Genomic DNA, 816,574 nt, shown 5'->3' on the forward strand with positions numbered 1-816,574 from the left:
GGCCCACGCGATCTACCAGATTGTAAATCACAAGCCACTTACACTGGAGTAGCCCTTTTGGTTAAATGGGAAATTTTACGCGAATTGGTTGCATTCTTCCTCAGTTTGTTCCAAAGCAAGTTGTATCTTGGTCTGCAACTCAAAAAAAGACCAAATGTGAAGAAGTGGGAGAGAAGAAACTGTGTCAACTCTAAGAGGCCGGGATCTTAGGGTCAACCAAGCTGGATCGTGCAAGTTTCTTCTTGCTCCCTCCAACTAGGTCACTCTGGCTCCCACATGGTTGTACAGAAACATAGCTGTACCGCCGCCCAAACACTTCCTCGTAGTTCGAAATTTACCCTAAACCTAAGGCAGGCTATTGCTTAGAAAATCACACCCAGAGTCTACACTAGTTAGCCCAGTGCTGGTGGGTGAGCCCTGGGGACTTCCCAGCACCTTCTCACACCACAAAAGAGCTCCTGGGATGTTCCAGGAGTCTGAAATCCTGGCCACAGTTGAGGTGTTTAAACCAGTAAGTCAAAGGGAATGCCCCGCTTGGAGCCAGGAACTGGGGCTTTCAGATCCTTTTCCAGCCTTCAAGAAACGACTTGGTCTTATCAATGCCTGGATTTTCCTAGGCTGTTATCCGTATGAAAGTGCTAGAGAAATCTTAGAAAACATGCATTACTTCTTATCCCAGATGTCATAAAATTATTTTGCTTGGTTATTTTGTTGAAATCAGTCTGAATGTTTACCAAATTAAGCTGTGCCATCTTTACATTATCTCCTTACTTAGCATTTCATAGTTGGAGATGCTGGTCTAGAAATCATGATATCCCAGGGGCACTTTGTATGGCTGCATGGGCGGGGATGGAATAGACAGGTCGGATATTAAATCAGCGGGATGCAGAATGACTTTTTGCCACAACCCCAAGCTTGCTAAAGAGTTTCGTCCTCTGAGGGGGCGACTCACTGACCACTTGCACAGAAGTAGTCTTATTACCCTTCATAGGACTGCGCTAGTGTAAATAAACAACGAATCCATCTCTTTTACCTTATACCTATGGCACAATAGGGCAAGCACATTTGCATATATAGTGCCTGGAATATTGCCTGTGCGGGGCATTATAGAATGCAGTATTACTATGGAGCGGTTCCTGGAGCAGATCGTAGTGTCGAAAAAGAAATTGCTTATAAAACAAGCTACCTGCCTGAAGTTAAGATCCATATTAAACTTAATTGCCTATTATTATGCTTTTAATTTTCAAAAAACACTTTTGTCAAATGATACGTGATATCACTTTCTTATAGGGCTTGATGTTTGATATGATTAATTTATTTCCATGAGAAATACCATTATTTGTGAGTGCTCTGTCAAAATCCTGGAATGATAAAAACTTTTTCTTAAGCAATTAAACGTTGTTAAGAAAGTAAATTCTGTTGTAATCAATGGAACTTACTTCCAAGTAAATTGGTTTGAGAGTAGATTACAGGTGTAGATTGGTCGCATTCGTCTCAGAAACCTTCTAAGTTACGGAATTTAAGATCCGGATGGTTGTGTGCCTGCAGATACTTTTAAATGTATGCATGGCTTCACTTCTACATCCTGCACCCTCAAGTTAAACTGCAACCCAATTAAAACTAAGTAGTAGGATTTAAGCTGATTTGGTCCCATTGATTTTAGTGGGACTAAAACTGGATTTAAATAGAAGCACTTTGGTTTAACTGGGTTGTAGGTGATCATATGTACAGTTAACTTTATGTATCTGCCCACGCATTAAAATCTATATGCATTCCTAAGATGTAGAAACACACTGTATTTTCAGAGTTAATGCAGTTTTACATGTGAGCAGTTACAACTGTTGTGTTATATGGCTGACTTGAGTGTAGTAGTGATTTATGCAATGAACATATCTGTCGTTGTAGAGTCTTTATTTTTAGGGGGAAGCGAGTTAAATTAGAGGTTTTGTGGTTTGCCTTCGCTTTCATCCGGATCCAGTTTTACGAGGGCTGAAACTTTCAATATGCAGGACGTGCCCCTTTGGACAGAACAGCCCACACTTGGCCCTGTTCGCTTTTTCGCTTTCGCATTCCTGTTAAAGGCCTCTTTCTCCGCGCGGAATGGCAACGTAATTCTTGATGGCCTGTTGTATGTAGCTTGCAGTTCAAGCTGCCTCAAAACATATTCTCTTCCTCCTGATTTTTTTTCCTTCCTACTGCTGATTTTTTCCGAAAGTCTTAAGTTCTTGCAGTTTCCCATTCCAACTGCAAACTTTGTGCGATTGTGGTAGTTTCTGCGGCTGCTCTCTAAGGCTTCAATCCTATGGACATCTGCTTGGGCGTAAGCCCCATCGAACACAGTGGGACGTACTTCCGAATAAGGAAAAGCCCTTTGGATCGGGTTGCACAGACTCCCTGTCAACCAATGCGTTTGCATACTAAAGGCTGCCCTGTAAGGTATTTGTATATCGATGGGTGTGCTGAAATAATTCCCCTTTTCGTGCAATACACTTGACTTGGTATACAGCTCATACAACTTGAGTGGCTTCATGTTGGTATTTTCTGTCTGGACCTTGAGCAGACAGTATTCCCTGCAAGACTGTTATGTTCTCCAAAAAGGAAACGACAGCCTGCTCAGTCTCTTTAAATATTAGTTTTACAAATATTCCTGCTTTTTTTGGCACATTGTCTAAAGCCACTGCAATGAATTGATTGTATATATTAACTGTCTATACAGTATTTGCTTTGGGAAGTTGCAGCGAGGTTTAGAAGAATTCAGAATGCAAGGCAATCCTATATACTCAGAAGTAAGTCTCACTGAGTTCAATTGGGCTTACTCCCAAGAATATTGGACTTTATTTGTTTATTTATTTATTTATTTATTGTATGGTAGGTAGAAATGCCAAATATGTTTTAAGAAGGATGAAAAAGCAAGTTCAAAGATACAATTTGTGTTTAACATTTTGAAGCATTGATCTCTTATAGCAGAAACAAGGTCTAGTAATATAATTTTGGTCTATAGCCTCTTTTTCTTTTTAAAAGAATCCTCCTTAAGAAATATTGCCAAAATATTTGGGAATAACATCTCTTTTATTGCACTAAAGCAAATGAGAACCACATTTATTTCACTCTCCCCACCAGAATATTAAATTCAAATTGGATATTATTGTCATTGGATTCGTATTTATGAATTTATATAACCTAGGTTTTGCAAACATACTTTTCTAAATCATTTTCCCAGCTGTTCAGACATTGAAACGTATATATATTCACAAAAGAGGAAACTTGTTATATGTACAAAACATATTGTACATATATTACTGTCATGTTATATATTACTAGCCCTGAATGCTTCCAAGTTCTAATGTTTAAAAGTTTGCTTGCCCTTCTCATGTACAGATGTATTATCTAAAGTTTCTTAATTATTCAACAAATCGATTAACCATCTGGTAGCAAAATTGTTCTTCTTCTAACTTGACATTCACAACTCTTTTACACCTATGTACAATTCCCTTAGGACTCAGGAATCAACTTTAAGGACTATATATTGCTCCGGTTCAAAGTTTTGATGCACGCATTCTAGATTTCATAATAAATGTGGTTTTTTTTATTTAATGCAGTCTTCAAAGATTTAAACACACAAAATGCAGTGAAATTGTCCACAATTTTGAGACCACAGTTGTAAATAGAAACATTCATATTTCATAAGTTTATAAATATTTGATACTGCGAATTGTAAATGCACATGTTTTATAAACTGAAAAACACCTTTGTTTTCTTGCTAAAAGGCAATGTCATTGAGTTCTGTCTCCTAAGCAGCTGATGGTTATTCACAGAATTTTAAATTACAGCATTGGTTGTATACTTTCTTTTCAAAGTTGATACTACTATGTACAATATGTGTCTACTATAATTGCGAAATAAAGAGAGTTTTTAAGGCAAAGCGAGAAGTTTAACCTCAACAATCAAGAAGACTATAGTCCTGAATAATTGTACAGCATCCTCCCATGCGAGACCTCTGGCCAATATTTTGGAGACTTTTCCTTTCCCCAAGAAAAGGAGAAGGGTTGAAGTGTGGGAGAAAATTCTGAATAAAATACAAATAATTAGCTTCACTGTATCTCACATTAGAATCCGAAAATTTAAAAATGTTGGGCAAGGAAAGGGGGGGCGATAAGAAATACACAAAAATCATTATGACTTTTATGAGTTCTTCACAATTCTTCGTAATGTATGTGCTCAATTAAAAATCTCTCCCATTTTCGGGAATGAAAGGCAACTTTTTTCCAACATGGGCTAGTGATTATTTCCCCTTAAAAGAAAAGGCCAGTTTCTAACCAAGAGACTTTAGAGACAACCCTAACCCTCCTCCTTTTATATCCTCTTGCATAATAGAAGTCAGTTAAGCTGAAAAGGTGCCCTAACTCTCTCTCCACCCTCCCTCCTCTAGATTTGTTCTTTTCCTGAGCCAGGCTGGTCGCATGGAAAAGCCTTCCCTAGCCCAAAAGCTAGTGATGCAGAGTCCTCACCCCAACTCTCTTATGTGCACAAACATATACACACACACTGGCTCCCCGCCCCCACAAATGCCACAGGGGCCTGGTACATTTGTCCACAGCACTGCAAAGCTAAAGCGCAAGGCCATGCTGCTTTCTGAGCAGCACTTTAAAAAGAAGCAACGAGCAAGCGCCAAAGCAAAACAATGTAGGGAACTAGCAGATGGGAATGGGATGAGCTAATGGACACAACAGCAAGGCAAGCTCCGAAGCGTGTGGGGTTACCCTCCCTCTGGCTTCTCACACTGGGCAATGTCCATCCTAAAACTACAAAGAAAAGACCCTTCTTCCCTTTTTACTTCCCAGGACACGGTCCCGGAAGTTACGAGGTTTTATTCTAAACTTTTCCCATCACGCTCCTTGGGCGGGAATAATTACCGAATTAACATGTCCTTGATTGAAGTCGGCCACTATTTGTTTACCAACTTTTTCTGAGTCTCTAAATACTACCTCCCCTCACTCACACACACATCCTTTACTCCAGTCTAATGGAGAAATGAGGATAAATTCAAGAAACGTTCCTAAGGCTTAACATCATGTTTCATTACTTCTTTCCCCCGATTTCTGAATGTGTTACTTGCAAACGGGCAGCATGTTTACATAGTTAGCTTATAATTTATATTGTGACAATTAAAGTTCTTCTATACCCATCCCAAAGGCAAACACAAGAGGAAGAAAAGGAAAAAAGAAACGTTAAAACTCATAGAACAAATAGGAGAACTATTTATTCGGTTCACAGCCTCGTGAAATGCAGCAATAAAAATCTTTGGACTTCAGCAAAAGTTGTCTTTAATATTTTGAATTTCAAAAAACAGTGTCCAATGTCCATTTAAAACAGTGCTTAAGTCTATAAAAAGGTAACTTAAGCTTTTAAAAAAATTGATAAAGTTAGCATCTAAAATTTCCATAGAACAAAAAGAAAATCAAAAAATATTTTATAATCAGATATTTTGGATATTTTTTTTACAACACCTTACCTGTAAATTATATATATACACAGAATATTGCAGAATTATATCTAATACACAATATTTCCCCACTATTTATGCTGGTATAGTTTTTTATACACTGGCCCTTATCTGTTTTTGTTTTTAATTAAATTATTGCATTGTATAAACTCTGACTCGCCCCTTCCCCCCCCCTCCCCTGGCTTACCCCCCTCCCCTCATCTACTCGCTGTCTGACTTGCCGTCTTTCGAGGCCGTGGAGTGGTTGTACAGTCCTTGTGCCATGAGGTGAACCGCCAGGGAGTTCTTGTTGCCGGTGGCTTTCTTGATTTTGGCCCGCTTGTTCTGAAACCAGATCTTGATCTGAGACTCGTTGAGGCTGAGTTCTTGAGCCAGGCTTTGCCTCCTCTGCTCTGTCAAGTATCTGTTCGTCTGAAACTCCGCTTTGAGTCTTTGCAGCTGCTCCGCCGTGAACGCTGTCCGGGGACGTTTGTCCTCCTTGTTGGGGTTCTTCTTCTTTGGTTTGCGGGATCTGGGGCCTGCGGTCCGTGGCGAGAGAAGGAGACACAGAGAGCGAGAGAGGTTGAGTGGAGGGGCGCTTTGGAAGGGAGCCCAGAACGTGCCCTGGCTTGGAAGCTTAATTCAATTAGCAGCACCGGGCGAGGGAATTTGGGCGGGGAGGAGGGAGCGAGAGACGCAGAAAGAGAGTCTCAAATGTCCTTCGCTTTTCGAAGCTACGTGCCAGTTGGTTCCCTCTGCCCCTCAGGGACCAAGTTCAGCGCATGCCACCAATGCCCCTCTCGCTTTTTCTCCAAGCAGGGCCTTCCTTGTCAAATGGAAAGGGGCTGGATCGCCACCATCCCAAGGGGGTGTGCAAGGTGGGGTCCAAGAAGAGGGAGGGAGAGCCAAGGGGGAGAGGCGGACCCAGGCCAAGGACAAGGGGGCCTTTGCCTTACCCAGAGCAGTGCCCTCGCAACCCCCCCCCCAAGTTCACTGCGTGTTTTTCTCCGGGGATGAGGGGGTGTGGGGAGATAAGCAAGCGCCAAGATGGCCAGGGAATGAGCTCCGTTTCTGCGGGAGGCCTGCGTGGGGCTCCTTTTCTCGGCGGAGGAGGCGCTGCGTTTCGGGGACCAGCTCCATGCAGCCTCTACCACCCTTTGTTACGGGTGGCTGTGCCCGCTCCCCCGGGGGCTTTGCGCACCCTCGCCTGACCTTCCTCGGGGCCGTTTTACCACGGCTGCTGCCCCCGCGCGAACCCGGTTTGCGAGCGCGCAGACACATGGTCCGCCCTGCTCCCCCGCCAACCGGGCTGCTGCCTGGGGGCGCGTCAGCCGGAGGGCAGAGCTGGCTTGCTCCCGCTTTCTCTCCCCAGCGACTAGGCCCGTCTCGGGCCGGGGCGACGCCGCAGCCTGGCCTAGGCCACAGCCTGCTTCTCGAGCTGGGTGCCAACCCACGCTGGCGCTCTCCCTCCTCCGCTACTCACGTCCATGGAAGCCCCTCAACTCCCGGCTGTGGCAGGAGAATTCGGCCTGTCCGAGAGGCGCTTCTGGGCAGCGCCTTTGCGGCCTTCCCCAATAATTACGAGGCTGGCGGATTGGGGTGGGGGAGGGGAAATCGCCTGAGAAAATGACTTGGAGATCCCGGGGCGACGGGGGAGGGAGGGAGGGGGGAGAGGGAAGTTTTCTCTCACGTTTTCAAAAGGTGAAGCAAGCGGAGCTTCAAAAAGGAATGGTGAGAACAATCTTCACAACAGCCTCTTCAAGATTGCCCCGTTTTTTTCCTCCCTTAACCCCGGAATGCACTAAATGTAAACAACACAAACACAAATCCGCCCTACTTTCCTTGCCTTTGGAAAGTAATCAGAAAAATATTCGGAATTAAATTCTCTCCCCCTTGGCTCTCCCTCCCTCTAGACAGGAGCTTGCACAACTCTCATCCTTCGTGCCAGCTCCATACGTAAAATGGTAAACAGGCGCCTTTGCGACACTGAATTCATTTTCCCCTTCCTTAAAAACAGAAATATAATGCATTCATACAAAACTACAAATTAGAACTCTTCTTTTCCTCTAACAACATTGACCCCAACATTTTAGAGATACCCTTTTTCTTCTACAGTGCAATGCATATTAAAATTTAAACGTTAGTTTTAAACTAGATCGCCTTGCAATTTTGTATTCTCCAAATGTTACACTTAAGAATGGTAATTATTCTGATGGGAAATATTCTCCGTCGTATTATAAGCATCTTTCGACAGGGTTTAACTTACTCGGTGGTTTGGGCCATGGTGAGAATCTATGATAATTAAATATTAACAAAGAAAGGGACTGGAGAACAATGGAGTAAATTTCGAATCAGACGGGAATATTATCCGGCAGCGAAGGAGGTTGCTGTCTCTCTAACTCATTTTTAACACCTATGAATTTATTCGACGATAAAATATATTGGAAGCAAGGTGGAAAGTCCTTTCGGAAAAATAAAACAAAAATCGAGATCCAATTGTTTTAAAACAAGAAAATTCTATTGAGCGAGTTTGCAATTCTCGTTCAGGAAGACTAAAACACCCTCAAGTGTCCCTGACGATAAAGGGCATTCCAGGCACTCGGCGGCTCCTCGTCCCGGCTCTCTCTTCCCGAGGCAGGGCTGGAGAGATCCCCACTTCGCTCCCACCCGTGCAAGCAAGGAAGTCTTCCTTTTCAGCGGCTCTGCAATAACTTCCAGGGCCTTTTCGAGCGCGGCTGCTCCGCACGAGAAGCCAGGGAGAAAAGAAAAATACTTCCAAGGCCTGCTTATTTCTAGAGGCCGGAGAAGACAACTTCACAGGTCGGGCCTTGGCGACCAGCAGCTGAGCTAGCCAAAGAAGGGGGCAGAATAGGACGCCTCCAAGGATTGCTACTGACTTCTTTTCCATCTTATCTTCTTGGTAAACGGAGAGAAGGGGGAATGAAAACAAACCCCACCTTGCAAACAGCCTCCTGGGCTTCAGATCCCGGCTATTTCTCCCAGCTGCCAAGAAGGAAATCGCTTTGTGTACGCCTCGAGCCTTCGGCTCTTTCTCCCCGCGCCCTCCTGGAGTTTCGTCCTCACTGTATCAAAATCCCTCCTACGCCTGTCGCTGCCTCCCCATGTTTGTTTCAAAGCAGATAACTTTGTAAAACTGTCTTATTTTGCAAAGGGTGATTGCAACCCGCCGCCCCCTTTCGCCGCGATCGCCTTGCAGCCAAGTCGCCAGCTCTTTCGCTCGCGGGCGGGAGGTGGGTGGAGGGTCCAGAGACCCTCTTCTCGAGAGGCCAGCGACCTGGTCCAGAGCTGTTTGCTTACCTGACGAAGGCCTGTCCGAATAGCGGGTGCAGTAGACCCAGGCTGGCCACAGCATGGGCTGCGCGCTGGGGAAGGAGCTGGCCTGGGAGCTGTCCGAGTCGGAGCTCAGCGACTGATCGCCGCCGCCGCCGCCACCGCCGCTGCTGCTGCCACTGCCGCGGGACTTCAAGGCTCCGTCGAGCGCGCCAGAGTCGCCGCCTTTCTTAGCCGGGGCTAGAGCTTTGGAGCCGCCGCCGCCTCCTCCTCCTCCGTCGGTCGGGGAACCGGAGGCTGGCGCCGCCGAGGGGCTCCGGGCGGTGAGGAGCTGCTGCTGCTGCTGCTGCTCCGGGTTAACGCTGCTGCCGCCGCCGCCGCAGGTACCGCCGTCTTTCCTCCGGCCGAACTCCGGCCGCAGGATGTTGTCGATGAAAAAGTTCGTGATTCGGTGCGGCGGGTGCTGGTGCGGATGGTTGCCGGGATCCTGGAGCACCCGGGGCAGGAGCATCGCCCTCCGCCGGTTGGGCTCCCCGTCGCTGCCGCTGCTGGACTCCTCCGGCGGCGGCGGAGGCTGTTCGGCGCCTCCTTCGGCGCCCGCGCGCTGCTCGTTCTCCTCCATGCTGAACACGGAGTCCCCAAATGTTGTTGCCCTCCCGCTTTTGTCTGCGCGCGCTTCGGGGCTGCTCGGTTTGGGTTACCCCCCCTCCACACCCCCTTCCGCCTGGGTCCGCGGAGCAATCCAAATCCAGACTTTGCAAAGCGAACCAGATATAATTGAAAATATTATATATATATAATGTTGCCGCCGCTTCTCCTTCTCCCTTCGGCTGCTGTAGTTGGTTCCTCCTTCTGTCCCCTTCCAGCCTTTCAGTTCTGCAGCCCCCTCCTGCGTTCTTTGCCCCGCAATGTATTCATCATTAGGACTTTCATCCGCCACCCCCGCCCCCACTCTTGTCCGGCTTCCGAGGGTGGAGAAGAGACTGGCGGCAACCTGACAAAAAAATGGTGACGATCCTTCCACGGGGGAAAAGTCAATGGAGCCCCCTCTGCTGAGCTGGAGAAAGTGCCTTCCTCCTCTCTACAGCGCACAAGGCAAGCGCAGGCTTGAGACGCACAGAGGCATCTGGACCATCACAGCCGATCTCTGGCTTCCTCCCTGCCTTTGAGCCAAATATTCCAAGTTGTACAGAAGGAGATAAGAGGGGAATCTCTCTCTCTTGCTCTTCCGGACTCGCTTTCCCTGGCTACCTATAGTGGGGGTGTAAATTTAGAAGCCACTTAAACTGAACCTGAAATACTTTCACTCTGGATTTTTGTTCTTATTTTTAATAGAGCTCCTCAAGTGACGTTGCAAGGCCGGTATCCTAGACACGTGCCTTTGGCCAATGACAGAAGAGCCTTTTGCACACGTGATACAGTAGCACTCTAGTAAATGACAGGAACAGCCCCCCTCCTCCCGTTGCCCAATGCCCCCACCTCCCGATTTTAAAGCTGCAGCGTCCTCTGCTTCTCAAGAGCCTTTTTTAACATATATAAAAAAGAAGGAATGCAGGAATACCTTCGTCTTCTAAACAAGGGATAGATTCATCACCCCTTGTCTTGCTAATCTGTTTCCTTTTATATCTTCGCTGAAGAAGGGCTCCAGTACACACTGGTGGGGGTGGGGGGGTTTCTATATTGTTTACAATTGGAGTTGGGAGGGGGAAGGAGAAGAAGACAGAATGAGAGGGGGCGAAATCCCACAATTCCTTGCAAAATGCATAAATAATATTAAATGAACCAGAGCGATACAAAGGGACTTTTTGTGTTACCGATTTATTTTTGGGGGGGAGTGGGAGCGAGAGGAAGAATCAGAGGCAGTTAATTTTAAAGCAGACTCTCTCTTTCGCCGTCTTTTTGTCTTACTATTTCTCTGCGCGCGCGCGCACGCACACCAACCAGTCCCAGCCCCCTCTTTTGTAATCCCGGAGCCTCGCCTGCAGGAAAAGACGGGCAAATATCGGGGGTTTCTGTTGGGGGGGGGTTTAAATGCCAGACTGCACTGGGGCTGCTATTATTGGTAACTGCAGTGCAATAAACATAAGACGGTATGATAATTGATTCATTCAGCTGAAAACTGGACAGGAGCCTTTGATCATTTATTCCAGCTTCAAAAACAATATTAAACAGAGAGGTTTCCCATTGACAGGCAGGAGGACGTGAGAGTCCCCCTTCCCCCAAGCAGCTCTAATCAAAATACAGTAATCAAGCGATAGGGGTATTCACACACGAACACACACACACACGGAATAGATACAGCCCTCCCATTTTTAATCTTTTTTTTTAAAAAGCTAACTAATAAGAACTCTAAATGTTGCATTAAGGTCTGTCTGGAGTCTGCAAGGAGTGCTCCTCACCGGAGTTGCAAAGAAGGCCCCCTCCACGGGGCCAGCCCTTTCCTTGAGCGTCTCCTCCTTCGGCCTGCGAAGGATTTTTTCCTCCCCAAACCTCCCGCTAAACACTCTGCCTGCAGACAGAACCAAAATAACCATCTCTTCCATGCCATCCGCGGGATCTTTGCTTGGCTGCTCTTGAATTTGTGAAAGTCACCCAAAGGTCACTGAAACGCTGGAGGGTGAGTGCAGCTTTAAACACACACCATCAACCAGCCGAGGAGGAGAAAGCGATGGTGATGGTGATGATGGTGATGAGAACAACAACCTTAAGAAAGCAAAAGAAAAGCTTTTGTCAACAAACTCTGACGATGGGGGAGGGGCTGGAGAGTGACGGCACATGATCCAGTCAGCGCCAAAGACAAAAATGAAGCCAAAACATCCACGGCGGCGTCCAGGCAGCTGCTCCTGCCCCTTTTTAAGATTTCCAAGGCAGACGTTGCCCACCCTGAGGCGGGCCACTCAGCGCTTTTCGCCTTCTCTCCCGGAGGCCCGTTGCAAGTGCGGGGAACCCAAGAGGTTGGGTGGAAAGAAGGGAAAGCAGGGTTAGGCAAAGCCGGGACAGAAAACCCTGGAAGGGGTGGGAGAGAGCAAGACGCGGGGATCGGGAGGCCAGCGGCCCCGAGGGCAAGGAGCTGGCGGCGGCGGGGTAGGTGGGTGGAAGGCTGGGTCTCTAACTCCCCTCTCGCTGAGTCTCCACCGGTCTCGCCCTGGTGGTGGGCTTCGGACTTCTTTTTTCTTTGGGGGCGTCCTGTGGTGGTGATTAATCCTGGAATTGCTTTAGATTAAAAGGGAGCAAAAATTGGGGGTAGCAAATCAAGCAGACCTTTCGGAAGCCTCAGCTGAAGAAGATAAAAAGCCTCACAAACATATACTAACGTACTACATCGCTCTCATCGAGTATTTATCCGTGCTGTTTAGTGTTGTCTGCGGGTCTGTTTGCTTGCTTTAAAAAAAAAAACATTTTAGCATTGGTAATGCTGGACTATTTTTAGCGCTCGACAGCTGGACTCAACTGGGGAATGCAAAATACTTGGGGGGGGGTTAAGACACAAGTCATTTCAGCAAACTGCGTTGCTCAATGCAGTATTGTGAATTTTAAAATAAATTTTTGTTGTTGTTTAGTCGTTTAGTCGTGTCCAGGTTGCTTCAATTGGGCGAGCACGTCAAGTCCCCACACGCTGGTAATTGGAAGTGAGCCCCGTTTAAATAAACAATAGTAGCCTCCAAATTTTTGAACATTTTGGAGTTAGCGGAAAGTACTCTGGAAGATTTTATCTTTCTGTAACTCAGAGCCTCATTTCTACGACTTTGTTTAACTGTTGCTTTTGCGTAATCCAAAATGTGATACTGATTTCTGTTTGGATTTTTGCTCCCACCACAATTTTTAAAATCCTGTATAATTTACAGTATCTGGGCACACAAAGAGATCAAGTATCCCTGATCTAAAGGGTTTGTGCTCTAACAAGCACCTTGAGGTTAATTTCTTTAAGAGCCCCATGGAAAGCGATTAGGCTGTCTCCCAAGAAGTATTTTCTAATTACTGGGAAGACCTGGCTTTCCTCGTACCCCATAATTAAACGTGTCCAAGGTGTTGCACTTCAAATATTTCCCTTCAGGGCGGACCCCAAGTTATTGACTTGAGCTTAAAATATCTTGAAGTAAACATTAGCTGCCCAACGTATCAAGTAACACTTCTTGTCACTTAGCGCTGACCACACTTTAACATTTCTATTTGCTAAAATTACCTCGAGGTACTAAATACTCGACTACAGGCGAAGAATTCCTTCGGTAAAGTCCAAGACAGATGATTAACAAAGGCTGTACACAAAACAATTATTGCAATGGACTCTTCGTTTGGCTTAAATCCCAGTTTTATTCCCCTCCCCCGCAAAAAGACAGCAACGATAGGAAATTCTGGGAGAAAGAATGGGGTGGTAGTGGGGAGTCTTGGAAAAATTAGTCGAGGCTATTTTCCAAAATACCTAAACATTATATCTATTTTATTCTTAAAAGCTCTCTGCAACAAGTTTTGTTTCAAAATGAAGTAATAATATAATATAATATAATATAATATAATATAATATAATAATAAGTGTTGAAGATGTTTATAATTGTAAATTGTCATAAGAAGAGACCAGGAAATTTGTTTTGAGAAGTTGGAGCTGTTCCAGTTTCTACTATCGAAAGAGAAGATAAGGTGATTGTGACGCAAATCTTCATGTGGAGATTTTTAATACGTGTATTTCCTGCCCAGTAAATACGTTGATGTCAATTTGTGTTGAGCACACCGTCATCTTTTTAGACTAATCCACAACCCACTTAAACCAGAATATCTGGCTTTAAAACCATTTACTCTTCTACCCTAACCGTATTTCTCGTAAATACACTTCAATGGAGTCAATGGCGTCAATGGGATTGAGGTCCTTCCGGTCAATATATTTTGAATTGGAGCCTAATCCAAATACTGTACAGGCATCAACTGGCGTCGAGGGCTGCAGCCTTTACCAACGCAGTTTCTTTTACTAGGGAACTTATATGAGCCACACCCAACATATCAATCAGGAACTAGTTGGGCCGGGACAGTTTGTTTTCACTTTCGCTAGCACACATTCCTTGCAGAGAAAGTCGTTCTTAGCTTGACTGTTGAGGCTTCACTGGCCCTGCAGTTGCCTTACAGTGGGCGTATCATTAGCGGCCTGCCAGGCGTTGCTCACCTGGCTTCCCAACTCTGCCTCAGGTCGCTGCCGGTCACCAAGAAAGAAAGGGGACCCCGCTGCCTTGCCCCTCCCCCTCTCGGTAACCGGCAGGGACCTGCGGAAGAGTTGAGAGAAGCCAGGTGAACAACACCTCCCTCCCTGCCAGGACTGCCCCACCGGTGGAAAAAGGAAGAGGAGACCCACGGATATCGCAGACTGTCCTGCAGTTCTGTGGGAAACGCTGGACTGTCATCCTACAGGCGGGCTAAAGCGAGACGATTTGTATCGTGACTCCGCTAACCTTGTCTCTAGCAGCTTGTACTGGCTGATGTGGTGAAAGTTACAAGTAATGAAAGCAATCAGACAGATCAGACTTTCTCTGGGCTCGTCTGTGGCAGCGTCAGAGGAGATGCCCTGATCCTTTTGAAAGCTAATTCATAAAAGGGTTTTTGGGGAGTGGGGTTGAGGAGAGAATAAAGGCAAGGCTTAGCAGAATCTGCAGAGATCTGCCTTGTATCCTGGGACCTTTAGGGTCCAACATTCAGGAGGGGAAAACGAGAACCTGGTCAAAACAAGAATCAATCATATATTGTTTTAAATAAATAAAAAACACAAACACGCTTTTGCAACCCCATTTCTGTAACAAAATGCGAAAATATGGCCAAAATTTGGTGTACACCAAATTTCGCAGTGTTTTATTAGATTTCCATCTCACAAAATGCCTGGAATACCCCGAACACCTTCACAGAAAAACCCGCATTTTAAGGTAGTTGGTGAAAGGTCAGATCGAGCGCTAAGTATGTTGGGTTTGGGAAACATCCACATCCAGTACACAGGCATATGCGCCCCGCAAGCCATGGAGTTACCTTCAAAGTGAACAGCTCAATGGCGATTGCCATGAAACAGATCTACAAGACAAGAAGTTACTTTAAGCTGGTTTTGCAAACAGTTTGGAATCAACACTCCAAGCAGAATAGAGTGAAAGGTGGTGGTGGGGGATCGTATGTATTTTGTATGTTAGGAAAAAAGTAATATATATTGCTTTGGCTGTGGTATCGAAATCAACAATAAATCAACTCTGTACCTAAGACAAAGAGGGGAGAAATTCAGAGAGTGAATGTAGCGACAAGAAGTCGAACAGCAAGACGGAAAACAGCAAAATCGTTTTCTTAAGGGTCATTGTTATTACCCTGTTGCAGAGTATTTCAGGGCTCTCTCTCTCTCTCTCTCTCACACACACACACACACACGAGAGAGAGACAGAGAGAGAGAGAGAGAGAGGCTGCATTCCTATACTTACCTATGAGTAATCCTCATTGAATTCAATAAGAGTTACTTTTGAGTAGGCATGTGTAGTCCAGCAGCCCGGTCCACAAATAAATTAGGCCCCTTGACAACTTCATCCTAAATAGTTCCTTCCTCTGAAAACGTCATAAAAATACCAGTGGTCTTTATTTGTAAATCAGATGTTTAAGACCATCCATGCGTTCATTTTTCAGCTTTGTAACTCACCTTTCTCTACGGTCATATACTCAAAGCGGCTTACAAGTATAGAACACAGCAATAACATTCGGAACTAGAATGCAATAAAACATTAAACAAAAACAAAAGAAGCAAATGCACCTTGATCTTAAACGCATTACCTGGGATTCATTTCCACTGGTTGGAAATATAAGACAGCACAACAAGTGCCATAGGATACAATATAATTTAGGGTAAAACAGCATTCTCATTCAGGTAAATCGGAACTGTCTTAGCAAGACAATGCAGCATTTCAAAAAGTGATCCACCTTAGGAGAAGTCTGACCAGGTGTTCCTTTCGCAAATAACTCTTAACTGAGAAGTAATCCCCAGCTACTAGGGGGTCAAAGTACTTCTCTACGTGTGCCAAACATGCATGATATTGCTTCTTCTCTCAGTCCATCCGTCCAAGTTTGATGATCCACATCCAACCGGTTCTAGGTGTATAAGATTGAATTGGCCCGTAAAGGTACACAGAGATTATTTTTATATGTCCTTAGTCAGCTGCGCTCACTTTTACAGTATTTTAGGATTCTCTTCGGAATAGGAGAAGGGGCTCTTGGACTTCCGATGTGCGCGCTTGTGTGTGCGTGTGTATGTACAGTGTGTGCGTGTGTAGCGAAAGGCTATTAACAGCAAATTCCTTATTAACACAGGTAATGTACAAAATGAGTTTTGGGGGTGACAAAGCATATTTACGATTTCCTGCTGACCCAAGGCATACAGGGGATATGAAGGACAGAGACTTCTAGGGACACTAGATTCTTCCTCCGCATGAGGAAGAGAAATGTGGTCATTCCAAACCGTGGCTGTGGGGAGAGAGAAATAGGAAATGGGGAACATATTTCAATACAGATAAAGTCTTAAATCAGCTTCAGGCTGCGGCATAAAACAAGGAAGAAAACTATCTTTGTTCAAAAATACGTTATCCCTTGCTATTTCTATCAATAGCTTCTGATACGTTGTTCTATGTAACCTTGTCTCACACACAAATTAATCTCTCTCTCCGTCCATCAAATTTTCTATCTGGCTATCTAGCTCTCTAGCTATCCAGCTAACTATCTAGCTATCTATCCTCTTCCTGAAGTTCTTATCAACTTCTCAGACTTTCGGTCTATATGCATACATCTCTAGCAAAAAAAAATCCTTATAAAATGAGAACTATCCGAGATTATTTGCTTTTCTTAAAGTATATATTGTGTGACGTAATTGTTCAAGGGTAACATATATAATTGCACATTCATCTTCAAAGGGCACATGCCTCTGTGGAACAAGGTAGCTATATTAGAAATAATTTCATAGTGATACTTCTTGTAAAGTGAGAGATAAACTTTGTGCACTGGATATAATCTGACTTTACATTAGCAGTCGATACAGAATTCAAATATGGGGCAACTCTGTTCCCCCGCAATACTATTAAGTTTCGCCTGAACATAAACACTGCTAGAACGGTGCCTGTTCAGTTAAACACTGTAACACGTTACCTTTAATACCAGAAAGAAAGAAAAACATTGCTTTCGAGCGAAATATGAAAGAAACACTATTATGTTTCTTTTAACTTAACTAAATCATACTGTTCCAATCGTGATAATAATTTCGTCTGTCTTTTAAAGTATATTTACAGCAGAAGACTGGTTTAAGTCTTGGAAACTTGCATTACTTTTTTCTTTTGTTACTTTTCTAGTCAAAGACCTAAAAGAGCGAGAGAAATCTTAAAATATGCGCAAAACTTGCTTCTTTCGCACAAGCTCTTTACTCTATATCCTCCCAGCGCCCTGCTCGTCAATTTTAAGGGTCTTGCATAAAGTTTCGTGTGTTTTTCCTAGGGTTTAGAAGAACTAATCCTTATAGACACAACAATTTCTGTTGTGACGGTAGAGTCGAGCAATTCTATACCAGTTGGAGTATTAACAGAGTCTTGGAAAAGAAAAAGGAATCTCGTCCTGGACTTCCCACAAATGTAGCTAATTCCCTTAAACTCCTTTGGATTTACACCTCGGTAGTTACTGGGAGACAGAAGCAGTCCTTGCTCTCATTAACGGCCTGATTTCTGTTCCAACTGCCACACCAGATAATCAACTTTTATGGTCTTCCAAACATTACTTTCCAGCTGTTTAAGACCGTGGGGAGGGGGGATTCTAGCCAGGGTTTGTGCACTTGCAACTCGATTTACAGTAGAAGTTTAACCCTGTCTACTCAGAAGTAAGCCCTAGTGACTTGAAGGGGGCTCACTCACTCCTAGGCTGCAAACCTCTTATGTGGGAATAAATCCAATTTAATTCAATGGGTGCGACTTCTCAGTAGACACACTGCACAGTAACACGATCTGTCCTTTCATTCGCAGATTTTTCTAGGTTCCATCTCATAAGATATGCATAACATATAGAAAGAATATTTTGGGCATGTTTTGGAATGGAAAATTCGAATTCGCACCTCGGTTTCATTAGATCCGCCGCAATTCTAACAGCTCAGATGAGAACTAGATTCTGGCAGCTTTTTAGAGATGTCAATGCAGCCACAACTGGTATAAAAATTCGAAGTGATTTTCCACACGTTAATTTTTTATTTTTTTAAAGTAAAACCCAAACAGATTGTATTTGACGTACTACAGAGAACGCAGACTACGGTCCATTAGTGCCACGGAACCCGAGAGGCAGACTTCTCTCTGCCTCGCAAGGTGCTGGGTAGCACTCATCTCAGGGAATGGGTCTAATCTCTCTGTAGGGAAACATTGCCCCTTACTTCGCTTTACTGGGGTGGCGGCCCAACTGGTCTTGTTCCTGAAGAAGTTACTCGACCCTGCCAGGCTTCGATAAGAACCGGCCACTGAAGAACCCAGCTGGATTTCCAAATCCATCCAACCTGCGATCCTAAGGGCAGAAGCAAAGTCCCAGGAAACGACTTTAGGATAGGGCGCTATTGCTTGCTACACGAACCCCACAATCCCTTTAACTTCGCTTGAAAAGCGCACATTTAGGGCAGACCGGGGTTCAGGAGGACCTGGATTTAAGCCCTTAGAGCTCTATTGCAGTCAGGGATACTCACCCACCCCAATGCTAATTTCGGAAATTAACCCTATTCAACACAAGGGGGCTTGCTTCCAAAAAAACATGCTTAGGATTGGAGTGCTTGTGGTTAATATCCAAGCGCTATACGTAGTTTCAAAGGATAGTGAATGGGGCTGCAAGCTTTCAAACAGATACAAACTTTCCCAAATATCTTTTTTGTGGGGGATATTTGACGGCGAGGGAAGATAGCAAAACTAACAACAACAACAAAACCCAATAGCGCTAAATCCTCACGCCTGGAAATGACAACATCCACCTTGCTTGGTTTTTTCCATTTCTGCATCCTTTTCAGCACCAATGAACCGCGCAGCCGGATCCTGTGCAAGTCTGCAGCGATAAAATTAGCCCTGAGTTTGGTGCGACTAACTTCCAGGCAGGGTACATTAAAGGATTGCAGCCAACGGTAGTTTTACAAAGGGAACCATGCTTGCCTATCATTTAAACCTGCAATCCTAAACATATCCCCACAGGCCCACTGGTTGCCCTGAGGTTTGCTTCAGCTAAGTTTGTTGTCCATCAGCCTGTCGTAAAACATTTTCCTATACTCTGATGCCCGGGAGCATTTCTTTACTTCCATGGAATTTGTTTAGGATGGGAAAGTCTCAATTCGATCCTCAATAACCGGCCTTTCCCTGGGGTATTATTCTCCTCCCCATGCTTAGTGTTAGACCCCCCACACCACCCAAAAATCTGGGATTCATATAGAATACTTTGGTACAGAAGGTGTGTTAAGAATTATCAGAGTGCTCCTCAAAAACTCACAATTCTATCTCTTATCCAATATGCCCCTCCCACACATTACAGACAATCGTCTCAAATTTGGGCAGGTTTCGTTTCCATTTATTATCATATGACCTGAGCAGACGCTTGGAAAAAACCCAAGATGTTTCATTCAACACAAATGATTTTTTTGCTTCCCTGTCTTTGTATAGGATCGAGCTGTATAGGATCGCATGGAGTTTTGATCCTGCAATATTCTTGTTAATTTTTGCTGTCCATATGTAGAAAATGCAGCCCGTTAAAGTGAATGAATGTCGTTCCAAAACTTAAATAATTGTTAATATATTTAAATTAGCAATATTCACATATATTATTCTTTTGCTTTGGCTACTGCGAATGAATGAATTAAATATCTAAAGTAAGTATTCTCAGGACCTGAGTGTTAATCATGGGAAATACAAAACAATTTATTTTCCAAGCAAGAAAAAAGTCGGTAACTTAAAAACAAGGAAGCAAACAAAGACGGTCTAGAGCTGCGATCCACAATGTATTTAAGCCATAATCTTCCAGTTTAATCAAGGGGAGACTGATATAAATGAGATGCGGGTCGGGTTGATGGATTTTCCTCCAAAGAAAATAAGATACTTCATTGCTTTTTATATAATTATCAACATAAGATCGATAAAAACACTATAAGTAGGTAAAGTTTGGGTACAGATAACTCCGCTTTTTTATAGCAGTATTTTAAGAGATTTTTTTTGAAGCGAACGGCTTTTCTAAGCCGATCCATAACTCGGCGAAATTACAACACCAGTATTGGAGTTATTTCACATCGTATTGATTTTGTCTTAATTGGGCTGCGGTTCGTGTTGTGTATTTTGAACTCGGTCTAAATGCAACACGTTTGCTTTCCTGCTTCTTATATCTTTTGGTTTTGTCGGTCCGCTTGACTCAACTTCAGCGGATCCGCTGCTTTGCGAGCTGGAAGCCGCAGTAGCTCGGCGCGGATGGGCGCGTTGAGCCAGTCCACGTGCAAACAGCTTTCATTGATAGAAGCAGCTCGCGGGAAGACGAAGGGGAGGAGAGGCTCTTCGGGCAGCATCGCTATTTCTCTCCCGAAGAAGGACAGCCATTGGCGGGGGAAGTTTTGCAGAGGAGGGCTTGGCATTTGCCTATATGTAGAGACATCTAATGCAATATTCATGGCGCAGCGTCACAGGCGATTCTGCCGGGTTCAGGGCTACCTTCGAGGCAGCCCCCCCTCCCACGCTATAGGAGGACTATCCTCTTCCTTCCAACACTTTTTTGTGAATGAACCACAGCACCCCCTCCTCCTTTTTTTGCCAGCTCACAGATCAGAGAAAGCAGTGAGATCACTGCCTGGATCTGGTCCGGTGCTTCGCCGCAATCTCTTCTCGCTTTCAAAGCAGGGTTCATTCAAGACCTGCCAGTTCCGCTCGCCTGGGATAGACGTGGGGAGGGGGCGACTTCAAAGCCAGGTTGCAATGAAAAGGTTGCACTCCCCCCTTCAGAGGGGGCGCATCTTGGGTACGTTTTCACATTAATCGGGGGGCGGGGGCGGACTGGCGACTTGGCATGAGCTGCTGGCTACTCCATAGCCAAAAGACATTGCTACAAGCCACCACTTTTTGCGCTGACATATGATAAGCCTGCCCTTCCCCCTAATTCAGCTCCCCCCCCCAGGCCATTCCTAGAGTGGGTGGAGCTCTCGGCTGCTGCGTAAAGGGCGCGCCTGCACTCTTAGACTCCTCCAAAGAAGTATAACACCCCTTTCCCTCCCAAATCTTGTTTTGTCCCGAGAAAAATCCGAAATATAGGGCGACTGCTGAAGTCAAGCAATTTTAATTTATTTATTTTTAATATACTTAGGCTGCAATCCTACACACATCACCAGGAAATAAGTCCCCATTGAACCCATTGAGGATTATTTCTGAACAGGCAATGATGGGAAGTAAATTTCCCTAAAAGCAACGAGACTTCCTTCCTCATCCTCTATATCCGGCGATGCCATATTCGCCGCCCTGTCCACAAAATAAATCTTATGGCTGCTATCTGTAACCCTATATTTGGGAATGATGTAGAGTAGCTTGCACCCGTAGCCTCTTCGCTGTGTGCACTTGCAGACCGCTAGCGGGCTTGCTTGCGACAATGACTTGGAGTTGGGTAGATCAGCATTAGCTCTTCCGCCTTGTACTTTTTTTTTAACAGTACAATCCTATTCATGCATCAACTCTTTTTAGAATTTCGGTTGCACAGTAGTAAGATCCTAAAGCATGTTTTTCTCATAAGAAAGTCCTACACTGGGACTTCATCCTGAAGAATAGGATGATGCTTAGTTTCATTGGTTGTATGTTTTTTATGATTACCCTGCTTTGCTGTCCTTTTCAACTAATTTTTGTAATGCTACTTCAATTGTTGAATGGCAGCGTATAAATCTTTAAAATACCCACCACATATTTGCATATACATGCATATTATGTCCTGCGTACTGGTCTTAGCAGCAGATAACATTTCCTACAGAGGGTATAATGTTGGATGTATGCAGCAGCACAACCATTTGCCCCAGCTGCAACAAAACATGTCTCTCCCTTTAACGGGCTCTACAACCACAGCAGGCGCTGTAACTCTCCAACGGTTTGACTTCACCACTGAAGGTGCACCCTTCCATTGTCTCCAGAGACAGACGATGCAAACAAGGTTGCCAACTCACAAAGTTGTTTGGGGATACTTCGCTTTTGTTTTCACACATGTGCAGCACAATACTATGCATCTCTATCCATTGGGTCCATTGAGACTTAACTCCCAGTAAAGTGTGTATAGGATTTCAACCTTAATCCTAATTCACCCTACTTTTCAAACTCATCAGATAATTGGCCTGATCAGATACCCTATGGGACTTAGTACTTAGGTTCGTCCCATGTAACGGATGTAGAAGAAAAGCTGAGAAGGAGAGTCTAAACTGACCAAAGGGGATAAACCACACGTTGATCGTGCAGGGATTTCAGCAAGCTGAGTAGCCAAATATCGACGCGGCCGGATGCCCAGGAAAGTTCTGAAGCCTCTCCGCAGCTCCTTATCTGCTAATGAGCCTGGGTAGGATAGCAGCCTGCAGGTATAGAAACACATTGTGTGCTACTTGGCTGGATTCGTTCTGGGCATCTTGCAAGAGTCTCCGTGATGTGATCTCTCACATTCATTATGGCATATTACCTTCTATTGCACGTTTCTCAGCAGATAGTTCTCTGCGGTTATTCGCTTTTATTTTCATTTTTTGTTAAAAAAAATCTTTGTCCTCGAGGTTCTTCAGGAAGTATTTATCTTGTCTGTCTGAGACGCAGCACTCCGTAGCTGTCAATGGAAAGCCTCAACCATCCGTGCCCCTCTCCCCGTTCTTCCCAGCCTAGCCCGGCCCACCTTTTTTTTTTTTTTTTTTTTAATTAAAGCTTTTCAAGTTCCCTTCTGTTAAGGAAAGTGTCTAAACAAACAAGCCTCCCTGAAACTAAACGCTAGAAGAAGAGAACCGCCGCGCACCCTCGATTGTTTTTTAAAAAATAGCGAGGGGGGAGGCATTTCCCCATGTCGTGATTATAGTTCCAAAAGGAAATTGCTTTTATTTGTGAATGAGACTTTCAATAGGAAGGGACATGGAGGGGAAAAGCTCCTTAAGGGAAGGAGGTCACGGGGTTAGAGGGCGGATTAAAGGCCCCCACCTGTCTCGAAATCCCGGACAACCGTCCCAAAATCTGAAACAAGGAGGGATCAAAACCGTACTTTTGGGACGTAGGGTGAAAAGGGAGTCACGGGAGATTTTTCAGCCTAAAACAAAAACATGAAGTCTGGGGACAAGCGGCTGAGAAACCGGGACGTGTCATTCAGGTCCTGAACTCTTCCCAAGGAAATTCAGTGAGTGATCGATGTGTGTGTGTGTGTGTGTAGAAGAAAGAGGGTTTAAAAAGCAGGAATTATATACACACTTACTTGGGAGTAAGTAAGCCTCACTGAAACCAGTGAGAGTTCCTTCGGATGAAACATGGCTGGGCTCTGGCTGCAAGAGCTGGTTTTATTTTCTAACGCTTTACCTCGAGTCTGGACTAAAAAGAGGGAGTGGGGAGTGCTTCCTCCTTTTAGGCCTAAAAACTATGAAAAAACGGAGACCGTGCACAGACTCTGCCAAGCCGCTTAAAAACCTCCCTGCGGACTAGCTCCCATCGCCTCGTTTTCCCTCCGTCCTCTCCACGTCCGTTGCTGTTAAGCTACAGCACTTGGGTTGAATAGCCCGTCGCCATCCAAGTGCTAAAGAGAAATGGGGTGAAATGAACGCAATGCCACTTCCTTCACGAGAAAGCTGCTGGTGACTGAAGTGCTTGTCCTGTTGATTTCTCCTTTCGGTTGATGTTAACTTTGTTTGTAATCGTGTATTCCAAAAGTGACCTGTCAAGGCGGCTTACAAATAATAGAAAGCGCAGAGAAAGCAACAACAGCAGCACACCACAATCACCTGCAACATCTGCATAGGCCGCAACACCGCCTGTCGGTTGCTGTCTGGTAGAGATTCCAAATCCACAATCGCTTTGGGTATTCGAGCGTAGCTAGTTCCAGGCTGCCTCGCTACCGAAAGTGACTCTCGCCTTCACCTCAAGCTCCAACCTGGTCTTCCTCTGCACGTGAAGGACCAGGAGTTGATGGGGCTTGATTCTGCCAGGATCCCAAAGTCCTGAGGAAACTTTGGTGAGAGCCTGAAGCGGAGATCTGTCAGTGGCTAACAACTTCTTACGCAAGGAGGCCGGAGAAAGAGCTTTACGGGATAGCCCCTTGCACTGTTTTGTGGGACAGAACTTCTTCCCACAGCCCAGAACAACTTGACAGATGGCCTGTGGGGTAGCCTAGGCAAGGCAGGAAGGAAAACACAGACGAGGCTGAATTTCTTTGTTTCTGTCTCCGCCAGGAGCCTTCTCTTTCTTCGCTTGCTCAACAAATAAACGGTGAAGGGAAGCCCACTGCGTCTCCTTCCGGATAGCTTTTGTTTGTCTGGGCAAGGCAAGGCAAAGCACCATTTCCAGCATCATCTTAGCAGCTGAATGGGTCGCTGTTTCTCCTCTTCACTGCAGATATAAATATGCGAAGCCCTTCAGGAGGAAGGAGCCATGAGTTAAAATTCTGGTTCCATCCAAGCCAATTACAAAACACCTATTGATTTTTTAGCCGAGCCAAAATTTCACCCATAATCCTCGCCCCTGGGACACAGATTCACGCGCCATTGGAGCTGGACAGTACCTCAAATGAGAGTCTGGCACAACTCAGGAGGAGGAAGTGAGGATAAAATGGTAGCCTCAGGGGCTGCAACTGATTTGCATAATCAATTTAATTTTTGCCATCTTAGAGGACTCCAACCACCAACCGCTTGAGCGGTCACACTCATCAGTCTACAATATCCTTGTTCTAAATGTGATAACCTCAGGTGTGGAAAAGGCCGCAGCCCTTTGACAGATCTTACAATATGGACATTACCACTTCAAGCAAAGACTTTTTTGGGGGGCACATCTGTTTTGAGATGCAGGCAATATAAACTCCATGAAATTTACACCCTCTGTGCCAATATGTCGTGAGAGTTATACCCACCTGTGTAAGCCAAAACCACAAAAACTTTAAAAATTCTCTAGGAGTGTTTTAATGGAGAGAAGGAAGAGAGAGCCCATGTTACAGTTTCAGGCAGTGGAGAAGTTTTTGACTTAACAATTTTTAAGACAAATTGAGAACAAGGCCTCAATAAGATCATCCACTGATGTGGGCTAGAGAGGCATCCTTTCCACCCATCCAGGGGTGGTCCTAGCTTGACAAACAAAGGAATTATCTATGGTGAATGCTTTTATTATTCTCTCAGACAACAGCAACAGGCCTACAAGGTCAGGAAGACTGGCTAGGAGAGCAGGTAGGTTGTCAGTTGTACATAAAATTAATAAAGGAGGTTTTAAAAGCCAGTATAATATTTTATCACCAGAGCATACCACATAGTAGAAAGAATGTATACAAAGGCCAGTGGATGTTTCCCAGGATACATCTAACATAGTTAGCATTTTGGATGTGATGCCTGCATAGTGTTCCAAGCAATGAATCCAGAGTTTAATTCAGTTTAGCATTTGCATCCATTGAGGTCCAAAGGGACCTAAAACAGACTGGAAGCTTGTTTTAAAATCCACTGACATTGGATGAGAATGAGGAGATTAGAGAGCAGCAGAAAGGGTTGTGTAGTCAGCAAATACAGGTGTTTAGCCTATTAAACCTGCAGAGTTCAGTTCTCACCCAAGCCATTTCTCTTCTACAAAAATTTATTCCTACTGAAGAATCCACCATCAACTTGTGGGAGCCTCATATTCCCTGCTAATGCTGGAAGCTTCTTCATCTGTGATTTCCTATAAGATTTCTTTTGGTGCTAGAATGGATGAAATTCTTTCCCCTACCCCAGATTTTGAGGCTTTACTTTTTTCTTCTCTCAGATAACAGAAACGAATTCTTGACTAGAAGATCAGTTGGAGACAGAGGTAGACAAATAGATACACCCACCCACACTCCTCTCAGAAAGACAGGGTTAGGGTTAGGGTTAGGGATCTGTGAGGTGGCAACTCACTTGCATACTCTTTCAGCAGCCTTTGCTAAAGATCCTGGAAATCAGTCACCATAACTATATGGGGGCTTAGACTTCTTGCCGCTCTGTGCTCTTCCCACTAGTGGGTCAAAAGGATTCCAGGAAAGTGAGGGAGGCAGGCAAAGGCTACCTTGGAACTTTGCACCAGCTGGATTTTCTTGCCCTAAAATACTATGTACTATCAACAGTCCTGTGTGAAGGATTCTGATGGCTTTTTATATGTTGATATTGGTCATTATGTTTATGTATTTAATACAGTTTTAAAGTTTCTTGTAAGCCACATTGGAAGAAGCTATATTCTGAAACTCGGGCTATAAATAACTGTACTAAATAAATAGTTGCATGCTGCAAATTATATACTAAGTAGCAGCACATCATGGGAACTCTGGCAAACTTCAAAGAATAAATGAAGGAAGAAGCAAAGACCACTTCAGCAGTAGTGGTAGAGGCTAAGATGTGATGAAGAGCTAAGAAGACAGACAGTGAGGGTTCTTTGGTGGTGCCCTGAAATGTGTGTGCTATGCTTATTTTCTTGTCTGTCAGCATAGACTACACTTGCAGAAAATGTCAGTTGATTGTCCTGCTGGGCCAATAAGTAAGAAGACAGCAGTGATGAGTTTCCATTCTTCATTTATGAAGACAATGACTTCTTCGGCAGGACACGGGGTACTACAGAAAGGACAAAAGCAGTCAAGAAAATGAGAACTGTAGGATTGGGAAAACTGCATTGAAGACCATGACTGTAAAGAACATGAGTATAAGGCGCCATTCTGTACCACTGGAACACAGTACAGTGGTACCTCATGTTACATACGCTTCAGGTTACAGACTCCGCGAACCCAGAAACAGTGCTTCAGGTTAAGAACTTTGTTTCAGGATGAGAACAGAAATCATGCTCTGGCGGCGCAGCAGCAGCAGGAGGCCCCATTACCTAAAGTGGTGCTTCAGGTTAAGAACAGTTTCCGGTTAAGAACGGACCTCCAGAACGAATTAAGTACTTAACCCGAGGTACCACTGTATCTCTCTTTCCAGTGTCTCTGAGGAGCTGGTGGAAGACAGTAGTAGCAGGCTACACTAGATAGGAAGGAAGACTCTCAACCCTTTAAGGACAGAGGTGACTCAATCTCCATATGCAGGAAGAGGAATAAAGTGGTGGTAATAATGGCTGGGAACTCCCTACGGAGAGATGAGTCTTCTGTGTCAAGTGAATTTGTTAACTTCTGAAGTATACTGTATCTCAAGTATTGGGACCCAGGTTGTGATTGATAACTTGCCAAGTTTTATCAAGCCCACTCATCATTATATATTTTTGCTCATCTGCGCAGGAATGAATGACACCACCAGGGATTACTATGAAAACATACCTGACTACAAAGTTCTGATAAAGCATCTTGGGGCTCTGGTAAAGTTCTCATCAAGGTAGAGGACTACACAGAGAGATCACAGTTCAGGGGAACTATTCTCCTAAGTAGCAGCATGTTTCTTGGACTATTGTATAAGCTTCCTAAAGAAGGAAGGTAGGCTGCACCTTGGGGAATGTATCTGGCGGAAGAATGCCAAACCTGAGCAATCAAATACTGTGTGGGATGGCTCCAATAGCCGAAAGCTAAGTACAAAATGATTTACTAAATATATAGATGTGGCTGCTACAGGAGAAACTGGGAAAGTTGAGGAGATCTCCAGAAAACCCTACACTAAAATAGCAGGAGAGATATCAGAGTGGAATATCCAAAGCTTTAAACTTCTATACTAATGCATAGAGTATGGGAAATGAACAAGATGAACTTCAACTTCTTGAACGAGAAGGTAAATACAAATTGATCCACATAACTGAGACTTAGTGGCAGTGGCGTAGCGTGGGGGGTGCAGGGGGGGCCGGCCGCACTGGGCACAACACCTGGGGGTTAGGGTTAGGGGGCACAAATCCACGGGTTAGGGGGTGCAAATTACTTGCCTTGCCCTGGGTGCTGACAACCCACGCTACGCCACTGCTTAGTGGGACATGATTAGAAAACAGCAATTGAAGGATGTAGCTTGTTCTAAAAAAAACCCAATTTTCATATGCTGAAATAAATGCTTGGTAGAATTAAATGGCTATTTCTACTCATGAGAAAATAAATCCAAGACAGGTGACAGTTCCCAAATAACAAACTACTAAAGGCACAATCACCAATAATTCCAAGGAGAATGAAAAATGTAGGATTTTTTAAAAGTCTGTGTGGCTGCACAAAAAGCTGAAAATAAAAAGGACATGCATGAGAAGAGGAATGAAGGATAAGTTAACAAGGATGAATACAAGCAAGGCTTTTCTTTTTAGTTGGAAGTTGCTGGAACTCAGTTCTGGCACCTCTCAGGTGCCATAAAAAAAAAAGTGGTGAGTTCTGGCACCTCTTTTTCTAGAAAAAAAGCATTGAGTACAAGTATCCTAGACTTGTTGGAACAGTGTCAGCAAAGCTAAAGCTCAGAAAGAATTGACGGTGGCAAGAAAAAGTGCCTTTTGGGGCATGTTCAGAATAAGAGAAGAGGTAGGAAATGGGGTATGTAGCTCAATAGGAATTGTGAAATGTTAATGGGTGACAGCAAGAAGGTGGAATTGCTGAATTCCTATTTTTGCCTCTGTCTTTTCCCAAGGTGGAATTGTGTGCTAACCTGCATAATAGCATTACTGTTGAAGTGTCAGGATTGTGGTTCAAGTTTAATAAGGAGTTGTCAAAAAATATCTAGCTATTTTAAATGAGTTTAAGATTTCAAGGCCAGATGACTTGCATCTAGGGTACTAAAGAACTTGTTGATGTACTGTCAGAACCTCTGACTATCATCTTTAAGCAATCTAGAAAACAGGTAAAGTGCCACAGGACTGCAAACAAAAATGAGGAAAGGAGAATCTGGCAACTATGGGCAGCTCATTCTGACCAATTCCTGGGAAGATACTTGAACAGATTATAAAGAAGTCAGTTTGCGAGCACCTTGAGAACAATGAAGTGTTTAGTAGAAGTCAGCAGGAATTTGTAAATAATAATTCCAAAGTAATTTAAACTTTGTTTTGATCAGTTTAGTAGATGGTGGGAATGCTGTAGATGTAAATTATCTTGATTTCAGCAAAATTCCCAGGGCTATTTTGGTTAGCATAAACATTTAACAGTTGTGTAGAAGAAAGGTTTTAGGCAGGTGCAGCTTGTCATGCAGGAATATATTGCACCAGTTAAAATCTGCATCCACAACACTACTCAATTTCCTAAAACGTTCTTAAAGCAGAAAATGTCATCCTTTCACTTCCAACAGCCAGCTTGGTGCAAGAGTTTAATGGAATAAGTACAATAATATGCTATCCCCCAGAATTATTAATGCCCTGTTGGAATTTAGGTCCAATGTGATCTGAAGCAATAAATAGCAATACAATTGCACTATGGTTTGTCATGTTGAAATGCTCCCATTGCTTGGAAGAGTGTCCTCATTTAGTTGTTTTGAGAAGAATTAATCTGATTTTAACAGTAGTTTTGAAATTGAGAATTCCCATGTTGCATATAAGGTTCATTTGTGCTTTTTGCTGCACAGGACCTAGGAACATACATTATGTTTTTTAATGTCTCTTTCATATCTGTTATATATAAATGACTTCCACCACTGCTGATGAGTAAGGAGAATTGGTCGAACTTCCTGCTAGGAAAAAATATCTCAGCAAAAGTTACTTAAGCCAGCAATTTATGCCTTGGCATTATCTCTTGCTACTTTTTTTGAATCCCATGTTGTGAACTGCTGTTATGATCACTTTAATTACAATTACTTTTTTGTTGACCTGCTTTTCACCCTTTGTGAGAATCTGTAAGATATGGTTTCTACTGTTTATCATTTTTTTATATTATATCTTCCTTGTTAATTATTGTCTATGGCCTAAATAAAACTTAACCCAATACATATATTAAAGTAGGCATATGAATATCCACTCACCAGGTGACCAGTCAAGATAGTTCAGATTTATGAATTTTATATATTTTCTTTTAGGTCACGACTACCAAATAAATGTGTTGGCTAGTAATTTCTGTGGATTTATTTGCATGACTATAAATATATAGAAGACTGCCATTCTTTTGCTCTGACCACTCTGCAAATTTACTGCTGTTTTGAAAAATGTTTATTTTTGTCAGTCTGAATCCAAATGGTTCTAAATACTCAGCTATTCTTCTCTGAGCTAATAATGTCCTGATTTCTCACATTTCTAGTCTTGGAATATGAAATCCTGCTGTGTCAAATGCAAGCCCTGAGAGAATAACAGACTCCCCAGGTGCTGAATGACATTTACAGTGTGACGTATGCAGCTGGCATTCTGCAGCTTTTCCTTCTCACTTCTGTTACTCAAACTGCTCGTCATTCTTCTCTCTAAAGTGCAGCAATTTCATTGTCGGTGATCTTCAGGGTGTGTGTGTGAGAGAGAGTGGAAGAGAGGGAGACTGAGAGGGAATACACTCCATGGGGGAGGATATTACTTTCCTAAATATGTGCATTTAGATTGTCCAAGGGAATTACTGACATTAGATGTATGCACTGTTTGTTTCCAGACTTTGCCAGTGTCATTCTGTGCAAAGCAAGAGTCATGTACAAATGCCAGCCATACCTAATGGGCATGCCATTTCAGGCTTCTCCTGCCAAGACACCCACTGCTCCAATGATAGAAAATGATATTAGTGTACTTCCTTCATATTTACCAAGAAAATGGAGCTTATTTAGTGGGAGTCACTACACTCTCACTCACATAACACTAACAAACTACTGTACATTAGTGTTAGTGCTTCTAACTCAGGCTTCTAACAATGTAGCAGCAGCTTCATTATTTCTGTTAATATTTTTTTTAGCTTGCACACTTCCATTTCCCCCCACTGTTCCATTCCCAAAAAGTCAAACATTGAGACGGATGACAAACTATGCTTCCCATGTAAACTCAAAGTTTGCCTTCACCCACGTATACAAAATCAACTCCCATTAGAAGCAGCTGGTGAACTGGGTGGCATCTTATTAACCAGCTGCTTGTGCAACTCCTCTTCACCCATCAGCTCTGATGTTTTTATTTATCAAGTCAAGTTCATTAAATGCAACCTATTCCTTAATACAAGCACCCAAGATATAGGTCTGAGTCAAACACATCTGAAGCAAAGCAGGAAAGAGTGAACCAACAGCCTCTCACAGATGACTAAATGTATAATATATTTCATGCTCCAGGAAACCTTTTTACTAGCTGAATCCCCTTCACTGTCCAATGATGTCTCTGCCTTTTTCATTAACATGATTGTTGCCAGAGTCTGCTGGGTATCATCTCAGCATAACTTCTTATACCCCTCTGACACACCCTTCACTCCATGTGACTTGAATTTATTAGCGCATCACCAATAGTGCTTTGTGACAAAACCATGGTGGACAGGATGCAGACCCTCAGCACTTTTGTAGTATGGTGATGGATAACTCTCTGGCTTCCCTTTCCAGTGTATGTACCCCACTATGAAGACAGAGGCATTAACAGGGAGTGATTTTATCCTGAGACCTGCCGGTATAGGGTGGTATACAGCAATGATGATGATGATGTTCTATCATGTTATTATTATTTTAGTTTGTAAACCACTTTGGGATTCATTTGAATGAAAAGCAGCATAGAAATATAATAAAGCATCAAATAAAACCAAACCCTATTTTGTGGGTAGTCAGAGGACCAAATCCACATAGTGTCCCGGTCCTAAAAAATCCTGTTGGCACTCTTGCTCATATGGCATTGCGTTCCACCAGCTTTTGCTTAACATAAAAATTTTCATCAGGTTGGATGCACAAGGGGAAAAACATTATTTAACATCCATGTTGAGAAGAACTCTACGTAACTCAACAGCCTTACATGCATAATTTTGAACACTACTTTGAATTAGTAAAATATACAGGGAGAAATGAAGGAAATGAGACACTGTAAACTTGAACTATGTTGAACTGAGAGAGGAATAAGGCTACACTAATTCTCAATCCCCTTTTCAATTTAAATTTATATCAGATAGATCAAGGGGAATTTAATAATCATGAATGAAATAAGCTCACACAACTTTGCACGTAATCTCAGTGGCAAAGCTGGTAAGAGATTCCAGCTCTCCTGATAATATTCAGTACTGTGCCATAGGCACTTGAGGCCACCCATATCCTTCTGCTAACTAATGTTTCTCATAGGACAGCAGTCTAGAAGATGAGGTAAACTATTACATTTAGAAAGCACAATCTATCATTGTCTCCTTGCAAGACTTTTTGAAAGGAACAGGAGCTGTGAAGAAAGCAGGGGCATTTTCATTCATTTCCAATGGAACTTGCGTGGGAAAACTTTAGGGTCTGGGTAAAAGATCCACTTGTTCCCTGTAATTTTCTGCTACAATCAATGGCAAATAGCGCTACTCAGTGCAATTTCTACATTATAGTGGTTCTTGCTCACCCTCGCCCTTGGGAACTCCAGAGTGTGATTGGCTTTTCAAGCAGCACCCACTTATTGATCTCTTGTCTTAAACAATTTCAACAGGTGTGTCTGCTCCTTGGCAAAACATTTCCGCAGATGAATGCCCCAAGCTGTTCAGGCAGATATTCTTTAATATTATAGACTTCCATAAAGCATGCTTGGTATAATAACATTTGTGTTTACAGAATGTTTGACATTGCATGCTCCACAAACACTGAAGGCCAATTAAGAAGTAACCCTTTCCAGTGTCTACCTTGTGGGGATTTTGGAAGGGTGCAGGCAATGGCGTAGCGTGGGTTGTCAGCACCCGGGACAAGGCAAGTAATTTGCGCCCCCTAACCTGTGGATTTTAGTAGGGGCAGAGAGCTGCGAGTGCGAGCGCGCCCCCCCCAGATGTTGCGGCCGGTGCGGCCGGCCCCCCCTGCACCCCCTACGCTACGCCACTGGGTGCAGGATGGGCAGAGAATAATTTTGCTTCTTCCAATGTGCATGTATATCTTGAAATGCTGCATGGGAGCACTTCATAAACTGTTTCGCTTACTTCCCAGTCTCCTGGAATTAACTCAACAGGTCTTGCATCCCTAAATATTAAATTTGCACTCTTAGTTGGGCATAACATTTATTTGATAATAAGGATAACAACATTTTTATATATATATATATATATATATATATATATATATATATATATATATATATATATGTTACTGCAGAATTGGGTGTAAGATATCTTCAGCTATTGGTACAAAGAAATAAATTAATATTCCTTTTTTGGAGACACGAAGATGCAGATGCTCCCCCTGAAAGTCATTCAAAGAAATAGGGGTCAATAAATTCTCCACTACAGTCTGCAAATGATATCATATCATTTCCTTGCAATTCAGGTGGAAGAAGTTATAGTTATGGCAGGAGAGCATACTTGCTGACTGCTAATGGCCATTGCTGCAACTAGGTAATATTATACCCTGGATTTAACAGATTTCCCAGTCCCTTCTTTAGACTGCCTTGCATATTATGTCAATTGTGAATTAATTAATTAATTATTAATTAACTCTCCCAAAATCTCATGCTTTACAGCTGCTATTAGAGCAGGAAATAAATTCAAAACAAAACATTTCCCAGATTAAAAAAAAAAGATGAAGGCACAATCTGAGGTTGTGCATTTTAAACTCACTTAAATCACAGTACCATCATGGTTACAGAAATAAAATGGAATCTGCTTCTGCTGTCCTGATTCTAAGTATATTTATTTGGGAATGAGCACAGTTTTGTTGCGGAAAATTATAGTGTGTTTTTAAAGTAAAAATCATTCTGAAATGGATTGCAATTACCTGCACCAAGACCTGCCTCAGAGGCCAGGAAAACCGGGAATACTAAAAATAGCTTGCCACGAAGGCAATCATACTGAGTGAGCTGCCAAACTATTTCCACTTTCAGCAGCTTGGCTATTATTTGTTTTTTAAACGATAGCATGCTGTAGCCATCAGCAGTGGTCCCTGTGCAAGGTAGGCCCATGCTGGCTCAGGTGCTGATGCTATCCTCTGCCACTTATTTGTGGTGGTCATTTGAGGCCCCCATGGGCTGAGAAGCCCTGGACTTTGACCTCGAGGTCCAGCCCTAGCTGCACCACTAATCATGGATCATGTTCTTCATCAAATTCATTCTAGCATGATTCATAGTATAGTTGTGCCTACCAGAAGGGCTTCTAGCACTTAAGGAGCAAGTACACCAACTGCTACCTTGGTTGTGTTGTGGGATATGGTTACATAATGTGTCTTCCTGCAGAAGTTACCAGTGAGATTATGGCAATGCAACATTTCTAATAAATTACTTCTCCAACAACCCCTCTCCCAATACCTTATTATATGCAAAAGTTCGGAATGTTCTTATGCATCATTTTTCAATCCCTACCTTCTTCCACTGTGTGGATGTGCAATTTCCTTTTATAAGTTGGTGAAAAACCTATGAAAGCTTTTATATTGTACTTTTTTAAACAATTGAACTGGTTTCAGCTGTCTCTGGTTTTATGCAATTTGATTGCTGTTGCAATCTCTTTTTTGTTGTTTTTGCTGTTGTTTTAACACTAGCTGATAAGTGAGATTTTAAAACGTTAATTTATAGTTATACCTTGGTTGTCATTCACCTTGTAGTCTTTTGTTGAAAGATTGGATATAAATATTTAATAATGTTAATAATAACACTAATAATAAATAAATAATGCAGACATGGGTAGGACTTATCTTAGTATTATCAATTCTGTTACAATTAAACTTTAGTATGCAAAATCCTTTCCAATTGTTCATTCTTCTCTAGTTTAATACAGTATTCCAGTTTAATGTTTCCATAGGAAGTCAAACCCTCCTCAGCCGAGCTGCTTTATTTTAAAATTCAGCATAAAATTTAGCACAAGCATCAACTTGTTTATGCAAGTGAATTGGGGAAGTTTTTACATAATGTAGGTCATGGATCTGGGCAAGTGGTAGAGTTCTTGCCACAGAGCTGCACTAACACAAGTTACTGTGACTACCACACTGGATTCAGATTACTGTATGAGGAATTTTATGTAACAGGGTTTGGAGTCTTTTGTTTTATTTCAAAATGTGTGTTGGACAGCAGTGATTGAACTCATAGGTCACAATATATTCCTCTCTATTACTACTGTACAGCCTCCTGTGTCGATTTTACAAGTTTAAGAATGACTTCTGAGTTAATATTTTGTGACATTTGCTTAAAATTTAATCTTTCAGCAAACATTCCTGCCAGGAAACTCATTTATCAGACAGTCTCTTGGGGAACATGCATTAAAAGGGCATGGATAGAGCTAACACAAATTCCAATTTCAAATCTGAGTGAATATTGAAATATTCACCTGGTTTCAAGCAGGGTTGGTCCAAGATAATTTTGCAACTCAAAACAGCTGCGGTGCACAATCTGAGCTCCATGATTTTAAAGAACTTCCATTCATTTCAACAAAGTGTGTGCAGGAGAACAGTCTGGTAAATTGTGTTCTGTATTTGTCAGTATTAGGATGGGGAGTCACTTGGATCTTCTGTCCGAGGCACCAAAATATATTGGCTGGCGTTTGCTACCTTACTCATGAAACATTTCATAGCACCCCTTCATGTGACCCCCCTTTTTTCAAACTGCACGTTGTGTGACCACTATCTGACAACCCACAAAAGCTCCATTATTAAAGTGCACTGTCCCAATAACATCCATGTGAAATACAGATTATGTTGGGGACATCCATTGCTGTAAATAATGTACAAAATATGCGTGATAAGTCAGCTAATAAAACTTCCAAACACTTTTATTTATAGTGGATGGAAAAAAGCAGTAGATGCTGTATATATAATGCTACCCAAAGTTCTCAAACATTATAAAAAGTAGACACAAACATATTTAATAAGAAAGAAAATAGGAAATCTTCATGAGGTGGAGTTGTGGAGAAGAGAAGAGGTGGTCGTTGTTATGTACTGGATATGTTCACCCACAACTTAACAGTCGTATTATTGCTCTTTTTTCTGCTTTACTTATGGAATTGACCCATAAGGAGTGTTGGGGGTGTCTTCTCTTCCTCTTCTTTTACTTTAAAAGCACATTCTGTGTTTTCTAAAGCCAAAATCCCTTCCTGAGGAGAAGATTGATTTAATTTGATCAGGGGTGTGAATGGGTGGGTGAAGCTGAGTAGATTTTTGCAGGCCACTATGAGTCCTGTGTTAAGCAAAAGAGGGGCGGTTCAGCAGGTCTCAGGCTGTTTGATCTGCCTTGATCCCCCTTCACAGGGGAAATGAAGCGGCAGTAACTTTGCTTCAGCACAGTGGATATTTTTAAAAAATGTTTTAGGAAGATAATTTATTGGGCTTAATTGCTCTTTAATCCTCCTCATTGGCCTGTCATAGAAAATTTTTTTCTGAATGGAGAAGCCAGCTTGAAAAGGCTCAGGCAGGCCATGAGGGGAAGGCAAGGGACAAGTGAGGCTTCTTCCTACCTCCATTGATGCAATCATTTATTGGCACAGGGCCTGACCAGTTCAATGAGGCTCCTTGCCCAGCAGAGTAATTGGATGCTATTGGTGCCCTTTGTCTTTTGAGACTCTACTGACAGATTTACAGAGTAATCCTACACATATTTATTCTGAAGCAGGTATGTGTTCCCTGGGCCTATGGGCCTGCTCCCAGGAAAGTTGACAGCTTTAGGCCAAAATCCTGAATGTAACTTATTGGAAAGTATGGTCTGTTGGAATCAATCAGATGCTACTTCTGTTACAAAAAAATCAAGGCGGATTCTTTTTCTCCTCTTTTAAAACTCTGTGTTTGTTTCTCCAGAATTGAACAAAATAGGGGAATGCAACATGATTTAGGGGGAGAAGAAATCATTTGGGTCACAGCAGACCAAATTTCAATTTTTAGCTGTGGTTGTAATGTGGCCATTTGCTGGACAAAAGCTCCAACCTCAGCCCATAGAGGAATAGTAGCATCATACCTGCAATGATATAAGAGCTACCCAGACACCCAAATTATTTGGATGTATTCACAAAAATTATTTTCCCTAGGTAAATATTTACACATTCATATATAGTAGAACTCTTACCTTAGGCAAAAAAGGTTCCACTCTGGCAAAAGCATTAGAGAAGGTTGATATTTTTCCATTAGAGTGAGATAATCTACCTGATGGCTCATATCTGAAAACATGAGCTGCAGAGCTTTCACAACGGGGAGCTGAAACTTGAGAAGCCTGTGTGTGCTTGTTGGAGATGGCTAGAAGCAGCAGCAACAACAAAAGTTGCAAGGAAGTTCTGCACTGATGAACAAGCTTAGGATCTCCCTCTAGGACCAGAGAGAGGAAGGTTTACTGAACTGCATATAAAGGACTGAACCTCATTGCTTGTTTATAAAGTGTTGCTTAGTTATTTTGTAATGCTTATTTTACTGTTTTGCGGCAAAGCTTTGAAACACATTCTTGTGGTGCAGAGAATTAATTTCTCCACAAGGTCCAGATCAGGAATTCTGCTGAATTCTAAGAAGTCCGGGGAGAGAAATCTGCTCCCCACACTGTGTAGGCCCTGTGCTTTGCACAAATGCTGCTTGGCATCTCATCAGTTGGGTGGTATTTCCTGCATTCAATGAGGTGTTACTGAGATCCTTCGAACCATCAGATTTTCTAAGTTTCAGGAGTTGTTAGATTGCAGCCCCCATCATTCCTCACTATTGACTGTGCTGGCTGAGACCAATGGTGGTTGGAGTCCAACGACTGTTGGAGGGCTATAGGTTTCCCATCCCTGTTTTAATTCCTCTTGGGCAGCAAAAAATTCGGGACCCTTGATGATATTATACTATGAACTAGCACCAATATGATATCTTCCAATTTTCACTCAGATCCTTTTAAAGTCAGAAGTCCTTTCAGTCTCATGTGAATAGCACAAGACCTAAAAGGCAGTTTGATGTGATCTGCACAGCTGTGGGGAGACTTAAGGTCAAACCAATGGAAGCTTGTTTTAAAAAGAATCACTGTCATGGTGATATTGCCAAAAGCTGTGGTATAGGGACATGTAAATATGTAGTCTGTTTTCATGTTAAAATCTGTTGGTTTCAGTAAACATAATTCTGGGGCTATCATTTAAGTAATTTGTTCTGCATTCCAAAATTAGGTGTTTTTTCATATTTCACTGCAAGTCTCAATCTTATAGTTCCTGTAACCCTCTCTTATTTTGATTTTGCACCAAGGAAGCCATTTGGTAGGGAAATCATGCTTATTTTATCTTGCCTTAAACTACTGCTTTGAAAGTTCGTTTTCTGAAAGACTTGGCCTATGCACATGCCCATCTTCTACATGTGTTTGGGACTTAGGATTACACTATCTGGCCCTGCTCATGGCATCCCTGTTGTCCATGTACTGGACATCTGCACAAGGTCTTACACATTAAGGGACCATCCATGTATAGACACAAACTGCATATATAGGCACAAACTATTCACTATAGGAAAGGGGCCCAATGATTTATGGGGTTTGGCACCATCTGCGAGGCAGGAGCCAAAGCAGGAGTTGGGGAGAGGAAGGGTCTAAACTAAGCAGTCAGAGATGGAGGTGGGTGCATATGACATGTCAGAGGAAGAGGAAATGGTGGTTCAGGCAGATGGGCCAGTCAGAACCTTGCCATCCCCTGCTCTGCTGTCTCCTAGAATCAGGAGGAACCTGAAGAGAGAAGAATGGCGACTTCTGTGTAGGAGAAGCCTCAGGTTGCATGTGCACATCCCATCAGATAAGGGTACATAAGGTGGTGGTGAGGAGCTTGGTCCCCCTGTTGCTGCAACTGCTCTGTGGGGCATGGACCTGGGGAAAGCTGCCTAGAAAGCTGTGTATCCATTGCACTTTAGGAGCTGCTGTAAGTGTGCTTGGATGTGTGCCTTCCTTGGCTGGGGTGCTGGGATATTAGGAAAATGAAATGCTTCTGAACAGTTGTTTGGAAACCAGTGTTTCTGAAGCACAGAACAGAATTCTCATCCACACTGGCCAGGCTATATGCTCTGGTTTCAATTTCTTTTATGCATGTGTTACAAAATGTAAGCTAGCCAGTGAACAGTCTTATGGAAACAAGGCATTTTATAGAGCCCTTCCCAGTGTTATTTTTCTTGAAAAAAAGGTGCAGGAACTTACTATGAACGCCTCCTATGTTCTCTTATAATGGCAATGGTGACCACCTGAAAGGTACCAGAACTGAGTTCCAGCAAGTTCTGGCTGGAAAAAAAAAGCCCTGGTGCTCCCATACTTCAATCCAATTATTTGTTATTTATTGATTACACACACACATGGCAGGCACCTCATTGTATTGTTTCCTGTGCCTCCTAAAACCTTTTTTGTTTAGGCTAGCCTAGTCAGATATGTAAAGCTGACATGTATTTTAATAGATAGTTTTCATTTTTGACTATTGATTTTCTTTATATCTGGAATCATTTTTAGGCCAACTTATATTCAACTTCTGACTTTTATAGATAAATTTAATACATATTTTATGTTTTTTTGTAAACAACTTAGAGGCTTTAACAATTAGCCATTATACAAATATTATTAAATAGATCTTATGTCCAAACGATTTCAAAACAAAAGAGTCAAGCACATGCTCAAATCTTCAGTTAAAAACAATGGAGCCTAGCTTCACTTTGGTGGAATTATACTCATTGTGTATTTTTTGTTAGCTCCTGATGTTTTAATTTGTTTTTGTGTGTGTTTGCACTTACACATGCACCAGTTCCACTAATTCTTTTTAGATTTACTTTCATAGCATTTTCTTTTTGTTATATATGACTGAATCTGTCACCTCATTTTATTTATCCTTGTGAACAGACGTATTTAACAAACGGCCCACAGGTTTTCATGTTACACCTCCTATGCTGTTGAATTCCTGTAGCACATCTGGTCAGTTCAGTGCTCCCATCAAAACAGCAGAGGGAGCACAAGACATTTTCCAAAGGGTACTAAAAATACAGAACTGTGAATATTTTATTTGCAGCAGAGATCATTCACAAACAACCCTTAGGCTTGCTTCATAAATGAAAATAAGAATGACCTGCTTATGGCAGGAGCCATGTACGAAAAATACCAAGTCAGTCAGAAAACTGGTGCAGAAGCATGTACAGAGTGGATGTATAAATGGCATTAGCTGGAAGACTCAAACAGATTCTGGTAAAATGATCAGAGAACATTGTAGAAGCCAGTCTCCATCTGTCAAGTCAAAGGATTGTAATGGATCCAGAGCTCTGAAGGAGGAAGAGCAAAAAATGTTTACCCCCTCCCCTTTTTACTGGTTAGTGTAGGGGGAAAGAGCCTCAGTGAAAGCTAGAAAGTGCATGCCTCTCATTATAGATATGTTAAAACTATTGAAACTCAACATAAGCCACACATTTCAAGGATAGGTGATGGAATGCAACTGTGCAGCTTTCTGGGAAAAGTCTCCATGAAGGACTACTAGAGTTCAGCATACTGAAATCATGTACCAAATTCATTCCGTTAATGAATACTATTTCCCCCTCAAACCAGCCCCTAAATGACTGTTTCTGCAGTAAGAAATGACAGCTGTTGTGTGGAGGTAAAGGATCTGTGGAGATGCAATGGCCAGATATCTTCCTCTCATTTGGGTAGATTGTGTGACATAGGAGTTAGGATATTTGCTGTTCCTAAGAGGTTAAACCATTCTTGCCATCATGAGAGGCACATTCCCTGAGCTGACATGTTAGTCAAAGCAAGACAGTGAATCATTAAGTTACATTCCAAGTAAGAGACAGACAGAGGTGCCTCTGTGAGGTTTACAATGCCTCAGGTGAGATGTATAACAGAACCATATTCATTTGAGGGGAAGCAAAACTTCTCAGAGCTTGAAAATTAGCAACAGCATACAACATATATTAAAAGTTCATAAAATACAATTCTATAATGGCTAAATACTTCTGTAGGTTTTTATCACTCCAGTGTATCCCACGAAGTGGGATCTTAGTATCCCTGTTTGACAGTCCTTGAAGCAAAATTATAAAATATAAGAGTGAAGGTATGTGCCCTAAGGGCCATTTCACATGCTATGGGGTGGTGAAAAGGGGCAGAGAAGCAGAGAAACAAGAAGCATTAATGGCCACTTAGTATTTTCATATGTTTTTATTATAACACTCCAAAGAAAGGATCCTTGTATCTTGGTTATAGAAAAATCACTGAATGCTGAATAATCCCATAGTTTTTTTTTTAATTAGAGGAAGCTTCCATGTGTGATTTTTCTTATATAAAAATAATAATAATGTCTGCCCAGCTGTGTACTCATAGCTAAACATATTCAGTGACAGTTGTGAGCGATGATGCATACACTATTACCTAAAAAGAGACCATATTTGTTTAGGAAAATATATTACACCTGTGTGGTCCACCCCATAGGTAAAACACATGAGTATTTACAAATGATGATGAATCCATCATCTATTTTCCCTAAAAGAGGCAGGTCGGTAGATAGATTTTCCTGCTCTGACATCTATTCCAGGCTGACTATTATGCCTGATCCTTGTTATTATGAGTTCAGGAGAAACCCTTTGTTGCTTAGTTTTCATGCAATTTTATTGACCTATCTAGATGGAAATCGGATGTGGGTGGCGCTGTGGGTTAAACCACTGTGCTGCTTGGGCTTGTCGATCAAAAGGCTTGAATCTCCATGACGGAGTGAGCTCCCGTTGCTCAGTCCCTGCTCCTGCCAACCTAGCAGTTCGAAAGCACACAGTGCAAGTAGATAAATAGGTACTGCCTGGCGGGAAGGTAAACGGCGTTTCCGTGCGCTGCTCTGGTTCGCCGGAAGCGGCTTAGTCATGCTGGCCACATGACCCTGCAGCTGTATGCCGGCTCCCTCAGCCAGTAAAGCGAGATGAGCGCCGCAACCCCAGAGTCATCGATTGGACCTAACGGTCAGGGGTCCCTGTACCTATTTTATCTAGATGGAAAGAAGGTTCCCTCCATTGGTTCTGCTGAGCGATGTACCTTTGACTGGATTTCCTGACATTGTGGGTGTTTCTGAAGTAATGCAGGACTTTAAGATATGGCATCACTACACCACACTCATGTCCACCCTCTCTTTGCCTGCTTTGCCAGAACAGCTTTGCCAGCAGAGCATCCAGCTTTATCAGTGTAGGCAGAATGACATACTGCTTCATAATGCTGCTTAGCTGGTATAAGTGTGACATAGTATTGTGCCCTAAGCAGTGGTTGTGCTTGCTGGCCTTGCTGGCAGAGTCTAGTGGAGGGACGCTTCCATTGTATCCAACCCCAACACAGTTCTCAGGGTTCAGGATAGCTCTGTAAGAGGGCAAGTGATTGGAGAAAGTACAGTGGCAAATTTTCAAGACTCTAAGAGCTTTCCAAACTTTTCATGTTGGTGACACACTTTTGAGAGATGCATCATTTTGCGACACAGTAATCCAGTTTTACTAGCAAACCAGAGGTTAAACTAACCCCTTTCCAGCCCTGGGAGGAGCACGGGGAGCGTTTGTGCGACACACCTACACACTGCAGCCAACACACTAACTTGTCGCGACACACAGTTTGGAAAGCTCTGCTGTAAGGAAAGGGTTCTTTTAAAAGGAGTTCTTACATTTTAAGAGGTTGTATATTTTGTAAATGTCAAACGTAAGGCTTCTATGCCTTTAATGTCTATTTAGCATACAGATAGATATGCAGGTGAAACACTTATTGGCATGAATATGAATGAATATATTCTATTTCAAACAATGCGTTTCTTTTTGTGAATGTAAGTTATTTTAAACTGTTTTTAATAGTGTGTTTTAATTGTTGTAACCCACTCTGGAACCTTAGAATGAAGGGTAATAAATTAAAACAACAACAACAACATCATGGAGTACTATTTTCCTGTTCCAAACATTCTTTTATAGTATATTTGCAGTTCACTTACAGTATATATGTCTACTTAAAAGTAAGCAAGCCTGAATAGGATCCATGGGGTTTAATGTTAGGTAAACTAATGTTGCCAATAATAAAATGTAGATTTTAGATAGCAGTCACCCAACATTCCTGGGCTCATATCCCTGGTACAAAACCTGTCTCCTGGCACCAAACGGTGAGTATCTTCCTATGAAAACTGGCATCATGTATGCATAACTTTTTCATTAAAAAGTAAGATTATTTTCTATAGGCTTTTTGTCTGTGATTAAAGGAAAGTGTGATAAAAACAGCTAATATTAGTTTATTTTTTATTAATAAAAGCTGTTTTCTTTCTGCTTTGCTTTTTTTAAAAAAACACACACAAACAAACCTCAAAATAAACAAACTAAATAGAATGCCATGATTAGTTTCTTTAAGAGAAAGCTGTCTTTTCATCCCTCTCTCTGCACTTCTGATGTGTTCAGTCCCCAATTTCCAAGGCTGGGAGTTGAGAGGTTGCACATAAAACCCTAGAGGTGAGGAGCTTTGATATAAGTATCAGCTCCAACAATTGGGATTTCTGCTACTTCTTTTTTTTTAAAAAAGTGGCAAATCTGTCATAAAGTACTTACTGAAGATCCATGCTGAGCTCAAGGGTAAGCCCTGTGTGTTTATTAAACCTATGGCTTTTCAGGGGGGAAAGTGTTGGGCTGAATTGCAATAAAGAGCTGGTGAGAAATCCTCTGGCCGGGTTTACTGAATTATTGAATACAAGGATAAAGCGTTCATACTTGGCTTCTTGTGTTGTCTTGTGTCTAAGTACTCAGCACCATGCAGGGTATAATGGTTACTGTAGCAAACACTTAGGGCTTTGTTTGGGCTTATAAACAAAATCTGCATACTCGGTCTTCCCCCTCACCCCGAAGGTCTGCAAAGCAGCAAATATAGGAGATATATACATATATTGCACAAAGGCCACGTGCAGGAGTGTGTTTCTAAAAGTAAATTCCCATCACAAGATTCAAGGATTAGTTCATACAATTAGTTCATGCAATTTCTATTCGTGCTATTGGCAAGAAGCAGTGCATTTAGATAAGAATAAATGCAAAATACATATGCCGAGTTAGCAGGTCTAACAAGTAAAATAAGAGAACAATAAATCAAGTATATAAAAAGGAGTGGAAAAACTTTGTGGAGTATTTGGAAAATAACTGTAAACAAGTGAAAATGCTGGCAGCATTAAGGTAAATTCCACAGTATAATATACATCATCATCAACATCATCAGCAGCAGCAGCATCGAAGAATGAGGGAGAAAGTGATCTAAATGGATATATAAGAATATGCAGGAATGGTAGGGAAATTAAAGGAACCAGGGAAGGGGAAGAAGGGAAGCCATTGAATGTTTTTATTAAAAGAAATATATCAATGGTGGAAATGTATGCTTGAATGTGAGTGTGATTTTGGAAATGGTAATAATGAAAATTACAAATAAAATTTTAAAAAGAAAAGAATAAACACAAAATACTATGCTTTGGCCATACTGCTAGGATTGGCAACAATTCTGACCATAATTTTGAGGACACTCAATCAATTTATAGAATCATAGAATTTGAAGTGACTTCAGAGATCCAACCCCTGTCCAATGCAGGAAGCCCCACTATTACAGGATTCTTGTTGGGTGGCTGTATACCCTCTGCTTTAAAACCTGTGATGAAAGGGAACCCACCGCTGTTGAACAGCTTCTACTATCAGGAACTTCTTTCTAAGGTTTTGTCTTTCTGCTTGTATTTTGTATTCTTTCTGCTTGTATTTTGAACCCATGGGTTTGCTCTGTCATCTGACAGCCCTTCAAATATTGAAGCCCTATCACACCATCTCTGAATAATCTCCAGGCTACACATATTCAACTCCTTCAACTATTCCTCACAGGAGCTGGTCTTTTGGCTCCTCACCATCTTTGTGAGCCAGTGTGGTGTAGTGGTTAAGAGCGGTAGTCTCGTAATCTGGGGAACCGGGTTCACGTCTCCGCTCCTCCACCTGCAGCTGCTGGGTGACCTTGGGCCAATCACACTTCTCTGAAGTCCCTCAGCCCCACTCACCTCACAGAGTGTTTGTTGTGGGGGAGGAAGGGAAAGGAGATTGTTAGCCGCTTTGAGACTCCTTTGGGTAGTGATAAAGCGGGGTATCAAATCGAAACTACTCTTCTTCTTCTTCTTCTTCTTCTTCTTCTTCTTCTTCTTCTTCTTCTTCTTCTTCTTCTTCTTCGTCCTCCACTGAAAACTTTGCAGTTTTCTGATATCCTTAAACTATGATGCCAAGGACTGGACAGAATATTTCTGGTAAACAGAATAGAACAGTGGGATGTAGTCAGTGCTAGTCCCACTCAGAGTAAACCCACTGAAATTAATGATGTGCTTAACTTAGGTTCAGTTACTTTAGTGGGTCTACTGAGTAGAACTTACTTGGAGACAGCATTGACTGATCAAGAGCCTGGATGAGTGAGTGCAGTACAGTATTGTTGTTTAGAAACAGGTGCTACCTGCCACAGAGGAGTGTGCATTTGCAATCCTGACATTCTTGTGAGTGAATCTGGCAACTGAGCACATCACACCTCATCTTTAAAAGTTTGGCAGGCAGGGCATAGGAGCTGTTAGGAGATCAGTTGTGCCGATCCAGTTCTGAACATGTCCAATTCCTGAACTCCTGAGTTGTGACTCCTGAACTGTATGTCCAATGCCAAGCCTCTACTTGCCTGCCTGAATAAAAATCTCTTTCTTACCTACATGTAAGACCCTTTGCTTGGTTACATGAGAGGTAGGACAGCTGTAATGGAGACAAGCTCTTGCAACTTGGTGGGTTTCCCATTTCCCCATAAGAACATGCCTAAAAAGCTGCTGTTTTTCTGCTGATAAAATATGGAAGTTTTTGCTCAAATCTTGTGTTCCTCTTTCTACAGATGGGGGGACACCACTTTTTTACAATTGTGCAATATATCTGTATTGGAAAATAGATAGCTCTGCAAAAGAAACACAAGCATGAGGGAAGATTTGCAGACTGTATGCTACAAATAGGTGGCAACTGTGCATCTAGTGCACTGACACCTGCCTGTTTGTATCTGAATAGTACTGATATGGGTCAACATTCTCTGATTATGTTTTTTTTCTCTGCCTTCCTTCTATGTGCTTTTTTCCTAGGCGGGTTCATCCCAAGTTAACAGAATCTGGCTGTAGGGGTGGGGGGGAATTGGGGGGATGATCTAAGAGGGTTAGAGTGGCTAGTGGGGGGGGGGGATTCCATGCCTACCCCATCCTACATCCTAACCTTGCTTTACATAGGATTGTGGCATGTCCACATTTGAAGGGATGGGTTTTTGCTGCCATTCTGTGTGTTGCATAGGCTTGGGATGCTCCTGGTTCCATCCATGGAGCACCTTGATTTTCAGTATGTAATTCTAGGTTTTGATGAGGAGCTCCTGGTACCTAGTGACAAGGCTCCAACAATTTCCTTAAGATTTGAACTTTGTGCTTGTCTTTGTAAGGAAAGGCAGCTAGCAAACTCAGGTGGTGTCAACAGGCATATAGCTGAAATGCGGTCACATGTCTGAGGGAACTGCAAGGTTTGCAGGGATGTAAGAAAAAAGTTTCATAAAAAGCTAAACGTGGGGGGGGGGGCCACCAAAAGCCCAATTTTGATATGTGGAATATTTTGTGTCCAAAATAAAATCAGAGGAGAAATAGATTTGAGCATTGTGCTTGGGGGCATCATTTGAAAGACACTGAAGAAAGTTTCCTCTGTTAGAATATGAGCATTCACTGCAACATTTTATGGTGGGTCCCACTTGTGTAGTAAATACTCAAGAGTCAAAATGAGTGGCCTGGGATGCCCCCCCCCCCAAGTCTGAACATTTTTATTTAGGTCTCGCTGTTGTCTAGTGATTCGCTGTTGTCTATAGTTCAAACCTGAAGATGTTTTGTGTCAAATATACCTAAACCTGTGTCTTCCTAAGTGTTGATCTTTGGGTCAATACTATTCCAACAGGCCTCACAAGAAAATCCCCAGCAAAAGCAAACAGATGTGATAGGGATTCTGCAGAGAAATCAAGTTCATCTTTCTTCTAATCCTCCCTACTGGGGGAAATGTGAGAAATAATAACTGCAGAACCACACACAAAGGAGCTGTAGCTTCAAAAGTCATTGTCACATGATGTCTTACCTAGAGGTTCTACAATAATGCCTTTGGAGGTGCATGGACTACTTCATCCAAATAATAACTGATCCTGTGGTATCACACAAGCCTTGCCAATGTTGCAATATTTAAACCAAGCTTCCCTTCTGACTTCAAGCCTGATCCTGTATATATGTGGTTTACTGTCCCACAACATGAAAGGACAGATCTGAATGCAGATTTGATGTTGGCAGATAGTGTACTTTCTTCCTCTCAACACTTAGGGCTGTCAACAATTATTATGACTGAAATGCACAGTCATATGGTGGGATTCCAGGGGGCACACGTAGAATGCGCACAAATGCATAAGGCACTTTTAGATCCAAGCCCTTTGACGAATGGCAATGCCGATAAATGTGAGCTTTTGGAGCAAAAGGAGATTAGAAGATAAGAACTGCAATTACAATAAAGCTATTATTTAATCTGAGCAGTGTGAAGGCAGTAAAGAGAAGTCTATGGAATTACTAGGCAATGAGATTACAACTCTATAAAACTTCATGATGCCCATTTATCGGAAGGCAGTCTTCTGTTCATAGCAATACCTCCAGTAGTGGCAGATGTTCACTTCTTTAGGCCCATATACACATTTAGCCACACTAGCTGAGATGTACGTCTAGCTTAGTGGTTGAGCGTATATCTCAGGTACTAAAATTGCCGTTGGTGGAAACCAAAGGCTGGATATATTTCTTCACTGAAGTTAATAACAGAGGAAACTGGACCACTAGTAATTAATTGTCAGCTACTACCACTACTTATATTGTTGCTAATAATGACTGGAGTGTGTTACAGTGTTTACCTTCTCAACATCAATTGCCGCCACTGTTATAACTCTTTGTCTAGTTTGTGTATTATAGGCCTGTGTCTTGAAGTGAAAAATGACTTAAGTGTGTTCTAGTGTCAAAATGCAAAACAGAAACATGTTTATTTGTAAAGGCATATGCAAACATAGATAGTAAATATTATTAGTACAAACTACATGTGCCAATAACATTTTTTAATGTACTCATACCACTGTAAATGCAAAAGCAACATTTTCATTTGTGTCTAGAGAGAGAAAGGTGTATTAGTCTGTTGCAACAAAACCAACAGTCTTACTTCTGCATTCTAGAAATAACAAACAGGTCAGCCGCTACACAAAAACAATACATGGACACAAACTTGACACCAGAAATGTCAATATCCAAAGACCAAGGGGGGCACTTTTCAACCTCTTCAACCAACTGTATCTGGTAGCCATCCTTGAACAAATAACATCAAAGGGAGACTGCTAATTATAATTCATCAAGTGGTTCAATGTGAATTGAATTGGGGCACTTTTTATATTTTATTTTATTTTAAAAATCACACTACCAGTGATTTACCAATATCAGTATGTCTGTGTTATCAACAATGATAATCTGGTGTGTAAGTAAGTAAGTAAATATCCTTTTTGCTGACTGAACTAATATTCCTTCCCAGAAAGAAGAGATTCAAAGTATCTAAATCTTATATCTTCATAAATGGTGCATACAAACAAATAACACAGTAACTCCTCCTCTACTTCTCCACATAAACAAATTATCAGTTTAAGAGGAATTTCTTATAGTAGCCAGTAAAAAAGGTAAAGGGACCCCTGACCATTAGGTCCGGTCGTGGCTGACTCTGGAGTTGCAGTGCTCATCCCGCTTTATTGGCTGAGGGAGCCGGCGTACAGTTTCCAGGTCATGTGGCCAGCATGACTAAGCCACTTCTGGTGAACCAGAGCAGCGCATGGAAACGCCATTTACCTTCCTGCCAGAGCGGTACCTATTTATCTACTTGCACTTTCACATGCTTTCGAACTGCTAGGTTGGCAGGGACCGAGCAACGGGAGCTCACCCCGTCACGGGGATTCGAACCGCTGACCTTCTGATCGGCAAGTCCTAGGCTCTGTGGTTTAACCCACAGCGCCACCTGCATCCCATAATAGCCAGTAAAGACGGCTTAATACCTTTTCTGGAAACAGAAAAGATGTAAAATAGTAAGCATATGCTCCTAACAGCACATTCTAATTCTGGATTAATTGATCTGGAATGACTACCACCTTCAATTGTGCCATCACTACTATAGTAAAGCCACCACTTCACAAACAAATATTTATTCAAAAATTGGAAACAAAGCTGTGCTATTATTTCACTACTGTGCATGTACTAAGAAGTAGCTTGAAAACAAGCATTAAATGGGCTATAGTGAATTTGGGGTATTCCTTCTCACTTTTTTGCCCTAGTATTAACTATACAAATTCCATTTACCTGCTTGGACAGGGGGCGGAGCATGTAGTTCTTTTGTTTACAACAAAGTTTGCTGTCAGTATTTGGACTGTTCTTCTACTGCAACATCCATCCTATAGGTTGCAGGAAAGTGTATGAAGTTATTTCCTTGAGAAAACTGACAGCAGCCTCTAGGCTAAACTTTTGATCCGCCAGTTTTCTGCCATTTTCAAAACAGCAAAGATTTGCAGTTCTATGTGCCCTCATTGCTTATGATGGCAGATCTGCAGGAGGGAAGGGCCTGAAACAAAACTGACAATGTGACAGACAAAATGGGCAAACAGAGCACAATTTTTGAACCTAATTGTCACTTATTTAAAGAACAGCAGTATCCACAAATATGAGTATTGAATTGTACTGAACTAAGTCTGTTTGGAGGCATAACTTAAGAAGGTATGTAATTTCATAGGCGGACAAAGGGATTAATTAATGTACAAAGACAAGATTTTTATCACCACTGTCACAATTCTATGCATTTCTACTCAGAGGCAAGTCCCACTGAGATGAATGGGACTTACTTCTAGATAAGTGGTCTAGGATTCTAATCTTACGTATTCTTTCAGAAATATTCATGGGTAGAGGTTTGATATTTATTTATTCATCTATTTTACAACTTTATGAACAGCCCAAGACCAAAAACAGTATACAAGAAGACTGTACACCCTGTGCACCTACTGTACATATGCTTCAGTTACTGCCACTATCTTATGAAAATGATTCAAAAACCGTATCAAAAAATGTATGGAAGGGTTCTTACACTTAACATTTAAGGAGCATGCAGTATTAATATGTGTGATGCTAGCCAGGATGGAATTTAGGGCAGGTAACCTAGGCATCCACCTGGAATACAGAGTTTGTAGGGGCTTTCATGGGCTATTATGCACTCAACAACTGAAACACATAATACAAAAACGTTGTATGGCATGGATAAATACAGATTATAGCACCTAGCATGCAAACACCTGCCTTAAATGACTGGGATAAATCATGCATGCTAACTGTGACTCAAAGTTGTAAAATGGGCTACAAATGAAATAGAAAACAAGTTATTCAAAAGTTTAACAGATGGAGAAGGTGCCAAAAACTGCTTCTTGCTTGCAGCGCCATTTCCTCTAGAGCTGGGTCTGAGGTTAGCACTAAATTTAATAGTATCTGGTGTGTTTCTGAAATTCTTTGAATTGTAGTTCTCTATACTTCTGGGTACTATTTGTTGCTTGCTTCCTTTTTTAAAAAATGATAACCCTTTTTCTACCATATGTGCTGAATATTAGTTGAGCTAAAAGGTAACTCATCTAGGGAGGAGAACTGTTTTAAGGGTTGGCATTGTTGAATGAGTGTTTTGCATTGTTGTAGTCATAAAAATATCACTTTAAAAGTACTTAAATAAAAATGATTTGAGAACAAGAAGCAGTCCTGAAGGAGAGAAGCAAAGCCTTCACCCCTGTAACAGTGTGACACTCAGCACCCCAAGTACCCACTCAAGGCAATGGATGCAAAGCATGCTGTTGAGCCACCACCATCACTATTATGCAAATATCTTTGTGTAATTTTTACTATTTCTGTGATGTTACCAGAGACATCAGGGGTAGAAGCCATAATTAGTCAAGCTCATTTTCCTTAAGTAAGTAATGTTGAATGTCAGCCACTGATTTTATTTCACTTGGTAAATAAGTTAAAATGTGTAGTTTATCGAGTAATAATAAAAAATAAACCAAAGTTTAAGAGAAAGTTTATGAAATGACTGCTCAGCTTGTTTAAATCAGTATCTGGTTTCAATGGATCTGCTCAGGCTATTTTGACGCCATTCATTTAATCACATCCTTGCCCATGCGGAAAGACGGGGCTCCCCCCCCCCTCCAGAGCAATGAAATTCGTATAAACAACTTCCCAGTCATGAGGGACAAGGGATTAAGAATTATGGCTAACACAACTTGATACCTCAATGGTTGTTTTTAAAGGGAATAGAGCAGACTTTTCCAGATTTTTTAAAAACAATATTGTACAGAATTACTAACCTTACTATAATATTAAATGATTTTATTGCCTATTGTATAAAAAAGACATTGTATAAATAAGGCAGTCTTCCAAGAATGGTTGTGCTTTTTGTGTCTCAGCTGACTGTAACACTGACTGCATCTGCATGCGTTTCACTGAAAAGAATTCAACAGAACTTTTATTAGATGAAAACAACTTGCATTTGTATCTTTTCTCCCAGTCCATCACAATGTGGCACTGGGATGGGTAACTCTAAAGCTGACACACAGAAATACCAGTGGCATGTAAACAGATGCCCAATGCTGCTCTGAGTGCCATTGATTTCAACAAATTTCTAGATCCTATTTTGGGGGTCCAGTTGCTAGTGTCAGAATCAGCAGGGGGGTCTTAACCAAACATTCATCATCATCAACCTTTTATTCGACCGTCAGTCAGAAAAAGTACATTTGTCAATACACAGTTAAACATCCAGGAAGATTTTAGAGCTTAGCCAACACTAAAATGGGCTAAACAGATAGCCCCATATCAATACAGTCAATTATAGTCTTGCGACGCTTAAAAGCTAAAAAAAGAAATTTGGCCACCAAGGAAGGTATAGCTCTAGTGACATTATTCAGCAAGTGTAAAACCTGGTTTTCTCCGGGTAGGAAGCTAAATTGACATAGGAGTGGGTCTATAAAGTTTTGTCTAAGCTCTGCATAAAAAGGGCAAGTCAAGAGAATGTGTTTGGTGGACTCAACCACACCGATGGCACAATGACAGGTTCTCTGGGCGTATGGTACTCCCCTGTACCTTCCCCACAATATCGCAGAGTCAAGGACATTTCATCTAGCCGCTGTAAGAAGTCTGCGGTATTCCACATAGTGGATTCTTAACCAAACATTGACTGTAGATGTTGGTGTTACAGCTGATTTTCCTTCTACCAATTCCTGAATATATTTGAAAAATAAGATGTAGCACCCACCCTCAGCCTTTTCCGTACCTTAAAAACTTGCATACATTATTTGAATAGTGACTATGCATCCACAAGACTTGTATATGGAAAGGAAAAGAAGGCAAACCTATATAAGACCATGAAATCCAACACACATTGTTTAGAACAGTGTTTTTCAACCTTTTTTGGGCAAAGGCACACTTGTTTCATGAAAAAAATCACGAGGTACACCACCATTAGAAAATGTTTAAAAATTTAACTCTGTGCCTATATTGACTATATATAAAGTAATTCTCTTGAATAGGAATCAAATAAACACAAAGAAAGTATTTTATAATTACTTTATTATGAAATAGTAAGTAAACAGAAATATGAAAAATTATAAAATACTTTATTTTTAAATCTTTCGAATTTTCAATTTTTCACACGGCACACCAGGCAACATCTCACGGCATACTAGTGTGCCGCGGAACAGTGGTTGAAAAACACTGGTTTAGAAGTCTAAATAACTATTGCCTTTAACTGCTTTTTAAGGATGCACAAAAAGGAGACCTGTTTAAGAATTAAAAGATTTGTGTGTGTGTGTTATATTTCCTAAAGTATCTTTTCTCACACTATGTTGAAGTCCTCACCCAAGTGCCATTAAATTAATAAAAATCAGCTCTTAGAACAGGTATTGCCCCCACTGCAGAGCATCTACGGTAAGTATGCATCCAAGGGTGCAGCTAAGAGCTGGGATTAACCAGGGTAGGAAATCAATGATATTGACAATAAAAACACATAGCTTCTCTGCTGAAACTCTGCTTGACAGTGTTGAGTCTAATTATATAATCAGACCAACAGGACATATTTTGCCTTTGGTTGTGCCTTAAAAACCACATTAAAATCAATGATGACACAGAAGCGCATTATGAGGGTGAAGTCAGGAAGGTTTCAGCAGAGTCTGAACTGGGGAAACTCTACTGGAAGTGAGCAGTGGTGAGCAGTGCTCCTCTTATTTGACTCAATTAAACACCATTTATAGTTAGGATATAGTTTGGAAACAATTGTGCTTCGTGGAGAGTGCAGATTATAGTATAATATCAGTATCAATGTTTTTAAAGGGAGGAGCAAAAACAAAGTAAAAGACACCACACATCCAAAACCCCAAGCTCAGTGTGCAAGGCTGCGTTGCAAATTTTACAAGTGGTGTTGTTCATATTTATTGGTTGCATTTTTACACTAAGTTGTCTCAAAACGGCTTGCACATTGTTGGATGTATCGCATGCCCCGTTAAAATCACACTGTCACCACCAACCAGCCTTTTAAAAGGCTTTTCTGGCATGATACCCCACAAGCCCAGATCTGGTGCCAGTGGCACAATATCTCATTCCCATGTAATGGCTGAGGGTAGTCTTGCTGCAGGGGACAAACACAGTGTTCCCTGCAACTTGTAATAACAGAACTACACATGCGCTGCTTTTTAAATTGTGTGAAGAACACAGCCTGCAAGGAATTGTTTAGATATTAAATACAAATAAAGGGTCTTGAAGTAGTTGGACAGAGCAGTGGATATCTTGGAGATTTTCTAAGCTATTGCTGGATGAGTTTAAGCTGAGATGTAGTGATTGGCCCAAGGCTATTCAGTAAGCTCTGTGGTTGAGTGGAAATTTGAAGCCGAGTCTCCAAGGTCCTAGTTTGAAACTCTAACCACTACCCCACATTGGCTCATACACATGGGCAAAATGGAAACCAACGTTTTGGAGCTCATTATTTTACTGGATTGAAAGCACAAAAGGGAGATGATGATATAATTAATTTGCTTAAGTGCTTGAGATACAGTGATCTAAAACCCTGATGACAAAAACTGATTGCAGAGTTTTATCTCCCACATATTGAAAAGTTACCTGTTCATTTTAAAAGCTAAGATTAAACATAAAAAAGAGAAAGAAATCAGTTTGTTTGCCTTCAAAATAAGCTGGAGACTTTGGCTACTCTGCCATCCCTCTTTATGACTTCTGCTACTCATCATTTTGGCCTGATTAAAAACTTCCTTGAGATATACTATGGCAGGGCTGAGTCAACACATTTTGTTGCCAGAAATGGACAATGATGTCCTCTCTGTTCTGTATACAAAGCGAACCAGTTTGACAAATTAATCTTACTTCAGCCCCTAGGAATGGGACAGAATTTTCCACCACACCCAAGACTTAGTTCAGGGAGGCTCACACAACAGAATCTACTCTCCATCCCTCAGCATCTGCCATCTGAGGTGGCCGTCTTATTTTAATGGTAGAGCCAGCCCTGTACTGTAGAGAGAACGAAGCTTAGAATGTCTACCTTCTCTTCTATACAGTTCTCAAGCATATTTTAAATACTTTATGAAAACATCCTAAAAGTTTAGAACTGCCAACTGGTTCTGAGAAGTTGCAATCAAATATGCGTGTTTTTCACAGATCAGTAGAAACTGGACTAAACTCTAGGGCAGGCTGGGTGCCTCTGTTCAAGCCAAGCAAGAGGAGGCAGCTCCAGCTCTCTTGGTCTTGAAGGGACCAAGATTCTGCATGGGTCAGTAGGTGGCATGTGAGCCCTGAGGAAAGGCTGCTGCTCTCAAGAGCACCACACAATCCTTCTCCGGCAGAGCTGAGCTGAATTCTTGAGAGTGCATTTAAAGATGATGTAACAGACACATATGAATTGCAAAATAGACCCTTGGGGGATTATAGACGCAAAATGTTACATGATAGTGTGTTTATGTATGAGTTTGACTATAGAAGCATAGCTAGCATTGCATATGTATAGATGTATACGCTATACAGGCCCCTCCATTTATGCTTTTGCACAGGGAAAAGACCTGTCATCCTGAGGGGAAAGTAAATGAGAAGCATACAGCCAGGCAATTGAACCTCTACCTGCTATCACTCAGCAGCTCCCCTGAAACAGCATGGCTGCTGTTAGTATTTCTTCCCTATCTGCCCTTAGACAGATAGGAATAAAAAGTGGGAATAAAAAGTGTGCAGTGCGACAACAGATCACAAAATAGGAGTGTAATAGAACAAAAGGTGATGGGAACAATGGCCTAATAGAGTTGGGGATATACTATCCTAGAGCAATGCTAGGTGTCTGAGGGTGAAGATCTAGAAACAGCTCCAGTGTAAATATATATGATTTTTGAGGCAATCTACTTCAGGGATTCCTGTAGAGCAATGGTTCCCAATTAGTTAAGTACTGCAGACCCCCTGTTTTTCAAAAGCTAAGCCATGGACCCCATTTTTGAAAGAAAAAAAATGATATCTCTATGGTAGCTTTTGTTGTGAATTGTGCCTGGGACCCCCGGGGGGGGGGGGTGTCCACGGACCACCAATTGGGAACCATTGCTGTACAGCAAATAGCAGCTAGAAAGCAAATAAATGAAATAAATAGTCATGTACATGTGCATTGGTAACCTCAAGGCTTGATTACAACAACATTCTTTATGTGGGGCTGCCCTTGTATCTGGTGAGGAAGCTGCAGTGCAGAATGCAGCAGCCAGACTGCTCATAGGAGGGAGGGAGAGAGAGCGCTGCACTGATTGCCAATTTGCTACCAGGCCAGGTTCAAGGTATTTGGGAGAATTCACAAAGCCCTAACCACTTGAGCCTAAAGTACCTTAAGGACCCTCTTGTTTCCAGTTGCCCCACCTCAAACACTGAGATCCGATGGGACACTTCTGGTGGTTCTCCACACCCCTGAGGTTCAGCTGGCCTTCACTAAGGACTGAGCCTTTAGTGTGGCAGGCCCTGCCCTACCAGTAGAGGTTCAGCAGGCACAATCAGTCTCTTCTATCAGATGTCTTTTGAAAACTATATTGTTTAGGCAGGCCTTTGCAATATGAATTTTCTCTTTTTAACCAATCAGTATTTACTAATTTTTATGGATGCCTTTTGCCGATTTCACTATTATATGTGGATATACAGTATTTTTATGAAAATATGGATTATAAACAAGTAAATAAGTAATTTTTAAAAAGAAACAAACAGGAACTTGTGTGAAAATGGAAACATAACAAGCATGAGCATAAGCATTGGAGGCAATATTTTAAGCTGGCTTATGAACATTTAAATAATAAATTGCAGCACACCTGAGTGCCGCCACCATCAGGTCAGAATATTGGAGATGGAGGCAGAAAACCCCACACGTGCCTCTTTCCCTTATAGCTGCAGCCACAATTTGTTGCCCTTTCGTGACACCCAGCACAGGCTGCCAGAGGAAGAGGCTCCCCAGCGGGCTTGCTTAGCGCTCAGGCCGCCGGCTGAGGCGGGAAGAAAGGGCTGCGATGGCGCCATTTTCCTCCCCCCTCGCTGGCCTTAATGAGGCCAATTATTACTTCAAGTGAGGGAGCTGTTGGGGGCAGGGAGACCTGGAACTAGCACAGTTTCTAGCTGTGGGGCAGCCTTGGCTGGGCAAGGAAGGAGCCAGGTAGCCTCTTCGTCTACACTCGCGCCCAGGGCGAGGAGAGGCCGCAGTTCCCACCTCAAGTCGAAGCGAAGAGGAGGGGTCGGGGTCGCCCTTAAGGCAGTAAGAGAAGCAGGCCTGTCCCTGGTCGGTCGCCGTCGCCTCCTTCCCTCTTCCTGGCCCGCTCTTTTGACGTTTGCGGGCGGGGCGGGGCATGGAAGTTGCCTTTTGTCTGGCCGGGGTCAGACGGAGCTGTTTTGTTCGATAAAGCTTTAACGCTTCGTGAACACGCAGAAAAGGCCGAGCCCAGCTCCACTCTGGCCATCGCCATTGTTGGGCGGCTTTTAAAACACGGCAACCCTCCCCACACAGCCCGCTCCCAAAGAAAAACCACCACCCAACCACCCTGCGAAACCTCCAAGTTCATACCTCGCCCAGCTTCCTGTTAAGTTAACCAAGAAATGCCAGGCGAGAGAAAAAGCACACTATAGGAGCCAACTCCTAGGGGTCGAGATCCGTTCGCCGCCCTCCCTCCCCCGCCCCAATAAACGATTTGAGGGCTCCCCCCCAAAATTGATGGGCATTGCCATTCAACGGGTGTGTGTGCACTGCATCATGTGATCGATTATGCGGGACGAGGCTCACCTGCCCCCCCCCCGCAATATTTTATTCAACTTGGCACCCCTGGACAGGTGGAAGTGGAGACGTGCAGGGTGTGTGTGCTAGGGGTGTGTGCAGAGAGGAAAGCAGTGCCCTCTTCCTGGGGAAAAGACAGAAGGTGGCCCATTTCAGCAGCACTGTGGGCTTCATTGTCTGCAAAAATGCGCCTGGCTCGTAATGCTCCAGTTGGCAAGGAAGCCGGGCGGGGGCGGCGGGAGGAGAGATGCATCTCCTGCAAGACGCTCTTCCGAATGGTTTATTTAAACAACCCAGAAGGAGAGGAGTACGGGTGGGAAAGCGGGGTTTCCTCCAGCCAGGCTCCTTATGAGCTGGTGTGAAGGATATTTCCCTGTTTGGCTTCTGCAACGGGCGACCGCCAAACCAAATAAGTCAAGGGGGGGAAGAGGAGGCAGGGAATTGAATGTGGTCTGCGTACGTGTGTGTTTTTGTCTGCAGCGAAGTTTCCCTTGAGTGGTTTCATTTGGATTCTGTCTAGCCTCGCAGGCTCCATAATTCTTAGGACCTCCAAGCCTGCACCACAACTGCCCCAAGGAAGAGACCCTTCCCCAGCTTTCTTGAGCTATGCCGACTGAAAAGGGAGAGAGGGAGAGAGAGGGAAGGAAGGAGAGAAAGCTTAAAGCAATATGTGTATCCTGTAAAACGTCCATTCAGAAGTATGTCATTAGAATGCACGGAGATCATAGGTTAAATTTTTCGACAAGGTAAGTAGGATAAATGGCCAGGGATATGATCTGGTATATTTGAATATCATTCTTATTTAATGTGTTATATAGCTGCAGACAGGAAAGTGCCTAGCGTTGCTTCCGTCTGAACATGCTTGTGGGTGCCTAAGACAGCGTTTCTCTGTGCCCAAGGAAAATATTTTTATTTCATTTTTATTTATTTTGGCGGGGGGGATAGGGAGCGAGAGCGGAAAATCCTTTGCAAATAGAAAAGAAGACCTTTGCAACCAGAGCATGTTTTTAAAAACGCTGTCTGCAGAGAGAAGCCCAGGGGATTGGCTCGTTGGGCCTTTGTTGATGCCTCTTTGCCCCCTGGCGGCCGTTCGCTGTTAGGGCAAGAGGAGGCCTTCAGTTAAGAATTCCAGAAACCCTGCAAAGTGGGATCCGCACCGCACTTGTCGTCATTGTTTTGGCTGCTTGCAGTTTAACTCCCAGCTGGAAATTTAGAAGGCAGACCGATGAAATCTAATGGTCGCGGGCGGGCGAGATAGGTGGAAGGCGTAGCTCTCCTTGAATATCCTACCTCTCTCTCTCAGATGAAAAAGCGGATGCTTTCCTTCAGAACTTCGTGTCTTTAAACAATTTTTTCCCTGTAATAATAATCTTTGTTTCTGTTTGAATTTACGTAAATAAAACGGTATGTGGCACTAAACAATATTTCGAACGTTTCACGCCGCATAATTCTGGAAAAAGAAAGAAATGTCTAACTTAAACTGCATCCAAATAAAGTGACGTTGGCTGTAGTCACCTGGAAGTAAGTCCCACTGAATTCAATGGGGCTTACTTCTGAGTAGGCCTGTATAGGATAGCGCGGCGAAGCTGCAATTCTACTCACACTTCCTAGGAAGTAAGTCACGAAGAATTTAGTGAGACTTCCTTCTGAGTAGACATCCTTAGGGCAGCCCCACCCTTGCTTCCGATTAAGTTTATCTGTAAGAAATGGGACTTCCGATGACACTTGTGCATTTTGGGCCTCGACTGTAAGCGGGTTTGTTTGGAAGTTGTTTCTTCATTTTATGCAAGAAATTTCGATGCTGCCTGCCGACATAAATAACCCCAGGGCGGTTTACACATACCCGTTGCAACCGCTGCGTCTTACTTCCAAGTAATGGTTTAGAATGCGGCGAAAAAAATGGAAAATTTATGTTTGCAGGAGGGTAAATGTATTTGAATGTACAAAAGTGGCCCTGACAAAGACATGTTTGCTTGCTGTTTCAGAAAGGTTTTATACTGGTGTTTTTATTTTCCATAGCGAACATTGTGATGATATATGGGATAATAAATGTGCGAAACAAACCAAGTGGCCTTTAATATATGCCGGGTGTCATTCAACAGAGTCAACCCCAGAGAAGACCCATTGAAATCTATGTGTCAATTTAAATCAGTGGGTCTACTCTGAGAATGGGTTTGTCGGATACCACCCAGTGAGTTCAATTTTCAGCTGCGACCCCAATAATCCACATAGTCAACATTATTCCAGCCCAGTCCTATTAACACGCTTATTCGGAAGTAAGGCCTGCTTAATTCCTCCAGACTTGCCTTGAGGAAACGAGTAGAATCGGATACAAACCAATTTACGTGGGGTGCAAACGGCACAGGCGGACCACGGGCCCAGCCCCACCGCCTGGGAATGATTCTCTCAGGGGAGGCCAACTCAGGTCAAAGTTATCATCCGCAAATGGAGAGTGGAGCGAGCTGATGCAAATTCGCATCCGGTTTAAAGAGCTTCAAGGAGTCCCGGGAAAGAAGAGAGATATATAGGTATCCCCTTGCCATCCTGAACCCACTTCCCCGCGGAACTTGCAGCCAACTTGCTGCGGCGTGGAGAGCAAGGAGATCAGACTGTGCCGGGGCTTCCTAGGCTCGGAGATCTAACGGAGGCACTTTGTGTAGATCACTCGGCGTGACTCTCCGTCTCCCCTTTATTCACTCCTGCTGCCATGGGCTTGCGCCATTTCGGAGTGCCTCCCTTAGCACACCGACCGACCTGTGTACCTGCTCACGTACCTACCTTCTTGGGGCCTGTAGCAAAGGAAAGAGACGCAGTTCTCCTTCGTTGCGCCGGACGGGCTATGTGGCTCCCCCCTCCGGCTGCTTTCCTTTCTGGAGACGCTTGACTGCCGGGGGCAACATTTGGCAAAAGTCAGAGCTGCGCGCAAGCTCTCAGAGAGCGCAAGCCAGCCGCCGCCCCATTCATCTTTCCCCACCGACCCCAATGGATGGCCCCCAACGCCCTCCCCACCTGCCGCAGGTGCGCGCATCTCCCCCGTCCTCCCCGAGCAGCGCCGTCATCCTCGCCCGGCTTCCTGGCTCCAAGTTCAATACTATGGGTGACATTTTAATTTCCTCTCTCCTGCCAAGCCGGGGAGCTTTGCGCGTCGCGGGGACAAAGCTGGCCAGGGTCACGGCGCCGCGGCCTGCTCTGTCAGCCCGTTCCGAGGCCTCGGATTGACGGACGTCTTTATCTGACACCGCCCCCCCCTCCAGCAGCTCCAGCTCCTCTCCCCGCCAGGCCCTACCTGAGGAGCCAGGCCGAGGATGACACGGGGGTCGATCGGACGAGCCCCGGATTTGGGGGCAGTTGGAGACGACGTGAGATGGATCAATTCTTCTCTATCTATGAAGCCACCAGTCCACATTCTCTCCTCTCCTAAAGACAGCTGGCTTCCTCAGTTTCATCTCTCTTTGGCCTTCACTGCCCTCCTGGGCCACAAATTTAGGCGCATTTCCTGACCACATTGCCGCCTGCACTCGCGGATCTGGTTAGGTGGAGAAGGCTTAAGTGTGGGCGAGGCCACTCCGGGCCACAGGTGACCCCAGTCCAGTATTTCAGAATGCCACGACCCCCCCCTTTCCAAGCATTTCCCCCTTCACTTCGATTTTCCCTCGCCAATACTTCCCAACTTCTGTATAGTTCCAATAATTGATTTTTTTTATTCCAGACAGTCTGCAACTTTGTACCAACTTACCTGGGAGTAAGCACCATTGAACTCCCATAGAGTCCCATAGACTTGCTTCTGAGCATACATATTTTGATTTATCCCTCTGCTTTATTATCAGTGCGGCAATGACACACAGAGGCACCCTAGATAGGTTTACTCGGAAGTAACCACCGTGCTCAGCAGCAGCCTTGATTTTGGAGGAAGAGGAGGGACTATCAGCCAATCATGGGGCAGGAATATGGTACTACATGCTGGGGGGCATGGGCATAGTCAAGGGGGCGCAGGGAGGGGCAGCTGCCCCAGTGTAAATCAATACAAAATACTTAATTAACTGAGGTTTTTCCCCCCCAACATAAAGCTTGCCCCCCAACATAAATCCTGGCTACGCTCATATTGGGGGGGTAGAGAAAATAATGCCCATTTCCTCCTATAGTTCCTGATCTAAGTAAACCGATTTCATTCCTCTGCTTAGCTGAATGAAGAATCTCTGGCTTTGTTTCAGACAAAAAATTAATCAGCTTTTATGCTTCCTTTTGCTGATTGGATTCACAAATACGAACGATGTACATGTTAATAAAGCAGGAAAGCTGAATAAAAATAACAATTGACTTGATAGCTAGGGTGTGTCTTAGGAAATTTGAATAGTTAGGAACTTTGGAGTCTCCTATGGACTCCTAGGGAACGCCTAACCTTCCCTTTTAAAAGAAGGGGGACTTAAAAGTGTTTGGCTTTCACTAGATTTGGTTCTTTATTTTGATTTTTCCTTCATTGTATGTCTGCAAAGGAGTGGAACTTGGCAAAAATTATGATGCAAAGTATGCACCCGGACAGTTAATCGTCCCTTTAAACAGCTGGATTCAGCTTCAATCGGTTCATAGGAAATAAATCGGTTACTTTGGTCACATTTAACCGTGTTATGACACGAGACGACAAAAAGAGGCTGGAGATGTACAACGTAGTCATTTGTGAGAAGATAAAATCTAAGACCTTCGCTTTGAGAAGGCACCGAGTGCCATCCTCTTGAATCCATTATTTTGTGAAGATGGTGAACCAAACCGCTTTTTTGCTTTTTGAACAGCACTGGAGAGGGAGAGAAAGAGAGAGAGGAGGATAACGGCCCGATACTTTTACTGAGCAAAATAAAATCGATGCCGCTCCTTGGGAAAGGGCCGCCATAAAGTTGGGGAACGTCTAGAAGCGAGTGGGGGTCACCCGGTCCGAGCAGAGGCGCCGGGCCTTGAGCAGCAGGCGGGTTCTGTCGATACTACTGAACTGCGGCTGGGGTCGATACAGTAGGTTTGCCTTGGCAGGGCGAAGAACTTATCAATAGGGATTACGATCAAGTGTGTGGCGAGGTAATAAGGACGACTCTGTTGGAGCGCGGGCTATCAAACGGCAACCCTTACTCCAACTCCCCCCCCCCCACCAGCGATGGGGTGTGCACATCCAGAGACCTATGAATATTGGATGTCTGCTACATTCAGCCCGGCTGCTCTTACTTTCAGGACTCTTGTTGGGGCAGAATTGTTCATCAACCTGCTGATGACATTTCATTTCTTGTTGCCCCTTATGGGGAAGGGGGCGCGCGGAAACCCACACAATTCAGGGACCCAAGGGGCAAAGTTTGGATCCCGAAGTTTTTTTTTTTAATTGCCCATTTTTATATTTATTTTTAAAAGAACTGGTTCCACCAAATACTCTGCTTTTTCCATCATTAAAGTGCCTGAACCTTTCACATTGCCAAACCAGCTTGCCCTTGCGCGCGAGGGAGGGAGATCGAGCGCATCTAGGAGGAATCCCTTTTGAAACCGCATCCAAGCCACTTCCCCTGGGTAGTCTAAAAGGGGCCGGGGAAGTCGCTCATTGAATATGCACTGTAAAAGTTTAACCGTGGTTGCAGCCGTGGGTTCAAAATTGCAAAGTTAAATATTTGTTTTTAATTTTCTGGCTCAGAAATTTTAACTACCAGTCAGGGTTCCTCCTGCGGCTGCTCTAATGGGCTTGCATAAATAGTTTTGTTATTACCACTTGTCTGCTAAAACAACATTGGCTTCGCATCCTGACACATCGTATTTAAAATCCTGGCAGCCGGGAGAAATCTCTCATCTCGGGTGTGCGTGTGTGTCGCGGGGTGGGGGGAAGAATGGAAATGAACTTGCTTCCGCATTGAGGGCGGAGGAGGGGAAGGAAGCTAGGTTGATAAATTTATATAGCCAGTCCGAAAAATTAACAAAACACACCGCTTCTATTAGTTTTTAATTAGGGTTTGTGATTTTCGACATGTTTAAAGGACAAGACTGTGTGCTTATGGAGAAATATTTCAGCAGGAAATTTATTTGATTAAATATATCTGCTGTGGGGTGAGATCCTGACCAATTGAAATGGAAATAGGCAGGGGCGACTTCCACTGCATCCAGTGGGGCTCAGATTACACCGAATAAAGGCAGTCTTTTAAAACATTTTAGAGCGGTTGTCGAATGCCTAAATTCACTATTAGAAATCGCCAAAAAGGCACTATCATTCCACCGGCGTTTTAGGCAAACTCTTCTAACTGTACTTCCTGGGCAAAATATGGGCTCCATCCTTAAGACATTACTTAAACGCTTTGTTTGAATTTCGGAACGAATCTGGTATGCACAAGAGGCATGGGAAATGTAAGGGTTTTGCTTTGGTATTGTATTGCCATTAGAGATGCAAAAGCAACTCGTGTGGACAGGTTCTCAACTCAGGGGAGACTTTCTCCTCCAGGGCGTGGGCGCCCTTGGACAAGAAGGGGAGCTGCTCACGAGTAATTCCGGTTGAGTTGTGCCCCTGGCCAGTGGCAAAAATCTCCCTCTGATAAGAATGGGCCGCGGCTGCACACTTGATTTGCTTATTAAACTTAACTACAATATATATACATTTCAAAGCAACAAATTCGTTTACTGTGCACTCAAACAACCATTGTACAGTAGTAGAAGTTTCCACTGGGAAGCAACCAACTCCTCTCCAAATACTCCTTCCAAGGCTTGCGCTTCGTTGAACTAAAGTAATTTACAGTTGACTGGCCCTGCTTCGGATGGCGCTGTTGGCACTTTCCAGAGGCCACGGGCTTTGGGGCGGAATCTGGCACGCACCAGCTGTATGTCTGTATACCTCAAGCCCAGTTGAAAAGCTAAGAAAAGAGGGGTTCCCCTCTGCTGATAGTTGCGCAGCAGTTCTGAATCTCCGGGAGGGACCATGAGTTGCAACAGGGCTTCTAAGGAGGAAAAGTGGTGCCTTCATTTCGACTAGGATCTTGGGCACATGCGGGGAGCGAGAGCGGGGAGAACAGTTAAATGGTTAAAATGCCCTGCCCTGGTCAGTTCCGTTTGCACGCAGGGGCTGGGCCCATGTCCAGTCCTCCCCTCCTTTTCCGCAGGGCAAGACGCTGCCATACTGTCGATTCTTTTCGAAGCCGGAAAACCATTTGCTTTAAGACTTGGTTAAGACTTGCTTAAGACTGTTGTCTTTCTGCTCCGCCCGGTTTGATCAGCCGATTCTGCCGGCCTTTTCCAAAAGCTGGCGGCTGTCATCAAATGCTGGGGGCCCCTCACCCCGATCCCGCAAGCTTTCGGACTCCGCGTTCTTCTTGGCGCACAACCGTGATGGAGATGAGCACTTGTTTTAAGACGCTTTTAAAATACAGTCACAACCGCTGGAGCCAGATGCCCAAGACATGCCAGGCAGCTGCGGTTCTTGCAGCTCTACACGCCAACAGCGCCACTTCCCTCGCTAGCTATGGCGGCTTCTCGCAGAGGCCAAGATCCAGGACCCGGTTAAGCCCAAGTGTCTCGTTTCCAAGGCGCGTGTGACACACCAGTGGCATTCCCGAGCGCAGTGGAGAAAGGGGCTAAAAAGCGATTGTTTTGGGGAGAAAGCCGGCTGCCCAAATCGGTATTGCGTCTGCACCTGGTCGGGCTATTGGGTCCGGAAGAACACGTCGGACAACGGGAGAGTTGGGGGGGGGGGACCTGCCCCGTGGTTGAGGGTTTCGCTTTCAGTTCAGCAACTTTCTAACGCTCGAGGTTCAACCTACACCCATAAGTCATGAGATTCTTTTCTTACCCTTCCAGGAGTAACAAATTAGACGGCCCTGTCTCCCGCAATGCTTTAATCCGAGGCTTGTTTGCTACTCAGCCGTCAGTTCTGATCTTAGTAAAATCCCTGTTCTTATAATATACAAAGGGGATGTGAAAAGGGCGCTTTTGGGGATGGGGGGTATTATCCCAAGCAACCCAGTGACCTAAGCCTCTGCCTTCCTCCTCTTTCTGTGTCTCTCCCCACCCCCGCTCCCCTGCCCCAGCTCCGTATCCTTTCCTAGGTCAGTGTGCAAAACGAACTATTAGGGGAAGCTATTGATCGCCCATCGCGAGGGCTCCCCTTCCCTATTCAGCCGGCCCGGCGTAATGAATTCGTCCATTTGAAAACATTACAAGGAATATTGGAGATTGACTGGGAGAGGAAGTGACACTTGACCCCTTTCGGATCCAGCCGCACCCGGCAGCAGAGGAGAGGGGAAAGAGCGCTTTCAAAATACGAGTCTACCCTGCTGGGAGGCAGCAAGCGCGCCGCCGATCTCGCCCCTTCCCTCGCTCCCTTGTCGCCGCCTTTCAGTCAGAGCTAGTGAGTCGGCAAAGCTCAGCAGTCCTGGGTCGGGAAAGGCTGCTGCAACAATGCGCGGCCCAACACCAGCCAAGCCGCAGAGAGAGTGTGTGTGGGTGGCTGCGTAGCTAGGAAGCACTTCCCGCTCCCACTCACCAGGATCATGGCCAGTTCTGGATGGGGCGCCGCTCTTGGCGCAAGAAATGCACGGCCAGGCATTCAGAGAGCAAGAAACCCAGAAGCCTGCGGAGCAAGCGATGGCTTCCCTGAGTCACCCCAGGCAGCGGGCTGACAAGGTGCATCACTGCCCGCAGAAAGGAGGCGGCAACTTGGCTCCTGCGTCTTTGCTGCAGGGAGGAGCGGCTCCTCCACTGGGGTGCCTGCCTGGCTGGAGGCAGAAGCCGTGCCCTGCCTTGCACGCGTGATGCCCTCACATCCTGCCAGTTCCTCGCTCAGACAAGAGGGTCTTGCTCTCCCTCCCGCCCATTACTCAGGTCGGAGTAGGGTTGCGCAGTTAGGCAGCAATCCTATACACCTAACCTGAGAATAAGCCCGATCGAACTCCATGGGGCCTGCAGAGGATTGCGATGTTGGTGGATTTACTTTGCATCGCTCGTGGAACCCTCTCCAAGCCTTGCCTTGTATTTATGTGTATTGAAAACATGTCCAATATATGGCGGCGTGGGCTGGGCTTACTTTGTAAATACGGTAATTTGGAGTGGCGCTCACTGGATTGCTTTCTAAAAATAAGGAAACCGCACCCCAAAATCCTTCAGGGAGCAAAGGACCCGGCCTGTGCTCCAGTCTACGAGGCTTGCCAGGGTTCTGGCATCCCTTAACAGAGGAGATTTGTTGGGATCCAGTTTCACCCCAGATTTTGCGTCTTGGCCAGGCCTTGAGCTTGCACCTGTTAACTACGGCAGGGAGGGAGGCGTGCAGCCACATTGCTCACACCCCAGCCTTCTGGGGCCTTTTAGCCCGCAGTGGACTACAACTCCCATCGGTCCCTGCTGGGCCTGGCTGTGGCTGGTGGGAGTTGCGCGCGCATGGACATCAACAGGCGTCGCAACTCTGTCTCCTCCTTCCAAGCAGATTTTGGTCCTCTGTATGCATCTAGCCGGGTTATCTGTGGCAGTATCCCTCTCCCTTTTGCCAGTCTAAAGGTCAAACTGTACGCTTAATTTTCTCGGCTGGATTTCAGATCCCTTTCCCCCCTGTCGCCCCATCTCTGTCCCAGTCGCGTGGTGAACAGAGTTAAACCATTCGGCGAGGTGCACGCTCGTTCCGTAGAGGGCTCGGATCCGGCGAGTTAAAGCGAGGTCCAGCCGTCCAATTTTGTACAGTCAGAAGGACGCAGGTTGAATTTGTTAAAAGAACATCCCCCCGGTGCTGGTTTTCTTTAAAAAGTAAACAAACACTCGTTTTGGCTAACATTGAATTATCCACTCAGTCTCCTACCCCCCAAAGTTATTCTGACTGAACTAATCGACATGACACCTCGTTTCGCAAAAATCCAATTAATTAGAAAGAAAAGCAGAACGTTCTCGCCTCTCTTAAGCTCTTCCCCAACCTGCAGGAGTGGCGTCAAAAGGGTATTTTTTTGCTGTTGGCTAGTAATTTCAGCCCCTCTTTATCCAGGAGACGACACCTATTCACTTCCAAGTCCAATTCAAGGTGCTCGGCCCTATCTTTAAATGCCAAAGAATATCCTTCAGAGCCGCATAGTATCCTTTACAGGGGTGGAAAACCTGTGGTCCTACAGATGTTGCAGGAGTGCACAATCTCTGACGGTGGTCCATGCTCACAGCTGGGGCTGATGAGATTTGGAATCCAGCCATATCTGGAGGAGAACCATGGGCTCCCCACTCTTGTCAAAATCTCTGAGGCCCTTTTCCTTAATGGAGGCACTTTACACAGTAACAAAGGAAAGGGTCTTTTCTGTGGTGGCACCTTGACTTTGGAATGCCTTCCCAAGAGAGTTAACCAGTGGTGTTGCCGTAACAATATTTTCAGCTTTTCATTTGCCCAGGCAGTTAAAATGGCTAAGTTAATTGTCATGGACGCCTCTCATGTTGCTAATGCATTGTGAACGTTGATGATGATGGTTTTGGATTTGTATATATGGCATGAGCAGGTTTATCCATGCCCCTTGTATACCGCCCTAGATGAAGGCTGGTCTAGAAATATTTTAAATAACTTAATAATAAAATAAGAAAGTTGTTTGGTTGCTCACCAGAACACCACACCCCTGCCCAGTTCAGCTAAATATTTCGCTATGTGAATCAGCCTGTTTCTGTGACCTGAGTTATCTGACCAGGTATCATTGGAACTTTTGAGCGCACAAGAGGAGTTAAGGTCATATTTTCTTTTTAAAAAATATATATTTTAATTAAATTTTATATAACAAAATTCAGTTTAAACATATCAATCACCTTTACATTTAGGATTCTCAGAATCCCTTGACTTCCCCCTGCCCTTCTCTGGTTTCCATTGTCCATCTCTTTTTATTCAACTTATTCTTCCCCCCCACCCAAACTTATTGTATCTATTATTAACTTTTCCAGTATATTTTGTCTTTTACAAGTATTACTCTAATCCTGCCGAAGTTTTTAACTGTTTACAATGCTCTTTTAAATAGACTATAAATTTCCCCCCATTCTTTCCTAAACTTCTTTTCATCCTAGTCCCTTATTCTCCTGGTCAATTTCGCCATTTCGGCATAGTCCATCATCTTCATCAGCCATTCTTCTCTGGTTGGAACTTTGTCTTCTTTCTATCTCTGGGCCAGTAGTATTCTTGCTGCTGTCATTGCATACATAGTCTTTTCTGCTCTTTCAGAATCCCTGTACCTATAATACCTAATAAAAAAGCCTCTGGTTTTCCACAAATGTTATTTTAATCATTTTTTCCAACTCATTATATATCATTTCCCAGAATGCTTTTGCTACCTTGCACGTCCACCACATGTGGTAGAAAGTGCCTTCTTTTTCTTTACATTTCCAACATACGTTAGAAGCAGTTCTATACATCTTTGCTAGTTTTAACATAGTTAAGTACCATCTATACATTATTTTCATATAATTTTATTTCAATGAGCAGCATGCCATCCAAATCTATTGTCATGACCTTCAAGGTCTAAAATACCTGTGCGTTTCAAAGTTATCCATTCCTTTAGCCAGCAGAGACAGGACACCTCATAATACAATTTTAAATCTGGCAAAGAGAAGCCCCCTCTTTCTTTATCATCTGTTAATAATTTATATTTAATCCTTGGTTTCTTCCCTTGCCAGATAAATTTAGTTATATCTTTTTGCCGTTGCTTGAAGTGTCCCTCCCCACTGGCCGCAGGTATTGTCTGAAACAAAAACAATATTCTTGGCAATACATTCATCTTTATGACAGAAATTTTCCCCCAAAGTGATAAATTCATTCTTCCCCAAATATCCAAATTCCTCTTTATCTCTTTCCAAGTTATTACATAGTTATCCTTAATTATATTTATGTTCTTAAGTTAGCCATACACCCCAAAATTTCACCCTTTTAAAATTGTTAATTGTGTTGCTAGTTGTAAGTCATGTATACTTTTCAGTCATATTTTTAACCAATACTTTCATTGTTTAATTATTTAACTTAAAAACCTGCTACCTGTCCAAATTTGTACATTTTATCCAACACCCTTGGTATACTCAGTTTATACTCTTTGCACCCAACTGTTACACCTTTTATTTCTTTTTCTGGTCTTATATTTCTCAACAGTATCTCCAATACTAAAATAAAAATTAAAGGCGGCAGGGGACAACCCTCTCTTGTCCCTTTTGTAATTGTACATATTTCTGATATTACATTATTCACTAATAACCTTGGCTGTTGGTCTGTATATATTGCATCAATTCCTCTTAAAAAGGTTTCTCCAAAGTTCATTATCTCTATAATTTTTTTCATGAAACTCCAAGACACATTGTCAAAGACCTTCTCTGCATCCACAAACATCAATGCTGCATGCTTTTCATTCCTGACCTCCAGATATTCTATTATATCAGTTATATTCCTTGTGTTATCCTTCATCTGTCAGCCAGGAAGAAAGCTGGCTTGATCATGGTGAATTAACTCTTTAAGCACCCCTTTCAAACAGTTTGCCATAATATTGGCAAAATGTTTATAGTCATTATTCAGCAGAGATATTGGCCTATAATTTTTTTACCAAAAGTAAATTTGTGTCTTGTTTTGGGAGTGATGTTATATATGCCTCTTTCCATTATTCAAGAATTTTCCCTGTGATCAGTATCTTGTTCATTACTTCCCTCAATGGTTGTATCAGAAAGTCCTGTAGTTTTTTTTATAATATTTGGCTGATAAGCCATCCAGTCCTAGAGATGCCTATTTTAGAGTACTTGATCCCTTGTTGTATCTCTTGAATTGCTATAGGTACATTTAGATCATTCATTTTTTCCTTCGGAATTTTAGGTAAATTGCTTTTCATTAAATATTCTTCAATTATATATTTATTTTCCTTGCCGGCTTGATATAACTCTGTATAATATTTCACAAATAGTCTTCTAATGTCCTTCGGTTGATCTCTTATTCTATCTTCTAAAGGTAAAGGTAAAGGTACCCCTGCCTGTACGGGCCAGTCGTGTCCGACTCTAGGGTTGTGCGCTCATCTCACTTAAGAGGCCGGGAGCCAGCGCTGTCCAAAGACACTTCCGGGTCACGTGGCCAGCGTGACGAAGCTGCTCTGGTGAGCCAGCACCAGCACAGCACACGGAAACGCCGTTTACCTTCCTGCTATAAAGCGGTACCTATTTATCTACTTGCACTTAGGGGTGCTTTCGAACTGCTAGGTGGGCAGGAGCTAGGACCAAAAGATGGGAGCTCACCCCGCCGCAGGGATTCGAACTGCCGACGATGCGATCGGCAAGTCCTAGGCACTGAGGTTTTACCCACAGCGCCACCCGCGTCCCTATTCTATCTTCTACCTCCAATTTATTTATCATATTTTGTCCTTGCTTCTTTTTTAATTGCCAAGCAAGCACGTTCCTTGGTTTATTTGCAAATTCAAAATTTCTTTGTTTCAGCCTTTTCATTTTCCATTCAATTTCTTTGTTCACTAACATTGAAAATTGTGCGTGTAACATTTTTATGTTATGTTTTATTGTGTCCTTTCCAGGTTTCTTAATCAACTCTTTTTCATTTTTTATCAGCTCCTCTATAATTTCTCCCCACCCCTTCTCAAATTCTTTTTTGGTATGCACTTTGCTGAATAAAAAAAGCCTCTCATTACTGCTTTGCTTGTATCCCATACAATATTTCGTTCTGTCCCTTTATGCAAATTCAATTCAAAATAGTCCTTCAGGATTTCCCCCACTTTTTGCATAGTTACTTGGTTGTCTAAAAGACTTTCATTTAGCCTCCACCTGAATGTGGAGTTTTCTTCTCCTTTTAACTCTGGTAACACTGGGTTGTGGTCTGATAAGGGCTTTGGTTGTAGAGTACAGTATTTCGGTTCTTTTTCTCAATGGTAACTCATTTGATAGCCATATCAAGTCAATCTTCTGGCAGACTGATTTGGCTCTGATTAATGGGTATATGCTCTTTCAAATGGGTGTCTAAATCACCAAACATAAGTCAATTTTTAATTCTTCACCAAATTGAAAAATCAGAGGTAGTCTTCCTTCTTTTGAATCCATTTTTCTTATTGTCCTATCCATTTCTAATGAAACTACCCCGTTTAAGTCACCCATTAGAATTATTTTTTGATCCATGAAATCAAACAATTTTTCTTCCAATTCTTTATAAAATTCTAATATTTTATCATTTAGTGTGTAGATTCCAATTATCAATCCCCCCCACCTTGTAATGTTATCTCATTAGCAATCATTCTTTCATCCTCATCTTTAAATAGCTGTTTGGGGTTGTATTTGTCTTTTACATAAATTACCACGCCTCCTTTTTAGAATATTAAACACCATTTCATATCCACAGTCAAATAATGCAAACTATCAACTGCCAGGTATCAGATAGTGAAATCAAACATCATGATACTGATAACCAATATTGTGAAAACATTCAAAGAACATTCAAGCACCTGGATTTTTTTGGTATTAACCTTTATAAAGGATAAAGCAGGGTATAAATTCATTTCAGCTCCATGAACCCCATTCAAAAGTCTATGAGAGATGCTCAAAGGCAATTGTAAGGGGCCTTCTGGGGAAATGATCACATTTAAATGAACTTCTCCCCTTTCACATTTAGCTGTTCCTTAAAGAAGGAAGGTGATCTGGAAAATCCCCATCGTGGCCTTCTTAGGAAGGAACCCACCACTGACCACCTGGGTCATTACCTTAACTTGGGGGGAGAGAGTGATGTTTGGAAGCTGTAGGGAAGCAGCAGCAGCTCCCCCTCCTCTTCCCAGAGCTGAAATGTTCATTTCCAGGCTGATTAATTAGAATGATGTTGCGCCCCACCCTCCCATCATTATTAGCTACACTGGCTTCTGATTAATTAGGCACCAGAATTTGGAGTCATATATTCGTTAGCAGATTGCCTGATTTTGTTTTTCTAAAAATATCCATGGGGGACCTTTTCCTGAGGAGCTTCATGGAAATTTTCTAACACACACCTCCTTCCCAGCTTGTTTTTCTTCCTCTTTTTGCAAACTGCTTCCCCCAACCAGCAAGGAACCATCCTAATGACTGGAGAAAGGCAACCAGTGGCTTTTGTGCTCTTGAGGCACCCAAAGTCATTTTTGTCATGTGGTTGCGGAGAAAAGAGCCCAGCCATGCAGCAGGAATCATTATTCTTGGTAAGATCTTGACCTCCTTGCAGTCATGGAGGACTGCTCTCTTTAGGGCTATAGCCATGAACATTACCCAGAACCATCCAAATGCCACATACCAGGGGTGGAGAAACCTTTACAGATCAAGGGCCAGGGTCCTAACACGCAGGGAAGTCTACTTAAGGAGGGGATGCACAACTGCCTCCTTCAAGGGAGATTGTACTGCTCCCTTCTCAACTGAAGCATCCCCCTGGATCCATCTAGTCAACCCAAGTTTTATTCCCTTCTTTGGGAATGATGAGAGTTGGCATACAGTAGCATAGCTTCCCTACCACTGGTCTACCCAGTGGTACAAAGTCAAGAAATAAAGCCAAAAAACAACAGCTGGAGAGTATCTGTTAACCATTTCCAATGGTTCCCTCCATCCCATCTTAAGCAACAATGGGGGGCTGTATCACAATTCCTACTTCTGTTCTTTGAAGCCATTGACAAGAAGCTGATAGGCCTATAATTAAGTTTGGTTAGTAGCTCTGGGACACCCTTTGGATGTGTTTGGGAATGTTGTCTGAATTCCTATGTGAGCAGCTGTTTGCTTGGTGGCATTTATATTTCCATAATTTGCCAGTAAGCTGAAACCACCACAGGATAGCAGGAGGTGTTTGCCAGGTGCTAAAAGTGACACCAGAAACCAGGTTGATGCCCTTGGTGGCACAGGCCCGTTTCCCTCTGTTTGGGGTTTGTGTGATGCCTTTGGAGAGGCAGCTTAGGAATACTGGAGCTTAAACATCTTCCTTCCCCACTCCAGGTGTTCAAGCTGCTTCTCCAACTGACCAGTACAATGAAGCAAGACACATTTCCTTTTGATCAAAGAAAGAGTTTTGCAGATCAGAGAAGACTATGCAAACATTTAATTTTTTTCCAGAGCCCAAAGTGGAAGTAAACTTAATTTTTCATTCAGTTACTGAAGCAATTAATTTTTTCTCCCCTGGTAGTGCCCACCCATTAGCAGTCTCAGTACAGAATAAATCTTTCCCTTTTGTAATCTTTCCCAGATGTTTGCTATTCACTTCTTTCTATTGAAGCTTCTGCTTCCAGAGGGCCTCCATTAAAACACATTTAGTCAGCAGGTACAACATCTGCCACATTCTTCTTCACCTGTGCCTCCAAGGTAAAGCCCCTTGCTTTCAGGCTTTGAAATAAGCAACTATTTTTCTCCTTTATGGGCTAAAGTAATATACCTGTACACAATGACTTGCAATTAATTTCAAAACCAGACTTTTCAGACAGGCCAACAGATTGCTCAGTTAGGGCTGGGATCAGTTCAGCTGCTGATATACAGCAAAGGTGAAGGGAGACCAATCCTCACAGTGACTTCTGCACCACCAGGCCAAAGGGCATTGGGGTCTTCAGCCAGGTACGGTACATCCCTTCAGCACAGCACAATGGGGCCTCCCTACATCATCCTCACAAGAAGTCTGTGAGGTAGGTTAGGCTTGGAGGCAGTGCCTGGCCCAGGGTCCCCCAGCGTATTTCATGGCAGAGCAGGGATTTGAACCCAGGTCCTAGTGCAACATTCTAAACATTATGCCACACTGGCTCTGTCACACCACAATACTCATTCTCTCATCTCTATAGCATGGAAGTATTAGGTCATATACAACTAGGGATTTCCCCCCTTTGTTTCATGTTTTATTGTAAACATTGACATTCCAGTAGTTTGGTGGTCCAGAGAGAGAGAGAGAGAGAGAGAGAGGAGAAAAGCTATTCATACTTGAGGTTTTCGTGATAGTATGTTTTTGTCTGAGCCATTTGGTTGAAAAATAAAGGGATTAGCATTGTGTGCTTTGCAGAAGACAGATTTTGTATGAGTTCTTTGGGCACCAGGTGACAGGAAGCCCTAGGACCCTAATGAACTGCCATTTCCCCTTCCTTACTGCACTTTCTCTGTTTCAAACACCTATGTGGGAGGCAAGAATCCAACAGGTTAAACATTTTCTAGAATGGCAATTATGGAGAAAGCTTTACATTGATCAGGAAGCCTAGAAAGATTGAAACGGACTCTGCATGGTTAACCGTTGAAGAAAGCATTCCCTTTATATTTTGGGAATGAAGAACTTTTGCACGGATCAAACTCTCTGTAGATGTTTCAAGCTGACATGGACTCAATTAGTCACCAGAGGGAGCTCTTGTAAGCTGAAGAAACATTAGAATGATCATGACAAAAGGTTTCCCTTCATTTTTATCAAGTTAACCCTACAGGCAACTATAAGAAACTGCAGGGCATACCATTTCAGTTGCTCAGTCAGAAGGGGCAACCTGCTATTATGATATCCACAGACTGTTACAAAATTCTTCAGAATGGGAATGAGATAACAGCACTGAGGCCAGAATACATTTTGTTGGGTTGCCCTTTAAGAGGTGTTGTTCAAGGACAAAGCTCTGTATGTCAACTAAGGTTTTTAAGTTCATAAACACACCAGTTGTGAACTTCATAAACAACAAATGCTTTTCAGGGTGTAAAAAGTATTTGACAAAACCAAGACGGACAAGCTAGAAAGAATCAGATCCACACCTGCTTAAGGCTGGTTTTTTCTCAGGGACACAATCGTCTAGATATTGCTGGACTACATCTTCAAGCAGCCCCTGGCAGCAAAGCCAATGATCAGAAATGGTAACAGCAGTCCTACAACTGGAGGGCCACAGGTTCTTCCCACTGGAGACTGGTATTGGTTAAGACATCTGGCCTTGGCCTACTGTTTCCTTAAAGCATTCAGTTAGGAAGGCTATAGCCTTTTCTATTCCTGGTCTACAGCATTTGTTGCCATAGCTAGTGTGTATATGTTCAAACTTAGTTACCTATGTTTGCTTCTTGTGTCCACTGGCCTCCATCAGCACTTGAACATAAAACTTCTTTCCAACAGCGGTGGAAAGTGAGTTTTCTTCCTAGCTGTTCAAGAAAGCCAGTCCTCCTTAAGTACCATAATGGCAGTATGGTGCTCCTAGCTGATGGGGTGAGAATAGCTATCTCAGAAAGATGCTATTTAGGCAGATACCTGGCAGCCAGCACCACTGGATTATTTAGCCTGGTGAGACACGCAGCTAGCTTCCATAAGGAAGATAGCCTCCATGGACTCTTCCTCGACACTACTTCCAGATTTGCGGAGTTCGTAAACCAAATTGTTTGTAAACAGGACTGTTCTTAAACCGAGGTACCACTGTACACAAGTTAGATGCCAATACGAGATAGAAAGACCGTCATTGGGCATCTGAGTAAGAAATTTGTACATAACTAAACTGCCTCAATTTGGATAAAGATGTAGAGCATGCCATTAGATAGCTTGATAGAATGCTAATTGTGGAGCTACCTGCCTCTTCACAGCTGAAAAGGCAGTTAAAATGAAGTGTTTGAGACAAGTTATTTAAGGTTTTAGCATTTTCCCCAGTCAGATCATTCATTGCTGTCATTCAAAAGGATTATAATAACTAAGTAAACAAGAGACAGAAATGGTTGTTTGAAACCTTTAATTTCTTTTTTTTAAAAAAACCACCACTCACACACATTGTTGAAAAAAACTACCGAGTCTGAGAATCAAAGGATTCCAACCCAGAATAGTGCAATTCTCCCCCAACGCATATTTTTCCATATAACACAAATTCTGATCACTTTGGTTCAGATACTTACAAGTATTGGCAAGATTGAACTTCTAGTGTATATTTTGGCTGTCTTGTCAAAACACCAATTTACAAATAAAATACTTATTGATTTCATGATTACATATTTACAGTTACAATTGTCCTCTTTAGTTACATGGGGTACTAAGGTGTTGACATGGAAAAGTAGTTATTTGCCTCCTGTGCTACAGTATCTCAAACTAAACTTAGAGAATACAGTGGCTTTTGTCTTGCAGATACATTTTCACGTGGGTATATTCACTTGAGAAACCTTATTGGACTATTTAGATTGGTAAAGAAAGGGTTTTCCCAAACCTTTAAAAAACCAATAAAGGCTGCAATTTATTATTCAGTAATACCACAGACTATAATAAAAGTCCTTCAGTATAGTTTGTACCTTACTGCTTCAAGTCTTCCCTATCTCCCCTTTAAGAACAAAGATACCACTAACATTTTTTAGCATTTTCCAAAAATATTTCAGATAGAGTTGAATGAGCACTCCTTAGTTCACCTACAAGATGGTCTGAAATGAACTCCTGTGTGCAACGAGATGGGAAAGTTGTTCCCTTACCTCTCTTCTTCTGTCATCTTGTATATCTGATTGCAGTGTGCAAGGGGACTATTAAAGGTGTAGCTCTCTGGAGGAATGCTGCACTGTAAGGGCTAGTGGAAATATAAAAACAATTCTCCTCTAGCTTGGATTTTAATCCCATCAGGAGAAGAATTTCAGAGCTTGAAAATCTTGCCTTTCCTTTGCAGTAGGCTTTTACAAACCCATAAGCCCCTGAAGTAAATTTCTAAGCATCCCTAGAGTTTTTGGACAATGATTCTCAAACTATGCTCCTGAGAAGGCACAACACACCACAGGTGGGAGGAATTCCAGAGTGGGAAAAATATCTTGCAGCAGATAGAACCACTTTCCTCCCAGCAACAGAGCATAGTGTGGCAGTCACCTCAACTGCTATGGTAACCATGGACACTACCACATAGTGGGCAATATATGGGAGTTTTGGAACAGAGACAGCTCCTCACCAGATGCCTGGTTTTTGGAGGGAGTCCAATATGTTTAGTCATTTCAAAAGCCAGCATTACTACCCCAATCACAGAACCTTAGAACCACAGCAACAAGATGCATCTATATTGCTGTGTACAGGGATTCTGTGCACCCACATACCAAAGATCAAAGGGCTATTAGTAGGTTGGGGGACCTGGAAGGTGCAGACAATTAAGAAAGAGACCAGAGTTCAAACAGTTTGAGAAACACTGCTTTTGAGGAGGTTTCCTTGAACATAAACTGGAGGAAGGGTTTTTTTAGACTCAGTTTAGAACCTAAACAAATGAGAAGCCGCAAGAAGATAAAATAGAAGAACGTCTAACTGCCTATTACAGAAAAATAGTCAGTAAGAGTTCCAGTTGTACACCATATCTACAAGACTGGAGTATTTCTTTTAAGACCAGGGTTTAGTAGACGATACAAACTAGCATTACTAGATAAATTATTGCTGATTTTTGCCTCCATGCAGCATTGAAATGAGTTCAAAACTCTTCTTCAATATCACCAAGAAATACTAAAGAGGAGACAACAAGGCTCAGATTTCTCTCAACTGTACATTGCACTTTACATTAGGTCAGCTGTTGTCTATATTATTTGAATGAGCAATATTGTGCTCACCATGAAACTACTAAGAAACACCCAATGTGTATTGTAGTGACAAGCACTCTTCCTTACAAGGCAATCACAGATTGCAAGTTCTATAGGGTTGCAAAAAACAAACACTAAGCAGTGATCTGCTCCAAAACACACTGTAAAGCAAAAATCATTTAAGATAAGCCTTAAGTAACACTGTTGGCCTGCTCTGCACCCGTCATGGCCTCTACTGCTTGGGCCCTGAAACTAGTCCAGTTGCTATATAGTTTAACAGGAATCACATAGGAATGCCCTCCTCTTAGGCTGGTGTAACACTCCGAGGACAGGCTTATCAGTAAAGTCACTTGAGGGCCTGCCCAACAGAGTTGCAGTGACATACATTACTGAGCAAAAATCAATTTTGGCTGTGTGTATCCAATAGCAGGGAAGTGGTAAGGGACCACGCTATCAGTTTGATAAGCAGCTGACAGACCTATTGCTTTTCTGTCTGCAAGATAGTTTGCTTCCCACTTCCAAGGAGAACAGGTTTTCAAAAACCACAAATCAAAGCACTTCGGATAAGTACTCCTGTGCAAAGCACACTGAAATAGGTAGAGTTCTTTACACCTCTCTCCTTTATTTCAGTGGAGAAAGCAAAGAATGTTTTCCAAGGGAACTGTGATTTGTGCCTACAGTTATTATTCCTTCGTACAACATCTAAAGGATTGTACCTTTTACTCTAATCGCCTTCATTTTAAGGCAACCCTATGTTAAAAGGACATTTTGATAAATACTATTCCTATTAAACCAATCCATGTACTCCACCTTTCAGCACCAACCAACTTTCTTTGGGCACTTGTACAAAGCTTGTAATTATAAGTTTTGTTTCAAGGCTTTGAAATATGGCAGCTGGTTCAATGACTTCCAACAGGAACCTAGCACTTGGGAGAATGGCCACCAAGCATGGACTTGCTATGCATTATGTCTGTACTGACTTCTCCCACAGAACAGTCAAACCCAGAGGCTTCTAGGAGAAAACATCAAGGTAACCTCTTGTCCGCTCTAAGGTGAATAAGCATCTTTTCACCAGTCATTTGCGCAGGAAGCTCACGCAGGTTATTCAAGAAGAAAAAAATTCTAGTTCAGATTCAAGAACTGATCTTTGCCTGCCTTCAGTGCAGATCCAAATATTTAGTCACTGTGAGGCTTCTCAGGAACACCCTGTGGTCAAAACCAAAAATGTTATTGCAGTTTAATGTTTAACATTACGCTGAAACTTAACTGCATTCGTGTAAACAAGCTAAACCTGCACCAGCAGTTGGTACTTCTAAGAGAATGGGGAAGAGACATACCATCACTGCCCTCCCTGACATTTGCCTTTTGTTACTGTATGCCTCTGGAGTAAGGATATGGGAGCCAGATATGTGGGTACCTGCCACCATAACGTGGATGTGCGATGTCATACGCACACACCTGCATGTAGTGCATCAGGGTGATATGATAGCCATGTTCAAATATATAAAAGGATGTCACATAGAGGAGGGAGAAAGGTTGTTTTCTGCTGCTCCAGAGAAGCGGACACGGAGCAATGGATCCAAACTACAAGAAAGAAGATTCCACCTAAACATTAGGAAGAACTTCCTGACAGTAAGAGCTGATCGACAGTGGAATTTGCTGCCAAGGAGTATGGTGGAGTCTCCTTCTTTGGAGGCCTTTAAGCAGAGGCTTGACAACCATATGTCAGGAGTGCTCTGATGGTGTTTCCTGCTTGGCAGGGGGTTGGACTCGATGGCCCTTGTGGTCTCTTCCAACTCTATGATTCTATGTGATGTCGCGTGAACTATGTGCAGGTGTGTGTGTGTGACATTGCACATCCATGTTGTGGTGGGTGGCAGCTCCTCTTCCTCCTCCTCTGCAGCCAGCCAGGCACCCTTTTCCATGGGTAGGGGCTTGGACCTGGAGGCAGAGAGACTCTGCCTTCGCTCCTGAGCTTCCCCCACTGGAAAAGGGTGCCTTGCTGGCTGGCTGCGGAGGGTGGAACTGAACTGCTTCTCTCTTGGAAGCAGCACTGCTGCCTCCTTTTCTCACTGACATTGTGGGTACCAGGTCCCCACAATTATATTATTGTGGGTGCTCAAACATCCATGGTCCCCTGGAGTTGGTTCCCATGCACCCAAAAGACCAAGGCTAGGATGATGTACTTCAGGTCATGTAGGTCACGCCCTTGTAAAGTACCAGTTACTCTTATTAGTCACCAAATAACATGTCCTGCATACAGGTTTAACATTCATCAACTTAATTTCCCTTTTAAAAACGGCTAAACACAGATTGTATGATAATTACCATAGCTAGCTGCCGTCCTATGTTTCCTACAGTCACACCTCCCGAGAAAAATATGCATGGTAACCAAGACCGGATGTAAAGGAAATCTGGGGATGTATACCTAAAGAAAGATATAAGAAAGTGAGACATGCCTGCAGTTTTAATATCTGTGCAACAAGGTTTGTCTTTTAATATGAACACTTAGCTATGCTGGAACAAGTGGTAGTTCTGTGATTTTCGATATTGCCATCTTACATTTTGTCAGCAGAATTAAATATCTGATTGTAGAAGATACAGTTCTATTTGTACAGTCACATCCTGTATTATTACCACAGAGGTGGTGAAAGGGATTAAACGTCTCATGCTGTGTAAATAGGGAAAGCTTACAGAATGCTTAGAGGGATAGAAATTGAACAATTCATGTCTTCTCTGCACAAATGTCTCTTTCCTATTTTCTCAATTGAACACACCTAGAATCAAGCTTAAAGTGATCCAACCACTTAGCATAAAGACATTGTAATCTTGTACAAGGCAGCAGCACACTATCATTAAGACAGAGTGGCTTATAACACTCATTTTTAGCAGCAGAGTGGGCACACACCTTTGCTTAAGAATGCAAGTCAAATTTAACTAATTTTTACTTTAAAATAGTTAGACAATTTAAAGTCACAAGATGGGATACTTACTGATAAACTCCATTATAGACAAGGAACTGTGTAATCAGAGTAGCTACAAAAGCTATTGTAATGCCAAGACCAAGACCACTTCTTGAACGATCAAATGTCCACCAGAGACCCAGTGACAAAGCTGCCAGGGTCAAAGAGAGTTGGATATTGTTTGCAAAATCCAATTTCTAAGAAGAAAGTTAAGGAAAATTCTGCAGCCTTGAAGTCTGACAAGTTTCTTCTTGCTCATCATAACAATCTTCAGACACAGCCAGATTTAGTTTTCTGCTTCAGTGCTGTTAGATGGTGTCTACACCATCACCCCGTTCACATTTTATTTGTCTCTTGTGTTGCATACATTCCTCTTTTGTACATGTATACCTGTATATGCAGTATACAAATGCAAAAATCACTTCAAGCACTTCAAGGTCAAAAGTAGCAAATGGGTACCATTAGCCTGCAGGGGACAATTTTTCCCACAGCTTCTGTCAAGATATAACGAGGACCATTGCAAGTAAATTAGTGCCTCTTCAAATAAGGTGCTAATTTTCTTGTAATGAAATTCAAAGTGAACTCCTGGGACATATCTGAAGGAGAAGCTAGTGCAAAAACACTAACAAGCTTTATTTGAGAAAAAGGCAAATGCTACATATTCATGCATGTGCCCTACTTGACTCTACTAACAAGTGAGGATTTGGGTGTGTGAAAAATTCAGTTCACCGATTGAGTGGAGTCTGTGACATAATCTAATTCTATCCCAATAGCCCAGAGCTGTTATTCTGTTAAACAGGCTGGGCTGTAGCAAACGTAAGTTTTACTCTGAGTAAACCCACTTGAAATTAATGGACACACTTAACATAGGGTCTCATCTGAGTAACTAATGGAAAGGATTACTCAATGGGTTTACTCTGAGTAAAATTTAGTTGGCTACCACCTGCTCTTTTATTTTAAATCTCCTTTTACTCACAGCACTACTAACTTTTTGTGTGTCTTATAAACCACCCTAATCCTCAGGACCTTTTAGCTACCTTAGCGGAGAAATTTGTGTTAACAGCAGCTGCAGCCCTAAGAACATCAAGTGCAGCTGATACAATCAGCAATGCCCTACTTGCCACTATCAAGCCCTTGTCTCACTATAGGCAGACAAGTGGTTTCTTTGTGCCAGTCCAAAGAAGCCTTATCCCAGATCCTTCAAAGCATTTCCCAGTACAGGACGTTGCTGTGAGACACACAATCCATTTCAAGTGACTATTCTAGAGGCACAAGTCCAGAAATAAGGATTTCAAAACCCAGTCATTTCTCCACATTCATGCTGAATTTCTCCACATTTCGGTTGAAGTTGGTCAAATATAGACTGACAAGAACTTTATAAATTAATTCCATTATAATTACACCAGATATGGACATTAATCACATCATTCTAAGGATACAGCACTTGCATGGTTAATGCCGACAAAGACTGCTATACACCGCATAACACTGGCCCATTCTCGCTTGAATTTGTGAGGCTCGCCAAGATGACTGTCAATGCAGGGATACAGCAGGCCAATAACAGCTGTAAAAGAAAAAGGAGAAATTGTTCATGCAGTTTTAATATCCAAGCTGTTGTAAATATAAATCTATTCAGCACATGCCAAAGTCTTATGCAGACTAGAACCAATTTTCCCTACTGTTGTGTCTGCTAATGATATTTCACAAATTGTATAGTGTTTCACATATTCTTATGTTATGCTTCAAGATGTGGGACTATGGTGGAACATGTATGAATCTTAGTTACAAAAGGAACTCATTTCTTCCTGTATATACTACACTGCTTATATTAAAAAGAAGTTTGTTTCTGTTCCTTGGTAGAAAATGTAAGCCTCAGGTAGAAGCAGAATCAATATTTTAACAGTAATAATTAGTTGCCTAGACCAAGAGCCCAAATTTCTTCTGACTTTTTATTAGAGATATTTCACACATACACCCTCCTTTCCTCTGAAAAATATATCCACATGGAACACATTTAAGTACCGTACTACTGAATTTTTTAAAAATTCAAAGTTCAGGCATTTGACTTCCACAGCACTTTTGCTAGTTAACAGGTACTGGCTGTAGGCACCACTGAAGAATGTATTCTAGAGCAACCAGCCAGTTTTTATTAGCAGAAGTTGCTTCCAATCATTCCAGTCATTCAGATTGTTACAGGACAGTGTACACCAGGGGTGCCTAATGTGTGGCCCTCCAAATGTTGATCAACTCCACCTCCCAACATCTTTGATCACTGGCCACGCTGAGTAAAGCTGATGGAAGTTGGAGCCCAATACTACCTGGTAAGCTGCCAACACACACAGCAGCTGCTTAAATAGCCTCATCAGGTGACTTGGTTCCCACTCACTGCCACACATAAAGCTATTTTCCCACAGTGTTTTTCCCCAGTATGAAGAGTTTCCTTATCAACATGGCCAACTGATGCTGGGCTGGAAACTCTTAATGCCAGACAGAACTATTGCTCTACATGTTTAGTTACAACAACAGGAGTACAGTGGTACCTCAGGTTAAGAACTTAATTCGTTCTGTACGTCCGTTCTTAACCTGAAACTGTTCTTAACCTGAAGCACCACTTTAGCTAATGGGGCCTCCTGCTGCCGCTGCACCGCCGGAGCACAATTTCTGTTCTCATCCTCAAGCAAGGTCCTTAACCTGAGGTACTATTTCTGGGTTAGTGGAGTCTGTAACCTGAAGCGTCTGTAACCTGAGGTACCACTGTATATTAAAATGTTAGGTCCATTTCAAATGGCCTATGAGTGACAGCAGTTAATATACAGGGGTCGGCAAGGCTTACCGGGCATGGGCTGGATCACTCCCGCAGAGATCCTCCATGGGCCGGACCGGCGCAGCGCGATGCCAGAAATCACGGCTGCGCATGTCCGCGGCGCCAGAAATCAATTCTGCACATGCCCAGATGCTGAAAATAGAGCCTGCGCAGAAGTGCTTTCTGGTGCCACGGAATAGTCCCTGCGCTGCGCTATTTTAGGGCAGCGCACGTGGGCTCGCCGAGTGGGTGGCTCGGTTTGGGGACGGATCTAGGCCGGTTAAATGGCCTCCATGGGCCTTAGGTTGGCGACACCTGGGCTAGAACTTGGTTTTGTTTCATTTCAGAGGGCACACAATACTATGGGACAAACACTGGCTGTTTCTGTGTAGAATATCTGAAGTTCACTGCTTTACTCATGATGCAGAGAGGTGGCTAAAACTGAAGCCACCTGTTTTGAGAAACACATACGTATATATCCTGCTCTAGAGCAACACCTGCAGCCAAAGGGGCAGGTGCCACCCTGCACTGGCAAGAGCTGTTTTGTACTGCAGAAACTTATAAGAAAACTAAATTTTATGTTGCCAGAAAATAACATCTCGAATTCAGACAGTAATCAAAAGGAATGGCAGTAGCCAGTACGGTTCTGAGATTGGGTTAAGCCTTCATTGGATTAAAAATCATAGAACTGTAGAGTTGGAAGGGACCCCAAGGGTCATCTAGTCCAACTCCCTGCAATGCAGGAATCTCAGCTAAAGCCTCCATGACATGATGAATTTTTGGGGTAGCTTGATAAATTTTGGCTTTTCCCCTTCATCTCTTTTCTGTGTTGCTTTCTTCAAAAGTTTTACCAACATAAAGATTTATGTTTACACTTCAAACATTTCTGCCAAGCATTGCAACATTCTACTTAATAGAATACAGCTGTGTTTTAATGCTCCCCTATAGTGTCATTTGAATCCACTGTGTAGTTAGCAGCAGGAGTTGTTTAACATTCAGCTATTTGTTCTGCTTCTTTATATAACAAAATAGATTTCTATTTTAACTAAGCGTTTTGTCCTAGGTATGCTACAGCTTTTGCAAGGGGGCGGTGCGGGAGGAAATCCCCTTACATTTCTGCTGGCAAATGAAGCTGCTGCAGCTGCTCTCAGAACAGGCAGCTAGCCAAGCTTCACTTCCCATCCTCTGCTGCCGCAACATGTGACTTCCTTGTTTTTGATTCAAGTATGTGGCATGTTCAGGCAGGCAACCAATAGGAGCGAGAACACGCGACTCACCAGTTTCAAAAGGGAACCAATCATAAGGCAGAGAGTGGTGATGAGTCATGCAAGCTCCTGTGCTAAAACTTTGACAGACAATAGCTTGGAGGAAACTCTTCCCTAATTCCAGGGCTAACCACAGTGCCAACTCTTAAAGCAGCAGCAGCCCACGAAAGTAACCTGCTACACATCCCTGCTCTTTCCTAGACGACAACATGCTTCTGCTTAATCCGATTGTTCTCTCAATTTGCTCAGCAGCTAGATGGCATTAACAAAGCATGCAGACTCTTAAGTCATGGCCAATCCTGAAAAGAGTGCAGCAGACTGAAGAAGCAAACCCCAGCAAGTTGCGGGTCCCAAATACTACCCAGCGACAAAATACAATCCAACATCTAGAACTGCCAATGCCTTCTTTCCACAACGATTCCCAAACAACCAAAGTTTAGTCTGGTGACTTACCTGCTGCTGTCCCACAGCAAGGAGGCACCCACCAAGCAGAGGAGAAGATTGTAGAAATGACCTCCTCAGGGAAGAGTGTTACGTTCCTCTGGATCTGCAGCAAGTTCAGCACCAGGGCGAGGAAAGTGCCAACGACAAAGAGCACCAGGCTCCGTTGCACTACGTCCCTGCTCAAGTTCAAACTGCTGCTGGTGCCACTGCCAAGGTTTGAGCTGCTTGGGTTCCGCATGCTGTGACTCACTAGTTTTAGAGGAGAACTCGAGACAGACGAGCTCAACATTTCGCCCACTTTGGCTGCCAGCCCTGTGGCACTTCCACCTAAGGGGGTTCTCTGCCTTCTCCTGGCAGTACAGGAACAACTCCAGGTATGATCTTCTGTTCTGGACACAGGCTTCTCCATGAGATTTCTGAAAGGGGCAACAAGAAGTTATTAGTGCCAACATTAGGCTGCAAAGCCAGCCATCAAGTATGCCATGTGCTTTATCCGTGTAACTACTAATGGGTTGTACTTGTCTACCATGAGATATAGGAATTTTCTTTACAAATGAGAAGTCAGGGTCAGAAAAACATATGAAGAAAACCCAACAATCCTATGGTCATCTTCAGTACTTCAGGAAGTAAGAATATTCTATAGCCTTGCTTTGGACACTAGAGAATAGTTAAAGAGTTCACTTCCAGGTGAGGTGTGGAAGCCCAAGACAATTTTTGAATACGGGTAATACTCCACTGATGGATAGGATACACTGTAGTTAATATAGCATAGTAGCTAAAAGAATGAGTTGCAACCTAGGAGGTCATTAATTTAAGTGATATCTCAGTCATGATTCACAAGGTGACCTTAAGGAAAGAACTCTCAGTGATGTTAGGATAATGCTTGTTTACCATGCAGGATTGTTGTAAGGATTGTTCTCATAATGTATGCAACTGTCATTCTGAACTCTGAAAATGATATATTGCTTGGCATTACTATTACTATTGCAAAACATTCTAAGCAACAGTATATGTAATGGCTGGAGCGTTTGACCAGACTGAGGAAAAACAGGTTCAAATCCCCACTCAGCCATGAAGCTCAAGGTGTGACCTTAGGCCAGTCACCCTCTCACAGTCCAACCTATCACATAAGGCTGTTTCAATGATAAAATGAGAATGGGACAGGGGACCATGTGCACTACCTTCGGCTTATTAAAAGGAAGGGTAGGAACATCTACCTAGAGCTTTAAACATGCCCCTACACCATGACAAAAATATAAACAAGCATATAATAGCATGTTTTCAGACATTTCACATGAAGTTGTCAATTGCCATACAAATAGTGATGCTTATATAGTGACAAAAATACTGGATCCTTTAGATTCTTATACATATTAAGAGAGTAACACCAAGCTGTCCCAGCATCAGTGACCTGGGACAGTTAATCAATACTTATAATACAGATTTTCAATGGCTTGGTCTAATAGCTAAAGAGTTCACAATTTGATTTCCCCCCTCCAGCAGATTACTAACATCTCCAGTGAGTTGGCCCTTCCAATTCAGAAGAGAGAAAACTTTGAAGTGCCTCAAAAGAGCATTCATTACATACATGATCCAGAATCCATTCTGATGTTGTAAAACTAGACATGCTAGATGATCAAAATAACACATTTTGCTTTATAAAAACCTATTGCTTGCATAGCAATTTATACAAAGCTACAAGCAGTCCTTGTTATTTGTATAGACACAATATGAAGACAATGCCCTGATCTGGGAAAACCTTTAACAGACTACGTATACTGCTGTTAAGACGTACACGTGCCTATTGGAATTTGATAGGATCTTCCTTTTGGTGTTTGGGCAGCAGCTTCCAATACTGCCTTCTTTTAAAAGAAAGCAGTTTTGCTACACCTTAAAGACGAAAGTTTTATTATAAAATATGTCTTTAAGATGTCAAAAGACTGCTGTTGTTGCTGCAGCAGCTGACTAACATGCCTGCCCCTGGAAATTATTTTAGTGAAAAGTTTTATCAACTGGATATTAATCTTTATCCACCTGAAGCTAAAGTTAGTTCTGGGAGGGATTACTTGAATTGTACTGCTCCCAGGGATCTCCTACTGCTGGAGGGCAACAGGTCCAATTTTTCTCTAGAATGAATAGCCTGACAATTCTCTTTCCCACATATGAGAGCTGGGTGCAACCCAAACCAAAAGTGCAAGCATTCCTAGACTGCTTTCATTCCTGGGAAGATTTCACCAGAGAGAAACTAGCCTTTCAGAAAGCTAGGAGTATTGAATGCCTATCAGGAGCAACTGATAGTTGCTCTATGCTCTATCCTCTACGCTTGTGTTAGGTTTTTCAAGTATCTATTTAGATCTTCCATCCCCATTTATTGAAAACACTTGGGGAGGACTTAAGTACCCGCTACCCATCCTTTTTGGAGAACTCTTAGATCTTCACCTGTAAAATAATGACAACAGGGTCAAAATTCCCAAGTGCTGGAGATTCACACATCCCTTCCATCTCTAAAAATTACAATCCTATGCATGCATACTTAAAAGAAAGACCCACTTAAGTCCGTGACAGCTGCTTCCAAGGAAACAGACAAAGAACAGAATCATATTATTGTAGAGCTGGAAGAGACCCTGAGGGGGGGGGTCATCTAATCCAATCTTCTGCAATGCAGGAATCTCAACTAAATCATACATGACACGTGGCCATCCCAGGCCTTTTGCCAAGTTTGCTGCCTATGTGATGATTTGTGTGTGCAAGTACTCCAAAACCTACCCTGCCCAGCCTTTCCCCGGCTTCTACAGATACATAACACCTTCGTAGGGTATGCCTGTTGCAACCAACCAAGGTGGGGAAGGTGCTGGCAAGCTTTTATCTTCCACACAGCTACGTTTGGGGCTCACTACTGCTTCGAGGATCCGCCTAGACGGGATCAAAACGAGGGGAGAATTTTCCTCCTTCCTTCTAGATCGGCTAGATGACCGCCGATTATTTTTCTGCAAAAGGGCGCCTTTCTTTCTTTTTGTGCAAGGCACAGAGAACAAATAGGGGAGGGGGCGAGAAATAGGGCTACGTGCTCGCGTCTCCTACTTGTTGGGCATCCCTCCCCCTGCAGGGGCAGCGGCGAAAACGCAGCAAAGGGGCTGGAGGAGCAATGCAGCCCACCTTTGATTCCCAACGCCACCACCCGCCCCGCGCTCCCCGGTGAGAAGACCACCAAGGAGGGACGAAGGCCGCAGCCATTTCTCTCCTTCCCCCATCCCCGCCATAACCTCCCCCCCATTGCTTGCCCGGCCCCGTCAGCACCTACCGCCCGGAGATAGACTCCCCCTGTATAGGGAGGCTCCGTGCCTGGGACTTACGGTCCTCAAGGCACCCGCAGCCGCCTCCATGAAGCGGGCAGGCGGGGGTGGCAGCCCCCCCGCCGCCCCTTTCCCCCGCTCCTGCCCGCCTGCCTACCTGCTCAGCCAGGCTCCGTCTCCCTCAGCCGCACAGGTCCCTCCCTTCTCCCCGCTCGCGCGCCACCAGCGCCTGGCTGAAAGGCTTATAAAGCGGCGAGCCCCGAAGTCACGTTACTCGCAGCCGACCTACCCGCAGCCGCAGGGCCGGCCGCGCCAGAGCCCTCCCTCGCCTCTCTCCGCGGGAGGGGGCGCCGCGGCGCTGACGGCGGCGGCGGCCGAAGGGGCGGGGGGAAGCCGACAGGGAGCTTTCCTGGGTAGCCCCGAGAACAACATTTCAGTCTGGTGAGGCCGCTCCAGCCAATGGGAGGCAGGCGGCCCATATGACGTCGGGGACACACCACCCGCCCGCCCTCAACTGACAGCTCGCGCGCTGACAGGGCGGGAACAGGGGTTGGGTGAGGTGGCGCTTCCCGCGGGGAGGGGGAGGGACGGGGAGGGGTGTCCGAAGGGCGCGCTCGCGACGTGCCGTGGCGCGAGGCGAGTTCGCTCCGCACGGAACGTTCCATCCCCAACTGCCAGTTGGCGGGCCTTGCGCAGCGCCCCCTCCCGCCCACTCAGTTCTCTCGTGTTCATAACTAAGGGAGACTTCGGTTTCCATATCTATCTATCTATCTATCTATCTATCTATCTATCTATCTATCTATCTATCTATCTATCTATCTATTACCTAGCCGTTTTCTGTAAATGGGTTGGCTCCTTTTCGTCCTCCCCCCTCCTCCTCCTCCTCCTCCTCCTCCTCCTCCTCCTCCTCCTCCTCCTCCTCCTCCTCCTCCTCCTCCTCCTCCTCCTCCTCCTCCTCCTCCTTCTTCTTCTTCTTCTTCTTCTTCTTCTTCTTCTTCTTCTTCTTCTTCTTCTTCTTCTTCTTCTTCTTCTTCTTCTTCTTCTTCTTCCCACAATAACCCTGTGAGGTAGAGAGAAAGTGGCTGGGCTCAAGGTCACCTGATGAGCTTCACAGCTTGAGTTGGGGTTTAGCACTAGGCGAGGGTCTCCCTTGAGGCTTATTAAAAAATACTTAAGACTGCAGTCTGTGAGGCTTTTTTATTTTTAAACAAAACACCTTCGCTTTCTTTCTGTTTGTACCCTAAAAATCGCCCTCCCCAAAATTGCCCTCCCACGCAGGATTAAGACCTTTAGAGGCCCTAAGCACTTAAAAGGTTTGGGTGCTCCCATATAGATCTAATTCAAAATATAAACAACAATAAACCGTAAAATAAACTTCCATTTCTTTAAATGAAATGAAACTTACAGTAAGATGGAAAGTAATGTTTATTTTTGTATACTTCCACTTTGCTTATATTAGAAAAGTTTTTATCCTACTTTTTCTAATTGCAAAGTCTTTTATCAGATCCTCAAAACAAATCATACGTAACACATCTGATTCTATACTTAGTAGAGATAAAGCCTGTCTTGTTACATAGTTGTTTGATTGGGATTTTTAATATAGTTCATATGAGAAAATGAAGGCTCAGCTGAGCACTTTGAGACCATTAATGTTAAAAATCTGGCAATGGAAAATTTCTTTGGTATCCCCCTTCCCTTGATGCCCTAAGCACATTCTTGTTTTGTTTCATGGTTAATCCAGCCCCGCACCCTCTGCAGGCTGTGCTCCCCGTGGAGGAGATGAGCTCTGGATTAGATAGTTGTGTTGCTGGGGTATGTTGTTGTTGCTGTTACTTTTAAACACATGGATTGGAAACTAAGCAATTGTATCTGATCCCCCCAAAGCAAACAGTGCCCTCAGGGTAGAAGACACTTTTGCAGCTCCTGGGTGACTTGAGACTTCTCAGATCATATGGGAGGCATTGATAATATGCTTCTTTCCTATACCAGCTTTGGCCCAGGTTTTGGGAGAGGGCTATGTGGACGTGGGATGGGCTCTTGAGGGCTTTACTATCCAAGAGCCACCGGAAGACCCATGCCGCTGTGTTTAGCACACAACAGGAAGGTAATGACATGAGAATTTTACCATTCTGTTCCTCTACTTCCTCAGATTTCCTGAAGATTTCTGATCCAAATGCAGATGCATGGTTAAATTCTCGTTACATGCAAAAGGTGGTCAGTTACCCTTGTGGTTGTATGCCCATCATTTAACATGTGCTCATCTGCATCCACACAATTTTTAATTTTAACAACAGCCCTGAAATCTGTTTGCAGTGCCAATATAGGAGGCTTCTTCATGCACCTTTTCAGGCAACCTGTGTTTTTAGTCACAATACCACAGGCTATGCTAGAGCTTGGAAAATTCATTTTAAAAATAAACTAGTCCAAGTTCAACATGTTCACAAAGGAACTAACTCCCGTTCATGTTTGTCCCTTTACAAAAACAATTACTGTAGTTTGGTTCACATTCAGTTCACGTTCATCCAAATGATCCTCGGCAGTTTTTCAGCATTCAGAATGTTACAAGCTGCTGTGCTGAAGTATAAAATATGCTTTAGAGGACTAAGAATACATCAACACAGAGATATACTGTATACCCACAAAATTGTTTATTTTTTCCAATTATTCTATTTAAGCTTAAAGGCCAAAGTATCTAAAAAGTGAAAAAAACACATGTAAGAGAACAAACTTGAAGATGAACTAGAAATTGTTCAAAGTTCTTCCCTAAAACGAATGTAATTCTCTTTCAGTTCACCCAGCAATTATGGGAACTACCTCTAGGTGTAGTTCAGAGATCTTTGAACTTATCCAGTGAACTTTATTAAACTGAAATAGTTCATTCCAAGCACTTGGATTTCTATGTTACTGTATATGCTGGTGTCACATACTGAAGTAGTTTGTCTAGAAGTGCAAACCTATTCTGTAACAGGCAACTCCCTGTTTGCGCGGGATTTGCGTTCCGGGTCATAGCGCTTGTGTGAAATCACATATAATTGGAACACCCATTAAAAAAGCCTGCAAACACCCTGTTCGCCCCTGCCCTGCTCTACTCCTTTTTGTGACATTTTCAGGTGACTTCTGGGTTCGGCATGATGTACATGTATGTGGTCATGCAAATATTGGACATGCCGAAAACGGTTGCTGCCTGTATGTTGGGAGTATGTCTAAGTTCAGTGAAACTTACTCCCAAGTAAATGAGTTTAGATAGCGCCTAGAAAAGCCTGAGTATTTCTTTAATAAATAAAAATTACCCAATGTTCTTTGTACTAGGACAGGGGTCAGCAAACTTTTTCAGCAGGGGGTCGGTTCACTGTCCTTCAGACCTTGTGGGGGGCCGGATTATATTTTGGAAAAAAATATATGAATGAATTCCTATGCCCCACAAATAACCCAGAGATGCATTTTAAATAAAAGGACACATTCTACTCATGTAAAAACATGTTGATTCCCAGACCATCCGTGGGCCAGATTTTGAAGGCAATTGGGCCGGATCCAGCACCCGGGCCTTAGTTTGCCTACCCATGTACCAGAACGTATGAGGCAGTGGTAAGGTGTAGGTGAAAGTTCTGTACAGTAGAACTTTACTGATTTAGGTATTACTAAATACAAGGACTTGGGAGATTAGCAGCCTCATCTTGTATGTTTCTTCCCCTTGTCACACAGATGGATTGAATTGGGATCTGGAATTCTGAGGTTACAACACAAATAGTTCAACTAGTTTTCAGGACTCAAAAATTCTAAACAATTCTAGTTCAAGACTAGAGAGTTAAGGTTAACTATACCATTTTTTCCTTAAGGCCAGCTTTTTCCATTACTTCATTAAATGTTTGTCTGACAGGAAATCGGCAGAACATAGTTCATCACTTAGAAAGCATTGGTATGCAAACCTAAACGTGACTGTAAAGACATCAACTCTGGGCAAAGTTCATCAGAGTTCTTAACTTTAGTGAACCTTTGTTGCAATGAAGCAATAGGGAAAGCTTGCCAAAGAACACTAAAAGGGACAGATCATTTATCTGTTAAAATTAAGGCTCACCCAACCCAGGTCTCAGAAATGCTAGTAGCTTTATTGGGTAAAGGTGAACATTATCCTGTGATCATTGGTGACTCTTGTATATGTGTCATTGCAGTTAATTCTGGTCCTCCGGCAGGCTGCATGGTAATTACTGTAATTCCTTTCCCATGTCTCAGCTCAAATGCAGGTGACTTGCCTTTCTTTTTTCGTGAATAGGTAAAGGTAAAGGTAAAGGTACCCCTGCCCGTACGGGCCAGTCTTGACAGACTTTGGGGTTGTGCGCCCATCTCACTTAAGAGGCCAGGGGCCAGCGCTGTCCGGAGACACTTCCGGGTCACATGGCCAGTGTGACATCGCTGCTCTGGCGAGCCAGAGCCGCACACGGAAATGCCGTTTACCTTCCCGCTGGTAAGTGGTCCCTATTTATCTACTTGCACCCGGAGATGCTTTCGAACTGCTATGTTGGCAGGCGCTGGGACCGAGCAGCGGGAGCGCACCCCGCAGCAGGGATTCGAACCGCCGACCTTTTGATCAGCAAGTCCTAGGCGCTGAGGCTTTAACCCACAGCGCCACCTAGTATTTTCGTGAATACTTTGTTGTAATTTCTGATTCTCTAAAAATAAATTTGATAATTCTTCTTGTTTCCATTTCCATATTGATTATGTGTTGTATCCAACATTAGTAATAGTCAGAATTGTTGTTGTTGTTTAGTTGTTTAGTCGTGTCCGACTCTTTGTGACCCCATGGACCAGAGCACGCCAGGCACTCCTGTCTTCCACTGCCTCCCGCAGTTTTGTCAAACTCATGCTGGTAGCTTCAAGAACACTATCCAATCATCTCATCCTCTGTCGTCCCCTTCTCCTTGTGCCCTCCTTCTTTCCCAACATCAGGGTCTTTTCCAGGGAGTCTTCTCTTCTCATGAGGTGGCCAAAGTATTGGAGTCTCAGCTTTGCGATCTGTCCTTCCAGTGAGCACTCAGGGCTGATTTCCTTAAGAATGGATACGTTTGATCTTCATGCAGTTCATGGGACTCTCAAGAGTTTCCTTCAGCACCATAATTCAAAAGCATCAATTCTTCAGCTATTAGCCTTCTTTATGGTCCAGCTCTCACTTCCATAAATCACTACTGGGAAAACCATAGCTTTAACTATACGGACCTTCGCTGGCAAGGTGATGTCTCTGCTTTTTAGGATGCTGTCTAGGTTTGTCATTGCTTTTCTCCCAAGAAGCAGGTGTCTTTTAATTTCATGGCTGCTGTCACCATCTGCAGTGATCATGGAGCCCAAGAAAGTAGAACTACATAAATTAATACCTTAGGTTTATTACTTTCAGTGGGTTTACTCTAAGTATAATTTATTTGGATACAACCCTATAATTTTATCACAAGTCTGTATCTGATATATGCGAAAATCCTCGCTATTTGAGAAAACCATAGTAGTTCCTCCCCACCCCTGCCGCCGCCAAGTAGGAGAGTTTATATTGAGGTACTTATGGGCTTAGGATCTATTTCAGACAATGCAGGAAGTGCTGGAAATAAAGCTTTTGTCAGTTAATTAGTAGGTGTATGGGACAACCAAAGGTGATAAAGAGCACTCCATGCCAGTGGGGTCAACTAAGTCTCTAATGACAGCAGTGGAGTGCTCCCTGACTATGTGACTCCTCCAGTGGAGGAGTGCAACCTTATCCAGAACAGGCAAGCACTTCAGTTTCCAGACCCGGGAGCCACCCACCCACAGGATCTTTCTCTTATCAGGATTCATTTTCAGTTCATTAGCTGCCATCTAAACCATTCCTGTTTCTCCACACTGGTTCATGGACATGCACACTCCTTCCTGACTCAGATGTTGCAGAAAAATAAAGCTGTCATCTACTTACTGGTGACACTCGCGTCCCAAATCATAACCATTCCCAATGGCTGCAAATAGATGCTCAGTAGCATTGGGGACAATATAGTACATTGCAGCATTCTGCTGTTCAGCTGCCAGGAGGCTGAGATGCATAGCTCATCCACACTCATGCTTGTTCTACATCTCCTTCCTCATGTCCTGTGATTTCTATGCATGGGTCAAAGAGGGTTTTTTGTTGTTGTTTTCTGCTTTCCCCACAAAAACCTGCTGTTTATCGTTGAATCAGAACAAACACAAATCCACAGAAAACCCAATTGGTACTTGTTACAATTCAGCCATAAACTTTCCAAATTTCCTCCTTGAATATTATTTGATACATATCCCAGTGGTTTAAATTTTCTTTTTCAAGGTGACATGCAAGTGGAAGCGTAAGAGGTCATTGACTAAACTAAGGTCAGCATCCTTCTGATACACTTGCATCAACATCTCAACGCTGTTGTGAATCTGTTCCTTGGTTGCTTGCAAAAAGGAAAAATTGCTAGCTACACTCCTATACAATGATGCTCTTCTGTCTAGTGTTTGGCCTCAAGTGCAACCATGACAGGGATAAATGAATTTACCCTAAAGTTGTCTCTTGAAGAAAGTTTGTCTAAGGCTTGGGTGTTGTCACATCATAGGCCTTTTTTTGGTACTCTCTGCCTTATTTTGAGTTTTGTACTCAACATCCAGTAGAGTAAATTTTGCTTGCTGTTCAGTTTCATCGAAATTAGCTTGAATGTTTGATATGAACTGCAATAGCTGCTGTAAATATTTGCACATATGCTGAAAGAAATTTGCAAACTTTGGTGTGCCTTGCTAACATCATGAAATTGCTGTAGCAAATGGGTCCATAAATCCAGCACTATCTCTGGCCGAGTATGGATTTGAAGCTAACTATTTGGATTTGAATCCAGTGCTTTAGCAATCATGCCAAATGCCCTACACTGTGCTTCAGTGCACTACACAAATCAGGCTTGATGTATGAATTTTAAATTGTCTTTAGCAGTACACACCCCAGTGCTGGGAAGCAATCATTTTTGTCCTCAATAACAGGTTGGTTTTAACAGTTAATTGTTATCCTTTGTTGTTGCCACTGCTGTTGTGTTGTTTTCAACATCTTTTACTTTATTTTTAAACCTGTATTTAGTTTCATTTGGTGGTTTCCCTGCCCCCCCAGAACAAAACAACAAAGGATAATTAAAAAGATGCTTCAGTCTCTGCATCTGTGCAAATTTCTATCATAACTCCCGTATCATTAACTCATCACCATCCCACACACAGCTGTGAACGAGAAAAGTTGCCTCTGCTGTATCCTCGAAGTTCAAATGTCATTAGCAATCAGCAAAGCTGCTCTAGCAAAATGTTGAAATGCTCTCTCCACGTGATACTGGATCCTGGAGCTTTCCAGTCATTCTGAGTGGCTGTGTGGCTTCCTAAACTTTTTGCAAGAAGTAAGAAACTCACTTAAGGTTTTCTGTGCAATGGCAATGAGATAGTCCAAGAATCCATCAGCAACAGAAGATTGGCCCATTTATACATCTTAAGAGACCTGTGACATTTCTAAAGGCTCCAGTCTTAGGAATGTTGCTGGCGTGTTTCAGGGATGGCAACTCTAACACATCAACTTTAGGACGCCATATTTATATCATGAGGAGCACTGATGAATCTGGTGCCAGCTTGTAGAGATTTTCTCCTCATATCATAAAATAGCAAATATGACTATGTTACAGGGGCCTGATGCGAAGTCAGACAACATAATGTGGTTGGTACCATTGCAGTTATCTATTATGGTTTATAATCAGGTTTGTTCGTTTGTTTACAGAAATATGAGGTGCACAGCTAGCATGTATATATTAGCAGGATCATTTCTTTTTGTTGGGCTGAGTGGTTTAAGAGGAAGTGCCCATGCTTCTGGAGCTAACATAAAGGGGCAGGGGAATGCCTGCTGTTGCACTCCTGGGAGAGCACAGAATGCATAGCATCAGAGAATGCATAGCACCTTAAGGGAGGGGCAAAAGGAGGAGGAAGGTGTGTGGCAGACTAGCCCTGTGTGGCTCAGCAACCAGTGAGAGTTGGTGAGACCAACAATCTGGAGAGAGAGAGAGAGAGAGAGAGAGAGAGAGAGAGAGAGAGAGAGAAGAATTTGTTAGATGCTGACAGTTTAAGGACTTTCTGCCAGTGCAGCTTTCACAGTACAGCATCTTGCTGATGAGAAATCATAAACATTGCCACATATAGCTAAGTCTAGATCTCTATTGTGTGAAAAGCCGGGAGAGTTGTATCAATTAATACACCCAACATATTGGTCATGTTTCCGAGTACCCATCTTCAGTGAGGGTGTCTATCACAGAGGGAACTTGACATAGGTCTGCCACTTACAACTGTACACCCATGATAACACAGTGTCTGGTTCCACTGGCAGTCTCTCCACTGTTATTTTTTTTTTAATTCAACACCATAAATCCTATAGAAAGTTATCAGTGAAGAGCAGGTTCATAAGGCAGCCGGAACAAAGCACCTGCAGGGTAGCTCAGGTGGTAGAGTATGAGACTCTTAATTTCAGAGCTGTGGATTTGAGCCCCACATTGGGGAAAAGATTCCTGCATTGCAGGAGGTTAGACTAGATGATCCTCATGGTCCCTTCTGACTCTATTCTGTCTTTTTTAGTGTGTGTGAGACATTGATCCAAGTGAACAATTAACCATGTTCTGAACTCATTCCCATGTGTAACATACATGGGTGTTCAAAGAACTGTTCTTAGGTAACAGCAGAGCACAGCAGGCCTGGCCAGTGGCCTGTAAAACAATATGCTCAGAAACAAACTTAGTACAATAGTGAGGGAGTTTCTCAGAAAACAAGCTGATGTGGAAAGTTTTCTGAAAACAAACAAAACGCACCAGCATTGTATATTAAGATATCAGTGGGCTCCCTCTTCCAGATTTCACTGGAATAATTTTAAGGGCATATTATGCGTATGACAGAATTGCCAGACTTTCCAGTCACAAATCCAGAACTGCAACTTCATTGCTGAAGTAGATCCTTCCTCTGCTGTACACACCCTGTGGGGAAAGCTTATCAGATATGCTGAACCAAAAGAAATGTGTGTCCTGGAAAGACAACAACTTTATGCCCCAAGCACTGAGAAGCTGCTGTGTATTTTTAAACCCAATCCTCATGTTTCTTCACGAGAGTTTCTCTAGCCAGGAGCTGCTGATAACCATCTGTGCATTGGTGCCTATGAGGCACAATGAACATCCTGTCTGAAGAAGAGACCCAGATAGGGTTGCCTATTTTCACTTTTCAAAAAGTGAAAATCTGGACACAAAAGTGTTGGGATTTTTTGGCCAAAGTTGTTGAGCAAAAAGAATTTGCAACCCCCCCACACACTTCTGACATGGCAGCCCTACAGAAGATAAACTTGTAGCAAAAACGTTGCACAATTTAATCATTTTCAGTTTTATTTTGCAAACTGTTTAAAGACTTCTTGGGTAAGGCAGAGTCATAATCTATTAAATTAATTGCTTGGTTTTTTCTTTACCAAGGTAACTCAAAGTGACATACGTTGAAATTAGCAAAAGAAAAACAAGGGAAAATCTAAAAGACAATCCTATTTTTAAAAGGATTAAAACATCCTGCCCACTCGAGACCACAGGCAATTAAGAGCCAAATGCCTAGCAAAAAAAAAAAAATTTGTTTTGCCTGGCGACTAAAGCTCTGCAGTGATGGCACCACGCAGGCCTCCCCAGGGAGAGCAATCCACATGCAAGAAGCCAGCACTGAAATGGCGAGGGGCCACCCATTTTTGTCTTGCTGCCCTCTGGACCTCTCAGGAGGGGGCATGCAAAGCAAGACCTCAAATAATGGTCTTAAGGGCTGGGTTGGTTCATATGGGGTCCTAAGCCACATATGCCTTCATTGGTTATAACCAGCACTTTGTATTGGGCCTGGAAACAAATGGGTGACCAGTGCAATTAATAATAATAATAATAATAATAATAATAATAATAATAATAATAATAATAATAAATTTTATTTATATCCCGCCCTCCCCAGCCGGAGCTGGGCTCAGGGCGGCTAACAATCAAATAATCCGACATTCTAAAAACATTCATTATAAAAATTAAGTAAATCAAATTAAAATCAAATTAATGGCAACCATCCAGCAAATTCTGTGTAGATTGCCGATTGCCAGAGGAGGGGGGTCAGGCTGCGCCCTGACCGAAGGCCTGGTGGAACAGCTCTGTCTTGCAGGCCCTGCGGAAAGATGTCAGGTCCCGCAGGGCCCTAGTCTCTTCTGACAGAGCGTTCCACCAGATTGGAGCCGCGGCCGAGAAGGCCCTGGCTCTGGTTGAGGCCAGCCTAACCTCTCTGTGGCCTGGGATCTTTAGGATGTTTTTATTTGCAGACCGTAAATTTCTCTGTGGGACATACCAGGAGAGGCGGTCCCGTAGGTACGAGGGTCCTAGGCCGTATAGGGCTTTAAAGGTGAGAACCAGCACCTTAAACCTGATCCTGTACTCCACCGGGAGCCAGTGCAGCTGGTATAATACCGGATGGATATGATCTCGCAGCGAAGACCCCGTAAGGAGTCTCGCCGCGGCATTCTGCACCCGCTGGAGTTTCTGGGTCAGTCTCAAGGGCAGCCCCACGTAGAGCGAGTTACAATAATCCAGTCTGGAGGTGACCGTCGCGTGGATCACAGTGGCTAGGTCAGGGCGAGAGAGATAAGGAGCCAACTGCTTAGCTTGGCGGAGATGGAAAAATGCCGCCTTTGTTATAGCTGTAATCTGCGCCTCCATAGAGAGGGAGTTATCAAAGATTACACCCAAACTCTTAACGGACGATGTTGGCACTAATTGCACCCCCGCAAGAGATGGGAGTTGCCCCCTCAGTCCCATATCGCTCCGTCCCAGCCAGAGGACCTCTGTCTTAGAAGGATTTAACTTCAACTGGCTCCCACGTAACCATCCAGCCACAGCTTCCAGACATCTGGTCAGTGTATCTGGGGCCGAGTCAGGATGGCCGTCCATCAACAGATAGAGTTGGGTGTCATCGGCATACTGATGGCAACCCAGCCCAAAACTCCGGACAAGCTGGGCGAGGGGGCGCATAAAGATGTTAAAAAGCATCGGGGAGAGAATCGCACCCTGAGGCACTCCACACACCAAGGAGTGGCGCGATGACAATTCCCCCCCAAGTGCCACCCTCTGTCCCCGACCAGAGAGAAACGAGCGCAGCCATTGAAGGACTGTGCCCTGGATTCCCACGTCGGCAAGGCGGTGGTCCAGGAGTTCATGATCGACCATGTCGAAGGCTGCTGACAGGTCCAGAAGAATCAGCAGCCCCGACCCGCCTCGATCCAGCTGCCTGCGGAGATCGTCTGTTAGGGCGACCAGAGCCGTCTCGGTCCCATGACCAGCACGGAAGCCGGACTGGAATGGATCGAGAGCCGATGTTTCATCCAGAAACCTACCAAGCTGTTCAGCAACCGCTCTCTCAATCACCTTACCCAGGAATGGGAGATTCGAAACCGGGCGGTAATTGGATAGATCTAAAGGGTCTAATGATGTTTTCTTTAAGAGCGGACGCACCACTGCCTCCTTCAGTTCCCCTGGGAATATCCCAGTGCCAAGGGACAAATTGATGATATCCCCCAGGGGGGCCCGCACCTCGTCTGGACACGCTCTAATCAGCCAAGACGGGCACGGGTCAAGGGGACAGGTGGTGGGCTTTCCAGCTTGGAGGAGTCTGTCCACATCGGCTGGGGATATCCGGTCAAAGTGGTCCAATACTGGACCCGAGGACAGTCGAGGGGCCTCCGGTTCCTTTATTGTATCCAAATTGGCAGGGAGGTCATGGCGGAGCAACAGGACCTTCTCCGCAAAGAAGCTCGCAAATGCCTCACAGCTGTGTGCCGAATTGTTATTTAAATTTGGCTGTCCTTCAAGGGACGTTAAAGACCTAATTATACTAAATAATTGCGCCGGGCGAGAGCTAGCGGAGGCAATGGAGGCCGAGAAGTAGGACTTCTTAGCGGCCTTCACTGCCATCTCGTAGGTTTTCATAAAAACCCTATAAGATGTTCTTGAGGCTCCGTCACGGGCACCCCGCCATACTCGCTCTAGCCGTCTGAGGTCCCGCTTCATTTTCCGAAGCTCCTCGGTAAACCAGGGAGCCCGTTTTCTGCGGGGTCGCAGAGGGCGCCTAGGTGCGATCTCATCGATGGCTGCTAGGAGTTGGATATTCCAGCTCTCAACCAGCTCAGTCAATGAGTCGCCAGGGGGAGCAAGGTCCCGCAAGGCCTGACGGAATCTATCAGGGTCCATCAGCCTCTGCGGGCGAGCCCAGATTGGCTCACCACCTAAGCAGGGTGGGGGTGGAAAATCAATCCTGGCTTTCAGTGCGTAGTGATCAGACCATGGCACCTTCATTGGAGGAGACATGATCACATCTATACCGGCGCCAAAGATCAAATTCAGCGTGTGGCCTGCTTGATGTGTGGGGCCCGACACAAACTGGGAGAGCCCTAGTGTCGCCATGGAAGACACCAGGTCCAGTGCCTGTGAGGAGGGAATGGCATCAGCATGGGTGTTGAAGTCCCCCAATACCAATAGGTTAGGGAACTCCAAGGCCCAGCCGGCCACCGCCTCCAGCAGGCCTGACAGGGTGGCTGCTGGTGCGCTAGGTGGCCGGTACACCAGCCAGACAGCCAAGCTCTCCTCGGAGCCCCACACTAGGCCAACACATTCAATGCCGGGGATCGATGGCGACGGTAGAGCCCTGAAAGAACAATCTCCTCGGATTAATAATGCCACCCCTCCCCCCCGGCCCACAGTCCGCGACTGGTGGAGGACAGAGAAACCCGGGGGCGCCATCTCTCGTAATGGAACAGTTTCCCCTTTGCGCACCCAGGTCTCCGTCACACAAGCCAGGTCAACCCCGTGCGAGGTGAAGAAGTCTCGCAGGGTGGCGGTTTTGTTGCCTATAGACCTGGCATTGCACAACACCAGTGTCGGAGGTGAGTAATCCTTGTTCACCCTACCTTCGTCCCTCGGGATGGGGCACAGATTGGCAGGGGTACGAGCATATCCGTATCTCAATCCCCTTCGCCTATGACATCTGCCCCCACCGCTATACCTCCCTCGCCCCACTACGGTAGCAATCCCAAGCCTCAAACCAACCTCCATTTACAAAATAAAAATGAAACAGACCAAAAACAATTATACCAACAAAACAAATCCCCACCCCACTCAATATCCCACCCCAAACCAAAATACAACGGAACAAATAAAAATACATCAATAAAAACCACCGTTCGCGGTGGTACAACAAAGTAAAAAAGTAAAATCCCCTATAAAACATTTTAAAATATATAAAACATTTTAAACATCTGCTATGACCACACCGGTGTCCTTAAAAGAGGAGCGGTGGCGAGTATGGGCCCCGCCCTCTAAGCCTGGTGGGGTGGGCCAACAGGAGGGAGCGGCCTTCCTCAACCCCCACGGTGCAGCAGCAGCAGTGGTGGTGTCCCGGTGCCTCATGAGGCCTCTTAAGCTGTTGCGATGGTGAGTGAGTCTGGGCCCCGCCCCCTGGGCCAGGTGGAAACAGCCTAAGGAGGGAGCGGCCTTCCCAACTCACAGTGCAGCAGCAGCAGTGGTGTCCCGGTGCCTCTTGCGGCCTCTTAAGCTGTTGCGATGGTGAGTGAGTCTGGGCCCTGCCCCCTGGGCCAGGTGGAAACAGCCTAAGGAGGGAGCGGCCTTCCCAACTCACAGTGCAGCAGCAGCAGTGGTGTCCCGGTGCCTCTTGCGGCCTCTTAAGCTGTTGCGATGGTGAGTGAGTCTGGGCCCTGCCCCCTGGGCCAGGTGGAAACAGCCTAAGGAGGGAGCGGCCTTCCCAACTCACAGTGCAGCAGCAGCAGTGGTGTCCCGGTGCCTCTTGCGGCCTCTTAAGCTGTTGCGATGGTGAGTGAGTCTGGGCCCCGCCCCCTGGGCCAGGTGGAAACAGCCTAAGGAGGGAGCGGCCTTCCCAACTCACAGTGCAGCAGCAGCAGGATTGGTGTTACGTGCTTATACCGTCTTGCAACCTGGCTGCTGAAAAGAGCACCAACTGCTGTTGCTGAATGGCCTTCAAAGGCAGCCCTACATATAACACATTGCAGGAATCTTATGTACAGTTTACCTGAGCATAGACTACAGTAGTTAGGCTGTCCCTATCCAGATCAGGGCGTAGATGGGTCACCAGCCAAAGCTGATCACAGGCACTCCATGCCACTGAGGCTACCTGAGCTTTGAGTAACAGCGATGGATCCAGGCGTAACCCCAAACAACACACCTCCTGCTCCTTTAGAGGGTGTGTAACCCCATCAAGAGCACCCAACCAGTGTAGGGACCTACCCACAACAATAACTTCTTAAAACTATTGTTGAAAAGCCTAGAGAAATTATAATAATAATTAGGGTTGCCACATTTCAAAAAAGTGAATATCTGGACAGAAAAGTTGTTGAGCTCTTTTGGCCAAAGTTGTTGAGCTTTTGCAAATAATTTTTTTTTTTAGCTTTTCAGCTATTTTTAAGGGAAATCACCAAAAACATCACTGCCCTGTGCGCTGAGATCATGCACTGATGCTATTTTCTCAGTACCTTCCCTAGTAGAAGTGAAGCAACTGGCAACTAGAGAGTGCCTTGTTTGTGGAATGTCTTCCCAAAGAAAACTCACTTGGCTCCTGTGTTGCTTTCTTTGAGACAAAATTGTACTCATGACAGCTATTTAAGTTTATTGCAGTGATCTTTTACCTGATGTCTTATTTTTCACTGTGGTTGTGTTTGGAATTTACATACCTGTGAACCGCCCTGGAATCAATTTGATGAAGTCAGAATATATATGTCTTTAATTAAATGACTGACAGTTTATATATGCATTTAATGAATATTCTTTGCAGAGGAGATCCAAGTTCTGCAGTATAAACAAACAATACAATTCAATATGTGTGCCAATACTTTCTTCTGCACATGGCTTTTGCATATTTTAATTCCAAATCTGACTTTCTAGTTATACTTGTTGCAGAGATGGGACTATTTGGGGCAGTTGGGCGGATGCTGTTGAAAGGCAGCTTTACGTGTTTGGCTGTAGGATGGTGAAATGAACATGGCCAGAAGCCATGAGGAAGAGTTGGAGGAGATGTGTAGGTTCAGGAACCCCATTCTCAGAAGACTGAAGACTTTGGGGATCTTTAGAAACATTTGTTTAAATGCTATTCATAACTAGAAAAGTAAGCTATAAACCTGGTGTGGGGAGTCTGAGGCTCAGGGGCCAAATGGAACCCTTCAAACCACTATACCAGGCCCTCCCAAGAGGAAGAGATCCTCAGCCACACAACCTCTCCCTAGGCCAGTGGTGGCCAAACTTGGCCCTCCAGCCCATCACCTCTGGCCACTGGTCCTGTTAGCTAGGGATGATGGGAGTTGTAGTCCAAAAACAGCTGGAGGGCCAAGTTTGGCCATCACTGCCCTAGGTCATAGCCCTCACCAGCCCATTTTCATACATCACCTATGTGCTTTTGCCTGACTAGAATGGGTCCTTGAGCTCTGATAAAGCCTCTTGATTTCCTCGGCCGAGTATACCCGAAGGAGCATCTCCACCCACATCGTTCAGCCTGGACACTAAGGTCCAGCTCTGAGGGCCTTCTGGGAGTTCCCTCACTGCGAGAAGTGAGGTTACAGGGAACCAGGCAGAGGGCCTTCTCGGTAGTGGCGCCCGCCCTGTGGAACGCCCTCCCATCAGATGTCAAGGAAATAAACAACTATCTGACTTTTAGAAGACATCTGAAGACAGCACTGTTTAGGGAAGTTTTTAATGTCTGATGTTTTATTGTATTTTTAATATTCTGTTGGGAGCCGCCCACAGTGGCTGGGGAAACCCAGCTAGATGGGCAGAGTATAAATAATAAATTATTATTATTATTATATATTATTACTGGACGAAGGATAGAAAGGAATGTGTAGGAATGAGGGAAGTGTCCAAAGCTAACATTTGCATTTTGTTGCTTTTCTCACTTTTGCTTCCAGTCTTGCCCACTGCTGGGATGTGCCCCCACAACCTGGAGGCTGCCCAAATATGAATGCAGGTCCTGGTCTGAAAAAGGTAGTCCTGGGGAGATAATGCATTTAAACCCCCACTGATTTGTGTTCAGATCCCCATCTTTTAGTCCAGCCTACCTCACAGGGTTGCTATGAGGGGTGTGGGAAGGGGAGGAGATCTATGGATGCTTCCCTGGTTACCTTATAGGAAAGCACCCAGACACATCTATATTTTCTGCTGAATTAGGATTTGATTTTGATTATTTAATTTCTCTACCCCTTAATATATTAAAGATATATCTAAGCAGCATACAAAAAAGCAGCAACAGGCAGCTTGAACAAAATATTACAGAAACACACAGTTCCTGTGTTCCAAATCTGTTTATCATCCTGATTGCTCTCTTTCTGACATTTTTATCCTTCTGGAAAAGAGGTGACCAGAGCTACAGGGTACCTCAGCTGTGGCAGTGATCACTGGCAAACAGTTTCCCTCGTGAGACCTTCAACCACTCTTGTAAACAACCTGGGCGATCGCACTCTCCACTGAGTGGCTTGACAAATGCAAACGACTGCTTAGTCACTCCAGTAAAACAGCATGCCAGAAAAAAAGTGCAATATGCAGGAAGCATCCTACCTCTTATTAACAGTTTTACAAATATCCCAACTTGCTTCTGAAAAGCAGCCACTGATGTGAGTCAAACTGGATTGTGGCAGTTGTGGCAGTGAATGAGAATTATGCAACTATCATAAAGTAACTTGCCTGAGCCTGTGAACAAACAGTGGGGAATAGGGTGGCCTGGTTGTCTATTGTTGTCAACAAATCTTGAAACATCCATTTTGGCTTGTGGCAAACTGGACAGACTGCTAATATGATCCAAGGAAGCTGTTCTTAGGAAGAATTGCTTGTTTATCTCTCCCCACCCCCCATTAATAGTTTATTAAATTTCTAGTTTCACATAATATTTTTTTCCTTTTGTTTTGTCGTCTTCCCATCCCGTTTCCCATGCTGTTTTTTTATCCCCCCCCCTTGCTGCACCCAATCTTCTCTCTCTTATATCATAACAATAGGAAGAATTGCTTGTTTATACCCAGCATAGCAGTTGATGCAGAGTGTATCTGTTAGTCAAATGAGAGGTTATCATGCTTAAAAGCATGCCACAGGCAACATGGAGTTGTTATTCGTCCAGTGAGAAAATTGAGAGCTCTTTGTTTTTCAGAACCTGACAGTGCAGTTTTTATGTAAGCAGAAACCTACCTGAGCTCACCACGCACAGAAACATTAAGGGACGATTTGAACCTGAGCCCAAACTGGCTGCCAGTTCTTGAAATAATAATAAACAACCCCTGATACCTGAGCAAGCTTGGAGTGGAAGGGATGGAGGGCAAGTATAATGTAGCGGTGAGAGGGCTGGACTTGGAAGGCCTAGATCAGGGGTTGTCACCCTGGTCCCTACCACCCACTATTGGGTGTTTCAGGACTCTAGGTGGGTGGTAGGGGTCCTATAACACAAGCTGAATCCTCCTTCCATTGAGCACCGGTGGGCGGTAAGGAAATTTTACCATCAAGAAAGATGCATTAGTGGGCGGTAGGTAGGTACCACAGAGCCTAGGGCTTGCCGATCAGAAGGTCGGCGGTTCGAATCCCCGTGACAGGGTGAGCTCCCATTGCTTGGTCCCTGCTCCTGCCAATCTAGCAGTTCGAAAGCATGTCAAAGTGCAAGTAGATAAATAGGTACCGCTCTGGCGGGAAGGTAAACTGCATTTCTGTGTGCTGCTCTGGTTCGCCAGAAGCGGCTTAGTCATGTTGGCCACATGACCCGGAAGCTGTACACTGGCTCCCTCGGCCAATAAACGAGATGAGCGCCGCAACCCCAGAGTTGGCCACGACTGGACCTAATGGTCAGGGGTCCCTTTACCTTTACCCCTGCCCTAGATGAACATTCCTATTCAACTGCAAAATGCTTGCTAAGTGATGAGGCACAGTTGCTATCTCTCATCTTAGCCTACCTCACATGGTTGTTGTGAAGATAGCGTGGGCCATTGACATACAGTATTGCCAAAAAAAGAGGAAACACATCCTCACAAAAGAGGGCACATACATGCATAAGAATTGCACATGCTATTTAAAATGTACAGATGCTATAATTTAAATAATGCTTTGCATGTGGAAAATCCTAAGGTTCAGTCTCAGGCATCTCCAGACTGAGGAAGACCCCAACTTGCCTGAGAGCAGCTGCCAGTCAGAGGAGATAATATGGAACAAGGTGGTCTGATTCAGTATGAGGCAGCTTCCTTTTTTCATAGAGGGTTTTTTCAGGGAATGGGAGAGAGAGGTCTTGGGGCAAAGATTAGCAATTTTTGCAAGGTCTGGGGACAGACTCTAGCAGTTTTTGGTGGGTCTATGGACAGAGCTTGGCATAAAAAGGTGGTTATTATAATGTCACACTTTAAAAAAACAAAAGTAAAAATTGGAGTGGCTGGTGGGGGTGGTGATTGTGCCCCTTTCTGCCAACTTGCCTAACATCAATCTATCTATCCATCAAACAAACAAACATACAAAATCTTAATTTCCTTACAAACAAAATTTTAATTTCTTAGACAATTCACTGTATAGTGTCTTAAGTTTGTAGAGGCTTTTTCATCATTATCTAGAATGATCAGACACAGCCTCTTCTCAATAGCTCCTAAGCTCTTCAGTAAAAGAAAGGCAAGGACTGTGACTATGAAAATGGTACGTGGAATCAAAGAGGCCTCTCTATTCTGTCTACAACTAAGATGGAACAAGCAGCTGCATTTTCTCAGCAGAGTCCTTGAAGTATTCAGCTGGTGGGAACCCAGCCAGAATGAATGGGATGAAGCAGGTAGAACAGTCGGTGGCGGATCATCGCCTAGGATCCTCATGGTGTGGGTGGGTGTTGTGCAACAGACAGTTTGGATCTGTGCTTTTACCCGCTAACAGCAGCAGCAGAAAGGCATCGAGGAAGAGGCTTCCCTCCCTCTCAGTTTATCTAGACAAATTACAGGCTGCTTTCTTTTGGCACCACTGGTGGGAAAATGGAATAGAAAGGGGTGTGGGTGTGTTTTGCAAGATGAGGAGCTACCTCTGTGTCCCTTTAAGCTAAGGGTATCAGGCACCAGAGGTGCCCGAAAGGGAAGTAGTTGCAGAATAGGCAATGGTGTGCCTAACCTACCTCACAGGGTTGTTGTGAGGATAAAATGCGGAGACAGAGAACCATGTATGCCACCTTGAGCAACTTGGAGGAAAGGCGGAATATAAATGTAATAAATGAATGGTTGGCATTCACCCCTGTCCCGCCATCCATCCGTAGAAGAGTTCTAAGCAAAACCCAAGAATATGCTGCAGATGTGCATTTCAAATCGACGGTCTGGCAACACTGTTAGATTTGCTCTCCGACCCCCAGAAACAGCAGGGATTATAGCTTCTGTTTCTTGCCACACGCCTGCCACTTCTGCCTTGCTGCCACCCCGCTGCCCTGCTGAGGTAGGCGGCACAGTTCCCTCTGAAGTGTTCCAGGCACTGGGGTCATCATAAAAGCTGAACCCCACATGGGAAGGCCAAAGAGTGAGGGAATACAACCCAGGGCTGCTGTCCAGGCTGAGGCTGCGTACACACCGTATCTTTAAAGCCTATTTGAAGCTCATTCTTTCCCTCAAAGGATTCTGAGCACTGTAGTTAGTTCAGGGTTGCTGGGAGTTGTAACTCTGTGAGAGGCAAACCACAGTGCCCAGAGTTCTTTCAGAGAAAGAGTGTCTTTCAAGTGTGCTTTACAGGTATAGATAGAGTGTACACATGCCTGGAAATAGAATGAATCACAAAATCTGCACACTGACGAATCACTGGATCACCCTACTCAGCATCCTGTTGCTTTTCCAGACAAAGAGGAAGTTCTCCACATGAGACCAGTCACCATTTCCTTCGCTTCTTTTACTTCATTTAATTGAATACATTTTTTGTATTGTCCTATTCCTGGGGACAACAGATTGTACTCAGTAGAATACCAGATCTGGTTGGTTAGGCTCTCATTTTTTTATCTAGTTTTGGGGCATGTATCTTGCTTCCTTGTTGGGCATATTTTATGTTATGTACTAGCTTGGATCCTAGAACAATAGGCAAGTAGGATCCTAGAATGCAACAACTGATTGGCTTGCAGGAAAAGACCAATCAGGCTCCAGGAGGAAGTTAATCAACCTTTTAGGCTGGTAGGATCGTATATTTTATTTTCCAAAACCAGTCAGTCAAACAAACAAATGCCCTATCCTAAGTCTTTTGAGTCTCTGATACTCCTGTTTTGCTGACAGAACCCAAGAAAGAGGCATTTGATCAAACTCGGTCAGAGAGTTCATGGTCTCCCAGCTACAAGCCAAACACAACCCAACACTCTCTCCCCTCTGTTTATCTATCTTTAGCAAATGAGATTCCTGAGGTAAAGCTAGATGTTGCTTTTCTGCTTTGAAAGCATTTCCTGGGTTGTTGGAAACAAACGAACAAAAGTATCTCCCTGCCTGAGATTAGTATTCTGTGGCTGCTCCCTGCCTCTGACACGTTGTTCCTCCTGTTCCTCCTGTGTAAACACACCATAATGAGTAATAATCTAGCAGGCTGTCATTGACATCCTCTGTCAATCACCTATGGGACAAATTCCTCCCCCAGGCCTTAGCTCAGACTGCTCTTTCCATCGCACTCTGCACTGACTGAGTTTCTCATCTTATTATGGTGATTTTCTCCCTCAAATATTTGACTGGCCTCTATTTTGTTTTCCTCTGTCTATAGTGGGCAACTAATCCTCAAAGCATCGTGCTGACACAAACCCCACTGGCATGGGAAGTGGTGTGCGTATGTGAATTTGCTGGCATATTTTTGGATATAATATCCCTCATAAATTGGGTCTGTTGTGAGGTTGTTTTGTTTTGTTGCGACTTAACCACAAGAGCACACCTGCCCCAAGGGTTCTTCAAAATGTAGTGTTGCCTCATCATCTATCTGACCATCCAAACACAAGGAGACCAGAATATATGTCTGTGAGTATCTGAGGTGCATTAGGGGAATTGAACCCTTGACTGGAGGGATACCTGGGAGTTGGCAGTACCAGGGTCATTGCTGGTTGAGCCACTCAGACATCTGATGGTGGTGCTGTAGAAAAAATATGTTCTCTCCTTGCAGGAGTAAAAATAGGTGAGGGGGAAGACTAGGTGAGAAAATGGCTCAAAGCCATTCTTCCTTCAAACTGCAGCCACAGTGACTGCAACTTACAACGAGCCAACAAATGGTCTGCAAAATCTGCAGTTTACTTGATTTCCCTTTAGCTCTTATTAATATAGGTCGGATATAGGTTAATGTGATAAATCGAACCAGAATCCAATAAAACGTTCTGCTGTCATCCGAGAGCTTTTCAGATTCTCTGTGCCTCTGGAGAACCATTTGTCAAAGTAATAGAGTGAGTGAGTGAGTGAGTGAGTGGGTGGAAGATAAATTGTTGGCTCTGCATTGTAAGTTTCACAAGATGATGAGAGGCTCCTTTCCCCTACTTGGCTAGCTCAGGAATACCAAAACATTTTTAAATCATCGTCAGCTATAAACATACCACAAGAACTCCAGAAGGCTAGGACAAATCTGAAGATCCCTGTGCACCTCACCCTGTCCTGCCTCAAACAACCTCAAAGCAATATGCATGGGAATGCTCCACTTTTATCACCACAACACTCTTGTGAGGTAGAACAGGCAGAGAGATAGTGATCCACCCAAGAGGATCTACACAAGTGAAACTTCATGCTGACAGGAGATTTGACTCTGGTTCACCCATACGAAGGCACAAGTTGCCACTTTGACACTCATATTTTTATTAGAATCCAGAGGTCTTTCTCCTTGCAGATAGAGTACTGTATAGTAATACCCAGCGGCTTTTTTGTGACATTGTTCCTCCCACCCGCACTGGTCTTTGACATCTGATGGGAAGGCGTTCCACAGGGCGGGTGCCACTACCGAGAAGGCCCTCTGCCTGGTTCCCTGTAACTTGGCCTCTCGCAGTGAGGAAACCGCCAGAAGGCCCTCGGAGCTGGACCTCAGTGTCCGGGCAGAACGATGGGGGAGGACACGCTCCTTCAGATATACTGGACCGAGGCCGTTTAGGGCTTTAAAGGTCAGCACCAACACTTTGAATTGTGCTCGGAAACGTACTGGGAGCCAATGTAGGTCTTTCAAGACCGGTGTTATATGGTATCGACGGCCGCTCCCAGTCACCAGTCTAGCTGCCGCATTCTGGATTAGTTGTAGTTTCCGGGTCACCTTCAAAGGTAGCCCCACGTAGAGCACATTGCAGTAGTCCAAGCGGGAGATAACCAGAGCATGTACCACTCTGGCGAGACAGTCTGCAGGCAGATAGGGTCTCAGCCTACGTACCAGATGGAGCTGGTAAACAGCTGCCCTGGATACAGATTTGACCTGTGCCTCCATGGACAGCTGTGAGTCCAAAATGACTCCCTGGCTGTGCACCTGGTCCTTCAGGGGCACAGTTACCCCATTCAGGACCAGGGAATCCTCCACACCTGCCTGCCTCCTGTTCCCCAGAAACAGTACTTCTGTCTTGTCAGGATTCAACCTCAATCTGTTAGCCGCCATCCATCCTCCAACCGCTTCCAGACACTCACACAGGACCTTCACCGCCTTCACTGGTTCTGATTTAAAAGAGAGGTAGAGCTGGGTATCATCTGCATACTGATGAACACCCAGCCCAAACCTCCTGATGATCTCTCCCAGTGGCTGCATGTATAGCGTGAATGTGGCCTAGATGCTACTCAGTGTGTTGTTTTTTAACACAGTTTTGTCTGAGTCCTCGACTTTTCCAAACTCATTTCCCTTTCAAAGAGATGAATAATAAAACATCCTTATACTTTGCAGCAGGTATTTGGCTAGGCCTAAGAACAAGAATCCTGGCCAAAGTTATTGGATGTTTGAATTGGCAAGAGGCCGTCATGACAAACAAGCCATAGTGTGTTGCTCTTTCCAAGCACCTGTGCAATTACAGCCCACAAGAAGGACGGCCATTAACACTTTGTCAAAGGCTTTTTAACGCTCTTTAGTGAAACACTTTATGGCAGGATTGTTACAAAAGGAGGGAGATGTCCCGAAATGTTTCTTATTCCATCAGACAATCCATTAGGTTCAAAATACAAGGCGCCCCTGCTTCATGCTGTTCGGCTTATATTAAAAATAGGTGAATACAGATGACCATTCAGAACATTAGTACCCCTTCCTCCCTGCAACTGTTCCTGCAGGAGCATCTGAAGGACCACCTTGCCCTGAGGGGAATAGAGAATCATAGAATTGGAAGGGAACCTGAGGATCATCTAGTCCAACCCACCCCCTGCAAGGCAGGACTATGCAACTATCCCTTCTGGGGATCGAACCTGCAATCTTGGCATTATCAGTACCATGCTCTAACCAACTGAGCTGTGCGGTTGATACAGTGTTTTTCTGAATAAACAAGTTGTCTTTTACATTCTATTTTAACATTTTTTTTAAAAAAATGATGCTTCTTGTAAACATAATATTTTGTAAACCTCCTGAAAAGTGGCATATAACTGCTGTAAATAAATAATGCCAGATAAACAAAACAGGTACAATATTTTCTGAAAGGTAATCAGGGAAGGTAGGGGAATGAAATTTCGTAGATGAGGCAACCGGAATCCCTAAACCATGGGATCCCAGATCCGGCCCAATCACCTTCTAAATCCGGCCTTTGGACGGTCCAGGAATCAGCGTATTTTTACATGAGTAGAATGTGTCCATTTATTTAAAATGCATCTCTGAGTTATTTGTGTGGGCTGCCTGGTGTTTTTACATGAGTAGAATGTGTGCTTTTATTTTAGACGCATCTCTGGGTTATTTGTGGGGCATAGGAATTCATTTTTTTCCTCCAAAATATAGTCCAGTCCCCCACAAGGTCTGAGGGACAGTGGACCAGCCCCCTGCTGAAAAAGTTTGCTGACCCCTGCCCTAAACAGTTTGAACCATCACATATTCTTTTAAAAGCCTAAAGAAGATTTAAAATTAGCAAAATTCTTCATGAGGGTCTTCATATCCTTAGGTGGTCACTAAATTCTGCCTAAAGTAAACTTGCAGGGGCCCCTTCAGACGCACGTTTTTAATTGCAGTTTTGTGATGCTATCTGGGTGTGCATATGTTGCTTCCAAGGCTGCTTACTGCTTCCACCTGCAAGTGTTCGGCTGGTCAGACTGTTTTGTTTCTAGTCCGTGCATATCCTGCTGAAATCCTGTAACTTTATATACCACAAATGTTCTGGTGTAATTTTGTCCTGCCTTTCTTGTGCCATAGTCTCTCCAGACTGCAATAGAGTTGTAGCCCTGGGGAAGCATCGCAGAACACCAACATTTCTGCATAATTTCAAACAAGTGAAATTTCTGAAGGATAGATATTTCACACACCTGCAATGAACTGAATGTACTTTAAATAATTATATACCACCAAACATGTTTCTAGGGTGGTTTATATAAAGATTAAACACCCCACCCCCACATAACTATTTTGAACAAACCCAAACTACAAGAGAAAAATGATTTTCCATGCCATAACAGAATAGCAGCAATGAAAACACTTGAATTTCGAATCACCTGAGAGGGTAAGCATAATCATGCAAATGTCTTTGCCTGTTGCCAGAAAGATAATAATGCCTGTAAGCCTCCCACACATCACCTTTGAAAAGTCTCCCTCTCCAGTCACTACCTGTCTGACTTAAGAGGATGTCTGGAGGAGAGGATGTGTGCAAGTAGATTGGTGTGAGTGCTGTTGTTCCTCAAAACCACAGTGTCTCTCCCACTGTTTGCATCCCAGAGTCCAAGGCAGAAGAACAAGTTAGAGATGGATTTTCAAATGTGTCCTTCCCTCATGAAGCTTGCACCAGTTTAACTATTTTGACTCCGCCTTCAATTTCCTGGATCTCTTCTAAATACTAAAGCTTATAGTGTTACATTGGCTGTCTTCTAGTTCTCTGGTAAAGAGGCCAATCTTAAGTTATATATATTTATTTTTCAATATTATCTGCTTATAATTTGGCCCCTGATGGAAGATTTAATGTTGAAATGCCTTTGGCCTTTGTACTGACTTTTCGAATGCATCTATATCCCTTTAGGGGCTGTTCTTTGGCTTCAGGAGTGCAGTGTAACATTTCACAGTTGGAATGAAATCTTATTTCTGAGATATATATGCATGTGTGTATGTGTGTCTTTCACCTTAACTTTATGTTTTGGCAACTGAGCTCAACAAAACTGGAAAAAAAGAGAAGTAGCAAACTATACCAGCAGATGTTGGACAATGGCCAAATGTTGCATATATATGAAATTCAGAAAGAAGAAAAGTTTGAAGAGGAAAAGCTGTTTTCCTTTTGACATTTGAGAAATGCAGATGTTGCAACAAGATCTCATTGCTTAATAATAGTTACATAAAAAATTCCTTTTTGTAGCACAAAGAGGAACTAAGAATTGCCATGTATTCATTTCAATGTTCTAGTACTATGAGAGTAGAAAAATATCTTCCTTTCCCCCACATAATACATAATTTTATAAATTTCTATCCTATCCAGCCCACAGTCTTTTCTAATAACCCCAAATACTTTTTCCTTGGGATAGCCAACACACATTGCATGTTGGGTAATTTGATGGTGGGCAGGCCCTATTTCAAAGGAATGCAGCCAAGTGAGTGAGTGGCCAGCCCCATGGCTATCATGCTACCTTTGAATCCCTAGACTTCCAGGGCCTGTCTGGATGGATGCTCCCATCCTGCCCAGTACATCCAGTTGTGGTCCTGGAGGGAAGGGTGGGTCAGTGGATCCTTGGCCAATGTCCTGTCTTCTCTCTAGAGCTTATCCTGACTCCTGGAATGTGTTCATGTGAAACCTATGCCTCCTAAGGAGGCTTGCTAGCACATTCCCTACCTTGCAGTGCTGTCATGAAAATAAAGGGGTGTGTTCACATGCTGGTTAAAAAAGCAACCCCCAGAACAAGAGGGTGCTCCATATCTAAAGCTCCAGGTCACTTCACACATTATCAGCAATGAAGCTTCTCTTGCCTATGGAGCTCTCTGTAGAGTTCTGCATGGGGGAGATGATCCTCAAGGATTCTGTGGCCCTAACTTACCACCACCCCGCCGCCCACTGACTGTGTGCTGCACATGTGATTTGAAAATCTGGGGATCTGACTAGAGCTTGTCCTCACCGTGAATGCATTTTAGCACTAGTAGCAATGTGCTTGATGATAATGAGATTTTAATTGGAGGCGGGGTGGCATTGCCAAATGGATGAATGGCGAGAAGATGTCTCAGCATTTCACTCTGTAGGAGTGGAGCTAAGGCTAGCTTAATAGCTCCAGTGCTAACATAATTCTGGGTTATGTTTGATTAATGAAGAGCAAGGCAGGGGAGCCCAATGAGCTCTGGAATGCTGTTCAGAGAGTTACATCAAAACTGACAATTAATTACTCCATCTCTAGTGCCTCTCACATTAAGTACTGTTAGCCCAAGTCAATTTTTATTAGGTCTACTTGTATTATTTGCCAGTGGTTTGGGATCTTTCTTCATTGCCGCTCTGTGTGTGCGTGTTTTAAATCCTTTTCATTTTAAGAACCGGAGGAACAGCATCGTCTGTTCTGTTTAACGCAGAGCTTAGTCATCATTAGCAGAGTTTCATACAGAATCTGTTGCACCTGATAAGCCTACAATGAACACAATTCTGCTACGGTTGATTAATGCAAATAATAATATATCACTGTGTACTTTATTAATTTGCTGTATCCTTGTGGTGGGATCCAGTACAATGGTGCTTTCCCCGGTATTTTATTACCATAGAATGCTCAAATTACATGCGTTCTGAAAGACAATGTTTTATAGTACAGTCAAACTTTGGCTCCCAAACACCTCCATTTTGGAATGTTTTGGCTCCTGAACACCGAAAACCCAGAAGTAAATGCTCCGGTTTTTCAGAAGCCGAACGTCCAAGGCAGCTTCCGATTGAGTGCAGGAAGCTCCTGCAACCAATCGGAAGCTGCGCCTCAGTTGTTGAGCATTTTGGAAGCCAAATGGGCTTCTGGAATGGATTACGTTTGACAACCGAGGTTTGACTGTATGTCATTCAATATACATTCCCCTCTCCTTTATACAATAACACTAGGAGCCAGCCTCGATTACCAGAGCCCTCAACCCCACTTGTCAAAATGACAGTGTAACTTTTAGATGAGCACTTCTTAAGGCAGTTAAAGTTCATTTCCAGAGCTCAAAACCACACACTAAGGAACTCTTTCTATAGCTTTCCCTAAAAATGGGGGCCTGTTCTGAACTGCAGGCCCAAAGCAGGTCCCGTGGGAGTGGCTGGGTGCAGAGATACCAAAGAAAAATGCCTCAAACACCAGTGTGATCAATTCTAGTGCTTTATTAAAGAAAGATGTAGACTTACAGCAAATCAGCCTGCCAGGTCTCCCAGCCTTTTCAGACGAAGGACGGACACCACAGCAAGGAGAAGGCATGTTACTGCCCAAACAAACATTCATACATTTTTTATACACAAAGCAGCATACATCATTTCACCTGACTAGATGAGGGCATAGGTGACAAATGCCCAGCCTTACAGAGCCCAGCACCCCAAACCCAGAGATATGGATAACATCAAAGCAAGCCAATTAATTTATATCAAAGCAAATGAATATAAACATATACCAGCTCATTGCTACAGCAACTACCAATTAATTGTGAGGTTATCTTGACTACCAAGATGGCGTTAGCAGAGCTTCTGGAACAGTTCACCTTTGGTTCAACACAGGACCTCCAAGGCATTCATGTCATCTTGTTGGCATCTAAGGTAGGGCTGGGAGAGACTGAAACTAGTCAGTCACCATAGACTAGAGCTGGAGGGAGCCAATGGTCTGACTCAGTACACAGCAGTTTCCAGTGTTCCTACTTATAGTTATCTGATAGATGGATGGCTGACTTGAAATGGACATCAGTTCATTTAACCACTCGAGACAGGCAGAATTAAGTTCTAGAATATAGTGAATATTGAGGTCAAATTTCAACATCACATCAAAACCCAGATTTTGAAAGTTTGGTAGCATTTGAATGTTTCCAGAAATGTTTGCAACAGTTTACTTCCGCATGGAAGTAGGCATTTATTCATTAGTTCATTCTCATTTACAGCCTGTTCCATCTCATTATTAGCTTAACCCTTTAAAGCCATTCAAAAGGAACTTAAATAGAAACAAGCAGGAGATCTGTGAAGTTCTTGAGATACATGTATAGCAAAGGGGCTTCTCTGAGTCTTCTCTGGTGCATCATGGCCAAAAAATTCTCACATGACTGGCTTGGCAGAAAGCCCTGGTAAGGAAGTCCAGTTTGCAGAGCTTTGTGGCTGGGACCTGTCCCTCCTTCTGGCCTCATCTTTTCGGCAGCCTCAGCACTAAATGAACAAACACTTGTCTTTTACTTCCTGTTTCTCAACATTTCTAGAATCTCTTTCCACGCTCGGGCTTTAAGAGCCTAGTTCTGCAAGCCAGAGTTGAGGCCGATACTGGAAATCAAAAGGGAGATGAAGTAATAGCGCCAAGGATGTTCTGCAGCTACTAGATGTCACGTGTTCATTGCAGGTTTTGAGTAATTACAGTAATTTCAATGTCTGTCCAGCGACTGTAAAATAACAGAAACACCTGATCCAATTAAGACTGTGAATTATACAATGATGACGCAATTATTTGGAAAGCGAGTAAAGCCGTTCACGGGAAAGAGTGAGCACTGTGTGTTAAAGGTCTCAAACTCTCTGGGCAAAACATACTAGGAATGCCTCTCCGTCTATGCCTGCACCCTCCTGCTTAGAGTACCTTATAGAATTACAGAATTAGATGAGGATCATCTAGTCCAGGCTTCCTCAACCTCGGCCCTCCAGATGTTTTTGGCCTACAACTCCCATGATCCCTAGCTAGCAGGACCAGTGGTCAGGGATGATGGGAATTGTAGTCTTAAAACATCTGGAGGGCTGAGTTTGAGGAAGCCTGATCTAGTCTACCCCCCTGCAGTGCCGGAATATGCAGATGTCCCATATGGGGGTCAAACCTGAAACCTATCAACACCACACTCTAACCAACTGAGCTATCAGCCACCTGAAGCACAGCAGCTGGTGACTCCATAATGGAGCCCTTCTTAAGGAAATCCCTTCCAAGGGAAACCAACTTTTTGGATCTCCTCTGGTCTTTAGGAGACATGTCAAGACGCCCATCCTTTCCAGAAAGCCATTTGACTCAGCAAGTGTGATTGGCTGGAAGAAGGTGGTCCCTTAAGCATGGTCAGAAAAGAGGAAATGAATCACCCAAAACAGAGGACACAAATGTGTGGAACATTTGCACATGCTCATTTAGCTGAAGATTTGGAAATAATTACTATAGTTTAATCTGAAATACATCTCACCATAGTGAAGAAGGCTGTGACCACGTGACATGTGCCTGCTCAGCCTGTTGCCCAGATGCTCACTGTTCCTGGACAGTTTCACAACCCTTGCTCTCCTTTCTTATAGATTGTAATCCTGAAATTGGATTTGGGTCAGATAGCCCTTCAAACGAGCCCTTCAAAAGAGAACATGGCAAAACAGAAGAGTGACCTTTGGCAGCCTTTCCGAGGAAAGAGTGTCATCTGCAAAATAGGACACTGTGGCCACCCTAGCTGGAAGCTGGTTCTAAAACAATTGGATAAACTGACTGGCTGGCTGCCAATCTGTTCTCAATGTGGCTTTTGTGCAATGCTAGCTCCGAATGGGAAATGCTCTGGTCCTGATCAGGGCTCCACAGCCTGGGACTCCAGCACTTGCACTATTTACAGCTCAGGGCTAACAGAGTGTGTGAGAGGGGGAAATCTCAGGAAGGAGAAATATCTTTGCTTTTCACCCTCCTGAAAACTTCTCTTTATATAGCACTAAAGAACCCAGGTGTGGGGCTGGATGCTGTTTGTGTTCAGTTTACCCAGTAAAGTTTCTTTTCTCTCTGGAGTGCACCTGCATTACATTAGTATTCCTCTAAACATTATTATTATTATTATTATTATTATTATTATTATTATTATTATTATTATTTCAGTGCAGGAATCTGCTGCAGCACAGCTGAACCAAGTCTACGCAGGTGTGTGCACCCGCCCACACCCCAGACATTTTGGGCTCATCCATACTACTGTTTAATGTGGATTGTAAGCTTCCTGCAGGGACGCGGGTGGCACTGTGGGTTAAACCACAGGGCCTAGGACTTGCCGATCAGAAGGTCAGTGGTTCGAATCCCCGCGACGGGGTGAGCTCCCATTGCTCGGTCCCTGCTCGTCAAAGTGCAAGTAGAGAAATAGGTACCACTCCAGCGGGAAGGTAAATGGTGTTTCCGTGCGCTGCTCTGGTTCGCCAGAAGCGGCTTAGTCATGCTTGCCACATGACCCGGAAGCTGTATGCCGGCTCCCTCGGCCAATAAAGCGAGATGAGCGCCACAACCCTAGAGTTGGTCATGACTGGACCTAATGGTCAGGGGGTCCCTTTACCCTTTACCTTTAAGCTTCCTGCACCTCCATTAATTATCCATTGTCCATAAGATGTTCTCCTCCAAGGAACTGTCCATACCTCAGCTTCATGTGGATTCCTTTAAGTCCCCCTTGACCATGCAGCATTCTCCTCCAGCTACTGCTGTCCTTCACGTTCTCCTCCGTAAATCTGGATGTCCCCTATGCAATCCATGTAGCTCTCCTCTTTGGATTTCAAAGCATAGGGAATATCTGGAAGGTAAAGTGTGAGACAGCAGTAGTTAGAGGAGGGCGCAGTAAGGGCGAGGGGGACTTAAAGGAATCAGGAGGGGTTTACATTAAGCTGAGGTGTGGATAGGCCCCAAATCCCACACTTTCCTCTCCTTCAATCTGGATTTTCTCATGCCAGGAGGGGTTCTTCAAAAAGGAGAAGCTATGAGAATGAGGGAGGGAAAAGTGCGGGAAGGCAGTGATATGGACAACTGGGAATTAGTGGAATTACAGAAAGTTTACCATCCACCCGTGCCGGATTAAGCCCTGTGGAGGCCCCTAGGCAGTTGAAATCTCAGGGCCCCCTTCATGCTCGCGCTGTCGTGGGATAACATTGAACTAAGAAAGCTTGATTGTAAATTTCTTTCTAGATCAAATCAATATTATTTTGATCCATTGTCTCGGGGGCCCTAAAAGGTGTAGGGCCCATAGGCCAGTCCCTACTTTGCCTATTTGGTAATCCGGCACTGCTATCCACACTAAACGAGACTATGGATGAGCTCTTACCCCTCCAAAGAACCTCATCTTTTGAAAAGCTTGTCTAAAAGTTACAAGCTGAAGTGCTCAGCCTTGCACAATGGTTAATTTGGCCTGTTTTTATTCTACAAGCTGCCTGTCCTTTAGCGAAGAAAGAGGACAAAAGTGACAGAAATAAAAGACCACTGAAATCAAGGCTTGCAACCGCAGCTCTCAGCGCAACCAGCTTCCTTCCTGGTCTCGCTGCAAAATGCCTTGATTGCCCTCTGTTGTATCCTTTTAATCTCTGCAAGCAGGGACACTTCTGCAAAGAGCAGAAGGCGAGCCCTGATCCTTCCCAAGGCAGCTTGGCTGAGCTAGTGGGCGAATCGTGAATGGACTCGGAACCAGGTTGCTTTCTCTGTGTTCTTTCTATCGAGCCCTGTGAATTGTATCAGGAGATTAGAGTAGAGTGGTACCTCGGGTTAAGAACTTAATTTCTTCTGGAGGTCCGTTCTTAACCTGAAACTGCTCTTAACCAGAGGTACCACTTTAGCTAATGGGGCCTCCCGTTGCCACCGCACGATTTCTGTTCTCATCCTGAAGCAAAGTTCTTAACCCGAGGTACTTTTTCTGGGTTAGCGGAGTCTGTAACCTGAAGCGTCTGTAACCCGAGGTACCACTGTCGCATTGTAGAAACTCAAATTATGTACTCAAGAGTGAGTTATTCTCAAACTTGTGTCATTGTGTCAGACTAGATCTGATTTCAACCACGTTTTAAAATCCTCTGCTTGGGATACAGTACACCTTTTTCGAAACAAAAAAATCCCTAATACTGTAGTCATTAAGAGCCAGCACAGAATAAGATGTTGTTTTTAAAACCTTTACCCTTGTGAGATTTTCCTGGTAAAAATCCCTACTATAGCAGTGAGGGTTTTGCCAGGGTCGGGTGGTGGTAAGAACTTTCAGCAGAAAAAGCCATCTCCCCCAGGGAGCAGCCTCTCACCCTTTTTTGAACACCCTCCCTTCTGGAGTGTTCCCTCAGCCTCCTCTCCTCTTTCCTTGGGAGTCCTCTGGGCAGCTGCAGCTCCCCACCCTCCGGTCTCTGAGCTGTCCCCACCCCAAAGAGAGAATCCTCCTTACACTGCCCCCCAGGGGCCTGGGAAGCACCCCCTAGCCAGCCCCAGAGGTACCATTCACCTGGGAAACTTGTAGCCAGGGCTGCTGCAACTAACAGCTGTCCAAGCCTCTGGGAGGGAGAGACATGAGAGGGCATCAGAGGAAGGGAGGGAGGGAAGGAAAGAGGAACAGATGCCAGTGTTGCCCACGGCACTCCTGACCATCAATCAAGGCACCCTAGGGTGCCATGGCACAGTGGTTGAAAACCACTGTCCTACACAGTTAAGGTAAAGGGACCCCCGACCATTAGGTCCAGTCATGGCTGACTCTGGGGTTGCGGCACTCACCTTGCTTTATTGGCCGAGGGAGCCGGCATACAGCTTCCGGGTCATGTGGCCAGCATGACTAAGCCACTTCTGGCGAACCAGAGCAGCGCACGGAAACGCCGTTTACCTTCCCGCCAGAGTGGTACCTATTTATCTACTTGCTCTTTGATGTGCTTTCGAACTGCTAGGTTGGCAGGAGCAAGGACCGAGCAACGGGAGCTCACCCGGTCACAGGGATTCAAACTGCCTTCTGATTGGCAAGCCCTAGGCTCTGTGGTTTATGTGTCCCATGACACATGGTAGTATTGGAAGGGACGCCAGGGGTCACCTAGTCCAACTCCTTGAAATGCAAAGTCCCTGGTTGCCAGGGATGTTTGGGACTTTACCTGGAACTTCTGCCAAGGGATGGCACTTTCTCTGCCCCGTATTTCAACACCACCTATGCTCTATGCATCAATAGGGGCCTGTGTCTTAGATGTGCATGTCAAATACATGTTTAACATCAGGACTAGTTTAGGGAAGGACTGCAACTCAATGCTAGAGCAGCAGCATTGCATGCAGATGGCCCTGGGTTTAACCCCTGGCATCTCCAGGTAGGGCTGGGATAGAATCCTGCCTGAAGCCTTGGAGAGCCACTGCTGGTCAATTTAATATCTAGTATCTAACTGCTGCCTAAGGCCTATTAATTTGTTCTGTAATGGCTTGTTCCAAATTGGTTGGTGTTCTACATACTTATTTAATTTGTAAAATTACTTGCTATTCATGTTTAATCCCCAGGATTTATTTATTTAAAAAAGCAGGTCTTTTTTTTTTAGAACAAGTCCTCTGATAACTACCTTACTTGTACCCCACATATTTGACCAGCTTTCATTGGGGTTTTTACATCAGGGTTGGCACTCACTGGGTGTTTTTAAAAAAACCAAACCAGGTGAAACAAACAAACAAATTTATTTTTGAATAAGATTTGTTTGGGCAAGAATAGAATGTATAATCTTCAGCATTAATATTAAAGAAATCCCCTGCGTCAATGATATATAAACCAAAGGATTGAAGCTACAAGAGAGGAGATTCCGACTAAACATCAGGAAAAAAATTCTGACGGTAAGAGCTGTTCAACGGCGGAACAGACTCCCTCGGAAGGTGGTGGACTCTCCTCTGCTGGAGGTATTAAAGCAGAAGTTGGGTGTCCATGTACTGTGGATGCTTTATTTGAGATTTCCAGATTGCAGTAAGTTGGACTAGATGACTCTCGAGGTCCTTCCAACTCTACAACTCATTGGTTCTATGTCCTTTGAAAACAGTTTCCAGGAGTAAACCACTTGCATTTTGATGTTGTTGGTGTTCTATGCAAACTTTTATATTGGATTCCAGGAAAGTCTCCTCCTTTAAAATAGTACAGTGGTACCTTGGGTTACATATGCTTCAGGTTACATACGCTTCAGGTTACAGACTCTGCGAACCCATAAATAGTGCTTCAGGTTAAGAACTTTGCTTCAGGATGAGAACAGAAATCGTGCTCTGGCGGCACGGCAGCAGCAGGAGGCCCCATTAGCTAAAGTGGTGCTTCAGGTTAAGAACAGTTTCAGGTTAAGAACGGACCTCCGGAACAAATTAAGTACTTAACCCAAGGTACCACTGTATTACCTTCAGAATGCTCTTCAAGTTTGTCAAGAAAATTATGGTAAATGTTTGGATCAGAATTTGGGGCCTACCAATTAGCTAAAGTCTTATGGTGTCCTGTTGTTTTAACTAAAAGATAAAGTTGTATATTTAATGGGTTTTTTATTTTCAGAATGAAACCAGTTTATCGAGAAGCACTTTTCAGGATTTTTTTTTTTAAAATATGCAGAAAAACAAGAAAAAAAAGCATTTGGTTTCCATTAATTCTTGAACAAAATGTCCTGTGTACATATCCCTACCCTGGAAGTGAAACAGAATAAGTGCTCTCTATTGCACTTCCCAGCATCTTTCAGTACCATCAACCATGGGATCCTTCTGGATCATTTGGCTCATATTGGGCTGGAGGACACCATACTTGGGTGGATCTCGTCCCACAAATAATGTGTTTCATGAGCTGTGAAATCTTGTTGCAGCTTTTTCATGCATAGTTCATATAATATCTAATGCTGGCTTACTGGGGCAACCTTTGTGACAGACCCAGTGGTGCCAATTTCTTAGGGGATGAGGAACTTGTGGCCATTGGACAACTCCCTCCCATCCCAGCCAGCATGCCCAAAAGTCAAGGTTCAGTTATGTAATGGTTATAGGGGTTGCTCGTGCGTAAGTTGCCGCCACTCCTGGCTAGGTTACCTGGTTAAACCCTTCTGTCTGGACAGCCCTTCACTTTGTGGCTGTTTCAGTCGCTGGCAGAATCCGTCAGTGGGCATTTCTTGAACTTCTTCCAGCAAAGAAGTTCTTTGATGCCAAGTCTCTGCCTACTCTCCCTGCGCGGAAGTCTTCTGCGCAGGGTGGATGTGGGCAGCGGAGGACCCGTGCTCTCCCCGCTGGTCTCCGGCGAGGAGTCCTGGAGCCCCCTCACCGATTCCCCCATCTGCCCCCCTTCACCCCTGGTGTTACGCTGATTTCCTTCCCCAGCAGATGGGCTGCCTCTCTCCCTGCTGGGACCCTCTCCAGCATCGCTCTGGAGCCTTGCCTCCACCTCTGGCTCCGATGGCAGTTCCCTGACAAGTTTTGAACTCATTTTCACTAGATCAAGGATGTGGAACCTGTGGTGTGTCAGATATTGTTGGACTGTAACTCCAGGAATCTCAACTAAAAGCATCCATGACAGATGGCCATCCAACCTCTGTTTAAAAACCTTCAAGGGAGGAGAGTCCACCACCATTTGAGGGAGACCATTCTACTCTCAAGCAGCTCTTACTGTCAAAAAGTTCTTCTTGATATTTAGTCAGCATCTCCTTCCTTGTAACTTGAATCCACCGGTTTGGGTCTATTTTTGGTAGTGCTGATTCTAATTGTTTTACTGCTGTGGTTTTTAAACTGTATGTCAGGATTTGCATTTGCATTGTTTAGGTTTTGCATTCCTCCCAAGCAGCTGGTTTTCCCCGTGAGCTGAAATCGGCAGCAGGCGATGTAAAACTAAGGGGGATGTTTGCAAAACCTCAACTTTAAATTATAATACGAAAGGCTAATATTAAACACAGCTCCATACATGACACACTTTTTGTAGTGCAGTGCCACACTCAAGCCATGTTATCCTGACCATTAATATGAGGTTTTCATCCTGGCTGTACCAGAACCAGCTAATTCCTGCCTTTGGAATATTTCTATGAAACACTCTTCCTCACTTAGAACCCCAGGCAATTCTCTTTAAGTCAGTGGGAAGGCTTCTATCTGCTGGTCCCTCGGGGACCCCAAAGAGGTCTTGAACTCTATCTGTTTGTTCCATTTCTTCCCCACGTCAGATGGCAATTTTTCCCGTGATTTATTATAAGCCACATGCATTTATCCAGCATGACATTTTAATCATGCAAATAAGGATTTTGCTAATGAATCGAAAATTAATTTGGCGACTGCTGCTGTGTACACAGTGACAGTTTTGCTAATGTTATTACACTTGTAATATGGTCAGTGGCTTCTCTGTAATTGCTATAAAGTGTTGCATTTAACACTTAGAATAAAGGTTACATTTATTTTTATTTTATTTTTTTAAAAAACCACATAGTTGGAATGATCCCTAATTTAGTTTTCTTGGGTCTTGTTTACATCTTACAATACCGTCTTGTACCAAGTGGGAAGGAAAATGGACCAGATAATCCACTGAAGGAGCGGAAAACCTGTGCCTAGATGTTGCGGGACTCCAACTTCCACCATCCCTGACTATTGACCTTGATGCCTGGGGTTGGTGGGAGTCATAGCTATCAACTTACAGATTTGAAAATAAGGGACCAGCAGCCTCAAAAATAAGGGATCAGCAGCCGAAATAAGGGATTTTCCGAGCGCAGATATGTTCAACTTCTGAGCCCCTCCGAGCCAATGACAGAAAGCCTAGCCAGCAGCCAAACGAAGCCTCAAGCGGTGGTTCCCACAGCGCAGCAACCCGGCAAAGGGGATGCAGCAAGGAAAACCACCGTCACCTCTCCACTGGGAAGCGCTGAGCAAAGGCGAGTCCCCAGCAGTGGCGTAGCGTGGGGGGTGTAGGGGGGCCGGCCGCACCGGGCGCAACATCTGGGGGTTAGGGTTAGGGGGCGCAAATCCACGGGTTAGGGGGCACAAATTACTTGCATTGCCCCGGGTGCTGACAACCCACGCTACGCCACTGGTCCCCAGGCAATGCGGCCGGGCACAAGGCATACAAGCTCCACACCCCAGTTGTTCTTAGACTCCTTATTGGATGAGCATCGCAGCCAAGCAACACAGTTGGAGCCTCCCTCCTCCCTGGCCGGCAGGCAGGGAGGGAGAGGAGCTGCTTCCTTTGAAACCCGGGAAATTTAAGGAACATCATCAATAAGGGACAGCAGCGGGACACGACGCTGGGATAACGGACTTTCCCGCCAAATAAGGGACGGTTGACAGCTATGGTGGGAGTCCAGCATCTTGTTCTCACAGCTGCTAACCAGATGCCTGTGGGAAGCTTGGAAGCAGCTCTCTCAGGATTCAGCCAGACATGTTTGCAGTCCTACTAGCTAGGATCTTTATAGGTAAAGATGTGTGGGTGTGTGAAATTGAACCCAAGGCTTCTTATTTGCCATTCAGATGAAATTAAAATCAAATCGGATTTTTGCAGTGTTCTGATTTCGCCCACTGGAGAGACCAAGTAGCTGAAACCTGTGCACCGAAGCCTTGAAAACTTGAAACGGAATCAATGCTAGTGGAATGATATTGACTTGTGCTGCCTTCTGACCATTTCCTCCCCCTAATCCTGCCAAAAAATAAATAGATATATATTAAAAACGATTTGTTGATGCTTGGAGTGCTGGGGTGGGGGGTTAGAATTGGCATTTTTGAGACCTGTCAAGCGGATGGAGCCGAGATATTTTGAGCCTGTCTTAAGCGGGGATGATGGCAATTTAAAAAAGATGTTTTCCCCTCCCCTGAGTAGTAGTGAGATGTCAATTGGTGGTTTCGATGGACAGGGACTGCTGCTGGAGAAATGGTATTGAGCAGGAATAAACTCTAATCCAGCATGTGTGAGTGTGGCATTTTTAAAAGACAGAATATAAAATTCAAACTGCCTTAAGAGTTTGAAGGAAATAGCACATGGGAGGAAATGTTTTTGCCCGTATCCTGAGAGCCTTCAACCTAAAAATGCATCTATACTGGAAACAGAGCTGGTTGGCCAGATCCTTTATGTCTCTGCTGCTGGGCCAAATTTGACTGGTGGGCAACATTACCCTCCTCGTGTCACCATTTATTTATTTATTTATTTATTTAAATTTATTTTCCCACACTTCCTCCATAGGGGAATCCATAGAAGCAAACACTTCTGCGATTAAAAAAAAAAAAATACAATGAAAAATAACATTTAGACCTTTAAAGAATAATATTTATTTTTTTTAAAAAAAAAAACCCACACATCTCAAACCAACTGAAGGACAGATGTCACCAAATAATGTGCCTGGATAGGCCCACCAAAACAGAAAAAGGCTTTTCAGGCGGTGTCTAAAAGAGCACAGTGATGGAGTCTGCCTAATGTCAATAGGCAGCGAATTCCAAAGTACAGATGGTGCCACACTAAAGGAACTCCATACAGAAATGATTCCATTTTCCATAGTTCAGTCAGTAGAGCATGAGATTCTTAATCTCAGGGCTGTGGGTTTGAGCCCCACATTGGGCTAACAGATTCCCTCATTGCAGAGGGTTGTACTAGATGACCCTTGTGGTCCCTTCCAACTATTCTATTCTATTCTATTCTATTCTATTCTATTCTATTCTATTCTATTCTATTATTCTATTCTATTCTATTCTGATTCATTTGCCCTCTTGCAAAGCCCTGCTGTCCCTTTGTGGTGCTTGCAGAGGCAGAGAGCTTTGCTGACCGGCAGTGCCTACAAACCTCCATTTGGCAAGGAGCCGCATCTTTACCTGCCCCACACCTGACATCATATATGACAACAGGTGTAGGACAGGTGGGTGTGACTTGGCTGAAGCAGCCTTGCAGGTAGAATGGGGGAGCCTGGTGGGCCTAATTCGGCCTCCAAGCAAGCGAGTTCCTCCACTGCTTTAGAGACACAAAATATAGGACATGCAGGGGGGCTGGGACAAGGTGGCTCGTGGGGCTGAGGCCCAAATCTTTCATGCCAGACCCACAATCCACTTTCCCTTCAATGGAAAGAAAAGTGGCAGAAAACTGCACTGGTAAGTGCAGACTAACAGTTACTGGTTGGCAATGTTGTATGGACCTCTGTGCAGATATATTGGGATCAATGCCAATCGACAGACATCATATAACCTGTGCAAGTTCTTTGTGAACAGATCAGCATGAATGCTCAAATAAACATCTGTTCTAGACGCTCCCAGAGGGCAGGGGAGAGAGAGATTATATACAAGATTTTGGATAAGGTTTGTTTTATTTTAATATGTACATACATTTTTGCCAAAAGATTGGGGTGGGTGTGGGGAAATCTAGAAACCGTATACCCAAATACCCAGTTGCTCAGACTTACATAGTGACCGCAACATCCATAGGTTGTTTTTCCCCTCTGAAATTTGACCTAAATTTGCACCTAGATTTTATGCAAATATATGCTCTGGGTCTGTGCTCTGGGTCCTTTAGCAATGCCCCTGAATTCATTGCACCAAAAGTTTTCCACCTAACAGGCACCTGCTTGCACTAGGGAGGTGACTGAAGCACAGTGATGACACCAATCACACATGTGTCAGTAGCAGTTACCTGGAAAATAGACGCAGGTGGCTGTGGTCTAAACCACTGAGTCTCTTGGCTCGCCGATCAGAGGGTCAGTGGTTTGAATCTGTGCGATGGAGTGAGCTCCCGTTGCTCTGTCCCAGCTTCTGCCAACCTAGCAATTTGAAAGCATGCCAGTGCAAGTAGATAAATAGGTACCCCTGTGGAGGGAAGGTAAACAGCATTTCCATGCGCTCTAGTTTCTGTCATGGTGTCCTGTTGCACCAGAAGCCGTTTAGTCATGCTGGCCACATGACCCAGAAAGCTGTCTGTGGACAATTGCCAGCTCCCTTGGCCTGAAAGCAAGATGAGCGCCGCAACCCCATAATCACCTTTTTTTACCTTACCAGGAAAGTGGGGGAGAATGAAGGGATGTTATATCTGTGGGCACTTCTGGATTACCTGTTTATTGATTTGTTTGCAGGGACAGCAGGTGGCGCTGGTTATCAGCTTCCTCTTCCTTGGCCTCAGTACTGCCCTTGTAGCAGGAGGATGGGGGACACAAGGAGAATTAGTGGACTCCAACTGTTGTGGGTCTGGCTCCACCTACTGTTGGCCTCCCTAATTTCTTCTCCACTAGTCCCTTGGGCACCAATCAGCACTGCCAGAATCTGCAAGGAAGGAATAAGAAAGAGAGGAACCCTGGGCTATGAAGTTCATCTACCACTTTTTATCCCCTGTATATCTTGCTGCCTCTCTATTTTGGTTCATGTACACTGCAGTAGCAAAGAACTGACACTAGATAGCACACTCTACTGGTCATGAGAAACCCACTCAGAAATTGCATTGCTGTTCTCTGCTAAAGAGAAAGGCTGGCAGTCTGGGGGTGGCTTTGACAGGCTTCAAAAATAAATAAATCTACATGTTATTTCTTGCAGCACAGGGAGAAACAGCTGCTGCTTTTTAGCGGAGGTGCTAAGTAAAGACATTGTTAAAATGTGTGTCAGCCCCAAAGAGCAGGTATATTTCAAATCCATATTCAGGCAATATCCTTCCTAGGCCAACCAAATACCATAAAGGCACTGCCCTAATATATCGTATTTTGGAATTGTTATCAGCTAATCCAGCCACCTCAGGCAAGAGTCCACCAGCATCCTACCCGTCCATCCTGAATGATAAAAAGGATGGATGCTGTCAGCTCCGAGGGCCTTCTGGTGGTTCCCTCACTGTGAGAAGTGAGGTTACAGGGAACCAGGCAGAGGGCCTTCTTGGTAGTGGCGCCCTCCCTGTGGAACACCCTCCCATCAGATGTCAAGGAAATAAACAACTATCTGACATCTGAAGGCAGCCCTGTTCAGGGAAGTTTTTAATGTTTTTAAGTTTTTGATGTTTTAATGTGTTTTTAATATTCTGTTGGGAGCCAGATGGGCAGGGTATAATTAATAAATTTATCTTCATCATCATCATCATCCAATCCCCTTCCCCATATGCTTCTTCAACTGGATCATTCAGATCAGGTGCCCTAAGATGTTAGCTTCTGACTTTCTGGGGTGGTTAGTATGAAATAAAAGGGGGGGGGAACCCAGGGATTCTCCCACAACTCACCTTCTAGACTTCACAGGCTGCTTGAGGGAGGGAACTGGGCTGTGTTCCCCTCTCTCTAACGGAAGTGTGATATGCAGAAATAAGAATATATGAAGAATGCAGCTGGACCAGCCAAAGGCCCATCTAGTCCAGCATCCTGTTCTCTCACAGTGGCCAACCAGATGCATTTCTAAACTATGTGGAATCAGCGGGCGAACAGTATCCACAAGGTTTCCCAAAGCTGGTTGACTCATACCCTGTTAACTTGAAGATTAATCTCTGTGCAGAGTTTAATGGAATGGGAAAAATGAAATTCAGTCACATTGAACTTCATCTTTCTTCTTCTTCTTTGGCTATCACTCATAGCCCAGTAAGATTGTCTCCCAAGAACACGGTTTTAACAGTGAGTCCGTAAGTGACTGTGGAGGGCATATGGAAAGCTCTTCAATTTGAGTAGGCTGAAAGCAAAGAGTAAGGTTACTGTAACTTCCGTCATAGAGCTGCAGTATACTGATGACAACCTAGTGTGTGCACACTCAGAGGATGACCTCCAAACCATCCTAAATATCTTAGAAATCTCACCCAACTCTTGCATTAAAATCACCCAGGAGGATAATTTTATCCTCCTTAGGCATCTCTGATAGGATGGTATCCAGTTGAGAGTAAAATTGTTCTTTAATGTCTTCATTGGCATCCAGTGTTGGTGCATAAGCACTTAGAATAGTAGCCTGTTGGTTTTTGGTACGTTTCATTCAAAGGGGTGAAAGTTGCTCATTAATGCTGGTAGGGACTTCTGACAAGAGCTTCACAAGATCATTTTTGATAGCAAAGCCTACTTCATGTATTCAACATTCTTGTTCAGGAAGACCTTTCCAGAAGAAAGTGTAGCCTCCTTTTTCTTCCTTCAGTTGTCCCTCACCAGCTCTTTGAGTTTCTTGACGCGCTGCAATATTGATGTTAAAACATCACAACTCTCTTGCAGTGATATCAGTTCTGCATTTGAGATGCTCATTATCTGTGTTATTCAACGAAGTCCATATATGCCATGTTCAAAAGTTCAATTGTCTTTTATGACTGCTGGGTGGTGACCCCACTGGGCGCAGTAATCCAGTCAGGGGGAAAGGGAGGCAGACTATATTTAGGCACCTTTTCTATCCCCTCCCCCTTTTTGGGCTGAGCAGAGTGAATCCTAAATAGGGCTGCCCAGTCATGGATACAGCGACCGAGCTGCTCAACTGCCTCATTCCTTGAGTCAGAATGATTGAATCTGTATCCACCACCCATGTGCCCGTATCCTGTCCCTGATACCATTTGCCGATCACCATGGGACTTTTGGGGTTTGGGTTTGGGATGGGTTTTTGGAAGATGCCTGTGCATGAATTTGTTTTATGTGTCAGTGCATGCTGACCAACACACAGTGTTCGTGGTAAGGCTCTATTCCGATGGCATGAGTATCATAACGACCGATAGAATCTTATCTGCGGCAGCCTTCATCCACCTTCACAGCCATTTTAACATACCATTTGTTATCTTCCACCTGTTCTGCCATTGAGGTCTTCTTGGGTCATTCTTGGTCTAGCTCCTTCCCTTTGACTTACCGCCTTGGGTAACCCTGCTGAGAGTACGAGATTCCCGATGGCTTTGCTCACAAGGGTCATAGGAGCGTGCAAGCCCACTCATCACGACAAGGTGATGTTCCAGCGACACAATAGTGAAAGGTGGAATTCACTGCTTTTCCAAATCACACTGTGTATTTTTGTCATATTGTTGATGACTTGCTCAATGGAACACTTGTTTTCTCAGCTGGAAATAATAAGAAAACCACAACCCAGAAAAACAACAATGTGTCGGGACAGACTTGATTCACTTTCACTGCTGTGTATGGAGGTGGACATGTTTTGTCAAGTCAGTAAGGACATCTAGGAAGAAGCTGGTTTACTTTCAGCATACTGTACATGTACATTTTGTGTCATTTTGAAAAGGAAAACCTTATCTTATGCCTTTTTTATTTTTATTTTGAATTACATCGGGGGGGGGGCACCAAAAACATTTCAGTGCTCCGGGCTTCCAAAGGTCTTAATCAGGCCCTGTACAATTCTCTGCCCCCTTATCATACTCCCCTTACTTATCTTTTATCTAAACTAAAAACCCAAAATGCCTTAAGAGAAGCTTTTTCTTTAGCTTGGGATGAAATATTTTGACCTGCTAATGGCCACAGACCTTGTTAAACTACATTGAACTACATCCAAGCTAACAACAGCAACAATGATTTTATTTTTATTATTCCACACTAGATATAGCCTTATTTATAGCTCCTCTTCCTGAAGGTATCTTTTGATATAGCTTCAGACAATCCCATTTAAGGTTTAACATAAGGTTTACTTGTAGCAAAAGCTTAAATGAAAAGTGTGCGCTCCTTGCTGGACTCCAGGGGGTGATGTTGCTGCATAGCTGTGAGCCTGCAAATTGGCTTTATTAGGAGGCCACTTGGTTGCTTGACTTAATGTTTTATGGAAAGAGCAAACTCGCAGTGTTGTTTCCTCGTTTCTTACCCTCCTCTAAGCCTGATCAATGGGATGACACTGAGGTTTTAGTCCCATGGTCCCTGGGTCAGATCTGTCTCTTGGCTTGACACCTTCCCTGCACTTATCAGCTTGGCAGCAGCAGAGGATTGTAGAGGATTGGCAGCTTTGGCAATAGGACTACCCAACCTGGCCACTTTTGGTGGGCTATCTCTGCTAAAATGTGTTGCTGACCAAAGCTGCACTTTTTTGTTGCTCCAGCACCACTAAATGAGCAAAGGAATCCCTTTCCCCTGTGTTACAGAGGCCTGACTGACCTCAACTGGAAGTTGGCCATTTAGTATCACTGATTCCATGCTTTGGGACACTCTTTTAGCAGAGATTTGGCACGTACATCTTTGCTTGTGACTTTCAGGAATCTTTTTATGTCAACAGGCCCACACAGCTGTTTCAGTGATTATTTTGGACTCTTTTTATGTGGTTTTCTATTTTATTGTACAGTGGTACCTCGGGTACAGATGCTTCAGGTTACAGACTCCACTAACCCAGAAATATTACCTCGGGTTAATAACTTTGCTGCAGGATGAGAACAGAAATTATATTGCGGTGGCAGCGGGATGGATGCCCCATTAGCTAAAGTGGTACCTCAGGTTAAGAACGGACTTGCGGAATGAATTGTTCTTAACCTGAGGCACCACTGTATATATACTATACTATCTTGCTAATTTGGGGTGTTAGGGGAGGGGTAGTATCTCTGGCGAGGGACACGTCTTGCTCAGCGGCAGAACATATGCCCGTGCTGCCCAAGGTGGCCGTGCTCCTGAGGGGGGCGGGGCGCGGAGAGTGCCCTCTCATGCACGGGATAGCCGCTCGGGTGCACGGAGCGGGTGCCACTACTGAGAAGGCCCTCTGCCTGGTTCCCTGTAACTTGGATTCTTGCAGTGAGGGAACCGCCAGAAGGGCTGAACGATGGGGGTGGAGATGCTCCTTCAGGTATACTGAAACGAGGCCACACATCAGGAAAGGCTTGACTGGCTGGCTAAACCAGGTGAGGATAGCCAAAGGGTCTCAAACCTTCAGTGATTTGGGGGCTTCCCTTGCATGAGAAGACAGGCTCTGGCAGATTGAGCATACAAAACCAATAGAAGGTCTAACAGGCGGTTTCTGCACATGTTGTAGAGGGAAGTGAGGGGCAGATGGGGCTTGTCAACCTGGGAAGGTAGCCTCTCTAGGATAAGGAAGATTCTGATCCTGAACCTCTGCTACCTTGTGGGGTATCTTTGGGAGAAGAAAAGGCTAAGGAGTAAACCCTACACAAATCTGGAGTGAAGTCCCTAAGATGGGTTCGATGGCGCCTTGTACACCTCCTTCTGGCAACTCCTGCAGCCAAGCCAGTGCCCAATGTCTTGCTCTGCTTTCCCACATCAGCAAGGCCAAAAGGGAAGGGTCGTATCATCTGGGCAGCCCAGGACCTCCAGACACACTGTCCAGGCTTGTGCCCCAGGGAGGTCACTTTCCTAACGCAGCAGTTGGACTTCACCCCTTGAAGTGCACTCCATTGTCTTGAGACAGACGGATGCCAACAGCAACCTTGATATTTTACATGAGTTGGGAGCCTAAAAATACTTTAAAAATAAATAAATAAGGAAATGCTCACTAGCTATACACTTGCATCAGCACAAATGAATGCCTTCATCTGCCCCAGCCGTAACAAATAAATATGCATAGCATTGGGCTGATTAACTGGATCCCATGTTGTAGGCAGGCCATGTTAGACCATTGGTCCAACTAGTGTAGCACTGACCGTTCTGACCGGCGGCAACTCCCTGGGATTCCAGGCAGGAGCAGTTCCAAGGGGGCAATTGAACCTGCCAGGTAATAAGAACTCACAAATTCCTGCTTCAATGATCCCAGCACCAGTGAAGTATACCACACAATCGCAACTTAAGGAAGGAAGTGCCTATGACTTGATTGAACTCAACAGGCAGAAATCTCCAACAAAACTGCTGCCTTCTGTTTCAAACCAGCTGCACAGAAGGAAAGTTTAGCTGTGGGCGGCGAGGGGGGCGGGAAATGACACACACATTTGAGTTGCCTTAGGCCAGGGCATGACTCCTGCATTTATTTCCCTGTGGGCATCCCTGGAGATATTGCACAAAGCAATGTGACAAGCAGCCCCAGTAATTGGAAAGGATTGTTTTTTCCTGTCAAGGACAGTTAGCTTTGCAAACTTTGGTGGCGTTTCATGAGGATTTTTTTGATTTATTTTTTTTAAGGCAGTGGAAGCTGGAGTGCTCTTACTGACACTCCAACCCTCCATAACGGAGTTTCTGTTCAGTGCTAACCTGTTGGGCTTCCCGGGATCTGAGCTTGCTCATGAAAAAAACATGCCTGTACCATCATTTTCAAGGCAGACGCAGAGCCCACTGCATGAAGTATATCTCTCTGGCAACAGAAAAGAGGCATCAATTTCAGTATAAAAATGCATTGTGGGGTTTAAACTCTTTCGATGGGTGATTTCACAGATTACATTTTTGTAGCTGTAGGCACCCTTGATGATATATGTGTGCTGCGCACCTAAAATATTATGGGGTGAATGCAACCACTTTGTATGTAAATGCAAACAGGTGTGATACAGGTGCACTTGGCAACCAAGTCTGGCTGCAGCTCCCTAACAGATACGCACTTGGCAGCCAGCCCAGGTTTCTTAAAACTTAGCATTGCAGCAAATACTCTGCAGTAAACAAACGGATTTGCCTGTCTGCTGCCTTCTGTTCATCTTCAATTCCCGATAATTTCCTACAAATGTGATCACACAGTAGCAAATGTACCTAAATATGTCACAAACGGGATTACAGAATGGGTGGGGAGAATGTTATCTTATTATATTTTGCTGTGCATGGACCAGAGAGGGAGATAATGTTCCAAGGAGGTTTTTTTTAAAAAAAGTATTATTATTATTATTATTATTATTATTATTATTATTATTATTATTTTCACATATATAACAAAACCAGAAGTGAAGCTAAATATAACAAGAGAAAAATCAACCTCCTCTTCCACCTGCACTAAAAGCCAGGTAAGTAATTATATTCATTCTCTTATATAATCACTGTCGTGTGTAATTTGCCTTCTGTGTTGCTTTTATAGAGACTTTATATAGAATGTCGTCAGAGCAATGTCATTGTCTTTATTGGCTAGAGGAAAGCAAGATATTTGAAGGCAGCATTCACAGTGGAAGCCCAGCCATGACATCCAGATTTGTACTGATGCCAGTGATAAAGGTGTTTTGTAGTCCTGATCTATTGGCATACATAGGAAATAGTCGCCAAAGAGCTCAAAATGTGTCTGGTTTCTTTTCCCCCTTTCATAAGCACTGCATCATGGGACATTTTCTAAGCAGTCGCTGGTGTCCAGACATTCTTAAACCATAGGTCGAGCCCCCAAGTATGAGATATTGATGTGTAGCAAGGAAAAAGCCCATAGGTACTAGGGGGAGGGAAGTGGCAGAAGGTGATGATTTAGTGGTGGTGGGGGGGGGACACTTCTGTACATGCTAGCTGGTTTTTTGTTTTAAAGGGACATGCCCTTTTGTTAGATCAGTCTTTGCCAACCTGGTGCTTTTCAGATGTTTTGGACTACAATTCCCAGCAGGCTGGGGCTGATGGGAGTTGTAGTGCAAAACATCTGGAGAGCACTAAAGGTAAAGGGACCCCTGACTATTAGGTCCAGTCGTGACCGACTCTGGGGTTGCGGTGCTCATCTCGCTTTATTGGCCGAGGGAGCTGGCGTACAGCTTCCGGGTCATGTGGCCAGCATGACTAAGCCGCTACTGGCAAACCAGAGCAGTGCATGGAAACACTGTTTACCTTCCCGCTGGAGCAGTACCTATTTATCTACTTGCACTTTGATGTGCTTTTGAACTGCTAGGTTGGCAGGAGCAGGGACCAAGCAACAGGAGCTCACCCCGTTGTGGGGATTCGAACCGCCGACCTTCTGATTGGCAAATCCTAGGCTCTGTGGTTTAACCCACATCACCATGCTGCACCAAATGTTCAGGTAAAGGTAAAGAGACCCCTGACTATTCGGTCCAGCTGTGACCGACTCTGGGGTTGCAGCTGAAATGTTCTGAAATGGAAGCCAAATGCTGTAGATTGTCAGGCTGACACATCTCAGGATTCTGACGAAGAGAATCACATGCCGAGGTGATGCTGAGACCGGTCCCCAGCAGGCTCACTGCGCTGACGCCATCAGTGTCCCACCTGCCAGGCCTCTTTTTGACCCGCGAAGCAGCAGCATCTCTTGAAATGTTAGTGCCAGGTCTTTGTAAACCTGCTGCGGCTTGATGAGATTGTCTCCTGCCGGGGCGCTAATTTTCTATTCTCAGCTTCCTTGCGGGATGCAATTAAATGAGGAAAGTTTTTGAAAGTCACTTTTTGTTGCAGGCTCTGTAAGAGGGAAGGAGACTCCTCCAAGCAATGGATTCATTGTAAGTAACAAATGCTCTCCAATTATCTAGAAATGGTGGTTTCAGTTTTTTATTTGAAAGTGAATGTCTCCCTCTCTCTGTGTGTGATATAAAGCTTTTGCTTACAAATGTTGGAAGGGGAAAAGCACACGGAATTATATTGGAATTATCACCAGTTCCCCCCCACCCCCAATCCCTGCCTTACCAAAACTTAATCAATTGCCTGTCAAGATTATCTGCACTTACATTGTATTCAGTTCTTTCCATTAACCAATATGTCATGTGCTGAGGGGCAGGTCTCTCTTTATTGAAAGAAAGGATAATACCTTGCATTTGCACAGTTTTGTGAAGTGCTCAAAGTACATCCCAGCCACACAATTCTCTCAGTATATTTTTAACAATTATGGTGCTGGAGGAGACTCTTGAGAGTCCCATGGACTGCAAGAAGATCAAACCTATCCATTCTGAAGGAAATCAGCCCTGAGCGCTCACTGGAAGGACAGATCGTGAAGCTGAGGCTCCAATACTTTGGCCACCTCATGAGAAGAGAAGACTCCCTGAAAAAGACCCTGATGTTGGGAAAGTTGGAGGGCACAAGGAGAAGGGGACGACAGAGGACGAGATGGTTGGATAGTGTTCTCGAAGCTACCAGCATGAGTTTGACCAAACTGCGGGAGGCAGTGGAAGACAGGAGGGCCTGGTGTGCTCTGGTCCATGGGGTCACGAAGAGTCGGACACGACTAAACGACTAAACAACAACAACAATATTTTTAACTATAACGGACTATTACCGAGATACTTCATTCAACTGGCATTCTGAGCATGCCCTGCAATTATGGGAATCCTTTAGTTTCACTCTGCAGCACAGTGGGGAACTCTTCCAGCCATGGGCACAATTAGGTCAGCCTGTCCTCTGCATTTGACCTGCAATTTGGACAAGCCAGGCCTTCATCTCAGTCACCTGAAATCATATGGCATCGGGAAAGGATAGCTGGTTTAAACACCAGCTATAAGGGATCTCTGAACTCAGGGAACCAGGCAGAAGGCCTTCTTGGTAGTGGTGCCCGCCCTGTGGAATGCCCTCCCATCAGATGTCAAGGAAATAAACAACTATCTGGCTTTTAGAAGACATCTGAATGCAACCCTGTTTAGGGAAGTTTTTAATGTTTGATGTTTTATCATGTTTTTCAATATTCTTTTGGGAGCTGCCCAGAGTGGCTGGAGAAACCCAGCCAGATGGGTGGGGTATAAATAATAAATTATTATTATTATTTACTGTCAGGGGGCTCAGGAGCAGAGGCACAGGGGAGAGAGGGAATGGAGAGCGAAGGGGAAGAATCTGAGGGAAGCGTAGGGGAGTATGACAGTGACCCGAGAGATTCCATGAGCTTCTCCAGCGAATCAGAAGATTCCCAGAGGGGGGTGCCGATGGCCAGGGCAAGGGGGGTCCCAGGGGGGACACACCAGAAACAAGAGGCCAGCGGGGACTCCCAAAGCAGCAGCTGGAGGTCAGGACCAGCTTCCCCACCAGAGCGTCGTGGGGGGGAAGAGTCACATGTACCAGGGCCAGCGTCTCCTCCAGCAGGGAGAGAAGAGGAGTCAGGGCTGACCACGCTACATTCGGAGAGTGAGGGAATGGAGGGGAAGTCAGACCCAGCTAGCCTCCCCGAAGGGGGAAGCAGTGACAGGAGCAGTGTAACGGTCAGGAGGAAGGTTGCCGGCTGGGCGCGCGCGCCAAGTTCAAATGTACAGGCGCGCGGGACAGCAGAAAACCCGGATTGGGAACCAGGTCCTAAAGCCCACCGGAGGCAAGGGGAAGACTCAGGGGACTCAGCGTCAGAACAGTCCAGAAAGGGCAAAACCCCAGCGGACAGGCGGACCCAGAGGAGGAAGGAGCAAATGAAGAGGTGGAGCAAGGCTAGAGTCTTAAACTGGTGTCTGGGGGGAGGAGATTCAGACGGAGCTTCAGCGGTCTAGAGTTTGAGACGTAGGGCTGCGCTCCGCGGCTTTGAAATCGAAACTGAACTCCAATAAAGACCTTTGTAAATAGTAACGAACTGGCGTTGGTCCTTTGTGAGCTGGGACCTCGGGCAGCTCTGACATTTACTATCATCATCATCATCTCAGTGTTGTGGTGCTAGTGCTAAGATAGGAGACAAAGCTCTGGTTGCTCTTTGACAGAGTCAGTATAAGAGGTAAGTGAAATGCCGCCTGATCTTTAAGAGCAAAAGGCATCATTTCACACTAACATTCACTCTGCTTTTTAAAGTAAAATGCTGTTTGTTTGTTTGTTTGTTTGTTTGCTTGCTTGCTTGCTTGCTTTCCTCTTGATGATCATAATCAGCACTGTTTCCATTCCACTGTGGTTCAGTTATTACAGCCACAACCCCACACTCTTAGGTCATGCGAAACTTACAAAACTCACTCCTTCTCTTGTCCTCTCCTTGGAGCAAATCACTGAAAGTATTTCATTGCTTCTGTTTCTATCGCCTATATATCAACAGTGAGATCCTCTGCGTCCATCTGCTTGGCTCTTGGTCCAATCAGGGTGGCTTTGGTGCAGCCTGAAATATATTTGTACCAGCGCTTAAAGCAGGCATAGGCAAACTCGGCCCTCCAGATGTTTTGGGACTACAACTCCCATCATCCCTGACCATTGGTCCTGTTAGCTAGGGATGGTGGGAGTTGTAGTCCCAAAACATCTGGAGGGCCGGGTTTGCCTATGCCTGACTTAAAGTCTAAATAATTCTGCAAAAACTGCACTTCATGCTGCAAGGCCCTTTTACTTGCTGATATCATTTCGATTCTGGAAAGAAATAAACATTTTTTCCTACATTTTTTAATTCTTGCTAATTCTCCTAAGTAATTATAGTGATTAAAGGTGCAGCACATTATCCCCATCACATGCAATGAACTCTGGATAAAGGATCCTAAATATCCTGCTTCCATGAGTATACCCAGGTTAGTATTATCTTTATGCAGGGACAGACGCAGGCTTGGCAACACGCCCCTGTAAGGTAGGGCAACGTGACTACCCACATATTACAGATGCTGGGCTAAGAAAGAGAGTGCCTTGCCTGTGAGGCCACCTTTAGAGTTCATAGGAGAGGCAAAAATTGACTTTCTGCTTGCAGCTCCGTTCCATAGCCACCACACTGCCAACATGATTACAGGCACAGCTGTGCGTTTTCTGCATTAAAGGATCCAAATGGCAGACCAAGGAAATTGAAAATGAGTCTCTTTCTCTGCAATTTGCTCATTAAAATGTGTTGCCAAGATTCTAGTTTTCCGTATATTCTGATAGTGGTTGTTGCTGCAAGAACAGTGGGTAGGAGATGGGATAAAGAGGGTCTCTGAGTGGTGAGAGACTGCTGGGGATTCAGCACTTACTCAGAGCTCTGTCTCATTGGAATCAAGGTCACTGGAGGCTGATGTTCTCTGCAAGGGGATGGAGCCCAGAGGAGTTTGTTTTTGAATCAAGAGGCCTGAAAGGTCTCAGTCTTCTCCCCTGCTTCCTTGGAGCAAGTAGTTCACTTGGAGCTGCCATGGGCTGCAACCTTTGCCCTGCCTCCTCCATGGGATCTAATATTGAACCAAAACACAGTAGGGAGAAGCTTGCAACAGCTGGGCTTCTGGGAAAGGCTGGTGGTGATGCAGGAGGTCAAAGGCATTCTGGATGTTTCCTTCCAGCATGACACAAGTTGGCAGGGGGAGCTGGAAACTCTTGCAAGAGCTCAGCCACACGTTTGGCATAACACATGGAGGAAGATAGGGTAAAGGGAAGAATTTAGCTGGGGCAGCCTGGAGAGTCACTACACCAGGAATTTTAAATATATAGCACAAGTCTGCAGAAAGAAGGCTCAATTTGGTCCTGAATGGCCTGGCTAATGTGGCAGTATTCTGTTTCCACTTGCTGTTGCAGAGATGGATGGGCTGGTTGGGAGAGATCCCCTCTCCTGCAGCTGTAGAATTACAGAATGGATCATTTGTTTAGAGTGACTCCTCTGCGGTCTTCTCATTTATTTATAAAAATGTTTATACACCACCAATTTGCAAAAACTGCACATGAAACCATACAGGAAAAACCATATTAAAAAGTTAAAATTAGAAATCATATGTGGGATGATGCATTCTTAATTGCCTGCATAAGCTTGATGGAATAGAGAAATATTCAGCAGGCATATAAAAGTTGGCAAAGACGGCGTCTGCTGAATCTCTGTTGGCAGAGTATTCCAGAGGTCTGGGCCAGTGACACTAAAGGCTTGGTTTCCTGTTGCTGTCAAATGAGCCTCACCAACTTGGGGAAGGACCAGTGATTGAGCTGAGGCACAAGGGTTTAGGCAGTCCCTGAAGTACCCTGGACCTAAGTTGATCAAGGCTTTCTAAAATAACACAAAGACCTGGATAGCTCAATTGGTTAGAGTGTGGTGCTGATAACACCAAGGTTTCAGGTTCAATCACTGTATGGGACAGCTGCGTATTCCTGCATTGCAGAGGATTCGACTAGAATAGGCACCCCCAAACTCGGTCCTCCAGATGTTTTGGGACTACAACTCCCATCATCCCTAGCTAACAGGACCAGTGGTCAGGGATGATGGGAATTGTAGTCCCAAAACATCTGGAGGATGGAGTTTGGGGGTGCCTGGACTAGAAGATCCTTAGGGTCTTTTCCAACTCTTCAATTCTATGACCTTGAAAGAAGCTCAGTAGTAGATGGGCAGATGCTTATAGCAATGGTGTCACATGTCAGCCAGATGTCCCCATCAATAATCTGGCTACTGGAGTTTTCCACCACATCCATAGATATCTGACGTCATAGGGAGGGATGAAAGAAAACATTGTTTCCCATTCTGTCCTGTATTTGTCACTGCAGCACTGTTTCCATTCTACTGCAATACATCTTCCACCAAAACCTGCATCATTTGTCTCATTGTCTGCCATGCTGAAATTGCATAATATATGTAATTTACATAATTACATGATTTATGTAACTTATGCTATCATTATGTTATTCCACTCATACAAAGATGATACAATGCAAATGGGGGAAAGCCATAATCAATTATGTATCATTTATGGGCTGAAAGTAACAGCTATGGCCAGTGCCGATCGTATTTGCTGGACCGAATTCCATTCCAGACCTGAGATGAATAAGCAAACATGGACAAATTCCACTTCCACCTCCACTGGACTTTTCTGACAGCCCTAATCATAGGTAACATGGACTGCTAAGTGTGGTTTGGCTGAATCTAGAAAAGTACAATGGGTTCCCACCCCTCACACCCCTCATATGAAAAAAGAACATTCTTATAAATGCAAAATGTAACCTTTGGCTTCTGTTTGCTAAATGGCATTTGATTCACGCCTTTGCCAGTACTGACAAGCTCTTGTATTTTTTCCGTTTCAGTTCCTTTGGTGGAATTAGAGTACCAGTGCTTGTGACAATGGAAAGTGGGAACAAAAGCTCTAATGAGCCGTTTGAGAAACACATAATGCAAGGGGGTTCTGCAAAATGGTGAGATAATTAGAAAATGGAGCAGAGCTGGGGAGAGAGAGAGAGCCACATGCTTAACCCAGTGTTTAATCAAGGGCGGTGGTGTTCAGTCTTTCATGGAACTAAATATGAAAGCAAGGGAAATGGCAGATTGCAGGAAGGAGGACAGAGAGCCTGCCTTTGCGCCCAGTGCTAAAAATGCCCCTGTTATTGTAGCAAAGCATGAGATGTGCAGCCTGGAGATTGGATGTGTATTCTGCAGAAAATATTTACTGAGTGCACACACTGAAGAGCTTAGAAATGTTAACAATGGAGCAAACCTGTTGGGCAAATTAAGTTCCATCAATCATTGTTTAGCACCAGACCAAAAATAGGTTAATGCAGTGGTTTTCAAGCAGTGTGCTGTGGCACCCTGGGGTGCCTTGGACGATGGTCAGGGGTGCCACGGGCAACACTGGCCTTTGTCCCTCCCTCCCTCCCTCCCTCCCTCCCTCCTTCCTTCCTTCCTTCCTTCCTTCCTTCCTTCCTTCCTTCCTTCCTTCCTTCCATTCATCCTCTGATGCCCTCTTGTGTCTTTGCCTCCCAAAGGCTTGAACAGCTGTTTACTGCAGCAGCCCTGGCTATAACCTCCACAGGCGAATGGTACTTATGGGATGAGGCACCTCTCTTTGGGGTGAGGGTGGGAGTGGCCCAGAGACCAGGGACAGCAGCTGCCTGGAGGACTCCCAAGGAGAGGGGAGAGGAGAGGAGGCTGAGGGCACACTCCACAAGGGAGGGTGTCCGAAAAAGGGTGAGAGGCTGCCAGCTCTGCAGGCAAAGGGTGACATAACTGGGTCCTGAGCCCCACGGGGATGCTGCAGAAAGAATGTAGTTGGTTAAGGAAGCCATGGACTCAAAAAGGTTGAAAACTTCTGGGTTAATGTCACACCACAACGGCTTAAGTGCAAATGTGTTGCTTTCTGTTTACAGACTGAAAACAGTCTTGTCCAGAACTCCACTGGGGTAAAGAGCACCCTTCCGGGTCCATTTTGGGCCAGCAAAAATATACATATGGAGCTGCCTCCAAAACCCTTTGCAGATGTTTCAGTAGTGGGACATGGAATTATCTACATGGGTTATATGATTAGTGTATGTTGAACATAGTGCCTAGTGAAATATACTCGGAGTCAAGTGTGAATTTCATGCTTTTCATTCAGCTCATAGTAGCAATGAATGAACCTTTCCCCAAAATGTCTAGCTGTATATACATTATTTACACAATGGGTCCCAAGTGATTGGCTAATTCCAGGCTGCTCCTGTATGCCACTTCCTCAGATTCACTTCCTCCAGAAGCCTGATTGGCTGCTCCTGCAGGCCAATCAGGTTGCTGAGTCACTTCCTCCAGAAGCCTGATTGGCTGCTCCTGCAGGCCAATCAGGTTGCTGAGTCACTTCATCCAGGAGCCTGATTGGCTGCTCCTGCAGGTCGCTGATTCACTTCCACCTGGGACTGGATTGGGTGGCTCCTGCGGATCCTGCTGCATTCTGGATCCTATTGTTCTAGGAGTCAGCTCAGTACATAACACCTAGGTTGCTCTCTTTTGGACCCAGAGTAAGCTGCAATAACACTCTCAGCATCTGTAGAGCACTGTTGTGAGCTGTAAGGTACAGTACTGTTATGGCCTAATCTTTATCCCCTCTGTTACTCCCCTTCTCCCTCATCTCCTACTTCCGCATGTGTTAAATGTGTTACATAAAAGATGGGGGGGGGAGCAATAAAGTATTAATTTGAAAAATAGCAATAACCTCACCAGCCAAGGAAATAATTACGCTTTACTAGTGACAATATCAGTGCATTATGCTAGGAGCATCTTCAAAACAGAAGGACTTCCCATTATGATACTGGGATCTTTTGCTTTAAATGTGTAAACAACTACATATTTGTTACTCAGCACCATCTGGATAGGCCCTGGGAATGAATGGCAAGCTTAACAGAAGTTAACCAAGTTGGTATTTGGTCAAAAACCAATATAAATTTGTTAGCATGGATATATCCAGAATGGTGAAACATTTGCCATGCTGGGCATAAACTGGAATAAAATATGCAGGATCCTTTACATTGATTGCTGAGTTTTGCCTCCCAGTAGGGAAAAGGCTGTAGCTCAGTGATGGTGCATCTACTTTGCATGCAAAAGGCGCTGGGTTCAATCCCTGGCATCTCCAGGAAGACCTGTGAATGTTCCCTGCCTGAAAACCTGGAGAGCCACTGCTGGTCAGTATAGACCTGATGGACCAATAGTCTGATCTGGTCCTAACCTGGGGAAAAAACAGCAAAGACCTGATGAAGAGAGCACAGCAGAAGTTATATTTTCTGAGAATCCTCCCAAAAAATAATCTCTCAAAGGACCTGTTGATGGCATTTTACCATTGTACTGTTGAAAGTGTATTAACTTATGGTCTGTGTGTGTGGTTTGGGAGCTGCACAGTCAGGGGAAAAACAATGCTGTCCAAGGTTGTAAAGACTGCAGAGAGAATAATTGGGTGCATTCTTCCCACCTTGGATCAAATCTATGATTCCAGGTGTCATAAGAAAGCTGCAGAGATAGTGCAGGACAGTGCGCACCCTGGAAATGATCTCTTTCAGCTTCTGCCTTCTGGAAGAAGGTACAGGTTTATAAAGACTAGGACTAGCCGCCTGAGAAACAGTTTCTATCCAAATGTGATTTCGGTTTTAAACACAGTGTAAGGTAGTCTCTATGTGAGTATATGGTATTCAATTATGGGATATCAGAGTTTTTAGGGGCTAACCAGGCTGGGATAGCTGGGATAGCAGGCTTGTTGGTTTTTGAATGTCTGATGTAGATTTTTCAATTTTGTTGTTCTGTATGGGACAATGGCAATAAAGATTATCGTATCGTAGAAAGCAGAGTCCTATGTTCCCAGTGATGTCTGGACATTTGCAGAAGCAAATGGTCCCATGTGGACTCATCTCAGTAACCATGCAGAAAAACGTGTAGACCGAGATTTTGTGAGGTATCTGGAAGAAATCTGTGCTAATGGGCCCAGGTTCAACCAGAATTTTTGAGAAACAGGAACTGCGACATGTGAACAGTCTGCTGTCTCAAGAGCACACACACACAAAAAGCCATTCCAAAAGTGTGGAGTTTGAGGGTGGAGGATCAATGTTGATTTGAGCTTGCATTTTGACAGCTCAAGGGTGCGCAGTGATATACAAAATGTACATCAAATGCACTCAATTGCACTAGGAGAAGCAAAACAAAATAAAAGGAGCTCCTTGGGGAAATTAAGATGATCACAATACTCTGGAGAGGCAAATTAAATAACTGCAAGGCAATCGGGGAGGTAAGCGGCACCATTAAAAGGCATTTGCAAAGGAACTCTTGGGACTGTCAGTGCTCAGCAGGCATGGGGAAAGGCTGCAGCTCAGTGGAAGAATGTCTGCTCTGCCTGGAAAAGGTCCTAGGTTCAATCGCTGATGGCATCTCCAGGTATGTCTGAAGCCCTGGAGATCCTACAGTAGCAGTCTGTGTAGACCAAGGTTTCCCAAACTCAGTCTCCAGCTGTTGTTGGACTACATCTCCCATTATCCTTAGCTAGCAGGACCAGTGGTCAGGGATGATGGGAACTGTAGTCCAAAAACAGCTAGAGACCCAAGTTTGGGAAACCTTGGTGTGGTCAATGCCAATCTAGGTCTGATTCAGCATGAAGCATCTTGTTGTGTTCTGTGTCTCTTGCAATGGGACTGGATGTCAGAGGATTCTAGTGTACTGTGGCAAAGCTGTATTTTGCGATGCTGTAGAAATGTGAAACTGCAAAAAATGGGACACTGAAACTGACAGATTCCCACCCAACAGCACCTGAACAGGCTGGGTCTAGGTACATACTTGTTTTCTTCCTTCTGTCCCACCACTCTCTTTAACAAGAATGCTGATAATTTCTTTCCTTTTCCTGACCAAATCATACATTACAGTAATTCAGCAGCTCACAGGCTGAGAACCACCATAATCATAGTTACATTTCTCACACAAATTTCCCACTGGCAGTGCATCAGATTAAGTGTTCATAGTAAGTAGGAACTGTGCATGACTATAGATTTAATATGCCACTGTGGCATGCCTGGCTATACGGGTGTCAAGAAATAAATGAGGAGGATATTGTATCTGCTGCAGGGACTGGGTTAGAGTGATTTGATTCCCTGAAGGTACCTTTCCGAAACTGTGGCTTTAAAATCTCATACTGTGCCTGGAAATTAGGCCGCCACTTTTCCTTGCAAAACAAGAATACCTGGAATATCCAGCAAGTTTTACTGATCGAAAGAGGAGGTAGAAGGATTGCAATCGTTCACACTGGTGGAGGATCAAAATGTTGAATACTGCTCTATGACTGGGGAGGGGGAGGAACTTGGTTCTGTTTATATTTAAAGAGCAACCCGTGTAATTCCTAATTTGCAGTTCTTGAAACAACAAGCAAACTAAAAAGCACCTTTCCTTCAAAATTCACACTTCTCTGAATTTTGCAATGAGGTTCTCTATCCAAAGTCCAATGCCTGAGCCCAACCAGTCACGCAGAGTCCCTACTCATGAGGAAGTACATTGAGATTTCTTTACAAAAATGGCATTCTGTATGTTCTTGCCAAAGGTAGAAGATGCAATGCCAGGGCAAAAAGCATAGCCTCATTTCACACTCTAGACAGAATTACGCCCTACATGTAAGTAATGTAGGGATAGTATTAGGAATCCTACAAACAGATGCAATGTGTTTTTGTGCACAGAGAACAGCTCCCACAGTGCTCTCCTGCCTAACCCCTGCCACAACCATCCATCATAATGATTGGGCATCCTGCTAGTAAATGAGATAATTGATAATCTGGCCACAATTTGACAGTACTCAGAATCCACCACAACAGCTTCCGTTTGCCAAGCAACAAGACAGGCCCTAGAGATACCAGAGAGAGAGGATGGTTCCTGTTGTTATTGTGCGTTGATTCATATTCTGATATTGAACAGAGCCTGGGTCTGCCTGTCTGGCGGTCTCTCTGCATCCTGTTAGGGTATTCTTTTCCACCTCGTTGTTGGAAGTAGAACAATCTGTTCTCAAAATACCCTGGCTAACAACTTCAATTCGGCAGCTTCAGGTCAAGTACTGGTGTTTGTCACCGGTATGTCCTGAGTGGGCATGATGTGATATCATTCCAGACCAAACAATTACATCCATAAAAACAAGAAGACTCCTATATTCTCATGGTATGTGAAAGCAATTTCCGCCCAAACTACAGTGGCTAGGAAGCGATGAAGGATTGCTGGAGCTGTTCAAAGACCTGCATTGACACACAATTGTCTAAAGACCACTTTTTTGTAGCAAATGAACTTCAGCAGCATGGACTAAGCCACAGCTGTTAGCTCCAGAAACATTTTCGTCCACAGGGAAGGACTTGATTGCTCTCTTCTTCCAAGAGAACTTGGGAACAATGCATGCCCTTTTTCGATGCCTCTGGTGGACGATCAAATGATTTCTGGGAAAAATGTATGTTTTATTCTAGGATGTCAAAGGGCTGGAAATACCTTCCTTTCTTCAGTTCACAATGACTCTTCAAATCAAGTACAGTGGTACCTCAGGTTAAGTACTTAATTCGTTCCGGAGGTCCATTCTTAACCTGAAACTGTTCTTAACCTGAAGCACCACTTTAGCTAATGGGGCCTCCTGCTGCCGCTGCGCCGCTGGAGCACAATTTCTGTTCTCATCCTGAAGCAAAGTTCTTAACCCGAGGTAGTATTTCTGGATTAGCGGAGTCTGTAACCTGAAACATATGTAACCTGAAGCGTACGTAACCCGAGATACAGTGGTACCTCGCAAGACGAAATTAATTCGTTCCGCGAGTCTTTTCGTCTTGCGAGGTTTTTCGTCTTGCGAAGCATGGTCAGTCGCAACTGCACCTCTTCAAGCGGTTTTAAGAAAAATGAAACAAACTCGCAAGACGTTTTAGTCTTGCGAAGCAAGCCCATAGGGAAATTCGTCTTGCGAAGCAACTCAAAAAACGAAAAACTCTTTCGTCTTGCGAGTTTTTTGTCTTCCGAGGCATTCGTCTTGCGAGGTACCACTGTACCACTGTAGTAGTAACTCTATTCCTGACAAAGGACGAACCATCAACTACCACCAAATTTAATGCCCCCCCATACGAAACCCTCATCAGGTCAATGCTCCAACTGCTTTGTGTTTGTAGCCCCAGTTGACAAATGAGCAGGCTTGCTTGGCACCTTTTTTAAAAACCAGATCTCCTTCTGTGACTTCAGCAGCAGCTGGATACCTGGTAATTTGGATGGGAAAGCTTACCCATCATTTTCTTATCTCTACCCCAGGGGAAGTTTTACATTGTCAGTGTTCAATGGGTCATGCATGGAATCAGGGTCTGTAACAAAAAACAGAAAAGTGCCTGGCAACGCTCTAATCTGAATAGCACATTCTCTGGGTGGTGATGGTTACATTTGTTAATCAACTTATACACACACACAAAAGTCTCAAAGTGACTTAACAAAATAGAATGCAAACTGATAAAACCTACTAATCCAGAAAATGCACAATACCTAAAATGCTCATCCAATAACATAACAACACAGACAAGTCCATTAAGAGCAGTATCGGAAACTTTATTGTCATTTTTGCTTTGCATTTATGTACTTATGCCTAAATTGGTTTTTTTTTAAAAGAAAACTTTTTATTGGGTTTTGTAAACAAGTATCATAGGAATAACAAACAATACAAATAAATAGACCAAGTCTTTCCATATCATTTGTGTATCACAAAAATAGCACAATAAATTTGCAGTAATATTGACAACATATGGTTCGTTATTAGTGGTCAATGTACAAATTATTGGTTCATGAATTGTTTTAAACAAAAAGAAAGGGGAAAGAGCACAGATAACATTCAACATTGCATAGCTTAAAGCCTAATCAGGAGCCCTTGTGGTCGTGCATAGATTAAATATGAGTAATAGTCATTTTTTCTCTTATGTTACCAATGAAACAATATAAAGTGGTGGTATACTGATGAATGTGGTTGGGGTTTTAAAATGAGGGTAATAATCAATGTTTAAGTTTAAATTTAGATCAACCAGATTGAGCCAAATGCTTATGGGGGGCAGGATTGTTCATTTTCTGGAATACTGGCATACATTATGAAATTAACCCTTTGGGGTAAAGTCATCTTTCTTGATCTGTCCACATGTCAACTGCAGTTTATTTGTTGATCTCTCAAACAGGGCTGTTTCCCAGCCCTCCTTTTTAAAGGGGATTGTGGGGTTTTATTTACAGATGGATGTGCCCTTTACGCAGTGGGGTCTGGTACTCAATATGACTGGTAGGGCGGAGGGCAGGGAGTCTAACAGGAAGTGCAGCCTCAGTCAATGACCAGGAGAGCCATATCCTGATTGGTTGTCATTGAGGTCAGTGGGGGCCAACTGAGGGCAGACTGAAGTTGGTGGCACAGTGCTCCATTCATTCTAATGGACCAGCCTCCGCTGCCTTTACAACTGATACACTGTGCATCAGATATCTGCACCCACGTACAAAATGCAGGATGACAAAGGCCCCTCCTCAGATATTTTTGACAGGCAAAATGTTTGTCCCACCCAACATAAGCCATGAAGCACCTTTGCTAATTAATTCTGGCACAGAACAGCCGGTGCTTGTGCCACTGGTCTTTGGGAAATCACAGTCAGTTGGCAGCCAGGCACCCCAATGCAAAGAGACAGAAAACCAATTTCCTCCCCATCTTAATTTGACTGTTCTGATCTCTTACAGTAAACACTAAGCTGCTTCTCTAGGAATAAAAATGTCATTTTCATCCTGAAAGCCGGATGTCAATTTTAATTAAGCTGCTTATTTACAGATCTATATCGTGATTTGCGCCTCGCGGAGGAGCTCGGAGCAACGGGTGGTGTTTTTCTCTCCTGGTCTTTGCTTTCAGAGAAAAATAGCTGGTACAGTTTGTACAGCTACAAAGGCCCCTCTTTGTACCACATGTTTTCCGTCGCAAAAGGAAGCCTCTTTGAAAAGTGACAGACCTAGGAAGAAGGGGAAATGTAGACAGATTTCTTATGAGATGCTATTTACCCTTTAAAAAGTATAATGAATGCTGTCCTTCTTTAGAATTCATTCTCCTGGCTATCACTGGTACAGAAACACTCTCACATCCAACCCATATATTTTAAAGCACATTAAAATCACATTGCTTCCCCCCAAAGAATCCTGGGAACTGTTGCTTACCCTTCACAGAGCTTAAATTTTCAGAGCACTTGGCAAACTCTAGTTCCCAAGATCCTGGGGTGGAGGGCAGGGGGGTGGAGCCACTTCCTATCCCTGAAATCCACAGCTATGGAATTTTGGCAGTTGCTCAACAACTTTGGTCCACTCCAGGCGCCGGTGGGAGTTGCTATGCTGCTGATCCTTTGGGAGATACCATGGCCTTAAAATGTGTGCTAAACATGTGTTGGATGTTAGAATTCCTGATCTATGATTGCAGTCATGGGATTTTTGTCTTTCACATGACGGTATATGTTTTAACTCCACAGAGTGGGAAGTGATGGAGACAGGATGTTTGTGTTACTGTGTTCTGTGGAGTGGGACGATTGTCCTTTGTTCTTTTTCTCTTTGCTGTCTGATGCTAAAGAGAGAGGGAGCCATGTTGCAGTGCTCTCTGTGTGTTTATATGTAAATAAAGTAGATTAGCCAAAGTGCTGAGTTGCTGAGGTCTGTCACACAAAATGCACAAACTCTGTGGATCCCTAAGTGTGCCGGTGTTCGGTTGGCATCGGTCGCTGTGATGTTCAGGCAGAAGAAAGCTTATGAAGCTCCTGAACGATCGACCAGGAGGGAGGGAACATGCCAGTCGGGCATGTGTCTCTGCCAGGGTCCTACTCGAGTGTAGGCCGAGCTCCTGACAACGCTGTGTGAATGTGAACTTTCTGTCAGTAAGAGCTGTTCAGTAGTGGAATGGTCTCCCCACTCAGTGGATTGATGTAGATGTTAGACAGAATGGGGATAAAATCAAACCTTGAGAAACCCCACAATGAAGGCTCCACTGGGCCAAAGCATCACCCTCTGGAAATGGGTATCCAAGTGAGATCAGATCCATCACAAAGCAGTACCACCCACCTCTACCTCAGACAGCTGCTCTAGAAGGATACCATGGTTAATCTTCTGTAGATGTTTTTGAACCTGGTGGATCCGTAATTCTAGGCCTAAGATTACTGATTCAGGGCACTGCTGTCTTTAACAAAAAAACCTGTTTTTTATTTTATTGCTATGATACTATATGCTTGTAAGATGATAGTTATGCCCTTTAAAAAGAACTAAATGCAGTGAAGGGGGGCAAATTCTAGGCATGGAAATGGTAGTTGAAGTCAGCAGAACAGTTAGAGAGTTTATGGCTTCTGCTTCATCACTTCTATAAAAATCGGACATTAATCTCCTCCTTACCTGCCAAACGCAGTGTTTCTTTTCCCTGCTGAGTCAGCAGGACCTGGGCAGGGGCTGAATTACTTAAATGAGTGATGGGAGCAGCAAAGCTTTGCACTCCGTGCAGGTTGTTACTGCCCCTTGCAGAAAGAGAGCTATTTATTTGCAAGTGGCATAATCGCATAAGACAGTTAGGAGAACTACTCAAGAGAAGTGACAAGATTGGCTCTTGCGTTCCCATCTCCTGGTCTGTGGCGCCTGCCAAACTGCATCAAAGGTCCAAAACAATCAGGCAGGTTTCTTCTGCAGCGACTGCCTGCATCCTTTTTACACAAAAATTCCGATCTTATGCAGCACTAGCTCTGCATAGGATTGAGCCTAACTCTGTATTGAATTATGCTGAGAAAGCATTGCAAAGCTCTGATCGGGTTACCTTTGCAATCCAGGCCAGGGAACTGCAATTTCCTAGCAACCTAGACTGAACTCTGTCACTGATTTCTCATCTAGCCTCAGGCAAATATGCCTGTAGACAGTAGGGGCCCAGTGAAGAGAATGGGTGCTACACCTTCATTTCCTCCTGTTGCCTCTGAACATTTAATGGAACAAGCGGGATTTGGGAGCTGAAACCTGACAATACTAATCTAAACGAATGAAAACAATGTGGTAGCCAATGTGCTAGAGACTTCCAGAAAAGGTATAACCAGCGGGGGACCTTGGGGTCTCAAATTTCAGCAGTTCCTGCAACGCCAATACTCAGCATCCCCTGCCTCTTGCCCTCCATTCTACATCATAGCTGTGGCGCCCCCAAGGCTCCATGCCCAGTGCGATGGAACTGGCCGCACTCCCCTAAATTCGCCTCTAAATTCAACCTGAGTCCTCATGGAGCTTGCTGGCTCAGAACTTGAGGTTTTCACTGTACCTTTAAAACTATGGTTTAAATGGGAGGAACAGCAATTGTGGGTTTTGTCATGGGCTCCTTCCCAAGGACCAAGTGAGTGAGGGGCACCAGCAAAAGGATGAAGATGCCACAATAAATCAGTACCGTATTTTTCACTCTATAAGACACACCAGACTATAAGACGCACCTAGTTTTTGGAGGAGGAAAACAAGAAAAAAAATATTCTGAATACCAGAAGCCAGAACAGCAAGAGAGATCGCTGCACAGCGAAATCAGTGATCCCTCTTGCTTTTCTGGCTTCTGGGATAGCTGCGCAGCCTGCATTCGCTCCATAAGACACACACACATTTCCCCTTACTTTTTAGGAGGGAAAAAGTGAGTCTTATAGAGCCAAAAATACGGTAGTTTTAAAACAGGGTGGCTTTTTTTTTAATAGACCGTGGGCCACGTTTCATTCTGGGAAGCCTTCCAAGGGCATTATGCCAGGTGTGGCCAGAGCCAGAGACATAAATAATTGGAGTAGCAAATGCCAATTTCACCTTTGTACAGTAGGCTAGATTCTACACTCACCTCTTTATCCTCCATTCATACATGCGAAAGGCATTATCAGAGTTCAAGGAAACATTCCAGCCAGGCACAACCACTCACGGTGGGCAGGGCTTGTGAGGGGCGTGGCCTGGAGAGAGTTCCAAGGGCCACAATAAGCCTGGAGGGCCACATTTGTCCTCTGGCATTGAGCTTCCCCACCCCTGGTTTAAAGAGATAATGCAAATCTCCAGACTCCAGTTGCTACTGAGGATCAGGGAATTCTAGCTTGTGAAAAAAGATGGGTGATTCTCTTTGTTTAGGAAGTGTTTACTATAAAGCCTAGATAGAGTGGGATGGAGTGCAGGAAAGATGACAGGCTCTACATTTTAAGGAGCAAAGGGATGCAGGCAGACCTGCTGCTATCTAGGCTGGCTGGCAGAGAATAAATATGAGCCTCACCCAGTGACACCTTATCAAAGAGAGCAATGCTCAGTGACTGCAGCTTAGTGTCTGAGGGGAGTTGAAAAAACCCGATTGCACATTTGCACACATTTGAGGGAGGTGAAATGAGGAAATAGCACTTCTTCCAAACAGTATTCAGCCTGATGGGGAAATCCAAGCTGTTGCCTTGACAACATTTCACTCTTAACATTTTAAAAAGACCACTTTAGCAAGGGGTTATCTGTAGCTTATTATGAAGGGAAACTGCCAAGGGAATCTAAAGGTGTCAAGGAGACCAAATGCTGCTTGGCTTCTTGAACAACAATGAAATATTAAATGAAAATCCTGCAGATATTTATGCTGAGCTTCAGGACCAACACATGTTACTTAGCATATTTTTTTTACACACAACCCATGCATTTTTTATTCTAAAATTGAATTGTATGAATAAAGCAAAAATACTCATTGACGTGTAGGTGGGTTCAGGCGTGACCCAAGACTGAGATTCAGCTCAGAAAGGACTTACATCAGGAACAAGAACAAGAATGACAAATGGGGCACTTGGCCCAGTATATATACCTTAAGCCAGCCCAGACAAAACACACACACTGCCTGTGATAGGTCACCCTAATGCTGAAATTAGCGAATCACAACACTAGCCCTATCTCAGCAGGGATTGGCTGCCTTCCAGCTCCTAACAATGTCATTGGAGGGTTTTAGAATCCTCTCTGTCTCTTGTTATGCAGAGCTCCTGAAGGCCTAGACTTGCATTGCATGCATACAGCCTGGCTTTGGCCAAAATACCTGCATACGTAACACTCATCACCAGTAAATTTTCTGTAGCTTTAGTCTCCTTCAGACATGCTAAGGCCATGCTGGCTGGGCTTGATAGGAGTTGTGGTCCAAACCATCTGGAAAGGTTGTTAAGGAATGTGTGTGTAGGGTAGAGGGGGAGTTGGACTGCAAACCGTCTTCTTCCTGGTTACTTGAATCCATTGGTTCAGATCCTGACCTCCGAAGCGGCAGAAAACAAGCTTGTTCCATTTTCCATTTGACAACCCTTCCGATATTTGAAGATGGCTATCGCATAACTTCCTCGTCTTCTCTTCTCCAGCGTAAACATACCCAGCTCCCTCAACTATTCCTCATAAGGCTTGGTTTCCAGACCCCTGATCAAATTGGTTGCCCTCCTCTGAACATATCCCAGAAGGCACCTCCGTGAGCAGGTGGAGATGAGTGGAGAAGCAGCTGTGTGGAGTACGTGGCACAGGGATCAGCCCACTGCTGCCCAAGGTGCTGAGGTGAAGTTCCAACACCACATCTGAGCTGCCAGTCCCAGCACCTGCGGTGTCCTGTCTTTGCACCAGCATGTCTGGTTTGGCCTGTTCTCTTGCAGCTTTGCCTGTTGGTGGCTCACCTCATGTGCCTCCCCCATTCCTTTTTATGGCATCTTCCAGAAAACCCAGCACAGCATAACATGGAAACTGGCACTTATATGCTTGTTTCACAGTACTTTACCTAAATTATAATGAATCGCTTAGCGGCAAAGCGCTGTGTGCATTGGAGCAGGGGGAGCCTGTAGGTCCCCCCCCCATTTTTCAGGTTCTCCAATTTTATATAAAAATGTCTTAGCAGCTGATTATATATCGGCAACAAGTTGATAAGAACTACATTTTACAGGTACTTCACTCTCCTTCCTGTCTCGCTCCCTAATTCATATTCAGATCCCACCACTCTCAAGTGCTCTCTCTGCATGCCTTTCTTTTGGAAACATGGTTCTCAGTTTTGATTCACTGGTATTTTCTCCACATGACCTAGATAGTGAAATGTCTGACGAAAGCCAAGACATGATTAGCTACCTGCGTGCGTGCTTGCATATCCAGAATTTAAATGAATCACCCACGATCACTGCAGGGCACAGCATCGGCAAATGATTTTGAAATCGGTGAGCTTTCTGGAACAATTGCTGGGTCCTTGGCACTTGTGACATAAAGGTTCACTTTCCCCCTCCTGCACTGAAATCCCTGCAACAGGGTAGCATCTGGTCCCCAAACTTACCAGGAGCCCCTACCCATCTGTTACCCCAGGAATGGAGAACCTCTAGCCTGCAGGCGAAAATTGGCCCACTGGGGATTCAAATTTGGCATGTGATGCTGTTTTCCCCACAAGCCCCTGCCCTCCCTCTGACATAGTATATGACATCAGGCAGAGATGTGGTGCCAGGGCATAATCGCGAGTCCTAAAGTGCACTCCTGGTTGTGTCAAAGCCTGTTGAATCAACTGTGTGAGCAGGTTTTCCCTGACAAACTTGTTTGTACAACCTATTATTATTATTATTATTATTATTATTATTATTATTATTATTATTATTATTATATTTTTATATCACCTTTCATTCAAGAATCACAGGGCAGTTTACCATATAAAAACAGAAAAATGCGTAACGTAGCAACAAACAAAAGCAAGAACCCCCAGCACCACACATAGTTTAAAAGGCCATAGATTGTTTAATTAGCCAAAGAAAGGCCTGGGAGAAGAGGTATGTTTTTGTCTGGCACCTAAAGATTTGTAATGAAGGTACCAGGCAAGCTGCCCTTGGGAGAGCATTCCACAAACTGGGAGCCCCTGCAGAAAAGGCCTGTTCTCGTGTCCCCATCCTCTGGACAGCTTGTGGAGGAGGCACACAAAGAAGGGCCTCAGATGATGATCTCAGGGTCCAGAGGCAGTCCTTGAGGTATTGCGGCCATGGGCTTTATAGGTCTAAACCAGCACATTGAATTGGGCCCAGAAACTGATTGGCAGCCAGTGCAATCAGGCCAGCATCAGTGTAATGTGCTTAAACCATTTTGCCCTGGTGAGCAATCAGGCTGGCGAATTCTGCACCAGCTGAACTTTCCAAACCATCCTTCACCTGCTGAGCATCCCACCATCTGGGGAATTTTCTGGCTTATATGACTGGCGCTCCTGTCGAAGCCCTAGCCAACCTCTGGAACATCTGAATGGCTCAGGCTATTTGCTCTTGGATGGCCCACATAGAAGACTGTGTGCTTCTGAATGCAACTCTCTGGAAAGATCCACTTCCCCACCTGTCTCAAAGAGAGGAAATTGGGGAGGGAGTTTGGAGTGGCTCTGGCCCCATCCTCTGCCAGCTCTGGTCTTGTCTGCCATTGGCATGTGGCACCCGAACGTGTACCACCATGGGAATACAATCCTTGGTGGAATAATCCCCCCCAACCTATGCATATCCCTGGTGTTTGTGCAGGATCAGATGGGTGAAGGAGACACGCCTTATGTTATGCACAGTAACTCTGGTAACAAAGCCCTAAATGTCTGAGTCACAGCCGAGCTGCAATCTGATTTTGATTTTCTTATCTATCTTTTGTTGGAATCCTGGCATTATTGGTTTTGATAAACACACTTTTATATCCTCTCAGTGTGAGCTGTTGTGACACCGGAATGATGCAATATCTCTCAGGTCAGACCTGAGACAATTTTTTCCTGATGAAACTGTCAAGCCTTGTCCTTTCAGATTTCTCAGAGGAGACAGCAGTCATCTCAGCAATTTCCACACTGCACTCTATCATCCTACTCTGAAATTCACCCCTTGATTTAACTATTTCACTATGCCTCCTGTTGGTCTGGGCAGAGAGGTAATTGACAACTCCCTTACTCTCTGCTTTTTTTCTTTTTGAAGTTTCCTTTCTGTTCCTGAGTGTCATTGTCTTGCAAAGTTCTGTTGTTATTTATTTGCGGTCCTTGGGTGACACATCTTGAATTTTTGAGGTCACTGGGATGCAATTATTGTTTTTCCTCTGTCACAAGAAGTACACACGTAGGCTATCTATCCTTGAGTAACATCCAGGCTGGAATATTGTAATGCATTTTACATGGAGATGCAATTTTGAAATGTTCAGAAACTTCAGCTGGGGCAAAACAATCACCTGATGCTGTTTTCAACAGATAAGTGAAATTACTTGAACAGACCTCTTGCCTTTGCAGTGTTTGGCAAATAAGTTAGCAAAAGTTACTGGTCCTCAAGCAATTTTACCAGCTCATGCATAGCCATTCAAGGTAACTCGGTCACCAAGGAAAGGAAAACTTCTTGTGGGTAGGAAAACGATGGAGAAATGTATTGAAAAGTGTATAAGGAACAAATTATTGACCGTCTGGATGCTGTCAATTGCTATTCTATCTATGAATGTGAACATAGGAAGGATTGGAGTTGGATGAAAACCCCAAGGAAATTGTGGTCTGTATTAAGTGAATGCATTGGAGGAGAGGTGGCTCAAATTTCACTTTAGCCACCAGTTTTTTAGGTGGCTTTAGGCATGCAAATTTTCTAATTGAAAAGAATTTTTTGTCGTGTATGGAAAAGCATGCATGCATACAAGTTCTCACCTGCCGTGGTACAGCCTAGATACAGGTGCAGCACCTCAGTGAGAGGTAGAAATCAGCCCTGGCACCTCTGGCAACCTGGTATAAAATTAGAAAGCTTCACATTCCTCTCCTTTTGTTCCCACCTGTCTAAGGACTATGGAGGGAGAGAACTGTTTGTTCCAAATCACACACTTTGCTAGAACAATCAATCTGTCAAAAGCTGTCAGTCCTCTGCAATTAGTTCCAAAGCTGATTGACTTACATCTCCACCTTTGTGTTTACTTTTCATTCCAAAAATTAAATAGCAGAGGAAGGCTTCTGTCACCTACTTTAAGATGATGTTTGTATGTTTGTTGTCCTTTGTTCAAACAGTGGTTGTGTATGCACTCCTGTTTACTCTGCATCCAGGCCACTCCCACCACTGGTTTGGGAAGAGGTTGCGATGTTAGCTACAAGTCACATCTATCCTGTATCTATCCTATAATTTGTTATGAAACACTGTGTTTTGATGCGACTTTCCCCCCAAACCAATTCGATCTGAACTGAGAAAAAGAATGACCTAGCCGCCTTTCAAGATGGCACTGTGTACACAGCCAGCAGCAAGGAGACATGCTATTCCAAGCTGCTGGATCTCTTAAAAAAGAGGGAAATGAAGCCTGCTTTTTCAGTATGTGACATGTGCTGCACAGCTTGTTCAAATGAGTTTAGGTAAAGATAAAGGGACCCCTGACCATTAGGTCCAGTTGTGACCGACTCTGGGGTTGCGGCGCTCATCTTGCTTTATTGGCCAAGGGAGCTGGTGTACAGCTTCTGTGTCATGTGGCCAGCATGACTAAGCCGCTTCTGGCGAACCAGAGCAGCGCACGGAAATGCCGTTTACCTTCCTGCCGGAGCAGTACCTATTTATGCTTTCGAACTGCTAGGTTGGCAGGAGCAGGGACCAAGCAACAGGAGCTCACCCCGTTATGGGGATTTGAACCACTGACCCTCTGATTGACAAGCCCTAGGCTCTGTGGTTTAACCCACAGTGCCACCCACGTCCCTTTTACCTGTTGCCAAATGCTGGGCTGATGTTAGCAGATGCGAGGCTTTTGAATTGGCTTGTTTGCAACAATGGCACAGCAAAATGGCATTCCACCAGGCCAAATGTAGCAGGATACTACCACCAGCAGCACCAGTAGCAGCTATGGTGACATGATGCCAAAGAGGGCCGGACTCCTGTACTTTCAGTAGTTGTTAAAACTATTTGCTGCATGCCAAGCTACACCTGTTGAACACCCCTCTTCTATCTACACAGTTATTAAAGATGCAGAAGCCCAGTCCCCTTACTGACAAGAAAAGCCAAGTTCAAACAAAACACACACGAGTTTGGCGCACCAGGAATGAAAATTCTGGAGGAAGAGAATAACATTTTTCTTTGAGGTTCCAGCAAAGGGCTCAGCCTGAAGTGACCCAGCTATAAATGCTTCCAGCCCACGAGATCTGTCATGCACTTAAGTGTTCTGTAAAGGCGGCAATCTGCCTTATAACTTTGGTGGCTAGTAGCAACGTCCCATTAAAATGGAAGCCTCTTTATTAAAGCTGTCAACACACAACTGTTTATGTAACCCCAGTAATATTTGCAGGTGCAGTCAGGAAACACATTTTCATGAAGCTATGGTAGTGTAGCCACTCACACAATGGCGAGAAACTCATGACATGAAGTGACTGGCCAGTGATTATCGGGCGTCAAATAGATTCAGACCATCAATCGCTTAGAAACAGTCCACTATCTCATAGAAAGCAAGAGAAGGTGTGCTAAGTTTCCTTTGTGCGGTTATACAAAAGGTACGCTCCGATAATCATTTACCAGAAGTGAGGCTAATAGTTCAAGCTTTTAACTTTTGTTCTGCATCACTGGACTTCTTCCTCCACACATCACATGCTTCTTAAAAAAAATAAAAATATTTCCCCATGTTCCCCTTCTGTTATTTTCTTTATTAAAATTTCCCTCTCACTGCAATTATTGTTTTCCAGCAGTGGGCTCTGGTACCCAATGGGACTGTAAGATTGAGGCGGAGCCAATGACAGACAGTACCTGATTGGATGCAGGCAGGCAGATGGGGGAGGTGAGTAGGCTTCTGCCTCATATGCCCTGATGGACCAGGGCTGTAGTTGCTGTGGTGGCTCTGGGATGAGGGAAGGGCATTCTGCACACAATCAGAGGAATAATCCTGTCACTCTAAGACAGGGTTCAGGAAACTTTTTCAGCAGGGGGCCGGTCCACTGTCCCTCAGACCTTGTGGGGGGCCGGACTATATTTTGAAGGGGGGGAGGAACAAATTCCTATGCCCCACAAATAACACAGAGATGCATTTTAAATAAAAGGACACATTCTACTCATGTAAAAACACATTATTGAGAAGGCGACTGGGCCGGATCCGGCCCCTGGGCCTTAGTTTGCCTACCCATGCTCTAAGATGAAAGGGGTAATTAGCTCTCTAGCCACATGTTATGAGTGATTCATATGCCAGGGCACACCACTCCCCTCTGAAACCTGGTCTGACAGAGCAGCAGAACTGAAATTCCATGCATGTTTGCAATTTGAACAAGTATACATTCAGATTCCTAAATAAAAGAGTAACTCACGCTGAGTAAATTCTGGGTGAATGCATAGTCATGGGGGAAAAGTTAGCTTTGACTCACCATTATGACATTATCAGCTTACGTCTTTCCAGAGATCCCTAGGCTATATTTTTCATGAACTTGTCACTTTTTTTTAGCCATAGATAGAATAGCTTCAGAATCATTTATATGTATATATGCAGCTTAGAAAACTGCAGCAGAACAGGGGCTGGGAACCTTTTTCAGTCTGAGCGCCACACACTGGCGGAGGAAGAGGAATATGGGGGGCTTGCTGATCGGAAGGTCTGCGGTTCAAATCCCTGTGGTGGAGTGAGCTCCTGTTGCTCAGTCCCTGTTCCTGCCAACCTAGCAGTTTGAAAGCACGTCAAAGTGCAAGTAGATAAATAGGTACTGCTCCAGCAGGAAGGTAAACAGCATTTCCGTGTGCTGCTCTGGTTTGCCAGAAGCGGCTTAGTGATGCTGGCCACATGACCCAGAAAAACTATCTGCGGACAAATGTCAGCTCCCATGGCCAGTAAAGTGAGATGAGCGCTGCAACCCCAGAGTTGTCCGCGACTGGACTTAAAGGTCAGGGGTCCGCTTTACCTTTACCTTTACAATACATGCCACCAGGTCAGATCTGGCAAAATGGGTGTCAGTCCCGTATGACTATGCTGAGTTGCCAGTCGATGCTCTTGCTGCTGCATTCTCTACATAGCTGCAGTTTCTAGAGCATTTTCAAGGGCAACCCAAGGTAGAGTGCATTACAGTAGTCTATATGGGAGGTAAGTGGAGCACTCAGTAAGGCTGTCTTAGTAAGGCTGCCCTGATCTAGCAGGCCACTGCTGTTGATATGCACATGCATCCATTTGCATTGTACAGATTATGTGCCATCTATTTGAGGACAAGTTCAATCTAATTCATATATGCTTCCATGATGTACCTCCTGCTGACTGTTTGTACTGTGCCCATATAAATACAATATCTGAGTACCTGTAGTGCTAATGAGGGAGGTGATCAAAGCTGTTTCCCGTACCCCATTCATAAAAGAATATTGCCATGCACAAAAGTTTTGAATGTGCCTTTTAAAACCTCAATTTAACTCCATAAAGATTTTAATAAGCTGCAGTCCGAAGATGCACTGTTATGTTCTAGCCTTAGTGTGACGGTATGCTTTGATTCGTTTCAACTTTCACCTTGCTGTGCGAAATGAATATTTACAGTCATGGGAATGTGGAAAGGCAGATTTTATTTTTTAAGTAATTATAAAATATAGAAATATGTTTTGTACCAAGTCAGACAGTGATATATGAACTGATGATGATACTGAACTAGGTTGACTAATGGTCTGATCCAGGTAGGCTGTTCTCATGCTCTTATTCCAATTCAGGTAGGAAGGAGGCAGATTGCATCTGGTCTGTCAGCCAAGCTGATTAAATGGACTTAGGTGATCCATCTCTCTGCTGCAGCCAGGTGGAATACTAACAGATCGCCTATTACCTATCGTCTAACTCAAATAGTGACAGATCACCTATTACCGTACCTATTCTTTATCTCAAATGTCTGCAGCATTTCTTTGTTCTTTCGGTACATTTCCCCCATTTTAAAGTTCCATTTTGTCGCATGTTAAATTTGCCTATCTGTTTATTTCCTGAGACATTTGCGCCCTCGTCACGTAGCATGAATATTTCTTTGCTAGAATGCACATGCTGATATTTGGCCTTTCAGCGGAATTAGAGCAAAACCTCTGAACCATCAGGAAAAAAGAAAGAAACCAGGACTTCTTCTTCTTTTAAGCATTATTTTTGGCTACAAAGCTTAAGGAAAACATCAAACTCTTTTAATGACTCAGAGGATGCTAGACATCAAAGGCCCCAGCAAGCCAAGTGAGAAATAAAAGTTACCCTAAACCCCGCAGGACAACTGGCTTCTCTGCACCCTGGAAAAGATACTTGCAGTTCTGCTTTCACAGACTTGATGACCTTTCACTCCTGGTTATTCAGTCTGCTGTTTCCTTGCAGTGGGGGTGGTGGGAAATTCCAGTGAAATAAAGCTATCGGCTGAACTTGCTTTTCTGAGTTTAAGTAAGGTAGCTGTATTCTGAGCTATCATAATTTCTAGATACTGATCCAAGGAATAAAACTGTTTGATCCTCTCTAATGGATGTAGAGCCGCCAGGTCAGGAGCATCCAGACCCTGAGATTGCAGGGACCAAACCTGAGATCTAGGGACCTTGATGTCACGGGGCAGTCCCTGGAAATGATGGTTAACTGGGAGATGGGAGAGGAGGAGGGCAAATCCTTCAGAGTGTCTAGGCTATAATTAGTGGCCAGCTCCTGCTGGGTTGAAGTTTGTAAGTTGCATGCGTTGTTGTTGTTGTTGTTGTTGTCACTCTTGTCCACTTTCTCCACTTACTTAGAGCCTCTGGATGAGCAAATTCTGCTGAAAACAGGGTAGCTCAGTCACAATGGCTCCAGAGCAACTGGTTGCACTTAGCCGGGGGAAAGTTGAGCTGTGGAACTCCTTGACACAAGGAAAATGCTGTGGCAAAGAGTTTAGCCATTTCTAGAGATAGTGGTAGAGTCAGCAATTGCATTCTAATTATGCCAAACTCTGCTTCCATCAACATCCTTTTGGGAATGTGGGGCCCTGGGAGTAGAAAGTTTGCGACACCCTGCTCCCTGTTGGAAGGGCTGCCAGCGGGACAGATCCACCCACTCAATTCCTCCAGCATGCTCGACTGCCACTGCTTCTACTCCTGCTCAGTTGTAGCACTGCTTTCGGCTCAGTGCCATGCCAGTGAGTTCTTCTGAGTACATAAATTCCCAATCCAATTGCATTCTCTCCTTCCTCCTCTTCCTCCTCTCCCTTTCACTGTCTTTCTTTTTTGCTCCTTTAAATAAATAATAAAATACTAACCTATTTCTTAGGGATGAGTCTCCATTTGAAATGACCACAGAAGTAAGCAAACGACTGGGTATCCCACCACCTCTCTGAGAGCTTCCATCATCCCTGCCTGCTGAGGTCATATCCATGATTTTCTTAGTGCTCCATTCTGGCCAAGCAAGTCAGAAAATGCCGCCTGCAAGATAAACAACTGAAGTAAGTACAGAACATTACATTACTAAATGGTAGTAAGCACGATGCCTTTTCCCCTATTCTTCTGGCAAGAGCTACAAATCACCAGTTTAATATATGACGAGAATACCCAAGGTAGATCCTGACTATGTGGGGACAATAAACTTTCCCGCTGATGCTGATAGGAGAGTCATTATGTACACAGCAGGAAGGCTTTGGAGAATTTTATGCTGACTGTTTTTACCATTAATTGCAATCTGCCAGCTTCATGTTGGGTGAGGTGGCTTGCCGGGACTCAGTCCTGAAATCTGTCTTGAACTGTTTAGAAGGATATCAGGCCGGGGGTTTAGCCTGTGTCCTGCCAGCCAGCTCTGCCTCAAAGAGAGAAATCCAGGTAGACCAGGCCCTACCAGACCAACTAAGTGACATAAATCCTATAAGGACATCCTACTGGATCACAACAAAGGCCTAGCCAGTCCAACATTCAATCAAATGCCCACGGGGAGCCCACAAACAGGGCATGAGCACCATATCCCCAACTGCAGTCAATATTCCTGGGAACTAGTGCTCAGGCATGCAATAAAAGCTTCTGGGTCAGGACTTCTTGTTGGTCTGAGCACTGAAGATGTCAAATATTTTCTGTTCACTGCTGGAAATGGAACAGTAGCCATGCTGCAGGAATGGGGTTGGCTGGTGTTATCATTCTCCCCACCCCACAACACCACAATGTTAGGAAGCTTCTTTGCTAAAAGAAGAAGAAACAAGCAAGCCAAGATTTATCCAATGGTTACAGATCATGGCTGAGGAAGAGAGACCTTGACTAAGTTCCTGGGTTTGGACGACAGGCTAAACCAATCTTTGGCTTAGCTGTCCCACCAAACCTGAAAGAACTGGAGAAGAGCAAAGTAAGTGTGAGTTGTGTAAGTTTATTTAAGTGGGCCTAGTAGACCATAGTTTTGTTGGGATACTGCCAGGGAGACAGAGTCCATCATGACCCCACGTCGTCCCCGTTGCGATCCATCGGCCTCCCGTAGACACGCAGTATCATTCAATTAGCGACACGAAGCCTCGGAAATAGCTGGCTCCACCCTTTTAAGGTGGAACGGAAATATCCTAACAAGTTTGACATGTTAATAAGACTACTGAATGGCAGAGCCTTGGGTTCTTCTGAAACAGCAGTAGCACTAAGTGCTCCCCTTAGAAGAAAACTAACCATGTTCTCTTTACTATCTGAATCCTTTAAAAATCTTTCAGCTCCCTTCCTCTCTGTTGTAGTCTCTGAGCTATGAGACTGCCTTCTTTGAAATCAATGATTCTTTCCAGGGTTTGGATTAACTGGAGGGCAGTCCTACCCATTTTGTTTCTTTGACATTTTAAAACCACTTCTTCGTTGTTCGTTTATATCTCAGATTGTTCTGTACAGTACAGTCAAGGAAAGCATTAATAATTTTGCCTGCTGACAGCTAAAGAGGTAAGCGCCTAATGCAGCATAATGCAGAGGGCTCTGTTTGAATTTTAAGGCACTTTTGAAAAGAAGCCATAACTTTTGATAGGGAGAAGTAAGTAGTACTTTTATATCAACCTTTGCCTTTCTGCAGAGGCTAAACTAGGCTTTATTTCACCCGGGTCAAAGACCCCGTTTGGCACCCTCCCCATCACACACACACACACACACACACACACACACACACACACACACACAGAGTCTAGGGGCCTCAATGGTGCTCTTCTGGAAGCTTCACCTGGGGCAGAAAACCTGGCTAGCACCCTCCCCCCCCCCACTCAGCTACAGCTCTGCTTTCTGATGCTTTGGACAACTCCTAGCAGTCCCAGCTAGCACAGCTAGCACATGGCTGGGATCAGGCAGGGCTGTGTGTACCCCACATCCTGCTCTGTGCCCACATACGGCCTCTCAAAGCTGGTGTTCATTGTTTGTATCCTGTAACATGTCATTGACACAATAATCATGCATGAATGGTGGATTTATTCCAGACCATCCACACATCATTTCCCTTTCTTTGTTGTTCTTTGCTGTTGTAATGCTTCCGCAATGTTGCCACACGATCGCTGTCTAGAGGGGCACATTTGTGTTGTGATGTCCTGTTGCAACAGGACAGGCACCAACGGGCAATGAAGCAGTATGGCTCCCCCCCCCCAAAGCTTTTGCAAGTGCAAACAGCATTGCAAGTGGGATCTTGCATAACCACCCCAATATCGTCACGAGCACAAATCATATAGAATGCAGGAGAAAAACGATGCCCTCATGTGCTATGGAAGATGCTGCTACACACACACCCCACTGTTGTTGTCGTTATAATTTATATACCACCTGTCATCTGAAGATCTCAGGGCAGTTCACAAGATAAAAATACAGGATAGAAGCACAAAATAAATAGTCAAAACAAAACAATAATCCCAACTCCCACAAATACATTTTAAAGGCTGTAGAATATTAATCAGCCAAAGGCCTGGTTGAAGAGGAAGGTTTTTGCCTGGCCCCTAAAATGTGTAGTGAAGTTAAGTCTCAACAGACAGGCTGTTCAACTTTTGTATCTAGAGCGAGGAGAGGCATCTTCTTCTCCTTCACCCTAGGCAGCAAAATATCTTGCGTCAGCCCTGCAATGAGGAGACCAATTCATTGGCATGCAGTCCTTGAAAGAGCTCTCTCCACTGACCTCTGGCTCTTGGCTTGGAGAAGGGGAGCAAGGCTCACTCTGAGGTTGTACCTCTTGCCTACCAGGAAGAACATTCTGACAAGGGGGAGGCCATCTTGGTCCCATTGATCAGCTCATTGATCAAGCTCCAAGGCTTGATTTCTTCTTCCCTCCCCACTCCTTTTTCCATTTGTATTGCTTCTGTTAGATTGTGAGCCTGCAGGCAAGGAGGGCCTTATTTATTTTCTTCTCAATATTCATGCTTAGAAAATGTTGGGCACTTTGTAATAGGTAGAGGAGGAGAAGGAACAGCTGTTCCAAGTGGAATCAAACATTGTAAAGAGACACCAACTCCCCCATCCTTTCCATCACACACCTTTCAGAAGCTTGTGAGTGCCGTCTTAGCAAACAACTGTCATTCCGCTGTTGTAAGAAGAACTGTCATTCTATATTAAGTGAGTGTGGGCAGCTAATTAAACAACCTCACATTTCACGAAGGGCTTGTTTTGATAGAGAAAACGGGCTGCCAATGACGAGAGAGAAACTTATGAAGATCCTCAGTTCTCTGCCTCACAGGGCCATTTTCCGCATCCCAACAAAGTAAAGTCGCATATTTGCCACCGTCTTCCATTCTTCAGGATTCTGCAGCTGCCTGGCAAGGTACCTGTAAGATGCATGTGTTTGCACACTTAGCTGCTTTTGACAACAGGAATATGTGGCGGTTCTCCTTCAGAGCCCTGCAACAGTGCTAAAGTTACAGACTTGGAGAATGCTTCTTGCAATCAAAGGTTGACCTTTGTGGTCTCTTACACATCATATATACTCAATTATCCAAGTACCAGTCTTCGTATAGATAAAACAACAACACCAGCACACACAAAGAGAATATGAGCAGGCTGGGAGGCCCACAAAGTTTGAAGTATGAGAAATCTTTTTTTGTTGGGGGGGGACGACACACCTAACGGGAGGGTGAGTAAATGAGCCCCAATGTGGATGGAATGTGTTCAGTGGCTGGCTATAGAATCCTGGGAGACTGTTGGGGTTTTGTTTTGGGAAAGCCGGGGGGGAATGGAATGGAGTATCCTGAAAAGAGGGCATGGTTGGAGCTCGAATGTAAACAGGAGCACTCCACATGACAGTGTTGTTTTGTACAATGCATTTGTCTGACTCTAATGAGTTCACTTAAAAATCACCCCCTATCAAAAACAAATGACCTAGTAAATCCTAATAGAATTAAGTTCTCAGAAAGCCTAAAGTGATACCATGTTTTCTGCTTCTGTTAACTTCTTTGTTGCAAATGTTAAGGCCAAACTCTGAATTTTAAGCAATAACCTTTTGATACAGTCCCACATTTTTGCTTCTATTCCCCTCCCCACCCCACTTTGCCTTTCTCCAAGATGTAGCCCCTGAGAATTCTTAGTACCGCAGAAAAACATGAGCGTACGATGGTGGGAAAGCAATGCAATGAAATTATGTAAGCTTGTTGTTAAGCACTTTTCTGAATCAAGGCTGCGAGGGTTAAATGGCAAATGGAATTCAATGCTTCGTTTATTTGGGAGCAAATTTCCTTTCAGTTTTCCCACTTTACGAATAAATCTTTTTACAAATGAGCTATATTCAAATGAAGCAAGGTTACATTATTTTGGGTATTTCAGGATCTTTAGTTTGGAAAATGCATGTGGCCTAATCTTCAAGTAGACCAGGTACTGTACTAAGGTTGTCAGATTTCCATACCCCCTTCTGTGCCTTTAACAATGACTTGATCAGCAGAATTTAGCAGGTAAAATGTTTTATATCCATGCCTCAAAATGCTTCACTTAGTAATTCCTGCAGTAAATCGGGCTGTGGCTGAGGGCACAGCGGCAAGAGTTGATCAAAAAGTTGGCAACCTATTCTGGCGTGTGACATTCACACATGCACAGGCTTCTCAGTTCTGAAGTCTCACACTTTACTGTCATCATCCAGGCATTATTTGTGAATGGTGATGCATAGTGTGTCTGTCTGGCAATCATTGCAGAAACATGCATTGCTGTCAAATACATTAGACACGAGGGCAACCCACATACATGGCTCTTGAAGCTTTTAAAAGGGGGGAGCAAGAAGAATTTTGCAGCGCTCATGCTCAGTAGGGTTCTCTTTGTTTGTTTGTTTGTTTGTTTGTTTTTGCTTTCTAGTTTCATTCTGGTACATCTTGCTGGAGGAGGTGTACGTTACCCACACCCCCACAAGATAACCCAGAGATAATATGGGGTGTTCCCTGTAGAGAATTGTGCTGTGTTAGCTTGCATGATGTGGCTATATGCACTCAGGTTTTGTATATTTCTCCAGTTTTGATGAATGGCAAATTCTGGCTGGATGCAGTGCCCAGATTATACAGAGAAAAGTAGGGGGGCCATAATGAAATCTTGACACCCGCTCCAGTTTTATCTAAATTATTATGCATTCCATACATTGCCTTAGAAAAGCAATAGCTAAGGCATCTATCACAAAAAGGCAAGGAGACTGGTGCTACAATTTGATCAACGGTGTTCTGCCTTATGGGGGAAGTCGATTTGAGGGTCTGATATGTTCCATCTCTGTGACTCTGTGGCCATAGCAAAGTGGTAGAACACACACTTTATATGCAAAAAGTCCTATGTTCAATACTTTCATCTCCAGGTGAAGGCTGGGGAAAAAACCTCCTAACAGCCTGGAGTTGTTGTCATCTGTTTGTCTCAAGAGACAATGGAGGAGTGTGCCTTTAAGGGTGAAGTCTGTTGGAAGGTTGCAGTGCCTGCTGTGGCTGTAGAGACCAATATGGGAGAGACATGTTTTGTTGCAGCTGGGGAAGATGAAAGTGTCTGGTTCTGCTGCTGCAGATGCATGATGGGGTATCTTTCCTCTGCACTCTTCCCAGCAGTCATTCCTCCTTGTCTCCAGGCACTGCGGCCGCCTGCAAGGGATTCCCACATGGCAGGGGATGTTGCCAGCCTTCATGGGTCTGGTGCCAGAAGCCAGCTCCCCATAGAGCATGTTCTTGGGGATCCTGTCATATTCCATTCTGTGGACAGGACCAAGCCAGTATAGACATCGCTGAGAAAGGAGTACAAACATAGTGGGAATGTGGGATTGGGAGAGTGCACCTTTGTTTGAGATTCTGTCCTGCCATGCACTGCCAATCAGTATAGACCAGAAGTGGGGCATCTGTGACTTTCCAGATGTTTCTGGACTACAGCTCCCATCATCCTTTGCCATTGGCTATGCTATGTAGGGCTGATGGGAGTTAGAGTCCAGCAGGTTCAGCAACCCTGGCAAAGATAGTAGCCCTAGCTAGATAGACCAATGGACTGGCTTTGGAGAAGGCAACTTCCTCTCTTCAAATTGCTTTGTTTATTTTCCTGCAGCTCATCTTCAGAGGGGCACATAATAACAATCAAACAAATAGTGGGAGGCAAGCAGTCCTTCTCTGTCTCTTTAGATGACAAATTTGATTGCTGAAGTGTGACTCTTGCCTCAGCAGAGCCCCACTGAGAGACATTAAGCAACTCAGAAGCATTAGAAACATTTCTAAAAGGTCTTTTTATGTTTGTTGCAAGAGAGCTAGATGGGGTGGTGGGGAGAGAAATCTGGCCTTAAAAAATGAGATTCTTATTTCATTTCTTGCTATTTGGCCTTCTCAGCATAAAATACAGTTTGACGCATTTGTTTTGTTCCTAGAAAGAAATGTGTGAGCAGAAACTTCTGTCATGCAAACAGAGGGGAAATAGATGATCATTGAAAGTATGCCTTCCAGCACTTGGTGATTCAGGGCAAAATGCTCCCATTTGACTTGGTTGCTACTCCTTACTGTCAAGAGTAGACAGGACCAGTGATCCAATCCAGAGGATCCTTGCAGGCACCGTTGCTCCGGTGCACTCATGGAGCTCCCCTGCAAGCAAGAACTTCCCCATTCGGTACAATGGCAGGTTTGACTATATTGCACACATTCCTCTCTCATGCATGAAAATGCCTAAATAATGAATTGAATGAAGAAAACTGCTCACTTGAAGCTCTATATATGCTTTGGAGCACCCATGGAACATGGGATTGTATAGCAAATATTTCAATATTTGCTTATATTTATAAAGCATGTGCTTTCCATTCAGTGTCACTAACAAAAAGTATTTCTGGCTGCTCATAAATATTCAATCACTAGCATGTTAAGATACCCAGAATTAAGGGCATGGTTTCAGCCAAAGCAGCATTCTAAGAACTGCTAATTAAATGCTTAGCTCTCCTATTGAAATCAATGGGCAAACTGTGCTTAAAGTTGGTCAATAATAATAATAATTTTTATTTATATCCCACCCTCCCTAGCCAAAGCCGGGCTCAGGGCTGCTAACAATAAAATAATACAACATTCTAAAAACATTTCATTCTAAAATTAATTCAAATCAAATTGATGGCAACCATTGGGCTAGAGTTCTGTGTAAATTGCCAAAGGAGGGAGTCAGGCTGTGCCCTGACCAAAGGCCTGGTGGAACAGCTCTGTCTTGCAGGCCCTGCGTAAAGATGTCAAGTCCCGCAGGGCCCTAGTCTCTTGTGACAGAGCGTTCCACCAGATCGGAGCCACAGCCGAAAAAGCCCTGGCTCTAGTTGAGGCCAGCCTAACCTTTCTGTGGCCTGGGACCTTCAAGATGTTTTTGTTTGAAGACCGTAAGTTCCTCTGTGAGACATACCAGGAGAGGCGGTCCTGTAGGTACGAGGGTCCTAGGCCGTATAGGGCTTTAAAGGTCAGATGATGGATCATGCCTTGGGTTTATGTGGTGGCTCCAGATTACAATCCTACATGGGTGTTAAAAAGAGGGCAAAGGCATTGCATTGCTATCCACTCCTACCTTGGAGTAGGCTTCACTAAACACAGTAGGACTTGCTTCTAAGCAAAGCTGTGGGCTACATGCATGCAAGCTGCACACTTCTAAATAAATACATATCACCACATTTAAAGATAAAACACTAAGACTAATTCCCATTCTATTTTTGTTTGATCAAGCTTTAGTTCTTAAAAGGCTGTAGGAGCCTATGTTAGAAAGTCAAGATCCACATTATGCATTATGAACATTGCCATTGATGCCCTCTTAAACCTGCCATTTGGAGTACCCAATGCATATGCCCTGTTCCTTTTCCAAATTGTCGTTGGGCTCTACAAAGGGTGCACAGAGCATTTTAACTAACTTCCTCTCATCGGTGCCAAGCAACGGCATAGTTTGAAGGGCAGCCGGCAAGTGTCTTCAGGCTGACAGCTGACACATTGATGCTACATGCCAGCAATTACAGGGCAGAAAAAGTGAGAGACTTGTGTCGTAGGTGGGGAAGGAAGAGCTGAAGTTCTCAAAAACAATGATCTGCAAGTGGAATAATAAGGAGCTGCAGGAAATGCCACTCTGCTGATTGGAAGACTGACCCAAAGCTATGTCTTGAGCTGGACTTGACTTGTGCTATGAACAATGTATAGCCAAGCAGCAGCAACTAGTTCAGATTTGTGAAAAGGATCTATGGGCGACGAAGCTACACAAGGATACGTTTTAATGAGGCTGTATCTGCTTCTTCTTCTCTAGAGGTCAAGGACAAGTACAGTATATCTATGCTGCTTATTGTGACCTCTCTACATTTTTAAAAAAGTGATGGGAGTAGTACGGCAAAAATGGCAATACTAGTTAGCATTTTTGCCATACCACAAAGAAAAATTTCCAAATTTTCTTCTAAAACAGTATCTTAGGTTCTTGTTCAGTTGCCTTTGTGAGTTTTTAGCCCTGTCCAAATTTTTAAAAATGGAGCTTAAAACACAACACAGTTGAACATCCCCAGTCCCCCAAAAACCTGAATTTGGGGGTCTTCCTTTGAGTCCCTTCCGACTCTACAATTCTGTGAATCTGTTTAACAACACTACGTAATGCTGATGAAGTTGCACATTCATCTGGGAGCTGAGATCAGCACCTGCCAGCAATAGGGAAGCTCAAGTGACCTAATCCGAATAGCTTTATCAAGCCCAGCTATCCCCGGACTTTTCCCCTGGCCTCATCTTTTCACAGCAGAAAGCAAAAGAGAACAGTGCAAGAACAGTGTTAACTTCTTGAATTTTTTAAACAGTAAATGGAAAGGCAAAGCTTCGTCTGCCCCTATGCAGACCTTGGCCGTTGCCTAGAATGAGACAAAAGGCCCACCTTGTGTATTACATAGGTACGTCTTCTGGTCTTGAGTTCAGGAACAATGTCACAAATGCCACCTGAGTTCAGAGGATAAGGGTACAGAGATTGATGGAATGGTACCAGTTTTCAAAATTTATTCAAATAAGTCAAGAGCACTCAATCATACAAAGCGTTCACACTAGCCCGGAAGGGATAGGAACTTAAGGAAGCTGACTAATACTGTGTCAGAACGTTGGTCTGTCCAGCTCTGTATTGTCCACACGGACCCCCAGGGTTCCAGACTGGGATCCCTCCCAGCCGTACCTGGAGATGTTAAAATGTAATAAATAGAAGCCATCCATCTTTCTCAGAAGCCTTTTGTTGTTTTCTTTCCCGCCCCAGCTATTTGGACATCTGGATTACAGAATATTCCCTGTTGCAGCAATGGACCAGAGGCACAATAGTTCCAAAAAATGAACAAAGCTGAATTCGATTAGCATTGTAGGAGACCAAGAACTGTTGCTGTTGATCTCAGCCAAACACTGTCAGCTTCAATTCTTTTGATTCTTATTGCTAGAAGCCCAAATCACCCCTTGCTGTGAATTATATCTCCTCGCTTTCAGTACTAGGTTGGTGGTAGGAAGCCTTGTTGTCTGCTTTTCATCAAGCTGAAAAGGAGAAGCTGGCATGCTCCTTCATGGCATCGTGTCCCTTGATCTCAGGCCCATGGGCTCATCAGGTAACCGTGTTGAATTCTAGTCTGCCATTAATTGCCGTAAGTTAAGTGCCCTCTGCTCAGGGAAAGGTTATGTACTATACCAGAGGTCAGCAAACCTTTTCAGCAGGGGGCTGGTCCACTGTCCCTCAGACCTTGTGGGGGGCCAGACTATATTTTGAAAAAAAGACGAAGAAAAAGAATGAATTCCTATGCCCCACAAATAACCCAGAGATGCATTTTAAATAATAGGACCCATTCTACTCATGTAAAAACACACTGATTCCCGGACCATCCGCAGGCCAGATTTAGAAGGTGATTGGGCTGGATCCGGCCCCTGGGCCTTAGTTTGCCTACCCATGTACTATACTATTGGGAAGGATGAGACAAGGTAAAAGGTAAAGGTAAAGGACTCCTGGACGGTTAAATCCAGTCAAAGGCAACTGTGGGGTTGCAGCACTCAGCTCGCCTTCAGGCCATGGGAGCCGGCGTTTGTCCACAGAGAGCTTTCCGGGTAATGCGGCCAGCATGACTAAACCGCTTTGGCGCAATGGAACACTGTGACAGAAACCAGAGTGCATGGAAACACCGTTTACCTTCCCGCCACAATGGTACCTATTTATCTACTTGCACTGGCATGCCTTTGAACTGCTAGGTTGGCAGTAGCTGGGACAGGGCAATGGGAGCTCAGTCTGTCGCAGGAATTTGAACCACCAACCTTCTGATTGGCAAGCCCAAGAGGCTCAGTGGTTTAGACCACAGCGTCACCTGCGTCACTATGAAGGGTGGGACAACCACTTGTGTCTCATGAAATGGCAGCTAATTATTCAGTAGTGGCTGCTGCACTGGGGCAAATGGGGTTCTGCCCCACCAACCTCAGTCTTCCCTCAGCTACACCTCACCTTCCTGCCTTCTTACTTACAAACTGCCCATCAGCTTCCTCCTCTTCTGTCTCTGTATGTATGACTCTGCAGAGAGGAAGGTGGGGATAAAACTGGAATCAATTGGCTCTGCCTGCCGTTGGCTCCAGCTTCACCTCCCATTGGTCTCTCTGCCGTTGGACTGATTGATTTGAGTTATTATATTTCTAAGCAACGTTTCATTCCCATGAATAGAAAAGCGGTTTACAAACAATAAATAACAACAGTATAATGGGACATCGAAGACAGGAGTGCCTGGCATGCTCTGGTCCATGGAGTCACGAAGAGTTGGACACGACTAAACGACAACAACAATGGGACATCACAAACTCAACGTAAATCATATGGAATAATTAACATATCATCGGCAAAACAATTACAAAAAAAGCTAAACAGCACAAGTACAACAATGGGATTCGCAAAGTACTGCAGCATTCATAATCTATAAAAAATTAACAAGATTAACAAAATAGGAGCCAAAAGATAAACTAAGCACTGTTTGGTTCATACAAACATTTTCCCCACCCCCATGACAACATACTCCTTCATTCTATTCAGTTCATTAAAATGCACATCCATGGCAGCAACTCCCTTCTGATTTTGGTGCCCCAAACCTATATCTAATTCAAAATATAAACAATAATAAACTGTAAAATAACATTTTATTTTTTGAAATGAAACAAAATCTACAGTAAGGTGGAAAATTATGTTTATTTTTGTATACTTCCGCTTTATTTATATTTCTCTAATTGCAAAGTCTTTGATCAGATCCTCCAAACTGAGCTTACACAACTGGCTTCTATACTTAGTAGAGATAAGGCATCCAACCTGCCTTGTTGCATAGTTGTTCTGTTGGGATTTTTAATATACGTCAACTGAGAAAATGAACGCTTAGCTGAGCAATTTGTGACCATTAATGCTAAAAATCCAACAGTGGGAAATTTCTGTAGTGCCCCCCTTCCCTTGATGCCCTTGGCAAGTGCTTATTTTCCTTAATGGTCAATCCAGCTCGTTGTTAGTAATAATATAAATAAATAATAATAGTTAATAACAATATAAATAATATAATATAATTATTATTACAACTGTTATTATTGGGATTGTATTTATACTCCCTGGGAGGGGTGCTTATGGAATTTTCTGTCTCAGGTCTACCTGGTCAACTTCGGGTACTATGCTCTTGAGGGGGGTTGGGGGGGCGGCATGTCCTGTTCTCCAGGAAGCAAAATGTCTTGGCTGCTTGTACTGTTTCTTACCATTTAGCCCTGCCTTTGCCAACCGTGTGCTCTCCAGGCATTTGGGACTATACCGGTAACTTCCCAAGTGGGGCTGATGGAAGTTGTAGTCCAAGACATCTGGAGAGCATCAAGTTGCCAGAGGCTGATCTAGCCCATGAGTAGTGGCAACTTCCCGAGTTCTTTGGCAGAGAAGCATAAAAACAACTCGTGGGAAGGCTTTCGTCTTAGGAAATCATACCAGAGTAGATGGTCTCAAACAGCCTTTCCCCTTCACCCACAAGAATGCAGTAATTGAAAATGCTATTGTTTTCAAGAGGCAGCCAGCAATTTTGCAGCTAAGGCATTTCAGAAATAGATACTAGAGGATGCTCGACAAAATGAGCATCAAGGCCTTTTGGTGGGTTGTTAGCTAGCCATTAGCTACTAGACCTCTGCCAGCTTGAGTGGGGCTTGAAGATAAATGGTTTAATAGCTGGGTTTTGGAGTACAGCCAGTGCAGGAGACAGTTTTGAAAGTTTGCCTGGCTGGGCAGAGACATGGGGGACTTCATAAGCTACATGTTGCTTTTGGGGAACTGACACCCAGTGCTGGATTTATACCAACAGGTTAGGGCCACAGATTATTAGAGGCCTCTAAAATCAATCTTTTAAAAACTAATTTTCAGGTTTTATATAATCCGTAACAAAAAAGGAAAGAAGAAAAGCAGACTCTGTTAGACTCTAAAACACACACTATTGTTCTGGTGTGAAAAAAAAGATATATACCTAATGGCCATACAGCTGTTTGTTGCAACTATTTTATAAATCTGTGCAGAACTAACTTATCAAAGTGTCAATAAGCTGCCAAAGAGCTCTGGTGAAAGGTGGGGCTTGTCTCAGGCTACAAGGCCTCTTAAACGTGGCAGTTCTCAGGCTCCCTATATAGTACTTTCTTCACAAGGAAGCTGTGTAAAAAAGTCTGCTACCACTCAAGGAAGATCTAATGAAAATGGATGGGCAGGGTATTCAGGGAAGGCAAAATAAAGTAGATTTGAAGATGTCTACTACCTTAAAAGGTAAAGGGACCCCTGACCATTAGGTCCAGTCATGACTGACTCTGGGGTTGCAGCGCTCATCTCACTTTATTGGCCGAGGGAGCCAGCGTACAGCTTCCGGGTCATGTGGCCAGCATGACAAAGCCACTTCTGGCGAATCAGAGCAGCGCACGGAAATGCTGTTTACCTTCCCGCTAGAGTGGTACATATTGATCTACTTGCACTTTGACGTGCTTTCGAACTGCTAGGTTGGCAGGAGCAGGGACCGAGCAACGGGAGCTCACCCCGTCGCAGGGATTCGAACCGCTGAATTTCTGATCAGCAAGTCCTAAGCTCTGTGGCTTAACCCAGAGCGCCACCCGTGTCCCTTCAGTCTACTACCTTAGGTGGATTTAATTCGGTGGGGGGGGGGAGAGAGTTTCAGGCATGTTTCTCACCTAACCCTACCTGTAGATAACGAGAATTGAGCCCAGGACCTTCTGCAGGATGCTCTACCACAGATCAACAGCCCTTCCCTAGCAGTGAGCCCCATTGTACTTCTGAATAGACACATATGCATAGGATTGTGCTGTAAGTGAAACCTCTCTACCTGGAGCCAAATTGCTGCTGAATATGAGTGGCAGGGAGCAATATCAGGAGAGGGCTATTGCCCCCACAGTTCTGCCTGTTTTGGGGGTTCACCAAGACTTAAGCCACTGTGGAAAATGGGATCCTGGAGTGCATAACCCTTTTGCTTTGATCCACTTGGATTCTTATGCCCTTACAGAAAGCCAGCCAAGAATTAGTTTGCAGCATTTGCCTCTAAGCACCGTTTTTTGTACTTTTTCTTCCACAAAGGAAGCCAGTGCAGGCTAGAAGCTGTGTCTTAAAGCTGCTGTTTCCCTGAGCCTTGATTATACGCATTCAGTTATGTTCAGTGGCTGTGGGGGTTTGTACTAGGCAGCTTTCAAAACACACCCTCCAGGCTCTTGCTATTAACTTTCAGTCCGTAACATTCTGTACTTTTTACACTGAACCGTCTGAGCATGTGAAGAGAAATCTTAATCTCCCAGTTGGGTAAAGGTTAGCTAAGTTGTTCCTCGAGTTCTCTTGAGCTTTGAAGGAGCAATAATAATACCCTTTCAAGATATTAAGTTAAAGAAAAACACGACTGCCTCACAGTCTTAATCATTCTTTCTCCTCTTCAAAGTGCTATTGAATGGAACCTGTGGACTGACAACTTGAATATTGCAATGCTAATCATTTACAGGAAAGGTTAGACGTGATTACCTAATAATTGTTGAATGGTCACTTTAAAATGTGAAGGTTCATTATAGCTTCACAAGTTGTTTGTGTCTTTAAGGGCCAGAGTAGATAACGAGACCCAGTCTTACAGCTGTGAAACATAGCAGGTGCTGCTGAGTTGTGCTAATCAAACTGTGTCAGCAATTGGGTATAGTATATAAGGAGCAGCACCTAGCTCTCCCATTACCCTGGGGGATGGGTTGGTGGTTGGGTCTGGTTTGTTGTTGATGTATTTAGTGTATAAGGAGTTTTTGTTATTAAAACCTTGTTTAAGTTATTTTTTAGTCCCTTTTTAATGCATGGTCTCCCCAGCAAGCTCTCTACAGCGCTACTAAACTGCAAATAGCCAACAATAATAAGGACAACAGCATATGGCAGCTAGATACAGTGGTGAAGCTGATGGGGTGGAAGGCAGGGAGAGCAGCAGTGAGTGGAATCAGAATCAATCACAGGCAGAGCTGCCTCCTGATTGGTTCAAAGCAAGAAGATAGGCAGGTAGGGGCTGGCTCAGGGCAGACCTAGGTGCTGACTGGGGCCTAGGTGCTGACATGTGGAGGAGCGAGGAAACGAACCCGGTTCACCAGATTACGAGTCCACCACTCTTAACCACTACACCACACTGGATGGGGAACTTGGAGTCCTCTACCTGTTTATTGCACTCCAGCTCCCACCTATTGTTGATCTGCCTGGATCCACATACAATCAGTCAAGTTTTGCCTGAGCCTGCTCCTGTCCAGTCTCTGTTCCAGACTTGGCCCTGCCAGGAGGGACAATGTTTTTGTTTTTATATTTTTTAAAAAAGATTAACTCTTGTCAGTTCAAGTCCAGACATGAGCATCAGTTTATATAGATGCACTAGCCTTAGCTCAGAAACTATCCTGTTCTCTTGAATGCAACACACTCTTTACTGTTCTGTCTACACATCTTGTTTCACATTGGAACAACTGAGTTGTGCTTCAGTCTGTGCATAGGCAGGATTTGCATGCCCATTATACCTTTAGGTAAAGGTAAAGGTAAAGGTACCCCTGCCCGTACGGGCCAGTCGTGTCCAACTCTAGGGTTGTGCGCCCATCTCACTTAAGAGGCCGGGGGCCAGTGCTGTCCGGAGACACTTCCGGGTCATGTGGCCAGCGTGACGAAGCTGCTCTAGCGAGCCAGCACCAGCACAGCACACGGAAACGCCGTTTACCTTCCCGCTATAAAGCGGTACCTATTTATCTACTTGCACTTAAGAGTGCTTTCAAACTACTAGGTGAGCAGGAGCTGGGACCGAAAGACGGGAGCTCACCCCGCCGCGGGGATTCGAACCGCCGACCATGCGATTGGCAAGCCCTAGGCGCTGAGGTTTTACCCACAGCTCCACCCATGTCCCACCTTTAGGTAGTCCTCTCTTTTTTTCTTGTTTACTCCTCTATCAAAACTTGAACTGCTATAGAATGTACCCTTAGCACAGTTGTTCAGCAAGCTACAATCAGTTCCCACTCCCCAGCCCTTCATGCAAAAATCAGAGAGTCCTGGGGATAAAGGAGAAATTCTCCCTCATCACATGCTTAAGTTGAAGTGATATATTTTTATCCTTCGCTGGATTTAAAAGCCTGATATCTCAAAAAGCTGCAGCAATTGCCTGCTTTGCTTCAGCACAGACAAGATGCTTTCAAAATGTGCACCAGACTGCTAGTTCTTATCATCAATACGGCTACTTGGAAATACGAACCATTTGATTTCCCTGGACATTGGGTGTTTGCAAAGAGTGCTAGGTTTTGTGTGTCGGTGCTGGGATTGCACAGCAGCTACAAGCTTCTGCAACAGACTTAGTCTGGTCAGCACCACAACACATTTGTTCCATTCACCTCTGCTGGCGTTTCTGCTGCTGGCATATAAGAAAAACTTCAGCCAAAGGTAACTATCATTTGGTGTGCTGTTCATTTCAGGTGCTGGGAAACCAATGAATTACATAGAACGAAAAACATACTTTTCCACATATTTTATTTTCCTCCAATACTTCTAATCTGCACTTTCATATAAAATATCACAAGGTGATATACAGATTAAAACATAAAATTACAATAAAAACATCAAACACATCAGTAAGAGCTGGTTGGCAGAGAATCTCAAGTTTGAAAGGCCTGCCAGAATAACACAGTTTTAATACTCCGTGGGAATAATGCTCCATTAGAAGACCTCAGATACTTAAAATTGCATAGCTGCAGATTTTTGTCCAGAAATGTTTTATTAGTATGAGCCTGATTCAGTCATGATGTTCACTTTTCCTATACATGGAGAGCATACTTAGCACATACTTTGCATTGAGCAGATTCTTCATAAGTTGTGTGGCCCAGGATTCAGACCTGCTGGTATTTGTGGATGAGTCTGCTAACATGGATGTCAGAAATGACTGGCTGCAGGAGACATGCATGGAAAGAACCTCCAATATCATTGCTTCACCAGAGGCTTCCTGGGAGGAAAGACCCATTAGCTAGAGCTGCAGAGCTAGAGGAGTTAACTCTCCTCTTGACTCAGAGAACCCCTCCTCAGACATCTCTATAGTGTTCGAGGCAACCTCTGCACTAACCATCCAATTCCAGCTGGAACGACCTAGCTGCTCTGGAGAAAGAGAACGTGAGAAATAGAACAGGCCTCCTTTAAGTCCCCAGACTTTTTTTCTTAGGGTGCCAAGCTTGATACACTAACCTGATTGCAGGCCTACAGTAAGCCTGCAACGTACACTCACTTTTCTTATGTGATCGCAACCTTACAAAAGGCAATTGAAAAAAAATCAATAAATAAATCAGAAAAACACAGGGAGAATCAAAATATGTGGTAGGAAAAGAGTGGTAGGGAGAGGGGGAAACAGCAGTTAGCAATCCCAGCAGCCATTGCACTCACCCTGGGAGTGTTCAGGCGTTGTCAGAGAGTCAGAGAGATGGAGATTTGGAGAGAGAAATAGGGCCTAGCAAGAGCACAGAGAGCAAGTGGAGGTGGCCTGAGAACTAGGGGAGCAGCTTGCGGGTTAAGGGGCCTTCCTGGGAACCAAACCCTTGCTAAAGTTGTGGACTTATTATACAGTACTTAAAGCCACAGGCTGTTGCTGGAGCAACTTTCCATACTTACTGCTCTGGATTGCCTTGTATTCTGGCCTGATTCTGTTAGATGAGCTCTGTAGTGAGCTGACCATGGTGCTGATCTCTAGCAAACTAATCTGCTCTCCTAGACGGCACCTCCTTGGGGAATATGGGACAGTATTTGTATATACAGTGGTACCTTGGATTAAGAACTTAATTCGTTCTGGAGGTCTGTTCTTAACCTGAAACACCACTTTAGTTAATGGGGCTTCCTGCTGCCGCTGCGCCGCCACTGCACAATTTCTGTTCTCATCCTGAAGCAAAGTTCTTAACCCGAGGTAATATTTCTGGGTTAGCAGAGTCTGTAACCTGAAGCGTATGTAACCCAAGGTACCACTGTACTACTCAGCAGGGCTTGGCCATGGGATATATAATAATAATGTGCACAAAACAGAATTAATAGGGCATTCAACTGCACTTCAGTATGCATGAAATAATAAATGTTGAAACATGAGGGAAATTGTGGAGAACATAGCTGAAACCAGTTGACAGGTAGAATGGAATGTTACCCAGTTGTAGCTAGAACAGCAGGAGGTTTGTCTAGATACCAACTTATTATTTGTCTTGCATTCTTTCTCATTTTAATCTGTGTGCGCATATCAATTTAAGGCCACTTCTAAGGCTTTTCCTTTTTGAGAGACAGTGCGGTGTAGTGATCAGAGTGTTGGACCATGGAAGATCATGGTTCAAATCCCCACTCAGCCATGAAGTTCAGTGGGTGATCTTCTTGGGCCAGCCACTGCCTTTCAGCCTAGCCTACCTCACAGGGCTGTTGTGGAGATTAACTGAGGAGGGGGAGAACATGTATACCACCTAGAGTTCCTTGGAGAAAAAGTGGGCTATATATGCAATAAATGAATAAGGCAATTGAGAAGGTTGTGGTGGAACAACTGCAAGCATTCCTGGATGAGACTGATTATCTGGATCCATTTCTGGTTTCAAGCCTGGGTTTGGGATCAAATCAGCTTTGGTTGCCCTGACAGATGTACTTTATAGAGAGGAGGACAGAAGAAGCACAATGCTGCTCCTTCTGCATGATCTCTGTGTCGTTTCATACCATTGGCCATGGTATCCTTCTGGGTGGTGTGGGGTGTATGGTGGCTCTGCTGCTTCTTTCAGGGCCGTGAGCAAAGGGTAGCACTAGGGAGAGTTGCTCTTTGGCCTCTGGTGTTTATGCTAATAAGTGCCACAAGGAAATATTCCATCCCCAGTGCTGTTTAGCATCCTTATGAAGCCATTGGGAGTGTTCATTGGGAGTTTCAAAGTGAGGTGTTAACAATATGCTAATAATACCCAACTCTGTTACATCTGAGTCAGACTACTGGACTGGCACATGAAGGCAATGTGTTGGACTAGATGAGGATCCATAAACTGAGTTTGAAGCCTGGAAAGGTGGAGGCCTCCTTGTGCAGGGTGATTCTCATGTCCAGGAGAAAGGTCAATGGCCTGTTTGCAATGGGGTTGCGTTCCTTCAGAGGTCCACAGCTTAGGGCAAGCTCCTTGATCCATCTTTGTCACCCAGATATGCTCTGTGGCCAGTAGTGTCTTCTGATATACCAGCTGTGGCCATTCCTAGACTTCAATAGTTGGACCACAGTAGTCCATGTATTGTTAACCTCAAGACTTGGTTACTGTAACATGCTTCACGAGGGGCTCATCCAGAAGCTGCAGTGAGTGAAAATTGCAGTGAACAGACTGCTCACAGGCACAGATTACTGGCAACATGTTACTCCACTGCCAAATGAGCTGCTCCAGTTCCCAACTTGCTATGAGGTTCAGGTTCAAGGTTCTTGTGTTAAGCAACCTGAGCCAAAAATACCTTAAGGATTGTCTGAATCCTTAACCACTGAGATCCTCTGATAAAGCACTTCTGGTGCTTCTGAAATTTGGTCAGTCTTTGCTAAGAACAGAAACGTTTTGTGTGGCAGGTCCTACTCAGTGGAACTCCCTGCCACTAGAGGTTCAGCATGTTTTTATCTTTGTAAACTACGTAGAAGCCTATCTTGGCATTAAGCAGCTCAGGGATTCATAAATAATAATTCACACGGGGGGGGGGGGAGACAACCTGCCTCCCTCCTTCTGGGACCCCAAGCAGCTGTCCACCACCTCCAGTCCTGCAGTCTTGGGCTTCTTCTTCTTGGATCCTCCATCCCTATCCCTTTAATACCATATACTGCACAGCCCAGAAGCAGGGAAAGGGCTGGCCTGCAGGCAGGCTTCCCTGCGCATGCCTGACCAAGCCACAGAGTGCTGGCCCACCTCTTTATTTTTATTGCAGTTTATAGTAACTTAAATTGATGGTTGTCTTGTAGATTTTTTATTAAATTTGTGCTTTTTTAAAAGTTGTATACCACTTAGAGATTTATATATTAAGCAGTATAGAAATTGTTGATGATGGCATCCATCTGTCTCGAGAAACGTGGTTTTCAGTTAATCATTAAGTTCAAGATTAAGATTGGGGTGGGGAACCTTGAGTTCACGAGCAAAATTAGGTCCACCAGGCCTCAAAGTGTGACTTCAGGTGTGGGGCAGATAGAATAATAGAATTGTAGAGTTGGAAGGGACCACAGAGGTCATTTAGTCCAACCTCTAGAAATGCAGGAATCCTTTGCCCCATGTAGGGCTCAAACCCACAGCCCTGAGTTTAAATCTTGTGCTTTACCGACTGAGCCAACTCTTGAGATATTAAGTGAGGCTTGGCCAAAAAGGGCTTTGTAGGTTAATGTTTCCTCTCCAATAAAAGGGTGTGGGCATGAGAAGAAATTGGCATAGCTCATTACACATGGTGTCACACGCTAATTCCCAGGGGAGACCATTCCATGGTGCTCAGAAACATTATCTTCCACACAACATTAGCAAGGGAAATCAGGTAATCCCAATAATAAAATGTTGCTTCTTTGTGCTGGGAAAACACAATCTCTTCACCAAGTAAGTGCTTCAAGAAAGAAGTCTGAATGCCCTGTGACAATTGAGCATTTATTGTGATATAAACTGATAATCTGGAAGGGCCTCACATGCCCCCCCACCCCAAATGTCTCTTTAAATAGTGTAGAGAAGGGGAAAGTTTTTAGAAAGGCCCTCCTTCTTCCTTTGTCCTCCTCGCTTACTGCTGCCTGGAGAAGAGGTTCCGGAAAGCGTTGTTGTAGTTCTTGTTGAAGGCCGTATAGATCAGAGGGTTGAAGAAAGAATTGGAATAGCCGAGCCAAAGGAAAATGCTTTTCCAGAGTGGGGGTATGTCACAGGAACAGAGGGGGTTGATGAGTTCTGTGATAAAAAAGGGGATCCAGCACAGCACAAACACCCCGATGAGGATGCCCACCATAAGGGCAGCTCTCTTCTCTTTCTGCTCCCTCCACGTGTCTCCATCCGTCTGGAAGGTGACTGTGGCGTGCCGGGCGGTGAACACCATCTGCGGCTGCTGGGAGGCTTCTTTCACCTGCCAAAGACAAACATAATCTTCAGACGCATGTGTGTGTGTGTGTGTTTGTTTTGCTGGCCGGCCTGCCACCTGCCAGTTGCCAAACACGAAATCCTGTGTGCTGCATGCTAATTTGCAAGATGATGCCCAGCAGAGGTTTGTCTGGAGTTTTGCGGTGGGGTGAGAGTGCCAAGCAGGTGTGCACACACAGCTGAACACCTCCTATGCATACCCTCAATTTTATTGGGGGGGCAATATCTAGTGGTCACAGCCTCAATTTGGCATGCACTCCTGGAGCAATCCACCTTTCCACCCCCCTCTTACCTAAAAAGACACCACACCTTACCTTACAGAAGGTGGTGGAGGAGGTGGGGAGCCCCCCCTACAGATACCCAGAGCACCATCTTTTCCTGCTGGGGGGCCCCTTTTGCTTTGGGAGAAGAGGGAGAGCTGAACACTCAAAACACCTCAAGTACTTTCATGGACTGCAAGAAGATAAAACCTCTCCATTCTTAAGGAAATCAGCTCTGAGTGCTCACTGGAAGGACAGATCCTGAAGCTGAGGCTCCAATAATTTGGCCACCTCATGAGAAGAGAAGACTCCCTGGAAAAGACCCTGATGTTGGGAAAGATGGAGGGCACAAGGAGAAGGGGACGGCAGAGGACTAGATGGCTGGACAGTGTTCTTGAAGCTACCAGCATGAGTTTGACCAAACTGCAGGAGGCAGTGGAAGACAGGAGTGCCTGGCGTGCTCTGGTCCATGGGATCATGAAGAGTTGGACACGACTAAACGACAACAAGGCCACCAGCTCTCCAGAGCAGTTGTCCACCTTTGACTACCTCTAGTTCACACCACAACGCAAAAGCTAACCAGTGGAGAGTTATGCAACACCCCAGTGGAATGGGGTGACCTTTTTTCCCCCCATCAATCACTGTCACTGCCGGGAAAGGTCAGGGGCTGCACTCCCTGTTGACAAGATCACCTGGTCCACAGGGAGATGTTTTCTATCAAGCCAGCTCATCTAACTTAGTATTGGTGACATTGACTGGCAGAAGCTATCTGAGGGTCAGTTGGGGGTCTTAGCCCTACCTGGAGATGCCAGAGATTAAACCTCATACCCTATGTAGGCAAAAGATGGGCTCTACAACTAAGATACAGATTCCCTGCCCTGGATGACTGGTGCCCTACAAAAAGAGGTTTTTACCCTGCCCCTCTCATTTGATGGACTGTACATGGATCATGGATCACAGCCTGGTTGTGGCAAAGGGGCTTCAATAACTCAGATAAGCTATGAGCTATGCCGTGCAGGGCCACCCAAGATGGACAGGTCATAGCTGAGAGTTTAGACAAAATGTGATCCACCTGGAGAAGGAACCTGCAATCCACTCCAGTATCCCTGCCAAGAAAGCTCCATGGACAATAACAACAGGCATATAAAAGTCGAGTGCCTGGCGTGCTCTGGTCCATGGGGTCACGAAGAGTCAGACGCGACTAATCGACTAAACAACAACACTAAAGTTACATCGCTGGTAGATTGTATTTTTTCCCACCTACTGAATAAGATTTCCAACGTTTTATTTTTGCCCCCCAATGTATTTTTCATATTGATACGTTATGTTGTGACTGCAGCAATCTCATGCTTTGCTATAATGCTATGAACCCCTGTGCATTAGATAAACAAGCAGCATCTATGGCTAGAGGCATGTACTTAGCAGATCCCTTATACAGTACTGAGATTATCTCTGGTGTGACTGCAATTGGAATACTATGGGTCGTTCTGGTCACCTCACCTCAAAAAGGATATGGCAGAGTTGGGAAAGGTTCAGAAAGGGGCAACTGACATGATCAAAGGATGGAGCAGTTCCCCCTACAAAGAAAGGTTGCAACATTTGGGACTTTTCAGTTTAGAGAAAAGGCAAGAGTAGGAGGTGGTGTGTTTATGGAAGTTTATATAATTATGAATGGGATGGAGAAAGTGGATAGGGAAAGTTTTTCTCCCTCCCTCATAACACTAGGACGTCCAATTAAGCTGAATGTCAGAAGATTCGGGACAGATAAAAGGAAGTATCCATTCATGCAACACATAATTAAAACTAGGGAACTTGCTCCCACAAGAGGCAGTAAGGGCCATCAACTTGAATGGCTTTCAAAGGGAATTAAACAAATTCATGAAGCGTAAAGCTATCCATAAGGGATGCGGGGGGCACTGTGGGTTAAACCACAGAGCCTAGGACTTGCCGATCACAAGGTTGGTGGTTCGAATCCCCGTGACGGGGTGAGCTCCCGTTGTTTGGTGCCTGCTCCTGCCAACCTAGCAGTTCAAAAGCACGTCAAAGTGCAACTAGATAAATAGGTACCACTCCGGCGGGAAAGTAAACAGCATTTCTGTGCGCTGCTCTGGTTCTCCAGAAGTGGCTTAGTCATGCTGGCCACATGACCCAGAAGCTGTACGCCGGCTCCCTTGGCCAATAAAGCAAGATGAGCGCCGCAACCCCAGAGTTGTCCACGGCTGGACTTAATGGTCAGGGGTCCCTTTACCTTTACCTTTAAAGCTATCTATGGCTACTAGCCATGCTGGCTAAGTTCTTCGGCTCAGGTCCTGATGAAGGTTTCCCATGGACATCTAGCCACTGGGAGAACAAGATGCAGAACTAGATGGGCCACTGCTAGATCCAGTAGATTCTTCTTATGTTCCTCAGCATCCACTGATTCCACAAACCCTTCCCCGCACCCCAATTTGTAGCGTCACCTGTTCTGTGCTTTCCGTCTCCCCAGCCCTTCCGCTCCGCCAAGCCCGCCTGAGTTTTCATTTTGTTTTATCCTCTGGGCAGGGAGAATGTCAAGCCTTTGTGGTGTAGGATGCCTAGCACAATAAAGATGCTAATTAAATGTTAAATAGGAGCTGCAGTATAATGTGCTGCTGGCCAGCCGGGGCTGAAGTTGCGAGATTAAAAAGCGGGAGGTGCCAGGTCCCAAAGGGTGGGTCACAGCTGCCTTGGTGTGGGTCGCTCCCCAAGTGTCGTGTATTGTCAAGCTGCCAAATGTAGCTGTTAGCTGCAAGATGGTACTCAGGCGTGGAAGGCTAAGGGGCCAGGGCTGCGGAGGATCAACAAATGGATTCTTAATAAAGACAAGATTCAATTGGGATGTTCTGCAGATGAACCAATTGTTAACTGGTGACTTATGGAGTTTATGCAGAGACACTGAAAGGAACCCTACATAAATGGGCTGGGTTTTAAATTTTTGCACTAAAATGAAAGTGTTAGCTTCTGTATAGCTCAGTTAACTGCCAAGGCTCATGGGAATGAAATATTTACATACAATATTTAGATATTGCCTTTCATTTTGGCCACATTCACACCATAGGTTTATAGCACTATGATGCCATTTTTAACAGTCATGGTTTCCTCCCCCCCCCAAAAAAAATAATAATTCTGGGAATGGTAGTTTGTTAAGGGTGCTATTCCCATCTCAGAGCTACTGTTCTCTCAGTGGTTTAACAATCAATCCCTCTTCATATGGAATTATAGCTCTAGGAGTGAAATAAATTCCTTGAGCTGAAGGAATTGGTGGCAAAATTTGCAAAGGAGAAGGCATGCAAAGTGAGATGTTGATGTGCCTGGAATTGAAACTTTAAAGAGATGTAAATTTTGACATCACAATTCACAAGATTATTCAAAATGATTCGGGTGCTGAAACATTTTTTTTTTAAAAAAAATGCATTTGAGAAAGGCAACCAAAGATGGTTGTGTTACTTATTCTTGCAATTTAAAGTAGATGTGGCGGTTTGGGGTTTTGTGCTGTTCACTTTTTCTGCAAGACATCTGCTTTTGAAAATTGAAGTTAGCAGTTGGCAGGCGGGTGAGCAAGCAGTTAGCCTTGCCAAGGGCTCAAAGTAGCCTGGCACCATGCAAAGGTCCCTGGTTCAATTCCTCCCATCTCCAGTTAGCACAGATGCCAACTTGAATAAAATATTGTGGGGGCCCAGGTAAGCCCCACTCTGCATAACCGGTCACATGATGCAGTGCACACACACCATTTGAATGGGAATGCCCATAACCTTTGTGGGGGCCCAGCCCCCTCAAATATTTTATTGGGGGGGCCGAAGCCCGCAAAGCACCTAGGAGTTGGCTCTTGTGCCAGGTAGTGTTAAGAAAGACTCAGTGTAGGCAGCATAGAGCTAGACAGACCAGTGATCTGACTTAGAATCCATTTCGTTTGTCTTTAAAATGTTCCTCCATTACCACATTTCTGTATCAATAAAAGCTTCTGTTGATACCTGCTTGCCTGTCTGACAACTGTTAAAGGCACACTAAGGTAAAGGTAAAGGGACCCCTGACCATTAGGTCCAGTCATGGCCGACTCTGGGGTTGTGGCGCTCATCTCGCTTTATTGGCCGAGGGAGCCGACGTACACCTTCTGGGTCATGTGGCCAGCATGACTAAGCTGCTTCTGGAGAACCAGAGCAGTGCATGGAAATGCCGTTTACCTTCCCGCCGGAGCGGTACCTATTTATCTACTTGCACTTTGACGTGCTTTTGAACTGCTAGGTTGGCAGGAGCTGGGACCGAGCAACGGGAGCTCACCCTGTCCCAGGGATTCAAACCGCCGACCTTCTGATCAGCAAGTCCTAGGCTCTTTGGTTTAACCCACAGCGCCACTCGCGTCCCTAAAGGCACACTATCCTTTCTGTAAAATGGTATCAGTTCTAGGATTAGACTTTTTAGCAGCTATTCCCTACCCTTGCTATTTTCTTTTGCTTTTTAAGGCTGCTTATGTTTCTAGTCCATATGACACCCTAAAACAAACAAACAAGATTTTCAGTGAATGCTGTGTCCTAAATAAATGGAACCAATGACTTCTGAGGATACTGACACTTATTTTCTGCCTTACAATTTCAAATTATTTTGTGTGGATAGTCTTATGATCCCAGACTTGTGTAAAAAGAAAAGCCTTTTGTGAGCTCTCCCTTGTGTGCTTTTAGGTAATGCATCCACAAGCAAATACAAAGGGCTTGAATTGTGTAGGTTCCCCTATGTGTGAAATGTATCTCAGTTTTCACCCTGTTTGCTTAATATGATATACGCATAGCAAACTCATTCTTCATGCATGGAACCTTATGAAACCAAAACTGCACACCCACACACAAGAAGGGAGGTATAAACAGGCTTCTAGAAATGGCAATGTTTGCAGAACTACAAGAAAGTTACCATATTTTGCGTGGCTGGGGGAGGACTATGCAGGAGAGGGCGAAAAGCAGCTCATTGAGAAGTGAGCAAGATCAGTGGATAAGGAATGCTGAATGGATAGTAGGTAGCAGATTGGAGAATGGAACGGAATGGAATAACAGGGCATAGCTTGTTGGCTGGCTAGAATCCTGAAGAAAGCAGCACTGGTCCAGCCCCAAAGAGAAAAAGAACGAAAGCCCTGATTGATGTCAAGAACACTGTTAAGATTAAACTTAAATATCTTTAGTGGGAGATAGCCCACTGAAGCCAATATGAGTCTTTTAATACTTGACACTTTCAAGTGTTCCAAGTGCTTCATGGATATTATCTTTGCAACAACCCTGTAAAGAAAACCAGGATTAATGCCTTCTTATTTCAGATTGAGCTGTGGGGGAGGAGGTGATGAAGAAGTAAGGCAGAGGGAACAATGACTACCTAAGGATGGCTAGGGAGTTCCTGGCTGAGATGAAATATGAGCCAAGGGCTTGTGAGCTCAGACACCCAGGCAGCAGACAGCAACAGCCATTGCATAAGATAAATAAATTCAGCAACTCGCCGTTAACCACTGTGCTCAGGGCTCAAAGTGGTTGTCAGTCAAGGCCAGCCACAGACATTTGGGTGCCCAGCACAGAGCAGCAAATGGTCCCCTCCCTGAGTCAAGGTGTACAGTACACGAGGCCACCAGAAAAGTCCACAAACACCTCTCCCCACTAAGCCCAGTACTAAAAACACAACAACAGTAATAAATTACTGACAGCCACTTCACCCTGTCTAACAGAAGGTCTGCTGTGTGAATGTGCTGCCCAATTCTAGAGCAGACAGCAGCACCTGATGGAAAACTAACCTCCAGGGCTTCAGGTGTGATAGGAGTGATGGAGTTGCTCTTCCGGGATCCAATGCGAAACTTGGCTGCCTTGTAGATTTTCCAGTAGACAAAGAGCACCACGCAGAGGGGCAGGTAAAAAGCCCCAAAGGTAGAGAAGATGGTGTAAGAAGGCTCCTGGCTGACTTGGCATTCCTCGTTGCCCTCCGAGTAAGTCTCCCCCCAGCCAAAGATCACCGGAGCCAGAGAGATGATGGCCGAGAGGACCCACGTCAGAGCAATCATAATGTTGGAGATGCGCCGGCGGGTCCTCAGGGTGTACTCTAGGTGGCGAGTGATGGACCAGTAGCGGTCCAGAGCGATGGCTGTGACGTTCCAGATGCTGGCCGTGCAGCACAGCACATCGCAGGAGATCCACACCTGGCACAGGATCCGCCCCAGCCTCCAGCGCCGCCCGGACAGTTCGTGGACCAGGCTGAGAGGCATCACCAAGGCAGCCACCATCACATCCGAGATGGCCATGGACGCCACCAGGTTGTGAGGAACCCTGTGGAAAGTGCGGACACGCAATATGGTCGCCAGGACCAGCACGTTCCAGAGGAAAGTGGCAATCACCAACATGGCCAACAGAGTCAAGACGAGGACGCTAAAGATAGACAAGGGTCCACGGCTGCCAGGGTGGTCCAGGAGAGAGCTGGAGCCCGTCCGGTTGGATTCTGCTGAAGTAGTGACTGAAAAGCAGGTGAAGTTGGGGCACCAATCCATTGTGCAAGGATGAGCAGAAGAAAGTTTCAGAAGGCAAAGTGGAGTGAAATGCTTCTTCTGGTTGTAAAAGGTGGTCTCCTCGTTATCCCCCAGGTTATATAGTTAAGGAAAAACCATTGTTCATTGGGGGGGGGGTGTTTGCCAGGTTTTTTATTCAATCCAGAGTTTATCAGTTAGGCTGTTGTGACTTATCCTGGCTTGTCACCTGAACTGGGATCTGTTTATGAAATCTTCATTGCCAGGAAAGGCAGGATTTCCATTTTGGCTGCTGTCTTGCATTCTTTATTGTCAATTTTTAAGTGGTATTTGTCATAGCTTTAATACTGCCTGGTTTGCAAACCTCCCAGAGAATATCGACTGGTGGGTGGTGATATGCTTTTAATAAGTAATGATAATAGCAATAATATTTCAGGCTCCAGAGCTCGGTCACACTCTTGGTTTGTGAAGCATCGATCCAGCAGGTGAAGGCCCGAGATACACACTAAGCAAATATTTGTGAGAGATTCCAAATTCTCTGTCGGAGTTTGCCGCATCTGTAAATTGACCAAAGAGAACCTGCATTAAGAACGATACACATTCCATTGGAGAATGCCAAGTCTTCTGCATTTCTGAAGCATTTTTGCAACGTTAGAAAGTTAACACATTGGTTGCAGGAAGTTTAGGGCAAAAAAGAAAGCAAGAGATAATGCCATTGCAGTGGAGGAAGGAGAAGAAAAAGCCCTTACAAATAACAACAGTTCTGACTTTGTAGCCTCCCCTTCACTTCTGTCTCCTTCTTTGAGAAATCTTAGATTTAATGTCATCTATTCTTGGTCAGGTCCATGCTTTACAGAAACAGATGTATTATACAATACGGGGGGGGGGGGATCCTGATGTGCCTTTGCCACATTTGCCACGGAGAAATCAAAGCCTCCAAAAACAGAATCAAGGACTCAGTCTCCCCTCCGGGGTAGATGGCAGGACTCTCTACACAGGCCTGAGCCCTATCGATTTTAATTCAGGTGCTAAACACAGACACCACCACTTTTGACATCTTTCTGAGAATGCAATAAAAAACCCCAACTTGGAAACTTCTAAAGATCAGAGCCAATGATAGCTGCAGCCATCACAATTTAGACCAGGCTGACTATACTGTCTCTTTTTCCCATGGGCATTTGTAATGCAATTGAGCATTCTGGCCAGTGCAAACGTTGCCTGTATATTGCATTACAAAGCAACCAAGACAAGCTCTGCTGGGTGTGGAAATGCACTCTTAGGGATCCCTTTTGCATCTTCCACAAAAGCAGCTGAAAGAGGATGTTGGCCACTGCTTTCGCCAAAGCACTCCACAGGGGAAGCTCAGCATTTGGAACATCTGCAACAAGAGATCACCTTGTCTGCCCTGGCTGGGGCTTGACAGGAGATGTCGTTTGAAACATCTGCAGGCACCAGGTTAGTGAAGACCAGGACTTTTTTTCCAGCTGGAACTCAAGTCTGACACCTCTCAGGTGGGCACCATTGCCATTCTAAGAGAACAAGGGAGGTGTTCATGGTGAGTTCCGGCACCCCTTTTTCTCACACAAGGGTGATTGCACAAGCACCCACAGAGAACAGACCAAAAAGCAAATGGCAAGTACGGACCCTGCAAAGAACTCTGCAAACATGAAGCTCCCCCCAACCCCAAGTGTGTCCCAGCCCCACCAGCACCTTAGAGACTCACCCTGGATTGAGAGTCCCTCCCTCTCATCGAACTGGGTACCTTCCATCGCATGAAGGTATCTTGCCACTGCCACAATAAATCTGCTAAAGCTGAACGCTGTTGTGCGCCCTTGCTCTGCTCCACGGGGCTGCAGCCTTGCCGTGCAAGTCCTAAGCACGCTTCCTCGGAAGGAAGCCTCCTCGAGGGTGTTTAGGATGCCGCTGTTCACTCAGCAAGCCCCGAGGAATTCGATGGCACTTGCTGCCAGACAACAGCCTGAAGTCGGAGAGGCGCAACGAGACTTTTTTTTTTTTAAGGCAGCGTGTCCAGGAAGGAAGACCCTGCTGGATTCAACGGGGCTCGCTTCCAGGAAGGAAGACAGGATCGTGCCAGCCACGTTGAATTCGGTGGGACCTCCCTACCGTGTGTTTTTGTGTCCACACGCAGGCTAGCGCTGCAACGCGGGTCTCTCCCTGCGCCCTTCCCCCCTCGCAACGCTTTATTTGGGAAACCGCGCCCGATCCACGCGATGGCAATACCTGCGGGGCGCCTGCTCTGCGGTTCCAGCGGCTGCGCTGCAGCAGCAAAGGGAAGCCGCCCTCCTCCTCCTCCTTCTCCTCCTCCTCTGAGTCCGCTGTCTCGATCCTACGCCGAGGCGCGCCCATCAGCTGACAGCGCCCGCCCGACTCCCCAAGGGCTCCGCGCGGTCAGGAGGGCGGCTGGTCCCCGGAGGGGCTCCCTTCATCCGCGCATCGCGCGTCTTCCCGCCTGCCTCCTCTCCGACCTTCCTGTTCCAGGCAGAGAGAAAACTCTCCCCAGCCCCGCCGAAGCTCTGCGAGCGCCGTCCCTCTCCACTCCCACGGCGTTGGTTTCTCCGGGGCGGGGGAGCCTCGCAGGCGCTCGCCAGGATGCGCCGCAACACTTTGGCCCTGGGAGCCGCCGGCTTTGCGCCAAGGAATAGCAATCTTCAGGTATCCAAAGGGCTGTCGTATAGAAGATAAGCGAGCTTGTTTTCTCCTCTTCCGGAAAAACAATGGCTTCAAGTTGCGGGAAAGAAGATTCCGACCAGACATACGGAAAAACTTTCTGACAGTAAGAACAGCCAGCGGTTCTCAACCTGTGGGTCCCCAGATGTTGTTGGACTACAACTCCCACTATCCCTGAGCTCTGGGCTTGCTAGCTAGGGGTGATGGGAGTTGTAGTTCAACAACATCTGGGGACCCACAGGTTGAGAAAGGCTGAACAGTGGAACGGACTCCCTGGGAGGTGGTGGACTGGCTCTTGGAGGTTTCTTAGCAGAGGTTGGATGGTCATCAGCCATGGGTGCCTTAGTTGAGATTCCTGCATTGCAGGGGTGGACTAGATGGCTCTTGGGTCCCTTTCAACTCTACCATTATATGATTCTCTCTCTCTCTCTTTTTAAAATAATTTTTATTAACTGACCAATTAAATCAAATCACATCACATAAATTCCGAATTACAAAGGCGAATTTTAAATTTTTGTTGAGGGGACCCATATTTCAAGTTCCGAAGGGGGATTCCAATCATCTTCTTGTTACTGCGTTAATATCCACAAATCAGTCCAAATAATGTTCATAATACGATTCTCAGTCAGACTGCTCTGTATTATCTGGCCAGACGCATCTCCAGTGTGGTGTAGTGGTTAAGAGCAGTAGTCTCGTAATCTGGGGAACCGGGTTCAAGTCTCCGCTCCTCCACATGCAGCTGCTGGGTGACTTTGGGCTAGTCACACTTCTTTGAAGTCTCTCAGCCCCACTCACCTCACAGAGTGTTTGTTGTGGGGGAGGAAGGGAAAGGAGAATGTTAGCCACTTTGAGATTCCTTAAAGGGAGTGAAAGGCAAGATATCAAATCCAAACTCCTCTTCTTCTTCTTCCAAGGTTTCAGGCGAGAGGCTTTCTAAGCCCTACCTGGAAATGTGCAGGGGTGGGGAATTTGAACCTGGGACCTTCTGCCTGCAACCCAGGTGCTCTGCCTCTCAGCTATAGCCCTTCTCCAAGGGCTTTCAGGCTTCTCCCTTCTTTTTGCACACATTAAAACACATACTCGTTGCAGTACAACAAATAGTTCTGCAAACAACACCACAAAAGCAAAGAGAAATTGATGGAATGATGAAACTCCACAGAGAGGAAAGACCCGAGAAAATTTAAGGGTGTTTGCCTGGTGCTGGAAAGAGAATGGTGTCTGGAAAAGATCTGCCACCTCTAAGACGGGCTTCCACAAATGGGTTGCCATATCAGAAACTGCCCTCTCCCCAGTCATCACCAACTTCACTTCCACTGTTGGTGGTGGGGCAGTCAGAGAAGACACAGGAAGCTGCATTGTTATGAGTTTTTTTGGGGTTAGGCTGAATGCCCAGGCCCTCTTATCATTCTTGGAAAAGTCAGACTAGCTTCCTGGTGATGTGATAGCCTGGGTGATGGGCCATTAAGAGGAAGAAGGGAAAGGGGCTCTGTGAAAGACGACAAATGGGTGGGGCCCCCTCCTTCAGCTCCAAGGTCCTTGGAAGGACAAAGACAGAGTTAAGAGCAGAGAGAGCTGAGTGATGTGAAGAGAAGAAGAGAAGATGGCTAGAAGAGAAGAGGCTGCCGGCTGGGAAGCCAGAGAGCCAGAGCCATGCCTGATTTCTGTTTGAATCCAAGGCTGCAGCTATTGGGGAAACAAAGCCCTGTTGGGGTTTGTATACACATCAAGTTGTATAAACATAAACCACATGTCCTAAAGACACCGTCATCTCTGTTGTCCCTCATTCCAAGGAAACACGAACCCCGTCTATGTCAGTACTGTCAATGCCAACTGGTGATGGTTCCCCAGTTTCAGGGAGACATTCCCAGCCCTGCCTGGAAGCAAACACGGGAGCTTCTGCATAAAAGGCACTGAGCTACTCTCTTCCCCAAGATGATTGACATGCCAGGGCCATGAAAGCAGAGGGTCCTCATTGGGTACAAGAAAGCCAGGATTAGCTGTAAAGAAAAGCACCAGCACTTTGAACTGGGCTCACTGGCTGAATGGCTATGGAACTGCTCTGTGTTGTTTGCGGTGTGGGTTCAAAGGCAATAGTAAAAAGGTAAATGGACCACTGACCGTTAAGTCCAGTCACGGACGACTCTGGGGTTGCAGCCAGTGGCGTAGGGTGGGTTGTCAGAACCCGGGGCAAGGCAAGTAATTTGCGCCCACTAACCCGTGGAGTTGCACCCCCTAACCTGTGGATTTGCGCCCCCTAACCCTAACCCCCATATGTTGCACCCGGTGCGGCCGCCCCCCCCGCACCCCCACACTACGCCACTGGTTGCAGCGCTCATCTCACTTTACTGGCCGAGGGAGCCGCCGTTTGTCCGCAGACAGCTTCTGGGTCATGTGGCCAGCATGACTAAGCCGCTTCTGGTGAACCAGAGCATAGAATCATAGAATCATAGAGTTGGAAGAGACCACAAGGGCCATCGAGTCCAACCCCCTGCCAAGCAGGAAACACCATCAGAGCACTCCTGACATATGGTTGTCAAGCCTCTGCTTAAAGACCTCCAAAGAAGGAGACTCCACCACACTCCTTGGCAGCAAATTCCACTGTCGAACAGCTCTTACTGTCAGGAAGTTCTTCCTAATGTTTAGGTGGAATCTTCTTTCTTGTAGTTTGGAACCATTGCTCCGTGTCTGCTTCTCTGGAGCAGCAGAAAACAACCTTTCTCCCTCCTTTATGTGACATCCTTTTATATATTTGAACATGGCTATCATATCACCCCTTAACCTCTTCTTCTCCAGGCTAAACATGCCCAGCTCCCTTAGCCGTTCCTCATAAGGCATCGTTTCCAGGCCTTTGACCATTTTGGTTGCCCTCCTCTGGACACGTTCCAGTTTGTCAGTGTCCTTCTTGAACTGTGGTGCCCAGAACTGGACACAGTACTCCAGGTGAGGTCTGACCAGAGCAGAATACAGTGGCACTATTACTTCCCTTGATCTAGATGCTATACTCCTATTGATGCAGCCCAGAATTGCATTGGCTTTTTTAGCTGCGGCGTCACACTGTTGGCTCATGTCAAGTTTGTGGTCAACCAAGACTCCTAGATCCTTTTCACATGTACTGCTCCCAAGCCAGGTGTCACCCATCTTGTATTTGTGCCTCTCATTTTTTTTGCCTAAGTGCAATACTTTACATTTCTCCCTGTTAAAATTCATCTTGTTTGTTTTGGCCCAGTTCTCTAATCTGTCAAGGTCGTTTTGAAGTGTGATCCTGTTTACCTTCCCGCTGAAGCGGTACCTATTCATCCACTTGCACTTGACATTCTTTCAAACTGCTAGGTGGGCAGGAGCAGGGACCGAGCAACGGGAGATCACCCTGTCGTGGAGATTCGAACCGCCGACCTTCTGATCGGCAAGCCCTAGGCTCTGTGGTTTAGACCACAGCACCACCCACGTCCCTCAAAGGCATAGTACTAGGAATAATATAAATAATATATAGGCTGCTTAACACCCAGATGGCTTCTAAGCTGTTTAGAAAACATAGAAACCAATTAATTGCACAGCATGATCATCAGCACTGGCCATCAGTTCCCCATCTGGCTTTCTGGGTCAAGGCTCAGAGCTGACTGTGGAAAATGGTGAGACCATTGCCCCTGAGATGGTTGCACAAGAACTCCCAGAAGAACCTTCTAGACCACCAGAGTCTGGACTCTCACAGATCTGGAAGACCCAGATGCCTCCCACCACTCATCATCAATCCAGGAATACACCAGGAGGCTATGGAATGAAGCTGGAGTGTTCATTTTTGGGCCAGAAGGTTGCCCTTTAAGTCTCTGTAGTTCTCTCAAGGTGATGGAGCTTGAAGAAGCTAGTCTGGAGACAGAGGCATAGAACCTCAGTCTGCCCCCAACCTCTGTTGGAGCAAATTGGTCACTTGGAGCTGCCAGAATATGACACCTGCAAGCCTGTCCTCCAGTTGCTGATGCTGGATTGCAGTGTCTGGATTGGCGAGTTCCTTGCTGTTCTCACACCACTCGCAGGAGCACAATGAATCAAGCAAAGTAAACCTGACAGATGCAGATTGTTTAATTTGCATAATTTATACAGGCTAGAAAAGTTCACTCTGTAGTTTGATTTTCTAGCACATACAGGAAAATGGTCTTACCTTTTGAGAAAATAAATGATATGCTGTTCAGAACCTAGCTATTTTCTAAAATGCTGACTATAAGGTTTTGAAGCACAGCAATTCATATCAGGCTATGTGATGCTGTAAATGTTTTGCCCTGTGCAAGATTAATATTTGGGTTTAGGGGAGGGAAATGATGATGATGATGATGATGATGATGATGATGATGATGATGGGGATTGTTTTTATCAGTGCTTTGTGATTTGTTGAGTTTAGATTGCTTCAAGGGTTCTGTAACATATTATAAACACATTTGATAAAACAAACAATCCTTGAATCAAGAAGGCTGAAAAATGAAGTGAGAAACTCTTGTCTGCTAGGATTTGGTATCTAAAAAGTCATACACAATTTTTATTTTCTTTTTTATTTTTGGTAAAGCGATGCTGTCAGAACCAACTGTGGAATCTGCCAAGGAGACAGATGGCCTTAATGACAGAAAACTGATGGCACTCTAAAACTCAATTACCACTGATTTGGGGGAGCCTTTCTTCTTAATGCCAAGATGTGGGACTGATTTGTTTATTGCCAGGTTTTTGGCACCTTGGAGGACAACTGGCAACAGAGCCAGTAAACAATTGACATCATGGAAAATTATTAACTTGAGAAGATCAAAGGGAGAGGCAGCTATACAGGTGCTTTGATGGCCTCATTATCAGACGTCCTTACAATGCTTTGAACTCAGCTCTTTCATGGGCCTAGTTTGACATCTATTCTATGCCATCAGAAGCTTTTCTTTTCCTCCACTTTTCTTCATAGTGAGAACTGTGTGCTTAGACTTTAGAAAGAATTTTGTAGAACTATTTCTCCAGTTGCTTCAAGTGTATTATAATCATAACATTCCCATCCCATCCCATCCACCCCCATCCTTCCAGGAACTCACAAGGAATTTCATGGCAACCTTGTGCCATAGCTTAGGCTGAGAGAGGCCAGAGGAGAAATGACTGAAGAGCTTATTCAATACCATATGCATTGTGTACGTATCTTTTACACTGAAATATGTATTCTTATGTGCACAAAACATGCATGGCAACATCTAGAGAAGTACATGACTTGGAGTTGCATTCCAATCTGCAAGCAAGTCAGCAAGCATAGGACTGGGCGTGTTGGTCCACTGCAAAAAAGAAAACAGATAAGGGCTGGTCCATAGGGAATCTGAAGGATTATAAGGTAGCAGAATTGCTCTCCATCTTTGGAATAGATGTGATGACATAAAAGATGCTGGAAATATTACGGGCAAGCAATTTCATGTTTTCTTTGGAGGGTGGGGGTGGTAAAAGTTATCAAAATATGTTTTCAGGTTATGAAATGTCTTATTCAACTTGATCCTGTGTTCTTCTTACAGAAATTGCTTTCACTGACTGGGAGGTAAACCCCATTTATTTCTGTAGTACTGATTTTGTTTCATATTTTGTGATTTTTGTTTGTTTAACAAAGGGCTGAATCCAGACTAGGTTTGTCACACTTCAGTCCCATTGAGCCTGCAATCCTATACACAACGTCCCTATACACAAAGTCTCCTTCTCTGCAGGCATGTGTAGGATTGCAGTGTGAAGCATGACTAACTTAGTCGGGATGCAACCCACAGAATAGAGCATGCCACAAAGAGCAAGTCAAACTTGCTCAGTGATTGACAGAGGTTTCCAGATTGCAAATTGACATTATGCATACTGATAGTATTGAACATATGTATACACTCTGACGCTAAGAACATAATTGTGGCTATGGGAGATCTAGTGCTTATATAACAGCCTTGTGGCACCTTCAAGAAGAATAGATTCGTTGTACTGTAGATTATTTTTTTAAATGGCTGTGGGGAAAATGGCATTGTCTTTGCAGAGGAAAAAAGCAGAACTATTAGCAGCTTAAAATGTGGGGATGTCGTTTTCCTCCTGCTGTGTTTCAAATGGCATTTGCACTTGCTGCACGCACAGAGGGGATGGGTCTGTCTTCCCCCAATGTGCATTATCTGATTTATTTCCCCATGCTGGCAACCCTTACATCTCCCACCCCAGGAAGCTGTGATCTGTTCATGCACTGTCGACTGTGCATTTGGACTCTCAGTCACTGGAGGTTCTTAAGCAGAGGTCGGGTGGTCATCTGCATGGATGCTTTAGTTGAGATTCCTGCATTACAGGGGTTTGAGCTAGATTCTCCGATTCTGTGTGCAAAGGCAGTTTGAGCTGCATGCACTTCAGGTTAACTGCAGCTTGTGTTTTCCAGTGGGATGGAAGCTGGTTCAAGGCAACAGACAGGCGTATTGCTCCAGGATACATATAGATTAAATGTCCTGTGCACTTGGCTCCAGACACCAGCAGTGGGAGCCCATTGGGCTGGGGGCAACCATAATGTTTGTATACTCAGGTTTTCTACACGCAGTTGGAAGCATAGCCAAAGAAAACGCTTCACCTGCCATCCTTCCTGAGCAGGTTAAATCAGTTCTGAAACTATCCTGGAGGGAACTGTAATTACACCCGTGAGCAGCTAAGTGAGTTAGCCTAGCTTGGAAGTGAAGATGCAGGCAAGCGCCAGTGTGTCTAATAAAATGCAAATCTCATTTTCTGTTTGTTGCGTGCGCCGTGAGATAACTGCTTTTGAAGAGTATAAAAAAATGTGATTTAATTCACGGGCATTTAAAATACAACAAGGCCAGCCAGGTCTTGCTACGCAGCAGCCTGGGGGCCAGAGAGGAGCAGCAACGTGTGCGTGCAGAGGGGCCAGAATGGAGGCAGGAAAGGAGAAGAAAAGGGCGCAGCAAGAAGACAGGGAAACATAATGGAGCACAAGGCTGCATTAAAGCATTTCTTTTCCAGTCATCACAATCCCTTCCATGCACCGGGAGGCAAACAGTTACTGTTTGACACCCAGAGGGAAGATCATTACGGCAGTTGCATATTCAATCAAATGTCACACTCAAGGGTCTGGCTTCTTGCTTCCTGCTGCCACAGCAGTAGTAATTTATGCTGCACCTTAGCTTCTTCCAACACTCTGGGCAGCATCATAACACGGAACAAGAGACAGCGACGGCTCACCGCCTAGCATCCAAACCAAAGTGGACACACGGCTCTGATTCATCCCATCCCCACAGTGGCAAAATCTGATGTTTGTAGTGTTGGCCAGAGGCGGACTTTGTGTTCTCAAATTTCAGCGGTGCCCCGTGCAGTGCTAAAATGTGGTAAAGATGAAGGGAACCCTGACCATTAGGTCCACTCGTGACCGACTCTGGGGTTGCGGCGCTCATCTTGCTTTACTGGCCGAGAGAGCCAGCGTACAGCTTCCGGATCATGTGGCCAGCATGACTAGGCTGCTTCTGGCAAACCAGAGCAGCGCACGGAAACGCCGTTTACCTTCCCGCCGGAGTGGTACCTATTTATCTACTTGCACTTTGACGTGCTTTCGAACTGCTAGGTTGGCAGGAGCAGGAACTGAGCAACAGGAGCTCACCCCGTTGCGGGGATTCGAACCTCCAACCTTCTGATCGGCAAGTCCTAGGCTCTGTGGTTTAACCCACAGCACCACCTGGTCCCTCTAAAATGTGGTACCCACACTCCATTCTACAGCATTGTTGTGGCAGCCCCTGCAGCATGGCAGCCAGGACGGCTACACCAGTTGCGCTACCCTAAAACCGCCTCTGGTGTTGGCCTGTACCATTACAGGCTGCATGTAGGTGCGCAAATGTTTGGATGGTGAAATGTTGTTAAGGCCTTGGAGGAGCAATGTAGGTGGCTAGGAAGGGGTTTGCAAGCCAGGACCTTCAAGGCAGCTCTTTCTGAATGAATGGGTCTAGATGGCATCTTCAGAACAATTCTTAAAGAACCCCTTAAAGAACCCAAATGTAAAACTGCTGATCTGAGTACTCAGTCAGTACAGCCTGAGTCTCTTGATCTCGGGGTTGTGGGTTCATGTTGCGCAAAAGATTCCTGCTTTGCAAGGGGTTAGACTAGATTTCCCTCATGGTCCCTTCCAGCTCTATGGTTCTATGGTTCTAACAAAGATATGTAACTTTCTCCCAAAGTCTGCCTCCATACATTGGCTACTTTCCCGTCCTCAGGTGACACCAATTTTTAAAAGGATATCTGGGATGACCCAGAAAATGGCCAGCTGGTTAGTTTAATATCTGTTCCAGAAAAATTGGAGGAAAGCATAATTGCCAAACCTATAGAATAACAGGGCTGTGCACAGACTAACCTTTCTGTTATGTACTGAGGTAAATAGGATCCAAAATGCAGCAGTCTGATTGGTCCTAGAACAATAGGATTCAGAATGCAGCAGTCTGATTGGTCCACAGGAGCCACCCAATCCAGCTCCAGGTGGAAGTAAATCCACAACCTGACTGGCCTACAGGTGAATCCCAGAATTAGCCAATCACATGGGGCCCATTGTGTAAATAATGTATATAAAGCAGATATTCTGGGGGAACTTCCATTCCTCCTCACCACTATGAGCTGAATAAAGAGCATGAAATCCACTCTTGACTCTGAGTATATTTCACTTTCTGTAGCAAAAAAAAATGTGCGGTAGTTTTTTCTTAGTATGCAGTTGACATGCTTTTTTTCAATCTAGACTGATGCAATATCCTGCCATCCACCTGGGCAGGTGTGGCTAGATACATGTTTGAAAACTCTCCCTTTGGTTAGGTCACGTGTGTCTTTTCCTCCTTGCACAAGCCCAGGTGAATGAAGAAGGAAGAGGTGGTGATCAAGCTCTTGGGGTCTGCCTGTCCCCAGTGTCATTAGATAGGATGGCCTACACCTGTTTTCAATTGACACACTTCAGAGCTGTTAAGGAAATTACTCCTTTGCCAAGTTCCTCCATTCCAACGCCATTTTGCCCTTGGAAAAAAGACTCATTCCCCTGCCACCTCCCCAAGCTTGAAGACATGTATACACACCTCATACCCAGAAAATTCCCAGAGGTGACAATTGCTGGCTCATTGTTCTCCAAGGGAAGCCAAATCTCATCACCAGACTTGCCTCAGGCTCCAAAGGAAGTTCTAGTGTACTTTTGGGTGGTGGGTACTTAAGACATGTTTGCCTATGCTAATCTTATACTTGGGTGTTGCCCTGACACAGTGGCGTAGCGTGGGGGTGCAGGGGGGGCCGGGCGCACCGGACGCAACATCTAGGGGGGGCGCACTCGCAGCTCTCTGTCCCTACCTGGCTCACTCACTCTCTCTCACAGGTTAGGGGGCACAAATTACTTGCCTTGCCCCGGGTGCTGACAACCCACGCTACGCCACTACCCTGACATATCTGTCTATGCTAATCTTGTGTAACCCTCCCCTTTCGTGACATGTTAGTGATGTAGCAATGATGTACTGATGAGGATCTAAGCCAGGGGTCAGCAAACCTTTTCAGTAGGGGGCCGGTCCACTGTCCCTCAGACCTTGTGGGGGGCCAGACTATATTTTTTGAGGTGGATGAACAAATTCCTATGCCCCACAAATAACCCAGAGATGCATTTGAAATAACAGCACACATTCTACTCATGTAAAAACACACTGATTCCCGGACCATCTGCGGGCCGGATTTAGAAGGCGATTGGGCCAGATCTGTCCCCCGGGCCTTAGTTTGCCTACCCATGATCTAAGTCAGGGGTAGGCAACCTAAGGCCCGGGGGCCAGATGCAGCCCAATCGCCTTCTCAATCCGGTCCACGGACGGTCTGGGAATCAGCGTGTTTTTACATGAATAGAATGTGTCTTTTTATATAAAATGCATCTCTGGGTTAATTATGGGGCATAGGAATTTGTTCATTCCCGCCCTCAAAAAAAATATAGTCTGGCCCCCTACAAGGTCTGAGGGACAGTGGACCAGCCCACGGCCGAAAAAGTTTGCTGACCCCTGATCTAAGTCCACTGACTGCTGTTTTGCTCCAAATTGCTTGGCTGGTATTTCCTTCTTTTACTGACCGCATGGACCCGTGGGGGACTTGTACCCCGACAAGCTGGGCTGTTGAGTAGTCTCTCAACCCGGAATTTTCCTTAACAGAGCAATACAGAATTAATCTGCAGTAAGCTTTTATTTTTGGAATGAAACTATTTTCTCAGGGAATGCTCCCCCTACTGTTGGTCTCTCTGCCTTCTGCCCTAGCAGTTCCAATGCGCGCCAGCAGCCACGGTGCATTCCTATCACAATCCCATGTGCTCTTCTTTCTTCTAAACTAAAAACTCAGATATACTTTTACTGCTCTGAATGAGTCCAAAACACGCACCACTCTTCATTTGCTAGTTCTTATAAAAGCAACTGAGGATCACATCCACTATTTCCACCCCAAAAATATATACTTGAAGTGCATCTTACCAGCAGAAATGCAAAATAAATGAAATCTTGCAAATGGCTGGAGCTTCCTTGCCTCTTCATTACTGCTAATGTGTGGAGATGATTAAAAGGGCTTATTCATGATGCCAAATCAATGCTTCTAATTTTTGTACCGAAAGCTAGCAGTTAATTAGGGACCAAAAGTGTTTGATATGCAAGTGAATAATGTTTTCTACCTACAAGATAATAAAAAGGGACTTGTTCTTAAATAGCCATCCTAATTAATGAAGCTAAAGCAAAAATTTGAAGAATCCAGTTGTTGGCCTGTTAGGAACCAGCTGGGGGTAAAGAAGAGACATGCCCCATGGCAGCAGATTCAGAATTTTTCTCTAAAATGCTTCTACTAACTCATAGTAGATTCTTACACTATTTGGCGTAGTGGGAGCCTTTGCCTGCCTGCTCTTTTCTGTTCTGTTTTTCACACACTTCTGAGATAGCACCAGAGGCTCAGCATCACTCCATAAAAGCCCTCGTACCTACAGGACCGCCTCCCCTAGTATGCCCTACGCAGGACCTTACGGTCCGCAAATAATAACATTTTGGAGGTCCTGAGCCTCAAGGAGATTAGACTGGCCTCGACCAGGGCCAAGGCCTTTTTGGCTGTGGCCCCGGCCTGGTAGAACACTCTGTCACAAGAAACCAGGGCCCTGCGGGGTTTGACATCTTTCCTCAGCGCCTGCAAGACAGAGCTGTTCCGCAAGGCCTTTGGCCGGCGTTCAGTCTGACTCCCTCTCCCCTTTCATAAGAATTTGCATGAAAGTGGCCTCCCAGTTTTTCTCACAGGCCCATATAAGTTCAGCACAAACAGTTGGGCCTGGTGAGCATTTAAGGTCCCCAACCCTAATCTGTGGGTTGCCATCTAATTGGATTTTATTCTGATCCTGATCTGATTTTAGAATGTATTTTTAACTGATTGTCTGATTTTATGTTAATGTGTTATACATTTGATGTTAGCCGCTGCTCTGAGCCTGGTTTTGGCCAGGGAAGGCAGGGTATAAAATAATAATAATAATAATAATAATAATAATAATAATAATAATAATAATAATATCAGGCTGATGACTGATGACCCACCTAGTCCAGCATCCTGTTTTCATTGGCCAAACTGATGCCCACAAAGGACATGAGAGTTACCAGTTCCCCACTTGCGATTCCCAGCAACTGGTATTCCATAGCTTCCAACTTTTCCCACTGCAAAACTGGGCACACGTCTTCAGGACGTGTTCCTGGGCAAGTAACATGACTCACGCTTCTCTCTTTCCCTGCCAGAGCCCCAAGAAAACCCCCTTCAGCCCTGCCCATTGTCTGCATGTGGTCCCTGACACAGGTTGCCTCTGAGAGAACAGAGAAAAGGTTGCTCATCTTTGTCCTATAAGAATCAAGTCTTAAGCAACAGTCCTAAGCGCACCAAGTTACTTTGGGAACCACACTGGTCGTTTAAAAAGAACACTGTTCCACTCAGTTTCTGCTTGAGGATTTCCCATTGGGGTTTTGAGTTGGTCACTGTGAAAACAGGATTCCAGACTAAATGGATCTTTGGCCTGATCCAAAAGGGCTTTCTTGTGTCCTTAAGTGGTAATGACTGGGCTGGGGGGCTTATGAGACATTTTTTTTAACCCTTACTATTTAGTTGTAATCAATTTCTCATGTTTCTAAGCTGCCCTTCCTCCTAATAGCTCAGCGAGGCATTTTATGATCACAACACCCTTGCGAGGTAGGTAAGGAAGATAGCAATTCTTCCTAGTGAGCTTTGTAGCTTGCCAGCAGCATGCCAATGCTAAGCAAGCTTAGATTTTAAACGCATATTGTGATGAATCAGTGCAATAGATAAATAAATTGAATGAACAATATTTGGGTTGCAAATTCACAATATTCTTGATATTCAATGGTCACAGCTTTAACGAGCTTTCTAGTAGCAGATCTAGGAATTGTGCATATTGTGTCCAGCAGGAGGCAGCCGTGCACACCCTGGAGAAAGAAAAATCGGAAGTTTTAAACTGGAATATTTTGTCCAACTTTGGTTGCCACATTTCCAGAAGGACATTGACAAAATGGGACAGTGTTCAGAGCAGCAGGAAGATGAGGCGTGTGCAAACCAAGTCCTATAAGGAATGGTTGGAAGACCTGGCTATACACAGTTTGAGGAAAAGGCACTGAAAGTTCCAAGCCGCTGGTCTATATACCCCTCCTTGTTAAATAAAATCAGGAAAATGAGTACAGCAAACTGTTGGAGGGAATGTGATCATTTTTGCTCTCCCCCCTTCCCCAATTTGTGGTGAGTCTGGCTCTTAGTTAGTCAATTTGCGGTAAATGTTTCTCAACAAGTGGAACAGATGGCAAGCCAAAAGTTTCAGTTAAATCCCCCAATCACTGTTCTTTTGCTATTTGAATTTTGAGGCCCGGGACTTGATCCACAAGGAACTTATTGTTTAACTTTTGACAGCAGACTGACTTACAACTGCAAAGCACTGCGGAACTCTGAATGCTGAACTGCTGTGAGGCAGGCAGCAGCAACTGTGGAATGTGGTTCCTGTGGTCAAATCAACTCACTGGTTGTGTGGTGGTGGCAGCGGGGTATGTGTGTGTGTGTGTCAAAATGCAGACAACTTCTATGCCGCTTGACTTCCCTTTATTAATTCTGCAGCAAAGAATGAAGATGGGTTGCAATTTCCATGAACCCGTGGGCACCCACTGAAAGAGCATTTTGGTATAAAAGGTACAAGCTGTGCCCACTCAAGCCAAACCAGGTGAGCATAGTCGATGGGTCTCAAACCCTCAGTGAGTTAGGGGCTTCCCCTGCATGAGAAGACAGGCTCTGGCAGATGGAGTTGACAAGAACAATAGTGGATCCAGTGGTCAAGAAGGCGGTTTCTGCACATGCTGTCAAGGGAAGTGAGGGGCAGATGGGGCTTGTCAACCTGGGAAGGGAGCCCATCTAGGAGAAGGAAAACCCAGATCTGAAATCTTTGCTGCCTTGTGGGATATCTTTGGGAGAATAAAAGGCTAAGGAGTTAATCCTACACAAATCCAGAGTGGAGTCCCTAAGACTGTTTGGATGGCGTCTTCTATATCTCCTTCTGGCGCCTACTTTCAGCAACTCCTGAAGCAAAGCTGGTGCCAAATGTCTTGCTTTCCTTTCCTTTCCTTTGGACCACATCAGTGAGGCCAAGAGGGGGGTCCTGTCATCTAGGCAGCCCAGGACCTCCATAGACAATGCCCAGGCTTGAGTCCCAGGGAGATCACTTCAGTGCTGCTAACACAGCGGTTTGACTTCAGCCCCGAAGGCACACTCCATGGTCTCTTGAGACTGATGGATGCCAACAAGAACAAAAGACTATTTACAGACTCTTCAACAATTACCAGGTACCCAGAATAATGTGCTGGGGGTGTGTGTGTGCCCTGGTTTCCACAGCAGCAGCAATACTGATCCATTCTTTATTAAAAGAGTCTATGGAATTCTCAGCTAAATCAGCCTTCAGTTCAAATCTATAGCGGAGGACTTCAAACTTCCCGGTGCCTCACTCCATGATACAATGGTACCTTGGTTCTTGAACTTAATCCGTTCCAGGAGTCTGTTTTACTCCTGAAACCGTTCGGAAACCAAGGCGCGGCTTCCGATTGGCTGCAGGAGCTTCCTGCTCTCAAGGAGAAGCCGTGTTGGACGTTCGGCTTCCGAAAAACATTTTGCGTCGTTTGGGAGCCGATTTGTTCAGCGACTAAGCCGTTTGGGAACCAAGGTTCCACTGTAGTGGGAGAACAAAAGCAAGTATAATAGGAATAAGAATAGACGACTGTGGAACAGCTTTCCTAGGATGAATAAATTCCTTGGGAATGAATGTCTTAGGCTAAAGTTATTTATGAAAAATAATCTTAAAAGACATTGGAAGAAATGGTTCCAAGGAATATCCTGAAGCCATCTTTTCAAATGTCACTCATTGGTTTTTCACTGGCCCCCAAACCAACCAATCTTTTTTGCATGCTGTGTAAGTGAAGGCCATTGGTGAAATGATCTCTTAGAAAGCCTGCTGTTGCTATGATATTATGTATTATTAACACAGATTGAGTAGAGGCTTATGTTCACTAGAGCAAAACAAACAATTTATGTCTGAAATTTAGTTAGAATAGCTTTGAGGGCAAACTACACAAACCAATATAGCTGAATGTGATATGATGTGGGTTTACATTCTTTCCCCCCCATTACTGTATACCTTTGTAAATTCAAGCAGCACACAGATCATTTTGGCATTGTGCAGTGGAGGGATGAGACTTATTGTAGTGACTCCCAAATGTCAGATAAACTTGCGTGGGTTCAAGTTGCCAAATGTACAGCAATGTAAGAGCGGATGAAATTGCTGGGTAATTCTCTCCTTGCTTTGTCTTTCTAGTTCTTTTAGCCTTTAAAAGGAGGCCCATTTCCAGTTAGGAAAATGCTGAAAAGCTACATTTTACATGGGTCAAATAGGCCAGTCTCTGTGCAAAAGAATAAATGGACACAGATCTGAGATGAGAAATGACGGTGTGGAAAAACCATTAAACTAAGGATCTTCATGACTGACAGCACCATAGCTCAGTGGAAGATCATCCACTTTACATGCATAAGGTCCCATAGCTTCTCTCGGTAGGGCTGGGGATGTCCCCTGCCTAAAACCCTGGAGAGTAGTTGGCAATCAGCATAGACAATACTGAGCTGGCTGGACCATTGGTTTGACACGGAATAAGGCATCTTCCTGAGTCTGATGAGTTCCATTGTGTGTTTAGCCAAACTGGCAACAGCCATGCACAACAGGGAGATACCAGAAGTTTCAGTGGAACCCTGAGTTTTGCAGAAGCATGGAAAATCTTTCTGAGAGGAACCCCAACACAGTGCAATGAGAACTGAGCCTGCTCAGGGGCCATGGGGGGAAATGGAAGCTGGACTAGTGGTGGAATAGAAAGACTGGAATCCTGAGTAGAGAGCGCTTCTCACAGCGACATATATTATGACATTTGCTGCTACCATCTTAGAATTGGGAATGACCCAGTACTCTTGAGTTGGCTTCCCACAGAATTCTCAGGTCAAACATTGAAATAAATGAGGTCGGGTGGAAAAAATGACCACGTGCTGTTTAAAATCTGCTCTTTAATCTGCCATGAGAGAGAACCCCACTGAGTCGTCCCCACCCCCCGTACAATCAAGTGGTATACAAATTTTATGAAATAAAGTTATGAAGTAGGTTGGCTACATGAAACATTTATAAGCAATATTCCAAACACTCAGGAATGAATCTCTGCAACTCAAAATGTTCAATGACTTTAGAAGGAATTCCCTGGGGAAGGAGAGCTGTTTGAGCAATTAAAAATGACAGCAAAAGGGGGGGGGAAGGGGGGAGAATTGCAGATTTTGGCTTAAATGTGGTAAGTAATTTTCAAGGGAAATCATTTTTTTTTAAAAGGAGGAGTGTGAATACAGGTAGGAACCAGGGCTGAATGCTGTAATTTGAAAAGGGCTAAAAGCCATGGCAAGCTTTGAGGGGATTGTTTCCTATATTTTTTAGTTTGACCCAAACTAAATTGGGGAACCTGTGGTCTTCCAGGTATTATTGGACTACATTTTCCACCATTGCTGAGCATCCACTATGTTGACTGGGGCTGATGGGAGTTGGAGTCCAGCAGCATCTGGGGGCCACAAGTTCTACCATGGCTGAAGTAAAGTCATGTAAATTCACTACCTGGGGGAAGTATCCTATCAGCTTACAAATTAATGCACTATCTCCAAGCTTTTCTTTGGCTTTTTCTTAAACTGCTAGGGGGAAATACTGTACTGTAAATATTCTCTAAGCATACAGGTTAGGAGTTTAGATTATTTGGCACAGAAATTTGTTATAACAACATTTAGCCTTAAAAGGGAAGGGTTCCACTCTAGAGAACTGTAAAAAAAAGGTATGTTGGAAATAACTTGATTTTCATGTCTCCTCTGTTTAAAATAAAATTGCCTTCTTGCTGTGAACATTATAAAGCTGATTTCTGTTTGTGGTTTTCTCTCTCCTTTGTCTCATCTCATTAAATATCCATGCTCCAGATGGAATTAAACTTCACCCTGAGATCTTTATCATAATTGGCCAAGAAGTGAAGTTTCAGTTAAGATTGACACCTTATTAATAGGATTTTTCCTTGCCGCAAACTGACTTTAGAGATGGCTCTCGATGATTTATACATGTGCAGTGCCCTGACCTTGCATGGTTAACATCTGATATTTTAAAGAGGGCTGTCAAGTTGATGGGATTTTAAATATCAGTTGGATCTCTTATTCTCCTGATTTGTCCTGCTGAATAAATATTGGAAGACCAAAGGGGTTTGTTCTGGCACTGCCCATCATGCTAATCAGGAAGAAGCTCATGCAAAAATATTAGCAAGGAGGTGGTGGTGGGGAAAGAATATAACACACTTTTCTCAATAAGCTGTCTGAGGTAGGTAAGACATTGCGTAAGATCTGCTGCTTTAGAAATCAGATAAGTACTTTAGTCCTTTGCATCCTTACCTGACAGTGAATACCACTGAACTCAGACTTATTTAGGAGTAAATATTTGCAGAAAGTTTGCAGAGATTTGAACAGGGTGGTTCTATGGTTCTGTCACACACACTGATGGTCATTACAGCATGGGAACTGCTGGCAAAGCATGGCAGTGGGACTACTCACTCCCACCAACAAGCAAAACAATACCAGCAGGATTGAGTTTCAGTTTGTTGAATGCAGATGTTAAACAGCATTAGCTTAACTGTCGTGTGGATCCTTAACTGACAACTGAGAGTTAGAATTCTCAGTGTGGAAAAGAAGGATGGGAGATATGCACATTTTGATTGGTGGTTTAAGGTTTAGAATCCTCAGCTAGACAGCGTGATTGGCTGGAGCTGGACTACAGGAGCCAGAAGAACAGTATATATGACCTAGTACTGGTCAGTAGGTGACAGTTAGTTGCTTGTGTTGGTTTGCAAGCCCCCTCCATAGAGGCTGGCCCCTCTCACTGTCCTCGGAGCTTGCTTACCGGTAACCTCCTCTGGCTGATATCCAGACAGACCAGGGAGATTTTGATAGGCGACATTTTCCCAAGCATGGGCAAAATGCACAACCCCTCCCTCCTGCTTCCGCAGGGCAAAGAAAAATAAGTCAGAAATCTATTTACATGATGTTTATTTCTGACATTACAACACTAGAGAAAAACACATCCTTTCAGTTCAGTTCTTCCAGCAAGTCTGACAAACTTCCTGAACATGTGCAGTCAGAGGGTTTCAAGTTACACTCTTCACAAAGACTTATCCAGCCTGTGAACGTCCTGGGAAATTGTTCTTTCCCACAGATAAGGACGTCATGTGATGTCAACAAACAGCGGTGATGTTTCCATATACTGACAGTTTGGACTTGGTGCTTGGTGTTTGTGGAGTCCAGCAGAAGACAGCAGAAGAAGAGGATCAGAGGAGGAAAGGGAAGACCTGAGAGGCTGGTGGAGTGGCTTGGTGCCAAAGGCTTGCTGGGGAGACCCGATTCATTTGGCTTAGGCTAGAGACAAGGGGAAATCCGGTTTGCAGCACCGAGGGGAGAAGTGAGAAGCAGCTGGGAACGTTGGTTTCTGTAGGACACCACAGGAAAGCTCCCATGGCACTGAACAGTGGTCTCTAATAACTACTTTCAGGAAATGGCCCTGAAGGTAGAATAGGACCATGTAAGTATAGAGCCCACAGCCCAACCCATCTCCTTGAGCTGCGCCAGAGCCACCAAAAGATCAAGAACAATCAGGGTCACACTCCCCCAATCTCTCTCCTGACGGGTTGAACATGGTATTTTCAGTGCCATGACTAGGCCTGAAGTCTGGTTGGAATGGACCCAAGTAATCCATTTCCTCCAAGCATGCTTAAAGCTGGATCACCACCACCTTTGTGAGCACCTTGCCCCAAAAGGGGATATTTGCAGTAGTTGTTTAACTTTTGTGTGTCTAGGGTGGTCTTCTCATTGAGGGAGCGCAGCATCTCCTCCTTTAAGGTGGATTGTTCCTCATTGTACAGCTATACTGAAGCTATTGGGGGAGGGGTCGCAAAGAAAAGGGAGTAAAAAATGAGAAACAGAATCATACTGTACAAGTCAAACTTTTGCTTTAGAAAAACTTCCTACCCGTTTCCATGATTTGATTTTATCAAACCAGCTGTGGAAGTCACGAGCTTTCATTTTTTGAACTACTTCACACATTGGAACTGAAACTGCTTTTGCTCATTATTGCCCCTCCTTTCTGCTTTGTAGGGTCATCATCCTTAGTGGCCATTCTGTTATCCATTTACAAGCACTAAGCGCCTGCCCAGACATCTATAAAAGTAAGTAATAAACAGCCAGTTATACTCTGTCTAAAATGCACAGCTCTGACAGCTCACACTTCCTAGCACTAATTAAAGCTCACCATCTAGATGTCTCTTGTAACATCTGTGTGTCTGGCTTGAATCTTTGAACTAGCCATAAACCTAACACCTAGCCCTGCACTCTTCCTTGGGGCTTTCGAAATCTGTTCTGAGGAGGACACCACCTTTCCTGAAAGAACAGCTGTGTGAACCCAGGAGGCTAGAAAGCTTCTTCCCACATTGTTTGGAAAGTCTATTCAGCACATAATAAATGGGAAGCTACTCACTCACAGTGTTCATTCATTGCAAAAGCCTGTGTTGGTGTATGTACTTATAAGTGGGCAAAGGGATGGATGGGGCATTCCACTTTGTCCCCTTCCCTTTATAAACCATCTGTGGGCTAGTTCATAGGGTTGCCATCTTTTCAAAAAGTGACAATCTGGACAGTAAAGCTGTTGGGCTTTCTTTTTTTCTTTTTTTTGGCAAAGTTGTTGTTGAGCCTTTTTCAGTTTTGAAATTGGGCATTTACACTGTTAACATTGGTTGCCATATGTCCGGATTTCCCCAGACATTTAGCCGATTTCTGCCCAGACACTGCTTTCAGATACAGTATTCTGGTATCTTTTGCTCCCATATGTCTGTTATACAGTGGTACCTCGGGTACAATTTGCTTCAGGTTACATACGCTTCAGGTTACAGACTCCGCTAACCCAGAAATAGTACCTCGGGTTAAGAACTTTGCTTCAGGTTAAGAACAGTTTCAGGTTAAGAACGGACCTCCGGAACAAATTAAGTATGCAACCAGAGGTACCACTGTATCTGGAATTTGATAAAATATGGTTTAAAAATGATGCATCAACAATATGTGTGTCTTTACCAGACAGTATGGCATAGCCAACGTGATGACCTCTAGATGCTGTTGAACTCCAACTCTCGTCAAGTCACAGCCTGCACTACCAATGGTCAGGGATGATGGGAGTTGTCCAACAACATCAGGAGGGCATCACATTGGGTACCCCCTGGCATATATATATATATGCATGTTGACATGTACACAATGGTGGCACATATATACGAATGGGAGAACGTAGGTGCACACAAATGCTTATTATGAATATGTGTGTGTTGTTTATGGTTGGTTGGAAGAGCAAGATGCAGTTCCATCTTTTAGTGAATGATTGGGCAGTTCCATTTAAAGATGAGTATCATAAAGCTTTAAAGAACCATAAGAAGGGAGAGCAGCCTGGGCATTGCCTGTCAAGAGTTTCTGGACAGCAGGCTAAGGAGGCACACAGGTGACCTGCCACACTCTTTCTCAGTACAGTGAGATTTACTGTATTTCTATTTGAATTACAGCAATTATTTCTATATTTGCATCTAATGCATATAAAGTTGCTCCTGCAATTTCCATACAAATCTGTATCTTCTCCCCCCCCCCTTTTTTGGTAATGCATTTCTTTTCTTTCTTTTTCTAACAACACATAAGTGGCCATCCTTCTCTCTGCTCAAGCATCAGGAGTTAGATCACAAGTATCGCTCCTCCCTTAACTCCTAGACTAGTGAAAAATCCAGGTCATGTATACACTGCTAACTTGCATTAGTTCCATTCAGTTTATTACAAATGAAACAGACACAGCAGCAATCTATTTTAAGGCCCAAGGAGGAAATATTTACACCAGCATCCACTCAAGAATCTTCATCAGATATTGGTGTCCTTAAAAAAACACAAAAAAACCTAAATCTTATGGTTATTATGTATTATTCATGAAATTTAAGTAGAATTTGCTTTCTTTCTTCTTCTCTCCCCATTCCTTTTCATATTCTGTTTATTAGACTGTATGCCTGCAGGCAGAGACTATGATGCTTTTAATCTTGGTATGATGCTTACAGAACTTTAGATGTGTTAGGTGTGCTAGCAATAATTATCCTAATAGTTTATTAATCCTGTTAACGGCAATGTTTTGTGGTTTCTTCCCTCAAACAATCCTAGTAGTTGTAGTTTAGCAAGGATGCTGAAGCTTCTGTGTTAGGAAAGGGTGGCTCATACTGTGCACATCTGTAAATGTCTACTCAGAAGGTGCCCTGTTAGGTCCAATGGGGCTTACTCCCTGGCAAATGAGTGCAGGAGTGCAGCTTTCAAACACTTCCAGTCCTTCCTACGCCATCGCATTCTGGCCAAGCATCAGCCAGCAGGATTGCACTCTCTGCAATCAGCTCTTGGTGTTTGCTGCCCTGAGCTGCTTTGGAAGGGCAGTATATTAATTAACAAGCGAAATATAAGAATTAGAATTTTTAACTTTATATTTGACTTTATTCAGTAATATTTTATTCTGAAATGTTCCATTTGATGCTTTAATGTAGGTTGTAAACTGCTTTGAGATTTCCCCCCTTTAAAATATGAAGCAGTATAGAAAAAGAGTACTGACTTGCAACCTAGCTGTATTATTATTATTAAATTTTGCAGCTGTACAACTGAGGGCTAGGGAGGTGGAAGGGTGGGGAATTATTATGCATTAATTGTTTTTCTAGCTTCGTAAACTCATAAAATCAAAAAAATAATTTTAAAAAGAAATGAAATTAGCCAGATCTACCAGTAGATCCTTATTTTCCCTCGTCCCTGCTTTATGGGATAGAGACCCCGTTGCAGGGTCATTACAACAGAGCGGGTGAAATTAGCGTGGGTGTTTGTTTTTTAATAAGGACCAGGCAGGAAGAGCGAACTAGGCCGTCGCGAGCCACAAGGCAGCGGAAGCTCCTTTCGCGGCGCAAGAAAGCAAAAGGCGAGGGGGCGGAGCTAAGGGCGGAAAGAGGCGGGGACTGCAGCAGCCCGGGCTGGCTCCCCGACTGCCGGTTGCTTTGTTGGTGGGCGGAATCCAGAAGAGTCCATTATTCCCACTAGCGAGGGGGAGCACGGCTCTCCCTCAACCCCTCCCCCCTCAGTCTTCAAAGACGGTTCAGACTTTCTGTACGCGGGGGCTCTCCGTTCAGCTGACGGCAGGCTGCGAGCGGCGGGGGCCCACGGAGCACCCCGCGCTCCCTCCCTCCCTCCGCCTTGCTGTTTTCCTCACCCGTCCCTCCCCCCTGTCCTGCCGGAGGGAGATGGTTCGTTCCCTCAGCGCGCGCGCGCCCTGCTCCCGCGGTTCGGCGGCCGCCGCTGCCTGGGAGGGGGGAAGGGCGAGGGAGACCCGGGGCTTCGCGAGGGGAGCCTCGGCCCAGGACCCCAGGCGGCCGCTCTCCCCGCCCTTTCTCAAAAGCCGCGCAGCCGGGAGGGACCATCCATGGCGAAAGAAGCCGAAGAGCGGGAGCTGAAGGTTCCCGAGGAGATGTTCAAAGATGTCAAGTTCTTCGCCGTGGGAGACATAGGCGCCGAGGTGCGTCGCTCGGGCGGGCTCCCCTCACGCGCGCCCCGTCCGCCTTCCGGCGCCTCAAATGCCCCCTCCTCCCCGTAAGACGACGCGGGCCACGCGCTGACAGCGGCTCGCGCCGGTTTTTTGAGCGCGCGGCCTCTCGGGAAGGGAGGGGGGATTTGGGGGGGCGCGTTCGAACCCCCCCGCGCGCGCTTTGGCGGCCGTTAACGGCTCCCAACGGCCGCCTCCTTCCCTCCCCCACCTTCTTAGAGTATTTCTGTTGCCGGTGTCTCGGCGTCCCGCGCGCCTTCTGGAGCCGGGCAGGCCCTACGGCGGCCTCTGTTGCCTAGCTGGCTGGCTGACTGGGGAGGCGACAGAGGAGGCTGCGCTTCTCTTTTCCTCCCCTCACGGCTTCCCCGGAGTGGGGGGCCTGCCCTGCGTCCCCTCCCTCCCTCCCTCCTGGCGCAAACTCGCGCTCTCCTCTCTTTCGGCCTGAGTTGGGGACGCGGCCAGGACTAGGCCCCGTCCTGGGTTTTCTCCGCCCGCTCTCCTCCTCCTCTTCACCTGGCAGGCGTCCCCTCCTTTCCCCGAGGAGCTCAGTTTTATAAATCCGAGGGAAAGCGGAAGGAGGGCCAGTTCGAGTAAATGGCACCTAACCGTGTAGGGAAGCTTTCCCCGACGGTAGTCCGGCTGCAGGGGAGAGAGAGGCGCGGGTTCCTGCGTGTAAACAAACTTACCCCTGAATTAAAAAAAAAGGGTTCGCAGGGAGAGGGCTAGGCTGTATCCTTTCCCCTGAGGTGGTAGTTTTCTGCATCCAAGGCTGCGTGTGGGGAACATTAAATATCAGCCTGGAGTGGTACAGACACAGGAAAGCTTTTCTTCTTAATTAGCTGGCCCTGACTGCGTCAGAAGTGTTCACAGCTGTCTTGAGGCAAGGCACAAGACCCCTTAACAATATGCTCCTGGTTATTGACATCTCTTGCCATTTTGTCCCTTGATCCTATCTCTCTCCAGCCTTGTAGGCAAAATAATTCATCTTTATCTTCACTCATTGTTTTGGTAGCTTTTCTTAAATTCATACACACCCATATCAGTTTCTGGATCCTGGACAAGGTTCTCATCCTTTATTTTCAATACCCTCTGTGTCTTGCTTCTTGTGTCTTGCTTTTAGTGTCTTGTTTCATTCTCTCCTGTGCTGACATCATCACTGCTTGTGAGTTTTGTTCATCCAGCTCCATCCCAGCCATCCAGAAGTCCCTTGCACCTTCAAATAACTGCCCTTCTGACTGAAAATGTCTATCAGAACACCTTGGTTACACTGTCTCTCTTCCTTCAAACCTATTCTTAAAACACATTTTCTGCAAAATCTTTAGCTCTGCTACCAAGCCTACGTACCCTGTTCCAACTAATCTTAAGTACCGTATTTTTTGCACCATAACACTCACTTTTTTCCTCCTAAAAAGTAAGGGGAAATGTCTGTGCGTGTTATGGAGGGAATGCCTACGGGTGGCATGCCTACGGATTTTCCTCCTCTAAAAACTACGTGCGTGTTATGGTCGGGTGCGTGTTATAGAGCGGAAAATACAGTACATGCAACTGAAATAAACATCCTTCCTTTGTGCACCCTGGCCTCCATTTCTGTCACCTTTCTCTGGTGTAAACCTCTATATATGTATCATCCTATATGATAAAGATGTGAGCAAATGCATTATACTTAGATTTTCACACTGCTACTGGAAATCTTGCATACCCAATCCACAATCAGTGGTAAGCCTGCAACAACAGCATCAAAACAATGAAATGGAATAGCAAACAAAAGTGAATTTAGAATTCAGATTCCTTTCATGCAAGAATTCTGATTTGGAAAATGCAATGAAAAGAAACATTTGCACCACCTTGCATTTCACTTCCCACTGCAATAGCCTATAATGTGCCTATTTGTGCCTGCTTGTATTGCCACAGTAAGAGCTATGATAGGAGACCAGGGTGAGTAGCTCAGAGTCCCATGGTTGTGTGTTGCAGTTTAGCTGTGCACAAGGAGTGCTTATCTGGGGAAAGATCTGGCTTTAATGTAAACAAGCCTCTAGGGAAAAACACTTGGCTTCAATAGTGTCTAACATCTGCATTTTCCTGAAAGTGAAAACCAAAAGCCCTCTTGTTTTGTAGGTTATTCAGCTTTTGAAAGATGGCAAGGCGAAGGAGGTTTCTTACAATGCTCTGGCATCACACATCATTTCAGAAGATGGAGACAATCCAGAAGTTGGTGAATCTCGTGAAGTCTTTGATCTTCCAGTAGTAAAAGTGAGTACCTACAACATTAGAATTGATAGTTTTAACTACAGTAAACCTAATTTTAGTGCAGGACCTTCAGGGTTATTCATATCTTAGAATCAGCACTTGAGTGCAAAAAAAAGTGTACTATATGTGGGAAACCCTGTATCCAGAACCTGAAATGTGAATGTTGCGATCCATTTTACTGTAAGTGTGCTTATGAGGAGAGTACTATATATTAATTCAGCACACTCCCTCTCACCCTCAAAATGGAATAATGCTAGCTAGATTGCTGTCAACAATTATCTGGCTGGCAAGGGAAAGATATTGCTTTATATATAAAAGAACATAAAAATATACATTACCATGAACTTGTAAAAGTTTGCATGATTCTTATGCAGTGCTTGGGAATGCTAATAACAAGGGAGTGGTCACAGCTCAGTGATAGATCACATAATTTGCATACAGAATGTTCCAGGTTCTGTTCCTCTCCAGTTAGGAATGGGGAAGCCTTCTCTCTGAAACACAGCCACTGCCATTGTAGTGTCGTATAGACAATATAGAATAGAGTGAACCAATGTTGACTTAGTGACCTTGTTTCCACAACGTGATAAGCCAAACTATGTCTTACAGAGAGTGGCTCGCAGCTGCTGTGCTCCTCCCTGATATTTTTTTACTTCTGCACTGTGCTGTGTTAGGCCAAGGTTTGGTTTAGTAGTACATTGTCCAAACCTGGGCTTGTAATAAACCTGTCTCCTCAATAACCATAAGCCGGCTTTGAAGACATGCTAAACCATACCTTGACTTAGTTCAGCACACAAGTAAAAAGTACTGGGGAAGAGCAAAGTGACGGTAAGCACCTCTCCAGCCTGCACGGTCTCAGTAAGCTTAGTTTGGCTTCCTGTGCTGTGTGAAACTAGGGCGCTATAAGACAAGTTCCTGTGTTCCTGTCAATAGATGTTAAATAGCTGATTGGTTAATTTAAATTTGGTACATATTTGTTAAATAGACAGATATTTTTAGGATGTAATGTGCATTGTCTATTGGCAACTCACTACATGCATTATTTTCACCTGTTTTTAGCCTTCTTGGGTGACTTTGTCGGTTCGATGTGGAGTTCTTCTGCCGTATCCTTTTTGGTTAAAATGCTAACATGTGTTATGCTTATTTAAAACTTAATACCAGCAGAATATTGGCTAGCACAGCAGCTGTTCTAGAGGATTAATTCTTTCTTTATATGACTGAGGCAGTGTTAGTGGGTGGTTGCCTTGACTGGATGTGACGAGAACCTACTCGCCATCAGTAAGAATCAGTCTCACACAGAGATGGGTTGAAGAATTCTGGCTGCTTTAGAGCTGCTGCAGCACAGCCTTTATTGTGTAAAGTTAGAAAGATACAAAATACCAGGAAAGCAACTTTTTCTAAGCCAGCAGATAAGGACAGTGCCATGCCATCACACCAGGTCACGTAGCCGATCAGGCTATGCTTACGTGGGCCAATCATTAGGACAGCATGAGCTGTCCACGCGCTGTTCATGCTCCAAGGATGCTTTTAGCTATGATAATAAGAACTTTGCTCATGCTCTTATGTACAAGCAACCATTTTCCCACATGGATGGATGGGAGGTTGCTTGCTCTTGATAGGGTTACACTCTCTCTCTGAAGAAGTGGGTACACAGTTTACTGGTACCATTGCTGTCACTTGAGGCTCAGGTGGCCTCAGTGGTGTGGAGTGCCTTCCATCAGCTCTTGCTGGTGGTCCAGCTATGCCTCTTTCTGGACAGCAGTAGCTTAACCTCTGTCATCTATGCTCTGGTAACCTTTAGGTTAGATTACTGCAACACATAATACGTTGGGCTGCCTCTGAAGACGGTTTGGAAACTTCAACAGGTGCAGAATTCTGCGGCCAAGTTGCTCCCCAGCGCAAGATGGTTTGAGCATATTATACCAATCTTGGTCCAACTGCACTGACTGCCGGTTAGTTTCTCGGCCCAGTTAAAAGTCCTGGTTTTAACCTATTAAGCCTTGTGGCTTAGGACTGCAATACCTTAACGACCGTCTCTCCCCATATGAACTGCCTCAGACACTGCAATCACCACCTGAGGCCCTTTTTCATGTGCGTCCTCTGTGAGAGGTCTGGAGCGCAACAACATGAGAACGGACTGTTACAAGTATGTACCTGGACTCACATGTGCACAGGCAGCACTTGGGTATGTTCAGTTACAGTGTAGTAGTTTAGAAAGTTAGAGGCAAAGGCTATAAACATGTACCAGGGAGTAAAGTATTAGGGAACTCAGGAGGACAAACCTCCAGATAAACATGCATAGGATTAAACTATTAAGTGATATGTTTGGACCACCCATTTATTTTTGTGGTTGATGTGTGACTCTAACCTGAATTGGTGAGACCCAAGTTGAAGATTAGGAAACAACCCATTATTATTACCTGTATTATTATTACTAGAATTTATATACCACCCTAAACCTGGAGGTCTCAGGGCAGTTCACAGAATAAAATACTTTTAGAAGTATTCATAATATTTTTCTTAGCTATTTGAGAAGCTTTTGGTAAACTTGCACCAGTTATTCACTTTACATCTCATTATATTATATCCTTGACTTAGTTTTGTCAGAGTAAATGGTTTCTCCCCAGAATCCTGTCAGATCTTTTTTGGAGTTGCTGCTTGTCTGTCTCAGGTAAGATGTTTATCCAGATAGTTGTATGTTTATGCTGATAGCCAAATGATGTGTCAGAAAGTGCTTTTCCCTAAATATCTAGTGGTAATTTTTTTTACATTTTCTGATAGGTTTCCGCTGAAGACCGAAGTACACTGTGGGCTTTGATTACGTTTTATGGTGGAGATTGCCGGCTGAGCCTCAATAAAAAATGCACTCATTTGATTGTGCCTGAGCCAAAAGGGGTAAGAGTTTTATTATGTGGACATGTTTTCCCATTTTAATGTTACTTTGACTTTCTGAGATATAGAATCAGCATGATTTATACAAAAAAAGCTTCCCTTGTCAACCTTTTACATTTTTTTGGAGGGATCCGTTCAATATGTAGCTGGGAGTGATTTATAAGCTTTTCATTTCAGAAAGCTTTTGATGAAAACAAAGAAAATTGGCATTCATGTTCATGAAGTACTGGTTCATTTGTGTTTTGGTAAAAGATTAAAATATAGAATAGAGAGTAGCAGTAAATTGCTAATTAATTTTCACAGTGGAAGGAAGTTAGACTGGGATTGCCTATTTATTTTTTATTTTGTGAAAAATAACCCAGTATTTAATTTTATAAATGATCTGCGGTTACAGTGGGATAGCCAATTTGCACTAAATATTCAGAAAGGTAAAATGGTGAGCAAATTATAAAGATCTTGCATCAGACAGCAAATTATTTTGAGTAGTACAGTTAAATATGGATGTAGAACCAAGTCAGCTTTAGTTTTTTGCTTATATCACATGAACCTCAGTTTATTCCAGCCTTGTAAACCAGCCTGCAAAAGTGACTACCTTGTAATAGAAATCAGTAGCCATGCTTTTTCTGGGATCAGAAGTCGGTGTACCCCTTGCATAGCAGCCTGTTCTGCTGGGTACAGGGAAGGAACACTCACCAGTCCACTCACCTCTATGTGCTTATGTGCACGAAATTCCTTGCTGTGAATGGCTGCCAGGCTAGTGCTTAAATAAAAGGTTGATTTATTCCTGCTATTTAAGTCTCCAAGTTGCATTAATTTGGCCGGAAAGCCCTTCAGTGTTCTCAAGTACTGTATCAATACTTTTTTCAGCCTGTATTACACAAGAATTGCTGTGGTAGTTAAAACTTCCCCACATCAGGACTGCCTGGTCACTAAAGTACCTAAAAATAGGATGTTGGCACCATTATAACTTTTTTCGTATTTAGAAATTTAAAATGCTTATCTCTTTTTGCCAATTTTTCTCTTTGCCTTTTTATTTCTTTCTCTCCCTTGTTGCCCAGCAGGCTGCAAGAAAAGGAAGAGATCACTCTTGTCAGAGGTCAGATTGATAGGTTTCAGAGGGTTTTTGAAATTAGTCTGAGGGTTGCAGGTTGTCCACTCACATTTTAGAGGACTGAGTAACTAAGTTTTTAAGGAGTTTATAATCTTAGAAGGAGTTTATAATTTTATTTATTATTAGTAACCAGGAATGTAACTTGTTGAGCTGATGTAAACCAATATAATTAAAGCGAGTGTTTACAAAACTAACACTATCTAAAAGCTAAATTGACTCATAATTGGAATGTTTTTGTTCTTCTCAGGAGAAATATGAATGCGCCTGTAAAAGAGAAAACATTAAAATTGTGACACCTGACTGGGTTTTGGATTCTGTATCTGATAAAACGAAAAAAGATGAGGCTTCCTATCATCCACGATTAATTATATATGAGGAAGAGGAAGAAGAGGAGGAAAATGAAGATCAGGATTCTCAAAATGAAGCCAGCACAGATGAAAAGTTGTCAAGTCCAGCATCTTCTCGAGAAGGCTCACCTTTGGGTGATCGAGCTTTTTCACCTAAATCTATCGATGCTGATAAAACGAAAGGAGAACTGATGTTTGATGATTCATCAGATTCGTCTCCTGAAAAGCATGAAAGAAATTTGAACTGGACACCTGCTGAAGTTCCACAGACTACAGCAAAGCGCAGATTGCCTTCAGGCAAGGATTCTGGATTGATAAATTTGTGTGCCAATGTCCCACCTGTCCCAGGCAATATTTTGTCCTCTGAGATGAGAAGTAATATAATGGCTTCAGTACAAAGTCCTCAAAGTTCTGGGCGTCCTGAAATGATGGCTGCATGGAGTCCTGCAGTACGGACATTAAGAAATATTACCAATAATGCTGATATTCAGCAGGTTAATAGGCCATCAAATGTTGCGCATGTAAGTATCTTAAAGTACAAGTTAAAAAAATGTTTGGAAGTGAATAGCTGTTATGACTTTGATACTATAAAATACAAAGAGAATTGTTGTAAGGATTACAACTAGATAACGCATGTGAAGTGGTTTTAGTGCCAGAAAGCACTATACAAATGCTGTGTTGCACTCAAACAATTACAGAAGTTTTAGTACATTGATTACAGTGGTAACTTGGTTTACAAACTTAATCTGTTCTGGAAGTCCATTCTTAAACCAAAGCATTTTTAAATCAAGGCGTGCTTTCCCATAGGAGCAGGGGACTCAATTTACAAATGGAACACACTCAACAGGAAGCGGAACACGTTTTGCTTCCAAGGCAAAGTTCACAAACCAAAACACCTACCTCCAGGTTTGCAGCGTTCTTAATCCAAGTTGTTCATAAACTCAGCTGTTCTTAAACCAAGGTGCCACTGTATATGAGTTTAAATTTTCTTTCCGGTGATTTTTGAATCCTTTAGTGTAGTTGGGCATAGTCTTTTCATATTTTATCCTATGCTTGTATGTGTGCCGAGCCACTTGCCCTTTTACTTTACCAAGGCCTGCAACATGCAGTCTTCTAAATTGAAAAGAAATAGATGATAGAAAATGTGAAAACATGTTCTTAATTGTGCAAGTGAGCAAATCAGACACAGTGCTGTGGAAATGAGCAAATACGTAATTCATATGCAATTTGAAAGTATTCTTTAGATCAGTAAATATTTTCCCCATGGTAACTTATCATTCCATGATTACTATTTGAGGGGTTTCCTTCAGGGTTTTTTCCTTTAAAAATTTGTATTTCTTTACATTTTGGTGCCTGCCTTAGCCTTCTGATACATCTCTTAGGTGTGGATAGTATTATTTGGCTGCATAAGTACCAGTGCTCATCTCAACTTCAGAAATAGAAGGAACTACTTGAAGAGGAAAATTATCACAGAGAATTTTTACTGTATATTTCTTTTTAATTATGCTAGCCTTTCTCTTAATGTGTGAAGTGTAGAAGCATAATGTTGTGTTGCATGTTTTATATCACACTTCCTATGACATTTACCTACCTCTGTGCGATCTGTATATTGGGACCTCTTGAAAATTCTCCCATTTGCAAATGAATATAAACATGCTTTCTGTTAATTTGCATTCAAAATAACTGTTTTGTGGAATAACTAAATGCTTTCCTCTATTACTTAGACTTCTAATGAAGTACAGTTTTAGTTGAATACATCAGAAAGTTTTCAGATTTGATTTATGCTTTTTTGTTTTCAGTGAAATGTTTTGAAGGAAAGTTTACATGCATCCTTTTGTTTTCTAGATCTTGCAATCACTTTCTGCTCCTACAAAAACTTTGGAGCAGCAAGTAAACCATAGCCAGCAGGGACATTCAAATGCTGTGTTGCTTAGCCAAGTTAAATTGACTCCAGAGACACACTTATTACACCAGCAGCAGCATCCACCTCAGCAATCACAGCAGCAGCAGCAACAGCAGCAGCAGCAGCAACAACAGCAACAGCAGCACCTCCCTCTCTTGCATCTTCCATCCCAACAAATTGTGCAGTTGCAGCAACAGCAGCAGCCACAGCAGCCTCAGATTACTCAACAGTCTTTCTCTCAGCAGCCTCATCAGTTTGTGCAACAGCAAGTTCATCAACACCAATTCTCACAGCAGCAGTTACAGTTTTCTACACAACAGATACATTCTCAGCAGCAAGTACATCGTCCTCAACAACAGTTGCAATTTCAGCAGCAGCATGCCTTGCAACAGCAGTTGCATCAGCTACAGCAACAGCAGCTACAGCAACAGCAGCTGCAACTACAGCAGCAAAACCTTCAACAACAGTTACAGCAGCAGCAACTACAGCAGCAACATTTGCAACGAATGCAGCAGCAGCAACAACAACAACAACAAATGCAAAATCAAGCATCTCAACTCTTGACCCAGACTTCTCAGACATTACAGCATCAGGTTCCAGTTCAGCCATCGCAGCATCCTCAGCAGCAACAGTTGCAGCAGCAGCAGCTCTTTGGGCATGATCCATCCATAGAAAGTTAGTAATTTTGTTCTCGTGTATGTTAGCTGAGGCTTTAATTACACTTATTTAAATAGTAGAACACTCCTCGCCCCCTTTCTGACCCAGTGAGTCTACAATGTGTCTTACAAATCTAATTAAAAGGTTCATGTTAAAACTGTAAGAGTGACGATATAAAACATCAGACAAGCAGTAAAAGAGCAGCTGAGATCAGAGCAAGCAATTCCCCAAACAAAATACCAATGGTGATCTGATTGCGAACCATCTTTGTTGACAGCTTGAAAACCAAGAGTAGAGTAAGGTAGAACAAACCACATCTGGAAGTGAGTTTCTCAGCACGGTGCCATGGCCAAAAAATAGTTTCAGCTACAAACTTTCACGTAGGAGATTCTTCTAGTTCAAACATTTTCCAAGACTTTTTTGTATTTGATAATTTACATGTGTTATGGTGCCATTGTCAGTCCTCCATTTCAGTGGACATGCTCAAGTATAGAGCTTGTTGGAATGAACTCATGGCCTATTTTTATTAGACCCACCAGTGCTCTCATTGTTTACAGTCTACTAAGCATTTTTCACAATGCATCCAAATACTAGTGAAGGGCAGTCTCTGCGCAGTGCTTCTTCACTTTTGTATGTACGGTAATGGGCAGAGGGAATAACCCATACACAGTCCCTGAGGTGATGTGTGCACAATGCAACTCCAGTTCACAGAACTGTTTCTGCATCTGCAGAACACCCTTTAAATTCAGCCACTTGCTTTCCAACACCAGTCTAAAGTTTGCTGGGAAGTGGAGGACCTTGCAGGTGTGCTTATGTTCTGTGAGCTACAGCAAGTTTCACTCTTTGAAGAGATGAGTATAGCAGTAAATGAAGACCTTTTTACTATTAATGGTAGCCCATTAAATAAGAGAAAATATGCTAGAGTATTTTGTATTAATTTAATTTTTACTACTCTTCTAGTTCCAGAAGACTATTTTCTGTTGGGCTGTGTCTTTGCAATTGCTGATTATCCTGAGCAGATGTCTGATAAACAATTACTGGCAACATGGAAAAAGGTAATTATTTGTTCTGTTTGTGAATATTTTTCAGTTTTGTGCATTAGTTTTTCAGTTTCTTAAACAAAAATAGGTATATTTAAAAACCAACAAATAGTTTTATTTTTGACTTACCAGATTATTATATATATACCATGTCTATAATATGTATGTTACCAACAAAGCACACAAAACTTCATCTTCTTTGTTCTCCTTTGAACTGATTTTTTACTATTACTAGCTTCAAACATAATTTCTGCCTTTCTTTGTTATCTGTTTATCAGAGGTCCATCTGCCAAAATTTCCCATTACTCTCAAGTAACAAGCTTACCAGTTAGGTTTTGTGCAAAATACAGTGATAAGAGCCTTCACAGGCTTTAAACTATGGCACATATGTAACATGGCAAAAAAATTCAATAAGTGTTGTTTGATTAACAAACCTTTTAAGTGTGTCTAGTTTTTATTTTTCTAGATAATCCAAGCAAATGGCGGTACAGTAGATCCCACATTCACAAACCGGTGTACACATCTTCTCTGTGAAAGTCAGCTTAGTAATATGTATGCTCAGGTAAGACCAAATGGCACAAATGTACTTACCTATGTTTGTAAGAGCTGTTTATTTCCTTACATTGAATGATATAATAGTTCAGGAACAATTTATTACAAAGGTGAAAGTATCTATAGATACATAATTTATGTTCTCCCAGTCTTTTGCTGCTAGTAACCTCAAGGCAACTTAAAACTGTAAAATACAATTTTAAGCATATAGTTTCAAACAGCAATAACATAAGATTCTATGTGCTGTCATGGCCTGTAGCTAGGTCTTCCCCCTCCTCCTGAGTAGACCATTCCTCCTAGGTATTCCCCTGCTGTTATAGCTGTTTGGCAGCCAAATGAGTACTCATGCTATGACTTGGGGCTTCCCATCTGCTCTGTCACCACCTTTGTTCTGAGGGCCAGGAGGCAATTGTGAAGAATTGGGGATGGGGTTAGAGGGCTCTCTCTCTCTCTCTCTCTCTCTCTCTCTCTCTCTCTCTCTCTCTCTCTCTCTGTGTGTGTGTGTGTGTGTGTGTGTGTGTGTGGAGAGGGGGGGGGGCTTGATTAGGAAAGAGACAGAATACAAGAAATAAATATATATTGTATTATTGTATCTTTTGGTTGTTGTTCTGTAGATTGTGGTAGTTGTATGCTCCCTACAGTTGAGAGTGACTAACCTAAGGATTGGTGGGCCTGTATCAGAGATGGCACTCACTGCAGTCTGAGGACTTTGGTTCATCTGTATCCCATACCAACCTCATTTTTGTTTGAAAGTGGGTGGCTAAAAGCTTTATAAACCTAAAGCAGCAACATATATATATTTAAAATATTTTCATACATACCTACTAAAATTTATATGTACAGTGACAATGTTTTGCATTTGTGTTGCAGGCTTTGAGAGAAAGGAAGAGATGTATCACAGCACACTGGTTGAACTCTGTGCTAAAAAAGAAGAAAATGGTACCACCTCACCGAGCTCTTCATTTTCCTGTAGCATTTCCACCAGGAGGGAAACCATGTTCACAGCATGTAAGAAATTAACTCTAGCATTTTGCTTGGAAGGTGCTGTTGCTATTATTTCTTTTACTTCAAGCAGCTTTTAATGTCGGAAGATATAAAAATGAGCAAATATGTAACGTCCTGTCTCTGAGAATATTTTACAACTCTAATTGGAATTAATAAAATTACATGATTGAATTCAGAATTTTTTTGTACTGCACCTAAATATCTTTATGTAAATGGGATATATTTCCTTGCTGTGCAATTTAAGTTATCTTTAAATCTCAGGTGTGGAACTGGTTTGTTTGTTACTCCTTTTTATGTGAGGATTACTGCATTATGAAGGGTTTTCTGTTCGATGGTAAATTTGGTTATCACATTGAGAGTTAGGCAAATGGTTCAATTTAAGAAAATGATATAAAGCAAGAATGGAGAACAGGGACCCCTCTAACATTCCTGACCTTTGGCCATACTGACCATGACTGAGATTTGGAAGTCCAACAATATCTGGAGGGGTATAGATTATGAACCCCTGTCATAAAGTGACTGCCTGAAGATTTTACCACTTCATATTCGAATGTTTGGTTTGGACCTTTTCTGTCAAGGGTTGCTTACACCTTGAATCTTCCTACATCAATTAATAATTCCACGAAATGAACCTTGGAATCTTTTGGGGCTAAAAGGCACTACGAAAAGATTTAGATAAATAGAAAAACGTCTGGCTGCAGTTATGTGTCCACATTTTGAGAATGAGAAGAGTTACTGTTTCATAGCATACTTCAAATTAACTGAAGACTTGGGAAGAAAAGGTTACCCATAATATGTACTTAAAGAATAGGACACTTTTGGTAGGCATTGAAAGATGGGCAAGGAGACACATACTACAAATGACCAAGAGAGATTTACAACTTTTTCTGATAGCATTTATTTGAAATTTCTGTTTACTCATATTTCTGATGGGTGAATCATCTTCTGTTCCAGATAATCTCAGTGACAGGTTTTGTTGATAGTGACAGAGATGATCTCAAGCTGATGGCCTACCTCTCAGGTGCAAAGTACACAGGCTATCTTTGTCGCAGCAACACAGTTCTCATCTGTAAAGAGTAAGTGGCTTATATTTATTTTGATTTTTTTATTAACCATGATATATCATCATCAACCTTTATTATGGTCCAGAGACCCAACAAATCGTTACAAAGCAATACCCAATTCATACAGCCTACCTCCAGGTTAAACAAGCATTTCGTTCAGAATATAGGGATCATTGGTTCTTGCAACCATCGACAAAAACATGGCCCCTGCTAATGTTCTAGCATTTGTCCGGTCTTCCAATAGGAACCTGGCATAGTGAGCCTCTGATTTTCCTGGGGAAAGTACCAGCAAGGGTAATATCAGTTCAGCCCTGACTTGCTCATATTTTGCACAGTGCAACAAAATATGTTTTATGGAATTGATATCTTGAGCACACGAGCAAAGTCTGTCCTGGTAGGGAACTCCTCTCAACCTGCCATCCAACACTGCAGAAGGAAAGACATTTAGTCTGGCATTGGTGAAAAGCCTTCGATAATTTGGTACTGTCAGGTTTTTAATGTAAGATGTTAACTTAAAGACATGCCCATATTGTACTCCTACTGCCAGCGGGCTACAGACTGTGTGTGATCGAGATTGCAAGTCACCATGATATATAAATACTATTGTTACAATTTGTGAAAATATTAGTGAGTATAAAATTATAAAATAAACAGAGAAGTTATTACATTCTAAAAAAATTTATCCCAATTGGTATCTTTTGTTTTAAACATACATACATACATACATACATATATATATATGTGTGTGTGTGTGTGTATGTATATAAATAAATAATAGTTTCATAAATTGGTTTTATATGTGCAATTGTTTTAAATTTTTGTTTATGCAATTGTTTTATACAAGTTTTTATTGTAAATGGCTTTGGGATGCCTCATGGGAAGCGATTCATAAATGAAAATAAATAGGATGTTGAGTATCATTTGTGTCTCTTTTCCCTCCGTAACAAGGCCATCTGGTTTAAAGTATGAGAAAGCCAAAGAGTGGAGGATACCATGTGTGAATGCGCAATGGCTCTGTGATATATTACTTGGAAATTTTGAAGCACTGCGGCAAATACAGCACAATCGATACACAGTATTCAATCTTCAAGAACCACTTGCTCCTAATCAACATCTGGTTTTAAACCTTCTTGGTAAGAAGAGTTGCATAGCATACAGCATAGCAAATGTTAGTTTTCTGCAGTAAAGAAATATATGAATAAATATATATGTTGCTCAGACTTACGAACTTTGCATGGCTTGGGACATGTCAGTATGGCTGTTGCTTGGGTTTCTGATTTACTGTTCTAACTAAGAAAGGTTTACTCAGAAGGAAGCCCCATAGGAAATGACATTCATTCCCTTTAAAGACTTTTAGGATTGCACTGCTAGAATGTTTGTGCAAAACTGGAAGCAACACATGAAATAAAGGGTAGTACATATTTACTTTCCTAATGTGAACTGCGCCACTTTTGGGGTATGTTCCATGCATACTGTCAGACTAAAGGTAAAGGTAAAGGTACCCCTGCCCGTACGGGCCAGTCTTGACAGACTCTGGGGTTGTGCGCCCATCTCACTCAAGAGGCCAGGGGCCAGCGCTGTCCGGAGACACTTCCGGGTCACGTGGCCAGCGTGACATCGCTGCTCTGGCGAGCCAGAGCCGCACACGGAAACGCCGTTTACCTTCCCGCTGGTAAGCGGTCCCTATTTATCTACTTGCACCCGGAGATGCTTTCGAACATGTAAAAACTTGTTCTTTCCTGTTCACTGTTCCCAGATGCTTGGAGAGTTCCACTAAAAGTATCATCAGAACTTCTAATGGTATGTGGATTTGCTAATAATTTATTTACTTTAACTGCTATTTCAGTGGTGAACATCATAAATCTGTTTGGACAAAGGAATATAAATGCTTAAAAGATTCATTTGTTTAAGATACACTTATGCTGTCCTTTGTTTAAAATTGATTCCAGGGCAGTTTACATAATATAAGAATAAAGAATCCAATTTTAAAAATATGATTTGCTATTTAAATTATCTTTGAACGTGTTTGGATTTTTGCAGAGGCATATTAGCAATACAAGTTTGACAAGAGTGACAAGTGAAAATGGAAGTGAAAACGTCAGAAGTTCTTATGGCTGCATCAGGGTGGTGGGAGTACATACATTTGGGGCTGTGGCTTTTCTCATGCTAAACTATAGTTTAGCGTGGCACTGACACCAGGCCATGTCTTGAACAACCTTCAGTTTTGATACTGCTTTCTATTGACAATTTCTAATATAATTATTTGATGACTGATGAAGCATACTAGGTTGTGTAGTATGCACATACACAAACTAATTGACCTTTCTCTAAAAGGTTTTAAACTGCAACTAGACTCCTATGATGAGGCGTTAAGTGTGCTAAATTTGTTTTTATTTTAGTTACTATGGCTAAAAGATTTTGCTGTGAAATAGTAAATAATTATTAGAGGGGAAGTGTGTGTACGCGCGCGCGCGCTTATATATTTCTATATTATTTGTTGTAGGGTGTGAGATTACCACTAAAACCAAAGCAAAATGAATCGGTAATTCAGCCGTCAAGCAAGCGGCCAAGGTAAGAGAGTGGCCATCCTCCAACGTGTCACATTCTTAGTCTATTAAATAAAGTTATCAAAACTACTGCTAAAACCTCTGGAAATCTCTCTGTCTGGGGTGGCAAACTGCAATCCTAGGGGACGACTGCAGCATTTTGGGCCCCTCTGTCTCAGGACTCTCTCAGCACTTCTCAAACTTGGGTTCCCAGCTGTTGTTGGATTACAACAGCTGAGGACCCAAATTTGAGAAATATTGACTAGTCTATAGGAGTGCCTGGCGTGCTCTGGTCCATGGGGTCACGAAGAGTCGGACATGACTAAACGACTAAACAACAACAGGCTATATTGCCTTCCTAGTTCTCCACCTTGCTTTGCACCTTCCTTGTGTTCTTTTGCCTGGGTGGAATGCACTCTTGAACTATGATGAGGTCTCTTGCTTGCATTGATGGAAGATTGAGAAATTTGTACTGTGTGTGTGTAGAAACCTTTGGGCTGGACCTTTGTGTGTACTTTGCAAAGGTAAGAGTTGCACCTGCTGCTCCACCCACTTTTGCCTCTGGCCCATTCAACACTAGCATGTTGATCTCTGAAGGTCCCCTATGAGGCCCCTTCATGGCCTGAAAACGTTCCCCAGCCCTACTCTATATTATCATTCTGCTGATGATTATTTAGAGAGACACTTGTCCTTTGGAAAGTGAACAGTTTGGAGGGAGGAGGGAGGGTGCAAACTAAGTCAAAGTATGTAAGAAAACATTAACCTTGAAATAATGCCATACGTAGGCGCCTCAGAAATGAAATATTCTACAAAAGATGGCTGCACCAGCTAAATCCAAACAAAAGTTGCATACGGTGTGTTTTTGCACACTTCATGGACCTTCTCTACATTTAGATATTAATCATGAAAACAGTATATCAAAATTGTGTTGGAATTTTAAATCCAAAAATACCGTGATTTGTATTAACAGTATTTTGTATTTGTAGAATTGAAGACTTGCCAACTCCTAATAAAAACGTGACATCAGAATTGACACCAGTAGTGCTCTTCACGGGATTTGAGCCTTCCCAGGTGCATCAGTACATCAAGGTGACTTTCCTCTGTCTTAACAGAACAAACACTTTTGTAACATTTTTCTCTACTGAAAGCCCTGTAAAATAATCTAAAACGTTTGTCTTGTGATTCTATACCTCTGGTGGCCCATTCATGCAAGCCGGTTACCAGTTGCTGCAACAAAACATACATGTATGAAAGCTCTTTTAGATCTACTATATAGTCTTGTACAGAAACCTAAATCAACATAAGAGCCTGCGGGATCAGACCAAAGGCCTATCTCGGGGGTTGCTAATGAGGGGTACATGTGTCTGTAGAGACCTCTTCTGGCACCCACAGGGTTTCCTCCCCCCACCCCCTCATGCTGAAGTTAGACTTGAAAGTAGTGTTCTGTTGTAACTCATAAAACAGGTTGCGGTGTGTGTTTAGTCTTGGTGTTTGTATGGTGCCCATGGCAATTTATTTACTTTGCAAATCTATCAAGAGGCCTCCAAAATTTGACAATTGTTTGGCCTATCTGGTTCAGTATTCTGTTCTTTGGTCTAATTTAACAGGACTCTTCTTTGACTTCTGGTTGCTAGACTATATGGTATATCTAGGGGTAAAGGTAAGGGACCCCTGACCATTAGGTCCAGTTGTGGCCAACTCTGGGGTTGCAGCGCTCATCTCGCTTTATTGGTCAAGGGAGCCGGCGTACAGCTTGCGGGTCATGTGGCCAGCATGACTAAGCCGCTTCTGGTGAACCAGAGCAGCGCACGCAAACGCCGTTTACCTTCCCCTCCAGAGTGGTACCTATTGATCTACTTGCACTTTGATGTGCTTTCAAACTGCTAGGTTGGCAGGAGCAGGGACCGAGCAACGCAAGCTCACTCCATCGCGGAGATTCAAACCGCCGACCTTCTGATCAGCAAGTCCTAGGCTCTGTGTATTAACCCACAGCGCCACCTGCGTCTCTGTTATCTAGGGGTAGTTTCACACAATTATGTTTATTGCAGTGCCTGCTAATGTAAAAGCATAAAAGACATCAGAGGTGTGGCATCACAGACACAGGTTTTATCACCTTACAGCAGCCTTTCTCAATCTTGGGTCCCCAGATGTTCCTGAACTATAGCTCCCACCATCCCTGACCAGTGCCCATGCTGGCTAGGTATGATGGGAGTTGTAGTCCGACAACACACAAGGTTGAGAAAGGCTGCCTTACATTGTTTTTCGGTGGAGCTGGTACATGTGCTTGGTTACTGGTTATCAAATGTACGGTAATTATGTGTATGCTTGTGTGAACTAGGCTTAGTTTATCTTGCTTTTAGTTTGATTGAACTATTATCATGTGGCTGGAGGCTATAACCTTTTTTTTAAAATACAATTTTCAGAAACTCTACATTCTTGGAGGTGAAGTAGCAGAATCTGCCCAGAAATGCACTCACTTAATAGCAAGTAAAGTGACACGTACTGTAAAATTCCTTACAGCTATTTCAGTTGTAAAGCATATAGTAACCCCAGAATGGTTGGAAGAGTGTTTCAAGGGCCAGAAGTTTATAGGTAAGTAATTCTTAATGTTTGTCAGTATAAGTGATATAAAGAGTCTCTCCTTTAAAACACAAAAATGAAGCATGCGCAAAATAGTGCACTTCTTGCTGTTAAGCAGGGGGACAATACTGAAACAATCAAATCAAAAAAGGTTGAAATAGAAGTTTCCCCTGTGACCAGGGGAGTGAGTCAGATAAGAGGGTTAATGCCCCCCTAGCTCTGTGTACTGTATTTTACTTGTAGGTACAGTTTACAAAGCAGTGCTTAATATTTTATAAAATATTACTACTACTATTATTATTACTATTGTTAATTTATTATGCCACCCATCTGACTGGGTTGCCTCAGCCACTCTGGGCGCCTCTCAACATCCACCTTTATGGCTATTTTCAGTGGTTTTAATAGTAGTTCCTCTTCACTCAGTAATTTTCAAGTGTTAAATTTTTAAACAAATATAAAATTAAAGCAAGTACTTAACTCCAGCTTCTTATATTGAGTTGTGCTGCTTAATTTAAGGGTCCCAAGCAATTCTTAAAATTAAGCTATTGATTTTTAAAAGAAGACAATCGCTAGCTGCCCCACTGGCATCTTCCTTATTGATGGAACTTGCAGTGGGGTAACTGAATTTAAATGCCCAAACTAAAGTAGTAGTATCTGATGTGATAGTCTATAAATTCATAAATAATTATTTTTTTCTGATAACAAATTATTTTCTCAGTAGTAGATGCTTGCATCTTTTTGTGTTATGAATAGTTACAGTTATATTTTTCCTCCATTTTAGAAGAGCAAAACTACATACTCAGGGATGCAGAAGCTGAAGTTCTTTTCTGTTTCAGCTTAGAAGAATCTCTAAAGAAAGCACAGGAGACACCGCTCTTCAAGGTACATCAGTTTTTTAAAAAGCGCTAAATCCAGATTATTTGAACCAAGTGTTTAAACATGAGTGTTACCATCATGTCTGCTAGCCTAGAAAAAAAGTATTTCCAACCACTTGTAACTTTTATTTTGAAATATAAGTAGTTCAGTATAACTAAATGTTGTAGACTGGATTCCACTGAGGCATCACACCAACAGCTTGGTTGTAGCTTCCAAACATTATCATAATTTAGAATCATGCATGTGCTTTCATTTCCCATCTGCTTTATAAGTTTGCTTATAGCAGTTTCTGCAAACAGAATGATTACTGTTAACTGCCACCATGATTTGCAAACCCAATTCAAATCATGACTTTGGAATATGGTTTGCTAGCCAATTACAAACTGGTTTATCAGTGCAAAAGTCAGCATAATTCTTCCTTCACCATAATTTGGCAGGTTTTCTGAATTGACTGATTGTCTTTGAGAAGTACTTGGCCTGTAAATGACTTGTTATATTACTATTTATTTAGAGCCTTAGTACCCCTCTGTTCAGCCAAAAAGTCTCCCAGAGTAGCTTACATACAATCAATTAAAATACAACAGTCCCTGCCTGCAGGCTTACAGTCTAAAAAATGATACTCAAGGGAAAAGGCACAGGGAGGGAAGAAGAAGAAAAAATCAAACTCTGGCATCAGCTCTTAAACGGCTGTGGAACTGGTTTTTGTATTTGTAGAAGCAAGAGTAAAACTTGATGTAATTTATAAACTCCCAGCACACGTGGTGTCTGCACCAGCATTCTTTGTTATACTTGTCACTTCACAAGTATAAAGTTTAAATTATATCTTAAAAACTGTTGTAAAATTGAGGAGTGTTGAGATGTCAAGGGGTAAGAAGTAGAGAAATACAGCTGTAAATATTAAGTTTAAAGAAATTTAATGAAAGGGAACTAATAGATAAACTGATTAAAGGGTTGCTAAAGAACTTTGGAACAAGGATGCAGCGAAAGGGAGGTATGGGGAAGTCAGTATATGTTTAATGTGGTGTATGTCTTTGTTTTGTAATGTGTTTGTCTTTTATTATGTGTTGGAAAAATTAATAAAAACATATATATATATATATATATATATATATATATATATATACACATATATACTTGTCACTTCAGCTAGTTCCTCACTGTCCTGGAACTTAACATTTTTTATTTCTTATTGGCTTTGGTAGGGGAAGAAATGGGAGCTTATCCATGTCGCCTCCCCCCGCTTTCTTCAGTTCCCAAGGACATTGTTCTCTCCTAATAATCTATCTTTCTTCTTTATGCGATTCTTTGCAATCTGGTTTTGACTCTGTGTCCTTTTGGAACTTACTTAATCTTTGATACTGGCAACTATCCACTTCTCTTTTCTTCTTTTAGTTTTCTCAAATCTCCAAAACCTTTGGTTTTATTTCTGCTTCTCAGTCCTTTTCAAGACCACTATTTCTTGATACTTGGTTGTTGGTTATTTTTCTCCTCTAGTTCAGAATCATGACAGTTCTTTTAAATTTTTCTATTTTCCTCTGTACAAGTGATTATCAAGCCTCTTCTATTCAGCTAACAAATCCATAATTTTGTAATTATGGTCTAAAGCTCAGCTCTTTGTTACCCATTGAAACATCATTTTGAGAATGGCAACTAAGGTTTGACATTCATAATTTAAAAGTAATATTTCAAATTATGAATTTGCCAAAAGTCATCCCTTCATGCATTAACTCTTTACAAATAATGGAGAGTATTTATGCCTGACCATTTTAATGCTTTTCCATCTGTAATTTTAAAACATTCCATTTAATGAATGACTGTCCTTGTAGAACAGAAATAATCTGTCAGCCATGTTGTTTTATACTGCAGTTTGTGTAGGGAACCCAGAGACAGGCTGATTCTCTTCCTTTGTTAAAAATTATAACTGCAAAATCCACTGAAACTTGGTTATTATTCTGTTTATTGATGCCTCTCTCTCTGTTACTGATAAGATAGCGGAGTACTTTCTATTTTAACCAAACATTAGGAAGCAGATGGTAAAGCAAGAACTTGCTGTAGGTTCCTCTGTAAACACAGTCTTATTTTGCTTGTATCAAACTGCATTTATTTATTTATTTATTTATTTATTTATTCATTCATAATTCAAAATTGCTTTTAATTATTGTAACATTCTTGTCTCCCCACCCACCTCTACTTCTAAGTCTTCTACTTGAGTACAGTACCTCTATGGGGTGGGGCTGCCTTGAGATCTTGTAGAAATAGCAAGTCAGAACCTTCTTCCTCCCTTGTAGAAGAAATTAGCAAGGTATCCATGGCGAACATCAGCTCAAGGGGAAAAATGATAACATTAGAGAAGAGGCAGGACAAGGTGAGAAGTTAATATACCACAATATGGAATGCTAATTGACAGGAAGTGGACAGACCACACTGGTACCTTGCTCTGTGGCATAGTGGTCAGTGTCATAAATGCAGACATACAGATGTGTTTTGTGTTTCATAAATGTTTTGATTTTAGGGAAAGTACTTCTATATTACACCTGGAATTTGCCCTAGCCTTTCCACTATGAAATCTATTGTGGAATGTGCAGGAGGAAAGGTATTGAACAAACAACCTTCTTTCCGTAAGCTCATGGAACACAAGCAAAACAAAGTGAGTGTGATCTTGATTGATTTTCTAACAACTTTCTGTTTGGAAAATGTGTCCGTTTGAGCTGACTCAATTTCACTATTTTTAATACAGAGCTTATCAGAGATTATTCTGATTTCTTGTGAAAATGATCTTCACTTATGTCGAGAATATTTTGCCAGAGGCATAGGTATGTGTTCTTTATACTTACAACAATGTTTAACAATGCAACATGGCACCAGCACTTTAAGGAAAGAAATGTACCCTAGTTTAATAGTTTGGTTATATATCAAATCCTGGATGTGTGGGCTTGTGGGAGATTTTATACATACAGTGGGCTTTTGCATAGTATTAGAAGAAAACACCTTTTGCTAGGAGTGAGTATCAGGTTCAGATAAATCCCAATGCAAAATGTTGGAGGTAAAACAGAATCTGTCAAACAGGATCAGCATGAATCAAAATGAAGACCCCTGAAAGTTTCATTCCGTTGTGATTCATTATTTGAATCGGTGCTGTTAAATCCAGTGCTCTGTACAGTGGTACCTTGGGTTACAAATGCTTCAGGTTACGTATTTTCAGGTTGTGGACTGTGGGAAACCCAGAAGTACCGGAAACGGATACTTCCAGGTTTCGCCGCATGCGCAGAAGTGCCAAATCGTGTCATGCGCAGATGCAGCGCTGCAGGTTACGAATGCTGAGGGTTGCGGATGTGCCTCCGTTACGGATTACATCTGCAACCCGAGGTTCCACTGTAATGGAGAATCTAAAAAGGGGGCTATATTTCCCCCCTTTTCACTTGCTGATGAAATTTGCAGGGAAGGGAAACCTACCAGAGTATAAGACTGTGAACCATTCAGGCTTCTTTGTCCACAGGACTCTTAGATTTTATTTTATTTTTTAGAAGCAGGCGCACCAAGTGGTGGAGCCTGAGGGGTCTTCAGCCCCTCCCCCCAATTTTTCAAGAGAGGGCTGGGCTCCCCCAAAATCCTGTGGCCCGCTCTGCCTCCTCCCTGCCGATGTTGTGCTGGGGGAGAAGGCTGAGAGCAGAGCCCAGCTCTGCGTTCCCCATTCTCCACCCGGCACACAAGTGCCAGCATCGGCAGGACACCTGTGTGTCCCAACCCGGTGCGTGAACACTTGTGCACTAGGTGGGGGTGGGACGCTTCACATGATGCGCCCCGCAATGTGGAGGGGGGGCAAGTCAGCGCTCGTGGAAGCAGGCAACCTCAGTAGTCTAAACTGCTTATACTTTGCCTTTATATGAAGAAAAGTTCTGCTTATTTATTTGAATGAAGTGTACTAGGAAATAATCAAAGGGATTGAAATCCAGACCTCTCTGTCAGGATAAAAGATACCCTTTCACCTGCAAGCTCCCCAGTAAGTTTCGTTTCACTTCTGAGAAAATAAAAGCTGTGTCTGTGTGACATAACAGTTAACTTAATGGAATGACTAGGACCACAGTGCTACTTGGAAGGCTGGCAACTTGCTGATCCACCTCAGCATGCCTCGTTAACAACACAGTCCAACTCAATAATATGAAAGACAACCTTGAATCACCTCAATTCACATTGTTATTCAGGCTGCACACAAAGCCAATGTACACCTGTGGTGTATTTATAGCTTTACATTGAAGATGTCAAACTTGGCACTAGCCCAGCTTATGAGTGGCCACTTCCATGACTTGTCCGGCTCACCAGCTGCAAATGTGCCTCAGTCTGACACAGCTTGCACAGATCTATTCCTGGCACCCAACTGCCAAGTATCCCTTATGCACACTGCCTCTTAATCAGAATGTCAGTCTCCTTGAACATTAATGTTTTAAGGACACACACAGTGCCAGCTTCATAGTTACCTTGAATAAGTGCTGCTTCTGTCTTTCTTAACTTTCAACTGGCAACTCCTCAATCCAAGTCCTTTCAGTCAAAACACAAACGTTAAAAGATCAGTGGTTGCAATTAATTTACCATGGATGTATTGATTAAGTTTTATGTTTCCCCCCCTGTATTTGCAGATGTTCACAATGCAGAGTTTGTTTTGACTGGCGTTCTTACTCAGACACTGGATTATGAATCATATCCTTCATATGCTATATAAAATATGATTGTGTTTTCTGTTATTCTATCCTCCCTTAAATGGAACAGCTGGCAAAGTTCACATAATTTATTTGCCATATATAGAGCTTCTAACTAACTAATGAATGAATGTAGATAATTGGAATTCAGGTAAGCTGGTATCACCTTTTACCACGGCATGTTTTATTCCCTTTTGCTCTCATAGGCTCATTGAAGTACAGGTTAATAGTTTTCACCTGTGTTTGCAAAAATACTTACTAGTTTTCACAAGAAGTTAGAATTGTTTGCTAGGATTCCCTGAAATTCAGGGCACATGCTTTAATCTTTTGTCGTGACTGTCCCTTTAATAATGTCCTAATGATTTATTCTAGAATATGCTGTCTCTAAAAAAAAAAAGGAATTAACATTTGAATTAAATGTTGAAACACATATATTCTAATCAAAGTATAGCCTGAAAAATACACATCACAGTGTTTTGTTGTTGAGTGCATATTTACGTTAGAAAGTTGTAAAACCATGTTGATGCATTAGTCTTAAGAAACAGACTCTCTCCTTATGTTATCCTTTTCTTGTACCAAAAAACCGATTATGGCAATCTGCACATTTCAGCATAGCTTTTTCCTTAACCCAAGTGTACATATAAATTCACTTGACTGGAAGTAAAAATGCCTTATTTCTGTAGACTCCTTGAATCCTTCCTTCCTTCCAGCTTTTTCAGCCTGTGGATCAGTTGGCACTTCTGGAGTTCTTGTCCCCTTCCTCCCTTGTTTTGCTGAAGGCCAATGAGCAGTTTGAGGCAGGAGAGCAAACGTTAATTGCATCTGTTTAAGATGTGCAGCATTTTATTATTAAAACATAATTAACTATGTTCTTTGTATTATACTAGAGAGAGGTTACTTTTTATATCACAAATTAGTTTTCCTAAATTTTTTTTTTAGTTGTCACAACTGTTGGTACTTAACCACACAAAATTGGAATGTAAAGAGAAAGGGCTTGTGGTATGTAAATTATGGAAATAAAGTATTTTGTATTTTATTTTATTAAGCTCTGTTTCTTTTATATTACTAATATCCTGGTTTTTGTATAAACATACTTTTAAATGATGTTTCTTTAAGATTTCGTAGTGGCTCCTTTCCTCTTCTTTTAAATATTGTGCAATTATGGCACTATGGTAAGAGTAAATTACTCTAAATCATTCTTTCAAATGCTGTAAGATAATCTTCCCTTTATTTTACAAGGTATGTTTTAATATTAAAAACCAAGTATTTAAGGAGAATTTATTGTTAATGTTTTGTGTATTTCTACTGAAGTTAGCTTGAACTCATTCATATCTGCTGTTATAATTTTTCTTGAAATAATTTTTAATGAAATAAATATGCAAAAAATGAATTCACAGAACTAAACTCACTCAAGGTGAATTACATTTGCAAATTATATTGTACATAATGGAACTAATTATAAATTGAGTAAATGTTATTTAAAAACTAGTATCAAACTACTGTTTCAGCAGTAAGGTGCAGCCAGTTCCCAAAGATTCTTTAAAAAAGTACCATTCCTTCCATGATTATCTATGGATCCCATAACAAATCTCCATTCAGTGATTTTGAGGATTTCAATAATTTGGGTTTGGCAGTTACTACAGAATTCTTTAATTTATATAGGTTGAAATAATTAGCATTTGTCTCACCTGACAGCATGCCATGTTTTGTGCATTTGTGTTTCTGAAAATGAAGGGCCATATGTGACAAAAAAAGAACACATGATTCATGTGGAGCAGCTGCAGGTATAAATTCTGATGGTTTGATGTTTAAACATGGCAGGTGGGACACTGAACACTACTGACAGACTTGCAATGCACTTTGAAGACACTGCACTAAATGTTAGTGGAAGTTAGTTGATCTTTTCTCACACACATTTTTGCAAGGTTTAGCGAGTACATACTTTAGCCAACATCTCTTTGTTCGTAACTGCCTTTTAAAGAAACCTCTTCACTGCTGAAACTTGGCAACTAAATCAACGTACAGTACCTTTTTTAGACGTCATTGGCACCATAACTTTTGAAGGTGTTTGTACTTGTGTGCTCTCACTGGAAAGTAGCACAGCCAGAACAGAAAGTACAGCAGGTCACCATCAAGGCATTGGAAATGATTTATAGGAAAAGCATATAGAATACCTGCTGTCCTTAAAATGAACATGCTTTCCATGTGGCTTTCAGTGATGGTTGCCTCTTCTGCAGCATCTGTGTGTCATATTTCTTGCCTGTAAAACATTTGCCACATTTATGTTCTGTATAATTGCTACACTGAATATTTTATTCATGTTTATTCTTATAAAAGAGTTTTGGAACACGGCATAAAACCATGTCATTTTTCAGATTCAAAAAGCATGTGAACCTGTTCAGTGCTAAACATCTGGTAGGAACCCACCTTTCTCACTCGGTTTAAGAAATAGTAAAATGATCACTCTAAAATGGTCATCAGGTAGGTGAAATGTATACAGAACTCAGGCCTTTAAATTTCAGGAATCGGGGTGGGGAAGTAGGGAGTCAAAACGTCCACCACTTGGAATTCCTAAACATGTTGCTGCAACCTCTGTTTCTAAGGGAGGCCCCCCCTTGGGCACCTGCGAACGCACTGGACTTACTTTGTCACACAATTCAGTAAGAGACACTGAGAACCGAAGAGCCTTTATCTCTTCCCCATCTTTAATCTAATCCACATGGCCCTGTGCCACCTTGCTCATGCTACAGTATGAGGAGATTTTTAAAGGTTGTAATGGGCAAAAAACCGAAAGCACTACAGCATTCATGGAGCTTCCAGTCTACACTTTCAACAACTCTTGTTCCGTTCTCAACTTTACCAGGGCAGCATTCCATGCAGGACGTAGCAGCTATGCTGCAAAGTAGTGCTTGATACAGACCGTTCTCAACAAATACGATTACTCCTTGTACTAGCACAGGGGCAAGCAAACTTTTTCAGCTGGGGGCCGGTCTACTGTCCCTCAGACCTTGTGCATGGCTGGACTATATTTTGAAGAGAAAAAAAAGAACGAATTCCTATGCCCCACAAATAACCCAGAGATGCATTTTAAATAAAAGCACACATTCCACTCATGTAAAAACACGCTGATTCCCAGACCATCCGTGGGCCAGATTAAGAAGGCTATTGGGCCATATCTGGCCCCCGGGCCTTAGTTTGCGTATGCATGTACTAGCACTTTCAGCACCAACTCATCAACTTCCATTTGCCTTCGTCTTTTATCTTCCTCTGAAAGCGGAAATAATAAACCAGTCTTCATGCTGCACTGCCCCTTTCAGCTAAAGCCCAGTGCCATAAGGAATCTAGGGAGGATCCCAGAGGGTCAGAGAATGTCCTCTCCCATGACTTGTGATATATTACATCAAGCTGCCTTAGGTCATATGAATCTTGAGGAAGCTATCTATCTTAACACATTGTACACCAGTAAACCAACATTCATCTCAGTTGCAGTATTGCTTTTATGGGTTGCTAATGAGAAAATGTGAAACACAGTTGAATGACCAAATTAACATAATGGAGAACTAATAATGTACTGCCAATTGCTTTGCTTGCACAAATAAAGGTTCCTTGTCAGAAGAGCCTGCTGGATCAGCCCAATAGCCCATCTAGTCCAGCATCCTGTTGTCACAGTGGCCAACCAGATGCCTTTAGGAAACCCACAAACACGGCCTGAGCTCAAGAACATTCTCCCTTCCCTTGGCTTTCAGCAGTTTGTATTGGGAAGATTTACTGCCTCGAGCTGTTGGAGGTAGAGCAGAGTCATTGTGGCCAGTAACCACCAATAGCTATGAATTTGTCTAATCTTTTAAAGCTGTGAAGTCCTTAATCTCAGGGCTGTGGGTTCAAGCCCCATGTTGAGTGAAAGATTCCTGCATAGCAGAGGGTTGGACTAGATGTTCCTTGTGGTGCCTTCCAATTTTATTTTATTTATTAAGTTGGTGGCCATCACTGCCTCCTGGGAGAGTTGAGTTCCATATTTTGACTATGTGCTCCATGAAGAAGTACTTCCTTTGGTTTTAGTAGATCTAGTAGATCTTAATGGGACGCGGATGGCGCTGTGGGTAATACCTCAGTGCCTAGGACTTGCCGATCGTATGGTCGGTGGTTCGAATCCCCGCGGCGGGGTGAGCTCCCATCGTTCGGTCCCAGCTCCTGCCCACATAGCAGTTCGAAAGCACCCCTAAGTGTAAGTAGATAAATAGGTACCGCTTTATAGCGGGAAGGTAAACGGCTTTTCCGTGTGCTATGCTGGTGCAGGCTCACCAGAGCAGCTTCGTCACGCTGGCCACGTGACCCGGAAGTGTCTCTGGACAGCGCTGGCCCCCGGCCTCTTAAGTGAGATGGGCGTACAACCCTAGAGTCGGACACAACTGGCCCGTACGGGCAGGGGTACCTTTACCTTTAGTAGATCTTAAGCACGAAAGCAGCCTACCATGAGGAAACCCATGAAACATATTTTCCTTTTTAAAGAGCAGATTACATCTAAAATTACTTACCTCAGACATGGCCACCATAATAATTTGCATGCTGTTTTGCCCAGAGCCTGCTCACAAAATGCTTCAGGGAGGCTAACTTTGCCCTTGCAGCCAGGTTTTCCTATGAATATAGATTTAAAATGCACAATTAGTTGCTCATGAAATCCACTTAAATTAATTGATGTAGGTAGAAGTGTGATATTTAAGAAATTACAAGTGGATTTAGGCTCTCTTGTTCAGTGGTAGAGCTCGTCCTTTGCATACAGGTCTCGGCTCCAGTTCCCAACTTCTCCAGGTAGGGAAAGAGTGGCTGCAGTCTGAAACCCTTTAGTTTTGGGGCAATGGTCTTTCTGATACAACTGGACTTCTAATGCTCACCATTCCAGGCCAGTATGGCCAGTGGTCAGGGGCAAGGAGAGTTTTGGCCCAATATTGGAAGGGCCAAACATTCCCAACCTCTGCCAAAGGCATTACAGAGCTAGATGTACGAATGGTCTGACTCAGTATACATAAAATCTTACATAGAAAACAAAAATATTTCAAGTTGTCTTTCAAATTGTGGCTGTTTAGAACAAAGTAGCCTAACAGAGTTGATAGGCGCATAATATCAGCACCAGCCTCCACCACCTGTGGCTTAACTGCGACATGCAAAACAGTTCACAAGGGACAAAAAAAATACAGGAGACAGACACTATGCACTTAATACTGCTCTGAAGGGATTTCAAGCACCACCACGCCAGGTATGCTGGTGCAACTATTTCCTTTCAGCAGGAGAGTAAGCAGTTCAAGGAAAAGCAACAAATGCTCAATCTTCCCCACTCAGAATGCCAGTTCTCCTCTATATTGTAATTCCAATTTCTCCAAGTGCCCTTCCTTATGCAGCTTAAGAAGAGCAACAGACACATGTAAGAGAGAGGTATCAGCAGACCTGAAGACACCAAGGTTTGCAGAAGGACAAAGTAGTCTTTAGAGGAGCAGGGACTCCAAGAGGGGACCCCAAAACAGCTCAGTGAGAACTGAGCCTAGTTTGCATGCTGAGCAATGCTGCAGAGGGAAGGGGAGGGGGAGCAATGCAAGCTTTCTAGAGAACCAGATGAAATGCAAAACCTGCCTGGGGGGAGGCGGGCTACTAAAATTTTAATCGGAACAAAATGGTACGGGTTGAGGGACTATTTTCTGCAGGTCCCAAGTAGTCTAGGAGGAGATAAATACCTGAATAACAGCTGCAAAGGCCAAATCTGAGGGGCAAATTTGTCTTATTGCCAGGTGGGATTGACGAAGAGGTCTTCAAGCTATTGCAGAAACCACTGGGTAGCTCGGTTAAAGTTTGGTGCTGATAATGCCAGGTTCACAGGTTCATTCCCCATAGGGGACAGCCACATGTCTTATTCCTTCATTGCAGGGGGTTAGACAGATGGTTCTCAGGGTCCCCTTCTAACTATGATTCCATGAAACTGGCCCATGATAGAGGAAAGTGTACTAAAGCTTGTGAAACAGTGGACAGAATGTGCATCCATCTCCATCTCTCTCTTGCCTCAGGATCACAGGAGAAGCCATCTATTTTGGTCCCAGGTGGGAATGAGCTGCCTGTTGTTGTTATTGTTGTTGATGAGGATGATGATGACATTATGCTCATCTGACTTGATTGCCCCAGCTCCCAACAAATTAAAATATAAAATCAAAATAAAATCTGCCTACTTGCAATGAGTAACAAAAACACACAAATTTGTCCTTTGCTGCCATCTTGTGTTGGGCTATTGAATAACTTCCAATTATTTGAAGTTTGATATACCCTATTCATCAACCTAGGTGGAATCTACACACGTGTTTAAAACTTTCGCTTGTTGTGAAATTATTTTTTTCAAATTGCTTTGAAAAATGCATTGAATTTGCTATAGCTCCAAGTTGCCATCTAGTACCACAATTGTATATTGCACTTTAAGACATGTTCAAAACGTTTTACAGTATTTGCAGCTGTATAGCTGAGTCTCTAGTTTGAATATTTCCTAACTTCACTGACTGTTTTATATTAATATTGATTTTGACATTAGAGATGGCAGTGTACAATAGCAAACAATGTACTTTTTGTTATAGAGAAATGGTGCATAATTTCATATACAATTAAAGGGTAAATATTTTACACTTTTTAAATAACATTTAATGAACTCTGACTTTATTTGATATCTGATCTTCATTGGTATTTTGCTTTGGTTTTTAATAGTTTGCACAAGCAGGGTAAATATTATGGTGTCACCCATCACACAGTAATAAGTACTGGACATCATAGCATGCCAAGTATCAAAGATATGAAATAATATTCAGCATTTACTACAATTTGATCACTGTTGCATCATAATACTTTCTGTATTGACAATATTTGAGAGACTGAACACAGTATTGTTCAGTAGCTGATGATACTGAAAGCTAGCATTCAATAGTGTCTAGCGACTTACCAACAACATGCAATGTCGTTTTTGAGGTAAAATATCATGTTCAAATTTCTACTGCAATACAATAACTATATATTAGTTGTGGCCATAAAACTTGAGAAAATAGACTTGCCATTTAAGATAAGAACAAAAATGATTAAAACATATTGAAATAGCATTTAATTTCTGCTTACTCAAATTTCAAATTTAACAGTTTCCAACAGTTATCTGGTTAGCCACTGTGAAATTCAGAATTTCGCAAAATTAGAAATTTTGTCACATTTCAAAAGTTTGCAATTTATTTATTTATTTTTGGTTCCAGGTGTAGTTTGTTTATTCCCTGACACAAATATGAAATGTACCAAAAAAGAGGTACAATGATTATTAATATCATATCTCAAACACCTCCTTGTTTTAAGAATGGCTGATGCATCACTGTTTTTCAAATGTTCTTCATTGCTAGGGCTGTTTAAAAATATCAAAGTCCTTTTGTGTTATAATTGCTGTGCCTGACGCAGTCTTCCTGTGGTTTTACTATTTTCCTGTTTCTTCTGTGGTCTTGCATTAACACTGACAGTTTTGTCAGGCTCACACCAGTAAAACCACCGCAACCTTAAAGCCAGATTTCTTAGAGAGTCTTCATATTAAAATTCCTCTTGTCATTCCATATTTTTGTCATTCCGTCAACAGCTTTGTGCAGCGCTAGTGGCTTAAGCTGGCTGCTTCCCAAGAGATCAAGGCAGAGGACATTGGTAAAACAAACACCCCCCCCCATGCCCTACTTCTTAAAACCATTCATATGTCAGGGAGGAGTTTGATTCCATTAATAATAATAAAAACTGCCCAAGTTTAACTTGTTTGCCAACTTAAAAGAGAGACCCCAAACTATATACACCTTTCTCTTCAGATATTTGCCATCCAAATATATAATTTTTTTTGGGGGGGGGGAGTTTATATTGAAAGACAACTCAATATCTTAGAAATATAATTATTCCTAGGATATTTCCAAATTAAAGTCTGTGTGAATCCAGGACGATCCTTTCACTGTTTTTCAAAGGCACCCTCCTCCCCAGATGAGAAGTCGCTTCCTGCAAATAGGGAAATATAAAGCACCATTCCATTTGCCAAAAGGTCATGTATCAGGCTATGCATAGCCATCTGTGGCGTTTGCCCATTTGTTTAGAAAATGTCTGTACAGGGGGGAGAGAAAGGGTTAAAATGTAGACCAATAGGAAAGCCGGAGGCGGAGCCTACCTGTTTATAAAAGGGCTTAGCCTGAGGTTTGGGTGTGGGTAGTTGGTTGGTTTTAGTGGGTTGGTTACTTGGGAAAGGCAGTTGGAAAAGCAGTTGGCAGGCAGTTGGAAATAGAGAGACAGTTAGGGCAGTGGGTTCTTGTGTGAGGGGAGGTAGAAGAATTAGAGACAGGATAAAAATAAGACTAAGAAGATAAAGAGTAACAACATTTGGAATGCAGTTAAAGTTTGTTTGTGTCTGAAATAAACTACACTCTTCTTTGTTAACTTGAGAACCTGACTGAGACTAAGTGATTTACCGGGGAGGACCTGGTTGGTGGCAGCGGATTAGTGGTGGACGGGTCAATAGTCCGTGAGACGACCGGGGGCTCCGTATGAACAACACACCACCCTTTCTAAGCTAATCACTGATGACCTCCCACCAAGGGGTGAAGGAGCTCTCCTTGCACTTTTGCATCTGATCTAGGATTTAGGGGTGTGAGATCAGGGTGCATACATCTTAAAGCCCGGTAAGTGAGACACCAGGCTTGGGGAACGAGGCACGAGGGTCTGACAGGGTCCTAGAGTCCTCCCGCCTCCTTCCCAAAACCTAGGGAGGATCTCCACTCACATTTTTTAACGCTAAAAGAAAGAGTTCAGGAATGGTTCTGATAACCATATAGCCATGTGACGTTCATTTTTAATGTTGATAACGTGTTCTTAAAATGTGGCGCCAGAGGGCGCTGCAGAGCAACACCCCCCTCCAAAAACCAGGTAGACTTTGTGGAATGGGACTTTTTCTGTCTTGATGTTTTGGAATGGTATTTTTAATATCGTTCTGATAAAAGGTTGAGTGTAGATCCAGCCCTCGTTGGCACTTTTCCAGCTTTGGGAAGGAGGAAGGAGGGCTCTAGGACGCTGCCAGGGCCTCACACCTCCATACCAAAGCTGGGTACCTCCTTATCTGCCTTTTTGAAGTGTGTTGGGGGAAAGGGGTTTATTTTATTTTTTTTAATTTTTATGTATTTTGTGTCTCAAATACATAAGGCTTACATGAGGCTTATTATAGCCTCAAGACTATAATTGCCTCAAGACTTGTGGGTATAGGGCAGTATACTAACTAACTAACTAACTAACTAACTAACTAACTAACTAACTAACTAGTTACCTAATTTGGGAAAGCAGCACGAGGGCTGGGGAGGGCACCACATTTTGGCTTCCCACAGGATGCCATGGTATCCAAGTCAGCCACCGATTGTATGTTGCCCACTAGGTTAATATCAATTTGCCATTTTGTCTACTTTCTCTTTGATTTTCTTTGCTACTTTGGGGGAACTTCGAACAGAGCTTGTTCCCCTTTGGTGTGGGGTGAGTTACAGCAAAAGTGGTTTTGGAACTAAATCTTAAATGTATTTAGGTAGGAAAGAGAGATTTTTAAAAAAATGATGGCTCACATTTTCCACTAGGGGGAGTGATGCCTGCATTCTGAGAGACACAACAAAACATCAAAACTGGGACTGCAGCAACACTCAGTGAATTGATAGCATTACAAATTGCTCCTCGGTTTAAGAAGCTTCCAGTTTGCCTTTGCAGTTGTTGTTTTTTACAAGGCGCATCTTGCATCTAAAATGGAGCTGAAGAGAGACCCTGTGTGTGCAAGACTGAAGGAATAAAGCTTTGTGATGGAACTGAAAGCCTCCTTATCTCAGCTGGAGTTGGCACTAGTCATTATATCCATAAAAATCACCCTTCAGCAATCCGACGTCTTGATGAAGTGCTCTCTGCCCGCCCTGCTGGAGCTGACACAGAGCTTGGAAGCTGCAGGGTCACAGAGAGCGGAAGCAAAGGTGGCCATGTGCAAACAGTGGCACACATGCAGACAGAGCCCCAGTTATTTTTTAATTAGGACTGTAGCGATGTCCTCATTAGAAGCCAGACTGTCAGATGTTCAGAAGAAGCAACAATGCCTTTCTGTGTAGGCCAGGGAAAGGGGAGGGGAGGAATGAGCATCCTAGGTAGTATGGTGTAGTGGTTAAAGTGCAGGCCTTAGAGCAGGGTGATCTGGGCACAAATCCTTGATCAGCCACAATGCACTCTCTCTCAGTCGAACTCACTTTGAAAGGCTGCTTTGAGCTCCTTGGACAAAGGATGAGATAAAAACGCAAATAATAATTAAGTCTCTGACCTGGCATATTTTCCCTCTTCAGTATGCAACGGTTTTGCAAAAGTGGATCTTGATTAGCTGTACTAAATTAAGTGATACTTCATCCTTTCCTAGGAAGCTGCCTTGTTCCAGGTCAGACCATTTGTCCATCTGGCCCAGACCTGCTTACTCATGACTAAGCAGAGAGGCCTCACCCACCATCACCTGCTACCCGACCCATACAATTTTATTTCATAGTATTGTAGAGGGATCCGCAGGGTCATCTAGTCCAACCCCCTGCAATTATCTCCACCTTCTCCTCCAAGGAACTCAAAGTGACATGCATGATTCTGCCCATCCCACTTATTTATTATTATTATTTATTATTGCTAATATTATTAATTGAATGTATATACCGGCCTATGGACACAGGTGGTGCTGTGGGTTAAACCACAGAGCCTAGGGCTTTCCGATCAGAAGGTCAGCGGTTCGAATCCCTGTGATGGGGTGAGCTCCTGTTGCTCAGTCCCAGCTCCTGCCAACCTAGCAGTTCGAAAGCACATCAAAGTGCAAGTAGATAAATAGGTACCACTCTGGAGGGGAAGGTAAACGGTGTTTCCATGCGCTGCTCTGGTTCTCCAGAAGCGACTTAGTCATGCTGGCCACATGACCCGGAAGCTGTATGCCGGCTCCCTCAGCCAATAAAGCGAGATGAGCGCCGCATCCCCAGAGTCGGTCACGACTGGACCTAATGGTCAGGGGTCCCTTTACCTTTACCTTATACCGCCCTATACCTGAAGGTCTCAGGATGGTTCACAGAGTAACAACCCTGTGAGGTAGGTTAGGCTGAATGACTGTGGCTTGCCCAAGGTCACCCACTGAGCAGCATGTCTGAGCAAGGATTTGAACCCTGGTCTCAGGTTCTGGGGTTTTGCTGGCCTGGAAGGATCTCCTGCTCTGATCCAGCCGGGCTGGTTTTCAATAAAGCCCAATGTCCCTTTGCTTGCAGTACCTGGGAAGACAGTCTTCCCTTTCCCACCTGCCTTGACTGTTGTGTCAACTGTCATGCTGTGTTAATGAGCTTGTTTGTTACACATTTTAATTATGGATGTTTTAATGTAGGCGTTCTCTATATTTTAATTAAAGGTCTATGAGAACCTCAGAAACTGGAGAGGAACAGAAAATGAAAACCATACAGGTTTTTTAAAGTTTGGTAGAAAAGAGCCTGGGCAACTGTTTGAGTGTTTGTGAGATTTCTGTCCATGCTGTCTTCGTTCCAAGACGAGTGGCACAGATCCGGGCCGATTCTTGTATGTTGCCAGCACAGACTCGGGTTGTGATGTCTGCCTGCACAGTGGAGTTCTCTTTGCTCCACAACCTGACCGCTTCCATCATGCTCTTCCATGTCCCGCTATAGGCGATGCTTATAAGTGGTGGTGGTGGGGTATATCATTAACTCATCGCTGTGAGACTTTGCTTCAGACAGTTGCTTATGCAACTTCACCAGCCGGAGACACAGAGCTGTGGTTTCTGTGGTCAGTCCCTTAGGTGCAGACAATTTAGAGGCCACCTCAACCCCACCCGCCATGGTTAGAAACCTAACCACACTTCTAGCCTTGTGGTTTAGGGTCTTCTCTGGAGTAGGTCTAATATAATTCTGCCATGTCTTTCTCTGCTCAAGTGCTGTGAAACGCGACTCTTGGTCTTTGATCACTGGTGCAACATTCGTGTGTCAGAGATAATTCAACCAACAGTGGATTTGCATTGCTGCTTAGACAATATACTCAAGCAGGCAATTTCGTTAGCTAGCAGTGAGTGCACTGGATAATTTCATTACCTTGATATGCGTGGTTACTTCTTCATTTCCTTCATGTGGTAATTGTTGCCTACTTTTCCTTGGATAGTTTCCTTCGCAGCTTTATCATTGATGTTGGTTCCAGTTATTCTGAAGGAACGTTTCCCTCCTCCCACAACTTATTATGATGTGATGCATTGTACTCCCTATTGTCTTCTGAGTAAAATTAGTGTCATTCAGCTATTTAGTTATAAATACCATTCACATCCCGGTAGAGGTAGTTTAGTTTTGCTGAATCCATTTTCTGGACCTGAGAGAGTCACTGTGCAGACCACAAAGTGTCAAGTGACCACAACACTTTTGCTAGATATACAGACTTTGATTCACAGCCATGATAAAAAAAGTATTTGTAGACAATGAGCAGATGCAACCGATTTTGGACTAGCCAACGGTTTATGTGTCTGGACCGATAGGCCAGCTCGTGCTGGCATCTAGATTTATCCTTCTAATATTTTCTAAATATATATAAACTGCAAATTATTTCATTCTAAACTCTCACCTGTTGCGTTTCTGCTAATTCCTCCTCCTCTAGGCACAATTTGCCCTGTGGTGTACCTTGACTCTTAGCTAAAGACCCAAACACATATTCCTCCAATATGCGTGTTAGCACAGGGGTATATAGATAAGGAAACAAATGGCAACTCTTGTCTCACTGGCCATTGCCAGCCACATGAATGTCCCACACTGCTCCCAGATGACTGCAAATCTGCAAGATGTTATTTTGTGGTGGCAGGTTCAAGAAACTTGTGCCTATTCTACCCAAACAGATTGCTACTGCATGCCTTTTGGGGAGCATCGATGAATTGGCCTTAGGCACAATTGGCCTTTGCCCAGTTAAGCCGCCTAGAAATGAAATGGAACAAAGCAGTCCTTAAAAGAAAGTGCTTTGTTTGGCTTCACTGCAGGCATGGGCAAACTCAGCCCTCCAGCTGTTTTGGGACTACAACACCCATCATCCCTAGCTAGCAGGACCAGTGGTCAGGGATGATGGGAATTGTAGTCCCAAAAAACATCTGGAGGGCCGAGTTTGCCTACGCCTGCTTTACTGCAATGTGACTAGTCTTTCTTTGGTGGTAAAGTGTGTTGCCTTACACAATTGAGTTCATCTCTATGAAAAAGAGACAGTGGCAAATTACGGCACAAGATGAAAAAGTGTTATGGGGAATGGAGGGTGGATTATGAAGGCAAAAAGGACAGGGGCTCATCATTGTTATGCGTAGGAAATCCCCCCCTTTTGGTCCCAATGACCCTCAGGGTCCTAGATTGACTCTTTGTGTCATAGACTATTGTAGGTAGTCTATGATTAGTGTATACCAAGGGGGCTTAGATTTTTGTCACAGGATTAGTTTTTTATATTCTACAGTAATTGGCAATTACAGAATTCTTTAGCATATTCTATATATTCTATATATTTAGAATTCCTTAGCATATTCCATAGTGTAGGGCTTACCTACCTAGCTACCCCCTATTTTCTTAGCGCCTAGTGGTCCCCTTAAACGTCCCACACTGGTCTCTTCCTGGATCCCTATAGGCTTAACAGCCAGAAATGCTCCCTTGCCTCAGATTCTACTTGCAGCCAATCCAGTTTCTTCCTGCCTTCACTGCCTTTTCTCCTATCTGCAAGGTTCTCTGAAACTGAAACACACGGATTTTGTTTGCCTGTGGCACAATGGCCCTTGCGAAACATGGGAAATGCCAAGGTTCTCTGTCTTTCCCCTTTGACTCCTTCCGCTTCTCTTCCCTTCCGCTCTTAGTTTTCTTGGTGACTCCCCCCTCATCGCTCCTGTGTCCTGCTTTTTATGGCCACTGTCTGCATGTGAGCAATGTTCCTCAGCTGTGGCCACCTCGCCACCTCCTGTATTTTCCTTGGAGCAAGCTGGGAGATGAACTGCCTAGAAGGCTGTGAGAACAGGCCTCCTCCTTGCATCCAAGCTCCAGGAAAGAAAGCCCTTGATCCATCCAAAGCAAACTAAAGTTTTACTAGCACAGGAGATGGGAATAGTTGCTGGACCACTAAATAGCTGCAGGCTTTGTGTTTCTGGGGACACTGGGCCCTCCATTTCCTTACTGCACAAAGTTTTAAAGGCGAATCAGAAACTGCCTTATATTTCAGGATTCCCTCACTTCCCACCCCCAATACTGAGGGTTTGTGGACAAACAGTTGATGCCCCATTCAGAAGTTGACAAATGGTAGCGATTCTCAACCTGTGGTCCCCAGATATTGTTGGACTACAACTCCAATCATCCCTAGCTAGCAAGGCCAGAGCTCAGGGATGATGGGAGTTGTAGTCTAACAACATCTGGGGACCCACAGGTTGACCTATGGACTAAATACAGCTAGTAAATGAAGCCATTGGAGGAAGAACTCAGCTCGCAAGAAAACCAAACCAGCTTGTCCTTATTGAATCTCTGCAATTGTGCATGAAAACCATGGACGTGTAAATTCAGACCCATAAAAGTGCTCCATTGTCATGTCTCCAAATCACCTAGCAGGATATTAAGAGGCTCAGTGAGGTTAGGGTTGCCCTCAGCCACCCCTAGAAGCATCACTGGGTGAACAGGGGCTGGTTGCTCAGAAATATTCCCAGACAAATCCCCTATGGCTGGCCTGAGCTATGTTGCATCATGAAGATAAGAATTAGCCAGAGGAGTCGATCATCTTGACTAACCTGCTTGGGCATCTTGTGAAAGGGTAGTTAGGAATGCTTAGGAAGACTGAATAACTGGCTCAATTAGTTGTTATTCTAACCTGGTCTCCCCCCGACACGTTCAGTTCTGCACAACTGAAAACAGCCTCCTAAATGTCACGAACAGACATTATACTGCCAAGGGGAGGGGATTCCTTTTAAAAATGATTATTCTTTCTTTCTCTCTTTGCAAGAAGGTGTCGCAGAGCTGCAGTTTAAATCCTGCCAGGTCCCAGGAGCTGGAGCCGAAACCTTCCGGCAAGGTTGATTAAGTCCAGCAATAGACACCCGTCATCCCTGCAACGCAGTAGGGGTAAAATTAAATGAATGGTAGCTTGTCGTGGCCAGAACTCCAATATTAATAAGTGTCACGCTGAGCTCAATGCACCGGCCAATGCATAATTTATCTGGCTTCATAAATATCAAAACATGCCACAGCTGCTAGGACTTTCGGCGCAAACCCCACAAATATTGCTTTAATTATTCAGTGGCTCGGCTCGGCAGAAGCCAGTCAACCAACCACTTCAAAGGTAGAGTTTAATAAAGTATCATTTGCAAGAGACCATCCAGAATGGGATGACGGCACTGCCCTTTATTAAGGGATGCAGTGCAATGGGCTAAAAACCTTATCAGAGGGCAGAAATCCCACAGAAAGAGGCTTAAGGAGACCTGCTCAATGGGCTAAGTAAAACATCTGAACAGTGCCCTCGCTAGGGACTGAGACGCACCAAAAAATAACAAAAATCACAAATAGGTCTATTTTCTCAGAAGGAAACTGACTAATGTTAAATAGATTTGTAGGAGACTGGTGGTATAGGAGGGAGGGGAGCCTTCATGATTTAAACATATGCAACACAGGTTAACTAAATACATGTATCAATCTAATATAGAACAAGTATTTACATACCCACCCAGCCAACTGAACAAGGCTGTTTACTTCTTAGACTGTAAACAATACTCTCATTTGGAACTATAAACAGCCACACTGTTTGGAATCAGCTAATTTTAGAATTCTACTGTTATTATTTATATCTCACCTTTTCTTCAAGGTGCTCAAGGTGGCATGCATGGTTCTTCACTTCCCATTATTCTCACCATCTTGCATCTACAAGCCTCCCAAACTGTCCTTCCCTTGCCCTGTTAAGGTCATATGCATTTAAAGTACACTTACATCACTTAAAAAGCTATGGTTTTCCCCAAAGAATCGTGGGACCCCAAATTCATTAAGGGTCTTCTAACAACTCTCAGCACCTGCAACAAACCACAGTCCCCAGAGTGCTGAGCCATGACTGTTAAAATGGCATAAGGGTGCTTTAAATGTTTGGTGTGGAAGTCATAAAGCATTGCAAATCATTTAACCTCACCCATTCTCCTGATCTGTCCTTCATCCGAGTCTGTTCCATGGCTATACCTAGCACAGAAGTAGGGAGTCTGCAGCCTTCCAGATAATCCTGACCATTGGCCATGCTGGCTGGCGCTGATGGGTTTTTGTAGTCCAACAACACCTGGAAGGCCATGGGCTAGCAGGGCAGCTCTGTCTTCTAAGGTCTTTCACCCTGAACAGCAGCTGGAGGGAACTGACCAGAGCACTGGCCAAACTGCAAGCTCCTAGGTGAGTTTCCTTACAAGCTCATTCATCCTGGGCAAAGCCCCAGCATGATCTTCACTGAAAGGAGAGTGTCTGAATGAGACACAGGTGTGTTTGGAAACATGTGTTCCCTATTGGTTCACTAATCAGAGAGCTCCCTGTAAGCTGGCCTTTCCAAGGGAAACCCAAGTTCACCAGCTTGTTTTCCTATGCTGAGCTTAGCTGAAAGGCAAGAGGATGTCCTTTTTGTTTCATAAAATCCATATATATTTGATATTCAGGTCTAGAAGGCTTTTAGTTCTTGTCTGTGGCATGAGAAAGGTCCCAGGTTTAATTCTCAGCATCTTCAAGGCAGGGATGAAATGGTTCCTGATCTAAAACCCTGAAGGGCCCCTGGCAGTCAGTGTAGATAATATTGAGCTATGATGACAAATGGCCTGCTATAATAATAATAATAATAATAATAATAATAATAATAATAATAATAATAATATCCCACCCATCTGACTGTGTTTCCCCAGTATAAGGCAGCTCCCTATAGTCCTACATTCCTTTTTGTAAAAAAGTCAATTTTCCACTTTAACAATCCAATCAAATCACATTAAATATTCCAAATTATACATATACATATCAAATAATCCAAATATTCTGCCAAATTATAATTTTTTAAATAGGACTTCCCATGCTTCAAGTTCAGAGGGCTCTGATCATCTCATATCTCTACTGCTTTTCATAGTCATTTCTGGTTGTTCCTCTAATTCTTTCTGTTGTTAACCTTCCTTCTTTCACAGCCTCTTGAGTTGTTCCCACAAGCGAGTTGAAACAAGCAATGATATGTTTCTGTGTGGATTTTATGTCTATAGTCCTACATTCCTTTGTCCAACAACATTTGAAATCCTAGGGAAAAAATGTGCGGGTGTGTTCATGTCACACATGCTGCTGCCACGTCTCTGCTGCAGGAAGCCGGTAACGAGAATATTCAATGCTACATGTTTCCTGTACAAACTGTGTGTCAGTTCAAATACCCAGAGCAGATTGCATTTCAATTGTGTGGATGACAGATGCTACAATCGCAAGGAACAGGTTGGGCTGTCGATGAACGCGCGCGAGAGAGCAGGAATTGGAGCCCGAAGCAAATGAATGATGCTCTTTGCATCTAGACAGACAAGAGGCAGGAACAGCTTGCTGTATCTCACATGAGTGTTTCATTGGGGAGGTGAGGGTGGGTGGAAAAAAGCCAGGGCTGCATTTTGCGTTTTGTTGCTGTCTGCCCTTTCTACAGCACACTGTCTTCTTCCAGTCACACTGCTCTTGAATGAACAAGAAACTTTGCTAACCCACTGAGGCAACTGATCTTGACAGGGTGTTTACTGGCATATATATATATATATGTGTGTGTGTGTGTGTGAGAGAGAGAGAGAGAGAGAGAGTCCTTTCCCAGTAGTGCCTTGATTGTACCAAACACTAATATCCAGTCACTGTATCTGACACACACTAACAACCAGAGAAGTTATTAAATGATGATACAATGGGCACAATTAATAATGTATTACTAATTAGAACTATTACAGCCAATTACTATTTTTGCATGGCTCAGTCTGAAGGGAATAGCTAGTTATTCAACAGACTGGAAAATCACAAATTTACAGATCTCAAAAAGCTCTCTGATATTGAATCAGACCCCAGATTCATTTAGCCCCAATGCTATTTACTCTGCTTTTCAAAACTCTTCATTACATATTTTTAGGTGCCAGGCAAAAATGGCTCTCTGTAACCAGGCCTTTGGCTGATTAAGCAACCTATGGCCTTTTAAATGTGTTTGTGGGAAGAGGGGTTAGTTGTTTGCTTTTTGCTTTATTGTTATGTGTTTTGTGTTCCAATTTTGTATTTTTATATTGTAAACCACCCTGTGATCTTTGGATGAAGGACAGTATACCAATTTAATAAATGATAGTAATAATAATATATGGTCCATAGGGTCACGAAGAGTCGGATACGACTAAACGACTAAACAACAACAACAATAATAATAATAATATAATGCACTTTTGCACACTATTTTCACTAATCTATGCTTCTATATGTCCATGCATTTATATATACTTTACTTGGCTTGGAGAACAGCGTTGCAGAATTGGGAGAAGTTTGAATTTCGCAGGGTAGCTGTGTTTCACTTGGCTTATTGTTTCTGAGAATGCATTTGGCAGGTTCGCTCTTAAATGCAAACTAAATCACATTTCTCTCCCATTCCCAAGGGACGGGGTCCTGGGAGTTGTAGTCTAAAACAGCTGGAGGGCACCACGTTGACTATCCCTGGTGCAGAAGGTATGTGACAAAGTGAAAGCGGAAGATGGATCAAAGGACCTTGATGTCAATGGCACTCAGTGTGGGGAAAATGTGAGTGAGAGTTGGGGCCTGTAATGATGCCCCCATCACCATAAGCAGCAAAGGAGGAGCAGGGAAGCGTGGTGTAGTGGTTAAGAGTGGTGGACTCGTAATCTGGGGAACCGGGTTTGCGTCTCCGCTCCTCCACATGCAGCTGCTGGGTGACCTTGGGCCAGTCACACTTCTCTGAAGTCCCTCAGCCCCACTCACCTCACAGAGTGTTTGTTGTGGGAGGGGAAGGGAAAGGAGAATGTTAGCTGCTTTGAGACTCCTTAAGGAGAGTTGTCACACCAAATGGAGGCATATAGCACAATGCAGACGGTCAAGGATGGTTTCAGTGCCTTCTATGAACGGCCACCTATTACGGAACAAAAAGTAAGCACAGCAACCTGGTGGTAAAATAATGCTTTATTTTATGGATGAACAAACACTACTATGGCGCACCTGGGCTTTCCCTCTACAAAAGGTTACGAACAGAGCAGTCAGTGAGCTCCTCTGCTCAAATTCAGTTCAGGCATACCAGCCACAAAAAGATTATTGAAACCTGGACATCTGTAGCATTCACATGGTCTATTTGGAATTTGGCCGGAGGAAGCAGCATTATTCTGCAATCCCTGTTCATGTGAATTCTGATGAACGATAAATTATGAGAGAGAGAGAGAGGAAGGAAGGAAGGAAGGAAGGAAGGAAGGGAAGAGAAGAGAAGAGAAGAGAAGAGAAATGTCCTCACTCCACACTGGAATTATCTCCCATGGTGATCTAATTACCACCAACAGCCAACAGACTGAACCTAAAACAAAACAGAGGAAAACGAGGAATGCTGCGAAAGTGATCTGTGTCGCACTGCTGCCTGGGATGGGCAATTTACCAACAGCCACAATGTAAAAATGTAGAAATTGGCATTGACATTCAAGCTGTCCAAATAATAATAATAATAGTAATAATAATAATAAAGGATCGCACAATTGATATAGTTCGAATGAATACCTCTAAGGGGTCTTAAGAAACAAACAAGTGTTATTGCATGCATGCTGAACACAAGACGTAATAATACTGGATTGCAGAAGGGACTCGGGGAGGGAGACTCGACAAATCAAAGACTTACATTCCTGTTATATACAACAAAATGAATTATACAGTATTCATACTAGCTGTACATTTGGTCAGAATAATTTACATTAGCCAAAACAGACAAAGGAAGAAGAAAAGGTGTGAGGGGGTTCAAAATGGTTTGAAATATATTTGTCTCTCCCAGGGCTCTAGCGAGCAGGGGTTGGGGCATGGGAATAGGAGGGAACTGTAGAGAGGAAGAGGGCTGAGTTTAGAAGCCAATGAGGAAAAAAGAAATGCAAACTTGCAATTCCAAAACCTAGGTTTCAGCATCACAACAAGAGATAAGACCAAAAAAAAAAGCACTTTTGTTAGCATTGATTAAAATGCATACGTTATTGTGATGGTAATATCTGCAGATTTGGGACGATTACAGTCAACACAGGTTGGAGCCACGGAAGAGTTAGGAGAGAAGAAATTGCAACTGAGTAGGCAACCCGTGCTTTGATCTAGCCAGGCAGCTGACATAGCAAGGTAGGAAATCTTAGCCTCTAAACACTGTCAAAATCTGACCCTTTAGGTCAGGGGTCGGCAACCTAAGGCCCATGGGCCACAAGCAGCCCACGGGGGTTGTTTAACCGCCCCCTGAGATGCCCCCGAACCAAGCCGCTCACTTGGTGAGACCCCGTGCGCTGTACTAAACCAGCGCGGCACGGGGACTCGCTTTTGCGGCGCTGAAAAGTGCATCTGCGCAGGCACAGACACCGGAAATCGCAGGCACACACACAATCTGGCCCACAGAGGGATCTCCACTGGAGTGAACTGACCCAGGCAAGGTAAACCTTGCTGACCCCTGCTTTAGGTCCCAAAGAGATGCCCCAGATTTGCTCCACCCATTCTCCACAACAATGAGGACCAGAAGATTGCTGTTTTGCTTGACAGCTGCAGTTCTTGACCTTGCATTGGTAGGCCTTTAAACTATGTGGTGTGACAACTGTCAGGCAGATCTCGTTGCCCCTCCCCTGCCCCATTTCGACTTCGGGTTGTTGTTTTTTAAAGCATTGGACAGATTGCTTAAAAGCCTGTTTCATGTTAACAAGACCCAAAAAGCTAAGTTGTAATCAGTGCCTTAAAGAAATCTCCAGGAAGAGAGTTCCTGCATGTTTTAGGAAGAAAGGGGACCCTACACCATGTAGTCTACTGTTTTTAAGCAATTTCTCCCCTCTCCCCTTACCCAGAATGCATTGCAGAGCTAAAGGATTAGTACAAGGCCGAAGGAAAAGGAAGTGGCAGATAAACACTATATACAGAAAGACCTATACAGTGCATGAACTTTAATTAAAAGTTAGTGTGACTACAGCAGGGCTTGCTACAAAGGAAACCTCTGCTTAGCGGAGCAGTTCTGTAGCAACGACCAATTCTCCGAAATGCAGAGGACAATGGGCAAACAACACATAAATTGGTACCTTGGAAAAATAATTGTGCTATAATCTTTATTCCATGGTTGGTAGTCTTATCTGAGACAATGAGGCGCTAACTAAGGGAACCCTAACACAGACGGATGGTGGGTTTTTCATTCCTACCGCTTGAATACTTTCAATGCAAAGGGGTTTGCTTAATAGTCATCTTGGGGGAATCTCCTTCTAAGTCCAGTTTCCTGATTTGAGCATCTTACTCCAGAAGTCACTTTGTGGCAAGAGAAGACAAGAAGATCCTTTCTTTTCTTTTTCTCATTTTGAACAGCAGTTTCTGCTGAGTTCCTCATGCTTAAATGTTCTCCCGTTCAGGAAAGAGTCATGATGTAGTACAAGCTGCAGGCGGACTGCTTCTCCTTTTCAGTTTTTGTTGAATACATGCTCATGTAATGCTTCTTTCTCCGGGGGGGAAACAGAGAGATTCAGTTGCATATTATTATTATTATTATTTATTATAAACTGCCTTGTGCTCACGAGCACAAGCCTGAAGGGTTATTCCTCATCGTCTTCCTCTTTCGTTGATACTACGGGGGGTTTGTCCTGGGGTTTGAAACACTCCGCGAAGAAATTGACCACGGACTTGTACAGGTGCTGCTCCAGGGCTGGGTTGTTGAAGTAATGACCTTCATCGGGGTATATCTGAAAAGAAAGGAAGGCCGCCGTGAGCAGGTGGACAGGTAAAGATGTGCCACAGCTGGAGTTGAAATCCACCTTGAGAAATATCCAACTCATCCTCTCAAATCCAGAGCAGCTTTGCTATCCCCTGGGCTAAACGCAGAGATGATGAGGACAAAAAAATATGAAGTAAGCGGCAATGATTCATTGGGCAAGAGATGTGGGACATAATATAGAGATGTCTTCGTGGAAGAAGTTGTGGAAGAGTAACCCAAGATTTAGGGACGCGGGTGGCGCTGTGGGTTAAACCACAGAGCCTAGGACTTGCCGATCAGAAGGTCGGCGGTTCGCCAGAAGCGGCTTAGTCATGCTGGCCACATGACCCGGAAGCTATATGCCGGCTCCCTTGGCCAATAAAGCGAGATGAGCGCCGCAACCCCAGAGTTGTCCGTGACTGGACCTAATGGTCAGGGGACCCTTTACCTTTACCTTTAACCCAAGATTTACTGCTTGTAACACTCTAAGAAAAAACTATATGAAGATTATTTATAGACTGCATTTAACACCAAAAAAAGTTAGCCAAAATGTACAAAACAAAGTCAAGTATGTGTTAGAAGTGTAAAAGGACAGAAGGAACTTTTTTTCTGTATGTGGTGGCCTTGTAAAAAAAGCCAAGGGCTATTGGGAAATGATATATAATGAGATTAAAAAGATGTTCTAGTTGATGATTCCCAAGAAACCTGAAGCTTTTCTTCTAGGAATTATAGATAATGATGTACCCAAAGAGTTGGTTAACATTTTTATGTATATAACGACAGCAGCACAAATGCTGTATGCTGAAAGATGGAAGGAGGAGAGGTTACAACAAAGGAAGAATGGCTTTTGACAATGATGGAGTACGTGGAACTGGCAAGATAAACAGCAATGATTAGAGACCAAAATGATGAAAAATTCACTGAGGACTGGAAGCCTTTTATTGAGTATCTAAAGAACTACTATAGTGAGATGAAAATGCAAGCAGGGTTTGAAATATGAGCAACAGCATTAATTATTAAGATAAATAGGTTAAAATTAATGTATTGAATAGTATATGTGAAATGTGCAACATTCAATGGTAAATATGGAAACCATGGAAGGGAAGGACAAGAAGTCTATGGATAAAGTAATTTAGGGCCTTATTTACAAAGAAAGAAAGAAAGAAAGAAAGAAAGAAAGAAAGAAAGAAAGAAAGAAAGAAAGAAAGAAAGAAAGAAAGAAAGAAAGAAAGAAAGAAAGAAAGAAAGTCAGAAAGTCGAAATAACTGGCAACTGGACAGCCACCTCTTTGTCTCAGGCTTCCTTTGGCCTAACTGGGCAGCTGTAGCAGGAAGCCAAATGAAGTCTAGACGAGGACTTACCTTTGGATCTGGCTAAAGGGAAACTGCTGGAGGGAGGAGGTGCTCCCAGTGGGAGAGTGTGTTTTCCCACCAGGCACAGAACTGGGGCTGGTTGGTTAATGACCCTGTTTATGACCATTCCCATGAAGGATGAAGGCCCTCTCCTGTGGGGCAAGCACTGTTGTCTTTCTTCCAAGGATTCTGGGACTGGAAAATACTCTGTGTTGGGGCTCTGGGGGTACCTGCTGATGCCACTGCTGCTTCCCACTTTTCTGGACCCAAAGGTGGATTTTGGGTCTTTTGGGGCTGGGGAAGTGGGAAGCAGAGGGGGGAAATCAATGAGAGGACCGCAGAGGTCTTTTTTAATACATTGAACATTCACAACCCTCCCACCCTTTTTGGACATATTATGGGATGCTTGTGCACCCCTAACAGCTATCTCCTATGGCTTGCTCCTCCCCTTTTGCTATTTTATTGGTATAGTTGTGGAGTTTGCCGCTTTGAGGCTTTTAAAACTGCATCCTTCAGTAGGCAAACCACAGAATAGAACATGCCTATTGATCCTCCTCCTTATAGCAGCCGGTTTCTATGCCCCAACTTCCACTTTTCCATATTATGGCATGTTTGCCATGTGGGGTTATCAATCTCTGGCAGCCACTAAGAGCCACGATTGTCCATGTGGTCAAAAAGTACACCACTGCAATTTCACTATAAAGCACCGCACTGACTGAATGCAAAGTTGCCTATGCAGATAATGTGCATTAATGAAAAGAACATAAACACATAACAATACTTTACCTGCAAGCTGTAATTAGCCTTTGCCCTAATTAGGTGTGTGATGAGGTCAGCAGTGTGCTGGAAGTGGATTTTCTCTGTAAAATCAGATTAGGATCATTAAGTGCCAGAATAATAATAAAAACTGAATAATAATAATTTTAAACATGCAAAATGTGCTGCTAACAGATTGTGTTCGCAGAGGCCTTACCATCAGCAGTTGCATGAATGATCAAAAACTTCTGATCTTTCATGGACATCGCTTTATGTGCCAGTTTAGTAGTCTGAGATTAAAAGAGAGGTGAGTTTCAGCATTTTATGTCCTCGCACTAATAGTTCTTTGAGAACTATACTGAGCATGAAAATTAAGCAGTGGACTTAACAACAACAAGGCAGCACCTGCTGGGCTTTGGAACTGCCTTTCGGAGACATGCGACAGGCATCTTCGCTCAGCTGTTTTAGACGCCTGCTGAAAACTGTTACTGTTTCTGCAAGCCCACCCAGACCTAGAATTTGGACTCATAAAGGCCCTTGGGAGAGGCAGCACTACTCTCCAATCAAATTAACCTGGCACTATTTTAGTTTAGGTTCAGGTACTGCTTGCATTTTAAGGAATGGCAATGCAGATGTTTTATACTGCCCTGGTACCCTTTTAATTGTTTCATGGCTTCACCGTTTTTGAGATCATGTATTATCCAATGCTTAAATTTTTGGAAGCCATCCAGCGATTTATTTATTTTGCTGCACTGGAAGGCAAGATTTAAACCCCCTAAACAGATGAGCAGACCTATGATAATGCATGAAACACACACACACAGCCTCCGCCACCAGCAGATTCTCCTGCGATCCAAATTATGTGCCCGCAAGCAGCACCGAGAGGGCAGGGCTAAAAATCAAAGCTGTGTGTTGCATTTGGGCTAAAAATAGAGGCTCCTTCTGCCAGCTCCGTTATCCAAGTCATTACCTCATATGCTTTATTGTCAATCCCTTGTAATCCCAAGTATCTTTCTGAAAAGGCCGAAGCTGAAACAAACAAAGGGAAATCAGTGAGGCATTACCAAGCTCAGACCAATATTTCAAACAGCAAAATAAATAAATAAAACCAACTGTGCTTTCTTTGGCCTGGTTTCTTCTATGAGGTGCTTGCAAGCTTTTTAATTTTGGAGGATTTTTGTCACTTTATTAATCGGGGGAAATAAAGATTTTTAAAACAAAGATACCATTTTATCCTTTTGGGCATGTCGCTGGCCAAAGCTGAAAGGAATTATCTGTCCCAGACACCACTCAGGTGCCGAGATTATAACTGGAGTTTGTCCCCAAAGTGCCATCTGCAGTCAGGGATGGGGAGGCCACCACCTGGGGAGAAGATGGCCTTCTTAATTGTGGGCTTCTGATCAGGGAAATCCCTGCCTAAGGAGACTTACCTGGACTCCTTACTTTTTCTGAGGCCTTCAACTTTATTGCTGCTAGTTTTATCTGCTGTCTTAATCCTTAATACTGTTTTGCTGATGTTTATGCTTATGGATGCAAGCAACTTTGAGAATATTTGTATGGATGGATGCCTTCCAAACCCAATGCGGTGTGGCGGTTCAGGTGCCAGGAGACCCAGGTTCAAATCCCCCCACCCTCAGCCATGAAGCTCACTTAGATTCTCAAAGCCCATGAGCACTTGCACAGTGTGATTGCTGAGCCAATGAACCCATGTCCCTGTGTCTGTCAGTATTTACCATACAATCTGAAGTCCGTCAGTGGGGAAAGAGCAGCGCCACAGGAGAAGACAGGGTCTTTATTCTCTTCTCCAGAAAGGAGGATGTAAGAGCTCAAGTAGCCTCCATAATCCTGAGAGGAAAGGGGAAGAAGCAACAAGATGAGGGCTGGAATGTAAAAACAAGATGGAGAGAACGCACCATATCACAATGCTGCCCATATTTTAATACCTCAGGAAATGTAAATTCAACAGGGAAAACTTTCCAAATAGATGCCCTAAATGGCCTCGGTCCAGTATATCTGAAGGAGCATCTCCACCCCCATCGTTCTGCCCGGACACTGAGGTCCAGTGCTGAGGGCCTTCTGGCAGTTCCCTCACTGCAAGAAGCCAAGTTATAGGGAACCAGGCAGAGGGCCTTCTCAGTAGTGGCACCCGCCCTGTGGAACGCCCTCCCACCAGATGTCAAAGAGAACAACTACTACCAAACTTTTAGAAGACATCTGAAGGCAGCCCTGTTTAGGGAAGCTTTTAATGTTTGGTGTATTACTGTATTTTAATATTTGGTTGGAAGCCGCCCAGAGTGGCTGGGAAAGCCCAGCCAGATGGGTGGGGTATAAATAATAAATTATTAATTATTATTATTATTATTATTATTATTATTATTATTATTATTATACAAAAGGCTCTTCTGTGGTATGCCCTATGTATTAAAATATGCTGCTTATTCACAGGGTGGGGGGTTGCGTAACTCTGCAGGTGCCATTGGACCACAATGCCTATCATCCCTGACCATTGGCCATGTTGGCTGGAGCAGATGAGAGTTGGGAGTCCAGCAGTCTCTGGAGGGCCACAGTCATTTTTGTTGTTTGGTTGCTTGAAATTACGCCTAGAGATTTTATGTTTTAGGGATTTATTATTATTATTATTATTTTGCATTTTACTGAATATCAGTGTGGTATCCCCTTTGAAATGCACACCAGCAAACCTTATGTAGGTTTGAATCAATTCCACGTACAATTCAACAGGCCTCGAGAGAGAGCGGGAATGAATATTATCCAGGAATTAATGTGTAAAAATAAAGGCGAGAGGGCAAGGGAAAGCAAAGCCTCACAGTATTTTCTCCCAAACACTTGGCATCTTCTTCTTCCAAGGCAGGATTTACAAGAAAACACAGATTGATGGCTTGATTAAAAACCCAAGGCTCTCTCTCCCTCAGAATCAACAAGCAACGTGCCGCTGTTAAAAAGACGACCATAATAAACCGCAGACACGCTCACTCAATCAAGATGCAGATCTAAACGCTTAAGCTGAAGGTGAAGGCTGAAAAGGCACTCACCTTTCCAAACACGCCGACTCTCGACTTATCAATATACGTGTTTTGCAGCATTGTGCTGAAAAAAAAAGAAAGAAAGCAGGACAATTTGATTATCTTAAAGTAGGAGGGTGCCTTGAATATTGCAGCCAGGATGCATTAACAGCAGCACAGGCAGAATTCCAAGTTCATATGCAAAAGCATCAGCTGCCAAAGGGCAAAGGCGACGCTTGCTGTCCTGAGCAGACACCATGTTTTTTTGCAACGCCACCACATTTTAAAAAACGGAATAGTACAAATCATTGAAAAGCAACAGCAGCAATTTCCAGGATGCAGTTACAAACAAAACCAATCCCCCAAAGGATTCTTTCATTCACCAGACAGCCTCCGTCTGGTCCTTTTCCTCGAAAACACCCAACCGCCTCTTCACATCGTGGAGCAGCTTGGTCCCTTGGAAACCACTTCCACGCCCATCAAACTTCATCACAATGGCGCCATGCGAGCTGACCATGACGCTCTCCCAGTTCACCTCAAACTTTTCCGTCACGCTCTGTGTGCCCGGAGTCCCGTCGCTATAAAACAAGAACAAAGCAAGTGGTATCTTGTTATGATGCACAGTGACAACGAATGGTTTAGGGAAGCAACAGGAAAGGAACGAACTGCAGCTCAGGGTTGCATCACGTGCCGTAAAAGCAGAAGGCTCCAGCTGCAACCTCTGGGCTCTCCAGTTCAAAGAGTCAAGGCAGCAGGCGATGGGAGAGACATCTGCTCAGGAGCCACTGCCAGTCAGAACAGATCAGCCTTTCTGAACCTGGGTCTCCCAGATGTTAGACTACCATTCCCATCATCCATGAATGGCTAGGGCTGATGGGAGTGGTAGTCCAACAACATCTGGGAAACCAAGGCTGAGAAAGGCTGGAGCAGATCCACTCAGTGCCCTCCATCAGCCCAAGTCAGCGCGGCCAGTGGTCCAGGATTTTGGAAGCTGCAGCCCAAACATCTGGAGGGTAACAGGCTGAGGAAGGCTGGAGGAGACACGACTGAGGCAGATGGACAAATAGTCTGATATAGGGCTGGGTGAATCTGTCAATTTCAGGCTCTCATTTTTCCAACCCTAAATTCATTTCTCCAAGTTTTTATATCAGCTTGCAATTATTCTCATTTTTTTAAAGTCCTCATGAAAATTGACCAGCATCTGACCAGGACTGACCAAGAGCATTTCCTCCTCCTAATACGCATGTCTATATGCAATTTTGTCAAATATGCACATTTTTGCAGCGCAATCTTCTCCCGTATAATACATTTTCATATACTGCTTTCACTAATACTACATGTGCATTACCCCACAACATGCATTTTTTGTACTCATTACTCAGCCGGAGGGACTGCATTTCAGAATTTGGAGAATTTTGAATTTTTGAAGGATGGTTGTGTTTCAGTTCTTACTCTGTTTTGGAAAGTGCAAATTGGGCAATATTCACCTTTGAACAGAACTTCTCCTCCACTCCTGGTGGTCTGACCTGCTTCTATTGCTCCTTCCTAAGTGCAAGTGAATGCAAAATCCCAATTTCTCACATTTATGGCTAACAGCTGAAACAGCGGATTGCACATTCATAAAATGTGCATGCACTCCCTTTACCTGGAGCTCATGAACCTCCTTGTAAAAGGCCAGCAGCACGTTTTTGTGGGCTAGCAGGCACACATACTGTGCGTCTTCATCCTGTCTCCCCCACTCCCAAATACAAGTCCTGTCCAGGTTTCATTCTTCTGGGAAATGTGGGAGATTGCCCCAGAGGCCCTGTAATGACAGCTGCATCTTTTATGCATTTTATGCTGCTTTCAGACAGCCCTACTATAGGAAATTGGTAGGTGACATCAGCGTTGGCTGGATAGCTTGGTTGGTTAGCGCATGGTGCTGATGATGCCAAGGTTGAAGGTTCAATCCCTGCATCAGACAGCTGCATATTCCAGCATTGCAGGAGGTTGGAAGAAATGATCCTTAGGGTCCCTTCTCCAGGCCAACTCTATGATCTTCCAACTCTATGATCTGCCAGGTCATGGGCCTCAATGGATACCCAAGCATGTTGCTGACTAGTCCTGGAACTACCATTCTGGCTGAGATGCAAAAGCCCCTCCTCCAGAGCTGACACACAAGCACAAGAAGTCAGAGGCTTCCTGTTGCCCTACTTGTTTAATGGCTGAAAGTAACAGAGCTTATTTTTTGTTTCTTTTTCAGGGTCGCAGCCAAACAGGTAAGTTAACAGCAACGTGAAGTGTGATATATCACAATGCGTTTCCTTGCCAAGCCAAGATGTCAGATTTTATTTTCTTCGGGCAACAGCACATTTAACTTCTCGTGGCAGCAGCATATCTGCTTCAGATTTCAAAGGGCAGTGATGGGTCTTTGGCAAAGCAGTGTGAACGCAGCAGCAATTTCATTTCATCTTAAAATAAATTATTTTCATATCACCTTTCACCCAGAGACAAAAAAGGTCCTCAACTAAGTGTGCAACTGCCAGTTACAACAGCTTCTCAAGCAATTTCATCACAAATAACTTTTTTAATTAAAAATCAAAAAATTAAAATTCTATCTACATTAGGCCAGCCCTGCATGTTCTCACAGCCCACTAACTGCAACTTCCTCCCCCCCAAGAAAAACCCTTGCAAAAACAAAAAAAAATTAGGCCCCACTTCTGAAAATGCCCAGGTTGTTAGCTTGGGGGAAATAATTTGATGGGAATGGTGCCACACTATAAGAGGAAGAACATCAATCTAACCCCGCCCTCCCGGGAGGAAGCACCCAGAACAGAATCTGAAAATATATTAGGGTGCAGGAAGAGGCCCACTCTTGTAATTTCCTGGGCTCAGTCTAGCTAGGGCAGGAACAGGAAACCTGTTGTATTGTTGAATTACAACTCCCTTCACCATCCTTGACCACTCGCCATGATGGCTAGGACTGATGGGAGTTACTTAAGAGGGCTGCCATTTCCCTGAGCCTAATTTAGGGCTTTGAAAGTTAAATTAGCACAATGAATTGAACTCAGAAGCTCAGTGGGTAGAACACGAGACTCCTAATCTCAAGGTCATGGGTTTGAGCCCCACACTGGGCAAAAGATTCCTGCATTGCAGAGGGTTGGGCGCTTCCATCTCTATAATTCTATGGTGCTATGTATCTCAAATGCATCTTCCACCAAGAAAATCTTGCAGGAAAGGATGGGGATGTTTGCTGGATTAGGCAGCACTTAGTGATACAGGAAAATTCTTTTCAGGTTGGTTGGATCCTGTGTGTGGGTCCCCCCCCCCCAAATCTCCTGTGCGTACAGCTTTCCTGATTTGCATTTATTCAACACACAGCCCAGCAGTGCATCCTCATTCTGAGGCAGTCTAATCAAGTGTCGTTAGCTTGATGAGTACCAATCTTCCTCAAGCACTTGTATAATGAAGCACATTTCCCCAGAGATAATTTTTGACGTGGTACGGCAGGCTTCATGACAGAGCTTTTGTCCTCCCTTCAAGCCAGCTTCGGGGTGACATTTTGGAACACACGGGCAATGTCATGCCCTCTTTTCGCTTGCAAAGGAAAAATAATTGTTTGACTGTATTTATTTACTTTTCATCCTGCCAGCTCCACAATGGCTCAAGGTCACATCCTAGGAAGGATTATGTGAGACCAGCCAGGAAAGCGTTCAGACTCTGATCAGGCCCGTATATGTGGGAGAATTAGGCTGTCATAGAATGAAGTGTGCGACTCGTTTGCTGATGGCTAGACCACTTTTGAATGCTCCTTCACATTCGTAACAACACCTCCCTACAAATGGAAAGCAAGCACTGAAAAGGGAGAATATATTCTATCCCAGCCCCCAGCTGCTCTGGTTTTCTATTTGCTGGGAAGTTTTTAACATTGGTGAGCATTTAATAATGTGACTCTTCACCCCAACTTTATAGTCTGCATGTGGCTAAGTTCTGATGCATGGGAACATCGTGGTTTTGTGCCACTGCTGTTTTTAATTAGCAAATATTTCTCAAGAGCCAGCCAGCATGAGCAGACTGTGCCCTGCCAATGAGGCAGCTGCTTCATGTGGTGAATTGATTTTTAAGGTTGGTAAGAGAGAGATACATCTTGTCTATCATAAATGAATGGGAGTTGGATAAGAGCAATGACGTTTGGTTGGAAAATTCCTACTGGATTGTGTTGTATATCTGCGGTGATGCTTTTTGGAGAAAGACTCTCCTCCTGAAGAGAGGGGAGTGGTTGTGGGTGGGAGCCCAAGCCCCGCCTCTAGCAGGGGGCATTAGCCCCCTGCCTCCCACTTACCTGGCTGGCGCCCACGCCCATCGGCAGGCACCCAACCAGGTGCCTCCGAGGGGGCGTGTATAGCAGCCTTAATACGGCGGCGGCAGCCCCTCCTCAGCCTCAATCTTCGTCGTCCCATCGCGATTCACCCACCCTCCACTCCCTTTGAGCTCAGGGCTTAGTTTCCCTTGGCCTTGCTAAGGACCTTAGGTTGGTCACCCTGGTTGTCCGGGGGGGCCTGGTAGGAATTTTTCCATTTGGTATTAGGCTTTTTGCTTTTTTCGCCTACCTCGTAGCAATCGTCACAACTTTTGTGGTATTGGTGGGTAGGTTAGGCATTGGAATAATGTGTCGTGGTGTCGAAGGGCTAGGTGTGGCCATCGCCTATGCCTTCAATTTTGGGGTATTCCGTTAAAGGAATCTGGCGGTCGTGTATTCTGTCCGATGCCTGCTTGGCGGGAGGCCATGGCACGACCCTCGGTGACATCAGGGGAGAGCCTATAGTTGGATTAGCATCAACAGGCTCCACCTACTGGTGAATAACCCCCCCTTGTTTCAGACTCACCCCTCTCTGAGGGGGTGGAGTCAGCTGACGTAATCCAATGCCTAAGCCAATACCTTTTCACTTGCTGTAATCAAGAAAGTTGTGGCCTTTTCTTGACCATTAATCTTATATCACGTGTCCTTGTGTATTCATTCCACTTTGGGGGGGGGGGATCGGGTCCTCAAACCACAATATATATTTTTGGCTTAATTTAACCATATGCAATGGATATCAATAGGACCTCTCTTTCTTAACTATGCACAAGAGGGCAATTGGCTCAGAAGATCCAGTAAACTTCTGTGTCTGCCACTGTCTGCCCTGACTCACGTAGGGAGGGACCACAGTGCACTGGCAGGAAGGGGTGGAGGAGAAATTCTATCCAGTTTGCATTGATAGGCAAACTGTCCAAATCCTCACTTCCGGAAAGAAGTGAACTGAAAAGCAGCCACCCTTCAAAATCCCAACTTTTCTGAATTTTGCAAATACAGTCTTCCAGCCAAGCAATGCGCAGAAAAATGCACCCACTAGGCCAAAGCATGCAGATATAAATGTGTATTTTAGGGGAAACAACATTCCAAAATGTATTGTGTTGGCTGAAATTGCTTGCAAAAATGTGAACATTTCTCAAAACTGCATGAGTTTATTACAATAAATTTGTCCTAAAATGCTGAAGAAATTTCATGAGGATTTCTTTTTATCTTTATTTTAATTGCAGAAATGTGGAGGAGGGAATTGAGAACCGGAAATGGACACATTTGTCCACTCCTTATGGCAGAGCCCATACTTTTCTTGCAGAAGGTCCCAGATCAGTTGCTGGCATCTCTAGCTTGAAGGATCAGCCAGCAGGCAATGGAGGGGCGGGAAAGAGTCCTCCTCTCTGCCAGGGAGCCTGGAGAGCTACTGCGGGTCAGAGTAGACAATACTGGGCCAGATGGGGAAACCGTCTGGAAGGCAGGAAGATGGAGTAGTTGCCCTATGCTGAGTCAGGCCATTGGTGCACCCAGTGTCTGGCTGGCAGGGCAGAGCAGAGGGATGCCCACGGGAGGCGGAACAGGAGCCAATGGAAGGCAGAGTCAACTAACTCTTCTTTTGTCTTGCTTCCTGCTGCGTTCTATAAGGGCAACACTGAGATAAGGAGGAAGCTGACAGGCAGTGCCACCCTCTGGACTGGCTGCAAGTAGGCAGATAGGAGCTCGTTGAAAACAGAGGTTGGTGGGCAGTGCCCCCTTCATGCTAATGGGGCAGTCTCCAATCTAGCTCAGCGTTGCCTACATTGCGACTGGAAGAGGCTCTCCAGGGATTCAGACAGATCTCAGCTCTACCTGCAATTGAACCTGGGACCTGTTCTGCGTGCAGAACAGATGCTCTGCCCCTGAGCTGTGGCCCCGATCCAGTATGGCAGTTTCCTGTTTGCTGCAATGGCCCCTTGTTCCTCGCCTGCTCTATTCCGTCCTCAGCTAGTCAGCTTTTGCCTGGCTTTGCCAAGCACTGCTCCACTCCCTAACCTCGTATGTCCAAATTCCCATGTTTCTCCTAGCAACAAGCAAAGCGCAGCCTGGCTTGGGTGCCTGGATGTCCCCTGAAAACGATACAATTCATAATGTTACTCACACAACAAGGAGCAAGGGGTAGTGCATGTTTTCGGTGAAGACGGCCGGCTTTGAAATCTGCATTGGCAATTCTAGATAAGAGACATAAGGAAGCTCTTAAGTTTGAGGAGGTTGTCATTATGCTGAATGATATTTTTCTTTTGCTGGTAACACGGCGGCGCTTCTCAGTGGGAACAAAACGGCGTTCCATAGACAAGCTTGGCAAATAACACCTTAACAGAATATCTACGCCTTCAAAGAGGAAACCTGCCCAGCATTATCGAAGATGACAAGGAATCTGGAGCTAAGGTGCGGTGCGTCGCTTGGTCACGCACCAAACATGCAATTAGTGGCCACTGATATGTATTATTTCCCCCTGTAGGCAGGTGGACGAGCTGCAGAACCGCAAGGCAATATTTTGGAAGCACTAGAGGAGGGAAAGAGAGATACTACGTGAAATAAAAATATCCCACAGCGAGGAGGAGAAGGCTGCTTTCCTCTTTTCCTGCTTTCAGGGTTTTTGAAGACAAAGGGTTCTTCTTGTGCATTTTAAACACCAGGGGTTTGATTGCAACTTTCCCTGGTAGAATAAAACGAAGCAGAAAAGACTTAATTGGATGAACTAAATTAAGAAGGAGCATTTGCAGGAACAGCGCACTGGTTGAAGCACTGTGTCTTAGAAGAACAAATAATGGTGCTTCACGTTTTTTACCCCCTTGGGTGCATATTGGTGCAGACATAAAGAGGCTGTTGCAGGAGATTCTTCCTGCCTTGGTCTATTTTCAAAATAAACTACAGTGCACAAGGACAACATCCTGGCAATCAGTAGCCAGATTAGCCAATAGGTTTAAGCGGTTTGCTTTGCAATCTTCTCATGACACTCTTGCCTAATTAATTTATTCCATCAGACTTGCTAATAGATAGCTGATTTGTATCATTAGCCGCAGGACAGCCAACAACACGTGGCTTTAAATATGTTTAAACCAAGGCAGAGATAATTCAGCATGTAAGACTGGTTTTGAACATACAGCTAGGTCCCGAGGAAACAGTTGTGCAATTACTGTCAATATATATTTATGGCTCTGTCCATCAGCACATACCTATTCCAAGGCTCAAAGCAGATGATACATTTATATGTCCGATCACATTTAACGTGTCAAGTTTTTTTCTTTTAAATAAGGAGTTGGGGAACCCTTTGCATCCTATTGCAGTTCCTGCAAAAACCATTCTTCCTGAAGAAATTACTGTTGCTTCAGGCATAAAGCATTATTCCTGGGCCAAATAGAAGCTTCAGGGGAGCCACCTTTGTCAAGTCCATGCTGGGGGGCGGGTAAGGGTTAACCCCCTTCCTCCCCACAGAACATGCTCTTAAACCTGATAGAGCCTCCATGGGTTTATTTTTTAATTGGGGGGGGGATTTCAATTAAAGAGCAGAGACAAAAATACATAAGACATAAAGAAAAGAAAAACCTTACTGTAATCATGAATCTTGATTTCTGCGTATTCCACTTTGGGCATCTGTCTCTCTGCTACTGCCTTCTGCACCTTTTCATTTACCTCTAGGTCAAAGAGTTCTGGAAGAACAGGGAGAAAAAAATAATCCAAGATGTCATACAATGCATTTGTTAATTCTATACTGACAAAGAGCAGCCAATATATTTTTCCCCATTATGCAAAACTGGAGGGCGGGAAAAGTGGAGAAACAGAAGCGCAGAATTTGCAAAATGGGCAGTAACTAGCTGGAATATGATGGCCATTAGGAAGCTGACAGCGTAGGTGTGTGTTATGAGAGACGTTCCTGGTATAGCTCAGTTGGCAGAACATGAGACCCCTAATCTCAAGGTTGTAGGTCTGAGCCCCACTCAATGATCCCTGCATTGGTCCCTTCCAACTCTAGTATTTTGTAATCTCTGAGCTTTTATTTTAGCACAAAGCAAAAGTCTGCTGAGCCTGCAGAAGACTGTCCTCTTCAAATAAGCCTTCTAAGAAGAGATTTTTTTAAATTAAAAAATCCCAGTTGATACCTGTATTAGATTCGAAATAGTTTTTATACATGTAATCGTTTTAACTATTTTTACACACGTAATGGTTTTTATTGTTATTGTGCAATTGTTTTATATCTGCTTTTATGGCTTTGTGGAATTCCTTCAAAGTGCTTCATAGGAAATGATCTATAAATGAATGAATAACCACCATTCAGAAGCTTCAGCCCAACATTGCCCATTCAGAAAACCAACCAACTTATACTGATCTGCTGTTCGACGTTTATTATCATCTTAATTATGTTCAGGAGCGTTTCTCCTGCTACCACTGATCAATACTGGCTGCTCCAGTTTTTAGCTGCCACTAACTGCAGGTTTTCATTGCGACTTTACTGTGAGGTGCTGTTTCTTTTTCAATTCCTACAGTCAATCAATAGATAACTCAAGAGAGAGGGAGTCCTTAAATCCAGCCCTTCTCACACTTTTCCTTAGCATCTAATCAGCACCACTGATGCCTCCTCCTCCTAATGCATGGCTTTACCTGGATTGGGGCATTGGAGCATCTATACTTCTGATAGGGATTTGCACTCAGGAATCAACAAACACAGAATCCACGTGGCGCAAAGGAAAGGTCTACATTTGGTGTTTCTTCAGAAGAAACACCACTGTTACCTATGCTCATAATAACCTCAAGCTAAACTCTACTTTGTTGGTAACTCTCTTTTTTTAATCATGTGCATATTTGCAAAGTATTGATGATGCATCCTAGAGATTGATGCACATATTTGACAGGGAAGCCAGTGAGCTAACAGGCTGGGAATTTGGGGAGGAGAGATTTGCATTTATGCCTGAATTATGATAATCTATGCATGGACCACCCTAAAAACGGGGGCGGGGGGGGGACAGGGCTTCTTTCTCCCCTCCACCCAAGTGTATCGTTTCTGCAACTCGTAATCATATTCTGGGCTCAAGTGTTTGTCTCCAATGAATTAAAAAGGAGAAGTAGTATCACAAAAGCCTGCCAATTCCAATCAGTGTGCCCCCCCCTACTGCTATTTCAGCAGGTGGGTTTAATGGTTCAATGAGTATTCAGACTTGTTCCTGAAAAGCCTGCTCTCATCTTTATTGAAATCATAACCCCAGCGAAAGCTCCAAAGCAGCAGACTATTAAGTTTGGTTAAATGTTAGGATCCTCATTTAATTATGGCTCGCACAATTAGCTTTATCAGCAGAAAGAGGCTGGCCACGCCGGGACTCCAGAAAAGCCATTCTATTTGCTCACATAATTGCATCAAGAGGAAGGCGGGAGCTGAGTGGGAGAAACAAGAGGAGACTGACATATCTCCCAGAGAATTCTCAATTTATTTCCCTGCCTTGGGACCGCTGGGAACTCTTGTCTGCGCAGTACAAATAGCCGGCTCTTAATTAAATGTAAGCACACCATAATATTTGGTGGGATTTACAGTTATCTGATTGCTGCAGAATAGTCCCTTAATGTGGCCTCGTATTATGAAGTAAATAGAACTTTGCTAACAGGAGGCCATCACAATGGCTTTCTTTATCCAATATGGCAAGAGAGCACCGTATAAGAACCAGGCAGACGATAATCAAATGCAAAGCGAGGCAATTTGGTAAAGCTTTGTGCTTGCCTATATTTATTTATATCACACTTATCTGGGAGTAAGGCAGCATACATTTAGAGCACATGACTTCCCCAAAGAATTCTGGGAACTATAGCTTGTTAAGGGTATTGGGAACTGTAGCCCTATGAGGGGGGTAAACTATAACACCCATTTTGCTTTGGGGGAAGCCATGTAGTTTAAATGCATTGTGTGTATGCAGCCCAAGACCCACTGAACTTCAGAACAGACACGGCTAGGATTGCAATGGCTATATGGTTATTTTGCTTTTCCTTAGGCTTAGGCTTCCTTTATCCCATCTCCAGCTTCACCTTCCTCATCTTTAGCCTTGCTTGAATGAATTTTCTCAAAGGTAGTTCTGTGCTGAACTTTTGAAAGGTTTTGGTTTTGCCGCGAAAATCAGCCATCTGTGGTGAGTGAAAAATCCTTACTTCCTAATCTTCTTTACAATTGATTCTGCATCTGTTTGTAGACCTTATTATCCTGATCTGGTGCTTCTTGAGAGGACATTTGCCTCCACTGTAATCTCCTAAACTCAGCACTTCCCAAACTTGTTGGACCACTTGGAAATGAGGATCATTATTATTTAATGCATCTATAAACCACCTTTCTCCCAAGTTGGGATTCAAGGGCAGCTTGCAACATGTAAAAACAACATAATAAAACATATTTAAAAACAACATAATGAAATAAAAAGTAAAAAACAAACTAGTAATTAAAATACACCAGAACACATTTAGAGCCAGCAATTAAAACACAGTTTGTCCAGTTATCAGCACCATTGGCAACTAACTTTCTGAACAGGAAGGTCTTAGCCTTCTGGTGAACAAAGAGGGAGTCAATCTAACCTCCCTTGGGAAAGAATTCCAGAGTATGGGAGAAGCTGCAGAAAAGGCTCTGTTTGCTGGGGGTGTCAGCTGATCACTTAATAACTCCCTCCACTTAGTGCCACTATCATCATCAACAAAACCAGCTCTGCATTATGAAAATCTTGGGCCCTTAGGTCAGGGTGTTGAGAAGTTCCAGGTGATGTCCTCTAGCCTTCCTTTCCCCTCTTCTGTCAACTGACATAATTGCTATCCAACACCCCAACTATTATTCCACACTTCTAAGCAACCTCTTCTTCCAATCTAAACCCAAAACACGGTTCATTATATTGTCTTTCAGCAGGCCTTTGACCTCTGGTGGGAACCTTGCCTTTCTTTCCAATTCCCCCCCCCCCTCTCCCCAATTACCGAAGTCTGAAATGCCTTCTCCTACCATGTGATGACCACTTACTTTGTGCATCTGATGTGTTGTGGACTGTTACCAGTGGAACTCTTGGACCTTGGAAACAGGGAGAAAGAAATGCATCACATTAAAAAAAAAACAGAGAGAGAGAGAGATGCATCTAAAAATTATATTTAAGAACCTGATTCCGAATCCCTTGGAGCCAGCCAAGGATTACATTTCATGGAAGGCTGATCTAAGCAGCAAATCACCCAGGGATAATTAGCAACCACCAAACAGAAAGACATGTAAGACAGACAGCCTTTCCCGATGGAGTGCTCAGTGTGTCTTCTCTAATTTGTCAATATTTTAATTAGCGCAAACACAATTAAAATCATTTGCTTTTTTTAGATGATTTCCAACATCGTGCAATTTATGCCGCACAAAGCATTTCTATCTTTATGCACCTGATGGATGGGGTTCAAGGGAAATGAAAGCTTTAAAGATGCAAAAATTTCTGGATAGTTTACTGCTAACAACAAGAAGCTGTCATGGCCCCCTGGCTTCAGAAATCACCGCAGGACAGGATGCGGCAAGGTAGATAAATGCAATGTGCTGGAGGTGGAGAAGAGAAGGCAGTGATCACTGCTGTCAAAGAAAGCATGCAGACAGATCTAGACCATTAGATCAGTGGTATAAGTAACTTCATTGCATTTTGTTTAGGTATACAGTTTTCATTCCCAGCTTCAGCTCAAGGGAAACCAGAACACAGCTGTGCACAGCACTGATTGGCTGGAAAAACCCAGTGATGTCACTAACACACACACACATCTGAAGCTGTCTTTCAAGGTTGTAGAAATTGATTCTCAAAAAAGTTCAGAATGGAAAGAACTGCATGCTGCATTTTCAAATCACACATGGTCCTTAAAAAATAAAGAAGCAGAGAGCTGCCTGGAATGGGGGAAGGGCAAGACAGACTACCAAACCAGCAGTCCATCTGCATGCCAGCATGTCAGTCAAATGTGTTGCAATGAGCCTGAACGGCAGGAGGAAGAAAGAAAGAAAGAAAAACCGCAGGCATATGTGTTTGCATGTGCATGTGCATCTGTCCCCACTCAGAGTGTGACAAATACTCAAGTGTCCCTGCTTTTCTTCTGTGAAACGCTGGCACATATGAATTTAATTATCCTGCTCACACATTCAAAATGCATGCAGGAAATGTAAATGATAAGCTCTTTGATGACTAAACATATTACGTGGAGTGTGAAATATTCTGTCGGAAATCAGCTTTCACAGTTTGCTCTCTTTCATTCTATTGAGAGGAGACAGGCCAGACAGAAAGTATGAGAATTTTGGAAGCACACAGTCAATTGCAGCTCCTACTTTGCTTGTGCAGCAGCCCAGCAGAAGTGACTCTTGTTCTAGATCAGGGTTTCCCAAACCTAGGTCTAATGCTGTTTTTCAACTACAATTCCCACCATCTATGATCATGGGTCCTGCTAGCTAGGGATGATGGGAGTTGTAGTCCCAAAACAGCTGGAGGGCCGAGTTTGGCCATCACTGCCCTAGAGCATTCAGGAACATGCTGGATTCCATCAGTCTCCACTGGTGGGCCATCCGAATGGGGCCACCACCCTTACAAGGGGGAATTGCCATCAACAGTCCAACGTTAACCAGATAATGGTCTAACCATGACAAGGAAGTGCACTGCACTCCCCATCTCTTCAGTCCTCATAGCATTTGGGGCAATGATCCCATTGAGAGTGTGCCCTGCCTGGTGTGCTGGACCGATGAGAGACCCATGGTTGTCATGGAGGCCATGAAGTTTTGAGTTGGTCCAACAGCAGCCTCCACATGGATAATGAGGTCCTCCAACAATACCCTACTTTATGCCACTGCACTGGGTGAAGTCTCTCTCTGGTGTTTGCACAAGCATTCCCAGGGCAACAGTTTCTCCTTTGGCTCAGTTCCTCCCCAAGTCCAGGCTAGGTAATAGACCTCTCTGTTAGGAATCCAGGAATACTACGTATGTTGCTTCTGGGTGGAGCTCATGAGTAAATTGAAACCTGCAAACAATAGTAGATTTTTTTTCTTCTTCGATGGCTTGTGATATCATAAGCAACTCATTTCCTTCTCACCTCCCCAGTTTAGTGTGAGCATGAAAACCAGGATCCCGGATGTGTGATCAAAAGTGCAGGTTTGCCATGTCCAAGCACTGCAGTCACAGGAGGAGGAAGGCCTTGATTACCGTATTTTTTGCCCTATAGGGCGCACCGGCTCATAGGGTGCACCTAGTTTTGGAGGGGGGGAATAAAGAAAAAGAAATTTATTTTCTCCCCCCGGGTTTCGGGCTGCAGGCTGCTGGCTCCCAAGGCTTGCGGACATCTGCCCGAAACCCGGGGTGCGCTGTGGAGCACACCCCGGGCTTCGAGCCGAAGATACTGATGAGGCTGGCCACATTGCCCGTCTTCAGATCGCCATCGTGGTGCCTTGGGTTCTGCGGCTCCCACTCCCTGCGCAGCTTCCTCAGCGGGGAGCTCCCCGACGGTGCACCCTCACCTCGTTGCGCAGCGGCATCCCGCTTCCTGGGGCAGCAGGGCGGAGAGGGAGCCTCAGCCGGCTGCTTGCCGGTATCCCCCGTTGAAGAAGAGCAGCCGCCGCCGCAGCGCCGCGCTAGCCGATTAGCTTCCCAATCTGGGGCAAGGTTCCGCGGCGATGGGGGAGGGGCGACCCTGCGAGCCGCTCGCTGCCCAAAGCAAACGCAAGTGGGTGCAAAACACACTGTCCGCGCAAAACACACTGCGCATCTCCGTCGAAGGAGCAGCCCGGAGAACCTCAACACCTGCTGGGCTTTGGGCTGCAGGCTGCTGTCCGCAAGCCTTGGGAACTCCTGCCGGGCTCCCCAGGCTTGCGGATATCTGCCCAAAGCGTGCTGCTCAGCGCGCTCCAGGCTTCGGGATGCAGGCTGCTATCTGCAAGCCTAGGGAGCCCAGCAGGAACTCCCGCCAGGCTCCCCAGGATTGCGGATAGGTTCCTGAAGCCTGGAGAGTGAGAGGGGTCGACGAAAGCCTGCATTCGCCCCATAGGACGCACACACATTTCCCCTTCATTTTTGGAGGGGGAAAAGTGTGTCCTATAGGGCGAAAAATACGGTAATTTAAATGCATCACATGGAAGGCTATGATGATCCTGGAAAACGAGCACAGTTTATTAGCTGTGAGCAACACTAAATTATATCATTAGTGAGACAGAGCCATGCTAACATACAGCTAATGCCTAGACAATAAGCACAGTAGTTGGGACCCAAAGCTTTGCACACAAACACAGTAGATTTAATCTGACTTATTCACCAGCAGTATCATCCATCCTTGAAAATCCCCTTCCCCTCAGGGTGAGAGGACCTCAGAGCAACACGCCATGCAATGAAAGGGCTGGCAGTTTAAAGAAAAAAAAATGTTATCTCCTTTTGCCTATGTGGAAGTGCTATGCGTGTATGTGTACAAGTCTCTTTGAGTCCCAGCCTAAGTCATGTAAAAGCAAACGAAAACAGTGCATCTGGGAGCACCAGGTCCATGCTCTATTTTTGTCACAAATATCAATGGGGAAATGCTGTTTTAAAACTGCGACACTCTCTAGATAGTTGCTTAATTAACAAACATTAATCAGTGTGTCCAATACCGCTAGCCAATTTTTTAAAAAAGCAGTTAAAACACTGCCAAGCGCTTTTGGAGAAACCCGTGGTTTTGTTTCCAAAGAGCGTCCAATGTTTTCCCCCTTTTAAAAATCTCGTGGAAATCATGTCAGCGAACTAATCTGTATTCAGCAACAGCTACCAAAACACAGAAACTGTGCATGGGAGATGAGTGGAACAAAACGAAACAAAACGCGACGTTAAAGGAAAACCTGCTCTCTTTGGCTCAGCCGCAGTTATGTGCAGCCCATAATTTCAAACCACAAGTGAAACTCCCACTATGTAAACAATGAAAATTGAAATTGTCTCTGCCAGGCTCCAGCAGAGTATCTTTTAAGCAGCAATGAATGATTTAAAAGGGCAGCTGCGAGCGGGAAGAACTCAAAGGGCCTGGGTGCTGCCGGAGTATGATAATTGGCAACGGCCATCGTGCCCCAGCGTACAGCTTCCAATATCTCTTTATTTGCTAAGCCATGCATTATGTATAGCTTAACACACCCCAGTTCATACATGGGTACCATATTATCATACTAATAAACAAAGGCGCCGGGAGCGTTGGGGAGCCACCGGCTGTAATTAAAAGATCTGTCCTGTCAGTGACGTGTTCAGATTCAACACCAGAGACAGATGTTTGTGGCATGTGCTGGCAATCACCGATATCAAAAAAAGTATATTGAACTGCTTTCCTAAGCCTCCAAGGCATTTATGTCATCCCCCCCCCCCCGCCATGTTTCACATGCGTCCTTCTTGAAAAGACTATCAGTCGCTACTAGACGCAATGGCTACACTCCATTGTTGGGGGTATTCTGAATGCCAGGTGATGGGTATTACAAATGGGGAGAGTGCTGTTGTGCTTTCGGACAGGTATCTGGTTTGCCATCTTAAGAACAGGATGCTGGGGTGGATGAGCTTTTCTTTGGCCTGATCCAGCCGGGCTCCTGTTAAGATCATGTCGTTCCACAGGTGTGCATACAGCAAAGCAAAACAATAACCACCTATGCTGCCCTATTTTCATGCAATTTAAGAAGATGGATTTGTTCTGGCAGTTCAGGGGCTAATTCAGAGATCCCATTTTACATTATGGATGACTGGAAGGAATTGCAAGTGTGCAACTCCCCATTCGTGGAGCAATCTGCTTATCTGAAGAAAAAGTTCAGGTCTTCTAGACAGAGACCTCTCCAAGGACCCTCTTCATCAGAGGCATGCTGCTATGTTTCTACAAAAGAGAGGGGCCTTTTCGGTGGTGGCACCCCAACTGTGAAATGTCCTCTCTAAGGAGGCTCACATCATGCTGACATTAGAAATTTTCAGAGCCAGGTGAAGTCCTTCGTCATTGGCCCAGGCATTTTGGACAGTAGTAGTTGTTGCTAGCACGTGTCTGGTTTTTGGAACTGTTTCTTTTCTGTTTTTCTTTCTTTTTAGCTTTCGGAATGAAACCTTTATTGGTTTCAGATTGCATTTATATGTTGTGTGAATTGATTTTACACACGCTTCTATACACTGATGTGGAATCTTTCAGTGAAGGGTAGCTAAGAAATATTTTAAGTAAATAAGGAGAAAATACCTAGCTCAAGATGCAAATCTCCTGCTCATTCTTATCTGGAGCCACTCTTTACAATCAGGAGGACTAGATGCTTACTTTTTAAACCATCGGAATGAAAAAGTAAGCTGAGATCTCAGTTTTCTTTTAACAGATCTGCATGTCACACAAACAATGTCGATAAAGTGGTATTTTATATTTTTTGGGAAGGAAAGAACTTGCTTCCCCAAAATATTTTACATTCGGTGGCTTCTCCCTCTTTTAGCCCCCCCCCCCCACAAGCAAGAGATTCTTGAGTGCCTGTCTTTAACATTCCTGCAGCGCTCACAAAAAGTTAAACAGGTCTCTTGAAATCAGAAAACAATAAACCTAATAAAGACTCCAGCTGGCACAGAGGGTGAAAGATGCAGCTCTTCTCCAAGCTCTAAATCTTGAGGGATGGGAACATCTGCACTTAGACTCTCAAGAATAATGAGTTCAGCCAAGGTCATTCATCAAGCTGGAAATAAACACACACACCCCTCCTGTTCTCAGTACCGTGTGATGACACCTCCATTTCTTCAGCTTTGTTACTGAGGGCACTAGAGGGATTTAGCTGCTATTATCATTGATTGCTTGAAAGGGGAATTGGACCATTTAGGGCAAATCTGTGCTACTGAATTAAACTGGTTTTGCTGTCGATTTCCTCTGCCCAGAGAACCTGGGGACTATCTGGGAGGGTGAGGAACAAGGGATCTCTAACAGAGAATTATCAGCACCCTCTCCATCAACTATTCTTGCCAGGATTCTTTGGCAGAGACCAGTGTGATTAGAGCTCAGGATCTGACCCAGTAGAAAAAAAGAGTCAGTCACGGAACCGGGAAATTGCACAAAACAAATGAAATACTGTGAAAATCCCTGAAACAAGAAGTAATCGACTAGAAATATTATCTTATGAAAAAAACCTAAAATTGAACATAAAATTGAACAATTTTGGTCATTTAAGGTTTATGATTTCCCTATTTCTTTCTGAGGAAACGGAATAGTTCAGAGGTTTGTAGCTGGCATCCTGTTAAGGCTTTGTTCAATTTTAGGTTTTTCTAATTCTAATTTTTTTCTTAAAGTTTTTGATTTATATTATTTTATTTCCATAAGATGATATTTCTAGTTGATTACTTCTCGTTCCAGGGATTTTAATGGTATTTCAGGATTTGACCCAGGCTGAACCATCTTCAAATCTCCACTCAGCCACCAAGTTGACTTGGTAGCCCTAATCCAGTCACTATCTCTTACCCCAAGGGTAAGACGGTCACTATTTTTGGGTGAGATTTGGGCCACATTCACACCATACGCTAAAAGCACTCTTATACCACTTGAGCAGTCATGGAGAATCCTGGGAACTGAAGTTTAAGGGTGCTGGGAATCATAGCTCTGGGTGAGGTCAGCATCCTCAACAAGCTACAATTCCCAGGATACTTTGGAGGAAGTCCCAACTGTTAAAGTGGTATAAGAGTGCATTAAAAGTATGGTGTGGATGTGACCTTGATCATAAACCAGGAAATCCAGGCAGCACAACTAAAGTTGCTTTGCAGCTGTTACTTTCCCATAAAATTAGATGATTATTTTTTTACAACACAGGCCTTGACCGTTTTTGGCTGGTCCAATATGTCCATCGCTGCAACCCGGAAGGTGGTGGAGCAGGGCCTAATGGGCTTATGTGCACTTTGCCAACACAATGAGGGGTCAGGAATGTAACCCCCGTGCAAAACAGCCATTGCCTGTATAAAGAAAGTGATGTGGAAATGCACAGGAAAATGTGGGATAACGACTGATACGCCATATAACCTCCCCACAAACAAATCAGAATTAATCTCAGTACATAGCCAGCATCATCTAACCTCCTTATAAACCCTGTGCAAACAAAATAGGCCGAATGCTCAATAAACAAGCTGTCTGGAAGCAGCCTAACTTGCCTCTCAGAGTAGTTATTACCATGTTATGTAATTCAGCTCTAGCTAGCTGGAGAACTCCGTGGTGAATTATTTGCCTCCAGATGAATTGCACAGCTCAGTACCTGTGTGCTCTGCCATACCCCTTTCCTAAATATTTGCAAGTACAGTAAGGAGGCAAAACTGCTATGCTGCAGAACCATCTGTCCTGGTCAATTACACGGAGGCACAATGACCAACCTTCACTCCATGTAAAAGTCACTGTTAAACTAGAAGCCGCCAATCGCTTTTCTCCATTTCCTTTTATTTATTTGTCTTTCACGTCAGCGAACAATTAAGGGTAATTTATGTTAAATTAATGGTGCTTCACACCACAATGAAGTATTTTATAACATACAAACGATTGGTCTGCTCAGAGGAAGCAGAAACTTAATGCCGACATCCGCACAAGTGACAATTTGAATTAATCACAGCCTACTTTAATAAATATGTTGTTAAAGGGTGACAGAACAGATGTTCTCTTAAGAAAAAAATATTAAGTGAGTTAATAGTATCCTACTTTTAATCTGGAGGAGCTGCGTTTGTGAAGCCTTGGGTTTGGGGGCAGAAGACCCTCCAATCTGCCCTGTGTTTTAAAGTACTGCTTTAATGAAAGGGAACGAATTACTTTTCCCTCTCAAAGAGTTAACATGAGCCATGCACAGCGGAGGCTCATGACCTGACCATCACTCAGAATTAAGGGCACTAGTCCTCTGGAAAGAGGGACCAGCAAATAAATGCAAAAGATGGCCATGTGCAAAGGACTGATTTAGTCTGGCTGTGCTCTAAAACATCAGAAACTAATTTACGCTTCCCGAGCCACAGGAAAAGTGGCAAAAGGTCACAACTTGCCCCCCCAGCACTAATTACATTCCTGTGCTGGAGGGGTACACAGAGAAGGAGGTGGGGGGGGGGAGAGAAGGACATCTTCATAATCAGCCTTCTGGAAGGGAATAATCTTGGCCAGAACAGTTAACACATTCAGTGACTTAATGTGTAAACAGCAAGCTACAATCCCTCCCAGGGAAGCATGTTAATGCACTGCTCAGTTCTCGATGGGCAGAGGGGGAATTCTGTCACACAGAGGTTTCTGAGTTGCCTGCTTATCACTGCGTCAATGCACTGGCCTTCTGATACTTTATTTTATACTAGTACTTAGCTCTGGCTCATTTGCACTTTCCAAAGTGCGGCTGTAGGTACAGACATGAATGATATTTACCAGTAACAAGACCATTGGAGTATGGGACGTGGTGGCGCTGTGGTCTAAACCACTGAGCCTAGGGCTTGCCAATCAGAAGGTCGGTAGACAGGGTGAGCTCCCGTTGCTCGGTTCCTGCTCCTGCCAACCTAGCAGTTCAAAAGCACGTCAAAGTGCAAGTAGATAAATAGGTACCACTCTGGCGGGAAGGTAAACGGCATTTCCGTATGCTGCTCTGGTTCTCCAGAAGTAGCTTAGTCATGCTGGCCACATGACCTGGAAGCTGTACACCAGCTCCCTCGGCCAATAAAGCGAGATGAGTGCCGCAACCCCAGAGTCGTCTGCGGCTGGACCTAATGGTCAAGGGTCCCTTTACCTTTAAGACCATTGGAAAATGTCAGAAACTTATGACATTCCTCAGGTAGGATATTCAAAAACATTTTTAAAAGGGGGACCATTAGGCGTATCTGCTCAAAGGCAGGTGATGTGAAGCCTTGCTTGTGTCTCCCTGCAGCTAGATCCTGTATAATTTTTTATTCTAATGGACCCGCACAGCTATCCAGTTTTGCTCTGCTTTGGAGAAAGCATGTAAATAACTGTGAATCAGCTCTTAATAACTGGCATGTCTCATATTCCAGCTTTATTATTGAATATTATTCTTAAAGACACACGTACTATATCTATCAGGCATATCCAACAGGGTAAAAAGAAAATAAATGAACTCTGCAGGAAATACTTTAAAGAGCTTTAGATCTGTAGCTGCAGGGCAGAGTCTATAAATGCTAAGCTTGCGGCAAGGTTTAATTCTAACACGTTCAACAGTGATATTTAATTCTAACAAGTTCGACGGTGACATGGGTGAGAAACAAGGAATCAAAACAACACATTCACATTGCCTTGAGCAAACATCCAAGAGCTTTCAGCTCCCCTCCTTTACATTGCTGCACGTTACAGAGACCCTGCTGCAACCTGAACGTTTACAACCCTGCACCATGCATGTTTAATCAGAAATAAATTCCACTGAATTCAACAGGATATACTCTCAAGTAAAACTGTAACCTTCGCCTCCAAGCCCTACAGCACCCAGCAAAGTGTATCAATTTTGCTTGCTAAAATGATGAGAAAGCCGAAAGTCTGTCCAAGCCAGGTTGTCTTGAAAGTGGGCAAATGTTTATTGTGGCTTTCCTCATTTCTTATGGCAACAAATTCCAGAAGCTGAGAGGTCCACAAACAGCTGTTCTACAATGGAAGGGTTGGCAGGGACCTTGTTTCCATCTGGCTTAATGCTTGGTGGAGTTGCATGGTGGGGAGAGGAAGCGAAGGAGCAATTGCTGCTTAGCACAGATCTCATTACCAGTGTTTTACATCACATATCCTGGAAGCAGCTGGCTGCCTAGTCCAGCCTTCCTCAAGCAGGTACCCTTCAGATACCCAGACTTTGGCTCCCATCAGGCCCAGCCAGCAAGGTCATCCAGTGGCAGGGACTGGCTGGATGACGAGGAATGGTGGGAGGGACACCCCAGAGGAGGAAGGCTCAGAGCCAAGGGATTGGTGGTGGGACACTGAGGAGATGTCAGGGGGAGAAGAGTGGGGGTGGTCGCTTTTGGATGCTGAAGAGGCAACAGGGTTTAGTGAGCAAGGTGAGCCTGTGACAGGGAGCAGCTCAGACTCAGAGGCTGAAGCAGAGAAGACAGGGAGTCTGCCTCTCTTACTGTGACCAGCTTCCCTTCCCCCTTGTCTCCAAAGGTATGTGGAATGATGTGCAGAGCAGAACAGAGATTACAGGTACCCAGACACAGTTTGAGACTGCTTGGAAACATCTGGCAGGGGAGGAGCCTTAGAGGGGGTTGACGGTGGGGGCCATCAGTCCTGGCAACTGCTCTATAGGGGCAGGACCTGCTGGGAGTGTTGTGTACCGTTTTCTTGAATACAGAATTTACTGCACCGAAAGACTCTGCTTCTTGTGTGCTGACCTGCATCTCAACACGCACCCAGGGATGGTGGGAGTTGTATTCCAGCTACACCTGGAGACCACCTGGTTGGGGGTATCTGGCCCAGTCAGCCACGCTTGGCTGCTTTTAAAGCCTTGTACAGCTGTAGAGTGATTCCTTATTGGCACTATTAATAAGGTGGCCTGCTTTGCCGCATGGTTATATGACAATACGAGAATCCTACCTTCGCAGGTCAGGATGAAATAGGCCATGTTGTGGCTGAAGGATGCACTGAAGTACGTGCAGTTGTTTATCAGGTCACAAGAGAGGCACTGCCTGTTGAAGGACCCTTTAGTGCTGGCACTGAGAAAGAGGAGAAAACAACACGTCTGATTATTCAGCTGGCAGTGCTTGGAACAGGGATGTGGATTTGGGATGGCAGGACCTTGGACAGAGTTGGGTGCTTTCTCAACCATGTGTTTAGGGGTTGGAGCTGCCCCTGGGCATGGTGTGATGGTCTAGTCCACAGCAGCTTTGGTTTTTCGAACTGGGAAATGGCAGTGGCTCAGTGGTCAGGAGAATTCCCTTCCCATGCAGAAGGCCTTGCAGCTCCAGGTAAACCGGGAAGAGACCCCTGCCTGAAACCCTGGAGAGCGTCTGCTGCCAGCCAGTGCAGGCAACACTGAGAAAGATGGCATAAGGCAGATTCCTATGTTCCTAATCCAGCCCACCCCCCACATCCCCATCTGAAGAATCTGGCAGGCTCCGTTTCCTCTGCTGGCGGGTGGCGCCTCCTCATGTTGGGAAGCAGGAAATTGCCCCAAGTCACACACCTGCAGAGGAGTGTCGGCAGCATCAAAAACCAAAGGAAGCAAAAGAAGAGGCTTCTAAACAGTACTGGAAAATACCGTATTTTTTGCTCTATAAGACTCACTTTTTCCCTCCTAAAAAGTAAGGGGAAATGTGTGTGTGTCTTATGGAGCAAATACAGGCTGTACAGTTATCCCAGAAGCCAGAACAGCAAGAGGGATTGCTGCTTTCACTGTGCAGTGATCCCTCTTGCTGTTCTGGCTTCTGAGATTCAGAATATTTTTTTTCTTGTTTTCCTCCTCCAAAAACTAGGTGCGTCTTGTGGTCTGGTGCGTCTTATAGAGCGAAAAGTACGGGAACCTTCCAAAAGCAATAGTTGCTGTGACAGCAGAGCCCCTAAGGGCCCCTAAGGAAGTTGGTCACCACCTGGGAATTTTATTGCTTTATTAGCACTATTATCATTTGAAAATGTTTTTCCTCCAGTACCATTTCAAGCCTTTATCTCCTCTTCGTTACTTTTCAATTGTGCAGCTCTGGCCCCTCTTTTGTTCTACTGGAGCAGACCAGAGTGAAGCCTGCTCTGACTCGGTCCGCTCCGGTTGCCCCTGCCTCCCTCAGGCCACCGTGGATAGGCCAGAATTTGAATCTGGGTTTGGTGGTACCCAGCAGGCTCCATGACAGCCAGGGGAGCGGAGCAATGGTCAGAAGGACGGTGTGGCTGCAGGAGGACAGGGAAGCCTTACGCCGGGCTGCAAACGACGCCCACCGCCGGACCGGGGTGAGCGGCCATTTCTAAAATTAGAAAACCACTTGTAAATCTTTTGGGAAACTGATTGTTCTTTTGGGAAACTGAGTCCTCCCCCACTTCTGTGACACAATGCCACGTATTTTTTTTTGCCTTACTTTGCACTGAATTTGCTCAGGTGTAAGAAGAACTGATAACAACCTCTTTCAAGGAAAAGTCTGGACATTGTTTCTTCCATTAAAATAAATCATACCTGTATAAATGTCGTGTCCTTGGTAACTCTTCTGTGCTGAGGAAATAGCTAGAATAAAATGCACATAGATTATAACCAGATTTTTGAGAGCAGAATTTCATCTGGGTTATTTGCATAGGCACAAACTATTCAGAAGAAAGGTGGAAGAGATATGCCCTCATGGACTCCTTGCACCCTAGAAACATTATTCTGATGCCTTTTAAGTTCTAATTTCAGTTTTTGTTTTGTTTAAAAGAAAGTCTCTATTCCTGTGGCTGTAAGTTTGGAATGGTAAAATGAACAGAAAAAAGAGGCAAAATTATAGGGGGGGGGGACTTTACCCCTAAAGCTCATGATTTTCATGTCTACATGATTGGACCTGCCTGTCATGCAGGCAGAGGTGAAAACCAATCATAAGCCTATGTGCAAATTTGTTTTGCTAAAAAATGTCATCCTGGCAGCAGTGCACCAGTGGTCTCATGCAGATGTTACACATTTGGAAAGAACTTTAAAAGAAAATGCAATATGGTCACCAAATGCAGCTGAACACACATTTGTCAAAATCGTTAGCTACATGCAATTAAATACACAAAATTAGCCCAGCCTTCCAGCTGTCAGATGAAAATTTCTAAAGAAATTTTATTATTCAGCAGTTATACAAAGCAATAGAAAAAGAGCTGTCCATTGTACTGATTTTAGACGGATGTTCTATTAAAAAAAAGGCTGCATTAAAAGGCACCCAAATGCTTCAGAGATTCCATGTTTGCAATATGACAGCCCCCACCCCGAGAAGCAGCGTTGAATGTCTTTGAATACTCTTTTTACATTGGAAAAATGTTTATGTGTGTAGCAGTAAGCCAAAGGCCAGGTAAGATATATCCAAAATGCTCCTTAAGCCACTGTCCTGAAGTTACTTATTCCACAGTAGTATGAATCATTTTAGTTGGTAAAACATTGGACAGGAGCATCCTCACAATAATACTCTGATTCTTATGCTTACACCCATTTCACAGAGGAAACTTTCCTACTTACCAGAGTAATGTGAGGGAAGCCTAGCTTCTGTATTTAAGCACATTAATATCACAGGTTTCAATCCAGCGCAATGCCCACTGTGTCACACATAAGCGCTCCACTAATCCAGTTACCCTTGCAGTGCTGTCAATTGAAACTTCTAAGACATGGAAGCTGACTTGACATGGTTTGGTGTTCCTTACATTTTATGGTGCCTTTCCTCATATCCCAAAATCCTGGTCACATCCCAATCACCTGATGTGATTGACTGTAAATCGTTGCTGCTGCTGTTGGGCTGCCGAGAAAGGAGGAAGAGATGAATTTCAAAACATAGAGCAAGGTGATCAAACATATATCTGCATTATTTTCTTCAGAGCAAGTTTTCCTGATGTCCCTTTTCCTGATGCATTTTTTTAAAAAACACTAATTTATTCTTCTTCTATCCTCCTAGAAGTGAAAATAATAAATTGAGCCAAATTCATGCTTGGGATAGCCATATTTCAGAATTTCTCAAATTGTGCTATAGGGCTTCTGAAGCCTCTCCAAAAGTGGCCAAGATGAAGCAGAGACAGATGAGCAGAGTCTGATTGGGAAAACTCTACTTATTGCCCTTCTGTCACACTCTTTCTCCAAAGAGCTCAAGGTGGCTACAACCTTGTGAGGCAGGCTCTATTGAAAGACAGTGACTGGCCTACGGTCACCAGTGAGTTTCAGTGGGAATCTGAGCCCTCTCTCCCTAGCTTAAGTCCAGCGCTTTGGCTACAAATGGATGCTTGCATTTCAGGGTCACAGAAGTTGCATCTGAAAAACATACAGAAATGCTTTCTTCTAAGGGATCTAACCCACCCTGCACCCTAAGCCCTCAGTGCTCACACCCAAAGGAGCCTCCTCTCTACTCTCTGTGCAACCCAGTCAAACCTGCTCACTCTGCGGGGCTGCAGATGTTCCTCAGCCCAATTCTCCATCAAAGGAGACCAGTTCATTTTTCTTTGGTTGTTGCCCATCAATCCCTCTTTCTTTGGTCTGCAAATTATGTTTTTCATTTAAACCCCTTTTGTATCAGTGCCAGCAGATTTCACTGATAGAAAGTCAGCCACAGGATTTCCTGCAAAACACTGTTTGTGTATCAACCCACTACAGTACTCAGATGTCATTGTCTTCAACAGATGCACATTTTCTTGGAAATGCTTTGCATGTGATATGTCTAGGTGTTGACTTGTTATATCATCAAAACTGCCAATGTAAGTGTGTTACAGGGGTGGGGATTCTGCGGTCTTCCAGATGTTGTTGGACTACAACTCCCATCATCCATGACCACCGGCTATGCTGCCAGAGGCTGATCAGAGCTGGAGTCCAACAACATCCAGAGAGCCAATATTCTTGGTATATTACTTTTCACCCACACCCAAAAAGGTGTTTAGCAGCAGCAGAGCTTTGTCTCACCTGCGATGAAGACATGGTAATGTGGTAAAACTCGCCTCTCCCTCCCTGAGGGATGGCTCGGACGAAGAAGAACCTCCTGCCATCTCTGGAGAAGACGGGCTCTTCGTTCTGCAAATACCAAGCAGTTGCAAATGAATGCACAGATAAATATTCATGAATCTTGAAATAAACCACTCAAGACAGCAACCGTGCCAGTCCCATCCTTCTGCCAGGCTCCTTCAGCCACATGTGGATTCAAACCATGTATCTTCTAGGATTGCGGCTGAAATCCAGCTCAGTGAAAATTAGGCTATCCTTCTGCAAAACACTGTGGGCACAAGTTGTAGCTTTACCAGCCTTTTGCCTTGGTCCACAAGGCCCTCCTCCCTTGATTGGTTGCTCCCCTTTCCAGATGCAAAATAAACTGACCTGCTTCTGTTTATATGCTTGACTTGCCTGCCTGCTCTGTCCTTGGAAACTCAGGCCCCATCTGTACTATACAATTTAAAGCACTAAGCAGGCACAGCTTCCCACAAAGATCCCTGGGACCTGTAGTTTGCTAAAGGTGCTGAGAGTTTTTAGGAGACCCCTTCTTTCCCTCACAGAGTTGCAATTCCCAGCAAGGTCTAACAACCCGTCCCTATTCCCAGGGAACTCTGGAAACTGTAGCCCATGGGTAGGCAAACTAAGGCCCGGGGGCTGAATTTGGCCCAATCACCTTCTAAATCTGGCCCACAGACGGTCTGGGAATCAGCGTGTTTTTACATGAGTAGAATGTGCGCTTTTATTTAACATGCATCTCTGCATTATTTGTGGGGCATAGGAATTCATTCATTCCCCCCAAAAAATATAGTCTGGCCCCCCACAAGGTCTGAGGGACAGTGGACCGGCCCCCTGCTGAAGAAGGTTGCTGACCCCTACTGTAATCCCATGAGGGGAACAGGGGTTTCCAAATAACTCTCAGCATTCTTAACAAACTACAGTGTTTGTCACACCTGAGCACATTTAGTCCCACTAAACTACGTCTTAGCATTCACAGGTCATACCCTGGAGCCCCTGACAAGAGCAGTAGTAAGGTAGCAGGGAGCTCCTTCCAGGTTCTAGGGCTATATCTTGTAAACAGCATACAGCTGAGCTGGCTGATCCTTAGAATCTTGAAGCCCTGCAATTCCAAAGGCTTCTGCTGTTGCTGTTCATTGAGAAGCAGCTCTGTGACTCTGATCAAGAGAAATAACCCTCAGGAGATTTTGGGCATCGCAGCACTTTGATGTTCAAATATATTATCCCTTTGCACAGTTAGAACAAAAAATCACAGGCGCATACAATGGCCTACAGAGAAACAGCTAGAAGGCACCAATCGTATATATTTCTGTTAAAAGAGTACACAGCTTAATACTTTGTTTCTGCCAAAGGCTACCAACTAAGCTGGAACAGCTGATCCAGACTTTGCTATCTGTCTACATGCCTCCCCCTCGCAAAACGCTGCCATTCTGATTGACTCAATGTCAACACCAATTCTAATTACTCTGAACCATGGGATTTTGCTATCCATGGTTCAGAACCAAGAGCTGTTTGACTGAGGAAACTTCTGCCCTGTTAGCCCTACCATTTTCAGGCAGGGCAGTCCATCTTCCAGTTTGAACATCTCCCTACTGCCACTGATGACTTAGTGGTCTGAGGGAAAAGAACCCCTTTATTATGGCATAAGCTTCATGGAATAGAGTCTACTTTCTCCTGGGCCTGCAGCAGCCCACTCTCAAGAAGGCCTCTGCTGAAGAAGAAGAAGAAGAAGAAGAAGAAGAAGAAGAAGAAGAAGAAGAAGAAGATGAAGAAGAAGAAGAAAAAGAAAAGGAGGAGGAGGAGTAGTTTGGATCTGATATCCCGCCTTTCACTCCCCTTCAGGAGTCTCAAAGTGGCTAACAATCTCCTTTCCCTTCCTCCCCCACAACAAACACTCTGTGAGGTGAGTGGGGCTGAGAGACTTCAAAGAAGTGTGACTAGCCCAAGGTCACCCAGCAGCTGCATGTGGAGGAGCGGAGACGCGAACCCGGTTCCCCAGATTACAAGACTACCGCTCTTAACCACTACACCACACTGAAGCGTAAAGTGGCAGTCAACAGTTTTTCCGACCAACTCTTCCATCTCTTTTGCTGCATCTAACACAAGCGCACAGATTTAGCATCCCTAGACAAAGAGTAGCTTTATTATAGTAAGGTAGGTTCTTATGTCACTGTTGATCTGTATTGAAGTGTGTGTTTGCATCTCTCAATTTGCCCCTTTGTGGTTCTGCTCTGTTGCTTTTGAGTGTGGAACCTTTTATTAAGGAGATGGAAAGACCACTATTACCTGTCTGTGCAGCCAGGCTACGCTCTCATCTTCATGTTTCTGAAACAAAGCAACATAATTAAAATATTATACTGTAGTTTGCATCTATTATACTTTGCTCATCAGGGCAGAAAGCTATTTGACTCAATTCCAACAATGGCTGAGCAAGCACAGAGGAGCCCATCTGAGTATGATTTATGAGCAGGCAACTTGAAAGGCCTTTGCTCTTGATTAAACAAGTGAATGTGTTTAAAGCATGGCAGTAATCTATGTGAATAACAGTAAGAGGATAATTATTCACATTGTTTGTAAGCAACCCAGGGTTTTGCTTGGTGGAGGAACACTGAAACGCCCCCCCTTCTACCACACACCTGGGCCAAGCTATGCCCCAAGCCACATATGAACACCTGTTTGAGTGGGGATCCTGAGTGTCAAATTTCTCCCCATCCCAATTTTTGTGTGGGAGATGAATAATGATGAGTAACATGGCCTGCATCAGGTGGAGCTTTTGCATTGAGGTCTAAGTTGGCTCCTATATTACATCACTGAATGGGGGAGGGGATGGTCATATGCCACACCTACACAACCACCCGAAAGACCTAAGTCTTCAACTGGTGGCTCTGGAGCTAATAGCAGGTTGCTGACTGATCTAAGCTAGGCTGAAACAGGAGCACTTCCACCATACAAATGCATAGTGAAAAATGTAAGAAATGAGTTCTAAAATGCATGTTTGAATTAAAGCTGGACCCTGAGTCTCAAAAGACTGAAGAGTACTGGCCCAATTGGCACATTTTTAAAAAGGGATCCAGGGGGAATCCTGGAAATTACAAGCCAGTTAGCTTCACATCTGTCCCAGGGAAACTAGGGAGTTTCCTCTTTCAATTCCAGTTGCATGCATCTTTTGCTTTCAATGCACACAAAATGTACCCCGGGTCGCTCACCTTTTTCAGGCTTCAAAAAATTGGTGCAGACTACAAATGCCAAACGAAAAGCTATGGGTGTTCAGCTGCCTGGAATCAAAACACTGATACTACTATTGAACATTCAACTTGTTTTACTTGTAAGGTGCCCTGAGAACTTGCACGTGGACGATACATGCTGCAGGTAAATAAAAATGAATACCTTTGTGCAGACTCCAGTTGTTGCATCACAGAGAGTCAGGATAGAAACATTCTGTGCCCTGTTCAGCCAGTTTACTGCAACTTTGGTACTGGTTGCCCACTTCACCATGGTTATATAGTACTCCCTAAAAACAAATGAAGGCATGTGAGTGCTACTCTTACATGTACTTAGAACACAATTTCCCTTCACTGTACAGACCCAAATATTTGTTTTTGGAATGTGGACTATTAATAAACTTGATGCAGAACGAGACTACAATATGTTGTGATTGTAAGAAGTCCAGGATTCATTTTTGTGTTCCTCTCTTTGAACTTGGTCTAAATTCCCATACTACCTACATCATAATCAGCCCCTTGCCTGCTTATTGCTTTTTTATGTTCTCGAGGCATGCAGCGTGCCACTTCTCCCCCTTGAGCTAAGAAAGGGGTAAATGACTTGATAATGAATGAGTGTCGCAGTTGTAAGACTGACAAATCATGCAACATTATCATATTCAAGTGGAATGCACAGGTCAAAGTCATCTTTAAATTATAAGACAATGACTTTTCACAGTGTGTACAGTCCATAAAATTTTTATGAGTTCATTTGTTTGCCATAAAATATGTATAAAGGAGTTGTTGCTCTCGTTGGGATTAATGTGCTGCGTCGTCGGAGAAATCGCTTGCATTCTGGAAAAGATTTGCTGTGCATACAGAGGAGGAAGGACTCAGAAGGATGAAGACGATCTGATTATCCAGCAAAATAAGAAGACAGAGCACAAGCATTCTGCTGCAGGGCAGAACAACTGAGCTGCCCATGCCTAGCATTTGAAGTTTGGGAAATATAATGGTGCACTAGAAATTCAGTATCATAAACATTTTTTCTCTCCCTCTCTTTCACATGACAGTTTGGCACCAGCATATTCTCTAGGGCAGTGGTTCACATGGAGGTATCAATGTTTTCAATAGCTTGGCTTTTGAATTAGCAATACTTAGCTAATTGAGCTAAGATGTATGGAAGTGAGAGCTGGACCATAAAAAAGGCTGATCACTGAAGAATTTATGCTTTTGGATTACGGTGCTAGAGGAGACTCTTGAGAGTCCCATGGAGTGCAAGAAGATCAAACCTATCCATTCTGAAGGAAATCAGCCCTGAGTGCTCACTGGAAGGACAGATCCTGAAGCTGAGGCTACAATACTTTGGCCACCTCATGAGAAGAGAAGACTCCCTGGAAAAGACCCTGATATTGGGAAAGATGGAGGGCACAAGGAGAAGGGGACGACAGAGAGGACGAGATGGTTGGACAGTGTTCTCAAAGCTACCAACATGAGTCTGACCAAACTGCAGGAGGCAGTGGAAGACAGGAGTGCCTGGCATGCTCTGGTCCATGGGGTCACGAAGAGTCGGGCACGAGTGAACGACTAAACAACAACAAGTTAATTAAGAACCACTGCTCTAGGAAAACAGCTTGTTTTCCTTTTGTTAATAAAACTAAAATAAGCAGAGAATGAAAAACTCCTTCTGACAGTGTTAAGAACACAATATAAGAACATAAGGAGAACCTGCTGGTTCAGGCAAGTGGCCCATGTAGTTCAGTACCATGTTCTCACAGGGACCACCCAGATGTCTGTGGGAAACCTGTAAGGGGGACCTGAGCACAACAGCACCCTCCTCTCTTGCAGTTCCACCAACTAAAAACATGCTGCTTCCAACTATGGAGGCACAGCCGTCACGGCGAGTGGTCATTGATAACAAGCTTGCACAATTTAAGAATCAATGTGAAAGTAGGGCAAATTGTTGTCTCCTACACCTTCTAGAAACCCAAAGCAGCTGGAATCAGGAGGTTTTCCAACATGGTGTGATGGCTATATTTATGTCTTTTCTTGAACTTGGTGGTGAATTATTAAAAAAAAAAAAAAATCAAAATAGAGGCAGGCATTCAGACAATCCAAAACTGGGTCACAAAACTAAGGGTTTGATGACGACTGATGAGAACCAGGGATTCCAAATCTTGCACGAGGAATATGTTGGACCAGATCGTATGGTTTGTGTAATTATGATGGTGATGATATATTACTTTCTGGTTCAATATGATTTATTTTCAGTTGGATTAATGGTTACAGTGGATGAGACCCACATGGCAGAGGAGTGGTTCAGAACATAAGAAGAGTCCTGCTGGATCAGACCGAAGGCTTATCTAGTCTAGCATTCTGTTATCATAGTATCTAAGCAGATGCCTACAGGAGCCCATGAGCACAATTGTGTTTTCCAGTAATTGTTATTCAAAGGCTCATGGTCTCCAATAACTGGATGCAAATGTCAGAGATTATAAACTCAGAATCAAACATTGTTCTTTGCTCAGTCTGAGATTAGAGCTCATTTCAGCATATATTCTGGACCATTCTGAGGACTATGTATTTTATAAATAGTTCTAAGTCATGTCTAAATAGTTAACCTTTGAATGCCTAGGTCATCTGAGCAGACTTTAAGGTGAGCTTTGAACGTGCTAAATTAAATCTGAGACCTATAATATACCCCACAGAGTACAGATAATTAACCTTAGCAATATACTGGACACACTAAACAGCACAAGCTCATTGATTCAACTACCCTGGAGGGTATCCAAAGCTTTTAGTTAATCAGGGGTTTCAAAGAAGATAAGCATCGTTTCCATAAGGTTACCCTGACATGAAATCCCACTATTTTCAAAAGAATTCATTTTCAAACTAAAACTACGGTGTTTAGAATCACAGCACAAAACATTTAATGGTAAATTTCACTGTTTTAACATTTTTGCTGTTTGCTGCCCTAGGCTCCTTTGGAAGGGGTGGATACAAATTTAACAAATGATAACAGTAATGAAAAATAAAGGTCAGAAATGGAGGTCAGAATGGAGTAAACATTTGATGTGATGGCACAGGTGACATTAGGTATGGTAACCACCCTGGAAACGGCAATTAGACAGGCATATAATACATTTGGGGTAAGTAGGTGTGTAGAGCTATACTTGCTTAATTGTATTGTGGGTCAGTATGATCCAATTCATGTTCTACTCAGAAGAGTTCAGTAGGATTTATTTCCAAGCCAAACATGCACAGGATTCCAACCTTAGCATGGCATTATTGTGGCATAGCCTTTCCGGTTCTGGTGTAATGGGCAAAGTGATAGACTCAGCAAGGAGTTGCTGGTTCAAATCATTGCTGAGCCATGAAGCTGGCTAGCAGGCTGCAGCCTAGTCTACCTCAACAGGGTTGTTGTGAGGATCAAATGGGAAAGCCTATTCTTTGCCGAAGAGCGGGATTCAAATTGAATATCAAATAATTTTTTTAACAGATGCCTTTAAATAGACTGAAGCTGCTTTGTCTTAAATTTACAGCTACAGTGCAATCCATAGGCATGGAGTGTTATCAGCTGGATTTTCATTTTAAAATAACCCTTCTGAGACCCCTGGACTGATCTGTGCCAACAAGCGGATGTTTTAATGGCCTCAGCAGGCTAGTAATTTCTTTTCAGTCTAGCAGTTTTTGCAATGGTAGCTAGAGGGGCCATGGAAAATTTGCATAGCCCAAGCCTCTCTGTCATCAAAGCGCTCAAGACAAGAAGAGAGGAGGGGAAAGACAGTGGAATTAGAAACAATAATAATAGACAAAGGAGGTTTAATGGAAGGAGTGGTAGGTAACAACTTCAGGTCTTTGCCACAAGTAGCTAGTACAGCACAAACCTCATTCTTGAATCATCAGGAGGAGTCATTTCCAGATCATGAGTAGGCCCATTCAAACCAATGACATGTAAGGAAATGCTTGGATTTTCTGTTCCAACCTAGAAGACAAAAGAAGACAGAATGATAAGAAAGTGTTCCATAAATGACTAATTCTGTTTATAAGTAAAAGGTAAAGGTAAAGGTACCCCTGCCCGTACGGGCCAGTCTTGCCAGACTCTGGGGTTGTGCGCCCATCTCACTTAAGAGGCCAGGGGCCAGCGCTGTCCGGAGACACTTCCGGGTCACGTGGCCAGCGTGACAAAGCTGCTCTGGCGAGCCAGAGCCGCACACGGAAACGCCGTTTACCTTCCTGCTAGAAAGCGGTCCCTATTTATCTACTTGCACCCGGAGGTGCTTTCGAACTGCTAGGTTGGCAGGCGCTGGGACCGAAAGACGGGAGCGCACCCCGCCGCGGGGATTCGAACCGCCGACCTTTCGATCGGCAAGTCCTAGGCGCTGAGGCTTTAACCCACAGCGCCACCCGCGTCCCGTTTATAAGTAAGAAGGTATAAATGAGGATTTTAGTGTTGGACTTGGCAAACTTCAGAACCTGACTAAGAATTAGAAAAACAGAGAGAATGCAGATGTAGCTCAGAAATGTCATGCTACCTATAGCACTGAAATTGTTCCCCAGCGATTATTATATTTTTAAAATACAAAGCCATTATGGTTGCTTCAGAAGGGAAAAATCCCCATGCAAAGTAGCCAGAGTGAAAAAAACAGTTGACAAATAAAAGGTGAAACAGCCCTCTCACCACCCCAGCCCCTCTGCCCCTTCTGCTCAACTGGAAGCCACAGAATGGCTTTGCAGGGGAAACAATCTACAAACTATATATGGTCATGCAACTGGATCTCAAGTGATTAGAGCGGTGGTTAAAGATGCCTTATATGTAATCACTAGGCAAGTGGTCATTGGTGAGCAGGAACGAGGGGCTGGTGAGGGCATGGAATCCCATGCAAGCAAGTGAGCAGGCATATAAAGAGGGGATGGAATGCATAAAAACAAAGGTCATATTTGCACCACACATTTAAAGCACATTAAATGCACATTTAAAACATAAGAGTTCCCGCAAAAGAATCCTGGGAACTGTAGTTCTGGAGGCTACCGTAGCTGTAGCTCTGTAAGCTACAGTTCCCAGGCTTCTTTGAGGAGAGCCATGTGCCATAAATATGGGGTGTAGATATGAGCTCAACACAGAAATATAGTGCTTTAACTTTTCTCCGGCAGCCCTCAGCAGGCCAGTAATTTCTTTTCAGTCTAGTAATTTTTGAAGACTTGTTTACTAGGATGAATTAAAGTATTCCGTGTAAAGCTAATGGGCTTTTCTGGTTACGTTGCTACATGTTCTTGTATTTTGACCAGGTGGAAGTAAAAAGATACAGGTGTTAAAGAGATCAATTCCATCCTACCTTTGGGTAATGATAAGTCTCCACTTTAGGGTAGAGGCTGCCTGTGAACATAGGTATTTCCATAGTGGGGACTCTGGAGTCATTGATAGTTGCATACGCTAATCTTGTGCCGTCGGGGGACCACCAGTGTGCAATATGGGTCTTCAGGATCTCCTCTATGTAAATAAAAAAAAAGGAGGAAAGAAGACCATGAGATCCAAAAAATTTGTTAGCGTGGGAACTTCAGGCTGGAGAGCTCTATGTGACCACATCACAGGGAGGAAAAATATTTTGGAAGAGGTTGTATCTAAGGCTGCGATCCAATGGTCACTTATATGAGAGTAAGCTCCATTGAACATAGTAAAAGTAAGTATTAGGGCTATGCACTGGATCCAAATGAATCCTGACTCAGTTAGGCCTGGGATTTGGCCAAATTGGGTTGAGGTTGCCCCAGATCATTCTGGGAAGGTCATTCTTGGGTCCACCTGAAGGGAGGGGGAGCCTGGCAGTAAGAAGAAGGCACAGAAGGAGAGTCGTAGGAAGTCTGCATGGATTTCCTTCTCCCCCCATCACAACTGCATGTTTAAACATTAATATTAGGGTTTAAAATCCCATGTGGTGGGTAGGGAGAAAAGGAGAGGCACATATTCTCTGGGTCCCTAGATCCGATGGGGGGTGGGCTCATGCAAAACCCTACTAAATAAGCAAGTTTGATATAATCAGTCCTCCATCCTGGGATAATGCCTATGTAGTGTTAGTTTCTATTCTGCAAGAAAAACATTGGGCACGGAATATTTCATTGGCTCGTTTTCATTTCATTCTTTGAATTTCTCTTTGAATTCCTTTTTTTTTTTTAAAGCTTTTTATAATCAGGCACGGCTCAGCAATTAAATGCCTGATAGGAATACAACGAGAGGGCTGGCAAGTCCTTGACACTTCAGCATTAATCAGGAATTACTTTATTCTGCAAACATCTTTCTCAGATCTCTCAAGCTTAATGAAGCACTTCAAGAGACGATCATGTGAGATCCCAAGGCAGGCTTTCTGGAGGACATTTTCACATGAGAATTTTACTGCTTAGATTTTTGTGGACACTGAAGCGTGGTGGATCTTTATGAAAAGGGGGACCCCTCGCATGAGCAATTCCAGACGAGTCATGTCACCCTGCAAAAATTACAAACATAAAAAGGACCTGCCAAAATAGCAACATCGTGGAAGCATCTTTGTGACTGTACATATGTATGATCAGGACCGAACCAATATATTTCAGCACCTTAGGCAAACCACAAAATGGCAGCCTCCCCCTCCCCACCAGGGAAGAAAGGGTGAGTGAAGATCTACATAAAGAACAAGGAGGGGACTAAAGAGCTACATCAGGATCTGCTGCCGCTGTGGATCCCGCCGCCCAAGGCGACTGCCTCACCTTGCCTCATGGGAGTGCCGGCCCTGTGTATGATAACTTTGCAGGCAACAGCCTGCTTAATCAAATGCATAAAGCATGCTCAGAAAATTGTGAATGGGTGTGTGTGTGTCTGCAGTACAGTGCAATATAAATCAAGTTAACAAGACCATGGGAACAGCCACTTGCCCATTTTGCAGTACTGTATTCAGAATGACCATATAATTTTACAGCAGGGAAGGACTGTAGCTCAATGGTGGAGCATCTGCTTTGTGTGCAGAAGGCCTCAGGTACAATCCTCAGCATCTCCAAGTGAGCCGGAACATTGGTCCATCTACTCTAACATTTTCCAGGTAGTGGGGTAGAGGACTAGACACGCGACCTTGTGAATTCAAAGCATCACCTGTGGACTGTGGACATGGTGCAGCACAGACCTAGATGCTATGCTGGTTTCAGTGGGAGACCTGTATGGAGAACTTGAATGTGACTTCTTTCTCTCTACTACATGGCAGACCCACATAGAGTGATTTGCACTGATCCAGTCTTGAAGTTACCAGAGCATAGAGTACAGTGGCTATGTCAGCTCTGTACTAAAGGAGCAGGAACAGGAGAAACAACTGGAACTGGATATAGGCATGTCTACTCACTACTGAACCTTTGTTAATAATGCTAGATCCAAGCTACAGGCCTGCTCTTACCAGGGGAGCACAACTTTGTCCAGAGCAAGTTGCCTGCCAGCCTCTCAAACCCAAGAGCTCAGAGCACACAACAGCTCTGTCTTGCTCAAGCTCATTTCTTTTTATTCTGTCACCGCCTGCCTTCAAAAGTCCTACCTGCTTTGATGACTTACCAGCCGAATGGCACATTCTGAGCTTCACTACCAATTTACAGACTGTCTAACCCTTTTGTTAGTATTTTCCAGCTATTTGTCTCCCTCAGAACACAGTGCAAAAACTTTATGCAGAATGCCCTATAAAACAAACTTGCAGCTCAAAGATAAACTCCAAGGCACTCACAACATTCAATGAAGCAAAGAAAAACGCGTTTCAGCTAAGATAAAGGTTGTGGATGGATTCTATCATTCAACCTGTAGGCTTGCATTTATAAGGAAGACATACTTTTCCCGTAAAAAAAGAAGAAGCAAGCAAGCAATTAGCTTTTGAAACATCAAGGACATGCCTCTGAAGAACAGGGGCCATTGCAAAGTGACTGCAGAGAGTAAGAATAAGGAGACTGTTAAGTGCTCCACACCTTCAGGAAGTGGGGAAAGTTCAGGCTCATCCCTATAGTGTTTCATTTCCATTGAATGAAAGAAAGAGTACTGCAGATGGATGGTGCTTTTGTAATATCTGCTCTACCTACGAACGTGTCAGCAGAGGGCAGTGCAAGAAATAAAAGGCAGGCAGGAAGCCACAGGCCTGCATCAGACTACAAAACAGCAGGTTGGACTCCAGCAGGCAGGCATCTCTCAGGCTGCTTCCAGTCCAGCTAACTCCAGCTTAAACCCTCTCAATACTCTCTGCCTCTGTCGGTGTCCAAATTAAAAACTGGAACAAGTACTAGCTGTCTATCACATTCACAAGGCTAGAGAGAAAGAGACCAGGAGACGAACGACAGCGTTGCACCCAAAATCATTTCGTTTCAGGTCCATTTATATTGATGGGGAAAGCTGAACTCATAATATCGTACCTGAGTCCTGAAACACCTTTCCTGTTTGTGTCACTCTACTATAGGTCCTATACAAAAAACATAGCCCCCAAGCAACATTGCAGTGTCTGGGTGTGTGAGGCTATTGGCATGTCACACTGGTCCACATTTATTTTGCATATGATTATTCATATGTTATATGTTTATATCAAGCCGAATTTTAAAAACCCAAGCAAACAGAAATGTTTTACATATTTTAAAATGCATTTTGTCACAAATGGCATATTTAAAATAAACATTTTAGCTTCAATCACACATTTATCCTAACAAAGAAATTTCACAGTGCATTTTGGCACATCTTTGAGTCAAGTTCTGCATTGAAAAATCCGGAAGAAATCTGAAGGACGATTACATTCTAAGGAAGATATTATTCCAGGAAATGCGAATTCACTTAAAACTGGAGATAGAATGACATTCTTCTCCAACCCTAGTCTGCGTCGCTCTCTGTTCTGCCCTGTGTTTGTCTCACGCAGCGCTTTTTCCATTTGGCTGCAACTTGTCTACTGCCCCAAAACAACTTTATTTGTCTCATTGTTTGCTGTGGCAAAATTACGTAACTTATGCTAGTAATTACATAAATTACATTGCCATTACATTTCCCCTATTCACTTTAGTGCAAATGGAAGAAAACATAATCAGTTATGTATCATTTGCAGACTGAAAGCAACAACAACAACAACAACAGAAAGAGCAAATACTGGTTGCATTGATTTCCATTTTGGATAGAGGACAAATAAGCAAATGTCAGCAATTTCTCCTCCTGTTTTCATTGAAATCCTCCAACATCCCTAGCTGAAGAAGGTTTTGTTGTACTGCCACAGAACCAGGCAGGACTGCTTGAGAGGGACCAGTGACTCTAGTATCTGGTTGCTTGTCTTTGGTTGCCTAGCCCCAAAGTGCCTTAAGGGGAGCTCAGAGCTTGACCATTTCATTAAATCACCAAGAATGCAAGGCAATAGAATCCATACAGGCAGATCCCCAGGGATTCCTGCAGTGAAACCAGTTTGTGTTGAGTACAGGATGAAATTCCAATTTTTATTGACAAGTCCAGTTGATTTCAATTTGTTGCCGTTACAACAAAATTAGCTAGCCTTCCACATCAACACTGCTATTGGAGGGCGTGAGCTTCTCTCATTACTATTGCTACTACATGCCAACTAATCGAACAAAGTGTTGTTGTTGTTTGCCTGGCTCAGTTATGTTGTGAGAGGAGTGAAACAGGGAAGGATCATTCCTCACCACTCAAGACTAAAAGTCAGGACAAAAACTCTGCAGATTCTAGTGAAAATATCCTTATATACAAATGCAGCAACAAAATAAAAACAACTTATGAAGAAAATAAGAACATAGAGGTGAATGCAACTTAGCTGCCAAAGAGCACTTTCAGTTGCCAGCTATTACAATAAGCCAGCTTCTAAACAACATAATAGCGTACAATATTCATTATAAGATGGAGAAAAAGGGCATAGCAGGCTACTGAAAATAAATACAGTCAACAGCCTGTTAGGAACAATACTCTCAGTTGCCAAACATGTAGTGGCACATCTTTAATGGCAAAGTAACTGCTTCAGAGTGGGGCCAGGGTTCCAGGATTGTTCACATAACAACAAAAACAATTTTATTATCTGTATCCTGCCCATCTGACTGGGCTGCCCCAATCACTCTGGGCAGCTTCCAACAGAAAACATCAAACATTTAAAATTCCCCTACACAGGGCTGCCTTCAGATGTTTCCTAAAAGTTGTATACAGTGGTACCTTGGGTTACATACGCTTCAGGTTTCATACGCTTCAGGTTACAGACTCTGCTAACCCAGAAATAGTACCTCGGGTTAAGATCTTTGCTTCAGGATGAGAACAGAAATTGCATGGTGGCGGCGCGGCGGCAGCGGGAGGCCCCATTAGCTAAAGTGGTGCTTCAGGTTAAGAACAGTTTCAGGTTAAGAACGGACCTTCGGAACAAATTAAGTACTTAACCCGAGGTACCACTGTAGTTGTTTTTCTGTTTGACATCTGATGGGAGGGTGTTCCACAGGGCAGGTGCCACCACCGAAAAGGCCCTCTGCCTGGTCCCTGTGACCTCACTTCTCGCAATGGGAGAACTGTCAGGAGGCCTTGGAGCTGGACCTTCCTGTCCAGGCTGAATGATGGGGGTGGAGACGCTCCTTCAGGTATGCAGGGCAGTTCAGGACATCTGTAACAGACTGTATACGGCAACTGAGAACACTATTTGCAATAGGCTATGCCATTTTTTACAGTGAGTGGGAACGGGGCACCACCGCACCACTCTCAGTCCACCCTCTCCCAGCCGGAACCAGCCTGCCTTACAACCAGGACTTACAACGAGACCTAGAGGTAGCAATGCCTATCAGTTTCCATCTCACTGTTGCCCCTTGCTCAGCAGGGAGGAAGATGAGCTTGGGCACAAAACTAGAATTATTTGGCTGGCTGGCTGTCATTGCCTTTGGTGCTATTGTTGACCTCCCTGCCTTCCACCCTTCCACCCAACAGCCACTGCTGCTGTCTTACAACGTCTCTTGAAATGTTGTGATGTTTAGAAGCTAGTTCATCTTGATTTTTGGCAACTGAAAGCATTGCTTGAGCATCAAGCAATTAATTAATTAAATCTCATCAATTAATTGGTTAAAATGGGCTGGGCAATAGCTTTTCTATGCCTCTGATTCTGAGACAGGATAGGAGGAGCCAGGATTGCATGCTGCCGAGTGAGTAGCATGCTCTAAGCTGGAGCAGGAGAGAACCAGAAGGCAGATGGAACAGAAAATGACTCTAAGGTCTGATAATGAAACAGCATGACTGTGAAGAGGTTAGCTTGACATTTGCAGCCCACTCTTTCCTTCTGCTTGAGTAAATAAAGAGTTGTGCTGTCTATGATGCTATGTTTGTCTTGTTTTCAATTCGGGGTGGGGGGGAGGACATAATGGTGTCTGCAAAAGGAAATCCTGACCCACTGTCTTTCAAAACCATCAGCAAGGGTGTGGACAAAAACAATCTAATGGATATTATGCATGGACTTGCAAAGAATGTTTGACCATTAGTTCCTCTCTAATCGTAATAGTTGCAGCAGAATACACCGGCACTCCACGGAGATTAGCAATTGGTTAAACAACAGGGGAGAAGTAAACACGGTTCTCATAATGGAGGGAAGTAAGCAGTGATCCCCCCCCCCAATGAATAATCTGGAAGTAATGCCTGCAAAGGAGACCAAATTATTTAAAGATGGCAAAAACCCAGATGGACTGCAGCCTGCTTGGAGTTTATTTCCCCCAGCGTCCTTAGTAATGTAGCATCATCCACAAACATGGACTCATCACTGCTGGAAAATTGTGGAAATGGGCAACGAAATGGCACCTGAGATTATTTTGGTCTGTCTGGCCACTGTTGTAGTCAGAAAAGCTGTTACTTGATGGATGCGTGGGCTGATATAGCTGGGCACTTACCAAGCACTCCTATATTTTGCATGAAAAAGGACTTGGGTTCAGTCCCTGGTTCAGTCCCTCAAGTTAAAGGGTTATCTGGCAGCAGGCTAAGGAAAGACCTTGGAGAACCGTGGTTACGAAAGGGGATTAGAGCAATTTGTGGAGGATTATCAATGGCTGCTACTCATAGTAGCTACATCAGGTTGGCTTAGAATGGCTGGACTAGATTGGCTTGATCCAGCAGGTCTCTTCTTATGTTCACAGCCAAACATCTGATTAGGCATAAGGCAACTTCATAAGTTTGTTGAACAGCTGCAGATACGCAATGCCATGGTGTGTCACTCAAGGCTTGCAGGTAAATCTGCAACCAGCGCAAACGCTGGTAAGTATTTGCAAACTTTGTGTTGTTGTTATTTTAAAACAATGCTTAATTTCCTCTGAGGGTACAAATATTTTTGTTGATGGCTTTTCTTTAACAGCCGACTTATCTCACCACCAAGCGGCAGCAATCAGAAAACTTGAAATGAGAGAGCTTAATTGGATGGTGAAGTAAATGCCAAATGAGTTTTAAGACTGCATGCTGGCAAAGGGGAGGGGGGAAGGAAAAGAGCATTCAGGACTGATGTAAAGTTTTCCATTTCCCTGGTTGCTCCTTTAGAACTGCAGGGTGGGACTGCTGTGTTTGGTAACATGGTTCAACAGAGAATAATGTAAGAAATACATGCTCTATATAGGAACCTAAAGAGCATGATAATATATTTACTTATACATAAAGACAGCCTGTTTAAGCACCCAGGTAAGCTTAGGTGTTAGTTACTGCAGCTGTATTAAAAATCAGTTTGGTCTAACATGAATGTTCAGTTTTGTACATAGATCAGTGGGGGGGGGGGACTGGTGAAAGCTGTCAAGTGAAAACATATTAAAGTTTACATTCAATAAAAACCTGGAAGCAATTCTACTAGGCATTCTAACAAATAACATTCCAAGTGAAAGAAGAAGAAGATTTCTCTATGCAGCAACAGCAGCTAGGGTGTTAGTGGCAAAATATTGGAAGAGCGAGCATAGTTCATCAAGAGAGGAATGGCATAACCTCCAGATTATTCATTGGGCGGGAGGGGGGCTCACAAAATGACAGAATCAATAAGAAATAAGTCAGCAGATAATGTTAAAAAAGAGTGGGAATGCTTCAGTAGTTACTTGATGAAACAAGGTTCCACCTCTAAGATTTGGTTCTGTTTGGAATAATTCCGTACATAGAGACACATCGCTCTCTCATACCAAGATGAGGAGAAAATATTAAATACAGGGGGGGGGATTAAATAAAAATAAACTGTTATGAGATAGATGGCAGTCCACAACAATTAAAACATGCAAAGAGATTCAATCCATATGGAAAGGTATCATATATGAGAAATACTACTACAGGACTGAATCACATTGAATAGTATTGAATGGAAGAATCTTATATTGTTTTTGTCATTGTCTTTATTTTGTCCTTTTTCTGTTTGTTTCTTTTCTTCTTTTTTATATGTAGAGATGTGGTCTAAACCGCAGAGCCTAGGGATTGCTGATCAGAAGGCTGGCGGTTCGAATCCCCGCGACGGGGTGAGCTCCCGTTGCTCGGTTTCAGCTCCTGCCAACCTAGCAGTTTGAAAGCACATCAAAGTGCAAGTAGATAAATAGGTACAGCTCCAGTGGGAAGGTAAATGGCGTTTCCGTGCGCTGCTCTGGTTCTCCAGAAGCGTCTTAGTCATGCTGGCAACATGACCCAGAAGCTGTCTGCAGACAAAATGCCAGCTCCCTCAGCCAGTAAAGCGAGATGAGCACAGCAACCCCAGAGTCGTCCGCGACTGGACTTAACGGTCAGGGGTCTGATATTATTTGATTTATGTAGTGATTATTAATGCATGTGTCTGTTATCTATGTATTTATTTGTATATTTGAAATAAAAAAAATAATACAAAAAAAGCTGTCAAGTGCTTCAAAAATGTAAAAAAGGTGAGAGAATCTGGGTCAGTTCGTAATGTAAATCTGTACTGTAGGGATAACTATACAGGGATGGTTGTAAGGTTTAGAGAAGGCAGTCATCTTCTGTTTAAACTTTTAAATACCTGCTGAAAACTTTTCTATTCTGCCAGGCCTGTTCCAGGAATTAAGATTTTAACTTTTTAAATTTTTTTAACTGATTTTAACTTTTTGATGCTTGATTTTAACTTTTTAATATGGCCTTTACTATTTGGTTTTATGTTCTTTTGTTGTAAACCATTTTGCTATTTTTTTAATGAAATAGCGGTATATGAATATTTTAAAATAATTTAATAAATGATATGTGTGAAGCAATTATAAAAGTGCAATATGAATGCTCATTATAATTATTGTTTTCGTTACTCATGGCAACAGATGTTATTATTATCATCTCACTTTATAAAGCCATGCAGTGTTTGCAAGAAACCCAGGATCTGAACCCAGATCCAAGCCTAAGATTATAATCCAGGGCCACCCTAGCAATCACTGCTGGTTTGCAACAGCCAAGGATCTGTGAATTATTCTAGGGGATAATATATTTGGAATCTCAGCTTTGAATTGGTTATGCACCACTTGTCTTCAACTTTCATGTCTTTGCTTCTTAATATCATTTGATGTGAGGCTTTCATTAACCTTCTTGCAGCAAGATCATGCTATCAGACTCCCCACTCCCTGTCTGCCATTGAAAAGGATCAATAGTGTTCTCTTACAAAGAGAAGAAAAAACAACCATGTTTCCCTTCAACCTACACAGTTTCCAGTCTCACTGCAATTTTCTTCCAGCATGAACTGCCACTCAGATTTGATGTAGTGCGTGATATATTTATTACAGATAATCTTTGGGTTCTGTAATGGCTAGGTCATGCATTTCAACAGTGCTGAATGGCAGCTCACATGGAGAGACAATAGACATTTATTAACTCTACATTTCAATATATGAGTGAATTCAGACTAGTAGTTTTTCTGCAATCTAGTTCTGACACCTACAGGAGTACAGTTCAGGACATTCTTGTTTCTTTTCTGCATTATTATTAATAATACTGAAACACCTGCATGTCATAAAAAGGTATAAGCTTTTTTATTTTATGTTTGCAAATATAACTTAAAAGTGGGGGGGAGTGGGGGGGGGAGAAAATCATTGCCAGCTGATACTAACAATACAAATATTCCATCAATCCCAATGTAAAGGTATGGATAAATATATGCAGTCCCTATGTATAAGCAGGTATCTAAGCAAGGTTGACAATGATAAGCCATGCAATCAAACATACCCAAAGGCAATAGGATCATCAGGGTAGTGGATAGTGGGTATTTATCCTTCCAGCCTCACAGTACAAGTCTCTCAACCACCAGAAGGGCTCAAGGTACAAGCGCTTCTGCAGTTTCTCTGCACCTAAGAGGGTATGTGTTCTCTCTTCTTGGCCATTGTTCTGAACTCCCAACAACGAGAGCTTTTTCACTTTAAGAAATAGACTTGCTCAAAGGGTTGTTTTCATGGCCCAATTCCTTCCACCAGAAGGGGGTCGAGATACCAGCTGGCCAGCCCCCAGCTGAATCATGCCCTTCCATCCGTGATGAACTCCCGACCTCTGGGGCGATGTAAATCAGCGACTCAGACTTCAAAGCCTGAGCACACTATATCAGCAGAGCATACTGCGCAAACAGAACAGGCGTGAGGCTTGTGGAAACATACTAACTAATACTAATTTATTAGGCATAAACCAGGACAAAAGAAACATGTCTCTCACTGCCATCTCTTCAGAGAGAGAGTCAAAAGTAAAAGCAATACACAACAGAAGTTCCCAGCATACTGTGCTGGAACGTAAACAGACATGTGACATGTAACAATCTCACACATCTGCAACTTAAGGTGGAATGGGATTTTCCAACAAAACCTGGCTACTTCAGGACCCCAGCCAGTGAAGCATATAGGGTTGGCTCGTGGGGCTGAAGGCAAGGAGCTGGCTGCTTGGGCAGCCATCTGGAAGCACAAAAGAGGAGCCCAATGGGGTGGTTTCTTTTAGCCCAGATGACTTGCTCTGCCATGCCGCTTTCAACTCTCTTAAAAATTCTGCCTGACACCAGCCCATATCCCATAGCTTACTCCTAGCAAAGCGGGCAGTAGGTTAATTCCAGAAGGCACAGAGTCTTTGTTTTGCCCAAGGTTCAATCCCTGGCATCTCCAGACAGACTGTGCTGGGACTGTCCGACTGTCCTCTTGCTTGAATCTCTTAGGAGCTGCTGCCGGTCAGTGTAGGCAAGGCTGACCTGGATGGCCACAATGGTCTGACTCAGCATACGGCAGCTTCCTACCTTCCCACTGTGGAAATAACAAGAGGCTGGAATTCCAGCATGTGTTCAAGCTCACTGGTGCTCTGTTTATTTCACTGGGGCTTAAGCATATTTAGCAACTCACTGAATTGCCGCTGCAGCTGCTTACAAGCAACCTGTATCCCTTTCTACCCTAAGGGCAGGGTGCGCGCGCGCATATATACAAACCATTCTCTGCTGGTTTGCTGCTATGTTCAAAAAGTACTGCAGCAAAGGAATCAACTTGCTAGTTTCATATATATATTTGGTCCCTTTGCAATAATATCCAAATCTGTTTGTTGTTGCAAAAATCTGTGTTCAAAATTCCTCTTTTTGAAATGATTATGTGCAACGAAGCACATAAAACCTTGTTAAATCTTGTTAAACCGAGAAAGCAAAATTGCCCGGCTCAGATGTAATGGAAACCTGCAGGGACTCACACGGGAGGTTAGTTTGCCGAAGCTAAACCTGGGACCCTGATATTATTTGTTTGCATTAGCGGTACTTTTCCAAGGGAATCTGCTTCCAGAGTGGTCAATCCCTCTTCCCAGGGAACTCTGGGAATTGTAGCTCTGTGAGAGACGTAGGGGTCCCCCAACAACTCTCAGCACCCTTAACAAAGTATGTAGGGTTCCCAGGATTCTTGGGGGCAAACCAGGACAATTAAAGCTATTTAAGGTGTGGGCGTGACTAATAGTAGCCAAATCAAAGTATGCTGTAATAAAGTGAAATCACTAGATCGTGCACCTTTTGACTCCCTCCCCCTTAAATATCTTTCCCATCCTAATTAAAAAACAAAGCTCGTGTATAAAACAGAAATTGAACGAAAGAGAGAATGGATAAACTCCTAACAGCTTCATTCCAACCCTCAAAAGAGTGCCAAAGTAAAAAGATCTAAGGCTGCTTCTGAAAGCTGCTTTAGTTTGGTATGTCCCCAAGGGAAGGAGTAATCTGTATGTTCATGGATGGAATAATCAACAGCATTTCTCCATCGATCTGAGATGTTGTGATTGAACAGAGGGGATGGCACTCAGGAAAAATGGAAAGCCCAGAGTTAGCATAGCACAGTGGGTAGGAAACAGAGCTACAATATGGTGTGGTGGCTAGAGTGTTGGACTAGGACGTGGGAGACCAGGGTTCAAATCCTTGCTCAGCCATGATGCCAGCCACAGTTTTTCAGACTAACCTTAGGCCAGCCACAGTTTTTCAAACTAACCTACTTCACAGGGTTGTTGTGAGGATAAAACGGAGAGGCAGAACCACATACGCCACCTTGACCTTGAACAAACCAGGGAGTCCCTGCTTTGCGTCTTGCCTCTGCCATGAGTGGACTAGTAGTACGACTCATGCAACACGTTGGTGACTAATATGCACGCAATAATTACCAAAATAATTATACATTCTTTATCCATCTTCTGAGCAAAATACAAAACCTTGTGCGTGAAGCCCTTTGAACTTTTGAAAGCACTATACAAATGCTAGGTATTATTATTAGATAAGATGGTCTGAAAGTGTTTCAGGCTCTTTATCCAAATTCTAGCACATTGAACAGTCCCTGGGATAGCCAATTAGTGATGTGATAAGTGCTAGACTACCAGTATGACAGGCAGACAACAGGTCACAGGCGAGCTTTCCATCAACTAAGTTGAGAAGATCAGAGGCAGTGAACTTACATCTCAGTTGTGCCACAGGTCTGGAGATAGAGACCTGTCACATGATGGAATGCTCTGATGCTACGTGCACTGAAAAGTTCCCTGCACAGGGAAAACCACCATGTCAGGAAGAAGGCCAGCAGAAGCAGGGAACCTTCTGCTCGACATCTTCTTTTCTATGTGTAGGATTTCATTTCATTTTATTTTTGAGAGAGGGGAGCAGACAATCAAAACAACCTGAAGTGATGTGGTCCAGACCGGGGGAGGGGGCAGTGAAAACGAGGGTGGGGCTCCTGCACTTTTAATAATTGTATAGAAGAGGGGGTTTCAGTGGGTGCCATGCTTTAAGACTGGGCCACAAATACATCATCAACAACAACCAAAACCATGCCATAGCCACAATAAATTATTTTTCAAAACAGAGAAAGTTAATCACAACAAAAATAGCAGGAGATAGAGCTTTTCATTCAAGAAAGAATATAAAATGCTTTGGGTGATTAGGAGAACTCTATGGTTGTTTTTTTTCCCTTATTCTGCTCAGCTTTTGAATGAAATAAAACTGTTGATACTATTTTTAGCTGGGGCTGTCATTACACTTTTTGACGTGCTTTTTACACCATAATTTTGAGTATTCTTTTTTTTGTATCTCAGCATGTGGTGAGTTGCTTTGAAAGGAGTAATCCTAAAGAGGCATCCTATAAAGAAAGACTTAAAAATAGGTTAAGGGAATAACCTCCCCCCATAAAAACAAAAATAAATGCATGTGTTTCTTGCTCACCTTGCTTCTCTCCAATGAATTGTTTAATTCAAGAGAAGAAATGGTTCAAAATTAAAATTAGATTTCCCTATCCCCCTGCCATCTCCTGCAAACAGGGCTGCCCCAAATACAGATCAGAAGCAAGCCCTGGAACTTGGCTTGCAGTAACAATCATTTTTAATTAGAGCCACGTTATTTGGATTTACACTGTTCTCACATAATTAGAGAATATTATTCTCAGCTGGAACCTTTTCAAAGAAAAGCACGGTGTGGGAATTATCTTACCACAAGATGGTGCTATGATTTTTAGAATGATCTGGATTAAAGTAGGAAATAAGAGTTGTATATATTGTAGTTGATCATTTACTGACACGAATTGCTCAAATTACCAGCAGAATTGTGTGGGATCTCCACCTTCCTTAACAGTGGGAGAGGGCCACTGCATATCTGTTACAGACAATCAAATACAGTGTTACCTCAGGTTAAGTACTTAATTCGTTCCGGAGGTCTGTACTTAACCTGAAACTGTTCTTAACCTGAAGACCACTTTAGCTAATGGGGCCTCCTGCTCCTGCCGTGCCGCCGGAGCACGATTTCTGTTCTCATCCTGAAGCAAAGTTCTTAACCTAAAGCACTATTTTGGGTTAGCGGAGTCTGTAACCTGAAGCAAATGTAACCTGAAGCAAATGTAACCTGAGGTACCACTGTACATGAGTGTTGAATGTATGGGTATGTTTAGACTCACATAATCTAAGCAGCGAACCCAATGCGGAAATAAATTCCCTGCACTAAGTTCAGGTGTTCCTTCTCTCCTGAATTGGTTTGCAGTAGAGCAAGGAGGCCACACAACTGTGTCCCACGTCTCTTTCACCTAAACAAATTTTAAGCCCCCAAATGAATAAACTACGGAAATAGTTATACAGATACAAAGCCAGCAGGAGTGTGGGGGCTTTCTAGTTTATGGAACTGTATGTCACACACATGACTAAGATACGGTTTGGCTTAGTGTTACGTTTGTATTTGGCTTGCTGGAAAGAAATCGTGGGTGTGTCTTTGGTGCAATGAACTCTTCAGGAAACAGGTTTGTTCCTCTGAGGCCATGGTGGCTGACTAGAGAAGCTAAGAAGCAGAGAGATTAGTGGACAAGGACTTCAGCAATGTGCTGCTCCTAGGATGATAGCTCCTAGGAAGGCTTCACAGTGAGGAAAAGGGAAACGATCCCTTAGAAAGGACCCATTCCTTGGTGGATGAGCAGTTATCCTCTCATGCTGATGATTCTTCAACACGGGGTTGAGGGATCCACATAGTGGGTTATCCGATCATTAGAAACATAGAGAGCTGGGCTCCACTTGGATGGGGATGGATCCAGACTGTTAAAACTTTATAAATAAATAAATAAATAAATAAATAAATAATGTGGGGGAAAGCCAACAGGAGCTGAAGAGGCTTCCATTCAGAACAATGTCCTCTCACCCAGGAGATGAAAAAACTGGTGAAAAATTAGCTGGGGGGAGGCAGAGAATTAGGCAGTTTAAGTGTGGGAGCACACAATAGCAATTGAGAGAGGCCAAGGCACCATAAGCTAAAATGTAAGTGTCACAGACATTTGGAGAGGGACTGATGTCACAGTGGCCAAGGAGATGTGTATGAGAAGCCTGTAAGCAGGACCTGAGTGCAATAGCACTCTCCCAGCTTCTGGTTTCCAGGAACTGGTATACAGTGGCATATTGCCTGTGACAGTGGAGGATACATATCAGGCATAGGCAAACTCGGCCCTCCAGATGTTTTGGGACTACAACTCCCATCACCCCTGACCACTGGTCCTGTTAGCTAGGGGTGATGGGAGTTGTAGTCCCAAAACATCTGGAGGGCCGAGTTTGCCTATGCCTGACACAGATCATAACCATCATGGCTGGTACCCAATGATAGCCTTGATCCTTCACTAATTTCTCCAGTTCTCATTTAAGGCCATCCAAGTTGGCAATCCTCACTGTATCTTTCGGGAGTAATTTCCATTGTAATTATGCACTGGCTCAATTCACATATAGCACTTTGCCAAACCATTGCTTAGCATGAATGTGCAAACATGCAGGATTCTGGAGAAGAGGTCTTTTTACTAGTGTGCTGGATGATGGCAAAGGATGCTCTCATATATCTGTTCATTTTGATCATCCTATCAAATGGTAAAATGCCCACACTCTATTTTTTTCTTTTTATTAATTTCATTCAGCTGAACTCATGCAAAATTCTACAATGATTCGGGGATAGAGGAAGGAAACCCGCTGACATATATCCATAGGGCTGCCATAGGTCTGGATTTCCCCAGACATTATAGGGATTTCATAAGTGGAACTGCCATTGGGGCATGGGGGGATTTCTGAAAAGCGGCACTTTGTATTGGATCTTAGGCAAGTCAATCGAAAATTTCCTTTTTTTGGGGGGTGTTTTTGTAAAAAGAAGCTCAACAACTTTGGAGTGTCCTGGTTTTTACTTCTTGAAATTTGGCAACCCTAATATACACCATTCATTGTGTCAACCCGTTACAGAACACAGAAAACCCAAGGGGGAGATTTGTCTCAAGGAGAAAGCAAACCCTAACTTTCTTTCCAAATAAACAAACAAAAATATTTTGCTTTGAAACCTAAAGGCAGCCTGTGGAGCTTGTAAAATGAGTTAAGACTAGATCGCTGATTGGTTTTGCTCATTATATGCCCTCCCCCGCTTTCTTACAGGCTTCTAAATATGGTATCATTGAAGTTATTTTGATGGGGTGGGTGGAAAAAGCTCAAGTCTTACCACAAGGTGGCATGTAACATTCAGAAATCTGTGCTCAAGAATGATACAGCCTTCAGAATATAGCCCATGAAACCATGGTGATGGAGAGGGGAGCTCTGTCATTGCTACTCCAGAAGAAAATTCGCTCTGCAAAAAATAGGGTATGAGAAACCAGGGCATCTCCATTCATTTGCTGGAAGGCATATTGAACATTGGTTTCCAACCTGCATATACCATTTGTTCCAAAACAGCTCAACAGGGAATAAACAGTTCCACGGTTGTATCTAATGGTGCATACTCAAAATCACTTAATGCAGATTAGTTACCCTTTAATGCTTTTCAATCACTCGGTCATACTCTTAGCAAAGGCAGGAAAAGGGTGAATTTGCGTCCACTTTTTCAGTGCACGCTTATGGGCCGAGGAACCAGTTAATTGCATTAGTGATTGTGAATATTGAATCTGGACGTCGGTACCTGTTTCAGATTGATTAATGCAGAGCACACAGATTACATCTTGTGCAAGTGAAGTCAAACTGCAATGACAGGAACATTATTATTATTATTAGTAGTCATAATAAAAAGAGTGCCTTTGAGTGTGTACAAAATGTTTTTGCTCTCATCACTGAACAGCACCTATTCAGATATAGGGAAGTCGGACAGACGGCACGATTTGCGCTCTGCACCTCTCATTTTGGTAATGTAGCAAGGCCAAATGCTTGCCTCAACTTATGCATGTAGACAAGCTCATATGTTCTCAAATGCGCTCTTAAGCCTCTTGTTCTCATTATTGCTAATCGCCATAGATTTGCCAGCATTTTCTAACAAGCAAAGCCCCCAATATTTCAAATGACAAGTGAAGGACTATTGAGCCTTTAAGAGGAGACTGTTCTGGCTTTCAGTAATATGAAACATCAGCTGCTATAAACTTAATGAAGTCTGTGTGTTCAATGACTACTGTTTTTCATGCAGCTGAATGGTGCTTAAAAACCCAGCAGGGACAGATTGTAGCTGCAATATTACTTAAAATTCTCCAAGCAAATGATGCGTGCTTACCACCATGGGGAATAATGGAAAAGCGTCTGTTTGTTCCTCCTGACCTGCCATCATGACTCTTACTCATGAAAGGAATGAGCACTGAAGATGGTGGGCTGAACCTTTGCAAATGCGGACTGACAGGGCTGACTTCTTCATTAGTGACACGGCCTGACTCTGCACCTGAGTCCCATTGATATCGATGGGATGTAAACGTCTAACATTTCTTGGATTATGCTAAGCAGGCGCTAGGGAGCAGAGTGATCTGTTTCCCTACTGGCATCTTGCTTTTAGTTCTATGCTGAGATGCCAAGGGCAGCACTGGGAAATGCATTCAATGAGTCTGGTGGCCAAATTTGGCTTGTGGGACGTGACTGCAGTCCACAGTCCACAGTATATGCTGTATTGATTAGAGGTTTGGCCTGGGAATAGCTGAGTTTGAATCCCATTCGGGTCAGTTGCCATCTCTCACCTACATCTACCTAGAATCATAGGACTGTAGAGACCCAACCCAACAATCTCCTCTTAAAGGCTCAATAGTAGGAATCACAGGGTTGTTATGAAGATGAAGGCAAAAGAAGGGCCATTTTAATTTACCGTATTGACCTGAATATAAGCCTCATTTTTCCCCCAAATTCCGACCGTGGAAAGTTAAAGTGTGGCTTAAATTCGCGACCTTACAAAAATTGGCTTTTACAATATCGCTGCTGAAACAGACATACGGTAAAACGGAACAGGTGTGAGTGCCTGCAGAATTTTAATGGAGTGGCTTATATTCGGGTATTGTCTTTTTTTCCTCCTCCCCCCCTTGAATTTCAAAGGTGTGGCTTATATTCGGATGCAGCTTATATTCAGGCCAATACGGTAGTTTGATTCGGATTTTTGTCATACTCTTAGCTCTGTGGAAGGTCATGATATAAAAATAAATAAGTAGAGATTACAGGCCGTTAGGTTTCATCAGATTTAAAAATGGTAGTGCTGGAGCTGGCTTAATCAAGAATTTAACCACTTCCTTTGGAGCATGTGGCACAGAAAGGAGTGGGGCATGAACTTGGCATCAGAAGATGTGCTCAGCTTTTGGGGGCGATAAAATTCCTCTTGGACTAAACTACTTCAGACTGTCAATGGGCAATCATATCACAGAAAGCTTTTCCATATATAAACTCCCACCTGTATGCCAAAATCCAGATGTCAGGGAGAAGGGGTCAGCCACAGCCTTCCCTCTGTAAAGCTCAGTTCCTATGCATGCTGTAAGTGCTTCTCAGAGGTGCATTTGAACCCCACCTTAAAGGTCTGCAGCTGAAGCGGTACCCACCAGAAAACAGTTTTGCCATCATATACGCTGTTTGTGTTGATCAAGTCTCCATTAGATGCAGAGCTCTTTGATGTGTGTGTGTGTGCGTGTGCGCGCGCGCGCACACACACACACACACACACACCTAGCATTTTAAAATTTACAATGGAAGCTGGCATTTGGAATGATTGAAATTAAAGGAAGCTTAGCTCTTTACTTCAGTGGGATGTGCATTAATCCCCAAAGACACAGGAAGCAAGATCATCAAAAGTCTTGGCTGTCCCCAAATTTAAAATTGCACACTTAGATCTTTTTTCCCAGGCTGCTGTATGACAGTACACTAAATATAGATAGTAAAAAAAAAAAAGTGTCCCGTCTGTTTCCTTTACTAAAATACATAAAAGATGCTGCTTGAAACTAAAGCTGTTTGACTTGACAAACACGGCAAAGGATCAGGCAACTAACAGAGCAGTGGGAAATTCTAAATATTCACTTTAATATTTCACACTGAGCGGGCTTGATTATTAGCATGGAGACCACATGCAATGTGGGACAAGCCTCCCGAATCTTTAAGAACAGATGTGCAGAAAAGCAAACTTCAGAAGGTGCAAGCTTGTTTTGCAGAGGTGAGAAAACCATTAGGTGCTTGAATTCTGTGTGCTGACATTGCTGGACTACAACTCCCAGAATCCCTCACCATTAGCTGGCTGGAGCTGATGGGAGCTGGAATCAAAGGGCATTTGGAGGGTCATATGTCCCCCAGCCATGCATGGGTGGGTTGCCCTTTGCATCTTGTCACCCCGATTACAAATTTCCTTATTGCATTATCTTCTAACAATTCAGGGCAAGGGCCAGCCTTATGTGGCCATAATACTGCACAGTTCTGACACATTCAACAACCAGAACAGTGAGATTCTGGCCTCTTCCACCAGATGTCACTGCAAAGTTGCAATATCAAATAATGATAATGTGAGGCGCAGAAACAGATAAGGATTAAGAGGTTATGGAAAAGCCATTGCTTTGCTACGGTAATCTCTCTTTGTTCCTTCCCTCTGGTTCCATACCCTAAGAGCAAAAATGACACAGTAATGATGCTGGAGACACAACCTGGTGCTAAGGGCAGCAAAGGACAAAGTCCTGACTGCACACTGTTGGTACAAACACCTGTTTTGTGTAAGATATTTAAATGATAGATACTCCGGTGCTTATGCAGTCTCAAGCAGTGGGGCATTCTGTCCTGCCTTTTTGCATAAACACCAGAGAAGGAGATGTCCACTGGGCACCATTTCAGCATTTGAGCCTGTATTTTCATTCAGCCAAGCTATAACTGATGCTGCTACTGATTTTATGATATTTGCATTCCAGTGCCACATCCTAAGTAAGTCACAAGGTCTCTTGAACTAGCTCTATTACAGGTTACAAAGAGAATAACGAAAATTCATCTCTTTGTGTTTTGGCTCTTTTGCAGGTTTCCACAGGCGAGTTCGTACCTCGATTTATCTGGAGGGCTTGTTAGTTTTCTGAAGTAAAGAGTTTTCAGCTGTTGGAACCCTTATGTTAAAGACTTATAATATTAAACATTGTTTATAGAAGCACGCTAAAGGTGCGCGCCTCAACACTTGAAACATTTCAGTCATTCACATTCTTGTTCTTTTTAGGTCATCCAGTGAATGCAATTAATGGCTTTTTGGACATTTGTTTCCTTTGCATTGAAATGAAAGAAAGTTACATACATTACTGTACTGTACTTAAATAGTTACTTTAAACAGCAGACAGTTTGATGGATAACATAGCATTTGGTAGAAGCTGAACTGCAGCAGAATGGAAACAGCATGACTGTGATGAACACACGCTGGGACGGAAATTGCTGCTTTCTTACATCCCCACTCAAAGAATTGGCATCTCTACGAAAGGCACATCTTGCCAACAGCCAGGTACGAGTGGCTATTGGGAGATGGAAGGTTAGAGAAAAATTAGTACTGACAACAGGATTTTTAAGGCCAGGTACAAAATCTGTACCCACACTTAGGTTGTGGATATTTTGGGACTTGCTTTAATCTGAATGATGCTCATAAAGTTGCATTTTGCTTAATAAATGGGGTTGCAAGTACTACAGATAATTGTATATTACCTCAATTATTGCTCTGGGCAAAATTGCTTGTTTTGCAACTACAAACTAACAGTACCCAGAATTTTAAAAAAATAAGGATGCGCAAGGAACATTGCACAAAGACTGCCTGGGTGGTTGATCATTAGACACCAACCTCTGATCCCTTTGCATCTGAGTGGGCCTGGGTTGTACTGCCAAATTCAGTGCAGGATGAGTTTTCTGTGCTTTTTATTCTTGAACAGAGGTTTTTTTTTCCTAAGGGGGGGTAACTTCCATATTGCAGCCATGATCTCCCCCACCTCTCACTATCCTGCAGTTGCACTTGGTATTCCCCCTTGGGCCCTTACACAGTGGCAAAAAAGGAGGGGAATGCAATCACCAGGAAAAGAAATAAAGCATGAAAGAGGATACAGATTTGCATAAAATTTATATGGATCTGGAACCCCTTGAATCTCACACTGCTCAGAGATTGGGGTGACGTGCAAAAATCTATAGCCACCCTTTGCACACCCTGCAGTCTGCATTACCACCGCAAAACCTCTCTTGAAGGTCAACAAACCTTCAAGGTCTCTCTCCCTTGCACCAATACCAAGCTGGAGGCCTGAAGTATCTGCCAACCAGGCTGTGCTTCTAATTTAAATGATTTCTACAGTGCATTGCAAACAAACAAACATCTGGAGCTGACTCCGCAGGTGGTTATAGACCTTTGCTCTCCCCTCTTTGGAAGTTGCTTTGGTTTTTGTGCTAAAAACTCAAAGGATGCTGCTGCGAAAACAGAAGTTAGATCAGACTGTACAGATGCAATACTAATGTTTATTTTAGCTTCAAAAACCAGGCTTAATCTATCCTTTCATGTTATGTCTCTGCTTGCAAACCTTCCAGCTAAATTCACTAAGTAGATTATGCTACTACATCAGTGCTGATTGATTTGAATATATTTTTGTTCCACCATACCATCAGGAGTCAACAGTTCAGCATAATACCTTGAAGAAAGTTTACCCAATGGCGGATTTACAAAAGCAAAAAAAAGATTAGTCTGAATACCAACGAACTCCTGCATTTTAAACAGAAAAACTCCTTAAATCCGCTTCCGGATTTACGAACGAAATGGGAGGTGGGTGGGTGGAAGGAAGGGAGATAGTCTGATTAATACCAGAACGTGTTTTCTTTACTGTGACAAAAGCACTCGTGCTCCAAGAAAGATGAAAAACCAACTTCCGTCTATTTGGGGTTTGCCATCTGTCTCAGTGCCTTGCTGTGTCACCAAGGTGGTAATGCTGGGACCATAATCTGCAAATTCTAATATGCATATGCAAAGCAACCTTATCCAGAAAAGAAAGTTGGGTTCTTGCAAGCATATATTTACCACCTGCCCCTGCAAAAAAAGGAGCTTGACTTTGCTTTTGAAGGTGGAAGCTTGAAAAATAATCTTTGCATCCTACGTGGGAGAAAAGCATAAAGCGGATCATGAACCAAGGCAATCAGCCACGTTTGGCTGGTTGCAAGCCCTTGGTCTGCTAGCGCAAGGCGATGCAAACTGTCTCCAGGAACAACAAGAACACAAAGGGGACAGGAAGGGCGCCTCTGATGGTCCTGTTGCTGCTGTCTACTTCATCTCAGGATAGTCATTGATGATATGGCACTGCAATGCTGGCACAGACGGGGAGAAGGTTGAACATATGTTCGCAACCCACCTCGCCACAGCCACTTGCTAAAGCGATAGCAGGGTAAAAGAGTAACAACACAAGAGTGCAAATTCACAGGGACTGCCAGATCAAGAGAGCAAAAGTAAGGAAGGCAATAAAAGGACTGCTAGCTTTAGGGGAGCTGCAGAATGGCAAATCACTGCAGGGTCACATGCGCTGCCCACATTTAAAGAACTCTTAACCCACTTTAGCAGTTGTGGCTTCTGCCAAAAAATCCTGGGAACTGTAGTCAAGGGAACTGAGAGTTGTTAGGGAAACCCTCACAGAGCTATTAATTCCCAACATACATGACAAACTACAGCTCCCAGGATTTTGGGCAGGGGGCAGGGGGAGGGAAAGCCATAACTGACATGAGAGTGCATTAAATGTAGGCTGTGGGTATGATCTTTGATGCCACATTTCCCCATCATGTGAATAAATATCTCCTTTCATGCATTATACACATCACGGGGCCCCCACATGCAACGTTCCAGCTTCCATTCTACGCATAAAGGCATGCACCTCTTCAGTGGTGATGCTCATTTGCACTCACCCCATTTTAACCACAAATACAAACTTCCAAACTGGCCCGAGTTAAGGAGCAACTGATTCCTCCTGTTTCCAGCTGCAGCTGGCTGTGTGGCATGCTGGTTGGGAGCTCTGAGTGACTACACTGACCCACTTTGTTCCCCATCTTTGGTGCTTCCCTGCTGCTAAGTTATCTGTTCTCACTTTGTGATCTCAGCCAATGGAGGGCGAGCATAACGATGTCGTGATGCTATTTAGCCAATCGGATTCGGTTACCTAGCTTCATCACTGAGGGCCCTGGAAGAAGATGCCCCCAAAGGGCGGGAACATGTTCCCGCATTTCTAAAACGTTCTGCGGCTTTCCACAACGTGTTGTGAGGATCAATGAAACTACCCTTCCAGCACAGTGTGTGGAGACAAGGAAGCCATGGGGAGGCATGGCTGTGAGGCAGTTGCACTGGGTTACATCCAGTGCCAGCCCTACTTAGGGTAGACCCACTGAAATGAATGAACATGACTAGCTTAGTATCATTAATTTCATTGGGTGCCTCTCCATTATCAATCTCTTCAGCCACAGCAGGCACTGCAACCTTCCAACAATTTGACCTCACCCCCAAAGATGAACTCCTTCATTGTCTCCTGAGGCAGACGGATGATAAAAACAACAACTCCGAGTAGGACTCCACTAAATACAACCCATTATTCCTAAAAGCATAGTGCAACAGGACAAGAAACCTTTCCCCGAGGCAACCAGGTGATGAACTGTGACTTTTGGAGATGTGAGGAATGACTGAACGATCCATGCAGAACAGCACTGGAAGGTAGGGATTGTTTTCTAGTTGCCTTGGCAACACAGTTGTGTCTTCCTATCCTTTTGGCCCTATGTTTTCTCACCACTTTGTATGCTTTGAAAGACTGCTGAAAAGTGGCTTCTTATTGTATGGGTGTGGGGGGAAGGTTTTCTAAAAAGCCCCCTCGCCCTGTCGATTCAGCCCTAGGGCAGACCAGGGTGAAAAACCTTTATGACTGGATTCTCCTAGATATACAAAGCAGGCCCGAAGCTGGATGGATGGGGAGCAATATAGCTGGAAGGGTGAAATGACCTTGTGTTTGGGTGATTCAATGAAATTTGAAAGCACTGTCTGCAGCGCTTGCTCTGCAATGGCCTTTTCCCAAACGCAAGACCTCTGCTGATGCTGCAGTCATCATTTAATGAAAGCATACGTCCACATTCACTCTAAATGTCACAGGTGTTCCAAAGGAAGAGAAGAGAGGTAGCCTGAAGACTTGAGGGATGTCTTGCTTTAATTAAACACGGATCACATCTGAAAAGAGGGACCTGTTTCTCCAATTTTCATTTAAGCAGCATTTAAAGTGGGATGGCGACCTTTTCCACAGCTAACTTTTAGTGACATCCCCACTTCAGATCAGGATCTGCAAGCTGCATTTTAACCTTCCCCAACCCGGTGCTCTCCAGATATCATTGGCCCACAACTTTGTTAATCTGTGATCGCTGCCCGTGGCTGATGGGAGTTGTAGTCCAATGACATCTGAAAGCAAGTGGGTTAGGGAAGGAGACTGCATTGGATCTCAGTGCCATTTTGCTATCTCAGCAGATGAATGTGGCTTCACTATGCCAATTCCTCATAAAGGACTGGCTTGAAAGTCAATGACAGTTAAAAGAACATTTTGAGCATTCCAGTAATGGAATAAAAATAGGCGTCAGCAACACTGTCCTCTTAGCCTCTGCCCTCTAAGCTTGCTATCACTATAATTTCTCTCAATCAGCAGTTTTCCAGGGGCAGGATACGGTCTCAGAGGACATTTAGTTATCCACCAAGTAAACTTTCTGATGCAGATAACTGTAGGGACAGGTTTGTAAAGCTAGCCTGCTGCAGTGGGCAGGAACATGGACCAAGGAATCCTTGCTTATTTGTGAAGCTCACTGCAGGATGCTAGGCCAATGATCATATCTCAGGTTAACCTACCAAACAGTGATGCCACGAGGAGAAAGTGGAATAACTCTATGAGCACTTTAGAGTAAGGGTAGGATATAAATCGGATATAATATAATATTCGTATTTGCCATCTTTCCCCCATCTTTTTCTCCTTTCATCCACTTACTCTCAATTTTTTCAGGCTTTGAAGGGAATGATTGCATCATTCCAAATGAAGCACTGTGTTACTTCGAAGCCCATGAGAGAAAGAGTGGTGTCTGGGAGAGGCATGCATCTAAATAAAAAAGCAATTAGCTTTTAAATAGTGGCTGCCAAAACTGTATTCACAGCTAACATCTTGCAGCACCTCATCAGTCACACTGGCCAACTGTAGTACCCAAAAGCTTACCAGGAAAAGGTCAGTTTATTATTAGATTCTTCACACATTTTTCAATATAAATGTCAAAATCTTTTTGATATCAAAGTAAGTGTCACTTAGCAGCACCCTTTGCCACTGGAGGTTTAGGGACAAGATCCAAATACTCTAAGGAAGGACACCATGCGTACCCAGTGCTAATCAGACAGAAGGGGTACAGAATATTCAGAATTGTAATGAGGGACCAGAGTGGAATGATACTTCTAGATTGATGTGTCATGAAGCCCCTAAGTAGAATTCAAGGGTGTCCAGGAAACTCTGCCTTTCACAGAAAACTACAGCTTTTGCTTGGGATCATTCATTAAATACCCCCCCCCCCCACTCTCTGTCAACAGACAGGTCCACTGCAAACACTCAAGGGCCGGCAGTGCTTTTAAAACTTCCCATCCTACCTTCATACAGCCAGTCGCTGAGTCCATTGAAAATAACCTTGTCTTTCCCAGTGGAGACCACGCGGATGGCTTGCTTCCCCACATGGGCACAGTAGTAGATGTTGTTCTCAAAGATAAATATCTGCACAGAAACACAAGAGAGAAGCAATAGGTTATTATGATCCAACAAATAAAACTCAACTGTGATCACGAGTACAGTACACTCATGGAAATAAGGGGAGCCACTTTTTGTGTTGCTATGAGGTCTCCCCCATCCCTGTCCGAGTTCCACAATAGAGGAAGTTCTGCCTTGCACCATCACTGACACCCCACTGCGATGGAGAAGGCTGCCCCTAGGGAGCAACTCTTTGAAGCAAAGTGTTATCCACATTATAACGCACCCTTTTCTGAATCAAAACTAGAGATGCGGTTTGAGGAAGGGCTTTTTGCTTAGTGGCAGAAAATGTACTTTGCATGCAGAAATTCGTGGTTCAGTTCTGGCACCTCTGATTTAGCAGAAATGATAATCATTTAGTAAGCAATGGGAAAGGCAAAAGTTCGTATGTTTTTCATGCAGAAATTTCCAGGATAAGTCCGAAGCATCTTCAAGAGAAAGGATCTCAGGCTGCAAAAGAACTCTACTTCACAAGCAGTGCTGGATGTACGTATAAGCTAAACAAGCTATAGCTTAGGGTCCCACTCTCTTGGGCGCCCCCAAAAAAATTAAAGAAAAAAACCTGGATGTACATTTCCAAAATATAAGATAAAAAACAAATAAAATAAAACCTACATACAGAAACAGTGTTTTGTGTTGTGTAGGCTCCTATGATGTAAGTAATGGCCCCGTCTGCTAGCCTGCTCCCTAAAATATCACTGGTTTGCTCATTTCCATATACAGTGGTACCTCGGGTTAAGTACTTGATTTGTTCCGGAGGTCTGTTCTTAACCTGAAACAGTTCTTAACCTGAAGCACCAGTTTAGCTAATGGGGCCTCCTGCTGCTGCTGCACCGCAGGAGCACGATTTCTGTTCTCATCCTGAAGTAAAGTTCTTAACCCGAGGTACTACTTCTGGGTTAGCGGAGTCTGTAACCTGAAGCGTATGTAACCTGAAGTGTATGTAACCCGAGGCACCACTGTACAGTGGTATTTTGGTTCTCAAATCTGTTCCAGAAGTCTGTCCCAAAACCAAAGCGTTCCAAAACCAAGGCACGCTTTCCCATTGAAAGTAATTTGTTGTTGACAAAGGATAGCTGGACATATAAAGGGCCCCATTATCTTCAGGAGCTTAGGGCAGAGGTCGTCAAACTAAGGCCCGTGGGTTGGATATGGCCCACCGGGCTCGTTACTCTGGCCCACAAACCTTGGGGACCCTGCCGCCCGCTCGGTCAGTCCCTGTGCTAAACAGGCGTGGCACAGAAGCTCTGCCGTGCGGAGACTGACTTCTGCAACGTGGCACGGCTTCTGAGTGGCTGCAGGAAGCTCCTGCAGCCAATCAAAAGCGGTGGATGCCTCTGGGCGGGCAGTGACAGCTGTGGCATGAGTGGCATAGGCTTTTGGGAGGGGGTGTGCTTTCGGGAGGCAGTGGGTCCGGCCTCCCACAAGGTCTAAGGGACAGTGGACCAGCCCCCTCCTGAAAAAGTTTGCTGACCCCTGGCTTAGGGTCTCATCAAACCTAAATCTGGCCCTGTTCACAAGCATCTTGCAGGATCAGACCAAGGTCCACCATCAGAAGAATTTTTGCAGCACATCCTCAGCTGTATAAATGGATCTTTACCACAAGCGTCCACTTATTAGGGTTTTACTCTTGTTTTAAATGTATCTGTTGTCTTTGTGTCTTTAATTATATTGAGGTAGTGGTTTAAAAGGTGATTAATAAATCAATGAAAATAATAATATTATTGTTATAGGTATTATTTGTTATAGATTGACTATGCCTATTCTGGTCATTTTCTTCTATATAAGAAGGCCTGCAGCAGAAATAAAATAAAAGTAACAGAAACAGGATCTCATTAGCATTAAGCCAGTCAGGATTCACCTGTTGGCTCACTTTTCTGTCCTCTTCTTTGACTAAATGCTGTGATTCCTAATACCAACAGTATAAATCAATGCAGTTAATTCTTGTTGCAGAAAATGTATGCTCATTTTACAAATAATAAATTTGCAATGTCTTTCCAATTTATGGCTCCAGGGTTATATGCAACAAACAGGCACATCAACATCAAAACATTTAGATTTAAGGGTGCGTTATGTATGACTTTCAGTAGGTGCTTAAGGTTTGGATATTGGACATCAAAAGACATAAAGTGAGGCCTCTGTGCCAATGATAAAGCTGCAGTTCCCCACGTCATGCTTATAAAAGAGGCAAGAGAAGGAAATTAGATTTGCTTTTCACTCAGATTTCCTGTACTATAACAGTGTGAGCGTGTGCACACATTTCAACCACAGAAAAACTGGAATGGATCCCAAAGTGAAGAGAGATCCAAATTTAATTTCAGCAGCTGTTCCAGCAAGTTTGCCTAAGGCTAAAAAAATTACAGTGAAAGTTTTAACTTTGTTTTTACGTATTTCAAATCTTTGTGGAGTTTTTTTTTAAAAAAAGGCATTAAAAAAAGAGCTGTGTCCAATTGATGCTTGATGGGAGAAAATAAGCCACGACATACATTAAATAATTTCCTCTTTCCTCTCATTCAAACCCCATCTTCTTACCTAGATATTAAAAGTATGGTGAGGCACACAGAATAAAACCAGAGAAATGGGATAATGTAGTGTTTAGAGGGGCGGAACTGTAGCTCAGTAGTAGAGGACATCTTTTACCTGCAGAAGATGCCCAATTAATAAGCTCAATTAGCACTTTCGGAGCCTGCTGGAGACATTCTTACTTAGACAAGTCTACCCAGATGTTTATAAAGTTTTAATTTGTTTTAGTCTATTATATAACGATTTTAAACTTACGTATGTTTTTAATTACGGTTGTAATTTTGTTTAGTAATAGATTTATCTTTTTTTGCAAACCACTTTGAGTTTTTTTCTACAATCAAGTGGTATATAAATTTACTGGAGTAAATAAATAAGTTTTGTTAAAAGTACTATCTAACCTAGCGCTAATACACCCAGGAACCTTACCAAAATGCTGGAGAGGGTGCACCTCCACAGGCACATACCTCCACCTGTGGTGGGAGTGCCCCAAAATCCAACTATTCTGGACAACAGCCATACGAGAAATATGTAAAATAACTAAGCAAGTATTAGACATCACCCCAGAACTGGCCCTACTAAACATCTTCCAAGACAACAATGCCCATTTACACCACAAAACACTCATAACCCACCTACTTTCAGCAGCCAGAAACACCATAACCAGACACTGGAGAGACCTGTCAGGAGTAAGCATGGACCAATGGTACCAAATAGTATGGGAAACAGCCCTACTAGAAAAATTAACCAATAAGCTGAAACTGACACGGGGACAAACAGAAGAAGATGCCTTAACCCCGGTATGGCTACCATTTATCACATACACAGCGCAATAAGACAATGACAAGAATCCACCAACAGCATACAAATCAATATGGCTAACCTGATCCAAAACACCCACCCATCCCACTCACACGTGAAAACAAAGATCACCACAGCCAATCACAAACAAACAACCACACCCTAGGCCGATCCCAATCTCTCTCACCACCAAAGAAACACAAATGAACAGCAGAGAACCGGCATGAGCAACGCTGACACCAAACCCTACATACATTAAGCAAAATAGAAACATCGCCACCCGACCCCCCCATCTTCCCCCCCTCCACCCCCCAATGTCTCAACAAATGAAACTGATTTGTAAAAATGTTACATGGAAAAAATACGAGAGACATTACACAGACTTTTGTAAAACAAGAAAATCTTTACTTAAAAAAAAAGGCATCTCTGGGGGGGAAAAAGCACTATCTAACCTTAAGACCTTGGAGAGCTGCTTCCCATCAGAGTGGACAATACGAGGCTGGGTGAACAAACAATCTATCCATATATAAGGGAGTTTCCTATATTCCTTCTCAGAGTGTAGGATTAGAGTGAAGGCTGCAGCTGGATTCAAAATCCTCCTAAGCCACGAAGCTCATTGGATGACCTTGGATCCACCACATCTCAGCCTACCCTATTGCAAGGGGTTGTTGTGAGGATAAAAGCAGAGTGGGAAGACCATGCATGCTACTCAGAATTTTGATCAAGGGTGAGATTAAAATAATTGTAATTATTACAATTGTTATGGCCCAGTATACCTGAAGGAGCGTCTTCACCCCCATCGTTCTGCCCGGATGCTGAGGTCCAGCGCTGAGGGCCTTCTGGCAGTTCCCTCACTGTGAGAAGCAAAGCTACAGGGAACCAGGGAGAGGGCCTTCTTGGTAGTGGCGCCCACCCTGTGGAACGCCCTCCCATCAGATGTCAAGGAGATCAACAACTATCTGATGTTTAGAAGACTTCTGAAGGCAGCCCTTTTTAGGGAAGTTTTAAATGACTGATGTTTTAATGTATTTTTAATCTTTTGTTGGAAGCTGCCCAGAGTGGCTGGGGAAACCGAGCCAGATGGGCAGGGTATAAACAATAAATAAAATAATAAAATAATAATAATAATAATAATAATAATAATAATAATAATAATAATAATATATTTTAAAATGGAAGCGATAATACGGCTTTGCATAACATCTGAACATGTCCAGCATCTTTTAGGCAACCCATAAGAAAAATAAAGCAGCAATCAAGATGCCATGGGAAGCCGTAGCTGGAACATGTTTAAAAGCATTTAAACTTTTGATGTCTATCAACATAAATGGGTTTATATTCTTCAGGGTACCCATGACAAATACATTTTGAGATGTTTCATGAAATATGCTCCTAACATTTTAACTGCTTTGATCATTTTGACATCGAAAAGGGGACAGACGTATCCCAAAATAGCTTTAATTCTTGGAACTGGCCAATATATTATATGAATTACAGGCAATATAACTTTTAAGAGGCATTTGGTTCTCATTATGTTATGCATGCTGAATAATAGTCCATTACTTCCTCTATTCCCCTCTAAAGAAAGATACGTTTTATGTGAAAACCCATGTCATCACCCAATACAGATGAGTCATTCAGATGCAGGCCTTGGCTGAATGAGGTCTAATCACAGATAAGAGGATCTCGCATGGCTGGGATAAAGTTTAAAGGGTACCACTGCTCTCTCCATCAAATCCCTGGGAGTATGGAATATGGAGCAACCCCATACAAGGAAAAACAGGACAGCTAATGAAAAACAGATGTGGTCCATGAAACCAGTGGTTAACATTGTCAGGGCAACATCTTAAAACATGCGTTAGAGGAGGGATTGTCCAACCACCACCCGTGCCAACCAGCATGGCCAATGTTCAGGGCTGATGGGAGTTGTAGACCAGCATGTTGTAGACCTGTGAGGGGGAGGTAGAAAAACCCCCTCCGGGCTGCAGCAGAGTTTCAGCAGGAAGCAGACTGTTCAGATATGTAGCATTCCGAATTTCTTTATTTCTTTACGGTAAATTAAAACAACAAATTAAAACAACAAAGCATAGCTAGTGTGAGCCGAGTGCTTCACACAAATGTCTCCTCTGCATGAGAGCAGAAAGAACAAAGAGCGGAAGTTACAGACGTTTACTTCCATTCTCGTACAGGAATGTAAACATGGATATCATGTCACATCAGCAATGGGGAATGAAATTACTGACACAGCATCACCTGGATGGACCAAGGTTAGCCATCCCCAACTATTGTGGTGGTCTCCAGTAGGCGCTAATAGACCAGGAAAATAGCAGGAGAAGAAAGGGTTACTGCCTCTTCCCCAGAGCTGTGATCCCAGTCACTTTATCAGCTCCCATCACCACTAGGGCTCCACTGAAATACAGTGGTACCTCAGGTTACAAACACTTTGGGTTACAGACCCCACTAACCCAGAAGTAGTACCTTGGGTTAAGAACTTTACCTCAGGATGAGAACAGAAATCGCACAGTGGCAGAGGGAGGCCCCATTAACTAAAGTGGTACCTCAGGTTCAGAATGGTTTCAGGTTAAGAACGGACCTCCAGAACGAATTAAGTTCATAACCAGAGGTACCACTGTAAAAGCAAGCTAAAGGAGAGATTGCAGAAGAGGTAGCTGGAACTTATTTGCAATTCCTGACTCTTCAAGACAGACACAAATAAAGCCATACCTTTATGACAGAAATTATAGCCCGTGCCGTGACAAACAGCTCCAGAGAGTTACTGGATCTCTGTTGCCATGTGAAGAATCCAGTGTTAAGACCCATTGAAATTAATTGATGTGACTAGCTCAAGGGTATTAATTTAAATGAGTCTACTCTGAGTAAAAATTAGTTGACCAGAACTCAAAGTGTTAGAGTGTGTATCCATACACACATATCAGCAAAGAGATGTGTACCACTGTATCAAAAAAATTTAAATCTCATACAGCAACCTGATATAGCACAATATAATCGTTGGAAGATTTGGAGGGCGGATGGCATATTCACAGAGACACATTCAGTGTCGATGCCAAAGAATGGGCATGTGCATAAGCTCTAAATGGGCTCATGCCATGACAGAAGCCTGGCAGAAGGATTTCCTGTTGGAGGAAATCAGTTTTAATACACAGCAACAGAAAGGAGATTCATATATGTGGGTATCTGCCCTAGATGAAAGGGAGTCATCAAAGTTTGCAGTTCTAATAACACTTACATAGGAGTAAAAGCTATTCAGTTCACTGGGACTAGCAAGAAAACAAGATACTCTATATATGCACTACACACATATGCGAACATTTAAAATTAGATTATATCTGGAAAAGGAAAACAGAAGTCCAATTTCCCTATTATGGTGGCCATGTGCTATTCTTAAAAAAGAGATCTTCATGCCTGACTCTGCTTCTGGAAACTAGCAAATCATGTTAGTGGAATTATTAGTTTCAAGTATTTCAAAACAGGCTCTGCAAGGTCACCATAATTGTGAAATGCTCCATAATTTGTATCAGGCAAGGCTGGTGCAGCCTGTGTCTTGTTCTGCACAATGTTTAGAGAATCTTCCTTTTCAGGGTTTCCCCTATAGATTTCACATATGAAAACCAATGGCATATTTGAAAGTACTAATGGCACAGTTGCAGGCTTCCCATCACCAGAAACTCTCAAAGCATATATGAGTGGCAAAGGAGGAAGAATACTAAATGAGAAACCTCCAGTTGCAGATGGTCACTCAGATATGCAGCCCCTTTCTCACATTCCTTAAGTGGTACAGTCCCATCAGAGCTACTCCACAGACCTTTCTGAAGGTGTAACTTACACAGAATCTTGCCACTGGAACCATCTAGGCCTGGACTGGAATAAAGCAAGAAATATTTCCCAGCAACACAACCTGAGGCTGGAGACCCCTTCCGCACTCCCCAAACTGAAGGCAAGCAGAAGGAGATGTTGTATATTCACCCCACTTTTGCATCTGGTAAACAGGTGCTGCTTTGTATATTATTTCAGATACCTGTTTGACTGGAAGCATCAGGGAGATATGTCCATGTCCATGCCATGGAAAAGGTAATCTTACTGAAACCGCTTTGAATTATTTAAAGAATTGTTGTCTGTTCTCAACTTCTTAACTGGAGATTGAAGGGTCTGAGACTGAAACCTTAATATCTGCAGAAGAAATGCTTTGGCCCAGTGGTTTTCAACCACTGTGTCGTGGCACCCTGGGGTGCCTTGAATGATGGTGGGCAACACTGGCCTCTGTCCCTCTTTCCTTCCCTCCCTCCTCTGATGCCCTCTTGCGTCTCTGCCTCCCAAAGGCTTGCACGACTGTTTGTTGCAGCAGCCCTGGATACAAGCTCTCCAGGTGCCTCTGGGGGTGGCCAGGGGGTGCTTCTCAAGCCCCTGTGGGGTAGTGCGAGGAGGTACCTCTCTTTGGGGCAGGGGGGCAGCTCAGAGGCCAGAGGCGGCAGTAGTGGCTGCCCAGAGAACTTCCAAGGAGAGGGGAGAGGAAGCTGAGGGCACACTCCACAAGGGAGGGTGTTCAAAAAAGGGTGAGAGGCTGCCAGCTCTGCAGGCAAGGGGTGACACAACTGGGTTCCTGAGCCTCACAGGGCTGCTGCAGAAAGAATGCAGTTGGTCAAGGGAGCCATGGACTCAAAAGGACCTCTGCTTTAGCCACTAAGCTATGGCTTCTTCTTATATGTATTAAGGCTGGCATTACTTGCTGAGGATGTGTCTGCTACAGTATTCCAACCAGTTCTAACAGCTTGCCTTAATTGTGCTTGCGGTGTAATGTTGGTGAGTTGTGGAAAAGGTATTTGTTTGTGAGAGTAACTCATATCCTCTTTAAAACTAGAACGATCTCTTGTATATGATTTCAAGCTTATTCTGTGAAAATTGTAAGCCGCCAAACTCAATATATACGAAGGAGATGTGGCAGGAATAATTTTATGGTACTCTAATTCAAAGATTCCTCCTTTTGGAGCAGACACTGAAGAAAAGATGTTTCATTCTTGTATTCTCCATCTACTTTTCAGATGTCATTGTAACACTGATTGCGAGGCCTCCTTTGCACGGCTCAGTCATTCGAGCATTATAAATACATCCTAGAGCACATTTATATTTTGAAAGAGGCCCCCTGCTCCTCTCCCCAGCGAATGTACACACTCTCTCTCTTCAGAACTATAACTTGGGCTTTGCAACCAAGCAGCTGCAATAATTTAGACACTTTTAAAGAAATCTCTGCAGCTCATTTCAGCTGCATTGAAGAACTAAAAAGAGCCTTTCAATGCGTCCGAATAGAATATTGGCTGGATACAATTTTGCATCCCAAGCTTCTAAAGTAGTCGTTTTAAATGATAACTGCCTTGTTATATTACTTAAAGTATGTATCAGCAAATGTGTCCTTTATTATGAACCCTGAATTGTGCTTTTAAATTCTGCATGATGGATTATCTTGTATTCTGTAACCTAATATCACTGATGCTTATGTAGGGCACCACTGTAAATTAGATCTCTTCATGTGAAATGAAACATGCTGCTTCATTGATAATATTTTATTACATTAACGGGACATTAGAATAAGGAGAAAAGATGGCTTCGTGGTTAGCATAAATAATGAAGCCCCGGGAGTCCTGCTAGGCAACCTCTGGTGGGATGACTCAACAAGTTTAAGCCAAGGTTTCGAAACTAGGGAGAGATGGAGAACCCACAACAGCATTGCTATGAGGCCTGGGTTCAGATCATGGCTCGCTATCAAAGACTCACCCTTTTGTTAAGCAAAACAGGATGGCCCATTTTCTGTCCTTTTCTCACCAGGATGAGCAAGGTCAGAAATGGGCAGGAACTCTGAGGGAAAGACAGAAAATTGCTCATCTCAAATCCCCTCCTACTAAGGAGGCATTAGCCAAGAACATTATTAAAACTTTCCAGTAGTTGGCTACCTCTTCTAGTTCCAACAGGACAGCACTTAGCCCTGAAGCTTCACTTTAAGGAGAGTTATACTTTCCTCTTCGCCCCTCTTTCCACGCGTAGTGTGGGTTTATGGCAAAATTGCCACGCTCACATTTCTGTAGGCCTTTTAGTTAGGGGATCTTTTACTCTTTAATCAAAGCGTGAATGTAGTGCAGGATTTGCTACCTGCTTAGATTGTAACTTTGTGGTCTGAAGCAGCATTTATATATCGACAGTCTTATTTCATATAATAAACCAAGCTTTCTTTATTCCTTTGTGTGAGGGCTTCTTGTGGGCACAAGGTTAACACACATCCATAACAAGCACACGTCATAATGCCAGCAAAATATCCTAAACCTCTCAGCAGTGTATATATGGACATAAACAAGTGCTGGCGAGTCCAGGCACACACTTGCAATGCTTTCTCCAATTACTCAGTGATGCATTAGTGGCTGCTAGGGAGCGGAATATGAGGATCGACACCACAGTGTCTGGGTGAGATGTTGACAAAAGCTTCTCTCGGGGGAGAATAGCATGGGCATTTTCATCAGACTACAGTGTGGAGGAAGGAAGGTTTATGTGCCCTGATTCCCCCCTCCTCCTCCTCCATCCCAATGCTGCTATTTAAAAGTGGGCAATTTAATTATATTCATAAAACTAACACTGTGTCTAGCTTGGCACTCAATCCATGCCGACTGACAGCCAAGTTTCTTTAGCCTTGCCTTAGGACTTGCATGAATTCAGAGTGCACCCTGGAGTGCAAACAACACTCCTGTGTAGCTGCACATTGTATGGAAAAGTTGGCGATGATGGACGCACTACATTTGCAGCCGTGCTGAGCTTGGCTCCCTTCAGCTAGATTCAGAACTGGGTCAGCAATTATGAGCACCACTGGACAGTTCCAGGACTAAATGATGATTTATTTCTGAGAGTTCCAAACTGACCTGTAATGCTGCCTGCACCTTATTATACTGCCGGAGCCTCAATATCCCTGATTCCTGGAGGTTTAAAAACAATCCTTTTGGGCTCACTTGCTTTAAGCTCAGGGTAGGGAGGTGGCGGTGGGGTGGGAGGAAAAAGAGACTTAAAACCTCATCTGTTCTCCATTTGTAATTGCAGACAAACTTGTTGAGTAAATGATGTTATATTATTAACACATGCGAGGACCACTGCATAGTAAATTCATAATCTGAACCAAGAAATGAGAGCTTTGTAAGAACTTTTGTAAGAACTCAGTTGTTTAGTGTGGCAGGGTGTAAACATTGGAACTCCCTGCCTATTGAGCTCAACCAGGCGGCTTCACTTTACACTTTTTGGTGCCTGCTGAGAACATTCTTGTTTAGACAAGCCTACCTTAGGTGCTTAGAAAGCTGAGGCAATTTTATTCTTTTTTAGTATATTAACTTTTGTATCTTTTAAAGTAATGTTTTGTTTTTTCTTGATTTTACTGTCTTATCTTTTTGTAACCTGCTTTGAAGTGTTGTTTTTTGTTTTACAATCAAGTGGTGCATAAATTTTATGAAACAAATAAATAAAAATAAATGAACTTTGGCAGTTAACAGTACAGTGGTACCTTGGGTTACATACACTTCAGGTTACATATGCTTCAGGTTACACACTCCGCTAACCCAGAAATAGTGTTTCAGGTTAAGAACTTTGCTTCAGGATAAGAACAGAAATTGTGCTCCGGCGGTGCGGCGGCAGCAGGAATCCCCATTAGCTAAAGTGGTGCTTCAGGTTAAGAACAGTTTCAGATTAAGTACAGACCTCCGGAATGAATTAAGTACTTAACCCGAGGTACCACTGTACAGCTGTCAGGAGCTTGTCTGCCATTTCTTATCTTTTCACCAAATACATGCTTCTGAGGAACCCCAGCATTCCTTAGAACAGGTTGGGGAGCCTGTGGCCTCCAGATGACGCTAGACCTCAAGTTTCAGTCCCAGTCAGCATGGCTAATAATCAGGGATGATGGGAGTTGTAGTTCAGCTATCCCTTTGACATCTCCTCCAAATGAACAGATAGGTATGGCTATTAAATATTGTTATATTCTCCATTCCTGGCTTCCTACTCGCCTCCTACAAGTCACCTAAACCAACCTAATGACACATGGCGGACTGCAGCTTAATTTTAACTCAGATGTCACTGCAAATGAAGAGATATGAGAGAATTGAATCGTGGAAAGTTAATGGTGCAGGCTCTGTGGAAACCCGGCTCAAAAACAAACACACCAGCCAGGTTTATGTTCGTGCACAAATCGAAAGAGCTGGCTGGATTGAAATCGGCAACCAAAGAGCCTTTCATGAGGCCCTTCCCCACTTCCAAAAACTGCCCTGTGCAACTTCCTCAGACTCAATGAGACCCACAGGCCTGAGTTCAATTCAGTGAAAAATATAATGAATGAGAAGTGTCAGAAGTGCAGCTGCTGCCTTGCGGTCCAGACGTAAGAGTCTGTGCCTCTAGCAATTCAGTGGCAGAGCACATGCTTTGTGTGTAGATGGTGCCGCGAGCAATCCCATAAATTTTCACTTTAAAGGACAGCAGCACCATGGAAGAGATATCCATCCCTGTCTTTGGAATGCTGATGCCCATAAAAATAGGCAGGGGTTAGATGCACCTGGGGCAAAGGCAGCTGTTGCGACTCGGTTGAGAACGCAGCTCTTTAGCCCTTAGCAGGTGTTCATTCTGCAACTATTAGGGATGACCAAATCTGTCATTGTTGGTAACTCTCAGTTTCTCATTCCTCTAATCTTAAGTTCAGTTGTCTACATTTCCACAGAAGTTTTCAATTGGTTTTTAAAATAAAAGTCCTCATGAAAACGCACAAACATTTTAGAGCAGGGTTTCCCAAACCTGGGTCTCCAGCTGTTTTTTTGGACTAAACTCCCTTCATCCCTAGCTAGCAGGACCAATGGTCAAGGATGATGGGAACTGTAGTTCCAAAACTGCTGGAGACCCAAGTTTGGGAAACCCTGTTTTAGAAACAATTTCTCCAATGTACACGTGTCTGTATGCAATTTTGCCCAATATACACAGTTTTTGCATAGCAAAATATCTCTTGATATAACACATTTTTGTATATTGTTTGTTCTAACATTATACATTGTTATGCAAACTACACATTGCCTGGGTGGAGAAATATACCACAAATTCTTAGAAGTGTGAATGTCAATTGTTGTCACACTCTACTTCCGCCTTCTCCACATTGCTTGACTTGAGAGCTGCACTGCAAAATACCGTATTTTTTGCTGTGTAAGACTCACTTTTCCCCTCCTAAAAAGTAAGGGGAAATGTGTGTGCGTCTTATGGAGTGAATGCAGGCTGCACAGCTATCCCGGAAGCCAGAACAGCAAGAGGGATTGCTGCTTTCACTGCACAGAGATCCCTCTTGCTGTTCTGGCTTCTGAGATTCAGAATATATTTTTTTCTTGTTTTCCTCCTCCAAAAACTAGGTGCGTCAATTTGTGTATTGTTTTGGGAAAAGATGAATTTGGTAGGTACACCTTTATATGCAAACTTAATTGAATCCCTACCATGCCAAATTAGGGATTTATCTATGAGAAGCTCAGTTACAGGGAATAAACTTTCCTCAAGTAGGCTTGTTCACAATTACCACTGGTGGAATATGCAAGCATGATCACAGAATCATAGAAGTATTTGAAGAGACCCTGAGAGTTATCTAGTCCAACCTCCAGGAATCTCAAAAGGTGGTACCCCATCCAATCTGAAACCATACCAGATCCTGCTTAGCTTTGCAAATATGCTAGCAGTTTTACTACTACACCACTAGGATGGTTTGCTTGTGTGCAATATGGAGCCACGAGTGAGCATTGGCTGTGTTACAGGGTACATTCTCAAAAGACCTGGACAATGAGTACTATCTCAGAATCTTCTAGAACACCCATTGTTTCCAAAGCAGGCAAGGAAAGATTGAAAATTTTCACTGAACGCGAACTATTTGTATGTCAGCGCCTTAAGTAAACACTGGCAGCACCTGCTGTGTTCACAGCAGTCAGTAAGGACAGAAAGGGATACATGCAGGATTGGTTGATGAGAGCCAGTGTGGTGTAGTGGTTAAGAGCGGTAGTCTCGTAATCTGGGGAACCGGGTTCGCGCCTCCGCTCCTCCACATGCAGCTGCTGGGTGACCTTGGGCCAGTCACACTTCTTTGAAGTCTCTCAGCCCCACTCGCCTCACAGAGTGTTTGTTGTGGGGGAGGAAGGGAAAGGAGAATGTTAGCCACTTTGAGACTCCTGAAGGGGAGTGAAAGGCGGGATATCAAATCCAAACTCTGAGCTGTCTACATCCATGGTGTATCATTCTATTGCCTGCCCTAAGCACCAAATTGGAAACTGAGGCTTATTCCTTCCCAAAGCAGGTACTGTGCAGAATAAAAGGAGAACACTCTCCCCACAGAGCTTATTCCAGCTTATAGTTTGTACAGTTGTTTCCATCTGAACTGCTGGTGGAGGAGGGACCCAGATAGGACTTCCTGCGTGCCCAACTAATGCACAAGACTGATGCACTCCGTTCGTAGAAAGCAAAAACAAACAAGCCAATTAAAGAACTGAATAATAGTAGTAAATCATTTTCTCCCTCCTAACTCCTTCAAGAGCTCCCGAAGGCAGTCTCTGGTTATTGCAGGAGTGCTTTATTTTATGCACAGCTGCGTCATGTGACACGGTGTTAATCCAATGATCGCGAAGAGCAAAAGGAAACCGACAAGAGCTGTGGGGAAGCTCAATGCACAAGACTGGCAGCATCACGGAGCATCCTCAAAGGAGCAGACTGAGCCATCCGCATTTCCCTCCCTCCCTCCCTCTCTCTCTCTTCTCTCCATCCCTGCCTCCTGTGCAAGACAGAGACTTCCCCACCCCATGCTTCTATCAGCGGTGAAACTGCTTGCTTGGTCTGCATGAAGAGGGCCTGTTTCGAAATTATTCAAGGCACGTAAAAAGATGAGGAATCTGTGCTACTCCACGAGAAAGCCCCTGAAATTCAGAGTTGTGCAATACCTACTTTGGGGAAGGGATGTAGCTCAGAGACAGAGCATCTGCTTCACATCCAGAAGGACCCAAATTCAGTTCCCAGAATTTTCAGGTATGGCTGGGAGAGAAGCCAGCCTGAAACCCTGGCGAATGGGTAGGCAAACTAAGGCCCGGGGGCTGGATCCGGCCCAATCACCTTCTAAATCCAGCCTGCGGATGGTCTGGGAATCAGCGTGTTTTTACATGAGTAGAATGTGTCCTTTAATTTAAAATGCATCTCTGGGTTATTTGTGGGGCATAGGAATTTGTTCATCCCTTAGAAAAAAATATAGACCAGCCCCCACAAGGTCTGAGGGACAGTAGACCAGCCCCCTGCTGAAAAAGTTTGCTGACCCCTGTGCCTGGAGAGCCACTGTCAATCAGTGCAGACAATACTGAGATAGGAGGAGGGATGGTCTGCCTCAGTCGGAAGCAGGTTCCTTTTATTAGAACCAACCACAAATGGCACAAAATAGTGAGCAACAGTGAAATAAAAACCTTGCTCACTTTCCTGACATTTTGGTTGTCCCTTATCAAGGTATTGTCCAGCTGTGGACTCTGGAATGCATAGAAATAGTATGTGCTTTAATTTGTTTACTGTAATGCAAAAGGCTCTTATTGCTATGTCATTTTCATTATCCCTGAACCTCCAGTTTCAGGGGCACTCTACCTCTGAATACTCGTTACTGGAGTACAAACAACAGGGAAGGCTCTTGCCTTCGTGGCCTTATTTGTAGGGCTTCCCAGAAGCCTCTGGCTGGCTGCTGCTGGGACTAGGCAGACCTCTGATTTTATCTAGCAGAGGAATTTTTATATGCGTGCATTGTTTTTAATCACATAAATGCTCCCGCAGCTCAAAAGGTGTGTTTGCCACCCCATTCTTGATAAACTTCACAAACAGCTCCATGACTTCCATTTTACAACTGGAGAAGCAGAGCCAGGTTTGGCCTAATCCACATCTCAGTGCTGCTTCTCATTTTACATGATGTACTGTGTGCAGATACCCAACTTCCTGCTTGACAGCTGCAGTTCACATTGGTGCAAATGAATTTGTAACGAAACAGCCACTTGCAAAAGGTTTCCTTACCAGCTGTTGGCCTTTGGGTCCCCATCCTGCATATTGAAGCTTTGTGTTGCTAACTTCGGGAGGATACAAATTTTGAGGTTCCCTGTAGATAAAAGGGAAAGAAAAGGGAGAAGTAAGAATTTCAGCTGCATTAATACCTGGGATCAAATTTTACAAGAGCCAGTATCCAAAACGTTGCTTTACGGTTTATCTCCGAGAGGTTGCGTGTGTCCAAAGAGCCCTCTTGACCACCCCACTTTTAGCAGCGGACAACCCCTTCCCTGCATTTATCGCCACAAACTTGCAAACACTTTTCCTTCTGGCTTCCATGATGTTGATTACAATGCAGCAAGGTGTGTTGTGTTAGGAGTAGGGATGGGAGGGTGTGCCAGTTTTGGTTCTCTCGGTTTCACATTATTCCAGTCATAGATTCAGTTCTCCAAATCTGTGCAGTAATTTGTGATATCCCCCCCCCCAAAAAAAATTCTCATGAAAAAAAATCCAGCGTTTTAGTGTGAATTTCTTGTCTAACCCCCTGCAATGCAGGAATATGCAGCTATCTCATACAGGAATCAAACCTGCAACCCTGGCATTATCAAAACCATGCTGTAACCATCTGAGCTACCCATGTGGCAGGCATAATGTTTTTGCACAGAAAGGGCAAACTATGCTGTTTCAAAAGGCTTGCAGATTATACGGATGGGACAGTGAAATTATATGCATGCCTATGAGAAGGGAGTCCCACTGCGTTCAATGAGGTTTAGCCTCAGGTATGTGGATACCAGTCTTAAGTCTGCCATGGTTTGTCTGTCGCATGTAGCAACAGCTTTGTGTTAGCGCAGTCACTTGGGTGGCAGGTTGGGCGAGACAGAGGTGAAACCATATGCCACTCTCTTCCTGTACACTTAGCCCATTTTCTCAGTATGTCAACTCGGTTGAAAGGGATAAAACAGAGATAGTAAGTAATGCACCGTGACAGCCCACTCTGTAGCAACTGATGCTAGCAATCTCAAGCCATGTGTTCACCCCCTAAACGGTGTTAATGTAGAACAAGCTGTGATTATAACTGTGCTTAGGAGAAGGGAAGGAACACACACACACAAACACACACACAGACAGACCTCCATCCAAGGATGCTAATTTTTATTGCTGCTGGCAACACATACAAATTCAGGCAAGCTTTTCCTACCAAGAAGGTGAAGCAATGGGGGGAATTTAAGGCACAAAAACAGGGACAGTAAAATTATACCCTGCTTCTACTTCATTGTCCCTTTTTAAGAGGCTGCTCTCATTTGAACCAGTCACTTCATCCACAGAGGGGGAATTAAGGCTTTATTCCTGAAAAAACTTCCAGCGTGCATTACAACTGCACTAGATGCTCATATTGCCAACTCTATTGCAGGCAAGTGGGAGGTTTCCCTGTAATCAGCAAAGGACTGCACACAACACCAGGTTATCAGTTAAATTAAAAACTATTCTAACATATCTAAATGAAGATCATGCTGTGCAGAGAGAATGAAATAGTTGTGTCAGAAAAAGTTGCCTTGTAGACATAAAAGAGAGTTAGATCCACTTCCCTTAGGTACCCACACAGACCTCATGAATTTGCAAATTCCGAGCAGACTTCCTTCTACATTTCCATGCTTTAGTCAGCATAAAGCTTGCAAATATGCAGCTCTCCATATATTTTCATTAAAATCGGCTATGAAATATCTACCTAGCATCATGGGAGACACCCCACATTTGTCCTGCTGCTGTTTAGAATCAGCTACCATAAAGGAATTGTTCATCCTTTCAAACACATTTGAGAAAATTATGTGTAGAAATACCACACATATTCTGCTGACTTTTGAAGCTGTGAGCTTTTTATGGTTCTGTACCTTCCAAGCCAACTTGGACTGGACAGAGGACACCTTCAGACAGACGGCTGTCCTTTGACTGTCTTTCAAGAAAAGAGGACTGTAAAGTAGGACACATGGTAGTGACCCTAGTAGAGGGCAGAAAACCACAACAACAACCCACCCCAAAATCTTCAACAGGCTTTCTGAACACGTGACCTTCTCTTGCCTAATAAAAATATTTGGGCAAGCATTTTCCATCTTGCTCAGAAAATGTTACGTTACACCTCCTATCCCCCATTTGCTGCCATTTTCCAAATCAACAGATTGTACACTTTACTTAAGGCTTGTAACTAAAGCTTCAGGGAACGAATGTAGCATCAAGAAGCCACAGTCCCAATTATAAGCAATCATCCAGAGCACATAACAGACAGGCCCTGTCAGTTCCATTCACTGCATCATCTTTCAGGAGAGTGAGATTCTATTACTAGGAGAATCTGAAGCACAAACCTGCTTTGATAACGGATAAGGGGTAACATAACACAGATGAATGAAGGCTCCCCCTTTTGTAACTGCCATATACAAGTTCTGCTGCTTTTAAAAACTTTGTTTCCCCTTCCTCTTTCTCCCCCGTCACTCTCTGTTATCTATTTTTAAAGATGAGAAATAATTCTAGCTTTTGATCTACCTTCTGGTTAATTTTCTGATGCCTGTGGATGAAGCAAGTCTGCAAAACATTTCTGGCTTGCTTCCAAAATCTACAGTGACTTTGCAAACAACAATAGATGAGGGAGAAATATAATATTGCAGCATTCAGGTGAATAATACATTGCCAAGTGATGCCTGGCTCAGTATCACTGCAGGTAACAATGGTTTATTGGTCTCATTTTTTAAAACTGGAGCGATTCCTTTTCAATTTATGATTAGACAAGCTGGAAAGGCTAGAGGCAGAAAAAAGTTTTCAACGGAGTTGAAAGTTCATAGGAGAAGAACTATTGTTACTCTTGATGTACACAGCAATTCATTGTGCCTCTGGTCAATCTCAGTAAGGGAATCTTATTTTTCAAGCATTAGAAAAACCTGCAGAAACAATGTGACCAGGCTGATGTTAGGGTAAGCCTGTGTAACAATGAACATTTTTCTTTATTGTACCAATTTCAACACCTGGAAAATTACTATTCTTTCTTAATGCAAGGTTAGGGAACCTATGCTAACTGGGACTGATGGGAGTTGCAAAGTCCAACTGCACCTGCAAAACCATAGGTTCCCTGTCCCTGGGCTAATGAGATACCATCTACAATGCTTTCTAATCCTGCTTCTTCTTCTTTCATTCAAGAAGGCTTGAGTCTAAGCCTTTAGCCATGAATTAACTTAAGAGATCTGAGTTACTGTCAAGCCCCAGCTCCTTCCTCAGAGCAGCTTCCCCTTGTGCTGCTCTTTCAAAATACCTATTCATCTGAGAGGTGACTCAGAGGTTGAACTGAACCCAGAGTCAACAATCCTTACCGAGATCAGGGCTTGCTCTAAGTCATGGAAGTCATGAAATGGATTGTCATGTATTGTGGAGGAGTCTCTCCAACCTTCCTCTGCCCTCCAGCTGTTTTTTGGGGTCTACAACTCTCATCATCCCTGACCACTTGGCCATACTGGCTGGGGGTGATGAGAGCTTGAGTCCAACTGAATGTGGAGGCTAAGACCTGCTGAACCTTTTGTCTCTTGGTTCTGACCTTAGTATTCTCTAAGAATTAAATTTAACTCAATAAACATTCTTCTATTGTTTCTCTGAGTCTTCCCTTGTGGTCTTATTTGTAGAACATAGGCACATCAACAAGCATTTGGAAGGTGGTCTTGAAATGCCACTGTATCATGGAACGCAGATCCATGTTTCCAACAATCTCATTCATTTTTCTCACGTGTTCCAGATCATTTATTATTTTCAGTATTTAACTGCTCAGCCAGGGTTCAGTTAATTAATTTGGCTTCCATTCACTTCATTTCTGCCATGATATTTTGAGTATAATTACTCTTGTCACTGTGCAAAAGGTGTGAGCTTCACATATAATCTTCACCCAGAAGATGTGCTGACTTCTCTATGGAAGTCAGCAGGCACGGAAGATCAGTCAAGGGTTTATTTACATTCTCTCTTAATTTTTGCAAGTGATATCAATTAACAGGGAAGGCAAGAGTTACAGTGTTTTGTTTGAGATAACAAGTTGTTAAAGCGGTTAAGTATATTGCTGTTTAATGGCTGATAAGAGCTAATGGTTAGGAGGTAGTTGGAAACATCTTTGTCATTGAATTAGGGTGATCATTGCTTGCTTCTGCAAAACAAACAAAAAATAAAAATAAAACCAACCCTGCGGTGACTGGGGACCCCTCTGTTCATTCTGCTGGACCTCTGCCTCAGAATCCTGCCCTGACAGCAATCCTTGCAATGGACTGTCCAGGAAGGGGAGCACTCAACACTCTAATCTGCTGTTGCAGTCCTGAGGCACCATGAAGATGACCAAGGCTGCAGTCTTACGCATATTTGTTTGAGAGTAAGTCTCACTGAATGCATATATGCCTTACTTCTGAGCAAATGTGCTTAGAATTGGGTTTCTTCAAGTCTATGCATTGATTTGATGAATGGTTTATCAGGTGCACGACAAAGACAATGAAGTATATGGATGCATATGTAACATTTTGCAAAATTAAAATTTAAAGATATAGACTGAAATCCAAAATCCTATATATGAGTCAATCAGTTAATGGGATTCATTCAGTAGGGACTGGGTGTCCATCAAGTTGGCATGCTGAATTCTAGCAGGCTGCTGCTCAGTTTTCTGCTCATTGGGATAACTGCATGTGATATAATCACTGTTTGTAGTGCCTTAGCCAATATGGGTTGGTTCAGTTCCCCCACCGTCCTGCAAAGAATATGTCAAATATGCCAAACTGGCTCATTGCTGTTCCATTAATTCCTTGTGCATCCAACTGCCCTTCATCAGAAGTTGGAAGGTATGGAACATGGAGTCTCTACCCTATGCACTTGGAGTTGTTTCTTGCCTGGTTTAACTCACAGGTGATTGTCTCTGCTTTGCAGTCTCTCAACTGCATTGGAACTGGGGCTGAAATGAAATGTCCCAATATAATGGCCAAAAAAGGAGGGCAGTGTAGAAACCAATTAATGTTAGTGGCAGGCTAGTGAGTGTTGAGAAAAACATAAGCTTCCAGAAGGCACCAAGACACTTTGACAGAAAGAAAAGGCCTTGTTAAAAAAAAACAAAAAAAAAACATGATTTGTTTACTTCAACACTTGCAAATGAGGAAAGGAGAAAAATGACAGGATGAGAAGCACTTCCCAGCAGATACACAGAAGTACAAGGAGAAAGAAAAAGCACAGGAACTGTAGAGCTTACCTGAACGGATAATCAAAAAAACCCACAGTCTCTGAAACTGTGTCTCAGAGAATGAATGGCATTCTGAATTCTAACAGAGGGTTTTATAACTGGGAGAAAATCTCCCTGACAGGATGATATGCCCCCTGTATAACTTGAACTTTGATACACAACGTGCAATTATTAGTATGTAGAACAAGGGAAGGTGGTGGTGGTGGTGATGATGATGATGAGGTCCGTATAGTTAAAGCTATGGTTTTCCCAGTAGTGTTGTATGGAAGTGAGAGCTGGACCATAAAGAAGGCTGACTGCTGAAGAATTGATGCTTTTGAATTATGGTGCTGGAGGAGACTCTTGAGAGTTCCATGGACTGCAAGAAGATCAAAGCTTCTCCATTCTTAAGGAAATCAGCCCTGAGTGCTCACTGGAAGGACAGATCCTGAAACTGAGGCTCCAATTCTTTGGCCACCTCATGAGAAGAGAAGACTCAGTGGAAAAGACCCTGATGTTGGGACAAATTGAGGGCACAAGTAGAAGGGGACGACAGAGGACGAGATGGTTGGACAGTGTTCTCGAAGCTACCAGCATGAGTTTGACCAAACTGCAGGAGGCAGTGGAAGACAGGAGTGCCTGGCATGCTCTGGTCCATGGGCTCACGAAGAGTCAGACACGACTAAATGACTAAACAACAACAACAAAAAAGGTAATATTCCCTATGTGTTTGTTTAGGCAAGAGATGGGTTCCTAAGAATGTAAGGAGAGCCCTGCTGCCTCAGCCCAAAGGCCCATGTAACCCAGCATCCTGTTCTCGCAATGTCCAACCAGATGCCTACAGGAAACCCACAAGCAACACCTGAGCACAGCAGTGCTCTTTCCTGGCTCCTTTTTGGACAGAGATGACTTGGCCACGGTTCTAAAGCAGCTGCATTGACTGCCTGTTTGTTTCCAGGTCAAATTCAAGGCGATCATGTTAGTGTTTAAAGTCCTAGTTGACTTAGATCCCAAATATCCCCCAAATGACTTAGGTCCCAAATATGTGAAAGATCTCCTCCTTTCCTACAGACCCTACCAGATGTTAAGATCAGCACTTGGTAGTTCTTCCAACCCCAGAAAGTTGGGGGGTGGGATAACAGGAATGGGCGCTCCCAGTGGCAACCCTTAAGTTGTGGAATTCTCTCCCCACCGAGTTGTGTCTAGCTCAGGCTTTCTGAACCTCAGCCCTCCAGATGTTTTTGGCCTACAACTCCCATGATCCCTAGCTAGCAGGACCAGTGGTCAGGGATGATGGGAATTGTAGTCTCAAAACATCTGGAGGGCTGAGGTTGAGGAAGCCTGGTTTAGCTTCTTCATTATACTGCTTTCCATGGATGCTGAAGATGCACCTCTTAACAACAACAACAACTTGATGGAGATAATGAAATAAGCCAGTGTCAGTCACAGAATAGCTGCAATGGAAAAACAGTCTTCCAGAGGTAAAAGAGAATTTTAGACCACAGCAATGTTTTCATAATGCACGTTCACCCAGGATCATAGAGGGTGTTTGTGGCCATTTTTGCTTCTTTCATGATGGTATTGATGCATCGGTCAAGGTGTCCTCAAAGAGTATGCTGCCTGGTGTCCTAAAGCATGTACAAGCTTGCTATGCAACTTGCAAGGTTCAGATCACAGCAGGAGCCAGTGTTTGTCCACTGGGGATACTACGCTGGCAGACTTCTATTCCTTGAAAAATTCTGGAAGCAATTTAAAAATCTGGCAAGGGCTGGTGAACAATAGGGAGTTACAGTAATCCAGTCTGGATGACACAGAATCATTGATCAGGGCTGCAAGTTTTGCAGCGTAGATAACTTTGGCATCCCAAAAATGTTCTGTAGACAGAGATAAGATTCCCTTTCCTATAAGAGATGGTGGCATCATATTCCTCATTTGGCTTCTCTAATTCAGCTTCTGACTCAGCTGCTATAAGCTACGCCTTATCCACCAAGGGGAAGGCAAGAAGCTGAAAGCAACCGAATGATAAAATGAACCACTTAGAAGGAAAGAGCTCTAAGAGGCATTAAATATTGTACAGATTTTGCAGGCCACTTGGTTTTCTAGGCTTCATAGCCACATGCCGAGAGGGATCACTGCTATCTCCAGCAGCATGTTCTAGCATTCAGTTGCTGCAGGAATAACTGGCAATCCAGATGTTTAAACATGGGTGGGCTGGGGGTTACCTATTGAGTTTAGATGGGTTTTGTCAACAATGCCTGATTTGTGAGATACAGATGAATTTTGGCCACTACTGGGAGGAAGTGAACTCTCTGACACTTTTGTGTTTTGTGGAACACAAAAGATATCCAGACCAAACTGGTATAAAAGGATTGTCTTGCAAAGAACTATTGGCAATCAATTTCTGCACAAACCTTAACTAGCATGGAGCTGGAGAGTCCGAATCTAAGCTTTACTACTTTGAATTTAATCGTCCAGAAGCATAGCAGCAAATCAAACATTTACAAGGCAGCAAATGCATTGCTGGGTAACTCCAATAGGGCACAGCCAGATGAATGTAAAAATATGTGCTGTTTTTTGTGCAAGACTGAAGGTGGAAGAGGCTGAGTCTGCACCATATTCCTTGATCTGGCTCTGTTTGTGCTCCAGTTTCTTTCTTTCTAGTACTGAAGATTGCGCCTCATTAAATAAATGATGGCTCTGCATAATTAGCCTGGAGTGCCTCTTCCTAATTATTCTTACCTTCCTTCTTCATTAACAGAGTAATTTAAAAAGGAAAGGAATGATTGGGTTGAAACAGTGCATAGAAAGCTGCCTTCTACAGAGATGGACCATCTAGTAACAGTGTCCTCCTACACTGGCCGGCAGCAGCTCTTCAGAGTTTCAGAAAAGGAGACAATCCCAGATGTTCCTGGAGTTGAGTAAAGTTGGAAGCTTTTGTATGTGAAGAACATAAGTGCATTATTTGTTTCTTAACTCATCTTCGTATTATTATTCTGTCATCCACATTTAGTTGTTGTTGCTGGCATTCATCTGTCTCCAGAGACAATGGAGGAATGTGCCTTCAGGGGTGAAGTCCAAGCACTGGAGAGTTACAGTGCCTGCTGTGGCTGTAGAGACCAATATGGGAGAGACATGTTTTGTTGCAGCTGGGGCACATTTAGCAATGCTCTGATAGAAATACATTGTCTGGAGGCCCCCGTATAATTCTGTCCTTTCGGCTCTGCGGAAATATAATGGATTCAGCAACGAATGAAAGCAAAGAAGTCCGATAGACTTTGTGTCTACTGTGGGCTTTCTATGCACCTCTAATTCACCACATTATATAGATCACTTGTTAAATATAAAACCACGGCAAAGGAAGCGAAAGTGCCTGACAACTTTCCTAAATCTTCCAGGCTCCATTTGCACTCTGGATACATCTGCAACCACCTCTCTCATTTGCCTCGCCTGCTTCTGTCATCCGGAATTCTCTGCTTTGCATGCAATTCATTACATCATACTTATTGATTACTCTGGTGCTTTTATTCTGCATTGTGGAGTTGCGTTACTATTGTTAAACTGGCTGTTCTGCCCCATTTATTATTGAATGCTGTTGCCTCCCCATAAGACTACTGAAGTTGAGGGGTATTCATCATAGAAACCATAGGAGCCAACTTTGAGGTCCCTTTGGCCCCTCCAGTAAAATATTTGAGAGGTCTGCCCCCCAAAGTTGATGGGCATTGCGATTCAAATGGTATGGGTGATACAACTGATTATGTGGGGTGGGGCTTACCTGCCCCCTCAATATTTTATTTGGCATCCTTGGCAAAAACAATGAGTGCTGATTTGATTGCAAAGATCCAAAGGGCTGTCACTGCAAAAGTTGGAGCAGGCTAGTTATCTGTTGCTCAAGAGAGCGTGACTAAAACCATTTGTAGGGAAGTACAAACTGAGCTGGACCATAAAGAAGGCTGATCGCCGAAGAATTGATGCTTTTGAATTATGGTGTTGGGGGAGACTCTTGAGAGTCCCATGGACTGCAAGAAGATCAAACCTCTCCATTCTTAAGGAAATCAGCCCTGAGTGCTCACTGGAAGGACAGATCCTGAAGCTGAGGCTCCAATACTTTGGCCACCTCATGAGTAGAGAAGACTCCCTGGAAAAGACCCTGGTGTTGGGAAAGATGGAGGGCACAAGGAGAAGGGGACAACGGAGGACGAGATGGTTGGACAGTGTTCTCGAAGCTACAAATGAGTCTGACCAAACTGCGGGAGGCAGTGGAAGACAGAAGTGCCCGGCATGCTCTGGTCCATGGGGTCACAAAGAGTCGGACACAACTAAATGACTAAACAACAACAAACTGCTGATTGCATGGGAAGTGATGAGCTTTCTTCGGCAGGCACCATGGACAGGGGTTCGATTGGAGGACCTCTAAGGTCCCTTTGAACTCTATGATTTTATGGTAACAATGATCATGCTTGTTGTTGTTGTTGCTGCTGCTGTACTCAAGTGGCACAGAGTAACCACTCCACCAAAAAAAAGAATGTATTGAAAGGGAGTCTGGTTTTCATCTGGTTATGTGCCAGAGTCTGTTAATTTGCACTGAGTCACTAGGCCTTCAAGATGCTTGCAAGAGGCTGGATGGGAAATGGGGAAATGATCAGGGCTTTCTATCCTCTTCAGTTCCATTTTATAATGCCAGCAGAAGAACACTATGATAACCTGCCACGCTAAAAGAAAATGAACCACAGGATTCTGTACAACACCATTATGATGGAGTAAAGCTGAATGTAACGCTCTCATTGGAAAGACTGTTTGCATATGAAATAATACATATAAAAGAAATAATAACAATAATAAATGATGTGCAGTCTGTTGTGCAGCCAAACAGAGAGCTACACAAGGATCCTTGTCCTAAAATTTAGATTCTCCATAACTCAGAAGCATAGCACAGGACAGTACAACTGGAATCTGGCGTTAAGAAGAACACCACATTTTGTGTGAATTGCTTTGTGGAGCAGCAAGACAGCACCTCACGTTACAGAAATAAGAGAACCCACTAGATGGCAGCCTAGTGCAGCATGAACTTAATCCACAATATTATGGACTGAAAGGGTGGGAAAAGCAAATGAGAAGATGGACACGGGAGTCTGGAGGTTTTTTGCTGTGCTAATAAGCCCCTAATTTGAACACCTGCCGCTGAAAACAAGGGCATTAATGGACCATCCCTTTGCAAAATAAGAATAATGAAAGGTGTTCTTCTGGATAATGGTGGCTCGAACCTTAAGGTTCCACTCAAAATGCTGGAAAGCTCTCAGAGATAATATGAATGATAGGGTTTGCGGATAGAGGCACAGCCAGCAAAAAGGAATCAGAGCTCTATGATGCATGACAGGGAAGACAGTGGATATTTGGTTCTCTAGCAGCATAAATAAACTGTATAATGGCTTAAATTCACAAACCTTAACCATTTATCAATTTTTTTTTAATAAAATGACACAAGCTAAACTGATTCTAGGAATGTGAAAGGCAGTTTGCAGCACACAGAATTTTCTTAAGATTTTATAAAATCCCTATACAGTGGTACCTCGGGTTACATACGCTTCAGGTTACATACGCTTCAGGTTACAGACTCCGCTAACCCAGAAATAGTACCTCGGGTTAAGAACTTTGCTTCAGGATGAGAACAGAAATTGTGCAGCGGTGGTGCAGCGGCAGCAGGAAGCCCCATTAGCTAAAGTGGTGCTTCAGGTTAAGAACAGTTTCAGGTTAAGAATGGACCTCCAGAACGAATTAAGTACTTAACCCGAGGTACCACTGTATCTTCAAGTGAGGGACTGTAGCTCAGTGGCGAAAGACATTATTTGAGTGCTGAAGCTTCTGGGTATCATCAATTTAAAAGACCAGTTAGGAAGTGATGGGAAAGACCTCTGCAAGAGGCTACAGAGCAGGGATAGCCAACACAGGGCCCTCCAGGCAGTTTTGGACCCCGTCTCCCATCAGCACCAACCAGTATGGTCAATGGCTGAACAATATAGGAGATGGAGTCCAAGAACGTCTGGACTTCAGACTGGGCAGTTCTGCTATAGAGACTCACTGCAACACTGAACTAGACAGACAAACAGTCTGACCTGGAATAAGGCAGTTTTCTATGGGCGATATTCAACATTAGTTACATGTAGAGTAGTTCCATTGGGACCAATAGGTTTAAGCCATTTCGACCCATTGGTGTCAATAGGTCTACTGTGAGGATGACTTAGTAGGATGGCATCCTATGTTCCTAAGCACAAATTATAAACTAACAATGGCAGATGAGATGAACCAACTCAAGCAACACAACTGGGAAGATCTAAATATGAAGAAAGTTAAACCCTGGATCTGAATGGTTTTTTAAAAACAACTTCTTTCAACCTTCTGCCTCCCTCATTCCCACCACCACAATTCAGGGAGGTTTCTCCCATGGAGGAAGGAAACATGAAATATATAGTTCTTGCGGCCTGTGGCCTCAATGTACAAGGAACATAACGTATTTTTCGCTCTATAAGACACACCAGACCACAAGACGCACCTAGTTTTTGGAGGAGAAAAACAAGAAAAAAAAATTCTGAATCTCAGAAGCCAGAACAGCAAGAGGGATCGCTGCACAGTGAAAGCAGCAATCCCTCTTGCTGTTTTGGCTTCAGGGATAGCTGCGCAGCCTGCATTCGCTCCATAAGACGCACACACATTTCCCCTTACTTTTTAGCAGGGAAAAAGTGAGTCTTATAGAGCAAAAAATATGGTATTTATTATTATAACATAATGGCAGTTGCTAACAACTCAAACAGAAGAATGGGCTTATCACATGATTCTGTTTATTGTGTCAATCGGCCCTTGAGATGGACAGCAGAGTGAGAAGGGAATGGAGTGGCTGTAATGGCAGGTGAGGTTGAGTCAGCGTTGAAACAAGTGTGGCAAGGGATATGGGGCCCAATGCCACGAGCATATCAGCAAGTGGCAGCCATGAAGGAAATAATAATAATAATCACCTTATTATTGGTACCCCACCCACTCTGGGCAGGCTGAAAATCCAGATTATGCAGACTTCTAACCACATCAGCCTGCAGCAAAACTATTGTAAGCATCCACCGGAATGTGAAGGATCAACCCATGGCTTGGCAAAACCCTCTGCATACCAGCAGATGCAAACAACACAACTAGACATAATGTCACTTCCAAACATGGGTATTTCATTTTGCTGTTTTGACTGATAGTTGAAAGAGCTATCCTAACCTTGCAGAAGTGAGTATTTCTACGCTTCCCTATATTAAAAGGTCTCAGGGGCAGGTTACAATACCTGAAATAGCAACAACACTCCATTTTTTAAAATAAAATAAATAAGAGGAAAATGCAAATTTAATATGAAAGGTTAAAACCTACCAGTGGGTTAACGTTTCATAAATGTCTGGGCAGAAAGTCCTAGCATTGTGCAAGAATGTAAAAAAAGTTGACACCTAGCGTATTTCCAGGGAAAGCATTCCATAATTTGGGTGTATTGCCTGAAGAACAGCCCCCACTTTCCTGATCGATCAACTTCACTGGGACACCCCGAAAAAGGGGGGGGGAGGGACTCACTCCATCTACAGACCAACCCATGCTTACAAAACGTCTTTTGATAGAAAGAAATCCAATAGAATACAATAGAAATCCAGGGAACACAGATCTGATCTAACAACAGATCAGTGAGTTGCAGTGTACAGTGAACTACGGCTCTGATCTAAAAAGCCCTCACAGCAGGGAAGAATAGGCTGCTGTTTGAAATGTTGAATCTAATTTACTGTATGTCAGTCACAAAGAATTAGATTTCTCCTTTTTTTAAAACAAAAACAAAAAACCAACTACTGAAATCACTCTCTCTCTCTCTTGGGACAAGGATTCCCATTTGCTGAACTTTGCAATCAGTAACCAACAAGTAATCATTGTGCCACCATATAACAGGGAAACCAACAAGTAAGTCTTAACTGCGCTGGTTATTTGCTTGTGGATCCAGTTCAAGGTGCTGACTTCTGTTGGTGCTGACCTTTAAAGCCCTAAATGGCCTCGGTCCAGTATACCTGAAGGAGCGTCTAAAACCCCATCATTCAACCCAGCGCCGAGGGCCTTCTGGCAGTTCCCTCACTGCGAGAAGCAAAGTTACAGGGAACCAGGCAGAGGGACTTCTTGGTGGTGGCGCCCACCCTGTGGAACGCCCTCCCATCAGATGTCAAATAAATAAACAACTATCTGATGATTAGAAGACATCTGAAGGTTCAGGGAAGTTTTTAATGACTGATGTTTTAATGTATTTTTAATCTTTTGTTGGAAGTGGCCTAGAGTGGCTAGGGAAACCCAGCCAGATGGGCGGGTATAAATAAATAAATAGCTTTGAAGACCTAAACAGCTTGGAACCATATAGTTGGTAGAGCAGCAGGCTGCCAATGTGCTAAAAATCTGCTGGGGAGGTTTTTCTACAAGTCAATGAGAGATAGAGTGCCTTCTCTGATATAACGTCAAAACTGTGGACCACCTTGCCCTTTGTTATCATTGGCTATTTTAGTTGTTTAGCCATTCCTGTTGTGATTTTCTGCCTTTTAAAGATGTTCTGATTATATTTTATGGTGATCTGACTTTTTTTGTCTTATTTTGTATACCACCTGACATTTTAAATATTTATTTATATGCATTTATAGTTCATCCTTTGCCATGCTGTCTCAGGGCTGGTTACACACGGCTAAAAACAGCAAATAAGCCAATTTGTGCACAAGAACACTAATCCATCAATTAGTTTGTATCAACCACACAGCAAGAAAGACCATGAGCAACAATGCAGAGGGATTGATGCCCTAAACTCATCCTTCAACCAAAAGCTGAATACAAAAAGGTGCATCTTGGACCACCAACAAAATGTGTGGGGCCAACACAGAAAAGGTCCTTCCATGCTGCATTGCATGGTACTTTTAAGGTCTACCTCTTCCTCCTTGCATATCTTAACACCCTAGAAGGTCTATCATGGAAGAGATGTACCTTTAGGTGCTTTGGGGCCAAAGCCAATGAAGGGTGGTTAAAAAATATTTTAATAAAGTAGATAATAAGTAAAACTAAAACTATATTTTCAAGGTTGATGCTCACGCAAACGGAAGGATTGAATCAGATGTGCAAATGATTCAGTGTGTGTCCACGCTGCAAGCTAATTGTTCTAAATTAATACTATTCTGAAGGGCTTTTTTGGGATGTGATAAGCCTCTGGACATCTGTTTTCAGAAAGAAATCTCTTTCCACTAGCTGCACCAGCCCCAAATCATATTACTATGTGATCCTGTTGTTACAGCCCCTGTGCAAATCAAAAACAGGTCAGTAACCAATGCACGAGGTGGCGTTTCACCTAAGATGTTATTCTGTGGCAACACGTCAGCTAGCGGAATTGTGTAACTGCATCGTGAGACACACTCTTGGCAAAGCAGGCATATGCAGAGAAGAAGTGCAGAAGATCAGGCCCAACAAACGACTGGACATTAAGTTCAAAAGGATGTGAATCCTTCTTTTACGCGAGTAGAATGCTGCAACATGAGGATGACTCAGAAGACCTTTGTTCCAAAACTTCAGAACAGCCAAAAGGAAACGTTTCTTCACAAAGCACATAATGAGTTTGTGGAACTTGCTTCCAAAATATGTGATCATGGCCTTTAGCTTGGATAGCTTTGAAAGAGTAATAGACAAATTCATGGAGGATAAGGCTATAGTCATGATGGCTATATGCAACCGCTGGAATTAGAGGCACTGAATACAGTTGCTCAGGAATAACAGCAGAAGAGAGTTATTATGCTTGGGTCCTGAGTGTGGGCTTCCAACAGGAGGCAGGATGTTGGAGTAGATGGACCTTTGGTCTGATCCAGCAGGTTTCTCTCACTATTCTAAAATGAGGGATGAAGAAAGGGACGTGGGTGGAGCTGGCATCAGTGCAACACTTTGCTGCTCACTATTGGATCATGCCGTTCAATGCTGAGATTCATTGTGTTCCCTTTTCAAGGAAAGGCCCTTATTCCATTATAGCCTCTGCCAGTGTTTAATGGTTAAAGCACTGGGACACAAGCCCACATTGCTTAGGGCGGTTCGCTTCCCAGCAGCTCTCCTGATCTGCAGAAACCCCAGGTACCACATCATATCACTTACCCATCAGGCAGTTTTCGGAGGACATAAAAAGCTGTATACGAATGCTGATACGTCTGCAGAATGAAATTAAAGTGAGAGAAAAAAACGGGGATTAGTAATGTAAAGTGTCAAGATTCTGTTATCGCTACAGCTCTAGGATGTGGAAATACCTGGTATTTGTTTTGTGCTTAATTGCATTTGCAAAGCGGGGTGGGTGGGGAGATACAAAAACCAATTTCGTTCTGTCATAGAGAGGGAGAGAGAATTAATTCACCTAGCGCGGCTGTGTATTCTTTCCACCTCACACCTTATTAGAACGTTTGGCGAGTCCTATCACTCCAGATGCTCTCTGTCATCCCTGTGGATACAGGGCCTTTGATTATGCTAGGGGTACATGCTCCTAGCAATAGCTAAATTTGGAACAAGCTTTAATGAGGACACCTTGGTCCGGCAGAGGCAGGGTGCACAGCTATGACAGGCAAACAGTCCATCACTCTGTTCTATCCCACTGTAAATATGCCCAGGCATTACATCTGCTAGCACAGGAGAGAAAGTCGTGGTGCCCTTTTCCAGCTGGGATGTGAGAGTTTATTTGCTTAAGCCTTGCTTCTGAACTGGAGGCTTGATCTCACTGTTTATTATCAGGGCTACCAACTTACAGCAAGTCAAAAAAGCAAAATCTCTTGACCCCAGGAACTGAATTCTGGGAGTCCTGCAAGGATGAAATAAAAATTAAAGGAAGCTGGGGAGAGAAGTGTAAACCAGCAAATGACAACCAGGTTGCTCACTCTTACTGAGTTATTCAGATGGAAGACAGGTCCTTCTAAGAGGCTTATTGCTTTAGAAGAACCCCTCGCTCTGTTGTTGTTGTTGTTGTTGTTGCTGCTTTTGTTTTTTAAGTATCTCTCTCACCCTTCCTCCCAAGGGAGCCCAGGCAGCAAAGAACAACAGAGTAAAAGCAATACAATTAAAAACTGAACAAAACATGACCTAAACCATTTAAAAACAATTAAGAACATCTACAAACATTAAAAACATCTACAAACATTTTTAGATTACCAACAACCAAATCTATTGTGGGTTTGATATTAGAGCATGTGTTACATTTTCAATATTGCTGTTCACTTAAAGATCAAAAGGTTATAATAGTCATGGTCATTTCCTCTCCTGGGGTATCTTAAGAACTGTAGTTTTGTGTAGAGGAGAATTCTCACCATCTTCCTTGATGGAAGCCATGGCAGTTAAAGGAGAGTCACATAGATGTCTACTTCTTCCCCAGGCTCACCCGAAGATGTTGGGGATTGAACTTTTTGCATGCAAAGTGAATGCATCCATTGCTAAATGTCCTCTAATAGACATTGTTGCTCCAAGCAGACTTCCCACCAGGCTTCACTTCCTGGCTTGTAACTCTAGGCCATGCAGAATTAGTTGCATATATCATGGATTACCAACACGATGTCTTCTAGACCTCAGAATCATAGAATTGTAGAGTTGGAAGGGACTGTGATGGTCATCAGCTATCTCTGGCAGGGTCATCAGCTATCTCTGACACATGATTGTAGCTGATAGAATTCTATATGTGACGCATTGGGAACAAGAAAAATAGCAATGGTTTGAACAGGAACGTCTAAAATTAAATTTGTAAGATGGAAGGCAGAATTCAAAATTTTTTGATTTGTATGGTTTCCTTCTCTACTTATTGATTTTATCACTTAAAGTTGAATATTTGTAGTGTTAGAAGACCTGTATCTCAATATGCTGTGCTTAAACAGTTTGCAGTGAAAGTAATAGTGTTGCTTCTGCAAGGTTTATAACAATTTAAAACCTAAAAGGGCAAAGCTCAAAGATGCTTGGGGAACAATTTTTAATAGACTTTGCCTGCCTTTGACTCAGGGCTGACAGATAAAGGTTGCTTCCCCTCAAATGGCCCAGTAAAATAATTTTGGCCAAGGGTACTCTCTGTTTGCTAGTCCCAGAGGGCAGTCCTTATATTAGCAAATACAGACCTAAGTGGCTGTGGTTTCCCTCCCAATCCCTGAGCCAGGATGAAAAGCTAGTTTCATTTCACCTTCCTTCTCCTCCTCATTCCCCAGCCTGTCCTGAGAATGCACATTCAATTGGATTTGGAACAACAGGGAGCTAATTGCTTCCCTGTAAACAACTTCTCTGTAGAACATGCTAAAACGTACTTGCGGTGTGCACTAGTGTCAGAGCTTTTGGTAATGGAATACTCCTGCTTCTAATTGCCATGATGCGTTTTCAATAGTCATTAGCAACATTACTGAGCCATCTAAATTGCGGTGCTCAAAATGAGCCAGTTATAAGTAGGCCTAACTGGGCAATCCAAACCAAATCTGTCCACATCTCCTCTTTCAAAGCCATCATTTAGAGAAGAACAAACCCTTCTGATGTATAAACAAAATTGTGATGTACAGATATAATATTTCTCTTCGCATTTGTACCTGTCCTTGCCTAAGGACCTCAGGCAACCTAATTTTATCCTCACAAAAACCTCTATGAAAAAGGTTTGGGTGATTGCAACCTGTCAAAAGAATGGCTGAAGGATTTAAACCAAGGATGGGGAATCTGAGGTCTACCAGATGCTGCTGGATTTCAACTCCCATCAGGGGAACCAGCAGGGTCAGTGGTGAGCGACGAGGAGAGCTAGAGTCCAAAAACATCTAGGGGGAGGTCACAAATCCCCCATCCCTAATTTACAGCCAAACCTCTTCAACTGAAGAGAAGACCCAAAATTCAATTCAACCTGTTCCACTTTCACCAGGTGTGGCTAACTTGTGGGCCTCCATACAATGAGCCCATGAAGGCAACATTTTAGTGCACATCAGCAGCTGATGCATGACAGAATTCCCCTTACCACTTGGAAGGATCATAAAGGCACTCAATATACCTGTGGGTATAGGGTGGGATACAAATTTAATAAATAATGATGATGATGAGCATCAGGCGCCTGAAAATTATACTTGGAATGGCCTGGGAGCAACCTCAGAGGCAGTGGCAAGTTGTTGTTGTTGTTGTTGTACCCTGCCCATCTGCAGCCTAGGCCTTAAATCTCTTTAAAACTGAATGATATTGGTAATGCACTCCTATACACATCTTTTCAGAACAGCTTATTGCTAGGTAAGTGTGCATACTATTGGAGCCTAAACTGTCCTTGGCCCAGGTTGCTCACACTTAACTGGATATTAGATTGTTTCTCTTTCGTTGCTTCAGCACATCGCGGGGCACCACCTCTAAAATGAAGAGCAACTCAGTCCTTGTTCCTCTTGTCCTGCATCATCCATCAATCACTCAGCCAGCCTGTCACTAGAGGAGTTCATTTTCATTGCAGAATAACAGATGTTATTTTTTCCCCTCTGGTTTTAAATCTTTTTGAGGCTGAAAGGGCTAATTGTCAAATGAAAAACTCTCAGCGCTGCCTGGTCATGACATTCTGTAATGAATCGGAACCAATCTATGTCTAAATCGGCTTCTTTACCTTTCTGGAATCAGTGCAAAAGCAGGCCATGAACATATACAGGCTCACAATGTGGAGATACAGTTTTCTTCCATTTGTAAAAGCCTTTACATCATTATTTACTACTACTGATACTACTACAACTACTATCATTATCACCACCAATATTCTGCTCTTCCTCCTGAAGGTTCTCTAAGCAACTTGGGGACATGCTACCAGAAGGCTTTTTCTCTCCTATAGATAGCTGCCTGGACCCCAATATGTTCTTGGGGTGCCCTTCTCCAAGTTCCCCCAATTAATTGTGGCAGATGGTTGCCAGGAAGGGTGGTGGTGCCTGATCAATGCAATCCCAGGGAAGATCATCTGGTTTCCACACTATGGACTTTAAGACTCCAGGTGAAGACCTCCTTGTCACTACAACCCATCAGGTGTCTCAGTTTTTGCACCAAGCTCTCCCTTGCTGCTTTAAACTGTTTTACCAGCTGTGCATTTTATGCTGATTTTATGTCTTGCCAGGCACACATGCATGCATGCACACTCTCACACACACCCCACGACGTAGAATCAGCATAAAACACATGTGTATATACAGCTAGATAGAAAGATTTGTTTTATTCTGGTTTGAGCATTTTGTTGTGGCTTGTATCTTTTATGTCTCTGCCAACCACATGCAGAACTTGCTTGCAGGGGTGGTATGCAAAGAAAAAAAAACCCAAACGGATAAATTTGATGAGACCAGGGAGGATGGAAGTTAGGATCAGGAATAAAGAACTTCAGAACTCTGTATTGAGCCACCTCCTCCTGGAATTCTATCACACGTCTGACCATTATGCCTCACTTCTTCCATTGCATTGGAGGGGGTCCAACTCTGTGTCTCATTCACCTGAAGACTAAAGATCAGCTGAAGCAACTGCAAGAGCATGGCAGTCTATGTACATACCATTATGGAATATCTTGCCTGATGACTTTAACTTGGCACAATCTCTCTGGAGATTAAAAAGTGACTCTTCTGTGTTTTTAAGTTTTTGAGTACCCTGGATGGGTGCATATGAAACGGCTGCTTTTCTGAAGGCAACTGACTCCCTCCTTCTTTTATATAAGTTGTTATTTAGGGTGGGCATCTAAGTCATCACCATAAAAGAGGAAATTTCCTAACATTTGCTAATTTATGTGTATTATATATATACACACACATGTATGATAGAGAGAAGTATACACAAATTTGGATATAACTACTATAATACAAAGAAACACATCTTGTCATACTGACCATAGGCTGCTACAGTCCCTCCCCCCAATTGCTGAGCTATTTTTGTGGCACATAACAGCACAAACGACCTTCAAGTAAGCCATTTTGGCAGTTTATACAGCCTTAGCGTCTCCTCTTGATGATGACAGACTGTGTGGAGATCCCTTGCCACCTGTCATCATTAATAGGTTTTTCTATAGCGTTGGTGGCAGATATTTCACACGAATCTATTTCTGCCCCTAAAACTGTGGAAATGCATGTATTTCTAGCAATATCTGAGAAGTATTTTCTGCACAACCACGTTGCAGAGGGTTTTTTTTTTAAAAAAAAAATCTCTGCTTGTGTATTTAAACTGCCATACATACACACCATTACTAAGGGATAAAATGGTTGGTGATGTCAAAAGCCACCAAGAGGTCCAGGAGAATTGGTAGGACTACAGTCCTCTGTCTTTCTTCTGACACAGGCCAGCCATCAGGGATGTGCAATCTTTTTTGTCTAATTCCTAATTGCTTTGTCACCCCAGATTCTGGGTAAACTAAGGAGCTGGGCTGAACCGGGCTCCATGCAGTGGAAAAGAGTAGTTGGGAGCTGTTGTGTCAATGCCTACAGTAATCTGAGTATCCCACAGAGAAACAAGGGCTTTATCAGGAATACATCTACTGCAAACTCCTAGATAACTCTGAGAATCAATCTTTCAAGATCCACTACTCCTTTGGAAGGAAGTGGCCACTGTGAGTTTTAAATCTCACCAGGGAATGTTCTGACCACAAAAAATGAATCAAGAAAAAATCCACCATTCTCAAATCACCATCCTCCTGATCAGACCCAAAGTGTGGACAAGTCTATGGCTGCCATTAAAGCTATGAAGTCTTGAGACACCCGTGGCAAGACAGTCCTAGAATGAATGTTGAGGTTCTCCAGAACCATAAACCTAGATGTCTTTGGTAACATATCCAAGACCATCTCTGTCAGCTCAGGTAGGGGAACTTATTGGAAATTGGGGTGGTCAAGATGCCATTGTCTGGGCCATGCATCTAACACCACGTTATACTCACAGATAACCAGATCTTACCTTGCCAGAGGCACTGGAAATGGAGACAGACCACTGCTAACCCCTCACCCTAGGCCCTCAATTTTGTTTAGTGCTGCATCAAGAAATGGGGGTAAATTTGAGAAAGCTCAGCTCCTCCAGATCATCTAACTCAGCTAACAGTGATATAAGCCAAGTCAGTCATTCAATGTGGGATCAAGTCCTGTATAAGATTTGTTTTTGTTTAATCTGGACTGATCTGGCATGTAACAGCAGTAACACCAGGACTGAGGGCAAATTGGCCGAGCAACTCTGGTCTCCTGTACTGGGACAAGGACTGGGAAATGACAGGACACTTTGAGATATACACCTGCCCCCCACCCCATTTCCTTCAGCTAGCTTATCGTACCTCCACTGCCATACCCACTTCTTCCCAAAACTACTTGAATCTGAACAAAACCCCTTCCCCCTTACCCATATATCATCACAGTTGACCACCAACGTGCCAAATGTCCAGTCAGGTTGAAAAGGGGAAAGGGGAGGTAGTAAATACTGTAGATTCAGCTAGGTAAAGCTAACAGATTGATCACAGTAGCAGCAGAATTGCAAAGTTGCAGCTGATGGTAAAATGCAATATATGGAATAGGAAAATAAATCAGTGCAGCAATAAGAGCGGAAGGCAAAGAGAATCCAAGAGCTTCTTAAATATAATAATCTTCAGAGCATCTCCTCCCCCCTCCCCAAATAAACAAATCAAGGTATAAAGTGCTCAATACCAAAAGTAGACAGGGCACAAGAGCTGAACCTGAGCGGACAAACATTTGGCAGGGGGCAGGAAAAAATGACCACCAAGACTCACATGTGGACTGCTGCTTACTGGTTAATGGGATAAATTTTTTGCAATAAATAAAAATACACGCTGGTTGCATAATAATGTGTCTTAAGTATTATGTAATGGTTCCTGATTTGCAGCAGTATCAATATTGATTTCAGATATGTTCATATTCACATCTCTCTCTCTGATGCATAGCTACTCAGTATGGCTCAACCTACAGGCCTAGTAGGGTCTGGCACTATTTATTATAAACATTTATATACCACGTTTCATTTATAGGAAAATACACCACTGGTTTCCAACATATTAAAATAATACAAAAGTAATTAAAATCAATGAATATAGTAGAACAGCAGCAAAAGCAATTCCATTGGGCACTGGCACAATACAGCTCGCTAAGGAAAGTGTATTGTACGGTAATTATTAATGCAAATATACCAGCACATTATTTTTTGCTAACAGTAATATTAATTCCAGTTCAATCAAAAGATTAAACATTTGACCATTTGAACAGCTCGATTTCTGCAGGTAACTTTATTTAGCATTTCACTCCATCACCCTGCCTCTTTCCCTTGGAAATCCATGTTTTGGGTGGCCTGCCTCTGAGTCACACTGATGTTGCTTACTCAGGGAACCTGTTTCCTGCTACTATGGTCATAAGAACCCTACTCGGTTCCTCATTTGTATGAACTTGATTGTTTAGTGTCTACTTTGGAACTCTCTGCCTCAAGCAATGGCCCCTTCGCTGTGCTCTTTTCGGCGCCTGCTAAAAACATTCTTTTTTAAACAAGTCTACCCAGTTGGGGCAACTTTAATCTGTTCTATTATTTTATCCTTTGCATGTTTTAACGTACGGTTGTGAATTTTTCTCGATTTTATTGTTTAATTTTTATGAACTGCTTTGAGGCTCCTCCCCTTTTTACAATCAATTGGGGGATACATTTTATGGAATAAATAATAAATAAGTAGGTTTACTAGACAGCTGGTAAGGGCAGATGGCCGGCAGCATGCAGACATCTCTGCTAAAACATCTGCACTTTCTACCCATAGAAACCTGGGCAAGGTTCAAAATCCTGAGCAGCTTGAGTCCAGGAAACACCTGAGCTTTTATAGCCCAGCTTCATGACTGACATCGCTTGCAAGAGTGCAGTTAATTATCCCCTGGGTTTCAGAAGTCTGACCAGCTTCAACTAGAAGTCCGTTATCTAGTGTCTCTGGTAAAAAATGTAGTATACAGACTGACAATGGGAAACACTGGCCTGTGAGTGCTCCAGTTGGAGAACAGCCTTTACCAAAGGTGTCAGGGGCTTTGAAGACACTCGAACTCAGGATGCAAGGGAGAAATGTGCTAAGATGAAGGCACACTTGGCAAATGCACACCATGAACAACTCCTGCCTGGAAACTTATGTCCCCACTGTGGAAGGATGTGTGGATCCAGAATTGGCCTCCATAGTCCCTTACGGACTCACTGTTAAAACCGTGTTTATGGAAGACAATCTTACTCGGCTACGAGGGATCGCTGAAGACTGTGGAGTACTCTCCAAGCACAGATTCCACTGCTAACTTTCAAGCATCTTTTGAATAACTTTTGTTTCAACAGCTTAAATCTTCTTAAGATTGCCAGTCATTTGAATATAATTTTTTGGCATTTTAAAAATGGTATTTTATGTTCTGCTGTATTTCTTTATCTAGTCTTGCGCACTGCCTTGATATTCTTAACATGAGATGGTGGTGTATAGAATTTTTTAAAAATTATGAATAAATACATTGGGTGGGGGGCGGGGCAAATTGGAGTTTGGCAGGGAAAAGTTTTGCCTCCACTTATTAGGCTACAAAAAGCATTTGTGACAGCCACCCAAGTATTGAAAGGGAATAGTCTTCTATCCATTATATCTGGTCGTTCTGGCGCCCGACAGAACTGACTTTAAATGTAAGACATTATCTTAAACGACTTTCTTCACCTCACTTCTTTCCACCTGTCGCCTCAGAGATATTTCACAGGTTATGTTTTTATGGGACACGTATTTAAAATGTTTTAAATGTACACCTAAAACCATACCACAGGCACCAGGAAAAAGAATAGCTCAGTTGTTTAGAGCGTGATGCTGACAATGCGAAGGTTGCAGGTTCAATCAGATGGCTCCAGGAAGCCCAGAAGTCTTGTGACTCCCCTGTGACTCCCCTGTGATTTGTATTCAGAAACGTGTTGCTTCTGATCCTGGTAGTAGCATATTGCCATTATTTTATTTTATTTTATTTTAACTTTTTTATTCAAAATTAAAACAAAACATATTATCCAGAAACATATCATCCTTATTCCCCCCCCATTTTTCCTCCCTTCCCCCACTCTCCCCCACAAATCCCACCCACCCCCACCCCCAGCTTCCCTCAGTTCCAGTCTCTGATTTCTCTAAGAATGCTGTTTTCTGCATGTTACACAGTTGTATAGAACCTCAAACTTTTTAGCTGATTATCATGAATAGAAGTTTGTGAATGTTTATTCAAAGCCAGCCAAGGAGTCCAGTTCGCTTTGTTGCGTCTTCAAATACTTTGTAAAGGGTTTCCATTCATCTTTAAAGTCACAGTTATCCTTGTCCCATAGCTTATATGTCAGCATATTGCCATTATGACACAACTGCCTTCATGGCAGGCAAGCAGGCGGAACATATGCATTATAGGTTGTAGCCCTCAATAGCCTTACCCTCCATGAATTTGTTTAATCCTCTTTTAAAGAGGATCCCACTGTTGACCATCACCACACTTTGTGCCAGCAAACTCAAAGTTAACTACCGTATTTTTCGCTCTATATGACGCACCAGACCACAAGACGCACCTAGTTTTTGGAGGAGGAAAACAAGAAGAAAAATATTCTGAATCTCAGAAGGCAGAACAGCAAGAGGGATCGCTGCGCAGTGAAAGCAGCAATCCCTCTTGCTGTCCTGCCTTCTGGGATAGCGGCACAGGCTGCATTCACTCCAAAAGATGCACACACATTCCCCCTTACTTTTTAGGAGGGAAAAAGTGAGTCTTATAGAGCAAAAAATACGGTATGTACGTGCTGTGTGAAGAAGTCCTTTTGCCTGTCCCAAATCTTCCAACATTCAATTTTCTTGGATGGCCTAATAATAATAATAATAATAATAATAATAATAATAATAATTTATACCCCGCCCATCTGGCTGGGTTTCCCCAGCCACTCTGGGTTCTAGTATTTTGAGAAAGGGAGAAAAGCTTCTTGCTTCCTTCATTTCATGTACAATTTTATACACATCTATCATGTCCACACTTACACACCAATCCCCCCCCCCCAGACTAAAAAGCCCGAGGCATGCTAACCGTTTCCCATCGGGTAGTTCCTCCAGTTCTGAGATCAGTTCGCTTGCCTTTTTCTGCCTCTTTTCCCATTCTGTAATATCCTTTTTGAGATACAGCAGCCAGAACTGCTCACCGTATAACAAGCGTGCCCTAAGATGAACCTACTCTAAGAAATATGTGCTTTGGAATCAGTTTGGTTTTTTTAAAAAAGGAGTTACCTATCTTTAAAATTTTGCTTCTTTTCATACTTCACGGGGTCAGGTTGCAGATGCATGCTCATCACCCACAAATCAACTGAAGATTAATCAACGCAGACAAAACTTTCCCATCACCCAGGGTTCAGACTAATGAAACACCTTTCAACAAAGATGGGTCACATATTCTGCTGGGTCAAACTTGCTGTGCTCTTGCCTACAGATGTGGAAGGAAGGAAGCAGTGGGATATTGGCAAGCACAAACAGAGCTCTGCAGTCATCTAACAGCATGTGGATGTGCTCTCCATATGCACAGTTGGGGGACCTTAATGGTCCAGAGATCCCTTTCACATCAAAGAGCCTATGCACATACAGTTCTAGACATGTAGAGCTTTGCTCACATCTAACATTGGCCAAGCACAAGTGAAGCCAGCAGGTGAGATCCCCCTTCAAATGTTTTGGAGTGAACAGAGCTGAAGCATTGGCTAATCAAGTGATGAAGGGAGCTGCATGCTACCCACACGAGTTCATCAAGAAGATTGTCCTCTATTGGACTGTGTCCTCTATCTGGAGGGCTGAGTCTGGTTTAAAGATGAATAAGCCATCAGAAGAGAGCTTTCAGGGGCCTTGAAGTTGTCTGACCAGATCATTGTGTGACCAGTTGTCTGCCACACAGTGACAGCTCAGCTGGTTAGAGCATGGTGTTGATAAAGTGGTACCTTGGGTTAAGTACTTAATTCGGTCCGGAGGTCCGTTCTTAACCTGAAACTGTTCTTAACCTGAAGCACCACTTTAACTAATGGGGCCTCCTGCTGCCGCTGCGCCACCGCTGCACGATTTCTGTTCTCATCCTGAAGCAAAGTTCTTAACCTGAGCTACTATTTCTGGGTTAGCGAAGTCTGTAACCAGAAGCGTATGTAACCTGAAGCATATGAAACCCGAGGTACCACTGTAATGCCAAGGTTGCAGGTTCGATCCCCGTAAGGAACAACTGCATCTTCCTGCACTGCAGAGGATTGGACCAGGTGAGCCTCAGGATCCCTTCCAACTCTATAGTTCTGTGATTCATAGTCAGCACCTGGACAGCAGATTGAGGAGCAGAAATCTCACCTGACCTCAGCCTTCTCCACCATCGTCAGATGAATTGTATTTCTATTTAAAGTGATTATTTATAAACATGTGTCTATACATATAAAGCCCTAGATGGATTAAACCCCAAATATCCAAGAGACTGCCTTCTTCCCTACAGAACCTTTTGGCTATTATTGGGAGGACGGGATGGTAGTTCTGCTGCCCTAAGAGGTTCAGTAGTGGTGGCGGCCTGGGAGAGGGCCTTCTTAGTGGCAGCCCCTAAGCCACAAAACTCCTTCCCCACAGAGATGTGTCTGGTACCATCACTGCACAGCTTCCAACTGATGCTGAAGACACACCTCTTTGTCCTGGCTTTTGATACCGGAGCTTTGCATTTTTAGGACACATCCGATTACTGGGACTGTTATGTGTTTCAACTTATTTTAATACTGAGTTTTAAATGGTTGTAACTTGCCCTAGTCCCTGCTGGTGAAGGGTGCAGTAATAAGTATCATCACCATCACTTTTCAAATGCAAATGTGCATAATCTTTTGTCTCCTTTTGTGGTGAAGTCTTTGCTTTTTGCTTTTTTCTGGCAATGCCTAAGTGGCCACTCCAACACCATCCCTTGTAACGGGGTTTAGTTTGCACTTTTTAATGTTTGTAGAGGCAATCTGGAGTGCAGGTATTAAGCATACCCAAGCCAACCCCTAGGAGGACTTTAATCCAATCTGCCAACTGGTGCCTATGTTCCCAAGCACAGAGCTGACATGCCAAGCAATTACAAAAGCTTTCTTTTTTTTCTGCTCGGCCACCTGTCCCTCACAGCACCAAGTTAGCTCCACTGGAGTCAAGCTATTGGCAGTGACAGAGTGACTAAAAGGTGAAGCGCTTGCTTTCTTTTTTATTACTCCTTTTCTTTTTCTTCGAATAAATTAGGGCAGCTGCAAAGAAAGCAACAACACCATAAGGGTCCTTAACAGAGTTTGCTGTGCCTGCTTGCTTCACAGCAGGTTAATTACGAAGGCTGCTTCGCTTCATGTGCAGCACATTGGCTGAATGCTCTGGCCCACTTCAGACAACTGACGGCATCCACTTGGGTCATGGGTGGGAGTGTTCAGGGGCCACACTGTGCTTGCAAGTATGGGTGATCTAGATCAGGGGTGCCCAAACTTTTTTCAAAGAGGGCCAGATCTGATGAAGTGAATATGCGTGAGGGCCGCCCAAAGTTTTTGATTTTTTTAAAAAATTAGGATTTTACTCCAAAGTTGTCGAGCTTTTTTTACAATTTTTTTAAAAATTGTGCAAATCACAGTGGTCCACATGCCCAGGAGGCATTGTCTGATAAAACAAATAGGTTATGTATTCCTAAAAGGCCAGAAGCTTTCCTTATAGGAATACAGTAGCACCTCGGGTTGAAAACTTTGCCCCAGGTTGAGAATGGAAATTGCGAACTGGCGGCACAGCAGCAGCAGCAGCAGCAGCAGCAGCAGCAGGAGGCCCCATGAGTGAAAGCGCACCTCAGGTTAAGAACCGTTTCGGGTTAAGAACGGACCTCCAGAATGTTCGTAACCCGAGGTACCACTGTATGCATGAACTCCATCCAGGGCTGGTAGATTTTCATATTGTTAATTTACTTACTTAATATATTTATATACTGCTTAATACTCAAGTCAGTCTCTGTGTGGTTTGCAAAATAACAAATACAATATGTATATATAGCAAACAATGAAACATAGAAACTACAATGCCATAGCAATGCAATGTTAAGCAAAACTACAATAAAACAATAAGACATCCCGTCCCCCAATAAAGCAGCATGTTTTGAATATTTAGGGTCAGCTGTTGCTAAGCAAACAAAGCGAAGTACGGGGCAATGCGTGTTTGCCTTTGAGGAAGGCAGAAAAGAGAAATTGTTTTACTCTGAGATGGGCAAAGAATGTCTAGACATAAGTCAAGCAAAATAGCTAATGCAAAGATGTGGCCTGCTTTCGAAGGCTGAGCTCTCTCACAACAGAGCTATACTAGCCGTTATTTGTTAGCCTAATACATAAGTGATCATTGTAAAGGACAAGCACTCAGTGTTTAACAGTGGTAAAAGCAAGCTGGATATAAGAGATGAATAATTAGAGATGAATATCTGCATTTCCCATTGGCTATAGATTGCAGCTTTTGATCGCACACATGATCCAATCTAAACAGAAAAATTCAGCCATGAATTTTGAGGAGTGGCCAGAAGGTAGATCAGGAACTACTGCTAGATCTCTAAGTGATTTGCAGTAGAAAGGGTTTTCCCCATTCCCTGACAGTGCCAATATACTGAGAACAGAAACAGTATATTGCTCCAAAACTACCTGTTTTAAAACATAGAACAATAAAAAAGGTGATGTTGATGTATCGTTCCTCACCTTTCAAAGGCAAGCAGCACCTTCTACACAGTGATTAAAGGCACAGATGCTTTATATCTGGTCACTTGAGCAAGGAACTGTAATTTAATCACAGGGTGTGGCATAGCTTAGCCGTAGTTCCTAAATCAATCCTTCCCCAGCCAATAATTGGGCTGGTTCTAATTACAGCAACGATTAATTTCCTCCATGTTTTTCAGCAATATGCAGTCACATTGCATTAACCAGAAAACAGATAACTTCTATTGTAGCAGCCCTAAAAGTCTCAGCGCATTATGTATGTTCCCACAGAAATCTTGAATTTCTTAAGTTATTCAATTGTACTTTAGCTAGCTAACACCACCATAATGGACTGCTAAATTAGAAACAAAGAACAAATAGCTTTATGGAAGATCTGGGCAATTCTTTATCTCTGTCACACCATTACAGCTTTAGCCATTCATAATAAAAGCAATTAAGTATTCTCTGTTTAATATCTCACTGTTGTCACTCAGCAAAGCCACTTTCCCCTTCATTTAGTTTCTGGTGTTCCTTTTATTACCAATTACACAAACTGCAGTGGTTAATTTAGATTACCATAAGGCCTTGCACAGCACTATACAGTGCTTACAAGTTATTAAGATCTATCCACTCAACAAGCCCGTGGATCTTTGTACACGGCGTTAGAAGGTCTCTGTTTGCCCAGACAGTTTAAAATTCAATCTGCAATCTATAAATTATCCAGTTAGAAGTCTAGGCACAAAACCTGGCTCAAAACAAAACAAACCCTTCTTACTGTACACAAACATTGGAGAGTCCTTTGGCAAGAGGTGCTGCAGTCATGCAACTTATCACAATTAGGTGGGTTGAGCGTGCCCACCAAGACACAGAAGTCTTAGTTCAGGAAACACTGTAACACTGTCTCTGGAGAATCCATCTTTGTAATAGAGAGTGCCAAAAATCCGGGAATGGCTTTGAATAGTGCAGGAATTGACTGTGCTCTTACTCTAAAAAACGAGCTGCCAAGTCTCCACAAAAGACAATGCTGTTGGATTCAGTTCTAAACACTTCACATTCCCATTACCTACTTGCCTGAATCGACAGCCAAAACAGGAGACGGGTAGAACATTACTTCTTTCAAACTTTCTTCTAATGCACAATGATGGGTGCATGTGTCATCCTCATTACTGACTTTCAAGAGGAATTTAGAAACATTCCTTTTTGCCCAGACATTTGCTGGCTGAAATGCAGTGTTCCTGGAAACCTTAAAATCCTTGCCTGACAGAATGCGATTGTTTTAAGCAGTTTTTGGAATGCTTTTAATGATATTGTTATTGAAGTGGTTTGCTGCTTGGGGCTCCTTTGGGAGGGAGGGAGGAATATAAATGGAAATGAAAACGGCAACAATGGAGCTAAGTTGGAGCAATATTTATCATTCCAAAAACCGACACCTGAAGGATAGGAATCTTCACCTTTCCTTCTTCAAAATATTCATTTCTTTAAGAAATAGGATTCCATTCAGATAGAAGGGAACTACGAGCTTTAAATATGAATGCAGATGTGGGAGAAATGCAATGAAAGAGTCCTAAGGCACCAAATAGTAATTGCTTTATTGCAGCATCAGCTTCGGTGGCATCAAGTGGCCTTACCAAGCGGGAAGACAATGAAAGTGATATGGGAAAACGTGGTGCAGAGAAACAGGGAAGATATTATGGGAGAGAATCAAGGGAGAAAATCCACTCCACCCACAAGTCAGTTCCCCAAATAAAATAATCAGAGCTCTTGCTTCTTAGTGCTTGGTTTTGTTTATTTATTATGGTCCAGTCGTTCCATCGACCAATTAAATTAGCAAATGAACAAATCAGTAGTTGTGTGCATGTGTGTTACAGGAAGTTTTATCTCAGAAAGGAAATTCCTTTTTTTAAAAAAATGGGGCTTGCCACCTGCCATGCTCATAAACACCTCCATTAAAAAAAATTTTTTTTAACCCTCTTGCAAAATTAAACAAAGCCTCTTTTAGTCAACCCAAATTTGAACTGATTCATCTATTAAATCACCTACAAAAATGACCACTAACACGTAAAGAATATTTAAAAGATTTGTTTTTTAAAAAAACTGCAAAAATTAAGACGATCAGGTAGAACTTAAATCATTTTCAGGAACTGACAGGTGTAAAATCTCTGAGCATGAAAAGGATGCCCTTTAAACAAAACAAGACAAAACAAAACAAAAAACCTGTGAGTGGGCAACTATTTGAGATAAGGGGAAAAGCTCTCACATCAAAGCAGGTGATTCCAGGTAGATTTGCACCACCTCATCACTTTAGTTACTAATTAATTCCTGGCTGGTTCCTGCATGTCCTAAAGATTGGGGCACTTTAAATGAAAGATAGTGAATGGAATATATATATATATATATATATATATATGCTTTCGTAGATTTTCACGGGTACAGGAATGCAGGTTTTGGTGTCCTCGGGTGTCTTCCCGTGTAAAAGTTGGGGTGTCTAGGCGACGTTTCGACGAGGTCTCACTCGTCATCTTCAGGCTGGTGCTTTCGGCTTCTTGTTACTGGAACAGAGCAGGATCTCAGTGTTTGAGTTCCTATAAATACTGTTGAGGGGGTGTGGTGTATAGCCTCCAATGTTCTGGGCAGAGAGGAAGTTCCCAGGCTAGTGTGCCTTTTCTTCTTTTGTTCCTTAATTACTTGAGGGATATCTTGAGTGATTTCTTGAGTGATATCCTGAGTACCACTTAGGTGGGTCATTAGGTGTGGATTAGTTGCTAAAGTCTTTGTGTCTTGACCTCTTGAACTTTGTGAAGAGTTTTTCTGAGAAGATGGCTGTACTGCACTTAGTTGTGCTCTGGCTTGGCTTCGTGTATAGGGGCGAGCTGTGGTTTTGTGGCCTGTGTCAGCCAGATCTATGTAGGGATTGCAGGGGGGTGCAGCATCCGGAGGTGCCACCATGGTTTGGCTACTGGATGGTGTCTGTAATTTATCTGTGGAGAGGGTCTGGGTTTGGGTCTGGTGTGGTTGATTGGTGATGGCGTTCTGTGTGCCTCTGGATCTGGTGTCAGTTTTTGTGGGGAGGGCTAATTTCCAGATGTCTGGCAAGCGGGATGTGTCGTCACGCTTGTTCATGTTGTGAGGGTGTTTCTCTATCTCGATGGCTTCCATGATTATTCTCTTGTGGTGATGTTCCATGTTAAAGAGCAATTTGGAATCTGCAAAATTAATTTCGTGTCCTGTTTCTTTCATGTGTTGGAAAAGAGAGGAAGTTTTTTCTTCAAGATATCCCTCAAGTAATTAAGGAACAAAAGAAGAAAAGGCACACTAGCCTGGGAACTTCCTCTCTGCCCAGAACATTGGAGGCTATACACCACACCCCCTCAACAGTATTTATAGGAACTCAAACACTGAGATCCTGCTCTGTTCCAGTAACAAGAAGCCGAAAGCACCAGCCTGAAGATGACGAGTGAGACCTCGTCGAAACGTCGCCTAGACACCCCAACTTTTACACGGGAAGACACCCGAGGACACCAAAACCTGCATATATATATATATATATATATATATCCATGCCTGTCTGTCAAAGCAGCCAAAGAGAAACTGACTTGAAGAATTATACTTGGGCTTCTATAGCCCACTGAGATGATGAGGTGGCCCTTGATCAAAACCCTCATACCAGCAGTTTCATCTTTATAAACCCAGCATTTGTCTGTCTCTCACAAAAATATGGGAAAGAATGGCACTGCTTGATGCCAACCTACTTGAGAAGTTCTCCCTCAGGTTTGATTGAAAAAAAAATAAATGTGTGTCGATCATCCCTTTTAGCTATTCTAAAAGCAGACAACTTTTATATGCCTGTCCATGGAGTTTTCTTGGCAGGGATACTGGAGTGGCTTGCTGGTTCCTGCTCCAGGTTCAAAATTGGGAAAGGAGTACAACAAGGCTGTATATTGTCTCCCTGCTTATTTAACTTATATGCAGAATTCATCATGCAAAAGGCTGGGCTGGACGAATCCCAAACCAGAATTAAGATTGCTGGAAGAAATATCAACAACCTCAGATATGCAGATGACACAACCTTGATGGCAGAAAGTGAGGAGGAATTAAAGAACCTTTTAATGGGGGTGAAAGAGGAGAGCACAAAATATGGTCTGAAGCTCAACATCAAAAAAATGAAGATCATGGCCACTGGTCCCATCACCTCCTGACAAATAGAAAGGGAAGAAATGGAGGTAGTGACAGATTTTACTTTTTTTGGGCTCCACGATCGCTGCAGATGGTGACAGCAGTCACGAAATTAAAAGACGCCTGCTTTCTTGGGAGAAAAGCAATGACAAACCTAGACAGCATCCTAAAAAGCAGAGACATCACCTTGCCAACAAAGGTCCGTATAGTTAAAGCTATGGTTTTCCCAGTAGTAATGTATGGAAGTGAGAGCTGGACCATAAAGAAGGCTGATCGCCGAAGAATTGATGCTTTTGAATTATGGTCTGGAGGAGACTCTTGAGAGTCCCATGGACTGCAAGAACATCAAACCTCTCCATTCTGAAGGAAATCAGCCCTGAGTGCTCACTAGAAGGACAGATCGTGAAGCTGAGGCTCCAATACTTTGGCCACCTCATGAGAAAAGACCCTGATGTTGGGAAAGATGGAGAAGGGGACGACAGAGGACGAGATGGTTGGACAGTGTTCTCGAAGCTACCAAGAGGAGTTTGAGCAAACTGCGGGAGCAGTGGAAGACAGGAATTCCTGGCGTGCTCTGGTCCATGGGGTCACGAAGAGTCAGACATGACTAAATGACTAAACAACAACAACAAAAGCAGACAACAAGCATGCATTATGAACTCATTAGAATAAACACATAGGCACTCCCTATGCACATTTTAATAGAATAAGATCAATGTACAGGCCTCCCCACACTTGTGTGTGATCGACTCTGCATTTGTGGCTGATACCCAATGGGGCTGGAATGACAGAAGGCAAGGAGCTCAACAGTGGATGGACCTGGTACCAATAATAACCAGGCACAAGTACTGTATTTTTCGCTCCATAAGACACACTTTTTTCTTCCTAAAAAGTAAGGGGAAATATCTGTGTTTCTTATGGAGCAAATGTGTGGTCCCTGGAGCCCAATTGCCCAGGGGCGAAAAGCAGATCATGCTTTTTTTAAAAAAAAAAAAAAAAGAGGGAAGTGGGTGTTGAGCAAAGTCGCTGATCAGCAAGCGATCAGAGGGAGATAAGGGACGCTAGAGATAAAGGAGGCTGCCTGGGAGTGGGGACGTAAAAGCCCATGGATCCTCAGTATTTTTGCATTGGGTCACCCCAAATTCACCATCAGATCACATAGCATTCTAATTTTCTCCCCATCTGCCTCCTGCTGTGGAGTTCTACAAGGAAAACACTGAGGCTAATGAGGGAGAAGCTGACAGGCAAGGCCATCAGTCCCTTAGACTAGTTGTAAGTAAGGCAGGAAGGTATGGGGGGGGGCTGACTCAGAGGAGACCAACATTGTTTGTTTATTACTTATTGAACCTCCTGGCCGCTTGCCACCCAAAAGGTCTCCAAGCGACTTCCATTGAAAAAATATGCCCAAATACACTAAGAACATAAAAGGAGCCTGGTGGATCAGGCTGGTGGCATCCTGTTCTCACAGAGGCCAACCAGATGCCTATGGGAAAGCCGCAAGCAGGATTCGAACACAGGAGCCGCTCTCCCCTCCTGTGGCTTCCAGCAACTGGTATTTGGAAGCTGTTAATGTTCCAAGGGGTTGCTCGAGAGCAAGCAGGCAAATGCCTCCCTGCTCGGTTGTGAAGCCTTGCTTGCGATGCCAAAATAAACTTTATCTCTCCAGAGCGCCACTCTCCCGTGGCTGGCTCATTCACTGGCAGAATCTGTGAGTGGGCGGTCCTTAAACCTTCCCCAGCAAAGTAATTTCTTGACGCCCTCTCGGTGCAGAAGCTTACTGCGCAAGGAGGGCATGGGTAACGGAGGACCTCTCTCCTCCCCGCTTTGCCCAGGCAAGGTGTCCTCCGAGCCCTGAAGCTCCTCTCCACTGGAAGTATAGTTACTCTCCTCCGCTGAGGAGGAGCTGCTTCCCACGATCTTTGGGGGCTCTCTGTAATCCATCCGGCTTTTCCCCTCTCCCCCCTGAGCCAATGGCAGTTCCCTGACAGAAGTACTTACTGCCTCCAACTGTGGAGGCAGAGCCTAGGCAGCTTGGCTAGTAGCCACTGGTAGCCCTCTCCTCCATGAATTTTCCTCCTCCTCTGCATACCATAAAAGATGTGTGTGTGTGTGTGTGTGTACTTATATAACACATCAATATTCCATATGGCACATTGGGAAAACCAAACCAAAACAACAGCCTTCCCCCATAACAGAGACAGAAAACATTAGCGGCATGCAAGCAACACACAAAACAACAGTCCCACCTACAAACTAGCAGATAAAACTATAAAGCTCAACACAGACCACCCCCTCCCTAGCCCTAAAATACGTAATTCGCAAGGGATTGGTGAAACTGCAACCTGTTTGCCTAACAGGAACGCCTCTGCTGCTGTATCTGATGCATCGAGGGTGATGGCGTTGGTATAAGACACTTTGGGAAGGTTTTGCCCTGAAAGGTGGAATATACATTTTTGAAATAAATATAAATAAATGAAAAGATGCCACCTCTGCTTTTCTTTTTCTTCTTCCTGGTCTCTGTGACTCAGAAGGCAACAAAGGCAGTCTATTCTAAGCTGCTCTCACCTAGTTTCCATTCCTTTTCTCTTACATGAATCTTTTAATATTATCAGAGACATTTTTGAAAAATGAGATCTGAGGGAGAGGCTTCACTTGCATAAGTCAGGAGAGAACTAGGCTTATTAAAACTACTTTGGGGGGGGGGAGAGAGAAATGGAAAAACCAACAGCTCCAAAACATTCATTTCAAAGACGCTGCCTACTTTCACTCAGAGGTGGGATAATCTTTTTGGCTAATGCACACTGTTAAGTAAGATTGCAAAGGCGCTCATCGTGGACCCTGCACAGAAGGCTCTGTCGCAGCAGGAGCCCTCCAGCATTAAACGACATCATGCTAGAAGCTTCCATTGCAACATCACCCGACTAATAGGCAGATTAAGGCCTTCGGTACCCTTAGCAATGCACAAGGGCACTGTGCACAAAACAGCTCCTATGAATGGATTTTTAGGACTTAATAAGTTGTAAAATGGGAGGCATGGGATGGATAAACCCAGGGTCTGCGCCAAAAATTTAAAAAGGAATTGTAGCAGGGGTGGGAAGATTTCTGTTTTAAATGAAAGAAGTGACAGGAAGAAGAAGGGTTCTTAACTCTTCACTTCATACTCCTTCACTAAATTCCCTTTCTCAGCTGCTTTTGTCCAGCTGGTATGTACATCTACAGTGGTACCTCAGGTTAAGTACTTAATTCGTTCTGGAGGTCTGTTCTTAACCTGAAACCGTTCTTAACCTGAAACACCACTTTAGCTAAGGGGGTCTCCTGCTGCTGCCGCGCCGCTGGAGCACGATTTCTGTTCTCACCCTGAAGCAAAGTTCTTAACCCAAGGTACTATTTCTGGGTTAGCAGAGTCTGTAACCTGAAGCGTCTGTAACCTGAAGCGTCTGTACCCCGAGGTACCATTGTATATCTATCTATCTATCTATCTATCTATCTATCTATCTATCTATCTATCTATCTATCTCTATCTATCATCTATCTATCATCTATCTACAAATAATAAATTATTATTATTATTATTATTATTATTATTATTATTATTATTATTATTATTATTCTCCTCTATATTCCCAGAGGGATTTAACAATCAGTCCTTCTTCCTTCAGAACTCAGGGAATTGTATCTCTCTGAGGGAAATAGGGGATCGCCGTAGAACTCTCAGTAGTGGTACCTCAGTTTACATACGCTTCAGGTTACAGACTCCGCTAACCCAGAAATAGTGCTTCAGGTTAAGAACTTTACTTCAGGATGAGAACAGAAATCGTGCAGCAGCAGGAGGCCCCATTAGCTAAAGTGGTGCTTCAGGTTAAGAACAGTTTCAGGTTAAGAACAGACCTCCAGAACGAATTATGTACTTAACCCGAGGTACCACTGTATCCTTAACAAACTACAGCTCTCTGGATTTTTTGTGACTGCTTAAAGTAGTATGATACTGTTTCGAATGTATAGTGCCAATGAGACCACAATCTTAGTGACCAAATGGGTCTGTAGGGAGGAGAAGGCAATTTCTTAGGTATTCTGAGCTCAAGATGTTCAGGAGTTCGTACAATAGTAACAAAACCTTAACCTTGGTATGGTAACCAGTGCACTGTAGTGGTTAGTATGGATTAAGGCTTGGGAAACCAAGGTTTGGGAAACAAGTGGAGATTTGATCTCCACTCAGCCATGAAGCTCTCTCTGGGTGCCTTTGAGACAATCACAGTCTCTTAGCCTAACCTACTTCTGAGGGTTGTTGTAGGGATATAAATAAATGGAAATGGTGGCAGCTTGTATCCCTTGGAGGAAAGCTGGGATATAAATGTAATAACAAATAAATTAAATTAAAGAATATTGGCAGCCAGTGCAGTTCTTTTACATGCTGGTGGAATGATGCTCTGCTTAGTTCCCTTGTTGCTAAATTCTGAATCATCACACAATCCTGAAAATTTAGAATTCCAGCTGGATAAAAAGAAAATGCATGTTTAACTTTGCTTTGCCACTTTTTAGATATTCAGTAGAGCTGCCTCTTTCTAGACCTGCAACTCCACTTAAGTCTCTTTTGCTCTGCAGGTAAGAGAAAACATTGTGCCTAATGCACCTGTGATAAGGGAATATACTGGCCTTTTAGGTTATTCTACAGATCGATTCTATGCACGTTTGCTTAGAAGCAGACCACTCTGACTTCAAAGGGATTTATGCATGAGTAAGAATGCACGGCATTGCAGCTATATTCTGTAGTCTGGCTTTTCAACAAAATGTGCCAAAAAAGAAAAGAATTTGTAAGGATTTATTTGTCCAGAAGTTTACTCTGCTGATTGCTTGCTATTTTGGTGTTAATGTTAAATCTCCTCAAAAGAAGGATAGCCATATTACAGCTGCAAAACATGTTTTATTTCACACGGGACAGGGTGGGGATAACAAGCTTGCACCAAGTAACTTCAAACCTAAATAAATGATGCAACCCATATCAATTATACAAGCTGGGCACAATTTCTCACAATTTATTTTGCTTTGGCTGTTCTTAGGGATGGATAAAGGACTAAAGTCCTATCCTTGGACCTCAGAATTTCACTTAGCCCTACTGCCAAATATTTTATCAGGCACTTTCAAGCATCTCTATGCCCAGGTTTTTGTTTAATTTTTAAAAAAACCCATCTTGAATCTAAGTCGCTTAGGTTGTCGGGGGAGGCAATGGGCAGAAGAATATTGTTATCTGGACCCAATTTGTATGTCCGAAATCTTTGGACATCTGAGGAACCGAATCCAGTAGTAATAAATGTTAATAGTTCATCCTTAACTCTAGCACTGGGAACAGAAGGATTAGAATTAATATGTTATTTCAGCTGTGAGAGACATTGACATTTACCTTCTGTTTAAATTTATAGAGTGATTTAGGAAGGAGGTTTAGAAGGCAAATTACAGTGGTACCTCGGGTACAGACGTTTCAGGTTACGCGTTTTTGGGTTGCGTACAGCGCCGAACCCGGAAGTACCAGAACAGGTTACTTCCAGGTTTTGGCGCTCGCGCATGCACAGAAGCGCCGAATCACGACCCACACGTGTGCAGACGCGGCGCTGCGGGTTGCAAACGTGCCTCCCACACAGATCACGTTCACAACCCGAGGTTCCACTGTACAAAAATTTCACAAAGGGGGAGACTGGAAATCACTGCAGCAAAGACTTGTCTGTACAGCTACAGGACCAACAACCTCCCTGTCTACTGAAGTTTGGGTTATGCCCTTCGCATGTGCTAGATGGCAGTGTGAGCCACTTGGGAAAATACAGATTTCTTGAGACAAACAGAAAAGCCCGTTGCAGCTTCACCTGCTTAGTATCACCCACTTTCTGCTACATGTAGTGTATTCAACCAGATGTCCAGGTCCTGATGGGCTTGGCTGGACTTCTAGCTTTCTTGGCTTGTTATGGAATTTCTTGGCATTGATGGCCTATAATGTGTTTTCAGAGTCAGACTCTATAGCAGTTGGGAGCTTACTGGAATCATGTGAACTGTCCAGATAGCAGGTGTCCTTGTTCCACAGAGCTTTGCCCCTGGACACCCCCTAGGGGCAGGGAAGACTGGAGGCAAAAATGGGACGCAGAAGGCTGTGCTGCTCTGTCATAGCTGCTGCCTCCTCTGACCTGGGTTGCTTCTCTGGTGGTGGTGGGGCAGCTTCCTCTTGCATTTACACTGCCTGAGGCAGCTGCTTCATGCTACCAAATAGATGGGCCGGCTCTTCATCAAAACCTTCCAACACTCAGCTTCCCTGAATGATCCCAGGCTCCAGTATTTTGCAGCAAAAATGTCTCTCTTCACATCCTGAATAATTTCATGAGCAATTTTATATCAAGTCCCCCCTTGCACACCTTATTCCTAGCTCCAAACTGTAACTTTTCTTCATGGGTGTGTGTGGATTCCTCCTCCCTTTTCAGTTGCCCCTTTCCATAGCTTTTCCAGAACTGCCACAACCTTTTCATGATGAAGTGTTTCTGTAGTGAACACCTTCTCTCAGAACTTTTCATTTGACAATTGGGAGTACACTATAATCTTCCATTTCCGTATCTACATTCCAGTGATGCGAAGAGGAGAAAAGGTCCCTGAGGTAACAGCGTAATTATTAAAAGGTATTGCTTCCCCTTTTCTAAGCCCATTGACTACGAGCCAGGATTTCATTGCATTTAAAAACACTTCTATTCATGCTGTGTTATACTGTGGCTGGTGACAGTACTCAGGTCTCCCTCTCTATATTGGCATATGCAATTTTTTATCTCAAACTAAAAAAAAACAAACCTTCAAGTATTTAAAAAGAAGAGGAAACATCTGACCTTTTTGTGTGTAGTGTTGGAAGCTGTACAGAAACAAAAGTGGAAGAAGCCCAGGTCTATAAGGAGATCCAGCATCTGGGATCTCAAGGCCCCTTCTCATGTGCCCAACTAATTCCACAGCAGATATAAAGATAATTGTGGCCTTTGCAGCACTGGCTGTTATGCTCATTCATGCAGATAAAATCAGCGGCACTACACTGGTCAAATGGAGGAACCATCAATTAACATTCATAATGTGTGCTAGTAAGTAATGGCCATTTCCCTGTCTTTACTCTAGACGGTGACCGCTTGCTGGGATATGTGCCAAATCCCATCAATGGCAACCAGCATGTCCAATGTCTGACAACATCTGAAGGGTCAAAGGTTGCCTCTCCCTGCATTGAGCATATACCACTTTGAAAGAAGAATGCAATGTCGTTTTAGCTAATACTCCATCCCTCCTTTTTTAATAGCTTTTGCCAGCTATTCCCTCTTGCTCTCCATTTTGCAGTATTCGATTTTTAAGATATAACTGAGCTGATATTTTTATTGTCTAAAATTATGTTTGAACAAGCCCAAACTTCTTTAGCAACCAAAGTGTACCATTTCTGTAGGAATATCTGGGTAAAATGTAGACTGGAGCTACGGCCATCATGTCAAATAGGAAAATGCGGTTAATTATTTGTCTGTAACACAGTCTGTCTACTTACCGGCGCAATTTCATAGGCAAAAAGTCCGTATTTTTTGTCTGGTGAAACTTCATATCGAATAGCTTTCATGGACACCTAAAGAGAGAGAAAAAAATCAAAAATAAATTCATTTGAATGCATGTGCATAGATTTGAAATCCAAGAACATGACCATGATACATTTGCTTGCTTCTTTTAAGAAGAAGATAAGATAAAATTGCCTGTGTATTTCATAATAGAACTTGGCATTATTACTGAGCTAGGCTTGGCTCACGTGTCTCATATGGCACACAGACCATTAAGCAGTTAGAAATGGAAAGATCAAAATGCTGCAGCAAGTATGGAATCTGAGCTCTAGGTATGTTAAAAGATCTGTGTTTTGCATTTTCTGCTGCTGCCAAGGCCAAGATATTTAATAAGTGTACTACTTATTCAAGGTGGTACAAGAAGTAAACTAAAGCCATTTTATTGGTCTGAAAACCGGACAAGTGTGAAATAAATCTGCCCATTAAATGTGGTACTTACAATTATTTTGTTGTCTATTAACACTGTTGAGTTGTTTGTTTCAACATTGTGCAGTATCACAGAGCCGTTCCGGTTTCTATAAATGAATTCTGTATCTAAAGACGAGAAGAGAGAACAGAACAACAGTGTGAAGGATTAGGTAGAAGGTGATCCTGGAAGAAAGACCCTGTAGAGCAGGAACGGGCAAATCTGTTTGGCTCTTTACATTTATATATCTATTATTATTATTGTTGTTGTTGTTGTTGTTGTTGTTGTTGTTATTATGCTGCTCCTCTTTCTCCTCCTGTACATTCATCGGTGTTTTCTCCTAGTACACATTTTTGCATGCAATTTCCCCTAATATAATGTGGGTTTTATGTTATTTTCATCAATATATGCATTCATATGAACACTTTATTCTATTATATGCATTTTTATAGATTTAACTTGGCTGGAGAACTGCATTGCAAAATTCAGAGAAGTGCAAAATTCGAAGGAGGGCTGTGTTACAGTTTGCCTATTGCTTTGAAAAGCGCAAACCAGGCAAGTCCACCTTTAAATTTGAACTGAATCCAATTTCTCATGACTTCCCTGCTGGAGAACCTCTGTCAATAAGAACTAGCACATTGTGCTTGATGTGCAAATAGTATGACCTGATATAGGCAGACTTCCTGGGTTCCTAATAGGCCCAGCCAGTGTTTGTCATGAATGTGAACTAACTCAGAACCTCTAGGTTACACCTAGAATTTCATGCAGCATTTGGGGCTTTGGCAGATGCACAGAGGTCAGTGTTGAAAGAGTTCCATGAAAACGGCATGTATGAACTTCTATTGCCTTGAAATGCACAACAATACTGTTTCCAGGCAATTTAACTCAAAGCAGCTGGTGCAGACTGAAAAGACAGCACTGGAGCAAATGTGATAAATAACTGTCCACTTAAAAAAGAAAGTAAGTTTGCAAACTACTGCTGTATATACTAGCAATAGCTGAATTCCTATGCTCAAAACCAGAGATTTTAAACATATCTCTTTCCGCTTCCACCCTGCCTGGATTTTAGTTGACCATCCTTTTGTTGGCAGTTAAAGTGCAGTAGGATTTGTTTTCATTATCTCTAATGTAGATTCAGATTCCCACGGGGAGCCTTGAAATGTTCTCTGAATTTGTCCCTCTTCAGCCAGCCCTGCTTGCGTAATAAAATGGCTTTGTGTGTTAAGAGGTAACTAAATCCATGTTACTGCAGATGAGAAACAAATCCCCAAGGGCCACAAATCTAGGTATAGTTAAAATATTTTTTGAATGTCAAGTGATTCTTTTGTGAATGCATGTAACGCTATCCACCATACTTTCCCGGTTAGAGAGCCACGAAGTGGAGATATATTGGCGAAATTTTAATTGCATGGCTCCACATACAGTATTTGACTTGTTACCTCTATATCTCAGGAGCTCATAGTGACATACTGTAACCCTGGGACATAGGCTCAAGAATGCATGTTATAAGGCTGGGATGGGGAACCTCTGCTTCTCCAGATGTTGCTGGACTCCAACTCCCATCAGTCCCAGCCAGCATAGCCAATGACCAGAGATGATGGGAGTTGTAGTCCAGCAACATAGTTTCACCTTCCCCTGCTTTAAGAACTGGGGCATTTAATATTATTTTGTTCAGTGAAAGACTAAATAAATGACCATACTACAGATCAAACTGGTTTTCCCATGGTTCTGCTATCCAGGAATGTCTGAGAACTGTAATTCCATGAGACAGAACTCAAAGAGTTCTTAGGGCTTCACCAAATCACAATTATCAGATTGTACTATTATTATTTTTGTAAAATCCACAACAACCAAAGGGCCATTAAACTTACACAGGTTTGTAGTACAAAAAGCACAACAAGAGAAGTGTGTTTGTGAGAGCACAAACTTAATATTTAGTGTATAAAAGAAAATCATGTTGGAAACTGACCATCTGAAATGCAGCCCCCAATAGCAGAAAAACAAGCATGCTAGAGCAGGGATGGGCACCATCTGTGACCCTCCGGATTGTTGGTGAAAATTCCTGGATACCAAGATCCAAGTTTAGGGGAAGAACACTTTGGTGACAGAATCCCAGCAGAGATTTAAAGTCACAGAATATGCAGCAAAGTAAAGTGTAGACATATAGGCTGTTAGACTTTTAAAATACGCCCTTTAAAGTGACTTCCAAAATCCCCTCTTAAAAACTCTCCAGATTCAGATCACGTGCTTCAGAAAAGGTTGCAAAGATAGTAAAATTTAGCTTTCACAAACTGGTGAAAAATTACTAAATTATTGCTTTAGGTCCTCAAGAGCGGCTGGTGAGAGCCATGTGGTCGGAGCTGTAGCAACCAGCTCAAACCTCTTCACATGTTGAGCTTCTCGGGAGGACAGGGGGAGAACAAAGACTTGATTACAACAACAACAACAACAATTTATTTATACCCAAGCCCATCTGGCTGGGTTTCCCCAGCCACTCTGGGCGGCTTCCAACAAAGATTAAAAATACGTTAAAACATCAGTCATTAGAACTTCCCTAAACAGGGAAGTTCCTAGTTTTTCCCAAAGTGAAGGGAAATAGACATTGCTAAGCCTGGCAGGTCAACTTACTCTATGGCATTAACCCTTTCCTGCATTAATTGGATTTAGGCATGTTGATCATATGAGACTAGTTATCCCATCACCTTGAGACAGCATAGCCAACGATCAAGGATGATGGGCATTGCAGTCCAACAGCACCTGGAGGTCCGCATGTTTCCCCTCTCTGTTCTAGAGCTACATGAGAAATCAAGCCACATGGTTATTCCCATGGCAATTGAGACAATGTGTTTATGCATGTTATACTCTGAATGATTAAACCATCTTTGAAGGATTTCACTTCTTTTTGGAAATTCGGACCCTACTGAAAAGAAGAGAAGAAAAGGAAAAAAGTGAACCATCATTGATCTGCTGGGGCTGTAGATCTTGCTGCTACAGTCAATACGCGTCATCAGCAAAGGGTCGAAATTTAATGAAGAGCAAATTGGCTTGCTTTAAAGAAGCAGAAATTGATCGGCTTTGTGACCCAAAGCAAAACACAATAAGGCTTCAGTAGTCTCCAAGTCCTGTAATCATCGTCGTCCTAAGAATCAATGAGTAATAGGCCTCCTTTTGTGTTTTGAAATGTGTGATTCATATTATTGAAGCTGAATTCATTTTAATAGGGCGTCTCTCAATCAAAGACAGAAAATAACACAGCAATCTTGGTCTGTAATGAATTCTGTCCAGCAAGCTGATGAGAATTTCAGCCTGATTTATAGCTGTCATCAGAGCTGATAAAGGTCACCACTGAATCTCATTTTTTTTTAAAAAATGTTTCCAGTTTTATAGGGGGCTATTTTCAGCCAAAACGATGCTGGAAATACCTAATTCTCTAAGCAAAGAGCTGTTTGTTCAAATACATATAAAGAATTATCCTGGAATCTCTTGACTCAACTATCTCCCTCGCTTACGATTTCTAGGAATCTGCCTCATAAAGCTCTTCCATGCATGCACGTCAGGAAAGAGTGACAATTCCAATTGCAGATCTGTGATTATGGGGGCTTGAAGGGGGCATTTTGGACGGCAGATGGATCTGCCAAGGGTGAGAAGCCCTTATATGCAGGCAGAACTCTAGCTGCAGCACTTCAGATCTTGCCCACTGATGGTTTGTGGTTTTCCTAAGAACATACAAGCCTGCTGGATCAGGCCAATGGCTCATCTTGTCCGCCATCCCATTCTCACAGGGTTCTGCAGAAAACCTGCAAGCAGGATTTGAGCACAAGAGCACTCTCCCCTCCTGTGGCTTCCAGCAACTGGTATTCAGACGCACTGCTGCCTCCAACTGTGGTGGCAGAACATCGCCAATGTGACTAGCAGCCATCAACAGCCCTCTCCTCCATGAATTTGTCTTAATCCTCTTTTAAAGCCATCCAAGTTGGTGGCCATCACTGCCTCTGGTGGCAATGAGCTCCACAGTTTAACTATGTGTTGCATAATGCGCTCAGTGAATGCTGACAGTCTCAAATGAATATAAACATCAAACAACGTATATTCTATACCTTATATCACATTTTCCGGAAATTGCAAACATTTATATATTGACAGTCACCAGATTGTGTGTGTGTATATATTATTATTATTATTATTACTTATTAAATTTGTATGCTGCCCTTCATCTGTAGATCTCAGGGTGGTTCGCAACATAGAAATACAAGATAAAAAATGAAATTAATAATAATAATAATAATAATAATAATAATAATACCCACAAACTGATAAATCCTTTCCCTTGTAAAAATACAAGATAAAAACACAAATTATTATTATTATTAATAATAATAATAATACCCACAAACTGATAAATCCCTTCCCCCACCCTAGTCCTGTATACTAATAGTAAAAGTGTACATAAGAAATGTAGATAAATAAATATGCCAGCAGCTTGGGCCCCTCTTTAGGGATGTTGCTATGGGGCCTGTCATGCTGAGCTCCTGCACTTCTAAAACTTGCATTACGCAGCATTTGAATTACATTGCCCAACTTTCTGGAAAGGCTCATTCCCTGGCCACAGAGAGGCAATCTGCTGACACATATCCCAAGGAAGTGTGGTCAACACATTGCCACAAGTCTGCTCCACTCCAGCATGCAGCTCATGTGCTGCTCTAATAATAATAATAATAATAATAATAATAATAATAATAATAATAATAATTTATTATTTATACCCCGCCCATCTGGCTGGGCCTCCCCAGCCACTCTGGGCAGCTTCCATAAAAACCAAAAATACAGTAAAATATCACACGTTAAAAACTACCCTGAACAGGGCTGCCTTAAGATGTCTTCTGAATGTCAGGTAGTTGTTTATCGCTTTGACATCTGCTGGAAGGGCGTTCCACAGGGCGGGCGCCACTACCGAGAAGGCCCTCTGCCTGGTTCCCTGTAGCATTGCTTCTCGCAATGAGGGAACCGCCAGAAGGCCCTCAGCGCTGGACCTCAGCGTCCGGGCAGAATGATGGGGGTGGAGATGCTCCTTCAGGTATACTGGACCAAGGCCATTTAGGGCTTTAAAGGTCAACACCAACACTTTGAATTGTGCTCGGAAATATACATGGATCCTCTATGGATCTGGATGATGGAAGTATCCCATGGCTGTTACACAAGAGCTCAATTCTAGGAGACTGGGTTCAAAAATGAATTAACTACTGATCCCACAGCACTAAAACATGGTCAGGACCATAAAAAACCTGCAAGTGTTACTTATGATAAAGTACAATGGTACATTGGGGCCGGTAGCATCTAAAATTAGGCTAGGGGCTGCATATGACCCACGGGCCACCAATTGCCTGTCAGTGAGCTAAAACCTGGGTGAGCTGCACAATACCCCATTGGCTAAACAATGCATGTATTTGGCCCATGCACAAATTGAATGGTGACACAAGGAAGGGGCATAGCTCAATGGTAGAGCAATTCTGTTGCCTGCAGAAAGTCCCAGGTTCACTCCCTAGTGTTCGCCATTAGGGCTGGGAAATATCCCTTGTCTGAAACCTTGGAAAGTCAACAACACTGAGTTAGAGATGCCAAGGGTGTGATTTAGTATACAGGAGCTTCCTGTGTTTGATTAAACCAGCATTTTATGGCCTCACTCTTCAACATCTCCCATCTCTTCCTATGAAATGAGAAATGGAAGCTAACATTCAGGTGGCAAAAGGGACCCAAGGAAGAAAGATGCCAGATTGTCAGCAGCACATCCAAATCGTCGCCCCATCACAGCCGTATGTTCCGTGTGGCTCTTGCCTAGCAATTTGTATTCACAACATTCCATTTTTTCACATAAAAGGCATTTGGCCGAGGTTTTGCAGCAGGCTGCAATGGCTGAATGTGTAGCAGGTTTACAGATTAAGAACAAATAAGCCATTTGCCTGCAAGTTCTTGAAGTCCCATATGTAATATGAACGGTGAAGGAAATGGAGGCAATTCTAGTTAAGAGAGGCCGTTGTTGAGTGATAGAAGAGAAGCCCACGACAGGTGGACGAGAACAATCTGGTTTTATTTCCAAATTGCACCAGCAATTAATGCCAGGCAAAAGCCCTAAACTGAGCTAGCACAACTCCCAAAGACAGACGCTGATGGAATGGCTTAGCAAGAGCAAGTGCTGGTGGAGACCCAAGAAAATGAGAGCCAAAAGCATCACAGTGGACAGAGAAAGACCAAACACATGTTGGTGCCCAAGGCAGAAAATGCAACTGATACCCCCATGGTGGTGGGAAAATATAATAAGGAACTAAAGAATGACAATGACGATGGTGGTTTACAGAACACTATTGGTGTTCATGGCACATTGAAGAGAAGTATGGTATAAGAGTTCAAGCCTCTGCCCTGAAGCGCTTACAATCTAAAATTCTCCACAGGGGAAGCAATAGAGCAGGAAGGAAAAGAAATGGGAGGCAGGGGTAAACGAGGATGCAGTGTGCAGTTGTTTTGGTTGCACATGCTTGGGCTTAGTTGCAGACTGAACTACAGTAGGACATGCAGACTATGGAGTTATGCCAAGGCCTTCATAATTAAGGTGGGTTTTGAGGAGGGATTTGAAGGAAGTAAGAGAGGTAGCAGCAGGGAATGAGTGCCAAGAATATGGGGGTAGCAAGGAAGGGAAGGTGGAGTGCTTTGAGAGAGCAGAGTAATGGTAGGACAAGGTCTGGTAGCAAAAGGACAAAACTAAAGCAGATGAGGGAAATCCGAGACAGATGTACACAGAAAAGAATAGATGAATCAAAGATGAGTACACTTCAGTGTAGGAAGGTGGGATAGGAATTGCTGGGAGTAAGTAAGGACAAAGCAATACAGTCAAGTTTAGATAATCATGCTAGGTGCAGTTTGCATGCAAAGCTTTCCACCTCCTTATTTATAAAACTGGAGATTTGATTCTGCCTTAGGCCATGTCTATACCAATGCTTTCTCCAGACAAACCTGCCCTGTGGCAAGGTAGCACACAGGGCAAAGGGCTCCCAGAACTGCCAAGGGAAAGCTGCACACAATAAATAATTCCTCTCCTTTGTGGTTTCCATTCTCTTCCAGTGTCCAAGCATACTTTGGCTTCCCTGCATCAAAAGAAGGATGGCAGCTTTCCGCAAAGGGATATGGCACTTCTGTCCATTCAAGAGCTTTGAGCACAGCAACAACCATAGTTCCACAGGTGTAAGCTTCTTCCATTAAATGCCATCTGCTACAGAACTCCCAAATAACCTCTCCTGCTCAGAAGAGGGTCACTATTCAGAGTCTTACTTCTCAATGCCAGTGCTGCAGAGGAATTAGCTGCAAAGAAAGACAGGAATGGATCCTGTAGCTTTAACAGTAAGCCACAATTCTAGTAAGGTAAAGGTAAACAGGGACGCGGGTGATGATGTGGTTTAAACAACTAAGCCTCCTGGGCTTGCAGATCAGAAGGTCGGCGGTTCGAATCCCCACAACGGGGTGGGCGCCAGTTGCATCTGTCCCAGCTTCCGCCAACCTAGCAGTTCAAAAGCATGCCAGTGCAAGTAGATAAATAGGTACAGCTGCAGCGGGAAGGCAAACGGTGTTCCCGTGAGCTCCAGCACTCGTCACGGTCCTCCATGCGTCAGTAGCAGTTTAATCATGCTGGCCACATGACAAAAAAAGCTGTCTGTGGACAAGCACTAGCTCCCTCGGCCTGAAAAGCGAGATGAGTGCCACACCCCATAGCTGCCTTTGCCTTACCTTTACCTATTCTAGTAGAGGGATTTTCAACAGGGTCCACTTGCTAAGTCATAACGCAGCGAAGGTAGAAAACAGCACATTTTGCAGAAAGAGGAGTCTCATGCATAATAGCAATCTAGCTAGGAAGGGAGCAGATTGCAATGTATGTCTGGTGTGTGGCAATTTTACGGAGTTTCCTTTCTGGCTTCAATGGGGTGTTGCTTGCATATAAAAAGCCCCTGGTCTTGCACGCTGTGCCTGTACCTGGGGCTGGTGGGGGGTGGGGAGGCTTGTGCAGCCCAGACTACTGCAATGCAGAAATAAACTCCAGTTTCTTACAGTTCCATTTTATTAGTATGAGGAAGCAGATTGTAAGAGGGAACAGCTTGCTTGTAACATTAGGAACAGAGCCCTTAATTCCTGGAGACACGTGAAATCTTTTTTTATTTCACTGACATTATGGGTCATTATCTTTTAGTGTTTCTTCTTTCCCCTTTGGTAGAGCTTCTTCTCCTTCCTGTTTAATATGAATGGGGGCTGGGACACCCCTCTAAGCAGTTGATTTGCTGTAATTTACCTAAACAATGAACATCTCATCACATTGGTACATTAAGCCAGCATAACATGGCTTAGTGTGCTTTATTATGCAAGAAGTAGCTTTAATCACTCTTCACTTTAATGCAGCACGGACCCTTGCATTTAGTATGTTTTGTGCCAAGAACATTCAAGAGCAACACACATTTACTCCAAACAAGCCTTTCCACAATCAAGCTCTTTCTCCTACCATGAAGAAATACAGGATGCAAATTCACCAGGACGGCAAGAAGACTGGGTGCGCTTCAGAAACAACAACAATCTAGGATATAATTTGATAGTGGTTACAATATGCTAGGTCTGAGTGCAATAGCTTCTTTAGAACTAATTTTGTGAATAGATAGGGAGATTACAAAGGCTATGGCCTCTTGAAATGTTACCAAAAAGCAGCTGGAGGCAGTGCACAAACCCTTGACAATATATATTGCTCTGCCTTAGTTTTAAATGGACACTTCTTTAGTGTGGCGAGTTATGTATTACCAAAAAGGAGAATTTGTATCACCAAAGAAGAAGCCAGGGGAGGGCACGTGGTAACGTCATAAGTTTAGTAAAGTTGTGTTTGTTCCCTTTCCACAGGGTTTGCCTGGTGGGTACCTATCCCTGGCTCATCAATGGATTTTTTGGGGGTTGGGAGGTTTCTTTGTAGTTCACACACTACTCTGGTTTGCTGTTGAGATTATTGCCCAGAAACCTGCCTTGCAAGCACCTCCCCCCCCCCATTCTTCTCTGTCCTTTCACCCTTCTCCCTTTCTCCAGTAAGAAGCATCTAGTTCAATTTTCCCGGTCCCTCATGCACCTGTGCGTCTCGCCTATTGATTGATTGATTGATTAAATGTTGCAATCCTAAATTCAACCCCTCTTATGATTCTGTATCTTGTTCCTTGTGTTCTTCAGAGCCGGCCAAAGAAGGATTAAGAAGCTATTAAGAGGAAGGTGGATTGGCTAATATCAAAGCTTTCAGGGAGCAGAGACAACAGCATCCTAGCCTAACATTTCTACCATCATCTTGCTCCTCTCTGTGGCACCTCCATTATGCATTTGCCAGTTATTGACATCTCCCTTGTTATCTCTTCTTCATCTATTGTAGAATGTAAGCTGTCTGTGTAAGGACCATGTCGCCTCTTTTCTGTACAGCACACTCTTGGAAGTTCGAGCTATAGAAAATGTTAAATGGCACTCTTGAGATGTCAATGCCATGCAGCTCATGACCCAGAATTTGTGCACTTCTGACTTCTCTTCCACTCCCTACAAGGCTAAAGTAATAAAACAAAATAAATTGTAAAGGGTGGAATTCAATGTTGTGCTGTGATTAACATTCTTTCTGCACATTCCGGCTTCCCTATCTTCACACTGAGTGCTGTTCTGGGGGTTCGCTTGACCCCCCCCCGGAGCTATTTTGGGGGGGGGCACAAAGAAGGAAGATGGAAGGGGAAGCCTCATTGTGCAAGCAGGAGTCCTTGTTAGGTGAACCGTCTGTTTAAAATCTTCTTCTTTGGTGATCATTCATAGCCGAGTAAGATTGTCTTGCATAAACACGGTATTAACAATGAGTCAGTAAGTGACTGTGGAGGCCTTCCACAGTGGGGACATTGGTTTCCAGGTGGGAGTTGATCACAGTGTGGATTTGCCAAGCGTGTCTTCCTCTTAGCATGTTTCTCCCTTGCGTCCTGCGTTTGAGTATCTTCAAAGCCCATGACACCTTTGGTAAAGGCTGTTCTCCAACTGGAGCACTCACAGGCCAGTGTTTCCACTACATTTTTTTAGATTTGCCTTGAGACAGTCTTTAAATCTCTTTTGTTGACCACCAGCATTACGCTTTCCATTTTTAAGTTCAGAATAGAGTAGTTGCTTTGGAAGATGATCATCAGGCATCCACACAACATGACCAGTCCAACGAAGTTGATGTTGAAGAATCATTGCTTCTACACTGGTCATCTTTGCTTCTTCTAGTACACTGATATTAGTTCACCTGTCTTCCCAAGTGATGTGTAATTTTTTTCTGAGACACCGTTGATAGAATCTTTCAAGGAGTTGGAGATGATGTTTATAAGTGGTTCATGTTTCACAAGCATACAGTAAGGTTGGTAGTACAATAGCTGTGTAAACAAGCATTTTGGTTTCCCTGTGAATGTCCTGGTCCTAAAACACTCTGCACTTCAATTGGAAGAAAGCAGCACTCACAGAGCTCAGACGATGCTGGATTTTGGCATCACTGTTGGCCCTTGTGGAAAGATAACTGCCTAGGTAGGAGAAGTGATTGACATTTTCCAACGTTACACCACTGAGTTGCTTTTGTGGTGTTGCAGAGGAATGCTATCTGTTTTCAAGTGTAATAATAGTTGATTTACAAGGTGTGTGGTTGTGGTTGCTGTTTTGTAAAAAATAATATAAAAATTACACTTTCCACAGTTTCTTAAGAGCAGGCACATATTGCTTATTACTTAAAGATAAATGTAGACAACTGCAATAACCAAAGCATGAGCTAGAGTTTTGGCTGTTGGGACAGACATTTTATTTTTTTTGCAGTGGTGTACAGGAAGAAGCAACATGATTTGACAACTGATTGAATGTGAGAAACAAGGAAGGAAGATGAGCTAAAATAATCCCCCAAGCCAAGGCTATCTGTCCAGTCAACAGAAGTCCCAAAACTTTTGCTATCGGGAAATTTGTTGCTTCAAATTTTGTCTAAAAATGAAGCATGGCAAAGAGTATTTGGAATAAATTGAGAAGAGTGCATGTAATGCATGACTTGCTGAGCCCCACGTATCCCCTCTTGTCAGCTAAGCTTCTGATTTTAGAATGCTGTGTTCCTTTTATTGTTGTTAGCCGCTCTGAGCCCAGCTTCAGCTGGGGAGGGCGGGATATATATATATATATATATATATATATATATATATATATATTATGCAATAAAGGGTCTCCTGAATTTGAAAGATGTGAAAGATGAAAAGCTCACCCCCACCCCCACCCTGCATTACAAACCAAACATTGCAGTTAGTTCTGAGAGTGGCAAATCACCAGTATTTCCCTCTTGCCATCACCCCAGATTACCTCCAAGGTCTAACTGATGCAGATGCCTGCTCTAGAGTAGCAGCGTAGCAGATGGATGAAAACACAACTAGTATAAACTCTGGGTAGTCAGCTGCAGCAGCACTGCAGTTGACTACCTGAATTCCATGCTGGAGCTGTTCTTTATCCAGCTGCAGCACTGACTTGTTTACATGTCCAGTCAATCATACGCTTTGGTCACGTGCTTCTTAAGCAGTTGTTTGCGGCCACATTTTATTGTTTAAACGCTGATACTTTCTTCCACAGCTCTTGGAAGAAGCTGTAAGAGCTTCCCTCCATGCTCATTTCCACCACAAAACTGATGGGAGATCAGTTTTATTCATTGACTCCAGCTTGGCTGCCTCCATTCCACCCTCCCTTTCTTAATGACATTTATGTTCTTTGCTCAAGGAAACCCAGATGCAGTACAAGCTCTGCAAGACATTACAGTAAAATGAGCCCTTTCAAATTAATTTGAATGCAATTATTGCAGGTGCTTAAAATGCACAGACCTATCATAAAGTAGGAGTAATGGTATCGTTAATAATGTTTATTCCTTATTGAGTGCCTAACCATTACTAGGTGGTTAAAAAAAATAATCCCTGCCTTATCTGCAGGTTTACAATCTGAAAAAGAAGCACAGAAGGGGAGGGAGAGAGGAAAAGGAAACAGCAGTAATAGGAGAGGAAAGGTCAAGTAGAACCAATCAAGGTTTCCTGCAGGGGAACAAAAGGTCAACAGAGACCATAGCTTTGAAAGGATAGATTTTGAGGGTTTTTCAGAGAATGAACTTCTTCCAGTAGAGTCAAAGAAGCTTGAGAAAGATGAGGGAGATAAGGAATGTTTGATGTTAGGGGGAAGAAAGGCATCAGAAGAGTATAGGAAACCAGATGACGAATATCTGCAAAAAAAGAGTTTTCCAGATCAGGCTAATGGCCACCTAGTCCAGCATTCTGGTGACTAGGTTTTGCATACAGTAACATTTCAGGGCAAATCTTGAGACTCCTGCTTGGGCAGGACATCCAAATAATTTAAAGGTAAGCAAGCCTTTTGATAAAGACTCACAAAATCTGCCAGGAAGCTTCCCTATCCATCTTTAAAATTCACAGCAAGAAAATGGAAGCAATTAGGTGCAGATGAGGCAACATGGTATATATGTACTATAGATTGCTGTTCTGTATAGTGCACTTTTGCTGGAGCTGACAGAAGTTACAGTTTATTTCAGATGTGTGCACACACACAAAGCAAGCTAGGGAAAAAAGTGAGGCTTAAGAAGAAATAAAAACTTGATTCCCTTTGTTGAACTCCAAGGCTCAGTTTGTGTTTCTATAGCAGATAGAAGATGTGTGTGAGGTACATCTTTCAAGTGTCTACATCAAACGCTATTTCCACTCCTACTGTCATCCTTTATAAAAAGAGGCTCCCTTTGAAAGCACAGAGCAATGGCAATGATTCCATCTTGTCTGACACAAAGAAATGATCGTATCACTATAATCAAATGCGATGCTGTGTCACCAAGGCTCTTACCCCATAATGATATTGCTGGGTACTCTTCAGCAAGGTTGAAGACCACACAAAGGTGAGGGACAGAGTTTGAAAAACATGGCTTCATGGCGAAGGGTTGAAAGATAAGCAAAACGTGCGCAACCCTGGGATGGCAGATCTAGAGAATGTAATGAATCTTTTCCTCCAATACTATATACAGATCCCAACCTCACCAGTATTCTAAAAAGCGGTGGCTGATGCAAATTGAGGCAGCTAGTGGGAAAGGCATGGAGGCCAACAGTAGGTGGAGCCAGAGCCATTGATAGGCAGAGCCAACTAATTCTGGTCCTCTTCCATTCTGAGTTCTACAAAGGCAACAATGAGGAGGAGGAGGAGGAGGGAGCCGACAGGCAGTGCCATCCCTTGGACTGACTGTGAGAAAGCAGTGACTGACTGAGGGCAGGGTGACATTGATGGGGCAGTGCCCTATGTTGGTGTGATGCGAACAATGGACTAAATTACACAGCACTTGGTCTCAGGTCTTGAGTCAGCACATCCCCCACGTCCGCATGCACTGGGTTACCACAACAACACCAGCAAGGTCAAGTGTACAAACCAACTTGGACTCTGCAGTCATCCTCTGAGGCCCTTCTTTGTATGCCTCCTCCACATGAGGTCCGGAAAGTGGCAACATGAGAACAGGCCTTTTCGGCAGCTGTTCCCTGTTTGTGGAATGCTCTCCCAAGGGAGGTTTGCCTGGCTACTTTATTATATGCACCAGGAGAAAACTTTCCTCTTCAACCAGGCCTTGGGCTGATTAATATTCTATGGCCTTTTAAATATGTTTGTGGGATGGGGGGGTTATGTCTTGGTTTTGTTTTAAGAGGAGGAGTTTGGACTTGATATCCCGCTTTATCACTACCTGAAGGAATCTCAAGGTGGCTAACATTCTCCTTTCCCTTCCTCCCCCACAACAAACACTCTGTGAGGTGAGTGGGGCTGAGAGAAGTGTGATTGGCCCAAGGTCACCCAGCAGCTGCATGTGGAGGAGCGGGGAAGCGAACCCAGTTCACCAGATTACGAGTCCACTGCTCTTAACCACTACACCACACTGGCTATTTACTTTGTGCTTTTATCCTGTATTTCTATCTTGTGAACTGCCCTGAGATCTTCAGATGAAGGATGGTATATAAATTTAATAAATAATAATAATGTGACCTGCTGAGCGATTCACCCTCCCATTGGTTCAGGAATGCAGAGACAGATATAACATGTCTAGGACAATGCTTTTATTACGTATTGTCCTGTCCTGTCCGGTTTGTTTTCAGGGTCTGACTCTGAAGGTAGCTGTGGGTTTTACACATGCTAGCGTCGGCTAGCATGGTGACAGTGTTAGCGGATCTCTCTGTACATATGTATATTTACTTCTAAGACCAGAAGAACTGTAGATAGTAGTGTTTCGCTTTGTCTTGTGTCTAGAGGCAATAAACACTTTGTTACTTGTGGGAGAGGAGTTTTCCCCTTAACTTCAATAAGACGTTGTTCTGCTGGGAGCAGGAAATCTCTGAAGACTCTGCTGGGGCTCCAAATACTCTACTGATACACTGGTCAAAGTGTGGTGAGGTGCCATCTGATTTCCAAACATCACCAACACCCCATTCACTCTAATGGACCCGTCTCTACTAATTCATTTCTTTCTTTCTTTTTTACTTGATGGTGCTATCACAGCTTAGGTGCCACTACAGGGAAAAGAAACAAGGACTCTTAACTTCTTGGTATCAAAAGATGAAAGGGAAAGCAAGTCCTTTGTATGAAGCTGATTGCTATAAAGCTTAGAGCTGCTCTGTTTAATCTCAGGAGGAGCATGGCACGGAAAAGAATCAATCTAAGGTTGTGTTCCATCACGCTGTGAAGAAACACATGTAGCATCCTGCAAGAGGACCTGCTGTTGCTGAAATAAACAAGGCTTCTAATGGACAGTGTATCTGTCATACAATTTTTAATGGAGGGACCATTTCAATCAGGATGCTATTTGGATAATGAGGAATAAATTGCATAAAGAGACTTGCGGGGATGAGGTGAGGAGTGGGGAGTAAGTCTGGAGCTTCATTACTGTCTTATGTGACATGCAGGCACAGATTATTTATTTGTTTAATTTGTGAGTCACTTCCCACAAGGCATCTTAAAGCTATTTACAATGTGACATGTAAAACAGTTGCGTATATAAAAACCGATGAAGATCACATGTAAAAGGGATTAGAAACAACCACAACTATAGATATATAAATGGTTTAAAACAGGCATAGGCAACCTCAGCCCTCCATCATCCCTGACCACTGGTCCTGTTAGCTAGGGATGATGGGAGTTGTAGTCCCAAAACATCTGGAGGACCTAGTTTGCCTATGCCTGGTTTAAAACAACAACATCATGTACATAAAATCAGCTCAGATTTAGGACAGATACCAACTGGAAATAAATAATTTAGAAGATTTGTTGAAAGAGGAACATATTTCGCAGGTGACAAAATGACATTTTGAAATGCAACAGGAGGGAGTTCAAAAGGGCAGGTCCCACTGAACTAAAGGCCCAATTCCACCATTGTGCAGAATGGTTTTGCTGCTGGGTGCCTTCTCCTGCAGAATGCAGTAACTGGTTAAGTATGTAGTGGGTGAGGCAATCTTTTAGTTGCAAGCTGCATAGGGGTTTGTACACCAACACCAGTACCTTGAAGCTAGCCCGGTAGGTTCAAGTACAACCCAAAGAACCTTCATATCATCCAACCTTAAGCCAAAACACAATGAATCTCCATGGTCTTAACTTGGCAAACCTCAGGCATGAACTGTTGTCAAACTCAACAGGCACTAAACAAAGAAGCCAGCCGAGGAGTTCTGTCCTATCAAATTTGGAACCTCATGACCCAGCTCACCAACTTCTGTGCATCCACCTGCTTTCCTCTTTGTCAGGTCACATCTTTTTCTGCTAATGACTTTCTACCAGTTAATGTCCCTCTGCTATAAAACCTCCCTTGTCAGTGACCACATGCACCTGGCCTTTCAAAACTGACCTTCACTTCACCACCCTTGCCCTTTGGCTGCACTCTGCTCACTCAAAAGTGATCTATGCTGCGGCTATTTTTAAGCATTAAACGTTTTCAACTAAAGTGTTTTGGAACACACAAGGAACATATGGCCCAATTCATAACTCACTGAGACTGGGAGATAGTTTCTGGAAAAGGGTGTGCACGTTGTCTCAATTAATCTATGGAAGCTACGATCCTATTGGGAATAATGCGATCTCCCTCATCTCTTCTCTCTGTCCAGCTGCTGACACTGGTCTGAGTATGGACAACATAATTAGTATGTTTCAATACTGAGTCAACATGGGAACTGGCCATTGGAAAGCCATAGTGGCAACGCATGACAATCGGCTAAATCTCAGACCCAGTGCAAAGGTTGGATTAATGATGATACACAGCATCACCATTAACAATTGGCACAATGTTTAGCAGGACTCTCAAAACAGGCCTGGTACAGAAATTCTGGATTATGAGACTAACTTTATAAAAGCTGCACAAACTTGGCCGGGGTACCTGTGAATTGCTGCAGTGATCTCCTTGTACCGGGGAGATTTGTAAATAGGTCCCCAGGATGACAGCAACGAGTGTTAAGTCTATAATAAAGACAAAATCCCCAGGAAGGACCCTCTTAAAGCATTTTTTACATTGAGGATTTTTAGGAGTGCTTATTCCACTCATCCAGCACCCATAAGCCCCACCAGGTTGCACTGATCTCTGCCAGTCCACACTGGAAAAAAGGGCTAATAGTAAAGGTATAGCTAGGTTGAATTCCTGAGTTGCTTTTCCTGCTGCCAGCGAAAACAACTACTAAAAGCATGGGCTTATTAGAAACAGGAAATTTTTGACCGACAAAGGATGTTATGTAAAGACAAGGCAAGTTCAAGTAACACAGCACACTTCTGGGTTCTAAATGTAGGGCACCAATTCATTTTTCAGCTTTGCATCCTTTGGTGGGGTTCAACTGAGTTAGTTAGGATCAGGAAGAAATTTTATTTGGGTCAACTTATCACTGAGTTCCCCTGCCTCCAAAACAAATTGCTAGATAGTTCAGACAGGTTCCCCCTTCCCCCTGTGGACGTCTTTATTTTCTCAAATCACCTGGAATTAATTGTGTGTAGCAGGTGCCTTGGTACATTTCACACTGTTGTTCACACACTGCTTATGACACAGTATGTAAAATGCATAATTTAGGTTAAAAAAAAAAAAAAGGTAAAGGACCCCTGACAGTTAAGTCCAGTTGTGGACAACTCTGGGGTTGTGGCGCTCATCTCGCTTTACACGCCGAGGGAGCAGGCATTTGTCCGCAGACAGTTTTTCCGAGTCATGTGGCCACCATGACTAAGCCGCTTCTGGCAAAACCAGAGCAGTGCATGGAAATGCTGTTTACCTTCCCGCCAGAGCAGTACCTATTTATCTACTTGCACTTTTGGCGTGCTTTCAAACTGCTAGGTTGGCAGGAGCTGGGACAGAGCAATGGGGGCTCACCCTGTTGTGGGGATTTGAACCACTGACCTTCTGATCGGCAAGCCCAAGAGGCTCAGTGGTTTAGATCACAGCGCCACCCGCGTCCTCATAATTTAGGTTAGGGGTTCCCAACTAGCTAAGTACTAGTTTTGCAAAAGCCAAGCCATGCACCCCTTACTTTCGAAAATGTTGACTATGGTAGTTTTTGTTATGTGAATGGTGCCACAGATCTCCTGGGTGGGGGAACCACAGATCTAAGTCAGTCTGTGGGAAAGTAATGTATGGATGGCTCTGCCATGCTTGATAGGGTAGAGAAAAAGAAGGGAAAAGTTGAACTTGACAATCCTTTTGGTACCCTCTGGATTTATACAATTCTGTGAACCTGTCAAGTGAGAGTGAGTCCAATGTCTTCTGCATCAGTCCCATGGGGGGGAAGAAAAATATGCTGCTTGTTGATAAAGATGTCACAGGCTGTATCCAAGAACTGCCCGAAACAGCAGTACATTGGTCTGCTGCGCTGTTGGGAGCTTTGCCCAGGTACAGCTTGAAGTGTTGCAAACACCAGCTTAACCAGAAACTACCTCCAAATCTCTGAATCCCTCCCACCCAACACAAAGGCTAATGCAGTTCTGTCTCAACTTCTGTTAAAGGATGAATGGCACAACCAACTTGCTAAAGCTAAACTGGCCTGGGCCTGGTCCGTTCCTGCTTGGGAAACTGTACGGGAGTCCCACAAGCAATGCATTGAGTCCCATGACAGAAGGAAGATCTACATTTGCTAAATAAACAAAGCATGTCAACAAATATTCTTTGCTAACTAGAAGACACAGAGAACTGAATTCCAGCCTACATATAAAGTTTGTATTTCATCATGGAGTGACATCCCCAATGAAAAACAAGCTGTCTATGTGCCACTTTAATGTGGGCTCCCCCCTTTTTTTGTTTGAAATCCTGAAAGTATTTGTGCATTTTATAAAAGCTCTTAAGTATTATGCAGAGTAAGCCATAAATAATTCATGGCCTGCCCACGCCTCTGAGCATCATTTGAGAAGCCTCCGTGGCTTTATCAGTAGAGTGCAATAAATTCACAATGCATGTTGTCAGTCTGAGGGCACTTACATAAAGAAATGGAAAATAAATAACCTCATTTATTGTGGAATAACTGATGGACTCCCTCACCCACCCACCACACCCACCGGTGAGCACACACTCCATATTTGTCAAATAAACCTGTCCCTGACCCCAGCGACCCACTAATTAAGAATCAAAGCTGCTTTTAATTGTATAGCCTCACAGTGACATCATATGAAGAAAGAAGTTGCCTTATACTAGGTCAGACTAGGATAAAGTCTAGGCTAAAGTTGTCTACCATGACCTTCATTCAGTGTTCTATGTCAGATAGTCCTTGTACTAGTGAATGGGTGAGTTATAATGTTTCACAACAGAGGAATCCAATGCAACAATCCGTTGCACAACAGAGCTACCAGAAACCCACTAATGCATTCTCTTGAGCATGACTGTTCTGCCGGTGCAAAATTTTTTGCCAGTGGAACGAGTATACTGCTAAGTAACTTCAACTTAGCGCTGCACTGGATACAATCCCATTTGACTGGCTTGTCACCCTAAGATCCCAGGCAAAGGTTCTATCCTAACAAGTGCTATTAGATACACTTCGAACTAGAGATGACAGGAATTGAACCTGGGCCTTTGTGCATGCAAAGATGTGCTCTAGTGCTGAGCTATAGCGCCTCCCATCCTGAGTTCAGGTTCTTGGTCACACAATATAATGTGTAATATCATGTTGGGAACTGATTAACAGCAAGAGAAGAAGAGGCTTCTGGTCCATTAAGCTCCGCATTAATCTGCAAAAGAGCCCCCAGGGTCTTCTTCATAATTTCATTAGTAAGCAATGCACTAAAAAGACAGAGAGAGCTTGTTTACTGCCTGGGATGTTATCTTTGGACATAGAGGCCCCAGATTAAAATTATTGCTCATCCTCATCAAACCGCCATCTCACAGCTTAGCCTATGTCACAACAGCTCTTGTGAATGGACTATCCCAAAGGCTCTTGGGATCGGGCAGAAAAGCAATCTGCATAAATAAAAGAAGCAATTACTTGCAGCTCATTACTGAACTGCTGTAGTCAGTTTGTTACTGTAAGTCTTCTAGGGATTGATCATGTGGAAGAGAGTAAGGCACATCCTTAAAGCCTAGTGATATGACTAGACATAGAATAATCTTGCCAGGGGGTGGCTGAGTGGGGAGCACAGAGAACACTAAAACTGTAATAGTTTGCTTTCCCTTTTTATTTCTAGGGGCACAGGAGGGGAGGGAGGGCAAATGAAACATCTGTATAAATCATTTTCTTTGTTGCATTTTATCCCAGTCTTCCTCCAAGGCTGGATCTAGACGTGTCAAAGAAACGATTCAGTTAAACGCGTTGTAAACACATTCAGGGAAATCCGGTAGGGAAATCCAGGCCTCCACAGTGCCATCTGGTGTCACAGTGTTATATCGCATACACAATGCATATAAAACACTTTTTCTTTACCAATCTAGCTGAGCTCCAAGTCACTCATCTTTTGCCATTTGTACCTTGCCTGTGCATTGAGATAATAACCACCAGAAGCCCCAGCACTTCTTGGTCTTCTGACGCTAGGTGGATGGTGACCCATGAAGGGGTCTTTGCAAGCTTTAACGCTCTGGTTTTGTAAAGTTTCAAACATCTTCTCAGGGAATTTTTTGATATAACCTCTGCCAAGGACCATTTCAAATCCTTTGAAACGATGCCATTTCAAATTGTTTCCTTGCATTTGACAATAAAGTGGTTTTAATTCATGCACAAATGCACATATTTTTTTTCTGCACAGTCTCCAACATTGTTTTCTGCTACGTTAGGCTACCACATAACTGTTTCTCTGGAGAGCCTGCAAGATGAATCCAAGAGACTGGAAAACACTGTTAGCAAGGAGCTGAAGCCTTCTGGAGACAGAGCAGTGTACCAGCTTATGTCTGGTGCACCATATTGTATTCCCACCTCATCTGCTGTCTTGCTGATGACCTTAAAGATTCATCACTCTGTTTTTGTTGTTTACCCAGCTGTAAAATGAGTGCAATAATAAAACTTGCCAGTCCCACAGGAGTGATGCAATAACTAATTAAGGCTGCAAAATTGTTCCGGTGACCTCTGATGAAAAGGATGGCATTTTAATATTTTTCTGCAAGACGCCCATCCCTGTAATACAGCCCTCATAAATTGGAAAGAATGCTGTGCTATGCCACAGAGACCCTCTGAGCTTTTGTGCCAAAAGTAACTGAAGTCAGAATTTGACACGTCATAATATAAAGCAGCAACAGTGAAAGGCCAAGCCATTCAGTTCAAAAACCTGCTTGACATTTATATAATGGCTTTCCCAGTGACAGTTCGCTATAGATCTTTTTCAGTGCTTGACCAACCTTTGGTCTTTTCAACCTGAACGAAAACTCAGTCAATGAATCCCATTCTGCTAAACCCGCCATACACATGACTCCATTCTCTTCAGCCAGACACAAGAGCCATAGCTATGTGTAACTTTCCCCACCATTTCTTAATAAAAGGAACCCACATTAGGATGCAGTGAAATGCAGAAAAAAGGACAGGTAGGATTTGAGGACCTATTCCTGTAGGCTGTATTGCTTTCTCTTTAAATTGTCTCCCCTCATCCCAGCGGCTTTTCTCTTTGCAGAGAGAGAGAGAAAAGGTTCAGGTGCCTGTCTCATTTCCATCACCACTGCTTTGTGGCTCAGATTTCCCCACTGAAAGACCAACTGAGTGTTTTATAGCTGCTCTTCCTGGAGTGTCAACAAAGCACATGTGGACAGAGCTTCTGCCTCACAAGTAGGACTCGGGAATGGGAGGCCTGATGATGCCAATCTGGGTATCTGCCAGGAGGCACAACTGCACCTGTTCACAGGGGTGATGGGAGGGTCTAGAGTTGTGGGTGGGGGATCAGCCATGTTACGTCAGGTCCCCTGAATCTGCAGCCTCCCAAGCAAAGCATCTTCCCAGTCTAACAGTCTCAGGTTGAAACAAAAAAAATTCCTTCCAGTAGCACCTTAAAGACCAACTAAGTTAGTTCTTGGTATGAGCTTTCGTGTGCATGCACACTTCTTCAGATACCAAAAAGTGTGCATGCACACGAAAGCTCATACCAAGAACTAACTTAGTTGGTCTTTAAGGTGCTACTGGAAGGATTTTTTTTTGTTTTGACTATGGCAGACCAACACGGCTACCTATCTGTAACTGAGTCTCAGTTTGGTTCTCCATGTCTGCTAATTCCCCTCAAACCATAGATTCCACTGAAACTTTAGAAAAGCAAGAAGAGCTCTCTCTGAGCGTTAACTAGCTGTTAATTAACTATTGTTGTTTCCTGCTAAGAAGTCACAGAAATGGAGGCTTTGCTGAGTGATATCAACTCAGACTCCAAGTGCCTGTTTGAATATACAGAAATGCATGAGTACGAGAGAATCACTCGAGACCAGTGCGTGAAAAGCGGGAGTATTTTTTCAACTTATGGAAGAAATCCATTAAAATAAAAATAGAAAAAACAAAAACAAACTATTGTTGTTTCCTGCTAGCTAACATGTGAGTGAGGTGACAAAGGTTGCAAATCTCCATTTTGAAAGGAGAAGCCTTTGTGTCTTTTGTCTCAAGACTGCCTGGAGTGAAGATGTAAATGAAGCTCCCAAGGAAAACAGCTCCAGGTGAAATAGATGCTGTGTGTGTGTGTGTGTGTGTGTGTGTGTGTGTGTGTGAGAGAGAGAGAGAGAGAGAGAGAGAGAGAGACCTTTGCTTATAGGTCTATTTGGATTATTTCACATTTTGCAAGATGCTGAGCCTGTGCTAGACAGCACAAGACATTATATGGATATTTTCAATGTAAAGTTGATGTTGTGTTGAAAGTTGTGCAAGTAAAACATTGGATAATATTTTTATGGGTTTGGTAAATTTCTTCTAAAAGGAGTAAGTTTTTATTCTTCAAAAACTGTGCAATATTAATATCTGCAATAATAAATAGTGAGAGGGGGCATAGCTCAGTGACAGACCATGTGCATTGCATGCAGAAGGTCCCAGGTCCTGTTCCTGCCATCTCCGGTTGAAAAGTCCTAGGAACGGCGTCTTCTTCAGATCTTGGAGAGCAGTTGCCAGTTCCTAGAGGAACTAAATCCGCAACTCAGCTCAAAGCAGCCTCATATGTTCAGTATTAAAATATTATCTGCCTGTGCAGTCAGGTTCTATCTACCTGTCTAGGGCAGTGTGGGTGGCACTGTGGTCTAAACCACTGAGCCTCTTGGGCTTGCTGATCGGAAGGTCGGCAGTTTGAATCTGATCAACAGTGGTAAGCCAACGTTACTCTGTCTCAGCTTCTGCCAACCTAGCAGTTCAAAAGCACACCAATGCAAGTAGATAAATAGGTACCACTGCAGCGGAAAGGTAAATGGTGTTTCTGTGCACTCTGACTTCTGTCATGGTCCTCCATGGACCAGTAGCTGTTTAGTCATGCTGGCCACATGACCCAGAAAGCTGTCTGTGAACAAACGCTGGGTCTCTTGGCCTGAAGCAAGATAAGTGCCACAACCCCACAGGCACTTTTGACTGGACTTAACCCATCCAGGGTCCTTTACCTGCTCTCGTCCTGCGGCAGCGGCGGGGGCCAGATTCTGAAGTGCCTCTGCCTCACGGCAAAGGATTAGGAGGGAGCGGGTCTCCCCCCAAAAAAAACTGGGAAGAAGAGCAAATACTGTATTGCAACATTGCACACATCACAATATCAGTGACTGCCTCCTTCCCGTGTCTCAAGGTCCCTAACCTTTTTTAAAAAAACCTTCTTTCATCTTGCTATCATCTTCCCACGTGTTTCCGGTAAGTTTTCTTTTTCTTTTTTTAAAATTAAAATCCTGCGAGAATTACAAATAGCTCCCGTTTCCTATGGCATGACAATAATATATCCCCCCACTCCCTGCTCTGATCTGCCAGCTATTCAGAAGAGTCACTTTGTGAAACTTTGCTCAGATAGCAGGGAAGTGAAACAAAAGGGGCGGCGGGAAAGGTATTTGAAACAGAAATGGTGCAAGAGGTAACAGAAGTTATTTTCATATATGGTTATAACACTCACCACTTATCCATTTAGCCTCTGGGTCATGAATTTTGAAATCTTCGCTGAACAGATCTTCCACTGTAATCTTCTTCTTTTGAGACTGGCTATTATCTTCGACTGTAAAACATCCAGAAGAAAAATGCCCATCCATTACTGCTAATTTGCAGTTTTATCTGCACATTCAGCAAATGAGACCAGTTATCTCTTTTCATTTTGAACTGACCGATATTTGGGAATATGTGCATGAGAAGCGTGGTAGACTTCTATGCCAGAATAAAAGTTGGTCCTGTGGATTGTGGTCCAGTTCAAGTTGGAAATGGCCTCAGTGTGCATGGAAGGGAAAGCTCCTCTTGCACTGATCCAGCACAGTAGACTGCATGTGAAGCAATAGTGGAAACAGTGCGAGTATCGTGCCCCATGTCTCTCCTGTCCCCAGATGCAGCTGCCCACGTATTTAATATGGGGTGCAAAAAGAATTTATAAAGTAGAATCATGGCGTTGGAAAAGACCCTGAGGAACATCTCATCCACCTTCCTACAATGCAGGAATATGCAGCTGTCTCTTACAGGGTTCTAACCTGCAACCTTGGTGTTATCAGCATCACGCTCCAACCACCTGGGCTAGCCAGCAGGTTTTAAACCATAAATCATAGTAGCAATAATTCACTCTTGCAAAGTTATCCTGAACTAGCCTTCTTCAGCTTGGTGTCTTCCAGATGTTTTATGCAACCAGGTATCATCTGCCCCAGCCAGAGAGGCTGGTGGGAGTTGTGATCCAAAACATCAGGAAGGCACCAGGTTGGGGAAGGATATCCTACACCAAATAGATTTTAGACAAGTGAACACCAGGGTAGCTTCTGGTATGGGGTACTCCATCTTAGGAGAGAGGGTTGCATTAAACTGTGGCTCAGGGGCTTTTAAGTAGCTCAAGAAGCCACACTGAACAAATGAAGTGTTGAAGAGCCAGAGGTTTCTTTGAGGTTGTTGCCATATGGTGAAGAGGCCCCCATTCATTTCAAACATCAGCCGTGCAGCTGATTGTACTTATGAACAGGGATGCAATGAGTTATAAATATTAATAATCAGCTTTATTTTGGGCAAATGCTTCAAGGGGTAGTTCAGGTTTTATCTCATAATGTGATAGCATGACAATTTCCCTCCCCCAGATGCATGTTTTCTGATTAAATATACATTAGCTACAGCCATGGCAATTATCCTTTTTTATGTTAACACCATGCAACTATATATTTTGAATTCCTGCATTTTTATTGCACAGGGACTCATTTTTGAAAGCAGAAAATGGCACCACGCATGATTTCTACCAAATGATTTCTAATGAATGTTCACATTCATTAAGGACAGGTCAACAGAAGAGAGAGAGAAAAATCAATTAACACTTTCAAACCACAAATTACGTGTACAGATGCTGTCACAGCAAAATGGTAGGGAGGATGACCTCAGCACAGTTTACACTCCCTGATTAATCCCTGAAGCTTCTAGTCTTTTTGCCACTACTTAATAATTCGTCCAGCATAAACTCTGATGATTTCCCTCTTGTGGTTGCATAGCATATTTACGCAATAGGCCACTGATGTCACTGTAGATTTCTAATGAACAACAACAAAAAGCATCACTCCCCATCCCAAGTCCATTTCCTGGACTGCAGTTGAAAGAAATGTCCAGGTGGAAATCGGCTAAATGTCTGGGAAAATCTGGATGTATGGCAACTGATGTCGGTAGTGTCGTTTTTGCCAATGTTCCTCAAAAATACCTCAAAAATGTCCAATTTCTTTGCTTAACAACTTTGGGCAAAACTAAAAAAAACCAACAACAACTTTTCTGTCTAGATTTTCACTTTTTGAAATATGGCAACTCTAGGATAATACTTCAGTGGCCTAATAGCATGGATTCAGCACCCCTTCCTGGCTGAGAGCCAATTCTGATGACTGGCCTTCATGGGGATTCTGTGAAATAATACACAGAGAGTCCACATAAGACTACAACTGACATAATTCCTGAGCACTGGCCCTGCTCATTTGTGGCTGGGGCTGACACCTGGGCAGCCACAGGTTCCCTGCACCAATTTAAATGTTTTCTCCAGCTGCACAGGACCCTCTAGCAGATAACCAGTTCCTGCACAGGACCCCTGGCTCCTGTATCATTTCCACATCAGAGAGATCTACTTTTGGCCCATATATGCTAAGCGAGACCCATTTCTAATTTTGTAATTGCATGTACTGCTGCTGCTCACATCCTTTCAATTTTTCCTCTTTTTAAAAATAAAAAAGTGCTAATTGCCCCACCTCTGCTACCCAACTTAAACTGGGCATTAGCCAAGCTGTGGATTTCAGTGCATTATCTACACACAAGGGATGGATTTAGGGCTGTGTAAGCAGTGTGCATGGGCAGGAGGCTGAGCTGAGAAGGACACCTTCTCAAAGCCGGGTGAGCAAGAAGCTGGGTTTGGGGAAGGAGATGCGAAGCATCCCAGAGTTCTCTTGCCTCTTTCCCAAGCCTAGTTAGTTCTTTGGTAAGAGGTGGGAGGGCTCTAGGACCCTGGCAGAGCCTTGCATCTCTTCCCCGGCTTTGGCTGCATGAGGCATCAGATTTTGGCCTCCCAGAGGGCGTCTATTATTATTAATTATTATTATTATTATTATTATTAGAATTTATATACTGCCCTATACCCAGGAGTCTGAGGGAGGTTCACAGAATAAAAGCCAAGAAAACCCAAGAAAAACCCCACAAAATATTACCCAAATCTGCCACTGTACAGACCCTAATACTGACATTTTCTTGTCCGGAAGCTTCATTAAAATTAAAACTAAGCTGAAATTTCTCCAAAGACATTTTTTTCTAAGAAAATTTATGAGAATTGTTTTCCTCCCTCAACAAATAAGACTGCAACTTTACAGAATTTTCTCCAGATATTGACCACATTTTTAAAAAAGCAGGGACCATTTTCACCCCACAATGCTCTAGGACAATGCTATGTCTAGAGCACTGCCAAAGATGGAAAATGGTGATCATGGTGCCAACAGTTTTTAAATGTATCTTTTCAATATATTTTAATGTTTTTATATTACGTTATCTTTTGCAAACTGTATTTAATGAATGGGGGGCAGGGAGAGGCCTAAGTTGGGGTAGAGCAGCTATGCTCTTTCCATTGCAAATCACGCGAGCACAACATTGAGAAAAACGTTGGAGAATTACTCAAACCCTATTTAGCAAAATGGTTCCCCCATCCACGAGTTCTCTGTACTAAAACAGAGTGTGAAATTTTGAGAGGACATTTGCACACAGCTCTAAATTGGAACCAATGGGACAGATTCCAAGCCAATGCATTTAGAATCAGGGTGTTTATATCCATGCACATCAGAGAAGCCTTGCAGCACTAAACATCTTTCCCATTGTTTAGTGCTAACTTGTTATGCAGGCAAAACACATCCCTGTTTAGAGATGCCATAAACAGACTCCATTGAGCCAATTAATGGAGGAGAAAATGGCTTTTTACTTCACTGGTCCCAAGGTACTTCAGCCACTTAAGATCTAGCCATGAAGCATGCATTATTTCGGTAACAGGCACACAAACCACCACTTGCAACATGATAATGGTTTAGTCCTAAGACTTAGTGTGCCAGTGCAGAAATGCTTGGGAGAGTGGGAAAGAATCACAGAATTGCAGAGTTGGAAGGGACCCCGGTGAACAGCGTGATGCCATAACTTCATGAGATTGAAATAAAAGGGCAGCATGTCTAAGATTGTGCCTGTGAGGCAAGGAGACCTCAGTTCAAATCTCTCCCCTCGTTTGCTACAGCTGACAGTGCCAGAGAACAATGTTGAGGGTTACAACCCAACTTCAGGAAAGTGGAACCTGTAGCCCTGCAGATGTTCATGGGCCACAGTTCTCATGTCTGGGGCTAACATCTGAAGAGCCACAGGTTCCCTGCCTGGAATGTTTTTCATATATATAAAATTAATTTCAACATATCAATTATTATGCATTCCACAGAGCTTCACATCTTATACAATCATTTTGGACTTCCATCAGCACCTCTGATGATCCATTTTTATCATTTCTTCTGCATTTCTTAAATTCCTATTGCCTTTAATTATCTTAACTCACAATCCACCTCTTTAACTATTTTTGCAATAATTCAAATAATTTACCTCACAAAACTTCTTGCAAACCTACAAACGTAATCTGGTCATCACAATTACTATTCAAATAGTCCATAATTTTACACCAGTCTTCTGTGAATCTCTGGTCCCACCGAATTCTTCCGGTTAGTTTATCCAATTCTGCATAGTCCATCAATGGAATGTTTTTCTAGTTAGCCTGGAATGTTTTTTCTAGTTAGGGCAGACATTACTTTTGCATGGGACAATTCTGAAGACATGTCATCAGATTAGATGACAGCCTTTCTCTTACGTACAGCAGAAAACTGTGGTCTTATGGGATCACCCAGCCTAACCTTCTTGCCTTTTTCACTTAACTTTCCAGGGAAGAACATCTTTCCTAAGGAATTACTTGAGCTGAACGAGTTAATTTATCAATGTAGCTGAAGTCTGATAAGGGCATCACTCTTTCTTTTCCTGACAAGGCACCTATGCCTCCAACCTAGGGGTGAGGGACAACTGTCAACCTGAGGGCCACATTCTATTCTTGGCAACCTTATGTCAGTGGTTGGCAGGGTCAACATCAAAAGTTGGCAGAGAATGAATGTGCATTTTACCTTCATACAGTATGCTTGTTTGTACACACCCACACCCACCCCTCTTTAGCATCCATTCAGGCAAGAAAGAGGCATTATCAGAGTTGAAGGACACATTCCAACCAGGCAAAAATACTGAAGGAGGGCTCATGAGAGATGTGGTCTTGGGAAAGGGTAAGGGTGTGCGTAATGCCCCAACAAGCAGACAGAGAGGTGCAGAAGGTGGCATTTGATCCCTGGGTTTGAGATTCCTCAATTAACATCTGCTTGAGAGACAGGAACTCAAAGAGAAAACTTCATCCCTTGAATTTCTCTCTGCCATGTAGCTGTTGGGTAGCTGCCTTTCTTCTGGGCAGTGCATAATACGTTGTCTTAGAGAAATAATTGAGCAAGAAAGCCCCTAAACACAGCAGCTCTTTCTTACCATCTAGAGGGCCCTCCTGCCCCAGTAAGGCCATTAAATCCTAGTCTAAAATTACCTAACTGCATCACTGTTCCATGTTCGGTATCATTAAAAAACACAGCGAAGCACACCCCTGCTTTCAAAATTAAAAGAGCGGGGGAGAGATTTTCTCCATCTGATTGATCTATCCGTCAAGTTCAGTTTAATCAGGCCCCTGCCTTTTTAAAATGCATTTCCAAAGACACTGAAATTACAACAACAGCAGCAACTAAATCTAAAGGTTATATAAATACCTGGTGTCAGCAAGATAACTGAAGTGACAATCAAGGAGCAGATAACCAGAATAACAAGTAACGCAATTGCAATTCCTTTCCAGTTCCTTTGTGGAGGGTTGCTCCCCACCAGCTCCTGCAAACAGCAAAAGAAAAAAGGAACAGTTAAGCAGAGGCCATGAGCAACAAACGAATCCGAACACGATGTCAGGTGAATCTAGTCAATCAGCAATTAGGTTCAGTAGCCATAGGGGCAGCTGTAAGCTTGCTTGTTGCAGATGCAAAGATATATTTACGTAAGTAACTAGGAGAGCAAGGCAGCATGGGACAAACCGAATTGCAATAAAAGAGATTTGGTGATTTTAACCATTGGTGGTTCAAATCTGCTGTACAAGGACCAGCAAGCAGGGGCTTTGGACCACCAAAAGTCTGCCATTGACTGAGCTGCTCTGATGTCACAATGAGACTTTAGTTTTATGGATAATAGTTTGGATCCACTTACATAGTACCTTATCCCTCCACCTTGGAGAACCCTTTATTGCAGGGGTGAGGGTCCTGTGGCCCTCCAGAGGTTAATGAACTACAGTTCCCATCAACTCTAGTGGGTGTGGCAAGTGGTCAGTGATAGGAGATGAAGTTCAACAACATTGAAGGCAGGCTTCCTCAAACTTGGCCCTCCAGATGTTTTGAGACTACAATTCCCATCATCCCTGACCACTGGTCCTGCTAGCTAGGGATCATGGGAGTTGTAGGCCAAAAACATCTGTAGGGCCAAGGTTGAGGAAGCCTGATTTAGAGGACCAAAAGCACCACGTCCTTCTTGCTTAGCTCCATTCCAGCATGTTGGATAGCCAGCATAATAGAGGCCCCCATCACTTATACTATCTCCTACTCTGTTGCTTTGGTTTGGGTGGCAGGCAGCAGAGGAAGATTTTGAAAAAAGCAAGTAATTTTCTGAAAAAGGAAAATAAGAGGAAGAATGAGTTGGGAAATTTCATACTCGTTTCTTTTTTTTAAAGAAACCCTCAAAGCAACAAAATTAAATTAAATTAAAAATTAAATGATCAGCAACATGCATTTATATATGCAAATTCTATACACTGTGGTAAAGGCATTTTGGAAATTGTAATAGATTCACCCTTCCCCTACCCTTGAGAGGCAAAGAACAACCACTATCTTAATCTCGCAGCAAAGGGCATGGAGATTTAGTGATTTCCCTAATGCGTGCCAATATTAGCCAAAGAGTCAGGAAAACAATGTGGGTTTTGTTATCTCTGTTCACAGCCAACCCTTCCTTTCACATTAAAAAACAACAACCCAACAGAGGTCAAAAAGGAGAGGGGGAATCAGAGAGGCAGCTGGTGCCAATGTGAGTAGGCTGCCAAAGCCTAAATCAACTTCTCAAATAATCAAAAAACCCTTTAGACCCAAATGCATGCATGCTGTTGTTTTTGGTTCTTTAAAACTAGCAGAAAATCTAAAAGAGAAGGGCAGAAACTATTAGATGCAGCGACTCCTCCCAGCCAGGGACAAGGACAATGTTGCAGCCCCGTGATCAAGAGAGGGCGATGCTTAATCAGCTGTGAGTTGGCTCACCTGCATTAATGGTTGCCTATTACTGAGACATCAAAGAGGGTGGTTAGGGTGACTTTCAGGACAAACTGAAGAAAAATAGGCAATCCAAGTGAGATCTGAACAACCCTTTTGACTGCTACTGCTACACAATGAGACAGCAACACCAGATCTAACACAGCTTCATTAATGTGTGACCCTGAAATTCTGGATCCCCTCCAAACAGATGCCAAAGTTTTGTGCCATTTTGTGCCATGAACCCCGTGTTTTGTGCTGCCCCCCAAGTTATTGATGCAGCAAACCGGGGTCACAAGTTAATGCCCCAAAGTCCAATCTTGTTTGATAAGACTCCAGACTGTTGCCAAAGTTTTGTGTTAGTTTTGTGCCACAAACCTCACGTTTTGTGTCACCCCCCCCCAAACTGAGTAGTTGACAAACAGGGAGCCATAGGTGTAGCCCCAAACCCAACATTGCTCAGTTGACTCCAAACTGGTGCCAGGGTTTTGTGCTAGTTTTATCCCTATTTGGTTTTTATTGAATCAAAGTCGATCCAACACATTTTAGTGTCATAATAATAATAATAATAATAATAATAATAATAATAATATCCAGAGGGCAATGGCACTGTCTCCCCAGTGGTAATAAAAATACAACAATCAACTAAATTATTGCAATTTTCTACATTTAGGGGAAAAACTTTCAACATGTGGAATGGTAGGCCTCATTTTATGTGAGGTAATTGACAAAGATAAACATAAGGCCATGAAATAAATACAAAAAAGTTGTGGACTCGGGAGCGCTTCATTTTATGTACTCTGAGGAACAAGGAACAAGAAACACACCTGGGCCCAAGTAGGTAACCAGCATTTGCGAACCTGACTTTGGGAGCTAGAGGACTAATAGTCTCCGTTTTACACAGCCACATTCCTTATAAGGAGAGAACTGTGCACGGTGCATCATTTGTAGTCATGGGACTGATATGGCAGAAGGCTAGGAGCCCAACAGTAGGGGGCACTAGAGGCAAGTACTTATAGTTTTGTCCCCCTCCTCCTCCACTCTGCTGAGCTCTACAAGGACAACACTGAGACCGATGTGGGGGAAGCTGTCACCCCCTTGGCCTGGTTCTAAGTACTGTATGAAAGAAGGCAGTTGTGGGCTGGCTGAAGGCAAACTCAGCTTGGTGGGCCAGTGCACTATTCACCCCTAATGAACCACCCTCCACTGAAATTGAAAGGGGGAAGAAGTGGGCGGATCAGGACCATCAAATGAAGGCAGTGGAGTTCAACCCTTTTCTACCCACTGGAAGGAAGAGGGAAGCTCCAGTTAGCACTAATGGGAGTTTGCCTGGCCTGGGCTATGATAATCTGAAGGGTATTTTTATATATATAGAAAATCTAAATTGCATTTGTGTAGGAAAGGGTTAAAACGCACCACCTGTAACATGATGTGGACCTTATCCCACCTTTACATGATATTTATCATTTTCAAAACAGGCACTCAACTACAGGTGATAGCATTTAGCTTCACAGGTAGTTTCTTCCTGATATTCCACTTGAGTTAGGAAATTTATCTGGATATTTCAGAGTAGCCTAAATCATCACAATAGCAGCAGTAGAAACAGAAATAGTGATACTCTACTAAGCACCTAATGCTATAATTCAGTGCTTAAAAACAACCAGCCTTGATAGATGCTCAGACATCATTACTATTATTATTTTAAAGGGGGCGGGACCTCACAGGGTGAATGAAGTAATATTAAATGTACATCTAGTTTACATATAAATCTAGAAATCCATGCTGTTATTCTTAAATAAGTCTTGCAGAAGCCAGATCGATGCTCAGTAATATATTTGTTGGGGGGGGAGTCTTGGGAAAAAATTATAATAAAACTCTACTAAGAAATATTTGGCTGAGCTGCTTTAAACTGCACAGCTCAGATTATTTTTCCATCTGCCCTATGTGAATGCTGAAAAGATACACCATAAATCCCCCTTTTATATTCTATGGGCCATTTGCCATGGGTGGAGATGGTAACAGCACATTATAAAACCAACAGTGCATATATTTGGAGCTGGAGCCTAATCATTTCAGCTTCCTGTAGGAACATCCTAGAAGGTAGGGAAGAATGCTTAAAATAATTTCCATGACTCAATAATTCTTTCAAAGATTTATGGCTTCCATCTCAATTTCATGATTACCACTGGTTAATTCATTATATCATGCCTTCATCCACTCTCCAACTTCTTGAGAACTGATGTGCCCCTCCCTCATTAGGGATTCTTTGATCTAGGTTAAATAAGTCCAGCAATAATTCAATTCTGGCCTCCTTTTAAACATCTAGGGAGCATTGATGATTCATTGATATACATTGATGGTTCCATCATGAAGTACATAGGAGGGAACTGTTTCTTTGGAAAGCCTGACCACCTCGGTTTACATAGAATCACAAAATTGTAAAAAGTTCCCATCATAAACATCTCTAAGAATTTCTAGCATTGCCTACTTCCCAATCTGTAAAATGTCCATGTTTGTGGAAATCCATGGAAGATAAGGGTATCCATGGTTACTCATCGTGATGGGTACATTGCATCCAGGCTCAGTTGCAGGGAATCATGAAGAGGAGACAGGCACTGCAATGTGTCTCTGAATACCAATCACTGAGGAACATGAATAGCAAGAGAGCCATTGTACCCATGTCCTGCTTGCAAGCTTCACAGAGGCATCTGGCTGGGCACTATGAGAACAGAATGCTGGATCTGATAGCCCTTTGTTCTGACCCAGCAGGGCTCTTAATGTAAGGTTACCAGATTTTTTTCGAAGAATCCGGGGACACTTTTTTTAAAAAAAAAGAGAGAAAAAAGTTATTTAAAAAGCTTTGTTTTTTTTAAATGAAGTAATATCTTCTCTTCAGTGGTCTCCTCTGTCACACGGCCTTCCTCTGGGCCCTGGCCTGCTCTCTTGGAGTGCTAGCCTGCGTGGAGTAGGCTCAGGTCGGACCTGGGCTCAGCCATGTGTCCTTGCCGTCCCGGTGCTCTCCTACCTCTCCTCCTCAGCGGCGGCAGCGGTGCGGCAAGGTCGGGGCTCCCCTCTTTTTTCTCCTTCCTCTTCCTCTCTCTTCCTTCTCCTTCTCCTCTCCTCCTTCTCCCTGTGTCGGCTATGGGGCTTTCCTGGCCCCGGAGTGCTGCTCTGCTGGGCAGTTGGCCGGGTGGCCAGGTGCTCTCGCTCCTGACTCGATTTGGGTCGCAGGGGGAGGGTGTCGGTGGTTCCCTCAGTTGACGTGCCAGGCGTCTCCGGTTCCCCCTTGGCAGTGGCGGTGGCAGCAGCAGTCTCGCCAGCCTGGTAGCGCAGTTGGCTATGGCTGGTTTCAGGAGCTGCTCGCTCCATATGATGTGTCATGTGCCGTTGAACCAGTGACGCAGCATTCATTCCCTACTAATAAATCTACAATACTTACAATATAAATCCAGGGACATTAAATGAAATCCGGGGACATTCCAGGGATGGATTTTTGTCCGGGGACAGATTTGTAAATCCAGGACTGTCCCAGAGAAGCGGGGACATCTGGTAACCACATCTTAATGGCTCTTTACACTCATGCAGCATTTGGATCTCACAGCTGGGGCTGCTTAGGTCAGACTTGAAGGAGCTTAGCATGCTCTCCATGCACCTCAGGACTGCAACGCAAGCCACGAACTGCATACACCGTGAGCGCAAGGTTGGTATGGTGGAGATTATTTATAGACTGCTTTTTAGCCCAAAGTGACAAATGACACTGTTCCCCTTGTAAATCTCTCCTTGACAGATGCATAGTACTGCTGCTTTGAATATCACCTCAGGTCCACACACCCATTTTCAAGGCCTGCTGCCTCAAGAGCATCTTCCAAGTGGGCGTCACCCGAAAAGAAATAATCAGACGTCTGGTCCATCTTCCCCAGGTTCCTCCCACTGGCCCTAAGGTGGGCCTTTAGTCTGAGCTGGAAGGATGCTTTGTAGTAGCAGTCAGTGGGACGGGGTGAGGCTTTGCTGCTTACAGTGGTACCTCACTTCAGGTTACAGACTCTGCTAACCCAGAAATACTACCTCAGGTTAAGAACTTTGCTTCAGGATGAGAACAGAAATTGCGCAGCGGGAGGCCCCATTAGCTAAAGTGGTACCTCAGCTTAAGAACAGTTTCAGGTTAAGAACGGACCTCCAGAACGAATTAAGTTCTTAACCCGAGGTACCACTGTACTTGGTTTCCCAGTGCTGGAGTCACTGCTGGTTACTGAGAGGGAGCGAGGCAGAGTGTGGGGCAGTTTAAGTACAGTGGTGCAGCCATGCCAACGTTCCCGATGTTGCCCCCACACCCCACTGACCTCCCCTCCACCTCCACCCTCTTCCTCTTGGTAACCAGCAGATATTCTGGTATTGGGAAGACACATCAGCCCAACCCAACCACACTGCTGACTACTACTGTTCCTATGTAACATTTAGAGCACACAATATTCCCCTTACATGCATTTCCGGAGGCACAATCAGAAGTACTACCTCCCTGCCTGAACAAAATTTTTTATCAGAATGGACACTCTTTGGGGAAAGGAAGTGAAAGAATCAAACATCAGCATTCAGATAGATTTTTGCTAGGAATTTCTACAGTCCATCTCAGTGCATTAAAGGACTTGTTAATACTTCTTTATTGTAGTTTATTTTTTGGTAAGGAAAGTGAGTTGCTGGTACTCCTATCTTGCTGGTAGTGCCAGGAGTGCCAGCACAAAATGGCTGCCATCGGCAGCAAACCAAGAAGAGGGGCCAGCTTTTTGCATTTTCTCCTGACCTCAGGCCCATGGGGTAGCTTTGTTTTGCTTGATTTCCGAGGCCACACCATGTACATTTTGGATGACAGGAGTATGAATCTGGGTTTCTCGCATCCAAGCTGAATGCTACAACACCCCCTACAACGTACGACCCTTAAAATAAAAGTTACAAGTTAATAAATTTCTCTGCCACAGCTGCACTAAGGGGAACTGAGAACCCGAGGGTAATTGGGTTCATGGCCGCGAATAAAGTATTTATAGGTGGCCTGATTTAAAGGCATTCAAAGTCAGTGGAAGTTTCCTGGGCACTGTGACAAGCTGTGAGATTTTATAAAATATATTAAAACGGACGATTCCAAGGGCCGATATTCTTACAAATCTGTTGTGCCTAGGGCACTTTTAATGTATTTGTTTGAGAGCTGATCTGGATCTCAGGCTTCATTTGTACAGAAGTTTCTAGTCCTCACGTATATGGGGGGCAATTATGGGGAATAGTGGTAGCAAGCAGGGAAATGCAGATGTTTAGGCCCGGGAATGAGAAAGCCAACAAAAGGGACCCCATTGTTATTTTTCTTTACAATGTACTTCATGGCTCATCAATGCAGCACCTATAGGTGCACATGCAGTCAACAGATACATTCCCTGACACCCATCTTAAACCCCACTTGCACTGCCCCCTCCATGATGAAGTGGGGTTTAAACGAAGCCTTCTCTTGGAGGGTTTGTGTCTGTCATTTGCAGAAGTGCCCAGGACCCCAGTAGCTTGGCAACCCTTAATGTGGGCAGTTATACTCTGCTCCTGGTTGATCTAACTCTGACTGACCTGGTCCAGCCTTCTGCAGGGTCTCACCTGGCCAGACCAGAGCAGAGTGTTATAATCTGGAACAGAATTTAAGAAAGGGTCTTTCCAGCCCATGTCCCTGCATAAAAAAATCTGTTTGTGAGACCAAGCATGATATAATTTCCAACGTTGCTGTCATGTTCAGTTGTCACTTTGCTGTCACTTCAAACATCTCACCAGGAAGAAATTTGTCACACTTGTTAGTTATGCAGATTTAGGACCGCTTCGAAACAGCTGGCTAGCAAAAGTTTTGTAGCAGGCTAAATGCTTCAAGAACTCAGCCCTCCCCAACCTTGGGTGAAGGTCACTAAAAAAAAACTGTGCCAAAGATCACTGGTTTCGTAGTGGATAGCTCAATGAAAACATCGACCCAGAATGCAGCAGCTGTGAAAAAGCTGGATTCCATGCTAGGGATCATTAGGAAAGGAATAAAAAATATTTGCAATGCCTTTAGACAAACCTAAAATGTGACCACATTTGGATTACAGAGAATAATTCTAGTTGCAGAAAAGGGGCATCATAACTCTTAAGAGGCTAGAAAAGCACCCCTAAGAGGAAAGGTTGCTAAGTCTGGGACTTTTAGGGTGGGTGGGTGGAAATACGTAAGTGGGGTGGACATCAAAGAAATGCAAAACAAAAAACAAACATCCACCCATGTGTGGAGAAAGTGGAAAGGGAAAAGCTTTGGAATAACCAGCCTTATATTACCAACATGCTTAAGTCTAATTAATGCATGAAGGAGTTAATATAAAATAAGCTGTCCTGCCAGACTTAGCTATGTCCACTTCCCTTACCTTGGGAGGAAATGGGTAATCAAACTTATTGTTTCCACAGTCTACATGAGAAGCTCGATATGTGAAGAGGTTTGAGCTGGTTGCTCCAGCTCAGACTGCATGGCTCTCACAAGCCACACTTGAGTTCCTATTCCAATAATTTAGGAACTTTCAGCAATGTAACTAAGCCAAGCATTACTGCCTGTGTAACTTTTTCTGAATGCCGTATGGAAAAGCACATGAACCTGGCCTTTTGAGAGTTTGCAAGTAAACCATTTTTAACTTACCAAACGTGTGGTATTTTTATATGCTGGGGAAGAGGAAAACTTTGGAAGTCACTTTAAAGAGCCTATTTTTTTCTTTTTTCTTTTTTTAAAATTTTTATTGCTTTATATTTAAAGAGCCTATTTTAAAGGTCTATCAGCCTATCTTTCCATGTTTCACTTGTGCTGCATATTATTGACTTTAAATCTCTGTTGGGGTTCTCTCTTGGCATCCAGGAATTCTCCTTTATGTACCTATATTTTTCTTGAACCAACAGAAGTTCCCCCCCCTGCACGCTGCATAGTTAAACTGGAATCTGTTGTCACAAGACATGGCGATGGCCACCAGTTTAAGGGATTAGACAACTTCATGGAGACTAAGGATAATAAAGGCTACTAGCCATGATGACTATATTTGTACAGAATCATAGAATTGCAGAATTGGAAGGGACCACAAGGACCATCTAGTCTAACCCCCTGCAATGCAGGAATCTTTTGCCCAACATGGGGCTCAAACCCATCACCCTGGGTCTCATGTTCTAGCAACTGAGCTAGACTAGTTTCTACAAAATATATTCAGCATGCCCCTGAATGCTAGTTGCTGGGGAGTTAAGAGAGTGCTTTGGTCCTCATGTCCTGCTCGTGAGCTTCCCAGAGGTATCTGTCTGGTCACTGCAAAAAAGAAAGTTGTGGAACTGGACAGAACTTGGGTCTGATTCAGCCAGACTCTTGATAGACAGGCTTTCTGGGGAGTGGAGCTCCAACAGTGAGACTTAACCACGAGGAAGAGCTGTCATCCTTTATTGACTGCATCTAATTATACAAAACCTAAAGAAAGAAGGGCTAATTCTCCACCTTCAAATCTCAAGGAACCCACTTTGCTTTTATTATCAACGACACTGGAGTCCATACTGCTAGCCCCCACACAAATTGGGTGTGCAAAGTTTCAGCTCTTAACAAAGCATCAGCAACACATATATAATGAGCAAGTGATCCTCTTAGACACTTGCTTTGTACTTTGTGTAATGCTGAATAATTAAAGCGAGGCCTAAATGGCCTTTGTGTATTAATCGAAACTGCGTTAAATCTTGCTGCACAGCTTCTCCACTTTCTTTGTTGCTTGACTCATTTTCTCCTGCTTATATAATAGCTTCAAATTGGCCCAGAATTTGATGTGTAAAAAAACAACCAGTTTCAAAGCTTGAGCACAGCTCTGTTACATCCATATATAGCGCTTTTTGAAAAAGAAGAAGAGAAAGTCAAATCTGTACCTATTGGTGTCTGCTTGCAAAACACCACATTACCCAACCTGCTCAGCTGTTAACTCCCTTCTGTCTGCATCACTTTCTAATACAGAGCCAGAAGCCTGTATTTTAATGTGATAGTGCCTGTTATCCGGATCCAAGATGGCACAGTTTCTGAATGTGAAAAGGATGATCGGATGGATGGAGTCTGGAACCCTTCCAGTGCAGGAGGCTGTCAGTGAAATCATTACTGGCATGTTTATCTCCAACCAGCCAAAAATCTGTCACCTAGATGACCATAGGATACATCTCCAGCCAACTTCAGACAAATAATCTCCAATCACTGCTTCAATTTGCCCTTTAAATCATCTTGAAAATAAACAAAACATGCAGCTAAAACACACCTATTACCTATGACTAACCTCTCTCATTCCTTTTTAAACTTTTATTTTTTTTCAAAGAATCATTTATATGCATATTAGTATCACATCTCTGTTTAATATGGAATATGGTTGCTGCTCTGCGAAGCATAAGATTGGGCCACAAATCAGTGATTCTCAAAGTCTTTGAGGGGCTTATGGGTGATTTGTGTGTTGCTCATTGAAAGCAAGCTTTGGGAGCAAAACCTCTGAAACAACAGCTAGATAAGTTTAACTCCTGTTCCTGCAAATTTATTTATTTGTTAAGTTTCAACATACACACCTATTTTCGACTATTGAGTTCTCAAAACAGTTTGCAACATATAATGATGATGATAAGGTATTTTTCCCCCATAGTATAACAAACAACAAATATATATTTTGTATGCAGTTTGGTATTAAAAAAACAACAACCCAAAAAACAACAACTGAGCACCACAACGGAAAATTTGGAGAAAGACTAAATCCAATCCACACATTCATCCATGATATTTTAGTTTGACATTAGATTTTTTTACTGATTTTTAAAATCTTTTCTGTATTTTATTCCTTGTACACTGCTTAGAGACACTTGTAGCTAAACAGTATATAAACTGTTTAAAGAAATAAGTGGGTCAGGTCAGTTTTTATCAGAATTTGCAAAGAACAAAGCCCTCAAGCTTCTTGCTAAGAAGTCAACTTAGTACAGAGTATTAACAAACCTCTGATGTATTCAAAGGATTTATGTCGGGGAAATATTTAATGAACGTCATTTGCATATCAAAACCAGTTAAAAAACTGGCAATCCACTAGCAATCCCGTGGAAAGAAAAATGATTTAAAAACAGAGGGTCTACCTTTAGCACACCTGAGTGCTACTTCTGCTGCAGGTAAACTTGGCTGCACTATTGTATCACTTGGCTGTCATATAAACATATACTGTATTTTTCCGTCTATAAGATGCCCCCATGTATAAGACACCCCCTATTTGGGGGGACTCCGATTTAAGAAAATGGGGGAGATGCCCTTTTTCAGGATACATTACTCAGAAGTAACCAATGCATGAAGTGAGGAGAAGCCATTTGCCTCAGGCAGCGGATCCAGCCCTCTACCAACCTCACTGCTGCTTGTGCCACGCCCTTGCTGCTGCCGCTGTGTTGTGAGGGTAAAAAAAGGTAAAGAGGCAAAGGACCCCGGACGGTTAAGTCCAGTCAAAGGCAGCTATGGGGTTGCAGCGCTCATCTCGCTTTCAGGCCGAGGGAGCCGGCGTTTGTCCTCAGACAGCTTTCTGGGTCATGTGGCCAGCATGACTAAACCGCTTCTGGCGCAACAGGACACTGTGACGGAAACCAGAGCACACGGAAATGCCATTTACCTTCCCGCCACAGTGGTACCTATTCATCCACTTGCACTAGTGTGCTTTCGAACTGCTAAGTTGGCAGGAGCTGGGGCAGAGCAATGGGAGCTCACCCTATTGTGGGGATTCAAAGCGCCGACCTTCTGATTGGCAAGCCCAAGAGGCTCAGTGGTTTAGACTGAATGGTTTAGACTGGAGGCAGCATGGGCACGATGGCGAGGACAGGGTGGGGACCCATATCTGTGGAGTGTGTGTGTCTGGGTGTCAAAATGCCCTGACACCTTTCACTTTGTCCTATCACCCAATTTCCCATTCCACCTCTTGCCACCTTCAACTATCTGTCAGCATTCTGTAGCCACTGAGTCCTTATTGGTCTGCTTTTGGAGTTCTTTTCTTAACATTTCTTTTAGAGGTTTCTCCGAACCTGCTGATGCCTCCCTCTTCTGAGTGGCTGGTGCTGTTATGACTGTAAAAGCGGCAGCACTCCTGCCTGAAGTCCAGAAATAGAGGGGACGACAAGATTCTCCCCAACCTCTCAGTGAATCAGTGCAGTAAATGGATGACACCATGACTTACACTCATGACTGAATACTGGAAGGGGATTGGTTGGCACATGCAGCCCAATTAGGATTCACAGACACAAAGCTGAGACTCCCTTAGAAAGGTCTGTACCCAAGAGATCAAAATGATGAACTTTTTATACAGGAATGGAGGCCTTTTGTGGACTATTAATAAAAAATACTCCAGTCAAATGAAATCGCAGGCAGGAGTCAAGATAAAAGCAGTGGAAGAAAAATGATAAAATAACAGTAATAGAGAATCTTTTTGCAATAGGTAAAGATATAATGCGGTAGAAAAGGTTTCAGTCAAAACACCGTGGAGCTGGGGGTGGATAGTCAAATTGTGAAACAACGTAATTATTTGATATGAAGATTATTGTGAAAATGTTTGAAAATTACACACACACACACACACACACACACACAGCAAAGAAAAATAAGGAAAATAGAGTCTATACCTTCCTGTTCACTTGCTGCAAATTCTAAGGGAGATTATCTGCATTTTAGAAACTATGTATATTAATAGCCCATTTCCCCCTCTCAAATCTAGAGCTCCCTCTTCATTTTATCTCCAAATAAATTGTTTTCACAGCTACCTTTCAGACAGAAATCTGCAGGGCCAGAAGCAACAGTGTGCTGATGCTAGGGAAGAGCTTATTGCGATGCACAGTGGAGATGGGATGCATAATGGGCCTCTCTTTTATTTCTGCAGGTTCGAAAAGTGCCTGTCAGAATCAAGGCAGGAATATTAAGAAGAGAGTCTGTGTTATTTTTTGCTATTTGCTTGCGACAATCATTACGCTGGTAGGCAGGTGGATAATGAATGCTGAAGAGGCCTGCCAGTGTCTGTGCACCTTTGCCCCAATCCGGCAAGGAAATGTCAAAAGTGCGAAGCTGTGTTCTGCACATGCAATTGCTTAGAGATGTATACCTGCAGCTGATGGCAAATGAGCATTTGTTCAGAGGTGACACTGGTTTGAGAGGAGCCTTTGTGGCCCATGGCCAACTCATCTTGCTCTCCTGGAAGGCAGGTGTGGTGGCTAGAGTGTTGGACTAAGACCTGGAAGACCAGGGTTCCAAAAAAACGAACTGGTGCTTCAGATATATATTGTGTTTGTGGGTACAATCTTGAGACACACCCAAAAACTTGCCATGTGTAAACTATGCCTGCATATGTAGTGGTTAGGGTGTTGGACTAAGGTTACCAGATGTCCCCGTTTCCTGGGGACAGTCCCCAGATTTACAAATCAATCCCCCCACAAAATCTACTGAAGTTGAAAAGTGTCCCCGGATTCATTGAAAGAAATCTGGTAACCTTATGTTGGACTAGGACTCAGGGTACCAGGGTTCAAATACGAATTCAGCCATGAAGCTTGCTTGGTGCCATTGACCCAGCCACTGTCTCTCAGGCTAACCTACCCACAGGATTTTTGTGAGGGCAAAATGGAGAGAGAGAGAGAGAGAGAGAGAGAGAGAGAGAGAGAGAGAGAGAGAGAGAGCCATGTATACCACTTTGAGTTCCTTTGAGGAAAAGTGGAATATAAATGTAATGTAATAAATCATTTGTTCATAGGTTTTGTAGGTCCACCTAGTGCTCCAAAATCAGTTTGATGCAAGAAGACAGTGCGGCAAAATATTAGAGCATGTGCAGTGACACATTTTCCACCCTAAGAAACAATCCCTCCTAGAGTTAATATACTACCTTTATCTATCTCCAGTCCCCATGCAGATCTGCAACAGGATGTTCATTAAATGAGCTGGAAATGTTTTTGATATGGATAGAGATGCTCTTCCTTATCCAAAGCATTCGCTGCTTTGCTACACTAGAGCTACATCGAAGCTCTCATGCCTTCTTCTGTATCATGGACTGGCTTGGATGCAGATGGGGGGGGACCAGCTGGGGAATCCCCAAGAGAACCCCCAAGGGATGAAGGCTCAGAGCCAGGGGACTGGTGGTGGGAGGAGAGAGGGAGAAGAGGGAGCAGGCGGGGAGCTGGGGCTGATGGTTGTTATGAATGCACAGTTACTGGACAGCCATAGGTTCCTCATCCCTAAACTGAACTAAGTGCCTGACCAGGGATAGAAAAATCTGTCAATAATGGTTTCCCTGAATTTTTTGCACTTGTGAGCTTGCCTTGTTTCAAACTCAGTGTGTGTGTGTGTGTGTGTGTGTGTGTGAGTGTGTGAAATCTTCATGAAAATTCATCAGCATGTTTCTGTGCAATTTAGCCTAATACATACATTTTTGAAAGCAATTTTCTTTAAAGACAATGCATTTTGTATGTTATATTTTGTCGCCCCTTTAAGCAATTTAATGCACCTTCTGCCCCATAATATGCATTTCTGTATACTGTAGAATTATTTTTCTTGTCAGCCTTCATTCAGCGAACCTGCAAGGAGGTACCTGCAAACTAAACTTCTCAAAACGCAAGCCACTTGATTGTCACCGAGGGTCAGGACACAAGCATTTGCTGAATCAGAAAGTGAATCACACAGTTTAAGAAAGGATTCATAAAGAGCAAGGGAGTTTTAGTTTAGAAAATGATGGCTTGATGAACGATCTTTCAAAATGTAAACACTCAGAGACTTCCAGTGGCAAGTTTGACAGGTTTAAGCCAAAAGAAAGTCACTAATTTATTGCTGCAGAATGTTGTGACAGCACAAGTAGCTTTAGAAAAGGACAGAGAAATCCATGGATGAGTAAGATTTGTCTACTGCTACTAGATAATTGTATGGGGCAACTGCATATTCCTGCATTGTAGGGGTTTGGACTAGATGACCCCTAGCGCCCCTTCCAACTCCACAATTCTATGATTCTATGTAGAAGAAGGATTTCGGCACAACAATGCGAGGTGTTCCCTAGAAAATCCTTGACAAATTTTCTATAATGTTACACTTCGGACAGCGAGACCTACTACAGATCCTAATGGGGAATTTAAAGCCTTCCAGCTTGCAGTGCAACTGTTTGCAGAAAGTGCTTAAACAGCCATGAAAGATGGTAACTGAACCACAGAAAAGATGCCTCAACTGCACACTGACCTATATTCTGCCGGCTTTATGGCACAGTCCCCAGCTCCCCCCATTACATCACAAGCAATACATGACTCACAGTTATTTGGGAAGACTGCGTTGAGTCATGGAATATTATTATTCTGAAATGACAAAAGACATTGCCAAAGAGAGAGAGAGAGAGGCTCCACTCCCCATTTTGCCAGGCAACCTAACCTTATATGAAGCTGAGAATGGCTTGCTTAGAACCACCTAGTGAGCTCAAGGTGTGAAATCAGACTTGTTGCGTCATGCTGGAGCAAGGACCAGGACCAGCGACTCCACTGCCATTTCTGTGTACCACTGTATTGAGGACTACACAATACAATGGTACCTCGGGTTACAGACGCTTCAGGTTACAGACTCCACTAACCCAGAAAAAGTACCTCGGATTAAGAACTTTGCTTCAGGATGAGAACAGAAATCGTGATGGCAGCAGGAGGCCTCATTAGCTAAAGTGGTGCTTCAGGTTAAGAACAGTTTCAGGTTAAGAATGGACCTCTGGAACAAATTAAGTACTTAACCTGAGGTACCACTGTATATTGTTGCAACAATAACAGCAAAAAGCCAAAATACATTGCAAGAATCCATGCATTTCTCAAAGGTGAGTGGTTAAGGAAAGCAACACGAGCCTTTTCCCTTTTACAGCATTTGGTTTTTCCCCCTTGGGGCCAGTAGACTTTTCAAGGCCAGAACACCACCTTAATTTTCTGCCCCGCTCTTGTGCTGTCTGCACCAGAGAACAAAACTCGGCTATTACTTCCAATCTCTGTAGCAGCCCAATTAAGTGGAAGGATTAGGCTGGATTGACTTAATCCCAGCAATTTCTAATGGATTAAACAATCTTAAATCTAAAGACTTCAGTTGAAGTATTTTGTGGACTGGAGCTTTAGGTTTGGCAGATCACACAAGAGAAGAAGCAAACAACACATTTCAGATTCAGATCAGGCCAGAAGCAATATCCCAGTGCTCCGATTTATTTATTTATTTTATTTAATGAATTCCACACATCTCCCCTGAAGCCAGATTATATTTTAGCTACGCAGAGATAATCTGCCAAATGTTATTCATGCCTTCATCGCAGTCAGACTAGATTACTGCAATATATGAGACCACCTTCAGTAGTACAAGTAGCCTGGACACAACGTGGATAGTGGCATAAAATTGGAAACGCCAATGGCTGTCTCATTTCAAAATGCCAGAATGCCAGTCATTAGCTTAGCCTGAGCAAACACAGGCAGTAATTTCACATATTACATGAGGGTTCAGTTGCAAGACTTATGTGCGTATATAAAAATCACTTATAGTCAGATGCTTGGAGCTGCCCCATGGCTAGTGGGTGAGGGCAGGGAGAGAGACTCCCTAGCACGCCCAGAACCTTAGCACCAAGCGGGCATCATTCAGAGTTTATTATTATTATCCATTAAATTTATATCCCACCTTTGCTCCCCAAAGTGCAAAAAGATACAGTGGTAGCTCGAGTTACATATGCTTCAGGTTACATACTTTCAGGTTACAGACTCCGCTAACCCAGATATAGTACCTCGGGTTAAGAACTTTGCTTCAGGATAAGAAGAGAAATCGTGCTCCGGTGGCACGGCAGCAGCAGGAGGCCCCATTAGCTAAAGTGGTGCTTCTGGTTAAGAACAGTTTCAGGTTAAGAACGGACCTCCAGAACGAACTAAGTACTTAACCCGAGGTACAACTGTACACAATTTGAAAACAAAAACAAAGCAAAACTGTTCCAAAACAGTTAAAACATTAAAAAAAATGGAATTAAAACCATCTAAAAGCAGTTACAGTTGAAAACATTCTTCCATCCAGTGATCTGGGAGCTGCCAGGAACAGATAACAAATGCCTGACTATAATAGAATTATGAAATATAAATCTACTAAAAATAAAAAATAAACACAATAATGGACACCTGTCCAAAGCTTTTGCTTCTTTCCTTCCCTGGTCCAATCACAGTGAAGGCAGACGGGTTACATTTTAGGACAGCCTGCCTCTTGAATCACATCCAGTTGGTATCGTCCTATCTGCTGGACCACTATCTTCCTTTTCCCAGGGCAGAATAATTAGATGCAATGTGCATGAGTCAGACGGTGAAGAAAGGCTACTGATCAAAATCTTTCACTTGGAACTGCTATCGGCTTACCTGATCCAAGGGTAGCAAAATCAGCACCATTTTTCCCTGACAGACCAGCTGTCTGACATTGCTATCTTTGAGAATTTGCTAGTTCTCCCCACCCCCTGGAGTAGATAAAGTAAATGCAGTGTGTTGACTCGCCAAGAATGCAATTCTTGACTTGTCAAGGATGGCTGCTTCTCTAGTCCAACACTCTAGCTCAGGGCTGGCTAACTCCCCACTCACATTTCAAGGGCTATGTGGCCCTGTTACAACCTCTCTGAGGACTGGCAGTGGGTGGGCCCCAAAAGTGGGACCAGCCACCCCACATTCTCACATATACATGCACAACAACACGTATACACACCAGAGCACACTCTCACACACAGCACAGTAGGTTAGGAGCACGCTCTCACACACATCACAGTAGGTTAGGAGCATCCCAGAATTTCCCAGGGGCAGTACCTGGGGATGTCACAGGGGTGGATCTTGGAGATGGAGGTTAATTGGGAGAAAGGAATGGAGAAGATCTGACCCACCCTCTCCCAGAGAGCCTATGCTATAATTTGCACTGCTTGGATGAAGCTTGCAAGCAGCAGCAACAGCAGCAACAGCTAATAATAATAATAATAATAATAATAATAATAATAATAATAATGGCACTCTTGTCCACCTGGAGATTCAAGCCCTCCACCAGGAAGTCTGGCAACCCTACATCACACCCACAGACAGGCACAGATTTTTCAGCTTGCTGGCTGGATCCATACAGCTCAGCAGAGGAAGAGGGTGAATATTTTTTCTTCCCATCATGGCACTGGCCTGGACAGAGATGTTTAAAGTTCTCCACCCAGCCCAGCATTGCATCATTGAGAAAGGCTAAGAGAAGTCTCTCATCTCCTTTACCAAGCACTCTGATCACTGCCAGCACTTGCGAAACTCTGGAGCACACTGAAAAACTCAATAAACAGAAAGACGTGCTCCACTCTGCTAAGATGTTTCTCAAGCACAGGTAATGCCTTAGCACTTCTTCCTATTTCTGGAACTCTTGAATAAGAGGAGAGGCGTTTCACTGTAGTCTTTCTGTACCACCACCAATGAAGCCCCTTCAAGCAGAGGCTGCACAAAATCTGTTGAGGATGCTCTAGCAGTTTAGCTCTTGACTATCTGCACTGAGGAGGAGGTTGGATTAGGTGGCCCTCCAACTATACAGAAAAAAATCTCCACCCTCCAACTATACAGAATAAAATCTGGGCAGAACTGAGGCAAATTGTAAGAGAAAACAGACCATAAAATAAACCTGAAGCTGTTTCATTTTGCAGTGCGATGAAGAAATAGTTGGTGCTCATATTCTGGGCACCAACACCTCTCTAGAAATACTGAAGGGGCATTATTTCCCCTTTTCTCTAAAATAAAAGTAAAATGCTAGTGGAAGACGGTTAGAGAAGGCAATCGCTGGATAATCTTCTGTAGTAACCCCAAAGCACTCTCTAGTTGATTCAGCATCTGGAAGCTGATCGGGATGCCCATGTTTTTAATGCACCAGCAGACAAGTTTCTTCTCGTGTTGCAATTTTGACTGCAGAAGAGACTTGATGTGTGATTTTACTGTATTTTTGGTTTCTGTGGAAGCCGCCCAGAGTGGCTGGGGAAACCCAGCCAGATGGGCGGGGTACAAATAATAAATTATTATTATTATTATTATGAGGGGGCATTCATCGGTAGAGACCTGACCATCTGAAACGATGGCCTACTGTTCACAGACTTGAACCCTTTCCTCCAAGCTGCCATTAAGACATAAGGGTGGTCCCAAGTTACCATCCAGAGATCACAAGAGAAAATGAATGAACACACACACACACACACACACACACACAGAGAGAGAGAGAGAGAGAGAGAGAGAGATTATTTCTTTAATTTCAGCTGATCCAAGGCATTTTGGGATAAGAAATAAAAAAATCTAAAAATGCAAACGGCCCTTCTCCTAGTGGTAACCTCTCCTACCCCACCAAAAAACAAAAGCAAAAAAAACCCCAATCTCCCACACACCCTGTAATAAATAGCTGGAAATCTGATGGCAATGAAAGCTGCCAACTGAAGCAGTCTAATGGTAAGGCCAGTTCTGACCATTGCCATTAGATTCATTTGTGGGTTTTAAAACAATTTATGCTCAAGCAGCATATCTCTCACACAACATTTAAATGGAAGCTGTGTACCAATAGCCTCTCATAATTGTTTTTCTATACAATTTGTGAGCAGAGAAATTTGGGAGAACTGTTTCTCTGAATTCCTCCAGGTACAGGAGAAATTCGCCAACACTTGCCCAGGAATGGTCTCGTTGTGAGCAGGGGCAGTAGCACAGCTTCTTCCCTTTTCTGTGTTTACATATATATATTCATTGCTGCAGCTGCTTTAAAAAATGGCAGTGACAGCAGTTAAATGGGCAGCCTGGCACACAATTTATATCCTCCCGAATCCTCTGGACCTAACAAAATTCCAGAGCAGCGTGTATGTTTATGGGGTGGTTGTGTGTCTGTGTGCGGATTATGGCAAAGAATGGCAGAGAATGTCCTTTGGGGGAGGGCGTGAAGAAAAAAAGACTCTCAGAAATTTACTCGGGAAAAATGTTTTTTAAGAATTCACCGCTCAGGTCAAGTTCAGATACCCTTTTAAAAGCACACCTATAAAAATTGTTTTGGTTTTGTTTTGAACGAGGTCTGTGAGTTTTCTATTACTTTCTCTAGGGAGGAAGTGGAGGGAAAAGCTGATAGGAATTGAGACTGACCACATCCCCATTTCCAATCTCCTTTCCCATCAGTTTTCAAACAACAGTGGCGGCAGCAATGTTCTCTTGTGGGATATAAACACCGTTCGGCATTTCTCATAGCATAATCCCTCTGATGCTGTGGGTCCAGATGCAAGTTTCATGAGCTGAACACATGCAGTCAGTCGCAAAGCAAAGACCATTTCAGAACTGAAGATACAAAGTGGGAAATAATCAACCTTCCAAGGTCTTAGAAAGATTCCACATTATTGACTGCACTGCATGGGCGAATGACAGCAGAAAGATGCACCAATGCTGTGCTCAAATACAAAGGCTCATATCCAAGTCTTCCTTTGCCTTTGTTAAAGGAAACATAACCTGTGCCTAATCAGCACTTCTTTTACCAGACGAGAATCATGCATTATATCAGGCATCCCCAAACTCAGCCCTCCAGATGTTTTGGGACTACTATTCCCATCATCACAGCAGTCACGAAATTAAAAGATGCCTGCTCCTTGGGAGAAAGGCGATGGCAAACCTAGAAAGCATCTTAAAAAGCAGAGACATCACTTTGCCAACAAAGGTCCGTATAGTTAAAGCCATGGTTTTCCCAGTAGTGATGTATGGAAGTGAGAGCTGGACCACTAAGAAGGCTGATCGCCGAAGAATTGATGCTTTTGAATTATGGTGCTGGAGGAGACTCTTGAGAGTCCCATGGACTGCAAGAAGATCAAACGTATCCATTCTTAAGGAAATCAGCCCTGAGTGCTCACTGGAAGGACAGATCATGAAGTTGAGGCTCCAATGTCTTCCACCTCATGAGAAGAGAAGACTCCCTGGAAAAGACCCTGATGTTGGGAAAGATGGAGGGCACAAGGAGAAGGGGACGACAGAGGACGAGATGGTGGGACAGTGTTCTCGAAGCTACAAACATGAGTCTGACCAAACTGCGGGAGGCAGTGGAAGACAGGAGTGCCTGGCGTGCTCTGGTCCATGGGGCCACAAAGAGTCAGACACGACTAAACAACAACAACATTCCCATCATCCCTGACCACTGGTCCTGTTAGCTAGGGATGATGGGAGCTGTAGACCCACAACATCTGGAGGGCCAAGTTTGGGGATGCCTGTGTTATATCAAGGGATTTTGTGGGCGGGGTGGGGAACCAGCTGTTACCTATGGAAGTAAAGCTTTCTTTCTCACCAGAGACCTGTTCTTAAAACCTCCAGGAGCCACTGATATAAATGGCCGTGCTGTAAATGTAAGACCTTAAAAGGATCCAAACATTAAAAGGGGGATTCATGTTGTAAGCATGCTGCTGTCATATAAGGTTGTCATTCAGACATTAGCAACAGTGACAGCATTCTCATATCAGCTGCATTGTTCCTGCTCTTTTTGAAGGCTGTCCTTTCCAGACTCCTCACATCCTCTCCTCTGTTTTCCTTTCATTTCTCCCTTCTTTACTGTTTATTTATGGTTACTGATATTCTGGATTATAATATTAATCATTTAAAGTTTATTCATAATTTGATGCTTGGCTAGCAACCTGGATGAATCTGGGAGTGAATATTAAATGGATGGGCAGATTTCAGACTTGATGGGTCTGGTTTTATTCTCCTTTTTATTTTTTCCTAGTATTGCACGTTCCACTAACTAAAGACGGTTGCAAAAGACATAAAGTTAAAATTAAAGAACAGGGTTTCTCTCAGCACATTCTGAGCCTAGGAAATTGCTTTTAGTTCCAGAACTGAAGTGAACTGAACTCGCTGTCCTTTCGCACAAAACTCAGCATCCTTAGCAGACTAATTTAATTCTCATTTTGTTATTGCCTGTTCCAACACAAGATCACTTACCCTACTTTAAAAGATATCTTGCAAGCGGAAGAGCTACACTGGGGCCATCCTCAAGCTGCTGAAGAAACTCCAATTTGCTGCCCTTGCCCTATAAAATAACTGATACGACATGGGATATTTTTGATATTAAAATGTTTGTGTGGAATTTTCCTTGATGGAAAATCACCCAGTTACAGCTCTCAAGCAGTGTCCTTCAGGTTAGCACTCTTAGAAGCCTGCACAATAAGCATTCAGAAATCCCACTCCTTTTATTTTGTCACAGGTGGTACATTACATGCTGTATGGGCTAAATGCTAGGCATACAGACAATCACATGCTTAAAGGAAAAGGAAAGGAAAATTCATATTCCGCACTGAACTCAAGAATCTTTCTTTCTGGTAACCTCAAGAAGCAGTACTTTCAGAGAACCCCAAGGAGGATAACATACCAATGTGCAAAAATAATATTTCAAAATATAAATGAATTTCCAAATGGTTTCTCATCATAAAAACATTTGTAGTAATTCCAGAATGGCCAAACACTATGCACAAGATAATAATCAGCCTTTTCTTTTAGACAATGGTCTTGTCTTTATCTGTTGCCCAGATCCACATAGTGATGGGACCTGACACACTTACAGACAAGGTGGTTTTGTACAATGCTTGGGAAGCACTTCTTTCAAGCTAGAGATTCCAGGGCAATTTCAGCTTTCTTCCTTCCATCATTAAGCTCCTCCAGAGGAAAGACCAATTCACGCATCACCACCAGCAGCAGAAAACTTAGTGGCAAGCAACTTCGAAGTACCAGCACTAGAGCCCTGTGGGCTGCATTGGATTCACCAAGCTGGCACCATCCATAATGAGTTTTAGGTGCTAATTTAAGACTTGATTATTTTAGCAAGCTTTCTTATGCAAATGATTCGGTGTTCTTATAACCTTCTTGTCAGGTGGCCCGTTTTGCACACCTGTTTCTTTTGATAAATGTTGCTTTGATTTGGTTTTAATCAAATTTTTGTACACTGCATAGATATACAGTGGTGCCTCGCAAGACGAAATTAATTCGTTCCGCAAGTTTTTTCTTCTTGCGAGTTTTTCGTCTTGCGAAGCACGGTTTCCCATAGGAATGCATTGAAAATCAATCAATGCGTTCCTATGGAAACCGCCTTCAGACCAGGTCCGGGGACAGTCTGTCCCCCAACCTCTTCTGAAGGCTGGGGGGCGGGGACAAGGGCTTTTCTTCCCACCCCCAGCATTTTAAAAAACCCCGGGACAGCGGAGAAGTCCTCCGCTGTCCTGGGGTTTTTTAAAATGCTGGCGGGCGGCAGCGAAGCCTTCGCTGCCGCCCACCAGCATTTTAAAAAACCCCGGCACCTCTTCTGAAGGCCGGCGGGGGGCGAAAGTCTTTGCTCCCCCCTGCCTGCCTTCCCGGGAGAGTGGAGAAACGCAGCGTGTTTCTCCGCTATCCCGGACGGCTTTTGAAGGCAGGCGGGGGGGAGCAAAGACTTTTGCCCCCCGCCCGCCTTCAGAAGAGGTCCTGGTCCTGGACCTCTTCTGAAGGCGGGCGGGGGGCGAAAGTCTTTGCTCCCCCCCCGCCTGCCTTCAAAAGCCGTCCGGGATAACGGAGAAACACGCTGCGTTTCTCCACTCATCCGGGAAGGCAGGCAGGGGGGAGCAAAGACTTTCGCCCCCCGCTGGCCTTCAGAAGAGGTCCTGGACCTCTTCTGAAGGCCGACGGGGGGCGAAAGTCTTTGCTCCCCCCGGCTGCCTTCAAAAGCCGTCCGGGATAGTGGGAAGCGCTTCCCTGCTATCCTGGACTGCTTTTAAAATGCTGGCGGTGGGGAGCAAAGCCTTTCGGCCCCCGCCGGCCTTCCTGGACCTCTTCTGAACGCCGGGGGGGGGGTGAAAGGCTTTGCTCCCCACCGCCAGCATTTAAAAGAGGTCCCCAGAGATTTCCCTATGGGCTTTCTTCTTGTGAAGCAAGCCCATAGGGAAATTCCTCTTGCGAAGCAACTCGCAAACGGAAAACCCTTTCGTCTTGCGGGTTTTCCGTCTTGCGAGGCATTCGTCTTGCGGGGCACCACTGTATTTTTATATGAGCTGGTGGTATAGAAATGAATAAAATAATAACCAGGACTTACTCCTGAATAAGTTGGTCCCTATTTTTGCTTTTGGGGTTGTTGTCATTCTTCAGGGTTCAGTCTTTTCCCTGGGGAAGTGAGAGGGTGGATGCATTTTTTCTCTAATGTACACATGTGTTAATGCAAACACATACCAAGGGTGATTTCTAGCTGGCTTATACACTACACAGAGCAGACTGGAATCAATTTCACTTCAGTTACTAAACTCAACTAGTTTCAGTGGGTCTACTCTTGGTAGGACAAACTCTGGATACCGAAGCCACAGTACAGTGCACAGCCAGTCATTCTACTCAGGTATGCAACTGAAGTACAATTAATCTACTTTCCTCAGCATACCTTTAACTAAAATAATCACTACCACCCCATGGCTTACAGGACAGCCTATTACACCACAAATGGTTACAATATACAGTACAGGAGACAGGAATGAGCATCCAATGAGCATGCCAGAGTCAATACATTAGAGAGAGAGAGAGGCTTGCAGAGTGATCCTTAGTATGAGACCAGAAGTGAAAGCAAGCACATCCCATTTATGAATTACTAGAGGCAATGTTAGGCTTAGGTTCATGCTACAAGCCATCCAAAGAACAAAAGCAACTTTTAATTCTCTGATCTCGATCATTAATGAGTAAAGAACCAATCTCCTTCTTTCTGCACCAACATATGAATTTCTGCAACAAGCACAAACATTAAAAATTGCTTGATTTTGAGGCGTCAGAAACTCTATTGCATTTTGTTGGAATTTGCATGTATGTATGTGTGTTTCATAAATGTGTGATACCCATTACTTTATAGCTAGTATCTAAATTCTGGCAGGCTTCTCACTTCACTTAGCTTGGTTATATTTTCCAGGTAATTCTTGGTGGTGGTGATCAGAAGCGCTGCTTTGTAAAGGGCCATGCTGAGTAATTGCCTGCAGCAGTTTTACATGTTCAGCTTATCAAGTAACAAATACAATTATCTCATGGATAATAAAAAGTGCTGCAACATGCTCTCTCTCTTTTTTTAGGCAGTAGCCTACTTAATGAGATACTTAAGGTGGACAGAGTGTCATCGGTATATCCTGGTCAGCTGGTGCTAGATAGATGACTATGTTCTCTTGCTCAGGGCCCAGATTTCCCTTGTCATCTGATGGGAGGGGGTTCCACAGGGTGGGCACAATTGCTGAGAAGGCCCTCTGCCTGGCTCCATATAACCCCACTTCTCGCCAGAAGGCCCATGGAGCTGGACCTCAGTGTCCAGGCTGAATGATGGAGGTGGATACACTCCTTCAAGGATACAGGGCTAAAGCCATTAGGGCTTTAAAGGTCAGATGTAACCCTGAGTGTGTGGCTGTTGTAGGCTGGGGCTAGCAGCCTGTACAACAACAGGGGCAAGGCCAGCCTGTGTGAGGAACCCTCTCCTCCATGAAGGTGACTATGCGTGAGAACAGAGTGCCTGATGTTGTATGCCTACTCCGTGCAAAGCAATCAAGGGATATCAAAAGCAGAGAAACACTTGGATGCAATTCACCTTTGTTGTCATCAACTGTTAAAGAGTACAAGAAGTCAAGCTGATATCAAATTAAATGCAAAGGGTGCCCTTGCAATAAACAAGAACAACTGTGTAATATTCGGTTACATGCTCCAAAGCTATTTGACCCCAGAGGCACCCTTTGGAATACAAAGGAAAGATAGAAAGCAGTCCTTAACATGTCTGGTTTCTGCATCCATACTCAGTTACAGTTCATCTAAAGTGATGGCTGGATGAGGAAACTAAAGGCATAGTTTTGAATAATGTGAGATGGCAGTTCCTCCTAATCATCTGTCACTACTGCAGATGATCAGAGCTTTCTCACTAGCTTTGCCAAGAGGGGATGGAAGATCCGAACTCCACTTGAAGAATACTACCAGGCATTACTGTTTCTTTTTTATTGTCTTACAGAGGTAGATCCAACCCTTTTATATTTTATTATCTCCTTTTGTGCTGCATGAATGAATATCATGCTTGCTTTCAGCTTAATACCTTTGCTATCAGTTCTGAAAAACATTTGTTGCAGGGAGAAGCTGGCTTCAGGGCACTGGTGACTCAGGGATCCAGCCCGTGGAATGAAAAATCAAATGGTTTCCATAGGGAGTTCTGACTCACAGATGTTCCAGCGCTTAATCTAGCTTTGTCCAGGTTCTGGTGCTTAGTTCCAGAAGGGCCCTTGAGTTATGGGGAGGTGAGATGTTGGAAATGAGATTAAAGCAAATGCATGATTCATATAGAGAGAGTTGCAGTTAGCATGCCTCCCCAGTCTTTGCCAATTACCACAAGGTGTTTTGGGAAGCGGCAGTGCCTCTTCCCTGCATTTTGACTGATGCAACATTCATTTCCCAGCCTGGAAGCAGCACCACCCCTTACAGACCTTTAAATATATGTGAGGAAGCCACAATTGATCTGTGGTACAGTTCTTGACCTGGGCTCCAACCCTCCTCTGTGGTTATGCCACCATGTCCAGGTAAGGAAGAGGAAAGGCCATCAGAGAAAATTCAGATTAGCCATGGGAGCAGGGGCTCAATCGGAACCAGAGACTATGTTCCCACATCCAGAGGACATTAAATGATATAGATATAAGGTTGTATTCAACAAAGTTCTACTCAGAGTATAACCACTACAATTAATAGGTCTAAGTTATGTCTTTGAATTTCTGGTCCTACTCTGAGTAGGACCAGCACTGGATACAAGCCATAATCTGGATCCTGTGTACTGTTTCCTGTGTGGACTTGGCAGAAGAGTGCAAACGAATGAGATTTTAATATCTTTGCCTGCTTTGCGTCTGCTTGGCTCTAATGAGGAGCTATAAATAGTTAAACGTCTACATCAAATCATTCATCTTATTACAAGGGGAGGAGGAATTAAACTTTGGTATTGCTGCCCATGCTGTAATGTCTTATCAATCAGCAGATAATCAACCTTGATATTAACTGCATACCCTTGTGGTATATGATTGATTATATGAGCCACCATACTAATTTGTTCTAAAGAAATTACACCATCATGAGTGTACAACATAACAATGCTTTGAAGCACCCCCCCCCCCAAAAAAAAACACCAGGTGCAACACTTCATAAAAGACATTATCATTCCTGGGGGAAAAATAATATTCTTTTTATATCAATTGATGAAACTCCATTTCCTCTTTCCTAATGGGTTTAGCTGGTGCTTTAAAATTATTACTTCCACCCTTTTCAAGGCTAGTCTGAGAATCATGTAACAGCAGCTCAGTAGTTCATTTTATACACAGGAAACAGATCTGCCATTCCAGTCTATGTGTCTTTAGAACTATAGCCCCTGAGCCAATATATCCCGCCACCCCATTTCTCCAAGAAAACCAGCGCACAAAATTCCTGGCATTTTCGCATATACCGTCAGAAAGCTTCTATGACATTCCAAGGCAGTCCAATCTCCTTTCCAATTATTGCTGGCTGACCCCATCTCCTACTTTAAATGGGTGCTAAGAGTGCCTCCCTCCCTCCATGAAATCCATCTAATTCAGAGTTTCCCAGTGTCAGTTGACCCTGACCCTGCTGGGATTGATGGAACTGTGAAGTGGGTGAATAAAGACCTATGAGTCAAAAGAGGAGTCAAAAGGCGTCTAGGGGTGGAAAAGAAGTTTACAAGGTATAGTGTGAAAAATTTAATTATTTAGGAACTATGAGCATAGGCGTATATAGAGTGCACTTCCCTTGCCAATGAGGAGTGTCTGCAAGCTGAAGATGTACCACTTGATCCTAGCTTTTGACACAAGAGATACATATCCAAGTTGCGATCGTAATGTGTTTATAACAGTTTCTAATGCTGTGTTTTATATTACTGTAATTTGCCTTGGGAACTTCTGTTGAGGGGCGGCTAATACAATATAATAAATAAGTATAATTTCTACATTTTATTATTCCAGGTAATGGTGATTACTAAATGTTGATTAAATATTGACATTTCTTGACTTTGTTTCATGTGCATCCCTAAGGTTTTGGGTTGGGGAGGATGACAGCTCTGTAAGCTCATCAAGGGGTCAATGAACTCACAAGGTCTGGGAAACTTTGACCTAATTGAGTGCTTGTCACTCATAGCCACCAGGACTAAACCTATTCCGTTGTCACCCTCCTCAACCATCCAAAGATGTCTTACCCAGAGGTGGTGCTGTGTTGCCAACAAAAGGATTCACCAAGAGAATGAGTTTGCTATTAGTATTGCTATAGATGTGGGGTAACAGAGTTTGGAGGTGCAAGGGCACCCGTAACTGCTAGAGTTAGTGAATGTTAGAAATTAATGAATGATAGAATTTAGATAGTATTTGGATTACTGAACAGAAGATACCAAGCCAGTGAGAAATACAGGCTAAGCTTCTTTTCCAGGCCAAGTCCTCACTGGGGATAGAAGTTGTTCGGAATGAGAAAAGGTGCTGAAAGCAAGTCATTGACCCATCAATGGAAACCATCAACCAGGCAAGAGGCTCTTCCTATGAGCGGAGGAGGTTGCCAAGGTGATGGGAGAAGTGTGATGTCACACAGGAAAAATGTGTCCTTTTGAAATTTAGAGAAGGGGGATAACTTGATGAGCTTAGCAGGAGGCAGGCTAGGAGAGAGGCATGGATTTGCCTGGGAATCCAATGCTTGGCTGTAGTGAAGGACGGGCTCCTCCTGAGGTGCGAATGTCGTGAACTCTATCTCTCCATTGAAAGCTTCTGGTGTAAATATGAGTGAATAAATCCTGTTTCAGAGACACTGAAGACTCCACTTGTGCCTCAAAGGAACACGGATCCTAGCTGAAAGCCGAGACCTTGTGGAAACTCATGCCTTGACATCTCGCATTGGGGTGGCTAATAACAGTATACAGTATACTATAATGTGCTCCTACAACAGCAGGTCAGTCAATCACACACATTTGAGCTTATGTCTTAGTCCCCTTAACTGCAGCCTGAAGTTCCAAAAAATGCTACTTATGAGACATTCCATGCTCGAGCACTGCCCATTAGGAGGCAGAGCTGGCAAGGCGAATTCACAGGAGGGTATGCAGCTATTCACTTGAAGCTTTCACATTTTCACCCATGTACAGCGGTTCAGCAGAGAAGCAAAGGAAATGAGACCTGGAGAGTATATTTATCATTTTATCTGCCAGCCTGAGGGTACGTTCACATTACCACTTACTACACACCCAGGGTGTTACCACTGTTCATTTTTGAAGCCATATTGACATGACATTAGCCACAATCCACATCGATCCAGCAGTTTGTATGTTTGTTTCTTTGTTTTTACAAAACCTGCTGCTGTTCGATGCACACACACGGCCTGCAAAAAAGCCAGCTTCAATCTGATAATACTACTGGGTGCAGAGTCATGTGAACTTACCCTAACAACCATCATGTATGCACAGATTGTTATGTACTGAAGTTCTCACCCTGGGCCAGCAGGGGGATACTGTAGATAGTTCAGGTCCACATATGCAAATAAGGGATCGAAAGTGATGTTCAGTGATTGAATAGTTACAGAAAGTTGTTACAATTACGTTGTTCTGGAGCTCTATATAAGCAGGCTGGCTGAACCCTTCAGTTCAGTTCTGTTCTGGCCTGTGAATAAACAAGAGCTGTTTGAAGAATCGCTGTGTCGTCTGATATGTTCACCCACAACTTAACACAGATTGTGTAAGCACAAGTGACAGTTTAATGAACAGTAGTTTGGGAGTGTGCATGTGTTGCGGGGAAAACTCGAAAGACCATGAGCGTTGGGTGAAGACATCTCTATCTCCTCTATGAGAAACAAGTCTGCTAATACTGTGTATTAGCGCAAATCCTCCAACATTTCTCCAATGAAAATAGGGACATCACAACACCACCACCACCAACAACAACAACCTACCCATCTGACAGGGCAGTGGCTTGCAACATAAATAAAAACATTTTAAAAAAATAAACTTAAAAAAGACTTCCCTATACAGGGCTGCCTTCATATGTCTTCTAAAGGTTTTTAGTTACTTATATCCTTGGCTCAGGGGTCATATAATTCCATCCCTCCAACACTACTCAGATGAAAATAGGGATGTCCTAAGGAAAAGCAGGACATTCCAGGATCAAATCAGAAACCAGGATGGCTTTTGTAAATCCGGGACTGGCCCTGGAAAATAGGGACACTCGGAAGGTCTATTAGCGAGGCATGTGTGTTTGTCACATTTCAAGCCACTAATGTGAGCATACCTAAATCTCTGGTGCTATGTAGACAAGCAGGTAGGAATTACAGAAGGTTTCTCCAGAGCCATTCGGAGACTTAAAAGCCAGAGGGGCTGACAAAAAGTGCTGCTATTGAGGTAAGACTTTGGAGTAGAGGCACAGACTGCCCCCAAATACACAGCTGAATATGAAGGAGCAAGTTCCCCAAACAAAGAAGGGGCTGGCTTAACATATTTTGAAACAGGTGCAATAATACAGATTTCCATTGGGAAAAGGATGGATAATTAATCTGAGAGTTTAAAATTACCTAACAACACCCAAATACTTGGCACTGGTAAGAGACCTGCTCATACTGGTTTTCTTGATAGGTTTCTTTCAGAGAGCTCCTGGGTTAAGCAAGGGCACAGAGAAGGCATTTCAATTGCTCTGTCTAAAGGAGACTGAAGCCTTTACAAGCCGTGTGCTTTCCATTCATCTGCTACTGCCACAGCAGGGGTGGGGGAAATAACTAAGTAAGAAAGAAGACAGATGCATGCAAAATGATGCCATTAGAGAATGCTTTGCACTGCCATTTAGTCAAGAATTAGGGCAAATTACGTTAATCTAGCCTGTCTTAATCATTACCATGTTACACTTCAGAGCTTAAAAGATTTAATCCCTTTTTATGAAATTCAATTAGGCTTTACGAAAATTAATCATAAATGTTTTATATAAATGGATCGTGGGTAAAAATAAACTTACATAACCATTTCAGCAGATTTTCTGTCTGCAAAGTGGCAATTTTTAAAAAAATCAATGTCTCATGCCATATTCCTTTGCAGTATTATTTACCACACAAATTGCTTTATCATTTGAATGAGGATATGCCACTGAAGACCAATTTAAAAACCTGAGGTGACACAGCAAGTTAAGGAAGAACAGCACTCTTCCTTTTATATTTTCTTAAAGGGCAGTGCTTTTTGAACCCCATTCGGCGGGAGGGACTTGACACTTTCGCCAGTTGCAAAGTTGGCCCCTATACTTGCACGCTCACAACTCCTCATCCACCACCCAGGTAAGCAAAATACATTGATAGCAGTCCAAGGACATATACCAGCCAGGCAAAAGCACTTGAGGAGCGTATGGTGCAGGCTGCCGAAGGCTGTGCCCTAGGGACTCGGCGCCAAGCGCTGGACGAAGAAGCCCAGGGGGCCACACCCCTCAGCTAAATAAACTCCTCTTAAACACAAGGCAAGCAAGATTTTGACACTGTGGGGAAAACACATTGGCATGTATGACCCTTGTGGTCTCTTCCAATTCTACAATCCTATGTACTTAAAGTCTCAGTTCAGTTGAGGATGAAAAATTACCTGGTTAACCCAAATACTTGATTGGAAGGTTCGGTTTAAGGAGCTATTTGAAGGAAGATGTAGCAACTCATAACTGAGCTGGAAGCAAATTCCAGGAAACAGCAAGAGAGGATGGGTGAAATTATTTTACTGAGCAGGAGACTTAAAAAGATTACATCAGAATTTGTTTTCCATGCATTTTTGGAGGAGAAGTCACTAGCAGTGTGGGATCTGTTCTGCAGATACGACATCCTTATGTAACTACAGGTGTGTTTTTGGTTTGTGGATCCCATGTGATAGCCAGACCGCACAGCAGAATAATAATAATAATAATAATAATAATAATAATAATAATAATAATAATAATTTATTATTTATGCCCCACCCATCTGGGTGGGTTTCCCCAGCCACTCTGGGCGGCTTCCAACAAAATATTAAAATACAATTGTCTGTTAAACATTAAATTACTGCATTACTGTTTCATGGGATTTTAAAGCAAAACAAAACCCCAGGCCTCAAACAATTCTTTTTGCACATTATCTTCATGTGCAGATATTACCTTGCAGAGGTGCCAGTGTAATGCCAGGAAAAAGCAATACTGGGATATCTCCTTTCACTCTTGCACTTTTAACAGTAAGTGTCTCTTAAGAAGTGCTGAATATCAGCCAAGATTTCCAATGATTCTCAAAGTCACTCCAGAACTGCTGACACCAGCAGGAATAGTGTTCTAAATAATTTATTGACATTTCTACATAAATTAGATACTTGGGGTGAAGATGCCATGAACCTTATGAAAGGCTGAGTGCTTGCTACATGGTCTACAATCTGTCAGCACAATAGACAAGATTCCAAGGAGGCTTCACCACCAGCTATGCTTCCAGCTGAGAGACAGTTCAAAGTGCTCTGGAGACTGCTTTATGTTGGCCACAAGGTCAGCCATAGGAAAACAGGAAGGGAAAATGACAGGCAATGTTAAATGTAAGTTAAAGTGATGCACATGGAGGCGAGCAATGATAACTGTATACGCCGATGGGGTTTGAGTTGGTGACCGCTAACTGGGACAGAGATCTGGGGTCATGGTGGGAAGCTCAGCATGTAGACTCAGTGTGTAGCAGCAGTGAAAAAGGCAAGCTCCTTATTAATAAAAGAACAGAACATAAAACCGCCTGCACCATGCCTTTATATAGCAGAGCCCTGGGTCCCCAGATACTGTTGGGACTGCAACTCCCATCATCCTCAGACAGGGCAGCCAATCGCCAGGGATGATGGGAGTTGTAGTCCAGCAACATCTGTGGACCCAAGGTTGAAGAACACTGCTATATTGACAGCTGTATTTGGAATAATGGTCTGGATAGCCTCTATTTTGTTGCATGGGAAAAGGGCATCTGAAATGATCAAGGGACTGGGAAGTCTTCCATATGGGGGTGGGGACTAAGGCATTTGGGCCTTTTTAGTTTAAGGGAGGAGTGGTGAGGCAACTGAGAGGGAGAAAACTGAGAGGGAGATGTTAAGAGAAGACTTCAAGACAGTGAACAGTATGATCACAGTGGATAAAAATAGATTTTCATAATACTAGAAATTGGGGTCACCCAAGGAAATTGTGGGACAGTGGGTTCAGAACTGTGAAAAGGAAGTGCATAATTCACCTATGGAATTAACTGCCAAGCATATATATTAGATCAGTGGTCCGGGGAAGTGCAAGTAATTAACTGGAAAAACCACGGCCATCAACACCGCAAGTCCTGCCTCCCAAGCTCCATTTTGTATCTCCTTATCTTGTTCATTTGCTGTTTAATGCGGCTTTCATTACTGCTGCTTGTTCCTATAAAAGTACAAATAAATAAGCACCCTTGTGTGCTCCAGCTGAGCATCTTCATAAAACAAAAAGTACGGTTTCCTACTTTCTTTTTTAAAATAAAAAAATGGTTTTAAAATATTGATGCAATTAAAATTAATGTATTGCAACCATGGCCATTTGCTTGCAATATTTCCTAGAGTGCTTAATCGGTTATTCTACGCTCGCTCGCTCTTTTTCATTTTATAAACAGCCATGTGAAACAATCCATCCCAGGACTTCCTTTACCACTGAGCCATCTGCTCACAGTCCGTCTTCACTACAAAGCTTCACGTGTCTAGCTAATTACCAGTTACCAGCTGATTCTCAGAAGTGCCACAAGAACAATATGAACACCTCGCATATTTACTACAGATAAATGCTAATGCCTCCACAAATGCCAGTCCATTTGACTAAATAGCCGGCTTATCTGCACTACAGCAGTAGTTCCATTCCAGACACATCACAATTCCTCACTATTAGCAGCCAAAATGGGGGGGGGGGGAATGGCAAGAAAAATTGGTGTGCTCCTGTAAATGTGTTCAGATGTTTAAACAAATGTTCAGCAGAAGAATTGCTAAATTATTCATACTTAGATGCTTTGATTGTACAGTCATCTGCCTACTTACCTTGCACAGTGGTGAATTGCTTCTGCGCAAGCAACATTTTCGAAGCCATCTCAAAAATTGCTCATTTCTCAGTCATTGGCCTCAGAAAAAAACAGCAGCTAAGTAAACTGTGTTTAGCTCTAAACAACCAAATCCTATCAAGAAAAGTACCTGCAAAGCCTGGCTTGAAAGCTGCATGAGGCAACTGGGGCAGAACTGCATGTTGAATTGCTCCGATGTTGACTCTGTGCTTAGAAATGCATTGCACATCTCCAGTCTATAATCCATTGCACATGCACCCACCCACCCTGCCATGCTAATTTTTGTAGCAAGCCCTTTTGTGAACTGCTTGGCATATTGGTATTTAGGACACACTGCACCAAGGGTGACTACTTTCAGGATAGTAGAGCTGACCCACACTCTATTTCCCATGTCAGTTCATTGTTTTGATGTAGCAAGTCCCACATAGACCTGCATATCAACTAAGACCTTCTCCAAGAGCAGTTTCTTTCTGAAATTGGACAGGTGGTTAGCACCTTTTTTACTGGTGGCACCCAAATTGTGGAAATCTATTCCTAGGCATGTTCAGCTGCTGCCTTCATTGCTATCTTTTAGGTGGCAGGACAAGGTGTAATGACCCCAAGTCAAGCAGTGACCACAACACTGAATATGAGACTACCATGTCCATGGCTAGGTTCTTGGCTCTGACCCTGATACTGGTGAACATCGATCCTGAGGCTAGAAGGCAAGATCTTACACTATCAGTGCCTGTACAACCAGAGTCAGGACCCTCCCAGGTGTTTTCCCTTGGAGCCAAGGAACTGAATGCTTCCCACAGAATCATAGAGTAGAAAGTAACCCCAAGGGTCAACGAAAGCATCCATGACAGATGACCATCCTACCTTTGCTAAAAACAACAACAACAAAGAAGGACAGTCCACCACTTTCTGAGGGAGTCCTTTCCACTGTTGAACAGCTTCTACTGTCAAAAAGTTCTTCCTAATACAGTGGTACCTCGGTTTTCAAACGTCTCCGTTGATGAACATTTTGGTTTTCGAATGCCGTAAACCCGGAAGTAAATGCTTCAGTTTTCGAACACGCCTCGGAAGTCAAATATGCCACACGGCTTCCTCTGAGTCCAAGCTCCTGAGGCCTAGCTGTCAGCTATTGAATTTTCAGTTTTCGGTCTTCTGGAATGGATTACGTTCGAAAACCGAGGTACCACTGTATTTAGCTGAAATCTCCTTTCTTGTAACTTGCAGCCCTATATATATTTGAACAGCTCTTACTGTCAGAAAGTTCTTCCTAATGTTCAGCTGAAACCTCTTTTTCTGTAATTTGAATCCATTGGTTTCGGTCCTACCCTCTGGAGCAGCAGAAAACGAATTTGCTCCATCTTCCACATGACAGCCCTTGAGATATTTGAAGATGGCTATCATATCTCCTCTCAGTCTCCTCTTTTCCAGGCTAAACATACCCAACTCCCTCAGTGGTTCCCCATAAGGCTTGGCTTCCAGGCCCTTGATAATCTTGGTTGCCCTTCTCTGCCCCCGTTCCATATTATCAATATCCTTCTTAAATTGTAGTGCCCAGTACTGAGACAGTACTCCAGGTGTAGTCTGACCAAGGCAGAATAGAGTGGTACTATTACTTCCTTTGATCTGGACATTATATTTCTGTTGTTGCAACAAACCAATACACAGGGACAGCAGCATGAAATGCTAAATAACTATCCACCATCAGACCACAGCATTGACCCAGTAAGAGACTCTAGTTCTCCAATAGGCTTGAAGCCTAAGAGAGGTGGAGGCAGAAGCGCAAGACTTCAATTCACTACAAGGCCTTACAAGGAGCTCTTCATGGTGCTGACACAAAGAACCTGCCTTTCTCAATGGACTCCGCTGTGAAAACAGAACTGCTGGTATTCATGGTATCCGATTGCTTTTTATCATATCTGGTTCCCATTTTTACATATTTTTGTTTTAAATATAATTGTCTCACTATTGTTATCTGTTTCTAATCTTCTGCCTTTGTTTCCCATTTGTATTTTGTCTGAGTTTTTTTAAAAAACAACAACAACCCAGTTGACTTTTTATGCAGCAAATACATCTCTAAATAAATAAAGAAATCAAGTCCTGGCATTTCATCTAACACATTATTTGTCAAGAACGTATATGTAAAAACTAAAAGTTTTCAACATAAAAAAAATTATCTTGAGCAAATATATGTGGATTAGGAGAAAATCCAAAGTGTTTCTGTATTTTATTGTACTGTACTTTTGTTCAAGTCTCAGATTAGCAGTTGGGAAAATGTTGAGGGAGTTTTCTGAAAGCATTCAGAGCTAATCGAAGACATTTTGCTGCCTGATGCAGAACAGCAAATTGAGTCCCCCGCCCTGGTCCAAGTCAAGATGCAGAGTGCCCAAGACCTGCCATAATACTTTGGCACCTGAGGCAGAAAAATCCACAAGTAATCTTTCCACCACCTCCCATGAAGTAAAAACACAAAGCATTAGGAAAAAATAAAGAATTAGCAGACAGCTGCCCTTTCATGACACTCAAAACCAGATGCCCGAGGTGGAGACTTCAATCTGTCTAATCATTTTTTAAAAACAGCAAGAACAAAACAGGAACCAAGTGCAACACAGAACAACTGCTAAACTATATAAAAACAATCTGGCCCCAAAGGCACAAAACTATTCTCAACCAGTGTGACTTATGATTCAGTTAGATAAATATAGACTCTGGATTTAATGGTCTTAGAGGGGACCAATATTTAGATTGTAATGTGTGTTATTACTTTGAAATGTGGCAAAGCAGCCCAACAGTGTTTTGTGGCCCTTCTGTTCCTTCTTTTGAGTGGGACCCAGCGCCTCTGGCCCAAAGCTCTGCCCTCTGGCTTGGCGTGACCAGAAATCAAACAGCAGGGTTTACCTGAGAGTAATTTCTACTGAGCACAGTGGGGTATACTTCCACGTAAACAAGCATAAAATTGCAAGGCATATGAAAGTGCTACTATTCACCTCTTTACTGTGACCTTTGAAAACCAAAGAATTTATTTTGGTTTCCTCCCTGTAATGCGTTGCACAGATAACTGATTGGGGGGGATTTGGTTGGTTTGGATTTTTTTGAATTTTTTTTATATTTGTTTTTATATGTTGTAACCCACCCTATAGGGACACGGGTGGCGCTGTGGTCTAAACCACAGAGCCTAGGGCTTGCTGATCAGAAGGCTGGTGGTTTGAATCCCCACAATGGGGTGAGCTCCCGTTGCTCAGTCCCTGCTCCTGCCAACCTAGCAGTTCGAAAGCACGTCAAAGTGCAAGTAGATAAATAGGTACCACTCTGGCGGGAAGGTAAACGGCGTTTCTGTGCACTGCTCTGGTTTGCCAGAAGCGGCTTAGTCATGCTGGCCAAATGACCAGCTCTCTCGTCCAATAAAGTGAGATGAGTGCCGCAACCCCAGAGTCATCCGCGACTGAACTTAACGGTCAGGGGTCCCTTTACCCTTAACCCACCCTAGGACCTCCTGGTGAAGGGCAAGTAAGACATACAATGATTAATATACAAATAATGATATTGGCAGCTGTAAAATGTAGCAAGCCTGACATCTTCCACGGTTCCCTACCACTAAGGCAGGCAAAAGTTGCACCAAACTGGATTTCTCCAGCATGGATCCTTTGAGATGGAGTTGGTGGCAGGCGGGAATTGGTGGAGCTTATGCTTTTCCCTCTTTCCTCTATATAACATCAATTTCTTTAAATGACTTCTAGAATTTGACAAGGTAGGCACAAAATTCAGGGCAATGTCTGAGGTGCTTCAGTTCTCTAGTTTTGATCTGTGGCTTCTAATTTCAGCAGCCTCCCTAGTCCTTCAAAGTACTGCGTCTACTTTGTGAAGCTTGGCAGTGAGCAGATGGGCCTGCTAACATTCATTTTATTTAAAAGTTTAAAAGGAGACGGTGGCTTTAGTCTCTCCTACACATTTTTACAGTGCCCTCAGATGCTCTGCTGAGCTCAGCAATTTAAACATGAGTACAGAAAACTTCTTATTAATGCTTCAATTTATTGCACTGCTATGTAAATATTGGCATTGTTTTACACCTCAGTCGGTTGCTAATTAACAACTATACTTACCTCTTGTATACAGTGATAAAGGCTCCAAAGTGCTCAACAAGCATCTATTCCAGGAATGGTGAACCTGTGGCCCTCCAGATAATGTTGGACTACATCTCCCATTATTCCCAATCATTGGCCATGGTGGCTGGGGGCTGATGGGAACTGGACTACAACATCTGGAGACCCACAGGTTCTTCACCCTGGCCTACTCAGCAATGAGAAGAAGGGGCTTCCTTTACACTGTTATGCTCTTCATATTCAACAGTATTGCACAATGCCCATTTTGCAGAACGACCCAGTCTAAGAGATCTACTATCCAGTGAATAATGAAAGGACTGTCATAAGACCCAGGCAGAAAAGGGCTGATGTACCTTACCTAATCATGAGCCAAAAATACACCATCAAGGGTTCCGATATTTGCTGCTTTTGAAGGACTGCAAAAGGCAGAAGGTCGGGGGGGGTCACAATGCACTAGGAAGGTCACAATGCAATGCTGGTGTGCTGCCCTTGATATCTGGCTGGCACAAAGTATGAAGACCTGATCTAACTGTTCAGTGGAGATAATTGCTATTCTAAAGTCTCTCCACTATGAAGCGCACACACAAACCCCAACACCACACATTTATGTGACACCAATTAAGAATATCCATGAAGGATAGCTGGGCGTCAATTGCAGTTTCCAAATGTTTGGCAGATTTCTAATTGCCACATCAATGGAAATGACACCCTCTCTTTTGAATTCATTTTTCCTAATGAGATTGGGGGCGGGGGTTGAATTATATTATTGCTACTGCTCTTATCAGGAGAAATGAAAGGCTATTTCAGTTTAATTACACACTGCAGTTGCAGAGTGTCTGATTATTGTTATTACCATTATTAAATTGCCTGTGGGGAGAGCTGGGTGGCAATATGCTGCTAATATTGACAGTCTGGGGTATTTCACCTATCAGTCATCCAGCTCCATAGACCCAGCCAAGCAAGCTGTCAGAAGGAGGGCAAGAGTTGCACTTTTACAAGCCCCCTAACTTTTAAGTGGTCTACACCCACATTCCATTTATCTCTAAAAGAGGATCCAGAAATTTGTTGGCTACAAATAATCCAAAGTCAACATAGTGACTACATATATACATGCATAAAATGTGTAGGTACAATGAAATGATGGTGCCCCACCTCAAAACAGATAGGCCATAGAATCAGCATGAAAATAAGTGATTGATTGATTGATTGATTGATTGATTGATTGATTAAAGCATTTTTATCCCCACTGTTCAGTCAAAAGAGGCTGCCGGAGCGATTTATGAATGCCACTGATAAGACAGTCCTATCCTCAGGATTCTTGATCCACTGTGCAGCCATAAAAGCATGGAGGTAACAGAAGGCCCTGCAGTCATGGTGTACAATAATGTGAGAGTAGTACAACTACACACCCACCCACAGGATGTTCCACCTGAGCTTCAGCAAAATCCACTTTGAAGATCACGGATCATCCAGCTTGCATCAGCAACGTGTGTGATGTGCCAAACTCCATTCATGACTTTGTTGCAACATGGAATAATTTCGGAAGTTTCAAGATTATTTTACCCTTCCTGTTCTTGGGAAAGTGTTTCTGGATTTTGTGGGTTTGGGGGTTAAAAAATGAAAGCAAGACAAAGGGTTTATTCTGATCTCAGCATCTAAACACTCAGTTGTCCCCAGAAAGAATTTTGCCCTGGGAGAACAAACTTGCTGTCATTACTGCTCAGCATGTAGAACCCTAGAGATACAGAAGCAGCATGAGCCAAATACTAGTTTACAGGCTAGCAAAGCCATTGTTATTGTACCTGACTGCTGTGCTAAACACCGTGACAGAAATGCTATGAAATCTTTTCTTCCCCCTGATGTGGAAATATGTACCTCTTCTCCTAGTTCTCTCCAGGAGGAATCTCTCTTGCAGGATTTGCAATTCACACTGGGCTGGGCGCAATGCTAATTCGTAGTGTTACAAGCCATCCCTATTTCCACAACAGTGAGAGATTTCAAGGGTTCCAGGCGTTTATCCAGGGTCTGTGTTTCCATTGGAAATGAGGCACAGCAAGAGACCATGGTGTCTTTATGTAAACAAACATACAACCTTAGTCTAGATGGAGGGAGTGCAGAACATTCACGTCCCAAGAGGGTCCTATTCCTGCCATTGCGGCAGCCTCAGATTCCAGGAACCCCAAACATCATGCCTGACTCTCTCTACAGCATAAAACAGATGACCCACATGGAGCTCTGCGCTCTCTCCAGCTTGCAAAAGGGACACTTTTTCCTGTTTGTTACACTGCAGGTCTAGAAGCTTCCCCCTCCCAACTTTGGGATTGTTTTTTGCTAATTGTCCAGAGCTCAGGACAGGGTCTTCCCCCTCTGTGTCTGGAAGAGTCTTTTGCCTCATTGATGGCCTTCACTGATGGGTTAATAATTGGCCATCATCTTTTGTCCTCCTAAGAAGCCACACTCAGTGAGAAACAGCTGATTTTGAAACTATAATAATATTCTTGCACCACATGTGAAAAAACAAAGGTTTGTTTCAGCATTGGGGAGGCTGAGGTTGGGCGGTGGGCAAATGGGATTCTTCCAGGCCTCTCCATCTGGTCCTCAGAATAGTCCACAGGCTACACAGGCCCTGGTTGCATGGACCTCTGGAAATGCTTTTGCTTGTCTGGGTGGAGGATAGAAAGTGAAACTACTGACATGTACAAAGGTAAAAATTATATTTGTTGCTCTGCCCACTTTGGGTTCTGGCCCCACCCACTATTGGCATGTGGTCCTTGAGAAGTTGACCGGAATGGAATGTGGCACTTGGGCTGAAAAAGGTTTCTTCTCATCCAGGATTTGCATATACCTTTCCTTCTGCAAGGTAAGCCAGGATATCTTGGAGAGACAATATTCTACTTTCCTTCTGAGAAAAGGATGCAGTGGCTTCGAAATTGTGCAAGCTTATTTGGGCAGCATAGGGTTTTTTATATTTTATTTTAATGTACCAAAATTTGGCTTTTGGGGAAGGGTTGCTTGCTTTCCAGGGCCTTGTAGATGTGGAGTATTTTTCTGAAAGCCATGGCCCATCAGGAGGGCAACCCGAGGCACAAGGACAAATTACTCCTCACTCCCCCAGTCAATATGCATAATGTCAAAAGTTATTTTTGCACATCAGACAAAAAAAATCCCACAAGCACCTCTCTCCTTCCACGGCAGTAAAAACACAACTACAAATTAAATTACTAACAATGTGCTGCCTTTTTTAACTTTCCAAAATCAGATGCCTGAGGCTACTACCTCTCTGCCTAATGATAGGACCAGCTCTGCCCATTAACACTTAACAAGTACAGTGGTACCTCGGGTTACATACGCTTCAGGTTACATACGCTTCAGGTTACAGACTCTGCTAACCCAGAAATAGTGCTTCAGGTTAAGAACTTTGTTTCAGGATAAGAACAGAAATCTTGCTCCCATTAGCTAAAGTGGTGCTTCAGGTTAAGAACAGTTTCAGGTTAAGAACGGACCTCCAGAACGAATTAAGTACTTAACCTGAGGTACCACTGTACTATAGAGAAAATAAAATGGGGACTCATATGCTCTGTTTTCATTGAGTGTGATCCCAGGACTGAGAGGGATTGTTGTATGAGGCCAAGGAGATAGCAACTGCTAAAATAGTGCCTGGTGGCCGGGGGGTGGGGGTGGGGGGGTGGGGGGGGTGGGAATCCTACCAGAAAAACAAATACTGAGGTGTGGAACCTGCTTCCAGCAAACAGCCCTCCTACACAGCAGTGCTCTTACACTTTGTACATTTCATTCCACACAGAACATGGCCATTTGGGCTCCTTTCTCCCGCCTTTAAAAATCCTTGGTCTGCTGAAATATGTGTGCTCACAAGATTTCATTATGTGCATATTTCAAGACCTATTTGTCAGACCTTTCCATAGGGGTCAATTCACTGTGAAGGCTTGTTGCCTTCCTTCTGACAGCTGAACGACATAGAAGGAGCAAGGAAAACTATTGCCAGTAATAGGAAAACAAAGCTATTTCTATGCTAATACGCTGGGAAATATTATGTTTGTCTGACAGTATCATACTGTTGGAGTCTACAAAATGCCTGTACACTATTTGTTTCCTTGCTGTAATAAACAAACAAACATTCATTATTCTAATTTTGTCCTTCAGCCTCAGTAACCTTTGAATAAGGGAAATGAAACTTTCACAAAACAGCACCAGCAACAAATTAGCAAGCCGGGGCTACAGAGATTTGTGTACCAGCAGTGGCCAAGAACAAAAATCATCAGTAATTACTGTGGTTAAATTTAGTTTTCTCACTAATCAGATATTACAGGTAATTAGCAGCCATCCAAGATTAATTATGGCTCATTGCATGCTCATATTGTGGCTTCTCAGAGAAGGTTTAACAGTGTGAATTCTTCTGTTGCTCCTCACACCCAGTGCTGGCCGTGTTATAATATTGGATACTTTTTTAAAAAAAAGTTGTTGTTCTTAACTACACAAGGAAAGTATGTTTTTCCCCATTGGCAAGAAAAATCCAGTTCAGATTCAGCCATGAAAGCTAGGATAGAGAGCCCCCAAACAGCATTGACCTTGGACATGCAATACTGACACTTGAGTAACAATAGCCTTGGCCTCGGCTAATTATCAGCTCCAGGTCACCTGTGGAAACAGGGATGAGAACAACAAGGCTTCTTTAAGGAAGATGTCTGTGAAACACAGCACAGCAGTATAAATAATGCTAGCACAGAGAACAGGCTGAAGGCACAAGCTGGTGCTCTGTTGCTTAAAACAACAGCTCCCATCAGCTGCATAGCCAATGGCCAGGGGTGATGGAGGCTGTAGTTCAGGAACATCTGGAGGGCCAAAAATGTTCCCCACACCTGGTTTAAATCAAGCAGGTAAAGCCATGTCAGTTTCTTGGATGGGAGACTACCTGGGAACTATACACAATCTGTTCAAAGGCAGGGGTCACTCAGAGAAGATCGGGAGCAGCACTCCCACCACTGAGTGATGCTAAATTAATAAATATAAGAAGTAGACTGAAGAACATCCAATGTTCTACCAGTGAAGGTGGCAAGATTCCCAAAGAGCCAGTGTGGTATAGTGGTTAAGAGCGGTGGACTCGTAATCTGGTGAACCGGGTTCAATTCCCCGCTCCTCCACCTGCAGCTGCTGGGTGACCTTGGGCTAGTCACACTTCTCTGAAGTCTCTCAGCCCCACTCACCTCACAGAGTGTTTGTTGTGGGGGAGGAAGGGAAAGGAGATTGTTAGCCGCTTTGAGACTCCTCAGGGTAGTAATAAAGCAGGATATCAAATCCAAACTCTTCTTCTTCTTCCCCCAATGTTCTGTGGCAGACCAGGGGTTGTGGTAGAAGCGTAAGTCTCATCTGTGTGAACAGAGACACCGCAACTAGATATCACCCTCCAAATGCTGGTATGATGGATCATTTAGCTTGGAAATGTGTTAGAAATTTCTACTAACTTTTACACTTATGGCAATTTGGCCCAATGGTTCACAAACTTCCCACTGACCCTTGTGACCTTAATAGCACTTAATAAAGTGGGCTTAGTTATGAAACTGAAAGCTTGTCGCACAGTAAGTTTAGACTCCTGATAGTTCTCAAAATAAAAGTAAGTCACACACTAGCTGCACTTACTCATGACTTACTCAAACATGTGTGGTAGTTATAATTGGCTATAATGGACATTGCCTCATGGGAAATTACCCAGCAATGCAATCCAAGCAAAGAGGTAATAAGCCTTTAACATGTTCCCTAAATGTGGAGACTCACAGCACTCTCAAAATAATTACAGCTGGTGTTTCAAAAAAGAGAAGAGAAATAATCCATTTCCCAATTTCCTGCTTCCAACACAAACTTTCTCAGTCACATTCTTCCATACATACTAATACTGATGTTAGCAATTTAATCAACTCGCACAAAGATAAATTGGAAAATAGCTGTTTCCTTGAGTAGCACATTATTCACAGTAAGTCAAATCCTAAAACAGAAGCCCAGGGATTTCCAACGCTTGAGTGAGTTTCCACATGCACCTATGAAGGGCCGTCTTAACCCAGGGGTGCAAGGGGTGCGGGGCACCCGGGCGCCGAATTCTGGGGGGCGCCGAGCGCCTGCCACTGAAGCCACCTAAGCTCTTAACTATCTTCCTGTTATGAAATAATAATTTTGATCAAGCTAGAAAAACAAAATACATATATACCTAGGTATTACCAAAATGTATGCCTACTTTTTCACTAAAGGACTTTCGACTTTGTGCACTCATTTACCAAACATGCGCTGCCCCAGCGACGGCGCTTGTCATTCACAACGGCAGCGCTTGTCAGACTTGGGGGTGCTGGGTAGATCTTTGCACCCCGGCAGCGCATATGCTCCCCTGCACCTACTGTATGTTTCCAAAAAGCTGGTGTAGCAGTGGCTAGATTGCTATGTTTAGATGTGGAATGGTACATTCAAATCTCTGTTCAGCTATGCTGTTCAGCTATGATGCTCACTGGGTGCTGCTGGGTAAACTACTGTCTTAGCCTAACTAGCCTCATACGAGCCTTGTTCACGTGGAATGGGATGTCCAGAGAAAATGCATAAAGGGAGCAGAAATTTTGCCTGCTAGACCTGTTTCCGTTCTCCACAAACTTCACAGATGTTCTGAATGGAGTCTATGTAAGTGCAGTTGTATTTCTGCAATAAACAGGACTGTCAGAAAGTTCTTCCTAATGTTCAGCTGAAATCACCTTTTCTGTAATTTGAATCCACTGGTTTAGGTCCTACCCTCTGGAGCAGCAAAAAATGAATTTGCTCCATCTTCCACATGACAGCCCTTGAGATATTTGAAGATGGCTATCATATCTCCTCTCAGTCTCCTCTTTTCCAGGCTAAACGTACCCAACTCCCTCAACGGTTCCCCATAAGGCTTGGCTTCCAGACGCTTGATTATTTTGGTTGAACTCCTCTGCCCATATCCCAGCTTGTCAACATCCTTAAACTGTGGTCTCCAGAATTAGACACAGGACTCTATGTGGGATGTGACCAAGGCAGAGCAGAGTAGTGCTAATACTTATGTCTGTTGGCTGATGCATGGAGGGACAGGGAGGCCTTGTCTCCAGACTGCAGTATATTGAAGTGTAAGGGGTGCCATAGACTCTTGGCTGTGTACATTCTGCCTTTCATCCTATTATATATACCAGGGTTCTTTACACAAAACTTGATTATATCTTCTTTGATTTCCAGAGTAATACTGTATTTTCTTTTAAGAAGGGACAGCTAACCTACCGCCGCTACTGCATCAAACGATTTATTTTTTTAAAAAATTAGGTACCCTATAATAAAATGATTTTTTAAAATAAAATAAAAAAATCTTCATTTTTGCCTAATAAGACCTCCCAAGGCGGCATTCTCCACATGTTGATTATGCATTGTGCCTAAAAGCCTAGTTCTGCAGTAGTCCTAATTTTTTAAAATTATAATTGCTCTGCTGGATAAATGCTTCCGAATGCTCCTAATTTCTGATGAAAAGTGCTCCGTTTGTGTCAGCTCAGTGGGGTGGTTCTGCAGTGCCAGAAATGCCCATTATGCGCAGGTGCTCACGCCACGCTCATTGCTGCAAGGACCACACACATTCTCCAGTTATTCATCAGCAGGGAGACCAAGGGCTTTTGAGTGACATTTCTGCTTCTCTCAACTTTCAAAAAGAGGGGCAGGACCAGCAACTCTTCTCCCCACCAAGGTCATTCCACATTCATTTTCTTTAATTTCATCAGGACCTCTTTTGTTTTCAGCAAATGGATGACATGGAGAAGGACATCACACCTTTGTCACAGATCTTGTAACTGATCATCCAGGAGAATATTTCAACTGATGTTGGAGGAAAAGAGCCTGATTAATAGGAACCCCGCAGGGATAAGGTTGGTGGGAGGCTGCATTTGAGGCAGCAGCTAGGGCAGAAAACACCCCTGCAGAGAAAAGAAGGAAACTTTCCAGCCTGAAATGCATGGGGGAGGGAAAGGGGGAGATCTTCAAACAAATCCTTAATACAAGAAGATGCAAACCAGGACTCAGTCTTGTCACCTAACCGCATCCAATTCTCCCCTGCCAGTTTAGCTCAGTGTGTACCCCGAGGCCAACAGCTGCAGCCTCTTTCAGCAGATCCATCTCCCCCACATCGACAACCGGCTCCCTGGAATCAAAACACACAGTGTGTGATTTAAAGATCCTTCAGCAGCCTCCAGGAATAAATGGCATACATGGTAAATAACCTGCAAAGGATATTGTGGAACTACTGACCAAGGAGAAAGAACAAACAACTGGGGTGGGGTGGGGGGAATGCAGCCGTCAAAGTTTTAAGAAGCAGAAACAAGAATCCTATGAAGACAACAGCCGGAGATATCATGTGAAATAATCCCATGCAGACAAAAGCAAAGGGGGAAAAACAACAACCCCGTAATACATATGCAATTGCAGATTTGTTTAAACAAATATCCTCCTTCATAGAATCATAACATGAAACAAGGAGTAGTAGCATGAAGAACAACCTTGCAATCATTTAAAATATTCTAGGATGACAGGGTCTAAACAATAGCAATATCGAACGACACATCATATGAAACTCTTAAGTAACACTGCGTAGGAGCCTGCAAGAGCCTCCTGGGAGAGATTTCAGCAAGTGCTTGACAGCCCTCCTAAAACCAAGGGGCCCTTTGCAACTCAACTAACCACTTATTAACAGAGCAACAGTCCCAATCCAAGCAAGGAGACCCATGCCTCATGTATTACTTGCTGCAGGGGTTAGCAACCTTTTTCAGCCCTCAGACCATGTGGTGGGGGGAAATGAACGAATTCCTATGCCCCACAAATAACCCAGAGATGCATTTTAAATAGAAAGACCAATTCTACTCATGCAAAAACACGCTGATTCCCGGACCGGATTGAGAAGGGCCGGATTGAGAAGGCAATTGGGCCGCATCCAGCCCCTGGGCCTTAGGTTGGTGACCCCTGACTTGCTGGATCAGAAACAGCAGGCAAAACGCAGAGGGGCATCATATTTACATCTGAATGTGGATGTTGTCCATCCATAATACTTCATGACTTTCCAATGCACATTTTGAATATACACCCCTAGCCACATTCTGACACAAGTAGGCCTGTATTTGGGTTGCCATACATCCAGAATTTCCCAGACATGGCCGCTATTCGGTCGTTGACAATATCATCTGGGCAGAAATTGCTGAAATGTCCAGAAAAATCCAGACATATGGCAGCCCATGCTGGAATCATACAGTACGTCAACCCTAGCCTGTATAAATATCATTTTGACTTACAATTATAGTTATACTGGGGTGCAAACTCATGTGTTCAGGTTGCGTATATTCATTAATTGATAAATGTATTCAGATCCAATGGGAAATTTAACATTTTACAATACAGGTGAGGGACTTGCAAGAAATTTTTGCTGCACATCCACGGTTACCACCTACGCCTTCCTTGGGGATTCTCAATTCCACTACACTTCCCCGTTTTCTGTTTGTCCCACTCCTAAAACATTTAGCATTCTGCAGCTACAAAGCATGTTCAGTGAGCTCTTCTTGGCTCTCACTCTTTAGTGGTGTGTGTGTGTGTGTGTGTGTGTGTGTGATGTTTTGTTCTGCAAACCTGCAGTTTCCCTAAAGCCTGCTGGTATCTCCCCCTTGTTCATGGGCAGTACAGGTTGTAAGCAGCAACATTCACAGCCTGGACATGAGATAAAGAGGGAATGAGTGGGGCTTATAATGAAATGCTGAAGTGTTGAGTGTTCTTGTTTAGTGCAGCCAGGCCCAATTCCAGAACACTCCATTCCATTGCCCTCCCACTACTGATTTTCCACACAACTGCCACCACCACCAGCAGTTAGTTATGTGCTGTTTCTGCTACATAAGAACTGGGGCTAATCTTCGAACATAAGAAATAGAAAGATTATGGCTTAGTTTCAGAAAGCAGGCCAGGCCAGGGTATTACAGAATAAATGAAATATGATATGCAGAAAGTGTAAAAGTGTCTTCTGGAATAGGTAAAGGCAGAATGGCCTATGGAATGAGGACAAATCACTCTCTAGTGATCTGTGAAATACTGGGGGGTGGTTTGCTGGATTTTTGCCCCATCAGAGTGAGGGTACTTCCAGATGGGAGCTCAATCATATATCACAATGGCTCAATAACTACAGGTTTGTTGTTGTCTTTAATAATACGTATTGGAAGGGTCCCAGCTCCTCAGTTTTCTGGTTTTCTGATTCTCTGCCACAGGTGGGCAAAGCTGAAGCTGGATACAACACAAAAAGAGGACGACTGATTATAGGAAGAATGAATGGGAAAATATGGAGTTTCAGGAGTCTCTCCTCAAGTAAAATCTGAGGCAAAAATCACAAATGGGATCACCCAGCCATGAACCAAACTGAAAACTGGGCAATGATGTACAGACTTAAGGGAAAGTGTGGCTGGACCCTAAGGTAGACTGGCAACTGAAACACACGGATTAAAAACATGATGAGGGAAAATTACCCACCATCTGACGCAAGCCTGGAAGGGAAGAATACCCCAGGTCTATCTGCATTACTCCATGGAAGAAGAAAGCAGCCTTAGTAAATAATGGAAGTAAGTCAGGACTGAAACCAAGACGAGTAAAGAAATCAATGCCACTAAAAGTAGAGCATTCTTACTAATAGCTAGGCTAAGTGTCTTCTGCTGTATCCAGTTCTCTGGTAGATGCTTTTTAAATAATCCGGTCATTGGATGAGACTTGACATGTAATTACTGGTTAAATGGCATTATCTTTCTTGCTGAATGCCAAGCAGTCCTAGTTCCTAGGATTAAAAATTGTCTTTTATAATGATCTAGCCTTGAGTTTGCTGTTTGGAGAGGACTTTGGCTAAAAGCAAGGCTTATACTGAAGCCTGCTGTCAAATGACTCTTATTGTGCGTAACAGGGGTGCAAGAACAGCCCACGTAGCAGGGAACAGACAATGGTGAACGGTGTATCCAGCCCAATTCTGCCCCTTTTGAGGGACTCAGGTCATGAGCTGTTATAAAGCACAAGCCCATCTGAAATTTCACTCGGAGAATGGGATGCATTGATGCATGCCTGCTGATAAAAAAAGGTGGGCTAGGCTCCCTTTGTCTTCGTTAACGTTTGACTTCTTTGGATATCCTTCCTATATTCAGCCACACATCAGAAGCAGATTCTACAGGAAGCATGACTTCTAATGCTCAAATACACTGCAGATTAATTGGCTGAATTTTGTGCTCTGGGGTCTATCTTTGGCTCTTGTGAAAGTCGACCCATGTGCACCTCTGAAGAAATGTGTCTGCAACAGCCAGCATCCCAGTTCCAAGTGATGAATTCAGCAGCAGCAGGGAAGTATAGGAAGCTAAAACAACATTCTAAGGACTACATATAGGGTTGAAACTATTTCCTGTAACACCTCACCAGGCCCCGCACACACAGACGCCAGAAGTCCCTTGATAAAGTGAAATTGTATACTTTTGACTGGGAAAGTGGCCAGGGACATCTGACGGCAGCCCTGTTTAGGGAAGTTTTTAATATTTGATGTTTTATTCTATTTTTAATCTGTTGGGAGCCGCCCAGAGTGGCTAGGGAAACCCAGCTGGATGGGTGGGGTATAATTAATTAATTAATTAATTAATAATGGTCCTCACCAGGAATCTGCCATGGGCTGAAGGGCAGGTGAGCTGATTAGGAGAATGGTAAATAAAAAGAAGTTTAACATGGTATGTACAATGTATTTACAGTGTGAACTGTAAAAGTCATACCTCAATAAAAATATTGTCAGTGGGTTGAAGTGATTATACTAACTCCTGGGCAGCCAGTTTGATCATCTGATGTATACATGCATGAGGATTAGCAACCATAATCACTGGTGCTTATGGAACCATATGCAGCTGGTACAGGAAGCCTACCTTGGGGACAGAGCAATAAGGTGCAGGATTAGACTGTGGGAACATCTGGGCTGGAACTTCTCCCACTTGTGGTTCATGCCCAAAGAGTAGTTCTAAAATGAAGGCACAACATTTTCTGGGCCATTCAAATGCAGGCATTCTATCTTAGGGTTTACAGATAGGTCTTGTGATAACTCTAATATGCCTTGCAGAAGGGCAAGAGACTAGATTGTATCCTTATTCTTATATATTATCATTAAATTTATATCCTGCCCTTTCCTCCCAAAGGAACCCAGAGTGGCAGACGCACAAGGGATACAATCTAAATACAATTCCAGTACAGATTCAGACTGGGGAAGACTTCTGCTTACTAAAGGCTTGCTGGAAGAGGCAGAATTTAAGTATGTGCCAAAAATACAACTGACACAGTGCTTGTCTAATGTTTGGTGGGTAATTGCAAATGGTATGGGTCTCAACACTGAAAGCCCGATTCCATTTTTGTGTGGACCACTCAATAAGATGTATTTACAGGAGGCCCTCTCCTGCAGAACACAGTGTATGCAAGAGGTGAGATAACCTTTCAGTTATCCCATTCCCAAGCTGTATAGGTTGTGTCAGGGAACTGCCATCGAAGCCAGAGGCGGAGGGAAGGCTCCAGAGGGATGCCGGAGAGGGTCCCAGTAGGGAGAGAGGCAGCCCATCTGCTGGGGAAGGAAATCAGCGTAACACCAGTGGAGAAGGGGGGCAGAGGGGGGAATTGGAGAGGAGGCTCCAGGACTCCTTGCCGGAGACCAGCAGGGAGAGCATGGGTACTCCGCTGCCCACACCCTCCCTGAGCAGAAGACTTCCGCGCAGGGAGAGTAGGAGGAGACTTGGCGTCAAAGAACTTCTTTGCTGGAAGAAGTTCAAGAAATGCCCACTGACGGATGCTGCCAGCGATTGAGACAGCCACGGGTGAGAGGCTGTCCAGACAGAAAGGGTTCAACCAGGTAACCTAGCTAGGAGTGGCGACAACTTACGCATGAGCAACCCCTAGAACCATTACAGGTTGTTATACATCAGAACCAGAACATTGAACTTAGTCCAGTAGCTAACTGGCAGTGAGTTCAATTCTTTTAGCAGTGGCGTAACATGGCCGTGGTATCATGCCCCGTGGGCATTTTGCACTAGTTGCAGTTTCTGGACCAACTTCAAAGGCAGCTCCACACAGAGCGCATTGCAGTAATCCAGCCCATGGAAGACAGTGGATGTGCTCTTACGATGCTCCAGATACACTGGAATAAAAGACCTATTATAATTCCTTGTTAGAAATCAAGAGAAGTGACGAACATCAAGCTGTTCTTCTGGATGGTATTTCAAGTTTCTTACTGTTCAACCTTTTCCCCTATTACATTTTCAAAAAAATTCCCATGAATCCGCAAAGCGTTATAAACTTATGTCATTTCCCTCGAGTAAGGGACCCATCTGCTTTCCTTATTCTCCTCCACCCCCCACTGTAAAGCAACATGAGTTTTATTGGCACAATATAAATACTAACAAGAGTGCTTTCAAACACGAACCTTACACTGGTTTGTGCTTAAATCAATCTATAATGTGAATGTTAACCTTGCAATGGGGTAAAACGTACCTGCGCTGCCACTTCCACATTCTATCCTGCGTGTCACAAAAACTGCAACAGAGGCTCAAACATGCTGTTTAGAGGCGCATGCGAAAATGTTCGAAGCAATCTCTCCCAAGGTCCCTAAACCTAAGGGACAGAAGTAATATCTTCCATCTAGTTAATGGACAACCTTCTTCATATTAAATGTATTCTATGCAAATCAACATTGCGCACTGGGATTCAAATGTCAGACCAATAAGTTTATAGTAAAGGTTAAGGAAAGGAATGATTAATTAGTGTGGGTTTTTTTCCCCTTTTGGATTTTTTCTTCCCTGTCAATAAGAAATAGTGAGTGTGTGAGCTGCCCAGACAACCCGCCCCCGACACCTGCACACCATGTTCCTAGCTCCCTATCACTGAAGTTGAGGTGCAAGTTGATTTGGGCTGTTTTAATTTATTGTTTTAGAATCAAGATTCTGCAGGCAATCTTCTCTTGCCTGTTACCACCTACATTTCCCACAGCTATTTGTGTCTCCCCCGCTTGCCCAGCTTTTGAAACTAATTGGGCCAAGCTCCAGATATCTACATATGCTTCTGTGCGTTTTCTTCTTTTGAATTATAATGGGAACTTCAGCATTCCATATTCTGCAAATCACGACAGAAGAAAGGTCGCTGGCTTTTGGGAAAGTTGCACCTTTGTATTAGAGGTTAACCTATGTTGTATTGCTGTGCTCTCTCTCTCTTTTCAAAGGCAAAGGGCTTACATTATGTTACAGTGGGAAACTGAACCCAGGTCTTTAGCATCACAAAGCCTGGACCCTGGAGGCAGGCTTTAGTTGTGCAGACAGCTGAAAGTGGTGTGAGGTGGACATCATTACACATGCTGCACACACTTGATTCTTTTGTTCCACTGTTTTCTCTGTTCAAAAAGATTTTGTACGTTTTTGAAGCACTGCAAAATATTGTTTAGCTGAGAAGATCAAGGAGGGAATATATAGCAACACCAATGGCAACAATGCCTGTTTCATACCACTTTCAACTCTCTGGAGGGCAGCAAAAAGACTCAACGCTGAAATGCTCCGCTTGCTTCCTGCAATCAGATCTTTTCATTCCTTGAACTGGAATTTGTTGGTCTAGAGGTGCATCTGCATAAAGCCTTTCTGATGACTAGATGCCCTGATCTTTGCAAGCCACACATAATTTGAACTGAGCCCACATATGCCCAGCAGACAGTGACAGAAATATGCACATATTGTCATGTTCAGGTGATATTCTCCAAAGCCACTTTATATTTTATTTTATTTTGAAAATAATATGAATAAATTAACAGCATCTCCCACAATTCCTGCTTGGTGCTAGAGAACCAAAAGATGATGCCTAAAACCTAATTATTATGTGCCATCATGTCTGAAGACCTGTTCTATGCAGCACAGAACAAAATTTGGCCTGTCTACATATCAGTCCATATTCTCCTATACTGTATGTTTTATAAGGATGTAAGACCCCAATTTACAGCCCCAGTACTTTCTCTACACTTGGTGAACTTGGATGAATTCCTTGTTTCAGTTTTAATGGAAAACTGCAACTCTGAGATTTCAAGAAAATATAGCCAAATTCCTCACTTGTAGCCATCAAAACTAGGCCACAGTTATTAAAAGGACAATGAGTTATCAGAGTCAATATTGTGTGTATTTTTAAAAACTGTTTCTGATTGTTCTTGTGTTCTGCTGCATTCTTATTTTAAAAGGCACAATATCTGTGCATGGATATTATTCTGCTGTGCTTTGGTTTTTGATAACTCAATACTGTATTTATTGTCTGTAGACCACATAAACTCAAATTGACTGATGGCTGATTGATAATGTAGGGTGGCACGTTGATTCAATCACTTTGCAGCTGACCTCTGGATCTGCAGTAGTACAGGGATTGCATTAGTGCCAAGATATTTCTTTCTCCCTCCCCACTCTCTTCTTCAACTTCTAATACAAATAACCTGTTTTGGGCTAGCTGGTGGAAGAAGGGTCAGGGAGATGCCCAGCGCAATGATGTTACATCTCATATCACTCGGGTGTTGTTAGATGTCACAAGGGGGAATAGATAATAACAACAAGAGACTGGTAGTAGCACTGTCTCTCTGATAATACCTACTCGGCCCTTTGCAGCAGCAAAGTAACCTATACCTTGAATGGATATGCCACTTAAATTTGGGTATCTCCATGGATACCAAATCTCCATGGGTTGCAAATATACTGTACACTGGAAGATTATAACAGATTGCTGAAAGGACTTTGCAAAGTCACATCCTTTTTCTGTTCCTACATTCATCTTTGGATCTTCAGACATGTAAAACAGAATGTGAACATTTCTTAAATCAGTTGCAATGATCAAGTTAGGATTATTATTAATCCCTAAAATTAATTGAAGCCACATTTAATCCTATTTTTGGCAGGGATATTAAAATGTAAAGGTATTGACTAGAAACTCTCAAAGTAATCAAAAATAATGAAATATAGGTTTAGTTTATTGTTAATTTAGCAGTCAGGCATTTGAATAAAATGATACACTATGGGCAAAATTTTGAGCAGCAATATAAGCACAGCAAGGTCACTCACATGTATTCTATCAAGTAGCTTTGGTAAGGAACAAGTAACAGAAAAGTTGTTGAAAGTCACCAGGGCAGGGAAGGGAGAAAACTACCCACAGATTTGCTAGCACACTTGGAACAAATTTATTCCTTTCCTCCACTAAAACTCCTATAAGCAAACATATTTTTTTAAAAAAATCAATATGAGAAAATGCCACAAATATGAGCTGAAAGAAACAAGCATGTTCTCTTGCAGCAAAAGCCAAAATGTTCAGGATTCAGCATGGGAGGCATTTCACCCCACAGTTAATAAACTGGAACATTCTGCCCTTGTCGCACATTGCATGAAATATTTACAATTCCAGTTTGTCTGAGCTGGTAAAGCAGAAGGGCAACCTAACTCTCTGGTGTGTAACTCATCCAGCTTCCACTTCCATCTGACAGCAGCTTGTGCTGCACATTGCCCTATGCACATACATTGCTTTCCCCTGCATTATTAAACATCAAAATCCTTCCACGCCATCTGATACATTACAGCCACACATGAAGAGCATCTGCAGTGGGACACAAACAATGGCCCATCCAGACTGACAGCTTCTCTCTAACATTGGCCAGGACTGGGTGTGACATTTAAGGTGCACCTTGGCAGGGCGCTAAGGGATGACTCCAATATTTGCAAAACAATTGCCATTTTTTTCAATAGTCTAGCATTTAGGGATATTTTGGGCAAAATGTTGAGGAAATCAGCACCAGCCTCTATGTGTGTATGAGGCATGGACACTGAAACATTCAGCCAAATATTTGGTTATTATTTTAGTAGGTCCCTAGTGGTTTCCCTGCTTTACGAATCTTCAAGAGGCAGCAGGATAACCAGCCCATTCCACACCTCTGAGTTATTCAGGTCAGAGATAGTAATTCATATTGCACTAGATTCTTAGTAGAAGAAGCCTGTTCACAGAAGGTGTTTTAACACACGCACACACACTTCCACCTTGTGTCTTGAAAGTTCTAACAGAAAATATAGTATTCTGGAACTTACCATTGTTAGTTTTCTGCCACCAAGTATAAGGGTATTTCTGCTCTTAAGCAGAACTTTTACAGAAATATTTCTAAATATACCCTGGATGCAGGTCTACCCCTACCTTTGCAATGTCTCTGGTGTGTTTCTATCCTTATCTGGTATCATTTCTAGATGGGTGATGTTACTTGGTGTTATTACTGATCATGCAGAACTACACCAGTTTCAAGCATCTGGACAGAGAAGGTTTTGTGGGGGGTCCCCCCTTTTTTTGTAAATTTGATAAAGTAAATAAAGGCATGTTGGAAAAGAAACCAAGCAATCAACAGGATTCTGACTCTTATGCTCCATAGTGACAGGAATTTGCTGAACTGGAATTTAAGAACCGTGACACACAGTTTCTTGCTCCTGTCTGTTTAGCAGATAAGAACATAAGAAGGGCCTGCTGGATCAGGCCAATGGCCTATCTAGTCAAGCATTCTGTCCTCATGGTGGCCAAGCAGATGTCTGTGGGAAACCTGCAAGCAGGATTTGAGCACAAAAGCACTCTCCCCTCCTGTGGTTTCCAGAAACTAATATTGAGAAGAATTACAAATGTGGAGGCAGAACACAGCTATTATGGCTACCAGCCATTGATGAAGAAGAGTTTGGATTTGATATCCCACTTTATCACTACCCGAAGGAGTCTCAAAGAGACTAACATTCTCCTTTCCCTTCCTCCCCCACAACAAACACTCTGTGAGGTGAGTGGAGCTGAGAGACTTCAAAGAAGTGTGACTGGCCCAAGGTCACCCAGCAGCTGCATGTGGAGGAGCGGAGACGCGAACCCGGTTCACCAGATTACGAGTCCACCGCTCTTAACCACTACACCACACTGGCTCTCCTGATAGCCCTCTCCTCCATGAATTTGTCTAATCCTTTTAAAGCCATCCAGGTTGGTGGTCATCATTGTCTCATATGGAAGCAAGTTCCATAGTTCAACTGTGCACTGCATGAAGAAGTGTCTTCTTTTCCTGTCCTACTAAATCTTCCAACATTCAACTTCACTGGATGTGCATGAGTTCTACAGAGTTATGAGAGAGGGAGAGGATAACAGTTCTGTCCTGAAACATTTCATATTTTCAGCCCTGCGGCTTTATGAATAAAGACAATGAGTGTGCAACTGCCAGTGATAAAAAGAAAGTGTTTGCAGTTCACATCTATAGATCCCTCCACCCAGTGGCGTAGCGTGGGGGGTGCAGGGGGGCCCGGCCACACCGGGCACAACATCTGGGGGTTAGGATTAGGGGGCGGAAATCCATGGGTTAGGGGGCGCAAATTACTTGCCTTGCCCCGGGTGCTGACAACCCACGCTACGCCACTGCCTCCACCAATGAAGTTGTAAAGCCAGAGTTTGGATCTTGTTCTCACATTAAATTGTGTCTTATTTGTTTTCACTTCTATGACTACTTAAAAGCACAGAGACAGCATGCACTTACCCCAAATCCATCTTTGGATTTCTCAAAGTACTAAATCATATTCACCATTAGAATAAAAACTGAGTTTGTTTTGGTATTTGAAACTGTAGAATGGATTTCCCCAACCTGGTGTCTTCCAGATATTTTAGGCAGCCTTCCTAAATCCCAGTTAACATGGTTGTACTGACTAGGGCTGCTGAAAGTTTTAGCCCAAAATATCTGGAAGCCAGCAGGTTGAGGAAAGCTTTGTTTCTAGCTGGCCCAAGGATATATGACTTAGTTCAGAGATATGCAAGGTCTCATCTACTTCAGTTGTTCACAATCCTTATTTTCAAGAATCGCTCTCCGGCTGATGATTGGAAATGGTGGGCAAATTGTCTCTGAGGGTGCCTTGTTGATTTTCTGATTCCTCAATCAATTCAAACCCAAGATTGCAGTCTGTATTCAAACATATTTGGAAGTAATCACCACAGTGGGACTTATGAGTGAGCATGCGCAGAATTGTTCTGCAGAATTCTAAGAACACAAAACAACTGATCTCCTTTAACATGGTTGTCTGATCATAGATAGCGGACTAAATTTTGAGCAGCAACTACCTTTGAAAGACTTTTCCCTCTTACCTGGAAACATCTATGATCAGAACTAACGAATGCATCAGTCTTTATTCTAGATATTTACTTCCTGCAAATACTTTTATCCAGTATTTGATTCATGGGCTTATAAAACAAGCACCACTAAGCATGCTGACTATGTGCTTATTTATTGCCTTTAAATAACACTGAAGTTAATATACATATTTGCCAATATAAGATGGCTAAATAAATACTGTACTTTTTAATGACAACCAGTGTTTCTGAGAGGCTGCTGAGTGTTCAAACAATAATGGTGAGCTGAGAAATGAATGACCTTTCCTACAGTGAAAGTCAGGAAAGGTCCATTAATCAATAAACATTTTACTAATGGACAAGCCTTATGTGCTAAATACTTTCAGAGGATATTTCAGTCAATTTCTCCTTGGATTTTATTCCTTGCAAATTCATGACTTGTTTTTCTTCCCCCTCCCATCTTGCTGCCACTGTGCACACGGCACAATAAAACTTGCCACTGTAAAGAAATGCAAGCCAAAAGGCTGGCTGTGTAAAACCTTGCATTACACCTTAAGAGGAAAAGACCACAGGAAAGAAACAGACGTAATTCTCCTGAATCTTGTACTGATTAAGCTTTGTCAAGATTAATCTCTAAGCCTTTACTTTCAGAAGATCATCATTCTAAGAAATGACAGCATGTTGAACTTTTTCATTAACCGCACTAGAGTGAAAAAGGAGACCTGATTTTCTAATAGCGTTATAGTTTTTTCTGAAGGAGACTGCAATGTGAATTCCAGTAATACAGGCAGGTCCAGCCCTACTGTTAGGCAAAACGAGGTGACTGCCTCAGGCAGTGGATGGGGGGAGGCACACGGTGGTGGTGGATGTGTGGGAGGACAGAGCTATGGGTGTGCCATGTGACCTTCCCTTTAGCCCCGCCCCTGCCCTCAGATGCGGTGAGCAATGCTGCCCCATCACAAATGTTGAAGTAGGATTCAACTGCTAATCCAGTTGGCTTCTACAGTGGTACCTCAGGTTACATATGCTTCAGGTTACATACGCTTCAGGTTACAAACTCCACTAACCCAGAAATAATACCTCAGGTTAAGAACTTTGCTTCAGGATGAGAACAGCAAATGCTGTATATTGCCTGTTATTGAGGTAGCTAGCTAATATATAAATATATTTAATTTAATTGATAATTATAAACAAACCTTGGCTTTTTATCTTACTAATAAATCACCATCTGATATTCAGAAAAAGTACTCCTATCTACTATTAGCAGTTTTCTTTATCCGATAAATGTTTTGTTAATGCATTTTTATCAATTAAATACATAGTTTGCATATTAATAAACAGTGATTCTGAAGCAAAATATGATTGGAAGAGATGAGAGATAGTTACGAGTCAGGGATTATGCAAAATTAAAGCTATGCTATGGGCTGTGTGTAATAAGCACAGCATGCATTCACACTCAACTCTACATTCATTATGGTGTCTCTGCAGAACTATATCAACAATAAATCATCTGATAAACTGCATATTCCCTTTCGTCATGGAATGCAATGCAATAACTCTAAGCATGCAGGCTGATCTTGTGGTGAGGAAGCTCAGTCGAGTCCTATTTTGGTGAGTTCACATGGTGAAAGAGAACAAAGGAGGAAATTTAACTTCATTCCTTCCAGGAGGTGAGGGGCTGTGACTTGTAGCTGAGTCTGGAAGTACAGATCTATGATCTTAATCCCTTAATGGATTAACTAGCCGTAAGATTGCTAGTTGTGTTTGACTAGAATTTCCCACAAAGTCAAGGGATGAATGTGAATAAGTGCAGTTGTTGTGTCCTTAGATTTCGTTTAGGAGGAGGACTATGGGTGCAAGCACACATTACAAAGGAAACACATTGCTAGCTTTGGCCCGTTAATTTCACTTGGTCTGCTCTACAGTTGGGATACAATGTGTTGCTCCCAGCCCTGTGTTTGCCTTATGATGCTCATGTTAGCATAGGAAGCCACTTGCAGTGAGAATCACAGGTGAGATGAGATGATTATCCCTTTGTCTTCCCACCTGTTCTCCACTACAGCCTCTTCCCATCAAGACTAAAGGTTTCACAGAAGAAGTGGGCTTACTTCTGAGCTGAGGAAGAGAGATGTTGTGGGAGAAAGTGTGAGGCACAAAGAGCAGCAGTTGAAAAAGAGTGGAGTTATACGAAAGGAGAAGGTCAAAGTGAGAGATGATTGAAGGTGGTGGGCAGTGATATGTCGGGCCATGAGAGCAGAAATATAGGATGTCTTCAAAGGTGCAGCATCACTATTTATGGCCTTGCACTGGCCTATCCTTAACTTCACACAGCCCTGTGCAGGAATAGGAAAAATAGAATGAGTGTCTTATGCTTGTCAGTTCTCACCGAGCTACATAAACTTGATTAGTCAGCAGTAGTTTAATTATTTAGGTACAAAAATATTTCTATAATGCTGTATCATTAAAATATATCACAGCGGTTTACAACAATACGAAAACATAAAACCATACAGCAAAACCATAAAAAGTTAAAAGCAAGTTAAAATCAAAGGAATTAAAAACAAGCACCAGTAGGCCATTTGTGGATGATGCACTCTTAATTGCCTGCATGGGCCTGGCAGAAAAGTTTCCAGCAAGCATTTAAATGTGGGCACTGAAGGTGCCTGCTGGAACTCTAATGGCAGGATGTTCCACAGGACTGGCCCGTGACTCTAAAGGCTTGGTTGTCAAAGGAGCTCTATCAATTCAGGGAATGGCAAGAAATGTTTCTTGGCAAAGTCAAGAGAGCACCAAAAACTAAGGAATATGCAACCCTCCCGCCACTAAAAATCACATTTAGACTCTCCTTTCCACAACACTGATTTTTTTCTAATTTTTTGTACATATTATGGGCAGTTTGCAATGTTGCCTTTTTCTCCTCCTCTTCCCTTCTGAATGTCAACATCTCCAGAAGGACATTCACCTCTCTGTTTCATAAGTACATTAAAACAGAGCCAAAAGTGGGATGTGGGTTTGGCAAAGAAACTTGGTACTCATAAGAAGGGACTCACCTCTGGGAGAGGACAGCCTCGGATTCAAGGCAATATTCAATAGGAGCCCTGAGATCGTAAGCTGCCAGGAGTAGAGACACTGACTTAGCAATCCTTCTGGGCCACCTACCTCACCTGACTCTAAACCAGCTTTTCCTTGGTCTCTCAGTGATTCAGCAAAAATGGTGCTAAATTCCTTGGTATACCACTTGAAACTGTAGGTGAGGGGAGTCACAATTTTCTCTGCCTCCTTCCATAAAACTCTGGTCATGTACAAAAAAAGCATGCACTGTGATACAGGGACTTATTTTGTGTGTGTGGCCATCCCAAAATGCAACCCATTTCATTGGATGCATTATTGTACTGAAAGGACTGTCACATGCTTTTGCTAGATGCATAGCCTCTGTAGTTTTTCAGGGAACAAATGAATAAGTTGGTTATTGTAACCCACTGCAATGCATGCTCTGAGTTCTTCTGGCTTTTCTAGGGCTGCCTTACATCTGGAATTTCCTGGACATAGCCAGGATCATAAAAAATGGTGTCTGGGAAGATTTTTCAAAAATCGGATAAAACTCGGGCATATGGCAATCCATATCAGAAGTGTTGATTGGTTTTGGCAATTTTCCTTTAAAAATAGCTTTAAAACATTTCTCTTGTATGGGATTTATCAGAAAAAGCTCAACAACTTTGCCAAAAAAAAAGCTCAATAACTTTTGTGTCACCTTTGGAGATATGGCAACCCTACTTTCGGCACGCAGCCTTGCCACTTCATGTGGCTTTATTCTGTTACCACAAAGACAAGAAATGTTCTTTGTTAAAAAGGATAGTAATTTAAATCTCACTTTTTCTACCATACTGGGGAAGAGGGAGAGATAAGTAGCTGTCTTCCATTCCTCTGTTTGTTTAACCTGAACTCTAATATGGGCAATTAGAAGGTAGGAACGAAAACCAACAAGCACCAATTTCGCATAGCCTTCTACTTAAGACTTTTATACAGTTCAGTTAGCCTTGCTGGAAAAAGGGGACATGCGAATATTGCTGCCTTAGAACCAGGCCCATCTGGCAGAAGTAACCCAAGCAATTGCTCGGGATGGCAATATGTTTAAAGGTGCCAACAAAGCACAAAGCGACCAAAAAGTTGTGATTCAGAGTTTATCTGTGGAACTGCAAATATATGTAACAAGCCGTACAGCTGCTCAGGGTAGCAAAATGACTTTGGCTGCCGCCTGCTTAGAGCATATGGGATGAAGCGACCAGTTTGTTTTTATTTATTCTACATAAACAGTGCTAATCTTTGCAGTACACTGCTTTTTATTTTCTTTTTTTAAAAAGAAGGGTACTACAAGCTGAACTCCTAAGGGTATGTACAAAGTTAACAGCTGCCTCCCTGCTTGCTCAAATGCAAGGATGCTCTCAAACTGTTGAAGAAAAATAGTAAATATGCCCCAGTAAGCATAATCTGTGACAGTGCAAGGGATTAAAATAAAGTGATCAGCCAATACTTACTGCAAGCAACACAGTTTACAGAAAGGGCATACAGTGGCTTCACCTTCCTGAAATCCACAAGACATGGTGCCTCCTAGCTACCGTACTTTCAACTGCAGTTTGGTTTGACCAGCAGGAGACACTCCCCAAATCCATTCCACAATTTAACTTCTTGGTAGGTTCACTGTATTCCAGCAGCAGGCTTCTCTCCCTTCACAGTCATTCAACTAAAAAGCCCCATAGAGGCCTAGACACAACCCTGGGCCAGAACTTCCCAGACCCTCCAAGTGTCCCTATTTTCCAGGGACATCCCTGATTTAGAGAATCAGGGATGTCCCTGTTTCTGATTTCATCCCGGAATGCCCCACTTTTCCTTAGGATGCCCCTATTTTCATTGGTGAAATGTTGGAGGGTATGGAGTTATCCAACCCCTTAGCCACCTGAAGGCAATCCTGTAAAGGTATGGCTGTTTTTGTTTAACATTTAATGTTTTATTATCTCTTTATATATGTTGGAAGCTGTCCAGAGTGGCTGGAGCAATCCAGTAAGATGTGTGAGGTACAAATAGTAAAATTATCATTTTGGAATGGGACATCCCTATTTTAATCAGAGAAATGTTGGAGGGCATACCTTCAGTGAGAAGGACTCATTATGATTGTGTAGATTTCAGGGATGTGTTGCATGTCCCCCATTTCCACAATTGTCAGAGGGACTTGCAATGAATTTTGGCTTCCTTTGGACTAGTGAACACTGGAGACCTAAGGCATTTTTGTAACATTTGCAAATGTTTAAGCAGAGCATAAGGGAAGACACACATCCGACACTCCTACCAGGCAGCAGATGTATTACTTTATATCAGGTATCTCAGAGAGAAGCCCTGCACCCAAAGATGTGTCCTGATTACTCATAGCTCTCTATCTCTCTGTGCTTGCTTCTTCCAAATTGCTCTTCCTTCTGCACACCCTGATAGAAATCTCCTTGTATCAAGACTCTCCTAATTAGTTCCCATCAGCTAATTATTCTGGGCAATTAGCAACCAATGTTCCTAACAAAGTCATGATCAGTATGTAGTCTTACAGGTGTCACTATGGTTTGCAGAAACTGAAAATTCAACACAATAAATGAAAATACATGTCACTATGGTTTGCAGAAATTATGTCACCAAGGCTTCCTTCCTTCCTTCCTTTTTTTTTTAGTCAGGGCCTTTGGATTTAGGATGGCCACAATTCTGCTTTACAGTCCTCTATTTGAAGGGCTGTCTGGGCCAACTTAGATTTAGGGATAAATAACTGTAAGGGAGAGCTACAAGTTCCTTGAAGTTGCCCATCAACAGTCACCCGGAGTAAGCGGGCACACATATCACCTGGTCACAGTATTTTCAATTTTAGTAAGGTGTACAGCAATTGTGTCTAAATTTGCATCTATATGTAGAAATCAAAATATGCAAATGTTATGCAAATTTGTGCCCTCTTTTGGTTTCTGCTTTTCAGAATGTGGGTTTTTTAACTCACTGGCCTAGTTTGCACATAATACTAAACTATAGTTAGTCACTGTCATTGACAGAGTGTGTGGCAGAGGCAGGAGATCAGGGAGCTGACCCAGGAGAGGGGACCAGAGATTAAGGGGTGTCATGACACCCACAAAGCAAGAGCCAGGGAAGGAGGCAGAGTCAGGGCAGACCAAGGCAGAGGAAGGGGTGCAGGATGTGGGGGAGGAAGAAGGGATGGGTCAGGTTGGGGATGGGTCAGTAGATTCCGAAACTTCCAACACCCGACAGTCTCCTAGAACCAGGAGGGGCTTGAAAATGGAAGAGTAGCAATGACTTCCGTGCAGGAGAAGTCAGGGGGGGGGCTACATAAGCCAGAGGAGGGGAGCCCCCTCCATTGTTGCAACTGCTCCATAGGGCTCAGACCTGTGGACCAATGCCTAGAGGCTAGAAGTGCATGTATCCAGAGCATTGTGGAAGCTGCTGTAAGTGTTTCTCTTGCCAACAAAGAGTTAACTAGATGGGTGCCTTCTTTGTTTTGGACATACTATGACAGTCATGCGCATGAGACGTCTGCACTCCCCCCCCCCCCACTTCTCCAGCACAGTCATTTTGCTTTTGCTTTCACCTTCAGCTAACCATGGTTACACATTATGTCAGCCTTTGCTTTCACCTTCAGCTAACTATGGTTACACATTATGTCAGCCTTTGCTTTCACCTTCAGCTAACCATGGTTACACATTATGTCTTAACCAAGTTGACATTCACCACCGGCCAACCCATGGAGTCCAGGGAACATATACTGACAACTGGCATATATTTTATTTTATGGACAGCAGGTCTGTGTAGTTCATGTGTTGTGCAAAAGATAAATTCTATGAGTTACTGAAAAATGGAGTGGAAAAGGCCATCCCTTCCAAAGTCCTGAGTCCGGAGGAAGGAAACTCTGCTTTCAGTGTATTCCTCATATTTTTCCTGCCATGCAATCTGCTTTGCATGCAGCATGATGAGACATTCACCTCTAAATTCCGAGGCCACTTACACTTGTGTAAGCCCTACTGATTTCACTTGGATGACTGTCGTATAGAGAGGGCTTTGCGTGGTACCAAACAATGGGGTTGCGGGGCTCTTAATGTTCTGCCCACGTTAAGAACAAGAAAACTGCAGATCAGCCACGGTTTAAACTATCAGGCATGTTTAATTAAACTAGTGGTCTGAGTCATCTGGAGCTGAAGCTCCAAATCTTTACATTTCAATGCATAACCTCATGTTTAACTACTAAGACAGATCAAGGGTTTTTATGCAAAAGCATTTGGAGAATCAAGAAGGACAATATAATCACACCACCCCCTTGGCGCTACTTACCGGCCATTTTTAGTTTCCTTTTTCTATTGCAGAAAACCCAATTATACTTTAGCTAACTGTAATGCCTTAGTCCAAAAGTAATGCCATGATGGGGAATGCAAAAAGGGAAATGCTCGCAATGTCTTATATGACAGTAACAGGGGCTTCTAAAGTAGGCATAATCTTCAGCACAGTTACAGAAGTACTTCCATTGCATGACAGGCAATTTCTTCTCAATTAATTTCTAAGTAAGGGGAGAGTGCCATTACTTTAATACTAGATCTAACCCCCCCCCCATCACATATGCACACACAAGCACAAATCCACATGAAAACATTGAACTGTAGACCACTACAAATGACTTCTAAAGTATAATACCATTCAATATATATATATATTTAATCTTTGCTTTTTTTTCATGAAGGGGAGATATCCCAAAAAGAAGATGTGAATACTGGGAAATGGGGCTCTCAACTCTTACCAAGGGCTAATGCTTAGTTTATTTGTATGTTTGTTTGACATACCGTATTTTTTGCTCTATAAGACTAACTTTTTCTCTCCTAAAAAGTAAGGGGAAATGTGTGTGCGTCTTATGGAGCGAATGCAGGCTGCGCAGCTATCCCAGAAGCCAGAACAGCAAGAGGGATTGCTGCTTTCACTGCGCAGCGATCCCTCTTGCTGTTCTGGCTTCTGAGATTCAGAATATTTTTTTTCTTGTTTTCCTCCTCCAGGTGCGTCTTGTGGTCTGGTGCGTCTTATAGAGTGAAAAATACAGTAATTATGTGACAGTAACATCATAGCTGAGAGAGTATAACTACCAGTACTTTTACTTGGAACATTACAGTACAATTTCTCAGTTGCTCAGCAAACAGTTTTCATTTAAGAATTTCAACAACATCTCTCTTTTGCATCCAAATCCCATCCGTGTTTACTTGGAAGTAAATCTCAATGCTTTCAATAGGACTTCCAAGTAAAGCAGCAGCAACAACAACAGCAACAATTTAATTGTTTATACTCCACCCATCTGGCTGGGTTTCCCCAGCTACTTTGGACGGCTTCCAGCAAAATATAAAAAATAATCATAAAATGTGAGACATTAAAATAATGCACAGTGTTGCGGTCTGAGTCTGGGAATGAGTCGTGGCAGATCCGCCCTTACAGAAATACAGTTTTGGGTCTGTTTAGAAATATAGAGAGACCAGCTTCCTTTATATAAGAACAGCAACTTACATAAAGGAGCGGGGGTTGGCTGCCTATTTCTTAAACCAGAACTCTCACAAGAAGGCCCACACACCATTTCACTGCCATGGAAACAGGATGAGCGATCTCAAGGACTGGACCAACTCCTGCTTCCTGTTAGCATATGGAAGCTTTGCACAGACACAGAATTCTTCAGCGTGTATAACAGAAATAAGGCTAAATCTAAAGTGAAGGGCACACAGGCAAAGTCCATGAATGATGCAAATGTTATTTCATTTGAGTCACTTTAGGTGGCAGCTTATTCACAAAGCTTTTAGCAGTAGGAGAGAGGGCCCATTAAGCAGCAGGAGGTTAAAGAAATGTTGCAAAACAAAAACAAAACAAAACCTCACAGTCCAAGACCTTTTGTCTGTTGTTGACAAAAATAATAATCTTAATATCAAGATTTTCAGCACGCTTGATCTAACAGCAAGCCTGATGTACAAAGAAACAATATTTTAAAAGAGAGCAAAAAAGTCAATGAAAGTTTTTTGTTTGTTTAAATGAAAGGTGGAATGTCAGAGAAACAAAAGTGCGACAGGGATAGTGGAGGAGGATTGCTTCCCACTAAAGCAGAAAAGCTGATAAAGCTTTTTGCTTCAATAAAATGTCACCCTGAAAAGTCAGGTCCTTGTGTGCTATTTCTGATTGCACTGCACCTAATGAGGATCCAACCATCTGCCTTTCCAGCCTACCTTCAAATACAGACATATACATTTGAGGGACAAAGTGAGAGAGAGAGAAGAAAAGAAAAGATTGCAACTCTCAGCATATCACCGGAAGAAAACTATGTTAAGAATTAATTTGTGTCTGGGGAGATCTATTTTAATTGGTCCCCTGTGCTATCCTAGTCAATGACTAAAGCAGCATTGTAATCTCAGTGACAAAGTGCTGGTTCAGACGTAACCCTAAACTATGTTTTAACATTACAAGAGTGAGCTGCAATGAGCCTGGGGCTCATGTGCCCCCCCCCCACGCCTCCTGCAGTGCAGCCTCAAGGAAGAGTTTGTAAACTTAGACTCCCATTTTAAATTAACTGCAATTTGTGAACCCAGACAAAGTGTGGCTCAATCTTAATGCTGATTAATTGAAGCAAGCCAACTTCAAGCCATAGTTTCTGAAGCTGGCTTATTTCAACAAACTGTAGTTAAAGATAACCACAGTTCAGACTTTGGATGACAGGTCAAACTGTGGTTAACCTAAAATGGAAATGGACGCTTCTGATCCCTGGCAGCTGCACAGGAGAGGGTAAGGGGAGCATGCAAAATCTTGGGAGGGTGGACTAGACTCATGGAAGTCCAAGAATGTCTGGAAGGCTGTAGGTTCCACCATCTTGGTGCTAAACCATGGTTTATGCCTTACATCTGAACCCGGTCAGTGAAAATGTAAGAATGCGAAACCTGGAACAGATGGGTTAATCCTTCAGTTTCCAGTGGAGACTGTGCTACATGTGAACACAGGGAGGGATGGCAGGGCTTATTGGGGGAGGAGAGGAAACTCTACTCTGTTCTGCTTCTGTACAGAAGCCCCCTCTGAAATGTTTGCAACATTCAGCTGCATCTCAGGTGTCCTAGCAATCTTTTCCTATATGTCAGCTATCCTTATCCTTGCCTATTACTCAGGACCAATGAAGTGGCTGTTGCTTTACCAGCAGTGAAAGTTGTTTCTATTGAGTCAAGAAGTCAAGCTGAGAAATACTCATTTTATGAACTGGACCAGAAAAAACAATCATCCATCTGCTGGTACAAATATATGGAGGCGATTCTTAGGTCTGACGACTTCTTCTTCTTCTTCTTCAACTGGCCTTTCTTCTGTGCATTTAACAACGGCCCAGGCACACACAAATTAAACAGCTGGCATGAAGCTAAATAGCAAAGGGAAGGAAGGAGAAGCTTCACCTGCTAAATTCCAGTGTGTCAGGGTTGCTGTATCTCTATACATGAGAAGCCAGGGAGTGGGGATGTGGCAGCCCTGCTAAGTGTATGAAGACAAATATAGAATGTAGGTAGGTGTTCAGGATGGCTTAAATAGTCTGTGATTTCCCATTAAGAAAAGCTTAATTAAATTTGGACCATGATTGGAACAGGGTATCTCTATAGTTGCTCACACTTCATTCTTGAACAGAAACAACAATGCTAGGTGGTGGATTTACAGGTACAAGGAATGCATGGAAAATCTGCTTTCATTAGTCCAGGTACAACTTGGGGAAAGGAGAAATAAAGTAGTTAGGACGTCTACCCTTGTTAGCAAGCTGCAGATGCAGAACTGGGTTGATTCTAACAGGAAGAGACCCTCTCCCCACCCTTTGTCCCGCCTGGCAGTGTACAGTTAAACACAAAATACCCAGTAAGGTCCTGCACAAAATGCTCCTGCTCTACACATAACATGGGGCTAGAGGCATCATATTAATACACACACACACACACACACACATGTATTTATAGAGAATAGGCACATAACAGAATAAGTAGAAAACAGCACTGGCTTGATGACTTGTATAGAAACACTAGTCACCCTCTACCATAAATGAAAAACTAGCAAGCAAGCAAACAAACAAACAAACAAACCAAGAGGCATACAAATCTCTACGCTGCTCAAAAGAAAGTCAACAGCATTACCTGTTCTTGTTGCTGGACTGATTTCCCTGAAGCACTTTGCTCCTTAGCTGTTGTCATGTTCACCTACTTGTGCCCACTGCAGTGGCAAACAGGATTTCACAGGTCTGTGTGTATGTGGTTGCTTGAGTGTGCGTGCATGAGAAAGAGAGAAAGAGAGAGAGAGAGAATGTGTGTGCGTGTGTGCGTTCAACTGTGCAAGTGTTTCGAGTCACAAAAGCTAAAGGAATACAGATGAGTAACTAGCCCATCACTTAATCACCAGCTGAGAGAGCGGCTCTCTTCTCCTTCCCAATTAAAAATTTAATACCGCCAAAATATATACCACCCTTAATCTCTACCCCCTTCTCTCCTTCTCTGTTCTTTCTGCCTCTAAAATTTAAATGAGGAGAGCGAAAGAGGAGAAAGGAGGATGCTGAGAAGGCTTCTTCAATTAGCAACAGCCTCCGCAATCGTCACAGAAACAATAACTGCTTGGCAACCAGGAACTGGCAGCTCGGAGCTAGAAGACCGCGATGTGGTACTCCTCTCCCCCCCCCCTCCACAGCCAGTTGAGGACTGGTGCTGCGCATGCTCACGGTTAGCACTGTAGCAGAAATGTGCAGGGGATAGCTCCAGCAGCCAATTTAAACTCCCGGCATTTGCAATAAGGAATCAATAGGGACAAATGCTGAGCAGGCACCTCAGATAAGCTGCCCCATTATTACGCTCACTCTCCAGCCTGATCACACAGAATAAGCAGCTGTGCTGTGGCTCCTTTTAAAGAAGCCACATGGAGTATTCCACATGGAGTGATCTGTTTGTGCGCACCCAGCTGTTTTCACCTTGCCACTAGTCAGAGCACATGTTACCGTTCCCCACAGGGGTCACTCACACAGTAGCAATGCCATTTTCAATGACTTCCTTGTGGTAAGCGTTACGTTCGTTGTGGACCACTGTGTGCACTACTGTACCATGCACAGCACAGGATGATTAATCAGAAAAGCAACAAGGGGGGGTACCCTATCTAACTTCTTAAAGATTTTTTGTAAAAATAGCAACGGAAGAAGTTCTCCCTTTCAAAACAGTCATGTACATAAAGTTAAGCCAATTTACTTTGGATTAATAAAAACAGAACTGCTATGGACTATTTTGTATTCATGGCAATTAGGAGAGAGAAGAATCTCCATGAAACCAATAAGCATGCATTGGAAGTGCCCAAATAAAATCCACACTTCTATTTCATTGCTATTGCAAAAAAAAAAAGGGAGATGGGTAAAGGAAGTCTCCCAGAACTTAATTAAAGCCAAGGTCCAGGACCAGAATCAATGACAAATGACAAGAGGGGGGAAAGTTACACATTTTCTTTTCCTCTCACTTATCTTCTGGTTCTCAAACACTTTTCTTTTATTAAACAGATAATGTAAAGAACCACACAACTGAGTGTCATATGCAGCTTGAACTGAATACAGTAGCTATAATTATTAGGTCTGGCAAATTCGACCCTGTCCTCCTCAGCTAGAACTGTAAATTTGCTAGCGAGGGCCAAATACAAATGTTTTTTTTGGGGGGGGGGTGGAAGACCTTTTTTCCCTCTTCTTTTTTTTAGAGTGGCTCATAATTATTGTGCACTTGCAATTCATTTCCAGGAAAGATGCACATTCTTGCAACACCACTTTGGAAGTATAGTGCCAGGAAAAGGAAGACTGCACCCTGTCTAAGGTAACCTTCTGACACTCCCTTTTCTGCCATGTACAACATGGTAGCTTCCGGGGGCAGAGCGTCGGCAGTAGTGTCCCCCATCAGATACGTGATGTTAGCTGACTGGAAGGAGACACCAGCAATTTCTGCGGATTTTTTCCAGGTAAAAGGCAGTGTGAGTTACAGTGTGAGGGGTGGAAGTGGAGACTGAATTGTGAAGACTATGCTGTGGTCGTTGGACTGGCGTGGTGGTTGAGTGCACAAAAGAAACTGGACGGCATCACAGGATTGCCACAAACCACTGTTTTGTAGTCAGTCAGTACCTGCATCTCTAACTGTCATGGCCCTGGCCTCAAGCTCAGAGTTGTTGCAGGAGGTACTGGCCTCTGGGGCTTCTGTACCACCAGCTGGAGAATTGAAACTGAGCTCAAGATGGATGGTTTAAAGCCAGAGGGGTGGATGGTTTAAAGCTCCAGCCAGCATGAAGGAAAACTCCTTCCAGCTATAAGAAAAACTCCTAAACCTTCACTGCCTTCTGAGATATACTCAGGAGAAGAAAAGTTAAAGAAGCAGGGCACAAGACATTGGTCATAATATTATGTTTGCTGACTGGGAACAGTTATGGACCACCGGTATAAAGTTTACGGCATGTAATGCCTTAAGAGAGAATATCATGAAAATGATTTACAGGTGGTACATGACCCCAGTCAAGCTTGTAAAAATTTATCACTTGCCCAATAACAAATGTTGGAAATGTAATGAAACTGAAGGTACTTTCTATCACCTCTGGTGGACATGCCCGAGGATTAAGGCCTTCTGGGAAATGATCTATAATGAAGAAGGTAATTAAATGTACCTTTCATAAGAAACCAGAGGCTTTTCTCCTGGGCATGGTCGGCCAATTGGTGTCAAAGAGAGATAGGACTTTTTTTATGTATGCTACTACAGCAGTAAGGGTACTTATAGCAAAGTACTGGAAGACTCAAGAATTACCCACTCTGGAAGAATGGCAGACGAAGGTGATTGACTACATGGGACTGGCTGAGATGACTGGCAGAATCCGTGACCAAGGAAAAGAGACGGTGGAGGAAGATTGGAAGAAGTTTAAAGTTTATCTTAAGAATGATTATAAAATTAATGAGTGCTAAAATGTCGAGGTTAAGAAAAAAAGAGGATTACAGCTGTAAATGATAAATTAAGTGAGGATTTGCTGAAAGAAATTTGGAAATAGGGATGCAGAAAGGAGAGGTACGGGGAAGTCGGAGAAGTAATATTTATGAAAAGAAGGTTGTGAAATTATATCTGTGTGTGTTTATGTGTATGTTTGTCTTTGTATAGTGTACTGTATTGTGCTTAATATGTGTTGGAAAATCAATAAAAATTTTATATAAAAAAAGAAAAGTCAAAGAAGCAAACTCTACACAAATCAGGAGTAGAGTCCCTAAGACGGTTGCATGGCACATTGTACACCTCCTTCCAGCATCTCCCATAGCCAAACTAGTGCCAGACATATTGGTCTGCTTCCCTTTGGACCATATCAGTAAGGCTGAGAGGGGCGTCTTGTCATCTGGGCAACTCAAGACCTCCATACTTGTGCCCCACAGAGGTCACTTTAGTGCTGCTAACTCAGTGGTTTGACGTTGTCCCTGGAGGCACACTCCATTCTCTCTCAAGAAAGATGGATGCCAACAATGATACTTTTCTGCACCCATTGCCTATGCTTGTGTGTTCTTATTTTTGAGTATGCATCAAACTCTAGAGTCTGTGAAGCCTATAAGCCAACAGGTAATGTCCTTCTCATCTCTAAGCCTACTGGACGTCCATGCACTGGGTGCAATGCTTCAACAAAGTTGTCATGAGCACTTTGTGCTGGTTACTCTGTTCAGTGCCATGTCGGCTTAAATAAAGTACCGGCCTTCCTTTACTCCAGAATCTCACTTTTGTGTAGATGCAAATAAATTCTAGAAAGTGGACATGGGCTCTAGGTTTAGGAGGTCCTTTGCCATCAGCTTCTCCTCACTAATAGTGCCTGCTTGCTTGCCATGAAGGAAGCTGGCAAGTGAGTAGGCAGCAGTTATTTCTGCTTCTTCTGCTATTGAGCTTTCCAGAAACCAAGGAAAAGGAAGGGTGGGCAGGGGGGGTGAGCAAGTGGCAATGGATCTATAGGGTACTCTTGGCAGTGAACCACCTGCAAAGGTGTGGGTTTCAGTAGGTTGTCCAGTTATGCCAACTCCTGGCACTAGCGCCATAGCTACGCATTTCTTTGAAGTATTAATCAACTCTGTTAGTCTTGCATTCAAAATTATATTGGGGGTGGGGAGAGGGGATATTTACATGATATCAACTAAATCTCATTCTAATAAGAATAAATCCCAAACAGCTTGGTTCTTAACCCACTCTGGGATGCCTTCTGGGCAATGAAGAGTGGGCTATACATATTTTTAATAAATAACTCAAACACAATTCCAGAAATGACAATGTGGTTGAGGCCTATATATATATTTAGGGATTAATACATGCACTCATTGTATTCATCAGAGAGACATGTGACAGACCTGCCACCATTAATATTTGACTAAAACAGCCCTTAGCTTATACATGTGTGTGCATGTGTGTTATTATATTTAGAGAGTTCCACATAGCCAACTCCCAATAATACTGAGTGGTAAATAAGGAATTTTAGAAGATAAGCTCCAATATTAGGAACACATTAAGCAGACACAATGTACAACAAGTGTGTGGGGTGTGTGTGAGAGAGAGCACTGCACTCACTAAATAGGTGCGATTCCAGAGGCATGGAATGCCTATATTTCAAAGCAGATGGTAGCCTAACATCATGACATCCTACCCACTATGAAGTGACAGCTTTAGCCACCTCATGGTGTGACCCACACAGTGAGATCTGAATGGAGGGTTGGAGTGGTAACAGGTAGAAAGGTGTTTGCAAAGCTTAGCCTGTATCTAACATCGCCAGGAGGGTGAAGCTTAAACAGAAAAGCAGGAGGTACTGCTTTATACAGTAGGAACATGGGAAGCTGCCTTATACCAAAAGCCAGATTGCTCCCGTATTGTTGACAAGCAGTGACTCTCCAGGGTTTCAGGCAGGTAACTCTCTTAGCCCTACCTAGAGATGCCAGAGGCGGAACCAGGGACATTCTGCATACAAAGCAGTACTGCTTTGTGTAGTCCCAATATTTGAATTCTGAGCATTTCATATATTTTTTAAAAAGTATGACCAATTTGATTCTTTTGAAGGCAAGGTACTATGTGACTATTAAAACACACGTTTGAAATTCCCAAATGCAGAGCAAAGCATTTGATCCTGTTCATTTACCTTACTGCCATTCACTAATCTAGAAATCTCTGCTAGTTCTAGAAAGCGTTACTTCTGCGCAAGAAAGTGGATTATCCTGGCTGTTCCATGTACCACATACCACAATTGGAAATGTCAGTATAGAGGCCGGGAACCACTTTGGGGGGCTAGCTGCTTTCATGGACCTATTTGTAAAGCCGAACGAAGCCATAGAAAACTTTTGAAACAAAAGGCCGTTCCTTAACTGGCACTGTGATTTGGGACTTGGAGCCCCATGAAGTGCTTTATACTGTAACAGTGAGGCTCCTATTGTAAGTTAGGTCTTACAGTTACCGCTATTCAGTGTGCAAAATGATTTCTGCGTCATGGTGGAGGTAGGAGAGAGGCAAACAATTCCATGATTGTTTTCCCGTATATACTTTCAGCTTTCCATTTGTTCCACAGCAACATTTTCATTTAGCTCCTTCTCTGAAGAAAACAATAATAAAGGGGAGAAATCGTTCTGCTTTTGAGAACATACAATGCTAGCCTGCACTTTTCTAAGACTGGAATGGCATTATTGCAGTACTTCTCAAAGGCTCATGAATAAACTGAGAATACATGGGATAAGAGGACAGATACTCTCATAGTTCAGCAAACTGTTAAAGAGCAGGAAGCATAAATAAACGAACACGTCTCACAATGGACAGACATAAGAAATAGGTTCTATATATCAGAGCTGCAGCTTTTTAACTTATTCATAAATGAACTGGAGTTAAGGGTGAGCAACAAGCAGTCAAGTTTGCTGATGACACTTCAGTAAAAACAAAAAAGAGCCATCAGGATATGTCTCCAAAGTAAATAGGCGTTGAAATACCAAATGGGATTCAATGGGATTCAAATGGAGAGTGAAGCACATGAACAAGACATAAATAAATCATAAATCCACATATACAATGATTGGAGCTGAAGTGGTGAAGAGAGACCAGGAAAGAGATGTTGGGATCATGGTGGATAGCTCAATGAAAATGTTGACCATGTCTGCAGAAGCTGTGAAAAGGCAAATTTCATTAGGGAAGGGATGAAAAATAAAATATCTCAAGTCATACTACCTTTGTTCAATCTCTCATGAGGCCATACTTGGAACACCATGTTCTGGTCCTCAGAAAAGATATTGTAGAGCTGGGAAAGGTGCTGAAAGGTTCAGCAAAAATCACCAAGAGGCTAAAGTAATTTGCCTGTGAGGAACGGTTGCAATGTTTGAGGTTTCATGTTGCATAAAATGGGTGAATAAGAGGGGACATAACAGAAGTGTATAAAATTATTCATGCTGTGGCTAGGGAAGGTTTTCCCTCTCTCTCATAGTACTAGAACATTCAGCCATCCAATAAAGCTGAATTTTGGAAGACTCAGTACAGACAGTAGGAAGTACTTCTTGACATAGCACATAAACTATGGAAGTAATTACTACAAGATGTGGTGATGACCAGCAACTGGTGGGTTACTGATTGATTGATTGATTGATTGATTGATTAGTTAATTTCTGTACTGCTTAATATATTAAAATATCTCTAAAGGGTGTACAAAAAAACTTAAGTGGTGTACAGACAACTTTACAAAATATTACAAAATACACACATATAAAAGTGCTGCATTAATATAAAGGTACACACACACATCAGTTTATTTTCCTTTGACACACCCTCCCTCTCAGTCTCCGGGTTTTCATTCCGGGTCCAAACAAACTCTCAGCTCATCCACAAAAGTTTCACAACGAGAGGAGGTCCTAGAAGCAGTAGACATCACCTTAGCCTCTCTCTCGAGATCTGTCTTTTATGGGCGAGCCCGGGGTAGATGGTACTTCCCCAGGCTGCCCACAGCTATGTCCCATTCAGCTGCACCCTCCACACTCAGTTCTAGGTACAGCACATTTGAGTTTCCCAGGGGGTCCAAAGGATGGGAAGAGGGGCCCCCTCCACTCACAGCTATTTCTTCACCTCTCCTCCTCCAGATGCTTTACTGCCCCATGGCAAGGTTTGCTTTTTAGATAAATTCATATGACTACTAGTTATGATAGTCATGAAGCGCCTCCAGTATTGAAGGCACTATATCTCTGAATACCAGCGGCTGGGAGGGGGCTATTGCACTCATGCCCTGCTTGCAGGCTTTCTCTAGAGGCATCTGACTGGCCACAGTGAAAACAGGATAATGGACTAGAGGGGCCTTTGGCCTGATCCAGCAGATCTCCCGTATTCTGAAGACTTGGGTGCTCCACCCACTCCTAAGCTTATGTCTTGTGGAGGCCTGTTAGAATTCCTGATCCATGGTTGCAGTCATGGGATTTTTGTCTTTCACATGACATTATATGTTTTGATTCCACAGAGTGGGAAGTGATGGAGACAGTATGTTTGTGTTACTGTGTTCCGTGAAGTAGGACTATTGTCCTTTGTCCTTTTTCTCTTTGCTGCCTGATGCTAGAGAGAGAGGGAGCCACGTTGCAGTGCTCTGTGTGTGTTTATATGTAAATAAAGTAGATTAGCCAAAATGCTGGGTTACTGAGGTCTGTCATGCAAACTCTGTGGATCCCTAAGTGTACCGGTGTCGGTTGGCATCAGTCGCTGTGATGTTCGAGCTAAAGAAAGCTTATGAAGCTCCTGAACAATCGACCAGGAGGGAGAGAACACGCCAGTCAGGCATGTGTCTCTGCCAGGGTCCTACTCAAGTGTAGGCTGAACTCCTGACAGGGCCCATTCATCACTTCCATAGGTGACCAGGTTGAAATCCTTGCATGTGGTTCAGTGCATGCAGCTTTGTTTACAGATCTGTGGACTGGGTCACGAATCCAACAATGGAATTAGAAAAATGACATAACAGGACATGGATGATGCCAACTAAAACAACACACAGGAATGTATCATTGTATAAAGGAACCCTCTTGAAAATCAGATCGGGATGACAGGACAAGTGTCACTATCGCAAGTCCAGTGTGAATCAATGAGAATCTCCTGCTAGGGGACAGTCATTCGTTTGTCTTTGGTTGCTGAGAGGAAGGAGCCTTCATCCATTTGATTCGAGATCCTATCTTTCTTTGAATGTTTGTATCCTCCCTGCCAAATAACCCCATGTATTACTCACCCCCAATGGTGACCCACTGCACCATTTGAGAAATAATACCTTACAGATAAAAAAATATTACAGTAATAACATGTGGAAGCAACAGAAAGCTTGGAATACTTTGTGTTAAGCTTAGTGCACACACATCTTCACGCCTGAGAAAGGCAGCAAGTATTTATAGCTATTACCTAGCTGCTACCTCCCACTCAGCTTGCCAGCCTATAAATCTTACTCATGCTGGTGGAGCAGACATCTAATAAACATTTATCCAGACTCACAAAGTCATACCCATCCTTTAACATGTGTGGCTATTTTTAAGGGCTTTTGTTTCCATTAAGTAAGTATATTGTGCTCTAAAGGAGGAGAAATGCAGCACGATTTAATGAAGTGTGTTAATGAGGTTTATCTTGCATTAGCCTTGCCCCTTCATACGCATTCATTATTCTGCCTTGTTCTGCTTCTGAAATACCTTGATTCAGTATAATAGGGCAGGGGAAGGAATCAAGCCCTCTCTGGTTCGGAGATTAAATCTGATAACACCTTTGTTTACTTCTTACATTCCTGACTCCTTGCCTTGTTCAGTGCTCTTCACTCCAGTGCACAGAACTGTATTTACACCCCTGTTTCTTTAAGCCTTTCAATATCCACTGCTTTTGCAAAGCGTTTCCCACACCATGATTAATTCACTCACCCCAGTGCTCTCTGCTACAGCTCCTCTACCTGTTTCTCCCCCTCTGTGACCACATTTGCAACTCCAGTGGGCAGGGACCATATGCAAATGGGAGTGTTCTGCAAAGCACCTTGGCAAGAAGTTGGCACTAAATAAATGATGTGTTAATACATGTTCTCATTAATATTCCATTAAGTTCATTACAGCACATATAAATGTTCACGCAAAATTTGACCTCGGGGATTTTGATTAGCTGGACCACTAGCACAGCCAAGATCAACTGAGTCACAACAATTCCACTTCCTTGAGGAAGAAGCCTCTGCAAATGCATCACGTAGAAGACAGGTAGCCATTTATTTCTCACATTTTTTCTCCCAGAAGCCCCCCAGCTTTACGACCCACCTGATGCATGCATCCCTCTGGTGTCTAGGGCTTACTGGAACCTTCGCTTGGGAAAGAGGAAGGTTAATAGAGCATACCATATGAAATCTCCACACATCCAAACATCTTTATTTAGAATTTGTGTCTTAAACACGATCCTTTTCAGCACTTCAGTGTAAAATGCACAGATGCCCCCATACAGAACTACCATATGCACTTGGCATGTAGTATTTCCGATGCTGGTAGCTTAGACCAAGCTGGCAGCTTCCTCTCGGCTTCCTGTGTCTGTTCCAGCTGGTATGACCTTGACAGCTGTAACACAACAGGAGTCTAGTTGTGGCTTGCATATTTATGCTAGGGAGACTTGTGAGGCATCTTACAAATTCACTGGCAGCCATACAAACTGCAGGGGGGAGAATTCAAAGGATAATTGTCATATAATGCCTTTATTATGACCAAAAAGGTCATAATAATGCTTCAGGAATACGATTTCTATGAATTCTGGTGCAAGCTGACCTGTACTTCTCCACCTGGATCAAAATGTGAGAGCCAGGATGTTGTTACGACCTTCTTCTGATAACTTCTCCAAATTTTCAATGCGGTTTTTGGTTCCAGAACCATATCAAAATGCATTTATTTGGGATGGAATTTTAAGAAATGCGTATTTCGAGAGAAATTTATATTTTGTTATAAAAAAAGTTTGAAAATATACAATTGTAACTTTTCACCTGATTTTCTTTTTAAAAAACCAATCCTACATATTAATATTTAAATGGGGTGTAATGAATTAATGAATTAACACATAGAAAAACTGCACAGACTGGAAATGGATGAATCCATCCATTTCTGATGAGCCACCTTTCAAGTTCCCCACCTGTCTTTTTCAGGACACACGTTGCGTTAAAAAAATGGTGAGGGAATATTATATTTCTGGCTATGACAAAGCTCTGCAGCCTGCAGCTTATAACAAGGTGGAGAATAGGAGGCCTAACATGGACTTTGTTAGGTTAGAACCTGCTACCTGCAAAGCCAATTATTGATTGTACCAAAGGCTCTTGGGATAAAGACAGAATGGCAGTTGTCCCTTTGGAAATAAGATGAAAGCCAGCACTGAGTATTAGCAGGCTCTAATAAAGGTGTTATACTGATTACTGAACTGTGCACTGGAGTTAGAATGTTTCCACTCTAACAGAGAACATGAATGACAGATGTTTTTCATGGATGGCTCCATCGCATGGCTGTGCAAAATGTTTATGCGGATAAACATGGGAGCAGAGAAGAGAAAATGGGGGAAGAGAAAAACTGGCATGGAAAAACATTCTGGGGCCATTGGGGAATCGGTGAGGAGCACTCTTTCTCTCAATTTTTGCCCTTCCTGACACTCAAATGAAGGGATGTACAAGTCCCCTCCCCACTTTAGGGGCACAAAAATGCCTCCCTACATTTGCAACCCATTAATGGGTGTGGAGGCATCCTACTGATCAGTGGGACAGTCGAACCTCGGCTCTTGAACCCCTCCCGTTTTGGAACGTTTCAGCTCCCAGATGCCAAAAACCTGGAAGTAAATGCTCCAGTTTTCGAACGTTTTTTGGAAGCCGAACTGTCTGATGCAGCTTCCACTTCAGTGCAGGAAGCTCCTGCAACCAATCGGAAGCCACGCCTTCATTGTCAAACATTTCGGAAGCTGAATGAGCTTCCAAAACGAATTATGTTCGACCACCAAGGTTTGATTGTATTCCTTAGTGCTTTTTGCACTAGGTACTAAGATCATGGCCACTGGTCCCATACCTCCTGGCAAATAGAAGGGGAAGAAATGGAGGCAGTGAGAGATTTTACTTTCTTGGGCTCCATGATCACTGCAGATGGTGACAGCAGCCATGAAATTAAAAGACGCCTGCTTCTTGGGAGAAAAGCAATGACAAACCTAGACAGCATCTTAAAAAGCAGAGACATCACCTTGCCAACAAAGGTCCGTATAGTCAAAGCTATGGTTTTCCCAGTAGTGATGTATGGAAGTGAGAGCTGGACCATAAAGAAGGCTGATCGCCGAAGAATTGATGCTTTTGAATTCTGGTGCTGGAGGAGACTCTTGAGAGTTCCATGGACTGCAAGAAGATCAAACTTTTCCACTCAGAAGGAAATCAGCCCTGAGTGCTCACTGGAAGGACAGATCGTGAAGCTGAGGCTACAATACTTTGGCCACCTCATGAGAAGAGAAGACTCCCTGGAAAAGACCCTGATGTTGGGAAAGATGGAGGGCACAAGGAGAAGGGGACGACAGAGGATGAGATGGTTGGACAGTGTTCTCGAAGCTACCAGCATGAGTTTGACGAAACTGCGGGAGGCAGTGGAAGACAGGAGTGCCTGGCGTGCTCTGGTCCAGGGGGTCACAAAGAGTCAGACACGACTAAACGACTAAACAACAACCACTAGCTGAGCAAAGGAACCAAACTAAAACATCATAGTGACACCTAGTGGTAATGTACAAGCATTGTAAGAACTATTTCAATATTTAAAGGGCCAGTAAAAGTGACCTACTTAAGAGAGTGGATTCAAACTTCTAACCTATTTATAATGATGAGGTTCTATTTTTTGCATGGATTCTTGCAATGCACATACACACCACAGCTTATCGAGAAAGCTTCATCTTCACTTTCAGAGCAACTCAGAGGTGGCCCTACTATATGTCGTGAGTGTTACTCCCTAGCCGGTGCATTTATGATTGCAGTCTCAAATGCCTGGAGACCATGAACAAAGAGACACACACACCCCTTTTAAGGGAAGGCTATTTTTACCCCAGTCAAACCATATTAGGAAGAAAAAAAACCCACAAGGGATTATGTCAAATTCTATTCTAGGGACATTGTTCAAAAACATTGTTGAGTGATTAAATGCTCAAGAAATACAGTAACTAAATAAAACATTTTACAATTCAACAAGAAGTTCAGTTCTGTTCATTGGGTTTGACTAGAGACAATGGTTACCTTTCCCAGCCTGATGCTGGTGTGAGTAAACCACTGAACTGAAGGCTGGATGGCGGACATTCTCTGAACCAGAAACCACAGCACCAAGGAACATAGAGTGGGAGCCAAGACAAATGCCTTCTCCTGAGCCCAAAGAACCAAATGTCTTGCATAGTACCTCACCAGTGGTGCTATGTATCACATTGCACAACTGGCACGATTTATGCAACTGACATGACTTGTGCAACAGGAATTTCCCCCTTTCCTGCCCCCATACAGATTTAGGAGGTGCATAGGGGGAGAGTTGGGGAGAGTACCATGATGTGCTCTGAAAAGTGTGTGTGTGTGTGTGTGTGTGTGTGTGTGTGTGTGTGTGTGTGTAAATTTGTGGCAGACTGATGGATACATGGTCCTAACAGCAATCTTTAACTGAGAAGGCAGGGGGGCGGGGGAGAGACTTTGATAAAGTTTAGCTGACTCCAAGCCTCTGATTCTATAATGAAAATGCCATGATGAAAATGTTAGAGGACATAATTGAAACCCATATCTATTTTGGGCAGTGAAAAGGCTGAGATAAAAATATTTACAGCATCGTTTACTAAGAACAAAAACTTTGGTTTCACACTTATCTGGGCATTTCAGTCCAATTTTGTTGCAGACATCCATTAGACTTATTAGTTGTGAAATATAAACTCATCTGTGCTCAATCTGATATTCTTTTGATGTGATGTCTTATCTCATTCAATATGTTCTAGGAAGAGTAATCCAGCTGCTAGTTATTAATTCCCATTCTAAACAAGCCTTGGCTTTAGCATACAGTACATGGAAATTAAAACTTTTTCCTCCCTTGAGAAATCCAGTATCTTAAATCTGAGTTTATTACATTTATTGAACCATTTTGTGCTCTTGCCAGTTAAGAATCACCGATGACAGCATTCTTGGAATAAATGTAAAAATAAAATAATAAAAAAGACCCTATGCAAGAGAGTTTGAATTAGCTTGGGACTATTGTCAACATAATTATTCTTCTAGTGCACTGTGTACAATACTCATCATGTTGTAGACTTTGGGAGTCTGTATTATAACCTAATTATTTAATTTCATTCTAACGGCGGGGGGGGGGGGCTGTCTTCCCATTCCCCACTTTTCTTTGCCTACCCTACAACCTGTAAATTGTGTCTCAAATTTGTCGGTTGTGGGGAGTGACGTTATCCAATCTACTTCCCTGCCAATAAAGGATCATGCTTCTTATTAACCTCTAGCTCAACACAGCCAGAATATATGGCATGGGAAACTAGGTCTTTACAGGAGAAATTACATATAGTGCATATGCGCTTGCATAAACAAGATCAGAAATTGCAAGGCACTTTACAATGCAGGGAGCGGAAATGGTAAGTGCTGCAGCAATGATTTTCTTTTCTTCCCTTGATTGGTATTTTCTGCTACGGATCAGGTGCTTGGCAATTGTGCCAGATGTTTGTATTGGCCTTAGTGTTCCTACTGCAGTGGAATCCCTGATGTCAATGTGGAATTTACTAATCTAAGCCTCAAGGTTTAGGATATAATCCCTTCTCCACCCCCTCCTGTTAAAGTTGTTCTTCTAAGAAAGCCACAATTAGCACAGAAGAAGAAGAAGAAGAAGAAGAAGAAGAAGAAGAAGAAGAAGAAGAAGAAGAAGAAGAAGAAGAAGAAGAAGAAGAAGCAGCAGCAGCAGCAGCAGCAGCAGCAGCAGCAGCAGCCCACTTTCTGCACTGAGTTATTCTGTGCATTTGGGGCTACGGTAATGTAACAGAATGTCACAGAGTTGAGGAATACGACACAAAAGGCTCCGGAATGTCAACCAGCAGAAGGAGAAAGGGTGGGTACAGCGGGAGGGACCCACAGTGAGAGTTTTATAATGGTATTACCCAGCTGTTGTGATATTTTGAAAGTAGGCAAGTTTAAATGCCAGCTTCTCCTTTTATAGTTTTCAGCAGCTCCTAACTGCTAACTGCTGTTTCTCTACTCCCTGTAACTGGCTCTGGTCAGCAACTTTTCAAAGGCAGCCCCACATAGAGCATGTTACAGTACAGTGGTACCTCGGGTTACAGACACTTCAGGTTACAGACTCCGCTAACCCAGAAATAGTACCTCGGGTTAAGAACTTTGCTTCAGGATGAGAACAGAAATCGTGCAGCTTCGGCAGCGGGAGGCCCCATTAGCTAAAGTGGTGCTTCAAGTTAAGAACAGTTTCAGTTTAAGAACGGACCTCTGGAACGAATTAAGTTCTTAACCTGAGGTACCACTGTAATCCAAGGGGGATGCAATTCATTGTATCAGCATGGCCAGATCAGACACCTCCAAGAACTGGGCACATTGCATGCCAGGGATTAGAATAGGCTAGAACTCACCTCTTCAGACTAGCTTTGTGAAGACAGAGGTCTTTTGACATGGGGAAAGATTAAAACACGTGACATGCACACCCTACGCATACACATCTCTGAGTGCTGTACCACATGACTCTCCTAAAAGTCCAGAGAAACTTTTAATCAAAGTATCATAGAACTGTAAATTTGGAAGGAGCCATGTGGTTTGTCTGGTCCGACCTCCTGCAACGAAGGATTCTTTTGCCCAACATGAGGCTCAAACCCACAACCCTCAGATTAAGAGCCTACATGCTGTACCCACTGAGCAGTGGTGTAGTGGTTGTAGCCAGTGTGGTGTAGTGGTTAAGAGCGGTAGTCTCGTAATCTGAGGAACCGGGTTCGCTTCCCTGCTCCCCCACATGCAGCTGCTGGGTGACCTTGGGCTAGTCACACTTATCTCTGAAGTCTCTCAGCCCCACTCGCCTCACAGAGTGTTTGTTGTGGGGGAGGAAGGGAAAGGAGAATGTTAGCCACTTTGAGACTCCTTTGGGTAGTGATAAAGCGGGATATAAAATCCAAACACCTCCTCTTCTTCTTCTTCTTCTTCTTCTTCTTCTTCTTCTTCTTCTTCTTCTTCTTCTTCTTCTTCTTCTTCTACTACCCTTTGCTAGAAGCTGGGCAGGAAATTGCAAGTGTAGCTTTGTGTTACGTGCAACTCTGCTTCACAACTGAAATAGCACACAAATATTTCATGTGGGATATTTTTGTCCACTTTTCAGTTTCAAAGGTACAAGGGAAAAAAGCACTTTTGAGTCATAGCACCTCCAGGTAGAAGGGAAGAAACAGCATGAAATGCAATTAAATGTAGTTTAAAAGAATTAAGCACATTTTCCCGCGGTTCACAGAAGACACCTGGCCAAAACAACAATGTTAAGCTTCCCCCCTCCCGATAAGCAATTGTTTTCCTTTTTACAACTTAAAGGTGCCTTTTCATTTCCCGTCTTTAAAAAATACAGCTTTAAAAGGTTCAGGTAAATGCAGCAGTTTTATGGATGTGGCAACGAAGCTACCTGCACCATGTTGATGCCAGTGCAAAGGCACCTGACATAAATGCAAAATTATACATAGCCATTAGAGCGTAAGTGGGGCTGTTGTCAGTCAGTGCAGCTAATGCAGTACTGCACTGAACCAGATGCAACAATAGTCTGACTTGGTATAAGGCAACTTCCTATGTTCCTACACCTCTCGCAGTGAGAGGTTGGAAACATTAGGTCCCTAGATGTGCATGAAAATGAATGCATGTACATCAACTCTAAGAAACGACACAGTGAACAGACTGACATTTCACACATTACAGCTGCTGAATTAAATATTATGATAATATATTGTAGGACAATTACTGATGATAGCTGTGGGAGCTCTAAGCATATGATGATGAGGTTGGTTGGAGCTCCTACAGCATTGCCATGCCCTCCACCTTCTGTCGCTGCCCTGTGTTTCTCAGTTTACTTTTCTGTCAGTGTTTTGCAGAGAGTCCACATAGAAGCCATCACACGGCAAGCTTTCCAGTGGCAACTGCATAGTAAGCAGCAGTTTGAATCCACCCGTAGTATTTTGAGTGATTCAGAGTATTCCCATCATTAATGACTTTATAAACCTTGATCATGTATGTGTTCACCGCTTCCCTCGTCAACAAAACAAAAACGAACAATTCATTAAGCCTTGTTTCAGTAAGGATGGAAGGTTAAGGCTGGGAGGCATAGGTTGCCACACTTTAGCCAGGACCAGATTAGGGTTAGTGGGGACTGCTTTTTATTTCACACAGAAGACTATATTCTGGAAAGCATTACCACTCTTTCCTTTGCATTTCAAGCACGCATTCAACCTTAATTCCAAAGCCTGCTGCAGAATCTTATCATCTCTTGTACCTTCAAGCAACTTCTGACAGCTCTAAAGGAATCAGCTTGAAACAGAGCAGAAGAGGTGGAAGATCTGCAGCAAAATGCTAAATGACACAGATTGTGGGGCATGGAGCAGCTTCTAGCCAGCTCAGCTGTGAGCCTCTGTTGGCAGCACTCACTTCCTCCACAACATCTGACATAGAACCTGAAAGTGGCCAGCGTCACAGCAAACTGAAGCTGCACTAAAACTCAAAGCACGTAGGTTTGCCTGTAGTTAGCAAATAAAAATCTAAAAGAAACTGTCAACACCACAGATAGGCTAGGATTGACCAGTGGATCAGATTAGCTAGGGACTGCTTTAAGGCAGTTTGGATCAAGATAAACATTGTCTTGAATAAAAGCATCCCTAAAAACTAGTTTATTTTGATCACAGCAACATTCATTGCTTTATGCTCAACTTATTAGCAACTTATAGTCATTGTTTATTTGGTTAATATTCCACATGCTGTTTTACTAGTGTTGTATCAAGCGTCAAAATGCCACCTGTTCATTCATATTACTCATGGCTGAATATGGACACTCATTTTTTAAAAAAAATTAATTATGCACCAGATTCAAATTTTGCACTACAATGTACAGAACTCTAGCATAATGTATAAGTTAAACCCAGCCCCCTGATGATCACTGAAAAATATCCTGCTGAGCCCCTTCCTTCTGAGACCTCAATGGACAATGTTTGCATGCACACTTTGAAACCTATCTCCACAATGCTCTTTGATAGTGTACAATGCATATACAACCAGCACTGCCCACTTAAGGCCTAGGAACTTGTGCATGTTTAAATGGCTACTGGGATTTTCAGGGTGTTCCATTCTCGCCTCCTGTACCAACAATTGGTGCAATACGATTTTGGGATTGCCCCTGTATAAGGTGAGAGAGTGTGTCTCTAAGAATTGAGCAGCAGGTGTTCTGGTTACTGCACCCACAGCAACAGGCATCTTTTAAATTTCTTATTATGTATAACATACCAAATTAGATGTCTTGTCATTTTACTGGTAACTATTCATAAGAGATCTTGACATCCTATCCTGAGAGCTATAGTTTCTAACTACTGTTTTATGATGCCAATAATGCAGAGGAATGCAGAGAGGTGTGTGGGGAAACCAGCACAATGCATGTCATACACGCTGATGGAGTGGCTTGTCATTTTTCAAGATGCTCTTCACCACAGTTAGCTTCCTGACCTGACAAGATGGATTCTTTTATGTGGATAATTTCAATGAGGTTACCCTACCTCATCACTTTTCATATTTCTCATGCCACTAATTTCAGTGGCAAATTGATTCAGTGCAAGTTACAGTAAACGAAAGGTCTGGAACAAGGAGCCTGTTATCAGCTCTTGTCCACATGTAGCCTTCAGCATTTCCCAGCCATTGCTGACCTACACAGCACTCCTCTGCAAAGCTTAGCCTTCACTTCAAAGGGAAATGCTTGTAGTCCTCATGAACTGGAAGAAGGAATCTGAAGGCAATGGAAGGATAAGCAGAACCATCACAGGGATTGCTGTGTGAAATAGTTACGGTAAATGTATATATACACATTCACTATGGGTACCCTAAGTGTCATAGAGAGCCATAATCACCATGCTGTCTCTTGGATGTGTCAACTCTCCTGTAGAGTGCTTGGTTTGTTCCAATTTTTTTTAACAGTTCAGTATTTTTAAAGCATAGGTTCTTTTTTGACAGCCCAACCAAAGAAAAAACACATTAAATGTTGTTGTTGCCTGCAAAAATAAAAAGGCCATGTGTCATGAAATAACCTCCTGTCACCAGAGGGCATCACAAGGACAATATTCCAGTTGTACTTCAGAGAAGGAGATTTACTGCTTAGATGTCCTGAATTGCAGGTTTCATATAAAAAGCAGAAGCCAAGGGGGGGGGTAGATATATGAGGCAGGGTAATCAAACCCCTTCACACACTATACTGTGGGTGGTGGTGGATTAGCCAGAGAAGACTCTCAGCTCAGCTCCTCTGGCTTAGCTGGGCTCTGCTGGCCACTGAATGTGTGGGCAGCACATCCACTGGCAGCTATCTCTGCCAGCAGAGGTCAGCGGAAAGCCTTGAAACAGAATATTCGAAGGGTGGGGGGAGGCAAGGCTGAGCCAACCCAGGATAGGCTGGATCCTGAGCCAGTCTCATAGCTGTTGATGCATTGGGCTTGAGTCAAGCCCTATCATCCTTCTTATATGGCCACCATGAGTAGCAAAGCTCCAGATATGCTGGTCACCTTGTCTCGCCACCATGCCTCACAAGCAAGGGGGAGGGAGTTAGGATGGCACCACAAGAGTGTTTTATCTTCACTTATGTGAGGCTTTTATGAGGTAGCATCAACACATAACATATTTGGGCTGCTCCTGTGAGGGTCCACTGCTAATGCCTGCTGAACTATTTCAAGCCTACTGCTCATCCTGACCTTCAAAGTCCAGCAGTGTCCAGGACATCAAGTCAGTTTGTTCAGGAACTGAGACACATCCATGGCTCTGAACTTACTGTTGGTGAACTCAAGGCTGGCTGGCAAAAGCCTACTGAACAACAGCAGGCACACTGAACCACAGCTAGAACTTTTTCAGGCATCTTTCCCCACACTCAAGAAACTGAGTGTCTTCTACACCTCCCCAGTTCAGCAATGTAGGGGGCAAACCAGGTGGATGGCCATGCCATGGAGTGCAGGAGATTCGCTCATCTTTAGGCCAAAGAGCTGGCCTCTAATGATCCAGCAAAGGAGGCAGAACATAACAAATGTGTATTGGTTCACATTCACCTTCATCACAGTGAGCTGCTCATTAGGAGCTGTCCTTGGTGCTGTGACAGCCAACCTTGTTTGCCTTGCCCCACACTCCTTTTCCTCAGCACCAGAACAGAATATAGCATTAGCTGTAACATTAGCTGCTAGCAAGGGGCGAACTGGAGCCCCAGGACACATCCAGAACATGCACCAAAACTATTGTGGCCACTATAGCCCCATCAAGAGCAACTCCTCTTCCCAATAACATCCAGCTTACCCTGCAACATAATTTCTGGCTTGTCTAGATTCAACCTTGGCTCCTTGTCCTTCATTCACTTAAGCACTGTTTCCAAGCATTGCTTCAGAAATGTAAGCACTGTTTTCCCAATAATGGAAGATGGAGCAGACTGGGTGTCGTCAACCCAGTGGTTTCACTTAGTGGCTTTGTGGATATGTTGGGAGCACTGGTCAACATTCAAGCATGTCCACATCTGGCCAATGCTACTTCAAGAAGCACATATGCATGGTAGTTTCAAAAAGAGGATAGAGAGAAGACCCATTGGAGCATACAAACAAGGTGACTGGGGCCAAGAAGTGAGAAATGGAACGAAAGCATGATAAAGCAGGGAACACTGTGAAGTTGGGTGAGTCTCCAGCAAAGCTAAGCACACCTACTGTGAATCAGGAATCCATTAAAATAGAACGGGGTAAACCTCTATTATCTTAATAATCATTATCATTAGATGAACTTGGCATGAATCATGACCAATTATTTCTGAACTGTTGCCTACAGTTGATCAGCCAGGCATTCAATGACTAGAATTTACTGCATCTTGTATCTTAAGTAACTATTGAGACTACATTTATCCTATTTCTTCCCCAGCCAGTTCCCCTCCCAATGCTCCTGAGCAACCTTGTACTTGGAGAGTGATTAGAAAATTCTGCCAGTGGATTTCAGTTTCACTTGCTGCTTTCCAACCATCACTTCTTGAGATGTAATTCATCTGGACCTGTTGCCTTGTCAACTTCGAACAGTTCTAATTGCTTGACTATCTGCTGCGGCATAATCAGCAAACCTTTTCACATTCTCCGTTGCCCAGAGGAAAATGTATTCTGGGCTGGCAGATGTGACCTTCAGTTTTTCTGCAAATGCTGAAGGGGATTCACCAGATCTTCCAGCTGGACTGGCCTCTTTGCCCTCCTGGCTGATGGGCTGCCAGTGGGTCTCTGGGGTGTTTCCTGACAAGAGTTTTTTTCCGAGCAGTAGGCATGGTGAATCAGCATGCCTGACACTTGCAAATCACATCGGGAACTGCACCAATTGCTGTTAACCCAAAGCAGGATTAGCATGGATGACAGAGTAAAGGAAAAAAAATGACTTTAAGCTATCACTCTAGTTGATATCTCTTTCTCAGTGTGCCTTTCCTCCTACTTGTGCTTTAGTACTGCCATCACTAAATCAGCCACAGGGAAGCTGCATTCTACACACAGCCTTTGGCAGTGGCGTAGCGTGGGTTGTCAGCACCCGGGGCAAGGCAAGTAATTTGTGCCCCCTAACCCGTGGATTTGCGCCCCCTAACCCTAACCCCCAGATGTTGCGCCTGGTGCGGCCGGCCCCCCTGCACCCCCACGCTACGCCACTGGCCTTAGGCAACTCATCCCACTACTGTTATCAAAGTTAGTTTCCCCCCTCTTAACTAGGAGCCAAAATGTTATAAATATCCTCCCCAGTGTGTATGGATATGCTTGTATTTGAGATGTTCCATTGTAGATTTTTCTACACATATTGATACTGGTCAGTCGCATATAATTGATGCAAATTGTTCTGTGCAGTTTATTAATTTCCTAAGAATGCACACACAGTTGTTAATGAGGTATAGGCACAGATGAGCATTCTAGTTATGGTAGCAGTGGATGGTTTTCCATTCACCCAGTGCATGGACCACGGGCTGTTTGTAGATGCTGAAAGGAAGGAGGGAGGGAGAGACCTCCAGATGCAATGAAGTTTTTATATTATTATTGAGTCCAACGTATGTCAAACTGAATTCACCTTCAGGGGGAACCACTTTCTGTCTTTTCTCTCCAAACTCCGTTGCAAATTGTTTGGGGTGCTCCTCCTTTCATTCCTCATCTTTAAACGCTGACACAACACTGAGATAGAATAGCTCTCATTTCAATGATGAAGAAGCCCACACAGGAACTCCAGGTGATTGAATGATATAGTGTACACGCTTCTCATGAGACTCGCCATACTTACAGGTGTAGACCATGGGTGGAGAAACTCTGGACCATGGCCCAATTTTGACCCACCAGACCTCTCCCACTTGAATCCCTGAGTCTGTTTTATCTAAACCATACCCACCTGACATCATACCCTCCTGACATCATATGTGATATGCGGTGTGGCACAGTTACTGACATGGCTACAGAGGAACACCGGGAGCTTAAAGTGAGCTCCTAATTGTTCCTTTTCTGGAACAACACAATTTTCCAAGCCCACCCAGCAGCTGATGGGTGAGGGAGCTCTCCTTGCTCCAGTGGCAACAAGCAGTTTGCATTGAAACCACGGCTAAAATGAACACAGACCCTACCAGAAGCATGCAGCTAATTATGTTTGGTCATTATTTTGCAATCAGTTCTTGCACACATATACGTAGGCAAGCTATTACAGTATCCACATATGAAGGCAATATCAGCAACCACATCTGAAAAGGATGGCTTCTGTTTTACCTGATACAGGGGTCAGTTCCCCGTTCTTCTTCCATGCTGTAATGCAGTCTATGCTTGATAGAAATTAAGTGTTCTTTATACACCCATCTGTATGTCAGAATATGGGGTTTTGAAAGCTGCCTGCTCCCCCATTGTCTATGATCATTTCTAATTACAAAGAATTGCCCAAGTTAAGTCACGTATTTTATTGTGGCCTCTTTAACTGTACTAGATCTATTATTGCACAAAATATCTCCATCCTGAGATCATATTGATTCATTTCATGCCATTCTCTGATGCTCTCGGATTACTACTGCTCATATTACTGCAGCATCCCTCATGCGGTAGCTGCTATGCTACTTTTAAAAAGATTATCCACATCCTCGGAGCTTATTTAATGGGCAAAAAATGGCAAAAACATGCCTCTCTGCGGTAAGAATATCCCCAGAGAAAGGATTATTCCTAAGCACAGGACACTTGGATTTCTCATGTTCTTTCACTGATGAAATAATCTAAGCATCAAACACAAGTGCATGTGATGAAGATCCTGCAACAGTTTTTAATGAAAATCAGCCTGCATGGACTGCACTTTTGAGAGAAGCACCAGGAAAGGGAATGGGTGCTTAGTCCTTGACTCATAGGCCATTTCCCCACACATCACCTCTCGCCAACTTTTTATCACCTGAAATTCCAGGTGCATATTCACAATAGCAAACAAACACCTGGAACACCATAGGGAGGGGGGACAGTTTAGGGGGTGATTTTGATCTGAAAACAACCAATCTGGGAAAGTATCAAGCACCTCTACTTTCTACCACTCCTCTGCTCAATTTTCCTTTAAAAGGGGGAAAAAACCCACCCCTAGGGCTTCATTACATATACAGTAGTTGCACATATAGCTTGGCTTGTTTCTTAATGGAGAGCTAATGCAGTGTATTGGCTAGAGAGCTAGGTTTGGATGTCAGAAACCCAGACCAATCTCATGCTCAGTTAGGAAATTTTCCAGGTAGGCATGGGACAATTGGTACCTTAGTAGCTTTTTTTTGGGCGGGGGGGGGGGGAATCAACTCTCCTTGAAAGAAGGGGAAATCACATAAAAATCCATACCTCAATTTTTTTAAAAAATGTGTTAGAAGGAAAAGCAGATGGGGCTAGAGAAGCAATGGTGGTTGAAAAAAGGATTCCGGTTTTGACAGGACTCTTAAGGGCAAACTACATGTGACTTGGAAACATGTGCTACAACGCCCCCAATGCTTTCTTCTAAAAAAGAAAATTGGTTCCGACCAGGAATTCATAGAATTGGAAGGGACCCCAAGGATCATCTAGTGATCATCCAATCCCCTGCAGTTGTCCCACATGGGGAACGAACCTGCAGCCTTGGCGTTATCATCACCATGCTCTAACCAACTGAGCTGGGAGTTGTGTTCCATAAAGAGAGTAATTTAGAACACAGAAGTTGAGTGGGTGGTAAGAATAATGATGCACCTGCCTTCTTGTTCTCCTGAGCCCTGTCCATCTTGGTTGGTGAAAGCCAGCTGGGAGGAGTTGATGGGATGGGCCCACGGTGTGGTGGATGGTCTTTATGTAATGGAGTGGTGCCTGCTGCCTTTAAGCAGAAGGTACTGTACCATCTCCTAAAGAAACCCACCCTGTATCCTCTGATTTATTTTTAAAAAGCCTGCCACCTGGATGCAAATACCCCATTTTGGGGTAAGGTGGTTGAGAGGGTGGTGGCCAAGCAGTTGCAGGAATTCCTGGAGGTTACAAATTACTTGAACCCATCTCAGTCTGGGTTCAGGTGCAGATCTGGAATTCAATCAGTCTCAGTCACCTTGATGGATAGATAACTTGTATCAAAAGCCTGTATCTAAAGCTCTGCTTCTGCTGCTCTTGGTGGCTTTTGATACCATAGATAACAGCATGATATTCTCCTGGACCAGCTCTGTCGGATGGGTATTTGGGGCACTGTTTTTCAGCGGTTCTACTTATAGAGGGTTGCACTCCATCTGATGGAACAGGTTTAAGTGTTTGGGGGTGTTCCTAGATTTGTCTTTATCAGTGGAAGCTCAGGCAGCCTCAGGGACTAGGAGTGGTTTTTACCAGCTATGGCTGGCACATCAAGCATGCCCATTTGGGGGCAGGGATAGGCTCAACCCCATACACCTTGCCTTCTGTGGCTGCAGTGTGGCTGGTCCCTACAGCCTATAAAAAGCTGCCTTCTCCCAAGTCAGACCACTGGTCCATTTAGTTCAATACTGTCTACACTGACTGGCAGCAGCTCTCCAGCATTTCAGGCAGGAGTCTCTCCCAGTCCTACCTTGAGATGCTGGGGACTGAACCTGGGATCTTCTGTATGCAAAGCAGATTATCCACCACTGAGCTGTGGCCCATCACTGTTGGATTTTGCTCCTGGAATTCTGGACACCAGAGTCAAGATGAAAGAAAACCTCATGTGTTCTATTGTCTGCTGAACTTTGCCTAGATAATTCAGGATCCGCAGACATTTACTGAGAGGGGTTTTACAGCTCCCTGACAGAGCATGGTTTCTCTTAGGCCAAGGGGACAGGGAGAGGCTGGAGAATCTGGAGGATGAGTTCTGCTAAAGGAATGATTACAGTTTACTGGGCCAGAACAGAACAAGAGGAGTACTGTGCTCATAACCTGTAAGAATCTCTTCTGTTTTCGGTCAGTTGCAAATGCACAATCACCACAACACACCCATGTTCCAGTATCTATCACAAAGGAGCTTGATGGCCAGTTTTGCTTTAAAATATATGAATAGCTGAACCAGGTTTCACTGTAGAGCCAGAAAAGGAAAAGAGAGCTAACAGTGGTATATCTGAACGATCGCTATAAATGATTTAAAATCTATCCCATTCTGTTAGCAAGCAAATACAGTAATTGGAAATCCATTTATTTGACTTCGCGCTTCCACCAATGCTGCATTATGACAGTGAAAAATATCTTCAGTGGGAGAAGAATAAAAAATAAAAAAGTCCAAAGGCAAGCAAGCCAGTGCTGTTGTGTTCACGGTGCCTGCTACTTTCTTGTGAAATCAATTTTCAAAGCCCATCAGGGATGAGGAATGGAATCATAAAGGATTATTTTTATCGCCATCATTGGCTGTTTTGTATAAATGCCTTTTCAAGAAAGATGTTTTATGACAACAACTGAGAATCTATTAAAGTATAATACTTACAAGCTACAATACCTTCAATTTGCGAACAAAATGGAGCAGCTGAAGACTAATATACTTTGGGGAGGTTTTTTTACTTTTTTGAAAAAAAATCCAACAGTCATTCCATCCTAATTTGTAAAACTCAAAACTTTATCTTGATTTACTCAACCAAAAAGGGGGGGAAATTAAATTGCAATAAAAAAGAAAGAGCGAACACCATGATTTAGCACAGCAGGGGGGGGGGGGAAATAAATGGGGAAATATTGACAGAACACTTAATTAGCTCAATTAACCCCACCACCACCAAAAAAACACCCTACTTCGGCCCCCAACAGCACAACAGATACAACAATGTGGTTTTTCCACATTATTTTTTTAAGTCAAGGGTATCTCTTGACAGATCGGAATTTAAAACCAGGCTGAGATACATCTTTGTTAAGCATGATTCAGCTTTAATAGCTAGCATTTAAATAGCACCCTCTTTATTTATCCAAAGATAAAATTTGAATTTCATCAAGGACAGGAGTATTATTTCACTGATTTATCCAGATTTGTGTGCAAGCAATTTCTCTGGTGTTTAGTGGATTATATAGTAATGCGTCTTCCAAGCTATTCACTGCATCAGAAGTGAGGAATGCAGAAACAATATTCTGCACTATAGATGGCATCCAATGCTAGTCCTACTCGGAGCAAACACGTTGAAACTAATAAAGCAAGATTATCATCTTCATTAATGTGAATGGGTCTACTCTGAATTAGGACCAACATTAGATGCAACCTTATCTGTTTCGTTGCACCATTCTATCTATCTATCCTCTCACCCTCCCATTTGTCTAGTTTAAGAATGCATACACTGCCTTATCTTGTAAAGCAGCTCATGATGGCTAAAAACATATCCTTAAATGCATAGCATCCATTGGAACAAGATGCAAAACCCACAAAAACACACTCACAAAAACCACAAGGCAGCCATCAAAGACAAATCCAGAACACTAACAGGATCAATATTATCCACAGCAGCCAGACCAAACAGAAAATCAAACCAAAATGCATGAACAAAAATTCAATCCACCCCAAAGGCTATTTTGCAAAAACAAGGATTAAGCTTAGTGTTGGTGTCTGGGCCTAGCAGGCTTCTTTGGAAAAAGCAGTCCAGGGAAGTCGGCACCACTATCAAAAAGGCCCTGCTTCTGGTAGTCACGCAGCAACGCTTCCTCAATAAAGACATGGTCATATCAACAAACAGTGAACCTTCTTCTTACTGACAATAATGAACATATTTGTTGAATGCTCTAGCTGCTGCATTATGACAATGAAAGCACACTGACACAAATGTAAATTGTATAAGGCATGTGTTTAGTTTATGGCTTTACTTTTCTGCTGATAGTTTTTTTGTGTGGCAGCTATCGCATGCTGACAGTTTCTAGGAGCCGCAGGTAAGAGCTGAGTTCAGGGTGGGGACCAAAGGTGGACAGACTACCCCAGAAGGAGCACAATGTGTCCCTCACCAGAATTACTACCCCTCACGTACCCAATTAACCTCCCCAACACATTTTTAAAGGGCACTGAATGTCATCATGGCACCACATAGTTTTCAAATGTAACACCCTAAAACTACACAGTGGCCCCAAATTGAATGAAAGGGCTCCACACTTGCTAAAGGTGTTTGTTCCCTGCTTAGCCATAGGATCAACAGGACTTTCTTCTCTGCAAAACTGAGCAAATAGGATGACTCCCAATAGATCATGATACAAATATTTGTATGTAACTATTATACTTATTTTTCTAAATGCAACTGCTGGGGATCCCGAATGACAGCAGTGGGATGTTGGTTTCTGGAGTTCTGGCACCATGTATAAAACAAAAGGACATGAACACTCATGATATTCTTGTGAGAAGCTGATAAATGGTGGGCTCCATGAGATTACTGTTGGGTGGATTTATAGCTGACTGAACCCAGAGTGCTCACTAATGGTTCCTCACCACCCTGGAAAAGGTGACATGTGGGGTGCCTGTGGGTTCTGTCCTGGATCCATTGTTGTTCAATGTCTCATTCAATCTAACACCAAACTTGGAGGGGTAGCCAATGACACAGAAGACAGAAATAGGATTCAAAATGACATTAACAGATTGGAGAACTGGGGCAAAACTAACAAAACTAATTTCAATAGGGGGAAATGCAAAGTTCTGTGCTTACAGAGGAATAAGCAGTTGCACAAATATAAGATGGGGGACACCTGACTTTCCAGCAGTACATGTGAAAAGGATATAGGGGTCATAGTAGACTACAAACTTAACATGAGTCAAGAGTGAGATAAAGCAGCCAAAAAAGCGAATGCTACTCTAGGCTGCATCAACAGAAATCTAGTGTCCTGATCAAGGGAAGTCACAGTTCTGCTCTATTCTGCCTTGGTCAGACCACATCTGGAATATGTGTCCAGTTCTGGGCACCACAAATTAAGAAGGATATTGACAAACTGGAACGTGTGCAGAGGAGGGCAACCAAGATGATCAAGGGTCTTGAAACCAAGCCCTATGAATAACAGTTGAAGGAGCTGGGTAAGTTTAGCCTGGTAAAGAGGAGACTGAGATAAAACATAATAGCCAACTTCAAATATTTAAAGGGATGTCACATGGAGGATGCAACAAGCTTTTTCCCTCCTGCTCTGGAGAGGAAGACTCGAACCAATAGATTCAAGTTACAAGAAAGGAGATTCTAACTAAAAAGGAAGAACTTTCTGAAAGAAAGAGCTGTTTGACAGCGGAATGGACTACCTTGGAAGGTGGTGGACTCTCCTTCCTTGGATGTTCTTAAGCAGAGGGTGGATGGCTATCTGTCACGTATGCTTCAGTTGAGATTCCAGCTTTGCAGGGGGTTGGATAAGATGACCCTCATTGTCCCTTCCAACTCTACAATTCTATGATTCTATGATTCTACAATTCCAACACAGCAATGAAAAATGTTAGTTATAATCCTAAATATCATACCATTCCCCTAAGTGGCAAGATCAATATTGCACTTTGGCATGTGCTCCAGTGACAGATGGTGTTATTAAAAAAATTTCAAGCAACATACATTTTACGCAAGGTGGGGGGAAATATCAAATTTGCATCTGAGCTCCTGTGGGAGAAAAGCAGTGGAGGGAAATGAAGTTAACACAGCAACGAGTTTGGCTATCATCTCTCTCTTTTGGAAGATGTGAATGTTGCCTATTACATGCAACAGTTTCAAGATTGTTATAATTTAAAGGGGTTTATTTATATCGTGTTCTCAGCTGTCTCTTCTATTACAGCATTTTTGTATGAATTTGCCTGCTACTCCTCCTGCATATAGAATTTTGAAGGCTGTTCAGGTTAGTTTAGCTGTTTCTTTAAGTATCTGGTGAGCAGCTAGTACTGCCAATGGGTGAAAGGGTTTGTGTGGGATGAGCTGTGGTCCAGCTCTAAGGGCCTTCTGGTGGCTCCCTCACAGCGAGAGGTGAAGTGACATGGAACCAGGTGGAGGGCCCTCAGCAGTGGCACCCTCCCATCAGATGTCAAGGAGATGAAGAACTATACAACTTTTAGAAGACATCTGAAGGCAGCCCTGTACTGGGAAGGGTTTTTTATGTTTTATTGTATTTTTATATGTGCTGGAAACCGCCCAAAGTGGCTGGGGCAACCAAGCCAGATGATTAGGAAGAAGAAGAAGAAGAAGAAGAAGAAGAAGAAGAAGAAGAAGAAGAAGAAGAAGAAGAAGAAGAAGAAGACAACTTGATTTCTTGCTCTAAGCCACTACACCACACTGGGCTCACACTGGTTTCAAATACTGCCTAGAAAAATCCGTATCATTATCTAGAAGCCTCTTATATGACCAGATGAGAGCAGAGTACCATTGGGCATCTATTAGACAAAGTGCCATCCGTGGGGACAAACAACATGTCCCTTGCCCATCTCAGCTTTAAAATTTATCCTTTTCTTCAGTGAATGATACATGCATTATCTATATCTACCTAAGTGTTTACGTTGTGGCTTTTAAAAAACAACAGTGCAAAGCTATCTGCTTCTCTCCAAAGCAGTGCTCCAATCTTTTCAAGAACTTTAAATAAAACATTGATCTATTTTTGAACAATGCACACTCCCCTTCTCCAGGCCTTCAAGAATGTTTTGGGGATTTTTTCTTGGAACTGAAATTGACTAGATTAGCAGCTGCATGCAGCCTGGTTTAATCAATTTCACTTCTATGGAACAATAGTGAAATGGCTGCAGAAAGTGAAGAATGGAGCAAGCAGATCATTTCCATCCGACTGCATTTCCTCCCTTCTTTCTGTTATGTTTCCACTGTTATCAGTGTCTACTCATGTACAATCAGGTCTAAAGCCACCATAGCTGATACTATACAGAAATGTGCATAGCAAAGAATACCTGTTTGTGGCAGATTAGTTGAGCTGATGGGTCACATATGGGGGTACTTTATGTGACTTCTGATGTCAGTTTTCAGGTACCAACCTTTTAGAATTAAGGCATCACAGAGCTTTTAAGGGTTCGTCCACACTTCTGCTTGTCCTGTGCCTGGAAAGCACAGGTCCAAGTGGTTTTTGACTTGCCCTGGTCCTTTCCAAAGGAAAACCCACTCTTTAGCTCTAAATTGGAGCAAGCGTCAATCCGGAGAAAACCCAAATTGCCATTTGCTCTGAATGAGCACTAAAGAGCGGTTTTCCCCAAGGGAAAGCAGCGGGACAAGAGGAAGTATGGCAAAGCCCTAAGTCAAGGTGCTCCAACAAGAGGTTGATTTGCCAAACTTTTGTCCTTTAATGATGGTTTAAATCTTTGCAGTTCTCCATGCATGTATTAATTGCATTGTCTCTAAAGAAGCACTGATATGATCAGGGCAGAGATAGACAGCAGCATTAGCTTTACAAGGCACCGGGGGAATCTTTCAGAGACGAACCTATAAAAGATGGAACAATCTCTCCTTAAAGCAATCGAGAGGCAGGCTCTTGGCAATGAAAATTAGTTACATACTTTAGACCTCATTTTTAATGTGACAGTTAAAGGAAAGCAGCAGATGTTTAAGGAAAATCAGGGTTAACTGTCCCCTTTATGCTGGGAACTGCATGCATTTAAAAGAATTAGATAGAAGCTGATGCATATAACTGCTGTCTGAAGGGCTGCTGCAAGTCAGAGTAGACAATACCAGACTAATGGACCTGGCTTAAGCGACATCCATTGTTCCTATGGGTCTATGCTGATAGTTCAGGCTGGTACATCTCTTCTACTGGCCAGGGCTGCCATGACATCCTAGATTTTCACAGGCCACTTCCCTGAGAGATTACTGGCTGACAGGAATACCTAGGTAAGTAAACACGGTTTGGCCAGTCCAGTTAATAGCTGTCATTTATTCCAGATTGCCATGGACCAAGGATTGTTTGATTTCAATGTTCAGTTTCCTAGAATTTTGTAACAGTGTCCTAAATTCTCTTAAGTGCAGTTGCTGGCCAAGAGCTAAGGTAAAGGTAAAGGACGACTCTGGGGTTGCGGTAAAGGTAAAGGACGACTCTGGGGTTGCGGCACTTATCTCGCTTTACTGGCCGAGGGAGCCGACGTTTGTCCGCAGACAGTTTTTTCTGGGTCATATGGCCAGCATGACTAAGCCACTTCTGGTGAAACCAGAGCAGCGCAAGGAAACGCCGTTTACCTTCCCCTCCGAAGCGGTACCTATTTATCTACTTGCACTTTGATGTGCTTTCGAACAGCTAGGTGGAAAGGAGCTGGGACCAAGCAATGGGAGCTCACCCCGTCATGGGGATTCGAACCGCCAACCTTGTGATCGGCAAGCCCTTGGCTCTGTGCTTTAGACCACAGCGTCACCCGCATCCCATGGCCAAGAGCTGGTCCTGTTCATTAAACCTCGTCTCAATAGAGAAGAAAATGGCAACCCTCCCATTGCTCATTCACTCTACATGTTTTATTGATTTCATTACACACACGCATGCACACCCCTCTTCTGCATCCCCATCAGCCACAAAAGATTCTATTCTAAACTTTAAAAGTAAAAGACTCTCCTTGTGTTTTTGCACAACCCTTCCATTCATCCCGATTCACAAAGCAATAGTACGCTGTTCTAAGTACCTGCCTTCCTGTCATTTCCACCCCAAGTCTGAGTACTGATTAGTTGCCGCTGTGTGTGTCTCCTTGCCTGACATCTCAATTCCAACATCTGCATTACAAACTCCTGCTAACTTTGGCCTTTGCCTTATTTCATCCTCTCTCAATTTCTCAGCACCTGTTCCTTGACATTCTCTATCTCTCTGTAACACAGATCCTACCCTGGTTCCTTCTGTCTCTGCTGCCTTTACACTTTTCTAAGTGAAATGATTGTATCCTACTGGCTCTTCCGAGCAAAGTAATTGGCAATTACTTATTTTTGGACATATGTGGGAAATCTAGTAAAATATGATTCAAATTCTGTCACCGGCGGTGACAAACCCCTCCTGCAGGTTGAATGGGGCTCATCGTGGATTACAATAACCCTAGCTCATTCTGTTGCAATAAATTGTTAAAAATATTCAGTATGTTGCTCCTTATCACTTCTTTCCATATTCTACAAAGTGTGCAGATTTTTGCTGCTTTCTCACCTTCTTTTTCAAAAAGTTGGCTTTACTACCCTTCTACTTCATTTGTTTGGTTTTTTTAAAAGTATACTTTCCCCGCTTAAAGTCAGCCTGGAAAATAGCAAATGACCTTTCTCTGATATTGATCAGTATGAATAATACCAAATGAAACAAAAAAAATTCCTTCCAGTAGCACTGAAGTGTATCTGAAGAAGTGTGCATGCACACAAAAGCTCATACCAAGAACTAACTTAGTTGGTCTTTAAGGTGCTACTGGAAGGAATTTTTTTTGTTTTGACTATGGCAGACCAACACGGCTACCTATCTGTAACCAAATGAAACTTTACCTAAAAACACAACAATAGAATATTCAAGGGGAAGTTAGATGCTTAAGGTTGGGGCTGGGAAACCTGAGGCCCTCCAGGTACTGTTTGACTCTAACTCCCATCAGCCCCAACCAGCATGACCAATGGTCAGGGGTGATGCGAACCCAACATCTGGAGGACCAGATCCCCCTCCCTGTCCTCTAAGGAAGAACCACCTTAAATTCTGTGTGTGTGATTCGTAGTGACAGAACATGACTCTTAGTATCAAGTCCATTGCATAGAGACTATGAGATTTTCATTCCTATCCTGCCTATGATTTCAGCAGATGAATTATTTCAATGCTGTGACATAAGACTGCTTCTGGCTGTCGCCAGGCAGACACGTCGATCCAGTTCTTTCCTAATGGAGAGCATTGTTATGCTCAGGTCCTGCTTGCAGGCTTCACATAGGCCATGTGAGAACAGGAAGCTAGACTAGATGGGCCTTTGGCTTGAACCAGCGTGGCTTTTCTTGTTTGCATGGCTAATGGAACTGGAGGCATGCTCTGGGGTCTGTAGATGAGAGACAGACAACATCTTTTGTGAGAGTTGGAAATGGTTTGAGAGAGGCATCTCTTTTTATCTCATTGTCATATCTGATCAAAAAGGCTTTGCAAGCTTTTGAAAAAGAGAAATCTGTTTCGATTTCGCTTTTTTGTATATGTCTATTATATTTAAAAAGAAACATATTTATTAAGGATGAAAGTGGGATGATCCCTTTTCCATTAACACTTTCCACTCTCTGAAAAAGTTGTCTCTACCCTAAGTTGCTCTGATGAGCAGTTTGGTTGAAAGGTGGGTTCTAAAAGTAATATTGATAGGTTCTTAAAAGGTAAAGGTAAAGGGAGCCCTGAACATTAGGTCCAGTCGTGATCGACTCTGGGGCACTCATCTCGCTTTATTGGCCGAGGGAGCCGGCATACAGCTTCCGGGTCATGTGGCCAGCATGACCAAGCCACTTCTGGCGAACCAGAGCAGTGCACAGAAACACCGTTTACCTTCCTGCTGGATTTATCTACTTGCACTTTGACGTGCTTTTGAACTGCTAGGTTGGCAGGAGCAGGGACCGAGCAATGGGAGCTCACCCCGTCACGGGGATTCGAACCACTGACCTTCTGACTGGCAAGTCCTAGGCTCTGTGGTTTAACCCACAGCGCCACCCGTGTCCCTTATTGATAGGTTCTTGCACACGTTATTTGTTTCAACCCAACTGACTTCTAAAAAGAGATGTGCTTGTCAGTCATCACACCCTCTTTTTCAGAGGTCCTTTAACCTTAAGCCTTGTGTTAAGTCCTGCTAAGGTTATTATGTGGTACAAACCCATGGGATGGTCTTCAGCAACCTGGTGCCCTCCAGTTGTTTTGCACTACAACTCCCAGCCACATAGCCACACTGACTGAGGTTGATGGGAGCTTTAGTCCAAACCATGTGAAATCTCAATCACCAGGTTGATGAAACCTGGCACAGTATTTGCCATAGTTCCGATCTTCCTGCTACATACAACTAAACCAAAGTATTCATAACTGAAGTAACAGCACAATCTGTTTGCTCCAGTCTCCATTTCCTTCATTTGCTCTGTTGTTTCTCCTGTGCTGAATTTTAGGTGGTAAACTAGCAGCAGGGACTTGTACTCTGCAAAACACTAAACATGTGATGATACAATCAATCAAAGTAATGGACAGTGCCTAACATGTGGCTGGAAAATACCCTCTCTGGCCACTTCCATATTTTTGAGAACCCCGGCAAGGATATCATGGAGTGGTTAACTGAAAAGCAATAAACTTTCAGTCATTGCTAGGGAATAGCAACACAGCAGCAGCAGCAGCAGCAGCTGCATATCAAGTTTATTCTGGTGGTGCACTGCTTATACGGAGCCACTGGAGGAGAGTGTGCTGTCATTCATCTTCAGTACAAGAACCCTCTGATTGATGGTACTCTGAAAGGTTGCCTGACCTCTCTAGTCAACTTAATCCGTAGCGGTAAACCAAATATTTAGTTAACCCTATACACCCCCCCAAAATGAGCAGGCAAGTAAAAGTCATTCACATGGACCAATGGTCTTATCTGCTATAACATATTCTTATGTTACCATAGACGTGCTTCAGACCACTACCATACCTGCTTACTTCAGACTCTACCATTCCTCTGCTGGGAAAGCTAAGTCAGTAAAGAATGAGACTCTTAATCTCAGGGTCATGAGTTCAAGCCCAACTTTGGAGAAATCCTGCATTGGAGGGGGTTGGAAGAGAAGACCCTCATGTTGTTGTTGTTTAGTCGTTTAGTTGTGTCCAACTCTTCATGACCCCATGGACCAGAGCACGCCAGGCACTCCTGTCTTCCACTGCCTCCTGCAGTTTGGTCAAACTCATGCTGGTAGCTTCGAGAACACTGTCCAACCATCTCACCCTCTGTCGTCCCCTTCTCCTTGTGCCCTCTATCTTTCCCAACATCAGGGTCTTTTCCAGGGAGTCTTCTCTTCTCATGAGGTGGCCAAAGTATTGTAGCCTCAGCTTCATGATCTGTCCTTCCAGTGAGCACTCAGGGCTGATTTCCTTAAGAATGGATAGCATTGATCTTCTTGCAGTCCATGGGACTCTCAAGAGTCTTCTCCAGCACCATAATTCAAAAGCATCAATTCTTCGGCGATCAGCCTTCTTTATGGTCCAGCTTTCACTTCCATACATCACTACTGGGAAAACCACAGCTTTTACTATAAGGACCTTTGTTGGCAAAGACCCTCATAGTCCCTTCCAACTCTACAATTATAAGATTCTATGGAATCATCTTCACTGGACTGGCCACTAGAAGAGAATCATCTTCTATCTTTCTGCCTCCCTGCATGCGACCACATGGGGATACAAACACAGAGAGGTAGCATAGGATGAGGCCAGAGGCCACAGAAGAAGGACTCAGCTATTCAGATTACAAGATGCAGAAAGAAGGGACCATAGGATGCAACAATGATTTAATGCCAATCTGACGCCTGGAATTTATTGAACTTACAGTCCTTCCTCAGGGGAAACCGTCAAACAGTTGAACTGATATGAAAACATCATTCTGTTCAAATTATTTGCTGTTCTAAAAAAAAAAAGCAAAAAAAAAAAAAGCTGCTCTCTCCAAGTCTGAATGAGGAACGCACAACATGTAAGATGATAACATTTTATTAAGCAAACTGGCTTCGATCTAAACAAGAGCTGGTGGAAGGAGAAAATGTATCAGTGGTTTTTCAATGAACACCTGCACACACTAGTGACTAGTGGAAGGAGAAGCACCGCATGTGGTCACAGACTGTTCATATCCTGGATGGAAGGTATTGCCTAATAGTGAGTCACATTAAAAAATGAGTTACATCACAATATCTTCTGATGGAAAGTGGATCTCATAGGACCACAGGAACCAATGGTCTGACTCCTATAGGAAGCTGCCTTATAGGAGTCAGACCATTGGTTCATCCAGCTCAGTACTGTCTGTGCTGACTGGCAGCAGTTGGCCAAGATTTCAGGCAGGGTTCTCTCCTAGGCCTACCTGGAGATGGCAAAGATGAACCTGCGACCTTCTGCATGCAATGCAGATATTCTGCCAGTGAACTATGGTCTTTCCTTTGAACTCAGGACTCACTCACACTATAGTTTGCCCTGTACTCTCTAGTCATGGGTTCTACTGCTTTTCTCAGGAAAACTCGCTGTTTACTGCTTAATCAGAACAAACACAAATCCACATAAAACCCGATTGGTGTTTGTTCCAATTCAGCACTAAAGAGCAGGTTTTCCTTGGGGAAGCATTGGGACAAAAACAAAAACCCAATTGGACCCATGACTAGAAATCATAGGACAAATGAAAGCACAGATGGGCCATTAGTTCTCAAAATAAGATATATCATAGGATTTTACTCTGTGACATAGGATTTTACTCTGTGACTAAAAGTCTTTTTTAAAAAAGAAATACAGTGGTACCTCTGGTTACGTACTTAATTCGTTCCGGAGGTCCGTTCTTAACCTGAAACTGTTCTTAACCTGAAGCACCACTTTAGCTAATGGGGCCTCCCACTGCCGCCACGCCACTGGAGCATGATTTCTGTTCTCATCCTGAAGCAAAGTTCTTAACCTGAGGTACTATTTCTAGGTTAGCGGAGTCTGTAACCTGAAGCGTATGTAACCTGAAGCGTATGTAACCTGAGGTACCACTGTAATGCATTTTGTCAGCTGCAGCAAGTATGATGTAGTGGCTGGAATACTGAACTAAGGCTGGGGAAATGTGGGTTCGAATCCCCAATCGGCCATAATGGTTGTTGTATGACCTGGGACCAGATGGTATATTTTAGCCTAATCTACATCACAAGTTTGTTGCTGTGAAGATTAACTTGGGACAGGGTAATTGCATATGAAACCTTGAGTTCCTTGGAGGGGTGGGGTGGGATATGCATGCATGCAATGAATAAACATATTAAAAACCATATATATAAATTCCATAAATGCATGCTACCATTGCTGGAGGAAATGCTGGTGCTACAGGAAATGCAACAAGGATTGCAGTCTCACATGCACACCAAACAGTGTATTTGCTATAGAAATCATTGGTGCTTCTTGCAATTTAACATGTAGCACTGCCCTATGATTTGCCTTGCTCAGGAATCTCATATTATCCAGCCCCACCTAAGACTGAGACAACACAGTTAATTTATAAATGTCTGTACATCACTCAATGTCTCATTACCCAATGTCTTGCAACTGAATGCATTAATTCAATTCTTTTACTGAAAACTGTTGTGTTAGAGATGACACAAGGGTGATATAGCAACAGGTTTGCTTGCATTTTTCCTGGCAAGGTTCAGGGGCCATTAATAGCTTCACGATGGGCAGAAATTCAAGACATGAAATCCTTTCCATCAGTGCATGTCCACCATGGGAAAATTAAGCTACTGGAAACCTGCTGCAGCTATTAAGAAGAGAGACAGCTTCCTGGAGCAAGCAGGGGGATGGTAACCAATATGGTCACTTGTATTATGGGGTGCCACAGGGGACGGTTCTGTTCCCAATGCTATATAACATTTATTTGTTCAAGGTTATGGTGCTGATATATAGCTCAGGACCAGATTAATTCAGAGACGACCTAATCCCTTATGTACCCAATAGGTCACTGCATTCTCCAGTATTTTCTCCTTCAAGTCACAAAAATATTGAAAGTCTGCTCCACAGTGATTCAGAAGAGGGGTTTCACTGAGGATGCCCCTGTTCTGTGGAACAGCACTCCACCACCATCATCATCATCATCATACCCCACCCATCTGACTAGGTTGCCCCAGCTGCTTTGGGAGGCTTCCAACGCATGCATATGCATATATATATATATATATATATATATATATATATATATATCATTGAACATTTAAAAAAGGTGCCTATACAGAGCTGCCTTCAGATGACTTCCAAAGGTGTATAGTTACTTATCTCCTTGACTTGGGGGTTGCATAACTCCATACCCTCTAACATTTCTCCAATGAAAACAGGGATGTCCTAAGGAGAAGTGGGACATTCTGGGGTCAAATCAGAAACCGGGACGGCTTCTGTAAATCCAGGACTGTCCCTGGAAAACAAGGACTCTTGGAGGGTGTGCGACAAGAACCTACTATCTCTACTTTCTGGAAACAACTGAAGAAATATTCTTTTCGACAACAGAGAAGGTATGCCAACCTCAGTTTTAAAAAGAAATACTCTGAGCATGTGCAGTGTTCTTAAATTCAGATTATAGCACCGCTACTACAGAAATAAGGTAAAAAAGCAAGGTAAAGGGCCCTTGGACTGTTAAGTCCAGTCAAAGGCAACTATGGGGTTGTGGCACTCATCTCGCTTCAGACTGAGGGACCCAAGACATTTGCTTCAGGGAGATCCAGCGTTGTCACACCCAGATAAATTGCACCAACCTTGGCATGCATGAGCTGAGCTGATGGATTTTTATTTATTTTTTACAGTGTGAAGTTATGTGTGGATTTGTAAATAGGAATGTAGAATGATGAATAATATCCTCCTTAATGCAGAGCTTCAAAATGTATAATTTAGCATTTATATTACTGCTGGCACCACCTATATATATATGCTTTAGTGCACAAAGCAGTCCATCAAGTACATTAGCAAACAAAATCTATATGGAGAACTCCTGGAAAATCAGAAAGCAACTTATGAATAATTCAGGATTCCGTGCATTAAGAATTATCTCGCTAAAAAGGCATAAAGTGCACTTAACTTGTCCTGCAGAAGAAGAAGAAACCCTGACAAATTACCAGAATAATTGTATACAATATCAACATATTATTTCAGTTACTCTGAAGGATAAAAGTTGCTTTCCCTGGATAACTCTGAAGGCAATTTGCAAGCTTGCTCAATTTCCGCTGACAGTAATTTGTGTACAGCTGGTTTGAATTGGATCGGTGTCAGGAGTGGTGGGAGAGAGTCTGCAGCAGAATGGAGTCTGGTAGCACACAGTGTTCAAAGTTGGAATCAAGGCAGAAGATGGTAGTCTGCTTACTTCTGACCTGTCTCTTGGACTTCATCCCCTTCCTGCCAACCCTGCAGAAATGAAAGCAGGCTGTGCAAGAGCTAATCTGTGTGTCAATTGAAATTAATTGCCTAAACAACTGTAGGCATTCACATTCAGATATGGCTGGCTATTCTTGGTATGAAGACCTATCAAACAGCGTGCCATTCAATAAGTACAGGACACAGTTCACGAAGCAATTGTTTTCTGGACTCTGTACTATTGCCAAAAAACTGTCATTCTCCAAACAAGAAGTTACCAAGCAAGAAACAGCAAATTATCAGAATGGACACCAGAGTCCTTTTGTTTTACTAGTGTAATAGATCTCTCCCCCCCCCCCCTCATTCCAGAACATTATGGATCCATAACACGTTCTACAAAGAGGCTCAATACTGTGGACAGACCCCAGGAGTAGGGGAGCAATGCATTTCTGCATGCTGCTCCACACAATCTAAGTTGGTGATCCTGTTCCTGTTAGTGGTGGAATGCAGGATGGCACATTATCACAAGCATTCACTTTTTCCATCGGAGCAAAATTTATCTGCCAGATGTATCTGTATGGGAGAAAATAAAAGGGTCTCTTTGGAATGTTCAAGGCACAACTAAATATTCCCAGTATCTTGGTTGAAGGGTAGATTTGGCCCCTTCAGCTGTGTTCTAGATGTTCAGTTTTTGTTCCATAGAACTGAATGGGAATCCACTTTTGTTAGAGGTAGGTCACTCATGGCCGACACATATAGCTCACATCTGATTGGTATTCCAGAGAACTGCACTGGGCATTCTTTCAGGGACTCAGTCAGATAGACTGATAAAGAAAAAGCGATTTATATGCATTGCATGTGTGATATAACATTGTGCCACCAGATGGCAAAGTGGAGTCCTGTTTTTCTCTACCTGTTTTCCCTGTTTAAATTTACAATACTTAAAACTGAACCGTTTATTTGATGTGTTTATTTGATCCAGGCCAGGACTTAGTAGTCAGCATGGGCACCAATTAAGTGGCAGGCTGGGGTTGCATCCAAGAATCACCATTCAGAAGTCTACATAAGCATATATTGAACAAAATGGAAAACCCACAGCGGACGTTTTTGCTTATTTCCCTAAAATGTATTGGGTCATCAATGAAGGTGAGGTTTGGTAACTATGAACTTCATATTCAGGATATGCTCATTATTCTCAGACACGTTCTTCCCTCAAAGCGGTAGCTGGCTAATTATTGCAAAAAATAAAATCTTGGATCAATTAAACGATACCAGACTGCTTTCAATCAAATGCCAAGCAGAGCACTTGACAGAATAACGGGGAATGGCTGGATCTACCGCAGAAATTAATTGGAAGAAGGCTTAATTGTCATCACATCTTGCTCCAAATAAAGAAACATTATGCTGAATTTGGTGACACCAGATCCCAGAAGGTCATAAACGTAAAAGGCCAACTGGTACACTCCTCTACTCTGCAAAAAAAAAACCCCACTGGGCTAAAAAAATACTCAAATCATATAACACAGTGAAGCTTCCTGTGTCAATCTCTACGTTTTTAAAAGAAATCATTGTATCATAAAACAAGTACAAGAGACACAGAGAAAACTTCAAATGCATCCCATTTGTTAACATGGGATGCAAATACATAAAACAAGCTACAATCACTATTCAACATACTTTTCACCACAAATATTTCCACATCCTATCTATCCATCCACCCAATCCACTTCCCACTTGATTTTGAACCCCTACAAAAATTAGCCATCTTCAAGATCTCATATTATCAAGTGGATGGCTTCAAAGGCTTTTATGTTATACAACTTGACTGCAATTGGTATGACCTTTGCCCCGGAATCACTTTCTCTCTCTTGAAGTGCTTAATTTTAATCTTACACAACAGATTTAAAAAATACAAATTGTGAACTAATTTTGTCCAATATGTTCCCATAGACTTAAAAGAGAGGGAAACATCTGATTAAATAGTTTGGGTCTCTCCCAGCCTCCAGTCCTGTCTATTGACCCCGTGGAATGCCCTCCCAACAGATGTCAAAAAGATAAACAACTACACAACTTTCCAAAGGCATCTGAAGTAGGGCTGCCATATTTCAAAAATTGAAAACCAGGACACCCTGAAGGTTGTTGAGCTTTTGGAAGATCCCAAAAACTGTTGAGCGATTTTTCAATTGACTTGCCGCAACCTTTCCCCCAGACATTAATTCCTCTGGGAATCAAGGCGTGCGCAGGAGCGGAGGAAGGGGGGGTGCAGTGGATGTGGACTGTCCTGGGTGTCACCACTGAGGCAAGTGAGAAAATGCTGGGTGGCATTCACCGTGGGGCCTGCAGTGGGCCCGAGCCACGCATCTCTCCTGGGAGAGACAAAGCAGCTTGGGCACACACAGGCTCCATGCTGCCCAAACGGTCCACCCACTGCCTCTCTCCCAGCTGTAGGACGGCTGAGTGGAAGGAGGCAGGCAGACTCTGGAGGCCCCATGGTGTGCCCCGCCCCTATGGGTGGCTCGCCCCCCATCCCTGGGCACACCGCCCCACGCGCCTGAGCAGCTTCCTCCAGCCCAGAGTGCAACCCAGTCAATAGGTAACACAGTAACACAAGAAGAAGAAGAAGAAGAAGAAGAAGAAGAAGAAGAAGAAGAAGAAGAAGAAGAAGAAGAAGAAGAAGCAGCAGCCGCCAAGTGAAAAATTAGCAGTAGGCATAAATTGCAATGTACGGTAACCTGTTTTCAAGCAAATTCCCTTCCTTAAACTGAACCCAGGTCAACAAGTGAACAAGTTGGGTTACAATACTTTTCCCTTATAGACAGCGGAGATTGAAGCGTCAAGGCTGTTACTCCAAAGCAATCTCTAAACCAGTGGTGTAGTGGTAAGCTCTTAGTAACGGAATAGTAAACTGGACACATTCTCTGATTCACCGTCAGAGCCATCCAAATCCCATTTGTACTGAGATTGTGTGTGTGTGTGTGGAGGAGCTTCTTCCCCTTCCCCTATACCACGGCTCTCAATCCCGATTTCTGTGCATGAAAGAATTCCCAATTAAATAAGATAAATCAGTGTTCCGTAATTCATGTTACTCAACCTGTTTTATTTATCAAGTTTGGCTTGGAAGCGAATAGCCTTTTTGATAAGGAAACCATGTGCACGTGTTTTAATGAAAAAGAGCAGCTGTTGATGCTACAGAATGATTTTATACATATGCTGTCTAATTTCATATCCCTTCTCTTTTTAATTAAAAGGTTTCTTCTCACAAAACCTTCCCGTTGAAGAGATGTATCAATTCAAATCAGGCACTGGCAGATAACACGGAGCAAAAACACCATGAATCTTTAATGATTAAATATGTCCACCAGGCTGTTGCCTTTCATTAAAAGAAGGGTGGGGGCGAAGCACACAAGAAAGAACCCAGCTATCTACTAGGGCATTGCAAAAACAATCAATGTCCAGGTTTTCCACTGCAGACGTCTCAGCAACACTGATGCTTCTGTTGAATGTCAGAAAGCTTTCATCCTACCTGCCCTTTAAATCATGATTTACTGATCGTTGCCAGCATCTTTCCATCATATCCGTCAGGAAGGAGAGCTGTACACAGGCCAGCGTACCCATGTCATAATTCTCCTTTTGCAGGATGGAATTGTGACTCATGTTCCAAAACAGGTACTCAGTACCTTGGCCAACAACCTTTTGTGAGAGTACGTCAGAATCTTATCCCCCCTAATCCTTCAGGGAAGAGGACACTGCCGGCCTGTTCAGTTTTTAATTATGTAGCTTGTTTATTCAGTTGTCCCAGCCTTGTGCTTCATGGAGGCCGGCTGGTGTTTGCATTTTGTAGTGCTTTGAAGTGTCGCATGTAAACTGCCTCAGTGAATAATACACAATTTAACAAATGCCTCCAGGTGCAGCATGCTCCGTGACAACCCTTACACAGGGGCCATGCTAATCTCCTCTGACCCATTCCAATTTTTGGTTCTGGTGTATAAAATTTAATTTGGCTGTTTTTTATCTGCTTAGTTGTGTTTGTATGTTTGTGCTTTGTATACAAATCGCAATGGCCGGCAGCTTATCTAGCTAGCTCAGTGAGAAGAACTACTGTATTCTGTAACAGAATATTCTGTCCATTAAGACTCTTTCTTTCTTTCTTTCTTTCTTTCTTTCTTTCTTTCTTTCTTTCTTTCACTCTCAGACTTCTTCCATGCTTCTGTCTCTTACCATTTATCTTCTTGCTATTCACATTCTCTCTGCCAGGAAAGCTCTTTCTAGTACAGAGCCCCATTGGGACCCTCTTCTCTGGCATATATCCATAACCCACCTACAGCAAACAGTACTCTGAGCACTTCCATTATCTAAACAGGCATTTGGCTTGTTCTCTACTTAGCCTTTAAACAGAGCTTTAATGACTGAAAATAAATAGTTCCAATTTGACACGGGCTCTGTGACTGAAAACCTAGCAAAGGGCCATCATATTTTTCTCTCTCTCAACCTCCCCCTTCCATTCCAGATTAGCATTGACACCCAGTGTTCTGTTTTGGGGGGACAGGAGGCAGGCAGGTGTGGAGGTCTCCCTGAATGGGGTAACTGTGCCCCTGAAGGACCAGCCTGGGAGCCATTTTGGACTCACAGCTGTCCATGGAGGTGCAGGTCAATTCTGTGTCCAGGGCAGCTGTTTACCAGCTCCATTTGGTCCACAGGCTAGACCCTACCTGCTCGCGGACTGTCTCGCCAGAGTGGAGCATGCTCTAGTTATCTCTCGCTTGGACTACTGCAATGTGCTCTACGTGGGGCTACCTTTGAAGATGACCTGGAAACTACAACTAATCCAGAATGCAGCAGCTAGACTGGTGACTGGGAGTGGCCGCTGAGACTACATAACACCGGTCTTGAAAGACCTACATTGGCTCCCAGTACGTTTCCGAGCACAATTCAAAGTCTTGGTGCTGACCTTTAAAGCCCTAAACGGCCTTGGTCCAGTATACGTGAAGGAGCGTCTCCACCTCCATCATTCAGCCCGGACAATGAGATACAGCGCCAAGGGCCTTCTGGCAGTCCCCTCGCTGCGAGAAGGAAAGTTACAGGGAACCAGGCAGAGGGCCTTCTCAGTAGTGGCACCCGCCCTGTGGAACACCCTCCCGCCAGATGTCAAAGAGAAGAACAACTACCGGACTTTTAGAAGACATCTGAAGGCAGCCCTGTTTAGGGAAGCTTCCAATGTTTAATAGACTATTGTATTTTAATATTCTATTGGAAGCCGTGCAGAGTGGCTGGGGAAACCCAGCCAGATGGGCGGGGTATAAATAATAAATAAATAAATTATTATTATTATTATTATTATTATTATTATTTAGGCATGGAAGTCCCTGGGGATATTGAGGACACAGACAGGTTGGTAAGATTCTGCACAAGGGTAAAAGCAATAACACTCTCTTCCTGAATCCAAGAAGCCCCACACGATTGTGAATAAACATAAATGTTGTGCTGGTCCATTAAAATCGGCAGACAGCACAACTCCAAAAGCTCTTTGCCTGGCTGGTCTGGGAAAACAGAGACGCGGCAATGGGAGTGGGGGTGACTTAGTGGTACAGCATCTTCTCTGCATGCAAAAGCTCCCATGCTCAATCCCCAGGAATTCCTGTCTGAAATCGTGGGACTACATAGAACCACATTCTTACTTGGTATAAGGCAGTTCCCTTTGTGTTCGTGTTTGTCATCAATCAGATCTAAACTTTTTTTAAAAAAAAATATTTTTATTGGTTTTTACACATAGTAAGAACAAACAAAACAAACAAACATAAACATTAAAAACAAACAACAAAAATTGACTTCCCCATGCCTTCCCTTCGCCACATCCTTGTTTTACCATTTTTTCGAGCAACTCATCGATCAGTCTTTAGTCAGGTCCCTTTTGAGTTTTCTTAAAGTTTAAGATTTACAGCTGTAATTCTTTGTTTCCTACCCCTTAACATCTTATCAGTCCACAATTTTACAGTAGTTTTTTAAATATGTTTTAAATTTCCCCCAGTCCTCTTCCACTGTCTCTTTCCTCTGGTCACGGATTCTGCCGGTCATCTCTGCCAGTCCCATATATTCCATCACCTTCGATTGCCATTCTTCCAGAGTAGGTAATTCTTGCATCTTCCAATACTTTGCCAACAGGATTCTTGCTGCTGTGGTTGCATACATAAAAAATGTCTTATCCTTCTTTGATACCAATTGGCCGACCATGCCCAAGAGAAAAGCCTCCGGTTTCTTTACAAATGTCCACTTAAGGACTTTCTTAATTTCATTATAGATCATTTCCCAGTAGGCTTTAATCTTTGGGCAAGTCCACCAAAGATGATAAAAAGTACCTTCAGCCTCATTACATTTCCAACATTTGTTATTGGGCAGATGGTAGATCTTTGCAAGTTTGACTGGGGTCATGTACCACCTATAGATCATTTTCATTATATTCTCTTTCAGGGCATTACATGCCGTAAATTTAACACCGGTGGTCCATAACTGTTCCCAGTCGTCAAACATAATGTCATGACCAACATCCTGTGCCCATTTAATCATAGCTGATTTCACTGTTTCATCCTGTGTGTTCCATTTCAGCAGCAAATTATACATTTTAGATAGATTTTTAGTATTGGATTCTAGCAATTCTGTTTCTAACTTTGACCTCTCCTTCTGAAAACCAAGTTTCCTGTCCTGCTTAAACATCTCATTTATCTGACGGTAGTGTAACCAATCTCGAACTTTATGCTTTAGTTTCTCAAAACTTTGCAGCTTCAGTTTTTCGCCATCATATTCTAAAATTTCACAATACTTAGGCCAATTAGAGTCCATGTTAATTTTTTTCACTGCTTTCGCTTCCATTGGTGACAACCACCTAGGGGTTTTACTTTCCAATAAATCCTTATATCTATTCCAAACATTGTACAATGCTTTCCTGACAATATGGTTTTTAAAACTTTTATAAACCTTTACCTTGTCATACCACAGATATGCATGCCAACCAAAACTATTGTCGTAGCCTTCCAGATCAAGAATGTCTGTGTCTTCAAGAAGTAGCCATTGCTTCAACCAGCAAAAGGCTGCTGATTCATAATAAAGTCTTAAGTCTGGCAGGGCAAAGCCCCCTCTATCTTTTGCATCAGTTAGAATCTTAAATTTTATTCTGGGCTTTTTGCCCTGCCAGACAAATTTAGATATGTCTTTCTGCCACTTCTTGAAACAGTCCATTTTGTCTAGAATCTGCAACGTCTGAAATAAAAACAACATTCTTGGCAATACATTCATCTTGATAACAGCAATTCGGCCTAACAAGGAAAGTTTCAGCCTAGACCATATGTCTAGATCTTTTTTAACTTCTGTCCAGCATTTTTCATAGTTGTCTTTAAATAGATTCACATTTTTTGATGTCAGATTTACCCCCAGGTACTTAACCTTTTTTTCTATTTCCAACCCAGTTTCACTTTGAAACCTATCTTTCTCCTCTTTTGTTAGATTTTTTTCCAGCACCTTTGTTTTCTGTTTGTTCAGTTTAAATCCTGCGACCTGGCCGAATATCTCCATTAATTCTAAAACTCTTTTGGTACTAGCTTCTGGCTGTTGCAAAGTTAGCACTAAGTCATCTGCAAATGCCCTTAACTTATATTGTTTGGATCCGACCTGTATTCCTTTTACCAGCTGGTCCTTCCTAATCATGTTTAATAAAACCTCCAGGACAGATATAAACAGTAAAGGGGATATAGGGCATCCCTGTCGTGTACCTTTCTCTATTGGTATTTCATCCATTACCACATTGTTCACAATTAGTTTCGCTCTTTGTTCAGAATATATTGCACCTATACCGTTTTCAAACCCTTGGCCTACCCCCATCCCATGGAGATTCTTCTTCATAAATTTCCAAGAAATGTTGTCAAAGGCCTTCTCCGCGTCCACAAAGATCAAAACTGCCTTCCTATTAATGTCCACCTCTAGCATCTCCAAAATGTCTATAATGTTCCTCACATTTTCTGACATATGTCTCCCTGGGAGAAAGCCTGTTTGGTTCTTATGAATCTCCTCCACCAAAACTCTCTTAAATCTTTTTGCCAAAACGTCTGCAAAGATTTTATAATCCACGTTCAAGAGTGATATAGGGCGGTAGTTTTTAACTTGATGTTTCTCAGTCTCTGTCTTCGGTATAAGTGAGAAGAATGCTTCTCTCCATGATTCGGGAGCCTTTTTCCCCTCTAATATCTGATTGCATACTTCCTTCAATGGCTGTATTAGCCATTCTTTAAGATCTTTGTAGTATTTCGCAGTCAAACCATCTGGTCCTGGTGATTTCCCCAATTTCATATTCTGGATGGCACCCTCTATTTCTTGTTCTGTAATTTTTTCATTCAAAATCCTTTTATTTTGTTCTGAAATCTTTGATAGTCCATATTTTTTAACAAATTCCTCTATTTCTTGTTCGTTTGTAGGCCCTTGTGCATAAAGTTTTTTGAAGAAGCTTTGAAAACAGTTGCTTATTTCATTTGGTTTGTTGATAATTTTCCCATCTATTTCCAGGGATGTCACAGTGTTTAACTTTTGCCTCTTTTTCAGTTGCCATGACAGCAGTTTCCCACATTTATCTGCCGATTCAAATGTCCTTTGTCTCATTTGCTTTATCTTCCATTCTATTTCCTGGTTCATCAATTCCATGTATTGCGTCTGATGGTACTTTATTTCTCTTAAAATCTCATGAGACTTCGGTTTAGATCTCAGTTTCTTTTCTCCTTCCTTTATCTGGTTCAAAATCTTTTCCTTCCTCTCATTTTGTTTCTTCCTTTTTATAGAATTTTGCTGAATTAGGAATCCACGCATCACGGCCTTGCTTGCGTCCCATACTATCCTTTTTTCCACCTCCGTTCTCAAATTTATCTCAAAGTAATCCTTCAATATTTTTTGGGCCTTTTGATAAATTTCTTCATCTCTAAATAGGGTGTCATTCATTCTCCATCTGAAGGTTCCAGCCGTTGTTAATTTCATTTCCATCTTGACTGCGTTATGGTCGGAGCAGGTTTTTGTGCAGATTTCTGTTTTTTTCACTCTTGGTGCCAGGCTGCTAGAAATCCAAATTTGATCAATTCTAGTCCAGGTCATTTTTGCTTCCGAGAAAAAGGTTCCCTCTCTTTCCAGAGGGTTCCTAGTTCTCCAAATGTCGATCAAGTCCATGGTGTCAGTGAGTTCAAAGAAGGTCTTTGGTAGTCTCCCGTCCTTAGAAATTACTTGTCTTTGTGCCTTGTCCATGTTTGTGGAGACAACTCTGTTGAAATCTCCCATCATTATAATTTTAAAGTCCATAAAGTCCATTAAAGTCTCATGCAACTTCTTGAAGAACTCTGCCTTCCCCTCATTAGGTGCATAAACTCCAACAATTAAAATCTTTTCTCCTTGAATTTGAATTTCTACTGCCAGGTATCTTCCTTCATCATCTTTGAAGATCATTTTTGGTTCCCATTTTCCCTTGGCATAAATCACCACCCCTCTTTTTTTAACTTTGTCTGAGGAAACAAATTCCAGTCCTAGTCTCTTATTTATCAAAAGTTTCCTGTGTATCCTGGCAATATGGGTTTCTTGCAAGCAGATTATATCTAGCTGTTCTTTCTTTAATATGTGAAAAACTTGATCTCTTTTTCGGGGATGGTTTAGACCATTACAGTTCCAACTCAGAAGTTGCAGGGATATTTTTGTTATTGGGTATTTTTCCCACCCACTGCTCCAAGTTCTTGTTCCTCGTCAGTCGGTGCTGGGTTCAATCCAAACGATAGGTTTGTAATATCCAGTGTTTCCCTCTCTACAGTTCCTTTCTGAAAGTCCTCAGAATTTCTCTCCAAAAAGTGTTCTTTGTCTTGAATTGTTTTTATTTTGATTTTCTTCCCTTTGAAGTTGAAGGACAACCCTTGTGGGAATTCCCACCTGAATGGGATGTTATTTTGTTTCAATAGGTCAACTAAGTCTTTAAATTGTGTTCTCACCTCCAAAAAGTATCTAGGAATATCTTTAAAGATCTGTATTTGGGAATTTTTGATAACCAATGCCCTCTGGAAGTGTAGATTCAATATTTTGTCTCTTTCTTCCTTGGATCTGAGAGTAATTAAGCAATCCCTTGGCTTCTTGCCTTGCTTTCTGCCGATCCGGAAGGCTGTAGTTATTGTAAAATCCTCTTCCCCTAACTCTTCGCTCCAAAATTCTTGGAACTTATCTGTAAGAAATTCCCCGAGCTTGTCCTCCTCCTCCTCAGGTACCAGTCTCAATTTCAAATTCTTGCCTTTCCTCTCCAATTCCATGAGGGCCAGGGCTTCGTCATGTTCATGTACCTTCTTTGCAATAGGAACAAATTTCCCTTTGGTTTCCTCGGCCGTGGTCCTCGCGCTTTCAGCTATTTTCCTTGTCTCTGTGCTTTCCTGAATTAAACGATTTATAGAATCTGTATTAGTCGATATTATTGTCGTGTTCAAATCCAATCTTGTTGTCAATTCAGTCAATTTCTTGGAGTTCTCTGTAGTTTGCCTAGTAAGTGATTCTAAAGATTCATTTATCCTGAGTAGAGCCTGTGTCATGGAATCCATTGATACCGTTGTTGTTCTTTCCTGTGTTGCTGCTGCTCCTGTCAAGGAGCCTCTTTTCTTTTGAGCCTGAGCCTGTTTTGCTTTGGATCTTGTTGATATTTAATCCAGTGGGCCGCTCATATCTCAAGGTCGTTCCCACAGGAACAGTTGCAGTTGGAAAGTCCCACTGTTTCTATCTCAATGCATCAGTCTCTCTTTTAAGCCTCTAGAGGGAGTACATTGTATCCAGTACGAAAACAAAGAAACAGGGAAAGAAATAGCCATATAAAGTTCCGAAAGCGAAAGTCCAAGTAAAAACCCTACTTTGTTGCAATTTAAAATGTTACAGTTTTTGTCCACTAAAGTCCCGTTATTTTATTTCAGAAAAATCTTACTTTGTATCCTCAATCTAGTTTGACAGTTCACTTCAGGCGCTCACTGCTCAGGCAGCCTGGCCAGAGGTATCGGCAGTGGAAAGTTTCCCGTTCAAAACTCCTTTCTTTAAGCAGATAAAATTAAGTCAAATTTCTTCCCCCCCTCTCCTGCTCATTGGGGGGGAGGTCCTCTTCCGATGTCAGGTTTAACAGGGTTAAAAAGCATAAATGCGCCCCCTTTAAGCACAGCTTACTCTTTTCGTTGCTCAGTCAATCATGCAGTTCCGGGAGGCAGACTTCCTTACTTTTTGCCTATCCCGTTTTCAGCCGAATCTTCTTAAATTTTAAAGTCCCGTTCCGTTTATTTGCTGTTCTTACTCACGGGTGTTGTTTCCAATCGGTAGTTTCAGGAAGGAATCGGCGCTCTCCGTCAATGGCGACGCGGCTTCGCTCCGTGAGCTGGGTTGCGATCCTCAGCACCGCGCTCACACCCGATGCCGCTCCGGAGCCTTTAAAAAGGCTCTTTCGCGATACCGGGGGGCGCAAAGGTGCCCACCGAATCTCCTTGTTCACAGGCTTCAGCGCCTGTGATTTTAGGGGTCCCCCGCTCGCCGTAGCGGGTCAGACCCGAACTCACGGAGCAGTCCTGCTTCGGAGCTCGAAGCAAGGACCGCTATTAACGCTGGCGCCGACCGGAAGTCAATCAGATCTAAACTTAAAAGCTGAGCATAACCTACTAGAATTCACAACTTGTTCTTAAAACAGAACTGGGGTATACCTTCCTGCAATCATTTGTTTGCTTCTCCTGCTAAGGGAATAAGATGTCCACCACACAGCTTATCAAACTGCAGTTTTCTTATGGACTGGCTCTATTAATTGATGTAACAATCAACCAGGTGACAGGACATTGCACAAGAACTGCTGGAACCACACCATGGTACAATATGCAGTTGTTGCACAAGTGTCATAACTTTTGAACTAAAAAAAAAACATTTTAAATGTTTTAAACAAACTTATTATGGACTATTTTCCACTCCCCAGACTTGATTTTTTTAAAGCTTTACTGAAAGATTTGACAACAGGCATTTTATTTCCTTTGTATTTTGATGGGCCATTTTCACTTTTATCTGACCATCACAAACTGTAATTAGATCAGGTTTTCTTGTACAGATTCAGAGAGTCTGAGGGGTGGAAGGTTGGCAGTTATTAAGGTTGTTCAAAGATGTACACGAAAATGACTCCTGATTTATGGAAGCCTGATTCTGATTATCGGATTCTGGAGCAACTACTAACCACTAACTGTAATTTATATGCCACTGAAGATGACCACAAAGTTGAAGCATATTTGAAATTGCTATTCACCATGTACATTGGTGATTACACTTATTACTCACTGTCTTGCAATAAGAATATTATACTGCAAGGAGAGCTCAGAAATTGTATTTGAAGTCTCATTTTTTAATTACAGATTTTATGTCTAAATGGTAGTAAACTATCACTGCTATATTGTAATAGTTTGTTGTTCTTGACTTTTACGTAGTTTTAGCGAAAATTCTTCTTTTTAGTCTTGGCTTAACCTCAAGAGCAAGAAATCATGGAAGAGAAATTTCATGTAAGAATTAAGTTTGCCCCTGTAGTAACTCCTGTATCAAACTCCCTTAAACACTGTTTAAAACAAAATGCATGCATTACTTTCATTAAACAATATACAAAGCAAAGAACTTATGCAACTGATCAAGGAAGTAATGGCGTCTATGGAACTATTCTCTTCTGTGTTGGTAGTCTGAGCTTGGAGTGTATCTTACTTCCCATCCTGTAGCTACCTATGAGCACGAGGACAGATTTTCCTTGGCTCTCCAGAACTATCCTTTCCTTTACCACCAAGGAAGGTGGTTCTTTGTCAATTCTGCTGAAGAATTTAGGACACAAATGGGACTTTCTAGCCTGTGGAACCTGACAACATCAGGTGACCGACAGATGGACAACCCCACCCACCTATCAAGGCTGGCCCACAGAGGGGGAAACCAGTTCTTGATCTGAACCTTAGGCTGAAAAAGGTTCAGGAGAAGACGAGCTTGCAATATAACAAGATCTGAATTGAACCCTCAAGAAGAAACGGCCTACAGAACCATGAACAAGCAGGGAATTATGCACACACCTCCACGATACTAATGCTTATCCTTTTCCATACTTCGAACATCCACAGTGGAGTTCACACTTCAAAGACTTCCTCTTACTATTTAAGTTTCTACTTCAAAGGGCTCCACACTCTTCAGGGAGGCTTTTGTAGCCCACAGAGAGTTCAGGTCTCTTGAGACTGTTCTTCCTCCAGAGTTCATGCAACTAGAGCATGACTGCCCCTTTAACACACTTGCACTATCCAAAACTACCTTGTTTCAGGGTAAACAGGTCCTTCCTCCATGGAAACAACTTGGATTGTTTGTTTAAAATATCTCTCTCCTTCAAAATAAGCTTATCCATATTAGTAGTTTACTGTGCCCACATCTCATGTTGAAGTAGCCCACAAGCACAATCTGACTAGCACTGAAAATCAGGACAAGCCAGACATGGCAAACTGGCTACATATATCTTTTCCACTTGTTTCCACTGTTCATTTACAGAGCACAGTGAAGGTGCAGAGTCTTTACGTGAAAATAGCAAGCAGAGGAGGAAAGAAACCCCCCACCCACCCACCCCTCTCACATTGGAGCGATTATGGGGGCAGCTCAGGGAGGATCTGATAGAGAACAATTGGGAATACCCCAAGGAACCTGGTTATGACTAATTTTCCAAAGACTCAAGCATTTAAGGACAACAAACAATGCATTACGACAGAGATGCCTTGCATCCACTTTTTCCTATAAGCCCTGCACCAGCATCCCTTGAAGGATACAGGACAGACTGGGTCACACCCACAACATACATTTAAAGCCAGGCACATGGCTTGCCCCAAAGAATCCCGGGTACCTTAGTTTCTTAAGGGAGCTGGGAACTGTAGCTCTGTGAAGGGAAATCTACAGCTCCCAGGATTCTTTGGGGGGAGCAATGTGCATTAAATGTATGTTAGTTTAAGAACAGTCCTGTTTACGAATGATTTGGTTTACGAACTACGCAAAACTGGAAATAGTGTCCCGGTTTTCGAACTTTACCTTGGTCTAAGAACAGAATCCAAACAGTGGAAGGGCACCGGCAGCAAGAGGCCTCATTAGGGGAAGTGCACCTCGGTTTAAGAACGGTTTCGGTTTAAGAATGGACTTCCTGAACAGATTAAGTTCGTAAATCGATATACCACTGTACAGCAGTCCAGAATATGGACAAGAATTTTACTGATTCCTCCGACCAGAAAAAGAACAGCACCAGGAAACTCCGCCCTGATACAACTAAGTCTTCTGCCACCTAGTGACTAAACTATATAATGAGACCATCCTGAAGTAAGACCCATCCGCACATTACCCTGGGATGGTTATCTCATTAAACCTGGGAGGGTTTAACCCCTGACTCTCAGGAGTCAGGGGATAATAGAATAGGTAAAGCAGAAAGGAGCAGTTTCAATTAAAGAAAAGACACAATGCCATGTATCCAGTCTCTCTGTGTTTCACAGATTGGGAAAGAAGTACAGCAAGTGGCCATGTGAACCTGGTTTGTTGTGTATATGCTAATAACAGTGTTCACAACAGTGGACAGTGGGGCATGTCTTATGCCAAAGAGGCATAGTGAATCAGATGGGTGAGCCGGCTGTGTATATCTACGTCTAAAATCAAATTGTGGATTTATGCCAGTGTAGACACTTTGGCCAAAACTGCCAAACAATTGTGGGATTCCTCACCCACACACCCCACCCTTGCTACAGAATCACCGGGCAGATTTCTAAAGCTCCTTACAACATGCTGAATATCCCCATTATATAAGATATATTTTGAAGTGTACAGTAACCAGCAAAGACAACTCAAATTCAAACAAAACCTCAAATATGTTTATTAGGGACAAGCTGCCAGTGAAATAAAACTTGAAGCCATAAAGAATTCATGAGTAACCACAAGCTGGACTGCAAAAGAAACAGCTGAAAGCCTTTGAAACAAACCTCAATCACTTCAAAAAATATTATTTAAGATGTTGTAAAATAAATAAATATTATTATACTGAATAATGCATAACATTAGCCTCAGGTTTTTGATGCAACATGTGAGAGTGGCTCAAATGACAGGAAAACGACTGATTGGGACAGCAAGGTGCCTATCATTCTCAGGGGATAATAGAATCAATGCAGTGCAGTGTGAGGAGTCTAGTAGGCCCAAGACAACAAGCAAACTGTCACCTTTTCCAAAGTACAAAGAGGCTGTATACACACCATATATTTAATGCACACTTAAAGCACACTACTTCGCCCACAGAATCCTGGGAACTATAGTTTTCAAAGAGTGCAGGGAACTGTAGTTCTGTGTGGGTAAACTATGATTCCCAGGATTCTTGGGGGAGGGAGAGTCGTTTGCTTTAAATGTATGGTATGTACACAACCGTGGTCTCACCAACCTGGCCAATTTGTCTTTTAATGTGTTTGTGCCAGTCAAGCACAGACTATAATTTTTAACAACAAAGAGAGTGCACAAGCAAGAGGAACTGACATTCCCCTCTGCTTCACCAGCTCGTGGCCCACCGTATCAGGCACCTTCCCTCAAGCTTGGCCCATTTCTAGTTTTGGAACTAGGCAAAGACAGGGATGACAGTACAGAGGAATCTGGACCATGGATAAGGAAGGGGAGCATTTTCCATCCCATACCAGAATGTGCCTTTTCATGTTAAACTCAGACCAGGAGTGCTTTTGAACAGGAACAGGGCAGGCACGTCAACAACAAATATAAATGCCACCTTCCCACTTTAGCCCCAAGTATATCAAGCTGGGAGAGTGAAGTTGCAGGTGGCAAGAAGCCCAGGGAACAAAGGAGGAGCGCAGGCAGTGGTTGCATCTCAAAAGGTTGCTATTCCTGTGGTTCTTGGATGGAGCAGCATACAAGTGGTCTGGATGAGCCGGGAAAAGTAATGGGAAGCAAGAGCAGAAGACAACACGTTGCAGACAGAAGTAGCAGAAATAGAGCCTAGAAATGAAAATGGTTTAACTAATAGTTTTGTGCATTAATAAGTGCCTGGGGAGAAAATATGCTGCCTGTCCTTTAAAAAAAAAAACCCATAAACCCCTATTGATAATAAAGGAACTGAAGGTCTATTTCTGGTTCCCAGATTTGGCTGCTGAGAATCTAGAATGGTATTTTTCCTCCTGCATATATCTCTTCGGCCTATCATTTGGTTCATCCCAGGGCTCATGCTGTTGCACTTGAGAGCCAAAGTCTGTGATAAGAGAGAAAAATAACAAGCTTGCTAGCAGAAGCCCTGGCTGAATCAAGTGACATAAGAGGAGGGTGGAGAGGGAGACAGAGAACACCATTCAAAGCAGCTGCTTCCCTCCCTTAGCTAAGTCCAAGGAGGCATGAAGCAGAGGCTGAACGGCTATATGTTTAACAGAAGGACATGGAGGCAACAGTTTCCCCCACTTTGTCCCCAGCACCTGGTAATCAGAAACTTACTACCTATGAGCTTAACAGGTTCAAATGATGTCATATACAGTGGACACTTGGGTTGTGAACATGATCCGTGCGGGAGGCACGTTCTCAACCCGCAGCATGCCGCGTCTGCGCATGCGTGGATTACGATTCGGCGCTTCTGCGCATGTGCAAAGCGCGATTTAGCGCTTCTGCTCATGTGCGACCACCGAAACCCGGAAGTAACCCGTTCCGGTACTTCCAGGTTTGGCGGGTCCGTAACCTGAAAAAATGCAACCTGAAGCGTCTGTAACCCGAGGTGTGACTGTAATGCATTTTGCTAATCATTTAAAAAGCAAGTTTGCACTGGGCAACTCCTTTCCTTTCTTCCTCATCCACATCGCTCCTTCATCCTCTATTCAGCAAACACATGGAATCTGTATATTTTTTTAAGGTTGACCTCCCAATTCTGAGCTAGCTTGCACTTTAAGACGGCAACTATCCAAGCCAGAAAGAGGGTAGAGTTGCACATTTTAATATTATAATTCACACCCCACTGGAAAAAAATTGAATATATGGCAGCCATGCTCAAATGCGCATTTCAATGAAACTTCTTAAGGTGTATCTGTTTTACGCCTATGGCCTCTGATTGGAGCAGGTGATGCAGTCACATATCTGCTTAGTTAGATCAAGGAAGGTATCTGAGAAGGAATGGAGGCCGAAGTGGCAACCCCAAAATCTGAATGCGCTTTACAAGGCTACACTTCCTGGCTACTGGTGGACAGTGGACCTCATTAGGTAGTTCCAGTTATTTGTCATAACATCAGAACATACCCCACATATAAGGTGCAGAATCAAGTTCAAGTTCAAGTCTGAACACTGAGAACATCTGCAGAGAACAAAACAGCAGCTTTTTGGAGGGATCTAGCAAAGAGATTGTTTGGATTTTAAGGACAGAACTCTTATGCTGGGATTAACACTGTCTGCCTGTGTCATTATGTCTGCAACCCCATATTAGCCGCACAGCTTGTACATTTGCAAATCAGCAGATATCACCAAAGGGACCATAAATCTTCAATGCTTTCTTTTCCAAAGGAAATTTACTTTAAGAGCTGCCCTGGACTAACAATTGCACAGGGAAGATAACATGAAACAATAGATTAGTTTTGGCTTACTTGCTCTAAGCTACCTTGAGCGCCTTATTACGGTAAATCAGTTTTAAAATAAACGAATTTGAAAATACTTTACTTGGAAAAGGTCTGTGCCTTGCAGTTATAATTCCCAAGCAAGTTAAGTCTCAGAGTTTAAGTGGTTGAAGAAGCTGTATGGTACAGACATTGAAGCTTCTACACCAGATTCTGCCCAATTGCTCCTTTACTACATTCCATGGTGATGACAATATATTTTATTCTAACACCAGCTCTTAAAATCATTTTTGGTTTAACTTCTTTCCCTTTAAGGGAGAAAAAGTGAAATACGTAGCACCAAACTTTCCCCCATCTTTCAGAAGTTAACCTATTTAACTAAAGCATGGCATATAACAAGGGCAGTGAACAGAATATAACCTCTTTAGAAAATCATGCAGGAAAAAGCATGAAATATAGCACTCTCAACTATTCAGCATTTGCTTTTTACAAAGGAAATTTTTGCATTCAGTGCTGAAAAGGCAAAGCATTCAACTGCAGAACACCTTAAGAAAGCTAGACAGAAATAAAACATTTTTACTCTGTGCAAGAAAACCTGAGAACCTAATTGCTCTCTTAGCCTATTTAAGCGAGATTCTTTGGCAAGCAGTAATTATCTTTTGTCACTTGATATGATATAGTATCTACTTATGGGAAATGGATATGTCTTAATTTCTGTGTAAACTACATTTTGTTTTACACAACTAAGATCTGGCATTATTAAAACAATGTTTGCAGAAGCCATAAAAGACTTCTTTTTACAACAAATACAAATCAATGCCAAGCAATCTTTCTAATTTGTACAACAAAATGGGGACACTTGTGTTCATATTTTTAAACTGCAATTAGCTATGAAGTCAAATAAAACAGCTGCATTCATGCCACTGATGACACCTCAGAATACTCAACACCCTCATTTTTCCAGGAATGCAAGGCTATAATAGGAGCACATTCCACTTTCCAGTACCACACCTTGCCAAATAATGTCAACATATAGCATTAAGCCATCTTGGAGCCCCGCTACATAAAAATGGGGTCCCACGCATGCAACAACACACATTCTACATTGTCACATTGCAAATTTAAATGTCAGGCTGAACAATGCATGGTGAGGTGGAGGGGTGGGGTCTGAAAAGTTCTCAGCTGAATTCCACTCTATTTAAGCTTACACACACACACACACACACACACACACACACACACACATATATATATATATATATATATATATATATATATATATATATATATATATATATATATATCCTTCATATTTCGAACAACTGCATCTGGTCCAACCCATACCCTTCATATTTCGAACAACTGCATCTGGTCCAACCCATTAGCGTCCTTTAAGTTGCTTCTCTCATGCTGTGAGTCATCTTGATTTAAGCTAGGAGTTCTTTGGGAACCAATTGCTCATTGGTGTCGGAACATATACAGCGATGGCTTTGCTCCAGTATTTTGGCAATAATTTCTAGCGATACTGCATGGAGTATCAGCTTAAAAACTTCCCAGTTCCAGGTTGAGAAAGCAAGAGAAAGAAATCGCCGTAAAGGGACAGAGACCCAGCCATTTCACTTGTTGCCTGCATCATATAAAAGGTTCTTCTGTCACAAAAATGGCCAGCATACTTCATTCATTGTAGTCTAGTGGTGGTTTGCCTGCAAAAGATTCTTATTCATTCTCTGGCAGCTACCAAGCAGGGTTGCGAGGACTCCAGAACCTTTGAGATCCACTCCTAGTCATGGTTGACAGTGCGGACCCAGATGGACCCGTAATTTGACTCAGTATGATAAAGCTTTATCGGTTTCAGTGCGGAAGCCATAAAACAAAGAGCTGCTAGGATTAAAATGCTCATCATATTAAGTCTAATAAACTTTCTGAATGCAGTGAAGAAGAATATAAGCCTACCTAGGGAAAGAGTGTCTTCCTAGGTCACTTGATACTTCAGGAGTAACTACCTTTCAACAATACTCCAGACCTTCGGAGTTTTCCTTCCATTAGTTATATTTCAGCCCACGAGATAAGAAGAGAAATGCAACTACACATAAGGTTTATCTTTTTTTAGCAGCCTTTCTCTTAATAATTAAATATAGAGCATCTGGCAAGGAGAATGAGATTGCCTGTAGGATTTTTAGTTGACTGTTGCTTTAAAAAAATAAAAAATAAATACAAATCATTTTGTAGTCTATTTTTTAAAAAAGCACACACAAAATTGTACAACAACACACTGAATAATGTGCTTCTCTTTCAAACTCTATAAGGGATTCTCTGTGGTAGATAAGAATATGGACACAGATAACACCTAAAGCACTAAACACTGGGTTGTTGTTGTTTTTTGTCATTTTTGCAGATTAAAAAAAAATGAAACTAGTTTGCAAAGATGTAAGCATCTGTATAAAATAACAGGAAACCCATGTAAGTTGGTTTTTGATAACCTCCCATACACACACCAAGAAAAAAAACCCTTGATTGTAATTTATTACCTATTTCATTACAACTATTTTGGTAAAAGAAAAACATTATAATTTAACTCACCCTCCAAATTTGTTTAATTCTGCTAGCTCTGGACAATTTTGCTCTGTTCATCCCAAACGTCTTCAGTTCCGATATATATCCTATACAGGTGGAAGTTTGTTCTACAGTCAAGACTATTTGGAAAATAAGCACGGCAGTAGAGTGATAGGTATATTCTTAAAAATAAAAGGCATTCCTTAGCTTTTACTGCTCCTTCCAATAGCCATGCAGTTCACAGCTCAGCATAAAATAGCCAATAACTGAACTTGGCATTAAGGGGAGGGGGAACGAAAGTCCTCTACGGAGAGCATGGGGCAGCAGGCTTCATCCGACCAGCGCTAGGATTGGGTTAGAAGGAAGATAAAGTTGTCCCTGTGCCAGACATCCAACCTTAAGAAGAGGCATGAACTGAAATGATGTAGCTTTCAGACACTGTCAGGCTGAGCTCTTACTTAGGGGCTGTTTTAATCCTGCTCTTTTTTTGCTTTTTTTTTTAAAAAATGCAAATCTGCTTCAAGTCATACAGAAATGAAGAGAAGTTATTACAGAAACACTGGAAATAATCTGCAATGAAATAAAGTGATGATAAGGATATATTCCTCATGCGGTAGCTTCTAGGGTTTTATATGTTGCTAATGTTCCTTGCCCTAATTTCAGCAAATGGCAAATGAAGGGATTACGAGCATTATAAATTGATTTTTTAAAACAGCAGCAGCAAAAACAACATAGCTATTTCTATTTCACCAGCCATTTCCTGCATTGGGAATTAAACAGCCTGACCATCCACTTTAGCCAGAAAAGGGCGACCCTGCAACAGTGCTGAATCGGACTGGGAGGGGCTGTGTGTGTTCTGCCCTGGTTCAGGAAGGCTTTACAAATGTTGGATTGTGACAGGGAGGACAGCACAGATCAGCATAGAACGGAGCTGTTCCTTCTTTCTTCCCGTTCCTTGAAACCAACTGGAACCACTTTAGAGCATATGTTTTATGAATGCATGCCTCTCCCCACTGTAAGTCTTAGTTCCTACCCTCCATCTGCTTACCCTGAGCTAAAGGCCCGCTTACCTTCACCCTGAACACCTGCACCAGCATTACTGGAAATACAGAGCTGGTGCGCAAGCCCATCAGTTCTGCAACCACTGTGGAGACTGGAATCCACCCACTGTATTACATAACAGGGGCTGCCAGCCTTGCTCACCAACCCCACCTACCCCCCACCCCCTTGCCAACCCTCTCCCCTTATACCTCAACCTAAGCCCCTCCCCCCCACAGCTCCTTCAATGGAATACTTGACACCCCTACTCTGATGTCAATTCCCATCCTCTTAAAGATCACCCAAAATTTCCCCCTCCCAATAGGTGGTCATGCATACTGCAGCGTGACAACCTTCTTCTTACATAAATACTGTACGGAAATATACTCAGCTATATGTCACACCATCATAAACAATTGGACTTGGTTTTGTTCACATGTGAGTATTGGGACAGTAACATCAATTATGATGATTGTGTGCACACTTATTGCCTACACCTATTTTGGGTGTTTTAAGGGAATGCTTGCCGATCAGAAGGTCAGCAGTTTGAATCCCCACGACAGGGTGAGTTCCCGTTGTTCAGTCCCAGCTCCTGCCCGCCTAGCAGTTCGAAAGCACGTCAAAGTGCAAGTAGATAAATAGGTACCGCTCCGGCGGGAAGGTAAACAGCATTTCCGTGCGCTGCTCTGGTTCGCCAGAAGCCGCTTAGTCATGCTGGCCACATGACCCGGAAGCTGTACACCGGCTCCCTCGGCCAATAAAGTGAGATGAGCGCCGCAACCCCAGAGTCGGTCACGACTGGACCTAATGGTCTGGGGTCCCTTTACTTTTACCTTAATACCAGGAACAGCTTCAACTGGCAGGCTAAACCAGGGGAGGGTAACCGATGGGTCACAAACCCTTGGTGAGTTAGGGGCTTCCCCTGCATGTGAAGACAGGCTCTAGCAGGAGCAGCGGTCAAGAAGGCAGTTTCTATATGTGTTGTAGAGGGAAGCGAGGGGCTTGTCGACCTGAGAAGGTAACCTATCTATGAGAAAGAAAACCCCCACTGCCTTGCAGGATATCTTCAAGAGGAGAAAAGGTTAAGGAGCAAACCCTACAAAAAACGTGGACTGAAGTCCCTAAGACAGTTGGATGGCACCAAACATATTGCTCTGCTTTCCTTTGGTGCCAAAGCTGGTGCCAAACATATTGCTCTGCTTTCGTTTGGACCACAGCAGCGAGGCTGAGAGGGGGGTCTTGTTGTCTGGGCAGCCCAGGACCTCCAGACACACTGCCCAGGCTTGTACCCTGGAGAGGTCACTTTGGGGCTAACACAGTGGTTTGACTTCACCCCTGGAGGCACATTCCATTGTTTCTCGAGACAGAGGAATGTCAAGAAACGTGGGCACAGAAATGCCATGTGAAAGCCTTGTGGAAGAGGGTGTGAGGTAGGAAAGGTTCATCTGTAGCTACCTTAAGCAGTTTCAGAAGCCTAGAAAATCTGATGGAGGCTATCTATCTATGAGATTGGTTGGAAACATTTACAAACGTTTTACATTCCTACCTTTACAGTGTCCATCTCAAACAATTAAAAATGAAACCAAGAAATGACAATATATATATATAAAGACTATGGGTAAAGCAGTCTGTGTGTGGAATGTCGACAGAACTAAAAATTAATAGTTTAATATTTTACAGCAGAAGGCAACGTGTTTAGGCAACCAGTGAGGTTATAAGCCAAAGGTTTTCCTAAAAGGGAATTACTTGCGAGTATATAAAGCTAGAGTCAGGGAGTCAGATAACCACTCCCAAAGCAAAGGTGCCACTACCGAGAAGTCTCAAGATCTCTCTGCCTTTACCCATACCTGCACAAATGAGAAAGCCACCAACACTTATGATTTAAGAATTGTGGAGGAACCAGTGTGGTCTAGTGGTTTATGTATTTGCTACATCTTGGGAGACCAGGGTTCAAAACCCCACTCAGCTATGAAGCTCACTGGGTGAACTTGGACCAGTCTACGGTCTCTCAAGCTAACCCTACCTCACAGGGATGTTATGGGGATAAAATGGAGAGGCCAAGTGCCATTTTGAACTCCTTGGGACAGAAATGTAATATAAATACTTACAAATGTAAAAATCACTAGCAGATGCAGGCAACATGCTCCTAACTCTCCCCACTACTCTCTCAGAAAAGGCAAGTGGAAAAACAAAACTTCATGCAAGTACACGATCAAAATGTGACCAGAAGAGCAAGATTGCTTTTATAAAGTTACTTATTTATTGATAAGTTTCTCTCTGTGTTATGCCTGACGATTACGGAAGTTTTTCATTAACTCTAGTTATAATAGGAGCCAGGTTTAATATAGCTGGATCCCCACCCACCTCAGGCAGAGCAAAAGTATTACATTTCATTAAATGCCTTGCCTCACATTCATAATGAGTTTCCAAACATTTCTCATTGCTGGTTCAAGATGGGGTCCAAATTTAAATTGTCACTGAAGCCAGAAATGTCATTCCATTGCATCTCATTAAAAAATATTGGGGGCGGGGAAATGGAGAAAAGAATGTATTTCATATTCTTTTGATACCGGGGAAACCAAAATACAATAATGGATGAAGTTGCATGTTAGTTATGCTTAAGCCTGTGACAGTCATGCCTAAGTTCTAGTAGACAGAGCGATGAGGAAACCCACTTATCATTCTTAACTACAATGCAATATAAGCATTTTTAACATTTTTTCAGACTTCTCTTGTGAAACAACCAAATAATTTAAGACAGTCTGCAGTTACCCTAAGTACAGGCACCATGCAGGTACAGTTTGAACATCCATTAGGACTTCCTGTAGAAAGGAAGTCCTAATGGATGTTGTTGACACCTAAAGTAAATAACAAAAGTTTACTGGATCCTCGGGAACCAAATCAACCTGGCTCTACATAAAAGCATTGCAGAGTGCTAACAGGTAAATTTTTGTTGTTGTTTGTTTCTTGTTTTGCTCTGCCTCACACTCAACACATGCAGCCAGACCCTCTTACATATACAGAACAGATCCAGGCAAGTAACCGTAGTGGCTTGGCAGCGGACACAGAGTTTGGAGAGCCATGGTCTAGGAGTTCAGGCATCATGCAAGACATTCAAAACTGGATGGAAGCAATGAAGGTCTCCCAATCTTGCCTTGCCTTGCCTGCCAAGCTTTTAAAGATGAGGCATGACAGGATTGCAAGTGCCCACTCCCATCTGCATAGGTGGCACTACATTACCCTGCACTCTGATTCCCAAGAATTACGAGTAGGGTAACCACAGTGATGTGAGGTGAGAATATTCTCTGGAGAATATTCTTGAGAATGAGAATATTCTCTGCTAGAAAATTCTCCGGAGAATATTCCCCACAAACTGTAAATTCTAATGTAAGAACCAGTTTTACAACCCACATTAAAAAAAAAATCTAGTAAATAATAAGTCAAGCTGTGATATTGCCAGTGTAAGTAATGAATAATGATTTTTTTTTTTTAAATCCAGTTACATTACTGGGCATTGTGTCATTCACCATTGGCAGTTCTGAAATGTGAGCTATTGATTTAATTTGATGAACATTTGAATTTGTATGTATTTCAGCTACATGTAATAGCCTTTTTTCTATTTTGGTGTGACCTTATTCTTAGTAATTCTGTACTCTTGGCCATACAGTGTGATTTTTTTTTAACAGAAAGTAGCTTTAAGGCTTTATACACTTAAAGTACCTAGGCCTATACAATTATGTGTAACAGCATGTGCGGTGGCCTTGATTTAAACAGTTGGCGTTTCAATATTTTTATTCAGTGCCAGTAACTGTTTTTTGCAGTGCCATTCAATGGTGCAAGGTGCCATTTACCAGAGATTGCTATAGTGAAATATATTATCGTATAATGATAATATATTTAATAGCTTCTTTTTTATATGTATACATAGAGTTTTGTCTATCAAACTGTGTTTTAGTCACCAAAACAGTTATTAAGTGTTAGAGCCATTAGAAGCACAAGATAGCCTATTACTGAATTTACTTGTATCAAACCTTAACATGCCAATTGTATTTTTTGACTTGTCCTATAACATGAACATGTTCTAATGGAAGAATAAAATAATGATTTAACTACTGAGTTTCCTTATAACAAACCTTAACATGACAATTACTGGTGCCATCACCTTATTACATCATTTTCAATGCATTAAAATGAATATTATCCTATTTTAAATTAAAATTCTGTAATATTCTCATCAATTGTGAATATTCTTGAGAATATTCTCCAAAAGATTATTCTCCAGAATTTAACATCACTAGGTAATCATACTTAACTGTTGTGAGTCCCACAGCTCTGTCAGGATCAGACTAAGGTTGGCAGATCCCAATATGGGAGGAAAAAGAGACAGAGGACATGGGCTGATTGGCAAGAACCTGAGTGTCTAGGAAGAGAGTCTCACTGGAGGTTGGGGAGGGCTGTGGGCAGCTGAGGGGATTGGCAACTCAGGAAGAGGTGGCATTTTATCAGTAGCCTTAACAGGAGGGTACAATATTGTTGTCTGGAACCAGCACACCATACTTTAAAAGGACATTTAAACCACACATACACCCTGAAAACTGTAGTTTGTTAAGAGTTCTGGTAACTATAGTTATGTGAGGGGAAACCAGAGTTCCCAGAACTCTTGGGAGTACAGTGGTACCTCAGGTTAAGTACTTAATTCGTTCCGGAGGTCCGTTCTTAACCTGAAACTGTTCTTAATCTGATTCACCACTTTAGCTACTGGGGCCTCCCGCTGCCGCTGCGCCGCTGGAGCACGATTTCTGTTCTCATCCTGAAGCAAAGTTCTTAACCCGAGGTACTATTTCTGGGTTAGTGGAGTCCGTAACCTGAAGTGTATGTAACCCGAGGTACCACTGTATTTGCATGGTGTGTATGCAACCTAGGTCATTTAGAACAATCTCTGTCATTAAGCTGGCAAGTACAGAGAAAGGGAAATTTAATACAAATCTCTCACTTTCCCATGACCCTTTTTTACTAATTTAATTTGACTATTAGTGGAAACAATAAGGCAGGAATGTGCAGCTAGAATGATAATCTAGTCTGCTTTATCATTTCAATGAAGCACAGATTACAATGCTCTGCAAGCTTCCACATCATGAGATATTACATTCTGATCTTCAACATTTCCAACAAACGTTAGCTCAATTTTACTTTGAAGAAGAGTTTGGATTTGATATCCCGCTTTATCACTACCCTAAGGAGTCTCAAAGTGACTATCTCCTTTACTTTCTTCCCCCACAAGAAACACTCTGTGAGGAGAGTGAGGTTGAGAGACTTCAGAGAAGTGTGACTGGCCCAAGGTCACCCAGCAGCTGCATGTGGAGGAGCGGGGAACTGAACCCGGTTCACCAGATTACGAGTCCACTGCTCTTAACCCCTACACCACACTGGCTCTCATACTTTGCTTATGTTCCCCACCCAACTCCACCAGGCACCTCTTGTTTCAATACTTCCGACTGCCAAAAAGGATCAAATATTTTATTTGGCTGCTCTCCCCTACACTGCACCTTCTTGGCAGCGTTTTCTGTATGGTGTGTTGTTTTAATAACTTAACCTACTGATCAGAGTCAAGTAGAATGTTTCTTATCTGATGTCCTTCAGTTTCCTACCTGTCTATTGCACTTTGCAGGCATAGCTTGTTATGAATGTTAATAGGCTTCAAGCTGAGGCATTATTATTACAGAGTTGTTTGAGCTTTGATCAAGTTTAAGAATCCTAGGAGTAAATTAGCCTCCCACTACAGGCAAGCAAAATGTATTAAATACCTATCAACACGAGAGCATGGAATGAACGAGTGGGGCTAATTATTTCTCCAGGAAAACAACTCGGTGCTTCAGTTAGAAGTGTATTTTTTATTTTTTTAAAAAAGGTTGTATGTAGAATACTAAGTGCTTTCCCATTCTTACATTGTGTATCCTTAGGGGCCATTCAAATATTACATTCCCACACAAAGACTGGCACAGCATGTGTCCACGCGAGGATCCTGGGCTTGCTGGCTTTAATGTTTGCAAGTGACTTACCATACAGAAAAACTCTGATTACATACATGTTGCAGTCCTATATGCACTTGCTTGGGAGAAAACCCCACTGAACTCAATGGTACTTACTTCTGAGTTAGCCTGTACACGATCTCTAAACCACAGATGGAGAGTGTGGGATGTTGTTGAACTCCCAACTCGTAGCAGCCCCAGCCTGCATGGGCAATGGTCAGGAATAAGAGGAGTTATGATGCAGTCACACCCCCACACTTGTGCTTTAAACCAGGAGCTGTCCTGTTTTGACCAGGCTGAATATCCACTACACAAGGTATAGGGAACATGTGGGTGGGAATTGTAGTGCAACTTATGCAGCGCCACTGGTTCCCCAATCCCTATTTTATCCCAACTGGCTTCAGGACCTTGAAGAACGCCCAGGAACATCAGGAGTTGTTCTCACCAACTCAGCTGAATCTTTGTCTCTGAACAGAGCCTGATGCCTGTCAAGAGTCATTAAATCATAGAATGATAGTGTTGGAAGAGACCCTGAGCATCATTGAGCCCAACCCCCTGTGATGAAGGAATCTTAACTAAATTATACATGGCAGATGGTCACCCAATCACTGCTTAAAAATCCCCAATGAAGGAGAAGCAACCACCTTCCAATAAAGTCTGTTCCACCGTCGAACCATGAAAATTCACAGAACCATGTAATTGTAGAGTTGGAAGGGACCTTGAGGGTCATATAGTTCAACTGTCCTACTGTTAGAAAGTTCTTCCGGAATGTTTAGTCGGAATCTGCTTTCTTGTAACATGAATCCATTGGTTCAGGTCCTAGCCTCCAGAGCAGGAGAAAACAAGCTTGCTCTCTGAGTGAAGGCGTAGAGATCAGACTTTTCCTGAGCAATGAAGCATTGTTTGATAACTTATTGCCTTTTCAAAAGGAAATATCTAGGGCAGCAAGCAGTCTTGAATGACTGTTGGTCTGATTCAGACTACAGACCCAAAAGGTCAGAGCTGCCAGTCCCTGGTAATTTAACCTTCTGGTATATTCAGTCATGGCTTAAGGTAATCATCAAAGCAATCTAGAGGGCCAGGTAACAACAATGCAAGGAATATGCATGTGGAGACTTTCCATATGATTGATGGTATCAACCTGGTGAGTCATTTGCAAATGTTACAGCCCACTGTGAAGCACTGCAAAGATGAAGCAGTTTTCAACAGACGCCCACATGGTTGTCAAACTATTTGTATCAGCCCTCAGCACAGCTATATAGAGATGGCATTTCTAATTTTTATTTGATATCTAAGGAACAAACGGGGAGAACAAAATCAAGCAATAGCTGCACAAGGAGCCCAGAAGGCAAGTCAGAAGTTTTTTTAAAAAAAATCCAATCCTTTCAAGAAGGATTTCAATAAAAGTGTGTTTTGAATGATGGTCAGCTTTCCAAATGAACTGTCTTTGGACCCCATCAAACAATAATGGAAGGAATGTTGTCCTGAAAGATGGGAAAGTCATGCTTATATATGTTTATATGATACTGAGGGCTACTTCCTTAAGTCAAGACAGTACAGGGCACTTTGGACCACCTGATCTTCTTAACCATAGTTTGCTTGCTTGCTTGTTTGTTTTAAAGCAGTTGAATTCCAATATCAATTCCATTTTGATTCCACCATGAACTAGAGGCTCCATGGGTTCACTTTCTCATAGCCTGGCTAGAATGCACTATTTATCTATGCTTCTTTATTTTACCTGGGCCTTCAAATTTGGCTTACGAAACACTATCAAACAAATTAAAAACCTACACAAATATACTACACACACACACACACACACACACACACACACACGTATATGTGCAACAGAATGCCCTTGGCTCAATCCCTGGCATTTCTAGGTAGGGCTGAAAGAGATCCCTGTCTGAGCTAGATAAACCTATGTCAGCATAAGGCAGCTTCTTGCATGCCTATCAAATCCAGTAGACGTATATTTACTGATCTTTGACATTGACAGATTTACAAGCCTTACAAACGATTGCTACTTTGACATTTGGGGGCAGTTCAAACCATCGTTTAGCATTTCTGTGCCTGAGCCACTGTGAGCCACAGGCTCGCTTGTTCCTCTTGCATGCAACAGAGGAGAACAGGAGCATCTGTTTTCCATTTAAAATGCTGACCTTCGGACTTGGGGAGCTCTGATAATTTTAAACTCCAGCTATGACAATGCCAGGATCATAAACCCATGGATTTGATTTTGGCTTGTTTGAACTAACAAATGCTTAAACCAACCAGAGTTACTCCAGCTCAGGTGCAACTGCAAACTCTAGTTAATTTTAAAAGCAAAAGAGGACACACACACACACACACACACACACAAAGACAGCCCTGATATTTACTATGTCTTGTGCATGCAATAGTTATGTTTTGGTATTCTTTCTGAGCCAGTCCTATGTGTGTATTGGCCAGCATCTTGATTTGGCTTTAAAACAAGCTGCTTAGGCCTTGTTTTCATATTATATTTCTGCAGTATGGTGGGAAGCAACAGCACTGAGGTATATATATATATAGGTTTTATTCTCAAGATGCCCTGGACACAAATAGATGCTTAATGTCTTTTCCACAAGGTCAGCTGCTATGTGGGGTAATTCCACCCCCTATACCTGAAAATGTTTTCCCCCTGGTACTTATCTGTCACAATTACGTCAACTGGGTATAGAATCAATGCTAATGGCTCAATAAAATACAGATAAATCTGTACAAGGAGGTAATTTACTGTCCTGCTTTAGCTTAAAAAATAGTTGACAAAGTGAGGAAGGCATATAGAAGCTAATAACATTATGAACAATGTGGAGAAATTGAGAATTTCCTTTCTTTCATGAAGTATTTTGAATTCCGGGCCACTCGGTGAAACTGACTGGCAGTAATATGTGCAAATTGGCAAGGAGAAGCACTTCTTCCTTCACACAATGCAGAATTCAATTATGGAACCCATTTGTAATGACCACACAATGGTTTTTAATAATATTGAATGACAGCTAAATTGTCGTAGGTTGTGCAGGAGGTATACTTAGTGTAACTGTATCCTAAGACCACAACCTGTTCAGCACAATAGTTCCACTTGTGGAAAATAGTGGGTTTAAATAATTTGTCAATATTTCAGTCATGCTGCAAAATAACCTCAGTTTATTCTGTGATAAGTTTTGAAAGTAAAGGAGCCCACTCTGACAACCCCCACAGATATGCCCCTAAGGAGAACCCACAGTCTCACCTCCAAGGAAAATCACAAAATCCAGCAAGCTGTTAGTTGTATCAGTGTTTCCCAAACTTGGGTCTCCAGCTGCTTTTGGACTACAATTCCCATCATCCCTAGCTAGCAAGAACAGTGGTCAGGGATGATGGGAATTGTATTTCAAAAGCAGCTGGAGACCCAAGTTTGGGTTTTACAGTCATAAAGTGTTACAATTTAAACTGCTAGCATTAAATAGGAACCACGTCAAAAAAGAAGGGAAGACGTAGCCAGCCTCTGCTTGAGTATTTCATTCATTCTCTGAGTTCTTCTGTGTGAATCTGCCACAAACAATAATAGAACTTGAAAGCCTTCCTAAAACTTCATTCACTTGTCAGCTATCTTGGGGCTCCTGCAGATAATGGCATCATTCCTGCTCTGGGGGGGGGGGGAGAATCCCAGAGTGCCACCCCACTGAATGCCTCCTTCACTATGCTACTGATATCAGGACAACTGCAGGTTTATTAAATTGGTGGATAAGGGATTGGTTAAGTAACAATATAGTTTCTTCATTCGTCACAAAGAGATGGCACCTGCTAGAAACTGAATTATCAGTCAAAATATTCAATTCTGCCTCTTTTTGTGTCAATTGAGATAACATTCTGAGACAAATGCAGGCTGCAAAGTCAAAGCTGCACCTTAATTTTTTTTTGTAAGGAATGTTTTCTTTCTCCTTATGCAAGGAGTTTTTTTAATTAATCAATTGGATGATTACAAGTCTGTACTCAAAAATAGAATGAGTGGATTATATTGTATGCAGTAAAAACAGCTAGCGCAGGCTCAGCAATACAGGAATAAGGAGTTTGCTTCATGGGTTGTCAGTTGGGTCTGACAACTCACCCAGAGGCTGGTTGCACAGAAAATGGAAATATCCAACATTGCTTGACAATCCAGTGCTGTAATACCACGGCCTGTAATCATGGAGAACAGGCTGATTTGAAGCAGATATTCCACTGCAGCTGATAATAGGCTCCCGCTCAGGAAAGATACGAGGTTGTGCACTGGCAATGCCTATGTTTCCTGACAATCAGCAACATGTTAAAAAATGCAAAAGCTGAAAGAAGCTCTGCATCTGACACACGCAGAACCCCGGGCGAGTGAGTATAAAACACACCAGCCAAATAATCCCTGAAAACAGCAGAGGGAGATGGTAGGCAGGTGTTTTTCTCTCTGCAAAGGGGAGATTAATGAGCTGCAGTTTTGTAACCTTTGCAGAACACTGTTGCATAATATTATTACAGAGAACTAGGCAAGACACTGCCTGACCTTCCTTCCCTGTCCCAGATACAGGATGCGTGTGGTGTTTCACACCTCTTGATCTCACATGTCAGATGGTCCAGTGCTGCACTAAGCAGGAGCTGATCAAAGGGCAGTCGCATATGGTCCTCTATCCTAACTACAACCCATTCTATTGGCTGGCTGCACTGTCCCAGGCAGGCTCATAGAATTAGCCATCTATTGTGTCACCCACTGAAAATTTGGTGGTCTACAGAGCTCTCCATTCTCCCATCGTGTCAATGTGCATGGTAGTGTCACCAGGTTCCAGCTTAATCAATGGAAGCCTCTCCCCTAGTTTCAATGCCCCTGAAAATCCAAAGGCAACTCCGACATGTACTGAAGTTATTAGTTCTCCCCACCCCCATTGCTAATTAAGAACTATTTATGAAGTGCTGAAACCATTATGAGATGTCAAAAGCACAATACCAGTAAGACAGGGGTTTAAAAGCAAACAGCAATTCTAAAGCATAATATTTATGTTGTGTATATATTTAAAGCGTTCATACCACAGCCTTTCAGCATGTCTGCTCCCATGGCAGCTAACAGCAGAAAGTAAAAAATAAATTGAAATGGGACATCAAAACAATGAATAAAAGTATATAAAAACAGCAGATGCAGTAAAAATGTTTTCAGGGGCTCTCGTTATGTAGGCTCCAACCCATTTCTAAATTTGGTTGCTTGCAAATGTAGTTTTAGTGCTTCAAAGGTGAGCACCAGCCAGGGCCAGATTTAGGTTTGATGAGGCCCTAAGCTACTGAAGATAATGGGGTCCTTTATATGTCCAGCTGTCCTTTGTCAACAACAAATTGTCACTATTTTTTGTGTGTGTTGAACGTATGCTATATGGTAATTTATGGACCTAATAGGTATCTAAAGCCATTTGCACGTAACAAAATATGTATTTTATCAAAGTAATTATTGAACTTATCTTATATTTTGGAAATGTACATCCAGGTTGTTTTTTTCCTTTAAATTTTTGTGGGGCCCCCAACAGAGTGGGGCCCTAAGCTATAGTTTGTTTAGTTTATATGTAAATCCAGCACTGGCAACAGCACCTGAACTGTGTTCAAAATGGCCCTGCAGCCCATTGTAGTCATTTCAAAATGTACAATACGTCTTTTCTTGTGACAGTTCCAGTAGCCTAGCTGATGTATTTTGGACTAGCTGAAGTTTCCAAGTACTTCTTGCATGCCACAGCCTGGGCCCTAGGTGCTTCAGGCCATGTTGTGATCTTCACAACATGGATGGGAACTTTCTCAGGTGAAACCCCCAAATGTCTAGATGTGGACCTATGCAGCAGTGTCTAGAACTTTTGTCTTCAGCCTGGAAGATGAATGGCATGTGAATGGAGCCTACATAACGAGTGACTTCCCACTTCCAATAAACCACGCTCTCTTCTTCTCTGGATTCTATGCTAACTTTCCAGATATCAAGGGGGAATACAAATATTCCACATTAGTCTGGAAGTGGATTATAAGGACACCATCCATCCCTACAAGAGACTGCCAAGTCATGAGAATTAATCAACTCAACAAAGTGAACCACTTCCATTAGTCTTGCACAGCCTCCCACATTATCTGAAACCATAAATTCAAAATATACATTTCCCAGAATGTACCACTTGATATTTGGATGTCACAAATGTGCATGTTTGACTGAGGCAGCACATCTTACTTTCTACAAATTAAAACACTATAGGACTTCACAATTAAATACATACCAGTAATAAGTATCTAACATTACTTTGAGGTGGGGGGGTTATTGTTTTGTTTGTCACTGTCTTATATATTTGTGTGTGTTTTATACTGTAACCTTACCTGGGATTTTTGGATGAAGGGCAGTATCAAAATTTAATAAATAAAATAATAAAAAATAAACATCACAATAGAATCATGCCGACTCCAAATTAGGTTCTGTCGAGTTCAGTTGGGCTTACGCCAGGGGTGGGTCAGCAGTCTTTTTCAGCCATGGGCCGGTCCACCATCTCTCAGACCATGTGGTGGGCTGGACTATATTTTGCAGAAAAAAGGAACAAATTCCTATGCCCCACAAATAACCCAGAGATGTATTTTTAATAAAATCACACATTCTACTCATGTAAAAATACCAAGGCAGGCCCCACAAATAACCCAGAGATGCATTTTAAATAAAAGGACACATTCTACTCATGTAAAAACACGCTGATTCCCTGACCGTCTGTGGGCCGGATTGAGAAGGCGGGCCTTATGTTGCCTACCCCTGGCTTATGCCCAGGTGAGTAAGTTTCAGACTGCAGTCCAACAGAACAGTCCAAACGTCTCATCCGATGTAGAGGAGGGTTTTTTTTTTATGAGGCCAAGGTGTCCCAGTGTCTTGCTGTGTCTGGTTCTACCAGTGGCGGAGGGGCTTCACACTCGTGAAGCTCCCTGACCAAACTGTGGATGGATGGAAGTAACCCCAGTTGTATTCCTCATGGCAGTAACATGTATGTACCCCAAATATGGGATATTTGGGGATGAGAAGAGTGCAGAGCTACAATGCCCAAGGTTCCACTGAATCTTGAACAGGTGAAGCTATAGGCAGATGTGCCTTTCTGTGGCATCAGCCTGGAGCTTGCTCTGTAAAGACATGATTTTTTCATGTCCCCAGCCTCCTTCTGCCCTGAGAAGCAGGACTTCAGATTGCTCCGCCTGTCAGTCAAAATAGTGCCCTCTCTGGAAAAGGAGAAGGAAGAGAAAGAAATCTGAAACACACCAGCAACCTATAGGAGTGTAAGTAGGTAGGTAGTTAGAAGGCAGATCATTTTTCAGTGTCTGTGTTTAATAAACCCAATCATCATTACACAGCTCAGATTAGTGAATGCATAAAGTATCATTTTAGACAAATCTTGGGCAGGCAGGCAGACTACAACAACATGTATTATGCAAAAACCTACATAGCTTTAGCATTTTTTGACAAATCCTGTGCAGAGTGTAATCCGGAATTTACTAAATTCTATGTGATTCTCAGAAAAAGTACTTTGACAGTCTGATTCAAAGCTTTTCTTTCCTAGCTCGGGTGGATTTTGTAAGTAAGGCTCTGGTAACATGTGGAGTGCACTCAGAAGTGCCTAGCAGAAATCACTTGTGCGTCACAACACTCCTTTTAAAATACACTCTTTTCCTTCTCTGAGGTGAACAAAAAATACTTAGAAAAAGTGTTGGGTGAGGGGTAGAAATTAAAATGCATTTGCCAATTATTGCTTTTAATGATGAATGTTACTTTTCTCCTGAAATCGTATAAACTGCACTGAGCACTGGTGTAAACACTGCAGAATAAACCGAAAGAAAAAATTCCATCTGTTTATCAATAAAATTCTGCTATGATGGCATCAATAAATGAATGGAGCCAAGAGCATCTATGGCATTCATGAAAAGCTTTGCAGACACTATTATGGGTTGAATGAGAAAATATTTTAAAAGCTTAATTCATGTCCCCCTTGAGAATCCACGTTCCCATTGAGAGGTCAGTTTCTGGTTTTACTCCTAGATACACGTTCTGGTCATAGCCTAAAGCAGCCTTCACAGATCTGATGCCCTCCCAACAACCCCAGCAAGCACACTTGTGGGCTACAGATCATGCATACAGACACACACTCCTTCCATAACATCTCAGCAGCAAAACTTGAAGACTAAGGTATTTGGAAATTGTAGCTGAGACATCATTAGCTGTATTGATTTTGGCCAGTACAAGTAATATGCTCTATTTTGACTACTAAAGATTTAACTGGCTTGCATTCTGCATATGTTCAGGAGCAGTTTCTCCTGTATGGGCCCTCACACCCCCCTCCAGGACTTGCAAAGCTTGGATGGCCAGCCTTGGAAACTTCTAGATTATATAAGACAAAGAAAACGAAGTGTTTCTTCACACAACACTTAATTAACTTACGTAATTAATTGCCACTGAATGTTACGATGGTTCCTAGCATTAATGGCTTCCAGCTGTGGCACTATCCACACATAACTGGGAGTAATGCATTTATTTATTCAATGAAATACATGGGGTTTGATTCTATGTAAACATGCATATAATCACACTATTAGAAAAGGATTAGACAAATACACATGAATGGGTCTTAATCATAGCTGTCAACTGTCCCTTATTTGGCAGGAAAGTCCCTTATCCTAGCGCTGTGTCCCGCTGCTGTCCCTTATTGATGATGTCCCTTAAATTTCCCGGGTTTCAAAGGAAGCAGCTCCTCTCCCTCCCCCCCTGCCGGCCAGGGAGGAGGGAGGCTCCAACTGTGTTGCTTGGCTGCGTTGCTCACCCAATAAGGAGTCTAAGAATGACTGTGGGGTGGAGCTTGCATGCCTTGTGCCGATCAAATCGGCCGTGTTGCCTGGGGACTCGCTTTTGCTCAGCGCTTCCCAGTGGAGTGGTGACGGTGGTTTTCCTTGCTGCATCCCCTTTGCTGGGTTGCTGCGCTGTGGGAACCACCACTTGAGGCTTTGTTTGGCTGCTGGCTGGGCTTTTTGCCTTTGGCTTGGAGGGGCTCAGAAGTTGAACATACCTGTGCTTGGAAAATCCCTTATTTTGGCTGCTGATCCCTTATTTTCAAGGCTGCTGGTCCCTTATTTTCAAATCTGTAAGTTGACAGCTATGCTTACTAGTGGCTATTCTGTTTAGTCTTCCCCTGCTGCCTTGCAGGATATATTCAGGAGAAGAAAAGATTAAGGAGTAAACCCTACACAAATCCGAAGTGGAGTCCCTAAAGTGGTTGGGTGGCGCCTTGGACACCTCCTTCCAACAACTCCCGCAGCCCAGCTGGTGCCAAAGGTATTGCTCTGCTTTCTTTTGGACCACATCAGCAAGGCTAAGATGGGGGTCGTCATATGGGCAGCCCAGGACACGGAAAGGGTGGGAGCTTTGCCATTGTTACACTGGTCCGAAAATCCTTTTGCCAAGCAGGCAGGCAGGCAGACAGGCAGGCAGGCAAGTGGTGGCAGCAACAGCAGAAAATTAAGCTGCCGGACCACAAGAGACCGTCTGAGAAAATCAGCACAGAGACACAAAGGCCAGTCTTTATGAGAAATCATTCAGAAAGCCCAGCAGTGCCCCATCCACAAGTCAAACTGCAAAAGCAAGGGAGATGGTGAGAGAAATGGACACTGTCATATTTGTTCTCCCTACCACAGGGCTCTCTTTTCTAGCCTCTCCCTTTCTTACTGATAAAAGCAACACAATGCTAAGGAAGCTCCACTAGAGAGGCAGGAAACGGTTATCAGTACTAGCTGTGCTACTGAACATTTTTTAAAGCATCTCTAGGGCCACGCCTCCAGTGCTGCCCACCATCCAAGCCCAAGGCCCTGTAGGAAGCTGCTTTTTTACTGAGTCTCACTATTGGCCCATCTTGCTCAATGCTGTCTGCCCTACTCTAACTGGCAGTGGATCTGTGGGGTTTCAGATGGGGTCCTCTCTCAGCCCTACATGTATATTCTGGGTCTGAACCTGGGACATTTTGTATGCAAAGCAGATGATCTAACACTGAGTCATGGCTCTTCCTCTGTAGATGCCCTGCGCCTAAATGGTATTAGGTTTGTACCCAGTTTTGGTTTGAGATTACTGTTGTTGTATTGGGAAATGACTGGGGGAGATACTTCCTTGTTGATGCTGATATATCTCTTGATTACATTTGCTTTGAATGTGGAACTTGTGCACTTTTTTTTTTTTGCAGGGGTGTGTGTGGGTTGCCTGGGACTGCCTTTGCTCCTACCTGTCAGGTAAGATTCCTAGTAGTACAGGAAGCACCTGAAGACATTAAGGGAGTCCCATTTCATAGTCTGGCTGTGATGCCTGGATTCAGCCACTCTGACATTTGCATTCCACTTCCTTTTCCCAAGCTTCCATGTCTACTACTCATAAATTCTCATTGTGAATACAGTTAATTGCCTGTTAAATTTTATTTTTCCTTCTGGGAATAATTGGGACTGTGCATTTTCAAAATTAATTAGATTGCAAGCTCACTTCTAAACACCTTGGTGCTACAGCATTCAGTGACAAAATACTTTGAATGGAGACACGTCAAAATGCCTTGTAAAAATGAGTGAAGTGAAACTTAATGGGGAACATTGGTTAGCTTTACTGGTGCCTCTAGTATTTTTAAACAATGGTCTCAAGCAACTCCCAAAAGTACATAGTGAGAAAACGTTGTTCTTTAAGTGGAATCAAGCATGGGTTAGTTAAAGTCCAGCTTGAACGTGAAGTCCCTACCAGCTAATTCCTAACAATCAGAATGGCTTGGCATAGCCTGTGAAGTTGGGCTTGTTACATACCTGACTCAAGTGTCACATTGAACTAATGAGTTAAGCAATGAGCTTGCTAATAGCTTTCAGTCACTGAAAATAGCTTTTGCACATTGCAGCTATTGGTGTTCAGTGAATATAATAGCTTTAGCCATTTAAAAAGGGCACTTTACTTAAATTACTGCATTATATGGTGTAGAAAAAGACTGTTTACATTATCTAATGCCTTCACACAAAAGGTCAGAGAATCTTTCCTAACTAAAATATAAGGGAGGAAAACACATCTGCCTTTTCCAAGACTCCCTTTTTAATGAACGTAAGCTTCAGTTAGAATGTGAGGAGTAGAACAACTGGACCAGCCCTACCATTAGCTGAAGTGACCACTTTGTCTCAGGTAGAAAAATGGGAGGAACAGCAGATCAGCACCCCCAGCCCAGCTAATGCTGTCTCTTGCCACCCACTGCTGATGTTTTGCTCATTCACTTGCATGTTACTGCCAGCTGCCTCCAGAGAAACATACACATGTGTATATACTTGGTCTATGGCGAAGTGGGAGTCAGTGATTGCCTAGGAATCCACAAGCACCCAAACTGATTTGCCACTCCAGCAAAGTGGCTAGCTGCACTCCTTCAGGGTTCTCAGCATCACAAAGGCCTCACTCTGAGGAAAGACCATTGCAGCTGCCACAGGGTTTAAAACCCTGAAGCATGGCTCCCAGCCAGTGTTGATAACACTGAGCTAAATGAAGACTAGGGATATCACAGAAGGAGCTTCTATGTCTACCCTCGGGCACCATACAATGATCCACTGCCCTTTAATTAAACTGAGTTCAGGACATGTCGCTTTGTTTTCACTTGAGTCAGCATGGTGGTGTTGTTGTTTTTTAAAAAAGTGTCTCAAGAAAATACAGGAAGATCATGCTGTCATTGCCATACCCTTGAGCTTCCTGTATTACTAAAAACCATGGTATAAAAACAACAAAATCATAGCTTTCATCACATGCTGAAGTGTTAGAGTGAGAAAGAACTATTCGTTTCCAGAAACTGTGAGAAGATTCTTGAAGCATCGAGGGGCAAGGTTGTTTAGTCTACAGCAGCTATGAGTAGCTGAGGAGCACTTATCTAAGGGAATGCGCGGTTCCTGCAGGGGATTCCTGTGCGCAGGCAGCATGTGGGACTGAACTTTGCCTGACTATCTGTGTGGTTTTAAAGTTGTAAATAGTCTTCTACCAACAATATTGTTAATACCTTTCAAGTAAGCAATGCTGGATTGAGCTTGATTGATTTCATGAGTGTTTTATTGCCATTGGCCCTGCGCAACTTGATCCTTTCAACACTTAAACTGTGCGACCGTCACTCTGCTGTGCAAAGGAAGTAGCATACACGCAAGGAAGTGTTGCTGGACCACCCTGAAGATGGAGATCATAAAATCTTCTTCATGCACTGTTTTACCCTGGACTTTGACACCTGAGGTGTGTATTTTGAGGGTCCAACCTGTTCTGGTTGCAAACTGTGTAAGCAGATTCTCGTCTTGTATTGTTATATTGTTGTAACCCATCACGGAACCTTGTGGTGAACAGTAGGTAAAAAATCCAGCAAGTTGCTGAATTTTGCTATGTTTTGTCATAACAAGAATAAATCTATTCAAACTTTTCAAATGTATGGAACATGAATAGAAAAAAATGTATCATGTGAAAGCACTTCTTCACAGCAATAAAGAATTACCTGGGGTTGACAAATGTTTTTCTGCTCTATCAACTGGAAATAGAGTGGGCAATGGAAAACATTGCATTTCATTTTTAGCTTCAAAGACACATTTATTTCCTTTTCCTTTTATTTCTTTGATCGAAGCAATTTTCATGGGCAGCCTTTCGACTCAAGAAACTGAAAGGAATGGTAACATAATGGAACAGTCATAGCTGATCAAAACATGTCAGCATTTATAAAAAAAAGTGCATATATCTTATTATTATTTATTAAATTTATATACTGCCCTACATCTGCAGACCTCAGGGCGGTTCACAACATAAAATTACAGTATAATAAAAAACAAAATACATAATAAAAATAAGAACAAAAACACCCTCCCACAACACATTTAAAAGGGGCCTTACCTTGATACTATATAGATTAGGATTAAGCCAAAGCTACTTGCTGTATTTGTGGCTTATGAATGTTGAAAATATTCTGTTGTTTCAGAGATTTGCAACTCATAAGCCACATTTGTCCACAACTCCATCAACCATCAAATTCCTGGCTTATCCTGGATTCATTTTCATTTTACCTCTGTTCCCCTCCCCCAGCGCTTTCAAAGAACGTCCACCCTGTCTTCTGCTGCCTGTAACTTTGGTATTTTCTGCATAGCATGCTATTTGCATACTTTGTACTGCTCCTTTGAAGCATTACATATATCAGATAGTGAATTCAACAAAGGGTGCACACTGTGGAAGCAGTTTAAAAAGAGTGCCACCCTAAAAGCTTTCTGTGACATTCAGTAAAGACCCACCACCTGGTTCTCCACTGCTTCTAATTTTGATATTTTCTTTCCAAATTTGCGAACATTGCAGAATTTCCCCTCAGGGCACTAGTCCTGCCAAATTTCAAGATTGGACAAAACCAATGTGCAACAAAACATTTGTTTTGCAGATTTAAAAAATAATAATTTTGTTACTACTGTACATTAAAACAAGCATAAAATGAATGCGTAGTGGAAGGGAGACGACACTTGCATTTTTAAATGAATGCACACAACAGTCTAGAAGAGAACTAGTTTGGTCCACCATTGTTGTGGCATAAATGCTTGGCACTGCTATATGTATGCTAGTAAAACTCTTACATTTTGTGGACATGCTGAGAAGGATGGTTCAATTCTGTGTGTGGCTTTCCTTTGCCACACCCTCTCTACATCCACTTTTCTGCCACAGACTCACACTGTACATACAGAATCTCATTCAGAGTCAAAGGATCTGGGTTATTAGGTGTTAGGATGTTAGAATCATTGGCCATGCCTCTTGGGCCTCAGCGTTTATCTGACATTCATGAGCTAAGACAGAAGAAGAAGAAGAAGAAGAAGAAGAAGAAGAAGAAGAAGAAGAAGAAGAAGAAGAAGAAGAAGAAGAAGAAGAAGAAGAAGAAAAGAAGAATAGTAGTAGTAGTAGTAGTTTGGATTTGATATCCCGCCTTTCACTCCCCTTCAGGAGTCTCAAAGCGGCTAACAATCTCCTTTTCCCTTCCTCCCCTACCAACAAACACTCTGTGAGGTGAGTGGGGCTGAGAGACTTCAAAGAAGTGTGACTGGCCCAAGGTCACCCAGCAGCTGCATGTGGAGGAGCGGAGACACGAACCCGGTTCACCAGATTATGAGTCTACCACTCTTAACCACTACACCACACTGCTCTCCAATACTTTCCTGTGTGTGACTGCATATTTCAGAGGAAGTTGATATTTGTGAGCTAGCTACCTTCTGCAGAAGCTTTCCTGGAATTACAGACCTTCTCACTGAATAATCCCAATAAACTTCCAGAATACCCCCAACAAGATTTGAAAACCACCATGTGCATGACTAAATGTTACCTGGTATGTATCCCCATAGTATACCTTGTACTTGTGGCTTATCAAAGAGGAATTTATTCTGTACAAGGTCACTCCAGAGAAGTCCAGGGGGAAAATGGTCTTTTGCTTTCTCCTAACAATTTTACAGTTAGAAAATATTACACATCCCACTAGCTTGTTAATAAAAAACCATTATTTCCTTTCAGTTTAATTAAATGTCTGTCTAGCTCCTGCAATAGTTCCTACTAAGGGAATACACTTACCAGCAGCATGTACAACTAGGGGGCTGTATCTCATAAAGAGTTATGTTTGATCCTTGTGGTCCCCTCTCAAAGATGTTAAATATTGGGAAAGCAGAGACATCCTTTTCCTCCTTTAGACACAAAGGCAGCTCAAAAAGGAGAATGTAAATCATATGGGAACCACCAGTTCTGAAAGGAAACTCATTAAATAATACAAGACCTTTTATATAACCAATGCAAACATTACCATTCTCCATTGTTTTGTTATTATATCCAGGAGTGGAAAAACTGCCTGACTAGTTCAGCAATGGAATTTTCTATTAGATTTTTAACCCTTGCTGGATCTAGGATGCCAGGTTTTAGAAAGGACTCAGGCATCATGCAGACTTCTGCCCACCCCACATGCTCACAACATTATATACCTGCCTAATGAGGATAATAGGACACAGGTGGCACTGTGGGTTAAACCACAGAGCCTAGGACTTGCCGATCAGAAGGTTGGCGGTTCGAATCCCCGCAACGGGGTGAGCTCCCGTTGCTCGGTCCCAGCTCCTGTCAACCTAGCAGTTTCGAAAGCATGTCAAAGTGCAAGTAGATAAATAGACATTTCCGTGTGCTGCTCTGGTTCACCAGAAGCGGCTTAGTCATGTTGGCCCCATGACCTGGAAGCTGTACGCCGGCTCCCTTGGCCAATAAAGTGAGATGAGTGCCGCAACCCCAGAGTCGGCCACGACTGGACCTAATGGTCAGGGGTCCTTTTTCCTTTACCTAATGAGGATAACATCCCACACGTCTGACAAAGTTCGCTCTTGTCCATGAAATCTTATTTCTGGGAGGAAATACACTAGCAATATATTTGACATCATTTATGCAAGCTCTTTACCATTTAGGAGAGGAGATGTCTGTGATCACAGAGAGTATTCAATATATCTATGCCATGTTTCTAAAATGCAATTAAACTTTTCATGCACCCATCTGCACATTTGCCAAGCCTTTTCTAAGCTAGACCACAGTGAGCCAAAGCCACAAAGAAGCATTAAAGGAGCTACCTTTAAGGAGCACATTTGAATACCATTTTTATATCAGTGATACGACTGATGATGTACTTACATCTAAATGTCAAATATAATAGCATTTAGTGGAGATATAAAACAGAAAGGGGCAACTAAGTCGTTAAAAGCAGGTATTGAAGCTACCACAGCCACACTAAAAAACGTATACACCAGCAACAAACCCCTCAAACTCAACACTGTTTTTTCCCGTTTGCCAAGAGACTTATATTTTTTTCCTCACACTGTTAATTTAGACTGCTTGCTGCAGAGATGGAAGCTGAATGCACCTTGTGATATTGTTGTGCCAGTTGTGCTTTATGACTTGTTAAGAGCACCTGCAGAATAGCGCAGTAATGGGGAGCTGGGAACACACAACCACCTTGAAGAAAAGACGCTTCTTTGCCATGGTTGGAATGGCTATTAGAACAGGAGTTTGAGATGTAATTATGCATTGAATTGGCAGAGAAACATTTCCACCATGAAGGAGATTCAGAAGGTGCCTTGTTGTCTTAATACACCACAGCCTACCATAAGGCCTGCTGGCAAGGATGGAAGTGGGGAACCTTTTTCAGCCGGAGGGCCAGATGCTCTTGTAGGCAAACTTCTGAGGGCCACATGCCAGAGGGGGGCGGGGCAAAGAATATAAATTTTACCTTTGTACAGTAGTACACAAACAACTGCATCACTCCTTTGGAAAGAAGAGCAGGATATAAATACGAAGGATGATGATGATCCTCCATCAAGGCAAGCAAGAGACATTATTGCAGTTCAAAGATGCATTTCAACAAGGTGGAAACACTCAAGGATAGTGCAAGTTTGGGTGAGGGGTGTTATCTGGCTAGACTCTCAAGGCACAAATGGGGAAGTTTAAGAGGGAGACATTTGGGCCTAGGTTCCCCTATCCTTGGGATAAAAGATGGGAAACATACCTAGCAAACTTAGGGCTAGTTAATGCACGAAGGACATTAGATCTGTATTCCTAGAATCAGATAGGTCATGCCCCTCCACTTCCTGGAAGGAAGGAATTTAAGTTTCCTGCTTTATTCATTCTCTTTCACCATGTGAACTCACCAAGATAGGACACACATGGGCTTGCTCACTACAAGCTCGGACCACATGCTTAAAGCTATTTCACCAATATTTGTATCCCAGTATTTCTGTCCATGTTTCTTTGCTGCTGCATGGATAAATGCATGAACTTGACCTTTGGAATTTTGGAAGTAAAGCATTTTAAAACTTACTAAGGTGTGTAGTTAGTTCAATTCTAAGAGGAATAGAAATGGAGGAGTGCTTTAAGTGGCTAGAACGGAATCTTTAAAAGGTCTATTATTCCCATGATACACAGTGCTGCATGATTCTGTGTTTTTAAGCTCTGCTATGGGCTTTCTCTTGCTGGAGAGTGGGTTTAGCCCCGTGCTTTGGATGCAAGGATCCAGCCAAATCTTTTATTGATTACCCTACACGGGGGGGGGGGTGTGTGTTGTATTTATATTTCCCCCACAGCACGCACTCATCTCCCAGGTGTCGCAGAGTATTCATCTGCCATGCACACATTGCAAATTTATGTATGCCATAAGCTAATACATGCAGTGGGCATTGAGAACAAATGTTTCAGTGTTTTTGTACCAAGTGAAATACTATTCAAGAACATTTTCAATGCACTGTGTTTATGTGTAAGCACTTGCACCACACATAGAGCCTAAGGGAACAGGAGTCTCAGGAAAGGGGATAGGATAGAATAGCCACAGCTGCTTCAAGCCAAAGGCAGAGGAGCAAAACAGAGGGCTGGGGTGGAAGAGAGGAAGATATTATTATTTAATCCATGTAATTATTTGATGTAGCACCAATATAATAGACTTTAAGGAGAATTATTAAAGGCAATTCAGCCTAGTGGAGTTCAGTTCCCATGTAATGCTCCATTTCCCCCGAGGTTCCAATTCAATTGTGTTATTCATAACTCAAGAGCCTGAGACTCAGTAAGAATCTCTCAGGGGATTTCAGCCTATTTGATTGTTTTAATGGAAGAAAGCTATATGACACCTCTCTCACATTTTGGCTCTTTGTAAGAGCTGCGCTACTTCACTACAATTCCAGTTTCACACTTGGCAAGTCGCTTTTCTTATTTTTATATTCAATGGATAGCTCTTGCAGAACCTTGGCCTGGATTCTCCCCTGCACAGCAGAGAAAAGGTGAAATGTCACGGAACAGCATGATTGAAGTTCCCTGTATAAATTAAACCAGGATGTTCTTGCCAGACCCTGCTAGCACTTGTAATTTTGAGAAGGTGCCACAGAAGACAGGCTTAAGCACATAAAAGGATCTATGCCCCAAATAACTTGCAAACTAATACTTGTCACTGGGGAAAAGAGTGCACAGGGAGGGGAGTCAGTGGCAAGAGGGCAAGTGAATAAGGGGCGAGTGGAAGAAAATATAGTTACGCATGCTTTGAGATTTCATTGATGTTGGGACAATAAAATATTTAAGAAGCTGGACTCACTCCACTGTCACTTTAGTAATATGATATAATACTTATATGCCTGTGGTCATTCTTGTAACCAAAGCTTATGTTTTTTACTTACTTTAGCAGCTCTCAATGAAAGAGCTAAGGGGTTGGATCCAGCCCAGAAACAGTCAGATGCAACAAGGTGTTGAGCATCAGTGGCTGTAGACAAAATATGGTGGCGAACGTCACCCCCCCCCCAAAGTGCAGTGGGAAAGTACAGCCCCACCCACCTCTCACAGTACAGATGAGAGCTGCCTTTGATGTCTTGAGTACACATGCAGACATGGTGTTCCTGAGCCTGCAAAGAATATTGCTGTGCAGATGCTCTCAATGTGTACATCTATCCCAAGGGTAGGTAAACTAAGCCCCGGGGCCCAGATCCAGCCTTCTAAATCCAGCCCGCGGACGGTCAGGGAATCAGCTTGTTTTTACATGATTAAAATCATCTCTGGATTATTTGTGGGGCATAGGAATTTGTTCTTTTTTCCCCAAAATATAGTCCGGCCCCCCATAAGGTCTGAGGGACAGGGACTGTCCCCCTGCTGAAAAAAATTGCTGACCCCTGATCTATCCCCTTGCTAGACTGAGATGATTAACCTGCATTTCAATTAGAAGTACAACTGGTACAGCCTTTAAAAATTGCACTCCTTGCCATGTCCTTGCTAGATGCAGCTTTGAAAACTCAGTCTGAACTGAAGATGAGAAAATGCTGAAAGCAACAATCTGCCATACATTTTTATATGTTCCCCATCTTTTATAAATATGCTATTGTTTCATTAAAACATGGTCTAAAAGCATCTCATCACTTGAATATGCAGACAGGTTTCTGTATTTCACTCTTAGCCTTTCCATGTTGGATCTTGCACCAAATCTCCCTCCCTCCCCCTCTTTCCCTCAGGTAAAAGCATTTTATACGTCAGATGACGTGGGGTTAGGATTGCAGCCTACCTTATTCAGTCCTATGCTTGTTGCAGATTTAATAGTTTTAGAGTATAACGGGAGGTATAAGGCTTGTGAAAATCTATTGTGTGTATGTCTCCTTCCATGTTTGTTTGTTTTTATTTGATTAGGTTGCTGTTTCTTCACAATCCCAGAGCAGCGTAGAAAAAAATTCTTACCCTACAATCTCTATTAAGGGGGGGGGGGGAGACTCGAGTAATGATTTCTTGCATAGACCTAGGAGCAAAAATTATGGATTACATTTCCCACCAGAACTGTTATCTGGAAGCCTAACGGAATTCTTCCTTATGTGCATTTATTAAATTCTGATAGTCTAACACTAGTTTGGCAGTCAGGATATACAAAACAAGCTTAAAATCACACCCTCCGCTAAGCTTGTATTAAGTCAAGAACCTTCTGTATCAAATTAAAAGAAAAGCCATGAATACCGAATTCACTGCCACCTACTTAGGCAACAGATTCACCATCACTTAACTTAGCCAACAGAAAAACAGATTATGTAGCAATTTTGAAGGCAAAGGTCTAATTTTCACACTCTTCATTGTGCGCATATAAGCGTAGAATTGGAAGTGACCCTGAGGATCATCTGGTTCAGTGCAGGAATATGCAGCTGGGGATCGAACCTGCAACTTTGGTGTTATCACCACTATGCTCTAACCAGCTGACACCTTCCAACCATACTTTGATTTACTTAATCCATGATAAACACCTTTATAACATGATAAACACCTATTTCTTAATATGTGTGTCAGTGTATCTCAACACCCCAGTTCTGAACAATGCATTAATTGCTGCTTGGTTATAACTGATGTGTAGAATTGTCGTGTTGTGTTGTGTTGTGTTGTGTTTACAGTTCTGGTCCTGGCCAGAGCCATGGAGTGGACAGACAGAAGAGGCAGAGCTGGAAGGAAAGCAGAAAATATTTTATTTCCCCACCCATTTCTAGTGCATGAAGTAGCACTTCAGTGCGATCCCTCAAAACAAGAATTACACTTGATTAGAATATCCTATAATTCCTTGCCATTAAAGTGGTTTTCCAAAGTCACCCAATGTTACCCAAATCAGTCAAGTGGGTCAAGTAATTATTTTTGATAGATGAGTAAATCGTCACAAGATATCCCCAACACACACCACAGCTTCATTCAAAACCGATAGATTAGGCCAGTGTTTCCCAACCTTGTGCCTCCAGCTGTTTTTGGACTACAATTCCCATCATCCCTTGCCACTGGTCTTGCTAGTCAGGGATGATGGGAGTTGAAGTTCAAAAACAGCTGGAGGCACAAGGTTGGGAAACACTGGATTAGGCTCTCGCGACTAATTTCCATGGCACAATGACAGAGCTGAATTAAATCTTTAAAAAAGGAATGGAGCTTTATTGGTCTTCAAATCTGTGCACAGAATATGTCATGAGATGTTAAGACCTGTCACTCTTCCTTAAAAAGGAGTCTTGCATGATCAGAAAATGGACAGCTGAAGATTACATGAGATAACCTAAAAGGTTTCCATACAGCTTGGATTGCCTAACTTCAGTGCAGGGGACAGGAATAAAATTATTCTTGATCTGCCTTCGATCTAATGAAGCACTGGTGGAAGGAGGAAATGTATCAGTGATTTTTCAATGAACTACTGCACATACTAGTGAAAGGAGAAGCACCACATGTGGTCATAGAGACTGTTCATATCCTGGATGGAAGGTGTTACCTAATAGTGAGTCACATTAAAAAAAATGAGTTACATCACAATATCTTCTGATGGAAAGTAGATCTTATGGGACCATGGGAACCAATGGTCTGACTCCTGTAGGAAGCTGCCTGTTACTGAGTCAGACCATTGGAACATCTGGCTCAGTATTGTATACACCGATGGGCAGTGACTGTGCAGGGTTTCAGCATGAGGTCTCTCCCAGGATGCAAATATCAGGAGTCCAGGTTCCCAGCTTGATAACACAGTAATAGCTAATTAAAAAGGAGGATTTATTGCAAAAATAAACAGATAGCTCCGGACGGCTCTGACAAGCCTCCGGCCCCCATTACTCACGACGACCCTTCTGAAGTCTCCTTATGACGACAGAAGATATTGAACTTACGAACCGCCTTCTCTTGTTTTGCTTCCTGTCTAACAGCCCTCCCCTGAGCTGACTCTAAGGAGGGATTGGATCAGCTCCCCCTCCTCCCTTTCCACTCTCCTCTGGGTTCATTCTCTTATAAGCCAGCATTCCTAAGGGTGGGGGAGTTAGCTCTCTCTGCTGTTCATCCTGTATGAAAGTTAACCCTCTCTGTTCCTGGCTGCTCCCTTTAGTTGTCTGCAAACCTTCACTGAGAGCTGGCTGTAACCCTTCACTGGGAGCTGGCTCATTCCTGACAGCAAAGCAGATTGCCAAGCCACCAAGGTATGTTCTTTCCCCATAAAAATCATATTCAGCAAAAAATGTTAAAATATTCAACATGAATTTGCTAAACTTCAGAACTGAGACTTTCCTGTTGTCCAGAAGGCAGTTTTATGATGTACATTTATTTATTGCCCCATTTTCTGAGGATTTTGTTACATACACCACTTAAAAATGTGAATAATTGTTGCATAATAAGTGCCTGAAATAATAAACAAAACAGTATAAGCAGGCCAGACCTGGCATTGAAATATAGCCATTGTTGGTGCCAGCTGGGCTTTCTATAACCAGGGTGCCCCAATAGAAAAGGCTCTTTATCATACTTCCATACACACACACACACACACACACACACACACAGCACCCAGAGGCACGACGTGAAAGGCATTCCGCGCGCCCCCTTCCTAAAATAACACATAGGAAGCTGCCTTTACGTTGTGTCAGGCCATTGGTCCATCTAGTTCAGTACTGTCCATTCTGACTGGAAGCAGCTCTTTGGGGTTTCAGGCAATGAGTCTTTCCCATCCCTACCTGCAGATGCTGGGGATTGAACCTGTGACCTTCTGCATGCAAAGCAGATGTCTTGCCACTAAGCTATGGCTGCTTCCCAGTTGAGTCCTGAGGTTACCATTGCACGAGTCACTGTGGACCTTCAGTTGCCGCGGTTCCACGTTCAAAATGTTATGCATTGCTTTTTAGTGCACCTTCTTAATGGACTGTAGTAATTCTACACCTCATCCACTGGAGATGAAAAACAACTGCAAATGATCTTATTCAAACCTTTCCTTTTAGCTAAAGCAGAGAGGATCCCTTGCAGCATGCATCTGTGCAGAAGCTTTCAGGCTTCCTCTAACAGCAATAAACCTTTGTTTTGAAAGGAAGCAATGAGATTGCATACTTTTTACTAATGAGAAGAATGTACAAGCAAATATATCATCCTGCATAGAATACAGGAACATATTGAATATTTATGAAGGCCGCCCCTCCCAATATCCTTAGTGAGTATAATCATTTTAAAATCAGACTTCACTTATTAATCACTGGAGCACATCCGACCCAAGTTACTGATGCAGGGACTGGCTTATGGGCAGTGTACCAGACTTTGACAAAGCGCTAAAGAAAGAGATCATTAGTCTCCCAGAGCTATAAATCTAGGGTGTCCAATTTTCAAACCACTGACAAGCTATCTCCATAAAAATGACTAAATTTCTCACAGGGCAAATCCTCCAAAGGTCCAAGACTGGGGAAAAATATGGCAAGATTCATAACGGATCCCTGCTTTTTCAAATACCGGTTTGCTTTGTGATTTACTGGGAAATCTTAAGCAAAATTGTTATCTCCTGGACCAAAATGATTGTTTCAGTCTAAACTGGACTGCAGGTTTATGGAGTGAGCAACCAAAATGCATATTTCTCTCTTTTGGAGAGAAGAATTCCTGGAAGATGGTTATTTCAGTTTTCTTACCTGGCTGATCCATGTTTCTAAGGATGCTGCTAAAGACATGAAATGCCACCCACCTTGTGCCCATAGTGGCCAGAAGCCATGTTCCTACTCTTGGTTCCCAAATGCAAAAGCAGTGAACGGAAGACTGGTGAGCCAAACTTCAACAAGATTAATTTCCAATATGTTCTACAAGGGGTTGGGAGGAACATGAAGAAACTTGGTGTGTGGCATGTATGGATGAATGAAATGGATGGTTGCAGGAACTGTTTATTTTTTTATTTCTTAGGGTTTTTTTGTGGGGGTGTTTTCAGCCCTGCCTATTTCCCACCCACCCACTACTGGAATATAGACCAAGGAAGGTTGGCCCTAAAACTGAAGGCAGCTCCCCAATGCTGCCTCATTTAATCCCTCGCCCCAATGGCTGTTTCTATTTAATAAAGTTGGGAGATCCAGGTTCAAATATCCTGTATGACTTGTCATTTATTTATTTATTTATTATTTATGAACAGTGTTTACAGGCAGCCCAATAATTCAAGTTATCTGGCGGCTTACAACAGCAACACATTTAAATACAACAATAAACAATAGGAGGAATATAAAATGCAGTATAAAAACTCCAGCAGCAGATCGGGGAGTTGGAAGGGACCCTGAGGATCATCTAGTCCAACTCCCTACAGTGCAGGAATATGCAGCTGTTCTGTTTGGGGATCGAACCTGTGACCTTGACATTATCAGCACCACACTCTAACCAACTGAGCTATCCAGTGGTAACAAAAACAACAGCCCCAAACGCTCGAACAAAAGCACCAATATTTAAACCTTTTAAAAATGTTTTTTAATGTGTTGAAAGGACTGGGAAAATAATAATGATCTCACCTGGTATCAAATGGCCATGGAAGAGCCACTACACCCTCTTCCTGGCAAATGGGTCACTGTTGGTTACTGGGAGGAAGATGGAAGAAGTGGCAGAGAGGTCTGCATGGTGCAAACTCACTGGTAGATTGTTCCAGATTGGCTCTGCCAGTATGTCTGCACTGCACTGACCCCCCTTGCCATCTCTCCCTCCCACTAAGCAACAGTAATCCACCTGCTCCCAAGCTAGTGTGGCTGCTCTACCATACCCAGTGCGGCATTTCTACCAAGGGCTTTTAAAGCCAAGCTGCTAAGTAAGAAATGGGCATGGAAACCGACTGGAATCTTGGCCCCTATACTTAAGAAAGAAAGGGAGAGTTCCCAGGCTATATTTCAAGAGAAGAGCTATAAAATGTGCCCACGGATTTCCTTCCTACCTGCTCTATTTCTCAAGTAACCAGTTTATTGCACTTCTATATCAGCTTCTGACAGAGCAAAGGAGAGATAAGCAGAGCTATGGTTAATTCCTTCCTCAATGGCAGTCTGAGCCCTAACGTAAGAAGTGAGCAATTCTTCAAAGCGGCTATACTTCTGCAATTTCAAAACCCTATCCTCCTGATATACACCTCCATCAAAGTGAAGCCTTGTCCTGCTTATCACCTACCATAAGCAAGCACACGTGAATGCAGCTGAAAAATGAGCCAAGGAACATTTGATTGCCCTAGTGGTGAGAATTACAAGATTATCTAAATCACTTAAATAAATCTGCTTAAAGACATTTGCAGTTCATTACCAATCAGTGTGATCTGATGTTTTCCTCAAGAAGCAGAGCAAAGCAGCTCATTCTCCTTTCAGATACTCAGGGCCCTCCAAGGCAGCAGAAAAGCTATCAAGATTTGCCATTTTGGGCAAGCAGTTGCACAAATTCCCCATTCAAATACAACAGGGCTATTATTTCTGTATGGAGAAATATTCCTGCTACTAGAGATGGGAAGAGGTGTTGCCTCTCTACTCTTTATTCCTTTACTGCTTTATTGGATAGCTCTGAAAGAGGATTAGACAAATTCATGGAGGATAAGGCTATTGTAGAATCATAGAGTTGAAAGGGACCATGAGACTCATCCAGTCCAACTCCTTGCAATGCAGGAATCGTTTGCCCAACTTTGGGCTCGAACCCACGACCCTGAGATTAAGAGCTCATGCTGACTGAGCTATCACAGACCTTAATAGCTACTATTTTATGGTAGCTATGGTGTGCCTCCATGTTCTGAGCATCAATGCTTCTGAATACCAGTTGCTGCTGGAAACCACAGGTAGGACAAGTGCTCTTGTGCTCAGGTCCTTCTTATGTGCTTCTCATGGTGGCATCTGGCTGGCAGCTGTGGGAATAGGATGCTGGACTAGATGGGCCACTGGCCTGATTCAGCAGGGCTATTCTTATGTTATTATATTCCTTTTTAAACATAAAATAATGCACATGTAATGAGGGAATGCACAGACATTAACTAAATGGCAAGAGGGGGATTAAGGAAGAGACGGTTCCTGTTCAGGCAAAGCTGCAGGCAGGAAGGCTTGAGGAAATTGAGCTTTGCGAATTCCAGTTTGAACTGACCTGATCTGCCCCTGCCAGACTAATGTGTGGATTGACTCCTAGTGATCTACCAGCTTTCCTATTTCCCAAATGTTCCAACACAGCATTTGGATCAAAAGTATTTTAAAAACACATGTTTAGAGAGAAAATACGTTTAGAAATATGCATTTCAAGACAGAACACATTTGAAAATGACTATTATTAAAAAAAAAACCCACAGAAATGGCATGGAATGGACTTAATGGACTTATAAGTGAGTACATGCCAAAGTAACACAGACCTGATATGTGGGATGCTATTTTTATACCCTCCAACATCCCTCAGATGAAAATAGGGACGTTTCTCACTCCCCACCCCCTTCACTGACCCTCCTCAAACCCACCCACCCCCATTTTTGTCTCCCCTACCCCACAAAGCATTTGTTATCAGAAAAAGGGCGAGTGCCACCAGTACATCAAGGGGACACAGCACACATAGCCTCCACTGTCCTGAGAAAACTCCTTAATCCTGAATTTATTTTATTCCTTGGTAGATTTACAAAAAGAAAAACACACACCAATAACTATATTTTAGAAACAGGCAAGATTGTATAAGGCTCAGTCAACCCCACCCCTTTATATAAAAAAGCTACAGCCAAGAGCTGCAATGCAAGTATGGAAAATCTAGGGTTTATTTCTAATTCTCTAAGGCATTTCTAAAAGTTTCAGATTCACTTATACAAGCTAAACATTATTTCTGACACACCATCTGCATTGCTTTGTTTTCACTCTAGGCACATACATATCTGTTGCGGAATTCAGTAATGCGATTTCAGCCGTTCCCACTTTGATAGCATGAGTGGGCAGGAACCACCAAGGAAGGAGGGTGGATGACAATCTCTCTGTGCTAATGCTTTCAAGGGCTATTCAAGCATCAACAAAGCCCTGTATACATTACCAGTACAGTAGAACAGAATCCCTAATGTGTTTATAAAAAAAATACATCCATTATTTAAATTGAAGGCTATGCATTATTAATATTGCTCCCATTACTTTCCAAACACAACTCCTTGGAAATATCAATACTCTTTTTAAGCATCTTGTCAAAGCCCATTGTTGCAAGCTTTCCCTAGTATTGCATGGCCTAAACTCATAGGCAGGAGTGGGCAAAATAGTTCAGTGCAAAATTCTGAGTAGCTCCGAGAGTAAGGAAAGGTAAGGATTCTCTCCGTTCTAAGTGTATCATTACCTTCCATTGATGTATTATGCTTGCACTCAATCTTTTGCATTGCATGGAATGTAGTGAAGGTCACTGAACAATGGAAGCATGAGAAAAAGTAGCTAACTCAAACATTGGACATCAAGAAGGCTCTCCAATTTAAATTGAGATATGTTTCTCACTCACTGAGGTCCACTACACCCTTGTACCACCCACTACACACATATTCTAAATTCTTTGTTTGCCATTCAATGAATACTTGACTGAACTTCTCCCTCACCCCTCCCTTCTTAAATCTTCTTGCTCTTCTGTGACTGTTGGTCTCTATGTGGCAACAATTTTGTTTTACCCTATGCAGATAGCATTCTAACGCACCGTACTTATTCACAGAGACCTACGCCAGTTGATCCTACTGCTTCATCAGCTGCTCAACACTGGAACAAAATCGGAGTTCAGTGCAAGAGGGATGTTGACAAACTGGAAAGCTAAAATGATGGTTTACTTACTTATATTTATTTTATAGGCCTATGTGTCATTATGAAAAAAACAAGAGAGTGGTTTACAAAATGAAACTAATGCATTAAAGTAACACTAAAACATAATATGAAGAATTCAGTAATGCAGGTACCTAAGGACCAGTGCCTGGAAAAGGTCATGTGAACAGGAAGGAGACTTGTTCATGTAAAAACCTGCACCCTCGGCATCTGTCATATATATAAGGGGAGACATAATGTGGTGGCAACTGCAGAGAAGGCGCTTCGAGTCACCAAATGTGACGACTCATTAACAGTCCAGTATCTTATAAGTCAACAACAAAATATTTAACTCAGCTTCGTAAAGAGTACATAGTTCCCTCTGCACTGGTGCAATATGTGCATGATAGTGTGTTTCGGTATGCATCCTAAACACTGCATTTTGCACTAGATACAGATTCCAAACTGACCCTAAGGAAAGCCCCACACAGAGTGGATTGCAAAATCCAGTATAAACTTTAGGTATGAAAAACTACTGTCTCCAAGCTGGTGAAAGGCGCTTCAAGTCTCTGAGGACACATGAGCCTTCCGTCAGAAATATGTATCATGGAACACCCCAAAAGTTTTGAACATGCTCCTTCAAGAAGAGTCCAAGACCTTCCAGAATAGGAAAACTACCAAGATAAAGGGCCTAAGGTGGCAAAAAGGCAACATTTTATGAATTATAAAAGAAGGATGCTGTGAATGAAAGAAACCCCCCCCCCGAATGCACAGAGCAGCATGCTATACTGTAAATGACCAAACAGAAATGCTTCCTAGCTATTCTTACCTTGGCCTACTTGCTTTAGGTTCCTCAGCTGTGCTAAAGACCCAGGGTGTGCTACCTACCTGATAAGTAACAGGAGCTATCCCTTCAACAAAGAACTCCATAGCCAAAGGAACTGGGGAGAACAGAAAAGCTGGCGGAACTCTGCTGCAGCAATTGCAGTGGCAGAACAGCCAGCATCTTCAAACTAACAGGACATACGTAGAAATTATGTAATATTTATTTAAATTAATTAATTACATGAGAAGCAACAACATCCCAAAACAAGCCATAAATTTTCTGATTGGGGGTTTTTTGTGTGTTTTTTTAATGCTCATTACCCTCCAACTCTGTGAAGGGTTTCAAAGGTTTCTTCGCTCAAAGACTCTTTCCGCTCCCTGGGCAACAACGGCGGCAACAACTTTGAAGAAAGAAAAACAACTTCTCTCTGGTATCAGGATTTGTAGACACAAGATTAAGGATGCACCAAAAGCAGCAGAAAGAAGCAGGAATCATATTGAGACTGAGAGGAGCACTGAGGAAGTCACTTAAAATGTCTGACCTTGGAATGTCCAAAGCAGCTCAAGAGGGAAGAAAATGCAACGCCCTCTCTCAAAGGTGGATCTTAATCCATGTCACAAACAGAAAGGGGTGGACCCTCCCAGCTCTCACCCGGAAGCTTCCCTTTCTTTCCCCAGGCTTCCACCCTGGGAGATCAGGGTCCTTCACCAACAACCCATCACGCCATGTTCAGTTCCTACAGATACTGCATGCATCCTGGAAGATGTGGCCATGACTAATACCCACATCTCTGAAACATTAAGGCATGTGTAGATAGTGACAAGCATTTCCAGAATAGCAAAGTTCTCCTCAGGCATGAGCCTCCTTGTCTTAGATAACCCTTTGAAAGCACAATCCCGCCACTGAGAATGCAGAAGTATAGAAGGGTCTGGTAACTTCTGTTTCAGTGTATCTGAAGAAGTGTGCATGCACACGAAAGCTCATACCAAGAACTAACTTAGTTGGTCTTTAAGGTGCTACTGGAAGGAATTTTTTTTGTTTTGATCATTCAGCTCCTCCATGATAATATGACAGCAACAATGGCTCTCAAAGTGAACCATTCACAGTGGGATCAGGTGTTAAACAGGGTTGTGTTATTGCCCCAACTCTATTCATTGTTTTCATTGCCATGATCCTACACTTTGTCGAAGGGAAACTCCCCACCGGAGTAGAAATCATATATTGAACAGATGGAAAGCTCTTCAATCTGAGCAGGCTAAAAGCAAAGAGAAAGGTTACCATAACTTCCGTCATAGAGCTTCAGTATGCTGATGACAATGTAGTGTGCACATGCTCAGAGGATGACCTCCAAACCATCCTAAATATCTTTGCAGAAGCTTACAAAAAGCTTGGCCTATCACTCAACATCCAAAAAACCAAAGTACTGCACCAACAAGTACAAAATAACTACTCTATGCTTGTGAAACATGGACCACTTATAAAAGCCATCTCCAACCATCAATTGTGTCTCCAAAACATTTTACACATCACTTGGGAAGACAGGCAAACTACTGGAAGAAGCAAAGATCACCAGTGTTGAAGCAATAATTCTTCAACATCAACTTCGTTGGACTGGTCATGTTGTGTGGATGCCTGATGATCATCTTCCAAAGCAACTACTCTATTCCGAACTTAAAAATGGAAAGCGTAATGCTTGTGGTCAACAAAAGAGGTTTAAAGCCTGTCTCAAGGCAAATCTAAAAAAAATGTAGTATAAACACTGTTAACTGGGAAACACTGGCCTGTGAGCGCTCCAGTTGGAGAACAGCCTTTACCAAAGGTGTCATGGGCTTTGAAGACACTCGAACTCAGGACACAAGGGAGAAACGTGCTAAGAGGAAGCCCACTTGGCAAATCCACACCGTGATCAACTCCTGCCCGGGAACCAATGTCCCCACTGTGGAAGGACGTGTGGATCCAGAACGGGCCTCCACAGTCACTTACGGACTCATTGTTAAAACCGTGTTTATGGAAGACAATCTTACTTGGCTACGAGTGATCGCCAAAGAGAAAAAGAAGAAGAAGAAGATTTCAATATATCCAATTAAGTAACCCTTGTCTTCTTCTATGAAAGGCTTCAGGTATTTTGGGGACAGGGAAGCAGGTGGTGGTAAAAGTATCTTGGTGTTTGAAAAAATGTCACAGGGAATGAGTAGCTGAACAATATGAACCATATGGAGACTTGTGGAAAGAGAGAAACTAATGCAAGTTCCTTTTTGTCCTGGTGTGAAATTATTTACTGTTATATATGTATAATAATAATAATAATAATAATAATAATAATAATAATAATAATTATTAATAGAATTTCACAATTCACATGACTAGGGTGCAATTGTCGGGTAGAAAATATTACCACTCACAAATAAATAGATACATTTTCTATTATCCAGAGGGGTTATTTGTAATGACCTTAATAATCTCTTATTATTATTATACTGTATGTAGTATGCACCAAATTGCCCCGAGGGAAATAGCATGTTACTTTATTTGTTAACCTCAGGAGTTGTCATTTTCTGCAAAAACCTGGGGTGACAGAAAAACACATTCCCACTAATAATTAGCATTTGGCATTAAGCGAAGTTTCTCAAGTAGGCGGGCATGGCCTTAAATAGCACATTGAGAAGGATTGGACAGTTTTAATAAGAGGCTAGAGCACGGCTTGGCCTCACCTATTAATTTTGCTTTTGTGAGTTTTAAAGTCAGGTCCTCATGGGTGCTTTTTTTGGTTTTGTTTTAAATTTTTAATAGCTTCTGCAATTGATGACAGGCTTTGCAGGTAGAATAGAAAGGATGTTGGGAAGTTTCTTGGTTTGAGAAGCAGTTACAGAGGAAAACTCTGGCTTGGCAAGTCGCCATTGCTCAGTTTTGAAAATGAGAGCTGCTGGGATTTAAGTCTGCATTTTTTGTGTGTTCTTTTTTAACACATTAGCATCCCACACTTCCTGCAAGCAGCTCAGTATGCTATATAGAGAATTTTCTTCATTTTACCTCTCTCAAAAAAAACTCCAAAAAACCTGTGTGTGACCAGAAAAAGGGTTAGCTGGTAAGATTCACTGCTTAACAAGATTTAAACCCTGGACTCTCATTGTATGTTCACCATCATTCTATCTATAGCACCATATAAGCCGACTAATGTTTGGGTTGCAAGTCAAGCTCTCCTCCCAGGAATCCTTTTCAGCCATCGCAGATTTGCAAGGAGATAGTTGTAGTCAAGCTCTCCATGATCCCTGAATCCTTTTCAGTCCTCACATATTTACAGGAAGTTAGCTGGCAATAGCCTGTGAGAATTATATCAATTCTTGTACATCATTCATTCCTTGAAAATGTCAGATGATTATACTCATGAAACTGTTCCAGGGGCATGTGCACACAGAAACATTTCAAGAATCTATTTGCAAGTGCCAACTGATAAGTGTGAGAACTGGCCTTCAAGGGCCAGAGATGTGGAACTGCAGAGAGTGATTCAGCACAGAACATAGCATGTCCTTTCAGTCAGCCTCATCTGCTCTGAGCTCCGAGGAAGAAGGCTTAGGTGAGATTTACTTTTCTAGTACAGTGGCAGCTCGGGTTAAGAACTTAATTCGTTCTGGAGGTCTGTTCTTAACCTGAAACTGTTCTTAACCTGAAGCACCACTGCTGAAGCACCACAGTGGGGCCTCCTGCTGCTGCTGCGCTGTCACCGCATGATTTCTGTTCTCATCCTGAAGCAAAGTTCTTAACCCAGGGTAATATTTCTGGGTTAGTGGAGTCTGTAACCTGAAGCGTATGTAACTTGAAGCATATGTAACCTGAAGCGTATGTAACCCAAGGTACCACTGTAATTATATTTTCTCCCTTATTGCCCCCCCCCCCACTCCATAGCCCATTCAGTGTCATTAAGATTCAACTGAGAACATTTTCTCCCCTGAATAAAATATACCCACTACCATGGTCTGGACCAAAATATCTATAACAGCGAAGCTAGAAAATTGCAAGCTATCTGGTCTTCTCTCTCTCTCTCTCTCTCTCTCTCTCTCTCTCTCTCGTGCGTGCTCATGCACATGACATGTCACTCTGGGCGCAGGTCAGACTCTTGATATAAACTCAGTTCCAGTAGCAGCTGGTGTTGTTGGGCAGAGCCATGGAGCTGCCATCTCAACCCTGGCATTGCTGCAGCTTACTCTGATAGGGATGGGGCAAGGTTGGGGCAGTGTGGATCTACCACAAGGACTAATCTGCCAGCTGCTGATGCATACATGCGCCCTAGCCTCATTACACTCCAGTCCCATCCAGGTAAACTGCAGTGACTCTGGTGTCTGGAAGGCAGCTACATGGCTCTGTGCCACCACACCAGACATTCCTGTCTGGCTCAGGAAATGAGGGAGGCTGTGCCTTTTAAATCTTAGTATTGAATGATCAGTATTATATATATTACATGCTTTGTGTGCAGAAGATCTGTTGTTCAGTTTCCAGCTGAAAGGACCCCAAATTGGGAAAGATCCTTGCCTGAGATGTGGGAGAGCCGCTGCCAGTCAAGGATAATAGAATTAGGCAAGGGACCTATAGTCAGTCTTCACTTGAAGAAAACAATGAATTTCAGTACACAACTCAATAAATGTAAGTTTAACTTTGAAAATCTCCAACCAATATAAGCAGGCATTAATAACACCTATCTATATCCATATTCATAGTTATACCTACACAGTGTTTGATATAATAATAGGCAGCATACAGATGTTTGCCAACACCTCAGGAGTGATGTGACGTTCTGCTTATATTTGGAGCTCAAAGAATTGAGTAAAGCAGCAACAATGACTGGCTGAATTGGGTCTGCTTTGGTTCAGTGTACAAACCATTATTAAAAAAATGAGTCGTTATCTTTCTTTGCCATTTTGCTGTACAGTCTTAGAGCTCCCCGTTGTCCGCTTTCAAAAGAAAATTATTGTTTATGCCAACAAGCATAATTTAGTTTTGATTTTTTTTTCCTTGCTGAATTGTTTGGGGGCAAGTAGGCTATCCTGTGGAAGAAAAAAATATCTAAATAAGAAGTTGAAGTGTGATACCTTCTTTGATACGATTCTCTCTTTATGTGTGTGCAGTATATGAGCACCCTATGAGAGGGAGGTTGCCATGGCAATTACTCATTATTTTCCCATAGTAAGCTAGATACTTTTTACCAAAAAAAAAAAAAGAGAAAATCAGCCAATGTACCTTTTTAGTCCCTAGAGATACCTAATTTATATTGTACACAGAGCTTTCCTTTTTGACACTTCTCAAAATATTTAGCAGACTGCTGAATACCATAATCCCAATGACTCTTAACAAAATGGCCAATGTACTTCTTGAAAGCAGTTCCCAGCACACGGTTCGAGTCAAATATACTGGCTAATGCACATCTCTCATTCCCTTCTATTAGAAAGGATTTATTGCCGTGATGCCTCAGGCAAATCTAAAATGGAATGCGGGGTGGAGAAAACATCTAAAATATTTTGATTAAGGCAGATGCAAAGAATCTCAGGTAGCTCAGAAATGGAGGTCATTTGCAACTGTAATACTGTATGTATATGAAAAACCGAGCATTTCCCTGCCACTGTTCATCATCGCTATCTATATACTAGTAAATACTGATCTGAGTCATCCTGTTACATGTGCTTATGTACGAGATACCTACCCATCACACCCACACACATACTGCAGGTCAGGGGTTGGGCAGAATCTGAGTAAGTAGCTTAGAACCCGAGTGAGTAGCTTAGAACCCGAGTGAGTAGCTTAGAACCCGAGTGAGTAGCTTAGAACCTTATACCCTTATTGCAGGTTGAAAGGCTGTGCTGAGAAAGAATGCAGCTTACGACAGCCTTCAATGTAATCCACAGTTCAATTTCAAGCTGTGGGTGTTTATTTTAAAAAAATAAACATCACCTTAAGACAGACACTAATGAATAATAATAATAATAATAATAATAATAATAATAATAATAATATGCTGCCTATCTGACTGGGTTGCCACAGCCATGCTGGGCAGCTCCCAACAGGGACTCCTGTCTTTGATGTTAATATTTATTTTTCAGCCCCCTCTGTCACATTCTCAAGTAACACATGCACACACCAGCTCCATGAAAAACTTAACATGCTCGGTTCCAACAGAAAGAGGACTGAAAGTTGAAGGAGGAATAGAAATCTGGTAGGAGGGGAATTGGAATGGAGTATCCTGCACAAGGGAAAGCCACACTCCAAAATTTGCTGCAGTTCCCCACCACTCTGCCCTCCATCTCTCCCAACTCCCCCTGCTTCATATCCAAATTTCTCTTTTTAGCAAAACAAGTGTTCTCAGGGTCATGCCAAGCCAATCTGCTGCCAGAGACAGAAGCAGGAGCCCCTGATACCACCCTCCCTTTGCGCTGCCAGCAGTCTGTCCTTACTTGCCGGTACCACAGATAAGCACCCTCAGGTCCTGGGAGACTTTACTGAGCCTGTAGCAATGTCTCATGGTCCAGTGAAGGAGGCCTACACAAGACCTCTCTCCATGTGGCCCAGCTTCAGCCTGCAGGTGGCTGCAACCTGGCCTGGCACTCTAGCCGCCAGCTGGCTTAGCCAGATACTGGCAGCTATGGATTGCCTGGCCAGACAGCAGCTACTGCTTTGCTTTGCATTTGAAGTGTGGTGGCTCTTACACCAATCGTAAGAGGAAGTGACCCACCCACAGGAAGAAGCTGTGTGGCGGGGTATCTAGCCATCGAGCTACTGGTTGAGCAGCAGTGCTCAGGCCAGTGGAGATGCATTCCAGTGGTGAAACAGGCTCACACTTACAGAATTCCTAAGAACTCTGTTTGAATCCCACTCTTGCAGCCTTTAAGCTCTGCTATATTCTGCTATATAAGGGATGTAGGTGGCGCTGTGGTCTAATCCACAGAGCCTAGGGCTTGCCGATCAGAAGGTTGGCAGTTCAAATCCCTGCAACGGGATGAGCTCCTGCCAACCTAGCAGTTCGAAAGCACATCAAAGTGCAAGTAGATAAATAGGTACCACTCCGATGGGAAGATAAATAGGTACCACTCCAGCATTTCCGTGCACTGCTCTGGTCCGCCAGAAGCGGCTTAGTCATGCTGGCCACATGACCTGGAAGCTATCTGCGGACAAACACCGGCTCCCTCAACCAGTAAAGCAAGATGAGCGCCTCAACCCCAGAGTCGTCCGTGACTGGACTTAATGGTCAGAGGTCCCTTTACCTTTTATGATATACGATATCTTTATTGTAATTGTCCCATACAGAACAATGAAATTGAAAATCTACATAAAACATTAAAAAACCCTTCTGTTTTTTATTACTGGCTCCTTTGCATATGATTTTATCTGATGATTTTTATTACATTATGTATTCTCCATTGCTAAACTTTTTTCTTTCCCTCAGCTTCTGCACCCCACCCTCCAGAATTGTCATTTTAGTGTTTTAAATCTTTTGTTATACAATGGTACCTCGAGTTACAAACGCCTCAGGTTACAAACACTTCAGGTACAAACTCTGCTAACCTGGAAGAGTTACCTCGAGTTGAGATCTTTGCCCCAGGATGAGAACAAAAACCATGTGCCGGCGGTGCAGCGGCCGCAAGAGGCCCCATTAGTGAAAGCATGCCTCTAGTTTCAGGTTAAGAACGGACCTCCGGAATGAATTCAGTTCGTAACTAGAGGTACCCCTGTAAATCTCTAGAGCCTTGGCCGAACTCTTATTTTCTTGATCACAATCCTTTTACAGTTAAACAGGCTTTAAATTGTTCCCCTTCCATATATTTGGTGTGTGAGAATGAAACCGCCACTCTAGTTTGCATTCCATAGTTTTAGCCTAACAGAGAAAAACAAATCAAAAAGTAAACCACTTGTGAGGCCACAGACTAAAGATCAGGGGGGCAGAGGGAGTGAAGTGTGAGCAGGGAAAGGAACAGCAACAGTGCTGGGGGGATCTCTGGTGGTCAGCTGTGGGTCCCCCTTGGCATAGGGGCCTCAGCAGTGATTCTAGCCCTGATAGCTAGTGTTTTTGGAGAAGGAAGGGCAAGCCACATGTCTCATATAGCACATTTTCATACACCTTTTACTGTCTTCTAAATTGAAGGGGTCCACCTGGGTCCACTTTGGATAGCCAGGCTGTGGAGCCATTTTATAAGCCGAAAGCCATTTTATAAGCAGCAAGCTAAAAAGCTAAAAACTATTTCTCTCCTCTGCCTGCACACAGCATTTTTGTAACCGAAGCATATGTGGTCAGAGCACTTCACACCTGCTCTAGCCGTTGACCCAATTCCAGTAAAACACCGAGAAGAAGGCGAACAACAGGAAAGATGTAGCTCACCACAAGAGCATGGTGATCTTTATCAGAAGGCAGATGGTCAGTGAGGCTTTTCTAGGAACTGTAAGAGGGTCAGAGAGATTATAAGCTAACAATGCCACCTAGTGGGTAATGCAACTTGGAACCGAAAGGCCACCATCAATTCTTTAATTGGTTGAGATGGGAATGATTAAGGGGTGGGTCAGGGGGGTTGAACCATTGTTTGCCTGAGGGGATAAAAACTGTCTGCCCCTGGTGTTCGTGGGCATTCTCTCATTTTTCCTGAATGCACCCCTTTGCTTTATTTGTCTGACAAATTAAACCAAAGTCAATAAAACCTCTTTTAAAAATATTGCTGCCTGGATTTTTCCATTCTGGTCTATATTCTGAAGTCTCTAACAAAATGAGCATTCAAACATCAAATTAGCATCTTTAAAACAACAAGGCTTCTATAAAAACCCCTTCATATATATATATATATATATATATATATATATATATATATATATATATATGCTTTCGTAGAATTTCACGGGTACAGGAATGCAGGTTTTGGTGTCCTCGGGTGTCTTCCCGTGTAAAAGTTGGGGTGTCTAGGCGACGTTTCGACGAGGTCTCACTCGTCATCTTCAGGCTGGTGCTTTCGGCTTCTTGTTACTGGAACAGAGCAGGATCTCAGTGTTTGAGTTCCTATAAATACTGTTGAGGGGGTGTGGTGTATAGCCTAGAACATTGGAGGCTATACACCACACCCCCTCAACAGTATTTATAGGAACTCAAACACTGAGATCCTGCTCTGTTCCAGTAACAAGAAGCCGAAAGCACCAGCCTGAAGATGACGAGTAAGACCTCGTCGAAACGTCGCCTAGACACCCCAACTTTTACACGGGAAGACACCCGAGGACACCAAAACCTGCATATATATATATATATATATATATATATATATATATATATATATATATATATGGTGCACATTTCTAAGCTTCTGGTAGTTCATAAAAACAAGGATGGCTCCCTCTGGCTTTCACCGAGTGTCTTTCTCAGCTTCTTCCCAGTACCATTTCATTATTGATGGATATGTGATACGAACCACTTTCTTAAAAGAGCAAGCCAAACAGAAACATAGAGCGCAATCCGGACAAGTTAGGCACTTGCAAGACCTACTGATTTCAATCTAAGAGTTAAAATCATTTCAGCTTAACTGTGTGCTTAACTTTGGCTGTACTCTGTTCATAAAGTCAGCTGTGTTAACTTTCTAATCACGCATCGTTTATCTGTTTTAGGCATCCCACCCACCACAAATAAATGTAATCGTTCCACTAAAGGCAATGGCAATAATTTAATACGTTTATGTTAGTGGCACTTCTAAGTGAGGACAGAGACTGTTTGCAAATGCAATGCAATGCTGACAATTATACATGCATTAGGCACATATAGAGTTACATTTGAACAGAATGTCGACAATAACTATTAAGTGGTTGTCTCGCCATACCTTGTCCAGCCCTGAGTCTTCTAGAGCAGCCTTCAATGATGTGGTGCCCTACACTCCCACCATGCTCAAGCAGCAGACGGGAGTTGTGGTTTAAAAAACATCTGGAGAGCACAAATTAGATCTAGGGCACAAGCTCTCTCTTCTACATTTTGGACAGGTTCAAGTTCCCCTACAGTGTGAGGGTCAATCACTGGCACCTCCAATTAAAAGAACACTGGGAAATGTGGGAATTAAACTCTAGTTCCCATTTAGCAGAGTTTTGTGTAAGTCAGCACAAAGGGCCGTTTGACCCTTTAATTAGTTCTCTCTTTCCCTCCTATAAAAATTGTGCTAGACACTCTCTTTTAGAGTATAAGTATCCACCAACTTTTACTTACTATACTTGCGCTTGCAGATTAAATATACAATGCAGTAGGTGATACCTCAGTTGCTAAAACTTCTTACATAGATTTGTATCTAAGACTAACAAACCTTTACAGACCGGCTGATACTCTGACTCTGAGGCAGACAGCAGCACAACAGACTGCATACCTGCAACTCTAACTGTTAAGACTGTTCTACTAACTGTTATAACTGTACCAACTGCCATAACTGCCAGTTTACATATGTGCATTTTGAATGCTAACATCCCAGAGGAAAGACCATTGCCTTCAGGTCTTTTGATTGCTGCTCTAAGCCACTGGGGAAAAAATCAGCACATAGCAGGGGTGGGGATTGGTCTGACTGTCTATGCAACCCTTTACTTAATTAATTAGGTAAAGGGACCCCTGACCATTAGGTCCAGTCGTGACCGACTCTGGGGTTGCGGCACTCATCTCGCTTTATTGGCCGAGGGAGCCGGCGTACAGCTTCCGGGTCCTGTGGCCAGCATGACTAAGCTGCTTCTGGCGAACCAGAGCAGCACACGGAAACACCGTTCACCTTCCTGCCAGAGCGGTATCTATTTATCTACTTGCACTTTGATGTGTTTTCAAACTGCTAGGTTGGCAGGAGCAGGGACCAAGCAAAGGGGGCTCACCCAGGCGCGGGATTCGAACCGCTGACCTTCTGATTGGCAAGTCCTAGGCTCTGTGGTTTAACCCACAGTGCCACCCGCGTCCCTAATTAATTACATATAGCTAATATTTCTATTAGAGCGGCCTTGGGAATCCATGGCCCTCCAGATGTTGTTGGACTCCAACTCTCATTAGCCACAACTGGCATGGGAAATGGCCTGGGATGATAGGCGCTGTAGTCCAGCAAAATCCCCACCCCTGCATTGGAGGATTATGTTGGGAGTCCTCATGTATATATAACCTGCAGCCAACACACATCTCTCCTACTGCTTTCATGGTAATATATTGCTAATTCAGCATGCAATGAATTACAGATGAGGAATATATTTCACCTAAAATGCAGGAAATGACATGGCATGATGATGGTGATGAAGGAAGATGGGGAGGATTTGCTTATTGCCCATAGCAATTCCTTCTTCACACGCTGCTATTTTCTAAGACTTTATTCCTCACTCCATTACTGATTTCTGCACAGCAAACCCTGCCCTCTGCTGGCTAAATAAAATCAAAGCTGCATCTGTTTCAGTTCTGTGGTTTTGGACCCTATATTTGCATTTAGATTGCAATGAAAACACTGGCACTATTTAGACTGCTTTCGTGGGAAATTCGTATGGTACACTCCGCGGGGCCTTAATCAGGCATAATAAATATGATCGTGCTTTTTTCAATCAATTTTTCAGTTTCATTATACGGTACAAAAGTGATGAATATGGCACTGAGATGTTCATATGCAAATTATGCATTTCATATTCATACATCTTATCCTAGCCGCTCCAAAAAAAGAGATCCCTGTGCCCTTGATTTGCTCAAAAAGTATGGATAAACACGAAATGCTTTTAAAAACTTTGCTGAAGTAGGGGGAAAAAATAGTTCAATGGAACCAAAACAAGAGCAAAAGAAGCTTAGTACTTCCAACTTTCTAAAGACCCACTTAAAAATACAATTGTATTTATTAATTAAGAATGAAACTGATTTTGGATAGAACTATATCCAAAACAGATTACCAAAAAAATAGACTTCTGTTTATAATGTTTACGTGCTCAAAAGGTTGTCCTTGTTGGGGAATGAGGGACTGTGGAAATGATTTAAAATAATATTTGATATTAATATGGATTTATTATAGAGCTTCAGCTATTAGACTGAACTGTTTATTCCATGTCTCTGATTTCACAGAAAACCTCTTATTCAAATGTGAAGTACCTATAATGTAAAAGTATCCTTGAGGACTACTGACTTGGGCAGGAAAGGAAAAATCTGTGTGCACATTATTGTATCTGAGGAAATGATGTGAATGTTATAGGAATCTGAGAGAACGGGCAGTCTATAATGCGTTGTCATGTTTTTTTCAATGGGCACAGCCCCATTATTACTCAAATGCATCCACACAGGACATCTCAACAGCACATTTTACTTGCAGCACGATCACAAGTATATTTATTATGATGCAACCCCATTAAGTTCAGTAGGGCAAAGGGTTGTATCCAATGCTGCGCTATGTGGATGTTGTTCCATCAGCACAATGATTTCTGCTGGTCCAATAAAACGTTCTCCCCCTCTTGCCCCGCCACATGTCCCCTAGATGTGTTCTAGGGACTCCCCCAACTCTCTGGAGCAAACTTGGGCAGGGTGCAAGGAACACACGGGGGGGGGGGAACAGTCCCATTGCACATGGAAATCCTTGCCCTGACAGTATGAGTTACAGTGGTACCTCGGGTTACAGACGCTTGACTTCGCTAACCCAGAAATAGTACCCCGGGTTAAGAACTTTGCTTCAGGATGAGAACAGAAATCGCGTGGCGGCGGTATAGCGGCTGCGGGAGGCCCCATTAGCTAAAGTGGTACCTCAGGTTAAGAACAGTTTCAGGTTAAGAATGGACCTGCAGAACGAATTAAGTTCTTAACCCGAGGTAAAGGTAAAGGGACCCCTGACCATTAGGTCCAGTCGTGACCAACTCTGGGGTTGCGGCGCTCATCTTGCATTATTGGCCGAGGGAGCCAGCGTACAGCTTCCAGGTCATGTGGCCAGCTTGACTAAGCGGCTTCTGGCAAACCAGAGCAACGCACGGAAACGCCGTTTACCTTCCAGCCGGAGCGGTACCTATTTATCTACTTGTACTTTTATGTGCTTTTGAACTGCTAGCTCACCCCGTTGCGGGGATTCGAACCGCCGACCTTCTGATCAGCAAGTCCTAGGCTCTGTGGTTTAACCCACAGCGCCACCAGAGGTACCACTGTACTAAACAGTAAACATGTGTAGTGTTTTAAGGGTATATCCAGACTGCAGTTTCCTTAAGTCTAATTGCAATGCTTGGGTACTAACCAAAGGAGTGGGAAGCCAGTACGTATGAAGTGCAAGTAGCTCTGGGGAAGCATTATCATAGAGTTCTGCCAACCATGCTGGTTGTAGGAATGGGTGGAATTGCTCAGCTCTGCTATTTGAAGTTCAGAATGACTACCTAATCAAGAACCCTGACCCTGGAGTCTCACAGGCATGGAGGAACACTCAGGTGAGGTTTGTTTATTTGCTACATTTATACCCCACCCTTCCTCCCAAAGGAGTCCAGGGCAATAAATACTTCTGTGTTACAAAATACAATTAAAAATGAAAGCAAAACATATTTGAAACAATTTAATTCCATTAAAAGCATCTAAATAGAATAGAACACTAAAACTAAAACAAATTTAAGAACAAACATAACCAAATCACATGTATGGATGAGCCTGACAAAAGAGAAAAGTTTTCAGCAGTTGTCTAAAAGAGTAGAGTGATGGTGCCGGACTTATGTCATAAAGCACTGGGTTTGGGTGCAGTTACAGATAGGTAGCCGTGCTCGTCTGCCATAGTCAAAACAAAAAAAATTCCTTCCAGTAGCACCTTAAAGACCAACTAAGTTCTTGGTATGAGCTTTCGTGTGCATGCACTGGACCTAATTTGGACCTTTCGTGTATCTGAAGAAGTGTGCATGCACACGAAAGCTCATACCAAGAACTAACTTAGTTGGTCTTTAAGGTGCTACTGGAAGGATTTTTTTTTGTTTTGGGTTTGGGTGCGTTATGGAAATGCTTCTGCCTGCACCCGAAAATATGGTTCTAACCTAGATTCTGGTGGGAATGGTACTTCACACATCCTTAACCAGTTGTGGTGCTGGGCCTGTTATGGAAGGCTATGGAAGACACACTAATCCAAAAAGAAGGCAAGAATATTAACATCTCTCTCAAATAAGAATGGAACAGTAACAGAAAAGTCCTGGCTCCACACAGCTGCAAGTAAATCCAGTGCCACCCATATAGTGTCATTATCCACATAGGGTCTGTTCATAAATGTCTGCATTTTGAGCAAACAAACTGATCCTAATTGGATTTTTATTCTCAACACCAATAATAGGTGCCCTTGGGCTTCATAGATTTCAGCAATGGCAATGTACGATCTAATAAGAAGGGAAAGGTCAACAGTTCACTTCCATTCCCAGTCGCACACAAGGCATTTCGGAGGACCTGAGACAACAAAAGAACCTGCAGCTGAGGTCCTAATATTCACAGCTCACACTATGCATTGTATCCCTCACTTGCACGAGTGCAGGAAGGTACGAGTATCACCCAATGTAATGTTTGAACCACTTTTGCTGCTACTGCAGCTTTGCATTGCAGACAGGAATGGTAAAGCCAGGCTCTTTTGGGTTTTGTGATTATATGCCTGTTTAAAAGCAAGGGTAAAAGAAGATAAAAATGTGATGAGTTTGCAAACTGGTGGGTGGGTTGGCAGAAGATGTGGGATATTATGACTGGGGAAACATTTTAAAAGCAAAGAAGCCAGTGAACAGGAAGAGGTGTTAAGAATCAAAGGAAGCAAGGAAGAACAGCATCAGAGACAAATGCACAAATTGTCCTTGGTAAACATGCAAGGAACAGGAGCACAATTAGCATTGTGTAATCATTATTGGCAATCTAATTTGGACCATTTCAGGGAGAAAGGATGGAAATTATGGTAACAGATGCACAACTTTATGCATGTGCTGTTTTTAAGTTTATTATAGCTGCAGGCAGAACCAGCTGCAAGTTGTGCAGTATTAGGCACAAGTTAGCCTTTGGCACGCATCTCTTCCCATGCATTTCAAGCACTTCTTTTTATGGAAGGCCTACTAAGTTCAAGAAAACTAACTGTCTAGTAAATGCATGGAGGAAAGCAGCCTTAAGCGCACATTCAGACATCAGCTTTTCAGAGAGTCTTGATTTATGCCTGGGTATTAACTGAAAATATGGGAAGCCAACGAAGTGGGCACTTATACACCGAATCATAGAATTATACCATTGGAAAGTACGTTTGTAGAAGCCTCCCACTGTTCCATTACTGTTACGCCAAACATACTCAAAGATCAGTGCCATGACCTAGGGACCTTGCAGTGCACAGTAGAGGACTCTGGTGAGGGTGAGGTTCAAGCTATTTCCACAGATGAAGAGCCAATAGTACCTTAATGAAGGGCCTCCTGACCAGAGGACACAGCCCTGCTACCATCCTCTGACTGAGAGGATTAATCTCTTGCAGTATCTCCCAGCTCCCAAGCAGCACAGAAACTAAAGACTGAAGAATAAAGTGAGGGCCCATTAGCCATGCACCTAGCTTCTCCAGGGTTGCAGAGTCCACCACACTCCAGGCCTGCTCAGCCTACATCAGGGTTTCAATTGGATTCAGCTCTCTGCAGAGATAGCATCTGTGGCTAGCTCACTTAGCAGAATGCTTCAACCTGCAGAATCCCTTTAGAGCTGTCCATGGTCCTGTTGTTGTATGTTCTTGGCTTTGCTTTGACTTGAAGCCCATCACTAATCTAGGTGATGGCTTGGCTTCTGGCAGAAAGGCAGCAGTTTAGCTGTGTGTCCACCTTCAAGCCATAGTTTCATTTAACTGTGGTTTAAGGTGATATGCCACTGTATTCATTTAAAAGAAAGCTGAATGAGCCATGAAATGGGAATCCCTTCATTCAGAAGTGTGTGTGTGTGCAACTTACACCTGTCCATTCAGCTAGCACGATTTTTGCTAGCATCCCATTCAGTGTGGCCTTCAGCACAAACCCATTTGCAAGCTCTGGAAGGTCTTGATGACACATGTGCCCATGAAGCACTCCAGAAATATGGCCAGATGAAAAGCTGGGTAACTTCCAGACTCTGGAGAAATGAAAATGAATTATGACACAGTCAGAACTGGCAGAGCTTCTGGGATCTCCACCTGCTCCAGTTTCCAGCAGCCAATCAAGGCATCATGGCTGGTGCACAATGAACCAGGTGTGGCTCTCTCTGCACTTTGTTTCCACAATGACAATGCAAGAACTCATGTGCCAAAACATTACAGGCCAATTAACCCTCCCCCCAAAAAAACATTTGCAGAGGAAGCTTGTAATTAGCAGCGCAAACAAGATGTGAGAGTAGGGGGGGGGAGGATGTTCACACATTGCTAGTGTCTTTTCTATGTGTGCATCTCATGAAGATGTGATTCTTTTGGTACAAGGAGTAGGGTATGAGAGTAATGTTGCTGCAGCCCATCAGCATTTACAAATTACGGTATTCTCTTCCAAATCTCTATGATTCTTCAGTGCCTGGCAAAGCTTTGAGTCTGTTTCTCCCGGTTCCCAAACAATTCCCGTCTTTATCTGAGTGCTCCTGTTTCCCCAAGTACATAAATTGTCACCAAGCAGATACTAGAACAGAGCATTTCCCAGCAGTCATCGTAAAGAGCAACTATCAAAATAAGTACTTTGCCAAGATGGCTCTCTCTGTCAGTTTAAGGGACACTTTGCTGATGTACACACTGAAGGTGGGCAATTTATTACTGACTATTGGGTAAAATGTTCTTACACTATCCAGGAGGGAGCTTCTTGCTCTGACCAGATCCAACAGAGCTCATGTTACACTTCTAAAGGATGAATTTGCTCATTTTCCATATTCCCAAGCAGCTGCATTACAAATTAGTCATTTGGCACATCTGGCATGCTTTCATCCTACTCTCCCACCTCTCTGCAAAGCCTTCCTGCTATATTGAACTAAACAGCATCTTGGCTGTGATTCCTGGAAGACCTGCTCCCTGCCTTGCAGGCCTTTTCCCACCTGTCCTGGGAGGACATGGCTGACTCCAGCTCCAAAAGCTAAGACTGCTGAAAAGGCCAGAGACCATCTTGGCTTGGTGCAGACCCAGGCCATTGAGCCTGAGCTTCAGCAGCCACTGCTTGCCATGAATCACAGTTCCTATCAGGGAAATAGGCATGATATAAATAAAAGTGATGGTGATAATCACTTGGTGGATAATCCATTCTTAGGCCTGGTTCTTCACGAAAGCATGTCACTCAGACACTTAGCACATCACGACTTGTGGCTGAATGGCACATTGCAACTAAAATAACAGTGACTGGATTGCATGGAAGTCTGTCTGTAATATCTTTTTCACACATGCAACCCACATATTGACTCCACAAATCAACGAGTATTGAACATGCATGTGTGCACTGACACATGCATACTAGGTGATACCTTTATTTGCATGTTTTAAAAGCATGGGATGGGTATGGAAGCCTTTGACTTCTGCTTGGTTGGAATGCATCCTGCTTTAGAAAATTAAGAGTCTTGTTCATTGCTCAACCCACTTTTACCTCTAAGCCCTGCACACTGTTGGCATGTGGATCTCAGAGGATTGTCTATGAGGGAATGTAGTCCTCAGACTAAATAAGTTCCTCCTTTTTTTTTAAATGGTGTGTTCTGCATCAGCTTAAAGCATCAGGTGCTGCCTGTAGGCTGACATTTCAATTGCAAGCTCATTATTAGAAATAGGGTACACTCAATGCAGGGAAATGTATTTTGGGTCTCTGCATTTGCATTCTGATGCCACATGACACAATTCTGGACAGGAGTACAGAAGCACAACTTTAAAACAAAAACTTAACAAGAGTGCCCAGCACTGAGTCACCTAAGCCCAGCTATAATTAACAGAGGGCTGGATCATCAGAGAGCTCTAGAAGCAGATAGAATAATAAAGGTTAACACATAACTGAAAGCAAGAGAAGGATCTCTAAATTAAAGCGAACATCCCACAGACATATACAGTACACTCAGTTCTATTAACACACTGGAGGGATAAATGAAGGGAATGTCCAGAGATCAAAATTCTGCTCATACAGAACTATGGAAAGACAAGGCATGGAAAACATGCAAAACATCTTTGTGGTCAAGATTTCTTTCACCATACTGAAGAACATGCCTGACAAGAGCAGCATTTGTCCCAGAGGAAAAGACCACACAGAGAAATTTCTGAGAAATACTGTCAACCTGCTGGTAAATCTGACAAAGCATGATTAATAGTCTAGACTCTAGAGCCTACAGCATGGTGATTACGGGGGAAAACATGGCTACAGAGACAAAAATGTCCAAGAAAACAACACTTGCTGTGATTTGAACCCAAATCTTGCTGTGTTTTCACTTCACCTTACCAAAAAAAAAAAAACAACAACCCCTCGTTTGTTTCTTCAATTACATCTGGAAATTCCTTGAGACTTTAGGACTGCTTGAAGAGGCAACAGCTGCAGAAATGTCTACTTTCCAGTAGCTTAGCATGAAATCTCAGAATGTCTGGATTTTGTTTGCCAGAAAATCAAGCTTGTATGTTGTTTTTAACCTAAGTATCCACATTTACATGTGTGTTATTTTTACCTTTATAACAAAATCATTTTAGTCATTTCTCAGGCAACAAGTGAAATGGCCCTGATGATCACAAACTAAATAAATTTGAAAGTGGGAGTGGAAGTGCAGCAGAGGCTGTTTAAATTCGTGGCTCTGGATTCAAGTATGTAAATTGACCATAAATCCACTGACAGAAGGCTTAGAATTCTCCCTGTACCACACAAATGTTACTTCCAAGCTTTGGATTTTGATAACCATCACCTTCCCTTACAAACCCTTAGCAATCTCTAATTCAACCCATGGCTATATAACCTCATACTATTACAGAAAGCCTGGTGAATGAGATTTCCCCCACCCCCTCCTTCAGAATACTCTCTGATAATATACACTTGGAGTGTTTTTAATCAATCCCTTTATGAAGTTACAGAAATTGTCTCCTATTGAACTCCAGCAGAGCAAAGAGAAATTTTACGGTTTGCCAGTAGGCAGATCAAATGAAAGAAATGCAAAATAACGACTTTCAAATTAAATTAGGGCTTTCTCAGGTTGGAAAGGCACACTGTGCTTTTTAACAAGAGAAGAATCCTTTGGGGAATATTGAGAGCAAACTCCAGATGCACAATGCAGCACTATCTAATTTACAATAAATCACAGGATAAGGAGCTGGCAGTGAAGTCCCTCTTACAGCTCTGGGCCTTCTTGAATATTGTATTCCTCCTAAAAGTTCAGATCATCAAGTAAACAGGGGGTTCTTGTAACATGGATTAATGCAACAGGAGCACATAGTCGTCATCCTCCTCCCTTCAATGGATATATATTAGGTATAAAAGTTAGGGTATATCCAGGTAGCAGGAGATAAGAAAGAGAAGACTCAGTAGGATCTAAATTCCAGTTAAACCAAGTTAAACCAAGATAGTAAAGTATTTTAATGGCACAGAGCATCCTTGTCTTTTCTTGTTTTAGTGTTAACAGCTGTGGTGACAAACAATTTGCTTATTGTCTTCAACCAGAACAAACAAACCTGGCAATGCAACTTCTTGAAATGCAACTTAGATGGGCATTGTCTGGAACATAGTAGGGAGAGAAAAAAAGAGTTAAAACTTCCCCTTCCCACCCACCCCCACCTTCTATGGGTCTAGACTCTAAAACTCCACCCCATTGCTGTTATTTAGATAACAAAAGCCTGGACATTGATCGAGTTGTCTAGTTTGCCCTTAATTGTATGGTAATTGCAAGCACGCACCATTTTGTGCACAGTGAAAATCGCTGATAATTTCAAATTCATGTCCTTTCCATATACTGGGGTTTGTTTGGTTTTGGCACATTTCCACTGTTTTGGAAAGATCCATGAGCATACAAAGTTGAGAAGTGAAGAAGCAGAACTTGTTTGCAGTGATTTTCCTGGGAACCAGGGAGCTACCAGATGACCAAAGATGAGCAATGACAATAAGGTGACACCACGACTCCAAATTTATCATTTATAACTTGAAGAAAGGACATGTATGCTGCCAGAGATATCTTCTTAATCTTTTGCAATTTCATTCCTCCTCGACTTTCTCTAACCCTATAAATATCCGACTTGTAGCCCAGGCAACCCTCCATCCATCAAGTGCCTGAAAAGTACAGCCTGCATGTTCCCCCAAGACTAACCTTGTCACTTCATCACATTAGCTCTTGTTTCCATCTCTGACAATCTCTGGCCCTGTGCTGAAGAGCCAGAAAGCCACTTGCTTTTGTAACAGAACACTTTTACAAGGGGGTGGGGTTAGGGGAAAAGCAGCAGCATCCACGTCCTCGCTATCTGCTATATTATCCTTATCTAATTGCATGCACTTTGGCTCTATCTGACATTTTCCAAACAGCAGATGCTTATTAGCTCTTGTTAGATAAAAGAACGCTTGTATTTAGAGTGATTATCAGTTCCCAGACCTGACTTGCTGTAACAGATGGAGAAACCTTTTGCCCACCTAGTGGGGAAGGCAAAAAAAAAAAACTAGCTGGTTTTTGTTGCATTCCTAACAATGAAGTAAGTTTTATTGAATTCAGTGAAGCTTACTCCCAGGAAAGTCAGGTTAGGGTTGCAGGGCTGTATTAATACTGAAGCTTATTTAATCTAGGGAAGGGGCGCGCCATCCTGTTATCAACACAGCTTCAGTATTAACGAATTATTCCTAGAGTGGTTTCAACAATTAATCTCTCTCCCCAGGGGACTCTGGGAAATGTGAGGGGGATAAGGGTTTTCTGACGACTCTCAGCACCCTTAACAAACTAGGATTCTTTGGAGGGGAGCCATGGCTGTTAAAATGACATAATAGTTCTTTAAATGTATGAGATGGATGTGGGCTTGGAATTTAAAAAATTAAAGATCAGGAATATGTTATTTTCCACACAAAAATCCACCCCTAGGATTGTATCCAATGCAAATTCTACTCGGAGTACACCCATTTAAATTAACAGACAGGATTAACTCAATTCCATTCATTTCGATGGGTCTACTCTTCAGCTATGCTTGGTTACCCCACCCCCACACACCACTTTCCTTCACTTTAGCACTATAGTTTTGCAGGAGCAATAGCGTTGTTGCCATTGTTAGACAAGTGAGAAACTCCTGGCTATCTATGCGCAGAGATTAACCAGTTGATCCTAATGTAGCTTCTGAGCACCCCTGAACTACATAGCATGCAAGGAAGGGAAGAGAAAGACTAGCATCATCTGCAATACTTATAAACTTATATACTTATAAACAATATACGGTGGTTATCTCAGATTAAGGATTGGGGAAAGCTTCTTAACTCGTATTAAAAAGAAGTTACATCAGGGGTACATCAGTTCTGAAGGTTAAGAGAAGTGCTATTTCTCTCCAGTGTGCATTGTCTTTTAATATGTAATTTTATTTCATAATGTGTGTTATAACTGATTTTATTTCTATTATGATTTTTTTTTAGGTCAGCTTGTTTCTAACATCTGATCTTATCAGTATTTCTAATGTATATTTTATGTAGCGGTTACAATGACTGTGCAGTATAAAAATCCTGTTACATAACAAACAAACAACATCTCTATAATCTTAACTCTGTAACTAGTTTCTATCACTCTCATTTTTCTGGGCACTGAAGAATAATGCTGTGTTGCATTTCACTACTAGTGACAGTCAGTAGCTTAGATGGCTTTTTAAATAGGGATTAGACAAATTCACTTCAAATAGGTCTGTCAATAGCTATTAGCCATGAAGACTAAATGGAATCTCCATGCATGGAAAAAGATGGGAACAGAATGTGGGGCTTCTTAGACTAAATGGACCTTGGCCTCATTCCCAAAGGCAAGTCTTAATTAATTTGGCCTAACGGACCCACCTAAGGCACGGTTTGACTCAGCATGTCATCCAAACCTAGGCTCATGGTTTAGCTCTCCCAGACAAACCATGAGCTTTAAACCATAGGATAAACCTTTGTTACATCTCATGGTATGTCTGGTGAGAGCTAAAACAGGGGCCTAGCTTTGGATAACATGCTAAAACAAAACCAATAGAGGAGCAAAGCAGCTGCAATCTTCTCTCTGGGAGCCTGTATGTTTGCTTGTTCATGTTAAGCCATGGTTTGGCATAGTGTGACATGCAAACCAGGCTGTTGTTTTTCTAAATTATTAATAAATATCAATAAATCAAATCTACTCTGCAGCCATACAAATGCCAATGCCATACAAATGCCAGCATGGGTTTCTTAAAAATAAGTCCTGCCAGACCAATCTGATTTCGTTTTTGGTGGAATTACCAACTTGGTGGATCAGGGAAATGCTGTGGACATAATGTATCTTGATTTCAGTAAGGCTTTTGACAAAGTCCCCCATGATATTCTCATGAGGAAGCTAGTAAAATGTGGGTTGAACAAGGTAACTATTAGGTGGATTTGTAGCTGGTCGACTGACCGAACCCAAAGAGTACTCATTAATGGTTCCTCGTCATCCTGGGGGAAAGTGACAAGCTGAGTGCCGTAGGATTCTGTCCTGGGCCTGTTATTATTCAGTGTCTTTATAAACGACTTGGATGAAGGAATCGAGGGGATACTCATCAAATTTGCAGAAGACACCTTTGGTGGACCTGCCCGAGGATTAAAGCCTTTTGGGAAATGATCTATAATGAAATTAAGAAAGTCCTTAAGTGGACCTTTCCTAAGAAACCTGAGGCTTTTCTCCTGGGCATGGTGGGCCAATTGGTGTTGAAGAAGGATAGGACGTTCTTTATGTATGCTACCACAGCAGCAAGAATCCTTCTGGCAAAGTATTGGAAGACGCAAGAACTACCTACTCTGGAAGAATGGCAGACAAAGGTGATTGACTTTATGGGACTGGCAGAGATGACCGGCAGAATCCGTCTCCAGGGGAAAGAGACAGTGGAAGAGGATTGGAAGAAATTTAAAATATATCTTAAAAACTGTTGTAAAGTTGAGGAGTGTTAAGATGTCAAGGAATAAGAAACAGAGAACTACAGCTGTAACTAATAAGTTAAAGAAAATTTAATGAAAGGGAATCAAGAAGTTAATTGATTGGAGGAGTTGCTAAAGAAATGTAAAACAAGGATGCAGTGAAAGGGAGGTATGGGGAAGTCAGGGGAAAGAAGGTACATGAAAATAAGAGTATGAAATTATACATGTTTAAATGTTTGTAAGTTTTTGTTTTGTGCTTTGTTTGTTTTTTATTATGTGTTTGGAAAATGAATAAAAAATTATTTAAAAAAAAATTGCAGAAGACACCAAACTGGGAGGAATAGCTAATGCTGCAAAAGACAGAATCAGAATTCTAAATGACCTTAACAGATTGGAGAACTGGGCGCAAGCTAACAAAATGAATTTCGGTAAGGACAAATGTAAGGTTCTGCACTTAGGCAGGAAGAACCAGATGCACAAATATAGGACGGGGGACACCTGGCTTACAAGCAGTACATGTGAAAAGGATCTAGGGGTCTTGGTGGACCACAAGCTACAGTCTGGTACAGCAACAAAAAAAAGCTAATTCTATTCTAGGCTGCATCAACAGAAGTATAGTGCCCCAATCAAGGAATGTAATAGCCCCACTCTAGTCTGCCTTGGTCAGACCACACCTAGAATACTGTGTCCAATTCTGGACACCACAATTTAAGAAGGATGTTGACAAGCTGGAACATGTACAGGAAGGCAACCCAGATGATCAAGGGTCTGGAAATTAAGCCTTATGAGGAGCACTTGAAGGAGCTGGGTATGTTTAAGCTGGAAAAAAAGGAGACTGAGAGGAGATATGATAGCCATCTTCAGATATGTTAAGGGCTGTCACATGAAGGAGGGAGCATGCTTGTTTTCTCCTGACCTGGAGGGTAGGACTCAAACCAATGGTTTCAAGTTCAAGAAAGGGGACACTGACTAAACATTTGGAAAATCTTTCTGACGGTAAGACCTGTTGAGCCAGGGGACAGACTCCCAATAGGTGGTGGACTCTCCTCCCTTGGAGGTTTTTAAGCAGAGGTTGGGTGGCCATCTGTCATGAATGCTTTAGCTGAGATTCCTACATGGAGGGGTTGGGATGGATGACCCTTGAGGTCCCTTCCAACTCTAAGATTCTATGATTCTATGAATCTCTGTGGAGACAGAAGCATCTCATGGCACTGCTTCAAATTCAGAAGATTTTTCTCCTTAATACTAACACAGTTGCTGAGCCATTTAGTAAATATTCAAATAATGAGGTTATGATGCCATTTGCAAGGATGCTACATCAGTGCTACAGAGAGATGTGCCAATGCAAATGTTTCATATCCTTTATGTGTATTTTTTTATTCTTGATTGTTTACTGAAAATATAGATGCTTACTGCAGCAGACTGCTAGCCTGAGGGAAGTGTTTTCTTATTGTCCTTCATAAAACTTGCATCTTCCTTGCAATTTCCCCAACAATCACTCTCAGAACCTTGAATGCCAGGTTGCTAACACTTTCACTTTGTCCATAATCATTCCTTCAATCTGCTGAAAAATGAATTTTGAAGAACATTCCAATTTGCTTCTGCCTGGGGGTGACCATATTTCCTTCCTACGTTCTCCTGCCAGTACAAGGTAAAGTCTGCATATTATATTTTACTTAACTTGGGGACACATTGCTAGGATGTGCTGTGCAACCACTGCATAGACAAGTTAGCTTCTCACAGGGTGAGGTGTGTGTATGCATGCTTAAAATAAGAGTTGCAAAAAAAAACCACAACCATTTTTAGAGATTGCAAATAATAATCAAAGACCTAATTACTATTACTGTACAAAGATTTGCATGAACAGGTGTGCTATTTTTAAGCCAACAAAGAAACATGACCATGAAATTGATTTTGAGTGGCGGAATGACTTGACTTCATCCAATGTTGACTACAGTTTGCTTGCTGATCTCTACTGCTCTGCCACTGAGTTTTACCACTACAGAGAGGAATGTCTGGTGAGACAGATTATTGGTGAAGACAGTAACATTACAGTATGTTGTCCTAGAAGGCTAGTTAACCTGAGCACCATATATGGGCTAATCAGGCAGAAGAGGGCAGATTCCAGGGTCAAAATAAAGCTGGAGGAGGCAAGGTGAGGAAGATTTTAAGCTGAAACAGAGGGCAGTGAAGGAAGTTAAATGAAGATCGGATAACAACACAGTTGGAAAGTAAAGTGCAGGCTATACTTTTTTGCACAGAAAGAGGCTGCATGAAGGAAAAGGAAGCTATTCAGAGGGCCTTGGAAGCAGAAGTGATACCAGTGACTTCAATCTTATACACCTTTACTTGAAAGCTTAAGTACATTAAGCACAATGGGACTCCCACAATGCCAGGCATAATTCGGTTATGATATTAAACGAGTTATTCTAGCTTTCAGACCACTATAGGACCACTTCAAAACGCTTTTTAAAAAAATAAATAGTTCAGAAAATGAATGACCTACTTAGGTTGCTTAAATGTCCAGGCCAAAACTTAAAAAAAAAAATCATGCCTGGGGTTAGGGAGTAGCAAAGTTGCCTACCAGGGCATATGCCCCACTAGAGAACCCACTAATGTCCTCTAAATCACCATCATATATAACTTACATTTTCTTGCCACTGTAGTGCAGCTGAATGGAAGAGGAGAGGAATTGGCCACTGCCTGAGCGCTACACAGGCTCAGACCTGTGCAGTTCTAGAACTGGCTTGCTTCCTCTCCTGGCTGGTTGTTGGGTCAGGGCTCTTTCACTCTGCAGGGTCTTTGGTTCTCCACACAGCCAACTGACTCTCTGCTGACACTGGGAGGGGAGGTGGCTATGTGCGAGAGGATCTGCTGGGCACTGCAGTCTCTTATATGGAACCCGATAAAACCCAGCACTGTAGAACAATGCTTAACTCCAAAGCAGCGAGCAGTATTTTTTCTCATGGCATCATAATTGTTTCACATTACACATTTTTAGGACCTACACAGTCTACGCAACTTTGACTTTAAAGTCTGCTTTAAAACACCCCCAATCAACAGCCTGAGCTATTGGCAGCTATTTCTTTGATTCATAGAAACTGCTTTTATAAGCGAGTGTAAAATATCCACAGTTAAAGGGACAACTTGTGCATGACGCGAGGTGAAGCCATTTGGCTCAGGTGGCAGATCTAAACCCTTCCCTTGCCATTGTGCCACTGCCAGCCCTGCTGGGGCTGACCACACCTTTGACACAGAGCTGTTGCCCTCACTGCTACTGGATCTGTGGGTGGTGGCGGTGGCATGGAGGACATTTTGGCTACTGTGGCAAAAGGTCCCGGGATGGCCCTGCTAAACAGGGAACAAATATATGGAAATGCAGCCCAAGCGGAAGTGTTCTGCCAATCGGTTATAATCAGCGCTTAGCAAAAGTGGCCCCACTTTCCTTAGTGAAATTTAATCTCCATTACAATTAGGAACCTAGGAAGGTATCTTGTACCAATGAAGACCGCTGGCCCATCTGGCTCAGGATTGCTGACAGTGACTATCTGTGGTTTCCCAGCAGAGGCAGTTTTAGGATAGCATGACTGGTTTGGCTGCACCGGGTGCTGTGCTGCAGTGGGAGCCACAACAATGCTGTAGAACGGAGCAAAGGGGGCTGAATTTTAGCGCTACACAGGATGCCACTGGAATTTGAGAGCCCAAAGTCCACCGCTGTCCCCAGGGGTTTCAGCAGAGCTCCCTAGACACAACAGTGATTGAACCTGGAATCTTCTATATGCAGAGCATCTTCTACCAGTTTTCATCAACTGGTAGCCAGTGGCATCTTGGAATGGGACCTCATTCCATGTGCTGTATTCTCACTAGCCATTTGGGGCCAGATGGCTTCGTGTTATCATACACTGTTATGCAATACTGAATTAACTCCAAGCTCATTAGCACTTGGCATCCGAGTTCATTATTAGAAGGAGCGGAAGCGCTATTAGAGTGGCTACTTAGTTTCACATTATTATAGCTTTTGATAGCTATTGCCAACTATGTATGCAAAGGTAAGGGCCAAACTGGACAGGACATTACCATACATTAAATGTAACTAGCGTCAGATTCACAGGTGTGGTGCAATATAAGGAGCATCTGCTGGGGAAGTTTATAATTCCTGTTCAGCCAGCAAGCCTAGCAGGGATGTAAACATTTCCACTCCTGCTACAGTCCCAAGGGAAATCCCATTTGCTTTGAGAAGAGGAGGAGGTTAAATTTCCACTCCATACTGGCCAGGATCCCAATATTTATAAATACATACATGCAGCTGATGGTATTAGCATTTTTAGAAGAAAAAACCTATATGTTCAATGCAAAGATACACATAATATCCCATTCAACTGGCCCTAAAAGAGTGCAGAAATGAAGGCCAATCTTATCCAGGTCATCATCAGCTTCTTATCTTCTGTGGCCCTATGCCAATCAGCAGTCCCCCAGTTTTAGAAGAGGCCACAAAAATACTGTATTTTTGGACCATATTTTCCTCAGGGAAAATCCCCACTGCAGTAAAAGAGCAGATTATACCAAATGATGAATAAGAGAAGGCTGAAGTATTTGGCTAACTTTATAGACCTGATCTCTGACATTCAATCCCCTTTAACAGAAATAACTTATCACTGTGAATTTAATTGTAAAGGATTACTGTGATTATCACTTTTATTCTCAATGTTTTATGAAATTAATCAATATTTTGCATTAGAGAGAAGTGCTGAATTTCTCATGCACTTGATTAATGCATTATTATCATCCCAGTAATTAAAAGTAACAGGGTTATACACAATCAGCATGTACATCTTACTCAGCACCTTTGGCAGTTGCCTGCAGAAATTAAGCTCATTAATCACCCTGACCACAAAGAAAAGTAAGCTGGGGAACGCAACAGAAAAAAAGCTCTGTTTCATTGGGGGGGGGGAGAGAATGTTCAAAGCCAATATCGAGAAAACCATTAGACAATATTCCAATATGGAAAACATTAATCTCAAAAGGAAAAAGTATGAGTGTGCTGCCAAAATTATAAATTAATGTTCTCCTGTTACACTGTTCTGCAGTTACTTCACATTTCTTCACCAGATACTATATCATATCCATATCAATTAATCTGGGCAGGCAGGTCTGCAACTAAGGGAGAATGTTTTGCACATACAGTATGCGTATTTGCAGTCTCCCAAGTTTTGAAGTGAACGTGTCGTGCCATACAAAGCTTCATATTGCTTACCATTTATATAACTTTTTAGAATCACAGGCATTACCTCAATAAAAAAAAAAATCCTTCCAATAGCACCTTAGAGACCAACTAAGTTTGTTATTAGTATCCTTACAACAATTTTGTCAAATAGACTAGCATTATTCTCTCAGGTGGGGGGGGGGGAGAGAAGGAGATAAGACCATAGCTGAGATAATGATGGCTTTGCCTAACGGCTGCCTAGTGAGCCTGGGTTTTGCATATCACAAAGGCGCACCTTTCTTTTTCCTTTCTCTCATGCCTGCAGCTATCACCTTTGCAGGCCATACTTCAGACTCCAGTCTCTCACAAAGTAAGAACTGCTTGAGCCTTTACATCAATTACCTCCCCAAGACTGTGAAATGAATGCCTGTGATGCTGCATTATTTTCTCTTATCAATTTTCCGTGGGGGAGAAAGAAGAGTGCAAAACAAATCTCTAACATCTGGCCTTTGTTGTGGTCAGACAGCTGGTTTATTTTTCAGTCCGGGTGCTGCTTTGCTTTATTTGTCCCTCTTTTTTTTGCCCACCATTGAATCTGTTTCAGCTACTATTATAAGCTTCCTTGCCAAGCTAGCAATTTTTTAAAGAAATAATAATTCTTACAAGCCACTGTGGTGCAGACTATGAATGAGCAGGGGTGGGTAGATGAGTTCAAGTCTCCAATCAGCTATGAAGCTCACCTTCAGCCAGTCACTCCCTCTCAACCTAACCTACTTCACAGATTAGTTATGAGGATAAAAATTGGGGAGTGGGAGTAACATAACAAGGTGGCTGTGAAGATAAAGGAGGATAGTCATGTACAACTCATTGGAGTGCGAAGAAGAAGAAGAGGAAGAAAAAGAACAGGAGGAGTTTGTTTTTGATATCCCGCTTTATCACTACCCTAAGTAGTCTCAAAGCGGCTAACAACCTCCTTTCCCTTCCTCTCCCACAACAAACACTCTGTGAGGCTGAGAGACTTCTTAGAAGTGTGACTAGCCCAAGCTGCATGTGGAGGAGCGGGGAATCAAACCCGGTTCACCAGATTACGATCCACCACTCTTAACCACTACACCACAGAAGGAAAGAGAGCACAAATAAAAAACAGAATAAAATAAAATAACTGGGAACGTCCTAGCTCACACTCACAGCAATTATGCCAACTTGCTCTCCAAGTGCGCCATGTGAGAAAGGCTAGATAGCAGGGCACAAATGATGAACAAGACAATGTGTTGTAGTGGTTAGAGGGCTAGACTGGGATCTGGTGGACCAGGTTTCAAATCCCCCCTCAGCCATGAAACTCATTGGGTGACCTTGGGCCAGTCACCGCCTCTCAGCCTAACCGACCTCACAGGGATTAAATAAGAAGTGGGGCAATCATGTATGTCACCTTGAGATCACTAGAGAAAAAGGTGGGATATAAATGAAATAAATAAATGGGTTCCCATGTCTCTCTCTCACTGTTCGGGGTACTTTTTATGCCAACATATAATGGAATTACAATCAAAAAAATAATGTGTAGCTGCTACAAGGAGGAGATGCTGCATGCTGGATGGGGATGTCCCCAGGGCACGAGCCAGTGGTTCACATACCTCTGGTGTAACAAAACAAAGAAGGGACCATGCTCTAGGCCAGGCATGGCCAAACGTGGCCCTCCAGCTGTTTTGGGACTACAACTCCCATCATCCCTAGCTAACAGGACTAGTGGTCAGGGATGATGGGAACTGTAGTCCCAAAACAGCTGGAGGGCTGAGTTTGGTCATGCCTGCTCTAGGCATCCTAACCCAATACTTATTGCAGATGTGTTTCATTTTTAAATGTCTTAATTATTGGGGGGGGGGCTATTTTTAAAAAACCTCAATGAATTGAACAAATACTGAGCTAGTGAACAGGGCATTTTGTGGAACAATGTACTCTTAAGGTGTTCCCTTATATGAAGTAGAACCTGTATATTCAAAGTTAAATATCAGTCTCAATATATTTTAATTGGGCTGAACCTGTGTGACAAATGCTCAACCACTTTTATGGGAATGCTCTCATTAAAAACAAGAGCTCCCTTACCCAATTTTAGCCTTTAATATGAAATTTATATTAGAAGTCTAATCCTTCTAGAAAGGGGTTCATAATGCAATCACCAACAGAGCAGCCAGTTATCAAGCACCATTGCATACAATATTAGCAGGATTTAGCAGGATTTCCAGCAGCCAGGATTTCCAGCTACTGTGCAAAGCAGATTCTGTAGAAACCTACCAAAATCACAGATCTCTGCACCTCATTTAGCTGCTTTTATTGTTGCACATCACCTTTCCTTCCCTCTTAATGTTAAAATTGACACTAACTTACATTAAATCTACGTTTAAAAGTCCTTGCTAGCATCACTATTCTGAGCACTGCTTTTGCAAGGAAGAACTTTGATTTCTGTTCTTTGCCATTTTTTACCAGTTGCCAAGGTCAGAAATCCTGCCTTGGCTCATAAGCTGAACACTCTTCACTAGCTGACAGCAAGCCACTGAAGGCCAATAAAGCCGCCAGTTCCCTTTAAATGACCCAATGCAAAGAATGCCAGCAAGCAAGATCTCCCAGTGGTAGAGCTGGAAAGGTTTCAGTACCTGAGACAGCTCCCCAAGAGAAGCACTTTTCAGAATGATTGGAGACAGGAAGAAAAACACAGGATTTCCACATTGCTGTCACTTAGCACTTGAACACTTAAACAGCTCTTTAAAAAATAAAATGACTTCATTCTAACCCTGCCAGATTAATACATGTTGCAACTCTAAATAGCTCCCACTTTATCTAAACTTCTTATAAGCTTATATGTTGGAGTGTTCTATTTTCAAAAGCCTGGCTCTACACTTTCTATACCCCTCTACCCACAATTTGAATGTTAATGCAACATATTCTGAAGACATGTAGGTCTGCTTTTGTCTCCCAGATCCCAGAATTTGTTAACTTTGGGGAAGAGCTGAAACAGCGACTAGGGTAAAACCAGACAGAAGCAGCTAACCGTCTAGTATACAGTTGTTATATCTGTGACTATAGGAGTAAAGGAGGGTGCATATTCTCATTAATAAATAAGAATAAGAATAATAAAATTTTATTCATACCCAGCCCTCCCCAGTAGGGCCAGACTCAGTGCGGCTAACACCAAATATAAATTACAATAAAATGTAATAGAAACAACAACAACAAACAAACAAACAGTTAATGAAAATATGGCTTAAAATACAGCTTAAAATTAATTCCCACCATATTGTTTTTAAGCCTTCAGGGAAATTGTGTTTCATGCTCTGATTCCTTTTCTTTCTACAGTTCAGTAGACTATGAGGAAATGGAAGGAATGGACCAGGTGAGAGGTGTGTGTGTGCCTGCTCAACAGGTCTTACTCACTAGTAAATGTGTTCAAAATCTCAGCCTTAATGAAGCAACTTGGGAGGATAAGTAGTGTCAACAAAAATGTCATGCACACGATAAATCGACTATTTGTGCTACAGTTTTTGATTATCAGAGACAGCTCCAGACATCTGTCATATTCAGAACTGGAGCTGGGGCGGAAAAAACATAAGCTCCAAGCAAAGTATTACACACAGAGAAAGAAATAGAGAGAAACAGTCAGTGGAGGGATATACCTTTCCTTTCTTTCCTTTTAAAAAGTCATTTCTTTGCTTTATCATGCCGCCATCTAGTGGTTAAAGCCTGAGATAGGATGGACAGCCGTCAGACAAACACAAAAACATTTCCATCGTTTTGTTTCAAAAGGATAACCCCTAGGATTCCGGGTTAATTAAATTTAGATCTTTCTTTGCCCTCCACTAAATATTACAGTGATACTAAATAGGATTTAGTTTTAGGATCCTTTTTTTAAGGTAGTGGAAGTTAACTCCCCTTTTCCATCTACTGGTTGTTAGGAAACAGAGCCTCCTCCTCTGTGGACTCTTTCCATGAATTTTGTGCTTATCTCCTTGCTGGGAGGAGGGGAAAAGAGAAGCCCATCCCTCGCGCTACCTCCCACAAAACACGTTCTCGATCAGGAAATAAACAGGCACAAAAGAAAATCCTACGACTTTCCTTGGCAATCTCTCTCTCCACGGGGATCTTAAGTGAGTGAAGCCGAAAGGAATTGTTTTTCTCCTGCTCCCACCAAGTTCCAGGCAATCACCAGTTTGTGATAATTACTAGTGACTTCTATAATTAAAGGCTGAGCACAGCTGCAGCTCTAATGGAAACTTCAGATGAAACAATGCTGAGAAATACGTATTCTTCGCGGATGGAGCGAAACAACCTCAGACGCGAAGAGCCATTATGGCGCGCCGCCGCCCACCCCCGAAAAAAACTTTTAAGTTACACATTTATTTAACATGCACAAAGACACACACACTACCACGGAGCTGCATCTGAATAGGAAACCTAATAATAAGGGCATCACTACAGGCTAACGGTGGCGATGGTACACAACCTGTCTAATTCTCTTCTTCCAAATGAATCCAAGAGGATTTTAACTCCCCCCTCCCCGTTCGCGCCATCATCAACCCCAAGCAGCCAAGCAAGTACCCTGGATGAGTCACTCGTTACTAAGGCAATATGCAAATACAAACTCTTTGAAATCTCTGCTCCCATCAGCAGGAAAGAGGGGATGGTGGGGCGGAGGGTGGAGAGAGAGAGAGAGAGAGAGAGAGAGAGAGAGAGAGAGAGAGAGAGAGAGAGGGAGGAAGAGGAAGGGAAACGTGTTTGCTCCAATTTACACTTCAGCACCTCCTTGGAGCTTAATATAGCCTTCCAGTTGCCTGCTTTGTTTCTTGGCAGTTTTAAAGCAGCAAAGGGCGGAGGAAGAGAAGCTGGAGGCTTCGACAAGGGGCGAGAAAAAGTTATCACCGGAAGAACTGAAGAATTTCCTAACAACCTACAAGAGTCAGGGCAGTTTGGTAGGAAACAGCCCGAGCCGCCTGCATTTTGACTCTGTGCTGCTGCTGAGTTCAGTGGGACTGCCTCTCCCCCGCCCCCGGAAGTTTATGGCCAATTCAGATCAATGGGGGGATGTGTCTCCACCATATCTTCACTCTCGAAAGGGAGAGCGGAATTCCCTTTCTGAAGTGCACAACGTAATTAAAACCCACAGGGTTTCTTATTTCTTTAGACATAAGAAGCGGAAGAGTGGTGGCTGGCAGCAGAAAGTAGGTTCAGAAGAAGGGGAAAGATCTCTCTCTCTCTCTCTCTCTCTCTCTCTCTCACACACACACACACACACACACACACACACGTGTCCATCGAGGCAACTAAGGACTCCCCTCCTAAAGACCCACGAGCTCCCGCGCTACTTGTGGCAGGTGCTGGAACGCGCCCCCCGCGCACGGCCACTCGGGCGGCCCCAGAGGCTGCGCGCACATCACCTCCGTGGCTAGAATCCCATATGGAGGGGATGAGCCAAAACAAAACACCCGGTTGGGGGGGGGGAGCAGGCATCACAACGCGACCCAGACAAAAGGAAAATAGGACACCATTCCAAAAAAGGAAAAGGATGGGGAGCAGCAGCAGCAGCAGCAACCCCGAACCCGCATCCACCGAGCGTCACCCAACCCAGGTAGGCAGGGGCTGGCTTACATCTTCTTCCTCGCAGTCACTCCTCCTCGCTTGGTATTGGAAGCGGGGTCGGGGGTTGTCTTGTTGCAATGGACGCGACGCTTTTCCTTCTCCGCCGGCTGCGTTGGCCGCGGCCGCCGCGGAACTGTCCTCTTCGGCGCATTGGGGACCCAGCAGGTGACTCGCCTCGGGAGTCACCGGGAAGGATCTGGAGGTGTTGATCTTCCCGCCGAATCTCTGGTACAAGGAAGCCATTCAGTCAATCCAGGACGGAGAGGGGGAGGTATTCTCTCACTCCCTCTCTTTAATTAATTACTATTATTACTATCCATACATATAAGGAGAGGCTCTTTGTAACCGGCAGATTTGGAGCCTGCGCCGCCTCGCTCTCTTTTCCCCTAGCCTCGGATCGCCTTCTACCACGTCGAGTCAAGCCCTCCTCAATAACAGATCAGTGGAGCTGGCGAGGCGCGCGCTCCCTCCCTCGCGCTCCCTCTTCCTTCAACAGCATTAGGAGAAAACCCAGGCGGGGTGGGTGGGTGGGGGGTGAGAGAAGAGTTGATGGAATAACCCAAAACACACATATACACACGCCGGGAGGAACGCTATACAATCCGGAAGAGATCCTGCTTTCACACCCCCTCCTCTAAAAGGGAGAGAGAGAGAAGGGGAAAAAGATGTCCCCAGATGGCGGAGCCGGAGCGGAATTAGACGGGGATGTGGAGGGAAAGGGGGCTTGGCTGGCTCGCCCGGAGGCGACGGAGCAGCCGCCTGCGAGGTCTCATGCCGGCCGCGTCCGAGAGGCGAAAGTGGCGGCGGGTGGGGAGGGGGGGCGAGGGTGTTGTGCGCGCGATCAGGGGCCGGGCGGGGGGCGATGGAAACACCAGGAGGGGAGAGACCTCCTTGCGAGCACGCTGGAGAAGGAAGAGGAATCCGAGGCGCGCACCAAGGAGGGAGGAGATTGCTGCTGCTGCTGCTTTCTCTGTAAGGCTTTCCTGGGGAGCGGGGCTTGAGTCTCTTCCCCTTGGAGAACTTGAAAAGGGAACCAGAAGCAAGGGGGTAAGGTGGGGGAGTCGCTGGCCAAGCAGGGCTTGAAGGGAGTGGGTCGGGGGGCTTAAAAGGCGACACAGAGGAGGGGAGGCAGAGCCACAACCCAACGCCCGCAGCTTCGTTTCGGTGTCTAATGCCTGTCTTTTGATCTCTGGCAAGAGGGAATTAACCGGGTCCCTTCCCTCCAAGACGCGGAACCGGTCCTTGGGGCATCAGGGATTTTCCAGAGCGGCTTTCCTCCTCATCCTCTCTTGTCCCCCAATTTGTCTCTCCCCCCCCCCACCGCTTCCTCCTCCCCACAACTCGCTTGTTTAATCAACCAAAGTGTCTCGTACTATTTCGCTCTTAATTCATTTTGCTGCATTAAAACGTGCTTCAGCGCCCCTCTGTGGAAACATAAGCAAACTGTTTCTCCAGGAGTAATCCTCTGGAATAAACAAAATGCGAGACGGAGGAACCTCCAGCCCAGAGCCCGCCGTTGGGGATACTGGGACCCGCGAGGGTGCTGGCAGCAGCGGCGGGTAAAACAGATTAAGAGGCTCTGCCCTCTTTTCCTGCGCGGCTGCAGTTTAGCCGCTGAGGAGAGAGACTCTGGCTTTGGGCAGCAGCAAGCAGGGCACCCAGTACTTAAGGGATGGTCTCTCGGGGCTAATGAAGCCGGGGACGCGCAGGGCACTGGGGGCGCGACTGGTCCTGCGATGGGCAGCTAACGAGGTTACTTGGAGAGAAAAAGGGCGCCCACTCCCTGGCCTTCCCCCGGTCTGGCTGCTGGGTTTCCATAGCAACAGATGCTTATGATCTTTATTTTATTGTTTGAAGAGTCAGGAGTCACGGAGAGAAGGAAAACAGCCCGAGATATCAGTTACACACACGAGCTTCGACCTTCATTCTGCTTGGCGCCTCCTGCACACGTTGTTGTTTGTAAGGAACGTGAAAATTAAGTTCGCAAGTTGGCCCCTTGGATGCGAACGTCTTTCCTGTTTACAGAATGCGCAAGTGTGTGATTCTCTCTCATGCTCTCTCTCACACAGAGAGACACTAGAAAATTATCGTAATAAAATCTGACCGATAGAATAAAAAATGGTCTCTCCCCCCCCCCCACTTGAACTTTGTCTCCCTTTGCAAATAAAAAGAACGCCCGGTTCTATGGTTCTGTGATATCAGTTGTTGTAAGCCTCTTACATTTTATTTGCCCGTCACTGCAAAATTCCTTCCTCAAAACAAGCTGCTTAATGACGGAGCGTTTTCCCTCTTTGCACCCCAACGACCCCCCCTCCCCGCAAACTGCTGGTTTTGCTGCACCCTTCAAAGCTGGTGATGGAAGCCATAACATTTAGATGAAAACGGAGTACCAGCCCCTCAGGAGGGGGCCCTGCAGTCCTGACTTTCTGAAGTTGAAAGAAAGGAACGATCGTTTTGATCTTCAGAGCTCAGGTCTTGACATTTAATTAAAAGAAAGCTAGAAAGTCAACTTGTGACTCTCCGAAGTATTAAGTCAGGCATCCCATCACAAGGTGCACAGACTGTCACCTAAATATAAACCACTGCAAGTTTCCACAGTCCACTGGCCCATGAGATTGATTCATGGCTGTGCCTTGAACACACTACACACTGGTGAGGAATTCTTGTCATACCCTTCTTTTTTTTTTTTTTTAAAAAAAAGCATTTTGGCTGAAGAGGGCCAGTGAATAAAATATTGTTGCGTTTTTGTGTAGAAGCACAGGGCTCACACCCTGCTTTAACCCTGAAGTTTCTTTAAAAAGGCACTCGATCCCAGAAAAACAATTTCCCAACTATAAATGGAGGGACAATACTGCAGCAGCAATGGGAAAGCACTGTTCATGGGGTCACCTATGAATGCAAGTCAGCCCTACACTGAAAAAACACTTGACTTAAAGGCCATATTAAGTCAATAATCTGAGAATTAAAGCTTGCAGCTCTCCTTATTTTACCCGCAACTCTAATTAGCCTCTACATGTGCCTTTGAACGCAACCATCTTTTCAGTAAAACAAACGAAGTGGAAGGCAGAGCCATGGCTACAACTGCAGTCTTCCTTATTTTCTCCTGCACCTAAATCCAAGAGGTTCTTTCTTATTCTACAGTTCTATGCCTCATTCCACACTGTGCTGAAAATGCAAGGCTCATCTGGAGCTGGAAGCCTCTTAATCATTTAATTAGAGAAGGGGACTTGCCATGGTAATTCAGACCAATGGCCCATCTACCTCAGATTTCCTTCCCCAGACAGTGCCAAGGACTGAATTGTTTGATGCAGCCAGAGGCAATTATAGAATTATAACCCTTGGCTGTCACTCATTTTCTGCTTCCAAGAGTCAGAGGTGGAAGGCAATGTCTTAAAGGGGGCAGATTTTCAGAGCTAAAATCTCACTCTTAACGGTGGAGCCTTTCATTTCCCAAGTAACTCGCGTGCTGCTGTGCACACACAGTTCTAGCCAGCTAGATCTACTCCCAACTGAATGACAAATGGGAACTTTTGCAAGCAACTCCACCACGCCACCCCTTGCAAAAAAAACACCCAACAATATTTCTCTAGGTGAGCAAGATTACAGGAGGGGAGTCCATAGACTCTCCCTAGTGCATAGCATGGCTTATTTGCTGAGGTCATCTGTCAGTACTTGATGTGCAGGTACAGTGGTACCTCAGGTTAAGTACTTAATTCGTTCTGGAGGTCCGTACTTAACCTGAAACTGTTCTTAACCTGAAGCACCACTTTAGCTAATGGGGCCTCCTGCTGCCGCCGTGCCACCGGAGCACGATTTCTGTTCTCATCCTGAAGCAAAGTGCTTAACCTGAAGCACTATTTCTGGGTTAGCAGAGTCTGCAACCTGAAGCGTATGTAACCTGAAGCATATGTAACCCGAGGTACCACTGTATCTCCCTGCACAGTAACAGATGCCTCTGGTTGTGCATAGTATGGTCTGAGTTGCATAGGATAACTTATGGCAGCGTGTTGTAGTGGTCAGAGTATCAGACTAGCACTTGGGAAACCAGGGTTCAGATCCCCACCCAGCCACGAGCCTCACTGGATGACCTGGGGTCAGTTGCTGCCTCTCAGCTTAAGCTACATCACGCGGTAGCTGCGGGGATTAAATGAGGAAGGGGAAGCACCTCACCTCGAGCTCCTTGGCAAAAAGCTGGGATTAAAAAGTCAAATAAATAAAGGGATATGGATGGTCCTGGCTTTGTGGGTTGAAAAAGGACTTGAAATGACCTCTGGCACTTTCTATGCCAAAACTTGCTATTTTCACCCAAAAGGGACAGGGCCAATCATACTTCCCTGAGGGAGGCATTTCAAAGTCATGGTGGCATCAGAGCAAAGGCCATTTCCTTTATATAAACACAGCAAACTTCCTCTAGGAAATAACATGCAAAGAAAGGTGTCAGCCAATAAGCTTAAGGCAGGGCAAGGTGGACTCATTTGAGAAGATGTGCTGCTTCACTGCCCTTATTGCCACACGGTAGGTGCAATGATGCTCTCCTATCAGTGCTCAGTTGGCCTTGGATCAAGATCTACAACACCAGTGCTCTAGCCATCTTATCTATTTCATTGCCCATAGCTCTCTAGAATAGAAGTGGAGAGTGCACTCAGGAGCAATCGTGTCACCAACCCTCCACATTAGCCATTCCATAACAAGATGAGATCCTTCACAGAATCATCTGCTTTGTCCCCAGAGCACTCAGGAATCTCCCAGGATCCACAAATCTCCAGCGGTGGACCATCTTAATCAGTTCCTCACCCTCGCAGAGGGTACAAATGCTGTAAGTTCAAACTCCACAAGCATCTTCTTATGAAGTTCTTTATTTTAAGCACAATAAAGGCTGGATCAGAATTAATAACATTTGGGGATTTTCAGCTGCATAAAAGCAAACATTCTGGTATATGTACTAGTTTCTTCCATTTGTTTCCTGCAGGGCTGGGCCAAGATATTTTGGTCTGTGACATGCAAAATCTACATTTTAGAAAGGTCATAGTTAATGCAGTGCACAATCCAAAGATGATTTTCATCCAAGATCCTGATTGTGGTCAGAAAGAATTGCACACGAGCTTCTTCTCCTTCTCCCAACTTCTCCTTGCATTTTACCCCATAAATGTCTGTCTCTCACTCTGTCTTCCCCAATGGTCCCCCAATCCATCATCTACTTAATGGTCCCTCCTTCTTTGGATTCCTTTTGTAAAAGTAATTTACAGTGCAATTCTATGCATATTTATTCTGAAATGAGTTCCAATATGCTCAAAACAGGCTTACACACTAACACAATGGTAAAAGTAAATGTAAAGGTATAGGGACCCCTGACCATTAAGTCCAGTCATGGCTGACTCTGGGGTTGCGGCGCTCATCTCGCTTTATTGGCCGAGGGAGCCGGGTCATGTGGCCAGCATGACTAAGCCACTCTGGCGAACCAGAGAAGCGCACAGAAACACCGTTTACCTTCCCGCCGGAGCGGTACCTATTTATCTACTTGCACTTTGATGTGCTTTCGAACTACTAGGTTGGCAGGAGCAGGGACCGAGCAACAGGAGCTCACCCCGCCATGGGGATTCGAACCGCCGACCTTCTGATCGGCAAGTCCTGGGTTCTGTGAATTAACCCATAGCCCCACCCGCGTCCCCTAAATAATGCAATGGTAATTTGCACCAATTTCTCCCATTGCACCTTATTTAAATTGTTCTTTTCTTATTTCCCATTCCTTATTAGAGACTAACAAGTGTGTTTATGATTTCAGCCTTAAAGCCTGGGCTGCCATCTAACTGACATGGGAGCAGGGCTGTAGCTAGGGGATGGCGAAGTGGGTCACCACCAGGGGCACAGATGAGGGGGGGGCGCAAAATCAACTATAAATATTTATAGGTTGAAGGAGTGTGAAGGCACAAGATCACCAAGCTGCATGGGAACAGGGGAGTGATACATCCCAACCCTATAGACTGCCTGCAAAATTAAATGCAAACCCACCCCTCACGTTTTGAACAAGGCTTGCCAAAAATAACAGATAGGAAAATAAAACTCACCAGAATTCCCTCTCCAATTTCCATGATTATTTTACACAGTGACTAACTACAAGCATAGAAAACAGAATAGAAAGCTTTGTGTGTTCTCTTTCTGGGCAATTTATGCCTCTATCTAATTCTGAACTTGGCAATGAGGTGTCGCCTTGTTTATTGCATAAAAATTAATATCAGAGGGAACAGATTGAATTCATCTAGCTAAGCAGCTGGATGGATCCAAATGTGCTTCCTGTTTTCATCGTTCTGATTTAGTAAAGAGCTTTCTTCCCCCCCCCCCCCGTTTTTTTGCAGGGGAAACACATGTACTAAATTCACAATCTAATAAAACTAATATGCCTCAGTATTGATGGCATAACTCTATCATACACAAAATTGGGGCAACAAGATACTCACAAGCTGCTCCAAATTGCCCCTTTAAATACTAGCAAGCCTTTCTAGCCATCAGGAAAACTATTTAAAAGCCTTCGCCTTTCATCCATTAGCCCATTTGTCAATACTACTAAGTCCTGCTGAACGTGGTGCCATTGGTGCAGTAGAGTCAAAACCATTTGACTAAGTGTGTGGAGGCTGTCAGTTACTTTTCAGAATTGTTTCTGAAACAAACCATCCTGTTGGGCTAAAAAACACACTAATGGAAGGCCCAATGTCCTAAGGTAGCCGAGAGTAAGTCATTTCCCACCCACTCAGCCCTGCTATGTGGAAATGGGATATGGCAGAATCAAGAGTATAGATCACAGGATAACTGGTAGGGAAGATGGATCACTCACTCCAATCAGTTGCCCAAAGGCTGCATTTCTTTTCTTTGTCTCTGCCTCTTTCTCTCCTGGCACCTATCATTCCTGCTTTTGAAGGGTTCACTACTGATGTGTGCTTTCCCCCCCTATATAGGAACATCTTTAAAACTTCAGTTAGCATAGACTACCAACACCTGCAAATCCCAGCAAGCTAGGATAACAGAATACTGCAGAAGTTCCTTGTTAGGATGCCTCAGACTTTGACTAGGGACTTTAAGATCTGAAGCTGGAACCTAGCCTTCTAAGCTACCCTAATGCATACCCTCTGGGTCTACAGTCTTCAGCACAGCAGGGCATTGGGTATAAGTGTGCAACAATGGATGCTGTGTTTGGCAGGCAGTATGGTAGAGTGGAAAGGTTTAGCTCATAAGAGCCTGATAGTTTGTTTCCAACGCATCCACAAAGAAAAAACTTCTGCCATCTTCACACACTAACTGCTGACTGTGAGACCTTGTTAGAAAACGTGTACTCTGCATTCACTTCCAGATACCCCCAGCATGTGGCTGATATGATTCAGCTCAATACAGATTGGATGCATGGAATAGCCAAAGGATGGTCTTCAACCTACTGTTGTGGAAATCTAACCACAATACAACTTTTGTTTCACGTCTGAGGCTCCTCTTTATTCCAAGTAGAGTTGTACCTTGGATCTCGAACGCCTTGGCTCCTGAACAAATCGGCTCCTGAACAAATGAAACCCTGAGTGTTCTGGTTTTTGAACGATTTTTGGAAGCCAAATGTCTCACAGGGCTTTTGCAGCTTCCGATTGGTTGCAGGAGCTTCCTGAAGTCAATCAGAAGCCAGGCTTTGGTTTTCAAACGTTTTGGAAGTCGAACAGACTTCCAGAACGGATTCTGTTCGACTTCAAAGGTACAACTGTACCTGGGAGAGGCCTCAAACATGAGAGTCCTCTGAACACATTACAAAGTGCATAATATTTATATAGCAATTGTCAGACAAAGCTCAGAGACTAACTTCCTCGAACGTATTGGAATACTACAGAAAAGTTCAAAGCAATATTGGAACACGTTGCTGAAATAGTTGTTTACCCTTTAGATTCAGCTTGTGTAGCAGTTATCTTGCTTTTCTGGCCATCTGAGATTACACATGTTAGAACATTTTTGCACAACTTTGTTCTTTGTGGCCAAAGCAGTACATGAATCATCAAATGTCACCCTCGCCCTTATCCCATGTCACCTTCACTTTTATTGTTGCTCACAGCAAAGTTCATTATCCTTAATCCTGTAGCCAAACTTCATTGATTGATCTAACACTGCAAAACCCTCAATGTCTTTTTTAAAAAAAATGTACAGTAGCTTTCCCCAACCTGATGCCCTCAAGGTATTGTTGAACTACAACTCTAAACATCACTGACCATACAGCTGGTGGAAGCTGTAATCCACCAGCTTGGGAAGAGATGTTATATGCCTTAGACACTGCCTCCCCACTTATGTTCTGAAAACAATGTCTCAAAACTGCCAAGAACACTTCCTTAATTATTCTTTCTATGTTAAATCCATACAGTGCAGACAGGAATTCTTAATAAGTGCCCCGAGAAGTCTGAGTTTGAGCGTTTTCTGGAAGTGATCTAAGGACCATTTCAATGCAGTGGTATATCCAGGACCATGGATTTTGCACTGTAATTTAAACTGGACTCTCAACTTCTGGGAAGAAGTTTCTTTTCTTTTCTTTTTTTAGAGACAGAGAGAACTTGAGACATCTAATGAGAGAATATCAAAATACCTGAAAATGTCAGGTAATGTGGATAAAAAGCTCTTCCTAAACTTTGAATTTATAATTCTGGTGGCTATGCAAAGATATACTCGCTGTCATAGCAGTGATTTACAAAAAGAAGTGTCTTCAGTTGAGGATGTCAGGACCAAATGTCCATACCTTGGCATTCTGGGAGGGTGGCAGAAAAGCTAGCCCTTCATAGTAGCAAACATCAGTTGGCCCTCACAACACAGCTTGTTAAGCATCAGTACTACTATAGCGAAGAGAAACCAGGGAGGGAGAAGTAACCAAAGCCTACACAAACATATTCTCCATCACACTGCTTTCATTCATAAAATGATTTAACCCTCCCAGCACATTGCATCTACCCTGTTGTTCACATAATTGGAGTGATAAATGGGGAAATGAGCCTCATTCTACTTTTGCAAGATGTTTATGGTTATAGACCAGCAGAGTGATTCTACTCTGGGTGTTGGGCAGAAAAGTAGACAGTGATGTTTATTATACATTGATTAATTCATACTAAAAGAATATGTCCTTCAGAATGTAGTCTAGAATTTATGTATCACTGACTACAAATTTTCTGTCCTTAAGGCACAGCAGAAAACATTAGGTGGATCATGGCAGGTATGGAGGGAACGGAAGTACTTCATACACACATATTTGCTGTTTATGAAGTAGAACATGAGGTCTTTTTAAGAAAACCAGAATTACAGTTTTGTATAAGTAAAGGGAGTAAACCAGTTAAGGCTTCCGTCTTTCTATCATTTGCTTTGGGTACCCTTGAAGTCTGTTACCTAAACAACTTCTGAATTATTTTCTTTTGAACTCACCACGGCATCACAACATGGTGCAGCACTGCTGAAGTTTGATGGAACAGCTAACTGAAAAGAACAAAAATTGCAGATCTGTTTCACTAAAGGCACAGTTACAGCTCTGTGCTATTCTCCCCTCTTGCCTTGTCCCACTTAAAACTCATCCACAAGGGAACCTAAATTCCACAAGAAGAAATAGCTGAATTCTGCAACACACAAATTATGCAAATTAACCAAGTCTGCTTACTCTATTCTGTTTTTGCTAGTTATCCAGAGGGTGAAGATATTCAGGGCACCCCACCCATCAGGCCAATATAAAGTCTAATCCAGTCACCTGTTTGGGTTTCTGAGATCCTGCCCATACACAGGCAAACCTATCTTCAGACTCATTAGGGTCAGATAACTTGCTTTTTAAAAAAGAAGAAACACCTTTCTAGCTTGACTTCTCATAGGGACAGGTACTATAGGCAGTATCACATTTCATCCTTGCACAGAAGTGGTGGGATGCATAGTCTCCTGCATTGCACCTGCAGCGAAATCCTATGCATAATTATTCAAGGAGTCCAGCTAGGGATGTCTGTAATGCTGAACAGCTGTTGCCAGTCATCATAGACAGTGCACAGCTAGATGGACCAACGGACCAACTCACAGCTGTCCATGGAGGCGCAGGTCAATTCTGCGTCCAGGGCAGCTGTTTATCAGCTCCATCTGGTACACAGGCTGAGACCCTATCTGCCCACGGGCTGTCTCGCCAGAGTGGTGCATGCTCTAGTTATCTCTCCCTTGGACTACTGCAATGCGCTCTACGTGGGGCTACCTTTGAAGGTGACTCGGAAACTACAACTAATCCAGAATGCGGCAGCTAGACTGGTGGCTGGGAACAGCTGCCGAGACCACATAACACCAGTCCTGAAAGACCTACATTGGCTTCCAGTACGTTTCTAAGCACAATTCAAAGTGTTGGTGCTGACCATTAAAGCCCTAAATGGCCTCGGCCCAGTATACCTGAAGGAGTGTCTCCACCTCCATCATTCTGCCTGGACACTGAGGTCCAGGGCTGAGGGCCTTCTGGTGGTTCCCTTGCTGCGAGAAGCCAAGTTATAGGGAACCAGGCACAGGACCTTCTTGGTAGTGGCACCCACCCTATGGAACGCCCTCCCACCAGATGTCAAAGAGAAGAACAACTACCAGACTTTTAGAAGACATCTGAAGGCAGCCTGTTTAGGGAAGCTTTTAATGTTTGACAGACCATTGTATTTTGATATTTTGTTGGAAGTCGCCCAGTGGCTGGGGAAACCCAGCCAGATAGGCGGGGTATAAATAATAAATTTATTATTATTATTATTATTATTATTATTATTATTATTATTATTAGTGTGTTGAGGATTTCAGCCTTAGGTCTACAACCCCACAAGCAACAATTTCTAATTACAGGCATCACATGAAAAATGCCCCAGGCTCCACAACAGCTACTTTCATGGGAGGCTGTCTTAACACACTGTTGGTTCATCTTCGGTGGTTTTGCCAGATTTGCCTGCTCTCCAAAGCAGCTCTCCAAAGTCTCAGGCAGAAATATCTCCCATCACCTGCTACTTGAGATCCTTTTAATTAGAAATTCTAGGGGACTGAAGCTGGGTGTAAAGCTAAATTCTTGCATGTAAAGCATCTGTTTTACCACTGAGCTTTGGTCCCTCTCTTTCAAATAAACCTTAAAAAAAAGAACACAAGTATTTAAGCTCAGTATGGATAAATTAAAAAAAATCTTATTTCCACCCCTCTAAAACGTACTACTGAAAACTGTACATACAGATTAGCATCGCCACTGGAGGGTGCTCCTGTAGTTCCTAAATTTGAACACAAAGATTATCTTTTCTACGCTTCTTTCCATGCAGAATTGCACTGCAGTAGTTAATTCAACCAATTTATGCCCCTAACATTTAGAATGAAAAATGCTCTCAGCAAACAAATGTTCTGAACGAGGCAGGTTCAGGTAAGAAGAATTTAAATCGGGAGGCATTTCTTGCTAGCTGAGCTGTCCATGTGTTGTCGTTTTGAGTAAGAGGGGGATTTTCAGGATTCTCCCAAAAACGGAGGACCATTGTCGCAAGATCTGCAGTAGCTGATCACAAATTCAAACTCAGGCTGCATGCAAGCATTTCCTCTGAATCCCACAAAACAAAATGTTTGCTATTACAGCCTTTTTCTGCTGGCAGCAATTCTGTGGCAATGGGACATCTGAATAGTGTCTGCCAGAAGCAAGAAAAATCCACAGCATGAGTCCCTATGGATAGGCATAAATAAATGGCACAAAATATGAAGTACAAGCACACAAGGCAACAGTTTTGCAGAAGCTATGGTGACAGGGCAAGCACACACTGTTTATATTGTCTTGGTTATTTTCCAAACTGCTTAGTGCATCTATCTTTGCACAGAGACAGGGAAGATGTACAAACTACACCAAGGAGGAGGAGAAAACACCCAAAGCAGCTCCAGTAATCCATGGCTATTGGCCATGCTTTCTAATAGGAATTGTAGTTCAGCAACACCTGCAGGGACGCGGGTGGTGCTGTGGGTTAAACCACAGGTCGGCCAATTGGTGTCAAAGAAGGATAGAACTTTCTTTATGTATGCTACAACAGCAGCAAGAATACTCATTGCAAAGTACTGGAAGACACAGGATCTACCCACTCTGGAAGAATGGCAGATGAAGATGATGGACTATATGGGACTGGCAGAAATGACCGGCAGAATCCGAGACCAGGGAGAAGAGTCGGCGGAAGAAGACTGGAAGAAATTCAAAGACTATTTACAGAAATATTGTAAAATTATTGAATGGTAGAACGATGTCGGATAGAAATTAAGCGGTTTCCAGCTGTAATGTTTCAAGAGATGGGAAAAAAGGTTTAGAAGCAGGTTAAAATTTATTGATAAGGATTTGCTGAACTAACAATCTGAATTGGAATACAAAAAAGGGAGGTATGAGGAGGTCTGGGAAATAAGTTAATGGAAAATAAGTTATGAAAACTTTGTGTGTTTTTTATTATTTTTATTTTTGTATTTTTGTTATTTTTTCTTTTTTCTTTTTGATTTTTACTGTATTAATATTGAAAACCTTAATAAATATCTTATATATATATATATATAAGAATTCAATAAGGACCAATCATGCTTAGACTGAACAAGGAATGCTGTTACAGAGTAGACTGGAAAATTGGGATGGAGAAGGGAACAAAATGCATAAGAACCCCACGCAGCAACATTTTGCTGCAGGGCCCTACCTGTAAATTTGAAATCAATATTACATGTGCTCAGTATGAAAACTCAACTCCCAAGGATATCATCTCTCATGGGATGTAGGCAAAAGAGAGAGTAGGGCAGCATGTGCATGAGAAACAGAACACGGAAAGATTCTTCTATCCATCTTTCCAAAATGTGAAACTAAAATTCTCCCTGTGTCAAGTTCTATGTCCCAGTAGGAGCCCTGAATCCATATTGCAAGTCCCATCTGGGAGACGGGAGATAAAAAAAAACCCCTCTTACACAAAATGCCTGAATATGAAGCAGTATAGCAATAGCACAAGTTAGCCGAGTGTCTCACTCCCCTATAATGTGCAAAGCAAGGACTCATTGGTCATGCTCAAAGGTGAGAACCATGCTTTGTTGCTTTGCTCACCACAGCAGATAAGTCATGCCTCACATTTTGGCTTCTTCAAATTCATGAAGCTTAGGACTTGTTTGAAAGAGGATGGAATTCGGGAAAGAAGAAGGGCAGGAGGTAAGTGAGCAGCTCCAACGTCAACCTTCTCACTTGAGTTATTCCCGTTGCTAAGCCACTAGCCCTCTCTGCCTTTCTTGCTTTCAAAAGAACATTCAACGTTCTCTCAGTGCGAACACTCTCCAAGCATCAGGGAAACAGATCATCTCCATCCTCAGAATGCAAAGCAAGACAACACCAGGCCACACCAGAGCACAGGGCTGGGCCAATTAGTAATCTGCATTTCCTGAAGCACAATAAAGTATAATAAACCATCTAACATTGCACTCTCAAGAAATACAGAATGCTAAAGAGGACAAGATGGGAAAACAAGAGGAGATTGCCTGCAGCAGTGGCAGGTAACGTGACTGAAAGGTGAAGGTAAGGGTTTAAAATAACACTGTTTTCTCAGTGTTCTTCCGCCTTCACTTCATTGTCCTCAGCTAGGTGTTTTGCATCTGTCTTTAATCATTTGCACACTGCTGTTGTTATGCTTATGCGTCCTACTTCTCCTCTAGAAAAACAAATGGATGGGAAGAGAGGCTAGAAAAATTACCTCAGAAATGCACTACCTATTTCAATGAATCAAGATTTAACACAATACATCCAGATAAAACTTTAAGAATCACACAGGTGACACAATTAACAAACGATCCCAAGCAATGTCGTAAACAGAACTGATTACATAAAAGGTCATTATAATAAAACATGATGCATCCTCCGCTATTAAGGCAACTCACACAGCTGATTAATTTGCTTTGACTATTTATCCTTGTAATTATAGTTATGTTTTATTGCATCTCACATAGGAAAGACAATAGGTTTAACAAAAAACAACACAGTAGCTTTTATTAACTGTTTTATTGCCATTCAAACTATTCCTCTGTTGTCATTCATTAACGTCTTTTGATGACTCTTACTTATTGCACCCCATGTCCATTTTATCTGCTTGCTGGTTTATCTTATTTTCTTATTGGTTTGCTCCTTTTGTAAATGACTTCAAAAGATTTTATTAAAAGGCAGTCTATAAATATTTTAAAGACACGGGAGTGTACATGAAAATGGGGGGGGGGGGAGAACTCTGGTTCAAAATGTGAAGGGTTATTTTCAAAAACTCTTCACTATTCATGCCATCTCATTGCCAGAAACATATAGTTTAAATTGCAAAAGGTACTATAAAAATAAATGGACATTCACACAAGGATGATCAGTTAAGTAGTGGAAGGCATTAGTGATAGGCATTTTTAGCATTTGTTAGCTCTAAAAGTTTTAGTGCTCCTACCATTTAAAAAGCAAATGGCATCATTATTCTGGTCTCCTAATGTGACCAAGATCAATCTAATGCCAGCACATTAAATAGCTTGCCCACTGATGATGCACTTGTGCTGAAAAGTATTCTTGCCTTCTTTATGGTGACTGACATTTAAGGATTTGATCACTTCTTTTTATCTTAATTGTTGTCTGGAGAAACGAAATGCATATTCACACTACAGATTTCATACCAGTCACTCTAAGCAGATAACTCTTTGAACTGTGCATCTGCAAGGAAGGCTAGTTCCCCAGCAGAGAATTCTCAGCACCCTCACCAAATTATAATTCCTGAAATTCTCTGTGGGGATCAATGCCAGGACACTTAAAGAGGAATAAAACTAGTACAAATTTGTTGTGTGGATATATTTCTGTAGCTCACTGAAGGCTACATCAACTAGCTTGCAGCTTCCTATGGAACCCCCTATGCATGCAGTAGCCACCAGAGCATGGTTTTACTCTACATGACTACGATGAGTATTTATTTATTTAGTGTGTGTATTTATTTTATCTCCCTCTGCCAAGATCACACAATGAGTTTAATGGCTAAGTAGGAATTTGAATCTATGGAACTACATTACTAGCTGCCCTTGACTGCACGCTTATTGTTAGTTGCCAAGCTATTTTAGAAATCAAAATGCAGAAGGCCAAATTAGTTGATAAATTCACTGCACATTTTCAGCACAGTGCACGGCATAACTTCTACTTAAGCCACCGTGAATTTGAAAGAACGGAGAGCACCAAATCTCGCTTAAGACAACCAATGTGGTTAGCTAACACAGCTATAAACATGAATCTGAAGTGTTGTATTGCTCTTTGCTCTTCTCATTTGTAGAAAAGAGGCCTCCTCTATTCCTGGAGTATGAAGTCATAAGGCTATGAAAGCATAAAACGTATTTATTCTTCTATTCTTCTAATGCCAGGATGAGGAACTTGTGACCCTCTAGATGTTGCTGGAGTCCAACTCCCATCATCACCAATGGCCATGGGGGCTCGGGCTGATGGGAATTGAAGTCCCAAAATGTCGGGCAGTCCACAGGTTCCCCATCCCCATTATGTTTTGTTACCCCTTCCCTCTATTGGCTGCAAAGGTTGTCCAAGGGTTCCAGTATCACACCTCATGGTGAGCTCTTTATCATGAAATGTACAATTCTGTGATGATGCCAGCTGTTTGTCAGGTTACACATTCCTTAACTTAAAACATGGTAAGTTTCAGTTATTCCTAAAATATTTTAGTGAGTCGTGCACTCTAAATCTTTCTCCATTTTACAGATTAGTGAACTGAAGCAAAGTGAAGTAAGAGCACCGGATGACTCCAGAGGAGAGTTGGCATTTGAACCCAAACTAAAATGTGTTTATTTGATGGTGGAAGCTGGTACTTGAAACCGGATTGAAAACAGGGACATTTCTCAAGCAGTACCACTCAGTGGGTGGGGAGGGGAAAAAATTACATGAGCTAATCTTAGAAAGGAAATAATGTTTTCCCTTTTTATTACTTATCAGCATTTTCATTGCTTTCAGGCTCTAATTTATAAGACATTTATAATTCATAAACATGATAGGCTGCCCTTTGCTAATCGCCTAACTTCCCCATCCATAATTAATGCTCAGATATGAAGTTTAATTATATTTTTAACAACTCATTTAAAGGAAAAGAATCATGATCAACAACAACAACAAAATCCAGACCTCCTACATGGGCCCAAAGTATTAAATCCCCAGTGGTGGGAATAATAACACTGTAGTCATAGTTTATCTTTAAAACTTTGGTATTAAACTATTTTTCATCCAATGTCTCAGTGTACTACAGAACCATTTATCTAGCAAGGCAAAAATGAAGCAAACGAGGAACCAAGGGAAACAACAACTCTCATGCCCCCATGATGGTCAAAAATCCAAGAGGACATTGCTAAAAATGCCATCTTAATGTCAAGTTAGGTTATGGAGAGAATGGATGAGTGGCTGAAGTGGAAAAGGAAGTCAGGGGTGGCACCGTCTAACTGTCCTTCCTTTGTTCCTCCCTGGCTGTGGCATGTAGTTATTAGCCCTGTACAACTGACTCTCCTTTGCATGCAGCTAGACCCAAGGTCTAAACTAGACCGGGGGGGGGGGGGTCACCGATCCTTTCAGGCCAATGGGCACAAGGTAACTGTTGAGCAAGTTGCCTGTGCTCCACCTCCCCTCTATTCCTTTCTCTTTCTCCTCCCACAGATGAGACCTACCACCCAAGGGACGTAAAGGGTGAATATAGCAACTTTGCTTTTCCAAGGGATCAGGGTGAAAGGTGGGTCCATAGAATTTAGCTGAGCATTGAAAAGCACATCAAGGCGAGAGAGGAAGTGGAAAAGAGCAGCACTCTTCCAGTTTCCTCCTTCAGCTCTAATGCACTTTTCAAGAGAGAGAAAAACAACCCCGCCCCACTTCATTACCAAAGGGGTAGTGGGGGTGCTCAGGCTTTGTGGGTGCTAGCAGAAGACCTCATGGGTGCCACCCTTAGACTAGATTCTAGTCACAAACCCATTGAATGGGGTGTGTGCACTGCAGGGAACAAAGAAGTGGCGAAGCTGAACTGCAGCATATTTATAAAAAAAACAACAAGAATGTCTCCAATGGTCATCTGTTGTAGCTTCCACAGCTGGGCAACTATGGAATTTTCTTGCCCTTAATTCACAATCCCAACATTTTAGCATCTTCCACAGCCATTTTAATTTTATTTCGATTTCAGGTTTGATTTCAGGTCAGCAAGACTGACTTTCTAGGATGTGCCTTTTTTACTTTAGCTAATTATAATTAGACCTTGAGCTATATCCATGTATTTTTGCACACGCTATCACCTGCACAAAGGAAAGCCTCAGCTTGCCCAAAAGAACACAGAGGATTTGCTGAGAACATTTTTTATGCTACTACAGTTAAATATCTGAGCAAAACTAAAGTGTGCTATGTGCTGTCCAGGGTCCTGAAGAGAAATGGTAAATGCTTAACTGATAATCTGTCATATAATTGCTCCGAGCGAAGACATAATCAGTTTTCAGAACTCAGAGGGTGATTTTCTGAAATCCACTGATTTCAATAGGTCTGCACTGGGCATGACTAACAGTGGGTATCACTCACCTTAGAGCATGTGAGGGTGGGACGAATCAAGTAATCCATTCAGAACAAAGTCTACTTTAAGGTGTTAAATTTGCTGAATGTGCAATCTTGAACTAGAGCCGTGTGATATAAGAAACTATAGATTCTTTAGTCTTTTAACAGCAAGATAAAAGGGAAAGTGTTTCACCATACTTACAATGCTGGAGCTCTGCACCTTTTATCTTTCTGCTAAAAGACGAAGTAATTATGGTCACATGACATTTCATCCTAGAATCAATAGAAAGTGAGTACAGTACTTGTCTTTTCTACATAGTCCACACACAATCTAGGTCTACTGTTGCATGTTATTTTGCCCCTGAAAAGAGCTTATTGAGAAACTGGTTTCATTCCAAAAATAAACATTAATTGCAGATTGATTCTGCATAACTCTGCAGCGTGTCCATTTGAAAACAGATGTAGGTGGTTCTCGCAGTAGGTGTGGGTGTTTGTGACTTTCTATATATGTGTGTATACCAATATCACAATCACCACTTGTTTCTTCATTCACCTGGGGCATGTGCAGGGAGTAAAAGGTGTGGATAACCTAATCAAGGAGAGAGTTTTCAAATAACTGCACCCACTCTTGCACATGGTAGGAGCTAGAACATAAATGATTCTGGATTGCAGAAAAACTAAGTTTTTATGCTACAGACAGGTTAGTATGTATACAGCCAATGTTAGGGAGAAAGAGTTAGCTTCCCAAGGTTTTTTTTTTCTTTTTAAAAAATGTGACCATCAGGAACACTGGGTTTAATAGAGCTCCATATTTTGTTGGCCACAGATGGGTTTATGAGAAAAGAACTGCAATAAGCAGAGATGGTTTAATTTCTTTGCAGACTGTGGCTAGATCAATATCAAATATTGCCCGCAGAGGTTTTGAAGAATAGCACAGTAAGTCTTCTGTATGCCAACCTCCTTGGTAATCTATAGTAAAACTTTCAGCCTGAAGTTGTAAAAATCCCCAACATTTTAGTAAAAAATTGTTTTAGTGTATGTCTCCATTGATGTGAGAGTATTGTATGAATGGTCAATATTTAATCACAGGACACATGCAAGAGAAGGGGAAGGTCGTCTCTGTAGCCCCCCTTTGGGGGTGATGGAATTCTGCTTTCCAAATTAATTGACCCCTCTTATGCACACTTAGCTGCTGCCTATTTTTATTAAAACAAGTTAGCTTTGAGCCAGTTCAACCAGATAGAAAAACACTCTGTCTTCTGATGGAATGGTGTCAAGTCTCCACTGAGAAGCAATTCCCCTACCACAACATTTGAGCTAACTTCCTCAAACCATCCATGTATCTGAATGGCTTAATTCTTAACACTGAGCAGCAGTCCATGCTTGTGTTAGAGAGACATGACCTGAGCAATGGTGGTTACAGTGAATAGGGATCAGAGGCTTCTTCAGAAACAGGTGGGACTAAGGACGTGCAGTTTCAGCTCCTGTCTGTGGTTGGCAGTTCAAAGCTATAGATTGCCCAGGCCTTATACAAACACCATGGAACTGGTCTTCTGCCCTTCTGCCTGATCAACACAACAGAATCTTCTGCCCACTGTAATTTAGACTGTTGCTCAGGAGCAGCCAATTTGGTGCTCTCCAGATCTTGTGGGATTATGACTCCAACCACCCTTGACCACTGACCACTGACCATGTTGGTCAGGGATGATGGGAATTGGCTATCCTTGCTCTAGGTCAAGCTTTGAGCATCAGGCAAAATGAATCCTGAATGTCCAGGTCTGGTTTGAATATGCAATACAGCTCACAGAGATTAGAAGGCAAGAAAAAGGCACTGCTTCTGGAATCTGCTGCCCAAGGAGGCTGCTTCCTCAACTCCTGGCAAGGACAACCATGTTCAAAAGCAAGAGTGCACAGGAGACTTTGTATCTATCTAGCTGGAAGCACAGTACAATCTCCTCACCCCTCATATTCATAAGTTGCAGACACATTTAATGTTCCCTAATAAATACTGAAAAACCAATGTGAAATATTCCCTTTAAGCAGTTGTGACATGCACCTCAAATCCAAATGGAGACTGAAGCACAGGAGTAGTGATCCACTCCATTTTTAGTCGAGCGTGCCATATAAATTCCATTTTGTGTGCATAGGCAAAACAAACCACTTTGGAAACCAAACTCATCATTTCATTTTCTGGCTCTCTTTTCGCAGAGATGCAGTTTCCTTACAGCCTAAATTCATATTCTCATCATGAATTTCTTCCTGCAGCACTGTATTTGATGGTCTTGAGTTCACCTTGATTTTGTCTACAGATAATAGTATTATAGAAGGTGCAGCAGGGGGGAGTTGTGTTTTCTCTTCCCCACCTCCAGTTTGCCTGGAGCTTGAGAAATATTTATAAAATACCTTTCCATGGAAAGCTTAGACATACTGGTTTTTTTATCACTGTCACACACTATCTGCTGTGTATTAACAAGATGGTTTTGGAATGACACAATCTAGGTTGTTTATTTGGAAAATACAACTGACGCAGCTGCATTTTATGAAGTGTGAAGCATTCTTAGCTCCTACTGACAAACGTGGTCAATTTGGGCATTTAAAGAGAATGTACAACCACCTCTCTTAAAATGGTGACCTTCCTTTGGGAAGGGTGGGCGGTGGAATAAAACCATGTTTTCAATTAGATACTCTGGGCCATCTCTGCTGCCATTTCACCCTGATTTGCCCTGGATATAATCTGAGAGAGAAAAGTGGGGCCCAGTGCTCTTGATGCATCTGTGGATGAACTAGTTCTCCTAGTACATCCAAGAATTAGGAGTCACAAGTCCTGTGAAGGTGGAATTAAAGGGATGTTTCTATCCTCCACTGGTGTTAGTAATTTCTCTGAATCTAGTGCACAGGCAGAACTGTTAATGCACAGCACATACCGTCATGACATCTTGGTTGGTTTCTTGCAGGGGCAAGGAACTTTTGGACACCCACCCACACACCCGCTATCATTGGACTACAGCTCCCACCATCCCCAGTCATTGGCTATGCTGGCTGAGAGTCCATTGGGAAAGCCACAGTCTCCCTATCCCTGGTTTACTGTAATGTGCTCTACAAGGGCCATCTTGGGAAAACATTCAGAAACTGACCCATAATGCTGAAGCCAGTTTGTTGGCTTTTTCTTCTTCTTCTTCTTCTTAAGAGCATATTATTCTTCTGTTGCAAAATAATATTATTCTTCTGTTGCAAAAAGTTTCAGATTAGTTTCCAAGCATGCTTCCATGTGCTGCTTGTGACATTGAACGCCCATTGAAAGCTTGGGCACAATTTCATGCAAACTGAAAGGGACATGAGGAAAATTTGAGAGGATGAGCAAGATAATTCCTCAACCCATACTCAGTTTTTCTACAAACCCTCTCCTTAGAACAGCTGAAATGGATATATCCTGACTTGTGAGGTGCAATCTCACAGCGACTGTTAAGTGTGGGTGGTGGAGGGACAACTCTTCTTCTCACTATTGGGGGTGCTGTCATCATTGACCACATAAGGGGTAGGCAGACTCTGCTACATTCTCACCAACTATGGTGACCTGAAAGGGAGACAGGCAAAGAATGAATAAAAGCCACCCACCTAGGCCCATTGTATTGAAGTTGGCATGTGTGCAGTTCAGTAAGGCTCACACAGAAGAAGCTGAAAAATACTCTCTCTCCACCCAATATATTTCAAGACCCCAGCTCTTTCCACTGACCATGGCTTTACCACTTTCTAGGTCAGCCTCTTCCAGTCAGGACATACCACTTACAGATGTAATGGAGGCTAATGGCCACAGCTGTCACCTGGGCGTATCAAATTCAGTGACCTGCCCTTGAAGATCTTTATATAAGCTCCTATTAAATCAGATCCTGGATCTATTTATTTTCTTTGTGCTTTTGCATATTTTCGATGCACATTGTTTAGTAGCATAAATACAGAATTATATTAAGCATAAGTGCAATCTATCCGTATTATGCAAACAGGATGCCAATTTTGCCATTTGACATACTGACAATCAATCTGCTGATGCCCTCTAGGTTTCAAGCATAAGTGTTGATAAAGAGCTTTTTAAAGGCCTTTGATGAGAGCAGCACACTCTGGCAATTGATGCTTTTCCTGACACCATTACAAAAGACAGATCAACTGCAGCACAACTCTGTGGACACAGACAGAGCAGTTTGAAAAACCACTCTTGCAGCATTTACTTAAGTGCAGGTAAATCAAGTACAATTCAGCACACTTTTCAATAAAGCAGGCCTTTGTTTTGTATTAAATCGGGTTTTTTTTAAAAAAAGTTTGTACAGTCACAACATGATCACACTTAGGGGGGGCTTATTGTTATGATAGTGCACACAAGCATACAAAGAGAATCCAAGATACAATTTCAGTCCTCAACACTAGGGATTGGGTGGGGTTGAAGTGATGTGTGCATTTATTCTAGATGTGTTATTTGGCAGCATGTTACTAACCAGCAGATAGTGCCACTTGTGAGTATATACTGGAAAAAGCACCAATTAAACACACCAAAAACCCTGCAAAAATGAATAAAAATGAACACCGAAGTCTGCCCTAAGTCTGCTCCTATCAATGAATGTATCAAGTTCATTCTTGTGATTTATTGAAAGGTTCTTTCCCCCTCCACACACAAAATCCTCTCTTGATAAATTAATTATGGAACTACACTGTCAGAAGAGTATGGGATAAAATGTGGGAGAAAATAACTGCATTAATTATGCAACCAGAAAGTTGCACAGCTTCTCCCTAAAAAAAAAAATTAAATAAAATAAAATATTGATATTTCAACATACCCTAAAGGTCAAGTGCAGGTTGGAAGAGCTTAAAAACTGATGCACACTTTTGAAACAGCTTTCAGAACTTGGGAGCATTGACCACTTTGCGATTGTTGATGTAACAGGTAAATGCGGTTAGCCACTGGGGTGAAGGAGACTCATGTTCCAGAAAGGAAGAAACATGAAATCTTGTAACTCTCTTCCAATTGCTTAAACTTGGTTAAGTGGGCATGACAGCTGCAGCTGTTCCTGAACTGGAATAAGCTGACCACAGCAGTCCAGATACTGGTAATTACAAAATTGAATTACTGCAGGGCACTCTATGTGGACCTCCCTGTGCGGTTGGTGTGGAAAGTTCAGTTGGTGCAGAATGCTATGGCATGACAGCAGACAGGCATGAGATCTTAGCAGCTTGTTTGTATTTGTTTGACTCGCACCCTACACCTTCCACCAAAGTTGTCCAGGACTGAATATTATACCCTCTGCACTAGCTGCCGATTTCTTACTGAGCCACATTCAAGGTTTTACCATCCTTCTTGAAAGAAATGTCTTGTTGCATAGGTGCCTACTTGACTGCTTTGATCTGCAAAACCTGAACTTCTGCAAGTGCCAGATAATGTTTTTTTAGGAGTCAATATTTCAGTGTGGCAGCACCTACACTATAGAACTCCCTGGCAATTAACATTAGGAAAATGCCCTCATTTATACTGTTTTAGATGCTTGCGGAAACTTTTCTTTTTAGTTCAGCAAGCCAACCCACAGCCATAATTTAGTAATGTATACTTGTTCTTACTATTTTCTGATTCCCCCATGTGTATTATTGATAATTTTTAAAGCTTTTTGTACAGTGATTATATATGTTTTTTAAAAAATCAATTAAGCAGCATCACTTTCCAGTGAGATAACCAATTTTGTGGCAGCAAAATCCACCAAGGTGCTTAAGCACCCTTAAAGTCAAAAAATGTTAGAGCCAGAGAAAAATCTATGTAATATAATTACACTGTTCATTCAAAAAAACCACTGGTGATAGTAACACAAACCACCTGACATTGGTGAACTTTATCTTATAATTCAGCAGTTTCATGCTAAAGTCTCCCTCTGAAGGTCTTCTGTTCTGATCTCTTCTGGTCTTCAACATCAGTAACAGTGTCCTATGTGCTTGAAATATTCTCCCACTTTTTCTGAACCTGTGGTAAACTTATTATTACCGCTTATTTCCAAAATATGCTTCTATGCCTGATGTAAATTGCTACATTGTGAGTCTGTGTCTGGCAGCATTTGGAAGTTAGGACTTTCATCTAACAAATATTAGGGAACACTTAGCTTGAATAGAAAGGTAACTAACAGATTCACAATGCAGTCCTAAGCCTAAGTCCCATTCAGTTTAATAGGATTTATTTCCCAAACTATACCCATATGCTTAGATCCAAGATCCCACTAAGTAAATAGAAGATTCTTCCACTCATATGCGACAGGTGTACATGTGTTATTTTCCCCTACCTGCAGTCCTGTGCTGGCAGTTCCCTCAACTCTTATTTGGAGACAAACAGAGAAGGAAGTCTGCAAACCCCCAGCTTATGTCTGACTTCCCATTTGCACAGCAGGATATTTGGAGCCAAGCCTCAGTTTTTTACTCTATATATTATGTGTGTTTTTTAAGGCAATTTGTTCTGTTTTCCAACTGATAACAGACATTAAAGGCCTGAATCCAGGAAACTGACACATATGCAGCTGGTTTGGGTAATGTGTGCAGGAAAAAAATGTTACGGAAACAGTAAACACAGTTATGGTTGCTCTTCTGTTTTGAAGCCTGGCATGCTTGCTTGTGGGTGAGTGATATAGTGGGGAGTGTGCTGTCTCCCCAGACTGGACCCCTCCCATCTCCATCTCCAAAGAAAACTTCCATTTATAAATTTCTGGAATGACCCTTTTCTTGTGCAGCCCTTCATCTCCCAATCTATTTAACAGCTTCTTCCCCCACACATTTTTTTTCCCCAGATGGCAGGCATTAAATATTTCCTAACCGAGCAAGGGAGAGGAGGGAGTGATGGAGAAAGAAATTGGAACCAATTCCATGCTACTCATTAGTGCCTTGGATGCTGGATGCATGAGATATGCCCTGTGGTTCCTCATTTCCTTCCTAGCAATCTGAACTAGCATGAAAATCAGACTGGAAAAGGACCAAAAAGAATGGGCTGCAGAATAATTCTGCTTCCATATATATGTGCTTCAGACCTAACTGAACTCATTAAACTTGATGCTTATATAACTGTGTGAAGGGCTGAAACCTAAGCTTCAATAGAATTCAAAATTCCCAGACTGGCTTTATATCAAAGGTCCATCCAGCCGGAATTCTGTCTCTAATAAGTGTCCAGTCAGATACCACAGAGAAAACTCACAAGCAGTTTGGGAAGGAACATTATTGTTTGCAGTGATTTCACAATAATTAAGAGTTAAACTTCTGCTAAATATGGATCCGTAACTAAGATGGTCAATGACTACTGCATATACACTTGTTCTCCTTCCACCATCCCACCCATTGAGCCTAATCTTCTTTTGTCAATTATGCTAATCACCACTGCAAGCCTCCTGTGGATATAAAAATATAAGTATTTGATAGAAGATGCATGTTTAAGGAGTTGCATGCAGATATCTGATGTGAACTCTTGGGGAAAGAGCTGCTCTGTCCAAGTGAAGACTTTCAAGTTCCTTTTAAGAGGAATATCTTCATATCTCTCACACTCCCTCCCCCCAAAAACCTCATTATTATTGGGAAAAGGAAGTGTGTGTGTGTGTGTGTGTGTGTGTGTGTGTGTGTGTGTGTCTCTCTCTCTCTCTCTCTCTCTCTCTCTATATATATATATATATCTCCATCTTCCATGGACGGCCCTCTAGATCAGGCTTCCTCAAACTCGGCCCTCCAGATGTTTTGAGACTACAATTCCCATCATCCCTGACCACTAGTCCTGTTAGCTAGGGATGATGGGAGTTGTAGGCCAAAAACATCTGGAGGGCTGAATTTGAGGAAGCCTGCTCTAGGTGTTATTGGGCTCCAACACACATCAGCATCAGCAAGCACATCTCATAGCCAGGGACTATTGAGTTCAACATCACCTGAAAGGCCAGGGGTTCCCCAACCCTAGTCTATTTCCATAGGACTTTTCCTGATAACATCTGTGTGGTTGTGTGCATCTCCTCCCACAAGCTTGTGCAACGTTTGCATACCCAGCCACCAGTCATGAAAAGTTCAGCATTTATTGCATATTATCTCTAGCTAAAAAGAGGAGCTGTGAAATGGAAGCATTTTTAGCAGGGAAATGTGAATCGCTCCACTGAGAAATCAGACAAGCTACCCCCACTCTAGGTGGACAGCAAACCTTGAAAGGTCCGTTTCAGCTCTACAGAGAAGGAAGGGCAATTTTAAAGCATCTTGTCAACTTCATCACTATAACGAAAGATCATGGTATAGCCAGCATGATGTAGTGGTTAAGAGCAGTAGACTCGTAATCTGGTGAACCGGGTTCGTTTCCCCGCTCCTCCACATGCAGCTGCTGGATGATCTTGGGCCAGTCACACTTCTCTGAAGTCTCTCAGCCCCACTCACCTCACAGAGTGTTTGTTGTGGAGGAAGGGAAAGGAGAATGTTAGCCGCTTTGAGACTCTTTCGAGTAGTGATAAAGCGGGATATCAAATCCAAACTCTTCTTCATCATAGGTAGGCTGTGGCCAGAAGAATGAATATTAAAAGCTGGAGACTACTTGCTGGGAGCAGTTTTATAAAGCATCAATGTTGTCTGTCTACAGCCACCCATCTTCCCTTACCCAATATATCCAATGGTGTCCCACTCCATGAAGCCGAGATCATGCAAAACAATCAATACAAACTGCTTTTTAACTCCAGTATTTCCTATACTAGGTAACTTTGGGAGGTTGCAGATTACAATTATGGTTTCCCCCAGCTTTCTGACCATCTCAGGCATCCAACTCCAACCAGCTGTCCAACCCCCAATCACCAGATGACAGGCTCTCTTTCTCATACTGACAGATGGCAGAGTTTCCTTACCTTGTTTGTTGGAGGAATTATGAGCACCAAAAACCTCCTTCCCCAAGGTGTTGCTATACATGCTCAGAGGTACTGCTAATTGCAGGACCCATTTGAGGGTTTTTTTTAAAAAAAAACAAACAACTTTTATTTTATGTGTTTTATTATTCAGTCAAAATTACTCTGCCTTTTAATCTTTAGTGAGTGTGAATGCAAGGCATTTAATACTAGACTATCTTAGTATGACAACTACATTGGAAGCCACATATGGCAACGTGACAAGGCTGGGAACTCTTGGGAAACACATTTTTTCAAATTACATCGGGTATAACTAAACAGAACATTAAAGCCACACACTTTCACTACTTATCTCTCCTAGTGACAACTTGGTACACAAAGACTTTGATTTTAAACATTTCTAGCTGCCACCAAGAGGGAAATTGCGAAATTTTGGAAGGATGCCAAAGGGCTGACAATTTGGGAATGGCCTAAAAGAATATGGCACATAGCTTAGGCAGAAAAGCTTGCACACATACAACAACAAAAGTCTGAGGAAGTAAGATTTATTCATATCAGTGTGGTTTATAGTTACAGATAGGTAGCCGTGTTGGTCTGCCATAGTCAAAACAAAAAAAATTCCTTCCAGTAGCACCTAAGTTAGCACCAACTAAGTTAGTTCTTGGTATGAGCTTTCGTGTGCATGCACACGAAAGCTCATACCAAGAACTAACTTATTGGTCTTTAAGGTGCTACTGGAAGGAATTTTTTTTGTTTTGAATGTGGTTTATAGCTACTCACTATACAGTGGTACCTCGGGTTACAAACACCTCAGGTTAGAGTGGGGTAGCATGTGGCATTCTGAATGCCAGACTGATATTTTTAAAATGCATTCTTCCTCTGCCCACCCCCCCCCTAAATTTTTATAAATCACAGGAGTTTCAGGTAGCCACTGTCATCTTTAAAAATGGTCTGAGTGACCAGTGCCATGTAGGACCGAAGGAACTAAGCCACCTTCCATATTGTGGGCAAATCTTGCTTGTTATTTTATCTTCTTCTGCCTGTTTTACTCAAAATAAAAGCTGGTGGCCTTGCAGAGAAGAGAACTTCTCCTTCCCATGAACACCCTTGTACCTCCTTAATTCTGATATTTTGGCTGATTTTTATCCTTACTGTGCAGAGGTGCATAGTTACACTAGGTGGACCACAATTTAGCGGTATATGAATTGTTGAGATTAAATAACTTTACGTATGTACATATGAACCTATCATGAAGATGTTTAATCAGACAATGGAACAATCCCTATTCTGGCAAACCACACATGTGTCCTATCAATGCATGAGCAGCACTGTCTAATCCCACCTGCTGGCATCACACATTCTTGATTAGCCCAACCCCCTGCCATCTGCATGCATGCCACAGACATCTGCAGGAAGGGAATCACTGAGTGTGTATCTGTATTCCTGTAGGTGTTTATGTTGTACAGGTAATTCTCAGCTTACACACATCCCAGGGATAGCACACATACTCAAAACACACTCAGCAACAACTAGCAGCACTTAAAACCATTGAAATTAAATATTATTTATGATACTGTAGCATATATACAAACTTTAATTTGCACATTTCCTTTATAAATGTAGTGCATGGTGACAGAAAAGCAGGCTTTTAATAATTAAACATGTTATTTTTCTTATATTGCCTTAACAGCCTCTTTTTCATAACCTATCACTGAATTACAAAAAATTAAATATTCAGAACTGAGATACGAGAATGTGAGGTCAACAAAGAGGTCTTCTACAATGTCTAATAATGATTGGTGTGTCCATGTAATCATTCTTAATATCCCTTAGGTTCCTTTGTTTTGCATGATCAAATATTCATTTGAAAAGATAAGCACTCAAAAAACAACAAAAGCAGACTCTTTGTGGGCATCATAATGGGTTTTCTAAATGCCAAAGAACTACTATATATTTTCATGCATTAGGAATGTTTGTTTTGTATAATTAAACATTTTATTTTTAAAAAGCTAAGAAACAGAAATAAAAACTATGATATTTAGCAGGGCTAAAAGCCCCCTTTCCATAAATAAAACATGACTGCATATTTATGTGTCCTTTTAAAAATTGTTCCATAACCGTTAATGACAACCATTGTACAAAGTTTGGTACATCGGTGCTTGATTACAAGAAATATACTTTCTTAAAACATTAAAAAATAGGAATTGCCCTCCCTCCAGACCAATTAACAATTACAGTGGTACCTTGGTTCTCGAACTTAATCTGTTCCGGGAGTCCATTGGACTCCCAAAACCATTAGAAAACCAAGACGTGGCTTCCGATTGTCTGCAGGAGCTTCCTGCAGTCAAGCAGAAGCTGTGTTGGATGTTCGGCATCCGAAAAACATTTGCAAACCGGAACACTTAGTTCAGCAACTAAGCTGTTCGAGAACCAAGGTATGACTGTACTGGTGTTATAAGACTCATTAATTAGAGACTGATGAAATGCTGGAACGCTTGTTCAGAAAAATTATAATATAATCATGAAATGCTATTAAGCAACTGTATTTTCCTGACCTTTTCCTGGAACAGAAGCAACTTTTATGCAGAAGGTAGTAGGGCAATCTGGGTCGTACACCACTCCATTATCAGCTGCACAGACTTTCAGGTTGTGTACACCTCATGCAGTTATGGCACATTTCCCCCACACCAAAAGAATTCTGAGAACTATAGCTTCTTAAGTGTGCTGAGAACTGCAGCTCTGTGAGCGGCAAAATACAGCTCCCAGATTCTTGAAAGAGATGTGTTTAAAGTCCTTTGCATGGTGCATATGCAGCCCCAGTGTGTTGGATGACTCAGTTCAAAGTGCTTTAAAGTCCTTAACTCAGAAATAGGGAGTTCTCCGACTTCCAACAGGCCAAGATGCCATTTTTCCTTTGCAGAGCAACGTGAGTTTTAGCCATGCTGCAAAGAAAGATCCAAGCCAATCCAAGCCAGACTTGAAGTCACTGCCAAATAACTGATCACCACTATCTTCAAACAGTGCTTATGACAGGAACTGGCTACACAGCTGAGTCCCCTTAACAACTTTGGCCCAGTATGCCTGAAAGATCTCCTCCTTCCCTATATACCTACACAGACATAAAGATGCGTTTCGTAAACCCAGCTCTAGATGCCTCCGCTAAGTGAAGTGAGATGAGTAGTTACAAGGGAGAGGGCCTTCTCAGTGGTGTCACCCCAGCTATAGAATCACCTCTCTGGAAAGGCTCTTCTGGGTAGCTTCTCTTCTCTTCTTCTATGGTCATATCAGCACCAGGTGATGACCTTCCCATTCACCCAGGCCTTTCAAAAGCCTTTTGAACATATTTCAAGGTTGAGTTTTCCTTCATTTTAGATTGTGAGTTTTATCACTGTTTTTAATTTTCTGGTTCCAGATGGAAAATGTTTTAGACTGCATTTTATTTTATTGCTGTATTTTGCTTTGCTTTGCTTTTTTTTCTGTGCAAATTTACCACTTCCATCTTATCTGTCTGAGGTGCACAATCACAGGTATTCACTGAAGGTTTCTTTTCCTCATTTGGTAAATTGGGGTAGCCATAATGGAAGTCTGTTGCCAAAGCAGGCAGGCTGATAACTTTCTAACAACAACCATAGTTCCTTTTGCCTTCCTCCAGCTGTCTGCCATATTGCTCCATCACTAATCTTTGATGGCCTGTAAGAGGAGTGCATAACCCCCAAGCCACACCTGCCAACAGTCAAGATTTCATCCAGTCCTCTGGGTCCCATCAGCTGTTCAGCAGAGACTAAAGGTTTTGATGTTGTGCAAAAAGTGTAATTGCAGCTCCTTTCTCTGCAAAAACTTTAAGCAGAGGGGGGAAATGCTTCAATAGGCTTGTGTTTCTTGCAGGAAGTAGTCTACACAGCTTGTAATTGTATGCATGCAATTTTTAGAATACAATTGCATTCTGACGTTTGAGGATTTCCATAGCTGCAAGGATAAGACTTGCAGTTCTGCTGCGCATTGACCTTATTCATGTTCTTTAGCTGGGATTACTGAGACTTCCCCACTTTTTACTCAGTAAAGACAGATAAAGATGTTTGAACATATACATGTGTGCCTTTTTAAAAAGTCTATGAAGGGAATGGAAGGTAAAACTCAAGTGGGGTTACTAAGAATTAAATATATGCCTCTCTTTCTATGGTAAATAGCTTTGTGCATGTGTGTATGAGTGTGTGTTACTGTGTGTGTGGATCTGAACACATCCACTACTGGAATGTGGCCCTCAACAGCTTTCCGCTGGAGTAATGTGGCCCTTCGCTCCAAAAAGGTTTATCACCCTTGGCTTATGCATTGTCACAACCAGGTTTACCTCCACTCCATCTCCACAGCAACGATTATTCAATTGGTCTGTGCTTTGGATCCATGATCAGCTATGCATCCTCAAAAGAAATTTGCAATGCCCCCTGATCATCTGTGATTTAAAAAATGGTGGAAGCAAGACCTAGCAGCTGGCACAAAAGACCTGGGACTCACCCCCCCCCCACACACACCCCAACATTTCTGCACATACATACACAATTTCCCTGGAGGTCTGTGCCATGGTAGAGAAGGTTATGCCTTGCTAAGAATTGTGAGTGTGCAATACACACACACACATTATATGTCTCCAGTCCTTGATCTTTCTAAGACATAAAAAAGAGATATGTAAGCAATATTCTACCTACACTCATCAAGAAGGAAACCTCATGCCTTCAAATGCTCCAGCCAATAGTTGCAAAAGAAATGAATGACTGCAGCTTTTTAATTCTTAGCATTTTATATTTATTGCGTGGTATTGTGTTGCTGGTAGTAATATCACATGGGTTTTCATGATGGTTCTGTGCTTAGCCTGCATGCTTTCAAAATGGATAGCAAGAATCCTTGAGGAATGAGTAGATAAGCAAGATTTCACACACATAATGTTTTCATATAATTTTTGACTGAATAAGTGCTATATTCAGTGTTTGCGCTTCTCCAATACACAGAGATCTCTCTGCCTCATTATGCACAGCACTGCAGAAACAAGGAGGGGAACCCATGTACTTCAAGCACCTCAATCAAAAGCCTTAATATAGTTCGGAAACACTGACTTCTGTGATTTCATTCCAATTTCCACTGCACAAATGCCACATTAAGAATTCCACAGGAAACCGGGTGTAGTAAGGACTGGGAAGGAGAGCAAAGTGCCTCATTTTAGAACACCTTTATGCAGAAACAGAATTTCAACAGGAAAGCAGAAAACAGGTTTGGTTTTTCATTGGATTAGCCCACCACCATGGCACTATCTTTCTAACCAATCTAGACCCCAGTCAGGGCCCCACCCTCCCAGGTCAGGTGGGGAAAGGCCTGCCAGGCAGGCAGCAGGTCTTCCAGAACTCACAGCCAAGATGGTTTCTGGACTCTTCGGCAGCCTCAGCTTTTGCAGCTGGAGTCAGGGCCTAGTCTTAGGCTCAGTCAAGGGGAAATTTGAATATGAATTTGAAACCAGTTGTGACATTCAGTTAATGAGCATAATCTGTGTCCCTTCTAGACAAAAAGTATGGTTTGGGATGTAAAACGGGATAATTCAAGACTGTGCAGCCACAGTTTTAATAGGAACTGTACATCATTTGCCAAGCTGTACCTCATTTGCAAGTACTGAAACTTTTTGCCTCAGAAAACGCAATTTCATGTTTTCTACAGAAGTATCCCACACAAATGATTCACAGTTGCTTTCCATTTTTATTGCTTATTAATTGTACTGTCCCAATTTTATATTCTTCCTCCTCTTTAACTGACTGTTGGAAAGGTACAGCCAATGCGACCCTGTAATGGCAGCCAAATTAGTTTCCACTGCACTTCATAGGCAGACAAAGCCAAGTTGAAAAGTGATTCTAACTATGCCCACAATATAAAACTTCATACAATGTAGCCAGAAGCAACACAAGCTGTTTGATCCTTGCTTTGTGGGGAGAAGGACAAAAATGCAAGCCACAGTCATCTCTCCCAATTTCATGCTTTGGGGGGAAATGTTGTTGAGCTAGTAAAAAGGCATGAAGAAACACTTGGGAACATACTCTGTATGGTTTAAGGAATAAAACTGGTGGGGAGGGCGCTGGCTAACCCTTGTTCTCAAAAGTGTTGCTGAAATGTGTACACCATCCTCCCCGATTAACAAGAACATTGGTCTTAAAAAGGGCACAATAGCAGTGAAACAACAAAATATCTAAAAGCAATCACACACTCTCAGAGCTAATAATTTCTGTTCCAGGGACAGAAGCTTTCAACCATCAGATGCCTGGGTAAACAGGGAGGGCATAAAAAAAAACTGGGGGCCCACCACTGAAAAGACCCTGTCACCAACCAGATAGCAGCAATTGCCCCCCCTTTTGCTTATGCTAGAAGGTATTCAATGTCAACCCAAGATATTTAGCTGCCTGACGCATTATTCAGATGGTGCTAATTCTGCCTTAGGAAGAGCCGAAATGAACCGCCTTCCCTGCTGCAAATATGAATACTAGTCTTGCTGCATCATCCAGAAGCCATTTCCTACCTTCATGTACTGTTCCCTTCATGGTGCCAGAGAGAGCAGGGCATGGGCAGTGCTGAAAGCATTATTGCTGCATAAACCACAGCTTCCCCCTCCAGCCCCACACAGATGGCATTATAGTACACATGTGTAGGACGAGGGTGCAATGCAACAAATCTAAACACACACATCTGGAAGCTGCACTAAAAGAACGTATAGCTCATGCTTGGCATGAATGAAGGGCAGGGTTCAGTCCTTGCAATTTCCTTGAATAATAGGCCAAGAAAGACCTATTTGAGAGTTGTCAATCAGAACAAGCTATGGCTTCCGGTCCCGCCTGCCTTAATGGGGGCAGCTCCCACATCAGCGGGGGATCATTGGCAAATGAAAAAGAAGAATAGCAGAGGGTAAATCATCCTTGCAAATTTCCCCCAGGGATGGGGAATAGGCTTCACTCTCAGTCCATCTCTGTACCTGGCTCTCGCTCTGGCATGGAAAGGGAAGCGCTGAGTGCAAAAGCACTCCGCCTGGCGAAAAACGTCCTACGCTGCCATTAAGAAGCAGAGACTCTCTGTTTAATTAGATATTTAATTGGCTTTAAAATACTAGCATGTGATGGAAAAGGGTTGCAACAACATACTGCCAATTATATCAGCTACAAGGATCAAAGGTTTGAACTGAGATAATATTTTATTTGGCGTGGGAGTCGGTTTGGGAGAGGGAAGCTCGTGGTTTGTTTATTCTAAGCTTCTTTTATATATTTATGATTCAGCAACCCTCTCCAGAATATAAGATAAAAAGATATTTACAAGTAAAGAAGGGACATTGGAGTAGTATTGCTATTAGCAAGCAAAAATGGAAACTGTGTGTGATCTGAAATGAAGAAAAGAGGGGCAGGGGAAGCTCAAGTACGCCTGTGTTGGAAAGAGAGAGTAATTCCCCTCACCTGTTTAAAAACAACAGACAAGGAAAAAGAGACTGAGATGTGTGTGTGCTACTGACAGAATGTAATCTAAGATAAAGTTTAATTGGGCCATACATCTCATGCTGGAAGGGAAAGAATTTGGGGGCTGTGATAAGAATGCTGCAGAGATTCTGGGAGTTGGAAGGGAGTATCAAATCTTTTGAAAACTGCCCACCTTTTCCTAGGCTGAGGGGTAAATGGCAACGATCTGCAGCATGTTTTACTAGTGAGACAGAATGGTTTCTAGCGGACTGTTGCCTGTTCCAATACATCGAAGTAAGGGGTGGAGAGATAGGACCTTTGAGAAACTTTGAGATTCAAATCTGCCTCAAGCCACGATGTGAGAAAACAACAGCTGGGAAGTGAAATAATTTGGGTATTATTGGGGGTATATTGGTAAACTAATAAAAAATAATAATAACCAGAACAAGGTATACACAGCTGAAAGGACTAGCATGGCTCTGTATAAGGCAGCTTCATATGTTATTTTTCAAGTTCAGAGATGTGTGCCTTGGAATATTAGCTGCTGAACAGCAAACAATGGAGGGGGCTGTGTTCTTGATCCACCTATTGACATTCTAGAAGTACTGGGAGAGTCACCATTTACAATGGGATACTGGACAAAATTGACACTTTGACTAAGGAGAATCGTTCTTACGTTCCTGAGGAGCTAGCCTTTTTGAACCTATATCCCTGACTTAACAAGTTTGTAGTCTTGTCTTCTTCAAACAGATGGAAAGACTTCAAAGAAAGCTAGCAAAGTAAGTTCATTTTTCTGAAAGACTTTCTCTACTTGCTGCAGTCGGTTACACAAATTGTCTCCCTAAATCAATATTGACGTATTTTTCTCCCTCCATCTAGCATGGAGCTATTTTTTATCTAATGGCGCAGTCTGCTGTTGGGAGAGATTTTTCTCTGGCAATTTTTTACATGGAACTGGAATTCTCTTTCCCCCCATGCGGTTCAGGTGCTCTGAAGCATATTTAATGTAGTGACTAAATGTACAGTACTCCAGTCAGACATCCATATCAAATGCTCATATTGGTCTTCAAATCTATTTCCAGGACTATATATATTCCATGATCATACCACAGGAACCTAACAATCTCATTTTCAGCCTTTAAAGTTTCTAGTCCTTAAGACTACAAGGAAAGATTTCAAAGTGTGTGGTCAAATGTCTTGTGAAGTCTCAGAAGCTGATGGGTAAAAGCAAGTGCATATTGTACATGTGCATGATTTCTTATGATGAACACAACGGGCCTAGCAAAAGTGCTCCGTGTATCTCTTTGAGAATAATGCATATTTAATGCAATTATGTAAAGTATGCACGTTTGCATAATTTATACAGATCACAGAATTAAATTCTATTTCAGCAGAATTTGAATCTGTTATAAATTTTAATTAATTTTGTTTAGCTCCCGGTCTATATTACCGTATTTTTCGCTCTATAAGACGCACCAAACCACAAGACGCACCTAGTTTTTGGAGGAGGGAAACAAGAAAAAAAATATTCTGAATCTCAGAAGCCAGAACAGCAAGAGGGATCGCTGCACAGTGAAAACAGCAATCCCTCTTGCTGATCTGGCTTCTGAGATAGCTGCGCAGCCTGCATTCACTCCATAAGACGCACACACATTTCCCCTTACTTTTTAGGAGGGAAAAAGTGAGTCTTATAGAGCAAAAAATACGGTATTTTGCTTATTTCTAATTGGCCAGTACAAAATTCTAGCAATGGCAACACATTTTAATCGACAAATAATTTGTTGGGGAAGTACATAATATATTAAGAACTGAAAATCTATTCTCGAAACACACAATGATTTCTCAAAACAAGCTGAATGAAACCAGCCACACACACACACACACACACACAGACGTAATAATTTATCATTCTACTCCATTACATCCAGAAGCAAGTCTTATAAAAGACAAGCAAACAACAACATGATTTTGTGTCTCATGTTCACTGGGACCAATATGACAATTACTAATGATAAATAACATCCAATAGTTGTTCACAGCTGTGCAATAGATAATACCTTGACAGGCCTCGTATCACCATCAAAATAATTAAATGTGCCATCAAATATTATTAAAAAGCATTTCTACATATTACCCAGGCATGGCCTAATCATGCATATAATGTGAACTCAAAATCTCATGAGGTGAAATATTTGTCTCTTTTTTAAGAAGTGCCTGCCTACTAGCTTGTCTTTTGGTCACAATTCGTCCTGGTGCAGTGTCCCTCCTCCACTGTAGAGAGCATAAACACAAAAGTTCTGTGCGACAAGGGCTGAGAGACACAATCCTTCTCTGTGTTGCTCTCCACCTTTTGTACAGAGCCCTGCACAGTTCTTACCACCTCCAATTCCAACAGAGATCAGTGCTCTCATTGACTTCCCTATGAGAAATTTACATTAATGCAGCACGAAAAAACAATTGTGGCAAAAGCAAAGCATGTGTCTCTGAATTCACTGTTTCCGGTGAGGATGGCAGTCAATTTTGTCCTTTCTTCATGCGCATCCACCTTTACTTTCTCATACAGAAGCAAAATAGTTATTTTGCATTTGCAAATATGCAGCAGTGATGCCTTTACTGAAACAGTAGACAAGCACTCTGTTTGCATCCAGAAGTTAGTAACCTGAAGGCAGTACTCCAGAAGCCCTACCACTCCAGCAAACTGGTCTTAGACAAGGTGCTATCTCTCTCAGACAAATCTGAAGTCTCTCACCCCTTCCCGGCAACCCACAATAATGGAATCAATGCTTACAGGACTGGTGCAAGACTTACTGAGAAAGTATGCAAATTGCTTTGAACAATCTAAGGCACTACACACATGTCATGCATTATTATTTTGTGGCTTGACTTTCTAACAGTTAGAACCTGCTTCACAGTTCCACATAACATGGAACATAAAGGGGATATAATCAACAAGGCGGAAAACCTTCCTCCTACCCTCAGTATGAATGACCACAGTTATCTAGTGCAGTAATTTGCCTCCAGTTGACTGTGTTCCTGTATGCACTCAATTTAGTTCCTCCCACAGAATGGATAGCTCCCATTGATTTATTTGACAGAAGTGAAATATGCAGTCTGTCATCATGAATCTGTCCATCAAGTGAGAACACCATCAGATGTTCTTCCCTGTGTCCTCATCTTTAGAGACACCATTAGAGGGTGGGTAATTACAAAAGTGGGATGCGGATGGCACTGTGGTCTAAACCACAGAGCCTAGGGCTTGCCGATCAAAAGGTTGGCAGTTCAAATCCCCGTGATGGGGTGAGCTCCTGTTGCTCGGTCCCTGCTCCTGCCAACCTAGCAGTTCAAAAGCACGCCAAAAAGTGCAAGTAGTTTAATAGGTACCGCTCCGGCGGGAAGGTAAACAGCGTTTCCATGCGCTGCTCTGGTGTCGTCAGAAGCGGCTTAGTCATGCTGGCCACATGTCTGCAGAGCAGACAAACGCCGCTTCCCTTGGCCTGTAAAGCGAGATGAGCGCCGCAACCCCAGAGTTGTTTGCGACTGGACTTAACTGCCGGGGTCCCTTTACCCTTTACCTAATTACAGAAAGTATGTAGTGCCTTTTTTGTGTTGGCACCTAGGCTGTGTCTCTTCAGCCTATCCACCTGGTAGGCAAAAGTCCATCCAGTTCTCTCATGCTGTAAATGGTACTCAATATCATGTGTGTTTGGTTTTTAAGATGCACCTTTTCTCTCTGCTCCTATTCTGTTTTTACTGATGTTTAATGTTGAAACGTTATGTTAATGTTTTGTATGACTCCCTGTTTGGAAACCATCCTAGCTCTGAAAGGATGGGAATAAATCCAATCTATAAATCAATACAAAGCCCCCTTTGCTGATATTCATGAATAGTTGTGGTTTAAGGTGGTTTGCTTGCAAAAGTGTAGCTCACATCATTTGGTAGCAAACAAAATACATACCTTTATTAAAAACAAAGTCAGTGTTTTTTTATAAAGCTTTGCTTTCCTGGGCTGAATGCTAAAACATGCCTCATCAATTTTTAAACTTTCCACTTGCAGATACATTCTGTCATAAGGTAACATTTCCAACAAGCAAGTTGTAATATGCATTCCAAAACTACAATCATGTGAGGAGTGAACCATGTGCCCACAGGAAATAGCTTTGAATCAGCTCTGTGTACAAGGGATAAATTACCGTATTTTTTTGCACCATAACACTCACTTTTTTCCTCCTAGAAAGTATGGGGAAATGTCTGTGCGTGTTATGGAGGGAATGCCTACGGGTGGCATGCCTACGGATTTTCCTCCTCTAAAAACTACGTGTGTGTTATGGTTGGGTGCGTGTTATAGAGCAAAAAATACGGTAACTTGGAAAATGCTCTGCGCCCCCCCCCCGCCATGCGACTTTTGCCTCTGACAAACCTACCTGCTAGCTTTCACTTGGGAAGTACAGTGGTTAAAAATACAGTGGTAACTCGGGTTACATACGCTTCAGGTTACAGACTCCGCTAATCCAGAAATAGTACCTCGGGTTAAGAACTTTGCTTCAGGATAAGAACAGAAATCGTGCGAAGGCAGAGGGAGGCCCCATTAGCTAAAGTGGTGCTTCAGGTTAAGAACAGTTTCAGGTTAAGAACGGACCTCCAGAACGAATTAAGTTCTTAACCCGAGGTCCCACTGTATTTTTAAATCCAATGGTTTGGTTTGGTATGGTTTGGTTGTTTTGCAATTAGACCTGCAGGTGACAAATGCAACTTCTGGAAGTAAGGAACTTTCAGATCTATACCAGGTAGCAGGAGAGTGATCTGGGAAAGAAATCCCTCCTCTCCCCCTTCAATAGAAAAATATTTTATTAGCTGCAAGAGTAATAAAGCAAACCTGCTGATAGCAGGGGATATTACTAGAGTAAAGAGAGACAATAACCACGTTTTAGGCTGCACTGCAGCGACACAAATACACTGGCAATGATTTTTGTCAAATCATCTATCTGCCTACCTCAGTGTAATTTCAAATTATTGGCTGTGAACTACTTTGCCAAGGGAAGCTTTAAAAAAAAAAATGCCCCTGGGGGTTCATCTCACAGAAACAGCAGGTAAGGAAAGGATTAATATATCCCTGCAGCAAATGCGGCTCTGGAGAGTTCCTTTGTACTGGCCTCCAGCTTAGCCTGCTGCAAAGAGAGATGGGAATTGTGTGTCCAAATGTAAAGGGGAAGCACAAGGGAGGGTGCATGGAGGGGGTGACCTTTCAGTTTAAAGGCAAAGGCTGTGCTCCCCTAGCCTGATCCAAAGGAGCAATCAATATTAATTAAGTGGTGATGCAGTCAATAAAGGTGCTGGGCCTGAGGTTTAAGGGAGTGGTGTTTGGTGAAGTGATTTAGGACTTGGCCAAAGGACTACTCACCGCAGTGCCGCCTTCTGATGGATTGGCCAGTCCTTGGGTGCTGATTTCCTGCTATGTGACCCTGGGCCCTCCGGTCCTGAGTGCGCCTCACATCTTTTCCTAGCAGCCTCCAGACTGGAGGCTAGGGCTGGCGCCTCAAACAAATAGGTTTGGGTTGATGATTTATCAGGTGAGAAAGGAAGACTGTAATTGACTTCAGAAACCCAGGAGCTAAATTGCTGGCGGAGCTGTTAGAGAAGACAGCAGAGGTTTCAAAGAAAAGCTATATATGCCTCTCTGCCTTACGCATGTTGCATGAGAAGAGAGGAGCCCCAAATCAAGGGTGTGTGTGCCTGCATACATGTGCATGCTCCTGTATCACAAAGGATGAGAAGCCCCCTCTCTGTGGTTTTGTTTCCAGGGTGTGTGCATGTTTAAAAGGAATGATTTCCCCACCCACCAAAGCAGCAGCAGCCTTGCAGAAGTACAGAGCAAAATTGCTGATCCAGAGCTTTACAACAAAAAGAAGGCTGTTGCTGTTGTTAGTTTAAATGAATTGAGTAATTCATCTCTCCCTGCGCTCCCCACCTCCCCTCTCCAGTTGCTCAGCGCACCTCTATACATCATGCACTAAATTTCAGCTGACTCCTCGTTTTAAAGCCTTGGGAGGAGAGAGAAAAAGAGAATGGGGAAGGAAAGAAAAGGGGGAGGGGGAAAATGAATTTCCATAGTAATTTGTAGCTGAGCTGAAACAGAACAACTGCAGCCTAGAAATTAATTTATTCCTTCATTCCATGACGTTCTTGCGAGCTCCTCGCTCCTACTCTGTCCTCCACCTTATTAGCATGCACTTAAACACAAATTGAATTTTGAATAATTCCTGTGTCTCTAGCAAAGTTCCTTTCCCCTGGCTTTTCTCTCTCACGCCCACCACACCCACTCCCCCCTCCGCCACCCATCCCAAACTGCTGCTGTATTTTTTGTGCAACACTACAGACATCAGCAAATGCGAAAATGCAAAGGCAAAAAACCCCACAAGTTTAACGAAAAAAGAGAAAAGTTTTAACTCTGTGTAACGTGCACTCGGTTACTACTACTCTATGCAGACCAAAGGAAACACCCATGCACTCAGGATATGCATTCTTAAGACTGCAGAGAACACAGAATTTATTTTGCAACATTTATTTGTTTGTTTCAACAGGGACATTTCTGGATGTAGTGCCTTGGAAACATGCAAACCAATGGAAGAACAGTTACCTACCAGTTTACTGATGGCAGAGGCTGCTGAAGAAAAGGTGGTGCTGGTAGTAGTGGTCACTTTTTGGTGCGCTGATATCATCATTGACATGGTGGCAAAAATGACAAGTGATCCCCTTTTACTCTTAAATCAGATCAAAGCCATGCTCTGCCTTTCCACCACACAAAAAGCTTCTGGATCCTCTCTTGCACTCAGCATGCCTTCTCCTTTCCATTAGGAAATCATGCCCAAATAATCCAACATCTTTCTCATATGTGGTTTTGCTCCTCTTCCTCCAGGGCTTTGTAACACCAAGATAAAGTAACCTCTCTCCCACTCCTTCCCAATAGCAAGTCCACAGGAAATTTTTGTGAATGGCTTGCACAAAGATGAAATCAAGCCACTTACAGGCACAACTGCTCGCTTCACCCCAACTTAGCTCTGCAAATTCTCTCTGTGATATCTAGCTAGCTAGATATTTTACAACCCACCCACCGTCTCTCCCCCTTCTCTCTTTTCTCCTCTTCCCCAAGCCCACCGGCTCCAAATGCGGCTTATAGTCTTTGGTTGTGATAAACCCCCAACAATATTTATGCTGTTGCCTTAGCCTGTCGTAAATTATTTCAGCTCCCAGGAAGAGATAGCCCCTCTGGCTCTGCTGGGTATGCCATTTTATTTATGTTGCACTTACATACCTGAATACTGAACTCTGTATTTAAATAAGACAACAAATCAATGCTACAAGGAAGGAGAAAGGGGGAGGGAGGGAGACTAGCAAGTCACTAGGTCTTTCCTTTTAAAAGTGCTGAAATAACAAATAGATTTAAATAAACTGTTGAGCAGGTGAGAAAATATCACTGTTGCAATATAGGGGTGTGCCTCTTATATATCAGAAGGAGTGGGCAGGATACTAACCATTAGCATTTCAGTTAAGTCTCTGCTATGGGTAGTGCATTATCAATGGGGGATAACCAAATAGGATATTGCTACAGTCAGTATCTCCTGCCAACCTAGCAGTTCGAAAGCACATCAAAGTGCAAGTAGATAAACAGGTACCGCTCCGGTGGGAAGGTAAACGCCATTTCCGTGCGCTGCTCTGGTTCGCCAGAAGCAGCTTAGTCATGCTGGCCACATGATCCGGAAGCTGTACGCCAGCTTCCTCAGCCAATAAAGCAAGATGAGCGCCACAACCCCAGAGTCATCCGTGACTGGACCTAATGGTCAGGGGTCCCTTTACCTTTACAGTCAGTATATCTTTTTGAGCTTGAGCTTCTCAGAAAGGTTGGAGGGTTACCAGTTGGTTCCATATTATGATGGGTTTGAAGATGTACTCAGGTGGCAATTTAGACCAACTTCCTAACCGCCTCCAAATGTACTCAAGACACCTCTGAAAGCAGCTTCATGCAAGAACATTTCCAGAAAGGTAGTTGTGCTGGCAGGTTTTGCTGCAACAGACTAAATGCCTCGTGGGACCATGCAGACTAGCAAATTTATTATGGCATAAAGTTTTCATGAAACAGAGTCCACGTCAAGCAGATTTATATTTTACTCTACATTGCAGAGTCCACAGCTACGTACACATACACCTGTCAACTTGAGAAATGCTCCATGTATCCAATGAAGTGGGCTTTGTCCCATGAAAGCTTGTGCCACAACAGTTTGCTAGTCCTTATGAAGTACCACAAAAGTGACTGCTGTTTTCATAGGAAGGTTTCCTACACAGGTTACCACACTTTTGTAGCATGCAATGCAGACACTTGTCTGTTCTCAGTTGTGTACAGGCAGCAGGAATTCACAACTGGCAATGAATTCCCATCAAGTTTACCATGCAGCCCAAATGTTTTGCCATGCATGTTTCCTACATAATATGTGTTCTTTAAATGGTAAGAATGCAAGAAGCGCCTGCTAGCCCACCTAAGCCAGCATCCTGCTCTCATGGTGGTTATCCTGTGGGAAACTCTAAAGTAGAGCTTAGGCACAAGAGCATTCTCCACTCCTGTGGTTTTCAGCAACCAATAATAGCAATGTATACAGGGAAATAGTCTTGTGGGAAGCAGCTCTCAGAGACAGGCTTATTTCTAGTTTTGCTCTTTCTTACTTTTAATTCTTTAATTCTTGAAAACCACACATTTGTCTCTGGTAAATGAAGGGGAGCTATGAGCTTGCCGGATGTTCGGAGGTGGGCAGAAGGTGGAGCTTAATTACTCCACAATAGCTGTACTTTGTCTCATTTGCAAAATAAAAACTTAACAAAATATTACTGTTTATTGTTTTCAGCTGAAATGAGTAGATACCACAGTGTTTTCCTTTGATCTCAATAAATGTCACATCAATTCTTTTTGTAGTGAGCTGTGGTGCTGTAATAAAGGGTGGGGTGAAAGTCCTACTCTAGAAACATTTTGTAAAATAGTTTTGTAAAATAACATTTTGTAAAATAGTAAATTCCTCTTGATTTATCTATTTCAGTAACAGAACAGGTGTGAATGCAAATTAAAGAGCTGTCATATAGTTCAATACTGCCCTCTTGCTTGCATGATACCAGGCTATCATGGCTAGAGCGAACTTGCACTGCACAATGCATTACTTGGGTCATACAGAAAACATGTGTAGCACACTAAAATCAGAAAGGAATTACTTTCCCTTGTTTTCCAGAACAATAGGTGCACTAGGATCAGGATTTGTTCTTATTGGTCTCTTATCTTTCAATAGGAAGAATCGGGTCTGGATGCAAATTAAGGAATTTGTCAGATAGCTAGGAATAGATCAGGGAGGGGCCATAGCTCAGGGAGGAGAGACTGTTCTCTGAAATCCTGAAAACCTGCTTTTGGTCAGTGTAAGCAATACAGAATTAGATGCAACAATTGTCTGACTCAGTATAAGGCAGCTTCCTGTGTTCCTAAAAGGTTTTCAACCCCAGGGATTCAAAGCCCTGCCTCAAAAGGCGTGGCTCAGTCAGCCTGACCACAATAATATCTTTTGTTGTAAGCTGGCATCTGTCTCGGAAGACAGTGGAGGAGTGTGCCTTTGGGATTCAAGTCAAACCATTGGAGAGTTACAGCGCCTGTTATGGCTTTAAAGACAGATACGGGAGAGACATGTTTTGTTGCAGCTGGGAGAGATGAAGATGTCTGGTTCTGCTGATGCAGATGCACCATGCCATTTCTTCTCTCTGCGCTCCTCCTCTGGCCACTGCTGTGGATCCATGACCTGACCGTCTGTCTCTAGGCACTGTGCTCGTCTGCAAGGGATTTTCACACAGCGGGATTGATGCTGCCAGGCTTCTCATTTGCAAACATCTTTGTAACACAGAGTTGGTCTGCCAACAGACCTGGGGATCCTGCCATCTTCCATTCTGCGGCCATGATCAAGCCAGCATAGACGTCACCGAGAGAGGAGTGTGAACATGCTGGGAATGTAAGCTTGGGAGACCTTGTTTGAGACTCTGTTCCACCATGTGGTGCCCGAAATCTTCCACTCCCAAAATTTGCAACGGCTACTTTCAAAACACAATACCAATTGTTACTTTTCTGGAGAGTATGTGCTTCCTCTTATATATAGCTTTAAAAAAATTTTTCCGCAAGGATTATAAAATTTATGCCACTGTATGTGGTTGACAGAAATACAGGCTCAGGGTATAGCACAAAGGGACATGGAGCTGCAAGCTTGCTGAAGCTAACCTGGTCTAGGTCTGGTCAGTAACTGTATGTGAGACCACCTGGGAAACTGATATACAGCTCTGTGACTTCCATCATAGAATAAAAGCAATATATAAATGCGATAAAATAAATCATATTCCTTAATATGAAACAAAACTGAACGTCAGGAGCAACATTTGCAGAAGGCACAATCTATCAAAGTAATCTCATGTGTAACATTTGAATGAAACATTGCAAAACATAAAACCACAGCCCTTTCACAAAATACTTTCCGCCTCCAAACAACTAACCAACACATTCCAGATGAGGCACAAATGCAGCATGGGGGAAAAAAATATCTCCAACAGAATAAAACTCATCATCAGTTTTATGAGCTATTCCACCCAAAGAGAAATATCTTTATTTTAATACCCAGTTATCCTATGCTTTTTATGCATATAAGCTGCCCATTAAACGAAGCCGTATTGAATGGGGAAAGGGTAATCACAATTATAATACAAACTTGATTTTTCCAGTTTTGTATTACTTATTTGCCATGCTGAATTGCTATGGCATTTGACTGCCTTATATTTCAAATGGCTCTGCTCACTTAGTCTCACACAGGACAGGGGCCTCGCATGGTTCATTCATCAGAACAAATTGACACATTAGCAGCTTGGTGCATAACAAATTGACTGGCCATTCCCAATTATCTCTACCCTCACAGTTGTGCTATTCTGAAGAAGGAAAGCATGCCCATTATGAACATACGAAGCTGCCTTAGACTAAGTTCCTTGGTGCATCAATTACAGTGCTGTCAATTACAGGTGTGGGAAACCTGTGGCCACCCAGATGTTCTCCAATTCCAGTTCTCATCAGCTGCAGCTAGCATAGCCAAAGATAAAGGTATGATGGGAGTTGGAATCAAGCAAGATATGGAGGGCCACAGTTTCCCCACCCCTCATCTACAGTGACTAGCAGCTGCTCGCCAAGATCACAATCAAATGTCTTTTATACCACCCGCAACTTGATCCTTGCATCTGAAGGTACCTGGTTTTGAACCCAGAAACTTCTGCATACAAAGGGTTTTACCCCTGAGGTTCCTCTCCAGACTACTCTGGTAGGTCAGTATCTTTAGAATGCATAATAGCCTCATCGTGTCTAGATAGCCACTTTCTGGTAATATTGTTGTTGTTGTTTAGTCATGTCCGACTTTGTGACCCCATGGACCAGAGCACGCCAAGCACTCCTGTCTTCCACAGCCTCCTGCAGTTTGGTCAAACTCATGCTGGTAGCTTCAAGAACACTGTCCAGCCATCTCGTCCTCTGTCGTCCCCTTCTCCTTGTGCCCTCCATCTTTCCCAACATCAGGGTCTTCTCCAGGGAGTCTTCTCTTCTCATGAGGTGGCCAAAGTAGTGGAGCCTCAGCTTCACGATCTGTCCTTCCAGTGAACACTCAGATTTCCTTAAGAATGGGTAGGTTTGATCTTCTTGCGGTCCATGGGACACTCAAGAGTCTCCTCCAGCACATCTGGTTTAAAAGGAAATACACTAGCTTCCATAGTTTTAGACTGCACAACCGTTGTTCACATGGACTGTAAAAACTGTGTCATGTTCTTGCTTACTTGGTTTTGTCAATTGTGGGAGGTCTGTAGCTCAGTGATTTGCATGCAAGAGATCCTTGGTTCGGTTCGTTGTCCTTCCGGGTGGAGCTGTGAGAAAGCTTCTCCTTCATTTGGTCCTTCCTGAAACCTTGCAGAGCCACTGCCAGTCAGTGTTGACAATACTGAACTAGATGGACCACAGGCCAGACTTGAAGCTGAACTGAAGTGTTCTTATTACCTGGATTTTCTTGAGTTCTGTTCTCTGTTCTGATGGTTGTTTTGATTATTATGCTGTTTTAATATTGGTCTAAAGGATTGGAACCATTCTACTGCTTCACTCAGTGAATGGTGGTTCAGACTAAGATTAAATAAACAAGACCAAGCATTCTTCTGGCTTACTTGGTTTGTGAATCACATTTGTAGACATCAACTTTTTTTTCCTTTTAAAATAAAAAAATAAAGGTCCCTAAATAAACTTGGTGCTTCAGCCACCTCTAGATCCAAAAGGATTCCTACCTGTGGCGATGTCTGCAGGGTGCTCTTGTCAATCACTGCCAAAGTAATCTTTAATATCTTGATCTTGCAGCCTTGTCTTCCTAAGAGACTTTCTCTAAAGTGCAGAAGTAATCGCCGTCAGAGCTGCCATTCGAACTGTTATCAATCCCTTGGCTTTTCTGTTGGACTACTGCTAAGCCTTCCAGCATCTCTTTAAAAATGCAAGGCGCAGAGTGGGGTAGCATGTGGCATTCTGAATGCCAGACTGATATTTTAAAAATGCACTCTCCCTCTGCCCGCCCAGCCCCCAAATATTTATAAATCACAGGAGTTTCAGGTAGCCACTGTCATCATTAAAAATGGTCCTAGTGACCAATGTCATGTAGGACGAAAGGAACTGAGCAGCCTTCCATATTTTGGGCAAATCCTGCTTGTTATTTTATCTTCTTCTGCCTGTTTTACTCAGAGGCAAAACAAAAGCTGGTTGCCTTGCAGAGAAGAGAGCTTCTCCTTCCCATGAACACCCTTGTACCTCCTTAATTCTGATATTTTGACTGATTTTTATCCTTTCTGTGCAGAGTTGTTTGTGCACTAGGTTAGAGATGACCACAATTTAGTGGTATATGAATTGTCGAGATTAAATAACTGTAATTCAAATAGAACAGAATACATTGTGCCATAGTGTGGAAGACTGTGATCTGCTGACCTTTGTGTCTGCTGTCTGAGATGCTAAATGTTAACTGGCCAATTTCAAGGCTCTCTCCCCTTGTGCTTCTTTTTCTTTAAAGTGGACTTGTGCAATATTAAAGAGAAAGGATGCCCTCTGACAGAGAGACAACTCCTCTGTAAAGTCGGATGCACGGCTACCTTACAGAGATCTGGCTTTGGGGACAAGAAGGCAGGCGGCGACAGGCGAGTGACCTGCCCACCTCAGGAAAAGGCCATGTGTGGAAAGCAACTGTGACTCAAAGTAGCTTAGTTCCACTCTAAGATTTAGCAGTAAAATACTTCATTCCTACACTCAAACTGAAAATGGCTTTTTAAATACTGGTAAGTTTGCAGACAGATACAATAAGCTTCATGGCAACTAACAGTTCTTGGGAGTTGAGTGATCAGATGCATTTGGCTTAGCCTCTCTGGGAGATGCTTAGCAGCAACTGCAATTTTTCAGTTTAGATTTTTCCTCTTTTAGCTGCCTTTTCCACGTCTCCTTTCACCTCTTGGATGCTGAGGAGTAAGCAATGAACTAGATGACTCCTGCTTTAATTGATACTGCTACGTAAATTCCCATCTGCTTTGTCCACAGGCTGAGAGGAAAAAAGCAGCAGCAACCTTTCAATTGAGTAAGGGACTGCACGGAAGCCTTTTGAAAAAAGGAGACGCCACCTAATTGTTTCTGCCCAAGGGAACAAAACTAGTTACACCTTTCTCCTGAACAGTTTGAGCTGTCTCCTTCAATCAACCCAGGAGAAGTAGCAATAAGCTACTGTTAGATCTTCCAAGAGCAATTTGAAGCAGCAAATCAGCATCCAGAAATGTACAAAACCTTTAAGCAGTAGTGCATTCAGTAGAGGATACAGCCGTAAAGTGTCCGTGTGAGAACAGCCCCCACAAAAGAAGTGGGGATAAAACCTAACTACAAAATCCCATCCTCTGTACTAAAAAAAAGCTTGCCCCTAATTCCCGGCATATGGGAGATTACTTCAGTCCTGATTTGTTCACAAGTAAGTACCTCTCCACTTGCTGAAATTAATGTAGTCTCCTTATTATCATAATCATTTCACAGGTCCAGAGCCTGCATTTTGATATTGTACATTTGCAAAGAAGTGCCAAAGTTAAGCCTTGATGGAACTAAAAAAAAAAACGACAGAACTGACTACTGGTAATGACCTTGAGGGACTCAGTTTTTGAGTTTGAAAGGTGGGGGATAAAAAAAAAAATACTTCAGAGAATAGGTTTATAGGACATTGTTTCCAATGAATTTCCCCACTCCAGATAATTCACAAAATTTATTCATGAACTTGAAATGGTCGGGATGCAGTGTGGCACTGGGGTTGGCAGGTACTAATAAGTAAGTGGACCCCTCACATTGCTGGCTGTGGTGTTCTGATTAGTTTTTGTGTTGAACCTTGCCTGAGTCATTGGATGACAGAGGTCAGACTTCAGCACCTGTGCCGCCTTCTGTGGTTAGATTTATACATGTTATGTTACCAAGAAAGCAGCCCCCTCATATACCGTTTAGAGAGGCCATATGTCTTATTTTACAAATGGCACTCCTATATTCCAAGTCTAGTTTAAAGAACCGTAATGAGGGTGCTCAGGGGGCTTTGAAATTGACCATTAACCAGACAGCAGGTTAATGAAACATACAAACCACCTGATCACAGTTCGGTCACATCCATCTCCCACTTCAGGGAAATGTGTTTCTACTTGACTGTAGCAACTATTTCTAAATTTGCACAAACGCATATAAACTATAGCATATTCAAACATTAAGCAAATCCGTGTCCTCTTTTTGCTAACACATTCTCTTTTTGGAGACACATGTGTAAGTAGCCAGCCTATCTAAAAGGTAAAGGGACCCCTGACAATTAAGTCCAGTCGCAAACGACTCTGGGGTTGCGGCGTTCATTTCGCTTTACAGGCCGAGGGAGCTGTCAGTTTTTCCGGGTCATGTGGCCAGCATGACTAAGCCGCTTCTGGTGAAACCAGAGCAGTGCATGGAAATGCCATTTACCTTCCTGCCAGAGTGGTACCTATTTATCTACTTGCACTGTATGCTTTCAAACTTCTAGGTTGGCAGGAGCAGGGACTGAGCAACGGGAGCTCACCCCGTCACGGGGATTCGAACCGCCAACCTTTTGATCAGCAAACCCAAGCAGCACAGTGGTTTAACCCACAGCGCCACCCAGGTCTCATAATTACAGTGGAGTTATTGCGAAACACATGTGAATTCCTTGCTGGCTTTGTTACAATGAATAGAGAGGGAGGCGATGAGACAAATATATATAATTTAGCCACTGTTGGCATTACCAGGTGGCCATGAACATGAGCATGAAGAGAAGGACTGGAGGACATCATCTGTGAGGAAGCGGAACGGAAAATTACTAAAGGGTAGATATAGCTTAAGATCTATATATAACTGTGGCAACAGGACATGATGCCAATTTTTTGTCAACCTGTTGATTAGGATACTATTATTGCAGGATAGCACAGGGAGTAGCTTGACTCTGCTGGTTTTGCTGAAAATAGCATGAAAGAACAGCTGGCAGAAGGGGGACTTCTAAGAGAGAACTATCTAAGGCAATTAGCCTCAGTTTTATTGATTGAAGACAAAGTGACAATGTTTTAAAAAATAATTCCGGGGGGGGGGGTGGATTCAAGGATGCTCTGCCTGTCCCATCCGTGAAGCCTCACTTTGGACTTACTGGGAGAGGTCTAGATCTTGTTTCCACCTGAGAACAAGAGACACGGGTCATCCTCTTTTGTTACAGCTGTCCAGAAGATGCAATGAATCATTGCTGTTTGGGAGTTATCAGCTATGCTGGTTGAATTCTTATGGGCAAATTCACAGCAGTGTAGGATGCCTAAGTTCCTTCTTTGAAACATCATCCCATTACATTTAGGATGAGCGCTGTCTCTATCTCTTGGGTGTCTCCACTAGACTTCAATTTATTTTTATATATGTGCTTATTGTTGATGTATTTTTGGGGTTGGTCGCTTTAGGATGTTTCATGGGAAGTAGTAAATAACTAATAGCCTTTATTGCACTTGTAGTTCTACATCGGGGAACAAAACTAGTTGTGTGTTTTCCTTTCTGTGGCCGGATTTTTGTTTCCCAGCCTGTTTAACCCTTACACTGCCCTGCGCCAGTGTTTACAGTGCTGAAATGAATGTGTGAGCTAGAAAAATGGTCAGGGAGTCTTTAATCAATAGTGAGAACCGGGGGAGCCTTAATACATTACATCATGGTGTAACATAGAACTTGGTGAAAAGTCCTTATTTCAGAATGCTGTCTAGGCATAGAACACTATGAAACAGATGCCAGTTCTTTCCAGCCTCATCAGCTGGAAGTTTCCTGTGGCCACCCTAAATATTCAACACCTTCCAAAATGGCACGGGTGAATAAGCCGGGTGTATGTTTATTATTCGAACAAAATTGGAAGGAAACAAAACACTCTGGAGGATGAAAATGCATGATGAGAACGACCCACAAAAGAAGAGTGGCAAATGAAATTAATGGACTATGCAGAATTAGTTAAGATGACAGGAAGGATCCGAAACCTGCGGGACCAGAGATTCTTAGAGGACTGGAGTAAATATTTGAACTATCTGAAAAGCAATTGTAATAAAGAGATTACGCTAGTAGGACTGCAAGAAGTTTTGTAAGGAGGACTGTGCGAAATATTGCAATGAAGACTATGAAGAGAGTTGGACGATTAAAAGTAATAGAGAAATTAAGAAATGTAGACAAAGTGATAAAGATTGAAAAAACTTCAGATGTGGCTGATGGAAGTCCAAAACAACATTGTATAAGATAAGAAAATATATATATATATATATATATATATATATATATATATATATATATGCAGGTTTTGGTGTCCTCGGGTGTCTTCCCGTGTAAAAGTTGGGGTGTCTAGGCGACGTTTCGACGAGGTCTCACTCGTCATCTTCAGGCTGGTGCTTTCGGCTTCTTGTTACTGGAACAGAGCAGGATCTCAGTGTTTGAGTTCCTATAAATACTGTTGAGGGGGTGTGGTGTATAGCCTCCAATGTTCTGGGCAGAGAGGAAGTTCCCAGGCTAGTGTGCCTTTTCTTCTTTTGTTCCTTAATTACTTGAGGGATATCTTGAGTGATTTCTTGAGTGATATCCTGAGTACCACTTAGGTGGGTCATTAGGTGTGGATTAGTTGCTAAAGTCTTTGTGTCTTGACCTCTTGAACTTTGTGAAGAGTTTTTCTGAGAAGATGGCTGTACTGCACTTAGTTGTGCTCTGGCTTGGCTTCGTGTATAGGGGCGAGCTGTGGTTTTGTGGCCTGTGTCAGCCAGATCTGTGTAGGGATTGCAGGGGGGTGCAGCAGATCTGGCTGACACAGGCCACAAAACCACAGCTCGCCCCTACACAGATCTGGCTGACACAGGCCACAAAACCACAGCTCGCCCCTATACACGAAGCCAAGCCAGAGCACAACTAAGTGCAGTACAGCCATCTTCTCAGAAAAACTCTTCACAAAGTTCAAGAGGTCAAGACACAAAGACTTTAGCAACTAATCCACACCTAATGACCCACCTAAGTGGTACTCAGGATATCACTCAAGAAATCACTCAAGATATCCCTCAAGTAATTAAGGAACAAAAGAAGAAAAGGCACACTAGCCTGGGAACTTCCTCTCTGCCCAGAACATTGGAGGCTATACACCACACCCCCTCAACAGTATTTATAGGAACTCAAACACTGAGATCCTGCTCTGTTCCAGTAACAAGAAGCCGAAAGCACCAGCCTGAAGATGACGAGTGAGACCTCGTCGAAACGTCGCCTAGACACCCCAACTTTTACACGGGAAGACACCCGAGGACACCAAAACCTGCATTCCTGTACCCGTGAAAATCTACGAAAGCATATATATATATATATATATATATATATATATATATATATATGCATGACATGATGGGTTTGACAAATTAGAGCACTCAGTTGGAAGGAACAACGTCAAATTCGTATGTGACCTAACTAAAATATGGCAAGAAAAGCTGAAATGTTTGAATACACAGAGTGTGGGGAAATCTGACAAGACATTCGACATTTCTACTAATGTAGAGTCAGCAATGCAATCCTGTTAGAAAAAGGAAATTCTATTTTTAGTTGTACGTATTAAGAATAAACTGAATGGAATGGCTGAGAAATAATGGCATCAGTGTTCTCAGCATATGCTGCATGTCAACTAGAAACTATTTGGTCACAGATGGAAGTCGATTGACATTTGTTGTTGTTTTTGTCAATGGCTGCCATTCAAAAGCCCTGTTTAGCAGCAAAAAATGCCTGCATCATGAAACTCATTTCACATGGGTGTACAATCTGTACACCTGTTAGCACTGTTTATAGCCGGCAGGGACAGGTGACACGTAAATGCCACATGCATTTATATGTGCCAGGATGGAAGAATATATGATGAACTTATTATTGCACAGGTGGTATTAAGCTCCAATTTTCTCATATGAAGTAAGTGCAAGGATAGCCAACCAAACATGTAACTTTCTGCTCTAAATATTTATTATTTCAGAAGAGAAAGTCAACAATGCTTGGATCACCACTGCCTCTTATGAAAACTAAAATAGAAATAGAAACAGAAACACCTACTGTTTGTGTTCCCCGCTTCCCTCCACAGGAATGTTTGCCTGTATTAATGGGCACAGGCTTGATTTTTAAAAGGCTGTATTTATTTATAACTGGTGTATATATACTGTACACCACATTTTAGGGCACAATTAACAAAAGCAGTTTTGTAAAATATAATAAACTAACCATCCAATTAAAATCACACTGCACCCCCTTAAAACTGAACAACAGCAGTTAAAACATTGGCTGCACTTAATAAAAGCAGCAGAAATTAATAAAAACAAACTGTTTTTTTAAAAAGAGTTTTACAGTACTTAAAAAAGAATAATCCTAAATCTTTCTAGGGGAGAGAGCTCCATAAGTGTGGGACCTCTGCCGAAAAAGTTGTGTAATAAATTAGTTTTCACATGAATAACACATAACCACCCAAATTTGTATTGAATTAAGCAAGCCTATGTGAAGCTCATGTAGGCTCAGGACACTATGACTCTCCTTATAAGAATATCCTCATTTACCTGAGTGTGTGCACATTTTATTATGTAAATATTTTCACTTTCCCCAGGACGTACGGATAAGTGGAGCTGGACTGCAACAGCTTAGAAAACCTTTGGCCCTCCAGGTATTGCTGGACTACATATCCCACAATGCCTGCTTATTGCTCATAGTGGCAGGGGATAACTGAAGTTCAGCAAACATGTTATGATGAGATAGCATGGTAGATAGGCACCACACAAGATGAAAAGCAGCAACTGCAAAATATTCAACATACATTACTTCTGCCAGAGTGGCTTTGTATTTTGATTTTACACAGGTGGTGAGGGTACCTTTACCGCTCATTGCACATAGCTGCTTATACCGGGGAAGTTTTGATAGGGAAAACAGGATGTTTAGTGGATTTCCTTTTAATAAGATTAAATTATATGATGCATGTAGGAGAGATTAACGTGCTTAGCCTTTAAAACACAAATCACACTCCCCGAAAAGTCTTAAGAGTTTTGAATTAGAAGGATTTGCCAAGCTGAAGTGAGCTTGTGCATCTGCAGCCTCTTGTTGATTGTGGGATTTAATTAGCCCACTCTGGGTCCTGATTGTGTGTGGAAGGGAGGGGAAAATGTATTTTGCTAATTCACTAGCTGTTTTGTGAGGTTTGTCTACCCCTCTCTCTCTCTCTCTCTCTTTCCAGAACATGACTGACAGCCTGTTTACAACACATCCCTGATGTCATTCTCCTGATGCTACACCAGTAACAGGATAAACCTCCTTCAGTGGAATCTTTTTTTCCAAGTGCAAAAATGAGAGTGTTAAAGAAGAATTGAAAAACAAGGTTTCTCCATCTGTGAAATCAATATGCCCAGTTTTGTTGGTGTGTAGCTGCCTCTTTGCTTTCTTCTGCTAAACACAGAGATTATTAGATCAATAGCTTCCCTACCTTCTACTAAAGACATTAACATGTGTTATATATATAAAATTTTACATCACATACACACATACTCATAAAACTAAACAATAAAAATAATAATACACAATCAAAGAAATACAAATAAAACACAGTAGCATATGGAAATTTACACAGATCAAATAGTCAACAATATATGTATACTGTATCATATTTCAATTCTTCTTTTCTTCCAGTTGACTTCCTTCATCTTCAACACAGTTCTCTTTTCATTTTTGGTAAACTGTCACCTTCTTAATTCATTATTACCCTATTTTCTTTCTGTTTTTAACTTTTATACCATAATTTATTTTGCAGGAGTTAATCAAACTAGTACAAGTATTACCGGTAATTAGAGGGCACTGCTTTTTAAGGCATTCTCTATATTTTGTTGGTATTGTTTCTTTTTCCCAAATTTTGGCAATTAGTGTTCTCGCAGCCCCTGTAGCATAAAGGAATATTTTCTTATTAACTCTGGCTATATCTGTATCTAATATCCCCAAGAAAAAGCTTTTTTTCTCTTTCTTTTTTTTTGTTTTGTTGCAAATACATACAAATCAAATCTTACAAACTTGAAAAAGGAAAAAGAAATTAAGAAACATTACAAAAAAGAAAAAAGAAAAGAAAAAAGAAAAACAGAAACCTAAATATCATACACTGATACAGTTAAATCTTAATAAAGAAAAAAGAAAATCTTAAATAAAATGACATTAAGTCATTCATTATTAAACTAATACTTTACAGATCAAGCACATATGTTTTAAACAATTACCTCTTCTGTGTCATCCATTTTCTTAATAAACTGACATTTCTTAAATATTTCATTTTTTTATTGTTTTTTGTTCATTCGCTCTTTGGGCTTCTGTCAATCTCACAACAGTTCATTATTCCTAATTGAAACTAACTTCTCTGTATTTCAGTGTTTTCTTAACAAAGTTTTGTTTAAACATTTTCTTTAGCTCTTCATACACCATATCCCAGAAGCCTTTAATTTTATCACCTGTCCACCACATATATATGAGTGTCCCCTCTACTTGACTACACCTCCAACACAGATCTGATTATTTTTTATACATTTTACATATTTGGGTTGGTGTTAAATACCATCTGTAAAACATCTTTATTAGATTTTCCTTTGTCACTTCACAAGTCGTAAATTTCCAACTTTCCATCCATAATTTTTCCCACGATGAAAATTCAATAGTTTTACCTAAGTCTATAGCCCATTTACTTATTACCTCTTTTACTTGTTCATCCTTAACCTCCCATTACAGTAATGTTCCAACATAACACGTGTGTGTTTTGCCTGTGCATCAAATTTAAACTGTCCTTTCCTCCCCTCCCCAGAATTTTTGCATTTGCTCTGTGAATGACTCAAGAATGGTCCAAAACCCATGGCAAGTTCTCCAGCTATATAGCATGCTGTGTGGGAACCACAAGGAGGCAGCTCTGAGTTCCTATTGGAAGAATTATTGGGTGCTAGAAATGCAAGGATGTCAGAAGCTGTCCATTGTACAGTAGAGCACATCATTTTACACATGCATTGAGAACAAGAAGCGAGGCTGTCCTCTGAGTGCACCTGCGTTGTGAGGCAAGATGGTTTGTACCCGGAGAAAGGGCCTTTTCAATTATGACTCATCTGCGAAATTCTCTCTGCAGAGAAGATTACTTGGCGCCTACATTGCTGCCTTGTTGGTGCCAAGCAATACATTTTTATTCTCTGAGGCTTATTGAGTCTTAATTGTTCTAATCTGCTGTCCTAATTGCAGGTTTTTATCATTTCTTTTATGATCGATCTGTGGCACCAAGCTGATTTTGATTTGATTTTGTCTTGTTGTTTACTGTTTGGGGAACCATTCCACTGGATATAGATATATAAAATAATTGTTTATTGTAAGCCACCCAGAGAACCTTGTGTTATGGAGTGGCACGCAAGTGTTATTAATAACCAACCAAATAAATACTTCACTGCTGCCACATGCAATGGAACATTTCAGGCAACAAAACTGGTAAAGTAACATTTCCGGGGGAGTCAGGGGGGGGGAGAGATACTAAAAACTGGAATTGACATAGACATTTCCAGTTATATAATTTTTCAGCAGCAAACATCTATCTGAGAATGTCATTTCAACCATTGACACTTGCAGAGACCTCTAGGGGCATCATTTAACAACAGTTAACCAAGACCCAGCCATGACACAGTGTCATGATTTTTCTCCCTTTGCCTATCTGTACATTTTATTTTCAGTAGGATTTTATTTCTTTCTTTTTTTTAAAAAAAAAAAGGTTTATTTTGTGTCTTGGGAAATCAGCCTTCACGGACATTTATCACTGGAAATATAATCCTTGTAAGCCAAGCTCCATCCATGTATCTACAGCAATCAGATAGGCTGGCCTGCCTGGCTCTGTGTTCCACTCTTTCCATTTGGCTTTGTTCAGCACACCATACTAAGATTTTATACAAGAGTCAATATTTAGAGATTATCACCAGCTTTGTAGCTCAAAAGGGATTTTTCAAAGGAAGATGTGGGAGCTAGCTTCCCCATTCCCTGGGCTGCCTTATAAGTCAATGGGAGTTAGCTTTTAATGCCTCCCCACCGTCACCAAAAATAAAATCAGCCAGCTTTTAATTTTGCTTTCGTCACTGGGTGATTTTCAATACTCAGAGGCACACAGAGACTTTCCAAGTTTGCTACATTCAACACAGAGTCACACTCCCAGTCACAACTCCTAAAAGGAACCGGTCTGCAAATGCAGGTTTGTTGCTTTCATAATTTACACTTGCCTCTAGGCATATACCATTAAAAATGTGTTAAGAGTAAAGGTAAAGGGACCCCTGACCATTAGGTCCAGTCGTGACCGACTCTGGGGTTGTGGCGCTCATCTCGCTTTATTAGCCGAGGGAGCTGGCATACAGCTTCCAGCTCATGTGGGCAGCATGACTAAGCTGCTTCTGGCGAACCAGAGCACGGAAACGCTGTTTACCTTCCCACTGGAGCAGTACCTATTTATCTACTTGCACTTTGACGTGCTTTCGAACTGCTAGGTTGACAGGAGCAGGGACCGAGCAACAGGAGCTCACCCTGTTGAGGGGATTCAAACCGCCGACCTTCTGATCAGCAAGTCCTAGGCTCTGTGGTTTAACCCACAGTGCCACCCACGTCCCGTGTTAAGAGTAGGGGTGGGCAAATCAGTTGATCTTGGGTTCTCATTTTTCCAATCTTAAGTTCAGTTTTCCGTATATCCACATCAGTTTGCAATGGTCCTCCTCGGCTATTCCAAACATCTCTGTCCAAGACTTCTTCCACCATGAGCCGATGCTAAGAGAAAAGCTGTGGCTGGACCAGAGCCACGAACGCTCATGATTCTACCATCACCTGTGCATGTGTGGCCTCCCCTGTCTAACTATCTACCACAGTTATAAAACCCACATTATGTGTGGGTAGGCAGACGTGTCTTGGGGATGCAATCCCTTCCTGACTCAACCAGACCCTCTGCCGTTCTGTCGCTCAGTACTTAGCAGAATCCCTCAGATCAGGAAGACACCGTGAAAAGCCATTTCTATTTTAATTCTGAACACAGGCACACAATCACAGTGTGCCAAAAGGAAGAGACCACAGCTGGTACGGAAATTAAATTTACTTGCATGCTTCCGATAATGTATTAGACACAGTGCAAATGATAGAGGGATAACAATAAAGAAAACACATTGGAAATTTAGGCCTAGCAGGGGACTTAAGAAGTTTAGGGCATTCTATTGAATAAATTTTGTGACTCTTCCTAAAAAAACACACCCCAAAATACATTTATTTCTGCTCTTTGTGTAAGCATATGGAAAATAATGATAAACCGGTTCTCTAATGGTCACATTTTATGTCCTCGTTTTAAAAATGGGAACAAACTGTTAGGAAAGGAACTCTAACCCCAATGGTTGGATTTTTTATTTTTTCTCTTCGCAGTTGCACCTTTTCAAATACCAAGACATTTTCAGACGTTTCACTTTTAAAGATAATTCTAAAACTTTGTTTGTTTATTTACATGTGTATTTTATGCTGCCTGCCATAAAATCCCAATATGGTATACAGCAGCGGTAGGCAACCTAAGGCCCGTGGGCCGGATGCGGCCCAATCGCCTTCTAAATCCGGCCCACAGATGGTCCGGGAATCAGCGTGTTTTTACATGAGCAGAATGTGTCCTTTTATTTAAAATGCATCTCTGGGTTATTTGTGGGGCCTGCCTTGGTATTTTTACTTGAGTAGAATGTGTGCTTTTATTTAAAATGCATCTCTGGGTTATTTGTGAGGCATAGGAATTCGTTCAGTTTTCCCAAAAAAATATATCCCGGCCCACTACATGGTCTGAGGGATGGTGGACTGGCCCACAGCTAAAAAAGGTTGCTGACCCCTGATATACAGCAATAGCATTCAAAACCCAACAATAAACTCCACACACAGAACCAGCAGTGGGTAGCAAGGTGGGGTTCTGCCAGTCACCTGATCTTTGTCCAGATGAGTCACTGAAGAAAACCTGGATGGAGAAGGGTGCAGCAGCAGTGAGGTTGGCACAGAAAGGTCAAGTAAGAGGCACAGCCCCACCACACCAGCCACTGAGGTACAAAACGGCAAAATGTCCCACCTGACAAAAAAATTAAACCAAATGGTACTAAAAGCCAGAGGAGGTCTGGGGCAAAGGATCTGTTTCCAGGAGTTGCCTAAACCAACAGTTCCTGCCGTAACTAAAAAGGGAGGTGATTTCATAGGGAGGAAGCCACTGAAGAAAAAAAAGTTCTTCTCCTTGTCTCCACAAAATAGACTTCAGCAGGCTGTGCCACACCTCATTAGCTGATATCAGTGGCTCAGCAGCTCAGTATGGGGGAAAATGCTCCCTCAGGTAGCTGGGTCCCATGTTGTTGAGGACTTTATAAGTCTATAGAAGAACCTTAAATATGGCCTGGTAGCATAATGGCAGCCAGTGAAGTTCTTTCATGAATGGCATTATATGGGGGCATGTGAGGATGCTCTGGTCAGCATCTGCAATAACTGCAGCTCCTGGAAGCTGCTACTGCATGTACACAATGGAGGGCTCTCTCCACCCAATGAGGAACTCTGGAACAGGAGGATCCATCACAGGGAGAGAGGGATCTCTCCATGCACAGCTGCATGAGTGAAGACTTTCCAAATATATTCTAAATGAATGAATGAATGTATATAAGCTGGGAGTTTATATACTGTCACTGTAATACCACATTCTCCCATATGCAATCACTGTGCACACAAATGAAGTCTGTATCTTACTTGTGGGATTCATGTCACCTTCCAGGTCAAAGCTCTCAAGAAGTAGTTTATAAAAACTGGCTAAAACAGGGGTTGAAAAACAACAACAACAATCCAATTTGAAACTAAAAACAGCAAGCTAAAAATGTGTCAATGAATACCTCAATAAGGCAGAAGAGGTTTTAAGGTCCATTTAAAAATTGATATAAATGGGGTCATGTGGGTCTACCTCTTTCACAATAGAGTTCCAAAAGATGAAAAAGTCCTGCCTCTAGTGTTCTATATTTGTCTGACAGTGGGACAGCATGCAGTCTCTAAAGCATGCAACCCAAGAAGATGAGGTTAATATCCTGGTTCAGTCATGTACTCACTAAATAGCCTTAAGCAATTCACTGTTGCTCCACTGCTCCGCTAGTAAAACATGGATAAGACAGACCTATTGCACAATTGTAAGAATTACTGAGATAATATACATGAAGTGATTGAAACACACTCCTACGTCATTACTCAAACTGCCTATACAAAAATCCAAACATGGGTAACAGATGCATCATTAGCACAATATGAAAACATGTAAAAAGCATTGTTGTGTGCTAATAATTAAAAATGAGGGAGAAAGCAATGTATACAAGCACAAGACACTCAATTTGAAACGAAGACTTTGAACAACCCGATTATTACAGGTTTCCAGTTACCCTGTGGTCATTTACTGCTTTATAGGAAAAAAGATACATACACTCTGCTTTTCCAGCATGTGTTCTATCTTGCAATATAGGTGGTTATAAACAAACACTACAATAATAAAACCAACTTCAAAAATTAAAAAGCCAATAACTAACTACAAAATGAACCACCTTGTTGTGAAAATTGCTCTAGGGAGAAATCTCAAAAGCCCAATGAAATGGAGAACATTTCCAGAGGTACATAATTCCACATTTGATGTGTTCATTCATATACTGAAGAATGCTTTCACCAGACCCCCTCTTCCTACCAAATATAAATGTCATTTTAATACCCCTGTTTGTCACCATACTTCATCTGTCTAATAACAATTAATGAGGCTTGCAAAACAGCAATTCCTGAGTGTTGGCTAAGTCAATGTTCAGTCTGAAAAATCAATCTTTAGACCGGCCGGGGTGGACAGACTTCAGGCTTGTAAGATCTACTTTGTTCTTTTGCTAGACCCCCACAGTCCACCAACCAGAGTCAAGCACTCGCAGTCCTCCAACCAGATTCAGTGTCATAATTAAAGAACTGTGTGTTTTTCAGCACATCTTGAGCCTAGACATTTGTTTTCAGTACCAGAAATGAAATGGAGTTAAAGTCAGTCAGTCTCTATCTGTCTGTCTGTCTGTCTGTCTGTCTGTCTGTCTGTCTCTCTCTCTCTCTCTCTCTCTCTCTCTCTCTCTCTCTCTCTCTCTCTCTCTCTCTCTGTGGTTAGCTGTCTTGATTTCAACAGCCCAAATTTTGCAGATAAATAGGAATTTTGTTGCTGCTATGATTTGAAGTCAGAAATGCTTGTCCATCTGTGGCAATTCACCCAGTCTACCTTCTGCACACACTTGTTCTAGTTCATAAAGAGAGGATGCTAAAGTACCCAGGATACACCTTTGTTCCCAGCGATTCCTGACCCCAATTTACACAGCCCTATTCTGCCATCATGTGGCAAATCACCTAGAGGTCACATTCAGGAAGAAAAGCTTCACTAGGCTGGTTAGTATGAAGAGTGACCTTTTATACAGTCCGAAAACTCTATAAACAGCAGAAATTAGCATCATGATACACTGAAGAGGTTTATTCCGTCCATTTCCTAATGTTGCATAATGTTAGATATTGGTTATTATAGGAGCTAGAAAATGAGACAAGGATAATATATGCCAATTCCTGTGCTCCTACGATAACTGCAAATCAAATCAGCAATATCCCAACCACAGTGAGATAACTGACTCAGCTTTTTCTCCTCTTCTCCCCATAAATTTCCTCCAACTTTAATAGCCAGGCTGAAACGCAAATATGCTTTATGTATTTTCTACTGAATATTGGGTCTTTGTGGAAGAAAATAATTGAGATACTAAAAATCTACAAACCAATTGTTTAGACTTTGCTCTTCAGGGTATCTCCATAAAAATGTTTGTAAAACCAATTGAAATGCATTGCTCGGAGCTATAATAAATGTTCAGGAACAGCATATTAGAAAGTTCCAATTTATATGGGAGAAAAATACGGCTGTGAAGTATTTATGCATGCAGGATACAATATTAAACTGTGGAGCGAAGCTGCTTTCACTTATAGCCACTGAGAGCCTCAGTTACAAATGACAGGATAATTATTTTAAACAGCACTCCACAAGAATACAGTAACAAAAAGGGCAAAGTAATTCATGTTTTGAGGTAAGTGCTAAGCAATGCACCTGTGCATCAAATGAAATACAGTACAATTTCAGAGTTACAAATACTTTGGGGATGAAGGGCCATTGGCGGGAGACCTCTCTCTCCTGAGGTACTTCAGTTTCCTCAGAAGTGATCTGCCACATTATTGAGAAGCCAAACTCTTTCCCCAGGTATCTGATGTTCTTGTCTGTACCTGTTATGAATTCCAGTCACCAGTAGTCCATCCTCTATAAAGTGTGTTGACAATTTCCATCAGGAAATTAACCCCAAACCCAGACAAAAAATAAATAAATTCAGAGAGGGTTTTTTTTCTCCCCAAGCAATTCAGCTGTAAAGTGGAATTTAAAATCTCTCAGCTGCTTTAAATCCAAACTAAACCCTTAACACCTACAAATACCCAACAACCAATTATCTGAATCAGAACCTTGGAGTTTCAATCAGCAGAACCGAAAGCACCAAAAAGTCCCAACTAGCATGTGAGGATGATTACTAAGATCTGCTCAGTTTCTTCAAAGATTCTGGCATTCCTCTAGGGTTATATTTCCAGAGTGTCCGCAGGAAATCTGTGTGTGTGTGTGTGTAAAATTTCAGAGCAAAGCAATTATTATTTTCTATTCAAGGTATTTTCTATTCAAGATTTGCTGTTTTACATTTTACTTTATGGTTCAGACCTCCGGAAAGGCAACACCACCAAAAAAGTCTCTCTCATTCTTGGGCTCTCAACTATTTATACATCAAAAGAATGAACACGAAATCTTTTATAGGTTTACCATCAACATTCCAAAATTCTACTTTCTTGCTGTATCAGAACATAACCAAAGAACTATGAACTAATGGAGGAGAACTAAAGGAATCTACTCATCTCTGGGTTGATGTACTTCTCTGCCGAATGTATTCCATGCTTCTGGAAAGAGAAAGGCTGTATATATGAATGTAGCAAACACACATTTGACATCTATGCAATGGCCTCACATTTCTAGCTTTGCCCTGAGGCCGGATAGCTCAGTCAGGAGAGCATGAGACTCTTAATCCCAGAGCCGTGGGTTCAAGCCCCAAGGTGGGTGAAAGATTCCTGCACTGCAGGGGGTTGGACTAGATGACCCTTGTGGCCCCTTCCAACTATACCATTTTATGATTCTATGATATGCTAAGTGTTTGATGAAAAGGACTCGCCCTCAGTCAAGTTGGCTACATGGTGTTAACTAAGGGTTTTATCTCCTTTACCTCCTATAGAAAAGAAGTTAGTTTTTAAGGAATTAAGAGATTGCATTAATAGAGTATCATTGTTGCATTATTAACATATGTATCTTGTGGGCCTTGTATTTTGTAACGCCTCTTCTGCTGACTTTACAAAAAACTACAGTGGTACCTTGCAAGACGAAGGCCTCGCAAGACGAAAAACGCGCAAGGCGAAAGGGTTTTTCGTTTTTTGAGTTGCTTCGCAAGACGATTTTCCCTATGGGCTTGCTTCACAAGATGAAACGTCTTGCGAGTTTGTTTCCTTTTTCTTAAAACCGTTAATGCCAGGGTGCATCCGTGCTTCGCAAGACGAAAAACCCGCAAGACGAAGAAACTCGCAGAACGAATTAATTTCGTCTTGCGAGGCACCACTGTACTATTATCCATGTTAATCCAAGGCATTAAATGGAGGAAAACCTACAACCTTCATTGATGGTTTCCAATGTGACTTGTATATACAAGTTGCTATGGTGTTTTGCTTTGTTGTTTTGTTTTGTAACATGCTTCTAGCCTTCCTTCAGCTCATTCATGCCCCAAGCAGCAGCTGGAAATGAAAACATAGCTCATACTTATGTTCCCCCTTTTTTTAGCATCTGTTGGAAGTGAACTAGCTAAAACATATCTTTGTTACTACAATAACAGTTTGAATTCAAGGTCAGGAAATCAATTCCTTGCATGTGGAAGTTGTAAATACCGAAATGATAATTCAAAGCACCTTCTTTTTGGTTGGAGGGCACCAGTTTGGGGGGAGGCTGCCCTACATGACAGAATGACTCTCCCCACCCGCAAAAACTACCAAGGTATCTGAACGAGATGTTTGATGTGACAAAGTGTCATGATTTCCCCTAGGGTGGCAAGAGGACACTTTTGAATCATTACTTCCATGGAAAATCATCACTGCTGGTTGCAGTGAAATACATTAATAGCCATTTTTTTGCTTCCTGGGGGATAATAGCACTATTAATGCATGTCAGCCCCCCAGCCTCCTCCATGATGAAGGCTTCCTTTATTGATAGCTATTTGTATGTAAGCATTTTTTAAAATAATAAAAAACACTACTGAAAAGGCTGCCTATTGCATGCTAGCAGCAGATTAAAGATGGCCTTAATGAATAAGTAATAAACAACTTTAATTAAAAAAAATGGGGGGTCACTTCAAAATCCTCCCACAGCCTGCGATAAAACAGTGATCAGTAAGTAATCTGCTTTCTGCAATAGCAGCTCTAATACACTAAGGACTCAGTTCAGCAGAAATACTGTATCATCTCTACTCTGATGTATAATTTCAAGGGTGGGGGTGGAACTGAGATATTGTATTAGTGAGAAAGAGTGCTCACGATCCCTTTTCTTTAAATTACATGTCCTGAACCTACCTGGATGGTTGGGGGGGTGATATAGACTAGCAAACTATAGTCCTAATTCTAGAAAGTTTCTTAAACCAATAATTCTAGTTACAGGTAGGTAGCCTGCCGTGTTGGTCTGCTGTAGTCAAGACAAAATAAAAAAATTCCTTCCAGTAGCAGCTTAGAGACCAACTAAGTTTGTTATTAGTATGAACTTTCATGTGCATGCATACTTCTTCAGATACACATTTAAACCAATAATTTTCACTGAATTTCATGGCTTATGCAATTTTCAAAAACCTGTGAACTTTTAATGTTAAGGAACTACAACTCCCATCGTCCTTGGCAACTGGGTATTCTAGCTAGACTGAGCTGAAGTGCTATAGTTTCCCTAACTCTGGCTGAAGGTAAGTTAAGGCCTCTGGTCTACACAGTCCATTCAGCATTCCATTTTTTTATTCCTCTCTTGGACAGTGACATTGCAGAAGGGTTGCTCACCGAGTTCCAAGGGGGTGGCAGTTGCGGCCTGGCCCAGCTTTCCTCCTTGGGGGATGGAAGAAACCATTTCCTCTTGTAGTTGGCCATTGGAATCGCCTTGGCCAGCCACAGGGGCTTGCATTTAAACTGGCCAATAAAGGCTGTTGAAGTAGTCCTGGCAAGAGTGGTGGACCAGAGTGCAGAAGTCTTCACTTGGCCCCACCCTCCTCCCCACCCTATAATCTATTCTCTTTGTTCTGTGGCTCTTAGATTTTGATGTGGTTCAAAATGTTCACAGTATTTTAGGCCAGGAAAGAATTTGCCTCCAAACAAATTGGACCCGTTTTGAGGGTTTTGCCTTCCTCATAACAATCATCACAACCTTCGATGGATAAGGCGTTGTGTGGAATCCTTAGTCTAGTTTCGGGTGTGGTGGGTGACTTGGTGCATCACTCCAACCCCATGCAGGCACAATATCACAGTAAAGGGGTCTGGGTGGAAGTTCTGTCCTGAAGTCAAGTGGAGCGCAGATGAGCCACAGAACTTCCAATAGTAGCCTGGAGGGGTTGCACATTCAAGGGACCACTTTAAGCACTAAGCCCAGATTGATATTCCCTGCCACACACACACACACACACACACACACACACACACACCAGTTTTCAAAGAGGGGAGTTGTAAAACACATTATGATATATTATGTTGAGTTATGTTTTTATTGTGACATTTTCCTATTGGATCAGATTGTTATTAGCTGTATTATCTTTGCTGTTTATTTTGTTGCTTCTTCAGGTTGTAAACTGCCCTGTGTATAGTAATATAGAAAGGTTTGAAAGTGAAATGAAATATCTGAGGTGGCTGGCCGACCAATTGTTTAATTTTAATTATTGTATATAATATAATAATTAAAAATATTTAATTATTGTATATAATGTGGGCAGTGACCAGGGCGCTTTTACAGAGTAAGTTTAGAACAAAGCAGAACTCTGCCCTGATATTTTTTTTATCTGAATGTTGACAGCAGAGAGGGATAAGGGAACAAATAAATTAAACTGCCAGGGGATGGATATACACACATTCCTTACATTTATATACTGACTTTCTCCTGTCATGGAACTCAAGGCTGCATAAGTAGGGCTTCTAGGAAGTATAATAATAATAATAATAATAATAATAATAATAATAATAATAATAGTCTGGGTTGCCAGACATGGCTCTCCAGCACTGAAGTGTTGGTGCAGTCCTCTGGAAAGGGAGCAAAACTATTTTTCTCTTTTGGTGAACCCGGTATACATAGACAGACAATCTCAAAAAGACTATTGTGGTTTGTTGCTTTGCTTCAGCCCATTGTGGTCCACGACCTCCATTCAGCTGGTCTGTGGAAAGGCTGTTGAGCAATCAATAGTTATTATACCTTGCCCCACACTTGATTTCCTCCCTCCCCTCCTGACAGTAGATATTGAGGCCATTCTGGCCAGGACCTGAATAGCCAAGCAGGTTAACAAGGCTCTGATGGCAGTTGTTTGGACAATCATGCTGGCATGGAAGGGAAAACATGTTATGAAAGTGTGAGTTATGTGCTTCACTCTGTAGAACAAAAAAAAGTTTATTGAGGAGCCCGTCAAGACATCCACCAATTTCTAGGTGGCCTGCAGTGATGGGAAATTTGAGAAGTGCTGCAATACAGCATCCACTATACCACATTGTCCCTTAGTTTATTGATGTTTGCATTCTTTATTTGTTGACAAATGTAAACTAATGCTCAGTAGAATGTGTTTAAGCAGGCCAATGTGTTTAATTTAAATTTGAAGCCAAATGCATTCTCAAAACCAGAAAAGGTCACAGTTTTCCAAAGTGGGGAGTGGTCTTTCCTACAGAGTTATATGAAGGCTGCATTGACTGTCCTGTTTCCTAGATTTGTCAGCAAATTCCTGTTGTTTAATAAAACTTTCGCCCTGCATAACCCGCAACTGTTTTTGTTGTACTTCCATACAGTCCCACCACAATCACAGTCTCTCTCTCTCTCCCCCCAACTGCTTTGTTAATTCATAGCTAAAATGGGATAATTAAAAGGAACAGGAATTTGAGAAGTGTAATCATTTGCATTTATACAGCATCTTTCATCCAAAAAAGAAAAAAAGAAATCCATGTATTCTCCAAAGTACCAATTCATTAAATTTCTCACACAACAAATGGATAAACAAAAAACATTCTATAAAGTTAATTCCCATAATGGGAATTTTTGGTTTTGTTTTTATATTATATGTATGTGGCTGACGTGGTTCATCTCAAAAACAAACAGAAGCTGGATGCTTACCTGCTGCCTTGCACACTGAAGCTCCCTGCTTCAGTTTGACTGGCTTGCTTAGGGTGGTGCTTCAGGGAGGCAGCAGCAGGTGACCACACAAATTCATGGGGAAATCTGATGCGTGGCAAATAAAAATCTGGGTAGGGAACAGTGCCCATGAACATAGTGCTCCTCCAGACTTCCTTTTGCAACATGCTTTCCAGATCCAAGCAGTTTCTTCTTTGTCCCACTGCTTCCCCCAGGAAAACCCACTGTTTACCATTGAATTGGAACAAATGGTACAGTCGTACCTTGGGTTACAGACGCTTCAGGTTACGGACTCCGCTAACCCAGAAATAGTACCTCGGGTTATGAACTTTTCTTCAGGATGAGAACAGAAATCGCATGGCGGCAGCGCGGTGGCCCCATTAGCTCAAGTGGTACCTCAGGTTAAGAACAATTTCAGGTTAAGAATAGGGACACAGGTGGCGCTGTGGGTTAAACCACAGAGCCTAGGACTTGCTGATCAGAAGGTCGGTGGTTCGAATCCCTGCAATGGAGTGAGCTCCCATTGCTCGGTCCCTGCTCCTGCCAACCTAGCAGTTTGAAAGCACGTCAAAAGTGCAAGTAGATAAATAGGTACCGCTCTGGCGGGAAGGTAAATGGCTTTTCCGTGCACTGCTCTGGTTCACCAGAAGCGGCTTAGTCATGCTGGCCACATGAGCCAGAAGCTGTATGCCGGCTTCCTCGGCCAATAAAGTGAGATGAGCGCTGCAACCCCAGAGTCGGCCACAACTGGACCTAATGGTCAGGGGTCCCTTTACCTTTACCTTTTTACCACTGTAATCCACAGAAACCCCAGCTGTTGTTTGTTTCAATTCAGTGGTATAACCAGTGGGTTTTTGGGGGGAAAGCGACAGGATGAAAAATACCCACACAGACAGACATGGAAAGTGCAGGCCTTTGCCTGGAAAGTGTGGCACAAAAGAAAGTCTGGGTGAGCCCTTAATCTGCATTGCTTCTAAATCCATACATGTAATAGTACTGTACTCCATATTAATGGGATAAAGCCCATGCTCTGCAACGCAGCAGGTTTTCCAAACAGCAGCAAAATTTGTTCAGAAAAAGCTAAGATAAGAACCGCTGCAAATGCCAAATCTGCCCAGGACAAAATACAAATTACAAGTCAATACGGAGCATGTGCTGAAACATTTGTGTTTCCAGATAGTTAATGATTTTAGCCCTTGGGTCTAATGCAAGCAGACGCTTCCCTGCATAGGTCAGAGTTCAGAAAACCTATTAAATCAATAGCAAAACTCTTACGAGAGAAGGCTAAAGCAACTTCCACTGCAGGCTCTAGCAAAACTTTTCCAACTACACGTTCAGCTGCTTGAACAGATCAGCCCAATGTTGTTTACACAGAGACCATCAAATGGGTTTGAAATCAGACTGAACATCCTTTGCACAAATATTTGCTTGACAAGTGCCTTGTTTATTTCAAGCAAATTCCAACTCAGTTTTCTGCCCTTGCCTGATAAGATTTTCCTGCTGAGATGCTCTGCCTCTGTCTTCAATATCAGCATTCAGTACAAATACATTTAACACACCATGTAGTTATTACTCCAAAGCATCAATAACCTATACAGTATTAACCTATAGTTTGAACTAATCTTGTTCAACTACTCAAAGTTAACCTAACCTCACTCTAACCTAGTAGTCTTCAAACTTTTCAGGCCTAAGACCCACCTTCAGCCAAAGCAACCATTTGGTGACCTGGTTCTTAATTTTTCAAAACCATTTTATTTATTTTCAGAACATTTATTCGCTGCCCAGTCAACAAAGTCTGGTTCACACAGAGTTAAAGACAACACACAATTAAAACTCGTTCAATGAATTAATTCAATTTAATGATGAAAAACCAGCATAAGAAGCAAAACAGCATTTAAAATCCAGCAGAAATAATCTGTTCCAAGACCATATAACATAGCTTTAAAAGGCCTGTTATGACCCACCTTAGGCTGGGTTGCAGTGCAATAGGTGCCAGCCCACCAGTTGGACAATGCTTTAATCAAGAGATGAACCCTCCAGACACTGCTGGACTACAACTCCCATCATCCCTGAGCATGCACCATACTGGCTGAGGATGATGGAAGCTGTAGTCCAACAGCATCTGGAGACCAATGGATTCCCACCCCTGCTCCAACTACCTCCTTAATCCTCGCAGATCTTCCACTTCCGACTCATTCAGCCTCTTTGCCCAGTATCTTTTGCAGACTGTAAATTCCCTAGGCAGGATCTGTGTTGCTTCTGGTGCTCCCCTCAGTGCCTGCTGGCACTGAATGCCTGTTAAATAACTGTAGTAGTCAGTATGTGAATTAAGACAATTTTCTACAAGCCAATTCACACACACACGTTTCTGTGCATTACTGGATGCACAAAACGCCTCCATTTCATAGTATTGTGTCAGGGGCCGAAGGTGCATTGGAGACATTCAGTCTGCAGAAGCTGTTTTATACAGACAATTTCATGTCTCAGTCAATCAAAAGGAAAACTGATTTGAAATGAACACATAGGAATTCCAGGCAGAATTTCATGACTGGACACAATAGTGGAGAAGGAGAATAGTCTTGATGAAGGTTGTCAATGAAAGCACTACCACAAAAAATTCCAATAAGAAAGAAAAATGGGAGGCGTTTATCAGAAAACTCAATGTGGCTGCACAAAAAGCTTTGTAATGAGCTGTTTGGGTTGGGGTTGTTTTTTTTTAAGACATGTACAACAAATGTAAGGAAGGGACAGGCAGCCAATGACAAATACAGACAAAGAGCCTTGGCTTGTAGGGACAAGGTCAGGAGAACTAAAGCTCAGGATGCCAAAGGATGCCAAGAATGACAATAAGGGATTTTCCAAGTGTGCTGAAAGCAGGAGGAAGACTAAGGATAATGGTAGACCTGCTGCTCAGTAAGGATGGTGAAATGTTAATGGAACTGCTCAACTCCTGCTTTGCTTCCCCTTCTCCCAAAGAAGGAAACTTCAACCTCTCATAAGCAGCATGGCTGCCAAGAGGTCAGGACTGCAGTTAAAAAGTTGGTCAGGAAATGCCTAGCTGAGTGAGCTCAGGGCCAGACGAACTGCACCTTAGGGATACGAAGGAACACTGTCTACCTGTACAAATCCTGGAAAATGGAATAGACACCGAAGAACTAGAGACATATCCTGCTCACCACTCCCCCGCCCCCGAGACCGAGGCAAGGAGTAAACTACAGCAGGTTACATAAGATTAATGTGTATAATAATCAGTTATCAAGATAATTAGTACAAACCACTGTGGATTTTCAAGAATAACTACTGCCAGATTGATCTCCTCTCACAGTTTAGTGGACTGTGGGAATGCTATGGACATAGTTTAAGCTTGCTTTCAGCAAAGCATTTGGCAAAATCCCCCACAATATTTTGGTTAGCAAACTGGTTAAATGCAAGGTAGATGGTGGCAGTGCCAGCTGGGTTCGCAGGTGGCTGGAAAATAGTACTCAGCATCTTCCATTAATCAAACTGGACAGAGGTTTTGAGTAGGGTTCACAATCATTTTTATCAATGACTCATGGAGTGGAGGGAATCCTTATTAAATCTGCAGATGACACAAATTGGGAGGGATAGCCAACACCTCGGAAGACTGGAAGAAAATCCAAATAACCTTGATAGAACAGAAAACAGGGATGAAACTAACAGAGTTACATTCAGCAGACACAGTTACAAAATTCTGCATTTATTGTTATGAAACTTGTTAATCATTTGTTATGCAAAGTTCTCCAAACATGTTACAATATGTTTAAAAAAACGTAAAACACAAATACATTTTACTGTTAACAGAATCCATACATTTAGGCAAAGTATGCACAGCTACACACTGAGGATACCAGGCTGGGCAGTGGTATATATGAAAAGAATCTCAGGGCTGTGGTCTAACACATGTTAAACATGAGTCTTAAGACCCTTGCATACTTCACTTTGTCTCATGATTTCTAGGCCCAGGTCTGAGAGGTTTTAATTCTGTCCTACAGTTTTCCCAGGTAAACCCCACTGTTTCGTACTGAATTGGAACAAAATGTCAATGGACTTTTCTGTGGATTGACTTCCAGTCCAATTCTGCAGTAAACAGTGGGTTTTCCTCCAGAAAGCAGCAGGTCAAAACTAAAACCTTTCAGACCCAAAACTAGGAATTGTGGGACAAATGGCAGTGCAGGTGAGCCCTCAGTTGTGATGTGGCCTAGAAGAAAAGCAGCAAGCTGGAGAGCTAATCAGAACAGTGTTTGAGGGCAGTGTTTGGTTTTCTGTTTGAATCCAAAGGCTGTCGCTATAGGAAGAAGCAAGACCCTTTTGAAATGTTGATGCTCTGAACCCTTCCATCGCAGGTTCAGGTTGTGTATGTGTGTAAATAAACCATAGATCGCAAAGGCACCACAGTCTCCTCTGTGCCTCATTTACAAAAGGAATCATGGACCCTGGGTAAATGCCTGGAACCCCTGGAATCTTGCACCGTTTGGGGAATGGGGTGGAGTGCAAAAACCAAGCCAAAATATGCAACATCCTCCCAAATTTAGTGTGCGATGTTCGCGATTCACTCTGGTTGTTGACACCATTAACACCATTCTCTTTTCATACAAATGCTTACAGTATTTAAAACGAATAACCCAAGAACTGTTTTTAGGGTCCTCTTCTGATTCAGGTTCAACAGAGGGTTCTAAACAATAGTTCAGCTTTGGGGGTGGAGAAAATTAAAGCTTTGGGTTTTGGTTCAGGTTTTGGTTCCTATTTAAATAGGAATTGATGAATGTCCAGAGCATCATTTATATAAATCTCCCCCTGCTTCATGTCACCAGCATGAATCACTTTTGCTTCCAGATAAGTGTCTTACAATGTCCACTGAAACTAATTTGATATACTTCACACCATCTCTGCTTCCCGCCTGCAAGAACATGCTGGCTCAGACTAATTACTCTCCCTGAAAAGTGTTTAACCAGGCTGTCTCATTAATATTAGTACAGTCTCCTTAACATTAGTACTATTAAATTCTTTTTTAAAAGAGAGAGATAGAGAAAGGCCACAGTGTATTAGAACTATGGTGAATAAGTTCCCTGCAAAGTGGGGCTGATAGACAAAAAATGAAGCAAGATATTAAAGTTTAGTGAAAATCATGATAACAGTGGGGGAAGGTAAACAAGTAATAGCAGAGGGAAGTTGCATTTATCCAAGGCAAAAACCAATGCTTTGAAGAGGATAAATGCAAACTTAAACAGTCCATCAGAATATTTAACACCACAAATTTAGCAGTGGCTGCTATTTAGAAAACTCTAAATACAGAAGGGAAGATTAGCATTAGACTATTGTGTCTATAGTGCATTTTCTTCTTAAGTTACTGTTTCAGCTAACTAGAAATTCATGCAGTCTGATCCTATGAGCGACAGCCCAGCAATGCTCTCACAGTTAAGGTGTGAGATGGTCTGAACTCTTCTAAGGATGCAGAGGCGGCCATCAGTGATTCCCTCCTGTAATACAGCAACTGGGTTGTACAAGGACAACTACGTGGCACCCGCAAGGGTTAGTCAGTCCACAATTCACCTCTATATAGTTCCATCCTTATTTCGGACATCATGATATATCACTATATTGCAATGTTTAGTGGGTGATATGTTGCAATGCTTAAAACCAGATATCGCCCGGCCCTAGTGCATGCACATGGCTGAAAGAAGAAACAAGGGCTCGTCCACACTTTCATTTGTCATGTGATCTCTTCTGCTTGTCATGTGATTTCCTGCCACAGGCCCAATAGGTGTTTTTGTTTTGTTTTGTTTTGTTTTGTTTTTTGTTTTGTTTTGTTTGCCCCTCTACTTTCCCAAGGAAAACCCACTGTTTACTGCTGAATTGGAATGAACATCAATCTGCCAAAAAAAAAGCCCCAATCAATGTTTGTTCCAATACAGCAGTAACTGTTGGTTATTCCTGTGGAAAGTGGGACTACAGAAGAAAATCATGGGACAAATGGCAGTGTGGACAGCATATCCTGGCCACTTGGAGGGGACTCTTACTCTTGGGTGGTTATTTATAGTCTTGCACTGAATGTTTTTCCTAGTATATTTTGCAAACTTTCCAAGATCTAGTCTTTGGCGTTTTTATTTTATTTTATTTTTTCCGAATTGTGAAGAATTATTTTTGCCAAACTTCCTGCAAAATGTTATTTTAACAACATGAGTATATACAGTTCATTAAAAGAAACAGTTCTTCCATCCAAATACTTATTCTACCTACCAAATCCTCACAAAAATAATTTCAAGCCCCCAGAGCGTATTATAAGAAGGCATTAGCAAAAGCATTTTTCACGCTCTCGTAATTAGGTTTTCACTGCTGGGGGAGGAGGAGGGAAAAGCAGTACAAACCCACTCACGGGATGTTGTGGTTGCTTTATCTCTTATAGGAAGCCTATTCAATAAACATGTAGTAAAGAAATAATGAAGTGCCATTTCAAAAAAAAATATCCCCTTCCATTTTCATGTGGGCATCAACCCTTCACCCAATTTCACCCAGATTTGAAGTGTGTTCCACATAGTGTTCTTAGGTGCACACCAAAAATGAAATCTTAAGGAATGACCACTGAGAGGAGCACAGAGAGGAGAAATTCCCTGGTGCAACTGCAGCATCACAACCAGGCGCCTTCATTTGCCCCAGCTGCAACAACAACAAAATGTCTCTCCCATATCAGTCTCTACAGCCACAGCAGGTGCTGCAACCAACCAACAGTTTGACTTCACCCCCAAAAGTCACACTCCTCCATTGTCTTCTGAAACAGATGGATGCCACTACTCCAAAAATATAAATCATGAATACAGAAAACAGGCATTGTGAGTGGGGCAATAGCCAAGTATACTCTATAGCAAAACTTGGTTTGTTGATGTGTTATTTGTAAACAACCCAAGGGGTATGTTCTACATATTCGGGGGACTACATACAGGTGGTGGGCAGGGCTAAAGGCAAAAATGGATGTGTCTCTTACCTTTGCACAGTTATTTCTACACACACACACACCCCTCCACATCCAAGTAAGCAAGAGGAATTATCAATCAATCAATCATTTTATTTGTATGCCACCTTTCCAAAGTTAAAACCATGCTCGAGGCAGCTTACAACATATAAAAAATTACATCATTAGAAACATAACAAATGTAAACAACAACACTCAAGTAGGGTTCAGAGCAAGACCAGTGTGGGAAGGAGAGTTTGGCTTAAGGACCATTCCATGGGTTGGATAAAGATCCTTGGGTTCCTCACCACAGTGCAATGCGACTGCTCTTCGTTTTCCACACTGATGCATTACCCGACTGAATATTGGAATCATGTCAAGGGGGGGGGGGATGTCCTCATTTCCGCAGCCTGTGCAAACATATGTACAACTCAAAATGCCACAAATACCACAGTGGACAGGCCTCTTGTGCAGTTTTCGGATGTTATCGCCCACGTGTTCTTTTGCATAGCTGAAACAATTAGTGTAATTGCAAGGAACTGTTCTCATACGAGCTATTTGGGTGGGAAGAAAGTGGCCAATATGCTAAGCTCAAACCTACCTAATGTAATTCCATGGAACAGCCAAGCACGATGCAGAGTGCAAAAGGAGCAAAGGGGAAGCAATAAGAGATGTTACAAAAAGCAAGTGTACAACTAGCAAATGTACAACCAGCAGAGTCACAGTGTACAAGTATTTCCAAGAAGTCTTAACTAGTGAGATATGTTTGGGGGGGGGTGTCATATGAGAAATGCACCTCTCAGTCATCAAATAATCCCAAAAATATTTTGCAATGATTGTATTCAGTTTATATCCAACATACGATGATTGTATCTAGTGTTTTCTAAGAAATGTAAGTGTAAGGTGTAAGAAATGCATGCTGTCATGTCTGACTCAGTGTTATTTTTCTAGAAAAAGAGGTGCCGGAACTCACCACAAACACCTCTCTTGTTCTCTTATAATGGCAATGGCACCCACAATGAGAGGTGCTGGAACTGAGATCCTGTGAGTTCTGGTTGAAACAAAGCCCTCGCTTATTATATGACTTGTCTTAATTCTGGAATTTGTGGAGTCCTATTAAAGGTAACAGGGCACAGCTCATCGATTTTTTGGTGTTCTGTTGTAAGATTCCACGTGATTAGGAAATAGAATGGGATGGGATAATGTTTCTTCATGCACAATGAAAGAAAAACCAACCCCATATTTTCCCCGCTATTCAATCATCATTAGCCATTAAAGCCACAAGATAATGAATTCAAACATTTTATACAATCTTTGGAGAATAATGGAACTTAAAAAAATAGGCCATTATAAAGATTATTTATATGTTCTCACAGGTCATAAACACAGAATCAACTACATTATTCAGTGTGTAATCTAGATGGAATCTGAGCCCGGTATCAACAATACAATCAAGACCTGAAGCAATCATTATGTAGTCACATAGCCTTTGCCATTAATCCCCGAGTCGCCTACAAAAAATGTTGCCTGTACCCAGAGGGCAACTCTGGTTCTGTTTTCTTGATACTGGAATCAAAGCAGACAAACAACAACACATACATACATACATACATACATACATACATACAAAGACTTGCAAGGAAAAGAATGGAAATAATGACTTAACAAAATTCAGGATTTGGCAAAAAATAACATCTTATCTGAGAATGAGAATTATAAGTGAATATGTAAATCAGTTCTGGGTATCCTAGTTGCCCTTTATACAATAATGTTAAGAAAACAATTACCTCCCACAAAAGAAAATTCAAGTAGGTTTTGAATTCAAGTAGATTGGAACCTAGTGGAAATTAGCATTGGGCTGTTAATCCAAGATAACCAATTATACAGCTAGAATTCCTAAGCTACCATCACTAAGATATGGCTTGAGTTGATCAGTTTGCATTACTTTTATCATAATGCAATGTTTATTTAAGTGCTGGCATCCTAGGCATCATATAAAAAATAAAATGATAGGACCTCGTGAAAAGGACTTAATATTTACATTAGATAAGGCAAGGGAATAAAGAGGGGGAAAGGCTCCCAAATTAAGCTAAAAGAAGACTAATGACCCATCGTATTCCCTTAAATTCTACAGGATTTCTGCCCATTTAATATTTATTTAGCAACCGCAATAGGAGATGCAACCGTAAGTTGGACAGAAGCCCTAGAAAATGAGAACTCACAAGAACTAGAATGCTGTCCCTATTTGCCCTTTACAGTTAACCAAAATAGTAAGATTCAGGAACCAAAGAACCAGTACAGTTTCGTGTGTTACCAGAAGTAGGAGTGATGGAATAGCTACACCAATTTTTTTACTTGAAAGCACTGGGAATGAATGCACTCTCTGTAGTAACTGCCATTCTACCAGCTCACAGTTTGGAGAGATGCCTTTAACTGAAAGAGAGACAAGCCATTAGGCTAAATTCTGACCTCAATTAAGTCTGTTTCACTTCAGTAAAAGTATTCCCTCTTTGTGTGCCAAATTCATAACTCAAGTAGATACAACTGCATAAATTCCTGTGCAATTGTGCCTTTTTGGAAGTGTGGCTCATTGATTTGCAAAAATGTCAGAAAGGATAGTATTTGGTCACGTAGGGTTTATTGCCATCGTAATACTCATCTCACCACACAAATCGTAACTGGCTCCTCCTTGTGTGCATGTGTGCAAGAGAATATGTAAGCAAGTGGAGATGTCCATTGTCAACATGAAGGCCTTCCAGTTATCAAGCACAAAAAACTGCCTACTAAAGGTGGCCTGAGAGGTAGTTAAGCCCCTAGTGAAAGCAGCTAGTAAGGGCACCAAGTGAGTAAAGCAAATATTGAATGAAATGGGTTTAATCCTGATGGAAGCAATTATTATATCCTACAACCCAACAGCTTTCCTGAATTAAATTTACCCACAGTCAAATTAAAGGAAGATGATCACATTGACAAAAAAGAGCATCTAAAATGCAAAAGCTGAACAGGGAGCATTTAAGTTATAACCAAAGGACCGTCTGAAGTGGAGGAACAACGGCAAAAGTTTTAAATGTTTGAAAAAATATGAAAATGAAGTAAGTGAGCAATTGTTCACGAGTTCTCCCGAGATTAGTAGTTATATGTTACAGTGATATTCAGCAAGAAATCAACTCAGGGAAGTTAGGAAACTGAACATTAAATCTCAGGGAAATCATCCTTACCTTAGGCAAGAGGTAGGCGCAAGATGTTCTGCAGATGTTGCTGCACTACGGCTCTAAGTAACCATCTTGGGCCATGCTGACTGGGGAGGATGACAGCTGAAGCCCAGCAACATCTGGTGGGCATCATGTTGGGTACCTCTGGCAGTAGTGAACCTTCAATGGAGACGACGGCATGGAAAACACCCCAGCCCAAAACTTTAAGCCAGGGGTGGGGAGCCTCTGGCCCACCATATGTTGCTTGATTACAACTCCCATCATCCCTCACCATTCACAATGCTGCCTGGGGCTGATGGGAGTTGGAGCCCAACAACATCAGGAGGGACATAGGTTCTGTGCCCCATTATATACAGGGGGGAAACCAAAATCCTCACACTCCGATAATTTCCCACAACATCAAGGATCCAAGCTCCTCTTGTTCTTGATCACTCTGATTTAAACAAAGAAAAAGTCAGTAATACTCTATGTAAATGTATTCAGTGGCCATCTATTATTATTATTTTTACAAGTATTTGCTTCCTCATTGCTAACAATTTCATGGATTGAACTATGAGCATAACTATAGAGATAGGGAAGGAACCACCCCCTAATCTAGGAACTGAGGTTAGATGAACGTAAGTACACAAGAGGAGCTGGCTGGATCAGACCAATGGCCCATCTAGTCCAACATCCTGTTCTCGCAACAGCCACCCAGATGCCTGTAGGCAACACATAAGGAGGCGCCAAGCACAGGAGCACTCTCTACCCCTACCCCTACCGCTACCCCTACCCCTACCCCTATGGTGTTCGGCAACTAGTATTCAGAAGCATTACTGCCTCTGAACATGGGGAAAGAGCATAGCCATTGTGGCTAGTGGCAGCTTTATATCTGCCTCCCTGCATTTCTCAAAATCCACAGTTGACAGACCCATTAAGAGTAAAAATGAAAACCGGCAAAAGTATTGTTAGCCCAGAAATGGAAGCAAGAAGAAATTCTCATGAAAGAAGAATGGCAGATGAAAATAATGGACTATGCAGAATTGGACAAAATGACAGGAAGGATTCGAAACCTGCGGGAACGGAGATTTACAGAAGATTGGAAGTAGTATACGAACTATTTGAAGAGCAATTGTAATCATCAAATTACGCTAGTAGGATTACAAGAAGTTTTGTAGGGAGAAATATATGAAGTGCTACAGTATAGATAAAGAATAGAGATATTGGTTATGAGTTTTAAATGTAACGGGGAAAATAAGAAATGTATACTAAGAGATTAGATTGGAAAAATTTTAGACTGGACTGATGGAAGTCAAAATATTGAATAAGATGTAAAAAATATGTTTAACTACTGTTGAAATGGTATGTTAAAAAAACTAATAAAAAATTGTGTAAAAAAGAGTAAAAATGAAAACAGTGACAGTGGCCACTGTTGCCTAGCACAACCGATTAAAGGAAACACATATGCTTACTCGAGAGCAATCAAACACTTCTTAAATTTCACTACTCAAATCACTTTGGCATGTCTGGGATCTCTTGCTGTAGGGTGGAGTGAAGCTTCTGCATTTTCCTTTCTTTTAGGGTGAGTTTTTTATGCACATAATTCTCCCACCCAACAGTTGGGCTACGTACTCAAAACACATTTGCGTGTCATTGCACACCTCAGGACTGTTGGATGTATGTCCTTCATGGGAGGTTTTTAAAACAGAAGTTGAATGGCCATCTGGTCAGTGATTCTTTAGCTGTGATTCCTGCATTGAAGGGGGTTGGCCCTTGGGGTCCCTTCCAACCATACCATTCTATGGTTTTACTCTTTCCAAGTTGCCCATCTGTCTGTCTACACCAGTGGGCGGTGAATGGGCACAGACTTCATACATATGGTTACATTTTCAAATTGAATAGAAAGTGTTTTGGCAGAAGGGGGAACATATCAAAACACAGTATTTCTCAAGGAACTGCAGGATATGTGTGGATTGTGTACACGGTATCACAAACCAGCCGTGGGAGTGAACGGAATGCAGAATAAACAGGAGTGTGTACACAGCCTTAGTCCCAAGTAGCACCAATGGCAGTTCGATCCTATAAACACACACAGAGAGAAGTAAGAGTCCATGTCCACTCAGGAGTAAGCTAGATTGAGTTCAATTAGACTTAGTCCCAGGCATGTGGTGTATCAGGTTGCAACCTGAGCTATGCAACAGAATGGTCTCTACCACAACACAGCAATTATGGAGCTATTTATGTTCTCCATTTGAAGCATATGCAAATTTATTTTAAAAAATAAGTGATTATATGGAAGCAAACCTATGCCACTTACCAAAGCATTCAACTGAAATAATGAACTGACATACTCAGAGTGCCTGGGAGCTTTGCCTCCTTCATGATATTCCCTCTGCTAGTTTGATGAATGAGGAATGCAATAGAGTAAAAATAGAAGCTTTTCCAGGCTGCACAATATGTGTGTGAGGGGGGAGGGGGAACCAAAAATAAATGCAACTTTTATCCGTGTGTCACAAGGTCTAGTTTTTACAAAAGCTGGTTTAATTAAAAAACTTAAGACATCAAAAAGGTGTAGGGGCACTGAAATATAGTTACAGAGTTTTCATAACAAGACAACAAGGCTGCGTTACAGAGTTTTCACAGGCTGTCTTTCACACATGAATGAAGTAGTTCAATTTAACAAGAACCTTTCAATGAGAGAAAGAGATCAATAAATACTCAGCAAGTTGTCAGGAAACTTACAATCAAATTGCTCATAGGAATACTGCCCGAAAGCTGTTTGATTACTTTCCACAATCAAGCAGGTAGCAGTGTGTTTATGAACGAAAGACGGACACACACTTTAGAATTTGGAGGGACCCCACCCCCACCCCTGAGAAAAGCAGTTCATCACCTGCCACCAAACATTGCACAGAGTAACTGGAGCATTGCTGATAGACCAAATCTCTGCTGTAATTTTGCCTATCAACTTTTTTCAAGATAAATGTACTATGACATATGTCTATAAGAAAAATCCTAGAAGGGCACAATGGTTAGTGAGTGTGTTGTTGTTGTTGTTGTTTTACAAAAGGAAGAAGAAAGTTTTGTTACGTGGGCAACAGGAATGAGAAAAGTTCAGAATGGAGTAGAACGGAAACACATTGGCCCAGGGCATGTGTTGGATACCTTTGGCCTACAGACCAAATTTGATGTCTCTCCCCAGGACTCACCTCTGGCCAGGTCTCCTTACTGGCTCTGTCTCACCCTCCTCAAGTGCCGTTCCCTAACTGGAACGTGGCCTTGAACATCCGCTGCTTCCCTGGATGCGGAAATTGCTTGTGTGTGCTTGGGGGGGGGGAGACATAGAAGTGTATAGCTTTGCCATGGCTGAAATGTAGGCTGCTGTACAAAGTAAGAGACACATCTATTGCTCTGCCCACTTTGGGGTCTAGTGCCACTGGCATGTGTCCCCTTGAAGGTTGCCCAGCATTCAATGTGGCCCTTAGGCTGGAAAGAAAGGCTCTCTCCTCCTAGTCTAGCCACTTTGGAAATGTCAACATTAACAAAGAATAGATTCCATGGCAAAATGCCCTTTCAAAATTAATCCAGCAGCACAGTACCTTGAAAACATCATTGAGCAGAGCTATTATGTCTTATGTTTTCCAACTGTCCATTAGTAGTGCTCAAATGCATTAGGACAGATGACACGTGTTGCTACAAAACAGATTACAGGTTGCAATGGCCAAACACCAACTCCCCTTACAACCAATACAATACTTACTAACGAAGACAAAGCGTAACAGACAAATCAGGGGTAATATTTAAAGCTAAGTGTCAGTTCTCCAGACCTGTGACTCAACAATTTTGGCTGAACAGATCTCCACCAAAGTCGAGACATCTGCACGCACTCAGAACAGCCCCACAAGACTTCAGAACAGACAACTGTGGAATTAATGGAGTCTGTGGATCGCAGCCAGTTTTAGCACTGATTTCAATGAAAGAAATTGATCCGGTAGTGCTTACCTCTTGCTCTACAGCTATGTTCCTAGTTCGTTCACTATGTGACCTAGAATTAAGTGTGTTGATCTGTTCCACTCTAGCACCTAGCAGAACTTATGGCAACTAACAGGGAAAGAGGAAACTCCTGCCAGAAATAATACAGATCAGTTTATTTAGCAGGAGCAGGGAAACCTATTCCTTCCCTTTAAAGAGATCATTAAAACGTAATGAGCAATAGGTTTCTCTTTATTAATACTGCAACATTGTACATGCAAATCAGGCTAAGGCTGCAGCATAATCAGCTGGGAAGCATGTCTAGCTGTTCTTTTAGTCACAGCCAAGTCAAAAGAAGCTATAGTGACCTTTAGAGAGGGAAAGGGTAGGTGGGAGAAATCCTAAGCAGAAGAACCTCTGTTTCAAGCATTTTGCAAAGGATTGACAATAGAGATGGCAACAGTCATGTTTAATGCAATGTTCCATTTTGAAAACTGATTCCATAACTTCCTGTTCAGTCCCCTTCGTTGGATTCACAGGTCACATAGTACTGCACCTTCCTGTTGAAAGAAAGGGGGGGTAGGCAGGGAGCACGATTGTGCTAGAAAGAGCATTTCCTTTCAACAACAAAAAGAAGAGGATCGTGAGTCACCAACAGGGGCTTCAGTGAAAGGACGCAAAGTACTTGAATTGCTGTATTTAAGTACCACAGAAGAGACAGAGGCCGACCTCCAAGCACACACGCACACCTTTCACTTAAGCATTAGCCATTTCCTAAGTAATGAGCGTGCAAGATAGTTTACCGAAAAAAGCAGCTACTAACAGGTAATTTGTAAGTGTTTATATAAAAAGCATCAATAGTTATTTTTTTTATTAAGTTAAAAGAAGAAACATATCACCTATGAAGACATCACGTGCCACCAAACAAACCACAAGGGCACACACTCTCACAAAAATCCCATCAGCATACCCACAGCCAGTACAGCCCATAAAGCACCCCCCCCCCCGCAACGAACCACTAAACAAACCAAACCCTCCCTCGATTGAAGGAGGGCAAAACAAACGCGTTTCATCAGCGCCAAGATGGCATCCGGCGCTTCCCCAGGAGAACTCAGCAAATTTTATTGCTAAAAAAAAGTACCCGACCAAGAATAAATAGATGGGAGGGAGGGGGATTGGGAAGGAAGGAAAGAAGGAAGGAAGGGAGAATTGTTGCTTAAAATAAAGGCAGAAAACGGGAGGTGGGGAGGAAGACCCCCACACACACACTCCGGTGCTCAAGTTGTCAAAGTTGTCAACGAGGCGCTGCTGATGATCTTGGTTTCAATTCCCCCAAAATTCAACACCTCCAGACATCTTGTAATCCCCGGGGAAGAGTTCGGCGATGCCACCTGAGACCAGGCACTGAACCCTTCGCTTTGCACCTTCCGCCAAGTCCGAGTGAGAGAGAGAGGGGGGGGGACAGGAACAGCCAGAGCGCTTATCAAACTGGAAACAATGGACTGGGAGGAGGAGTAAGCAGGTGGGGGCGAGGAAGAAGCAAGATCTTTCAAATCCTGAGGTTCAAGTTCAACCTCCGCGCACTCTGCTTCTCCCATATTCCCCGTTACGATAGCTAGACAGAATGTTTATATATTCCATCAATCTTGATATAAATGTATAGAGAGAATGGGTTTCCAAGCCCACAATAGAAGCATCTACACAGACAAAGATCATCGCCATCCGGTTTGGGGGGGGGAATCCACCTTAGGCAGACCCATCTAGTATTTAAGGAGGTGGGCTCCAAATGCAAAAGGCGTGGGGGAGATCCTGTGGACTGCCCAGATCACGCTTCCCCCAAGAAGCAGCACTGCATATATATATATATAGTATCAAACAAACGCCGAGAAAAGACGCCCCGGAGTTACTGAGGCGCAGGCGGCGGCGGGAGTCGTCGTCACTTACCATCATGTTGCCTTGCATTTTAGCGGTTTTAATCATTGCTTTCTCCTTCATTTTGCCTTTGGATGGGGAGACGGTCTGATGGAAAGCGCGTGCCTGCCAGTCTCCTTACAATACAGGCTTACTACTTAATAATCCATCGGCTTGGTCACTTTAGTCAGGAAGCTCGGCTTTTTACACTTGCGAGGAGATGTTTATTCGTGGGGAGGGGGGAAGGAAACGGGAGCGGGGAGGAGGGAAAAGAGTTCTGATTTCCAACCCCTTTCCCCCCCTCATTTAAGCTCAACGCCCTTTAAAAAAAAAAAAACACATTCACATGGGATTTTTTTTTGGTGGGGTTGTAGTGGTACCCGCCGTCCTCATCGTTCTTCCGCTCTCCCCATTCCCCTTGCAACAAAGACTCCAGAAATATTGAAGGGGAAGAAAAAGAGGGAGATGCCCAGCTTTGAATCACGTCCTGCGAGAACTCTGAGTAAACATTGGGGGGGGGGGAGAGAGAGAAGGAGAGAGAGGAAGCTCGTCCCCTATCGCACACTCGCCGCCACATCACAAACACACACCGCTGTCGCGAGGAAGGAAAGCGTCGCTGTCGTGATAATATGGTGAGGCTTGCCTCGGTGCACGTGCTAAACGCTTTCTTCTCTTTCTCTCTCTCAGACCACAGACACCGGCAGAAAGAAAAGAGAGCCGCTGCTTTTTATTTATTTTTTAATCAAGGTTAAGCAGATTTTCGGATGGAAAGAATAAAACGGGTGATGTATGTATGGGTTGACTCTTCTCCAAACGCATTTCTATTTATGCATTTGCACCCTGAGGAGTGTCATGCCAGGGAAGAGGATACAAACCCCCTTTTTTCTGCACATGAAGCTGACACTAAGACACTAGGTGCAGGAGCGCCCCCCTCCTACGCGGTTTTCCTCCTCTGTCTTCCCTGGCCGCCCTGATCAGCCTGGGAGCGAACAGCCAGGAGCAAGCGGGGCCACGTCTGCTGCAAGCGAGGAGAGAGAGGGAAGGACTGGTATCAATAACGTTGTTGTTGCAGGTTACTATGGGACACCCGCTACGTTTCCATGGTTGCACTCGTTTGGGTCTGCATCTGAATCAGCTGCCGCTGTCCCCACCGCCCGGGAGGGAAAGAGGCGTGGCACTTTCCCCGCAGCACCCTTCCCGAGGTGCCCGTGCGCCGCCAGCCCTCCCTACAAACTCCCCGGGTAAGATGCTGTTCCAGTTCCTCCTGAGCCACATCTTTGCTACGCTGCCTCTCCGCCCCACTCTGCTCTCCCGCAGCATCCCTGTCTGATTCCTCCCTTCATTCTAACAAGAATTAGTTCGGATCCCTTTGGAGCTGCTTGCCACGCCCACTTCCAGGATCCCTCTTTGTTGTTGCATTTCCGGGACACACACCTACACACACACACACGGTGCTCACCGGCCTTTCCCAGCTGCTCCGGAGACACACCCTAAACCCTGTCTCTAGACCCACTTCACCTTTGCGCGCGCGCGCAAACACACACACACACAAGATGCTGCTACAGCATGCACCGTTCAGTCTTCCCTCCCCATCTTCCCAGGATGCCCTGCTGCTTCTGTAATCCCTTCCATTCATCAATCACCACCGTGGTGGGGGTGTCTTGCGGTCGCTCTTTGCGTTCTTCCATACCCCCCCCCCCAGCTAGGAAGTCATCGATAGGGCTGGAAAACGCGCGTATCGCTTTGCTCCTGCCCTTATTCCTCCCCTGCCCACACTCTCTGAGCGTCCAGCCATTCAAAAGCGCGCTCTGTTCTCCTTAAAAACAAAGCGGGGTTCATTTGATAGTCTAGTCACGCCAATAGCTAGAAAATGCTGCGCGGAGAAGACGTTTCGACTGCAGTTTTCTTTTCCCCTTCAGGCGCCGCCAGCAAATGGGAGGACACGCGACTTACAGCTCCCCTGTTGCAGCGCGCACGCACACAATTCACTTACCCTTGAAAGAGTATTTGGGTCCTTTAGCTGTTCGGCATGTAACTGAGCCAAGAAGGTAGGAAAACAAGCGGGTGATTTGCAAGAGATAATTGCGGCACCACACTTAGCCTCGCAGAGGAGGGCTTTAGTTTTATTTATTTTTAAAACTATATTCTCTGCTAAAAGCTTAGGGGAGAAAGGTTGGCCGAGAGTTTAAAATCATAACATACTTGGGAAGGTTTATGGTATTAACATTTTTTCACAAAAAAGCTTGCAAACTTGTCACCTAAATCAGAGATGGGAAACTTCTAGACTAGTCCTCAGTTGGACTCAAGTCCAGTCAAAACATGACTCCTATTCCCATCAGCCACAGCCAGCACAGCTAATGGTCACGCATGATGGGAGCTTTTAACTACAAGAGCTGAAGGGCCACAGGTCCCCTGGCCTAAAGCTAAGTTTTCAGTCAACCTTCCAGATGAAAAAACCATCTGATCATCTTTAACAGTAAAACCACTTCCCAACCTTCACAAAATCCTGAGCTGCAGCAATCAAGTGGTCCTACTGAAATCAGAAAATTTGCGGGGTGGGGGGTTGAATCAACAGAGTAACCAAAGTGCCTTTTTGACCCAAATCTCTGTGCATAAAACCACAGCAAATGGTCTGCCCTTCTGATGTGATAAAACATATGAACTTACCACTTAGAAGATGAATGTTCTCTCTTTTTCACTTCCTTATTAGAGTTAGCAATGTCCAGTGGCGTAGCGTGGGGGTGCAGGGGGGCCAGCCGCACCGGGCGCAACATCTGGGGGTTAGGGTTAGGGGGTGCAAATCCAAGGGTTAGGGGGCGCAAATTACTTGCCTTGCCCCGGGTGCTGACAACCCACGCTACGCCACTGGCAATGTTACATGAGAGTTCATGACAACGATATACATTGGCTTAAGAGCCTTGTAGACCAGCTCCCTCCAAGAAGAGCCAAACTCAGATGAACTTTGTTGAAACCAATCAACATGAAACTACAGTACAGTAATTTTGATTCACTGTCTTCTTTTGAAAGTGGAAGAGAGTTTTTCTTCTTCCCTCACAATTCCCCAGTGGAGTCATCCAATGACGTTTTTGGCGGACCATTCAGGACAGACAAAAAGAAGCACTTCTTCACACGGCACGTGGTTAAATTATGGAATTCAGTACCAAAATATGTGGTGTGGCCACTAGAGCTGGGAGGTATCTGGTTTTCAATACCACAGTATATCACCAGCTAAATATCACAACATCTCGATATATCACAATATATATCTGCAGTGGCGGAGGGTCTTGCTGGGCCTCCCCACAGCAGCAGAGGGTCCTGCCACACCTCATTAATAAATAATAATAATAATAATTTTATTATTTATACCCCGCCCATCTGGCTGGGTTTCCCCAGCCACTCTGGTGATAGAGGGTGCACCAAACTTACCCACAGCAGCAGAGGGCTTTGACAAGGTGAAAGGCCTTAAAATGCAAGGGAAGTAGTAGTTTTAATAAAAAATATTAAATAAACTTCCATATATTATATCTAATATATTTTCAACTAATTTATGAGTAGTTTAAGTGATTTACAAGTCAAGTTGCATCTTCTTCCCAACTCAGAGCTCTAAGTGGAATCTATACATGCATAAGCCCCACTGAGTTCAACTAAACTTACTTCTACTTTCTTGAGTGCCCACTGGAAGGACAGATCGTGAAGCTGAGGCTCCAATACTTTGGCCACCTCATGAGAAGAGAAGACTCCCTGGAAAAGACCCTGATGTTGGGGAAGATGGAGGGCACAAGGAGAAGGGGACGACAGAAGACGAGATGGTTGGATAGTGTTCTCGAAGCTACCAGCATGAGTTTGACCAAACTGTGGGAGGCAGTGGAAGACAGGAGTGCCTGGCGTGCTCTGGTCCATGGGGTCACGAAGAGACGGACATGACTAACCGACTAAACAACAACAACTTTCCTGGGAGTAAGCCTCATTGAATTCAATAGGGCTTGCTTGTGAGTAGACACACATTTCCTTGCACTGCTTACCGAAAAACACCCTCACCACCATTCTCACATAGTACCTAACCTCCCATTTCAGCATAAGGCAGGCAGATAAATAGTCTCCCCTCCATCCCCTCCCCAGAAGGGCTCACCCAGAAGTCCCCATACCACCAGTCTCTCCCTTTTTATCAAAGGGAGGGAGGGCAAGCAAGCAAGCAAGCAAGCAAGCAAACAGATACGTCTCCTTTAAATAAAATTTTAAAAATCCTTCCTTTTTAATATGAGGTCCAGCACAGAGGGCCTTCTGGTGGTTCCCTCACTGCAAGAAGCCAAGTTACAGGGAACCAGGCGGAGGCCTTCTCGGTAGTGGCACCCGCCCTGTGGACATCCCACCGGATGTCAAAGAGAACAACAACTACCAGACTTTTAGAAGACATCTGAAGGCAGCCCTGTTTAGGGAAGCTTTTATTGTTTGATGCATTACTGTATTTTAATATTTTGTTGGAAGCCGCCCAGAGTGGCTGCGGAAGCCCAGCCAAATGGGCGGGGTATAAATTATTATTATTATTATTATGATTATTATTATTATTAAATTAATTAATTATTATTATTATGGAAGCAACATAAACACCACATTGCCTCTTTTTCTATCCTCCTGGAATGTTAGCAGGCTCTGCATAATTAGCTGAGCTCTTAAGTGAAAAGATACTGGTGAAGCCGAAAGAGTTTGCTGGTTTATGTGAGGACTTACTGTCATTTTTCATGGGTTAGGAGGGAGAAAGGAGAGAGCAAACAAAGCTAGAGACACCCCCTGGGAAGCTGTTAAGTCTCCACCTTTTGTCTACAGGTATATTGCCTTGTTGAAACACTTATCACAATGTTCAATACTGGTACTGTGCAATTTATTGCACAGCCCTAGCCTGGCCACCAACTTGGACTTGGGGATTAGGCAAAATCATGGAGAATATAGCTATGATGGATATGTTCTACTGTACCTCTAATACCAGTAGCTGGGAGTAAGAGACCTGTAAGTCACTGTGAGCCCCTTGACAGAAAGGTGGGGGGAAATATAATGAAACAGCCAACAATGGGCGCACAAGAGCAAACACAGCTACATACCATATAGTGAATGTGCCAACGTAAATACCACTGTAAGAAAGGTAGTCTCCTAGTAACCTCAAGCACATAAAACATTTTAGCAAATTTGTATTCTTTTGCTCCCTGCATGCTTTTGCATACCACATGCCGTAGGTCTTCTACCTCTTCTCCATACCCCACCCCCACCCTGGTTTATTTCTAATGGAGTCATTGGTTGTATCTTATTTCACTTAATTTAATGTGGTTTTGGCACTGCAGTAGCAATTGCTATGATTAAAAAGAATTTTGTTCTAATCTCCAGGCTGCTGGCAAGTACTTGCTATCACTTTTAATCCCATCTATCTATCTATATGTTTGTAATTGTGTTTAAGATTCTCTTTTCCGTTTGGGCCAAAGCATTCTCTCTCTACAAATGTCTCTTCCGCTTCTCACAACTGGATACTCTACCCTTTGCATTCCACAACACAATGTCTGGCAACCTGAGATAATTTTTAGGCATCAATAACTTGTCATCACAATTTTTATTTTCCTTTTTTTATTTTCTTACAATAACACGGTAAGGTTTAACTAGTCCAGAATTATCCCTACATTACATTTGCGGGGGTGGGGGGGAGAGGAAGAGAAAGTCTAAAGCTCAAATAACAGTCAGACCATTTGTATATCTATCCTTCTACATTGAATCAAGAACTTCATAGATCATACCGTTAAGCAGGGATGGGGGAGAGACCCATGACTTGAGAGGAAGACAAAGCAAAGACCCTATGTGCAAGATACACATAAAGCAGTTATTATACCACTTTAAGCAATTATAGCTTCCCCCCACCAAAGAATCCTGGGAGGTATAGTTTGTTAAGGGTGCCAAGAGTTGTTAGAAGACCCCATTGCCCTCACAGAGCTACAATTCTCAGTAACAATCCATTCATCTTGCCAGGGGAATCTGGGAATTGTAGCCATCTTGGGGTGGAATAGGGCTTTCCTAACAACTCTATAGTTCCTGGGATTTTGGAGTATGCCATGACTGTTTAAAGTAGTATTTAGTTGGCATCCACCTGTCTCAGGTGACAATGCAAAGTGCACCTCTCTCTGAGGGTGAAGTCAAACCATTGAAGAGTTACAGTTTTGTTGCAGCTGGGGCATTAAAGTGGTATAATACTGTTTTAAATGCATAGTGCAGATGAGGCCTAAGGCAGGAAAATAAGTTTAGAACTTTGTACTACAAATCCCCACCCATGATTTCAACAGATGGTGTAGCATACCCACTAAAATACCATATATGTGACACATTTTGAGTTTCAGGAATGTGTAAAATTTCACTGATTAGCCTCCCTCCACTTCCTGCCCATCCAGACAAGCCTATGGACAAAAAAAAATTGACATGCTCAGATTCTGTTCATGGTGCATTCCAGATGTTGTCCAACTGCCTTTGTGCATGCAAGCTGGGACTGGTGGAAAGCAGAGCCTAACAACTTCTGGAGGCTAGCATGTTTGGAGGATGGGGTTATTGGCCATCATCCTGTCCCCCCCCCCCACATGCACCTGTGTATTCTTAACAGAATAGGGCCGTTTGGGGTATTAAATCAATCATGTCACTTTTCAAGACATCAGTTGTCTTCCACCAGCAACTGATGTCTTGAAAAGTGACATGATTGATTTAATACCCCAAACGGCCCTATTCTGCTTTGTCACTTTCCCCAATCCATTATTTCATTTGTTCTTAAGAAAAGAAAAGAAAAAAAAAACTTGGAGCATACCAGAAATGAGTCAACACCTCACCATCAATGACAGCTTAAGAGCCAAAATATTCAAACTCACTGCCCAATTCTTGCAAGAACTGCATCAGCAATCAACTTTTATTGGCCTCTGAGCCTTCCAGAAGGCTACTTAGTGAATTCAAGCAAGGGGTAGACAAATGAGAGATGGTCACAATATTAACTTTTAAGTGTACAGCAAACAATGTGTAATACACTCAAAAGGAGAAAAGCCTGTATTTATTACCTTTTTCTCTAATATTTCCTCCCCAAAGTCCATAGTAGCGTACATGGTCTCTTTCCTCTTCCTTTTATCCTTGCAAACCACCCTTTGAGGTAGGTTAGGCTTTGGAACTGCAGTACATCTTGTGGCCAGGCAGGGATTTGAAGCCAGCCCTCTCTGGACTAAAGACCAGGGAAGGCCAATGTTTCACACTGTGGGTGTCAGATATACCGCTATACAAAATTTAACTTAACTTGAAGGAACGCCTTTCCCCGGATGTTGCTCCTCATGCTTCCTTTGTCCTACTTCAGATGGTCCTCCCTTCCAAGAGTCCATGGTCCGCTCAGTGGCTACACTCTCCCCATGGCTTTACCAAGTTAGAGAAATTCAAGACTTCTAGAAAACTGACAAAATCCTCTTCATCCAGGCAAGTACTGATATTTTACAGCAGCCCTCCCCAACCTGACATCTTCCAGATACAGTGGTACCTTGGTTTAAGAACAGCTTAGTTTATGAACAACTTGGATTACGAACGCTGCAAACCCGGAAGTAGGTGTTTTGGATTGTGAACTTTGCCTTGGAAGCAGCACATGTTTCGCTTCCTGTGAATTGAGTCCCCCGCTGCTATGGGAAAGCACGCCTTGGTTTAAGAACGCTTTGGTTTAAGAACGGACTTCCAGAACAGATTAAGTTTGTAAACCAAGGTACCACTGTATTTTGGAGCATGACTCCCATAAGTCCCAGCCAGAGTGGCAGACTGTCAAGGATGCTGGGAATTGTATTCCAAAACATCTGGAGAGTACCAGGTTGAGAAAAGCATGAGTAACAAATTTTCAGTTCATTTTATGATAGCATCTTAGATATTGGTTTTAATTAATTGTGAGCCACAAGAATTTAATTGTGAACACTGCAGAGGTTGGATAGTGAGATAAATCTTCAAGAAATAAAAAATAATGAAAGGAAAAGGGATCAGATTTGCTGGCAATAGTGATCTGTCCTGCAGTTATGTCCTGAATAGAATTCTAAATGGATGCTACAGCTTCAGATCGTTTATTTAAAGCTGGATTGAATAGCAACGATGATTATAGGTACTAGCTGAATACACAATTGAGTGCTATTTCCTTTAATATGGATTCTATTGGGGGGAAAGTAAACATCTCCCATGCTCTTTTCCAAGGTGAGGCATAACCAATTCTTAATCATCAAGAGCCTGCAATGTGGATAAAATAGCAATGAATTGCCTGCCGATGCACAGAAATAATGATAGCAATTCTGGAAGTCCATTATGCTGTTCTAAGATCCTGGACATCAGACAACACTCCTGAGGGTTATAATTGTCTGGCTGAGCTAACATGCACAGCGGAGGCTGGAGGGATGCACAGGAGAATGGCCTCATCCTATAGAAATTCCAGGTATAAAGAGCCTACAAATGTGTGAGAGCATTCAACTGTTAGGAGCTTTTAGCAGCAAATAATGCATAGTTGTGTTTTTATACTCTGTTGGAAGTCGCCTAGAGTGGTTGGGGCAACCCAGTTAGATGGATGGGATATAAATAATGAATTATTATTATTATTATCATCATCATCATGATGCAAATCCATGAATGCTTAGGGCATTGTCCCTGTCGTAATATTTTGTAGAATATGCACCAGTTTAAAGGGCATTTCTCCAAAGCGATTCTTTGAACAGCCAGATATACCCTCCTGCTTCTCTCGCAAGAAAGAAGCAATCCATTTAACTGTGTGAAAGAGCTTATTTGAAACAGTATGTTTGCAGGGGTTCAAAATTAGCAGGGCGCCAGGCATATTTTGCGCCTAAAGAATCTCCATTTGAGAGCACCTCAAAAAGTCAAGGATTACTGCAATGCATGTGTTTTGAAGCCTCAAAGCATATGTTAAAGATAGACATTATGTTAAGGAGATTAACAATAAAGAGTAGAGTGTTTTGAAAACTGAAGTGTGGTACCAATATTTTTATTGCAAACACCAAATTAAGCAGGTAGGTAGATGTGTTGGTCTGGCGCAGTCAAAATATATAGAAAAAAATTGTCCAGTAGCACCTTAGATACCAACTATGTTTGTACTTGGTATAAGGTTTTGTGTGCATGCACCCCCAAATGGCAACTAGACAATCTGTTTTGGCGCCCAGAACCCAGGTGCCATTTGGCTACTAGCTTTTCTATCCCAGTTTCTAACACTGTTTGGAAACGATCTGTATGCAGTTCATACAACAACGAAAAGGTCCCCTCTTCTTCAGCTCAGGAGGAGGAAGATCTCGGTCGCAAACCATACAACCGAAAATCTCAACTTGGTCACAACTGCTGAGTCACAAAAAGCGACCTGACAACTGGTTAATTTTGAACACTGATGGCAAGGCTTTTATGGAATGCAGGCCTCTGATTGGAAATGTTTACCCACCCTTGTGCTAGACCAGGCACAAGGAAACTCAGCCCTCCAGATGTTTTGGGACTACAACTCCCATCATCCCTGACCACTGGGTCCTTTTACCTAGGGATGATGGGAGTTGTAGTCCCAAAACATCTGGAGGGCCGAGTTTGCCTATGCCTGTGCTAGACAAAGAGGGAAAGGCTAGCCTGTGTAACAATTTCTGCGTAGCAACTCCAGCTCACTGCTTGTTGTGTTCACTCAATGCCATGATTTCAGAGCATACCACTGCTAACCTATTGTGGCTGTTTCCCACGGCTCTACCCTCAAACTACGATTTAAAGAACAACAACTGTTTCATCTTCCTACCCTAAGAGATTGATGCTTTAGCAAACAAAGAAGTAAGGGTGCTTTAGTACTCCAGATATGCTGGTTGACTGTGCCCTTCAAAGTATCCTAAAGACATTATTTACTATTAGCACAAATTGATATCTCATCAAGGGATGCTCATTAACATCAGCAGCACATCATTAAAAAATCATTTCAGGAGAGGCTGGTGAATGCAGCACACTTTGCTCTCGGACAGCTCCATCTGAAGTCTGCAGAATTCAGTACAGTTTTTGTTTTGCTGTACTGTAGATATTATGCAGTATATCTGCAGATGATTTCAATGCCTGCCAATTCCCATCCATTCACAGCCAAACTCTGGTCCAGAAGGAACAGTTTCCGCCTATGTTTAGAACATTTTTCTGTCAAATTGCAGGGGATTTGTTTAAGTTTCCATTAAAACATCACGACTTCCCTGTCACATTTTGCTGGTTAAAAATATTTATGTAATGCTTCGTTCAAGACAGCTCCCTTGCCAAAAAAGGCCACAAAACAATTGCATAAGAATAAACCTAATGTAGGATGCAACATCTGTCTTTACCTTAATGGTGAGTTTTTTCCTTCCACACCTTTCCTGCCCTGCCTCTTTTGGTTTTGCAGACACCCGACTGTATAAATTGCCCATTACAACTATTCCTTTAACCATACTTGGAGAGCAGGTAGGATTTTGCTAAACAGAACTCATAGGGTATCAAGACTAATGCATATCAGGTGGTAAGTCTCAAAAGACTGAAGGTCATGGGACCAGGGAAATTAAACAATTTTCTTGATTAAAACCCTATCTAAAAGCTACTGTTTGCTCAGAGCAAACCATTACAAGTGCCATGGATTTATCTGTCTGTTTTGTCCCATAGGATAAGTAGCATTTTCCATGCCCCCCAGACTCCCAGCCCCATGACACCAATCCAAAAACTGTACCCCCATTTACATTTGTTATTAGAAAAAATATTGAAATCTTCCAACTTCACATCTAGTTTGGCCTTCAGGCTAGAGCATTGCTGCCCAAATAGACAGATGCAACATTTGTGACTGATCTCATACTGGAGCCTTTTTTAAATTTAAATGATAGATGTTTGCATCTTCCAGGAAGTAATTCAAATGCTATGGTGAATGTATGTGCAGAGGAGCATACAGGCTGATCCCTGTACTCAGAGGCAACACAAGGTATATGGATCACAACCAACCATACTGGAGGATCAGAGCAATAGGTTTCCTGGAACTTCATCCCACTGGGATTGCAAGAGGAAAGATGCAAGTGCTGGAGTCAGGCCAGAACAGGTGCAGCAGTGTACGACACACAGTGGGGTTGCACCACTTACCTGGCTGCCTACCATGTTGGTGTGATGTAAATGTGCTGGCAGGAGCACTGTACTGGCTCCACTTGTGTGTCTGCACTTGTGTACAACAGGCAACTCAGCCAGAGGGAGACCAGGTAAGTGCCACAGTCTCACTGTGCCATCCAGAACTGAGCAGGAGAAATGACCAGTGCTGGAGAAGAGGCTGAAACTGTGCAGGCTCACATATACACACAGCACAGTGTTAATGCGGCAGAGGTATGATTACGGCAGGGGCTGGGGAGCCTGTTGCCATCTAGCTATTTTCAGACTCCAACTCACATCAGCCCCAGACAGCATAGCTAATGGTCAAGGATGTTGGGTACTGGAGTCCAATGACAGGCACAGTTCCCTTGACCCCACATTAGAGGCTCTGCTTCTGTGGGCATGGATTTCCCTGTATTAAAATGTAGTAAGTGTCTTATTTCAAGGAACATGTTTTAACAATGTTTAAAGATGGGTGGCAATGACATCATGCAAATATGGGGAAATGGAACAGATACAAAGAAATGGAACAGAATAAGAAATTAGGAGGAGTTACAAAGACAGAAGAGCTAGTTTCATTCCAAGTTTATGAATCACAAATTTACATTTATGCTTCCAGGATAAATCTGTTTCTAAAGCAAAAGCCCTTTACATTTGGATAACATGTACATTATTCACACATGTGGGATTATTTGGTTACATTTTAAAATATATTTGAAAACAATGTGCAATAAAAAAAAGCAAATGACTGCACCAGTCGGCTGTTGCTTTTCTATAGCGAGAAACTGCAAACTGCGCAGTGACTTAGCTCCACCTGATCAGGGGGTGGAGGGAATAGTCTAAACTAGCACTAGTGTATAATCTACTAGTTCTCACGCTGCATTCTAAAGAATTATGGTTTTCCCTTGGAAGCCTGTCTGGAGCTTCTCCATGAGAGCATTAATAGGGGCAGATAACATCCACGTTAAATTGCTCTCTACTATTATCCAATAAGGGACGCGGGTTGCGCTGTGGGTTAAACCACTGTGCCGCTTGGGCTTGCCGATCGAAAGGTCGGCAGTTCAAATCCCCACAACAGGGTGAGCTCCTGCCAACCTAGCAGTTTGAAAGCACATCAATGTGCAAGTAGATAAATAGGTACCGCTCTGGCGGGAAGGTAAATGGCGTTTCCGTGCGCTGCTCTGGTTTCGCCAGAAGCGGCTTAGTCATGCTGGCCACATGACCCAGAAATACTGTCTGCAGAAACGGACAAATGCCAGCTCCCTCGGCCTGTAAAGCGAGATGAGCGCCGCAACCCCAAAGTCGTTCGCGACTGGACTTAATTGTCAGGGGTCGCTTTACCTTTATTATCCAATAGTAATTCACTGGAAATGCTCAGGCAAGGTCAAATACTCTCTAGAAAAGCCTTTCACAATCTTTGGTTCCTGGATCTTGTGGGACTACATCTCCCATCATCAGTGGCCATTGGGCACATGGGCTGGGGAGATGATGATGAGGGTCCAACATCTGGAAGGTCACAGGCTCCACTTCTGGTCTTACTATTTGTGTCCCTAGATTGTGATTCACTCTTTCAGAACAAATGATCAGTCCATTGCATTTTCCAGCTGGCAACTTTTTTGTGTGTGAATTTGTGTGTAATGAAAAAAATTAGATATGAAGGAAGACTATGACCAAAGGAGCAGACATTTATTCCCTCCTGTGCATTTCCTGTGTACTCATTTAATGGCTACCCTAATGCAATAAGGGATATGAATGTATTTTTCCTACATTTGATAGGAAGCATGACTAAAATAAAATTAGGCACTGCTTTCTAAACAATGTGCGTAATTCAGGGGATAATAACGGCTCTCAAGACCAAACTAGGCAGGCATGGGGAAGTGGTTTTGTACTTCAATTGCTCCTCTGTAATGCGAGGACAGAATGTATGCATGGTGTCCATGCTTTACAAATTTGCTGCAGACCAAGGTTCTAGGAACAGAATTATTGACTGATATTTGTCCAAGCACCTTCACTGGAAAAAGGGGTTCCAGTGCACAATTCATTGACCAAGTATAACTATCCTTCAACTGCACAGCTGTCATTCTACATCCAACAGCAAACTGCCATTTTTACTAAAAGTTTTAAGACAAGCAACCCCACAATTTATGCAGGGGTTCCATTCCGCGCCATCACATGTGATGGCGGAGCATGCAGTGTTCACAATGCGCCAGGCACATTTTGCTACTGGCGGAAGTCCAATTGCAACTATGTGGAGATTTCTTGGAACCAGGCTGGCAACCACAGTTGTAAAACCTCTGTCTTAGTCCATCGTTAATACCATTTCCATTTCCACCCTGTGTGTTTCTCCTTCTTGCACTGGGGCAAGTGATTTGTTGTAAGAGCAAGGCTACAGTCAAGCAATGTAGTTGAGATCAGAGAATTGTAGAATTGGAGCATTGGAAGTGATCCCAAAGGTCATTTAGTCCAATCCCCCGGTGAATAGACATTCTGCTGTGGTTAATGCAACCTACCTAGATTCAAGGTGCTATTTGGCACCTAGGTTATATACCCGAGTTTCTAACACTGGGAACACACATAAGCCTGTTACACCGCCACTTCCGGGTCACTGTGATGTGCCCAGGCATACATCAATTGGACACATGTAAATCAGTCATTGCCTGTAATTCATTACTTTAGTGTTTTAATGAATGTTGGAATTGTTAAACCTTGGGAGATGTGATTCGATTTATTTTTATACAATGTAAGCTGCAATTTCTCTCTCTCTCTCTCTCTCTCTCTCACACACACACACACACACCCACACACACACACACACACACACACTGGTGCCATTTCGATTATTAAAAGCAGGAAGAAGTTGTATGTGTCTAGTGAACAAGTTTAGTTTGTCTTATTGTCTTTGCATATGCCGAGTAGCAGGTTTAGCTAAAAACTGGTGCAATATAAGCTATCTTTCAGCTGATACCAGGGCCCTTGATATGGTAAAAAGACTGTTCCCTTTAAATATCTATTTATTTGCACTTCTGGTTCACCTCCTGCACCTCAAAGTTATTTTAACAATAAAAAATGCCAACAGTAAAGGCAGTCAGAACAATTTTATATGTAAAATTTTATATGTAGATAGAATTTCAAATCAAGCAGAAACATACAACATTAATAAAATTAAGTCATGTACCATACTACATTTTTATAAGCAACCAAAATCTAAGAAATACCTATGTTATCCTCCTCTAACCAAGTATATTGATACTAGGTTTTGTTGGTGGTTTTAGTTTATTTTCAAAATGGTCATTATGCCAGGATATTAACGTGGCAAACCAGCAGAGGGCAAACTCAGTCTGCATATTCTCTCTGTGTGCGTTCACCCTGGAAGTCAGAACAAGCAACTGTTTTGCATATTTATCTTTTATCCAATAGCCAATACAGACACCTGGCAAATATGCTGCATCTTATCTTACAGCAAAATGTATCAGCATTAATCACAACTGTCAGGAAACCCAGTTAAAATTTATTACAACCTACAAATCTGAAGGGTGAAGATGGCAAGGAAACTCGATGCAAAGTAATTTTGTCTCATTAAGAACAATATGTTTTATTTCACCATGGTCTTTATACTGCTATATTAGATTTGAATTATCTAAATACACATGAATATAAATATAATGAAAACATATAATATTGCTTATTTTATCATCTATTATGTTTTATAATTTAAGGTATCAGCTTATATAATTGACAATGTCATCTTAGGAACACAGAATCAGACCATTAGTCCATTAACTCAGGCATATCCAACCTGGGGCCCTCCAGATGTTTTGGCCTACAGCTCCCATGATCCCTAGCTAACAGTACCAGTGGTCAGGGATGATGGGAATGTAGTCCAAAACCTCTGGAGGGCCACAGGTTGGGGATGCCAACTGTCCACTCTGACTGGAAGCAGCTGTCTAGGGTTTTAGGCAGGACCCAGCCCATAGTTTCAGCATTCCTAGTCCTGCCTGGAGATACTGGGGATTGGACCTGGGACATTCTGGATGCAAAGCACATGTTCCACCTCTGAGCTACTACCTTCCACATTTCGCTTAGCCCACCTGTTAGATCTCCGAGCAGCAAACTGTATCCTGAATAACGATACTGTAAAAAAACTAAAGGATCTCACAGGTAACCTCCAAGTGGTCCACTGATAGTGAGATGGAGTTACAAGGTAAGGCATCTTTCCTTCCTTACAAATATGGGCAGCTCTCAGCTGCTGGCTTTCCGTCTAGCAGCTCACCAAGCTGTCACTTCCATCCTTCATTTAAGGCAGCGGTATGGTCTTCATCAACCTCTCAAATCACCGACCGCCCCCTCTTGAAGGCATCGCGCTGTCTGTCCAAATTTCTTATCTGATCCATCATTTCCTGAGTGACAACACTTAACGCAGCAAGCATTCTGTCATCTCCAACAAACTAATCAGAAGTGTTTTACATTAATCTCTAAATATGTATTGCATTAAAAAAAATATGTTGACACGGCTGAGACAAAGATTATAGAAGGAAAATTCCATTTCCTCTCTTCCCATCAGTGCTTCCTGTGCAGTGAGAAAAATTGTGCCGAAAGTCCAAAATCTATTACTACTTAACTGTACTACTGAATGGATTTGGTGCAATTTGTGGAAGATTAAGAGTTGAGTTGATTTAATATTATTTCATCCTGCTTTTCCAACAAGAAATGCTGAGCTCAAAGCAGCTCACGATAATCACAACAGCATTTAAAGAAACAAAACCACTGCAATCACTATAATATCAAACACAACAACATATAAAGCAAACAACAGCGAATTCAACAAAACAATTAATGCAATTCAATAAAATCACCCATGAGCCTTCCTCAGATCAGGAAGTGCTGGTAGCCAGGAGTTTCCTAGAGTAAATGTTTCCTGAAAATGAATGCACATGGAACCAAGCTCAACCGCCTGAGAATGAGGCACAAAAATGGAATACCTTTTCAAAGAAAACTTTTAAGAAACCGGGAAGACACATTTTCCCACAGCACTACTTACAGCCCTGAGAACTGGATCCCAATTAGGTTTTGTATCCCCTGAACCTGATTAGAGACGTGCCCAAGATTATTTTAAACTCAAGAATTTGAACATACCAGTAAGTTGACTGACCTAGAAAAAAAAGTGAAGTTCTGAGATCTTGAGAATTAAAGGCTTTTTGCCCTCCTTCTTAAAAAGCTTTTTGTTCTCTAGGAACCTTCAGTTATTTTATATGCCATCAGTTTCTTTCATGTATTTGACCTTGCTTAGAGCAAATGAAAGTTATCCCTTGAAATGTTTCAAGTCTCGAGTGAACTTTTCTTTTAGGCTAGTTACTTCTACCCTGCCTTCACTTATTCTCCCTTCAAAACACTTCTTTTAAAAAGGGGAGGGGTCCTCTCGAGTCCTCTCTTTTCAAATTTCAGCTACATCCAGGAGTGACACATATGTTGCTACCTTATCCACTCAGTGACACACACTTAAGTATTTCGAGGATGCAAGGGGTTGGACTAGACGACCATCGGAGGCCCCTTCCAACTCTGCCATTCAATGATTTTATTTGTATGCTGCTTATCCACAAAAAGTATCACGCTGAAAGCAACTTACAACAAAGAAAACAGGAATTCGTTTCAAAATCAAACAATGCAAGAACTGTTTCATAATAATAATAATAACATCATCACCACCACAATAGCAGTGCATTTGCATCAGAGATCAAACTCCCCATCCAGCTTCCCTAGCAAACCCTTGAGTACACCACGACAAGTGTGTCTCTATTCCACACCCCAAGCCAATGGCTAAAATACATCTTAGCTTTTACAGCAAATTGTAATTGCAAATGCACAAAAGCAATCCTGAAAGATGCCACCACCAACATATTGGGAAATATAACCAAAGGCTTTGCTGGTAACTCTTCCCCCCTCCCCATAAATGAAAGCTTGCATGCTCTGTGTTCAAGAAAACACCATCTGAAAGTATGCATCCATCCTTTCTCCACATGCTAATGGAGATTATATCGTTTGATTGCTAGAATGAATACACACACACACACACACACACACAGGTATCATTCACCAATCATCAGTTACCTGCTGATCAGTTACCTGCTGCCGAAAACACACTAGAATAAGCCCTTTTGTATGTTTGCTAGCATGAATCCTCCTTGGGGTGAGATCTCCCAACCAGGTGAAGTTGTAGTTATCAAGTATTAAGCTTATCACATCCCAGCATTCCTCTCAGTGATAACTACTGCATTCATGAGATAAGAAACCTCCTCTAACTATGGTGGCTATATTGAAGTAGCTATTGCTTGTATCCAAGGTATCAAGTTATAATGACAACCCTAATGTGAGAAGCATCTCTCTCTCTCTCTCTCTCTCTCTCTCTCTCTCTCTCTCTCTCTCACACACACACACACACACACACACACACACACACACCCTAAGATTGCCAGATATCGGGATTTAACCACAGTGCTTTGAATATGGCAATGAGAAGCCTCTGATCTGGTTCTACGTTTTAATAGCTTTCTAACACCTTGGGCTTTACCAGCTGCTGCAAGACAAAAAAAAAACCTGTTTTAAGTAGCTGCAGTTGCAGCAGTGCCTTAAACATGGAAATTACTAAGCATGTCATGTCATTCTCCGTAACGCTCCTCTGGGTTCTGGTGAGATCCATCAGCATATAACACCTACACTCAGAGAGCTGCACTGGCTGCCAATTTGCTACCTGGCCAAGTTGAAGGTGTTCAGCTTGGGTTCAGTTCGCTAGTGAGAGCCCCTTGCCCCATATGCCCACTCAACTGCTTCGTTCTGCACTTGTAAGAAATCAATCTTTCAGTTTGGCAACACACTTTGGAACTCCTTGCTTACTAGCACCCGACAGATGCCTTCCCTGTACTCTTTTTGGCGCCTGCAGAAAACACTTTTGTTTAAGGCAAGCCTATACAGACAGGTAGAACACTGACAGGTGTTTAAATCTAGTTTTTAGCTTTGTTAATTTTAATTGTCCCCCCCCCCAATGTTTCAAATAGTTGTTGTAATGGGGTTTGGGGGTTTCTTTTACTGATATTTTAATTGTTCTATCCTTTTGTACACTACTTTACAATCAAGTGGTGTCAGATGGCAATGGTGGTTGCTCGTGAGTAACCAGGCAGGACTCAGACCTGTCTTTTGCAGGTTTTATTTTGGTGCAAACTATTTACAGTGCAGAGCCACAAGTTCATCTCTGCCTCAATCGCTAGCAGAATCCGGGAGTAGTTGTTTCCTGGACCTCCCCCAACATAAAAGTCTCTTACTCCCAGCCTTTTCCTTCCCCTTTGTGCTTTAGACCTCTGCGCAGGGTGGGCAACGGAAGGGGCGTGCTACCCTCCTGGCCGGCTTGGCCAGGAGCGGTGCTGAGGCTCCCCGCAGCATCCTCAGGTCCTTTTACCTCTTCCCAACTGGAGGTGGGGCTTTCCTCATCACCGGAAGAAGAACTGCTTTGCAAGATTTTCAGAGGCTCCCTGTAACATGACTGTCCCTCTGTTTCCCGCCCCTGATCCGATGGCAAGCGGAATATAAGTTGTGTGAAATGGACAAAAGTTCATTAGCGCCTAGACTTGTTGACCTACACTGATGGATGCCCATACCCACCCACCAACCACATTCCAAGATCTGCAGCTTGAGTTGGGAGAAAATGAAGCCAGGGATGCATATAGTCAGCTTTCTAGTATTTACACCAGACATGGTAAAACCAGAGGCTTCCCCATCCTCTGCCGGTTGCAAGCACCAGAGTTTTCTTGTTGTCATTCTCATTTTCTTTTTTCTTTGCAATTGAAAGAGAGAGAAAACAAACAAGCAGGAATTATAATTAAGATAATGATCATTGGTGAAAATAATATTTGTACCCCGCCCAGCTGACTGGGTTGCCCCAGCCACACTGTGGGCAGCTTACAAAAAGACATAAAAGCACAGTGAGACATGAAACGTTAAAAACTTACCTATACAGTACAGGGATTCAAAAACAAAAACAAAGAACTACTGCTAACTGAGCAGTGGCAATAAAAAATATTCCCTCAATCCTGTTTCAAACTTATGAATTAATATAGGCAGGCCAAAGAGGTGTCTAAATGAAACTGTTGTGCAACTCAAAAAGGGCACTGAGAACCTGAAACCATTGGATGGTAAATGGTGGGTGTTCATCCTCCCAGATTTGCGGTATAAGTCAGTTGCCAGTAAGCCACCATAGGGGCTCACAAAATCCACTTTTGCTGTCTCCACACCACAGCAATATAATTTGAGAGTGCTTAAGCATGCACAAATATCAAGGATTTCTCCAAGTCAAAGCTGAAACGAGCAATCATTTCCAACCAAAAAAGGGAAATCTCAGAGGACATGCCATAGCCATGCCTCAGATAAGTGTTTTCAGCATTCCACACCAACATCTATCCAAGTTAACCAGTGTTGGACAGTGCTGCTTCCATCTGTGCCTCTGAGGGTTTGAGTGTGCAAACAATCCCCGTAAGCTCACTAGGTTAAGTTCCAGACCCAGGACCCAAGGCTCTCAAGGCAAGATGCCCAGGACAATTTCTGACGGCACACACACACACACACCACCCCAGACACTGCAGTGCAGCTGTATTAGAACCAAGCTCAAACAAAACAAATTGACAAGCGACAAATAAATTGTATGAACGAATGAATTGATGTGACAGTGTAGAGATGTAAGACCCAAACCTAAGTCAAGTGAAGTTTTGCAAACTCTTCTTCAGGCAAGATGTTAAAGGGATAGAAATGGTGCTGGGAGAGAAAGAGAAAATGATATTCCTGGTACAGCGATGAGCCCTACCTACAGTAGCCTAAGCAGGAGGTCACTACAGCATGTGTAACAAGTTCTCAATTTGCTGGGGAACATGCACAGTATAGCAAGGTTCACTATGGCCAGAATCGTGTAACACCAGTTCTGAAGAATTTATACTGGCTGCCTACATACTTCCAAGGGAAATTTAACGTGATAGTATTCACCAGGCATCCCCAAACTCGACCCTCCAGCTGTATTGGGACTACAGTTCCCATCATCCCTGACCACTGGTCCTGCTAGCTAGGTATGATGGGAGTTGTAGTCCCAAAACATCTGGAGGCCCGAGTTTGGGGATACCTGGTATTGACTAATAAAGGCCTACACAACTTAATATATACCTAAACACCTGATGGAGAAACTTTCCCTTTACCAGCCTGCCTGTGTATTAAGATGTGCAGAGGAAGCCCCGTCGTTATGCAAGAAATGGTATTTTCTTAGTTGTCTATTTTGTTCCCAGAAGTGTAAAGCCCACTCTGCATTTTAAATACTGGTGGTCTGCATTGTGGTGCTTTTCCTGCTCTTCTGCTTAGTGTAATTGGTATGGGGTTTTATTGATAATGTCCTAACTGGAATGTTTGTTTATAGTATACACACACACACACACACATACACACACCCAGATGTCAGCTGATTAAGGTACAGTATATATTAAATAAATGCAATGCAGAGAACTGTGATGCAAAATATTAAGTCAAGGACCAACACGCCCTCACTCCTAGCAAGGTGTATGACAAAGTGCTTTTGACACTGAGTAAGAGTTTAAAAAGCACTTTGTGTTATGGCAGCTTTTCAATGGATCAATGAAATGGCTCTGCTAAGCTAATGGGAGCCCATGCATAAGCCAAGGCAATGCTTTGGATTCTAGCCCATAATTACTATTTATAAGAAATCTGATATTAAAGAAAAACACTTGGTGTGTATTTTATGGGCCATAAATGTGTGTGAGACAAACGTTTTATAAATAGGAAGTCAAACAAAAAAAAAATTCAATTAGAGAGTTTCTGACACCTCCAGATGGCTCTGTCACCATAAGAGCTGTTTGATTTCAGAACAGAGCACTGTGCTAGATAAATATAGGATGAAAACGTAATAAATGAAATTCTCAACTGCAGAGACAAACACAGAAGATAAGTGTACTTCACATTTGTTTACATTAGAGAGTGAAATGTACAATTAATTTCTTAAAAGGGTTTGCAACAGAAGAGAAGCTTTTATTTAGAACAGAATGGAGGAAGTTTGTTAGAGGGAGAATTTAGCAGGAGAATTTTGGTTGTTTTCATGTTGTATTTGTCTTACTGCAAGTAAACAAACACATCTAACTGAAACAACCATATATTGTCTCTCTTCTTTTGTGCCAGGCCCTACCTTTCCCTTTCTCTACCCTTTGGAATTTTAGGCTTTATGGACTTCAGTGCATCACCTGTTTTCAGATGGCACCATACAACCCCACCATTAGCTTCTGCATAGGCTTAGACAATACTTCTGTTAAATTCCCAGTGCCTTGAAGTACATGCCAGTCAATTAAACTCTTCACTCACTTTTTTATGCTGTAGTACTTGGCTTGCTGGTGGATATTTTATTTCTATTTTACTGTGATTACTTGTTTTAAAAAATATGTATTATGGCTTGTAAGTTTTACTGTTCACTGCTCAGAGTACATTAAGTTATTGGGCAGTATAGAATTGTTGTAAATGATTACAGTGTACTGGTTGGTATCCAACTGTTTATTCTTCCAATAATGGAGGACATCCATCTGCAAAATGGGAAGGGGAAGCAGTTTTCAGCTATGTGTCCTTCGCCACCTCCTCTAAACACCTCTCATCACTATGTGAAGATTTTGGGGGGGGGGTGTCTACAAATCTGAAGGATGGACGGAGAATCATAAAAATTGCCTTCCTTCCACGTTCTGCCCTGTTGTGGACATTGGGGTGGGGGATTACGGCAATCCCAGAAGTTTCTGCACTAGTACTTAATGCATCATTTCAGTTAGTGTAAATGTACTTGGGAATTTTTTTTTGCTGCCTAAGCAGCCTGCCCAGTAGTATTTGCTACACGACTGGATTGTTACCCATTATCTCACAGAACTATTAACAGAGAGAATGAAAATATAAGTTACATTCATTCTTACATTTACCTTGATATAGACAACCATTTGTTTCTGCTTTTTTTTACCCTGGCTTATTCAGCTATCTTCTATCAGTTTCTGCTTGATATTTGTTGTATCCCTGTTTCCCAAAAAGTGTAAAGACAGACTTTAAGTGGAAGGAACTTAGTTCAGCTGCTATTGTTGTTGCTCCCTCCCTCCTTAATCTTTTTGTTTTCTTAGCTGGTACTGTTGGTATTGCTTACTAACATGACAAGATGAACACATAGTGGGAATATTTTAGGAGCTTCAAAGCAGTTACCATATTTTTCCGTGTCTAAGACGAGGGTTTTTTATTATTAAATATTGTTAAAAATTAGGGGTCGTCTTATACACAGGTAGGGACGCTGGTGGCGCTGTGGGTTAAACCACAGAGCCTTGGGCTTGCCGATCAGAAGGTCGGCGGTTTGAATCCCCACAACGGGATGAGCTCCCGTTGTTCGGTCCCTGCTCCTGCCAACCTAGCAGTTCAAAAGCACATCAAAGTGCAAGTAGATAAATAGGTACCGCTCTTGCGGGAAGGTAAACGGCATTTCCGTGTGCTGCTCTGGTTCACCAGAAGTGGCTTAGTCATGCTGTCCACAGGACCCGGAAGCTGTACGCCAGCTCCCTCAGCCAATAAAGCAAGATGAGTGCCGCAACCCCAGAGTCGGCCACAACTGGACCTAATGGTCAGGGGTCCCTTTACCTTTACTTATACACAGGTATAAGTGCATAGGGGTTGCGGGCGATTGTTGGCAGCTACAAGTAGAATATATACAGCGGGGACTGGCCAGGTGATTGGTGTATGTGGCCAAGGGCTGTGTGTTGTTGCAGCAATTGGGCGGGCGATTTGTGGTTGCTGGCAGTGATCGGGCAGACGATTCTATTCTTATGTGAGGTGTGTGATTGGCAGCTGTGGTTAGGCATGTGAATGATTGCCAGCAATCCCCCCCCCCCAAGAAGATCAAGAAGTCTGGGCATCCCCCCCAAAAAAAACCACCTCAACAACTCTGGGCAATCTCTCATTTTCTTAATTCGGAGTCTCCAAAAATAGGGGGCGTGTTATACACAGAAAAATACGATATATTGAGGGTCACTCAAACCTGACCTCAAGTCAAGTATTTACTTTGAACCTCAGGTGGAATGCTGACATGTAAGTGATAAAATTGAATTAAGACAATTCATTATTTAAGAATAGAACAAACAAATATTATCTATTTGTGTAGCTAAAGACATTACAAAAACCGGGAATACATAGAACAGAATTCTGATAGATAAGCTAAATTCTCCCTAAACTCAAAACTTCCCTACAAACTTTTCTCTTTAAAATTGCTGCTCTAAAGGCAAAACAGACCACCCTACAGAAGTGTAGGGTAACCTGTCCCATTGAAGAGTTAATCAGATACCGAATCCATCTCTCAACTGGGAGATTTAAATCTCTGACCAAGGCTGCTCTGAAGTCCTTGTAGATTGGGCAAACCAGTAAGTAGTGGAGTAAACCTTTAAGAACATTACATCCACGCATGGGCAAACACTCTCTTCATACAACTATGGGGGAGTGCATAGACTGGAATTGCATGACTGTAAAGGATTTTCTCCATTTGACATTCATGGTGCTGGTTACATAGCGAGAACAAGGAGTCTGAATGTAGTTTGGCATACCAAGAGACACATTTGAGCAGACAGGCAGCAGTGTGATTGGCACAAAACTCATGCTTTAAAATGTAATATTTCATGTTGTGAAATGCTATCTCAAAGTCTAATGAGCTTAGAATGGAGGCCATACATGTCAGTAACTTGTAGTATTTCCTGTAATGGCTTCAGCTACAAAAATAAGTAATATCTTCTCATATTTAAGAATGGTGACCCACAACATTTTTAAAAATTAGAGTTTATTACTAATTTATATGAGTTTACGGTAACGAATATTGGGGCCAGTATAGTGAAAATTTTCAGAGGCTTTTGAAATCTTTGACCCTCCTTCATTTGGGATACGTTCAGAAAAACCACTTCGGTAAAACTTTTTAAAGAAAGGCTATATTCTTAAGTAAAATTAGAAAGCTTTTGAAGTTGCTTGTGGCAGCCACCATAACCCTAACCAAGATCACAAGTTGAGATATAGTAAGAGTCCTTGTGAGGACATGTGAGAGGGTGAAGGGAGGAGCACATTTCATAGCATCATTAACTATGATTCCTGAAACCTTGAACAGTCATCCCAACAGGGCCAAGTGGGCAAGCTGAGTGGGAATAATATTCCATATCCATGTCCCAGATTATCTGAAATTTTGATTGGCTACTTATGGCACAGTGCCTTAAGAAGAATATCAAATCCCAAGAATTTAAGTCAGGAGAGGCTCAAAGGACATACAGTGGTACCTCGAGTTAAGTACTTAATTTGTTCCAGAGGTTCATTCTTAACCTGAAACTGTTCTTAACCTGAAGCACCACTTTAGCTAATGGGGCCTCCTGCTGCCGCCGCGCCACTGCTGCATGATTTCTGTTCTCATCCTGAAGCAAAGTTCTTAACCTGAGGTACTATTTCTGGGTTAGCGGAGTCTGTAACCTGAAGCGTATGTAACCCGAGGTACCACAGTATATGGATCTTGCCCTAATTTCATGTGCATGGCAAACTTGGGGGGAGAGGGAGAGGGAGAGGGAGAGGGAGAGGGAGAGGGAGAGGGAGAGGGAGAGGGAGAGGGAGAGAGAGAGAGAGAGAGAGAGAGAGAGAGAGAGAGAGAGACTGAGACTAGAAGAGAAGAGAAGAAAGTAGCAAGGAAGGAAAATGAGTTGGGTCAGAGAGAAATAAGGAGTGATTCAACCATTTTTGCTCCAGCCACAAGCACCACCAGCATGCAGCCTCCCAGCTCAATATCCCCAAGAGAACAGGAAGAGGGGGGGGGGTTCCCTATCCTCAGTTTGAGGACACATGTCAGAAGTTTCATATTTCTGTTTACACCAGTCTATTTTAGGCTGCTTATTACAGATTTGTGATCAAGCTGGATTCAAGATGCATATTCATACTCTGACAAGTTCATTGCCATGCCTTGAAAAGAAGAATGACAACTAATTTGTAGGGAGGAGTGGTGGGAGATTGGGGGGGGGGGCTGCTGTCAGATATTTTCTTGTAATTAAGAGTCAGAAATTGCCAAGGTCTCTTTTGCTACAACAGGAGCACATCATAAATGTATTGAACATAAGTCCTAGAGCCAACTGGCTGATCAGTGTGATAAAGGCATCTGTGGAGAGTTTCAATAGCCCCCAAAGAAATTAATGCAAAAGAGAGAGAGAGAGAGAAGGAGCCGAATAAAATATTCTCTCGGAATCACAGAATGAAGCTTTAGATTCAGATCACACTGTGCATTAACACACGCCTTGTGAGGACCATTTTCATTTGAGTTAGAGAAAGGTCGGTATATGTTTACCTCTTAACGGCCTTGGATCAGGAGCCAACTTAAAGGGATTGGAGGTTCAGACTCTCCACAGTTTAGCCTGCAAGACAGGCTATAACCACACTCATTGCCCCACAACTGACATCAGGTGTGGGGCAGATACAGACGTGCAGAGTTAGGAGCCTTCAAGTGTGTCCCTGGTTGCTCACTGGCAAAGGGGCTTAAGTGTCATAGCCATACATGGCGAGAGCAAGCCTTGTGGGAATGGCTGTGCTACTGAGCTCCCCATGGGCAATAAGCAGTAACTTCAAGCCCCACATGGCCGGGTTTGAATTTTCATTTGCAGGGTCAACTTTCATAGTGACAGCAAGTGATTGACATGGGCATGGGCTCTGCCTGCCAGGGTGTGGGGGAACCCCAGATCTGCCCTCACACCCTGCAACTCTCCCTTGCTTTTCAGGCAGCCTTCTCACATGCCACAGGAGTGCTCCTGCTTGAGCGTTTCCCACAGGTGTCTGGTTGGCCACTGTGAGAACAGGATGCTGGACTAGATGGGTCATGGACCTGATCCAACAGGCTCTTCTTATATTCTCATATTATGATCTCAAGTTGGCTACTATCTCATCCATTGTCTACACATCACACCACCCATCTCACATCATTCTCTCTTGAGTAACTACATTTTTTAAAATTTCAGACATTTTGCTCGTGTCTCAATAGCATAAGCAAATAAAAGGAAATATTTATCCATGTTGTTTATTAACACCACAATATTTTGCAGATTTAAAAGTGTTCTATGTTGTGAATTGTGTCTGTTTTTCTAATGATAGTCATCATTTATGCATTTCTGATTGTGGGGAAGTAGGGCAGAAAACGGATCTGCACACACCTTGGATGACTGCAAAACACTCTTCATGCAGCTGTTCCTGAGAACCACTAGAAAATACAGCTGATGCAAATAAAGAGTTGTGGTCAGAAAAAATTGTGGTGTCTTATTTTCTGAGAATTATCACCTGCCTTGTTTAAATTGCACTGGCTTCCAGCTCATTTCTAGGTCCTGTTCAAAGTGTTGGTTATTATCAACAAAGCTGTAAGTAGACTGGGACCCATATGTTTGAAAGACTGTCTCTTCCCCCATGAGCCTTGCCTATCAGTTTGCAGACAACTTTGGAAGCCCTGCTGCACATTCACATTCCTACACTGCCAAGAGGGGTGCAAATTGGAGAAGGATTTTTTGGTGGCAGCACTCCATTTACAAAATTCCTTCCCAAGACAGGTGAGACTAGCCCTTTTAGTGTTATATTTTAGGACCTGACTTTTTATCATATTAAGTAGCAAGTCCACACCAGAGTCCATTCCTTTTTTTTCTAGTTTATTGATTAAAGGTTGTTGTTTTCTTTTGTCTTTTGAACCCATCTCTAACCTGTACAATGGAAAACTTCTCAACCACAGAGCTCCATCTTCAGTTTCCATTTGGTAACACACTGAATTATTAAGTCTAGATAATTTATTGAACAAAGTCACCACATTATTTCTGTCACACTGAAGAGCTACATTGATGGAAGAAAAAAAAATTCATTCATTGCTTTAAGGATGCACAGTTCCCTGAAGGCATGTTAAAAACCAATACAACATCCCCTCTGGGTTCTGAAATATGAATTTTTATTTCAAAGTTTGCTCAAAGTTATTTGGGCAGGAGAGGAAGCACGCATAGGCAAGTATTTCCCTAATGGCTCTGTATTCAAGGCAGCTCCTCTGAATTCCCTTGTTACTGCTGATAAAAAGGGGGAAATAATAATGTTTCAAGCATAAAATATCCACCAGAATTACAGTAATTCTAGGACTACTATATGAAAGTATTGGACAAGGCTAAGCATGAGTGGCTATGGTCAATACTTTGATATTCTCAACTATGGTAAATCAAATCTAACTTTCTATTAATTTATGAGACTCCAGATTTTTTGAAGAAGCCCAATTGTTAGGACCTTAAGAACAGCCCTGCAGGATCAGGCCAAAAGTTCATCTAGTCCAGCCAACTGGACTCACAGTGGCCAACCAGATGCCAACGAGAAGCCCACAAAAGCACAACAGCCCTCTCCCCACTTGTGACTTCCAGCCACTGGTATTCTGAGTGGGCTGAGTGGGCTAATGGATTTGTCTCCAGGACAATGTTTTCTTGTCTTAAGGAGAAGAGAGCACAAAGGGAATTCAGCTTGAGTAGAACCTAGTGTCAGGGACTGGCTAGGAGAAGAGGTGTGGTGGGAGGCACCTGCCGGGGAACCCCCAAAGGAAACTGCAGAGGATGAAGGCCAGGTGATTGGTGGTGGGAGAGGTCAGAGGGAGAAGACTGGGAAGAGGTGCCAGATGCTGAAGGGGCAGCAGGGTTTAGTGAGCAGGAAGAGCCTGTGACAGGGAGCAGTACAGACTTCAAGTCTGAAGCAGATGAGGGGGAGGTCAAGAGACTGCAGAAGAATCCAGGGAGTCTCCCTCTCCAGCACATGGGAGTGGGGCAGGGGAATGTCTTGCTTGGAGTTTGTATCAACAAGGAACAGTGCATGCCGGGCATAGGCAAACTCGGCCGTCCAGCTGTTTTGAGACTACAACTCCCATCATCCCTAGCTAACAGGACCAGTGGTCAGGGATGATGGGAATTGTAGTCCCAAAACATCTGTAGGGCCAAGTTTGCCTATGCCTGGTGCATGCAGCATGCTAAGCACCTCTGCTAAGTGCATTTCACAGTGCTTAGATACCAGGTGCAAGCCTTGAGCAGGATAGCTAACAGCAGCTGCCACAAGGTATAAAAAGCATGCACAACAACAGAGACAGAATTTAAAGTAACAGACACTGGACTAAGAAACTTTTGTGCATACAAGAAGCTGCTGATTGCCCCTTCCTACTGTAAAACAGAACTGCAACAGTTGTTTCAGTGCAGAGACTATTTAAGGATTCCTGACTTTTAGGAAACTGTTTTCCTTATCTTAGTTTTTAATGAGGAAAAAACTCATTGAGAAGGGAAACTGCAATGTAGTTTGTTTCCTTCAAGCAATGTGCTATTAAATGCATACATCTTAAGATACATTTTTAACATTCAAATGTCTAGGCTTCTTGCATTTACCATAGTCAGCCAGTTGGGGTTCATAGTCTAAAATGGCAATTTCTCTTGCTCACCACTGAATGCATAACACTTTAAAAATGACTGAAAGGTAAATTGCAGAAGAAAGGGAAGCATAAATAGCGGTCTCAGAAAAAGAATCAATTACCAACCACCTATCACAGTTGTGATACCAGTTTCACAGCTGAAAACCAGCTGTGTCATCTGTTGAAATTACCAAAGCATTGCTTTGTTAAAAATATTATTATTATTTAGCAGGTCTGCAAATTCCAAGTCAGTACTTGAAACCCAGTATAGCATATTCAGTTTTTTTTATAGCCCCACCCCATATCCCAGTTGCTATATATATATATATATCCAACACATGACATGGTAGAGCCTATTTTCCACAACCTGCAAACTGAATGACTGTCAGCAAAACTGTGTCATGATGATCAACAGTGATCAAGGCTACCTTGTTGACAGAGCAAATAAATAGATGCATGGAAGTTATGGATCTGTTACAGGTAAAAACGGCTAGACCTAAAATCCTTTCTTCCTCTTTCTTCAAAAGGTTAAATCACAACACTTGTTTGCCAATGCAGTATTTGATCAATAGCTGTGATCAGAAGTTTCAACATGTAAGATGAAATTAGTTAACACAGCAAGAAGTTGCACAAAGTGGGCTTTATGTGCGCTGCCAAATTGTGCCTCCAGACTGTCAGCATCTTGTGGGAGGGATTCAATTTGAAGAAAATAAAGTGCTCTATCACCTTACTGCAACAAATCCATATTTAAAAAAAGAAACAGACTTTTTGAGGTTAGGAAAGTGACAGGGAGATGCATTGAGGAGTGTGGAATTCAGAAACAGTAAGCCAAAAGACAAACACCTCACAAGCAAACCAGGATGAATTGCTCATTGTCATAAAATATTCCCATAAACAAATAAGAATGGAGTCTCATAACATCTGAAGGAGACCACACAATCACAGCCCAAACAGCAATTAAACTGCAGGCCTCCCATATCTAAATATGGGACAGACTATTCACTGGTTCCAACTATTTTTTTGGATGGGTCCATGATTTCAGGATAAATTTATCCTGGAGAGATTGCTAGCCTGTGAATAGGGAGTGCCTTTTCTTAACAGACTGTACATAAGAAACTCTTTTTTTTTTTTTTTTTGGTCAAGTGGTTTAAAATCACCCCATAAATAAATAAACAAATAAATGAACAAAATTTCAGGAAGTTTCAAGTCTCAAACCTTCACCTTAATGTTATTTATGTATTCACTAGTAGGAATTTAGAAGATATTTTCAGGGGAAGAAAGGCAGGGTTTAAAATGAGAACCCAGGCGCATGGACTGTAAATAGTCAATGTAAACATTACAAGGCTGCAATCATATGGCAACTTGGCCTTCCAGATATTGACTCCTAACTCCTGTTAGCTCCAGCAAGCATGGCCAATGTTAAAGGATTATGGGAGTTGTAGTCCAGAAACATCTGGATGGCCAGAGGTTCCCCAGCCCCTATGGAAAGCCTTCTCGGGCACTTTTTAAAAAAAAGTATTATATTGAGTGTTCTATAATCTAAATAGTGCGTAAAGAGTAATTACAACAAAGCAAATAGAGATCTCTTGCAATTTGTTCCATAAACTAATAGATATATAGGGAAGACAAAAATAATGAATGTGAACAAAGATGGGATCACATTATTTTATCAAACCTCTCCAAAAATCTGCATGTAAGGCTGGGTTGTTTCGGACCCACAGATGAGCAACAGATAAAATGTTATAAACGGAAGCCATACATTTATAAATGCATCAGGTTTAGACCAACCCTTGACTTATCTGACATTATGGGTTAGTTTTTTCCATTGAGGCTAATCTCCAACATCATCATACCAGTTACTTCAAGAAAATTCAATGGACGTTTTCCATTGTCTTACTAATGAAAAGAATACTGAGATTTTTATGGAGCGATTTGGGACCAGTGAAAAGGGAGAGTAAGGCTAATGAGAGAGTTCTGTGAACAGCCTCATAATGTGAAGCCACAGTGCAGGCAACAAAGACTCTCCCCATTTCTGCAGGCTCTGCTGTGGGCCATGCTTGTGCAGATCAGCATATGACATTTCCTCATCCCACACGTAAGCAATTCCCATCTTCTGGCACAGAAGGAGCTTCTACACCATTCAACGATTCCCAGAGTGGTTTAAAATTCAGCTCACACACCACAACAATACTGAGCAAACACTTATATAGAGTAAGCACACTGTCTACAAAATCACCGAGCGATAGGCTTTTATTGCCAGACATTTCTACATCAAGGAAAAGCACAGCAGTTGCAAATTTGTAGAAGGAAGGGAGGGGGTGCACACATGGTAACAGCAACACTCTCTGGTCGAAGACAACACAGGGAAATCATCATTGATACCAAATTTTCTGCAGTATCAGCTACAATGTGCAAATTATTTAACCTGCAAATCACTCCCATGACAGAAATCATAACATGTTAAGGATGAAAACCAGTGTCCACTTGAAGGTTTGCTGTGCGAATGCTGAATATGCAGTTTAGCTCATCATACCCAGCGGCAATATAAATCCTTCCCTTGTTATGCTCATCATAGGGGCAACAGAAGCACTCTTGCAAATTAAGGTAATGAGAACTTAACCTTCCCAAGATCTTACGTGGAAGGGTGGAAGATAGTTTCTGTTTACACTAATGCAATAGTAAGTCTAGTCCATTGATTCACATAAAATAATTTAGATTCCATAGACTCACTCTTAGGAAATTATCATGGAAGACACCAGTATGGTGTCAGCAAAATTAGCCAATATCGGAATATACTACTTGAAATCCTAAAGCAGGTATCAATACCCTGTGAAGCTCCAGGTGTTGCTGGTCTACAACTTCCATCATCTTTGTCTACTGGCCATGCTGGTGGGGCTAATGGGAGGGCCTGGAAGTCTAACAACATATAGAGACACACAGGTTTTCTACAACTGACATAAGTCTATGGTTAGAAGACTGCCTGCAACTTATAACAATTAAAGTAATATCCAATAAGCCATTAAAATATAATAGTACAAAATAAGATAAAATATCCACAAATAATTAAACAGAAATTCACCAATTACAATACTGTAAATAATTACTAAGCTATAGTAAATAAAAATAACAGCATCACAATGCATAAAATACCACAATACATACAAAACCATGTAAAAGGATTAAATTGAGAAACAAAAGACACACAACTTACAAAATTATTTTTTTAAAAAAAAATATCCCTGAGCTCCTCTTCTCTCTTCCCAGCCACTTCTGCTGTTCTTAAAAATCATGGTCTGGGAAAGGTTCCTGGGGCTGGAGCGTGGGGCAAGGCCAGTGGAAAAAGCCATTGCCTGATGGGCAGGACAAAGTCTCTCTCCTCTCATTTAGGGGAGGAACCCCTTGTAAAATGTTGGCATGTGGGAACAGGCTTTCGCATGCTAAGGAAGCAGCACTCAAAAAGCACATGGGCAATATTAGAGTACTCTTGTTTTTGGCATGATTTCCAAGGGTCTAAAGTTTAGAGAAGAGTGCTGACTACTTGGTTTACAGCTACTGATATTGATTGTTCATCAGTTTGTCAGGCCATTTAAAAACTAGAAAAGCCAATCTCTATACTCAAGGGTCACTCTTTACACACAAACACACACACACACACACACACACACACACACACACACACCTAATCTGTAATGCTAAACTACCGTATTTTTTGCTCCATAAGACGCACTTTTTCCTCCTAAAAAGTAAGGGGAAATGTCTGTGCGTCTTATGGAGCGAATGTGTGGTCCCTGGAGCCGAACTGCCCTGCGGCAAAAAGCAGATTGTGCTTTTTTTTAAAAAAAAAAGAGGAAAGGGTGTGTTGAAACAAAGCCGCTGATCAGCAAGTGATCAGGAGGGGAGATAAGGGACTTTAACAATAAAGGAGGTTGCCTGGGAGAGGGGAGGTAAAGAAAGCAAACTTGCAAGGAGATGAGACAGGAAGATTAAAGCAATGAAGAGAGATATTAGAAGAAAAGGTGGGCTACCCCAAACTCACCGTCAAATCACATATCATGTCTGTGGCCACTGCATGAACCACAAAAATCATACATGCACTGTTTTGTTCAGAAAAAAAAAATCTTGTTTTCCTCCTCTAAATACTAGGTGCATCTTATGGACAGGTGAGTTATGACGCAAAAAATACAGTATATGACTTCCTTAGATGGGTCAATCTCTTTAATACAATCTAGCTCCATCAAACAATAAGGGTTTCATGAGGCTAAAGAGCACATGACTGGATGCTGGGATGGCATTGCAATGAGTGGAAAATCCACAAGCATCCAGAAAAGTATCACTAGACACATCCTCAGAGGTCATTTGCCTTTCTAAAATGTGTGAGACCACAATACTGTGGCATTTACACTCTTCTTTTCCTTGCTAAAGTAAGTAAAACATTAATAAACATTTGTTAAAATGAATGAAGCCACTGATAACTATTGCTTCCAAAGCAGATTTTGGTCCACGGGCTGAAAGTTGGTGATCCCTGATCTTGACCCCAAGGTTTATAACCCTACCCACAGCAGAGGCTTCTGCAGTTTAAGTATATAATACGTATTTGTTGGGGGTAGATAAAAAAAAGGTACAAGTAGCATTTGACCTGTAGAAGGCTTCAGCAAGTACTCTATAGCCAAAATTTAAGGCATGGCTCATTTCAGAAGCTGGTTTTCAATTGCTGTGCAGCACCGATCATAGGGTTGTATCCAAAGCAGCAACAAGGTGCAGCAGCAATTTTGTTTCTTCTCCTTCCACTGTGCACAGCCAGAGTGGGAGGCTGCAGGGGGTGGGGGTGGGAATCTCCATTCCACTAGAGCGGGGTGGCCAACTCTAAGGCCAACATCCAAAGGAAAAGCAGGACATTCTGGGACTAAATTAGAAAACGAAACGGCTTCTGTAAATCCAGGACTGTCCCTGGGCAATAGGAAGACTTGGAAGGTCTGCACTTGTCAGTCCCCCACTTTCCAGTTTACGCAAATATCGTAAGCAAGACATCTGGTTTCACTGAACTTTTTCAAGAGAATCATGTATGCTCACCAGTCTCTTGAACACTTAATAAAGTAAAAGAAACAGAGAAGGATAGTGCAAGAAGGTGTTCATCCCATTTGTCATGGCTTCAGAAACTAATTTGTGACACCTGGCCACAGCTTAGCAGCCTCACCAACATCAAGATCTGATTAATTACTTTTCTCCATGCCAAGTCCAAAGGATATTACATATTTAATTGCAACAGACATGCCAAGAAAAGAATTCAAGCCCACTGGGAGATTATAACAGAAACCCAAGTGCTACCATGAATCCCAGATAGCGAAGCCATATTAAGAAAAGTCAAAGGGCCAGTTTCTTAGAGGACTTAAACTAGGACTCAGGAGTTCATGTGGTTCAGGATTTTGTCATGTAAATCAATTTTGTGAGATGTCGTGTTAGATACGGACTTCAAGCCCCTAATGTTGACTGTCTGGGGCACTGGCAAGCATCAAAGCTGCTTCAGAACTGGAATCTCACACTTTCCCTTTCTAACACTCACCATACTGCTGAGCAGCCAACTTTTCGAGCTTAAGTACCATTCTGATGTAGCTCATTTATTCAGAGAGCCATTTCCCTTCCCTGGGGAAATGTTGTTGCGGGATGGACACAATCCCACCCTGTGCACAGGAGTGTTGCTAGCCCTCCGTATCATAGGGAGTCCCCTCCATCCCCTCCACGCTGCGCCCTAGGCCAACCAATCCGGGCAGCCAGGGGGCGTGGCATGCAACATTTAAGCAGCCCACGGGCGGGAATGCACCTCCTTTTTTCTGGTTCCCACTCGTGCAGTTCACCATTAACAGAAAAGTTTACCCACTGAATGCAAGTGGTGCTGAAAACTCCATGAGAACTCAGCGGCCAGAGTGAGATTCACCCCGGAGGGTGATCTCACGAATTCAATTCCCATTAACAGAGGTGTCCGACAGGGTTGTATATTGGCTCCACTCCTGTTCAATTTGTTCATAAGTGACATGAGGACTCCCCTAATAGAGGCCCAAGAAAGGATTCATGCACCCCGCCTAGCACTCTATCGCTGCCCCTTGTTACTATATGCGGATGACGCAGTCATTCTTTCTTTTTCTAGAGTAGGTCTCAGGAGGGCCCTAAAATTTTTTGGATCATACTGTAACGCAAATTCCCTTACAATTAATTATGGAAAATCCAAGATCCTGATTTTCTCAAAGAGCCGGAAACTCCATAATTGGAGAATTGATGGGAGAGTCATCGAACAAGTCTATAGATTCCAATATTTGGGAGTTTGGTTACAACATAACCTCAGATGGAAGGCCCATGTAGCCTATGTTACAAATAGAGCCAAAGCTATCTCCGTGGCGATCTTGCGATTCTTTTTCACCGATGGGGCCCTTCATATCCCATCGGCGTTGAAAGTCTTCAAGGCCAAGGTGATCCTGACAATTGCTTATGCCATCTCAATTTGGGGGACTTTTGGAGGTCATTCAAAATCAGTTTTTAAGAGGGATATTGAAACTGCCCAACTGTGTAAGTAATACAGCGTTACGCATGGAACTTAATATTGTATCCCTGGAAAATGCTCTGTGGAAGCACATACTTTGTCACTGGTTATCTCTATGGCACAATCTCCCAAACTTGTACTTGATACAATGTATGTGGAGAGATGATTCCCAGAGCCCATGGGTAAAAAATTTACAGCTGAAAATAACAGCAATGGGAATCTCCCCATCCAAATTACTAGAGCAGGACATAGTCCCAGCTAAAAGAACAGTAACCTGTAAGCTAGAGGAGATGGACTTGCAGCAGAAAGTGGTCTTGGGCAATGGTACCTGCTCACCTCTAAATCTTGGCTTATTACCCCTCTTAAGGCTCCCAAACTATTTGAATTCCTTAACTTCCTCAGCTCATAGATATGCCTTTGTAAAGGCAAGATTCAACACCTTCCCATCGAACATGCTGAGAAATAGATTCTCCAATGGACAGATATTGCTCTTATGTGATTGTAATTGTGGGGCACCGGAATCGTTGCATCACATAATTTTTGACTGTGCTTTTCACTTACTGGCCAGGAGCAAGTTTCTTGCTCAATATCTTAAGGGAATTGCCGATGATATGATTGAAGCCAAACTGAGATATCTACTAATTGATGATGACCCCCTAAAATCACTCATGGTTGCTAGATTCCTGATCAGCGTCCTATCCCTAAAGAAGAGAAACGGTCTCCTGTGTGATTCGGATAACCCCTTTAAACCATGACCTATGTTTTAGGTGATATCACCATTGTTTTAAACCATGATCTTTGTTTTAGGCGATATCACCATTGATATCCTTGATTAATTTATGAGCAGAAGGCGATGTATAGGTTACAAATTTATTGTAATGTATGATGGTGGTTTTTGTTTTTGTTTTGCTTCGGTTACTGTTTGTCTTTTGTAAGTTTTGGCGATTTTAAATTTGTAGGTTTAAGTATAATATGTTGGTATGGGAAACTGTCGTGTAACGGGCCAATGGCCGTAATAAAGATCAATCCAATCCAATCCAAGTGGTGCTGAAATGTAAATTACTAAGCTCACAAACTGTGTGCTGTGTTATTTGAGGTACCTGGACAGACGTCATTGTCTTCTAGGCAGAAATATATTATTGAGGCAGCTGGTGCCTTTGTCCTGCAACAACCAAGACCCAAGTGAACTGAATGCTTCCTGCCAGAGGACCCTCACTGACCCATTTTGGATTTGAAAAGGCATCTCAGTGTGTCCCATCATTCTATTTCCCCCCCCCCAACAAGGTGCTTTACAAAAAGAGTTTGCTTTGTCCTTGTCTCTCTCTGTGCATGGTTTCAGGAAGTTCTTGGAAGTTTCCTGCTCTTTTAATGTAGCTTTGAGAGTTATTGGCTGCTTGGAAAGTTATTTTAATAGATCCACAGGGTGTAAATATTAAACCTAATCTGTTACTAAATCAACAGGTGTTTACACACAAAAACAAGCTATATGCACATGTCCTCATAATTATCTCAGTATGGCTACTTGTGGAAGAGGCTGATGCTGTGTTGAGAGACCCTAGGAGGTTGAAGGGACTCCCTGCTGCCACGTTAAAGAAAGAAAACACTAATGTACACTCTAACAGATTTATGTCCATATGGTACACAGATGACAGAAAGATCAGCAGCAGCAATGACCTTTGGGGTCCCTTCCAACTATACAATTCTATGATTCTATGGTCATTGATAAATACATTGATGGTGCAATGTCACCTTGTATTGTCCTGGTTGCTCTGAAGAATATATGCAAGAGACAGGCACAAGTTCATTGTGAGTTACATGTAGATTTGCATTTACGTAAGCTGTGGGAGATGAGACAGACCTGTATATGTCCATCGTATGGAAGCAAAGAGGGTGAGGAGAGAGTCACCCCAAAGTTCTCTCATATTCAATTCATTATTAATATCATATGCTTCTTCCACTTAAAAGTTCCTTAGGACACCAATGTGGGGAAAAGCTATATATAGTGCCTTTCCTGTAATTTCCCACCCACCAAAGCTTGACAACGAAAAGCTACCTTATCTAAATCTTAGCTCTATATCAAGGTAGGGAAACACTGTATGTGGCCCTCCACATACTGTTGGACTCTCAATTGCCATCAGCCTCAGACAGCATAGCCAATGGTCAGGGGTGATAGGAATTGGAGTTCTGAAACAGCTGGAGAACTAGAGCTTCCTTGCCCCTGCAACGTGAATGCGCATTAGGGGTCAGAAGTGATTTTTGTCTTAGACATTAGGATTATGTATAGCATTGAAAGTCAGTCCTTAGCAAATGCAACACTGTACATACTCAGCATTAAATGCAGTTTTAATTTGGCTAGTGCCTCCAGCCAAAGCACAAATCAATGCTAACATTCAGGAAATGCTTTGATGAGCCAAGAATATATTTTTTCAAAATTTGTGTGCACACTATTGTGTGCCTTATTAGTGATGTGCCTGTAAAACTATCAAGGCTTGAGTTGCCAAAGAGTGGATCACAACTTCAGGAGGATTTCTGATGGGGAAGGCTGCTCAACAATACCACTTTAGTGACAGAATTGACAGTGGGAGAAGAGGGCTGCTAGAGCACAGTAGGGGTAAAAGAAATGTAGCTGGCAATAAGCTAATACAGTAAAGAATGAGGTTTCCAAATATGTTTTTCATTTATGATTTTAATATTTCTAAACCACAATTATGTTTTGTTACAATCAAGTCATATATAAATTTTGTTAAATAAACATCTAGAGGACAATTGTCTCCCCATTCCTGGTTTGGGTCCAAGCCAACTACTTTTTAATTAACACCATTCCAAGCTCATCTCCGGGTTCCAAAAATGTTAAGGGTGATTTCCTGGCTACAAGCAAGTCAACCCACCAGTGGCACCTGGCAACCTGTCATTTCAAGTCCCTCTGGGTTCACACACCATAAATATGGAGTACTGTGCCCCTATCCTTTGTCACACCCTTTGACCATCCAACAACAAATCTACATTGAGTAACCCTACATGTGTGATTAGGACTCTCTCCAATGATTTTCTATAGGATGGTTAGCTTCTTGACTGTTTTAGAACAGGAGTGAGGAGCTGATCTGGCCACGTTGGCAGGTGCTGCCTGTCAGACCCCTTGACATTACCATCATGTTGGCTGAAGTGTTGTCCTTTGTAGACTAGCTCAAATTCAAACTGGTCTGAAAAGCAAAAAAATACTCCTCTACCCTGCAAGTCAAATTAATCCTACAGGTGGCAAGCTCTCCACAGCCCCTTTAGAAAATAAAGTACCGTTCTGTTTATTTTTTTTAACCTATTAGATCCTATTCTTTTTAAAACCCTTCTAATTGTGCCTATTGGAAAGTAGGAGAACAGCAAGCTTGTTACTACCTCAACCCAAATAAACACACAGCCCTTAATTCTGGCCTCCCCCCTAGCCAAGGGCTGAAGAAAAAATGGAAGTAGTGCCAAAAACAAGTATAAAGTGTGTATAGCTGGCCTGCTCACTAGACCATTGGAGATTAAAGCAGCCTCTGTCAACCACAGCAGTGCTTGAAGTAGCCTTAATCTAACCTTGTTGCTTCATACTATCCATAGTGACCCTTATTTGAGAAATGAGAGGTCTGATCTGATCCTCCAAAGTGTAGTTAAGACTGCAACAGTGTGTTCTGATTACAGTTTCAGCACCATGGACACCTCCATCACAACGAGGCCTGCAAGCCCATTAAAGACTTTTAGGTTAGCGATATCCACTTATAAGCTAATAGTTGATTGAATTTTGATGTTTGTGATCACCAAAACAATACAGATGCCTTTCTGACATACTGAAATACAAGCCTTAAGGGCTGCAGGCACCCAACCCCCTTGAAGAGAAAGCATGTGGCAGGAAGAGCGAAAGTCTTAATCCTAGACACAGTTGCATATGTGTAAATCCTCTAGATCTCATGGGAACTTGATTTCAAGTAAGCTTGCATAAGAATGGCCTATAACCAAGTATCTGTCCCATGCCTGGCTCTTTTCTCCACTCACCTCCTTTTAGATTAATGCACACATTATTAGTGGGGAAGCTTCTCTACCACAAATGCAATTGAATTTTCTCAAAAGCTATTTTGAGTTTTCTATTTATTGTTAGAAGGCATTCTTAAACTTATCTTTATTGATGTAAAGAAGAAGCCATGTGCTCTTAATACCTGAAGCCCCATCAAGCTGATTGTTTGATTAATACCTAACTTTGAACTTTTAGTTGACTTATCCAAGTTAAAACTTGGAGCCCTGATTATAAGGCAGCAAGTCTTGCCATCTCTAACTGGAAGCAACTCACAGAAGTCCTTCCCATCTTCTGCTACCTGACTACTTATCTAGGTAAAGGTAAAGGGACCCCTGACCATTAGGTTCAGTCGTGACCGACTCTGGGGTTGCAGTGCTCATCTCACTTTATTGGCCAAGGGAGCCGGCGTACAGCTTCTGGGTCATGTGGCCAGCATGACTAAGCCACTTCTGGCAAACCAGAGCAGTGCACGGAAACGCCGTTTACCTTCCCGCCAGAGTGGTACCTATTTATCTACTTGCACTTTGATGCGCTTTCGAACTGCTAGGTTGGCAGGAGCAGGGACTGAGCAACAGGAGCTCACGTCGTGGGGATTTGAACCGCCGACCTTCTGATCAGCAAGTCCTAGGCTCTGTGGTTTAACCCACAGCGCCACCCGTGTCCCTCCGACTACTTATCTAGGAATGGCTTAAAATGCATCTTCCATTAACTGCAGGTCCTGACCAACTGCACCTTTGTTCCAAGGGCTTGCCTTCAGAACTGCACCCTTGCCTGAGGAAGCTCTTCAGTTTAGTTTGCTCTGTAAACTTTAACACACCATTTCTGAATCATGTTTGCACATGTCAGTCACCAGCTCCTTCCTATCTAACAACAACAAAAATCCTCTGCTGTTGGCAAGGACAGAAATCAGATCAGATCAAGTATTTACTATTAGTGGAGACGCCACACACATTCTTTGTAAAGAGAACCAGTGTGAGCATTAAACTCACTTCCACTTCCTTGTGGGATTTTTATATACCCCCTATCCTTCATACTAGGTCAGGGACACAGTTTCTATGCCTCTTCTTTGATGCTGCAGTGTGAAAATATTTGAAGTCCATCTGTTTCACCATAAACAAGGCCAATTCTGTATTGTTTCTAGCAGTTGCTCTAAAGGACATGGCACACAATAAAGACAACTAAAGAATATGGTGGCACCTTAAAGTCAAACAAATTTATTATGGCATTGGCTTTCATGGACCAGAGTCCATTCATCTGATAAAGGGGCCCATGAAAGCTTATGCTTTTAAAAAAAGGCATTTAAGGTGTTATTTTTTTGCTGCAATAGACTTTAACACAGCTACCTTTCTGGAACGGGTACAATAAGTCTCTTTCCTGGAATCTCCCATCTGCTGCATATGGCCAGGAGCTCCTCTTCTCCTGAGCAGCGTATGCATAAGAATCCGGAAAATAGCTTTGCTGCATATTTAACCATTCTGCCTTCAGGTTTCAGTATTATCCAATAATGACAGTGCTTATGCTAAACACAGGACTTGTGTGCAGCTAATTACCAGCCGTGGCCAGGATCCAAGAAGCTACTTTAGGTTCACCCAAGAGCTTGTACTTGGCCTTGTGGGATTTAAAAAAAACAACAACAACTTTTCTTCATTTGAACAGCAGGCTCTCTACCACTGTGCTGTAATGCAAAATACTTTCTGAAATTCTACTCCGTTTTTCTTTCTTTTTCTTAAAGTTTCCTACATAGCTTGGGAACTATTATTTAAAATAACACAAGTCCAAAAAATCTCCCGAGTACACAGAGTAGTTTGGCAGATCCTTAGATCTTGGCCTATTTATATGTGCGGCGTATTTTATAATCCTGTTAATATTCCTCCTTTTCACAACCAGCCCATGATGCAAGCCATTTATTATTCATGTTCTGCAAGTGGGAAAGTTTGACTTAGAGGAACTGACTTGTCCAAAGCAGCCCCATTTCTTTATGGAGAAGTTTGCTGTGAATATGTGGCTTTAGCAGTCTTTTAAGTACTGGGTTAAACCACAAAGCCTAAGACTTGCCGATCAGAAGGTCGGTGGTTCGAATCCCCGTGACGGGGTGAGCTCCTGTTGCTTGGCCCCTGCTCCTGCCAACCTAGCAGTTCGAAAGCATGTCAAAGTGCAAGTAAATAAATAGGTACATGACCGGGAAGCTGTACGCCGGCTCCCTCAGCCAATAAAGATAGATGAGCGCCGCAACCCCAGAGTCGGCCACGACTGGACCTAATGGTCAGGGGTCCCTTTCCCTTTAAGGAAGGCATGAGTTTGGATGTCAGCTCATCCTTAATTACTGGGGCACATTTGGACAAATATTAATACCTTACTGTATTAGTCAACTGAACAAAATAAGCTGTCAGACCACAGGTTCATCCAGCCTACTCTGGCAGGTAGTAGTAATGCTATCTCCTGCGGTGTTTTGTGAAGAGTTAATTCAAAATAATACTAATCGGGTTTTTAAAATATGAGTTGGAAGCCACATTGGAATAGTATGGACAAAAGAGAGGGTCAAAATATTTAATACTCCTTGCCATACAAGGAAATGTTGCTGCCATCATCAATAAATCTATTAACCTTCTCCTTCTAATTCTCTCCACCACAGCAGCCAGCCATTGCCCCTTCTTTCATGTTTTAATCCCTTTATGTTCTTCTTTTGAATACTCAATTTATCGATGTCCATAGTTCAAATAAAATAATATTGGTTTCCTAGTTACATGTTTAAAAAAATAACTGCCGAGTCCTCACCTTAGGATTTACTAAGTATCTACAAGCTAAAGCTTTGAAGATTTTAATTAATTGCTACCCCATTCATTTAATAATCCCCACTTTTAAGATATCAAAGCAATCTTTTTCACCCACTTTTTAAATTCTGAAGCAAACTCCACCACACACTGGGAATGATAATGCAATTATTCATGACCAGTTGCTGGTTTTCTATCGTGTCTTGGGTTCAGATTTCAAAGCCAGAATGAAAAGTTATGAAAAGTGTTAATGTCTCTAAAAGCTATAATTTAAAGGTGTTGCGAGCTATTGAGGTTTTTCTACAATCACTAAAGCTTAAGCACAAAGAACATGGCCCTTCATTACTGGGTCCTTCCATAAACTTGACGATTCCTACTTTTTTGGGAAAAGAGGGCAATTGTCCATGCTCATCAGCACACAAGATGTTACACTTACTACCATGAACATTTACTGGAATTGAGCATGTAATTCCGGTGCAAAAAGCAGAAATACCCTTTCCTAGCAAACTACCAATACAAATCACAATTCAGCCTTACCCCCAAAGGAAACTTGTTGCCAGGGACTGGCAGGGCTCCAAAGAGTGTGAGATGGAGGCAGGGGACCAGGAGAATGATCCAGGAGATGGGGTCAGTGATATATGGAGACTGACACCACCTGCTAGACGAGAGCCAAGACAGAGGGGAGAGTCAGGGCAGTGAGCAAGGGAGGTGCCCCAGATGTGGCAGAAGAAGAAGCTGTTCAGCCAACAGACAGGTCAATAGACTCCCCACTTCCCCGCTATCTCCTAGAACCGGGAGGGGCTTGAAGCAGGAAGAGCAGCAGCAACTTCTGTATAGGAGAAGTCTAAGACTATAGGTATGTAACCCATCAGGAGTGGATACATAAGCCAACGGGGGGTGGGCAGGTCTCCATGTTTCTGCAGCTGTGCTGCAGGGCCTCAATCTGTAGACCACTGCCTGGAGGATAGCAGCATGCATATCCAGAGCACTCTGGAAGCTGCTGTAAAAGTCCTTTTCTTGTCAATAATGACCACTCCCCACATTAAATGGGGGGGCGCCCTTTGCATGGTCACGCACAGCCCCCTGGACCTTTTGTGGCACCATTAGCACAGGCTTGGCTTCGCCTCCCCTCAAGTGGGATACCTGGAGGTCTCCGCCTACCTCAGTCAGTTGCCCAATCCCGGCTGGGGAGGCGTTGCCAAGGTGATGAGCCAGGTAGGGGGAGGGAATGCCTGCCCACACAATAGGGGGAGGACCTTACCTAGGAATCGTCAATTGGCTCCAGAGCCTGACCACACAAAGAGTTAACTATCAGACATAGGCTTTCCTTGGCTGGGGAGTGCCAAGGCACTTGTCTATATTGACTGATGGGCCAAAGTACTCCTGAATGTGTGCATTGACATGAGATACTGGCCACATCTGATGAGCCTCCCTATCAGCTTGTAAGTACCAAGAGTCACCTTAGAATGCAACTGACTTGGCCCTACCAGGAAAGATTAGTAGCAATGCATAAGCTGTCTTTCAGAGAGGGTATACGCTGTTACTGATCAACTGAGCTTATGGTATGTTTCTGAGAAAATCCAGGCTTCCCTGGAACATGTTCTGAAACTATTTCACTACACAGAAAACACAACTATAGCAATAATAATAATAATAATAATAATAATAATAATAATAATAATTTATTATTTATACCCCGCCCATCTGGCTGGGCCTCCCCAGCCACTCTGGGCGGCTTCCATAAAAACCAAAAATACAGTAAAATCACACGTTAAAAACTTCCCTGAACAGGGCTGCCTTAAGATGTCTTCTGAATGTCAGGTAGTTGTTTATCGCTTTGACATCTGCTGGAAGGGCGTTCCACAGGGTGGGCGCCACTACCGAGAAGGCCCTCTGCCTGGTTCCCTGTAGCTTTGCTTCTCGCAATGAGGGAACCGCCAGAAGGCCCTCGGCGCTGGACCTCAGCGTCCGGGCAGAATGATGGGGGTGGAGACGCTCCTTCAGGTATACTGGACCGAGGCCGTTTAGGGCTTTAAAGGTCAGCACCAACACTTTGAATTGTGCTCGGAAACATACTGGGAGCCAATGTAGGTCTTTCAAGACCGGTGTTATATGGTCTCGGCGGCCGCTCCCAGTCACCAGTCTAGCTGCCGCATTCTGGATTAGTTGTAGTTTCCGAGTCACCTTCAAAGGTAGCCCCACGTAGAGTGCATTGCAGTAGTCCAAGCGGGAGATAACCAGAGCATGCACCACTCTGGCGAGACAGTCCGCAGGCAGATAGGGTCTCAGCCTACGTACCAGATGGAGCTGGTAAACAGTTGCCCTGGACACAGATTTAACCTGTGCCTCCATGGACAGCTGTGAGTCCAAAATGACTCCCAGGCTGCGCACCTGGTCCTTCAGGGGCACAGTTACCCCATTCAGGACCAGGGAATCCTCCACACCTGCCCGCCTCCTGTCCCCCAGAAACAGTACTTCTGTCTTGTCAGGATTCAACCTCAATCTGTTAGCCGCCATCCATCCTCCAACCGCCTTCAGACACTCACACAGGACCTTCACTGCCCTCACTGGTTCTGATTTAAAAGAGAGGTAGAGCTGGGTATCATCTGCATACTGATGAACACCCAGCCCAAACCTCCTGATGATCTCTCCCAGTGGCTGCATGTAGATGTTGAAAAGCATGGGGGAGAGGACAGAACCCTGAGGCACCCCACAAGTGAGAGCCCAGGGGTCTGAACACTCATACCCCACCACCACTTTCTGAACACGGCCCAGGAGGAAGGAGCGGAACCACTGTAGGACAGTGCCCCCAGCTCCCAGCCCCTCAAGACGGTTCAGAAGGATGTTATGGTCGATGGTATCAAACGCCGCTGAGAGATCCAGCAGAACTAGGAAACAGCTCTCACCTTTGTCCCTAGCCCGCCGGAGATCATCAACCAGTGCGACCAAGGCAGTTTCAGTCAAGTAGCAAGAAGATTCAGTAGCAAGAAGATACTGAATGTAAGGAGGCCAATATCTATGTCCTCTGGTGTTGAAAACAATATATATATATATATATATATATATATATATATATATATATATATATATATATATGCTTTCGTAGATTTTCACGGGTACAGGAATGCAGGTTTTGGTGTCCTCGGGTGTCTTCCCGTGTAAAAGTTGGGGTGTCTAGGCGACGTTTCGACGAGGTCTCACTCGTCATCTTCAGGCTGGTGCTTTCGGCTTCTTGTTACTGGAACAGAGCAGGATCTCAGTGTTTGAGTTCCTATAAATACTGTTGAGGGGGTGTGGTGTATAGCCTCCAATGTTCTGGGCAGAGAGGAAGTTCCCAGGCTAGTGTGCCTTTTCTTCTTTTGTTCCTTAATTACTTGAGGGATATCTTGAGTGATTTCTTGAGTGATATCCTGAGTACCACTTAGGTGGGTCATTAGGTGTGGATTAGTTGCTAAAGTCTTTGTGTCTTGACCTCTTGAACTTTGTGAAGAGTTTTTCTGAGAAGATGGCTGTACTGCACTTAGTTGTGCTCTGGCTTGGCTTCGTGTATAGGGGCGAGCTGTGGTTTTGTGGCCTGTGTCAGCCAGATCTGTGTAGGGATTGCACAAGTGCCCATTAATGAAGCCTTGACAGCCATTCAAAACAAATACAATCCCCCCGAATACATCTTGGACCTGACCAACCACTGCCTAACCAACACGTACTTCATCCACAATGGACAAAGATACAAACAGATAGAAGGAGCACCTATGGGATCACCCCTCTCACCGGTCATCGCAAACCTGTACATGGAACACTTTGAAACCAATGCTTTAGACAAGTCAGAACACAAACCCAAACTTTGGCTCAGATATGTTGACGACACCTTTGTAATTTGGCCACACGGGAAGGAAAAACTGGATAGCTTCCTCACACATCTCAACAGCCTACACCCCAAAATACAATTCACTATGGAAATAGAAGCCAACAACCAACTTCCCTTCCTTGACGTCCTAATCTACAAAAAACCTGATGGCTCCCTAGGACACACTATCTACCGGAAAAAAACACACACCAACCGCTACTTACATGCACAATCACACCACCACCCTGCACAAATAAACTCCGTAGCCAAGACTCTCATCTCCAGAACCAAACGCCTGGCTGACAAAGACCACTTGACAACTGAGTTACAGAATCTCTCAAATGTGTTAATTGCCAATGGATACCAGCAAAACAGGGTTACGAAGCTAATCCAAAAAGAAACACCCCCCAAAAACCAAGACACAGAAGAAAACAATGGCATGGCCCTCCTTCCTTATATCAAGGGCACTACAGATAAAATTAGCAAAATCCTCCATAAACACAATATCAAAACAGCCTTTTGCACCAACCAAAAAATAGCCAATATCCTCAGAAACCCCAAGGATAAAATCCAGTTGGAAAACCAAGGGGTCTATGAAATACCCTGCAAAGTCTGCCCAGCCACGTACATTGGACAAACAAACAGACGAATAAATGCACGTATCGCAGAACACAAGAATGCCGTCAAAAAAGAAGAAAAAACTTCCTCTCTTTTCCAACACATGAAAGAAACAGGACACGAAATTAATTTTGCAGATTCCAAATTGCTCTTTAACATGGAACATCACCACAAGAGAATAATCATGGAAGCCATCGAGATAGAGAAACACCCTCACAACATGAACAAGCGTGACGACACATCCCGCTTGCCAGACATCTGGAAATTAGCCCTCCCCACAAAAACTGACACCAGATCCAGAGGCACACAGAACGCCATCACCAATCAACCACACCAGACCCAAACCCAGACCCTCTCCACAGATAAATTACAGACACCATCCAGTAGCCAAACCATGGTGGCACCTCCGGATGCTGCACCCCCCTGCAATCCCTACACAGATCTGGCTGACACAGGCCACAAAACCACAGCTCGCCCCTATACACGAAGCCAAGCCAGAGCACAACTAAGTGCAGTACAGCCATCTTCTCAGAAAAACTCTTCACAAAGTTCAAGAGGTCAAGACACAAAGACTTTAGCAACTAATCCACACCTAATGACCCACCTAAGTGGTACTCAGGATATCACTCAAGAAATCACTCAAGATATCCCTCAAGTAATTAAGGAACAAAAGAAGAAAAGGCACACTAGCCTGGGAACTTCCTCTCTGCCCAGAACATTGGAGGCTATACACCACACCCCCTCAACAGTATTTATAGGAACTCAAACACTGAGATCCTGCTCTGTTCCAGTAACAAGAAGCCGAAAGCACCAGCCTGAAGATGACGAGTGAGACCTCGTCGAAACGTCGCCTAGACACCCCAACTTTTACACGGGAAGACACCCGAGGACACCAAAACCTGCATATATATATATATATATATATATATATATATATATATATATATATGCAGGTTTTGGTGTCCTCGGGTGTCTTCCCGTGTAAAAGTTGGGGTGTCTAGGCGACACGGGAAGACACCCGAGGACACCAAAACCTGCATTCCTGTACCCGTGAAAATCTACGAAAGCATATATATATATATATGCTTTCGTAGATTTTCACGGGTACAGGAATGCAGGTTTTGGTGTCCTCGGGTGTCTTCCCGTGTAAAAGTTGGGGTGTCTAGGCGACGTTTCGACGAGGTCGAAACGTCGCCTAGACACCCCAACTTTTACACGGGAAGACACCCGAGGACACCAAAACCTGCATATATATATATATATATATATATATATATATATATATATGGAGATAAAATGAGGACTTCATAAATTCTACTTGATTCCAAGGCTGCAATGAAGCAGTAAATTCTGGTGCAAATGTAAGAAATGGCTCGCTTCATATATTACCGCAAATGAATGCTGTGGCAATTCTATCAATTGCAACCTTTAAGGAACTCTCCTCACAGGCTTAAGCTCAAAAATCTGTAAAAAAAAAATGTATGTAAGTGTCTGGGCAGGCTTATGAAGTGAGCACCTTTACCTTTGATGAGGAGACCCATGCAAAGGTAGACCTTCAGAAACAGAATCAAGTCACAGGGATGTCTCTGTCCAATGAAGGACCAGCCCTGTTTGCACATTAGTCTTCCAGTTACAGTTCCATGCATAAGTAGGCAAGCATGGATACCAAGAGGACTAGTCCACAAAACATTAGCCTTGCTTATTAGCAAACCATTTATTTGCAGCTGCCAACCTTCTCCAATACAGATAGAGGGCTTGAAAGAAAGGCAGAGCCTTCTCTCATTTGCACTGTTGCATGCAGAACTTAACAATGGGAGAGACTCCTGCTGCTTCTTACCTTCAAAGCAGAATGTAAATGAGACTTCATGGTGGGAACACGAATCCTACTTGTTGCCAGCCAGCAAGCAGATGTAAAGGTAGTATGTAAAGTTGGCATGTGTTTTATTCTATAATTGAAGCCTCCAATGTATATTTTTAAAGGTTGGTTTTATTCATTTGGGGAGGTTAAACTGTTTCTAATACTACTACTACTACTACTACAAATAATAATAATTAATTTTATTTATACCCTGCCCTCCCCGGCCAGAGCAGGGCTCAGGGCGGCTGACACCAATAAAATCACAGTAAAAACATAATAGGGGAGGAGGGAACCAATTTAAAATACAGATTAAAATGCAATTTAAAATGCAGCCTCATTTTAAAAGTAGCTGATAGATCAAGACCATAAGGGAAGGGAAACATAAGGGTTGCTTTTCTAGTGTTGCTTTTTATCGACAATTTTAATTATTGGTTTTATTCTTGACAAACTACTTATAGGTTTTATTTACTATTAAGCAGAACATAATTTTGATTTTTTTATAAAAAATGTGTTTAGATTAGACTAGGATAGGTTCTGATGAAAATTATCTAGCTAGAAGCAAGGATAAATTATAAAGTTGCTTCCTTCTCTCCCACACAGATCTATTGTTGCTGGCACCCATATGTCTTAAGAGGCAATGGGCTGCACCTCCAGGGATGAAGTAAAACCACTGCATTAGCAGTGCCAAAGTGATCTCCCTGGGGTGCAAGCCTGGGCAATGTGTATGGAGGTCCTGGGCTGCCCAGATGACAAGACCTCCCCCCCTCTCGGCCTCACTGATGTGGTCCAAAGGAAAGCAGAGAAATACCTTTGGCACCAGCTTGGCTGCAGGAGTTGCTGGAAGGAAGTACATAAAGGCACCATCCAAGCATCTTAGGGAATCCACTCTGGATTTGTGTAGGGTTTACTTCTGAGACCCATTGACTGCCCTCACCTGGTTTAGCCAGCCAGCTGCGTTTCCCATGGTTTGACTGCTATCACATGCTAACACCTTCTAGGAGCCACAGGTGAGAGCCGAGTGCAGGATGGGGACCAAAGGTGGGCAAACTACCTCAGAAGGAGCATGATGTGTTCCCCCACCAGAGTTACTACCCCCTCCCCAAACACCCAATAATGCTTAATATTAACACTGCTATTCCTCTTTTGCAACTCTACACACACTCAAGATTTTGTCCAGCACGAATGTAACCAGTACAAGGGTATCACAACTGAATTCCATATAAAAGTTGAAAGACCCAGATCAGAATGCCTTAGCATGGCTGGCTTTGATTCCAAGCTAGTTTATGCAGTGCTGTGCTCTTACAATGCAGAACCACATTTCACAATTCAATCACGGGAGATTAGGGATCAGAATAAAGTCATATGGCAACCAAATTAACTGTTCTGCTAACGCTAACACAGAGAAAAAGTAAGGCTTTTCTTAACTTTGCTGTCACACATCCTAGAGTACAGCAACATTGATATTCAGATAATGCACTGTTCATTTCTAAATTGCTGTTTTGAGGTCAAACATCAGTAGAGGGCAACTACATTATATCCTGTGTGTTTTTTAAAGTTTTATAATATGTGCTAGAGAAGCACTATTCAGTGACTCTGCCTGGTTTTTAAAGCACCAAATTTAACTTGATTTTGTAAATGGGAACATCCAATAAAATTTTACTATGTGTTTAGCTCTCATTAAAGATGAAAACCAGCAGTAAAGATCACTACCCAAAAATAAAAGTCAGAACACAACCAAACCTGTATTTGGACTTACAGTATGTCTTTTTATAGACCTCATCCTTATCTCCAATATCAAATAGATATGATCTGGATATGTACAATAAGGGGAACAGTCTGTTCACAGGCAAAATTACAGTTCACTGAACACTGTTTTCAAGTATTACTTGAATGACTGAAAACCAACATAATAGTGGCATTTGTGTGTTTGACAGCTAGCTTCCCTGGAACAAACAGGCACCAACTGAATTTATGGTTCACATAACAGACTGGAACCCAGCTGAAACCTCAAGGGCCACCTATTTCTGCTATCTGTTACTACAAAAAAACGTGAGAGTGGAGAGAAGAGCTGGCAATGGGAAAGATAGTTGGGAGAGGCTGGCTGCAAGTTTTACCAAGCAGGCTGTGTTCAAGTCACACAGGAAACACAGGGTGATATTGCTAGAAATCATTTCCCTTAAAAACAATTTGAACTCCAGGTTCTGGCCCACATTCAACAAGTACCACATATTGTATAAATTACATCATTATGGGGATCATAATTTTCCTGCATATTTTCCTTCAGCTATCCTTTTACTTAAAATACAGAACATGGACTATGGTACAGTGGTACCTCGGGTTAAGTACTTAATTCGTTCCGGAGGTCTGTACTTAACCTGAAACTGTTCTTAACCTGAAGCACCACTTTAGCTAATGGGGCCTCCTGCTGCTGCTGCGCCGCCAGAGCACGATTTCTGTTCTCATCCGGAAACAAAGTTCTTAACCCGAGGTAATATTTCTGGGTTAGCAGAGTCTGTAACCTGAAGCATATGTAACCTGTGGTACCACTGTACTGAGTTTGTTTCCTTCTGTTGACTTCAATAGAGCTGACGGCACTGCTAGTCAAGAGATGCCAGTAACAGCACAAGAAGGATGCTTCTATTAAGAAACTATGTAACCTTGCAAATAATTCCCAGAATCATGATCAGACCACGAACAGCTTAGGATACCTGAATATATTGATGACAGTCATCTTCAACACATCAACGGTTTGGGGAAAAACAGAATCACACCAACTACCTTCCAATATAACAAGTGTCACAGCCTGGAAACAATTCCAACTCAATGCAAATAACCAGATTACTAGCTATCTAGAATCCGGTTTGTGAGGAACACAGAAAGTTGTCTTATGCCAAGCCAGAACATTAGTCTATCTTGCTCAGCCTTGCTTATGCTGACCTGAAGGAGCTGTCCAGGTAAGAGTCATTCACAGCTCTAACTGGAAATTGTCTGGGATTGTAGATACAGTATTTTGTATGCAAAACTGTGTGAGCCCAACATAAACTTAAGATATAACATTACATTGACTGTGTATTTCTTCCAACCAATGCTGTAAGGCACAAGAGAATAAGGAGAGTGACACGGCTAGGACAGAAGCAAATGCCACCCTATTATTGGGCAATCCTTCTCCCACTTCCCATCCTGTGCTGCAATTTACAGTACAGTGCAGGGAGAACATAATTCCCTAGCTGCATAGACAGTAGAGCAAAGCCATGAGCTTCCTTTCCCTGACTCCAGAAAAAGGAGCAAGCTTTGCTAAGGAGAGCAGTTTTCACGTTAATTCTATTGTGAGGAAAGAGCTGCCTCATTCCCAGTATGTATGTACCTGGCTGAATCTGGTGACTTCCTTATTAGTGTTACTGAGCACAGTTAGCCATTTAACTTTGTGTATAAAAGGACCCAGATTTCAGCATGTTGTAAGTTGTTGGAAATGGGCCACTGGTCATTATCAGGAAAAAGGGGGTTGTGGCAGAACTGTGGAGTTATCTGAACACTTTGAGAAGAGCTCATCTGAGAAGAAGACTTGGAGGGTTGCCAGACTTCAAGACTCTAAGTTGTTGCAAAACTCTGTGCAAATTGTCTTAGAACTCGCAAGTGAACACTGGAGTACAGAAACCCCTCTTGGACCAGAAGGAGAAAAGCCTTCTTGTGACCTGTATATAGTGGTACCTTGGTACTCGAACGGCTTGCCTCCCAAACAAATTGGCTCCCAAACACCGCAAACCCGGAAGTAAGTGTTCTGGTCTGCAAACGTCTTTCGGAAGCCGAACATCCGACGCGGCTTCCGCTTGAGTGCAGGAAGCTTCTGCAGCCAATCGAAAGCCGCGCCTTGGATTTCAAACAGTCTCAGGAGTTGAATGGACTCCCAGAATGGATTAAGGTCGAGAACCAAGGTACCACTTTATAGTGTGTAACTATGGAGTGTTTGTTTTATGTGTGCCAAGTAGAACAACTCTGCTTAAAACAAGTGTTTTGTGTTGGTGGGCTTAACAGCTTTAGTGAAGCTTCCATGGTGCATGTACAGAGAGCAAGATTTATGGGTTGAAGATAAACACACACCCTAACAACCTTCGTCCATTTTCAAGCAATCCCTCCAAGCATCAACTCTCCTTAAAGATGATGGGCAAGTGAGGTTGAGAAATTACGGTAAATTTTTTAAAGGTTCAGTCTTATGTTGCTAAGGAGGGGGAGTCTGTATCAGGTGTCCATTAGAAAGAGGGCAACTTCGTACTGTATCAGATTAGATTATGAGCCTTTTAGATTTACAAGGTACCCGTATTTTTCGCTCTATAAGACGCACCAGACCACAAGACACACCTAGTTTTTGGAGGAGGAAAACAAGAAAAAAAATATTCTGAATCTCAGAAGCCAGAACAGCAAGAAGGATTGCTGCGAAGTGAAAGCAGCAATCCCTCTTGCTGTTCTGGCTTCTGGGATAGCTGTGCAGCCTGCATTCGTTCCATAAGATGCATACATATTTCCCCTTACTTTTTAGGAGGGAAAAAGTGAGTCTTATAGAGCAAAAAATATGGTATGCTTTGATCACACAGGTGTTCACAGCTGTCAGATGCTAATACTTTCTTTTAAAAACTTTCCTTTTTAAAAAATAAAAAGCAAACTGCCAAGTAACCAAGTTCAATCTAACTGAACTGCCAAGTTCAGTTTTTGTTTTTCAGGGGGTGGGGGAAAAGTACCCAGCATGCTCAGTTAGATTGTGGTTACCTGCCCCCAAGCAATTGGGTTAGAATGGGCTAGAATTTTAAAGAAAGAATCACACACTGCTCTCCTACAAGGTAATGGGGAGGTCTGTCAGCAGAACAGAGAATTGCTGGAACGCAATCATAAAGTGTGAAATAAAATGAGCTTGCAAGAACCACTCACAAAAGTCATTAGTATTAGTCACAGCTGTCAGAAGGAGCGAAGGAAACTCTGTAGCAAGTCCGAGTGACAGGTCTGTTATTTCGCTCTCATGGTAGGGATTCCCTCCTTGCCAGTTCAAAACATTTCACGTGAACTAGGATGGAACCAGACTGTTAGTGCTGAGAGAGAGAGAGAGAGAGAGAGAGAGAGAGAGAGAGAGAGAGAGAGAGAGAGATGGTAGAGCAGCTTTTAAACTAATCATTCTGAGAAAGTTGATAGGTACTGACGAGCATTTAGTTCTGGACAAAATCATCCCTAAAAGACAAGGATGGAAATGTTTATGACTGTAAAAATAGGAGAGAGGTAGTAGGCAATAAAAGTACAGTAGGATATGATAGCGATTCCAAAGAGGCCAAAGTGCATTAGGGAAAGACACATGTGTCAGACACATTTGGAGAGAGATGCTGTGTATCGGTGCTCTTATGCAAATACAAGAAGCCTACAAACCAAGACGGGAAGCTAGAGAGCACAGATATAGTTGCCATAATGGAAGCCTGGTGGAATGGATGGGACCAATGAGACACAGTTGTCTCTGGAGGAAGGATAGGAAGGAGTGTAGCAGGGGTGGTGTTACTTTATAAAGAAATAATAATAATAATAATAATAATAATAATAATAATAATAATAATAATGGGTGGTGCTATTGTTTTTGTTTGTCCCTGCAGTATGTATTTTTATATTGCAACTCATCTGTGATCCTTGGTTTTAAGGGCAGTATAGACATTTAATAAATAACCAATACCAATAATGTAATGCATCAAGCAACTCCTTAGAGTCCAACAAAGTAGAAATCTCAGAAGGGGCATTGTGGGTAGCAATATCAGACCCAAAAATAAGACATTGCCAGTGCTTTCAAAGAAATCAAGTGATGCCTCAAATGAACATTCAGCCCTGGGTCTTTAAAAAGAAGGTTATAAGTCCAGCTCTTAAGAAAATGCCAAATCTGCCACTTGCTCTTCAAAGCTTGGAAAGCAGGACGACAGTGAGCTGGAGATGGATTGAGAGATGGGCGTAGCATCTACCACACACCCTTCACAGTGCTGATCCAGACGCTTCTCACTCACAAATCCATTTCCCCATGGTTGCCTACAATATATCATCTCTGTGCCCCCCAAAACATTTTATTGTGCATTTTTTTCATTGTAATGCTGAAGAATTTCCCCGCTGGAAGATAACAGGTACAAGAAATAAATATAATTGCGCCTTTCTTTGCTCTGCTGTGCTCCAGAAGCAGACATCCTGAATGCCTTACTGGGCCTGCAATAGTATATTACCCTGGCAAGAGAGACCTATTGCTCCTTAAGATCTGTGTAAAAGTGGGAGGATGGTCCACTAGGGCAAGTTGGGCACCACTCCACCAAGTTCAGCCTGCCTTCAGTGAGCCTCCACCTGTCTACTGCCTTAGTCTAGGAAGCGGCACTGGCCATCAGCACCCTCCTCCATAGTCTTGGTGTTGCCCCTTGTAGAACAGCAGGGAGGGGAATAGAGACAAAACTAGAATTAGTTGGCTCCGTCTGTCATTTACTTTAGCCTCCACAGGTAATACATTATGGTTGTGCTTGCAGTCAATATAAAAAAGCATGGGTGATATACTGCAGTGCACACCAATAAATAAAGAGAAGCTATCATGACTGGATGCTGAGAACCACAAGCCTACTCAAGGAGACTCGCCCAGGCAATTCTTAAGGGTCCATTGCAGAGCTGGTACTGAGAGAGAGAGAGAGAGAGAGAGAGAGAGAGAGAGAGAGAGAGAGAGAGAGAGAGAGTTGCCTGCAGCTTTTCAAACAGGGGCTGCAGTGACACTGCAGCCCAGAGTGGCTGGGGAGGTCCAGCCAGATGGGCAGGGTATAAATAATAAAATTATAATTATCATAATCATCCCTTGCCTTGGCACTTTTCTCATGGCATAGCCTTGCTGCTTTGCTGTGTTGTTGTTCTAGTATGTATGCTTTGATCCCAATTTTATTGTTATTCACGTCCAAGGGTTCTTATGATGGGTCCATTTGGTGGGATGGGAATTTTAGTATGTTAATTGTTGAATTTATACCTGGAACTTCCTCCTGAAGGTGTCCAGGATAGCAAACTTCTTAAGGGAAAAAAACCATTCTAAGAATAGAATGGTTAAAAATATTCTAAAAGCAGTTACAACTATAAACAATATTCTTTAGCCACGAATTGCCCGGGCAAACTAGAATGTTTTCAGATTCTTCCTGAGAGTTAATAAGGAAAGAGATAGATGCACCTCACTAGGGAGATCATTGCACAAATAGGGAATCAACACTTAAAAGCTTCTGTCATGGGTCAATGCCAACTGGGAAGGCCCAATGGTGACACCACCATCAAGGCCTTACTTGCAAACCACAGAGTCCAAGATGTCTGATACTGGGGAAGACATTTGTAGGTATTTGAGTCCCAAGTCATTTAGGACTTTATGTGCTAGTGCTAACACCATAAATTGGGTTCACTGGCAGCCAGGGCAGTGCATTCAGGACCAGTGCTGCATGATCCTCTCTCGCTGCCTCCATTCACCAACCCAGCATCTGCATTCTGAACAAGCTACAGCCTCTGGACAGTCTTCAAGGGCAGAACTAGTCTAAGATGGATATTAACACTTCTAGCCAAGAAGCTACTTGAGATTCCAGTGATAGGTTGGAACAAATGGAGAATTAGGACAGTAGGTGTACAGATGTGCTCAATCCATTATGAAAGCAGTGTGGGCTGGTTGGAAAATAGCTGTTTTCTGTTCTGTGGTGCAGAACCACCCAACAGTGATATCTATTCATTCTCTTACTCATTCTGGATCATCTCTTTTTGTTTTCAGTCCTTTGTTGCATGGTATTATTTCTGAACTTTGACAGGCTTCTTTGCAGCAAATTCAGTCATACAGAAAGCTTTTGTCTTTAATTAAATATCTTAAATTATGAAAGGGGGGGAAGTAAACCACTTTTTCAATAGAAATTGTAACTAGCTAGGGCGTTTGTAGAAGCAGCTGTTGTAGGGATTTAATCGTTCACTTAACAAATTCAATTGAAATGCTAACATTTAAGCCATGACTACTATGACTCTTCTCAAACAATCTTTCATTGAACTTTAAGTTGCTACACTGCATAGCAAATTGGGATGCTTCACTGTGTTCTGTTGTTATTATTATAAGCAGACTCTTATTCATCCTAAGGTCCCAGACAGTGGTCATCCCCGCCCCAGCCATCTGTGACATTAGAAACTGGCCCTGGGGACTTGTACAAACACAAAAAGTATGCGACATATTGCTTAGCTGCTGCAGCTTCCCAGTGAATGGAAAGCAAGGTTCTGCCTATCTTATTTCTGCAAAAGAATTAAATCACACAGATGGGGGGGAATAAGGCAGGAGTGGGCTGGGAAAGGCAGAAAGCTAGCAACTCCACCTGTAGAGCACTGAAGCCTACTTCAGTAAGCCAACCCCAATTTTCACACAACAGGAAGTTTGATGCTGGTGGAAAACACACACAAAATAGCTTCATCTCTAACACCAGTTATATATTACATCATTGTTGTTTTATTCTGTTTGTAAACCACTTTGAGGGTTTTGTTTTGTTTTGTTACAATCAAGCAGTGTATAAAGTATATGAAATGAAATAAGTATGCATCTGTAATTCCTATTTTTGCCTTTTGAAGGAACTTGTCTTTATAAATTTCATAAACATGAACAGTACCATTTTATGAACCAAGCTATGCATAATATATTTAACGTTCTTAGTGTAGCAGAGTTAAGTTTAGGTTTGCTAAGTATTGCAAACCTAACTATTTTAATAGTTCTGGTTTTGTCTTGAAAAGAGGGAAGGGAGTTCATGAGTTTTACTCACATCAAGAGTTACACAAACTTAAATAATAATTTGATCAGTATTTGCATATTAAAACATACCATGATCATCAAAAGGTATCCAAGCCAAACTGTCAGCTGCATGACAACTGCTTTCCTAGACTGCAAAACTCGGAATGCTCCCCTATGTACCAAAACGAGCTTCTTCAAGAAAGTTACACAAGATTTCTTCCCAACATCTAGTTTCTATTTGTAGGGAGTTTAAAAATAAACAATGGGACCACACTTGAAGTAATAAATGTTACAGTGTCACTGTAACTAAATATTTTTATACAGAGCAATGAAGAAATACCAAAAGTGTGTGTGTGTGTGCATGTGTTAGCTATGAGTATGACTTACTGAGCAGAACCTGCCCTTTTCTGGGATGGGTGGAAGTATCAGAATAGTGTTCTAGGCTCACAAAATGAGAGGCACATAATGCTTTCCCTCTGTTTCTCTCCTTTGACTATCAAAATTGTTCAAGAGTCGCAAGCTTTCAAGACTCATAAACCTCTCTTCAGGTGCTGAGATCTAACCTAAAGATGGTGAAATGTCTTACACATCCAACAACTGTCTGGTAGCTAGCCAGGAATATCAACAAAAAGGGGCATGTTGTGTTCCATTTGAAGAGGCATTGCCACTTTTCCAGCATTCCAAGGCAAATGTTGTGTACTAATGAAATTGCAGTTCGTTTTCCCAGATAGCGCAACAACTACACCTGTCTTGTGGCTTGCTAATGTGAATAGCATTCAGCTCCTATTTCTTATTTTGGATAAATATATCCATATTGTATGTATGACCTGTGATAAGAATGGTGGCAGGTAATTTAACTGCACCATTTCAGTCTCTCTTTAGCTTTCTTTTTATATACAGTTATTAAACGCTTTAGAATAGCCTTCCCCAACCTCGTGCGTTCCAGAAGTTTTGAACTACAGCTCCCATCAGCCCCAGCTGATGGCTGATGGGAGTTGTGGTCCAAAACCTCTGGCGGACACCAGGCTGGGGAAGGCTGCTTTAGACGCCACAGACCTGCCCCTTGTAGTGAGGTTCTGCTTGTATTATCTTTGCATTTCTGTTTGCTTATTTTATTTTATATGACACTTTTCAAAGGAGACTTCTCTCAACATGCCTTACAGTTAGCATAACAATAACATTTAAAGCAAACATCCAAAATGCGTTTAACTTTAGACCAGCAGCAAAGTCTAACTTTTAAAAGGTGACCACCAAGGCTACCCTGTTGGTGTTTTTTTGAAGGCTGTGTGCATTCTCTCAACAGCAATGGGTTGCATGTGCATATTTGGTGCAAAACTATTGGCTAGCACTATCATCTTTGGCTGAGGACTAAATTATACACAGTGCTTAATACATACATAAAAACAGATGCCAGTATCACCTTCAGTTTGGAAGCATCTTCCCTAATCCCAGTTTATGGGAGCTCTCAGTTGCCTCAGTGACAAGAGAGATGTACACTTTCATATGTTCATCATTTATTCCAGGGTTAGGCCTTGGCTTTCAAAAATGGATGGTGGGGCACAAAAATAACATGGCAATCCTAGCTGTGCCTACTCAGAAGTAAGTACTACAGAATTCAATAGGGCTTGTTCTTGGGTAAATGGGGTTAGGACTTCAGCCTAAGTATGGCATGCATTCAGGTAGGGAAATGTGGCTTTGGGATTCAAACTTTAACCCCACTTCTTGCTTGAGCAGGAAGTGCAACAATAACTTTTGAGTTAGACAGGAATAGCTTTACTTACACTGCCTTGCAAGCCTGGAAGCATTAATGCCCCCAGCCCAAGATTTTAAAAGGTGTAAATTAATACAATGCATTTCTTCCCTCCTTAACAGGGCATAAGATTCCGCGGACCTCTGAGATTTACAGCAGAGTAAAAGTGCAGAGGATTACACTCCGAGGAGCAGAACTAACGGTGTGAATACGGATTCTGTCCAGTCATGGGACTTGGACGATGAGAAGGCTAGATGAAGCTTGACAACAATTCATTACATGATGTAGTATATGTGCACGAACGCAGAGAGCGCTCCATTGCAAACCAGGACGCCCAACTTCCAGAAGTTAACTAGGGAACCAGAAACGGGTGCTTGCAATCGTGCCGTGCAACAAAGCCCCGATTACAAGATGAAGCGCACCTCTAATTGCACAGATAAGGCGCTTGCACGTCTTAGACCGTCCTCTGCTCACACTCAAGCAGAAAACCCCAAGGGACGTTTCCTTTGAGCCTCCACTATTACATGTGTTCTCATGTAGGCGATGTATCGATTTCAAGGTTTCCCCCCTTGAATCGGCTGGTTCAGCAAATGATCGCAAGCAGATTGGTGGAAGGCGAGCGTGCTCTGCACAAAGTGGGGGAGGGGGAGAGGGGTGTCCAGTCCTAAAAGGCAAGGAACCCCACCCCTGGCAACAAAAACACCCCCAGAAGCTTCCGAATTCGGGTCGCCCACTGATCTTGGGGTTGCCCAGTCTGCTCTTCCAAACTCTCCACGAGGGATCGATTCTAAGACACGCACCCCCGCCCCTGACACTGCTGTTTTACGCGCTACAGCTACAGGCGTTTCCCCCGCGACCGCGCGCAGGCAGAGAATCCCGACCTGCGCGGTACCTGAACACATTCTGGCAAAGGCGAGCCCAAACTGCAGGCAAAACAGCAGGGCGGCGGCGTAGAAGCCCTGCGCCGTCCCGCAAAGAAGGTGGCAGCAGCCAAGAAGACCATTACGCGGCGGGCGCCGGCCCTCCTTCCTCTCCCCCCCCCGCCCCCCCCCGCCCGCCCGCTCGCCCGCCTTTGCACCACAACTTTCCCAAGGCAACGCTGCCCCTACCTTGGCTCCTTTGCCGCTGGGGCAGCGGACGCTGTTGGAGACTCCGGCCGTCTGGTTCATCTCGGCAAGTTCGCTGGGGGGGGGGGGGGAGGTGCGCGCGCTGCTCCAAAGTTTTCCCGGCGCGCTTTCTCCTGGCGGGAGGGCGGCCAGATAAGAGCTGCTGGCCCTCAGCCCTTCCTTCTCTCGCCGTCTAACGTGACCACCCCGTGGAGGAATCTGCAGTCGCAACCGGCGCAGCCGCCGAGCTGCCTCCTCGAGCCCGAAGGGAGAGCCGCGCGCTTTCAGCGGGAGGAGGAAGCCCCGCGAATGGAAAACCCGGAGGCGCTCTCTCGCACGAGGGAGCGAGTCGTCCCTCAGAACTGCAGGGAAAGGGGGCTCTTTCGCCCAGCAAAACGGCTTGCCTGCTCTTTGGGTTGGGGGGGGGGCGGGGAGATTAACCTCCACAGGGGCCAATGCCAGAAGTTTTGGAGGGGGAAAGAGGGGGGGGGAGACGAGCTGCTGCCTTCGTCTCCTCAGGAAGCCGAGCTGAGGCCCAGAAACGTGCGCCTCAGGAACGCTCTTCAAGGAAATGGGTCCATTTCCCACCCTCGGGGCAGCGCCATTTCCGCCTCCTCTTAAATAAAAAAATACGCCCCAGACAGGAGTCTTTATGTCCGCGGAAGCTCTGAGGGTTAAACAAGTGTGTCCCCCCCCCCGGCGGGCGGTTCTCTCAGCTTGGGGCGCTGCCTCTCACTCACTCGCTCTCTCCCTCCCTCCGCCGCTGCCTCTGAGGCGAGGCTGCTTCCTCGGGACTGTCAGGAGGAGGCGGCGGCGGCGGCACGCGCGCCAGGCTCCCTCCTTGCCAGGCGGCGGCGCCTCTGCCAAAGCCGCGCGCGGGAGAGGGAGACGGGCTGAGGCGATATTAGTGGGAACATCTGCAGCTGCTACTGTATAGCCAGCCCTTTCCTAGCTACTTTAATGCGTGCGTGTGTGCGCGCGCGCACTCTCCCTCGAACTCTCCCGCCCTTTTCTCTTATGGGTTTCCAGCCCTCCCCGCGGGAGGAATTCCTCAATGAGCGGCTCCCGCGCGACCGACCCAGCGCTGGCCAGAGTCAAGCGAGACGGCGCCGAGGCGGGACGAGGAGCAGAGACAACCGAGTTACAGATAGGTAGCCGTGTTGGTCTGCCATAGTCAAAACAAAAAAAATTTCCTTCCAGTAGCACCTTAAAGACCAACTAAGTTAGTTCTTGGTATGAGCTTTCGTGTGCATGCACACTTCTTCAGATTCTTCAGATATCTGAAGAAGTGTGCATGCACACGAAAGCTCATACCAAGAACTAACTTAGTTGGTCTTTAAGGTGCTACTAGAGACAACCGAGTTCAGGAAGAAATTTCCTCTGGCTACATTGGCCACCTGCCCTAAGAACTAGAACCCGCGCACGCACTCACCCCTCCGATGCTGGCCCATGCAAATCTTATTTATTAATCTTTTCCAGCACACTTTCCAAAGACTTATAGCGTGCTTTTCTTATGCAGGGTTGCATTAGAATAAATGCTGCTGGGCTCAATGGGATTTGGTATTCCCAGATACGTGTGCGCGTGGCAACAGGTTTTTGAAAACCTGTAAGCATGCGCAGAGCTGGATTTTGCGAAGAGCTCTAGCTAAGGGGTAGAGATTTTACTTTCTTGGGCTCCATGATCACTGCAGATGGTGACAGCAGTCACGAAATTAAAAGACGCCTGCTTTTTGGGAGAAAAGCAATGACAAACCTGGACAGCATCTTAAAAAACAGAGACATCACCTTGCCAACAAAGGTCCCTATAGTTAAAGCTGTAGTTTTCCCAGTAGTGATGTATGGAAGTGAGAGCTGGACCATAAAGAAGGCTGATCGCCAAATAATTGATGCTTTTGAATTATAGTGGTGGAGGAGACTCTTGAGAGTCCCATGGACTGCAAGAAGATCAAACCTATCCATTCTGAAGGAAATCAGCCCTGAGTGCTCACTGGAAGGACAGATCCTGAAGCTGGGGCTCCAATAATTTGGCCACTTCATGAGAAGAGAAGACTCCCTGATAAAGATCCTGATGTTGGGAAAGATGGAGGGCACAAGGAGAAGGGGACAACAGAGGACAAGATGGTTGGATAGTATTCTCGAAGGTACCAGCATGAGTTTGACCAAACTGCGGGAGGCAGTGGAAGACAGGAGTGCCTGACGTGCTCTGGTCCATGGGATCACGAAGAGTCGGACACAACTAAATGACTAAACAACAACAACAAAGGCGTAGAACACCTGCTTTGTATGCAGAAGGTCCTAGAGGTTTGATCCCTGGCATCTCCCCTACCTGAAACCCTGGAGAGTCACTCCCATTCCGTGAAGACAAGACTGAACTAGATGGACTCTGTAAAAGGCAGCTTTCTATGTATATTGTTAAAAATGCAGGGGGGCGGGAATACCAATATGGCACCCAAACAGGGGGTCCTGTGTTTTTAACAACTGTGTGGCAGTTATCAAGATTGGCAGGTTCTCCACTCATTCAGTACTGCCCAGAGGCTCCTTTGCATCTCCTCACTGACTTCCCATGTCCACATCCTGCAAGGCAGGTGATGGTACTGCAGGGTGATCAGTTGTGAAAGAGAGAGAAGGCTCCTGTCACAAGCGTTATGCGGAATATGAGATGTAGGTGGGCACATCCTGTCACGAGCAAGAGTTTTCCCTCCTGGTGCCAGGTTTAGCAACGCCTCATAAAGTATGTCGCATTCTTTTGCCTGCACCCTTATTTAGGAGTAATTCTGATTAATGGGGCAGTGGTGGGTCTTATTTCCGAGTATGTGTGCATAATATTGTATTGTTAAATATCCTTGTGACCCCTAATACACACACACACACCAGGTAACACTGTGCCCCATTCCAGCCATTGCCCACATTTCTACCTTGTCATGATTTTGTTAACTCAGTCTGCCCCCTGATGTATGTCATACTCTGTGGATGATTCTTGAGGAAAAGCTGCATCTTCTGTGCAACCACTGAAAGAACAGAAATCCTCTTTTCCCAGATGGTTGCCCTAATGGTAGCAGATGTTCTAAACCCCAGATGACAAACTACATCTGCTGAAATGCCCTGTTTAGCACACCTGCATGGGAATCCCATTCTCCTTTGGGTTCCCTCACCATGAGAACATAGAACCCTTTCCAACCCCACCAACACCACAAAGCATTAAACCTTTTCCTTTTATTGAGAGTAAGCCAGGGGTTGTCAATCTTTCTGGGCCCATAGGCAAATCTGTGAGGCAGAAAATCTGTTCTGTCACATACCCACCACAACCAAGCACATACCACAACCTATTCTACTCGCTGCAGTAGAATGCTTCTTTTAAGCATGATTTTTGCAAGGGGAAGGGAGAAGGCCTTTGTAGCAAATATATGCATCTATGGACACCAGGTTGGTAATGCCTGCTCTGAACTGCCCACAAAATGCTTTTTTCCAGATAATAAGAATAGGTGTAAATTTGCAGAGTGGAGTTGAAAAGTTGAGTTGAAAAGAATACCTTCCAAAAGCCCATATTTGGCCTTGACTTCCCAAAACTAAAACATTCAAGTTGCCATTGTCCCCCAATACAGACAGATGCCAACTCAACTCATCAGTTGCTGACTCAAAAGTCCCTTGATAGCTTGGGGCAGAAAGTGCTTTTACAGTTGGAAAGTTCTCTCTAGGCTGCACTAAGCACACTTTCTAGTGAGTAAAATTGCATCCAGCTTGGTGAAATTTACTTCTAAATAGATAAGCTAATGTTCAACTTGAAATTATCTCTTTGTAAGGTAAAACCACTGGGTATGGCATGAAAGGCTGGAAATATTTAGCCATGCCTGGATAGCTCAGTTGGTTAGAACAAGGTGCTGGTAATGTCAAGGTTTCAGGTTTGATCCCCATATGGGACAGCTGCATATTACTGCATTGCAGCGGCTTGGACTAGATGATCCTCAGGGTCCCTTCCAACTCTACAGTTTCATGTTTCCATGCCTGCTATAACTTGTTAAAAGAAAACAGATAACTTTCACATGAAAGCATTGGTCAATTCACACAATTGGGGCTTAATTCTCCATCCAAACAGAATCTGCCCCACCTCATTTATTCACCATAGTTTGTGGGATGGGCCATCCTCTTTTTTGTGAACAGTCTATTACACACTTAAATATATATATTCAAATTACTATATCTTCACAACATCCACCACTTCATATTCCCAAACATCTCCAGAGACAATAGTGATTATGAGAATATTCAACAGAGGAACTACTCATAAACAAGGGGGCTTTGTCAAAGCCTTCCATGACTGTCAATCTCTTCTGGGAAAGTATTATTAGTCTCAGTAATACCCGAGCAACTACACTTTGACCAATAAATCCAGTGGTGGGATACACAAACTGAAAGACTGTGCCATAAATTTGGCGGTTCCTCCCTTCTTTGTACACAGTGTTGTCGGATCTTAGTTATCTGCCATCAGCCAAGATTTAAAGTATGCTGCTCTGGACTCATAGTTTAGTGGTTTGGTATCCATACTTTACTGAGCAAGGTGGTTACGTGGCAGTAAATCAAGCCACAGGACTTTGTGAGCAGCACATCTTAAAAAATATATTATTTGGTTGAGGTTGTTGACCATGAAGAAGCAAATACAATATGCCTTCAAGGGTGGGCAGGATAGCCATTATGGCTGAGAAAATGAATTCGTGCTTAGCGCTCTGTGGCTTACTCTCAACTAAATGGGGTTTGCTTCTGAGTAGGTATTTATAGACTCAGGCTGTACATCAGTGGTAGGGAATCCCATGGCCTCCTGGTGTTGTTGGAAAGCAACAACCATCAAATCCAGCCAGAATGGCCAACAGCCAGGGATGATTAGAGTTGTAGTCCAGCATTTTCTGGACAGCAAAAGGTCCCCCATGCCTGTTGTGCATGCTGGGTTAAGGCATAAGGCTACAACAATCACAATAGGAAATGAGAAGCTAAACAAGTCCCTGCCCTTGACGTTTAGAGTAGTAGCCTTAACTCTGCAATGTGATATGGGACAGTGAAAGACAGAGGTAATGAACCTCAGCGGCCAAATGTGGTCCTCAGGACTGTGCTGAGGCAACACACCCCACTGGCTCTACCCTGGGCTTTTTTTTTTGCTAGACAGGAATGTGTCTGAACTGTGACAATGGCTCTTTCTTAAATAGATGGAGGGGCTTGTGTCCAGAAGCCAGCTTTTCTGTGACTGGATAGCCTGCTGTACAAGTTAAGAGCTGTATCCATTGCTCTGCCTCCTTTTCACGCTAGCTCTTCCCGTCACCAGCATGCAGCCTCTGGATGGTTGCCCACGAGAGAATGCAGGCTCAAAAGGGTCCCCCACACCCCTTGCTGAATGGAATAAACATTAATTGGCTGGTGTCGTACTTAAGGCTCAGGCATAATTAAATATATCCATGCCTTGAGAGCACATAACGGTTCTCCAATCCTCCCAAATAGTCAGAATATTGATCACAATATAGGCTGGAGACAGAAAATGCTTTTAAAAGAGCTGGAAATCGCATGAAAGGCATTTTTAACCTTGGTGCATGCCGAGCAACACAAACACTGGGTAAAAACCCTGCTGTGAGTTCCAGTCAGACAGGTGTTTTTGCAACACTTCGAAACCCTACTATCAAAATCTGTGTGATAGTAGAATGAGGGAATACACTACGAGTAGTGATGTTTTTATCGTGCCACCTCCAATACTCGTGGGGGGGGGGTCTCTCTCCCATATTTATCATGGGCACCTGCTTTTTAAAATCATCCATTTTCTTTATCTATAGTTAACAACTATAAAAAAGGCAGATGCAACCAGGGATTATGTTATCCCCCTGTCTGCAGGCTCCCTTGCTTACACAAGCACATCCTTTTACAGGTTTGCATTTGACTTTGATTTTCTGACAAGGTTCTTTAGCTTTGACTTTGTATTTAGAAAACTAGGGAGCTTTGGAAACTGGAGAGTTGCCTTTTATTAGGAAAGCCAATGATGCTAGACTGCAGGGCATCATGACATTCAGACCATATGCTTGTGCACATGGCAGAAGTCTGCCCAGAATGCTGTTTAGGTTAGGCACAGGCCCTTTCACACTTTTTGTCACAAAGTTAAAAGGCAATTCTTGGGTCTCTTGAGGCTTCAGGCAAGACAATGTCCCAAAGTCTTGCAGTGTAAGTCTCAACGCCACCTCTCCTCTCCTCACTGCCCCCTTTCTCCCCACAGGCTTAATTATGGCAGAAGCTAATTATTTTACAGGGAAAAACCCTGCTTTTAACAAGACATGGTGTGCATGGGGTTCAAACATACCATTGCCCAACAGGCAAACCCTGTGGGCAACAGCAGTGTTCCCTCATGGCTAATCCTACCATTCTGACATCAGTGGCTCCAGGAAGACAAATGCAATTTAGCAATACCTTCAAATAGTAGTCAATGAGTAATGACTTTATTCCTATACACAATTTCCTGGGAACAGGCCTCACTCAACACACTGGGGTTTAATTCTGAATAATCATGTATAGCAGGCCTGTCCAACTAGTCGATCACAGAATGCCACTGGTGATCTTCCTTGATCAACATAAAATAATAAAACAACTGAACAACTCTGGCCTCTTCCCCTAAAAAAATGCAACAACTCTGGTCAGTCTCCTAATAAACAAACAACCAACTTTGGTCAATCCAATGGGTAGCTCACTGACAGTTTATTTATAGTGAGGGTAGATTGCAGTCTCTTGGAAGTTTGACACCCCTGATGTATAGGATTGCTATTAATATATATATATATGCGGATTAAGGGTATAAAGCCAGAGCTACAAGCTACTATATAACTTTAGGAAGTTTCAGACATCTTCAGAGCAGTATGAGGAGGTTTTTGTTCAGCTCAGCCTTCCAAGCTTGTCCCTCTTCAACAAGGTTCAATATTTTCAGGGTAAGGAATCTAAGGAGGTGAGGCAGATCCCAAAATGACCGAGCTTTCTCATGAGCTTTTTAGCTCAGTGGCAGAGCAACAACTTCACATGTAGAAAGATATTATTATATATAATCCAGGCACATTCTCTATTGCTTTTTGGGTCCCTGTGCTGAAAACATTTCTCTTTTAACAAGCCTTGTAAATGGCAATCTTTATTCCAGTAAGTTTCTGGATTGAATATGAATAGATTTTTTTGTCTGTGCTGTTGTTGTTTTAGTGTGTTTGTGTGTGTGGTTTTTAAAAATGGTTTTATATATGCAATTGTTTTAACTGTAACTGTTTTGTATATTATATTGTGAAATGCTTTGACATGTCTTGTGGGAAGCAATTCATAAATGGAATTATTATCATTATCATTACTATTGCTATTATTATTATTATTAAGAAGAAGAAGAAGAAGCTGAAGTAGCAGCTGCAATTCCCAGCTTTTCTGCGTAGGGCTGAAAAAAACTCCTCTCTGAACACTTGGGAGAACTGCTGTCAATTATGGCAGACAATATTGATTTAGATGGGCAAATGGTCTTCCTTAGTTCCTATCACATAAATATCACTCACAGGTTGCTTGAAAAACTGGCTGTTGTTTGGATCAGCCCATACAGGCAAAAGGAGAAGAGGTAGAATAATTTATCAATTATCACAGGCTGGCTGAACAGCAAAGTGCAAGAGAGCAGAGCATAAAAGTGCTCTCTAGAATACCTTGTCTTGCAAACATCCTAAGGCATTATATTTTGTGAAAAGGGTTTTACATCGGCTCAGCTAAAAGCAATATTAAAGCAGACGCAAGGAACATTTTACAAGAGAGAGTTCAAGGATCAGCTAGAATTATATATAACAGCCCCAAGAAAACTCAGAACTTATATAAAAGCAGAGCTGCCTGTTTCATGGGATCCTGGTGAGCTGCAATTATGGTATGAACATGCATGGACCTCGTGTACACATGTCCAATGTGACTGGTGGGTATTTGGTGATTTTGCTATCATTTATGGTTTGGATTGATTGATTATGTGTGTTGCATTCTTAATGCATCTTTCGTTTGAATATATTGCTCACCACTTGGCCTGGGGGCCAAAGGAGGAACATATAAATAAATCATATCATAAAAGAGCACGCATTCCAAAACCTTGAAAGATTTCTGAAGAAAATGCCCAATTCTTTAAATATTTTAGAAAATAACATGTTAACTGTTAGTGTAGTTTCTAGCTCTTGAGTCATTTGAGTGTGGGTTTTGGTTTTTTTAGTATAATTTTACAAGTGATGAGTCCTTAGCACTATATAATTTAAAAGGAGGAAATAATAGCATAAATTATTACACAATCATTAAACTTTAAAGGAAAAGCAAATCTGTTCCATGGTTTGTGTTAGACTGGAAAAGTCATATTATTTATCATTTAGGCTCCAGTTTAGCTTGGTCACTTCCATAACCTCATGGAACAAGATAGCTTACAGGATCCTTAGGGAAATATAATGAGTGAACTTTCTGAGCGAACTTTCTCAATAGTCTATAGCTGTTGTGGTACTGTCAGGGACTAGACTTGACATCAGGTAGTATAATGATGATGATAAATTTATCATTTATACCCTGCCCATCTGACTAGGTTTCCCCAGCCACTCTGGGCGGCTCCCAACAGACTATTAAAAGCACGATAAAAGATCAAACATTAAAAACTTCCCTAAACAGGGCTGCCTTCAGATGTATTGTAAATGTCAGATAGTTGTTTATTTCCTTGACATTGATGGGAGGGCGTTCCACAAGGAGGGTGCCACTACCAAGAAGGCCCTCTGCCTGGTTCCCTGTAACCTCACTTCCCGCAGTGAGAGAACTGCCAGAAGGTCCTCGGAGCAGGACCGCAGTGTCCTGGCTGAATGATGGTGGAGATGCTCCTTCAGGTATACTGGAGCAGTATTAGGGTTTTAAAGGTCAGCACCAACACTTTGAATTGTGTTTGGAAACCTACTGTTCCTTGGTGGTGGGTATAATGGCACCAAAGCTTCATCTCCCACCAGTAAGGAAATGCATACCCCACTGGAACCCAACAAGAATGGAGCAACAGGATCAATGGCTAGAGCATAAGCTAAACTCAGCCTATATGAAAGCTTTAAAAATCATATACAGATTTTAAAATAATGCTAGCTTTTACCCCTGCTGCTGCTGGAACTGTCCAAGGTGCTGAACGGCCTGCTAAATGTAGGCTGCTGTCTTTCATATATTTTAAAAGAGAATTATGATCCCTAATCAAGGGTTTAGAAACCGAGTGTGAAAACATGCCAGCAGCCCTCAATATCCCCTCCACAGCTTCACCTCTGACCATTGCTCGTTGTTTGGGAGGAGCAGGACAAAAATTAATTGCACTTTTAGCTAAACACATTGAGAACCCTGACTATGGGGAGGATCCCAGGCACGCTCTTCTGAATGCACAAATCATTCCCCCTCCAATTGAGAGTGAGTGGATTGAGCCAATGGGAACATTGGGAGCAAGGCTGGTGTGTGCTCCACATGTTCCCTCTACACCAGGTGTGGGGAGCCTTTGACCCTCCAGATGCTGTTAGCCTACAACTCCCATTTCCCCAGCAAGCATGGCCAGGGATGACAGGAGTTGTCATTTAGCAACATCTGGAATGGCAAAGGTTCTCCACACCTGCTCTAATCATTATTCCTACCCACATTCTTTGAATGTCCAAATAACCTGTCTAATACCTGGGGTGGCATTTACATCCCAAACCAAAATGGCTAGCTTGCCTTTTGAATACGAGTCACAGAGGATTTCAGCCATTTCCTGTTTTTATAACTTAGTTCCCATTTATATTGCCCATAGTTGGAAGGAATCCCAGATACACAACATCAGGTGCTGCCTGAATCCATTGTCATCCTGCTTTCTGAAGACAAACAGGGAGAGAGAAGAAGAGAAGAAGAAGAGTTTGGATTTGATATCCCACTTTATCACTACTCTAAGGAGTCTCAAAGCGGCTCACAATCTCCTTTCCCTTCCTCCCCCACAACAAACACTCTGTGAGGTGAGTGGGGCTGAGAGACTTCAGAGGAGTGTGACTAGCCCAAGGTCACCCAGCAGCTGCATTTGGAGGAGCGGTGACACGAACCCGGTTCAGCAGATTACGAGTCCACTGCTCCGAACCACTACACCACACTGATGGCCTCAAGTCTATGACTTCCAACCACAGCCAAACAGTCTAAAATTTGTTGGTGATTGTCATGCCAGCTAGCCCCACATCTAGTCCCACATCTCTTGGGGGGGGGGATACGTTCTTACGCTGTTGCAGATTAATGTGCCCCTGGACATGTTAAATTCCTGTACAACTGGTCCAGTCTAATCCTGTTTTATTGTTGCTTCTGTGCTGCTTTGGGTGTTTTTTTTAAAAAGCAGGTATTATCTATAAATCAAGAATTTCTGAGCAACTAGTAACTCAGGCTTGAGCTATGGCATAGCCGAGCTGGATGTGGGGTTTTTTTTTATTCCTGAGGGCTTAGTAACTTTGAGGGTATTGTAGAATTATGTTGTGTTTATATATCATGTATTATAGATATTGTATTGAATTATTATTATTTGAACTGGCTTCCATGAGATGTACCTATAAAGTATAGGCACCTATAAAGTCAGCCTACAAATATTTTATTTAAAAAATACCTATGGAGAAGTTTTAGGTGTTGGCCTTGATATTTGTTCAGGTATTTTGTTCAGGAATGCCATCAGAACACATTTCATAGAATCACGTCCATAGTGTTAAGAAATTGTAGTTAGTCTTGTTTAAGACCTACCTACTATAAAACTGCATTCTTGTTAGATGCTGTTCCAATATATTTGGTGAGCTGTGACCAAATAATGATGGCATTTACTAAGAGTGGGCACAGGCCCCAATATTTTTCTTCTATCTGTGAGGTCCAGTTTGCTTCTGAATCACCCTCTTCTTTCTCCACCTCAGTCTGTATTCCCATTCACTATAACAGGGAATCTAAAAATGGTTGTAACCCACCCACCCCCGTTGCCCAAAGTGTATGAAATTTGCAGGCATGAGAGCTCATCTAGAATTTCAGACAAGTAGGTACAGGAGATTTTTCAGGAGATTCACTTTCGTCCATTATCCATCATTGTTTCATATTTTTGAGGAAGAGGGGGTTTATCCCTTGCTCTTTCTTACCTTAAAATAATTATTAAGTGGCCCAGTCATGTAAATTCTTGCTCGTGCATTAAAAAAAACCTTCGCTGTTTCACACCAGCCTTTCCAGTACTGTACTAGGCCTTACAGGCTTCCAACAGTGTTTACAATGTGAGACTGTCTAGAACACAACTTTCCAAACTGTGTGTTGCGACACAGTGTGTTGGCTGCAGTGTGCAGATGTATTGCACAAACACTCCCTGCACTCCTCCTGGGGCTGGAAAGGGTTAGTTTTGCTTCCAGTTAGTTTAACCTCCAATAAAACTGGATTACTGTGTCTTGAAATGATGCATGACCAAAAAATGTGTCACCAACTTGAAAAGTTTGGTAAGGTCTGGTCTAGAATGTTTCCTACAGAGAGCTGGAAAGCTCTAGGGATTTGATTTTATTTTATGGTACAGGTGGTGACCATTTTAGGATCATCCAACTGATGCATGATGAATGACACACAGGTCCTTTTGGAGTTGCAAGGGACCATGCAGGTCATCTAGTCTAACCCCATGCAATGCAGGAAATTTTCGCTCAAGGTGGGGCTTGAACCCACGACCTAAGATTAAAAGTCTCATGAGCTATCCCAGCTGTTTTGCACTATAAGGTACAAAACATACAGGAAAAAGCCCCACAGCAACAGAAAGACAAGGCTTTAGAGGAGTCCTGATCTGGCTGGTGGTGGAATATTGACATTGCACAAGGTGGAGAAGACCCCTGAATTATCCTGATTCCCCTAATTATTTGGACCCCATATGGAACTGATGCACACCCCTGTCATAGACATAGATATTCTCATTTGTCCCTCAACGGTTTTGAAACCCAGAAGATTCACTAAAGTCTGAGAATTTTCTGGAAGCTAAGAAAGGCCTTTTCCATCTATTGTTTACACAGAGAATTGAATGCACGCGAGATCATTTCGTTTTTGAATATTTGATGTCTAACCTTTTTAAAATGTAGTAATTCATCCTGAGCCCCAGTGATAGGGCGAGTAATAAATCTAAATACTATACACAGATAAATAAAGCACCAGAGTTCCAAAGCAATGCCCTTATAAAGAATTATTTAAAGCCTTTTGATGAAAACCTAGCTTTGATGTTTTGCATTACTGTTATTCAAAAATATGGAGCAGGTTTTGGATTCTTTTCTTTTTCATCATTATCCAAAATGTTATTACACCCCCCCCTTCCCGTTTCTGCAAGGGCAATCTGTTGGGGGCTGAATGGCATAGGTGGGTGTGCCCAGAGCCAAGAGTGAGTACTTACAGTGATTAGTAGGTCTCTGTTAGCTGAAGTGGTATATAGCCATCCAGGGCCAGCCCAAGGCATTTTGGCACCTGATGTGAACCACAAAATGGCACCCTCCATCCACGCCAGGTAAGAAGGGGTGAGTAAAGATCTACTGTGAAAAAACTATCACAAGGGGGGGAATAAAGATCTACGTTGGTATCTGCTGCCCCTGTGGATCCTGCTGCCTAAGGCCGTCACCTCCCCTTGCCTTGTGAGCTGGCCTTATGATGAGCAGCCACATCCTCTATGAATTTGTCTCACTCTCTTGCTTAAAGCCAGTTGGTGGCCAACACCACATCTTGTGGGAGAATCTTCCATAGTTTAATCATGCTTAAATTGTGTGAAGTACTAGTGCAAGAGCACAAGCTTTTGCACGTATAAAGTTGCTGGTTGGTACTTTCACTTCAAGGCTCCTATAGAGATGGCTATGGAAAACCCTCTGCCACATACATGGCAAAAATTACTGGCAGTTAGAGACGATAGCACTGAACCACACAGACCAGTAATCTCAGGCGCCACCTGGAATTTATCTCGAACAAGCCCCACTGAATTGCAATAATGTTATTGCTCGGCTTTGATTTACTTTAGTAGGGTTTGCACAAGAAACATTCCCAGCGGTTTGTACTAAATTTAGCTGATGTTCATAGTGTAATATATTTTGCTAATAAAATACCTTTCACTTTATAAACCCTTTCCTGGGGATTAATGCTCAGTCGCCTCAATCCCAAGGCTCACGCAAATTTACTGACATGTAATCGTAAAAGATCTACCAACTAGCTTAACTAGCCTGTGGGACAAATTAGACCAACCCCAGCAACCAATAGGGACCATGTGACTGTTTTCTGATGACCAATGCTTTTCTTTTAAAGAAAACAAGGTTCCGGTACTCACCATAAAGTTGTTACAGTAAGCGCCACGCTTTTAACATTGGGGGGGGGGGTGCCAGTACTGTGAACCCCTGAGTACCCCCAGAAAAAGCAATGCTGATGACCAAACTCTGTCCCCCACCGGATACCACGTGCAGGGTACATAAGACCTCTCCAGGTTAGTCACAGCTGGCAAGGAACGATTGGAGGCACATAAAGGAACATTAGCGTTTCAGTCCAAAAGAAAGCATAAATAGCCCTTTGGAAAAAGACTGAAGTCCTTTTGATCAGCTGTCAGACAGGGAGCAGGAGGATCTGGATGCAATCTCCTCTTCCTCTCAAACACCTGATCTCTGGTATGGTTCAACCTCCTTGAAAGGGCTCCATATGCACAGCTCCAGCTGCTATATCGGGCAGGATCCATTTGCATGGTATTTGTGTGCATGCAGGGCCCTCCACTGAGATTGGGGCACATGCACAGAAAACACATATATTGTTTCTAGTGGGATTGGGGTATTTATGAAGTGGGGTTCTCTGCTTCTGAGACTAGAAATCTTAATCTCTGATGGAAAGTAAAAAGCAGTTGGGGACTCTGGATCCAGTGTGTGTCATGAATGTGATACAAGAAGATATGAAAAAGTCGGTCATAAAATTTGAGAGTCCTAATCCTGCCATCTGCTGGAGACTGTATTTTATCATTGCAGATGCTGTCTTTTTTTAAACAAAAAAGCAAAAAACCGCAATTATATCATTTGTTGCCTGGAAAGAAGATGAAAATGCAATGCAACTGCGAGGGCATGTCGCTATAGAAAGATCAACTTGATCACAAATACAAGAGCATAAATAGCTGGGAAAGTGCCTTAGATCACCCCTACTACACCTAACCACACAATGCCACACATATACACATCTTGTGGAATTACCTTTATTGTAAGCTGCTCCAGGAGCTAATCTTGGCTGAAAGGTGGAGTATAAATATACTTAGCTGGTCAACTTAAATAGGGAAGAGTTGGGTGTGTCCAGAATGCCAAGGCAAGGTACCTGTTAGCATCCTAGGCAGAGTGGTGTATGCAATGCATTCAGTTTCATTTGTTGTTAAGGTCAGGCTATTCTGTGCAGAATGTATTTTGTATATTTGCTTGCTTGCTTTTTTTTTTTAAAAAAAAACCTATCACCAAAATGCAGCCTTGTGAAGAGAGGTGTTGGGCAGTATCCAGCTAACGTATGTATCCCATTAGCACAAGGATTTTCATTTGTGCAACAGGACTTTCCCCCTCTCCTACCCGCCCATGCCCTGCACTCTCCTCAACACTGTCCCAGGGGGTCTGGGGACCCCTAGAGCAGATCTGTACTGTTGTACAAGTGGAAAACCTTGTGCCGACAAGACCATGACTTCATGCTAGTTTGGGTACAACCCATAGACTCATGTAGCACAGACTGTCATATTGAGTTGTGGCAGTGGTGCACTGCGATTGAATGCTGACTATGTGGCAATGTGGGTAGGGCAGCTTTTTAGTCAGTGGAAGGGACTTCTTTTTGCATCAGGTTTCAAGCTACCATTGACAGGGGCATGGCCATGGAGGCCGTAAGATACAGTGCAGCTGTCTTCTTCCTTCATGCTACCCACATCCCCATGACCACACCTGGTTTTAGCTGTTTTGCTAACATATCTTTGCCAGCATGTCTTGAGTCCTGTCATGGAGGGATGGTCAGAGAAGCTTGGAGACCTTGAGGACCCTGTGGAGGGTTGCAGCAAGATGGGGGTAGCAGATTCTGAGCTCCAATACATGCTTTATCCTGGGCAGGTCCCAGCTTGTTAAAATATGGAGATCCACTCTCCAAAGTAGACTCAGGCTCTCACCTCCCATCACCTCCCTTCCAGACATGCCTGACGTAGCTTCTCTAGCCAAGGAAGCACACTTCTTCATCATTTAAATGCAGTGCAGCACTTTTGCATGCTCAGTCTTCACAGGACTGTTGAGGTGGGGGCTCCTATAGCTCTCCCCCCTAAATAGGTCTGTACTTCTGAAAATCTGGGGGCTCCCCCAAGCCTGATCCCTCCATCTGGTCAATGGGTGGCACCATTTTGGTTCCATAAGCAATTGCACTCACTCAGGAATGGATTCCTAATACAAATCTGTTGGGCTATAATTAATCCTCTTTTTTCATATACTGGGTAGGAGCAATAACCTTTGGCCTTTAAGATTCCCTTCTAGCTGTAATATCCTATATGCTACCACATAATGCATGCAATAATTGCAGAGAAATACATTGCCTTCCGTGTATCTTAAGTATTTTACTCTGCAGAGTGTGGTACAAATTGCATTGGGTTGTACATAATTTATCTCATAATTATCTTAAGAGATATTATTGACTTGTTTCTTCTGTAGTGCAGAAAGCAACAAGAAGTGTGGCTTACCACTGAGGCTTTTTAAAAGATGACAGAATACAAGATTTTGACATTAAGAATTGTAACTAACCCCAAAACCCAGTGCCTTTTTTAAAAAAAACCTGCAAATCAGTGCATTTCTCATTTCATTTTAGGTAGCCTCTGTAAACACAACAGAAAATCTGCTGTTCAACCTTAGCAGGGATGCTTTCAAAGTTCTTCACATCCAAATTTCTCCCTGGGTGTTGGATTCCTGAATGGTCTCATTTCTGAAATGGAAGAAAAATAATAATGATACACTAAGAATTGTTCTGGCTTTTATCTCATTTGCTTAGAACATTGTGCATGTGGAATTTGCTCCAATTTCTGTAGGTATGCATTTGCAATTATCATTGCTAATATTCATAGCTATGCATATTCTGCAGGTATGCATGCAAATGTTTATCTACAAATTATTTAAGACCTATGGAGGTATTATTATGTGAATGAATTCTGTCATTGGCTTGGTTCTTTATAGTGCTTGTGTTTATTATATATGCATTGTAACGCTTCACGATTCACTAAACCCATTTTGCAAAAGCTCACAAAGTTCAGAATTGCAGCAATTCAGAAACAACTAATTCAAAGGCACCTGGAAGATGGAGCCTTTCTATGGACTGTGGGAGGGTTAAGGGCATTTTATAAAGGTGTTCAGCATTAAGTTGCAAAGAACTAGAACAGAGAATGGAAGCTATTATAAGAAATGCAGACAGTGCCTCCCCTTCCTGGTGAGTTAAATGTAGTGATCATCTCTGAAAAGTCCATTATATTATCAGTGGAATTAATCAAGTGTTGCATTGTTACTTGCTATTTTGAAATGGAAAGAAGAGATGAATTTGCACTTTCTCTCTCATCTGTTCATCTATTCCTGTGTATTAAAGGAAAGAAACCCCTTGCAGATGTATTCTGTAGAAGATCAGGTTTGGTTCATCTGCATCCTTATCCATAACACTTGCTGATTTCAGAGTATCAGCTCCCTAAACAGCAGCTGCTTTACACAAAATTCAATCTTGATTTCTTCCCAGGCACCAGAGATCAATAAAGACTAATTTGCATTAAGATGTATAAAGCATTCAGGGGAACACATCCAAATGATGGTGTGGGAAAGGAGCAGATAGTATCTAATTCTAATTAATATTAAAAAGGAAATGGCCCCAGCTTCCAGCCTAAAATTTTTCATATAACATTTTCCATAGCTAAAATTGTCATTGGCAATTCGAGACAACAAAGAAAGCTGAGGTAGAGCTCCAGCAACAGACTAATTGCTTTATTCGGAAACATATTTTTCATAAGCTGCTTTAGATGATGCATGGAATGGGCATGAGTGTTCTCAATTAGCGCTCTGCACCGCGACGCCCACAATGAAGAGACGAGACAACAGTTGGGGATTTAAGCTGAGCAAGAAATTTGATTAAATACAAAACAAAGGATATGCAATAGGTAATGAGAGCTAACTACTAACTCCCCCCTCTCCTGTGCAAGTCCCAATTAATCTGAAGCTTTGGACCACTTCCCTTTTAGCTCAAATTCCCCCCACCCCACCCCAGCCCTTGACTGAGGGTTTTGAAATACCGTATTTTTCACCCTATAGGACGCACTTTTCCCCCTCCAAAAATGAAGGGGAAATCTGGGTGCGTCCTATGGGGCGAATGCAGGCTTTCGCTGAAGCTTGGAGAGCAAGAGGGGTCGGTGCGCACCGACCCCGCTCGCTCTTCAGGCTTCAGGAACACATCCGCAGCCTAGGCAGCCCTGCGGGAGGTCCGGCAGGGATGTCTAGACTGCGGATAGCAGCCTGCTTCCCGGAGCGTCGGGCGCCCTGAAAGCAGAGCGCCCGGCGCTTCGGGAACACACCTGCAGCCTAGGCAGCCCTGCGGGAGGTCCCCGCAGGGCTCCCCACGCTGCGGATAGCAGCCTGCCGCCCGGCGTGCAGGGCACCCTGAAGCAGAGCGCCCCGCGTGCCGGACAGACATCCGCAGCGTGGGGAGCCCTGCAGGAGTTCCCCACAGGGCTCCCCATGCTGCGGATAGCAGCTTGCCGCCCGGCGCGCAGGGCACCCTGAAGCAGAGCGCCCCGCGCGCCGGGCAGACATCGGGCAGCCCCACAAGCTCGGGGGACAGCAGGGAGGTGCAGCGCCGCCATCCCGCTGTTCCTCTACCTGGTTCGGTTTCCCTGACCTGCTTTTGGGGGGGAAATAAAGGGGGGGGGATTTTCCTTTATTTCCCTCCCAAAAAACTAGGTGTGTCCTATGGGACGGAGCGTCCTATGAGACGAAAAATACGGTAGTTGCCTCCTTACTTAGAGTATGTTCACACTTACATTCAATGTGTTTCTAGTGTTGCATTTTAAAGCCATGTTCACACAGTGTTATTAGTAATGTCTGTGCACATCCTGTTTCTGCCCCCCCCTTTCAAACCAACTTTACAGCAATTGGAAACCACAAGCCCATGCAATTTAGGGTTGCCATGTGTCCTTTTTTCCCCTCAACAAGTTCTCTTTTTCATGGGTAGAGTCATCAGAGAGATCCATAGTTAAAAGTAGAAGTTGGCAAATGTGTCCTTTTTTTGCTCTTCAAAATATGGCAACCCTACACCTTTAAGTATACCAGAAGGAGCGTCTCCCCTGCCCCCGTTGTTCAACCCAGACATGGAGGTCCAGCGCAGAGGGCCTTCTGGTGGTTCCCTCACTGCGAGAAGCGAAGTTACAAGGAACCAGGCAGAGGGCCTTCTCAGTAGTGGCGCCCACCCTGTGAAACACCCTCCCATCAGATGTCAAGGAAATAAACAACTATCTGACATTTAGAAGACATCCGAAGGCAACCCTGTTTAGGAAAGTTTTTTATGACTGATGTTTTAATGAAGCGCCAGATTTATGTATAAGCTAAACAAGCTATAGCTTAGTGCCCCACTCTCTTGGGCCCCCCCCAAAAAAATTTAAAGGAAAAAAACCCTGGATGTACATTTCCAAAATATAAGATAAAAAAATAAAAATACAGTAACAGTGTTGTGTGTTGTGTAGGCTCCTATTTGTTATGTGCAAATGGCTTTAGATATCTATTAGGTCCATAAATTACCATATAGCATATATTCAACACACAAAACAGCGGCAATTTGTTGTTGCCAAAGGACAGCTGGACATATAAAGGGCCCCATTACCTTCAGTAGCTTGTGGCCTCATCAAACCTAAATCCGGCCCTGTTTTAATGTATTTCTAATCTTTTGTTGGAAGCTGCCCAGAGTGTCTGGGAAAACCCTGCCAGATGGGCAGGGCAAAAATAAATTATTATTATTATTATTATTATTATTATTATTATTATTATTATTATGCCTTGTGAGCCCCTTTACCAAAGCCACCTCTTCTGCTGTGGAGGGTCCTACAGTGATGATGTCATTGTGGGAGTGAAAGGACCAAATTCAAAAAGCCTCTCCAGAGCACAGGCACGAGAAGGGCAGTCAGATTGCACATGCTCAGATATGTACCTGATGCCCACTAGTATTTCCCTGCAATGTCATATCCAGGTAACCACTGTTACTGTTGAACGATTCACAGGTGAGTTCAATGGTACAAGCGCACATCAGCTACGGATGAGTTAAAAACAGCACCACTCTGTTATCCTCAGATGAAAGGCAGTATAAATAAATAAATAAATGCCCCCTGCATTGGGGAACCTGTGGTGATTTGGGGGGAGGAGGAGGGAATATTTTTCAGCACAATGGGAAAATCAGACTTATTGCTTTCTAAGGTGAAAATGTGAACATTCCCTTGGAGGTGTATGGGCTAGCCTTCTCTGTTTTCCCCCTTTTTCCCCTTCCCTTCATTACCTACTTTGCCCAAGGCAAAATCTCAGCATTTTCCTCAAAATGTTGCATTAGGCATACTGTAATTAGATGATAGCTCTAAAGATTTTTTTTTTTTTAAAAAAAGCCTAGCAGGGGACCCAACAAGTCATATGCTTTATATGCAGTATGGAAACTGCATCTTTCCTTTTCTCTAACCCAGTGACAGAAGGATGGGATCCTGAGTCTCACTGTGAAGGCAACATGTAGGAATGGAGGACCATCCTCTTCATTAATGGTAATGATAATGGTTGCTAATCTTGAATGGCTACATGCAATATGAAACTAGGATACAATTCGCGGGGAGATAACAGTGGGGAAACTCCTAGAAAGACCTTTGGCCTCATCCAACAGAGTCCTTTCTGTGTTCTCATGTAATTTGCTGAAATGTTACATTTCTTAGCCAACAAACGTGGCCTTCACTCAGTGCAGGCTATGGGATTTTCTCCATGGGATGTATCAATGGCAACCGACTTGGATCACTTTAAAAGGATATTTGACAGGTTAATGGAGAATAAGGCTTTCAGTAGCTACTAGCTACGAGACCTGTGGTCTCCTTCTGAAGGCCAGTTTCCGGGTATAACAAACAGTGAGAATGTTGCTGTTCTCAGTTCCTTCTTGCAGGCTCCCAATGTGAGAACAGGTTAATGGACCAGGTAAGCATTTGGCCTGTTCCACCAGGACTCTCCTTGTTTCTTAGTTTTGTCCTACATGGATCTTTGCCCTCTATCTCTGTATTTTGAAAAGTGACATCAGAATTCCAGCCTGTGTGGGGAGTGGAATGTAGTCACATACGGCTAAAAAGGTGGTTCACTTATTTTATTTTATTATTTTAAAAAAGATTGATGACACTGTAATTGCAATTCTGTGTAAGAGTTCAATGCACTAAAAATTGTCACTGTAACCATTACAATTGCAATAGTAGTTTTGAATTGTTTATGCCTCCAATTCCTGTAGTCCCACTGCTTAATTAATTAAATTTATTCCTACTCTGCCTATTCTTTTCTGCATGGAGTCCTTGAGGGGTTTAGACAAATTAATAACACTTTCCGTATTTATGAATATCATATTGCTGAACTTTCAAAAACCGTGCCTCTGTAATTCATTAGTCCTTCAGCGACTGGGCCCTATCCTGCAAAGGCTGAAACCTACAGTATCTTGATTTTAGGTGCTGCGTGATATAGACAGCTGCCCTTTTGATTTGCAGCTTCATTTGCAAATGCTTTGTAGAATAACTGGGGGCAAAAATACTTGACATCTATAAAATATGTTCAGAGCATTTACAGCACTTCACACAGGTCAATCCCATTTATGTGGAGATGCCCTTGTGCCTGGTCTGGAAACTCCAGCTGGTGCAGAATTCAGTGGCTAGACCAGAGCTTTCCAAACTGTGTGTCGCAACACGTTAGTGTGTTGGCTGCAAATGCTCCCGGCGCTCCTCCTGCGGCTGAAAGGGGTCAGTTTAACCTCCAGTTTGCTAGCAAAACTGAATTGCTGTGTTGTGAAATGATGCATGTCTAAAAAAGTGTGCTGGTCCAGGGGGGAGGTTACTGTGGGGCGAGGTCCAGGACCTGAGTTGAGGGTCGGCAGACAGTCCTCCTTGGGTGAAGCGGGGTCCACAGCGGGAAGCCGGGCAAGGACAGGAACTCTGGGGGAAACAGGACTGGATGCTGGCCGAAACAGCTCATCAGCGACGTTGCTCCCGCAACCTGGAACCGGGCTGACTGGCCTTTATCTTCTCTGAGGCCAAGGGCAGTCCCAGCCCCCAGGAGACCCGAGTGGATTCACCTGGTGCCTGCTCCTGAGGATCTGGCACAGGTGCAGGCGCTTCAGAATCAAGGCCCTGCCCCAGTTCAGCCAGCCCTGGAGGCGGGGACTCCTGTGCAGGCTGGGATTCCTCCGATTCAGCCTCTGAATCGGATTCCCAGGCCATCACAAAAAGTGTGTTACTAACGTGAAAAGTTTGGAAAGCTCTGGGCTTGACTGCTGTCGGAAGCAAACAGCCGGCAGCATGGGACACCTCTGCTAAAACATCTGCATATGCTACCGGGCCAAGTTCAATGTCTTTGTGTTGATATACAAAACCTTGAACAACTTAGTCCTAGCATATCTTAAGGACCACCTGAACCCGTATAATCACTGAGATCATCCAGAGGAGTGCTGTCAGTTGTTCCCCACATTGCAGGGCCTCAGTTAGAAGTTGGGCATTTAGTGTCGCTGGTCCCTTCTGGTTAAGAGTGGTAGACTCGTAATCTGGTGAATCGGGTTTGCATCTCCGCTGCTCCACATGCAGCTGCTGGGTGACCTTGGGCCAGTCACACTTCTTTGAAGTCTCTCAGCTCCACTCACCTCACAGAGTGTTTGTTGTGGGGGAGGAAGGGAAAGGAGAATGTTAGCCGCTTTGAGACTCCTTCAGGTAGTGATAAAGTGGGATATCAAATCCAAAACTCTTCTTCTTCTTCTCTTCTGTGGGACGCACTCTTCCAGCAGAGATTTGGCAGGCATCCTTGCTGTGGACTTTCAGGCATCTCTTAAATACCTTTTTACCCCAATAGGCATTTTTAGCTGTTAATTTTCAATTTGATTAGCCAGTCACCTTAAACATTTTATGTACAGTGGTACCTCGGGTTACAGATGCTTCAGGTTACAGACTCTGCTAACCCAGAAATAGTACCTCGCGTTAAGAACTTTACCTCAGGATGAGAACAGAAATCACGTGGCGGTGGCAGCAGGAACCCCCATTAGCTAGAGTGGTGTCTCAGGTTAAGAACGGACCTCCGGAACAAATTAAGTTCATAACCCAAGGTACCACTGTATTTTTATTTTATAATTTTTTATTTTATAATGTTTTTATTGTGTTCTGTTTTTTACACTATACACTGTCCTGATATTTTATGATATGGCAGCGTAGCAAAAATTAATGATGATGCAGATGCAAGGGGGTTTCAGACGGTATATAAATTGAAATAATAATACTTTGAGTTAGTCTTTGCCATTATGCTACTAAAACTAAACCTTGTTGTGTTTTAAGCTTTATAATGCTATCTTAAAAATTCTATCTTAAATAGGCAAGGAGTTGTTAATTTTTAAAATGCTCCAGAGACTTAATAATACCCCTTTACAGCAGCCACATGCAGAGTTGGTCTTGCAGGACTATGTGAAGTTGCTAGTTAGTTGAAAGCTTGATGCTACGCACATTTATTTGGAAGTAATAGCCGCAATATTCCTTGGTAACAAAGCAACCAATCACCCAACTGATACTTAAAAATTAATACGTAATATGTGTATGGTTTCATTAGTGGCAATGGAAACTGTTGCCTGCTAAAATAGTTATCTGCCATATACCTGCCACAAGCAAATGATATTACCTGCTCTGCCAGTTCAGCAGTCAGATGTGGAAGTTATCCGGGGTGGGGGGGGGGTTCGTGTCAGAGGGAGCAGCTCCCAGGATTCTTACAGATCCTGAAAGCTTCTAGTGGGATAATTTCATAGATCTCCCACAGCCATGTTTTCTGCCTTGGTTGGCACAAACCAGCAGGGCTTGGGGTATGTCAGAAGATCTGCCTTCCCCCACCTCCCATTGTCCCTCCTTGACCCCCTTGGTGTTAGTAACGTTGAGCAAAATTGCACAGTCTCCTTGGGTAACAAAAAAGGAAAACAGACAGAATAAATCGAGCCGAATGGGACTGGAATGCCTTTAAGTGTTTTTTGGAATGCTAAGAAAACTGTAGGAAGTGGCAATCCATTCCCTTTATTATAATGTGAAATGTAGTCTTTAAATTAAAGAAATACAAAATATATGTTTGGGCGTCGCATTTGTAGTTGGTTTTACAAGCGTTCACAGATGGAATTAGAATTAAGTTGCTGGTGTCCTTAGTATGATATGCAAACGACAGCATTTTACATTTAGTGTATTATAGGTAATGCTGTCTAAAAAGCATCTGCGTTTTTAATGGTACCACGTTTTAATATTTAAGAGAAGTCTTAACATTTTATGCCCTGGAAATTGTTCCTTACCTCAGATTTATATTTCTAATAAGTGTAAGTTTTCTAACACATAGTGGTAGGAATTAATGTGTTGTAGTTACGATTTACTAACTTATAATTATGTACAATAATCCTGATTAATTATGTATGATTATGTATAATAATTTTGATTAAATCAACATTTTAGCAAACATAGCACATATGTGTGGGAAAAGGATGGAGGAAGTTAATGTAATCCTCTCCCAGAGGTGCTAGGGGTTTGTTTGTTTTTTACACAGAGGGAGCTTTTTATGTGAGGGAACATGAAAAACCTCACCACACACACACAGAACCATAGGCCTCATCTGCACTATACCTTAAAAGCAGTATCATCCCAAAGAATTATGGGAACTTTCATTTGTCCAGAAAGATAATGGCTGTTAATCCTTGCCAGTCTCCATCCAGCTGAGGTGTATCAACTCCTGACAACTTCAAACCTGAAAATATTCTACAGCCTTGTACATTTATGTAATTAATTTAAAGAGGCCAGGTTATTTCCCTAGAGATGGAGATGTTTGTGTGTGCATGGACGCATTAGTGTTATAGTTCACTGGCCACAGTGCCCAGAATCAAAAGGTTAATTATTACCAGTGCATGGTCCAAGATCTTCCTAAGGCCTACCCAGGCCTCCTTCAAGCCCTCCTGGAAAGAATAGGACATAATCCTTTCTGGAAAGGGACCCATAGTGAGAGGAACAGTAAGTAAAACCAGGACCATCAGGCTGTCTCACCTGCCATCAAGCCATGAGAGACTAAAAGATTTGCAAATTTGCACTCCCTAGATGGAGAAATCAGGGCTTCCTGGCCCTTCCTGTCCAAACCCTCATGACATATAAAGAGTCCCTATTTTCCAGGGATGTCCCTGATTTAAAGAAGCTGTCCCAGTTTCTGATTCAGTTCTGGAATGTCCCACTTTTCCTTAGGATGTCCCTATTTTCATTGGAGAAATGTTGGAAGGTATGTAGTTATCCAACCCCCAAGCCATTTGAAGGCAGTCCTGTACAGTGGTACCTCAGGTTACAGATGCTTCAGGTTACAGACACTTCAGGTTACAGACTCCACTAACCCAGAAATAGTACCTCGGGTTAAGAACTTTGCTTCAGGATGAGAACAGAAATTGTGCTCCGGTGGCACGGCGGCAGCAGGAGGCCCCATTAGCTAAAGTGGTGCTTCAGGTTAGAACAGTTTCAGGTTAAGAACAGACCGCCAGAACGAATTAAGTTCTTAACCTGAGGTACCACTGTATAAGGAAGTTTTTTAAGTGTTTAATGTTTTATTATGTTTTTGTATATGTTGGAATTTGCCCAGAGTGGCTGGGGTAACATTGTAAGGTGTTGGGGGTAGAAATAGTAAAATTATCATTATGGAATGGGATGTCCCTATTTTCATCGTAGAAATGTTGGAAGGTATGATGAAGATCACCACCAATCAAGACCACACCCTACTTAAATTTATCCAAAAGGGAAAGAGTAGAAACTTCTACTGAACACTTCTACTGCCTTGAGCTCATTGGTGGAAAGGCAAGACGAGAAATTCTCCTGCTGTGGAGGATATGAGATATCTAAACTCTTTCTTACCTTTCCCTAATCAGTCACAATGTGTAATAATTGACTGAAGATCATCCTTGAGAGACTCTCTTGCGCATCCACAGGGCCTTGATAAAGCCATAAGTGTTCAAGAAGCAGCTACAGAGACAACGAACAACCAAGAGAGATTGGAGCAGGGAAACAGAGAGGAGATTAACCCCTTTTAAAATAAGGACCAGGGGAGAAACTGTTGGCATCCATCTGCATTAGCAGCACCTAAGTGACATTCCTGGGGCACAAGCTTGGGCAGGGTGCATGGAGGTCATGGGCTGTGATCCTCCAGCCATGAAATGTCTGTCCCCAGTTCAGTAAGTGTCATTGAAAGCCCAGGCTGGTCTGCTGGGGATGCCAGTACCCTCCCATGAAACAGGCCACCAGCATAAGCAAGTGGTGGATTTACAGCAGCTGTGTCTGGAGAATTGCTCCGTTTTATTAACATACTCTTCATACCACAAAGGAAAAGCAGTGACAGGTTATATTCCACATTCTGGCAAAAGATGCTCCGTATGAATAGAAGCAGGAGGGAGGCCCTGTGCAAAAGATGTTTCTTCCCAGGTAATGACAAATAACTTATTTATCCTGGTATTGTGAAAGGGGAGGGGGGAATTTTCTGACTGAGCAAGTCACAGCACTGTTTACCTTCTCTCCCTCCCTCTCTCTAGCACATCCACCCCCCTTATCTGCATAAAGAGAGAGAGACAGAGAGAGGCTACAATTGTGCTTTCAAACTTTTCAGAGAATGCAGAGGCTGGTGGGAGGTGAAATGAAAAGCCAGAGAGCAAGAGAGGCAAGCAAAATGTTTTCACCCAAGTGATGCGCAGGTACCCACAAAGCAGCATTGCAATGTTGTTTGCATGAATGTGCGGGGGGGGGGGTTAATTGATCGCTTGCGTGCGCGCGCGCACACACACACACACACCCTGCTCCGAGAAACACACTTGACAATTTGTTTCTGATTACTGTTGATGCCTAATCACTTATTCACCTCCGCCATCAAAAGAAGACACAAGCAAAAAGAGCAGATATTTAAGCAGAAAAACGATAAGCCAGAGACAGCTTGTTGCATATTCATTCCTTTGAAATAAGCAGGACTTAAGAGAGCACATGTCTAGGAAGACGTTCAGTGGCCCAGTTTGCAATGATTCCTGCTGAATTTTGCCAGACCAAATAAACAAGTGTTTGGGTTACATTTGTTCTTAAATTTGATTTAGATTTTTCTGCTGTGTTTTATTGTTTTAAAGATGTTTTGAACAGTTTTAGAAATGCTATAATTGTTTTTACTGTATTTTAGTTTTAACTGTATTTTTTAAAAAATTATCATTATGTCTGCTGTCCTAGAGACTTTTGTGAAGAAGGGTGGGCTACAAATTTAATGAAACAAATATAATAAAGTTCAGCAATGCTAGGGCCTGCTAACTAAGATCCAGAGCAAATTTGCCTCTTTTAATTATTTTAAAACATTTTTCTTGTTGCAGATGTGCATGGTCTGCCCTAAAGGTCCTTCACCACCCCATGTATTCCCCCAGATTTCTGCAAAGTCCACCTTAGGTAACTTATTCCACATTCCACTCTGTTTTTTGTTTTTTTAAAAAAATAATATTTATTGAAGTTTTAAGGTTACAAAAAGAAAATAGAAGAAACACCAAATTAAACAAAAGCAAAACAACACATCACAATAAAAAAACAGAAAAATCGAAACAATTAAAAAAAATCGAACCTTTCCATAACTTGTCTTTCATTTGCTTGTTTCCCTGACCTCCTCACACCTCCCTTTTTTGTATTCCAAGTCAATTATCCATTTCAGCAAATCCTTTCCCTCTCTTCAAATTTTTATCCTGAAAATTTATCTTAATATTAATATAAGTTTACTTTCCCTCCTTTCACCAATCTATTTTTCTTAAATCTTTGTTACATTTTTGCTAGAATCACATAAATTCATTCCAACATCATTCTAACATTCACCACTCTCTTGCTTATATGGGAGAGTCTGGTCCTCCCCTTTTCCACATCATCCTTTCTAGCATGCTTCTTCCATGGCTTGTGGGGAATTTATGGTGTATTTCTTTTCTTTTAGAGAGAGAAGCATCAGATGCTGAATGGAAGAAAGCTGGTCTAGGAAGTAAAAGAAAAGCAGGGTGATGCACGGGTCATGTTGCCAAAATAGATAGATAGCAGATGGAGGCAGATAATCTTGGATCTGATACAGAGCAAAAAAAAACAACAACAAACCCCAAACAAACATGCAGTGGAGCAGCTGAAGTGTCAATATATGCCATGGAACAGCATCCTGTTCCTGCCTTAAAAGAGAACAATTCTAGGGAAAAAATGCAGGGGAACGAAATCATTAATGCTGGAGCCTTCCTGTATAGTCAAAGAGATATGCAGAACTTCCTGAAAATTTCCATTAATTTTAGTGGAATGCCCCAAACCCTGCAAATCCTGGGGTATTTTTCCTTAAGCAGGTGCATCTAAATTTGCTTCCAATTTCCCCTTTAGGTGCATCTCTAGTTCCAGAAGGGTACGCCAGCTGTTCACACGATGTGGATAATTTCTTCACCAGCAGCAGACTCTCAAATATAAACCCAGTGGTGGTAGGAAGGAGGAAGGGGATGCTAAGAGCCTAGCCGTTACTATGGAAAAAACCTCCATGTTTTCAGTGGGTCCCAGATTGTGATATGTGAACAACTCCCCCTTCCCTGCTGAGATATTTTGCTAGCCTTACTTGGGAAAATTTAGATCAGTTTGCAGTTTTCTCTCTTTCAATTTAAGCTTTTGAGCCTCTTCACAGACTATTTAATGCCTGTTTCAGATTATTTATGTCCTCCCCTCCCACGGCATGCACAGTGCTCAGGGCAGCTTACAGCAATATTTTAAGGTGCAATATAAAATAATGAAAAATGTGGCATGTAATGCCCATCTTAAAAGGCAAAAATTGAAATTTATTTATATGTTTATAAAACTAGTTAGTTGCTTGTTACACAAATGACTTGCAGCATATTTCAAAAGAACAAGAATAAGTAAATATTAGATTATAACATGGACACTTTCACATAAACATATATGGAATTTAGAAAAAATGCACAAAAGTCTCCACTCCACTCCAAGAACAGCAGAAGGAAGCTTTTGTAGAACACAGACAGCAAAACAACATTATCATAGTTTTTCAAAAGTCCTGGAAAAGTGCCATCCGACTGTCAATATTTTGCAGAAGGGATCCGAGCACACGTAGAGTGTAATTATTTAACTGACACTGAAAATACCCTTGAAACTAAAGAAAATCAAGAAGTGGTCTCTGAGTTCCTTAATGGGTTGATAACTAACTGTTGTTGTTCTCTGGTAGATAACATGTGAGTGTTTAACCTTAGATCAGGGAACAAGGGTATTTGGTTGCAAATCTCTAGTTGCCTTTAGTCTTTATTCTCAGCCTCTGTGAGAGTAAGATGTGATAACTGAACTCACTCCAAGAGCATGCAACTTCAGGCAAAATGGAGGCTGTAAGGAGAGACACCTTTGTTTATAGGTCAATTTGGAATTTTATTTTATTTTTAAAATGCTGAGCCTTTGCTGGACAGTACAAGAAATTGTATGGGATTATTTGGATGCATCTGTGATGTTTGTGTTCTATTTTTGAAGAAAGTAAAGTTTTGAATAATATCTAATGGGTCAAAAAGCGGTCAAAAAGCGGTCAGTTTTTATGCATCCAGTTGCTTCAAGATGTGCAATATTAATATTTGCAATAGTGCACACCAGAGCTTTCAGTCTGTGCGTTTGAAGTGGATTAAGGTGCTCTGTTGTCCTAGCACAACAAATCTACATTTTAAAAAGCTGGACTTTTTGCAGTTTGGAAAGTGATGGGGAAAAGTTACAGGGTGAGCAAATGACTAACAGGAAGATGTGTGAACACTCTCCACAGGCAAATCGGGATAAATGCAGCCTCATAGTCAAATAAACACCATGCAAACAAATCAGAATGAATGATCAAGAAGAAGAAAATATCAGACATAATCTTACCTCTCCATAAGCTTTTGTAAGCAAATCAGAATGAATGCTTAATAGACAATCTGCAAGGGTCTATAGACAAACATAGACTGTGTACAGACTATACAGCACATTCAAAGCACATAACCATGCAAATGATCCTGGGAACTGTAGTTTAACTCCCACAGAGTACAATTACAAACTGCAGTTTCCAGGATAGGGGTGGTGGTTTGTGCTTTAAATATGCATTAAATGTATGATGTGTATGCAGCCACATATATAAACACAGTTGTTATGAAACTAGGATTGGCTGACTGTGGCAGACCAGGGTTTGCCCTGTGCAAAGTGCGAAATGGCCCTGTGAGAGTCAGATCAGAAAAGAGGGAGGGGGAGAAGCCAACATTCCCTTCTATTTCAATCACGGCAGTTTGCAGAAACATTGCAGGAAAAGTGAATTATTGCCGCTGCTTTTCTCCTTCATTTGATTAAATATGTTCCACAAGAGATGTAGGATTTGCTCTGCAAGTCCTCTGCCTCTGCGATCTCCCTACTTATCCAGAGCGTTGCGTCATATCAATGCAACCCAACCTTCCTGTTTAGGGATTAGAGTACATTAGGGACTCGGATGAGGCTGCTAAGACTCTATTCCCTTTGGACATCTCACGGATAGTCGGTAATGATTTTCACTCGCTTGGTTTAGAAGGGGATATGAAGCAGGGTCACCATCTAATCCTGCAAATCAGTGGATCCCATTTGTAGGGGGATATATTGTAAATACAGCACATGTGGGCTATTATAATAACAAAGTAGTTCCTGGCATCTGCATCTAGAAAAGAATAAGACAGACATGCGAGGAAAAGAAACTCTCAGGAGTGAAATATCTCAGGAGGAATTATCTCCAGGGGGGTTGCCCTGGTGCAGCAAATCTGGCAAGAGTCTTGTACATCTTATGACTAACAAATATATCAAGGAGGGGGGAATCTTTCTCAGCTCAAGGGCCACATTCCAACATAGGCAAGCTTCCAGGGGTCACATACCTGTAGTTGGTATGGCTAGTGGCAAGAAGTGGCTGGAGCAACAGGTGCAATTCTTCCCTTTGTACGTAAACTACATTCGATCCATGTTTAATCCAGAGGTTTCTGTACACACTTTTCTCCATCTGGCAAGTAGAAGAGGAGGAGTTTGGATTTGATATCCCACTGTATCACTACCCTAAGGAGTCTCAAAGCGGCTAACATTCTCCTTTCCCTTCCTTCCCCCCAACAAATACTCTGTGAGGTGACTGAGGCTGAGAGACTTCAGAGAAGTGTGACTGGCCCAAGGTCACCCAGCAGCTGCATGTGGAGGAGTGGGGAATTGAACCCGGTTCCCCAGATTACAAGACTACCGCTCTTAACCACTACACCACCTCAAGTAAGAGGCATGATCACATTTCAAGGACAAGCAGGTGGAGCCAGGCCCATGAGGGGTGTGGCATGGTCTGGGGAGAGTCCCAAGGTGCAGGCAGAAAAGCCTGGACGGCAACATTTGGCTTCAGAGCCTGAAATCCCCCAGCCCTGAAATATATCAGAGCATAAGGTTTTGTGCACCTTGTGTCCATAAACCACTGAATTGTGATTCATCAAGTGGTTCAGTGTTCGCACTTGTAGCTGCTGCAGGAGAGGGACTGTGAGCAACATCTTAAGAGGGTTGTTTCTTGGACTAAGGTGCAACTGCGAAGCTCCCTTGTTATTTTAGCAATTGAATGTAGCTTGTTATTTATATCAATAGTATTCCAATGTGGGGTGGGGTTTTTTTGCACATTATTATATTTGCTATTGTTTTGCTATGTTATTATGAAGCTGGTTTTGCAATGTTTGTTTGAAATGCTTTCCTGTTTCCTCTGAGCGTGGTTTTGTGGGAAAGCGGCATGCAAATATTATGAAGGGATAATATGAATGAGGTTTGAATTGGGATAAAGCATTGTGTGCCGGAGTGTCACTTGGCTGACAGTAAGAATTCCATCAGGAGAGTAGAGAGGGAAGCGGTTTTCAGTGATTCCTCCCTGCTGGAGCCCCTCTCCCCTAAAACTGCTCCAGAGGGAGAACCAAGGATACTACTTCATGCATCTGATAATACTTCGTGCATCTGATGAAATGGACTTTAGTCCATAAAAGCTTGGGCCATAATAAATGTGTTCTTGCTTCTGCTGCAACAGACGTAACACAGCTCCCTTTCTGGAAGGGGTGCAATAAGTCTTTTTCCTGAAATCTCTTGCCACCCACACAGAGTCAGGGGCTCCTCTTTTCCAGAACATTACCTTCTGTTAGCGGTTACATGCTGTAAATTTGCCTGTGTTGTGTTTTTGTCTTTATATTTTGGTAATGATAAATAAAACAAGAAGGCTCTTGTTTATATCTGTTGAAATACATTTCTTAGTCACCTTGTGCGAGAGGCAGGGAAGGGAGGAACTCCCAGGGCATTCAGAAATGCATTCTGTAGTCAACACAGGACATGTCAGGTGAAACTGGCTCTGGGGACTTTCGTTCACTTGATACAAAGAGGATTCCCAGCAAAGAGGAAAGGGTTCTGCATTGCTTCAGAGGTTGATCATGGATCAAAGAGGTACCAACAATTTAGTCTGCATTTTATATAAGGGAAGGAATGGGGCACTCATTAATTTTTTTATGGTGGACAGGATCAGATCAATCGGGGCTGAGATGTCCACACTTGCTCAGCATAAACGATCAGCATTGGGACTGGCTTGAGCTAGAAGAGCTTGGGAGATCAGAAGTATGAGGAAAATACAAAATCCAATAACAAATTATTATTAGAAGTGGGAGCCAATGGCAGCCTTGGAGATGATGAAGCAATAGATGATGCCTTTGCTTTTGGGAATGACCAAAGGCTCAGCTTCTGCTACTGGGCTTAAATGACTCAAGGATCATGTTTCCAGTGAGGATGCAGCAGTTGGATCCCAGCAACCAAGATCATTTTTCAGTACCTCTGGTACTTATGGCTACAAAAAGGGCCTTTTAGTTATGTGTTTTTCTGAAATGTCCACCATGTTCCAGTTCCTTTCCATGGGGGGGGGGCATCCCCCACCATCAGGGCTACATTCCATTAGTCTTGCCTACAGAATACTGAAATGGACAATACACATCTCAAGAAACAGCATTATCTGAAAATGATGCAACAAACCCAGGCACGGGCCTGCATTAAACAGACATGTTCTTAGAAGACTGTTGTGCACACATACCTATGGGACAAGCTCTTAGGAGTTCACCAAAGCACATAGCAATTCAAAGCTATCAGGCTGTCCACTTCAGTACTGAGTGCTTGAATAGACCCTGTAGAAAGTCAAGGCTAATGCATAATTGAAACAGCACAACGATGCTTTGATGCTCTAAATATGTCTAAATCTGCCTTTTCACTAGCTACGGAAGGTCATATTCTGGCAGAGCCAGTATTCATCATTAGCAGGAATTGTGGCTATTCTCTACTTTTTTTTGAACCTTCGGCACTGCTTCAATCACTTTGCCCTCACTTACACCTGCTTTCAGTTGCCATCACTTGCTCTCAGTGACACCTTGAGTGGTGCAAGTGAACTCTCCATAGCATTGCAATTAATACAGTACCCCATTCACTATGTGAGTCCTGTTTGGGTGGGAACACTCATTTGAAAAAGTGTCAACAATGCAGCAGCTAGGAAAAGCAATTGTGCTCAAAGCAATTTACCTTTTGAAAGGTAAATATTTGTACAGAGTTGTCTTTGAGGAGGCGGGAATATTTGACCAGCTCAAATGGCTAATATCTGCTCTGAAGTGGAGTCTATTCACTACAGCTCAAATATTACATCCGAAAGAGCATGATCAGAATCTTCTGCAAATCACATGGAACATAAAGGTAAGGTGGCTCATTTTGTATTGCCTCCAAAAAATAATTAAAAAAAGGATTATTACCACCAAAAGAAAAGCAGACAAAAGATGTCACCAATTTGCAAGAAATTTGCACATGGTACTTTAGAAATAACCAGTGCTTTTGGGGCAAATTTAGAAATAACCAGGGCTTTTTGTCAGCTGGGAGTCACCAGCTGTTCTGGAACCTCCCAGGTGGCTGCCATTATAAAAGAACAAGGGAGGTGTTCATAGTGAGTTCCAGCATCCTCTTTCCTAGAAAAATAGCACTGACAGCTATTGTCATCTCTCTCTCACTATACTGATAGCCAATTGCCAGGCTCCTGCTCATGAGAGGAGAGCTTCCAACAGAGGGCTGTCCTCTGCAAAGTAGGACACATGGCCACCCTACTACTCAGAAGTAAATCCCATTTGTTCAACTAGGGGCATGCTACTCACTATGGATGTGAGAAGTCCTGGGTTCAATTTCCAGACAAACCCAGGCACTAGGGAAAAAGAAGGACCCCACGTTAGAGGAAGCAGCCAACACTCAGTAGTAGAGCAGATCCTTTGCCTGCAGAAATTTAAGCACTGGCATCTCTAGTTAAAAGAGGCAGGGAGCAGGTGCTGGGAAAGACTTTTGTCTAATGTAGCCTCTGGGTAGCTGCTGACCCAAGCCAAGATAGACAATAGTGGGCAAAAGGACCAAGAGTCTGAGCTGGTATAAGGGATGCAAATGGGTCTGACTTTCCCATCAGTGTGTTTAGGATTGCAGCCTTAGGCTCTAATCCATGCTCAGCAATTAAACTTTGTGGGTGGCCTTGTGACTGTCATTCCTGCTTAAATGCACCACACAGAGATCGTTATGGAGCTGCAGCGGAATTGCACTGTACCAGTGCTATAGAAATGAGGAATTGGTTGTAACCCAGAGCACAGTTTGACTGCTTAAATCTCAGAGACTTTGCTGAGATTTAGGAAGCCTTAATGTAGGCAAGATTGCAGCCAGAAACGTTAACGTGAAAATATGCAAATCTCATTCACATCTTCAGCACTGCTTAGTTCTTTCAGAAAATCAAGTTAAGAGGCCTATTTTGTTGCATTGGGATAGAGTACTCTAAGTGTAAGTATAAAGACGATTAAATTGGAGTGTGTGTACACACACACACACACACACACACACACACACAAACCATAGCTGTCAAGCGTCCCTTATTTGGCGGGACAGTCCCTTATCCCAGCGCCATGTCCCGCTGCTGTCCCTTATTGATGATGTCCCTTAAATAAGCTACTGAAGGTAATGGGGCCCTTTCTATGTCCAGCTGTCCTTTGTCAACAACAAATTGTTGCTGGTTTTTTTGTTGTTGAATATATGCTATATGGTAATTTATGGACCTAATAGGTATCTAGCCATTTGCATGCAACAAAATATGTATTTTATCAAAGTAATTGTTGATCCCTTATTGTGGCTGCTGATCCCTTATTTTCGAGGCTGCTGGTCCCTTATTTTCAAATCTGTAAGTTGACAGCTATGACACACACAGGCAAACCTGCATGCCCCCATGATTGAGGGGGCTTGCGCCATGTGACTTGCTCACATCATGTGCACACGCCACAAGGCGTGCTTGCGTGTTGTGTGCACACTGTGGCTTGTGCAGCATGTGTGAGCGAAGTGAGCATGCTGGGTGGTGTGAATGCACAGCGTGTACACGTTGCTATGGGGCCCCTCCTTGAAAATTTTGAGGGGGCCCAAGGCATCTCTAGGTAAGGCTGGGAAAGATCCCTCCCTGAACGTTCCGAAGAGCCTCTGCCGGTCCGTGTAGACAATACTAAGGTAGATGGACCAGATCTGGCTCAGTCTAAGGCAGCTTCCTAGGCTCCTAGGCTTTTTCATTCCAGGAATACTGTTTTTATCCGTATGCAAATGGATGGGAACGGTGTGCTAGATTCACCAGCTAAAACTCACATGAATATTCAGTTAATCGAGTTGCAGCCCTATAAATTATGCAAATCAATATATGCATCCTTTACATACTGTCAGTTTACCTGCTTCCTTCTGTTTCAGACATAACGTCTGAGCTCTGGACCTATACAGTGGCACCTCGGGTTTACTTACACTTCAGGTTACATATGCTTCAGGTTACAGACGCCGCTAACCCAGAAATAGTGCTTCAGGTTAAGAACTTTGCTTCAGGATGAGAACAGAAATCTTGCTTCGGCGGCGCGGTGGCAGCAGGAGGCCACATTAGCTAAAGTGGTGCTTCAGGTTAAGGACAGTTTCAGGTTAAGAACAGACCTCCGGAATGAATTAAGTACTTAACCCGAGGTACCACTGTACTTTCTACCCCATCCTCCCCTTGTCCGCCAGCTTTGGCACTCCTGTCCTGGACTTTTAAAGCCATGTTTCCACCTTATACCTGAAATGGGGAGCTGTGGCTTAATGTCACTTTGCTAACCAAGATCTGAAACCACATTTGAACAGCAGTCTGGTTTAGAAAAGGCGGGGGGGGGAGCAGCCTGGGATTACTAATTTACCTTCAGATTTTCTATAGGCATCTGGTTGGCCACTGTGAGAACAGGTCTAGAGGGGCCATAGGACTGATCTAGTAGACTCTTATGCTTCCATCTCTCTCTCTCTCTCTCTCTCTCTCTCTCTCTCTCTCTCTCTCTCTCTCTCTCTCTCCTTTCAGGATTTATATCCTGACCCTTCAGCCAAAAAGGCTTTCAATGAAGGCTCCAAAAATGGGTAGTAAGTACTTAAAATATTGAGACAAGAAAGCCTTGCTAATCTGCTCCAAATAACTCAGGAGATCAAGGTAGACATTTTGCATTGGTATACCCAGGAACCAGTTTAATCCTATAAATGAATAACCTGCAATGTTATGCAAGAACACTGCAAAAAAAAAAAAAACACTACAAAATAATTCAGTTTTTAAAAAAATAAAATAACAGAAAATAGAATGCAGAGTAATTAGAGCAAAGAATAAAGTGGGAGATAAAAAAGACTGAATGCCGCCAGAAGACTCAAATATAAGTCTTAGCAGTTAGGAATGGACAAATGTGCCAGTCGTGTTTGTTATGTACTGAAGTTCTCACCCTGGGCCAGCAGGGGGATACTGTAGATAGTTATGCAAATGAAGGATCGAAAGTGACGTTCAGTGATTGGATAGTTTTAGAAAGTTGCTACAGTAACGTTGTACTGGAGCTCTATATAAGCAGGCTGGCTGAGCTCTTCAGTTCAGTTCTGTTCTGGCCTCTGAATAAACAAGAGCTGTTTGAAGAATCGCTGTGTCGTCTGATATGTTCACCCACAACTTAACAGTGTTTGTCTCAGTTTCTCATTTCTCCAGTCTTAATTCCATCGCCCACATTTCCTCACTAGTTTGTGATTTTGTTTTATTTTTTAAAAGTCCTCACAAATTTTCATCAGGATTTTAGGGGTCATATCTCCTAGCATAGAGATTTTGGCAAGCAATGTTGGGCTACGATACATCTAAGATCTTCCAGGCATATCCGGAATTTGTTTCTGGATTTTCACTTTTTGAAATACGGCAATCGTACCCTAATGCAATGCTTTTTTCTGTGCCCTCCACTGCACAAATATAATCTTTTAAAATGCTCCCTTTCCCCTTATGTACATATTTGCACTCACATATTTTTTTGGCCAGAGAGCTGCATTGCAAAAGCCAAGAAAGTTCATGTTTCGAAGGATAGCTGTGTTTTTTGGCCCATGCCTCATTTCAGGAAGCGAGGAGGTTCACAATAAAATTAAAACTAAACTGAATTTCTTCCCAATCCCCAAGTACAGCACGTGGAATTTTGGTTGCCATGAGCACATTAGCCCTGGCAAGGAGGACCTGAGATTTAGTACTTTTAATAGCATTTGTGTTACAGAACCATTTCCCCCCCAAAAAAGCAAGCAGGCCCAGCAGAAAATGCTACTTCCAGCGCACTCTGTGCTGAATTAACATTTACGCAGGATAATCAAGCCTTGCAACTTTCCTGCACAGGGGCCCGCAATAAAGGGATTTTACATTTATCATCCCAGTTAATTGTAATGAGCCTAAAACTAATGAGCCATACCCCTAAACTCCATTTAAGACAATAGCTAATTGCTTCATTTTAATAAGTGTTGACAGAAAAGAGGGCAGAACAATGACTGAACGCTCAATTACTACACAGGCCAGAAAATGAAGATACAGAATATTAGTGATGTATACACACAATCTGAAACGCAATTAGAACCCAGAAAGTAAGAATGGGGAATACTTTGGGAATGAGCCCGCAAATAGACTTGTCTGCTTTCTGAACGTATCGCTGGGGTTGAGAGAAGGAGGCAGGTCCCTTAATGAGGGAGTGTGGAACAGGGGAAAGGGTTTTGGCTTAGCAACACAGTGCAAGCTCAGTTCCTGGCATCTTCAGTTAGAGATGTGAAAGACGCCTCTTTTAAACCCCAGAGAGCTACTACCACTTCATGCAGACAGTACTGAGTTAGATGGATCAATGATCTGACTAGACATGGGGCAGTTTACTATGCTACTATGTCAAGCTAAAGGTGTTACAATCAGTATAAAGGTAAAGGGACCCCTGACCATTAGGTCCAGTTGTGGCCGACTCTGAGGTTGCGGCGCTCATCTTGCTTTATTGGCCAAGGGAGCCGGCGTGCAGCTTCCGGGTCATGTGGCCAGCATGACTAAGCCGCTTCCGGTGAACAAGAGCAGCACACGGAAACGCCGTTTACCTTCCCGCCGGAGCGGTACCTATTTATCTACTTGCACTTTGACGTGCTTTCGAACTGCTAGGTTGGCAGGAGCAGGGACCGAGCAACGGGAGCTCACCCCTTGCGGGGATTTGAACTGCCGACCTTCTGATCCGCAAGTCCTAGGCTCTGTGGTTTAACCCACAGCGCCACCCGCATCCCTTTACAATCAGTATATAAAGCCCTTAACAGCTTGGGACCAGATGACCTCCAAGATTGCCTTGCAGGTTGGCACGGTTGCAGGTGGCACAGAACACTCATTCTGGATTCATAAGAAACTGATCTTTTAGCGTGGCTGCACCAACTGGAAACCACTGCCTACTGACATCAGGCAGGCTCCTTCACTGTACTCTTTTTCGGCCAGCTAAAAGCATTTTCCAAACACGCAGAATGTTGCCGTATGTTTTCATACATGCAACGTAGAATCATACAACTGTAGAATTGGAAGGGACTGTCAGTATTTTCATCCCTCCCATTGCAAGGTCACCAGATCATGTTTGTTTCTGTCTGAGAGAAAGGTGGGAGCAGAAGCTACTCTTCCAGACTTCTGTCCCTACTGTCTAGAGACAAGATGGCAGTATGACAGAGCTGTTTGTCTCATACATGTTTGTTATGTTCTTTTATGTGTTTAATTAGAAGAAATAAATTAGGTATGCAACAAAACCTCCACAGCTTTGTTGCCATTACTCTGCTGCATTTGAGGTGCTCACATGAGCAAATGTGAGTCCACTGCACCAGGACCTATTCCTCAGGAATGCTGTGTTGCTGTTCCTACGTTCCTGTGATTGGAAGGTCAGAGAAGGTGCTCCGGACACCCAACCCATGCAGGCGCTGATGACGTGGGCTGTACAAGGGTGTACAGAAAGGGACCACGGGGGTCATCTAATTCAATCCCCTGTAATGCAGGAATCTTCTGTCCAATGTGGGGTTTGAACCCATGACCCTGAGATAAAGAGTCTCGGGCTCTGCTGGCTGAACTGCCCCAGTTTTTAGCTTATTTTTTATTTTAATTATTTTTTCTTGTTTTGAATAGTTTTTTAAAACTTTTTTTTACTGGTAGTTTATTGAGGTATTCTTTGGGTGGGGTATAAACTTTTGTGAAATAAATAAACAAAAAATGTTCTTAAAAGAGCAAAAAAAATATCATGGCATGGAATGAGTGGTGTGGTTGCTGATTCTGATGCATCTCCACTTCATACGGCTCCTCTAATGTGAAGCCTGATTTATTCATGGGATATGCTCCACTGCGACTTGCCCCCCCCATGCCTCTCCTAGGATACCTGGATGGCAGAGTGGCTCCTTTGCAATCCGAGAGATGTATGATCTGAGCCCAACTGTGGTGCTTCCTAGTCAAAGGAATGCGCACAGCAGATAGTTAAGTATTTACTGTCAAAAACAACACAGTCGCTTCTACAGCTCTGGGCATCTACACGCATCAATCTGACAGCTAGGCAGCTATTCCCAGGTCCACGCTCTATGGAGCAGTTGCAGCCGCAGGGGACCATTCCCACCCCCACCAGTTTACTCGATGGGCAGCTAGAGACTGCATCTGCATGGAAACGTCCTGTGCTCCTCCCTTTTCAGTTCCCTCCTAGATCTGCGATACAGTGATGCAGAAGGTGGGGGAAGCACCTGACCCTTCACTTGCCCTACCTGCCTCTTCCTCCCCTTCTTCCAACCCATCCTGCACTCCACCCTCTAGCTCTGACCTTCCCCTGCCTCCAACTCTTGCTTCTTGGCTGGTACACGCCCCTACAAACCACTGCCCCCCTTCCTCTGAGTCCGACTCCAGGCTCCCTTTCCCCAGTGCATATTCCTCAGCATCCTGCCAGCCCCTGACGTCAATGGAGAAGGCCAATTGTGCCTCTCCCATCACAATTTGCCCATTCTGAGGTGGGACGGAGCCATGGGGACAAGGCCAACCATTGGACTCTGGTAACAGAATAAAACAGATGTATAGAAGTGAGAGCTGGACCATAAAGAAGGCTGATCGCTGAAGAATTTATGCTTTTGAATTATGGTGCTGGAGGAGACTCTTGGGAGTCCCATGGACTGCAAGAAGATCAAACCTATCCATTCTGAAGGAAATCAGCCCTGAGTGCTCACTGGAAGGACAGATCGTGAAGCCGAGGCTCCAATACTTTGGCCACCTCATGAGAAGAGAAGACTCCCTGCAAAAGACCCTGATGTTGGGAAAGATGGAGGGCACAAGGAGAAGGGGACGGCAGAGGACGAGATGGTTGGACAGTGTTCTCGAAGCTACCAGCATGAGTTTGACCAAACTGCGGGAGGCAGTGGAAGACAGGAGTGCCTGGCGTGCTCTGGTCCATGGGGTCACAAAGAGTCGGACACAACTAAACGACTAAACAACAACAACAGAAGGCTTCGGGGCACCCTGGATAAAATAGTGAAACACGACCCCTATGCCTGCCTGCTCACAATCTCTGCCTCCTGTTTCTGGGGTCTCCACACTGCTGATCTCCCTTTTCCAGTGGATTGTGAACCCTCCTCCATGTGTGTGCTTTTCACAGTTGCATGACTGCCAGCTTCCCCCTGTTGAGAACCTCGTTGCACACTTCTCCCACACGCAACTTGCAGAACTGATGTATCTTTATTTGCAGTGATTCCACCCTCCTCTTCTCCTGCAATGCAGGCTTCTCTTTAAAGTAGAGCTTACTGAATGGAATGTGTTTCCCGTGTCTGTTATTGAGCCTACAGGGACTGTTAGTTTCGAGGTGTTTCATCAATACTGATTGAGGAGAGAGCCCTTCAACTTTATTAACCATGCAGTCTTGGGGCAATTAAGATATAATAATAATAAAAAAAACACTTACACACAACTCCCTTTCAATTGCTTTGTTCAACATTCGCAAGTGTTTCAGGTGCCTGCTTGTGCCAAACTGTGAACTACCATATTTTTTTATCTATTAGGCTCACTTTTTCCCTCCTAAAAAGTAAGGGGAAATGTGTGTGCATCTTATGGAGCGAATGCAGGCTGCGCAGCTATCACAGGAACCGGAACAGCAAGAGGGATTGCTGCTTTCACTGCACAGCGATCCCTCTTGCTGTTCTGGCTTCTGAGATTCAGAATATTTTTTTTCTTGTTTTCCTCCTCCAAAAACTAGGTGCGTCTTGTGGTCTGGTGCATCTTATAGAGCGGAAAATACGGTATATTATTTCCAAGCTGTTGCGAAGCGAGAGTTTTTCTAGGTGACCTAAAACCGGTGCCTTTATACAGCAGTGCTGCATATTATAATCTCCTTTGATTTAGTGCATATTAGGTGAGCTCAATGGTGTGCTTTCGCTAATAAAGCTTCAGAAACTCTCTTCAGCACTAGACAGGATTTGATTTCATTGCCTCCTCCCAATTCTCTTTTCTTGGCAATCAGCACATGTGCATATTTGTTCTGTGATTCCTGTTTTCAATACTTCATTCCAGGACCAATTGCACTGTGTTTATGCATCCTTAATTATATTTGCCATATAAGATATGACTTTGGAGTCCCATTTTGAAGCTCATACTCATCTGCTGGGGCCCAGCGTAATTTACAAACCTGGAAAAACCTGGATTCCAGCATCATTGTACATGATGGTGGCACGAACAATGGCTACCAAGGTCTCCGTCCCGTGTTGATTCCTTGTAAACATTTATCAGCCAGTCTTTTACAAGCAGGCACAGAAGGGATTTTCTGTTTCAAGCTCTAGCTAATTTTTAAAGATCTCTGCTAATGCGTTTCAGCTCCATGACTGTGTCTTCTTATTATTTTAATTAGCAACTGAAGAATTGTGTTGGGAGCTTAATGGATATCTGAGTACTTTCTAGTTTTCCATTTCATTACAGAAGCATTTGAAATTAGGGCTGGGTAGAATATTCTTTCCTTTTGAGTTGAAAATACACTGCTGAGGAGTTAAAATGTTCACCTAAAATTCCTTCCCTAATGGTGGTGAGATCCGCTTGTTTGTTTGTTTTTGCCTGTTTTCCACTATGTGTTTGTCCTCCTTATAGGGTTGCCATATGTCCTCTTTTTCCAGGACACACCCTCTCTTTCATGGGTATGTAAAATGAGAGTTGTCATAGAGATCTATAGTTAAAAGTAGAATGTGTCCTCTTTTTTGCTCTTCAAAATATTGCAACCCCACCTCTAGTTATGTTGCTTTCCTGATGTTAATCCAGGCAATCAGGGAACACAGAGGAAGTGATGATATCACAGCACTGCATACCAGATTGTGCTGTGTAAAACTTTACTGAGAAAAACAAAGCTGACTGAGAGTGTGAGGGCAGTAGACACCACTCCCCCCAAAACAAACCATACCTCCCACTTTGCAGAGGGAGAACTGGGTTTTGCAGATCCTAGTCAAAGTGGAGAGAACTACCCAGGGAAGCAAGGTTTTTAATGCTGTGAGCCTCTCCATCATAGGATCAGGTTGTATATACAGCCGTACCTTGGAAGCTAAACGGAATCCGTTCTGGAAGTCGAACGGAACTTCCAAAACGTTCGGAAGCCAAAGCATGGCTTCTGATTGGCTGCAGGAAGCTCCTGCAGCCAATCAGAAGCTGTGGAAGCCCCGCTGAATGTTCAGCTTCCTAAAATTCTGCAAACCAGAATAGTCACTTCCGGGTTTGCGGCATTTGGGAGCCAAAACATTCGAGAACTAAGCTGTTCAACTTACAAGGTACGACTGTATATGTAAATAAAGCACGTATCTTAAAGACACCACAGCCTCCATTGTGTCTCATGCTGAAGGAAACATGGTAAGCGCCTGGAACCCATGGAATCTCACAATGCTCAGAGATTGGGGTGGCATGCAACAATATAGAGAAATATAGAGATTGTCCAGATATTTGTGGTGTCCATTTAAAAAAAAAAGCATTAGTTTCCCCGTCCCCCCAAAATGTGTGGTCAAATGGCCAAACATTTCATTTCTGGAGATTAATGATCTTCTTATCTTCAGAGAGATCGTCCTTAATGATCCTATAATCTGCTTTAGGTTGCAGTCGTATGCAGACCTATCAGGAAGTTAGCCCTAATGAACTCAGTAGGATTTACAGCTCATGGTAGTCCTCTCTGGGGTAGCCTCATGGTAGTCCTAGCAGCCCCCACCAGCATGGCCAATGGCCACAGATGGTGGTTGTAGTTCAACAACATCTGGAGGAAACCCTGTTGGCTACCCCTGATATATATACAACTTCACGGTTGGTGTCTCTGCAAATGTGAGTTGTTTCCTTCTCCCCAGAACCTAGCTTGTGATGGATAAGAATATGAAAGTAACAGAAGAGAAGCGGATAAGATAGGGAGCATAATTACAAGTGCTTGAGGTGGTAAGCTGCTTTCTGAAGCATTCAAGAGGTAAAATAGCAAATTCTTTCAAAATAAGTTTGAAAGTTGTAAACCAGGGATCCCCAACCTGCGGCTCTCCAGATGTTTTGGCCTACAACTCCCATGATCCCTAGCTAACAGGACCAGTGGTCAGGGATGATGGGAATTGTAGTCCTAAACATCTGGAGGCCCAAAGGTTGGGGATACCTGTTGTAAACTATAAAGTGCCATGGAGTTTCTACCCTGAGTTTTGTAGCATTATTAGCCAGGATATACAACCAAGCTGGGCTAAAGTACTGACCCCAGCCTTTTCTAATTAACACACACACATACACGGAGTGGAGAATCGGTGATCTGTCATACTCAGTCCCCTTTCATTCTTGACTACTGAACATGCCGGCTGGAAGTTCAAAAACATCTGGAGAGTCCCTATCCTGGCCCTAAAGTAAAAGATTACGTTTTTCTAGGTAGAAAACAATGAACCACTTCAGAGCTTAGCATCTCACAAATGAAAACACCCACAGGAGCCTTCCACATTTTTCCTTGCAAGCTTTGTTTATACAGATGAATCACACATAACATTTACGTTCAATAAACTATGCTGATTCTAACACCTGCATTTCTTCTCTATTTTGAAACACAGAAATCTGCGGTGGAGGATTGGATTAAAAAGGTGGGGGGAACGTAACTAAAAACAAAGCCGACTCTCTGGCATATGCTGTGATGATGCACAGAGAAGAATGTGATGATATTTCGAGAATAACATCGACAAGTGGAGTGGAGGTCTCTAGGTGTGACACGAAGAATTCATTATTGCTACCAGTGGGATAAAGGGTGATTGTGACAATTTGTATAGAAATGTTGCCATGTCCCCAGAGTTCCATTCTGCATCCAGTGCCACATTCTGTGATTTTTCTGTGCTTGCACAGGATTGTGACAGTCAAGCACAACTTTCATTATAAATGTCTGGGTGAGCTCTGTGTCAAGAAGACCGGGAGAGCAGTTGGTGAAGAAAGGAATACACTGAGAATATTAACTTCTGAGGGCTTCCAGGATTAACTCAGAATCCACCTTACCAGCAGAAATGGATTTTTTATAATCCAAACAAACAACAGCAACTGTCAAGCATATTTACTTAAGATGAAATAACCCAAGCTCATAAATAAATAGGTAATTCTACGGAGATAATCATAACCCTGTCATTGCAGAGAACCGCTCGTGAACTTTGCTTCAACTGTGGCATTAGACAAGATTCTCAGTAGGGTTAGCCACAACAACAAGGACACTTATTTTCATGCAAATAGGTCTATCTTTCACTAGAACAACCTACTCAGAACAGATGGAAGTAATTTTCTTCCCAAGGAAATATTTGAGGAGGCTTAGGGGACAAAGTATCAATTTGTTTATTTCTTACCTCCCAAAGCCAAGACAGGCTTTTTCACACACAAAGGAACTGAAATGCATTGCCAGAAGCATTCGCCTGCCCTTGGTTTTTATAGGTTAGGAAAAACAACTTAGTGGCTAAGGGTGGGGACACCCACAAATGTTAAAATGCTTTTGCTGCCTTCCTCAGACGCATTGCGGTCAGGGCCCTACATTACCACAATCACAAACAGAGATAGGGAACCTTTTCGGCTTGAGGGCCGTATTCCTTCATGGCCCTGATTCCAAGGGCCAGATGATGGTTGCAAAAAGCAATCAGGGCAACATCAACACACACTCTGACACACACACACACATCCATACATATGTGCACATCACACACACTTACTTTCTACTATCAAATGCACCTGGGAATGATATATTCAAGTCTTTGTTATGTGTTTGCTATCTTACTGGCGGTATCAGTCTCACAGTTTCTTTCTGGCCTTCCAAGAACCCATAGGGTTCATATAGACAAATGCCACTAATGTCCTCCCCACTGCTTCATTCATCACGATTGTTTTACTTCCTTGGTAAATCAGAGAAGTGAGAACTCTACCTGGTGCACAGTACACAGTACTAAGTTTCATCAATAGTCTACCCCTGGGAGAATCATTGATTGATGACATGTCTATTACCCACCCATGGTCATTGATTGTGACTAATTTTGGGAGAGTTTGCAGCAGGCTGGTGTAAAAAGAATCAGAGTTTCTGCATGGTTAGTGATGGCTTAGATTAATGGCTTGTCATGCAAAGCATCTTTCTCCCACGCCTTTAGCCAAATTTAAAGCAGCAATAAAACAATTGGCAGCATATCTGGAGTTCTTATGCAACTTTATCAATCAACACTAATGTAAAGGAAGCATAACACAAACTCTCAGTAGGCTGTCCATTATCCCGCTGCAAGGCTTCATCTAATACTACCAAACAATAGTCAGAATTTGGGAAAGGGGTGTGTTCATATTATTCAACTTTGGTAGGGATGTCAAACAGTGCAGGGATTTTGAAACATGGGATTGGATCCAAGCTAAGCTAAGGTTTCACTGAAATCAATGGAGCAAGTTAGTCAAGACTAAATGAAGTCCCATTGATTTCAATGGAAGTTAACTTTGCTAAACTTAGTCTGAATTGCAGATTGCAAGAATAAATAAATAAATATGCGAACCTTTTCCACACTTGAGAGATCACTAGATGAGCAGCAACCAACAGATATAGAAATAATTGTTGAGAAGTAAGGTCAACATTGGCACCATCAAAAATGTATAAGATGCTTAGCATCAAAGGTCATCAGTTTGCCAACAATAATGTCAATCTCCATTACAATCCGCTTCCAAGAACTTGCGTACATAATTACACACCCATCACATCTGCTGATATGCTCCTTGTCCCCTTACAATCCCATGAGCATAAAAACCAAAGTTTTATTTAATTCTGTTTCCTGGTGGATCTCTAGGGTAGGCTTTTAAGTATTGTTTTGTTTGTACTGTGTTATGTATTGGTTGGGGGGGTTAAATCATAAACCACACTGTGATCTTTGGGTGAAGGACAGTATAGAAACATAATAAATAAATAAAATAACTTATGTCCATTTATTTCAGTGAGTCTTTATCAAGCCTAATTGTATTCAAGATAAGCACAATGACAATTCAGAAGAGTAGTCACGTTTGGAGGCGTCAATTACCATAGCAAGACTAGGATGATTGTGCTGTCACCAGCTGCTTCAACTGAGAACGGTCACCATGCTTATCTGACTCCAGACCATAGTCATGCTGTCCCTGCAAGTTGTTGTTCCTTTCATCAATAGTTTTATCCAGATCTACAGTGATACATCCACAGTAAAGTGAGAGATTGTTTCAAAGAGAAATAAATCTCACCTGCACTATAAGATCAGGAAATCTCAGTCCTGTAACAGAGATGGTTAAAGGCACTTTTGAGTGACACTGAGCTGTGCTTGAGAAATCCCAGCTAAGCCATTTGCATCCTTCCCTGTTTGCCTGGCTTCACTCCTAATGCTAATCCTTGGAAGGATTCAGAGACAGTCGTGGGGAAATAGAGGATGAGCCCTTGTAAGCAAAGCTCGTTTAGATCCTAAAGACAAGCAACTCATATTGAATCTTACCTGCCTGGCTGACCCATTCGTTTTGATGCCAGCATTGCCTTTTGCCTTCTGCGTGCGCAGAAAGAGAAAGTGTCTTCAGCAAACAGGATTTACCAAGCGGGTCGTTTCCATAAAGACAAATGCAGGAAGTGTAGAGCTACCCTCAAGACATTTTGCTGCCTGAAGTGGAGCAGCAAATGGCCCTTCAGCCTGCCCACCCCACTCAAGGTAATAGTAGCTAAACTGGTCAAGTTATTTTTGCACCTGAGGCAGAAAGACTCTTCCCCTCCCTGACAGTAAAAATAAATAAATAAAATAAAGAACTCTTTCGTGACAATGCTGGGTCTTTTGTGACACTGCTGGGTGAATCAGCAGCTCGTAACAGCTTCCTTCCTCTGTCCAACAGTAGGGCTGGCCCTCTGAGAATGACTAAGCCAGGCATAGGCAAACTTGGCCCTCCAGATGTTTTGAGACTACAATTCCCATCATCCCTGACCACTGGTCCTGTTAGCTAGGGATGATGGGAATTGTAGTCCCAAAACATCTGGAGGGCCGAGTTTGCCTATGCATGGACTAAGCTTTTGGGAACTGACTGCTTTTAATTAAAGGAGTGGGGTCATGCTGATTTTATTGTAATTATTTGTATGTTTTAAAGTAACATGTTATATATGTATTTAGTTTTAAATAGATCAGTAGAATAATAATGACAATGACAATGACAATGACGGTGATGGTGATAATAATAGTAGTAGTAGTAGTAGTAGTAGTAGTCTCAAGCCCTGAAAGATTTATATCTCCCAGGTGGATTCCATGTTCATCCTGTACTTTCCTGAATGATCAGCATCTGACTACCCTGGGACCACAATTCTCTACCATATGCTATGTGATCTGGCAGCACATGAATCTGTCACCTTGCTGACTCTGGTCAGCGCCTAGATTGGAAACCACATCTCCCAAATTTGCTGAGCTCAAACTGCTCTTAAAGGCATGGAGAAAAGGTGGCAGCCTTAACCCTCTGCCTGTTGTTGCATAGGGGCTGCTCTACAAATTCACCGATCTTAAAACATTGTTTTGGCCTGTTCTTAAGGTTCTTTTAGCCTAAAAGGTAAAGGGACCCCTGACCGTTAGATCCAGTCGTGGACGACTCTGGAGTTGCGGCGCTCATCTCGCTTTATTGGCCGAGGGAGCCGGCGTACAGCTTCCGGGTGATGTGGCCAGCATCTAAGCCGCTTCTGGCGAACCAGAGCAGAGCACGGAAATGCTGTTTCTTTTAGCCTAAATAGCCGAAATCAAGGAGGTCTCCTAGGAAGCAGCTGCAACTGGGGGCAGGTAATCAGGAGCCCTTAGAGGACTGGGTCATTCTGTATCAGACCGTAACAGATGGGAAGGATGACATTCAGTTTTTCCCGGAGAGCTTGAGGAGGATTTATAGTATCAAAGCGCATAAACATTATTTCACTCGGTTCATGCTCTCCTGCACAGCTGGCTTTAGCAGCAGTGCAATGACATTGGTGTGCTTTTCTTCTCTGGCTTCAGTTTGATTCATTGTTGCATTATTCTTGGATAGTCCGTTAATCTGTGAGAAATAATCTTCAGAAACTGGTAGAGATTCAGAAACCCTGATTTAAAACTCTGTATGCATGTGCGATCCCAGATAGTTAATAGGAGGGTTTTACATCTGACTCGAATGAATGCTGAGCTGAACTGGGAGTTTTGTCAGTGGCAAAGCAGGATGTCCCCACTGTGGAAGGACGTGTGGATCCAGAATTGGCCTCCACTGTCACCTACAGACTCATTGTTAAAACCGTGTTTATGGAAGACACTCTTACTTGGCTACGAGTGATAGAAGAAGAAGAAGAAGATTATTTATTTATACATACATACATACATACATACATACATACATACATACCCCGCCCATCTGGCTGGGTTTCCCCAGCCACTCTGGGCAGCTTCCAACAAAACCCTAAAATACAATAACCTATTATACATTACAAGTGTCCCTTAACAGGGCTGCCTTCAGATGTCTTCTCTAAGTTTGGTAAGTTATTTTTCTCTTTGTCATCTGGTGGTAGGGTGTTCCACAGGGCGGGCGCCACTACCAAGAAGGCCCTCTGCCTGGTTCCCTGTAACTTGGCGTCTCTCAGCGAGAGAACTGCCAGAAGGCCCTTGGCGTTGGACCTCAGTGTCTGGGCAAAACGAAGAAGAAGAAGAAGAAGAAGAAGAAGAAGAAGAAGAAGAAGAAGAAGAAGAAGAAGAAGAAGAAGAAGAAGAAGAAGAAGAAGCAGCAGCAGCAGCAGCAGCAGCAGCTGCTATATGAGGTGGCAGAAGTCAAACTGGGGACCCATAAACCATTTTGTAGTGCCTTGGGGTTCATAAATCTGGAAAAGTATCTCAGAACGTACACCAGAGCGGAGGGATGGGGGAGGAAGAACAAATACAGTACCAAGGTGGGGAGAGGGCAGGGGGGGGGGAAACCTCTTGCAAATTCCTTTTGAGGCTCCCCCACCCTACCAAATCAACATTAAAGATGCCTGGCACAAAAGTCCCTGGACCTATTTGTCTGCAATCTTTGCAGTTTTCTGACCATTTGCCCACAAAACATGAGCTTCCTTTTTCATCCATGCCAAAACTGCAATGACTGCCTTTGTGGAATAATCATTGCCACTATCCTGCTGGTTTTTAAAAGGATTTTTATGCCCAGAAGAGGTGACCATTCCGGTGAATTTCATCCAGTTCTGCCCCCAACCCAATCCTTTTTTAAAAATACCTGTACAATGGTTCAACGCAGCTTCAACAACAACCAGTAATACTTGTTCAGGTACTGTGCTTGCAGAATATCGCTGCAATGGTTTTCCCTACCTGTGTTTACATGGCTCTTGTTTAAATTTAGGAGAGAAGAATAGTTATATGCTGAAAATAACCAGTGACCTCCCAATTCTTTTTTACTTTTTATGGTGGGGGGAGCTATTACATCTGCCTTCATTCCCTACAGCAAAATCAGCCACATGTAAAACAGCAAGGCAAAGAGGAAAGGTAACCTCTAGCTACCAGAATGTTTCTTACGATATGAAGACGCTGCTTACCTAGGGGCAAGGGTATATGAGGAGCTTCTGAGTGGGCAACATGCCAGGCTGGCATATGCTGATAGAAAAATGCAAGAGGCGATGTGTAAAGTGAAGGTGCCAAGGGCAAGAACATTTAAGCTGATTTATCTGCATGGAAGAAGCAGGGGTGTGCTTTGGGGTAGGAGACAGATTGTGCTTTGGGCTAGTTCATCATTATTTACTATCATTTTGTTACCCATTTACTTGGGCACAGAGAGTTGCAGAGTGGCCTTCCTAGGGTCCAGGCAGCCCAGGAACTCGTACCTTTGAAAATAAAAATAAAATCTGCTTGCTTAACATAAATCTGCCCATCCTTTCACCAAGGAGCTAGGATAACTGTTTTAGTCCCTCAAGAACCCTGTGAGGTAGGGTAGAATTAAAGACGGTGCCTTGGCCAAGGCAATTTCATAGCTCCGCCAGGTTTTGAAGCTGGATTTCTCACATTCAGACCCAACACTCGCATGTTTGCATCACACGGCCTTTTCCACAGATATGTTATGGCAAGATCAGGAATGACAGAGGAGCAACAGCCAGTACAGAAAATGTTGGTCTGCAGATGTTTTGCTGAAATTCATGCAACCTTAATCATCTCAAAATGGGAGCAGGTTGCCCTTCAGGTCTACCTCAATGGTGTCTGGTTGTTGTTTTGTCTGGTTGTTGTTTAGTCGTTTAGTCATGTCCGACTCTTCGTGACCCCATGGACCAGAGCACACCAGGCACTCCTGTCTTCCACTGCCTCCCGCAATTTGGTCAAACTCATGCTGGTAGCTTAGAGAACACTATCCAACCATCTCATCCTCTGTCGTCCCTTTCTCCTTGTGCCCTCCATCTTTCCCAATATCAGGGTCTTTTCCAGGGAGTCTTCTCTTCTCATGAGGTGGCCAAAGTATTGGAGCCTCAGCTTCAGGATCTGTCCTTCCAGTGAGCACTCAGGGCTCATTTCCTTAATAATGGATAGGTTTGATCTTCTTGCAGTCCATGGGACTCTCAAGAGTCTCCTCCAGCACCATAATTCAAAAGCATCAATTATTCGGCGATCAGCCTTCTTTATGGTCCAGCTCTCACTTCCATACGGCATTGCAAAAAAAAGAAGAAGAGGGTTTACATTACGAAAGCATTAGGACAAAATGGGACAACAAGTTGCATAAAATTTGAATATATGACAATTTATATGTATAGGTGCAAATGTAGAAATAAGGACTATAATTCAAGTAGAAATGAAATCAATTCCACTACAGTGGGGAATGCATGAGCTATGTGCCTCTTCAGTCTGAGGATCTGGTCTGCAAAATAATGGTTTAGGGATAGCTTCAAGGCTCCTCCTCTGCCTTCTTATGGTTCCTTACCTTTAATCTAGACTTCGACTGGATAGTTCTCCAACAGAGGGCACCTTCAGAAGAGAGGACTGTCCTTTAGGGTGACCGTAAACCACTCCAAAGGATGAATCCATCATCACTTTAAGCTATAACTGATCTTTGCAGCCTTGCAGTCTTTCAAATGGCCGTTTGCAAAATAATCAAAACAGCTTTCCAACCAGTAAATTGTAAAAATATTTAATGAGCACCTTGATAAAAGGGAGGGAACTTTGGCTAATAAGTTTCGACCAGGGTTGTCATGGACACAAAAATTCATTATGGACCAATAAAATGACTCTTCAAATCCTGCCTATTTTACAACCCGTTGATAATATATTTCCCTGAAATTCAAGTACAAAAATAAAATTTGATTTACCGCTGCACTAAAAATATTGAAATTTTACACAAATCATTAACAGTATTTCACATTGGAGATTCATTGTATTAGAAAGCTATAAAGGTGAGACTCACTGAGTAGCTATTCCTTTATGCAGAATACCAAGATGTAATTAAATTTGTATGTAAAGGGGACATTTGTTAAAAGACCAGTTCTCTATGCTGTGCTGTACTTTGGAACTTGATTCAACTAGCAGTTTTTTGGTTTTGTGTTTTGTCTATTTCATAATATTTTGTGCTCCGGAATTTCACACAGAAACTGAAGTTAATTCATGATGTTATAATTCTGAGATTTATGGTCATGATGGCTGTGAGAGCTGCACAAATTCTATATTTCTGCAAGCTTTCTTTGCAGAAAGTCTGTAGCAAGGAAGAGAATGCATGTAGATATGGAGGGTCTATCTATCTATCATCTATCTATCTATCATCTATCTATATCATCTATCTATCTATCTATCATCTATCTATCTATCTATCTATCTATCTATCTATCTATCTATCATCTATCTATCTATCTATCATCTATCTATCATCTATCTATCTATCTATCTATCTATCATCTATCTATCTATCTATCTATATCTATCATCTATCTATCTATCTATCATCTATCTATCTATCTATCTATCTATCTATCTATCTATCTATCTATCTATCTATCATCTATCTATCATCTATCTATCTATCATCTATCTATCTATCTATCTATCTATCTATCTATCTATCTATCATCTATCTATCATCTATCTATCTATCTATCTATCTATCTATCTATCTATCTATCTATATCTATCTATCATCTATCTATCTATCTCTCTATCTATCATCTATCTATCTATCTATCTATCTATCTATCTATCTATCTATCTATCATCTATCATCTATCTATATCTATCATCTATCACTAATCTGAGGAACATTTCATGATGATATATCTATCTGAGTAGTTACATTAACTCAACTCATCACCACACAGTTTTTACAGAGATAAATTCCTTCCTGATATAGTCAGTTAGGTGTGAACATGAAAGGAACATTTACAACTTTTGAAGTTGTGATAGCCACTTCATAGAAGATTCTGCACAACATGAAAACACGTTTTTTCCTTCTCCTTCTCCTTCTCCTTCCAAGAAACTGTAAAGTGTTTACAATAGAGCAGGGGGAAGGTGCAGACTCTGCCCCCACCCAGAGCTAATCATGAGTAGCCCCAACTCTTACAAGTTTGCATTCATGAATCAGGGAACAACAGTGACACAGACAGAGGGACAGAGATTCTGAACTACCACCAAACCTGAAGCAAGGTCCACTAGAAAAGAATATTCACTTTTAAAAATGCCTTCCCAAATTTCCATTTTCAAATTTTAATGTAATATTTAACTTCGAAACCTAAGCAATTTAGACTGGCTGGCATCTCTTGATTGTTTTGATTTTGGTGGGCAATAAACAGGTAATCTCAACAATTGCTAGTTGTCAAATACTATATACCACTGCATGTCATCTTTCAAATCCTGTCAGGTAATGAATACTAATAAATTTTCATGCCGACTGTCAATTGCTATTGAAAACTAAATACCATTCTAAGCCAGCTATTGAAAATAATCAGATACTGAATAATGATACGTTTCATATTTCACAGAGCACTGATAAGTTCCAACAACAACCCTTCAGGGTTCAAGCTGCAATTTTAAACACACTTACCTGCAAGTAAGTCCTATTAAACTGAATTGAGAAGATGTGTATAGAATTGCTTTTTGAATGAGACAGAACTGGAGATTTATGGTAGTATTATAAATATATGTAATATTTGTTTTATTTGTAAATATTCAAGCAGAGCCAAGTGGAAGCAGGCGGATGTGAAACTCCTATTTACAAATACTCAGCAAATAAACAGAGACCATGTAATTAATATTCAGTATAAAAAACTTGCTGCTCATATATGCCTAAAGATTGATGTGACTTTCTTGTGCTCAAAATAACCTTATGACAAACTGTGACCGTTTGAAAATGAAAACTTTTAAAATTTAGACTGTTGCAAAACACCATTTTTTAAAAGCCAGTATTTTAAAGAAAAAATGGCATCATACTACTACTACTACTACTACTACTAATAATAATAATAATATTTTAAAAACTATAGGGTCCAAGGTTGCATGTCTCTGGCATTGGCTAATAGTGCTGCTTTTTAATTTCATTTTTCATTCATGGGAGCCAAGATACACAGCTCATTTTTCTTTTCTGCACTGGCAATAGTACAGCGACAAGATTAAATACTTCTCAAAATAAATTAATATGCTGTCTGCTTGTTGATCCATTGATTTTTAAGTAAGCCTGGCTGGCTCGGTAAGACTGATGTTTAAGTCAAAATTTTCAGAATTAGTGAAACATCACTCCATTTGGGTAGCAACAGATGCACTGATTAGACAAGAAGCTCTGTTCAATAACTGTCAGAACCATGTGCAACTGTAGTAATCTAGTTATAGACAGGAAAGTAATGGAGCTAAGGGATCGTGCTGCTTGAGGTCAGAGAATTACATTGTTAATCCATTTAAGTCATAATTTCCAGAAGGCAGAATTAGCCCCAAATCCCCATCACTCAGCACAGATTCTAAAGTTACTGAGTTCCATTTATGACTAATCATCACAAGTAAAGTCCATATAGCTTGGTATTATATATAAAGTCCATATAGCTTGGTTGACAGCGGATCTCCAGGATCTCAGACAGAGTTCTCTCCCAGCCATACCTGGAGACGCCAGGGATTGAACCTGGTATGTTCTGCTTGGAGGACAGATGCTCTAACCCTGATCCATGGCCCTTTCCTAATGATAAATGTGGGTGGAATAGTTCTGATATTCTGTAACATTGTTTTCTGTTATGTTATAACCACTACACTCACTGCTTAAGGGTTTGTGATTAATGTCCTTATCCAGTTGTGGTGATGGTGGGAGTCCCAGTGCTACTGCAGAAGGTGGCAAAGTTTAGTGTCCAGATCAAGGGAAGCGATAGTCCCACTCTATTCTTCTTTGGTCAAACCACACCTGGAATGCTGTGTCCAATTCTGGGCACCACAATTTAAGAAGGATGTTGACAAGCTGGCATGGGTGCAGAGGAGGGCAACCAAGATGATCAAGGGCCTGGAAACCAAGCCTTATGGGGAATGGTTGAAGGAGCTGTGTATCTTTAGCCTGGAAAAGAGGAGGCTGAGGGGAGATGTGATAGCCATCTTCAAATATCTCAAGGGCTTTTAGATGGAGGAGGCAGCATGTTTGTTATCTCCTGCCCTGGAGGGTAGTCAAACCAATGGCTTCATGTTACAAGAAAGGAGATTCTGACTAAACATATAGAAAAAACTTTCAGACAGTAAGAGCTGTTCAACCAGCTTGGGAGGTTGTGGAGTTCATTGGAGGTTTCTATGTAGAGGTTAACTGTCATGTATGATCTAGCTGAGATTCCTGCATTGCAGGGGGTTGAACTCAATGACCCTTGGGTTCCCTTCAACTCTTCAGTTATATGATTTTGTGATGACCAATTCCACATAATATCACACCCTTCAAACTGGAACAAATTAGCATGAAAAGAGAAAAAACTCATTTTTTACACCATTTATTCAGATTGGAGAATTTGAGGTGGTCCACCTGCAAGACTAGGAGTGTATCAGCCAAGGTTAGCCTAAGATTTTTGCTGCCTGAGGCATAGGACATACTTTGAGCTCCCATCCAGGCACTGACCACACTGCTCAGTTTCAGAAATGCTGCCATATACTTTGCACCTTCAGACCATGCCTCCGTGCCAATGAAGGCTGCTAAATAATGTTGCATTTTCTTGGTACTTCATCAAGGCGTTTGCCTTCTTCACAGCAAGGTGGAGTGTAGGGGAGTTAATTGCACTAAGAAAAATGGAGATTTGTGTTTGTACAATCTATCTAAGCGCCATCTCACCCTTGACATTGCAGACTAATAGGATTTCAATAGTATAATGGCGCCCAACCTCTTTTAAAAGATTGGATCTAAATTATGGGACAAAGGATTCAAGGACATCACTTTTGTCCTTGTGTGTATATATAATGGAACAAGCCTTTCAGGTACAGGACAATTGTTCTGTCTAGTTGCAGAGATTATCCCAAAACAATAGTTTAGGTTATCATAGAAAGAATTGTGCTGTGTGGCTTATTAAGGGTGAGTAATACAGAAAATGATTTTCTTTTTCAGCCAGTTGATGGAAAGACTTTGCACCAAGGTCAGATTCCTACACCATGTTTTCAGGCACGTAACCTTGCACAGGAATATGTAAAGTATTCTGATGATTTTTTAATTAATGACCTTCTATACAATTAGGCACAAACACACACAAACACAAACACACACAGCTGAAACATTAAAAACTAAACTTGCCCGCGGCAAGGACCCATTTATCCCTCTGGGAAAGCCTGTTGGAAGAAAAATGTCTTCAATTGTTTCCATAAGAAGAGCCTGCTGGATCAGGCCAGTAGCCCATCGAGGTAAGCATCCCTTTCTTGCAGTGGCCTACCAGATACCTGTAGGAAACCTACAAGAAGGACCTGAACATAAGCACACTTTCCCTGCTGTGGCTTCTAGCAACTGATATTCAAAAGCATTGCTGCCTCCTGATGTGCAAGCAGAGCGTAGGCATCATGGCTAGTAGCCTTTGAGAGCCCTCTGTCCTCCATGAATTTGACTAATCCTAAAGCCATCCAAGTTGCTGGACATTGCTGCCTCATGTGGGAGCTAGTTCTATAGTTTAACTAGCTCTGTGTGAAGAACAGGGCCGTCTTTACCTGGGGGTACAAGGTGTTAGGATATTGATGTTCCATTCCACCTTAACAGACGTGTGGAATTGCTGTATGTCACATGTCTGTTTATACTCCAGCACAGCTTGCTGGGAACTTCCGGTTGGGTCTATAGCTTTTGCTTAGGCTGCTTGCTCTTGGACACGAAAGGGAGAAGACATGTTTTTTCCTTTGTCCTGTGTAAATGTGATGGCCTGGGAATCCGATTCAGAGGCTGAACCAGAGGAATCCCAGCCTGCACAAGAGTCTCCGCCTCCAGGGCTGGCTGAGCTGGGGCAGGGCCTTCATTCTGAAGCGCCTACACCTGTGCCGGATCCTCAGGAGCAGGCACCAGGTGAATCCACTCTGGCTCTGGAGGTGGTTGAGGACTCAGTGCCTACAGGTGAGTCTCCCCCTGGGTCCAGTAACCCTTCAGCCTCTCCTGAACTGCAGAGGCTCAGGGCAGATAGGCGGAGGGAACTGGTTTCTCCCAGGAGGAGTGCTAGCCTTAAGGCCAGGAGAGGCGGGTCTCCTGGGGGCTGGGACCGCCCCTGGCCTCAGAAAAGATAAAGGCCAGTCAGCCCGGTCCCAGGTTGCGGGAGCAATGTCATTGATGAGCTGTTTCAGCCAGCATCCAGTCCTGTTTCCCCCAGAGTTCCTGTCCTTGCCCGGCTTCCCGCTGTGGACCCCACTTCGCCCGAGGACGACTGTCTGCCGACCCTCGACTCAGGTCCTGGACCTCGCCCCACAGTAACCTCCCCCCTGGACCAGCACAGTAAATATGTTTTACACAACCTTTATCTGCCCTTCTGTTGCGTGTTAATTACTCTGCTGAGTACAGCATGCTCCAGCTTCTGAAGGCTTCTGAAGCTGCGGGTCGCTGTTTCATGCTGAGCCAAGAAATGGAGATTGCCCGGCTACCAGCTGGTAGGCTAGAGCCAGCTGGGCGCTTGCCAAATGCCCCCAATTCCTTGGAAGCATGCTGAATTCTGGGGGACGCCAAATGTATGCCTACTGTATACCGGTCCCCCTTGATCGGTGGCAGTGAAAAGCAATGGAGCAAAAGTCCCCGCCCACCCCTTTGCCGCTGTGTTACTCTGTAGTGTCAAATATTCCTGCAGTTTTTTCCTCTGAGCCGTTGTTACAGGTGAATGATTTTCCTCCCCCAAAAGCTCAACAACTTTGAGTTCGCCCCCCCCCCCCTAAAAAATTTGGGAGCAACTAAACTAAATTTGCTAATGACGGCCCTGGTGAAGAAGTAGTCTCTTCCAGAAAGTGGAAACAGTGGGTGCCTGTTGCATCTCACCAGGAATGCTGTTCCACAGAACAGGAGCAGCCACGTTGAAAGCCCTGCTCTGATTTACAGACTTGGGTAGTCTTTCGTAATATGTCCACTGTGCAAGGCCAAAATTTGGCGCTTCCAAATGGATCTTTTCCATTATGGGCTTCTCATTATGGGCTTCTCAATTTTGTGCCTCCTCAGCTCGGTACCCTATGCAGCAAAACCAACTTCACTGCCCTAAATCCAGCGCTGCATAGACCTGTATATTTCTCCTTTCTCTGACCTGAATAATATGCTGGAAAAGCCAGTGTGGTGTAGTGGTTAAGAGCGGTAGACTCCTAATCTGGGGAACCGGGTTCGCGTCTCCGCTCCTCCACATGCAGCTGCTGGGTGACCTTGGGCCAGTTACACTTCTTTGAAGTCTCTCAGCCCCACTCACCCCACAGAGTGTTTGTTGTGGGGGAGGAAGGGAAAGGAGAATGTTAGCCGCTTTGAGACTCCTTAAAGGGAGTGAAAGGCGGGATATCAAATCCAAACTCTTCTTCTTCTTCTTCTTCTTCTTCTTCTTCTTCATCTCTCCATAGATCAGGAACTGCCAGGGAAGGAGTGCAACTTCTAGTGTGGAGGGAAACCTTCCTTCCTTCCTATGTCACCCTGTCCTGCAAAAATATCTGATTGTTAGAATAATTTTGAAAGATTTCTAGGCTTGGAAGTCTTTGATGTGAGCCATAGATGATTTGGTTTAGCATACCGAAGGTACTTTCGGTCTTTATGGTGAGAAGCAAAGGCGTCACTCATTCTACGATGTGATCTGTGCATGAGAAATTGGGCCGTGCTGCTATTAAGAAAGGTTAACAGGTTTGATAGTAAAGCTACTGATGGATGAGAACAGTCAAATCTCAGAGGTTCATTTTATGGTGCCACTAAAACTTTAAAATGACCCAGCTCCTCTTTCTGAACCCTCCAATAAATGCAACAAAAAGTTTATATCTCATCATTGTAGAAAGATTTGTTTCTCTCCCCCCCCCTCACCCCCAAGGAACAGACATCATTGTCAATAAATAATTTCTGAAGCTCTGGTTACCTTTAATAATAGTACTATTGTGCTTAGATCTGCCTGCTAACTGATCTATTTTTACAGGGTTGCTTAGTGATGCAATAGAAAATGCTGCCGTGTGAAAGAAGGGTTGCCCTTATGGAGAGCAAAAGTGGCTGATGTATAATGACCGATCCCATTATCTCATTAGCTGACTTATTCCAAGCAATTATAGCTTTTCACATTTACAGATGGTGCTAGTTATCAATTGCAATACGCCGCTCATAAATCCGCCCCCTCCACACCATATATTGATAGACACCCTTCATCCATTTTATCCAGTTCTATTTGTGATTTAGTGGCAAGGGGGAAAGGCATTGCTCACAGACAGTGAGGGGCAGACTATTTCTTATAGCTCTAAGCATCTGCCCTGGAGCAAGTTATCCTGTACCCAAAACCTTCGGAACAGGCGCCTGCCCAATTTTTAAAAACAAAGTCTAAGAAAAGTTATTCCACAACCACCTTAGCTAGTTTATTGTTCAAATGCTAAACAGCTGCAATAAGGAACTTTACCTAATGCTCAGCCTGTATCTCCATGAGGTTTAAAGCCATTGTTCTTGGGCTGATTCTTTGGAGACTGAGAGATCAATTGCCATCCTTCTCTGTGTACTTGCTGACTCTCTTGAGTTCACCTTCATTATTTGGCTGGCTTGGCCAGTTAGTAGCCACGCTGCACCTTTAGGCAGTCCTGTTCAGCTTGGCTTCATCCATGCTCAAGGCCAACCCAACCACATGAGAATCACAAGTATATATTATAAGACGCACAATTTAACTACTATGTGACCTGACAATTGCTATGACCCAGAGGATGCTGGGGGCACAATGCTCATATGACCCCCAGCTGCACACTTGACCCAAGAGCTGTGCCACCACTTCATCTGTGACATTGCAAGGATTCCTAGGAAGCAGCCATGGGATTATGGGGTCAGCAACATGCCTTGGGTTTGCCTTATGGGTGCTTATTAAACGATTAATAAATAAAATAGGAAATCCTACACAGATGTGTAACCTTTATTACAAATATTTGCAATTTTATCTACATTATGACGAATTTTATGACCACTTGGTTTTAAAAACTGTATTTTATAATGAATATTTTTGGAGTGTTGTTTTAAATGTATTTGTTATTTCGTATGTTTTTAGTTATCTGATACGGAAATTGCCTTTAAAGGTAAAGGGTAAAGGGACCCCTGACCATTTGGTCTAGTCGTGACCGACTCTGGGGTTGTGGTGCTCATCTGGCTTTATTGGCCAAGGGAGCCGGCGTACAGCTTCCGGGTCATGTGGCCAGCATGACTAAGCCGCTTCTGGCGAACCAGAGCAGCGCACGGAAATGTCGTTTACCTTCCCGCTGGAGTGGTACCTATTTATCTACTTGCACTTTGACATGCTTTCAGACTGCTAGGTTGGCAGGAGCTAGCAGTTCGAAAGCATGTCAAAGTGCAAGTAGATAAATGGCAATTAATAAATCAAGGCCCACAATAATGATACTGCTTTATGTAAACCACTTTGAGGTATATATATACATATACATATATATATACATATATATATATATATATATATATATATATATATATATATATATATATATATTTGCTTTCGTAGATTTTCACGGGTACAGGAATGCAGGTTTTGGTGTCCTCGGGTGTCTTCCCGTGTAAAAGTTGACAAAGACCACTTGACAACTGAGTTACAGAATCTCTCAAATGTGTTAATTGCCAATGGATACCAGCAAAACAGGGTTACGAAGCTAATCCAAAAAGAAACACCCCCCAAAAACCAAGACACAGAAGAAAACAATGGCATGGCCCTCCTTCCTTATATCAAGGGCACTACAGATAAAATTAGCAAAATCCTCCATAAACACAATATCAAAACAGCCTTTTGCACCAACCAAAAAATAGCCAATATCCTCAGAAACCCCAAGGATAAAATCCAGTTGGAAAACCAAGGGGTCTATGAAATACCCTGCAAAGTCTGCCCAGCCACGTACATTGGACAAACAAACAGACGAATAAATGCACGTATCGCAGAACACAAGAATGCCGTCAAAAAAGAAGAAAAAACTTCCTCTCTTTTCCAACACATGAAAGAAACAGGACACGAAATTAATTTTGCAGATTCCAAATTGCTCTTTAACATGGAACATCACCACAAGAGAATAATCATGGAAGCCATCGAGATAGAGAAACACCCTCACAACATGAACAAGCGTGACGACACATCTGGAAATTAGCCCTTCCCACAAAAACTGACACCAGATCCAGAGGCACACAGAACGCTATCACCAATCAACCACACCAGACCCAAACCCAGACCCTCTCCACAGACAAATTACAGACACCATCCAGTAGCCAAACCATGGTGGCACCTCCGGATGCTGCACCCCCCTGCAATCCCTACACAGATCTGGCTGACACAGGCCACAAAACCACAGCTCGCCCCTATACACGAAGCCAAGCCAGAGCACAACTAAGTGCAGTACAGCCATCTTCTCAGAAAAACTCTTCACAAAGTTCAAGAGGTCAAGACACAAAGACTTTAGCAACTAATCCACACCTAATGACCCACCTAAGTGGTACTCAGGATATCACTCAAGAAATCACTCAAGATATCCCTCAAGTAATTAAGGAACAAAAGAAGAAAAGGCACACTAGCCTGGGAACTTCCTCTCTGCCCAGAACATTGGAGGCTATACACCACACCCCCTCAACAGTATTTATAGGAACTCAAACACTGAGATCCTGCTCTGTTCCAGTAACAAGAAGCCGAAAGCACCAGCCTGAAGATGACGAGTGAGACCTCGTCGAAACGTCGCCTAGACACCCCAACTTTTACACGGGAAGACACCCGAGGACACCAAAACCTGCATATATATATATATATGCAGGTTTTGGTGTCCTCGGGTGTCTTCCCGTGTAAAAGTTGGGGTGTCTAGGCGACGTTTCGACGAGGTCTCACTCGTCATCTTCAGGCTGGTGCTTTCCAAAGCACCAGCCTGAAGATGACGAGTGAGACCTCGTCGAAACGTCGCCTAGACACCCCAACTTTTACACGGGAAGACACCCGAGGACACCAAAACCTGCATTCCTGTACCCGTGAAAATCTACGAAAGCAAATATATATATATATATATATAAAATTAAATGGCATATAAATCTTGTTAAACAAACAAACAAAACTCTCCCTCCTTGGAGGTTTTTGAGCAGAGGCTGGACAGCCATCTGTAATGATTGCTGTAGCTGAGATTCCTGCATTGCAGCAGGGGTTTGGACCAGTTGACCCTCTACAATTCTATGATTCCATGAAAATTATCAGATGGAGAGTCTTAGGCATCTGAGCCCCATATACATTCTCACTGCTGGATCAGCCAAGTGCTCTTAGCCTGGACTAAGAAGGAGGAATATGTGACCTTCCATATGTTGCTGAGCTACAGCCCCTATCAGTAGAGCTGATACTCCAGAGATACAGATCATTACTGGTTTCCCTTGCTCCAGCTAGCATTCCTATCAACAGAGAGCACTGTGTTGGCTATGCCTACTCTTGGGATATTCCACCCCTGGCTACTGGGGACTCATTAGCCTCTAAATTTTTCATATGTCCTGTAGATGTTTTCTACCTCTTTGCTGGCTGGGGAGATGAGCCTTGTAGTCCAAGACCTCCAGAGGCTGCCAAGTTGACAAAGGCTGGAAATATCCGGGATAAAACCTTGGACCTTATGCAGGCAAACCATGTGCTCATCTTAACTGCAATTTAGCCACAGGCCTTTCCCTTTACAAGGGACGCTGATTCTAAGGCACAGGCTCTCGATAGCGGAACTACCAGCCGATAAGCAGGAACCCAGGACGAAGCTGTCAATCTTTTCCTCTTCAGCAAGTCATTCTTTTGCCACCTCTGTCAACATCCCTGCCGCACAGGACCTCCCAGAAACACATAGTGACTGCGTTACATGAATGCAACTCTTTAATGCTTAAAAACCCCTCCAGTTTCTATTGCCACATATACCTGCCTGGTACGCTGATTAAAGATGATCACTATCCTGGATGTTTTGACAGCTGTGTAAGGAAATGCTGATTAACTATGCAGTCAACCTTGCACAAAGGAATTACAGAGCAGGCAAGGGAGAGAAATTGGAACAATCTGAAAGCAAAAATAACAGTTTCTATCCTTCAAGCAGCAACATTTGAAGTAGCAATGATGGCGGATTTCTAGAATACGGCAAACAAAAATAGAGGCGTGCATAAGGAGTAGAGCAGGGCTTCCAAACTAAGTTCTCACATAGAGCTTAGAGACCTTTCTTCCCCCTGAACAAAAATGGGAGGCACAGCTTACTTTTTCAATCCTAGAAAGTTGCCTTTTTAGAGTGTGAAAAAGTAAGAACTACCTCTTTTTGCCTGTTTCACACTTCTCTTAATTTGGCCCAGTTGGCATTTTGTCCAGGCAGGTATCAGGATTTCAGAAATGGTTTGTTGAACACCTGAGCCATTTGGAGTCAAGGGTTCTCCTTAATCACCTACCATTGGCCAATGCCTTTGTGGGTCCTGGACATGCCCTTTAGGCCTGGCAATCTCACAGGGGTGAATGCTGGCTGGTGGGGCCATGGAGTCTCACACCCCCAGGATGTATGCAGCAGGGAGGTAGGATTCTTCCTAAACCTGCCTTTAGCATCTAGCTGTAAACCTGTGCAGGATATGGGAGGGACAGAATCCGCTACCATTTATTACAATTCACCTGCCCAAACAAAGTTAACTGGTTAATTTGGCTGATTGCAGATCCTCTAATTTGTTACGTTTAATAAACATAACCTGTTTCCCCATAAGTTTGTCTCTAGTCTTCTTTCAGGTGTGATGGCAATCAAAGATAAAAAGTGTTCCAGCTAAAGGGATTGAAAACAGCACTGAAACTCACAGAAAAGCTGCAAAACAAAATGGGGATAAAAATGATACGAAATGAGAGGAAAGAGAAATGAGGGTTGGAAACGCACTATAATAAGAGAACAAATAACTCCAGAGTGATAAGAAGAGACCAAAAATAGGATGGGTGCAGATGAATAAAAAGCAGAAGATGATGGAGGAGAGAAAACGGGTATTGACAACCACAATGTAAACTTTTCTGCAAATGGGCAGGGGGATAAGTACTCCACAAAGCTACAAATGAAAGAGGAAGATGTTCTGCTGCAGAAAATGCACACAGAGGAAAACTGAATTGCAGAGATAACGAGCAATCACGTGAAAGCCGAAGCATATGAGGCAGGAGGAGGCAACATCCCTAAAGAATCGGTCCTTGAGATGAGCACAGAGCTAAGCTAGAAGGGGTGTGGGGGAGAGAGGGGGCTTCCGCTAAACAAAGCAATTCGAGGCAGATGTCGAAAACAATGCAGACGAAACAATGCTCACAATGAAACATAGCTTTAAAATAAAGCAGGCTTCTTATTTGCTGACAGTGGGGCAGAGAAGCAAAGCCGAAGGAAATGAGTCACAAAAGAGATGGGGAAGCGTGGCAAGAAACAAAGAGAAAATATTCCTGATGAGGGAGTGCTGGGGAAGAAACTGGAACAAATGTTAAATGATAGTCAAAGGTTTTCCAGCCTATCTGCATAGAGAAGTTATGAGGACATCTGTGTGCCACTAACAACAAAACAATGTGTGTGTGTGTGTGTGTAAATAAGGAAGCCAACTTGCCGTCCAGTTTTCAAACCTCCTGCTTTCGGGGGACACTTTCTGCTCTGCCAGTGAGCCCCTTCCAGCATCTGCCACAAAATTTGTGGCCTGTTGCCAGGGGTGAGGTTCTGGAGGACGTGTTTATTCAGCGCAACCTCAGTTTGCTCAGGGCACCAGACATGCTCTGTATGAATTATAAATCTACCCTGCAGCACAGCCAATGGTCCTCTGCACCTGTGCATTGCAGCAGTTCAGTAATAAACAGGTGGCCTGTCTTTCACAGGAGCATATCTGTTTCTGCTGTCTTCTCACTGAGGAACTGCAGGCTTTGATAAGCTTCCCCCTGCCAGGCACCCCCTGGGTGTCACCTGAACACAGTTTGACAACCACAGGCCTGTTATTCCAGGTTTTCTCACCCCTCTACATCTCTTAAGCAGGGTGACTGACTAGCAGGGCATCTCAAGACATTTTGCTGCTGGAGGCTGAGTAGCAAATGGTGCCAGCCACCTTTATTTGGGCATCTGAAGCAGAAACCACATGGCCACCTCTCCTCCCGATCAGCAGAAATATGCACTAACTTAACCTTGCAAACCATCATACCCCAAATCAGATGCCTTGGGTGGTGGCTTCTCTCTGCCTTGTGATAGGACCAGGGGTAGTAGGGCAGGAAAGGGAACTTCTGTGGGTGTTGCCTTTTTTGACCTCTGCTATAAGTAGCTTCTTTGAAACTTTTCCTATGCTTGAGGTGGCATAGATGGTTCTCCCTTTGCATTTTATCATTGCAACTACCCTGTGAGCTAAATTAGGGTGACATGGAGTGAATGGTATGAGGGTACCTGGTGAGCTTGATGGCTGAGCAGTGATTTGAACCTAGATCTCCCCATTCCTAGAGTCTGGTATCCCCATCCAGTATATCACACTGGCTCTCGTGCTTTACAGTAAAAGGGCCCCAGTGTTGGGATTGGCTAGATATGTTTAACTGTCTTCAGCTTAACAACTCAGTGTGTTTCTCTTTGTCAAAAAGGCTGTGGGTTTTGCCAATTGGTCAAAACCAACACGAGGAATGGTTGCATTTTTTGATCCTGTGGCAGGATTTGGGCCAGGAGGTTCTGTCACTCCTTCCTAACTTTGGTTCTGAAATTGTTGTTTCCAGTAAATTGATAGTACTGCATCCCCTAATTCAAAGCCAGGCATTTTGGCATGTGATTGTAGTGTGTCCCCCAGCTTAGATGGCTTTCTCAGTACAAAGCTATTAGCTTTCTATACATAATACAACAACAACAACAACAACAACCTATCTCTATTAGGTGCTAAATGGAGTTTCTATACTTAGAAGCAGTCTATATTTATTCCCTTAAGGTTTCCTGGGACCACTGGACTCAACTGCCAATTGGATGCTCTTTCCTGGATTCAATCACCATGTGCCCATAACTTCCACCGATCCCCAAAATGTGATGGATGCATGCTGGAATAGCACCCGTGCAACACTCAACTCACTCAATGTGGCCTCCTGCAATAAGCTATGCACCTATCAGGTGGCAGTAAGCAACTCCCACGGCCAGTTGCCAGGAATGTACAAGACAAGGAAGAATTCTTATCATCTGCTTTTTATTCAATATTTACGGAGAGAGGCTTGGAACACAGCCTCTTGGGATAATGGCATTGTTCTGAGTGACTCTCCACCCCTATTTTCTCCCACTTCCTCATTTGTCATTGTTATCATCTCCCCCTGTGGTAGCACTGAGGGCCCTTTGCTTCTGAGCTCTTTGCTCTCCTACTTTCAAGGCTCACTGGGTTAGGGGGGGT

General features: G+C 43.1%; 5 protein-coding genes and 5 long non-coding RNA genes across 23 annotated transcripts in view; 3 read left to right on the top strand and 7 right to left on the bottom strand.

Moving 5' to 3' along the window:
• The window catches only part of LOC309353406, a 95,779-nt gene extending 20,506 nt beyond the window's left edge, over positions 1-75,273 (top strand). Inside the window, exon 4 of one of the 2 annotated variants that reach the window (XR_014161810.1) lies at positions 74,953-75,273. This is a non-coding gene — a long non-coding RNA (uncharacterized lncRNA). Of the gene's footprint in view, positions 1-73,160; positions 73,402-74,952 lie in introns of those variants that run through there. The other variant, XR_014161811.1, reaches the window with a different exon arrangement.
• EN2 (engrailed homeobox 2) lies at positions 3,844-10,405 on the bottom strand. Of its 3 annotated transcripts, XM_081882689.1 has the most exons (3): positions 10,335-10,405; positions 8,801-10,024; positions 3,844-6,021 (listed from the first exon to the last, which is right to left on the bottom strand). In XM_081882689.1, exons 2-3 carry the CDS (start codon positions 9,393-9,395, stop codon positions 5,705-5,707), a joined length of 912 nt encoding a protein of 303 aa, XP_081738815.1. In that variant the 5' UTR covers positions 9,396-10,024; positions 10,335-10,405; the 3' UTR covers positions 3,844-5,704. The 3 variants fall into 3 exon arrangements, 2 of the variants coding, with proteins under 2 accessions (XP_081738815.1, XP_081738814.1); XM_081882688.1 differs by lacking the exon at positions 10,335-10,405 and having other exon boundaries at positions 8,801-10,077; XR_014161740.1 differs by lacking the exons at positions 8,801-10,024; positions 10,335-10,405 and adding an exon at positions 6,966-7,113 and having other exon boundaries at positions 5,920-6,021.
• A 587-nt stretch (positions 75,274-75,860) lies between the features above and the next one.
• INSIG1 (insulin induced gene 1) lies at positions 75,861-88,884 on the bottom strand. Of its 2 annotated transcripts, none has more exons than XM_081882680.1 (6): positions 88,727-88,884; positions 85,154-85,560; positions 82,072-82,196; positions 80,663-80,829; positions 79,998-80,097; positions 75,861-78,875 (listed from the first exon to the last, which is right to left on the bottom strand). In XM_081882680.1, exons 1-6 carry the CDS (start codon positions 88,867-88,869, stop codon positions 78,846-78,848), a joined length of 972 nt encoding a protein of 323 aa, XP_081738806.1. In that variant the 5' UTR covers positions 88,870-88,884; the 3' UTR covers positions 75,861-78,845. The 2 variants fall into 2 exon arrangements, with proteins under 2 accessions (XP_081738806.1, XP_081738807.1); XM_081882681.1 differs by having other exon boundaries at positions 88,595-88,733.
• A 94,686-nt stretch (positions 88,885-183,570) lies between these two features.
• On the bottom strand, positions 183,571-210,806 carry HTR5A (5-hydroxytryptamine receptor 5A). Of its 3 annotated transcripts, none has more exons than XM_081882657.1 (3): positions 210,459-210,806; positions 190,041-191,317; positions 183,571-183,984 (listed from the first exon to the last, which is right to left on the bottom strand). In XM_081882657.1, exons 2-3 carry the CDS (start codon positions 190,782-190,784, stop codon positions 183,652-183,654), a joined length of 1,077 nt encoding a protein of 358 aa, XP_081738783.1. In that variant the 5' UTR covers positions 190,785-191,317; positions 210,459-210,806; the 3' UTR covers positions 183,571-183,651. The 3 variants fall into 3 exon arrangements, with proteins under 3 accessions (XP_081738783.1, XP_081738782.1, XP_081738781.1); XM_081882656.1 differs by lacking the exon at positions 210,459-210,806 and adding an exon at positions 193,002-193,314; XM_081882655.1 differs by lacking the exon at positions 210,459-210,806 and adding an exon at positions 192,484-193,314.
• Positions 210,807-215,439: 4,633 nt separating this feature from the next.
• PAXIP1 (PAX interacting protein 1) lies at positions 215,440-240,247 on the top strand. The gene is made up of 21 exons (XM_081931541.1): positions 215,440-215,673; positions 217,816-217,950; positions 219,004-219,047; positions 220,552-220,615; positions 220,726-220,839; positions 222,195-222,815; positions 224,140-224,872; positions 225,815-225,909; positions 226,361-226,456; positions 227,317-227,454; positions 228,406-228,527; positions 229,464-229,648; positions 230,272-230,315; positions 231,019-231,086; positions 232,048-232,150; positions 233,485-233,653; positions 234,423-234,523; positions 237,030-237,164; positions 237,255-237,330; positions 239,152-239,211; positions 239,849-240,247. Exons 1-21 carry the CDS (start codon positions 215,581-215,583, stop codon positions 239,863-239,865), a joined length of 3,213 nt encoding a protein of 1,070 aa, XP_081787667.1. The 5' UTR covers positions 215,440-215,580; the 3' UTR covers positions 239,866-240,247.
• Positions 238,694-239,842, bottom strand: LOC309353415. The gene is made up of 3 exons (XR_014161827.1): positions 239,710-239,842; positions 239,471-239,595; positions 238,694-239,053 (listed from the first exon to the last, which is right to left on the bottom strand). It is a non-coding gene; the product is annotated as an uncharacterized lncRNA (long non-coding RNA).
• A 1,138-nt stretch (positions 240,248-241,385) lies between the features above and the next one.
• Positions 241,386-247,800, bottom strand: LOC309353378. 2 transcript variants are annotated; one of them, XR_014161757.1, is made up of 3 exons: positions 247,409-247,800; positions 243,747-243,846; positions 241,386-241,471 (listed from the first exon to the last, which is right to left on the bottom strand). It is a non-coding gene; the product is annotated as an uncharacterized lncRNA (long non-coding RNA). The 2 variants fall into 2 exon arrangements; XR_014161758.1 differs by having other exon boundaries at positions 247,280-247,800.
• A 10,634-nt stretch (positions 247,801-258,434) lies between these two features.
• DPP6 (dipeptidyl peptidase like 6) lies at positions 258,435-750,639 on the bottom strand. Of its 7 annotated transcripts, none has more exons than XR_014173292.1 (27): positions 750,468-750,639; positions 411,830-411,944; positions 406,438-406,536; positions 382,897-382,991; positions 382,394-382,468; positions 357,121-357,173; positions 341,766-341,847; positions 326,207-326,327; positions 300,755-300,909; positions 299,306-299,403; positions 295,606-295,729; positions 294,505-294,543; positions 292,180-292,287; positions 290,940-291,031; positions 289,747-289,794; positions 288,183-288,301; positions 277,681-277,728; positions 274,256-274,354; positions 272,803-272,872; positions 266,731-266,925; positions 266,378-266,432; positions 265,061-265,172; positions 264,298-264,356; positions 263,545-263,617; positions 263,358-263,431; positions 260,051-261,208; positions 258,435-259,578 (listed from the first exon to the last, which is right to left on the bottom strand). XR_014173292.1 is itself a non-coding variant. In XM_081931638.1 (26 exons), the coding sequence occupies exons 1-26, from the start codon at positions 607,650-607,652 to the stop codon at positions 261,062-261,064; spliced, it is 2,589 nt and encodes an 862-aa protein (XP_081787764.1). In that variant the 5' UTR covers positions 607,653-607,900; the 3' UTR covers positions 258,435-261,061. The 7 variants fall into 7 exon arrangements, 1 of the variants encoding a protein (XP_081787764.1); XR_014173293.1 differs by lacking the exon at positions 750,468-750,639 and adding an exon at positions 690,556-691,025; XR_014173294.1 differs by lacking the exon at positions 750,468-750,639 and adding an exon at positions 647,938-648,238.
• LOC309353446 lies at positions 607,180-609,594 on the top strand. The gene is made up of 2 exons (XR_014161860.1): positions 607,180-607,398; positions 609,267-609,594. It is a non-coding gene; the product is annotated as an uncharacterized lncRNA (long non-coding RNA).
• Positions 750,640-766,294: 15,655 nt separating the features above from the next.
• LOC309353431 lies at positions 766,295-797,313 on the bottom strand. Its single transcript, XR_014161844.1, has 3 exons — positions 797,107-797,313; positions 780,654-780,775; positions 766,295-766,424 (listed from the first exon to the last, which is right to left on the bottom strand). It is a non-coding gene; the product is annotated as an uncharacterized lncRNA (long non-coding RNA).
• Positions 797,314-816,574: the final 19,261 nt, after the last annotated feature.

Source organism: Podarcis melisellensis (genome assembly GCF_964234715.1).
Source record: "Podarcis melisellensis genome assembly, chromosome: 12".
Taxonomy (NCBI): Eukaryota; Metazoa; Chordata; class Lepidosauria; order Squamata; family Lacertidae; genus Podarcis; species Podarcis melisellensis.

Coding starts and splice junctions, on each gene's coding strand:
- EN2 (XM_081882689.1), bottom strand. CDS start 9,395: ATGGAGGAGAACGAGCAGCGCGCGGGCGCCGAAGGAGGCGCCGAACAG. Junction 6,022..8,800: donor TTCGGACAGGCCTTCGTCAG/GTAAGCAAACAG, acceptor CACGGACCGCAG/GCCCCAGATCCCGCAAACCA.
- DPP6 (XM_081931638.1), bottom strand. CDS start 607,652: ATGGCTTCCTTGTACCAGAGATTCGGCGGGAAGATCAACACCTCCAGA. Junction 294,544..295,605: donor CAACTGGAGTCTGCACAAAG/GTATTCATTTTT, acceptor GCTTTGTTTCAG/AAACATGAAGATGAGAGCGT. Junction 266,433..266,730: donor GACCAGACGGAGGCTGTCTG/GTGAATGAAAGA, acceptor TTTTTTTTTCAG/CACAATGCTGCAAAACACGT.
- INSIG1 (XM_081882680.1), bottom strand. CDS start 88,869: ATGTTGTTCTCGGGGCTACCCAGGAAAGCTCCCTGTCGGCTTCCCCCC. Junction 85,561..88,726: donor GGCCGGCCCTGCGGCTGCGG/GTAGGTCGGCTG, acceptor TGCCCCTTTCAG/AAATCTCATGGAGAAGCCTG. Junction 80,098..80,662: donor GTCTATAATGGAGTTTATCA/GTAAGTATCCCA, acceptor ATCTTTCTTTAG/GTATACATCCCCAGATTTCC.
- PAXIP1 (XM_081931541.1), top strand. CDS start 215,581: ATGGCGAAAGAAGCCGAAGAGCGGGAGCTGAAGGTTCCCGAGGAGATG. Junction 220,616..220,725: donor TTGCTGCTTGTCTGTCTCAG/GTAAGATGTTTA, acceptor ATTTTCTGATAG/GTTTCCGCTGAAGACCGAAG. Junction 233,654..234,422: donor CAAGGGCCAGAAGTTTATAG/GTAAGTAATTCT, acceptor CCTCCATTTTAG/AAGAGCAAAACTACATACTC.
- HTR5A (XM_081882657.1), bottom strand. CDS start 190,784: ATGGATTGGTGCCCCAACTTCACCTGCTTTTCAGTCACTACTTCAGCA. Junction 183,985..190,040: donor TCACACCTGAAGCCCTGGAG/GTTAGTTTTCCA, acceptor TGTCTTTGGCAG/GTGAAAGAAGCCTCCCAGCA.